The following is a 1,153,433-nucleotide window of genomic DNA, read 5'->3' on the forward strand; positions in this document are numbered from 1 at the left end:
GACCATAGGATAGCAGACCCTACTCTCCTACAGCACAGTAGCATGAATTCACTGCCAGGGTTTAAAGGTGCTGTGCAGATCCATTTTGCCCCAGTATAGCGCTGCGCCCCTGCCACCCTTCCCCTCCTTGCAATGTAATCCCTGGTCTGTGTGTAGTCACTCCTTCACAAGGTAATGTAGGCTGGCGCTTTGTCCACGAGAACTATGCCTGTAGCATCATGTGTGGGGGTGGTGTGTAACAGGCTTTGGGACCTTGGCTGTGCCCTGTCAAGTTCACTGCATGTGGGTTCCATGTCAGTTGGCACTGATGCTGACTCCAGACATGGGAGTTGGTCTCTCATGTGTCATGCCTTACAGCGCGCATGTCCTATGTAGTGGCCTGTGACATGATGTGCATGAGTGTGCGATACGCATAGTGCAGGGATGGTGGCGTGGGTTGCAGTGATTACCATTCAGGAGCATGGAGTTGCGTGGCCACTACTGTCACCTGGGGCACCTTTTCATCGGTGTTGTATGTGTCATCATAAACGTGGACACTCTCAGTGTCTACAGCGTAGGTTGTGCTCTGTGCCATTGTCCCCTGGCACCATGTATATAGACGTGCTATTTTGTACAGGTGTCCACTGTGCAGCCTGACCTGAATGTCCTTCTTCATACTCACAGTTGCTAGTGCCTGTGTGTCTTGTTATACTCATCTGAGGATGGGCACTGGTACCTCATTATTTGTACAGGCGCACCTTGGCTGTTTGGCGTCCAATCTTGCATTTTGCCTGCCCCTGTGTTTATCACCCAGACTATGAGATGTTGGTGCCACCTGTGTCTCAACTATTTGCCTCGTGTATGGGGTGGTTGGGGCGGGCAAAGCCTATATGTCAAATCCAGATTTCTACTTGCTGGGTCTGGGCAGTGTGTGATGTTTGTCTGGACACACACGCAAGGTGCAGTGACCGAGTCATGTTGTGCATGTTTTCAGCATTACCTATGCAGCATGTGTCTCAAGTTCATGGATATGGTCCCTGGTCATCGGTATTTTCGCCAACGCTGTGTGGTGCAGATGCAGTGCTGGATTGTCCCCAGGGCCTGGGTGCTATGTCAGACTCCGTTTCCTGTCTTTAGCTATTGTCTCATGCTCTCCATGGTATTTCAGTGGCATGGTGGCTCAACCAACTGTGTGTTTCATGCCCTACATCGGTACCTTGTTTAGTAGATGTTAGGGATCTTCCTTTTCAGGCTATGCAATGTTACCTATGTAGATTGGACTCATGTGACAGATGTGTACAGGTGTCTGATTAATTTCTGTCTCTCCACCCTGCCCACAGCATCGTCGGGGGACACAGAGGGAGACATGGACACAGACCAGGCGGAGGGACCGAGCACCAGTGCCAGCCGTGACATCGGGGCTGGCACATCGAGTGGGACAGAGGCGGAGGAAAGTGCGGCCGAGGACCTGTCGACTGGCACATCAGAATACGAAGCTGACAGGTCCGAGGAGGATGTCTCCGAGTGGGCGGAGGCTGCACCAGCAGCTGACAGTGGAACAACACCTCGCACCGCCCCCTCAGTTCCCATCAGCCGCCTCCCACTTGCTTGTGTCCCTTCCCAGCGTGCCCGGTCACCGCATGTCTACTTCATGCCAGGCACCGCACCCCCTGCCCCTGTCTCCACTGCTGCCGCCAATGCTGAGTCTGTGGACATCCAGCGGCAACTGCAGGTTTGTCAGGCTGCGATCCTTAATGTCCTCCATGCCCACGGGCAAACCCTCAAAAACATCGAGGCATACTTGGAGGGCATTCATTCATCGCAGGCTGACCAACGCAACTTGCTGAGGTCCATAGACTCCACACTGACTGCAGCAGTGGGTCTCCTGCAGCGCGACCTCCCCCCACCTACCCCTGCCCCATCCACACTTCCCACTCCCATGCCTGTCCCACGTACACCCAGATGTCGGCATGCACCCACATCAACAGACACAGGCACCACACCAGCAGGGAAGGTCCACCGCACTCCTCCTGACACGCACACACAGGGTGAGGTAGGCACACCCACTGGGTCGGGGGGCAAACGTGTGACACGCAGCCATAGTGGGAGTCCGCATTCCACCCAGTCCACTCCCTCCAAATCCCCTCCCCTCAGCTCTCCTGGCCACATCTCCCCCAAGGACTCCTTCATGGCCGCTCTGTCCCTGAGCCCCACAGTGACACCACCCCGCAAGCGGTCAAGGAAGTCCTCGGTCAGGGTGGTTGATTCTCCCCCCTGTCTACACCCTCCCCCGGTGGTGCTGCGACCCATCCCTCTGACCCCCCCCTCCTCCTTGGGGCCTGTGGATCCTTCGGGTGCAGGGGAATCCCTGGAGGACCTTGCAAAGGTGTGTAGTGCCATCCTGGCCTCCGCCTTTGGCCCTGCCCCACCCTCTGTGGTGGAGTCCTCCATCCCTGCACCCACAACGCCTCCCCTTTGCCCTGATGTCCCTGCGGTGCCTGTTGCTTCCCCCCCCCCTGATGCCCTCACCCCTGTGGAAGACGATGGCATGTAACTGTGCAGGCAAGGTAGGGGACACGCATCCCACTGTGTCCCCCATCCAGCTGAGACTCATTGACTGCCCTATGGGCTTTGTGAATATTGAACTGCCTGCGATCCACGGACATTGTGCTCATGCTGAATAAAGCTTAATTTTCTTTTCATTATAACACTACTGCTATGCTGGTATTGGTGTTGGTGGGGCTGCTACATGGTTTTGGGTGGTGTTTATGTGTTGGGTGTGTGGGATATGTAGTAGTGTGCTGCTCATTGGGGGGACCCTGGGATCTGTGTGCCATCACAAGGTGTTAGCTAACTTTCTTTGTTCATGTAAGCAGTTACTGCATGGTGCAATTGTCCCAGGGTGTATTCCTTCCTCTGTGTACCCTGATATCTTCCCTGCAGGGTGTTCCCAATGTTTAGCGCAGAGCTGTGTCTACATGAGCTGTGTGTGTGACGGAGCCCTTCTACTTTGGCCATGCATGCAGGGCCATGTCTCCACCTGCAACATTCGTGGCATCCTTGGTGATCACTGTACTTGTGTGTGGAGTCTGTTGACATGAGTTCATGGGGACATGTTCCCTTGTAGGCAGTATGCATGTGGGTACTTCCAGCCTCACACACATGTGTTGCACACCTCCTGTCTCTGGGCACTGCTGGGAGTGATAGGCGCACACCCCTCCTGTCTCTGGGCACTGCTGGGAGGACTCTGCACACACCCCTCCTGCGTCTGGGCACTGCTGGGAGGACTCTGCACACACACCTCCTGTCTCAGGGCACTGCTGGGAGTGATAGGCACACACCCCTTCTGTCTCAGGGCACTGCTGGGAGGACTCCACACCCACCCCTCCTGTCTCAGGGCACTGCTGGGAGGACTCCACACCCACCCCTCCTGTCTCAGGGCACTGCTGGGAGGACTCTGCACACACACCTCCTATTTCTGGATATGTACGCTTGGAACATACACGGTGGGGGTACGCTCCATGCATTCGAGGTGAGGGTACGGGTCGTACTTACACTGTTGGGGTGGGGGTACGGTACGTACATACGCGGTTGGGGTGGGGGTACGCTCCATGCATACGCGGGTGAGGGTACGGGTCGTACATACACTGTTGGGGTGGGGGTACGCTCCATGCATACGAGGCTGAGGGTACGAGTCGTACTTACACTGGTGGGGTGGGTGTACGTTCCATGCATAGGGGGGGTGGGGGTAGGGTCCGTACATCTCCGTCCCCACGCTATGTGATGCTTGTGCGGGCCGTACCCAGGCCTTTGCCACGTGGGTATGATCCGTCCCGCCATTGTTGGGGTGACGTGGGTGTGGGCGCGGTACGTCTCGTACCCACGCTCTTGAGGCGTGGGTACGGGACGTACCGGTCTGGTTGTGTTGCCGGTTCGCGTGGTGACGGACTTCCGTTGTGGCGGTCGCTGGCTTAGCTGGACACGCCCCCACCCCCTCGTAGTGACCAGGGCATGGGTGTCAGGTATGTCCTGGGCATGTGTGGTGTGTGACTATGGTGGGGGTTTTGTGGCCTGCCCTGGTCCTGCCACCCCCACCCCCCCCACTTTCCCCCCTCCCTTAGTTGTTCTGACCTTCTGCGGCGTCTGCGTCGGAACCTGTAGAGGAGGTGGACTGCTATGAGGGCCGGGATGACACGTAGGTTCGGGTCCATGTCTGTCCGTCGCGTACGGGTCCTCCTTGTTTGCGTCGTCCTGTGTGTCCGTCACGTACTGGTCCTCCTTGATCGCGGAGTCCTGTCTGTCCGTCGCGTAGTGGTGGTCCTTGTTCGCGTCGTCCTGATTTCCCGGCAGTTTTTGGCAGCCGGAAAATATTCAACGTGCGGGATGACGTCGGTGCGAATCGTGATTCCTGGTTCGTGAATGGCAGGCTGCGAGCGTCCCGACGTCAGGTCGGCCCTTTCCCGGATCACATTGGTAGGTTTATTTTGTTCGGTCGGGCTTTTTTACGAATCGTACGGAAATGGTGTTCCGTACGAATCGTAATTCCTTGTTTGTAAATTTTGACGACCGGGTACGTGTCGGACAGAGAATTTGCTCCGTCCGACGGTTCGTACCCGGTTTTTACCGGATCGTGATCGGCACCTTTGTGTTTTGTTGATAGCTTCTTGTATGGTTTTCCTTGAGTACCCCCTAGATAAAAATCTCCTCTTGCTGTCTTGTTGGGCTTTCATTAAATCAGCGGGGTTGCTGCAAATTATTTTAAGGCGCAGCATTTCCCCATAGGGAATGCTCTGAATTAGATGCCTTGGGTGGAAGCTATAAAAGTGTAACACGGAGTTGCCAGCAGTTTCCTTTCTGTATACCCTGGTTTCAAATTTGTCTTATTGGGGTATATCTCTACATCTAAAAAATTGATGTTGGTGTTGCTGATGTTAGAGGTAAAATTCAGATTGATACTGATTTCATTAATATCTGAGACAAAATTCATAGCTTCCTCTTGGGTCCCCTCCCACACAATGAATAAATCATCAATATATCTGTAAAACAACTTGACATGATCATTCGTATATCGTTAATGCGTCTCCATGAGAACCAGCTCCTCCCACCAGCCCATAAACAAACAGGCATAGCTGGGGGAGAAGCTGGCTCCCATTGCGACTCCTTGCATTTGTTGATAGAGTGTTTTATAAAACAAGAATATATTGCTATTTAAACAAACACTGATCATGTTTAACAACATAATATTGTGTTGGGGACGTGTAGCCTTATTTTTACCCAGAAAAAACTCTACAGCACGCAGTCCGTCTTTGTGGTTAATACAAGTGTACAGGGAGGTAACGTCCAAAGTTAAAAGATGGTAATTGCTGTTCCATTTAAAATCTTTCAATTTGGGGATAAAATCAACTGCGTCCCTTATGTATCAGGGTAATCCCTGGACCCATTCCTGAACGAAAAAATCAATGTATTTGGAAGCATTTTCTAGTAGGCTTGACCTGGCGGATATTATTGGCCTAACTGGTGGCGTTAATGCATTTTTATGAATCTTTGGAATAAAGTATATGTTGGGAACGGTTGGATGATCTTTTCTGATGAACTGGTATTCGTCCATTGTTAAAAGTCCAGCACTTTTCCAAGACACCCGTTTTCCATAAAATTTGTTTGAAGTTTCCCTTGATGCCACTGCATTGCTGAGCTTATAACAGGTTCTGTCGTTCAACTGAGATATGGTCTCCTCCACATAGTCTTTTAGCGCCCACAGCACCACATTCCCACCTTTGTCAGAGTTTCTAATAATGACATTTTTGTCTTTTTGCAGTTTATTTATAAGCGAGTAATATTGCTTGTTTTTGTTGTTAGTTTTCTTCTTGATGTTTAAAGTTTTGTGATTCAATTTTTTAATTTCATTGATTACATTGTCACTGAAAATATCAAGACGTTCTCTCGCTGATATAGGAGTGAATTTAGATTTATTTTTGAATGGGGTACTTTTCATGAAAGATTCTGATGTGGGCAATGTATTAGAAGCAAAAGTGGGAGATAATTATATATATATGTGTGTGTGTATACTTACCTTATCCATACTTACCATTCATGCTAAAGGCATGCGTAGTAAAGGCATCTGCGTGGTTAAGGCATGCGTGGAAAAGACTGAGTGATAAAGAATGGTTCCCTATGGTCCTAGCTGAAGCAGAAAAAAATCTCTCCATCACTTGGCACACTGATGATGCAGATAATGCTGAAAAGACCCATGCCTAGTCTCACTCATAACAAGCAGACTGGACTACAGCAACGCCCTATACGCCGGAATCAACAGAGCTCTACTTCACAAACTCCAAACCATCCAGAACGCCGCAGCCTGACTCGTCCTAGGAACACCACGCCAGGAGCACATGACCCAACACCTACGAGACCTCCACTGGCTCCCTGTCGAGAAGAGAGTCACCGTCAAACTCCTCACCCACGCCTACAAATCCCTCAACAGCATCGGACCCAAATACCTCAACGAGAGAGTATCCTTCCACGTACCCAAAAGGAACCTCCGCTCTGCCGAACTCGCCCTGGAAGAGGTCCCCCGCATCCGCAGAATCAGAACAGGTGGGAGAGCCTTCTCCTACATCGCAGCCAAGACTTGGAACGAGCTCCGCGTGAATATCAGGCACGCCCTGACCCTGCACATGTTCAGGAAAGACCTCAAGACCTGGCTCTTCGACTGATCCGGAGCTGCCCACCCCTCCCTCCCTCCAGCACCTTGAGAACCTCGCAGGTGAGTAGCGCGCTTCACCAATCCCTGAATGATTGATTGATTGATTGACTTTAAACATGGTGTAGGAAGGTGGAATCTGACTATATGGTTGCCCCCACTTTTTTCCTGGTGTTTGAGTGGTTTTTGACTAGTCTGGCTGGGATCCTGCTATTCAGGACCCCAGACTATCTGCTTACTCCCTAAAATGATTGATGTGCATACTAGATGCACTAGTGATTGGATACTGTGGTACCTTGTGAGCCCCTAGTATATGGTACCTTAGGTACCTAGGGCATTGGTACTTCACAGGCCTACCAGGGGCTGCAGCATGTATTATGCCACCCCTGGGAAGCATTCTCAATCTGACACCACAGGCCTGCTACTGCAGCCTGTGTGAGGTAGTGTTAGCACTCCTCACAGAGGTATAGGTTTCTATATCTCACCATACACACACATATGAACCTATCAGTGACCCCTATGGTAGGCCCTATCAATCCCAAGGGCAGGGTGCATGGTTTACTATGTGAGGGGGTGCTTCTGCCTGAGCAGGACCCCCCTGCAGCTGGCAGAGTCTATTCTCTGCTGCTGTTTGTGGATGCGGTTAAACCATATACTCTTAAGTGCATTATAACCTCCCGGTTAATGCTAACTTTGGAATGACTGCATCAAAACATGTCGTGTTTGGTGTCAAACGTTTTGGAATCATACCCCCACACCAGTAACTGGTGTGGGAGTATGATCCCACCCTACTAGAGGGGACGACATGTACCCACTGTACCAAACGGTAGAAATCTTCTAGAGCCCTGGCATCACAAAATGGATGCCACCAGCCCAGACACCGGGCTGCCCTCCTGCTGCTGACCGAAACTCGCAGTGGAGGGAGCTCAACAAAGGGTTTCCTGTCACAGGGAGGTGTCACAACCTTCCAGACAGGATTTAGTGTATTGGAGCTGGGTGGGTGCACTCTTAGAGTGCCTTTGAAGTCCTGCACTGGGGGAGCAGTAGGCTCCCCTGTGCATATGCCAGCTCAAACCGGTTCAGGGGCCTCTGCCCCTGTCCTGGCGCGAAAACTGGACAAAGGGAAGTGGGTTGAACCACCCCTACCCTGGCCCTCCTAGAGGAGTGGCCATAGAGCTAGTCCCTCCCATCTTTACAGTATAAGATACCAAATATTGCCAATGCAATTCAGATTACACCTGGACGACGCTCTACGAAGAAGAATCCGGTCCCTTCAACGTTCTACTACCTTTAGAAGACCGAAGGATCTCCCTTGGAGCCAAGGAGTGGCTCCCCTGCTTTGCAGGCACCTTAAGGACTGAACAACGGTTGCAAACTTTACCGCTCCCGCCGGAGCCCGAAGTCCCTGCGTCCCCTGAAGTTGATTTCCTGACCTCTCTACGGCCATTTTGAGTCCCCAGCGAAGCTGTGGCGTTTGGACCCCACGAGTGACGAGGAACGACAATACCAGGGAACCGTGCACTGATTTCGAGTGCAAGCCCTGAACGACAAACTACAAACCTGTGCTTTGGACCACCTAATGTCCAAGTCCTGAGCAGGTACTGAACCAAAGATCAGCGGCCTACCCCGTCCCGAGTGACCGTGGGCTGTTGCTGAAGTTTTCCTGCAAAGGCGTCTTTGCGGTTGCTTGTCCGTTGGCTAGTAGCCCTCCTGAAGACATCCTCGACTATTCCAAGGGCTGGCCTGGTTGCTCTGGGCCTACCCTCACACACCCTTGCTGGGTAAGTCTCTCGGACCTTGCTGGTCTGAGCTATCCACCATCTTCACTCTCCCCGAGACTTGCAGTTGCCAAGGTTTGTTGGCTCCAATCCGAGTGCCGACACCGCCAACAGCTGCAGACGTCGTGGGACCCTCCAACTCCAGCTGCTGGTCATCATCGATCCCTCCTGGACGGCGTGGGCGAAGAGACAAAACACCATCAGCGACGAAAGCGACGCGACAGTTGTGGTCATCTATCCTGAAGGCCACCGGTCACTGGCAAGTGACTCTGAACTCTGTCCCCTCAATTTCCAGGTCGCCTGCAACTCCAATCCATCGTTGGAACCGAACGGACACCTCTCTCGACGACACAAGCAGCAAGAACACCTCGATTCCCATTGAAATCAGCATTGCGACCCGACACCAAAGGACACCTGTGCACCCGGACTCCCTGGGTGAGGTAACTCTGGCATTACGGTGCCCAAGTGTGCATTGGCTATCGAAATACTTACCCTGTAAGTTGTGTGCTTGTTGTCCACTCAGAAGTGCCCTAAAACTTTGAAATACAAATCGCGACATTTTTGCCTTGAAGTCTATGAGAAACTCGCGTGCGTGTTTAGACACTGCACGCGTCCCCTGTGGGCTAGTTACTTACCTGAAAACACTACAGCAGTGAAGCCCCAGCGATTCCCAAGGCCCTAGGCCTCTTCATTTTGCTTGTCGAATTTGTTATACCATTTACTTAGTATATGGTCTGGTACGCCCCTAGGGCTACAGTGATTTATGTGCTTAATTTGTTGAGAAATGTTGATCTTTTAAATGTTTACCTGGGACTAATCTCATAAAGAGATTAGTAGAGTATATTTAGTAATAAATACATATATATTTCATATATATACCTGTGTGGTGTCTTTTCATTTGGTAATTCAAGAGATTATAAGGTAAAACAAGCTGCTTTACATTCCTCAGAGACTTAGCCTGAAGGCTGCTCTCCACAGCTACCACTAGGATAGCTTTCTTTTAAAAGGTTGTCTTTAAACCTATCTACCAAGAGTCGAATTGGACTGGTGCAAGGTGGCCACTAGAACTAGTGACCAGCATATGCCAGGCCAACTTCTCACACATGGTCAGTAAGCTATAGCCCCAGTTGATACATATATAAAGCAGTCCCATAGTTAGATATTGCAAGATCTTTTCACCCTTTGAAGGTTTTACATTCCTGTTCTGGCTTATGGAGTGTCTGCTAAATCCAATCTACCCTACGGAGCTTTAAACTATGAGTACTATTATTCCACTAAGTAACTAAATTACCAATTTCTTGTTTATGATACTGTCTTTTAAACCATGCGAACTCATTTGGTATTTGTGGGGTTCAGTTTTATATAATCTTTTATAAAAAAAAACTCAATTAGCTGGACTTTCAAGACAAAAAAATAAAATGCAGCATTACATGAGGTAGTAGTTGTCACTTCCGTCAGAGTTGGTTGCATTTATGTCCTGTGTTGTGCCCTCTCACTTTGCATACTGATTGCTTTACTTCCAGTCTTGTGGTAGAATTATGCCGGGGACAGCAACAGCCCGACTACAGAGGACATTTATTTTCTTACTGACCATCTCTTGACTTCCCATACTCCTGTCCTCCCTTTTAATCTGATTTACCTGTCACGTCCTGAATTAGAGTTTGATGAACATGCCACAAATCCAGACACAGTGGCCATTTGCTTGTTTTCTGGATGAAAAAGCGTCTGAGGGACAGTTCTGCCCCTCTCATAACTCTTCCATACGATGTTCCCCTCATGACATTTCCCATTGTTGCTTGCTATGGTTGGCCACCACATAAACAATTTCTCTCGCCACCTCCTCTCCCCAAACTGATCTGGGTCCTGGAAATGTACTCCTCTAGCGCAGGTTTAGTGAACCCACATTTTAACTATTTCTGATGCGCTGGGAAATTTGTACCAGAGTGTTAGGGCCCTTTTCTAATGGCTTTTTGTGAAACCGACAAGGTTCACATGGCCATCAAACAGAACTGACAAACATCGGTAATGGTGGTGGGTCTGTTACCGTGAATCAAGTGTCCAGAGCAACAACACACAAGGGCCTTACTCCCAGTGGGGTGTGAGGCAGCCCTCTTAATCAGGTGGAGAAAGCTGAGGTGGGTGGACACGGCATTTGCTTTATATTCAAGCCTCGAGACACTGCTCAGACACTATTACTAACGAGTCACTCTCAAGGATAAAGATGAACAAATTTCCTGACAGCCTCAACCAAGTGGATCTGCAATTTCTAACCCAGAAGGAGAGCTGCGCGGCACTCAAGATAACATAGACATGGGATCAGAGGAACTTACTGTACACAGCTGTATCCCTCTCTTGCCTTGGGCTGCCTTCCTTTACGTTACCATCCACTCTGTTCTTCTTTCTATAAAAGGTAATAAGACATTGTTACCATCCGTAGATAACTCACTCCTCAATGCCAAACTGGTAATGGTGTGGTAATACAAATGTGTGAATTACCGCACCACTCAATGGCACTGAATGTGAGTTGGGCAGATGTATTATGGAGGCAGCCTGTGGCCTGGAATACCGTTTCTGGCTGGCCCACGCATACATCTGGCTGTGACAACGACTTGCCGCTGAAACTGGGAGTAATTGCAGACTCACGCATACGAGTCCCAAAAGTGCTGGCGGTTTCACCGTTCGAGGGATAAGCAAGCTTCCATTTACAACCTGCTCTTGGCAGGTGATACATTGAAGCGGTGGGCCGGTGTTTGCGCATGCGCGTAGACTTGTGCGCTGGGGAGCAGATAATTATAGCCTCCAAGTTTTGTGGCTGCATACGCGCCTGCGCAAAGAGATACGCATGCGCAAATGCTCAGGGGGAGCGCATAGCCGAGGGGAGCAATCCATTATGGAACACCGGCACTGCTGTGCGCTGCACCTGGTTACATGACTGACATCTAAGCGCTATACAAAAGGCGGCCCCAGTTCGTGTAACTTCCTGTTGTGAGTTTGAGGCAAAGGAAGAGAATGGCAGCCACGATTTTGCAATTTGGCCAATTCCAAACAGACTGGCACAAAATAAATGGGCCAGTTATGCATATTTCGCGTTAGGCACAGCTGGACCAATGCGTGCTCTTGTCAATGGTCAGGTGCAAGTGAGGTCAAAATCGAGACAGGATTACACTCTCTACACTTCCGCGTCAAAGATCCAGGGGTTGCTGTGAAGAGAGTTTAATAGTTTATTCCTTCCTTGGGCAAAGGTGTGTGACTTCTCTGACCACCTCCTCTTACGTTATGTTACAGAGTTTCATAGAGCGCACATACACCGATCGGTTTCATGGCGCTAGGTAACAGAAGCAGAAGCAGAGCCCTCCTCAGAACAGTTAGTCATTGACTTGTTTAAATAACCAAGTTTTCAAAAGTTGCCTGAAATTCGAATAGCAAGGGGTAGATCTGAGCTCCTGAGTTCCAAATGTGTGTGGGCAAGGACTGAGAAGCGAGAGCCCCTCAGTCTCTTCTTTTTAAAAGAAGGGATGAAGAGGAGATTCATATAGGTAGACTTTAAGTTGTGGTTAGGGGTGTATTTTTTTGTTCTGGATGAAATGAAGGCAGGACGTCTACCGTAAATGGATTTGAAAATGATACAGCCTGTCTTAAAGAGGGTTCGTTGCACAACTGGTAGCCAATGAAGCTTCCTCATCAGGGGGTGGTATGGCAGTGTCTCGGTTGTTGAAATATTAGTCTGGCTGCCTGGTTTTGTGCTAGTTGGAGTCTGCGAGAAAGACATTTAGGAAGGGCAAGATAAAGAGAATTTGTATAGTCAATTTGTGAAATGACTGGGACAAGGATGACCAGGACCAGGGCTTCGAGGTTGAAAAACTTGCAGATAATCTTGATTTTTCGCAGCTGAAGAACGCAGCCAGAGGTAACTACACCTTAATTGGGGATTCTTCGATAGATATCTGTCGACGAGGACTCCTAGACTTAGTGCTTAGGTTGTGGAATAGTGCCCATCGAGGGGGGGGCAAAAAGAAGGATTCCACATCATGTTCAGTTATAACAGTCTCTGTTTTATCAGAGTTAAGTTTTAGTTGGTTGCTGATCATCCAGTCTCTGATAAACCGATTGGTGTTTGAAAAGATCTCCTTGGCTTCGATGGAATCATCAATAGCGAAGAGGAGTTGCATATCGTCCACGTAGTTATATATTCAAACATTCATGTTCTTGAGGGAATGCTCTCAGGGACGAATATACAGGTTAAAAAGATGAGGGGACAGGGAAGACCCATGAAGAACTCCACAAGATAACTGTGCCTTAGACGATTTGAAAGGGAATACCTGGACGGATTTAAAAAGGATATAATTTATGCAAGCGCCGAGTACTGGAGTCCCGCTGCCTCGACACGGCTAACCAGAAGCTCATGATCAACCGTGTCAAAGGCCGCAGAAAGATCTAAAAGAACAGGTGCATGGGTGGGGCCTCTGTCGGCTTCCTCCCGCATGACAACTTCAACTGAGAGAATGACAGCTTTGGTTGAATAGACAGGCCGGAAACCTGCCTGATGGGGGTCGAGGAACTTAGATTCTTCTAAGAACGAACAGAGGTATCTGGCACCATGTCCTTCAAGCACCTTTGCTAGGTATGGCAGCAAGGAGATTGGTAAACGTTTTCGAGATAAATGGGTACTCTCCAGAAATCTTTTGAAGTGGGACCACTATCGCCTCCTTGAAGGTGTCACGGACCGTGCCTTGACTGAGGACTGGTTGAGTAGAGAAATGGCTGAGTCAGTCCTAGTGAGGGCACATTTTTAAACCACCATTAGGTGCCATTAGCCGGATTTATGTAATAGTAGATGCAGGGCTTTAATTGTGGAGGGTCCTACCAGTTCTCAGACCAAGAGGTGATTAAAAACTGATTTTGATAGAGGTCCCCACCAGGCCTGTGTTTATTTACAGACTTTACAGGCAAAAACATTGATTTCCCATCATAGCGAGGGCTATTGTTACGCCCCTGTTGTTGCGCGGCACTGTTTGAAAGGGCGAGAGCAGAACAGGTCTATATTCACTAAGATGTGGCGCTGGTCTGCTCTCTCCCTGCGCTGGTGCAGTTGTAGCCACCATGCACCAACACAGACACCCTTGAGCTGTCGTACAAGTGTGTGTGCGTTGTGAGAAGCACAGTTTTTGAACTGGAAGGTGTCCTTACAGTACAGAACGTATGCTTTAAGGCATTTGCCACTTTGTATGTGTGCTGTTGAATGCAGAACGCATGCAAAGAGGGAAAAACGAGGAGAAATGAAACTTTTCTCCTCATTACGCCTGCCTCAAGGAGGCGCAGGATTTTGATGCGAATACCCATCTACAATTCTTTGTAGACAGAGATTTGCATCAAAACCCATGGGTAGTTGCAGGGGAACACCCATGCCCCATCTGTGGAACGCTCACTTGACCCAAAGGAATGCAAGGCTGCAAAATGCTCAGCTCATGGGGCGGCTCCTTCGTTGGAGCGAAGGAACGTCGCCACACTTAAATTGCCCCCAAAGATTAAAACTAAAATGGTAATTCAATACCATTTTATTTTTCATCCTCCCATCCTGAGCTGAGCGTCAGGACGGGGCAGGGCCGCTGCTGAATGACAGCAGCAGGGAGGAGGGTGGGTTGTTTGTGCACTTTTCAAAGTGCGCATGTCCCTTTAGCCGGCCGTCTTGCGCCGGCCAGCCAGACATGCGAAATTTGAAACCTCTAGCCCAGCTGTCTGGGTTAGATTAAGCGCAGACCTCCAAGGTGCTGCAGAGCCCCTTAGTGAGGCCACTCCCTTCAATCAGGGCGCTGCTCTCACAGCAAGAGAGCAGCGCCAGGATTGGTGCCCGCACTGCAGCATCCTATTCGTCAGAAGAGGTCCGGAGCAGAGGACGTAGGTTCAGGTAAGTTTTATTTGTTTTGATATTAATATTTGCACACACGCACGCCTGCCCCCTCCTCCACGTAGATGCCAGCCGCCACTAGCTAAGCTTTGTGTTACTTTGCCAGAGCCAGCACTACTACGCACCACACCTGTTCACTCAACTGATATCTAAGCGCTTCACAAAAGCAGGTGCCAATTCTAGGGTCTTCCTGGTGTGTGGATGGGTTAAGAGTCAACGCAAATCCCACCACCCTGTGCATTGAGTTTGTGGTTAAAAAGGAACGCAAACCTGAAACAAGGTGTTTGTAAATTTGGGCATAACCTTTTTGCACACTTTGCACCAGGCTATCTCATATCTCTGCCTGAAGGAACATTTGAACAGTCGCGGCCCGTGCAGGTAAGAGCGGTGAGGCAGCCGAATCCCCTCACCACTCTTACCTGCACAGGCCGCGGCTGCATTTGAACCTTGACTCGGTGTGCGCTAGGCGGTCTGGCTTCAAAATCTGACAACCTTTGAGCAGGTGGCATCTGTCCATAAAGAGCCACCTGGCCACTGGTCCTTCACCCAGAGGCGAGTTTCCTCTCATCACGGACTCTGTTTACCTCGGCGTGTTGGGCAGGTTTCCAGGAATGTGCTAATGAGGTGACGGACGGATAAACACACTGTGGTCTTCATTCGTGTGCACCTGGGCTTGCTTTTTCTGAACACCAAATACACTTCTATTATAATAAGATGTTTTCAAAATAAAAACTGATGGAAAAAAATAACCACAACCAAAAACAAGCTGGTTGGGTTTAGGAGCGCTTTGTTCCCGTGGTGCTGTGCCCGGTGTCTATTCTGTTTTATCCGCGGATCACAGACACGGCTTCACCTCTCGCTCTAGTCATGGCTTCCACAAGGCACTTTTATATCACTGACCGCATTACAAGTGAGGGTTCTTTGTTATGTGTTTTCAGAGAGGAGGAAGGCCCAGCAGTGCTGCGCATCACACCTGTTGACTCAATATTTAATAACAGCTAAGTGCCTCAAAAACATGCCGCAAATCTAGGCGCTTGCCTCTTAAAGTGGAGTAGGTCAGGTTAAGGATTACAACTCATTTTTTTCCAACTTACACAAGGGACCTTTTTTCATAAAGTGTGCCTGGTGCAATTGTGTGGGATGTCCAACCCCAAACACATTGGCACAGAGCAGCCGGACTGGACAAATGTAACCTGCTTCAGGAGCAGGCGGCTCAGCGCCCCCTCCCAGTGAGGGCCAGTGGTCACTTGTGGCTAGTGAGAAAACTTCATTTGTTGCTGGCGGACGGAGGGGGTTGGCACTGACACTCATTTGAGCGGGCTAAGACTTATTTTTTAATATCAAACTATGACCCGGAGCAGGAGAGAGAGAAGCAGAAAAGGGAGGAAGACAGGGAGATGAACAATTTAGGAAAACAGTGACAAAGGAAGAAAGCAGGGACGGAAGAGAACCTGCAGAGTGAGACAGAAAGCCAGGAAGTGCAGAGGGGAACTGAATGGTAGCTGTAGTTGCGAGAGAGAGGGGCGTGAGGTGGAATCAAGAGTAGGCAGCCTTGGGATTCAGCAATCCCAGCTTTCAGCACCACCGGCAGTGCATGGGCTCCTAAGAAAACCTTTGCCCCCAAGCACTTATGATTTTTGGTTTATTTTTTGTTTATTTTTACAAATTTGTCATTGTGCACCAGTACTGAACTGAGACGGGTCCAATTGCTGCAGACGCCTTTATGTGCCTGTATTTGCGCCCAGGACAATTTATGTCTCTGGCTTTGTAGAAATTTGGACAGCGAAACATAGGGACATAAAAAAAAGCCAAGTTTTAGGATTTTTCCTGATAAGAGTGGTGTTTATAGTGCACCGGATAAACTTTGATGCAGTGTTTACAGCCAGAAAAGAAAGAATGTTCAGCTAGCCAGGTACATTTCACCAGAGGAATGGACACCAGAGTTAACAAAGCCGAGCAAAGGGTGCGCCACGGGATATAGACGTTAAAATTCACAAGGGGTCCCTTTTGTCGGTGTCATTGGTACCAGGCATTAGGATTAACAAGCATTTGCAATGCAATAGGTCTCGCATTTATGCGAGTTTGAGCTACTGACATTGCAAATAACAATGAATTTTATTTTTGTTTTAAAAACATAAATAAAAGGCATTGTCATTTACAATGCCATTAGCTTAAACTCGGGTAACAGCGAGACCTATTGCATTGCAAATGCTTGTTACTGCTTGGTGCAGGCTGCAAGAGCCTTCTGGATCCCCCATTTTGAGAACCTATTCCCTTTAGCCATTGAAACGTTTTTTGTTTTTTTTAAAAAGACCATCAATTCATTGTCCTGCGCCCTCGTGGGACCTGCCACGATTTCATTTGAGCCACCGGATTCAGCGGACTTGAGTTTCATGTCCTATAAAGTTTTCTTTTAGTGGCAATTTCCACGGGAGGAGGAATGGGGAAATAGGAGCTCTCTAGAGATCAGAAGCATTTTTGAGAATCTTTCCGGATAAGATCATTCTCAGACCCAGTCCTGCCTTGCATCCAAAAGCACCATAAGTGTTTCATTGTTCAACTCACTTGGTTTTGCCAGTTCTTGTACCTTCTCCGTCCTCACCAGATTGGGGATTGCTCCACACTCTGGATGTGAACAGAGTACTGGTATTTATTTACAGAGAAAAAACTCCTTTGCAAACATAGCTCGTTTGTTACTTTTGGTTCTACGGGAAGGGGTTCGAAATACAAACCCCTTTGCAAAGGTAGATTGTTTGTTTCCTTTTGAAGTACGCTGTGTCAATTCTAAGCAGGTGGTTGATTGAAGCCATTGTGGTTTCTTACAAGAAACATGTGAATTATTTGACAACCCACTTAAGTGCAAGGGAGATTAACAAGAGCAGTGGTTGCACTGAAAGATGCTTTAATGTCAGTTGGTAAATGTGTGAGCCTTAAATCCCACTGCATTGGGAATTACACGCAGAATCTTATTATTAAATCTAGTCCGTTCGTCCCATATACTCCCAGTTCAATTGATTTTAACTCTTAACTCCACTGTGCTCGAGGGATGTAACTGTATGTACTGTACCAGTGTTTACGCACGTAGCTTCCAATTTCTATGCAAATCATATTCGGGGCCTTAACTCTTTACAAAGCAAGGAGGCAGAAATACCCATATTGTGAGTAAATCCTGGTAACACTAATAAAATGGCTCTTCAATCTCATATACTAATATCTAACACTGACCGTTTCTTGAAATGCAAAGGACTTCAGAGAATTTCAGGGTGCTCTGAAAACGAGTGGGAGGGTAACCCCGACTTTATTTTGCTAAGTGTGGGTTTCTCGTGATACTGAAGGCTGGCATGTTGTTTAATTCCCACCCAGTGGCAGTCAGCACGGCGATGACAGACGCTAATGGACAGGAAATGCCTTCTGAGAGTTCCGCTAAACAAACAAGCATCGGAAAAACAATAGTGAACAAGGCAGAGGCGCTTTTCATGCGGGTATGAGAGGCTCAGCCTTGGAGCTGGGCGAGCTGCTCACGGGGCTAGAAGTCAAGCACTATAGCTGTACAAACAGCAACCCTTCAGGGAGGTGGCTCGACCAATGTTGTCTTTCCATGTTCACAGGGCTCATGTGAGCGGCTCCATCGCACAATAATATTTGAGCGGCATTAAAGAGGTCGAGTGATAGCGCCCAGTGAATGACGCGAGCAGCCACCAGCGGCCGCCGCGTGACATGAAGCGGGGCTCATCTGCTTCCTCAGTCGCGGGCCACTCTAGGCTGGGCCACACTTCAGGGACCCGGGGGCCAAGCAGGGAGATTGGGTGACTTTTCATGCTCTGTGAGCAGCCGCTTCTGAGAAAGAAAGCATTTAAGGGTGGGGGGTGGCGGGGGGGGCTGTATTATTAGGTGTGGTGTGGGCAAACAGCGCCATCTGCTTCTCCTTCACTGCGCAGCTTCTGAGGAACAGCAAGTCTAGAATAACAAGCATTAGCAATGGCGGAAAGGCACGGACAGCAGAGTGCGGGCGGGGAGAGGGCGTTTCCCTTGCAGGAGCGAGCAGCAAGGCGCGATAATTGCTGACAGATGGCGCCACTGCTCGCTCCCGCAAGGGAAACCCCAAACGTGCATGCGTTGCAATTGAAAGCAATGCAAAGCGTGAATGTTTTTGGGCAAAAAAGCAGATTGATTCCCAGAGGTCCCCTCCTATGCAGCGCATGCGCGCTGTGTAGGCGAGACCAAAAAATGGCAGCCAGTGAGGCTCTTTAAGCTTGTTAGTGAGAGAAACAGAAGAATGATGTTCCAGAGCTAGTCTGGCTGCTGTATTTTGGATCACTTGTAATCAGCGAATGAGGTACTCTGGGGTCTCTGTGTATAAAGAGGTCTCATAATCCAGCCTTAACCTGATTATGGCATGAACCACTGTTTTCCAAGAGGCTTCCAGCAGAAAGAGAAGAATTTTCATTAAGAATTTGAGCAGTGTGAAGCAGGTAGAAGAAGCCCTAACAATGGGCCCGATTCACAAAGGTAAACTGAGATGAAAGTAACTTTACGATTTTCAGTATTCACAATGGGCATTCACGAGTAGTACATTTAGACTTTTGTCTCAGTTAATCTTAAATTTTGGTCTTAGGTTTAACTGAGACCAAAAGTATCAGATGGTTAAACTTAAGACCAAAACTTAACTGAGACAAAAGTCTAACTTTACTACTAGTAAATGGCAGAAAGTCATAAAGTTAAAGTTTCGTCTCAGTTTACCTCTGTGAATCGGGCCCAATCTGTTTAGAAAAGGGTAACTGGTGGTCCAAAAAGAAGACAACATTTGTAGGTGATTCCACTGCATATAAGAACTAGATACAGTAGGGAGGCACTGTTTGAAGTTATGACTTTTCTGTTCAGCCCCTACAACCAAGAGTCCCACATTTACTGTATATGATGACTGAACGGAGGGGAGATGCAAAAAACGCCCACCTAGTCACCAGGTTTTGAGTAATTTCTGTAATCAGCAAAATAAAACTCACTCATACAGCATATGTAAGTATATCTCCACCATTTCTCTTGTTCAAAGTACTCCTCCGACATTATTTTGAACTGAAATTGAATCTGAAGGCTGTGCACTCCTCAAGTACATGGGCTCACACTGGATGATGAAACGGAAGAGATCTGACTTGGTCACTTTTACTGGGTCCGAGACTGGTCTTTGGACTCTGTTGCATGAAGAATAGCACATTATGGGATCAAGCTAACATTGTGAGCCCCAGAGGGATGGTGGCACACACTGGAGGGGTGGTAAATGCCATTATTTGCACCACAAACACTCTAGCAAAGAGGATTCGCAAAAGAGAAGGCTGAGGCACAGAATACCATACACCACACTTATTGTGTTAATTATTTAGAACATGGCAATGCTCGAGTTTCGAGGACCAGCACTCTTAGTCTTCGCTACAGGAAAACTCCATCATAATTAGGGCTCCTGGTTTTATGGTATTTATATTTTTGTCATGTCAGTCTGTATTTATCCATATTTATGTTTTGCTAATTTTAATTGCATTTATCCATATTTACTTTAGGTTTTTTGAAACAATGAAGCTGAAATCTGTATATTTCTGCATTCAGTTAATGTACACTCATGCCAGAACGCCTGACAGGTTTCAATGATATACACACACTCAGATGATAAAATACGCACTTATAAGAAAACTTTTTCATTTTTGTATCAAGGTTGTGCAAATCTACTGCTGTTTAAGGCCCTTTACTAAAATTCCTTTTCTTTTCTAAATCCTTAGTCTGTCAATCTGCACAGCTTTTGGCCTGGCAGTCATAATTGACAGCATTCAGAATCACTCAAAAACATAATTTCCGTTTTTATCCACATTTAAAAATAAATACAGACTAGAAAATAAATGCGTTTGTCTGTATTTATCTGTAAAAATCTGTAGAAACAGAAAACAGGACGCCTTAATCATAATTTACAAAATGATGACTCAGCACTCACACCTCAATGATTATATGATTAGTGGTTCCCAAACCAGTGGCAACAATATTATGGCTCGAGCCGAGGACCGGAACCTAAATAGGTTTGCTGGGTGTCTGCTCAAATTGAAATGGAGTCTGGCAGATGACACACACTTTTTACATACCACGAGGAGCAGCTACTCTGTCCCCACTTTACTGACAGGATAGGGACTTCCCATCCTCTAGTTTCACTCACATAGAGGGATAGTCTTGCCCTGAAGAAAGTCCAGGACCTTTACGGCCCCTACAGACTGAAACATGTCGGCACTAGGGCCTTAGGACCATAATACTCTAACAAAGACCCAATTTTGAATTATTTTAATAACCCAGACAGACCCAAGAATAAAGGGAAACCGGGGATCTGCCGGAGGTATTTTATCTGTAAACCCCCTTGTCTCTTGTCTATCAAAAGAGCTCCCAACACTATGGTTGAGCCCACCCTGACTTTTAGGGGTCGGGGTGACCCGATGATGAAGCATGACACCACTAGGGTGTGTGAGGGTAATTAAAATTAAAATAGTTTTTTTCCCACATTCATGGCTGGGTTAGGTACAACCTTTCACTAGAGAGTTCCCCTTCTTTCCCCTCCTTTCTTTTGGTCCCCAACTCCGGGCACAGCTAGTTTACTAGCACCACTGACCACTGTGTGGTCAATTGGAGTATATTTTTTTGTGATTATTATAACAATATTAGGATAACACAATGCAGTAACTCCCAGAATCTTTTTCACAATCAAAAAGAATCATTTATTCAACACATTTCATTAAAACAATTCATTTTTCTTCTTTGATTTTCCACTGTAGCCAACACATTTAGTCCACATGGAATTCAGGCCGCATTGAATTTTTTTGTCCTGGTTTCTGTTGTATGTTCTCCACATAATTGTCAAGAATACTGAATTTCCGTATTAATTACAGAATTTGTGTATGTACCACTCACATTCCTGGACTGCCAGTCAGTCCAGCACTAAGGAGAATTGTAAGAGCAGAAAATACCCAGACATCAAATACTACATTCTCCGTTTATGTTTCAGAAAGGAGTATGGTGGTCCGTAAGTAAATCAATGCATGTTGAAGACCTCCGTTCCTGGGGGAGCCACCATGGCCATTCCTTACCAGTTCTGACACTTGGACCATGATTTAGGTCTTCAACATGCATCAATTTAGCTATGCACCACCATACTCCTTTCTGAAACATAAACGGAGAATTTAGTATTTGAATTCTGAGGTGTTTGTAGAGTGCCAATATAGCCAAAAAAGGCAACGGAGGACTGTACAAGGTCAAAGGCAAGCAAAAAGTCAACGAGCGATAGGAGAAACAGCTGTTTTTTCATAGTTACTGCATTGGATGTAATTTTTGTTAATGAGGCATGTCTTTAACTATTTCTTAAAGTGGGGCAACGTTGTCGTGGCCCTGATGGACATGAGGATGTGTTCCAGATCCTGAGTGCATAGAGGGAAAAGGTCTGCTGCCTTGTTTTTTCCGTTTACCATTTCCTAGTTTACAATATGATGTTGTCATGGTTGCGCATGTGCCAACAGGCACCAGAGATGGTGAGCCTGTCTGCGAGATAAGCGGGGGTTTTGGCCAGGATAGATTTGTAAATGATGCATCTGGTTTTGAAGATGAGGCAGGCCGGCAAGTAAAGCCTGCAGTCTCTGACAATCATGTGTTCTCTATGTTTGCAAGTGCTGTCAATAAAGTCAATGTGTGCCCCATGGTCGCTGCAAAATTGTAGTCACAATTCTATGTTTGTGACTGGTCACGTTTCTTGGATTTCAAAATTTGAGCCCTCTAGAAAAGGGTCATTGTTATCCTGCTTCAAAAACAAACTGAAGATGCAGCTGCTCCTGAAAAACTTACAGAAGTAATAGTATATTTTGCTGAATGTATACAATTGGGTGGTATAGACACCTTACCTGACCGCCCTAAAGGATGCCTCCTCCGTCCCCTCGCTTTCAATACAAAAAAAGTCTTCCCTATCAAAGCTAGCTGCTCCCATCATCTCCCTACCTCCCAGCTCTACATTTTTTCAGAAATCTGTAAAAAATAAGGCTTTAAATCAATCTAAGGAAAGCAAAGAAGTGATGAGTGGAATGGTTGAATTGATCTTTGCCTTCCAATTACTGGGGTCCCCGGTTCTTTCGCCCACCATGCCACCTCAAAGGTTGATGGGAGGAATGCCTACAAATCTAAGCCATTGGTGAGCACTCTGGGTAGCATTATAGTCCATTATTTTGTGCCCACCATGCCACTTCAGGAAAAGGTCCACCTATGCAAATCAGTACTGACCCTGCTCGTCATGGGAACAGTCCATCTGGCTGCCAGGCATGGCCCTCTCCAGACGGGAACACAAGCTACCCCAAACTACTTTCAGCCTGATGGGGCCTCATCAGTGCGCCACACTGACGGAAAACAATGATGGGTGGAGTGTTAGAATCAATCTCAGTCACTGGGCATCATTCCAGTCCATCAATTATTGCCCATCATGCCGCCTCAGGCAGGAACCAGACATAGGCAAATCCTTTGGTCCTGCACCAAAAAGACCAATCCAGGCCTACCTGTCAGGCCAGGTCCTCTGAGAGGGAATGTAAGCAACCCAGACTCGTTATGGGATTCTATAGCCTCCCCTCTCCCAACCCTGCATCTTCTGGCGGCCGCATTACATATTTCTTTATATTGAAAGTACTTCATGATCCAAGCTGTCTGCATTCACGCCATGGAAAAGCTGGATGAATGAAATAACAACCAAAATATAGGGATTATAACCAAGAATCCAAACAAACGGACTGCGAGCCGTTAGCAAGCGCCACCTAAACAGGTATTTGTGCTAATTGACAATGTGTGACACCAGTGCAGTCCGTCTGTATTTAGCAGGCTGGCAGACCACGAACTTTCACCTCTCGGCACCGACTTTCTCTAGTTAATGACACCCTGCACCGGTGCTGGAGACAAGGTATAACCGAGGAGGCCGGATCACTGCGGTGTTAAATGCACGTTTGGAGGCGTGTTAGTGCCACCACTACAAAACAAGGAGCAGACGGGTATTTCTGGGAGGAAAGGGGCACCGCGTGCTATTTTCGGTGTACGTGCCATTCCGAGATACTGGAATGGCGCAGGGGCGTAACACAGGCTCCCGCATCCCCCGCAGTGCGGGGGCCCCCATGCTTCAGGGGCCCCCACTGCACTGCGGCCGGGGAGCTCCTGATAGAGTTCGGAGGGGGCCCCTCCACGTACCTTGCAGGGGGGGGGGGGGGGGGGGGAGGCTCCATTATCGTTATGCCACTGTAATAGCGCGGTCGCTCTACAGGGAGTTAAACAATTTCCTCTGCGTCATCTGCAAGCGCCTGTTGATACAAAAATGCGTCACAAATTAATTCTTCATAATAAGACTTTAAAATCAACAAGCATTAGTTTCCTCTAGTGCGAGCCCGCGATGTCGACCTATTATTTAGAACTGTGACAGGGCTTATTGTATTTTTGTTTATGACTCCATCTTTGTCTTTACTCTTGCACTATAATGACACTGGTGTCGATTCGCAAGTGCATGTATGAATATGTGAAGTGGTACTCTTCCTTACATGCTTTGCGAATTGGATGCATGCCAACATTTGAAACCAGTACCATGAGAGATTTTGAGAACTAAATCTGAGAATATGTTGTCTCCATTGACTTCTACTGAGGCAGAGGTAATTTTAGGCGGGAAACAGGTAAAACAAATACATTTTTGGCTTGCCACTAAACCTCTAAAATGGAAATAAAATAAAAATATTCATGGACTATTTATATAAAATGTGAAACATGAAGGACTGTGCCCCCTTTGCACTCGGGCAATTCAGGGCCAATTGACAAAGACATTTATGAGAATGTGAACTCGTACTCCTGTAGTACGACTTCACCTACTGTACTCATAAAAGCCTTTGTGAATCAGCCCTTATTTGCTTGCGCAGACCTTTGTAAAAGGCAGTACATAGCTGGAGCCACCAAAGAGATCTAGGCAAATGGAATACTGGGAACAGCAACAAAACCACAAGTCCATTTCAAAATGGCTGCCGACAAGCCAACCTTTGGTCGGATATACTGGCAATAGTGTGTGTTATTCTAACACACATCACTAGTGGTATTAGGAGCTGGAATCTCAAGCCCATGACTTTCTCTGATGTGGAACAACTTCTACTGACTGCTGAATGTGAGAGCCACTCACAGGTCTTGAGTGACAGGTCTATCCGCATTGCTGAATTTAAACAGCTTTTTTTAAACATTGGTTCTCCGAGACTAAATACCTCTTATAGAAAAGCCAGATTTCCTCGAGTGGTTTCATATCTTGAAATCAATATTTTTACTGTATGTTCACCCACAGCCCTTAAAAATATACCGTAACAGCCATAGTAGAGTATAGCAATTAATGCATGTGCCCCCCTAACGAGGCTAAAGAGTGTCTGGCATTTGGTGGCAACGTAATCTTTAATACACAGTTAGAGGCCTTTTTATCTATAGCCATGGGAGCGATTCCATTGGCCCTTCTTGTAACATCTGTTCAGTCCCCCATGACTCGGGTCCTTCATTCCCTCCTGCATCTATGGCATGGGCTCTGATGTGTGCTATGTGTGTGTTTGAGAGTTCAAGTAACCTACGATTGATGTCTCCTTTGAGAACATGGGACTGAGGCACTTGACATGTGTTTCCTCTCAGGTTGTCTTTGTGGGCTTGTGAACCTGTATAGACTTTCCTTCTCCAGTGCTCTGCAGCCCGCTTTGGCAAGCCCTGCTGCTCAGGATGTGTGAACGCCGAGTGGTCAAATACGGAATCCTTTGGGCATCTGTGTCCACCACTGAAGAAACCTCAATAAAAAGACAAGCACTGTTTATCTTGATTCCACATCCCCTTTAAATATTTGCTGGTTTTCCCTCCCTGCCAGTGAGTAAGATGCACCCTGTACTAGGTGGGTAGACAGAGATCCCACATATAGCACACTTTGTGGCAGGTGCTGACTTCCCACCAATGCTAACAGTTTGACGTAAGTACAGGCCCTTCACAACCAGTAGCAGTTTAAGCCCAGAGCAGCTGTCTCACAATGGAATCTGTCCCCCCCCCCCCCCCCCAATGGATGGGGTGAAGCCTAGAAGAGTAGACAAGTCGCCCTCTCACTGTGCCCTGCCTGGAATTACAGGTGTTGTGCAGCCCAAGACAGGAGAGTTTCTGCTCCGGATGAAAGGACAAGCACAAGGTCAAAGAGACTAAAACTTGCCCAGAGGACTACTGGAAAAGATGTGCCAACCGAGGAGTCACAATGAACTGGAGCGAGCTGAGTGTTACCGCCTTTATGCCACCAGCATCCCCTGACAGTCGACGACATGGTGGGGCCATTAAAAGACTGAACCCATGTAGAAATGAGGGAACATAAAAACTAATCACAAAAGGTTCAATTTGCAGAAAAATTTATTACGTAGACAAGTCAGACTTATTCCTACAAATGTCATTGAATTAGGGCGTGACAGGTTATTGTGTAAAACTGGAATGGCATGGTGAGCAAAAAAACGATGGATTTAGGTCCAGATCTCTGTACTGGGGTGAATGTATGACATTGTTCTGCATTCTGTCCATCAACTCTTGTTTTTGCATTGTGTCAAAACATGACACATATTCTGTCCACCTTATTACAAGTGCCAGAGGATATAGTGCTCTTGATTTAAGGCGGGTAGGATATCTGTCACGTTTTGGACGAAGTAACCCATCTGCAAAATTCTAAATCAGGCCATAATGTTTTGTTGGGATTCCCAGGGTGCAAGCACAGAAATCTACAAATGTTTCCAATCCAGTGCCTCTTACTGCTGATCACACTGTTGGGAATTCTCCTACATTTTGGTTCAGGGGAAATGTGCATTTCCTCCTAATCACTTGTCCCAGTTTTCTTCACTACATGGAAGTCAGTTGCTATGTGAAAAAATCCTTTTTCTCAGGCCCCCCTTAACATTTTTGGGATAAAGGGTAACTTTCACACTCTAAATGCAGACTTGTTGCAGTGTTATCAGACCCAAATGTCACTAAGTGTGGGAAAATGCACTGGAAAAGTTTGTGAACAATCACAACGTTCAAACATTGGAAGTAAACCCAACACTTCCCTTGGTCACCATCATGCTCTTCCCAAATCTCTACAATTCTTGCAAAACCAGAAATCCACCAACCCGCACGGTTTTCCCACCAGCTTAAGGGAAGTTTGCGGTCAGGATTGTGTAGATTTAGTTTTCTCTACTTAAAGCATTGCTGTGGTCAGAAAATAAATAGGGTCACATCCTAGTACGAGCCTGTGAGCTTCAAACTCAACCTTGAAATCAATTGGTCGATAAACAAGTCTATTTGCAGGAGTAAGTCCAAAATCAATAGCATCCTGCACAAGGTTACTACCCGGTATACTCCAACTAACAGGTGAAAATGGCTTGATTTACTAGAGCAGGATGCTTCTAAAGGTAACCCAGCATTTGTTGCTCCTGCGCAAAATCACCCTGCATTTGTCAAATATAACTTGAACGGGGATACCTTAAAAAGTTTGGAAACACTCAGAGTTTATCAATGATTGGGTTGTTCAGAAAGTGTCTTTCAGTCCATCCCCACCCTGGGAATGGTCCGAGCGGTACCTGTGTCAGGGCACGAGTGCACTATTTTCCAGGATGGGATTGGAGACTAATAACAATGTTTGGGCTGTCACGGAAGGGGTTAGTCCAAGAGGAAAATTAATTCCCCTTGGGAAAAAAAATTAAAAGAAAAGTGGAAGGACATTTCCCCCATGAACAATTGAACACTGATCCACATGGTCATTGTTAGACCTGTCAGCCCTACGGTGGTCTTTCCCTGTGTTTTTGCCCTTGCCTCATTCTTTCCACCCTCTTTTTCGTTGGCCTTAGGTTCGCCTTTCCATTTCTAATCAGTGTTAAGGTGCAGGTGCTCTCTTCCCCCAATATGGCTGCCACAGGCCCCTGCCACTGCGCAGTGGCCTTTGTAGTAGCACCCTAGTTGCCAGGAGCTGGCTGGGATCCTACAACATTGTTGCGACACCAGCCCGCCTTTTTTCTCCTATAGCTAGAGTGGGGAAACTCCTGGAACTTGCTGGAACCTTCTAGAATAAGGGTGGGGTTTACTTTTGCCGCCTTAGAGAGTGGTCACCAGACCTAGGGATACTTAAGCAAAGGTGACAAGGCTTAGGTGCTGCCTTTTAAGTTAAGTGAGGGATCCTGAACCTTGCCCACTGATCTGGCCCAGCGGGAGGGGAACCCAGGGACAACCTACCAAGCCGGACTAAGACCTATCTAGTCACCAACTCAACCTATGCCCCCCCATCAAGAAACTAGCTACCAAGGGCGCAGGAACCAACAAGCGCCAAAGAAGACCTACTAAACCTACCACTGAACTGCTGGGGGATCGACCAGGTAACAGCGCTGTGACACCCCTGCGCTCCCTGGCCCCACCTGGGATCCCCCCACCCTTTACCCAAGTACCACCGTCGTGTGGCCTGCCCCTCTGGCCTGTCCGGCCTGTAACTAGCGTGATCGCCCGTGCTGGGCACCGGGGAACACTGGGCACCAAAACGACACCCCCAAGGACTAAGTCCTAGGCCCCACAGAACTCACCTCCCGGGGCCGCTGCAGGCTGCGGGGCCCCGCCGACGCCAGCGCGTTCTGGGCCCAATGTTCGTGCCTCCCCTGGCAGCCCTCAACAAGGAGAGGGCCGCCGGAATCCAGCGTAGGCCTCGTGAGGCCCCCAGTGAAGGCCTCGTTGGGCCGAGCAATCTCATAGAGGCCGCGCTAGGCCTGAAGCCGGAGACTCCCATCACCTGACGGGGCGGTCTCCCGAGCGCCGCCCCCGCCGCTTTCTCATTGGTTCCCGCAACCGCGCCCCCGCAGGCCGCGCTAACATTGGCGGCTGCGGGCGTGGGCCTCCGAAACCTTCGAGGAAATCCCCGAGCCCCCGGAAACAGAGGAGGACCCGGAGCCGTCTCCTGATCCCCGCAGAGCACCCCGGCCACGCCTGGACCTGCCGGGAGCCCCGCGCAAGACCCCTCAACCCGGACGCCGCCGGGAGCTACACACGGCTGGCGGGAGGGGCTCAAAGACGAGCGAGCCCCCGCCCGGCCGAGGAGTGCCACACACGACCCGCGAAGGACCGCCAGCACAGGTAACCCCTGGGGGAGGCGGGCGGAGGGCCGGTGAGAGGCCCTGGACTCGCCCCTCCCCCGGGGAAGTTCTCCTTGAACCTGGTGGGCCCCACTGACCCCGAAGAGGGGGAATAAGCTGGCCCCCGGCCCCCGTGATTCTGGCCCCGTGCAGGGCTAATTAACTCCCAGAGACGCCGGACGTTGTGGGGCACGGAGAGTCCGCCCAAGTTGTCCTGGGGGGAAGAGACGATTGAATTGCCCCCCGTATGGCTCTAATGTACTGCCATGTAGAGCGCTTGATTTCTTGCCAGTGTAATGCTCTGAGTCCTTGCCACATCTAGCGCCTTGTGTTATTGCCCTGTTTAGCACTATAATGAAGTGCAATGTCTCACGCTCGGATGAAATGCCCAGTCTAGCGCTGTAATGACTTGTACTGTTTAATGCTCTAATGAAATGCACTGTTTGGCGCTGTAGTGACTTGTACTGTTTAATGCTCTAATGAAATGCAATGTTTAGCGCTGTAAGGAAATGCCATGGGTAATGCTCTACTGAGTGGCCATGTGCCGCGCTTTGCGTAAATGCTGTTTGACGCTCTCAGGAATCGCCAGGTGCAGCGCTTGGAGCTAATGCCATGTTTTGACGTTTTAAGGAACTGCCAAATCTATTTCTAATGAAATGCCTTGATCCTAATGTTGATCTAGATAAAGCTGATTGGTTTTATGCAACCTACTGCTGTGGTGTCAATTATTGCGTGCGTTCCCTGTATCAGTGGATGTGTGCGCTGTATGGTCACTTTACACGTAAGCCTTTGGGTGCCTACCTGCTCGCGCCACGCTACCCCCATAGGGCCTGGTGACCCCCGGTCCTACAGTCATAAACTGTGTCTGTTTGGCGTCGTATTCAGATGTCTGTATGTCCTTGAAGCAAACTGATTTTTGTAATACCACTCACTTTATTGCCCTATGTTCGGAAATGAACACCTGCCCTAATGTGCAACATTTCTGATGGAAATGTTACTTGCTGTTGTTACTTGTTGAATAACCAAAAAAACGAATAAAAAAACTTTCTGAATTCTAAACTGTTTTCCAAGAGTTCTGCCGAAAACCTGGGATAGTTTCAAGTGGTATTCTTGTAAACCTTTGTGAATTCTGACAATCTAGACAATGCACCCCTGCCAGGTACAACTTTAAAAATATATAATCTGGCCTAACGAAAATAACAATATACTATTTAGAAATCAACTGTAGAGAGCTGACCAATAGGATAACAGAGGACACCCATCAGTGGCACCTGAGATGATTACATTGGAGAAGTAAGCACCAATGAAACAAGTCCAGACAATCAACACTTAACATAAGACACACACCAGACAGTGACAGTGGCAACTATTGGGCAGAGTTCACTTGCCGGCTCCTAAACCCAGAGTATGGCTTAACACAAAATGATGGCGCTCCCATGCAGGATGTGAAGGGGGGCCCTTCGTCTCCATATCGCACAGATATTCATTGGCCAAGGGCTAAATGCGGCCCCCTGAAGCGTTTAGGGGGGGGGGGGGGCCCTGAAGGGTTGGAGGGCTCAATGTAATGCAGGGGCTTGCGTTATGCCCCTGACCTAGGGTGACCACGCGTCCTGGATTTCCCCGGAGAATCCCGAGTTTTCACCAGCTGTCCTGGCAGATTGTAGGAAATTAAGTTCCTGTCCCGGTTTTTAGAGAGGGTCGGATGAAAACGGGGGGAGGTATCCTGTTTTGTTTTCCAAAGCGGGGATAGTTAGCAGCTATTATAAGAAAGCGCTTTAATGCTACTGCGTACATGCTACTGGCTTTAAAAATGTCATTTTGTGTGTGTTCTAACCGCCTCTTCTGTAATTCAGGGCAGGAGCGCTGTCATTCTGTGAGCTGGGTTGAAGTAAAATTGTAGTCCTATTTTTGGGAAATGTCCCGGTTTTTGGCTTTAGAATTCTGGTCAATCGCAGCGTGCCACCGCATGAGGAAGCCACAGAGAGCCACCGCTTTCCACTGAGCCTGTAATCCCTCAGGACAGTGGAGTGGGCAGTGCCAGCCGACGGCTTCACTTTCACAGGTGACACCCTCCTCTGGAATCCTTTTCAATGACCTACTTGCAGGGACTGAAAACAGGCCTCCGTCCCTGCCCTCCCTGCACAAAAACAGTCACTCTACCCCAGGAGGTGGCAATTACAGGTGTGGCGGTGCCATGCCGACGCCGGGCGCCCCTGCTCACCGCCTCGTCACCTGTGACAAACACAATGACGTGGGACTCGCCTGTAATGGCGGCAGGTATGCGAGTAATAACCAGGACTTGGGTACTCGTGAAACTCCATGATTACACCTTGTTTACCGGCTCCAACTATAGTCATTCGCCTCGGTGACCTTTAGGCCTGAACCTATCAATTAGGAATTGAATTTCCAGTATTCCTGTGTTTATGTTTTTCAAAAAGCTTTGTGGTTTCTCTGTTTTTTTCTCGAAGCACAACTTCTGAACACGCTGATTTTACACCTGGAGCCACGGGGAACTAGTTATTTAGTGACACACGTTTGATGACAGACATAAAAGTGTCAACACACACGCCTAAGAGAAAATATAAAATACACTCAAAATAATAACTGTAATAGTTCTTAAACTCTATAACAGCGGGAATTAAGCCTCATTTCAAGTACCCAGCGGGGGCCAGCACTGGGGCGTTGTGCTAAATGCCAGGAGACTGCCGAGCTCGCCATTTTCCCAGATCAGAGTTCCCATCTCACTCGGAGTGGTGTGGGGGTTAGGTTTGGGAAGGGGGGTGTTGGACTGATGCCGTTAAGCTTGAAAGGTTTTCCAAGCGAAATTTGCACAGGGAAACAATTTAGGCAGGGCTCGAGTCGGGGTACCACGCGGGTGGACGGCGTCCCCCCACTTATTTTACCGGGAGCTCGATAACTGGAGCAAATGGAGCCACACATTCACTCTTTGGCCTCTCTGGGGTGAGCTCAGAGCTCATTCAGAACGCTGCTCGCGCCCTGACTTCTCTGATGCAATCGCATCTAAGGGGTGAGCGAGGGGAGGCAATGAGTCTGATGGTGCAAGCCAGCTTTAGTGACGTCACTTCCTGTCGTGACGTCAGCGTCCCCCCACTTTTTTTTTAGGACTTGTGCCCTGAATTTAGGTGTGCGAAAAATCCGCATTACTGAAAAATCGTAAATGGATTGCACTTTCCTGTTTACACCGAATCAGGATTATGGGGGCACTCATACTACCATTCAGATGCAAGAGTACGAGGACTTAAACAGCAGCTTTGAATCTGCTTTGAGGAAGGAGTAATTTCAATTTCTTTCAGGGGCGGCTCCTCCGTAATGGCGGAGGAGCGTTGCCCCACTGCTCAGAACCAGCAGATGATAAATAAAATGAGAATAAAACAATGTTATTATCATTTTATTTATCACTATCTGACTGAGCACCGAAGTCAATGGAGTAGTCTAGGGCGGGGCCAATCCAGGGAGGAGGAGTCGGGGGCACTTATAAGTGCGCATGTCAGTTTGGCCGGCTATCGTAGGCCGGCCAAACAGACATGCGCACTTATCTCTCCAACCCGAGCTATGTTGTACAGCCGGGTGGAGAAAAGGCAAAGGTTTGCAGTCCTTTAGCGAGCATTAGAACTGGCCCGCTCAGGCCAATCCCGGCACTTCTCTCATGCTAGGTAAAGCATGAGAGCAGCATCTGGATTGAGTGGGGAGCCTGTGCTTTGTGGACCATGGACTCCTGGGAGCCAGGAGAGGAGCGCTGCTGAAGTGCTCAGGTCTCCTTTGTGCTCTGCGAGTGATGCTACTGTCAGTACAGGCCTCCTTCAGCCCTATGTGTCCTTGGCACTGTCTGCTTCAGAGGACTTACAGGTGCTATACCTGTTTCCAGTGCGACTGATGGGGTTCATATGCAGTCCAGTGTGCGCAGTCTTTATCCCGGTTTGTGAGCTCGGTGCTGTGCACCTCCCTCGGGACAGTGCAATGCAGAATGTTGCACTTGGCGGTCGCATGGTGTATAGATAGCGCTTTTCCAATGATGTGGGTAACCCCAGCCCGAGGCGGCCAGCAGTGGCAGGTAAATCAGTATTTTTAATAATTGTATTTATTATTCCCTAACACCCTCGGCCCCTACCCCCCTGTGGCACACCCCACCAGTTTAGACTGGTGGCATCCGCCACTGCTTTATTTAAAGAGCCAGCTGGTACCAGGCAGTCTTTTTTGGCTATGTGTTCCTTTAACGTGAAGATAGTGTCCAGGGTGAATTCCAGTGACTTGACTTTTAGTGAAAGTTGGTGTTTGAAGCTCTGAAATGAAAAAGTATTTGTATAGTGCACGCATACTCCAAGGAGTGTCTCAGCACTGATCATGGTTCATGTCATTGAGCCGGGTGTGTACTGTTTCTTATTTGTTGTTCTTGACAGATAACAAGAACTCTGTCTTGGTTGAGTTGAGCTTCCGGTGGGTGCTGGACACCGAAACTCTGGTTCCCTTCATCCGATTTTTGTCATTTTGGAGTCTGTTTGAGGATACAGAAATACTCTATTTTTATAAATTGGACTGGAGTTTTGATTGTGTCTGGTTTGTTAGTAATGTACTGTTTAGGTACAGATAAATGCTTTGCACAAGTTTCCTTTGAGTTAATCCGGACTGCTCTGTGTCACAGCTACCCAGGACCGAGCTAAAGGACTGAATTAAAGAAACAACTGGACCTGGTACGGATTAGTGACATTATTACTTGGTGAGATCTCACAATCGCCCCAACTGATAATCCACTTTTATCACAAGGACACATACGAGGGAAACGTGTAATTAACAGCTGTTAACACCAAGTAGCATTTGAACACCCACTTCCAATCCCATCCCCCATACACAAAAACACATATATTTTCATAAAATAATGAATTCAGAAAATAAACCCCAGCTAGTGCTTGAATTGTTAACCTGCAACATAGATGAACCAACATAAGCACTAACTATACAATGCTAGTAACATTTATTCACACTCGCCGTGAAATATTTGTGCCTGACTAGCCTATCACACTACTGGATTTTCTTATACACTTTCATTACTGCTCGAGCCCTGTTTGAATGTGGGGTTGCCTGTCTGGTCCAGTGTGTTTACCATCCTCTTTTATGAGGTTTCTTAGTTGGTACTAAGTGGGCAAGGTGAAGGGCTGGTAAGTAGAGTGCCGGTGGGTACAGACAGAGGCCTGAGTGTGGTAGAGCAAATTTGCAATGTGATGTAGGAATGCATCTCATTGCAGATGAAGTGGGGTACATTGCAGAGATGCCAGTGCAGGCCTTTGCAGAAACATACACAGGGGGACAACATATGGATAGATTGGGGTAGTAATAAAACCCTTTTGCCACAAGCAATAAACACCATATTTTTTGCCCGCTTTCTATTTACACTCTCTCACCTTCAGCTGGGGCCCATAATGTGTAAATAGGTAATTAACCGCAGTTACTGCCCTCAATAACTCCAGTAATAGCTCTGAATTTATACATGCAATAAAGTTTGTGGAGTGCGCCACATAGTTGGGTGGTAATATAATATCATGATATAATTCTTTATTTGTTGGGATCAAATAAGCCAAGGAACTGTTTATGGTTGCCAGTGCCTGAATTATCTGTGGAGATAATGCAGATGGCTCTCTATCGAAACTGTGTCCATTTAGACGCAGCCATCAAGTGTCCACTCCAGCACTAGCTAAAGATCCAGGCCCTCAAAAGAACCCCTTTGAGGGCTAGAGCTCAATCTCTTGGGCTACACCAGCAGAGTACGGGGCGGCCAACTGGGTCTTTTGCAGGGCGTCTTTAGCTTTTGAGTCCCTGGAGATTAACAGGAGGTTAGCCAACTAGCCCTTGGAGTGGGCTCACTGGTCCTTGGCATGAGTGGGTGCAGGTCCAGTCCTGGTGGTTCTTCTCTCCAAGGGTTCAACAGCAGGAGCAGCCCTCCTCTTTCTGAAGTCCCCCCTTGGCTCAGTAGGTGCGGTCTTCCTAGGTGTAGCCTTTCTTTGCGTTTCACAGGCTCAGAAGGTGCAGTCCTTCTTCAGTTCTTTCGGAGTACAGCAGTGTTCAATGGCTAGAAGTCAGGGGTGCCACTTTTATGCCAATTTTGAGTTTGTTGGTGGGGAGGACTCACTAGTCAGTGGAGCTACTATTCCCATGGGTCAACCCTACACACTTTTACATCATTTCCTGTGGCATTAACACCAAGCAATCCCACAGTGCATCTCTCTGTCCAAATCCAATATGTCAGGACCCTTTTTCCATGGGATCGAGCATTGGGTTCACCTTTGAGGTGTGTCCAGTATAATTAGACACCCCTCCTGGGAAACCAGGTTCATCCTCCCTTAGCAGAGATACCAGACAGTCTACCTGCACAAATGGAAGGACAGGTTACAGTGTGATTAACATTTGCTTATCAAGGGCAGTAGCCCCTTTGAAGGTGGACCATCTGTCACCACAGCCCTCTGGCCATCCTGCTGGAGGATGTCGCACCTCCTTCCACCAATAGTCCCTTTATTTACTGGTCCCTAGATGGCTTCCCATTCCTTGGCAGGAGGTAGCAGGTGACAACTGCTGGAGTTATCAGAAACGGCTGCTGGAACTCTGGGGCAAGAAGGTGGTGACTTTCTAAACTCACCTTTGCAATAAAAGTTATTTCAAATTCGACTTCAGCATAAAGTCGGGTTTAATGTAACGATTAATTTGAGACCTTGGAGTACTATATTCAGTGGTTCCAAATGGAAGTTAGCACTGCATATTAGCCAATGGGGGAACTGGCCGTCCAGCGAAAATGACACTTTCGAGTTTTCACTGTCAGAACACGCAACGTTTAAATTCAACATGTCCTTCTTTTTAATTTGGCGCCCTGCCTTATACTAAGGCCTGTCTTAGGGATGACTTACAAATATTAACAAGCATTGGCATAGTCAATAGGTCTCGCCTTTGGGGTGCTATAAGTGTTTAGACAGAGCTATTGGCTTTGTTAACGTTTTTAATATGTGTTGTAGAGCATTGTGAATGTTGTGCATCATGTTGAAAATGTATACGTTATAATAATCCAAGTGTTGTAACTATTTCTGTCACCTTATATCTAACCAAAAAAACATTATATACAACTGAAGTATTGTAGTAAAAACCAAAATGAATACAAAAAATGCGTTCTAGTTTATTTGTTTATGCAATGCTGTCAATTTTTACTTGCTTGTTGTAATTAATTTTTGTTATTGTTAGGTGTGTGTGATATAAACAACGGGAGGGTGGATGTTGTGAAATAGTATTTTATTTAGATAGATGTTTGGATGGTTTTGGCATATCAATATAACCAGTGTAGCTGAAAAATAAAATAACGGTGGCAGCGTGGGCCTGTTAAGGGTATTAACGTTCCTGCAGATTAACAGAGCCTAAACACTTACGTCTGCTGCACCAATCTCGGGGAGGAGACAGTGGGAGGGAGAGCGGGGGGAAGAGTGAAGGGGGTGGGTGAGGAGCCAGTGAAGGGAGATATATTGCAGCGATAAGAAACAATACACAGACTGATTACTGTAGAGCGGTCTGTTGTAAGTGTGGGAGGCGTGGTGGGTCTGCCTCCTGTTACAGTGGTGGTACTGGTGTGCTTCCTGTCCGAGCAGCACAGGGGCACAAATGTTGCTGATGACGATTTAAAAAACTAACAAATAGTGTAATAAAGGGCAACAATTTCAATGCCAAAGTTGCAAGGAATTATAAAAAGGAATAATATTATCACACTATCACAGCAGCTTGTGGTGGAGGAGTTTGTCCCTCGGCCATGGTGGAGAGGACGCGCCTTGTTAGGAAAGCTGCAAGGTCCAGTGCCTTGGTGCTTTTGTCAGGGCACTTTATAATCCAGTTTATGGCAGTGGGGTATGTCCCTCGGCCGGGGTGGAGGGAACGTGCCTTGTAAGAAAAGCTGTGCGGTCCAGTGAGTTCACAAATGCTAACATCGGAAACCTGGGCATCTGTGTGTGAAGTTTGTTTATTAAACAGAAAACAAGAGAACCACGTGGGTGTGATGGAGGGTGCACGTGCAGTGGGGTGAAGGAAACACGCACCACAGCTGTGTACTGTGCAGTGGGGTGAAAGGAAGCACGCACCACAGCTGTGAAATATGCAATAAGGTAAAAGGAAGCACGCACCACAGCTGTGCACTGGGGTGAAAGGAGGCACACACCACATATCTGGACTGTGCAGTGTTGTGAAAGGAAGCACGCACCACTAATGTGCAGTGGGGTGAAAGGAAGCACTTGCCACAGCTGTGTACTTTGCAATGGGGGAAAGGAAGCACGCACCACAGCTGTGCATTGTGCAGAGATGTCAAAGGTAGCACGCAACACAGCTGCGCAGAGATGTGAAAAGGAACATGCACCACGGTGATGGAAAAACGCGAATGTTAAAAGGTGTGGTCCATTTTGAAGCTGTGTACTGTGCAATGGGGGGAAAAGAAGCACGGACCACAGCTGTGTACTGTGCAGAGATGTGAAAGGTAGCAAGCACGACAGCTGCGCAGAGGTGTGAAAGGAAGCACGCACCACAGCGCTGAAAAAACGTGAATGTTAAAAGGTGCTGTCAATTTTTAAGCTGTGTACTGTGCAATGGGGGAAAGGAAGCACGCACCACAGCTGTGCACTGTGCAGAGTTGTGAAAGGTAGCACTTACCACAACTGCGCAGAGGCATTATTTAGCAGCTGGTGCCAGCAAGCATGCACAAAAAGCAAGTGCCCATGTGCGCACCGGCAGACACCGGCTCAAATTGAACCCCCAACAAGGGCCTGCATTACGCCCCTGGATCGAGCGAGCACCAAAAGCAATGCGGGGAAAGGAAACACGCAACACAGCTGTGCACTATGCAGAGATGTCAAAGGTAGCACGCACTACAGCTGCGCAGAGGTGTAAAAGGAAACACGCACCACAGTGATGAAAAAACGCTAATGTTAAAAGGTGTGGGAAATTTTTAAGATGGTATCGAAAAAGAGGCGACTATAGAGGTCAACTACAGAGTACAGCAAATGTCTTGACAATAGCATGCTAATACAAAGATAACGGTGCAGGAAGAGAGTGCTGACATAGATGAAATGCGAGTGCTGGAAAAAAAAGCAAGCACTGTTGTGGAGGTGGGGTCTGTCCCTTGGCCGGGGTGGAGGGGGACGTGCCTTGTTAATATCTTATTGTCATGAATGCGAGTGCTGGAAAAGAAGCGCACACTCTTGTGGCGGTGGGGTCTGTCCCTTGGCCAGGGTGAAGGGGACGCGCCTTGTAAGGAGAGCTGCAAGGTCTTGAAATGAAACATGATTCACAACAAATGGCAATCTGCGCGCCCCTGCTCGCTCCCGACAGCTAAACGCTGTGTGAGTAAACATTTTCAGAAAACTTGGGACATGCACCCGCCTGTGGCGAATTGCGTGCTTTCATTTTTGAAAGCCACACGCAAAGGCCAATAGCATGTGTGGAAAATCGAACACCACAAGCACGAGTTTGCAGAAAGTCTGAAGTGATACCAAGAGGCCTTCTCCTAGAGCAGCGCATGCGTGCTGCGCTAGGGTCAACCTAAAAAGGAAGGTTTGGACATGGCAAAAGGGTTATTTTACCATATTGAGTTAGCAGTTTAAAAGCTGCACCACAAGGCTGCAATGATAGACCTAAAGTCACGTTTTCACTTGCAGGGGTGGCACAGTAAGTGCTGCAGTCCACTGATTACATTTAATCCCGCGTACACTTTGTACCATATACTAGGTGAGTTAAATATGCCAATCAGGGATTAGCCAATTGCACATACAAATTTACGGCATCATAGTGTATGCAGGTGGGGGGTGTGTGGGTGGGCAGGGCCCAGTGCACTTCATAGTCTAAAAACCAGCAGCATCAGTCCACAAACCGGAGGCTGGTCATGCAAAAGCATCCCTTTCCTTACAGTACTCACCTTCAGGTTGAGACCTTTATTAAGAAGTTCGCTATTACCAGATATTAACGCCAATGGACAAATACAATAACATTGAAATATTACCAAATCCAGCTGTTCTCAAGATGAGGCAGCTGTGGGGTGGCAGCAAGAAATGATCAGCACTTGAGTGACTATGATAAGATGGAGAAGGGCAGGGTCGGTGCTTTTTAATAGAGCAGCCACACTGCCAACTCGGATCAGAAGCTCATTGTTGCTACCAACAGTGTAGGAACAACACTCAATTTAACTTTCATCAGATAGACTGTCAGTAGAGCACTGGTAAACTCTGGGACTTTCCTTGGCACTGGATAGTCCCAAAACCACAGCCACACTTTCAACGATCAACAAACTACCTAAATAGCATCTCAAATAAAAACAAAAGTCAGTATGCCATGTACCTGACCCACCTGCCCAGATATGTCTGAGTAGCTATGTGACATGGCTCGTCAATAGTCGATAAGCAGTCCAGCAGTAGCCAGCAAGAAGCCACATACAGTGTCAAGCAAAGAGTGGATCTGTGCTGCTCAAGGTAGCCCCCAAGGAAGATGTAGAAGCTCAGTATTTGCTGGTGTGCCTCCAAGCGCCTTGAAGACAGCCTTCCGAAGACAAGAATATTAAGTACCCCCATGAGTTTACCGCACTCCTGTGTATCATCATGTACTTATAAATTCCAGTTTTGTTTTCTCCACTGTGCAATCTGAGTTAATGGGCAATGACCGTGTAGTGTCACATGGATCCGCGGGACCATGTAGTGTCACACGCATCCAGAGGATGGAATGACCCTTAGTCTCCCGACATCAGTCCACCAAGTGTACCACTAGGTCGCTGAAGAGGTGATTTTGTTGTCACGTCATGTGCAAGCCTGTAAGCGTGATCATACCCTGTGGCCCCAGAAAGTTTGAATCACAAACTCAAGTGACTAGGTCCTATTCGGTTGAGGTCTGGTGTTCAAAATCTACCACTGGGCTGCTGCTTGAACCTGGGACAATGTTAGAGTAATGCTGGTTCCCTATTGTTTTGTTTCGGGTAATGCTTCTCATTGTTTTTGGGAGGAATGCCACACACATATACATACCCACACAAACACTCTCTCTCTCAGTAAACACTTGTGCCTTACCCTTTTTGTTTTTGCGTGGGTCTGTCCGATCTGACGCACATTTCACAAAATGGAACGTATATACTTACATTTTTTCTAATGGGGTGTACAGCCATGGCATACATACCCAGTTTGAATTGTGCAGCTATGTATGCCATAGCCGTGCCATCTAATCAGGTGTGGGTTTTCACAGCATAGCTGTCAAACAGATCTATTGCTAACAACATACACAGAGTGGACTTTAAGTCGGCCCCGTTTAACCATTGGCTGACTTCAACCAGCCTCTTTTAGCCATTGTCTGGAGAATTTCTCATTCATGTCTTGGCTCAGGCCATTGGAGCATTCATCTTTAACCTAATGCTATTGGCTTTTTGGGTCTATACTTCCATCTCCACTCAAGTGCTACCATTGATCTGCATGAGGGACCTCTTTACAATACCAGCCTTCTCTGCCTGTTTCTGCTGGCTTCTTCCTGTGGGTCTCACTTTAATGTACTAATTCTGCAGGGGTTAGCACATTAATCATCCCAGAACCTATTGCCTCTGCCAAAGCTTGTTTGTACTCTGGCCTCTGGTGTTTCTATAAGCCAACGTAACGGTACTTAATTTATCATTCTAAGGAGGATGTTGGATTGATTACATTGGCCCTGCTGAAATATGAACCTGTGACCTACAGGTTTGTCAGAGATCCCAGCAATAGACATACACCCTACTAAATTATTTCACTTCCTGTGATCATATTTATGAAAAAGCCTAGACATAGGGCTATGCATGCACAACGCGGAAGTGGAGCCGAATCAGCTTTCACCTCTGCGAATCATGCACACATGCTTAACTTAGGATGCAGGTAAACAGCAGTAGTCAGTTTTAACATTCTAAGCACTCTGATTGGCTGAGCCAATCTTCGCTTTCCATCTTGGTGGCTAATATTGCCATGAGTCACCAAATGTAGCATATGGTCAAGCTGTAGCCCCAAATATATGCAGTCGCGTATTAAAGGGGGGAATTAGACATGACCCCAGGAGCCCCTCTGTGCCAGAGCTCAAGGAAGAGATGACCATTTGCGATTGAATGCAGGGACCAGATTGACGCTAGAAGGGTACATCTACCTTTCAAAGAGAACTTGTTCGCCATGAAAACCTTCTGAATCTGCCCCCCCCCCCCCCCCGAGGGTCCATTTCTGTGCCTAACAATAATATTGAGACGAGTGAACGTCATGCTCCATAGCCTCAAATATTATAATAGTAACTAGAGCGTCCCGTGTGCCTCCTCAGATATCCATTGTGCTGCTTTTGTGAGGATAAGGCCCTCAATCATGCAACCTTGCTTGAGCATGACACCCAATTGGCTCTCCTGCATGAACAATGCAATTGAAATGAAAGAAACAAGACCGCCAAATGGCTCTGTAATCTTCATGTTTTATCTGTAGAGAAGGATGGCTCATCCTTAGCAATGAACACTCAACCATCCATCTGTGTATTATCATCATAACACCTTTTTTTGCATTTAAGGGTCCTATTTAGAGTGTAGTGCAGCAGTGAAACTTGTCACAGACAATTTTTGTATGTATGTGGTATTTGCTATAGTGCAAACTTAGCCATGAGGCAGTGGAGAGCTGCACAGGGCCAAAAGCACCGATACGGTCAATGAATGATTGGAAGAGAAGATGAGATCTAAGAGCGGAGGTGCACCATCACTTCCTTGAGAATGTAGTATTCTTTCACAAAGTGTGTCTTCGGCTCTTTTCTAAACTGGAGACACAGAGATGTCATTACAGATACTGAGGGGTTTATTTAAGAGAGCTCTGCGTCACTTTGGCACCACGTAAAGTGGTTCATGCGTGACGCAAGGCTCTCAATCAGATTTATGAAGCCAGGGAAAGCCACATTGCGTGGCTTTGAGTGGCCTCATAAATCACGAGTATGGCAACCCAGTGCAAATCGCTGTGTCGCCTTCCTCTGCGCAAGGGAGGCGTGTGCATGGGTGTAGCAGTGGGTTTTCCCACGCAACCCCCATGGAATTTGACGCTGCCCCAGAATATGTACACCTGGGGAAGCACAAAATCCATACACCTCCCAAGGTGAGGCGTAACGAGGAGAAATATGTTTATTTCTCCTCGTTTTTTCCTCTTTTTTTGTGTGTTGCATTCTGCAGCAGACAGAGAAAAATGCGTCTTAGGATTGTTTTAGTGCAAGAAGGTGCCTCTTCCTGCACAAAAACAATCCTGCAGGCAACGGAGGTACTCTTGCACCATGGTGCAAGGGTGCCTACGTTGGCGCTAGGCTGCCGAAACAGCACCAGCACAGGGAGAAAGGACAGGAATGCACCGTATTGCTTAAATACAGTGCATTTCTGCCCTTGCACGTTGGTATCGGGAAGTGCAGTAAGATTTCTTGCTGCGCTGTCCTACGTCAAAATCACATAAAAAGATCCTGAGTGCATAGATGGAGAAGGCCTATTGCCTTTTTTACTTCTTTGCACACCTTAATCTCCAGCTTGGTAGTGTCTTAGCTGCAGGTATGCAGTGAGTCATAAGAGATGGTGAACTTGTCAGCCAGATATGCGTGGTGGCTTTGACAATAGTGAAGGTGCAAGTGCAGCACGTCTCACGAGGGTGGGGGTAATGTGGTCATATTTCCCTGGGCCCCTCGTTGGGCATGCTGCTTTGAGCAAGATGCACTTAAAGCAGGTCAGCGTGGAATTGCGGAGGCTGCGGAGCATGTAGCTGCCACCACTCAGAGTATGAGGACTTGAAGAGCAGTTCATAAGCCACTTTCTAAGAGGAGTTATTTAACTTTCTTCAGTAGGATAAGCTGGTATTAGAGATCTTGTATTTTTATGGCATGTGCACCAGAGGGTTTAGTCAGTGTCCAGAGTGGGACAGAGTAGTTTGGCATTCGGTGAAAGTTGGGGTTCAGATCCATCCAGGTTCATGTCGTTGAGCCATTCTTAGACTAGTTGTTGCTTGTTCTTTGCAAACCACCGAAATTGTGTCTTTATGAGCTAAAGCTTCAGGTAGGTGCTGGGTCCACAGTGCGCATGTTGGATAGGATGGCTGTAAACAGCCAGCCAATCGGACATGCGCACTAGCACGGGCAGCAGTCATCCTGCAATCGCAGGATTTAGCCCCACACCCACCCTCATTCTGCACAGCATAAGCCAGTGGCAAAATAAAAAGCATACACATACCACTTTAATTGTGTTTGCCCGCCGCGCTTGCAGCAGGCCGGGCGATGCTCCTCCGCCATTTAGGAGTCGCCGCCCCTTTTCAGGACTTCTGGGTGTGGCCGAGGACAGGGTAGCAGGCAGTGTTGAAGGTGGCTGAGAGGTCTAGTAACGTTTTGACCATTTTTATCTGCGGTCCTGAGGGCGTTATCTATGCTTTGCAATAGCTGCTGCAACTTGATCTGGAGACAGGCTGGTAGTCATAAACACACAAGGGGGAGTTGGAGAAATAAGATTTTCAGATACACTCTCCCAAATTTAATGAATATACAAAAATTCCTGTGAAGAGAAATGAGTTAATTAAGATTCAACGTGTTATTAGAAAGCAAAGGACTGCCTAAAGATCTTAATATGTTTCCAGGGTGTATTTATAAAAAAAGGACGGTGAGGAGGTGTCTGATGATGATGCATGCCACCTTGGGGAGTGAGGGCTTCATCCTTTTTAGGTCGAGCCTGGGCAGCGCATGCGCTGCTCTGCTAGGCATGCTGTATTCAGGTATGGACTGGCAGCTCCGCCCAGTCTCCGCCTATATTTTGCATTGGCTTGTGTCATTGTCCTTTGTAAATATTTGCTTTTGATTCGTTAATAGGCTTGTTAGTCCCTCCTTAGTACCGCCTCATCTACATTTGTAACCTCCCATGAGGACAGGCCCTTTTACTTGCATTGTTACACGGTATGTATTAAATGCATCCTCAAATCACAATTTTCCTGAACGGCATTCTCCTGCCTGCTTTTGCAGGCAGCACACGCTCTCTCACAATGGTTTATTATTATTTTTTATTTAATTAGTGCAGCAGCCTTAGCACTAATAATCGCATTGCACTTTAGTTTCCTTGCGATCCCGAACTCGGCTGCATGCTTTTTAAAAACATTTATTTAATTTTTGTTACAATGCTGGCACCGGCGCTTTACCTTTAAACATTTTAAGCTAAAACGCGGTTGCTGCCAATGCTTCAAAAGCAAAGAAATGGGAAAAATGAATGTGCATTTTTTTCTATTTCTTTACTTTCCCTAAAGCAAATGTCATTTCGCCGCTGCTGCGGCGGTTGTGGGGCCTCCTTGCTGGACTCTCCAGCAGCAGCCCAGCTCGAGTAGAGTGTCAGATCTGGCTCCCGCAGCCCCACCGCCGCCTTCCTTTCCTCTTTGAGTTTATGAGGAGCAGCTGCAGCGCCTCACCGGTCGCGCGCACGTTTCAAAGCACAGAGAGCTGAAGGGACCAGTTTTTCATGGGCCATCTGTCTCCCAGCTGCAGCAGGAGAAGCTTCGGCAGCATTCTTGTTTTTGTCAGGGTTGTACCAGTGCAGTTACCAGTGGCGGCTGGTATTAAGGGGCGTAGGGGGCGTTGCCCTACCTACCAGCATCAGGGAAAACTAAAGGGGGGAAGAGAATGAACACCGATGTGGCACTGGAGCAGTTTTAAAAGAAGTGCTCGCTTGGTGCTCCTCCGTGAACTGAAACGATGTAAAATGACAAATGAAATCCTTTTTTTGCGCTCGTCTGGAACTTGTCTTCCTGGCCCTGCCCATGTGCAAATCTGGGCGAGGATTTTTCCTCGCCCTCAAGGCACAAGCGAGGAGGCGGGTGACATCCTTGTGGGAGTGGCTGCATAAAGCGGCAGAGCATGGTTTTAAAATGGGCGCTAAGGAATTGGCCCAGGGCGCGGACAGTGGAGCGCCATTCAGGATAATGGGAAGGGGCAGGGCTGGCGCACAGTACAAGTGACCATAGGGGAGTGGCTATACCTTAGATTGGCTGTTTGGCGGCTCCTCCTATTCCAGGCACACAACCAGTTGCTGGAAAGAGAAAGGCGCCTGAACTGCAGCCGTGGTTTCAAACGAGCGCGCAGCAGCAGGTTGGTTTACTTTTAAATATCAAGTTAAGTTACCGCGAGCTGAATGGGGGCTTGGGGGGGGGGGGGCTGCCATTCATTTTTATAACAAATCAGTTTAGTACGAGTCTTCCTGCTTCTTGATTATTTGAGATGATCATCATCTTTAGCACAGCCGATGTGTATCACAAGTCGGGCTAGTTTGCAAGACACGAGAAGCTGAAAAATACAAAAAAAAGGTTGTTTGGTACGCGTGTCACTCTGGGTGCCGGTGGCAGGGGACAGTTCTGCGACAAAAGGCGCGCTGTGGTGGCATCAACAGGGGGCCGGCGAATGCCCTGCAAGGGGGGGGGGGGGGGAGTGTGTGTCTACGTAACAGAGTTCGTTAAGGCATCACTCACGCAGAGCGAAGGTGAGCGAAAGTTTAAATCCTCGCTCCCTCCCTCCCGGACTATTGACACCTTTCCTCAAAGACCCATGTGCCCACTGCCAACGCAGAAGAAAAGGCCAGTTATAATTTATTTTGTATTGCATCAGGGCCCATCGGGGAGAATAATTATCATATGCAATTCACAAATGACGCTACAAGCAGTGATGTGATGCCATGCCCTTATAATAATCTGTACTTAAAAGGTATGGGGCCTATTTTACAGAAACAACAATATAACATAATCACAAAGAAATATGAAAACACATATTTGGTTTTACTTCAACGATCAGAATAATGCGTGACTCGCTAATGTGATGGAGGATCAGGGGTGCAGTGCAGTGCCCCAACGTCACTCATCCAGAGAGGTCATAAGGTCATCCAAGCCTCTGTGACGCAGACAAACCATCGGGCATCTTTCTTGGGCTGGTCTGCGAGGGCACGGGTCACACCTCGTCTTCAGGATATCCACGGAGGGTACATGATATAGAATTCATCTATAGATGGTTGACTGTTTGGAACAGACTGTGGTTATCGACAAAAACTGTCATTGCTGAAGTCCTCAAGGAACAGCGCTGGACAACCATGACTGAGAGCTGGGCCTGGGAGCTGGGCTTCCCCTTCCCACTCCTATACATAAGCATGACTCGGCCACGAAGGCATCCGCTCTAACCAGGCCAGGTTCACTTTCTCTCAGGGAGGAACATTGTGGGAGGGGAGCAGTGTGATTTCCGAATGATTGTTACTTCATACATAGAAAGTAAACCTCCCGACTGCCACGTAGAATGTTATTGTTTTAGGAGTACAGTTTCATAGGCGAGATTGATCAGGTCACCTTTATGTGAAGTGTCCTGCAATACAGACAGTCTGAGCTCAGAGAGTACTCAGAGCAGTAAAGGGCAGAGGGCAGAGGCCCCATTCACCCTAACTTCTTGTGATTTCACTTCTTAATTACGTATTTTTGTTTGTGTCATGCTTTATTACAAACTGCACATGGAAACGAAAGGGACCTTTATAAAGCCTAAAGTGATTATTTTCCTGTTGGTTTATGTGACGAATCACAGTTTACATGTGCCTTTTTTTCAATCCATAAATAAGAACAGATTAGAGAAATAACCCTCAGATGTTTGCTGTGCTTTTGCAACTGATAGCGGCGTTTGGGGGCACAAAAGCTGAACATCAAAGCCAAAATAGAGCTAAGTGAATAAACAAACACTCAACCTACCAGGTTCCTAAATTTCTCCTTTGCTTTCTTTCTACGCCGTACATTTTGACCAGGATTATTAATTACTGCTCACTGTGGTCGTGGTGGAGTCTGGAAAAGTAACGGCCAAGTGACTCACAGACTGGTGAAGTATGTATAATAGAACTAGATAAAAAGAGTCTAAAAAAGAACTGGCTAATTGTGTGTTACATATTTGATCAATAGGACCTCTGGACACGTTTTAATAGTGTCTCAGGGAAATGGTTAATAGAAACTGCTGCTTAGTGATTCTGAAGGAACTGTTTAATAGTGGGCTAGGGAACTAGCTAATAGCGCTCCATGTAGTTGGTAAATAGTGCCTCAAGAAATTGGTTAATAGATACTAATCGATCTGGTGGTTAAAAGTATCTCAAGAAACTGGGTGATAGTGTCTGACAAAACTTGCTAAAGTGTCTCGTGGAATATGCAAAACATGTGCTGCAGAACTGGTTATACGAGTATCATGCAATTAGTTAATAGTGTCCCAGGGAATAGTTTAGTAGTGTGTCATGGTGACATTACACTTATACCCAACTTTTACGCCTCACTACTTTCAAATGTCACCAGCCGCCACTGGCAGTTACCACTGCGTCTTGTAAAATGCTTGGTCTTCTAAACATAAATAACAAGCATTTGCAATGCAATGCAATATGTCTTGCATTTGCGAGAGTTTGAGCTATTGGCATTGTGAATGACAATGACTTTCATTTACGTGTTGGTTTCTAAAACATAAATTAAAAGCATTGTCTTTACAATGCGAATAGCTTAAAGTAAACTCTCGCAAATGCGAGACCTATTGCATTGCAAATGCTTGTTAGGTCTTGCCTACCAGACATCACACGCTCTCTTTGGTGGGGAAAAGGCCTATTTCGAGCTTACACTGACATTAGAGCCTGCCCACTGCTTACCACAGGTTGGCTTTACTGCTTGCTTTTCCTTCGTTAACTTTTGTGGGCTCTTCTCTCTCTTCTTGTGTTTGTCCCTCATCTGGGACACGGGCAAGTTGCTTGTGTCCTTCTACTGCTTGCTTTTTTTTTTTTAAGTACTACTTTTTAGGTTTCGCCTGCACAGAGGTTGCACGGTGCTTGAGAAATCTATCCTGCCTCCTCTCTTTCCTGGCATCTCATTAGTCCCTATGTGTGACACTTACCTTTCCTCCATTTCTATTAGCAATAGCATATTTTCCTGCATTTAACAATGCTTGTTCCTCATCTGCTTCTCTTATCACTTTCCCACTGCCAATATACTGCTAACATCCGCTTTAGTGGAATTATATTTTCATAAAGTTTACTTTTTACTATTGCAGCATATTTATATACCAATTTATCACCCGGAGAGATTAAGTGATTTGCATAGAATCACAGGATGTTGGCGCAGCGCTGCCGAGACTCAAGCCGGAATCTCCAGCTCTCGAGTCCGCAGCTCTGGCCGCTGTACCACATCATCTCCACTCCTGTGTTATTGGTCAGGGAGCTCTTTCCTTCTCCCGGATGATGATTGATTAAAACAGCCCCTTATTCATTACAAAGGTGAAACCGATGCATTATCCAATGTTGTTTATTTTGGGCTAAGCACCCCATGAGAGTTCCAGGTGTCTCCTTCATGCTTCTCTGTCATCCATGTGCTTCCCTCCCGCTCCATTTAAGCTGCGCTCGCGCACATGTACTTCTCTGCCCTCTGCTGCTTTCTAGCCCGTGTACTTCCCTTTTCTATCCCATGTAGCGGTCTCTTGCACAATTATTCTCGGCCCCCGACCTTTTGTCGCCTGTGGACCCCCAGCAGATCACTTCTGGAAAGTGTACGCAAAAGCCAACATTTTAATCAGAATGTAGGAGTGTTTGAAAAATAGTTTTATTTCTAAAAGACAAAACAAACTACTGATTATTAGCATATCATTCTGTCTTATTTGCTCCACTGCATGCTCTCTTTTGTGGGCATATATATACCAGTGCTTCATTTAAGGCCACCGACCGCCCTGTCTATGGTGCTATGCTGCCATCAAGTGGCTTTAATAAGAATGGCACTTTTTTCTAAATGTCCAAAACCTTTAATCGGAAAGGAGGCTTTTAAGTTATTGTGTAATGTTGGTCATTTCTTGCAATCAGGTTAAACAGCAGTTTTAAAACGACTGGACCAGATTGGCAAAAAAAACAAAAAACATCACAGCTTTGAATTCACTGTTATCCAGTACTTTGAACTCAACACATTTGTGGCCTAGTTTACGAATATTTCACTCTCAAAATGTAGTCACAAATTCACCGACTTTTTGTGACTGGATAGGAATTTTGTCAACCGAGCTATGTACCGAGCTATGTACTAATAGGTCGGGGATAATTCACAAAATTCCGAATCCTAATGGAAGGCAATTCGAGCTACCTCATTAATATTCATGAGGCAGGTCAGAAACAGGTCAGAAACTGCAACCCAGTATGATTGGCTAGGACCACAGGCATGTTGGCCTGCTAGTGTCCTTTGGACAACTGCTTATTTCTAAAAAAACGTTTTTGTCAACATTTTCAAAGGTGAAGGAGTACCTGGACACATGGTCACCATCAATTTATAATCGCTGTTAAAACATTTACGTTTTGCAAAGGGATTTGGGTCGCAAAACATTAATACATCGCTTAAGGAATCCGTATTTGGAAGGGATGCTCATTACACGACTTTCCGAACTAGCTCGTCCTCAACGTTAACTTGACCCATTTAACAATTCGGGAAATCTTTTCCCTACAGTTAATTGGGTGTAGTAAATTACAAACTTTTTCATACCCTTAGATTTACCAAATCTGAGGGTTTAATCATTTTGTAGATCAGGCAGTTAGTTTACTTATTAACTTGGGGATGTACTACTGCCAAACTAAACTGCAGAATTAAAACAAGCACGAAGTCAGTTGGTTTGGGTTTTTAAAGATCTTGAGGAATATTTGCGAGTGCAGTTGCGTCGCTCTCGCACCACATAATGTGCTGCAAGAGCGATGCAAGTCCTAAGTGAGATTTACAAAGCCACTTCGCATGGCCCTGTGTGACTCCATAAATCTGGAGTAAACCAACGCCGCACAAATTGAGGCGTTGCCTTACTCTGCGCAAAGGAGGCATTCCATTTGTGTTGCGTGGGTGTTTCCAAATAACTCCCATGATTTTTGACGCATTACCAGATTTACCAGAATTGATAAACCAGGGAATGCGCCAAAAAGACACGCTTTCCCAGGAAGGTGTAACAAGGAGGAGAAATATCTTTATTTCTCCTCATTACTTCCTCTTTCTACGTGTGCTGCATTCTGCAGCACACGTAGAAAGAGGAAAACGCCGCTCAGGATTCTTTTTGCGCAGAAAGGTGTCCCTTCCTGCACAAAAACAATCTTGCATGGAACACATGCACCCTTGCACCATGGAGCAAGGGTGGCTGGATTGGTGCTAGGCTGTCATAGGGCATCAGCACAGGGGAAAAGGCAGGAGTGTGTCATATTGCCTTGAATATGGTGCATTCCTGCCCATTCCCTGTCGCGCAGTGCAGCCCAGCAACGTGACGTACTGCGCTGCACTGCATGATAAGTTTGTAAATAAGCCCCCTAGTGTTTTAATTAAGTTATTTGCTGCTTAGATATCGCCATCTGTTGCCCAGCCTACTTTTTATCCAGCATCTGTCATGTCTGTTTTGCAGTCCTGCCCTCTCCTCTGTAATAAGATTAGGCCCAGAGCCCTGCTGCATCAATGTCCTAGTTTCCTAATTCTCCAGTGAGACTCTGCACTCCCTAACTTCTTTACACATTACTTTGTTCTCTAGTGTAGCCCAGCATTTTATTGCCTCTCAAAAGTTCCAACGCCAGTCCCACCAATGGTCATGTTTTGAACCCTCCCCTAGCGCCACCAACCTGAGCACTACTTGCATCATAGATGGTGCTCGTCATTTCTTGCACTCTCCCCTAGCGCTTGGGTCACCGCCCAGAGCACTACAGGTGGCATAGGTGGTTCTCATAATTTCTTATGCCCTCCCCTAGCACTTGCGTCACAGCTCTGAGCACTACTTGCGTCATAGGTAGTGCTCTTCATTTCTTGCACTCTCCCCAGTGCTTGCGCCACCACCCTGAGCACTACTTGCGTCATAGGTGGTGCTCGTCATTTCTTGTACCTTACCTAGCGCTTGTGTCACAGCCCTGAGCACTACTTGCGTCATAGGTGGTGCTCGTCATTTCTTGTACCTTACCTAGCGCTTACACCACCACCCTGAGCACTACTTGCGTCATAGGTGGTGCTCGTCATTTCTTGTACCTTACCTAGTGCTTGCACCACCGCCCTGAGCACTACTTGCGTCATAGGTGGTGCTCGTCATTTCTTGAACCTTACCTAGCACTTGTGTCACAGCCCTGAGCACTACTTGCGTCATAGGTGGTGCTCGTCATTTCTTGTACCTTACCTAGCGCTTGTGTCACAGCCCTGAGCACTACGTGCGTCATATGTGGTGCTCACCATTTCTTGTACCTTTCATAGAGCTTGCATCACCACCCTCAGCACTACATGCATCATAGGTGGTGCTCATCATTTCTTGTACCTTCTCTAGCGCTTGGGCCACCCCCAAGCACTCCTTGCGTCATAGGTGGTGCTTGTCAAGTCTTGCATGGCAAAGTCCAGTTCTTTACTACAGTAGTTCTAGGGTCAAAAGTCCCTCAGTAGCACCTGCCATCTGCTCCTGATTTCATCCCGCCTGGGAGACTCACACCCTGAGTCACCAGCAGACGCTTTACATGAGTTTAAGGTGTTGCCCACCAACACCATGCTTAAGCGTGCAACAGACGGCCTTAGCCCACAGTAGTGTTCATTTTTAACATGTGTGTCCAGGCAGCGGTTGGCGGTAGCTGACTCGTAGTCATTGAGTACACACCTTTTACCTGTATCTCAAGTAAGGAGACAACCTACGAAATTGCACTCTGCTGCAGGGCTTTGTTCCCAACAGCCAGTGCCTAATTTGTGCCGGTGGGGCCTACAGCACTTATTTTTGGGGACCAGCACTTATTTTTCAGCATCAGACTTTGACCCAGAACGAGAGAGAGAAAAACATCACAAAAGGGAGAAAGCAGGAACCTGTACGTGTGAGATAAAGAGGACTTCCTAGAATCGAATAACCATCTTCATGATTCTCAGTCTGCGTTTAGGACAGGTTACAGTACGGAGACAGCTCTTCTGGAGGTGGCCGAATCGATCCGGGAAACCTTAGACCAGGGAAGATGTGCAATGTTGGTGCTGCTGGATTTGTCCGCAGCCTTTGACACGGTTTCCCACAGGATCCTCCTGAATATACTTCACCATTTAGGAGTAACAGGAACTGTTTTGACATGGTTTCGTTCATTTCTTGAGGGTTGTTCACAACAAGTAGTTCTGCATCCCTATGTCTCCAGCTCTTGCCCCATGTTATATGGGGTTCCTCAGGGATCTGCTTTGAGCCCCACGCTTTTTAATGTTTATTTGCTCCACTGCATGCTCTCTTTTGTGGGCATATATATACCAGTGCTTCATTTAAGGCCACCAAACGCCCTGTCTATGGTGCTATGCTGCCATCAACTGGCTTGAATAAGAATGGCACTTTTTTCTAAATGTCCAAAACCTTTAATCAGAAAGGAGGCTTTTTTTTTTGTACTAAGTCATTGTGTAATGTTGGTCATTTCTTGCAATCAGGTTAAACAGCAGTTTTAAAACGACTGGACCAGATTGGCAAAAAAAACAAAAAACATCATAGCTTTGAATTCACTGTTATCCAGTACTTTGAACCCAACACATTTGTGGCCTGGTTTACGAATATTTCACTCTCAAAATGTAGTCACAAATTCACCGACTTTTTGTGACTGGATAGGAATTTTGTCAACCGAGCTATGTACCGAGCTATGTACTAATAGTTCGGGGTTAATTCACAAAATTCCGAATCCTAATGGAAGGCAATTCGAGCTACCTCATTAATATTCATGAGGCAGGTCAGAAACAGGTCAGAAACTGCAACCCAGTATGATTGGCTAGGACCACAGGCATGTTGGCCTGCTAGTGTCCTTTGGACAACTGCTTATTTCTAAAAAAACGTTTTTGTCAACATTTTCAAAGGTGAAGGAGTACCTGGGCACATGGTCACCATCAATTTATAATCGCTGTTAAAACATTTACGTTTTGCAAAGGGATTTGGGTCGCAAAACATTAATACATCGCTTAAGGAATCCGTATTTGGAAGGGATGCTCATTACACGACTTTCCGAACTAGCTCGTCCTCAACGTTAACTTGACCCATTTAACAATTCGGGAAATCTTTTCCCTACAGTTAATTGGGTGTAGTAAATTACAAACTTTTTCATACCCTTAGATTTACCAAATCTGAGGGTTTGCGATCGTTAAATCATTTTGTAGATCAGGCAGTTAGTTTACTTATTAACTTGGGGATGTACTACTGCCAAACTAAACTGCAAAATTAAAACAAGCACGAAGTCAGTTGGTTTGGGTTTTTAAAGATCTTGAGGAATATTTGCGAGTGCAGTTGCGTCGCTCTCGCACCACATAATGTGCTGCAAGAGCGATGCAAGTCCTAAGTGAGATTTACAAAGCCACTTCGCATGGCCCTGTGTGACTCCATAAATCTGGAGTAAACCAACGCCGCACAAATTGAGGCGTTGCCTTACTATGCGCAAAGGAGGCATTCCATGTGTGTTGCCTGGGTGTTTCCAAACAACTCCCATGATTTTTGACGCATTACCAGATTTACCAGAATTGGTAAACCAGGGAATGCGCCAAAAAGACACGCTTTCCCAGGAAGGTGTAACAAGGAGGAGAAATATCTTTATTTCTCCTCATTACTTCCTCTTTCTACGTGTGCTGCATTCTGCAGCACACGTAGAAAGAGGAAAATGCCGCTCAGGATTCTTTTTGCGCAGAAAGGTGTCCCTTCCTGCACAAAAACAATCTTGCATGCAACACATGCACCCTTGCACCATGGAGCAAGGGTGGCTGGATTGGTGCTAGGCTGTCATAGGGCATCAGCACAGGGGAAAAGGCAGGAGTGTGTCATATTGCCTTGAATATGGTGCATTCCTGCCCATTCCCTGTCGCGCAGTGCAGCCCAGCAACGTGACGTACTGCGCTGCACTGCATGATAAGTTTGTAAATAAGCCCCCTAGTGTTTTAATTAAGTTATTTGCTGCTTAGATATCGCCATCTGTTGCCCAGCCTACTTTTTATCCAGCATCTGTCATGTCTGTTTTGCAGTCCTGCCCTCTCCTCTGTAATAAGATTAGGCCCAGAGCCCTGCTGCATCAATGTCCTAGTTTCCTAATTCTCCAGTGAGACTCTGCACTCCCTAACTTCTTTACACATTACTTTGTTCTCTAGTGTAGCCCAGCATTTTATTGCCTCTCAAAAGTTCCAACGCCAGTCCCACCAATGGTCATGTTTTGAACCCTCCCCTAGCGCAACTGACCTGAGCACTACTTGCATCATAGATGGTGCTCGTCATTTCTTGCACTCTCCCCTAGCGCTTGGGTCACCGCCCAGAGCACTACAGGTGGCATAGGTGGTTCTCATAATTTCTTATGCCCTCCCCTAGCACTTGCGTCACAGCTCTGAGCACTACTTGCGTCATAGGTAGTGCTCTTCATTTCTTGCACTCTCCCCAGTGCTTGCGCCACCACCCTGAGCACTACTTGCGTCATAGGTGGTGCTCGTCATTTCTTGTACCTTACCTAGCGCTTGTGTCACAGCCCTGAGCACTACTTGCGTCATAGGTGGTGCTCGTCATTTCTTGTACCTTACCTAGTGCTTGCACCACCGCCCTGAGCACTACTTGCGTCATAGGTGGTGCTCGTCATTTCTTGTACCTTACCTAGCGCTTGTGTCACAGCCCTGAGCACTACTTGCGTCATAGGTGGTGCTCGTCATTTCTTGTACCTTACCTAGTGCTTGCACCACCGCCCTGAGCACTACTTGCGTCATAGGTGGTGCTCGTCATTTCTTGTACCTTACCTAGCGCTTGTGTCACAGCCCTGAGCACTACGTGCGTCATATGTGGTGCTCACCATTTCTTGTACCTTTCATAGAGCTTGCATCACCACCCTCAGCACTACATGCATCATAGGTGGTGCTCATCATTTCTTGTACCTTCTCTAGCGCTTGGGCCACCCCCAAGCACTCCTTGCGTCATAGGTGGTGCTTGTCAAGTCTTGCATGGCAAAGTCCAGTTCTTTACTACAGTAGTTCTAGGGTCAAAAGTCCCTCAGTAGCACCTGCCATCTGCTCCTGATTTCATCCCGCCTGGGAGACTCACACCCTGAGTCACCAGCAGACGCTTTACATGAGTTTAAGGTGTTGCCCACCAACACCATGCTTAAGCGTGCAACAGACGGCCTTAGCCCACAGTAGTGTTCATTTTTAACATGTGTGTCCAGGCAGCGGTTGGCGGTAGCTGACTCGTAGTCATTGAGTACACACCTTTTACCTGTATCTCAAGTAAGGAGACAACCTACGAAATTGCACTCTGCTGCAGGGCTTTGTTCCCAACAGCCAGTGCCTAATTTGTGCCGGTGGGGCCTACAGCACTTATTTTTGGGGACCAGCACTTATTTTTCAGCATCAGACTTTGACCCAGAACGAGAGAGAGAAAAACATCACAAAGGGAGAAAGCAGGAACCTGTACGTGTGAGATAAAGAGGACTTCCTAGAATCGAATAACCATCTTCATGATTCTCAGTCTGCGTTTAGGACAGGTTACAGTACGGAGACAGCCCTTCTGGAGGTGGCCGAATCGATCCGGGAAACCTTAGACCAGGGAAGATGTGCAATGTTGGTGCTGCTGGATTTGTCCACAGCCTTTGACACGGTTTCCCACAGGATCCTCCTGAATAAACTTCACCATTTAGGAGTAACAGGAACTGTTTTGACATGGTTTCGTTCATTTCTTGAGGGTTGTTCGCAACAAGTAGTTCTGCATCCCTATGTCTCCAGCTCTTGCCCCATGTTATATGGGGTTCCTCAGGGCTCTGCTTTGAGCCCCACGCTTTTTAATGTTTATTTGACTCCCCTTGCGGCAATTGTAGAAAAATGTGGGGTGAAGGTATGGAGATGATACACAACTGGTGTTCTCTTTTAAAGAACACAACGAGACAGTCTTCGTCAATTTTAGACAGTGTCTCTTAAATATCTCATCATGGATGACGGACAGCTGCCTAAAATTGAACACTGATAAGACGGAGGTCCTATTTTTTTAACCAACCGACTCCTCCGTGCACTGCGCTGTGGTGGCCAACCGAGTTAAACCCGCCTCCGATACCAGTGTCCTCTGCCAGGAATTTAGGTTTCAAGTTTGACGCCCAACTCACGGGCAAGGCACAAATTGCTCATGTCTCCTCTCAGTGCTTTTGGAAACTTAAGGCTTTGCGCAGATTTCTTCACTTCCTGCTGATGGAGTGCAGGAAGTCAATAGTGTATGCTTTAATTACCTCACAACTCGACTATGCCAATAGCCTTTATATTGGTCTTCCTGAGTATCTGATGAGGAGACTACAGCTTATACAAAATGTGGCAGCTAGGTTGATCAGGAATGTGCCACTGCGACATCATATTACCCCCCCCCCCCCCCCCCATTTACGCAGCCTACATTGGCTCCCAGTTAGGAGAAGATTACAGTTCAAAGCCCTAGTACTTGCACACAGGGCAATCAGAAGGACCGGTCCTCAATATCTGAAGCGAAGAATTCAGAAATACAACCAAGCTAGGGCACTTAGATCTAATAGTCGTAACTTTCTGGTAATTCCTCGTTTTGTGAAGGCAATGACCGGTGGCCGTGCGTTTTCTGTAAAAACTGCTACCCTGTGGAATACTATGCCCAATCACCTGAGAAAAATAGATGCGGAAATCCTGTTCAGGAGAGCACTGAAGACATGGCTTTTAGGCCTGCCCTAGATACAGTGGTCTTCTGTGGTTTCCTCTTCCCTTAGGTGCGATGCTAGCGCCGGGACACTTCCGTTGGAGGTAGCCGTGCGCTCTACAAGCTTCAATAATAAAAAGGAGTGTCTGGTGTTGGATTATAGAGACAACAGAAAGGGTTAAGACTACCAGCTGTGGCATTCAGCGCGGCAACATTTTATTGCACCGGCCTCGGTCCTCTGAACAGAGCTTCGGGCACTTTCATTCATTCTATTACAAATTAAGCACCGCCCAAAGTGTGTGCAGACAATGATTGCAGCAGGTGCACTGATTTGCACGCCCCTTGTGAGCCACAGTGGCTGGCCTGACGGAAATCACAAAAACGTATCTCAGGTCAGTAAGGGAGGTTAAGTTAAGTAGATGTGACTGCACCTAGATCTTGGGAGAGTGATAGTAACTGCCGTGCTCTCAATGGTGGGTTTCTGCAAAAGCTTTGTAAGGTGTAGTTCTAACAGACTCACATGTCCACTGCTCAAATGAATTCAAATTTCACTATACTAATCCACCACTAATTCTTCTTGGGTTCCGGAGTAGTGTGCCACTCACTGACAACTGCTTCGATGCCCCATCAGGGGTAGTGAGCACTATATAAACACAATTACAATACAATACAATCATGTGTTTGTGGGGGAGCTACCTGCAAGAGTCTCATGCAAGCCCTTGCCAAGCCCAGCATGACAGGGAGTAGAAACATCTTCCTCACAAAGGACCCTAGTCGGGAAAGAGGACCCCCTCCCCTCCCCTCCCCCCCCCCCCCCCCCCAAGAGGATGGAAAAAACAATGATGGAGTGAAGGACAAGACAATCTGGCACTAAATCAGGGTTAGCCACCAGGAGATAGATGAACTGGACCCATGTCAGTCTGTCTTCAACAGAAGCGACATGGAACCCAGACTTGATTCATGTGCAAGTAGCAGGGCCGGCTTTTGGCATGGGTGAGCTGAGTCCAGCCCTGGGGCGCCAATTTTCAGTGGGCGAAAAGAGCTGTCTGAATGAAAGTCCTGCAACAGCAACGCCCCCTACCTTGCTTCCAGTGATCAGTTTAAAGTGCTTTCAATCATATTTTTAATGTGCTGTAGTCTCTGTTTTAGCTCCCTCTCAGCCCCCCACAATACCTTGCCCTCCCATCTACCTCCTACCCCCTTGCCTCCCCAAAAAACAACTTAAATCAGTCTGCAGAAGGCAAGTTGGGGGTGATTGAGGCAAGCTGGGGGAGGTGCGTAGATGTGAGTTCAGACGCAAGTCATTGCCTTGACGTAGCCAGCCATGGGCTTACCTGTAAAGAGGGGCCGCTGCTGCCTCATTTTATTCATCAGCAGTAGGGAGGGCGAAACTTTTTTCTGCTCAGGGCGCTATTGGAACAAGGGCCGGCTCTGGGTGAAACACTACATGTCACCAATGGGGGAAATATCAACCCTGATCAGTGCATTTAGAGCACCAGGGCCCATATTACAGATGGGCACGCTCCCCATGTTTGCACCACGACCCACCTGAAAACAAGTGCGGCGGGTGCAAACATGGAAAGTGCAACCTACCAGGAAGAATGCATTGTTGTCGGGGCAGCCGCGAACTCGCGCTGCGCATTCAGGAGGAATACGGAGCTTCTGTTTAAAAGCTGCTCCGTGTTTCACTGTGCAGACGGCAACCCGCCTGCACTTTTAAACAGGATTAGAGATCTCCTTGCAGGCGGATGCAGGGAGTGACTGCACCCACCTGCAAGGGGATGTCATCTCTTTATAGGGTTTTATTCAGGAGGCGCACTGAAAGTGCGCCATCTTTTTGTGGTGCACTTTCAGTGCACCTTCTAAAGACATGTTTGTCTTTGCGCCCACGTCGGTAATAGGCGCAGGTGCAGAGGCAAACTGATTCCCTTATTTGCATGGAGCCACACACTCATGCAAATGAGGGAATGCCCTCTAATGATACAGCTTGCACTGTATGTGCGCCAGCACTATTTGTATGGCAAAAGGGGCCGTACAAGCATCTACGGCTCCTTCCGTAAAACCAGAGTGCCCGGGGGCGCATAAAGCATGTGCAAATGGCCGTTGCACCCTCGGACCATGGTGTAAAACGGCCCCCGGTGGGATCTTAGTTAACCATCGAAGGCGGTAGGCCGGTCTCATGGCACCATCCCCCAGACAGAAGCCTTTCGCTTAGACTAAGCCGGTCACACAACAGTGTCCATAATGCCGTGGTCTGAGGTCGCCACCCTAATGTAGATGGAACCATGAGGGGTGGGTGGCTCAGGAGGGCCATACTTCACACCTATGAGCATTTACACATCACAGTTTATTGTGATACTGCCCCAGAAGGACAGGGCACTTCTAGGCAGGGAGAGACCAGGTGCCCACTGTGGAAGCAACAAAGGCTGCACACGAGGGATGTAATGGGTACATGTTTCCCCCAAAGAGTGTGTATGTGCCCGACCATTTTGGCTCGTTATGCTCTGCTGGGAGGGCGGCCCTTGTGAATAAAATGCCGGAGTATGATCAAGCCTTCTCTTTATGTGCTATCACGGCAGCTTGAAGAGCTCTCTTGGAGGGCTTCTCTGACCCCACTGCCCAGGAGGAAGGCATCAGGGGAGAGGGAGGGAAGGAGAGAGAGGGAGAGGGAGGGAAGGAGAGAGAGGGAGGGTAGGAGAGAGAGGGAGGGAGAGAGAGAGAGAGAGTGAGAGAGGGGGAAGGGGAGAGGGGGAAGGGGAGAGAGAGAGAGTGTAACGTCCTGGCTTTCTCGGGGTTGGGACAAACAGACAACGGACCAGAGAAAGGGAGGTTAAGGAGGATTTAATAAACAGATAAACAACTACAGACAACAAAGAATACCGGTACTGGAATCACCAGTTAAAGTACGATACCCATTCACAGCTCTTCTAACCGTCCTCCGCATGCACACCGGTCCCGGTATGCTCCAACGGAGGGCACAGTGATAAGCAGTGGCCGACAATGCCACTCGACCGCTGTGAAGGGTAGTTCCAAGGTTGTGGAATATACGGGGGGCACATGGGAGTCACCCGGCCGGGCTCTCTACCACCTGGGAACAGCCGCTCTACCAGTTTCCCCCAGAGTACTGCCACAACACAAAGACGCTGGGAACACCTCCTAGTGTGCGTCTCTTGTATCCGGGTTTAAGTGATGATACCCAAGGTGGTGCAGAGAATGGATGGGAGCAGCCGCTCTACCTATCCCAGTTCTCCTACGAGTGTCGATGGCTAAGACGCGGAAACACCTCCTGGATAGCGTCTTAGCTCTAAACGTGTGTTCACCCAAGTAACGAGGGTTGGGAGCTTCGGCTCGCACCAACCTCGATTTCTTCAAATTGTCAGGCCGTTGGGAGCTTCGGCTCTACCAACGGTACTTGTGCCCAATGACGTTGAATACGGCTCTCAGAACGGGACAGGACACGGGCAGGAAGCATTGTTGTCGGGGCAGCCGCAAACTCGCGCTGCGCATTCAGGAGGAACACGGAGCTTCTGTTTAAAAGCTGCTCCGTGTTTCACTGTGCAGACGGCAACCCGCCTGCACTTTTAAACAGGATTAGAGATCTCCTTGCAGGCGGATGCAGGGAGTGACTGCACCCACCTGCAAGGGGATGTCATCTCTTTATAGGGTTTTATTCAGGAGGCGCACTGAAAGTGCGCCATCTTTTTGTGGTGCACTTTCAGTGCACCTTCTAAAGACATGTTTGTCTTTGCGCCCACGTCGGTAATAGGCGCAGGTGCAGAGGCAAACTGATTCCCTTATTTGCATGGAGCCACACACTCATGCAAATGAGGGAATGCCCTCTAATGATACAGCTTGCACTGTATGTGCGCCAGCACTATTTGTATGGCAAAAGGGGCCGTACAAGCATCTACGGCTCCTTCCGTAAAACCAGAGTGCCGGGGGGCGCATAAAGCATGTGCAAATGGCCGTTGCACCCTCGGGCCATGGTGTAAAACGGCCCCAGGTGGGATCTTAGTTAACCATCGAAGGAGGTAGGCCGGTCTCATGGCACCATCCCCCAGACAGAAGCCTTTCGCTTAGACTAAGCCGGTCACACAACAGTGTCCATAATGCCGTGGTCTGAGGTCGCCACCCTAATGTAGATGGAACCATGAGGGGTGGGTGGCTCAGGAGGGCCATACTTCACACCTATGAGCATTTACACATCACAGTTTATTGTGATACTGCCCCAGAAGGACAGGGCACTTCTAGGCAGGGAGAGACCAGGTGCCCACTGTGGAAGCAACAAAGGCTGCACACGAGGGATGTAATGGGTACATGTTTCCCCCAAAGAGTGTGTATGTGCCCGACCATTTTGGCTCGTTATGCTCTGCTGGGAGGGCGGCCCTTGTGAATAAAATGCCGGAGTATGATCAAGCCTTCTCTTTATGTGCTATCACGGCAGCTTGAAGAGCTCTCTTGGAGGGCTTCTCTGACCCCACTGCCCAGGAGGAAGGCATCAGGGGAGAGGGAGGGAAGGAGAGAGAGGGAGGGAAGGAGAGAGAGGGAGGGTAGGAGAGAGAGGGAGGGAGAGAGAGAGAGAGAGAGTGAGAGAGGGGGAAGGGGAGAGGGGGAAGGGGAGAGAGAGAGAGTGTAACGTCCTGGCTTTCTCGGGGTTGGGACAAACAGACAACGGACCAGAGAAAGGGAGGTTAAGGAGGATTTAATAAACAGATAAACAACTACAGACAACAAAGAATACCGGTACTGGAATCACCAGTTAAAGTACGATACCCATTCACAGCTCTTCTAACCGTCCTCCGCATGCACACCGGTCCCGGTATGCTCCAACGGAGGGCACAGTGCTAAGCAGTGGCCGACAATGCCACTCGACCGCTGTGAAGGGTAGTTCCAAGGTTGTGGAATATACGGGGGGCACGTGGGAGTCACCCGGCCGGGCTCTCTACCACCTGGGAACAGCCGCTCTACCAGTTTCCCCCAGAGTACTGCCACAACACAAAGACGCTGGGAACACCTCCTAGTGTGCGTCTCTTGTATCCGGGTTTAAGTGATGATACCCAAGGTGGTGCAGAGAATGGATGGGAGCAGCCGCTCTACCTATCCCAGTTCTCCTACGAGTGTCGATGGCTAAGACGCGGAAACACCTCCTGGATAGCGTCTTCGCTCTAAGCGTGTGTTCACCCAAGTAACGAGGGTTGGGAGCTTCGGCTCGCACCAACCTCGATTTCTTCAAATTGTCAGGCCGTTGGGAGCTTCGGCTCTACCAACGGTACTTGTGCCCAATGACGTTGAATACGGCTCTCAGAACGGGACAGGACACGGGCAGGAAGCACACGCCAGCACCTCTCCTCCGCTCCTTAGAATGTTCCTTCCGCCGCTCCACTCTCCAATGGGTCCGTGTACCTCAACCAGGTACTCCGGCAAAGATCAGAATATCCGACGCCGAGTCCCAGTGATCTTCTCCTTAAGTAGTACTCTCGGCGTTGTATAACATGAAAACTAGGCGTTACCCTTGGTGTTATGTAACCAGAACTCTTGAGTTGCATAACATGCAAACTAGGCGTTACCCTTGGTGTTATGCAACCAGAACTCTTGAGTTGCATAACATGAAAACTAGGCGTTACCCTTGGTGTTATGTAACCAGAACTCTTGAGTTCCATGAGGCAATTGTTGCCGGAGGGCATTCTGGGAGTTGTAGTCCGCTCTCCTCCAAGCGCACCAGGTTCACGGAAGTGGCATCGTGGGAGGGAATCCATGTGCGGGAGGGGATTCCTGACAGAGAGAGAGAGAGAGAGAGAGAGAGAGAGAGAGAGAGAGAGAGAGAGAGAGAGAGAGAGAGAGAGGGGAGGGGAGGGAAGGGGAGAGAGAGAGAGAGAGAGAGAGAGAGAGAGAGAGAGAGAGAGAGAATATATATATATATATCCCATGCAGTAAGGACTAGATCGGTCCTCATAGTGTGGGTAAACCCTGACAGAACCAGAAAAACACTATCTTTGTGATGACTGGTGCGTTGTGGGACGGCCAGTCCCCATAATTTGTTTAGGTTCTTTCAAGCGAGTGCATCCAAAAACTAAAACTGTAGTTATATTTGCTTTGGTCCACTTTATAACCTACCCTACCATCAAAGCGCATGTGGAGTTAGAATAGTAAATACACATTTCATCATGGTCAATGGCCAGTCCTCATAATAATAGGTATGTTACTTGGAGGGGGGGAGGGGGGGGATTAGCTCACACTGTGTGTGTCCCCTCAAGGAAGTGGGTGGACATGTGAGGCTGGGATAGCTGTCTTGCATCTCCCCTGCGTGTTGCTGTATTTCTCACTTCTCTTGCGTGTCCCTCCCCCACCCCCCTTGCCCGACCATTCCAGCCAGGCTCCGGAGTGTATGACCAAGATGCACACTCTCTTGGTGGGACGGGGAAGGATCTTTTGTGCTGACCATTTTCAGCAGGTCAGCCCGTGAGCTGCAAGGACGTATCACCCCCCCCCCCCCCCCCAGTGGTCAGCATTTCTTTAAATATTGTGTTAATTTTCCATGAATTTTAAGAACTGAGCTCATGATACAATAAAAATGACTGTAAATATTAATGGACTTGGTTCTATCCTGATCGTTGATTTTTACTTCTATCGATTGATATTGTGGAACAAAAGCACACGAATCTTCAACAAGCCATAAACACTACGATATAACTTCAAAGCAATGTAAAGGGTCTTTTTGAGACGGGGATGTCTCCTCCATGGTAGCACAAATGTGCACCCTGGCCCGAGTGACTCCAGCCATAGGTTATGTGGTATCCTGACATGTTTAGCGCAGGACACGTAATAATTCAGCATGTGCGTTAAGGCCTAGGTCTTGTAACTGATGGATGATTAGACGCAAGGCCTCGCTCGGAGTTCTGGAGGTGCGCAGCAAGCGCACTCAATAGTCAACATAGGTCTACCGTCAATATCCTGAGACATATAGATTATGTGTTGACACCATGAATCCAGTGGCAAAGTGAGCAAGGGACCCACTTGATTCAAGCTAGCCTGGCTGATAAGGGGGGTTACCCTGAAACCGGTCCCAGGATGCTTGTTTCCGGTCCAGGAAAGACCTGGTTTGGCAGTTCGGGCTGGACTGTTCCCCTGGGGAACAGGGTCAATAATGATTTGCATCTTACTCCAAATTTAAGAAACAACATGGAAGCTAATAACCCGTGAAATTAGAGTCTTACAGTTCAATACAGTCAAAACAACAAGAGCAATATGTGCACCAGGGGAATTGAGTCTGAGGTTTTAATTAGGCGAAAATTACTGCAGGCAAGCTGTGCCTATCAGCATGAAGATGCACTTACTTATGGACCAGGAAGATTCTTCCAATTACTGTGCTTTATAAAAGATGAAACACCCATACGAAAGTTCCACAAAATCCAGCAGTGAAAGAAATGTACACCAGGCACACTATGCGCTGCACTCATGAGCAAATACATGTCAGTTCAGACCACAGTTCGGGAAACGCTGCCAAGGTACTTCAAAACAAGATGTGAATCCGAAGAAAACGCTTTCTCCGATGAAAACGCCAGATACGGCGCTGCTCACACAGATTATTTTAACAGCGCACAACCTACAAGTTCTAAGAGGATCACTACCTTCCTTGAGACGGGATGCATTAAGAAACGCACTCCCACTCCCAACGTTGATTGAAATCGAACTCCTCCCCACGCTCGCAGAGCTCTTCGATATATTTGAAGAACCGCGATAGCAGGGGAGACGCTGTTCCAGAGGTACTCACAAAAGTTGAGGAAATCACGCGATGGCCAGGAACACTACCTTCTTTGAGGCGAGATGAGTGATGAAACACGCTCCAAAACGATGACTGAGAGACACTCCTCCCTCGCCAAAAGACGCTTCCACCTTTCCGAAGAACCGCGATGACAGGGAAGACGCTGCACCAAAGATCCAACGCTGTTCACACAATATGAGGAAATCACGCGATGGCCAATGCTCCGATGCAAGACACTACCTCCAGGCAGCGGAAGACATGCGAGGACGACAGAACTTGAGGAAGGCAGATTTCGAAAGCTTCTCCACACATTTATTGAGAGAAATCCCAAAAATGACACAGCAACCAAGTGGTACACAAAAATAAATCCTTCGCTGAAGAGTGAAGAAAAAAAAAAGTTGCTGCTCACGAAGAAGAGTCATAAACAGGTAAGGGTTTAGAAAAAAATAGGACGCCAAACAGAACAGGCTGGCAAAGAAAACAGGGGTGAGATTTGTTGCTGTCCCCTGCACAGCTCCCTTCCAATCGTCGCCAAATTGTTATAATAAAAGAAGTACGAACTCCATAAGAAGGAAAAGGTTTATTGACAAATCTCAAAGTGCCTAGCCTGGCGCTCCTAAGTTCCACTCTCCCAACATTCTAAGGTGCACTCCCAATCCCTTACTAAGAATGTACCAAGAGGACCAGAGGAGAGGGGGGGTATAGGAGGGTACCAAACGGGAAGGCTAAAGAAGTAAAGAGAGATTATAACAGCGACATTCAGGTTTGGACCCACTAGTAGCCAGAGTCCCACTTCGACTCTTCCAAAGTCAAAAGTAATCCAGCGCCCAAAGCGCTATGAGGCAGGACAAGTTGCCCTGGGCAGGGGCAGCGGCTGGTCATCCACAGCGTTTCCTCTGATGACATGGTATGTTCCTCTGATCCCTGCCACAGGTGAGAAGACAATTTCTCAGGTTCAGATCCTTACGTCGGGTTCGGGAAACGCACAGGTCATGACAGCGTCCTCTCCTCTCCACGTCAACAAAACTAGGCAACAATCCTGGGCCATGAAATACACAAAAAATGATGGGAGGCTACTTGCATTAAGTCTAACTGCTGGCAATAACTCAGGGTAGCACTCCAACCCATTGTTTTTTCACTCACCACTACCACCTCAGTTTGGACCCACCCATATGCAAATCTGTCTTGACCCTGCTCCTCATGGGAACAGTCCAGCCCGAACTGCCAACCCAGGCCATCCCTGAACTGAAACACACGCAATCCAGGACCAGTTTTGCCCTAATTATGGGCTCATCAGCTGGCCTCAGCTTGGTTCCAGCGACAGAGTGAGCAAGGGACCCACGTCTGGGCATACGCAGGCTACCTAGGGCGGTACATGAAGCACACGAAAGGTGATTGGAGGCAGATTGCAATAAATCTACCCACTGGTAATAGCAAGGGATAGCACTCCAACAAATCGTTGTTTTTCTCACCATGCTCTAAACTGAGGGGGCATGGTGAACAAAAGAATGATGGGTTTCAGTGCTACCCCGAGCTATTGCCAATGGTTAGACTTATTGCAAGCAGCCTCCCATCACCTTTTCTGGGTTTACAATCCTTGTCCTCCAAAGCTACCCACTCTGGCACACGGGATTGGAGACTTTACTGTGCACACTGGAAACAGCCCGATTGGCACAGCAGTAATGCAATCTTCACGGCAGTCCTCTCTGGCATATGAGGTCACTAATTGGAGGTGGAGTATGTGTATATGTTTGTGTGTAGAATTTATGGATGGGAGTCGGTGAATATGGGGATTCAGTGAGACTGCTGGTGAATTTGGGTGATTATGTAGAGGAACGTGTGAGTAAATTGGGTGGGCGAATGTGAACGAGAATGCTTAATTTCTATTAAACATGTGTCAGTGCATTTTGTTCTTAAATTTCCAGCGCCGGAAGGCCATATTAATATCAAAATGGCCGCTATATAAATATGGCGAACATAAGTCACAGGTGCCAGTTGACTGCAACCCGTTAGTGCACTTTGCCTCAGTCAGCTTCTGTGACATTAGTAGTAAATCATTTATTTAGTCAATCGTCATCACTGGCCTGTTCTAATAGTCTCCTTGTAACACAGATATAGTGGTAATAGTTAATGTGACCGTTAAGGAGTGTCTGTACCATAGACCGCTGCTGTTTGTGCACTTAATTAGTGTAAGGATAGCTAAGAGAGGCCTCTGCCGTGGCGCATTTTACAGCGTAGATTCCACGCGCTCAAGGGTTGCAAATATCAGGTTACTTCATAATTTGTGTTCTATTAAATGATTTTAGCAAAAGACTAACCCAGTGTCCCACAGGGGTTCTAACATCTGGCAAATAAAAACGAAACACCATCCAAAAAAGGACTCACATTTCTAAATTAATATTAAAGAATCTTTATGAGTCGTCTGGAGACATGGGACGACGGGGTTAGCAACAGGTATAAAATGGCGAATGTAGAACACGCCTACAGTGGCAAAGTGCATTGTTTTCAAATCGTGATAAAGGTTTAGATTAATGCCAGAAACGCTCTGCGCTGTCACCGACAATCTATGTAGCAGCACCAGCCGAAGGCAGAAGTTATGGGAGACTAACGTGATCCATTTGTTCATGCCTGAACAATATTTATTTATAACGTAACATAAGGTAATCTTTGAAGCACACGTTCACCCCTTGGGACTGAACAGTTACCCAACTCAGTGCTTCCCGGGATAATGTGCTGCATGGCTAAACACTTTATAGGGTCCCAAAGGCGAGACCGATTGCATTGCAAATGCTTGTTCTAGATGTAACATTGATGGCAGCACCCCTGTCCTAGCACCACTGCCCTGGACCTCCCAGCCTTACGACCCAGCAGTGATGTCAGATCCTGGAAGCGGCTCCCATCAACCCCATGGAACTTGCTAAGCTCGTGGGAGAAGTAGTGTCATCACTTCTGTTAGGCACCCTGTCCAAAACGGAAGTAGGGAGGCGGGGCGGATGCAGAATCGAGTTGGAAGCATAGCAGATGGGGGGCCAGAGTTCATGCATTTTCAAGCTTTCTTTTCGGTTCATGTAAATGCTGCAATTTCAGGGATGTCTGACTTTAATAAAGTGGTCATACCTCCATGTGGAGTTGGTATGTTACTTATGGCCATATATTCCACGGGCCTTAAAGTCAACTGGATTATCCACGTCACTTGAACTATACAGGCAGAAGAAAGTCAGCATATTAGAGTGGACCATACCAATGTAGTTAGGGGATTCCTGGTCTGGGAAGAACAGGCTTAGGACAGCTACCTCCAATGCAAGAGGCCGACTGTCAGTACATAGCAGAGCTCCAATGAGAAGCAACTTCCGGAATGTAACAAACTCTGCACTGACTCATGAATGATTAGTGTGTGTTGTGCAAAATTCAACAGTGTATTTTCTTTCATGCAACCACACCTGGCCAATTATAAAACTGCTGAGTTAGCCGAAGAGGCTGCAGGCTGCATTTTGTTTTCCATCGGCTGGCACAGGGTGGTAATCATGCTGTATATTCAGAGTGTGGGTAAAAATAGCTGCCCACTCTTCCAGGAGGCCGCAGTGATGAGTGTTCTGTATTTATAACCTCTATTTGTAAGTAAAGGAAAACATCAAACCAGACTGTGAATTTCAGGTCTGACTAATTCTTCCCCAAAGAGATACAAACATACATAAAATCGCAAATTGTCCCAGCGAGTCAAGAAATAAATCTCTTAACGTGAACGTGGGAGGCTAAATGCCCCCCCCCCCCCCCCCAAGACCCCACCTCCAAACTCCACCTGTTACCCAGAGACAAGAGAAAGGTGGGCAATGGATTTCAAGTCCTTGGTTTAAGTACCTCAGACCGTCCGCCCTAATTAAATGTTGTGATGCAAGTTTTCTTAAGTCAGTGTGAAACCACAGCCTGGGAGAAAACGTTCAGGGCAACGCGGCTGTATGGATTAACATTTTCAAAAACAAACTTGGGGACCGCTATGTAAAACTTTCAGTGCCTTCCCTTCGGAGATCTGCGGTCATGGCAGCTCCTCTGGAGATTATATGTGTATATATCTACATTTGTTTTTTCATAGTATATATACACACATACATATATATATTTCCCAGGATAGGTTGGCTGTTCCCGAGCCACCTGTACGGCGGGCACACGGCAGGGGTAGCCACCCCCGAATACTCCAATCAATCCACTGCGTCTCACTTTCCCATTCCCGGGACGAAAGAACAAACACTGGAGCCGTGGCCACAATCAAAAAATGTGTTTATTTCAACACTAGGTCCGATGCGTTTCGGAGTTTACTTGCACTCCTTTCTCACGGGCAACAGACTGTGTTTGTTTCTCATTATTCAAGTGCTGGTCACGTGCTGTGAACATAGTAAAAATACTACACCTCGTATTTTTCATGAATCAATTTCAAATTCAGATGGCAAATGATATGCTTAAAATAAACAAAGAAATATGGAAAAACTAATCATTAGTAGTGCGTTGCGCTATTACACCATTTAAAGGTGTTTTGCGTTTAGATTTGAACAAGGGAAACTTTATCAACTCGCCAGTGCATGAGCAAACATACAAATGATGAAAAGCAGTTTGACAAGCTTACTAAACATTGGCAGCACAACATAAACATCAAGCCCTAGTGGGCTAAAACCTTAATACACCAGCAATATTCCTAGCGCGTCTTCTATTGGTGAGACATCGTGCTTTATCAAATCGCAAATGTTAGGGTCAAAAAGCAAACTATGTTTCTCACAGCAGCCACAAAAATTAAAGCTGGAAAATTATACAGTGTAGTGGTGTAGAGTGGAACAGCATTCAGTGGAGTGGTGTAGAGTGGAACGGTGTAGAGTAGAGTGGAATAGTGCACAGTATAATAGCGTAAAGTGGAGTGGCATAGTGGGGTGAGGTACAGAGGAGTGGAGTACAGTAGCGTAAAGTGGAACAGCGTAGAGGGAGTGGCGTAGAGAGAAGTGGCATACAATGAAGTGTCATGGATAGGAGTGGCATAGAGTGGAGTGGCGTAGACTGGAGTGGCATAGAGGGGAGTGAGGTACAGTGTAGTGGAGTACAGTGGAGTGTCACAGATTTGAGTCGCGTACAGTGTAATAGCGTTCAGTGGAGTGGTACTGATTGTAGTGGAATAGAGTGGAGTGGAGTAGAATGGAGTGACGAAGCCTGTAGTGCCATACAGTGGAATAGCATAGAGTGAAGCAGCATAGATTGAAATAGCATAGAGTGAAGTTACGTACAGTGGAACAGCATAGAATGTAGTGGCACAGAGTGGCGTGGCATAGACTGGAGTAGAGTGGAGTGGAATAGCATACAGTAGAGAGGTGTAGAGTGGAGTGGCGTAAAGTGAAATTGTGTGCAGTGGTGTAGAGTGGAGTGGCGTAGAGTGGAGTGTGGTAGAATGGATTGATGTACAGTGGAATAGCGTACAGTGGAAGGGCCTAGAAATAAGTGGCGTAGAATGGAGTGGCCTGGAGTGGAATAGCGTTCAGTCGAGTGGCATGGAGTGGTATAGAGTGGAGTGGTGTAGAGTGCAGTGAGGTACAGTGTAGCGGCATACGGTGGAATAGCTTAGAGTGGAGTGGCGCAAAGTGGAATAGCATAAAGTGGAGTGGCGCAGAGTGGAGTGGAATAGAGTCGAATAGAGTAGAATGGAGTACTGTAGAGTGGAGTGGGATAGAGTATAGTATTGTAGTGTGGAGTGGCATACAGTGAAGATGCGTACAGTGGAATAGCGTATAGTGGGGTGGGGATGAGTGGAGAGGGGTTCAGTGGGCTGGGGTGGCCTGGAGTGGTGTACAGTGGAGTGACGTAGAGTGGAACAGTGCACAGTAGAGTAGCATAGATTGGAGTGGCGTGCAGTAGTGTGTGGAGTGTAGTGGCATACAGTGGAAAAACATAGTGGAGCGGCATACAGTGAAGTGGCTTAGAGTGGATAGTATAGAGTGGATTGGTGTAGGGTGGAGTTGTGTACAGTGGAATAGCGTAGAGTACAGAAGCGTAAAGTAGAATAATGTACAGTGGAGTGGTGTATTGTGCAGTGGCGCAGAGTGTGGTAGGGTACCATACAGTGGAGTGGAGAACTGTTGAATGGCGTACAGTGGATTAGGATACACGGGAGTAACGTAGTTTGGCATGGTGTACAGTGGAGTGGGGTAGAATGGAGTGCCATACACTGAAATAGCATAGAGTGGCGTCGTAGTGAGAAGTGGCATACAGTGGAGCAGTGGCATAAAGAAGAAGAGTAGAGTGACACTCAGTGGAATAGCATAGAGTAGAGTGTTGTACACTGGAATTGCGTAGATTGGAATAGCATAGAGTGGAGTGGCGTGGAGGAAGTGGTGTATAGTGTAATAGCGTACAGTCACAGAGTGGAATGGCGTACAGTGGAAGGGCATAGAGTGGAGTGGCGCAGAGTGGAGTGGCGCAGAGTGGAGTGGCGCAGAGTGGAGTGGCGCAGAGTGGAGTGGCGCAGAGTGGAGTGGCGCAGAGTGGAGTGGCGCAGAGTGGAGTGGCGCAGAGTGGAGTGGCAGAGTGGAGTGGCAGAGTGGAGTGGCAGAGTGGAGTGGCAGAGTGGAGTGGCAGAGTGGAGTGGCAGAGTGGAGTTGCGAAGAGTCAAATAGTATAGAGTGGACAAGAGTAGACTTGAGGGGCGTACGTTGCAGTGGTGAAGTCTGGAATGCCATAGAATGGAATGACAGTGTGTCATGGCATACAGTGGAGTTTTGTAGAGTGGAGGGAGTTACAGTGGAGTAGCGTAGAGTGGAGTGTCCTATACTGGAGTGAGTTACAGTGTAGTGGCGTAGAATGGAGTTGCATAGAGTAGAATAGCTGTAGAGTGAGGTGGCATAGACTGGAGTGGCGCAGAGTGGAGTTAGGTAGAGTGGAATGGCATTGAGTGAGATAGGGTAGAACGGAGTGGAGTGGCGTACAGTGTAATAGCAAAGAGTGGAGGGGCTTAAACTTGGGTGGCATAGAGTGTTACAGCGTAGGGTGAGGTGGCAGAGTGGATTGTGGTGCTTTAAATAGATTTACCGTTTAAGTCGGTGAGCGGATGGAATGTGGCAGGAATATCAATTATTGTGTTTAAATGATGTTTGTTAGTAGGTGTAAAAGTTTAAGTACTTTTAAAGAAATAAGTCTTGAAATAATAAGTGATATATTGTGTTGCAATATACCACGGTATCTTTGCGGTATACCATGGTACATGCAGATGACAAGACAATATATGAATGGCTAATGGCTGTCTTTACAAAATGCAAAAGGCAGCCATGTAGTTTTCAGTACACTTTGGTGCATTCTGGGTTAGGCCTTAGATACAGGTAAGTAGTAGGTTTTATTGTTGTTCCCTACCTATTACGACTTTAGTATGTAAATAGGTAGTGACCCATTTATATTTTTCGATATATTTTGAGCCACTTTACAGAGAACCGTGCTAATACCTACAAAGTACTGAGGCAGTTAGAGGAAAAATTCAAAAAATAAACTGAAAAAATTAAAAATACACTGTAGTACACTATATTATCGAAATATAGTGTAGTACAGTGTTTATAATTTTAAATCTTTTTTTTAAAGTAGTGCAGTAATCTCTAGGTATTACTGTGGTACTTTTCGTAAAGAATTAAATATGGAAAAAATTGAAAGTACACTATATTTTTGAAATTGTCTAGTTCAGTGTATTTGAACATTTTCCACGTATTTAATTAAAAACATTTTTTTTTAACGTATCCCACTACATCTTAGACAGCACCACAGTACTCCGTAATTAAAAAAAATATATATAGAAACTTAAAAATAATTTCTCTACCTATTCCCACTTTAAAAAAAGTGCTAACAGGTAGGGTAAACATATAAAACCTTATCTATATCCAAGGTCCTAACCCAGAACACAGCCAAACTGTTCCTAAACAACATGGCTCCCTTTAACTTTTGTAAAAGCAATCATTAGCCAATCACAAAATGCCTTGTCATCGGTGCAAAGTGTATGCAAAACACATTGGTTAAAAAAAAAAAAACGTGTTTTGGGCCCCCCATTTATCCTTTGCACCCCCTTGACCAATCACCATGAAACTTTGCAATATCTCCCTATGCAGAAAAAGCAATAAGTCCACAAAGTGTTGTGGAGATTTGTCAAACGGGCATATATATATTCACTGAAAAATCAACGGTTAATGTCACATTATAGTTCGGTGAAATATTCAGTAACAATCTAACATTTTAACCTCTGAAAACCACAGAAATTCACCAGTTATAGTTATCGCAAGTAACTATAACTTATGCCCTACCTTACTTTGACCTTTGTTTTTTTTTTCAGTGAATTTCCAGGTTTTTTTAATGTAAAGGAATATTTTATTACCATACGTAAACCCAAACCACGCCGCAAATAGCCTACAGCTGTGCGAGGCAGAGGGTTGGCTGCAGGGCCTGGCCTGCAGCCAGGGTCTGTGGACAAGCCCTCAAAGGCAGCCAATACAACGCTGCGCACAGTTGTGCGTGGCGTGGGTTAGGCACCAGGGTCTGGCCTGCGGCCAACCCCTTCCACACCCAACACCCATCCATATATAAAGTAGATCTATCATCTTTCTCCAAAAATTACCAATCATTTTAAATCAAGTGTATACTTCAATAATGACGTAAAAGGAGGAGCCAAGATGGCGACCGGAGCAGACGCCTGAGCGCCCGGCTCCGTCGGCCCTTGGCCTCGGACTATCATCCTGGTTCCTATCCTCGCTGATTTTCGAGGTACAACGTGTGCGACGACGCGCTGACCGCGCCGCCGCTTTCCCGGAGTCTGAGCCCGCCCGGATGCCGGAGTTCTTGGTGCCTTTGTTCTCCGCACTGGACCCCTGCTCTATTGTGGCCTTGGCCGGCCCCCTGGAAGCTCCGCAGTCACTGGACCCGCCGGCGCAAACCTGAGCCCCGCAGCCCCGATCCCGCCTCACACCACGGACTGTCGCCGGATGAGCCGGGGGAGAGATGCCCGGACACCTCCTGCACATTGCACCTGACGGGCTGGAGCTATAGGGTAAGCCCCGGTGTGGCGGGTCTCCTGCCCCGCTCTGTGGACCGCGCTGTGGAAGGCTGCAGACCCCCTTCTTCTATTGCCTAGTCGGCTGCAAAGAGAGTCCGAGGGAGGGGAAGCGACTGTTGGCTTTCACCTGTTGCGGCGCAGACCTGAGGGGAATTGCCTCCTTGTTACGACCCCCCCCTGGCCGCTGTACCGTTCAGCGGTAAAACATGGCGTTGATTGCCTGCTTGCTGCTGGGGGGTGATGCTCCGGTCTCGCCCGCTGCCCGCTTCGCCCTCCCTCTACCAGACTCCAGCTCCACAGTGCCGTCCCGGATTGCTGCGGATGTGGGGGCGCAGCATCCGCCGACATGCGGCTCCGTTCTGGCTGCCCTGCGGGACCTTCGTCTGCAATTGTGTGTTGGCTTGCAAACGCTGAGTGAGCGGTTCGACTCCATACTGTCGGCTGCGGGTCGTGAGCGCCCCGTTTGTTATCAACAAGACGTGGGTCCGCCAGTGCTTCTGTCCTCTTGCGGGGACGCAACGACTGTGTATAACCGTGCTACACTGGTGTCTGCATCTGGCTTTCCCGGCACCCAGGATCAATCGATCTCCTGCTCAATTGCGGATACTTTGTTTCCCTGTCCATTGCTGCCTGCTTTGTTGTTGCCTGCTTCATCGCGTCCGCAAGAGTATCCAGCTGAGCGACACTTGACGTCCTCGAGGAACTGTTCACGGTGGCCTACGGCCTCTTTTATGTGGAACTCCTGTACTTTACAGGCCAGGTCTGGATTTTATATGGTGCACAAGGGGACCTCAACAGATGATCGGCGGCCATTTTGTGACTCTACTTCTCCATCTTCTCCCAAGCGGCCATATTGTCTTTGTCTGCACGGGATGCGGGGCTTTCATGTGGGGGCTGGTCTAATCTTAAGCCCGCGATCGGGTCAGGGCTAGATTGATTTCTATCACCATGGTTTCACGGATGGGCTGAACTGGGACTGGAACTGTTTGCATATGTTGTGCGCACTCGTCGCGATTTGTCTGCCTTCATTTAAATTGTTATGACACGTTATCTCCACACGGCCGCTTTTGGGTGTAGTGAGCTCTCAGTGTGTGGAGGCGTAGCTGGCCGGTGGTTTCGGGCGCTCCGAGGTTACGTGGGCTCCTCCCCGCCTTCTTCTTTGTTTTCTTATTTTCTTTACTCTATTCCTACTTTCTCTCTTGTCTATATTTCGGGTTCACTGGGCGACAGGCACTATGCTGGGGGGGGGCAGGCCGTAGCCTCCGCATTGGTGTAGGGTGGGGGGGTAATTTACTGTTTCTTTTAGTTCTATGGGCCTTTTTCTTTTCTGTCTCTGCGCTATACTTGTTTCGATTCGGGGTCCGGGTGTGGGGTGGATTGAGTGAGGGCGGCTTTGGAGGGGTGCGTACTTACTCATGTGACTATCCTGTTATATAACTGCATCGCCTCACTGTCTGCGATTCTCTATGGCCGTTTTAATGATGCTGCTGCTCTCCCGTGTGGTGAAGCCATCTTGCGGACTCGAATCTCCTTGGTTCTATCCTCTACTGACTTTTTCCTTGATAAAATTATTTTGAAAACCTTAAAATTAACCTTCACTTCTCCTTCCCCTGGTGTCAAGGATCTCTCCAGTGTATAACTCCTGAATCGTTGCTAATCTTGACCATTGATGCACAGGGGATGCAATGTTTGTTTCAGTGCTTAACAGTATTGTGGCCGGCCTGGTGGTTGTAGGCCCGTATTTGTTCTTTTAATATGCACAAATAAAGGTTTTTAAAAAAAAAAAAAAAAAAAAAAAAATAATGACGTAAAAAATATTTAATAAAGTCTTATTGAACTACAGGTCTGAGACTATTTTTAAATAGTTCTTTGTATTATATTTTGGGGGTGAAAAATCTGAAAATAAATAGTCAGATATATTAGTTTTTCCTTTAAGAATTGTTTTTTAACAAATATGTCTCTGTTCTATCTTTTAACATTTTATGTGATACATCATCAACATATACAATGCAACCATACAACCCGCCACTAGGTGGCACTGCAATTTCTAGCTGTAGAGAAAAAGCTCCAGCCTGGGAAATCCTTTTGAAAATATGGTAAGTTCTCCTCGGGTCTGCCGTACCTCCCACAGCTGGCACGCTCGCTACCTGTCCTCCTGACGGTGTTATAGCGATTTGGTGATATCTCTGGCCTTCATATCAATGCTGGGTAGACCAAACTGATCCCCATGGGAAAATTGACAGGGGGATCACTAGCTTAGTTGCCACAGGTGGGGCTTCCGTGTGGAAGATTGGGGAGGCCAAGTACTCGGGGATCCGACTGGCACTGGATGCCCCTACCTATTTGGAGTTTAACATTGGAAGAGTGGTGGAAAGCATATGTGGCTCCGTGCGGTTCTGGAGGGACCTGCCTCTGTCCCTCATGGGCCACACAGAGATAGCAAAAATGATTATCCTGCCAAGGTGTCTCTACGCACTGCAACATTCGCTATACGTGGTCCCCAGAAGTTTTTTCCGGACCCTGAATGGCTTATTGGTGGAACTCCTGGGGGGTACCAAATGCAAGAAAACGAGCCTAAAAACATTAGAGAACGCGGGGGGGGGTAAGGTTCCATGCCTGGAGCTCAATTACATGGCTTATCAGCTCCAGCACGCGTTCCATTGGCTGCATAGTGATGGCAATTGGGAGAAACGTCTCTTAGCAGGCATATACAGCGCTCACATGCTGTCAGAGCTCCTGATGATCTGTTCTGGGGCTCCCACATCGCTTCCTAATATTATTCGTCACATGGCTATCACCTGGGAGAATGCAGTCCGTAGGGTGGTGCGGCATGAATCCTATGCCCCGGAGATGTGACTATGGGCCATCTGACCTTTTCGCTTGCATTGCTGACTCAATGCGAGTACGACACTGGGAGGAGGGAGGTTGTCTTCTGTTGGGAGACCCCTTTGTCAATGGACAATTTATAACACGGGAAGAGGCAGTGACCTCTTAATCTAGGAACAGGACAATTTCTACAATATGGAAAGATATCTCAGGTTACACTAGAAATCTGGCCGTGCTTTCTGGAGGAACTCTCCTGCATGAACATATTGAAGGTAATGGTATACGTGGCCCAGGGATGACGGTTAGTGTCCCATCTTTATCGAACCTTGTGTGACGACCTGCCGGGTGGGTCCCTTGCAGTGCAGGAGCGATGGGACACACTAGTTAGAGAACCGCTGACAGTGTGCGAGTGGAGGAGGGTCCACGAGGGGGTCCGCAGTGTAAGCTCCAATGCCCGATTTAAGCTTATCCAATATAGTTTTGGACATCAACATACCTCACCCCACGCACACTGTCCATGATCTATCCAACACACCCAGGGGTATGCTCTCATTGTGGAGCAGTGGGGGCTGATTTCCTCCATTTTACATGGATCTCTCCGCACCTTGTTCCCTATTGGGCGGCCATACTCACTCACCTGGGGGTGGCTACGGGATGTGTGATTCCGAAGGAGATCCGACAGGTGCTTTTGGGCCTGCTTCTCACCCCCAAGAACAGGAAGCTGAGCAGACTATTTGTTCTTCCGGGGCTAGTGTTACCAAAAAGATGCATTGCCATAACATGGCTTAGACCCAGGGCCCCCTCTGGTTGCGACATGTGTAAGAGATGTGTGTGAATGGGCAACCGCAGAGGCTGTAAGAATGAGGTAAGTTCAGAAAGATAATAATCTGGAGGATGACCTTAGGGCATGGTCCGCTATGCTATCTGATCTAAGAGAACCTCGGACCCTAGCAAGCAGTGGTTCTACAGATGAATGAGCCCAATTGACCCAGGCACACAGATCATCACATATTGAGCGTTAAATGCTGGTAGAATGCATATGGGACACCCGGGCTTTCTAGATACAGGCTACCCTTGTTAATGACACCGAATCTTGGCATAGAGAGGGTGTAGGGTGAGCTAGGGGAGTTTACATGTAAACTATTGGCAGGTTGATCCATAGACCAGATGAACGGGAGATGCTTTTTTTTGTTGGAGCAGCGACCCATGTACTCATAATAGATAATGCACTACTCAGCAAAATGAGATCCGTACCACATACGAGACAGGCGGGTGGCTGCCCTTTTCCTCTCTCCCCTTTGTTGGGCACTATGGGGACCCTCAAACAAGCACTTCAACAAATTGTTGGCCCCATGGCATAGGGTCCCTGGGGCCTCTTGGAGACTGGGGGAGGGGGGCTCAAACGCCCCCTCCCACTTGCTCCATTACTGTTATGTGGGAGGGGGGGAAGAGTTGATAGATATTCTCCTGGGAGCCTTTGCAACAGCACTGTCTATGTGATTTTTAAAATGCCAATAAAGTAGCTAAAAAAATGTTCTCCTGGAGTCATCTTTTCATTGACCCAGAAGACATACTTTTTTGTTCTACTGTTGTTGGTGGGCTGCAGAACTCACTACACCCCCTTCCCAACAAAATTTTATTTTGGGGTGATGTCCCTGCCCCTTTTAAGGGCATCACCAAAAACCAAATGCATGTAAATAGCCCTCCCAGGGCATTATGAAGTTCACCTTGAAGGATCAGTGAATAATAAATGAATGACTGGGGAAGCTCATTTATTAGTCACTTTTTGCTTTTTTAAAATATTTATTTCTGGGTGCCCCAGTCCCACCCAGGATAACCACTGCTTTTATTTTTATAAGGGGTTGTGTGGGCAGCTCTGGTGCCCCGCGGCCCCCTCCTAGCGGCCACATTTCATGGGGCCACACAAGAGTCAGCATTTTTTTTTTAATCTATGGAGTAACCCGGTGCCTACTTGGGGCACTCCACACATTATAATTCTTAGAAGCCACAAGGTGAGCCCAAGTCCCCCGTCGGCTCCCTGCTCCTGCAGGAAAAGACATTAAGGTTTTTTGTAAATATATTGGAGTGCCCAGGTGGGGCAGGTTTGCACTTTCCCGGCCCACAGGCAGTGAAATAGACGGTCCCCAGACGTTGGGGACCCTGGGACACCATCACTGAGCCAACCCCGGGGATGGGGTCTCCGAGAGGTCACCTGCCCCTTTACTTAATACACAACCCCGGAATATGGGGTCGCCAGGGCCTCTGCTGGCTCAGGAGGGGGGGGGCCACCCTTCCCTTTATTAAATTATCACCGGGGGATTGGGTCCCCCGGACCTTTTTAGGGGGGGGTGTCGCCAGGGCCTCTCGTGGCTCGGGGAGGGAGACTCATGCGTCCCTCCCCCTTCAACAAATTGTCGGCCCCATGGCATAGGGTCCCTGGGGCCTCTTGGAGACTGGGGGAGGGGGGCTCAAACGCCCCCTCCCACTTAAATATACGCAGCGCTTTTTTTGGCCTCAAGCGGGGCCCCTCTTGGACCCCACCACCGTGCCTATTGGCTTAAGGTACCCCTACCCTTGTCCCCTATGTCTTTTTTTTGTGTTTTTTGTTAGAACTCAGGACCCAATCCCGAGTCATAAGATGGCTGCCATTACTTCCTGGTTGAGGTGGTGGCAACTAAGACAACTTACGTAGAACTCTTAGAACGACTACGACGCTTTAACTATATTCAGCCAAGATCCATTGAGGAGACAAATGAGGTCTCCTCTTAGCCTGGCTTGCGCACCAAGACACAACCCCAGCTCCAATTACTGAACTCATCTCACCAATAGGCGTCCTGGTTCGTTCACAGGAGGCTATCCTAGAACAGTTTTACACTTACTACTCCACCTTGTATCGGGCCACCCCTGGCCGAGCAGGGGACAATTACATCACCTTTCTCGAAGGAATCACACTACCTCATATCCCCGCCACACTCAAACAGGCATTTGAAACCAACCTTACTACAGAGGACATATTGCAATCCCTTAAGACCACTGTCCCGAAACAAAACCCCAGGCTTCAATGGTCTACGCCTTGAATTCTACAATGCCTTCCCCTCCCAACTTGCACCCAGATCAACCAGCATGTATGAAGCATCTCTGAACTCAGCAGTTCTTCCACCATCACTCAGAGAGACTCTCCTGGTTTCCATCCTGAAACCCGGGAAAGCCTGACCCAGCCAGCATCATATCGCTTGATTGCTATACTGCCAGATCTCATACATGCAGAACAAAAGGGATTCGTCTTTGGTCGCAGCACCTCCCAAAACGTGTGATGACTTTTCCATATACAAGACTGAGTTAGTGGACTTTATCCAAGAGTCGCCAGTCACTCTTCCAGACTTGTTGTGTAGTTCCTATAAACCTATATAGGATCTGTGTGTTTAGACCACATACACTGCAGGATTGGTGTCCGGACTGATTCCAGACACCCCCACCGAGCCTGTATACCAGCTAGCTCATAGTGCCACTATAAACCCTTCTTACCAAGGAGAGAATAGTTATTGGCAACTATCGAACAGGACAACGCTGTACCATCAGGGATCGTGGAAACAGTACAGTACTTTTCGCTCAGTCACTTGTGCTCTCTTTGTCTCAGAGAAATACACATAATAAACGGTGTGGACGTTTTTCAATAAGCATTTATTGAACCAGCGTCATTCTAATGTAAAATAGGTGTGCTGAAACAACCATAAGACAGAATCAGATATAAATGATTACAAGCACCAATAGAGTAAAAGGATGGTAGATGCCTACCATCGTGCTAGAACAATGAATACATGCAAGTATATAAAATACATGACAGTAATAAATGCGTACTCCTACGATGCAATCCTATCTAGATGTACCTACTTATACCTAACATGTATGTAGGTATAGAGCCAAGAATCCCTCTAGGATATAGTCAACCCCATTACCTGAAGTGAGAGACTGTGGGACCCCGTCTTGGTCTCGAGATGGACACCACGCGAGGGATGCAAGACTACTGCGAGCTGGAGTGTCTGCTTGCAGGAACCTCAGCATCTTGCGCCAGTGTGTCAGCATGGAAGTCCTTTTTCTTTTCTCACTTCCTCAGCACAGATATGGTGTTTATACACCAAAAGTGGTACCCTCGGGGGATCTACCTTGCTGTGTCATGTCGGACTAGGATGACGGAAGGAATGACCCTTATACATAGTTATTATGCAGGAGATGGTAGTCCTGCCGAGATACCAAGAATCCTCATGCATAATGAATGAGGCTGGTTTTCGGAGAAAACCCCACATCATTTAAGCAGTACCGTAACTAGGTAAAAGGTCAGTACCAAGAACCGTTATGTGGTGTAATGGCAGTGGAAATATACGTGAAAGGTTTGGTTACTACCTGAGCCTATATCGGGGTACCTACATGAAACATAACAGACTCTTATCAAACACGAGATCTGTCGCCGACTCCTTGCATATACACGTCTTCTCTACACTAACCCTACATTCCAAATCAAGCTAGGACGCCTTGTGTCCGCCTCATTCCCTGTTGGCAGGGAAACGCAAAAGGGGATCCCCCCTCTCTCCATTGTTCTTCGCCCTCACAATGGAACCACTGGCCATTCGCTTGCGGAACAAGTGCGCAAGAGGAGGTATCCCACTTGAGGACAGGACACACATGGTATCCTTGTATGCTGATGATCTCCTCCTTTATGTGAAAGACATTACATGTGACCTTGCCCCCTTACGAGCTATACTCAACAAGTTTGCCAAGGCTACGGGGCTCCATGTCAATTGGGACAAATCGGTGATCTATCCTCTTCACCCTGATCAACCACCTTGGTCCATTTGGGCTCTATACCCCTGGGTTGGCAGGACGCAGTTCCACACTACTTGGGGGTCTGCCTATACCACACCTCTTCGGATTCGAAAGGAACCTCCATGTGGCACTACAGGGCATCAAAATGCAAATGCAATTCTTGAGTTTACTGCCTCTTGCCCCGATAGGGAAAATTGCTTTGGCTAAAATGAGAACACTACCTCGGCAATTATGTTATTTTGCCAATCTCCCAGTGGTCTCCCCACACTCCTTCTTCCAAGAGCTCAATTCCCTGCTGAGAGCTCTCATCTGAGGTGACAGGAGGTGACAAGTGGCACTTAGTAAACTACAGCTCCCGCTTGATTGGGGTGGCTTGGGAGCCCCATCTTCCAAGGTGTATTACCTCGCAGCGCAGCTGCAATGGGTGTCACGTTGAGTAGAAGTATATGGGAGAGACCGGTGGCACAGGCGGAGTGATGACACCCCCGGCTGTCTTTCGCCTCCTCCTACTGAAAATACTGCCACTCACTGCCCATACAAGTGGCAGTGGCACACACCTGCTTTTCACGTGTCTACCCTATGGCACAAACACACTACCTGTGTACCTGTGTACGCCCCGGCCCTGCCCCTGATAGGACTGATAGAACTGCCTAAATTCCCTGGATTTTACACACTGTTGACCTGGCCCCCTGGACCTCTTGCATGTTACACACAAGGGGAGACCTTTTCCAAGACAGACAATTCCTTACATTTGACTAACTGACAGTAGAGTACAGACTTCCTCCTGGACAGTTTCTCTTACATCGCCGCCTCACATGTACATATCCCCTTATGGAACGCAGTGGTAAATGAGCCCGCTCCACACCCAGTACTACAGACAAATCTAACTATGGCTTCCGGACGCCATTTAATCAACTGGCTATGTAAGGCGGTATGTGAACTGCTCATGCTTTCCTTGGAAATGCTTCAACATAAATGAAACAGAGAATTAGGGACAAGCTCTTCATGATAAGGAATGGGAATTAGCCTTACAGTTTCCACAACAGGTATCCCGCCATTCTCTTTTAAGAACTTACACATTTTTATACTACACCACGCATACCTCTCACTGGCCCAAATCAATCGTATTTTCCCCCAGGCAGACGCTAAATGTCCTAGATCTTACGCCTTGGATGCAGCTCTCCGACACATGATTTGGTCCTGTCCATCCCAACATCATTATTGGGTTAGTTTACACAAAATCCTCCTCCAGGTTATGGAGCTTCCCGATATGCACACTTGGGAAGCATGACCCCATGAAATTTTTAGGCAAAGAAAGACCCACATAGTGCGCTCGTGCTTTGCCTCCCTAGCGCTTCTCCTCGCCAAACACACTCTCACCCTAAACTGGCGCTCCCCGACCAATCTTCTCACTAGAGGCCTGGTATGGCACGGTCTGTAAACGGGGCGTAGTGCAGGAGGGTGGCCTTCACTATGAGGACATACGAGTCAGCGATAAAGACCTCTCTCAACAAAGGGCCACCATCATCTCGGACTTTCTACACCACACACAAAATACCCTCCCTCTATGAAGCCACCCAAGATACTACCTCGCACATCTCCCTCTTATCTCTCTCCTCTCCACACATCGGCCTCAATGTGTAAAATGCATATTCCTTACCAAACAGATCCCATACACGCTGCTTTCATCTTCCCTCTTTCCCAAATAATTATGGTTGAATGAATCATGCTGCGCCTCCCCCAACTTGGCCCCCCGTTGTTTATTCCCACTACTTTTACCCATTGTTCGCCATTTGATACCTACGGCTAACATTATGAGTGTACAGTTTATACATATGACTATTTGTACTCTACGAGCACCCTGGATTTACAAACTCTACCTATTTTCCTCCTCCTTTGTGATGCCTTATGCTGATTTACCAAGTGATGATGTATGTGCAACTTACCATACTGTCGTTTGTACCTTTCATTTGAAAATGAATGAAACCGATTTGGGGAAATAAAATCATTGATGTCATAAATGATGTCATAGAACATGTCCTGAGGGATGTCATATGTGAGGTCATAACCAATACATGGCGGGGGCACAAGTTGCAGTTAGCGCTGCTAACAACTAGTGAATTTCTGTGTTATATTTTAGTTCAAAACGTTAACATTGTTAATGAGAAATTCACATAACTATAACGTTACTTAACCTTTGTTTTTTTTCAGTGAAAATATATATATACACGTGACTAAGGTAGCGTCTGGCTACCTAAACGTGTTGATTGTCCTCGTGCCACGATTTAAATTTTGTCTGAAAAACTTCATTTGGAGTGCCTCTTTTGTGTTCTGATGTGGGGAAGAACTGAATATATATATTAGTTAGGACCTATTTTCCATAGGAAATCTGCAACATTCTATTCCCAATAACTTTGGCGCCGGTTGACGAATCTTCGCGAAATTTTCAAAACTTTTGGCCAGCTCTGGTCCGCTCCTATGATTCGTCAAGCGGGGGTCGAGAAAAAAGGGGAGCCCCAAAACGTGTTTTATATATATATGTATATATGATTTAAAAGCTGGTCAGGTGATTACCATTTTTTTCTTTGCGCATTCACACTGAAAAAGGCATGTTTGCTGAAACGCGTCTGTGGCGCAATAAACTGGATCAATTGAACCCGCAGAGTGCTCCTTCTTTTGAGTTTCGAATGTATATATATTTGTATATATAAGTTCAATTAGGATGAATTCAATTGGTTTATACCAGGGTCTGATTAATACAAGATTTATGGCGTTTTGTTTTGCTTGTAATTTGCTCAAGATTTTAACCTTTTCCAACCTGCAATTTTGTGTTGTCTCCTTTCCTTTTTTTTCTGCTTCTTTCTTCTGTTATTTGCACTTTGCTCGTCACTTTCTTGGCTACAACCTTTTATACAGCGCTAATTTGAGATACACCGCGATAAGGATACTGAAAAAGGAATTTGGTCCACTTGTGCACAGGAGAGCCTTTGGTGATATTGGAGCCGACGAGCTTGTTAGCTTGGGACACAGAGTCTATCTGGTCTGTGGACAGTTAATCAATTTTGTTTCTTTTGAGTTTGCAGTGGGTCATTGTGCACCCTTACAGGTGCGATTTTAGGGTCCATAACCCACATTATTCAGTGATGCCCACTTGGGCTATAACAGAAAATATGTATCCCGTATTCAATAGATTAATCGCCCACGTGGGCTTTCTTAAATAAGACCATGATCTACTCGTAGCTCTCACAGGAGGACCACATGCCAGTGTGGCTAGCTGAACCAGCCAGGCAAAGTTTATTTATGGAGTTAATAGTATATTGTAATTTGATCCGTTTTTCGGTTATATGGCTGTGGTGGGTATGACACAGAGCTATAGTTATTAGTTGCCCAATCGGGCTGAACTGAGCACTTTCACCCCTTATCTGATTGTTTTTCCAGTTACTTGGATCCGTGGGTACGGCACGGAGTGGATGTTATTTGTTGCCTACTGGAGCAGAACTGAGCAGTTACACCCCTAACATCTACCAACACTTTATTTAGTCTGTACTTAATTTCCATAATTGATTATGCTGGCATTATGTGCATCTCCTCGATTTCTGAAATGACGGATATGTAATCAAGAATGAAAATTAAATGTGGAATCGTATAACAACTTTTCCATGTTTGTTTCAAAAACCATTTCTACGATGTAAAACATCAAATGTTTGGTGTTGATGTTTGTGCTAAAGATTTATTTAATTTACACACTTGGTATCAAATGATTGATGTTGTGTAACATGCTCAGACATCACATGAATGCTGCTTCTATTATATATTATGTATCTGGTAGCATTCCAACATGGCAGCCGAAAGCCACAGGAAATTCGTATTAGCCCTTTGTTTCTGTTGTTACTCAGATACTTTTTATTTTAAACAATCTTTGAGAGAAAGCCAAGCCACCCAGGACGACGCGACTTGATTGCCGAAACGCGTTGGGAATTTGTGCTTTTCCTGCACGTACGATGGAATAAAATTCATGCGCGAGCAACGTTGGAGTGTGCGAATCTTTTCCCGGGAGCCAGGAAAGAGTAAACTTTGCTGTTGTGTCAGAGGCCATTTCCGAGCATGCACCGCTGCCACCAGGGTCAGGGCCTGAAGTTAGGAAGTGTGGACCTGATATATACACATATATATATATATATTCAATGAAAAAACCAAAGGTTTCACACATGTTATAGTTAGCTGGACATTTCACTCGTAAAAAACCATTGAAATTCCCCCGTTATAGTTAGTTCAGCTAACTATAACTCGCGCGCCCGCAATGCACTACTGATGACGTCACATATTACATCACTCATGACATGGTCACTGACATCACTGATGACATCTCATATGACATCACTGATGACATCACTGATGACATCATCCTTGTGATAGAGTGGCAGACCTCCTCTCCCCCTAATATAACCATTGAAACACACATTCAAAAATAGAAACTAAAATGTTCAAAATAATGAACATATCAATATCAGTTACAACAACCTATTCAGTAATTCTAAGAACCACATACACATACAGTAATTCACCAACAGTCCTCTACAGTCACTCATACATGTACTCACTCATCATATGTACTCATACACCTGTACATCCCGTTACACAATGCCACTCATCCATAGAGTAACTCACACACATAGTCACTCATGCTAATAAAGAATCAATCATCCATTTACTTGCATATACAGTTATACACACACCACCACACTTACTTCTACAGAAACTTACATATACTTACTCTTTTAAACAATCACTTATAGAAACACATACTTATTCATACAGGAACTCTTCCAATCTCTCACTCTCACATATACTCACTTATATACACCAATAGTCATATATACTAGTTTAAAACATATGTAGTTACTCATAAAGACACTATTGAGACAGTCATTCACTCACTAACACACCCATGCACACACTCATCCACCCATACAGTCCTGCACACATGCTGTATTCAACACATACAAACAGTGAGTCACTCATTCATGCACCTATGCACTAAGTAATACCCCCCACCGAACCATACAGAAACTCAGACACTCATAGTGATAAAAAACCAACTAATAACCTATATAGACACTCATGTAGCTACTCACCAACCCATGCAGCCACTTATACACAAAGTAAGAAACTGATACAGATATTTAAATATTTAAAGATTACTCAGTAAGCCATGTATTCACTATGATACACTTAAACAGTGTTACACAAAAAAAATTCCAAAAAAAAGTATCCATTTAGACACTTATATACCCATTTATTCTTCCTTTGACCTTGAGATATACATAAATATAAAAAATATATAATTTTCATAAAAACACACAATCACTGGATGATGTCATCAGTGATGTCATCAGTGATGTCATTTGAGATGTCATCAGTGATGTCATGAGTGATGTCAGTGACCATGTCATGAGTGATGTAATATGTGACGTCATCAGTAGTGCATTGCGGGCGCGCGAGTTATAGTTAGCTGAACTAACTATAACGGGGGAATTTCAATGGTTTTTTACAAGTGAAATGTCCAGCTAACTATAACATGTGTGAAACCTTTGGTTTTTTCATTGAATTTCTAAGGTTTTTTAAATGCTAATTCCTAACTATAACGTGTGTGAAACCCATGGTTTTTTCAGTGAATTTCAAAGGTTTTTTAAATGCTAATTTCTAACTATGCCTACAGAGATAGGACATGTGAAGAAAGAAGAAAAAATGCACAGAAAGAAACAAAAGAAGTGCAGAAAGAAGCAACAGAAGTCCTCAAATACGAAGATAAGTGCAGGAAGAAGGATAACGTGCAGAAAGAACAAAAAGAAGAGCAGAAAGAAGCCTTGTTGCAAAATCATCCTGTACCCTCAACTTTTTCAGACGGATACTGGTGGTAACTGAGTCTGACTAACCAGTCCTAGAGCCAGTGCTATGTTAAAAGACACTTAGAATACAGTGAAAACACCTACATACACTAGGGAACATTATGCGTTGGGGTCCCCCTGTGATTAGCATGACCTCCTCTGTAAGCCCCTAGTGTATAATAGGGCATGGGGATTAAATCTACCTCTTAAAACAGGCCACAGGGCGTTTTTGCACACATTAACTCAGGCCCCGTCCCCTCCCTTCACCACTGTGTAAACACGCCCTGTGTCCATTTTTAGTTGGGAGATTAAGTTCATTTGAATCCTGAGGGTCCCTAGGGTCCAACTAGCCCACTAGGTACCTCCAGTAAGTGCCACAGAGCTGCATTGCAGAGAGGTGTAAAAAGTGGCACGGCCTGGACCACCTCTCTGCAATGCAGCTCAGTGGCGCTTACTGGAAGCACTTGGTGGGCTAGTTAGCCCCCAGGGGCCCTCAGTATTGAAGGGAAATTATATCCCCAATTTAAAACATGCCATAGTGCGTGTTTGCACACGTCACCTCAGGCCCCGTCCCCTCCCTTCACCACTGTGTAAACGCGCCCTGTGGCTGTTCTAAGGAGAGTCCCCCTGAATCCTAAGGGTCCCTAGGGTCAAACTAGACCACTAGGTACCTCCAGTAAGCGCCACAGAGCTGCGTTGCAGAGAGGTGTAAAAAGGGGCTTGGCCTCAGAACACCTGGCTGCAGCGCAGCTCCCTGGCGCATACTGGAGATGCCTGTTGGGGGCGCGTTTGCAGAGTGCTGCACGGAGGGGGCATGGCCTCCGGCACGATGCCAGTCTTTTATTTATTTTAGTTTTTTAAGAAGGGGGGCTGTTTGGTTCCCCTTCTTATTCTAATTTATTGGCCCTGATGACCCCATCCCCCAGGGCCAGTCTCCTAATTATATTTTTTTGACCCCAATCCCCAGGGCTGGCCACTGTTTTTTATTATTTTTAAAAAATATATATTTATAGACACACCTAGGACATGCTGGACAAACCGTACGTACCTATCACCATGATGATTTGCGTGATATTCATTAAAAGGCGACTATGCATGCAATGAATCCACGTGGAATGTATTTACACCACTAGTGAAGCTCTGACATGTCTGATGCCCTACCGTGCCTAATCCTGGTAGACACCCGTGTCGTTTATTTATACAAACATGGGTAGCTATTGACGGGCACATTTAATACACATGCACACCAAGCCATTCAAAGGGGATTCGACAAAAATTCGACAAACTATGCAAGAAACCCCCCTCACGGTTAATAAAACACACATCCACTGCCGGATGTGTAATACTTTTTATTTTACTCTCTGGAAAGGGGACGAACATCACTTGAGAGTCACAGCGTGCTCCTGACAGAGCCCAATGCTGTGTTACACCCACCATTGCCTGCCGAGTGCCACACACCTCTGTGTTGTATTCCACTAGCTAGTGCATATGCTATGACACTCTCTAGCCCATGTGCACTGTAACACCACCCCGTGAATATGTCATGCCACACTTGTCTTCGCACGGGTTATATTGCCCCATCTAACGTGCCTTTCTCGATGCCTATGTTATAACGCACAGTGCTATGCCATACATATTACAATCTGGGATCCATATATTTGTCACAGTGCATATGCAACGTTACACTCCCCAGCACATATTTTATATTACAACTTTAGAGACTAGTTAGGTTACACAACACTGCCCTGTGCATATTACACTCCAAGGCGCATATCGCATAGCACGCGCTAGTGCCTGTGCTATCTCGCGCTCTCCAATGAATCTGTCATTGCGCACAATGTATTGCAAATTATATTTCACGCCCGGTTCATCTTATATCACACTTTTTGGTGCATAGTTTATACCATACACTATATCTAGTTTTCATTTTCAATCGTGCTCTCAGGACTATGTTCTATATAACACTGTGTTCACCTACCCTTTTCACGGGCATTACATTTTGCGATAGGGGGTGGAGGGTCAGGGGGTGTTTCTGCCAAGTGAGCCCGGAGTCACAGTCACAAACGTCCTCTTCTTCCTGAATAAAAGTGAGATTATGCTGCATACTTGTTCATATTTTAAGTAGTTCGCACAGACACAATGTTTTAAAAACAATAAAGTTCCTAATACCCGCCTTCTCTGAACAGTTAGCTTGCTGCCCCATCCCCTTCCTCCCTATCCCCTGTTGTGTGAATCCATGGACTAGCCTCCTCCCTCCTGCCATGCATGGTCTGATGTGCTGCCACTGCCCTCAATTTAGTATGATGTACCAGTCCAGTCCTCCTGCCCTCCATTGCCCAATTCTATGCCCCATCATTGACCTCCTGCTTAAACTCTGTGCTTAGCTTGCTGCCCCTATTCTCCTTCCCCCTGCCCTCCGATGTCTTTGTGCATGCCCCTGCTCCATCCTTTTTGCCCACCATGTCCCATGGACCTGCCACTCCTATCTACTCTGAGTGTTCTGTTGAGCTGCCACTCCCCTCCCACCTGCCTAGCATTGTCAGATGACTGTAACCTGTCCCTGCCACCTCCACCCTGCCTGTCCACATGCCATGCCCCTATCCTCTTCCTCCTGTCCTACATGGTCCATTGTACTGCCACACCCTTCTGCCCTCCCTGGTCTGTTGTGCTGCAACTGCTCCTCCTGCCTGCCCCGTGTGGTCTGTTGTGAGGTCCCTTCCCCTGAACTTTCTTGTCTGTGCACAGGTCCTGACCCTCCCTTCTATCCTCCATTGTCCTTTGTGCATGCCCCTCCACCCTCCTTCTTGCCCATCATAGCCATTGTGCTGCCACTAACCCTCCCACTTGCCATGCATGGTCTTCTGTGCTGCCATGGCCCCTCCCACCTTCCCTGTGTGGTCAGTTAGCTGCCCCTGACCCCCTCCCACCTTCCCTCCATGGTCTGTGTGTATGCCATCACAGTCTCACTGTTGCTCTTCATGGTGTGTCTTGCTTCTAGTGCCCATCCTGCCTGACCTCCATGGCTATCTTGCTGCTCCTGCCCTGCCCCCTTGCTCCCAGCCCTACTCCCTCCCTCCTGGCTTGTCTGTTCCATTGTAATGCCCCTGATCCGTCCCTCCTGCCCTTTATGGTCTGTTATGCTGCAGCTTTCTCTCCTGTCTGTCCATTATGGTCAGCTAGCTACCATTGCCTCTTGCCCCTCTGTTCTCTGTTGTCCATGTGCATGGTCCTGTCCCCTCCCTCTTGCTTTCTATGGATTGTTGTGCTGCACTCCCGTCCTGCATGCCCTGTGTGGTGTATTGTGCTGCTGCAAACCCTGATGCCTGCCCTGCAGGGTCAGTTTGGTGCACCTCTCCATGTCCCTCCTGTCCTCTGTTATCCAAGTCCATGTCCCTATCCCATTTCCTTCCATGATCCAATGTACCATACTTGCGAACATTTTGAACTTGGTAAGAGGGAGATTTTGAAAAAAAACTGGGGTATTGATTTTCCCCTTTGAGTTACATTGAAAAAGAGGATATTGTAGACAGGAGACAGATCAAATAAAGCCCATTTGAGCTTAAAAACATTGGACGTTTCCTGGCTGAATCGGGTCTGTTGGCATGTATGGTTGTACTACCATTGCCTCTTCCTTCTGCCCACAATGGTCTATTACATTGCCACAGCCTTGAAGGAGGGTAGATTTTGTATCACAGGGGGCCCCTGGCCCGTTCTGTCCACACCTGAAGTATGAGACCCTTGTCCTTGCCCTGCCAGCTGCATTTGTAGGCCGTATTAAATTGACCAGCGGGTCCTGTATTGCTATATAATTATCCTGAGACATCCTTACCACTCAGCCAGCATAAAACCCCTGTGTAGGCCCTTCTGTTCAATATGTAGGCCTCTTTGTTAAATTGACCATAGCTCTGCAATTTTAGTGTATAGCAGTCTGAAGGCAGGTCTGCGAGGCCTTCTGATCCAAACTAGTAGCCCCCACCCTACCCGAGTGCTCCGTGCTCGGTATCAAAGTTCAACATCCCCCTGAAGCTGTCGACATACAGTAGGCTGCATCCTGGACTGGTACTTGCTTCCTGGGCAGGTTTCCCGCTTTTAAGGAAGTGGCAACCGCAGAGCGTCAAGTTAGGAGAACTGAGGAGATTTTATACATGAATATATTGAATTCCCGTACAATACCCATTATTTTCTGCTTGCTCTATGGAACTTACGATAAGCGATTGGCCTGAGAGACTGACCTTTTCACCCAGTCCATTGTCAGCATTAAGTGGGTAAATGACGAAATGTCTGGTAAAATCTGCAGTCGAAGCTTTTGGGTAGCATACGTAGGTAGATGTAGCGTGCAAAGGAGCCCACAAAATGATATAAAAAGGGAGCACCCACAGATATCGACGGACTACCTCGCCGTCTGTATGTAGGTTAACAGGCAGTGCAGGTTTTCCCCAAGAGCTGGGAGCTCTTGTCTTCCTTTGCTTAAAATGTCTTGCTCTGCTTTGCTTGAAGTATCTTATTCTATTTTACCTATATGAAATGTCATGTTATGTTTAACCATTGTTCTCTTTACTTTTGCATTTAAAAGATTTTGTATTGTAATTGCAGGAATGCTTGCTCTAAGAGTAAACGTGAGTGTTCCTAGGTAACATTTTCCTTGGTGTAACTTGTTTCTCATGATGCATTTATAGATGTGTTTTCTCTCTCTCTCTGTCAGTACATTAATTGAGATACAGAGAATATTATGACAGCTGTATGATTATCTGGATTCTGTTTTTTGTACTTTATGTCTCTATTCTGCGGTTTCTTTGAAGTTGCATCTTCTCATTAAACTGCCATTGTATTCTGCCTCCAATTCCATGTCTCATATGTCTGTTTTCTTCATTTTTGGAGCAAGCGTTCCTAGGCACCCCGGCTCAAATTAAGGTGCCCCTTTTGTCCCTGACTCACTCTCCTGCTCAGTTCTGTGGTGGCTCCCGGGGATCTGGGGACCGCCCCTAGCTTCCTTGACCCGTAATAGATCTTCCCTCCAACAGCCTCTCTTGCAAGTCCTGTATTGTTGGTTTGTTGCCCCTGCCCCCCTTTCCACTGCCCTCCATAGTCTGTTGTGCTTCCACGGCCCTTCCTGCCTGCTCAGTGTGGTTAAATTGTTGCCTTTGCACCCTCCTACCTGCCTTCAATTTTCAGAGTCCGTGCCCCTGGCCTCTGCCTCTCAACAGTATCCTAATGAACAACTAGATTGCTAACATTCTATATTTATTACAAAAGTGTGGAACGCCTGACATCATCTTGATGTAATCAAAACTGTAATACCTAGAGCATTTCCTTTAGAAATTACATATATGAGAGGGTCTTATTGGCATCAAAATTATGGTTAGTGCTCTAAAAGACTAAAATAAGGACATATTTTCTGAGTTTTCAAATAGCGACAAAGCACTTTTAAATTATTTGTTATCTTTATGTTTTTTTATCCAGTTGACCACTTGATTAAATGTTGCACTTAGGGGAGAGGATGTGGTGTTACTTCCAGAACTGCAGACTTTGCAACTGGGGAACCAGGTTGAAGTTTCTGCTTCAGCTCGACATTCTGTGATTCTGGTCAAATCACTTAGTCTCCCCATGTCTACAACCAAAATGAATTTGTTCTTGTGTGATGTAACCAATGCTCATGTAAAGCACTCCAATACCTGACAAGTCTGCACTATATAACACTGCAAAAACACAAAATAATAAGTGTTTTGCACACTTCTGTCATTGGGCTATATTTGGGCTACATCTGGTTGATTTTGGGCTACATTTGGGCTCTTTTGTCTCCGGTGGCCATCTTGGGAGATTTATTTGTTATGAAGTTTCCTAATTTCCTCATGTACTGCAGTCTCCTCAGTAGGAAATGCTTTCAGTTTTTTACTTTGATTCCATCATGAAGGTATTCAGATATGTCACACATTTGCCATAAATTCTGAATGTTAGCACTCTAGTTGCTCATTAGATCACTGTAGTAAAACTACTCCACCATGGAAGTCTGCTCCTGGTATTAAAAGTGCATGTTTCAGTCTGCATGTCAGAATTTTTTAATGAAATAGAAGAGGATTTGAGAAGTCACTCAAAATGTGCCCTCATTTTCTTTCTTCAGTATTAATCATAATTTCTATGGCAAAATGAACCTCCTCATTGTGTTCCTTTTTAAATTAAATGTTTTAAGTGTTACCAGTTTATTCCAATCAAGATGGCTTCAGGTGTGCCATACTTTTGTCATAATGAAGACAGTAAGCGCTCTAGTTGTTTTTAAGAACATTCTGGGACATTCTGTCATTGGGCTATACTTGGGCTACATCTGGGTGATATTTGGGCTACATTTGGGCTCTTTTGTCTCTGGTGGCCATCTTGGGAGACTTATTTGTTATGAAGTTTCCTAATTTCCTCATTTACTGCAGTCTCCTCAGTAGGAAATACTTTCAGTTTTTTACTTTGATTCCATCAAGAAGGCATTCAGATGTGTCACACATTTGCCATAAATTCAGAATGTTAGCACTCTTTTTGCTCATTAGATCACTGTAGTAAAGCTACTGCTCACCAGGGAAAACTGCTGCTGGTATTGAAAGTGCATGTTTCAGTCTGCATGTCAGAATTTTTTAATGAAATAGAAGAGGATTTGAGAAGTCACTCAAAATGTGCCCTAATTTTTCTTTCTGCAGCACTAATCATACTTTTTATGGAAAAATGAACCCCCTCATTTTGTTCCTTTTTAAATTAAATGTTTTAAGAGTTACCACTTTAATCCAAGCAAGATGGCTTCAGGTGTGCCATACGTTTATCATAAGTAGGACTGTTAGCGCTCTAGTAGTTCTTTGGAACACTCTGGGAAGCTGCAGTAGAACACAAAGGAATCAACTGACAGTCTCTGCCCTTGTTGGATGTACATGTTTTACTGAGAATATCAGACTTCATTCTCACATGACTGAGAAAGATAATGTGAATTTACAAAAAATAAGCTCTCAGTTTAGCCTATAGATCACCTTCCAAACCTCTGTGGTAAAAGCATGAGAAAATATTTTTCTCTCAATCATGATATCCCAGCAGAAGGCTTTTTCACATGGTGAAATCACCTTAGAACATACCACAATTCCTAAAATGAGTATGGTACCATCAACAAATGATTTATAATGTAACTAAAGTCTTAAAACCTTCTATTAACTGCAATGCTTTTTAATGAGGTGCTATCATGTATATTTGTCCCAAGATGGCTGCCAACACTTCTTGGATGAAGTGCTGACAGCCAATCAGATCTCAGGATGAGATGTGTGGTTAGGCTCCGCCCACATATATATATGCTTTTAAATGCTATTTACTCAGGAAATACTGAACAGATTTACACCAGACCTGCAAAAGGCACTTCCTTGACCTTATGGCTACCTCTCTGCCAAATTTCTAGTAATTCTGTTCAGCCGTTCGGGCTGTAGCTCGTTCTAAAGGTCCTATGGAAAAATGCATGGGAAAAACGCGTTTTGGGACCCCCCTTTTATCTCAGCCCCCGCTTGACGAATCCCCCCGAGACTTTCAGGGTAGGAGCGGAGCGTAGCGCCCCACCTATTTTGAGAAATTCGCGAGGATTCATCGACCGGCGCCAAAGTTATTCAAAATAGAATGTTGCGGATTTCCTATGGAAAAGGGGTCCTAACTATAACTACCTACTGGCGACCGCCAGTAGGTAATATATATACACACACACACACACACATCAGAACACTCGCTGATACTCCGTAGATTTATATATACATAAATTGCCCTTGTGTAATATGGCAGAGCCGTCTGGTCTGTGACAGAGTACCCGTACCGCCACAGTCAAAACCAGGTCCTAAATGTCGAAAGTAATTCAAATGAGCTACTGAAAGCTGAGCTGTATTTACATATAAAGAGGTTCACCCCCCCCCCCCCCCCCATCTTCCTTAGTAATGCTGGTATCACAGAGAATCCTTGTTATAATATTCTAATTTAGGTCCTTATTAATCTTTATGTTCCAAAAATGGGAGTAATCTGGTGCTTAGCTTCCTACTAGCTATATTTATTATGCTTAAAGGAATACTCTTTCCAACATATGAGCTGAGAGTACAACTGTGATGAAGCTGAAGGAGTATTATTTTTGTGAAGGCAGGAGATTTTTCAACAAACCTAATTTTCTTAGAAAGTAACAGCACATGCAACCTGGAATTTTGCAAATGTCATGTAGCAACTTTACGTATGAATCCTGCAACAGCTTACTTGTGTGACTTCCACAATATGTGTTTTACACTCACCAACAACCTATCCAGGTCTCCCTCCTATCTACAAAAATGGTGGCAAGGGGTCTGCTAAAGTTAGAATAAATAACGAATAGAACACTACAATTTACAGACGAAAAGGAAATTAACATAGGATGAAGACAAGATATTTCATCCAATGTATTTCCCAAAACAATCAGGACTGGAAATTAATTGCTACAAGAATGATTAAGGTAATTAATTAACCAAAATAAAAACATGGACCCAAGTGAGGTGCACAAGAAGACCCTCTCACCAGCCTGTTGACCAATTAACAGTGCACCCAGCTACTTCATTTAGTATCTTTAAAAATATGTTGATGGTTCTTGCATGGTTCTCAGAGCTGTCCATTTTTTGCCAAGAATAAGCATTTTTAACAGAAATTACCTCATCTTGGAAACAAGTTGATTGCTGGTCTAGATATTACCTCTAAGAGTGCCTTGTATACAATATCAATAGTCTGAATACAGGTGTTTGTTATATAAAACAATAGATTAAGTCTGAAACCTCATACTCCTGGTGATTGGCATAATTGAAGTTTTTAATTTAGTTATAGCGTTTATATTTTATACGCTCCCAGCAGAGACTACCATAGTGCCTTAGAGTGTAAACCACAACTCAAGGACAACAAAGGAAATAGATAGATAGGCAAGAGAAGCTAAGGTGATGTGGATAAAAACTGTGAGCTAAGGAGAGTGGATTATTTAAAAACTACAGGCAAGAGAGATGGGGATGTCTGAGAGTATACAATAGGCGAGAATGCAGAGGTGGGACTGCTCTAATAGGTATGTTTTAAGCAAACCGACTTCTGGGCACCGCACCAGAGAATGCCTTAGATGATGAACATTTGGCTTATTTTCTTTTTTAAATCTCAGGATAGCGAGTGTAAGATCTTTTCGCTGCCAGCAGGTAGCGGACATTTTGAAAGTGACATGCCTTAATAAGAAGATAATAAAGACCAATCGCTGTCTGTGAAATCTAGTTCAGTTTCCAGAGGCTAGTGGTCAGGTGGGTGGAGCATGGCCTTGCACCAGTATTGATAAAAGTCAGGAACAAGGTGTTCCCAAAGTCAAGTCTGGAAGTGATGGTACATGGAGCTAAAGAGCAGAAGTTGAATATGGTGAAATCAGTTGGTTGACAGCAGTTACAAGGTGAATTATACAATTAGAGTTTATAAGAAGAATCAAGAGTAATGCCAAAGAATGTAGCAGCGTGGGATACCTAGGGAGAGGTGGTTATTTTTATTTTGTATTTTGCAACGGCCAAGAGATGCCAGTTTGAAGCAGTGGAGGGGAGTGCAGAGGTGGAATTGAACAGAGGGGTGAGTTTGAAGAAGAGAACATACATTCAGTTTTGTACAGATTTGTGGTGTTTAGATCTTTAGCTAGGCAGCATGTTCTATTTCCAACACTATGAGGAAAACTGAATTATCCATATATCAGTGGGTGGAAAATCCCATAACCAAAAGGAAGTCACGTTGCATGTCTAGGATGAATAGGTAAGAGAACATGATTGAGCCTTGAGGCACAGTGTAATGTATGAGAAGTAGCCAAGTAAACAAACTGGGTGCAGCCAGAGAAAAAGGTGGAAGGTACACCATTGCAGAACCGTACCTTTAATATTTATATGTGAATGAAGGTGGTTTTTTTATCTGAAGAAGTCTATTTCACGGGCTGGTAGCCTTTTAAGGAGGTGTCTAACATGGCCAGATTTAAGATCAGTAGGGAAATAATCCAGAGAATTTAAAGTCCGAGATTGGACAGTCAAGAAGTATTCCTTACCCTTTCTTCCACACATGAGCTATGTTGCGGCGGGTTTGCATGCCAGCAGAGACAGTACAGCTGACTTTCGGCGAGGACAAAGAAAACTGAGGTAATTACATGCCTTTCTTCAAATTTGTCAGGTCCTTTTCGCCTTTAAACCTCACATCTCTGCTTCCAACAGGTCTGAGGTGAGTTTATAGTAATATTGTTGAAAATGCTTTGGCCTGTGCGATGCCCTTGATTTCAGATGCCAGTCCTCTCCTAGACAACTTCTCGACCTTCCTTGTTGAATTTGAAAAAGGTGTTTGACCACCAAGACCACAAATTCTCTGCCCAAGAAGAGATTTGGGAACTTTCTCAAGGTTCTGAAGTCTCCATTCTTATATCTCTAAGCTCAAGGGCTGGCCACAGAAATAGATTAGCCCAACCCTGATCTCTTCACCCTTTTCCAAAAGGGTTTAAAAGATGAACTCACAAGGGTTGCAAGATCACCTACCCTTCAGGATCTCATCCATTTAACCCTCCAGGTTGATAGCCATCTTCAGGAACGACGTCTGGAATGCAGGAAACAATCCTCATCTAAATCTCCTTATAGACCACTGCTCAAGGCTGCTACCAAGTCTTCTGAGCCTGAAGACAAGCCGATGACAGATGGATTGACTAAGGGTCCTTTAACCAAGGAGGGGAAAGAGTAAGAAGATGAAAGCTTATGAACTGTGGCCATGAACGTCACCTTTTAAGTTCTAGCCCGGTGTGTCTGTCTGGCTATCAACAGAAGTAGGTAAACTAATAAGATTATCCCTCGTACAGGGAATAGAGGCGAGTAATAACCAGTCAACCCTGCTTTTGCCGCTAAAGTCTTCTACAAGGAGAGTTTTTTTATCCGGTCCAAACATCTGGTTCCAGTTCTAATCAAAAGAGAGACCAATGGCTGTAGAAGTTACAGATGGAACTCTAGTGGCTTCAGGCTTAGTTGTCGAGTAAACACAACCTTTGCCTCTCAAAATTGCCGCTCATAAAGAGACCCTCCCATTTGATTTTATTTCTTCTTGCCGTTTTCCAAATATTTTAGGGATCAACTGGTTGGCAAAACACAATCCATATATCAGTTGGTCTGCTAAGGCTTTATTTTTTAACTCTGAATTTTGTATCTCACTGTACTCTGATCAACATCCTCTTGAAATACCTACACTCAAATACGATAATCCCACTCGATCAATTGCTCAGCTCGCAGAGGTTTCTGACACCTGTTGTGACTTACTAGATGTGTTTCAAGAAACAACACCAAAGGAACTACCTCCTCATCCTCCCTTTGACCGGCGCCACCGATATCTTGCCTGATGCACTTGTTCCTTACAGGTGTACATTTTGGCAAACAGTGTCATCACTTCTTCAAAGTCTCCTGCTTGAGCTTCTTTGTTTTTCGTGCCAAAAAAAGGAACATTGGAATTTCGTCTCTTTATTGACTACGGAGAGTTAAATCTGGTGACACCAATGGACTAATACCCCTTGCCTCGAATATCAGATATTTTAGAACCCGTCCAGAGAGCAAAGGTCATTCCCAAACTAGATCAAAGAGGTGCATATAATCTAATTCAAATAGGAGACGAATGGATAAGGTATTCTTAACACCTTTTGGGCATTTTGTGTATCGAGCAATGTTGTTTGGCCTGTGCAATGTCACCGCTGTTTTTCAAAGATCTATGAATGCTATCTTCTCTGACCTGATTCTCCATACTGATAGTTTACCTAGACAATATCGTGGCATCTTCTAAGGACTCTACAGAACATCCTAACCATGTTAAACAAGTACTGCCCCGGCTAAGAGAAAAGAAACTGCTGGTGAAACCTGAAAAGTGTTTCGTTGAAAAGGTCCCAGTTGACTACTTACGTTATGTTGTGTCATCTAGGGGAATTGCAATGGATAATTGGAAAGTTGAATTTATCCTTGACTGGCCCATACTATTCTCACTGAAAGAAATAAAAAGTTTTCTCGGTTTGGCAAACTATCACAAGTTCATCAAGGCTTTTTCTAAACTCGTTTTACCCATCACAGATCTGTTAAAGAACAACAAACCTTTTCATTGGAGTAAGGATGCCACCTTTAACCTTTACAAAACTGAAATCTGAGTTTGTTCAAGCTCCCATTTTCCAACAGCCTGACACCTCCAGGACCTTTGTCATTGACACAGATGCCTCGACCAGGCAATGGGAGTGGTCTTGATTCAAACCGACCATTCATTTCCTTCTTCTCAAAAAAGTAATTTCCAGCTGATAGAAATTGTTCTGTCTTGGAAAATAAAAATCCTACATATCAAAACTGCCTTCATAGAATGGAGACATTTTTTACTTGGAGAAAAACATTCAGTGATTGTTCATACAGAGCACCGAAATCTTCAAGAACTCCAGCAAGTTGAATGCCAAAATAGTAAACAAGACCACTGGTTTTTATTCTTTCAACAATTTGATTTTCTTCTTACTTACATTCCTGGGTCTGAAAATCCGGTAGCTGACTTTTTGTATAGATATTATCAAGAATCAAACAACTTCAAATCAATTGAGAAGATTATTGGAACCCGGCCTTTATCACTACCATGATTTCCACATTTGTTGAATCATTTCATTTGGAGGCGAAACACTTCAATCTACAAAAACGCAGACAACTGTACGGCTATTTTCAGATAAAGAATGTCAACGGTTTTATTTTTGCTCAAGGGAAGCTCGTAATTCCCACTAGACAATCCCAGACATATTTGTTATGCCACGATGCATTAAGTTTCAGGCATAGAGGCCAATGTGTAACTGAATAACTGGTCAAAAGAAAGTTTTGGTGGCTATTCCTTCACCAGGACTTCATACAGGGGGTGACCTAGTTCTAGGACACCCCCGCGCCGCACGGCCACCAGCTGCTGCGTGTGTCTTCCCCACCTTACTGCCCGCTGCCCAAGCTGCCGCCGCGTGACCACGCCCCCTGCCTTCTAGCGGCGTGGTCCGTGACCGCCTGACCTGCCCCCGTCGTCATTTGTGTTTAGAACTGTATTTAGTGTTGCCTGTTTCCCTGTAATTTGTTTTTGCCTTCTGTATTGACTGTTTTTTGCCCCCTGCGTCCTCCCTCCCCGCCACCGCCGCTAACCCCGTCCCTTTTTGCCTTCTGTACCCTCCCCGCTCCCGCCTCCCAGCTGCTCCGCCCCCCGCGCACTTCGCCATATATGGCGACCGTGCGAACGCGCAGCGGTCACGCGCAGCGGGCGCGCCGATTGTGCGCCGAAGGCGCGCCAAATGTAAGCCCGTCTGCGCCCGTCCGCGCCTGGACCGCGCCCAGTGCCAGGACCCCTGGCCCACGAGGACTCCGGCCAACCCGCCTGACATACACCGCCGCCACCCTCATCGCACTCAACACCGGCCGAACCCCGGGATGCCACCAAGCCACCCCGAGACGCACCCACGGACCCTTCAGCTGCCTCACCTGCAAGTTCACCTGCATCCGGACCTGCCCGGCACCAGCACCTGCCAAGCCGAACACCAGCAGCTACCACCTCAAGTGCATCCTGCTCAACACCCGCTCCGTCCGCAGACACGCCATCGAACTCTGGAACCTCCTAGACACCACAGCCCCTGACGTCGCCTTCCTCACGGAGACCTGGATGAACGCCTCTTCAGCGCCCGACATCGCCATCGCCATCCCAGAGGGCTACAAGATCACCCGGAGGGACCGCACCGCCAACCAGATGGGAGGAGGCATCGCCATCATCCACAGGAACACCATCCGTATCACGACTAGCACCGACAACACCCTAACCACCGCCGAACACCTGCATTTCCAGATCCACACCGACCCGAAGACCACCCTCAGAGGCACCCTGATCTACCGACCCCCGGGACCACGCACTCAATTCAGCGAGGACATCGCCGACTTCGTCAGCCCGCATGCCCTCCCCTCCGCTGACTACATCCTCCTGGGAGACCTCAACTTCCACCTGGAGAACAACAACGACCGCAACACCAGCACCCTGCTCGACAACCTCGCCAACCTTGGACTCAAGCAACTGGTGAGCACCCCCACCCACCTCGCCGGACACACACTCGACGCCGTCTTCTCATCCAGCAAAGACATCGCCTTCAGCCACGCCACAGAACTCCACTGGACGGACCACAGCTGCGTCCACTTCACCTTCGAAAGAACGACGATCCACCACTACCAGCAACAGGTTGCCCGTAGAAGCTGGAACAAGATCACCGTCGACCAGCTCGCCGCCTCCCTGAGCCAGCACCCTCCTGCCAGCTCAGCGAACCCCAGCCAGGCCGCCGACAACCTCACGAAGTGGATCAGCAACTGCGCGGACGAACTCGCCCCTCTGAGGACCCCGCCCAGCAGACCCGGCAGCAAGAAAGCCCCATGGTTCACCGACGAACTCAAGAGCTCCAAGAACAACTGCCGAGCCCTCGAGAAAGTCTGGAGAAAGGAACCTACACCGGACAACATGACCACCCTCAAGCTCGCCACCCGGAAGCACCACCAACTGATCCGCGCCGCCAAGAAAACTGCATTCAAGGACCGGCTGGACAACAACGCACACAACTGCAAGGAACTCTTCAACATCGTGAAAGAGCTCTCCAACCCCAACACCGGAAACAACGACATCACCCCATCGCAAGACCTCTGCAACTCCCTCGCCTCCTACTTCCACAACAAGATCGCGGACATACACAACAGCTTCAGCACTCAACCGACACACGCCACGACCACAGCAACGCCGCCCACCACCACCCTCCGAACCTGGACTCCGATCAGCACCGAAGACACCGTCCGCATGATGAACTCCGTCCACTCCGGATCTCCGACCGACCCCTGCCCTCACCACGTCTTCAACAAGGCCGACGCTGTCATCGCACCCCACCTGCGGGACATTATCAACACCTCCTTCAACACCGCCACCTTCCCCGAGAGCTGGAAGCACGCCAAACTCAGCGCTCTACTCAAGAAACCTACAGCAGACCCCACCGAACTCAAGAATTACCGCCCCATCTCGCTACTCCCGTTTCCAGCCAAAGTCATCGAGAACACCGTCAACAAACAGCTGGCCGCCTTCCTCGAGACGAACGGATCCCTCGACCCCTCACAGTCCGGCTTCCGAGCCAACCACAGCACCGAGACCACCCTCATCGCCGCCACCGACGACATCCGAGCCCTGATGGACAACGGAGAAACAGCGGCCCTCATCCTCTTAGACCTCTCCGCGGCCTTCGACACTGTCTGCCACCGCACCCTAGTGCAGCGCCTCAGCAATGTCGGAATCCAGGAGAAGGCACTGGAATGGATCGTCTCCTTCCTTGACGGAAGAACACAGAGAGTCCGCCTACCACCGTACAAGTCAGAGGCCACCGAAGTCATCTGCGGCGTCCCTCAAGGATCCTCGCTGAGCCCTACCCTCTTCAATGTCTACATGAGCCCCCTCGCGGCCATCGCACGCCAACGCAACCTCAACATAATCTCCTACGCCGACGACACCCAGCTGATCCTCTCCCTGACCAACGACCCCGCCACCGCCAGAGCCAACCTGCACGAAGGGATGAAGGATGTAGCCGAGTGGATGACGACCAGCCGCCTGAAACTGAACTCAGACAAGACGGAGGTCCTCATCCTGGGCTCCTCGCCCACCGCCAGGGGACGACTCCTGGTGGCCCCCCGCCCTGGGCGCCGCACCCAAACCGACGAACCACGCACGCAACCTGGGCTTCATCCTGGACTCCTCCCTCTCCATGACCAGACAAGTCAACGCCGTCTCCTCGTCGTGCTTCAACATCCTGCGCATGCTACGGAAGATCTTCTGGTGGATCCCCACGGAGACCAGGAAGACCGTCACCCAGGCCCTCGTCACCAGCCGACTGGACTACGGCAACGCCCTCTACGCCGGAACCACCGCCAAGCTCCAGAAGAGACTCCAGCGGATCCAGAACACCTCAGCCAGACTCATCCTCGACATCCCACGAAACAGCCACATCTCCGGACACCTGAGAGACCTGCATTGGCTCCCCGTCAACAAAAGAATCACCTTCCGTCTCCTCACCCACGCACACAAAGCCCTACACGATCAAGGCCCGAGCTACCTCAACAACCGAATCAACTTCTACGCTCCCAAACGCCACCTCCGATCAGCCAGCCACGCCCTCGCCGCCGTCCCACGCATCCGTAGAGCGACAACAGGAGGAAGGTCCTTCTCCTACCTGGCCGCCAAGACCTGGAACTCCCTCCCGGCCGACCTGCGCCTGACCCAAGACCACCTCTCCTTCAGGAAGAAGCTCAAGACCTGGCTGTTCGAGCAGTAACGGCAACCCCCCCCCCCTTAGCGCCTTGAGACCCTACGGGTGAGTAGTGCGCTCTATAAATGTCTTTGATTGATTGATTGATTGATACAGTTCAACAGGACCTGTTAAGTAAGCACCCAAAATAAATAAACACAAAGCAAAGCAGGATTAATATTATCCCTTGAGATTCTTTCCAAACCTTGGCAAGTAATTTATACTGACTGTATTGCTGATTTCCCTCTAACTGGAAATTGTACTACAATTGTGGCCACAATAGATTAATTTATTAAAATGTCCCAATTCTCTACTCCTCTCAAATTACCAACAGCCTCTGAAATATTGTATTAACATATTCTGACTTAATGGACTGCCCTTGAATATAATTTTCATTCTGGGGCCTCAGCATGTGTTCAAGTTTTGAAAGTCTCAAGGTCATGTCATAAAATCGGTATTCAAAGAATCTTGACTTCTAGTTGTCTTCCCCAATTCAACTGCCAAACAGAGAGACTAAATAAAACTCTTTAAGAGTTTAAGGTGTACATTTCTGCTACTCAAGACAATTGGAAATCCCTCTTATTAGCAGCTAAATTTTCTTACAACCATTCGATCAATCCCTTTACAGAATTTTCCCCTTTATTGCCTTAACTGGATTACGTCCCAGACACTTTCAATTCTCTCAAACTGAGAATTCGACCCTGCAGTTCAAGATTCCATAGTGATATTTAAAAAAATGTCGGAACAACAACTTAATTATTTACAGAATGCTCAAGACAAGCAAAGGTCTCAGGCCAATCGACAGATGACCAGCCCCTATTTACAAAGTAGGTGACAAAACCACACCCTGTCTAAATTCCCTCTCAGATGTTATGGTCCTTACATTCAAGTTTTCCACTCAAAACCTTATTTTCATCGTAAAGGTCATTCTGTTAAAAGGAAACCTCCCTCCATACTTGCTGATGGTCACTATGAATATGCGGTCCAAGAGATTTGTAAATCCTGATATTTTAAAGGGAAACTACAATATGTAATTGCTTGGAAAGGTTATAAACCTTGTGATAGTTCCTGGGAAACAGTAGATCAAGTTCATGCTCCCGATTGGTCAAACAATTTTCCTTTAAAAATCCCCATAAACCCAGAGCTCCTAAGAGTATGGAGAGTTCACAGAAGTATTCCTTACCTTTCTTCCACACGTATGCTATGCTGCAGCTGGTCTGCCTACAAACTTCGTGCCACAGAACAGCTGTTTCTCCTGTGTATGTCGGGTTTAATAAGTTTATGATAACTCAACATTCTCCCCAATCCAAGATCACACCAACTTTTTTTTTTAAATCAGGTTACTTCCTGTTTCTCAATATATAAGGTGCTCCATTGTATGTCCAGTCACGTTGCAATTGCTGCTGAATCATTGCTCACTTATTGCACATTGTGGACTCAATGTCTCCCTGGTTCATGTTGCTTATTCTCTACTTGTGTCTCTGTTGCTAGGCCTAGTCAACAAGAAGCTACTTACTGGTCTCCAGTTTTTTATCCTTCTTGCTGTGTTATTTTCTGGAGCAGTTCTGGACGTCCTGTTCAATCAGGTGTCTGATTCTGCCTCTGGAAGTAAACAGCCTTTTCTCAATACAAAGAAGACTTTACAAACATCGACCAGAAGTCCAGCTCTTGACATGGACAGGTAAAGTACACTAAATGTTTTGGTTTTTGGGACTAGTTTGATGAGGCATATTATTGATTGTGCAGGGAATAAATGTAATATTGTATAACAGGGTGATAAAGGCAGTGTGAAAAATTGAAAAAAGAGCACCATTTGTTGATGGCATCAAAAGAAAGATGTGAGGTAGTTCTCTGTGACTTGCAACAACGTTTTAGCATGGTTTACTGCAGATACGACAAGGTCATAGAGTAAGTGAGCATTATTTTTAATTATGTACTTCTTCAAGGATGTGTGACATCTCAAGCCATAGGTGTTTGGGGGCGATGGAGTTTGCGGTAAAATGGCTTGACCGCAGGTTAGAATCAAAATTAGGCCGCCTAGGGATTCAGTAATGCAGCTGTGGGGTCATTAGAAAATCTTTGTACTCTGGCACCTATTGTGTTGCAGATTAAGCACTGGAGTGAAGTAGATGGCCCAAGGTCAGGATGACATCATCTGCATTCAGCATTACTAAGGCTACCACAGGGTGCCCTGGCACAACACAGAAGAAGTAATCGGTTTGATGTACCACAATAGGTAACCATACAACTTCAGTCTGCCAGCAGAATGTGGGTGTCCTAGCAAGTACCACAGACTTCAGGGATCCAACCAGCTGCACTGTTCACAACCACTTTTAGAAAAGGTGAAAGTAACAATTTATAAAAATACAAATACACAGTACAAAAATGCAACTAACAAATAACTTTCACGCCTTGTCACTAACATATCTGGCATATGTCACAACTACTAGGTACTGAAAAAGTGTAGGTACTGTTTAACAAATACAGTTATTTCCTACAAAACTAAAGTATTCAAAATAACATCAAAACAAAGCAGCCATTAGACTTTTTTGGAAATATTTTAATAGTTGTTCAATGGTCTACATCTTACAGTAAATATCATACAGTTACAAACTCTTGGCTTAAAACTGTCAGGGAAATCACGAGCAGATCCTCAAAACCAAACCCAATCCAAATAAAGGGATCAGTGGCGCGCTTCATAGTCACAAGCAACAACCGTGGGGCTTCCTGGAAAAACAAAACAAGCTTGTGGCTGGGTTCCTAAGAAAATACCTTAAAATCCTCAGACTTTATCTTGGAAGACATTTGGAATTGAAGTTTTTTTTTTTTTTTTTGCTGCAAAGGCCTAATAAAAAAATTTAAATTCAGATACCCAGGTTATATGCTTTAATTTGAAAGGAAAGTATACTACAAAGGAATAAAGAAAAAAATAGTGACATTCTCTGTTCGTGTGAATATATACGTATACACTCACACCAGACACATACATACAAAACATGTATATCTGAAAGTAAGAGAGCAACATTTCCACACTGTGTGCTAAGGAGTCACAACAAGTTCCAGACTACCTCTCAGAATGGAATACTGACAATAGAATACACAATACTTGAACAAGGAATTATTGCTTAATAAGGTCTACTTTTTATATATGTTATGAAGTTATAAAGCACAGATTGCTTTTACGTTAGAGGCCATTTGTTAATAATGGCTTCATTAAAGCATCATGTTCTATTCTATTATATCAAGTAGTTCTTTCTAAATCTCATTCTGAATTGTGTGCGATTGCCTGTGTACAGGCCATTGATCTGTTTACAAAAGAAGATTGCATTTATGCTCACCCTGCAGGTAAATTTCTTTTGATGGAAATCATGGCGCAAACAATCATCAAAACAGTTCTGAATGCAAAAATATGCAATGAAGTAAGGCAGTGCACCAGAAAAGGAAGGTGGCATGGCTAGGTTTACTGCAAGCCTGCACCATCCAAGGGGTTTGGTCAACAGAGGCTTGGCCAATAGATCACAACATCCTTTTGAGGTTATCCATCACTAAACTGTGGAGAGTACTGTTGTCTTGAAACAACCAGCCATCAGGCTGAAAGGGCCTAGAATCTGCAGAAGTGAATGTGGAGGTACCGCAGAGGAGAGGGAAGCTAGAAGCAGCCATTGCATCTTGTTTTACATCTGTAATATGAATATGCTCCGCAAATCAGTCAAAATTATTGAACAGTGGTCTCCTCCTCAGGACTCGACAAAATGTACTTCTACCCATAAAAATAGGTTTATTTAAGTTTGCCAGCCTTTCACGGAGGTCTCCAGGCTTCCCAATAGAAAACTGTGATGGCACATCCAGTATTTTGACTGTTCTGCAGAGAACAATGAAACACACACACTCGTGACAACTACCTCTTTCCTCTCTGTTCAAGTATTTGTAGGCGTGACCTCATGCTTCCTGTTGCCTCCTGTTACACTCTGGGAAAGACAGCAGTAGCCTTTTTTCATTACAATTATCTTATTGTGCGTTATGCGGGTTCTGAGTACATGGCTGCCTCAAGCTCACACCTCTGCTGCAATACCATTGTTATGGGATTGCAGCAGTTATGTGAGAAGATACATTATCAGTCTGAAGACATAGGCACAGAGAAAGGCCAAACCATGGACAAAGTCCCACAAAAATCCCTGTGATGCGGCACAGGCACCCTACGTGCTTGAGTTATGGATCAAGGGTGCCCTCAATTACTCAACCGCACAGGTGCAAAACGTGTCTTGCAAAAGTAACACTGTGTTCAAGCATCAGCACCATATGTTGGTGAATTGTTGCGTGTTCCTTATTCAGATAACAAACCTGCCCACTACATCCTTCATTCCGCCCCAGTCAGTTTTACTCATGAAGTATGCAGTGCGGGTTTGAGCTCATCAAAGTCTTTTGTGAACAGAGAGCAGGGACACTGCATCTCACTGGGCCTCCAGTGCCTGCACTCTTCAACACAAGTGTGGAAATGTTGCACACCCCTTCTCTGAAGGAAGAAAGCCCACAGACTTGTGTTCTGAAGCGGCCATAGTTGCTCAAAGAAGCACCTGGTCTCAGTTCGACTACAATGCTTCTCTAGCCAGGAGTAACAAACATCAATCAGTAAAACAAAGACTTAAATAACACTTATGGTAAAAAGCGCTTAAATTACATATCCAGAACTGCAAAAAAGATTTACTAGGTTATTATTGTTCATAAAATACAGGAGCAAATACTCGTACGCACGGTTCAATCACTTGGAGCAACAGTTGGACTGTGTTCCAAGTTTCACTGACATTGAGTTGGGCCAGCGCAACTATTAATATGCATTTTTTTGTTTCAAGTCTTGCATTTCAGCACATTCTAAAGCAAAGGTTTATATGGATTGGATGAACGGTTACATAATTGCAGCTCAAAACCAATGGAATTGTCTCAGGTGATATACACTTAGGCTTTTGTATGCAGGACATTTTGCCCGCTTGTATATACTGCACATGTACTAAAGACAGAAGAGGCTAAATCCTGTTCCTTCTGCACTAGTCCGAGATTAATGGATTAACAAAAATAAAAAAATAAAAAGGTTTTCACCAAAATAAAGGCATACAAAAATAAAATCAAAAGAAAAATTCTATCTAAAACACTGTCCTTTTGTGTCCAAATTAAATCATAAAAAAATCGAGATGCCATGTCCACGGCTTACATTTCCTGCATGCTTCCTCCACAGTTCCTTTTACCCTTCATATTGATTAAGTTCTAATTCTCAAATTCAATGACATATTAGGGCACTTAATTTCAGTTGTAAAGCACTTTTGTCAAACAACTAACAAATCTTAATAAAATAATACTGAAACAAGGTTTACAACAGTTTAGGACTCGGTCCTCGTTCAAGATCCAACTGCAAAGCATTTAAGGGCTGAAAAAGTCCTTTATGCACAGAGGACGCATTCAGATCTACAAGTGTGCCTTTCCTGTACACCTTGTAGAAGCTACGACTACAGCTTTGCCTATACTCGCAAATCTATGGAGAATAAACTAGACCGATCAAAGGACATTATGAACACAAATTCCTTTTAAATTTTGTAAACTACCTATTTAAGTACTGTTTGCTGTGCGGGTCAAACTAATGGTAACGGTTCTGGGAGCAGAACCTTTCTTTTTCCACAGTCCACTAAAAACTTCTCTGCCTTGCACTGTTAGTGGGCGGTTATAAAGTCTATGCTGTCCCTCTATGCACAAGCTGACGGGAGTGACTTCACCTCAGGTAACAGCAGCCCCCAGAATAAAAATGCAGATTTCACCTATAGTGGGAGGACCAACAATTCCTGCTTTTGGGAACTTGAACCAAATTCTTCACCATATTTGCTTGGTGTACAAAGAAAATCACAAACACTCTTTTCCTTGATGTTTTATGGAGCATTGTTATGGAATCCGTTTTAATCTCGCCTCATAAAAGCATGATGCCTTGGTCAGCCAGATCTTTTGAAGCCATCTGCATTTATGAATATAGAACTCCATGGAACACCCATTGCATGAAAGCTTTGTTTTTTGCAACCACTATAGTAGTATTCTAGGAAATCTGGTTGCTCATACAGCGTCACCCTTGGTTTAACTTCGGTTTCATTTAATAATGTAGTGTTCTTCCTAGATTGAGATGCTCCGTGGAAAGGCTTTGTTACAGTCATGATAAATCTGAAACGTGGTCCAAGAACTAATAGTACTAATATGGTCCATTCTAAAGAGCGAGTGACTTATGAGAAAACGTCAGTGTACTGATTACATCGAGAGAATATGGATATGACATTGGCTTCCAAGGTGCATGATGACTTCTAGTGCTTAAAGTAGTCTAGGCACTATAGCACTACCAGATTCTCAATGCACCTCTCAAAGAGCTTCCCTCAAGCTACTACTGAACAGGACAAAGACGTCAGACAATTCTCTCCTAATTCTCCAACAAAATATAGCATATAGAGGTCTGTTAATAACATATCCGTAATGTATCTTATTACGCTGCATCTTCGCCTGGTAGTATTGACTCCCAAGTGCGATATTTTAGAAAACAATGGGTTCATACAGTCCTCTGTAAAAGGGAAGATTATGGTAAATGCTAATCTGGATCTTTTGAGGCTTGGAAGAAGAGTTGGCTTTTGTGTAAAATATCTTTTATTGCGACTTGGTGCTCATTAAACACACAACCCAGCCACGGCTACTGCACTTGTTTTTTATGCACCTATCGCAGCGCCAAAGGTCTTTGACAGATTTCGAATTTGGTCGTTGATGGTCAGTTCAAGTTTAGAGAAACCCCTCCAATACCTAGATTGTAAATACAATCAAAAGGAAGCATCTCTAAAGCCAACAGGACCAAGCTGAAAGCTTTTAGTTTGTGCTATGATAACTTCTCTTAACTAGATTAAAAGAACCAGTGATTCAGACCATATCATCACAAGTTCCAAATAGGATTCCTTTACATATATAGTGTCTATAGAGCCCAGTGCAAGTGCACACTCCCATGCCAGCCCTCTGATGTATTAAAGTACCTTTCTAGCATCAATCAATAATCCGTGAGAGATATAATATGATTAAAACACTGATTACAATTAGGAAGGTTGATATGTAGTCATTATAACATTAATTCTATAGTATACACGGACATAAAAATGAGGTGTGCACACTGTTTAACAGCTGGCGAAGGAGGCATTCCAAATCATCACACTTTTCCCAAAAAACAATGCAGAGGTCAGAGATTGACAAGTCTATATAATGCAGGGTGACACCTACAATACCATTTTCTTATATGAAGCACCACGCTAAATGTCTGGTTCACCGGGCTACTTAAGAGTTAAAATGCCCTGGGTTTTGCCTGGCAGAGAACATGGAATGCCTAAGTAAGATTATTCTGCAAATGCATAGTGCAGTTGTCTGCATGACTGGTGCGTTGGGAAACATATATTCTTTGCCAGCATTGCAAGTACGAAGCTGACGGTCACACGATGGAAGGTGGAATGCCTCAACCTTCACGGAGCATCCCCATTTGCTCCTCAGATGTTCCCCTGTCTATGATCATGCAACTTCATAAAGATTAAAATACTAGAAATCCCAATATGTTAAATTTATTTTAAAATAGGCGCTTTTAAAAAAGTGGACAGTCTCATCGACATCAATACCTACTACAGCACCTTATCTATAGTGTGCGTGCCAGCCAAAATAAAACTGGAGCCCAGCATCCCGTAAGAGGTTAGTGGTGGATGGTGTGAGGGGTGAAGAGAGCAAGTTATCCCTCATAACGGGCTAAATACAAAGACTTTCCTGTGCTCCATTAGGGAAGCCCGTCATTGGTAATCGTGAAGTTTGTGTTTGATGATTTGGAATGAGTTGGCTGGATGGGAACACTCTTGTATCTTACAGTAGATGCCTCCAGTAGACAGTTTTAAGTTATTCGCTGCCTTGCAAAGCCCACCAGCAGCTACAAAGGTTACTACTGCTCAACCTGATGTTGAACTCAAGAGCAGCTAAGAGCCTAATGAAGGTCAGGTGCTGAAGGATCACAAAATAGATTCTCTTTAGTACAGTAATTAAATGGCCCAATAACACAGTAGATCTGCACATCACGCCTAAGTCTTTAGCAGCTGCTCCACTCATCCCAAATTCTTGCTTTTGACCGGCCATCCTTTCCGCCATTTAAGGCTATTCTTTAAACTGGGCCTCACTGTCAAAGTACTTCTTTGCCTGCAAAGGGCTACAGGAACAGTGAATGTCAAAAAGTCCCTTCCCTCTTATGCAAAACCCACAAAAATAGGATAAAACCATATAAATACCAATGCTAAATTAAATACAGTTCATCCACGTGTGCCCCTGTGACAAAAGCCCTCACCTTTGACCCCTTAACTTTGCTGTACCTATTAGTGCTCTCATCTAGGGAACAGCTCTTCCACTGCCCTCATCTTCACCTGCCCAAAGCTAGGCATTTTCAGGCTAGAAGGATACAACGTTATTGCTATGTATTTGTCCTCTGGTCCATTTGGTCTCCTGTGATTCTCTTTTAAAAAGCAGTGTGTGCTTACAAAGGATGTCTGTACGCAGAGAAGCATTACCTTGCAGATTGTTTTCATGGAGACTGCACCACCTTGTCCAACCAGAAAGGCTAAGCATCTCAAGAAAGACAAAGTACAACATGGCGGAAGACAGACAGGGAAGGGGAAATGTTATATTCCATCTGAATACCTCCAACACACATCGCTCCCTCCTTTCAACCCAATCAACACCTCTGCCTGAAGAAACTCCATGCTAATGAGGCCTTTATGCACCTGAAAATCCTATGGAACACTCCTTGTCCATGGAGGTAGTAAAAGCTATTGCAGTTTAAAAAACATACATAGTTATGATGTATTATTTGCAGAGCTATTTTGATGACGTTAAACAGATTTACTGTTATACAACTTTTCTGCCCATGGTATATTTATCTCAGCTCGATCATCTGTACAGAATCCCAACAAATCTCCTCATTCAAGAGGTTCTTGACCAACACTTGGTCCCCCCCTCTTTTTTTTCATTAAGAGAAACACACCTTTTTCCCTAGAATATTGGGCACTTCACCTAATTGAGTGTTACACTTGTACCAAATGTGAAAAGGCCAACAGGTTAACCAATAAGTAGCGATGCCCTTTCTAACATGCCAAATTATCTACTCCTATGCCACTATATTGTGCCGATGTTCCCGACCTCTTCTCCCACCCAGACATTGACAATACAAAGGACTAGAAAACGTGCAAAACACTGACCTGCTCTATAATCACTTTCCTACTGTCTACGACTGGTGTTACGCAACTGTTATGACAATGCCTCTGTACTTCTGTTGTTGGCCATATGACCACTTTATGCAGAAAGGAGAACGATAAGCTATCTAAAATGGTACTTGGAAGACACCATTATATGTTAATTATCAATTAAATGCTAGAATTTATTTAAGAAATTGAAAGGGTTGTGAGAAAACAAAACAGGCTCATGTTCCATTTCTTGCTGTGGCCAATAGCCTTTCTTATTTTAAAAGTAAAATTTACAATGCTACTACTGAAAAACACGAGAGCCTCGCTCCCTACCTCTGCACCACTACGCCTAGCCAACATCAAGTAACACTGACGTGCGGATGACCAAACTAAGAGAATGCAAGACGATTCTCAGAGTGAATTTGGCATCACCACGAAATGGTAGCCTGCGGAAAGAGTGAATGGTACAGGTGGCAAAGGAGCAAAATATAAAAAAAATGTGGCTTTAAAAAAAACACAAAGAACGCATAAAGTGACCCTTGCATTAGTCTGGTTTCCTTTTCTGTTTTGTTCTTGCGGATGCGGTGCCATTGTAACAGTTGCTCCAGCACCAATGTAAGACTTGAGTAGTTGCATACAATGTTTGACTGTAGATCTGTAAAATGAAACAGTGGAGAGTTAGTGATAGACACGTGCAGCAGCACCATGAACATTTGCACGCACTGTACAGATCACCACCCGCACCCTACTCGATGCAGGCTTAGGTTCCGCGGCTAGAATTTCAAACAGGCCTAGATGAGATCTACAAATAAAGCAAAAAGTACTTGCCACTGATAAGTAGCTCTATTGAAGAACTACCCTTCCACGACCAAATCAACTTTAGGAAGAACAGCAAATATACAGTAAGGGGTTACAGGAGGGAGTGTCAGTGCCTACCATCTCCTGCAGTCCACGCACGCGCATGAGCTCTCGCTTCACATTCTGAAAACAGTAGCCAGCCGAGACTAAACTTAAGATTTATGAGAACTGTGAATGTGAGTTGCTACTTAACATCACAGGACGCAGCATATTAAAAATGAATCTTCTGATGAAATGAAAGAGGGTTCTCGTTCTAGGCCACACTCCATGCATTTTCTGTATTTTGTCTTTGCACTCTATTCGATGATTCTTTGAGTGAATATATATTACTTTTATTATTTAATTGTTTGGAAGCCACACAAGAAGGCGTTGGGCAACCTCTCACCCTCACCCAGTGCAGTGCCTAGCATCAATCTGCTTGTCATTGTGGTTCTGCAAGGATTGAAAATCTGGCATTTAAGCAAGCTGTGGAAGAGTAGACTCTGCCGGTACTGATCCCCTTCCAGGGGGCAGTGCATGCTGCATCTGGTGGAAATCTTGGTACTGATGATGTGACCACCTCCAGCCATAGGGCTATCTCTGGCCTAATTGCTTTTTTGCCTTTAAGAGAAGTGCTTCAGTGATCTCACTGCAGTCAAGGACATGGACTTAATTACCAAAATGCTGCATCAACCACCGGTGGAACCAAGGTCTTGCTACCACAGAGCACGCATGAGGCCTTGGGTCTAGAACCTGAAATAAAGCCTGTGGAGAAAGCCAAAAAAGCCACATACAAGTTAGAATAAACAAGGTGACATGGTTGTTGTTTTACTTTTCTTACTGGTCTGAGGCGATCAAGCTCACATTCTCCCTTAGTGAGACAAGGGGAGAAGGAGCCTAGCATTGGGAGAAGAGCTTCAGAAAAAAGATACAAGCAGGCTGAGAAGGGGGAAAGAATCTCTTCGAAAAAAAATGGCAGTAGAGCACTGAATGGCAGCAGAGCAGTTTTTCCAAGACCACATAGTGACTTACTGCTCAGTATGTGCAGTTGCCTCCAGCTCGGTCCCACAAGTGTGGAGAGGGTAATTAACAGCTGTTATTGCCTTCAAATTCAGGCAATGATGACTAATTATTTTCTCAATGAGTGTCATTGGGGCATCAGAACAGAGGAAGAGGAGGGTGCCGTGGCTTGTGTGGCTGGCGGCGCAAGATGACAGTCATATCTTTTTAAGCTCCCAAGGAGTGCCTTAATCTTACAAAATCTACTGGGACGCCCCTTCCAGACATCACCCGGATTAAAGCCGGGAGATATTGCACCTACTGGACCCTGGGCTGCTTGTGCCACCTCCTTAGGGAGGGTCAGGTGGGCTCACAGTGGGGTAGCTCGAGATGACCTCTAAGAAGCTGCAATGGCGAAAGACAAGCCCCATGTCTGGTAGAGCAAACTAGATAAATATGCCAAATTGCTTCTGCAGGCAGTTGGCGCCTTGTCCTCGCCGAGACTTGGGATTGGCCCCGCCATCAATAATGAAACTCTCCGATGTGCTATACAGAAGAGACTAGACTCTCCCTCAAGGTCAAAATCAGCAAAGTGGGTATAGATTTTGCACTCCTTCGAAAAGACCTGCGCATCACGACGGGCTAAGTGACAGAGGGACAGATCTCCTCCCTGGAGAACACGGTGACAAAATTGGAACACACGAAGGAGACAGCAAAATGACGGAGGCAAAATGGCAACAAGACTACAAGATGTGGAGGGTTGTTACTGAAACAATAACCTTCACTTTGCGGGATTTCCTGAGGGGGTGGAGGAGCCTAACCATGAGAAAAATGTTGAGTCTTGGCTCAAAGATTTTCTCCCGGAGGACCAACGGTCTATTTGTTTCCTAATTTTGTGAGATCATTGGGCACTGGTGCGGCAGCCGCCCCCTGGGTCTCCAGCTCGAGCCATCATTGCTCACTTCCTCAACTTTAGGGACGAGGAATAGATACTATGCTCAGCTAGGTCGCTGGGCAAGACCCTATGTGAATCCTCCAAAAACGTCATCTTCCTGGATTACACCAAGCTGGATCAGAACCAAAGGAAGTCTTTCGACCAAGTCAAGTAGAAGCTACGGGGTTTAAATCTCAGATGCATGCTCCTATTCCCAGTCATGCTCAAGGTATTCTTCCAAGTGGCTATTGCTACATCCCGTTGTGCAAAACCCCACGACCGATCGGATTCCCTGTGGAATTCTATAATTGGTTCTCTTTCCTCTTCGCACCACATCTGCTACATCTATTTGAAAAGGTGGGCCATCCCAGTTCCATGCCACCACATCATAGGATTGCCACAATCACTACTATGCTCAAGCTGGGTAAGCCCTCTGACCTCTGCACCTCGTATAGGCCCATCTCACTACAAAATGTGGAATCCAAACTCTTTGCCAAGACCATGGCCAACAGACTTGCAGGTGCCATAAATTCCCTGGAGTATGAGGATCAAAATGGTTTTATTCCCCGCAGGTGCACATGCCACTGTACATGCAGACTTCAGGCTGGTCTTTCCCAACTTCATCACCTACACAAGTTGACGGTTCTGCTTCTAGTGAATTATGAAAAGGCGTTCAGTGTCCAATGGCCTTTTCTCTTCCAAATACTCTGTCAAATGAACATTGGTCACAAATTCCTAACCCTAGTCAAGGACCTATATGACTCCCCATGTGCTAGGGTACGTGTTACCAGGAGACTCTCCTCCCTTTTCCGCATTCTGCAGGAGACGCGACAGGGTTGCCTGCTCTCGCCCCTCCTCTTTGCACTAGTAATGGAACCATTGGCAAAGTGGGTCAGAATGGAAGCCCAATCACAGGGCTTCCGATGGGATGCCGACCAGGAAGATAGTAAAGTGCTCTTTCCTGTGGACACACTCATACTTGCAATCCCCCCAGACAACTTTGCCCTGCCTGATACATATGCTTGAGATATACGGAGATGCATTGAGGCTACAGGTCAACCACCCATACATCCTTCCTCCCTACTCTTCTAAGAACTTCAGCCTTTGTCCGCAAGGTTCTTTGGGGTGGGGTAAGGCCCCAGGAGTCTCATACACTAAATGTACAGCACCAGTTTGGGAGTGCAGCCTTGATGTGCCGGATATCCAGCAGAACTATTGGACAGCACAGAAGGTCCTGGTAGGGGACTGGCTTTTTGGAAAGCACAAAGTCGCCTGGCAACTAGAGAGATCTCTGCTGGAGCACTAGGGTATACACTATCTACTCGATGGAAACCGCCTTTCGGCCTCCCTCCTGCAGACCCTCAAGATTCCGCTACTGTCTTGAAGTGCGGCCTTGTTACATATTAAATGGTGGGGGAGGCCAACAACTCTGACCACTCTGTGGGCAGGTACATGGTTCAGGCAGCTGTCCCATGGGTGGGATCTAATCGGGATCTCAACACAATGAGGCCTGTGGGAGATTGATAAACATTGTGTCTGTTGACCACCTCAAGGCGAAATACGGGCTTCACAGGTCCACGTTCTTCAATTACCTGCAGATACATCACACCCTGGAGCCCAGGTACATCACACCCTGGAGCCCACTGGGGGCGCTGAGTGAGGGCCCAGACTATAACCCCTTGGAAATCAAGCTCACAATGGACCCACTGGGGCCAGAGGGTATCTCCCATCTTTAACGGTGTCTCCTGCTTTATGCCCTCGACCCTCTCCAACAGCTGCAAGCGAACTGGGCCAATGAGATAGCGGACCTTGATGAAAATGACCAGCGCACAGCCACGACGGCCCGAGAATCTTATCCATCCTCTCCAACCTGAGGCTTACACACTAACTAGTTTCATCGCATCTAGTATAGAAATGATTGACTTTGGAGGATGGGAAGATCAGTTTCAGCAAAGTATCTGTGCTGAAGGCGCACAGATGGGTCCGTCTTCCACGTTACCTGGACCGGTCTCGCCATAGCCGTCTACTGGAACTCTATACACACCACTAATGCACGCCTCATACAAACCTCCATAACACTGGACCCATATGTGGCACTCCTAGGGATCATGGAAGGTTAGGCCCCCACAAGACACTGGTGATTACTAGCTGGCATTGGCTATCTTGGTGCCAAAAGGGACATTGCTAGATGCTGGGGTTCTGCCGAACCCCTTCTACTATCTGTCTGTCATGGATTTCAGCTGCAGAGCCAAAGAGGAAATAACAAATGGAGAGGATATGCAAACAAGCATCAAAAGATGTGGGTCACGTGGATCTCAGGACCCGTCCCATAGCGATCCTTTTAAAAATAAAAAATAAAAATTAAAAAGAATTATACTCAATCTTTTAACTGTAATTTTAACAGTGTTACACCACATTGGTATATTTAAAACGAGAGCACCAATAATCATTCGCATAACATTGGCAATGCACAGTGAGACACATACAGTGAGTAGCCGAAAGTCATCGTGAACCACAAGGTAAGGAGAAAGCTTTTAGTATGCCAGGTGGCTGCAGTTTTCTTTTACCAAGGCATGAAGTTTACGGAAGGAACGTTGTGTGGTGCTCTGGTGCCGGCGGGTGCCTAAGCAAAAGAGCCATAGCAATCTTTAATGTGCTGTAACCGCAATACAACTTTTTTTCAGATGGTGGGATGTGAATGCCTTTATATTGTGTCATGTTTGTCCACATGATGTGGCCTTGATATGTTGTGTTGCTTTGTTTCCGTTGGAAATGACTGAATCAATAAAAAGCTATGTAAAAAAAAAAAAGAGGATGAGTACACGATTGAAAAATGCCAGCATCATGATGGGCGGGGGGGAGTGGGGGGGGGGGGGGGGTAGTGGAAACCATTTATTAGGCAGAATGGGAACCTACTGTAATAATGTGGTCATTTGGTGAATGATGTCAAAATTATCTCAAAACCACAGCAGATGTCATTAAACCAAGCAACATTCTAGAATGTCTATTGTTGGTGATTGGTAGTGATTCAGAACGGAGTAAAGAGAACGTTTTTTCCCTCTACACTGTATTGCCCCTTTAATACTTTATGATTCACGATTCTGAATCGGAAGGTATAACTTTGCTGAGTCTATCATTAATAAACAGATGGGATTGCTGCAGACGTGCTATTTCTGGAATGTACAATGCCTGATCTCCGAACCATTCACAAATATGACTGTAGGATGACGTCTGCTGTCATGGCAACACCTACTGTCGAAACAGTGCGAGTAAGAGAATAGGTCTGATTTGTTATTGACTCATCGTGCAAGATTGGTTCTGGACCCCTATGCAACTATCATTAGCAGGCATCGGCCCGGACATGACGGACTACAGGTGCCACCCTCTGGACAGCAACCGGATGCATGTTCTCTGATCCTAACTGGATGCATTCTGATTCTACCCCTCATGATGGTTCTTACTTCTAGAGGGATAAGGTGTAGCAAATGTACAACAGTTTCTGTACTATATTTGCATTATATTGATTACAGGATGGATGCCCCTTCTCCATGTCCCAATTACCACCCCTTATTGGGCTGCTTGGTAAGCAAACTATCGCTAGCTACATCACCATCCCCTCATCCCTCCCCCACATATTCACCACCCCTCCACCTATTCCGCGCTCATTACCGTTCTATTCTTTTCCAAACTGGTGGTGAGAATTAGACCTCCTACCACCAGTTTCATAATTGTGCTTTTATGTGCTTGTGAGTACGAATTAAATATCAGCGGATTTATAAAGAATTGGGTTTCCTTGGTGAATCTGGTGTGTTGATTGTGACCTAAAACTTCTGCACTGTGGTTATAGTGTGAAATGCTTAGTAAATAATTGTTAAACCACTCATTTGCTGCCCCAATGTACAGTCTATTAGGCTGCACCATTTTACATTCTCATATTTAATAAATATTGGTATAAAGTGATATTTTTGGGACAGTGCATGTTAGAAGGCGACCCCAGGGGAGTCAGGGAGGTTACCTGAACACTCTGAGACCTACCCTCGGGGTATCGTAGCCGGGCACTGGCGGGAGACTCCTCAGGGGGAAGAGTCTCGTATCTAAGATCGCACACACGGCACCACACGACAAAGACACCACACGGTAGGTTCTTGGGAACAGATCTTTATCTATTCAGCTTCGTCAGATCTTTATGATCACCAAGGTCGATATGTACAAAATAGAGCACGGGCTCAGAGAGTCTCGGTAGGGAAGGGGGTAGCGGGACAGTCTTTGGGGGATCCGGATAGATGCAGGGACGTACCCAACGCACAGCTCACAATCCTCGAGCCAGGGGATACGCTGCGGTCCAGCCGGACCAGAGGAGTCTTTAGGAGCCGCGAGTCACTCAGCGGGGCTCAAGCACAAGTTCGGAGGTCTTACGATCTTCAGGGGAGCCGCGAGTCACTCAGCAGGGCTCAGCACTAATTCGGAGTTCTTACGATCTTCAGGGGAGCCGCGAGTCACTCAGCAGGGCTCAGCACCAGTTCGGAGGTCTTACGATCTTCAGGGGAGCAGCGAGTCACTCAGCAGGGCTCAGCACAAGTTCGGAGGTCTTACGATCTTCAGGGGAGCCGCGAGTCACTCAGCAGGGCTCAGCACAAGTTCGGAGGTCTTACGATCTTCAGGGGAGCCGCGAGTCACTCAGCAGGGCTCAGGTGTTCCAAGGTTGCAAGGGAGCCGCGACCACGTCAGCAGGGCTCTCGTCGTTCCAGAGTCGAATCTGCCAGATAGCCCCAGAGCACCCCTTGATATAGGTCAGCTCCTCTTTGATGTCCGGGGTCCGTGTAGGCAGGGGTCTTAGCGCCTCGGGCCGCTCGTTGGAGTTTCCTGCCATGTTGTCCTTTGATCCTTTCAGGGCCGGGTGGGGAGGAGTCCCAGACACCCAGCAGGCGTGGAGCCAGCCCTCAGGGAGGCCAGAGGGCCGATCGAAACCCATCTCCCGAGGGGAGGCCAGAGGTGTGATGGAAACTGCTCCTCCCTCTCTCCCTCTATGGGAGCGCAATGTTCCCCAGCCGGGGTGGCGCCTCTAGGCCGGGGTTGTGCTGGGGCCGGGTGGCCATCGTAGGTGCAGGAAGTGCGCACGCGGGCCCGGTGGTGCTGGGAAGATGGAGGGCACGGACAGGGAAGTCCGGGTCGGGTGTGTGTGGGCCCTGGTGGGCAGGACCGGCTAGGCCGTGTACTGGGGACTGAATGAGGTGTACGGGTCAGGGGGTGTGGCCAGGGATGGCCATGCCACAAGGCCGGGTCTAACAGTGCATGTATCTTTTCCCGCAACAGATCAGATGTCCAACCGGTTGCAGTTGACCAAAATAGGTTACAGGTACCATCTGTAATATTTTCCAGGACTGCAAGAATGAACGATGATGTTCACAGAGGGTCCGGTGATTCGATATGCAATCTTTTAGCTTCAAACTATTTTTGTAGACAAATGTTGCAACACAGTTCTCGCTAGTTGTCAGCAAGGCTCACCCTGGAGGTGGGTTTGAAGGTCTTTTAAAAAGGAGAAAAGCCCTTTCATTTTCTCATCTGTAGTCAGGTCCATTTCTTGAGAATGAAAGACTGGTTCCACCATTTGTCCTCATGCTTCTCTTTTTAATTCATCACGACTTATACGGCAGTGAGGCCGCTTTGCAAATAAATGGGTTGAGGAAGAATCTTGAACTCAACAACCTGCCACCATTAATGTCAATGCCTTACGTCATCCATGAAAAAGTTAAGTTAAAAACTGATAAGATGAAGGCACCCAGAGTAATTGCCTGTGGTTTAGTTTAATTAACACATTGTCATTCATCATCGATTTCCTTTTTAAGTGGCTTATTTGGTGGTCACTGGTCGAGTACCCCAGAAGCCAATAAGCCAATATTCTCCTTTCTAAAGTCACAAGATGCTACACAATCCCAAGAGAAGACAAACTGCCGAGGAGGGTTAAAGAGTAAATCAGTCACAACAGTGTCCTACCCCTGTTTCTGAGGTTATAAATGTAGCCATAGAGTTTTTCTGACTTTCCTCCACCAGCAACCTGGCTCACTCACTTTTAGGATCAACATCTGTTTGAGGCCTCACACCCGGAAAGCACTCTCAAAATGCACAAAGAAAATTGATATCATTTGAAAACAGCTCAACTAGAAAGGAAAGAATGTTCTTACTTAGCTGGAAACTGCAAATTCAGTACCTGCAAACAAGCTTCTAAAAATAGGCATGAAAATTGATTCAGATGATCACAGCGTTTTAAGAAAACTTGCCTACAAAACGCAAAGACCCACGAGAGGGTGTAAAAATGTCAACCAAAGCAAAGAGAAGCGCAGCCATAACTCTGTGGTGAACAAGCACCTCTGATAAGAGTATGAAGGTCAAAAAGGCCGTGGGGTTTGTTTCAAAGTCATTAATGGCTGCGATTTAAGAAACTTGTGATTTATACTTGTTTTATTGGGTTAATTGTATTTGTTTGTCGCAAAGAATCTCAAGGTTTGGTTGAAAGACGTGTGGCAGTCAAATGTTAGAACAGAATGCAGGGTACACAACCACAACTGAATACCAACGACTTTAGAGGTCTTCTTTAATAGTGGTATCTTCAGTACTGTTGTTGTTGAGGGGCCGTTCTAAAGAGCACAATGTGACATTATTATGGCATCGCAGCAGCTTTTAGTAGGCCTGAGTCTGAATCTAGATTCCACAAGGAGGGCACACCAGAGCTTGCTCCCTGGCAGGTCGATGTCTGCCTGTCAGACGTGACCTTTACATTTTGCACTGTTCAATTTATGCCACTATTAGATATAAGTGGCTTAACTGGCCTGTATCTAATGAAGAAGATTTTTAGATAGTGGGGGGCTCATCCATTAGGAGAGGTTTCCAAGAAATGCCTTTTAGAAAAGCTTTATCATTTGACCAACTGGTGTGACTGATGCATCATTGTGCAGATCATGGGGACAATTCTGTTAGGTCAAACGTGAGAAAAAAAGTAAGAAACAAAGGAAAGTAAGAAACCGAGTGAGGTAACCAAAATTGAGAAACATTAAAGTGAAAGAAAAAATTGTTTGGGGAAATTTGGAAAAATGACATGAATTAGGTGTAGGGTAACAGAAAGGAAGGGTTTAAGGTCTTTAAGCTATGGTGAGAGTACGGCTTGGGTTGCATGATTAAGATTAGCAACTGTTATATGGTTAGGGTATGGGTTTGTGAAATGGTTATATAGTAGGCTAGGGTAAGGGTTGGTTAAGGTAAAGGTTAGGCATATAGTGTGAGTGTAAGGGTGTGCATGAGAGTTAAGTTTATAGATGGGTTTAGATACAGATTTAGACTTTGGGAAACAATACAGCAAAACTCTTCAGCTAAGAACAGAGAGAGGAATAGTTTTTATCATAGGGTTAGTGATAAGAGTAGATATTTGGTTATAATTGGGAGACTCCCACTTTGAAGGCAGTTACTTGTTGGAAGAAGCAGTTTCCCCGGGTGGGACTTGCCCTACTTCTGCATCGGTTCTAGAATCTCAGAGAAGAAAGTAGCTTTGCATATTGGTGTGAATAGAACTCCAAGTGGCTGCTTTGCAGATCTCAGAAATAGGGATATTTCTTAAAAATGCAGCAGTAGCTGCATTACCCTGGTTGAACGGGCTTTTGGTTTACCAATCAAAGTTTCATTTGCTTTCTGGTAGCAAAGGCAAATGCAAGAAACTATCCCTCTACACATAGATTGTTCAGATGTGGCCTGACGTGCATGTAATGAAACAACTGTTTGGAATTTCTGATACCCTTACTTTTGTCTAGAAAAAAATGTCAGGACTCTTCTCACATCAAGAATAGAGAGAGATCTCTCTGCCAGCGAAGAGGGGTTCTGAAAGAACATTGGAAAAGTAAATATTTGGTTTACATCAAAAACCGAAACTACTTTAGGAAGGAATTCAGGAGGAGTCCTTATCACCACCCTATTACTTTGGAAAACTGTATATGGCTCATGGGATCACTGAGCCTTTATTTCACTAACCCTGCATGAAAATGTGATAGTCACAGGGAAAGTGGCCTTGCAGGACAGAAGCTGTATGGATGCCTTAAGGGCTGGTTTTAATGGATAGCCCATGAGTCCTGAAAGGACAATATTTAACTCCATGGCTCTAATTTAGGGGGAAACATTTTAATGCCCTCCAGAAATTCCTTAACCACGGAGATCTTGTAAAAAGAGGCTTGTGCAAGACATTTTTTTAAGGCAACATGGCTGCCAGGTGGACTTTTATGGAAGAAAATTGTAATCCTGATGTGGCCAAATGAACAAGATTTAGACATAAAGCATCTTCTTGACAGCAGATAGAACAAAGCTGTTCTGAGAACACCAGATCCGGAATCTCTCGCATTTAAAAGAACGATAAGCTCTGGTAGATAGGCATTTAGCTTCCCTTATAAAGTCCATACAGTCTTGAGGGAGGGAGCCAGGCTGCCTAACCCAAAGATGGTAGGTTGGGGTGCATTATCTGGCCCACAAACTAGTGCAAAGTTCTGGTCTGCCACAGCACAGACAACTTGGTTGGACACCACCATGTCTTCATTATGGACTTTCAAGAAATCTTTACAGCGATCCCTGAGCAAGTCATTAACAAAACGTTGTAGGGAGTCCGAGTGACTTATCATACCAGCTTAACAGGGAGGTGGCATATATGGTTTTCATTTTAGTGTCAGAAGTGGCACACATTTATTTTTCCTCACAGAATCCAATTTGTTTGCTCTCCTTATATTGGGGGAATTGTGGCTGATGAAGCAGTGAAGTGGTATTTTAGATCCGCTGAGATAATGCGGAGGAACAGTAGACCCCACTCTGTAGCCCAGTACTTCTTTTGAAGTTTTTGAGGGGCTGCTTTAGCAGAGGCAGGAACAGTTCCATGCATGGTTGTGTACGATAAGGCAGTAATGGAAACAGAGGTCTCCAGACAGATTTTTGATGCAGTGGCTCAAAGATGACAGAAGTGGTTGAAGTAGTCGCTGGAAGGGTAATACTTTGTTTATTACGCCCCCGCCCCTTCCAACAAGGACCTCCAGAAAATTGTTGATATCATCAATTGGTGAAATCTTCGCTGGAAGGAAGACGGTCAGTGTAGGGCAGTACATCGCAGCCCATGATGAAGATGAAGAAGACCTAGTAGAATGTGATCTGGCATCTTGCTGTCTCTTGAAGACTGCTTTGAAAAGGAAGGTCTTGACCCTCTAGCTCTGGAATGGCAAAACCGATGGTAGGACCATACCCTTGCTCTAGACCTACAGCAACGTCTGGAATGGAGTCATGATTGCTTGGAATGCCTGGGAGGCACCACTCCAGGGGTAGGTTCTCAAGATCGATCAGGAATGGCACCATATCTCATTTTTGTGTCTCCTCTTGTTTCTCCCTCTGTCAAAGTTCTCAGCCTTCAATGCCTCTTGAAAATTTCAGTTTTTTCCAGTCTACAGATGCCTTAATACTAAGGCAAGCCTGACTTAAACATCATTATTACAGAGGTGTGTAGCTCTTTTAGCGTATGCCCAAACATTGTTTTAAAAGATTCCTGCAATGCAGCTCCCTAGAGTAGGAGGTGACAATTAATTTAACATAGATTCCAACTCTCCATAGCAATATGCAACATCTTCCTCCACATACTACACTCTCTACTCTTCTGGCTTTTATGTATCCTAAAGTGTAGCCAATATTTACACAAACTTTACAAAGGTGGAACTCTACAGAGAAGCAGAGGGAGACAGTTTGAGGAAAATAAAAGACTTGCCCAACCAAATAAGGGTTCAGCCCACTGCTCGCTACCCAGTCAATTTCAACACCTTTCCTGTGGGAAAAGTGCTGGACCTGTTGGGTAAATTCCAGAACTTTGCACAGGTTTGATCAGGATATCTTTCCTCTTAGCCCTTACCCCCACATGCATGTTAAAAATCACCTCCAACAAGTTTTCTGGCATGTCCCCGAGGTGTTGTGCCTAGCATGATAGGTCATTTACAAGGTAGTCCGATTAATGTCACCTATTAACTAAGCACATTCAGTTTCAAAGTGCATTTGAATTTTTCAATGTTTTTACCCATCACATTCATGTCATATCCACCTTAGACTTTTCCTGATAAGCTACAAGCAAGTTTTACATTTTTAAATGGCAGTACCAGACCTATCCACACGATGGCAGGAGATACAAGCACATGAATCTATTAAAGTTCCAATCTGCAGAACATAAGGATATTTGGTTTATTTCAGTTTTCTTAACCAGTGTCAATTGGATAATGGGATTACGTAAGTAATCATCAATGTTTCTGCTACAGAACACATCCAGCATGTCTAAGTCAGTCCGGTTTGTATGTGAGGCTCCATTGCCTGCTCACGTTGCTATGAAGATATGAGACTGTGGCGGTGGCTGAACTCAGGACTAAGGTAGTGGCATGTAAATAACTTGGCAGGCACAAATCATGGCAGATTAAACCTAATCTGACACATTTATTCTGCTCCTCTGGTAGGGGGTCCCTCAGTGATGAGATTAGATTTTCACTTTATCAGCAACTGTATTTCCTCCATTGGATTTTGTTGAAGTTGGGCTGCAGCACCAGGCCTTTGGGCCTTGCAGAGGTGCTGAAGAGGATCGGATTACTTCCTGCTCTTGATCTTTATATGGAGTCCACTGTGGGCTGTAGTCGGATGCTGCGACACTGCTCATGACGCGGAACAGATCTGGATTCACTCCTATGGCAGTCACAAACATATAGATGTTCCACAAAGGGAACGCAGCTGGCTTCTTCTGGACAATCTCTCCTTTAGCAGGGCCAGACATACACCGAGTGTCAGTGAAAGGTTCTGGGATTCATGCAGTGCTTAATTCGAGCCGGTGGTTTCCGGTGCTCGGCACCTGCACTTAATTGTCAACACCGGTGATTGTGACAGTCTGCCACAAGGTCTGGCTAATTTAGAGATAACCAAAACCACAGTTAATTATTAATTCAATATACATTTAAAATGACTATTACCTCGTGCCCAAGCCATTCTTATAGCTTTGGGGGCCTGAAATAGTGTGAATTGTCACTTTTGTAGGAGTGTGTTGGTTAGTAGGGTTTTTGTTGCTCTCTGCTATGTTGCCAATGAGAGTAATGTGTTGTGCAAGCTGCAGTGGCCTTCTGACGAGTTCCCTAGCACTTATGTTTTCAGCAAATTAAGCACTGGATTCATGTAACATCACAACTCTACATGAGAGGGGTCCATACAATCTCCTCTGCCTGACAAACAAAAATAATGCACTCACATGAATGATTCACCCAGAGTATGGGCGGTAGTCCTATGACCAGAAATTCTGGACCCTGCATCATCATAAAAAGGCATAGGCATATGCACACACTAGATTTGGGTGATGCGAGTCGAAATGAAAGGTTGAGACACTAAGTTCACTCACAGTTGGGTGCATACGGCAGGGGTACGCATCTGTTTACCATACAGGGATATTCCTGTCCCTACAGATGCCCCTCTCAGCTCAGACTACCTGGAACCCTACTGGACCTTTGGAGGAGTACAGCTGTTGGATCTGAAAACTGTCAGGAAAGACCATCTGCATTCTCATAATTTATTCTGGCTCTGTGCTCCTCTGTTAATTCTAGGCCTTGTAAAAAGACCAACCATCTCACACACTTGCCATTCTCACCCTTCACTGCCATTAACCACTTGAGTAGTTTATGATCTGTAAGAACCTAAACATGGTACCAAACACACACAGCCGTAACCTCGTCAAGGTCCAAACATTGACAAAGCATTATTTTTCAACGGCCATCTTGTTTTATTTTCTAAGTAATCTGCGGCTCACAAAGGCTGCTGGGCTTGTCATCAAGATGTGTCAGTACCAATTCAACTTCCTTACATGAAGCGTCAGTATGTACAATTGAGGTCTGATCATAGTCTGAAGCCTTCAACACAGGTGCATTGCACAGTGCTACCTACCTTCAGGTCCTCCAATGCCTTTCAATACTCTACAGTCATAATCACTCTCGTAGGCTGCTTCTTGGGTGTCAGAGCTATCAAGGGTGCAATCAAGGCTCCAGTGTTGGCCATAATCAAATGCACCATAAAAAGGCTCTCACTTGAGTATTGGTGGTAGGAAACTCTCATTCAACATAGACTGGATCAAAGCATCAAATAGGCAGATCTTCCCATTGCCCAAGGTAGACTACAAGGATTGCCACACATGGCACTTGTTTGCCTCGATGGTCAGTTTTACTCACTTTATCCTGATCAATACCGGTTATAGATGTCTCAGGTGGTCCTCCCATGAAATGCTAAAGCTAGTCATCAAGGTAGGCCATACAGAACTCTTCCAATACTAAGAGAACTTAGTTTATCAGTAGCTGAAAAGAGGCAAGAGCATTCTTTTTCTGGGCATTATCTCCTAATAAGATCTGCCAATAGCTACTGATCAGATCGAAGGTACTCAAGATGTAAGCAGCACCCAGAAAGTCCTAAAGCGCAACAGCTCTAGGAATTGGGTGTGCACCGGTCTTGGTCACTTCATTGAGGGCCCGGTAGTTCACACCAAAATGTAAGTCTGTGGATCCTTGCTTGGCCACCTATACCACTGGATTGTTTGAAAGGCTACTCAATCACCCTCAAATCTAACATCTTAGCAAACTCTACCAAGATGTACTTTTGGCTGACATCCTGTAAACTTTGCTCTTGAATTGGAAGATACCCCCTGTATCATCAACACATGCAGGTTTCAATCCTGGAGCCAATTAAAAGAGAGGGGAAAATTATCCAAGTAACTCTTTGCACTCAGGCGTCAGTTGAGGAGGCTAGTTGCATCTCATCCATAGAACCACCATTCACATCACCACTTAGTATGTCGAGGAGTGACACGCTGTCTTCCTCATCCTCCTCTGTCATTACCATGCTGTTCACAGTGTCGTTTCTCCAGAGGTATGGCTTTAGTCGTTTCACATGGAACACGTTAGGCTCTGTTGTGGCACCTGTGTCCACCATGTAATTGGCCTCAGAAATCTTCTGAACTACCGTGTGTGGCCCACACTAGTTATCCTGCAAAGTTCTTGGACAAATAGAATCACCAACACCTCCTAACCCTCCTGGTACATGGTCAGCAAGCGTCACTTTCCAATCATACAACTCCTTTATCAACTCCCGGCTTGCATGAAGGCTAGCCTTTGCACAACTCATGGACTGTATCACTAACTGTCTGAGACAAATATTCACCATATCCTATGGAGGTGACCTTGAAGGTCCAACCTACCCTTATCTGACTAAAGTTCCTGCTTTTCCCTCTTTAACTAAAGTGTCAGGAGAAGATCCCAATTGCAACTGATTTTCTCTGGCAGAGTTCCTATTGTGCTATTAAGGGTATTAATAAACCTTTCCACCAACTCACTGGTTTGCAGGTGGTATGCCTTGAAAAACATGGTAGGGAACACCAGCTTGCTACCTAATCTCTCTCATATAAGCGGAGTGGATGTCTATTGCTCATCAGAAATCGCTGTTTAAGGAAATCCACCCCTAGAAAAGATCACTAGCAGAGTCCTAAGTGCTTCTTTCATAGTTGTGTTCCTCAAAGGCACCACGTCTGCATATCTGGAGAAATGATAAACCATAACAAAACATATAATTGTTGCCTGATACTGAGGGAGGGAGATGATGGTCCAACAATGTCAATGTCCACCCGCTGAATGGAACATCTACCACTAGAAGGGTGACTAACGGAGCCTTGGTCTTACCCCCTGACTTACTATTTAACGGATTAGATTCTACAGAACCTCCTTGTCTCTCTACACATCTCTACCACGTAGAACAAACAGTCCAACCTATCATTTGCCTTTGTTATGCCCAAGTGTCCTGCTAAGGGCATTGTGTGGCCCGCGACAAGAGGAAATGTCGGTGCACTAAATGAATCTCAAGCTTCTTACTTGCTCCTAGTTCAAGATTCAAGGGTGCAGTAAAGAGCAATCCATCCTCCCAGCAAACGTAATGCCTTCCAATCACACCCTTTGATGAGTGTTCCTGGCTTCCTTCTGAATTCCCACATTTGTAGGGCACTCAATTTGTGCATGGCAGAATTCCTCCTGGTTCATTCAGCAGCTAAAACATGCAACAGCTCTGGAAGTGACCTAGACTCCTACACTTAGTCCACTGTAGGTGTCTCATCCTCCTTTTCCTCTGGAGCTTGGGCGACAGACACCACAGCCTGTGCCTTTTAGAGTCTTCCCTAATATGCTCAATACCATTGTCTGGTCCTTGCAAAACTGTGATGGTCCCAGCCTCTACCTAAAACTGATGTGCAGCCTGTGCTCTGGTCAATGCATCTGACTTGGTCCCAGACATGTAGCCCTTAAGGGCCTGGTACTAAACCGGCATCCAGCATCTTGCTTCTTTCTAACTCAACTTGGGCAATGAAGAACTCCATGGCTATTACTAACTGGCTGTAAAGCCTATGCCACTAGGATGAGTGCGAATCTCCTCGGGTTTGAGATACTACCCCCTAGTCCTGTAAGTACTTGTATACCTCAGGGTAGAAACCTTCATTCCATTTACACTACCCTCCATAAAAAACCTCATGTTATCCAAATAGACATTGTGAAAAGTGGGCGCACAGCACAACAGGGCCCTCTCAGGTCCCTTCACCCATTGTTAATACACTTGCAATAACGGGTGCTACTTGTACAGGGTCTTTCATCCGACAGTCCCTTTTGCATTTCCCCCAGCCTTGTGACACCTACAAAAAATAATCACTTTGAACTTGGGAGAGCCTTCATGTCCTACCACTTCCTTGTGTTCCATACCTAGAACCCAATTCAATTTCTGCCTGTATCCATCCTTGGATCCTTGAGAACATCCCTGACCCTTACTCCCTGGGTTGGAACCAGTCTGTAGTGAGTTTCTCTCTCAGTTTGGCTTAGAGCCATAATACACCACCCCTTTATTAAACCCTGTTCACTAACCACATGCCCACAAAAACTGCAAGCTTCTCTAGATTTCTTTCTGTCAACTCAGACAGGTTTTGCTTAAGTGGGGTAGAGCAGTGGTTCTTATCCAGTGGTCTGCGGGCCCCTGGGGGTCCGCGACTGCTTAGAACATCAAATAATATTAACAGATTAATAAAGTGTGAAGGAATGCGAAACTAGAGGCTTAAAATTAAGTTAGTAGCCCCAATTGCATCAAACAGAATATAGTTTGGATGATGAGTGGCCTCAATTGAATTTAGAAAAGCTCCAATCTCCCCATTAAAAATTAAAGTTTCTATTTTTTATATTTGTTTGAGAATATTTCATCATTTATGGATTTGTTTGAGGAGTGCTTGCTTCTGTATTTGTAATGTATTTTTTGTGGTCAAAATCATCGAAAATGCTTGGGCCAGAGGAGCACAGCTTCCAGTAATGACTTATTGGGGATCCCTGGATTACAATTATGATTCAGACGGTAATGGTAATGATTAAGGTTGGGTCCACAGAAGTCCAAAGGTTGCGAACCACTGGCATAGAGCACTCCTCCCTGAGTCACTCTGTTGCCATCAACTGGTTAAATGCATGAAAATCCTTGTCCTCAATCACTCCCATACATTTCTTCGAATGCCACAATGCACCACAAATCCAAGTTTCAAATGGAACACCACCCACTCCATTGCTCTCTTGAAACCTTTGAAAGTACGGAGATGGCTTCAGTCCAAACCATCTGACCAGAACTTCTTTCATTTGCTCAATGTCTATCTGATTAGTTACAAGCATTTTCCCAGTGACTCTTGTTCCTCATGTGGACGAGTGACTCAAAGCCGACACTCTATAATATAAAAACCAACAAACCATTCCAAAATATTTTGTCCTACATCTGCATGCACAAAAGCGCTCTTGGAGATTTGACAGATACTTAGGGTAGCAGTACATGCTCGTTTATCATGCAAGGGAAATTCCCATCCCAACACTGCTGCTCCCCAGTTAGACCCCAGATACGCCTTCTTTCATTATTCAAAGTTTTACAGGGGAGTAGGTTCATACCATGATGCAGCTGCAATGCCAACCTGCTACTACTTACATGGATTTGGCCACTGTTTACCAGTGTGGAGGTACATAGCTGTAAGTGGGCGTTCCTTGAGCCCTGTACGTTGGCACAGACACGGGATGTGCTCCAATGGCAGTGTGTTGGGGGGTTGTCAACAGAGTGCCTGGTTAAAAAGACAAAAAGAAAATGAATATATCTATGATCTGGTTTATACACTGACAAAGACAAGCACATGATACATCCAAGACAGAAACTGCTTCCCTATTTGGTAGGAATGATGCATCTGTGGTGCGCCTACAAGCTCAGAACATAAAAAGTCCATTCTTACAATGTGGGGAGTGGGCGCTGCGGTATGGGAATAACCTACCCTTCTGTCCTGTTAAACTGTGAAAGAAAGGTTAACAGTATTTGTATAATGAGTATTCTACAGCCATCAACTTTTCTGCACCTGCAGGCCAACTGCTTGAAACCCTGCATTTCCTCTACCCCTTACTTCAAATAAAAGGGACTTTATGCAGTGCTAACTCCGTAACAAAAAAATACAAAAAATAAGTGTAAGGCTCTAAGTTTTTCTTAGAAACTTGTTGCCGGCACTGCTGAATGCCAGAGTTGCTGAATACTAAGGCTGCCTAGTCTTCATTTGACTTCATATTTCTTTCTTCCACCACCCTAAACATCCTATTTCTTTAACTCTTGTATTCTTTTTCAAATTTGCTTTGTCCCTAGCTCACTATTTTTTTTATCCTTTATTTACTTTTTCTTCTTAATTTCTGCCTTTCTTTCTCTTGCTCTGGTTGAAGTCGAATGATGAAAAATAAGTTCTGGTCCCCACAAATGAGCGCTTTTGCCCTTCACCTGCAACCACCAGCACAAATTAAGCACTGATGTTTTCAAAGCAGAATCTGTTGTCGGGTCCTTTCAATATTCAGTACAATGAATGCACGAGGAAGATGAAGCAGTGACCTTAAATTCACTTCCAGGATAGGTTGTGTTTAGAAAAAAAAAATGCGCAGCTGAACAATTCCTTATATCGGCAATATGTTTTTGTTTTTTTGCTTTACAGAACATCAGTTAGCCAGGCACAAGATGCACTCATTTAAAATTGTGTTAAAAAATTCCCCTATCTTGACACGCTATCAATATCATGACAACATTGTGTTAAAATGGATGTAAATCGTCACCAGTTCAGGACATTCACATATTAAGGTATACGTATTTAAAAGTAATTGGTATGCAACATATTTATACATGAAATTCCTAAAAATACTAGCGCGCATGTATCACCCAAGGAAGGCAACAATTAACTTCCCGAAAGAACTGGGCACATTCATTATAGACAATAACATCCTCTGAATCATAACTAAACATGAAATCTATGGGATGGTGGGCACCACTATGGGTCCATGAATGAACTAGTTTGTAAAGTTTTTTACTTTTCTTAAATAGACCCCCAAGGGAATTATTACCTGCCGACATGGCCATGGTGGTCCCAGCAACCATTCCCATAGCCACACCATTAGCCCTAGGTGCCTGAACTGGAGCTGGATAAATGGCAGATGGAATGCTGTTTGGCTGCACAACAGTGGTGTGGTGGATGACATGAGGCTGCGCTGCATACACCGGCTGTGTGTAGTACGCTCCCTGTTACAAAGAAAGAAAACAGGAAAAAAAACAAGTGGTCAGTGCTGGTTATTGATATAAGCCTCATTTAACAAAGGCATCTTAAGATACATTTTTAAAAGGAGCCATATAGTGCTCCATCCCTGATCATGTTGACAAACAGGTCAACAATATGTTGGACCTATAGCATAAAAATTCTCCTTAAGATGAACAGATGGTGCTTAACAAGGAACGTCTTCCTGTTCAATATTTGAGGGACTGCACTTGGCACCTGCTTTGCCCCCAGCTATGTGAATTTGCATATGGGATGGTGGAGGGAGAAGGTGCTAAATGGTCCAGAGCTAGAGAAATGGTCAGACAATATTATGATAGGGGCCTGATATATATTGAGGACCTGTTTGTCATCTGGAGAGTTATGATAAATCAGGCCAATAACTTTGTAGAAGTGATTAATAGGAATGACCTCAACTTGTGGTTTTCGAGTAACATCAGTAAAGAGGAAATGGAGTGTTTAGATGTTAGAGTTGAGGGTGGAAGTAGATTGGTTACGTCAGTATATTGGACGCCAACAGTGAGTGATGGTACCTTGCAGGTTTGCAGTTTTTAGCTGTCAAAATATTGACATTTCCACAAACATTTGCCAACGGTTGTCATCAATACCACTGTTCCCATACTGTGGACTTGCATTGTACCGGAGCCAACGTATCACAGAATCACATTATAATTGCAACTTGTCAGGTTTACATAAAGAAAATGTCAATGCAACCCATGTACTCCCACCATCCAAATCTTTGTTCCCTCCGTGTATCGACCACGGTTACCTTTCTCAGATTGTGTATTTCCCATATTAGTGCTCCTTACAGCACATGTTTAGTAATATTCCCCATTTCACCCTAGACATTTTTTGTTTGTGCTTCATTCCCCCTCATCTGGATGGATAGGTAAATACAAATATGCTGTTATGTTATGTCCGATTAGGATATTTGAGTTCAGTGTGCAATGTTCACGGGGGCATGTCCTCAGGTTTAGCCTGTAGGGCCAGGAGTAGTGTGCCCCAGCTAGTGGTGACTGGTTTGCTTCTCGTCTGCTGAGAAGTATAGGTTATTAAATGTATTGCTGCTCTGCTCCATTTAATTACCTCTCGTAACCAGTATGTTATCGATGGGGTAACAGGCGCCCGCCAGTGCATAGCTATTGCTCGCTTCCCAAGGAGCAGAGCCAGATCTATAAATCTGGAGGTGCGCTTGGACGCTTTGGTCTCAAACATCACACTAGCAGGCACACAGCTGCCATATTGGGCAGCGGTCTGCCAGTCAACTCAGTCAGCAGTGTAAGGATGGTAGTCCAATAGGGAATAATGTGTGGGAAATCCCACACAATGTAGAAAAAGTCTGCCATCTCAGTACAGCATCTGGGCCATTCCGATGAGAGTCCCAGATATTTGCTAGCGAGACATGTCGTGGGCAGATAGGTGCATAGCATGGCTAAAGTATTCTGGTAAAAATATCATTTAGAAGCAAGATCTCACTCAATTGATATCACAATTTAAACGTGAGGGTACCATTGAATACTCATTTTCAAAACGGGAAGGGTTCACATGGGATGCGTTACGTCACAAAACTGGACATTATAAAGTAGAATAAAGCAGAGTTGTCCCAATTCGCTACTACTGTTTGCCCTTGCAGTGGAACTGCTGAGCTGCTGCCTAAGAATGGCTTTCCAAAAGTGGGGTAAAAAAAATCAGAACATGAACCATATTATTTGCAAGTATGTGGACAATACCCTTCTTTATTTGAAGAGTACAGTCCTTGCCGGTACTACTATGACAACTATCCAGAAATGGGGAGATGTTGGGGCTACACATTATTTCGGACAAATCAAAGTTGTTCCTACTTGAAGTTCTTAAAGGATTAAATGACGAGACCTACCCATTGGGTGTCAAATGGGAGACCACAGGATTCTAACACCTGGACACTGAAATCATGGATGACATAGAAACTCAGCATATGCTTAATGTGAACAAAGCGGTTCGAGGGCATCAGTGCTCCACTGACGTCTGAAATGGACTTCAAACCTCTGTAATTAGAAAAGTCTCATGGAAAACCCTGAAAAGCATATTTTTAAAATTAGATCTATTGTTGGTGTCATTGGTATGAAATTGGTAAGTTATGCAGATTTGTAGAGTGCATTATTACCCAGGAGGGTATTCTGGAGCTAAGCAGGTGTGTATCAAGTCACACCTAGGGCCTATTGGGACTATTAGAAAGGCTAGGTCTTCAGTTTCTTGCAGAATTCAAGAAGTGAGGAGGAGACACGTGTGTAGTGGTAGGTCGTTCCATGCTTTAAGAGCGATGTAGGTGAAGGCTCGACCGCCGGATCTGATTCTGGTATGTGTGGGATTTGTGCAAGTAGGGATCCAGACGATCAGAGATGTCTGGAAGGTTTGTGAAAGCAGATGCGATTGTTGAGGGATGCTGGGCCAGTGTTATGCAGCACCTTTTAAGTGTGGGTGAGGAGTTTGAATTGTGCTCATTTGTGAATGGGGACGCCAGTGGAGCTCCTTCAGATACGGTGTGATAAGAGTGCTGCGTGGGTGGTTAAAGTTTTCTGGCCACTGAGTTCTGAATGGTCTGCAGCCTTCCAGTGAGTTTTTTGTTGATCCCCGGCACAGAGCGTGTTCCGTTGTCCAGCTTGCTTGTGACCAGGGGGTGCGTGAAAGTTTTCCAGGTGCTGATTGGGAACCATTAGAAAATCTTCCTCAGCATCTTCAGGATATGCAAGCATGAGACAGTGACGGCACTGACTTGGGCAGTCGTGTCGAGTTTGCTGTTGATGATGGGCTGGGAAATGTAGTACGGTCCGCTTGGGTATCCTGAAATTGCAATGGAAAAATGCAGGCACGAGCTCGCGGACAGAGTGACATAACATGGCTGCAAACACGGTCTAGCTCAAGGCGCAACTGGGATAAGTAACTCCCACAAGAAAAGAATAAAAACAAATCGCTCCAGGAATTATTAATGGTGGGGAAGCATGCACCAGAGCGCTTTCAGTAAGTTATAAAACAAGTGTGTAGTAATGAGGACACGCTGGTAAGTGGTAAACCACGTAGGTTTATTCACGGGTAACATCAATAGGTCCTTAACAACAGGAAGGTCATCATTAACAAGTATATAAGTCCTGTAAGGCAGTCTGTATGCGGATATCAACAGCCCCACCAGGAGCAGCCTGCTAGCTGCTCAGCCCTTCTCACCTACTGCCACTCCTCATCCAGTCACCTAGGCATTCTACTCAAGGTCCACTCACAAACATTCCATACAGAACAAACACACACAGGCTGAACAGCTAGAGTAGAGAAACATAGGGGATAAAACATCATGTAAGAATACTACAAAGTGGCCCAAATCTTAGGCAAGGAAGTGAAAGATATAATGAAGCAGCCAACACCATCCGGAGTTTAGATGCAACTATGGAGTATTCACCCTTCTAGTCAGATTAAGCAAGAAATGAATGTAACACCATGAAAAGAAGGGAGTTGCGAGGTACTGTTTGATCTTTTCTCAATAGATTTGAGATGTTTGCAAAGCACAAAAATACTTTGGTATTAACCCAGGACAACTTCTACAGCACACATGCTTCTCGCAAATGGCCAGAGAGACTACTCAAATGCTGCAATGATGTTATAATTGGTGCAAGGGGCAAGACTGGTTGCCATTCTCTATTGGATGCCATGACACAATAGGTTGATGTTATAGGTGATGTTAGGGAAAGGCGGGTCAGAATTTGTGGTGAACAACTAAGTAATATGGACCGGGAAAAAGTGTACAGCTCTGTAGCCAGCATTACACCATTCAAACTAGTCCAGTTCAACTACCTACATATGACTTACCTGACCCCCCCACAAATTGAGTAAAATGTAACCTGAATGAAATATGCTTCCAATGAAAGAGTCTGCTGTAGCAAATGGTGTCCATGGCTTATCTCAAGGGCCACTGTGGGTATATTGCCATGAACTAGCAGGTTGCAAAAGGCCTACTGCAAATACGGTATGGTAACTAAGCGAGTTGTGAAGCATCTAGGCATCCATTAGGATACCATGGGCAGAAAAAAACAGGGCGGTTCCCACATGAGAACACATCTTCCTGATCCCACAACAGAGGTTGATATTGCAGCGCTTACACTTTATAGATTTCGGATAGGATTCTGATGTTCCAAGTCAGATTCTGTTCTTGATTTTACCTGCTGGGCTTGATGGCCAGATGCAACATCACAGGAGCCTTTCAGCCCACGAGATTCCATTATGTCCTCCTGGACCTTTCTTTGCTTCACTTAAAGCACCACAGCGGTTACTAGGTAAGAAAGAGGACTTGAGAAAAAAATGTTTGCTTCCACAAAGAAGCAGAACTTTTTATAACATTTTGGTAATAGCCTGTCAGCAACCTTTAGTAGCCTGCTAGTGTATGGTCCTCCTGATGAGGACACAAAAATAGAGATAGCACTAGGTGAGTGATACTCAACGATAAGAAGAAAGGGACAGACTGTATGTTTCATTTTGTTTGTCCTCATGTGAAGTAGTGTGTGTGGGAATGAAGGAGGTTAAAAACCAAGATGGATTCCATCCACACATGGATATCAATGCAACTCTGTTTTTCATAGGACAACGCGATTTTAACCTCTGCGATTCAGTCTTAACTTTAGAGCCTGCAATCTTTGTTTACTCACAGGAATTCCTGAAGAGGCCCGATTAAAATTAGTATACCTGTCTTATCCTCAATGCTAATCTCACACCTAACACACTGGAATATGTGAGGAGAGGGAGGGCAAAGATTCATAGGGATATGAAAGATCCTGAAACAAGCCTTGGACGCATACGGCATTAAAAAAATAAAAAACAGGCAGAGACATGTTGATCACAAAATAACAGGCAGAGAAGGTCCTAATTAACCAAGCGTATGTTTTTTTTTAATTTAGAGGTTGTAAGGCAATAACTCAATAAAATAAATATTTTACAAAGCCACACAGTAATGAGATCCAGATGAAATAGATAGGAGTAATCAAATCTGCACAACAGCAAAAGAATATTCTGAAAGACCTAATGGAAAGCTTACTAGCAATACTAGTTGTTGGCGAGTAACAACTCCAGTGATGGTGTCTCAACCAGTGTGGGTGAGGAGTTTGTATATTTTATATAGGAAACCTACCAATAAGAACTTTCCAGGAACTAGGATTTCAACAGAGAATGGATAAGTAGAAAGCACCTATTCTCTTCTTTCTGATCCAAAGTACTCTTATGTTTCCAGCATGCAATCGGTCTGTGAACTGCTAGATATAAAAAAATAAAAATAAAAAGTGTTTCTCCCAGGCAGCTAACATAGCCAACAGCAATGCTTAATTGAATGGCATAAGAGGTTCTCGGGCCGCAAAAGACGGCTATAGATTTTTGACCAGGAGGTTGACTTTTTGCTCTGCAGTCAAGGGCAACTTTGCATCATTGACGTATAAACAAAGACCAGCATCCCGGAGATAAGGATAGAGAAGGCTGACAAGCTGCGAACAATTTTCACCTGTGCGCCTATAGTCTAAGTTGGGCATGTCTAAAGCAATAGAATCTGAGCAGAAAAGCTCATGCATTTGAGCACATTTCCAAAGGAGAGGCTCCACGAGGGGCTCTTCCACAAAGAAAGCTTAAACTTTTTCTCTTCCCACTCAAATGATCTCTCCTGACTTCGACTACAGTGCAGAGAATGGTTCCGAGGGCAGTACCAGATATGAGATCATGAGCAGAGCGAAAGTCAAATGGGTCGTCACCTTGATGGGCAAATACTTCTTCTGAAGTAGTCCTGAGCTTGTGGAAAAGTGCTGCAGGTGGCATTAGAGTCAGTCACTGGACTCACCAAACCCACAGGAGCAGGCCCATCTTTGGAGATTATCTCAGAGAGATGTGGTAAAGATATCCAATGGAGTATGCTGGAATGCCTCGATCTGGGAGAGGTAAATAGATGGTGACAGAAACTCTGACTTGGCCCTATGAGGATCAACCCTGAAGCCAATATGGAGAGGCCAGCATTGAGAAATGGCCCCAGCAAGTATCCAAACGCTCTCAAGGAAGAGGAGGACTCTGTTTTTTTGTCGGAGGACTGCTTGGGGGAACACTCTAAAAGAGGAGACTTACCTCAAGGAGGGGAGACAGGTAGGACAGTTTAGGTGTGCCCTTACGGGTCTTTGCCAATAAAAGCTTGGAAATCAACTCTCGGATGGCCTTCCAGGGCATGAAGGTGCATGGATCGCAGGCCAATTGGTCATGGGCGGGCCCCAGACACCTAACACATATTGTAGAGATGCGATAAAAAACTACTTTCAACATATTCAACAAACATTTAAACCAGAGACCTTATGAGGTGACATATGACCTAGATGCTCTCTAAATTTTCAAATTAATTTGTGAATAGAGTCAGGTGGTGCCACCTGGTGGCACGTGGGACATATTGCTGGACACAAATTTCCAGATCCAATCTGGTGCTTGGAGGACATTCTTAAGATGAGGAATCTGCATGAAGAAGTGTCCATCATAATAGTAGTTAACAATGCCCTGAATATCCACCAATAAATAACATGCCACTGTTGGAAACGCCCACTCCCACTCCGCAGGGTGGTGGTGGACTCCCCGAACACACTGTGGTAGCTTGGCTCGAGTGGTCAGGAAACAGGCGCAGTGCTAAGCATACAATATACCCATACAATAACCATGCGTGCATCCGTTCCAAAAACGACTCTACACCGTAAAAATTATGAAAATATTCTTTCTTTATCTTTTTCTCTTAGTTGCTGATTGGAAAAATAAATAGGTCAATCACAATATACAAATTTAAATAGTGCAGGTCAAATAAATACTGGCTGTTTGATGAAATAAATAGGGGTGATCATAAATAACAGGGCATAAATACAAGTGCAATATATACAGACAATTAAATACTTTGAGGCAATAAATACTGTACCAATAAATATTGTACACCATCAAGTCCTGTGGACCTATAAATATAGTGCAGCAATAAATAGGTCAAAATTCAATAAATACAGTACCCCCAATAAATAATTAAAAGTATACAGCAACACTCATGTAATCAGATGACACTTCAATTCTTAAGGGCAGATTTGGCCCAGGCACAGCTTGTAGGGTTGTGGAAGGCTTGAGGGGGGCTACTCCCTGGCTGGGACAAGGCTGAGGCCTAAGCTGAGGTAGATCAAAGGGGGGGAATACCAGTGCCCTGGCTTTCTCTCTCCACACAACCTCTCTAGGTTAGTCCCAGTTCACCCCTTGCACAGTCAGGTTGGTTTCAGCACCTCCCTAGCCCCTTAGAGCAGTCTCTCAGGTCTCCACAGGGCCTTAGGCGCCCTCTACTCCACTTACTGCCCTTTTTCTGATGTTCCGACGCCGCTGGAGTCGTGTCGACGCCGTGAGGCGGTTCCGGTTCGGTCTCGGCGGCCTCGGCACAATGTCAGTTCTTTGACGACGCCGGCAGGCGGTTCCGGTCCGATGTCGGTGGCCTCGGTTCGATCTCGACCTCCGATTCGACGGCGTCGGGCAGTCTCTTCACGATGTCGACTTCGGGCGGCTCCGGTCCGATGGCGCTCTCGGCTCCGATGACGTCGGCCGGCCTGGCCTCGATGTCGACTTCCGGCGACTCCGGGGTGCGATCCTCACCCCCGACCTCCGGTGCTCCTCCCCACAGGCTCCGGGCGACTCCGGAGTGCGATCCTCACTCCCGACCTCCGGTGCTCCTCTACCTCGGTCTCCGACGACTCCGGAGGGCGGACTTCACTCCTCCGATGACGCCGCTCGCTCGACCTCGGTTCACTTCCTCCTCGACCTCTGGTATTCCTCACGACCTCCGTCGGCGCCCTCTCACGACCTCAGGCGGCTCCGGGTACGACGTCTGCTACTTCAGTCAGCGCCGCTTCTCCACCTCGGGCTCCAGGTCTCAGGCTACTCGACGCCGGACTCCAGGGAAACCAGTTTCCAGGTCAGGATCTTGCTGCTTTCTTGGTTCTAAGGCCTGTTCCTGCTGTCCAGGTCCTTAGGATAAGTTTCTTCTGTCTTCTTCCCACACAGGGCTATAGGCTGGGATCCATCAGTAGGGACAAGTATCAAGGGTGGGTTTATGGACCCCACTCCAGGCACAAGTTTCCACCCCTGCTGCTTCACTCCTTCCTCCTTCACTGTTGTGCTCCTCTCCCTTCACCAGTCAGGTGCCAACTGCCAGCTCCAACTGCCAACTGCCTCTCTTATCCTCCCAACATTCTAAACGGTCTCCAACTGTCACAGAGTTCTGGAATCTCCTGGAATGTTCTGGAAGGTGCTGGTAGGTTCCAGTGGATGCTGGTGATGTCACAGGTGGCCACCATTTTGTGCTCCAGGCCCTCAGACAGAAGTTTCTGGGGTAGCTAAAATGGCTCCCTGAATCTGCAGCAACACTAAAAAGTCTGGTGGTTCCCAAAAAGGAAAAATTCAAACAGGGTTTGAGGCAAAAGTGGGACAAAATAAATAATGATGAGGAGGGACCACCCAAAGGGCTGACAGGTCTAACACGCGTCCCCCCCAGCTGAAAGTGGGGAGAGCTACCCAACCCCTTGGGAGTTCTCATCACTAAGGCGGAAATACCTTGAGAGACCGTCTGCATTGGCGTGGTCCACTCCAGGCCGATGTTCCACCTGAAAGTCCATCCCCTGTAGGGAAATAGACCACCTCAACAACTTGGGATTCTCCCCCTTCATTTGCATCAGCCAACGAAGGGGTCTGTGGTCGGTCTGAACTAGGAAGTGCGAGCCAAACAGGTATGGCCGCAACTTCTTCAGAGCCCATACCACTGCAAAGGCTTCACGCTCTATTGCACTCCACTTCTGTTCCCTGGGAAGTAGTCTCCGGGATAGGAAGACCACGGGTTGATCCAGACCCTCTTCGTTGAGTTGCGATAACACTGCCCCAATGCCATGTTCTGATGCATCTGTCTGGACAATGAACTTCTTGGAAAAGTCTGGGGCCCGTAAGACCGGGGCCTCGCACATGGCTTTCTTCAATTTCTCAAAGGCTTGCTGACAAGCCTCCGTCCAGACTACCCGTCGAGGTTGTTTCTTGGACGTGAGCTCCGTGAGGGGGGCTACGATGGTACCGTACCCCTTCACGAAGCGGCGGTAGTATCCCGTGAGGCCCAAAAATGCTCGGACCTCAGTCTGTGTCTTGGGGGGTTCCCAGGCCACGATGGCCTCGATCTTCGCCTGGAGGGGTTGCACCGCTCCCCTACCCACCAAGTGTCCAAGGTACACTACCGACCCCTGCCCGATCTGGCACTTGCTGGCCTTGATCGTCAATCCAGCTTGTCTCAGGGCCTGGAGAACAGCTTGCAGGTGACGCAAGTGATCCTCCCAGCTGTTACTGAAGACGGCTATGTCATCCAGATAAGCAGCAGAGAAACTCTCCATTCCGGTGAGGATCTGGTTTACCAGGCGCTGAAACGTGGCAGGTGCGTTCTTGAGCCCAAAGGGCATCACACAGAACTGGTAGTGGCCATTGGGTGTGGAGAAGGCTGACCTTTCCCTTGCTCCATCAGTCAAAGAGATCTGCCAGTACCCCGAAGTAAGGTCAAAGGTACTTAGATATTGGGCAGCTCCCAGCCGGTCAATCAATTCATCCGCCCTAGGGATCGGATGAGCATCAGTTTTTGTCACTGAATTCAGTCCCCGGTAGTCCACACAGAACCTCAGTTCTGGTTGGGCACCCGGTGGTGCAGCTTTTGGTACTAACACCACCGGACTGGACCAGGGGCTGCTAGAAGGTTCAATCACTCCTAGCTCCAGCATCTTAGTGACTTCACTATGAATGCTGGCCTTCACCTTGTCTGACATCCGGTAGATCTTGGACTTCACAGGTGGGCTGTCTCCTGTGTCCACGTCATGGACGCACAGGTGAGTCCTACCCGGGACAAGGGAGAACAACGCAGAGTACTGCCCCAGGGCCTGGCGACAGTCCTCCTGCTGTTCAGGAGTTAGAGATGGGGAGAGAATCACTCCCTCCACCGACCCATCCTTTTCCTGAGACGCAAACAGATCAGGGAGAGGCTCGCTTTCCACGTCCTCTCCTCCGTCAGTCACCATCATCAAGATGACTTCGGGCCTCTCGTGGTGGGGTTTGAGGCGGTTGGCATGCAGCACCCGCAGGGGCTGACGAGGGGTCTTCAGGTCCACCAAGTAGGTAGCCTTACCCTTCTTCTCCAACACCTCAAAGGGTCCTGACCAGCGATCCTGGAGGGCACTAAGCTCTCCTGGTTCGATCACCCACACCTTCTGGCCAGGCTCCAACTCCACCGGGTGAGCGTTGTGGTCATACCACGCCTTCATCACTGCTTGGCTGGCTTCCAAGTTGTCAGAAGCTTGCTTCCACAACTTAGCCATTTGGCTCCGGAAGGCCAGCATGTAGCTCACCACATCCTGGGGGAGCTTTCTGGGAGTTCTTTCCCATCCGTCTCTCACCAGGTTAAGAGGTCCGCGTACAGGGTGCCCATACAGAAGCTCGAAGGGGCTGAAGCCCACTCCCTTCTGTGGCACTTCCCTGTAGGAAAAAAGTAAACAGGGTAGGAGGACGTCCCATTTCCTCCGCAGGCTTTCAGGCAGACTTCTGATCATGCCTTTTAAGGTTTTGTTAAACCTTTCCACCAGACCATTTGTCTGGGGGTGGTAAGGAGTGGTGAACCGGTAGGTCACTCCACACTCCTTCCACATTGCCCGCATATATGCTGACATGAAGTTGGTCCCCCTGTCGGACACAACTTCCTTGGGAAAACCCACTCGGGTAAAGATTCCCATCAGGGCCCTAGCCACAACAGGTGCTGTTATGGTCCTCAGAGGTATTGCCTCTGGGTACCGTGTGGCATGATCCACCAGAACCAGGATAAACCTGTGACCAGCTGTAGTTGGTGGATCTAATGGACCCACAATGTCGATGCCCACCCTTTCAAAGGGGGTGCTAACGACAGGGAGTGGTTCCAGGGGAGCTTTCAGCTTCATCCCTGTTTTCCCACTGGCTTGGCAAGACACACATGTCCGGCAGTAGGTATCGGACGTCACTTTCATCTGAGGCCAATAAAAGTGTGGGACAAGACGGGCGAAGGTCTTGTCTTGCCCCAGGTGTCCTGCCAATGGTATCTCGTGAGCCAACTCCAAAAGGAAGGCTCGATAACGTTGAGGAACTACCAAGGCTCGTGACGATCCATGTAGGGGTGCCTTGGGTTCACTGTAGAGGAGGCCATCCTCCCAGTAAACACTGTAGTTCCCTTCAACGTTCCCTGCTGCCTGGGCTTCGGCCTGTCGCCTCAGCCCCTCAAGGGTAGGGCACTCCCTCTGGCCCTGGCAGAATTCCTCCCGGGACGGGCCTCCCTCCACGTGCCACTCGGCCGGGATGGGTAAGTCCTCCAGGTTGGTAACGTCCCCCTCCGCAGACTCCTGGCCCACCACCTCCGGTGGCCTATCCGTCCTACGGGGTGGAGACGCCGAGGCAGGCTCCTCCTGTCCTCGGTTCTTCCCTTGACTGGCAGCTGGCTGGGCCTTTGTTCCAGGCTCCAGCCGGAATGAACTCCCTCTTCGGGTAGTCTCGGACCTTGTGCTAACACAGGCCCAGTCAGGTGTACCCAGCATCTCGGTGTGAGTCCGGTATTCCACCTCCTTCCAAGCGTTGTGCTCCATGTCATTGCCCAGCAGACAATCGACTGGCACGGCAGGGCTTACGGCAACTCGAAGTGAACCTGCAACCCCCCCCCATTCAAAGGGAACCTCGGCCACGGGATAGTGGCCTGTTCTGCCGTCAGCCATCGCGGCTGGGTGGAGTACATCGGGAATTACCTGCTCTGGAGACACCAGCTGGCTACGCACCATAGTCATACTGGCTCCTGTGTCTCTCAGAGCCTCCCCTCTTTGGCCGTTGATGGTGATCCACTGCCCATACTTTGCGGTATTTGCGGGCACCTGGATCTTAGGAACCATCTCCCGTTCTCCCAGGGACACTAAAGTGACACCCGCCCACTCCCTTCCCTTAGTTAAGGGCATCTCCTCCCCGAGCACTACACTAGCTACTCCGGGGGTCTTTCCTCCAGTGGGAGGGGGTGATCGTTTCTGACACTTCGGGTCTCCTTTATAGTGTCCAACGCCACCGCACTCGTAGCAATGGACAACCCTTGGCTGCTGACTCTGGCCAGGATTAGGGTTTCTGGGTGGGTTAGCCTTAGAGGTGAATCCTGTTCCCTTCCCTTGGAAGTTATTTTGGGGGCCTTTGGAGAACTCCTTTTTCTTTTCCCCTCCCTCTTTCTTCTGGGGGGCGCCCTGTCCGGCCTTTTGAGTATCCCCTCCAGTCCCCCTTGTGGACACCCGGGTACTAGCCCAAATGTCCGCCTCCTCAGCAAGCTTCCGGGGACTGGTCAGCTTGCTATCCACCAGGTGTTGCCGCAGTTCAGGGAAACATTTCTCGAGTAGGTGTTCCTTCAGTACTAGGTCAAACAACTCCTCGTAGTTCCTCACTTCACTGCCCTGAATCCAACCTTCCAGTGCCTTCTTTGCATAGTCCAGGAAGTCCACCCAATTCTGTGTGCCCAGTTTGTGACTACCCCTGAACTTCTGTCTGTACTTTTCAGGTGTTAGTCCAAACTTTCTGATGAGCGCCAGTTTCATGGTGGGGTAGTGGGTCTGCTCATCCTCTTCGAGGGCCAATAAAGCATCCCTACCAGCGGGAGGCATGTACTTATACAATCCTCCTCCCCAATACTTCACTGGAACCCCATGGGCCCTCAACGAGACCTCATAGGCTGCTAGCCACTTGGCGATGTCGTCACCCGCCCCATAGCTAGCTACTATGTCCTTTGGCAGGTAAGGTTTGGATTCCCTGGTGATTTCTTGGTCTTGGCTGCCACCATTAGGAACAGTTGGTGCCCCAATTCTTAGGATCTGAAGCTCTATCTCTTTCAGTCTTATCTCATGAGCCATCTTCTGTTTCTCCGTCTCATGAGCCATCCTCTGTTCCTCCTTCTCCTTCTCCAGCTTTGCTAAGTCCCATGTGAGCTGTCTTTTCTCCCTCCGATCTGCTAACTCCACTTCGGATAAGCCCCCACTAGAGACAGTGCTGCCCTTCCTAGAAAGTGTCCTGGGCCCTGCTGACAGGTTCCCCACCTCAGGTTGGTACATCTCAGCCCCCTCGGGGTCAGGCTCTCCATCCCTGTCTTCCTCCTCAGCCTTGCTTTCTCGGCGTGCCTCCCCCCAAGCCCTTAAGCTGGTTTGGAGTGCACCCTTCTTTGCTCCTGGGGGGCAGTACACCCCCTCCCGCTGGCAAAACTCCCTGAGTTGGGCCACAGTGTACGTTTCTAAGTCTTCCAGTACAAATTCCATCTTGCCCACTCAGGTTAGAGGACAGGTTTGGTGCAGTAACAATGCAGGGGGGGTACCTTTAATAATACCTCCTCCCACCACCAGAGTAAATTTGGAAAAAAACAAAATCCCACAATTAGGAAGGCCGCTTTGAGAAAACTCCCGGTGTAGGCCTATGGACTACCCACAGTTATTGTTGAGTATATGTAGGCACAGCTCTATCCCACCACTGAACACCAATTTATGTTGGAAACGCCCACTCCCACTCCGCAGGGTGGTGGTGGACTCCCCGAACACACTGTGGTAGCTTGGCTCGAGTGGTCAGGAAACAGGCGCAGTGCTAAGCATACAATATACCCATACAATAACCATGCGTGCATCCGTTCCAAAAACGACTCTACACCGTAAAAATTATGAAAATATTCTTTCTTTATCTTTTTCTCTTAGTTGCTGATTGGAAAAATAAATAGGTCAATCACAATATACAAATTTAAATAGTGCAGGTCAAATAAATACTGGCTGTTTGATGAAATAAATAGGGGTGATCATAAATAACAGGGCATAAATACAAGTGCAATATATACAGACAATTAAATACTTTGAGGCAATAAATACTGTACCAATAAATATTGTACACCATCAAGTCCTGTGGACCTATAAATATAGTGCAGCAATAAATAGGTCAAAATTCAATAAATACAGTACCCCCAATAAATAATTAAAAGTATACAGCAACACTCATGTAATCAGATGACACTTCAATTCTTAAGGGCAGATTTGGCCCAGGCACAGCTTGTAGGGTTGTGGAAGGCTTGAGGGGGGCTACTCCCTGGCTGGGACAAGGCTGAGGCCTAAGCTGAGGTAGATCAAAGGGGGGGAATACCAGTGCCCTGGCTTTCTCTCTCCACACAACCTCTCTAGGTTAGTCCCAGTTCACCCCTTGCACAGTCAGGTTGGTTTCAGCACCTCCCTAGCCCCTTAGAGCAGTCTCTCAGGTCTCCACAGGGCCTTAGGCGCCCTCTACTCCACTTACTGCCCTTTTTCTGATGTTCCGACGCCGCTGGAGTCGTGTCGACGCCGTGAGGCGGTTCCGGTTCGGTCTCGGCGGCCTCGGCACAATGTCAGTTCTTTGACGACGCCGGCAGGCGGTTCCGGTCCGATGTCGGTGGCCTCGGTTCGATCTCGACCTCCGATTCGACGGCGTCGGGCAGTCTCTTCACGATGTCGACTTCGGGCGGCTCCGGTCCGATGGCGCTCTCGGCTCCGATGACGTCGGCCGGCCTGGCCTCGATGTCGACTTCCGGCGACTCCGGGGTGCGATCCTCACCCCCGACCTCCGGTGCTCCTCCCCACAGGCTCCGGGCGACTCCGGAGTGCGATCCTCACTCCCGACCTCCGGTGCTCCTCTACCTCGGTCTCCGACGACTCCGGAGGGCGGACTTCACTCCTCCGATGACGCCGCTCGCTCGACCTCGGTTCACTTCCTCCTCGACCTCTGGTATTCCTCACGACCTCCGTCGGCGCCCTCTCACGACCTCAGGCGGCTCCGGGTACGACGTCTGCTACTTCAGTCAGCGCCGCTTCTCCACCTCGGGCTCCAGGTCTCAGGCTACTCGACGCCGGACTCCAGGGAAACCAGTTTCCAGGTCAGGATCTTGCTGCTTTCTTGGTTCTAAGGCCTGTTCCTGCTGTCCAGGTCCTTAGGATAAGTTTCTTCTGTCTTCTTCCCACACAGGGCTATAGGCTGGGATCCATCAGTAGGGACAAGTATCAAGGGTGGGTTTATGGACCCCACTCCAGGCACAAGTTTCCACCCCTGCTGCTTCACTCCTTCCTCCTTCACTGTTGTGCTCCTCTCCCTTCACCAGTCAGGTGCCAACTGCCAGCTCCAACTGCCAACTGCCTCTCTTATCCTCCCAACATTCTAAACGGTCTCCAACTGTCACAGAGTTCTGGAATCTCCTGGAATGTTCTGGAAGGTGCTGGTAGGTTCCAGTGGATGCTGGTGATGTCACAGGTGGCCACCATTTTGTGCTCCAGGCCCTCAGACAGAAGTTTCTGGGGTAGCTAAAATGGCTCCCTGAATCTGCAGCAACACTAAAAAGTCTGGTGGTTCCCAAAAAGGAAAAATTCAAACAGGGTTTGAGGCAAAAGTGGGACAAAATAAATAATGATGAGGAGGGACCACCCAAAGGGCTGACAGGTCTAACAGCCACTAATTGGTAAAATTTCATATCATTAAAAAGGCACTAAAAGCTTAACTTTTCCTAATATCCTACATCTTTCAGATACATAATTTTTGCAACACAATTTGTTTAACTAGTAGGTAGCATATTATTATTGGGATTATTGTAAATAAGAAGTGTTTAACCACTTTCTTTTACCTTTTAAAACTGTCACATTTTTAATACAGTAAAGCATTTGCCAATATTTTCATATTACAGATTGATGCTTACTTAGGTAAAATATGGGATTGCATAATGGGGATTTCAGTCCAGTCTTTTTTGGTCATGTAGGGGACTGTCATTGTCTGAGGAGCTGTCTGATGCGGATCTCATTTTGTTTAGTCAAGCTTTATGAAATCAGTTCCGGTACCAGAGTGGGGTTGGCTTCTAGTGATCTGTCTCTTTTCAGAAAGGTTTATGAAGGCAGCCACTTGGCTTTGAGTTTATACATCTTATCATTTAGTGTCGAAGTCAGTTTTTGAAGAGCATAAGTAGGTGTATACTTTTCCCCACCATACTTGTATGGGAGGAGTAGCAGATTGTTAGCAGCACACGTAGCATTCACACAAGTATGCAACTAAAAATGAGTGGTGAGCTAGTTAAAGGGTATTCACTATTTCTCCTGGGTCTCAAATAAGTAATTTTAGGGGATGTGGAGGGATCTTAATTACCAGTATTTGTCTTATGTGCGAGAGGATTTATTTCTAATACACTCGAATGAATCTACACGACCACCACATATGGAAGAAGGTGTCTCTCTTGCTGGAATTTTTCCAACAACCCACTTGAAAGTCAAGGATATTTTTGGGATTCATATCTTTGAGAGTCCCAATAAGGTTTTATGAAACCGGATACATGAAAACACTATGGAGTTTCAATTCAAAGTTGATTCAAACTTTCAAAGAAAGATTTTATGATACCCTTTCAAGGAAGAATTACGTTGTGAATTATGGGCAAAGTTTGAAGAACATATATGTGATTTTCATGGTCAAAATCTTGAAATCAGTTGTTGGCTTAGTGATGCAAATGTTGAGAAATTATGTGTGCCCTGGTATAGGTCCAACATGTTCAAAGTTGGTAGAGTTTCTGCTCCATAACCTGAAGAATCACAATAGGTTTTAAAATCTACATCCTGGTGTATGAATGGGTGATTTATTGCTGTCTACAATCCAATATGTCACAGGTAGGCTTACATAAGTGCACACCCCAACATATCAGAAATGTGTCATTGTGGTACGTGTCCCAAACAACATTTAGAGATCTGTAGGTGTAGGGCGCACTTGCCAGCTGGAGGTGGAAGATTAAATAAAGGCTAAATGGGTTAGACCTGAATTACCACAATATCCAAACTTAGCTGTTAACAATTTACCTTGTCTATCCTTTCAGAAGCTTAACAGAACACATAAGGCTACAAGGAGTCTGTAGTCTGTGGCTAGTGGTCGGCAGGATTTGACTTCGTGTCTGCACGCTGGGGACTCGCAGGAACATGCTAGAGGCCCTACGGTTGGTACTAGGAGACCCCGAAAATAGGCAGAAGCTTGATGCTACAGATGGTTCTGGTCACCCGTGCTACACTGCGAGTTCCACATTCTGTACTAGTTAGTGTTAACTGTTCCATGTGCCACACCAGGGGGTGGGGAGAGGGCTTGTAGGGGGGGGGGGGATTTAAGGATGGGGGAGGAAGGGTTCTCTTTATTGAGTGCATGTTCCTTCTTATTGCTGGTCCTCTTATTATTTGGCTTTTTTGTTTGCCCTGGATTGCTTGAATATTGCATTGGTCCCATAATTGCTATTGTTGAGGATGTTGCTGTGCTGGAGAGGTTCCAGCCGCTTATTAATAGCAGCACTCAGGAGTTACCTTATGGACTGAGCATTGACTTCATTGCTATTTTGTTTTTCCAGCAGCAGCATTTACTTCACCCCATAGTGGGGCCTTTCGAGTGCCTTTATGATATATTTGCTGTTAGTTGAAACTTGCATATTGTATGTGTACGTTGATTTTGCCTCTAAAATGAACACATGTTACAAACAAAAAATAAGGTTACAAGGAATCTGTGGCATATAGACCAGCTGAGAAATTAAAAAAATGATGTCTAAAAATAAAACAAATGTATTAAGAAACAACTATAATATTAAGAGAGGAAGTAGGTATGAAAATGCCTCTGTAGGGACAAAAACATACTTAACCGTTGAACAGGAAATTAGCGTTGTTTGATGAAATGCACTAAAGTCAACGGCAGAATAAAAATATTCAAGCGTCAATTTTGCTCTTCTATAAAGTAAGTTCAGAGCTGAAGCGTGGTTATGTAGCTGGGCAGTTTCAGGTTGGCTTGGTGAATAAAGTAACTTTAGTACTTATTGCTTCTTTCAAAATAAAGTTTGATCAAGCAGATATAGGCAAGAGCGGTTGTTGTTGCAGGTCAAAGAAGGATACAGTCGCCTCTCATTAGTTGGGCTGTCCAGGCTGATCAGTTTTCTTGATGATGCAAGCAATTTGATGTTTGCCCCATTGAAACTCTGCATGACCTGTCTGGCCCATGGGTAGAGCCAGTACTTGACATCATCACAGTCACGTATTCGCCTTCATTATCTAACTGATGTGAGCTGTCACCCGCTCCAATGATCAAAGGGCTGAACATAACATAACGTAATCTTTTAAGGCAGCTCTTCGCTCTGACACCTTCTACTACGCCTGGAAAATCAATCTCTTTAAACAGACAGTCCGGCAGACAGCACATAGATTAAGATTCTAGCAAAGATGTAAGAACTCAGAGCTGGTCCCATTAAGATCTTATTAGCGGTTGTTAGATCTTCTACAAATGAGTGAAGCTTGGGAATCAAGTCAACCCTGGCTCCAATTTAAATTTATTTTCAGAAAGCAACAACCAGTCCAAACTTTTAAAGTGGATTCAGTGCCTGCCTTGCACTAAAGCACTTGGACACCTCATCCTTTATTCACTAGGAGTACTGCAACCCTACTTACAGACGCTCTCACGTTAATAATGAAAAAGGATATTAGATTTGGCCAGTTTGACACTGCTGGGATAAAACAAAAATGGAAACCTATTTGTCTGAAAGCTCTAGACACTGCCTTTAAAAGCTGGAAACCTTGGCCCATGTGATATGCTGCTGCAAAAGACTGCCAAAATATTGAGTTACTCTTTTATTCCCATGCTTTCGTCGCCTGGGAGTCAGATCTTGTGCCTTAGGGATCAAATAATGTTTTAAAGGAAAACCCACCCAGGCATGCAGCTAGCTAGCAGTTTTGTAAAGTTCATCAAAGCCGTTTTAGACAACTAAATGCTTCATTTATATCCGCATCTTAACACCACTCTATCGGATTCAGGCTCGACCGCAGTACGGGACCGTTCTCATCTCCGCCATGGAGGACAGCCAGATGATTATGAAATGAGGAGACACCGCAGCCCTAACCCTAATGGATCTTTCCACAGCCTTCAACACCGTCTCCTACCCCATCCTTATCCAGTGGCTGCACCAAGCTGGCATCCAAGGTCCCACACTGCACCAGATTTGCTCAATCCTGACAGACAAATGCAAAAGAAACAATTGATGGATGGAATGCTGGACAATGCAAACATTCACCCCGAGCCAGAAGGATCTGTGTTTAATCCATTATTCTTTTGCTCACCACACCACCCCAGCTTGGACCCAGCCATATGCAAATCAGTCTTGACCCTGTTCCTTGTGGGAAGAGTCCAGCCCAAACTGCCAAGCCAGGTCCTCTCTGGACCGGAAACAAGCATCCTGGGACCGGTTTTAGGGCATCACCCTTCATCAGTCAGGCTAGCTTGAATCCAGTGGCATCGAGAGCATGGGGCCCACGTCTGGGCATACCCTTCCCACTTAGGGCGATATATGCAAAAGAAACAGTTGATGGAAGGAATGCTAGACAATGCAAATATTCACCCCCAGTCACAAGGATCTGGGTTTAATCCTGACAGACAGCACCCATGATGCTTTGGCCCACTCAGCCAGACTCCTACTCTCACCCCACCGCCCTCCACATACACCGAACCAGATGCAGCAGTTTTTAATTCCCCTGCACATCAGAGCCTGCTCCCCAGTTCTTGAATTCCACAAGAATCCAAAGAACTGGCTCTTCACCCAAGCCCTGACCGTGGCTCGGCCCATACAGCTCCTGCTTCAGTGTCAGGATACCCTCCTGGGTGAGTTGTGTGCTATACAAAGAAACATAACAACATGACATAACATCTAACACAGAGAGCCCTTCTAAATTAATAACAGGTAGAACAAGAATGGGCCCCGCGGAATCAGCTGATAGTGTTTAAAATATTTCTAACTGTCTGGCTTTTCTATTAAGAAATGAACTATGAGGAGGAGCCTAGCGCGCAACCAAGATGGCCGCGTAGGTGCGAGGCTCCCGAGGACCACCACGACCTCCTGAATTAATCCTGGCTATATCCTGTCCTTGTTGAGGGGACTGCATCGGTGAACCCGAGCTGAGGCGCCATCCGTTTTTCCTTTTCGAATCGGACCCCGGACACCGGTGGGAGCACCGATTGAAGGTTGCGGCCTTCTCCGCGCTGGCCCCCCGGATTGGAGTAGTGGGGCGATCCGGGGACAAAGCGAACAACAGCGGCGGGCAGGGCTGGGCGACTCGCGTATCCCGTGCTTTCACTTTCGCTTTTGCGCTCTCCTTGCCCTCAAGCGAGGTAGGGTTGCGGAGCGGGGTGCGGTGGTGTGGCCTTGTCCAGGTGCCCGGCTGACCCGCCGGCCGCGAGTCGTCCCGCGGCCCAGTGGTCGCCCTCCCCCCCCCCCCGGAACCCGTGAACTGGTTTATCGGCCCTTTCGAGGAGATTGGCACAACGGTGGGAGAGCAGGCATGTCCACCAAACAAGATGGCGACCGGGCGAAGGTGAAGACGACCCGCCGCGGCCCGGCACCTCAATCCAACAGTATGGACCGCTACACCCTCCAGAAGGGATCTCCGGAGACATCGCGCACATCCCCGGCGGGCCCGACGGAGGCATCTGCTCAACCGGTGGATCTGACCCTCCGGGACGTCATGGGCGCCATCGCAGAGATGAAGGCCTCGGTGGACCAGCGCTTCGACACCCTAGCGCAAAAGATAGACTCGGTCCTGGTGGATGTTAGCCTTGTGAGGGCTGACTTGTCCAAAACCAACGACCGGGTCGATTCCCTGGCCCACACCACAACAAGCCTCACGACGGACGTGGTGGCCCTCCAAAAGGAGGTGCGCCGGCTTGGCCAGGCGAGCGCCCTGATGGACCGGCGACTGGAGGATTCCGAGGGTCGGGCCCGGAGGAATAACGTTCGCATTGTGGGAGTGCCGGAGGGACGAGAGGCGGAGGCGGCAGATCTTTTTGTGGAAGAATTGATCCTTACCCATCTCCAGCCCCGGGGGCTGAGTAAGCTTTTTGCGGTGGAACGTGCTCACCGGGTCCCTGGGGGCAGACCTAAGGCCGGTGCCCCGCCGCGGCCTCTCATTGCCCGGATTTTTAATTTTCGGGACAGAGACGCTATCCTGCAGACCTCCAGGCAACAGGGACCGGTCAAGCTTGATAACATGGATGTGCATTTCTACCCAGACTTTACTCCGGCGGTCCAAAAACTGAGATTGAGTTTTCTCGGAGTTAAACGTCGCCTACGGGACCTGAACCTTAAGTACTCAATGCTTTTTCCAGCTAAGCTAAGGGTGGAGGTGGATGGACGCACGCACTTTTTTGACCGACCCGAGGCGGCTGGGGACTGGTTGGACACTCTGCCTGGAGATCGGGGCCGAGGGGGTGGGGGGGGTGCGGTTGGCGGGGAGGGCCCGCCGGATCAGAACTGAGGGGTGAAGAATAGGCCTTGCTCTGGACAACATTCCTTTACCATTTACTGATCGTTTAGGTTCCCCTCCGATGGAGGTCGTGTGGGGTCTGTTGGGGGCTTCCCTCCTCCTCTGGGGGACTAGTTAGTTTTCATCTATGGGGCGACAGGCACACTGCACTTTGGGGGGGCTGTCTGGGCTCATGCAGGGGTGCAGGGAGGGGGGAGTTCTGTTGGGATGGGGGGGTGGGGGGGGTGTGTTGTTTGTTTGCACCGCAAGGCAAGCCCTTTACTGTATTGTTGCTCTCGAGATGCTCTGTGGGGGACGACTGATTGCTTCTACGTATGATGGGGGGTAGGGATTTGACTGTGTTGTCATGGAATGTTAACGGCCTGGGGGACAGGATTAAGCGTGGTGTAGTCCTGCAGTACCTGAAACGTATCTCACCAGATGTTATCTTCCTGCAGGAGACACACCTTATAGGTAACTCCTTTCATGCCATGAATCGGCGAGGCTATCGTTTGGTGGCCCACTCGGGCTTCACCTCGGGCTCGCGGGGGGTGGGTATCATGATTAAGAACTCGCTCCCGTTGGAGATTGATGAGGTGCGCCATGATGAGAGGGGACGCTACACTGTTCTGGTGGGTAGAATGGAGGGTAGAGTGTTTGTTTTTATATCAGTGTACGTCCCGCCTGGGTTACAATCTACTACATTTGCGGATTTGGGGCGCCTCCTCCTGGACCTCCCGGGTGGCCTGCTGGTGGTTGGGGGGGACTTTAATGCGGTAGTTTCTGGGTCTATGGATCGCCATCCCCCTAGGGACCTCCCCCGGGCACAGGCCTGGCTGTCCGGCCTTTTAGATACTCTGGGCCTGGTGGATTGCTGGCGATTAAAGCATCCCGCACAGCGGCAATACACCTTCCACTCGGGTGCCCATGGTAGCCTCTCGCGGCTTGATTACATCCTTGTCCCGGCGGCCTATGCTGGGAGGGTGGGAGAGGTGTGCCATCTGGCGCGGGGCATTTCAGATCACTCCCCAGTACTGTTACGTTGCGATGTCTTCCCTAGGGGGGAGGGCAGGGTGGCTCCAATCAATGCTTGGTACTTGCGTGACCCCACTATTCGTGCCGACTTGATCAAATCCTTACAGCGATACTTTGATGAGAATGTGGGGTCTGTCCCTTCGGCCATCTCCCTGTGGGAGGCTTTTAAGGTAGTTCTCAGAGGGGAGGCCCTCTCCTCTATCTCCCATGCCCGGAGGCGCGAGCGGGAGGAGGTAACCCGGGTGGAGGCCGAAATTGCGGAACTGGAGGGTGACCTGGGGAGCGGGGTAACAGACGCCAAGTTGCATGTTCTGCACCTCAAGCAGGCGGCCTATAGGGCCCTCGTCACGGAGGCGGCCAGGGGCCTCAGTAGAGAGCAACAGGGGCGACTGTATGATGTGGGTGATAAGGCTGGTAAATTGATTGCGTGGTTGGACAAGAGGGAGAGAGCGAGTCGTGTGGTTCCTTTGATTGAGGGGATGGATGGTGGGCCTGTCACCGAGCCGGAAGCCATTGTCTCCTGCTTCGCGGATTACTTCCGCGAGGTGTACTCCCCGGTTTCTCCCTGCTCGGAGGAAGATTCCCATGCCCTGCTTCGGGACATCGCGCTGCCCTCCCTTACGGTGGAGGACAGGGATTTGTTGGACGCTCCTCCCACCTCGGACGAAATTGCCCTGGCTATTCGCTCGGTCGCATCCGGCAAGGCCATGGGCCCCAATGGTATCCCCATCGAGCTTTACAAGCTGCGACCGGATGTACTGGCGCCCCACTTGCGCGCCATGTTCCTGGCAGCCCACTCGCAGGGTTCCCTCCCGCCGGACCAGCGTCTGGCCACAATCGTGGTGATCCACAAGGAGGGGAGACCCCGTGAGCGGGTTACATCCTATAGGCCTATCTCGCTCTTGAACGCGGAACCCAAAATCCTCGCCAAGGTACTGGCCAACCGGCTGGTTGGCGTGGTGGGCGATTTGGTCCACCAAGACCAATCTGGCTTTATACCCCATCGCAACACGGCTCTTAATCTGCGACGCTTGCATGGGGTGCTCGCGCGTGTCCCGTTTGTGCGGGAGCCGGCCATCTTGGCGTCCTTGGACGCCACCATGGCGTTTGACACGCTTGAATGGCCATACATCTGGGCGATGCTGGCGAAATTTGGATTTGGACCGGGATTCATTAGCTGGGTCAAATTGTTGTATTCGGGCCCATTGGCGCAGGTGGTGGTGAATGGGCGAGTCTCGGCCCCCTTTGCGCTGGGGCGGGGCACGCGTCAGGGTTGCCCCTTGTCACCGCTCCTGTTTGCATTGGCCTTGGAGCCCTTGGCGGAGTGGCTGCGGTGGCACCCCTCCATCCGTGGTCTCCGCTGGACCCCCGAGCATGAGGACCGCGTGTCCCTCTACGCCGATGATATCCTTTTGTATCTCGCCTCCCCGCGTAACTCGCTGATTGTCCTGGTTGATGTTTTGCGCTCCTTCGGTCGTAACTCAGGCCTTGTCATCAACTGGGCGAAATCCTGCGTGTATGTGCTCTCCGGGGAGGCTCCGGCCCTACCACGGGACTGCCCGATCCAGATTGCCTCCCATGGGTTCCGGTACCTGGGTATATATATTACTCTAGACCCGGAGGCCCGCTACGAGCGGAACTTGCTACCCCCCCTCCAGCGCTTGCGGGAGGACGTTGCGCGCTGGCGGCGTCTTCCGCTTTCGCCGCTTGACCGAGCGGCCTTGTTTAAGATGATGTCCTTGCCGCGCTTTCTGTATGCGCTTCAGAACACTATGGACTTGGTTCCGGCGCGCTACTTCCGTGAGGTGGAGAGCCTGCAGCGGCGCCTGTTCTGGGACGGGAGGCCGCGTATTGCTCTGGCTAAATTGACGCTCCCGTGGTACGATGGGGGGGTTGCCCTCCCGGACATTAAACGGTATTACTGGGCCTCCCAGCTAGCTGCGATTAATCATGGCCTTTACGGGCCCGCCCTGAACCCGGCATTCGAAATGGACAAGATGCTCCTGCCCGGTGGCGACTACAATCGAGCGCTCTACTCTGGCGCGCCCGACTCCCGTCTGACGGGACCGACGCGTGTCATGGTGCGTGTCTGGCACGCGGCTAATGCAGCGATGGGGTGGAAGGACCGTTTGACCCGGGCGACACCGCTATATGCGTCTGAGAGGTTGGGCTCCCTGTGGACATCGAAGGGCTTCGAGAAGTGGGGCACGATCGGAATCAGCACAGTGGGAGACCTCTGGACAAGGGGTGGATTCAAAACTTTTGAGACGCTGCGGACGGAATTTCAGCTGCAAGGCAGTGAGTACTTTCGGTACTTACAAGTCCGCCACGCGCTGGGCTCCGTCTTCCCTGATGTCGCGTCCATTCCGGAGTCTTCCCCCCTGGAGGACAGAGTGCTGGATGGCCATGTCCCAGACAGCACGATCTCCCTTATATATAAAAAACTGATCAACGACAGATCGTGCCTGCTGACTAGTCTCCGCGAGGCCTGGGTTGCCGACGGGCTGGAACTGGACGACGAGGACTGGATTTCCGCGGTGGCCTCTCCGAAGGAGGTGGCCATCCCGGCTCGCCTTCGCTTCGTCCAGCTTAAGATCCTCCACCGGGTTTACGTGACGGGGCCAAGGCTTCTACGTATGGGCTTTGTTGGTGACGGATTGTGTAAGCGTGGCTGTGGTGCCTTGGCAACTTTCATGCATATTCTGTGGGAATGCCCACAGGTGGAGCGATTCTGGCGTGGTGTGCATGAGGTCCTGCGTGTGGTGATGCGTGTTGCGCTGTTGCCTGAAGCGAGGAGATGCTTGCTGAATGTGTGGGAACCAAATGACTATTCGGTCCCGCAGACGCGGTGGGTGACTCTGGGATACATGATAGCTAAGCGTGACATTGCTCAATTGTGGGGATCCCAGAGGCCCCCGGCGGTGTCGGCCTGGAAAGAACACATGGATTGGTGTATGTTTCGTGAAAAGGTGGTGTATGTTGCGAGGGGTAAGCCTGGGGCGTGGGTGAAAATCTGGGGCCCCTGGAACGCCTATCGCGGGGGTATTTGTGAGCCGCCACTGCTACCGGCCGCCTCACCAGCTCCATCCCCCTCCCCCAGCCGCGGGCATGTGGTTCCCCTGTCCCTGATCTATTCCCATTCCCCTCTTCAGAGTTTGGCTGCTGGTTGGGATCCCCCACTTAAGGAGCACGTGCCGTCACTTTGGATGGCGGGTTGCCTTGCGGGTGTGGTTTTTGGTGTTGTTCTGTTTTGAAAAAAAGGAAACCGTATTGTGGGCTTGGAGTTATGGGGCCTGCGCTATTGATATCTCCTGATTTACCGATCTGCACCGCCAAGAGACTCTTACTGTAGGTATGTCATATGCTTCTGCCACTCTAGCGGCCGGCCGGATGGTTGTAGGCCCATACTTGTAACCTTTTTTAACATGTAATAAACGGTTTCAAAAAAAAAAAAAAAGAAAATAGAAATGAACTATTGCTCTTTTCTAATTTGTTTTAATTGTATTTATGTTTGCTTAGAGTAATTATGTGTTTGAGTGCTCCCCTGCAATGATTTTTATTAACTATGCAATTAAAGGTAGAACACTATCACCTCCCTTTTTGGAAGGTGGTACCAATGACAGACTGTTTTGCTACAGGAGCGATCCAGGAAACGTGCCATGTCCCTGACATGAAAAGCGCAATTATTTTCAGAATTAGAATCTATTTAGAGACTGGTGAATGCGGGGCAGCCTCCTCAATGGGTTTGAGCCACGCTGGTTTCTTCTAACTTTCCTGGGTGGCACCTTCAGTAAGAACACTCAGAGCTTCATGGCGCTTTGTAATAAATCACATCAACAAGTAGTCTACCGGAGCATCATGGTTCATCTAGTAAACCCTTCACATTCTTGCAAACAGAAGAAGTGGGTCACCATATAGAGACCTCTCTATTAAGGGCACAGGGCTGTCCACAACAGAAGCCTGAAGTTGGTCTCCACGGCTCACGATTCTGCTTGAACCAGTCTGAAGATAACCCCATCTGATCTTTTGAGACTTCTTAGCACTGCGAAAAGGGCTGTGAAGCAAGAAAGCCTTAGCTAGACTAATGGTTCACTTTGCAGTCACCCAGCAGACACATTACATTAGGACTTCAAGCTATGTTCCACAAGCCTTCAAGAATACCACAGTGAGACCTTCCTAGGTTTTGCCAGAAGTTCCTGGTGAAAGAAGTGTCCTTATCGCGGAGTCCGAAAAAATAACTTTCTCACCTAGTTGAAAGACAAGTGGTTTCTTTTCATGTTCACTAGCTTGGTTTCAAGGTTTTCGTATCAACTATATCCTCACTCATTGTGCCACAGAGGTCGAGTTGTCTGGTTTCTTGAAAGACCAAAGACAAAATCTCCCACAGTAATTACACAGAGACGTGCGACCCAGAATGCAATTTCAGCTAGACATGTAAAATCCATATAATGTTGGAAAAATGAAATAAAATGCTACTGACACCAGTTATCCCCTATTCTTCTGCTGCTAAGCGGCAAATCAGTATTTAAGCGCAAGGACATTGAACACATCTGTAGGGACAGCAGAGTACTCCAGGTTCCATGATAGCTCGTCTCTTTGTCATCACCCTTGATTTCACAAGTAGAATACTTTAATAGGAGCCAGAAAAACTACAGACAGCACTTATTGAAATCATAACGTGAGTCAAGAAAAAGTAAAGATTCCACTAGTACAGAGAAACATAAATGCATCCCTCATAGCTGGTGTCTGCAACACTGCTGGGTTTACAAAAGGAGTAAAAAAAAAACATAGAACAAAGATATCTCTAGAGTGACAGCTGGAATGCAGCTCTTTCATGTTTCACAGTCATGCCAATTAAACATAAAAACACAAGTGAGTAATGGAAACTCTAATGAGCCTGTAACAAAAATAACATTAAATATTAGCAGACAGATTACATATATAAGGCCTAATGCCGCAGAGCCTCCAGCAGACTGTTTTTTTTTGGGGTAAAACATTTTTTATTAATAAGAAACAAACATCAGCAATACAACGACATTTCAGAGGGAGTAATACATTAGGCATCGTCGGTACAGCAGGTAAGTCACAGGATACAATCATATAGGGTGGAAGGCCTAGGGTGATGGGGGGGGGGGGGGGGGGGGGGGGGGAGGGGTGCGGGGGGGTCAGCGATAGTAGGAGTCAAAGGGGTCATATTTCTCCACGGTAGGAGTTCCACAAGCCTCATATACGAGACCATTTTTTGGGACATCCACGGGACACATACACAGTTTTTTCTCTGAACATTGCCCAGTCCATGTCTTTTTCCCAATCCTGAACTGTAGGTGGGAGCGGTGCCCCCCCCATCGCTTAGCAATATTTCTCTTGGCCAGCATTAGCCCCAATGTAACCCATTGCGTCAAGCAAGCATTTAAATCGGTTGGTTCCCAGATGTTTAAAAGACACCTACGGGATTCCACACTGAGCCGCACGGACAAAACAGTGTTAATAATGTCATGAATGTTGCGCCAGTAGGGCTGGATCAGTTCGCATTCCCAGACTATGTGGAAAAGGGTTCCCAGCTGGCCGCATCCCCGTCTACAAGCGCCCCCCCCATACGTACCAATTGGGGCCCTGTTATATACCCTGTGGAGAAATTTTAGTTGGACAAGTCGGAGACGAGCTGGTATTGCCACCACTCTGGGAGAGGAAACAGCCTCCTGCCATTCCTCGTCATCCATCTCTATTCCGTCTCTGGTCCACTTCTCTCGGAGAGCCCGGGAGGGTCCGAGATATTGTTGACCAGTTTTTTATTTATATATCAGTGAAATGGTGCTATCAGGGAGATGACCATCTAGTATTCTATCCTCCAGTGGGGAGGATTCCGGTAGTGTGGCCCCGGGCTGTAAGTGTGTGCGAAGTGCATGTCGAACCTGCGTGTAACGGAAGCGCTCTGTCTCAGCCAATTTATACTGTTGCTGCAGTATGGCAAAAGACTTGATGTCTGATTTTTCCCACAGATCGCCTATATGTGCGATTCCTATGAGATCCCATTTGTCGAATCCCTTACTTTTCCACAAATTACCCAGCTGTTAAGAATCCCATAGTGGTGTTGCAAGTGTTAGCTTGCGTCCCCAACCAAGACGCTTGGTGGCTGCATGCCAGACGTTCACTGCATGTTTAGTGGGGCCCGTAAGTGGATAGCGCCGGGGCCTAGAGTACAGGGCTCTACTGAAGGTCCCTCCAGAGAGGAGCCACCTATCCAGGTTATAACCCGGGTCGCAGGGTTGGGCATAGGTGCAGTGATTGATGGAGGACAGGTGGGACGCCCAATAATATAGCTTAATATCAGGGAGGCTGATGCCTCCATCATGAATCTATCTCCTCATCCCGCAGTGTTTTACCCCGCAGGGAATCACAACGCGGTCGTTACAACGACCGCGCTGTGATTCCGCATACCAGTACTCCGCAAGTCGGAACAACGACTTATGGAGGGGGGTGCTGGATGTTGCAATAGTATAATTTACTATTCCAGCTCCAGTCTGTGCGGACACTAGGGAAGGTGTTGGATTTTAAATCCAACACCTTCCCCCCCCCCCCCCCCCCCTCCGCAAGTCGTTGTTCCGACTTGAGGAGTAATGATATGCGGGGACAAAGATTTGCGGTAAACGTTGTTTACCCTCCATCATACCAGTTCAGGGAAAGTGTGCTGAGAGCGATGCGGGGCCTGCCGTTCCACAATAGATCTCTTTGAAGGCTCTCGACTTCCCTGAAATATAATGCAGGTATCGGGTCCATGGAGTTCTGGAGTGCATACAGGAACCGGTGTAGAGACATCATCTTAAGAGGGCAGCCTTACCTAGCAAGGAAAGGGGGAGCGATGTCCATCTGTCGATATCTTTACGCAGCCGAAGCAGAGGAGGATGGAGGTTGTGGGAATAGCAAAGAGAGGGATCCAGAGAGAGGAAGATACCCAAATATTTAAAGCCTTTGGTACAGGTTTGAATAGGACACCCACGCGGCGGAATCGGCGGTTCGCCCGCCACCACAAACAGGAGGGATTTGCTCCAGTTTATGGAGTAGCCAGAGTATCGTCCAAAGATCGTACGGATATCTAAAACCACGATCAGAGACCTCCTCGGAGAGGTCAAGTACAGAAGGATGTCATCAGCGTAGAGGGAAATACGGTCTTCCCAGTCCGGAGACCAGCGCATGCCCCTAACCATCAGACCCTTACGTATCCAAGCTGCCAGTGGCTCCAGCGCCAGGGCGAACAGGAGAGGTGACAGTGGCCAACCCTGGCAGGGTCCCCCTATCCAGCTCAAAGGCGGCTAACTTCCTGTTAACCACCACTGGGGCCATGGGTCGAGGGTACAGTAACTGCATCCATTGTATGTAATTAGGACCAAACCCCATTTTCTCCAACACTTCACATAAATATGGCCATTGGATGGTGTCAAACGCCATGGCAGCATCTAAGGAGACTATAACCACCGGTTCCAATATAGAGGCTGCCCTGCCCAAAACCCCATGCACCCTGCGCAGGTTCAGTGCGGTATTGCGATGAGGTATGAAACCTGGTGGACCAGGGTCTCAACCACCGTCATGAGACGAGTAGCAAGGAGCTTAGCCAGGATCTTGGGCTCCGCATTCAACAGGGATATCGGCCGATAAGACCCACGTCCAGTCTTGGGCTTCCCCTCATTGTGGATGGTGACAATAGTGGCCATCCGTTGGCCCGAGGGCAAGAGTCCCGATTGCCTCGAGTCCTCGTACATTGCTCTCAGGTACGGGGCCAATTCGTCAGGTTTAAGTTTGTACAATTCAATCGGCAGCCCGTTAGGGCCAGAGGCTTTACCCGACCTTAGGGACCGCACTGCTGCCGCTATTTCATAGTTGGATATAGTACTTTCCATGAAGTCATGGTCGCACCGACAGTTTGGGTAAAACTATATCAAGGAGCATCTGGCGGGAATCGTCTATGGGGTATGGGCCTGCCAAGGTGCAGATTGCCTCAAAGTGGGCTGCGAAACGGTACACAATAGCTTGCGGATCCGTCAGGGACTCGCCCTCGGAGCTCAGGTACTAGTTTACTTGCCCAATCTTTTTTATCCAACCATGCCAAAAGTTCCCAGCCTTGTCGCCTATCTTGTACAACCGCCCCAGCGCCGCTCTCCCTAAAGACCTCGCCTGGTCCGTCGCCAGTGCCCTATAGTCTTGTTGTTTAAGTTTGAGAAGGTGGAGCTTATCAGGTGTGATATCACGTTCTAGGTCTGCTTCCAATCTTCCCACCTCCGCCTCCAGTTCTCTCCGCTGCTCCTTCTTCCCCGAAATCAAGGAAAGGGCCTGGCCCCGAATCACTGTCTTAAAGGCCACCCAGAGCACCCGTGGGGACTCCACCGAGCCTTCGTTTTCGTTAAAATAATTTCACGATGGATATGGTGATCCAGGAGATACCACGGATTGATGGGGGCCACTCGTCCCACCTGTTGATAGTTAAGCGTCATCTGGAGCCAAACCGGTGAGTGATCTGAAATGCCTCTAGCTAGGTGTTTTATCTCCCGGACATGAGTGATTTGGGATGTGGGTACCAAAAAGTAGTCAATTATGGATAAACTCCTGTGTGCCCCGAAATGAAAAGTGTATTGAAGAGTGTCAGGGTGAAAGGCCCTCCACCCATCCACCAGCCCCATGGATTCTAGGAAATTAGGCAGCCAGCATTGAGAATGAGCGAGGTCACGTGGAGGGTGACGGTCTAGGCCACCAGAGACCACAGAATTCAAATCTCCTCCCAACACCAAGAGACCCTCTGGGATATTCAACAATAGTGTACCTAGGTCCCTGAATGTAGTTACCTGAAGGCCCGGGAGTACATAAATCGAGAGGAAGGTAACAGGGTGGCCCTCCCAGGTGCCCGAGACTCCAACATAGTTGGTCATTACATCCGACCAGGTGTCCTGCACTACGAGAGGGGAAGGACTTTTTCATCAGTATGCCAACTCCTGGAGCCCGTGGTGACGTCTGCATGGGCCAGCAATACGTAGCCCCCTCTATGCAAAGCCCTACATGCATTACCAACTAGGTGAGTTTCCTGAAGCAGGATGATGTCAAGGGCATAGCTTTTTATATATTGGAGAACACTGCGTTTAATCTTTTCCCCCAGCCCACTGACATTCCAACTTAACAGTTTAGCCCCGCTGTCCCCAACTGGTGCCATAACAAAGTATACATTTCAATGTCACAGAATATGATGACACTCCCCCAATCAATGTAGCAATAGCAGTTGCTGATGCGATAGAAACTTCAAGAACAAAACCAAACATCCCCACCCAACAACCCCCCACCCCGCTGCCCTGCACTCTGGGCTCAGAATTGCCCATGGAAAAACTTGCAGACTGCCTGTCGCCCTAGAACAATGTTCAAGAGAGAAGAGAGAAGAAACAGGGGGGGGGGGGGGCATCAAAGCACACCCTTCCCCGGCCCGAAAATCTAAATACCCACCCAAAAGCAGTTAACTCAGGTCTGGTTAGGTCCACGAACCCAACAGCAACTAGAATAGTAGCCCCCCGCCCATTCCCAACCTCCACTACACAATGTAATTAGTCCGAGCACAACCACTATACATGTACCACCTCAGGCCGGTTGACTGTTCTCATTTTAACCTCCGCCACGGTCAGCCGGACTTCTCGCTCCCCAGCTTTCGATCAAGTCTGCTGCCGCCTCAGGATGCTCAAAAAACCACTCTCCCCTCCGCCTCAATCTGGAGACGGGCCGGGAACAGCATGGAGTATTTCAATCCCTGCTCTCACGCTTGATTGACAAATGAAAATCTCTGTCGTCGTACCCTCTGCGTGAAGTCTGGAAAGAAGGATATGTCCGAGTTCTCGTAGCGCAGAGGCGCACCAGCTCTTGAGTTTTGAAAGATGGCGTCTGTCGTGGAAATTCAGGACCTGCACCAACATGGGCCGCGGGGGCGCGCCCGGTTTGGGACGGCCGCCCGGGACCCTGTGGACGCGCTCGATGACAAAGAATTTACTGAGGCCCTTGGGGTGCAGGAGTTTCAGGATGAGGTCCTCAACAAAAAGATCTGGTGTTTGCCCCTCTGATTCCTCCGGAACCCCCAGGATGCGTAGGTTATTGCGACGCAGACGGCCTTCGTAGTCGTCCAGCTTGAGGTCAGTAAGTTTGCGGAAGTCCTGAAGGTCCCTGATCTCTCCCTGGAGCTGAGAAACATCCTCCACCAGACTTGCGGTCGTGAGTTCAACTTGCTTGACCTTTTCGTTCAATTGTCCCATTTCGGCCCTGATGAGATTAACATCAATTGCCACAGTGTCCAGAGAAGCCTTGACGCCAGTGATGGCAGCCATTACATCCTTCAGCAAGATTTCTTGCTCCTCCTCACCCAACCCCCCCGGATCCGGGGTCTCTGGGTGCTCGAGATTGCTGCGTGTCCTTCGGGACAGTATACCGGTCCAGTTTATTCGACTGCGTAGCCTTAGATCCACGAGCCCCCGCGGCCTAGACACGTTCCATCTTGACCTGCTATGTATTCTGCTAACCCAGCCCCAGGTACCCCAGTACGGCACCGGCACCACCTCCAGTCACAAGCCTGGAGCCGGTAAACGTTGAGGGTGTCAGAGCATCTCTGGGTGCGGTACATAAATTCTCCGCAGGGTATTCAGAAAGAAGCTTCGCCCCCGCGCCAGCCGCGAGGGAAGCGCAAGGGGTCCTGCCCAGTAGTAAAGTCTATGTGTACTCACTGAGGCTTCCAGCAGGCGCAGGCAGTGTGCAGCCCAGGCTCACGTGCCCATCGGCTGCACCCGCTCCACGGGAGGGTCCAGTTGTCTCCAGAGTGCTCCCTTAAGGGTTGCCCCAGCCCTGTGGAGGACAGTACCAGCGCAGTCGAAGGTTTTCAGATGGCGCCACGTTCTTCCTGTGGCCCCTGGTGCTAGTTGCGATTCCAGGGGGGGGGGGGGGAGAACAAAGTCCCACAGTCTCCTAGACAACATCAGGACAGGAGCCAGACACACGTAGGACCTACGAGCGGCCCGCTTGCCCCCTCGAGGCAGTCCCGGGCCGCCGTGCGGTGTTGCTGAGTCAGGGGTGCCCCAGTCGGCAAAATGGCGGTGGATCTCCCTGTCCGGAGGCTGAGCCCTTTAAATGCGGCACCTTCCACTAGTGCAGGTCAAATCCTGCAGAGCTCCTATGCAGCTCCTCTTCTTACTGTAGACCCTGGCGCAAGTACAAACGCCGGGCCTCACATCAGCAGCAAGGGAAGGAGATGTGGGGGGGAAGCAACTTGCAATGGGCGCCCGCAGCACCCGAAACCGCCCCAGAAGTCAAGGCAGGTGGCGGCGCGGGGCAGATGGGCAGCCTGCGACGTTCTTCTTGGGCGGTCACGGGTTATCTCCCAGCGCCGAATATTAAAATAGGCCGGGCAATGCGGGAGTTTCCAGCGGCTTCCGGCAATGGCGCCCTCCAGTCACGGCGCCACCGCGGGATTTGGTCAAGTCCAAGCGGAGCTCCGCCTTGGCCCCACTGGGTACTGTGGGTTCCGGCACGAGCTCAGTCACTAGGCCCCAACTTTGCCACAAGGAAATAGGCGGTCTCTGGTGACGGAGAGAGACCGGGGTCAGCTGGTTATGGTCCGGCGGTGTTCCGACGCATTATACTGCGATCGCGCAGGCCGGATCTGTTTGCAGGATAGACGACGGGATGGGGCCGGTTCCGGAGCTGCGCCTTACGTGGCCAATCTACTTGCTGCCTGGCCACGCTCCCCTCCAGCAGACTTTGTTGCATATAGCAGCACAAGACGAGCGAGCGTGGTTTGTGGTCACCGAATCAATGTGTAAACAGGGCCTGAAGCACTCTCTGCAGCCCCCCTCCAAAAACAAATGCTTGGCGGTGCCCCTGCCTCTTCTAAGGGTACCACCAAGCTGCAAAAAATATAATTAAAATGCCCTCACGTGGAATTATGGGGCACTCCTCACAAGGAGCAGTGAATAATAAATGAGTGGATTCTGCCTCCTTTGCTCTAATGGAGGGGCCGCCGCTGAGGGCATTCTACCCAGCCCCCTTAAATGTATATATATTTTTTAATTTCAGGAAAGGGGACTAAGTTTCCGAGTCCTGTAACAGCTGCAGCAGCATTTCTTTTTTATTAATTTCTTTATTATTCAGTTCATAGCAAATAACATATATGAATCAATCAATTAAAACATAAAAATATTATGCAATTGCATGTAGTAACGGCGAGCATAAATCACATTAAAACAAACCTAATAAAGAAAACAATAATAATAGAAAAGCAGATGCATTTTAAGTCTACATCTCCATATATTGTAACATTGGCTGGCAAATTTTAATCCCTAGTTGTTTCTTCCACAAAGATCTTACACGATACAGGCTGTATTCAAGATTAAACACATTATAAAACTTAGCACGCCACATTTCATATGATGGCGCCTCTAATTGTAACCACATAGATGCGATACATAGTCGGGCAACAGCCATAGCTATAAATATAAAATATCGAAAAGGATAGCAAATATGCGTAGGTTCAATAACCTCGCCCACACCTAATAACATAATCTCTCTAGAGATATGGACATCAACCCCGGTAGTTTGCGATAGAATTTCTGAGATGTCAGCTAAGAATTGTTTTAAAGCTATACAATCAAAAAATATATGTACAATATCAGCTTTCTCCGCCTGATACCTAAAACATTTCCCATCGTACATCCCACCCCACTTCATCATCTTAACGGGTGTATAATATAAATTAAACAAAGTTTTATAGTGTTGGGTGCGTAGATTTGCCGTCAATATAACTTTACTTGCCATATCAATTGATGATTGCACATGTGAGCCAGTATTACAAAATCTATCTCTCCACTTCACATCATGCATCTCGATATCATCCCGCTGAGTCGCCAATAATATGTCATACAGTGCCCCAATTTTGGCTTTTTTAGACAATGTTATAATAGAAGTGAGAGAGACCCCTTTGACCAACCAGGGGAATAGAGTACTACTGTCTGGTAGAAATAAAATTCCCGTGGTACAACTTAATCTAACAATTAATATTGTTGGGAAACCAAATTATTATATCCAAATACACAGTATTAAGCCCATGTGCTAGGATATGACTAATTCATGCAAATCATGCCATAATACAATTCAGTAAAAACAAAATATTTTATTAAAACCCAGTTAAAAACAGACAAAAACAATTTATGATCCTGTCACAAATGTATCTAAGACATACACATGTCATATATACTAAAAACAAGTACCTCTAAATTCAGGGGCACAACTATTACCCCTTATTAAAGTGCAGTTTTTGGACCCTACAGAACACAATCGCTACGTCTAACAATTAACAATCCCACAGATTTATAACAGAGAGACAGAAACAGACAGTATAATTTGTCATTGGGGTAACACATCCGTTAATAAATTTCCAAAGGCTTTTCATACACACAATCTGAAAATATAGTGTTTACAAGAAAAGCTGTTCCCACAGATTGTGTTGTAGTGCTGCGTCGACGCGTTTCGATGGTTTGAATTAATTATCCATCTTTTTCAAGACAAAATATATTTCATCGTCTCTCTTATTGTAGGCACTGGTTGGTTGCCGTTGTGAAAAGCTCCTGTTGGCAAATATATCAATATTACAAGTTTGTATTGATATCAACCACTACTTTTTTACATTACACATTCATCGTGTATTCTTAAAAGTCATCTTATGTTAAGACATATTAGTGCCTATACATATGACCATGTTCTAAATTTACTTCATCTTTGAATTTAATAATTCAATTTTAGCTAGGACAATGCCAATCGTATTACCATGGAGATGATATTTACATACACATCAACCTTAGGCTTCTTATATCCTATCAAATGGGCTACTCATACCAGAATATCCTAAGTTGTTCAACGTATTGGGTGTAAATATTGGATTTAATAAATACCTTATACCATAACTCGTTCTCCTCGGATTCGTCTATTGTCTAATTATTTTCTATAAATTGTCGCACAGCCATCTGAAAATGTAATAATATAAATCAGGCTGTTGCCTTATAATAAGATTCAAGCCATTTATTGTTTTGATACTTATGCCTCTTATTTTGTTTTAAGAACCGCCTCATATCATAAAATAGGGTAAACCTCATTCCTTTAACACTTGAAAACCCCTTATAACAATAGGCAAGAGATATCCCTCCTTAATTTTAAGCACCAGGTCAATGGATTATCAAATTATGGTATTAGTGATTATATAGAATGCTGTACAGAGTCGCATCTAATCACCTTATTCAGCGATGGAAATAGTGATCCGAGACACTTATCCTTCGTCTTGTCAGTATGAAGCAGATTATTTCTTGCTTCTTAACCCGTCCTCAACTCGTCTTTGAATGGTTTTTACCTAAAAATGAACCATTCAAGGGAAACTAAGTATTGTTTTTTTGTCACTGCATATTATTCCCAAACATCCAAATTGAAATGCCTACCGTCTTGTTTGTAGGAAACCGCTTAGCATATTTTTATGGAGTTGCAGTATAAAGCGGATCGTTGCCTAGTTACAGTATTGTCTTCTTTGGTTGGCCACAATAGTGCCTGTAAAATACACAGAATACCGTGGTAGAAATAAGTTGGGGTGCCGTAACCTATAGTTAGTTTAGTATACGGCAAAAAAGGTTATAACTAAAATTGTAACCTAATAGTACAGTGAAACCCGACCCAATAGCCTCACCGTCTCGGTAATCCTGTGTTGTTTCCAATGGGTTCCTCTTGTCCTCGAAACTAGCCGCATTCGGCGAATCCTTAACTTACCCTATTTAAATACCCAAAGAGGCATGCTCCAATTGGTCCATTGAAGAATTTAATAATTACAAACAGGTGTACTTTCGTGTTTCCCGCGTTTAGCTTTGAAAACAATTTTTTGGGGCTGTGAACAATTAGATCATGTGAATGCTGCCTACGGTAACCCGGACGTACAAATTCCGGAAGTAATGTGCAACCAAACATCCGGTTCAGGTCGGACCAAATCGGCAGGATAGGCAAAACATGCGCATACTACCTAGAATAACCCGGATGTGCTTGTTGTCACAGTTTCATAACTTGATGGATCCGCTAAATAAACATGAATAATATCGCTATTGCTGTTGATCCCATGAAGGTACCTACAAACACATTAGGAAATACTATTTTGTTCTATTGTGCATGATTATACCTACGCGTACTGCCTATGGTAACCCGGATGCACTAGTTATTATAATCTCGTAACTTTATTGATCCAGTAGGCAAACAGACAAAGTCACTATTGCTACTAAAACCATACAAGTGCCTACAACCACCATTGGTTACTATTTTATTGTGTTATGCCGGTTTTTACCAAATACAAATTTATAGGGATATAAAGAAATTAGCCACCTTGCTAATAATTATAGTTTTGCCCACTAAATAGTGTCAAATTGCAATGTTGAGTTTATATAATACAAAATGGTTGAAATTCTCATTAGGTTTTTCAGTTATGTTTCAGCATGAAGTATTATTATTTACCCACAACCTAAGAATTTTATTTACTATTTTCATTTTTATTTTTATTTATATTTTGTGGGTCTACATTAAGGGAACTGTCCTATACATTACACTATATTTCATAAATTTGCTACCAGTTTCATCCAGTCCTCCCTAGTGTTCATGCCTTTGTCTATGGTATCTAAATGACACATAAACCACTGTTCTCGCATTTTTCTAATTGCATCAATATTACCACCTCTTCGATTTATAGTTATTTTCTCCAATATGAACCACTGAAACTCATTGTATTGATGGTTAGCTTTGGCATAGTGGTCTGTAAGGGGTGCATTTTCTTTCTTATTTTTTAATGCCGATCTATGTTCGAGTAGTCTGATGCGTAGTTCCCTGCCAGTCTCACCCACGTAGCCCTTGCCACATGGGCAGATCAGCAGGTAAACTAGGTTTTTACTACGGCAGTTGTTTAGTGTTTTCGCAACCATAGTTTTACCATTGAAGTTCAGGCTTTTTTGTTTAATGCAATTGGGACAAATAGAACATGTACCACAGGCATAGTTCCCTGTAGCTGCTTGGTTACACAGAGTGGTTTGAGTATTGCTCTCAATTGTTTTATAGGTTTTTACCAATGCATTTCTTATAGTTTTATTTCTCCGAAAAGAGAAAAGGGGTTTAGGCATAGGTGTCGATATTCCATCATTAAGAATTTTCCAATTGCGGTTGACTATATTTTTTATTTTATTACTCAAACCTGAATATTGGCTAACAAATACAATTTTATTTAGATTTCTGTTGTTCTTCTCTTTATTACTGTTTAAGAGACTCTCCCTGTCATAAAATCTTGCACGCTTAAAAGAGTGCTTGATTAATTTTCTGGGGTATCCTCTTTCTTTCAGTTTAATTTCCATTCTTTCAGCATGGTAATAGAAATCAGTGAGGTTTGTACAGTTACGGCGTAACCTTAAAAACTCACCGAATGGAATGTTATCTCTTTGTGACTTAGGGTGATTACTGTCGTATTTCAACAAGGTATTCTTGTCAGTGGGTTTTGAAAATAATTCCACCTCAAGATGTCCTTGTGTGTCTTTTATTTTAATGTCCAAAAAATCGACACTTATCACTAAAATTAGCCGTAAACCTCAGATTGTCATCTCCTTTATTAAGCCATTCTAGGAAGTTCATGAGCTCATTTTCTGCACCGTTCCAGATAAAAATTATATCGTCTATAAAACGATGCCAGTGGAGGACATTTTCAAAAAAAGGTGCCATCTCATTGTAGATGTGTTTGCGCTCGAAATGGCTTACATAAAGACAGGCCAAACTCGGGATTATTTAAAAACAAGAAATCAGAGGTACTGGAGGTAGTTGCGATTCCTATCATCAACCTTTCTAGTAAGACACTAACTAATGAAGAAGAGGATGTACTGAAAAAAGGGTTTAGTTTTGCCCCCACTGCTCCTCCCAATAAATTTGAATTAGAAAAGGACATGAGAAGTTTTTTTAGGAAAATTAGAGTAAATAACTTTTTCAAAGACAGAAATTATGAACCAACCCATAATACTACAGGTTTTAAACCAAAATCTACCTTTACTCCTAACCTCAGTCAACTGGATAAAAATATCGAGCTCTTTGAAAAAATAGTAGAAATAGAAATAAAAACCAGTTTAGGAACAACATCTAACCAAACAAATAATCTTCTACCCAATCAGAGAAAAGCACTCAAATCATTACAAGACTGCAACCAAATTACCATCAAACCTGCAGGTAAGGGTGGAGGGGTGGTGGTCCTGGACACATTAGATTATGAAAATAGAATGAGATCACTGCTAAATGTGGTAGACCACTATATACGTGTCCCTTTCTCTGTAATTGTGGGCCTAAAAAAAGAAGTCTCTCAGTTCCTAAATATGGGTAGAGAAGGAGTGATCTGTGATGACGAATATAAGTTTCTTTTTAACAATAATCCAATAATCCCCGCAATCTATGGGTTACCAAAGATACACAAAGATATAGAGAACCCACCAATGAGACCAATTGTGAGTAGCTTGGGCTCATTACTTGAGCCATTAAGTAAATATGCTGATTACTTTTTAAGACCGATTGTCCAAAAACAGGAATCATACCTGAAAGACACAGCCCACACAATTTCTATTTTTGAGGGACTCAGCTTCAACAGGGTGACTCAATATCTAGTCACCCTTGACATTGAAGCATTATACACAAATATCCCCCAAGATGATACGATACGGGTTATGGCATCTATTTTAGAGGAGGAGAATTTGAATGGTGATCAATGCCATTTCATTTTAAATTGTATCAAGTTGGTACTGAAGAACAACATTTTTTTATTCAAAGATGAGCTATATAAACAAGTCAAAGGGACAAGTATGGGGGCCACATGTGCCCCCAGTTTGGCCAGTCTTTATGTAAGCCATTTCGAGCGCAAACACATCTACAATGAGATGGCACCTTTTTTTGAAAATGTCCTCCACTGGCATCATTTTATAGACGATATAATTTTTATCTGGAACGGTGCAGAAAATGAGCTCATGAACTTCCTAGAATGGCTTAATAAAGGAGATGACAATCTGAGGTTTACGGCTAATTTTAGTGATAAGTGTCGATTTTTTGGACATTAAAATAAAAGACACACAAGGACATCTTGAGGTGGAATTATTTTCAAAACCCACTGACAAGAATACCTTGTTGAAATACGACATTAATCACCCTAAGTCACAAAGAGATAACATTCCATTCGGTGAGTTTTTAAGGTTACGCCGTAACTGTACAAACCTCACTGATTTCTATTACCATGCTGAAAGAATGGAAATTAAACTGAAAGAAAGAGGATACCCCAGAAAATTAATCAAGCACTCTTTTAAGCGTGCAAGATTTTATGACAGGGAGAGTCTCTTAAACAGTAATAAAGAGAAGAACAACAGAAATCTAAATAAAATTGTATTTGTTAGCCAATATTCAGGTTTGAGTAATAAAATAAAAAATATAGTCAACCGCAATTGGAAAATTCTTAATGATGGAATATCGACACCTATGCCTAAACCCCTTTTCTCTTTTCGGAGAAATAAAACTATAATAAATGCATTGGTAAAAACCTATAAAACAATTGAGAGCAACACTCAAACCACTCTGTGTAACCAAGCAGCTACAGGGAACTATGCCTGTGGTACATGTTCTATTTGTCCCAATTGCATTAAACAAAAAAGCCTGAACTTCAATGGTAAAACTATGGTTGCGAAAACACTAAACAACTGCCGTAGTAAAAACCTAGTTTACCTGCTGATCTGCCCATGTGGCAAGGGCTACGTGGGTGAGACTGGCAGGGAACTACGCATCAGACTACTCGAACATAGATCGGCATTAAAAAATAAGAAAGAAAATGCACCCCTTACAGACCACTATGCCAAAGCTAACCATCAATACAATGAGTTTCAGTGGTTCATATTGGAGAAAATAACTATAAATCGAAGAGGTGGTAATATTGATGCAATTAGAAAAATGCGAGAACAGTGGTTTATGTGTCATTTAGATACCATAGACAAAGGCATGAAGACTAGGGAGGACTGGATGAAACTGGTAGCAAATTTATGAAATATAGTGTAATGTATAGGACAGTTCCCTTAATGTAGACCCACAAAATATAAATAAAAATAAAAATGAAAATAGTAAATAAAATTCTTAGGTTGTGGGTAAATAATAATACTTCATGCTGAAACATAACTGAAAAACCTAATGAGAATTTCAACCATTTTGTATTATATAAACTCAACATTGCAATTTGACACTATTTAGTGGGCAAAACTATAATTATTAGCAAGGTGGCTAATTTCTTTATATCCCTATAAATTTGTATTTGGTAAAAACCGGCATAACACAATAAAATAGTAACCAATGGTGGTTGTAGGCACTTGTATGGTTTTAGTAGCAATAGTGACTTTGTCTGTGTTTGCCTACTGGATCAATAAAGTTACGAGATTATGATAACTAGTGCATCCGGGTTACCATAGGCAGTACGCGTAGGTATAATCATGCACAATAGAACAAAATAGTATTTCCTAATGTGTTTGTAGGTACCTTCATGGGATCAACAGCAATAGCGATATTATTCATGTTTATTTAGCGGATCCATCAAGTTATGAAACTGTGACAACAAGCACATCCGGGTTATTCTAGGTAGTATGCGCATGTTTTGCCTATCCTGCCGATTTGGTCCGACCTGAACCGGATGTTTGGTTGCACATTACTTCCGGAATTTGTACGTCCGGGTTACCGTAGGCAGCATTCACATGATCTAATTGTTCACAGCCCCCAAAAATTTTTTTCAAAGCTAAACGCGGGAAACACGAAAGTACACCTGTTTGTAATTATTAAATTCTTCAATGGACCAATTGGAGCATGCCTCTTTGGGTATTTAAATAGGGTAAGTTAAGGATTCGCCGAATGCGGCTAGTTTCGAGGACAAGAGGAACCCATTGGAAACAACACAGGATTACCGAGACGGTGAGGCTATTGGGTCGGGTTTCACTGTACTATTAGGTTACAATTTTAGTTATAACCTTTTTTGCCGTATACTAAACTAACTATAGGTTACGGCACCCCAACTTATTTCTACCACGGTATTCTGTGTATTTTACAGGCACTATTGTGGCCAACCAAAGAAGACAACACTGTAACTAGGCAACGATCCGCTTTATACTGCAACTCCATAAAAATATGCTAAGCGGTTTCCTACAAACAAGACGGTAGGCATTTCAATTTGGATGTTTGGGAATAATATGCAGTGACAAAAAAACAATACTTAGTTTCCCTTGAATGGTTCATTTTTAGGTAAAAACCATTCAAAGACGAGTTGAGGACGGGTTAAGAAGCAAGAAATAATCTGCTTCATACTGACAAGACGAAGGATAAGTGTCTCGGATCACTATTTCCATCGCTGAATAAGGTGATTAGATGCGACTCTGTACAGCATTCTATATAATCACTAATACCATAATTTGATAATCCATTGACCTGGTGCTTAAAATTAAGGAGGGATATCTCTTGCCTATTGTTATAAGGGGTTTTCAAGTGTTAAAGGAATGAGGTTTACCCTATTTTATGATATGAGGCGGTTCTTAAAACAAAATAAGAGGCATAAGTATCAAAACAATAAATGGCTTGAATCTTATTATAAGGCAACAGCCTGATTTATATTATTACATTTTCAGATGGCTGTGCGACAATTTATAGAAAATAATTAGACAATAGACGAATCCGAGGAGAACGAGTTATGGTATAAGGTATTTATTAAATCCAATATTTACACCCAATACGTTGAACAACTTAGGATATTCTGGTATGAGTAGCCCATTTGATAGGATATAAGAAGCCTAAGGTTGATGTGTATGTAAATATCATCTCCATGGTAATACGATTGGCATTGTCCTAGCTAAAATTGAATTATTAAATTCAAAGATGAAGTAAATTTAGAACATGGTCATATGTATAGGCACTAATATGTTTTAACATAAGATGACTTTTAAGAATACACGATGAATGTGTAATGTAAAAAAGTAGTGGTTGATATCAATACAAACTTGTAATATTGATATATTTGCCAACAGGAGCTTTTCACAACGGCAACCAACCAGTGCCTACAATAAGAGAGACGATGAAATATATTTTGTCTTGAAAAAGATGGATAATTAATTCAAACCATCGAAACGCGTCGACGCAGCACTACAACACAATCTGTGGGAACAGCTTTTCTTGTAAACACTATATTTTCAGATTGTGTGTATGAAAAGCCTTTGGAAATTTATTAACGGATGTGTTACCCCAATGACAAATTATACTGTCTGTTTCTGTCTCTCTGTTATAAATCTGTGGGATTGTAAATTGTTAGACGTAGCGATTGTGTTCTGTAGGGTCCAAAAACTGCACTTTAATAAGGGGTAATAGTTGTGCCCCTGAATTTAGAGGTACTTGTTTTTAGTATATATGACATGTGTATGTCTTAGATACATTTGTGACAGGATCATAAATTGTTTTTGTCTGTTATTTAGACAATGCCTCTAATAAATCATTGGTTGTTATAGACGTGTGTCTACAATGTTTGTTAATAAAGTCACGAATTTGCAAATATTTGAAGAAGTCATGCTTAGATATTTTATGTCGTTCCACTAAATCAGAAAAAGGATTAATTATCCCATCCCTGTAAATATCCCCTAGGCGTCGTATCCCCTTACCCTTCCAAATATCCATCTTTGTATCCCAGAACACCGAAGGAAAATTTTCCATAGAGTTGAACGGTGTATAGTAACCTATCCGATTTATAGATACAATTTTTCGTATCATCTTCCAGGCTCTATATGCAGCAGATACGGTTTTAAATCGAGTTTTTTTAAAATAACTTGGTTCATAGAACTTAAGCAGGGCCTCACTTGCCTGAGTCCCCAACAGCATCTGATATATGTTCGGAGCTTCGAATGGCCTTGCTTCAGCCCCAATCACCAGATACTGCATATTCTGCAAAAAGCAAACTAGATAATAAAAGACAAAATTTGGCACCCCCCATCCACCACGTGTCAGTGGAAGCGTCATGTATTTTGAAGCACGTCGATTTTTCTTCCACCCCCATATAAACCTATCTACAATAGACTGGAGCTGCATTAATTGTACTCGTGTCAGCTCTAGCAATACCGTCCTAAAAGAATACATTACCCGGGGGAGTATACACATTTTTAAAACATTGCGACGTCCTACCATTGATAAATGGAGACACTCTACCTTTTCCAATTGACTTTTTGCAGCAGCAAGTATATCTGCCCAGTTCACTTCAACTATCTCTTGATGTGACATCCTGATCTTTATACCCAAATATCTCGCTTCAGGTGTGACACGGACATCGCCAGGACAAAGTCCCTCAGTACAAACAACCTGGGTTTTAGAAACATTTAGCTTATATCCAGCAACTTCCCCATACTGCTGAGTCTGAGTCTCGATCTCCCTTAGTGCTTGCTCTGGGTCAGATGTTACTACCACTATATCATCGGCGTAAGCAAGGACACGCGTCTGATATTGCCCCACTACCATCGACTGTATACCATTGGTGGTCTCCAGTATTTGCAACAATGGGTTAATGTAAATAGCAAAAAGTAGAGGCGAGCAGGGGCATCCCTGCCGAGTGCCCCAAGATATATATACAAAAGATAACTCTTTCCCCATCGTACAAATTCTTGCCCGCGGTCGTTTATACATAGTCTGCAATGCTAACAGAAATTGGGGACCAAACCCCATCTTTCGCATTGTAGCCCACAAAAACAACCACGATACACGATCGAATGCTTTTTCAGCATCTATAAAAATTAGACCTATATGCTCTTGGCATATGGTTGCATAGTCTATCAGCGAGATTACCCTATGTATATGATTTACCGTGCTCCTACCAGGCAAAAAGCCATGCTGGTGCCGAGATACCAACGATGATATAACTTGTGCTAACCGAGTTGCAAGGACTTTTTAATACACCTTATTATCGGCATTTATTAATGATATCGGTCTATACGACCCCAGGAGCCTAGGAGGCTTATCCTGCTTCTTAAAAATCACTATATTGGCATCATCCCAAGATGGTGGGGGGTTCCCACATTGAGCTTCTAAAAACATGGCTAGCATATCATCCTTGAGGATTGAAAAGATTATCCGATAAACCTCCAAAGGGAGCTTGTCCGGCCCTGCCGCTTTCCCTGGCGCTAATCCCGCTAACGCTGTCTGAAGTTCTAGCATGGTTATAGGAGCCTCTAGCTCCTCCCGTTCAGCTAGTCCTATCTCAGTTAAATCTAAGTTACGGAAATATCGCTCTATAGTGCCCTGCGCCACAGGATCTTGAGTATATAATTCTTTATAATATGAATGAAGTATCTCCATTATGCCTTCCATAGTCTCAACTACACCCACTTTACCATCTTCCATAATATCTATTCGCTGTGAGGTTTGTCTGCCCCACAGCCTTTGAGCTAAACATCTGCTAGTTGTCTCTCCATATTCATACCTTTCTGTCTTATAGATTTTAAACTGAGCAGCTATTTCTTGGCTCCATATCCCATTGATTCTAGCCTTGCAGCGGGCCGTCTTAGCTTGCATCTCTTTACTATCCATATTTGCTCTAACCGCTTCACATTCAGCCTTCTTTATTTCCTCACATAAACCCCAGCATTTGTTCTTTCAGTTTTTTCTGCTTAGTCCAACCATAACTGAATGTTTCACCCCTTAGCCCTGCTTTCAAGGAATCCCAAATCATTGGTTGAGCTGCCGATCCTTTATTACTCTCTAGAAACAATGTAGCCCACATTTGAATATGTTGAATATATTCCTCATCACTTAAAAGTTTTTTATTAAATGTGAAAGGTCGCTGCTCCCTTGAGAGGGTAAAGCTAACAAGATCCATAACCACACGTCCATAATCAGATGAAATACGGGGCCACACCTGTATCTTTGAACCCACAGTCAAAAAACGAGGTAAAAAAATATAATCTAACCGAACAAACTTATTATGTGGGGATGAATAAAATGTACACCCAAGATCCCCGTCTCCATGATTTCCTACCGTCCATCCATCAACTAATCCATGATTCTGTAACAAGTGTTGCAAAGCCCTAAACACTTTAGGCTTACGCCCTTTGTAATTAGTAAAATGTGGTTCCCATGTCTGTACTTCCCCATGTATATTAAAGTCCCCAACTAGTATCAATGGGGTCCCCCAAAGAGCCAGCTCAACATTAAAGAACTCCAAAGTCTCGGCCTCGTCCAAATTCGACCCATAAACTGCGCATAGCACAGTCTTAATCCCCCCTAAAATACATTCAGTAGTAGCCCACCTCCCAAAATTATCCACCCTCTCTTTACCCGTACTGGTTATACCATGACGCGCCATAATCGCCACCCCCCTATTCATAGTAGATTGCTTGGAAGTTGATAATAATTTAAATCACAACTCAGATAATATCCTACGATTATCCCAGGGGACGTGTGTCTCTTGCAAACAGAGAATATCAGGGTTAATTAATCGCAACTCAGCAATAACACGCTTCCTCTTAAGAGCATTGTTTAACCCACAGACATTAAATGTACATATGCGCAGCCTCCTATCTGCCATTGCTATATGAATACCACATGGCCATCAATATTTCCAAGAAAAAAAAATTCTATTATTCCTACACCTCATGCTATGAACTACATTTTTGCCCTTTAACACCTTCCCACCCAGTTCTCTACTCCCCAGGTGACCCTCTAAACCCCCCTGACACCATCCCACAAATTACCCCCACCCGCCCTGACCGTGACCCTCCCCAAACACTAGGGCTTTAGAGCCAATTGCCCTTGTGATGCTTGGTGAATAGCCCACTAGTACTCGCCTCTCCCGCATCATTTATATATATAAGTATATACAACTAAGAAAGAGAAAACAGAAAGCAGACAAACAGAAAATAGCAAAAACTGATGCAAAAAGAGAATCATGTCGTTCAATATAATGTCCATTGCCTAAATAATTATCCTCAGCCCAAAGATAGAAGATATTCTTTGGCTATAACATCAGAAGTGAAGAAACGGGTCTGCCCTTTGTTTACAATCTTTAAAGTAGCTGGTTGTATTAGAAAAGCTTGTGCATTTTTCACTTGGAAAGGAGTAATCAACTGCCGTAACTGCCATCTCTTCTCCACTGTAGAATGACAGTAATCCGGTCTCACAAAGAATTGCGTCCCTTTACCAGCTCTCTTCTTATTTGGTCTGGCCAAGTCGTATAGTGCCTGCCTAGCCAGAAAATTATTGAGGGTAATCAGAATAGCCCTTGGTTGTTGCAATACTTGCCCACTCCTTACGGGCTGTTGTCGAAACAGAAACCTATGTTTCTTTTAATGCTGGGGACACTCCAATGGTGGGGGAAAACCCCTTGGCCAATCAGTTCGCTCGTGTTTTTTTTAAGTTGCGTTATTGTGGGACTCTTGTGAACCCAATTTTTACAAAGTTTTTAATCCTTAATTTCTCAGTGTGAATGGATATACACCAAATCACAAAAAGCACACTTTCTGGACCAACATCTAGTGTTCAGCCAAATGTGGTCTAATTCCATTCAACCGTTTTGGCTGTAGCCCTTTCCAAAAATTCTTATGGAAATTGCATCTTGGGACCCCCCTTTTTTCTCAGCCCCTGCTTGACAGCTCACCTGTAACCTCTCCTGGAAAGAACTGAGGGAACTGAAAAGTTTAGTCAAGAATCGCCAAAAGGCAAATCAAAAAAGCCAACTCCTATGGAAACGTAGTCCCTACTATAACCACCCAGTGGCGACCTCCACTGCGTGGTATGTATGTATGTATGTATATATATATATATATTCACTGAAAAAACCATAGGTTTCACACATGTTATAGTTAGTGGAAATTTTACTGATAAAAAACCAATGAAATTGCCCCGTTATAGTTAGCGCAGGCAACTATAACTCACGCGACCGCAATCCTCTGCTGATGCTAATACTGTATTTAGACACTTATTTGCCCATGTCTTCTTCCATACATTTTTAGCTATACATATATTACAAATATTTTTTTTTCCTAAAGACACATATGTCATCAGCAGAGGATTGCGGTCGCGTGAGTTATAGTTGCCTGCGCTAACTATAACGGGGCAATTTCATTGGTTTTTTATCAGTAAAATTTCCACTAACTATAACATGTGTGAAACCTATGGTTTTTTCAGTGAATTTGCAAGGTTTTTTAAATGCTAATTCCTAACTATAACGTGTGTGAAACCTATGGTTTTTTCAGTGAATTAGTACGGTTTTTTAAATGCTAAGTTTTTTTCCCTTATAATAAGCCCTGTACATTTGGTGGCCTACGGCCACCAAAAGCACAGGGGGTGGGGTAAGTGTGGATAGTGTTTTTTTCCATTGTAATAAGCCCAGCACATTTGGTGGCCTTCGGCCACCAAAAGCACAGGGGGTGGGGTAAGTGTGGATAGTGTTTTTTTTATTTTTATTTTTTTACCGTACGCTTACCGTAAGCGTACGGTAAGCGTACCCCGCGAAATTGCCGAAAAAAAAATAAAACCGTTTTTGCACTTGGGGGATGTTTGGGGACTCCCTCCACATGACTATGTGGGAGGGAGTTGTCAAAACAGCCCCTTTACATGTTTTTGGGCTTCCGATTTTAAAAATCTCTCTGCGAGAGACAAAATGGCGGCCGCCGCTTCCTGGTTTCGGCCGATTCGAATGTTTACTAAGATCTAAGAGCCAATCAGAATCGCGCTCGCGCACGCCACCGTACGCTTACCGTAAGCGTACGGTAAGCGTACCGTAAGCTGGCTCAGATATATATATTGATTTAAAGGCTATTTTCTCAGAATCTACTGAGCAGATTTACACCAAACCTACAAAAGGCACTTCCTTGACCTAGGGACTACCTCTCTGCCAAATTTTGAGTAATTCTGTTCAGCCATTCGGGCTGTAGCTCGTTCTAAAGGTCCTATGGAAAAATGCATGGGAAAAACGCGTTTTGGGACCCCCCTTTTATCTCAGCCCCCGCTTGACGAATCCCCCCGAGACTTTCAGGGTAGGAGCGGAGCGTAGCGCCCCACCTATTTTGAGAAATTCGCGAGGATTCGTCGACCGGCGCCAAAGTTATTCAAAATAGAATGTTGAGGTTTTCCTATGGAAACGTGGTCCTAACTATAACTACCTACTGGCTATCGCCAGTAGGTAATATATATATATATATATATATATATATATATATATATATATTCACTGAAAAAACCATAGGTTTCACACATGTTATAGTTAGCGGAAATTTTACTGATAAAAAACCAGTGAAATTCCCCCGTTATAGTTAGCGCAGGCAACTATAACTCATGCGACCGCAATCCTCTGCTGATGCTAATACTGTATTTAGACACTTATTTGCCCATGTCTTCTTCCATACATTTTTAGCTATACATATATTACAAATATTTTTTTTTCATAAAGACACATATGTCATCAGCAGAAGATTGCAGTCGCATGAGTTATAGTTGCCTGCGCTAACTATAACGGGGGAATTTCACTGGTTTTTTATCAGTAAAATTTCCGCTAACTATAACATGTGTGAAACCTATGGTTTTTTCAGTGAATTTGCAAGGTTTTTTAAATGCTAATTCCTAACTATAACGTGTGTGAAACCTATGGTTTTTTCAGTGAATTAGTACGGTTTTTTAAATGCTAAGTTTTTTTCCCTTATAATAAGCCCTGTACATTTGGTGGCCTTCGGCCACCAAAAGCACAGGGGGTGGGGTAAGTGTGGATAGTGTTTTTTGCCCTTAACATAAGCCCTGTACATTTGGGGGGGTGGGGTAAGTGTGGATAGTGTTTATTTTATTTTTATTTTTTTACCGTACGCTTACGGTAAGCGTACGGTAAGCGTACCCCGCGAAATTGCCGAAAAAAAAATAAAACCGTTTTTGCACTTGGGGGATGTTTGGGGACTCCCTCAACATGACTATGTGGGAGGGAGTTGTCAAAACAGCCCCTTTACATGTTTTTGGGCTTGATATTTTAAAAATCACTCTCAGTGCGAGAGACAAAATGGGGGCCGCCGCTTCCTGGTTTCGGCCGATTCGAATGTTTACTAAGATCTAAGAGCCAATCAGAATCGCGCTCGCGCACGCCACCGTACGCTTACCGTAAGCGTACGGTAAGCGTACCGTAAGCTGGCTCAGATATATATATTGATTTAAAGGCTATTTTCTCAGAATCTACTGAACAGATTTACACCAAACCTACAAAAGGCACTTCCTTGACCTAGGGACTACCTCTCTGCCAAATTTTGAGTAATTCTGTTCAGCCGTTTGGGCTGTAGCTCGTTCTAAAGGTCCTATGGAAAAATGCATGGGAAAAACGCGTTTTGGGACCCCCCTTTTATCTCAGCCCCCGCTTGACGGATCCCCCCGAGACTTTCAGGGTAGGAGCGGAGCGTAGCGCCCCACCTATTTTGAAAAATTTGCGAGGATTCGTCGACCGGCGCCAAAGTTATTCAAAATAGAATGTTGAGGTTTTCCTATGGAAACGTGGTCCTAACTATAACTACCTACTGGCTATCGCCAGTAGGATATATATATGGATATATATATATATATATATATATATATATATATATATATATATATATATATATATATATCCATATATATATATATATCCATATATATATCCTACTGGCGATAGCCAGTAGGTAGTTATAGTTAGGACCACGTTTCCATAGGAAATCCGCAACATTCTATTTGGAATAACTTTGGCGCCGGTCGATGAATCCTCGCGAAATTTTCAAAATAGGTGGGGCGCTACGCTCCGCTCCTACCCTGAAAGTCTCGGGGGGATTCGTCAAGCGGGGGCTGAGAAAAAAGGGGGGTCCCAAAACGCGTTTTTCCCATGCATTTTTCCATAGGACATTTAGACACAGCTACAGCCCGAACGGCTGAACAGAGTTACTTGAAATTTGGCAGAGAGGTAGTCCTCAGGTCAAGGAAGTGCCTTTTGTAGGTCTGGTGTAAATCTGTTCAGTAGTTCCTGAGAAAATAGCATTTAAATCAATATATATATGTGGGCGGAGCCTAACCACACATCTCATCCTGAGATCTGATTGGCTGTCAGCACTTCATCCAAGAAGTGTTGGCAGCCATCTTGGGACCAATATACATGATAGCACCTCATTAAAAAGCATTGCAGTTAATAGAAGATTTTAAGACTTTAGTTACATTATAAATCATTTGTTGATGGTACCATACTCATTTTAGGAATTGTGGTATGTTCTAAGGTGATTTCACCATGTGAAAAAGCCTTCTGCTGGGATATCATGATTGAGAGAAAAATATTTTCTCATGCTTTTACCACAGAGGTTTGGAAGGTGATCTATAAGCTAAACTGAGAGCTTATTTTCTGTAAATTCACATTATCTTTCTCAGTCATGTGAGAATGAAGTCTGACATTCTCAGTAAAACATGTACATCCAACAAGGGCAGAGACTGTCAGTTGATTCCTTTGTGTTCTACTGCAGCTTTCCAGAGTGTTCCAAAGAACTACTAGAGCGCTAACCGTCCTACTTATGATAAATGTATGGCACACCTGAAGCCATCTTGCTTGGATTAAAGTGGTAACTCTTAAAACATTTAATTTAAAAAGAAACAAAATGAGGTGGTTCATTTTTCCATAAAAAGTATGATTAGTGCTGCATACAGAAAAATTAGGGCACATTTTGAGTGACTTCTCAAATCCTGGCATGCAGACTGAAACATGCACTTTCAATACCAGCAGCAGTTTTCCCTGGTGAGCAGTAGCTTTACTACAGTGATCTAATGAGCAAAAAGAGTGCTAACATTCTGATTTTATGGCAAATGTGTGACACATTTGAATGCCTTCTTGATGGAATCAAAGTAAAAAACTGAAAGTATTTCCTACTGAGGAGACTGCAGTAAATGAGGAAATTAGGAAACTTCATAACAAATAAGTCTCCCAAGATGGCCACCAGAGACAAAAGAGCCCAAATGTAGCCCAAATATCACCCAGATGTAGCCCAAGTATAGCCCAATGACAGAATGTCCAAGAATGTTCTTAAAAACAACTAGAGCACTTACTGTCTTCATTATGACAAAAGTATGGCACACCTGAAGCCATCTTGATTGGAATAAACTGGTAACACTTAAAACATTTAATTTAAAAAGGAACACAATGAGGGGGTTCATTTTGCCATAGAAATTATGATTAATGCTGAAGAAAGAAAATGAGGGCACATTTTGAGTGACTTCTCAAATCCTCTTCTATTTCATTAAAAAATTCTGACATGCAGACTGAAACATGCACTTTTAATACCAGGAGCAGACTTCCATGGTGAGCAGTAGTTTTACTACAGTGATCTAATGAGCAACTAGAGTGCTAACATTCAGAATTCATGGCAAATGTGTGACATATCTGAATACCTTCATGATGGAATCAAAGTAAAAAACTGAAAGCATTTCCGACTGAGGAGACTGCAGTACATGAGGAAATTAGGAAACTTCATAACAAATAAATCTCCCAAGATGGCCACCGGAGACAAAAGAGCCCAAATGTAGCCCAAAATCACCCAGATATAGCCCAAATATAGCCCAATGACAGAAGTGTGCAAAACACTTATTATTTTGTGTTTTTGCAGTGTTATATAGTGCAGACTTGTCAGGTATTGGAGTGCTTTACATGAGCATTGGTTACATCACACAAGAACAAATTCATTTTGGTTGTAGACATGGGGAGACTAAGTGATTTGACCAGAATCACAGAATGTCGAGCTGAAGCAGAAACTTCAACCTGGTTCCCCAGTTGCAAAGTCTGCAGTTCTGGAAGTAACACCACATCCTCTCCCCTAAGTGCAACATTTAATCAAGTTGTCAACTAGATAAAAAAACATAAAGATAACAAATAATTTAAAAGTGCTTTGTCGCTATTTGAAAACTCAGAAAATATGTCCTTATTTTAGTCTTTTAGAGCACTAACCATAATTTTGATGCCAATAAGACCCTCTCATATATGTAATTTCTAAAGGAATGCTCTAGGTATTACAGTTTTGATTATATCAAGATGATGTCAGGCGCTCCACACTTTTGTAATAAATATAGAATGTTAGCAATCTAGTTGTTCATTAGGATACTGTTGAGAGGCAGAGGCCAGGGGCACGGACTCTGAAAATTGAAGGCAGGTAGGAGGGTGCAAAGGCAACAATTTAACCACACTGAGCAGGCAGGAAGGGCCGTGGAAGCACAACAGACTATGGAGGGCAGTGGAAAGGGGGGCAGGGGCAACAAACCAACAATACAGGACTTGCAAGAGAGGCTGTTGGAGGGAAGATCTATTACGGGTCAAGGAAGCTAGGGGCGGTCCCCAGAGCCCCGGGAGCCACCACAGAACTGAGCAGGAGAGTGAGTCAGGGACAAAAGGGGCACCTTAATTTGAGCCGGGGTGCCTAGGAACGCTTGCTCCAAAAATGAAGAAAACAGACATATGAGACATGGAATTGGAGGCAGAATACAATGGCAGTTTAATGAGAAGATGCAACTTCAAAGAAACCGCAGAATAGAGACCTAAAGTACAAAATACAGAATCCAGATAATCATACAGCTGTCATGATATTCTCTGTATCTCAATTAATGGACTGACAGAGAGAGAGAGAAAACACATCTATAAATGCATCATGAGAAACAAGTTACACCAAGGAAAATTTTACCTAGGGACACTCACATTTACTCTTAGAGCAAGCATTCCTGCAATTACAATACAACATCTTTTAAATGCAAAAGTAAAGAGAACAATGGTTAAACATAACATGACATTTCATATAGGTAAAATAGAATAAGATACTTCAAGCAAAGCCGAGCAAGACATTTTAAGCAAAGGAAGACAAGAGCTCCCAGTTCTTGGGGAAAACCTGCACAGCCTGTTTACCTACATACAGACGGCGAGGTTGTCCGTCGATATCTGTGGGTGCTCCCTTTTTATATCATTTTGTGGGCTCCTTTGCACGCTACATCTACCTACGTATGCTACCCAAAAGCTTCGTCTGCAGATTTTACCAGACATTTCGTCATTTACCCACTTAATGCTGACAATGGACTGGGTGAAAAGGTCAGTCTCTCAGGCCAATCGCTTATCGTAAGTTCCATAGAGCAAGCAGAAAATAATGGGTATTGTACAGGAATTCAATATATTCATGTATAAAATCTCCTCAGTTCTCCTAACTTGACGCTCTGCGGTTGCCACTTCCTTAAAAGCGGGAAACCTGCCCAGGAAGCAAGTACCAGTCCAGGATGCAGCCTACTGTATGTCGACAGCTTCAGGGGGATGTTGAACTTTGATACCGAGCACGGAGCACTCGGGTAGGGTGGGGGCTACTAGTTTGGAGCAGAAGGCCTCGCAGACCTGCCTTCAGACTGCTATACACTAAAATTGCAGAGCTATGGTCAATTTAACAAAGAGGCCTACATATTGAACAGAAGGGCCTACACAGGGGTTTTATGCTGGCTGAGTGGTAAGGATGTCTCAGGATAATTATATAGCAACACAGGACCCGCTGGTCAATTTAATACGGCCTACAAATGCGGCTGGCAGGGCAAGGACAAGGGTCTCATACTTCAGGTGTGGACAGAACGGGCCAGGGGCCCCCTGTGATACAAAATCTACCCTCCTTCAAGGCTGTGGCAATGTAATAGACCATTGTGGGCAGAAGGAAGAGGCAATGGTAGTACAACCATACATGCCAACAGACCCGATTCAGCCAGGAAACGTCCAATGTTTTTAAGCTCAAATGGGCTTTATTTGATCTGTCTCCTGTCTACAATATCCTCTTTTTCAATGTAACTCAAAGGGGAAAATCAATACCCCAGTTTTTTTTCAAAATCTCCCTCTTACCAAGTTCAAAATGTTCGCAAGTATGGTACATTGGATCATGGAAGGAAATGGGATAGGGACATGGACTTGGATAACAGAGGACAGGAGAGACATGGAGAGGTGCACCAAACTGACCCTGCAGGGCAGGCATCAGGGTTTGTAGCAGCACAATACACCACACAGGGCATGCAGGACGGGAGTGCAGCACAACAATCCATAGAAAGCAAGAGGGAGGGGACAGGACCATGCACATGGACAACAGAGAACAGAGGGGCAAGAGGCAATGGTAGCTAGCTGACCATAATGGACAGACAGGAGAGAAGGCTGCAGCATAACAGACCATAAAGGGCAGGAGGGACGGATCAGGGGCATTACAATGGAACAGACAAGCCAGGAGGGAGGGAGTAGGGGTCTGCACATGTAAACAGAGGGCTGGGGGCAAGGGGGCAGGGCAGGAGCAGCAAGATGGCCATGGAGGTCAGGCAGGATGGGCACTAGAAGCAAGACACAACATGAAGAGCAACAGTGAGACTGTGATGGCATACACACAGACCATGGAGGGAAGGTGGGAGGGGGTCAGGGGCAGCTAACTGACCACACAGGGAAGGTGGGAGGGGCCATGGCAGCACAGAAGACCATGCATGGCAAGTGGGAGGGTTAGTGGCAGCACAATGGCTATGATGGGCAAGAAGGAGGGTGCAGGGGCATGCACAAAGGACGATGGAGGATAGAAGGGAGGGTCAGGACCTGTGCACAGACAAGAAAGTTCAGGGGAAGGGGCCTCACAACAGACCACACGGGGCAGGCAGGAGGAGCAGTTGCAGCACAACAGACCAGGGAGGGCAGAAGGGTGTGGCAGTACAATGGACCATGTAGGACAGGAGGAAGAGGATAGAGGCATGGCATGTGGACAGGCAGGGTGGAGGTGGCAGGGACAGGTTACAGTCATCTGACAATGCTAGGCAGGTGGGAGGGGAGTGGCAGCTCAACAGAACACTCAGAGTAGATAGGAGTGGCAGGTCCATGGGACATGGTGGGCAAAAAGGATGGAGCAGGGGCATGCACAAAGACATCGGAGGGCAGGGGGAAGGAGAATAGGGGCAGCAAGCTAAGCACAGAGTTTAAGCAGGAGGTCAATGATGGGGCATAGAATTGGGCAATGGAGGGCAGGAGGAGTGGACTGGTACATCATACTAAATTGAGGGCAGTGGCAGCACATCAGACCATGCATGGCAGGAGGGAGGAGGCTAGTCCATGGATTCACACAACAGAGGATAGGGAGGAGGGGGATGGGGCAGCAAGCTAACTGTTCAGAGAAGGCGGGTATTAGAAACTTTATTGTTTTTAAAACATTTTGTCTGTGCAAACTACTTAAAATATGAACAAGTATGCAGCATAATCTCACTTTTATTCAGGAAGAAGAAGACGTTAGTGACTGTGACTCCGGGCTCACTTGGCAAAAACACCCCCTGACCCTCCACCCCCTATCGCAAAATGTAATGCCCGTGAAAAGGGTAGGTGAACACAGTGTTATATAGAACATAGTCCTGAGAGCACGATTGAAAATGAAAACTAGATATAGTGTATGGTATAAACTATGCACCAAAAAGTGTGATATAAGATGAACCAGGCGTGAAATATAATATGCAATACATTGTGCGCAATGACAGATTCATTGGAGAGCGCGAGATAGCACAGGCACTAGCGTGTGCTATGCGATATGCGCCTTGGAGTGTAATATGCACAGGGCAGTGTTGTGTAACCTAACTAGTCTCTAAAGTTGTAATATAAAATATGTGCTGGGGAGTGTAACGTTGCATATGCACTGTGACAAAGATATGGATCCCAAATTGTAATATGTATGGCATAGCACTGTGCGTTATAACATAGGCATCGAGGAAGGCACGTTAGATGGGGCAATATAACCCGTGCGAAGACAAGTGTGGCATGACATTTTCACGGGGTGGTGTTACAGTGCACATGGGCTAGAGAGTGTCATAGCATATGCACTAGCTAGTGGAATACAATACAGAGGTGTGTGGCACTCGGCAGGCAATGGTGGGTGTAACACAGCATTGGGCTCTGTCAGGAGCGCGCTGTGACTCGCAAGTGATGTTCGTCCCCTTTCCAGAGAGTAAAATAAAAAGTATTACACATCCGGCAGTGGATGTGTGTTTTATTAACTGTGAGGGGGGTTTCTTGCATAGTTTTGGTCGAATTTTTGTCGAATCCCCTTTGAATGGCTTGGTGTGCATGTGTATTAAATGTGCCCGTCAATAGCTACCCATGTTTGTATAAATAAACGACAAGGGTGTCTACCGGGATTAGGCACGGTAGAGCATCAGACATGTCAGAGCTTCACTAGTGGTGTAAATACATTCCACGTGGATTAATTGCATGCATAGTCGCCTTTTAATGAATATCACGCAAATCGTCATGGTGATAGGTACGTACGGTTTGTCCAGCATGTCCTAGGTGTGTCTATAAATATATATTTTTTAAAAATAATAAAAAACAGTGGCCGGCCCTGGGGATTGGGGTCAAAAAAATATAATTAGGAGACAGGCCCTGGGGGATGGGGTCATCAGGGCCAATAAATTAGAATAAGAAGGGGAACCACACAGCCCCCCTTCTTAAAAAAATAAAATAAATAAAAGACTGGCATCGTGCCGGAGGCCATGCCCCCTCCATGCAGCACTCTGCAAACGCGCCCCCAACAGGCATCTCCAGTATGCGCCAGGGAGCTGCGCTGCAGACAGGTGTTCTGAGGCCAAGCCCCTTTTTACACCTCTCTGCAACGCAGCTCTGTGGCGCTTACTGGAGGTACCTAGTGGTCTAGTGTGACCCTAGGGACCCTTAGGATTCAAGGGGACTTAATCTCTCAACTTAGAACAGCCACAGGGCGCGTTTACACAGTGGTGAAGGGAGGGGACTGGGCCTGAGGTGACGTGTGCAAACACGCACCATGGCACGTTTTAAATTGGGGATATAATTTCCCTTCAATACTGAGGGCCCCTGGGGGCTAACTAGCCCACCAAGTGCTTCCAGTAAGCGCCACTGAGCTGCATTGCAGAGAGGTGGTCCAGGCCGTGCCACTTTTTACACCTCTCTGCAACGCAGCTCTGTGGCACTTACTGGAGGTACCTAGTGGGCTAGTTGGACCCTAGGGACCCTCAGGACTCAAATGAACTTAATCTCCCAACTAAAAACGGACACAGGGCGTGTTTACACAATGGTGAAAGGAGGGGACGGGGCCTGAGTTAACGTGTGCAAAAACGCCCTGTGGCCTGTTTTAAGAGGTAGTTTTAATCCCCATGCCCTATTATATACTAGGGGCTTATAGAGGAGGTAAGGCTAATCACAGGGGGACCCCAACGCATAATGTTCCCTGGTGTATGTAGGTGTTTTCACTGTATTCTAAGTGTCTTTTAACATAGCACTGGCTCTAGGACTGGTTAGTCAGACTCAGTTACCACCAGTATCCGTCTGAAAAAGTTGAGGGTACAGGATGATTTTGCAACAAGGCTTCTTTCTGCTCTTCTTTTTGTTCTTTCTGCACATTATCCTTCTTCCTGCACTTATCTTCGTATTTGAGGACTTCTGTTGCTTCTTTCTGCACTTCTTTTGTTTCTTTCTGTGCATTTTTTCTTCTTTCTTCACATGTCCTATCTCTGTAGGCATAGTTAGAAATTAGCATTTAAAAAACCTTTGAAATTAACAGAAAAAACCATAGGTTTCAGGCACGTTATAGTTAGGCATTAGCATTTAAAAAACCTCAGAAATTCACTGAAAAAACCATAGGTTTCAGGGGTGTTATAGTTAGCTGGACTTTTCACTTGTACAAAACCATTGAAATTCCCCCGTTATAGTTAGTTCAGCTAACTATAACTCGCGCGCCCGCAATGCACTGCTGATGACGTCACATATTACATCACTCATGACATGGTCAGTGACATCACTCATGACATCACTGATGACATCTCAAATGACATCACTGATGACATCACTGATGACATCATCCTTGTGATAGAGTGGCAGACCTCCTCTCACCCTAATATAACCTTTGATACACACATTCAAAAATAGAGACTAAAATTTTCAAAACAATGGACATACCAATACCAGTTACAACAACCTCTTCAGTAATTCTAAGATCCACATACACATCCACTCATTCACCAACAGTCCAATACAGTCACTCATACATGTACTCACTCATCATATGTACTCATACACCTATACATCCTGTTACACAATGCCACTCATCCATAGTTACTCACACACATAGTCACTCATGCTAATAAAGAATCAAACATACATTTACTTGCATATACAGTTATACACACACCACCACACTTACTTCTACGGAAACTTACACATACTTAGTCTTTTAAACAATCACTTATAGAAACACATACTTATTCATACAGGAACTCTTTCAATCTCTCACTCTCACATATACACACCAATAGTCACATATACTAGTTTAAAACATATGTAGTTACTCATAAAGACACTATTGAGACAGTCATTCACTCACTAACACACCCATACACACACTCATCCACCCATACAGTCCTGCACACATACTGTGTTCAACACATACAAACAGTGAGTCACTCATTCATGCACCTATGCACTACGTAATACCCCCACCGAACCATGCAGACACTCAGACTGATACTCAAAAAACCAACTAATAACCTATATAGACACCCATGTAGCTACTCACCAACCCATGCAGCCACTTATACACAAAGTGAGAGACTGATACAGATATTTACATATTTAAACATTACTCACTAAGCCATGTATTCACTATGATACACTTAATCAGTCAGTTACACAATCAATTTTTCAAAAACAAATCATCCATTTAGACACTTATATACCCATTTATTCTTCCATCGACCTTGAGATATACATATATAAAACATATTTAATTTTCAGAATAACACACATTCACTGGATGATGTCATCAGTGATGTCATCAGTGATGTCATTTGAGATGTCATCAGTGATGTCATGAGTGATGTCACTGACCATGTCATGAGTGATGTAATATGTGACGTCATCAGCAGTGCATTGCGGGCGCGCGAGTTATAGTTAGCTGAACTAACTATAACGGGGGAATTTCAATGGTTTTGTACAAGTGAAAAGTCCAGCTAACTATAACACCCCTGAAACCTATGGTTTTTTCAGTGAATTTCTGAGGTTTTTTAAATGCTAATGCCTAACTATAACGTGCCTGAAACCTATGGTTTTTTCTGTTAATATATATATATATATATATATATATATATATATATATATATATATATATATATACCTACTGGCGATAGCCAGTAGGTAGTTATAGTTAGGACCACGTTTCCATAGGAAAACCTCAACATTCTATTTTGAATAACTTTGGCGCCGGTCGACGAATCCTCGCAAATTTTTCAAAATAGGTGGGGCGCTACGCTCCGCTCCTACCCTGAAAGTCTCGGGGGGATCCGTCAAGCGGGGGCTGAGATAAAAGGGGGGTATATATATATATATATTCACTGAAAAAACCATAGGTTTCACACACGTTATTGTTAGGAATTCGCATTTAAAAAACCTTGGAAATTCTCTGAAAAAACCATAGGTTTCACACATGTTATAGTTAGCTGGACATTTCATTCGTACAAAACCATTGAAATTCCCCTGTTATAGTTAGTTCAGCTAACTATAACTCGCGCGCCCGCAATCCACTGCTGATGACGTCACATATTACATCACTCATGACATGGTCAGTGACATCACTCATGACATCACTGATGACGTCATCCAGTGAATATGTGTCTTTCTGAAAAATACATATTTTTTATATATGTATATCTAAAGGTTAATGGAAGAATAAATGGGTAAATAAGTGTCTAAATGAATGGTTTTTTTTTGTAAAATTAATTGTATAACTGACTTATTAATAGTATCTTAGTGAATACAAGTATTAGTGAGTAATGTTTAAATATTTAAATATCTGTAGCAGTGGCGCACTTTGTGTATAAGTGGCTGCATGGGTTGGTGAGTAGCTACATGAGTGTGTATATGGGTTATTAGTTCGTTTTTAGAGTATCAGTATGAGTGTCTGTATGGTTCAGTGGGGGATATTACTTAGCGTATAGATGCATGAATGAGTGACTCACTGTTTGTATGTGTTTTGAAGACAGTATGTGAGCAGGACAGTATGGGTGGATGAGTGTGTGTATGGGTGAGTAAGCGAGTGAATGACTGTCTCAATAGTGTCTTTATGAGTAAGTCCATATGTTTTAAACTAGTATATGTGAGTATTGATGTATATAAGTGAGGATATATGAGAGTGAGAGATTGGAAGAGTTCCTGTATAAATAAGTATGTGTTTCTATAAGTGATTGTTTAAGAGAGTAAGTATGTGTACGTTTCATTAAAAAGTAAGTGCAGTGGTGTGTGTATAGCTGTATATGCAAGTAAATGGATGTTTATTTGCATGTGTGAGTATGTGTGTGAGTAACTATGTATGAGTGTAGGTGTGTAACAGGATGTATAGGTGTATGAGTAGATATGATGACTGAGTACATGTATGAGTGACTATATAGAAGTGTTGATTTAGTGGATGCGTATGTAGATTTTGGAATTACTGAATAGGTTGTTCTAACTGGTATTGGTATCTATAGTTTTCAAAACTTTAGTTTGTATTTTTCAATGGGTGTATCAAAGTTTATATTAGGATAAGAGGAGGTCTGCCACTCTTACACAAGGATGATGTCATCAGTGATGTCATTTGAGATGACATCAGTGATGTCATGAGTGATGTCACTGACCATGTCATGAGTGATGTAATATGTGACGTCATCAGCAGTGGATTGCGGGCGCGCGAGTTATAGTTAGCTGAACTAACTATAACGGGGGAATTTCAATGGTTTTGTACGAGTGAAATGTCCAGCTAACTATAACATGTGTGAAACCTATGGTTTTTTCAGTGAATTTCCAAGGTTTTTTAAATGCTAATTCCTAACTATAACGTGTGTGAAACCTATGGTTTTTTCAGTGAATTTCCAAGGTTTTTTAAATGCTAATTCCTAACTATAACGTGTGTGAAACCTATGGTTTTTTCAGTGAATTTCAAAGGTTTTTTAAATGCTAATTCCTAACTATAACCTGTGTGAAACCTATGTTTTTTTTACTGAATTTGCAAGTTTTTTAAAATGCTAATTTATGCATGTATTATTATATTTTTTATATATTTATTTTACAATAAACTAGCTATGTATATAGTTATAGATTGACTGTATCCTGTAATATGGAATGGCTCAGCTCTTTTTTTTTGAATTTGGATAAAGTTGAACAGCATAGTTAATATCTTCTATAAACTTATAAACAGTTAAAAAAAAATTTTTTTGAGGGTTTTTCACGGTGTGCGCACCCGCAATTTATTTTTTATTTTAAAAAAAAAGCATTTTTTTTGCTCTTGTGGGTCCTTTTGAGACCCTGTGACAAGGTGTTTTCACGTTCTTAACTTTTCTCTTTAGCTATCTTCTGCCGCGGGGGTGCTCCGTGCGTGCACCATGCGCGCATGCATTCGTGCACCCTGCGCGCACGGTGCGCGCACAGCAAGTCATGTGATTACGAAACAACACTTTTCATTGGTTCATAGTAGTTTCTGTTCCAGAATCTTCAAACACCACACCCACTCCCCTCACTATTTCTTCTTATTTCCTGGGAGAAGGAGCTGAACAGCTTTTCCAGTACTTGAAAATGGCAGAACAGCAGTCTTCTTCAGGGAGTGAGAAGGAGACCTTTGTGGTACCACCAAGGCACAGCAAACAAAAAGACTTTCATATGGAAATTCTTCACCTTTCCAGAGGGCCAAAAGAAGGTCAATGCCCCAAAGGTGACATGCACTATTTGTGGAAGTGTCTTATCTAGAGAAGATCCCACAAAGAAATACTCCTTTAGTATTTATTCCATGTTGAGGCACTTCAAAAAAGTGCATCCTGTAGCTTATGCTCGTGAGTCGACAAGAGCCATAAGAGACAACCTTCCACCTGCTCAGCCGAGCACATCATCTGCGGCCGCAGATTCATCGTGTACTAGATCACTGGATATCCGCCCACTGTTCCAGAAGGTGCACATACATTGCAATGTGTGCAATGCTGTTCTTTGCTACGGTGAGAGCAGCATTAACTTGATTGAAAACAAAATGCAGCACACATGCTCCACCCCATAATTTTTTTCATTTATTGTTTTTGTTCCTGTTGAACAGTTTTTCATTCCCTGTTTTTTTTTGGTGCTCTAAAAAAATAAAATAAAAATACAAAATTGTTAAAAAAAAAAAAAAAATACAAAACAAAAAAGACAAACAAAACAGTTCTTTTCAGAACTCACTTCACTTCTCCAAGAAGAGCTATATTCCTAATATACTGTGTTGTAATTTTATTGAATGAATGTGTAGTGTATACATGAATGATTGTAATGATTGAAATGACTGAGTGAAGAGGAGGAAAGGACTGACAGAATGAGTGAGAAAAGGAAAGTATGATCAGTCATGAAAGGGAAGTGAAAGACTGACTGCAACAAAAGGACTAAGGGTAGAGGATACAGGTAAGAAGAGTGAATGAGTAAGGGAATGGCAGTGAGTAATGGAGAGTGAGGGAGGGGGAGTGAGAAAGGGGAGTAAGGGACGGAGATAGGAAAAGGGAGTAAGATGAAGCGGATAAAGTACAGCAGGGTAAAGGGATTGAAAGTAAGAGAAGTGGAGTGATGGTGAGATAAGGGGTATGAGGATTAGAAAAGGGGGTAAGGGAAAGTGAGAGATGGGGAGTGAGGGGATGGAGGGATTTAGGAAACTGGAGTGAGAGAAAGGGAGTCAGGATTTCAATGAGCAAAGCAGAGTGAGCGAGAGTGAAGGAAAGAATGCGAAAAGGTGAAGGGGTGTGAGATACAGACAGGAGGAAGTGAAGTAGGAGAATAGGAGTGACTATGAGTAAAGGATAGTGACAGTTAGGGAAGGTGAGGGAAGGAGAATGACGGAGAAGGTTAAAAAATTAACATAGATGGAAAATGAGTGATGGAGAGAGGAGGAGTGGTAGAAACAGAGATGTTAAGGAAATTATTTTTTTAATGAATTTTTTGCTGCCGTGCGCGCACCATGCGATTTTTTGAAAAAAAAATAATGTTTTTTTCACCCTTCGGGGTCCTTCAGGGAACCCCTGACAAAGGCTAGGGGGTCAGGAACTCTCTACCCTGCCCCCTTTTCACGTTCTTCACCTTTCTTTTTCACTGTCACACACAAAATGGCGTCCGACACTTCCTGATTTCGACCGATTGGAATGTTGACTGACATCTAACCACCAATCAGAATTACGCTCGGGGGCATTTGGTGGGCGCACAGTGCGCGCATATAGATATTTATGTACTTTTAACTGCAATTTTCTCAGGAACTACTGAACAGATTGACACCATATATGCAAAAGGCACATGCCTGACCTGAGGACTACCTCTTTGCCAAATTTCAAGTAATTCTGTTCAGCCGTTCGGGCTGTACCTTCGACTAAAGGTCCTATGGAAAAATGCATGGGGAAAACGCGTTTTGGGACCCCCCTTTTTTATCAGCTCCCGCTTGACGAATCACCCCGAGACTTTCAGGGTAGGAGCTGAGCAGAGCGCCCCATTAGTTTTGAAAATTTCACGAAGATAAGTCAACTGACGCCAAAGTTATTCAAAATAGAATTTTCAGATTTCCTATGGGAACTCGGTCCTAACTATAACTATCTACTGGCGACCGCCAGTAGATAATGTATGTGTGTATATATATGTGTGTGTGTGGATAGATAGATAGATAGATAGATAGATAGATAGATAGATAGATAGATAGATAGATAGATAGATAGATAGATAGATAGATAGATAGATAGATAGATAGATAGATAGATAGATAGATAGATAGATAGATAGATAGATAGATAGATAGATAGAATATGCTGCTTACCAGTATGCATCTCTTCTTGGCATGAAGAGCTGCAGATCTACACACTTTTGCATAGATCGCCATCTGGTGTTGGGCCCGGATGTTTGCAGTTTGTTTTTCCTCTTGGAAAGTCTTTGGAAGTCACGAGGTCGGGGACTCCTCCTTTGGATGGTATTGCGCATGGGCTACGGCTCCATCCTCAGATTGTTTTTCGCCAGCAGGGAAAGATGGAGCATAGTAATAACAGTGAAGAAACCCATGTGTGTATCTAAATAAGATGAACTGGAACAGATAAAGGTAGCCGGGGAGGCGGGTGGGCGTGTGTAGATCTGCAGCTCTACATGCCAAGAACAGATGCATACTGGTAAGTAGCATATTCCGTTCGAGGCATATAAGCTGCAGATTACACACTTTTGCATAGACTATATAGCTTGTTGCTTAGTTTGCACATCTACACAATAGTGTTTAGTGAAAGTGTGCGGTGTTGACCATGTAGCTGCTTTGCAGATATCATCTAATGGGATGTTCCCTAAAAATGCCATGGAAGCCCCTATCTTTCGTGTAGAATGGGCTTTAGGGGGAACGGATAGCGCTAGCTTTGTGGTATGAATGCATTTTACAATCCACCTAGCTATCCCTGATTTTGAGATGGGGTTGCCCTTGTGTGGTGGAGAGAAAGAGACAAACAGTTGTTTGGTCTTGCGGAAAGGTTGTGTTCTCTCGATGTAGTAGAGTAAGGCTCGTTTGACATCTAGTGTGTGCAGAGCCCTTTCTGCAACGGTCTGTGGTTGCGAGAAAAATACTGGTAGTTCTACAGATTGGTTTAGGTGAAAAGGGGAAATGACTTTAGGTAGGAATTTTGGGTTGGTACGGAAAACAACCTTGTTATGGTGCATTTGAAGAAAAGGTTCTTGTATGGTAAGTGCTTGTATCTCACTGACCCTTCTAAGGGAAGTGATGGCTACAAGGAAAGCTGTTTTCCATGTTAGGAATTGTAGTTCGCATTTGTGTAAAGGTTCGAAGGGAGGCCCCATTAGCCTTGTGAGAACAATATTTAAGTTCCACACAGGTGAGGGTGGTACTCTGGGGGGAATTATTCTTTTTAGGGATTCCATGAAGGCAGGTACTCTAAAGAGTGAAAGATGTTGCCTATTTTGTAAGTAAGCTGCAATTGCTGCGAGGTGTAGTCAAATGGACGTATAGGCTAGAGTAAATAGCCTATGATGTGTTGAATGGACACGTCCAGGGGATTGATGGTTTTGTTATGGCAATAAACCACAAATCGTTTCCACTTGGCAGCGTAGCACGCTCTAGTGGTAGGTCGTCTAGTTTCTCTGATGACGTTCATACAGTCAGGGGGAAGATTTAGGTACCCAAATTCTAGGATTTCAGGAGCCAGATCGCAAGGTTGAGCTGAGCTGGGTCCGGGTGTCTGATCTCTCCATGGTTCTGGGTTAGGAGGCATGGTGAGAGGTGTAGTTTTTGGTGTGGTACAACAGAGAGTTCCAGCAGCGTGGTGTACCATGGTTGTCTGGCCCATGTTGGAGCTACTAGGATTAGTGTGAGGGAGTGTTATTGTAGTTTGCGCACCACTAATGGAATGAGTGGGAGAAGCGGAAAAGCGTACGCAAATTTGCCTGACCAGTTCATCCATATCGCATTTCCTTTGGACAATGGGTGTGGGTATCTGGCGGCGAAGCTTGGGCATTTTGTGTTTTCGTGGGTGGCAAAGAGGTCTATCTATGGATGCCCCCACATTTGAAAGAACGGATGAAGAACCTGTGGATGAAGTTCCCACTCGTGGATTTGTTGCGTCTGTCTGCTGAGCAGATCTGCTACGGTGTTTTGGACTCCTGGGACATGTTGAGATAGGAGAAAGATTTTGTGGGGAATTGCCCATCTCCATATGCTCTGTGCTAATTGAGAGAGCTGTGGAGAGTGTGTGCCGCCTTGTTTTTGTATATAATACATGGCCGTCATGTTGTCAGTGCGAATGAGGACTGCTGTGCCTGAAATCTGTATTTGAAAAGATTGTAGGGCTAAAAAGATTGCTAGTAACTCCAGATGGTTGATATGCAGTAACTTTTGTTGAGGCGTCCATGTGCCCTGCACGGTGAGATGTAATAGGTGAGCTTCCAAGCCGGAGAGCGATGCGTCCGTTGTTAGTATTATCTGGGGAACCGGGACCAGGAACGGTCGACCTTTGGAAAGGTTTGTGGTTGGTGCGACCGTCTACCAACACCAGATCTGTCAGTTGACCTTGGGCCTGGTTCCACTGGTGCGCTAAGCACTCTTGGAGGGGACGCATCTGGAGTCTTGCGTGGGGCACTATGAAAATGCAAAAGGCCATCATCCCTATTAGTTGCATGAACACTCGTGCTGGAAGGGAGTGTTGAGGTATGAATTTTTGTCGCAAAGCCTGAATGCTTGCAATCCTGGCCAGATTGGGGTAGGCTATCGCTTTTGAGGTGTCTATGGTGGCACCGAGGTATTGTTTTATGTGGGATGGTTGTAGCTGTGACTTTTGGTGGTTCACCGTGAAGCCTAGCTGGTGAAGTAGTTTGATTGTGGTGGAGGGGTGTTGTACACATTGATTGTATGAAGTAGCTTTTATCAGCCAATCATCTAGGTATGGGAAGACGTGAATGTGCTGTCTTCTCAAGTGTGCCGCCACCACTGCCAGGCACTTGATGAATACCCGTGGTGCTGTTGTGACTCCGAACGGGAGCACTTTGAATTGGTAGAGTTGTCCGTCCACTACAATTCTGAGGTACTTTCTGTGAGCATGGTGCACTGGAATGTGGAAGTATGCGTCTTTCAAGTCCAGAGTGGTGAGGAAGTCGTTTTGGGAGAGGAGCGGAAGTACCTGCTGAAGCGTTACCATATGAAAATGGACTGAGTGTATGTATGTGTTTAGGGGCCGGAGATCTAGAATAGGTCGTAGAGTCTCGTCCCTTTTTGGTATGAGAAAATATAGGGAGTAGACCCCCATATTTTGTTGATTGACAGGAACATGTTCCATTGCCTGTTTTTGTAGGAGGGAGATTACCTCCTGCTTTAGTAATTTTGAATGTTCTTGTGACATTGGGCGTTACCTGGGTGGAATGTTTGGGGGGGTAGATGTTAGTTCTAGGCAGTAGCCTGACCGAATTATTTGGGTCACCCATTTGTCTGAGGTGATGGTCTCCCAGACATGAATGAAATTTTGGAGTCTGCCCCCGACCGGAGTGGAATGGTCTGGGGGGGAAGTCATTGGGTAAGAGGTGTGGCAGAACGGGCGTAGTTGGTTTTACCTCTGCCCTTGTTGTTGTTACCCCTGTAGCCGCCTCTTTGGTAACCTTTTGTAAAGGTGGTCTGAGTAGGGGATTTGTATGGTGTGGACGCTGTGTCTGAGGAGTAGCCTCTGGATGTACTCCGAAAGGAGCGTCTGGGCGGGTGAGACTGTAAGGCCCCCATGCATTTTGCGGCATCCGTGTCTTTTTTCATTTTTTCTACGGCCTCATCCACCTTTGGCCCAAATAGATGTTCCTGGTCAAAGGGATGGTTAAGGGTGGAGGCTTGTACTTCTGGTTTAAAACCAGATACCCTTAACCAAGCATGGCGACTGAGAAGGACGCTGGTGTTGATGGCCCTGGAGGCTGTGTCTGCTGCATCTAGGGCACAATGTATGGAGGTATTCGTGATTGTTTTACCCTCTTGAATTAACTCGTTGGCCCTAGCTTTATATTTTTCAGGGAGATGGTGCATTATGCTTTCTAATTTGTCATAATGAGCCCTGTCATATCTGGCCAGTAGTGCCTGAGTGTTTGCTATACGCCATATGTTGGCCGCCTGGGATGCTGTGCGTTTGCCTGATGCATCTAGTAGTTTTGATTCCTTGTCAGGTGGTGGTGCATCACACAACGTTGTGAATTTGCCCTTTTACGTGCCGTAGATACTACTAAAGAATCTAGTGGCGCAGGTCCTCTGATGTAGGAATGATCTGAGGGAGCAGGTTTGTATTTTTTTTCAATACGTGGGTTAATGACCCTGGCTCTAACTGGGTCCTTAAAAACTTCTGCCGCATGCTTTACCACCCCTTTGAGCATGGGCAGTATGGAGGTGGACCTATGTCAGGTATCAAATGTGTCTAGGAGGAAATCTTCCTCCACGGGGTCGGTATGCAAGTCCACCCCTTGATAATGTGCCGCCCTTTGCAGAAGATGGTTGAACCCTAATGAATCTTCTGGTGGAGATGGTCTAGAAGGGTAAAGATTGTCTTGTGGGACGTTGGGGATATCTGGAATATTGTAATCGTCCCATGGATCTGGGGATCCTGTAGGGGTGGGGTCCTGTGGCACATCCCCTATATCATGATATGGGTCCCCCTGATCATCATCGTCTGGAGACGGGGTCGGAGAACGATGAGGTGGGGGTGGAGAGGGCGGAGGGGGTGGAGGTGGGGAAGGAGGTGGAGGGGGAGGGGAAGGTATTCTGAACGGAGAGGTAGCAGAGTCCTTCCTCTTTGGAGGTGGAGGCGGAGCAGGCTTCTCCAAATGTCTCTTTTTGGTAGAGTGTCAAATGTCCAGTTTTTGGATCCTTGGTGAGGGTTTTTTGCAAGTGATCCGGTGTAAATAGCTCTGGTGAGGTTATTTGGTCCTTCGGCGCCGAAGGCGTCGGGGACGATGTCTTTTTAGGTTTTTCTGTGCCGGTTTGTTGCTTAGAACCCGGCTTGGGACCCTACAGTCTCTTGGTCGGCGCCGAGATGGGCTCCGGCTTGGAAGGGTCGGTGCCGGTGGCCTTGTGTGGTTTGGTCGATACCGAAGATGGCGTCGGTACCGAAGAGCTGGGTTTCGACCCCGAGAGCTTCGGTGCGGAGGTCGGTGTCGAGGTGGAGGCAGGTTTCTCTTTCGGTGCCGAAGTGAGTTTCTCGGCGCCGCTGGTAGACTGGCTCGAGCCCGAGCCGCCGGAAGGCTTACTTGGCTTCTTCACCGGGCCCGAAGGTGGGGTGTGTGAAACAGTGTCTCTGGTCTTGCTTAGGCCCGGAGGCGAAGGTGTGACCGAAGCCTTTTTGGGTGTCAGCGCGGGTGTGGGGGGGTAGATTGGTACTCACGACCCTCTGCGCCGGAGTGGTGTCTTCCACATCTGACTCGTCGGCCTCGGAAGCGCTGACGAGGTCCTCTTCAGTGCGATGATGTTCCGGATCGTCGATATAGTCTCCGAAGAGGTCGACTGGAATGGACGTCGAGGAGTGTGCCATGTTCCTTCTGGCTCTTCGGTCCCGAATAGTCTTTTTGGATCGGAAAGACTTACAGGCCGGACAGTCTCGAGCCTCGTGTTCAGGGGAGAGGCAGAGGTTGCATACCTCATGAAGATCGGTGTGGGGAAATGTGGACCCACATCGAGGGCACTATTTAAATGGAGTTCTTTCCATGAGCCGCGACCGGAGCTTGGGTAGGCCCGAAGGCCGCCGACGACTGGAACCGAAGGTTTGTGCCGATCAGAAGGCGCATTGATTGAAGAGATCGCGATCGAAACAATACAGCGAATTGGGGTGAGGATTGCGCGTCGATCGTCGAACTGGAAGCTGTTCGGAACCGGAGCGCGAAGATTACATCCGAGCCCGATGGCAGAAGAAAACAATCTGAGGATGGAGCCGAAGCCCATGCGCAATACCATCCAAAGGAGGAGTCACCGACCTCGTGACTTCCAAAGACTTTCCAAGAGGAAAAACAAACTGCAAACATCCAGACCCAACACCAGATGGCGATCTATGCAAAAGTGTGTAATCTGCAGCTCATATGCCTCGAACATATTATATATATATATATATTATATTGTTTGCCCGTAAACAATAAAATATTGCAAATTCAACTGGATTCGTGTGGCTCGTACTTACAGGAGATGAAGGATCTGTGAGCTGACAGAGAATATATATATATATATATATATATATATATATATATATATATATATATATATATATATATATATATTCACTGAAAAAACCATAGGTTTCACACATGTTATAGTTAGCTGGACATTTTACTGATAAAAAACCAATGAAATTCCCCCGTTATAGTTACTGTAGGCAACTATAACTCACGCGACCGCAATCCTCTGCTGATGCTAATACTGTATTTAGACACTTATTTGCCCATATCTTCTTCCATTAAATTTTAGCTATACATATATTACAAATATTTTTTTTTCATAAAGACACATATGTCATCAGCAGAGGATTACGGTCGCGTGAGTTATAGTTGCCTACAGTAACTATAACGGGGGAATTTCATTGGTTTTTTATCAGTAAAATGTCCAGCTAACTATAACATGTGTGAAACCTATGGTTTTTTCAGTGAATTAGCAAGGTTTTTTTAATGCTATTTCCTAACTATAACGTGTGTGAAACCTATGGTTTTTTCAGTGAATTTGTACGGTTTTTTAAATGCTAAGTTACTTTACGCCATTTGTGGCGTGCGCGCCCACTTAACGCAGTTCGTTCCGTGCACGGTTTTTATCAACTTTAATAAGCCCTGTACATTTGGTGGCCTTCGGCCACCAAAAGCACAGGGGGTGAGGTCAATGTGGATAGTGTTTTTTTTATTTCGATTTTATAATTTCATGTTGCCAAAATTACGTTTTTTTTCTCTATTAATAAGCCCTGCACATTTGGTGGCCTGCGGCCACCAAAAGCACAGGGGGTGGGGTAAGTGTGGATAGTGTTTTTTTTATTTTTATTTTTTTACCGTAAGTGTACGGTAAGCGTACGGTAAGCGTACCCCGCGAAATTGCCGAAAAAAAAATAAAACCGTTTTTGCTCTTGGGGGATGTTTGGGGACTCCCTCAACATGACTATGTGGGAGGGAGTTGTCAAAACAGCCCCGTAACATGTTTTTGGCCATCATGTTTGATAAACAACACTCAGTGCGAGAGACAAAATGGCGGACGCCGCTTCCTGGTTTCGGCCGATTCGAATGTTTACTAAGAGCCAATCAGAATCGCGCTCGCGCACGCCACCGTAAGCTTACGGTAAGCGTACGGTAAGCGTACCGTAAGCGTACCGTAAGCGGGCTCAGGTATATATATTGATTTAAAGGCTATTTTCTCAGAATCTACTGAACAGATTTACACCAAACCTACAAAAGGCACTTCCTTGACCTAGGGACTACCTCTCTGCCAAATTTCTAGTAATTCTGTTCAGCCGTTCGGGCTGTAGCTCGTTCTAAAGGTCCTATGGAAAAATGCATGGGAAAAACGCGTTTTGGGACCCCCCTTTTATCTCAGCCCCCGCTTGACGAATCCCCCCGAGACTTTCAGGGTAGGAGCGGAGCGTAGCGCCCCACCTATTTTGAGAAATTCGCGAGGATTCGTCGACCGGCGCCAAAGTTATTCAAAATAGAATGTTGAGGTTTTCCTATGGAAACGTGGTCCTAACTATAACTACCTACTGGCGACCGCCAGTAGGTAATATATACACACACACACACACACATACATACATACATACATATACATCTCCTTTCAGTCTGCGTGAAGGAGGCGTGCAGCTGAATCGCCGGTGGTGCTTGCAGAACGCCCGCGCGTATTTAACTTCACAGCTCTTCCGTGTCAAAGGAGTCATGTGAATCTGCTATGTAAATAAACTTCAACTGAAGACTACGAGGAGTGCCGTTCCGTTCATTATTTACGACAGAAGAGTTATATTGTGTTTCCAAATAAAAAAAAGCCATTACCCCCTGGCACTTTTGTAGCCTCCATCAAACATTCACTTCTCCAACATGAATTAACTCCCATCTACCATCAGAATTGGGTTTTATGCATTTTCGTTAGTAATAAAGCCTCTCGACAATCAACTATTCATCTCTCAACTAGTTTAAGCTCCAATAATCCTACTGAGCGTTTCATGCTGAATTATAATTTTTGATGCTAATGTAATGTTTAATATAAAAAAAGAGTGGTTACGCTTTTAAATAATAATGACGACGTTAGGTTCATTCCATTAATAATTGGACTTGAGACCATTGCTGATAGCTTACATATTTCAGCAGGTTTTGAAATCATCAGATAATTAATTGTTCTGCACCTAGCTGCCATCTAGCAAGACATGTAATTCAATTCAACTCTAATTGCCTGAACTGGAGGACTGGGGAAGCCCAAAAGCCTTATAATAAACTTACCACTCCAGTAACCAAAAGTCACACAACATCATCTTGCAAAGGCCAGCATACATATCAAAATGTAACTTAACACATGTGCAATATAAAACGTTAATTCTACTGTAGCTGTTAAACTACCACTGCCCTGGATGCCAAAAGTGATGTGCATCTTTAGAAGCCTGTGTAGCATGCATCTCTTGCCATTTAGCTTGATATTATTTTTTATCATATAGGAATCTTTGATATATCAGTTTCACCATAGTAAATTATGTTAATGCTGAGCTGTAACTAGTGCATCAGAATCGTTATTGTGACGTCTCTGGAAACAAGTCCGGAAGCAATTGATGTCAAACCAATTAATATTCGCCTGTTTAAAGCAATACTTCCCAGCAAGTGCAGCAAGACGTGAACAAATCTTGGCAGTGATAACGAACTACCTCAAGCCATTAAAATCATATAGTTCAGGTATATTAAACCCTAACAGATGACATTTTTAATAAGGATAGTGGGAGTCTTGGAGTACTGTGTACGTAATCTCTGAGGATAGTCCAGAAGGAGGTTAGCGACAACACAAGTGGTAACTTTCCTATCTATTAGTAACTTTACTATAAATACAAGTAACGACTAGCCTACATGAAACACATATATATTGTATTGGAGGCCTATTCGTATTCTGTGTGAAAGTTTTTTAGCCATCATATATTTCCTAAATTTTTCAAGTATTGCCGGAAATGTCAAGCAACAAGGGCTGTATTGCGCTTTGTGCCACGGGGTGCAACAGGCATGTGCTGTGAGCTCCTGGGTAATAAGGTATTACAGAAGGGGCCGCAGACATCTCTTTGGCCTCTTCTGCATTACCGAGAATACTGATAGCGCTGGTGCACATGTAGCAACAAGGCTATCTTGAAAGTCGGTGTGGGTCCATGCAAATGAGGGAATCACTTTGCCTCTGCGGCCTCATCCTATTACGGACGCAGGTGCAGCGGCAAAAAAGCCTTAGCAGGCTCACGGAGAGGAGGTCACAGGAAGATAGTCTACCCCCTCTTTAAAGTGCAGGCGAAACACAGAGCCTCTTGTAAGCAGTCTCTCTGTATCTCACTGAATACACTGCCCCTGCTTATAGGTGGGCCATGGTGCTTACAGCGACTGTGCACTCATTACATAATATGGCCCAGGTCCCTTGAAAAAATATGCCATTACTTGTTACAAAGTATATAAAAGAATCCTTTTTAAGATGACGCTCCAGCCTGAGGCGGCTACAAGGATTATGACTAATAACTAAAGCCAAATACTCTTTAATATAATACATTGAGGATACCTACAACGTAATCATGTAAGTTATCATCTAAATCCCTGTGATACACAGATTCACAATTAAAGCCCCAATGTTCCATCACTTTCATTCTGCCCATTGGGTTCCAACTTCTAGCTTTCTCACAGAAGGACTGCTGGCCGAAAAGGTGGTTTTAACTGCTTTTATAACTTTTACAACTTTGATTTTAGCTCACAGCTTTTAGCTTTCAATTCCTGTGGCAACCTTGTAATGTTATTTTTGTATCGCTCGCATAAATCTTACCACTGATATCAGACGCTGACAACTCTCTCGCTTTTTGTCCCTGCCTGGTCCGCGGCAGCATCTTGCTGATGGAGCGGAGGGCGGAACCCAGTCTTTTCTTATTTCCGCCTGTACTGCCCTCCTCCTGGTAGTTCGCTCTCTAGTTTCTCTTGAGCATCTCGCCATAAATTGCGCATGCTGCAGCAGATGCATGCCAAAGGCAAGCCCATATGCGCCCGGCCGTGCCTGGCCGGGACCAGGGGCCAGAACCCCTGCCGGTTGGAATCACGACCAGATGATTAAATATACGGCTGATGAAATGATAAGATTGACTCCGCCTATTCTGAATGCTTGTAAGCATAATATACATGTAGATAAAGGTATACTGACATGTAAGAATTGCAACAAGCACCGGAGACTGTTAAATACCAACATACAGCAGGGAGAAAAGCTGTCTTTACTCCTGTTGAATTGCCGGTCTCTAGCCAAACATAAAAATGAGATCGCTGAAGTATTGAAGGAAAAAAAGCCTGACGCCATGTTTCTTACGGAAACATGGCTCAATGATAGCTCTACCCCTGACATCCTGTATGCACTTCTAGGAAGGTATGGGATAGTAAGACAGGACTGGACTGATCAAAGAGGGGGGATAGCAATAATTTATAAATTACCAATGAAATGCGGTATAAGTGGAGCAAACCTAGAGAAGTGTGAGGCTCTCTCTTTTACTCTATCAGTAGCAGAAAATCACTATAGCTGGTTTTCTGATCTATCAACCATCGGGCCCAGAAACGCAGTTCACAATGAACCTAGGGAAAAGAGTGATACATACAGCGATACGGCACGACAAACTTCTTGTCTTAGGTGAGCATAATATACATTTTGATGAAACTGAGAATCCGGAGGTGCAAACCGTTTGTAAAGATCTCATGATGTTTAACTTAGCGCAAAAGGTTAGCACACCAACTCATCAAGCGGGTCACATCTTAGACCCAATTTTCATTAATATAACAGATCTCGAAGTGGGCGCATCCTGGCCAGTCCCGTGGTCTGACCACCATATAATCCCTTTCCTCATACCGGCCCAGAGGTCCCCCCGACCGAAAAGCCTAAACAGACAGTTACCCGGAGGAAATGGGTCAATTTTCATCCCTATAGGTTTACACAGGCGCTACAAAAAAATTAACCCGTTATGGATAAGGACCTAAATGTAGCAAATAAACAAGTAGGAGCATGGATAGCATAATCACTGAATGAAGTAGCACCATGGACCACAATAAATACCAAGAGGGCAAAGGCATCATATGCACCTTGGTTCAATGAGACATTAATAAAAGGCAAACAAAAGTGTAAACTGTGGGAACACAGATGGCGTAAGAACTACTGAACCAAAACCAAGGAGGAGTATAAAATAGAACTAAAAATATACCACACATTGATAAAAAAATTAATTGCTGTGATTTCTATACCGGCAAGATGGAAAGAGATAAAAACTCTTCTAAAGAAATGTTCGCCATTCTAAAATCCTTACAGTCAACTGAAAAAATAACTGAGCCTCCTATTACTACGGAGGAGTCCTGCAACAAAATTGCTGAATTCTTTGCAGGGAAAGTGGCAAAGATTTACAATACCTTCCACATGGAAGCAGAACAGGGCAGAAGTAATGAATGCCCTTTGGACACAGCTTTTAAGGGAGAAACCCTAGATGAATTTAAGGTGCTAGAGCTAGATGAGATGAGGAAGCTAGCTAACAGAATCAAATATGGATCCCCGAGGGACCCAGCTCGCCCAGGATTGCTGATGCAGGGAGAAAATTGCATTATACCATTCATTGTGGAGCTAATCACTCACTCCTTCCAATCGGGAGAAGTCCCCTATGAATGGAAGCAAGCTACGGTCCGCCCATTAAGGAAAAAATAGCAAATAGGCCATTCGGTGCTAGAGAACCTACGGCCCATCTTGCTTTTGCCCTTTTTTGCAAAAATTGCAGAAAAAGTAGTAAGCATACAGTGACCAATCATATTGACAGAAATAACCTAATGCACCCCTCGCAATCAGGTTTCCGCATGTCAAATGTCAATCCAGTATTTGTAAAGCGCACAGCTACCCGTAGGCATCCCGGCGCTGGGGGCCGTCGGGAAGATTAAGCGAGCTATTGCCCAGAGTCACATGGTGCTGAGCTGACCTGGCACCGGTGCCGGGGATCGAACCATGATCCCCAGCGTCCGGCGTCAGTCGCCCTGGCCGCTGCGCCACACCTCTTCCCATGGCACATTCTACTGAGTCAGCTCTTCTTCTGGCTACGGAAACCCTAAGACAGCACGCGGACGAAGGACACACAGTTGCACTAATCCTGCTGTATCTCAGTACAGCTTTTGAGACAGTCTTCAACGGTCTCTTTCTCCAAAGATTAAAGACGTGTGGTGTCACAGGCTTGGCCTTACGCTGCATGGTATCCTTCTTATCATCACGGGGTTTCCAGGTCACACAAGACGCACAAACATCTAAGAGTTTTTCCCTTTTACAGGGAGTCCCCCCAGGGCTCAATTCTAAGTCCCACATTGTTCAATCTGTACATGGGACCACTTGCCGATATAGTGGAAGGTCATAAGGTGACTACTGTATCATACACTGACGACACTCCGCTTATAATCACATCGTCACAAAAATCGGATCACACTGCCCATCAATTTTCCTACTGCCTGGAAAAGGTAACAGCATGGATGTCCAACCATTGCCTGCAACTCAATGGCAGCAAAATGGAGGTGATAATAGTGGGAAGGGCTCCATCTGTCTAGTCATCAGCATGGTGGCCTGAGACGCTTAGCCAACTTCCAACTCCTAAAAGTGAAGTCATAAATCTTGGAGTGTGGCTCGACTCCAATTTGACACTGGAGAGTCAAATTCGGAAAGTCACAGGTAAATGCTTTGGGACTTTAAAGATCCCGAGGAAGGTCCTCGAACTAATACCTATCAACGCCAGGAAAACTATAGTACATGCCGTAGTCACCTCTCTGATCGATTACGGAAATGTCCTATACCTAGGCTCATCTAAAAAAAAGGCTAATGAAGCTGCAGTCAATACAAAACGCAGCAGCCCGCCTAGTGTTGAATATACCCAAAAGAACATCTATAACAAAAGCCCTAGCCAGTCTGCACTGGCTACCGGTGGACAAAAGAATACTGTTTAAGACAATGTGCTACTGCCATCGTATCCTGGCTAAAAAAGGCCCACTGTACCTTCAAACGATGGTAACAGCCTACACACCCAGCAGATACCTGAGATCCTAAGGTAAAGCACTAGTAAGGGTTCCAAGAAACAGAAAGGCTAGGATGGGTGGTCGGTCTTTTAGATACCTGGCAGCCAAACATTGGAATACTTTACCAGTTGTAATAAGAGCAGAGCCCTGTGAGACGACTTTTCGTAAAAAACTGAAGACCTGGCTTTTCCCACCAATAAATTAGATGAATCTCTTGAGATTTTCCTGACACTTGACTAGGTGCAGAGTGTTTCATCTGCCTTACTCTTTAATTGTGCTATCTGATAGTTTGGTTATTAGCGCGGGGACACACCGGAGGTGTAACCATGCGCTCTATAAATGTAAAAATAAATATAAATTCCATATAACTGGAGTGGTATCTTAAGACTTGTCTCGTGAGTTTGCCATTCACTTACAATCCTCTCAGAATCATTTGTTCTAACATGGACAGACATTTACGAGGCTTTGAGTCGCAAGTCCCTACAGTGACCCATTCTGCAATTTCCCTGAACAGTCAAATCCTAGCATGTTTGAGTATATCCTTCGCCTTAAGCACACAATTCAAAATCAATTGTCTGAGAAAACTAAACATCTACACAGGGTTTTCTGACTAAAGGAGAACCGTTGATCACCCTAAAGATGCTATTCACACACCTTTCTTCCCACACTTGGGTATTACTAATGTAAGTCTACTAACTACCAATAAACCAATTTTGTATAGCAGTTTCTCCTCAAGAGCTCTAATTACACTCCCTACAGGCTACATACCTCGAGGAAGCTACCCTTACAGGTTCAATACATAGTATTATATGGGGAATACATTTATCATATGCTCTTGGATTCATCACTATAAGGATAGGTATCCAAATAATCCTAGAGGGAGTTCGAAAAACCAGCAGCTGTACAGATACCACATATATCAGTCTCAAAACTGGAAGAACACCTGTTGATGAGAATTGGTGAGGATGATAGTTTTTCTGCAGACAAAATAGTATCACTTACCCACGAGTGGTACAACCTCCTAGTTAAATGAAACAAGGATATTGGTAACTCACAGCATTATTGTTATGCAAGGAATTTGCATAATTCTTTAGGAAATGTTTTTCTCCAAAATGTTTTATACAGTTGACTAGCAGTGAGTTTAAAGAGGCAGGCTTTTTCATGACACCTTTGTTAGGGCCATCTGTTGAATGATTGAATGAATTAGTAAAGCTCACAGATACTCCAAGGAGTGTCCCGGCGCTTTAGACTAACAGTATGAACAGACACCACTTAAGCCGAAGCAAATAGCCATATTTTAAGATTTGTTCTGAACAATGAATCTAAAACTCACCACACTAAGCTGATGAACTAGGAACCGAGTTCCCAGCACAACAGGTACAACGTTAAAATGTTTGAATTCAGTAGAAATACCAGAAAGTTGTTATTGGATAGAGAGGATGAGCGTTTAGGGAATTGAATGCAGTTGAATGCAACACTTGCCAGTTTATCAACTGGGAAATAGGACCTTTTAGGTCAGCGATATAGGACCACTGCCCAAGAGCAACTACTGTTGGCAGGAACATTTAACATTAAATAAGCTTAAGAGAAATTTGCAAAGCTCCTGTGTCTGAACAAATTAGACACAATCTCTCAACTGTGCTGCTCACAGCTAAACCTAATAGTGTCACAAGGTCTTTATTTAGACATGATTTGCATTTGCATCACCATACACAATTGCTGCGGCTCTTCCAGCTGCAAAAACATAATATAAGGCGAGGAGACCTATTTTTCATGAAGGACCGGGTTGGGGCCAGGGCTGGAGTTGGCATACAGGCTCCTTTCGAGGTGAAGATATATAGACAAAGGCACATTAGCAAATTCAAAAGCTTTATTCGACGGCATGTCATAAAAGCAAATATACATCCTAACACATACTATAAATACTACAAAATGAAATTCATTATTATTATTATTTTTTTTTAAACTCATTAAACCATGCTGCTGTCGAACAACAATAGATTAAAACAATTCAGAAAAAATAACAATTTTAAAAGCTAATCATACATTATTCGATGTCATAGAGTTCATAGGCTAACTTCTGGACGCTTTAAAGTACGGGTGCGTATAATCCAGGCCCATCCTAAAAATTTTGCGACAGCAATTGCCATACAAGGTGTGCAGTCTGATTCAAGTATTCTTAAAGCCTCTGTGTACCTGCGTGTCCCCAGATTTATACACACTGGTTTTAGCCACTTGCGTCGAGGCACATTAGCGTTATACCGCATGTACTTACCTGTGCATACAGGTTCTGCTGTGGATAGGCACTTCTTATGGGATACATGGCTGTCTGGTAAGGATTTGGAGATGGCGAGTAGGGTGGAGGCGCGTTATTACTCTGGGTAGGTGGGACTTTGTAGGGGGTTCCAGCAGTGTACCCTGTAGAGACAAAAAATTACCCTTTAAGGCACCTCTGCATACATGCACCAATAGTATCAGATTTCACTTACAGTCACAACAACCACAGAGTACTGACAGAAATTATAGAGTTTGCAGGTAAGTATTTCAAATGTGGGTTTTCGACTGACTAGACAGATACTGGGTGTAGGTATTTTGTATACGATGGTTGTTCTATGTACTTCAGGTGTTTGCTAAAGCCTTAGGACACAACATGAAGCAAACATTGAACCCATCCTTTTCAGGAGGAAAGCCCTCACTGACCCACATTATGCAATTAAAAAAATAAACAAAAACCAGAGCTTACCAAATTTTTACTTTGATTTACAAAAGGTAATTTTCAAATAACATACCTCGCAATTTAGGTGAAGGCAGGACAGTGTCCAAGCACGAATATGAAATACCTGAACATCCCCATGCATAAGAGCTGACAGTCACTTCAAGTTACAGTTTTTATGCCATGCTCCATTATTCTGCTAGGATCAAATTTTGGACTTAGTGACATGTAACATGCAGTCCCCCATATCAATGGGAAATCTTGATGATATAACTATTAGGCTCAATGAACAAACTTCTAGTTATTCACTCTGCCAAGTTATAAACAAAACATCAGTCTGTTAAAAGATCGAATGTAATAGATCAAGAACTGGAGACAGCAGTCAAAGATATGCTATGTTGGCACATACATGAGGCGTGCATGTTAATTATACATATGCAACATGTGCAGCACATATGCAACACATTGCAGCACATAAAACACATGTCCAATGTCTGCAGATTTCACAAACCGCCATATACACAATAATATTTTGACTTAACTGTGAAAAGTGAAGGTAGTAGTGTAAATTAGTTACCACCCACAAAGTACTGAGTTTTGGGTATACGCAGACGTGTAAAGATTTGATGGAGATGTAACCATATATCCTGTAACTTTCCTCTTAGCTTCTCCTCTTTTCCTTCCCTTCTATCGTTCCCTGTTTCAAATGTAAAACCTTAAAATAAAGTGGCTAATTGAATTCATAGGCTTCGAGTTGGGCCATCCCTACATTCATGTTAAGTGATAAAAGACTTTACTTACCAGAATTGATTAAATTAGAAGTAAGAAGAATCAGTGAATGTAAGAAAATCGAATAGCACCCATTAATTTGGTTCCACACCAAATTTGCTAAGTTAATTGGGAAAAGATTAATCCACTGGTGCCCGATATATTCCGTAAACTATGGGTAGGGCCCTCTTCCCAGGCTAGATCTACTGACTTATGCATGTTACAATGTTTCTTATGATAATCACAAGAATTTATGGAACTATTTTTTTTTCAACACGCCATCATTGATATCCACTTATTTTTCTTCGTTATATTTTTCTTGTTATAGAGTTTTTTTCAGCAACATGGGTTTTATACATTATAAAACATGTGTCTTGTCGTGTGGAGCTCACGCCCTGAGGCTTTCTCAAGGCTGAAAGGTGTTACACCAACAATCAATAAGAACGATAGAGTAAAAATGAACAAGTTACTTACCTTCGGTAACGATGTATCTGGTAGAGACATAGTCTAGCCGCAGATTCCTTAACTTAGAATATCCTCAGGCGTCAGACTGGATCCGGAAAACTTTCCGCAGCAGCACCTCTGCGCGCCGGGGGCAGCGCCGCACGGCTCTGCCCTGACGTTGTCCACGGGCGTGACGTCAGCGGAGCCATATATGCCCCTCCCGGCGAGCTGACGTCAGTTTTTGTCGGAGAAACTTTTCCGCGCCGTAACGCAGAGCCAACACCAAAAAACTGTTAGAATATGGGAACAGTGTGCGAAAATGATGAAAAGACATGGAATGATGAAAAACAGCACCATAAAGGAAAGTGCCAGGCACTGTACATTGGAAACTAGTAAAGGGAAAGAGCAGAGCACAGCTCTGAGAAGCAACCCCGCAAAAGCGAAGGCCAACCACACTGGGAGGTAAATGAAGATGTAAACAACATCATGGCAGACGAGAGAAAGTCCGCAGCCTTAATGTATAACCGTGAAGGACAACAAGTCGGAACATAGGAGCTAGGACAATTGACCACAAGATGTCACCAGAAAGAGACGTTGTATCCCAAATAAGAGATTCAAAAAATGAGGCCGAGCCAACAGACCTCAAACCAATGGAGCACAGGGGTGGTAAGAGACCCCAAAACGATAAAGAAAGGGAGAGCGGGGGGTGGGAAAAAACACGACTAGAACCCACACTGTACAACCCAGGACGCAGGGTTGGAATGGACACATGAGCATACCGTCCAATTACGAAAATGGGCAGAGCAGAGCTATGAAAGCAGAATGAAGCATTCTGTGTGGGAGTGAAGTGAAAGCGTCACCCTGCAGAAGGGTCAAGCCACCTGGAGGGAGGCGAGCATAGAAAGCCCAATTTGAAAAGGTCCTCGCTGAACGGGGAGGACGGGCGGGCGTTAAGGAATCTGCGGCTAGACTATGTCTCTACCAGATACATCGTTACCGAAGGTAAGTAACTCGTTCATCTGATAGAGACATCTAGCCGCAGATTCCTTAACTTAAAATAGATACCAAAGCCATACCCATAGAGGAGGCGGGTCTGCGACTGAATCCCACCAAGTTCTAGAGAGAACTTGGTTGTCAATAATGTGACTAAAACAGCGCCGTCAATCATGTGACAAAGCACAGTGAGGACAGTGATGTCAGCATAGCTAACTCCTAGACCATGAAGCTCAGAAGAGAGCAGAGAACAATGGAAGGCAAAGGTACCACAAGCCGACAAGTACAGCACAAAAACCCCTTTTGTGTATAACAGGTTGAGAGAGGGAAAGCCCAAAGCCAGAATGCACGTGCGGGAGCAAGAGTTCACAACTTCGAAAAGGGAAGATGAATGAAGCCTAGGGCCCAAGGGATCCGCAGGATCCGAGATGACGACAGGAAACAACAAGCATTTGCAATGCAATAGGTCTCGCATTTGTGAGACTTTGAGCTACTGGTATTGTAAATGACAAACTTTTTATCTATGCGTTGGTTTTGAAAACATAAATAAAAGGCATTGTCATTTACAATGCCAATAGCTCAAAGTCTCACAAATGCGAGACCTATTGCATTGCAAATGCTTTTTTGAAGGTGGTGAAGGGGGAAAGTGTGTTGCCTGTGTTGAGGGCACTCCCTGTAGTAGGAGAAGACAATCGGAAGCCCAACCCGCATTGAAGAATGTGCTGTGGAGATATCCGGCATGAAGTGAGACCCGGGGGGGAAGAGATGCAAGGCGAGCGAGGCCGGACTGCCAAGATGCTGGCCGCCACCGCAGACTGCTATGAGGCCGAGTGACGCCCGACAAGTAAAGGGCAGGAGGTGAGCCCGTGGAAGGCGAGAGGTGTTGTGGGGCTGTGGCGAGCAGTGAAGAGAGCCTAATGTGGGAGGACGGAGAGTGGAGTAGCTGCCCACTCTCCCGCCCCCGCGAGGAAGATTAAGTCGGCCCAGAATGGACCCAGCAGTCTCCGGTGCCAGCTCCAGCCACCCCGCACAGCGTGAGTGAAAAGAGAGACAGCGTGAAGCCAGTGGCCGGTCAGAACAGCTGTAGAGAAGTGCCCAAAAGGGGAAAGAGGCAGCCGCCTAAGGCATGAGTGGCAGCAGGAGGTAGAATGACCCCATCGGGGTGAGCAGACATGGGGTGGAGTGCCACATGTGCGGCGGTAAAGATAATGTGAGGGAGAGGGCCGCTGGGCAGCGAGGCAGTAACGGCCCCGTTTACAATAAAAGGAAAAGACTCACTGTTCACTGTGGAGAAAAGGAGGGGCTTTCTGTGGAGTCCGGTCCCCTGTGTTTCCTGGGAAGCAGCCAGATGGGGAGGTGCTGTTGGCCGATAAGGGAGCCTTTGGCAGGCGGCGTGCGTGCAGGAGAGCAGCCTTGGCGGTTGTGCCCTGCCCGTAGGAAGAGTGCGCGCATGGCCGGCTGGCACAGAAGATTAGGCCCCACCACTCCTGCTGAGAGGTCCCAGCGTAGCCGGAGCAACAAGGCTGTAGGAGAGTGGCAGGAGCGGCCGCAAGAATGAAGTGGTAACAGAGCGAGGCCAGCAGCATAGGGCGAGCTGCTGAGGCCTATCTGAACACTGTAGGGACCCTGTCAGCCCAGGAGGTTTTCAATGTAAAGGGCCAAAGCGCACAAGGGGGGCCGGGCGTGTAATGTCTGCAGCCAAGAGGTGCCCAAGCTTAATGTGCACCGAACGATCCAAAAAACAAGAGAAGCCCGGCGGAGCGTGGCTCGCGCGCGTGGCGGGGGCGGGGGAGCGGACCCTTTGAAGTGTTCCGAAAAAGCGGATTGCATGGCGGCACGATGCGCGTGATTGTGCGCGTGCTAGCCATGCAATCTGCTTTTTGGGAGCACTTTTAAAACCCGCTTACAATAGTCTCGCTTTGCGATCGCTTGCGCGATAGCAAGGCGAGACCTAAAAAGCGTGTACCGGTCGACCAGGCAAAACAGTGGAAAAAACACCGTTGAACCTGCGCCTGCAAGATACAAGGCGCAACGGAGGCAAAAGGCTGACGCCTGCCCAGCAAGTGCAGATACGGAACAAGAAAACGCATACTAGATATGCTGGAGTTAAAAGGAATCTGAGGACACCGTCAGAAGTAGAACTGGACCTAGGGTATGAGAGCCATCAGATGCAATGTGTCGCCTGTAAGCAAAACGCAGAGAGATGGCAACCGGTATGACAAAGCGCATACCGGCCCAGTATGCAGAATAGCGGAAGAAGCACTCTTCAAGCTGCATCAGCTAGACACATGTGACAACATCGACAAGCGACCAATCCATGGCCAGAAGGCCGGTAGTAAAATAGAAGACACGCCAAGACATAGGCGCTCTGTTACAACCGGCGAAAGGGCCAATGGCACACAGCCTAGCATCAAAGTAAGAGCAACATTTGTAAGACATCGAAGCATACCAGAAGGCACCCAAGTACATCGTGTGGACGTTGGGACCACACGAAGAAAGGAAAGGCCTCCTGCAGGGTAGCGTGAGCAGCTCAGATGCGCACGACATCAAGAGGGCAACGGCCCACAAGGGGGACCAGGCAGCCGAGCACCACAGAGGTGGTGGTACAAGCAGACCAGGTCAGTGACCACAGACACCGCATGAAGGAAAGAGCAACATCCTCCCCTTGCTCGGGAGGAACCACGGTCCCCTGCAAGCTAGAGGCACGCCCGTGGTAACAGTCAGGATCAATGGAAGTGCCCCAGACCACAGGAAGCAAGTATTCTGAAGAAATACGCCCCATGAAAAATCACAGTATGATCCAAGCAGAAGTGTGGAAACACCTGTGAGGGGTTGCAGGAAATGTGGAAAAAAACACCGTAGGAGAAGTGGTGAGGAAAGAGCCCACATACAGCAGATATCTAAATGCTAAGCCAGTTCCTTAGAGGATGAGCCCAATAAGGGCTGTGTGCCCAAGTTTGTACTAATAGTACTAAACATTGCCACACAGCGGCGGAGACGGTGTGAGCCGTAAAAGCTAGGACAGAAGCACTACGGACAAATGGGACCAAAGGCACCCGAAGTGCGACAGCGCGATGCTAATAATGGGATTGCAGAACAAAAGACAGGGAAGGATTCCCCAAAGGATGACCGCGAGGAATACTCCATAGGAGCGTACGAAGACAAGGCAGTCGCCCAGCACCAGCATATACCCCACATAGGGTAAGTGTCAACCCCTGATACTCTTGGGAAAATCACGCAGTCAGAGGACTGAACCGAAGATTAAACTAGCCATACGGCTGAAATCTAACAAATCAGAGAAGGTTGAACAGCCGTGGACAGCAACCGGGGAACCTACTCTACATGCTTGTGATAGAGGTGTAGGAAAATAAGGCACAGAATCGTGCAAAGGTTATGGCAACCCGGACAAGAACCGGGAGACTGCTGAATCCGCGTGGGGATCAAAAAGGTCCACACCATTAAACAGTAGATCCCGGAGGGCATCTCGAACATTATCTGGGAAACGACTGTCGCGCAGCCATACACATGCATGGCGGCGCAAAGCCACAAATCGAACAAGAGCTCGTCCCACTGAGTCAGTGGCATCAAGGGAAGAACGCCAGTCCCCTGCCATCAAGCAGAAGCCGAAGAAACTGTGACCGCAGCTCCTCTAGAATAGAAGAGAGAAGGTTCTCGACCAAGTCTCAAAGGGTCAAATATGAACGCGTGAACAAACACGCAGTATTGAATGCACGGATACCCGCACTGGTAGAGGCAAAAAGTTGTCCAGCACACGCGTCCAGTCACCTAGACTCCCTAGTGGGAGGTAATAATGGCAAGGCGGATGAAGACTGCAAGTTAAAGGCCGCCTGAACAACGAGTCCCTGAGCCGTAGGGTGAGTGGATAGGCAGAGTGGATCACACGGAGCAGGACAGTGCCTACGAGCAATAGCCCGATCAACAGGGTCACCAGAAGAGGGCCCACATGCCACGCAAAATGTCAAATAAAGAGCTGCCAAATGGCAGCAAGGGCTCCACCTCAATAGGCTCCATATGGAGCAGATCCACTAAGGGATCAGACAGCAGGGGGACCACAGGAGGCTGAAAACAAGAATAGCAGCCGCCCTGTGAATAGCACGTGTGTAAGCAGCACCAACTTCAGTTGCCATCCGGCTAGCGATAATAAGCCGTCGGTAGGAGACGGTTGAAGACTAAGCCGTCCACTGGACGACAAAAGTGGAGGAGCCAGAGACTGACCCGAAGGCCAGGCAACACAAGGCACTTGCACCATGGGCCCAGAGAAGTGTCAACCTCTTGACAAGGAGGCGTTGTTGCCGGCACCGGCGTCGATCGATACTGTGTGGAGGTCGCAGCGACGTCCGAGGAGTCAGGAGGAGCAGCAACCTCGTGAGGAGGCTTGGACGGTGGCACCGGCGTCGATCGACACAGGGTTGGAGTCGTCTGGACGTCGATGACCTCCAGAAGGGCTCGACCTGGACACCGTCCGACGTCGACCCCACTGCAAAATGTGCCTGCTTAGTCAAGACGGGCGTCGAGCAGAGCGTCGGGGCCAGCGCCGCCTCCGACAGCAGCGCAGGAAGCCGCTCAGAGCTATGCAAAGACTGACGGGGTGGGCTGGACGGGCAACTGGGAGGACCCACTGGGCCGTGACCCGTCGGCGTCGTATCGTCTCCGGAACCGGAGTTGATGCACACAGCCGGCGCCGATTAAGAATCTGCCGGCGAGGACCCGACATAAGTGCCCTCCACCTGTTTGGGACCCGAAGGCGCACCAGGGTTGAGGTGGGAGCCCAAAGTATGACTGGAGTACAATACAATAAGCCTCCATTTGGGCACGCGTCGCACCAACCCCCGGAAAGGGAGGGTATGGAGAAAGCGACTGCCGGGCTCCCTTACCTGGCATAGAGTGAGAGGAGCGGGCGCCAGGAGTACGCGAATGGGAGGAGGACCTCCGTGCTCGCTGCTTGTGCTTACCTGCCCTCGAACGACGTTCGTGGGAACCACCTCTGGACTGAGCCTGATCCGGAGGGGGGAGAGCGGCGACGCGGAGGTGCTGGACCGGACAGCCGTACGGCCAGCAGTTTCATACGGCGCTCTCAGAGGGATTTGGGCTTCATCCTCTGACAGGCGTCGCACTCTTTGGAGTTGTGGTGCACGCTGAGGCACCACATACAGATGAGATGCAGGTCAGTGCCAGACATCTGACACGCACAGGCTTCACAAGCCTTAAAACCCGAAGGCATTGCACACTGTTCCGGCGACACCGAAAGCCTAAAAACCAGGTCAAGGAACCACTGGTTTTCCAGGATCCACGTTGGGCCGCGGAAAAGGAGAAAACTGACATCAGCGCGCTGGGAGGGGCATATATGGCTCAGTTGATGTCACGTCCGTGGACGACGTCAGGGCGGAGCCATGCGGCGCCGCCCCCGGAGCGTAGAGGTGCTGTTGAGGAAAGTCTTCCGGATCCAGTCTGACGCCTGGAGATATTCTAAGTTAAGGAATCTGCGGCTAGACGTCTCACTCAGATAAAGAAAATATGAATGAAAAACAAAAAGCAAAGAAAAATAAATAAAACACTTAGCAATTTTTAGTCTATTTATCCAGAGAGAATCACACTTGTGAGGCAAGACACACAAGGTGCACAGAAAGTAAGGTAAGTGAGGACATGTGCCGTCGGTCTCAAACTGTATAGAATAAGAATTCTACATCATAATGCGCTAGCACTAACGCACACTATTTACACATTCAGTTATAATCCAGTACTCAAAATGATGTAAGAAATATTGGGCCCAATCCATAATGCTATATAACTGTATTTAAAGTGAATATTTTCAAACACAGTCTGATTATTATACCAGAATATTGCAAATTAAAGTTGGTCTGTAGGGGAGAGAAGGTCAAAAAATAAAGGGAAAGAAGAAAGGAGGGAAAATTACCAGTGCAGTTAGTTGTTTATGCTCAAATTGTCCTCTGTATTTGAGAGAAAATTAGGAATCCTATTCATAGTGGTAAATTATCCAGCAAAATGGAGTCAACATGAAGTGAAGTGGATGGTTTTATCTCCAAGAGATAATGCAAGTCAACAGAGCGTCAGCTATTGTATATAAAGAATAAGCAATACTGTGTACAGCGGTCATGCATGAGGGTCATGAAGAAGCATAAAGTCTGTTTAGGCTGTGCAGCTTAAATTAACGTCCGAGGTGCGGGGGTGGAGCATCTTCCAGCAGGCAGGTCTTCCCCAGGGGTGATTCGGGCAAGCAGAACGGGCAGCTGTGCCCATATTAGGATAGGTTAGTGAGGTCGGGGGTGGGGGGGGGGGGGGGAGAGTATATTCAGTTAGCATATATTAGAACTCAGGTCAAGGGCCAGCCTCTTTGGAAGACCGGTGATCCATTGGACAGGCAGAGTAGGTGGTCAAAGGGGATTTCTGTGGGGAAGAATACATTTGATTTATGAGGGATGGATCAAAGTGCAGCAGCCAGGAAGGCTTTGTGCACTTTATGTGCAGCTGAGCGAGATGATTTTGTTGTTTCATGGGTATTAGAATTAGGTGTGGGTGGGTTTGACTCATCCACGTAGGAAGGTGGTGGAGAGTGTGGCTGCATTTTCCTCACTGCATGGTAGACGAGGTGAAAGACTACAGTGGTCCACTTTGAAGAGGGGCTACTCAGAGGGGAAAAAAGTATGAAGGGAGGGCTTACTTGCCATGAATGTTGCACTGCCTTCATGGGGTGGAGGGAAGAGGGCGCAGTCCGGGGTATTGAGGGGCCCACAGTCAGGTAATGCGAGTGCAGCTCTTTCGCTGCCTCAGTTGGGAGTAAGCCCGACTGGTCCTGACCGGGAGGTTAGTGGCCAGCAGGGGACGTTGAATCAGCGAAGTTGCATGCCTGTAAAAAGCTGAAGTCATGCCCCAGGATTCCCTTCAGCAAGAAGGGCTGCAAGGTGAAGGATAAGGAGCATTTGAAAGAGCAACAGAATGTCTTTTCGAGCAGATCTGTGGGGGAGTCTGGGGGTTATGCAGGCCAGTACTACCGAGTGGGACCAGTTGTGTGAGAAAAGAGAACGCGAATTGGCAATTGGTAGTGGTAGGAGTGGGTTTGTGGACAAGTGCAAGCGTCCTGGACAGTGGGTTTGGGTTCCAGACAAGGAGGTAAGAGTGTGAGGATGGAGAAGGAGATTTTGCGGCTCATGGGTCAAGAGTTCAAGGGACTTCCCAAGCAGGAATGGTCTGGAAGGGTTTGGCCCTGCAATGCCAGAAATTGAGGTTAGTGACTATCAGCAATCCCAGGCAGGGTCCTATATGGCCCGTGTACACCAGCCAAAAGTGAGGTGTTTTTTGCAGCCTCTCCTAAGCGAGGGAGAAACCATCATCAATAGCAGTTACCTAAAAATGTGGTTGAATGGCGGGTGTATGATAGGGAGGTTGGTGATAGGGAGTGTCCTGGGGTGAGAGGAAATGTAAGGGACGAGAACGATGTCTTGTCTTTGGATTTTGAGGATGAATGAGAGTGGGTGAAATATGAGATTGTGGAAAACAGGGCAATGGGTAAGTTTAACGAAAGCACGATTGGGGGGGTGGGTGAAGCCAACTATAGTTGGTGGTTTGGTGCATTGCAGATGTGAAGAGCAGACAAGGCACCTTCCATAACGCGACCAGAGAGGAGAAGCTTTTTTGAAGGCCGCGGGAGTCAATAGGCACTAGGAAAGGAGCAGCAATTGCAAAGAGGAACGCAGAATTGGTGGTCGGTTTGGGATATAGGGGCTTATGAGGGAAGCAGATTTGAATTTAAATCTGTGGGGGTAGGTGATGGTGTTATAAGTGACACAAAGAAGGCTGGACAGGATTCTCCTGAGAAGCTTAACAAGGAGAATACGGAAATGATTGGGGACAGTCTTACAAATGTGAGCATTCCTCCAAGAAAGAAAGTATAAGCAGAGGATAAAAATGATGAAGCAAAAGTCTGGGTTTGGGTAAAGATAAGAAGCTACCCTTTATGAGATTATCCATGCCTTTGGGTTCTCATTTATCAGAAAAAACAAAGGAGAAGATTCGCAAATGGGAGCTTATGGACGAGTTTAAGCTATTGCATGGAGAAATTCAAGCCAAAGAAGGCTCTAAGGAAGAAAAGTGGGAACTTGCCGAGCACCCTAGGGTGCTCATTAGTATTCACAATTGGGCATCAGCACTTAATTTTTGCCAGTGTTTACTGAAAAGTTTATCCTGAGAGGACTTATGCAATATTCAAATATATGCACACTGTTAGCAAAGCGCAAATGGATTTTGGTAGGTCCACATGGTATAGTTACGATGAAGAATTTCTGGACAGAGCAAACGTAAAACCTGATAAACACTGGGGTAAGGTAGATTGCGAGCTAAAGCAGCAGCGGATGTCACTGACCTCCTGGTGCTTCTGACAACATACGGAGTCGCCTGTCACTGCACTCTTGGGCGGCTATGCCTGGGTGGGGAGGGCTATGTGGGGAGAGGGCAACCTATTCTACCAGGGCGAGCCTGTTGGGGATTCAACAGAGGGGCTATTACTGTTAGTTGTGTAGGAACAGGCACGAGTCCTCAGGGTATGGGAGTAGGCACCCACTTACCCAATGTTTCCGGCAGATGCAACCAGGGAAGGTATTTTAGGGGCAGAGGGCACCTACTCCAGCCTTCACACTAGGGCACCTACTCCAGTTAAGTTAAAGAAACATGTTCTGTGGTTGGGTAAATATACTGTCAGGGACGTGGCAAAGAGATTGCAAGGGTGCTTTGAGTTTGGTTTCAAGGCCCTAGACACAGCGTTGGGCAGACAGTTTGAGATTGGTTAAGGATCTTCCTGATGTTATCAGAGACAAATTAAGCGAAGAAATATGAGAGGGTAGAATTGCAGGTCAATTTTTTAAGTGGCCTCTATGTGATTTGATGGTATCCTCACTGGGGATGGTTCCTAAGAAGACACGAGTGGAATACAGATTGAGTCATCATTTATCATGGCCGGCAGAAACATCTGTTAATATTGTAGAAGAGGATGCGCGTCTGTGCAGTACGCCATGGTGGATGAAGGCATCAGTGTGGTGAGGCAGTGTGGCTGGTAAGCAGAACTGGCAAAATGTGATGTGCAACGCGCTTTCCATATTTTACCTGTTCATCAATTGATTTTCAGCTTTTGGCATGTAGTTTGGAGGAACAATATATGTGTATAGAATGTTGCCTATGGGCTGCGCTATTTCCTGTGCTCAGTTTAAAGGCTTTAGCATTATTATTTTTGCAATGGGTGGTAATTTAGAAAGGAGGTTCTAAGTTGGTCTTTCATCATCCAGATGCATTTTTGTTTGTGGGAAGGAATGGGATAGATGAATTTGCAAGAGTGCTGCATATCTTTCAGGATGCTGCAAACAAATATGGAGTGCACCCAGCTCCAGAAAAGACTGTGGTACCTTGCATGTGCTTAATGTTTCTTGGCATTGAACTGGATACACAAGGGATGGAAGCCACATTACCAGCTGATATGGTGAATGAGATACTGGTTTTCCTAGAAGAGACAAGTGAGGCTAGAAAACTGGAATTGAAGAAAGTGCAGCATCTTTTGGGGCATCTTAATTTTGCATGTAGGGTGGTGCGAGCAGGGAGAGCGTTTTGCAGGAGGATTGGTTTGACCATGTCAGGAGCAGTGCTACCGCACCACAAAGTGAGAGTCACATTGGTCTTAAGAGAGGATTTCGGAGTCTGGCAACCATGTTTGGAGTATTTTAATGGGGTTAGCATGTTTTTTGTTCAAGATGAGATGAATTGGTATGTTTAACTTTTTCAGACGCAAGAAGGGCTGAAGGTTTTGACTTTTCATGGGCTGGCCAGGCCATTGGCTAACACAGGGCAGGAGCTTTGCTTTCCTAGAATTCTTCCCATTATTGGTGGCATTGGAGGTGTGGAGTAAGGAGCTGGCTAATAGACAGGTGTTGTGTAATGTTGATAACATGACAGTAGGTCAGTTGGTCATTCAACAGAAGGCCGGTGATTAGTGGTTTCTGAGATTGCGGAGGAGATTTATGCTGGGCTGTATGCATTCTAATATTTTGTTTAAGGCACTATGTCCTGGGTGCGAACAATGATATAGCTGATGCTTTACCTTGTTCGCAGTGGCAGAGGTTCCGGCGTTTGGCTCCTAGATCAGAAGACAAGCAGACAGAGGGACATCTGAGGATTGGGGGAAAGAGGGTTGCGAGTTTAGTGGAGCATTCTATATCCAGCTCTACTAGAAGATCCTATTTGCAAGCATGGCATGTGTCCTGAGAGAAGTGCCACTCGGAGATGGGGTGATGAGACAAGTGTTTTACAGCTTAAGGAAGATGTTATGAATTTTGTGTCGACTTTAGTTGATAAAGGTTCATCAGTGGTGACCATTTCTGATAAGTTGGCCGGGATGTCTTTTTAAGGTAAACTGTTTTGTGATTATGACCCAGCTGATGGGGACTTGGTGAGGAGAGTTTTATTGGGTTGGTCCAAGTTTCAAGGTCGACGAGAGTTGGTGATCGAGACAGTTTTTTTTCTTTGCTAGTATGTTACTGCAAGCATTGAACATTTGCTGTTATAATGATTTTGAAGTGCAGGTTTTTAAATTGTGCATGGTTGGGATCTTTTGGGGGGAGTTTCAGAACTTTTGGGTGTTAAGGGCAGGCATGGTTTACATCTTCAGGACGTGGTGATGGAGAGTGATCTTTTGAAGATTTGGTTGTGTCATTTAAAAACAGATCTGAAAGGTAAAATACATAGGAAAATGCTTCAGCAATGTGCGTTAGGCGATGTTTGTCATTTAGAGGTTTGTCATAGGTATTTGGAGGGTTGCCTTCGGAGGGAGAAAGCATTTTTGTGTCATTCAAACAGTCATTGGTTACAGCAGCACGGTTGTGAAGTATTCTCAGAAAGGCTTTGGTTTATTTGGGAGTGGGCGCTAAATTATTTGGGACTCTTTTGTTGAGATAGGAGATGTTACAGAAGCAGCATGCTTGAGCCTACAGAATGTGAACATTAAGCATATTGGGAGATGGTGCTCCAAATGTGTTGAACGGTTCAGAAGGTTGGGGATGGAGATATAAGCAGTAATAGTATTTTGTTTCTGTTTTCTAACACTGTCCTGTTTTTTTCGTAGGTTGTGTGAACAGTCTGCAGCAGACAAAATAGTGACTTGGATAGTTGGGCATTCTCTAGTCTGTTGTTCATGCTCATGCTGATGGTGTACACCTATCCAACTTTGGTAATGCTTTTTATCCGATGAGAGTTGCATGAGTTTCTGGCCATGTTGTTGAGAGAAGTAGTTTGGTGTCCATCATGTTATGATTGAGGAGTGTTGTTTTTGCTGTTTCTGTTGTGTGTGTGAGTGGTGGGGAAGTGGGAAAGGGTTGGGCCAGGAATATTTCTTAGCAAGGTTTTCTTGGGTAGCGGTAGTTGGAAGGGTCGGTGAGTCATGAGCATGCATACCCACCACTCGGGGAAACACAGAGCAGGTCCTGGGGGACAACCGTGGGGAATGTTGTAGTATGTTAAGTTTGAGATGTTTTGGGGCACGCTTGTGTGGTGTGGCTGTAGCAAGAATGAGTGTGAGATACAAAAGTGAAAAGGAAAGGGGGGTATGCGAGAGTTCTTGGATATGACTAGATTGTTTACTATGTATTAGTGAGGCTTTAAAGTTTTAATTGCAAGTAGGATATTTTTAATAGGTTGGGTTCCTGCAGACCTGTCCTAGTAAAGTGTAATTTTTCAAAATGCACAATGGTCTGTGGTCAAAGTACAATCTTGTACAATAGGGAATCGGGGGGAGGGGGACCTAATCAGCAGGCTGGTCTTCTCTACCCCCTCCCTCCCCTTCCACTCCCTTGGAATGATTAGGGCAAGTGGAACTGGTGGTCACTTGTGGATTCTTACATGGCGATTCTTCTTTTCCATCCTTGTACACGAGCAGCTTTGAAGCACTGTTTCATTTCTCTCACTATATTTTGGTTTCTTGAAATATATTTCTTTGCGATTCACTCAATACAATATTTAATATTTTCTTAACTTAAATGTGACCAGTACATTCACTGGGTGACTTTGTTGTTTACTGTTTTTCACAAATGTATTGTAATAGCACACCAAGAATGGAAAGAGTAATTGAAAGTTATCTTTTATGTAGGACTACCTTTATAGACTGCTGTACATATTACTGCACATGAACCCGTATTGACAGTTTTAACATGGGGCTGTTGGTTAAATTGCTGCTTGAACTACCGCAATAAAAGTTGGAGCTAGATCTGTCTGTGCTCACACTCTAATGATCCATGCTGCAAAAATATCCACTTACTGAATGCTGCAGATGAAGCTTGATATGTTCTGTTCTCACTGCCAGCATCTACCGGGAGGTGGAAGGTACCCTCGGTGGCACAAGAGGAGGATGTCTGTGGCCAGGCCTGTTTCATCAGCAGTGTAGCTTGAGTGAGGAAAGAGATAACATTTGTTTTAGTAAGAACACTTGGTATATGCTACAATTTGTAAAATATAACAATTTGGTATTTCGTATTACAAATTGCAATAAGTCTGTTTCATAATCAATCAAAAACAATATTGCAAATGCAAACATTAAGGATGCGCTGGCATCGAGCGCTGATATTCAGCAAAACTCAAACTGGCGAAATCCTTCCAACATGTGCAAACGTAAATATGGTTGCCAGCCAGCTTTTCACGCTTTTCATTGTTTAGCTCTTACATTGTTAACTTATGCTTTGTGCTGGCACCAGTTATACTAAAATAAAGCAAGACCCACGCACTCATAACCAGCAGATTGGACTATGGAAACGCCCTCTACGCCGGGATCAACATATCTCTGAACACCGCAGCCAGACTCGTCCTCGGCATCCCTTGACATGAACACATCACCCAACACCTGCGAGACCTCCACTGGCTCCCCGGCAAGAAGAGAGTAACCTTCAAGATACTCACCCACGCATACAAATGGCTCCACAACACCGGACACCAATATCTCAACGAAAGAATCACCTTCCACGTACCCAAGAGAAACCTCCAATCCGCCGCCCTCGCCCTAACCCCGTGCATTCGCAGAGCCAGAACGGGTGGAAGAGCTTTCTCCTACATCGCAGCAAAGACCTGGAACGAGCTCCCAATCAACATCAGACATGCCCCACTCTGCACATCTTCAGGAAGACCCTCAAGACATGGCTCTTCGACTGACTGGAGCTACCCACCCCATCCCTCTATCCCCCTGCACCTTGAGACCCTTATGGGCGAGTAGCGCGCTTCACAATTCCAAGATTGATTGATTGATTGATTGAGAGAGAGAGAGAGAGAATAACCATAAAAATTAAGATCAGCTCTGGGCTTACCCCAGCATCCACGGACATCCTCCTTCCCCATAGAACTTCTACATCCTGAACAACTTCCCCCATGGCTATCCTGTCATGTGACTACCTAACAACCATACTGCCTAACTTTACTTCTTTCTAACCTAACTTGAGCCATACAACAATGCTCATTCCGCTTCACATGACTCACTGTCCAATATGTCATGTCTACCTGTAACGCCCTGAACGTCTCAGGATCGTTTAACAGACCCGACAATGAGGACGCAACCACTTGTGAAGGGTTAGTTCTTTTAATGAAGGCAAATAAAATACAAAGAACAAACAAAAGTTATAGTCACTGGAATCCTCCAGGCTAAGTACGTTACCAGCCCACAGCACGGATGGTCCTAACCGTCCTCTGCATATACGCCGATCCCGGCGTATGCCAACAGAGGGCAGAAATGAAATGGCCGACAATGCCAATCGGTAGGCTGTGAGGGGCACGAAGAGTGTTGGGGAGAATCGAGGAGTCAGGGAAACACCCAGCCGGGGTCTCTACCTGAAGGGAGCAGCCGCTCAACCTCTTCCTCAGACTGCACCGGGACGCGGAGTCACCTCCTGGTGATGCGTCACCGATACCCCAATCACAAGCAAGAAGACTGAACCGAGAGCAGCCGCTCGATCGATCCTGTGGACTTCCGAGTCTGTAACGCGGCAAACACCTCCTGGTGTGCGTTACAGCTGGCAGTCCCTGTGTCTCTGGTCGGGCTGGGAGTTACGACTCCAACCAGCAAAAGCGCCACTGCGCTTGGACTCAGCCGAGTCAAAAAGCGAAGCTCAATGGTTGACCGGTAGAGCTTCCGGGTCCTTCACAGGTGACGATGGGGCAAGACACGGCCCAGGGAGTAACGACTCGACCTACCTCCGTTCTTGCCTTACTGGAGCACCACTCCGGAACACTGCTCTTCACGAAGCAGGTACGTCGGTGTAAACACAATATCCGACAGCCTTGTACCTCCCGGTTCCTCCCTTTATAGGGCGTGTTTTCCTTGAGTTATGTAACAGCTCTCCTGTTTACATAAGGGCGTTTTTCCCTTGAGTTATGTAACAGCTCTCCTGTTTACATAAGGGCGTGTTTCCCTTGAGTTATGTAACAGCTCTCCTGTTTACATAAGGGCGTGTTTCCCTTGAGTTATGTAACAGCTCTCCTGTTTACATAAGGGCTTGTTTCCCTTGAGTTATGTAACAGCTCTCCTGTTTACATAACCTCTCAACCGCTAAGCATCCTGGGAGATGTAGTCCGTTTTCGCTGGTTACCGTTTTCCTCCCCTCGTATGACAGGAATTCTTGACAGTACATCCTCCCTCTCAGCGGCTCCCCACGGGTCCAGCGCTGGCAGGAAAACGCCGATGGAACAAGGAGACCAAGCGCGGAGCATGAACCCCTTCAGCCGGTTCCCATGAATGCTCCTCCGGGCCATAGCCTTTCCACGCAACCAGGTACCACAGCTTCCCCCTGCGCCATTTGGACGCCCGTATGCCCGACACTTCATACTCCACCTCCGACTCCACGCATACCGGCCTAGGTGTCCCAGACGGCTTGGAGGGTGCTGGTTTGAGCAATGATACATGAAAGACAGGGTGTATCCGCAATGACTGGGGCAAGCACACCTTCACGTTCACGGGACCCATACACTTGGTAATACGATAGGGGCCCATGTACTTGGGATGGAACACACTGTTCTTTCGAAACCTCATGTTTCTTGTGGATATCCAGACGTAGTCTCCAGTGCGGTACAGTGGCCCGGGCCTTCTCTTCCTATCTGCCGCAGCCTTGTATCTTCTCTTGGCCTCTATTAGGACAGCCCTTGAGCGCATCAACGTGTCTTTTATGTGTGCCACCCTGTCCGCTGTGGCGGGAATCCTGTCCTCTCTGAACGGATGTAGAAATGGCAAGAACCTGGGATGTTGGCCATAGTTGCTATAGAACGGAGATGACTGTGTGGAGCTGTGAGTGGCGTTGTTATAGGCTATCTCTGCAACCCATAGCAAGTCGACCCATTCTTCCCTGCCCTGGTCCACAAAACATCGCAGATACTGTTTGAGCGTTTGGTTCAGGCGCTCGGTTTGGCCGTCCGTTTGAGGGTGGTAGCTGGTGGACAGGGCGGTCTTAACATGCAGCGCAGTGCACCAAGTCTTCCAGAATTGCGCAGTAAACTGCGACCCCCGGTCCGACACGATCACCCCAGGTAATCCATGCAGTCGTACCACATTCTTTAGGAGTAGTGACGCCAATTCCCCGGCCGTAGGGACTCTCTTGCAGGGGATGAAGTGCCCCATTTTCGTCAAGTAATCCACTACCACCAGTATTGCCGTCTTCCCCTGGTCTACCGGTAGGCCCACCACGAAGTCCAGTGATATGCTATCCCATGGTCTATCCGGGGTCGGAAGTGGATGTAAGAGCCCTTGGGTTCGGCCATGGTCGGCCTTCATGGTAGCACACGTAGGACACTCCTGTCCCCACCTCCTGACATCCACTCTCATGGTTGGCCACCAGAAATGCCGTCCCATGCTAGCCACCGTTTTTTCAAAGCCCAAATGACCTGCACATGGAGAGTCATGGCACCAGATGAATGCTTGTTTCCTTAGCCTAGGCGTGGGTATCAATAGGCACCTGCCCTTCAGGGGTATCCCGTCCTTCAGCTGCCATTCTCTGTGACTGAGGAGCCACCTCCGCCATGCGAATGACCTGATCCCTCTCTTTATTCCCCTCAGGAAAGTATCCGGTTGGATAACCCCCAATACCATCCTCGGGGAAATGATGGAACGCTCGGTCGCAGGCAATGGTTCCTTAACTGCAGATTGACGGGACAGGGCGTCCGCCTTCCGGTTTTCCGTCCCCGGCCGATATGTGATGCGGAAGTTGAACCCCGCAAAGAAGATCATCCACCGCAGCTGCCTGGGAGAAAGGTGTCTAGTGGCCGTCATGAACTGTAGGTTCCGATGGTCCGTGTAGACCGATACCACATGTCTTGCCCCCATCAACCAATGCCTCCATTCGGTGAAGGCGTCCTTGATTGCGAGAAGCTCCTTCTCCGCAATATGGTAGTTGCGTTCGGCGTCGTTGAGTTTGCGGGACATGTACGCAACGGGATGAAGCACCCCTGTGTCGTGGTTGCGTTGGGACAAGATAGCCCCCAGCGCCACATCCGACGCGTCCGCTTCCACCACGTAGGGGAGATCCGGATCGGGGTGAGCCAACACCGGCGCCTTACCAAAGGCGCTTTTCAGGGCCTCAAAGGCTTTGTTCGCTTCAGGGGACCAGACAAACTCCTTGGACTTCCTCAGTAGCTGTGTGATTGGGGCCACCACTCCTGAAAATCCATCTATAAACCGCCTGTAAAAGTTGGCGAAGCCAATGAAACTTTGGACGTCCTTCACGCTTTGGGGCACCGGCCATTCTTTCACCGCCTTGATCTTTCGTTCTGCCATCTCCTGTCCCTCTGGACTCAGCATCACTCCGAGGAATTCCACGGATGTGACGTGGAAGTCACACTTGCTGAGTTTACAAAACAGCATGTTTTCCCTCAGCTTTTGGAGCACAGCTTTGACGTGGTGTACGTGCTCCTCCACACTGGACGAATAGATGAGGATGTCGTCGATATATACGACCACGTAGATATCCAACTCCTCTCTGAATACCTCATTCAAAAAGTACTGAAAGGCTGCCGGGGCGTTGCACAGACCGAACGGCATGACGAGGTACTCAAAAAGGCCGAACCTGGTCTTAAAGGCGGTCTTCCATTCGTCTCCGTCCCTCATGCGCACCAGATGGTATGCCCCTTTCAAATCCAACTTGGTGTAGATACGAGCTTTCTTGACCTGTTCCAGAAGTACACTGATGAGAGGCAAGGGGTACCGATTTTTTATGGTTATCGCATTCAATGCCCTAAAGTCCACACAGGCTCTCAGCTCCCCATTAGCCTTCGGGATGAAGAAGAGTGGCGAGGCGGCCGGAGACTTGGACGGGCGGATGAATCCTAGCTTGAGGAGTTTATCCAGGTACCCCCGGAGATGCACGTTTTCAGGCTCCGTCAGGGCATACAGCCTGCCGCTGGGAACGCTGGCCCCTGGCACCAGGTCGATCTGGCAGTCAAACTGTCTATGTGGTGGTAGCACTTCCGCCTTCAACTCATCAAATACATCCTCAAAACTGTGATAAGCCTGGGGGAGAGCCACATCTTTTTCTGCCGCTGTAGCCACCGTCTGACTCCCGCTCTCATCTGCGTCAAGGGATTCCGTTCTTATTCCACAATGCAGGATGCAATACGGTGACGTCATTTCGATGCGATGTGTGAGCCAATCCACAAAGGGGTTGTGTTTCTGTAGCCACGGCAATCCCAATATGACGCCATATTGGGGCGCTCGGATGATGTTAAAATCGATTTGTTCCAAATGGTTCCTCCCATATCTCATCGGAAGGACCCCCGTGTGCTGTCAGATGGGCCCCGTCACCAATCGCCTTCCGTCTACCGCATAGACGTCTTCGGGTACTGCTTTGGGAAGAAGCACTAGCCCTAGCCTGCATGCCTCGTTGTGGTCCATAAACATGCCAGTGGCCCCTGAATCCACCATGGCCACAACGGGTATCCACTGGTCATGCACTCCCACGTGCACCGTGATAAACAGGTGTCGTTGTCCCTTAGTGACCGAGTTGGAAAGTGAAGGGATGGATGAGTGACTCCGAGATGCCCCTTCTCTGGTCTTGGAGTCCTCTAGTTTTCCGCCGGTTTGTCCACCATGGCTGTTACCGACCGGTTGGCCCGATAACGTGACGTCTTCGGTTTGGCAGGGCATTCACGTACGTAGTGGCCTTTTTTGCCACAATATAGGCACAATCCTTGTTTACGGCGTGACTCTTTCTCCGTGGCTGTGAGGCTCGCTCGTATTGCGCCGATGTCCATGGGTTCTCCCTTGGATGCGGTGGAAGTTTCAGGACTTCCCACCGTCACATAGGATGGAAGGGATTTTCCTTTTCTCCCATGATCCCCCTTTCTTTCACTAAGCCTATGTTCCAGCCGTAATACCAGGTTGATAAGGCCCTCACATGTCTTGGGTTGAGGGTCAATATGAGCCACGGCGTCCTTGAGCTCATCGCACAGCCCTTGATGGAAGAGCGCCGTCTGTTTAGCAACAGGCCACTTGGTTTCCGCAACCAGCCTTCGGAACGCGTTGAGATACTGCACCAGGTCGTTGGATCCCTGTCTCAACTCAAGCATTTCACGGTCCGCCGTGTACGAGTCAGCCCTTCTGTCGAATACCTTCAGGAATTCCTCGCGAAAAGCACCCCAATCACATAAGAGGGGGTCGTCCCTGCTCACCAGAGGTACGGCCCATTGTGCCGCGTTTCCAGCCAAATAGGATATAAGGAAAGCCACACGAGCCTGACTCGTGGGGAACGCCTTTGGTTTGCACGATAAATGTAGCGCCACTTGTGTGAGGAATACCTGCACTGTGTTAGGATCCCCACTGTACCTCTCTGGTGTTGCCAAGGGGATGGCTACCGGCATTTCCACTACTACCGCAGGGGTCTGGTTCGTGAGGGAGGTGCTGGGCGTGAGCGGGTCCAATTGGATAGCATCCAGTCTGGCTTTTACATCGGCTGTTTCTTGCCTAGAGGCAGCCACTTCACCTTGCATGGCCGCTAAAGCAGCCAGCACATCATCAAGTGTTGCCATGTCTGTTATCGACCGGGAGACAGTTAGTGTTATTAAGGTCGGATATTTTGTAACGCCCTGAACGTCTCAGGATCGTTTAACAGACCCGACAATGAGGACGCAACCACTTGTGAAGGGTTAGTTCTTTTAATGAAGGCAAATAAAATACAAAGAACAAACAAAAGTTATAGTCACTGGAATCCTCCAGGCTAAGTACGTTACCAGCCCACAGCACGGATGGTCCTAACCGTCCTCTGCATATACGCCGATCCCGGCGTATGCCAACAGAGGGCAGAAATGAAATGGCCGACAATGCCAATCGGTAGGCTGTGAGGGGCACGAAGAGTGTTGGGGAGAATCGAGGAGTCAGGGAAACACCCAGCCGGGGTCTCTACCTGAAGGGAGCAGCCGCTCAACCTCTTCCTCAGACTGCACCGGGACGCGGAGTCACCTCCTGGTGATGCGTCACCGATACCCCAATCACAAGCAAGAAGACTGAACCGAGAGCAGCCGCTCGATCGATCCTGTGGACTTCCGAGTCTGTAACGCGGCAAACACCTCCTGGTGTGCGTTACAGCTGGCAGTCCCTGTGTCTCTGGTCGGGCTGGGAGTTACGACTCCAACCAGCAAAAGCGCCACTGCGCTTGGACTCAGCCGAGTCAAAAAGCGAAGCTCAATGGTTGACCGGTAGAGCTTCCGGGTCCTTCACAGGTGACGATGGGGCAAGACACGGCCCAGGGAGTAACGACTCGACCTACCTCCGTTCTTGCCTTACTGGAGCACCACTCCGGAACACTGCTCTTCACGAAGCAGGTACGTCGGTGTAAACACAATATCCGACAGCCTTGTACCTCCCGGTTCCTCCCTTTATAGGGCGTGTTTTCCTTGAGTTATGTAACAGCTCTCCTGTTTACATAAGGGCGTTTTTCCCTTGAGTTATGTAACAGCTCTCCTGTTTACATAAGGGCGTGTTTCCCTTGAGTTATGTAACAGCTCTCCTGTTTACATAAGGGCGTGTTTCCCTTGAGTTATGTAACAGCTCTCCTGTTTACATAAGGGCGTGTTTCCCTTGAGTTATGTAACAGCTCTCCTGTTTACATAACCTCTCAACCGCTAAGCATCCTGGGAGATGTAGTCCGTTTTCGCTGGTTACCGTTTTCCTCCCCTCGTATGACAGGAATTCTTGACACTACCCCTCCAGGTTGCAAATTTTGGATTTACTTGTGTTCCTTGGAAACTGATGCAGGTGGAGTTTTAGCTAGCTGCTTTGATACAGAGTGAGCAGGTTTAGAGGGGCCAAGCAGAGCTCCGCTGACAAAATGTAATAAATGTGCATGATCCACAAATGTATTATATTTACCAGGTCTTCAAGCAGTGCAGAAACGAAAAATGTATAAAAATCCTATAACAGGATTTCAATAGAACTAATATTGAGCTTGGCTAGCTATATCTTAAGTAGGCTTGCAGCTTCAAAGAACTGTTAGTGACTGGTACTACTTTTCTAGACCATTAGTCCCAAGTATAATGAAGTTAAAAAGATGAAAAGCAATCATTAAAATCTGTGATTGCAAGTTGGCCTCAAGTCGGCATCTGTCAGTTTCGCCAATAACCTACTTATCTACCTTTGACATATGGACTTGTGGACAAGTGACAGAGTGCAGGAGACCTCAGATTTTGTGTGTGAGCTATGACCCGACATAAGACAATTGAATTCAAGAGTGTGTTCCAAATGTATGGAAACAAAATGGTACAGGAATAAAATGTTTATTCTTCGATGAGGCTGGTAAAACTTGATACTCAGTAATTTTATGGGCTACGTTTGGTGGTCAGAGGACACAGTAAAATATCTATCTATTCAATTCTGGTTAGGATATTGATAAAGCTTTGAAACCGATATGGAGAGTTGGTTTGCAATTTCAACTGTGTTGGCACAGGCTCACAGGATGTCAAAACCCCAAACCAAGACTTTGCACAAGTCAGCTACCAAGAGATCCCTTGTATAGTCCACAGTCTTAGTAGATAATCACTCCTGTGGCCCTCTTTCTTAGATTTTCAGAAATCCTGATTCATTACATTACAGGCTTCCACACCTTTGATGTGTACCCAGAACGTCCTTCTTATATAAAATGTGCCTCCACTCCTTACGTAACCACAAGGAGATGGTGGACGGAGCGCTGAAACTTTTCAGACACTCACTCCCAGTTACCGATCTGAGTTGAATCCATCATCGTTCTTTAGCTCACTTTGCCACCCCAGTTCAGACCCAGCTATATGCAAATCAGTCTTGACCCTGTGCCCCATTGGAACAGTCCAGCCCGTACTGCCAAGCCAGGTTCTCACTGGACCGAAAACAAGCATCCTGGGACCGGTTTCAGGGTAACACCCCTCATCAGCCAGGTTAGCTTGAATCCAGTGACAAAGTGAGCAAGGGCCCCACATCTGGGCATACCCTGCCAACTTAGGGCAAACAAAGCAAACACACAGAGATGGACGAAGCCTTGAAATTTTGCAGACACTACCCTCAGTCACAGATCAGGGTTAAATCCATCATCGTTCTTTAGCTCACTTCGCCACCCCAGTTTAGACCCAGCATTATGCAAATCAGTCTTGACCCAGTGCCCCAAAAGAACAGCCCAGCCCGAACTGCCAAGGTCTTTCTAAATTAACAGTGAATGCATTACTGAGGATTCAAATTCTGGCAGTTAGAAATGTGTGTGGATTGTAGAAACACAGACATGTTTCCCAAACGAGAAAGCAGCAGGACTGACTTCCTTTCACACTAAGAATCTTGTTCTAAATCCTTTGTTGGGTGTGTGGGCAGTGGTTAATGAGAGGCGGTGGTTGCAGGTGAGGCCCACTGGCACTCATTTTTGGGGACTGCCACTGAACTTTTCCTTATCGAACTGTGTCCTAGAGCAAGAGAGTAAAACACAAAAAGTAGAAACTAGAAAAAGAAGAGAATGATAGAAATACAGTAAGAAGGAGTAAACAGGGAAGAAAAAAGAACCTGCAAGAGTGAAGTAAAGGAGTAGGGAGCGTCTCAAAACGGATGAAAGAGGCAGGAGGTGGAATCAAACCGGCACATACTTGGTACTGGGCACCAGCCATTGGGCTTCTGAGAAAAACTTTGGGCTTCAGCACTTATTATTTTACAAATTAAACAATGTGCAGGGTATTTTGGGGAACTGAACAATCCCCTCTAGCAACCAGATTCCAATCATGTAAACCCGTAGAGATTTCTGCTTTCATTCAAAACTACTATTTTTTGCATCAAGAGTTAAAAAAGCAAGGGTGGATGGGCAGAGCCACATCATAACTGGGATCGCGGTTATGGAAAGCCTTCCGCTTCAGATCAAAGCCATGGATTTGTATGTAGGCTTTTGGAAGCACCACAATATTTTCCTATTTAGATTGTCTTGATAATGGTTGACGGAGGCCTGTGTTTGACACCCGCGCTTGGTTTGTCTGCTTGGAACCAATACGCCAAAGGGTGAATGCCACGCTTTACAAGTTTTGTTCTGTGCTTACAGAAACTAGCAGAGACGTCTGCATCCAACGTCCTAGAATTGACGAAAATGATGCATGAATCTGTGCTTAAAAACAAATTCCTGTGTAATTTCCCACTTCTTAAGGTCCATGGTGGTAATACAGCAGCTGGAAAATATCACACACCAAGGAATGGGTATTCACAAGGGCTGCAGTACTGCATCAGGAGTTCCACTACTCCTGTAATGAGAGTCTTTCAGGTAAAATAAATAGCCAAAAAAAAGCATGGAACCAATGGTGTGATGACAAAAAAGAACCTTACGAGTCCCCCAAGTAGAAAAGAAGGACCTAAGGAATTAAGTATATAGGAGATGTCCTTTTCAAAGGTGTAACATTCCAAACCTTATTGGGTTCCCCATGTGTGTTGGTTTTTCTCCTTCCAGGTCCTTTCCATTCCGAGGTTTCTCCCCTCCATGCGACTGTTGTCTGCGATCCTCTGGTATTCCTGGTCTCATGCTTGTATCTTCAGCATCTTTCATGTCTGGTTTGCGCTGGTGCCCAGGGACCTTCTCTTGGTCTCCTGGTCTCAAGAGTGTTCGTCTCCGCAACAACTGTCGCCGAAACTAGTAAGCCGGAGTCTTGGTTCTGATAGTCACATATTCCACCAAATTAGTGCTTAATTTTTAAAATAAAGGTGCCAGGGATCTCTGCAGCATGCACCACTCACTGCTCCCAATAGCACTGCCAATAACAATACCAATACAACTAATATCCACCACACACCTAGCAGTGTGACAATTAAGACTATTCAAGGCCACCCCATAGCTATAAGAATGACTTGTGCCACAGGTCATAGTCATTTTAATGTACATTGGATCAACAAACAAATGTGCTGTTCCCTAAGTTAGGGCAGTCTGCCACATGGTGGCGCTGTTCGTCTAAGTGCCGGTGTTGACAATAAGTGCTGGTACTCCGCACCGGAAACCACTGGCTCAAATTAAGCATAACCAGTGCAACTAATGCACAAACTCCCATCAGTGAGGCCTTCGGTACCATTCCCGACTCTAGCAGTCGGTCAGAGACTGAACTCCAGTCCCGTACCTCTCCCTGACTTCCCCTTCTATCCCTGGATCGCTACCATGAGTGTGCTATTCCCTAATTACTCAGGGGTAACGCTAATCACTATATATTTAGGCAGATCCTATGCAGTTTAGATTTTTACTTTTCTGTGCCGCTGTGGACATCGGTCATGCCAGAATGGTAATGTATAATGGACTCCAGCGTGACAGGATGCATGTATGTGTCACGACACATATGCTGCAACCCATGTGCATGCATATGTAGAAATGCAAGTCATCTTGGAATGATCAACAAGATAGACGCCGTGTGCACACATATGCAGATGGGTCGTAACGCATGTGCATGCATTTGCTATCAAATGCCACAACCAAACAACCATTTGCAAAGCCAACAGGTCAACACTCGCCTAAAAAAAGAGAGATAAATAGACTTTGCCAATACTTCTTATATATTCTATAGCTTTATGTACCAGAAACTGGACCTTTTGGGGTATCAGAGCACACGATTAAGTAGTCAGTAGGGTTCATTGGGCCAGTTTCGCAGGTTAGGGACCACAACGGAAAGGGAGGGGTTTCAATAGTTTGAGTAAACAGTGGTAGACTTCATCAGCTAACAATAGGACCGCTGATGTGTTTCTGCAGTATGCTCAGCTCTGAGTTTCTTTTGGTTGCCCCAAAAGCCTGTCACTCACTGAGAAACAGCTTGCACTCATTATTAGGAGTGTCCTCGGAATTGTAGGATTTTAAGCTCTTTCTTAAAACTGCCATACAATGGATTTGTCCTTACTGACAAGGGAATGGAGTTCCAGATTTACAGCACAGAAGGCTAGAAGGCTAGTTTATGAGTTTGTGCTTTTTTTTTAAGAAAGGGGTTTCTAGATGGCCAGAACATATGCTTGGAGTGATCTGAAGCCTAGTAATATTGTTAATATCTGTGCTGGATCATCTGCTGCATCTCCATACACACCTTTCTGTGCTAGAAGAACAAGTTACTTACCTTCGGTAACGATATATCTTTAAGAAACATTAGTTAGTTAGATTCCTTACCTTAGAATATCCCCAGGCGTCAGGCTGGATACGGAAAGATTTTTCGTCAGCAATACCCTTGCGCGTCGCTAGGTGTCGTCTGCGGCTCCGCGTCCGTCGTCGGCGTCGTGATCGCTGGGATGACGTCGGAGTACTTAGACGCCGCCCTCGCGCGCTGTCATCAGTTCTTGTACATAGCTTTTCGCGCGAGGAATGCAGAGCCGTGCAAGAGACCGACACTGGTGCCATGAATCTAGGGCCCTGAAAGGGATGACCTTAACCCTAGATATCAGTTCGCAGAGTGGGGAGGATGGGTGGGACGGTAAGGAATCTAACTAACTAATGTTTCTTACAGATATATTGTTACCGAAGGTAAGTAACTTGTTCATCTGAAAGAAACACGTTAGTTAGATTCCTTACCTTAGAATAGATACCCCAGCAATACCAACCCCGGTGGTGGGTCTGCGAACCAAGATCACACCAGGAAGTCCTGAGAACGGAACGGCCAAAGAAGCCGTCTCTCCGGACTTGGCTGTCCAGGCAGTAATGCTTGGCAAACGTGTGCAGCGAGGCCCACGTTGCTGCCTGACAAATGTCCTGCAGAGGGACTCCCTGTCCCAGGGCAGTAGTAGCCGCCATGGCCCGGGTGGAATGGGCTCTCAGCCCCACAGAAGGATCCTTCTTAGCCAAGGAATAACAGGCCTTAATGCACAAATCGACCCACCGAGAGATGGTTCGCTTGTGCACTGCCCGCCCCTTCTTAGCGCCCACGTAGCCAACAAAGAGTTGGTCGTCCACCCGGAACGGTTTTGTGCGGTCCAGATAGAAGGACAGCGCTCGTTTTGGGTCCAGACGGTGGAGACTCTCTGCCTCTTTCGAGGGATGCAGAGGCGGAAAGAAGGTGGGCAGTGTAACAGACTGGCCGATGTGAAAAGCAGTTGCCACCTTAGGGAGAAAGGAAGGACGAGTCCTGAGAACAACCTTGTCCGAATGGACAGAAAGGAAAGGAGGCTTAGAAGAGAGAGCCTGGAGCTCACTCACCCGTCTAGCAGAGGTGATGGCAACCAGGAAAGCAGTCTTAATAGTCAGAAGATGAAGACGGCAACTATGAAGTGGCTCAAAGGGAGCGCACATCAGATAGGTTAACACCAGGTTCAAATCCCACTGAGGCATTACGAAAGGGAAAGGAGGAAACATATGAGTAATGCCTTTAAAGAATCCAGCAACAACAGGGGATTTGAAAAGAGAAGGCTGATCAGGAAGCCGTAAGAAAGCAGAAATAGCTGAAAGATATCCCTTGAGGGTGCCCAGAGCAGAGCCCTGCTAGGCCAGTGAAAGAAGAAAGAGGAGAACCTAAGACAGAGGGTCGGAAAGGGGATCCACAGCCTTTGCTGTGCACCATGCCACAAATTTGTTCCACCTGCAGGCGTATACCGTTTTAGTGGAGGGACGCCTGGCTGCCAGAATGACATCACAGACTTCAGGAGGCAAGTCAAATAGCATCAACTGTCGCCGCTCAATCTCCACGCATGGAGGTGGAGGCTGGACAGGTTCGGGTGGAGGACCGTCCCCTGCTGCTGCGACCGAAGGTCCTCCTGAAGAGGCAGTCGAATCGGGGATCGAGTGATAGACTGAGTAGTTCGGGATACCAGTATCTTCGTGCCCAATTCGGAGCCACAAGGATGACTTGGGCCCGGTCGCGCCTGATCTTCTTCAGCACTCTGGGCAGAAGTGGTATAGGCGGAAAGGCGTACAACAGACCGCAACTCCACTCGCGACGAAAAGCATCCGAGCGAGTGCCGCCTTGGAAGTTTCTACGCGCAGCACTGATGACATTGCGCGTTCTCTTCGGTGGCGAATAGATCTAACCAAGGCTGAGTTCATCCGCCCTGGCGTTCAGAGAGCCCGCCAGGTGTTGAACCACCAGGGTGATTCCCTAATGTTCCAGCCATGTCCAGAGGCGCAGAGCCTCCTGACGAAGGGTCCACGACCCCACCCCGCCCTGTTTGTTGCAATACCACATGGCGGTGGTGTTGTCCGTGAACACCTGCACTACACTTCCCCGAACAGAGGGAAGGAATGCCTTCAGTGTAAGTCGGATCGCCCGCAGCTCCAATAGGTTGATATGGAGCCGGGACTCCGCCGGAGACCAGAGGCCTCTGATCTCCGCCTCTCCCATGTGGCCCCCCATGCCAGGAGGGACGCATCCGTCACCACTCCGGTTGGGGTAGGGAGAGGGATCTGCCACTGACCCAATCGCGGTCCGTGAGCCACCACTGCAACTGCCTTGCAGTGCCCTTTGAGATCAAGACATGGTCGGACAGGTTGCCCCGATGCTGGGCCCACTGAAACTTCACGTCCCACTGCAGAGCCCGCATCCGCCACCTGGCGTGATGTACCAGCAGGATGCAGGAGGCCATCAGACCCAGTAGCTACAGCACCAACCCGACAAACCCGGGAGGCTGAAAGATCGGAATCAGAGCCTGAATATCCCGAACCCGAACTGCGCCAAGTCCAGAACCGCTCCGATGAAAAGGAGCTTGTGGGAGGCACTCAGATGCAACTTCGGCACGTTGATGGAAAACCCCAGCAAATGCAGGAGGTCGGCTGTAGTCTGGAGGGGCGAGCCCGCCTTCAACAACCAGTCGTCGAGATAGGGGAAAACTGGAACCCCTAATCTGCGCAGATGAACTGCGACCACCGCCATCACCGCCATCACTTTCGTGAACACCCGAGGGGCACTGGTGAGGCCGAAGGGGAGCACAGTAAACTAAAAGTGCTCGTGGCCTACCGTGAACCGCAGGTAACGCCGGTGGGCCGGCAGGACGGGATGTGGAAATAAGCCTCCTGCAAGTCCAACACTACCATCCAGTCTCCAGGGTCTAGAGCAGCCAGAACCTGAGCTAAGGTGAGCATCTTGAACTTCCTTCCGGAGGAAGTTGTCGACGCTCCTGAGGTCCAAGATAGGGCGTAGGCCCCCTTTGCCCTTCTTGGGAACCAGAAAGTAGTGGGAATAACAACCCCGACCTACATCTGGGCCAGGAACGTGCTCGATGGCCCCCTTGGCCAAGAGGGCCGTAACTTCCTCCTGCAGAAGTTGCAAGTGATCCCCCGACATGCGGTGGTACTGCGGTGGCATGGCTGGAGGGGTCGCCTCGAAGGGGAGGGAGTAGCCCCTTCGGACGATTTGCAGCACCCACCTGTCCGATGTGATAGTACGCCAGTGGAGCAGGTGATGGCGAACTCTGCCTCCCACTGGCGTTGAATGGGCCTGAAAGCTCGGACTAGGAAGGCTTTGAGGCAGATGCTGCGGGGGTAGATGTGGGCTGACCGGCTCTCTGCCCCCCCGCTCTGCCTTGGCAGAATCCACGTTTGTGACCACGTTGAGGCTGATTCTGCGGCCTGTGGCTAGACGGACGTGAGGGGGCGCCCCTTCCTTGGCCACGAAAGGGGCAAAAAGCGGAAGTTTGCGGGCACGGGGCAGAGAGGCCCAAGGACTTGGCCGTAGCCCTGGAGTCCTTAAAGCGCTCCAGCGCACTATCCGCTTTGTCGCCAAAGAGGCGACGGCCATCGAAGGGCATGTCCATGAGGGTGCTCTGGACATCCCCGGAGAAATTTGTGGACCTCAGCTAGGCGTGGCGACGAATCGCCACCGTGGTCGCAATTGCCCTACCTAGCGAGTCTGTTGTGTCAAGCCCACATCGTATCGAGTAACGTGCCGCATCCCGCCCCTCAGCAAGAACCTGGGCGAGCCATGTCTGGGCCTCCTCCGGACACTGGGGTAGCACGTCCGCCACCGTATCCCACAAAGAGTGGGAGTAACGGTCCAAAAGGCACGCAGTGTTGATAGACCGCAACCCCAAACTAAGGCAGGAGAACAGTTTCGTTCAAACCTTTAGGACTCCCGATCCGGGGGAGCGGACGGGAAGGCGGTCTGGGAGGTAGAGGCCTGGATAACCAGGCTCTCAGGCGTGGGGTGCACCGATAGAAAGCTGGGGTCGCCCGGTGCGGGACGGTGGCGCCGGGCTACATTCCGGTCCACAGGAGGGACTGTTGAGAGCTTGGACCAGGTGCCCATCAGAAGTCTGTCAGTGCTTCATTGAACTGCAGCAGAGGCTCCGAGGAGCTTACCGGCGGTTGAAGCACTTCAGTGAGGAGGTTAGTCCTCACGGCCACTGCAGGAAGCTCTAGCTGAAGAGACTCGGCAGCCCTGCGCAGCACCACAGAATAGGTAGCACCCTCCTCCGTAGCCACGGAAGGAGGAGAGATGAAGCCAGTGTCAGGGGAGGTGTCAAGACAACTGGCATCCCCCAGCTCTTCTGCCCAGTCCTGAGATAACTGGCACTGCTGTGCCAGAGGGTCCTCAGACCCCTCCCCGTCGTCCCCGTCATCCGACTCCTGGTAGACAGGTGGAAAGGTCGGAGCCGGGCAGTAGATGAATCTGTCATCCATCGGCGCCGGATACGGCGCCGGGTGGCGCTGCTCCGACGCCGGGCCCGGACCGGGACTAAACCTGGGGACGTCGTCGTCTGAAGATGGCGCCGGGGCGGCGACGAATGGGGTCGGCGCCGGCGGAGGGGTCGTGAGGTCGACCGGTGTCGACCGGGATCCCCCGGGGGCCTGTGGCGTCGGGACAGAAGTCTACGACGGCGCCGGAGACGCTGGCTCGCTAGGCCGCCCAGTCGGACCTGCGTGGCCCGAAGGCACGCCGGCAGGCCTCGACGGCGGAGCGAGACTCCTCATAGCCACGAGGAAGTCTCGGATCTCCGTCTGAGTTGCATCGGGCCCAGGGACCGGAGGGTATGGGGCCAGACGCGACTCTTGCGGCGATGGAGCCGCGTGTATGGTACCACCCGAACCCTCAGCCAAGTCGAGCGACCGGCGAGGGGAGTCAGAAGAGCGATGTCGTCTCTTCGACTTCTTGCTGTGCCTCGACTTACCGGAATGAGAGGACTTGGACCCCGACGAGCGGTGATGCCGGATCTCGAGCAGCTTGCGGGACCACTCACGCCTAGCCTTCGAGGTCAAGGCCCGGCAGTCGAGGCACGACTCTGCATCGTGGTCGGCCCCAAGGCAGTAGAGACACCAGCGGTGGTGATCTGTGACCAACACCAGGTGGTGACAGGCGTCCACGGCTTTGAACCCGGGCATCCCTACCGGCACCAGGAGTCGAGGTCGACTCGAAATAGGAACCAAAGAAGTTCAAAAAGTTTAGTCAAAAAGTTACTAAAAGGGTATGCTCTTCCCGGATCTGCGCTTACTGGCGCGGAAAAAAGAAGAACTGACGTCAGCGCATAGGGCGGCGTCTAAGTTCTCAGATAACGTCATCCCGGCGAACACGACGCCGATGACTGACGCGGAGCCGCAGACGACGCCTAGCGACGCGCAAGGGTATTGCTGACGAAAAATCTTTCCGGATCCAGCCTGACGCCTGGGAATATTCTAAGGTAAGGAATCTAACTAACGTGTTTCTTTCAGATATGCAGATTTCAACAAAATTCTGGCCTCTTCAGGAAGCCATTTTAGAATGATTGGTACTGAAGTGATCTGATCAGATCTTTCACTGCCAGAAACCAGTCTAGCTGCAGCACTGAGAAGTGCTTTTCATGGGGCTGAGTATAGTCTGAGACTGGCTGTGAGTGGAAAGTAGCTGCAACCTACACATAAAAGGATTAGTGATCAGACTACAGATTTGAAGACATCTGTTGAGATGAGTGACTTGATTAAACCAGAAAAGTGATTTGGTCTGATCTCCTTGTACTAGAGTGTTAGCACAATAGTGCATATTCATCAATAATGAAGTACAATAATACTGATTTTCGACAACAGCGGGCTTGCAGTTGAGCCTGCTTGCACTGGTCTGCCACAGTGCGGTGAGTAGATCAGATGCAACTCCTTTTTCTGGTGGTTAAATTAAAGATTATGAGGCTAATGTGAATTTCAGCGGACGGGACACTCTACTCCATCACAATTACTATAAGGGCCAGAGGATATAATGCACTTATAATACGGCGGACAGGATATCCATGACGTTTGTGATGGGGTATCCCATTCACCGAAATCTAAATCGGGCTCTACGTAATATCATCTGACTGCAGATCACCTCTGGTCTCAGCTAGGTGCTCTATATGCTCTGGCGAGGAGGCTTTCAACTTCAGCTGGGTGTGATCAGCGTAACGATGAAAAGAGCAGGGCAGTGACTTGACATATTAGGCATTCTCTGACTATTCTTTGCAACAAATTGGTGTTAATTTCAGTCAATGGGGCATTGAATTGGACAAGAGCGCCATGTGGTGATTGCATCATGATTTTGCTTTGATTAAAAATTGAGATCAACACATTCTCTCTGATGAAGATTAATGGGGAGACCAAGAATTTAATTCCAATGGGAGTTTTCTTAGTTTTTAAGTTATTAAATTCTTTCTTGAATCTTTTCCTCTCATGTAGGTGAACAATGAGAGAAAAATAGGTCTGTCTTCAAACACCCTATTCAGCGAAAGTGCTAATCATACACACCAAGTGTTTCTGGGAATTCTCAAGAAATTAACTTTAAACTTTTTTTGAAACATTTTTAGAAACATTAGGAAATGTGCTGATTTTGTAAGAGTTTCGATCTGATTTACTTTTGCAATTAGAAAAGGAACGCTTATGAGGAAGGCATCAATTGTGTGTTTCTGTTGCCACTTTACCAGCAAGAGAAGCCAAGCAGAATCAGCTGTGACTGTGCAGACATCTTTAAATATGGAGCAACGAGTTCTGAGACGCTTTGCTCTGACCAAAGAAGATCCACAAAAATATGGAAATAAGCTCAAGATTTTATCTTTTGTACCCAGGTGCCTACAATAGGCAAGGAGTATAATATGGCTTCCAAGAAGCAGATAAACTCGATTGCAATAACCTACTAACAGTCCAAAGACATCAAGAGCCAGAACCATGACTTGGGTTAATCATTATGTTCTTTACCACAAATTTGACCTAACAAAACTAGATCATTGTTTCTTACTGAATTAGGACACAGAAATGACTGTTAGCAACAAAGGAGAGGCGTGTGCTTAATTGACTAGATCTGTCTATCAATTTCATGAGAGAGTAAATATAGCACGGATGATGAAACAGCAGTGATACATAGAACGCCGTCAAGTCCTATACAAACCCAACACTCAATCTTCCGAAATAATTATAATACTGTGGTGAAAACACAAACTTGTCCAGTATCCAAGACAGAGCTGCATGCTGAGAACATAATAAATCGAGAACAGAAAACATGTCTGCCTGATGAAAAGCAATAGCAGCAGAGTCGACAAGCCACTCGTCTGCGCATCTTGAAAGGCTCTTGAACAGATGCTCCTCTTACCTGGGGCATAGCCGGGGCTGCTGGTGGCATACATGTTCGGGTTGTAGGCAGGTGCAGCTGTTGGGTACCCAGCAGGATATCCTGCAGAGAAGAGAAGAATAAAATCACATCATCAGCCAGGGCTGCCACAGAAGCATCTACAAAACCAGTCCTCCTTCGACAAGGAGGGCTGTCGACAGGCATTAAGGATTTAATGGAGCGTGAGGACTGCAGATTCAAAAACAAATCAAAGCACCACGTGTAGTCAATCACCCTACAGGAAAGGAAGGGTAAGAGGATCTGAAAGAACCTACTATTCTTTATCTCTAACGTGCAAACCTGGCCCAGCTTTGTTCTGCAAAAGAACAGCCTGCTGGTATCCTGTCCTCAAAGGCAGTCACTCAAGCGAAAATTGAAAAGATTCAGAGACAACTAAAGAACACTTAATTACAGGGGGAGCGCACAAACCTGAGCGAGGACTGAAGCGTGTGAAGGTATGGAGGTTAACAATTCGACATCAGAGACGTGAAGATACTCACAAGCAACATGAGATGGGAAAAATGATCCATAACAAAAACTGAGCAGGTTGGGGATGTATCTGAAGAAGAAGCAAGGATCATGGTGGGCGAAATAAACAAATCAACGGCTGGTAATGTGTGCCTGGTTCACGTCGAAGGAAAATGGAGAGAAAAAAATATAGGAAAAATAACACAATACAAAAAAAAAAAAAAAGACAAAAAACTATAAACTCGATCACACAAATCTTCGGTTATGATTAGACACGGCAGGTGGCAGACACCCAAAGGACAGTATCACCAAAGGGTCTTCACTTGGCTGAGTAATGAAAAGGGGGAGAGAGAAGATGGTGTGTGGAGGAGTATGCAGAGTTCATGTACAAACTAAGGCTAACATCCGCTTTCTCTCCCACCCACAAAAATGCAGATACTGGAAAATTAAAGTGTATGGTGCCCATTGCCTTGTTTTGCGGTCTTGCTACAGACAGCTTTAGCTATCTTGCACAGACAGCACTGTGGCCCATACTTTTACATATATTTAATAGTGGGCATTGGGTCGAGCACTTGCCCATGACTGGATAGGTCTTGTCTAATTCAATGTCCTGTTCATTATTCAATGGCTTTCCTACCTATTCCTGTGTTTGTCCACCCCCAAAGCAGTTAGGTTTCACCATCCTTTTTGAGTGACGATTAGAACTTCCACTGCTGACGTCAGGTAACAATTTATCTATCTACATTTTTCTTTCCAACTGAGCTTTAGTACTCAATGGCAGTACACGTCCTGCTCTTCAATTTTGCCTCTTTAATTCTCTTTCGTTCTCTGTCGACCCCACTTATCTCTCCCCACCTGTGACTTCTTAGTCATCATCCATCATACCGCTATCTCTCCCTCTTTCTGATGCGGACACTGAGCACAGCTGCATCTTGCAATCCTTGGCCACTGCTTCTGCTATTGCTTTGCAAGTGTTTGTTTAACTACACCCGCGCTAGCAAAGGCAACAGCCGTGGAAAGCAATCTTGGGACATTTTTTTCTATACTTCCAAGATGGCAGCAAAGTAGCATCTATATGCATCACGGTAACCCTCTTGTATGTATAGAAAATATGGTACGGCCATCTTGGAATGTTAATTTCTAGATTTCCAAGATGGCACCACTTTGCGCATATAAGAAACATGATGGCGTAAACACTGGCAAAGCCAATTCTGATAGTAAAAAAGCACAGAACAGCAAGACTGATTGTCTTTGCTACTGCTTGATTCTTTTAAACAGAGTTTGCCTATATTGTTCAAGTCCTCATTCCATTTTTGGGGCCCCAGTTAGCATTAGCCGAGCTGTGTTTTTTGATAACTCGTGGTTGTTTACACAAAGCAAACTAGTCTTTATTCTCTTCTACAGCCAGGACTAGACAGAGTATTTCTCCCATGCAGCCCCCAAATACAATATTTCGATAGGAGCAAAAAAGTATATACATATTGACATTTTCACAATTTGCTCCTGCAAACAGTTATTGCAGATGGACAGTGCGCCAGACTATGGAGCATTGGGTTAGTTCCTTTGTTAGATTAAAGAACTGTCTGCAAAGTACATGTATTTTAGACAATATATTGTGAAAATTGTACTGTAAATTTAATTGTCTGCCTTCTTCACTTCAATAAAGTTTTATGTAGAGTGAGAAATGAGACATTCGATTCCTTGGAGCTCGGGTTTGCTAATAACTGGGTGCGGTAAACTCTGCACAAACTCCGATCCCTGTGCAGACATAAGTTTGCACAGGGGTCTAAATTATCCGCCACGTGTAATCAGCAGCCCTGCACCCACCCAACAGCAGCCACTGTCACCTGCTTTAAACTTTGGTTTTATATATGTGTTGTCTTCTACGTCGAATAATGCATCCTAACACCTTTTGTGATGCATTTCAATAACGAACGCATGTCGTCCTTTTACCAGCGGGTACGTGAAAGGAGAAACTTATGCGGTAGAGCTTTATAGTTTGGTTTCCTTTGCCCCCTTCATGTAGAGTGCAAAGTTTGGGAGGGAGGGGGGGAGAAACAACCTTAAGTGTGTAAAGGAAGATACTAGCCTGTTTATAAAACCTATCTTTTAATCGGGGCCACTGGAGCTATGAGGAAGGGGAGCATCAAATTATGCAGCGAGTTATGAAGCACAGTGCGGCACATTTTTTGATAGAATTAATTCTTTATTGTGTCATTTTTAGGCATAGTAATACTCTCTGGGCAAAGATTTCACCGCATTATTACTAGTTTAACAACCAAATTCGGAAACTGAAAGATGACCAGTTAACCTTTGCGAAAGGCCTTCCACTGCGTAGAAACACATGGCACCACGTTTTAGTAACTTTTGATCCATTTAAGATGGAAACATTCTTTTTTAATTAAAATTTGCAGATTATGCAGCAGATGATGGATTATATGGCAAATGTGGCAAAGCCGCAATTATACAATATAAAAGCTGCAGCACAATCAGAATCCCAGTGGGCCTGCTTTTAATACACATTATGTACACATCTAGCGACAGATAAATGCAGAAAATAAGCTTCATCGTAAAGGACTTTCGAAAATCTGTGATGGTCCAAGAAATAAAGCAAAATGCAAACTATTCACTAGGAGTGGCCATTGTTTAGCTTAAGAAATAATGCCATATGATGTTCCCTCAGGGCAGCAGTGTCTCTTGTGGATGCTGGGAAGGTAGAATGACTGTTCTACCTGCAGTCCTAGATCGTCTGGGGATAGTTGAGCATTCCCCAAGTACTTTTGAAAGGGTTGAAAAGTTGTGATTTTGCATTGCTGGGAAGTGGTGTCCTGAGAGCGCACCTCGAGCAAAAGAAACTAGGTATATCCTGATAATCGAACGCTTGAGCTGTTGCTTAATAAAATCTCTGCAGTGGGAAGTCACCACACTAAGCTGTGTTGGCAGGTCTTATCGTCCTTTACAGCTGCTGAACCACCAAGAAGATTTTTTTCCATACCCAAAAACGAAAATATTGCAAGTAAAGTGCACCTCTGGAGAATAAATCGGGCAAACGTGGGCACCGCTTAACTTCTCTTTAAACCCAATCAACCCAGCCATTCACAATTAAAACGACCCAAACAGCGCATACATGCCAACACCATCCCAGACAGATCCAAATGCAGGCAAAACAACCATTGTTAAGAAATCAGAAACTGATAGCCATCAAACAACCACAACAGGCAATTATGACAAAAAGAACTACGACTGACTACTGGTTTAGCACTTGAAATCCCAAAGTCTCAAAGTTAATATTCCATTCCTCTGCACAATTCTTCTGGAGTGCGCCGTAGAACAACTCCACTGAAGGTCAGATGAAGAAGAAGAAAACAAAGAAGGAAGGTGCACCAGTAAGAAAAGTCCAGATCCAAACAAGTATCTTTAGTATTTCTTTTTATTTTCTTCTAGTAAAAGACTCAGCCAACGCGTTTCGTTCCACACAAGAACTTCAAGGCAAAATGTTGTTTCTTTATGTCAGACAGAGGCGAAATGCAATGTGATAGTCCCACATGCATACATTTTTTTTTTCCAAGGTCGATGATCACTATATTAAGTGTTAATCGTCTTTAAAACGAATATACCTCAGACATCAATGTCTGTGAATTAATATTTAGTGTAATTGATATTCTGACTCCATAATAAGAGCACGATCAAAAAGGTTCCAATGATCTTGGAAGTCCCATAACCCCAAGAATCCAGGGGAGCAATAACGGCAGGCGACGATATTATCCGTGTCGCGCTCCATTCAATTTTGAAATATATAAACACAGGAAGTGTCGGTCATCTTTCCTTCTTTCTTTCCGACCGACACTTCCTGTGTTTATATATTTCAAAATTGAATGGAGCGCGACACAGATAATATCGTCGCCAGCCATTATTGCTACCCTGGATTCTTGGGGTTATGGGACTTCCAAGATCATTGGAACCCTTTTGATCGTGCTCTTATTATGGAGTCAGAATATCAATTACACTAAATATTAATTCACAGACATTGATGTCTGAGGTATATTCGTTTTAAAGATGATTAACACTTAATATAGTGATCATCGACCTTGGAAAACATTTTTTTATGCATGTGGCACTGTGTCACATTGCATTTCGCCTCTGTCTGACATAAAGAATCGAATTTTGCCTTGAAGAAGTTCTTGTGTGGAACGAAACGCGTTGGCCGAGTCTTTTACTAGAAGAAAATAAAAAGAAATACTAAAGATACCTGTTTGGATCTGGACTTTTCTTACTGGTGCACCTTCCTTCTTTGTTTTCTTCTTAACCACAACAGGCAACTAGTGCTTTATTGATACTGTGTTTCTATTTAGGCAGTTAGCCCTGTGCTGTAAAACCAAAACACTTAACTCACCAACCGTCAATACCAAAGACAGTTTGGAAAAATTTAGCGGAAATGATTCATTTTAAACCATTATGTGACCAGAAATATTGGGCAAAACTGGATGAATTTATAGGCAAGTTTAAAGGTCTTGAGGCTTCCCCTTCGAAGTCTAAATTTTTTTACTCCAGTTACAAAATTTTACTCCAGTTAAAAAAAAAAAGGTTACTTACCTGTAACACAGATCTCCAGAGTTGGTATCCTTCATAGTGTTGCATTTTTGAAACACCTCCACTGTTATGCGTGAAGTTGAAATGAAAACATCCATATCAGAGGTAAAGCACTTATGGGCCTCACTCCCTTGCACCTTGCGGTTTCTCATCCTTGCTATTGCCTCCAGTCACTCTGGAAAGCTACCTGCCCCTCTTCGGCTGTATACTTGCTGTGTGAACTTTCTCTGTAATTATTACTGATGCCTCTTCAAAGCAGTAGGTGAAGCCTTAAGGTTGAGCCTAGGGGCAGTGCGCATGCGCTGCTCGCTCTGCGAGGCATGCTGTATTGGAGTATGCACTGGAAGCCCCTCCCACTCTCTGCCCATATTTGTCATTGGCTTGTGTCAATGTTCTTCGCAAAAGCGGACTTCTGATTCGTAAATATGTTTGTTAGTCCCTCCTTGGGGCTGCCTTGTCTGCATTTGTTACCTCCCATAACGACTGCACCTTTTACTTGGCTGGTTACACGGTCTAGGTTATAAGTGGGCGAGCACTATTTTGTTTATTGTATTTTCAGCGCGCCCACACAGGGCAATGACGGCCGCTTTTCGTATAGAGCGCTATGCCGCTCTAACTTTAAAAGTGGCTGCCCCTACCCCCACAGCACTCACGGCACAATGGCAACGTTCTTTCACCTTATATTTAAAAAATAAATAAAAAATTGCCTGCTGAGTGCGGCACCCACGTTTGGGACACCGCGCTCAGTTTAATTTTATGACTATAATGTGGAGCGCGGCGCCCGCTTCAGGGACACTGCGCTCTGTCTTTTTTTTTTTTTTAACTATTATGGTGGACGCAGTGCCCACTTCAGGTACACCGAGCTGTTTATTTTCATTTTCTTACTTTATTGGTGAACGCGGCGCCCACTTCACGGACACAGCGCTCTACAATTCAATAGGTCTTGCTTTTGCCAAAGTTTTACCTATTGGTGTTGTAAGTGACAATGACTTTTAAGATTATAAAAGACATTGCCATATACTATGCCAATAGCTCAAAATCTCGCAATTGCAAGACCTATTGCATTGTAAATGCTGGTTTCCCTTCTTTCTTGGCTCATTGCTATGGTATTACTGCAAATGAATTTTCCTTTGCCCCTTGAAAAATAAACAAACAGAAGTTCCAGAATTGGAAATAGAGGGGATGGCACTTCCACGTTGTCCGAATGAACTGATTCCACTGACTCCTCGGCATCCACTGAAGGTGTCTAATGGACTTATAAGCCTGGAGGAGCACACAGATGCAGGGTGCCACCAAGCCAAACAAACTCAGGACCACATTGCTGGCAGAAGAGGCTGATACTAGAAAAGCGCGACCACCGGCACAATGTGGCAGAATCACTTGGCTTGAGAAGGAGACTACAGTAGCTGTGTGCACATAATCACCCTAAGATGAAAATCCTTTGAGTTGGACTCGGGATTGAGGTCCGTCAATGTATCGCTCCTGCAAAAGGGTGATTATTGCATTGAGGTATTGACAGGCTAGCTCTGGAGATAATGCTTTCACCAGCTAGACGTTTAATTAATGATGGATACCATGACAATGTATGCCATCCACTGCTACACCTTGGTTAAGGCCTGTGGGACTACAGATACTGAAGGGCAGCACAGCAAACTGAATCCACTGACTCCTCGGTAGCTAGGTGTCTCCTGAACAGATAAGCCTGGGGAAGCACGCAGAGCACAGAAACTGCATGAGTGCAGCAGTAGCATATGTGCCCCTTCTGCCGGGCTACCCCTGATATTTCACTTCGTTAAGTAACAGACTTTTGCGGGTATCAGGACTCTGTGTGCCATGACACAGCTATTCACTGCTACAGTGTGTGTACTCGGTCCCTAAACCTGTGCTGATGTTAATTTGATTTATTTAATTTTCCAGTAACACTATGCAGAAATTTCACTAGTATTATGAAGTTAAATGTCACATGTGAAATGCAGTGTGAATTTATACCACCCACATCTTTGACGAAAATATATGGCTTTAAAGAGCACTGCTGTGGGCTTGGCTGCAGTTTAAAAGAAGCATGCCAGGAAAGTCTTTGACGTGCAAATGTAGAACTGTATTTATAGAAATGTTGTGAAATCTACCTTGGGTGCGTTAATTGAGTTGGTAAGGGTTCTGATTTTTCAAATTAATAATCCATTTTCTTACAAGCAGGAATTGGGATGTTAAAGTACACACTATGCAAATCGAGGAATGCTATCCAATCGTGCAGTAGTGGCGTCTGAAGAACATGAACTGGGGTAGCTAGCTTTTTTTCTTGAGCCTGGTGATGGGATCCTTAAAATGTTTGACACTGCTGGTGGAATATTTTTTCCAAGACGTTCACCTCCAAAGCTCAAGTAATGGCTTTATTGTGTTTAAAACATTCAAGTGAATTGTTCACCTTCTCACCAAATAATTTTTGGCTACTGTATTGTATGTCTATTAGCTTGACCTGCACATCCCCATAAAAATGGTGTGGCTCTCATTGGTGTGTCTTTTGGTTGACTACCCCAGTGCCTATTGAATACGCTGCTAAATCGGTTATGTCAAGGCTAATTTGCACTGACTGCTTGGCAGTATCCATACCTCATCTTGTATCACTCAATTAAAGAAGTCTGTCATGTATACAGGGAGAATGTGGACTGAAACACTAGCCATTTCCCAAACAGTGTGCATCCATGTTATCAGCAAATAATTAGTTTTTGGAGTTGCAAAGCTAGCCTGCATGAGGCAAAACCCTTACACCCTAAAGAGTTTAGTTTTTAGGATCTGTATGGTGGTGCAAAGGGGAATGTGAAATTGTTATCAGGATGCCCCTACTCAAAGCTTTGTGGTGTACGGTGAGCTAAAAAACCCTGGCTCTGAAGGAGTAGGCTTATATTTGATTGAAACATATCAAGATACTGAAGGAGCAGACTGGCTTCCCTGAAGCTTCTGTAATGTAAGGAAGCAAAGCCACACTGAAGGACAAAATTGGTTCAGACGTAAATTTACATGCCAATATTTCAATAAATAGGGAATACTGAAGCTGATCACCGGACGTCTGAATTTCGAGAGCCTCTGCAACTTGTTGAATGACGGTAAAATAGGCCTGCTCAGCTGTGATGTGATACTCCCATTAAGGAAACTCAATTTGCATGGCCTTGTCTATGCCACTAGAATTGTTTTATTCTGCTAAAAGGCTGGAATGATTCTGAAGAGGTGGCAGTACTCTGTGTCACTGGCCTTCAGCAGGAGGGTTTCCAAATTGGAACGCATTGGAATCTGAACCAAAGAGGTTATGAATACAGCAAAAAGTATCATGCTTCACCATGAAGATATTTTCCCCGGTTCTAAAACTAAAAAAGTCCTAGGTGGTTACCTTTGGTGCAATGGGAAATGGAGTAATCTAGGGAAACAAAGAATTGTCCACTGTTCTTGAACTAAGAACCTCCTGGATGGTTTCCTTTGGTGCAATGGGAAATGGAGTGATCAATGGAAACACAAAGAAATTAAGAATGGGATCTATATCATATGTTGAAAGCCTTCAAAGGGACAATGCTCTGGAAGGGGCTCCAACACAGCATGTAGCTGAATTCTGAGCTCTAATTCGCTCTAAGGGGTGTGGTGTTCAAAACATTCACATCATTGGCTGACGGCTGGACAGTGCATAATGAGGTGAATATGCTACTAAATAAAATGCTATTGCATTCCTATGCTATACTGCTTTCTGTAAAATTACGAGGGATTCAAAGCCGGATGGGGAATGATTCATGCAACTGAATATATAAAAGATCCGATGTTGGACAACTGAATATATTTCTTGAGTGCTGGTCACCACAATTTTAAGGATCATGTAGCTTATTTTAAACCCTTTCCACCGTGGCTGCCAGGAGGGCACGCAGAACGTGTTAGCAGAGGGACAATGTGACGCTATCTAACCTCATCATTGACATGCTTCAATGAAAATTCAATGGGATGGTCTCAGTGATGCAGTAAATCTTAAGCAGAAATCAGGTGAGGCAGAGGTATCGGGGTTAATCTCAAAAGGGCAGTAACCTCCTACCTATCTGCTAAATGCATACATTTGGTTAACCAGTGGATTGAGGGAAAGAATGTAATTATCGCAGACATTCTCCCTCATATACAAACCCATCTCATCATCATAGCATCAATTTATTTATTTCCATTAAACGCTACAAATGTATTTCCTTTATACTCATCTTCGTACAATCTTCAAAAATACAACTACTACACCCTCTCCCAAAGTGTTACCACACAGCCAATATCTACACCAATATAAGCCAAATCTAGCCCATCGCCCCTCTGTTTCATCTCAGTGTTTATATCAGATCCCCAGTATATCTCGGTATCATTACTGTATGGGGGGGGGGGGGGGGGAGAAGTACACCCACACTTAGCATGGAAACGGGACATTGCATATACTCACGCCATGCAGCCGCTCTGTCCCAAATTCTAGCTCTCTCCTTACTAAGATGGAATAGGAAATGTAAAAAATAAATATATTAAATACCTAAAAATAACACTTCTATGGGGAATTTGTTCTCTCATTCTGGCATAGAAACTGGGCATTTTAAATGTGATATATACCCACAAATAGCGTATTGCCCCTCTAAAAATTCGACTCAAATGCATAACAGGAGGCAAAAAAATTATATTTTCAAAAATATTCCTAGATTCCGACTTTGAAATCTAGGAGGTACGAAGCGACAGAGTTGATGGATACTTTCTAAGGATACAGTCGTGGAAACAAAAAGTTGAACATTCTCGATGGAATGCTATTAACTTTTATAGCCATTTAAAATTATATACATGGAAATCAATAATGAATTAGAGTTTGCCCAGACAAGCATCGCATGCTTTCCACAACTGTGTCATTGGACTATCCATCCTCGTGCTGCTTCCTAACACATTTTGGAAACAAAGAACATTTTTAAGCATTTCACCGCAATGCATTTGGGTGGAAGTTAAGCAACACAGAATGAAATGTGCAGACAGATGCATGTGCCGTATGATCAGGTCGACATGGTAAGACAGATTCTCCATAAGAGATGCCTCTAAGGGGTATTTCATGTTTCCTTCTTCGCATCTCTCATTCCAGTCTTCTGTTCTTTTCTTTTGCGCTAGTTCAAGAATCCTTATTGTTCTGAGTAACGTGGAGGTTATCGGTGGCATGTGGTGGGCTAAAAACGATGGATGGGTATGCGGCCCAGAGCAATCGTCAGTGGCTCAGATTAACTCAGGCATTCCATCCATCACTTTGTTGTTTTTGTATTTACTGCAATTTACCAGTCACAGTTCAACACCCGGCAAATCACTCAGCAGGTTCTGGTTAGAAGATGGAGCACGTATATAATACATATTGTTCAGTTTCTTCGAAAATGTATACAGGATATGCTATTGAAGATACCTCGATAGAGTATACTATGGGGCCCACGACTGAGTAAAACAAGCATTTGCAATGCAACAGGTCGCGCATTTGCAAGAATTTAAGCTATTGACACTGTAAATGACAATGCCTTTTCAAAACCAACACATATATAAAAGGCATTGTCATTTCTAATGCCAATAGTTAAAAGTCTTGCACATGCGAGACCGCTTTCATAGGAGCCGCGCCCCTTTCTTTAGACGCTGTTCGCCGTATTCAGGTTACAGTGAGCCATGTCTAAAAAACAAAGGGGCGTGGTCGTCATTAAAGTGAAAGCACGTCATGGGGTGCTTTTACCCCAAAAAACAAAAAAAAGTTTTGGGGGGTAGAAGCGCCCCATGCCGTTCTTTCACTTTAAAGTTGCCCGCGTCCCTTTCTTTAGACGCAGCTTGCTGTAACCTGAATACGGCAGCAGCGTCTAAAGCAGGCTTCTCCAAAGAGAAGTTCATGAGCTACAGGTAACTCACCAGGTACCTGTAAGTAGCTCTCCTGTGTGCAGCCCAGAAAACTAAATTTGAAGCTTTTACTTGGTTGAATTATTATAGGTATACCAATATTTAAAGTGTATAGTTGAGACACAAATGTGCTTTTTTCAGAACTCATAAGCTGATACTCTGAGAAAAATGGATGAGTTTACAAAATATATTGGAGGCTGAAGTTTTAGGGATGAATAATGCAATATTGGAAAGTAATTTTAAAAATGTTAGCTTGGTGCCAGAGGCATTGCGCTATGGCTGTTATGTATACCCATGTAAAGGAATTATACATTGACAAAGCTTTTTATATGTTGCAACTTGCAACCATGCCAGATGGACTCTGTTGAGTGCATATGGTGGCCACTAATGTAATCTTGTTTGATGTGGTCACTATTTCAATACCAATAATATTAGTAGCGTTCATTGAGTTGTATTGTACATAAGTAGCTAAGGAGAGGTGTGGCTCACTGGTTAGAGGCGGCAGACCCGTAAGCAGAGGACGGCCCGGGACCAGGGTTCGATTCCCGACGCGGCAGGGTCGTGGACCAGGGTCAGCGGGCTCGATAATTCTCGCCTCGGTGCCTACTTCAGTCAGGGACCACACTCGGCAACTCTGGGCATTAGCTTGCCTCATCTTCACAACGGCCCCCCCAGACCGCCGGGGATGCTTGGTCGCACCTTAGAGATACCCATTAGGGACCATCTCTCAGGGTGAGCCAGGACGGGTTCCCCAGCGGTCGAAGCGCGGAGATACTCCTCCGGGAGTCGATTCTAGCGCTATATAAACCCACAATTAAATCAATTAAATTAAATTACAGAAAAGGTAGGAGAACCCTGGCCTAAAGAAAGGGGCGCGGCCACTATGTAAGTAAAAGCATGGTATGGGGCTTTTACTGCAAAAAAATATTTTTTTCGAAGTGAGGCTGATAAAGTTAAAGCGGACAGTGCTGCCAAAAATTAAATAAATAACGAAGCACGGCCGCTATACTTAAAGCAGACCGCACTGCTAAAGCAAATAAATAAAGAAATGAAGCCGCTATAGTTAAAGCGGACCGCCTTTAGTAATTAAAATAAAAGCCGGTGGCGTGCTGCTTGTAGGAAGACACGTGATGGGTGGAATAGAGGCAAATCATTGAAGAAATTTATGCTCACAGCCTAGATAAAGCAGACCGTGTAACACAAGTAAAAAGTCCAGTCCTCTTGGGAGGTTACAAATGCAGACAAGGCGGTACCAAGGATGGACGACGACAGCCTATTCATGAATGAAAAGCAACGATTTAGAAAGTACAGTAACAAGTTCCAATTGAAAAGATGGGTGGACATGGGCGGAGCTTCAAGTCACTACCTGAATACAGCATGCCTCGCAGAGCAGCGCATGCGCTGCCCAGGCTCGGCCTAATGAAGCAGAGCCTTGACCCAAAACTGTTTAAGATGCAAATCAGCGAGAGTACATTCTTGTTCACAATAAGGCAGTGCCCCATGGTACAAAACTACTGGCATGACATTAGCACCGCACAGGTGCAAGGGAGGAAGATTGTACCGGAACCCCAACTAGTGCTGTAGGGGCTGATGGGCGAATGGGGAAGACCAGCACTAGGCTGCTGGTGGCAATGGGCTTTCTAATCACCATAAGAGACACTGCACGGCAGTGGTGGTTCGTTCGATAGAGGAATGGGCACGAGGAATGGACGAATGCGCTGCAGCAAGCGACTTGTATATAAGTCGGGGAAGTGCCCCGAGAAGCAAAATAAAGAGTGAAATCCATGCATTCCATACTCTGCCATATAGGATGGGTATATTGGTGAAACCAGAGGTCAACCTTGTCATATGTAACTATAGAAAGATGTTCCACAGACTACATGTACAACCACGTGATTGTGTGCAAAAGAGGAGTTCACAACACACAAAGTTAATAATCATAGTTATATAAAATAAATATATATATGCTATTAAAATGCACACCCATGACCAATGCGAAACAATGTGCACAATCACAAACTCCACGGAATGTCAGGCAGAGGAATGTGAACGAGTTACGAAAAACACCTTTGATCACACAAATCCAAAAATATACAATAAAAGATAGTGTTCATCAGCAAAACAGAACAGATGAAATTCAATTAAAATCACTAATGAGGGGAAACATTAAACCCACGAAGAAACATGAACGCTTTTCATAACCTTTCCAGAGTCATTCCTCTCAAATGTCATGTAGTAATCTGTAATGCAGACGAGAACAGAAAGCGCGCGGCAATGCTGCGAAAGTTCACCCCGACCCCGCCAGCCTCACATCTGACAATGGTAGGGCGCCCTTTGTGAATGGCATTAGCAAAGTCAATGGCTCTGACCTTTGTGTGGTCAAAGCTTCACTGACAGTTACAGCCACCGCTGATGCTGGGCACCCTTCCCTCAAAAACAGAACAGGTGCAGCTGTGCTATAAGCCGAACAGGCGCTGCACTGGCAGCAGCAGTGCAAGAATGAGTCCAGGGCAGCACTGTCTCTCCTCACATGCAGAACAGGTACAGCAGTGCTGCAAGCTTCATCCACACACATAACAGATACAGTATGTGCGACAGCAGCAGTGCAAGAACTAGTCCAGAGCAGATACAGTATGTGCGACAGCAGCAGTGCAAGAACTAGTCCAGAGCAGCACTAGTATGTGCGACAGCAGCAGTGCAAGAACTAGTTCAGAGCAGCACTGTCTCTCCTCGCATGCAGAACAGGTACAGGAGTGCTGCAAGCTTCCTCCACACACACACACACACACAATAGATACAGTATGTGCGACAGCAGCAGTGCAAGCACTAGTCCAGAGCAGCACTGTCTCTCCACACATGCAGAACAGGTACAGCCGTGCTGCAAGCTTCCTCAACACACACAACAGATACAGTATGTGCGACAGCAGCAGTGCAAGAACTAGTCCAGAGTAGCACTGTCTCTCCTCACATGCAGAACAGGTACAGCAGTGCTGCAAGCTTCCTCCACACACACAACAGATGCAGTATGTGTGACAGCAGTGCAAGAACAAAGAACTGGTACAGCAGCATTGCAAGAACTGGTACAGTAGCACTGTATCTCCTCACACACACAAAAGATAAAGCAAAATTGCAAGCTTCCCTCACATATAAAACAGGTGCTGCACAGGCAGCAGTAGCGCAAGAGCTAGTGCAGAGCAGCACTGTATCTCCTCACACACAGGACAGATAAAGCAAAATTGCAAGCTTCCCTCCCATATAAAACAGGTGCTGCATAGGCAGCAGCAGCAGTGCAATAACTAGTCCAGAGCTGCACTGTAACACCTCACACACAGAACAAGTGCAGCAGCACTGTATCTCCTCACACACAGAAAAGGCACAGAAGTACTGCAAGCTTCCTCCACACACACAACAGATGCATTATGTGCAGCAGCAGCAGTGCAGGAACTAGTACAGAGCAGCACTCTAACTCCTCAAACACACAACAGGTACAGCAGCACTGCAAGAACTAGTATAGCGGCACTGTATCTCCTCACACAGAGAACGTACAGCAGTAGTGCAAGCTTCCTTCATATAATAAACAGGTGCTGCACAGGCAGCAGCAGTGTAAGAACCAACCCAGAGCCACTCTGCATCTCCTCTCACACCAAGCGGGTACAGCGGAACTGTAAGCCTCCTTCTCACACTGGTACGGCACAGGCAACAGCAGTGCAAGAAATGGTACTGCAGCACTTTATCACCTTACACACAGCACAGGTACAGCAAAACTGCAAGTTTCCCTCACACAGAGCACAGGCAGCTGCAGCGCAACATTCCCTCACAAACACAATAATCACATAAGCAGTGTAGCCCCGGTGTTCCTGCATCTCATACATTATTGATATCTATACCCCTGACAGCAGCACTGCAAGCTTCCCTTACATGCCGAATGGACGCAGATATCACAGGCCGCAGGATGGGGGCACTAAGTATCCACACGACTGACTGCGGCACTAAAGGCTCTGTGTGTCTTTCAGAGCTTCAGCAGTCATGAGTCATTGTCCAAACTTCAGGCCCTTCTCTAGGCACTCTAGACCTCTTGATGGGTGCTGCGCAGGACACATCACTTCCTAAAGAGTAGCCTTGCCCAACATTTCCATTCGCTACCCCCGATGAGTTTGTGCTATGCAGTTGCCCAGGCTCCAGAATTAGAGAGCTAATCTAAACACTCAAGAGTTATCAAAATGTAGGGCTCCAGATAATGGTAAGTTAAAACAAGTATTTTTGGAAGGGGCAGCATGGAGGACACAATCACTGTGGGGGAGTTACTCTGTAGTAAGGGGCATTCAGAGGGGCACCCCAGAAGTTAAAGCTTCCAGTATAATTTTACCTAAAGTCACAATAGTATGAAAAGTGAGCAATGGTCATGTACAAATAATTGGAACAATCAGACAGAACCGTGAACTCTTTTCACCTTTACTTATAAGAGGTTGGAAGTTTTGGGGCAGACTTACAAAGGCATTTAAAAGTACGTAAAAGAGTAGTCCTGTGAAACTACATCTCATGCACACAACTGCTTATGTGAATCAGTCCCAATGTTTACCCATGGTCGACCATGTATCAACCAGGGATAAGAATGGTCTGTTCATGACTACAGAACAGGGTTTCTCCAAGTTAGGAATAGTGCAGCGGTTTCTAGCGGCCCAAGCAACACTATCTTTTGGAGAATGGCGCACCAGCCATGCATTAAAAGAGGACTTTTGAGGCTTTTTAGCAACAATGTGGCAGCACTAACTGGTGGTGTGATACTGGAGGTGCTATAACTCAACTTATGGAAGTCCCGCCCCATGTACAGTACATGTTATAACCATACAGAGTACATATTATATTCTCGGGAGGATCTTTTCCAGGGGTAGGTGGGGCTTCTCCATACCATCACGAATGACTGTGCTTTATCCTGTGTAGCCTCTAGGCTGGTCACTCACCCTGCCAATTGGAACAAGAATGCTCAATTGGCGCCGAACAGTTGAACAGAGAAATATTAACACTTGTACACGTTCCTTTTTTAGTAGTCAGCATTTTGGATAATGCGAGGCAGAGAAAGTGATGTGCTACAGGGACAGCCCGCAGCGCTCCCCAACTAGCCTTAGGGAATGAGGAAGAAACATTTCAATTGGTGTTCTAAAAATCATGAAAACGCACACAAACAATGGATCCTTTAGAACAGCGGTAAAAGCGTAATATTTTTGGGGAAACAGTTAAAAGACTCAATATCACAACATCTGAATAAATTACAGGTTACTTTTAGTGTCTACTAGAGTTAAATGGTATTCACAGATGCCACCACAGTCTTGAAAATGTAAATGTAAATGTACTGACACAAACACAGAGCGTGGACTACACCCAAGAGCTGCAACAGTCCTCCTAGGACAGATAATGTATGCCCACAAAAAAAATCCTGATTCACAGCATCAAAATTACTGGAATATTACACTTGCAAAAGGTATTAGCGAAGGTGCAATTCAGCCATTAAGGTTAAATTTACACACATTCAAATTTAGTGTCAGCATTGTGTTGGGTTAGCTTGCTCGCAAAACAAGAGACGACACTCGTATATAGGTCTTGGTTACACAAACACTGCTTGAAAGTGGTTTTCTAGGGACACATTTAGTCCTTTCAAATGCATTGGTAAGTGCATATTCAAGGAGAGGAAGTGACAGGAAACTCCATTTAAAGGGATTTAAGAGAAGTTAAACGTGAAAATGAATATGTTGTTATATATGCACATTAACCAGGAAATTCCACATGCACGCCTTTTATGCATGTGAGGGATCATGGGAACAAAAACTGCCACAGCTTTCCACGGGTATTCCAGGGATTCTTTGTGAATTGGAAATTCGCTCCCCACCAAAGACATTTCTGACTTTCGAAGTTGGCCTTTCAGGTATTGGACTTTCGTGTATTGTAGCCTGGTGGCTACTTCACAGTGCCTACCAGGATAGCATAGGTGGTGGTACCTAACACAGCAACAGCCAAATGGGGGTGGGAAATGATCACCGATGAATCTCGATGAATCTCTGTAAGTGGACCAGGTATGTCCAGGAATGCACCCCTCGCTTACTGTGGCTGTTGCTATAGCAGCGCTGATTACCCAAGGTTACGATAACTCTGGGGATAGTAGATGGATCTCTCAGGCTCTTCAGAGAAATATGGAATTGCAGGTATATTAATATTTCAAGTTCAAAAATCTTTATGTTATTTTTCATGTTACCCTGGAGTTTTACCCAGAGATTCCTGTTGACTCACCGTACATGCCCAGAGCGGTACCATGAATCACATAATCCTGATCATGCTGATGACTGCTGTTACCAGCCCCATCGGAATTAAGAGGCCCTTCATAATGAGAACCGGTTTCTAGAGACCGATCCCAAATTTGAGGCAATGACACATGGACACATAAGAAGAAGATTACGGTGTTACGTATGTTAGTATGATCTCTGTGAATGGGTTTGTGTCACTGGCGCTGCTGTTTGCCACGGTGAGCTGTGCGATGTCCACTAGTCTAAGTCTATAAGAACTTGTGATGAGAGGGGGTGGTCGAGTTCTGTGACTAACTCCTAATGTCCATGGAAATGAAATGAGAGAAAAGTGTGAGCTCTAAAGTTACGAGACTCTGGTCAGAGGAGCATAAAGCCGTATCTGTTTTTCCTGGTGGTACCATTTGTGTCGGGTAGTGTGCCGCTTGGCGTTTTTGACCGGCTTAGTTAGGAGAGGTGCATTCAATGATCGAACACAATGTCATGCTACAACCATCATAGACCGAATCAGACAACATATTTCATATTATGTCAATAAAGAAAGTTATGGACTCTTTGCATCAGAAAGTAGTGCAGAATTATATTGAGAATCTACTTTGTGCTAAGAGAGACTCACATAGAGATTTTCACCAAGCTGAGATAACCGGTGAGTGAAGGAAGGCTGTGCGTACAGCATTATAGGTGGGTTTCTAAAATGAAGCACTGGAGAAGTAAGTGTGCCATGCTCTAGTCTGTCAAGCAAGCAGCAGTGGCAAGACAACCCCTGGTGTCACTGGACAACTATGCAAAAAGCTTTCCTAGCAAGCCACTACTGAGCCCGGGTAGGACTGCACTTTTACAGAATCATTCAGAATGTATATGGCTACTGAATCTTTCTCTTTTCAAGGGCAATAAACTGACTACCACTAAAGTGAGTAATACTATAATTTTTTAATGACAATGCTATATAAAGTAAAGCTACACAAAATATGTAATTATGTTTGGAGTTCACTATGCTCCTGGAAACACAACAAATGACTTAAAAAATGGGGATACAAACTAATCATGGGACAATTCCCACTAAAAGTACAATTTCCTAGTATTTGATTTTCTCTTACCTGCCATTTGTGGCAGATACGATTCCTGTGTCCCTTCTTTTAATTTCTGGAGAGTTTCTAACCGACCATTTTTTCCAATATGCCACAAGAACAGTTCTGAAAGTAAGAGGGGAAAAAAGGAAAAAAAAGTCAGCGCAGACAAGTGAAGCAGAAGCGCTTTAAGGTGTAACTACAGCGTTTCCAAATTACCAAGACTATCAGATGCCCAAGCCGCGACTTCTAGCCAGAACACCCATAATGGAATAGTGTTTCCAGTAATATGAATGGGTTCTGAAAGCGCATCAAGGCGCTACATACACAAAATACATTGCAAATAATTTTAAAGTCATCCACCTAAGAAAAATAAAGCCACTACTAACCTCACTAGGATCTGAACTCCAAAACTCTAGATATGCAAGTTAACACGCCGACAACACCCCAACTTGCGCATGGCTTGACAATTAAGGCCATAACCACCTCCTCCATGTCTCCCTCATGACCTTTCAGTCCCCTTAACACTCGAGTTATCCCAACCTGCTTTTGACCCAACAAAAACACATTTTGCAATATTTTCTTCAAGTACTCTCCTATCTAGGTCTGGGGAGTGCAGATTTCCAAGGACTGATTCTTGCCAAATTTACAGGATATCTACCTGAGAAAACTGTTTATGAATAATAACTAACTACAGAACTAATTTGCCAAGTAAGTGGTTATCCTGCAAGTTAAGCATCGGTCCAGCACCCCTGGCTCTACGTTGGGCACCCTTGGTCCATATGATTGTCAAATTCCTCATAAACTATGCATCCTCTCCATCGTTATATGTAACCACCCCTCTGACAATTTCCTTATGCATCGCTTTTCTGTTCAAAATGCTTTCAATTGTAACAAATGCAATTAAACAGGAGAAGATTGCCGGAGCTTTCATTTGGGTTTTAAAGAAGCACCGTGATCTTCTCCAGACTGAATCAATAGCCATTAAACCACCACTGACCGATATAATCACATTATCTACTTTAACACAAATTATATGTTCCATTTTCATCCTTGCCTACCCAGTAAGTCTGGTCTGTTGAGCCAAACATTTTGAGGCACTACTTAATCCCGGGTCTGAGTCTCTTATCGACCAAACAACTACATTCACCCGGCACATGTTAACGACAGAAGCTTGCACCATTATGTGGTTTCATCTTTTGTACGTAAAGGCAAGAGTGGCTTACGTAGTCATCATCCATGAGCTGTGTCATTAAATCAATAGTTAAATCCTTGTGGTAACTTTATAAACTCACAAACACTGTTAGATGGACCTGCATTGATCACCACCTTTCCTTGTACATGTAGTGTTGCTGACAGGTTTGTAGGGATGAATGCAGTTTTATGCTATCCCTTTTCTTCAAAACATTGTCACCCCCCCCCCCCCCCCTTATTTTTACTATGGACACCTATAGCACATTTTAAGACCTACACCATCTGATTCTTTGCTAGTCAAAGCCCTGATCAATGCATTAGTCACCAGCAAAAGTCAGTACTTCATCCTTTTACTCCTAGGTCCTCTTGATTATTCCTTCCAACCTCACCAGGTCTTCTACTCAATGAGCTGCCCACTTCTCAACCTCTTGCAACTTTCATCTTCATGCACCGAGCTGGCTGGTTCCTAATGGATGACAAAGCCCTCAAAGTATGTGACTCTGATCTGCAAATCTACCATGCCCAGCAGCAACCTTCACCAGGCACAAACCATCTCCTCCTAAAAACCTCATCAACCCATCTTCCGAACACTGGCTCACATGCCCACCAGCTAGTGTGTCTTTTCAGCGTTTTGTTGGAATGATGGTCTACCCCATATAAGATCTCACCTACAGCAAAATTTACCTCCTGCAACAGAAGACTCTCACCCATCACTTAACACTCAGGCCCATCTCCAGCTTATGAGGACCAACATCAACCTGTGTGCCTAATATACACACGCATTGAGGTCTAAAACCTATGTACGGTGCGACTGCCACAAATGCTTAGGGTAAATAAAAGACAAATTCAAATACACATTTTGGATAATTTGAGGTTATAAATAGCCTGAGAAGGTTCTACGCTAAATTTTGCCTGACATCGGGGCTGAGCTGGCCAGGCAGTGTATGTATTGCTCCTTCCTTAGCTCCAGGGGAATCTCCCCTTCTGTGGTCCTCAAAAGAGATGCCCCTAAAGGATCAACAAGTGAGCCTATGACGTGATGAAGGTTTTGAGGGTTTGCAACCAGCACCTTAATGGGGCATAAGATTCTAGAAACTGGTAAGGTAGGAAGGATAACACACAATCAACTGAACTACAAAAAGAGGTCAGCAAGGAACAACATAATGCAATATCAAATGATGTTTACAGAAGCGAGGGAAAAGAAGACTGAGGGACAATGCAATGATAAAATGTAATTGCTTATTTGAAAGCAACATGAGACCACTGAAAATTCTGGAAGAGTGCATTACTTTGGTAGAAGGGGGCAAAAGACAGGAGTTACTATGAAAATGGTTATCTTTAATATGGAAATGGTTATGTCTGAATCTGAAATAGGACTATGGCAAAGATGATGACAACAGGATTTCTTCAGTCGGCAGAACTCAGATGTGGATCCAAAGCAAATATGCCATTTAAAGAATTTGTCTTCACCTTAGCAAACAAGCAAAAGAAAGGGTGGACTCCAGCCAAAGGCTCCGTCCAGAGTCACCACACTGCAAGGGAAATGCACCACAGCTCATCTGGGCCACAAGGCAGGTAAAGGAATGCCAGAGGCAGTCCATTCTGAGTGGTCTGACCTCAGGTACCAAAATGCCTAATACCAGGGCAGAATATAATATTGTCCGAAGCATTTTGAGTGGCTTTCCTTTGACTCATCAGACATGTCCCTGCTTTCATGCCAACATGACTTCTTGCCTCCTGTTTGGACTCTCTTTCTGGCCATGGAATCCCGAGACGCTGTGTGCAACTACACATGTACTGATTTCCAGCGGGCGGAAAACAAGTTAAAAAATAATTCGATATTTCCATTTTTGCATTTTGCCAGAAATATTCCCTGATCCCTGCTGGCGACCAACAGATAACAAACGTTCTGCAGTATAAAGTCATGAGTGAAGACTGAAAACAAGACCTAGGTGCATTTAGTCAGTTGTCTATGGAGAGAGAACTTCAGAGGATGGCCTGTACTGGTAGTTCTGAACTCTTATTTGCACCATTATTAATGTATTTATTTGTAGTAGAAAGTACCATTTCGATCAGAAATGTTGCACATTAAGACACGTAGCACTTGTGTTACAGCTTTATTTTGAGCTTGGCAGAGCCGGACACACACCAAAAAACCCGTAGCTGTCCCGTTCGCTGTATTTAGACTGCCATTGACACCAAGGAACTTTTAATACAGCGGATGAGGCGTCCGCCACTTTTTGGTGTCTGTCCTGCTCCGTCAAACTCTAAATAAGGCGTATAGACTATGGTCATTATTGAATACCACATTACATGTGTCATAGAACCAAAGACGATCATTACTGGACCATTAGTGACTGCACGGTCAAGGTATAGTAGGTCTTTGCCTGTCACATAGGCACTGAGATCAATAACTAGTGTTATTGACACACCACTATCATTAATAATAAAAACTCATGAACATCCCAGCAGTGTCAACCCCCCTGAAGTTCCACCCCTTGTCTGTTGAGAGAGAACTTCAGAGCATGGCCTACATTTGCAGTTATGACCTGCATGAAATAAAACAAGAAGCTTTGTGTCTTGCTCTTTAACATTCCACTAAATGCACTAATGGATGATAAAGGACCTCACCGCAGCACGGCGAAGCAACTGCATCCTCTCTGAAACAGACAGTAATTTATGAGCCATTAAGTGTATGTAGTGACTCCTGCCTCTGGGCATTAAGACACAGTAATGCCCAGTAAGGGGCCCTGAGATGGATATGTGGTAATTGATGAAGCACAGCTGAAGTAAATACATCGGAGAAGAGCCCCATCCTTGCCGCCATTCACCCTGGAGCATCAAGGAAGACCTAGTCCCTACCCCCCACTCCGAATGTCACCGACGGCTACGCCAGAGAGCTCACAGGCCTGCAAGCACTTGCTCCCCATCCCTTGGAGCCATGCCAGTCCTAGTGAACACTGCAGTCTTTCTACTGAAGACAGAGATGACGTTTCCATGGAAACCCAGTACTAATGGTCCTGAGCGGAGCTGCTTCCCTGGCTCTGCACCCCGCAGAAGACTTATAATGTAGTTGCGCTCAGGCATGCGGCTAAGCCTGCGAGCAATTATCTGTCCCCAGTCCCCCCAGGTTACAGCCAAAGGCAGTATATTCAAAATAAACACCTGAAGACTCTCTTGCGATGCATGAACTAGATGTGTTCATCAGTGTGATTTTACAGTATGTGTTGCATCCTATCCCAACCCATGACGTGCTGCTGATGACTGCAATAAAGAAAACTATCAATTGAATAGATTTCGCCATCAGTTGTTGAGGACTACAAAATGCACCCTATGCAGGCTCCACAAACACTCTCTCCTCTCATCACTTCTGAAAAGAGCCTCTGAGCAATCTTCAGTAGAAGATTTGTTTGTCAACACCATTTTCCAGTGGTTCGCCTACTAATAAATGGGCCCCACTATATGATCTGTAGTATAATCATAATATAATCACATGGGAGCCTGCAATCACTGCATACAACCTCTCTGTAATTTCCTTATTACAGTCAAGTTATGACATTGAGTCACCTGTAATAAATAGAGGTAGCTGTTCAAGCGTAATAACTTATTACAGTTGTCTTGTGACGTCATAACGCGTACTGCCAGCAAGCAAGGTGATAGGAAGGCCACTAAGCATCATTGGAGCTGCAATTAAAACAACTAAAATGCAAACAGTTTTTTTTCCTTTTTATGATCTTTTTATCGAAAATGAATTAATCAACAGCGATCAGCAGAAAGGAGATATTTATGGCAATTTTCTTTTTTTTTTTTTTTTTGCACCTATGGCAATAATTGAAAGAAAGGCGATGCATGCAACCACTCACTCTGAACAACAGCCCTTTTAATACCATTTACATTACTCGGATTCCTATACCTGTTGGCAACAAATTACTAACTGCTTTTTGATGCTTTCAGTTTCGCACTGGAGATTCTACTCTTATTCTTCATGTCTGCAGCCACGCTACCACTCTCGCTCAGCCTTTGTTCCTCTATATTGAGTGGTAGCGGGTACTTTATCCCATATATAAGCAGTCAGATGTGGGTTGCTGCTACAACGGCATTCATGCATGCAAAAGGGAAGAGGTGACTCAGAACCACTTCACTTATGAGAGGCACTTGAGAGTTCCTGCACTGAGCACAGCTTACTTCAAAATAATACTTTATCACCCAGAGCACTGGGTCCTGGGGGTTTTACTTGGCTTTAAGAACTGTGAGATATTGGGTCGAGGCAGGGAAGGCGCTCCTTTCGGGACATCAAAGAGGTCAGTGGACAGGGTTTTTAATGTGGGGGAATTCTCAGTACCACTCTCCTCTAAATCACTCCTTTAACCTTTGGTATACTTGAGTTGGGCAATAATAAATGCCTACTGGTAAAAAAGCATTAAGAGGCAATTTAGATCCTTGTATGTTTACAGAGGGCGCTATCTAGTAGAGGGGAGGAAAATTGTGTATTTTTTATTCTGCAAAAATCTGCTCCAATTTACATCAGCCGACACTGTATTGGTGGATGTAGTTCTCCTTTCTGTATCTGCACTCTGATTGGTCTCTATCTGGTCCTCCCTCACTCTGATTCTAAGGGTTTCATGGACCCGGTCACTTTTTGTTAACCATCAATATCGGTGGCTTTGGTAAGTGTTCCTCTAAATGCTGTCTGCCTTTGTCCCTCAAGATAACCTTTAAGAGCATATTAATCCTTTTCCCCGGTATTCCCTTCCAGGCGTAACCTACATCTATTCCCCACTCCTTGCAACAAGGGTCCCTTGGCACTCCATGATTATGTGGTGGACTGAAGTAGTCTTCATTGTGCGAGTTGTATGCACCACAGTACTGGCTTTTCCATTTTGAGAAGCCTCTCTTCTAGATATGTTAGGGTCAATATTATGTGTTGTGAGTGCACATTCTCAGGGCATCATATCAGACACATCCTTGACATGAGTCACATCTTGACACCCGCATTGTCCAACCTGGAGGAAATGCCATTCAAAATCCAGGATTTCATCTTGCCAAACATGGTGCACATTGGTCGAGCGATTCAAATGTTGCACGCGGGGGACACTAAACCACGAAAGCCACTGAATTAAAGCCCATCAAATTATAATGGCCTGCAGCCTTTCCATGATTCGGTCTTCTTTCTTGGTTTGGTGAATTTTTGACTCAACTCAGGAAGATAAAAAGGAAAGTTGTGACCGTCCAGTATACATTAACCAGTGCTGCACACATCCTTGCATTATACTGCAAACACCCATTGTAAGCTTGTTGTGGTCCGCAGAAGACAGGAACAGCTCAAAGCTGCCTTGATGTGAGCAGTCCTCACTCCCTGTTTGCAAATTTGAAAATGGTACAGGGGTCAGCTGGCAGCTACTGAGGTGGTCCTTGGGTCACAGCATTAGTCAAGCATGTGAAATGAGAGCAGGTGACACCTGCCCAAGTCTGGTCTTTGCAAATTAGAAGAAGGCACAGGTGGTGTCTGCTACTTACCCCACACACTGAACACCCCTATTGCACTTGGGTAAGGTGAGAAAAGTAGCAAAGGGGACCCAACAACACCCCTCTCTCCTTGGGCAAGGCAGGGAGGAGAAATAGGCTTTTTCAGTCCTGTGCAAGGTGGGACTGTAACATTCACCACCCTTGCACTTGGACAAAGCAGGGGGGGGGGGGAATACTATCTCCTCCCTTGGGTATCCTCAGCAACTGGGCAAGGCAGGGGACTAACACACACCCTCCTTCCTGACATTTTCTTTGTTTACTCTCCTGATGATGTTCATGAACATAGTAGGAGACAGAGTTACGTTTACGCATCAAACAAACCCAGATATCAAGCTTGTGAGATCCACACAGGTCCCCTACACCTACATAGGTCATGGTTTCGGGTCTTTAGTTTTGAAATTCAGTCAGTGCTTGCAGACCAGCCCGGCTGTCTACTTCCTTTTCCCGCCCTCGTAGCCTAGAGTGGTCAGAATCCTATTGATTACTTACAACCACCGGCCATTCAGAAGTTAGCGTCAACACCATCAGTATCAGACTCCAACATCTAAACATAGATACCTGCTCTGCTTTTTGAACAATGATCTATAATTATCCTGCATCTGCTATCAACACTAATAACATCACTCATTATTAAGAGCATTATTATTAATTGTGCGTGTGATATGCAATTTACAACACCACAGTATTTCACTTTTAATCAATGGCCATGGTTTTTGAGAGAATGGGGAGATGTTTTGATTCTAATTTGGATCACAAATGCAGGACCAAACTGTGTGTACCACAGATTGCCTACTCATTGTCAGTGTGGGTATTCAACCTGGCCCTCATACAGTATTCCATCAATATTAAGTGCCGTAGTTTAAGATGGAGGACAATACTTTATTCCATCCCACCCCTTTTGAAGGCTGTAGTGCTAACACCACGCACATGCAAGGACTGCATTGATAGGTAAAACAACTGGGCCAGCCTTTGTTTGCATTGTTATCAATGCTGCGGTAACCACATGACTTTGCACATGCACAGAGCAAAATATCCAATGTTCAGATTACATTTGAAAGCTTTGCAGATACTCAATATTATTGAACACAAGAGGCCATGTGTCAGTTCCTACCTCAAATCCTCAAACAGGTATTTAATATTTCAAGGTGGATGGTGCAGGGATTTGGGACAGGGCTACAGGACATAATGTTTTATCTATCTAAGAGTGTTTTGTAGAGTGCTTGTACACCATGCAAGCTCTTGGCGCTAGGCAGGTTTTACGTTTTTTCCTAAAATCGGAATGGGAAACGGTGGACCTTAAGGAAAAAGGAAGCATATTACAAACATTACGAGCAAGGTTGGAGATTGAACGGCCACAAATAGTCGCTTTAGATATATGCAGAACTTTTAATAGAAGAAGATTCACAGAACAGACGGTTGTAGTAGCAGTATACAAGTGAAGCCGCTGAGATAAGAAAGGAAAGTGCGAGCTACAGAACTAAGCGCAAGATCGAAAAATGTAAAATACTGGTGCTAATTGGAAGCCAATGGACCAAAGGGGGTGCTCTGGGAAATTGGTGGGAGATTAAGACTAACCTAGCGGCTTGGTTTTGAATGCATTGGGGCTGGTAAGATTTACGAATGCCGCATATTGAGAATTACAATATTCTAGACTTAGATCCCCTCAGAGAGGTCACTGCCACCTGTCGAGTATCTGCTGAGAGGAGTGGAAGAAGTTTCAGTAATTTTCTCAGCTGGAAGCTGCAACCACTGATGACTCTGGAGAGGCTCCGTAAAGCTGATTATCAAGCCTAACCCGAAGACATTTAACTGCAGGACGTAGACCAAGCTCATCAGACCATAAGATGTCTGCCTAAAATGAAGGGTTGCACCCAGTTACAAAGACCTTTGTTCTGCCAGAGTAAAATTTCAGCCAGTTTCTTCATCCATTACTTTATCTCCACCAGGCATTGGCAGGAACTTGAACTCCTTCTATTTAGGTTGAAAATGGTTTTGTAAAACTGTTGCGGGCAACCAGAAAGCCCGTGATGGAGCCCCGTCCTGGAGCGATGAGTCAACTTCCTGGATTGGATACAGACTCAAATGGGGATCAAAGCATTCCCGGGAAGACTTCACAGGTAACAAATGGTAGAACTAGTGGTGGAAGGGGTTCCTTGCTGCCATTGACTCTTAGAACTCTCTGCAGTCTTAGTAAAGTGTGGAAATGTTTTTCTAACTCCTTCGAAACTTATGCTTTTCTTAAATATACCCTATCCAGACTCTGGATGGTAAACTTCAGCATGAGTAGAAAAGAAACATTTCCCAAGAACATGCTTTCATTCAACCATGAAACAGCAAGCGTTCGGTACGCACGGCATTAAAAGGAAGCTCAGAGCACAATCATATTTCAAAGCTGTTCATATTGCACTTTGCTCAGAACTATATTCTGAAGAATGTAATACAGGAATCAATTTCTAAAATATTTTTACATAATGTAGCCCTCAATGAGCAGACTATTCAGCGCTTAGAGACCTTTGGTGATTAGCGCTTTATAAATGCGATCTAACATTAACATTCATCAGGGTACGCTCAACAAGGAAAAGGGCAGTGACTGCTGCCTTTTTAAGAAACATCAATAGGTTTTAGGTTTACAAGGCTGCCACCTGGGCATCTGTGTATACTGAGCATTATGATGGTGGATCTTAAAGACCTGACTCCAATTTAGGCAACACAATCCTTCAAAATCAATTCTGCTATATCAGCTCAACTCCCATTCTCCTAGATTGCCATTAATAAAGGAGTGGATTTAAAGGGAAGAGCATGTGCATGTACACTTGAGATGTACATATTTGTTACCAATAATAAACATATAAAAGAGTAATATACATCTGACTTATCTTTATCGGACAGTCCAAATTCAGTAGATAGGAAAGATACAAAAAGCGAGAACCTGAAAGAATAAGCACCAAGGCTTAAGGATCGTTAGTGCCGCACATCACTACCTTTATATGAAAACATTTCCTAGTACTTACAACGTATCAGGAACGCCTAATTTATTCATTTATCTTGGTTCTTTCAACTCACGTATCATACTGCCTATGATTAGCATTATCTATGTTAAGATTCTAAAGAATGAACAAGGATTCCAGGATTTGCACAGGAAAAAAACTACAGTGCTGTGTATAAACATAGTTGTAAAATCATCTTAGACCACAGAAGAATGACCAAATAGGTGAATCGCTGATCTGAGTCCAACTGAACTACCACATGCAGAAATTCAATTTATTGCATATCAAATTTCATTACACACTATTCAATAAACGGTAGATTGGATAATGAGGTCTGTCATCCCACGGAACGATGACAAAAAATCAAATGCCATTCTTTCGTCTGGCGAGCGAGCCTCTGCCATCTGTGAAATCTATTTTATTTAGTTAATACATCAATGTCTGGTGGCCTTTGGTGCGCATCTTAACCCCTTCAGTGCCCATGACGAGCTGGACTCGTCATGGGCTGCGGTGGCGCTGTGCCCATGACGAGTCCAGCTCGTCATGAACTCCGCCCGCTAATGCAAGGCGCGGCACTGGGCGGGGAAAGGGGCGGGCATGCAAGGGGTTAAAGCAGGCGATCTTCTCTATCATGGGGGCTGACCGGATTGCGAGTGCTAATGGTTAGCCAAGAGGGCAGTAGGCTCTTCCCTGACAATTTCAGAGCAGCAAAGGAAATCATAAAAGACCAGCCAAGCATCCACAGTATGCCCTGCTCTGGAATGCAAGGCAAGAACAACCAGGGTACTCTCCCAGGTTCTACTAATACATCTCTTTCCATGGGAATTCTCCATGAGGGTTCCCTCCAAGGCAGCCCATCCATTCAAAGCAGGGGTGTCCAAATTATGTAAAGAAGGAGCGGATTCGTGCACAATGTGCAGGAAAGCCACCCAAGATAAACTTCCATATAGTGAATCTAAAAATACATCATTTACATAACCTAAAATAATTGTGTAGTTACATGGTTTTGTTGTCATACTCAAATTCTGGCATGGATCCAGCCCCCCCCCCCTGCACCAATCCTGGACACACCCACATTATAAAATGAGCCTGGTTCGGTCCTGTTCCAGAGGCAACAAAGAGTAGTATCAACACGTAGCCGATGGCTCATTTCAACATGACTGGCCACTCAACAGGGCTACAGAAGAGCAGCTGGGTCAAGGAGCAGGGAAAAGTTCCAGATTGCTTGTAAGTGTGCTGCCTGGATGGATATGCCAGGGGGTGTAAACTGCTGGTGCACTTAAAGGGGAAGCGAGACCCAATGGACATTAAGGTGAAGATAAGACTGGCTAGTGAGAGACCTTACAAGAATGGACAAGAGGGGAACACAGAGATAAAGAAGCTTATAAAAATGTAACTGCTTATGTTCCTTATCTTTCAGTAAATCCTGTGGTGCAGAGGTTACAAAATACTCAATTGCCATACCGTGATATCCGAAGGCTACGGATATATTCTTAATGAAGGAGGAGGTACGCTCCCCTAAAGGTAGAGTAGGGAGATATATACAAGCGCTAGATGGACTAATCGGTTAAATAAAAAGGGATTGCAATGGGATGGATAGAAAATTGATGAAACACTAAAGAAAAACAAACTTTGATTGAGCGGACAAAGTGAACTTATTGTTTTGGTGAGGAATGGATAGCTCAACTGTGTGTCCATGCATGTCAAATAAGATCCTGAAGGAATTAGTTATGCAACTAATATCAGTGAAGGGCCAATGCTCTTCATTAGTAAAGGTGGAGCACGTCCTTCTGTTTCACTGCGCTTACCTACAAATGTTCTTATTTAAATAAAAATGAATGTGTAAAACTGTGCTGCATATTTAGTAAGTCAATGAACAAAACTACACCAATAAAAATAGAACAGTGTAAAATAAAACTTTCAGGGGCACATACATAACAGAGGGACTGAATGCAATACTTATATCAGCTTTGGAAGACCATGCTTAGCTCTAGGGAGGAGGCAAAAGGAGCCACTTGACTGGGGAAACTATCTGTATTCCTAAAATAAATGAGTGATTTCATCATCTGCAGGGCGTGCTGAATGAAATAAATTACAATAACTTAAAAATGACCATCATCGTAGGAACCTAGGGCTTGTCCAGCCAAGTGTCAACATTTTTGCTTTCCTAGGAGAATGGACTATTTCTCCATTGACAGATGGGCAAGAGCTTGTAGTGGCAATCTAATGACCCTCTAACAGTGGTGCCCTAGGTCCCAAATCTGTGTAGGAAGGAAGCCAAACAGTAGGACTGGCTCCATGACATTGAAATACTAAGTGGCAGCTTAGGGCAACACCATCAGGGAGGAGTGATTCAGTCCTGGCAGCAAAATGCCACTTTACCTAGATTGGCAGAAATCCCTCCACCTGACATATGATGACACGCTTGGACTCACAAACAACATGTGGGTTCAGTACAGAGGTTGCAACACAGGTTACATCCTGCAGACCGCCAGACACACACCGCGGCAGGAAGTATCGCAGTGGAAAATGGAGGATCTGCCTTTCAAAACGCTTAAGATCATTCTGTGATCATTCAGCTTCTTTCAGTTTCCCAATAAACACGATTTATGCCAAAGGTGCCCGTAAACGATGCCTGATTTAAGTTATGCATTGCCTGCCAATTTCACCCCAGAACATCCATCAATCGCGCGGCAGTCAAATAGAAAACACTCATCATCCCAGTATGTATTTATAGCCGTCTTCTGTACCTTCTACGCAATCACTCCTCTCTTGGCACTACGACAACGAGTGGTATTTTAGAAGTGACTGTAGAATTATAATTGTCATAACTGATCCGAACTCTAACTGGAAAATGGGTTGCTCCACCAATAGGGACTACAATGTGCTTGAAAGCTTCATATGGATGAGAGTAGGGGCGGCCAAGTGTCTGTATGCGTTTAGATCTCACTGAGCACTATCTATGCGCAAACTCCATGCACCAAGAATTTCCCACGCGTACTCAGCTCCTCTCTCATCTGGATGTAATGACTGAGGTACGCCCCACAGACCACACTTCACATCCTCTCCATCTTCTCTCAGCCCAAATCAGGATTCTGACAGGGGGCATCCAGTGCCTCTGTAACTTCCATATTTGCAGCAACCATCTCGCTTCACCTATACACCATCACTGCGCAACAGGAGCGCTCCCATGACTAAAACACACATGGGAAGAACATGGGCTTTGGGAGAAGGAATTCTGGGACCAGTGAGTTAGATGGTACACTTACCCTAAATCTGCCCGGCTTCTTATTCACCCACACATATGAGTCCCTCTGCCCTCCACCATTACTACCTTCTCTATTGTCCTATTTAGGAATTGACAGACGAGTCCAACGAAGGTCGACTTTGACCTTATAACCTACTTGGTCATGTCAATATTATGACCAATGGGAAAGAGGTCACTGCTATTTTCACCTCATACGTAAAGGAGGCAGAAGGAATTGAGCTGAGACCAGATGCAATGTTATGGCACCATATTTTACATCCCACCTAGTATCATTGGTTAGCCTTCATATAATAATTTTATATTGTTGTTACTAAAATTCTTGTTACATGATTTTGTGATCCAGCGGGTTTCATGCTGCTGTACAGTTTATATTTTATCAGAATTATACTTTGTCTAATACGGATTACGCTATTAAACTGAAAAGGGCTGTATTACAAGTTCGTCGTTAATGCATCAACATTGGCTCTTCTGAAATGTGGCATTTTAGAATGGCGACTCTAACATAACTTCAACTACTTTTTCAGTCAATACATACATTTTACGCAACAACCTTTAGATACTAAGATACATCCTTGGAAGTTCATGTTTGCTTTGCCTTTGGCTCTCTGCCTCAGCTACCTTGGCCCAACATTCGGTGCATTGACAACGAGCAAACACCACTTCATTCATAGAGCCATACGTATAATGTCCACCACTTGTATCCAGCTCACAGAAGTGGGAGGGTGAAGGCTGGCGGCCGCCATACTTCTCTATCAGAGCTGATGAACAAGTTGTGCACCCTTGGGTGAGACCGCGACGGGACAGAGCTGATCTCGAGATGCATCATTTTTCGAATCTCTTTATGTGATCCTGAATTTGGCAAGGCGTATTTCGAGGAGCACTACAAGCACAGGCCGGCTCTTGGGCTTGGAGTCCACCTTACAACTGCCACATGTGCATGTGATCAATGGATGAACCCTCCCAAAAGTCTCACTTCACCCTCCATGAAGGTAAGTGTCTACACAAGGCTACTTTTTAATGTCTAATAGGTACTTTTGCATACTAAGCTTACCCTGCAATGTATTGTATATGCAAGAATTTTCCCTGCGCCAAATGCCAGTTATTCATTTTAATGTCACCAGCTCAAGGACAGGTAAGGTTCATTGATTTAACAGCTCCCTTAACCGGTCATGTAGAAAGACTTCATGCTTGGTACATGCTTCCTTTAAGACCCAAAACAGCATAAATGTAAGGAGCGGCTTCCCAGAACTCAAAGTTAATTAAAAGAAAATCGGGTACATATTTAAATTGGGGTTAGCGCTTAAACTTGTTTTTAATTGATCCTTAAGGGATGAGCAATTGTGGTTTGCTCTTTAAGTCTGGAAGACAATGTTTATACTCTTGCACAGGCTGGCTTGTTTAGAGTGTTCCAGTGTTCACAGAAGGACAGTTACTAAAAATAAACCCCCTGATAGAAGTCCCACTGCCTCCCTACGCTGTCTAGTTAGCTGTTGATATACTGCATTAGCATTGGCATGGCAGAGAGCTCGAAATACCTCTCGAAAACACTGCTCTTTGGCACCTCCAGGGCATTTCCCAACAAGTAAAGTGCGTCAGGCAATTTCAGCTAGTTTCATTGGAGGCTGCCATCAGGTTTCATTATTTTTTTTTAGTTCAGTTTATTCAACCCAAAACAATAAAACAACTATCAAGAAAGGAAAAACAATACTAAAAGCCACATATAGCAGTAAATTCATCATCAAGAAGGCCATTATTGCTCATTAAAGGGACCATCAGGCATTAAGAAAAAAAAAAAAGTCAGAGGAGGAGCCTAGCGCGCAACCAAGATGGCCGCGTAGGTGCGAGGCTCCCGAGGACCTCCGCAACCTCCTACATTTATCCTGAATTCATCCTGCCTCGGTTGAGGGGACTGTGTTGGTGAGCCTGAGCTGAGGTGGTACCCGTTTTCCGTTCTCGAATCGGACCTCGGGTGCCGGAGTGAGCACCGATTGAAGTTTGCGGCCTTCTTCTCGCCGAACCCCGGATTTGCGTTGGGGGGTGACCCAGTGGCAAAGTGAACAACAACGGCGGGCCGGGCCTGGCGAGTCGCGTACCCCGCACTTTCGCTTTCGCACCGTCTCTGCAAGTGAGATCGCGGAGCCTTTTGTGTTGGTGTGGCCTCGCTGGGGGACCCTGCCTGCCTGCCGGCTGTGACCCACCCCGCCGATCTGGGGTGGCCCCCCCGGAGCTCGTGGCCCTGATTGCCTGCCCTCTACGGCTTTGCTGGTGCGATTGTGGGACCAGCGGCGATGGCCACGAAACAAGATGGGGATCGGTCAAAGACCAAGTCGACCCGGCGTGGCACCGTCCATCAGGCCAACAGCATGGACCGCTATACCCTCCAGAGGGGATCTCCCGGCGGACCGCACAAGTCCCCTGAGGGCCCTTCTGATGCCCCGGACTTGCCCACGGATCTGACTCTCCACGACGTCATGGGCGCCATTTTCGAGATGAAGGCCTCGGTGGGCCAGCGGTTCGACACCCTGGCACAGAAGATCGACGCGGTCCTTGTGGATGTTGGCCTGGTGAGGGCCGATCTTTCCAAGACCAACGATCGAGTTGATTCTTTGGCCCAAACCGCATCGGGCCTTACGACTGAGGTGGCGGCACTACAACTGGAGGTACGCCGGCTTAGTCAGGCGAGCGCACTTATGGATCGGCGCCTTGAGGATTCCGAGAGTCGGCCCGGAGGAATAACATCCGCATCATCGGAGTACCCGAGGGACGGGAGGAAGCGGCGGCGGATCTATTTGTGGAGGACCTGATCGCTACCCATCTCCAGCCTCGGGGACTGAGTAAATTTTTTGCCGTGGAGAGGGCCCACAGGGTTCCCGGGGGAAGGCCGAAGGTCGGAGCCCCTCCGCGACCTCTCATTGCCCGGATTTTTAACTTTCGGGACAGAGACGCGATCCTGCAAGCTTCCAGACTACATGGGCCGGTTAAGCTGGAAAATATGGAGGTGAACTTTTACCCTGATTTCACCCAAGCGGTCCAGAAGCAAAGACTGAGCTTCCTGGGCGTCAAACGCCGACTTCGGGACCTGAACTTAAAGTACGCCATGCTCTTCCCGGCCAAGCTGCGAGTGGAGGTGGATGGTCGCACGCACTTTTTTGATCGTCCCGAAGCGGCCGGGGACTGGCTGGACACTCTGTCTGGGGATCGTGATCGACATGGCGGGGGGGGCGGCGGGAGGAGACGGCCCACTGGATCGGGACTGAGGGGTCAATATTGGGCCTCACTCTGGACGAATACGATGCTACTTTCGATCAAGCGTCTGTCTTTGTACATTCCCCTCCCATGGAGGTTGTGTGGGGTCTAGAAGGGGTACTCTTTCCTCCTCTAGGGGGTCTAGCTAGTTTCATTCTATAGGGGCGACAGGCACACTGCAAGTTGGGGGGGCTGTCCGGGCTCATGCAGGGGTGCAGGGAGGGGGGAGTTTTGTTGGAGTGGGTGGGTTGGGGTGGGGTGTTGTTCGTTTACACCACAAGGCAAACGTATCATTGTGTTATCTCTACAGTGCTCTCTGGGGGACGAGTGATGACTTCTGTTTATGATGGGGGGTAGGGGACTGAGTTTGTTGTCCTGGAATGTTAATGGACTGGGGGACAGGATAAAACGAGGTGTGGTCCTGCAGTTCTTGAAGCGAATTTCGCCCGATATAGTTTTTCTGCAGGAGACGCACCTCATTGGCAACTCCTTTTGTGCTATGAATCGACGGGGCTACCGCCTTGTGGCCCATTCGGGCTTCACGTCTGGTTCAAGGGGTGTGGGCATTATGGTTAAAAACTCGCTCCCGTTGGAGATTGATGAGGTGCGCCATGACGATAGGGGACGTTACACGGTTTTGGTGGGCAGAATGGAGGGCAGAGTGGTCGTTTTTGTGTCAGTATATGTCCCGCCGGGGCTGCAGACGACCACCTTTGCGGACCTGGGGCGCCTCCTCCTTGGCCTTCCGGAGGGGATACTAGTAGTGGGGGGGGGGATTTTAATGCTGTAGTTTCCGGAACTGTGGATCGTCACCCCCCTAGGGATCTCCCCCGGGCCCAAGCGTGGTTATCTGGCCTCTTGGATACCCTGGGGCTGGTGGATTGTTGGCGTTTAAAACATCCCACGCAGCTACAGTACACCTTCCATTCAGGGGCTCATGGTAGTCTCTCACGGCTAGATTATGTCCTGGTCCCAGCGGCTTATCTGGGGAGGGTGGGAGAGGTGCGCCATTTGGCACGGGGTATTTCGGACCACTCCCCGCTCTTGTTGCACTTTGATATTTTGCCGAGGGGAGAGGGTAGAGTGGTCCCGATCAATCCCTGGTACCTGCGTGACCCCACCATTCGCGCAGAGCTGATTAAATCCCTTAAGCGCTATTTTGACGAGAATGTGGGGTCTGTGTCATCGGCGGTCTCACTGTGGGAGGCGTTCAAGACAGTACTCCGAGGAGAGGCCCTGTCCCTTATTTCCCACTCCCGGAGGCGCGAGCGGGAGGAGGTGACCCGTGTTGAAGCTGAGATAACCGAGTTGGAGGGTGATCTAGAATGTGGGGTGACGGATGACAAATTACATGTTCTCCAACTCAAGCAAGCGGCCTATAAGGCCCTCGTCACGGAGGCGGCCAGGGGCCTCAGTAGAGAGCAACAGGGGAGACTGTATGATGTGGGTGATAAGGCTGGTAAATTGATTGCGTGGCTGGATAAAAAAGAGAGAGCGAGTCGAGTTGTCCAGTTGATTGAGAAAACGAATTGTGTGTGTGTCATTGAACCGGAGGAAATTGTCTCCTGCTTCGCGGACTATTTCCGTGGGGTCTATTCCCCAGTGTCTTCCCGCTCTGAAGAGGATTCCCATGCCCTGCTCAGAGATATCGCGCTGCCTTCCCTTTCGGAGGAGGACAGAGTGTTGTTGGACGCCGCTCCAACCTCCGAAGAAATTGCCCTCGCCATACGCTCAGTCGCTTCCGGCAAGGCCATGGGTCCTAATGGTCTTCCCATCGAGTTGTATAAACTGCGACCGGATACGCTGGCGCCGCATCTCCGTGCTATGTTCCTTGCGGCCCACTCGGTGGGTTCCCTCCCGCTAGACCAGCGTCTGGCTACCATCGTGGTTATCCACAAGGAGGGGAGGCCACGGGACCGGGTCACATCCTATCGACCCATTTCGTTATTGAATGCGGAGCCCAAAATTCTCGCCAAGGTGTTGGCCAATCGGCTGGTCGGCGTGGTGTGTGACTTGGTCCACCAGGACCAGTCCGGCTTTATTCCCCATCGTAACACAGCGCTTAACCTGCGGCGTTTGCATGGGGTGCTCGCACGTGTCCCGTTCATACGGGAGCCGGCCATCTTGGCATCCTTGGACGCCACTATGGCGTTTGATACACTTGAATGGCCATATATTTGGGCGACGCTCGCGAAATTTGGGTTTGGCCCAGGGTTTATCAGCTGGGTTAAATTGTTGTACTCTGGCCCACTGGCGCAGGTGGTTGTGAACGGTAGAGTGTCGGCTCCGTTTGAGTTGGGCAGGGGCACGCGGCAGGGCTGCCCGTTATCGCCGCTCCTTTTTGCGCTTGCCTTGGAGCCCCTGGCGGAGTGGCTGCGGTGGGAACCTTCTATTCGTGGTCTCCGCTGGACCCCCGAGTATGAGGACCGCGTATCTCTATACGCTGACGATATTCTCCTGTACCTGGCTTCCCCACGTAAATCACTGATAGTGCTGGTTGATGTATTGCATTCATTTGGTCGTAACTCCGGCCTTGTCATCAACTGGGCTAAATCGTGCGTGTATGTTCTCTCTGGGGAGGCTCCTATCCTTCCGCGGGGCTGTCCTATCCAGATCGCCCCGCAGGGATTTAGGTACCTGGGTATCTTCATCACCCTGGACGCGGAGGCCCGGTATGATCGAAACCTGCTTCCCCCCTCCAGCGCCTGAAGGAGGATGTCGCGCGTTGGCGGCGTTTGCCGCTCTCGCCGCTCGGCCGGGCGGCATTGTTTAAGATGATGTCGCTGCCGCGTTTCCTGTACGCTCTGCAGAATACAATGGACCTCGTCCCGGCGCGCTACTTCCGCGAGGTGGAGAGTTTGCAACGCCGCCTGTTCTGGGACGGGAGACCGCGTATCGCCCTGGCGAAGCTGACGCTCCCGTGGTATGACGGGGGGATTGCCCTCCCGGATATTAAACGGTATTATTGGGCCTCCCAGCTGGCTGCGATTAATCACGGCCTATACGGGCCCGCCCTAAACCCGGCCTTTGAAATGGATAAGATGCTACTGCCGGGTGGTGACTATAATCGAGCGCTCTACTCCAGCTCACTCGACGCACGTCTGACGGGCCCCACGCGTGTCATGGTACGAGTGTGGCACGCGGCTAATGTAGCGATGGGGTGGAAGGATCGTTTGACCCGGGCGTCACCACTGTACGCATCTTAGCAGTTTGGCTCCCTGTGGACCTCGAAGGGCTTCGAGAAGTGGGACATGATAGGCATCAGCAGGGTGGGGGATCTCTGGACGAGGGGGGGATTCAAAACGTTCGAGATGCTGCAGACGGAATTCCAGTTGCAAGACAGGGAGTACTTTCGGTATATGCAGATCTGTCATGCACTATGCTCCGCCTTCCCGGACGTCGCCTCCATCCCGGAGTACTCCCCTCTGGAGGATAGAGTGCTGGATGGACATGTACCGGAAAGCACGATCTCGTTAATCTATAAAAAACTGATTAATGACCGCTCGGGATTGCTGATTGATCTTCGCGAGGCTTGGGTTGCCGATGGATTGGAGCTGGACGACGAGGACTGGGTCTCTGCGGTGGCCTCCCCGAAAGAGGTGGCCATACCGGCCCGCCATCGTTTCGTCCAGCTCAAGATACTCCATAGGGTCTACATAACGGGGCCAAGGCTATTGCGTATGGGCTATGCTGTGGACTGGTTGTGTAAGCGTGGGTGTGGTTCTTTGGGGACCTTTCTTCATATTTTGTGGGGATGCCCAGAGGTGGAGCGATTCTGGCGTGGTGTGCATGAGGTCCTGCGGGTGGTTACGCGTGTGCCGCTGCTGCCCGAAGCGAGGAGATGCCTGTTGAACGTGTGGGAACCAACCGACTATTCGGCGCCACAGACGTGGTGGGTGACTCTGGGATATATGGTGGCCAAGCGCGATATTGCTCAACTGTGGGGTTCCCAGAGGTCCCCGACTGTTTCGGCCTGGAAGGAAAATATGGACTGGTGCATGTTTCGGGAAAAGGTGGTGTATGTAGCGAGAGGTAAGCCTGGGACATGGGTGAAAGTATGGGGCCCCTGGAACGCCTACCGCGGGGGAATCTGTGCCCCGCCGTTATTGCCCGATCCATCGCCTGCCCCGTCCCCTTAGCCGGTTTAGCTCTCCGGTACCGGGCACTGAGTCCACCCAGTCCCTGTTCTGACCTTCTCCCCCCCCTTGATACTCCTATGGATTGGTAGGGTCCCACCTTCTAGGGGAGCACATGCTGCTGTTTTCGATCGTGGGTTGCCTTGTGGTTTGATTTTGTTTGTTGTTATTTATGTTAAAAAGAAACCGTCATGTGGGGTCCGGATGGTGTGGCCATCAACGCTGCTAACTCCTGTACGTTTCCCTTTGCCGCAGCATGCGTTCTACTGTGTGTATCATATGCTCCTCTTGTTTGCTAGCGGCCGGCCTGAAGGTTGTAGGCCCATCTTTGTATATTCTTTGAACTTTGTAATAAACGGTTTCAAAAAAAAAAAAAAAAAAAGTCTCTCTGCTCAGTCCTGTATCTCTAACAATCATCGACAATAGGCATTCCAGAACGGTCCTTTTTTTTTTTTTTTTTTGAAAACCTTTATTTCAAAATTCAGGACACAGCTATTCAGCCGACAGCCCGGAGGTTCGGCAGCATTGAGAGTTGGATACAGTGATGTGTCCCCAATACAGTTCAAAGAGTAATACAAAGGTCCAATTTTAAATAAATACAGAAAAAACTCACAGCAAACCCCAGCAAGGCAAGAGCATTGAAAGCCCATGGCGAAAGCCCCCAGGGGAGGCCGGACCCCACTCATCTACTAGTTACAAGACTGTGTACGGAGGAAGAAGGGGGACAGCAGAGGCCCAAAACGGGTCCTAGAACCCAACTGTGCTGGAAAGTAGGTCAGGGGGAAAGCTGTTCCTCGGGAGGTTCCAGATCCGGGGCAAGACATATTCCCCCCCTGTATTGGTTCCACCGCCCCCAGATGGCATGCCACTTCCTGGGGCGACCTCTAGAGCAGTAGACCGTCTTCTCCCTAAACATGCTCCAGTCCATGTTCTCCTTCCACGCGGTCAGGGTAGGGGGTCCCGAGGAGCCCCACAATCGCGCGATGTCCCTTTTAGCGACCATGTTACCCAGAGTCACCCATTGGGTCTGCGCCTCATCGAGGTCAGTGGGCCCCCAGACGTTCAGGAGGCAACACCGCGCCTCCGGCTGTACCGCCGTGCCCGTCACCTCCCCCATAACTGCATGGACTCTCCTCCAGAACTCCACAATGACACAACATTCCCAAATGATGTGCAGGAAAGTACCCAGAGCGGTCCTTTGACAATGTCGGCTCATGGCGACGTCATTCACAGGATGCCCCTTTCAAAATGTCAGCTCAGCGGGGCGCGAACCTTGTACACCTGCGGTGGAGCTGCCCAAAAATCATGACCTGGCAGGAGGTAACCTCTGAACAGGAGAGGGCAGTGGGCAGAGTGAACCGGTACACTGTTGATGTGTACACACTGGGCCTACACGCAAGGCCAAAAAAAGTGAAGGGTGCGTTCCAGATTTCTTGAAATGGCCTCAGTTTTCGCAAAGCTCTGGGGAGAGGATGTGGTCTTACGGACTAGACTGCCGACTTTGGAGCTAGGAAACCAACGTTCGAGCCTCTGGGTCGACGCCACATCCTGTGATTCTGGGCAAATCACTTAATCTCACCGTGCCTATAAAAAAAAAAAATGAATGTGCCCTTGATTAAAGTAACTGGTGCTCATGTAAAGCGCTCCAATAACTTTGTGCCGAGTTCACGTTATATAAATAAGAAGGAAAAAAAAAGCGAACTGCGATGCATTGGTGGTCCTCGCCGGGCCGTATCCGATGCAGATAAAAAGCAGTAGTCAAAAAAATGGGCAGAAACAGAAAGCATCGCCCTGCAAAATGAAGAATAACAGGGGTAACAAAGATACCTTATAGTAGATTTTTGGCAGGACTATTAGACTCATTTAACAACAGACACGACTGAGCAGGCTACACATAATGACCACATGTAATGTGGCTACACAGAGGAGTACATGCGACACAATAGCTTCTCACAAGCACTGAGATTGAGGATATTCTAGATGGAGTTTAGATACATCTGCTTTAACTACTTCACAATTCACTTGAAGGTCTGGGGATGGGTCAGGCAAGGAGTTTTATTGTTTTTGTCTTTTAAAAAAGCCATCAACCCACAGCTCACTATATACCTGGAACAGAACCACCTACTCTACGCCTCACAATCAGGATTACACGCCAACCACAACACAGCCATGGCCAACGTAGCCAAATGGATGAGAGACAACTGCCTCAAACACACCTCTGACAAAACAGAAGCACTGATCTTCGGCAACAACGCCTCTATATGGGACCTCAGATGGTGGCCAGCAGTACTCGGACCAGCAACCACACCGACAGACCATTCACGCAACCTGGGCATCATCCTCAACAGCCAACTGACCATGAAACAACAAGTCATGCAATCACCGCCTCCTGCTTCAACACCATTCTTTAGAAAGATCCCAAACAACATCAGGAAAACCGTCACTAAAGGCTCTTGTCACCAGCCGCCTCAACTAAAGCAACACCATCTATGCCAGAATTTCCACCCAACAACTCAGAAGACTACCGACCATACAGAATACTGCAGCTAAACTCATCCTGGACATCCCCAAATAGACACACATCACCCCCGCCTCGGAAACCTCCACTGGCTTCCCATCCAGTAGAGATGCCAGTTCAAGATCCTCACACACACATACAAAGCCCCATCAACAACCGACTGAACTTCTATCTGCCCTCAAAACACTTGCGCTCTGCTACACTCGCGCGCACACACACCCACGCATCCGTCGCAGCAGGGGCCGCTCCTTCAACTACATTACCGCCAAGACCTGGAATAACCTGTGCCTCCACTTCCAAACAGCACCCTTCCTGGTGGACTTCAGAAATAAACTCATGACCTGGCTTTTCGATGAAGACAGCACCCTTAGTGCGCAGTACACCTAGGGCTGACAGTGCTGTGGTATACAAATGTGGATCAATTGATTGATTGACTGGAATATGCTGTTAATGCTTTAAAGGTCTTTAGCATAGATATATTTTCTGCCAATCTAGGATTACAAAACAATAACACACAAGAACAACTAGATTTGATGCTAATTTAGGAGCAACCTGTGTTGCTTTCAAACAAAAACAGCAATTTCTATAGAACTATTATGGTAAGGTCAAACTTACTTTTATATCAGGCAAAGAGGCACCTATTTGCTGGGGGGGGGGGGGCTGTTAGGGTACAGAACTTTTATGCCCCTGCGCCCAGGGTATATTGTTTAAGGTCAAGGACAACACATTTTTTATGTTTCTATTCACAGGACTAGTGTGCTCAACCCCCTGCAGCAGACACCATTTTGTTAACAGTTTACAGTACCACAGTAGGTATCTGTAAAAGAGGTTTATGTGCAGATACAAGCAGATTGGAAGCAAGACAGGTGATTGTTTTCTTTTAAAAATAAAATGTGCACAAAAAAATTACAAGCTGAAAAGATACAAAATCATTGTACAGCTTTAAATACAACTTCTTGAGGCATGGTTTCGTAAAACGTATTACAAGTGCTTAAAAAGAAAACAATGATGGGGAATCTGTGCGATACCCTATAGTCAACATGAAAGTAAAATTAGGTGCTTAATACATGAATAAAGTCGCAAAAGTGCACCTGCAAGTATGTTTTTGCATTGGACAAGATTTACTTAAGACTTTAATGAAATTACAAGAGTTCATAGTTGTAGCGCTGGAAACTGTATCACTATCATAATTTTGTTCATTTAATATTTTGCAAGAGCAAATACACCCACATGTATTTTCACATGTGGAAATCAGCTGAGTAATTGCAATTTCACTTTCTTTACATCCTCTTTTCTTCTCCTACTCTGTAAAACATTTTTCTGCTGACCTCATCAAATGTACATTTTTAAACTTCTACAGCATGGGAAGAGATTGGGAAAGAGTTGAATTCCCTTAAGCATGTACTTTAAGGGTGTGCACTGACTCACAGGACATTCCAACCCTCTAGCCTGCTGCTTACTGCCAGTTCCTGTTTGTAGATTTGCAGAAATGTGTCAAAATTCGAGCACTGCTAGAATCCAACCCCTAATCAAGTCTGAGCCCTGTTATAATCAGAGAGGCTCTTATCAGAGCACTAATATATTAGGAACACTATCAAAATTGGTGACCACAATTCATGGCACCAAAAAAGGGGCAAGTAGATTTTGCTACAGGACTGGTTGATGTTCGAAGCAGCTCAACCTCAAGCAGATATTTTGTAATATTCCACATCACTGCATACTGAGAATATTGTTCACTGTATTTAAGAGGAAAGCTATTTGACTGATTCATTTAATGTTTATAACACATCTTCATTTTTTCTGAGTAAAGTGCAAAAATAGATAAAATGAACGTCCATGTGAAGGGTGCAGGAGTTGGAGGCATTGTTGAAGGTCAGTGGAAACCCATTGCAGTGGTTGCTAGAAAGCAGGTGGGTCTTGGCAGAGTTCCATTGAGAGAAGGAAGGGGCATCAAGCCTACAGTGTCTGAAGAGATGGAGAAAATATGGGCAAGATAATGTGATTTAGGAGCAGCCCATCAGTGGTGGGAGTCAAACAATGAAAGGATGTCATCTAGCGAGGTATTGTTGAGTGAAAAGAAGGAGGTTCAGGAACTGCGCACTGGATAACATGCTCTGTCAAGTAGAGAAGCTGGCATGTTATCAGAGCATCTAGAGATGGTGAAAGAGCGAGCAGAGCGATGGAAGGACAACTGGGCTCAGGCAAGGGCCAGTTTATTTACAGACAGCAAAGAACAGCCAGAAGAAATTAATACATACTAGGGATGTGGAATTCCCTTGGCCGTGCCAGGCCATATTGTTTGGGGTCAAGGACAAGAAGTTTTTATGTTTTGTTTTCCTTCATAGGACTAGTAAACTTAACCCCCCCTGCAGCAGAAATCCTTTGATTGCCAGTTTACAGTTCCATGGAGTACAAGGCGAGTGACAGTGGATACCTCAAAGAAAATGAGAACGGACAACACCTGGCTTCGGTGGGGACAAAGTGTGAGAGCTCTGTCAGGACAATCTCTGTAGAGGGGAGCTTGGGAATCCAGATGGGCTTCTAAAAGAATGGCTGTAGACGGTGGGTACAAAATATGGTTGGACATACGTCACATATGTTGACATACAAATTCCACGTTTTTTAAGCAAATCTAAAAATCTGTTTAAAAACATATTTACTTTATTTTTGGTTCTACGTCATGCAACTTCAGAAACCGCCCTCATTCCGTGGCAAAGGCTTTGCAATGCCGGTACCGATAAAGCAGTGGTTAGTCGTACTGATAAGGCAAAGGCTAGAACTTGCAGTTTTGAAGAAAAACTAATGAGATCCTCTGCCACTTAACCATTTCTGATCTACAAAGGAGTACTACAAAAACACAGATTTCTTCGTCACCCGTCTGTCAGTTTTATAAGCTTAAGGGAGCAAAAGGCTTTTCTTGACCCGAGTGTATTTTTGACCCAAAATAGAAAGTTTGCAACAAAAACTGTGATTTGACTTCGTCATTGTTGCTTCCAAAATGTTTTTCTTTCTAGGTACTTTCACTAGCCACTCTAGCAGGAACTACAAACATGTAGTATTCCTTGCTGATTTAGACGATGCACCACACTGAAAGACTTTGGAACAGATTACTTCCTAGAAAACTGACTCATGCAATGCAGCTCCTACATAAGGTTAACCTTGAAAAGCAGGACAAAAACACCCTCATTAATCCTCCCCTCCACTTTGGTGCCGATGAGCAAGCTGATTGGCACAGGCGGTAAGAAGCACTTCCACTGCCTTTGATTGCCCGGTTGATGCAGGGTCCTGCCAGCCCCGGAGACATTTCTAGGAAGTGAGCCACTCTCTCTTCTATAACATATCAGACACGTCCAGCCTCTCTGGGACTCTTTTAGAATACTAATCTCTCACCTACATACAACCTTCTTTCCTCTTGCACCAATAAAGAGCCTATTATTGTGAACGCCAAGCAGTACCACATGTGTCACACATTCCCACTGTAGAACAAAAGGACAAACTGTCCTACATTAAACAAAACATGTACATACATCGACATATTCTACAGGAAGGCATACCTTTGACCCTGATTAATAGGATTTGTGGCATCTTGAAAGAAACATCAGTAAATGTATTTCTCCCACAAAAAGCTCTCTACATGGATATTAGTTATTGATTTTATAGGTGAATTCCCTTAGCCAAATTCCATGCCTATGATTCTCTGCTTCTAAACTAACACATGAGTTACACCGCATGAGGGCCATATCTTATTGTTCCATTACCCTTCCTCCCTCACAACATCCCTTTTAATATGCCATCAGTTTGACATGTTGGTTTTGACCTGTTCTGCTCCTGGTCACAATCCCCTTCCATGTCCCTTCCCGTTGACCGCTGCCCCTTCCACCACCTCCTCCTCCATTGGCCCTCCCAGTCCTGTTGTCCACAACGAATATGTTTTACCAGAAGCACAGTTTTTTCTAACAAGGTGCCAAGGGTACCCTACCAAACTACTTCATTCTCCACATTTACGTTATAAGACAGAGGGAGCAATAGAGATGTGTGTTTTTCCATAGAAAAACGGTTCAATTAGAAAAGCATTACTGAGGAACCATGCATTTTTTGTACTCCTATTGCAAAGTGGTCTGTTTTGGAAATTTTATTTCCTAACTGGGATTTGAGATATGCTTGACTACTGTTTCCCACTGTAAACATACATTCAATTACAGATTTAATGTACTTTCTAATTTCTAAGAATAAAATAATATGCAGTTAATCCAGTTTTCCTTTTAAGGTAATTTTCGATTTTACTGTTTTTATTTTTCTTTAAAATTGTTTTTTACATTTTTGATTTTTTTGTATTTTCTATAAATTGCTTTTCCATGAATTAGTTTCCTCCAATGGGTTTTCTACACTTGTTTTCATTCACATACATCAATATCGGCTATGCTGTTGTGTTACTCCCAAATCCCCCTCTCATCTCCTGTGCAATATCTGGTCACTGGCTTGGCCCCTGCTCAACACTTTTTCACACACAGCTTCCACATCTCACTTTTCTTGCTTTCAACCTTTTTATCTCCATAAAATTCAGACGTTCATCATCTTCTGTTACTTTACTGTAACTGGTGCTCAAGCCCTTTCCATTCAAAACACTGCAGTCCATCTTCTTCTTAGGGATACTTTCCCTTGTCTACCATGAATGCCATTCATTAGCTCTCTCTTGTGTCTTGTTTCCCATTCCAATTCCTTATGCTTTTCTCAACAATATTTGTATAGCAAGCTATACTCCAGAAAAGAGCTTTGAGGAGCCGATGCATTTTATTAAAATATATTCACCCTCTCATGCTGCTTTCCTTCACATTTCATTACTCGTGCAGCATGTGTTCATATCAAAGTCCAGGGCTTGAGGGTAGAGATATTAAGAGATCAATTTTCATTAGCTCTTCAAATTCAAGTTTCCAAAACTTAACCTTAACTTAACCAGCTCACATGTTACAAAACTATCCTATCTCTTATGCAATAATTAAAAAAAAAATATATATATATATATATATATATATATATATATATATATATATATATATATATATATATATATATATATATATATATACATATATTACCTACTGGCGGTCGCCAGTAGGTAGTTATAGTTAGGACCCCTTTTCCATAGGAAATCCGCAACATTCTATTTTGAATAACTTTGGCGCCGGTCGATGAATCCTCGCGAATTTCTCAAAATAGGTGGGGCGCTACGCTCCGCTCCTACCCTGAAAGTCTCGGGGGGATTCGTCTGAGATAAAAGGGGGGTCCCAAAACGCGTTTTCCCCATGCATTTTTCCATAGGACCTTTAGAACGAGCTACAGCCCGAACGGCTGAACAGAATTACTAGAAATTTGCCAGAGAGGTAGTCCTCAGGTCAAGGAAGTGCCTTTTGTAGGTTTGGTGTAAATCTGTTCAGTAGATTCTGAGAAAATAGCCTTTAAATCAATATATATATCTGAGCCCGCTTACGGTACGCTTACCGTAAGCTTACCGTACGCGTACGGTGGCGTGCGCGAGCGCGATTCTGATTGGCTCTTAGATCTTAGTAAACATTCGAATCGGCCGAAACCAGGAAGCGGCGGCCGCCATTTTGTGTATTTCACTCTGAAAAAAAAGAGTGAAAACAAGAAAAGGGGGCAATGAGGAGAGTTACAGACCCCATAACATTTGTAAGGGGGTCAAAGAAGGACAGAAAAGTACAAAAAAAACATTTATTGATTTTTAAAAAAATCGCGGGGTACGCGTACGGTAAGCTAACCGTACGCGTACGGTAGAAAAAAAAAATAAAAAGAAATAAAATTCAGATTTAAGTGTTTAGATATTAGGGGGCTCTAAAAAGAGCCGTTGTGTTTTTGAAGTGATTTTTTAGTGGTACCTACAAGTAAGTACCGATGCAGAGTCTAAGGTTCAAAAGGAAGACTCTGTTCCCTTCATCATTGAAGTGCACACCATCTCCTCTATAAATGTCTTGCATGTCATAACGCAAGTTGTTGTGGTAAATGGCACCCATACCATAGTCACGGAGGAAAGCAGAAACAGATTTGTTGACGTGCTTTCTTGCTTTGTCAATCTGCGGACAGAAATGATTGGACCAGTTCCATTTTTGCCTTTGGCATATGTTGGAAAACACAAAGGCAGTTTTAGGGAAAAGTGAAAACAGTTGTGCAAAGGTGTCCTTCATAAGCATTTCCAGACCTACCCCAGTCAAAGTGCCTAGGTCATTGCCACCACAGTGCACTATTATGAGGTCAGGGTGTTGGATTTGCATGAAGGATTTCACCAATGGCATCAACTGGTGCCACTTTAACCCTCTCTGACCAATCCATTTAATGTCTACATTTGGCAAAGCAAGGTCTCTCACCATATCTGTTTTCTCTGCAAACTTTTCACTCCAGAAGACATAGCTGTGCCCTACAATCCACACTGTGAACATCTTCAAAGGAGAACTGGATGCACTCAGGAGGTGTCTTTCAGTAGAATGGCAATATGAAAAGAAAGACAGTTTGGAAATGGAGGCATACATATTTTTTTCAAAACAAAAAGAACTGATTGGCTGTTTCATACCATTCTAGAATAAAAACTAGGCTGTATGTGTAAATTAATAGAAGCATGTTTTGTATTGGTACAGAAAAATGTGTTACCAAAGAAAAGTACTATGGATTTGCTGTTAGGTTTGAAAAGTCAAGCACTCTTGCTCTGTGGAATTGAAACATTGTGTGGCGAACTTCTGACCTAACTCCACACAGCAGTGTTCCATGAGCTGTTGCTATGGTAGCAGGCAGAAGTCAAGTTGGGGGAAGGGTACTAGGCAGAAGTCAAGTTGGGGGCAGGGTACTTTTGGAAAAGGGTTGGTTTTCAACCAATAGAAATGTGTGATTACATTTGAAAAAAAGGGGGAAGCACTGAGATTTGAAACTTACATGTATATGTGTGGAAAAATAGAGGGAAAGTTTGCCATTATCTGGTTCTGCTGAGAGGAGAGAGGTGAACACAACAGAGATCCTGGCTCTGATAATCTGCTGTTTGAGTGCCACATTTCTTTCACAACTAACTAATTTTAAAGGTGAGGATAGAGTTTGAGAGGAGATGTATATGGTAAATTAAGAAATGAATAATAGAAATGGAAATTCTTTTTGTTGAAGTTGCGTTTATCATTTTCTGTTTTGGGAGAAATTTAAATGTGAGGAACATGTAAAATAATATGGACTATGTTTTCACAATAAATTAAGGTGTACTGGAAAAAAAAAAGAATAGTTTAAGGGTTTGAGGTTGGACTCAGTAATGCAAATACATTCAGCATCACTAAGGCTGGTTGCCCTTGCTGGAATGTAGGCAGCCACCCAGGTTACACATGGTGGTGGTCTGAAAAAGCAGTTTGGACATGTGCATTTAAGAAAATCAAAAAAGTGGTTTCATAATGTGTCAGTCTGTAAAAGTGATTTTCACTTGCCCAAAAAAAAAGAGCAGTAAGTGTGCTTTCAAATTGGCAAAGAAATTTCGTTTTGGGACTAATGTGAAAACATGACTCTGTGTGCAAAGAGGAATTATAGGCAGAGATTTATTGCGTTTTTTTCTGGTGATTTCACAGTTGCATTAGTAGGAAAAAGGGGGAGCGATTTTTTGGGGGAAGAAGCAGACTCTTAGCACACACCCATGTGCTTGCCATGTATAATCATGCACAGTATTTACAAGAGAGTGGGGTTTTCAGGTTTCAGTCTGTAATGCAAATACATTCAGCATCACTAAGGCTGGTTGCCCTTGCTGGAGTGTAGGCAGCCACCCAGGTTACACATGGTGGTAGTCTGAAAAAGAAGTTTGGACATGTGCATTTAAGAAAATCAAAAAAGTGGTTTCATAATGTGTCAGTCTGTAAAAGTGATTTTCACTTGCCAAAAAAAAAAAGAGCAGTAAGTGTGCTATCAAATTGGCAAAGAAATTTCGTTTTGGGACTAATGTGAAAACATGACTCTGTGTGCAAAGAGGAATTATAGGCAGAGATTTATTGCGTTTTGCTCTGGTGATTTCACAGTTGCATTAGATGGAAAGGGGGAGCGATTTTTTGGGGGAAGAAGCAGACTCTTAGCACACACCCATGTGCTTGCCATGTATAATCATGCACAGTATTTACAAGCGAGTGGGGTTTTCAGGTTTCAGTCTGTAATGCAAATACATTCAGCATCACTAAGGCTGGTTGCCCTTGCTGGAGTGTAGGCAGCCACCCAGGTTACACATGGTGGTGGTCTGAAAAAGAAGTTTGGGCATGTGCATTTAAGAAAATCAAAAAAGTGGTTTCATAATGTGTCAGTCTGTAAAAGTGATTTTCACTTGCCAAAAAAAAAAAGAGCAGTAAGTGTGCATTCAAATTGGCAAATAAATTTCCTAATGGGACTAATGTGAAAACATGACTCTGTGTGCAAAGAGGAATTATAGGCAGAGATTTATTGCGTTTTTTTCTGGTGATTTCACAGTTGCATTAGATGGAAAGGGGGAGCGATTTTTTGGGGGAAGAAGCAGACTCTTAGCACACACCCATCTGCTTGCCATGTATAATCATGCACAGTATTTACAAGCGAGTGGGGTTTTCAGGTTTCAGTCTGTAATGCAAAAACATTCAGCATCACTAAGGCTGGTTGCCCTTGCTGGAGTGTAGCAGTCTGGACATGGGCTTTTAAAAAAATCTGAAAAGTGGTTTCATAATGTGTCAGTTTGTAAAAGTGATTTTCACTTGCCCAAAAAAAAGAGCAGTAAGTGTGCATTCAAATTGGCAAAGAAATTTCGTTTTGTGAGTATTGTGAAAAGAAATGTAGTAATATATTTAAATAAAATAAAGGAATTTTTTTTTAAGTTTTTTTCAGGTATTGCTGAAGAGCAGTGAACAAAATTTAAGATGCCTACAAAATCCAGAGTTCAAAAAACGCTAAAAAAAAACCTATATTTGAAGACAACTAGAGGATCAAAGTTAGTAGAAGATGCTGATGTTGGGAGGAAGAAAAAATCTTCTGGTAAGCAAAAAAAAGATTTTCTAAGGAATATATTCAAAAAAAGGAAAAATGTACAAAATGTCTGTACAGGAAAGAATGATTTCAAACAAAAAGGACAAGAGAAAATTGAGAATTTAGTTAATGCAAATATACCTTCTGCAACTAAAAAGTTAAACTTAAACAGAAAAACAGCGTTTAAAGAGATACGTAGAAAAATGTTTCAGAGAAGAGTTATGTCCAATTTGATAAAGGATGTGAAGAAATATAAGCAAAAGGCAAAGTTTTATAAGAGAAAAAAAGAAATTGAAGCCATTGCAGCAAAGGCATTAGAATTAAAAAGGAAACTATTCATATTAATTTTGAATAGGATGCGTACATTAGACAAAATGGTTAATGTACTGAAATCACATAGCAAAAGGAAAAGAGTAGTGAACAGAACAAACTTTTGTAAAGTGTTTTTAGGAAAGTGGATGCATAGTTCAAGTAGTGAACCTTTTTTTAATGAAGAGAGCTATTTTCAAAGTAATAGTTTGCTGCATGCAGTTGACACCAGAGGTCGTTCATACGATGTAAAAAATGGTTGCATAATGGAGAAGGAGATAATGGTTCCAAGAGATGAGGTACAAGTGATGGCAGATGAGGCAATGGGGAGACGTCCTAAAGCCCCAGTGTACACTTGGAATTGTAGTAGTATTTGCACTGTGCGTCAGGAATCTATTGACAAATTTCGAGAGTTTCTAAGAGAATATAGTAAAAAAGAAGTATAAAACAGAAGATTAGGAGGAGCCTAGCGCGCATCCAAGATGGTCGCGTGAGCACAGGGCTCCCCGGACCCTTTCTGCTCCTCGGAATATATCCTGAGACTATCCTGATTTGGTTTATGGAATCTGGGAGATGAAGACCAGCTGATCTTATATCTCTTTTTAAAACTCTAATCGGACCTGGGAATCCTGAGTTGTCGTCGTCGGAACTTTTGGGACCCACCCGACGGAGGTGGCAGGGGTGAAGGTGACCCGTGGGGCCGGGCTGCAATTGAACAACAGCGGCCTCAGCGCGGTGCCAGTTGCCGATTCAGCACTTTCGGTTTCGGTTTTGGCCTTCAGGAGATCAGCTGGCGTGCGTGCTCAAGGTGGCGAGGTGCCTCCTGGGCCTCTGCCCGAGGCTTGCTTCCCTCTGCTATTGGTGGGCCTAACGCCTCCGACCCCTACACCGACAGTTAGTGGTCCTTTTGCTGGCGCCCGCACACCTCTTGATCGGAGGTCCCATTGAGAGACTGCGCTCACATGGCGGGCAAAGGGGGTCCGGAGGGGCGCAAGACCAAGGCTTCTCTGCGCGGGGGGCCGGTCCAGAGCAACAACATGGACCGCTACACCCAGGGCAGGGGGTCCCCTGGCGCTGCTGGCCTCTCCCCGGATGCTGCAGGGGGAGGCACGCCCGTCTCTGCGGAACCTTCCCTGCAGGACATTATGGGCGCCATCGAGGGCATCAGGGAAACCATCGCGACGCAATATGAGGCCCTGGCCCGTAAGATCGACACTGTCGCGACCGATGTCACCCTGATTCGGGCCGACCTCTCCAAAACTAACGAGAGGGTCCAGGCCCTTGATACACGGACCTCCACCCTGGGTGCGGAGGTGTCGGATCTGCGGGCCGCGCTTGGGGACATTAGAGTGGTCAACGACCATATGGCCCGGCGGCTTGAGGACTTCGAGGGACGGGCCCGACGCAACAACATCCGCATCATTGGTGTACCGGAGTCCTCCGACAGCCGCCCGGTGGACCTCGTGGTCGAGGAACTTATCATGCAACAGCTGTCCCCGGCTGGCCTAAGCAAATTCTTCGCCGTGGAGCGGGCCCATCGAGTGCCGGGCGGCCGGCCGCGGCCGGGGGCCCCCCCGAGGCCTATCGTGGCTAAACTGTTCCACTACAGGGACCGCGACGCTATTCTGCAGGCTTCACGGACCCGTGGCCCGGTCCGCTACGAGAACTCGACCATCAATTTTTATCCGGACTTCACGCAACTGGTCCAGAAACAGCGGATGGGATTCCAAGGGGTGAAGCGCCGTCTCCGCGAGCTAGGCCTGAAGTATTCGATGATCTACCCGGCGAAACTACGAGTGGAGCATGGAGAGCGGACAGCCTTTTTTGACTCTCCTGTGGCCGCAAGTGACTGGCTGGACTCGCTGCCGGACGGGGGTAGCCGGCCCGGGCCCTCTGGGGGCACCGCAGGTGACGGGTCCCCTTAGACTGACATTTGGTCCTTGCTTTTGCGGTTTTGCACTGTACAGTTGGGTCTTACTCTTTTGCATACTGTGTCTTACCAGGACCCGTGAGGGGTGCGGGCGGGTTCGGGTCCCTTTCCTCCTCCGGGGTCTTTTTGTAGAATGGGGTTAGTGGGGCGACAGGCACACTGCAAGTTGGGGGGGGTCTTTGGCCCGCAGGGGTGCAGGGTGGGGGGAGTTGGACTTGGGGTGGGGTTGGGGGGGAAGAGGGGTTGTTTTGTTGTGTGTTTTTTGTTTACAGGGCGAGGTATTGATTTTTGTCCATATTTGGGAACTGTGCGGCGGGCTGGGGGCCTCTTGATCTATTGGAGGGGATGGGGGGAGACGGGTTGAGGCTTATGTCATGGAACGTCAATGGGTTGGGGGACCGTATTAAGCGGGGTGTTGTACTGCAATATTTGCGTCGTTTGACTCCTGATGTGGTGTTTCTCCAGGAGACGCATTTGGTCGGCAATGTCTGCCATGCGATGAACAGGGGGGGATACCGCCTCGTAGCCCATTCTGGTTTCACAACTGGCTCCAGGGGGGTGGGCATTCTCCTGCGAACCTCCCTTCCGGTGGAGATCACGAGGATAGTCTCGGATGACAGAGGGCGCTATGTGTGTTTGATTGGGAGGTGGGAGGGGCAGCCCCTTACCCTGGTTTCAGTCTACGTCCCCCCGGGCCTCCAGAACTCCACCTTTATTGACTTGGGTCGAATGCTGCTTGACCTTCCGGACGGCCTCCTGCTCATGGGCGGGGACTTTAATTCGGTGGTTTCGGGTGAACTGGATCGTCACCCACCAAGGACCCTCCCCGCTGCCCAGTCATGGCTGGGTGGGATGTTGGAGACCTTCGGCTTGGTGGATAGTTGGAGACTAATGCATCCGACCCAGTGTCAGTTCACCTTTCATTCGGGGGCGCATGGGAGTCTCTCCAGGTTAGACTACTTCCTTATGCCCGCGGCGCAGACTGGTAGGATTCGAGAGGTCAGACACCTGGCGCGTGGTATCTCCGACCATTCTCCGCTGTGGCTTCTCTTTGACACCGGGTCGCGGTCCGCAGGGCGGATAGCGCCCATTAACCCCTGGTACTTGCGGGACCCTGTGACTCGTGACAGCCTGGTTAAGGCCATGGACCAATACTTCAGTGAAAACGAGGGGTCGGTGTCGTCTGCGTTGTCCCTTTGGGAAGCCTTTAAAACTGTGATACGCGGACACGCCCTCGCCCAAATAGTGGTGGCCAAGAAGGTTAGGAGCGAGGCGGTGGTGAAGCTGGAGACTGACATCTCGGGGCTGGAGTCGGCCTTGGAGGCGAATGTTACTCCGGACGGGCTACATGCCCTTAGCCTGAAACAGTTCGAATATAGGTCCCTGGTCACTGACGCGGCCAAAACTATGTATAGGGAGCAGCAGGGCCGATTGTATGACGCGGGGGACAAGGCGGGAAAGTTGATTGCGTGGCTGGACAAAAAGGAGAGAGTGAATCGTGTGGTCCCCGAGTTGCGTGCTGCGGATGGTGTGTGTGTGACTGAGCCGGATGAGATTGTGGAATGTTTCGCTGACCACCTCCGGGCGGTGTACTCCCCGGTGACTGACAGGGATGAGGATGACTCTCGCCTCCTACTGAGAGATATTGCTCTGCCCGGCCTGTCCGTTGAGGACCGAGAGCGGCTGGACGCCCCCTTGTCGTCGGATGAAATAGCGACCGCGATTCGTTCCCTTCGCTCGGGCAGGGCTATGGGTCCTAACGGTCTGCCCATTGAACTATACAAATTGCGTCCTGATAAGCTTGCGCCCTTCCTCAGCCGCATGTTTCGCGACTCTCTTGCGGCGGGTTCCCTTCCGGCCGACCAGCGCTTGGCCACTATAGTCGTTATCCCCAAGGAGGGCAAGCCGCGAGACCGCTGTACTTCTTACCGGCCTATTTCACTGCTCAATGCGGAGCCTAAAATCCTGGCGAAAGTCCTGGCCAACCGATTGTTGAGTGTCGTGTGCGACCTTATACATCCGGACCAATGCGGCTTTATCCCGCACCGCAACACCGCTCTTAATTTGCGGCGTCTTCACGGTGCCCTTGCCAGGGCGGGGTTCCTCTCCGAACCGGCCGTGCTGGTTTCTTTGGATGCCACGATGGCCTTTGACACTATTGAGTGGCCATTCCTCTGGGCCGTCTTGGATAAATTCGGCTTTGGAGAGGGATTTATTGGCTGGGTGAGGCTCCTTTACACGGGACCCATGGCTCAAGTGGTGGTGAATGGGCGGGTCTCTCGGCCCTTTGCCCTTGGCAGGGGCACGAGGCAGGGGTGCCCGTTGTCCCCGTTGCTTTTTGCTCTCGCCCTGGAGCCACTCGCTGCCTGGCTCCGTTGGGAGCCCTCGCTTAGAGGGATCCGGTGGGGCCCGGGCTTTGAAGATCGGGTCTCGCTGTATGCGGACGACATTCTCCTGTATCTCACCTCACCACGGCAGTCGCTCAACGTCCTCTTTGACGTTCTGACCTCCTTTGGGAACAATTCGGGTCTCACGATCAATTGGTCTAAATCCTGCGTTTATCCCATCTCTGGTGGTCCTCCTCTCCTGCCGCCTCGGCTCCCGATTCAAATATCTCTGAGCGGCTTTAAGTACCTGGGGATATACGTTTCGCTGGACCCGGCGGCTCGCTATGAGCAGAATCTCCTGCGTCCACTTCGGCGACTGCGGGAGGACACGGCCCGGTGGTGCAGGCTGCCCCTGTCCCCGCTGGGTCGGGCCGCGCTGTTCAAAATGATGTCCCTTCCCAGGTTCCTCTATGCACTCCAGAACTCCTTCGACGTTATCCCAGTGGCCTACTTTTGGGAGGTGGAGAGCCTGCAGAGGAGACTGGTGTGGGACGGGCGGGCGCGTATTGCTCTTGCCAAGCTCACTCTCCCCTGGTACGACGGGGGCATCGCGCTTCCTGACATTCGCAGGTACTATTGGGCCTCGCAGCTATCTGCCATTAACCACGCCACGTATGCGCCCGGCTTGAATCCGGCGTATGAGATGGACAAGTTCCTGCTTCCCGGCGGGAACTACAACAGGGCACTTTATTCCCGCCTGGCTGGCCGGACCCTTACGGGTCCTACTAAGATTGCTGTGCGGACCTGGAGGGCTGCCACTGCGGCCATGGGCTGGAGTGAGCGATTAACATGTGCTACTCCCTTGTTTGCCTCCGACCGCCTGGGCAGCTTGTGGACCACGAAGGGGTTTGACCAGTGGGACACGATTGGTATCAGCAAAGTGGGAGACCTGTGGCACAAGGGTGCGGTCAAGACTTTCGCGGTGCTCCAGGCAGAATACGAGCTGACCGACAGGGAGTTCTTCCGCTACGCCCAGGTTCGACACGCCCTGCTCTCGGTCTTCGGGGAGGGGACCAAGATCCCTGTTTCCTCGCCCCTCGAGGACCGCATACTTGACGGACATGTCCCTGATAGTACTATTTCTTTAATTTATAAAAAATTAATTAATCACCGGGCGGACCTTTTTGTGCGCCTTCGGGAGGCTTGGACTGGGGATGGGGTGGAATTGGACGACGAAGATTGGCAGTCTGCACTGTCGTCCCCCAGGGAGGTTGCCATTCCGGCTCGTCTCCGGTTGGTACAGCTCAAGATTCTCCACCGGGTGTATGTGACGGGTCCGCGCTTGGTCTCGATGGGATTTTCCGACGACGGGCTCTGTAAGCGAGGCTGTGGGCTCAGCGCCACCTTTCTTCATATCCTTTGGGAGTGCCGCGAGGTGGCGGACTACTGGCGCCGGGTCCACACGGTAATGGGACAGGTTACTGGGGTTGTGCTGCTGCCGGAGGTGCGTCGCTGTGTCCTGAATGTGTGGGAGCCCAATGACTACAGCGCGGCTCAGACTCGGTGGGCGGCCCTAGGGAACATGATTGCCAAGAGGGACATAGCGCAACTTTGGGGCGCTCAACGGCCGCCCACCGTGTCAGTATGGAAGGAGAATATGGACTGGTGTATGTTTAGGGAGAAGACAGTGTATGTGGCCCGTGGCAAGCCGGGGGCATGGGGTAGCATTTGGGGGCAATGGAACGCGTATCGCGGAGGCATCTGTACGCCCCCCCTGGTAGACACTGATATCGCCATGTCCCCCTGACCCTTGATGGCTCCTGGCGCCTTTTGGAACAACTACATATGGACGTTCATCTCCCTTGACCCCCTCCCCCCCCCCCCTCCGACCCCGGCCTCCCGGTACTCCTCTCTTTAGCGGATTGCTCAATTGTCCTGACGGGAGTTTCCCGGGGGGAGCCTGATCCGCACTGGTTTCCCTCATAACTCGCCTTTTGTTTTTTATTGTTTTTCCTTTTGTTTTTGTGATTGTTGGACTTACGCTTCCTGTTCCTCGAGAACTATCTGGAGCCACTGCGGGGCAGCGCCCTGGGAACTGATTGTAGCCTTGATATGTGTAGATTTCCTTCTGTACCTAGCGGCCGGCCCGGGTGGTTGTAGGCCCGTACTTGTAACCGAATTATTGTTCAATAAAAACTTTTTCCAAAAAAAAAAAAAAAAAAAAAAAAAACAGAAGATTAAGGTGCTTCAAAGTCTGGATCCATGCAGAGTGAGAGAGAATACTGGTTTGCAGGGTCATTCTCTGGCTTGTCTATCTAGAAAAGTGTGCAATAGTGTTTTCCATCATTTTAGGATGCTGGCTGTTCATCATACTGAAATGAGAAAGTTTGTGAGACGGTTGTATTTTGCCAAAAGTCCAGCAATAAAGTTAAATGAATTGAATAGGGCTCTGTTCCGAGTAACGGTATCAGATGTAGAGAAGGTTGTTGATGAAATTCAGTTTTGTTACTTTGGTCCTGAACAAAACAGTGCAGAGAAGGACACAGTAAATGAGGAAGAAGTGGAAGAGAATGTAGAACCCTCTGTAAGTAACACATTTAATGATCACATAACAAAATTTGCAATAGTCTCTAATGAAAGACCAAATTTTACTTGTATTTGTTGCCGCAGAACTCATTATAGAAAACAAACTAGGAATGTTGATCTCTACAGAAAGAGTGAAAATGAAGATAATTATAAGTGGAAGGATTTTGCCACATATATATTTCTAGAAAATTGTTTTGAATTGGGTGAAGATCAGCGTATTTGTAAATACTGTTACAACAAGTTAGAGGAAAATAGAATGCCGACCAGAGCTGTACATAATAATTTAGAATTGGATGCTATTCCTGCTGAACTTTCTGAATTAAATACATATGAGTCTATACTCATTCAATGTGTTCATCCGTTCCAGACCATAGTACGTATGGAGCCCAAAACTGGTAAATTACCTCCTTCAGATTTACTGAGAGGTTTAAAAGGTAGAGTGGTGTATTTGCCCTTGGATTTGAAAAAAAATATGGAAACTATTGATGCGGATACTTTGGAAACTGAACCATTAATTATTCTGGTTAATGGTGTACCTACAAAGAATAAGAAGATTTGGCAGGAGCTGGTAGATGTACGGAAAGTACAAAAAGCAAATTTGTATTTGAGAAGGAATAACAAATGGTATGAATCAATTTATATAGAAGAAGAAGAAGAAGAAGAAGATTTACAAGAAGACACAAACACCAACTGGACAAATTGAAAAAGTGGACAAGTCAAAGGAAGAAGAAATTTATGAACATTTTAGCATACATCCTCTTCATTCAAAAGAAGTTATGGGAGACAATATTGATCTCTTTCAGATGAAGAAAGCAAAAGGAACTCCCGTGAGTGTATGGGAGGAGAGCTTGGAAGCTCGATGTTTTCCCCAGCTGTTTCCTAAAGGAAAAGGAGGACGATACGATGAACGTCCAGAACAGATTCCAGCTTCTGAGTATCGGACTACAAGACTATATGCTGAAGATCCCAGATTTCGACAAAGTATTCCTTATTTGTTCCATCTTTTATTTGAAAGCGACTTGTCTGCACTGTCTTATGCAGTAAATCACATTTTAAAAAGTGGAGTACATTTACAAAATGTGTCTGCTAAGGATTTTATGGAGAAAGTGCAGCACCGAGATGATCATTTGGAAACACAACTGATCAATCTGATGGCTTGTCAGCGTGGGACAAATGAATATTGGTACCGACGCCATGGTGAACTAAAATGCATGTTACGGAATTTAGGAACACCAACATGGTTCCTTACCCTAAGCTGTGCCGAGTACGCTTGGGATGATTTACTGGATTTTCTACGAGAGGCCAATTCAAACATTAAAAACATCGAATACAAGACAGCAGGAGAACTGTGCTCATTGGATCCGGTTAATGTTTGCAGATATTTCAATCATAGATTTGAGGCTATGATGTCCTTCATCTGCAATAAAAAAAATCCACCTCTTGGAGAAGTAGTGGATTTCTTTTGGAGAAAAGAGTACCAGGCAAGAGGTGCTCCTCATATTCATATGCTGTTGTGGATCAAGGATGCCCCAAAATTTGGAACAGATACTGATGAAGCAGTGTTATCTTACATTGAAGAATATGCAACATGTGCTATACCAAAAAGCACAGAAGAGAAAAAGTTAAAGGAGCAAGTTTTACGTTTCCAAAGTCATCGGTGTGGAAAATACTGTCGACGGAAATACAAGAGCAAAGAAAAATACTACACTAAATGTCGATTTGGATTTCCTAGACATGTTCTTTCAAATGGAAGAGTAAACAGTTTTATGTCAGCTGTGAGACATACTATCACAAGAAAATCACCAAAGAATACCTACAACCTTAAAAGAAAAGAAGAATCAAAAAATATAAATGACTACAACCCAGTCATTTTATCCATGTGGAACGCTAACATGGATATACAGTATGTTGCTGACAATTCCATTGCTGTTGCTCGATATGTAACGTCTTACATTACGAAATCAGAAAAAACAGAATTGAAGGAAATGTGGGAAGAGATTTCTCACGAGAAGACTGTCAGTAAGAAGCTGTACAGTTTCAGTTTGAAGATGTTATCGCATCGAGAAATTGGATCCTACGAATGTTCAGATAGGTTATCTTCTGCAAGTCTCTACTCGAAGTCAAGAAGAATAATTTGGGCAAGTTTAGGCCTTGCAGCAATGAGAAATCGGGTACTGAAATCTGTAGGAGAAATTGAATATTTGGCCGAGAATGACCCAGAAAGTACAGATATTTTGAAATCAAACATGTTGGACACTTATTATCCCAAGAGAAGTCATCATCTGGAGAACATGTGTCTCTATGAAGTGTTGCAGAACTACATTTATTCACGGAAAGCTGCAGAAGACATCAACAATGGAAAATATAAAGTCGTTGGTGAAGAAGGATGTTTGGTGAAGCAAACAAAAGGAAGTTTGATAAATCACCGGAAGCTGAGTTGTGACACTACTGACAAGAAGGAATTTTACTACTTGGCTCTTTTACAGTTGTTTAAACCATGGCGTACAGAGGATGAACTACTGGGAGAATTTCAAAGCTATGAAGATTCTTTTAATGCTTGCAAAGACAGCATACAATGCAGTACATTCTCAACTTATCTGCAAATGTTAAATGAAGAAATTGAACAGGAAACTACAATTGCAGCAGAAATAGCTAGAGACAGTTCTCAGGACAGCCAAAGTTCAGGAACACTCAGTCAAGATCCCCTAGGACAACCAATCGTTGAAAATGAAGCATCAATAGCCATGAATGAAGTGGAAACGGCTATGAATCAAGCTCAAGAAGAATTTATAGACTTAGAAAATTTGGAAAGACAACTGAATCAAGAGCAGCAACAAATTTATGAAGAGATCAAAAACAAAATTGATCACGGATTTCTACATGAAAAAAAAGAGTGCTCATGCACATCATTTCATCCAATCAGGATGTATGTAAGCGGACAAGCTGGAACTGGAAAAAGTTTCCTAATAAAAGTCATCAGAACCTACCGAAAGCAAAAAACGGATTCTACTTTGTCTTGTGTGGTTACTGCTCCAACTGGGTTAGCAGCATATAACATAAAAGGAATCACTTTACATCGTTCGTTTGCTAATGTTACCAGTGGAGCATGAGAACAAAATACAATTCAACAAGCTAACTGGAGAAGCATCCTTGGAAGTTTCAAGAGTATTGAAGAAGATGCAAGTTCTCATTATTGATGAGGTGAGCATGGTATCAAACTTAATGCTTGCCTTTGTGCATTTAAGAATGCAGCAAATTTTGAAGACAGACTATGACATGTTATTTGGTGGAAAACACGTCATAGTTTTTGGAGATCTTTTGCAACTTACTCCAGTTAAAGGACAACCAGTGTTTAGTACTGTCACACATGAAGACACAAAGAAGTCATTGGGAAGCATCGGAAATACAAATATTTGGTCCTTCTTTGAGTACAAGGAACTTACTACTAATATGAGGCAAGCAAGCGATGAAGAATATGGAAGTATTCTGAAGGATATCAGAATTGGACTACTCACAGAAGTTGGCAAAAAAGCATTACAGAGTCGGCTGCTACATAATTTATTTCCAAAGGAAGAAATAGTTGCAGAGAAGATATACAAGAACATTGCAGAAAACAAAAGTGTCATCTGCTTAATGCCAACTCTACGTGAATGCTCAATATTCAATGAGGAGCTTTTGAAATTGGAAAAGGAAGAGATCAGGAAATTGGAAGCAGTGGACAAAATTGAGGATGGAAGAATTACTGTCACAGTAACAATCAAACTGAAAAATAAATTGGACTCACTAGAGAAGAACATCTCCAAAACAGCTGGATTAGAAAAAAATCTATATGTTTGCATGAACTGTAGAGTATTTTTAAGGAGAAATTTGGATGTTGAAAAAGGTTTAGTTAATGGAGCTATGGGAAGAGTTGTGGGTTTTATTAATTATCAGAAAAAAGATGGAATTGAATGTTTAAAAATAAAATTTGATCAGATAGAAGAAGTTAAAGACATTTGTCGTTGTACAGTTCGTTTCATGCTTGTGAAAGACTTATATGTACGTAGGAAGCAGTTTCCGTTTTCTCTAGCATATGCTGTAACTATTCACAAGTCTCAAGGATTGACTGTAGATTGTGCATTTGTGAACATTGGTTCAACTGTGTTCAAAGAAGGTATGGCATATGTTGCTTTGTCACGAGTGAAAACATTATCAGGTTTATTCATGATAGACTTTGATGACTCAAAAGTTAGTGCTGATACAAACTGTGTAAAGGAGTATAATAGATTAAGAAGAAGCTATGCTCCTCATTTAGGTCAGTATCCTGTGTTAGAGAAACGTGTAGTTTCTCGTAAAAGAAAAAATGACAATATCTGTAATGAAGATGTAGAGAAGAGGAAAAAAAAGGAGTGATGTAATTGCAAGCAAAAAGAAAAAGGAAAATGAAGAACAGGTTGTAGGATGTCATTTTGAAAATAGCTCTGGTGTCAACTGCTACGCAAATGTAGTGCTGAATGTTGCATTTTATCTGGAAAGTTTGCAAGAGCAGATAATAGTAAATCAGGGAAAAAGATTCTGTTCAGAGCTGAGTCTCCTTTTTCAAAAGCTGAGTAAAGATAAAACTCAAATAGAAAGTGCTACTGAAATTAGAAAACTTTTAGATGTATGTTCAGGACGAACACAGTTTTCTCAAAATGTACAGCAAGACGTACAGGAATTTTTGATGTATTTTCTTCAGGTAGTGGAAGACGAAGGAGTTCCCATTGACATTTTTTTTGGTCTCTCTTATAAATGGGAACATAGTTGTGATAATTGTTATAATATATGTGGTTCTAATGTTGATAATGAAAGGTTTATTTATTTGACATTGCCAGAAAGTAAAACAGTTACTTTTGCAAAATTAGTTAAAGATGCTAATCATAGCATGAAATGTGGTGAGTGTAAATCTGACATGTTTTCAACATTAATTTTAAAGGAATACGGACAGTATGTAATTTTAATGATGCAACGATGTAGAGCTGATGGTTCAAAATTGGATACTTTAATAAAGAAGTTTACAGGACAGCAATTATCAATTTCAGGAAAAACTTTTGTAACTGTTGCAATAATTTTCCATGATGGACCTACTGTTACTTCTGGACATTACACAGTTTATCTTAAATGTGAAAAAGGTTGGACACTGTGTAATGATTCCCAATTGATTTTCAAACAACGTTTGCCTTTTGATTTAGCAAATTCCTATCTAATCTTCCTGAAACCTAAATTTTAGACAGATTTGGCAAGATCTGGACAAAATAATTTTACCATTTTACTGCATTACCATTACAATTTTGTAGAAAAATGATTTTTTAAATTATCATTTGGCCTAATGGAAAGATAACCAATTGTAATGTGGACTTTTTTTTAATTTTTAATGAAACTTTGAAAAACCAATAATTTAGAGATAATCGGTAACATCTGCACAATTTAAATTTTGGAATGTTATTGGACTGCCATTGGAATTTTTTTCAAAAATGATTTAAAAAATTACTATTTGGCCATGCGGAAAGGTAACCAATTCTATTGTGGACTTAATAAATTATTCCAAAAATTTTCGTGAACCAAAATGTAACAGAGAATCAGTGAGATCTGGACAAATTAAACTTTAGAATTTTATTTGATTACTGTTGGAAATTTATTCCAAACAAAATTTTAAAATTACTATTTGCCCTAAAGGAAATGGAATCAGATGTATTGTGGAGTTATTTGAGATATAATATTGTGATTATACTTCTGAAACAAACATATCAGACGGTATTTTAAAGAAATAACTATTGGTATTAGATGATATTTTTTTAGAATATTATGCATTTCTATAATGTTAAGTTTAAGTAAAAAGAGATTCTGGGCTTTTTTATTACAATCTTTGTGATTGTTATTTTTTTTTGCCCGCTGTAAAATGATGAATGCAATTGCTTTCACAATTTATAGTGAAATGCAATATATTCTGAAAACAGCAAAAATAAGGCAAAAATATTTTTTGGAAAAAAATGTAAATATGTGTACTGTATTATAAAATGTTTTAAAAATATTAATACTTTTTTCTTTTTTTTCAGATTCATATAGAAAATTTTTGAAAACTAGAACCATTTTTAAAGCTATTTTTAAAAAAAACAAATGAATAAATATTTTTTTGAGTGAGTATGGTAAGTCAATAATAATAATTGTAGTCTCTCAAGGACCTTGTAATGTGATAATTGATTTTTAGTGTTTTAAAAAAAAAAAAAAAAAAAATTACGCGTACGGTAAAAAAAAAAAAAAAAGTTTTAAAAAACATATATAAAAAATAGATGAAAGGTAAGGTTGGCTCTTAAAAGAGCCGTTGTGTTCATGCAGGGACAGAGGAAAGAAAGATTGGGAATATTAGACGGTACGACAAGTGTGCTGATCTATTTTACTGTTCACTAGGGAAACACTGGTCTCCCTATAAGTAATTAGATCGTGACAAGTGGCGCACCGTACTTCAACCCTCGCAAACCGAGGGTTAATTTCCAGAGGGCCAGCAAAAGGAGATGCTCCCCCCACAGATGAAGGGCTCACCTGACCTGCAGAAGAAGGAGTCAGCTCTGCAGATGATGGTCCAGGCTGAGCTGCTGTGGATGTACTTGCTTGTCTTTCTGAAGAGTTACCTCCAAAAAGATGACCATGTGTCCTTTTGTGTACATCCTTGAGGTGTCTCTTCATGGTGTGATTCCCAAAGGAATACTTCCTGTCAGGATTACCTCTAGAAAGTACACGCTGACACAGCCTGCAAGTTACTAAGGGTGCATTCACCTTTTGCTGGCCTTCAGGAAAAGTAAAATAATCCCATACATAAGAGGGCTTTTGTTTCCTCGATCTCTGCCTCAAGACAGTGCTGCTAGTGCTAGCCTCACTCTCAGAAGAGCTCTGCTGTTCTGCCATCGTATCCCAAAGACATACCAGCTCCTTCTCCTAAGAGATCACAAGCAGAAATGAGGGGAATGGGTGTGGTGTAGGAGAGTTCTAGAACTGAAAGTAGTTTCAACCAATCAAAAGTTGTGTTTCATGATCACATGACCTACCGTACGCTTACGGTACGCTTACGGTACGCTTATGGCAAAAGTGCGCATGCGCGTAAAAAAGACACGCGCTTGCGCGCATGCGCATAACAGACACTACCCGACACTTCCGCGTAACGTGCGCGTGTAGCGCACACGCGTACGCGTCCCACGCGGAGTACGCGCGGCTACGCAAATTGCGTAACTATACGCAAGCAGCGTGGATAAATTACGGACGTAGCGTAAACCGTACGCTTACCGTGAGCTTACGGTACGCGTACTAAAATGTTTATTTAAAAAAAAATATATAAAAAAAACATATTAAAGAATTTTAAAAATTTAACCATAGTCTTTATAAAAGGTAAGAAAAATAAAATAAAAATATGTTAAAAAAAATAGAAGAAAAAAAAAACAATTAGCATTTAAAAAACCTTGCAAATTCACTGAAAAAACCATGGGTTTCACACACGTTATAGTTAGGACTTAGCATTTAAAAAACCTTAGAAATTCAGTGAAAAAACCATAGGTTTCACACATGTTATAGTTAGCTGGACATTTTACTCGTAAAAAACCAATGAAATTCCCCCGTTATAGTTAGTTCAGCTAACTATAACTCGCGCGCCCGCAATGCACTGCTGATGACGTCACATATTACGTCACTCATGACATGGTCAGTGACATCACTCATGACATCACTGATGACATCTCAAATGACATCACTGATGACCTCACTGATGACATCATCCTTGTGATAGAGTGGCAGACCTCCTCTTCCCCTAATAAAACCTTTGATACACACAATCAAAAATAGAGACTAAAATATACAAAACAATGGACATACCAATAACAGTTACAACAACCTCTTCAGTAATTCTAAGATCCACATACACATCCACTCATTCACCAACAGTCCAATACAGTCACTCATACATGTACTCACTTATCATATGTACTCATACACCTATACATGCTGCTACACAACGCCACTCATCCATAGAGCTACTCACACACATAGTCACTCATGCCAATAAAGAATCAAACATCCATTTACTTGCAAATACAGTTAAACACACACCACCACACTTACTTCTACGGAAACTTACACATACTTAGTCTTTTTAACAATCACTTATAGAAACACATACTTATTCATACAGGAACTCTTTCAATCTCTCACTCTCACATATACTCACATATATAAACCAATAGTCACATATACTAGTTTTAAACATATGTAGTTACTCATAAAGACACTATTGAGACAGTCATTCACTCACTAACACACCCATACACACACTCATCCACCCATGCAGTCCTGCACACATGCTCTGTTCAACACATACAAACAGTGAGTCACTCATTCATGCACCTATGCACTACGTCATACCCCCCACCGAACCATGCAGACACTCATACTGATACTCAAAAAACCAACTAATAACCTATATAGACACCCATGTAGCTACTCTCCAACCCATGCAGCCACTTATACACAAAGTGAGAGACTGATACAGATATTTATATATTTAAACATTACTCACTAAGCCATGTATTCACTATGATACACTTAATCAGTCAGTTACACAATCAATTTTTCAAAAAGAAATCATCCATTTAGACAGTAATATACCCATTTATTCTTCCATCGACCTTGAGATATACATATATAAAACATATTTAATTTTCAGAAAAATACACATTCACTGGATGATGTCATCAGTGAGGTCATCAGTGATGTCATTTGAGATGTCATCAGTGATGTCATGAGTGATGTCACTGACCATGTCATGAGTGATGTAATATGTGACGTCATCAGCAGTGCATTGCGGGCGCGCGAGTTATAGTTAGCTGAACTAACTATAACGGGGGAATTTCATTGGTTTTTTACGAGTAAAATGTTCAGCTAACTATAACATGTGTGAAACCTATGGTTTTTTCACTGAATTTCTAAGGTTTTTTAAATGCTAATTCCTAACTATAACGTGTGTGAAACCTATGGTTTTTTCACTGAATATATATATATCCACAGAAAAGGCTGCTCCCAGCATTGAGGCGCCACACACTTTGTGTTTCAATATCCTTTATTGGAGCTTTCACAGGGATGCAAACAGCGTGCAGCAAAACTTATTCTTCAGCCTTCATTCCGACGCGTTTCGGGAGCCATCTCCCTTGATCACAGGCATAGGCAGTATTGGAGCGCGGCAGCCATGTTCACAGCGCAGCTGCGCTGATTTTGAACGTTTCCGCCCTGTACAAAGTACAAGTGCATGATGGTACCTGGAGTCCTTTTATAGTAATATTGCCGTGAATCTCCGCAAGTCATTAATATTCCACAGTGGGTTGTTCGTGCTGACACCCTATTCACAGCCCTGAAATTTCAAACGCCAAATGGACACAATTCACGGCAATATTACTATAAAAGGACTCCAGGTACCATCATGCACTTGTACTTTGTACAGGGCGGAAACGTTCAAAATCAGCGCAGCTGCGCTGTGAACATGGCTGCCGCGCTCCAATACTGCCTATGCCTGTGATCAAGGGAGATGGCTCCCGAAACGCGTCGGAATGAAGGCTGAAGAATAAGTTTTGCTGCACGCTGTTTGCATCCCTGTGAAAGCTCCAATAAAGGATATTGAAACACAAAGTGTGTGGCGCCTCAATGCTGGGAGCAGCCTTTTCTGTGGATATATATTATATATATATATATATATATATATATATATATATATATATATATATATATATATATATATATATATATATATATATTTTTTTTCTATACTAATGCTTCTACACAGCACATATACATCCTCACGACAGCTGCAGTTTTAACCGCAGAAAACATTCTAAAAATCAGCAAAGAAACAGTACTCTTAAGCATAGTCAGTGATCAAGTACCAGGTTGATTCATAAAAGAAGATCTTCAAGATTTTCCAGAAGGTGGGAGTTGGGGGTATATAAATCTATTAACAGAACTAGATCCAGACCATTTACTCTTAGCAAGTGCTTTGTTACAACTGTACAGCGCATTGGCAAAAGCAGTTAACACAATAATTAACATTGCAGCAGATTAGGGTGTGAAGCTGCAGAGGAATCAGTTTCTGACCTACAGGTGAATTATTATAGCCCGCTAGCAAGGGTCTATAACAAGAGTTGGGGCCTTTAACAACCGGTGTAGTCCAAGGCTAAGGGGTTGTAAGACTATTAGAACATTCCACCCACTAAGGGTAGACTGTTCTAAATTAAAAAGAGAGAAACGTGAAGACAAACAGGAATGTTGGAGCTCCGGACTTATACCAGCCATTACAGGCCCGGAGCTGCGGCACTGTCTTCAATGAAGCTCTCAACATTCCAATGTTTTAATAATTGTTGGAAGGTACTGTGCACTTACCTTACCCACATGTAGATTTTCAGCACCTACAAATTCCTTTAAAAATCATCACTCGCTAACCACTCTTTTAAAGGAAGTGAAAGACCGCTCGCATTAAAAACCACCCTGTTGGCTACTATATACTTTACTAAAGGTATAAAACGAGAGTAAACCCGAATATCCTTCTGCATAAACACCTATTCTGTTGCATCCAGCCCATCCCCTTCAATCTCTACAAAGTCCAGGGCCTCATAAGAGCATTTGCATAAAAAAGGAAAATCTTTAAAGACATGAGGGCTAATAAAGGATTCCTTCGTTGTTGCATTTAATGGCAGTGGGTAAATTGGAATCTTGGCTTTACAATTTACTAGTACCCTCAAACATACAATACACACTTCAGCTCCGACGATATACAAAGATTTCTTAGTGCCTTGGAAGAAGCCACAAACATACAAGACCATCCAGTGCCAGGAAGCAAACCATCTCACTGGCTCTTCCTGCCTAGTAACACAGCCCATAACCAATCACTGGCTACAAACTGTGCAGCACATCTGTGTGCGGAACATAACATTGCAGATTTGGCCCCTAAGAGATATATTATTTCATAGCACAATAGGGAAACGCGAGGCAAATTTGCTCAGAGAATTCACATGACACCAGTTAGCTCTACTCAATGAGCTATCTTCGCTCTCCTGAATGTACGCATGTCTATAACTAATGGGCCCATTAGGGCACATCTTGTGGTCCAGTCTGATAACTCTGAGAATATGAGAGTATGTAAAACAGAAACTGAAAAGCACCCACAGTCGCCTCATTAAATCCTCCCAATTTTCATTCCTCTAAGGAGAAAGTGTCCCCATTCGGAAGCTAACCATGCAGAAGGGAGAATCCCACATACTGTCTTCAGCCACAATAGTAATAGTTTGACCAGGAACAAAACAGGTAAGATCAACACCAAACATCAGAAATATTTCAATGGAACTTTTCATACTAGAAAGGGATTTTGACAAGTGTCATGCCTCAAATAACCAAAGACATATGGGAATTAACGAATACATTTGCACATACTGAGGCCAGACATGGGTTTGGAGGCCGCCTCACCTACAGAAGTCAATAGCGAAATCCAAGGAAGCCGCTGTGTTGATTAGCACAGCTCTGTGGGAGTGGTGCTCATGTATGTGATATGCCATACTAGCAGCTTAGCACAGAGTTTGGTGCTTGTTTAGTTTATAGTTTTTTCTTGTGTTTCACATTGTTGTGGCTGGATTTGTAAGGAGAGCAAATAATATTTCATGTCGTCATGGCAGGGTATTGGGTAGAGCGTTTAATAAACAATAATCGCACCTTAGTCAGATCTCATTGGCTATTATACCGCCCATGCACCAGTGCTTGATAACTTTTGAAAAATCAGAGTTGTTGGCATCGGTAGAGCGAAAGACTGGATCTTGACAATGATCCGGACAGACTGTAGTATGTCACAAGGAACTGAATACAGCAAGGAAAATCAACACTCCCACTGGCAATAACAGAGAAGAAAACCACAAATAGTGAAAATAGGGCACGACTTGCAGCTTCCTTGACACATTTTTATTGAGACAACAGCACAGTGATGATTGACTTTAGGTTCTTCAAATCATAAGGTAAGCCCCTATAGAGGAACAACATAAAATCAACAGCCACTGCTTTGTGTCAGAAGAACATTGCCATGTCCTGACGATGACCCCACTGAACAGTTAGCACAACTAGGTTGAAACACATAGAGCAGAGGAAAAAGAAGGATTTCTACTTAAGTAATCGGACAGATTAGTAAACAACTGAGCCAACCCAAAGGTTTTCCTTTCTCAGCCTATTTCTTTTTACCCAGTAAAAACATGCATTAAGGAAGCATTTTCTTGTATCTATTCTTTCAAAAGATGCAAAGTGCCCCTGTTTTTGGTTAAGTGGAAAGGGGTCAACAACTAGACAAAATATGATAAATTCCAGTTGCATCACATAGTTCACTGAGCACTGATCAAGGTGATTCTTTGCTTTCTAAAGGTCGTATGTATTAAAAAAATAATTTTTTTTTTTTACAATAAATGGTTAACACATTCCTTTTGATCTGAACTCTGTAAAAATACACATGCTCTCTGAACGAATACCAGTAGGAGTATAGAAAGTACGCCTTATGAATACCATTTCCAAAGCTTTTAATGCTCCAGAGGAGGAGGATTGCATCAGGCAGAACTCCTGAAATAACTGGCTCACTAAATACCAGTCAGGGGTCTTTTTTGTGTGCAGTGGTTTCACGTGGCACCAGTTTGTTAAAGTTTGGTCCAGATCCGCTGTGGCCAACTCCAAGTTAGGGTTTCTTTTAACAATATTAATCTGTGAAGAAGATTTTACTAGTATTTCCATGAAGTCTGTTCCATCCAGTGCAGGACATATTTTAGGGGGCCCTTTACAGAGTGACAGGAGCTTGACACAATCCCATACTCACAGTAGGGAGCGAGGGAATGGGATTTGAAACTCCAAGGTTCTGCCCATTCTCCCAGGCCTTTGAAAGTCAAGCAATGCCTGTGGGGAGGAATCCTCGTAATGACAGTTTAGTAGACTGATCCCTCAGCAGTCATCCAAGCAGCGTGGACGGTCTCATTTCGCGCTCTGAGACAAGAAGTTACCCAGTACTAATGCAGGAGCGCTTGATTACCCAAAACAAATGCAGTAGCTCATGACTAGCAAATCGTCAGCCTTGATAAGTTACCAGACCCTAATCAATTGTGGTCAATTATCCCACCAACTTCAGAAAATACTGATTTGCTCGCTATACAGCTGGAGGGAAGAGGCAGACCAGAAACATGAATAACAACATGTTGTACTGTATTTCTAGAAATTAAATTCAGTACAAAAACCTAAACACACTCCATAGAAACAGACAACACAAAGATGCAATTTGTTTCAGTCAGTATCCAAAAATCTATATTGTAATATAATTTTCCATTTCCAATTCCTGACCAAGAGGAGAAATATGGACGAGGACTGTCCAAGGTAGATTTCAATATTGTTTTTAGGTGTGTCTTGACAGTGCAGCTGTCTGCTAGACCCAGTGCTTAATTTGAGCCGGTGCTTTCTGGTGCTGAGCACCGGCACTTAATTGGTTTCCGGTGCTCAGCACCACACTTAGGGCAGTCTGCAAACCTGGTTGTGCTGCTCATGTAATTTAGCGATAAGCAGTACAACAGTTGTTTATGAAAACAAAATACATTAAAAAAATTGCTAATACCTGCCTCCCCAGCCATTCCTTTAGCTTTGGGGACCTGACATGATCTGAACGGTCGCATTTACATGCGAGAGAGATGGTTAGTAGTTGTTTTGGAAGTGATGATGAGGGCGATGGGTGGTGCAAGCTTCAGTTGCCTCCTGGTCAGAGCCCTGGCACTTAATATTTTACAAATTAAGCACTGGCTAGACCTATTGTTTCCGATTTTTTATGATAATGCACATAATGGACTTTGGTTTTTCCCAGAGAAGTATTCCTCTCACGTCTTCCACTTGTGTGCTTCTTCCTCTAATGAATGCTTGTCCATGGATTGCATGCCGGCCGCTTTTTTACATCTCGTATGTACACTGAGTCATAACACCTTAAATTATTTAACACACAGATGCACTTTATGCAGAATGCAATCAATGTTTTTATTTTCACAATGCAACAGACTTTTTCAATGTTTTAGTCAGGACTGAATATGCAAGCCAGACGTAATGGCCTGCCAATGTTTGTTTACGAGGTCCTCGTAATGTCCAATGTAGTAATACTGCAACTGGGAGTCCCTATACTGGATGGTGAGTGGTTGCAAGTGCAGCATTACCAAACCATTACGAGTTGGCTCCTTCTGGATGTGGAATAAACCTAAGCAATCTGTGTTTCTATAACACATTTCACACCTTTTTTTTTATCACCTTTCAGGCCCTTTTGTTTAATGCAGGATGGCTCGCGACTTGCCTGCATTGTTACAAATAAGCTTGCATATCAATATTTCATATGGTAACTGTAGTTCCCTTAAAGACTGCCTAAATGATGGGAGTTAGATCTTAAACCCCTGCATTACCTAAAACACTACAAGCTGCTACAACGCCCTACTGGGTCTCTTTGGAACAATAGCAAATGATAAAAATAAAATGTAAGAAGTGCATGTATGAGTATATTTTCTTCATATCATGCCAGCTACTGGGAAATATCCATCTCAACGCACCAGCCCCACCCACAGAAGGAACAGACACACCTCTAGGCACATGCACTGCACAGCTGCTTGAGAATGGGGAGAAACTAGTCCCACCACCAGCTTTATGAGGTGTCCAGATTTGATAGGAAAAGCTTTTCGTGAACTGTACATCGAAGCAGCAGTTGCCTCTGTCACTCTCACCCAAACAAGTGTTCAACAATTAAAGAGTCAGATCTTTCTCTGTTTCTCTATTAAGGCTTATAAAAAACCCAGAATCATGCAGAGCAATCCATGGAGTTTTGTGCAAATCGAGAAATGATCCCTGGTGCTTTCATTACCGACTAATTAAAAAACACTCTCCGACTGCGATGAGAGGGGCACTGAAAAGCACCATGACGGCCCTCCCCAGCGGGGACAAATTCAGAGTTCAATCACCACGCTGCGTGCACTCCAGCGAGGGAGCGCTTTGGAGCAGAGAGTGACAGACGGTACCATTTCGGCTAGCATGGGCGGCTACTCAAAGGTTCCCACAGAGGAGTGCGACTGCCGGAGAACAAAGAGCATGCAAGAGAGGAACATGAGCACCATGCTCTAAATAATCGCAGCGGGGTCTGATTCAGGGTAGGGAGCGCGGTCTGCCTTGAAATAGGAATTTGCTGAACCAATAGATCTACTTACCACGATGAAGTGAGCAGAACGCTCATCAGACTGAAGTAAAGACCTGCTGAATGGTCCTTGGGAGTGGTGGAGCTGCAATCAACTTTGGAGACTGCAAAAGTGGTGGTCTCCGAATGCACACTGGAGATATGACCTTTGACATCGATGCCCAGATTGAATGGCTTGGGGCTCAGCCACAGGCATCTGCACGTAGTTCTATAATTAAAGTTCAGGTATCCCTCCCTAGCTATCCCGCACTTATTGCGCTGAAGTCTTCTTTACCCTAGGGAAAGAATCTCCTTCGTTGTCTTCACCCCCTTGGATTCATAATCAGACAACAGCATCAAGATCCATCAATATGGCCATGACACAAAATTCTACCTCAAAGCTACCCAGTGACTCCAAATCTGCCCTGATCTGCCCCACACATACCTCTCAAGCACCCTCCTCAAGCTTAGCACATAGGCTCTGAAAGGTAGGGGTGCAGGGGCTGCCAAAGCCCATGGACGTCATTTTGAGGTCACCAGGGGTCGCAGCTGCATGTCTGTTATTGCTTTTTAATGCAGATCATTTTCCTTAAAGGAAAGCGGGAGGTGTTTAAAAAGAACAAAATGAACCCTTGAAAATTTATTTTTTAAGGTTAGGAAATCTGCCTGATCTTAAAATATCTTATTATTTACATTCTCAAAGATGAAGGGGTCCCTTAAGGACCCCTTCCCCTTTGCAAATGGGTGACCACCATTTTTAAACTTGTGGAAAAGTATTAGGTCGCAAAGCAGTAATACATTCCATACGGATTCGGTATTTGGAAGGGACGCCCTTAATACGCCCTTCCAAATACCGAATCGCAAACGCTGAATACGATTAGGTAACAAGTTACCAATTTGCATTCAGCATTTAGTTAATTTGAAAAAGCATTTTTTTCCAGTCGCAAACTATCCCATTCGCATTGAGACTGGAAAAATGCTTTGTACATCCGGCCCATTATCACATAATTCACTTTATTTTTTGTTTTCTCGGACTGCAAAGTAAGAAGAGATTGTAAACACCAATCCCCGTGTTAAAAATACAGAACCAGAGATTTGTCAGCAGAAACTACGGAATGTAAAGGTTTCTTTATTTATTGCTTGGACTTTTTCCACTCGCCAAAAATCAGCCCCGACCCTTGGTTTGGTAAACATTGCTTTAAACGATGCTTTTATTTTGTCGCTCTTGGTGTGTGTTCAAAGACAGAGGACAAATGGCATGATATTTCTTCTGTCAAATTAGTGCTGCTTATTCTTTTAACATGGAGATGGGGGGTTTCTTTCCTTTCTCCGATTGAAAAGTGAGAGGATTTTGGAAAAAGAAAAAAAGACGGAAATCATCTGCTCACCAAGAATACCAAAACACCCACATATTCGAGCTTGGATATCTGTCGTGTACATAGACAACTTCACATCCCAGCTAGCAGTTAATGGAACCTCACTTGGGCCCATCTTTCACAAGGACAGTCTTTTAAGAAGCTTCGGCCAAAAACCCACGACAGCATGGCATTGTGTGGTAAAGGCTTATGCGTGCTAATGGACACGTGGTAAAGGCATGTGTGGTAATGGCATGCATGGTTCCGTCATACATCACTCTACGCAACAATCAAGAATCTTATCCAAACCCATATACTTTGTTCCACATTCATTTGCTCTCTAGCTGGGCTTGCACTACATAAATACAGGAGACAATTCACCTTTTTCTGCATTGCAGATCACTTGGTGTTTTCCCGTTCACAATCGCTGAATGTCTGCTCTGGGCATGCTGGAATCTTTATGCTCGTCAACAAAAACGAAGGACAGTTTTGAAGAAAAGGCTTTGTTCCAGCAGTTTTAAAATGCAAGAGGCATGGATCTGCTGGTTTTGCTTTCCAGTCCAACTCCCTTTGAGAGCTACAGAGGTTTTTTCACGTTATCACTTTTAACGTCTACATATGCGTGACCAATGAGCGATAACATCTGAAGGCAGCACTGCTATGTGATCAGTATGCTGTGGACACTCAACTCTAATGTTTCCTTCCAAAGCAGCACAGACTCATCCTTTGGGATCTTGCTAACTTGCTTGGCCCACACAGCCATCGTGGTGGCTTTAAAGTGACTAGTGCTTAATCCAGAAAGCATGGAACTGATAAAAGGCGGTTTAGCGAGGGCGCTGTGTTGGGTTTATTTTTCTCAGGGCAGGTTTCTGATAAACCTGCTCTCTCTTTCAAATGCACTCCATTGTATTTTCTTGCTCTGGCATGCACATATTTTGTGGTGTCAATACCTCCCAAATATTAGAAGGAATCAATATTACTTGTAAAGGGGAAGATGTAAATGTCCATGTGTCCATTCGCAGTGTGTAACATCCAAGGCAATCAAGTAGCCCATCTTAGAAATGGTTGTCACAAAATTCCTCTTCTGCGCACAGGATTGTTCGAATCCCATCCCTACTTGCATATGAGTCACATGTCCTCAATACCCTCTAACTAAATAAATGTCTGCAGGAGGGTCCCCATCTTTGTTTCATGGTCTGATGTGTGGGGACACTGTGTCTTTTGATCACTGAGAAGACACTATTCTTTCAGTGAGCGACACCACTTATAACATGCTGGACCGAGGCATGCAGATTCTAAGCGGAATGTGTCTGTCAGCACAGACAGGTGTGGTAAATAAAATAAATATTACCGGACTGAATTTCATGCGGAATCTTAAATTAAAGTAAATAGCTCAAAATAACAAGAGGCAGAATCCGTGGTATAAGAGGTTTTCTAATGGGCTTTATTCCATTCAAAATGGCCGACTCGAGTCGCGGCCCTCAGGTTCCGTCACCACGAAGGTTCAGGAAGTGAAGTACAATAATTCATTAACAGACATGTATTTTTATAATAAGTACATTACAATGAAACGAATGTAGAAGGCGTAACATTTGATAAGAAAAATGACGTGACAGTGACATAATCGAAACTAGGCGTAATAAGGAATAAAAGAAACATGATTGGTTAGAATTATCAGACATAGGTGGATCTATAAGATAATACTTGGCATAGATGCGCGCGCGGCAGCATGACGTGTAATTGACGTGCAACTAGGGGGTGAAGGGGACTTGACATTTAGCTCTACATGTGGAGACGAGAAGTCTGGGGTCAAGTCATCCTAATCCCAAATCATATCTAACATCCTATGTTTAAAGAACTGTGTTATCCACAAGGAAGAGACTCTCGGACAGAATCTATTCTATACTGACTGTGTGCGTGTACAAGCGTCTAAGTGTCTATATGAGATGCGAGGGGCAGAAAACTTTCCATGGCAACAGGGCTATGAATCACTTGCAGGAGGACGGAAAGGCTGAGTCCTTTGCTTGTGAGCTAAAGGAAATGTTTACCTAAATCACTGGACAGGAATGCATCGGCTGGAGAGCAAAATAGATAATTCGAAGGTGAAATACAACTTCTTGGCAGACAGGCGAAAACTAGCCGAGGCAGGCACCGTTAGCTGCACAGGGAGTAGGACAAAGTTCATGGATACAGATGCGAGCTCAAGCTGAAGCTGTCAGAGACAGAGAGCAGGGAAAGGCTTTGAGGACAGAATCGGGCCTACTCGCCTGAACTGTAAGAATGAAGTAACTTAGCCATATAAAGTCGGTGGCCTTTCATACTTAGGAATCGAATATCCAGCCCATTGATGGCGGATCTGACAGAGAACATGTTGACGGTAGACACACATATGTTTGCGTCTTAGAAACTGGAACTGGAGGGAACATACATGTACTTGTAACATGCATATAGAACCGTTGGGGTCCAAGATAGGGGACATAACTGATCAGGAAAATCCACATTTCCACATTCCCTCCTTGTCCCCTTCTTGCCCTTCACGAGACATCAATCTTCATCATTCCATTGATTTGCTCATGGAGCATCATTTCTTCTTCTTTCTTCTTCCGGGATCTTGAGCGAAAACCTTGATGTGGAATACACGATGTGGCACACAGACCACAAATCGCTGGTCCACATTGCAGGCATAGACAACAACTGAAGAGCATAAGAAGGCCAATACCTAGGAAGGATAGAACTCTCCATCCCCAGGCTGATATCACACTCCAAAACCACCCGGACCACGTCCAAGTGCCTGGATTCTCGTGTATCTGGCTTACAATCTTATGAAGGCGTGTTATAGCTTTATATACAGATGGCGAATTTTCTGGTATGAATATACAGCAGCTGGATCCGATGACCCTGCAAGCTCCGCCCCTATCGGCCAGGATGACGTCAAGGACAAGACGATTCTGGAGAACAACAATTCTCATCACTGATTGTTCCTCTGTCAGATTGCCTAGGGCGGCTATAGTCTCGTTTACTACAGCTTCAAGAGTCTTGGTGAGTCTGCGTATCAGCTTACTATTTGATATTGTACCTATATAGGGAAAGATACCTTTATTGAAATCTACATACTTGTCCCATGCCGTCTCAGTATAATCGACAACTGGGAGATCTCTTTGCTCTCTATTGTGTACTAAATGAACATCTCGATAATAATCAGGAGGAGCTAGGAAAACAGGTGGCAGAAGGAATGCTATGTAACAGGTACCATCCCAATCTAGAGGTAGACGCATATATGCAGTCTGACCACATATGAAGTAGGAATGGCGAGAAGCTCTAAATGAAGATTTACCTTGATCACTATATTCTACTGTAGTAACGCATTGGCTATGGCCCATGTGTATGGAACCAACTTTTCTAACACATAATTCACCCTTAACTGGAAATACTGACATAGTGGGCAGAATTTGTTCGACTTCGGATTTGACATTCAAAATCATAAGATTAGGCGTAAAATTACCTAATTTATACACTTCATTTTCTAAATCAGTTCCTGTTCTACTGGGGTGACCCTCCTTATTAGGGTGACAGACTTTGAATAAAACTAGATTCAGATTTCCCCATATCCAATGTTGTTGATAAACTGCTGTGTCTGGGTCTATGGAATTTAATAAACTAAACCATGCTCCACAGGAGCCATTGTGTGTGAATGGATGTGGAAAGAAAGGCAGAACTCCTTTGTTATTCTGATAGGGAGGAAGTCGGCCACACACCCAACAATTGGTCGCATTACTAGTCTGATGGGAATGATGTAACATACTAATGAATGTGTTATTGCGCAGCGCAAGTCTATAAGATAATTCATGTGGCGGTAGGTCACTAAAAGAATGTTCATCAGTTATATTGAAAACACGTTTAGAAACAGGATAATATATGTGCAAAATCATACTCGTAATAATTACTAAAATACTCAATAAAAACAAAATTAATAATGTCACAATACAGTGGTTACGCAGTAATTTACAATAAGCATGTCGTTTCATTATGATTCTGGACTCTACATGATTCAGACCTAAGGGGTACATGTCGGGACAGATTCAACCGCTTCACCTTGGAGAGGACTTAAACAATCAAATCGTCCGACAGTTTAGATCTGGACCTGAGTTTCTGTTTATAGCACTGAGAGTCATTCTGTTCAACAAAAGGAAGTTTTGAATCAGTCTGTGAGGGAGTGCAGGGCACAGTGTCTATATCTGAAGGTAGTCCATGAAATTTTTTGACGTGACTGGAATGAATCCACCCTTTTCGTCCCTCGATCTTCACGGCTGTTCTTGTGGTCAACAGGACCAACTTGGGTGCTTTCCACCTGGGCTCCAATTGACTTTTCCTGTCGAAGTTTCTCACAAAGACAAGATTACCCGGAACAACGTCATGGGGTTTCGCCTCAGTGTTGTCGGGAAAGGCTGCAGCTACCTGTGAACGAGAAGATTGTAGTGCAGACATCAAGGAAGCCAAGTAATCTGTCAGCATATTACAGTCGACATCAGTTATTTTACGTGGTATAGGCGTCCCCCACATATTCGGTGGTCTACCGAAGATCACCTCATACGGGGATAGCCCTGTTCTAGAGTGTGCTACCATTCTCATGTAAAAGAGTGCAACTGGTAATGCTACTATCCAGTCGACACCTTTCTCTCTACATATTTTGGACAATCTGATTTTCAGTGTCTGGTTATGTCTTTCTACGAGACCTGCTGCCTCGGGGTGTCGGACACAGTGGAATTTCCACTGATATCCCAACAAGAGTGAGACATGTTTCATTAATTCGGATGAGAAAGGCTGACCGTTATCTGAATATACAACACGTGGTAAACCGTACCGTGGGAAGAATTCTCGAACTAGCTGCTTGGCAGTAGTCGGGGCAGTGTAATCTGATACGGGATACGCCTCTGTCCAACGGGAGAGAGCGCAGACAACTACGAGGACATATTTGAATCCTCGACAACGTTCCATCTGAATATAATCCATCTGGAGGACTTCAAAAGGATGGTCAGGAGGCTGAAATCCACCCTGCTCTACGGAAACACTCTTTCCTGGATTAAACTGACAACATATCATACAGGTACGAACTTTTTGTTTAGCTGCTGCTCGTAAATGTTTGTTGAACCAAATGTGCTGAATGCTGTCTAGCATAGCCTTCTCTCCTAAATGTGCTGGACTGTGAACTGTAGCTATAATGGCTTGAACCATGGAATCAGGGAGAAACCATACAGATTTCTCCTTCGTCATCCATCCTTGATCTGTCTGGATCCCTCCTAGTTCAGTCCACTTCTTTATTTCTTCTGCTGTGGCATGTGTCTGTATGTCAATTACGTCAAGTGCGGGATCCTTAATTGTCATACACTGTGTTGGTGTCTGAACTATTGGCTTTGTCATGTCTAATGTGCGATTCTGAGCAGTCTGTTTAGCTGTTCTGTCAGCTAAATCATTGCCTTGAGAAATGGTATCAGTAACCTTCGTGTGTGCTTTACATTTCATAATCGATATAGCAGTGGGTAGATGTATTGCGTCTAACAAAGCATGAATGAGGGGTCCGTGCTGAATGTGGGCACCATGGGACGTTAGATAACCTCTCTCTCGCCACAGCACACCGAAGTCGTGTACAACTCCGAATGCATAACGTGAGTCAGTGTATATATTAACTTTCTTATTTGTGGCTTGAATACAGGCTTGCGTTAGAGCAATAAGTTCTGCTGCTTGGGCTGACAGAGTATCTATACAATTTGTCTCAATAACTTCAGTGTCTGTTGTGACTGCATACGCGGCCACTAAATCTCCTGTACTTGCTCTCATGCATGATCCGTCTACATACAACGTCAGGTCTGGATCTAACAATGGAACGTCTGTCAAGTCTTGTCTAGGTTTCGTCTTTATTTCAATGATTTCAACACAATCGTGAGCTAGTGGGTCTGTTCCAATTACAGGTAATAGTGTAGCAGGATTCAATGTATTACACCGTCGGATCTCTATGTGTGGTTGAAACAATGTTAGTTCATAACCGGTAAGTCTTGCTATGGTCAAGTGTTGTGTTTGTGTTCGGTTCACAAGAACCTCTACTGCATGTGGTACTTGTACTGTCAATGGGTGTCCTAATACTATGGCATCGCTTTGTCTGATTGCTAAAGCTGTCGCTGCCACTGATTTCAGGCATGCAGGCAAAGCCTGAGCTACGGGATCTAATGTACTGGAAAAATAAGCACATGGCTTGCGTGATCCTGCTTGATCCTGAGTGAGTACTGACAAGGCAGTACCTTCGCGTTCTGTAACAAAGAGTGTAAAAGGTTTGCTATAACATGGTGTTGCTAAAACAGGTGCTTGACATAAAGCTTCCTTTAGGCTTTCAAAAGCTTGTGTATGTTCCTGAGTCCAAGGGAGAACAGTCGATGTGGCTGCCTCCTGTGTGGTTAACTGAATGAGTGGTTTTGCTAGAAATGCGTACTGAGGGATCCACTGCCTACAATATGAAGTGAGGCCTATGAAAGCCCGCACTTCCTTTTGTGTCTGGGGTATTGACATGTTAGCAATTAACTGGATGCGATCTGGTGTAAGCTGCCTTCCCTCCTTGGACAGCGAGTGACCAAGATAAATAACTCGCTGAACACAGAATTGCAGCTTAGAAGGGGACACCTTGTGCCCCTTGTCGGCTAGGAAATGTAAAACTGTCAGGGAAGCTTTTTCACATTCTGGCTCGCTTCTCGCGGTGATCAGCAGATCATCGACATATTGAAGCAGTGCAGTATTGACTGGCATGTGGATACTGTCAAGTTCTCGTTTCAGTGCTTGGCTGTAGATGCTGGGGCTTTCTGTAAATCCTTGGGGAGCGCGTGAGAATTTAAAGCTGCGCCCATTTAAACTGAATCCGAACAAGTATTGGCTTTCCGGATCTATTGGGACGCTGAAAAAGGCATTCTTGAGATCAATTACAGTAAAGAATGTTGCTTCGGAATCAATTGCTGTCAACAATGATGATATATCAGGGACCACAGGGAATTGTGGTACAATACACTTGTTTAGTTCACGCAAATCAATAACCAATCGGTACACTGGTGGAGCAGTAGGATCAGTTCGTTTAAGAATCGGAATTATCGGTGAATTACATACATTGGAGTCTGTTTCTACAACTACTCCCTGGGCAATTAGCTCATCAATGATTTTCAACAAAGCCACTACAGCATCATGCGGTAACTTGTATTGTCGCATTCGTGGTAGTACCACTCCTGCTTTCAATGTAACTCGATAGGGTGTAATGTTCATACAGCCAACATCCGTAGGGCCTTGTGCCCATAGATGTACTGGTAAAGTCTGTAGTCGGGGATCCATGTCTCTAGACACATAGTGACCTTTAAAATCACGCAAAAACAACCTTACTCCTTCCGGAGAACAACATATTATGGCTCCTAGTGCTTTCAGAGTTTTAATTCCTAACAAATTTTCTGGGCATGATTTAGTAAGCAATAAATCTGTAGTTCGTGTCAAAGGTCCTATCGTAAGTGGTAGAGGCTGTGATACTTCATTAACAATAGGTTTTCCTGAAAAACCAAGGGAAACATTTTGAGAGCCTGAGAGGGGTGCCCCTGGAACTTCACTACGTTTTATGGTTGTTCGACTTGCCCCTGTATCGAGTAAGAATTTTCTATCTTGACCTAATAATTCACTATGTACATAAGGTCCTTCTTGATCTACCGGAATCTCGATAAGCGGTAAGTCAACTTCCCTCTCTAGGCTGGTTCATGCGTAACGCTAATACTCAGGGTATTCATACTGTGCAGTCTGATACATTTGTTGTGTTGTGGTTTGTGTGGCAGTAGCAGGCAACGGTGGTGCAGCTGGCACAAACTGTATGGGTTGCTGTGAGGCTGGCATAGACTGTTGCTGAACTGGCACGGACTGTCCATGCTGCATAGCTCCTTGTTCATTCTGATTTTGTCTAACTAATCGTGGTCTCTCTTTTGCAATACCTGTAGCTATATTACGTTTCAGAACTTGACAATCATGTACATAATGGCCTAGTTGTTTACAGTAATTGCAGGTTCCTTTTACAGGAACTGCAGAATCACCAGAATGTGTCACACCCTTTTTGTGACCATCTGCTGGTACTGTCTGAGAAACTAGCATTTTCATTTTTGTATCCTTCATGCGTCTATGCTCGTGTTCTTGTTCATCCCTAATTCTATTGTGATGATACTGTAACATTTGTAGCATTTGCGACGGAGTGTTACTTTGCCAGGTACTCTCGAATTTCAATATTCTATTCTTCACTGGGGGCAATGCATTTTCCACTAATTTTGTCACAAATAAATGTGGATATGAGTCACTACTTGCTTTTATACCACTATTTATACCAAAACATTTTTCAAATCGAGCATAATAATCGCTTGTGTCTTCATCTTGCTTTTGTTTACAGGCTGTGATTGCACCCCAATCTTCCTTTTATGAATACGCTCTATTTCTTTACGTATTTTTCGGCACATGGCTATTATACAATTTTGCTTATCGTGTCTCCCTTCTGATATATTCTGACTCCATCTTGTAAGAATAAGCATTGCATTCGGGTCTACCCCCGGACGATCTTGATTTCTGATTACACAGTTTATGAGGAAACGTAACAGTTCCCCCTGTATCTCTACTTTCTGGAATTCCATAGCTCTGTTAATACATCCTGAATCTCGTCCTGTTTGAACAAAATGATATATGTTATCCAGATGCGTAGTCATTCCTGGTAACCTTGCTAAATACTCTGCGGCTCGTCTGATACGTAATGATGCCAGGACCATTTCGTCCTCTTTACCAACCACTGGGTCATATCTACAATTTACAAGGAGTTCCTTAAGCGTACGTTCATTTACGAACTTAGGTGTACGTGAATGTGCTGACTCTTGAAAAACAAGTTTATTTATTCTAGGTGGTGTGAAAGTACTGCTAGCACCTCCCGTGGCCCCATCTGGGGCGTCGGGTGTGAAAGGGTTCGTCGAACGTGATACAGCAACTATGGGCGTCGATACCCCTGTAGAGTCGACTGCGGAGACAGATGCGGAAACAGACGTGCTTGCCGAAGCTTGTATCGGGACTTGCTGTTGCACGGGGACAGATACCTGATCCTGACGTTGAACCCCTCCGCCAGACGGTCTATGTGGTGTGGCGTTAGCATACTCGGGGGCTGCATCGTCTAGATATGAGGAAAGAAAAACATCTTCTGCGGTTCTGGGATGCCCCTTTGGATGTACCTTAATTGGAAATAATGGGGGTGGCAAGTCTTTTGGCACCTCCGTAACAGCCTTAGGTAGTCCTTCGGCTAGAAGGGGATACATACCATTCATAAGAGCATTTCTTTGTCTATTTACTTGTTCTGATTTCACTCGGATACCTTCCTCAATTAATAGATTTTCTTGAACTTTATTTGAACTCTCTTTACTCCTCTCTTCTTGTCTACGTGCTTTTTCTGTTCGTCTATGAGATTCTTTACGCCATAACTCAACAGCGTCTTTCTGTGACTGTCTGACCTTTCTTTTCCATAACTCTTCCTCCACTTTCATGATGCACTCTGCATCCCAGGTTCCCGCTATGGGCCACCTTTGACTTTCCGGTAATCCTTTGGTATAATCTACCCATAGATCAAGAAACAATATGGCATCTAAGCCATGTTTATGGTACATGAAATGTCCTGGAGTGTCTCTAGGAGGAATAGGAACTGCTTCTTCAAGCACCCCTTTTCTGGTGGTAATCTGTCTTAACTTCGAGAAGAGCGGCATATTGACAACTGACCTGATACTTACTCTTGAACTTGCTTAATACGAGAAACACAATAATGAACAGTGAACAATGAACAGTCATTCATACCACAATATGCAAGACATTTTCTGAATACTTTAAACATTAAACATTAAACATTATAACAATGATCGACAATGATGACAGTCTGCTTAACTAATCACCACGCTGAATTCTTGACAATAACTGAATACTTCGGAATACTTGATATACTGCTAAACAGTACATATACACTGCTAAACAGTGCAGACCGGATTTGTGTACCCAAATCCGTCTTGACCGGCACAACCTATGTGCGCGTCAACACGCCTCCCCGGCGATGGTACTCACCGAGTAGCTCCTTGAAACGGAAGGCCTCAGAGAATGGACAGGACCCGATAACTGCGGACATCGGACCCTCTGCACGTCGGGATTTCGGAAAACCTGGTGGGCCTCTGTATACCTCGGATCTTGCTCTCTCAGCTAGGCTCTGGTCGGGATACTTCGCACTTCTCACCGCCTCGTCTGGGTTGATCGCAGCCTCAGTCGCCCCCGCTTGACCGGAGGGAGCTTACAGGAAATCCTGCTGGTACGCGTTTATGGTCCGTCCAGCTGTGGCAGGAGACCGGGCCTGCAACGCACCGCCGGCGCGTGAGATGAGAAAGTGTCCCTATTCGGGCGCCATTATGTGGTAAATAAAATAAATATTACCGGACTGAATTTCATGCGGAATCTTAAATTAAAGTAAATAGCTCAAAATAACAAGAGGCAGAATCCGTGGTATAAGAGGTTTTCTAATGGGCTTTATTCCATTCAAAATGGCCGACTCGAGTCGCGGCCCTCAGGTTCCGTCACCACGAAGGTTCAGGAAGTGAAGTACAATAATTCATTAACAGACATGTATTTTTATAATAAGTACATTACAATGAAACGAATGTAGAAGGCGTAACATTTGATAAGAAAAATGACGTGACAGTGACATAATCGAAACTAGGCGTAATAAGGAATAAAAGAAACATGATTGGTTAGAATTATCAGACATAGGTGGATCTATAAGATAATACTTGGCATAGATGCGCGCGCGGCAGCATGACGTGTAATTGACGTGCAACTAGGGGGTGAAGGGGACTTGACATTTAGCTCTACATGTGGAGACGAGAAGTCTGGGGTCAAGTCATCCTAATCCCAAATCATATCTAACATCCTATGTTTAAAGAACTGTGTTATCCACAAGGAAGAGACTCTCGGACAGAATCTATTCTATACTGACTGTGTGCGTGTACAAGCGTCTAAGTGTCTATATGAGATGCGAGGGGCAGAAAACTTTCCATGGCAACAGGGCTATGAATCACTTGCAGGAGGACGGAAAGGCTGAGTCCTTTGCTTGTGAGCTAAAGGAAATGTTTACCTAAATCACTGGACAGGAATGCATCGGCTGGAGAGCAAAATAGATAATTCGAAGGTGAAATACAACTTCTTGGCAGACAGGCGAAAACTAGCCGAGGCAGGCACCGTTAGCTGCACAGGGAGTAGGACAAAGTTCATGGATACAGATGCGAGCTCAAGCTGAAGCTGTCAGAGACAGAGAGCAGGGAAAGGCTTTGAGGACAGAATCGGGCCTACTCGCCTGAACTGTAAGAATGAAGTAACTTAGCCATATAAAGTCGGTGGCCTTTCATACTTAGGAATCGAATATCCAGCCCATTGATGGCGGATCTGACAGAGAACATGTTGACGGTAGACACACATATGTTTGCGTCTTAGAAACTGGAACTGGAGGGAACATACATGTACTTGTAACATGCATATAGAACCGTTGGGGTCCAAGATAGGGGACATAACTGATCAGGAAAATCCACATTTCCACACAGGTTAGGAAAACCCTATATACATCTTTAACTACAATGTAAGCAAAGACTAGAAGTAAACTTACAGAACTGGGAGTTGTTTTATCAGTTGTGGCTGCAGCTCTTGAAGTCAACAAAGGTTTAACACTGATCTCCACACAGATAAACATAAAAGTGCCTTCTTTATTGTACTCAAATCAAGGGTGTGGAATTTAATGAAATGTCTACTTGCCCATGGGACAGCTTGCTTCATACATCTACTTGTCCTGTAAAAAAAAGTCCACTTGTCCCTTTGGTGCCTCGTAGGTCGGTGATAAATTATGGCAGCAATCTCAGTATATAGGAGCTCTGATACTAGCTTCTCTAATCGGCCAGGGCTCATCCAATAGTAGGGTTTTAAAATTAGCAATTCTCATTTTGCCATCTTTCCACAGATCTATAAGCAGGGGCTGGAGACAGCGATACAAAATAGTTCCAGGGTTAAAATGCCCTTTTGAGTCTGTGCAAACCTACTAATTTGCATGGTGTGTTTGTTTTCATCAGCTCTTCTCTAATCTTTTCCCACACTGAGAAAAGATAGAAGTAAAACTTCTTCCAGGGTTGGGAAAAAAGTGGTTGGAGGGAAAGTGAACTTGTAAACGCTCAACACGTTTTTGCATGAGCAAATCAACACATGCATATTTGCTCTTGCCAAAATGCAGTTCACAAGTATTTTCTGGGACTACAAAAATAGCCGACTTCAGTTAATTCTTGTGAATTCATTAAAGCCGTAAATCTGCAGTACTGCACAGACATATAATTGATACACTTTTGTGACTTTCTTTAAAAATAGGGCCCCTAATTTGGTCTGAACCTAACTTGGAACTTTTGTTTTTGTTAAAATTCTATCTCTCTCTCCATCTGTCTTTCAACTGCCTTTACTGTGAGTGACAGGGACTACTGTGGTAGTGTGTGCTTATTGAGACAAAGTATGTTTTTGCTTTTTGTCAATGTATGTTATAATGATGAGCGGCAGCTCCCACAACAAAAACATTTTACAAAAACCATGTCAAAACAAGGCTTATTTTTATGTATCCCATAATCTTGTTGAGACTGTTTATACAGATTTTCCATCATGAATATTTTTGCAAATACTAGCATGCATCAACATATTATACTAAATGATGCTTCAAAGAAATGGTCCCTACTATTTCACAGTTGGTTAGCAAAACGTTTATTTCCTAGTTGCATGTTTTTGTGAACACTTTTTTTTTTTTTTTAAATCAAAGAATCATCAATCTTACGTTCAAGCTTCTGCAAATATCTGTATCTAATCAGAGAGCATTCTGGGAGCATTATGCGTAGCATCATATTGTTAAACTTTGCAAATGTTTGTACACATTTTTACACTGGAACTAGGCTCTTACTTAAGCCTCCCTGTGCAGCTGACGGGCTGCCAAGAACATAGAGACCACTCACAGACACCCCATTGAAAAGCATTAGCACTGTGCAGCAGCATCACAAATACAGACTCCAGGCACCCAACCCTGATACAATACAAGCCACTCTCTACACAAACACAAGACACAAAAAGAGAATCATGGCTATGTTAACCAGATTTGGGCCTTGACGCAGACGCCTCAGCATTTACTGTGTGATTCTTAATCTCAATTTATCACTGCGCACAACAAACAATATATATTTTGCATTCAAGTGTCTAGTTAGATGCAGTCATGGCTGGCATGACTCACGGGTGGGGGGGGGGGGGGGAGGGGCGGGGTTGCACAGGGGTGCGGGGCCGCACATGGTTAATTTAATTTAAAAGAAATAAAACTTAACTTTGTATGCCCGGTCCTGCGTCTCGTCCCTCCATGTCCCAGGAAGCAGGCAGCCTCCCTCTCCTCCCCCAAGCCAATCACAACGCTGCAATGGCAGCACTGCGATTGGTGGTACGCCGACCGCACAGTTGTCTATCGGGAGGTCTTTTTCTCCAAAACGGAGTTTGCGTATGACTGGTTTGGTCAGCCCTGGGGCCGACGAAAACAGTCGGCGCCGACAACAGTGGGCAAGCCACTCCCCCTCGCCCTGCAGCAGGACTGTCCACCCACCTGCCTACAACCAAACCCTTCTGCTTTCTTGCAGTGCGAGAAGCAGAGGGACGACGCTCCTCCGCCCTAGTGGAGGAGCCGCCCCTGGTTAGATGTACTGTAGGATGATCTGTGACAATTTCCATTCACATTGTTTTTGTGCTGGAGTATAGGTAAAATAAAAGAGTACATTTTCCTGAACGGTTCAGTATAGATTGCATAATGTACACCCGGTTCGAGAGCCGGAGTCCAGTTAACACTTTCTCTTACAGTTACCAGACTGCTTTTGTACAACAATTACTTGTGAATGACTGCAGCATGACCATTCAGACACAAGCTTACAAGCTGAGTGAACGCCTCTTTTTCTATGAAGGCACACAGGAATGGTTTCCTAATGTTGGGGGCCTCAGAACTAAATAGATCCTTTTTTTGCAGACATTAAGGCTATGAAAATGCCTTGCATGGGAAGCTTCTGTTGTGGTTGACAAAAAGGTTCCAATTAGCAATCTCCGCTGGTTACCAGTCATTACATACTTCAAACTCAAGTTAGTCCCTTGATCTCTTAAGAATCTATTATCTATCTTGATCTATTAAGAAGACTGAGTCTCTACGTTTACACATCAGTGACTGTGCCCAAGTCTTTAAGCACTCTGAGCTCCTCGGAGTACTTTACATCTGATATTAGGACACGAGGCCTGGAGCGTACTGCTCCAAGATTGGAACATTATCACAAAGGTCCCGGGTGATGAAAGGCACATATCCAGAGAGAGAGCGCTGCTACAGAGGTTCAATGAGGTAGGGCAGTGCGCCCCACAGAATATTCTTGCAAGCTCCATCTGAAGCATCCACCACCTACCTGTTAGCTGGGATTTGATGCATCCAAGGCTCTGGTGCCTCCTAACAGTAAGGACACTTTCCTTCAATGGGTCTGAATAGTTTCAGCGCTCATACTGCCAAGGAAAAAAAAATGTCTTTTGCTTCATACCAAAGCTATCCATTCGTACATGCATTACATTTTCTATCTCAAGGGCTCAGTCAGTTTTTTCCGTCTACATAGTGGCCACACAGAGAGCCTGGGACCATCACTCACCACCGGAGACCCCCAACCTCATTCAAGAACAGAAAAGGAGTGTTAAGCTTGGGCTTGTTTGCATCAAACATTGCAGCAGTATTCATTGACCGAATGAAACTCTGCTTGAAATGAACATGTGTCGAGTTTGAAATACATCCTTCAGCTCTAACAAATGTACATGCGTTTTTCTCTTTTAGTACAATCTAAAAGGCGCTCTGTAAACGAGTAAAAGTTCCACTGGTGCCTCTACGCCTGGGGGAAACCCTTAGTCTCAGACTGACCTTGTGTAGTCATTGGGAGGAGGTTAAGCAAGCCTTGTAATGCTTGCAACCTATATCCATCATTTAGGAAATTCTGGTTTGATTCCTAGAAGGTGTGTATGGGTTTCTCACATGAAAACTACAAAATCTTTAGGTGAACATCTGAAAGGTCTAACTATGCAGAGTTTCTTAAAACAAACTCTTCTAGTGTATATTAAACCCCTCCTAAAACTGTAATAGTACTGCGATGGAAACCACCAGGAATTAGGAAATAAGCACGCAAACATCCTAGGGGATCCTGCTTTCCAATAGGAACTCCATAGGTTGATATCCTACAAGTATGACTTGGAATGAGATGTCAATCAAACAGAGGATCTATAGCGATGCTGAAGGTTAGATCCATCCTTGGGCTATTGGTCAATTGCATCCTATTACTTTCTGGGGCCAAAAAAGATTTTTAAATGATATACGTCACTGGACTTCTAGGAGAAAGAAAAAGAAAGGACTGGGGTTAGTAGGAAGGAATACAAATTACAACTCTTTGGTGCGAAATTCTGCTCTTTAATTGCTACTCTTGGATTGTGACGACCGTGACCTCCAAGCGGTTTTGTTCGAACTGGTTTTCTTTTCAAGACTATTCAGTTCATTCCATTTCGGGCTGAATCCCATTCCTTCCTCACCTCCACCTCCGGCAGAGGACACTTCTCGTACATTAGTCACTGCCACAGTGGAAGTGACTTGATTCATGGCCAGCGAAGCAGCGGCGTGAAACCCTGGTTGGACAGCTTCCTTTCCTGCAGGTTCTTAGGATAGAAGGGAAGCTCCACTGAAGATATCTGGAGACACTAATTACTTAAAGTAAATACAAAAATAGCTAAAGATTCATAATTAGTGTGAGTTGTCATAACAGGTGGGAGGTTTGCATGACAGATGCTGGGCTCCAATTAATGATTTCTTCTAAGTAGGATCCTGTGGGGTCAGGAGACCCACAACTCTATGAAACACGTCTCAGGAGACACAAACTAGGAACTCGAATCTTTCAAACGGACACAAGGACACTCTCTGGGACTCTGGAGAGTAACAAGCAGAGGCAACGACCGTCTCCTCGCCAACCCAGGTGCAGTTTTCTTGGATGGCGCTGGAGGGGTCTGGCTGGGTGATGCAGAGCTCTTAGAATGAGAGGTTTGTTAATTTATGGTTTTTATATAGCACAGCTCTTACCCAAGTGGTTGAGAGTAGATCTTACAAATAACACTTAACATATCAAAGATCTAAAAAAATACAAAGAATTCAGATAACTAAAGGGAGATGACAGGTCAAATAAAAGTTAAAAAAAATAAGAACAGCAGAAAGCGCCCCAGGTAGCTCGAGCGAGTCAGAAGGGATGGCGTGGAGAAATGCGGTAGTGGAGAGGGAGGCGGAGGGCAGAAGGGTAATACACATGTGCATGAAGCACCCATGAAGAAAGCGCCAAGAAATGTGCGAGTCTGACCTGATGATCCCTTTAAGCACTGGTTTGCACACGAACATACCATCTATATTTGCAGAGAGCCTACATAGAACTCTTTATGAATTCACTTCCAATTCTGCATCAAGCTACCAAACACGTGGTTTATTCTGGGCACAGTTTTAGCCGATGCCCTGCTCTGACAGCATGTTGGTATTAAAGTGGACTACCTAAATCAAATGGCTGGCTTATTTATCCCTGCACATCTACAAGCAATTGGGCAGAATATAATCATAAGCAGAAAGCAGCATCATTTCAAATGAAACATTGTCAGGAGAACAAAGAGCCCTTGCACCCTCCTTGGGGGCTGCCAGCACAGCATAGGTGATTCGCTTTGACTGCAGTACATGCAGAGAGGGCTAAGGAGGGGTGCTGTGAAATCCATCCACTGTATTGTATGCGGTGCAGATCATCGCTGGGGATTTGCTAATGAACCGTCCAGGGTGCGTTGCTTGGCAGATCTCTCAAATAGAAAATGGAGGTTTATCTTAAAATAGCTACGCTACACTAAACTGTTGGGTACAAGCAAAGCCACTGGAATTATATGGTGGGGCCCAAATTATGCAGCAAGAAAAGACAAATTATGCGGCATAAGGTGGCACATTTTGTTATATTACTTCATTTGTTTGTCATTTTTACACTTAACACTGTCGGGCATAGGTTTTGCCGACTTAGTACACCCAAAAATAGCAATACTAAGATAGATGGGGCGTCAACCTTCGCAGAGGGCCTTTTACCGCACAGTAACACATGTTGCTACGTTTTTAGGAACTCTTTTTTTTTTGTAAAACCTGCAGCAGATGATGCATAAAGCTGCAGATCTATAGTTACCCGGTAACGCTGCAGCCGCAAGATCGCGTAATATTAGTGGCCCTGGCTATAAGTAAAAGTTCTGCTACAATTAAGGGTGGTGCTTGTTGCAAATGGGGCAGGGTCACAAGGCACACATGGTCTATGGGGCGTCCATAGCGACAACCTGGATTAATTTGCCTCTGCTGTCCTGGGCCTGCCTACTTCAGAACACATCACTGATGACCCAGTGCCCCAGCTGAGCCTCAACTCTCAATGTAGGGAAGCAGAGAAGCCCAAGGCCTAGCAGGGAAGTGGTGTAGGGGGAGAGACTCAGACCTCAGCACAGTGTAAATAACAAAATAAGTCAAGGTCCAACAGGAACTTTATTTTACATACAACGAAATACTACACGGAAGGTGTCTACACAAAACAGAAGTCTGTGGTTAACGGTAGAGGAATAGTCCCATTGGTGTGAAAAAACCTCTGCCTCTGTGTAAACAGGCCCTACTCCCACAATTTGTTCATGCTGTAATTAAGCTGTCACAGTGCACTCTGGGACTTGTAGTCCTGGTAGTGACCAGTTCAGCTGTTGGGTCCAACTTCCCCATACAGGCTGTCCCAGTAGAGGTGCAGCGGTCCCAGTACACTCTTTGCTTGCCAAGCTCTCTTACAGCTTTTATCTCATTCTCGCTCGTTGTGGTGGTCTCCTCACCCTATCCTGTGTGAAGACTTTTTAAACCTATTTTTGTTTATGACTTGAGTACAGAAGTCATTGAGGTGCAATATGTTCAAAACCTGTATGAGGAAAGCATCTCTGCAAATACTAGATTCCCCTTCCAAAAAGCAGGCCCTTCATCAACAAGAAAGTGCAGTTCCGCGTGTGTGGACTACGGAGCATCCTGCATGGGCAACCTACCCCCGGGAGATGCTCGCCTTCAGACAAATGAGGTCGAGTTCTCAGAAATCACCTCAGTGAGGAAAGGGTGCAAACCAGCAAGCAAGCGTGCTTCGGTGTGGAAACGGGGCACGCACTGAAGCACTTGCATTGCGAGCGAACACTTTAAAGCGCATCTGAGAAAACCGTCCTATCCACTGCCATAGTTTCATTGACATCCGTCTAAATCCTGCATAAATCCCAATACCATGCAGGCACGCTACAAATCCTACGCTTTACTTCACTTTATTACATACCCATATGTTTTCACTATAAAAACTACTTTTAAAGTAATGAGATTAGGAGAAATGCTATGCAAGAATGGTGTCTGTGTTCACTGACTTAGTAGACTGTCTTTGCATGCCCTCACAGAACACCAAAAATGTTGGTTGGTTCCAGAAAGTAAATGGTACATCAAGCAAGTTCCCATGGTGAATCCGGCTGGTCGGTGACCCCTTCAGATTACCACAGGACGAAAAAAAAAAGGCAGAAATACCAGGCCATATCCGCCCACGGTCAAAAACCACTGTGGGATTGTCTACATGCAAGAAAACGCTGGATAGTCAGGGTCACCGTTTCATCCCCCAAAAAAATAGGGCTCTGTGGAAGGATCATTGTGATTGGCTGTTCATAGTTGTGGGATGTCCTGCCTGTGGGTCATGTGCAGGCTGGCTGTTCCATGCGTTTAAGCTCTCCACTTGTCAGTGCGCCACAGCCTCTAGTGCACGTGCCAATGTATTTACGAATGCGCGTGGACATGGCTGTGTTTGTCATCTCCCAGTTTACCAAAAGGACAGCACTGCACACAAAACACTTTCAATATTTGAGGACTGGGGTTACAAGAGTTGTAGATTATTTTGAGTATTTCTAGGCATCTTCTCTGAGTTTCAGGGGAAGCAGAGAAATACAGTAATTTCTGGAAAGCACAGAGAGCTGAGATGGACACACCAGCCATCACAGAGCAATCTGTGGACCACTGCAGGTGGCCTTTCATCCCCTGGTAAGTGGAGAGATCTACTCCCTGTGATTTTCTTTTGCTGATCTAAAACTGGGGGGGGGGTGGGGGGGTGAGTGCCAAGCCCTAGTTACCAGCTGCGTACAATGCCAAGCCCTAGTTACCAGCTGCGTACAATGCCACAAGGTCTGGCTTATAACTAAAACTACACCCTTCAGTTGCTGGCGAGTTTAGATATTCAATAACTCAAAATGCAAGTCATTTGCTATTCACCCACCCACTAACTCATCTTACATCCATCCACTCTCCCATCCACAATAAAGCACACACACAAACTCGACAAGTATATGCAAAATACATTAAAATAATAGCAGAAAAAGCAAAAAGCTATCGCATAAACATGGCGACCATGTGCTTCCTATTAGGAATAAGTACAAAATGAAGCATAACAGTAAGCTGCCTTCTTAGGATGGTATTGTGCATAGTGATTAATTGATGTACCAATCCAAGATGTCTGAACTATTGCTTTTAAATGTGGCGATTATTTTGAAAGACCATATACTACAGACAATACCCTTCAAGATGCCAGGCTGCTTTTCAACCAGTAGCTACGAGCAATGCAGTGCACTATCGATCAAATAAGCAGTAAAAGAGCAACCTTTTATCAATGGCTGCTGGGAGAGCCAAACTAAGCAAAAACAATAAAAATACAGAAAGAAAGTAAACAAAAAGGTGACCTATGAAAACTACAAAACAGAGAATGCAAAACTAAAGGGACTGGTGAACAAGGCAGGGCACTCAAGCGCGCCCAAATATGCACCTGTCATCAGGAAAAATGGCTCATCAGAGAGGGCTACAGGGCCAATGGCAGAAGCAGGCTGACCGACTGCACCACGCCGCATGCTGGCCTGGGCGGAAACCGGAATGTGACATATGCCCCAACAGACCAAAGTCTGAAGAGACTTGGACTAAAGTCCCACGTTGCATGCATACATGTGCATGCATTTGTATGCTTTTTTATTACAATAGTCTTGCAGGAAGCTAAATCGGTCAGGCCAGATCTAAAAAGATGTTTAATACACATGCGCATATTATATGTATAAAAATATAGTTGGAAAAACAACATACTGCCTTTCCCAAGAAGTCTAACAAGGATTCTCAAATGAACATCTTCTACCCTCAGTGCTTGCTGGAGCAGGTCACAAACACAAAATCCACGGCTTACACAAGTCATCTGTTAGATTCCACAGAACTCAATGTCTGCCTACTTCTCTTAACACAGTGTAATATCAGTCCTTCCTGGAAGGCCTATTGTCTTTAACATGTTTTTCCACGATACACTTATAAGTCAGCCCTACTGACTGACTGTCATAGCTTTTTGTAAGAAATAGATCAGACAACAGGCATCGGTCATAATATTTTCCAATTAATCAATCACGTCTGTACCTTTTGTCATTGGTTTAGCAAACAACCAACTCAGGCCTACTGTATGGAGCGTAAGCTTTCCCACAAGGCAACAGTCATTACATTTTGACTATGCATGAGGTACAGCTGGCAAAACGGATCAGGCCTCCCAAGATCATCTAGCAGGGATTATCACAAGGCAAATGTAATACTCTTACGATTTGTCAAAGGAGTTAACCAACAACTAACTCATCGCCTACGACATTAATTTGTGAAATACTGTGGAACAAAATATCTAATCGCTTCAACACAACATTACAGCAACCCAACCTTAAAGGCCTATTGGCATTAATGTGCTCTTTTCACTATAAATGAGTCGGCCATTTGTTGTAACGCGTCATAATAGAGATCAGACATTTGGCGTCAGACATGACTTTTCTCAACGAACTAATCAGGCCTCTGGCCTTTGCCACAGGTGTGTGACCGACACCAACTCAGGCCTGCGGTATTAATGATAAACTTTCCCACCAGTGGCATACAGTTATCAAATTACAGATATGTAAAACAGATTACAGATGACAAAACAATATACACCGCCTCATCAAAAGGGCCTAACCGGGGTTCTCAGTCCAAATCTCCTACCCCAAGGGTCTGTCAGAGAGGGTAACCCGCAGCAAAATCATTGCTTACTACAAAACCTGTGAGATTTCTTGTAACAAAATACTTGTGTACAGGTTTTACCATAATGTAACAACAAACCACCCTCACAGGCCTATTATCTTACTATATGACTTTCACCATTAATAAGTCAGGCCTTCTGCCTTTGTCACAATTTACCAGAACAGATCAAATCGAAGGCAACTGACAGATCTCTAACACCAACTCCGGCCTAGTGTCCTAAACACAAGTTTTCTAACAAAGCATGAATGTTAATCCAAGCCCTCTTTTTCAGCTGAGGCGCACAGCTTCTGTGTCAACAGCAGGGGGAGGCAAAGCCCCTCTCCAGCAGTGCAGCGTACAGCTCTGGTTTCCTACAGAGGTTCGTTCAGCTATTTTTCTGTACATTACATAAGGTAAGACTGCGGCGCTGTCGAGCCAGACCTAAAAATCAGGGGCATCTCAAGGATTTTAGGGGCCCTGGGCCAAACGTATTTTGGGGGCCCCTGCTCGGAATAGCTGTGAATTGATGATCTAATTTCAGCTCTTTTAATGCACTCTTTGGCCTGGTCACCGACAATTCACAGGCACACTCATTCGAATTTTAAATGTTTACATCTAATATTCCGGGATACAGATGTGTAATATTGCTACAAATAATCTCTGTGACACCCTCCTATTTCTCATATGCGAGGCCCTGTTTTGATCTAAAAGAAACGTTATGGGTGTTGCGTTAAAAATAAACAACATTTCTCTGCAAAATGTTTGTGATAGCCTCTCACACATCACCCACATACAAAATAAATGAAAGGAAAACAATATTTAAAACAATCTGTTTGAGAAGTATTCAAGGTCACGAGGGCAAGACTCCCACCAGGCCAGAGCTGACTATCAAGGGACCCCTGAAATGCTGCCCATGCCTTAAAACGTCCCCGCAAATTATGAAACAGATGTTGCAGTCGGCGTTTTACGGTACCAGTCTCAATCATTTATAGGGGTGTAGCTGTGCATCAAGGCGGCATAAGCCAGCAGAAGCAGGCTGGCCGTCGCACAGGCGGATGGCGCTTCCTTCTCAATACCAGGAAAATGTGTTTTCACAAGGGCTTGGTGTAATTCACCGAGACTCATTTGGAAATGCGTAGGAGTTCAGAGCGCGAGCCTGTTGCTCTGTAAATCAGTTTCCCGGTATGTAAAGCCGCAGTATTCAAAACCACAATTAAAATGTAAATGAGTGAAAATGCTGCGGTGCCACGTCACTGTCGTGCAAATATTGAAGCCTTCATATTTCGTTTTTATCTTTCACAAGGCACATTACCGGTGACGTAGTACGGGTGGCATCAACACTCGTGCAAGCCACAACCATACCCCTCCCCCCGCACCGCCAGTGTCGTAACGAAACCGGAATAGGGGCCTGCAAAGTTCATAGAGCCCCCACGCGCCGGTCCCAGTCAAGTGCTCTAGTGCCAGAAGGGGCAACCAGGATTAGGCAAACTCTGCATTACAATTGAATACAGACATTGGTAGACAGGCATGGAGCTCAGTTGTCTTCAGTGCTGGAAGTTACAGCTGTAGTTCCCACACACGGGTTAACGAAGGTAGTTTGTATCAGATTAGCTGGTTAAACACATACATCATTGCCACCGAGTTTAGAAAATAGAACGGTCCTTCATGGTACAGAAATCACGCAGACCAGCCTAATCCAGACATCTCACTGCACGCTCAATCCACACACAGGAAAGCCATCCTCGGGTACACACATGTTACAGGCCCGGGCATCAACCCCTGCTGTTAAACATGTTAGAGGCTGAGACCGGTCCATAGGGTTACAGAGATTGCTCAGGATTCAGACAGCAGAGCGATACCCCATTAGAAGGGTCCTTCAGGACTCCAGACGCTAACCCCTTCCGCGTGTCACAAATACCTCACGGGCTCAGGCCTCAGTAACGCAAGCTATCCATCACATTACACAGGCCCCCAAGATTTGGAGGCCACAGCTATCCTCGGATTGTTCAGGCTAATACCCCAGACGCAGAGGGACTCCAGATCTTCCAAGGTGACTCCGGACTCTGAGCACACCTATTGCTTCAGGTACAGAGATCCTACCAGCCAGGACCTGATGAGGAAGAACTATACATCATGTTAGGAAGACCTCAAAAGATCAGTGTTTCGCAAGGAAGAAATCTCTTGGGTTTCACTAAACAGATTCATGCAACGATTCCTCCAGTGACAGATGTTCCAGAGGTTGAGGCCTCAGAGCCTCGTCTCGGGTAACAGACCGCTGCGGCCGCTGCAGGTAAGAGCGGAGGAGCTGGCTGGGGGGGATTTCGAGAGACGACCACGAGGGGAAAATTAATTATTTTTTTAATTTTTCCTTGTGGTCTTCTCCCTAAACCCCCCCGAACAGCCTCACCGCTCTGCAGCGGCCATGGCTGGTAACAGATTCGACAGACTCAGACATCGGAGCAATCCTGCAGGTTATACTTCCCGCTCACAATTTTGAAAGCATGTTTGACACTTGCTAGCGTCTGGCACAACCAGCAAGTCACACATTTGATTCCCATGATGGTCACCTTAGTCTGTCATCCTACTGGAGGGCAACAAACCGAGTTCTATTAAAATGGCTGCTAGTATGGTGCGTGGAAATTGCAAACACTGTACTACTGTAATAGGAGCTATATAATATTACAATTATTTTTATTATCCATTTTAACAAAGAGGTCTGAGAGGTCTGTTCAGAAGAACTGTTGATAAGGTCACCCAAACCTAGCAGGCTCACGCTTCATATAAAGACCCCGAAGGCCACGCATATCATGCGGGGGCAAAGCCATCTCTCCAGTCACACCAATCCTACAGGCTCCGGCCTAGGGTAACCCACATATCATTCAAAATACAGAGATGCTACAGGCTCAAACTTCTGACAGAATAGCGTCATTATCCAGACTCCTTCAGGTTTCACAAACCTTACCAGCCACGGCCTAACATGACAGAGTTAGCTACACGATTAAAGATCTTACCAGGTTATACATAGGAAAAGAGGTCATCTGTCAGGTAATGCAGACCGTATAGTATTAGGCATATGACAACGGAGCCATCATTAGCGTACATGCATATTTTACAGGCTCAGATCTCAGGCCGGAGAGCTATTCACCCAATCTGGAGAGATCTCGGCAGCTCAGATCTTTGACACAAAATCAAATTCCCACATTACGCAGAGTTTAGAGGCTCCGGGTTTAGACAGTCGGCCAGTTCCTCAGTTTTTAAAACTCCTACGGATAGGACAGATCTTACACTACAATGTTTCAAATATCAGAGTATTTATTAGGTTTCAAAGCCAAGACTTGGGTGGCAAAGCTCTCCCTTAGGTTACACGCATCCCACTGAACGAGGCATCCCAATATGCAGCTGTTTGCCTTTGGTTATAAATCTTTTACGAAGTTCTGCTGCTCCCAGCAGAGACTATGCAGATTTTACTGGTTCTGGCTTCTAAAACTGGAGGCCTATGCTTCCCGCCTTTTCAAGGGAGAGGAGATTTGAAACCCTGTATATAGTCCTTTCTTTCCCAGTTTTTTACATAAAATTAAATGAATCGCAAGTTAAAGTAGAAAGTGGACTACGCTATGTACAAATGGGTAAGGAGGAGTAAACTGACAGGAAGGTTCAGTGATGAGACTGAAAGAGAAACTTTTTCTTGTGCCGCAACCTCCTGAAGAAGTGGATAATGGACGAAAGATCTATTTTTCCCAGACCTACTCCCAGGTACAGTCATTAACTAGCACGCTTTCCTGGCCCTCAGAAAAGAGCCAGGAGAAATTAAACCCAGAGGCGTCTTGGTCTGGCCAACCTGCCGGAACCCAAGTCTACAAGAGACCTCCACAAATTGTTTTAATTGAAAAGTGTCAGAATCTCTGTGGAGCGAGTGAGACCCGACAAACGCGGGCTAACCCAAAAATCAATTAAGTTTATAGTGTTTGTTATGAAAATGGTGGAATCAGGGGGATGTCAGAACCCACTATGTTTAATGTATGTAAAAATCCTACCTTGAAGGACAGTCAATAACTCTCCTCATTGCCAGTTTTTACAACAGCCTGCTTTTGCCTCAATCCTGCTTCAAGTGATGCTATCTCTAACTATTCCTACATTGGCCATTTTGTCTTAATTCTCTGATAAATGAGTTGCATCTTTAGCTTTAAGGCATTTTACCAAGTACTTTCAGAAACATAACACTCCTTTCATTATTCCATTTCAGTGTTCTATTCCTTGGGAATTTACTCCAGTTCTTTGCACAAAAGGCTCATGGATGAAAGTGTAAAATGTTTAAAAATGGCTACAAATCCAATTATTATTAGAACTCCTTGAACTAGTTCAATGAAAAAGAGACATAACTAAGTTTAGAATCAAATTACTTCCCTCCTATCAGTAGGGGAAAGTAAAACCGCCCCCTCCATCAGCAAACGCAAGCGCTCAACGCTGAGAAGATTAGCATCCTCTTCCAATTCAAAGAATTAATAAGACTTAATGTGTGAACAAAAAAAAAAAAAGAATTCTTTGCATTTCTGAAGGTCACATTCGCCCTGAGATTGAATTCCAAGGGCTTCAAAAACTGTAAAAGAGCTGTGACTGCATCCGAACATGTAGCCTCAGGCGGGCTTGGAATTGCTTGTTTGCGAGGATACAGATTCATCTATATGTAGTGCCGCGGAAGCTGGTACCCAGCTACAGAGACGGAATACTAATTATAAGCCTCATCTTCTACAAACACATCCACCACTGCTACAAAGAGGCTCCCGGGTGGATCTTCATGTAGCTCCCGGAGCCCCCCGATCTAAGGAAGAGATGCACAAATGCTTCCTGAGGCAGAACGGCATAAAACTCAACCCCCATGCTTAAGTGGCGTACGTGTTGGCGGCAATGTGGAACACGGCTCAGAATTACCTTGTTTGTATTCTGAATGAGTATAGAAACCCAGAGGCCTGAAAATACATCAAGGCATCCCTCAAAAAGAACTGTGTCTTTTTCCCCTCAGAGCTTCATGCCGATTCTCTTGAGTTAGATAAACAAGGCACTCAAGTTGTCCTCCTCCTGACAGCTGCTCAGTTCTGCTCCTTGCTCACAGGTAGGAGCAAGATGTCCTTGTGAAGTGCAGCCTGCTACACTTGAATCCTGAACATCACACCTTAGTAGTTTTATCATTGATTCGGACTGGTCTCTGAGCTCCCATGTTGGGAAAAAAAGGTGAACACTAGCTTTTGCCACCCTAGTTTCTTTCCACAATTAGTCTATATTCCTAAAGTTCGGGCAGGAAGTTCCCTGGTTCTGTAAGATCTCATCTCTGCTGTCTGTCTGTACCCTGGGCGCTCCAAGTTACTCTTTAGATTCCTGTAATGGCTTTGAAACTCTGAGGGCTAGTTTCTTTGGAAACAGGTGATACAGACCCTTGTCTGGTCTGTAGTGGCTAAGCATTGGGAACTAAAGACCTGTTAAAAGTCACAGGGCCCGATTTACAAAGGGCCTCCAAACTCACAGTGGAGGCCGGGCAGTCATGGCGGGACCTCCACAATGACAAACTGCAATTCGGAGGTCCCGCCACTAGTGCGGGGCCGTTTGTAAATTGGGCCCACACACATCTGCAATTGATGTGAGTTAAGTTCCTATCTTACGGTCTGTAGATCGAGCTCTTTGAGCGAGAGAGAACTTTTATTGGGATTCTTTACCTCTGGAGAGGAGACGAGGGCTATTTTTGAGACTCTGTTGGAAACCAAGATCTCCTGCAATAGATACATCAACTCCCTGTTCAGTATGCTGATTGATGCCCAAGAAACAACTGATATCCTAATTGTTTGTTATAAAAACTTAAGAGTGCATAAGTATTATGTTATACGTTACAGAGCGTCAATCCGCAATGCAGCTCAAAGTGCAAATAGAAATGATTAATAATAAGCCATTTACACACAGTTATGACCCTGCACATCATCTAATAGACAGAACGATTAAACAAGCCTATGGAAGGCTAAATGAAATGTTAGGGCATCTTTTACTCTTTGCTGAATGGTCTGCTAAGCTTCTGGGGAGATGTAAGAACTCCTGCCATATTGTAATTAAAGTTCCCAAGTACATTGAGGGAGGGGGTGGGCAGGTCTGTGGGTGTCACATCATAGAGGACGGCTCAACACTGTTTTTGTTTCAAATAAGCAACCCTCTAAAAAGTGGGGGCTTGTTTCTGTGAAACAAATTAGCAATGGCCCTGATGCGCTAAGAGGTTTCGTCCCAGAGTGCAGAGGCAATAGCTGCGGTTAGCTGATCCTGACCTCCTTTGTCTCGCCTTGGGTACGCAGGCCAGAAACAAAAATAAGCATTAGCTAGGCGGGCCTTCTGACATGCTGAAACTATCAGTCCGTTGGAATATAGACCGCTGCTAGTGGGTCGTTGCAACAACAGGGCGTGTTTAATAAGGAAGCTCCCCAACCTCTGAATGGGGTACAGTGAACAGTGAGAGTCTTTGAACACCACATCTACCAGTTTACGCCAGATGTCTCGTTTCTTCCTCCTTTCATTTGCTCAGTTCCTGAACATCCTTACCCTTCCATTTATGGTCTAATGAAAACTAAAAGATATTTCACTAGATAGACTCGAGACAAACCTATGATAATAGCTTAAGAAGAATTTAGACAACCTCAAATCCTGATCAACGCTCCTGTATGGTCATGCAACTACTGATGTTTGTTTGTTAAATAATAAAAAATATATTAAAAAAAAAAAAAAAATCCTGATCAACGAAGACGAAAAGACAAGTCTTAAGTATAGCTTATATATAAAAATAAAATGGAACTCTAAATAGGGGAAAAAAGATGTGGTTGACTAGACTCGCCGTGCGATGGCGGTCTGTAATGCCTTCAGAATAAAATCGGATCTCTCAGAAAAAAACCTAATTAGGCAAAAAGGAAGGAAGAGAACAGGTGCCAGTTATGCTGGGAAACAAGGTAAGCTGCGTGACTGGTGACAGAGTCCTTTTACGCTTACTACGCGAACCCACTATAAACCAGGGGAGATTTAGCAAATCTACTTGAAAGCTAAAGGGGGGATAAGGATGTCAACGCCTGTTAACATCCTGAATGCACACAGTATGGTTGAATAAGGTCTCCAGAGACTGCCTGTTACATTAGCTGGAGTTTACGACTTCCCGACCGCCTCACGATGTGTGCCTGGCCTAGTATCCAACAGCAAGGAAGAACCGGGCGAGGAATGGCAATCAATTCAGCAACATCTCCACATCCAAACGTTCAACTAACTAAATGAGCTTTTACATGAGTATAAAGTAACGATGGTGCTTTATATTATACTTTTTACAGCAGGTAGTTACTTATGGCGGTAAAAGGGGCGAAAACAGATTTTGCATCACGGTCCGAAAATATGCACAGATAAGCCAAGGAACCAATGACCATTCATACCAGCAAAACAATCACAAATGCGCATCACAAGACGTCTATAGGGTGGAGAACAGAGGCAGAGACCGGCAGAAACCGATAGATGAGCCCACACAGATTAGAGTTGTGAGAGACACTGGAGGCTCAAGGCACTTGAGGCTCGAGGCGCTCCTAGACCCCTCGAGCCGAGCAATGTAGCTTCTGCCTGCCCCCCAGCCTCTACCATCATGCGCCTAGAATTGGGAAAGAAAAGCATAAACCTTTGGTGTGAAAAGTGAGAGAAAGAGGGAGCTATCTAGAGAGTGAATTGCATAAGGCAAAACCAAAAATCCTAGGGCCAATCCTTGTTTCCCCACTTCACCAAATTTTGTGATCCTTGGCAAATATTTTATTTTACATTCCTTTTTAACAGAGGCTCCTATTTCTTTGTTATGAGAGGACCTTCAAATACGTGAATTTAGGGTGTACAGTGTATAAAAATAATCCGATGCATTACGGTGAAATGCTTCTGCATGTTGAAAAAAATAACTATTAATTTGAAAGATTATCCTATTTTTACAAGAGGTTTGTTTCATAATTTATATGACAACTATTTTTAGGTCTAGGCTCATGTACGGGCTCTTAGAGCCCAGCCACACCCTTGACTCAGCTGTGGCTCGGCTCTCCCTGTTCATTTGTTGGCTCGCCCACCTCTAACACACATACAAAGACACCCAGGGATTGAGGCACTGAAAGACATCAGCAAAAACAGAGATGCACAAACCTATAGAACGACTCATACAGACCAAGGCATATATAGAAACAGTGGCAGCTGGCACGGATTGGGGGTGACCGGGTGGGTAGAAAAATGAAAGGGGGAAAAAAAAACGTACCTCGTCACGCGGCTCTGCTCCATCGTCTCTCGGCGTCTGGACGGAATGAAAGCACACAGACTCCCTAAGCCAATCATAACACTGCTGTCAGCAGCGTCGTGATTAGTCTGAGCGCCGTGGTTCGGCGCTCAGATGGGGGACTATCAGCCTGTGCATGTAAAACAACCTGGTGGAGAACATGCTAAGTGCACATGGCTGTTTGGCTGGCCCAAGACGCTGGCCAAACCATCATGCGCACTTACAGAGTGCTCACCACTCCTCTCCCCGCTCTGTGAGCAGAGCAGCCAAGCCCCTCAAAACTGCCTCAGCAGGGAAAAATAAAATGATAACAGCGAGCTATTATCATTTTATTTTTCCTTTTTTATTTTTTCACAGCTGAAAAGCAGTCGGGCGACACTCCTCCGCCTTAGCGGAGGTGCCGCCACTGTATAGAAATGGATGCACACACATGGAGTGGTAACATGAGCAGAGACACCAGCCACAGCGTGCCGTCACCTCAATGAGGTAACACAACCTCGGGCCCCACAAACATACTGATGAGGACATAAATGGCCAGCTATGGAGTGACAAACATGGACAAAGAGAGGTAGGAGTGCCGGACACTCATTGCCTCTTAAGTCTGTTAGACGAAACCAGTGTTTTTTCCAAGCTCAATGTTCATCATGTTATGTGGTTACATTTTAAACCCACCTTTTCACAGACCAACCAGTCAAACCACCAGGCGGTAGCCCCAGGTACAGTTGGGGTAGATACAGACTGTTACTACATATGCTCCAGAGGTGTGGAGGCCCCCCACTATTGAGGGCCTCCTCACCACCCCACTGGGGCCTGGGTTTCCATGAAGTCAATGCACCAGTGGGAACCACTCCCACCCCGTTACGATTGCCTCAAAACGCTGATTCGGCATTACAATTCAGATGGACAAAGGCCTGCTCTCAATGACACAGTATGTTTGATGGTCTTCTAACAAGAACCTAGGTTTTTTATATCGCTTCATACTGCACTTTTGCTGTCCATAAGCGCCAGGTCTTGGCGTGAGAGGCCTTTATATGACGATAAGAACACAGTCCTCCAGGGGACCCCATCTGTCTTTAGGCAAAGTCCATCGAAAGTCCCTTCAACTAGCATTCGGGTTGCACCACATGCCTAAGGAAGTCATTTCCAGCTGGTGATCAGGTGAACCACCGGGGATAATGGGTGAGCAGTCACAAGAAAAGGTTGCTCTACCTTTTTTTCCAGCAGCGCAGGTGGAGGCGGTATTCAATATGGGATTTCTGTCTGCCTGAGGATTAGACACCTGCAGTATTATTTATGTGCACCTAAACATTTTAATTACATCAGAGAAGTAACATGTTCAATAAGAGTCCTCCTTGTACTGCACTCGGAGACCCTAAGTGAGCACCTGTCTCAACCAGCAGGCTGTCTCTGGACCAGAGGGAGGAAAAGACCTCTGGCCCTATTCTGGCACCATCTGTCTTAGCAGCCTTGGTGGATAACCCTACACAGCAATTTCTCAGAGATGTCAAAGTAGGTATCATGGGATCCAGCCATCAGTGTGCAGCAGCTCTTAAAGTGGTGGCCTCTTTCCTCGCTCATTCTACCCAGGAGTACAACAGCATTACCTTTGGGATCGATGTGCGCCAACCAACTAGGCACTCATGCGCTACTTCGCAAACAGTGGTTCAGGTCAATGAAACCCAACAATCAGTATTGCCACAGCAGTTCTTGCATGTATAACCACAGCGGAGTAGAAAACCATTCAAGATGGCGGACAACATCACATTTCACCCTAACCTAAATCATAACCTGTAGTTTTACTCTTGTGCCTTGCTTCATACTTTGACAGTCTGTTGTAATATGTGTAAATATGTGAACTGTTTCTTGTAAAATGCTCAGTATTCTTAACTCTACTGTGCCAAGTTTAACACAGTATGCTATGAAATGTACAATGCGCACATAACTTTGGCCTAGTGTGCTATAAAAGGATGTTAAGTAAGTAACCTAGCTCAACTCGCATTCAGCACCATGGACAGCAAACGTGATCCTCAGCCATGGGAAGTTTTCCCAATTGTGTGCAATCTACTATCTCCCACTCAGGCCTCCTTGCTAGGGTACTGGCACCAATGGTAGCTATGACTAGAAGCATGAAGTTACGGTATGTCGTGGCCATTCGGTCTGCCCAGATCCCTGAATTCTCTTGGAATTATTTATTCTTTTACGTCATGTCAGTGAAAGGGATAACAATTCGATTCATGGCATCTATGGGAATCAAGTCTCATGTGCTCCTTAAATCAGGCTGGGAAGTAATGGGCGAGTGTGTATATTTAATATCCCACTCTATTACTAAAATATAGAAGGCACTTCTTCTACTCCAACTTAGTATTTTATAGATTTATGTCACAAAAGACAACGTGGAAAACAAAACAAGCGTAAGAGCTACTCACACACCCACTTTGTTTTCCAATGGTTTCGGTAAAACCGAAAAATACTACAGACATATCCCATCTACCGTAACTCCTCCAAAAACAGAACTGTTGCCATGTGGTGAAATGAGAACGAAGGGCCTCATTTAGAGTTTGGTGGAGTAGTTAATCCATACAGCATAAAATGCACTTGTAATATGGCGGACGGAATTCTGGTCACATCTATGATGAAGCAACGTGTCCATCTAAATCTAAATCAGGCAAAGGCCCTCCCTTACCTAACTAGAGTATGGCATGACTCCCAGGCGTGCTTTGCAAGCTACCAAAACAAGACAGGGCTTATTTACCAAGTTGATCATCCCTTCACTAATGACATGGGACTGATGCTTGTCGGTCAGAGTTCATAGGTACATTCCACCACACACCTGCATGGAAGAAACTGACTACCTACTTTCTCAGAGCCTCTATGCGAAGGCCAGTATGGCGATCTTAGTAAAGATGTAGGCAAGTATTAGGAAAGCTGAGGGAAAACCAACCTCGTTATGAGGCCTTACGACCTTCCACGCCGAGGCAAATCACCTGGCTATATAACAAGTTAAATATATAATATAGTATTATATAATCTAATAGAGCTTGCTAAATAATAAGAGAAAACTAAGGTGCCTGCAACAATTACCAAGAGAACAGCCCTATGTGGTGGGTGGCTATGACCTCAACTACAGTCCCCATTATGTTGGAAAATTTCTTCCAGAATTAATTCTGAAAACAAGGACACTGCTAAGTGTGTCGATTCTTCTAAAGAATACATGTACGGTTTTACCACTGGAGCTTACTGTCAACAAAGCAAATTTTCCCGCTGCATATAGCTATATTTATGAGGTATTACATTCCCCTTGACCTGTCAGCCATTTCAAGTTATTTAACAATCTAACTTTTTTTTTTTTTTTACCGTGATCTAAAGTGTAAACTATGTTTGAAGGGAGTGAGACGGTATAATAGAGATGTGGGCAAAAGCAGGTAGAGCACAACCACATTCAATTAAGTAAATTCTATAAAAAACTGTTTTATTAATCCTAGGATAAGTCCCTGAAAAACAAAAGTCTTTCACAGTGTGAATTGCCCTTACACTGAATAAGGGCTTGCAATCAATTATGTTACTAATGTTCTATTTATTGTGATGTAATAACATTCTTTAACCCCTTCAGCGCTGCGCGGATTCCCCCGCGGTGCTGAAGGGTGCGCGGGCGGGGCCATGACGGAACGGTTCCGTCATGAGCACAGCTCAACCGATGCTCATGACGGAATCGTTCCGTCATGAGCATGGAAGGGGTTAAAGGGCTGCATGTTTGGGCAGCAAATAAAAGTATTTACATACTGCTAGCCTCCGTTTGTCTTTAATGAAATCAAGATTCTCTCTGCATAATAATTGGAGAATCGTCATTCTATACAAAGAGCTACTTCTAGTGACTGACAATCTTCCCTGACAAATGTTATTGCTCTTGTCATAGTGAGAGCAAAAGGCAAGATTACATTACTGATCACCCTGTGTAGGATTAACTGCAAAGCATGTCCCTTTCACAGTATACAAAGGGCCTGAGTTAGATCTTGGCGTACAGGTTCCCATAGGATAAAATAGGATTTATATTTCGGCGGATGGGATTGTGACAGGGTAACCTGCCTGCCAAGATCTAAAACAGGCCCACAGGTGCCAACAGTAATTTTATAAATATATTTTAGCAATATGAAATGCCATCACATATGGATTGAAACAGCCATAGCAGAACTTACTTTCTGACACCAAAGAATACCATAACTTACAGCTTGAAATATTTGAGGCACAAGCAGTAATTTTATCTTCAAACATCAGCTTATCAGTTTCTGAAAATACACATATTTTGTTACCAAATAGAAGCTTTTTATTTTTAGCAAACAAAAGCTTGTATTTTTGTTTTGGAATATCAGTTTCAATTTAATTATTAAATATACACACATGTGCAACTTCCTCATACAGATTCTGCCCCACATGCCCATGTTCTCCATTAGTTGCCAGGGAGGGCCACCATAATACCAAGACAGTTCACAACTAAGAATGGATATGGCAAATAATTCTAGGGTCATTCCACACCATAATGCTAAGGATGACCACATTATGGCAATGATAGTCATGATTATGCGAAGGTTCTCCTGTGTGTCAGGTGTGGACACCATCATTCCACTGATGCAGTCAGTATGTCAGTAATAGTCATCATTATGCAAGGGATGGCCATCAGTATTTTAGGACTGGCCACAATCAGGGCAAGGATCACCACTATGCATATAGGATACCCCTTTATTATGCTAGGAATGACCATCATTATGCCAATGTTGGCTTCGATTAAGCCAAGAAGGTCCACAATAAACCAAAATGAACACAATTATTACAAGACTACTATTATGCCAGAGATGTGAAACAATGTCAAGGGTTCAAGGTATTAAGCCCACATTATATCGGGAATAGCCATCATAAGGACAGTGATGGCCCTCCCTAGTCCAGGGGTGGCCAAAACTAGGCTAAGGATGCTGAAATATGTCAAAAAATGTCTTCCCTTTATAAGGAGTGCTAAACATCATGCCAGAAATGGCCACCGTTCGGCCAAAGGTGACCCAAGGATGTCAATGGGGCATCAGATACCAATGTAAGTCACAGGCACTCAGGATGAGACAGTCTGCCCGGGAAGGCCACCACACAGAGCACTCAAACTCACACATACAAATTTTTAGACATGAGCACATGAACGTGTTTAATTGCCGGCATTCACACACTCATACGAATACAAGTATACATGTGCGCATGCATCCTCCCGCAACACGGGATGCACTTACCTGCCTACGCCCAATCCTGCCCTTGCTATATTGCTCTCCCGGGCTGTTACTGCACTCAATGTGCACTTGCAATGATCCATATGAACAGAATTAAGTTATTGCCTACTTTGAAGACTGCCTGGTCACCCAGTAAATAAATTCAGCCGGACTGGTTATGCATTTCTTCGACTGCAGAAATGATGTTCTGATGGATCCCACTGCCAATTAGCTTTGAGGAGATTCTACAAATATGCTTTATAAAGTTACCAATCAATATAATCTCATACAATACAGGCAGGATTATAAGATCACTAGTTCCGGTGCACCGCACTATCACACTCAATTTCCACCACCCTATGGCACCTCCCAGCCGGCAAGAAACAACTGAGCAAGAGGTGCTTCTAATTCCTTTGATGTTAAGAATTGATGCCAAGTATCAGACATTCATGTGGCCAATAATTGTGACTCTTAATGTTTGGCTTTATGGCTTTGCTAAAATACCAAAATATACAAACACACATACCCCATCATCTGTGGAGAACTATCATACACTTCTTTAAGAAACAAGCGGAGTGGGTGAGTGAAAACACATATCATGCAGTACTTTGCCCAAAGATCTCAAATCAGAAATAGATCACTGGGATACTCATTCAAAGTTGAACACTGATACCGTGCAGTAAGATCACCTGAGGTGAAACTGATATTGGACCTTGTGGTTTTATTCCAGGGGCTTATTGCCACACTCCGCCGAGTTTCCGTAGTCAGAATGAGGGATAACGAGCAGAATTGGGGTTATCATGCTGGATCGCCACAGATTTTCCCTCTTATGGATCTCTTAAAACCTGGAAGAATTTGAGTGGCGAAAATATTTAGTGGTCCAGTAATTTCACACGATCTGTAATCCAAACTGAACACAAACACCTTTGGGCCGCTTTTTCATATGATCATTAGTTCAGAATGGGGACCTTCACGTTTAGCCACCACATTAGAGGAGTATTTCATCAACCTATAATTCAGGTTAGACACTGCATACCGCCTATTATGGTTCCTCTAAATTACATGTGCTTCAAAACGTGTTTATTACCTGCCCTTTATTGAATAAAACATCCTGTATTGTAAAGCATCACTAAATAACAGACGTATGACATTAAAAATAATTGGAATGCATGCGGATAGTCTGAAAAGTATACATTTTTATCCTCCGATGGAGAGTGGACCCACTGGAATTCGAATCTATGATCTTGATCCTCAGGTTGCACATACACTTCTGCAGTGAATTAATTGATCCCAGGTTAACCTGGCATTCCTTTTAATATTCTATGAGCACACACAAGTGGGCAAAAAAAGAGCTGGTAGTCTTCAGTTCAGCCTTTTTGATGTGGCGAGCACCAGTGAACCCTCAATCCAATACTTCTCTTGTCTTCCAGGCATAATGGACAGAGTGAATTCGATCTTCCACTCTAGTCGTCTCGAGAGTTCAGCAAGAGTTGACATTAAAAATGTATGTCCGCAGATGCATTCCCACTGGAACATCATCAGATGCATTGGAGAGCTGAAAGCTAGCCTGCAGGTGGAGTCCTGTAGTTTTCGAAACATTTGTTCTAAGTTGCACACATGATTTGAGAACTTTAAAAGCATGATGAAAGCAGTATACGCACCATTTCACTCATAACCCTTTAACTGAGACGTGTAAGTGCAGAGAGGTAGATCATTTGTTCATCTTAGACTGGTTCTGAAATATTACTAACTTGCACAGTGGCCCTCAAGCAGGAGGTCCACAATGTTAGTGACAGAACTACCATTTCAGCCCAAGGTTGTCCAACTAAATACAAACAGTTCAGTGGATCCTCGATTTATTGCTCTCCACCCACCAGGTGGCTCTAATCCTGGCCACATCACTGCAAGATCTATCCCTGGGTTCTTCAGACTACATCCACCCACTGCAGAGCATGAGAAATCACTGGACGCACATCTGCATCGGACCAGATTTAAACCCTCCAATCCATGTTATGTTATGTTGTGTTGTTATAACATACCATAATAGTGTATGTAGCATGGGCCATAAAGCAGTATTAGGGATTCAGTGGTGTAACACAAATTAGGTACCCCCCCCCCCCTCTAAGAGTCCCATAGCTCCAAATATTCATAGCTATTCAGTTACATTTTGGCCCCTTCTGAAAAGTGGGGCCTCCCCTGCCCACAGAGGCTGAAGGGGTTTGGTTTTACACCCCTGGAGCGCTTTACAGAAGATGGACATTTAACATGAATGAACATAAGATCTAATCCCATTAAAAACCTACACACAAAGCAACCTTCTGCAGCTCTTCAGAATCACAAAATCAAGGCACAGGTAGACACTTTGGATGTACATTTGCTCAGAGAACAATTATTTACCCGGTGAGACTATGCACACGCATAGAGGGGGGACTATGCCAGGATTATGTGTTGATTAAAGTCTAGAAACGTAAAATGTGCTGTACAAGTGATTGCAATTTAACTGATTCTGTGGTTGACTCTCTCCACTAGAGGCTAAAACATGCATATGATTGTAGCATTTCGCAGGGCCTTGACCAGCTTTGGGTGCGAGCCGTCATAACGTAGAGAGACACACATTGGCAATAATCTCATCTGTGTACTTAACTGTGACTCACAATGGAGAAATGATGAACTATATAAGGAATAATAAGTGTAAAGGCGTAATGTAATTAACACAACATACTTGCAGTTGTGCATGGGTTCTGATGAACTGGGAAGGGCGGGAGTCTAGTATCGATATGGAGATGCTGATGGGTCTGTAGTTGTTTTTCTCTTGCACAAAATGCAATAAACTTTTAGAAAAAACTGTGACATACAAAAGTTATCCAAGGTCTGTGATTTGGAAGGAAAAAAACCTTTACACGTGGCAGATGTTGCAAGACTGCATAACTGTACACAGCAGGCACACACACCACACCCCTCCCCACACTCCCTGTTCCTGTCTGCGGCACAGACAATTTGATAGCCAAAAATGTATAAACTCACATGGCAGCTGGCCAGACATTGCAAGAATAAGTTCTTATTGCTGTAGATAGAAGCGCACTCGAGTAAACCAGTCGTAGGAGGAATGAGCGCTGCTGGAAAATAACCATAGAAGCTCTTTAGCTTATTCGATTGCTGCTCTGGAAGCGAAGGCTCATCCTGTGAGCTCCCAACAGCATGCATGCTCCCACAACATGCTAAGTTCCATGGCCTTGAAAGCTCCAGAGAGATGTACCTACAAAAGAGCAGAGTTTGCATTTCCACAAATCAGAGAGCCTTATATGGGACACAATTATACACAACTGTTACTTCTGTAGGTTAGTAAGAGACCTCACCCAGTATGCAGACTGATCGAAGCCGGTCTTTACATTAGGGCGGTAAATTTCGTTCCGCTCGCGGAATTTGGGTAATTTTGCTTTCCGCGGAGAACGCGGAATTGCCGAAAATTGGGCGATCCGCGGCTTTGCTGAATTTTTTGCTTGTTCGAGCTTTCAAAATGCGTGTTCGTGAGATATTTCCCCCCCCCCCTCCCCTCCCCCCCCCGAGCACGCAAACAGCAATCGCGAACAGGAAAAAAGCATCGCGAACGGGCGGAACAAGCAATTTTGCGTGTTTGTGGAACTCTGCGTGTTTGCGGAGATTTTTTACCATTTTGTGGAGCTTTGCTTAGCGCGACTACGCATATTCGGCCCACCCCTACTTTACATCTATGGACAGCGTAATCCATAGTTGGAGGGCTTTAGCAGCCTTGAAGTATTTAAGGGGAAGTGTCGGGATACACTCAAGTCTGAAGGTGAACCCACAGAATCCTACAGCTTAGGGAACCCCTACCTCAGGTCTGCAATAGCACAAGTTGAGTGGAGTAACAAGCGGAAAATGGGGAAGCAAGGAAAAAGACACCAGACGCAGTATCCTGTCTTTGGACTCGGTCTCAGGGCAACAGGCACATTACTTTGTCCCTTGTGCTCCTGCTGAAGACACATAACAGACTCAATAGGCATAAATACTGAATATTCTTCTTGGTACTTTATTATGCCAGATCTTGTGAGAGGAGTACTTCAGTTCTTATTTTCTTTTCAACTACAGATAGCCACAAAGCCAACACGTGTTTCGTCTTTATGGGCATTCACCCAAGACTTCCTCAGGGCTATAAAGGACAAATACAAAAAGCCTTATTATATCTCAATGAAGCAAACTGTACATTAGTCGCAATCACTATCACCCAAGATAGTGTGTTTAAAAAAGAGAAAAGAAAGGCAAGAGGGGGCCACCTCAAAGTGGACCATGCTAGTGAATTCAGTATGGTTCCAAACATGTGATGTTAGCATGGTCCACTTTAAGAACTGAAGTACTCATCTGACAAAATCTAGCATAATAAAGTACCAAGAAGAATATTAGAGGAGACCACGGTGTGGATTTATTGTTGGTGTTAATATATGAGCGTTGCTCAGGACATTGATTTTGTTTTACATGTCATATGTGTGTGTAAACAGTGTCTGCACTCATCTGACAACGCTGGGTGGTCGCTGTTCAATGCCCTTGTGAGCACTCTCAATTGAACTAATTGTGCGTATACTTCTAGGTACATCAAATTGCACAATCTGTACCCCACCACCTGTCAATCTTTTAGAATAGATATTTAATGCCACTTGTGAATTAATTAACAAACGCTCATGAAGACTGGCAATCCTACAAACATCCAGGAAGAGTGGAGACACAAAAAGACCAGGAGCTGCAGAAGCAAAAAGTAGCTACTCTGTTATAGCGCAAAAAGAGAAGCCAAGGGGACCTGGACCAAGGTTGTACATAAAGGTGCAGAAATGGGAGACTGCACCGAACAAGAGTGAAATACAGACACGTCACAACAACTTTCAGACGTTGCCTACTTATACTGTCTCTATGTGTTTTAACCAGCAAGTGACTACCCACCAATAAGGAAGTATATTGCAAGGTCTGATTTTCTGTCAATCAACCTATGGACACCCCCCCCCCCCCCCCCCCCATGCACCATCCATTGGTGTTCCAAAGGTTTCACAACCTATGATTGTTTGGCGGAGAGGTGTGGTGCAGCAGCCAGGGCAGCTGACTTTGGAGCACAGGGTTCACGGTTCGATCCCCGGCTCCGGAGGCAGCTCAGCTCAGCACCATGTGACTCTGGGCAATAGCTCACTTAATTTCCACAACGGCCCTCAGCGCCTTGAGACCCGAAAGGGTGAGTAGTTCGCACTTTACAAATACGGATTTATTTATTTATTTTGAAAGCTTGAATCTAGTGGAAGCTTGCGTCCAAATACCTGTGATGGGATTATGGCTCTTGGCTCGCATGCCTGCGAGGACGGCCTACTCGTCCTCATTCTATGCTGTTGAAGGTTGGAGGTTAGCAATGAACCCCTGGTCTTGGGACACAAGTATGAAGTTAAGCTAAAAGAGCAATTCTGCCTTGGGGTCTGGCAGCTCAGAATAGTTTTTGCAATGTTTAATACTATAAGACATTTTTGAACTACACTGTCTCGGCCATAAGCAGGGTACACAACCCCACAGTTAAGATTTAATTCTAACATTGCTGTCTTTTCTCTGGAAAAAAACTCTTATTTCTGTTATCAATTGTTCATTACTCAAAACATTATACAGATTGGGGTGGGAACAGCTATAAAGCCACAATCCCACTGGATAAAAAACACGGATGTTCTACTTGCATACACTAGTCTGGCAGTAAAGACTATTTGCAAGAGCAGTGTTCAATTTGCTCTGAGGAAGCCTCATGCCCAACAAGAGAAACCCTGATGTTCTTTAACCAGAAATCCCATGATGCCCCTTATATGTAAAATGTCCTAGAACTCCCTTCCAGTATATCAGCATTCTGCAGTCTTCCCAATAGATGTGTGTAAAGTAGCATAGCCCATTAGAAGACCTCACATATGTCTCTGGTGAGGAGGGAACATGTTTTGTAGGCACTGTGGGGTCAGAGATTACTAATACAATATTGTGAAGGCGGAGTCCCTGTATGGAATGCTTCTGAAGACGCATGGGATTCCCTTCCATAGCTCAGACAATACCTCCTCTCCAATGATCCCCAGTGTAAGGAAATTACCCTTCTGCTTCGATAGCCCCATTCTATTATCAGGAGACTACTGTGAAGAATTTTGTTGATGTCCGAGATTTACCACCGGGCACCACTATATCATCTAATATAGGATTCATACTTTGTCAAGTGTCTAGTAATAGCTAACTTATTAGTCAGTACAAACCCTAGTTATATACCTGCAGATATTCATAGTTTCTCCTGCTCCATTATATTAAATTAATCTTTGCATTCTTCAAAGTACTTAAACCACCCTTAGTTGCTGCCATTGCTTGAATGTTTCCTCTAGCAATGCAGGGGAGAACTGGGGGTTACTGAAATCAAACAGAAAACGCTAAACCAAGCTTCTGGGCAAGTACCGAAAATCTGGGATAGTCCTAATCAGCTAAAGAAGGTCCCCTCCTTTATCATTCGGTCACCTGTAAAGCTCTGTTGTCAAAATAATGCTATTCACGTTATGTATTAAATCATAACTAAATAAGTACATATATAAACAGATACTGTAGACTGGCTGCTGAGAGAGGGAAACAATGTCAGATGACCGTGGCAGCCACAGTGTCCCAGACCTCCAGGGCCTCTCTCCCCAGAACTGGGTATGAATCTTTTGGCATCGCTCTTTTTTGCAGCTAGGTTAAGTCCCACAGTGACCTACCAACAGGGCTTTAAGTGGGATGAAAAAACTGGGGGGGGGGGGGGCCTCTCAAAGGGGCGTGGCCAATGTAATTAAGGGCGTGGCTTTAAAACACGCAAGGTAATAATCTGTGCTTAGCATAGCGTGCCGCCCGACTTGTCTTTTGCGGTTTCCACCATTGCATCCAGATATATGATACAACAAGTAACATCATACCAGCAACAAGTCAGGACTATCGGCTTTGCCAGTGGTTGTTAGTTGCATAAGATAAATAAGCAGCAACTATGGCTTGTAAATAATATTGAAAAATCTTCCACTTAAAGCCCTGGTGACATCACGTCAATGTTGCTGCTCCTGAGTTTCAAAAAGAGAAGGGAAATCCAGAGAGAAAATGACTTTACTGGATTTCCCTTCCCCCACACCTGGCATGACGTCATGCCGTAACTTCTCCACTAGTGAGAAGTGAGCAGTGTGAGCAGCGCACATCGATGCACCTGCTGTCACTGCAGTCCGGAAAAAAACGGACCGGCTGTCCCAGGGCACAAAACAGAGCCCGATAGAGACCCGTTTTGAGGCCTCCTTTAACCCCTTCCATGCTCATGACGGAACGGTTCCGTCATGAGCCACGGTTGAGCTGTGCTCATGACGGAACCGTTCCGTCATGAGCCCGCCCGCGCTCGAACCCTTCAGCACCGCGGCGGAATTCGCCCAGCGCTGAAGGGGTTAAAAAACTGCTGGTGCTCAGACCCGGTGAGACCCGGCCCACTTAAAGCCCTGCCTACCAAACAAACCCTGGCCGAGCAGCGGCTATCCCTTTCCTGATTTTCTAAATGTTCACTCAATCACCACATACATTTGGTAGTTCTTTAAATATTGACCGAGGCTATACCACCCAAAACAGCTTTCCTGTTTATTTTTGCTTTGCTTCCAGCACAAAGTTGATCATCTTGAGCTGCAACTCCAATACCTCAGGAATCCATATAGTTACGGACCACATTTAAAACAGGAACACTAACCACGGAGGATGTTAATCTCAGGAAATGGTTCCAGCCTCACCAGCATATGAACTAGAAAATGCTAACATTGCATGCCCCCAAATATTTGGTGCTCTAACGCCAGCCAGTTGGCTGCACACCAGCCCTCAAGTTTATTCGTTTGTAAAATACAGTCCTACAACATTTTCGTTTTGTAGCTTCTCGCTGTGTTGGTATAGATTTCTCTGGTCCACATAGGACTAACGGAATACAAAGACATATTTGTACACATCTGCATCAAATTTAATCTCCTCGATGTTTGGATGCATCTGGATCACTAGCCAGTGATCCTACTAACAACCCTAATTACAAGAGGGCCAAGCGGCTGTCACAATACTAGAAAGAAACCGAGCGTTTGGGTTTATGGATTATTCTTCACATAAGCTGGTAAATGAACAATGTGCTTAAGATTTCAAAAAGATATAGATTCATGTTTTGGGGCTAATCAGTGTGCTCTAATGATGCCAATGTGAAGTCTGTCCCTTTTTAGGTCTCGCCTGACCCAGCGCATGCGCTGGTCTGGCGAGACTTATTGAGAGGGCTCCAAAAAGTGCTACCAGGCCAGCCTAGAGCTACAGTGCATGTGCGCCGGCGCGCGCGCCGCGCTTTACCGCGCTTTGATGTTTGAGCGTGATAGTGATCGCGATCACTTTCACGGCCGCTTGGCATAGCCAATAGGTCTTGCTTTTGGGACCTTATAAGTATTTAGTTATGCACTTATAAGGTCCCAAAGGCGAGACCTATTGGCTATGCCAATGCTTGTTTCAGATTGCATTGAAACTCTCCATAAAACATGCGTGCGTTTCATTTCCGTCGGTTTCTTCTTTGAGATTGCACATTCTGATATTACTTTTTCTATTTTTATTTTCTAGGTCTCACCATTTGTCAAGAAGCAGTCTCATCTGCAACCCCAAGTGCACCACAGCCATGTGCAGACACTGATCTACTGCGTTTTCAATTAAGTTGTCCTCCAGCAGCCTTCAGGTGCTGATTAACTATATATCAGATTAATTGTATATCAGATTTTAGTTTAAAAAATATCTTTGCTTAAGTCAGTTCTGAGGGCACCTAGGTTATCAGTGGGGGTTTTCTTGTTTCCTTTCAGACAGTCGTCCTTTATCAAGGTTTGGTTTGTTTAGCTGCCTAGCTGCTCATTAAATCTTTGTGCCACTGGTGTTGCAGGGATCTATCTATACATTTCGCTCAGATGCGGATTCTTAGATGGATGCAACATTCATGGGACGCTCGGAAAGTCATTATCTGGTAGTTTAAATGCCCTGGATCCCACTCTTGATTGTCCAAGGTCTGCTGCAAAGGGCCTGCTTGAATGCGCCAGATGACCTGACCCTGTGGTTAGTACAAAACAACACTCTCCAACTTGGCAAATTCATGTGACACTTTTATGGGCACAGCCTTATTGGATATCCATGGCTTGTGCAGGTTTGTTTGTTGGGGGCAACTTCAACAGCAGAGGATCAACCAAGAGGTGATTTGTCACTCTTGTGGTCATTGACAGATGGAGGAATTAAGAAGGGAAATTATGTCAACAATACGCCAAAGCCAGTACCACCAAATCTTTTTAGTGCAATCAGCCCCTTGTCATGCCCACTAAGGTCAATGACCACTAATGGAGCAGGGGAAATACAAAAAATGTTTGTTCGAAGTTAATGACCTCATAACTTTAAAAACACTAACTGTTTGAATGCATGTATTAATCAACAAATGCACCTTAAATTAGACACTACATGCGGGAAACTAACTGGCATTTGCAAAAATCTAATTTATTTACAAATGTGAAATTAAATTAACATAGGTTTGTGATTCGTGTAGAAAATAGATGTAAATTGCATGTATTTCGTTTGTAGTAAAATTGTATTGTGGCAAAGAATGCAGATGGTAAGTAGAATGGCTTTAAATGTCGCTTAGGCTAGGTAACACCTAACACGGGTCATTAGAATGGTGGGTGGTAAACAGAAAGGCTTATTTTCTATGTCTAATTTCTGTTATGTTATTTTCATATTAGTTCCGTTAGGGCCTGCTAGGCCTCGCTGGGAAAATGGCCGCTGTCGAGAGACGTGATTACGTGCGCTGAATAAAGATGGCCCCCGCGCATGAGCAGAGTGGAAGTTCCAGTCACGAGTGTGTGGCCTAAGCCCGGAGTGAGTGATGTCAATGTCAGGCTGACCCAAGACAAGAGTTGTGCCAAGAGTTCAGCATGAATGCATGGGAACGGATGGGAGACTCAAACCCCAAAGGATGAACTAATTAATGACTGCCAAATAATGTTGCAAATATATTAACAAAGTTAAAGAACATTTGGACTTGATGAATCACGAGAATTGGTATGAATGGATTATTTGCAGAACCGGTTCAGGCAAGGAGGACAATGAGGTGACCATCACCACCCCTCCAATAGACCAATCACAATGAATGTAGCCCCTAAAAGGTTTCAATTTTGGGTATAGCAAGTTAGTGAAAGGGTATAAAAGAGCTTGTGCTTACAATGATGTGGTTCGGAGCACTTACTCTAAATCGATCTATTCAACACTACACGCTTTCTGTTGAGCCGATTTTTCCTTCTGATGCTGAAAAAGACTTTGACAATTTTGGACTTCGAACGTTGATGGGGTAAGGAACGAGACCGTCGCGGGATTCTATCCTGGGAAGGAATACGTCCAAGGAGGTTAGAGGAACAGTCAGTCAGTTTTGGGAACCTATCCTGTGATCTTCGATTCATGTTCTGGTGAATCATTCTCGTCATCGCCCTAAAGCCAAGGGTAATGAGTATTTTCCATTTCCTATTTCAATCTTTACTTAAATACTTATGAAAATAAATGTCTAGAATGTTTGTCTAATAAAACTTTACTTATTTAATTTTATTCAATGAATCTAGATAAAATGTCATGCCAACTCAAAACTGAGTCTGTGGTTTTTAGAATTAAAGTTATGATCAATAAATGTTAAAAGGTTTTAATTGTGATTGAGCTGGACTTAATCGCCATCAACTGATTCCTACTAGTTGGCCCATCGACCGAAATAGCGGAGTACCTTGATGTTTAGAACCGACAATTCCAAAAATTAAATGTATAAAATGTGTATATAGTTATTTAGTTAGGTGCAGCTCGTCTACTTATCACTGATCCAGAAAACTGAGTGAATGTGTGTTTCGGTGTCATGGGCTCCACCGATGAACAAATGCTGTGAGGGTTATTCTGGGTTGGTGTCATAAGGAAAGGTTTTATAATAGCCGCGCTGCATCACCACCTCTTCAGTTCAATAGCTTGGTTGTGATTTCCACTCACATGCACCACCATATTTTGGCTCAGGGGACACAGTCTCCACAAGTTCACCTTAACGTGATTGTAAATGAAAGTGCAGCAGGTACTCCACCACAGCCCCAATGTAAGTTCCCTTCCTTCGCATGATGCAGGATGTGAGCTGCCGCCACTCAGCACAGTTCTTTAGTTCTTGTATCACAACTCTTGTTGCTGTTTTCATACACACAACTTACCCACGGCGCCTGGTCGGCCCTCCGCCTGTCACCAGGCCCAGACAGGTTCTAGCATGGGCCTTTTACATCTGTTACCACTTCAAGAAAAGACAGGAGGGGGCGCTGGAGGTGACAGGACGGCTGTTAAGCTGCACAGCAGGCTGCCTCCCTAACAACCGCATTAGCTTGAACTCCCTAGCACTAATATAATAAGCCTCTAATACATTCCTTCCAACCTCTGTGAACCATGCCTGCTCCTTCTTGGAGGGGGTGCAGTCTTACTTGAGTAAGTAGAGGGCGAGGGCTTACAGAGTTCTTACAGCGGACAGACAAGTTTCAGTTACCATCTTGAAATACAGTATGATGCTATAACCTCTTTTACAAATACAGGTTTCTAAACACTTGTTAAGTTTGATCTCAATAGGACTGTCCAGTCATTCTTTTTTTTTTTTTTTTTTTTTTGTAAAAACCTTTATTGACATTGCAATCAAAGACAAGTATGGGCCTACAACCCCCGGGGCCGGCCGCTAAGCAGTTGGATTAACAGAAAACAAATTTTAATCACAGGCAGCACCTCGGGGAGCAGAATCTCCATGCTAGTATACTCTTGGCCACTTAGCAGCCCAAGTAGGAAACCAGGATATAAAAGGTTTTCATTTTATAATAGAGAATGGAAGGATCAGGTGCCAAACAATTTCCCAGTAGCGAAAAATGGCGGGCAGAATAGTAAACGTCAACAATAAACAGCAATCTATCAAGTCAATGGCGCTGAAACAGGAGGTTCAGGATGTGGAAGAATATCACGAGCCATTTGCGCCTGCAGTCCCCTGCCCTAAGACCCAGAAAGCACCACGGAAATTGAGGCACAAATGAAAAAGCAGTGGTTGACAGCGAAGGAAACCTACCGTACTGACCCCTGAAAAGAAAGACAAAGAAAGATGAGAGAAGAGAAAAGAGGCCATAGAAACAAAGTAAAAAACTAAAAAATCTCCTCCCCCAGCCCCCCACCCTGCACCTCTGCAGATGACTACGGCCCCTCCCCCCAGCAGTGTGCCTGTCGCCCCAGAACCAGACCCGAAATATAGAAGACACAGAGAAAAAGGAGAAAGAAAAGAAACCCCACCAAACGGGGGAGTGGAGAGAGTATTAATAAACTGGAGGAGGGCCTTCAAACATGCCCCCGGCTTCTCCCTCCCGCACAACGTGTTCCTCCCCAAAGCAAACAGTAATCAACAAAAAAAAAAATTTCCCCCATGTCAAAGGAAAATGGGGAGCGTTATGCACCTATTACACTATTAGTTATGCCGTGAGAGCACGCAACCCCTGTGCCCACCCGCCTATTAGATGACACCCTCTGAAGGATCAGCCTTATCCTTGGCCTCTCTTTGCGAATCCACCGATGCATACCCATCGACCCAGTGCCATGTCCAATGTTACAAGAAAAGGGAGCGTCCAAAAAGGAACCGAAAGCGACACACACATGTAGGGTGGACGTCTCTGAATACCAACACAGTCATCATTCTGGGGGATCATCTTTCCCAGTACTGCCCCAGGTTATGCCCTGCACACAAGGTCCAGGATGTAGGAATCAGCCAGAGCAGGCGACCATTGCTTGATTATTGCCTGGGTCGCCGGAGGCTGTGCGTGGGACAAAGCCACCACCTTCTGCTCAAATCTAAGACCTCCGGAAGCGACCCGACCTACAGCCAGCCGACCACACGTTGGCACATTGTCAGGAATTTCCAGCTTTCCCCTATTCACAGGGGCGGCCACGACACTGTCCTCCTGTGTGAAGTAAAACAAGTCCCTGGTTACCTGGGGAGAGGCAGATCGCAACTGTTCCGACGCTGACGCAATACCATCAAGCTTTCTCCCCAGTACCCAGGCGCCGTTAACCAGGGTGGAACGAAGGGCACCGAGAGCTTCGAGAAGGTCACCGTACCCCAGCACAGCTCCTCGCGCACGCTGTGCTACGCTCCTCTTAGCCACACACTCCCAATCTTGCTGCGACCCAGTGTAAAGGATGATAGAATCCATCCTATCAAGATGGCCGCAGGGTAGTTCCACCCCAGGTTGGGACTGGGACTCAGGCACAAGCGCATCAAGTTCCATGGTACTGCAAACAGGGTTCCGGGGGCAGGCAAAATATATATCCGGTGTATGGTCACAGGTAACAGTTATCCTCACCCTGGGCGAGCGCCCACAAAAATCCGGGAGCAGCCCGCGAAAATCGGGACGAGATACAGGCAGCGTCCGAGCAGCTCACCGGCGAGGGCTCAGGCAATTACCGAAGAATCTTGGAATTGCCACCTCGGGCATGCACTCGTTCCGCTGCGCCCAGTGGTAGGAATGACCACGGCGAAATTCCGGCCAATATCCGCACCGCTCCGGTATTCCGACTCCACCCAGTCACCAATGGCCGCTGTTGTTGAACTGCCGCCCGGCCATGTTGTCCACTCGAGGTCCCGGTTCCAAGGCTGCACAGGCCGCAAACTTCAGGTGAACATTTCTCCGGCGGTGCCGCCGCCAGAAACTTCAGAATCACGCGATCGGTTGCCGCTCTCAATCACCAACACGGGCATGTAGTGCAGGCTAAGGATCTCATGCAGGATATCTGTGCGGGATGCGGAGGTTCACGGAGCCGGGAGCCTACGCTGCCGTCCCGATCGCCATCTTGGCTCCTCCCTCCTGTCCAGTCATTCTTAATAGGGTGCTAAAGCTACAGATTCTTGCAGAGGCTTCCAGAAGCCTGAATCAAATCGGGGAACTGTTTTGTAAGTTTCATCTGCCATCAGACTGTCATCCCATCAAAAGGCATGAGGGAATTACCTATAGGAGAATTTGAATCCCGGGATTCTGTAAGCCACCTCCTAGTGCACCATCAGGATTTGACATGTTCCAAAAATCAGTTACGAGAAAAATCAATGCAAAAAGAATAAAAAAGGGTTTCATCAAAACACTGAGGTGTCAAATTACATCGCTTTTACTACTTGTCCACAGAAAAAAAAATCATAATTTACCCTGGAGAATATCACAGATAATTCACAGAGTCAGAAACACGACAGGAATGTGAGTAGCACACAACTGCCCAGCCATGCCCAACGATTGCCTACTATTTAAAACTGTAAATTTTGATTATATTGAAAAGGGACAACATTCTCAGGGGCATCATCTTAAAAAAAGGGGAGGATTTGTCAAGTCCATGCAATCCAAATTTCATGGCTGCCTACAAAGAATGGAGCACCAAGGATTTCACAAAAACTAGGAATTCGCTAAATGGGACATCTAATTTACACCAGGATTGACCTAATGTGAGTTGGGTCAAAAGCAAGGTGAAATGAACTGATGTTTTTTAAGAGAAACAAAATTAAATTAATGCGAAAATCTGATTTCTGTAACACCACATACGCATGGCATGTTCAATGCTTAAAGTACAAGTTTATAAAATAAGTAGGCAAAATGCAGCTTTGTTCAAGAAAATTATACACTGCAGTATTTATTTCCAGCAATTTGTATGTTACAATAGGGTGGTTGAAGGACACATGGAAAGTTCTATTAATTGGTTCACTGAGCTATAAGTAACTAGAATGCGTAGGCATAACTTTCACACTGCATAAATTACAACTTTTTTTTCAGTGACATTTGAATTCAAATACACCATAAAAGAAATTATGGATTACAAGCGTTCACAAGACCAGCTTTGACAGCATGTCTGTCACAGGGAATACCGTCAGTAGTTTGTGTGTATGTTATACATAACAACATCACTGAGCACACAATTGCTAATTTAGTTAATTTGTAAATAATCTGCAAATAATCAGAGTAGAAGCAAAAAAAAACACAAATGATATATACAACCACCCAGATCCTGTGCTGCTACAGCTGAAAAAAGTGTTGATGCACTCTGCAAACGGACGTCTTGATTTTAGTATCAAGTAAAGCAATGTTAATAATACTGCATTTAATAATATCATTTAATATTAAATATTCATTTGCACAAAAAATCTCAATGAATCCTGGTAACACTGTTTTTCGTTCATCAAAAATGAAAATCACGTATATGGCCTTCCAACTATAACATTCGTCGGCATAATATCTAGTTGGCATTTTGCCCACAAATGTTCTTGGCGGGATAACCCATGCCAGCTCCTTTGGGAGCGGCTGGAGAATGTTTAGGTCTTTCTGCGGTACATTCCCACCGTCCTGAGGACTGTGCAGAGCTTCCAATTGGGGCTCGGGGATGCCCTCTATAGATCACTTCTGTATGAAACTGCAAGAAGATTGTAAGTAAAGACTCGAGGGTAAACAAGACGCTGACCAGATCCAGGCGGTTGAGCAGATCAGGAGGATTTAAAGAATCCGGGGTATGCAATCAAGCCATGCTCCTGATAGATGTGCCCAAAGAAGCGTTCAGTGAATAGGCACCAACCTGGGGGAACCGAAGACCCTTTCAGGAATACAATGGATAGATTACCAAAGGAGGGTCGAAGCAGCGACAGACAATATCACAAAAGTGATTTGAAGATAGGATTTGGAGATGTATGAGCAGATGTCAAAGAGCAGAAGGGGACAAGGGAAAAGGAAAGGCCAAAACCTCATAGGAAACTGCTGTTCAAATGCAGTTTAATTATCAGTGAAAAGGGAGTGTAAGGAGCGAATGCTTGGGACTACGCAAATCAAGTGAAAGGAGCAAGCTGTTTAGAGAAAAAGAGTCGTCTTCTGAAAGTGATGAGGGAGAAAGACAGAAGATGAAAGCTCTCCGAGGAAGAGGATCCTTTGTCTATTCCCACATGCAGAAGCAAATCAGCTTAAAATGATTAAAACGTAATAGGCGCTACAGGGGCTTCGAAAAACTCTGAGAATCCAATTTCACATGGCCCACCATTTTTCAAAACTCTATAACGCATCTTCATTTAATTCTACATTTAATTTCCTTTTATTTTTCCATTCTACCACTTTCAGCTAGATAGTCACTTGTTTACTTGGAAGGGGCAGAGTGGAAAAATGAAATGGTACACATCTCACAATTTCAGGATAAAGATAGCAGAGATAGACAAATCTACAGGCTTGTGATACAGGACTACCGCTCGGGTCACAAAGATCTTATAGTTTCAGACACCAGTCCTAAAAATGTAATCCTCAGACAGCAACGGTGACCACATCAATACACTTTATCAAACTAAAATACAAAATAGGTCTTGAAATGGGCACAGCAGAAAGTGTCCACTGGCAACAATCAAGGAACAGAAGCAATCCCTCTCCTGGAGCCAGGTGAAATATTCAAATACCTGCATTAACATATTTTGGAAATGCACTCATTTTGTTCTCAAACATCACGTTTTCAGTTTTGAAAACTGGCAACAATCTGTTCTGCTTTTAAAGACTTGATTCATATTTTAGATACAGCCATTCCCTTTCCTAAGATTTTTTTTTCTAATTTTCATTAAAACCTATTTCTTTCAAAACCACCAACTGTTCTTTTCTAGACAAGAAATAGATATTCTGACCTCAAACATCAGCATTTTGTTTTAATCATCTGGCAACCACATGAACCACCGCAACACATGGAGAGATTCTTCCTTTCGTAACCATGCATCCCCATCATTTGCAAGGATGCTAATTATTTTGCTAGGGAAAGTCACAATTATTTCTAGGGAGGCTAAATGTATATCATGCATGCCCCCCAACATTTAAGAATGGCCACCATGAAGCTCACGTTTGATGGGTCTCTCAGCCAATATCACTTGTATAGTTTGTACTGCAGGGGTTAGTTTGTCGCAACGTTAAATCCTCAGGTTGGCAGTAAACACTCTGAATGGGTCAGCATCCAAACACCATCGAAGGTAGGACACTACTGCTCCCCTTCCCCAAATAAAACATCTAGGTGAAACCTACTTCAAAATATAACAGGGATAGAACTGAAGTTAGAACAGCTGTTTGGTGATATAAGGGATGATTCTGCCTATCCCCTCAATCCCATCTTCAGGAACGCTGTTAACCCACATATCACTTGCAGCAAGACTCACCATCACACATCCCTGAAAGTTGGCCTCTTGGCCTCTAGTCCACCAGTCCATTGAGGTGGTCCAAGTTGTGGTCAATTTAAACAGTGGAGAAACTGCAATAGTTCAAGATAAAATGAGTAAATTGGAGAAAATTAGAGCCCCTTTTTGAACATGTATAGCGGAGGAACTGGTCAAATCTCAGTGGTGTTCCACCGGCTGCGACTATGTGCCGGCTCCAGTTTCTTTCTCATTGCTTGACTGATCTCTGGTTTTTGTAAGGAATGTAAGAACAATCTGTCTTTGTTTGATACTAGACTGACTTCCCCGACCTCCAATCTCTACAGGCTGCTTTGTGCTACAACTCTGTTGCAACTGTCGACTGACGTAGCACACCAAGGGTGTACCAAAAAATAAATAAGGTTTTAACAAAACAAAATCTAGGTGCAACCACACAACAAAAAGCTGCCAGTCTCAAAGCACAGCTGGCAGGTGGTCAAACGTGCATACAATAAGACTCAAAGTATAAGAGCCAGGCCCAGAGATCACCACAGAAAATGCTCAGTGAGATTAGAGAACACACGTTTGACAATGCCCTAATTATAGGACCAGTATGAGACATAATTTGGAAATTTGTATAAAGTTTGTTAGCTTTGAACTCACCACAACTTCACCTCAACCCATCTTCCTGTTCAGTTCTTTAAAAATATCTCAGATGTGCACCTTGGAAATATTATTTATTTGTTAACTGATGTGTACATTTCTAAAATATATTAAAGTTCAAAAGCATTACTGTGAACGTGATGGCCACAATATTCTGCAATATTTCGCCTATTAGATGCCAACAGAATGAAAGAAAAAGCATTATGAGAGTCGGCTTGCCTACTGCACAGATTACTTCCATCATCATTTCTTGGAACTCTTAACCCAGACCACGATAAGGAGACAGATTATGCATACAGCGCCTAATTCAAGTATTGTAGTCTTACAGCTCTACGATGCTTTTTACAGAAACAACCTAATTCCTGGGTCATGGAATTTGCAGTTGTGGCTAGCAGTCTGACTAGACCTACTGAAGTTACGATAGAGAATAAAATTCTTTGTTGTCCACTTTGGTCATACATCCAGATGTTAGAAAGTGATCTGAAGCAAAGTGCACAATGAGAACTGAAGAAGTCAATCAGAAGTGCTCAGTACATAGCTGCATCCCTAGAGTGAACACACTTACGTTATGAATGTGTAGCACATATTGATGCCCTACAAATCTGCTTGATAAGACCATGGCGTGCTGGTTCCAATCAGGCTGCATTAGGCTTAAGGCAATGAGTCTGCTACCTTGTTTGGCAGAGGGAATGGTGACTAATAAAAATGTTTTCCAAATCAAGATGTAAAATCACAGGTCCTCATAAGGCTGAGAGATCCCGGAGCTTCTCAACCGCATCCCAACTCTATACCATTTTGATTAACTGAATCTGAATTCAGGCCTACGCCCTTCCTGAGATCTCCATATTTCTGTAGGATGGATTCAAAGATATTTCAGTCACACCCAAATGTAAGGTAACCATCACTTATTTACCTATTTAAGGAGTTTTGTAGAACAATAAAACATGTCACTTGGCCGACACTCCAGAGTGCAGACTCAGTTCTTACCAAGAATTCTAGGGGTGTGTGAAAATGTACACATTCTTGCAGGAAGCAATATCAAGCGATATCGGGTTTGGGGGGCTTCCTGTTAATCAGAGGGGCCCAATCCATGAAAGAGGGACTGACCCGATTTCAACTCTGGTGTGCTAAAAACATTTTTGAAGAGACCGGTCTAGAAGTCTTTCCTGAAATAATGGAGTTTGGTTAATCTTAGGGACAGGTCTATTACAATCAAAAGACAAAGGCCTGGGATCTTTCTCTACGTTTTATTCACCCGAGTTTGTTTTAGCAAAGGCAGGCAGCATTCTAGAATCTCAGACTCCTTATAGGTGGACAGTCTGAGGCCATAGTTGCAGGTAGATGGGAGTTTTTCCCACCGAAGGCCTTCTGCTTCATAAATAGTTCCTTCTACAGGAACCCTGTAGGGGGTGACGCACGTGTTCTTCAGATTCCAGCACATTCTGGCTGCCTGATCTGGATTCTTTGCAATGTTTGCAGGCAAGCATAGTTGAAGTTGCAGTCGTACAGCGCTAATAAGACTGGCCGCTTGAAAAAAGTTGTAAATTCGTTTTTCTTTGGAAGTAGAAATATTCCTTAGCACAGACAGTCGGTGATTTGTGTTTGTAACCACTGTTTTCACCTGGGAAAGGAAATATCAGAATCACACAAAATTCTGTATTTTTAATACTTTTTGAATCAGAGATGTGGCTTGCCACATTGCAGTAGTCTGAGTAAGAGAAGTAATTACTGCCTCCTTCAGTTGGGTGGGGACTGATTCCTGTAACAAACAGGCACTGGTCAAGCAGGCAGCATCACAGGCCTGCAGGGGGTCTCACCTGCCTCGTTATTTTTCCACCAGATACACCACAACTGGATATTTTCTGGAAGCGCGGCCTTTAATAGTAAATGTTTAATAATAAATGTTGATTTTAAGTTTAACATTAATTTATTCTCAGCGCAATATTTGTTAACGGTGTGAACATTTACTCGTGCAGTGAAAATGCCTATGTACTGTGTGGATGGTGTTAAATGAAGGAGGGAAATCCCACTATGAGAACAGCAAAGTCTTTTGTTCAGTAGAAGATGGAGTCATCAATCCCATATGAACTTCCAGTACCAGATTCTACTCAAGGAACAGCAACCCACATCTGTCTATGGCATGTCTTGGAAACAGACCATCGAGCTGAACAGTGTCACACCACTGAGTGGAGGAACAATAAATTTCTTAAACACATTGATGGAACTCAAAACATCCTCCAAAAAGCAGGAAATGGGAGAGCACTAGAACACGTGGAGGAGTTTTGGGGATTAATTATTTGAACAACCCCTCTACTAAGGAATGCAGGTTTATTTCTGAGGGGTGTCTGATATGTCACCAGAATTATAGAAAAACATCAACTAGAACACTGGTGTTTGTATACTTGTGACAGATTGGTGACCACTAAATAAAATGTCTAGAACCAAAGAGGAATACGATAAGACCAGTGGATGACCCAATATACCCTTGAGGGCTCGGGCAAATGTAGATAGGTGGGTAGAAGGGTGCTTTCAAGGGATTTATTCTACAGTTTAATTAGAGTTATTTCGATTATTAATTGGAGGTAGGTTAATTATATACCTACTGTTTTATTTGCGATCACTTTTTTTATTGCTAAATTAAATCAATTAGTCTGAATCGTAGTTAAAAAGAGTGCGAATCAATCATCACATATTCACATAAATGTAATCAATCAACAAAAGATAAAGAGAAGAAGGAAAAGAAGCATACGGGTGTATATGTAGGAAGTTAAATTTATGTTCAAATTTCAAAAGGGTACGTCAATTAGTTTTACATTGGAAGGAAATAATTCATTTCTTCATGCCTTCACTTAAACAATTATCAAACACTTTTTCACAGAGAATACAAATATTATGTTGGATAACAGTGTGAATGTCGACGTTTCGGTCTATAGATTTTCTTTGGTAAGACCATCCTCAGGACAATTTTATTTAAAAGGTTGACCCCTTGATGTTTCGGCTTTATGTCAATAAAAGACTCCAACTGTTACCTTTCGTTCATTCAGAGATATTGTGGTGTTGGTCGTCTCAAATCAATGATAATTTCTTTAATCAATAGATATTCTCGTGGGGCATTAAATCACTGATCCATTGTTGCCCAATAGTTGCGTAGTTCTCTACTCGAACGTATTTGAATAGTTGTGTCGACGGCGAAAAAACTTTCGCCGTTCGAGCATTCGAACCTGATTCACACTGCGATAGTAGACCTCAGATTAACACGGGGGCGTCGACACAACTATTCAAATACGTTCAAGTAGAGAACTACGCAACTATTGGGCAACAATGGATCAGTGATTTAATGCCCCACGAGAATATCTATTGATTAAAGAAATTATCATTGATTTGAGACGACCAACACCACAATATCTCTGAATGAACGAAAGGTAACAGTTGGAGTCTTTTATTGACATAAAGCCGAAACATCAAGGGGTCAACCTTTTAAATAAAATTGTCCTGAGGATGGTCTTACCAAAGAAAATCTAGAGACCGAAACGTCGACATTCACACTGTTTTCCAACATAATAATTGTATTCTCTGTGAAAAAGTGTTTGATAATTGTTAAAGTGAAGGCATGAAGAAATGAATTATTTCCTTCCAATGTAAAACTAATTGAAGTACCCTTTTGAAATTTGAACATAAATTTAACTTCCTACATATATACCCGTATGCTTCTTTTCCTTCTTCTCCTTATCTTTTGTTGATTGATTACATTTATGTGAATATATGATGATTGATTCGCACTCTTTTTAACTACGATTCAGACTAATTGAGTTCATTTAGCAATAAAAAGTGATCGCAAATAAAACTGTAGGTATATAATTAACCTACCTCCAATTAATAATCGAAATAACTCGAATTAAACTGTAGAATAAATCCCTTGAAGGCACCCTTCTAGCCACCTAGAACCAAAGAGAGCAAAAGCTTTTGATGCAAAATACTTACAAGACCTAAGAATTGCAATATACAAACTACTCCTGTGCAGACCAGGCCTACTCCAAAATCCTAACCCACTCAGGTCCTCATTACAAGTTGCCTGGAGCTGTATCTGCAGGGGGTGAGGAGGATGTCACTCCGGGTAACTACAGGTTTTCTTGTTTCTCCAGGCCTGGAATTATCGGTTTTACAAACCCCAGGCCCGAACATTCTGGGCCAGGAGAACCCAGACCTGTAGTCTAATGCGCAACTGCAGGTACTTAATTCAGCAAAAAGGTGAAGGAGAAAACGACCCCTCCACATAGAAGTAAACAGTCCTCTGATCTCCAACAATCCACGGTCGCACTCGGCACCCTACATCCAAGACAATAACTCCCCACATACATCTGGGCAGATTGAGGACCACTATTTCCTTTGGAAGGGAGTAACACACAAATTGGACCCATAGTTCCCAGGTCCACCCGTCACCCTCCATTCTGTGGGAAATAATTCGTAATAACTTACTTCACAGGGAGATCCTGTCTGGAATTTTTAATTCTGGTCTCCATACAGACAGCAAAAAAGTACTCTAAAAAGACTTTGTGAAAAAATTCTCAGTTCCTGCATGGTAGAGGAGATAACTTCCATTGTACAGTCAGCAGAAAGAGGAACAGTACAAGGCAAATGGGAACCTTTTGGAGGGGCACCTATATATGATCACCTAACCTCATTAATGTTTAAAATTGGTCATACAATTTATTTTTTGCTATTGTCAAATAACAAAACAACAATACAGGATTTATTTTCAAACTATACCAGTGCAACAAGAGGCCAAATTAATGAGGACCAATAGAATTAATCATTACATTTTTTATAAGCTATCTAGAGAGGACAAGAAAAAGTAGAAGTATGTACAAACAAGCATTGGCATAGCCAATAGGTCGCGCCTTTGGGACCTTACAAGTGTTTAGCCATGCAACAGTTGCATAACTAAATACTTATAAGGTCCCAAAAACGAGACCTATTGGCTATGCCAAGCGGCCGTGCGGCTGCGAAAGTGAAAGTGATCGCGATCAAACATCAAAGCGACCGTGAAAGTGAAAGTAATTGCGGCGCGCGCACATGCACTGTAGCGCTAGGCTGGCCTGGTAGCACTTTTTGGAGCCCTCTCAGTAAGTCTTGCCAGACCAGCGCATGCGCTGGGTCAGGCGAGACCTAAAAAAGGGGGGAGGCGGGAGAAAGACCTGACTAAATGGTTTCATGTACATCCTCCCAGACATGTTACCTGTTACTGCACCTGGCACACCAAACAGTACATGGTAAAGTATTGTGAGTCCCCTCTGAGTTGGTCCCTCCAGAGAAAAGACTCACTGACCTGTGGGATCCGAGGAACGCGGGATTGGTAGAGATGCGAGTACTTGCGAAGGAGCTCTAAAAGGAGCGATCCTATGCGGGGGGTGGATGGGAACCCCTCTCATGAAAAAGAAAAATTCTGACATTAGCTAATACGTATTTATCTATTTTTCTTTGAAATTATGTATTTAAACAATTTCAATATGTTTGGATGCACAGTATAAGGAATAATGATCCATTAGGTTTATCGGTAATACACTGATACGTGCCTCCTCTGCTAGAGATTCTAGATCTTTCAGAATAACTTGTTTTATGTAGCGCTTCATACTCATTTCTGCCGCTTCTAAGCACTGTAAACAGATACCACTATTAACCAATTGATGGCACTCAGTTTCCACACCTGGAATGAGTGTCAGGCTGAGTCTGCCTTGCCTGGATTCAACCTCACGACGACCTCCAGTTCAAACCCACCCAGCCATCCTCGCGGCGGGTCGACCCCACGCTCCAGGAGGTCTGTTTTCCAGGATTGGCACATCGTTTACCAAACACGGCTCAACCCGTGCGATTCAGGTGGCCGTTTCCGCCATTTATCCCATTACGCAAAGCGCCGCCGAGCAGCACTGAAGAGCCTTTCAGGCCCCGTTTATTTGAACAGCGCCAAGCGCCCCCATGATGCAATGGTTTCTTCCTGCAGTCCGAGCCGGAGCCGGATTCCAATAAATCAAGCCGGGCTGCAGGCATATTAGCATTCAAGCCCGGTCCTCGCCTCGATGAAATGGAGGCAGGGAGCAGGCGGGCAGCGGGAACATTTACCGCAGCTTGGCGGCATGTGTGGCTCAAAACCTGGTCCCTTCAGCATCAGAACGACGGCAAAACAAACTCATGTTCATTGTGGCTTTAATTTCTGCACAACATACCAGGGAAATCTTGGGTTTTGTAAATATGAATGCGAAAATACGATAAAGCAGCCGGTTCTCCCTACACGGGGCGCACCGCTGCCTGCTTTCATTTCAGCATGTTGCGCCTCTGCCAAGAACTCGGGGGTCAACACAAAGTCAAACACCCTGCCCCTGGCTCTGGAGCAAACGCACAGCACAGCAAAGCATGCCCGAGGACCCTGCGGACTTGGGCAAGAGTACAGCTTCCTCTCTGGTTCATCCCACCGGTTTTGGGGAGCTTCCGGATTGAACCTCTTGGCGGGGTGAACCCTAGCTTCTCAGCAGAAAGGCAGAGACCAACAAGGCCGAAGCAGCCTAGTGCTGTGAAACACACGCCTTGGTTGACGCAGCACTTGCTTAGATAACTGCAGGCTGATGCAGAGAGGTGTGAGTGAGATTAAAGCTGTCCAGTGTAGGCCATGAAAGGGACCTTTTATGATGCCACCTGGGTTTGCCCTGTTCCCGGTCCCGCAGCATCTGCTGTGGTGCCATCATCAGGCCAGATTTAGAGTGCTGTGGTTTCCACAGAGGCCTTCATTCTATTGATTCGGGATGTTTAAATGTTTAAACTTACAAAACCCTACCTATTTTTTTGGCACAGAATGTTGAGCAAGTATGGGATAACCTGGTACCTCCAGATGCACCCAGAGTGAAGATGGCAAACAATGTGTATGGTGGCCCAGGTGAGATAATCTGGTGACTCGAGAGTCAGGCGACGCAAAGTGCAGGTGAGGCGTGCAGAGGAGACACGAGTGAGAACACTTGCATAATGGAACGAGCAGTCTCGAGGGACACCGCATCTCCACCAGTGAGGGGCATGTGAGGACCTGACGAAAGGTTAAGAGGTGTCCAGAGAGCCTGAATTCTTGAGGCAGGCTGCTCAACAAATGCAAAAACAACAGTTGATGGACAGAATGCAGAACAAAGTCATACATTTACCCCAATACAGAAATCTGGGCCTAAATCCATCGTTTTTTTGCTCACCATGCCATTCCAGTTTGAACCCAGCCATATGCAAATCAGTCTTGACCCTGTGCCCTATTGGAACAGTCCAGCCCGAACTGCCAGGCCAGGTCCTCCCTGGACTGGAAACAAGCATCCTACGACCGGTTTCGAGGTTTCACCCCTCTTTCAGCCAGGATAGCTTTATTCCAGTGGCATGGAGAGCACGGGACCCACGTTTGGGCATACCCGTCCCACTCGGGGTGACAAATGCAAAAACAACAGTTGATGGACAGAATGCAGAACAATGTCATACATTGCTCAACAAAAGCAAGCCCAGCACAAGGGAGCCCCTGCCAGCTACTAGGATGTTTGAAATGGGTAGAAAGTGGGCAGCCCCTTTTCAGCAGACTATATCTTACAAGAGGAATATTGCCTTTCAGCGGGAAATGGTATAGTCAAAAGCACTGTTTTTATTATAAAATCAGGGCCTTTGGTGGTCATATCACTGAAAACATACAATTTAAAAAAATTATTGCCTACGGGTGTTTGTGGAAGACAATTTTTATGGACTGGAAACAAACGGGGCGCAGGAGGCTCGACGGTAGCCAGCTAGGCTCAGATTACACTAATCACTGGGCTAGCACGCAGGCTACCTGCAAGAGACGCTCTGTCTGCTGTGTCTGACACTATGGATTTAGCTGCAGATTGTGAAATTAGGCCCGACTGATCTCGAACTTTGTAAACAATATTATGCTTTTCACTGAACATCGTGCAGGTTCGTAATTCTGTGTGCAACTGAAGTGAACAATATCACAAAAGATTACCAAGAGAAGAGACCATGGCCAAAATGATAGACTCACTGTCAGGTAAATAATCCCAGCCTGATTCTTTCCAGAAACAACTGCACCTGACAGTGGTATGTGTTTCTTTTTTTTCGATCTGCCAAGAAACAATAATGTGTGTCGTTGGAGGTGAGACAAGAGCCGCGTTAGCTGAAGAGTTGGCGGCAATTAAGTTCCAAGCAAGCTGGATTGTTGCTTCACGTGGTGTTTGTCAGCCCATGCTCTAAAAGATCCGCGGGGTTTATTTTATGTCTGAACCGCTTACCCAGTTCCTCTTTTGTATTAGGTGAGTTGACCTGTTTATTCTATTATATAACAGGGACTACAAGTCCCAGAGTGCAAAGCAAAACCCTGAACCGAGTTTACTACTCACGCACGGATCTAGAAAACCTGAAATATCAACAAACATTATAAACAACATATACTAAAAGACCATAATGTACTCACAAGTTCACCAATCCAATGATGAGAAGGCACCAAGCAGCACGAGCAGGCCAGGCCTCCGGAAGACTGCGGTAGCGGGTCAGAACTCTCAGTTAACTCAAGTTCTCAATGTCAGCTCTTGACAACAGCCAATCCTTAGCCCAAGCACAAAACGCAACAGTGCATCTGTCCCATGCACGACTCTGATGCAACTCTCATCTTGACTGTAATAAGAAAAATATTTTCCTTGCATCTGAAGGAGACCCAGGAATGTGACCTTCTTGCGCGCATGCGTAGGATGTAATTAGCGACCGGGCATTGCTCGAATGTAAAATTCAAATGACTGCGCATGTTTCTACACAGACACTCTACCATCCTGTGTCAGCACAAACTACTTTAACAACAAGCCTTTGCAATGCAATAGGACTCGCATTTACGCAAGACCTATTGCATTTGAAACAGGAGTGCGGGCATAAAGGCACAAACTGGAGTGCGGGGGGGGTGGTGGGATGAGAAGTCACAGACTGCGGGAGGGGACGGTGGGTGGCACTTAGTGTTGACAGTAAAGGGGCCAGTCGCCATGAAAGGATGGCCATCAGGAGGAGGGACTAACAAGCCTAAAACCAATGGGAAGGCAGCATTTAGGACCCAAGCCAATACAAAAGATTGGCGGAGAGTGGGCAGAGCTTACACCGAGCTTCCACGCCATAGTCAATACTGCATGCCTCGCAAAGCGAGCAACGCATGCGCTGCAACGCTAGGCTCGCCACAAGGGGAACTTAATGCTCGTTTTCAAATCTGTGGTTGATTGTATCCAAAATCACTTTGGCATGGTTCATCATGAAGGCATTAACCAGATATTTAATATTTCAAAGTCACTTTCACACAATTGTTTCGTTTCACTGTATATAATTAATTCTTTGTCTATTTGTTTACATTTTATGTTTACAAACCTTGGCAAAAACATGGATAGCATACCAATATAGTATCAATTATTTTGAAAACATAACGTTATTTTGTTGGGTTTTCAGTGTCAATGTTCAAAGTCTGGATTCAGTGAGGTTTGGAATGGTCTTTGTTCAATGGCAGATGCAAATTATTTACACACGCTCCAAGACTTGAATTGATAAAAAAATGGAAAATAGAGCTGGGGTTTCTTGTTTTTTCAAACATGTGTTTTAAGCACGCAGATGCACTGCATGCACCCTCACCAAAATGCTCATATTTTTTTACTCTTGCTGCTTTTAAAAAAGATGGCAAAGTTATCTGATAATACACTACCACAAATATTCGAAATTTGGAGTTAAAATATTAACTTTGTCCTACCTCTAATATTTGCGTATATTTCCATGCCTCTCCTTACTTTTAGTGGGAGGCATGGAAATATTGGGGAAGCTTAAACTGTTAGAACAAAGCCACCAAATGGACTCTCGTGGACCCCCCCTAGACAATACTCTGCTGGCGGGTGCAGTGACTCGCTGTAGCAACCTGCAGGGTTTCTCTGTCCCCCTCCGTGAAGTGCAAGTCTGTCCCCTCTGTAAAGCACAGGTCTGTCTGTCCCCTCTGTAAAGCGCAGGTATATCTGTCCCCTCCGTAAAGCGCAGGTATGTCTGTCCCCTCCATAAAGCGCAGGGCTGTCTGTCCCCTCCGTAAAGTGCAGGTCTGTCTGTCCCTTATGTAAAGTGCAGGTCTGTCTGTCCCTTATGTAAAGTGCAGGTCTGTCCCCTGTGCAGGTCTGTCTGTCCCTTATGTAAAGCGCAGGTATGTCTGTCCCCTCCGTAAAGTGCAGGTCTGTCTGTTCCTTATGTAAAGTGCAGGTTTGTCTGTCCCCTCTGTAAAGCGCAGGGCTGTCTGTCCCCTCCGTAAAGCGCAGGGCTGTCTGTCCCTTATGTAAAGTGCAGGTCTGTCCCCTGTGCAGGTCTGTCCCCTCTGTAAAGTGCAGGTCTGTCTGTCCCTTATGTAAAGTGCAGGTCTGTTCCCTGTGCAGGTCTGTCTCCTGTGCAGGTCTGTCCCCTCTTTAAAGTGCCGGTGGGTGCCTCCTGCACAGTGAAACAAACGAGTGGCTGATTAAAGCACCGCTCCGTATTTCACTGAATGCACTGCCCCCAGGACAGGCAGAGTTTACGGCTGCCATGACGGCAGGACATTCATGCGAAGGAAACACACTGTTCAGTCATGTTTGCGCCCAGCGCACCTGTTAAAAGGTGCGACTTGGCGCAGACATGAACAGTGCGTCCAATAAATAATACGGCCCCAGAAGTCCAAAATCACAACAAAGGAATGGAAGGCACCAACCAGTATAGAGGAAAGTGTAATACACTATCACGCGCCTATATATCTCATGCTAACAGGAAACACCCTGCAACAGAAATGGTATCACAAGGCACGCACTGCTTCTCCCCATAGGACACATCACAGATCAGACTATTAGCAGGGCCACTGGAATCATGCAATTGTGCTGGTGCGTTTTTGCATAGTTATTAATTTGCTGCATTCGCCACATAATCCACCATCTGCTGCATAATCAGCAGATTTTAACACAAAATATTGTTTTTAGCTCAAACGGTTCAAAAGTTACTATGTGCAGAGGCCCTGTGTAAAGCTTGCTGGTCACCTTCCAGTAGCTTATTGCTATATTGGAGTGTGAAACTGGAACTAATGAGGTGCAACCAATGCCCAGACAGTGTTAACAAGGGTAACAAGCATTTACAATGCAATGGTCTCGGCATTGGTAAAGTTAGAGCTATTGGCATTGCTCATGACATTATTTTTGTTTATGTGTTTGTTTTTAAAACATTTAAAGAAACGGCATTGTCATGAGCAATGCCAATAGCTCTAACTTTAACAATGCCGAGACCGTTGCATTGTAAATGCTGGTTATAAATTAAGCCCCGATTGCGGCTTTTCTTCAAAACTCTGGGTACCAGTTCACCATCAGCATCTTTGTGTATTCTTCAAGTGTGTGGGTCGGTTTTCGGATACCTTCATGCATGTCCTCATATTTGCTGTGGAAACATGTCGGCCACCGTAGTCAGATCAGACTGTTCTCAAAGATGAAACATGAGGCCCTCGCTGAATGGATGCCAGAGATGAAAGGGAACATATTAGCATGCGTGTTCTGTTCTGCAAGTACTGCCCTGAATTTAGGGAAGATGGCTTGTCACTGATGCATTTTGGGCTTTCTCATAATGTGTCTCGCGCTCTAACCTTCGTTTTTTGCTCGGACATTGATTCATGCCTCAGCTGGTTTATGCTAAAAGCGTGCAGTTTATTTCGGGCATCTTCGCTCCTTAGTTCCGCTTGAACTTCCATCAGAACCCCTCTCCTTTGTTCTCCCCCATGGACGTCAGTGATAGGTCACGCTTGTTCAATGACGCATTCCATATTCTCCATTCAGGGGGAGGAGAGAGAGAGTTTTCTTAAATCAGTTTCTTTGATCTGCACTTACAGTCACTAAACAAGTCTAGCGTTGCCCAGCCCGCTCCTGCCTGCGGCATCCACCCCACTGCCACACACTTTCAGCTACAACTTAACATTAATGTGCGCTCAGACAAACAAACCAGATGCATCTGTTCGGCACTTAGAACGTAACTTAGTACATTAAAATGAAGCTGCCTGTTGTTGAAAGATGCAGGCTGCAAGCTTCATGCGCTTTCAAACTAGTTGATTTTTTACAAAGTTAAATTTCACATAATTAAGGAATATAGTACCCTATTTTAGGGGTGTCACTTGTTTTTTGCGCAATTGTAAATGTAAAATGTTATACTTATTAGCCCATTCGCATTCCCACTTTTATTTTTTACCAAGTTATTACAGTGCCATGAAGGTATGCAAACCATAATTTCTAAACAAAGACCAGGCACAGCAGCGTCGATCTAATGTGCAGGGCCTTATGAACACCTGCACAGCAGCAGATTTATGGAAGCAATATGTGTACGCTTTCATCACGACTTTCATGTGTCTGAAAGCATGCTGCCTGGGAGCGCGTGAGCTCATGTGCGGCTTTACGATGCGCATACCGAAACTTGTTAAAACAAATGAAGAGCAAAAGGCAACGGACACAGCGCAGATAACGGGAGAAACTTCAAAGGCAGGAGAGGGGCTCATTAGCATACTCGACAGCTTCATGCGTGTCTGGCGAGGGGGGAAGGAGGGGAGGAAGTATGCACTATTGAAATCTGCTTCCCCAAGGCGGGCCGCGTGCACAAACAATCAGGCGAGCTTTGACAAATCCTCTAGGTGGCACCTTTGGGACCTTTTGGCTGTGCCGTGACCGGGAGTTGTGTTGGGGGAGGAGGGGGGGGGGGGAAAGACCTAACCAGTGAAGGATAAGAAAGTTATCCGTTAGAAGCCTGAACAAGCCGAGGGCACCGGAAGACACCACCGCCTTTCTCCGAGGCAGAGCAGAAATGCCTCGGAGAAAGGCAGCGGCATTTTCGGTTTCGGGGGCGTGTTTGTCTTTTCTCTCCTCCAGCCATTGGCTGGAGGAGAGAATGAGACTTCTTGCAAGAAACACGCCCCCCGATCCGAAAAGGACGGGGCCTGATCGGAATGACTGACCTCTTCTCCAATGGCTGGCCAGCATTCAAGAGGCCAGCCAATGGAGAACAGGGGAGAAGAGGGGCGGGTTCAAGCCCCTCTTCTCCAAGTCATTAAATCTCGCGAGCGAGACTGCGCAAGCGCAGCCTTCGCTAGCCGAGACCTAAAAATGACAAAATAATGACGTAATACTGTTATAAAATGGGTCGCACAATTTGGCTTTTCTAGCCAGATAACCCTGCAGCATAATTTGGCCCACCTTGCCGCATAATTCCAGTTGCCCCGACTATTAGGCAAGCAGCACTGCTGCTCATAGATAGATGTTATGCTTACTGAACAGAAATGGGACTTTCACAATGTGTTTCCCAAAACCCACACGGACTACAACATAGTTATCTTCTGTAGAGAGAAACAGTAGTGCAGACTTCTCACAGGCTTTCCTGCAGTCCACACACATCTTTCCTCAGTCATCTTGTTAATACAGACATAGGATTTGTGCAATAGGTTTCCTATAACCCTCAGTAACCTTCACAAAACCATCTCGCCAACACATTAAATTATAAATGGAAATTCCACTCATTCGAACTCATGCCTTATCTGGGGACCAAAAGTCATGACTTCCCATACTCAGGAGACTCACACAGGCAAATAAAAGAGCACACGCACCACAAATACAGAAACATGTACACACTTGCACAAACTAACGCCGTTGTAATCACGCACATGCGAAGACAGGTGCGTAACCAAAGGCAACATCAAATCTGGCAAACTTAACCATTACCACTCAGGCTTCACGCCGCCTCTGTCATCACGCAGGAGCACCTTCTAAAACCAAGCCGACATACAAGCTTCAATATTGTCAAAGGATACAAACTGGATACAACACAACACCTCACCTGCACCACAACAATAACTCGGCTAGAATTCTGAGAGGAAACAGTATCACCCCCTCAACCCCCTCCCCTCGTTATTTCTTTGGCTGACCGCCTCACACCTCTCCAACCAGGCCAGGAGCAGTAAAGAGCAGCAGGCATCCAAAGTTGAATCCGCGGTCGCCCAGCGTTGCCTATGTGAAGCCCTGAGGACCAGGACGCTTTCACAGCAGCAGCCGCCTCCTGGCCAACTTCCTCCCAGCGGCGCCCCCTCCTGCTCGGGACGGCTAAACTGGAGAGAAGTGGCCAGTGCTGCTAATTTTCTCTTGAGCCATTATCTTTCGAACATTGATATTCGATCACAGAAATCTTGAGAGCTCCATTGCGGACAATGAAGTAAGTGCTCTTAGAGTTCTGCTCCAATATTCCAATGCTGGTCTTTCTGTTTCTCCCCGTTTATTTTAGAACAGTCTGCGCTAGTGGGCAGAGTGTTCTGATGGCATTCTAGCTCTCTCCATTAGACTACACCTGGTGTTAAAGGACCTCACCTTCGTTATAGGACCCCCGTCCACTACTCCTTGTGTTCAGGGTCTCTAACACCCGTTACTGCACTCAGCAGTAGACACTGCTGCTAGAATATCAATTTTCTCGGCAGTACGTTTGATTACTGACTTATTTCATATTTGTATTAAAAGAGGATTATTTGTACTAATTTTATCATGTGCGCGTTTGATATTGAGGTCCATATATTTTATAATGTATTGTGTTTATTTTATCATTGTCATCTCAAATCTAAATGTTAAATTTACGCTTTAAAATGTTACGAATTCCCCTTAAAAACGGAGCCAGTAGCAATCCCATATTTGCCACAATGTTTGACTAAATAAAAAAAAGAAATTTAAAATCACACCCGCTTCAGAATTCTAAACCTTAACTCCCAGAGAATGATATCAAATTGCAGAAACAAACCAGACCCTTGGTAAATGTTTATGCACAGTAAAAATGTAAACAGTCCTGTACCATTCCTTCATGTTAATGGACTGACCCTCAACCACTAACATATTAGAAGGACAAAAAGCCACATCCTCAAAAATGCAACACACCAAACCACCTACACTTTTATATGCCTAAACCAATATATGTACTTTCAACAAAATAGCAAAGCAATGTCAAAATGTAGTCAACAAACCCTACACTTAAGCATGAATGAAAATACACAGCGGTGCTTTGCTATTTGCAGACACATATTTTGCTTTTCAAGCATGAATGAAAAAGCACATAATTAAGACGCCAGGTTTGGTAATGCTACAAGGAAAACTCAATAAATAAATAAAAATATCTATTTTCGGAACGCATTACAACTAGATTGAAACAGTTGGCTACCTGAAATAAAACTTCCTACTATGTATAATCCTTGACAACCAGCTTAGATAACTGCCTGCATTTGAATAGGAATATAAAATGCACTATTATAATTTTATCACTTACAACGTATCAATTAAAGCCACAGCAGAGCAAAATATAATACTGAATACACAGCTGTCAACAATTAAGCAACAGAGCAAATCCTCTAGGATTAATTTAAACTGCTTTTTATAAACTGCGAAAGCCCAGTTATATACACAAAGTGTATATAACTGAGAGAAACTTTTCACGTGGCTAAAACGTTTTGCGTACGCAAAGCAACAACTAGCTTGTTTCTTTGGATGTGCACATGTTCCTGTAGTGCAGATAAGTGTAAAACTGAAAAGGAGCATGTGTTCTGGTCTGTAGTTAAATAGGATACCATGCCTGTCAGCTCACACAGTGCCCCCGTGTGACACACAATATCGGCTCCCATCACACAGTCTCCCGGTAAGGAGCAGATATCACACAGTGGCAGGGAAAACGAGCTGAAAATCACTAATTAGTGGGCTTCCAGCTTGTTTTCCGAAGCTTTGAACTGCCGACATCCAGTAAGGGGTGTCAAAACACCCCAGGACATCGGCACTAGCCTCATCAAGCTTTTTTCGAGAGGGGGGGGGGGGGTGGGACGGGGGAGGCTTCAAAAGTGCCTTGTACGTACTTCTCGGCCGGAGGCCAAACCCTCTCTAGGCCCCACCCCCTCCACAGACGGTGGGATTGTTCTTCAAGTTGGCGGGTATGGAATACATAGGAGAGATACACTTGCCATGCCCTGTGCCAGCAGCTCTCCTATAAGGGTGGCATAGGTTCATATGGAATCCCACAGGTACCTCGCCTGGAACAAAAAGCATTAAAAAAAAAAAAAAAAAGAGAAGATTTTGGCGGGAGTGTGAGAAGTTGGCCTGGTATATGCTGTCCACTAATTAAAGTGTGCACCTTGTACCAGTCCAAACAACCCTTATTGATAATTAGGTTTAAGACGACCTTTATTGAAAGCTATCCTAGTGGTAGCTATGGAGAGCAGCCTTCAGGCTAAGTCTCGAAGGAATGTAAAGCAGCTTGTTTTACCAGATCAGAAGCTCCTGAATGACCAAATGAAAGGAGAACCACACAAGAGATATATAAAATATATGTATTTATTACTAAACACTCTCTACTAACCTCTTTATGAGATTAGAGCACAAAGCACACAATTTTATATCACTAGAACGACAGTAAATAGCACAATACACAGCGTGCTCCAGGGGGAGACTGAACCATATACTAAGAAAGTGGTATAACAACCACAACTTAACTATACACAGTGCCTAGAGCTCGATGCTCAATATTGCAGATGATATCCACAGAGCCTTAGATGAAGTTACTGCCTGACTCCTCATCCTTATTGATTTATCAGCGGCATTTGACACAGTAAACCATGAGCTTTACTTGAGACTCTGAAGAACCGTTGTGGCATTAGTGGCACAGCACTAGAATGGTTCACTTCCTTCCTTCAGCACCGTTCGCAACAGATTCAAAACAACACCTGCCTCTCTGTACCAATACAAGTAAAACTTGGAGTCCCACAAGGTTCGATCCTATCACCATCCCTCTTCAATCTCTTCATGGACAAAATCAAATCTCCCAGTGACCTCCGACACCTCTATTTCACGCTTCCCAAAATCCAATCCTGGTTTAACACAAACCACTTAAAACTGAAACCGGACAAAACGGAATTAATACTGTTCTCTCCGAAAAGTAACCACCAACCAATTCAAGTCTGGCTCAAGGAGCTTGATGCTCTAAACTGCTCCCTCGTCCTATCCGACTCAGTAAAGTCACTAGGCATTACCCTGGACAAGAACTTGTCAGTGAAAGACCACATCAGGAACTCTGCAAAAAGTGCGCTTTACTCTCTAAAACACCTCAAGAAAATTAAACCTTTCATCCCTCAAGATGATCTCAAGACAATTGTACAACCCCTAGTCCTTTCTAAACTGCACTATGGAAACGCCATCCTAACAGGGTCACCAAGAGCTCACCTACCCCCACTAAGGTCAGTCCTTAACATGGCAGCCCGACTCACAACTGGTGTAAAAAGATTTGAACACATCGCACCAACGCTCTTCGCACTCAACTGGCTTCCCATGGAAGGTAGATGTCTTTTCAAACTGGCCTGCATCACTCACAAGGCCCTTCACACCCAATCCCCAAACTACCTAAACAGTAAACTAGTAGAAGCAGGGAAATCCAGAACCAGCACCAACTAATTTCTTCTCATCCCTCCGAAACTGAAAAAGAAAACGACCCAGCGCCGGTCCTTCTCTGGCAACGTACCTAGGATGTGGAACGCACTCCCGATCGACCTCAGATGCAACCCCTTCTTCTCTTGCTTCAAAAAGGACCTGAAACTCTTTCTTCTCAACCAATACTTTACCGACCAAGGCAACCGTCCCAGGCATCAATAACCTAGTGGACTCCGTACTCACTGACCTTCAAGGATGGTGGCTTTCTGACTGTCAGCCACCTGCGTCCTTCTCCCCTCACTGGATACATAAGTATTATGTCTTTGCTTTTGTCTTTATGCATCCTCATGTACTGCGATCTTATGCAATTCTTTTTCTTTTCCTTTGTGTATGTAAAGCGCTCTGATACCCATGGGTCTAGCTAGCCTATATAAAACTCTATAAATAAATAGATAAAATAAACATAGAATCGCTGGGACCCCAAGGAACCACCCAAAGTAGTGACACAGGGGACCCACGGAGGACGGGTGCAGTGGGTGAACACAGGCGCGAGCTCCGTACAATCCTATGGGAAAGTCGCGGTTGGAATTTTAGAGATTAAGGACACTTCGGAGAGGACTTTAAGCAAACCCCTTGGAACATAGAAGGTTCTAAGGCCAGCACCCTTGAGAGTACAGAGATACCCGTGTTACCTATCCCAGAGGAGCCGGGTGCATAGGGGTCAAGTGGTGTCGGAAACCTTTGTCGTATTCAATGGCGTGATGCGGAAAAGTGCTGCTGCCGGGAAGATGAAGTGTTCGGTGGGTTCCAAGCCTGGATCCAAGGTGAGAAGAACCTGAAAGCAGAGGGGACAGAGTCTGGGTCACCTCAGGGTGACCAGGGGCACGATAGACGAATGCCCACCGATCTCGGGTGCTTCAGGTGAGATGATGCGATGCTTGACTCTACAGCCACGGGGAACAGGAGACGTCGACGACGAACAAAGTCCGGAGGTGAGCTGTCCCACGAAGGATGTTGAGTGCTGGGGGGTCAGTGTCCGGATTGAACAGTAACAAGCCTTGGCAACTGCAACCCACGTGGTCAGTGTAAATAAGCTTCGGTGAGGACCAGCAAGGTCCTGGGGACTCTCCAAGCAATGCAGAGTCAGGGCAAGTCTGGAGCAACCAGGAAAGCCCACTGAAAGTTAAAGATGCCTTCATAGGGACCCACAGGCCAACGGACCAGGGATCACGCAGGGACCTCGAGCTGAACCACAAAATACCAGCCCACGGAACACTCGTGGAGTGTAGGCCGGAAATCTTCGGTGGAAATACTGCTCGGGGTCAGGATTACACATAGCCCAAAGCACAGCCTCAGGGATTGCCAAAAAGCATATGCTGCTGCAAAAGTACACGGTGCAAAGGGGTTCGGGTCGCACAGTCCCCAAGAGGGATACAGGTCTCAGCATTGCTGAGAGAACTGATCGACCTCCGGGATGCTCGGGAACCCACCTCCTGTGTTGCAGAAATCTTCGGAGTTCTCAGGAGCTCGGGAGATGCAAACCGGTCAGATGCATTAAAGGTGCCTGCCTTGCAGGGAAGTAACTCCTTTACTCCAAGGGAGATTCTTCAGTCATCCAGCATAGTGTAGATTGTCGAAGTATTTGGTTTCTGTAGCAGAGTTTAGTCCAGGAAAAATCTAAAGTCCTGTAGTTAGGGGGTTCCTACTTTATACCCAAGGAAGGGGTGGGACAAACTCTGGGGACCCACCTATGGGAGGGTCAGGATAGAGGGGTGGCCACACCCATGTCCTTTGTCCAGTTTCGCACCAGAGCAGGAGCAAATGGCTCCTGCAACCGGTTTGAACTGGGCTATGCACACGGACACCAAATGTGCCCCCAGAGCAGACTTCAAACACTCAGAATGCACCCACCTAGCCCCAATACACTAAATCCTGTCTGGGAGGTGGTCACATTTCCCTGTGACAGGAACCCTATTGTCAAGCCTTCCCCTGCTCGAGCTTGGCTCAGCAGCAGGAGGGCAGACTCGTGTCTGCGGCTGGAAGCATCCATTTTGTGATGCCCAGGTCGAGAAAGCTGGTACCGGGTAGCCCGGTGTGTCACATAAGTCCCTCTATAAGGGTGGAATCATACCTCCCCCCGCCAGTTACTGGCAGGGAGGTATGATTCCAAGGTATTTGACACCAAACACGACATGTTTCTAAGCAGCCGTTTTAAAGTTAGCATTTACCGCGAGATTATAATGCACTTCAATATATATGGCTGGCTGCATCACAAACAACCCCGGAAAATAGGTTCCGAAGGCTGCAGAGGGGTTCTGCTCATGCGTGGGCACCCTCTCACATAAAACCCAGTAACCTGCCTTCAGGATTGATAAGGCCGACCATAGGGGTGACTGATAGGGTTTATATGTGCAGTGATTTAGAATAGATATAGTGAACCTATATCCAAGTAAGGGGTGCATGCACCACCTTACACAGGCTGCAGTAGCAGACCTGTGGCGTCAGTTTGAATGGTCTCTCAGGGGTGGCACAATACATGCTGCTGCCCCTGGGAGGCCTCTGGGGTACCTATGCCCTGGGTTCATAGTATATCATATACTAGGGACTGATAAGGGTACCCCAGAATCCAATCTGGAGTGTACCCAATGTACACACAATCAATTTAGAGGAGAAAGCAGCTAGACTGGGGTCCTGAATAGCAGGATCCCAGTCAGACTAAGTCGAAAACAGTGATACATCAGCAAAAAGTGGGGGTAACCATAACAAGCAGATCCTACTCTCCTACAGGAAGCACCCATGTGGCATGGCCGGGCCCTACAGGATGTGGAACCCAGGGCCGAAATTGGTCCACTGTATAATGGCCAGGCCCCTCCCCTAATAAAAATTAGAAAATAAAGATCAGAAGAAAGTAGAAAGACGCAGAACAAAAAGGTCAGAAAGAAGCAGAAAGAGGCAGAATAAATGTCAGAAAGGAGCAGAAAGAGACCAAATGGGGATAACAAACGGCAGGAAGAGGCAAAATAAAGACCAGCAATGAGCAGAAAGAGGTAAAAGTAATCAGAAACTAGCAGAAACAGGCAAAATAAATGTCAGAAATGAGCAGAAAAAAGGCAGACAATGAGCAGAGAACGAGCAGAACCCACTCAGGCACTCACACACCCACTCACAGACGAACTGAGACACGTACACCCACTCACAGACGAACTGAGACACGTACACCCACTCACAGACACTCATGCACCCATGTACTCTTACTCTCTCTCACCCACTCGCAGACCTACTCAGAGACCGATGCACGACTCACAGACCCTCTCAGAGACTCACACCCACTCAGAGCCACTAACACACTCACTAACAGACCCACTTATACACTCACGCATCCACTCACAAACTCACTCAGATGCTCATGCACCCACTCACAGGCACTCTCACTCACTCATGCACCCACTCAAACTCACTCACAGATCCAGTCCGATACTCACGCACCCACTCACACACCCAGTAAGCATGCACCCACTCACATACCCAGTGAGACACTTATGCAGGTACATCCAGAACCACTCTGACACCAACACATCCAGTATTGGGTGGTAAGGTATTTTTAGGGTTTATGGGTGGGTAAATATATAGGTTGGTAAGGGTTTTTAGGGTTTAGGGTTGGTAAGGGTATTGGGTGGTAAGGGTATTTTTAGCGTTTAGAGGTGGGTACAGGTATTGGGTGTTAAGGGTGATTTTAGGGTTATGGGATGGGTAAGGGTATTTAGTGGTAAGGGTATTTAGGGGGTTTTGAGGTAAAGGTATTGGGTGGTATGGGTATTTTTAGGGTTTAGGGGTATGTAGGCGTATTGTGTGGTAAGGGCATTTTTAGGGTGTAGGGGTGGGCAAAGGTATTGGGTGGAAAGGGTGTTTTTAGGGTTTAGGGTGGATAAGGAAATTCTGTGGTAAGAGTCTTTTTAGGGTTTAGGTTGGGTACTGGTATTGGGTGATAAGGAGGTTTTAAGAGTTTAGGGGTGGGTAGGGGTATTTGGTGGTAAGGGTGTTTTTAGGGATTAGTGGTGGGTAAAGGTATTGGGTGGTAAGGATATTTTTAGGGTTCAGGGGTTGGTAAAGGTATTTGTTGGGAAGGGTAATTAAAAAAGGGATGCTTGGAGGGTCTCTCCCCAAAAATATATATGTGACACGTACCTTTAATAGACTTTTAATGTGTGGTAAAAAATGTGTGGTTAAGGCATAAGTGGTAGCTGGCAGCGTTATAATGTCATACATTCTTTTATATTGTCTTTACAGTAATTGGCCTGGATTTTCATGTCACTGCATCTAAGAAGGAAATGGGCTGAAGTAGAAGAATGTTGCAGAAAGTAAAGGCAGCAAATATGTAGTTCAGGAAAACTAAACATCTTCAAAAATCAGGGCCATTCACTTAACTTCTGCCCACAAACTCCATTAGATCTCCCAATTTAAAATGTGAACAAATATTAGTTATGAGATGTAAAGTATTACCAAGATATAAATTGTTAATATTGGGATAATGTTTAATAACAGATCTACTGTTGATTATCCCTCCTGAACATGTGGACTCCAGTCAACAATCCTTCAGTGGGTTGTGCAGAATTGTTAATTATTGGATCTGACCAGTTGAGAACCTTTTGTTTTTCCCTATTCTGGATACGGTTGGACTCAAACATTGAGACAGCCTTCAAGTATGGCCAGCACTAGCCACAGGAAGCTTCACCAGGGATCCCTAATATATGAGCTGAGATGCCCGACACAAATTCCATCAGACATCTGTTCTCATCCTGGTTCCCTTCCCTCTTCTCAGAGTAGAAGGCCCGGAAAGAGGCCTGTTCAAATGTCTGTCTGCTATGATTGTCTGACCACCGAGAATTTAAAGGTGGCACCACGACAAACCGAGTTGTTGCTTTCTGACAGTGTCACATGTACAGTCGGAATAAATGCTGTCCCGGAACTATTTCGTGTTAATATTGGAATTTTGCTAAACGATTCTGGGATTCTGTCACAGTGACCCTCAAGGAGCACTAAAACTGAAGAACCAAAGGAATTGCCTGAAGATGCAGATGTGTCCTGTAGGAAGAAAATAAGCTAGCACAAGGCTACTGGAGCTGCCCCACACCTCAGGATAAGATCCAGGGCCCATCTTAGAATAAAGTCTCTGAGAAAGACCAGCTGGAAGAACAGGGAGCCTGCAGACCAGGACTTTCAAGAAGGACTCCCTTCCTGCAACAAATCAATCACATCTAGAGACGTGCTTTATGCTGCTTATCAGTCGCCCATCACCCTTGCTCGATACATTCACTCCAAGGAACATTTTACCAAGCGCGAGCAACGCGGGCACTTGTAATATTGAAAGGCTGCGCAGGACTTTGTATATCTATCCCGGATGAAGCAACTCCCCCCCCCCCCCACCCCCAAACACATTGAGGCACTATTCCAACGAGGCAGTTTTTAAATTACGTCTGTCATCAAGAATAAAAAACCCTTTGGAACTTTATAAAATGAATGGACTTATGTTACTCAAGATTATTTAAGAATTATTGAAGATCATCAGTAGGCAATAGTCATAAATGTAGTATAAATGCATTGATCCCTGCACTGGGATATGTGCAGTGTGACGGAAGTCACTATCCCCAAACCCAGTGCATCCAAAAGTCACTGACCGACCCTAAACTGTAAGGGTCTCTTTCCAGCTGTACACAAAATGTGGATGATTGTCACCAGAAATGTCAATCACCCTATGAAAAAGACTGTATGCATTTATATTTATATATATATATATAGTCTTTTTCTTGGGCGATTGGTATTTCTGGTGACAATCATCCATATTGTGTACAACTGGAAAAAGACCCTACAGCTTAAGGGGTGGGTGTGAGGTGTGTGTGTGTGTGAATGAATGAGTGAGTGAGTCAAACATGGGAGCTTAAGTGGGGACTTGCAAGGTTATTTACTAACCAGCAAATTGCTCTCGCTAAGAACAAGCACTAGGCCTATTACCACAGGTGTGCGAGTGAGCGTGGTTGAGACATCTACAACCTCCACCTTTTAACTCATCCGCATTCTGCTTAGCATTGAACGTCGTCTCCGGACTTCTTGATGCACAGTGAACCACAATGAAGACGCCTCAATTAAAAGCTGCACTGATGTGAAACATAAAACTAACTGGAATTCCCTGCTGAAAACCACGCTAATAAATCACTCCATCCAGACCACTTCCTTAACCAGTAGGGTGACCACCTAACTCCATGTCATCAATGGGGTCCAGTCTTTGGCGTTCACAAGAAAACCTAAAGCATTCTGGGGTGCGGTGGTCTTGCTGCGCATTCACAAAATAATTAGCAATGATAGGTATGGGTACAAACTCAGGACTGCAAACCGTGTGAATGATGACGTTGAGGGGGGAGCTCGCCCTAATGATGAAAAGCCCCTGCCTGGCACTCTGCTGAAGCAAGCTGGCCGTTTCCCCCACTCATTCATCACTCACTATGACAACTCCAAGAACACCGGCATCTTTGCTCACTCCGAATCCCGCTACTGGTCTCGTGATAATCAGGGTTAGAAAATGGCCGCCATTTCACCTTGAAAAGCAGATAGAAGTCAGACACAACAAAAAACGTCACGCTTCATGTATTTTCGTGCTGACTGGGTATAAAACCGGCGCAGAGCACCAGCTGCTTTCATATTCAGCCAGAAAATCAACAGGACGAGATTTGCAGGAAAACATCTACATCCGTTTCATTCCTACCCCCACCAAATACAATCAGACTAAAATTAGAAGAGCAATGAAAACACCCTCACAAAATAAACAACGCGTGTCTTTGCCAGTTTTGTGTGTCATTAGATTTTCTGAATGAGCGCCTCATACAGAAGGTGTACAGGAAACTGCTCCATGCCGGGCAATCCTATTAACATCAGATCTCGGCACAGAGGTCCAGCACTGGCGCCGGATGCAAAATCGTGATTGCAGAATGCTCACTGCTCACTGCCCAAGCAGGAAAATCTCAAATAATTGTGATATTTTATTAAATACAATTGACAAAGAATTGGATTTTTGCCTAAAATGCTTTTGCATTCTAACCCATGCCCCAAGGGGGCGTAGGGGGTGGGGGTGTTTCGGACCTTAAAGTAAATAGGCAAGATACTGGAGTGAGAACATATTAAAAAAAAAAAAAACAGTCAATTTAAGGGCTTTTATACATAACCTGAACAGTATACTTTTACCAGCCCAGCAGCATGTTTTTTAATTCGTTCTTTTCGATAAGGGGAAGTAAACAATACATTTAAACTAGGACATTAATTGAGCAGTCCACAATAATTTAGCTTGCGCATGCACGCCATTAGGCTAAACCCCGAGGGGCGAATTATAGACTACGCTGCCAGTGTTGGGAATGGGGCAAAAGGCGCCATTACAGGCACAAAGGCTAAGTGCTACCTTCGGTCACGTGTGGTGCCCACTTCTCAGGAGCAGACAAAGGCGGCTTTACTTCGCGGTTGTGCGCCTTGATCCCAGCCCATAGTCAAAGCGTGATCAACTGTTGCAGTGTCTGCTTTGATGTCTCCCTTGACAGCACAGCTGTCTGCCGCACCTACTGTTACTCATTCTTTAAAATATGGTAGGCTTTGACTCCACACCTAGCAATATTTCCCTATCACCGCCTGCTATTGAAAACCCGGGGTATCTTTCTGCCTCCTTCCTATACAATGCATGAGGGACTATTTTCCATCTTGAAAGAAAAATCAAATATTTACAGTTTGTCACATTCAATTCTTTCTCTACTATACTCATTTTTATAAAGAAAGCAATGCTTTTTTCTTCAATCTTTGGCAAATCCAATAACCCAGGCTTTATTGTGCTAAGCAGCATTCCCGCATTGGAACACATACAAACAGCATTTGTGAATGCGTATGTCTACTTGCGTTAGCGCATGAAAGTTATACATATTGACTTTGCCATTGCTTGTTACTGTGCATCCCAAATATGGGATGGGAATCCTGACTCCCTAATCCTAACAAAGCCTTTCGGTATCAGTCTAGGCTGGGCAGGTTATCCTAGAGTAGACCCGGCATCTGGAAACTGTTAGCAAAGTGCTTGGCTCATCATTAGATGGTTGATGGCCCCAGGGCAGGGACAGGGGCAGGGTCCTGTAACATGCATTATAATTGCACTGCTCAATTGTAAAGGTTTCCCTAAAGTATGTTCCAAAATGGGACAGGCATTAAAGAAAGCCTCAATTCCATCATTACCGAAGGCGGTCCCATGCAAGCTAATCATAGAATTGCACAAAAGAGAAAGATTTGGCACTTTAGCACCAAACTTTTTGCCTCACTGTATATTAAGTTGTGTGGGCCAATTGTCTATCCAACTTTGCAAGGTCAAGGCCTCCTCAATGCTTTCAACCGGTGTGACTTGAAAACATCTCTGGTGAAATTCAGTACTTGCTGAAGCCAATTCTAAGGAGAAATAAAGCAAAAAAAGGTTACTCCATAGTTTAACTTCTCGGCTGTGAGTGCATTGGTGTGAAAATGTATACAGTGTATGCTGTGGAGTAAATTATTTCTTGTCATCTGGTTGTTCTGAAAGGAGGTTCATCTGCCGTCCAGGATCTTTGCTTATGTGCCCCCACTTGAGATGATCCAACTTAACAGAGGACACTATTCTAATCTGCCTCCTGGATAGTAATCGATCAATGATCGACTGAGGACTGGAGATGGTAAAACTATACTTACAAATAAAGATAAATACTTCTTGTTAATCACCTTCCTAACAAAAGCAATTATAACAATATGATTTTCACTAATGCCCTAATATGTGGGAGATTAAATTACAGTTAACTAATACACCTGCGCCAAAGGGAATGGCTAAGTTGAAAAATAAGCAAAGAAAAATATGACCCTTGTGAATTAGGATATTGAAAACAAAGATGTCAAAAAGCGATTTGCACCAGTTTCATGTTTATTAGAGTCGGACTTAAGGATTTGATGGAGGGGCTGTCGGGGGACTCGGACTGGCTCAATTCTATCTAGGTTTCGCAGAAAAGATTTGCAAAAGGGATACAGAAATTAGTTCTCAATTTATCTGCTAAGAAACCTAGAATGCTAGGCCATTGAAAACCAGTAGTCAGAAATTTAAGGCTTTGTTATAAACAAACGATACATCTTCCATGACTTTTCATTAGACAATCAATGTGGCGTCTTAAAATGATCAATGGGGTTATTTCCATCGTGTATCATGATGCGCTGGAAACATCAATAACACACCTAGGCCTTTGTTTGTAACACCAGAATATAATGGAGTGAAAGCAGATCTGCAATAAGTGAGCCTGTTGTAGAAAGCTACACCGCTGAGCGCGGCAGTGACGGAGGCTCTGAAAAGAGCTAGACCGCTGAGTGCGGAGACCACAAGCAGGGCTGAAAGAATGAGGCCGCCGAGTGGTCGGAAGAAACTTAGCAGCTGAAATGTTACTGTGCATCACTATCAGGCTGTCCCTCAACGTTTAAATATATGTACTGGAACCAAGTAAGAAAACACCACTATTGTACAATGCACTCAGTGTCCAGTAAGGGCCCGTTTACATGTTACCACCACCCACTCCGTTAGAGCCTGGTGTTCGTAATCACTTCTCAATTAAACCACACATATCCTTCTGTTCTATGTGCCGAATATAATTTTGGTGACGCTCCTGTTACATTAAAATAGTGTTAAATAAGCATTTGTAAAACAATATATTGCTCACTGGTGTTCGATTATGATAAATAAAACCTAAAAATTAAAACAGGGTTAATTTATTGGTCAATACAAATAAATAGTGCCATAATTAGAGTTTGGAGGACAGGGTTCTACGTCACAAACGCGGCAGATGTCCCATCCATAGTATTGCAAGTTTATTATACTCAATGGCACTTGTAACATGGTGGAAGGGACATCTGCTACTTTTTTGTGATGGAATTCCCTGTCCAACAAATTCTAAATAAGACCTGTAGAAATTCTGATCCTTTAGAGGCCTGTTTATACTCCGGCTGTGCGCTGCAGGGCAGAGTGAAGTAGGTATTATGGTAGGATACAGCGGTCCGACACAGGGTTCAGTGCCTGGTACTGCGGATACTGCAACAAAACTTTACATTTTTTTTTTAAACACACCGTGGGTCTCTTTTGGACCTCTTGACAAAAATGTGGCCTTCTCTAGATTAAAAGAGCTATAACTGAGAACTAAAGCACCCATTATTGATACCATTAAAGCTAGTGGAAAAAAAGGCATTTGGGTCAGAAGAGCTGTAAATACAAATCACTCAACACCATGGGTCAAATTCAGCACTCTAATAACAGGCGAAGGCTGTACTCACACTAATCAGAAGTGAACAATTATTTTTCAGGGAGGAGCCTCTTGTAGCATACTTTTTCAGTCTTCTTAAACCAATGTTTTCCACGTAGGAGCCTCCAAATAAAAATGTCTTTGTAGCCAGCGTTTTGCATGAGTTTTCATTGCATTCTGGTCATTGAAGTCAGTTTGCAAGAAATTAATGACATTGTTTTGCTCGATATATTTCTGAAAACATGCTGTACTATGTGTATAAGTGCAGGCACACTTATGCACAACTCTTGCTCATCAGAGGAGCCTTGCAATTGTGATCTGCTGAATTCTGTGCAGCTTTCCCAAATCAATTACCAGAGTCCAAGGAGCTTTGCGTTGTGCTTAGGTTGGAGATCACTCTTGATGCAAATGTCAAAAGCCAACTGGACCCTTGCACTCCCACTCTTCCGAAGTACATGTAGTTTCCAAGCCTGGGCCTCCAACGTGTAAATAATGAATTGGCAGATACAAGCTGGCCGCGCCCATGAAGAGAGGACTTATCCAAACTGAGTTTTACCAGGCATGCCAGTGACCACACCCAGCCCTTTATCTAGCTCTCTTGGTAAATATAAATCCACATCACAGAACATTTCACAACTTTAGGAGAAAGTAGCAGGTACACTGTCCCCTTCATGGTCTTCCCTTTTGAGTCCAGAGAGATGAAAACATTATGTCAAATTTGAAAGCGATACAATGGTGCTGCTTCCAGACCTCCCCAGTGGAACCAGCTGGTTGATTTCCCTCTCAAATTAAACTACGACCATTTTTAGGTCTCGCCTGACCCAGCGCATGCGCTGGTCTGGCAAGACATTTTGAGAGGGCTCCAAAAAGTGCTACCAGGCCAGCCTAGAGCTACAGTGCATGTGCGCGGGCGCCGCCACGATTACTTACACTTTCGCGGCCGCCTTGATGTTTGATCGCGATCTCGATGTTCTCCGTGAGGCTTCAATAGATTGCAGCAGTTAAAACAAGCATTGGCATAGCCAATAGGTCTCGCTTTTGGGACCTTATAAGTGTTTCGTTATGCAACTGTTGCATGGCTAAACACTTATAAGGTCCCAAAGGCGAGACCTATTGGCTATGCCAATGCTTGTTGCTTATGCCAAGAACCATGTATTTGTAAGCATTTTAACCAAAAGACTATAAAAGAACTGTATCCTGAAAGAAAAGATCTGCCCTTTTTCTCTGTGTCCACCACACTATTCACATCACATCACATCCATAAAAGTGCTGGTCCAGCAATGAGACATTAGCTAGCCCAGTGTGCAGGGAGTCGTATAATGCTCTTCCTCAAGCCACGATTTCCCCAGCATCTTGGTCAGAGTTTAAATCGTGAGGAGAATGTATGTTCATTTCTGTATGCATTACACTAGTAGTCTGTTACATCATCCCAGTACATTTCGGAGAAATTCGAATGAAAACATTTCATTGAAAAAATATTTAGTTGAAAAGCAAAATAGCAGTTTCATACAGGAAATTAAAATGAGGGTGATAGTAGGGAAATATGGTCACAATCAGAGTAGAAACAGTGTTAGCTTCCAGTTTAAAGATGAGGGTAAGCGATAGGGCCTTGGAGAAGGCATATGATCAGTAATGAAGGGAGGATATGTTTAGGACAGCGTTTCCCAGACTGTGTGGGTTGTGATCCCATTTTTGGTGGTTTGCGAAAAGTCCAAGCAATAAATAAAGATGCCTTTAAATGCTGTATTTATCTTGTCATATTTGCTGCACTTCAAAGACATAGGTCCAAAATTGCTGCCGAGTTTGTTTTTTAGCATGGGGATTGGGGTTTACAAACTCTTTTCACTTTGCAGTTACAGGCAGAAAATTATGTGACAATCATGCTGAGGAACAGGGAGTGTGAACGGAAAGGCTGTAGGATGTAATTTGTTTAACACAACAAAATGTAAATACATTGTACACATTCAGCAGTTAAGGAAGCAAATAATAATCCATTTTATTTTGTAATTCTGAAGGGTGATATAAACACAAATAGGGTCAAATAAAACGAAACACTTTACTTGGTGATTCACAAATGCTAAAAAAAATCATTGAAATTCGATTTCTACACATTATCATTTGATTGCAATATACTTTTATCAATAAAACTGTAGGTCTGTGCAAATTTAGAGGACGTGTCAATGAGAAATGCGCTGTCTGTATATGACGGTGCACTACCACAAGATGCTTTAGTTACATTAAAAAAAAATCGACTTCTCATGTGCATCAAAGCTAGGTGGGTTGCAAAAGTTTGCCATTCTAAAAATTAGGCTGTGGTTACAACACGCTTGGGTAAAGGTAGGATTTTGTTTAGCATCAGGTAAGTGTCAGGGCAAAGTTAAATATCAGAATTAGGTTAGGGTGAGGGTTATGATGCTGGTAATCAGGGTGAAGTGTAGGCTTGGTTTAAAACTATGGATAAGCAACAGCATTAAGTCTAAAGTCATTGCTGTGGTACCAGTTAAGGTTAGGGTTGGGTGTATCTAAGGGTTAAGGTTTCGGTAGGATTTATGGGTTTGGTGAAGAAGGGAGGAGATGGGTCATGATTTTGGTAATGGTTTGGGTAAGGTCGATTAGGTTTTTAGGTCAATCTAAATACATTTTTAATAAGTATACAAATATATATTATTTCAAAACAGTGAGTAGCACTGAAAACTAATATTATTTTACAATGAATACGTTTTTCAACCAAATAGTTTTCACTCAAACGTCCATCTCAAAACAAAGTATAGAAAAATCTATTTAAATAAATTGGCTTTTTAAGTAAACCTTTCTCCAAAATTGCAGGACTCTGACATAAAATGACTTGCACTCATAAGAGAACAAAGTCAGTTAATACTGGCCTAATTGAGGTTATGGCGGAACCCACACGTTCTTCATCAAGGGGTCTGTAATAAATACTTTATGGTAACGGATCACGCTGAATAGAAACAATGGGAGAAAACAACCTTTACTTCTTTAATTTCTTTTAACCCCCCCTAAACCAACTCTGACCATTGTCCAATGGGTTCATTCAGTGTCAGACTCTCACCCCTTCCAAGAGAAAGAACATCTTCTACCCTGCTTCTCAGACCTGGAATTGGTAACCTCATCTTGGACTGCTTCCTGCTGGGTTTATTGTAATTTATAGACCTAGATGAAAATTAGAGCACCTCTCAAGGCCCCCCTTCAGAGCAAGAATTTTCCTATTAGAACTGGCCTAACTAGGGCACTGCTGTGCCTGCAGGTATGTAGCGGTTCTTTCATTAATCCTTTTTGACTGTTTCTCTGCTAAAAAGGAGCTCCGAGGCAGGGTCCTATGTCCCAAAATGGTTGCTCAGTATCAATTAACTAAATACAAATGCACTGAGCTATGGCACAAAGACGCGATTGAGTGTTCCTTCATTTCAAGAAAAGCAAAAGAAAACTTCTCAGTTTGCAATTCAAAAGAAATAAGAATTAAAAGCCCTTTACATGGCATGCTCCTTTAGTAATCTAACGAGGTAGGTAAAACCCAGTCCTGAGAATCTTCAACTAAATAGATATTGAAACTAGAAGTGCAACATATGGCCACCCTTATAGTCAGAGTCCTATATTCTTTCCAACTCTGAGAAAACTTGGTGCAATTCTCTTGCAGGAGCAGAAGTGCTTCTAGAGTTAATACAACTTTAAATGGCGTTCAGCTGGAATCGCACACATGTACTCTTCTATGCTTGGCCACACCCTCCTTCCTGTATTCACAATTTGCACCCTACCTTACATTCCCACCAAGAGATGACTGGACAAACACCACCAGTGAAAGGGAAGGTGGATCATCATAAAATACATTTTAGTTTAACATCAAACTATATCTAGTGCATGTGAACTGATTTCAAAGTAAGACAAAACGAGGAAGGAGATACTACTGGACAGCGTGGCTTATGACAAACCTGCTACTTAGAACCTCCTGGCACAACTGAGGCTCGCTGCTAGAAGGTGTAAGGGGTGTGTGAAATTCACATAAATGTACATCTGCGCAATGACGCAAAATTTCAGGAAAATTAAGTAAAATTACACAATTCTGCAAAACACAAACCTGGCATTTGGCTCTATATGTGTGTGAAATGCATTCTCACATCCATTTTAGAAGCAAGTACGCACTTTGCGCTAAATTAATAGCACAAAAAATACAAGTGTCGCAAACAGCAGCTGCTCACTTTCTGGTCGCTCGTGTAGTTCCTATGTCCTCATGCTAAAAGTTTTACCAAGAATGGCATGTAGTTACACAAATGCAGCATAATAAAGGAATTGCACAGAACAAGCATAATGCCAAATTATGAAAGATTACGCCAGAGTACTGGAAATTTTGCCCTGACCTACCTAAAAACATTACTTACAAGAGCCCTATAAAGCTTGGCTAAAGATCAACTAGTGATAGCAGCTATGTGGCCATGAAAAGCCGCACATCTAGTCTTGGCTATGGCAGAGCATGCCTATGTACAACCCAGAGCAACAGAGGTAAACGAAGAAGAAGAAAAAGCTAAGTTGCTACACAATTAACCCCTTCAGCGCTCATGACGGAACCACTCCGTCATGAGCCACGGGTGCCGTGTGCTCATGACGGAGTGGTTCCGTCATGCTGCGGCCGTTGGCCGCCGCTCCTCCCACGCTGCGCTGATTCCCCGCCTGTGCGGGCGATTAGCGCAGTGGGCGGAGTCATGACGGAACCACTCCGTCATGAGCACAGCGCCACCGCGCTGCCCCCAAACCCCCCCCAGCGCTGCGGCGGAATTCCTGCCGCAGCCAAGGGGTTAAAGGAGATGGCAAAGCAAATCAGAACCAGTCAATGGGGTCCAACAGACACAGTGCATGTGTGCTTTGTAATATGGGCAAAAAAGAATGCACGCGTTGTACCGGCAGCGCACTGGTTATTGTGCAAATCCGAGTTTGGTCTGAGTGCTACCAGGTTCACAAGCAGAAAAAGAGAAACCCTCAATATAGGACAAATATTTGAGGAAAAAAACATTCCATATGAAGACTTTCCATCCTTCCATGAGGGAACACATTGTGTGTGCATATATTAGTGTGCATATATTAGTGTGCCTACAGTGGGAAGCAGTGACGTAAAGACTTTACAAACATATATTCCAGAAAATAGCCCCAGAGGACTCCCATGCTTCACACAGGGAAAGCTCAGAAGTGGAAAGCCCCACAAGGACCAATCATCAACACACATCTCATGATCTTCAACAAGCACTATGTAGGTCAACACCGACCTAAAATTAGAGCTCTAAAACTCAGTCAACTACAACACAGAAATTCCCATATCTATTTACAGTATGCAATGGTATATAGGACAAGTAGGTCAGAACCACCAAATCGACAGTAAATGAGGCTTCACGAAAAAGTAGCCATAGCAAAGAACCAAGCGAAAAGATTTTTTTAAATTTGCAAACGTATTTTTGTGAAATTTAATAAATAAATAAATACATTTATAAAAACTGCGAACGTACCTGTGTAGGCCATGTTTTTAGGGTTTCCATAGGGAGCCCCTGGCTGGACGGGGCTGTAAACAGGGTTCATCGTGGAAGACTGAAAACTCTAAAAGAAGAAAAAAATAACAATAAAATCATGTGACAAAGAAATAGGCGTCCATACATACTTCATTTGTCTTTATAAACTATTTTACACTGCTCAACAATAATCGTTCATCTGCTGGCTTCGATGAAAAGTAGCACATAAAGAAAACAATAAGTAAGATGATAAATAAATAGTGATGTGGAGGGCGAAGGGTTCATCCAAACCAAGAAAATGAGGAGATGCATCTACTGGTTAGCTTTTCATGGAATGGAAACTTTACCGTCAGAGTGGAGGAATAAGCCACAAATCATTGTAGGTCTCTTACTTGTAAGGTCAACCTTTTCAAGTCAATAAAGAATGTCAATCTTTTCAAGTATTTTAACCTTTTATAGTTCCAGAAGACCAAAGCCAAAGAGCTCTTGTCTTGGACAGACCTCATAAAAACACAAACATGGTGGTGGCTTTCAGTGTGGATTTCTAGGTTTGGCCAAAATGAATACATATTTGGAGAACAGCAATAAAAATGAAAGCATAGTCAAGAAGCAATTAATATTCACAACAAATTATGCAGTTGTAAAAGTGGAAGTTATAAGGACTGCAGCGATGTGGGTCAAGTGCAGTACAGACCACAACTGGTCCCCAATATCCCAAGAAAAAGATTATTTGGCAAACCAGTCACTGATGAAGGGCATTCTTTAGATTCGATTTACATTTGCTGCATAAACTGCCTGAAATACTTTTATCAGCAAATGAGTGGAAGGCCGGTGTGTAATCAATGGCACACTCAACACCCGAGTAAGGCACAAAATGTGGCATGATGCTGTTCTATGGCTGTCACTATTTTGTTTATAGCCCACTGCTAATTTACAGGAACGTTTGTAACACTTTATTTCCTCTTTCAACACGTGGCAATACAATAAATACACATCAACATTACAGTTCAAGTTCCAGAACTGCATGTGACATTACTGAGAGAATTGTGCTGTGTTTTTGCCCCAACAAAAGGGCTACATGGAGCAGAGTTACCTTGGAACATAAAGCGCCAGCGTGAGCGGTCAAGTAATAGGTGGAAGGAGCAATTAAAATGTACAATGGAGCAAAAGCCAACGGGAGGTAGACCGTGACAGACTTGATTTCTACTTATCAAGGTACTCAACTGTGGGCATGATGATACCATAAGGCAATATACCTTCCTGGATGGACTGGATTTGAAATACGATTAGTACCCTTGAAGACTAATTGTAAATACTACTTTTCAAGCCCTGACGAAGTTCCCACAGTTAGGAACGAAAAGCGTTGGCAGAGCGGTTTTGTTGTAGAAAGGAACTGTCCTCGAAGACAGAATATGAATAAAGGTTTTTGAAAAAATACTAAGACTGTCTTGACTTCATCACATGGCGCACCTCCCATTGCTCTATGGGCTAACTTTACAGGAACTTCAGCTGTACATTAGTACATTTCTGAAAATACTGTCTACCATTACTTATCCATGAACCCAATGTAATGAGCAGCTGTGGGTGCCATGTGAATGTCTATGCAATTGTGATCAAGAGGTGGTGAATGGCTCACTTACTCAGCAGATCCAAGAACAAAGGGATCGTAGATATTGCTGAAGCTCTGGCTCTCAGTGGATCCCAATTTATATATTACTGGTGTGACCGCTGCACGTACACTGGATTTAGCACGGCTTCAGATTCTGACATTAATAATAGTTCTGAAACTTCCTTAATATTTGTGTGCTAGAAGATGAGAAATCCATACAACATACATGACGATACACACAGCTGGAATGGAGAGCTGCAAAATACAGTTCTTTAAGGTGATGTGCCTCTCAACTGTGTTTATAACAACTTTCTATATGTTTGTCATCAATGATCAGGATATTTGTAGGGTTTGTGTAAAGGTACTACAATAAATCAGTAAATAAATAGAGCACATGGTGGTGGTGGTGGTGTTATCGCAGTCAATGCAGGTACATTAAGAAAAACTATTCCGGTCCTCTTAAGAAGCATGCAATCATTCAAGACGAACATACAGCATAGGCTAGAGGTACCGGGTGGAGGCAAAGCACAGACTGTCCACACAGACACAAATCAATCTTCTATACACTTCAGCGCCACATCATTGCTCCAACAAAAGCCGGTGGCATGCAGTGTTTCCTCCTGAGGGGTCTTGATCGACAGACCTAATTACTTTCCAAATTTTATGATCTGGCACCACCTCTAACCTAACCTTATACACTAACATTCCTGCACTTTTACCGCACTGAGAACCCTGCAGTCAGAGTGGGAATGTTTGTGGCGCCCTAATCTCCATCACAAGAGGATAGCTCTCTGGGCAGCAAACACCTCAGCATGGGACTTGGATATCTCTAGGTGGTCTGCCTGAAGCCAAAGTAGGATCTCATACCGTGAAGGAGTAAGGTTGGTGTCTGTCAACTGTGTCTCATCACAGGGCAGACATGAAGGCCTACATTACGAGATAAATGTCCTCATCCCTAGAATTACAAATACAGAGGATACCATTAACTCATGGGTGGAGGGGAGGGGGTGCTTTAAGGAAAATCCAGCCCATTATGAGTTGGACTCTGAGGGTCCATTAAGAAATTACGAATTATCCGGGGGAAATAGTAGTTCCGTGGCATGCCACTCTAGTACTCTATCATTTTAACCCTCAAATTTCATACAGAGATTTTGAATGTTTTCAGCAAGTGAAATCTGGGTGTGAAAGTAAAATATTTCGAATACTGATGGAGCTGGTGATTACAGCTACCAGCCTCATCTCAACTAAGAGGCCACCCATAACAAGAGCCAAAAGTGATCTGGGGTGAGGATTTCATGTCTGGTTAAGATCAGTCATTAATCAATCAATCAGGGAATTTTAAGTGCGCTACTCACCCGTGAGGGTCTCAAGTCGCTGAGGGGGGGTCCGCAGATCTGTTTAGCCGAAAAGCCAGGTCCTGAAGGTGTTCAGGGAGGGGGCGCGTCTGATGTCTGCCGGTAGCTCGTTCCAGGTCTTGGCTGCAATGTGAGAGAAGGATCTTCCGCCTGCTTTGGCTCTGTGGATTCACGGGGTTTTGGCCAGTGCGAGGTTGGAAGATCGGAGGTTCCTTTTGGGTACGTGGAAGTTGATTCTGTCGTAAGGTATTTGGATCCGTTGTTGTGTAGGCATTTGTAGGCGTGAGTGAGGATTTTCTCCACAGGGAGCCTTCATAGGTGTTGGCTGATGTGTTTGTGTCGGGGGGTGCCGAGGACGAGTCTGGCGGTGGTGTTCTGTATAGTCTGGAGTTTGCGGAGTAGGGACTTGTTAATGCCAGCGTAGAGTGCATTTCCATAGTCCAGTCTGCTGGTGAGGAGTGCGTGGGTGACTGTCTTCCTTGACTCAGAGGGGATCCACTTCCGGAGGGTGTTGAAGCAGCTGGAGGTGACGGCATTGACCTGTCGGTTCATGGTGAGTGATTAGTCGAGTATGATGCCGAGGTTCTTGGTGTGGTCTGAGGGGGTAGGTGGGCTTCCGAGGGCGGTCAGCCACCAGGTGCTGTCCCATGCAGAAGGGGTGGTACCGAGGACGAGGACTTCTGTCTTCTCAGCATTGAGCTTCAGGAAGCTATTGGTCATCCAGACTGCGACGTCTTGCATTCCTTTCTGGAAGTTGAGTTTGGCAGTGGTGGGGTCTTTGGTGAGGGAGTGGATGAGCTGGGTGTCGTTGGCATAGGATACGATGTTGAGACCGTGTTGTCAGGCGATGGCTGCGAGGGGGGCCATGTAGATGTTGAAAAGGGTGGGGCTCAGGGATGAACCCTGTGGGACTCTGCATGTAATTTTCATGGGGTCGGAGAGGAAGGGTGGGGGTCTGATCCTTTGGCTTCTTCCTGTGAGGAATGATCGGATCCGGTCCAGGGCTGTTCCTTGTATGCTTGCATCGTGTAGTCTGGCGACTCGTGTGCGGTGAGAGACGGTGTCGAAGGCCGCTGATAGGTCGAGTAGGATGAGGGCTGCGGAGTGGCCTTAGTCCAGGAGGGTGCGGCTGTCGGCTGTGGCGGCGAGTAGGGCAGTCTCTGTGCTGTGGTTGCTTCAGAATCCGGATTGGGATGGGTCTAGGACGGCGTTCTCTTCAATGAATCGTGTCAGTTTCCTGTTGACTGTTTTCTCTGCAACTTTGGCTGCGAATGAGAGGAGCGAGATGGGCCAATAGTTCTTGAGGTTGGTGGTGTCAGCTGTGTGCTTCTTGAGCAGGGGTCTGACTTCTGCGCGCTTCCAGTCATTTGGGAAGGCGCCTGTTATGAAGGTAGTGTTGATGGTGCGTTGTAGTTCGGTTGCGACGGCCGCCGCGGCTCTGTGGTATATGTGAGGGGGCAGGGGTCGGTGGGGTCCCCCGAGTAGATGCTTTTCATGGTCAAGGCGGTGTCTTCGGCCTTGATCGGTGTCCAGTTGGAGATGGTGGGCTGGCTGGTGTTTCTGGGGGGCGGGGGCCCGTCTGTGGTGCCTGGTGGCAGGCTGATGAAGTGGTCGTAGAGTTTTTTGGTCTTGAGGTGGAAGTAAGTTCCAAGCTTGTCGCAGAGGTCTTGGGATGGGGTGATGGCTGTGGCTCCGCTGCGTGGGTTGGTGAATTCTTGAATGACACTGAAAAGTTCCTTAGAGTTGGTGTAGTTGGCCAGGATTTTGTTGTGCATGAAGTTCCTCTTGGTGGCTCTGATCTTGTTGTGGTAGTCAGTCAAGGCGTCCTTGTAGGTGGTGTCGTTTTCGGTTGTCTTGGTGTTTCTCCAGTTCTTCTCCAGGTGTCTGCCGGTGCGTCTGGCTTCTTGGAGAGCAGTGGTGAACCAGGCGGCTTTCCTGGGGCATTGTCTGTCAGGGTTGCATAGCGAGGCAAGCTCGTCTGCGCAGTTGGAGATCCAGGTTTGGAGTTCTCTGGCTGGGTCGTGTGCCCAGGTGTGGTTGTCTTGGGTGAGGGTGGAGTTAAGTTGCTCGTCGGTAACCTTGCTGCAGTTCCTTCGTGGCTGGTTTGGGCGCCTTGGGTTTGTTGATGGCGAAGTGTATGCAGTGATGGTCAGTTCATGGCGGCTGCGTTGTGTGGATGAATTGGACGCTGTTTCTTGCTGCAAAGATGGGGTAGAGGGCGTGTACTGCTCTGTGGGTCGGTGTGTTGACGAGCTGCTTAAGTCCGATGCTGGCGAGATTGTCACGAAGGACAGTGGAGTTGGGGTCACTGGGGTTGTCGAGGTGGAAGTTCAGGTCTCCAATGAGTATGTAGTTTGTGGAGGTGATGGTGTGGGGTGCGATTAAGTAGGTGATGGTGGTGGCGAAGGGTGTTCGGGGGCCGGGGGGTCTGTAGACGAGGGTTCCTCAGAGTGTGGCTTTGGGGGTGGTCTGGATCTGGAAGTGCAGGTGTTAGGCAGAGGGGAAGGTTTCGCTGGAGGTGGTGAGGCGGAGGGTGCGCTCGTGGGCGTGAATACATGTATGCTGGGCTCTTGTATATGGATCCCGAAAGCACAACCTAACCAGAATTCTTGGATGAGATCTCTAAATAAAAAAGTTGATCCATCGTTGGATTACTGCATGGAATTCTCATTGCTTCGCTGCTTGAAGTATGTTGATTTCCCCTTTCTGAATCTATAGACTGACACTATAATGCACCAAAGTAATATGAACTTCTATTGAAAGCATGCACCCTAAATTTATTTTCCACAATGATTCATTTGAATTTGAGTACTGTCTCACTCATTGCCAAACCAAGACACAGTGTAGAAAGGAGCATTTTCCTTCAAAAAATAGTTAATTTAGAAGGTAACACAACAAAAAATATCTGTGTACCAAACGTTTCCGCTTGCTAGACACCTTAATATTCTGGACACACTCCACCGGAGCAGGGGATTTGTAACCAGAGCTAGCAAGCGCAGGGCATGATGAATAATGTACGGTTCAGATCTTCCTTAAATGAATTTTCCTTTAGTTCTCACTGGCACCTGTGCGGACTATAAACCAGTCCTGCACAGTACAGTATGGAAATATGGTTCCTTGCCCCTCTTTTCTTAGCTGTTGCACTATGTCAAAAACTAGAAGGGCAAAGGAAAATCGGAGGCATGGAAACATCATTTTATAGTATCCGACAATCACCAAGTAGAGTGACCCATTAACACAGTACAGCTGCAACACCGTATCTGGGCCACAGATGTGGTAATGTACACAGGATGATAAAAGGTGGAGACAAGGTGCCATACACTGTACCAGCGTCGGGCACTTCAGCACAGCGCTTGGGAAACTTCCAAATAGTAGAAAATATCAATAATATACTTGGTCATTCGGCATAAATAAGATTTTAGCACTGGTCATTGCTGCAAAAGTTTCAAAATTGAAAGGCGTCCTTGCAAAGTTAGCCGTAACCGGTGTAAAACTAATTTACGTTACCTAGCCCTTGGTGTTTCTATAGAGTGGTCACCCATGTAGCAGTCAGCGGAGGAAGCGGTCAGGTCTGTTTAATCTGGAACCAGCTCTTTATTGATGAACGTGCTTGCAATCTAGCAAAGCACATATTGCATCTTCCTTGGATCTTCCTAAATCGCAAGCACACCTAAAAATTCAATGTTTCTCTACGGAAATAAGGTAATTTAATAAGTATTTGGACCAGCGCCCTGTGAAAATTAGAGCGGTTGGAGGGATCAGTACAATCTACTCTATCAATGAAATATTTAACACAGATGTTTTAAGTCACTGATGTGTCTTAAAGCTTAGATACACCTATTTGGCATAATGTCAATATATTTCATTCCAGACCAAGATTTGTAGTGGACATTACATGAGTTAGCAGTCCTCTTTCAAGAACCGGGGAGCTGAAATCGGACGGAAAGTGCTCATAGACTATCATAACGCATTACAAAAATTAAAAGCAAAATAGGCAAATGAGGAAAACTATTACGTGTAGGTGGATCGCAGAATGTAAAGGGGGGGCCGCTCGGCCCTCCCGCCCACATGGCGGTGCGGCGCCCCCCCCTCCCCCGGCCTCTCGGTGGTGGGGGTTCGTCGCGGGTTGATGACGCGCGCGGCGCGCCCCCACCACCGATTGGCTGATGCCTCCCCCGTGACCCGGAAGCAGCTGTACAGCTTCCGGGGCAGGGGGGCGGGTTGGGCGGGGGGCGGGGCGGGTCGGGCGGGGGGCGGGCCGGCTGGGCCAGTGACCCCCTGGTGCAACAGCGCCTTAAAAGGCCCGGGGAGCGAGCTGGGCGTCCTCTTGCTCCTGGCTCGCTCCCCGCATACCTCGTGTGCCCCCACGCTCGGGCGTGTAATTTTTCTCTTTTATCCCCTCTTCAGGTTCGCGGGTCAACTGCGGAGGCATCATCGTGACAGCCCAGCAAGCGGTCAACGAATCCGGTCGTCAGCAGCTGAAGGAGTGAGCTCAGAGACCGGTGTTGTGAGGCGGAGGAATTATATTCCGGTAAGGTGTGGAGGGGGCTGGGCAATCAGCGAAACAGGCAGCAGTTTGAGCGACGCACGCCTGCACCAGCGTCATTCGTTGTCAAGCACTGGGACCGATAAATGCGTGATTAAAGTGTTTGTTGTTGGACTGTTTAACAGCCGGTCGGGAAGCTAATTTCGCCCGATAGATGCGGGTTTGATTTTTTCACTGGGGGAGCGAAGCAGGACCCAGCAGGGCAGCCACTGGAGGGGAGACCATTAATAAAGTCCTTGTTTTTTACCGTTTTAAAGCCAGTTTTTGAAGCTAATTTCGTGGGGCCAGTGGGACTGGGCTAATTTTGAGACTGGCTAAGGGTTCTGTTTGCAAAAAATTTCTTTTTTTTCCAGGCACTGGGATTGATTCACAAAACCTTTTGCACGCTATTAATATTTCTTTCTTCGTAGGAAGCTTGACTGTGGTGCTTTTTCCAGTGGCAGACAACAGATCACGGGCGCAGAGCACAGCAACGGGCTGAGGACACACGGGTCATCGGTGGTAAGGGGAGTGAGGCGGGCCTGCACTTCATTGCTTCTGGGGGGCCGCAGGGCTTGAGACCTTCCTACAAGGGGTTGGCACTCGCCCACACGCTAAGGTTAGCTTGGTGTGTTTTTGCGGTCACAGTTGCATGGTGCTTACGGCCATCTTCACATCCTCCATCTGAAAGAAGGTAAAATTGCCTGGGTTGGCTAGGATTAGTTTGCACTGAGTATTGTGGAGAATGCCTGGGGCACGAGTTAATAAGAGTGCCCGCATGGAGCAAATGATGTAGACTATGATGCGCAGCATGACCGCAATTGATAGGCGCTTGGGTAAGGTGGATGAGTTAGGTAGGAGTGTGGCAGAAATTAATCAGAGGTTGGATGGGCCGCCTGGACCACAAGGCAGGCGAAGGAGGGTAATCCACCCACCACAGCCTAGAGGTGATTTTGTCACCCCTCTTAAGAGGGGCAAGTCCAAGAAAATTGCAAGCGTGACGCCTAAGAGTACAGCTGAGGGGGAGGGAATGCCAGTGGGAGCGCCTAAGGATACTCCCGTTATGCCCCCAATGGCACCGGCTGGGCCAGCTCCTCCTACGCCAGCATTGCCGGTTGCCCCACTCGGGATCATTGCCCCCGTCAACCCCGTGAACATTGCCCCCGTCGGGGTCCCACCCCCCCCGAATAACGTTGTCCCGGTGGAATTGGCATCCCAGATAGCCGCCGTTTTACCCTGGTTACAGTTAGGGGGGGTATTGCCATCTTCTCAAGATCATTTGGCGGAAGCCTTGAAACTGGTTGAGATGATTAAGTTGGCAAGGGCGGGGGAAGGGGCACCATTGGCATCAATTACTCCCCTAACAGGTTCCGCCAGCGAGCAGACGGCAAAGAAGGATGGTCCTACGTCACAAGGCATAGACAGTGGTAAGGAGGTGGCTTTGCCGTTACTTAAGGATGGTGCTATGCCCTCAAGGAAGGAGAATTTGGGGCAGCATGTGTCTCAGGCAGTGAAAGAGATGATCTGGGCGGGCAAATATATCAACATATTCTCCTTGCTGATTGATAATAGGGAACTTGAATATGCCAAGTCACAAAAGGAATGGATGTTGCCCAGTGAATGGAGAATAGAGTTGGTTAAGTTCAGAGTTGAGGTGACATTTGTTAACTGGATGAGGGCCTTTTCCGTGTTCAGTGCCATTACAGCTGAAAGGTCGCCCAATTTACAAACAGAAATGGCCTGCTACCAGAGCAGGATTGCCATGTGGAGCGAGACACAAGTGGGGAACGGGTGAAAGGAATATGACATTTCATTCAGAAAAGCTAAAGAATTCAATCCCTCTTTAGCATGGGATATGGTGGATTCCCTGTCATGGTACAATCAGATAACTGGGGGGGCAGCAGCGATGGGGGCAACTGGTCCACAGAAAATATACCCGGCCAAGCCCCTACAGCCCTTTCGGCATGCGCAAGGAAGTGAGGTACCAGGAAGGGGTAAGGGTTGGGGGGATAAAAAGGGCATATGTTGGGATTTCAACAAACGGTCCTGCACTAGGGCAGCGGGCACATGCAAGTTCAAACACGCCTGGTTCCTGTGTGGGCACCCCTCACACCCCGAGACCTCCTGCAGATCTAAGGGTGGCAACCAGGGCTCCAGGGGGAGAAGGAAGCCTGAATAGACAAGAGGAGGGTTTAGTATCACACACTCCCATTGATGTCATGGCAATGATTCCCTGGCTGAACAGATACCCAGATCACGCAGCGGCTAAATTACTTCAGGAGGGATTTTCTTGGGGTTTCAGGATACCGGCAGGAGGGTACACAGGTAAGACTGAGTGCAGAAACCAACTGTCTGTAAAGCATAACCCAGGGGTAGTGGCTGCAAAAATTGAAAAAGAATTACGCCTGGGTAGGATAGCAGGACCGTTTGATGAGGTGCCAGTGCCCAACTTTGTTTGTTCCCCACTTGGTGTTGCCCTAAAAAAGAGAAAGGCGAATATAGACTCATTCATAATCTCTCAGCCCCAAGGGGGGCATCCTTGAATGATGCTATAGATGAGAATGTCTGCAGTGTAAAATATGCCTCTTTTGACCAAGCGGTGGTGTTGCTTAGGGGCCTGGGTTCAGGGGCATTGATGGCCAAGTCTGACATAGAGTCTGCATTTCGTCTTCTCCCTGTGCATCAGGGGGATCACCACCTTTTGGGGTTCAAGTTTGATGGGAAGTATTACATGGACAAATGCATGCCCATGGGTTGTTCGATCTCGTGTGCCTATTTCGAGACGTTCAGTTCCTTCTTGGAATGGGTAATGAGGCAGGCAACCGGGCATCAGCAGGTCATGCACTACCTGGATGACTTTCTCTTCCTGGGCGCGGCTGGGTCTCAGAAGTGTGCGCGGGCACTGCAGGAATTTTGCGTGCTCATGCGGGCTCTTGGGGTCCCGCTGGCACCGGGGAAGACAGTGGGGCCAGCTACTTGCATGCCTGGCCAAAGAGAAGGTCTCTTTGCAACAGCTTCAGGAAAGAGTGGGCCGGTTGAATTTTGCGTTGAGGGTGATACCAATGGCTCGCCCCTTTTCTCGCTCAATTGCGCAGGCTATGAAGGGTCTGCGAGAAAAACACCACCGCACTAGACTGTCGCTTGAGGTACGCCAGGACATGCAGATATGGATGGCATTCCTGGAGGACTTCAACGGCAGGGTTGTGTGGTCCGGCCCCCCCACTACTTCAGCAGAGTTAGGTTTATGGACTGACGCTGCTGGGAGTGTTGGGTTTGGCGCCATCCTTGGAAACAAGTGGGTCACCCACAGGTGGCCGGACGAATGGGTGTACAGTGAGTTGACAACCAACATTGGTTTTCTGGAGCTGTTCCTCATATGGGTTGCATTAATGGTCTGGCCAGAACTTCTGCGTAACAAATCAGTGATATTCTGGTCAGACAACATGACGGTGGTGGAGTGTATCAATCAGCAAGCGGCACGCTGTAGGTTCATACTCCGCCTCTAGAAGGAGATTGTGTTGAGATGCTTGAAATTGAATGTTATATTCAGGGCAAAACATGTACCAGGTGTCCTTAATAATGCAGCTGATGCACTCTCTCGCCAAAAAATGCAGGTATTCAGGGAACATCTTCCATCAGCAGAGCCTACACCGACACACTTCCAGTCAGCACTCTGGCAGATTGGTGCCCCAAATTACAGGACCTCGTGGCTGCTAGCTTAGCCCCCAAGACAAGGACAGCGTATGAAGGGGCGTTTGGTTCATATTGCACTTTCTTGGGGCGTGACTGGGAATCCAAATGGGCTCTAGAGAATAGTTTTACAGATTATCTGAGTAAACTGCATCAGGAGGGTCGCTCAGTCGCAACAGCTAACAGGCATAGGGCAGCTGTCTCCTTCTACGCACAGGCAAAGGGAGTAAAAGACCCAACTAACAGCTTTGTGGTGCGGAAAGGTTTGAGGGGTTGGCGCTGCTTACAGTGCAGCACGGCTGACACTAGGAAACCAATAGGCTTGGGGAGGCTGACGGCATTATTGCCTGCATTGCATGACATCTGTAGTTCAGACTGGGAGATACAATTGTTTAAAGCAGCTTTCACATTAGCCTTTTATGGAGCTTTGAGGCTGAGCGAGTTGGTTGCAGCCTCCAAGGCAGATAGGCAGGGGGGTATCCAATTCCTGAACACAACAATACAGGGAGACACATTGTGGGTGACAATTTTGAGATCCAAAACTGATCAGGAGGCGCGGGGGGAGACTGTGGTACTGCACAGGGCGAGGGCCAATCCTTGCTGCCCGGTACACCATGTGGAGACTTTCATCAGTCAGAGAGGTGGATTGTTGGGTGGGTCGCTCTTATTACACGCTGACGGCACCCCTTTAACCAAATACCAGTTCAGAAGAGTCATGGAGTTGACTATTACCAGGGTGGGTCTTGACCCGAAGGAATTTGGCACACACTCCTTTAGGATAGGCGCAGCCACTGAGGCAATCACAAGGGGTCTGCATGTGAACAGTGTTAAAAGAAATGGGAGATGGTCACCCAATTCCAATTGCTACAAACGGTATGTGCGGGTACACATGTTGTAAAGTACCTAGAGTTTTCTGACGTTGGGTTGTTTTTCTGGTTTTGCAGTTTCTTCGCTCTGTGACGCAGGCGGAGAACTCGTTTCAGGTCATCATCAAGATTTATCTGCGACCCATCGCGGCGTGAACAGTCAGGAACACAGGACGCGGTCAGGCAGGGTTTGGATTGTTGGTCATTCATATGTTAATCGTGCTAAACATGTCTTTTTTACAGGCAAGGGTAGAAGGGAGCTAGAGCACAAAGGTTTGTCCATCTCTTTCTTTGGGAGGGGGGTCTCTGCCTCAGTCAGTTTCGGGGATTCTTTGCAGAGTTGGTCGCCCAACATGCAGCACCACCAGCGGTGGTGATTCTTCATCTGGGGGGAATGACCTTGCTAGACTGGGTAGGAGGGTCCTCCTGGAAGAGATCATCTCAGCAGCGGGGTGGGTAAGGAGGGTGTGCCCTGACTGCACTGTAGTATGGTCCCAGCTGATACCGCGGCGGCAGTGGCGTGGGGGTGATTCCGTCAGGGCATTGAATCACTCGGTAAAGAGGATCAATACCAAGTTAGAAAAACTTTTCCGAACCACGCACTTACAGACCATCCCACATGGGACTATTTGGGGGGATGAATTGTACTTACAGGATGGGATCCATTTGACTGAGGCAGGGAATACAATATGGTGTGATAATATCCTAGCTTGGTTGAAAGGCTTTGTGAGGTAGGGATGACCTTCAGGCGGGAGTTGTGGGGGGGCCAGATCGTCGGGAAACAATGCTGGCCTGTGGAGGTAAGGTCATGATCGGTGAGCAGCAATTTAAGGTCCTAGGGGGGGCGTCACCATCCACGGAGGGGGCGGCCCAGGGGGAGGGGCCACTGGTCCCTCCTAGAACTTCAGGGGCAGGAATATCCGCTAGCTGCTAAAGATGCGGGGGAGGGAGTCACGCTTTCCTTAGGCTGGTAGCCACCCCGCACATACATCAGGACGTCAGTAAATGACGCAGAGTGTAAGGGCCCTCCTTGTTGGTTAAATGGAGTTCACAATGCCGACGGGGTAGGCGGTCCCCTGTCGCGCATGCGCACCTGTGAGTAAGGGCGTGGTTAGTAGGACTTGACACCGGTTAGCGACCTTTCCGTCGGGCCAGAAATGTTAGAATGCAAAATTCAGGCAGGATGTTAGATTCGGATAGGAAACACGCTGTATTAGACTTTTGTTAAGGTTAGCCTTTGATATTTGTCTTCAATACTGTAAATCTAATGTCATGAATTTTGCGTTTCTTAACATAATTGATGTAATGTTGATATTCATCCTTTATTGTTTTGTATAACGAATACGGGCGGGGGGTCCCTGACCCCCCGCCTTCCAAAGACAACTTGCCTATGTCAATACTTCAAGGTGGTGTGGGAAGCTGGGAGGGGAGGGTAGCCAGTCACGGACCATGATATAATGGTGATGGAAAAAGAGAAGCCGGGGTGTCTCGTTTTGAGAATGAAGGCATCCATGCAGGTTCATTTCTCATCCCACAGTTGTGCACAGGTTCTTCTCCAATCCAAATCCGAATCGAAACTTAGCAGAGGACAGTACTCCTTGCTCCCAATCTCGTGGCTGATTCTCCTTGAGTCCAATCTCGTAGTAGGTTTTACTCATCCTCAAACTTCTGGCAGCCGCTGGACCCATTTTATCTCCTTACAGGCTAGCCTCTAAGTTCTGGTTCTAACACACTCTTTCCTCATTCCCAATCGCTGGTCACTACCTCAGCTAAATACCAAACGGGTTCTTTCAACTCCTAAACTCTTGGAGGGTTTTAGTGCCATGACTTGTCCTATCACCCCCGCCAAGAGCTTCTTTCTTCTCCCAATCTGTGGCAGGGTTCTCTACTGAATCTCTACTTCTTGTAACATGTTTTATCTCACTGCATTACGCATGTTTTTGTCTCATACCATGTTAAAAGGCCGGATAGGCACAACACACACTTCTCACTACACAACAGCTTTTCCTGGCATGTTATTTGGTTCTTGATTAAGTGCATAGGTAAGCAGAGGGTTGCACAGTACTACATAATAGAACATCTGTGCCAAACTAGATAAATAAAGAGAAAGAACATTCCACAGTGCAGGCACCAAGACAGTAACATTAAGTCCTCCACAACGGTGTTTCTTAAATTGAGCCGAGTGGCGATTGAAGATCGTATCCAGAAGATCAAAGGAAGCAAAAGGGATGATACTGCATAGGTTGATGCTTAAGGACTGAAGAATCGTTACAACAAATTGCTCCAAGTACCAGACACAATACTTTAAAATGGATCCAGGATTGAAATGGCAGCCAGTGGAGATCGCAGAGTAGAGGTTTTGCCTGGCCAAGCTTGTAAACTCACAAAATGAATCAAGGTGTAAGATGCTGAATCACAGAGTGAATAAGAACTGTAGGCACTCAAATACAAGGGGTAGCAGCAGTGCAAGTGAAAGTCAAACACAGAGGAGTCATCATCATTTAGACGAGGTAGTATACGATTAAGTATGCACAGATGAAGTAGCAGGGAGATACGACCGAAGGAATGGGAGATGTGAGGCTTAAAACACTGTGAATGTGAACATCCAAGTTCCTAATAATTTTAACTGGTTTAGGACATTAAGCCATTGCCACGGGCTACTTGGAGCGCTAGGTAAAGAACAATATTAGTCAGAACTTTTTACGGAAGATAAGAGGGGATGGAGTTTGCAGTGTCACACTGTAATAATATACTTACTCATGTGGCAAAATTGATCAAAGGATTATTGCCACAGGCAAAATGCTGGAACAATTTTAGGTCTGGCATTAGCAAACACCTTTCGATTTTATTAAAAATTATATATGTAATATGTTTATAAGGACTTCAAGTAAGCCCTCTTCATCCATTGGTCTGCTGTAGCGTCATTCGCAATTTTGCTTCTGCCCCTTACAGCATACAGCATGGGACAATGGTTCATCCCACTTCAGCCATTAGCTAACATCACTGTAAGTAAGGACATTCTGACCTTTTACAAGGTGCACCTCCGCACTTAAACAGTGGTTCTTCCCAGTGGCATGAGATACTGTAGCAAAGTGTGCTTTTAAAACCCAAAAATATTTTAACTTTTTGCCAGTTTTTTTTTTTCTCAATATTGGAAAGGGGGTGAGAGCTCCCTCCTCAATAAAGATTTCCCCCAAAAAAGTGAAAAGAAAACGAGCATTGAAAAAAGAAAAAATATGGCAGCCAACATCAAATCTATTGGCTTTGCCAATGCTTGTTTCACGTGTACAACCCCATTGTACCACTGCTTCTCAAACTCTACTCTCGAGAAATATTCTGCAGTCACCCTCAATAAATCCCAAAATCTTTCAAAAGTGCAAGTAATATGGTTGCAAATGACACTAAGTCGACAGTTTGCGAGTCCCCTCGTACTTTTCTATTTACAATTACTAAATATTGCAAGGGGAGCAGAGGCTTCCCAAACAAAGATGCAAGGCAATAGAAGTTACAAATGTGCACATCACTACACAAGAGGAGAAAAACAAGTGTTGCGTGCCTTAAAAAAGCTCAAACCGAAATTTCAAAAACCCGAGCGAAACATGTTGGCTGTAGAGTGCACGGGAAACATAAATTACAGGCAATAACAGGATTAAAACAAACTAATGAAAATGAGAAAACAAAGAGGCTACAAGCTTGCAGTGAGAATAACTTACTTAAATAAAAATGAAAGCACTCCGAATGATGTTCTTATACCTGAATGAAAGAAATTAGGAGGTACGAGGGTGTGGACACCCGTTAATCAAAATTAAGTTGGTGTTACAAGCTTAAGTATGAAAACAACTCCAACCGGTGCTCTCCTATCTGTAGAAAGGAATCTACGCGGGCGTGGGTGGCCACTAACCAAAAGGTCTCTGCAGCCCTGGAACCGGCAGTTATTCGTCCGTTTCTTGAGTTAATGTGCAAAAGACAAAACTTGAGTACCATGAAGTCTTTGTACAATAATGGAGGCTGAGGCGAGCCTTGCTTTTGTAAACAAAAAGAATGTTCTATGCTGCCACGCTGTTATGCGCACTCTAGGCCCTTGACACAAAATTCCTATAAGTGAGCACAATGGACAGTTGTAACACTAATCAGTGGTTCCCAAACTGTGCGCCGTGGCTCCATGGGGAGCCGTCTAACCTAGCCAAGAGAGCCGCGCAGCAAGCACTTTAATGCATTTAATGTTGAAGGGTCTGTTGGCTTCAGTTAAACTAATTAGACTTAAACGCATGATGTCTATGATTTGTAAGTGACATGCCTTAAGCTGTAAGCGTAGTGCTTAATTGATGGCATGTTGAGGGAGATGGCCTCCATATTTCACTGGATCCCTACATTCCAACACTACCACAGTAAGCGGAAGATGCCAGATTTATTTTGTTAGACTCGTTATCAGTTACTTGTTTTTTTTCACAATTCCCATTTTCACCAGTGCAAGTTATCAGGAAAGTACAGTTCTCCCGTCTATTAAACACACAAAGTATTATTAAGTATTGACATTTGTACTTGAATCATAGGTACTTGCGGTACACATTTCTTTCATTACATACACATTTCCAGACAGGCCTGCTCTCTCCTTGAGCACAGGGAAACATGCCAACATTTGGAAGCAAGAAAGGGGGATGTTAAAAAAAAAAAAAAAATCAGAGGAAGGTATTGGAGGCCATTTTAGGGCGGAGACAGCAAAAATAAAGCTGTATGTGGTTTAAAAAATTGTGAGTCACCCTGCTGAGACAGGTGTGTTGGCACGTATGACATGGGTGGAAATGGAAGTGCATGCAAATTTTCTTCAAGTGCAGAAACACTTTGGCAATGGAGCCTACATGCATAGACAGGGGTGCTATCTAGCACTGTAAGTGGTATAAAAAGTTTGAGAGGGTAATCTAAAAAAGGCATGAGCAAAGAAGTGTAACTAGGTATATTTTATTAGAGGTGCCGCCTTAGTAATACGAAACACTCTGCGTATAGCATTATAATACCTTATCAGCTTCATCCCAATTATTTTCAGGGAGAAAAATGCAATTACTCCAGAGGCCGAGCTTACATCCCCCCCACCGTCCAAAAAAAGTGGGGAGCCACGAGCAATGGCCAATGGGTCAAGGGAGCCGCGGGTAAATAAAGTTTGGGAACTACTGCACCGAGTGAAAGGTCTCTCTTGCAAAATATAGTGGGAGGCCTAAAACTTCACTTAAGCCGGCTGCATGAAAGACATGGAATGGTGTGGGCCAAATGAAGGCTCCAGAGGAGGGATACCCCTTCCAATGAAGACCCCACCGTCTCTTATGCCCCTTGCAGTAGAGGTGTGACTGAATGTGAGTGAGGGACTATACAGCCCAGCACTTTCAGGTTGAAATATTTTTCTACAGTGCTTAGTACTGGGGTTCCGCTTGCTTCTAGGCGCCTTTTATCATACCAGATATGGCAATGGAGCACAAGGGGGTAAAGTGATTTGTTTAGCTGACATCAGGATCCAAGTCACATTCTCAAAACCTGTTTGCCTGCTTTCCTCGCAGTATTAAACTGGACTTTTTTTTACACTTGGGGTCTGGACCAGTATTCCCTCACAACGTGCAGGAATAGCCATTTTACAGAGCAGTTTGTTAGCGCATGAAATCCGTAGCTTCTGTGCAAAATACCTGGAAAACAGAAATGATTTGCTGTCCACGTTCTGTGTCAGGAAGCATGGAACGTCACAGCGGAATGCCATCTCTCTTGAAAACAATAAACAAACAGATCGAAAATAACAACCCTACGTCGGAAAAGGTAAAAACATTAAAAGCAAGTCATGAAAAAGTCTAGCCTAAAAAGGCAAGCAAATATAAATGCATGTGTACCCAGTTATGGTCGGCGTGGTTTGTGGGTTGTGGACTGCTCCCGAGGAGCCAGGCAGCAGTTCCCAGCAGTTGTCATTTCCGGCCTCGCGGGAGGAAGCCGTGGGAAGTACCTGCAGGCAAACACCACCGGGATGCCGGAGGGCGGTAACCTGGTTACCCTCGGCTGGCCTGTTTACCTTTGTCCTCGAGCGCACATGGCATTTTTCGGTCAGGCTGGGAAATGGCGCGAGAGGCTGCTTCACACAGGCACACAATACACGAGGGGCAGACAGGCTGTCTGGACCCACAGACCGCTCACAAGATAAGCCCCTGGTGCAGCGTCAAAATATCAGTGCATTAGGGCTCACACGAAGGGGAACCACCCCCAGTCCTCAGGAAATTCAGTGTAAGCTGTATTCATACATTTATTTATAAAGTTTTGTATAGTGCGAACAAAACCCAAGACGGTATCGGAGCGCTTCACATTAAGGGTAGGGAGGATACAGTAGTAGGAGAAACATAGAAAAAACATTCGTTACATATGTGTGCACAGCATGCTAAAACTGGGATTCCCAGGTGTACGACTATGCAGTAGTCAATCAGAGCATCAAACTAGAGGGCAGGTTGGTAAACAGTAGAGCCAAGGCCTTTTAGGGCAGAAACTTTTTCATTAGGACACACATGTCAAACTCTTGAATCAGAATTTCGGCCGAAGGCAGGGATTTAAGAGGGAAATCCCATTAAGGTGAATGGAGAAAGAACACTTTTTGGTGGGTGATTACATTTGAAAAGTCGGCGACCCCAATAAAGTCTATGGAGACATTTTGTTTGTCGGGCAAGTGACTAGAAATAACAAGAGGGTTGGGCGCTCCATATGCGTTTGGGTTGATAGGTATGTGCCGCCACTGAGGCTCTCGCCGCCCACTGTACTTGAACTCGAAAAGTTTCCACTGTCTGGGTTTGAACAGACCTGTTCATGCTTGGGTTGGAGTTTCCACGTGACCAGTATTTTCACGCCAGGACAAGCAAAAAGATTGAGTTAAATCATCAAAATTCAGCATTACTGCCCACTGCGTTATCATTATGAAGCAACAAATAGAAAACAAAGGTACTAAATTATTTTTGAATCAAATATAGGCAGAATTATGGCGTTCAAAAAGAATACAATAATGCATAATGGCAGCCTCCGGTCTTGTGATGAAATTCAGAGGATTGTACACAAATTGTTATTCAAGTACCACCCCCGGGCTTGCAAGGATGTCAACGCATATAGAAATACATGGTAAATTTCTCTGCGAACAGTGGCAGCCCACTGTTCAAGTCACAGCCGCGTTTGAGTTTGGATAAATATTCATTTTAGTCTAAGACAATAACTGTCCCATTGTGCCTTTAGCGCGTTCAGGCGTGGGGCAAACAATCGAGCATTGTGTTATGACTTACAAATGTGGTGGCCGCGAGGCTAAAGAATCTTCCAGGTTTGAACTTGAATAATAAAGATCTTCAAATTCTATCTCAAAATTCATTAGGCTTTATTCTGGTCTGTTTGGATTCCGTCCTCGTCGCCTCTATGTTAGGGAATCATTTCAAAGTCAACATGCGTTACACATGCAGTCAGGGTACCATGGATGGTGGTATGGAGGTGGGGAATGCTCAGGGGACAGAGCTAAAGGTCACACCATATAGTCTATAACCGTTTGGCACAATCAAGGCCGTGCAGTCAGATCCCACGGGATAAAAGCAGGTCTAAGCAGGCATTGGAGCAGGGTAAACAGGACACGAGCTTGGGCTATACTCAGAGCTAGCTAGGTTCAGTGAAAAGTTAGAAGCACTACATTCTGTGGGGGAGTGCATGGCTGGATCTGTGAAGCAGGCTCTTGGGACAGAGGCACTGCATGAAGGGCAGGCCTACAACTTGTATGCGTCACTAAACATTCGACACTCAATGCTAAGGTAAAACAAATCATAAATTCCAACTGGCATATCTTAAATAGCGACCCTGAACAAGAGTACACCATACCGAAACCCTTATTTGCTTATAAACGCAACAAGAATATTAAAGATATGGTAGTACACTCAAGATTTTCGAAAGTTAATACCTTTACACAGAAAACAATTGATGGAGATCAACCTGTAAAGGGAACCTACAAATGTCTATCTTGCAAATCTTGTGACTCTGTCCTTGAGGGAGAAGTTCTGATTTTCAACAATTATACGATTCGTGCATCAGGAATGTGGAATTGTAAGACACAAAATGTGGTTTACCTGATCATATGTCCGTGTAAACTAGGTTATGTAGGAGAGACTTCTAGGGCAATCCAGACAAGACTCACTGAACACCGTTCAGCCATCAGAAATGCTAAACTTTCTGCCCCTCTAGTAAAACACTACATTGACTTACAGCATAAACCTGAACAAATGCAATGGAAAATACTAGAAAAAATTAAATGTGCAGCAGAAAACGAAAATAACAGAATCAGAAAGTTGAGAGAAGTCTATTGGATTTTTTCTCTCAATACAGTAACAAATGGGCTTAATAATGAGCTACCCTGGGAAAATGCAATTTGACTAAATAGATAGTACAGAGAAAATAATTTCAAAATAATAGAACTTCCCGAATTACTAATATTTATTCAACAAAAATGTAAATATAATTGTAAAAGTAACTAGTTACCTTCTTACAATGATTATTTTCCTTTACTATATACAAATTGTTAATAAAGTTTGGTCATTTGAAAGAGAAAAAACGAAGTAAGACTCTTGCCCTATCATAGCTCTTCTTGACTAGTGTGGGAAGAGCACGTAACGTATCTACACCTAGGCAACCAATTAGAAATTAATTCCCCAACCTCATTTCGTCCTATCTCCCTTGATACCCAATGAAATCACCTGACAGAGATTGCAGTGACGATTTCCACCTATCCACGCGGCTAACCGATATAAGTCTGTTAAAGAGAATGTAATTGGATCTTAGCAACCAATAGGAAAACAGCGTCAAGTCGTTATGTTCGCTGTTACCCAATTGGAACTTCAGATAGAGAATAAGGCCATTGATATAATTATTAACCAATGAAATGTCAGATCACTCGCGCGAAAATGCGTTTAAATAATACAGAGGAAAGGGATAGTATAGAACACATCACAACAAACCGAGTAGGACGCAGAGACGCCGCCGGTTCCTAGATCGATAAAACCATTTTAAGGTAAGAAACCCACGGCTGCGAGCCCACATTTTATTTTAACTGAATAGGTGTCCTACAAGTAATACGCAACAACTAGACACTAGAGGTTTTTATTAACACACAGGAGTTAAACTAGTCCAGAATAAGTGATATGTATTGCTTAGATAGTAAAGACAGACTTAGAATGAGAGAATGCCGTCCATGTGAATGAGTTACGATATCTTGCAAATAACAGTTAAACTAGTCCAGAATACATGACGTAGATTTCTAAGATAGTCAAGACACACCCATTTAGAAAATTGACTTTGATGTAAATAAAATCACGATGTCTTGCAAACGAATATAGCCAAATGTAATAATATAACAACATCTGTCTGAAAGTATAACACATTTCATCTTTTAGCTCTACCTGTATGACGACATTTGCTTCTTTACAAAAAAGACCGTCGTTGTCATCATTCCACAACGTAAAACGCTTGACTAGGTAAATTTATGAGATCTTTTAACAGGATATTAACTAGATTCGACCCAGAAGTAAAAAATTGAAATGTATACATTATTTGTCTCTTCGTTTCAGTATATCTTGAATTTTATCCGTTACCGTACAACATAAAAAAAGAAGAGATTATCATCCCTAGAGAACAAACCACTGTAAGTAGGAAAAAGAAGAGTCAATCTCTCCAAACTAAAGGTGGAGATTTGCACTTGACTTAAATAAATATCTTTGCTTTCCAGTACCTAGAATCAACTACTAACGAAGTAAAGGAAGCATAGCTACTAGAGTGTGAAAAACGTATCTAGAATACAAACAACGTAAGCATGCATTATTATTGAAAAAATTACCTTAAAAGAAGATGGCCAATAAAATGCCTAGATAAAACAGTAATAAAGTAGTTCAACAACACGATTATTATTTCAATTTCTCCCGCTTAATCTCTCCTGTTGGTTAGAAGAATAAAAACACAAATCGAAAAGCTAGAAATATACCAATTATGTCACAGAGGTGTCGGTGAAGGTCTAAAAACAAATTGACTTGTAAACTATCAAATATTGGAGTGTAATTATTACATTATGTTATAGGTTAACGTGTGGCTTCTCCTGATGAAGACGCAGCTTGCGTCGAAACGCGCGTCGAGAAAGAATCTACTCGTCAGCCACTAAATAATATGTATTTTTGTAATTGTAATCATTATGTGATGAGATAAAAAGTGTAATATTTCAGAAATTTTAACAATTGTATTTTATTCTGTATAGTGAATTGTTTTTTTTAATATGTCATTAAATGAATGTTTTTAAATATAGTAAGTGTTAGTTGACTTTATACGAATTGCACTCCAATATCTCAAAGAAATTAAATGCACTAATTGGGCATATATTTACCAACAGACTACAGACAGTCTAATCATATTTGCCTAGGGATTTATACCTTACTTGATAGTACCCTGCCCTAGGAATTACATAACTATTGTACAGGGGGCCCTTGTTTACTTTCTTGAAGGGCAGGCCTAAACATAATGCTGGCTTTAGGGGCAGAAGAACTGAGTGCAGGGTGTAGCCAAGACCAGGCACCCTGTCCTTGGAGCCTCCTGGGCAAGGTCAAAGGCCGGGCGCAAGGGTGGTGGAAGGGTGAATGGTGCAAGGTTTGGTGTGAGGCCACATCCTTGGTCCTAAGACCAAGCCCAGTGGACACTTTGCCCAGAAGCAAAAACTGTGAGATGAGGGCAGATTGTAGGACAGGGCAAAACAGCAGAACAAACTTGTGTCCTTCTCAAACACTGTATTGCATTGTACTGTAGTAGAAATTGTGTATCACTTTGCTAACCCTTATGGATTCTCATAATGCTTTCAAGATGGTCGAGTAAGTTGCAACTCTTCTTTTCAACTATGGTTGGAAGAGCATTAGTTGAGGTATAGCCCATGAGTAGTACGTCTTGGTATCATATGTGAGGTTCAAAGGTATGCTCCAATCATTATGTCAAGCATATGGAAATACGTTATTGTGTAGAGTGAGATACGAAAGAGTGAGGTAGGCATGCAGTTTGCCAATACAAGCTGATAAAAACTGTAGCCTGAGACCAGTTGAATTCATGTTTTAGGAAACAAGATATTTAATCCTTCTCTAAATTCTAGGTGACTGCTGATTTTCTTGAAAAAGGTCTTGCGTAGCTTACACGTTTATACAGAAAAGAGTTCCCACTGATGCAGTCTTTTCAATGGAACAAATGACGAAGAGCCGGGCCATTCTGGAGCAGAGGTTTCGTCTAGGGCTGGAGTTTGAATTTGGATTGTAAAAGGTCTCTTCCCATGCATCGTCTGATGGGCAACACAGTGTTGTGAAAGATTCTTTCTTGCAGCAGGTAGCCAAGGCAGAACCTTGAGGGCAGGAGTAATGTGTTAGCTCAATTTTAGAACGTGTTTGGCTGGGCCATACTGGACTTGTTGTAACCTGCTAAGTAGGTCCAATTTAGAGCTCACTGGGACAGCACTACAGCTCACGACACTTGGACTGACGACCTCAGGGAGTGAGAACAAATATGCACCAAGATAAAAATGTGAACTCACTGAGGCCCGAGGAGCAGCTATCCGATGGGGGAAAGGTGTTGATCAGAAAGGAAGAAGCGTGACTACTGGGGCTCGCCCTCGGAAGTTGGACTTAATCCAGTTAATGGTTCTGCCCTGGATTCCTTTAATCGCTTAGTCTTTGGAGGAGCAGCTTATAGTTAACAATGTTGAAGGCTGAAGAGAGTTCAAACAGGAGGCGGGGGACAACTCCATTAGACCCAATAACGTGCCTGCAGTCACATCAGATTGTAATTAAGTCAAATGTACAATCTTTGAGTTGGAGACCTATGTGTTTGTCTGCCTAACAAAAAGTGGTTTTATTCGAAGAAGCTTACGCAGAAACCATCCATTGGCTATAGGTGTTTAGTTTGCTGGTTTTGTATTGTCAAATTCTAGCTTCTTTCAGATTGGTTTTAGATCGCTGAAGAACTCTGGTCGGAATGGATGAAATAAAGAGTGCTTTGGCTGTACTGCAGCAGAGGATGCTAGGAGGGTGTTTTAAAATATATTTGGGGGCTGAAGGGGACTGGTCTGTTAATGAGCCAATTAAGTGGACAGCCTTGATTAGGCTATTGTTTTCTTTATGGAAAGAAAGCTGAATCAATATTCAGTCCTGGGGCGACAGGAGCATAATTATGATTTAAAGTGATTGAAAAAGAACATAACGATCTATTGGCTTGGTCAATGTGTTTTTTAGCCATGTTGTTGCTGTACAGACTGGCTAAAAGTAAAAATAAATAATAAATTAAAAGCGCTATAACGAGGCCAGCATTTACTGCATCATGGCCCTTTTGTTCTTTTTAGGTCTCGCCTGACCCAGCGCATGCGCTGGTCTGGCGAGACATTTTGTGAGGGCTCCAAAAAGTGCTACCAGGCCAGACTAGACCTACAGTGCATGTGCACGGGCACGCGCGTCGCGCTTTACCGCTATTACTTTCACTTTCGCGGCCGCTTTGATGTTCTCCGTGAGGCTTCAATAGATTGCAGCAGTTAAAACAAGCATTGGCATAGCCAATAGGTCTCGCTTTTGGGACCTTATAAGTGTTTAGTTATGCAACTGTTGCATGGCTAAACACTTATAAGGTCCCAAAGGCGAGACCTATTGGCTATGCCAATGCTTGTTTACAAATTCAGCCATGCTGCACATCAGGTAGGCTGCTGTACAACAAGGCTAGAAACACTGACAAAGCCATTAGATGTCGCATAGGGGAGACCTATTGGCTTTGCTAATGTTTGTTTTGGACTGTTGTCCCTCTGTTCTCTGCACTTCATTGGCCTTTCAAAAGACGCACTTACATTTTAGAGAGTGTCAATCACTAAGCTACTGGACTAGGCTATTCAAGGCGCATTGTTCTTTTGAGAGGCGGGACTTCCTATTTTAACATTTCAGATTAGAAATGCAGTGAATAAACTCACCCCGAGATCCTGATGCAGGGTGTACAATTACAAGGCTTTCCTGCTCTGGCAGTGGCTGCACCCTGCTGTTGAGGGGGGACACCATCATTAAGTATGAGGATTTGAGTGTGGCCTAAATCCGAACTGACTTGGCTGCCATTTCCTGGGTGGACTGCACACTAGGCAGCTGCTTTCAGAGCTGTATGGGCTGGCATGACCCAAACATGAAAGGGCCGACAGCTCCATTCTGGGCCCCGACTGCGGCTGAATGGGGTTGATGGGATGGAGGACAGGTCACCAGAATGTGAATGAGCCGTAGATCATTTTCCAACCAGCGTTTTTATACCAGTTTCGCAACTTTGTTACTCCAAGTTAAAACTTTCCTAAAACCTACAAGCCACTCTCATTGGTCAGTAACTAGAGGAGGCAAACATCTCCTAATGATGACTTTACAAATTTCTCTAAGCAGTCTTTGTCTAAAATTGTATAACTTCCTAGAGGAAGAAGAAAACTACGATTACATATTTTGTAACTACATAGCAACAGTTTCATTCTAAATCCTCGCCTAGACAGGAAAGAGATGTACTATTCTCCACTCTCTAAGGTTGTAAATGTTATTATTTACAAGGACATCAGGAAAAGACGTGAAGAGAAACAAAGACGCACGGAAGCACATCCCCTAACCAATACATTTGCTATGGTCTACACGTTTTAGCAAGGAAAAAGAGAGAGAGAAAAGAAAAATAATTTCTACATTTCAACGCCTACACTACTTTCACGAAGAATAAAAGAGCTTTTTCGTGTTTGTGCCTGAATATTCCTCCAGTTCAGGAAACATAAGAACATTAATATTAGACACGCAAATTAATAATTCATAACCCTATTAAGAAATATTCCATTCTACATGTGTTCTTCTGACTCTTAAAAACACATGCAGCTTTGCTCATTTTCGGTCGTCCCTTCCAAACCCTCACGTTTTAGTAATTTCGGTTCACACATATTAGTAACTTATTAAAACACACACATGGGTGGATTTTCCCGGGCAGATTTTATTAGCAAAAATCATGATCCATCAGGGTTTTGTGTCAGGGCAGATTTAGGTTTTGACTCAGGCCCCGAGTGTGGCTGGATTGGACGAGGCAGAGATGAGCACAGGAATTGTAGAAGAGGTATGTTCTTTCTCGAACGTGTTCTGCCATGCAGGCAGTTATGCAGCAGACGTCTGCAGTTCCTAAGGAGCAGGGGAGGACCGCAGATCAAGGGAATCGCGTCCAACCCAGGACCTGTGTATTTATGTCAGATGCTGCAATATCTTATTGTGAAGGGTGGGACATCATGTTGTGGCAGGCTGCTGCAAACATGGTCATATGTGAATGGACTACTGTGATGGTGATGGGCGTCCAGGACCAGCAGCACCGTGGGAAATCACCATGGCAATGCCGAGTATGCCTAGGAACAAGGCAGCCCACTTGCACTCTGTGATTTAACACCACCATGATGACCTCTCGAATACGCATTTGCACTTCCTTAATAGGATCTTTGAGTCACTTGGTGGGTGACGTAGACACCAGCGATCTGCCAACGATTTTACGAGGTAAGATCTTTCTGCACTTATTTTATAAGGCACCAAACACCATTTTTAGGGCAAAAAAATACCTTAGACGACACACATCCAACACGAAATAAACAAAATTACGGTTAGGAGCTTAACCTGTAGTGTGTTACCACTACGGAGTTAAAAATGGCTCTGTCTCTCACTATGCATAAAAAAATAAAAAGCAACATGGGGAGGAAGGAAGCACCAGACAGGGGCTGGAATGAGGGGAGGAAAGTAGTACCTGAATCACAGCAAGGTAGGGAAGGGACGCTTGGCATGTGCTGGCCAATTAGAATGCAAAAACAACAGTTGATGGACAGAATGCAGAACAATGTCATACATTCACCCCAGTACAGAGATCTGGGCCTAAATCCATCGTTTTTTTGCTCACCATGCCGTTCCAGTTTGAACCCAGCCATATGCAAATCAGTCTTGACCCTGTGCCTCATGGGAACAGTCCAGCCCGAACTGCCAAGCCAGGTCCTCCCTGGACTGGAAACAAGCATCCTAGGACCGGTTTCGGGGTTTCACCCCTCTTCAGCCAGGATAGCTTGATTCCAGTGGCATGGAGAGCACAGGACCCACGTATGGGCATACCCTTCCAATTAAAAGGCAGCACAGAAGAGTGACATAGAAGCCAAAGAATGATCAGCAATGGGCAGGCTGCAAGCCTTTTGTGGTATACAATAGTCTCGCAACTGAGAGCGCATGAGCAAGCAGCACATGCACCGTCTCAGGCTCGACCTAAGAAACGTGATCGATAGAATGCCCAAATTAATGTCAGCTCCTGCTAATTACTTGGGGCTGCACCCCAATCCATCATTATTTTGCACACCATGCCCCTTCAGTTTGGACCCAACCATATGCAAATCCGTCAGGAGCAGCGTCTAAGTAGACATCGCGACGATGGACGCGGAGTCGGCCGATGCGCAGGGGTACTGCTAAGAGAAGAATCCTCCGGATCCAGTCTGACGCCTGGGGGTAATTCTAAGGTAAGGAATCTATAACTAATGGTCTCTTTCAGATAATGGTTAATAGAAGAGCGGTGATATGCTGGGAGACCGGTAGCTCACCCAGAAGTGAGACCTGGGTGCATGACCTGGTCAGGTGTAGCAGAATTATAGTGTGCTGCTGCCACACCGGGCCAGCTCTACGGATATCTGGGACCCCCGGAGGCAGTACCTGCTAGCGAGAGAACGGATCTTGAATACCATTACTGAATAGTTGCTGTTAACAGGCCCAAAGACATTCGGTCACACATTGTCCCCATCACATCCTTATGTAGAGCTGCATGTCGTCATACATTGATAGATGTGATGCATGCCATTGACCTTTGATAGTGACAGCTCTATTGATGCTACCATTTTGCGATACAACATTTGGTTGAAAATGACCGATGTACTGGTTTTGTTTATTCATATGTCCTTAAAGCATAAATAAAGGATACATTAAAACAAAAAAAGACAAAAATCAAGGAAATAACATTAATTTAAATAAATAACATAAAAAAATTGGACTCTGTCCTCTTGGCAGGGTCATCCCCATGCTTTTTTTGCCTTTACTTCTATTTCTGAGGAGTTCGTTTTGGTTGGCTTTTACGACTCTGTACACTGTACGACTGCTAACCAGTGCTAAAGTTCTCTCCTTTAAACATGGTGAAATTGGCTTACAACCAATTGGCACATTTGATTTACTTGTAAGTCCCTAATAAAATGGTACTACAGGTACCCTCCAGGGCCTGTAATGCTACTACATGGCCTGCAGCACTGACTGTGCCCAGGACCGGACTGGCCGTAGCGGGCACCGGGCGTTTCCCTGGTGGGCCAGAGGGATCGGGGCCGGTTTTGTCACTGGGGGCCGGTTTTGCAGCAGAGCTGCAATATTGGCCCCCTGCAACAAAAGCAGGAGCGGTGCTTTTTACTAGCATCTCCACTCCCAGGGCCGCTCGAGCAGCAATCTGCCAGGGCTGATTGCGGTTCCCAGGCAGGCCCTGATTGTGCCACCCACTAAAGTAGCTCTTAAAACCTGTCTCAAGCCTGCCGTTGCAGAGCCTGTTTGTGCAGTTTTAAACTCACTCATGGGCATTTCCACCTAGGGTAGTAAACATTCTCCAGCTGGCCATGCGTGGAGGTCGCCATTTTGTAGGGCTCTTGCATGTAATGAGACCTGGGGAGACCTAAATAAGCTAAGTTCACTGCAGCTCAATAACCCAGCTGTTCTCATGGGAGCTGCCCTGATGTTGGAGCTGAAAGCAAACACAAAATAGGCACAAGAAGCCTCTTTATCCACAAGGTAATAAATGCTCACGGGGTTTTGGCACTACTTAAATATTTATTTTGCTGAAATAAGCAGCTTTGATTACAAAAATAATCTGCAGATAATATTTCAAAATAAACTTATGTCCTTTGAAAATTCTTGATCGAGTTACAACCCTAGTATAATGCAGCAATTAGAGTCTGGAGAGCTCTGAACAGTCTCTTTGTCGCTGTTGAAATTATCGGAGATGAAATGGGAAATGCGGTTTCCCGCTGCTTAAATATGTGAAAGAGAACTCGCATTGTGTTTATTTTTACATGCAGGAGGACTGGCTTCCAAGGCCATGTGGGCTAAACTTTTAATGCCTGCAACATAAAGAAGGCAAAAGCCATATGGATGTATAATCTTTAACACACCTCAAGGATTAGCAGAAGGTCGGATTTCCAGAGAATGAATTAATGAGCGTATGTCGACAACCCCTACTCAGAATTCGATATTATCCCGCATTAAAGAAGTAGGTATTCTTGAAAGACCTTTGGCTGACTTGAGAGGGAAGGTTATAAAAAGCAAATAGTTCTCTGTTGCCTGTAAACAGAAAGAAATCAAATGAAATCACCATTTTATCAGAATTTCCAAATCCGCAAGCAGATTTAAAGGACCAGTTACATCAAATCTATTTGTCCGTCTGATGGGGCGGGAATGTGCCCCCCCCCACCATGGTATACAGTTGTGTCCCCTGCCCCGAGTGCCCAAATGCGAATATCTGCTAACCTGGTTTTTGGAGTTTTAGCCTAGAAACATGCTAATCTAGTGTGTGCATGGAGGCCTAGTCCTGTACCTTGACGTGAAAGAGGTACTTGTGCTCCAATTGCGTTTTCCTTTGCAACAATGGACTATAGACCCCATCAGGAATTGGCAAGTATGACAGCACGCTGTATTTTTGCGAATCTGTAATCGTGACCAGCACTGTTCACCTGCGTCACAAGAGAGAAAGGCTACTGGCTCCCTTTTGAGAAGCTCTGCTGATAAATCTAAGCCGCACCCTAGTGCTAACATCCCTACCATGTACGCTTTTGTGTATGTGTGTGTAAACTGTATAACACATACATGGAAGGAGTGCAAGTGAACCAGAGTAAAGTTGGGCCTCCAGGGTCCATTTTGGAAGCCTCTGCTTTGCTCATGTGCACAAGATGGAGGTGAGGTTGCTTTCCCAGACAGTGGTATTTTTTTGCTGATAGTTCTGAGACTTCTGAGACTGGAGGGAGGCGACCTAAACAATGAAACGGGACAGGAGGAGATAGTGCTGCCCTTTGAAATTCGCTTAGGCTCTTTACCTGCAGATGGTGCTGATCAGTCTTCCGAATCTGTGCCTTTTGGTAGATGGAGGGACGGCAGTTTCGGTTGTTCAAGGTGAGGAGTGTCCTTAGGTGAGGAGTGTCCTTAGGTGAGCCTTTTGTTGCTCTTCCTGATCACTGTCAGGAGTGGCTGTTGACAGCCAGGTGCAGACTGCTCACAGTTATTTGTGCCTCTGTTGAGGGTGTTCCAACCAGTCCTGCATTGAGGAGCCACCACTCTTCACAAAGGTTGAGTCTGGAAGACCGCTGGAAAAGGACACACGAAAGGCGAACTGACCCAAACTGGTTCAGAAGGAGCAGATGGAGAATGCACATCCCCTGACTGCTGTACCTGTTTAAACATGGCAGCTGTTGACCCATATATTACCAGTTCCAAGCTCTCTCTGACAAAGGAGGAGAAGCTCCAGAGAGTACCCAGAGTAGTATTGCAAAACCAGAGCTGGTGTCTACCTAACAGCCAGGTCCCCAGAGGTGATTGGACATCACCTGGAGTCTGATCTGATAAAGCTGTCACTCTGCCTTGAAGTTTGGGTAAGTTCACTGCCTGAGAGAAGAGGGAAAAAGTGAGCAAACCTTGCAAAAGAAGCTAATTGCCAGAGTGGACAAAGCACAGTTGACCCCGGAGCTGAGGGTCAATTCTACGTAGGGTCCTGAGAGCGCGACTGGTGCTCTCCCTGGACGGAACTGGTGACTTTTGTAGAAGCAGAGGATCTGTGGCACTTGTCCAAAGCATGCCCGAGCAGATCACACAGCCGAACCAATTGTTGCTAAGTCTGTGGCACTTGCCGGATGTGTGTCTAAAAAGACTGTTGCAATGGCACATGCATGAAGTGCCTGAATGGGGTCTGGAGTGGTTAACCTGTGGCACTTGCCCACAATATGCCTGGGTGTAGTGGGCAGTAGAAGCTGATTGCTGATTGCTGATAAGCCGGGAGCACATGTAGACTACGACATTGTGACCCAGAATATTGCTGCCCAAGGCAGTAACCCCAAGTGCGCCTAATGCAATTGAGTCGCCGCTGATTAACCTGTAGAGCACATTGAAGTGGTTCAACTGCTGGCAGCCGGACTCCAAGCCAACGAGGGCTTCATCATCGCTGCCTTGATCCCGGGAGGCGCCAACAGAGCCACCGGCTTACCAGCCAGCACTTCTGGAAGGAGGACCCTGTAGTGATCTATGAACTCCAACTTCCTACTGACTCACCTTGTGCCCGTGTGAGGGCCAGCACTCTAAAGACCAACTGCGATCCAGACCGGGACAGTCTCCTGACTTCGCCTCATGGCACCTTTGCATTAGCCCTTGGGGTGAGAGCTTAGGGCCAGCGCATCTTCTCTAAGTGGGGGAAGCACATAGACTTACACATGCAAAGAGCTAGCAGCTGAGGCCTGCCATGAAGACTTGCTTTGCTGAGAAAAGACTGCCCGGACACTTTGACCAAAAGCGGGAGCACTGCACCTCTGCATAAGACCTACACAAGACCTATCCTATAGAAGAGGAGCTGTCAAATCAGCCAGATGCGGCATATCCCTGGGGATATGGATCTGCAGAGAAAAAAATGATATTTTGCTCACTTGGGCTGATAGTGGCGAAGGAAGATATCGCTCATAACTGGGGGTCGCCCACCCTGCCAGTGAGAACCCAGTGGATTGCTGGGATTGGTGTCCGTATGTGGCCGGAGAGTGTGGTCTCTGAAGCTAGGGGTAGCCCAAGAAAATATGATCAGTTCTGGGGTATGTGATGGGAATATCAAGGCCTAGAACTGAAAGACCAACAAGGCTCCATACACACAGACTTTACGACGGAGCCTTAATTCCCATCACTGGTTGTCATCTAATTGGAACTGCCGGGTCACCACATGAGAGGATGGATCAACCACACATTCACCAGATGCAAGGGCTTCACTGTGTTTGAGTGGGCAACACTGCGGGCCCGCCACTCACTGTGCGTATTTGTAATGTATCATATCCTGATATTGCTGTATGCGTCATGTTGTACACTCACATTGTTTGTTGCATCGAAAAAACGTTAACAAAAATACATTAATAAAAGAAATCTGTAAGATGCGAAGCTCCAAGCGGTTCTATCTACCAGGAATTATTAAAAAAAAAATTTTTTTGGGATCAATTAAATCTTATTACACATCAGCCAGTGTACAGAAAGGGTAACAAAAAGGTATTAGCAAGTTTAAATTTTACGTAACTGCAGTACATGGAATGGACTGCACATAGACATCACATTTTCGAACACAGATTGTGATATTCCGGGCCACATCGACGGTCCCATATTGGGCTAATGCAGCCTAGAGGGTTTGTTAGTAATGTGTTCCCTTACTCCTGAACTGCACCCATGGGAGATTGTCTGCTTGTTTGAACATTCCCTATAACAATCTCATTTCCTAGCTCACAATATTCCATAAAACACCCTCAAAGTTTATGGCAATTTGCAGGGGCAATCAAAAGAAAGGGACAATCCCTTTCAGTAACCACAATTCTCAGTGAATATAGTGAACGCCAACTAATGAATGTGCCCGCAAAACGAAATCACTATCAAGGTGGAAAGAAAACTTTGCGTTAAAAAAAAAAACTAAAAATTCTAGACTGGAATCTGGAAAGGAGACTGCAAGAGAATCTGATGGAATTCACTTAGTTGGAACAGAGAGACACTAATTTGCAAGGAGGCAGAAGACATGACTGCCAACAGGCAGAACCAACGACCCTGGAGCAAGGCTAGGATAGAGATAAACAACAAGAACTAAGCTGTAGCAAAACTAGACATGAACAAAAATTATCAGGATTGAAAAACCTGCCAGAAAAGGTAAAACTCCCAGAAGAGTTTGCAATGCATCCAAAAAAGACCCCGAATGGCTGTGACCAGGAAGTGAATCTACCTTCTTGGAAGGGATAATTTGCTACAAATTAATACTCTACTAGTTTTCAGCAAAGAAATGCTATAATTCTGCCTCCCAACCCTCAAACAAAAAAAAAATCAGATCATTCAAATGCGCCTGAAGCGTACAGCATTATAAAGAAACAATGGTCCTGGACCAATTATTCAAAGAAGAGTTAGATTAACAGAATTAACTTATTTGAGCTTAAATTAATCAGCTCCCAAAGGTCTGTAAATTGTGAAAATAAATGTGCAGAAAAAACCACTAAGTAATATTACAATATATTTATTTAGTCATTTAAAGGAACAATCATTAGAGGGTCAAGAAGGTAGGAAAATGTAACGTGTAAGAAGGAGTGCTCAAGTGTGTATATATAGGAGTCAAGAGAGCTCAACGTGTGTAGAAAAGTAAAGGGCATATATTTACAAGACTGTATAAAACTGATAATCAATAAATAGTTAGATGCAACCTGGCCACATGCAAATTATTCATTTACATTTGGAAGAAGAGTTTCCTTAAGGCTGTAAACAGGGGTAATGGGGAAGGGGAAATTGGTCCAGGTGCGGTAGGGGGTATCATCGATGTTTCGATCCGGCTTATCGGCAAAAGAGAGACTTTAATACCTCAGCTATGCGCATCTTCCTCAGGACAAGGGAACGGGTGAAGTGACCCTTATCACTCTTGCATGCTCAATTGGAGTCCAAAACCTGGTTACACCAATGCCCGTAAGGTGGCAAGGGCCAGCTAAGGACAATTCCCGTTATTCAGTAGATATAGACCCTGGCGGTGGTGCCCAAACCATCCATGGAACGTAATATTCAGATCCGTATTTGTGGCAAAAGTTGGCTGAATGAATCAGGCAATCCAGGGCACAGTGTGATTTTTACAACTGGAGACGATCTGATCGACGTCCTTACTCCATCGAGGTAGCAGCCGTACAGCATGGCAAGCCTTGTACGAGCAGCACCGACAGACAGCATACCCACAGGCATAAGAGAATGCCAGCCCTCACATGAGCCCAGACACCACCTCAGGCTAGACACCTGGCCGAATCCAGCTGCGATACTGTGTCCTCTGCATCCAACCCCCAAAAGAAGTAGTAGAGATTATTGCATTTAATGGGACAATGTTAATTCACAAATAAGTTACGTAATTGTCCCATCCCCAAGGCCAACACTTGGCAAAAACATCCTAAAGAGAAGGGACGTATAGGTTGGGATGAAAAAAGGTTTGGATAAAAGTGCCTCTATAGGCATTGCTCTTGCATCCCAAGACAATTCTTATTAACGTCACAATAAAGAGATGACCAAGAACCAGAGCCCCCAACTCACAACCACACGCCCATGCGCTTCCATCAGACCATAAGATAAGTATTTCAGCCGGGAAGATCCACAAATGCACTTTCAAGATTATGAAAGCCAGGCCCTGACCATTAAATAGACTTAACTCCTGTAAAAACTTTAACGAGACAATGAATATTTCAGCTTATACCTACACTCTACAGCAATGTTGTCAAATCTGCAATCGACTGCACACTTTGTTTAGCTAGAATAGTTTTTTCTTGAAAAACAAGAGTACATCATGAACTGCATTGGTGGTACAACAACTATTTAGACTGGAGCAACATTAAACTGATGTATTCTCGTCACCCAGAGCAAGCGCATAGCCCACTAAGCTACAACCAATGAAACCTTCTGAAGCATCTAATTTGGCGTGATACCAAGCTGGTTAGTAGTAAGCAGTCTCTGGCCCGACCAATGAGGTGAATTTCGTAACTGGATTAGCAGACACATACAGACAATTCAATACTCATTGCAGACTACTTAGATAGTTCTTTGTATAAGAAGGAACTACATTACAGTTTCAGATACACAAAGGAAGATTTGTTCTCTGGAAAGTAATGCCATTATTCTAAGCTTATATTGAAATCAAAGGACATACTTAAACCTGATATACAAGGGTGGGTACCTGACTGGACAAACTAGCTAGATTTACAGGAGATCAAGGGATTACATTTTTGAACAATTCATCTAAGTGAGAATCTATTATATAGTAGCAAAACCGAGTAAATTCACTCCCCTCTCACTCAGGACATATAGGTCTTGGTTCAATGGAAGTCATACATATATGGTTGCTTTTTGCACACCAACGGGTTGCTGAGATTTACTACTGCTTCCTACATGTACAAAAATGACAGGAATAAATAGTTAAGCTATAAGGATTTCCACTTGGAAATGTAGGTTATTCACATATATTTCTGACGTAGGACTGTGCTATCTCACAACGTACAGTGGGGTTTCAGCCTATATGTTGATAAATTATAGAAATTTAATTAATATCCTTTTGTCCCATTATCTTTTTCTTGGAAAATAATTTTCCATTAAAAGACTCTCCTTACCCTAAAAAGTCTCATAAAATTGCCAATATTGGTGCAATTTTCTGTACACACGGCACGGCTTATACTTGCATCAAAATCTACATGGTTAATGTACCCAAGTATTACATTAGAAATGGTGTTGAAAACGCAGACTCCCTGACTTACAAAGCCATCCATTGGATTCGCCATGTCAGGGGCTGACGCTCAGTTATATGAGATGACCTTATTAGTGCTCGGAGACTTACCTCTCCAGCCAAACTGCTAGACTATATTGAGCTTACCCTGGACGGGGCTGATTTTGCAGAAAACCTTCTCGCCCTGGAATTTTGTACTTGTCCTCCTGAAACTTCTTCCATTCAGTTTAGGGGATTCTTACCTGACAGACAGTGCAGGCAACCTGCTGTGCAAACACCTACCCTTCTAGCAGGATGCTCTTCACTGGAGGCTAATGATGGACTACAGAGTGAGCAACAACCGCACCCGGGATTTCACACTGCTACCCTAATTCGTAGGGGTGCCCCTCTCTAGTACCCTAATTCCATGTATTGGCCCTGACCTGGCGCTTAGAAATATACCCGCAACACCTCCCTCGCTTGAAGGAAAGCGGGACACTAAAGGTAAATCACCCAATAAGTCTAATGTGCAAATGTTATCTTGCCATACTTCATCCAGGCAAGCTGTGATATGGAACATCGCAGGGTAAAGGTCACATTTCCAGATTGGCACACCTTCATTGAGTATCATGACCTCTATCTTTTCCAGGAATCCTGGTTGGCGGACCCCCTCTATTTTATAAGCTACTTAAACTTTAACATTCCAGCTACCAGTGGGGGAATAGGTCGACCATTTGGGTTTGCCAAGCGATCGGCTACAATATCCAGGTACTCCCAACTCAGAGCAAGGACATCCTTGCAATTAGGCTGAAGATGGGTCCGCAAGTTAATATTTACATTTATAATGTCTATGCGAGAGGATTATGTGGGGGGAAGAAGTTGGAAGTTCTAACGGCTCTCGACGATCTTCTAGACCTGCATTCCTGGGATTCCCAATTCTTAATTTCGGGAGATTGTAACTCGTCCTTCGAGCCTCTTGCCAATTAGCAGTGTGATCTCACAGGAGAGGAAGACGCCCAGTGGGGCATCCCAAAACTGGAATTAGCACCCATAAAACAAATGAACGGATGTGGCAATCCAAATGAATTCCATTTGTCTGGAGAAAGGTCTACGGGTGGCAAATGGAAGATCTCCATCAGACAGACATGGGGTGAATACATTTAATAACAGTCACAACACAAGCCGCATAGACTATTAATCAACCTGCAGCTATGGCACGCTCTTGGGAACATGATCGCGAGGGACCGGTTAGAGAGCGATCATAACCCTTTATGTGCGACCCTTGATCTATTACCACAGAGGGTACTTACACAGCCAGGTAGCGAACTGTTCACTCTTGACGTGGTCCCCACAAATGATATGAGACGACTAAAATGGGTGAAGATATTAGAGAAGCCCGAACTCCTAACCACTATTACCTAGGACATTGACTGTGCCATCGTTGAGCTACAGGCTTGCTAAGCCAACTCCAAGTTTCCTAAGCTTATAATTGCTACTCATAATAAATTGTTCGCCAATCTACACTCTCACTTCATTAGGCACTGTAAGGCTGAGAGCATTCAACAAAAGAAAGTATGTCATTGGTTCAATGAGGAATGCAGAATGGTGCGTAGGGGATGCAATCAAAGCAGGGGACCCTGTCAAAGTACGGTCATCCAGGCAAAAATATAGGAGCAACCAGGAAAAGGCTAAGAAAGCATGGGATGAAAAATAGATGGCAGGACCTCAGACTGGCATGTGCCTGAAATAGTTCCAAACAGTTCTGGAACATAGTTAAATGGGATAGGGGAGGCCAGCCACTACAGCCACAAATTCATGTAGCCCAGGCCCAATGGGTCAACCACTTTAAACCCCAATATGCCCGTAGCACAGCTGAGGGAGATTTGGATGAGCCTTCATATTCGTTCTATCAAGATACAGCTTTTGTTGGGGATGATTTTAACACCGCCCTAGGAGCAGTAATGGGTGGAAGAGCACCGGGCCTAGATGGCATTCCGGCCGATCTATTCCTCCACGACAAGCCTATATGGTGCCGGTACACTGTTCTGCTGGCTAATGCAATCGCCCACGGTGCACCAGTCCCTGACTCCTGGAAAGGGGCAGAGATTATCCCCATTTAAAAAAAAGGGGATGAATCCCATCCAGGCAACTATAGGCCTATCAGCCTAATAGACTCTTTGCAAAAGATAATGGGGCTGTTAGTTTTAAATAAGATCCAAGATTGGATAGATGAGCAGGGCATTTTATCCCCACTGCAGGCTGGCTTTCGGGCACACACCAGTACTATCGACCAGGTGTTCTGATTCATCTTATTATACAGGATGGTGGTTCTAGGCAAGTGCAGCTTGTACGCTGCCTTGGTCGACCTTAAGACAGCTTTTGATCTTGTCTCCCGTAGCAAATTATGGGCAATGCTGCAAGAGATGGGGATGTCTCCTGAACTGCTTTCCCTTATTTCTAAACTTCATGAGTGAAATTTTGCCCAAATCCAATGGGGCTCTCAGGGTAATATCACCAATCCTTTTCCCATAGAGGAAGGTGTGCGCCAAGGCTGTGTTATGGCACCCACACTATTTTCTCTGTTCATTAACGGGATTGCAAAGTTTTTGGAGTCTCCTCCCACTTATGCCCCAGTTCTAGCAGGCGTAAAAATTCCTATTCTAATGTTCACGGCTGACACGTTAATTATCTCAAAAACCCTGAGCGGACTCCAGCGAGCTTTTTTACTTTTTGAGGAGTTCTGTCTCTTACGTGGCTTGGAAATTAATGTGTCAAAAACGAAATTCATGTCCTTTAACCCACACAGAGCATTCAGAGGAGGCATACTTATGAACAACTGTCCCCTGGAACAAGTTAGTGCCTTCACATACCTGGGGGTTATTATGCAGAATGATTTGAGGTGGAATCAACAGTTTGATATGGCCACGTTGAAGCACCACCAACTATCTGGAGCCTTACAAATTGAGTTTAATACCTCTCTTACAAAAACAGTTAGTCCGGTACTGCAAATATACAACATGAAAGTGGTCAGCTCTGCCCTATACGGGGCAGAGCTCTGGGGGTACGAGAATCTATCCAAGATAACTGTAGCAGAAAATAGGTTTTTACATAAGATCACCAGTCTCCCGCAAAGCACCCCAGTGCGTCCATTGCTTCATGACTTGGGTAGAAAAGCACTAGCTGATATAGCGAGATTGCTCCCTATATTCTACTGGCGAAGAATCTGGTGTACACCAGAATTGGCAACTTACGCTGCAGGCCTCAAAGACTTAATTAAAGCAGACTGCTCTCACAAATGTAAATGGTTATGAAAGGTCAGAGTCTCCCTAGTAAGCATTGGCATGTCTACACTGTGGGAAAACCCATCATGCGCCCTGTTCCCCTGCAAGGAGATCTTTGGCTGTCCTAAGTGCTTTTTCGGACCCGTAGCGAGCTGAACTCGGACTGCCTCTGCAGGGCATGTTGTAGAGCCGCTCGGGAGTGCGACGGATGACTCTGCCAGCAGATCAGTGACAAGAAAACAGACCCTCATCAGACGCGAGGCTGGACCGGCCTCCATCTTGGCACGGAGAGCGACGCTGGCCGGTGCGGGCGCGTTCCACTGCACGCTCTCAGCCTCCAGTTCTGGCGCGATGCGGACACCGGGGCTGGCGCGGGACGCACAGCAACGCGGGACTGCTAGTGAGGGCTGAGGTGCACTTGGCGGTATGCACGCCGCTTAAGGGGACAAAAATGAAGTGAGGCGACAGGACTTCTCTGGAGGCAAGCACCGCTGGCAGTTGGGGACTTTAATGACATTTTTGCAGTTCTCGACTTTGATGAATGGGAGAGGACTACACGTGGCGCCATGCCGGACCTCAAAATGGAGCCGGCTCTCCGATCTGCCCTCAGTGTGATCCCGGTTCTACATCGCTCGACCACAGAAGTTGAGGTAGGCTGAGCACCTTTTCTTCTGCTTCTCCTCCATGGTTGGGAACGTTGCCTCTGGTTTCCTCTGCCTTGAATGCCGATCCCCCATGCCAGCTGCCTGACTTTAAGATGCCCGCTAGCATCCCTTAACTAGCAATAGGCCCGTGCTTATGCAGAACGCTTTGAGAACTTTGGGGGCTTCCCGGGGCGCACCCCCCCCACGATTCAGACTATTGCATGCTCCAGTGCCCTTTGCCGCATAGCCCCTATGCCACCTAAGAAGGCATCGAACAAAGTCTCCCGCTACTTTGCTGCTGCAGACAAAAATTCAATTTTGGCCGAGTCGGATCAGTCACGGACCATGGCTCTCACCAAGGAGGACTTAGTAGCCAATCTAATCTCTGCCAGGAGATAAAGAAATATCTCCATCCCTCCATGGATCAACTGAAAGCTGAACTCACAGAGAAGATTGATTCCCTGCGACAGGATGTGGACGCAGTGGGCTCCAGGGTGCTGGAGGTGGAGGAACAAACGCAGGCCCTTGATGCGCGCTCCCTTAGCCTACACGACTCCCAGCTGGCACTTCAGTCCCAACTGCAAAAATTGCTCCTGAAGGCGGAGGATTTGGAGAACAGGTCTCAGAGGGAAAATATACGTATCCGAGACTTGGAATAAGGCGCGGAGGGGCCCGACCCGTTGTGGGGCTCTTCTCAGAGCTGCTGGCACCCTGTCAACTAAAGATCAAGATTGACCGTGTCCACCGGGTGGGGCCCTCACAGACGGGCCATCGCAAATGGACAAGAGACGTTTTAGTGAAAATGCACTCCTTCCAAACGAAGGAAGCCATCCTGGGTGCGGCGAGGAAGAAAGATGAGGCCTCCTTTCAGGGATATAAGTGTACCCTGTTTCAGGACCTGGCGCCTGACACATTGGCGCGATGACACTCCCTACGGCCTGTTACCACCAAGCTTCGGGAGGACAACATCAGATATCGCTGGACTTATCCCTTTGGTCTCATCTTTGAATACAAGAACAAGTCCCACCATGTGTCGGAGCTGAACGAGGGGCTGCGAGTTCTCGGCCTCCCAATACCGGCAGAAGGCCGTGCCTCGGGTTCCTCCACCAGCGAGGGCCGGCCCAGGAGGGAGACCCATTCATGGCAAACAGTCACAAAGAACAGATCGACACCCAAGTGACCTTCTTATGGTGTGCAGGGGAAAATTTTTATTTTGACACGCTGGAGTTCCCATACATCACTCAAGTGTGGAGCCACTGAAGGCTAGCATAACAAGACGACAGTGATGCTGAAGACGTACACCAGATCGCCGAACTATGATGCTGAGGAGTAACCATCATACAAGGATCTTACAAGTACTCTCTACATTATAGCAACATGGCAGCCGGGGGGTGTGGGCCTTGTCCGTACCGCCCGAATTGTTGTTTCGCTTCTTCACAAAGTTTCCTGCTGAGAGCCTGTTGGCGTCTTGGCGAATTGTTTCTTGGGGTTGTTGTTGGGGAATTGATTTGGGGGGGGGAAGGGGGGGGGGGGGTGAGGTTCCTCGTGGTGGTGCCAGGGGGGTACGGGTTTCCTGGTTGCTAGAGGGTGAGTTCTGTAAGGCGGATGGACTAGCTCCCTCGCTGCAGGCGCACCTTGTGAGGGGTGATTCATGGGGAGGGACCAATGGGCGGGGAGGACACACTCGGATTCTTGGATGGCTTCAATAGCGTCCTGGAACATTAAAGGTCTCAATTCGCCTCAAGAACGGCAAGAAATCTGGAAGTATATTAATGAAGGTCAATTTGAGGTGGTGGCGCTCCAGGAAACGCACTTGAAAAAGTCTGAAGATAAGCAACTCCGTCACAAAGCCTTCCCTTTAATTTACCAATCGTCGACTGGCACTAAACATAATGGGGTTGCACTGCTTTTCCGGACTTCATCTAAAATCCAACTGGAAGCAGTTTAGGCCGACCGGGAGGGGAGAGTCCTTATGGTGAAGGGGAGGATACGGGGCTCCATGTGTACTTTTATCTCTCTGGACGCACCCAACTCGGGACAGGCAATGTTTCTTTCCAACACCCTTGGCTTAATTGGTAGCATCTCAGAGGGTCCAGTGATTCTTTTGGGCGAATTTAATCTCACATGGCATGACACTGTAGACAGCTCCCATGCACACAGGGCGACCCTCGCCTGCTTTCCCAAGGAACTCAAGCAAACATTTTACACCCTGGATCTCCTTGATGCGTGGCGACTATTGAACCCAGACGCCAGAGATTATACCTACTTCTCTCATGTCCACCGCACCTGCTCTAGGATTGATTACATTTTCATTAGCCAAGCACTGCAGGGACCTCTTCGGGCTGCCCAGATTCTGCCAATCTCAATATCGGACCACGGTCTCGACCTGGCAGACACCTCCCCGCAAAATAATTGGGATGCTTTTAAAGCGGTTCTGCGGGGGTAAATGCATCCAACTTAATGCTGTCCTTAACAAAGAATGGGCGAAGGAATGTCTGGCGTTAGAGGCTTAACTGGAGACCGTTGAAAAATCACACAAGGAATAGCCCACTTGTGCGCTGCAGCGACAACTCACGGCCTTGAGGGGTAAACTTCGGGCCATTTATAACAATAGGGCCGTAATACACACTGCTCAACCTGCGACAAATATCATATGCACAAGGGGACAAGGTAGAGACCCACTTAGCAAGACAGCTGCGTGAAAAACGAGAACTCAAGTTTATAGGGGGTATACTAGATGCTGACGAACACCTTACTCACGACGACGCCATTAAAGCCAACATCTTTGGCGCCTTCTATGGAGACCTCTACCGAGGAGCTCCCCCCCGATCACAACTTGCAACAGCAATATCTTGATTCCTTAGAGCTCCCCCATCTATCACCAGAGATGGCGGAACCGTTAGATGCTCCCATCACACCAGAGGAGGTAAGACGGGCCATTACCAAACTTAAACTGCACAAGGCTCCGGGTCCGAACGGCCTCACGGCACAATTTTATAAATGTTTTGCCTGCGAGTTGATTCCACATTTGACTTCCCTGTTTAATGCCATTGCGCTGGATGCCAGGGTTTCGACCTCAATGGCCGGGGCCATCATCGCTGTCATTCCAAAACCGGGGAAGGACCCTCAGATGTGTGTGTCTTATAGGCCCATAGCCCTTCTCAACCTAGATGAGAAGCTTTACTCTGTGATCCTGACGGCCAGGTTTGAGGACTTGATGCCCAATCTAATCCACCCTGATCAATCTGGCTTTATAAAGGGACGGCAAACAGGACAATATTCGGCGCACTATTTATCTTATAGAAAAAGTCTCTAAGTTTAAATTCCGGCAATTTTGGTCGTGCTTGAAGATGAAAAAGCCTTTGACAGGGTGGATTGGTCCTTTCTTTTTCTCACTATGCAGAGATTCGGCTTCGGGGAAGGGTTCCTCAATATGATCCGGGCCGATTTCCATCTTCCATGATCACGGGTGCTAGTTAATGGTTACCAATATATTCCCTTTGCCCTTGGCAGAGGCACGCGTCAGGGTTGCCCGCTCTCCCCCCTCCTATTCGCCCTCAGCATCAAACCCCTTGCCACACAATTCCGAGCCTACGAGGCGATTTGAGGCATAAGCTTCGGAGGCACAGATCATAAAGCTTCCTTCTTTGCAGATGATGTCTTGCTAACGCTTCTGGAGCCGTCCACTTCCCTCAGAGCGGTGCAAGAGGATCTACGGGACTTCAAGCGGGTCTCAGGTTTTAAAGTGAATCTTTCCAAATCTTCCATATTAAATCTCACGCTCTCAGATACTGCTGCGCGACTTTACAGGGCCAAACATCACTCCAGTGGGCCAAACATTCTTTGCTGTACCTAGGGGTGCATCTCACTCCTATAATTGGCGATCTCTACAAGGCAAACTTCCCCCCCCACTAGAATCACAGCTTAAGCGAGATTTTAAAATGATGCAAGCCACTGTATATCTCTTGGCTGGGGCGGATAAACACCGTCAAAATGGTGGTCCTGCAGAAGCTTCTGTATCCCTTCCAGGCGCTCCCAATAGCCCTGGATCGTGATTTCTTGCCACGCTTGCGCTCACTGGTCATTACATTCATTTGGCAGGGAAGGAGGGCAGGCCTTCCCTTTCATGTTTTACGACGTCCCAGGAGGGACAGGGGTGTTGCTCTCCCCGACTTCCAACTGTATTATCAAGCGGCTCAACTGAGAGTGGTGACTGGACGGTCAGAGAACCTGAAAAACACTGGCTCCATATGGACAGGGCAATTGTGGGGCAGACCATCTGAGATATCCTATGGATACCAAAACCCGACAGGCCGGTAAATGCATACCTGAGCACACCCACCTGCACTACTCTTACGGTATGGGACCAGGTTACGAAGCGGGAGTGCTGGACCACTTTTCCCTCTCCTTACACCCCAATCCACTTTATTCCAGCCTTTCCACCAGCAATGACTGAGGGGTCCTTTGATAGCTGGCGGGAAGGGGGCTGTCTGAAACTATCGGATCTATTCCATAACTTTGACGTCTTGACATCTGAAACCTGCAAAAGAGAATTCCAGCTTTCTCACATGAAACATTATCATTACCTCCAACTTAAGCATTGGGCCACCCTCCCACATACGAGACGCCGCTACCAGAGAGCTCACGGCCATGGAGAGGCTGGTGCTTAAGGTAGGCAACATGAAGGGGGCGATCTCTTCTCTGTGTAACATGCTCCTAAATACCTTACACGCACCCCAAGCGCGCTACATATCCTTTTGGGAGCAGGTGCTGGGCTGGGGGAAAAATGGAAACGCCTCTGGGGCGACATCACTAAACATAATCACTCGGTGGCTCTGAGGGAAGGGCACTACAAGACTCTCCTTGACTGGTACGCTTATCCCACCAAACTTAAACGAATCTTCCCTGACACCTCAGATCTCTGCTGGCGGGGCTGTGGGTTGCGAGAGGATTTTCGCGACATCTGGTAGGATTGCCCGGGTATCCGACCTTTTTGGAAAGAAATCCTCTCTCATATTAAAGACATCCTGAGGTACCCCGTCCCAACTTCCATAGAGGAGGTCCTACTTGGTATTAGGGATCCCAACCTGGAGCACCAATCTAAGGCCGACAGGGCTATCTTGTGGGCATGTCTGGTGGCAGCGAAACATACAATAGCATTTGCCTGGAAGAAGAAGGCCATGCCAGAGATTTCATTATGGCATGCCCGGTTGTGGAGAATTCTTTCTATGGTGTGCCTTGCGGACATCTTCCGGGATGACTTTAAGACCTTAGAAACTAAATGGGGTCCGTTAGTGTCTTATTTGTCTAGGGGCCTACCCTCAGCGGTTTGCTCTCCCTCATTAAGGTCCATGCATCTCTTTCAATTCCAATTTTCCTGTCACGAATTGGCTTCAACATCTGCCACTCCTCTCACAGCTCAGGTTACGCTCCTGCAGACAAACCTTTTTGACACACCTGTGCAATTTGCTTTACTCCTGTATGGCTCCACCACCACCAGGGTTTGGGGAGGGGGAAGGGTCGGGCAGGGTTTTCTGATTTTTATTAGTTTCTCTGTTGTTTATGGGGTTGTTTCCTAGGGCTGTTAGACCGACACAAAAAAGTCTCTCAGCTTTGAGGATAACAGAATGTATCAGACCTAGGGCTATGTGCATCTGGACTTCCATTAGCTGAAGGGGTTGACTCTGGGACCTGAACACCCTACTGTACTTTGAATGGTGTATTGCATTTGATGCTAAATAAAAAGATTTTTGACCAAAAAAAAAGAAAAATGCTGGGATTTGGTGACTCAAAACACAAAGAAACAGTGAAACGTCTTCACTCACGGGAGGATTTCTAGAAGTTAACCCATCCCCAAGCCTGGAGCAGTATTCAGACACAATAACTAAATCACACAATCGGAAGTTATACTTCCAATTTATGGTGGGCTCACTACCAATAAGATCCTACACAGCAAGATGGGTCACTTTAGGCATTAGAACCTGTCCCGCTGGTCAGGCCCATTTAGAGTCACTGGCCCACCTATTGTTCGTCTGCCCAGCATATGCTGCCCCTCGTTAGCGTAGCTCACGCCAATTGGTAGGTCATTGGGCTCCAGAAGGAGTGGTGACGCGCAAAGAATATTGCGCACGGACACATCAACCTCCATTGTCATTGCACTATCAAAATGTTTGGGATGGACCTGGGCTATTCGATCACAATCACTCCCTGTAAATTGAGGGCTTGCATTTGTTATTTTTCATTTGCACATGTGTATATGGAGCTGGCTACCCATATATTAGGTACTGTAGCAATGTCTGGTACATTTGGATACGTGTTAACTACTCGTGATTCAACTTCTGCATCCCTGTATTATCTAATGTAATGAATTGCAATTGTTTTGACAAGTTTCAGCATTTCCAATCGTTTTAAATTGTATCAATTGTATTTTATTACGCTTGATGACAGATTTTAAGCACCCAAAAAATTGTTTTAACTGTGTTTATATATTGTGACTTATGAAATATTTATTTTATGTATCGTGCTTTTATGATATATCGGTCGGATAAAGCTTGTTTGATTGGCATCAGATTTTAAGTTTGAAAAGTCTAAGTAAGTGTGAAACGGCAGTACACACGTTTGAGACTACCTCCACAGTTGGGGCTGTTCACTACATTTATATTGATTTTCCCCGACTACCCATTTGACATTCCCTTCCACTTAGGTGTTACTTTCAACTGTGAAAGTTCCACATACTTTGCAAAACCTCTATATGTGTGTAATCCTTATGTCTGTTCCCCAGTGAGCTTTACATGGAGATGTTACAATGGGGTTCATATGCAAGGCCAACTTAAACATTCATAAGATCCCTCTTAGTCAATCACAGGGAGCACATCATGCCATAATACACGGTTCAACTCAGATATATCCAACAATAAACATAGAAGGCGGCCATTTGCACTAGGCAATCTCTACTGCACTCAAATGTGTGGTGTGGTGCCTAGTAGCAGGCTGAAGCGGATGGGTACGATCCAGCTGGTTCACTGACACAGACTAGCTCAATCAAGGAACACAGTTCACGGGGATCCCACAGTAACATTGCATGTCGGCCAGAGATGCACGAGCTCCCGTGTGCAAACAGACCTTCCTTTCAATCTCACATTCGCCTATGGCCACAGTGAAATAGATTCATTTACTTAGGATTACAAATGTAAATGTGCCCTAGTAAAGTAAATGAGCGGGCACACCAGAGGTCAATTTTACCAATAATGCTGGCGCAGATCACGGTCATTCAAGAATGTTGACCAGCTTTTGAGCTGATAGTCTGTCCTACGCTACGTCATTGAAGGTCTGGACCTAGCATACATTAACTACAGATTAACAGTTGTTGCGTAGAGAATGTACCCCTGCGTGACTATGGCCTGACGAAAACTCAGGATACCACTTTCACATGCAGATGTTTACCATGCAGATGACATTCCAGTCCCAACAAGTGGTGAAAGGAACTGAGAGCACATGGGGAGGTGGGGGGGAAAGGGGGCGAGGCTGGTTGAGAGAGGGAATGAGAATGACTAGGCCCAGAAACCAAAATAAAAGTGCCCCCATTAGTCAATTAGATAGCTACAAAAGTGAGCCATGTTTGCATGCTGGAGCAGTTCTAAAAGTGCAAAGACACTGCTACATGAGTGTTTTTGAAGATATAGAAGATTATAAATTTGAGAATTCGGCAGGACGTGTTGCTTTTTAAATCAGGGAAATCAGTGGTAAAAATCGGCCCCGCAGACCATACAACAGACAAAAAAACAGGCCACACACTGACCTAGCCAACCAGCCAACCGGGCACTGCCTCATTGCCCTATACGCCAACCTGACCGGGTGTGCGATATTAATTTAAGATGAGGTTGTCGGTATATTCCGAAGACAAGAGCAAACCATCGGAAGAAAATGTAATAGAAGTGTATAAGGAACCACAGAGGAGAAAGAAGAGAGCAGGTGGAACATGAGATCAGAGACAAGGAGTGTTGGGGTGTACAAGGAGGATTGGATGATGGTGATAAAAAAAGCTGTGGCTTAACAGTAATATTCTATGAAAAACTTGGGACTAATGGACACATGCGTGCTTCACCAACAGATGTGCTGCATGCTATTGTGGATGGCTGCAGCAGTCATGAAACAGTGTCAAACCCGACACCATGGTCTTGGTTTTCAGAACATTCGCTCACATTATTGTGTTTGCTCATGAACTCCAACCACATTCAACATTCTGCATTTTTCTTTATATCTGGTGATTCCTTTTCAAGTCCATTGGGAAGAACATAAGACAAAGTTGAGTTCGAAAACACTACTGCCCTCACTCCGCAACCAAAAGCTGGCAATAGGTTTGACCTGGCCATTGTAAAATAATTGCTCTGTCATGGTAATGCCTTTTATTTCATCAATTGTTTGAAAGAATAATAGCGTTCAGAGTCAGTTGCTTAGATCTTGCTCGGCTTTGCATCACAGAAACCATTCTGCGCCTGCATTTAAAGCGTTGCACTGACTACTGAAGACAGTATAAAGCCCTCTGCATACTGGGCCTAATAGGGAAATATACGTAGATATCGAAGGACAAGGGAACTGTTCCATCAATACCACCTAAATCACAAGGGCATGTTTGAGATGTCTGCCACTGAGGGACTGAACCATGTGGTCCACTTCAATGTCAAAACGTTGCTTGATTTACTGCATAAAATATTTTGTTAAAGAAGCATTCAAGAGTATTAACCAGTTCACACCCAGCTCAGCCGTAGGGCCGCACATCCATTTAGAGAATACCACCTGTAGCCAAAAAAATAACAATGTGGGAAGGGGGGCAAAAATGCTTAGCCAACTAAAGAGTTTGCCAAGCATCCTCGGACAACACACACCCATGCAAATATCACCACACATTGTATTTGTAGATCAAATAATTCTGTATTATTGGGTTGTTAGCCTTTGGTTCTGGAATATAAGTATATACGTAAACCTTGGTGAAACAGCTGGCCAACACCCCCAGTATGATTGCAAGATCCAAGAGATACAAACATTGGTAAAACCAACAGGTTTGGCTTGTTTGAGATGTGTGCTCTTCGTTGTAACAGCTGTAGGTGTTACGTTCTGATGTATCAAAAGGATACACTCCTCCAGGCTCCTATAGGCACAGGCACGTGCGCACACACACACACACACGCACACACACACACACACACAGTGACAATGAGAGACAGATTCAAGTCCACACATGAACATGTGCACACACAAAAATACACATATATACTTTCTAACACTGGAAATATTGTTCTAGTAAAATTAGTCCTTACGGCTCTAGCTCAAAAGCCACTGGATTAAATATGCTGCCTATTCTAAGCAACCAATCTAAAAAAAAACAATATTTAAAAGTTCCCGCTATTACAACATTTTCTTGGCTTTTAGCTTACAAATCATGACTTTAATACATCATACTTTTTTCTTATACATGTGCTTTGTTGCACTAATGCAATATAAGAAAAAAATGCTTTGTTAGTAAAATCTGATGATGCCTTAATTAAAAGTTTTTAAATTTCATGTCTTCGAGTGCCGACCCTCTCTTATAGCAGATCCGAGTCCTTGATTTGTATTGGCGCATGCGGAAGCGCTAGTGCGTCACCACCAGTGATCAGGAGCAGGCTGGCAACCGCAGAGTTGCGGATAGTGTTAATAGCATCATATGCATGTGTTTTCCATAATACTAATAAGAGGGCCCCTCTGCTTAACAGCTGACATCAGAAGAGTGAAACTCTAGTCTCAAAGTGGGTGTTGTAAGTGGTCAAATTAAAAGGTGTACACAGCCATATATAGTGCATTGTAGATATTTTTAACAAAGAGACATGTTTGTTACATCTTTAAGAAATCTAATGTGCACACTCGTTGCTACTCTGAGCAAAAAAAACTGTGCAACCAACACGTTAAAATGGCAACAAAGGAATGTCTAAGGCAATTAGTGAGAATCACTGTCTTCATGACACGGCACTGGCGTCCCTAAACAGAAAAAGGCATAAATCAGCAACTAAAATGTTGTGTGAGCAAAGGAAGATAATCAGAGAACACATATTGGCTATCATTTAGAATCTACAGGTCAGGTCTTGCCTGCCAGCAGTTTAACAAACAAAAAGGGTTAGAGATGACACATCACTAAAACCTAAGGGAAAACAATGTGCCAATGTGACCACCCACGAAACACTTGACGGACAGCCTACCCACGCAATGGTAGACCATGAAACCAAAGGCTGACGGAGGCTGACCCAAGGATACACTGACTCGGTCTATCCATCCTCTGTATTTCCTACTGTGCTTGTCTGCAGAATTTATAACATGAGGTGACCCAAAAGAAAATAGGTTTACGGCCAGCCCTAAAATAAGAGTCCTTGTATTTACATACCACATTAATGTCCCATGGTCTAATAATCCTAAAGCACCCTTAAAATGAAAGAACTTAGCAGAAGAGTCACTTATTTTCATTTGCAAATCCGTCACTCACATTTAATTTTTTTAACTTTCCTGCTTCTCAGCCGTGGCTTCAGTGGAAGTTTAAGGAATCTCTTTAATGGTTTCACTCTGATATCTGGCCAGCGGATAAGGGTTTATTTGCCTTTACTTAATACCTTAATTATTTCACCCTCGACCCCCTTGAGCATGAGGTCAACTTGTTTAATTAAATGATTCTGCTTTGTAAAATGCCTTTACTCACCATCTTCCGAGGAGTCTGCCCTAAATGTTCCCTTGATGGTACCACTAAATTAAGACCGTCACAAAATTATTTCTAATGAGGCTTCACTCTAGTCTCCAGTGCGCAACTCTGCTTGTTTAAAAAGACATAAGGTCTTTGCAAATAAGTCTATTTGAGAAATGTATTAAATTTGTGTTCTATCCTTCATGTGGCACACTCAGTTTTTTCCCTACTTGTGGAAGGCAGTGAGAGACATGAAAATTGTCACCATCACTCCTTTTATGTTATTGTAAGCCTGAATACCTCCAGTCCATTCCACTCATAACCCCCACACCCACCCCTAGTATCCCATCAGGTTCACCCATCACTCCCCATAAAATCTAGCTATTGTTTTCTTGGCCATTTTTTGAACATTATGGCATGCCTGGTTATGAGCAAGAGATTTTCACATAATGCCAGACTGATCATTCTCCTTTTACAGGATATTACAGATGGCGGACGCCCAAGAGACATCTACCGAGCTCTCATTCACTGGCCTATATTATTTTATTTATTTATTTATTTTATGAACTTGTAAGGCGCAACAGCTACCCAAAAAGGGTTTCCCGGCGCAGAGCTACAGCCACAAAATTCAAGAAAGTCAGGGGTGAAGAGACTGGCTATTCAAGTTATTGTTCGAATAGCCAGGTCTTAACATTTCTACGAAACCTGCCATAGTTGTCTTCTTTTCGAATGAAGGGAGGAAGAGTATTCCAAAGGTCCGGACCAAGGTAGGCGAATGATTTGCCTCCCATTCTTGCCAATTTAAATCTAGGAACACAGAAGTATGAAAGAGATTGTGAACGGAGATTACGTTTGGGAAGGTAGGGATGGGCCAAAGCAAGAAGGTATTTGGGTGCTGTACCTGCCTTGATTCTGAACATATACGTCAAGGCTTTGAAGCGAATTCTGCTATCAACCCTGAGCCAGTGAAGCTCACGGCGGTAGCTAGAGACCTCAGAGTTTTTTGGAATTTTACACAGCAATCGGACTGCGGCATTTTGAACAAGTTGCAGTCGACTGACAACAGCTTTATTTGACCCAAGATACAAAATGCAACTCAAGACTCAGTGACAGCCTCTCCAGCATGTAATGCTGTCCTCATAATAAGACTGGGTGGCGGCTGTATGCTAGCGAAGGCAGGCACTGCCGCAGCAGCAACTCCAACACCTGCAAACAGTGGTTTCAAAGACATACTCGCTGAGAAGCAGAACAGAGCAATGACACCGTGAGCCTCAGCAAGCAGACACTAGCACTGGCGATCCAAGGTCACTAAATAAAGGAAAACCCCCATTAATGTGCAAAACCACTAAGCCGCCAAAACCTTATATTGTGTGGATTGGTTTACAATCTATTCTGGGTCCATGTGATATTTCAGGGTCAGTAACCACTCCAAATTAGGGGTGGCTGTAACTCGTAGTTCAGCGTAGAGTAATCGTGAATATTACCTAAAAATTCAGCAATATTACACGAGAAGAGTAATTCTGCATTTAACTCCATTTCTTAGCACCTTTGTGTCTAAAATGGACGCGAGGATGCATTTTACGCGAAGAAACCGCACTAAATGCAGCAGAACATGAATAGTGCGCACTAGCGGCCACTCACTCTCACTAAATGTGCTCTTGCATTAGGATTTTTCACCCCAAATTACTCTCAATTAGGCGAGGAGGGGTAATCACATTTATCGTAATTCTGCATCAAAAAGTAATGCAGAATTACCAAAATTACTCCAATTACTCCAGCGTAATTAAAATTCTGCCCAGGTCTACTCCAAATGGAGCATGGTAGCCGAGCCACTCCTCCTTTGCAAGAAAAAGCCAGATGGCCACAGATAACCAGCAGGAAGAGGTCTAGCCGGAACTACATTCAGATCAACTCCAGCCAACACTTGCCTATGTTGGCAGGAATCAATAACACCATCAAGCAAGCATACAATATGAAGTACTATAAAAAGAATGCCAATGCACTACCCTTCTTTTTAAAGCAAACCAAATATATTCAGAGAAACCGAAATTCTGACAGGAAACTGTTGTTCTGAAGGACAAATGAGGCTGTCTTTGACCTGCACTGGGGAAATGGCTGTTCATATCCTGGACACAAAAACAGTAAAGGCTGGATATGTAAAAGGAAACTTGAGGGGTGGATAAGAATGGAAGAAAATGAAAGGGAGGAAAGGAGAGGAAAAGAAGAATTATGAAGGAAAGAAGAAAGAAGGGATGATGAAAATGGAGAATGAAGGAGAGAGGCAAAGAGATAGAGAGAAAAATGTGAGAGGCACACACTTCAGAGGAGCATCAGTAGTTGTGTATGAGGTAAAGTTTTCTGCTTCGTAAATAACATTACACCATTTCACAATTCTACCCCAAATTTGACAGTTGTTGCTTCAAATGTGGTGCAAATCAGCCAAGGTGGGGTGAAAATATATAGTGGGGGATCACTTCTAAAGTGTGCAAAAAACACTAATGTTAGTTTTTAGGTCTCGCTTGACCCAGCGCATGCGCTGGTCTGACGAGACTTATTGAGAGGGCTCCAAAAAGTGCTACCAGGAGGGCCTAGAGCTACAGTGCATGTGCGCGCGCGCGTCGCGCTTTACCGCGATTACTTTCACTTTCGCGGCCGCTTTGATGTTTGAGCGTGATTGCGATCACTTTCACTTTCGCGGCCGCACGGCCGCTTTGCATAGCCAATAGGTCTCGCTTTTGGGACCTTTATAAGTATTTAGTTATGCAACTGTTGCATGGCTAAACACTTGTAAGGTCCCAAAAGCGAGACCTATTGGCTATGCCAATGCTTGTTCTCCTTGATATAGTAAAATGCCTGGATATCAAACATGGCATGAGGACACAACTGGGAACAGAATAGGTCGTCCTTGTGGTCTGAAGTAAATATGTTTTTTGTTTTGAAGCTATTAAGGAAAAAGAATATATACTGTTTCAGTAGAATTAAAGTAAACCTGTATCCCTTTGGAGTCCAAAAATACATTTTGAAGAATGTAGAAACAATGAGAGATGGGTGATGAGCTAGGAAAATGCACCTGACTATTCTCAACATTAGAAACTTAGTTCCGCGAAAATGCAACATAGATTGATACTGGTCCCAAGGGTTATTCTGTGCAATCTAGAGTCCTACACTTTTTAAAAGAGGCAATGGAAACTATACTTCCATTCGGGTGATCATTGTCACTTGTAGTACTCAGTTTGCAATATCCAGCTTGCAAAAGGAAATTATAAAAGCACAAACAATTAATGATAAGACATTTAAATGGATGTTATGTGTGAGGTACAACAATGAAAACCCAGTAAAATTGGATAGTTATGGTTACCCGCTAAAGCAGAACCATAACACAGGTCAATGATGAATGAAAAGAAGCATGAATATTAGATGCATTAGAGTGATGGTGTGATGCTGGTGTACTGAGAAAACTAACTGGACAATTTTAGTTTTTTTTTGGTTATTATGTCTCAACCATAACATCTTTTAGAAAACTTTACAGTATGTATATTAAAGTGTGTGAATGAACTAAGAGAGAAGGAAAGAGCACAAGAAAGATAATCCAGGATAGGGAGTTCCTTGCAATAGTAGAAAATGCACCATAAAGCGTAGAGAATTCTTTGTGACAGAATGAAAGACAGGCAGTTTTGCCTCACTGATTCTACATGGGTCTTCAATAAGTGTGAGATTACTTGGAGATATAGACCCTTCCGAAAGAGGAGACTGCAAGACACAGCCGTACCGTTTATATGCTCCTACTGAAGCACAAACCCTTCTTGGACAGACTTGCATCACTTTTTCAGTCTTCCTAGTATATCCTCCCATAATTCCATAAACGTACTGAGTTCGTTCCCACCCCCTAAATGAATCCATGCTATAACACTTCCATGAAAAAATATTATTTACCGATTCCAGATTAAGAAAGTTTATTTAGTTGTCTGGCGTGATTTGTTGGGTGCACTGACAATAATGTGCAGGCGTAAACTTCAACAACGAAGCAAGCACAACTTCGAAAACTGCTGAGATTCTTACAGTAGCACCATAACCTTCTTTGGAAGATAGTTCAATCCATTTGTGACCCTTTTTGTGATAACTAAATAATGCTTGCATTCTTGGATTACTTCCTAAAATTGTTCTAAGTCCACTTCTCCACTCTACTTGCATCCCATGATTCACATATAAACCTAAACCCAATTAAATGCCTTACACATTTCAGCGCACTTCTCAACTACATTGAATGAAGCCTCTGAATTTCTCCTCTTCTTGTTGAGGTCCAGGGAAAGCATTGCACTTGGCTGCATTGATTTTGTAGCAATCTCTCTAGCCACTATAAGTTCTTTAAATCTCCCTTGAATTTTTATCCCACCACTCCAGGGTGTCAATCATTTTTATCCATCTAAGATGGAAGCTCAAACATACATGAACAAATGTTTTAATACAGTTACGACTTGGGCATCTCAATTCCAACACTGTGGCATCAGCAACAAGCTATTGTAGCTATCCCACTCCTGCATCCACGAGATACAAACAGGAGATTATTTGAGTATTAGAGTTTATACACTTGGGGATAAGTGGACATTGCTTTGAACTAAATTCCAAATAGTTGAATTTGAGAACCATTTTCTAAGAAACCACAGCACCTCAATGTACACCTAATTTCACAGATACAAAATGTAATGTGCTATGGTGCATTTTGAAGCTATTGAGCAAAGCAGGTCAGCCTTTCCTGGGAAAGAGATCTTAAAAGAAACATTCTAAATTTATCACAGTTCTATTCTATGGCTGTAAAGGCGTATGTGTTTTCCATCTGAAGTGTGGATTTAACTTTCCTTTAAAATATTGAACTTTCCCAAATCCCTGTTGATGATCCATTATATTTAAGACAAAGTGGGTATGTGAATGCGTGTAAAATTGAGCACACTTAGGCATTGAGCAAGAATCACCTCTTTCCAATATACAAGATTACTTATCACTCTGCCGACAGGAAAATCTACCAGGACTACATCAAGTAATTCTATACCAGATCAAAAGAGCAACTTGCTTACAGCATTTACATGTTACAGCTGTCCTTTGGCAACTGATTTTATCCTTCACAAAAGCCACCCCTTGAACAGCGGACAGGGTTTATTATGGGTTTAGCCTCAAGCGAACCAATACAGCACCATTAAGCACAGCTACTGCCCCTCTCCCTCTCTCTACACTAGGGGTCGTCTGAGTGGCAAATGAGGAATTCACCCGCTGCATCAAACTCTTCTTAATCCCTTCCTTGTCTGCCTCCAGGCTATGAAATAGGGAACATTTTAAAGAAGGGCATTTTAGGTTAATAAGTCAGGTAGGGTTAAGGTTGATTTTACATCATTTGGTAGGATGATCTTTAATGGGTAAAATAAAAGACCGGCATGTATGTTCCTATATATCGCATGCACTTGTGCGCATGCACACACAATAATGGAAGCTCATTAATTAGTTGGACAGCTTAGTTAATGTGCACTTTAAAAAAAAAAAAAGGTTTTATCGTGTTGAAAATTATTAGAGAAGGTCAGTAATTTACAATGAACACAGCAACATATGCAAAGGAATAAAACAGAGATACAAACATCAATCATGAAACACTCAAATCTTAAGACACTGCAAACAAACCATCAAACCTATCTGGGTAAGTGGTTGAGGAAGAAACAGGAACAAAAATGACCTTGTCAAGTGCATTCATGGGGAACTTTAAGAATATCTTTGGGTATAGTAGGAGTGCTAAGATTTTAAGCAAATGCTAGTCAGGAAATCCTAGCTATTTGGTAGTGTTATCCTAGGCCCAGACGTACAACCGTTTTTTGGGGTCGCAAATGGTTAATCGGCCCGATTGCAACCACAAAATAGGTCTGCCCTATATACAAACCCTATTTTGTGAGTCGGTAACCTATTACCGACTCACAAAATAGGGTTTGGGAATCGCCATTAGGAAGTGGTGTGCCAAGGGTGTCCCTTCCTGATAGGGAGTCTCACTTCAATGTAAGATTGTTTCCTCAAGGGACCCCTTCCCCTTTGTGACTGGCAGCGAAAATATTTAAGAGCAGGCAGTGGCAGTGGTCGTTGGACCACTGCCTACTCTTAAGAAATTAAACAGAAACGTTTCATTTTTCTTTTTTAAATGCATCCTGTTTTCGTTTGCATTTCCTAGAAATGAAAACGAGGTGGATTTTAAACAAATACTGCTTTATTTAAAAAGCAGTCACAGACATGGTGGTCTGCTGACCCTAGCAGGCCACCATCGCTGGGAGTGCTAGCCATTCCCAATGGGGTCGCAAATTGCACCCGTCTCATGAATATTAATGAGGCAGGCAATTTGCGACCCCATTAGGAATCAAGACACTGTTGTAAATTCCAATTTGCAAATAGCAAGTCGCAAAAAGGCGCAATTTGCGGCTCGTGAATTGGAGGGGTCGTTCATCTGGCCCTTAGTCTCTTGCAAGTAGAATCATCTCCGACTTCTAGAAGTATTAGCTGGCAGAACGAGAAATAAACAATTTGTTTCGTAGCATACCTTACAAAGACGGTGGGAACAACAACAGAAGAAATATATTGAAGTGACAAGCTGGTTAATGTGAAAATGATTAAAACAGAATTTAAAAATGTAAGTGTGACAGTTGGTGGAATGCAATATGGGAGTGACTGTGTACTACTGGGTAAAAAGGCTGAAATAACAATGAAAGAAATTAAGCAGCTCAAAGGGTAGTAAATGATAAAATGAGCAATAAAACAACAACAAGGAGAACAAAGCTCAACAACATCTCTTCTTCAAATTGTTTTTGACAGTAAAACGACTAAACTATGGCTCACAATATCACTAAATTGAGATTTTACTGACAAAAAGCAGCAGAGGGGAATACTTGCTTGGGAGGGTGGAGACTGAAAGACAACAGAAGAAATCTTATTCAACATGACAAGGGAAACCGAGTCATAGTAGTACAGCATGATTATGAAATTCTAGAAAGGGGAAATGGGACAGGAGATCATCTCTTAAACACAGAGCAGCAATAGTTGAGAAAATATAACAGAATGTAATGGGTAGGCTTACTGGCAGTGAAGATAAAGAAAGAGTACATTTTGCGAACCTCATGAGGTTGAAAGTGGTAGATGTGGGACACAGACGAGATGTAAGAAGAAAATGTGAAGGAGTCGAAGACGATGCCAATTCCAAGCTCAGCAGGAAATGGCAGCTGACAGCAGGGACCAAAAGGGAGTTAAATTGGTGGCAAGTGTCGGAGTAAATGGGGTATTATGCAGGAAAGTACGGAATGTGGTGAACAGAGTGAGAAAACATACACAGCTGAAAAGCAAAAAAGCAATTTACCAACAATCACACATTGGCTGTGTCTGAGAAATTGGGTTACTGGTTGAGGGGGGGGGGGGGTGAAACAGTACTCAAGCAGAAACCACAATCCTTGTCAGGGTGAAGTCACAAGCAAACCCCATATTAACCTATGCTCAACCCTCTGGTAGCTTGGCACAGAGCAGTCACGCTTAACTTCGAGGCAAGGTATAAAGTACGTATGCAGCACTTCAAACAGTAACAAAATGAAAACACACCACAAGAAAAATCCCATACCACATTAGAAAAAAAGAGAGCAAAATTTCATGAAAAAATCAAGACCAAAAAAACAAAAATCCAATCTGTAATAGCAGAGCTATGCAAGTATAAAGATTTCAGTGAAGATAGCACCAAAAAGCATAAGGCACCAACTATGGTTGTCTGATCGCGCCGCACCACGACAAAGTCACAAGTCAGGCCAACTGCGATGAAGCGAGGGACCCACTTAGGTCTGCTGAACACAGTATGTGTGGGATGTTTGGGGCCTACCCTAGGGGTGACATATGTATTAAAAACGAAGGGATAGGCCTGCCAAAAGGTTTATTTTGCCAGATCGAAATGGTTTAAAACTGTGTACACAAGCTGCAATGACAGGCCTGAGACATGTTTAAATAACCACTTAAGTGGGTGGCACAATCAGTTCTTCAAGCCCACTAGTAGCATTTCAATCAAACAGCATTTGTAAAGCACAACACTGTCACGCCTAGGGGTATCTGGGCACTGCATTTAATTTACAGAGTACAAGTAAATTAAATAGTCCAAACGGGTATAATACAAATGTAGAATGTTTAGAGGAGAGTGCACAAGCACTTTAACACTGGTTATCAGTGGTAAAGTGTGCAGAGTCCAAAGAGCAACAAAACAACAAAAACATATGCAGCAAAAATTTAGGAGGAGGGCAATAGGTCTGGGCATGGCCCAGCAGAAAGGGACAGGACCAACAATGTGCAATAAAGAGGTAAAGAAAGAAGATCTGAAAGTCTTCAATATCAAAGTAAGAACAAAAGCTAACAAAGAAGAAGCTAGATGATATGGAAGGGATCTACGGAGGAGAGGAGATGAGAGAAGGCTTACTAGGATCCCAGAGTAACCAAGCAGAGAAAAGGAACAGAGTGAGAAAAAGTTAAGACCCCATACATAGGAGATTACTGAGAGAAGGACAGTTTCAAAAATACCTGGCGAGCTGTAGAGTAACAGGATGGTTAAAAGGTGTCAAGAGCAGAAGATAGATCAGGAAAGGCAAGCAGTGGGGAGGGTTGTAAGGAAGTGGAACAAACTAAGTACAATGTGACAGACAGTGGGGTGATAGATTTGACATATGTAAATTCAGGCTAGGAAGTGCACATGGCATTAAAGGTGCACATCATACCAGCTCCATTCCCATGGATCGGTTTTTGGCCAGTGTTGATCTTATGTAGAATTGCCTTTGTGTTTGAGCAGTGATAATATTGCTGATGTCATTGATGACGCAATTAGCCATGCCTAACATTATTTCATTACTTATGCCATGGTAGAAATCAGTAAATAACCTCACTGCACTTATAGTATATGTGAAGATGTCAGTAAAGTTATGGGAGGGGTAATGTCGTGCAGAATTTGAGAGAGAGCAAATTATGGTTGAATATAAATATATATAACACCTCCGTAATTTAGTTTTTTCCTTCAGATTTAATTTTGTTTTTATGTATTGCAAGCACAGCATACACTGTCTTAGTGAGACAATGTTCACAAATATGTATGCAAAACATAAAAATTACATTTGGTGATATGTTAAATAATATTCCTATATGAGTTTGAAAAGACGTTACTATTCAACGCATATTGCTACATAGGACCAAAATCTGGCATTTTACAAATGTGCAACAACAACCTTTAATCAGAGGTTATCTATATCCTATTTCCACAGATTTTTTTCTGCATTAGTTCTTCTGGGTACAAATGTCCTGTGCAAAGACACTGAACCCGAAAAAAACATGCAAATAGATAAATTACCAGGACACTATATTACGAAGCAAATGTTCCACTTAAAACGCTAACCTATCGAAATATTTCATCAAAACTCAGGATTTGTGGTCTCAAATGAACACTGCCCCCTAGATTCCACTGCAGAATCTTGACGCTCTCAATATATGTGCCTTTCATCACATACAAATGGGTAATGTGCCACGATTTTGTATGATCAAATCTATTTCCACTTTAAGTGAATGGACACTCAAAAGCAAGAATGCCCTGAAAGCTTGTATACACCACTAAACGTATCTTTTTGTGGGCACTCAGAAACCTTATCCCAAACCCTTCTCATCCTGAACATGGTTGGTGATTCCTATTGGGAACAAAAGGTGCAGTTGCAACATGTAGAAATCCCACACCATGATCTTAAGTCGCAACGCACAAACATTCTCCAGAGTACACCTGGAAATCTGAAAATATTGCAGGTACCCAGGTGCTCTCTGTGGAGAAACCCCAAAATTTATAAATCTGCACCCATGCAAGGTAAAAAAAATAAAATAAAAAAATAAAAACGATGTCTCAATTGAGTAAAGGCCATATCAACCACAGAGGACAAAGGGCACCAAGCTAGCACAGAAAAGCAAAGCGTAGTAACTTTCAAAATCCGGAATGCCACGACCAAGGTGGAGGTCGTGAAGTGCACATAAACTCCTGCCTGGTGTAATTTCAATGACAAACCGATGTATTCCAGGCACTTTGGGATTTTCACCTGGACTGTGCCATTCCGTTGTTTCCAAGGATTTTCTGTGCTTGCTTGGCGCCATTTGACCTCTGTGGTTAAAATGGCCGCCCTCTGTCTTTCAATTGATGGCCTCTTGGAGTGTTGTAGACACTGAGGCGCTGCTATCCTCCGAGTACACTCATAATAAACTCCTGCTTCTCTTAATCACTGAATCTGGTCAGTGCACTTAGATGTCTTCTCTTTGTACTACAAGGGCATCCTTTACATTATTTTAGGAGGAGTCCCGAGGAGCTCATTTTCCATATTGAGCACCATTTTATGCAAAGATTAACCTTTTTGGTAGGCTTTAGTGTGATCGAATTAGGTTTCCTTTTGCATTTCTTATCCCTACAGCAGACTACTTTTTCCTCCTGTATCCTAGTTTTCAAAATTGTTTTACACAATCTTATGCTTTGCTCATACTTTAAGGATATCTTACTATAATTTTTACTGCTGCTGTAGATTATTGTTTTTACGGTGAAAGAAATTATTTTATATTTTTGAAGGTGATTATTTTGCATTCTCACAGGTGAATTAGACCTGATAATCGTCCGCCTCATTAAAATCCAACTTGTGTTTTCAGTTTTTTATTGAAATTTTATTTATCAAGTGAGTCAACAGTTTTCTGCCTATATAGAAACCTTCGGTAAGGTATTTGCCTTGCCTCTTCATACAACTGTTTATTGTATATTATGCTTCATTGATTATGTTTGCACTGTGAAAATAAATGTGCACGGTCAGTATTTTCCATGCCTCCTCAATGAATTCTATTCCTCATAAAACATTAATTACATGAATTACTCGGGTGTCATATATTGCTGGCCCATTACCAAATCATTTTTCAAATAAGATCAGCTTTTATTATCAAATAATAATCCCTGGTGAATTGTTTTCCTGCTAGCTGTAGGGGAATTGGAAACCGCTCCAAATTAAATTTGAAGCAAATACATATATAAGGCTCCTAGTTTTCAGTTTTTACTCATTTTTACAGATAAATACAGACATAAAACCATCTATTTTCCTCCATGCAGTTATTTTTGAATAGGGATAAATAAAGAAAATTGGTTTTCTTTTGGCAGATACTCACTACTGTCAATCATGTGTGTGAGGCCAATGGCTGTGCTGATTGACAGATAGGAGAGTTAATACAAATGACAAAGATTCCCTAGTGAAGCTTAAATAACTGCACCAGTACTGCTATGTAAGCTGTTCTACAATGTCAATGGTTTCAAATGACTGCATTGTACTGTAAATGGCTAATATCTGACATTGTATTTGTAAATGTAAATGTATTTGTACTTATATAGCGCACTTCTACCCAGAGGTCTCGTAGCGCTGTATTCATACCGCTGAGGAACCCTTCCTGGTTTTCCTGTGAGATGTCCACTCCTGGGCACCCCCCAAGGTGAAGCCAGGCATCCTAGCGCTGTGGGGGCCGTTGTGGAGATTAAGCAAGTTATTGCCCAGAGTTGCACAGTGGGACCCATGATTAGAATAGGCACAGAGGCGAGAATTATCAGGTCCGGGGAAATTGAATCTAAGAGCCGCCGAGGCGGGAATTGAACCCTGGTCCCGGGCCACACCTCTGCATCAGGGTCTGCCGCTCTAACCATTGAGCCACGCTTCTCCACAGAAATGGACTGTGACTAACCCACGGTACAACAGGAATGCTGAAAAAGCATCGAATTGGAATGAGAGGACTCCGCAGCACTGGTATGGAGAAGTTTGCAAAAAGGAAAGAAGCAGCAACAGCACAAACAGATATCAAAGTTCAAGGCAGATAGGATCATAGGGTATCAAGGAGGGAGAAAAATGATAAATGTGACACAACAAAAGGCCAGGTTTGAACAGAAGCATAAACAAAAGAGAATCACAACAATGGCTTTTGCAAGACATCTGCTTGTGCACCTGGAAGGTCTTTAGACAACTCTGTCTGGATTTACCTGGAATGTTCCTTGCTAAGGCTGGCCCTGATGTAGGAGATGTTACAAAATTAAATCAAAGTGTCCGTGAAGCATTTGAAGTGCCTGTTTTTAGTCTCCAGCGCCCTGATATCCATCTCCTACGTGTGATGGTTGCATCTGAAGATACGTTGCTGCTCTAGTCCTCGGTCACGGTTCCGGGCATTCTTCAGCTGTGTGGTCTGTCGGGTGCCAGATATGGGCAGCCCTTTTGGTGACTCTGGCTTCCACAAGGAAGAAGGGGCAGCAAACCCTAGCAGACACAGACTTCTTTCCGTCAAGGAGTGATAAGCCGCCAAAGTATCTAAGATAATTACAGATTACTTCTGCTCCTGGGAGCAGTGGAAGAGGCATGTGCAAATGGAGCAGGTGCAGCTTAATGTGAGCTGGGATACCTACCTGCTTATGGAAGGCTTAACAAGAAGACCATCTCTTGTTAGTGATCTATCCAATGAGCACTCCTAGAAGCCTGGGTCTCTTTTAAAATCTAGGAATCCACTGTAGGCCTAGAAGCAAGCACAACATCTTCGGTACAAGGAAAATAATGACAAATGTGTAAAGGCCGTCTTTGTTAGATTGATATGGAAGATGAACCCAACTTGAGCACGCCTTAGTGTGTACGTACTGACAAACACCACAAGACACCTGTGAAGACAACAGTAGCACAATGAACAGACATGTCCAAGTTTCTTCTCAGGGGCAGAAAATAAAATACTGAAATGTAGCGGCCCCGTTTGGACTGCCGTTGACATTCACACTTATAGAAAAAAATTGGGTATTGGCTATATGGGGAAGTTCTAAAAAGAAATACTGCCATCCACGTAAAAATAAACAAATTATATACAATACACCACAAATTGAGGCAAAAATTTCAAATAGAAAAAAATAAATAGTAAACAAGCGTGCCTATCTGGTCTGGAAATCTATTCACAAAACGTAAAAGCCAACTTGTAAACCAAATATCTGATTGAAACCCTAAAAAGGGTCAAATACAAATTACTAAGGCCTTCGTGTTTGCCATCCCTTTTAAATACTCTCTGTAATTTTCTGCTTTAAAAAACACAAACCGAGAGAATGAACCGAGCTTGGCAAGGTGCTCACCCTTCTCATTCTAACTGATTCTCAATCTCTTCAAATAAAAGGCAGGCTAAAAACTGGAAAAATACTGATTTACTAGCGAAGGGAGTTTGTGAAATACAAAATTTCACTGTAAGAATGACCTGGGGAAATATGAAGCAGAAGGCTGCACCAGAGAATGATGCATAATGCTGCATTGCATAAAATTAGGCAAAACCGGCAGATTATGCGGTAACAGAGCAATAAACATAACGAATGGGAATATAAAACAGGTGCATAAAATGGAAAAATGGATGTGGCTGCCAGAAACGACCTCAAATTAGCATTCAAATCCCTGCTGTTCACTGAAACCGGAACACCAGTCCTTCTGGGGTGCATCTGATGAGCAGTCAGTGCGATGCTTTTAATCACCCCGTGCAAACTGAAATGTTGTCCAATCCCAGGAAAACCTCCAATGAAAGCAGTCAACATTTCCTACACATTCATATCTCGTAATATAGTGCTCGCTCCTGCTGTACAAACGGAAAAGCTGGGCCAGACTGGCCGTAGCGGGCATCAGGTGTTTCCCCGGGAGGCTGGTTTTGTAACTCGGGGCTGGTTCTGCAGCAGTGCTGCAATATCGACCGCAGTAACAAAAGCAGCAGTGCTTTACACTTGCCCCCCTCCCCCTCGGGGGGGGGGGGGGGAGGGGGGGGGGGGGAGGCTCGTCCGACAAAATTGCCAGGGCTGCTCTGGCACTGGGGTAAAGCACGCTTGCATATTGTATTGTAATTGCATTTATATAGCGCTTACTACCCTCGACGAGACGTCAAAACGCTTTTTCGGCGAGTAGCACGCTACTCCAGATCCCATAGAGGATTAGTGTTGAATTAGTATAGTGAAATATGAAAGTAATTTGAGTGGTGGATAGGTTAGTCAGTTATTTGGATTCAGAAGGATAGCGGAGGGATACAAGAGAAAAGATGGAACAAGTGTTGCTATATTAAGACATTCTCTCGATTTGTCATGAAAACTTTCCTAATGTAGGTGGAGGGGAACTCAGCCCTTTGAGTGCAAAATAGGGGCAGGGACAAGCAAAAGAGCTGTAGGAGCCAATTCAGAGCTTTAGGACAAAATGATAGGGCCCACCTCCAGAATGTGGTTAGGGGCCCTTTATCTAACAGATATCCATAGTTTTTAGACTGAATGGGGCTCTCTAAATGGCACCCCCCTGTGCCATGAGGATTGCAGGGGCTCAGTTATGACCCTGGGCCGATCAGAGGTTGGACATAAAGTGCCATTTAGTCGGCTTTTTTATTCTGCCATTAAAAAAAGAAATTAAAAAAAATTAACAAGCATTTACATTTTAATTCCATACTTTTCTACTCTTTTTTAACATCAACTTTAGTATTCAGCATGGGTCTGAGGTACCGGGTCATTATCTGTCGAAAAGTCATTGAAAACCATTCTGTTGTAAATATTTCCCTTTGAACTAGCTTTCTCAGGTCTGTATTAGCCAAGCTCTTGATTCGTCAAGCAGACAATCCCTTTGGCTCCTGGCTGTCAGTGCCAACACATTTCCTAGATGAATGAACTGTAGCCTGCAGCTAATTAAATACACGTGTTGTGCAGCATCTCCCTCTGCACAGAAAGCACACCAGTCGAATTGTGCACGCTGCTCACAGAGTGATCTGCAAAGAAACTCTTGCGCCCTTCGGAGGTTGATAAATGGAGTTCCATGAATCTAGCTGAGAGTAACACCTGTTATTAACAGTGCATAGAAATGGCAAAACCTTAATCGTTATATAACAAATTGTTGGAAGGTGGAGTATTATGCGGTGATGCCGGTTAGGCTTCACTATGCAATACTGTCACAGACCCCATAGGTGGTCCTTGGATTCACAATAATACACCCAGGCTTAGCTGAATGTAGGAACCACGCAAGCATTTACCACAAATGCCTTAACAATGCAGTCCGAACCATGAATGAGTCTCTACAACGCATTCCTTTACCACACAAGTCATAACAACAAATTGCCTTAGGGGAAGCGCTGGACTTTGGAATACTATAATTTACTATTTCAACTGCAGTCTGCGCAACAGTAGGGAAAGTGTTGGACTTAAAGTCCAACATTAGTCCAAAAACGCTTTTCATAAGGCAAGCCATTGTAACGACCTATGTGGCAAAGGAATGCAATTGTAAAGATGCATTTGTGGTTCGGACCAAATTGTTAAGGCACAGGGTGGTTCGAGCCGCGATGTAAAGGTTGTTTCCCGTCAGGCTTTACTAGAGGAACATGTGTTAAGCATTTCAGAGTACCAACATGGACAATAAGTAACTAACATGACTTGAAAGAAATTCAACACCAGTTTATAGAAATAAAGCAGATTCTTATCTTAATTTAGACACCAAAATTAACATGATCAGATACATATAACTGGAATCATGGATTTTAAAAGAAAACATAAATCAGAGCAATTCAATACTGCAGAACTTTTGCATTGCGGTCAATGAGAAACAGTGGTAGTGACAATCGGTCACTTGCAGGTCGAGTTCTGTGGAATCCAAGGAGTTTAAAGGTGAAGTGTGCCCCAGGTCCAAGCCACAACAGCCAGTTCAATTTAACCCGGCCTGTGGAGCCCGGGTGCAGAGCTGTCCTTGGTGCTGAATGCAAGCAGGGAGAGAGCGGCTTTTGCCGCTTACACAGTGCTGCGTGAGAACAGGGTGCAAAATCTCCACACCGGAGCCACTGCTGATGTCAGACAAAAGTTGTATGGAGGTCCCTCTACATGCAGCATCGAGTGAATTTGGGCGATCCCTTGGAGTGCCCAATAGCCAGAAATTCTTCAGATCCGGAGCGTTGTTTTACCTGCAGTTTGCGGGGGGGACTAGTGCCACTAGTCCATGGGAGTCTGAGGTTCCTTCTGGCTCACAGGGGCCCCTCTGTCTGGGGGAACTAACATTTAGCCTAGGACGAACCTCAATCATGCAGTTCCAGGGGTGTTGCTACAAGTGCAGAGTTTCCCTCTTTTGGTTTGTGCAAGTCTGGTTATCACAGACTCTGGTCTCTTCTTTTTCCTCTTTGATGCAAGTTGGATCAGAACTGAGGTTCTGGAGTCAGGGGTAGCCCTTAAATCCTAGATTAGGGGCGATCGGAGTGAGGGTGCAATTGGCCAATGGGCTACTAGTCCCAGCGGTAAATCGTCCCCTGAAGTAAACACATCCGGGGGTGTAGGTGAAATTTTCTACCCAGAACCCACCGCCTCACTGGGTGCAAACGTGCCTGGGGCAGGGGAGGGCTGTTTCCTCCTTTGTTAGGTAGCTTGGTTGCATATCACAGGCTCTGCAGCCTTTGAAGTCTTGATGTGCCCCTTTACTAGCCAGCCTGTCAGGGAGAGAGGAGTGACATCCTCCTCCTCCAGGCCATGGTTATGGACTCCTGGGAAAGTTCACACCTCCTGGCAGGAGGCCAGATTCTTCTCTTGGCTGCAGCAAGCGCGGGCTGCCAGCCAGAGCACACACAAGGCTGGTGCAACCAGGTGGGAACCCTTGAGGTAACCACCTGAGTGTATGCTACATTGTCATCGACAAAAGATTGGTGTTAGGGGGTGATGAGGCACAATGTTTGATACCAAACACAACATATTTTTCTCGGGGTGCCAGCCCATGTTATCCTATGGCCCGTCTATCACTTATAGTGTCCTATAATGGCAAAGGCTACTGTAGGGACATACAAGCTTGCACTTACATGTCCACATCTTTAATATAATTTACCTTGCCTCCTGGGCTTTAAGAAGCCTTCCTTAGGGGTGACTGGCATATATTAAAAACAGTGCATTGACTTTGCCACACATGGTGAGTTTAAAGTAGAGTTCAAGCACTTTGCACTGCTCCTGCAGTCTGCAATGACAGGCCTGCTGTCAGTAGTTTACTTGGGTCACTCAGGTTGGCACAAACAGTGCTTCAGGCTCTGGTGCCCGCATTAACACCCATGACCTGGGTAAAACTGGTACCATATTCTAGGGACTTATAAGGGGGTTAAAGTCCTTTGCAAATTGGGGTTACCAATTCACACATATCAGTTTTAGGGCCACAGCACTGGCACTAGATTAAGGTTATCAGTCTTCAGTGCACTGTCAAGAGTCAAAAACTAGCATTTTAGTCCAAATGGGGGCACAAAGTGGGAGCATCTGCAAAAAGGCCTGGTTTCTTAAACAAATAAATTACTATTGTTTTGTTGAGAAAGACTTTCCTGTGGTTGTGCTGCAGCTGGTCAAGAAATCCTGCTATGTGAAAGTAAGAAGGCGTTTACCTGCTAAATAGGAGTTGCGTGGCTTGAGGTACAAGCTGGTACAGGCCACTGACACTGGTAGTTGCCTCTTTGTACACTGTGAGCAGAGTTTTGTCAGACCACCTATTTCTTCATTATTCGTGGAACATGCCCCGAGGAGAATCAATGTTGAGTGGAGGCATGTTAAGAAGCAATGGGTCAGAAAGAATAGACTGTGTCCATATCAATGTTCACACCTACCTTGACATGTTAAGAAGATGGTGAAACTCAAGGTGTGGAAAAGGCACCCACTGAGGACCTTTTAGCACCAATGGTTGCTGGCCTTTGGCATCTGGCTTGCTAGATAACCAAAGAGCAAGAAGTCAGGAGGTCAATAGGACAGAGAGTCTGAAAGTGGGATCAAAAGCTCAAGTTCCTATTCTATTTATAAGTGGAGCCGAAAAGGCACTTTTTCAGGCATCTGTGAAATTTCGTAACAGACTCCCAACAGCCTTAAAGGGGGTGCGAGGGTGTTCCTCAGTATAGAATCTTGTACAGAACTCTGAGTCAAGTTTTCTATACCTACAGGGTAGAGTCCAGAAGGATATTGAGTATTTACTTAAGACACCTGGCTTATCGGACTGAGAGGTAGGCTGGGTACAAACAAGTACGTAGGATAGGGCACAAATCTCAAGGTAAAAATTGTGAAAGGGTAGGAGATCTTTTTAGCAGTCATGTACAAGCCAGACATAAAGGATGTTGCTAGAATGGTGGCATTTTATTAGATATTCAAACAAGTTGAACAGGACTTGAATTTCTTTGTAGGCAAGTAAGTTATGACAAATAAAGACCATGAACTCACCTTTTGTGGCGACTGGTTACGAAAAGTGTATATGTTATGTAATGTAAATGTTAAGTATGGTGTGTGGTAGAATCCATGAAACGTGTTTCAGGGATGGAGAAGAAGAGTTGGAGGAAGTCCGTTTCTAGTAGTATTGGAATGCTTAATGCATTGTTGGTGGAAGCTCCTGACTCAGAAGAATGCCGGCAATGGAGTTTTCGTCTGGGTGGTCAAAGTTGATATGGTCTTTCATTGGCTACAAGCAGGAAATGGTAGGGTAGCTGGTCTACCACACAATTCAGTATCTGCAGGCTAATTAGAGAAAGAAGTGCCTTGCTTGAGCCTTTTTGCTACTGCTTGGAAAAAGTGTTGTAGCTGAACAGTGCAAGTTTAACAACAAGAGGAGATTGTACATGCTCAAGGTCACAGGTGGGAGAACCACATAGCATGTTGGGATTCTGAAGGTTTAGCCTCAGTGTACTGGTGATTTTTCTAGATATGTATCATTTGCAAGGCACAATGTTCAACCTATACGAGTTAAAGGTCATTCTTGAAAGAGAATACCAAGAGCCACAAGCTAAACGTGGGAGATCTTGAAAATGTGCGCAAACCCAATTTGGTCATAAAAGAGAAACCAAAGTTTTCCAAAAAACGTAAAATTACGAGGCTGGGAAATCTTATGTCGAATTGAACAATGGAATGATAGAGGTTTTCTCAGCGTGCAAAACACAATGTGGATATTTACATTGAAGACAGGATCCCAACTCGTGTGCTGCCAATTTTGCACCTGTAAATTGGTTTGCTTTGATAAATGTAAAAAGTAATATGATCATCAGACTCAAAATAGATCTTTCCTTAGGGCATATGATGTAATTACGGATTCCTTGTCAGATTCTCCTCAAATAACTTGGAAAGCAAATAATGTAACAAATGAACCTTTATTAGATTTTCGTCGACCAACCAGTAAGGCAAGTATGCCTGCAAGATTGAAAGATTTTGTCATGTGAGTAACTCATTGATTTATTCCGCATACACGGATTGAAACCTTGAGTTTTCTTATGGTTTATTTATAGTAAGATGTGTAGGTATCGTCTTGTTTAGTTTGCTCTTTGATTCCCTTTTTTTTGTAAGGGAAGAGGTGTTTAGTATGTGCTACGCTTGTATGCTGGTAAGTATAGAACCATACCATGAACTGTTCCATGCTATGTCATGCTCTTAGACACCCTTGTTGTTTCCTGTGCGCATTCCATGTTAGATAGCACTTTTGATATCTGGTAGCTACCCTACCTGCACTGAGGTGCGGGCTGCTGAATGAAGGCTCCTCCTTCATTGCTTTGTCCATAATTCTTATACACAATAATGCACCAAAAGTCAATGTCTGAAAACAGTTACCAAGGCTGTCGGTAAACACTACAGTCTACTTTCATAGAACTACAAGATCATTGCACATGTGTACGCGCACTGTATTGCCATATGTTTGCACATGTAAAAAACTCAAACCTTTTTTTTCTAAATGAACAAATCTGATAGATTACATTGTTGAGGGTCTTTTAGCAGATTCCTGTGTATATGTGCTCTGCCTTTACGGGCAGCAAAGCTTTTTATTGAAAATAAAAATGCAAAAATAATAAAATGTGTTATCTTTTGGAATCACACTATTCTTTAGTACATGTTTAGGGATTGCATAATTTATTTTCAATTAGATGGAGGAGATTTGTTCTGAATTCTGTGTCATCTGCTTAGCAAGACATTCTAGGAAATGACTTGCTCTTAGGCACAGCATACAGCAGGGTTCTGTTCCTTTGAAGTTCATTCGTAATGACAGCAAATGTTGGATGCTCACTTCCCATCCTCACAGACGCCCACCGTGGGTTTCACAGAGCAGAAGACAATATTCCAGGGGGAACTACATCTTCTTCGCTGATCTTTATTTCTGTGGCTCTTTATCTGTTTTGATCTTATTTTTTACAATGTATTGATCTGATACTCAAGTTTAAGTATGGATTATACACAGCATAGTGTTTTCAGAAACCATTAATTAATTATATTGTGTTATGAATGTAAATGTATTTTCTTACAAAAAAAACTCTTACCTTGCTAGGGGATGTGTAACAATACAGTGCACATAGGGAAATGATTGGTATTGCCTTTCTATTTATATCATTTATAATGTGCAACTAATGCCAAAAACAACTTCAGCTGCAAGGCACATCATTAATAATTCAATTGAGTATCTACCCAGAGTGGGGGAAGAAGTACTACTGGTATATAAGAGTATCTGTGCTCTAGAGATGGGATGTTGATGGGTTTAAAAAGCTAATTTACGCAGTGTGAAATTTGCTGAAATAAAAAGTGGTAGAAATACATACTAGGTAAAGTGAAACTGCTATAAAACAATAACCAATATTGTTTATACCACTAAACCACATCTAAAGTTGTGATCATAAAAAGAAATTGATCATATACGCATTATATATATATTCGTAGGGAGAGTAACTATTACAAACAGTTGGCCCTCATGTACCAAGTAACTCCACCTGTGTTAGAGGGAGGGTACTTTTATATAGCAGATATCCCTATATCGCACCACAAATTCATTCTATTAAGATTCCGCTTGACTTTGATATCACTGATGCTAGGGTACCGGGGGAGAAGATTCAAGCACTCTGAACTGACTTTCTGCCCTTGCGATACCCAATACCCCCAAAATGACCTCCATTTATTATTTTTATGTGGTTTTTACCAGCAGGAAAGAAAGAAATTCATCGCACAGATTTAAAACTATGTCGGGCTGCACTATACTTTTTAAACTTCCTGTCCAACCCTTTTGTCTGCTTCTTAGTAGCGTCATTCTTATGGGCATGTATGAAAAAAGGAACAAGTAGATCCATAACTAGGATTCGGACTCTTATCTTTTATTTAGACCTACTCCGACATTTAATAACTGATATTTTAACTTGCATTTTAAACGGACATAAGTGTATATGCATGGAATGTTTAATGAATATGACTGGGCACTTTCGTACCACCAGGAATTGGGACTCTATGTTAACTGTTGCTGTACTCTTGTTTTTATGTACTTTTATGACATTAACTGAAAAAGACTGAATAAAGTTTCTAAAGTAAAGTAAATATCATACACGTTGCTTACAAGTGAGCCAGTTACTAGCTGTGAATGGAACGGTGTTATAAGCACAAAAAACGCATATGATAAACATAAGGAAAATAATTTAATAGGGTGAAATATGTACAACATAATGAACGCAGAACATGGCGACTCAACAAATGGGGACCTTGTATTCTGTTTTTATTACAGTCATGCAAGGATCATCTGCAAGTCATTCAGCATTCTTGTGGATAAGAAGGTTAACAAACGGATGTTTCGGCCCTTATCATTGGCTGACATTTTCAGCCATATGTTGGTACGAGATGGTCATCTTACTGAGAAAACTCCCAAGTACTTAAATTTACCATGGTCATAAAAAACACTTTTTGTCTTGACTGAAAGTATATCAAGGGAGGACACTTTTATAATGCTCTCCCTTTTAAACCAGCTAGTAAAGAAATATAGGATCTCAAGGAAATGCAGGAGTGTGTTTTAAAGGCACGTTGATTTTTGCGGGAAGCCTAGATTTTCATGTTAGGAGAGCAAAACAAATCTGCTTCTGTGTTTTGTTGGAAGAGCAGTATCCTAGGATGGCTTGCAGGAGAAGACCTCAACCTGGATAGGAATCTGTTTTCACCATACCCCATTTTATGATGGTTTCTTTGTACAGGGGGCACACCCTGTTAGCAATTGGACTATACAAAAGTGAAATCATTTTGCTAGTTAAAGAAGCACTATGAACAAGTAACAACACCTCCTGTCTCCCCCCTCCCTCCCGGACAGGCTCAGCATGATTGACGTTCAAACAACATACAGCTGTTGATCAACAAATCTTGGAAGGAAAAGTCTACTCAACATTTATTACCTCCAAAATGTCGTAAGATTTTAATAATTAAATAGATTCATGGCCCTCAAATGAGTTGGGCATGACGCAATGGGCAGACCCAAAGACAAAACAGGACAGCAGTGGCTCTCAAGTGTGCTCAAATGAGCTCTGTACGGTGTACAGAGTTGAAGCTAAGCATTGCATAGCTAGAGTGCCAAGTACCAATAGGTGGTGAATCTTTCTTCTCTCCAAAATGATTGTAAGGTTGCCTTAGCTGCACCTAGACAGGTCCACATTAAAAGACAATCACTTTTGGTTTGATATTGTAAGCTAGGATAACCGAGGCCCAATACAACAAAGGAGCGTTCAGTGTACAGTGAGTAGCTGAATACCAACTTCATTGCTGCTAAAATCTCTGCTCAGCAGACTTTAATCAGCAGACAATTCCACCATGTTGTTTGAAGTCGCCTGCATTCCGCAGACCCTCCGACAGAGCGCTGGAGCCAGAATAGATTTTTGCAAGTGGAGTGGGATAACATTACCAATCAAAAGCAATTTCGTAATGGGCTTCTCTGCAGGCTACCCTAAAAGAATTTCTACTTCTCTCTCGGCATATGGTGACCTAATGATAATCTGACATCTCTGCTTCAGGAAGATTCGACCAGTAAAGTCAGAGCGGATGAGACAAACTAGGGCTGTCTGCGCTGTAATGTTGTACAGGGTGGTGATACGGCCCCTGGTTTCCCAGCTGACTTCACATTTTTCTAGTACGTATACTTCACTCATAGCAACTGTGCATATAGATGGATGTAGCACCCAACATCGCAATTGTGCACAATGGTAACGCTTCTGCTCCCCCAACCGGAACCTCTGTATACAGGCTTCAAATGATTGTATATTGTGGTTTTCCTTTCGTATTCTTTAAGGAATACCACCGTACTCCTGGTGGGGAAAAAACTGTCAAAGAGGCAGTGGCAATTAGACCGCTTACTCTTCAGTCCACCCTAGAAAGTATGTGGAGCAAAGACAAATGTTGACTAACGTTTGCAGCACGCTGTCACCTGTACAACGCATTGTATCAAAAACAATTTTTGCAATTCTCTAATTGCGAATCTTTGCGATTCGCAATTAGGGAAACGCAAAAAGTCATGCATGAAAGTGTGTATTACACTTTCTACGATACTTAAGGGGTTGCAAAAGACCTACCTCATGAATATTAAAGAGGTAGGTCGCAATTTGCGACCCCTTAGGCATCGCAAAAATCAAAGGGATGGTGGCCTGCTGAGATCACCAGAGCACCATGTCTGTGATTTCTTCCAAATAAAGCAATCTTTTGTTTGTAAAGCAGCCCTTGTTCCTTAAAAGAAAACGAGATGCTTTACAAAATGAAAAGGAAAAGTTTTCTTTTCATTTGTTAAGAACAGGCAGGACCACTGCCTGCTCTTTAAAAATCCTTTTACAAACATTCACGAAGGGGAAGGGGTCCCCAAAGGAGCCCTAACCATTTGCAAATTGGTTACCACCTGCTTGAAGTAGATGGTAATATGCAAATGTTTCGCGACCGCATTCACGGTCTCAAAACATTCATGCATGCCGTTAGGATTCGCTATTTGGGAGGGACGCACTGAACACGCCCCTTCCAAATAGTGAATCGCAAACCCTTTTCGCGATTCGGTAACAGGTTACCGAATTGCTAAATTGGGTTTGATGCATGGCAAAAGCATTTTTTGCAATCGCAAATGGGCCAAATCTGCAAATCGGCCCATTTGCAAGGAGAAAAATACTTGATACATCTGACCTCAAAAGCATAGAACAGGAGCCACTTACACGGAGTACTTGATATATACCAAGTGAGATCACACTAGCTATTATTAAACTAAAAGCCAGATCTCTTTAACATGTGAAGCTAAATATCTGTTCAATTCAGCACAGTTTCCAGAAATATTTTAAAAAGTTTAAAATGCTTATGATAGCAGCTGGGGACACTAATGCCACAAGGAAAATGTATACAATTTGACCATCTGCACATCTAGAATATATTCCCACTGATATATATATATATATATATATATAATTCCTTTCTGGAAGTCTCTAAACATTCAGCAGCCAGTATGAATGTTGCAGTTTGAACCAGCTAGCTCAGTGACGTACCAATACCTTGGGAATGTATTAGCCGATTCATGGACACTAGTACTTGGTTGCCAGAGTTAATTTGGAAAAGAAACCTGAAGATGCACACATGATGCAGGCACATTGTTGTATCCTGGTTTCTATGTGTTCATGCTCTGCCAGTGAGTTCCTCCTAGAATGATGTAATATGGAATGTTGGGGGGGTCAGAGACTACAGTTGGAGAAGGGCTGAGCAGCATGCTGGCTGGTGGGGCTACTCTTGGACTTAACATCTGAACATGTAACTACTTAATAAATACGCCTGAAATACTACAACCAGCCTGGAGTCAGATACTACACACATGTCACTTTAATTCAGAGTTCATTCCACCACATCAGAACACTGATTGCAATTCAACAATGGGGTCCTGGCTAGTGTCAAACTAGAATCTAAAATAGAAGCTTGGCATGGATACCGGCCAGAAAGTCACCACACATTCTCTCTTTAACCATAAAAACAATGTAAACGAATGAACCATGATGTAGCACGAGAAAACAGTTAAAGGGTACACGTTCAATAACAAGGATTGAGCTACAGAATTTAGCAGAATGTATCCTTAAGCACACATAGGGTGGAGTGGAAGACAGAAACACCCCACCAACTACAGGGAGTCTTTGAGATTTGCCAGCCGCTGTATCCTTAATTCCGACACCCCACTTATGGAATCCCTTGCAGCACTGCTATCACCCAAACACTTAAATCCAACCTGTCATTCTGCTATAGCTCTCGGGCAGCAGGTAGACTAGGGTTATGTCATCACACACCAGGAGCACTCATAACAAGCCTGGTCTCTTTCAAACTACATCTCCTTATTGGCTTTTAAAAGATGTTGAAGTGTTCACCATCTTCCATGATCAACCTGAACGAAAGTTTTCCCCATATTTTGAACAGGTGGAAACAAGTGGATCGGAATCATGATCAAATAGCCAGTTTTTCCGAGGGCCATCAAAAGGCTGTAAACAGGTGTCGCAACGTGTCCTCACGCATGTGTTTGCAAATAACAAACAAGGAATTTTGATGATAAACAACATTTCTGCATCTATAACCAGGATCCAGACTCACACACCTGCTACCTAGACAGGTCAAGTCAACCAACACAGGCTAACTACAACTAGGAGGTATCAAATTCTGCACCTGACACAACAAGCCATTTCCCATGGACACTTTACCCTTAACTTTCAAAAGCCTAACATCTCGACAGAAAGCGACCTTTCAATGGGTCACAGAACGCATACGAAAATACAGTATTTAGAATGGCATCCTCGTAAGGCTTGCCTCCAACAGGCTTCATCACACGTCTCACAACCATCTTTGATATCCATGCACGTCACTAAACACAAATCCACTTGCGCATCAAACCTACTTTTGCACGTAGAGTGGTAACCTTGATAGGCCGTCAGCATGCATGCTGCTGCACTTTAAATATATTCCAAGCAATGTGTTACACATGCTTTGAGAGGTCCTGTAAATGACAGCAGCAGACAATTGTGGTTGGTCCGCGAGACATGTGGTCCCCCAAATGGACAGCCCCACGTAAAGGTGTTGAAATGTTCACCTGTCAAAGTACAAGTGAAGGCTTCACCTTTTATTACTGTTTTTTGGTGCTCTGTCAGGCATACCGTCTAAGTTCTGTTCTCCGGTGATTCCTTTCATCCGAATATATTGAACCCGTCCTTTATCTAATTTTTGAGGGATTCCAGCATGGAGGTAACATTTGAAAACATCTTTGAAAAGTATGTGCTCCCTGTCCTTCAAATGAACCTGGCTACCAATAGCCTTGGGCCAGGTCTGGCCTGCTAAGAGATCATGTGGCCAACATGTTTTGCACTCTCTTGCCTAAATACAGTTGTAGCTTGTTGCTTCTGTTCACTGTTATAAGTCTTTATTGTCCTGCCCCACTACAGTTTGTGCATAAATTAGAATAGCTTACTGAAATGGCATCAGACCTTACGCCCCTTTGAATGTGTGGCGTAAATGGTGCATAATACTTTTGAAAATGTCTGGCACCTATGCAAAGCCAAATAGAACCTGTAGTAAAAATTAATGTGCTCTTGGGGATACCTGAAGTGGTAAAGAATTAGGAATCTTCATGTAATTTACCTTGATGGTGAGCAGTCCTCGGATCAAATGGAGAACGAATACTGCCTCTCAAGGGTAGATATTGTGGGAACAGATGACAGTCCACACAATGATGGGCATTAGCACTGCTCAAATCCACAAATAACCATTCCACTTTTCAGTTTGTATACAAGTGGAACTGACAGCAACCAAAATGCAGATTCAGTAGGTTTGATGACACTACCACATTTTGGTCAGATCTGTGTCCTCTCTTCTCTATCGGAGAGTGGTGCAGGGTACTACATTTTAGTGTCGTACAGTGTTGAAAACTCCAACTTCTGTCAACCTCTCAGCAAAATCTCTGTACTCCATCACATTCTGCAGCACCCCATGAAGGTCAATTTCTGACACATGTGGTGTTGAATACATGTTCAATTTCATGTAAAGCTCCTTACTGTGTGTCCCTCACTCTTGGTCTTAAACTCTGACTGACACAAAAAGCTTGCCCGGACACACCTTCCACACAATTATGTCGACCAGAAGGTACCCATTAAAGACGATACTATTTTAATTCTATGCAGCTGTCTGAATATCTCAAAATATTCGTTTTATGTTATCCTCAGCCAATTCAAAATGAGCCCTTGAAATAACAGTGATGTGGGAACCTCTGGCCAACAAATAAGGGACTCTCCTAGTCTGTATTATTAGCAAATCAAGGTGTTTTTCAGTTTTGCATTGCCAACACTATGTTGTTCATGTTTTATTCTGTCTCTTGACCACTTCAGAGACAATATTCACCTGGGGCCCTATGGTGTTCTTACATACTTTGGCAAAAAGCCCTAATCTCTCACAGCCCTCACATCCTCTTTTTTAAATATTATTTTTGTATTGATTGGAAATCACAAAAAGCATGAAAACAAGGGAATGACTGATCATATGCACAAGCATATGAATAGAGCCGGGTGCGCGGATAGAACTAGGCATAGGGATATGTCAAGTACACAGCACATGAACACCAGTAATTAAACATCAACTAGACTGGCAAAAAAAGAGCCAAAAGAAAACGTTTTCATGTTCTCTGTTAAACGAACGAAGTTTACAATTGACGTTGGCAATCTAAAATCTAGCTTACGAACAGTCACGTCGATCGAGTAATAGCGATTATTTCGTCATCCCTCTAGTTCCCAACCCTCGCTCCCGCTTGTTTACCTCACAACAAGCCGTAGTGAGGAACCAACGGGAACACCACAAGCGTGGAGGAGAGAAATGTGTTGAAAATTATGGATACCCATCCGGCCTGGGTGTGAATTAGTTGTAGAAAATCTCCTGGACGGGCTTAAACACTACAGGGGTATTGAAATCTCTATCGAATTATTGGCTGTTATCACATACAAGTAGGGTATTCAACTGAGAGGTCACAAAAAGTTGCCCCAAATCTTCCCATAAAGGGGGAAGTGGTCTTCCAATTTGTTTATAATGCGTAAACCAGAGAAATCAGTGGAATTTAATGTAAATATGTTTGAAAACAAAAGTTTTATAAATGGATGGAATAGGGTACACCTAACCTGGTGGGTGGACACTGTTCAGAGTATGAACCGTTAATGGCGGAGTTACATCATTAGAGGCTGTCAGTGACAGGGAGTGGACTTTGCCCACTCCTGATTTGAATGTATGTGAGGGGGTGGAAACACTTGATAACAGAAAACACAAGTAATAAAAAAAGACACAGTGGGCCACCAAGTTAACCGATAAGGTCCGATTCAGTGCTTTAAATAGGCCGGTACTTGGTACCGGCACTTCTACATTTTCTACGTTTGAGTACCAGAACTTCTCCTTGTCCAAAGAGAGTACCGGTACTCATGGGGCAGAAATTCAAACTCTGACATTTGTCATTTTCAAAAAGAAGCGCGACAGAGAAGGCGAGTCGGCCTGTTTTGTTGAAGCACTCTGATAATCGAGTGCTAATCTACCCTTTCAAGGTGCTAATTGAGCAGTGGCCCGTATGCATTTATTCAGGGCTGGCAGGGAGTTTGAGGGTCTGGAGATACGCTGCCATTATTGACACAGGGTCCACCCAGGCTCCTTGGAATCAATAGCACAGTAGGTGTGTGAGCAGGGCTTTCTAACAGCCATGTCTCATGACACAGCGTGAAGGAAGGCTTCTGTAGAGGGCCACCCGGCCTCTACCGATGTGTGCGTATGCACGGCACCCCTCGTGACCGGGCTCGGTCCGAGGGTATATAATAAATGGGCTAAGGTCGCACGTGACCTTACGGCCAGATTGTAACAGAGTGTGGTTGTGTCCCCCTTATTGCTGTGAACTAGTGCCTAGGCCGCGTCCCCGTCCCAGCACGCTACACTGGCGACGAAGTTGTGTTTGCGGACCCCCCACTACCTTGCTGCTGTTCCTGCTGCATGTGGATCGCCGGATCGGCTGAGGTGGAGGCTGTGTATGCCGGTGATCGCGCGCCCTTCCCTGGTGGCGCACGTCGCAGCTCACGGCCCTCCTGGTTCCGTTCACTAGGGGCTGCACGCGGTGAGTGTTAACGACCCCGCGCGTCCCGCGATCTGCTTCCAGCGAGTGCCCGCTCCAGCGCACGGACCACGCCTGAAGACCTGCGAGGGGCCCGGTGGGGCTGCATGCGCATGAGAGAGCAGCTCGGACTGGTGCGTCTGCTGCACGTGGCCCCACTTCCTATTTCAGCAAAGGGAAGGCCGGTTCCTGAACAGCAGGGGGTGTTGTCAGCCTGCTGCACACAAACTAAGGTGCAGAAACGTCCCAAGGGAAGGAAGGGAGCCCCCCCCCCCCTTTGGTGCTGCAAGAAAGGTGCCAGCTCAGCAGAGGAGGGAGCCCCCACCCCACACTTGTTGCAAGTAGGGGACAGCCTAGCTGATTGGCAGGCAGAGCCTGTTGGGGAGCAGAAAGAGTATTGCCCAATCAAGGAAGCCTGAGAGGAAGAAGTGGTCCCCAACACCCAGCTCCGTTGATCAGTGACTCAGAGTGCAGCAACATGGGCGATGAACCGGCTGCCCAGGCTCCAGCCCCGACAACCCCTCACTCACATGCCTCGGTGACGTCACTGCCGCCCTTCAGTCAGCTCGCCGACCTTGCCACTGCAGCGCCAAGCTGGAAGCGGTGGGTAGGACGACTCAACCACTATTTCACAAGGACTCGCGAGCATTATGGCAAGGTGAAGCGCTCGCTCCTCATGCACTTCGGAGGCGATGAACTGTACGAGTTGTTCGAGTCGCTGCCCAATATCGGGAGCTGACGACGACTACGAGGCCGCCATTGCTGTGTTGAACAAATAATTTGATCCCCAGATGAATCCGGACTACGAGCGGTTCAAACTACGACAGGCTGAGTCAGAAACAATGGATATGTTTTACGCCAGACTTAGGAAGTTAGCGGCCACATGCACAGGCATAGACCACAACGACGAAATTAGAGCCCAACTGATTTCTGGATGCAAGTCAGTTGCCCTGAGATGCCTCATCCAGCGGCAACCAGGCATTTCACTAGACGAGATTTTGATCCTGGCCCGTTCTCACGAACTCTCCGACAAGCGCGCGGAGGAAATGGAGGCAGTGCGGCTACGGAACACGTCGCTGGCAGCGGCACCCAAATCTATGCGGGTAAAGGAGGAGATGGTGGAGGCCATCCAAAGACGGCCAGGAGGAATCCAACGACGGGGTACGGGAACCAGGCCCAGCGGCAGGTGTAGATTCTGTGGGTTCGACCACGGTGAACACAAAAAGTGCCCTGCGAGAGGGCAGGCATGCGCTAAATGCGGGAAAGCCAACCCCTAAGCCAGCGTGTTGTGGAAATGTGGATTTTCCTGATCAGTTATGTCCCCTATCTTGGACCCCAACGGTTCTATATGCATGTTACAAGTACATGTATGTTCCCTCCAGTTCCAGTTTCTAAGACGCAAACATATGTGTGTCTACCGTCGACATGTTCTCTGTCAGATCCGCCATCGATGGGCTGGATATTCGATTCCTAAGTATGAAAGGCCACCGACTTTATATGGCTAAGTTACTACATTTTTACAGTTCAGGCAAGTAGGCCCGATTCTGTCCTCAAAGCCTTTCCCTGCTCTCTGTCTCTGACAGCTTCAGCTTGAGCTCGCATCTGTATCCATGAACTTTGTCCTACTCCCTGTGCAGCTAACGGTGCCTGCCTCGGCCAGTTTTCGCCTGCCTGCCAAGAAGCTGTATTTCACCTTCGAATTATCTATTTTGCTCTCCAGCCGATGCATTCCTGTCTAGTGATTTAGGTAAACATTTCCTTTAGCTCACAAGCAAAGGACTCAGCCTTTCCGTCCTCCTGCAAGTGATTCATAGCCCTGTTGCCATGGAAAGTTTTCTGCCCCTCGCATCTCATATAGACACTTAGACGCTTGTACACGCACACACAGTTAGTATAGAATAGTTTCTGTCCGAGAGTCCTTCCTTGTGGATAACATAGTTCTCTAAACATAGGATGGTAGATATGATTTGGGATTAGGTTGACTTGACCCCCCAGACTTCTCGTCTCCACATGTAGAGCTAAATGTCAAGTCCCCTTCACCCCCTAGTTGCACGTCAATCACACGTCATACTGCTGCGCACGCATCTATGTTAAGTATTATCGTATAGATCCACCTATGTAAGATAATCAGAGCCAATCATGTTTCTTTTTGCTCCTTATTACGCCTAGTTTCGATTACGTGTCACTATGTTAATTTATCTTATCAATTGTTACGCCTTTTTTGCATTTGTTTCATTGTAAGTGTATGACCTATAAAAGTTACTTCTTGTCAATAAAGTATTGTACTTCACTTCCTGAACCCTCGTGGTGACGGAACCTGAAGGCCGCGACTCGAGTCGGCCATTTTTGATGGAATAAAGCCCATTTAGAAAACCTCTTATACCACGGATTCTGCCTCTTGTTATTCTGAGCTATTTTACTTTATTTTAAAGATTCCGTATGAAATTCAGTTTAGGTAAAAAAAGAATATTTACCACATAATGGCGCCCGAACAGGGACACTTTCTCATCTCACGCGCCGGCGGTGCGTTGCAGGCCCGGTCTCCTGCCACAACTGGACGGACCATAAACGCGTACCAGCAGGATTTCCTGTAAGCTCCCTCCGGTCAAGCGGGGGCGACTGAGGCTGCGATCAACCCAGACGAGGCGGTGAGAAGTGCGAAGTATCCCGACCAGAGCCTAGCTGAGAGAGCAAGATCCGAGGTATACAGAGGCCCACCAGGTTTCTCGAAATCCCGATGTCCAGAGGGTCCGCTGTCCGCAGTCATCGAGTCCTGTCCTTTCTCTGAGGCCTTCCGTTTCAAGGAGCTACTCGGTGAGTACCATCGCCGGGGAGGCGTGTTGACGCGCACATAGGTTGTGCCGGTCAAGACGGATTTGGGTACACAAATCCGGTCTGCACTGTTTAGCAGTGTATATGTACTGTTTAGCAGTATATCAAGTATTCCGAAGTATTCAGTTACTGTCAAGAATTCAGCGTGGTGATTAGTTAGGCAGACTGTCATCATTGTCGGTCATCGTTAAAATATTTAATGTTCAAATATTTAAAGTGTTTAAATGTCTTGCATATTGTGGTATGAATGATTGTTCATTGTTCACTGTTCATTATTGTGTTTTTCGTATTAAGTGAATTCAAGAGTAAGTATCAGATCAGTTGTCAATATGCCGCTTTTCTCGAAGTTAAGACAGATTACCACCAGAAAAGGGGTGCTTGAAGAAGCAGTTCCTATTCCTCCTAGGGACACTCCAGGGCATTTTATGTACCATAAGCATGGCTTAGATGCCATATTGTTTCTTGATCTATGGGTAGATTATACCAAGGGATTGCCGGAAAGTCAAAGGTGGCCCGCAGCGGGAACCTGGGATGCAGAGTGCATCATGAAAGTGGAGGAAGAGTTATGGAAAAGAAAGGTCAGACAGTCACAGAAAGACGCTGTTGAGTTATGGCGTAAAGAATCTCATAGACGTACAGAAAAAGCACGTAGACAAGAAGAGAGGAGTAAAGAAAGTTCAAATAAAGTTCAAGAAAATCTATTAATTGAGGAAGGTATCCGAGTGAAATCAGAACAAGTAAATAGACAAAGAAATGCTCTTATGAATGGTATGTATCCCCTTCTAGCCGAAGGACTACCTAAGGCTGTTACAGAGATGCCAAAAGACTTGCCACCCCCATTATTTCCAATTAAGGTACATCAAAAAGGGCATCCCAGAACCGCAGAAGATGTTTTTCTTTCCTCATATCTAGACGATGCAGCTCCCGAGTATGCTAACGCCACACCACATAGACCGTCTGGCGGAGGGGTTCAACGTCAGGATCAGGTATCTGTACCCGTGCAACAGCAAGTCCCGACGCAAGCTTCGGCAAGCACATCTGTTTCCGCATCTGTCTCCGCAGTCGATTCTACAGGGGTGTCGACGCCCATAGTTGCTGTGTCACGTTCGACGAACCCATTCACACCCGACGCCCCAGATGGGGCCACGGGAGGTGCTAGCAGTACCTTTACACCACCCAGAATAAATAAACTTGTTTTTCAAGAGTCAGCGCATTCACGTACACCTAAATTCGTAAGTGAACGTACGCTTAAAGAACTCCTTGTAAATTGTAGATATGACCCGGTGGTTGGTAAAGAGGATGAAATGGTCCTGGCATCATTACGTATCAGGCGAGCCGCAGAGTATTTAGCGAGGTTACCAGGGATGATTACGCATCTAGATAACATATATCATTTTGTTCAAACAGGACGAGATCCAGGATGTATTAACAGAGCTATGGAATTCCAGAAAGTAGAGATACAGGGGGAACTGTTACGTTTCCTCATAAACTGTGTGATCAGAAATCAAGATCGTCCGGGGGTAGACCCGAATGCAATGCTTATTCTTACAAGATGGAGTCAGAATATATCAGAAGGGAGACACGATAAGCAAAATTGTATAATAGCCATGTGCCGAAAAATCCGTAAAGAAATAGAGCGTATTCATGAAGAAAGATTGGGAACAGACGAGTATGAGCAAGATGAAGTGTCCGAATCAGGGAATTCCGCAAGACAGTCAGAGACCATAGCCTATGTAGGCAGAGGAAGATCCTGTGATAATGCTAGATGTTTTTCTGATCCCATACACTCTGTATGCCCAAGTAATAGCAGAACGTATCCGACGCCTGTAATAAATCTGAAGTCTCCTGAACATTCGTTTCAAGCCGCAGATAAAATACTACGAGAACGAAGGGGTTACCACCTCCTCGATTCCATGGATGAGCAAGAATTAGCCAGATCAGCTGTTCACTGGATTGACAGTCCTGAAAAATACGGTGATGAGACCGTAGCACACACGTTTTTTAATCTCAGTACAGATGAACAACGTTTAGCTGGAATCTATATGATTCAGCAACTCCTCATATTATATAAGAGCCAACATGCTGACCCTGGTCCTTTACCTGATATATTAACGGAACTACTCACAAACAGATGGAGAGGTTCTAGTAACAAGCTAATTAAAGAGATATTAGTGTCACGTAAACAGTATGTCCTTTTTGTAAGTCCGGATTCTCTCTCGCTGCCCCACAGAGAAAGAATGCCGTACTATATGGATAGACAAAATCCTTTACGGGAAGTGCACCCAATAAAAGGCGAAGACAATGAGTTTCACCGTGTATTTGTTTACACACCCATATCAAAAATGGAATTATTAGAAATGAAGAAAGTAGTACCTAGTCATGATAAAGACCCAGCGGGTTTCCACCGAGAAATTAAAGACATGTTACTAATGGGAGAGTACACCTTTCCTGATATTATGACGATATTAAAGGTGCTTTTGCCTGCTGGCATTTATGAAAAACTGAAAGAAAAAGAGTGGGAAGTGGGAGACCAAAAGATAGACTGGACAGCATTAGCAGAGGAAGAAAGGGCCCGAACTGCAGGTTCAGGGCTCGGGGATAAAGTTAAACTGTTACCAGGTTTACTAGTACAGGTACTGCCACGTTTATTAACTACAAAAAAGGAAGATTGGGGTGCAATCACAGCCTGCAAACAAAAGCAAGATGAAGACACAAGCGATTATTATGCTCGATTTGAAAAATGTTTTGGTATAAATAGTGGTATAAAAGCAAGTAGTGACTCATATCCACATCTATTTGTGACAAAATTAGTGGAAAATGCATTGCCCCCAGTGAAGAATAGAATATTGAAATTCGAGAGTACCTGGCAAAGTAACACTCCGTCGCAAATGCTACAAATGTTACAGTATCATCACAATAGAATTAGGGATGAACAAGAACACGAGCATAGACGCATGAAGGATACAAAAATGAAAATGCTAGTTTCTCAGACAGTACCAGCAGATGGTCACAAAAAGGGTGTGACACATTCTGGTGATTCTGCAGTTCCTGTAAAAGGAACCTGCAATTACTGTAAACAACTAGGCCATTATGTACACGATTGTCCAGTCCTGAAACGTAATATAGCTACAGGTATTGCAAAAGAGAGACCACGATTAGTTAGACCAGATCAGAATGAACAAGGAGCTATGCAGCATGGACAGTCCATGCCAGTTCAGCAACAGTCCATGCCAGCCTCACAGCAACCCATACAGTTTGTGCCAGCTGCACCACCGTTGCCTGCTACTGCCACACAAACCACAACACGACAAATGTATCAGACTGCACAGTATGAATATCCTGAGTATCAGCGTTACGCATGAACAAGCCTAGAGAGGGAAGTTGACTTACCGCTTATCGAGATTCCTGTAGATCAAGAAGGACCTTATGTACATAGTGAATTATTAGGTCAAGATAGAAAATTCTTACTCGATACAGGGGCAAGTCGAACAACTATAAAACGTAGTGAAGTTCCAGGGGCACCCCTCTCAGGCTCTCAAAATGTTTCCCTTGGTTTTTCAGGAAAACCTATTGTTAATGAAGTATCACAGCCTCTACCACTTACGATAGGACCTTTGACACGAACTACAGATTTACTGCTTACTAAATCATGCCCAGAAAATCTGTTAGGAATTAAAACTCTGAAAGCACTAGGAGCCATAATATGTTGTTCTCCGGAAGGAGTAAGGTTGTTTTTACGTGATTTTAAAGGTCACTATGTGTCTAGGGACATGGATCCCCGACTACAGACTTTACCAGTACATCTATGGGCACAAGGCCCTACGGATGTTGGCTGCATGAACATTACACCATACCGAGTCACATTGAAAGCAGGAGTGGTACTACCACGAATGCGACAATACAAGTTACCGCATGATGCTGTAGTGGCTTTGCTGAAAATCATTGATGAGCTAATTGCCCAGGGAGTAGTTGTAGAAACAGACTCCAATGTATGTAATTCACCGATAATTCCGATTCTTAAACGAACTGATCCTACTGCCCCACCAGTATACCGATTGGTTATTGATTTGCGTGAACTAAACAAGTGCATTGTACCACAATTTCCTGTGGTCCCTGATATATCATCATTATTGACAGCAATTGATTCCGAAGCAACATTCTTTACTGTAATTGATCTCAAGAATGCCTTTTTCAGCGTCCCAATAGATCCGGAAAGCCAATATTTGTTCGGATTCAGTTTAAATGGGCGCAGTTTTAAATTCTCACGCGCTCCCCAAGGATTCACAGAAAGCCCCAGCATTTACAGCCAAGCACTGAAACGAGAACTTGACAGTATCCACATGCCAGTCAATACTGCACTGCTTCAATATGTCGACGATCTGCTGATCACCGCGAGAAGCGGACCTGAATGTGAAAAGGCTTCTCTGACAGTTTTACATTTTCTAGCCGACAAGGGGCACAAGGTGTCTCCTTCTAAGCTGCAATTCTGTGTCCAGCGAGTTATTTATCTTGGTCACTCGCTGTCCAAGGAGGGAAGGCAGCTTACACCAGATCGCATCCAGTTAATTGCTAACATGTCAATACCCCAGACACAAAAGGAGGTGCGGGCTTTCATAGGCCTCACTTCATATTGTAGGCAGTGGATCCCTCAGTACGCGTTTCTAGCAAAACCACTCATTCAGTTAACCACACAGGAGGCAGCCACATCGACTGTTCTCCCTTGGACTCAGGAACATACACAAGCTTTTGAAAGCCTAAAGGAAGCTTTATGTCAAGCACCTGTTTTAGCAACACCATGTTATAGCAAACATTTTACACTCTTTGTCACAGAACGCGAAGGTACTGCCTTGTCAGTACTCACTCAGGATCAAGCAGGATCACGCAAGCCATGTGCTTATTTTTCCAGTACATTAGATCCCGTAGCTCAGGCTTTGCCTGCATGCCTGAAATCAGTGGCAGCGACAGCTTTAGCAATCAGACAAAGCGATGCCATAGTGTTAGGACATCCATTGACAGTACAAGTACCACATGCAGTAGAGGTTCTTGTGAACCGAACACAAACACAACACTTGACCATAGCAAGACTTACCGGTTATGAACTGACATTGTTTCAACCACACATAGAGATCCGACGGTGTAATACATTGAATCCTGCTACACTATTACCTGTAATTGGAACAGACCCACTAGCTCATGATTGTGTTGAAATCATTGAAATAAAGACGAAACCTAGACAAGACTTGACAGACGTTCCATTGTTAGATCCAGACCTGACGTTGTATGTAGACGGATCGTGCATGAGAACAAGTACAGGAGATTTAGTGGCCGCGTATGCAGTCACAACAGACACTGAAGTTATTGAGACAAATTGTATAGATACTTTGTCAGCCCAAGCAGCAGAACTTATTGCTCTAACGCAAGCCTGTATTCAAGCCACAAATAAGAAAGTTAATGTATACACTGACTCACGTTATGCATTCGGAGTTGTACACGACTTCGGCGTGCTGTGGCGAGAGAGAGGTTATTTAACCTCCCATGGTGCCCACATTCAGCACGGACCCCTCATTCATGCCTTGTTAGACGCAATACATCTACCCACTGCTATATCGATTATGAAATGTAAAGCACACACGAAGGTTACTGATATCATTTCTCAAGGCAATGATTTAGCTGACAGAACAGCTAAACAGACTGCTCAGAATCGCACATTAGACATGACAAAGCCAATAGTTCAGGCACCAACACAATGTATGACAATTAAGGATCCCGCACTTGATGTAATTGACATACAGACACATGCCACAGCAGAAGAAACAAAGAAGTGGACTGAACTAGGAGTGATCCAGACAGATCAAGGATGGATGACGAAGGAGAAATCTGTATGGTTTCTCCCTGATTCCATGGTTCAAGCCATTATAGCTACAGTTCACAGTCCAGCACATTTAGGAGAGAAGGCTATGCTAGACAGCATTCAGCACATTTGGTTCAACAAACATTTACGAGCAGCAGCTAAACAAAAAGTTCGTACCTGTATGATATGTTATCAGTTTAATCCAGGAAAGAGTGTTCCCGTAGAGCAGGGTGGATTTCAGCCTCCTGACCATCCTTTTGAAGTCCTCCAGATGGATTATATTCAGATGGAACGTTGTCGAGGATTCAAATATGTTCTCGTAGTTGTCTGCGCTCTCTCCCGTTGGACAGAGGCGTATCCCGTATCAGATTACACTGCCCCGACTACTGCCAAGCAGCTAGTTCGAGAATTCTTCCCACGGTACGGTTTACCACGTGTTGTATATTCAGATAACGGCCAGCCTTTCTCATCCGAATTAATGAAACATGTCTCACTTTTGTTGGGATATCAGTGGAAATTCCACTGTGTCCGACACCCCGAGGCAGCAGGTCTCGTGGAACGACATAATCAACTTTTAAAAATCAGATTGTCTAAAATATGTCAGGAAAAAGGTGTGGACTGGATAGTAGCCTTACCAGTTGCGCTATTTTACATGAGGATGGTAGCACACTCTCGAACAGGGCTATCCCCTTATGAGGTGATCTTTGGTAGACCACCGAATATGTGGGGGACGCCTATACCCCGTAAAATAACTGATGTTGACTGTAATATGCTGACAGATTACCTGGCTTCCTTGATGTCTGCACTACAATCTTGTCGTTCACAGGTAGTCGCAGCTTTTCCCGACAACACCGAGGTGAAACCTCATGATGTAATTCCCGGCGATTATGTTCTCGTCAGGAATTTCGATCGGAAAACCCAACTGGAGCCAAGGTGGAGGCTTCCTAAGTTGGTCCTGCTGACGACCAGAACAGCTGTGAAGATCGAAGGGAGAAAAGGCTGGGTGCATTCCAGCCATATCAAGAAATTTCATGGACTTCCTCCTGACACAAACAGTACTCCCCGTGTGTCTTCCCCCATTGACTCAAAGCTACCCTTGGCTGAGGCCAGTAGCACCGAATTCTATAAGCAGAAACTCAGGTCCAGATCCAAACTGTCGGACGATTTGATTGTTTAAGTCCTCTCCAAGGTGAAGCGGTTGAATCTGTCCCGACATGTATCCCTTAGGTCTGAATGATGTAGAGTCCAGAATCATAATGAAACGACATGCTTATTGTAAATTACTGCGTAGCCACTGTATTGTGACTTTATTAATTTTGTTTTCCTTGAGTTTTTTAATAGTTACTGCAAGTATATTGTTGCATATGTATTATCCTGTTTCTAAACGTGCTTTCAATATAACTGATGAACATTCTTTTAGTGACCTACCCCCACATGAGTTGTCCTATAGACTTGCGCTGCGCAATAACACATTCATTAGTATGTTACATCATTCCCATCAGACTAGTAATGCCACCAATTGTTGGGTGTGTGGCCGACTCCCTCCCTATCAGAATAACAAAGGAGTTCTGCCTTTCTTTCCACATCCATTCACACACAATGGCTCCTGTGGAGCATGGTTTAGTTTATTAAATTCCATAGACCCAGACACAGCAGTTTATCAACAACATTGGATATGGGGAAATCTGAATCTAGTTTTATTCAAAGTCTGTCACCCCAATAAGGAGGGTCACCCCAGTAGAACAGGAACTGATTTAGAAAATGAAGTGTATAAATTAGGTAATTTTACGCCTAATCTTATGATTTTGAATGTCAAATCCGAAGTTGAACTAATTCTGCCCACTATGTCTGTATTTCCAGTTAAGGGTGAATTATGTGTGAAAAAAGTTGGTTCCATACATATGGGCCATAGCCAATGCGTTACTACAGTAGAATATAGTGATCAAGGTAAATCTTCATTTAGAGCTTCTCGCCATTCTTACTTTATATGTGGTCAGACGGCATATATGCGTCTGCCTCTAGATTGGGATGGTACCTGTTACATAGCATTCCTTTTGCCACCTGTTTTCCTAGCTCCCCCTGATTATTATCGAAATGTTCATTTAGTACACAAAAGAGAGCGTAGAGATCTCCCAGTTGTCGATTATACTGAGACGGCATGGGACAAGTATGTAGATTTCAATAAAGGTATCTTTCCCTATATAGGTACCATATCAAATAGTAAGCTGATACGCAGACTCACCAAGACTCTTGAAGCTGTAGTAAACGAGACTATAGCCGCCCTAGGCAATCTGACAGAGGAACAATCAGTGATGAGAATTGTTGTTCTCCAGAATCGTCTTGTCCTTGACGTCATCCTGGCCGATAGGGGCGGAGCTTGCAGGGTCATCGGATCCAGCTGCTGCATATTCATACCAGAAAATTCGCCATCTGTATATAAAGCTATAACACGCCTTCATAAGATTGTAAGCCAGATACACGAAAATCCAGGCACTTGGACGTGGTCCGGGTGGTTTTGGAGTGTGATATCAGCCTGGGGATGGAGAGTTCTATCCTTCCTAGGTATTGGCCTTCTTATGCTCTTCAGTTGTTGTTTATGCCTACAATGTGGACCAGCGATTTGTGGTCTGTGTGCCACATCATGCATTCCATATCACAGTTCTCGTTCAAAATACCGGAAGAAGAAGGAAGAAGAAATGATGCTCCATGAGCAAATCGATGGAATGATGAAGATTGATATCTCTTGAAGGGCAAGTAGGGGACAAGGAGGGAATGTGGAAATGTGGATTTTCCTGATCAGTTATGTCCCCTATCTTGGACCCCAACGGTTCTATATGCATGTTACAAGTACATGTATGTTCCCTCCAGTTCCAGTTTCTAAGACGCAAACATATGTGTGTCTACCGTCGACATGTTCTCTGTCAGATCCGCCATCGATGGGCTGGATATTCGATTCCTAAGTATGAAAGGCCACCGACTTTATATGGCTAAGTTACTACATTTTTACAGTTCAGGCAAGTAGGCCCGATTCTGTCCTCAAAGCCTTTCCCTGCTCTCTGTCTCTGACAGCTTCAGCTTGAGCTCGCATCTGTATCCATGAACTTTGTCCTACTCCCTGTGCAGCTAACGGTGCCTGCCTCGGCCAGTTTTCGCCTGCCTGCCAAGAAGCTGTATTTCACCTTCGAATTATCTATTTTGCTCTCCAGCCGATGCATTCCTGTCTAGTGATTTAGGTAAACATTTCCTTTAGCTCACAAGCAAAGGACTCAGCCTTTCCGTCCTCCTGCAAGTGATTCATAGCCCTGTTGCCATGGAAAGTTTTCTGCCCCTCGCATCTCATATAGACACTTAGACGCTTGTACACGCACACACAGTTAGTATAGAATAGTTTCTGTCCGAGAGTCCTTCCTTGTGGATAACATAGTTCTCTAAACATAGGATGGTAGATATGATTTGGGATTAGGTTGACTTGACCCCCCAGACTTCTCGTCTCCACATGTAGAGCTAAATGTCAAGTCCCCTTCACCCCCTAGTTGCACGTCAATCACACGTCATACTGCTGCGCACGCATCTATGTTAAGTATTATCGTATAGATCCACCTATGTAAGATAATCAGAGCCAATCATGTTTCTTTTTGCTCCTTATTACGCCTAGTTTCGATTACGTGTCACTATGTTAATTTATCTTATCAATTGTTACGCCTTTTTTGCATTTGTTTCATTGTAAGTGTATGACCTATAAAAGTTACTTCTTGTCAATAAAGTATTGTACTTCACTTCCTGAACCCTCGTGGTGACGGAACCTGAAGGCCGCGACTCGAGTCGGCCATTTTTGATGGAATAAAGCCCATTTAGAAAACCTCTTATACCACGGATTCTGCCTCTTGTTATTCTGAGCTATTTTACTTTATTTTAAAGATTCCGTATGAAATTCAGTTTAGGTAAAAAAAGAATATTTACCACAGTGTGCCGTGGGCGAGGGGGAAGAACACGTGGCAGTGCACCCAGAGGATGACCGGAGAGTCTGAAGCACCTCACACTGTAAGACCGGGAGCTCGCAGATGCCCCGGACAGAGCCGCGGACACGGCCTACTATGAGGACGACGATGACTCGTTTGTCATTTCGTGCATGGGACAAACAGGCAAGAAGAGACGCCCACCCCCCATGTGCCAAGTCCGTGTCAACGGATTTCCCATACAGGCTCTTATCGACACCGGAGCATCGGTGAACGTAATGGACTCCAACCAGTTTGATCAACTACAGCCCAGGCCAGCGCTCATCCCAAGCAAAGCCAGGGTTTTCACATATGGTGGCACAGAGCCTCTCCCATTGAGGGGCATGATTAAAGGTCAAGGTCTCGAGCGACGCTCGCACGCTGACAGTGACGTTCCACGTGACAGAAGGGGGAACAGGCACGCTAATAGGCTGCCACACGGCGGAGGATCTAGAGCTTGTATTCTTCGCGAAGCAGGTACATAAAAACCATGCAGAAGATACAATGAAAGAATTTCCTCACCTCTTCACAGGGCTAGGCAAGCTAAAGAACTACCAGGTGAAGCTGCATTTCGACAGCGGCGTCCAACCAAGAGCACTCCGGCACCGACGGATACCATTGCACCTCCGGCCGTTGGTGGAGCACGAGCTACAGACTCTGGAAGACATGGGAGTAATTGAGAAAGTATCGGGCCCATACCTTGGGTGTCACCCCTAGTGGTGGTACCTAAGCCTAAACAACCTGGCGCCATTCGCTTGCGTGTGGACATGCGGCTCCCCAACCAAGCCATTTGAAGGGAGCGCCACGTGACCCAGACGATGGATGACATCGTAGCAGACTTAAATGGAGCCCAGTGGTTTTCCAAGCTCGACCTAAACTCTGGATACCACCAGCTAGAATTTCGCCTTGGACAGCAGGTATATCACCACCTTCTCAACGTACGTGGGCCTGAGGAGATACACCAGACTTAGCTTTGGAGTGTCGTCCGCGGCAGAGGTTTTCCAGAACGTGATCCAAGAAACTCTGTCCGGCCTAGTTGGGGTGATCAATCTCAGTGACGACATATTAATATACTCACAAAGCCTCGAAGACCACCATGCTCGGCTGAGAGCCACGCTACAACGACTAACGGACTGCGGTCTCACCCTACACCGGAAGAAGCGCGCTTTCTACCAAAGCTCCATCAACTTCTTCGGGTATGTGTTTTCCAGGGAGGGGCTCCGAGTGGACCCCCGAAAAGCGGCGGCGATCAGGAATGCTCCAGTGCCGCAGAATCCAACGGCGATCAGAAGTTTCCTCGGCATGGCGACGTACTGCGGGCAGTTCCTCCCAAATCTCGCCACGATCTCAGAACCACTAAGGCAGCTGACAAAAACCGGAGCGCCATGGGCCTTGACGCCACGGGAGGAGGCCGCAATTCAAGGAGTCAAAAAGGCGCTGCTGGACCAGACGACAATGGAATATTTTCACCCAAGACGAAGCACGGAGTTAGTGGTTGACGCCAGTCCGGTGGGGCTCGGCACAGTGCTTCTGCAAGATGCTCGGCAAGGAGTCTACGTGCCAGTTGAGTACGCCAGTCGGGCGCTGTCACCGACCGAGACACGGTACGCGCAGATTGAACGCGAGGCCCTAGCCATTCGAAGGGCCTGTCAGCATTTCCACCTGTACCCATTTGGTCACCCCTTCCGAGTTGGGACAGACCACAAGCCTCTACTGCCGTTGTTCAGTGGGTCGAACAGGCTAGCACCACCCAGGACTGAGCAGTGGGCTGTCCAGCTGCAAACCTACTCGTTCCAACTGGTGTTCCGCCCGGGTGCCAACAACCCTGCGGACTTCCTGTCGAGGCATCCGTCGCACGCAGAGGAGGGACCACCACCGTAGGATAGCCTGACGACGGAAGCGTTCCTTCAAATGATTGAGAATGATGCCTGCCCGCTGGCGGATCTGTCTAACGCCACGGAGTCAGACCTCACGTTGTAGCGGGTCAAGGAAGCCCTCACCACCGGCAGGTGGTATAGGTTTCTGGATGGCGTGGCTGGCCTCAGAGGAGGAGCAGAATGCTCGAAGACAGTTATGGAGAGTGCGCCATGAGCTCAGCATCGGAGAGCCGGGTCTGGTGCTCCGGGGCCAGAACATCGTGATCCCGCAGAGCCTTCACAGCCGCCTAGTGTCATTAGCTCACCAAGGTCACCAAGGAGTCGTGAAGACAAAGGCTAGGCTCCGGTCCAAGGTATGGTTTCCAGAGATGGACAGGATGGATGACGAAGAGGTGCGGACCTGCCACTCTTGTGCCATAAACGGGAACCATGCAACATGCCCTGGACCAAAGTGAGCGTCGACTTCGCCAGTTTTCCAGATGGGCGTCACACGATGGTCGTAATGGACTCATGCACAAAGTTCCCGGTGGTCGAGTTAGTGCCGTCCACAGCGTTTACACATGTCCAGCCCGCCCTCGAGAAGATCTTCGCAACCTTTGGGCTACCGGAAGAAGTGAAATCGGACAACGGACCGCCATTCCAAGGTCAGGAATTTCAAGACTTCCTGCAGAGGCGGGCGATTAAACAGACGAATCACACCTCAGTGGCCCCAAGCCAACGGGGAGGTTGAGCGATTTATGAGAACCCTGAACAGGGCACTGAGCATAGGAATGGACCGCCATCAAGACCCGGGAAATTGCCTCCATCAGTTCCTGTTTGCGTACAGGCAGACGCCCCACTCAACGACAGGATGCGCTCCAGCCACGCTCCTTCTGAAACAACCAACTCGGGATCTGATCCCTGAAGGCTCCAACTGGGCACCGCCAGGCTTAGACCCCGTTCGAGCTCAGCAGAAGCGCCAGCAGACCAACGACAAGGCCACCCTCAGCCAAGGGGCCAAAGTACCAGCCATCTGGGTGGGGTCTCGGGTGATTTGAAGGAGAGTCATCCTGGTTGAAAGTTCTGCACGCCTTATGAGCCAGAAGAGTGGACCCAAGAAAATGGAACAATGGTCACCGCCCAGAGAGGGTGGCACACGGTGGTGAGGAACGTGTCATGGTTCAAGGTTGTGATGAGTAAGCCGCGATCGACGCACAGAGCCCCAGAGGAAGAAGAGGAGGAGGACATGTCTAGCCACCCAGACGCGGTTGTCCCAAGTCCAGGAGAGAGTGCAACGCCACAACCTAGGCAAGACGCCAAGGATCACATGGTCCCTACCCAAGAGAGGGTACCGGAAGGTTCCAACCCGGAGGGGCATCAGCACTAGGCAACCCCAACGCAAGGAGGGCCATTGTCGCGAAGCCAACACTACCGGCTGAGGCCGAATCCCGCACCCAGTCAGAAGCTGAAAGACTATGCCTGTCAAGCAGCTGAACCGGTGGCAACATCACCTGGGTGCTGGCCAGAGACTCTATGAACACTTCTATCAGTTCATGCTGTCATTCTTGTCTCTCCCGTCTCGCTCCCTCATCTCGCTCTCTCGCTCTACACTTCTCTCGCTCTTTCCGAGGAACTGCCTATCCCTCCTTTCTTTTCCCTGCCGCATTCTTTTCAGCTAAAGGTTTGGAGCGATTTAGAGAGCCACCCGGCCTCCACCGATGTGTGCGTACGCACGGCACCCCTCGCGACCGGGCTCGGTCCGAGGGTATATAATAAATGGGCCAAGGTCGCACGTGACCTTACGGCTGGATTGTAACAGAGTGTGGTCGTGTCCCCCTTATTGCTGTGATCTAGTGCCTAGGCCGCGTCCTCGTCCCAGCACGCTACAGCTTCCTGCTGGCATAGCAGAATAGGTCAGCACTTGCTTGGAGCAAGGCTGAGGACGAAGGTGGAGATAGTGACACAGAAGTAGAGTGGGAATCAAGGTTAATAATGTGGATGTCAGCGAACGTGAGCATTCTCTAAAACACGTATTGAATGTCTTGTCTGCGCGCACCAGTACTTTCATGTCACTGCGGGTGTGTCTTGCATGAGTGCGTGTTGTCTGCAAGCCTTGAATTACCACACTCTGCCCATAAGGCGCACGTGAAAGGGTCTGCATGTTGCAAGTGCTAGGTCACTTTCTCTCCAGTGCAGATCTGCTTTCACTGCAGATTCAGCATAACTGTATTTTGTTTTTTTGAAGCAATGAGAGCCCAGTCAGAGCCAAACCACAAATTCTGGCTTGGCTTTAAAAGCCTGTGCATAAGTGGAGCCTTGAAAACATCCCCACTGAAATAAAAGTGTGCATTTTTATCCTATGGAAGCATTTCACCTAGGTGCATAAGCTTAAATCAAAGCACTGCCATTAGTGAACTAGGAAGCAAGGTGATTTTGATGTGTACATTATATATGGCCTTTCTTTCATGAATGAAGCAACATTATAGTGTATTAAATCTAACAAGATTTTATTGTACAGCATACATCTGGAACTTGTGCATTTGAATATACTAACATATGTGTTAACGAAGAAAATGGAGGCTTGGTGAGATAATATATTTGTCTAGGATCACACAGTTTGGTCAATGGGGAAGCCAGGATTGTTCCCAGAATTTCTGTTTTCACTTTGTACAATTCAGCCTCTAGGAGGCGGTTTCTCTGCTGTATTACAATAAAGTTCATTATTTTGTCTTTACTGTTTGTACATGAGATTAGAGTTTAGTTGACAGGCAGATGCAACATTAAGTTCATATTCGGCTTGAGGGCGCAAGAGGACCTGGAACTGAGCCACAGCCAGGCATCCTGGCACGATTTTTCAGCAGCTTGCCCACCTCCAGAAAGAGAGAATCACACTTTAGAACAAGTAAGGAGCTTTGAGGCAAAGCTATACCATCTGGAGGGGGGGGGGGCTGGATGATGTCTGCTAGGTGGCAATGAGACAAGAGGGTTAACCATAGTTAAATGTTTCCCAAAAATATTAAGGAAAATATATTGTGCAAGTCATATGTGATTTAGGTGTTGCACCAAGAGAAGCCCACTTTAATATTAAATGTACCATTTTGTACGTATATGGGGAAAGGAATACTCAAGAGATACCAGAGATGCTTTAGTATCATTATACACATCCGCACGCATTAAATCTCAGTTAAATTAAATGCGTGCTCCTGGCCGGGTCTCATAGCACTGCCCGTAGCCCGCCCCTTTAGCTCCGCCCCCAAACCCCACCCCTTAGTCCATATCTTAATTTGGTGAGTACCTGCACTTATTTTTTTCCATTTAAAGCACTGGTCACATTACCACAAAAATCAGTACTTGGTGTTCACTCGCACCGTCACTCATTTACAGCAAGAAGTATGGAAAACGTTCAAGTCATGATCCCCACCACTGAGGAAAAGAAAGAACCTCTTTCCTGTTTATTTTATACAGCGCTGAGAGTGCAAGACATAAAATAGAAATTTGCAAAACAACAAGTGGCGGGGCCAAACGTTTTGTTGCAAAGCCGGCAGCTGGTGATATCAAAGGTCGGGGTGGCGAATACCAAGGCTGTGTCCTGTTGATTCCACCTCATGCCTCTTTAATCCACCAACACACATCCTTTGCTTCTTTCTCTCACTCTTGCAAGTTCTGATTCATCCCTGCTTCCTCCCTTCGTCTCTGTATTTCAGTCATTCTTTTCCTCTCTTTTTCTCCTTTTGTGTTCTTTCTTTCTCTGGATCAAAGTCTGTTGACATAAGTGCTGGCCCCCAAAAATGAGTGTCGGTGGACCCCACCGGCTCAAATTAGGCACTACCTATATCATCATATAGGACTAAAGGATCATTTAAGAGCGCACAAAGGGAACGCAGTAATCCCGTGGAGAAAGCACCTTCAAATCGATGAACTTAAGACAAATTCTTCATTTTCCCACGCCCATGTAATTACTCAAAGCTTACAAATATATATTTAGTGTAGAAACCCTTCATTTTGTAACCATTACAAGAAAGAGACTATTATTCACTACAAATTAATTGAAAGGAGAGTCTGAATGAGTGCATTTAGAAGACATTAATCACGATAAAGATCAGACATTAAATCAAGGATCGGGGTTTCTCGAAAGGTCTATGAAAAATGGAATAAGCCTAACATTCTTTTAAGGCAATTTGTTTTTGCCTATTGAGGAAACCGATACATGAGCCTTTTCAAAAGGGTGTTCCTGATCGCCCTCGTTAAACAAATAATGAAAATAGCAAATCACATTCCAGCACAATAGATTGTGACTTGAAGAATGGCTTTGAAATATTTCAAGAGGCCCTACTGCCTCTGCTATGATGCTCTTGGACAAGGCAGGTTTTTTCCAGGGCTGTTAATGAGCCGCCTCTTGTCTGCAGAATGCACAGAGGGATAACACTTAATGCAGTCCCCGGAGCCCGCGAGCTCGGAATGTGGCTTTTCAATCGTATCAGCTCCAGCCACAACCTGGCGCGCGCGGGGTCTCGCTGCACCTGGTGCGGTGCCGCGCGTCACTGCCGGCCAGGAGCGCTTCAAACCAGCCTGCGTCTGTCTGACAGACCGAGCACAGGCATGATGCATGGCCGAATGACTGTGGGCCTCTCTCCGGAAGTCGTCACAGAAGACGGCCGCGACCATTCCTTCATTACACACCGCAGTGGGGGAGGGGCCGATGGGAAAGGCAGCTAGAAGCCACTCCAGGGTGGTGAGAATTAAGCATTAGTGGAGGCGGGGCGATAATTAAAGAGGCAGGCACAGGAAAAGAGGTGATTGCATTCTAAAGAGGTTAATGGCACAGAAACAGCAGCTATGCCGGTGCTCATTAGGTAGCTAGGCAACTGTCCTCCAAGAGCAGTTTCCCCTTTAGGAGGTGTACATGAAGTCAGCGAGGTGGCTTCACATCAGTAATGCATGCCTCTCTTATGAATGTGACAGGACATTGTCAGGCCTCCAACAGTTAAATTGCTGCTCTACAAGACGTTTCAAAAACAGGGATATCTCAAGGATTTGGGGGGCCCTGGGCCAAAGGCATTTTGAGGGCCCCTGTTTGGAACAATTTTGCATTAATGGTCCAGTTTCAGCTTTTTCACGCCATCTTTGGCCAATGCACAGGCACGCTGGTCCAAATTCTAAATCTATTTGCATCTAACATTCAGGCACAGCAACATGTTTTTTTTTTATATTATAATGCAGCAGCAGCTCACTAATATTATAACAAGTAATAATTGTGACCCTCTCCTTTTTCTCATATGGAAGGTCCTGTTTTGATCAAAACACGCATTTTAAAAAATGGATATTGCATGGTCATATCACTCACGTGAAAAATAAATTTGACGAAAACGGTATTTAAAAGGATATGTTTCAGAACTGCTTAAGGTCATCAGGGTAAGAGTCTTTACAGAACGGAGCTGACTAATAAAGGGCCCCTCTGAAAAGGGGGGCCAGGGCCCACTTTGCCCAATTCATGAAAACCTCTCTGGTCATATAAGCACTTCGAAACCTAGTCAGGGGTAGTAAGTTTTATACAAATGCAATTATAATACAATAGATATATGGCACAAACCTAGGTGGAATCACTCTGGTTGGTACAGTTTCAAGCATTCGGGTGCAGCCGATCCAGCCTAGGTAGCACTGGTCTGCTCCATTTCTTTACAATTAACTAAAGACAACAAGCTCTAGCCAATGGACAAAGAAAACAAAAGAGTTAGGGGAGGAACAGAAAGATAAAGTGAGTCTGAAGTGGAATAAACATGACTGAAAAAGCAGTGTCTCTTTTCTGCTTGCTCGAGCTGGACACACAAAACATAATCCCTTTCGCTATGGCAGATTTGGAGGCTTGAGGACAAAGATGAATAGGGAAACGCTGAACCTCAGATTCTCCATTTTAACCCACCAAAGTTTGAGGACTCTCTTGCAGTCTAGACTGCGCTAAGTGTTTCAGGAATCTGTCAGTGCAACCACCTCTTTAAAGGAACACACAAAGATAATCCGAGTCTGCAAAGCTAATTTAAATTCCAGTGCCAGCCAGATCACAATGTGCTGGCGAGAGGGGGTTTTGTGAGCATGCCAATAACAAGTGCACTTGTGTCTGCTACTGCAGTAATGTAGGAAACAGCGTTATGTTTCTTGAAAGTCATTTGTTATTTGTTAAAAAATGCTCCATGCTCTGAATGATGATCAAATGGGACCACTAACAAAAGGATCACGTTGCTAATATTTTACAAATTAGTCAGCTGATCAATATCCAACCATTAAAACTTCTCATCAATGAGGATATCATTCTTCAGGTCAACTGCATGTTTTGTTTTTAATACAGAAGAACTGCAAACATCCCAGGTTTATGGTGGGGGCACACTGCCTTTTCTAGGTAGCCCTATCTGCACATTTGAAATACTGACGCAGGAGTAAGGGTTCAACTCCTACCTCTCTACAACAGCAAACGTCCATTTCACAGGCACATCTTGAATGGGGATGCAGGTTTCCCACGCCTCCTAACTGGAACCACACCTATACTCAACGGTTCCCCTTACTACATTTCTGTCGGCAGTTTTTTCAATTGTTGGTGGTATTGGCAGCCAGCAGTATTTTAATTTTTCAGTAGGAAAAGCTTTTGGCAATAGCTGAATATGTTGAAAAGTTGTATTTACTGAAATAACACTGGAAGCAATTTAATAATGGCATTCAGAAATATGGTGTGAAAAATCAAACATTATGCAACGTACCAGGGCAAATTCAATTACCAGCAACAACTTCCACAAGGAATACGTTTGATGCCGCCAACACTAGTCTGTTTAGGTGATCTAACCAATACCGCCACTGAATTCAAATATCTCCGACACATGCCATGTGTACACAGCCTGTCCGCTGAGTTGAGCAGTCCCTGATGGGGAGTGGACTGAAATTTTGCACCCAGTGCTAAGTACGATCAGGAGGGATGTTGACTGGATGATGTGAACAGTTCTGAGCTGGTTTAATTTGAATTTGTCAGCAGTTAATCATGCTAATGGTACTTCACGTTGCGGCATCCTACGAACGAGGTGGTGCTGCCGAAGTGAACAAATGTGCGCAACTACATGGAAGAAAATGTACTTGTACAAACAACTTAAAAAACAATAAAAAGATTATAAAATAAACAATGTGAGTGATATTTGAAAATGGTTTAAGGTTTATTTATGGAAATACAATTTGCCACCACAAAATCAAATCGCACCAATAGCTCTTACTACTGATAAATTCAATTACCACCAGCACAAAAAGAATATGTGATCTTGCCCCTGAAGGTATCCGTAAATGCGGGGGACTGTGTAGAAATTGTGCACCAGATCCTAATATAATCTCAACAGGAGAGTAACGTGAAAAAGGCATCAACCAAGGACTCCTGCACTGGGCATAGGATCCCCACTTATTAGCGGGCACATTCTACTGCACTAAAGGAGGCTTATTTGGCCCTTCAGTCTGCACTCAAATACAAAAGCTATTGCTTTAACCATGATACTCTGTGCTAAGCATGCCTAAGGAAAGGAAAACATGCCCTCCTGACCGAACAAGGAGCCAGGATCAGACCCCTTCATCATTTGCACAACAGCAGGCCCATATTGAGTATTTACTGGTTTCCTACTATTGAGTGTTGCCCCAAATTCATTTAAACAGCGCCAGGGCATGCATTACAAAGCATGCAAATGTTCACACCCTCTTTGCAAAGGCGGGTTGTGTAGTGTAGACCTTCCATTACAAAGTTTAAGCAAGAAACACATTTCAACCTTAATTAGTGAAACTTTAGGTCATGACTTCTACACTTCTTCTATTCAATATCGACCTGAGCATTGACATTTTACAGCATTTTCAGATGATCCCTGGCAAAGGTACATTGGTCGGTTGTGCATTTTATTGCCCCAAAGTATACAAGCGATATTGACTGGAACCAAAGCACATAATTAGAGCAATCAAATCTACGGATCACCAAACTGATCACCCAAATCAAATCGGTCACTTGGGGATCTCCAAATTGATAAAGACTGACTTACATCTCTGAACAGCAGAGGCACGGTTCTCTTAATTTATGTGCATGCAACAAAAAAAACTTGTGAGTTTCAGCAACATAGCTTCTGACCCAACTGCCATCCCCTGTGGTGCATCCAAAGGCTACGTCCTAGCTCCTACCTTGTCCAGTATATCTCTACCTGCTGAGAATTTGAGCGAGAACAAATCTGGATACAGCAATGCACAGATGATACCATTTCTCTCTAAAATCCTCCTGATTCTAACACATCTGCACACTGAAAAACCGCTTAGGAAAACCCCAAAACAAGATGTCAACATACCTTTTGACACTATAATCCCCCAAAACTTAATTTATCATATTACACAGGCAAAACACCACTTAAATCTAAGCAAATATGCTAACCAAATTGGAATCCTTTGAATTCGATCCTTCACCTAAATGCATAGTAAAAATCTTTGGGCTTGTGGCTTGGTACTCATAACCATGACCTCGCATATATGCCATATAGCAAAAGTGGCTAGAATGAAGCAACATGGTTTCAGAAATACACCTATTTCCAGATTTCATCCTTGATGTTCAAACACTTGTCATCTCTCACACGGACCATGAAAATGCCACCACAATAGGAAGAACTGAAGCCAAACTTGGCCTCCTCCAAAGCGACTCTCCACTCCACATCCAGACTCTACTCTGGCACACAAAATGTGATCACATAACACCAGTTATTGGTTTGCCCCCCCCCCCCCTTCCATTTTCAACAACTGAAATGCATTCACTAAACGAAAATCTCAGGTATTTCAAATGATACCGAAGCCAAGACACTCTGAGACTCGCTACAAAAAATGTAAACACCATGTGACTGCAACGCTTATATTTCACCTGCGATGCTTCTGCCCTACGGAATTTTCTCCCAGAGGAACTTGCCTCAAAACGTACCCCATTTTCAACAGAAACTAAAGACTTACCTGTTCAAAGTTCACTTGAACTTATATTTCACTATCATACGCACAGTACCTTCTCCTCTTTGCACTCCATCAACAACTTATTTCTGTCTTTATTCGCATCTTTACATCCTCTCCCACAAGGTCTCTCTTCCTCACCTCTACCCACCTTTATTTCTACAACGTTACCACACTTTCTCTTTAATATCATTTCTGCTGACCTGATATACCCACATTTGTTAGCTCACGGCATCTTCTTCTTGCTGACACACGTCGCACTTCTCTTCTTTTCTGCCCACCTCCACATTTAAATCAATCATCCTGCTGATCTGCTGTTTTCCACTTTCCTTCTGCCTTCCACCCCATTACACTCCGTATTTCTACAAGGTCTATACTTTGTGTTTTTAAGCGGAAATCTCAAAATTGTTTTGACTGAACGACTGACTCAGTCCTGTATCTGTGCCAGGTTAGTCACGACAGTTACATACTGGTATTTACATTGCTTTTGTAAGAGATCGACAGAATAGTTCAGGTTCAGCTTACATTGTTACATTTAAGATGTACCCATCGTTCTTTCCTTCTTTGAATGTGAATGAATGCATCTCAGTTCTACATGGTGGAACTGGTCTGAAGACTCTGAGCATTCTTACATACAGGGAGAATTATTTTGTTGGTTCAAGAATTATTTTAGATTTGAACAGTAAAGACTGATTTTCTGTTCCATGATTGTTCTATGTGCATGACAGCGACTTTGCACATTAATTCCCACCTACAACTAACTTTAACTATCCCCGTCCCAGAGCAGAAGGGTCAACTACGATCAATAGATCAGAAGCGCGAGTTGAAGGGGCTGACCCAAAGCCCACTCTGTCTCAGTGCTTCTTATTGTGTTTTTCTGAAGAGTTAGCGACATGAGGTCCTCACACAGATAAGCTGTATACACCCGGAACCAAAAAGAGCGAAATAAATATGTAACTCGGGTTAGGACTGACAGCAGTATGCCAGGAAATCTTAAAAAAAATAAAAAAAAATATGATCCACTCAGCATGCTTCAGGGCTCCATCAATCCCCAAAAATGTGGTAATCTCTGAATTTTTATTGTGTGCCCACATGGAGCGACTTTCATATTTTTGTGCATTTGGTCTTGGTTTAATTTCTAAACTCAAAACTTCCCCCTAACCAGAACCAAAAATACTAGTGGTGCTCTGCCTCAGTCAAGCTCAGAACAAATCTAAAGCCACGATGAGGCATACTTCAAATGTAAACCCATTGAGAACGTTAATAAAACATAATAAAGAATTAATAGCTGCCGCCCAAAAAGATTTTTTTAAAATCGCTGAGCGATGTAGGGCCTGATGGCGTAGCTAGAAGCAGTGTTGAAGTTCAGTAATGTCTGCAGGCTACATGCAAATGTGTTATTTATTGATAACGACAAGGCTGAACCAGCAGGACGAGGCGGTAAATTATTTATCAGTAAGTGTGGCTTCCCTGCCAAGCTTCCATGGGAGCGAGTCTCGTGCACGAGGCACGCACTGGGAAGGCACCATCAGGCACCTACCAAACATTCCGTCTGAAGCTATCCCCACATCTAAGAAAAGAGGACGAGAAGGATTATGAAAATAAAAATCACATTTCGCAAGCATAACATAAGCAGGTCTCCTTGGAAACACAGCAAATGCAAATTCCACATCACTGTAAGGAAATTAATGAGTAGCATAAGACGTGCCCTATGTTAATATGGCACACAGTGTGCTGTGCCAAGTATGGCAGTACATGTATTAGGCACTGTGTCCATAGATGACCAGTCTGTGCAGGTTTATTCTCCGATTCGGAGGGTAGCTCACTGGCCATCTCGTCACCCTGGCCTTTTCCAGGTGTGCTGCAGGCTAGGGGGCTGTTTTCAGAGGTGGATGGGTTGCCATGAACTATTCTTGTCTCAGCATCAAACAGTGTGGGGCTGGTTTGAACATTTTTACCAGGGCTGATTTTGGTTTCCAGTCCAGTAGACTCTAAGCTTATGTACATTAAAGGTGCACTCTCGAAAGGCTGACCGGGGGGTATGCCAGGGCATGGGATTCAAGTGGCACCTCTGCAGGATGGCTGATTTTGATCTTTGTGAGTTTGAGAGGGAAATCTTTTCATTGTATCTAAAATAAACAGCCCCTCGATGGTTGTTCGATTAAAAGGAATATATTCTATGCCACTTCCCCACATGGAATTCTGCCGGACACATTATATACTTTGGCGTACCCCGACCAAAGCATAAAGTGGCAAAATGTTCTCTAGTAATTCCTTTGAGGATTGGAGGGAGCAACTATTTAAGGATCGTGCAGAAGCCAGCTTGGCAGAGCAAATCTCCTACAAGATGAATGACACCGCTAAGACCTCATTGTGAACCTCAGGAAATATCTGTGGCCAGGACATACAGAAAAATACTACCTGATCTCTCGCACTCAGGACCAGTTGCACGGTGCTCAGGAACAGTACCTCGCGCTTGTCTTGAAGATCAAGTAAAAGCAATAGCATCCTGTGCATCTTTCTTCTACAGGCACCACCTCTAATGCTACTTCGCTCACACGGTAAGGACTACCAACTCGATAACTCAGGCATGTGACAGGGCAATCAGGTGGAAGGAGGTTGGCCCAGAGGAAGGGAAGGACATAGCCCTTGTGGATTGGGTAGATAACCCAGCCATCGATCATGATCAGTTTAATGGGGGTAATGGGAGATAAAACGGTGCAGAGGCACCATGTGGTATAGAATGCATCTACTGTTGGGTTTGTCATGTAAATCCACACCTTCCTCGGAAGAAGCATTATAGCTGCTGGGGTGTTTGGACAGGCCGTAAACTATGTGTCTGTTCTTACCCTGGAGAAGCCAGAAAGCATCCATATTGAAGGTGGAATTTAAGCACTGGAGACAATGACTAGTGCATGAGCCATATCTATAACATTTTTGAAGCACTCAACAGCTGCTCACCATCCACAGGGATGGCCATGAGTGTGGCTTGGAAATCTCCAGAAAAGCCATTACAGTTCATTATAGCATGTTAGCTCAGCATGGCAAAGGTGTCCATGGATCAAGCGATGGTGCTCGCAGAATTAAGGCTGCACTTCAAGATCTCTTTTGATGCATCCAAGCAGTGAATACGCTCGTCTCAAAATTACTTTTAATGTAGTACGACCAACTGATCACTATTAAACTTTGCCAATTCCCACAAGGCATGAACATAGCGGTCCCAGAGTAAGTTGGCATTCATAGTTTGGAACAGAATCAAAGGCCGTATTAGCCACAGAGTCAAGATTATTCAACTCAATATCAGGAGGCACCAAGCTCTGATTAAAGAAAGACCTTTGGATAACCAGACTTTCCATTGATAGATGAGAGGTCAAAAGTGGGGGATCAACCAGGACAGCCCTATGCATCAGCTGTCTGTGAACTGCTGGGCCTGCACATGGGTTCTCCCATGCAGCCCCAACAGGATCCAAGAGTGCTTCAATAAATGGAAGCAAGCGCTCTACCACTGATGTGGAGGGTTGCAAGATCTCAGTCAAAATGATAGACTTTATCTCCGCAGAGGGCAAAGTCAATTCTAATGGTTCAATTGCTTTAAGCATTACCACCGTAAACATGGAAGCTTCCTCTATAGCAGGGCACAAAGGCTACGGGAAGTCACCTACTGGTGAAGTGTCAGCCACTCACAGCTGAGGGTCAGAGCCATCAGTCGCAATCTCCCAAGAACATGCTCCCCCTTTGCAGGGAACACAGAGGGTGCAGAAGCCTTCTGAACCGATCCGGCACAGGATGTCAGAAGCCTTTGACGTGCGGGGAGTGGGTGGGGTCAGCCGCTGTACCTGGAAATGCCTTTCTTATCTTTAACAGCGCCTGGATCCTCTCCAAGGATATGGAAAAGTTGGACTTCAGTGAATGGTGCTGAGTCTTCGAACGACCCCTGAAGTTGGACTGGTTCCTCGAGGAAAAAGACTTCACTTTCTTATGGCTGTTTTTGTGAGTTTTTTTGTGAGCTTGTTCCATTACAGGTGACATACCTGTAGGTGAAGATTGCATAGGTGTCTGCCTGGTGGCCTTTGCCTGAAACATTTTGTCTGCCTGCACCCATGTAATCTAAAGGTGCATAGAAGTACAAGAACTGCAGGCTGTGGCATTTTGCTGCGGTACCAGACACTACATACAGTTGCCAAGTGGATTCAAAAAGATTATCCTTTTGTGGCTTATGCAACAAGACACGAACCTGAAAGTTTTGGAGGAGACATTTGACCTAGAAGCTGTCTAATGAAGAGGAATTTCCTTGAGAAGTCACCAAGAATGAGCTCCAGGCTCGCACTGAGGTGTGAAAAAAACAAAAGTACTATCAGAGTGCCAGCTCAACCCAATATGCTATAATGTCATCCGGTCCAGAGGCAGAGTAGGCACTTGAGGTACATTGCGCCATTTGCACCACTGGACAGCCACTGCTGGGACTTTCCAGAACAGTCTGAAGCATGTAAGGATAATTTATAAGGTGAGGGATAAGTGGGAAGATTTATCCTTCAGAAATATAAAAACAGAATTTCTTTAATTTAAGTTACATATTGCGGGCCTTCTACTTTCACAATAGGTTTCAGTCAATACTTAAATTGTATTGTATCCGATAATTTTAACTTATTAAAGAATGCTAAATAGGGGAGCATTAGAAAAAGAATTTTGGGAAGAAATATGTGATTTAGGATAGGTAAGACTAGAAAAGAACAAAAGGACCGAGTACAATTATACTACTATAGGGATATTTTTTAGTAGACACATGCAGTGCACTAGGTGAAGGACAAGTGTTGTTGTGAATCCCAGAAAATGGATAAGGGACTTGTGTTAAACAGAGTAAAAGCATTGTGAAGAGGAAGAATGAAAGGGTGTATATCAATGGTACAAATTGTGTTGGACTCCATATTCTTTATGACGCAGCAGCCATTTTTGTAAAATGTACTCTTCCAAGATATGGACAGCATTTGAGCATTAAATAAATAAATAATTAATTAACCAAATGGTGCACAAAAGAGCATTTTCAGCAAGGAGCAAACAAAGAGCGATCTGCCGCTACCAGGCCCCCCCCTTAAAGGACAATACCAAAAAACAAACCACTCCGTTAAAGAAAATGTTTTTAAAAACGGGATGGGCAGAGGAGCTATGGAAGAGTGTTATTGGGGTGGCGGGGATGGAGAGCAAGAAACACAAACACTCTCATGGAGTAGAGACCACAAATTATCCAGTCAAAAGGTTGTTTAAAAAAACAACAACAAAAAAAAGAGGAGAGGGACAAAAACAAAGAGAAAAAGTAAAGCAACTGAATAAGCAAGCAAGCACTTTAGATAGACAAGAATACCAGTCAATGATAAATTAATTCCAAGTATTGTTATTGTTCACAATAGGCCTTTCGACAACTGACAGTGGAACCTGCCTATGGTTGAGACCCAATAATAAACACACGAACCAACAAACAACCACATAATGTCAGCTACCTGTGGCCAATCCAAGTTGATGTCATTGGCCTGTGAATAGCTGGATTTCTGTAAAAGAATGCAGAGGTTGGGGCAGAGTATTTTGCTAACACCTAGGTTAAGGATCAATGTTGCTTCCAGGTCACAAGTGCAACAGTGTGAGGGGTAATATCCGGGCATCACACAATGCAGAGAAACATGTGTGAGTGTACACACACCAACATGCATGCACCTGTGCACACAATGAAATGAATGCATGCATGTTCGCCCATTCCCACATATGGTTTGCTATCCCATGTCTCTCCAGCATGTAATACAAAAATGAAATCAATGCCAAAGTCAAACAGAGAAGGAAACCTGGAATGATTGTGATATGTTTGTACAGATGGGTGTACCTTTCCATCTTTTCTTATTCATGGAACAGACCTGTTTTGAGAGAATGCTCATGTTTCTATATTAATCTTCTATGTGCCCAGCTTGCCCCCTTACCCCTGCTGCAGGGAACATACAGTGCAGCCTTGCACCCTCAGGCTATGTATGCTTTTTGAAGAGCTCCCTACAGTCATATAGAAGTACAGAGCTAAACTGCTGTAAAATTACAGGCATAACATTTGCATATTGTTTCCTAAGCAAAGGTTCCATCATACATAACTTTTATACTCTTCCTTTGTGAAACAAGCATTTGCAATGCAATCGATCTAGCCTTTTGGACCTTATATGTATTTAGCTATGCAGCACATTAGCCTGGGTGCTGAAACATCTACTGTTCTTTAACATGGAGGGAAAGTAAGCACCAAACTGCGTGACACACCAGGTATGGGAACACATGGAGAGAAATATTGCCTTTCAGCGGGAAATGGTATAGTCCAAAGTTCTGTTTTTAATATAAAATCAGGGCCTTCGGTGGTCATATCACTGAAAATACAAGATTTGAAACAAATATTATGGTCTACGGGTACTCGTGGAAGACAATTTCTATGAACTGGAATCTAGAGAATGCTAAAATTATTCTGGTATTTGATTGACCTCTGCTGTCGTTTTCTATAAAGAAAGTTAAATAGAAGCAGTTGCCAGAATCTTTTTAGAAAAGAAAGTCCCTATCAAGACAGTTAAATGGAGGCAGTTGAACAGTAAAAAACACAGTCCCTAAGCGGAAGCAGACAAGTCCTAGGGCTGATCTCCAAAGCCCACAAAGTACATACACATATAAGTATATAATAAGTATATACTAAAGTATACACACAAGAGGTCTCGAATGGTCGACCTAAAAAGAAGCCAGAAGTATGCATCTTGAACTACCAGGTCTATACTACTAGTGTTTGAACATTTAGGCCCTCGTTATGAGTGGCCTCTTAATTCCGACGGGGACATTAACAGATCTTACCCGCCCCGTCGAAATTAGGAGATCCAGGGAAATACTGTGCAACATTCATGGGGAGATTTCAGAGGCTGAAAACGCATGAAATAGGAGTTCAGAAGTGTGCAGAATTTAGAAACTACAGGGAGAAGCTAACCCAGAATTACCAATTCCCCTGGTATGTCCTCATTTCTTAGCAGAGCCGGGAGGTCCAACTCCCCATAGGACAGATGTTCCACACCCCTGGAGTTATGGGTATCCCCAGTATTGGTAACTCCGGGGGTGGGGAAATATGGGGCACATTTTCCAGGCCACTCACAATGAGGCTCCCAGCGATCTAGAGTTAAACTCAAAAACATGCAAACAGTATACACAAACACTGGTGTGGGTTTCACGAGAGCCTTGGAAGTGTGAAGCGGACACTGTACTGTGGCTTGTTTCAGGCATACTGGGAACACTGTATGTTCCAATCCAACTCCATTCACAATCTGTGGGTCCACTCTTCTTTCCTGTTCTGCTTCTGAAAAGCCACTGTCCTACTTGGTATTCTTCCACAAACTGGCCTACCTAGCGTTCTTCCACAAACTGGCCTACCTGGCGTCATTCCAGAAACTGGCCTACCTGGCGTCATTCCAGAAACTGGCCTACCTGGCGTCATTCCAGAAACTGGCCATCCAGAAACTGGCCGACCTGGCGTCATTCCAGAAACTGGCCGACCTGGCGTCATTCCAGAAACTGGCCGACCTGGCGTCATTCCAGAAACTGGCCGACCTGGCGTCATTCCAGAAACTGGCCGACCTGGCGTCATTCCAGAAACTGGCCGACCTGGCATCATTCCAGAAACTGGCCTACCTGGTATTCTTCCACAACTGTCCAGTCTAGCATTCTACCACAAACCTTCCTACTTAACATTCTTCTACAAAACTATCTTATCTTTTACAAACTGTCCCACCTGGCGTTCTGCCACAAACTGTCCCACCTGGCGTTCTGCCACAAACTGTCCCACCTGGCGTTCTGCCACAAACTGTCCCACCTGGCGTTCTGCCACAAACTGTCCTACCTGGAATTCTTCCACAAACTGTCCTACCTGGTATTCTTTCACAAACTGTCCTACGTAGCGCTCTTCCACAAAAGGTCCAATCTCGGATTCTTCCACAAACTGTCCTACCTAGCAATCTTCCACAAACTGTCATACCTAGCAATCTTCCACAAACTGACCTACCTAGCAATCTTCCACAATGCACCATGCTTAGTTTGCAGACATTCTGTTAAATGCTTTCTCCCAAACCCACTGCTCATAATCGAACCTATGTATTAAACACGAAATTGCATGATTGCATTTATCAATACTCTAAACTTTTCCACCCGGTCACCTCACCATCTTCTTTGCATCAATCACAAATTAAACCTATTGACCTAATGAAAACGACTGACCTCCCTGCAAGAGTCTTCCAAATAACAGGGCGGCTTGAAAACACAATACGACATTATAAAAACTGAACTAAAGACTAACATTTTGGGCCCGAAGTACTGTGCTAGCACCAAAAAGAACTTTAATGCCTCAGCAGCGGTAGTAATCACTACATAAATGCCAATAATATACAATATAGTATGGCAGAAGAAATACACAAAGCTCATAACTTCAGTCTGCAGATGCTTGGCATTATGACTGCAAAAGCTACAACTCCTGCCCCACTACCACACACACCTATACTATTCATCACTTTAATCTGCTGATCTGATTGGCAAGGTGAGTGTGCATCCCTCCTACCCCCTTTAATGCCCCAGTGTCCCCACCACCTCTCACTCCTCGAGGCAGCCAACCCTGCTGTGTGTGTACCTCTAGTTGCAAAACACAACTTTCAAAGAGAAGGACTATGGTTGACTGGTAAGTACAACTAGAATGTACTCGCTGGAACCTGTGGTACTTGAGCAAAACCTGGAGTACTCAACTAGCAAGAAATTTGATATTAAGAAAAGCTAAATCCGTAGACATATCAAGTTCAGTCTACACAATGAAAGTTTGTACAAATTACACAGGAGGGTCTGAAGTCTGAAAAAACAGCACAATTTTGCAAAGTGCACACCCAAAAGAAACAAACGTAGAGTTGGTTTGTGTTGGTTCACAAAGCTTCACCACATCTGATGCCTTAGGAGCGGCATTGTGGGTGTAACACACTCTAATATTGATGTTTAGGCAAGAACCCCAGCTCAAACTCACCAATAAAATAGGTCGGTACATAATAAATTGAATTTCCCATTCTAATGGACCTATACCAGACCCTTGTACTACATTTACTAAGAGTTGGCCTCACAACAATAGACTGTACGCCACGGTTCTTTTATATGTTTTTAACGTGTTGCATCTAAGCATCCATGTTGCTTTCATACTATAATCATTTTAAGACCTGATGAATTGCTCGAGCAAAATATACAGGAAATACCAATCTTAAATTACAAGATGGACAAGCATTCTGGTGCCTAATGCAGAACTTACAAAGTACGCGCATATGTCAAGGCAGCCGGTCAAAATCACAGCTATGCTATAATCAGCATTTCCAGGCTCCTGGGTCTGAGGACCAATTGGAAAAAGGTAACATGGCATGACTGCTTCCTTTAGGTTATTGGCATTTTTTTTAGCATGTTTCTTCCATGTATATTGGTCTTGTAACACCCACATGTCTGAACGGTTTTTGGGTGCCTCCATTTTCATAATTAGACTAAAGCACCTTTGAGGATGTTTCAATTCTATAGAGTAAATGTATGTCCTTGTTTCCCCAAAGAAGCAATGATTAGACAGGTTTACAGGGAAGAGAAGACATGATCCCTTCTATCACCATCTTCTGACAAGCCCAGCATTTGGGATTTAGCATAATGCTGCAAATTGAACCCCTACCTGCTCTTGTTCAATAAAATAAACAACAGGATATCATGGACGACTGAATGAAAGCATCATTTATTGAACATGGTTATAATACATAAAAGTGAGGGAGTGCAGGCTCCACACGGCACATCAATCAAGGTGCTCAAGCATCTGTTAAATTTCAGCCCTCGGGATTCTGCTATCGCTCGCTCCCTCATACGCCTCCTCTCTCACTCCCCTGCCTCTGCACCCGGCAAGATTCATCCACTTACATTTCTCACAGTTCAGCACCTGGAACTACAGATTGCCAGATCAACTGGCGAAGGTGAACATGCCGGCACAGCAGTCTCTCCTCTATAAATAGCCTCCAAATGAGAAATGTCAACACTCATTGCGTAGCAGCGGGAGGGGAGGCGGTCGGCGAGGCAGCGGAGACGACAATGAAGAGAAGCGCTGGGCCGCCGGGAGCCCCTTTTGTTATCCCTGCCTTTGACTTCCATGCTTGTATCTCACTTTTAAAGGCCACATCTGATTTATCTAGGTTTAAAAGATATTTCGATAAGAATTTCCTGGAGTGGGCTCTTTTTTCATCTTTTTCCAAGATGCGAGGACATGCTTAATGGTCGTCTCAGACGGTAGGAACCATTGCCCTAAATTCATGTCCGTAGCCTAATAATCTCATTCAAGCTCCGGGTCTGGGCCATTAGGTTTCAGAGCAGAATGGTATTTTGTCATCCTTGCAGTGCCTAACACACTTTAATTTGGTCTGGTTATACACATATTTAGCGGACTAAAAGACCTCATGGTAAAAAATGTAAACAATACATTTTTAAAGAAAAATAAAAAGTTACAAAGTGAGACTGTTTTTTTTGGGTTAGCTCCCTCCAACTATTAGCTTTTATTTATTTGTTATGCTTTGCTATTACTTAGATGGGCGGTCCATACAGTCAATTACATTTTCAGGATGATTACACAGTCTTATTTGTGTTCTCATTAGATTTTGTTGATGGGGTCAAATAGCCCTTTTGTTACGCTGCAGATCGGACATGATGCATAGCTTATAAAAGAGTGACAATGTGCGTTTTATAATGTATTCTTTATTTGCGGACTTGGTGAAGCTTTAACTGAAGAATATGGTTTCTGAAGTGCCTAACGGCCCTTTGTCCAATTCCGCTCATATGCAACATTTTGCTGACTATACCTTTTAAGTTCACCACTTACTTGACAGTTTTTCTTTTATAACACTCTTATTTGAGGGAACAAATTAATTCAGATAATATACACTAGTCAGCAAGAGCCCTACTTCAGGCTTCCATATTGATATAGCCCAAGTTTGTAGCTTGTTAGAAGATTTTCCTCCAGGCACAGATAGAGGAAATACTCACAAAGTCGCCATGCAATAAACACTTCCCCAAACAATAACAAGACCTACTGGTTTTACCAATATTTGTTTTTTTAGTACACTTGACAAATCGTGCAGCTGACCCTGAAAAGGTATTGTAAATACATCACAAAGTCGAACAGTAGTGGTTTGCACTAATATTACAATGGACCATCGTGCACAATGCCTTAATAGAACGTAAAAATGTAATATTTTAAGGTGTCACCAGGTATTGAACTCATAATATACTGGAAACTATAGAATTACATTTTTGTAGTTAACACAAATGAACCAACACAGATGTGGACAATTTGATAAATTGCCGGGCATTGCTGTAGTTCTCTACAAATGGATGCTGACTCAAAAGACAGTAAAGAGCAACCCTTTCCAAGGCAGTGCAAAGCAGACAACTTACGGTAAAAAAGCCACTCACATTAGGTCAACGATGTGCCCCAAACCCATGTATTGCAACAACGCCAGTCCCATCTGAAACTTAATTTCCGCTTCCATGCCCATATCTATCTGCTATAAGTTACAATCTATGGGAGTTAAAAGGGGCATGCAGTGCAGAGATAAAAAAACAAGTTCTCTTTCAGGGGTGTGGAATTTAATATCTACTTGTCCATGGGGCTGGTTGCTTCATAAATCTAATTGCCCTGTGACAAAATCCACCTGTCCCTTTTGTGCCATGTAATACGGCGACAAATTATGGCACCAATCTCATATATAAGAGCTCTAAAAAAGCCTCTCTGATTAGGGCAGGGTTCCTTCCATAGTAGGGTTTGAATACTAGCAATTCCCTTACGTTGCCACGTTTCTGCAGATCAACAAACTGGGGCTGAAGGTAATGGTAGGCAACAGTTTCAGGGTTAGAATGCCCTTTTGAGTCTGTGCAAACCTTCTAACTTGCATGTTTTAAGGGTTTTCACCAACTCTTCTCTAATATTTTCCCATACTTAGAAAGGTTGAAAATTTACTACTGACAATGCCAGACATCAAACTTCTTCCAGGGTTGGGAAAAAAAAAGTGGTTGGACGGAAAGTGAACTTGCAAACAGTCAGATTTTCGCTTGAGCAAATCTACACCTGGATATTTGCTCATGCTGAAATGCAGTTCACAAATCTTTTTTAGGAGTACTATTTCTTGGCCTACTTGTATAAAGTTTTGTGGATTCACACAAGTCGTTATATCTGCACTTAATTCAAGGACACGGGTGCACTTTTGAGCCTTTAATAATTGTGCCCCTAATTAGGTCTGGCGTTAACCATGACCTTTTGTGTTTATTAAAATTCTGTCTGTCTCTCTCTCTCTCTGTCTGTCAGCTAGTTTCACTCTGAGTGACAGCATTCTGTTCTTTCACAAGGAGCATATCGACACAGTCCTTTTGTTCAGTGCCAGGAACACTGTGGCAATGTGAGCTTTTGAGACCAACATTTTTTTGCTTATAGCAATGTTTGTTATAATGGGGAGGTCCCAGCAGCTCCCACACCAATAAGGTTTTACACAAACAATGCCAAAACAAGTCACACATTGACAAATCGAAAAGACTGACCAACATTTTTAGACCTTCTGGCTTTACGAATGCTTGTTTATTTTTATGCTTCCCATATTATTATTAAAACTGGTTACACTGATTTTTCCATTATGAATATTGTTGGGAAATACTAGCATACTTTAACACAGTTTACTAAATGATGCTGCAAACAAAAATAGTACCTAACATTTTTAAGTAGTTTAGCAAAATGATTTTTGCATTTTTTTGTGAACATTTTATTTTGAAAGCAAAGAATCATCAATATTGCTTTCAAGCTTCTGCAAATATTTGCATCTAATCAGAGAGCATTCTGGGAGGAGTATACATATCTTCATATTGCTAAACATTGAAAGCTTGTGTACAAGTTTTTATACTGGAACCACTGGTTAGAACATGTAATTTGAGCGCACACCCTAATAATAAAGGCTTTGTATTAATGAATCATAAATACAAGTTTGAACAGCATTAACACATGGACACAAATATTACCTTAACTGCAGGCAATGCCTTTCCCTGACCTATAATGTGGTACTCTAAACTGGCAGTCAAAGGGTTTGTGCCGTAGGGGGTTGGGCCTTCTTGTCCCAAGGACAAAATACACATGAAAACGTACTGCCCTTAACCCCAAACAACGTGTCCCACAATATGTCCCGGGCGTACAACCTTGCATCACTAAAAATCACCGACAATGTGCATTCCAGAATATTCCATGGTTTGATATTGTTTGGTTGGGTTCTGAGACCCAGTGTGACATAATTGGCCGGTTGGCCTTAAAGGTCACTTTTTTAAGCAATGGAGAAACCAGATTTGCAATCTCAAGACCGGAGAGCATCGACTTGTTTCATGCAGGCCATGGGAATGTCGATCGCCCTCTGCAGCCCATATATGGTTGTACACCTAAGTCGAGCACTAACATTGTTAACCACTAACTTAATTAACAGTATAACATTGCGATACAGGAGTTCTCTTAGGGGCGTGAGAGGAACAGGGATGATTTATCCAATAGTGCACCTCCTCCCACACTATAGCAAGACCTGTCATGAGCCAGCCCAGATCACCCGCAGTTTTTGCAATCACAACGCTTTATAGCAGTGGGGCTGTAGAATCAGTTGCGGCCGGTGCAGGTAAGAGCGGCAGGGCGGGCGAGTGGACAGACGATGGAATAGGAAAAGTAAAATAAAACAATTTAACTTGCCCTCACAGCATCGCGAAATCAGCGATGCGGCGAGCGCAAGGTCAGTGGTTTTATTTTTATTTTCCCTAGTCAGTCGTCTGTTGATGTTCGTGCACCGCTGCCCCACCACTCTTACCTGCACCGGCCGCAACTGTGTAGAATCTGCACAGGTATATAAAACTGTACCTTGTAGTTATCCTGGGGCCATTGTGAATGTACCCAATTCTTTTTGCAAAGGGAAAAGAGAAATAAACTGAAGTGTCCCTCTTCTGATAAATACAATTCTCACACAAAGAAAACATGTATCATTTTATTAGGCTCGGTCTGGCTTGGAAGGGCAGCTGTCTGTGCGGTCGGACTGATTTATAGGCCAATCAGGCATTCCCTGATGGGCTGCTCTGACAGGTTAGTGTGTGGGCCAGTGTTTAGGCTGTTTGTGGGCTGTTTTATTGTATGCTGGACCAGGTTTTACTATTAATTTCCCTAATATTAAAACAAACATTGCCTGCAAGCTCAAATTCTTGCTGTCTTCCCTACTTTGCAAAACACTTATACATCGTGTCCTTACAAATTCAAAACTTCCCCCATTTTGCAAAGCTGGGCCATTTTCTTTAGTGCTCTAATTTACTAAGGAGGGCCACTTTTATTTTGGTGCTGTTCTGGCCCAGTCGACCGTGGCTGCACATGTTGGTTGCCAATGCTTTAAAATGTACATACAGTGAGTTTTGGCTTCACACAGAAGGATATCCCTCTCACCTTATGCTAGTCGCTGTTTATTGTAACATTCCGCCCCCTATGAAATGCTACCATAAGAGACTATTTTACATATCAAAAATACCCACACAATAAATTATTTATCTCAGAATTGTTTTTGTTGTCTTTTTATTGTTTTAGTCAGGACTCAAAATCGAAGTCAGACTTTCTGGCTTTGCCAATTCATTTTTAGGTAATATATCATTAGTCACATTTTCTACACATAATTTTTTGTAGTTTTCTTACTAATCGGATTAAAAATATTTGATTTTATGTTTTCTGAGTGTTTTGTAGATTTAAACTTTCCACATCCTCAGAGCGCTGTGGCGTACAGAGGAGATAAAGAGCTGGGGCCTGACAACACTGGTGTTGGAAAGATGCCAGACTGGGTTAGCTTTCTAGCCTGCTTTTGTCACCATCGGCCACATTAACCACCAGCCGGTGACTTCATCTGAGCAGCCGTCTCAGCTAAACGGCTGTTTGTAACAAAATGGATGAAATGAGAATCAGGCCTTGAGGAGAAAAGACTGTATTGAAGCCAGCAGAAGGAGCAGTTCTACACTACAGGCTTTTATTAAAACTAGAACGTCCTCTACAGCCCCGATAACCATTAGAAATTATAGTCACCTGCGTCTCGTGGTCGACCAATCAACTGTAGCCTTTACGGCTAGAGCGGTCGACCTCGAAGCTGGGGAAGCGGGTTTGAATCTCGGCAGGGACGCTCAACATCCTGTGATTCTGGGCAAATATCTTAAGCTCCCCGTGCCTGACAAAAATGAATGTGTCCATCTGTAATGAAACTGGTGCTCATGTAAAGCACTCTGATACCCGATATCTTCAGGTCAAGTTTGCGCTACATAAAACACCCAAAAAATAAAAAAAATACAACAGCCACTTGACGAACCGACCGCTTGTAAAAACCCTAGACACTCGGTACAAGAAAGAGTCAAACCACAGAGTGCTGACATATATCTGAATTCCCCAGCAGACTGCAGGGTTACTCGCGATACCCTTGGAAAATAAATTCAACAGCTTAATATGAAAAGGAATGTAAATGAATAGGTAATGGCTAAAATTATACAGGGAGCAAAGCCCAAAGGAGATGTCAGTGCAAGTGACCCATTTTTTATTGAAGCATCTTTCTAGTGCCCACCCAATCCGACAAAAAAGGTACACACTAGGGAATTAAAACAAAAAAAAGAGAGAGAGAGAAAATGCATTAATCAAATGTCAAAGGTAGGCTATATGAAAGCAGCTTAATTAAAACAGATAATTTGTAACGTCAGATTTGCGACAGACTAGTTACAGGAGGATGATGGTTTACAGGGTAATGCAGTGTCTGCATCATTTGGTAGGCACCTGCACACGCAGCAGCCACATCATTATACCTTTTAATTTTATTTTTTCCTTCATCGATGCTGCACGGAATAGCCAACAAATATTGTCAATACTGGTTTTTTCTTCTGGCCTGCTCTGTGGCTTTCCAGTGTACTTTACATCTTCAAGTGACCCAGGGTACTTCATATTTGTTCAATCAATCAATCAAGAAATTAGTATAGCGCGCTACTCACCCGGGGGGTCTCAAGGCGCTTGGGGGGGGGGGGGGGTCCGCTACTGCTCGAACAGCCAGGTCTTGAGTTGCTTCCTGAAGGCGAGGTGGTCCTGGGTGATCCGGAGGTGGATGGGGAGGGAATTCCAGGTCTTGGCTGCTAGGTAGGAGAAGGATATTCCTCCCATGGTGGCTCTTCGGATGCGTGGGACGGCGGTGAGGGCGTGGCTGGTCGATCGTAGTTGGGGGGTGGGAGTGTAGAGGGTCAGGCGGTTGTTGAGGTACCTGGGGCCCAGGTCGTGGAGGGCTTTGTGTGCGTCGGTGAGGAGGCGGAACGTGATTCTTTTGTGGACGGGGAGCCAGTGCAGGTCTTTCAGGTGTCCGGAGATGTGGCTGTGGCGGGGGATGTCCAGGATGAGTCGTGCGGAGGCGTTCTGGATGCGTTGGAGTCTTTTCTGCAGTTTGGCTGTGGTTCCGGTGTAGAGGGTGTTTCCGTAGTCCAGTCGGCTGGTGACAAGTGCCTGGGTGACCGTCTTCCTGGTTTCGGTGGAGATCCATCGGAAGATCTTTCGGAGTATGCGAAGGATGTTGAAACATGAAGACTAGACGGCGTTGACTTGTCTGGTCATTGACAGGGAGGAGTCCAGGATGAAGCCCAGGTTGCGTGCGTGGTCCGTTGGTTTGGGTGCGCTGCCTAGGGCCGGGGGCCACCAGGAGTCGTGCCAGGCAGATGGTGATGATCCGAGGAGGAGGACTTCCGTCTTGTCTGAGTTCAGTTTCAGGCGGCTGTTCTTCATCCACTCGGCTACTTCTCTCATCCCTTCGTGTAGGTTAGTTCTGGCGGTCGCGGGGTCGTTGGTGAGGGAGTGGATCAGCTGGGTGCCGTCGGCGTAGGAGATGATGTTGAGGCTGTGTTGGCGTGCGATGGCTGCGAGGGGGCTCATGTACACGTTGAAGAGGGTGGGGCTGAGTGATGATCCTTGTGGTACGCCGCAGATGACTTCGGTGGCCTCAGATCTGAACGGGGGGAGGCGGACTCTCTGGGTTCTTCCGGCGAGGAACGAGATGATCCAATCCAGTGCCTTCTCTTGGATTCCGACGTTGCTGAGGCGTTGGACTAGGGTGCGGTGGCAGACAGTATCGAACGCTGCGGAGAGGTCCAGGAGGATGAGGGCCGCTGTTTCCCCGTTGTCGGGCAGGGTTCGGATGTCGTCGGTGGCTGCGATGAGGGCGGTCTCGGTGCTGTGATTGGCTCGGAAGCCGGACTGTGAGTGGTCGAGGGATCCGTTCGTTTCGAGGAAGGCGGCCAGCTGTCTGTTGACTGTCTTCGATGACTTTGGCAGGAAACGGTAGTTCTTGAGGTCGGTGGGGTCTGCTGATGGTTTCTTCAGGAGGGCGCTGAGTTCGGTGTGTTTCCAGCTCTCTGGGAAGGTGGCGGTGTTGAAGGAGCAGTTGATGATGTCCCGGAGATGGGGCGCGATGACGGAGTCGGCCTTGTTGAAGACGTGGTGAGGGCATGGGTCTGTTAGCGATCCGGAGTGGATGGTGTTCATGGCAGTGCAGCAGCACAGTTGCCTTTCAGCTAGGTTTGCGCTTTAAAAACAGCGGGTACTTGAAAACATACATCCATGCATACATAGATACAAAAGGGGTACAAAGTGTAACCCACCCACCCTGGAGGAAGACAACTGTCTCCTCAGCATGCATTAAGGAGAAAGACTGCTGGTATTGGCTGACACTTAGTTAAGGGGCACAGGTCTTTGAATGGTATCCCTAGAACAGCATTTACAAACTCAAATGACTGAACAGTGGAACATTTATTTTTGGGACCAGCATTTGTTTTGCTACACAGAGATGGGAAGGCTCTGGAAATTGCTGGGAAGTTGTGCCTTTGGGCTCATGCAGTACCACTGTCCATAGACTCCAATGATATTTTCATTTTAGTGTCTTACCAAGCAAGCAAGATAAAATTGAATTGTTAGACGTCACACCGCAGTACAGAAAAAGTTGATTTTGTTTGTGTTGTGCTTAATTTTACCAGTCTCATTGCTAATTGTTCAGCTCAATGTGATACTTGAACCCCCATATTTTTCTATCTATCCAGAAAATTCTTCCATCCAGAGTACGGTTATATTCCCACTCGGTGCCATATACACTTTCATTTAAAGTGTCTTTTAGCAATCATATTCTGTTACTTGTGTGCATCTGAGCAGAGGATGACATTGGGAAAGTGTTATGTACGGATTTGTAGATTCCAGGCGCAATGGGCATAATTATCCTGAAATAGGCAGCCAAGGAACTGAATGGATTTGGCTGAAACATGTTGATGCTTTCAGAAGACAACAGTTATGTACATGTGGTATTTAGATTCAGAAGTTCCATTTTAACAAATAATACATTTTTTACATAGCCAACTGCTCTGAGGCCTCAGATCAAGAATATTGGCTCTTCATTGCAAATAAATTCCCAGCTGTTCTACCTCTGCTTTTTTTTTCCACTCGGGAAGTAAAGGAGTTAAAGTTCCAGTCATAGTGCACACGCAAGCAGCCCTTTGTACACAAGTGAGTGAAAGGACCAATATATGAACTTCCCATTCCCAACTTCAAAATCTGGGAATCAGTGAAATGGATTGTATTTAATAGAATTTTGTATAGGTGGATATATCATGGTGGTGGGCGCACCTTGCTTTGCTTACAACTGTATGAAGAAAGGAGAAATGGTAGGACAGAGATTGAGAGTAAAGTCAGAACGTGGGCACTGAGTCAGTAGGGGGGTGAGTTAGCTATTGAGGGAACTCGATATTGCTCAAATTGGAAGTGAAGGGGGAGAGGATATTTTCATAATGTGAGTGGGTTCACCATATTCCGAGAGAGTCAAAAGCAAGGTTTAGAGGCGGGAGCAGCCACCCACTTGAGTTTCTCCTTAGAGAAGACATAAGGAGCTAATAGCTCATTATAATTGAGTGGGTTGAGCACCTGATGGACCCCTTTAGGTCTCATCTAAACAGGAAATAGTTGAATTCCTGGATCGTTAGCTCCCCAGGAGTCTTTGCCTTTTTACCGATCCTAGGTGCAAGACAACCTCCTTGAGCAACAATACACTTTTGGTCTGTTTTGAAGAAGAAAGGTAATGGTGGTGTGGAGTAACAGAAGTATTAAGAAGGGATGGGCTCCCCTACTCCTCAATCCTAGTTAAATTGTTATTTGGTTCTGGAAGTACGGTAGTTGATAGAAGATAACATAACATAACGGACCCTGGGTGATACAGATCACAGACTGTGGAATGCCCTCCAATCGAGTATCGGAACAGAAGCAAATTATGTGCACTTCAGGGAAACTTGGAAATATGAACTGTCCCACTTGGACTACAGCGGCCTTTCTTCCTCTCAGGGGATGGCGATTGATGAATATTAGTTATGGGTCTCTATTCTACGACTGGACTGCAACTGCCCCTTCATTACATTGAGCTTTTTTCTTGCTCAACCATAGTCCTCTGGAGTTAAAAAAGCCAAACTGCAGCACTCCATATTATTACTGAATAAATTATGTTTAGGTGACTTTGAGGTTAGTTGGCAAACGCAATGGCCCCTTCTTGGCACCTAACACATTTTTAATACTAACATGCAATATTCTTGAAGTGTTTAACTCAAATTTAGGAAGGTAGGTGTATTTGAAAAAGAATGCCTAGCCCCCTAGTTCCACATTGCGCATCAGTTGACTGTGACAGCAAACAAATCGTGCTGTTAATTCCATGATAAACTGCGCTCTTATTAGCACGTTCGTAGGTTGTGAGGATGCCTTGTTTGTTGCGTGTAGGAGGAACAGGAAAACTGTCTTCAAAAGCATACAAAGCTTAACACACCATCTTAGAAGAAACACATGCTATGTAGTGTCACGTTTAGCTCTGGGGGGTTATTGTTGTGTGTTGGGGTAGAGAATTAAATGAGTAAAACTTCAATCCCTGGTGTTATCTGGAGTGGAGTATGGCAACTCCATGCCAAAAGGCTCCGCCCAGCTCCTCCCAAGAGTGCTTTACATGCTGCCGCCTGGGTAGCTCCAGGTGCAATTAAATATTATAACATCACATCTCCTCTGATCACTCACAAATTGCACCCTATGGACTATATACTGGAACTCTGAATTATCTCATCAGTGAAATGACTCTTTCCCTACCCTACCGTGATGTCCACACACCCTCCTGATTGCAAATCCAGCAGTTAAGAAAGAAAGAAGACTACCCTTCTATGCAGTGCTTCTGCAACCTCAAACTCCATTCACTGCACATCAGGACAACGCCAAAAAGTGTACTATTTCAGTTTTATTTCCTCCTAGAAATGGTCTGAGTTTGAACTGATCCCAATTAATCTGACACAAACTACGCAAGCATTAAATTGCTGTGCAACTGCTAATAACCTTGGTCATTCATCTCCTTCACTATTGTTGTTTCCTCTGTACATTTTCTTTTTCTATAGGCATGTTATGGACATGAGTGTATGTAAAGTGCTTGGTCTTTTTTCTATAGGCATGTTATGGACATGAGTGTATGTAAAGTGCTTGGTCTTTTTTTAAACGGTTTGTGCTATATAAAACTGCTAATAAATAAACAAAGTGAGTGCGCATCAATATGAAAAAATCCTTTAGACTTGGTTAGACAATACAAGTGAAATACACTAAGGTCTTGCAATTGTTGTAGCCATACACACTTCTCAAAATGACAAGAAACTGCTTTAGGTTGGGTTCCAAGTTTCTCAATAAGCTTTCTGTTTGGTCTGGCCTAGATAGAGCTGTCTGCCAGGAACCATGTGTCATGTTCTATTAAACTTGTATGTTATGGTCATTTCTTTAAAAAAGAAATTACAAAAAATTATTGCAAGCAATGGCCCCCCATGGCTAGGTGAAGGCATGTTTCCTTTTCTACTTATTTTTATTTCTGAAGCATACGTTTGCATTAAAAAATTAAAAAATAACCTTTGAAACCATCTTGCTGAGGTCAGATCTACTGTCTTTGCCAATGTTTGTTTTGATAACCAAAGAAATAAAATGCATGGATTAGTGGATTAACAGAGAGTAGGGGCACATTAAATTAGTGTGCATCCCATATAACTGGGTTACAGGTGTAGCTGCGAGGTGAAACCACACTGCAAAGTACTCTGATGTAGTGCTGGCTTGCCATTTGTAGGATGGTAAACAGGAATAGATTTTTACGTAAGGTAAGATGTTTATGTTGGGGATCACTCATCTCAAAGCTGCTATTAATGGCAAAATGGACAAGGTTAACCAATAGAAATACTTAGACTGACTGCTATATTGTAAACAGATTTGTTACTTACAAGAGAGACTTATCCTGGTACCTGCCAGTATGGCACACTGACATGTGGGTGGGGGGGGGGCGCATTTGTTTAGGGGGGTGTTAGGGGACAGCGCATTGGGAGTGGTTTAGATTGTGCTCTGCAACGGTTTCTGTAAGCGGGAGACGGCCACTGCTATGATGAACATTGTGGATGACAATTGTAATTGAGTAATGCAATAAAAATTGTTTTTGCAAAAAAAATAATAATATTGTAAACAGATTTGTGGTTGACATTTTAAAGGCCCATGCAAAATATGTAAGGTATGAATACAGAACAACTATATCACCTTTTTCCACTTAAACAGATATCCACTTTTTTTTTTATTCTCATCTTTTTCCCTTTCTATCTTATGACACTGCACTCCCAACACCACTCTTATCTATTGCACCCAACCACAAAGTTTCTGAGTTCCTCTGCTCAAGGTTTCCCTGTCTTAACAATGCCAACTTCTTCCCCCTCATATGAAAGTTAAATACGTTATTGTTTTTCAAATGTTTCAGTGCATTTCTGAGTTTACAGTGTTTTGTCTAATTGTTGACTGTAAAGTACATGAAATAACTCGGGATAGAGTAGCGAATAGGGGTAGGTTGGAGAGAGACAAAAAAAACCCTCACGTTTGGGGCGGGCAAACAGTGAAGCATCTAACAAATGGGGAAGAGAATTGTGCCAGAGCAATTCAAAGCAAGCAAGGCCACAAGGTAGCCATAACACGGGAGGGGGAGAAGGAGGTGCACAAATTGATGCCCTTGGAACGCTGATGAGTAGGAAACTAACAAATACAAATGCAAAGTCTGTGAGGAAGTGGCCGCCATTACTGAAGCTGGCGTCCCGTGAGTGCTGTGCACAATAATTAAGTAAATAGGTCTCAGAACTGTTGATGAAAGCTCCCGAGTTAGGACACTTGTGAAAGGGCCAGTCCTCCTGGGAGGTTACAGCAGGGAGGTACTAAGGAGGGACTAATAAGCCTATTAACAAATCAAAAGACAACATTTAGAAAGGACAATGACGCAAGCCAATGATTAATATGGGTGGAGGGTGGGCGGAGCTTCAGTTCCATACCAGAATACAGCAGGTCTCGAAGAGACAGCGTAAGCACTGCCTAGGCGAGACCTGAAAATGTGGATTCCTCCTGCTGGACATTTCTGTAAAATATTTCGCCAACCCGTACACACAATAGCAGTTTCAAAAAGCATTTCTCTCTCCATCAATCTCCTGCCTTTCCGTTTTCGCACAGCTTGATAAATCAGAGATCTAAAACCTCTGGACACAGGGGTCGAGCAAGATTGATTGACAGGGAGGAATGGAGATGCCAATCTCCTCCTAAAACATATGCAAAAGAAAATCAATTGCGTTTTTTTTCGCATCCTTTGATCACCTTTAGAAGGACTGCTTATGCAACAACCAATTGTTTTCTATAATAACCAAGGAAAAAGAAGCTAATCAAATTATTTCCGAGAAACTAACACTATATATAGGTCTATAATATATTCTTATGAACCAGTGCAGACCTCCCTGCCAAATGTTCTCTGTATTGCCAAAGGAACTTTCTGTTCAGCATGCTTAAACCTGCCTGAAAAGAACACAGTTCAGATGCAAGATCTTTGCACGTTTCAAGGGCACTGGAAACGTGACCCTTTCCTTCCTGCAACCAAAAGCACTTGCATCGAACAGGAGTCTAAAGGCGCATGTTCAAGGCAGCGACCTTCAAATAATCTGCTGCCTATGCAATATTATCGCTTGAAAAGAGCTGTATTTTGACTAAGTCATGTGACTGAATTTTAGATTTCTTACAAAATTTCAGAAAGTGGTCAGTAAAGCCCATGTCATGTCAAAATTGCACTTGCTAATTTTAAAGAAGGGCAGGTGCTATTGAGTGTTTCAGCCCCAAAACTGCCAATCAAAACTACAAAACACCGCTAATTCGCTGGCCAAACATACTTACTAAATGAAGGTCACCTACACCATTGAAAAAGTAAACACACAGACATACAACGTCACTAAAGTAAAATCCCAAAACTCTTTTTCAGCTTTAACATTAAACCATCAAGAGGGCATCTGAGCAGTAAATGTGACTGAGTTCAAGACTGCTGCGATTACTTTTCAAACTCAAGTGACCCAAGGAGAGGAATTTAAAAGGCTGTTCTCCAGCAGCAATGCAAGCGTAGCGGAGTTGGCGGTGGCCTGTGTTTGTGGGCTGCATGGTCAGCATCTTCCAGAACTGGATTCCAATGTGTGTGAGATTCAGCAGCCTTGCAGACGCTGGGCCAGAGCTGAAAACATGCAGAGGAGACAGGCGTTGACAAAGACAAGAGGTCTCTCTTAGTAATAAGAGGTGACGAGGATGAAGCTAAGCTGTGTTTCCAGGAGGACAGTAGTGTAATTTATCTGCAACTGATGCGTTTTATGGCATGGGTAAAGTGGACATTTGCAAAAAGAACATTTGGTGGACAGAATGCAGAACAATGTCATCCATTCACCCCAGTACAGAGATCTGGGCCTAAATCCATCGTTATTTTTGCTCACCATGCCGTTCCAGTTTGGACCCAGCCATATGCAAGTCAGTCTTGACCCTGCACCCAATGGGAACAGTCCAGCCCGAACTGCCAGGCCAGGTCCTCCCTGGAATGGAAACAAATATCCTAGGACCGGTTTCGGGCTTTCAGCCCTCATCAGCCAGGATAGCTTGATTCCAGTGGGCATTTGCCCATGGCCCTCACCTTCAATTCCCCCCCCCAACCCGGAAAGATGAACTTTCTCTCTAGCTCATTTCTGAGCACTTTCGTATCTTAACCATCAACTTCAAATTCAGTATTTTTAGCCAACATAGTGCTTGAATTTGCTACAATGCGTAATAAAATTAAAAGTGGTTGCAAATAGGGGCCCCTTAAAATATTTCTTGCCCGGGGCCCCCAAAATCCTTTAGATGACACTGATATGCAAGTAACAGTACTTTTGAGGGAGCTGCGTGTGCCATATATAAGTGATAGGCATGTGCGCCTGGTTAGCAGACGTGACCTGGGAAAATATATAATTCTAATAAAGACAAAGATTTTCAAAGCATTCCTAGCAGAAGAGCAAAGACGGAGATAGGGAATAATAATGTCAATTGGAGTCTGGTGCTAATTTTAAGAAGGACACCGAAAACACGAATACGGTTATTGCACCAGAGCAGAGAAGGGGATGCAGAGATACCCTGCATTTCGAAATTAGTGGTATCAGCGCCCGTGTTATGGCACATTGTCGCACCACACTAGCGGTAAATGCACAGATTAGAAGAACGGCAGAGCCCTTACGCCGCACTCTTTATATTGCCAATGTGGTGAACTTTAGTGGTCTCCTTTTTCCAGACCTGATGCCCTACAGCTTGAGGTCTCCAGCATTTTAGATTTTTATAGTTTACCTTTTTAAGGCTCAAACAATGCACTCTTTTTTTTGGAAGAAGCGAAGACCACATACTAAGAAGGGGCACAGCTACTGGACAAAAATAAGACTTGTGATAACATTAACCCCTTTCAGTGACCCATGAGCACATATTTATACGAGCTGTAATAACATACACCATTGTGCTAACGTTTAAACAAGCCACTACAGAAGGAAAGATTTATTTAATCTTCTTGATGAGATCTCTAAACTTGGCCGACCTAAGGAAAGGCTGAAAAAATATAGTCCCAACAAAAAGAGAAGACATGCAACCGGGCAGGAAAAAAGTTAACCGAGGTCATCCAAAAATGAAAGTTATATTGGGCCAGCACTAAAAGAAACAAAACTGCTTCAAACAGTAAATAGTGATAAGGCCCGCAGTACAGGTTACTTCGAACTGGAGAATTTTTTTTTTCTCAAACTAATATTTTGCATAAGATCACATCCAACATATTTACTATATTGCAATTATGACACTTTTGAACAGGAAAGGCATAAGCTAGCACAATGAAATCCAGATTATAATAATGACCTGTGGAGACCAGTCATTAGTCATTCATACACATAATGCTCCACAGGGATCCATATCAGGATTAGGCTAGCCTCTATGCACCACAATCCATCACAAACCAATACATTAGTATATATTAACCTGCCGGCCACTATACAATGTGACTCGCCTCTTAACAATATGAAAACAACCAAATACGATAGCAGCAGGTAATTTTCACTTCCTCCAATGAGAACCCCAGACCCAAAAAGGGTATCCAGCTTCCAAATGGTGGAGATGTGCTATACAATTGCACTTAACATAATATATCATAAGGAAAATTGTCCTAACGAAAAGACAGTGGTTGACACATTCTGTGTTACAGAACCTAATAATTTCAAGAAGCAAGGTAATTATTAACCCAATGGGCTCGTACAACTATTTGGCAAAAGTGGGTTGTTCCGAAATGAAGTTTGCATATTTCTAACAGTATAACAAGTACACAAAGTAGTACTGAAAGTATCAGGCTTAGGTAGAACTCTTACAGGGTGCATTCCCTTTTCCTTCACCTAACCACTTAAGAGACCCAGGTCACCAGCTAGTGGTCAGTCCCCTCTACCTATTGAGCTGAAGGGTCCCCATTCCAGCACTCAACCAACCAGAACACCTGGGGTCACTAGCTAGTGGGTGTCCCTTTGCACATGCAATCAGCCATAAACCTCAGAGTCAACAGCAAAGGTGCCCCTTTCCCTACACCGAGCAATCAAACCAAAAACCAAGAGCCAACAGATGGAAAGTTTGCCTAGGATTCCCCAAGATTACTAACTGAAGAGTTCCTTTCCTAGACCCAACTATCTTCAGTCAGTCAGTCAAGAAGGCTTTATTTCGATATAAATATATCTTAAAAAGCAGAAATAGGATAATAGACAATAAAATGATAAAAAGGAACCAGTGCATGGAGAAGTAAACAAACATTTCATAGTACTACAGGGGCCAATAAATTAGCTAAAAACCATATATATGTTGTTAAAAAAACAGATTAAACAGAATACAAAAGCCTAGTTGATCTGATACGCCAAGCCCATCCTAGGAACTTGGCTAAACCACAAGCAAAGAGGGGCCCTGGATCGTTTTTTAAAATTCGTAGAGCCACTAGATAGTGTCTGGTTCCTAAATTTCTACATAGTGGTTTTAACCATCTACTCCGGGGGGCTTCATAGGCCGGGCATTCAAACAGAAAGTGAGCAACAGACACGAACCTTTTTTCGCAAGAAGGGCAAGAGGAAATTGTCTGAGTTGGTACTTTCCACCTTGAAGTCAGTTCACCAAGAGGAAGTAAGCCTATTCTGAATTGAAAATATAATGCCCTGTCCTTACGGTTTAAGATGACATCCAGGAAGGGTTCACAAAGGTGCACATCCTTAATCAAGAGAAAATCCTTTGTGGACCTACATAGATTGGCATTGCTACTTCTAGTGCCGGCTACCCAGCTCCAATAGATCTTTTTCAGCTCAGACTTAGGGGGTGCAGTTCTATTGTTCCAGTCCTCGCCAAGGCCGAGGCTGAAGAGAAGACGCTTGACTTCCCTCAACCAAGGGATCTTGGCCCAGCCTGGTGACCCCAACACATCGGTTAGGCCGTCCGCATAACTGGATAATTCTGATGTTCTCCAGATTCTCGCCCATAAAAGAAGAGGGCGGAGCCTAGCCTGGTCGCTAATTGGCCGAGTTCCTGTATCTAAAAGCAGTGGGAGGGTTGGGGTGCTATAGGGGAGCCCCATTAGATCTTTAAGGAATTTGCTTTCGGAGCGGGATAAATGATCCACCTTATAAACCCCCCCATAGTTCAGCCCCATATAGAGCAGCGCTAACACCCCTTGCCCTGTAGATGTCTAAAACAGGAGCAATGGGTTTCAGGGATGAGGCACGATGGTCCTTGAGAAGGGCACCCACCACCCTCTTATGAGTCAACAGCATCTTTTGGTGGTGGCATTTCCAGCTCATGGAGTCGTAGAGACGAATACCGAGGTAATCGAACTCTGAGACTCTCTCAAGGGCAACAGAATCCAGAGTCGGTGGTTTGGCCAACTTTTTCGGAGGGTTAAGGACCAAATACTTGGTCTTCGCTGTGTTGATGACTAACCCTCTTGCATCGCAGAAAAGCTTAAAGTTAGCTAATAAGCTCTGCAAACCTGCCGGAGTTTTAGAAATCAGGAGGGTATCATCTGCAAATAGAAGGGTGGGTATTCTTCTACCAGCCAGGGATGGTGCATCTGCAGGATGTTGTAGCAGATGCTCCACCACTCCATTGACATACAATGAGAACAGGGTGGGAGCGAGGACACATCCCTGGCGTACCCCTCTATTTACAGGTATACGTACTGTTTTTTGCCCCTGATTACCCCATCTGATCTGTGCAAAATTGTCAGCATGGAGATTTATCAACATGCTTAACAAATAGGGTGGAATACCCTGTTCGTCAAGCACACTCCATAGTTGGCTGCGGGGAACTAGGTCAAAGGCAGTCCGTAAATCTATAAAAGCGAGATACAGACTGCCCTTGCCCAGTAAAACCACTTTCCAGTATAGCATCATAAGTCGAAAGGATTGCTCTATTGTCCCCGTGCCAGATCTAAAACCAGCCTGAAAGTCTGAGAGAATGCCCTTTTCCTCTACCCATTGCAATATTCTGGTCAAGATCACTTTTCCAGCCAACTTTTGTGAGGTGTCTAAAAGGCTTATTGGGCGGTAGTTGGCTGGGTCGTTCCGACAGCCTTTCTTAAAAATTGGGACGACCTCAGCGCCCTTCCATGAGGTTGGGAATGATGCCCCTTTGAGACTGGAGTTCAATAGGGCGGAGATAAGTTTTCCCCATTCTTCCGGGTTGATGCGAAGCAAATCTCCAGGTATACCGTCCGGACCTGCTGCTTTGTTGGGCACCAGGCTATTGATCGCCCCCACCACTTCCTTAGATGTAAACAGAAGCTCGTCCTTAGGCTGGGAAGAAGCATGAGGATGTCGTGCTCTCATACATTCCCCCTCATCCTGTACCATTAAATAAAGTTGGGAGAAGTGGTCAACCCACGCACTCTCAGGTACGTTACATGTAATCATTGTGTCCACTGGTTTCTCCCTAGATCTTAGTAGGTCCCAAAAACCCTTTGCATCCTTCCTTAAGCTTGCGGCCTTCAGGTCCCACCAGAACTGATCTTCCCATTCTACCTTTGCCTTTGTTAGGGCCCTCCTATAGTTGCCCCTTGCGGTGCAAACCAGGGCTCTATTCTTGGATTTTACTGCCTTTATTAGTTCCGATTTGGCTGCTCGGCATGCAGCTGAGAACCACCCAGCAGGAACCTTCCTGCCACCTCTCTTATAGGCCCCCTTTCCCGTGTTGTTGGCTATAAATAACTCACCTATAGCCTTTGTTGTTTGTACAAAAACTGTGGATACCTCCAGTGCACTTAAAGAGGGAGAATCTAGGCGGGGTGTAAGTTTAGCCATTATAGATTGTACCTCCCGCATCTTGCCCTCATTGCCGATAATATTCTTCCATTTCAGGCGCCTGCCACAATTGGAGGGGCACACTTCGTGTGTTGATTTCCACACATGGGGGATTGAGAGAGGGGAGCTGGCCTTCCACAAAGGAGACAAAGACAGAGCCAGAGGGTTATGGTCGCTGTCGATGGATGGCCGAACCTCCATATCCACCAGGAAAGACCACAACCGAAGGTTCAACATGATGTAGTCAATCCTGGAGGAATGGCCTATTCTATTAAACGTGTGAGCTCCCATTTGATCTGATTTGGATCTACCATTGGTTGCTCTAAGACCATGCTCCAGATAAAGGGCATTAAGGTCAATTGCGTTTTGAGTCCACCTTTTAATTGGAGCAATTGACAGCGGAGGGATGCCTCTCCTTGCATCGTCGTCAATGGTGCCCAACACATCGTCCACAGCAAGAGGTTCAAATGTACAATTAAAATCCCCGGCTAGTAAAACAAAGGAATCTGGACCACAGCTCTTAAGTTCCTCGTCAATGCCCGTTGGGGAGAGAGTAGGTAAGCCACCCCTAGCACCTCTAACATAGATATTAAATATTTCGAGCACTCCTCCTCCACACGGGCCTCTCACTGAAAGTCTCTGAAGGTCCGGAGAAGTAGTGGCTATACATTTAATAGAATACCGCAGGGAAATGCTTACCCAAATTAACAGACCTCCGGAGGGGCGTCCCTTACCTCCGTTCGGTCGCACAGCTGGTACGAAGTAGGTGGTATAACCCAGCTTGCGCTGTGGTTCCAGGCACCAAGTTTCCTGGAACAGGCAAATCCCGAAGGATTCGATAAATGTGTTCCAGTCTGGGATATTTATATTCCGAGCTAGGCCAGCAATATTCCAGCTAGCTACCTTCAGGGGCATGTTAGAGACCCCTCCCTGCCCTAAATCTAGTACTCTTATAGTGGGGTATTGTCAATGGTAATGTCCCTTTCGCCAACAGGTGATGTCACATCACAAGGGATTTGGAAGCCTTCGACAGGCGACTCCCTACTGTGCTGGGGCACCACCTGTGTGTATCCCCTGGAAGTGAATAGAGGGGGGACAGTAATAACGGGAGGGGTCACCTGCTGCTCTCCATTAGGAAAACTGTCAATTTGTGACTCCCCAGAAACTTCAATATACAACTCCCGTGTAGGGCAGATTACCGGTCAATTATTTTGCCTAAATTGGCCCTGCGACTGGCTAAAGCTATTATTGAATAGACTAAATTTAGAAATGCAGCCGCGAGATTGTCTGCTCTCCCAGCCCTCCCACGTATGGATTCCAGATTGCCTCACGGGCGGGATTGGGGGGTTAAAGTAACTGAGGTCACAAGTGCCAATTGAGCCCGTGCTACCTGCTAAGCGGTCTTCCTTCTTAGGACCCCTGCATATAAAGCTAACAATCCTTGGATCTTCAAAATTCACTATGATACAGTCCCAGTTTATCGATTTTTTCCTGGTGCCAATCCATCCAACTCTACGTACATGGATAATTCGGCCCTCCCAAAACTCGGGCAAGGGTCTATTCTCTTTGAGCCAGAATAAAGTCTTGTTGAATAATTCAGTATAAGGCTCGCGCTTACCCGGACTAAGCACCGGTATCCCGGTCAGCACAACTACATAGGGCTGACAATCAGGGGGGAGATTTATATTCAGATCCCTCCCACAAAGAGGGCCCTCACCTGGCTGCAACACATGGGCCTTTACAGTTTCAGCTGGATTGACAATTGGGGTCTCAAATACATTATGGACTACTAGAGAAGTGGCTATAGGAGTAGAATTATCCTTGCCTGTACAAACCGAGGCTGGGGGAAGTGCTATCTTTTTGCCTGGGATAATAGTAGTAACCTTAGAGGACTTAAGTTTCTCTGTGGGCCTAAAAAAAAAAAAGAATGGCCAGGGTTACTGAAAGTACCTGCCGCCAACACAGTGGGGCACAAGTTACTGCTATTCGCTTCCAAAGCGACTAGTGGGTTGTCAGCTGTGGTGGCTACACTATGTTCAACAGTGGACGGTACCTTATTATCAAGACTCCCCCCTAGGCCATCATCCCTCGTTCTTAACTGCAATTTTATAAATGATTTTAGTGAAAAAAAGTTGTCTAGGGTTTTCTGCTCCATTTTATCTACTCGCTCAGTTAGCCCTCTAATTTTGTCAAGTACTGGAAGGAGTAAAGATTTCATTATTTCCTCCATTTTTGTGATCAGGGGAGAATCTGGGGGAAGGATCGCTACGCTACCAACGATCTGGTTATTGGGAACAATAGTTAAAGGTCCCTCAATAATGCCCTCTTCTTTCTCTTCCTGAAAGGGACTAGAGACCCCCCTTACTATATTATTGGAAACACCCCTCCTAACGCTTGCCCGCCTCTGGTTCTTACAATTTTTGGACAGTCTGCTTTTTTGTGGGAAAGCAAATTTTTTCTTCTTTATGGGGGCTGGGTGGATTTCTGTCTGCACCACAATAGCCGCCGGGGGGGGTGATATTGGGAGAGTAGTAAGGTCATCCGAATGTGAGATAGAAATGGCGGACTTGTTTGCTGCTAAGACAGGGGCCACATGGTTTTGGGCATTAAGTGCTGTAGCCGTCAAAATCTCGAGCCCTTCTATGTTAGCTCTCAGGGCCGCCACACGTGGATGGTCCAAGGGAGGGGGGACAAGAGGGAGTGGGTCCAATGTTCGCTCCGGGGAGGGTATCTGGGCTATCGGGCCAATCGAAGATCGTCTATCACCAAACGGGCTACGAGATAGCCGCCGCTCGGCCATGGTTATTTCTTTGTCGAGAACGTTGGCCACACGGGTGATAAATTGGTCCATAGTGCCCACCATACCCCCCTCGCTCCCCCTCAAACTTTTACCTGAACGAGTTGACATTGCTAATACAGAACCGGGCCGAAGGTAAAAACAAAACAGAGCCCTAACTGAAAATTAGACAATGGGTTGCAATAGGGAATATGTGATGGAAACAAACAAGTATCAAAGAGGGGGGTCCCAGTCACTAGCAAGCCTGAAGTACGTAGGACGACTTCCTCAGATAATGTCCAATAGACACAACCCCAGTCAAAGTCCACTGCATTAGGCAAATAACACCACACAACAATAACAGTACCTGGATTGTAACAGGTGCTCTAATGCCAGAGTTTAGAGGGTGGGCCCGACCCGGCCTCCAGCGGCCCCGGACGGCCAGACGGTCCCGCCCTTGTCCCGGGCTTAGCCCGGCGGTGCCCGCGCGCGGTCCCGCGACGTGGGGGGTGGAGTCACTTATCAAGCGCCAACGCGTGCGAAATGCCGTGTCCCCGCTTCTGGTGCCCTGGGGGAGCCTGGGTACTGTAGTTTTTCCTCACCCGGCGGTCGCCGATCTCACCGGCGCTGCAGCAGAGGGAGAGGGAGTCCGCAGCAACAGCGTCGTGGCAGCCCCCAAGAACCAAGGGGGGAAAACAGGTAAGGGCAGCAGCCTCAGTTAGACACCAAAAGATGCGTTCCGACGAGCCCCGCTCAGCCGGGGGTGGAGTCACTTATCAAGCGCCAACGCGCGCGAAATGCCGTGTCCCCGCTTCCGGTGCCCTGGGGGAGCCTGGGTACTGTAGTTTTTCCTCACCCGGCGGTCGCCGGTCTCACCGGCGCTGCAGCAGAGGGAGAGGGAGTCCGCAGCAACAGCGTCGTGGCAGCCCCCAAGAACCAAGGGGGGAAAACAGGTAAGGGCAGCAGCCTCAGTTAGACACCAAAAGATGCGTTCCGACGAGCCCCCTATCTTGAAAACCTGGGGGTACATAGCTTAGGTAGCTTGGGTGTAAACCTACCTACAGCCAGCAGCTGGGTTCGTGTGAGTCACTAGCTAGAGAGTTGGCCTCCTGAACACAACCAATTTGGCATCCTATGGGCCTCCAGATAGCTAAACCATCTTCCTTCCTAGACCCAAACATCTAGCAACCAGGCAATAAGCTCCAGGACAGCCCTCTTCCAAAACGCACCTAGCCAGTTACCCAAAGGGTCACCAGCTAAAGTCCTCCAAAGACACAACTATCTAGAAACGCATGGTCACCACATGGAAATACTGATCTTTTAACAACCAGCTATGAACCCAGTGGGTACCATCTGACGATACCACACTTTGTACCCTGGTTAGCCAAAACTCTGAGGTCACCATCTAGAGATATTCTAGCTTCATGGGACCCACTCATGGTCACAACCTGGAGATATCTGGCCTAACACCAACCAGACAGGAACCCCCTTGGTCACCACCTCGAGGTATCAAGCTTCTTAACACCAGCCAGGTGGAAATAGCTAGCTTCCGAACAGCAACCAGCTAGGAACCCACTTGTGATCACAGGAAGATATCCAGCTCTTTAACATCTCAACTAACCACCAAGTCTGTGGTCACCACCTAGAAGTATTCGGCTTTCTAACACCGACAAGCTAGCAACGAAGTTGTCAATACTTGGAAGTATATTGCTTCTTAACACCAACCATGAAGAAACCCCATGGTCACCACCTGGAGGTACCTGGCTCTTTAACATCTGAGCCTGCTAACAACAATCTGTGGTTACCACTTGGAGGTATCAGGATTTCTGAGCCTAATCAACCAATAGCCCAGTGATAATCGCATGGATGTATTCTGCTTACTAACATCACAATCAGCATGGAATTCCGTGGTCATCACCTGATGTTATCTGACTTCCTAACACCAACCAGCTAGAAACCTATGGTCACCACATGCACATATCCAGCTTACTAACAACAACCATGTAGGAACCCACTGGTCACCACCTGGATGTATCCAGTTTACTGACACCAACCAATTAGGGACCCATTTATCACCATCTTGAGCTATCTGACTCGAACACTAACCAGCTAGGAACCCCCCAGTCAACACCTGGAGGTACCTGGCTTTTAACATCATCTAGAAAGGAATGTCGTGGTCACCACCAGGAGGTTATCCAGCTTCCTAGCATCTTCATCATATCAAATAGTTAGCAACACTGCAAACACCATCTGGAGGTATCCAGCTTCCTACACTAAACAGCTAAAACGCTGTGGTCAACTTTAAAGATCCTGACAGCCACCCACTAAGAGACAGGTGGTATTTGGCTTTGAACCCCATGGTCAACACCAAAAGGTATTAAACTGCGTGACACCAGCCAACTAGGAACCCCGTGGTCACCCGCTGGTGTTATACAGCTTCTTAACAGCAACCAACGAGGAATCCATTAGACACTACATGAAGGCATTGAGCTTCCTAACATCTCAACCAATTAGCAAGCCATGGTCACCTTCTGGAGGAATTCGGCTTCCAAACACCAACCGGCTAAGAACCCAGAATTCACTACCTATAGGTATCACGCTTTCCACGCCAACTAGATGGTCACCCACTTGCAGAATCCAGCTTCATAACATCAACACTTGGAGGTATTCAGCTCACTAACGTGAATCGGCTAGGAACTCCACCGTTTCACCTGGGGTATCCAGCAAGTGACCAGCAACTACCCTGAGGACATCAGTCCCAGTAGAAATGCAGCAATAAAGCACATAAATTAGGTTGTGCAAGGTACAATTACAGGAATAGGCTTTCTGTATATTGAACCATACAAGTGTGATAAAAACAAAATGTCATGGCTGGGCGAGCAAATGTCCAAACAATCTAAATGAATAAGATGACAAATTTACATGTTCGGATCAAAATATGGAATTATCCAAGCAGAATACATAACCTCCAGCATGAAAAAAGTTAATTCGTTCACACAGCTAGTACTGGCATTCCAAATATGCTCTCTGGTAAACACTGACGTAGGAACAACACACTCTTTGCCGGAGGACTTAATTTTCAGCAAGTCTGAACAAGACTCTCCTGCTTTGCATGCGCCACATTTACATAAGCTTAGTGCTGAGAATGTAGGCCTGGAGGGAGGGAGGGTGGGGAGACCAAGGAGGCCTTCCCGGGTTGCAGGGGTTTTGGGCTCAAATACAGTTTTTAATCAAGCACATAATCCTCCTGTGGGAGCCGGAGGCATGGTTCTTTACACATACCTACTACTGCTGTCAATTCTGGTCTGCATATCACCTTAATTAGATTCCACCACTTGATTTTAATAAACCTGAAGAGGTTAATTTCTTAGCTAGACCGACGCAATGCACTGCACCGTCCTGAGCTAAAGGGCGAATACTCTAAAAGGAAAGCAGCCCTACGTGATGTAACAGTGGGGGGGATGGAATGTCACAGTATCACAGTCGAAATATCAATCTGCATCGATAGGCATCCACTTAGACTACCACTATTTTCTCCTGATAACTACATGTAGATTTACAAAAATAAAAAAATCTAGACTTCACTACACACTTACCGATACAGTAGTTGTCAATATTATGGCTAAAATAAACTTTGCAGGTTAAAATTACATGATATTGTAACATACATCTTACACGGCACAGTTACCTTTTTCATATTTTTTTCTGCAAATTTTAAAAACCTATGTGGCGTTGATTTATTGTAACCATGCTTAAGCATTATGATTTTAATAAATGCAATGAGATGATGCATGGGGGCGGATGGGAATACCCAGGATCGAAGGATACATACTAATGATAATACATAGTGCGTATGATTATGACTCGCATGTAGGGTTATTGTATGGATGTACTATATCCTAAAATGCAATAAAATCTGTTAAAAAAACGGTTTTAATAAGTGCATACATCCACTAATGTTTAATGTTTTTGCAAATGTTATGGAATCCCTTAATTTGTTCTGCTGTTAGTTGTTTCTTTAAATCTGCTGTAAAATATTGTGATTCTTGTTTGATTGTCTGAATCGCTGTTAAAACATCTATAATGGATATCTTTTATGTTTTTTCATTTGGAACCAAATACAGAATGAAAAGATTGATCGATTCATACATAGTGGTTGTTGACAATTATCGTAAAATGTGGCAAAAATGGACACAGAGCCAAATACTTGTTTGGGACAATACACAAACCACCTGTGTAAAAAAACAAAAAAAGATGGACTAACACTGCTCACCAGATCACATAGGCAAGTAAGAGGGCCAATGAAGGATAGTGATTTGGAAAAAATAATAGTAAAATGGTAGAAAGCTAAAGAGGAATTATACTTAGGTGGATCAAGGAGCAGGTACTGAAAAAAGACGGCAAATTTGTCCTCGACAATTATATTTTGTATGAATGATAACAAAAATAGGAAGGAGGTCGTTTGTATTCCATAATATTGTAATGTCATTTTAGAATTATATTTTGGCACTCCATATTGAGACGTACATCCACCACATACTTTTGAACTTCTGTAAGACTGCATTTTTAAACTTTGATCTATAGAGTTTTTCCTTGTAGGCCAAGCCAGCCATAAACGAAGATCCCTCACTGACTGAAGAGAAGAAATGGAAATAGCAGTGATGTTGTTTGTATTAACTTTTTTTTATTTACCTCTTCATTGCGCACTTCTGTTGTTTACAAGCCCTGTAAACGGGTGTTACTATTGCCCAGCTTTCAATTTACTGACCTCGTAGCGATTTAAGCGTGAGTGAATCTTGCTGGGATTCAAACATGTGACTTAAAGATCAGAACAGACATTAGCAGTGATCATTCACTGAGATATCTTGTCAGCATATTGCTTTTGTATAGCCTAATCTTATAACCAAGAGTAGCCTTACAGTGATTTGTGGAGGGTGGAATGTTGGGGGAGGGAGAGGGAAGTGTGTTAAAGGAATGGAGAACAAATAAGAGACATGAAGGGCCAGTTGATAAATCCCGTTAAGAACTGCTGTTGTGTTCTCGAAGGCTTTGTAATAATAATTTGACTATTTACCCCTTGCTACTTCAGAAAGGACCTTCCATAGCGCTATAATAAAAGGTGTTGCAATTATCCAAATTATTGCGATTGGAAGGATGATTGGGGGATTTGCCTAAAACTTTTTGCTTTGGTTTACCTTTGGTTTACCTTACGTTTTTTTGTGGATTCTCTTATCATGGCCTTAGGACTCTGGGCGCTTTGCCACTGTAATGCAGTGTGAAAGCACACCGCACTTCCTACACATGCTGGAAAGTGGTGCTTACTTGATTGGTTTAGGGGATGTACCTGCGAGTACCCAGTAAAGAGGTCTACCACATACCCAACTGCACTGGCTAATGGTGGAACGCAGCACTGATTGTGTCACCCACTTGAATAGCCTTTCAAACATGTATCAAGCATGCCACTGCAGGCCTATTGTTGCGCAGGTGCGCTTATGATCAGGTTGGCATTTCTAACTCGTCAGCCAACCTTGAGAGGGCCTTCCACTAGAGCACCCCTCGGATAATCCCTGAGGGGTGGAGCAAGTGGTAGGCGAAAGGCAGGGCAGGAACACATGGGTGTTCCATATCCAGGTAGTGGAGAAACCCCATGTGGGTTTTTCCTTCCTAGGAGGTTGGCTCTTTCCATGAGATAACACCAGGGTTTTACAGATTCTCTTTTAGTGGCCTTAAGGCTCTGGGCATTTTCCCACTGTAACATGTTACAAGACTGCCAATGCACCCGTGTGTACGCACATATGATGTTTTCAAAACATGTCCCAAGCCTGCCATTAGAGGCCTGTGTGTGCGCCTGTGCACCTATGATAGTTTTAGACATGTGTCAACTCTACCCTTGCAGGACTGTGTGTGCACACTTGCACTTATGCTCCGGTTGGCCTTCTTAAACCACTGGCCAATCCTGAGGGTACCGTTCACTACAACTAGAGCACCCCTAGGGTAAGTCTTAAGGGGTGAAGCAAGTGGTAGGTGAAAGGCAGGGCAGGTACACATGTGTATTCCCTGTCCTTGTAGGGAAGAAAATGTGAGTTTACACTACCTATGAAGTTCGCTCTTCCCATAGATTAACATGGGGGAATGGTTGAAATTACTTCAGGCTGCAATAGCGGTTTGCAGTAGAGCAGCTTCAATGTTTCCCATCATTGGATTCACAATGACAAACCCTCTCCTGTGGTAAAGGTGTATGGTCATTAATAGCTTAGAAATGATACTTCAAGAAAATGGGCATTTCTCTGCTCAAAAACTCTTGTGTGCCTTTTATTTGACTCCAGTCCACACTGGAGGCTGGGGGAACACATCTGTGCATTCCCCAGCAACAGCTATAAACATTGGGCAAGCAACTTGACCGACAGACCTCTGCCATTTGAGGACCTGGCTGGATAGATTGGAGGGAGAGGTTTCAACACTTGGCCTCTGGGAAACCAGATCTTGGCTCCGCTAAAGATTAAGATCTGCATTCCACAGCCACATCGCAGACAGGACTGACATTTAGGGGAGACATCTGTGGTTCAAAGAGGAACCCTCTGAACCACCCCCTACTTCAAAGGCACACTACAGTATAACTACTGGTGCCAAACTTCAGCAGGGCATAGATACACTTGTGGGGACGTGAGACCGGACATCCTGGAATCTGTTGTGCACAAGGATGATTGCTGTCATCAGCAGGGACGGTTCACCAATTCTGAATAGTAAGAACAGGTGGTCAGCCCAGGCCAGCCGCGTGGCACGCTGAAGTGTGCTCTCCAAGGGCTTCTTGGCTTGCCTCATGTTCTCTTGCAGCGGTCTCAGGGACATCAAAGACATCCCATGAGGGTCCCACATAGTCTACTTGTGACACCTGGAGAGATGTGCCCTCTTAAGTCCCCATAACGTCCGCTGGATCCCAACTGGTAGCGCGATGTGGGAGTGGAACTAAGTATTGTGCCTGAAGACCAGATTACCTTCTGCAGAGACCCAAAATATTGGCCACATCACAGGAATGTGGCTGCTGCACCGTAGGGACCTCAACATGCATAAGCGTCTTGTTGGTTGCGAGTGGATTCACCAGTTGCAGGATCCAGCGTGGCCTGCTTCGTTGATCGTGCCGCATCACTCTCGTGCAACAAGCAGAATGCATGCTTATTGCATGTCGTGTCCGATTCACAGGTTGCGACCCACAGAGGGACACTGTATCCGTAGTAGTACCTCATTCTACCTCTTGCGGCACTGCTGAACTTACGCCTGTGTGTATGACTGGAATGGTCACGTGTGAACTGTATCATCCCGCACAAGGCGTTGTGCCTCCTTGCCAGGGAGGGACGGAATTTGCTATTCTTCTTATTGTGTGACCGGTATTGTCTGGTGCAACCCGTATCAACGTAGACCAGACATGGAGTCTCATTTCCAAGGAGGTACGGAATTTACAACTGTTAATTCTGTGTGACTGGAATGGGCTAGTGCAACTCCGATCAATGCACACCAGACGTTGTGCCTCATTTCTAAGGTGGTACTGAGTTTGCGACTCCTCATTGTGTGTGACCAGAACCGTCTGGTCGACTCATCTTTTTTTTTTTTTTTTATTGCAGCTACATAGCAGCACCAAAAATAACAGCACAAATGAACAGACACATAATCTCCAAGTAAATACAGAGAGAAAAAAAAAAAACCCTATATCCTCGGTTTACAATTACATACACATATTCCCGCCAATGTTATACATAATAAACTAAATTACCCAACCATATACTCCCTCACAGCCCCCCATATCAGTAATCCAATCTGTCATTCCTGTATCCCTTCAAGGCATATAGGCTATATTCCAAATTATAAACATTAAACAAGCATTTGCAATGCAATAGGTCTCGCATTTGCAAAAGTTTAAGCTATTAACATTGTAAATAACAATGCCTTTTATTTCTTTTTAAAAACCAAAACATAAATAAAAGGCATTGTCATTTACAATGGCAATAGCTCAAATCGCGTAAATGCAAGATCTATTGGATCGCACGCTCTGACACAAGGAGCACAGGTTGTAAGTCCCATTTGCCTGAATTGTGTGCTCCTGAGCAATACGCGTTTTTCCCCCTTATCTCCGTTATTTGCCTAAACTGCAAGCCCTTGGAAACCACTGGCTTTAAGCACTGAATAAAAACACAAAAACGGACAATCTGTTTCTTCATCAGATTGCAGGCTCCCCGAGACCCACAAGCCACAATAGACACTTGAAGGATGAAAGGCACAAACCAAATTTGGTCAGAGTGGGTCCCAATTAATGTAGATTTTCAATCGCACGGACGGTTATTTCTGTTAATCTATGCAAGCACATCAAGGGCTGCAATTTATGAGGGATAGATTTCCAACTTCTTCCTAAACGTTGGCGAATCTGTATTAAATGCACATTTTTGCCGGACCATAGGGATTGAATCAGCCGAAGTGGAACGTTTAGACGCTTAATGGGGTAAGCGTTCTTCTCATGTACAAGGCTAACATAGGGGTGAGGGTGTGGCGTAACCACTAAAACTGCTGCCTTTGGCTTTTGGAACTGAGGAGCCAGGTTCAAGTCCCGGCGCTCGTTAAACAGAATGTGATTGAGCAAATTACATAATCTACCCGGCCTAAATCCTTGTACAATTAACTGGTGCTTCAACTGGTGCTCATGTAAAGCGCTCCTTCGCTACCTTCAGTTCACGTTGGCGCTTAGTAAAATGACTTTAAAAAAAAATAAAGAACAGCAGGAGTGGGAGGAGATAGGAAGCACAAGCAGAGGGAAGGGTAAAGCAGCACGAAGGAGCCAGAGGGCATGGAGAGTGTAAGCCCAAAAAACACAAGCAGGAAGTGGGATAAGGGAGGGGGTGGCAAATGGTGATCACTTTCGTGGCCGCTTTGATGTTCTCAGTGGCCGCGCGGCTCACTGAGAACATCAAAGCGGCCGCGAAAGTGATCAGCAGGCTGACAAATGGTGCGCGCGCCCGGCGCACATGCACTGTAGTTGGCGGCCTGAAAAGCACTAGGTTGCACTTCCAAATCCCGCTTTCTATAGCTCTTGCAAGAGCAGCGCTAAAGTGCTGGCTCAGGCGAGACCTAAAAACTTAGCCCGCCAAAACTCAAAGGATGGGGCCTCTTGTTTTAACCACAAAGATGCAATTGTCAACCGTGCAACAACCATAGCCATAAATATTAAATACCGGTGCCTGTATAATGGCTGCCGCAACTCGACCTCCTCCCCTATACCAAGCAATGGTCGACTCATATCAACGCACACCAGACGCTGTGCCTCATTTCTAGGGAGATGCAGAGGAGCAGCTTTGTGTTCCATAGTGCTCGGATTGCCTGGGTACTACTTTGATCGACATGTGTCTGACAGGGTGCCTCCTTCTGAGAGGCCCCCCTGCTTCACCCTCTATTCATTGATTGTTGCTTTTGTGCCCTCAGTGAGGTGGATCAACTGCCCTCTGCTCACCCGACCCGACAACGTTGTGTTACCAGGTAGTATTGCCCGGATAAGGCCGGGTGCTCAGAGTGATTGACTGGGCTAAGGAATGCTTCCGAGAGCGATTGGAAGAGAGTTAAGAAACTGCGTAACCACCACCCCCCTTCGCAGAACTGGGCTGGTGCCCAAAAGCAAATTGTGGAACCTTTCGAGTGAACCACTTTTGCTTCAGCCCGCTTCTGCTCCGCATCCCGTGGGTGAACTTCCAGAGTGGTGACCAAACACCCATTTGTCGACTGCCACCTAACTAACATACCCCCACCTTCTTCAATCGGACCCTGAGTAAGTGACACCCCGGTCACAGTCAGCCTAGTATCATTTATCTCCACCCCGTGGGCATAGGGTAGTCGGGGTTAGCTGAAAGATGGAGGAGGGTTTGGGACCCGGGGTCTGCATTTGTATTGTCAACTGACCTGTCGGATATCAAGTGCACCGTATTACGGTGCTGTGTGCATGTGTGCTCAATGGGGACCTGCCTGATATACGTTGTACCGCGCAACAGTGCTGATTGACTGCATGAGGACCAACTGTTATTAATTACACAGTGCATCGGTGTTGCTTTACACATTGATTCCTTGCCAAAAGACTACTAGGTTTGGCATTGGTTTTTACCAGTGTGGTCTTATCCCACCGTGTGGTTTAAAAGTGTTGTAATTATCTGGTGTACACATTTCAGATATCGTTGTGATCTGGGGTGCACCCTTTAACTATGTGGTATTGCATTATGATAATTGCTAGGGTGGGCCTTGTTCTGACAACGTTTCGCAGCACATTACATTGCTGTGGGGTAAAGTAGGATCTTTCCCCAGTGTGCATACTACTGATGTCATTTTAACATGGTTACGCCTACTACTGCTAGTAGTATTTCCACATGTGATTTGTACCCAGGAATACAGGATGTTTATATAGTGTTATTTAATGTGTGTGTTGGACACAAACTTTATTTAGATACACATGTGAAGACTCTTTTGTGTGAGAGTACTGTGCCGATGATTAACACATTGCCTCAGTTGTAAGCCTGACTGCTCAGTGCCAAGCTACCCAAGGGTGGGCGCAGGTTATACAGTTAGTGTAATCACCCACCCTTGACGGGAGTGGTAGATTCTGCCTGGCTGGGGCACTGCCTCAGCCTACCAGAAAGTGCAGTTCCAACAATGACAAACTGAGTTAATAGATTTTGGGATGTTCCCACATGTCCTCCTAGCCACTAGAAAGTCCAAAGAAAACACCTAACTCACCTAACTACTGAGTCAGTATTGAATGTTGTTAGCACCATACGCTTAGTGGGATGAAATGGGTAAGAAAGCTTTTATATGGATCAAAGGAACCTTCTGCAACAACAGGTGGCTTACTGCCTTTTGAGACTAGACTTTTTAGAGGCTTGCGTTGCTCAGACATGAGCACATTGAATTGAGTTAAATGTAGCAATGAAGATTCTCTCCTGAGGAACACATTTCCCGAGAGCCCTTGTTGGACAGAATGCAATATCTTAGGCATTCTCACCCAGTAGGTTAATGAACACTCACATACACCATCTGTCCTTTCACATAGATAATTTTACTTTAGTGCATTGCTACTTTTTAACTACAAAGACTAGTACTAGCTGGAAAAACAAGCATTTGCAATGCAATAGGTCTCGCATTTACGCGAGTTTATGCTATTGACATATAATGGCCTGCCTTTTATTTATATTTTAAAAACCAAAACATAAATAAAATGCATTTTTATTTAAAACGCCAGTAGCTCAAACTCACGTAAATACGAGACCTATTGCATTGTAAATGCTTGTTAGTGTTTGTCAGAGGCACTGGCCAGACTAGCAATCCCAGTGGAGCATTGAAGAGCTACTTATTCAGTGCAGCCTAGCTCAAGGTGAACAAATCACCCTGGATTACGTGAACAGCAGCGTACGCTGGCAACGTGAAGTCTGTGCACGCTGCAGTACCAGCATGCCTTGCTTAGTACTGTCTCGTGACACGCACTGCTTCAAGGTCCCTGGCCTACTAGTGCGAATGATTTAAACATATGCAACAGTTACAGCTCAAACAAGATTTGCTCCCACGTATAGAAAAGACAGGTATAAATAAATCCTGCTACGGATTTCTTCACAACGGCCAAAGTATAGCAGACAGCACGATAACCGGCATACATTTTTTTTGCTTGGTTTCTTATGTTAGCCTACAAACACGATTGTGCTACATGAATAGACAAAGGATTAAACTAGAATTTGCTGGATCCACTAGCCCAAATAATAAAAGCAGCACTTAAAATCTGGTTCATTTACAGATAATGTACGTGTAAAAAGAAAAAACAGGTCTGACATACGTGCACAGATAGAACTAAAGATCTTCAATTGGTGCATAGGTTTTAAGCTGGGGTGGGTTCGTAGCCCTTCCTAGGGGAAAGCAAAGTAGCCGTGGCTACCCTAACAGAGGCATAACTTTATGGACACTTGCAGGCGTTCCAAGTGGCTTTAAAAGTCAGATTGTGCACCTATCCTTAGTGCCAATAAAGGCTAAGTAAGTGTGCTAATTTGTTGCCAAAACACACTAGCATACTTATCTTTCCTGATGGTAGAGGAAAAGGGAATATTCCACATGTCAAAAATTATATGTGCAAATGCATGTTTGTAATATTTTATTCTGCCCATAAAGACACTTGAAAAGAGATATATGGAATGAAAGTGGGAAATCTCCAATGTATGTAGATTTCCATGATGCTCGCTTGTATTGTAGTTAATTGTCTAAAATGAAGAAATAGAAAGACGTAGCGGAAACGTGTAAATCAGACCTGCTATCTTAATTCATAACTCTGAAGCCCTGAATACAAGCAGGATGGGTGTGAGTCCGTTAACGCTCCTGGGTACCATCACCATGACAAGGTATTTAGTTTGTGCAGCAAATACCTCTTATTCCGAGTTTTTACACGGAAATGAGGCACAAAGTGCTATCACCCTTATGCATCAAGCCAAAATCCAGTCGGTAAAATACCGATTCGGTAATAGCTCCCGGTATTGTGTGAAAAATACCCAATCCCAATGCATCAACCCAAAACCCGAGCAAATAACGAATCGCTAAATAAATAACCTCGAACATACCGAATCGCTAATACCCGAAATGCTAATTTACCGATTCGTTAAATACCGAATTCGCAATTACCGAAATCACTATTAGCTCCCGGAAATTGCCAATAGCAAATAACGAATCGCACCCCAATGCAACAAAACTCGCTAATAACGAAAATTCCAAAAATCGCTATTTTGCCAGAGCTAAATAAGGGGAATCAAAACCTGGAGGTAAAGTCACAAAAAAAAATTAAAAAAAAAAATTTAAAAAAAATTCCTACATGTGCAAATGATTGAGGCAATCACTAAACCCTTAAATTTGGCCCAGGAGACCCTGTTGGCTCCCACAAAATGGCTGCCCTCTACGTGCTTGCAAGGAGGATGCGGATCAATGCAGCAGGACAGCGCAGGAGAAGGGTCCAGGAGCGAGTGTTCAGACTGCGCATAACCCTGCTCGGCCAGAACGAGGACGAGGTGTACCAGAAATATCGCCTCAATCGCGCTATGATCATGCGCCTGATTGCAGACCTGGAACCATTACTGCAGCACCAGACACACCGGACCAATGCAATCCCTGCGCACGTTCAGGTCCTATGCAGCCTGCACCTACTGGCCTCAGGGAGTTTCCAGGGGGTAATTGCGGTTGCCGGAGGTGTGTCGCAAAGCGCACTGTCACGCTTCTTCAAAAAATTCCTAGATGCCATGCTGACAATGCTACACACACACACACATCAGCTTCCCCACAACCCCACAGCAGTTGGACCGCACCAAACAGGCTTTCTACCAGGTGGCACAATTCCCACATGTGATTGGATGCATCGACTGCACGCATATCGCCATATGCCCTCCGTCAGCAAATGAGTACCTTTTCAGGAACCGCAAGTCATACCACTCGATCAACGTGCAGGTTGTGTGCGATGCCAACAACATCATAACGGACCTAGTGGCACAATTCCCAGGGAGCACACACGACTCATACATCTTCCGCAACAGTGGAATGCACAGGCGACTACTCAATGGAGAATTTGGAGAGGGACTCCTGTTAGGTAAGTAGAACTACGCTTCCCCACACCAACACCACACATGTATGTACATCACCAATGCTAAGTCTATGCCTCTATCTTCTAGGTGACAGTGCTTACGCCCTGCGGGAATACATACTAACCCCATACCTAAATCCAGCAAACCCGCAGGAACATCGCTACAACGCTGCACACATCAGCACGAGGAATGTGATAGAGCGGACTTTTGAGATTCTCAAGAGCCGCTTCCGTATCCTCCACAAGACTGGCGGCGCCATGCTATACCAACCAGACACATGTGTCGAATAATTGCTGTATGTGCAATGCTGCACAACATTGCCACCAGAAGGGGGATACCCATGGAGGTGGACAGGGATGACGACCCCCAGGCTGACCAACCACCCGCCCAACGACAACCGGCACACATCCCAAACACAGCAGAGGGCCATAGGAGGCGGACAGACATAATGCAAAATCATTTTTGACCCTGGGTAAAATGAGACATTAAGATTACAATGGATGGTATCAGTTCCTATGGATGAAGGGGAACATCCACTAATTATGTGGTGTTATAAAGAAAAGGGGTAGTCTCCTGGGATAGGTGAGTGTGTGAAGAAAGAGAAAGGTACTCCTAGGTTTTGTACGTAGTGCCCTCACACACCCTTTCGAGTGTATAGCATCATCATCGGGCAATGTTGCTCCTCGTGGGGGTGGCGCTGCAGTCCCTCACGGGCCCCGAGGGGCTCTCTAGCGGAGATCTTTTAGGAGTTTGCCACAGTGGTGAGTGCGGGTATGTGGGAAAAGGTGTCAGTGAATGTGAATTAAAATGGAGCAGGAGGCCCTGTCAGTTTTATTCGTAGGACCCCTGCTTCAGAGTAAAAGTCAACGGGGATGGAGATGCACGTATGTGCCGTTGTGAGAGGGGAAATAAAAACAAATAAATTCCCACTTCTCTCAACCCGAGTGTCAATGTGATAAAGTGTAGTTTAAAAAAAGGGGGTCGACATGTTTCGCGCTACAGAATGGTCCCTAAGGGATCCTAAGCGCTTCATCAGGACCAATTAAAGAAAAAGAATTACCAGGGATCAGGAAAAGACACACTGTATCCCTAGACAGACCTGATTGTGGTAATGATTGGGAGGACCCGTTCTTATACTAAAGTCCTACTTCTCAACCCTCCCCTCGTCTGTGAAGGGCTCCTTCGGTAGTGCCGCGCCGTGATCAGTTCTGTTCTTCCTTCACGGGACCGGAAACCTACCCGTCCTGCGGCAGTACCGCAGGACGGGTAGGTTTCCGGTCCCGTGAAGGAAGAACAGAACTGATCACGGCGCGGCACTACCGAAGGAGCCCTTCACAGACGAGGGGAGGGTTGAGAAGTAGGACTTTAGTATAAGAACGGGTCCTCCCAATCATTACCACAATCAGGTCTGTCTAGGGATACAGTGTGTCTTTTCCTGATCCCTGGTAATTCTTTTTCTTTAATTGGTCCTGATGAAGCGCTTAGGATCCCTTAGGGACCATTCTGTAGCGCGAAACATGTCGACCCCCTTTTTTTAAACTACACTTTATCACATTGACACTCGGGTTGAGAGAAGTGGGAATTTATTTGTTTTTATTTCCCCTCTCACAACGGCACATACGTGCATCTCCATCCCCGTTGACTTTTACTCTGAAGCAGGGGTCCTACGAATAAAACTGACAGGGCCTCCTGCTCCATTTTAATTCACATTCACTGACACCTTTTCCCACATACCCGCACTCACCACTGTGGCAAACTCCTAAAAGATCTCCGCTAGAGAGCCCCTCGGGGCCCGTGAGGGACTGCAGCGCCACCCCCACGAGGAGCAACATTGCCCGATGATGATGCTATACACTCGAAAGGGTGTGTGAGGGCACTACGTACAAAACCTAGGAGTACCTTTCTCTTTCTTCACACACTCACCTATCCCAGGAGACTACCCCTTTTCTTTATAACACCACATAATTAGTGGATGTTCCCCTTCATCCATAGGAACTGATACCATCCATTGTAATCTTAAGTTATAACTTTGGGAGCATTGGTTCAGGACCTTCTCTAATTGGCTCCCAGTCCCCCCCTCTTCATTTTGTGATTTGTAAAATGAGACATTACAAGTTGGTGTTGGGTGCAACTGTTTAATGCACAGTAGCACTGAGGATTGTGCAACAGAACTAGCATTGTGAATCATGCTCCGATTGCATGAATGTAAATAAAAGGTTCCTTAAAGTCAGGCCTGTGCAAACACAATAATTGGATGGCCATGGTTGCTCCACCATGGACCTGCAGCATGTCCAAATTTCTAGTGGCGCTTGCCACGTACACCAAGCCTCCGCTCAGGTGCATCCAAACCCTCACCACGGCCTGTCCCCGTGGAGGCACGCGAACTTCGGCGCCTGGTGCTGGCCTCTGCCAGTGACACGCTGCTGACACTGGAGGCAGCCTCACTGGTGTCATCCCCTCCCAATGCTGCAGCACTGCATGTGCTGCTCTGAAGTTGTTCCACAGCAGTGGTGATGTGTCCCAGTGACTTGGCCACATCACCGCAGAAGTGCCCAAGGTCCACCTGCAGGGAGACTGTGCGGCGTGCCAACACAGCGGTGCAGTTGCTGTGCCGTTGTATGGCCTTGGTAGCGGCGGCAGAACGCAACATTAGCTGCCGGTTACTCCTCCTCTGGGACTCATGGCCCTCCCTGATGGCACGGGTGAGCTCACGTACCTCCTCCCTGAGCTGAGCATTGCCATCAGCAACCGCAGTGGTCTGGTCCCTGACCGCCGTGCCCATGTCCCTGACCGCGGAGCCCATGTCGGTGACCGCGGAGCCCATGTCGGTGACTGCTGCAGTCATGGCGCGCATCTCCCTCGCTAGGCGCACGATGTTGCAGCTGATGCTAGCCACATGTCTTCCCTGCAGGTTCTGTGTACGCAGCATCCTCTCCTCAATTGCAGAGGTTGTTGGGACATCCTGGTCAGCTGAGGAGACGGAACTGCGACGGGCCCTGTGACGCCGTGCGTGTCTTGAGCCTCCATGTGGTGCAGCAGGTGGTGTGGATGTGCGCTGCGTGGGTGCCAATTGCGAGGGGGGGGTTGCCATCTCCTGCAAGGGCGCAACTTGGTGCCTGTGCCTCTGCGGTATTGTGGCTGTACTAGCTGCAGGCTGGCTTGCTGGTGCCGTTGCTTGTGGCGCAGGTGGTGGTGCCTTGGCTTGTGGCGCAGGTGCCTTGGCTTGTGGCACTGGTGCTGGTGCCGTTGATTGTGGCGCTGGTGGAGGTGGTGCTGGTGGGGTGGCAGGTGTTGGCGGTGCGTGCGCATCCTGCGCAGTCTCCTGGTCTGACTCCACGGGTGTCTCAGATATGATCAGCTGGTCGCTGTCGTCAGAGTCCCCAGGTGATGCATCTGTGTGTGAAACAGTGCATTATTAGTGGGATGATTACACCTACATAGTGTTGTACCCATCAATGTCCCTCTGTGGTCCAACAAATGAACAGTCTACAGCCATGTACAAAATATGTGTTGTGTGCTCAGAGGATTTACGCCTGTACCTGCACTCTGGGCTGACTAGACTACAACTCCCAAGATGCAGTAGTGTCATGTGTGGAACTGTCTGTGCCAGAGCTGCAGACACAGTGAGATTGGGCTGGGGGCATGGGTATGGATTTACGCTATGCTGGGTGTGGCACAGGCATGCATCTTACCTTGGGCACTTGTGGCTGCGCCGGACGTGTCCATCTGGATCACCCCCACGACGGCTTCCCGCTCTATCGTCCCTTCCACAAGGTCCTCCAGGGCTGTGTTGGATGGTGCAGTGCTTGTTCCGCCTCCAGTCCTTCTTGCCTCCCGGAGCCTCTCAGCAATCCTCTCTTTTGCGCGCTTCCGCAGATCATACCACCGTTTTTTAAGGTCGTCGATGCTGCGGCTAGTGACGCCAACCGCATTGACCCTCTCACGGATGCGCTGCCAGATGCGCCGCTTCTCGGTCTCAGGCACCTTGAGGGACAGCTTGCCAAGGAGGCGGTCGTGTTTGCTGGACACTCCCTCGATGAGGTACTCCAGCTCCCTGTCCGAAAACTTCTTCTTGCGCTTGCGTGCAGATTCTGCGCTGGATGGCACTTCCTGCGACATGATGGATGTGTGATGTGAATGGCAGAATCTGTGTGGCCTCACTCTGCACAGCCTGTCCTTCTTTCCAGCTCCTGTCTGCTCCTCTGTCGAGGCTATGTGGGTGGGGCAGCAGTATTTCCTGGTTGGTGATGTCATCAGCCTGTTCCCGGAGCGACGCGGCAATTTGCGATTTCGCTATTACCGATTCGGTAATTGCTAATTCGGTATTACCGAACTCGCTATTAGCCAAATCTGTATTACCGAACTCGCTATTTGCTAGTGGGGCCGTTTGCGTGCCCCGCTATTAAGGAATCGGTAAATTTAGCGATTTTTAAGGAATCGCTAAATTTCACCGAATCTGTTGATGCATGCCAATTACCGATTCCTTAATGGCGATTCCTTATTTTTCGCTATTAAGGAATCGGTATTAGTTTGGTTGATGCATATGCCCCTATATTTGTATTTAAAGCAACATATTCTGACCTTTTCACCCAATATATTTTAGTAGATTTGAACTGCTGAAATTAGTCGGGAAAAACAGCAGAGGTTTGACAGTTATCCCATACTTTAGAATGCAAGTCCCTGTGCACAGTCCTGTCCCCATAGGTTCATTAACTTAACTCTCAGCTTGTAATGAGGGCCATTAAGTAAAAACCCTTCATAGGAACTAATTGCTCATTTTATGTATGGTAAAACAAAATTCATTTTTAGCTCCTGGGGATGGGTGTTGAAGCGGACATTCAGTGACGGGAGAGGACGAGGGATAGGACAGCAAGTACATGCCACAGTCTAATGTGGTGTTTAGTTACTGTGCCGTAATGGGTGTTTCATTACATAGTTTGTTATGCTGCTGTAATCTCCGAATTATTTATGATGGTTGTTCTTCCAGCTCCTGTTTGCAGTAAGCATGAATTTGAGTTTAGGAATATCCGCCAAGGGGATGCCCAGTCCATTTATTAAGGCTGCTGAGCCTGTTACTAAAGCCACAGTTGTTGGTTTTAATAATTCCGTGAATGCGGCTTGGCAGGGGATTATTTTTACAGTTCTCCCACTGGTATGCCTTGTGTGTTTCATGGCGGAGGCTTTGCCCCAGGAATTGGAAAAGGAGGAAGACATCTGAAAGCATTTTCCCTGCGAAGCGGGAATTTTTAGGTTCCTTTACGAGGTTTTGTCTCACTAGAGCCTGACACTTCAGTGAAGCGTTTCATTTAATTTAGTGCATGAGATGTTTGTTGAGGTATTACCTAGGCAACCACAACAGGCATCTTCAGAAGAGTTCCCAGGCCTCAGGACATCGGACATTGTTTCAGGTTACTCTGGGGCTTTCATAAAAACAACCACGAGCAGTCAAACAGCGTGCGCGCACAGAGGGAGCGAGCGTCCGAGCCTTAATAAATCAAGCGCGCCGTGGGAGACGCCATGCGCGTGCCCATCACCTGTCCGGGCGCGCACATGGTTTGTCTCCCTTCGCGAACAAAAGCAACGACAAAAGAGTCTCGCCAAGGCGAAGAGGCGTATGCGCTGCGTTCGCTAGGCGAGACCTAAAAACACAAAGGGGGCCCATCCTCTATTCTATGGTAGACTGATACTGTAATCTTGCACTCCAAATTACAGACAGTGAGGGATTCAGTTGTTACCTGGCGCATTACTGCCTCATCCTTCCCAAGGTTCGAAATTCCTAATAACCGCATGTTACCTAGCGAACATGGTGCAGGCAAACAATTGCGAATGAAGATAACTGAATGGGATAAGTCATGTTTTGCCTACAGAGGAATAAACCAGGAGACGGAATGAGGCCCTTTGTCTCTACAAGGACAACATTTAGAAATACGTCCTCAAAGATGGGGTTTCAGAACCTAGAGACACTCGTTTGCTGGATGATAAGGAAAACCTTTTCCTTCATAAGACATTCAAAGAATCTGAACAATAAGTAAAGAAAATTATCTTTCATAGGTGATATGCAAGCTAGCACTGAAAAGGTTTAGGAAATCAACAGGAAGACATATGTTGTAGAGTGGAGCATTACCCAAACTCTACAAGACTAAACAAAGGGATTTTTTAAGATCAACTTTTATAGGTTTAAAAAAAAAAAAAAAAGCCTAAACATAACAGGCACTAACAAATTCAAGTGGCCATGTGTGGGCATATTAGTCAAATTCTGTGGAGGAAAACTGCAAGAACACATATACTGAAAAAACAGACCATGCAGATCGCCTCCCGCCGGGAACTAGCAACAGTTCCTCCTCTTACACGCAGACCATAGCTTCAATCTGAGAGCAATGTTCCATACCTCACACCCACTCTGAGAACTGTGGCATCTTGTAGGATCGGAAATAAACTGCAATGAGAAATAACCCTCGTGAGATTTGAAACTCTTACGTGGCTACATAAGGGCGAGTACACCAGCCTGCATTTGATTTTTAATAACTCCCAGTGGGGTTTACAATACATATGTTTGTAAAAAGATGTACTTTCAGTTCATATCCATATGCTTTGATCTACACTGGGAAGTCGATCTTTTGCCAGTTACTTTTACGTGAATGGCAAAGATGCAGGAGGCAACTGTGGAAGAGGGCAGGAGCAGGGAGAGAGGCATTATGAGAAATTTAATTTAGGGTGCAGCAGGACATACATTTGTGGTTGGGATAGCGTGCATAGGACATGTCATGCCAATCACTACTGTATCTCACTAACAGTGTTGCCGCTTCAGAAGCAAATACATACCTTTCAACTAGTGCATTTCACTTGACTGCTGTCACAAACAAAACACAGTATACATGTGTGCCAGTACCATTCTAATTAAAGCACAGCACCCAGCATGGTGTCATTAAAAATCTCTGCCAGTTACATTCTGTTTCTCAGCATAGACATCAGAAATGTATGCTAAAGCGGAATGCATGGGGGATAAAATGCCATGGAGATTGCAAGAGGACTGACATTGCAAAGGTGTGCCACATACTTAAAAGAAGGAAGCCTACGTTATTGCTAAATTTGAGAACTTTAACTGGAAGGCTCATCAGGAGGGATAGTGTTCTCAGAAAAACGGCTGCACCTCTTTGCAGTCCTAGGTCTCTATCTCGTTTGTATACAGGACTGAACAGGGCCCGTATCTTTTCGCGCGTGTCCTCAGGATGAACTAACATATGGCCAGCCACGGGGCAGCTGGGCTGCCCTTGAACAGCTTCAACCGCAGAACCACCATCAGCAGCCTAGACACCTGGAAGTGATGTTGTATAAAGCAGCAGTTCCCATGGAGGTGGGTGGTGGTTGGTGGTATTCCGGGGGTCGGTGAGCAACCAGCTCTACATAAGGGCAAATAGAGTGCTGCAAGATTTGTTTAAAGAGGAAGCGCTATTCAAAGAGACCGTGCACAAGACAGAGGAGGCACTAATTAGCACTTCCCCTTTTGCTCTCTCACCCCAAAGGTCTGCGTCTTATGGTTTCTCTTGTTATCGCAATCCACACAACTGCTCAAGACATGGCTTCTATTGCCAACTTTGGCTAGACTGTAGTGATGTCATGGGGGTGGTGACAGAAGAGGCTCGCAGTAACACCATGAACACAGTCCCACAGTCCCATATCTTGAGGGGACTACAGCCAGTCCTGGGATTGGGGCTTATAAATCCAATTGTAAGTGTGGGACCAGGGCTTCCAGAATGTTTAGCACCTTTGGTTGAAAAAAAACACAACACTGGCATAAAGAAGTATATTTTACATCCACTCCAGAGGATATGACCCTAGGTTGTGTTGTCCATCTCCCAGATACCCACATGATCCTGCTTCCTGCTCTACAGTTTCCACTAAGCTCGCTTGCATCAGCAGCAAACGCTGAAAGCTAAAAAAGGGAGGTTTTTGAGAATGAGAAATTTGTGGGAGTTGAATATGAAGATGTTTTATGTATAGTTTTGGAAGACTGTGTAAGAAGGCTTCTGGCATCGCTGGCCAGTCTAAGCAGGGAGATCAATAATTTAACTGGTATGTAGTCTGCCTCAACCCACCCCTTCCCATAGTTACAATGCACGATGTCCAGGGTAGGAAATATAGTAGCGTAGGCGGTCTACCATAAAAAAGCTTCAGAAGCCACGGAGTAGGTCACTGTACTGTTTCTGGCTGTGCCGTACTGTTTTGTGTGCCAGAAGGAAGTGTGCACTGGGACTACCACTGCGATCCTGCTTCTAACTAAAAATTTAAGGAAAACAGGTTGGCTTTGCATATGCTTCTTTTTTGGTTTTTGCAACTTTTTGGGACGGGGGGGGGGGGGGGGGTGCTAGAGGGCACACAGCGTGATGGATGCGCATTAGTGCAGCTACGCAGGACCGGAACAATTATCGGCTGTAAATAGCGGCACCGAAAAATTGCCGAAAGTGAGTTATGGAGCGTCGGAAAGCTAGAGCTACAGATCTATGCTGAAATGAGAAGCGGTTCTTGCTGAATGCAGCCGAAAATTAACTTTGAAGCTACCGAGCGTGGAAAGCGAGAGGCAAGCTAAGATGGCGGCTGCTGGTTCTCCCTAGCTGACGATCGGAGCAACTATATACAGGCGAGATACCAGACGGATGTTTGGGCGAGTGATGGGGGTATACATGTACAGCAATGCGAATCAGCGATATCGACATCCTGCGGGAGCCCCCCCATGAGGCTGAGAAACGGGCTCCGTGAGCACATCCACGAGGCGGCTGCACGCGCCCAGGCAGGAGCACAATGGCGGCGCTGAGGCTGAAGGGAGGGTGAGAGACCCTGGTTAGACACGCGACCAATCATACTGGATCACCACGCTGCAGTGGCACCAGGCTGGGATACTGCCGATAACTGGCGACGACCTGCTGGCCTTTCAGACACACCTACCCAGCTACTTCTCTGACTGCAGAGTCAGCCAAGGCAACAGAGCACTAACCTGCGCAACACGCGGCCAGCCGACAAAGCCTTGCATCGCTGGACCTCACAGGGGACACAGAGGTGGCACAGGCCTGTCGTCTAGCACACCATACAGGAGTTGAATCATCATCTCCAAAGAATTATATATCGCCGCACCTAGCACCATGGGAAAACCGGAAAGCAGCAGCCTAAATTATTATTTGACATGCGCCACACGCCCAAGAGTACACAGGCCCTCTCAGATACTGAGCTCGACTCGGACCGTACCAGAGACCCTAAAATGGAAGCTACCCTTAGTGCCAGCCAACAAAGCTTGCAAGCAATCGAGGTTAAAATCGACAATCTCTCGCTGCGAGTAGACCACATGGCATCGAAACTGGACAAACAAGGCGAACGCCTTGACGCTGCGGAATTGCGCATCTCAGCGGTGGAGGATGAATCTAATGCTACAACGTCGAAATGTAACTCCATGGAAAAACTTCTGGAAATAATAAAAAATAAGAACGAGGACTTGGAAGCGAGATCGCGACGGAACAATGTACATATAATGGGCATACCAGAAAGTGCCAACACTGGGCACCTCGAAACGTACATAGACAACATGCTGAAGGATTGCTTTGGAGCAGACAACTACTCCCTATTGCTTATAATTGAACGTGTCATTGGCGCCACCACCACCCCCGGGAGCCCCAGCACGACCAATCATCGCCCGGGTATTAAATTATAGAGATAGACACCATATCCCGCCTGGCCCGTGAAAAGCAACGGATCACGTATCAGAACTATGATGTCTCCTTCTACCCGGACTTTACTCAGGTAGTGCAGACGGCCTGCAGGGAATTCACGGCGGTCAAGAAAAAAACTCAGGAAACTGGGCATACCCTATGACATGCTTTAACCCACAAGGCTGCGGGTCACCCACGACGGGTGGTCGGAAATATTACCCACACCGAAGGCAGTCCAGGAATTCATAAAGCACGCGCCTCCACTAAGCAGAAGCACAGGGAACAACCCCCCCCCCCGCCTCGCAGTCTGAAGGTGGTGGTAACTAGCCGTACACAGAATGTATATTGAACGGTAAGACTGTGACATTCCATACAAACTGTTAATTGACAATTAGTGGCCTCCACCGAGAGGTGTCCTCGGAACGATGGTAAGCTCCACAGCCTGGGACAATGTACACATCTGCATGTCAGAACTGTACGAATAATTGACATTCGCCGTCATGTATATGAGATGACATGGTTGATTCTGTTAATATTATACGATGTGTGGAGGCAGGTGGTTGCATCTGGCCATACCAGATTGTGACCCAATGGGCTGGGTGGGGCTGCCAACGCCACCTTTGTGAGCTGTAATGAGGCCCATATATTGTTGATGCCAATGTGGGCGCGATGTAGTATTATTTTATATATGCTGCTCCACAGAGGACAACTGGGATCATTTTACCAGCCATATAGCTTTCCCAGACAAAGCTATATGTTATGTTTTTGGTTTACAGGGTTATGTCTTCGGCATGATTGGGATGCTGAAGTGGGTGGGGAGGTAAGGGGGTGGTTTGTTTTCTCACACACAGACCTAGCAACTGGTAAATATAACACATGCACGAGGAATATTGAATGCTGCAGAGTTACCCATCAACATGCACCACTGTGCGCCTCCACTGCCCTATACACGAAACGCTGTACTACAACCTGATACTCATCCCATGATAGACAATAGAAAGAAAGCGTCCACATTGTGCATACTAACATGGAATGTTCGCGGACTTAATAACCCCAGGAAGATAAGACATACTTGGATAGGTACCGAATTTAAATTGCATTACTACAAGAAACCCACTTGACGAAATGTCTTAAATGCACGCTGGGCGGTAGATGGGCAGAAACAGCACTAACATCCTCCTATTCCTCCTACGCTAAAGGGGTCCTCATAACTGTGAAAAAAGGGACACATTTTGCCATAGATCACACAATTTCTGATGACCAAGGCAGATATATAATAGTCACAGGTCATATCCGCGGTACTAGTATAGGTATATTTAATACATATGGTCCCAATACGGATGACCCTGCGTTCCTCAGAGACCTCTGGAGCCAGCTAAGAAATTTGCCTCAAATGGAGGTACGCTGGGGCGGGGATCTTAATCTATCGCTTAATGAGGAACAGGACAGATCAGGAAAGACAAAAGAGCTCCATCAACAGGCAGTGAGAGTGGTGAAAGACGGTATGTCCGAATTTAGAATGTTAGATATTTGGAGACTTCATAATCCATGTAAACTCGAAGGCACACATACATTGGTGTATCACAATAGCTAGGCGCGTATAGATTATTGGCTGGCGACTGAAACTCCCAACACGTGGGAACGGGATGTACAGCATCTACCCAAGACACTATCTGACCACAAACCCACAGTGCTCTCACTAGATCTCCTACAATATGTCCCACCATATGTCCCTCCACCATTTATCTGGCGCTTCAACGCTAAGGCACTACTAGACCCCCTATACAACTCAATACACGAGGCCATTGTAGAGTATTTTGACATTAACAAAAAATCTATGTAAGACGCTGGTATATTATGGGAGGCCTTTAAAGCCACCATACGGGGCGTGTGCATTAGCACTAACGCGAGTATCCTGCGCGACATACGCACCCAATTAACTAAATGCAAAACTAAAATACGAGGCCTTGAGGTGGACTTTGAGCGAACACAAAATGCTGCAACATTAGGAGACATAAGGAATGCTTAACTGAATATCAAGGCTCAGCTGATAGTGAAATTCGATATCTATCGCATCCCCAGATTGTGCAAACATACGGGGAGGGAGTTAGACCAGGTCGCATGCTAGCACAGAAAATCTGCTAGCCACGCATGTTATCACCAGTATTAAAGATGCACAGGGAATACAACAGCATGCCACGACAGATATCCTAAAGGCCTTCATGGCCACATATGGAGAACTCTACGCATCATGGGACACTGCTAAAGTCAGGAAATCTTCAGCTACCTCGAGGATATAGCCATAGCTTGGCTCTGACAATCAGAGGGAATATCTAGCGCAACCGATAACAGTTGATGAAGTCACAGACACTATAAAATCACTCCTAAATGGCAAGGCCCTAGACCCTGACTGGTTTACTGGAGAATTCTACAAAGCGTATGCGGCCTTATTGAGCCCGTATTTGGTGAAAATGTATGGGGCTGCACACGACCAGCTAATCTTACCACCCACGCTACGACAAGCCCTCATAATAGCACTCCTAAAGCCTGATAAAGACCCTACTAGCTGTGACTCATACCGACCGTTATCATAACATACGCACATTGTTTGCCCTATCTCACCAACTCACCCCAGAACTGTAGGCGGTGGCAGTCTTACTAGAAGTGCCAAGGCATTTGATTGGGTTGAATGAAGAAGATGGGTTTCCCCCTGTGCTTACTGACATGGTTACGACTTCTATATACCAAACCGGTGGCACGAATAAAAGTCAATCTGCATGTTTCAGACACCATCCAAATACAACGTGGTACGAGGCAGGGATGCCCCCTCTCGCCGGTATTGTTTGCCATAGCTCTGGAACCCTAAGCATGCAAAATACGCCAAAACCATGCGACCGCAGCTGTGCAATTCCCTCAACGACCAATAGGCATATCACTGTATGCTGATGATATGGTACTAGATGTACATGAACTCCACATTCACTTATACCCCCTTCTGCGTGAATATAGCAAGTTCGGCAGACAATCAGGCCTCCAAATAAACTGGAGTAAATCCACAATACTCCCTCTTACAGATATTACCAAACCTAGCCCAACAGAATTCCCATTAGAATGGCAGCCAGACCCAGTCAAATATCTAGGAATCTGGGTTCATAGAGATCCCGAAGTGGTCATCAGAGGAAAATTATGGCACGGTAATCGCTAAAATTGACGAAAAAATAGATAGATGGATTTGTCTGTCGTTGGCGGATAGAATGTCCATTGTGAAAATGGTTATCCTCCCTAAACTATTATACCTATTCAACAATATCCTGATACCGCCTCCTGCATCGGTATTAAAGACTCTAACCGCAAGCATAACATGACTCATTAGGGCAGGAAAACTAGCCCGTATAGAACTACGCATATTGATTCTGCCCTATCACAGAGGTGGATTTGCAGTACCAGATGTACTGCTGCATTATCTATGTGTACAAGCGCAATATGCGCACTATTGGTTCTTCCCGGTACGATACATCCCACACACAGCTGTGGAAGACGGGGATGCCCATCCGATCCCTTTACGATGCATCCTACCACATCCACGTCCTCATATCAATAAGAATGAAATAAACACATTAAAAACCACAAACTTAGCCTGGCAACGTATGGGGAAACGGACACAAACTGCCACTCTACGCGCCTGCTCTGCCACTCCAACACCATCCGGCACCGTCAGTGACGCATACTGGAAATGGCATGTCCATATTACAGCAAGTTGGCATAACTAACATGGGTGACCTGTACAAAGGGCAAAATTATTGCGGATACTGATCTAAACTTCATCAGTAACCAGACGCTCCTCTTCAAGTTCACTTACCACAGGCTGAGGGGAGCTATTAAAGACCTATACGACACATTGCCAACAGAGCCCCCGACGCTGGCGGCGCTGCAAATGATCATTACCAACCCAAACAATGTACATATGGTATCCAAATTATATAAATTGTTACAAGATGATATTGCAGGAAACACTAATAAAGCCAGGGACCGATGGAGTGCCCAATTGGAGACACCGCTGCAGGAAGAGGAGTGGAACATTTGCTGTACGCCAACCACGTTGCTTACACCAAACGGCGCCTCATTCATTACAATTACATATATCAAGTGTACCACACCCCACTCAAGTTGCTAAAATTTGGATTGAGGATGGATGCAAGATGTGCCCGTTGTGGGGTAGATAATGCTGACTTCATGCACTTGGCATGGCACTGTACGAAAATAAACCAGTACTGGGAAGAAGTCACGACGACACTAAGTCAAATGTTAGAAACACAGATAGCCTGTACAGTGAAGGTCTGCCTATTGGGTATAATTGAAAAATTGAAATCCACGAAACGCAAACATTGCATTATAGCATTGCTGATGGCTAAACGGCGTGTATCCATGCACTGGGACAGTAAGCTGTCACCTAGTAAAAAACAATGGTTGACTGACCTTGTATACTGTCAAAATACTCTTAAAACATAGGAGGAAGAATTGTCACCTGCAGCCAGACCAAAGAACTACTGGCTGGCGTTATCTGAATATTGGAGATCTAACCCAGATGTGTTGTCCAATAACAGAGTAACTGCATATACTGTCTGGCGCGATCCGAATGCAACATATTCAGGTGTACTGTGCATTGCAAACGTTGTTCGTATGTGCTAATCATATTACATTACTGTGATCTGGGATGTTCATTTTGTGTTTGATTTGTTCTCATTGAATTAATCGTGATATGCATACCCTGAAAATTCTATAAAAAAAACAAAAAACAAAAAAACATTTTGGGACCTGAAGACAGGTGACAAATCTGCAGTGAGACTGCCTATGCAGGGAAGATGTGAAGGCAGTGACCAGTAAGACATCATAGTTAGTGCCTGAAGCATGAGGGTTTTTGCGACCACCTACTACAGGTAGGTCTATGCAAATGTTCGAAGAAGAGAAACATTCAAATCAAAATATGCACAACTCTAAGTATTTACTTTCCAACAGATTTGGATGGGGAGCAATCTCATGAAACAAGCAATGGAACAAAATCAAATATTTTTCTTAGACTTTTTATATCCACATAGCAAGACGCTTTGTAGTTAGATACCAGAGATAACATGGAACTTAGCAATGCACTGGATCATGACTATAGTCTGTTTCTTGGTCTACAAAGCGCTATGTGCCCCGTGTTTAGAAATATTGGTCCTTAACTTCTCACGGACGGTAGCGATGCAAAGGACAGATAGAATGGCTCAGAAAAGTCTACATTTTATATACAGCATTAGGGCTAAATGTCCACTAGTGCGATCCTAAGTCAGCATGAAATTGTTTGCAGGGAGGTATGACTCCATGTATATGAAATCATTCTTTGGCTTTGTGCCTGTGCCATATGTGGAAAAAGAACTGATGGACAGAATGCAGAACAATGTCATACATTCACCCCAGTACAAAGATCTGGGCCTAAATCCATCGTTTTTTTGCTCACCATGCCATTCCAGTTTGAACCCAGTCATAGGCAAATCAGTCTTGATCCTGTGCCCAATGGAAATAGTCTAGTCCGAACTGCCAGGCCAGGTCCTGCGTGGACTGGAAACAAACATCCTAGGACCGGTTTCGGGGTTTCACCCCTCATCAGCCAGGATAGTGACTCCAGTGGCATGGAGGGCACGGGACCCATGTCTGGGCATACCCGTACCACTCGGGGTGACAAAAGCAACAAGAACAATTGATGGACAGAATGCAGAACAATGTCATACATTCACCCCAGTACAAAGATCTGGGCCTAAATCCATTGTTTTTTTGCTCCATATGCCATCCCAGTTTGGACCCAGTCATAGGCAAATCAGTTTTGACCCTGCGCCCAATGGGACCAGTCCAGTCCAAACTGCCAGGCCAGGTCCTGCGTGGACTGGAAACAAACACTCTAGGACCAGTTTCGGGGTTTCACCCCTCATCAGCCAGGATAGCTGGACTCCAGTGGCATGGAGAGCACGGGACCCACGTCTCTCCCTTACTTACATTAAGTAGTGATAAGGGAACCATTGTGTTATCATTGCCTAATATAATAAACCAGTACCCAATTACAAAAGCAAAACCCATTAACTAGCTGTATCTGCTGAATTAATTTGTAGTATGAAAAGTTTTCAAGTCATGGGATCTGAACACAAATTGCACACTGCAGACAGCAAAAGTAGGAGAGGCTCTACCTTTATCTTGCTAGCAGAAACATTTTTCAGGCCTACTTGCACAAACTGAGCTTCAGTTCCACAATCATGGTCAACCAGCAACTTCAGTTTAGAGCAGGGGTCTCCAATCTTTTCAGTGATAAAAACTACGTATGATCAGTGAAAATCATTCCGAGCTACTATTATTATTAGCGTTGTAATAGTGATTACATTTGTGGCCACCATTTGCAAGAATACCAGCCGGGATCACCTCAGAGCATTATGCACAGTTGTCATCAGTTATGTAAAAAATACTTTGTCAATGTGGAATTCCTATACATGGGTAATGTATGACAGCCATAGCAGCATTGCCCCTTGCACCAACATAATATTAGTAATATGTCTCCCTAATGCCGTATGATATATCATCAACTATCAACATTAAATATATTTTGGAAATTCACCTATTTTTCTCCGAATATCAGCTTCCGAGTTCTGAAAATACATACATTTTCCACTTGAATACACAGTTTTCAATTATGATATGCATATATTTACTCAACCAAGTTAAAGCTTCTAATTTAGTAGGTGGAGCAACTTTTTGGAACACAAATATTTTTTTAACAGCGTCATTCATTAGTAAAGTACCTTCAAAAACTTTTTAAATATTTCCATTATTAAATGCATTTTGTCCGCTATGTCTCATCTTCTTCCGCTTTCAGAGCTTTTCTCCTTTGCATCTCTATTCATAAGATTTCTAAAATAAACCTTACCCTATGGTCCTTGCTTTCCTCTGGGCTACAGCCAAGAGATCTCTCCGCACATATGTAGGGTTTTATATTTCATTAATGTGATAAATGTTGCCATTCACCTCTTTCTGTCCTTTCCCTCTACCATTCCGTCCCTGTGTCTCTGTGCGCAGGCACCCTCAAGCGCTGTTGTTGGGCAAGCTATGCCCTTGGCAGGTGACATTTGATTCATTAAGTCATGAGGCGACCTCCTGTGAAGATTAAACGTGTCTTGTTCTCCACTACTATCGCAACAACATGCCCTACAGAATCACGGACGCAGGTGCTAGACCTAACCAAATACTTATTGAACGATAAAAAAAAAATTCTAGGCTGGATAAACTGCTCTGTAAACAACCCAAAACAGCTTTTTAGGCCTCGACAAGACAGTGCAAGCGCAGTCTCTTCAAGACATTTTGATTCCTATCAGTGGGCTAAGAGACCTCACATTGCTTATCACTGGTCTGCTTCACGGTTACTCTCATTTGCTTGCTTTTGATTAGTCAGCCACTGTAGGCCTCCTTACTCCTTGCATGTTTGTCCCTCCCCTGGAGCAGACATATTACTTGTGTCCACCCACTGCTCATTTTTATAGGCACTACTTTTTTCTTTGTGGTTCCGCACTCTAACAGAATGCATCTTTTTTCAGCTAGTTCTCTCGTAGTATACTTCTAGCCTGCCCGACTGCTTCGCTTACACGCCGTCTCTCAGTCTATTGTTGATGTTCCTTTGTCCCTAGCCTCCTTTTTTTGTAGCATGAACACAACTCGAAAGTACTGGAGTGCTTTACATGAGCATCAGCTACATTACATGAGGAGAAATGTATTTATTTAGTAGGCATGGGATGATAAAGTGATTTGCCCAAAATCACAGGATGGAGAGCCTACACCGAGACTCGAATCTGGTTCCCCTGTTCCAAACTTGGCAGCACTGACCCTTATGCCACATCCCTACTGTCCGTGTTGCCTTGTCTCCACCCCAGCTATATTGTAGGTAGGGTCGTGTGCTGTGTGCCCTGGGCAGAGTACGGCCCATATGAAATAGTCAGGCTGTTGTCTCAGGAGAGAACCCTCCAGTCACTCCTTGCTTGAGAGCTCCTCCGCCTACACACTGTTTATATTGTACCAACATCCACTCCTGGCTCTGAAAGATGGATCGCAGAGACAGAGTTGCGATGGATGGATGTTCACCATCCAAAGAGGTTACTTTCCAGGCTAATCCAGGTGCACTCAGCCCCGTGCGAGCCCCCTTATGGCTTGCACACAGGAGAGAGAGTCCACTTCAGCTCATTCGAACCCGCCTGCTGCTGCAATGGAAAGGCACTTGCAGATCTGTGCGTGTCCTTTCTGCACTATGAGAGCGCCAGCAGTTATCAGTGTACGCCGTTTCGAGCACAAGGGCACCAGCAAATATGTGCAAGCCCTGCGCCATCAAGGGGCATATTGTACATATTGAAGTCTTGCCTCTGCAGGAACAACAGTGTCTATTTTATTTCTGGCATAAGGGCTTAAAGCAGTCCAGCAGCATCTTTTTCTTTTTTTTTTTAAACTTATCACCACCCCCTACGGTTTCTTAGCATGTCCCGGTTTCTTCTCCATCTCCCACCAGTCGTCCAGTCCCAGTTTCTTGTTCTTCTCCCATCCACTCCTTCTCTTATTTACCTTATTTCCCAACCCCTCCCTATTTTGTCTCGCCCCTTGTCTGTTTTTTTCGCCTCCCTTGTCACCCCTCCATTAACCAACCCCACCAGATTGCCAAAGCCAATAGCTCGCCCATGGGCAAGACCTATTGGCTTTGCCAATGCTTATTTGACGTGCTTTCTTCATACCAAAGCTAGATTTAGCCACAGAGATTATTCAAGCAAGTTTACACACTTGCTGCTGGGATCTGTGCCATCAGGGCCAACACAGCCCTTCATTTTTCTGAAATCTGTTAACTAAATTAGGTAATAATAGCTCATCATTTACAGCGCTACAAAACGCATAAATGCAGAAGTGCTAAATCAAATAAGTTCCTATTTTACAGTAAATGCAAGTGTGAAATCACTCCATCCAAAACACTTTTTTCTTATTATATTCTCTTTTTTATATCACTTGTCACCTGTAATACAAAAATGGCAGAGTTCCTCTAGTGTAATAATTTATTACAGCTAAAGTTGTGACATAACAATGCCTGTTGTCAGAGTCAGTAGACAATATGAGAGGCAAGGTAATGACTAGAACAGCAGCTGCTGACTGAACAAAAAGGGAGAGAGAACTATTGAGCTCTGTTCCTTCAGAGCACGTTTCTCTTTAAATTAAAATATTTTGGCTGAAAATTAGACATATCAAATCACCTTTATTTATTGTGTGCTAAAAAATGCCAAATAACAATTCTATATGGAAGTTCTTTACAAAATGCTGTGATCTTATCTGCAGGTTACCACACATTTTGAAAGTGGATTACTGCTAACTGCTTAAAGGGACCATCCGATGAATAATGTAAAAAAAAGCTGACGTCAAACATTCCAGAATGCCTATTGTTGCTGAATGTTTTTGGACTAGCAACCAGAGCTGTTTTTCCAGTGGCAAAATACAAAACAGCCTATTTAGGGCTGCCAGACGACTTTAAGGGCTAAATGTACAAAGCCATTTAGCATTTCTTAATGCGCCGAATCGCTATTTCAGCCAGTTAAGAAATGCTAAATGGCCTTTTCAGATGTACAAAGGCCCGTTCACGGTCGCAATTTGCGATTTCTACCCAGTAGAAATCGTAAATTGCGACCGCGATTTAGGAATAGCAAAGAGGGATTCCCTATTTGAGATTCCTAAAGCACATGTACATAGCATTTCCTAAATGCAAATTGGGCATTTAGGAAATGCAATTACCATCAACTTCAAGTCGATGGTAACCATGTGCAACATTTAAAAAATGCATTTAAAAATGTGACATGAAGCGCACATAAGACCTTGGGGCATATGTGCACTCGCATGTGCACCATGCATTTCGGGGTGCCTCTAGGAGGCCTTTAGGCCTCTGGTCAGGATATTGCTCTCCCGGCGCGTAGCTCCACCGGGAGTGCCTCTGCCACCAGCGCCCACCACTGACCGCAGTTCGAGGCCCTGTGCCTCGCTCCGGTCTCCTCGTTAGCCTGCTCCTCTTCTGCGCTGCTTTTTCCTGCCTATCTGCCTTTATTTTTATCCTTTTCGCCTTTATTTTTTACCTTGTTTTTAGCCCGTTTACCTTTATTTTGATCCTTTTTCCCTTTATTTTAAGCCTCGTTACTTTTTCCCCTTGGTAGCTTCCTTTCACTTTTTGCAGTTTTTCCCGCCGCTGCTGCCCCCGCGGCCCCGGCCCCCTCCCCCTCCCGTGTGTCCTAGCTCCCGCCACCCAGCTGTCCAGCCCTCCCCCGACCCCTACTTAATGGCGGCCGTGCCGCTGGCACGCCAAAGGCAAGCCCGTCTGCGCCCGTTCGCGACCCGACCGAGACCAGAGCCAAGGACTCTGGTCCTCCGACCCGCCAACGCTACAGCTCCTCTGCCCTCCACGCACTCAACGCTGGCAAGAACAAAAATTGCAAGCTTTCCTCACCTATCCACACCCACGGACCCTTCACCACGCCCACTCCCTCTCTTTCGCCAAGACCCAGGACCCACCTCCACTCTCCAGCAACAACTCCATCACACCCCAAACCCTGCAATGCATCCTCAACGTCCGCTCCCTCTACAGACATGCCGCAGAAATCTGGGACCTCCTCAACAGCACCACACCCAACATCGCATTCCGCACGGAAACCTGGACGAACGCCGCCTCAGGACCCGACACCACAATCACCATCCCCAAAGGCTACAAGATCATCCGGAAGGACTGCCACGGAGAAGGTATCGCCATCACCCACAAGTCCAACCTCCGACTGAGCACCTACACCAAAGGGCCCACAGGCCTGATGGAACACCTCCACTTCAAGATACAGACCAACCCGATCACCACCCTCCGAGGCACCCTCATCTACAGACCCCCCCAGACCCCGCGCACATTTCACTGACTCCATCCCCGACATCATCACCCCGCAAGCCATCTCCTCCACCGACTACACCCTGCTGAGAGTCCTCAACTTCCAACTTGACAACCTCCAAGACCCAAACTCCACCGCCCTCCTTGACAACCTCCTGAACATCGGACTCATACAGATCGTACCAGAACCCACGTACTCAGCAGGACACACCCTCGACCCCATCTTTATATAAGGAAACGCCATCACCTTCAGCCACACCTCCGAACTCCCATAGACTGACCATCACTTCGTTCACTTCACCTTCAAAACCAATCACCCGCAAACATCTACGCCAGCTTCAGGGCAGGAATTGGAACAAGATCTTCCACGACCAGCTCACCACCTACCTCAGCAGCTTCACTCCCACTGCCATGGACGACAACTCAACCAATGCCGCCCACACCCCACACAACTGGATCACCGACTGCGCCAACACCATCGCCTCCCTCAACAAAACTACCAACCCACACGCCAAGGGAACCAGCTGGTTCTCCACCGAACTCCAAGAAACCAGACGAACCTGCAGACGCCTCGAAAAGTTATGGAGGAACTCCAAAACCACAGCAGACCATGAAAGCAGCCACCGACGCGCACAACAAGCTCATCAGACACTCAAGGAAGAAAGCACTCCAGGACAGAATCTCCACCCACGCACACAACAGCAAGGAATGCTTCGGAATCATCAAAGAGTTTGCTCAACCCAAACACTGAGACAACAGACATCCTACCGTCACAGGACCTCTGCGACAGACTCAGCTCCTTCTTTCACCTCAAAATCAAGACCATCTATGATGACTTCGACAACGACAACCGATGTGTGGAATTTACACCCACCGTTCCCCACACCACACATCCGACACTTGACAGCTGGACCGCCCTCACCATTGAAGACATCCTGAAGACTATGAAGTCAATCCACTCCGGGGCCCCCACAGACCCCTGCCCCCACCACATCAACCACAGAGCCGCAGACATAATCGCCCCAGAGCTTTGATGAATCATCAACCACTCCTTCGAGACCGCCTTCTTCTCCGACGACTGGAAACACATTGAGATCAAACCTCTCCTGAAAAAAACCCCATCGGCAGACCCCACCCACCTCAAGAACTTCAGACTGATCTCCTTATTGCCGTACCCGGCGAAAGTCATTGAAAAAGCAGTCAACAGCCAGCTCGCCTCCTTCATAGAAGAAAACAACATCCTAGGCTTCTCCCAATCAGGCTTCAGGAAAAACCACAGCACCGAAACCGCCCTTCTCGCCGCGACAGACTACATCTGCTCCCTCCTTGACAGAGGAGAGACTGTGGCCCTCACCCTCCTGGACCTCTCCGCAGCCTTCGACACAGTCTCACACAGCACCCTATCCTGCAGACTCCACAACGCTGGGATACGGAACAAGGCCCTCAACTGGATCCGCTCATTCCTCTCTGGTAGAACGCAGCAGGGCAGACGCCCACCCTTCCTCTCGGACCCCACTACGACCACCTGCGGAGTCCCCCAAGGATCCTCCATCAATCCCACCTTGTTCAGCGTCATGTCACCGCTCGCACATATCGTCAGATCATACGGCCTCAACATCATATCGTATTCAGACGTCACCCAACTCATCCTCTCCCTACCCAACATCTCCAGACACAAGTTTAAGGAAGGAATGGAAGTAGTTGCCAGGTGGATGAAGAACAGCTGCTTATAACTAAACACAGACAAGACTGAAGTACTTATCATGGGTCCACACCTAAACGCCTTGAACGACACCCTCACTAACCACGCATGCAACCTTGGAATAATCCTGGACTCCGAACTCAAAATGAACCGCCAAATCAACACTGTCACTTCCTCCCGTTTCCACACCCTCCACCTCCTACGAAAGACCTTCAACTGGATCCCCCTTGAACACAGGAAAACCGTCACCCACGTCCTCATCAGCAGCAGACTGGACTACAGCAATGCACTCTACGTCGAGATCAACAAGAACCTCATCTGCAAAATCCAGAACGTGTAGAACGCCTCCGTCAGACTAGTCCTCAAACTACCACGCCACTGCCACATCACCCAACACCTGCGGACACTACATTGGCTCCCCATTGAGAAGATAATCACCTTCAAACTTCTCAGCCACACCCACAAGGCCGACCACAACGCTGGACCTGCCTACATGAACCACTGCCTCTCGTTCCACGCACCCCAAAGATCCCTCCGCTCAGCCCAGCTCTCCCTTGCCACGGTACCACGCATCAAGAAGACCAGAACAGGAAGGCGTTCTTTCTCCTTTCTCGCAGCCAAGGCTTGGAACACCCTCCCTCTCCACCATCGACAGACAGCAGCACTCCCCAGGTTCTTGAAGGACCTCAAGACCTGGCTCTTCGACGAAACTCCAAGAACATCCAGGAGCCAGCGAGTGCTCCTCCCCTCCCCACCCAGTACCTTGAGACCCTTTCGGGTGAGTAGTTGCACTTAACAAACCCTTGATTGATTGAGGCACCCATGGGTTTGGATTTCCAAAATTGCGATTTCCTATATAAGAAATGCAAACCATTTTCTAGGTTACCCATAGGTGGGAATGCAATGGTATTTCCTATTTGCAATTCCCTTTGTAGGAATCGCTATTAGGAACTCGCAAAATCAGTATAGATCATTTTGCATTTTCTAAATGAGCGATTCCTGCGGAATTGGTATTTAGGAAATGCAAAACACCATCTTCGTACACCTGGCCCTTAGTCACCAGGCCATAGTTTTCACTCCTTGACTTTCAGATAACAGACAATAGCATTCGGGGAGCTGTGGTAGTTCACGGACACACCTGAAGACACCGAATTGCGAAAGAAAAGCCCAGACTGGACAAGTTGTGTCCTAATGACATGGAGCCATCAGGTAAGACTAAATATTGTGTAATGTTTATTTTCATATTGCGTATTTCACCTTTATCTTACATATATCTACTAGCTGATGTTGTTCATTAAAACGAGCAAGAAAATAACATTCAAAGCAGGATTGAGGGGAGGGAGAAGGTTTGTGTGTCAATGTATTAGAAGAACTAAAACATCCCTACTGGACATTGGGAATCTCGTTGACTTTCCATGACCTTTTAAAGGAATGTAACCTTATGCTGTGTTCTTCTATTTGGCAACCGAACTAATCAGTGCCTAGCAGAATTATACTTACAGTAAATGTAATATGTAACTTATTCAGTGGTAGGCTTTAGCCCACACATTGTGAGGTCCTTTATGGATTGGAAAGCCTGACGTCACACATATAAAGCGCACCAGTTAAATATCCTTTCCCAGGAAATCCCCCTGCAGGGACAGGCATGAAGTCAATTAGAAAGTGATCTCTTCAGGGGAGAGGGGGCGGGACATGCAAATAAATGTCTCAAAAGGCGGTTTCAAATTATTTACATAATTGGGCTGCAGGGGTCTCCTGACAGCAGGTACCAAGGCATATCTGTCTTGAGAGCAATAAGGACAGCAGTGCTGTACAACATCTGGTGACCAGGGTTCTGCCTGTAGGCGAGTTTGTTATCAAAATGCAGGGGATGGTCTCAGTGCCTACTGCAGCACACGCATACAAATAAAAAAGATAAAAGTGCTGCAGCATGAGAATGCTTAGGTTTCATCATGCAATCTAGTAGCTTTTGTGCTATTTTTTTGAAATACCGTAAGTAAAAAGTAATTCTGAATGAGATGTACACGACGCCTACCCACAGGCCAAGCCAGAAGTTAGGTGACAGCTGCACCACCAAGTCAGACCTAAAAATCCATGTAGGTTAATGACTGCCCTCCTCCTAGCTGTGCTGTTACCACATAAATATCTAGTTGTACGTGGCACTTTAATAGCATTCCATTGTCTTGCGTGTGCCCCTGAAAGTTCAAGCTTATGCCGCTGGATGAAAAAAATATATATATATATCACAGCTGGGCAAGCACTTTTTTGTGGAAGCAGACAACTTCTGCCCAATCACAAAGTGTACTCCAGACTCCCAAAATGTGGGCAAAACCAAAGCCCCACTCCTGGTGATGCTCACATACTTGTCCGACAACAGCTGTGCTGTCAAGCCAGACCATAAAAAGTGAAACCTTAAATAAAAAAACTTCATCACAACAGTGCTAGCTTTATTCTGCTTGTATGACCACAGGCAATCTTCTGCTCAATGCCATCTAAACCTACACTCTTGAACCACTAAAAGGCGTTCCTCACACTGTTACAAATGCGCCAAGAAGACGATCATGTCACTCCACGCCGGTATCACTTTCAAAACTAGCTGCATAAACTACAAAGCCATAGCAAACTTTACATACCTCGAGCAAAAAGTAACCACCTCAGGTGCTTACCACCAAACCAAGAGTAAGCACAACACCAACCTAGACATAAAGCAATTCAAGAAGGAAGACACAGGAAACACCTTTCCTTCTGCATTTCTTAACGGATCACATACACATCCTGCATTAGGAGTCTACCTTAACTGCTCCACTGTTAACGGCCACTGGTCTTTTTGTATGGCTGTCACCCTACCCTCTGTGGGTTGAGAGGTTACCAGGAGCAAAGGGTGGGGTGAGCTGTAGATTCTGCCTTACTTAGAATCCAAGATGGGCGATTGCCGGAGAGTCAGCTGAGAGCGAGGAGATTGATTTGCTCAGGAAGTGAAGAGGCTGTCTGTGAATCATGTCAATAGTTGGGTTGGCTGAGACCACTGGTGACTAAAGGCCCACAGGTAAGGGGTTGTTTAATCACACAACTTAGCAGTAAATTAATAGGAACCCTGACAAGCCATTGCTTCCTGTGCCGCACCTGGGCCAGAGGCTTGGAAGCTGATCCCAATGTGGGTCTGGCTGCAGTGAATGGAGACCATGTTTACCTCTGAAGGTATCAGCAACAGAGGCCATAAGGGTGAACCCATTCCTGAGACATACTGAAAACACATGAATAGTATCTAAACAACTGTAACACTGTGTAGAAATGAAAAGACTGAGACACTGGATGTTTGTCTTCAAAGAACAGATCAACAGTAGAAGAGCTACCCGCAATCAAAGGACTGTTCTTCTCATGTCAGAGATAAACTATCTTCGAAAAGTGATTGCACGCCATAGTTAAAGCCGTGGTGATAAATAGTAGTTGTCTGTTTCGTGTGAATTGTGCACTTAATTGGACATTTGATGAATCTTAAACTATATTCAGTTTTTTCCACTGTGAATGCACCCATGGATCAGGACACTTGACACCATATTCTAGCAGGGTTATCCTACAGTGCACCGATGCTTGGTAGGTAGAGGCACTATGGGTTAACAAGTGGAGATAGACGGACACTAGAAATTGCCACAAAGGTAGTTGTGGTGCAATATTTTTAGGGTTACCCAGAAAAGTGGTGCCAGATGGCGCAGGGTCCTCATGCACTTTAGGCCTCCTGGTACTGGGAGAAAGGACAGCAGGCAGAGTATTACAGGTGAACACAAAACAGGTCTATGAAACCTCAGGATCACAGAGGGACAAAAAACAGGCACTACCACATATAAATACACGGATATTCATGATAACAGAATAATATAGAAAATTGGATTTCCCTCAAAACCAATTTGCCTAGAAACCATTAAATACCATGCAAAGAACAAACCTTTCATTTCAATGAATTGATAAAATTTTGATCAGATGAGACAAGACACTTAATACAATGCCAAGTAATATACATTCACATATAGAAGAATTTTACCTCTTTGGTGAACTGCTGCTTTCTCTATCGTTCGACGGAGTGCCTGTTATGAACAGTGAGGAGAAGCTATCTGGATCTCAAGAGGTTGACGTGGCGTGAAGAGATCCCTTCAGATTCAACCTTTTATATCAGTAGCAGCTGCACAAGTTGATCCTGTGTGTGAGAAAAATGAATTTCATTCTGGGTTTGAATGTACACAAAAAAGATAAAACTCATTGATCCAAACAGAAAGTCTGTCATCAAGATGCATAGGTTAAAACTTCACAAACATCTTTAAGGATTGGATAACTTGCACCCAATCAATCCGGCTTTATTTAATAGGCCGATCCACCTCTTAAAATCTTCGTACATTGTAGTGTCTACAACACCAACTTGACCCTCAAATTGAAATGGCAAAGATATTTGTAGATACAACACAAGCATCCAACTTGCTTGAATGGAAGTATTGGTTTACATTGCTGGCTAGCCTATGGTACAGTGAGTTATTTAGTAGGTGGGTTAAACTCTTCTACTGGGACTCCACATCCTCATACAGTAAAACGGACATCAAATCACCTAGCAACTGAGGCTGACTCATTAAGTCAATGCCACCTAGCCACAGTCATCGGCACGCTCTTCAGTTGACCTAAGGGGGCCACTGACACAATCAGCTGAACAAGCTGGGCTTGACAGACCCTGGTGGTCCTCTGGGCCCCCAGCCTACCCCTGACATCCAATCCAGCTAAACCACCAACCTGTGACTCCAAGGCGTGTGAACAATTAACTAATCTACATCTGATGGCTACAGCCAAACAAAACATTCAGCGACAGCTTTTCTCGACATGACACTGCCCTCCAATACATGCTTGTTGGGCACAGGAACTAAAAACACTGTCAGACATTGTGACACACATAATCCCTCAGACAACACATACTGCATTGCTGGTGTGTGTGTGAAAAGCTTCCCCCACAGTAATGTAAGCGGTGACACTACTGGCAAAGCAGAGTGGTGATTCACTGGGGTCACATTTATCCGCATACCGGTGTAACAAAGGGAAGTTGTTGACTGTGTAATGACAGTCTTGTACAAAATGTTATGCGAAAACCTTAATAAAAAAAAGTATTGGATAAATCAGTTTTAGCTTTCTTCAAATACAAGACTTAGGTTTTAGGGTCAAGTGTTGATGATGAGAGCATGGTTCCTTAAATGGGACTTCTGCTGCTTAGTTGCAGGACTTCAGTTCAAATCCGGTCCTATTATATTCTTTCCAAACATCGATACATATACCACCAAAACAAAAACCTGTTTTATTGACCGTGGGCAACTTGCCAGTGTTATAAAAGGTCCCCTTTAGAGATTCCTGCCTTCCTTAGCAAACAATTTTATGGATTGTAGGACTTCTTGGTTATATTTTGCTAGCGTATATTTAGACATACAAATAAAAACCCAGACTGTGTGAGTGTGGTCAGAAACAGTTAGACATTTTTTGCTGATGACCTAAATTTGGGACTTTTTTTCGATTCACACAATATTTCAGGAGTACTGGGAATTGTGACATTCACTAATTTGTAGCGACACTTCTATAATTATTAGGAGAATGTCAGGTTACTCACTTGCAAAAGCCTTTTCTCACACCCTATTGAGTAAATGTGCCACCAAAGTTCAAATGCACTTGATAAAAAAACAAAAAAAATTCAGCACGTAGAAAAGTGTTTTTCTAGAGAAACGCCTTACTTACATCCCCACCAATGCTGGGCATGTTTCCTCGCCGTAACTAACCTGTAAAGGGACGGACTTCTGCTTTTTTTATGAATTAATCTCTGATCATATAAGAGTAGAAATTTTGTCCCCAAATGTTAGGAGGTACCTAACTTCTTAGAAGATTGCGGGTGTTGACTTATTTAGGCAAGCATCCCCATCCTGGAACACTGACATCCCGCTCCTGCGGAAAAAATCTCCAACGCCATACCGGGATAGGTTTATGTTGTACAAGCGTAAATTCAAGTTTTGTGAATGCGACATATGAATTTACACCCGCAAATTGAGGAATTTGCACCCCTACATTAAACTTGGATACAGAAATAACTTGGTGAATCAGGCCCATTCTTCTTGTATTGCATCTGGCACAGCAACATCAATATTGAGCAATTGTCACAAATATTATTCTTCAGAGAATCAACACTTACTTTTTAAAGCAATTTTTAAGCATCAGGTGTTATTGTTGATACTCTAGACTGCACCTTTTTGGCGCGCAAGCTCATCATATATACTTTTGATATTTCTATGAACTAATTTGGTTAACCCTGGTGAACCCCTTGTCCTCATCTCCTAGTACTTCCTATGCATAGCTCTGATGTCCAGAAAGAGCTGTATAAAAAGCAAAAAATAATACATAAATCATCTTGCTTTTCATTAGAGAATAGATATTCTTTTCAAAGTCCGGGTCTTGAGTGAATATCACTCTCCGCCAAATCTTTAGATTAACGTAGGTGTGGATTTTGTTCCTTAGTGCTTCATTGGGTTCCATCTAAAATGGGGTTTTCTGCATTCAAATTTAAAATACTTTTGTTATTCAGCAGCACTCGAACATTTATGCTGGTCACTTGGGCATGTATCACAAACTAGTTCACTCTTTCCTGGTCCTTTCCTATGCGGTTTACCTGTACCTATCATACTGCATTACTTATAAGGCAATACAAGCAGGTACATGCAGAAGGCAAATTTTGGTAATGATCAGTCATTTGGGGGGGGGGGGGGTTTAGTTGGCGCAGATTGCTGCAGGATTTGCTATCTCCCATAGCTATATTCTAAGAAAAGAGACCAATTCAGATTGGTTCAACCAATCTCACTGCCATCTCGTCAACCAGTCAGAACGTGTCCCACATTTAGACTACTGCAACTGGCTGTTGGTAGCCATTCAGAATAGCTGGCCCACCTACTTCCGCATTTTTTCCCACTGGGAACAAACATTATGAACTGTGGGATAACATGTGCAAAAGTTGGTATCTGACCGGTTTGCTTTTTAGCTGTAATTTTCAACCAAGGCTAATTTCAAGTACCAGGGCACAAAGTAAACGAAGGATGAACCAAACACAGAAAAACTAATAAGTAGGGCTTCCAGATTTCAGTTTTTACAGATAAAAACAGGCAGAACACAATGTGTTTCCAGTCTGTATTTATTTGTAAAAGCAGAAAAATACAGAAGTGTGCTTCTTGTGAGTGGTTCTCCATGCTGTCCTTCCTGAATTCCAGGCCAGCAGCTGGGCAGATAGAGAGCGTGAGGAGTTAAAAACAGGAAGAGATTTCCTCAAATACAGGCATATGTTAACATATATTTGTATATAATGGTAATATTCACATGTTGGTGTAGTGTTTTGGTATATTTGGCTGCTTAATTTGCTAAAACACAACATGCATCATTGTACAAATGCATGTTTATTAGTTAAATAAATGTTGAAACATACCACTTTCAGACTATTTTGGCTCAAAACACAAAATAAATATAGATAAACACCAGTAAGGTGGCCCAAAAATGGATTTGGATAAATACAGATAGAAATGTTAGAAAACAAATTCCATAAAACCAGGAGCCCTAATAATAAGTAATACCCGTTTCAAACTGGAAGAAGGAGCCAGAACTCACCATCAGGTAGCAAACTGTCTGAAGTCCAAAATGGATAACATAATGCTATAGTGTGATTATTTTGGGGAATGTTTACCTCTGAGTGAAGTACTTCGCCTGTAGCAAAGAGCATAGGTTTCAGTAGAGTGGTAAGGTCATATCCTTTGAGGGTTCTGTCCACTGCCAGTTGAGCCCTATTATCATATGTATCCAGACCAGGGTACAGTTTGTCCACGGCAACTAATAAACGCTCCTAATGGAAAACTATACCCATGAACAAATGAACTTCTTGGTGGTGCCCTCCCCTAGCCCTTTCACTTTCACTTTACCAAGGACAAGGAGTCCAGATCAACTGGAGACCAGAAGGTTCTATACATGTGAAATCAATCAAATGTGCCTTCTGCTACATTCGTTTACTTCCTCCAACTCTCACAAAGGGCTGTGCTTGTCCCTGTCATGGTGGTATCTCACCTAGATTACTCATATTGGGCTGCTACAAATACTGTTAAGTTCGAAATTGAGCATCAAGACTAATTTGCAACATGACATGCTATACTCACATCACCTCAGGACTCAGATCCCTGCACTGAAAACATATGAAAGAGGGAAGCCACGTTAAAACTCTGTGCAGTGCCCATATTGGAGGAATAGTTGGGTGGGTGGTGGACCATCTCCCTCTAGCTTTAAAGAGGCATGGCACACTGGAGTACCAGGCACAGCCGGGTCTGGGGGGTATGGGTCATGGACGGAACAGAATAGTAGTCGTGCATAGATCTGCTGCTTTGACTGGATGGACAGTGCGATGGGTGGGGGAGTGGGGTGGGGGGTGGTGTAATGTTTTTTAAGGGAGGGGACTGCTTTGGTTCTGCATGTCTCTTTTGTAGTCTGTATACGATACTTCATGAGAAAAATGTCAAAGCTGGTATGTTGTCTTTTGATATGGTTGAAGTCTCTGGGTCACAGAGCTTCGCTGGATGGGTCTTTGACGAATAAAATTTGTTTACAAAAAAAAAACTCTGTGCAGTGTACAAAAGTCTGCTCATAGTCATACATCGTCATTTCATCAGACTGTTCCAACATTAGCATCCATCTTGATGCTTGAGATCATCCTGTGATGGCCACTGTGATCATTCTTAAGAAAAAACTTTTACAAATTTGCAGGCAGATCTCACAATCTATAGGGTTCCTCTGTTCTCCAACCACTGAACAGGAAAAGACTTCTTGAAGTTTCGAGAGGTATCTATTTCACCCCATACAGCTCAGACAGCATAGACTTATCAGCCTCCTGCTGGAAGATTCCCCATGTACATTGTACACATATTCACCATTTAGACATCCAAGAAGAGCCTAAAGAATAGTCCCTACCCATTAAGGCTTTTCAACCATGGAGACATCTCAACTCTTTTCCAGTCGCATGTTACTCTGATTAATGTTGATCTAAGTTTACCCCCAAGAATCATTCTTCAGATGACTTCTACTCTTTTCAGACCCCACAGACTCTTAGAAAAAAAATTGTGGTTTTAGTGCTCAAGAAAAAAAAAACTGCAGAAAAAAATAAAATGGGACAATTTAAGATCTTTGTAATGTCGCTAATTGTTTCCTAAGCTCTCCTTTTACATGCTGAAACACAAGTTAATATCACACACCAAATATGGTCACACATTAACCTGGTAAATCATCCTTAGCTGGGTGCTAAAATGTTTGTAATTCCATTGATATTACCAGTTATTCATGTACTTCATTGGAATTTAGTCTACGTTTTACATCGCTGTTATGGAATTATCGACCAGATGTTTTGGCCCACAAGTGCTGCTGAAACACTTAATTGAAATTGCTTTGGCAGCCATGAATTCTGTTGCTACAGACATTTAACTTCCTCCGCATTAGTCTACAATTCAGAAACCTCACAACTCACCAAGCAATGGCAGAAAGCCCAGAAAGGTGGTAATAGAGAATACCATCCATTCACCAGGGACCCAATACTAAGAGTTCCTCAACAAAAAGACTTGTACTACCATTACCATTCTATTTTGTGTGTTTTCCCTGCGATTCCTATAAACACACTAGTAACATACGCGTTTTTGAAATCTATAAGTGGATAGCAGGAAAAAAGATAGACTAGTAGTTGTATAGAGCAGATTAAGCATATCTAAAAGACTTTCTAACAGAATATAGTACAATCTACTAGTAGATATGGTAGGAACATCTAAGAAATCATTAGGTGACCTGGAGAGAGGCAGGAGAAACAGGCAAAGAGACAGGCAAGAGAAGAGAAACAGAAGGAAGGAAACTAAGTAATGTGATTTTATTTATTATTATTTATCAAACATAATTGTACTGCCTATACAAAGCGACAGGGGCTATGGAGCATTTCAGAAAGGGCAAGAATTTACTGTATAACAAGCCGAATAAACTTGGTTTGTTATGAACCCAAGAATTCACATATATCAATCTTTGTGAACTTGTCTGATATTGGACATGAGTGAAAGGTTAAACTTTGCAGTAAATACTGTATATGTAAGGTTTCAGCTCTTCACGGCAAAGAGAACATGTTGTTGTTGAGACAGAATCCTGCAGGTAAGCCATCCCAGAGTCTGCGGCTTCAAAAGAGAGGGTTTAGTTGAGTGTTTAAAATTTGTTTGCACTTGGGTTTTCCGGGAGAAGCATAATTTGCTCCTATGGCCTCTCATGCCTCTTGTGATATGTAATAGGTCTTTCAGGTGGATGAGAAGGCAGAGATCAAGTGCCTGGTGTGTCATTTCTGTCATTTTAAATAGATTTTGACTTTCAGGGGCAGACAACCGAAATTCTTGTGAATGTGTGTGGTATGATCAGATTTGTTAGCATCTTTTACCAGTCATGCTGAGCCTTGATCGGCCAGGGAGAACATATATGTCAAAAAGATCGGATTGATTAACAGGTTTTTCTGAGTAACATCTTAAGATTCCAATTGAACTGTGCCAAACCTGGATCTACTCTGATGTCCAAAAGAAGGTTATCTCGGATTTCTGCTCCCATGTAATTTGAAGATATACTCAAACTTGACTTATTACTTCAGGAGCTCTATTTATAGATCTTAAATTTCTTGCCTGTAGATTATGGTTTACCATGTTTGGAATACAACGTGGTCTCAACTTCCAAAATACCTGTATATGATTAAAGCTCTGAACATCATCCTGTTTATGATATGCAGCCAATGGGTTTCTTTCAGGAGTAGAGGCACATGTTCCTGCAGTTCTTCTTGCTCTGCTGCCCCTCTAAGTTGAAGGAGTGTCTTTGTAGCAAGACAGTTCTATTCACATCCACCCAGGTGCAACTAAAGGAGGAACACAAGTCTTATTTACGCTTCCAGAAATGAAACCACACTTGCCCCCGTCCCCCTGTGTGATGTCTCTATATATATATATATATTCACTGAAAAAACCATAGGTTTCACACGTTATAGTTAGCTGGACATTTTACTGATAAAAAACCAATGAAATTCCCCCGTTATAGTTACTGTAGGCAACTATAACTCACGCGACCGTAATCCTCTGCTGATGCTAATACTGTATTTAGACACTTATTTGCCCATGTCTTCTTCCATTAAATTTTAGCTATACATATATTACAAATATTTTTTTTTCATAAAGACACATATGTCATCAGCAGAGGATTACGGTCGCGTGAGTTATAGTTGCCTACAGTAACTATAACGGGGGAATTTCATTGGTTTTTTATCAGTAAAATGTCCAGCTAACTATAACATGTGTGAAACCTATGGTTTTTTCAGTGAATTTGCAAGGTTTTTTAAATGCTAATTCCTAACTATAACGTGTGTGAAACCTATGGTTTTTTCAGTGAATTTGTACGGTTTTTTAAATGCCAAGTTACTTTACGCCATTTGTGGCGTGCGCGCCCACTTAACGCATTTCGTTCCGTGCGCGCACGGGGCGCTTCGCGCACCGCGTGTCCACGTTACGCTAGATGGGCCCTGAACGCACGATGCGCTTCGCGCACCGTGCGCACATGGAGGAAACATATGATGAGCATCGTTGTGACAGGTAAAATATATGTTTTGTACTGTCTAGCTAAGCCATTGCACAACTGGTGCCCTTCGGGCACCAGTTGTACACGGGGTGTGGAGAATGTGGATTTTTTTTTTTTTTTAGATTGTCTACCGTACGCGTACGGTAAGCGTAATCTGCGAAATTTTCGAAAAAATTAAAATTGCATTTTTTCGCTTGGGGGATCGTTGAGGACTCCCTCGACATGGCGAGGTGCTTGGGAGCTGTCTAAACAGCCCCTTTACATGTTTTTTCACTTTGTTTTTCAACCCCCTGTCAGAGTCCGAGAGAGAAAATGGCGGCCGCCGCTTCCTGGTTTAGACCGATTCGAATGTTTACTAAGATCTAACGGCCAATCAGAATCGCGCTCGTCACCGTACGCGTACGGTAAGCGCACCGTAAGCTGGCTCAGATATATATATTGATTTAAAGGCTATTTTCTCAATCTACTGAACAGATTTACACCAAACCTACAAAAGGCACTTCCTTGACCTGGGGACTACCTCTCTGCCAAATTTCATTAAATTCTGTTCAGCCGTTCGGGCTGTAGCCCTGTCTAAAGGTCCTATGGAAAAATGCATGGGCAAAACGCGTTTTGGGACCCCCCTTTTATCTCAGCCCCCGCTTGACGAATCCCCCCGAGACTTTCAGGGTAGGAGCGGAGCGTAACGCCCCACCTATTTTGAAAAATTCGCAAGGATTCGTCGACCGGCGCCAAAGTTATTCAAAATAGAATGTTGCGGATTTCCTATGGAAACGTGGTCCTAACTATAACTACCTACTGGCGACCGCCAGTAGGATATATATATATATATATATATTATATATATATATATATATATATATATATTTTTTTTTTTTTTTTTTTTTTAACAGGCCAAGTACTACATAACGACCACCCAGCCCAAGAAAATCAACACAGACTCTACAAGAAAATCAACACAGACACTTCTGAGTGTGCCAAAGTGCTTTTGCGAAATAACTTTATGTTCTCAGTGTGGACTGCACTCAAGCTAGGGCGGAAATGCATACAGAGCTCCCGTTGCGGAACGGATATATTTATCCCTGAAAAAAACGAGCTCTCGGGCTTTATGTTTAAATCTACTAAATTGGTCAGGGTTGATTACCGGCGTCACTTCAAATCCAACTCACCCCAAATGCTAGATTCTTCCAATTGAATGGTCCATATAGATGCATTCTGGCTACAGTGGTGCCAGTTACCATAATTGGGCAATTTCTCAGATTTTCTTTTGGTTTCTTTTTTTTACTGTAGGTACATCTCAACCAGAACATCGATGAACGTAATTTTTTTTCAGGGAATATTTTGTAAATTATATTTTAAGACATCTGCAGACCACATTGAAACAAATGCCGATCACAATAACGACAGCCGTGAACGTGAGAAACAAACATTAAGGGTTGACAGCCCCTGGCCATGTGTCCATATGACAATTGGCTCCTCATTTTGGTAGACCAAGTAGGTTTTTCGTGTGCAGGAGAACCATGTCCCAAGTCTCCTGACAAGCATCTTACATAACAGCATGTTGCTTACGAGCACAGTGCTAGACTATGTTGAAAGAATGTGGTTCACCCAAAGTAATACTGCTTTTTACAGTGTGCATGAGAATACTTTGGTACATGGAAAGTGGGGTACCCATGGTGCGGCCCTCCCTCTGGACGCATGTAGAGACTAGAGTTCTTAAATACGTCTTACTGTTTAGTAGTTTTGAATCTGATCTTAGAACCTCTATTTTTGCTGACTTTATCTCTCTTAGGGACATTTTCAATGGTTTAGCACCTTGATGCCTCTGGGTATTTGTTGCACTCCTATAAACCCCTGTCATTTAATTTTCCCCTATGACCCCCGTTGCTGCACTTCAGATTTCTCCTTTCCTCTAAAATCCATTGTGGAGCCAGGGTAATCTGACTTTTGATACAGTGAATAAGGAAGGACCTTTTAATGCACTGGGCCTTGGACTGGACCAATTCCTCCAGGTCGGACTAGGTCTGGCAAGTTCAACACTTGAATAAAAGGAATAACATAAGCAGCTCCCTGCCCTTGCCATACATTCTATGCTTTTGTTGATGGAAATGTAGTTGGAATTCCCGAAGTGAGGGCGTTGCATGGAGGATAAATGATGAGACAGCAAGCTTTGGGTGAGGAAGACTATTTACTTTCTACCACTGGTCAACATCTACAAAACAATGACCAGGCACTCAGTTTAGAATCCTCCCAAACCATGCATTCCTAAAGGAACCAAGCGGTCGCTGGGGAAGGGGCAACATAGGTAACAGATAACATTATCTCTACAAATAAATTACACTACAATACAACAGAGGACCTGATTCACAAAGGGTCTCTGCGCTCATGTCGGAGTCCACGCAGTCGTAGGGGAGTCTCCGCAATGAGAATTCTCACTGCGGAGATTCAGCCCGAGTGTGGGGCCTCTGTCACAAGTACAGAGATCCTTTGTAAATCCGGTTCTGGGAGTGGCTGTTTCATCTGAAACAGTTTGCCATGGAGATGTGGCATCCTTAAAAGAAAATGCACTTTATCCGGATTCATATGTCCAAAAGATTTGAAATTAACTTTAAATCTGATTGGACAGGTGGACTGGGCCACGGCCCACAAGAATGGATATAAGCGGACTCTGGTGTTCTCCTTTAGGGGCTCTGAATACATGTATAGAGGAAGGTGAGAATCGGAGTTAGAATTCTTGGGTAAGGAGTTTAAACCAGATGACTGGGGAAGGGGCTTGGCTAATGCTGCTGAAGGAGCCCAGGAGTTGGCCTGCTGAGTTCAGAATTGTGGACAGCTGCCCAAACACCCCTTTCTGTGTACTGCTGCCAACAAACCCCAGCTACACCCAAAGATTGCTGTCCCTTCCCCAGCAGCTGGTGACACTAGATTCAGCAGCCACTTCCGACTGAGACAGTTCTCAAATACTTCTTCTGGGGATCCAAAGCAGATCAAGACAAACAAAGTCTCAAACTGTGACATAAGAACACTCATAAATCAAACAGTCATGCTTGTCTTTTAATTGTGATTAGGCCTGCTACGGCAACCCACAAAAACTGCACAGGCGACAGACAGAGAAGATACAGAGTAAAGACCTTAATAAAGATACTGCTTATTTGAACTTAATGACGACACAAGTCTTTATACAAAAGAAGACCACTGCTTGGACATTATGTTCTTTGCAACAGAAATATGCACTGCCTGAAAGAGCCGTTTGACCCTTCAAGCATACGAATACTAAACAGCATACTACCCTCCAAGCGCAAGCCTCGACTGTTCGACTTTGCTACCATGCTACCACACTGAACATCAAAGAAGGAAATAAGTGATGTGTACTGGTGATTGATCACTCTGGTGGCGATTTACAGATTTTCTGAAATTTTTAAAATCAGGCAAAAAATTCCAAAATGGTCAGATGAATTTGGCAAGTTGGCCTGGCAGATTTAGATTTTCAAATACCATTTTTTTTTACAAAAATGGATTGTTTTTTATTACTAGTTCATCATTGTAGTCAAAACGGTTACATGACCAAGGTTCAATATAGACTAACAATCTTGTTCTGGGTAAGGCATTAGTGCTTGGATTGAAATACTTTGAGCAGTCTGTACATAAGAAAGTTTTTACTACATACAGCAGAGGATCATCTACCTTGTTTTACATCCCGTTCTGCAGCAGTTCTGATCCGGATTCCAAGTAGTATGGCTTGGTCACGATGACTGGAAATAGACTTTATAATTTTGGGCTACAACTTTAAAACCTGGCATCTGTATATCACATGAGATAGCACTGAACAACCACTATCTCATTATGTTAGCATACTTTACCTGTAGGGATGGGTGAATATTGTGTCTTTTGTCAAGAAACATATAGGCTAGCAATTACAAAACATTCTCGATTGCCAGATCACATATTCAGCAAGTTGACCTACCAGATTTAGATTTATAAAAACACAATTTATTATTTTGTGCAACAAAGTGCCTTCTGCCCCAAATTACTGAGTTTTTGTAACAAACTGTTGTTTGTTCAATATGCAGATCTATTTTGCCAATTTCTTTGCAGAATTTTATATTCTGTGTCTTTACTGGGGAGTGGGCAAAATGAGGCTAATTTATAATACATTCTATAGCACAGTTCCCTAACTTTTGACTTATGTGGACTGCAACTGAATAAGCATTGGAAGCGGGAACCCCGGGCCAAGCACTTTTTATGATTTAAGCCCCAAAATAATACACAAAAATACAGACAAAATGTATGCAAAAAAATACACAAGTTGCTTTGTCTTTTTTGCCTTGCTCTGTCTAATGTGTGCTGTCCTTTTGTCAATGCATACCAGTGCTTCAATTGAGGCAGCCAATCGTCCTTACTAGATTTCTTCTGATGTACTTGCTCTGCTTCGACAAACCAAAAGAAGGATACCAACATACATTTTAGCCTCCAATTTTAAGGCCCTTCACATTTACAAAGTTTGATTATTTTTTTTCAATGTTGCTTTTTATGTATATATACATTATTAATCAGCTAATATGATTTAATTTTCTAAAGAGTAATTGACCCCTTGACTAGGTGTTCTGTACACCAAGATTAAAAATGCGGCTCTAAGAGACAATTTGGAAAAAAATCTGCCCAAGGTGCTAGTCAATTCATGAGCCATGTTTTGCAATTGTTTTCTTTTCTTGGTAAAATAAAATATTGAACAGCTCTTCCTTGTTTGAAAACAACCAAACATACAACTTTTCCAAATCTTTGCTAAATCCTTTCTCAGTTAACGTTCTTTTGCCTTCTGTTATAATCATGCTCCAGTTACTTCAGTTGATGGTAACCAGTTCATAAAGCAAAACATCTGCATAAGGAAAAAAAAGTTACTTCTGTATTGGCTCAGACTGTACAAAGTGGAGAAACTGTTAAGCTGTTTCTAAATGTTGGTGCAGAAGAGCATGGGCTTGTGAAGATGACAATCCACTTGGCTTTCTCCAAACATGATCATTTCCATCTTACCATAGCCAATCTACAGTGTGTTTTCTTGAACTCGCTGCTACTCACTTTGAAATCGTAAGGTATGACGGATTCAACAAACCCAACTGGATCATCAATTTTAACTATCCTTGAAGTTCAGGAAATATACTGTGCTTTATAACTGTAAAAAATAAATATGGACTAAACCACAGCTATACCTACGCTATCCTGTTTTAAGTTTAAGCCTATAATAATTGATAAAACTCCACCGGAAGGGTAAAGCCCTCATCAGTGTAAACATATGAACACTGAAACACCTGGACACTCACAAGCTAAAATACCATTCTAAGAAATTAAATTATTTCTTCCTGAAGGGGCCAAAACAATGTAACTTTATTATATAAGAAAAATGTAAGATTATTCTGCTCGAGTTCTACTGTTTAGGGATGGCACAAAAATATTGTTTCTTCCACTTGTGTGCTTTGATTGAAGGTGCAGTGTTTTGTAGCATGTTTTTTAGGTCCGATCTAAATCAGGTTATACATGAGATAGAAGCTGGAAATATTGAAATCATACTTGATCTTTTGGAAGTATTTCATTCTTTCACTGATTGGTGGAGTGGCTGGCTCATAAGAATCTTGAGCAATATATTCTTTCAAATTTACACACAGAAACAGATAGGGTAAAACCCTTTGATATATCAACCACTATTCTAACAAGTCAGTACTGATTTTAGGTCAACTGCGAAACATCCCAGGCTTTAGACATTCCATGCAAAGGTACCTGTGAAAAGAGTGCTGCCACTTTAAAATCTATAGCTGCAAGATGTCCTATTAATAGATGTGTGATACCTTCAGCTATTCCTTGTTTTTTTCCCCAACTGCTTGGGTTTCTTAACCATAGTTACATTTTTACCAGCAAAATTTCAAGTCCTAGAATACAATTTGATGTTTGTTAAAAGGACAGGAGTGACGTAAATTGAGGCATATGATATGGGGACAGGTGGCAGCCATAAAAGTCTACACATCAGCAGAAACACCTTATTGTAGTCAGGCCAAGAGTGCAGAAAAGAAGTGATGAGCATGCTTTAGGCATCAAGTTTTAGATACCTTACAATGCAGGACTACAATTTAATCTGGTGTAATTCAAAATGTTTTACAAGGTACTATGCTGTTGGTATGACTGCCCCGCCACCCCACACACACATCATAGTATTCAGCAAGGTATAGATGAATGCGACCCTCTAAACTCTGTCTGGGAATTTATAAAAATATTTGAATATAGTACTCTTATTTTATTAATTCATCTATAGTCCTGAAACCAGAGTTCTGAAGGAGTGAGTGGGAGAGGCAATGAAATGTCAGAGAGGGTAATGAGATGCGAGTGAGCGAGAAATACAGATTTTTTTTTTTTTAATATATTTTTCTTGTGAGAACAATGAGATGGAAGATGATAAATACACCAAACAACGAATTTGGAGGCAAATTCCAGTAATCGCACAGTAAAATCAGTAACTTTGAACTATATTCCACTACCCACCGCACGCCCTCTCCCAAGACACCAAGCAGACTGCACCACTTTCCTTACAGGACTAAGCACCAAAATTCAGACATCAATGCAACATTTAGTGTCATCTACCCTTGTTTCCATTGGAAAATCCGGTCCTTCTCGCCCACTTTTTTCTTATAACTCCAGGGAGTAGTGTTGCATACATTTACTCAACACCTTGTGGAATTTTATGGGGAGACGTCTACTGGCATCTGTAGTTTTTTTAGCCGCAATGTACATATCCATTCCCAGTTTCCATTCCTGCATGGTTGGGCTCCCGTGCTCCCCAGTATCGGGTAGGTCTCTTTTGGCTACAATAAGACCAAGGCCGCATAGCAGTAGCTGAGTTTGTGGTAAGTCAATATCATTGGGAATCCCTAGGATAAGAAACCTGGGGGGCCAAGGGAAGTTGGGCAGAAAGGACTCTATCAAGTTCACCAGTGACATCCACCCAGTATCCCTGGATTAGGGGGCAGCTCCAAATCGTATGGAAAAATTAACCATCTTCTCCCTGACATCGTAGACAAAGCTGGGTATGCGTCTCCCCATGCAAGTGACTTCTATTGTAGTACACTCTGTGTGATATTTTAAATTGGACTAGGCGCAGTTGGGCCTGAATTGCTAGCTCCCTTGGGTGCATCAGTGCTGCTTCCCAGTTTATCTCCTCCATTACTCACACATCCTCCCCCCATTTCCCTCGTAGCTTGTGTAAGGTATCCAGCATGGTATTTTGGGTTTTGTAGCTGAGGAAAATTGTTCCCTTTCCCATCTCTTCGGTCAGGAGCTGTCCTAGTGAGGCGCATTGTGGAAAGCCATCTCCAGGGATTCCCTCCGCTCTCCATGCATGTCGTATATGTGCATATTTTAAGAACTGGATGACATTTATCCCGTAGTCTCACTGGAGCAAGGAGAGCAGCATGATGTCACGACCCTCAAGTAGGTTCCTCACCCTGGAGATCCCAATGAAGTCCCAGACTTCAAACCCCCATAGTTTCTACATTTCAGAAAGCCATTTCCCATCCCACAAGGGCATATCTCTAGCAGGTTTACCTTGCCACCCAATGATTTTCATTGCCTTGTCCCAGGCCACTAGTGTTACCTGTGTCGCTGGGAGGAAATGCCCAGTCCCCTCACCTTCATATAGGTCGTGCAGGCAGGACCTATCCCTCTCATTGAGCGAGCTCCAGCCTAAAATTTGAATGATCACGCAGGACAAATAATCAATTATTATTATTAGTAAGGTAGGTGGCCCACTAATAGACCCATATATCAGGCAGACCTAGCACACCATTATACTGATTACGATGTATGGTTTTTAGGACTATTCTGGGGTGTTTACCATCCCACAATAAAGTCCGCATGTCACTCTCAATCCTCTGGAAGATCTCAGGAGAAATCTTATAGAAGGTGTTCTGCAGGGCATAGCGCACATTGGGTAGGGAAATCTTAAACAGAGCTCCTCTCCCCAACAATGTTAGAAGCCCCCCTCTCCATCGCTCCATCTCTTCTCGACAGGTTCGAAAGGTTGCCATTACTCTTCTGAGGTTATGTGCAGAACAGCTCTCCCTTCCTAATGTCATGAATATACCCAGGTATTTGAACCCAACGGTGGTATGCGTCAGGGGGTGAGGGAGTGGCGGCACTTCCAACCCACTCTGTAGGAGGTAAAGCACTGATTTGTCCCAATTAACGCAGTAGCTAGAGTAACTCACACAATCTTCGAATAGTTGAAAGGTCAAGGAGAGTGATGATGAGGGGTAGGTCAAGAAAAGAAGGATATCATACGCATAAAGTGAAATCTTTCTTCTACTGCAGACTGCCATAATTCTGAAACCATGAATTCCAGGATGATCATGGCCTGAACAGGCTGTAACGCCCTGAACGTCCCAGGATCGTTTAACAGACACGATAATGAGGACGCAACCACTTGTGAAGGGTTAGTTATTTTAATGAAGGCAAAACAATACAACGAATAAACAAAAGTTATAGTCACTGGAATCCTCCAGGCTAAGTACGTTACCAGCCCACAGCACGGATGGTCCTAACCGTCCTCTGCATATACGCCGATCCCGGCGTATGCCAACAGAGGGCAGAAATGAAATGGCCGACAATGCCAATCGGTAGGCTGTGAGGGGCACGACGAGTGTTGGGGAGAATCGAGGAGTCAGGGAAACACCCAGCCGGGGTCTCTACCTGAAGGGAGCAGCCGCTCAACCTCTTCCTCAGACTGCACCGGAACGCGGAGTCACCTCCTGGTGATGCGTCACCGATACCCCAATCAAAAGCAAGAAGACTGAACCGAGAGCAGCCGCTCGATCGATCCTGTGGACTTCCGAGTCTGTAACGCGGCAAACACCTCCTGGTGTGCGTTACAGCTGGCAGTCCCTGTATCTCTGGTCGGGCTGGGAGTTACGACTCCAACCAGCAAAAGCGCCACTGCGCTTTGACTCAGCCGAGTCAAAAAGCGAAGCTCAATGGTTGACCGGTAGAGCTTCCGGGTCCTTCACAGGTGACGATGGGGCAAGACACGGCCCAGGGAGTAACGACTCGACCTACCTCCGTTCTTGCCTTACTGGAGCACCACTCCGGAACACTGCTCTTCACGAAGCAGGTACGTCGGTGTAAACACAATATCCGACAGCCTTGTACCTCCCGGTTCCTCCCTTTATAGGGCGTGTTTTCCTTGAGTTATGTAACAGCTCTCCTGTTTACATAAGGGCGTGTTTTCCCTTGAGATATGTAACAGCTCTCCTGTTTACATAAGGGCGTGTTTTCCTTGAGTTATGTAACAGCTCTCCTGTTTACATAACCTCTCAACCGCTAAGCATCCTGGGAGATGTAGTCCGTTTACGCTGGTTACCGTTTTCCTCCCCTCGCATGACAGGAATTCTTGACACAGGCAAAAGATTCTATAGTAACGGCAAAGAGGAGAGGGGACAGTCTTGTCATTTGCCTCTACTGATGGGATACTCCGCGGACACCACTCCGCTGACCGTGACCACCGTCACAGAGGCCTGATATAATAACTTGACCCACCTCTATAACCTTCTCGGCGTCAAGTGCGAGGAAAACATGGGGAGCTGACTGACCCCTTATTTCATTCAGCCAGTTGTGCACCAGTCTGTGATTGTATCGGGTCTATCTATCAGGCAAGAAACCCGATTGGTACCTGTGAATCAAGGGTGTGATGACCTGAAGAAGTCTCGTAGCCAATACTGTGGCCAGGATTTTAACCTCTATGTTAAGCAAGGATATTGGGCGATATAAAGTGCAATGCTCTTCCCCTAGCTCTTCCCGTGTTTTACCCCAGTTCACGTGGCATATTCACTACCAGGACCCATAGGGTTTACAACTTGTGTATCCAGCAACTATTGTACTCATGATTAATTGTGGGGGATATTGGATACTGTAATAAGCAATCTCATGGATTGAATGATTTATTTGATATATATTACAATAAACCTGAAAATGCCAATAAAAATATGTTACAAAAAAAATAAAGTGCAATGCTCTTTATGCCTACCATCCTTGTGAATTACCGCTATGACCGCCCGCCTAAGGTCTGGCAGGAGAGTGCCCTGTTTGTATGCTTCTACGAACGTATTCAAGAGGTGGGGTCCCAGTAATCCTATGTATAGTTCGTAGAATTTTGCAAGAATCCCATTGGGTCCCGGGATCTTGTTAGATTTTAACTTAGCTTTGGTGGCTTCAATTTCCGCCAGTGTGATGTCACTGTCAAGCGCTGCTCTATCCCCAGCTTCTAGGACTGAAGTGGGACTCGAGGTAATGTTTAATGTAGGACAGTATCTGCAGAGGCCGGCCCTTATAAAAGTTCTCATAATAGCGAGCGAAGGCCCAGCTATTGCTTCGTCTGAATCTGCACAATCACCCCAGGACCAAATATATGATGCACCCATCTAGCTACTACTTCCCTCCTGCCGAACCATGAAAGGAGCTTGCCGTCTTTGTACCCAGTGTCATACAAATGATGCAAAGAAGCCAGCATTTGAGTCTTGGCTTCCTCTTTCGCAAAAGTGTGATATTCATCACACAGGAGGTTAATACACAGAATTTCTATACATAATACAGTCTAACATACGTCCAATGGACACACTGCCAATGTGAAGACACTACATACCCTGCATTACTTCTCCTTTAAATAAAATGTGTTTTATAACAATCACTGCAAGAAACACGTTTTGTAAACATAGGAGTTAGGTGGGTGAATAACCACTGGTAAGAAACGGTTTCAAATGGTTTGTAAAACACTGAGAAAACGCCACTGAAATCAACGAAAAAAATGTTTTGAACAGAGGAAAGCCATATCACACACCTCGATATTCTTTGTACATTTCAAACTAGACCTACCCTTAAAAGGCCTTTCTAGTAGTCAACTGCTCTGTTCATCTGAAAGTTTTCAATCTATCCAACCTGTTCTTCTATACCAATGGCTGTACCTCTTGACTTAATGCGTGGGTGTTCGCTAGTTATATAAAGTTATATTGTTTTGTAAAGCACGCAGCTACTCAGCAGAGTGTCCCAGCCTAGGCAGAGGGAAACCGAACCAAGCAACTGGATTTAGCTGTTAAAAAGCCAGGTTTTTAGTTTCCTCTTAAAGATATCCAGGCTGTGTGCTAGCTGAAGGTTTAGTGAGAGTTTATTCTAATGGAGTGGTCCCAGGTAGGAAAAGGATTTCCAACCTATTCGAAGGCAATTAATGAGAGGCAATCTTGCAAGGTATGCTGAGGAAGAACAAAGGGTGCCTGCAGGGATGTATGCGCTGATTCTCTCACTGAGATAGGGCGCTCTGTCTCGTGCAAGGTCTTGTGCATTAGGAAACTACTGTGTTAATAGAAATTGCCTTTAATAAGTATTTATACCTTTTTAAGCGTTTCATTATTGAAAGCTAATTCTAGATAAAATAGCTACATCCAAGTAAATATTGCATTACATGATCACTTTAGTACAACAAAAAAGAGAATTAAGTTAGTTCTTCTCAAGTGGCTGTATTTGTGCCAGTATTGTCTCTTCTCAGCTGTGTTTTATAATGGTCAAATACATGAGGCTTCGGAAACCTTTCTTTATACATCGAACCCTCTAGAGTAGCTCTGTGATCATAGCAGAGCTTTCAAACTGATGGTGTATAAAAGCAATCATTATTTCTCTATGTATAAAAGCAATACTCCCAACAACATAAATCATTTGCTTTTTTGCTAAACCATCATACAGACTGCTCTTTACATATTTAGGGCTCTATTACGATGTCGGTTGGAGTTGACTACAACAGAAAGTCTCGGTGTGGGAACCGGTGGATCCGAACACCGGATTACGTTGACTTTCCATTTCCCTATGGGAGCTTGAGCGGCGGGCGGAAACTGCCCGCAGCACAATCTAACAGAGAAATGGGAGTTTTGTGTAGATTCCCTGCCCCGTGTGCCAGGCACCTCACGGCGCCTGCCACACGGTGCACAGATTTTCAGGGGGGCACCGTAGGTGCCCCACAACCATAGACCGCGGAGGGATAGGGCCCAGCTAGGGGCCCCCAAAGTTGTTTTACGACAGCCTCGCCATAGGGATTATGATAGATATCCGACTGGCCGACGAGCTCCTTGAGCCCATCGAGCACAGTTGGATTGACTGGCCGGTTTACACTCCGACCGCCAACATTGAAATTAGGCGGCCGGACTGTAAACCTACAGTGTCTGTCGGTAAGCCTTCGACAAGCGATCGTAATCGTAATGAGGCCATTAGTTGTTAGCTCACTTAGAGACTATCTCCCCTGATCCTTACAAATGTTGACCGCAATCCAACTATTTGGAACCTATTTCCTGCTGAAATATAGATGCACCGTTTAACATGTAAATGGAGGTAATGAGCACGTTATGCCATCTGTATGGCCCAAGTGCCTCTAAACCATTACTGCTTGTATTTATTATTCTCCCGTTATTTCTTTCTTCTGCTGTTTTTACAAACAAGCGATCATACTGCTTGAGTTTATTATTCTCCCGTTATTTCTTTCTTCTGCTGTTTTTACAAACAAGCGATCATATGCTCCAATTACTAGATGCATTATCACAAGCCCTATTGTAATGCCTATTATTCAAATTCGGAAGGTTGGCAATACCCTATGTTTACTGCAAATATGTTACAGATTACTACATCTCACTATTTCTACATATTACTAGCAAAGACACACTGTAAGTTTGTTCACTTCAAAATGTATAACCAGAACTACCAGCATAGAGGTCTGCCCATTAGAATTGAAGTTAGCACCATAACCATTTTCCTAATAGACACTAGCCAAGTTAGCCAGAGGAGTTGGGAAAATTGGTCAACACATATTTAAACCAAGCCACATTTTCCTCAGAAGGAAATTCAAAACGTACAGAAGCATCCAACAACTTTTACAGAACCTGGGGCTCCTGATAAACTATGAGAAATCAATCACTGCTCCAGCCCAATTAAAACAATGCCAATTGGTGATATAGGGGTCACTAAAGTGTATCGTTTAGAGGGCAGACTGCCTCATTATATGAAAGAGAATATCTCGTCCAACAGCCAGTTGTTTTTATTCTGGATTCCCAGGCATTGTGTTTATTTCATTGTCCTAAAAGCCAGACTCCCTACGAGACATACGCAGGAGTGTATGGAGGATCAGTGATGCTAGAGTAGAAAAACTGGGAGAGTTTATCTACAGCCCCTCTGCAGTCATTCTTTTAGTGGTGGTACATGCTGAACAGAGTCTTTCTCCCAGTCAGATGTGATGAACAGTTCAAAGCTGGATTGGGATGCACATGTCGACCAACTTATGGTAAAAGGGACATTGTCGACCAGTAACAATTATACCACAAAAACATGCAAGATCTTAGACCAGTCAACGTAACGCTAAAGTAACAAAGAGTACCATCTTAATCCAGACAGACAGCTCAAAAAAAAAGTGGCGCTGGCAGAGTACAAATTTTGAGAAACATATCTTTGCACTATTCTACTCGTTTCTCTTCCTTCTCCCCCCCGATGTTATTTAACAAATAAAATCAGGACTGAAAGAAGGAGGTTCCTCGTTGCCCATCACTGGTGACGTGAATGGTGGTATCTACACTTTCCTACCTGTCCTAAGAGCCATAAAGGGAACTTCTTTCTGGCTTCAAATCCTGTCCAGAAAGATTGGCAGGATTCTGAACCACAGACTACCCGTGCAAAACCTGCCATGTGGGCCCCCAAGTAACCACACCACAGACATCTTTATGTATCCTCCATTGACAAAGTCACTATATGCCTGTAAGTAGAAGAAATTCAGCATTTTCTATAACGACACAAACTCACTCAAGAATATGTCCATTGAAAACATCTCAATGCCTACTTTGGGATAAGTCTAACTTCCAATTTTCTCCTAACTGAATTATTTAAGTTGCTACCACCATTTATGGCAAATATCCTTCCTAGGCATCTTTTTCAACATTCCAGGGATTACACATTTTCAACTGGGCCCCAAGAATGTTTTCACTAGTGGAAGGAAATGGACACCTCCTTGGAAGCAGACTTTAGCCTTATCTTAGCTCAAGCTCCCACCATTTGAAACAATTCTTAAGTCAGACTTTAACCAATCAAAAAGGAAATATTTTGTATTGCCTAGCACTTCAACTGGAGAGTGAGACCGAAACCGTATTTGCCAAAAGCTGTACGCAGTATTTCAACCCAAGGTACTTTCCTTTAGACCTCACATTTGCTACCTTCCAAAGTCATTTTCACATTAACCAGTCATTTTCTGTGCCTTGATTCTTTCTAGACTCAACATTCCCACCAATAAGATCTCTTTATAGCTTAAAAAAATCCTCAACGGACTATCAGTCTAAAACAAATGCTATACATAAATCACCTATTTGCGAGCCACCGATATATGTGCAGTGGATTACCATCACCAAAGCAATCCATAACAAGATGGATGTTTTCATGCTACTTCTGTTATCTGGATAACTGTCCCAATCTCTGAGATCTGAAGTGCGGACAACTGGAACTCGAGCCACACCTTCACTAACCGTCACTGCATTGGTTCCGATTTCAGAACAGACACCTTAGTGGGTCAGGCCCATCTGTACAACTGCAAGAGTATTTTCTGACCTTTATCTACCTATTCACCTGGTTTACCCACCTAGAGAGTAAAGACATTAGTATGCTCATCTGTACTAATGGATATGAATATTGAAGCAAATCCAGTGGTAGAGAGAAAAATGTTACTTACTTGTAATACTAGTTCACTATTCTGGGTATCTTTTCAAATTTAAAAACAACCAAATCGCCGGTTAACCCAGTGTAATAGTTGGAACTGGTTGATTAGATCCATTCATGGAGCTTACTGTCAAATAAATGGCCTGACACTGCTGTGTGTTCTTTGACCACGGAGCTTCAGAATTTCTTTAAGGTGCAATGTCAAAATCCATACATGTAAAGCATGAGGTCTAGACACCATTCAATTCTTTGCTGTGCTATTTAAAAGGGTCGGAAATAAAGAGAGTGGGCTACTGAGCTAATGTTTTTATGGGGCCTAAATGTAATGCTAACTGCTTTTATTTTTCTTGTATAAAACCTTTTATGACATAAGTTTTTAATAAAATGTATTCTGGGACAGCTCACATACGTGGAGATATTCCACGGGTTGCAAATTCGGAGAAGACACTGATGAGACCACGATTTCACTTAAGTAAATTTTCCATCGGCATAGGTAAGGCAACACAGACCTAAGGAAGATCCTGAGGCCTGTACCAGCCAATAGAGAGGGAAAAGAGCAAATAAAGGGCAGGCTTAGAGCCAGAGACCTGCTGTAGATGTTACTTGTGAAGGACTGAAGATAAAAATACATATGCAGTAAGAAAAGCATTTACAGAGAACACTGAAGATGTGAATTAGACAGGTCTAATCTGGCAGTGAACGGTTGCTGGAGACAGTTACAATAATTAATGAGAGGTATGTAGCTTTATTCACAGTGGAACAAAATGTAACCAGAAATATAAAATGCTAAAGTTAACACCGTCAGAAACCTCTCCCTCTCTGGAGCATTATCAGGAAGGTTTGATATGAACCACATAGGCTCTTGGAAGCATTTTGTTCCTGCTGTGAAAATTAAGAAAGTGTGAGAGCTTCTTCCCCCTGTATCACAGGGCTTCTCTTTGTCCTCTTATCTCAATAACTCCTCAATGTGGTGACTAAACAACTACATCATGGTACCAGTCTAAAGAAAAAATGCTGGACCACATTCACTGTCCATCAATTTTAAAAGCACTGTGCTGCAAATCTATCATCACTGTGGCATGACGTTGCTGCATTAAAACCACCAAAAATTGGTTTACCTACATTATTCACTTGTTTTGTGCAACCGACATGAGGAGACGGTTACTCTCCCCAACAGAGTTCTGGACTAGGAGAAGACTTTTTTGATGCTAAAAATCTGCTCAAATTACCTTATGTTCATCCACACAAGTCCAGATTATCTGCTCAGCTCAAAGATATTCTGAACAAAAGCATAGCTTTCTGGGTTAGTAGTCAAAACGTTAACAAGCACTGTCAATGTTGAAAGGTCTGACAAACATAAAAGTGTTTTCAGTCACTGGTGAGTTTAGGCACTCAATAGGTCACACATACACTCCGCCACTTATCCATTCATTCATCCATCCATCCGATTCATTCACCCATTGACTCATTCTAGCATTCACACCCTTATCCGTACACTGAAACACACAGACAAACACAATAAAACCCACACGCAAAAATAAAACAAGCAAATGCAAAATAAATTAAATGAACACAAGTAGAAAAAGAAAACATACCGCCAATACAAATTAAATATAGCAGCGTGAAGCTTTCTTGCAGTTGTGCTGTGCATAATCTATCAATGTTTTTCAAGTTTTAAAATTGGTGCCATGTTAAGAAGCAAGATGTTGCCAATACATTGTGTACAATACTATTCCAAGAAAGCCACTCAGTAAGAACCATGCTGGGCAACGATTGTGGAATGGAATTGTGCATAATGCCTCATGGCAGCCATCTTAGAGTAATAAAACATAATACACTACCAATCTGGAGCTCTACGGCCGAAGTGTGGTGCTGAGGGGGCCCCTTGGATGTTGGGGGCCCCCACGCCCTGCAGCGGCTGCGGGGCCTGTGTTACGCCCCTGTACACTACAGACAATACCATTCCAAGATGTCTACCCGGTTTATTAGAAGTAGCAGCAAGCGATGCAGTGCATTGCAGATTAAATGAGCGTCATACAAGCGGCCCAGTAGCACTGATGGGTGGTGCTGCCAGGAAGAGGGCATAAAGAAAGGAGAAAATGAAAAAGTAAAGAACTAGTTCACAAGTCCTGGCATTGAAACACTATTTTAAGGTAGCTGTGCACGTGCTCAGTCAAACTGCCACTCACAGGGCAAAAGAGACAACGGGTTGAATTGGTCTCAACCATTGCCCCATGTCATAGGTGGAAGAAATATGTGAATGACACAGAAACATGCCAATGGCAGAAGAAGGCTGATCCAGCGCACTCTATGAGTATGTTTATGTATGCATTTTCTTATGTATTTAGTTGATGACTGAAAGACAGCTAAACCTACCAATCCCTCCTAAGCGGGTCTATCAAGGATCATCATAGTTAAAATTTTCGACCACCAGGATTTATTAATGGGGGTAACCAAAACCCCCGTCTAGTAATCTGTGAGATTACGTGTAACAATATGCAGGTCTACAGCATTTAAGATAGTATAATTATAAATTCACTCTTAAAGGCCTGTTGGATTTAACATCTGCTTTAATAATTTAGTCAAGTCTATTACCTTTATTAGAATTTTGAGGGTGCCATTGAAAAAATGGAGTGCTCTGGGCTTCTAATGGCCAGTAGAAGCCCGGAGCACTAACACTCCAATGTTGTCGTCCACAGCTGTTGCTGTGAACAAAGGCCACATGGACTCAAAGGAGATTTCAATCCCTTCGGGTTCTGTGAAGTCTTTGTTTTAATTGTTAGAACATTCTGCTCTGATGGGGCGGAATGCTCCAATAGCCTTATGGCCCTCAATAGCTGGGCTATACTGGCAATAAAGTCCCGCTCCCGTGTTAAAGGATTAATGATGGAGCGTGCCTTTATTATCCTGTTTAGCCCGCTATAACAGGCTATAAGGCTATATTGAAACATTTCATAATTAACCGGTCAGCTCTATGGCATCATCCAAGCGTTTCCAAGGGAACCAATGAGGACTAAAGGCTTTACCTGTAATTAGCATACGTTTACCCACAAGGCAACAACCAGGTTTACAGTCATAACATTACAAAATTACAGCTGGCCAAATAATATACAGCCTCTCAAGAGGGCCAGCATGGATTCTGACAGTGAGTGACATTTTTGTACCCCAAGGCTATTTCAGTGAGAATAACAGACACCAAACCCTTGCCTACTAAGCTGCTCTTTCAGATTCCATGTAAACAAAATGCCTGTCTACACATCTAAACAAAGTGTGATAACAACCCATCCTTAAAGCCTAATTCACATAAATTTTTCATAATAACTAAATAAGACATCACGTCTGATCATAATAAACAGATCGGACTATGGCCTTTGACATAACTTTTCCCAATAAACAAATCTAGTGTACACTTAAACCAATCATGGCTTTAGCCCTATTTATTGACTTGTCACCATATTCAACAGACGCCTACTTTATTACACATAAGCTCTCCCACAAAGCAACTGTCAGGCATACAGTCATTAAATTATAAATATGTACAAACTTACAGATGGCAAAACAATACACAACCCCATCTAAGGGGGCCCAAAAAGGATTATCTCAGTGTTAATCATTTACCACAGGTTTTTGTCAGAGAGATAACCAACGCCAAACATTTGAAGCAATATGGAAATCTGTAAGTATAACAAAATCCTTCTCTACAGACTTCAACATAGTAAAATAAAAATACACACTAAAATGCCCATTGGTTTTAACATGTGCTTTGCACAATCATATCAGGACTACTTTCTTTGTCATAAAATTTTACAATAATCAGGTCAGCCCTGTAGCCTTAATCACTGGCTTGTCATCATACCAAACACAGTTCTGCTGTAATGTGCGTAAGATTTCCTGCATGAAGGGAAAGGTAAACAGTCTTTTTTTTTACAAGAAGCACACAAATTCTCTTCAGTAAAGTGCTGTCCTTAAGGTTATCACCATGTGGTTGAAGCCAAAGCCTCCCTCTCTCTAGTATTTCTATAAACTATTTTTATGTTGATCATTTAACATGTGTTGTCAAGTCAGACCTAAAAAAGCTGGCCATGTACACATCTGAAATTTAAAGCAAAACTCCTGAAAGCCAAAGTCCCTGAGATGCACAAAGATTAGGCGAAGGCTGTGCTAGTGACCACTGAACCCTGTGACATTGACAGATCTAGCAAAGTCCCTATAGCTTCACCTAAGGGGATATATGTTCAATAAACAAGAAGTGTCCGTAAGCAAGCGGCTGGGACCCAACTTTTTCTTACCTTTATGTGGATAGGTTGCCTGAACCCTTGCCTGCACAAGGATCCTAAAGTGCCACTTTGTTTGCAAAGGTAAATATCAGTGTCTCTACTCCAGTTGCTCAGGCTTGGGGGAAGCCCAATAAAAACATGTTCAAATTGCATCATGCTAGTGCCAACATCCCAATAGCAATGCAGATGTTCTCTGTGCTATTAAATAATCTGGCATCCAGAGCAGTTGCGTTATTAAATCATATATATCAACAAGCAGAAACAAAATTTCTAGTGTACGTACAATAGTGGTACTTCGGACAGATGGTAGAATAGTTTCTTTGTCTTGATATAAAAGTTCACACATTTACAACACAGGCTGATGCCACAAAGACTATATTGATCAACAGTGCTACCTGGAGACTGTACCCCCTCAAGCAATAAACCTGATACAATGTTCACGCGCATCAATGTAAGGCTGGGGCGTGCACTGAGGATTCTCAAATGGTTTGAGTGTGAGAGTGGGTTCTAACTGAATCAGTCATCACCACGTCTGTAGTATGCTGATAAAGATGACAGAGTCCATAGTAGTTCCCAAGATGGTTTATTCCAAGTTGATGTAACATAAGTAGATAAAATACGAACCCCACCAGGAGCAGCTTCCCTGCTGCTCAGCCCATACACCAACTGCCTCAGGCACTCCAACATTCCACATTACATCACACGTCTCAACATTCTCACAGCTACCACTCTGGCTGAGCAGCAGGATACTACATATCTCCTTTCTTTACAAAGAAAAAGAAAGAAGAACCAACGCACATAATAAATTAACCATGAAAAGATATAGAAGAAAATACACCAGAAAGCATGAATTGAAAAGAGGAAAAACATGCATTAGAAAAGTGGGAAAAATAGGAAACGCAACCAAGAAACACCAAAAAGAAACAAAGACTAAAACACTAACACCCTTTCACACAGAAAGACAAAACCCACATCCTCCCTCACATAAATAACAAAAAGAAAACCCCTGTACAAAGATACGAAAGCTGGCCAGGCAAACATAAAAATATACAAGGGTAAGAGCAACAAAGTGGAAAAACGGAAGCAAATAGGTTGAAAGAATGAAAATACACTTTAGAAAACGAACAAAAGGATAGCTGCTTTAAACAAAAGAATGGAGGAAAAACCCCGAAAGGCAGCAAATCCCTTGCAGTACATAGAAATAAAACGTTGCTGTTGACATCCTAGTTGCACAGAAGTGTAAAACACTAAAACGCAATAACCCTGCATAATGACAAACACCACAAAAATTTTGGGTGGAAGGAGTACAGCGAGGCACACAGCACCAAATGCTATATGCATATGAAATAAATGTGGAGAAAGACCACATAACACATTAAAGTGTATGGCAAAATATACACGTGGAGAAAGACCACCTAAAACATTAAAGTGTACGATAAACATACACGGCACAAAATGCTACTTGCCAATGAAAAGGATGTGGAGAAAGACCACATAAACATTAAAATGTACGGTGAACATACACAGCACAAAATGCTACTTGCAAATGAAGTGAATGTGGAGAAAGACCACATAAACATTAAAATACCAATAAAATGGAGAAAGACCACATAAACATTAAAATACCAATAAAATAAGCATTCCCTCAACATTTTGAGTGAAAAGGTGTGCATCAAGACACACAGCACAATGTGCTCCATGAAATTGAATTGATGTGGAGAACCACATAAACATTAAACATTCCAACTGAATCAACATCACCTCAAAATTTAGGGTGAACAGGTGTGCATCAGGGCACACAGCACAATGTGCTTCATGAAATTGAAAAGAACATTTTACACTGTTAAACAAAACAACGCTGCACTCGAGTGCCACATCAAAAACACACACTGCCAATATTAAATGCTGCAGAGCGTCTATAATGTGACAAAAGCACAGAAACAGTACCTATGAGTGAAAAGTAACAACGAGCACAATCCCACGACGGCGCTCCACTGACAGAGTAAAACTTCAGTTCCTTGAATTTGTGCTCCATCAAACTCCAGCTTGTAACTTCCATGTTGCAGTTAGGTGAGAAAACTTAAAGCAGCGTGCGTCCCCAGACAAAATAAAGCTTCAATAACCTTTATTTAAACCGTGGTTGGCGGAAATAACATCGTGGCTGGCAAGAAAAAGCTTCATTCACGCAAATGAGGCAGAAGATTCCAAGATGGCGGCACGCTTTTTCACGCTGTGCCGGGTGCCTCCCGGCATCAGCGTGCACCAAAACGACACAATGCAGCCTGAAAGATTAGAACTGGAGGTGACGTGGAGACTGTGAGGAGACAGCGCGGGACGATAAGAGTGGACAGGTAAGCGCGTGCATAGCATGGCTCGTGTGTGCCCGCTTTGAATGACAGTGATGGCGGTTGAACTGCCATTAGACGACCTGGGGCCACAGTACAGCCAAAGATGAACTCACCCCAGTAATGACGAACGTAGGCACACCTAAATAGGTTGGAAAACACGAAAACACACGCCCACCACTCTGTCCCTTTGTAAAAATGTCCGTGCGGATAGATAAAATGCCGGAACTCCCCACATAGATCAGCCTGAAACTTCAACTCACCCAAACCTCCAACACGGTTAGAATGCACAAACGATCCCAGTGTGAGTTTCTGTGGCATTTTTGAAGGCACAGCAGGGACTTAAACAGCAGTAGAAATCGGAACTGGCACAATAAAATTCCCAATCTCCTCCAGTAGATGGCAGTAGATATTTACACAGTTCCGTTGGTTTCAGATCTCACCAGCTGGCATTTGAAACACCGGTTTAGATTCCTTATCCCCCGATCTGGGCTGTTTAATTTACTCTGTAATCTGAGCAGGAACCAATAAAAATGAGGTCGAAGAATGTTACAAGTACTGGAAGCTTGCGGCAGGAAATGGCACTTTTAGACTGGATTGTGGCCATCGATGTCTCAGGAATTGCTGACAAAAGTTCAATGATAAGCAGGAGGACTTGTAAAACGAAGTTGAAACTGGCACTTCAATATTGAGTTTGCGGGCGACCGATGACAGGTCACTGGTGGGGCTCGTTGGTGCCAGTTAGATTGAAATCCTCCTCTAAATGTAAGATGAAATCCTTTTGATTTTTTTTTTTTTAATCTTGATTGTGGGTTTATTCCTTCAGCTTCTTCAAATTCCAAACTGAAGAGACCCCACTCCTGGTACCAAATGTAGTATGCTGATAAAGATGACAGAGTCCATAGTAGTTCCCAAGATGGTTTATTCCAAGTTGATGTAACATAAGTAGATAAAATACGAACCCCACCAGGAGCAGCTTCCCTGCTGCTCAGCCCATACACCAACTGCCTCAGGCACTCCAACATTCCACATTACATCACACGTCTCAACATTCTCACAGCTACCACTCTGGCTGAGCAGCAGGATACTACAACGTCAAATACTGTAGGCGGGAAACCCCGATCCTCTTATGGTAATCCAAGAAGTAAAAATCAGCTGAGCAAGGTTGTCACAGCACCTACTGTGCTCTCCACGCTCTCTCCTCGCATGAAATGTAGAACGTAGCGAAGCTGAGGTGCGAGCGAGGACAGGCAGTGGGCGACTGACTGTGTGGAGGAGGTGCCGGTCCTCCGTGCGCTACTTCTTGCAGAAAATAAAGGATTTCTTATTAAACTTACCCCGTTGTTTCACTGGCAATAAGGATGGTCAAGGAGGTGAATCCAAGCATCTTTGTCCAGAATATATGCTACTGAGCTGTTTTTACCCAACAAATATCCCATTAAAGGTAATGGTGACAACAGCAGAGGTCCAGACCGCCCAACTAACCAAATCCATAAATGAAAACGAAGAGTCATAAGCACTCGGCTGCTCCTCCATCTGAGGGGTAATGAAGGACTGGTCTTCCCCATTGGGAATGTGACTGCCTCCACCAAAAAGACTTCTGGAGTACATATTTAGTGGAACTGTGCAACCCGAAAGTGTACCCTACACCACTAAAGCACCCCTCTCTCCAAACCTTGGGGTACATTTACCCACAGATGGACTATAATGATCACCCTCCTTTAAGCAATCCCTCATCACAGTTCTATCAATCCTACTTGTTTGGTCACCAAGCAGATCTGAACTTCTTCTCCTGTTCCAAAAAGAGAGAGAGAAACCTCCCCTCCCTGAAACGAAGTCGAGCCGACGTAGCAGTGAGTTCCTAGAAGCAGTCTTTATTAGCAGGGGTACAGAGAGCCGCCCCGGCTGGCACGGCCAAGGCCCAAGCAGTAACTGCCACTGAGAGAACACTCAGGGCAGGATGCTTGCCAACACTCCAGATGACATCACTGAGTTCTCACTGAGCTCTGCCAGCATCACATCATCACATTTCCCCCCCTTTTAATAAAATAAATATAAAACAATTAAAAAGAGGGAAGGGGTACAGAAGGAAAGAGGGGTGCTCAAGAAAAAGAAAGTAATGTAATGAACAAAGAAAGCAAGATAGATAACTATCACTGGTGATTAAACAATCTCGTAATCTGCTTGGTCCAGTATGAACCCTGGTGCCCTTTCTGACACCATCCCCCTTCACAACATTTTTGTCAACTTTCACAATTTCAGAAAGGGAACATGGGTCTTTAGCAACAGGAGAGGTGCTCCACCAGTTCCCATTAGACAATCTTACAGCATTCTTGCGAATTGCTACAATTTGCTGAGATTCCAAAAATGTTGCTAGGACTTTTCTGACAGACAGGATTTTTTACTCTAACCCAGTCCCCGACATGAAGTCTGTGAGTTTCCTATTTGACAGTAGGTTCATAATTCTTAAAACACGCCTCAGCTGATTTTTTTTTTATTCGCAGACTCCAACATACACCTGTCACAACCTTGGTGGAAGGACTTCACCATCCAGAAAGATGTGAAGATGCTTTTCTCCTATTGGCAAAGGTCCTTGCCGAGAGGCTAGTGTCGGTAATCGCATCACTGGTGCACCCGGATCAGTCCGGGTTTGTGCCTGGAAGGAATACCTCCCTTAATCTTAGGCGTCTGCACAACGTAATGGCCCGATGGGACTATATTGAAGAAGACGTTGCGCTCCTGTCCCTTGACGCCTCGATGGCCTTTGACTCAATAGAATGGCCATACATGTTCGCAGTATTGGAAAAGATGGGTTTTGGCCCCAGATTTATGGCATGGGTACGGCTGTTATATGCGGATGTCTTGGGACAGGTGAGGGTGAACGGGTATACATCCCGGATATTCAGGCTGCGAAGAGGCACGCGGCAGGGATGCCCTTTGTCCCCACTGATATTCTCACTCCTCCTGGAACCCCTGGCGGCGTGGGTACGTCGGGATGGAATGGTCCGAGGACTAAGATGGGCGGAGGGAGTAGAAGACCGAATATCTCTCTATGCAGATGATCTTCTGCTGTACCTGGCGTTCCCATACGCCTCCATTAGAGTGGTGCTGGCTATATTTAGGAACTTCGGGAAATACTCGGGGTACTCGATCAATTGGCACAAGTCAGTGCTGTACATGTTGAGAGGTCCGGTCCCCCAGCTTCCGGCGAATTGCTCGATTGAGGTGGCGGCGACGGGATTTCGATATTTGGGGGTCTTTGTTACGCCAGATGCACATCTTTATGAGTCCAACATGGCCCCTCCGCTGGCTAAACTGCGCGCAGATGTGAGCATTGGAGATCCCTGCCGCTGTCATTGCTGGGATGGGCGGCGCTTTTTAAGATGCTGGCTCTGCCCCGCTTCCTCTATATCCTGCAAAACTGTCCGAGTAAGGTCCCGGATTCATATTTCAGAGCGATTGACGGAGAGGTCCGTACGCTGTTATGGGACGGGAAGGCCCCGAGGGTGGCACTAAAGAAAATGACTAAAAGTTGGTATGACGGGGGCATCGCGTTGCCGGACTTGCAACTCTACTACTGGGCGGCGCAGTTAGCAACCATTAATCAGTGGATTTATCAACCTCCTGATGACCCGGCCTACGCTCTGGACCGCTATCAAATGGATAGGTCTGGATACCTGGGGGCGTTGTATGCTAGCGGCAGGAGAAACAGAGGCCGATTTTTTGGACCAACACTTCACACCCTTCAGATTTGGCACAAAGCACACTATCGCTTTGGCTGGGCGAAGATCCTTACAAGGGCGACGCCCCTATGGCAGACGCAGAGACTGGGCACACTATGCTATCAGCCTGGTTTCGACAAATGGGACCTTATTGGCCTTTCAACGGTCAAAGACTTGATCAAGAGGGGGGCTATAGTTGAATTTGAGGAACTACAGAAGCAATATCACATGGCGAGTGGGGAAACCTTTCGATACATGCAAATCCGGCACGCACTATGGGCGGCCTTTCCGTCCCTGGTGGATATACCGGAATACACGCCCCTGGAAGATAGGCTTCTAGATGGGCCTCTTGCCTCGAAGAGAATATCTCTAACGTATAAGAAATTGTGTAATAACCTCCCCGATAATTTTGCGATACTCCGGGATCAATGGCAGGAAGACCTTGGGTTGTTGGATAACGAGGACTGGCAAGAGGCACTTATGTCCCCACGAGAGGCAGCCATCACGCAAAAATTTAGACCGATTCAATTCAGGATACTTCATCGCTCGTACATGACTGGACAGACGCTACACTGGTGGGGAGGGTAGGGACGGGGGAGGGAAGGGATAGTAGTTCTGGTGTTGGGGAATTAGGAGAAGTAGATAGTAGGGGGTGCTGAAGGACAAGAGCTTGCGGAGGGTAGGTAACGAGAGTGAGGGTAATAATATAAACTTTTATGGTTGCACAATATGACACCGATGGGCGGGTGCAGGGGAGAGCAACTTATATCTGTGTATTGAATGCAACAAATGTGAAGAAGACGCTGTGGAGATGAGAATAGCAAATAATAAAAATGGTATTAAAAAAAAAAAAAAAAATGACTGGACAGACGCTAGTAAAAATGGGTTCCCGACCTGATGATCTCTGCTGGAGGGGGTGTGGCAAGCAGGCTACCTTTTATCATATCCTCTGGAGCTGCCGGGGGTTCGCCCCATATGGGAAGAGGTCTCCAGGCACATGCAGACTGCCCTCCATAAGGAGCTTGCTCCGACGCCGAAATTGGGCCTATTAAACATTTGGGAGGATACTGACCTGACGGAGGTGGAGAAGCAATTCGCGACGTTAGGATACACGCTAGCTAAACGGGAGATTGCTAGGGGATGGGGGGGGAGGTACTGCGCCGCGGCCGGGTGGTTGGATGACAGAGCTCGACAGATGTATGCTGGCGGAGACTGAGGTTTATGTAGCTAGGGGTTGCCCCAAAAAAATGGGACAGGAAATGGGAAAGGTGGAACACTTACCGAGGTAAACCTGTAGCGTCCCCCTCTGCAGAACTTGAAATGCGTCAACGGGCAGAAGGTACAGATTGAGTGGAATGTATATTCTGTTTAATGACTTGGTACACAAGAAAGTGTGGTCAGAAGGCACTAATCCTCAGCCTATGTTGTATAATGATGTTTGTAACTCAATAAACAAATTTAAACAAAAAAAAAAAGATGCTAGTCTCCCCCTCATAAACTCGAAGGGACTGAAATTGGTGGCGACATGAGGTTGAGGTACGGTATGACCAAACTAGATCTTTCACAGCTTGGAAAATACAAGACTTGGACCTGAAAGCTGCTTGGACACACTCCACAACTCTATTGAATCTTTCCGCTGTGCCATTGCTTTGTGGTTGGTAAAGAGGGGTTCTGGTATGCTTAATGCCGCAGGAGCGCAGAAACAAATTCATCTCCTGCGAGACAAATTGAACACCATTGTCTGTAAGAATCGCCTCAGGATAGCCCACCCTGAGGAAAATCGTGTTCCAGACAATTGATAACACTCTTGGAGTTCGAGATACTGATAGGAGCAACCGAACCGCACTTCCCCAGCAGAATACCTCTATTTCAGGGTCCAGTTTATCTCTACAGCTCACAGGTTGGACCTCGGAGCAGCCCTGGCCCATCACCCATCAGCAGCTCTTGGGGAGACTAAACACACGGTCCCCTGCTCCTGCACGCTAAAACCCACAACCCATACTTCATTCGGCTGAACACCGCCATACTGACATGACTGCACTGGCACAGCCCAGTCTTCCATCCAACTTGCACAACCAGTTTGCTGCAGTGACCCGTGCAATAGCCATGTGTAAGAGAACTGCTCGCATATGAACTAGTCATACAAAGCAACCCCCACGTCCCCGTCAGGCCCATCTCAAGCCTCCTGTGGTGAAACATACAACAATAATGAAAGGATGTTACAATCAGATCAGAATATTTCCAATGAGTCAGGATGAGACGTGCCTCATTTTGGCATTTTCAGGAAAGAGACAGTTTTGCTATCGGAGCAGGGGAGACCATTCAATTCGAATAAGCAAGCACTCCTGCAGTACGTTGCTTCAAACACACTACAGAGGCAGATTCTACGGTTGATATTGTAGGGAGATGATCACAATAAACGGGTAGCAGACAGAGATGTATAATCTCATTAGACACACTCTCTTTCTCACTCTTGCAGAGACAGCCCCATACAGAAAATAAATGGTAGAAGTAGTATTCATTGATTGTGGATAGAAAGATAGTACCCTTCGATTATTTCCCGTCTTTCCTCTGCACGTCTCCTCTCCAGAGGGTTTCTGTCTTACATGTCAACATCCGATCTAAATTCCAAACACGGCTATCCTCGGTACAGATTGAATTGTTCATTTGTTTTTAAACTGACTGCAATTAACTTGGAGGACTTATCCAATGCTTTCCTTGCTAGACCAATCACATTAATTGATATGTAGAGGGAAAGCGTGTTGCAGGGTTAGCGTGTGTAGTTACAGGAGTGTGTCTGCACGCTGCCTACCTTTGCTCGCGTTAGAATTATTACAACAAAGCATGAATTAGTCAAGCAAAATCATGGCTATGCCCCGTAACTGCACATACTTAACATGAGGAACTCCCATGCGCTTCCTCCAAAAAGCATGCCAATCAAGTTTCTTTCCACAAGTCAGCTAGTCGTAAGGTTAACATTCAGGTTTAACTTGCTAGTCCACACATTAGCTTCACCCCCTTCCATGCACAGCTCCTCTTCCTGTACCAAAAAATCCTCAGGGTCTATTCAATACCCATGTAATGTTTGTCTGTTGAAATGTGGGCACCTAGAACTCGTGGCTTTTACTAATAGAGACAGCCATGAGTTCCAACTAAATCTCTTAGAGAACAAGTCACTGTTTTCTGCAGTGCTTCAGCAGTCGCTTTAAAAAGAGAAATGGGATAGTAGTTTGTGATGCGTCAGTGGGAGCAGTAGCCCTCTTCTAGCAGAAACAAACGGGACAATTTAAACAAGCTTTGGCATAGCCAATAGGTCTCGCCTTTGGGACCTTATAAGTGTTTAGCCATGCAACAGTTGCATAACTAAATACTTATAAGATCCCAAAAGCGAGACCTATTGACTATGCAAAGCGGCCGCGAGAGTAAAGCACGGCGCGCGCGCGCACATGCACTGTAGCTCTAGGCTGGCCTGGTAGCACTTTTTGGAGCCCTCTCAATAAGTCTCACCAGCGCATGCGCTGGATCAGGCGAGACCTAAAATCTCAAGGGACTAGAATAGACTTCCCAACCTGTGGTTCAGGGGCTTAGCCAAAAAGGGTGCTTGGAAAATTAAATAATATTAACAGAGTAATAAAGTGTTTATAAATAAAGAAGAAAATGTTTAAACTGAAAATGTTAAAAAGCTCTCTAACTGTGAAGGAATTTGAAATTGCAGGCTATAAATTTAGTTAATATCCTCCAATTGATTCGTTGGAGTAGGTTGTGGGTCAAACAGACTATAGCATGGATGAGCGATAAACTGAAAAATAATGACAGGAAGACCAAGATAGAGGTGTGTGAGAGAGAGAGAGAAAGAGAGAAAGAGAGAAAGAGAGAAAGAGAGAGAGAAAGAGAGAAAGAGAGAAAGAGAAAGAGAGAAAGAGAAAGAGAGAGAGAAAGAGAGAGAGAAAGAGAGAGAGAAAGAGAGAAAGAGAGAGAAAGAGAGAGAGAGAGAGAGAGAGAGAGAGAGAGAGAGAAAGAGAGAAAGAGAGAAAGAGAGAAAGAGAGAAAGAGAGAAAGAGAGAAAGAGAGAAAGAGAGAAAGAGAGAAAGAGAGAAAGAGAGAAAGAGAGAAAGAGAGAAAGAGAGAAAGAGAGAAAGAGAGAGATTAGAGAGATTAGAGATACATCAGAGAGTTATAATACAAATAGAGATAAAACAATGAGTGTGAAGATAGAGAGGGAGAGACTGGTGGTGATAGACAACAGAGACAAAAGGGAAGGAGGGAGGAAGAGAAAGAAAAAAAGTGGGGATGAGACTTAGAAAAGAAACAATGAGATGAGGGTAGATATGGAGGTAATATTGAGACAGACAATGAGAAAGCGATAGAAAAGGGAATAAGAATGCTGGGAGACCGATGAAAGATGAAAAATAGACAAAGCAGGTGAGAGAGGGAAGACCAGAGATATTATAAGGGTAGCAGTGAGAAAACAGTTGTGATAAAGGAGGAGGCAGGAGGGGGGGAAGAGAGAATAACAGGAGAGACATAAATGCCATCATATGAGAAAGAGACAGCTATGTCAAAGGGGATCTGACATCACTTCCTGTGATCTCTTTGGGGTAAAAGGACACATGATGTCGATTCTGCTACCCCCGGCATTTTGATGAATTGATGTCTCTGCGATCAGATTGCAGATAATCGCCTGCCTTACTGCATTTAGGAAGCCTAGTCAAAAAAAGAGTCAGGGTCGGGGGGGGCAGTGGTTAAATATATATTGGATGAAAAAGTCCTAAAGACAGGGCTTTAAGTGGGCCGGGTCTCACCGGTGCTGAGCACCGTCAGTTTTTTTAAAGAGAGCATCGAAACGGGTCTCTATCGGCCTCTGTTTTGTGCCCTGGCACAGGCAGTCCATATTTTTCCAGACTGCAGTGACAGCAGGCACATCATGCGCGCTGCTCACACTGCTCACTTCTCACTAGTGGAGGTTAGGGCATGACGTCATGCCAGGTGAGCGTTGTAGAGGAAGGGGAATCCTTTAAAGAGTGATTTTCTCTCTGGACTTCCCTTCTCTTTTTGAAACTCAGGAGCAGCAACATTGTTGTCACCAGGGCTTAAAGTCGAAGCTTTTTCAATATTATATACAAGCCATAGTTGATGTTAATAAATCTTATGCAACTAACAACCATTGACAAAGCCAATAGTCGTGATTGGTTGTAGGTATTAGGTTACTTGTTGTACCATATATCTAGATGACATTACAGAAAAATCAAAATACAAGTATGGGGGCACACTATGCTAAGCACAGATGGTTAGCTTAAGTGTTTTTAAGCCACGCCCTTAATTACATTGGCCACTGCCTAAAGAGTTTATGTGGGTCGTGACTTACATCAGGTCCAGTGGTGACAAAGGCCCAGCACTGGCAAATGAAAGTGCTCCACTCAGCCCAGTTTTTACACACAGGAGCAGCTGTACATGAAGGTAAGTTGTGAGTGGGCTATTAACCAATTGGAGTCCTACCTTTCAGTGCATAAGATGACTCGGCCTTTTGTGGAGATGGTCGAGATCACTTTTACTCAAGAAAAATGCAAACAGACAGGATACAGCAGTACCAACGAGTGGAAAGCTCAACCCTGACTGACATTCTACATTCCATACTACTATTCAAGCAACAAACAGAACACAAAACTTAACACCAACATTAAAGAAGACAGAACAAAATTTTAACTTAATTACTGTACGAGTAAACGTGGCTGGAGCCGCCTCGGAGTGCTTCGCATGGTACACAATAGCGAACAAAGGCACAGGATAAAACCTTGAGGAGAAAATGAGGAGTCTGCTGCACTCCAGTATGTCTGTGTATGACTGCAATGGACAGGATAGATAAATCTTAGCTGGAGTCCACTTTATTGTGTGCCAATATGGTTGGGGGGTCAGTACGGTCTTGATCATCTTCCGGTGTGGAGTGGATGATACATTACCACAATGGCAATGAAACTTTTGGTCACTGGCCGCCTTATTCACCAAGAGTCTCCAGTGTATTCTTCCAAGTGTTGGTGATGGAGACTACGAACCGTTTCTTCAACTTCCCACTATGGCATCCTCCTCCTCCATATGTACCACAAGGCGAGGGGCTGGTCGGAATGGATATGGAACAAGAGGATGGTTGGGGTGCACTATAGCAGTTTACTGAGTATATAGTTTGAAGTGCCAAGAGGAGTTTTTTTCCATTCTATTCAGGATTGCGACTTAGGAGACTGACTGTTAGACCTGGTACCATTGGCGTGGGTCTCCCTTCCATTTTTCGTAGTTGCCTTCCGTGTTTTTGCTACCCGTTTTGCTGGTCTAGATGCTTTGGGCACTTTGCCACTGCTAATCAGTGCCAAAGTGCAAGTGATTCCTATTGTAAAGTGTTGTACTGAATTAGAGACCCCATGATTGGCTTATTTGGTTTAATTGTCAGACCCTAGTACAGTGCACCACGTGTGCCCAGGGCCTGTAAACCAAATGCTGCTGGTAGGCTTGCAACTGTGCAACACACCGGAGCAGCTTGTAAACTTTGGCTCATGCCTGCCATTGCAGAGCCTTTGTGCAGTCTGGGACTGCCATGTCGACTTGGCAAGTGCACACACTTGCCAGTCCCAAAACCTTCCCTTTGCTACATATTAGTCACCCCTAAGGTAGGCCCAAGGGCAGGGTGCATTGTATGTACAAGGTAGGACATGCCCTGATGTGTGTGGCATGTTCTGATAGTGAATTACAGCCAATTTTGTTTTTCGCTATTGCAAGGCTACCTGCTCCCATAGGCCAGAATGGGCAGTTTGATTAGAACATCTTATAATCCTAGCTGACCCAGGGAACTAGGTAGAAATTAGAGTTTAGTATGCCTGATCTCAAAATGTTATAATACATCTTTTAGTGTGGGTGATTTTTACATTCTGTGTTTGAAAATGCTACTTTTAGAAAGTAGGCATTTTCTTGCCTAACCATCCAGCCTTCCTCTGCAAGGGTGTGTATTGCTTGTCTGGGTTGTGAGTGACGGGAGGGCTTGGGCTCCAGCAGTCTGATGAGTCAGGGCTGGGCAGAGTAGGGCCTGCATGGACTAGAGAGTGGGGGCGGAGACTTCCTTTCACTGACATGAGCACTCATAGAATAGAGAGTAGGGGGAGGAGATTTCCTTTCAGCTACCTGGGTCAGGTCTGCTCTCAGACAATGCTGTCTCCACCTCCTGCCAGGAAGCTGCACAGAACTGGTTTTGGCTGGGCACAGGACCCTCTGCCTTCAGAGGACAAAGGATTTACTGGTATAAAAATTGGGGCCCAGACCCCAGAACTTTAGATCACTTCTGGGAATCAAGACGAACCTTCGCTGAGGAGACGGACCAGGAAACTGAAGGAGGAGACTACCCCTGTGCTGTGTGCTGTTCGGGGGTTGGCCTGCAGTGTGCTTTCATCATCTTGAAGAAGATCTCCAAGGGCTTGAAGATTGAGCTTGCCTCCTGCCTGAAGTCTCCGGGATACAAGACTTCACCACCAGCTCCCCCCTGAATTCTCTTGCTAGGAATTGAAGTGCCTGCTGTTGTGCTGTGCCTTCTAAGAGACTGTGAGTCGCTGGGTGCTGGAAGCACAACACATCGAGGAGAAGCGTGCCGCAGCAGCAATTGCCGTCGCATCGCCGGAAAAGCGTGCCGCCGCAGCTGTTCGCCGTCGCATCGCCGACAAAGTGTGTCGCATTACCGGTGAAGCGTGTCGCCGCCGCAGAGGTCGCCGTCACATCACCGGAGAAGCGTGTTGCAGGGCCTGTCACGGCTCAGAATTTACCGAGTTCGCAGCACAGCAGTCGCATCAAACGTTGTCGCATTGCATCAAAGACGCCATTTTGTCGCATCGCACCGGATCGTTGCATTGAGGCGCCATCTTGTCGCATCGTCACTGGGCCACAGAAACTACGCATCAACTCCCCACACAGTAAGGAAGCGAGCCTCAACTCCCCTACGCAGCAGTAAGGAACCAACGCATCCACTCCCCTGAGTGTAAGGAACAGCGCATCAACTTCCCTGCGACCCTTTTGCTTGTTTTGCGTGACGCACCCAAGGTACTTTGAGAGTGAAGTGTTGCATTTACAATCTAAAGTGAACTAGCTATTTCTACCATTTTAAAGTACTATTTTTGATTACAGTATTGTGGATTTTTGTCGTTGGTTTTGTGTTAAGTCTACATAAAGAATACTTATTTTTCTAAACCTGTGTGGTGTCCATCTGTAGTGTTTTCACTGTATTACTGTATTCGTTCACAAATGCTTTACACACTGCCTCCGAGGTAAGCCTGCCTGCTCGTGCCAAGCTACCAAGGTGGTGAGAAGGTTTTTTTTTTTTAGGAGTGTAGCCCCTTACCCTGACTAGACGCTAGGGTCCCTATTTGGACAAAGGTGCAAACCATTGCCAACTAGAGACCCCCAAATCTAACACTAAGAACTGGTTGCCGCTGTCCGACACCGGTCCCGGTGAGGCATTTGTATGCCTTTGGGCTACAAGGAACCTACTGAGACATTCATGTAACAATGCTTACTAAACTTATATTGCACGTAATAGAAACTGAATCCTCTCTCAGTGTTAAAATGCTATGGTACTCATTTATCAACCTCGATATGAAGTCTTTTTCTGGATGCTTAAACTTGGCCTAGTACTTCCTTGTCTGCATTTCACAGCAAGGATATAACACCTGGGCATGCCCAAGATCAGAAAGATTTTTTTTTAAAAGGCAAAAGCAATGAAACCATCTTTCCGGTTAAAAAAAACCTGTAAAAAAGCAAAGAAAAATGAGGTAGAGTTAAGGAAACTAACCCCTGTAATCACAAAGAAAAGATAACGAAAAGCAGCTGCCTAGGGGGGTAACTTCTCGAAAATAAAAGGAGGCAGATAAAAACATGGACAAGGCCTAGGAACTCAAACATCGGTTCATATTCGGGAGGCAGCCATGCCTCCATGTCAGCACAGCCCATCCCTCTAAACTGGCTGCTCCTTCCTATGGCTGTAGAAGAGCTCAGAGGACTGAACGGCAGCAATGGGGGAAATAAGGGTAGAGTAAGGGAAAAACTCCAAAGACAGTAGTTTCACCCTGCCAACCTCGCTGACGCAGGTAAGGTTCTCATGGTGAAAAGTCCTAAAACCATCAACCTCGGATGAATGAGTGGCTGAGTCATCCGGCTGGGATTCGAACCGGTGACCTTCAGATTATACACCAATTTTAGCAATGGTTGCATTAGGAGGCGATCACATCCTTTGGATTCCAGTTGACATCATACGCGGACGACACCCAAATAGTGGTGTCGCTACGCCCCGAACAGGAAGGTTCCATGACTGTATGAAAGCAATCAAGTCATGGATGATGACCAACTGTTTGAAGTTAAATTCCAGTAAAACAGAGGTCTTAATCTTTGGTAATAACGCCAACTTTTGGATCCAACACTGGTGGCCGGGCAAACTAGGCTCTCTTCCAGAGCCAACCAGGAAAGCAAAAAATCAGGGTGTCATAATTGACAATAAACTCACTTTGGGGGATCAGGTAGACGTGGTAACCTCCGCTAGTTTCCATCTCCTTAGAATGATAAGGAAAATAACATCATGCTTACCAGAGAAATGTCAAAGGATAGTGATATCAGCTCTGATAATGTCATGTGTAGACTATTGCAATAGCCTCTACCTCAATATCCAAAAGCAACACCTAAACAAGCTTCAATTAGTGCAGAACGCTGCAGCTAGACTGCTGACTGGGACATCTAAGTTTGTTTCAGTAAACAAAGAAATAACAAGCATTGGCATAGCCAATAGGTCTCGCTTTTGGGACCTTATAAGTGTTTAGCCATGCAACAGTTGATGTTGTTGCACCAAGAATATTTTGCTGCATAACTAAATACTTATAAGGTCCCAAAAGCGAGACCTATTGGCTATGCCAATGCTTGTTTTATCCTCTTTCGTAGTACCTGCTGGGAAGTTTGTGTTGTCCACTCTAGTTACTGCAGAAAACGAGCCTGAAAATTTCTCCCAAAAGATATCATGAAATGTTTAAACTAGTCCTCAACCAGGGGCCGTGCTCATTCTAAAATGACTACAGTACCTTCAGTTACAATAGGTACGTGCATTTTCATTCCACGGGTGCTGTGGTACTTTCAATTACATTTTAGAGCTTATTATTGTTTAAAAGGTGAGCAATATCCATTATTTAACTATTTATATTGCTTGGTTTTACTCGCTAGGAAGTATCACTCAAGGTGTCACACATTTTGCAGCAGAATGTCACCCTTACTCACACTGAAATCATTGAAAGTGTCCACATAAACAGTCTGAAAACATGGCCGCTGGCTTTGTCGCCAAAGCACTTTGCATTGTGGAACCTGAAGTTAATATGTATTCACTATTCCAAGCGTAGTTAAAAACGCCAGCATGCTAAAAAGCCAAGACTAGTTACAAGTGACACACGTTGCACCACTTGGCAACAATAGATAAGGCAGAAAAGAAGTATATAGTAAATGACAACTTCTTTGATAACAATCAAACGCATAACGATGTCTGGTTTTAAATGAAGCAGAAACAGGTCGTTGCCAAAATGTCCTCACTCACCATGCTGCTGCTGGGGGAAGGGAAGAGCAGTCTGAAGAAACGGAAAGCAATGACTGCCGACCACGAGAAACAGACAAACGAAGTGAGAAGCAGCACCCAAAGTGAAACATAAACAAGGGCAGTCGGATGAGCTGTTCCAGTCAGCTGCACACGGAGACAGCGGACCCGGAATAAAGACGAGTGAGCAGGTATTCAAGACGAGGATCACACTCTCCGATACCATCTTAGCATGGTTCCTTTTACTCCATCTTAGAATGGTTCCTGTGCCCCTCTTTCTTGAAGCTGCTTTATAGAATTGGGTCATACGTTTATCTATTTATATCTGTTGAATACCTGGAACATATTTAAGTGCAAGGAAGAAAACCTTAGACGACGTAGAACTGAAGTTGGTATTTTAAATAATGTTTTTTTTTTTTTTTTGAAAATTTTATTGAACAATAAATCAATTACAAGCATGGGCCTACAACCACCAGGGCCGGCCGCTAGATTCAGAAAGGATCATACAGTTCTTAAGGCAGTAGTCGACTCCCGGGGCCCAGTCCCGTACACGGCTCCGGATAGTCCTAGGGAAGCAGGATACATAGGTTTAACATAAATAACAAATAAAAACAAAAGGCGAGGCATAAGGACAAAAAGTGTGGGTCAGGCTACCTCCGGGGGACTCTACTTCAGACCTTCAAATAGCTATCAAGAGGAAGGAGTACTGATAGGTCGGGGGGGGGGGGTCACGGGAGAGGAACGTCTATATTCGGTTATTCCAAAAGTCGCAAGGAACCATCAAGGGTCAGGGGGACAAAGCAATATCGGTGTCCACTAGGGGGGGGGGGGGGGAGTACAGATACCCCCACGATACGTGTTCCATTGCCCCCAGATTCTACCCATGCCCCCGGTTTACCACGAGCCACATACACAGTCTTCTCCCTGAACATGCACCAGTCCATGTTCTCCTTCCATACGGACACGGTGGGAGGCCGCTGGGAACCCCATAGCTGCGCTATATCTCTCTTGGCAATCATGTTCCCCAGGGCCGCCCACCGAGTCTGAGCCGCGTTATAATCATTGGGCTCCCACACATTCAGGACACAGCGACGCACCTCTGGCAACAGCGCAACCCCGGTGACTTGTCCCATGACCACATGAACCCAGCGCCAGTATTCACCCACCTCGCGGCACTCCCAAAGGATATGGAGAAAGGTGGCACTGAGCCCACATCCCCGCTTACAGAGCCCGTCTTCAGAAAATCCCATCGAGACCAAACGGGGACCCGTCACATACACCCGGTGGAGAATCTTAAGCTGGACCAGGCGGAGACGGGCTGGAATGGCCACTTCCTTGGGGGACGACAGTGCGGACTGCCAGTCCTCGTCGTCCAGTTCCACCCCATCCCCCGTCCATGCCTCCCGGAGGCGCACCAAGAGGTCAGCCCGATTATTGATAAGTTTTTTATAAATTAAAGAGATAGTACTGTCGGGGACATGACCATCGAGTATGCGGTCCTCGAGGGGCGAAGAAGCCGGGATCTTGGTCCCCTCCCCAAAAACAGAGAGCAGGGCATGCCGAACCTGGGCGTAGCGAAAGAACTCCCTTTCCGTAAGTTCGTATTCGCTCTGGAGCGCCGCGAATGTTTTAACCGCACCCTTAATCCATAAGTCTCCCACTCTACTAATACCAATCGTGTCCCAACGTTCAAACCCCTTCGTTGTCCAGAGGCTTCCCAGTCGGTCGGAGGCAAACAGGGGAGTAGCACATGTTAATCGCTCACTCCAGCCCATGGCTACATTGGCCGCCCTCCAGATCCGTACCGCAATCTTAGTAGGGCCCGTAAGGGTCCGTCCAGCCGAGCTGGAGTAAAGTGCCCTGTTATAATTTCCGCCGGGAAGCAGGAATTTATCCATCTCATACGCCGGATTCAAGCCAGGCGCATACGTGGCATGGTTAATGGCCGATAGCTGTGAGGCCCAATAATACCTGCGAATGTCGGGAAGCGCGATGCCCCCGTCATACCAGGGGAGAGTAAGCTTTGCCAGAGCGATACGAGCCCGTCCGTCCCACACCAGTCTCCTCTGCAGGCTCTCCACCTCCCGAAAGTAGGACACAGGAATGACATCGAAGGAGTTCTGAAGTGCATAGAGGAATCTGGGAAGGGACATCATTTTAAACAGCGCTGCCCGACCCAGCGGGGACAAGGGCAGCTTACACCACCGAGCCGTGTCCTCCCTCAAACGCCGAAGTGGAAGCAGGAGATTCTGCTCATAGCGAGCCACCGGGTCCATCGAGACGTATATTCCCAGGTATTTAAAGCCGGACAGAGATAATTGGATCGGAAGCCGAGGCGGCAAGAGAGGAGGGTCGCCGGAGATAGGATAGACACAGGATTTCGACCAGTTGATCGTTAGACCCGAATTTCTCCCAAAGGAAGTCAGAACATCAAAGAGAACATTAAGCGACTGCCGCGGCGAGGTGAGATACAGGAGAATATCGTCTGCATACAACGAGACCCGATCCTCGAAGCCCGGGGCCCACCGGATCCCTCTGAGCGAGGGCTCCCAGCGGAGCCAAGCAGCGAGCGGCTCCAGGGCAAGAGCAAAGAGCAGAGGGGACAACGGGCACCCCTGCCTCGTACCCCTACCGAGAGCGAAGGGCCGAGAGACCCGACCATTAACCACCACCTGAGCCATGGGTCCCGTGTAAAGAAGCTTCACCCAGCCAAGAAATCCTTCCCCAAAGCCGAATTTGGTCAAGACAGCCCAGAGGAATGGCCACTCGATGGTGTCAAAGGCCATCGTGGCGTCTAAAGAAACCAGCACGGCCGGTTCGGAGAGGTACGCCGCCCTGGCGAGGGCGCCGTGAAGACGCCGCAAGTTAAGAGCGGTGTTACGGTGAGGGATGAAGCCGCATTGGTCAGGATGAATCAGATCGCAGATGACGCTCAACAAACGATTGGCAAGGACTTTGGCCAGGATTTTAGGCTCTGCGTTTAGCAGTGAAATAGGCCTATAGGAGGCACAGCGGTCTCGTGGCTTACCGTCCTTGGGGATCACGACTATCGTAGCCAGACGCTGGTCGTCAGGAAGGGAGCCTGCCTCAAGGGACTCCTGAAACATACGACGGAGGAAGGGCGCGAGTTTATCCGGGCGCAACTTATATAATTCAATAGGCAGACCGTTGGGACCCATCGCCTTGCCCGAACGAAGGGACCGAATCGCAGATGCAATTTCATCTACAGACAAGGGGGCGTCCAGCTGCTCACGGTCTTCGACGGACAGGCAGGGCAAAGCAATATCCCTCAGCAGAAGGCAAGAGTCTTCCTCGTCCCTATCAGTCACCGGGGAGTACACGGCCCGGAGGTGGTCAGCAAAACATTCCACAATCTCGCCAGGCTCAGTCAGACACACTCCATCCGAGACACGCAGCTCCGGGACCACACGATTCACTCTCTCCTTCTTATCCAGCCACGCAATCAACTTTCCCGCCTTGTCCCCGGCATCATACAATCGACCCTGCTGCTCCCTATACATTGTTTTGGCAGCGTCAGTGACAAGAGACCTGTATTCAAACTGTTTCAGGCTGAGGGCATGGAGCCCGTCCGGAGTGACACCCGTCTCCAAGGCCGACTCCAGCCCCGAGATGTCAGTCTCCAGCTTCACCACTGCCTCACTCTTATGCTTCTTAGCCACCACTATCTGGGAGAGGGCGTGTCCGCGGATTACGGTTTTAAAGGCTTCCCACAGGGACCTTGCGGACGACACCGACCCCTCGTTTTCAAGGAAGTATTGGTCCATAGCCTTAACCAGACTGTCGCGAGTCGTAGGGTCTCGCAGGTACCACGGGTTGATGGGAGCGATCCGCCCTGCAGACCGCGACTCGGTGTCAAAGAGCAACCACAGCGGGGAATGATCGGAGATACCCCGCGCCAGGTGCCTAATCTCTCGTATCCGACCAGTCTGTGCCGCGGGCATAAGGAAATAGTCTAACCTAGAAAGACTCCCATGCGCCCCAGAGTGAAAGGTGTACTGACATTGGGTCGGATGCATTAATCTCCAACTATCTACCAGACCGAAGGTCTCCAGCAGTCCACCAAGCCATGCCTGGGCAGCGGGGAGGGCCCTGGGTGGGTGACGATCCAGGTCACCCGAAACCACCGAATTAAAGTCCCCGCCCATAAGCAAAAGACCATCCGGAAGTTCAAGCAGCGTTCGACCCAAGTCCGCAAAGGTGGAGTTCTGGAGGCCCGGGGGGACGTAAACTGAGACCAAGGAAAGGGGCTGCCCCTCCCACCTCCCAGTCAGACACACATAGCGCCCTCTGTCATCCGAGATTACCCTAGTGATATCCAACGGAAGTGAGGATCGCAGGAGAATGCCCACCCCCCTGGAACCAGTTGTGAAACCAGAATGGGCCACGAGGCGGTATCCCCCCTGTTCATTGCATGACAAACATTACCAACCAGATGCGTCTCCTGGATAAACACCACATCAGGAGTCAGACGGCGCAAATACTGCAGTACTACACCCCGTTTGATACGGTCCCCCAACCCATTGACGTTCCATGACATCAGCCTCAACCCGTCCCCCCCCATCCCCTCCAATAGATCAAAGGCCCCCCATTCAGTAGCACAGTTCCCGAATCTGGACAAAAATCAGTACCTCGCCCTGCAAACGAAAAACACACAGCAAAACAACCCCTCCCTCCCCCCAACCCCCCCCCAAATCCAACACCCCCACCCTGCACCCCTGCGGGCCAGAAAACCCCCCCAACTTGCAGTGTGCCTGTCGCCCTCCTAACCCCATTCTACGAAAAGACCCCGGAGGAGGAAAGGGACCCGTCCCCGCCCGCCCCCCACACAGGTCCTAGCGAGACAAAACGAACAAAAGAAGTAAAACCCAGCTGAACAGTGCAAAATGGCAGAATCAAGGACCAAAAGTCACTCCAAAGGGGACCCGTCACCTTCGGCGCCTGCAGAGGGCCCGGGACGGCCACCTCTGTCCGGCAGCGAGTCCAGCCAGTCACTCACGGCCACAGGAGAGTCAAAAAAGGCAGTCCGATCCTCATGTTCCACTCGGAGTTTTGCAGGGTAGAGCATAGAGTACTTTAGGCCCAGTTCACGGAGACGACGCTTCACCCCCTGGAATCCCAACCGCTGTTTCTGGACAAGTTGGGTAAAGTCCGGATAAAAGTTAATGGATGAGTTCTCATGACGAACCGGGCCGTGGACCCGTGAGGCCTGCAGAATCGCATCTCGGTCTCTATAGTGGAACAGTTTGGCCACAATAGGCCTCGGGGGGGCCCCCGGCCGCGGCCGACCGCCCGGAACTCGATGGGCCCGCTACACGGCAAAGAACTTGCTTAGGCCTGCAGGGGCCAACTGTTGGAGGATGAGTTCCTCGACCAGGAGGTCAACCGGGCGGTTGTCGGAGGACTCCGGTACGCCTATGACACGGATGTTGTTGCGTCGGGCCCGTCCCTCGAAGTCCTCCAGCCGCCGAGCCATCTGATCGTTGACCGCCTTAATGTCACCCAGCGCGGCCTGCAGGTCCGACACATCCGCACCAAGGGTGGAGGTCCGCGCATCGAGAGCCTGAACCCTCTCGTTAGTTTTGGAGAGGTCTGCCCGAATTAAGGTGACATCGATTGCCACCGTGTCGATTTTACGGGCCAGGGCCTCGTATTGCGTGGCGATGGTTTCCCTGATGCCATCAATGGCGCCCATGATGTCCTGCAGGGAAAGCTCCGGAGAGACGGTCGTGCCACCGCCGGCGGCATCCGGGGGGGGGCCGGTCGCTCCAGGGGACCCTCTGCCCTGAGTGTAGCGGTCCATGTTGTTGGCCTGGACCGGTCCCCCGCGGAGGGAGGCCTTAGTCTTACGCCCCTCGGGGCCCCCCTTGCCCCCCATGTGGTCACGGATACCGAAGGGGACCGCCGATCAAGAGTCGTAGGGGCACCGGCACCGCAGACCAGCGCCTCACCAGGGACCACAAGAGAGCGGTGCGGGGGGACCCAAGGCGATGGGCACACTAGTGGCAGGTGGAGACAAGGCCTCGTGCAGAGGCCAAGGAAACACCTCGCCACATCAAGTGCGTTCGCAGGCCAGCCCCCTGAAGTCCGAAAGTGAAACCGAAAGTGGTAGAGCGGCCACTGGCACCGCACTGCAGCCGCTGTTGTTCAATTACGACACGGCTCCACGGTTCACCTTCGCCCCGGGCACCTCCGTCGGGTGGGTCCCAAAAGTTCGAACAACGACAGCTCAGGATTCCCAGGTCCGATTCGAGTTCTGAAAAGAGATACGTGCTCAGCCGGTCTTCATCTGCCAGATTCCATAAACCACATCAGGATATTCTCAGGATAAATTCCGAGGAGCAGCAAGGGTCCGGGGAGCCCTGTGCTCACGCGACCATCTTGGATGCGCGCTAGGCTCCTCCCCTTAGTCTAAAAATAATGCTTTTTGTGCTGTTTTTCTTCCGAGCTCAAATGTAGTGAACCGTGTTTCACGTGCGGCATCTTTGCGAAATGTCTTAAACTTGACTCGCTGTTGGTGTGTTGGGAGATGCACCAGGATGGCCACTGCCAGTGACCGGGCTGTGCTATGACAGCTCGAGGAGGGGCCTCGAAGGATACGGGAGTTGTTCCGGTGCGCAGGTAACAAGCAAGGGCAAGTTTCTCGATTGCCGATGACGTCAGACATTTACATAGAGATGGGTGAGCCAAGCCAGAGGCGAGCTAAGGGTCTTGCTTGGCTCTTCTAGCCTGGTTATGTGCTGATTCCTAAACATGACGTAAAATATCATAGTCTGTTCAAAGTTCAACAAGCATTGAAAGCGTGCGTCATCGCGATTGCTCTGAAAGCGAAAGCGATCGCGATGACGCACGAGTTGTCAAAGTGCTGCTGAAGGCTAGCGGTCGCGCGTGCACGGTCGCGTGAACGCAAGCGCTAGGCCAGCCAGCAGCACTTTGAAAACTCACATACAAAATGTCTCTCCGAGCCAGCACATGCGCTTGGCTCAGCGAGACCTAAAAAGGCTATACTGGCTCCCAGTGAAACAACAAGTACATTTTAAGTCCCTGTGCATGGTCTTCACGGCCCTTCACGGAATTGGCCTAGATTACCTGAATCGGCGGTTCAAATTGTACATCCCCAGCAGAGTCCTTCGCTCCACTGAAGCAAAAAAGGGTGGTTATACCCTCAGCAAAAAAAACCTAGCTGGGGCGGTAGAAGTTGTGTCACACGCGCCGCACAGGCATGGAACAAGCTTCCGTTCCATCACAGGAACGCTACGGAGCTGTTGTCATTCAGGAAGGGGCTAAAAATCTGGCTGTTTTCCACATAGGTCCATGCACACCCCGTAATCATATAGACAGCAGCCAGCGCCAGGACACCCTTGGGTAACCATGCGCTTTAGAAATGCAATTAACATAACATAACATTAGTCCACTGAGCTTTATTATTATTCACAAAAATATCTACAATGAAAGTTGGGTAGGGCTTTGGATTAGCCGGGTTTCGTAATTACTTGGAAGCCTGTGTAGTCTTTACCTCATTTTATAGCAGTGCTAAATTAATCTACACATTAGAGGAAAGTAAAACTCGCATCCGAGTAGGGAGCCCCAGGAGCCTGTTGTAGGCAGGTGGCACCAGCAAGGAGTAACGGGAGAACCAGCCCACGGTTCCGCTTCTGTGACTAGTTGCTGCTCTCCCCAACACCAGCTGAACTGCCTCAAACCTTGCACTCCCAACCCTCCTCACATAATAACATTGTGCACGTCCGCCGAAAATATGTTGCAACTTAAAGACATATTTTTGCTTTCTCTCTTTTACAAACTACTCTCACAGAGGTCTATAAATGGAGTTCAAAAGGATGGAAATTGATTCTATTACAGGACCGGAGGCTTCGGATTATGCTATCTCCTTCTTTACTGCGTAAATCACAGCAGCCAGTAAAACATACAATTTAGTATAAACAAACTACATTTTCCATGGTACTGTGCGTCAGCCACGCCTCCTTAGCCCTCCATAAGAGGTCACTGTCCCAGCCCCCTCTTTCTTTGCTGCTCACAGCAAGAGATAAGTACCCCTCAATATACTGTTATTTGAATATTGGACTGGTTGTTATATGCCAAGAGCGATAGAGCGCGCTGCGTTTCAGAAGTGGTTGTCTAGATGCACACATGACATTCTATATTTAAGGGTTTATGGTTTTACTCACGGATTGCTGCCTCGGTCAGCATTGTACTGGGAGTGCGGTTGCGCTGTAAGCGGGAGCTTTGCTCCGATCCCCAGCGCTCCTGGAATGATGTGCTGAAAGACGCGCATTAAGTGCGAAAGTACCGAGCCGCTGGGCGGCGTGAAAACGACCGGTCAGGTCGCAGCGCTTCAAGCGCCGGTGTTTTGGGCTTCCCTCATCGCCCTGGTGCGCCGCAGGAGCCGGGTGATTCCCGTCCGACGTGTGCAGCCCACACGATCCGATTTGGGCTACTTTTGGGCTTGTTTTGGGCTCGCGTTGGGCTGCACACGCTGGGATTGGCCCGTTTTTGCCATTTCTACCGAGTTTTGAACACAAACCGGTAGTAGGAAGGACGCCTGACTGGCTGTAAGAATTGTCGACCTGCAGGAGTGAGCACACACTCCAGAAATAGTTATTTTCGGCTCCTACGCCTGTGATAGGCTGCAATAATCTGAGTACAGCTTTGCTGAGGGGGTTTGGTACGAATATTAACTTTGGTGTGCATGTGGGCTGACCCCCCCCCCCCCGTTTACTCCTCCATATATATATATATATACTTTATGTCATTTGGCAAACCTATCTGACATTAATTACTCTGCCCCACTGCATTATTGTTACTACCATGGAAGAGTGGGTGCGATATGAGGATGAGGAGGATGTCTATTATGAGGGACAGCAGGAGACTGTCCTGGAAGATAATATAGTGGAGGCTTTGGACGCTTCTGTCCAACCCTCAGTGAACAGGGCTCTAGAGACCACAGTCCCCAAAACTGTGCAACAAGCATTGGCAACTGCACTAAAACCTATCACCAAGCAGCTTGAAAGTTTTGCCAAGCGTCATGGTTTTACTAAAGACAAACGTACTGCGCGCCCAGCTACTGACGTAGTCAAAGCGCGTCGATGGCCGCATGCTACGGCCCTGGATTCGCTTCCGCCACCTGCAGGCGATCATGAGTATTCCACGGAAGGCAAGGCAAAGAGCAAGCAAAAGGTCTATGTGGATACCGATACCACGACCACTGACACCGATACTACTACAACTGATGATGACGCCCCTCCCAAGAAGAAGGCCAAGAAAGTGGCTTCTTCCACTCCGGAGACTCCAAATACTCCTTTCACCTTCAACCCTAGTGAAATAGTACACCCAAGATCGTCAGACTGGGCCCCAGCGCCCGAGGTCATTGAATATTTACATAAGAACATCCAAAAAGGATTTGACAAGGAGGTTCGCAATCGACTTAGGTCGGAGTGCCCTCATCCAGACCTACCTGATAAAGTCGCAGAGACTCCTGAAATAGACGCAAGTCTACTTACCTTTCTAAAAAAGTTTGCCAGAGACCCCAAAAAAGCGATAGATCGCGCCTGGAGAGGGAGTCAGGACAAGCTCCTGGACGTCGTAGGACCCCTCGCAAAAATTCTGGAGATGGCGCTGGTGGCCAAGGAAACAGCGACCCCGGTGGATCCGGATATCCTGGCAGGATGGACGCAGAGGGCCATTTGCCTGCTTGGCAATGCCAACTACGCCATATCTACTGAACGACGCAAATCCTTGCTCATGCGTATGGACACGAATCTTACAGATCTAGCAAATGCTGAACCCGGTCCCCTCGCTGAGGGCAATCTCTTTGGAGATCGTTTTGTGAAGGATGTGTCGAAGTATGTGGGAACTTTTACATCCTTAGATAAGGCTCAATCAGGAATCAAGCGCGTGTTTACCCAAGGCCTTTTCAACAGGGCTGGGCGAGGCGAGGCAGGGGACGCTCGTCAGGCCGTTTTGCTAATCAAGGTCCCCCTAGAGGTGACTTCGGTCGCGGAAGAGGTGATTGGGACTCTACTAGAGGGGGAACCTTCTATCCCACACGTCGTCGATTCAATAAACGCCGATTCCAAGGAGGTGGCAACAGAGCGGGCTTTCACGTACAGAACTCCGCAGGTAAGCGTGTCAGATTTGTATCTTCTACCTTTGGGGGGGGGGGTCGCACTCACTTCTTTCTACACAATTGGGGCAACCTTACCCAGGATGCGTGGATTATTCAGACGGTTCAAGGGTTCCAACTGGAATTTTACGAGCCACCCTGCCAAGAAACACTCCCACATCCTCTCCGTTTTTCACCACAAGAATGCAATTTTATAAACGGCGAAATAGAGGAATTGCTGCAAAAACACGCAATAGCTTTATGCAACAACAAGCCACACGTTTTTTGCAGCCATATTTTTCTGGTCCAGAAGAAGGGTAGGGGTCACAGACTGGTCCTGAATTTGAGGATATTCAACCACTAACTTGTTTACAAACATTTCAAAATGGAAGGGATCCACCTTTTGGCGGACCTGTTAAAGCAGGGAGATTGGCTGGTCAGACTGGATCTCAAGGATGCCTATCTGTCCATTCCAGTTTTTCCTCCACACCGCCGTTTCCTGCAATTTCAAAGGAACGGTCGGTGGTTCGAGTATTTGGCCCTTCCTTTCGGGCTCTCCTCGGCTCCTTGGTGTTTCACCAAAGTGATGAAGCCGGTGGTTGCACGATTGCGGGAGCAAGGAATACGCATGATTATCTACCTGGACAACATCCTGATTATGGCTCACAGTCCGGAATTGGTTTCACATCATCTCCAGAGGACGGTCTCTCTCTTACGGAGTCTGGGGTTTGTAATCAACCATGCCAAATTGGCCCTGACGCCGTCTCAGATGACGGAGTTTCTGGGGCAGTGGCGGTGCGTCCATTAAGGGCGCTGGGGCGTTGCCCCACAAGCCGGCCGCACCGGCAGCTCCCTCGGCGTCGAGGGAGAATTTTCTGACATTCCAATCATGTCAGTCACAGTCAGCATGAACTCGGACTGCCCACCCCCTTCAGATTCTGAAGGGGGAGGGCGGTCCGACGTCATGCTGCTGAGTGACTGACATGCAGTAGACCAGGGGTGGCGCAGAGCGCACAGCAGGCAGCAGTGCGCATGCTGGGTGAAGGAGGCGAATTTTCGCTCCGTGCCCAGTCATGCGCACTACTGTATGCTGTTGCTGGCGCATGCCCGTTAGGAGAGCGAGGGTTGAGCAAAGGCTCAAACCTCGGTCTCCTAATGGGCAGGCGGGCGGTGAGTCACCCTGCTCTGAGCCAATGCTGGCGCTGCTGGAGCAACGTCAGTATTGGCTTAGAGGTGTTGCCAACCAGTGCTGTTAGAAGAAGCGCCAACGGGACCCGGCCGAGAAGCAGAGAGGCGCCGCGCGGACCTGGTCTGGTAAACTTAGCTTTCTTTTTTAAATTGTAATCCCCCCCCCCACCCCCGGCGACCTCCTCCCCTCTCCCGCTAGTATTGCGACTAGTGAAGTTGTATAGTTGTACTTATTCTAAACGTCACCAAATGGTTGTGGCTCAGAGCTGTGTCAATTTGCTTTATTGAAACGACTGTTTTTTTATTTGTCTTGACTAACGTGTGTTCAGTTTATGTGTTAGATATTCTTGCAGTGACGTGTTATTCACGTTTGTTTGAAGGTACAAACTGGAAGGAAAAACAGAACTATGTGATAAATGAAATGGGCTGCGTGTTTTTGGCTTTTCCTCAACATCGATTTGTGCCTCTGCGCTCTTGTTGATGAAGAAATGTTATTTGCCAGAGCTTGTGTGGTATCTGCTTCCAGCTTGCATAAGGAATTACAATTTCTTACCGATTAGTCGTTTGAGAGGCAACATATATTTGGACAAGGAGAAACTGGAATGTGTCTCCAACTTTGAATATTTGGGAATAATGCTGCATAGCAAAGCTTCATGGGCACCACATATCCAAAAGCGGGTTACGCTTAATAGATTCTACACATGTCCAAGTACATTAAAACTAGAACTGCAGAGGGCACCAGCAGTTAGCTGCTTAAAGTGCAGCCCCGGCGATTTTGTCTTATTTTTTAATTTTTGCACAAGCAAAGGACGCGTGAGAACAAGATTTTCATCTACCGTTCTTGTCCTGTTAAGGTGTGTGTCTGTTTGTGGGGTGGGGGCACGATAAAGGCGTGCTCCACATACTTTCTAAATCACGGTCTCTAATGTGATCAACTTAAATTTTGGACAGCAATATCCGACATTGCGTCTGTTATCCCAGCACTCTTTATTGTGACTGTGAGGAAGTTTGCACGGACCGAACACTTCGCAGCACTTTTTGCATCCATCGCTGTTTCTTAACCAATGTTCTACGACGTTGCTTTCTGGCCCTCTCAGGTCGCTTCTGTAGACCTCACAGACAAGCTACCTGAAACGGCATGCACAGCTTGCTTGAACTCACAAGATGTATTACAAGGCTCTGTGCGGAAATAATAAGCGCAGGCAGCGCGTGGAAAAAGCTGTAATGGCAGATCTGACCCTTTACTGTAACAAAGAATGCATTGTGAAAAGGGACCCTTGTGATCTATGATGCTAACCAGCTCACTGTATTTCTCCTGTTTTGTTTTTGTTGGGCAGACAAAAGGTAAAATATTGATACTTTACACCTACGTATTTATTTCTGGAACTGGAATTCCTCCATTGTATTTTTTGACAAGGGCTTGCAAATAGCTCCTGCAACCAGTTAGTGCTGCTGACTGTCGGTCTCATGTTGAGTCCTTAAGATCTACACTGTATGTTGATAGATAATTCACATCCGCCAATTATTATCAATCTTTTAAGAACGTACTACATTTTGTAAATTACGCTGAAGTAAGAAGAAAACATTGAAAAGAGCATGTTTCAGTTCTTATGTAATTCAGGTTTTCTGCAGTGTCATTTTATGTATTTGATCTATTCTTACAAGAAAGTATGCGTGTCTATGTATTCTGAATAGGACTTTAGAGTGTGCGCACCACACACTACGTTTTATTTGAAATGAATCCCTGTTATTCAGTTGATGGTCATAACATCAGCATATGCAAATATTGCCCTCTATAGCTCATGAAAATTGGCAATTTCTTAAATGATAAATAACTAAATCGTATTGCTTTATTAACCTTCCTGCTTCCCCAAATTTGCATGAAAATGCACCATTTATCCACTCTTTTTTTTCAAAATGTTCTCAGTGTGAAAACCCACGAACGCCCCCGTAGGTTGTTTGGGCTTGCTCGCTACACTCGCTCACCACAGTTCAGTGCGGCAATAATTTTACGCCCTACCACTTTCAAATTTCACCAGCCGCCACTGTTCTGGGGTTTGTGATAGATTCCCAGACGGCCCAGTTGCGTCTTCCCAAAGCGAAGCTTAAAGACTTGAAGAAAGAGATAGGGACGATCCTCAGCAAGCAGGTGGTTTCTCTCAGGGTTATTGCCAGAGTAGTGGGGTTATTGGCATCATCCATTCAAGCGATTTTCCCGGGGCCATTACATTACAGAGCATTACAGAGGCTCAAGATTCAACATCTACAGAAGGGTCTGGCTTACACAGACCTGGTTCCCCTGTCACAGGAAGTAAGAGACGAGATGCAGTGGTGGCTAGGCCACGTGGAAGCATGGAACGGGAGAGCAATTTTTGGCTCCCTGCCAGAAGTGGTCATCGAGTCCGACGCCAGTCATTGGGGTTGGGGCGCGCGCTGCGTCGATATCTCCACAGGCGGAAGGTGGTCTCCACAGGAACTATCGCGACACAAATTGTCTGAAACTCCTAGCGGGTTCCTTTGCGATTCGGACCCTGTCTCTCAAGCAGACCTCCTGCTGCATCCTGCTACGGATGGACAACGTATCGGCAGTGAGATACATAAACAAATTGGGAGGGACGAGATCGTCCCTGTTGGTGGAGATTGCCAAAGACTTCTGGCATTACTGCCTGAACCGTCATATAACGGTAATAGCGGAGTATATTCCGGGTCAGGCCAACCTAATAGCGGATTGGAATTCCAGGCATCTCAGGGACTACAGCGATTGGAAATTACTCCCGAGCATATTCCAATGGCTGCAGGATATATGGGGTCCGTGTCAGACGGATCGGTTTGCTTCCAGGCTGAATCGTCAGATTCCCAACTTTTTCAGTTGGAGGCCGGACCCAGCAGCGAAAGCAACGGATGCATTCCTTCAGGATTGGTCGGGGCCAGTGAATTATGCATTCCCGCCTTTTCTTCTCATCCCCAGAGTGACTTCTCATACTCTCAGACAACATGCGGAGGTGATTTTAGTGACGCCACGGTGGAGATCGCAACCATGGTTCCCGATATTATTGGAGATGAGCTGCGATCTCCCCAGGAGGCTCCCTTGGTCGGAGTTTCTTCTCCTGGGACCTCACGGGGAACGACACCCTCTGATTCTATTGGAGCGGTTGTCGCTGAGGGCATGGCGAATTTCCAGCAGCAGTGGGAAATGCCGGGATTTTCGGAGACAGCTTCAGGTTTCATCAGGCAAGCGTGGGCGCCTTCCATCAGGAAGCGATACTCTTCAGCCTGGACAGGCTGGATGGTTTGGTGCGTGGAACGAAATCTTGATCCCGTGGGGGCAGGATTACCCAATTGTGTAAATTTTCTTTCAGAGAAGGCGGCAAGTGGTTTGGTATATCGATCGGTAAATAACTTTAGATCAGCCATTTCGGCGGGGCATAAGCCGGTAGATGGGAAATCGGTGGGTATGCACCCTATGATTTGTAAACTTCTTAAAGGTATAAGAATAGCGAATCCCCCCAAACCTAAGTATTCAGGTTTATGGAATGTCTCTTTAGTCATTTCTCTCTTCAATACCTGGCCGGCGAATAATCTATTATCAAGGAAACAGTTGTTTGCAAAGATAGCGATGCTCTTATGTTTGTCAGCTTGTAGACGTTCATCAGATGTGCGGGCACTGGAGATTACAGGTAGAGTATTTATTCCGGAAGGAGTTTCTTTTACTATCACAGGCCGTACCAAGACACCAAGAGTAGAATGCTTTTCCTAGCAATGAGAAATTATGTGTTGTCCAATGCTTGAAAACTTAAGAGGATTGTACTCGATCATTGAGGCCTCAGGGCACTACTCAACTTTTGCTTGCATTGCAAAAACCTTTTAAACCAGTGTCTGCTGCAACCAAAGCCAGATGGCTTCGTTATATCATGAAAGAAGCTGGTGTTGATATTCAAATGTTTGGTGCACATTCTGTACGTGGTGCCATGGCATCAAAGTCATTTATGCTAGGTTCTATTATTCAGGACATTATGCGTTGTGCTGATTGGTCATCTGAATCAACGTTCAAGCAATTTTATTATAAACCGGTGGAAGACATAACATTTGTTGTTTTTAATAAGCGTTAAACTAGCATAATCCGAAGCCTCTAGTCCTGTAATAGAACCAAAAATTAGCTAGCATTCACCTCAAGAATTTTCAATTCTATTAAGGACACGGAGGCGAGGATTATCCCACCCGGCTATGTTACAATATGATTGTTCATGCTAACCCACCCGTTGATATTGTACTGAATTATGGTAACATGCAGAAATTACGGGTTGTTCATGTTTGATTTTCCTAGGTGCAGACAAGAAGTCTGAATAAAAGATGTCTTCAATTTGAAGCCTTTGATGAAAGTTGGTTTCCTGTTAACTTCCATGTTGGAGGATGTTCGTGAAATATTATTGACTTAGTGGACTTCTACACAGTTCGAGCAAAGAACGAGGAGTTCGAGCAAAGAACGAGGAGGCTGGGACAGTGACCAGGGCTCTTATGGAGGGCTAAGGAGGCGTGGCTGACGCAAAGTACCATGGACAATGTAGTTTGTTTATACTAAATTGTATGTTTTACTGGCTGCTATGATTTACGCAGTAAAGAAGGAGATAGCATAATCCTCGCCTCCATGTCCTTAATAGAACTGAAAATTCTTGGCGCGAATGCTAGCTAATTTTTGATTCACCAAAACGTCTCTCGGAACGTTAGTGACAACTCACCCTTGGAACCACCCCCCCCCCATGACGTCACTGATTCCATGCTTAGCCTCCTGTTTGCTGCCGTGTGGATGCGGCAGAAAGTAAACAGGATTTTGAGTTCTGTTTGATTTTAATTCCTACCACTGCTTTAAAAGCCCTAGACCTGGTTTGGCAAATATAGTGCCAAGCTAAGACAGGAGCAACATTCACTAGCCTTGAGCCTTGGCTAGTCTGAGACCCAGAAATCGAAAAAAAAAGTCCTCATACAAACACAATATCAGAATTCATCACCCTACCAATCATCAGAACAAGTGCTCTTGCGTCTAGTGAATACATTAGGAGAGCTCTATGCTGAAAAGAATCAATGCACACAAAAGAGGTAAAGTACACTGTTCTTTCATCGCAGAGCCGCCATGGTGCGTCCAGGACGCCCGTTCACCTTGTTACCTAGTAACCGCGTGACTGCACAGACCCAAGAGAAAGATGGCCGTCTGCAGGGCTAATTACACATTCTTTCGGAACATAATGCAGCGCTCCATTCAGGAACAGGAAGGGTCGACTAAGCAGGATGTCTTGGAAGCTAGGCACACAAAACCTCGTGGCAAAGCAAATACTTTCACCTCCATTTTCTAAGGAGCTAGAATCACAAGAGGAGTCTTGCAATGTGCACCATTAATTAAATATGCATCCCATTAAACAAGCATTATCAGCTCGAAAGCGGTATTGTCTCCGTTCATCCGCTGAAGCAAAGAGGGTCAAAACAAAATGACCCATTAGCTGAGGCAGCAATTTACAAGACATTACAATTTCTACCTCAGCCTTGTTTGCTGCAGAGAGTAATGGCAGGGCCCAGGCCTGCCCTTTTTTCTCCAGACTGGAGGTAACCATGAAGGGGTCTGCGTTTGCCAAAACACACTGGAGCTACTCACAAAGGCAGTGTGGAGCAGGTAAAGCAGTGCTCCTGTGGGCTTTTTACCCACTCTTATGTGTTTTTGTGAATTTGTCTCGAAGCTCATAAAATGAGAAAAAAAACATTGGGGATTTTCAGGGAGTATTTATATACATACAATCAGTGCAAATCGAAAGGACTGTGCCCTCTTTGCACTTTTACTAATAGGAAGTAGGAAGTTTATGGGCACAGTCGCAAAGGCTTGGAACAGTAGCCCTGCCAAAGTTCGCACACGTGCGTGGATCACGTTTGTCACGGACCCTGGTGGTCCATTCACAATTTTAGACAGGCAATGTATGTGTTAGGGATGATGGCTTGGGGCCTGAAGGGTTTCATAGACAGTATTACCACCAGACACATATTGGAGTTCATGAAGGGTGTGTTTTTAAGGGCAATCTTTCGGATGAGACTGACGCACAATGGGTTATAACTGATGTTGTCAAGAATGGAAGTGTTCTTGGGGGCTGGGGGCGTGGTCAATGGTGAAGCATGTTAAACACTCCTAGAGCCACCAACGGAGTGATGGACTTAACGAGCACTTCAATAGAGTCATGAACAATAACTTGCAGTTAACTTTGGCCAGGGGTCTAAGAGATGCTAAAAGATTTGTAACCGGAGCTTATGTCACACGCCGGCACTGGTGTGGTCCCATTTGTGAGGCTGAGGATCCAGCATGGAAAAACCATAATAAACAGTGTGTGGTGTGAATAATTCCTGCATTCTGCTCTTTCAGCGTTTATCAGAATGGTCTTGCTTGCTAAAACACTTGCAGCACCGTAATACATTGCCCAGCCACATCTGAGCCCTGTTTGACAGAGTACTGACCTTCTTCGAATATTGTTCCATCGCACCACCCAGGGGGCACATAAAAGGCCTTGAGCTGCCAGCCCAGGCTAAGCCAGCAACCAACAGTTGACCGAGGGATATCCCTTCTGCACTCTTCATCAACCTGTCTCTGCCATGGACTGCCAGGGGCAGCTCTTTCACTGCGCATACCCAGAGCCCACAGACCTCTTCAATCAGCATCCGCCAATTTGCTCCAAGCCTTCCCATAAAGTGGACTTCCCAATGCTAGTATCAGGATGCCACCGTGGAATCACTTCTATGTGGCGGCCAAACATGCCTCTCTGTGGGTTTCCATGCTTCCCTTCTGGTGACCTCACTGTTGAGCTATTGATCGCTAGAGCAGCGCAACACGTGGAGATTGAAAGCCATTCATTGGAGCTTTACCGTGACGCAGCCATCTTGTATGGTACCAGCATCCGACTGCCCCCGCCATCACCCCTAGTTCATTCAGAGGAAGCTTGCTTAGGGGACGGTTCAGCTAACTTCCTTTTTTCCCTTATTCCCTTACTTTTTTGTTCCTCTCAGCCTGCAAGTTTGGGTAAAAAGAGTAAGGCAACCTTTAGCCAATTTCTTAAACTTGGAAGCCAGTGATCATCTGCTCTCCTAGCAACATGCATCATCAGTGCCTGGTGCTGAGACGTATCCAGCCATCTCACAACTACTCCCCAATGAGAGCTGTGAGCAGACGTCTGTTCTGTACCACACTCAGAGGTCCAGTATTTGCGGTGGAAGCAAAGGCCAAAAAACCTAATCAGAGGATTGCTTATTGGCCCCAAGGAAAAGGGATGGAGAATATATCCCCCTTTAGACGGTTTTGGAGATTTTCACCAAGGAGCCCAGAAATTACATTCTGCCATTTACCTATAAATGCAGTTTAATCAGTCCATGAGCCAACAAACTGTGTTAGACTGTAAAGTCAGTGGGCGTGACTAGCTACCAACCACATTTGGATACGGTCTGCTTCCAAAACCCTCTTTACAGATACTTTTTTATTATTCCATTAGGCGGTTAACACCCCAATCCTAGCTCCTCAGAATAGGTCAGGGGGGCAGATCCTGCACAGGTGGAACCGCATCTGGCAGCCTGTCTGCTTTGTGCCTTAAAGTATTCATCGCTCCCAGTCATGGTTGAGCACTATTCATCTCGTCAATCAGTCTCAGAGGACTGTCGATAGAAAATCAACCACCTGAAGACCCCTTGCAGCAAATGATCAGTAAGCACGCCAAAGAACTTAAAAACTGAAATGGGAGGGCAGCCTGGGTTCAGAAGTGGGCCGTTTTACACGAGGGGGGCCCAGCCTTTTCTACGACGGCCGCTACTTCTGATCAGTGAATATCATCCGGAGACTCATGGATATCATCAGGGTTACAATGGTGAAAAAATCCTAGAAGATTCCAAATGTGACCAACCCATGTAGGATTAAGGATGACGATGACGCTCTGCAATCCTGCACTCAAGCGATTCTGCTCTTGCACCGTTTGTTATAATTTGCTGGCCCAGTGTTCATTCACACAGTGTGACTGATAAGAGTAGGGCCTGAGAGAATAGGAATTTGTATGCAACTCCGCTAGGTTGAGAGCAGATATCGGTGGTCATGTTTCCTGGCCTTCCACTGCCCTGTATTGTCAGTGTGTGTTTATGTGCAGCATGTAACCCTGCCACTTGCTTGGCTGAAGTGTCTGAAGAGGAGCAGCTCTACTTCCTTCAGTGTGCCCAGGCTCTCTGTGTGACTTACTGGGCTTGACTTCACTTGCACAAGTAACTCAAGGGTGTTGGCGAGCACCAGTAGCACCCAAGCTAGAACGCAGTATTATAGGCACTGTTGTTGTGGAACAAAGTCCTTACGATTCTGCAACCACGCAGGGTGTGAATTTATTGGTAAACACTTGCCTAATAAAGTGTTCTCCACTAGGGGGCTAATAGTAGATAGCTTGTGTTTACTGGATTATACCTCCCTACAAGAAGTATTTTTACAGGAAATGCTTTGAAGTGTTGCCCTGCATTGTTTATTCATACGCATTGATACACTGTGTATGGCCTGTAGGTCCAGTGCAGTCTCCTCTCTTGCAGAATTCCAGTATGATCCCTGCCTGTGCAATCTGCAAATCTTGTCTCCTATCTGTCTCATGCTAGCCACCCTCTTCCACTCAGCCAGATCTTAGGCATGAATTTTCCTAAATCCAGATTCTCCTGGAGCCCCTCCCTTTTACACCTCAACCTCAGCACACAATCTTTGGTCACCTGACCAACGCAGAACCTGGTCCCCAAGAGAGGGTGGCAAACGGACTTTGCTACTGTCAAATCACCGCAGAAGCGTCAACCACCTGCAACTCAAACACAGGCATAGTCAGATGTTCCTGCTTTATCCTCAATTAGTAGTTTCTGCTTTACCTCCGATATGGTATTATAGGGCACGCACAGCGTGCATGCGTCAATCTCACGGACTGACGGCAACACTTACAAGCAGCAACATGCCAAGGGCTTGCTATGTGTGCAAGAAGTAGGTATGTGAGAAAAACCTTCAGAACTAAACAAACCAACAGGCTACATGACCATGAGAATTCGAGTAAACCATTAGAACACACTGACCTTTGAAATAAAAAACACTGATCTTCTCCGGTAGATGAGAAATTAGTTGATCGTGAGAGTCCAGGCCTAACTGGGAAAGATGACTAGATTTTAACAGCTTCTTATCTCCACGTGCTACAGTAGATTCCATTGGTAAACAGGGATAAGTAGCCAGCTCCTCCCCAGAACCAAGCACCAATAGTTCATCATATCCAAAACTCCTTGATTCTCTTGGCCTTGCCTTCTTTAGCTTCATCAAACCATAAAGCCAGCCTTACAAGTAAATGCCAGTGCCAACATCACACATAGGAAGGTGTATGGCCTTGCTTGCTTCTGGCCGCAGCCACATTAGACAACGAGCTGCCTCTTCACATCACAGCACACAGGCACTCTCCAGTCCACAACACGGAGACAACAGGCCTGCGGCAAGCCAGACTCAGCTACTGAGACCATCTCAGGCACATTCTCAAATGACAATTCCATCATGAATCAGCACAGAAATGTTATCATGCAGCTTCTAGCCCTCAGAGACTGAGGCACGGCGGGGCATCGGAAGAATACTTTCTTCACCTTGGTTTTCCTACCAAATATGTGTAGGACCTCCCTTTCACCCTCCAACTTTGCAGCCAGGTACATAAAGCAAACCCCATCCTCTGTAACAAAATTTGTGGTGTTCGGAAGTGACCTCTCAGGCTTTCATCAAGAAAAAGCAGGGCGCAGTCCATGTTTAATGCGGATGTCTTCAGTCACAGAGTCACTGACAGCCCCCAAGAAGCTGGAGATGTTCCCGTCACAGTTTGTGCCTTCAACCAAAGCTGCACTTCAAGTACAGAGACCAGTCAAGCAGCACCACACTCCTCAGAGACAAGACCTACACAAGCACGCACAGAGATGCCAAGCACAAGGCATAACTGTGCCTCTTTTAGGAAGTTAGACACATGCTACAAAACAATGCATTACTTACTGGGGACAGTAAAATTAGAATACCGTGCCTACACCCCTTTTCCCAGGATTCCCTGTCCAGCAAGTCAAACCCCTTCTGTAACGGTAGATCAATGTCTCCCACTTAAAATCCTTGTAATTCTTGATTCCCTGTGTTTGCCCGCCCCGCTCAACAAAAAAAACATTCCTACTATGGTCTACTAACTCGGAAGTCAAGCTGGCAGTCTTATTGGAACGGATGAGCTCCTAACGAGTGTCTGATCACTATTACCATGCTTCTTTGTAAGGCTGCCTTGATTCCTTCTCATGTCTTCTTCTTGCACCACCCTGCACCACCTGCCTGCTTCTCTCACTCATACAGTGAGATCCACAATTTCTCCCATTCTCGCTATTCTCCTTTTTCATCTTCCCTTTTATTGCCTTGGACTCTGTGGATCCAAGTGTGATGATGAAAAGTAAGTACCGGTCCCCAAAAATGAGCACCACTGACTACCACTTACATCATGCATCATGTTCATTACGCAGGCACAATCTCATGAAACTCCCAAAGTTCCTGGTACACGAAATGTGCACAACTTTTCGCCTAACTGTTGACACATAACGTGATTTTTACCCTTAACACAACTGGTTTAAATAAAAAAAAGTCTCTTCAAAAAATACTTTTCTGTGGTACCTCGAGTAACTTTTTGGCAAGACATGCCTTTGCCTAAAAAAATAAAAAAAAGTAATTTGAAATAATGGGATTAAACTATTTACGTACCACACGTAATTTTGCATACATTTCCTGCGTATTTGTAGAAAAAAATATGCAGATTACGCACACACCAGCCCACCACATGGAACCATTGGCACAAATTAAGCACTGGTGCCAGGAAAAGATCATTGTACGAAATCAAAACATCTTGATCATAGCTACAATGCCAGATCTATGCAAGTTCTGGTATAATAAATCAACGCCAATTTGAGTATGTAAGAGGTATTAACGAGGACGAACATACGCAACATACGTAATGCACTACCAAAGCTAAAATCAGCTCAGCAGCAAATCTAAAAAACAAAACAAAAACAGCACAAGGAAAGAAATACAGGGGTAGAGGTTTTATGCTGTGCGTATGACTAGGATTGCAAACATGCTGACAGGATTAGTCATTTAATTAAAACAGGCTACTGAGTTCAAAGGAGGCCTGTGCAGACACACCGCCGTGTCTTACAGGGAAGCCCCTGGAGGGCAGTGCTGCTTGTAGGCTTTGGACTGGGTGCATGTGAGGTCAGAGCTGCAGTGCAAGCGAGCGAACGCACTGCAGTTATCGCCATGACGGCTGGTCTTAAAAGGCGGGAAAAAGAGCGAGCGTCTCGGGCGACAGGAAGGAGGGGAGGGATTTCTCTGACCAGGCTATTGTCAGCTACATCAAACCATGGATTGACAAGATGATTGGCATGCACTAATTAATGCAAACCATTAATTAGTGTATAGCAATCATATGGTTTAACACAACCTGCATGACTATTTGCAAACTACCCGTTCACCCTGACGGTCTCTTGGGGCTAATACGAATAGCAGATGTTTTACTGGAAGCCTGCTCAAAGCTACTGATGTTATCGACCTTGGGAGGATGAAAGGCACAGCAGATAAGCTATGATTTGAAGCGGTTACCACGACGTCACCAGAGATACTGCTAAAGTGGACGTATCAATATTCCCAAGCCACTAGATTCAGGTTAGCATAATTTACATTCTAAAGTAATTGTAATAAACTGATATCTAACGTCTAATTGTAACAAACCCAAACATAGCGCTGTGTACAGACATCCCAAAATGTTAGCACTAGTAGCAAAAAGGAGGATATAGTGCAAAAGTCTGGACAGCAGAAAGGTTTGTGTTACACTCCATCTTCCCCACTGATTGCTCACCAGAAATGCTGCCAATCAACAGCCACCAAACTGTAGTTATTCATTAACCAATAGCATGCTGAATAGAGGGGGTGGGTGGCCAACTGTCAAGTAACAGGAAGGAGTGTCTAATATGGAAAGAAAATTATTGTATACGCTGAAGTCTGCTCTAATGTAGCAATTATATTCAAATTAAAATGTAAAAACCTTAACCCCAAAGAGTGACAAGCACGGTGCAGAAATTATATAAACACTGTATAATGCATATGATATCTTGGTTTTGCAAATGTCCAGCTACAGCAGCATTTCAGTAGAGTGCATCATGCAACTTTAGACCAAGAACCGTAAATTTACTAAAAATCTGGAGTTTATATAGTTACGCATTTTCATATAGGGCAAACATTACCCAAAGGTGACAGAGCCTTACAATAGACAAATGTTGTTACACCGATAGTTGCAGAGGGTTCAAGAATTACCACATATACGTTGTCTCTAGGATGAGAAAAATAGCTTATTTCAGAAAAAGGAAACCCGTTGTACATTAGGTATACACAGCAGTGAAAAGTTTGTAGGCGTCTGATGAAGCGAAGGTAGTGTAGTTCTGTGCCTGAAGGTGAGTGAGCATGTTCTCCATGGAGATGATTCTCTGCAAGGTCTTAGCTAAAATATCATCGAAGGAGGAGGGTTTCAGTTCTGTATTGGAGGTCCCCGACAAAAATGTATACCCGAGTGAGTAGCAGGTGCTATGCTACTGCAGGCAACAGGAGCCTTTTTAAGGGGCAGAAAGCCTGGAGGGTTCCTGAAGTGTAAATTAGCACATCTTCCTCCATTTGCCATCTCAAGAGCAACCAAGCGCAAGGCAAAAAAGCACCGCCGCTCACAGTGCCCGCGAAGAGCCCTCAGGCTCCCTTGAAATGCGGTATAACTATCTCCCTCGCTCAAGATCTCCCAACTCAGCTGCAGGACTGAAAACCCTCTCATCTGGTCAAAAGGACCCTCCAGCGTGTGCAGAGCCTTATTACAGAGCACAAGCCGCATTCCACTTTGCCAGGAATAAGCATCATCAATTTTTAATACTTAAAGATAATATTGCCGCCTTCGGAATACACTGTGCATAACGGTATCTGTTCTGCTCATCTTAAAGCCAAGAGACTTCAGTCCAACTATCCAGCCATGAGCCAAGGTTCTTAACCCATCATCCTTTGCACCTCACGCTTTTTCCTTCGTAGCTGCAATTAAGGAAAGATGTCAAAACTCACCTCTTCACAATCGTCCTATCATAATGAACTCTATCCCTTTCCTCCCTCCTCACCTTACAGTGATACTATGTTTCGGATCCCTTCTGTATTTGTATGCACTTACTGTCCTCGGCTCACATTGTACATGTACCTGTGCATCTCACATTTCGGCAATGAATCCTGTTGCTGGATACATGACGTTAAATATATGCATGCAATTACCAAGCCTGCCTTTACCACGTATTATTTTACATTGCATGTCTTTATCATGCATATACCTTTACCACACATAGGCATTCACCACGCAGGTAGGCATTAATAAGGTAAGATACAGACATACATATATATTTGTTCACTAAAAACAACAACGGCTACAGGGATGTTATAGTGAGGTTCAGTATCTACATACATAAGACCATAGAATTTCAGCTGTTATTGTTATCTGAAGTAGCTAAAACTCATCCCACAAGGGAACTCGCGCCCCCAGCAGCACAGTTTTCTCATCAATAATTTTACAGCAAATGTCGCAGTGATATGATCAATGTCATAAGCCATGAGTGATGTAATATGTGGGGTAATAAGCGGTGCATGGCGAGGGCACAAGTTATAGTTACCTTAGGGCACGAGTTATAGTTACTTGAGATAACTAGAACTGCAACATTTTTATGGTTTTGCGTGTGTAAAATCTAAACCCAACTACAAGGTCCCTGTAACCTTCGTTTTTTTAGTGAATTTCTATGTCTTAAAAAATTCTATTTCCTAACTATAAACATCCCTGTAACCTTTGCTTTTTCAGTTAATTTCTATGTTTTTTAAATGCGTTTTTCTAACTATAACATCCCTGTAAACTTTAGATTTTTCAGTGAATTTCTTGGTTTTTTTTAACATAAAAATACACACACACCTATATATATTTTTATATACACATGCATAGACATATAGTTATCATAATTATACTTACCATGCGTAGTAAAGGCATGGGTGTTAAAGGCGTACGCATGGTAAAACAATTGTGTGGTAAAGGCATTGCATGGTAATGCCTGTATTATAAAGGCTGTTTCCCCTGTTACTATGTTCAATGCCCTATTTTCCTTTGGGGGCAAGTATATAGTAAACAAATACACTGATTAAAGATGACATTTGAGAAAAAACAACGGGAGACTAGTCATGCTGACTGCACGTCTATCGCTCACTTACCCTCACGCATCACACCACCAGGAGAAGCATTCCATAACGTAATAACTGGAGCTCGGTGGTCCCCACGCAGGACATGAAAACATTTCCCACAAAGGCTCAAAACCAAAGTAACACCCTTCTAACCAAACATCCTACCTGGTGTAGCTTGCTAGTCACGTGAATAAGCACTTCAGTGCCGCACACACGGGTAGTAAGGGTTATCCAAATGCTAAAATACAACACTGGATGGGCTCCATATTGCACTTTGTTGCCATTTCGAAGAATGTTCTGATTCTAGCCTTACAACTTGCTTGTTAGTACTCACAGCGCCTTCTTCTCCAGACTCTGTAGCTATCCCTCAGACATATTAAGCAGATCCCGCGCCTCCCCCATAAACAAACAGAATCCGATGCCACCAACCGGTGTGTGTGTTAGACAGGACCACAAGCCCTTGCTCCCAAGATTCATTTGTTAACAGCAGCCTGTATGGCCTGGCTGGGCTCGACAGACCCTTCTGCCGATCAGCCAACCCTATCACTGTACCCTGAGCAGTAAGTATGCAGTGCTCAAAATGCCGCAGCGTAGCAGGCGCTGTGATTTCATAAGATGCCACCACCACGTCCTGCCGCATGCACACAAAGGAGGTCTCATTTCAACACTCTATTCAAATCTGTGGAGTTTTTTTTTTTTTAAATGTTCGCCTCGAAAAGCTATCAGTGTGAAGCAGGCTCCATCGGCAGATGTCAAAACAAAATAAACAAAGCTCAGGTAAATATCTAAAACGCTGACCAAGTAAAAATAAAAAATTTTAAAAACTGTCCACCCTTTTACAATCCAAGCATTCCAGGTGACACGCGTTTTTTTGATGCATAAGAAAGGAATGCAAAAAATCACCTACCGCAGACATAAAGAAACAAAATGAAAACAAACGCCGCCAAGCTGCACGTTTTGTATCTTTTTTGTCTTCGGTGCGACGGTGCTCTTTTCCCGTTAGACTGTGTGATCTGCTGTGAAAGCGGCCCCATCCATCAGTCGAGTTAGTTATACCCTGGTGACTGACTGCCCTCTGTGTCTTAGAGCCAGTCCACCTCATACAATCCACATTACAGGCCAATAACACCAGTAAACAATCATAGGATGCCCCCTCCTGGCCGGGGGGGGGGGGTAGGGGCTGCTACCTGCACTTGGCGAGGTTAACCGGTTCTTCGCCAGTGACCACTGCTCCAGTCTCCCCTTCTGCATCAGTTATTAACACCATACACTCATGTGCCCCCCGCAATACCCCCCCCCCCCCCGACCAGTTTTTCGGCTCCTTCTCCCTGTTCAGGTTGACTGACTTCGCCTGGGGGTGAAATACATCACCCGCTTCTAGAACATTAACAGGCTTCGTAGGATGTTGGAGGAGGGGCAGTGGTTCCACAGAATGGACAGGTAACCTTGAGTATAGGGGCGGAGATCTGTGTACTAAGAACGGGGAAGTGATCTAGGGTGACATGAAAAAAAAGCAGAATGAGGGGAGAGAATGACCACCCTGGACAGATGGGATTTATTTCTCATGATGAGGTAATATTGGACACTGAACTTACAGAATACAATGGGGGGGGTGACCTTGCATGGTTAAAGGAGTGGAAAGAAAGTATTTGCAGGGCCAAGAGTGGAACTGACGATCTGCAATGGGTGTTATGGGCTAAGCAGATCTCAGTATATGGGGTCCTCAAATGAGGGTGGAGGGATCATTGCATAACTGTGGAGGGCACGTTGGAGCAATACTGAGCAGGTCATATAACAGGTGGAGGGATCCTGGCATGTTTGTGCGGGAAGAGGACCATGTATTAGTCCTGGTGGTGGGTTTACCTGCCTGCAACTGGGGTATTCCGCAGGGGGCTAGGGAGACACTGCATTATTGTTTGGAGGCCCTGCATAATAGCAAGAGGCGATGGTACAGAAAGCAGAAAAAGACTCTGCCTGAAGGAATGGGAAAACTTGCATGACCAGGACTGGTGACGAGGTTTGGTGAGGACATATCATAAAAGTCTTGATCAGTTTTTTGCATGAAGGTTTGGGGAGGATGTCTTGCAAGGATCTGGATGTGGGGGCCGGGGACGAAATCACATGAAGGGAAAGGAATCTTGCTTGATGAGCGAAGGACCACTTGGCAAGGGCTGAGGCCCTACCATTATGGGGGAGGTGAAGGCTTTGCATAATGGAGGGAGGACTTAGCATGCTGAAGGAGTGAGTGCCTACTGAGATAATGGGGGAGATGGCCTCTCATGATTAGGGGAGCTAAAGACTTGGCATTACGGAGAGGGCAAGAATATGGCAAGATGGAGAGAGTGAGACCTGGCACAATGTGGGGGCCAGGAGCCAAAATAGCAAATGTTAAGTCAATGTGGGTAAGCTGGAGAGTGAAAAGGTGGCAGCAGGGGTGAGGCTTCAGTAGGAAGGAGTTAATGAAGACGGGACATCAAGGAGGGTTGATGACTTGGCATGAGGAATGGCTAACATATGGAATGATGGAGGACAGTGAGAACCTCCATGATGAGACAAGTGGTGCCTGGCCTGACATAAGTAGACTGGGATACTAGCAAGGCAGGGGTAAGAAAACATGGAAGGGAACAATACCATGCGGATGTAAGAAAGCAAGTCTTCATAGGATGGAAGGGAAAAGACCAGGCAGGATCCAGAGGAGCAAGATTTAAAGGAGGTGGCGAAAGTGGGCACGATGGAGGAATGAAGACCTGGTGGTGAGGGACAGAATCAGGCATGATGGAGGGAGGCAAGGCCACGGAGGGTGGAAGGGAGCAAGACCACGCAGGATCGAGAGGAGCAAGATTTAAAGGAGGTGGCGAAGCTGAGCACGATGGAGGGATGAAGGCCTCAGAGGACAGAAGGGACCAAGACCTTGTGGTGAGGAACAGAATCAGGTATGATGGAAGGAGGCAAGACCTCAGAGGATGGAAGGGAGCAAGACCTGGTGGTGGAGGACAGAATCAGGCATGATGGAGGGAGGCAAGGCCACGGAGGATGGAATGGGGCAACGCCACGGAGGATGGAAGGGGGCAAGACCTCAAAGGGTGGAAGGGGGCAAGACCTCAAAGGGTGGAAGGGGGAAAGACCTCAAAGGGTGGAAGGGGGAAAGACCTCAAAGGGGGAAAGACCTCAAAGGGGGAAAGACCTCAAAGGGGGAAAGACCTCAAAGGGGGAAAGACCTCAAAGGGTGGAAGGGGGAAAGACCTCAAAGGGTGGAAGGGGGAAAGACCTCAAAGGGTGGAAGGGGGAAATACCTCAAAGGGTGGAAGGGGGAAAGACCTGTCGGGATGGAGGGGAGCAAGGCCTCGGAGGATGAAAAGCTTTAGGGAACGTAATAGACGTACCTTACAGGATAGCTGAGTTAAACTTCATAGAGGATGGAAAGGATCTATTTGCTGGAACCTCCTGCTATGGCAAGGGAAATAACTTGCAGGATGAGGCCCTCACAGTATATAATGAAACACACAAAATGATTGGGAAAATTAGATTTACAGTTTGGAGAAGCTAGACCTCACGGACGGAGAGAGGGGACAAATCCGCGGCTTGGAGAAGGAAGCTTGTAAATGTAGAATATTTTACCAAATATTACTAGATCGGTCGATTACTCGTATGTTTACTTTCACCACAAGAACATGTCGCATGCCCCACACTCTCCATTAATATTAATTGTGCCATTCTCTCCCTTTTAAATTTCTTACACTGCCATTTTCATAAATACTAACATTGGGGGGGCGGGGGGGGGATCTGCTCCATATGTTATCCATACCCAAATCCCCTCTCTAAAAATCCCAACAACCCGTGTTATGCTCATCTAGAAATCCTGTGTGTACGCTCTCTACGCCGCGTCCACAGAACCTAATACTGGGCGCACAAATATACTATCTCTTTACTCCTCCTCCAAATAAACTCACAAGCTTGGGAGCCCTATTGTAGTCATGGTGTGCATGCATGCCCTCCAAAAGAAATCTGGAAATCCCGTAAGTGGGTGCATAATGCCCTCCCCATCCCCCTCCCGATGCCGTGCCATTGGACGCATTATTCTTTTCCACCCAGAGAGTGCATCGACCTGAGGGCATATTTTAACATCGGCTGCTTTACTACCCATACCCCAGTGCACCCCTTGAGAACCCTTCCCCATCCACCATCTGCCCCCTTTCTCACCGGCACTCCTGCTGATGGCTCCGCTGCTCCAGCGAGCTTCCTTGGTCCCCTGCTCGGATGCGTCTCTGCAGCAGTTGCCCTTCCCTCCTCCTCCCTTCGCTGCTGTGTTTCTGTATGTGCTTCTCGGTGATGCTCAAAGGGGGGCGGGGCCAAGCGTTTTTCTTTGACACCACGCACACCACGTAAGGACACAACGAAGCAGAGGGCTATAAAAATTGCCTGCCCGTGTTTATCAACTGCTCTTCCAGGCAATGCGTGGTCGAGTTTTTTTTTGCCGTCAAGAGAGCACTTTAGGCATGGAAGGCTCTGATTGGCTCCGAGCACGTTTGCACCCATTGGCTAGTTCTGACAATACGAGGCGCCTGTCAAAACACGCCCGCCTCTCTTCTGATTGGACAACTGTCAGCTTCCGCGTAATGTGCACAAGGATTGAGTGCAATCTTGCAGTTTCCTCTGAAGGCATTTAATGTTGGCATGACGGAACGTCGTTCGTTAATAAAACATGTCTTGCTTTTGGGTGCTGGGCAACTGACAGGCAGGGACGGAGAAGAAGACGCGAAATAAAACATAAAATCACATCGGAACAGAGAATTCAAGAATCAAGGTGGTCAAATGCAAGGAATATTACGAGAGGACAGACACGGGATGATATAAACAGGATGGAAGGGAAACAATGGCAGAGAGAAGAAAAATTAAGAATAGAAGGACAAGCATTTCCAATGAAATTGGTTTCGCATTTTTCAAGGTTAGAGCTATTGGTGTTGTAAATGACAATGTTTTTACTTTTTTTTTTCTTTGCAGGGGAGTGATCATATTCACATAGCTCTTTTGCCGTTCGTATGACCTTGCGGCCCTGGAGGGAAGGTGGAAAATAACAGTCACTAATGTAAACAGAATTAAAACAAGTATAAACCTACAGAGATTGGGAGATAAAGGGGGGGGGGGGGGGCGAGCCGACACGAGACCAATTTATTGTGTGTGAAAAAGGCCGCTTTATTGAAACAGGTGCATATCATAAATTTCCTCCCTTGGCCACTGCCTTACAAAACTAAACACCTCACTATACAAGAATTTCCTGACCCCTTGTTCCTCCCCCCACCCCTACGATCCCCACATCAGGTCCCCCACCCCACAAAATACAACATAACATTCCATAACCATAATATAACCCAATCCTACACAATCTAGCCTTTCCAAATCCTAACCTACCCTGACCGTAATCCCTACCTGCCTTTGTGCTACTTTAACTAACCAACCTCTAATCTAAACTTATCCTACCTGGTTACCCTTTCCCTGCTCCTGCTCACAAACTACCAACATATAACAACAAACTCCAGCCAATCCCGGCCAACTGTCAACCACCCCGCCACCCAGAAAAAGGCGGGAGTGTAGGCGGATACGCCGCCTCCCCCTTTTTCTTCCCCCCCAACCATCCCCTTTGTCTAACGACGGTAGACCCCTAACAACCGGGCCAAAACCTCCCGCAACTCCAAAAGATACAGGTCCATGGCGAGCCGAGACAAGTGGACCCCATCATCTCTGTAAAAATCCGGCGTGTCGTAACGAATCTCCCTATGGGCAATCCTGCAAATCCCTGACTGCCGTCAAAATCTCACCATCTCATTATTCAACTTCCGCTTAGCTTTGTCAACTGCCCCAGGATTGACCGCCCCTCTCCAAATTCTACGGGGGACAAACTCCGTCCATACAATGGAGCACCCAGCCCACCAAGCTTTGATCAACGACAAGTCCCTTTTCATAGCCTGCATCAGCGCCAAACCCGTCTCCCTGACCATATCGTTTTCCCCCAGATGTACTGCTGGAGCAGGATTTTCTGATGAAAATCTATTGGGTTTTTAAGCTCTGGTTTGTCTATTTGTCATAATTAAAATTACTAATTATTAAATTACTAATTATTTGTTTTGTGTATATGTTTAAACTTATCAACATGTACTAATGAGAAGAAAACCGACACGAGGGAATGCTTTCGTATTGCTATTTAATAAATGTGCATGTTTTATTAAATAAACGTTGCTGAGTGCTGTTTATTTTAAAGCACGAAACGCTTTTGAATTAATGCTTTTCTGTGTTGCAGAGGCTAGATAATTACATACACATAAGGGTATTAGTGGGGTTAACACTGTTTAATCACTATGCTGTGGTAACGTTGTTTTTGTCTCTTTTAATTAAGATGGTCTATTTTGGCCTAGAATAAAATGTCCGCCGTTTGCAGCCTGGCCTCGAGTGAGAGATTTGTGATGAGAGGGCCTTGCTGAATATGGTTGAATCATCTGACCACAGTCTTCGCCTGGTTAAAATTTTCCGTGAGGACAGTAGCAGTGCTGGGCAAGTCTCCAAGAACCAAGAAACGTCTGAATAACCTTGGAGGACAAAGGAGCCATAAAGAATGAACTGAATGGACTCTGAAGTCATCATGTTAGTTCCGAGGAAATGTGGATGTTGAAAGATACATTTTTTTAGTTCCTGTTCTGTCTTTTTATTTTTGTGATTTTTTCTGAGCGGAGATTTTCCAAATGTAGCGATGCTACATCCTTTCCTGCTCTCTCTGCTCAGCGGTTCGGCGGACGTGTAGAACATTTTATGTTTCTATAATATTGCAAGTTTCATTATAAATATTGTTAGCCTAGAGAGGGTGGGAAGCCACTTTGCCACTTCTTCTCAAACCTGCGTTGGTGAGGATCGATGCTGTGAGGACGGTGACTCAGGAGACTTCTACTGAGAGACTTGTCCTGATGACCCATTCTGACATTTAGCTAGAATAGGTAATTATGAGAAAATGATTTACTCTGATTAATTTCTTTTGACTAATTTTAGATAAAGAATCATAATTTTAAATACGGTGTTGGTGATTATTTCTTGTCAATTATTGAGTACTCTATTTGATTACTGTTGTATAGATTGTTTAGATTATGACTCAGGACAATTACAATAACTAGGTCTTATCGACCTCAGTGTAGATGTGGGGTGTTTAGGAGGTTTTCTTTTCACAGGTTCAGTGCTGGTGGAGTATTTGAGTGTATGTTAGTGAAATGGGCCCTAGTGTATGGTGAGTGTATGTGCGTGTAACTGTGAAATTACTCTATCCGTGGAAGTAGGGAGATTTTGTACACCCCAATCTGCATCAATTTCCTGGTAGCAGAGTGAGGATGGTTATTGATGATTGTCTTGATCTGATTAGATTGCTTGTACATTAGCTTATTGATTATTGATTATTGATTGATGTTGGTATATGTACTAATACTATATGTTGGAGTCGTCATGTTGAGTTATATGTAGTGCTTCTGGAACTTGGGAGCTAGTAGCAGTTCCGTAGTAGGGCAGAGGGAAGTATATGCTGCTCTCGGGAAAGACGGGATTGTTGGTCCTGTATGTAAGCAGGAAAAGAAAACGTGTGACAATTGAAGTTGCGCGTCACATTGTCTGGGTTCGGAATCAGTGACATTGTCGTATGTTACTATTAGAAATATTTCTGGTATATAAGGAGTGCGTATGGTAGTGAAGGTTATCTGTGAAACTCTGGTTTTAAGTCCCAGGGATCCGTAAGGTTTGCCATTAAAGCTTATCGCGGGAGAAGTAATAGGTATTCTCTGAGCTTGTTTGAGAAACTGGGCAGAGGTAAACTGCTTGGTTAATGTGTGTTATAATTCTGTAGTGGAGCAGATTGTTGGCTGTTCTCGGGAAAAGCAGGATTCTGTGTGTATGTACTATATATTTCCTTGTATGAATGTGCGTGAATGCTCATATTTAGTTGATTATAAGACTCTTTGGACAAGTCCTAGAGGAAACAATTAATGAATGTATGTTAGAAGGGCAGAGTAGAGGGATGTGCTACTGTGTCAACGGGATTCTTGTGAAATAGATTTTCTTTACTATTCTGTGGTTAGCGAAGCAGACAATGGAGATGTTTATATGTTGTAACTAATAGATTTTGTAGAAATTTGACACGGAGTCTACTGAGAAATTTTGTAAAGGAGGGGTAGACGAGTGACAAGAGACAGGAGACAGAAGCGACTGCAGCGACTGCTGACGTCAAACAGACCGCGCTCTGATTGGATATTAGATCAGAATAGTGCTCGCGCTGAGATTGGTGCGTTGGTGTGAGCCGCGCAAGGATTGGTAGAACTATTCTAGTGACGTAAACGTTCCAGGATTGGTGCGTTAGTGTGAGTCGCGCTGTTATTGGATAAAACATCGTACTATTAAGTTGTATTACGGAAGGGATTAGAAAGTTTTGGTAAACGTTAAAATGTATTACCAAGAAGAGAAAAAGAAAAAATCTTTGTTCAGAAAGATTAAAAATTGGTTCGACAAGGATAAAGATGTTAAAACGAGAGAGGGTGAATTGTTACCTCTATCGAAAACGCCTGCATCCTTCATGGCTGCAAGATATGGGTATCATACCTGTATATGGTTGGAGAATTGGGTTAGGTATACCAAGGAAGATGGAGTTTTAGCATTTCCAGAACATGGTTCATTTAATCTGGCCGTGTTGAAAAATTTACGGGAAAAGATGTTATGTCTTGACCCAAGACCAAGGCCGACACAGTTTGAGGCTTTAGTGGAATGGGAAGAGGAAGTACATGAGCGAGAGAAACAGAGGTCTGGAGGCAACTATAGGTATATGTTCGGGAGGAGACATGGTCGTGAAACTCATCATGATCGAATGACGAGATGGCGAGATGCTAGTATGTCAGAGGGATTATATCCTATGAGAACAGTTGAAGAGGGAACAGAAAGGGTTCCTGAGGCAGAAGTGAGAAGATATGGAGTTAATGAATATGAGGATGAGGTCTTGAATGACATGATTTACAAAAGACCACCTCCATATAGACCAGAACCAGAAGAGAGTACACCAGTTGTTTCTCCGATAAGAGATACAGTGCGTATCATTGAGACAGAAAATGTGACACCTGAGTTAAGAAGTGGTAATCCTTTCAGGGAAAGAGAGAATAGAAGCAGTGGCGAAAATACGAGAGAATTAGCCAGAACTACATCGGAATTGACTGAAAAGATCAAAGAGCTGACAAAGAATCTAGACGCTGTTACGGTGCCCGTAACTATAGGTCCGGTTATGCCTGTTTTTGATAAGCAGAGGACAGGTGAGAATGGTTTGGTTATTCCATATGTTGGGAATAGGTTGACAAGTTTGGCTGGTCCTTCAGGAGATTCAGGAAAAAGGACAGGAAAATTCAGACATGACACATGTAGTGAAGGATTAGAGGTACAGTCTAATTCAGGACTGGATGCTGGTGAAGCTAGTTGTTCAGGGATGCCAATTTTAGAACCACAGAAGAAAGTGGTTCCGGTGAGAAAATCTACAGAAATAACAGCTGAAGATTTGAATGAATGGATGAAAGTTCTTCAAAAGAGGGATAAAGATTCACAAGCAATTGATGTTGCTAGGTTACGTGTAGAATTAGAAGAGCTTGTTGCAGGGACAGTTCCAACAGAAATTCTTAAAAATCATCATGATGGTGAATTGTTATTTATGTGTAAAAATATCACCTGGAGAACTAAAAATACACATGACAGATTAAGAGCAATAGCAAATGACTATGGAGTTGACATTGATAAAGTGAAAGTTTTGCAAAAGTCTTACAGGATGGATTTCACAGATAAAGATATTGAAAATTTGAATGGTACTGGTAGAACAGGACAGATTAAAGAGATGATCGCTTTATTGCGAAAATGGGGTGATGTCGAGAAGTGGAAGGATAGGTGGTACAAGAAGAGGGAAGAATCAGGGGATAGGACTTATTCAGCATTTCCTGTGAGAGAGAAAGAGAAACCAGTGGATACTTATCCTATGAGAGAAATACCTGGAGGAGGATATGTACATGTTCCATGGACCAGACAGGATATTTTATCATTTACGAATGATTTCCCTCGATTGAGAGAAAAGCCCGTCGAGTGCTATAGGCAGGTAGACAGGTTTGTGAAATTGTCAAAAGTGCTGTGGATTGACCTGAATAGTCTGTTTGATATAATTGTTCCAGCAGACTTGTGGGCTGAGTGTAAAATAGTTGTGAGTTGGCCTACTGAGGAATATCCAAGAGATCAGAGAACAGGAGCACCAGATCCAGAAGTAATGAGAAAGTATGAGCAGGTGATCGTATACCTGAAAAATAAAGTACCTCCAAAAGAGACAGACTGGGTTAAAATAGATCAAACACATCAGGAAGCAAAAGAATCAGTTCATGCTTTTTACGAGAGGCTGATACTGGCGTTTAAACAATTCAGTGGAGATGAACACCGGGGTGACAAGGATTTGAGTCATTTTGTATACAGATTTGTATATGGCCTGAGACCTGAGATTAGTGAAAGAATTCGTGAGCATACTGTGGATTGGCAGAGTAAGAAAATAGATGAAATTCTGAGACATGCAAAATACTTCAGTGATGAGATTGAAGCAAAACAGAGAAAGCTGAAAGAGAAAGCAATGTGGGCACAAGTGAAAGTTGCGGAAAGACAGGAAGCACAGTTGGTGGAACAGGCGAATAATGCAGGAAATAATGCAGGGAATAGACCTAGGTATGCAGGAAAAGGAAAGGGGAATCTTGAGGAAGCTAAAAAAAAGTTCCCATGTCACAACTGTGGCCAACTGGGACATTGGAGATCTGAGTGTACCAATCCACCATTAGTGAATAATGAGGGAAAATCCTTAAATCAACAGGTGCAGAACGAGGGGAATAATCAACAGCAGCAACAACAGAAAGTTGTGAGACAGCAGAGTCAAGAGCCAAAACCGCCCTTGCCGCAGAATAGAGGATCACAAAAGTATAATCCGGATTCGGGATTCTACAATGATGAGCAGGTAAACAAACCAAGGCGTTCTAACCAGGTACAACAGTACTTGTTAAAGAATGAAGGGAGTGAGTCTGAGGGTGATTATTGGCGGTGCCGAAGAGAGGAGGAAGAGTGCATACTTGGTGCAACTCTAGAAATAGACCAGGCAGGACCATTTGTGGATGGAAAAATAAATGAAGAAGGTGTTACTTTTTTGGTAGACACAGGTGCGACAAGATCAACTGTCAGGTCAACAGATATTAGAAATCTTCCTCTCTCGGATGAAGCAATCCAAGTAGTTGGTGTAGCCAATACACAAATCAGGACACGTCTTACTGAACCAGTAAGAGTACAAATAGGGACATTTTCAGACATGCACAGATTTATCGTCTGTGACACAAGTCCAGTGAACTTGTTAGGTAGGGACTTGCTATGTAAGATGAACTGTACAATTTTTTGTACACCGGATGGAATAGCTTTTGAAACACCAGATGAGGATGTTTTGTACCGAATGACTCTAGAAAATAGAGAGAGTGAGTTAATTGGTGCATATGCTGTGTTTGATCCGGAGGATTTGCCTCAAGAGCTGAGAGACACAGTGAAAAGGACAGTTTGGGATTTTACTGGAGAGGATGTGGGATTGATGAATAATGTAGATCCTGTGAAAATTTCAGTGAAAGAGGGAATTACTTATCCTAACATTCCTCAGTACAAAATGACACCAGAAATAATTGAGGGAATAACTCCTATAATTGAGAAAATGATTCAGCAGGGAGTTCTGAGAGAACTACTGAGTAGTCCGTGTAATTCACCGATAATGGGGCTAAAAAAGCCTAATGGGAAGTTCAGGATTGTACAAGATTTGAGAAAAGTTAACCAAATTGTAGTGGCATGTTGTCCTATTGTGCCAAATCCGTCGGTGATTTTGTATCAGATTCCACATGATGCTGAGTGGTACACAGTGATTGATTTGTGTCATGCTTTCTTTTCAATTCCATTGCATCATGACAGCCAGTCGATTTTTGCATTTAGATTTGGCCAGCGTATTTTAGCATGGTGTCGTATCCCACAGGGGTATACAGAGAGTCCTTCGATATTCAATCAATTATTGAAAAAGTCATTGGAGAGTTCGATCATGCCTGAAAACTCAGTACTAGTGCAGTATATTGATGACCTACTTGTGGCATCAAAGACACGTGAAGCTTGTGAAGTAGATACTATAGCTTTACTGAATCATCTGGCAGATGGAGGGTTAAAAGTATCTCCAGCCAAATTGCAATTCTGCAAGAAAGAGGTGCATTATCTTGGACACAATATTGAAAAAGGTCTGAGAAAAGTGACTGATGACAGGATCAAAATTATCAGGGAAATGAAGGCCCCAAAGACCCAGAGGGAAGTGAGAATGTTCCTGGGAATGGTGGGTTATTGTCGTCAGTGGATAATTAATTTCTCGCTGATAGCAAAGCCACTGATTAAGCTGACAAAAAGTGAGATGACAGACCCATTGGAACTAGATGGAGAACAAATGGCAGCATTTGAAGAGTTGAAAAGCAGAATGTGTGAAGCCCCTGCTTTGGGTATGCCAGACTATGAAAAGGAATTTGAATTGTACTGCAGTGAAAGAAATGGATGTGCACTTTCAGTGTTAATTCAGAAGCATGGATTACTGAGAAGGCCTATTGCGTACTTCTCATCGACACTTGACCCTGTAGCTGTAGGTTTACCAGGTTGTCTGAAATCTGTGGCTGCGACATGCAGAAGCCTAGAACAGAGTGAGGGAATCATAATGGGATATCCTGTAAGGGTATTCGTACCTCATAATGTGGCAATTCTTTTGACAAGAAGCAGAACTCAGTACATGTCACATAGTCGGTTGACTAAATATGAGAAAGTCATTCTGGGAGCATCAAATGTGACTCTTGAGAGATGTGTGAATGTGAATCCAGCGACAGTGTTGCCGGATATTGAAAATGTGGGTGTGAAAACAGAAGATGATCACAATTGTTTAGATGTGCTTGATTACTGTACAAAACTGAGACCAGACATAAGGGATCTTCCCTTGCGTGAGAGTGATCATGTGTTGTTTGTGGATGGATCATGCCTGAGGAATGATGAGGGTGTGCTATGTGCAGCATATGCAGTGTGCAAGGTTTCAGAAGTAATGGAAGCATCATCATTGAAAGGAGTGAAATCTGCACAAGTTGCTGAATTAGTGGCATTGACAAAAGCTTGTGAAATTGGGAAAGATTTGACAACGACTGTGATGACTGATAGTCAGTATGGATTTGGAGTTGTGCATGACTTTGGCCAACTTTGGCTACAAAGAGGTTTCTTGACGTCGAGTGGGACTCCAATAAAGAATGCTGAAGTGATTGGAAAATTACTTGAGGCGATACAGCTGCCTAAAGAATTAGCAGTTGTGAAATGTGCTGCTCATGGACAAGGAGATGATTTTGTGACAGTTGGCAATAGATATGCAAATGACATTGCTCAATATTGCGCCAAGAATAACCAATCAATTAATCGGGAACGAGAAGGTGAAATGTCTTTTTGTTCTGTGATGTTTACTAATGTCTTAGAGACGTGGGATGAAGTGAAACAGTTGCAGGATGAGGCAGAGGAGGAAGAAAAGAAAGATTGGATCAAGGCAGGTTGTGCCCCAAGAGAGACAGACCATGTTTGGGTCTATAGAGATGGCAGACCAGTAATGCCGAACTCCATGCTGTCAGCAATGGCAAGGATGTATCATGGCCAGGGACATTTGGGAAGGGATGCGATGATCAGGTCTTTTAAACAAACCTGGTACAATGCAAAGTTCAGGACAATTGCAGAGAGTATTTGTCAAAGATGTTTGATTTGCCAGCAATTTAACACTGGGAAAAAGACAGTGGTGAGTTTGGGAACAATAGGCAGAGAAGGAGGTCCTTTTACAAGAATGCAGATTGATTTCATTGAAATTCCCCAAGTGAACAGACTGAGGTATGTACTAGTGGTAGTCTGTTTGTTTTCAAGATGGGTTGAGGCCTATCCGACTAGGAGAAATGATGGAGTAACAGTGGCAAAGTTACTGTTAAGAGAGTTGATTCCTAGGTACGGATTTCCGGTAACGATTGAGTCTGATAGAGGTGGACACTTCTATAATGAACTCATGAGTTTGATTTGTGAAGCATTAAGCATACAGCAGAAGCTACATTGTGCATACAGACCAGAGGCTTCTGGTGTTGTTGAGCAGATAAATGGCACAATCAAGAACAGGATTGGTAAGATGTGTTTAGCCACTGGTATGAAATGGCCGGATGTCTTGCCTCTAGTGCTAATGACTATTAGATCTACTCCAGATAGAACTACTGGTTTAAGTCCGCACGAAATCATAATGGGACGTGCAATGCGACATGCATATGTACCTGTCAATAAGTTGATGACAATAACTGATGACATGATTTTGGATTACTGTAAAGGCCTGGTTGACGCAGTTCATTCTGTGTTTCACCAGATTGGAGAAGAAGCTACCACACTTGAGAAGAAGCAAGCTCATGACCTGAGTCCAGGGGACTGGGTAAGGATTAAAGTTCACAGAAGAAGAAATTGCTTGGTTCCAAGGTGGGGAAGACCAAGACAAGTCATTCTAACTACGACAACTGCAGTGAAGTGTGCTGGTGTGAAAAACTGGGTACATGCGAGTCATACTCTGAGAGTTCCAAACCCAAAAGATGGGACTGGTAGAGAGTATTTTGAAGAGTCAGATTCCAGTGATGATGAAGACCCAGAACCAGTGAGAAAAAATCAAAGTTCAGGAAAAGAAGCAGAAAAGGCTTCAAGAGAACCATTGAGAATCTCAGAAAGGAGATCAGATTCTGTAAGAGAGCCTGAAGTTCCAAAAAGCAGTGGAGGAAAAAGAAAAGAAAAGAGCAGTTCCACAGAAATTACTCCTGAATCAGAAGAGGAGGAGATTGAAGAACCACTTGAGATTATACCTGAAGAAGTAGGGTCAGAAGAAGATAGAGAGGGACAGATTGCGGAAGACCCCCGAGGAGGTGTAGGGAACATTCTTGACAAGCTAGGTGAAGGGACAAGTAGACAGCAAGAAGATTGCGTGTCGGAGACCCGAGGAGGGACAGAAGTAGGGAAGTCTCAAATAGTGGTGAAAAAGACTGTGGAGCGAAAGAAAACTGCTGAAGAACAAGAGGCATTTGAAACAGAATCGGATGAAAGTGAGAATGGAAAATCAGAGGGTCGAGTTCTGAGAAAGAGAACTTGGATTGGAGAAAGAAATAATACAGAAACGAGACCGAAAAAGGTTGTAAGAGGAGATTTTTGGCCTAACAACAGAGTAAAGAGGCTGAGATACAGACTGATAAGAGCAAATACATCGAAAGCTGAACAAGTGAATGAAGTGTCGAGTCAAAACGAAGTAAAGAGGAAGGAGCAAAAGGAGTCAAGAGAACCTGAGGAGATAAAGAGAATTAGAAGACCCAACCAAAAGTACAGATCACCGGAATGGTCTTATGTGGCACTGTCTGAAGAAGGAGAAGAAGAAACAGTGAATCGAGACAATCCGGAGGGGATCTTGAGAAAAGTGGTTGAGGAAAAGGAAGAATCTGTTGGAATCTTAAAAGTTATCCTGACTGACATTGGAGAAGAGTCGGATGCACAGGATGTTGTTGATGATCTGATACAATTTGATGTTGCTGAAGAAGAAGGAGTGAAAAGTGATGAATATCCAAATTGAGTGAACTGAAGAAATCACTTGGAGAAAGTGAAAAGGAGAAAGTCTGAAATTCAGCTGTCTGAAGTAATCCAAAGTTCGAGAAATTTCAGTAGTGGAGTAGTAGAGGCTAAGTCAAAAGACAAGGTCAAAGTAGTAAAATGGCTAACATAGAGAATAATCAAAGTAGATGTGCCTTCTTAAGAAGATGGTGTAGAATGTGCTGCTGCTGTACTGGATTATTAATGCTACTATGGGGTGTTTTAGCTTTATTAGTTACATTTAGAGTTTCAATAGGTACATTTGAAATACATACTGAGAATGAGACAAATGTGGAGAAGAGTTTGCAAAAAGTAGTTCCAACTAGAATTAGTAATACTTACATGCATAAAGATAGGTCAATTAATGATTTTTCTAGTAATGTTTTTTCAATATGTGAAAACAATGGAAGTTAGGGATTGCTATGTTTGTATGCAATTACCTGCATCCGTTTCAGAGGGTGTTACTTATCACCATTTACCAGCTACGTATGGAATTTCTTGTAGTGTATTAAATACTGTTTTTTATCTGTTAGGGAAAATAGATTATAAAATGTCTAACAAAGATAGTATTTTTGGGCACTTGCCAATGGACAAAGAGCTGAATCCAGCTAAAGAAGCTAACATTTTTGGTGAGATTTTTATTGAGAAAAAAGAATTAACATTAGATTACATTTTTAAGAATAATTTAACTTGCAATTTGGAAGAAGAGGAGAAAGCTTTCCTAAACATGGTGGAGGAAAGGAGATTGAGCATGCATGAAAAGGCAGGGAAATACAAAGTGAGTGAGACAATTTGGGACATTGAGATGGGAAAAGAATTGAGAAATGGAGCTAGTCCAACCTTAGCTCTAGATGCACCACAGAAGGGTAAGCTGTGCATTACAAGAGGGAAATCCCAATATGATACATATTTTGTTGGGACTAGTGAATGTCATGATACATACTTCATTGCAACAGGATGGGGTTTCAGAGGTGGAGAAGATACAATTTTTCCAGGAGTGTATTATGTTTGTGGGAACAAGGCTTATTACAAGTTGCCTGACCATTGGTATGGCACGTGTTATGTGGGCCTGGTTTTTCCAAAGATCTTTCATATAGATAGAATAGAAGATGTAGAACATATTAATTTACTAATGCGCTTCAAGAGGGAAACTTGGTCTGAAATAGTGGGTGACATTTTTGGAGCTTTAATTCCAGCAGTGGGAATTTCTTTGAATGCTTATGGGATTCGGAAACTGTCAAAAGTGGTGGATCGCTTATTGACAAATACCGCTGGAGGGTTTCTTTTGGTGAATACGGAACTAATTGCCGTACGTGCCATGTCTATGCAAAATAGACTTGCTCTTGATATTCTATTAGCTAAGGAGGGTGGAGTTTGTGGAATGCTGAAAGTTCAACATTGTTGCACTTACATTCCAGACGAAAGCAAAGACCTGAAGGTCTATATCAAAAATATTACTGATTTGCATGAAGAATTAGTACCACTTGAAGCTGAAAGTATTTGGACTAAAATAGCTAATAAAATAGTTGCTGTTAAGAGTTTTATTGCAAAAATAGGTAGTACTATTATAGGTAAGATATTGTTTCCTTTAACTTGTATAATTGTTGCTTTATTGATATTGAGATTGGTGTGTTTGTGTTGTAAAAACAGGGGAGGGAAAAAGCAATTAATTAAAAGAAACAATGAAAAGAGAAATAAAAGGTTGAAAAGAGAACCACAAGAAATTGAATTAGAAGAATTAAGGGAGAGTGTCTATTTAGAAACAAAGAGGGATGACGAAAGAGTGTCTGGTGTGTAGTGTTGTGTAAGGAGGAAAAAGACATTTCCAATTTCTCCTAAAATGGGACTACATTTCACAAAATTTTTTTTGTGTGTGGGTTATTTGGTGATAAAATCACCAAAGGGGGGATTGCTGGAGCAGGATTTTCTGATGAAAATCTATTGGGTTTTTAAGCTCTGGTTTGTCTATTTGTCATAATTAAAATTACTAATTATTAAATTACTAATTATTTGTTTTGTGTATATGTTTAAACTTATCAACATGTACTAATGAGAAGAAAACCGACACGAGGGAATGCTTTCGTATTGCTATTTAATAAATGTGCATGTTTTATTAAATAAACGTTGCTGAGTGCTGTTTATTTTAAAGCACGAAACGCTTTTGAATTAATGCTTTTCTGTGTTGCAGAGGCTAGATAATTACATACACATAAGGGTATTAGTGGGGTTAACACTGTTTAATCACTATGCTGTGGTAACGTTGTTTTTGTCTCTTTTAATTAAGATGGTCTATTTTGGCCTAGAATAAAATGTCCGCCGTTTGCAGCCTGGCCTCGAGTGAGAGATTTGTGATGAGAGGGCCTTGCTGAATATGGTCGAATCATCTGACCACAGTCTTCGCCTGGTTAAAATTTTCCGTGAGGACAGTAGCAGTGCTGGGCAAGTCTCCAAAAACCAAGAAACGTCTGAATAACCTTGGAGGACAAAGGAGCCATAAAGAATGAGCTGAATGGACTCTGAAGTCATCATGTTAGTTCCGAGGAAATGTGGATGTTGAAAGATACATTTTTTTAGTTCCTGTTCTGTCTTTTTATTTTTGTGATTTTTTCTGAGCGGAGATTTTCCAAATGTAGCGATGCTACATCCTTTCCTGCTCGCTCTGCTCAGCGGTTCGGCGGACGTGTAGAACATTTTATGTTTCTATAATATTGCAAGTTTCATTATAAATATTGTTAGCCTAGAGAGGGTGGGAAGCCACTTTGCCACTTCTTCTCAAACCTGCGTTGGTGAGGATCGATGCTGTGAGGACGGTGACTCGGGAGACTTCTACTGAGAGACTTGTCCTGATGACCCATTCTGACATTTAGCTAGAATAGGTAATTATGAGAAAATGATTTACTCTGATTAATTTCTTTTGACTAATTTTAGATAAAGAATCATAATTTTAAATACGGTGTTGGTGATTATTTCTTGTCAATTATTGAGTACTCTATTTGATTACTGTTGTATAGATTGTTTAGATTATGACTCAGGACAATTACAATAACTAGGTCTTATCGACCTCAGTGTAGATGTGGGGTGTTTAGGAGGTTTTCTTTTCACAGGTTCAGTGCTGGTGGAGTATTTGAGTGTATGTTAGTGAAATGGGCCCTAGTGTATGGTGAGTGTATGTGCGTGTAACTGTGAAATTACTCTATCCGTGGAAGTAGGGAGATTTTGTACACCCCAATCTGCATCAGTACCACCAACACATCTAGGCACCTACCAGCCACCAAAAGCCTGTTCAGCACCGATAACAGCTCCTTCCACCACATACCGCCCCTACCCCACCAACCCACCGAGAATAAATCTTTATTAAACCCCAAACTTTCCCCAAAGTAACTCGAGCGAGCCTGGACCTGCGCCCGTTTCACAAAAGAATGCCCCACAATCCATATGGACATCTCCCTGGCGAGGGGACCCATAACCGAACCTGCAAAGAGAAACAAGAATGAGAAACAGGAAAACACCCAACAATTTTTTTTTTTAAACTACCACCCCCCCCCCCCCAGAGCCGCTGCGCACATAACGCTGATAGCAATCCGAGGACCACCTGCCCAGCCTCATAATGTCCCCTCGCTCCCAGCCCCTAGAATGGGCCTCCGAAGCTGCCCCAATCCGAAAAGAGTGTGTGCCAAACCCCATCCCGTCAATCCCCAGTCGACCCAGCGCTTTCCGCAGTACCGCTAAAAGCTGTGATGCCTTGACGCACCGCCCATCCCCATGAGCAAAGACCAACCCTCCCAAACCCCTTGAAAAGGATCTCCATCGCAAACCCCACCGGAAGGGACAAACTGGCGACGTGCGCCCCCCTTTTTAAAGATACCCATTTCCCTTTGCCCCTCTGATCCGTTTTCGCCTTCCTGAGCCAGATATTGACCTCCTCTATACCGAAAGAAACCTCCCCCCAAGACAAACCCCGCTCCCCTTTAGACCCCAACAACTCCGAATCCCTAAAGGCCCCGAAAAACATCCAGGACATGAGCGTGGAAAAAAGGGTTGCTTCCCCTGTATCAAAACACACTCCAGGCAACACCCCCATAACCCCTTCCAACAGTTCCCATGACAAAGGTCTCCGCACTCGGGTAGCGTGCCCACATTCCCGAGCCCAGCCCTCCAAAATCCGTGCCCCAAGTTCCCCCATGGAGGGGGCATAGCCCCACAACAATTTCCCGACAAAAGCAATTCCCGCCAGCTTGCCCACAATCGTGACTTTCGTAAGACCCTTCTCCACCAAGTCCAAAATAAACTGTATCACATCCTCCTGTCTAGCTACCCAAGACTCCTGCCGCTGTGCCCCGGAACGCAAGAAATCCTGCCATGCCGCCCTATATGCTGTCCTCGTAGAGTGGGCTAATGAGCCTAAAACCAGTTGCAACGTCCGGTGTTGCCTACGTACCACAGCTGGTGCGGCATTCTGGTCGGGGTCACGTCCCCGTCCTTGGCGAGCCCATGGAATATCCCCCACTGTGAACGAGACAAAGCATCCGCAATGTCATTGTCCACACCTGGCAAATGCACCGCGCAAAAAGCAATATCATGCTTCAAGCCACCCAACACGAAGACCCTCAACAATTTCAGAACCTGTTCATCTCTAGCAGACTGTCGATTGACAATATGCACCACTGCCATGATGTCAATCCTGAAAGTGACCTTCTTGTGAGCCAACAGAGCCCCCCACAGCGTGATGGCCACCACCAGGGGAAAAAATTCCAAAAAGGCAATGCTCCTGCCACCATCCAACCATTCCGCTGGCCAGGGTTTGGCACACCACCTCCCCTGCCAATAAGGACCAAAACCAGTATTCCCTGCCGCGTCTGAAAAAATCTGCACATCCCACACCATGTCTGCCTCCCTCATCAGAGGTATCCTGTTGAACTGGTGCAAGAAAAACTGCCACATCCTCAAGTCTTCCTTCACCCCGGCTGACAGATGTACATGATGATGTGGAGGCCTCTGCCCCGCCAATGCCCGACACATTCGCCTACAGAACGTCCTCCCTACTCTGACTACCCGACAGGCAAAATTGAGATGGCCCAGCAGAACCTGTATGTCCTTAACCGGAACCTTTGATTTTGCCAAAATGCTTTCCAGCAGCCCCAACATTTGCTGCTTTTTGTCCGCAGGAAGGCGTGCCTCCATTAACCGTGAATCCAACTCAATTCCTAGAAAGGCAAGGGCCGTACTGGGTCCCATCATTTTCTCTGGGGCCAACGGCATGCCCAGTTCCCTCATGATCTCATTGAAACTGTCCAGAGTCCTCTGGCAGTCCGTGGAGCCTGAGGTGCCCACAAAAAAGAAGTCATCCAGGTAGTGCGTAACTCCTTGGTGACCCGTCCGTTCCGTAAACAACCATTGTAGGAACGTACTGAAACATTCAAAAAGCGCGCATGACATGGAGCAGCCCATCGGCAACGCTTTGTCCACGTACCAGTGACCGCCAAATTGGATGCCCAAAAGATCCCAGTCATCAGGGTGAACTGGAAGCAGCCGGAAAGCTGACTTTATGTCGCACTTTGTCATCTGCGCTGTTGCGCCCGCGGTCACCACCAGTGACATGGCTACGTCAACAGATGAGTAAGATACAGTGGCCTCCCGTTCGTCAATGAAATCATTCACCGACCCTCCTTCTGGCCACGACAAATGCTGAATGAGGCGAAACTGCCCCTGCTCTTTTTTAAGCACCACTCCAATGGGTGACACAATCACATTTGGCAACAGCCATTCCCGAAAGGGCCCCGCCATGCGGCCCTCACGCACTTCCTTGTCAAGTTTGTCCTGCACTACCTGCGAGTGCTCACGCGCCGATTTCAGATTGTCTGCCCACCGTCTCACCTGTGGACCCTCGTACCCCAGTCTGAACCCCTCAAGAAACGCCAATCGTAAGCGCTCCGCAGCCTCCTTCTCTGGATACCCCTGCAAGGCTGCCAGCAAATTCTCCACCTTAATCAGAGTACGAGCCCTTTGGCCCAGGCCCTTTGGCCCCCGTCCCCCTCCTGGCTGCTGCTGCTGACCCCCTGCCTTAAAGGCTCCCGACTGCCACTGCTGTGATCCCTGCGACTGACCCTGGACACCCCAACAGCTGACCAGTGCATGTCATCCCCCTCATCCGGAGCAATCGTGTCGAAAACGGCAGTACTCTCGGGTGCACAGTCCCTTATTATAGTCCCAGCAAGCCCCTTTTGCCTCTGCCTGTCCCCTGCCTGCTCCCCCCACCCCACCACGGGTGGGGCCTTCTCGAAAGGGCCGATACACGAGCGGGAGCCCGCTAGCCATGAAAATAGTTTTTCCAGACCCCGCTTGTCCCATCATATGCTGCCACAAATCTGTATCTAGCTCACCCCACTTCGCCTCTGGGTCCCACGCCATGCGCGCCCGGAACTCTTCATCATACTACACCCAGGCATATCTGCCCCCGTAATCTGCGTCTTCCGTATCACATCCATGTATTTAAACATGGCCATAGACCTCTCCGGGAACTTTTCACAATACACGCTAGCGTAGATAAGGAACGCCGCTGTCCAGTTTTCAATCGTCAACGGCACCTTAGGCCGTTTAGCCAACTCAAATTCCTCTTCCTTCGAACCCTCCTTCGCCCGCACTTCCCTGTGAAGGAGCTTTAGCATTTCCACATATTCCCCTTTCCAAATCCGTTCCTTGGTAGATAGTATCAAATGCGCACCTAAGGGTTTAGTTACCCCCATGTATGGCAAACGTTTTATTTTCACCTCCTTACTCTCTAATTTTGTCTCACCCTCTCCCGTCTGTGCATCCACCATCACCTTCTTGTCTGTCAAGCTCTCCCCGTCCTTGGCCCCTTTACCTGACTCTCCGCTCTTACCTGATTCCTCCGTGCCAACCCCCACATCCACCACATACGCGCCCTTGCGCAACCTCCCCTCAACCCCCCCTTCTCTGTCAGACCCTCCCACACCCACGGACACCATCACCGGGCGCCCGAGCAAAGACTGTTTACCTGGCACCAAGGACTCCGTCCGCCGCTCCACTCTGTGTCCTGGCCGAGGGGCCGAGCCGGTCTCCCACCTCGATGTCCGACCCATGGGCCTCGCCTGGCGTCGTGACACCTGCAAGACACTACAACAAACAAATGATGGACGGAATGCTGACAATGCAGACATTCTCCTGCAAGACACTAGACACAGCATTACTCGGCCCCCCCACCCTGTCCTCCTCAACATCCCGCACCTCTCCCTCTTCCATACTATCTTCCTCATAATCAAGCTCCTTCTGCCTCACACCCCCAGCGCTCCCCGCTGGTGGAACCGTCTGAACCCTGCGCAAGAAACAAACATCCTCTTTGGCGCTGCTCCGTCGTCCGCGTTGTCTCCCGGGGCGCTGCGACCCCAAGGGTGTTGGGGCTGGCGAGCCGGTCCCGGGCCCTACTTGTGTCAGCCACGCCCCGATCCCCCGCCGGTACTGGGCACGCCGACCGAGGCTCCACCCTCCCTTCTTCTTGGTGCCTCTGGGCAGCTCCCAGCCCTACCAAGTCTGGCACCCCGCGAAGGTCAGGTTGTCGGTCCACCGCCTGAAACAAAAAGGAATGGTCTGGTGTGCTGGGCCCACCTCTCTTCTGCCTACCATCCCATCCCCTCTTACTTGCCCCTAACGTACTAGCTACCCAAGCCCGACCCACTGCACTCAGATCAACCACCTCCTCCTCCTCGTCTGCCCCCTCCTCCCCCTCACTCCACTCCAAGAACCTGCCCCATCTCCCGCCCGAAAGCTCGGCCCGGCCTCCGCATCCTCCGCATCACACCCCCAATCCCCCTGCGTCCCTGCCTTCGTGAAACGCGCCGCGAGAACTTCACCCCTCCCCCCCACTGCTCCGGAGCCCCCAACCTCCCCAAACTCCCCCCGCCCCAGGCGCTCCAGACACCCCTTCCGACCAGGACTCGAAAATGTCCAGGCCTGCCCAGTCCTGCTCACTCTCCTCCGATTCTATCAACAAAGGAGAATCGCCCCCCCAACACACCAACACCCCCCAGGTCCGACATAAGCCCCATACCCACTTGACCTGTGGGGCCCACCCCCCCTGATCCCAGTGCATGCACCCCACCAAGCCCCCCAACCTCCTTCCCCACAACCATGGAGGCCTGCGCACCCCCCACCCCACTGGCCCTCAGATCCTCCTCACCAGTACCTTGCAGCCCCCCCTGAGCCCCCCGCAGCCCTTTCAGCCCTGCATTTCTACTGGGGGCCGCTCTCCTAGTAGATGAGCGGCCCCTCTCAGCTTGAGACCTCGGGGGGAGCCACGCGAGGCGCTCCCCCTCCGAGGTCTCCCTCCTGCCACATGACGAAGCCCAAGACCCTTCCCAGTCCCCTCCCGCCTCCCCGCAGCCTTCCAGGCAGCGCTCACCGGAAACGCGCTGCCCGGCTCCATTACCGCCGACACCATGACGGGGGCCACTCCGCTTACATCTCCGCGGCCCTGCCGCGCAACGCCACGCCTACTCCCGCCACCGGGGCCGCTCTCCTGGCATATGAGCGGCCCCCAATGGAACGGCTAGGCGGCGGGGAGACGCCCGACGCGCTCCCCCGCCCAGCGACCTTACTGCGCACTGCCTCCCCGCCCGAGACACCCCTTTCCACGCCACCGGAGATTACACCCTCCGCCCCCCTACTCCCCGGAGCCGCGCTCCTGACATACACGCGGCCCCTCACACTCACCTGCGGACCACCAGCCTTTCGGGGGTGAGCAAGCCACGACGGCGGCCGCCACCCCGGCCGACGCGCGCCTCACCGGGCGCGAGGCCGTTGATACGTCCGCGACCACCAAATCCATGCGACCGGCCTCACTGAGAAGCCTCAGTGCTTCCAACACACGGTAGTGGCCACCAGCCATTTCGAAAAGCAAAAGCACAAAATCACCGACCAATACACCAACAACAAGGGCCACTAGGCCTGACAAAAAAGCCTGCCCTACAAAGCGCTCCCAGCCACCAGGTCACCAAACCTAAAATGGTGGCTGGGGAAGCGCGAAAAACCGTTAAGTAACCCTTGGGCTACGTCCTACAAATTGGGCTACATTTGGGCTATTCCCAATGTAGCCCAAATCATGCAAAATGGCCGCGAGCCGGCCATTCCCCCCTCTTCCCAATCTGACTAGGGGGGCAGACCTCGCCGTGCTCGGCTGCCCCCCAAGCTCCCATTATCACAAGTATATGTGTCAGACAATATAGTCATTGGTAAGGCATCCAAGTGAGTTACAGTGTTTACTGCAGAGACACAGCAGCTCTCAGATCACAATGCGCCAGTTGCAACGCTACAAATATCAGAATGCAAGGCAAGATAATTAACAAGAAAGGGTCAGCAGGGTAATTCACACTAGACAGGGGGCATTAGCGAGTTCTGTTAATTGAATACAGAGAGAACTCAGAAAAGAAGGTGGGAAGGGCTATTAGAGCACAGTATGAGAGAGATTATGGTGATGTAAAATCCACTGTCTGCATCTGTTGTGTCTGTTTCTACAGAGAGGCTTAAGCAGAGGCTTGTAGGCTGCATTCCGCAATCACTGTTGAGGCTCGACCTAACAACGTGCACCAAGCAAAGTTGTGGGATGGCTTGCCTGCAATAAAATAAAATAAAAACAGCACCACCACATCACTAGGATACAAAGTGGTTTCCTGCTCTGAGAAACATCACCGACCAAACAGTTAAAACTGCCCCACTCATAAGTTTGGTTTTTGTTGCAAACAAGCAACCAACACTGATATATTTATGCATTTCTTGTAGGGATATCATTCATGAGGTCCATGAGGGCTGCAGACATGTCAGATGATTATGATATACAGGTGAGAAAAATGTACATAAAAAATAATAGAAATGGAGGAGCCAGCAAATTAACAGGGAGCGCTGAGCCAGCGCCAATCCAAGTCTTTACAGTCATGACATGAATAGCCGAGCTGTGAGCACATGACGTGCATCGTCCAAAAAACGTTTACAGATGTAAAAATATGATAAAGAATTATCAAAATGAAAAAAAATTGTATTTCATTGACTTGCGGAAGCCTTAGAGCATAAGACTGTTAGTGCACTGAGTGCCATTTTTCGGAAGAGATAGTTTCTAAACATGAACTTACAAATATTTATGCCCCTTTTGCCAGACCTAAGGATGATGCCATTAGTGAACCAAGAGACATGTCAATTGTCATGGGTACCTATAGGAGGCATAGGTTGTTAATTTAGAGGAAGTAAGATTTAACTCTATTAAAACATTCACAGGAGGGGTTTTTATTCTAGCATACATCCTCAATTGATATATTTTGAAGTGGTGTCAGATGAACGAATAAAGCAAAAAGAGGCATCATGAAGTAAGTAAATTTTCTAGAATAACACCATTTAGTGAAACAGGGAAGCTGGAATTGTACCCAGGTGTCCTGGTGTTGCAGTTAAGCTCCCAGATCAGTAGCTTTTCCTCTCCCGCTTTATATCATAGGTTAATGCTTTGCCTCTAATTCTATGAGGAGCTACACTTGTGCACCGTGTTAAATACACATACACGATTCATGATAAATCAATTTTAAACTACATGACTTTCTGGAAAAATGCAATAGGTCTCACATTTTTTTGAGAACACAACCCGAAGTGGATGTATGTGGTTTTAGTAGAATAATCCTTTACCCTGTGGCATTAGGATCATGATTTGTATCAATACACCAACATTTTATAATCTTTCTGCTCAGGTAGATGAAAGAAAGCAAGTGAAAATATACCCCTTTATTTGAAATGTGCACACTAGTTTTGTTCCTCGGAACAAACTCGGAGGTGGGAGACAGCTGAAGGGACAACCTGCAAGCAAACATAATAACACTAGGCCAGCAGTTTTAGAAGAAAAGAAGCAAATTACCAGACAGTCCTCAGATGGCGGTGGAGCACAAAACACACTCTAATACGGCATGCTAACAGACACTTAAGAGGCCACAGGGTTAAGAGTTAGATGCTTAGCCTATAAACATATTAGAGACAATGAATGAAAACATTTCCCTTCAAATCAGCAAATTAGTATTATGTCTTAAGTTATGGGGAACAAAAGAACAGTGTTTGCCTCTGCCTCTTTAAGTGCTTCTGCTGTGGTAAATTTTAAATTACCTGTGCTTAATTTATGCGGTAAAATTCAATAAGGATAACTCAGAATAAATAAGAGGCAGAATCCGTGATATTTGAGGTTTTAAAAGGGGATTTATTCCTTACAAAGGAATTGGTTCGAACCAGGCAATCGGATTCCGTCACCACGAAGGTTCGGGAAGGGATTGAGCATACTTTATTGACAGGTTATCATATATATAGTCAATGCATTACAGTAAAGGCAGATGCAGGAGGTGTAACAGCTGAGAGGAGAGATAAGAATACACATACGTAATGAAAAAGGCGTTACAATAGGCGTGCATGAGGGCGTGTACTAGAAACGTCATTCTGAGGATGACACAGGTGGGTGGATCCATAAGAGAATCCTACAAGGTCAGCAGAAATGCGCGTGCAGCAGCATGACGTGTGATTTACGTATAACTGGAGGGTGAAGGGGACTTGACATTTAGCCCTACATGAGGAGACAGAAGTCTGGGATGTCAGAACAACCTAATCCCAAATCGTATCTAATATCTTGTGTTTAAGGAACTGTATTATCTAGAAGGAAAGGTCTCTCAGGCAGAGGCTATCCTATACTGACTGCTAGTGCGTGTATAAGCGTCTACGTGTCTACATGAGATGCGAGGGGGCATGGGCCTACCATGGTAACAGGAGCTATGAATTACTTGCACGGAGACAGTGAGGCCGGGCCCTTTGCTCTGCAGCTGGAAGGATGTTTACCTAAACTACTAGACAGGAATGCATTTGTCGAGGAGCGGAGCAGATAACTTGAAGGCTAAATACAGTCTTGGCAGGCAACAGGCCGGGCCAGGCACCGTTAGCCGCGCAGGAAGTAAGACAAAGGTCATGGATACAGATGCAGGTCCAGGCTGGAGCATTCAGAGGCAGAAGGCAGGAAAAGGCTCGATGGCAGAATTCAGGGCCTAACTTGCCAGAGCTGAAAAACGTGAAAGGTGCACCATATAAAGATGGTGGCAAGGCATACTTAGGAACGGAATATTCGACCCATTCATGGTGGATCTGAAAGAGGGCATGTTAACGTTGGACACAAATGTATTTGCGTCTTCATAGCTGGAAGTGGAGGGAACATACATGTACTTGTAGCACGTACATGGAGTCGTTGGGGTCTAAGATAGGGGACACAATTGATCATAAAAATTCATATTTCCTCATTCCCTCCTTGTCCCCTACGGACCCTTCATGATATATCGATCCTCAGGAATCCATCAATCTGTTCATGTAACATCATTTGCTCTTCTTTCTTCTTACGGGATTTTGAATGAGAACTTGAATGTGGAATACATGATGTGGCACACAGGCCGCAAATCGCTGGCCCACATTGTAGACACAGGCAGCAACTGAATACTGTGAGAAGGGCAATACCTAGGAAGGATAGAACCTTCCATCCCCAGGCTGACAACACACTCCAGAACCAACCGGACCAAGTCCAGGTGCCTGGATTCTGGTGTATCTGACTTGCAATCTTATGAAGACGAGTTATGGCTTTATATACTGATGGCGCGTTTTCTGGAATGAAAACACAGCAACTCGATCCGATGACTCTACAGGCTCCGCCCCTATCGGCCAGGATGACGTCAAGGACAAGACGATTTTGGAGAACAACAATCCGCATCGCAGACTGCTCCTCCGTTAAGTTGCCTAGGGCAGAGGTAGTTTCATTCACTACTGCTTCAAGGGTTCTGGTTAATTTACGTATCAGTTTACTATTAGAGACAACACCTATGTAGGGAAAGAGACCTTTATTGAAGTCTGTGTATTGTTCCCATGCCGTTTCAGTGTAGTCGACAATCGGGAGATCTCTCTGGGGTCTATTGTGTACTAGATGGGTATTTCTATGATAATCAGGAGGGGCTAGGAAAACGGGTGGCAGAAGGAATGCAATGTAACAGGTACCATCCCAATCTAGAGGTAAACGTATATATGCGGTATGACCACAAATGAAGTAGGAATGACGGGAAGCTCTAAATGTAGACTTGCCTTGATCACTGAATTCGATCACAGTAGTACATTTACTATGACCCAGGTGTACTGAACCATTCTTTCTTACACATAATTCACCTTTGACTGGTAATACTGACATAGCAGGCAAGACTGGTGCAGCTTCGGATTCAACATTCAGAATCATGAGGTTAAGTGTAAAGTTACCTAATCCATATACTTCATTTTCTAGATCAGTTCCTGTCCTTTTGGGAAGTCCCTCTTTGTTAGGGTAGCAGACTTTAAGCAAAACTAAGTTCAGGTTTCCCCATACCCAGTTGTCCTGGTAAACTACGGTATTTGAATCCAAAGAATTAATCAAACTAAACCATGCACCACAGGAACCATTGTGTGTGAATGGATACGGAAAGAGGGGCAGAACTCCCTTGTATTTCTGGTAGGGAGGGAGTCGGCCACATATCCAACAATTTGTAGCGTTGTTGGTCTGATGGGAGTGATGTAACATACTAATGAATGTGTTGTTGCGCAGCGCAAGTCTGTAGGGCAACTCATGCGGAGGTAATTCGCTAAAAGAGTGTTCGGCAGTAACATTGAAAGCAGAATGTGCACGCTTGAAAATAGGATAGTATATGTGCAACAGTATACTTGCAGCAATAATCAGAAGATTTAGAAAAAACATAATCAATAATGTCACTATACAGTGACTACGAAGTGATTTACAATATGCACGTTTCTTGAGCTGTTTCTGTCTATCTTTCTCTCTGTTTCGGTCTAGGGGATACATGTCAGAAACTAATTTAACCGATTCACCTAGGAGAGGACTTAAACAATTAAATTGTCTGACTTGCTAGACCTTAGTTTCAGTTTATATTCCTGGGAAGCAGTTTTCTCGACCAGGGGGAGTTTTGAGTCAGTCTGTGGAGGAGGGCAGGGCTGAGAGTTCAAATCAGAAGGCAGTCCGTGAAATTTCTTGATATGGCTCGAATGTAGCCAACCCTTGCGACCCTCAATCTTCACTGCTGTCCTCGTGGTCAGAAGTACTAATTTCGGCGTTTGCCAGCGAGGCTCCAGCGGGCTCCTCCTGTCGAAATTTCTTATAAACACGTAATCTCCGGGAACCACTTCATGGGGCTTCACCTCGGTGTTGTCGGGAAAGGCTGCAGCTACCTGTGAACGGCAAGATTGTAGTGCAGACATCAAGGAAGCAAGGTAATCTGTCAGCATATTACAATCAACATCAGTGATTTTACGAGGTATAGGCGTCCCCCACATATTTGGTGGCCTACCGAAGACCACCTCGTACGGGGATAGCCCTGTTCGAGAATGTGCTATCATTCTCATGTAAAAGAGCGCAACTGGTAAAGCTACTATCCAGTCGACGCCTTTCTCTCTGCAGATTTTAGAAAGTCGAATTTTCAGAGTCTGGTTATGACGCTCCACGAGACCTGCTGCCTCGGGATGCCGGACACAGTGGAATTTCCACTGATAGCCTAACAGGAGTGTAATGTGTTTCACTAGCTCGGATGAGAACGGCTGACCGTTATCTGAGTACACGATACGGGGCAAACCATACCGTGGGAAGAATTCACGAACCAGCTGCTTGGCAGTGGTCGGAGCAGTATAATCTGGGACTGGATATGCTTCTGTCCAACGGGAAAGTGCGCATACAACTACGAGGACATATTTGAATCCTCGACAACGTTCCATCTGGATATAATCCATCTGGAGGACTTCAAAAGGGTGATCGGGAGGTTGAAATCCACCTTGCTCTACAGGAATGCTTTTACCTGGGTTGAACTGACAACAAATCATGCAAGTACGCACTTTCTGTTTGGCTGCTGCTCGTAAGTGTTTATTGAACCAAATGTTTTGAATACTGTCTAACATAGCTTTCTCTCCTAGATGCGCTGGACTATGTATTGTGTTAATGATAACTTGAACCATGGAGTCGGGGAGAAACCATGTAGATTTTCCCTTCGTCATCCATCCCTGATCTGTTTGGATCCCTCCTAGTTCAGTCCATTTCTTGATTTCCTCTGGTGTAGCATGTGTCTGTATGTCAATTACATCAAGGGCGGGATCCCTAACTGTCATGCAGTGTGTCGATGTCGGAACTATTGTCTTTGTCAAGTCAGTTGCATGAGTTCGATTCTGTGCTGTTTGCTTAGCTGTTCGGTCTGCCAGGTCGTTACCCTGGGAAATGATATCGGTGACCTTTGTATGGGCCTTGCACTTCATGATAGATATCGCAGTAGGCAGATGTATTGCATCTAACAGAGCTTGAATGAGGGGACCGTGTTGAATGTTGGCACCGTGAGAAGTTAAATAACCTCTCTCTCGCCAGAGGACTCCGAAGTCGTGTACAACTCCGAATGCATAACGTGAATCTGTGTATATGTTAACTCTCTTATTTTTGGCTTGAATACAGGCTTGTGTCAGAGCGATGAGCTCTGCTGCTTGAGCTGACAAGGTGTCAATACAATTCGTTTCAATAACTTCGGTGTCTGTCGTGACTGCGTAAGCGGCCACTAACTCTCCTGTACTTGTTCTCATGCATGAACCATCCACATAAAGTGTCAGGTCTGGATCTGGTAATGGAATGTCTGTCAAGTCTTGTCTGGGTTTCGTCGTAATAGTAATGACTTCAATACAATCATGTGCCAATGGGTCTGTTCCACTTAATGGCAAAAGTGTGGCAGGATTTAATGTACTACAGCGTCTGATTTCTATGTGTGGCTGAAACAATGTCAATTCATAACCTGTCAGTCGTGCTATAGTCAAGTGCTGGGTCTGTGTTCGGTTTAAAAGAACTTCCACGGAATGTGGAACTTGTACTGTCAATTGATGCCCTAATACTATGGAATCGCTTTGTCTGATCGCTAAAGCTGTTGCTGCGACTGATTTCAAGCACGTAGGCAGAGCCTGGGCTACTGGATCTAATGTGCTAGAAAAGTAAGCACACGGTTTGTGTGAACCTGCTTGTTCCTGAGTGAGTACTGACAAGGCAGTACCTTCGCGTTCTGTGACAAAAAGTGTAAAAGGCTTACTGTAACATGGTGTCGCTAAAACAGGTGCTTGACATAAGGCTTTCTTTAAGTCTTCAGAAGCTTGTGTATGTTCCTGAGTCCAAGGGAGGACAGTCGAAGTCGCTGCCTCCTGGGTTGTCAACTGAATGAGTGGCTTTACTAGAAATGCATATTGGGAAATCCATTGTCTACAGTACGAAGTGAGGCCTATGAAGGCCCGCACCTCCTTTTGTGTCTTGGGTGGTGACATGTTTACAATTAACTGGATGCGGTCAGGTGTGAGCTGTCTCCCCCCTTTGGACAGCAAGTGCCCAAGGTACACAACTTGCTGAACACAGAATTGCAGCTTCGAAGGGGACACCTTGTGCCCCTTGTCGGCCAGAAAATGTAAAACCGTCAGTGATGCTTTTTCACATTCGGGCTCGCTTCGAGCGGTGATCAGCAGATCATCGACATACTGAAGCAGGGTAGTGTTAACAGGCATGTGGATACTGTCAAGTTGTCTTTTCAGTGCTTGGCTGTAGATGCTGGGGCTTTCTGTGAATCCTTGAGGTGCGCGTGCAAATTTGAAGCTTCGTCCATTTAAACAGAATCCGAACAAATATTGGCTTTCCGGATCGATTGGGACGCTAAAGAAGGCGTTCTTGAGGTCAATTACAGTAAAGAACGTTGCTTCTGAATCAATAGCTGTCAATAATGAAGAGATATCTGGAACCACGGGATACTGTGGTACAATGCATTTATTCAGTTTGCGCAGATCAATAATTAATCGATAAACTGGGGGTGCATTTGGATCAGTACGTTTAAGAATTGGAATGATAGGAGAATTACATACATTGGAGTCGGTTTCCACAACCACTCCTTGTGCAATGAGCTCGTCAATGATTTGCAGCAAAGCCACTACAGCATCTGGAGGTAACTTGTATTGTCGAATTCGTGGTAATACCACTCCTGCTTTGAGTGTGACTCGATATGGTGTAATGTGCATACAACCTACATCAGTGGGGCCTTGTGCCCATAAATGTGCAGGGACATTCTGTAACCGGTGATCCATGTCTCTAAATACGTAGTGACCTTTAAAGTCACGCAAAAATAGTCGTACCCCTTCCGGGGAACAACATATTACAGCTCCTAGAGCTTTCAGTGTCTTTATACCTAACAAGTTTTCTGGGCATGATTTTGTAAGCAATAAATCTGTAGTCCGTGTCAATGGACCAACTGCAAGAGGAAGTGGTTGCGATACTTCGTTAACAATAGGCTTTCCTGAAAATCCAAGGGAAACATTCTGTGAGCCTGAGAGGGGTGCCCCTGGAACCTCGTTGTGACTTATAGTTGTTCTGCTTGCCCCTGTATCAATTAAAAACTTTCTGTCTTTCCCTAATACTTGACTATGTACATAAGGACCCTCTTGATCTACAGGAACCTCAATAAGAGGCAAGCCAACCTCCCTCTCTAGGCTGTTTCATGTGTATCGCTGATAATCGGGATAGTCATTTTGTGCATACTGGTACATCTGCTGTGTCGTGTTCTGTGTTGTAGCACTAGGCTGTGGCTGTGGTACTGCTACGGTCTGTTGTGAAACTTGCATAGGCTGTACATTCTGAGGTACTTGTGGTTGGATCTGATCCTGTCTAGGTGGACGCGGTCTCTCCTTGGTTTTACCCGTAGAGATATTATGTTTCAGAACTGCACAATCGTTTATATAATGACCTGGCTGTTTACAATAGTTGCATGTCCCTTTAACAGGAGCCGCTGAATTACTGGACTGTGTCGCACCCTTTTTATGACCGTCAGCTGGAACTGACTGAGCAACGAGCATTTTCATTTTCGTGTCTTTCATACGTCTTTGTTCGTGTTCTTGTTCTTCTCTAATTCTATTCTGGTGGTACTGTAACATTTGTAACATTTGTGAAGGGGTATTAGCTTGCCAAGAGCTCTCGACTTTCAATACTCTGTTCTTAACCTGGGGCAGGGAATTCTCGACTAATTTTGTTACAAAAAGATGTGGATATGAATCGCTACTTGCTTTCAGGCCGCTATTAATACCAAAACATTTTTCAAATCGGGAATAAAAATCACTAGTGTCTTCATCGGGTTTCTGTTTGCAGGCTGAGATTGCACCCCAGTCTTCCTTTTTCGTAGTTAATAAACGTGGCAATACTTGTACTAACAATCCTGGTAACGCTTTAGTTTTGTCCCCAAGCCCTAGGCCTGGAGTTCGGGTATTTTCTTCGTTTTCTAATGCAGTCCAATCAATCTTTTGCTCTCCCACCTCCCATTCTTTTTCTTTGAGTTTCTCGTAAATACCGGCAGGCAATAATACTTTTAATATTTTCATAATGTCAGGATAGGTATAATCACCCATGAGTAACATGTCTTTTATTTCACGGTGAAAACCTGCTGGATCTCTGTCATGGCTGGGCACTAATTTTTTCATTTCCAATAGTTCTATTTTAGTTATGGGCGTGTACACAAACACGCGTCTAAAAGTATTATCATCATTTCTAACTGGGTGCACTTCGCGTAAGGGATTCTGTCTGTCTATGCAATACATTTTTCTTTCCATGGAGGGAGCTGGATCAAGCTGTGGACACAGGAAGGCACTGTATCTGTGCCGATGTTCTAGAATTACTTTAATTAGATCGGTACCTAGACCTCTCCATTTCTTCATGAGTAGTTCTATCAGTATATCAGGTAGGGGACCAGGATCGGAGTGTTGTCTTTTATACAATATAAGGAGGTGTTGTATCATGTACATACCAGCTAAACGCTGTTCGTCTGGTGAAAGATTCAAAAACGTGTGTGCTAGCGCGTCATCACTATATTTATCAGAACTGTCAGCCCATTGTACTGCTGACCTGGCTAATTCTTGTTCATCCATAGAATCGAGTACATGGTACCCCATTCGTTCTTGAAGTATTTTATCAGTAGCCTGAAATAAGTGTTCAGAGGTCTTCGGATTTGACATGGCTGCTTGAAAAATTCTCTTACTTTCTGGACGTATCGGACGCATTGAATTATTAAAAGATCTTCCCTTACCTACATAAGCTATCATTTCTCTAGCTGGTAATTGTAATTGTCCCGTTGTCGTTTCTGGTTGTTCCTCCTCCTCCGAGGATTCAGTCTTATCTGCATCTATTTCTCTTTCAGGCTGTTCTCTTTCACATATTTGTTCTACTGTTTTTCGGATCCTTCGGTACATATTTTCTATACTATTCTGTTTATCATGTTTTCCGTCTGCTATATTCTGACCCCATTTGTTAAGTGCTTTCATTTCTTCCGGGTCTACACCCGGCCTATCTCTGTTTCTTATCAGGCAGTTTATGAAGAAGCGTAACAACAGTTTTTGCGTGTCCACTTTCTGGTATGCCATGGCCTCGCCAATACTTTCAGGACCTTGCCCTGTTTGGACAAAGTGATATATTTTGTCTAGATGATCAATCATTCCTGGTAGTATCATTAAATAGTTCGCAACTCGTCGTAGACGTACTGATGATAGCATCATTCTGTCGTCTTTACCGGGTACTGGATCATATCTACAGTCTGTAAGAGGCTCTTTAAGTATGTCGTAATTCGCTGTTTGAGGTGTACGTTGGTGTGCTAAATCCCTATAAATTAATCGATGTGCTGGTGGTGGCGTATGAAAACCTCCTGTCGCACCTCCTGAGGTGCCAGGTCCAAAAGGATTTGTTGGGTGTAAGGTAGGGAGAATAGGTGCAGGAAGGAGTGGAGGAACAGGCGGAAGGTTTGGAACGGAAGGAGTAGTATGTAGCTGCAGAGGTGGGGACAGATTATCTCGGGGTCGAGCGCCGTTAGCAGGTGGTGTGCGTGGCGGCGGAACATTAACATATTCGGGGGCTGCATCGTCTAAATAGGAAGAAAGGAAAATGTCCTTTGCGGTCTTGTGGTGCAATTTAGTCGGAAGCAATGGAGATGGCAGATCTTTTGGTACTTCCAGGGTGGCCTTAGGTAAACCCTCGGCCAGAAGAGGATACATACCATTCATAAGAGTGTTTCGTTGTCTATCTACTTGTTCTGCTTTTACTCGGATACCTTCCTCAACTAATACGTTTTCTCGGGCTTTGTCTGAATCCTCCCTACTTTTCTCTTCTTTTCTGAGCGCTTTCTCTGTGCGTCTATGCGATTCTTTACGCCATAATTCAATGGCATCTTTCTGTGACTGTCTGGCTTTCTTTTTCCATAATGCTTCTTCTACTCTCATGATGCAATCTGCATCCCATGTCCCAGCAGCGGGCCATCTCTGATTCTCTACTAAATCCTTGGTGTAGTCCACCCACAAAGCGAGATATAATACGGCATCTAGGCCATGTTTATGGTACATAAAGTACCCTGGAGTGTCCCTAGGTGGAATGGGAACGGCTTCCTCGAGTATCCCTTTTCTAGTTTTTATCTGTCTTAATTTCGAGAATAACGGCATCTTAAACCTTGCTACTTGATTCTTACTCGGACTTGAACACAATTAATACAATAAACACAGTAATGAAGATCGAACAATCACTCATACCACGACATTTAAAACATATTAAAACATTTTAAAACGAACAACGATAATTAGAATAAAACTAGCTAACTGCATAATACTGGATGTACTGCTAAACAGTACAGATACACCGCTAAAACAGTGCAGACCGGGTCTGTGTACCCAAACTCGTCTTGACCGGCACAAACTAATGCGCACGTCTAGATGCGTCCCCAGCAACGGTACTCACCGGGAAGCACGGAACGGAAGGCCTCGGAAACTCTGGACTGGACTAGACCAGACTGGACTGGACTCGACTCGTGACGTAGGTACTTCGGAACTTCGGAACCTGGTGGGCCTCTGTATACCTCGGATCTTGCTCTCTCAGCTAGGCTCTGGTCGGGATCCTCCGCACTCCTCACCGCCTCGTCTGGGTGTTGATCGCAGCCTCAGTCACCTCCGTTGGCCTGAGGGAGGTACAGGAAATCCTGCGGGTACGCGTAGTTGTCCGTCCGGCTGTGGCAGGAGACCGGGCCTGCAATGCACCTCCGGCGCGTGGGGTGGGGGAGGAGTCCCTATTCGGGCGCCAATTATGTGGTAAATTTTAAATTACCTGTACTTAATTTATGCGGTAAAATTCAATAAGGATAACTCAGAATAAATAAGAGGCATAATCCGTGATATTTGAGGTTTTAAAAGGGGATTTATTCCTTACAAAGGAATTGGTTCGAACCAGGCAATCGGATTCCGTCACCACGAAGGTTCGGGAAGGGATTGAGCATACTTTATTGACAGGTTATCATATATATAGTCAATGCATTACAGTAAAGGCAGATGCAGGAGGTGTAACAGCTGAGAGGAGAGATAAGAATACACATACGTAATGAAAAAGGCGTTACAATAGGCGTGCATGAGGGCGTGTACTAGAAACGTCATTCTGAGGATGACACAGGTGGGTGGATCCATAAGAGAATCCTACAAGGTCAGCAGAAATACATGGCAGAGATGCGCGTGCAGCAGCATGACGTGTGATTTACGTATAACTGGAGGGTGAAGGGGACTTGACATTTAGCCCTACATGAGGAGACAGAAGTCTGGGATGTCAGAACAACCTAATCCCAAATCGTATCTAATATCTTGTGTTTAAGGAACTGTATTATCTAGAAGGAAAGGTCTCTCAGGCAGAGGCTATCCTATACTGACTGCTAGTGCGTGTATAAGCGTCTACGTGTCTACATGAGATGCGAGGGGGCATGGGCCTACCATGGTAACAGGAGCTATGAATTACTTGCACGGAGACAGTGAGGCCGGGCCCTTTGCTCCGCAGCTGGAAGGACGTTTACCTAAACTACTAGACAGGAATGCATTTGTCGCGGAGCGGAGCAGATAACTTGAAGGCTAAATACAGTCTTGGCAGGCAACAGGCCGGGCCAGGCACCGTTAGCCGCGCAGGAAGTAAGACAAAGGTCATGGATACAGATGCAGGTCCAGGCTGGAGCATTCAGAGGCAGAAGGCAGGAAAAGGCTCGATGGCAGAATTCAGGGCCTAACTTGCCAGAGCTGAAAAACGTGAAAGGTGCACCATATAAAGATGGTGGCAAGGCATACTTAGGAACGGAATATTCGACCCATTCATGGTGGATCTGAAAGAGGACATGTTAACGTTGGACACAAATGTATTTGCGTCTTCATAGCTGGAAGTGGAGGGAACATACATGTACTTGTAGCACGTACATGGAGTCGTTGGGGTCTAAGATAGGGGACACAATTGATCATAAAAATTCATATTTCCTCACTGCAAAAACCCAGAATGAATCTGATAAACTCATTCGCTTAAGGACGAAACAAATTCGTACTGATGTTCCTTGCCACTTCCTTTTAGAGCATCTCAAAGCTGGTACGATCCCAGGAGGTCTCCAAATACGTAACATTCCTGTTATCTTTATCGACGATCCTGTATATAAGAAGGGCTACAGCTGTATCGAGACAAAATGCAGTAGGGACCTGATGGTCCTAACTGTAGAAACCGCCCATAGAATATCACAACAGCAATTGGAGGAAATAGCTTCACTAGAGACAGAGATAAAAAACAACCAACTAATATCCGATTCAAAAGCTTTACTGGAGAAAGATGAAAAAGAAATATTGGAATTTAATGATTTTACTGTAAATCAAAAAGGCAACAAGTTTGAAAAAGATAAAAAGAACTTTTCATTGGACAACGTGTATCCTTTTCTACAGATCGATTTTTACACACGGGCAGAATCCTGTAGGTATCTCCCTGAATTTCAGGGAAGATCGAGGAACAAATTAATTACATTTTCGGACACATCATCATCCTCAGGAGGTGAAACTGATAGCAACGAGGGTCCTCCTAACATTAATAGAACAGGCAATAATTATCAACAACAGTCTATTCCCTTCACAGGAAGGGGTCAACAGAGACAACAACAATCTGTTTCTTTTTTAGGGAGAGGACAACAGAGACAAAGAGGACAAAATCGGTTCAACAATCAGACATGGGAAATGACAACGCGGAGACAATACTACAAAAATTAAAGCCATCTCCCATTTTCAATCTGTCAGAGCGTTCTCTCACTCAAGCCGAAAATAGTATTTTGGAAAAAGGGTTGACTTTCGTCCCCTCAAGATCCACTGCTTTTATCAAACTAAAAACAGAGGCAATTGAATTCTGCCGTAAAATACGTTTAAAAACTTTCTTTTCAGAACATACGAACCTAAACAACTTAGAAGTAACAGGACTTCGTAAAAAATCTTTGTTTTTTCCTCCTTCAAACAAAATACCAAAAGAAGTTTTAACTTTTGAAAAAGTTGTGTTGTCTGCCATCTCTAATATGGAGGAAAGAAAAAAGTATGTGAAATACAATACTTCGAAAGAACAAAAAGAAGCCATCTTCTCCTTGAAAAATGACACCGCAATTGTGGTAAAACAAGCGGATAAGGGTGGATCTCTGGGAGTCTGGGGTACCGCTAATTCTACGCATGAAGTCATGAGACAATTGGACAATACTGAATGTTACAAAAAGATCGCTCGAAATCCAACATTTGAGCTACAGGGCCAACTATTTGAAATCTTAAAGGTTGGTTGTGATTCAGGATTTTTAGGTCCTAAGGAATACCAATTTTTGCAAAATAAATATCCACGAGTACCTGTGTTCTATGTTCTCCCAAAGGTCCACAAAAATTAGATAAATCCACCTGGGAGGCCAATAGTGTCAGGTTGTGATTCTCTGATTGAACCCATTTCAAAATACGTGGACTATTTTCTAAAACCATTTTTGGATGATGTACCAGCTCATCTTCAAGATACAACAGCCTTTATTAATAGGCTGGCTTCCATTAATTTTGAAATTAATAAAGACATCATGGTGACCCTCGATGTTGTATCTTTGTATACACAGATCCCACAGGATGATGGTATAGCAGTATTGATCCATTATTTGGAAACAAGACCTAAACCAGCCTTACTGATTGGAGCCAATACCCATTCTTGTTCTTTGATTAAGTTATGGGGAGGCAGACGACGGATGGATGGACAAATTGCAAAGAAAACAACATAATAACAGAGACCTGTAAAAACCTGGACTCCTGGTACTGCACACTAATGTTGGTGCCAGAGTGGAAAGGAGATATTCTGCAAAAAGCCTTAAGGAAGTGTGGGCATAAAACACATGCCAGCGCGAGAAAAAAATTAAGCCTTTCTCAAATGAACACCACTCAGGGAAGGAATGCGCCTCAGATGCCTCTCAGGCCAGGCACTAAGCACAATTTGCTTCTTCTGCAAGTTTAACGACACATGACTTGCGGGTATTATGTGAAATATACTTGCTGGGAGGCAGATGTATAAATCTAATGGGGAAAGCCAGTTTGAGATATGCAATTTAAATATAAATGGGGCCCATGGTAAATTAAAGAAGTATACAATTGTCATTGCTTTGATAATGGCAAAGGGACAGTACTACATGCTCCTTCAAATGAGTTTATTTGTACAATTAGAAGCTGCACATGCATCCCTACAGTGAGTTGAAAGATTATACACACGCACAGAAGCAGCCAGCGAGCACTAAGCAAAGGAACTAAGACAATGTCAACATTAACACAAATATTACTTCAAACTGTTGAAAAAAATCAAAGGATGTAATAAACTGTGAAGCAATAAGGTTTACCAAGTTAATAAAGAATGCACAATTATTACTAATGCCGTGTCCCTTCCTGTAATAAAGTTGAATATATGTATGTGGGGCACATGTGAACTGGCAAGAGATCCTTAAAAACCGCCTCTCTGCTTCCCCAGAGCCCGGCACCGGATCTAAAAAACATGCACAAAACCCATCAGTATTTCATTTACCTTTCAAAACTTGCTGGCTGCTTCAGGAAATCTTTTCATTACTAAAATATATCCTTTGTGGAATCTTGCCCGTGGGTGACAGCAGAGGGAGGTTTTACAGCAACAACAGGGGGAAATATTGGTTTAGCTAGGCTCGACATAAAAAAACCAAGAATGGACCAGAAAAGCTGAGTCCGGTGTATGTTTGAATAGTCACCCGAGTGCTGGAGGCTATGGAGATAGAGGTAGAAAGTAACCGGCACTAATGTAAAAGGAATTAAAACAAGTATGACCCTACAGAGATTATAGCATGTATATGTGGCAGACAATAGTATCCATTGGTAAGGCATCCAAGTGAGTTACAGTGTTTAATACAGAGACACAGCAGCTCTCAGCACAAATATGAGAGAGTACAACTAGAGACCATGGTGAAGTAAAATCACACGTCCGCATATGCTGTATCTGTTTCTACTGAGAGGCTGAAGCAGAGGCCTGTAGGCTGCATTTCGCAAGCGCTGTCGAGGCTCAACCTAACAACGTGTATCAAGCAAAGTTATGGGATGGCTTGTCTGCAAACAGAACCACCGCATCACTAGGAGAGACTGAGAGGGCGTGCTTCAGCTTCCTCTGGAAACATCATTCACACCGTCTCCCCATTGGCCCAGTTCTCCTCACCAAGACTTGGCTCCATCGAAAGTATCAGATCCCTGGGCCATTTCCAGGATCTTGAGTTGATGTAGATTTTTGAACCAGGAAGCATTCCTCGATAGCAAGCTCTCACCTCGTTTGGCAGTGATCATAGTTCCTTTCACTTCAACCACTTCCCATGGCTTCCACTCAAATGGTGTTCTAAATTTCCACTCCGGGGGCCTGTTCTTGATTACCACCTGGTCTCCAGGGCGTATTCCTAACTCATGAGCATTCCTCTTCCGGCTAGCCATGTTATTGCCTCTTTTCCTCTTGGCCTATGCAGCTGCACTATCTAACACTCCTGGTACCCACTTGGTACTCACCGGAACTAGATCACAACAGGCCTCCTTATAATCAGCTCACTCTGCGAATAACCAGTGGTGCTATGCGGCGTTTGTCTGTATGACCTCAAAAATTGATAAAGACACCCTTCCATCTCCACACCTTGATCAACTCCAATCCGGAGTGCTTTGTTTAGTATGCTCATTAATCTGTTGACCTCCCCATTGGCTTGAGGCCACTGAGGGGGAGGGGTCACTGGCCAGTGTTTAATGTTTAGATGAAAAGGCTAGTCTCTAAATTCCTGGCCATAAAAGGGCAGACCATTGTCCATCTTGGTCTCATCCGGCAACCCTAACATGGCAAAAAACTTGTCCAACACTGGCTTGACACACTCAAAAGCAGTGGAGCTGATTAGTTCCACGGCCGGAAACTTGGAGTGACTGTCAATCATGACTAATGTTAGGCGACCACCTGGGAAGCTCCCGAAGTCTATACTGTAGGAGCTGTACCACCCACCGTTCAATTTGTGGTGGCCCATTCCTCGCTGTCTGTAGTATCATAGTATCCTGTACATGTAAATGTAAATACCATTTTCACCTCTTGTTCAGCCAGTGGAATGTTGCAGTTTTGATGCGCTTAGGAATGTTGAGAGACTGTGAGGAAAGTCACAGTTGAGAGGGGCTGAGCAGCATGCTGGCTGCTCCTGGTGGGGCTAGTTCTGAGCGGATCTACGGAACATGTAACTAACTACAATAAAACCTCCTGAATTACAACAACCAGCCTGGACCTCATTACTACATTTATTTGGCGACGAGTTGAAGACGTTCCCACACTCTACAGTTGTTCAAAGAAGCTGAAGATGTCTTCTACTTTTTGTCAACATGTTGGGAAGAAGCTAAAGGCATTACATGCGCAGACAACGCATGGCAACAAGCCTGAGCCACAAGAGGCCACACATACAACGTTTATTGCCTTCCAAGAGGTTGTTTTCAAAATAAGGAAGTCACAACAGAAACAAAGGAAACCGGAACAGCATGTTTCGCAGCCCCACCAGTGTCCTATACATCGGACAGCCCCTACACAAGCGTGCTGTATTTACTCTCATGTGGCCACATCGTTAAGTGCTGTGCCTTCTACGACGGTAAGCCTCTACATCTACTTGCTATCTCTGATTTTCTCATCGCTGGACACATTGACATTCACAGTGACCTGTATATCGGTCGGCCCCAACCCGGGCTTGCCAGTCCTGCTCCTTTTCGTGCCATATGGGGAGTTTTCCCACACAAGTAACCAGTTCCAACCTCCTTGTAGTAACGCTACAGACAAGTGCTCACAGACCTTCTTTTTTGTGACTGTTTTTACGGTGAAAAATTTCTGTTCCTGCTGGTGTCTCTTTACAGGTGTGCCCGATTTGACCCAGCTATGTGCACCTGAGCACTTCATCGTATCTTTTACTGCCGTGTACCAGCCTCGTGTGTTTGACTCAATCTACTGTACTTCGTTGGTGAAGCTTAGACTTACACTTGTACTGGATAACACTTGTTCTAGGTAGCACTTGTCACGGGACGTCCGTTATGTGCAGTGACTTAAGTTTGGTGAGTTTGTTTGATTATTTTAATTCCATCTACATATTGCTGACGGACTTTACTCTCAAACAAACGTTTTCTTCAAATTAAAATAAAAACTTGTTTGCGCGTGCCTCTCACCTTTGTCTTGGTGTTGCGCGTGAGTCCTGTGAGTACTTCAGTGATGTTGTATGCTGTACGCAGCTCTTTGACAGCTGATGGACTCATTGCAGCCTTGGCGTGCTGTGAGCCACTCTGAATCAACGTGATACGACGTGCCTCCATCTTGAAGTACCTTGCATCGCAGTGGAATATGAGACGCAAATTTATTATTCGCTCTTCAACCTTCACCAGCTTAAGCATCCAGTACTAACAGCGACTTTTTGGGAGCATTGGCAGCCTATTTACTACTCGTCTCGTCATGGGATTCGTTCTGTTAATTTACGGTTAAATCTGATGCAGAATACATGTTTTGTATCAGCTACAAGGTACTTTTAGACAGCGCTGTTTGGTTATTTGTTCAATTAAACTTTTGTGACCTGAAGTTGTCTACGTGGCAATTGACCGTTTCTTCTTGACACATGTGAACTCAGAAGTAAAGTTTTTTTGTGTGAATTCAATATGAAATCGTGAGATATCTCTCACATGAAAAAAACTAAAGACTTGGTTAACAAATGAAATGTGTTTGTGATTCGGTACCTCATACTGGTGCCAAGTCATGTCAAGGGGCAACTTGGGTGAGTTATCGCTCACCAGCGTGATTTCTGGTGTTACACATTTTTACAGTAATTGATGTATTGCTCGTTTACAGAGCTGTTTGGTTATTTGTTCAATGAAACCTTTCTGACCTGAAGTTGTCTACATGGCAATTGACCGTTTCTTCTTGACACATGTGAACTCAGAAGTAAAGTATTTTTTGTGTGAATTCCATATGAAATCTTGAGATATCTCTCACATGAAAAAAACTAAAGACTTAGTTAACAAATGAAATGTGTTTGCGATTCAGTACCTCATACTGGTGCCAAGTCATGTCAAGGGGCAACTTGGGTGAGTTGTCGCTCACTGGCGTGATTTCTGGTGTTACACATTTTTACAGTAATTGATATATTGCTCGTTTACAGAGCCTATTTGCTTATGGTGTGCTTAAGTGTGCTTAAGTGTTTCCATTCATTAGAGTTTAAACTGGTGAAGTTCTGCATCTACAGCACATATGTTTTACTGTTGCCACAGTTTAGGTTTCTTACACAAGGATGGTTCTGGACTTTTGGGTGGCCCTTATAAGTTTTACAAGGGATGGGCATTTTTTGTGTTCTAGTCTCATTCCAGTCTCTCTCATAACCTTATGTTCCATTCTCACACACATTTGTGTGTGTTCTACTGTTTGTTATTCCCTACATAGGGATGGCAATGGGTTCTAGTCCCATTTGCTCACGGTACCCTTTCCCTTTTGGACCTTCTTACGGTTTCTACTTTCCTATTTCTGGGCATCTATGCATGGGTGTTAGTCCCATTTGTATTACTAACACATCTCTATTCTTGGAGACAAGTTATGGGTTCATACCTATATATGTCAATCATCAATAGTTAATCTACCTTTGTTTTGGGATAGGTCATGGGTTCAGACCCATATACAGTACCTGGCCATAGCTATTCTCCCTCATGTTTCGGGGTAAGTCTTATGTTCAGGTTCAGTCTTCTATTATACTATTACCCTACACAGGGTGTGTTGTATGGGTTGTAGTCCCATTACTACAGTGCACAGCTTTGGACCGCTATACGAAGTTGTCCTTGAACAGACTATTTGTACTGTTACCCTACACAGGGTGTGTTGTTTGGGTTATGGTCCCATTACTACAGTGCATAGCATATGACCTCTACATGAGGTTGTTCTTTCATGGGTTTTATTCCCATACTTGCATATACATCTTTACCTTTGCATAGGATGTTTTGCTTGGGTTATGTCTTATTGTTTTACATTGTCAATTTTCCTATGCAATGTTGTTTACTTTTTAATATCATTACAATTTTAACAGAGAAGTATAAGTGTTCTTATTGTATTCTCTCCTCTTCTTCTCTGTTTTCTTTCTTTCTCCTTCAATGCTTTGCCTCCTCGCATTCCTGTCTGGCCAGTAGGTGTGTCTGGGGGTAGTCATTGGTGCATTCACGTCTATTCAGCTTTCTTATTGTTGTTATCCGCTGTGTCTTTATTTTATTTTCTGTTTTTATTTATAGAAATGTGGATGGGTTATATTTATCTGTTTATTCATGTTTTTCATCTGTTGCTTCCACTTTTTCTACTCCCACCTATCTTTCTGCTGTCTCCTCGTTGTGCACTTCCTTGCATCGTTTATGGTGTTTCTGTATTCCTCTTTGTCTTTCCTCTTTTATTGTTCTCTCTTTTAGTTTAGCTTCTTAATTGTTTATTTTTTTAAATAAGAAAGGGGGATATGTTTTTTTTTTTTTTTTTTAAAAAGGGTGTATCCTGACGTCTCTTATGTGCAGTCTGATCTCCTGTAATTTAGCGGAGCCCCTGTGGGCCAGTCATTGTTTTTTGAACTGCTTGAACATCTCTGAATACTAGCGGCCGGCCCAGGAGGTTGTAGGCCCGTGCTTGTACCCTTTTTCTCTGCACAATAAAGCTTTTTTACCCACAAAAAAAAAAAAAGAAAGGGGGATATGTAGCATCCTAGTATTCTGTTCATGTAAATGCAAATACCATTTTCACCTCTTGTTCAGCCAGTGGAATGTTGCAGTGTTTTTTTTTTGTCATCATTAGCCTTAGATTTCCTTCCACAGCACCTCCATCCAAGACCACCCTTTTTCCGTGCCGGGACAGAAAGGTTCTGATATTGCCTTACTTATCAGAGACCTGCCAATTGCACTTCAATAGCCATTCTCCCTAACCCTCCCAACCATAAACCATCAGTCGGATAGGATCCACCAGGAGGGATACGAAAATATTCAGGGAGTGGCATGTGCATTATACCGAGGTCTAATTTTAGGCATAATCATTGGACAGTCCCTTCCTACCTCTCCAACCATTCCGCTAACGGACGCCAAAAGGCATACCTTCTCCTTTCTAGGGAGATTGCATCCAAACTTAAAATATATGTCAGTGATGATTTCCACTCTATATATGTAGGAGGATTTGGGCTAGTCCATTTTTTACACAATTCTCTACGTGCCAACAACATAGCATAGAAAATTAGTTTTTGCTTATCCCTATCCAACTCGCTGTCCACCCCAAAGAACACAAGGAGAGGGCTTAACTGAATCTGTATCTTCAAGAAATCAGCCAAAGCACTGCACACCACTCCCCAAAACACCTGAATCTCTGGACACCTCAAGAACATATGCAGGTCATCCGCCAGTTTCAAGCTGCATTTGGTACACGTCACCTCTCCTCTGTTTCCAACTTGCGACAGCTTACATGGAGTCCAGTACACTCTATAGACAGAAAAAGGTGGTTTCTCTTTAAATAGGCGGGCTTGATCACTTTATGAAGTGTAGAAAAGGATACTTGCCATAATTTTTCCAGCATTGCTCCTGGCAATGCTCGAAAAAGTTGCCAGCTTTATTCGGTAAACTATAGTCACACTCAGCCTGGTCTCTCCAGGCTGCTTTGGTTTGGGCGCAATCACCAGTGGAGACATGCATGGGGTGGGCCCGACACTTTTTCAATTATGCCAGCCTTTTCCAGCTTCTCCAACTCGGCCTCTACAAGGGGCAGCAGATGAAAAGGTACCCGTCTATGTCGTAGGGTCACAGGTCTGACCGATCAGTCAATGTGTAGTTTCACCTTGACGTCTTTCAAGCATCCTAGCCCCTTGAACAGCTCAGGGAATTCCAACATGATTTATTCAGCATGCGATTGGTGAACTTGTCGTGCAACCAGCACCATTCCCAAGTCCTCAGCCATGTGACAGCCCAACCAGTCTCAAGTCCTCAGCTGTGTGACAGCCCAGCAGCGTTCCTGAGCTGTCGCGGGTGACATGAACCTGGTCTGAGAGGTTACTTTGAATGGGTGTGCCCCTGTATGTGCAAATATTTCCTTTGGTGGCCATCAGTTTTGGACGGGGCTCTAACTGGCGATAGTGTTCTGCATCAAGGATATTTACAGATGCTCCCGTGTCTAAGAGAGCGGTTACTTGATTCCCACCAATGTTTTTTCTGCACATGTTCGGAGGCCTATTCTTCTGATTTGTTCATCCTGTAAAAGAGATAGTGAATACTTCTTCTTCCTCCTCACCCTCTTCTAATAGGCGCATTTGTTGGCACACTACTTGTCAGTGATACGGTGTCTTCTCTTCCATAGAGACTTGCTTGACAAGACCAAACTTCTTGGCCTTTCCTCCTACATTGACAGTGCAAAGTGGCACCTTGACACACTTTCGCAAAATGTCCTATTTTTCCACACTTCAGACAGGGCTTTCTTTTTATTTATTTAGTTTTTTGTAGACAACTCCAAAGAAAGAAAAATAACAAACAATAAAATCCTAAATAACAAAAGATAAATATTATGGAGGAAAATACAAAGACCAGATAAAACAATAATACCTATTGTCATATATACGCCATATGGACTAAAGTTCTGCAAATCACATTGGAAAAAAAGCTCTAATACTAAAAGCTGTAAACATAACATGCAAACGTAGGAATTCATGCGGAAGCCAAATAGTACAGTAATGGTTATTGCCATATAAAAACATATTAATAAAGGTTTTATACATTAATTTAAGACAGCTGCAGTGCTCCAAGCTGTAACATGGGACCAAATCTTTTCGCCTCTTTTTTTAGACTTCGGGCCCCTGGTGGCATAAATCGCTGACTCATAGTTATGGACACTCAGGAATCTGGTGAGCCACATTTGAAAACTTGGGAGATCACAATTTTTCCATAATGCAGCAAGAATAATTCTATATACCGCAGTTCCAATAAAAATGAATAGCTTCCTCGCTAGAGTTCAAATTTAACGTACTATCATATCCTAGCATATAAATAGTGGGCGACTCGGGCAATTTACGCCCAAAAATCTCCTCCCAAAATTCCCATATCATTTTTTTTAGTAGTGTCAGCTTATTACAATAGTAAAACATATGTAGTAGCGTAGCGGGTCCATAATTACACCTGGGGCATTGATCATTACTTCTTCTAGCCCATAAATATAATTTAGCTGGAGTGAAGTAGAGATTGTAAACAGTTTTATACAGTTGCGATTTTAGATTAGTGGAAAGTAATAATTGTGATGACAGTGCCAAAACCTTATCAATGTCTATATCTGAGTTAACAAGCCTGTTTATCCATAGTAGCCAATTCTAGAGGAGGGTCTGATGGTAGCTTCAATAAGAGAGCTTCTTATCCAGCTTATGTTAGGGAGCTGGGAGTTTATACTTGATCTTATTTGAAGGTATTTAAAATAGTCAGTCTCAGGTATATTGAACTGGTTTTGGAGAGTAGTAAAGCTAGCCTTCATGTCTGTACCTAAAAAATCAAAAAGGGAAATAATTCCCTGTCTCTCGCACCTGGCAGAGATAGCGTCATTTAAACTTTGCGGTAGCAAACAGGAGTGCCAGAGTGGAGTATAACGGCTTAGCCTAGGAATATTCATACATTTTGTGCCAGACTTTCCATGCCCCAATAACAATTTTGAACGTAGCTTTTTTAAAATAACTGGGCTCGAGTTGCCTTAAGAATAGTCCTCTAGTATTGTGGCCAAGGGCTAGTTCGTATACGGACGGTATGTCAGACTCTTTCCTATTAGCTACTGAATTAACCATTGGGGCGAGTTGTTGTAGGAAGGCCGCCCAAAAATATAGAAGTAGCTGAGGGATTGCGAGCCCCCCTCTGTCAGGTGGGAGAGATAAATATTTGAGCGATCTCCTAATCTTGCCGTTTTGCCAGACAAATTTAGAGAACTGAGAGTCCAAAATTGTAATAAATTTGTCTTCAACTAGCAAAGGGATTGCACGAAATAAATACAATATTTTAGGAAAGATAGTCATTTTAATAAAGTTCCCTCTCCCTATGATAGATAACTGCAAGCTATTCACTCGTGTTAGATCTTGTTTAATTGAGTTGATAAGGGGTTCATAATTAACTTTGGTAATATTTTTAACTGTAGCGGATATACGAACCCCTAAATAAGTTGCCAATTTGGTCCGTCTGACATCCACAAACTGTGTATTTTCTGTACATAATATGATGGTTTTATTTTTGTTCAGGGAGTATCCTGAATAGGCACCGAACTGCTGTGTAATTGCCTCAATCTCAGTTATGGCTATCTCAGGGTCAGGTGTTACAACGGCGACGTCATCTGCGTAGGCTAAGACTTTAGTTTCAAATAGTCCTGTCACCACTGGTTTGATTCTGATGTTCTCTAAGATTTTAAGTATCAGAGGATTGATGTAGAGGGCATATAGAATCGGGGAGCACGGGCAGCCCTGCCTTGTTCCTCTCGAGATTTTGATAATATTTGATTCGCATCCCATAATCTGAAGTTTAGCCCTTGGATCAAAATACATAGCCTTAATTGATTTAATAAAACTATTCCCAAAGTTATAACGCTCTAGTATAGCCCACATGAATTCCCATGACACTCTGTCAAATGCCTTCTCGGCATCTAGGAGAATCATTGACATCTGGCCGTTTGTCGTTGCAATGATATCGAATAATGCTATTACTCTGCGAGTGTGATCAGTAGTACCCTTCCCTGGGATGAAACCGTATTGCCACGGGGTGACCAGATGTGCAATGACCCCCCTTAGCTGATTGGCAAGTATTTTTGAGTATAGTTTTGAGTCTGAATTAATCAGTGAGATTGGGCGATAAGAAGATGGAGAATCTGTGGGTTTGCCTTTTTTGGCAATAATAATAATGTTGGTATCCTGCCAAGATGCAGGTGTGTTTCCATTCCACTGTATTCCAAGAAATAGATCTAATAACAATGGTAATATTACTTTACCTAGGACTCTATATAGCTCCAAGGGCAGCTTATCGGGGCCTGCTGCTTTCCCCGAAGCTAGTTCTGCAAGGGCGAGTTCGATCTCTGTTAGTGATATTTCTTTCTCCAAATTATTTTTAATGATGTTATCTAGCCTGCTATCTGAGCAAGTTACAAAGTCGCTTAAAAATGTATTTATTTCCTCCCTGCTATAGGCAATATCGTTCTGATATAGGCTCTGATAGTAACGTTGAAATATATCAACTATGTCTTTTGTTTGTGTGTAATCTTGACCGTTTGACTTAATAGAAGAAATTGTGTTTTTGGAGGCCCTTTGACAGACAGGGCTTTCTGATGGTTGGGCAGCCCCTTGGTGGGTGACTGTCCATGCCACAGTTACCACAAGCTTTCTACCGAGGACGTGCACTGGCATTTCCTTGCCCCCTTCCAGTCCACTTCCTGATAGCCTCTACCCTTTCCTCCTTGACTTTAGCCTAGCCTAGCACGACGAAGAGGTTTGATGTGCTAACGCTGATTCCATTTCTCCAGCTTTTGTGTCAGCTAGTTCGTGCGAACTGCCCAGTATCAGTATGTCATCAAGTGATATGCCAGGCTTTCTTAAAATAAGCTACCACAGTTCAGAAGTTCTACAGCCCTGAATCAGCTGCGCCCTAATCTCAAATTGTTTGTCAATCCCTATAAGGAACTTGCGAACTTGCGTAATCTTGCAAAGAACATGTCAACAGTCTCCCCTTCTTGCTGACGTGCTTGACTTAATCAGGATTTAATTGGGGTTCAAAATGCCTGTGGAGGGCTATTACTGCTGCATCATAGTCACGCACATCTCCTGTGTTGGACAAGTCCTGAAAGAGCTCATACAATTCATCTCCTTGATGTGTAACATTATGGACCTCTTGACAGCGCCATCAGTCTCTTGTGTGGCGCAAAAATAGTTTTCCAGCTGCCCAATCCATTTCCGCCATCTTGGCACCGCAGTGCCAGTGTCTGCCAGTCGACTGAATGGGGGTAGCGCTGCGAGCGTGGAGTGTGAGCAGTGTTCGGGAGCTCCCTCCTTCCTCATCCTGCACTTGCACTGACATGGTGACCTACTTCTTTGTGGAAACAGCTGTTCACTGGGACCTTCACAGCCTGACAGGCAGTGGCCCCACAGACTCCCACCCTGCTTCAGCCTTCACAGTATTGACCCAAGCGCTCACCTGCACTTATCTCGTAGGCCCACCCTTCGTCACACCTCTACAGTAGCCAGGGGTCAATGGATAGGGAATTGGCTGCGTGAGTTCAGTATGTGTGCCTTTTATTCCTGTACCTTGCTTTCTGTGCTTTTGTTTTTTGTCCCTTTATTTGTGGGTGTTGCTTGCCTTGCTAAGATCAGGCCTCCAGGGGGCAGCACCATCGCACTCACTTTCTTAGGCCTCACGAGGCCTGTACTCCTCGTCGGCTCCAGTCACCTCCTTCACCGGTCTGATGAAGCCTTGTGCTGTATCCACACCGGCCTGCATGTGACCACGCCCACTGGTTGCAGCCGAAATCCAGGACATATCTCGATGGCGGAAACACACACAGGCCACAGCACGCTCAGCCTGCCAGCCCACATCCATGCTGGGTTCTTGCCAGTGGGCCCGCTTGGAGGGATTCCACCAGCTGCTTTTCCCTGCAGACCGCAGGCGCTTCACTGGCCTCACCTCGCCGGTTGCATACCCTGCACTCCTTAGCGTACACACAACAACCTGCACCGTCTGCCTCGCCACAACCAGAAGCTCCACAACACGACCCACAGCGTCCATTTTGCTACTATCTGCTGGGTCGCACCACGCAGCAGGGTTGCCCCTCTCGTCCCCAATTGTAGCGAGCCCCCTAGGGTGTGTACATATAGTTGTGGTCTAGCACAGATATGGCAAATTATGGGACACTCTACACAGTTTGCTGGTTATGTGCAGTGACCACGAGCGGTGGCTGCACCTTTATTTATCCTCTCAGGACCGAACCCAGCCCGATGTTGTAATGTGAAACATATTATGGTAGTGGCCGGATGACTCACTACACTACCCACCCCCTTGATTAGTTTGTCCAAGTGTACTTTCTGTAAACAACAAACTTCTGAAGGCCAGTAAAAACAGAGCGGGTGGGCAGGATGAAATGATTGTAACAAGGATGTAACAGACTAAGGATAATGAAAATTACTGTTCAGTAACCAGGCATTATCCCTACAACCTTGTCCCAGTTATTAAACATGAGGCATACCAAACCTGTAACTGGCCTTCAGACAGAAAAACATTAATGACATCTCCACACAGCCAATTTTGCGAAAACCAATCACCTACGTTTATTGAAGAAAACATTTATCCAAAACCGAACCTAAGACCTTCTGACCAAATGGCTTGTCACCCAATCCAACACCTTCAATTCTATAGTAGTTAACAAAGTATTAGTAGGGGCCCAGGTCGCTGCTTTAAAATGTTTACTCAACGTAACGCTCGGAACCGCCGCACAGTATGTAGAATCACTCTTAGTGCACCCTCTCTCAACTCTTGGTTCTACTATAATAACCTTGGGCTATTCGTTATAATATGCACTGATGATAACAAATAGGCCAAGGTTACAGTAGTGCAAATCTATCTGCTGATGGAAACATTAGAGGCTTTGTGACCCTGGCCAATGATACCAAAATAGAGAGTCTGAATTTCTGAAACTGCTTGAGCTAGCTAAGTAAATAGATAATGCCCTCTGCCATTAAATTCCCTTCTTAGAAGAGAGGTAAGGGAAAAAAGTTGGTAAACGCACTACTTGATCAACATGAAATTTGGAAAGAACCTTTGGAAAAATAAATTATCCCATCTTCTATTAGTCCTAGAAAAGGAGACTTACACAATTAGGCAGCTAGCTCTCCAATCCTTCTAGTGGATGTAATCGTTGCTAGAAATATCAGTCAGTGTCAGTCAGTGATAACTTTATTTCGGCCATTAGACCATAAAAGTGCACATAAGTACATCAGCAGGTACAATAAAACAATAAATAATTTTACAATTTAAAAAAGAATTAAACAAGACGTTATCATGTGAAAAGTAAATACAGAGATTAATTTAAAAAGATTCGTCTCCTGCGCCACATGCCATATAAATAACGAGATACGGCAAATACAATAGGGGGGTGGGTATCATAAGTTAGGGACCTAAGAGCCTGCTTAAAATGACGAAAACCCAAATTCCTACAAATGGGAATTAACCAACATTTTCTAATTGCAGAGTATGCAGGACAGAAGAACAACACATGTGAAACGGTCTCCAATTTGTAATTACATGCGGGACAACTTTCCTGATTCTGCGTCTGCCACTTAGCTGAAAAGGACCTGACTGGTAAAGTGCCGTGTCTAAGCTGAATGTATAATTTTCGAGCAAGCGGGGGTTCGATTTGATCCATGAATTCCTCAAATTTTAAGTCAGGTTTAACTGTGAGGAACTCAGAAGTCAATCTACCCACTGTTATAGAGCTCGAAAGTATTTGGAGATTCCGTGTACATATCAGTGAAGCTAGTTCTTTCTTTGTTAATCCGGTACAAAAAGTTTCTGGGGAATCCCAGAATTCCGGGAGTCCTAGACAGGCACTGGCAGCTTTGATATGTTGGAGCCAGGGAATCTTTTTAGATTTAAGGAGAGGCCAGATCGCAATGAATTCAGCTCTGTATGAGGCCAGTTCAGGAACCGACCACAACCTTTTCCAATACAAGATTGGTCTGGCACTTACAATCTCATCTATTGAGACTAGGCCAAAATCAAATTTCAAGGGAGTCAGAGGCGTACTAGAGGGGAGCCCTACAAGTGTTCTTAAAAAGGACTGCTCAACCTTAGTAAGGGTCTCTGTTTGCTTATGTCCCCACAAATCAGCCCCATAAATTACGGCCGCTCTGGCCTGTCGACAAAAAATCTCCAAAACGGGTGACACTGGTTTATAGGTCGATTTTTTAAAAACTTTAGTGAGACCCCCCACCAACTGGGAAAGCTTAAGCGTCGACTTGGCTATCTGCTTATCCCAGTTAAATTTCTCAGTCAAAGTGAGGCCTAGGTAGACAAAAGTTTTAACCCTTTCAAGGGGAGTGCCGTATAGAATTGGGTTTGGACGCACCCGGTTAGGGGGGTTGAAAATCATAAATTTTGTTTTCCCCAGGTTGATTTCCAATCCCCGCTGCTCACAGAACTTTACAAAACCATCGAGTGTGTTTTGAATGCCCGATGATGTTCTAGACAACAACAGAGTGTCGTCTGCGAACATCAGAGCGGGCACTCGTCCTGTTACCAGTTTTGGGGCATCGTTGTTTACCACACAATTCAGATGGTCAACAAGACCATTGATGTAAAGGCTAAATAGTGTGGGAGCCAACACACACCCTTGGCGGACACCTTTGTGAACAGGAAATCGATCAGTAAGGTCACCATGCTTGCCACATCTCACCTGGGCAAAATTATTTTCATGGAGCCTAAATAAGACTGCTAACAAATAGGGCGGGAGGCCCAAATCAGCTAGAACCTGCCACAATTTAGCTCGTGGAACTAAGTCGAAAGCTGCCCGCAGGTCCACAAACACAAGGTAGAGGCTGCCACCCTCCACCTTGGCTGTTTTCCAATACAGGACCTGCAGGCGAAAAATCTGATCGACAGTAGAAATGCCAGCCCTAAAACCTGCCTGGAAGGTAGAAAGGATCCCTTTCTCTTCAATCCACTCAAGGACCCTATCCAGCAGAATCCCCCCCATTAATTTTTGGGAAGTATCAATTAGGCTAATGGGCCTGTAGTTGGAAGGGGTCAATGGACAACCCTTTTTTAGGATAGGGACAATTTCAGCTCCAAGCCACGTTGGAGGCACATTGTCCCCCTGTAGAATGCAGTTAAATAGGGTGACCAGATAAGGGGCCCATATCTTTGGTTGTGCCCTGAACAAATCTCCAGGCAATTTATCAAGGCCGGGAGCCTTATTGGGGAGCATCTTTCCTATTGCTGTTTCCACTTCAGTCAGAGTAAAACAATCAGCTAAATCACAGCAACCGGGTAATGGTAAGAATTCGGAGGTACAGGTAGTTAAACTGTCCTGATCGGGCATACCATATAAGTCACCAAAATGACTTTCCCATATTGAGGAGGCAATATTAGGTGTAGGAGCAAGGTGTTGCCCACCAACTCCAGTTGCTACAATGGACCAAAAGGATTTGGCATCATTTCGGCTAAGTGCCAAGCCCAGTTCTTCCCACATTACAACCTCCCTTTCCTTCTTCGCGTCACTGATTGCTTTTTTATACAGGGAGCGATTTACCCTGATGACTTCTCTGTCGTTGGTTTTAATGGCCAGCAACAGAGCCTTTTTGGCCATGCGGCAGGTCGTATTAAACCAGCGGGCAGTTGTGGTCTGAAACTGGGTTACCTTCTTTACCGGAAACAATGTGTCTTTTAGAGCCGTAACCAGTTGGCCATGTATATCAATTGGACTGGTCGATGGGCCAATTTTCCCCATTTCTTCAAGAAATGGTATGATAATCGCGTAAAGTTCCGCAAGTTTACTGTCGGACGTTAGGAATGTAGGCCATTTGACCCTCCTTCTGCAATTTGCAATAATCAGTGGACTAGTAACTTTGTTTACATTCGGTGAGGGATTTTTTAGGCCAAAGCTCCCTGGTTTAAGGGTCAATGCTAAGGCATTGTGGTCACTATCAAACCTCTCGATGACCTCAAATTTATAAATCCTGTCCCAAAACCTAACTTCCATAAAGATATAATCAATTATTGAGGTATGATTTGGTCGGTTAAATGTTACCTTCCCAGGTCTGTCTGGATTCACCCTGCCATTGCATGCTCGTAATGATGCCGCTAGGGCCAGCGACTGCAATTGCAAAACAGGGGGAGTCCAGACTTTAACCAACGGCATCAACGGATCAGGGATATTCCATAATAGATCTACTTCGTCTGCATCTCCTAAATTTGGGTCCCAAAGAGGCTCGAAGTGACAATTAAAGTCCCCACCCAGTATTATCACAGTGGAGGGGTCGAGTGACTGCATAAGTTTGGACAGTTCGACAATGGTCTCGGATTCATGGCCCCGCTTGTTTGGCCTTGCATAAACATTTATCAATGCAATTTTAGGGCCATTTATTGGATCCAATAAAACGAGTTGTACATCCCGAGAGTTGGTTTGAATTTCCACTGCCTTTACTCCTAGGCATGTACCAACCCATATGGACAGGCCACCCGAAGGTCTACCCCTAATGCCCATACTTGCCAGAATATCATATGTTGCAAAGCCCAAAACCACACTCTCGTTAAGCAGCCAAGTTTCCTGGAACAGACAGATATCAAAAGTGGCAATAAACGCACCCCACTCAGCCATAGGAAGTTTATTTTTAAGACCCGCCACATTCCACGAAAGGATTCTGACATGGTCAGCAGCCATAGCATTCTTAGATAATACCAGGTCCAGAGAACCATTAGAATTGCTCGGCGTAGGTAAACCAACACCAGCCCCTTTGACAGGTATAGAATTTATGGGGAGGCAAAGAGTAGAAAAAGGGATAGGAGGGGATTCCACAAAGGGTTCTAGAATCTGGGTCCCCGTATACTGCACAGGTCGTTCAATTGGGTCAGGTTTGTCAATATCCAATGGGCTAAAGATGTTATTCGGATTAGATTGGGCAAGAACAGGGGGTGAGTTGGTCAGTGACCACGTATGTCAGTCACATCCGTCGAGGCCAGAAAGAGCTTCATATCTATTAGCAGCCTCGAACGGCGTGAATGGCATCAGGTGGTCCATCCTCCTGCTTCTATTCCCATAATTCCTAGGCGGTATGGTATCCCACCTTGGGGCATTATCCAAAGCTTTTGGAATATAGATTGGCTCTAGTGATGTATAGCCACCGTCAGAAGGTGCACGTAGATTAATCTGGGGAAAATCACAAACTACAGGGTACCCAACTCTGGTCCCTTGAGTTCTGGGATAGAAATATGTAAGTTCGAGGGGGAAAATAAAGTTGCCAGAGTTCCCTGCTGGCCAATTTAGGATGTGTCTAACAGCCTTGGGATCTCTAAAATTTATAACGATTAAGTCCCCCTTGATATCCTTCACCCTACTTCCTAGCCAAGAGAGTCGGCGTACATGGAGGATCTCACCATTGATGTTATAGGGAAGGGGACGATTCTGTCTTAACCAGTATACTGTTTTATTTTTAAGTTGATAGAACCCTTCCCTCTTGCCTTCTGGTAGTTTAGGAACGCCCGCAAGTACAACTACGTAAGGGACAGATTCTGGAGGTAGTTCCACTTGGGGCTCCTTACATTTTATATCCTTAACAGTACTAGAACTCCTCTCGACACCCATATTTCCCACACCCTGATTTTTTTCGGCCCTAGATGTCATGCTGAGAGCAGGTGGAACTGATTGCCTTACAGGTTTGGGAGATATAGGCCTCTGTTGCCTGGGATCTGAAGTCGTGCTACCTACAGTTGGGCATTCACTTAAGACAGGAATAGACGAAGGCGTGATAGCTACAGGAGGATGGGCTAGAACCGATCGGTCCTTAGCCTGCCCTACTTTACTACAAGTTGCCAACTCTAGATTCCGTAGCCTATCCTCAACCCTCTTTAACCTCTCAATGATTGGTAAAATAAATGACCTTATAAGCTGTTCAATATTTGCCAACTGGTCAGTATGCTGTGTTTCCTTAAGTGGGCAATGTAAGGTAGTGACCAATTCCACTGATATTGGAGCTGTGTTAGAGGCAACCTTTGTGGAAGGTGTATTTACCATATTGGCCTTAGGAGTAGGTGCATCCAAATTAATGGCATTATTATTTTTTTTTTTTTCCCCAAAGTCACTATGGCTAATCCTAGGTCTGCTTGAATCTCCCCCCTTTTTCCTCCTTTTGATTGGAGGAGGACCAGGAACTTTAGAAGACACTAATTTCCTAGTCTTCTTTTTAGCTATCACCGCATTTGGCAAAGGAGAATTTACTATCTCTTCTACGCCCACTAGAGAATTAGCGTGAGTAGAGATAGAGTTCATGTAGACAATATCGTGCGGGTTGGGTGGAAGACTTCGGGGGGATAACTCCCGCAAGAGTACAGGAACGCTATCTGTAGACAACAAGTCATCACTTTCATTAAGAGGGCTGGCATCAGGCAAGGTAACTTGTTGAATTAAATCTATGAAGGGCCTATTCTTCATGTATTCCACTGACTGGCGTCGCTCAGCCCGTCGCTCAGCTAGAGTGTCTTCCTTCCCTCCATCTATGGGAACCTTGCTGAAATAGCGATCTAATGTACCTTTCATGGGACCCCCTGCCTTACTCAATGCCACAATATCGTGGCTCTCGGCCATAATTGATAAGTGATATGGTGTACAGTATATGACCCTCACGCCGGACAGAGTATGACCCCCGCCCGGCCTCCTCTGGCCTCCAAGGGCCTCAAAGGGTCCACCCTTTGCCCGGGCTATGCCCCGCCCGCGTTCCGCTCACGCAAAAGAGGAAGGGAGTAAAATAGGGAAGATAATTGATAGGGGGGGTCGGGAAGAGGACCAGGTACAGCAAATCAGTCAAACAACAAAGCACAACAAAGCGCCCTGGTCCTCGCAATCCCGCGATAACAAATGATACAAGTCTATCCCTTTAGCGGCGCAGACGAGAGGAAAGTTCACCACATCTGCCCCAAACAGAAAGGGACACGGTCCAGAACCTCAAGTTGGAATAGCAGTACGGCAGTACTGCAAGGGGGTAACAATGTCAGTTACAGTTAAAGATGGAAAGTGAGTGGTGCTCACCTGGCGAGTGACCTCTAGCTGTCCTCAGTTGTCAGGGGTATGGCCCAGACCAGACTCCTCCGGGCTCTGACGGGCAAGGACGGGCCCGCCCTTGGCCCGGGTGTTGCAGGCTGGGCAGAAGTTCCGGATTGAAGAGCCGTTCCCCTCACGGCTGGCAAGGTATGTCCTGGAAAGTCAGGTTAAATACTTCAAATCTACTGAAGATAAAGGTTGAAATATAACTTCCTGCAAAGTTTTCATACCAATAGAAGATCCCAAGAAGGTAAAACTGGCTTCAGCATAGGTCTAGTAATTGAAAACCTTCTCAAAATCATAACTATGGGGGCGTGGCCTGACTGGCTAACATTGCGGCCGCATTCTTAGTGCACTCCTGATGGTCGAATAGTAATCCTACAGAATCCTGCACCACACAGCACCTCAACCTACAACCCCCCCCCCCCCCCCAACCAGGTAGCAAGCTTACCTGGGGACCCGTGAGGGCACTTTTTTTGGCGACAGCTCCCTGTAAAGTATAGAGGTCGGCAGGGTTCTAGAGTGGGCAGCGAGGAGGTGTGCTAGGCCAGCCGTGCAGCTGGGCGGCGCAGACTGTCTCTGGTAGCCCGTGGGCCCTTATGCTCCCAATGACTGTGGTAGGGCGCCCTGATCAGCGGCTGGGAGCGCTGACCAAGAAGTGGAAGGTCGTGGAGCTCTGGCAGCATTGGAGATGTTTACAGTGGGCCAGCCTGTGAGATTGAGACGGAGTGCGCCAGCGGGCACAGGGTGCAGCCCGATCGGGCTGGTGATCTCAGCGTGTCTGGGCCCATGCCCCCTGCAGGGGCTGCACTGCAGCAGACATTCCTTCGCCCTGGATTGACCAACCGCTCAGGGTCGTTGAATTGCTGGATTGGGCTCCCCGGTGCATGGGGGGTCGGCAGTAGCTGGTGACTCTGTTCATCCCGAGTGGGGGATGGACCTGTTGGATATAACCCATGCTGCCCACCTCAGTGCTAGATGTGGTGGCCCTGGGATGAATAGATGCCATGTAGATCTTTGAGCAGCAGACCACGCATATCACTTATGGCGCCAGGTGCCTTTGGTTCCCTGGGGGGGTACCAGGGCCTTGTTGGATAGCGAGGTGGTTGCACAGCCGGAGCCTCTTACCCGAGCTGGTCCCTTGTGACTTCTCCCTCTGCAGCGGACTAGATGCGCCTTCTGCTGCCGTGGTGGCAGCACCTATATCTCAGTGGGGCAATGTTAGACTTGGCACCATTGGTGTGGGTCTCCCTTCCTTTTTTTGCTGTTGCCTCTTCTGCTGGTCTAGAAGCTTTTGGCACTTTGCCACTGCTGTTCAGTGCCAAAGTGCGAGTGCTCCCTGTGTAAATTGTGTGATGGATTAGTGATTTCATGATTGGCTGATTTGATTTACTTATCAGACCCTAGTACAGTGCACCATGTGTGCCCAGGGCCTGTAAATCAAATGCTGCTGGTGGGCCTGCAGCACTGATTGTGCCACCTACAGAAGCAGCCTGTAAAATGTGACTCAGGCCGGCCATCGCAGAGCCTGCGTGCAGTCTGGGACTGCCATGTCGATTCGGCAAGTGCACACACACTTGCCAGTCCCTAAACCTTCCCTTTTCTACATTTTAGTCACACCTAAGGTAGGCCCAAGGTACCCCTGTGGGCAGGGTGCATTGTATGTGAAAGGTAGGACATGCCCTGATGTGTGTGGCATGTCGTGATAGTGAAATACTGCCAATTTCGTTTTTCACTATTGCAAAGCTATCTGTTCCCATAGGCCTGAATGGGCGGTTAGTTTATAACATCTTATAAACATAACTGGCCCTAGGAACAAGATAGGAAAATAAAGTTTAGTATGCCTAAACTCATAATGTTAAAGTTCATCTATTAATGAGGGTGATTTTTACATTCTGTGTTTGGAAAAAACACTTTTAAAAAGTGGGTATCTTCTTGCCTAACCATCCAGTGTGCCTCCGCTAGGTTTGTGTATTGCATGTCTGGCTTGTGAGTGACAGGAGCTGGGAGAGGGCTACGGCTCCGGCAGTCTGATGAGTCAGGGCTGGGCTGAATGGGACCTGGGTTGAATTTAGAGTAGGGGGTGGAGATTTCCTTTCACCTGCCTGGACCAGGTCTGCTTTCAACAATGCTGCCTCCACCTCCTGCCAGGAAGCTGCACCAGTGAGGACAGAACTGGTTTTAGCTGGGTACAAACACTCTCTGCCTTCAGAGAACAAAGAATTTGTGTGTATAAAAAGGGGGACCCAGACCCCAGAACTTTAGATCACTTCTGGAAAATCAAGAGGAACCTTTGCCAAGGAGAAGAGCCGGAGAAGCTGAGGAGGAATACTGCCCCTGTGCTGTTTGCTGTCTGGGATTGGCCTGCAGTGGCTACTTGCTGCCAAGGAAAGGAGAAGAAGGACTTTGCTGTTTGCTTTGTCACCTGCTTGAAGAAAAGATCTCCAAGGGCTTGGAACTGAGCTTACCTCCTGTCTGAAATCTGAGGAACACAAAGACTTCACCACCAGCTCCCCTGAATTTCCTAGCTGGGAATTCTAACCTGCAAAGAGGTGCCTGCTGCTGTTTAGGAACTCTAGAGACTGTTTGTCCCTGGGATCTGGAAGATCGACACAAAGAGAAGAAGCGTGTCGCATTTGCACTGATTCCCGACGCATCGCCAAGCTACGGGGAAGAAGCGTGCCGCTCCCGCACTTGGTTTCGACGCCTCGCAGAGCAACCAGGAAGAAGCGTGCCGCATCCACACCGGGTCGCCGAGAAGACCGTCCCAGCACCTGCCATGCGGCTGCAAAAGATCACGCATCGTACAGGACCGTCGCATCGCATCGAGCCGCCGTTTTGTCACATCACACCGGATCGTCGCCCCGCATCAAGGCGCCATCTTGTCGCATCGTAACCAGAACGCAGTAAGGAACCGATGCATCACCTTCCTTGAGCGAGGAACTGACGCATCACCTTCCCTGCGACCCTTTTGTTTGCTTTGCGTGACGCATCTAAGGTACTTTGTTGGAAAAGTGTCGCGTTTACAACTTGCATTGAACTGAACTATATCTACCATTTGAAAGCCTTATTTTTAATACTGTATTGTGGATTTTTGTTGTTTAGTCTTGTTTTGGTTTAGATAAAGATTACTTATTTTTCTAAACTGCTGTGGTGTCCATTTGTAGAGTTTTCACTGTGTTACTGTATGTGTTCACAAATGCTTTACACACTGCCTCTGAGATAAGCCTGTCTGCTCGTGCCAAGCTACCAAGGGGGTGAGCAGGGGTTATTTTAGAAGTGTATCCCCCTTACCCTGACTAGAAGCAAGGGTCCCTATTTGGACACAATTGCAAACCATTGCCAGCTAGAGACCCCCATTTCTAACAGGCTGCCATCAGCATTTCTGGCCTCCGCATTGGCGCTTCCACCCTTGATCGACTGCTTGTGCTGCTCCACAGGATCTCCGTTGCGGTCAGGCAGGTCGTTTATGCCCCATGGAGCCCGCAGCATTGAAGAGCACCCCAATATCAATATCATCTGCCATCATGAGTAAAGATAAGGTGCCGGTCGTTGCCAAACAGCACTTTGGATAAATATGCCCAGCAGGGTGGCAGTGTCCAGACATTCATGATGAGTAACCAGAATGGGGAAGTACCAGGCAATGCAGCTCTTCTAATGGCTATAAATAGGTCCTGCGATATGCTCAACGCCATGATTGGAGCTATGGGATTGGACGTCACCCTACTCCACCAAGACCTCCAATGAGCAGTGGAGAGGATCACAGAGACTGAAACCAGAATAACGGGGATCGAGGACTCCGTTACGATTCTGTAGCAGAAGGTAATTGTGCTGATGGTGGTTCCAAAGAGCTGACAGAGCAGGCGAAGGACGCGGAAGGCTGTGCACACCACAATAACTTAAGATCCATAGGCTTTCCAGAGGGCGGCAAGGGTACGTCTATGGATGCATTTCTATTGCAATGGCTTTGTTAGTTACTGCCAGCGGAAACTCTTTCGACCTGCTTTGTGGTAAAGCGGGCCGATTGAGCACTGGTTAGAAAGCCCCCCCGGGGCGCAACCTAGGCCAGTGGATGCCAAAATACTGAATTATATGGACAGAGATGCCATACCCAAGTTTACTAGGTCCAAAGACAAATTCATGTGCCACTCACATCATATCATGATCTTTCCAGACTACACGTTTGGTACAGCAACAATGTCAATCCTTCACGGCTGCCAAACAGCATCTCCCCAAGCGTAAGCTTCAATACAGGGTCCTTTATCCTGCACGGTTATGGGTGGGGTTCAATTCCCAAACACTCTTTTTTGACTTCCCGGAGGAAGTGTTTCGTTGGATGGATGAAAACGCGTCATTTAAATCCCACACTCCACCATGAGTGGACTTGAACTCGTCCCAGGGAGAGGGGAGAGATTGCCTGACAAAGAAATCATCAAAACAACACCATAGATCCAGATACACACTAAAATATGGGGTAACCTAAGTGCACAAATGTATGACGTTACAACGCAAACATTTACAACGCATGCCATCACAACGCAGTTTTTACATCGAAACATCCATTACACGCATGATTTTACAATGCATGCCATCACAACGCATTTTTAGAAACTACATTTGCAGCGCATTCCATTACAATGCTACCATTACAACGCATACCATTACAACGCATATTACTTTTAGGGCAACAATAGGGTAAGTGTTGGATAGTGTAGGGGTAAAAATTACTATTCCCACTCCAGTGAGTGCAACAGTAGGGTAAGGGTTGGATAGTGTAGGGTTAAAATTTACTATTCCCCATTACTTACCTTATAATGCGTTGTAATGGTATGCGTTGTAGTGACATGCATTGTAGTGCCATGCGTTGTAATGACAAGCGATATAAAGGATGTTGCGTTATAATAACTGCGTTGTAAAGGTACTGCGTTGTAAATATTGTTTCCCAAGTGCACTTAGCATTTATACCGTGGGGTTGTCACCCTCATGACATACCACGGTACTTGGGATGGGAGGCCAATGTTTACTGTATGGAATGTTATTTTCGCGTTGCATTGTGGTCACGCAGTATACATACCGCCTGCCACAGAGACAGTTGGTTCACACACTCTAGTGGCTTTTGTTCGTTGTGTATGGGATAGATTGGGTATGGTTCCGGGAGACCCACTTTTGAGGTTTGTGGCTCATGCATACCACAATAGATGCTTCACGTTCCTTGAAGCATGGAGGGGTGATTTGTTTGTTTATTTGCCTGGGTATGTTCACTGTTTATTTTCATGTTGCATGCAGACCTGCCTAATGCCCCAGCCTCACAGGTTTGTCTTACCCTTCCAGCCCCTAAAAGCATGACACGGGTACTGAGGTTTCACTCAGCCTTCTCTGAGTGATGTCCTAGAATGTGCAGGGTCTACTGAATAAAACAAAAAGAGGGGCTGTCCTAAAAGAGGCAAAAAGGATGGTAGCAGCCATACTGTTGCTGCAGGGGATGCACTTCCTGGGTACAAAAGTTCTCTGCCTTGCTCGATATGGCTAGGACCAGATCTAGCTTCAGGATTTGCTAGGGGATCCAGAGCTACATGTATCCCAGTACAGAGGAGGATTCCCTTCCGGCGCACTCAGACTTGGGTGGATTGTCAGGGGCAGTATGTAATGGTGACTGGCTCCATTTACGGGGATCCTCTTACTGTGGGATGCACCTCCGCCCCCCCTCTGCTGGGTGAGTCCTTTATAGTTCAGGTGGTGCACTTATGGGGAGACCTTCTGTGCAAATAAGCCTTTTTAGGGGCTACCAGTGCAGGGGTTCACCCTTATCTGTCCACTTAAACCAACAAAGAAGAGATTGGCACTATAGCTGGAATTCAAAATAACAAGTTTATTCACTCCTGAGTGAGACCACGTCCATACAACACCCTCAAGTGTTCCAGGAGGTAGTGACTTGAATACACAGACCAAGGGTCTTTTATACTGAGTTTGTTGCAGAGTAAGCATGTAGACTCATATAGAAGGTACAAACATACACAGGAATAGCTATCGACTAACATGGGCTGATGGATATCACTTAGTCAGCAAAGTGGGAGGGGAGACAGAACTGCTTACATCAGTAGGATATGATAGACAGTTAAATTCTCAAACAAGTGCATTCTAGCAGCTACAGGCCTTTCTGAGCTCATACATTGCATGAGCTTAGAATAGAAGGAGTTAACTAAAGCTGATGACTCAAGCAGAATAGAAAAGCAAGCAACAGTGAAGACAGAAGAATCACATGGCTAACAAAATGGATGCCACAACCACGATGGCTTCAGCTCATGCTAACAGCAATTATTTTCGATTTCCACACTTCCTGAGGGCCTGTCTGTTTTCGTTGGTGATTGGAATGCAGTGATATACCCCACACAGATATATGGCATAGTGGGGTGGGACCTTGAAAACCGGGAGATCCTGATTCACAGGCCTTCCCGATAAACAGATATGGCGGACCGCCTGAATTGGATCTGGGTTTGAACCTCGTGACCGGTGGGTTTAGGTACCTGGGAGTGTTTTTGTCCCCAGACCTGATCAGATCCTGGGATAGAAACCTGTCCCTGGTCTTGGCTCAGGTAGGGGAAGACGTTAAATCCTGGTCCCTCCCTCCTTTGTCATTGAAGGGCAGATTGGCAATTTTTTAAATGGTGTCCCTCCCCAGACTACTGTACCAACTACAGCACCACCCTTATTCCATTCCCCAGGCTTGGTTTAGACAGATTAACTCCGACCTGGGAGGCTTCCTTTTTTTGAGGGGAAAGGGGGTCGCTCTCAAGACATGTTTTCAATCTACGTATTGCAGGGGCATTGCCGCGGCCAATGTTTTTTCCTACTACACCGCATCACATCTCTTGGTTATTAACAACTGGTGGAATGGTCCCCGAGTGATCCCGCTTACGCACTGTAGAAGTGGGCAATGAACAATACACCCATAACTGCCTATTTATATGATGAGGCAACGTAGAATGCCTTTCACATGCCACCCTGGTAGTTCTGGGACTTTGGAAGAGTGCTCTACAAGGTATGAAGTGGTGAGGCGGCTTACGGAACAGACACCACTTTGTCAGGACTGGCTGCTGCACCAGGTGTCCCAGCTGGAAGGTTTTCAATCATATGACATCATCGGTATTTCCACGCTGGTTGACATAGTGCAGTGTACAATACTGAAATCATACCAAAACTTGCAGGTAGAATACCAACTACACCGTAGCCAATTCCACCGCTACCTCTAGCTCTGCAATGCCCTCACCCCATACACATCACAAACCTCTCCGAATTCAATCTCCTTGATGGCAGACTCCTTCTGGGGGATCTTGAGTCCTATAAAATCACCAAAATCTACCAAACCTTAGTCACCAATAGCAATAACACACTGCCCGCCCTTCGGGTGGCCTCGGAGATGGACCTAGACATATTAATCAATAATGACTGGACGGAGACTTTGGGGGCACCTAGAGAGGCTGCGGCTCGGCCTGTCTCCGCCTCATTTAATTTAAATACCTACACAGGGCATAGTATATATGATACCAATGATGGCGCTTGGGTCTGATGGCTTCCCCCAGATGGCTCCGCTGTGGGGTGGCAGAGGGTACCTGCTTACAGTCGGTGTGCAGTTGTATGACACTGGCTGGGTTCTGACAAAGTGTTTTCTCCTGTCTGGGTGAGGTCCTCTCATGGGTCATACCTAGTCACCATAAAATTATCCTCCTCCACACCACAGAGGGCATCAGGGGTAATACAACGTGCACTCCTATTTCTGGGCCTTACTCTCGCCAAACAGGATATGGCTAAAACATGGAAGGCAGAAACTCTGCCTTCAAGTGTGGTATGGAAGAGGGGCCTGGACCAATGTATGGGGCTGGAGGTGGCTGTTTGTCAGGTCAGAGGATGCCCTCAAAAGCACTTCAAGATTTGGCAAAGATGGGGAGACTATAGGGGAATTATATAATGATACGCTCTCATGACCGTGGGGACGATGAAGACCATCAGTGATATGGTTTGGATGATGGGGGTGAGAACCCGACTGCAGGAAACTAACCACTGGTGGACATTTTAACTATTAGTGGGGCTTAGTGGGGGAAGGTTGGGTTGGTCTGTACAAGTTGTTGGTTTTCTTTTCTTGTTCTCTATTGTTTTTCTTATCCACATACCTGATATCTCGCATTTATTACTCAACATGTCATCCTGGGCCACGTAGGTCACATATGTGCAATACACATAATATATTTGTTATGAAAAAATATCATATCTACTAGATCCTCATTTTGGAGAGCTACCCCATCAGCAGTTCTAAAAGCCCTAATGGCTGCCCCATGGGCCATGATTATTGCCATGATTATTACCAAGTTCTTGTCAAACCTATACTGAAGGAGTTGCATGATTGCAGAAATACCATAGCCAACAGCAGAAACCAAGTTTAAAGCACACCAGAGTTCAAAATTCTTCCAGTGTTTTGTGTACGATTTCTGCATTGAGGGGTGATGTGATTTCTGGATGACCTCTGCCAGATCTTTAGGAATCCCTCTATTCTGAAACCCTGCCCTTTCAATTTCCAATTGAGAGAAACAGCTGAGACAGAGGTAGGCAGCCGTGAATTAGAAGAGGAGCGGGAGAAAGAGGAATCCTTCAACGAGGTTCCTCTACCGTTCCCTTCATCCAAGGAAACCAGCACTGCTTATTTGGTGCCGGTGTTTGCAGCTTAGGCCCACTGGCACTCATTTTTCTGGACCTGCACTTGAGACTTTCTTTCACCCAGTGAAAGAAGGTGAAAAATAAGTAAGCAGGAATGAAAGAAGAAGAGAAACACGGTGACAATGGTGGAAAGCTAGGATGAAAAAGTACAACAAAAGTGAGATAAAGAGGCAAGGGAGTGTTGTGGTGGATGAAAGAGGTATGAGGTTGAATCAAGACTACACAGGATTGGTATTTGGTACGTCCCATATTCGTAGCACTGGCTGTGGGCTTCTGAGTTAAATCTTGGACCTCAGCAGTTACTGCATTACAAATTAAACACTTGAAACCACGGCATAATGGTACTAACACTACTACCTCTGCTCTATCTCTTTTACTTTTCAGAAGTCTTGTGTGAGCGTAATTGGTGGGAAAGCATACAGAAGACGGTATTGATGTCAAGGTATAGAGAGAGCATGCACTCCCAAATACCCTGGTGCAGGAAAGCAAGACAAGAATCTGGCAACTTGTTTGTTCAAAGGGGAGGTAAAGAAGTTCCGAACAGGAGTCCCAAATAATTTGCAAATCCTGGCAAACATTACTGTTGTCGGAGACAGAACGTGAGAAGATAGAAACGCTCTGCTCAAGTGATCGGCTTCTAAATTGTTCTTCCCTTATATGTGGATTGCTTTCAGGGACAGAAGGTGGTTTTCTGCCCACACCCAACCTTTATTGCCACCAGATAGAGGGGCACAGATTTTGAACTCCTTTACTGTTTCCATAAGATATAGCCGTCCTGTTGTCTGTTTTTTATCAAAACATTCTGCTGAGCAATCAGTACCTAAAATCCCAACAGAGCATTGAAGATTGCAGCCAGGTTTCTTCAATTCGAAGAGTTGCTCCTCTCCCTGTTGGACCATCTCCTCTGAACTGTATGAGAACTACAAGTTGTTCGCCAGGCCTACTGGCGGCATCCATAGTTCTGATTACTGGAGGATCCCGATGAAGCAGAAACCCTTGTTACAGCAAAGCAGCCCTGCCTTGATCTGTAAAGTGAGCAGAAGTCAGATGCACAGAAGCTGGTTTCCAGTATTTCGACAAATATATTACAGCGGGCCTCAGATGCAGACGAGCCCACAGCTCTAGAAAAACACATGGTGCTATGTGACACTGCACACGGAGCCAGAATCTTGCTAATGCATAATTGCTCTCCAGTAGCTGCCGTCCTACCACCCCTAATGTCCGTGCTCTTTTCTTTGGCAAAAAAACATCCACAGTTTGGGCCTGAACTAGGCTCCGATGAAGGTTCTGTTTTGCATTTCTGAATATTTATGGCTAGCCCATGCTACAGAAGGCAATGACGAATAGCAGCCCACCCTAGCAGTTTCCTCAATTAAGGGAGTCTGGAGTAACCAATCGTTCACAAATTAGCAAATCTTACAACCTTTCAGGTGAAGAGAGGCCACCAACGAAGCTAGAACCACAGGAACTTATAATGATGAAGGAACATGAAGGTAAGCATCTTCCAAATCTACTGTAATCAGGACCTCTCCCTGCACGATGAGTGGAATAACGTTCTGGAGTGTTTCTATTTGTAAAGTAATTTTCCTGATGGGTCTGTTGACTCCCTTGAGATTGGAAATCATCCTATATTTTCCAGATGGCTTTGGAACCAAGAAAATAATAGAATAACACCCTTCTCCCCCCTCATTTTGGGGAACCAGTGCTATTGAATTCTTTAGCAGTAGAGGTTGAACTGCATCCTACATACCTTACTTCTTGTTCTAGGCTGCAGGACAAGAATTAAATATGGTCCCAGGTTCCGGGGCTGGAGAGGAAAACTTTACTTTGTAATCCGTTCTCATGGCCGCCAAAGCCCAAGTGTCTGTAACAGATGTTTAGCAGACTGGTTTGGAATGCTTCAATCTGCCCTCAACTGGCAATGTCCTTCCCTCAGCATAGTAAGGACTGTTGCTGTTCCTTATTTGGGGACATAAGCTTAGATTTGGTGTCTAAAGAATTGTTGTAGTTCGTATTTCTTTGCCTCCTGGAGAATCTAGAATGTTACTGTTGCTATCTTCTGGATGTCTGTCAAAACTGTCATTTCCACAAAGTCTTTAAATCTATAGAGGGCATAGATCATTGCCTAAAAGTTGAGGAATGATGATTCTTTTTCTTGCAAAGTCGGTGGAGCCTATCTTGTAGCTCTGTCTCAAGTAAGCATGCTTATTCAAAAGGCATACGTAGAGCCGCAGACTTTTGTGAAGATTCGGTATGCCATTCCCTTAGGATTTGATTCTTCCTGACAATTACATTAGTACTTTCTGCTGCACGCACCATATCAAAAGAAATGCCTGATAAAAGTCCACTCTGTTTCTCAATTACCTGCAGAAATTGCGAACATTTAGATTCTTCATGAATTGTTTTAAATAGCTCTGTAATATCTGTGGTTAGAGACTGACTAGCGAGAGCACCATAAATGCCCACCCTCCTAGCCAAATGGATTCCAGATTAGCTCTTTTTTAAGGCAGAGGCGATCTGATCAGTCTGGTCTTTGAGAATGCAGTCCTCCGTGATTGATGTACATCTTACCAGGCTTGCAAATATCAACTTTACGACGACTGACTCTGCATCTTTTTCTCCATCTCCACCAGAGCATACAGTCTGGAAATTAATCTGGGCTTAGTAATTTTACTCGGGTCCTTCCACTCCAACATGAGCACATCAAATACATGCAGATAGATAGGCATACCTGGCAACAAAGCCTTAAACTGCCTGAGAACAGCATCCGAGGACATCAAAGCCACAGCCTTCTCTATAGGGAACACCATATTACTTTGGATCCTGACCAGAATTTCAGTTAACATGTCCTTGTCCACATATTTACCCCTTGGTTGCTGAGGAAGTTTATCCAATTCTATTACAGGACCGGAGGCTTCTGATTATGCATCTCTTTTGTTTTTATTGCTACTCACAGCAGCCAATAAAAAACGTTTATGATATAAATAAACTACATTTCCCATGATGCCTGAACCACATCACTTCCTGTATGACCCTATAAGAGCCACCATAACTAAAGGCTGAGCCTCTTTCTTTGCTGCTCATGCAGGAGTTAAGTCTATATGCAATACTATCCACAATTGTTTTTCAATGCGTTTGTTGCCGCTATATATGTTAATGTCTTTGGCATAATCGGCTTGATCGCACGTTGCGCGCTTTATTTAGTGACAGCCCGCACGGCATTGTGTATTTGAAACTCCCGCTGCGAGTCTGGAGTGTTTATTTTTCCGCCCGCTCGGGCTTAATTAATTCGATCTCTTGCTGGGAGCGGAAGGTACTGCGCTGTACTCGGCAGCGTTTGAAAATTTATGGCTGCATTTCAGGACCACAGGAGGCTTTCCCTAATTGCCGGGCAGTAATAGTAATTGAGAGCAACTCGCTCTGCCGTGTTTAGCCCAATTGGGCTACTTTTTGGTATGTTTTGGGCTACGCACATCGCATGCACCCCCGATCGCTCCGAGGCTCATTAGCCTCGAGGAAATTCTCTGGAAAGGACGCCTGACTTGGCTGCAACAGTCGTCTGGCCCTTGGAGTGAGCACACACTCCATAAAGCTCTGATTTTGCTCTCCCTATGCCCTGTGGGCTGCAATAACTTTATACAGCATTGCTGAGGAGCTAGGTACCTTGGTTTCTGTTTGTGTGCACTGAGTTGGCTCCCCCTTAGTACTCCTCTGTTTTTTGGTCCTCACTATTTTACATATATCCACAATTCATCATGGGTCAGATATGAAGAGGATGGTTTATATCAGGAGGAAGTGCACGCAACTTCTCTAGAGGACAATATTGTTGAGGCTCTGGATGCATCCGTCCAGGAGTCTGTCAACCGGGCCATAGAGACAGCAGTCCCTGGTACTGTGCAGCAGGCACTGGCTGCTGCGTTGAAACCCATTACTAAGCAGTTCGAAAAGTTTGCTAAGCGGCATGATTTCACTCACGATACCCAGAACAAGGCACCAAGCGAGCATAAGGTAAAGCCATGGCCCCATTCTGGGGCACTAGCAACACTACCTAACTCTTCTACCCTGCCCAGCACGAGAGATAAGGCTAAGCGCCAAGAAGGTAGAGACACTGACACTGGTACGGATACAGATACTACAGGGACGGACACCCCAGAGGAGGTGACTCCTCCCAAGAAACGGGCACGGAAGACTAAGAATGTGGAGGATCCAGCCCAGACCTTAAGTACCCCTTTTACTTTTAATCCAGCCGACATTGAACACCCTAGGTCGTCGGATTGGGCTCCGGCCCCAGAAGTAGCAGCATATCTCCACGACAACCTACGCAAAAGCTTAGATACAGACGTGCGTAACAGGTTGCGTTCTGAGTGCCCTAGGCCTGTGTCGGGTTTCGCTGCCCCAAGCCCTGTTTCAAAAACAGACTCACCCCAGCAAACAGGATCTCTCTCTCTTTCCCAGCTACCAGACGCTTACACTAGTCTGGGAATTCCGAGGCGGCATTGCTCTTCCTCGGACTGGCCCTTTAACGTCGAGGACGAAGACGAAGACCACACCCCGAAGGGGGAGGACGACTGCGAGGCTTGGCTGTTTAAAGCGGAAGGGGCCGACAAGCAGGTTGTCATCGACTGGAAGAAGGAAGCCGGAGGGTCCAAATCGATTGAAGACGGAAGCGGAGCTGCTGCCCAGGAGTCTGGGATTTCGAGAGAATGACAGGAGGACGATGCGCCCCGCCACGGCCCCGGAGGGTCGTGGCTTCAACAGGTGCGTGCCCAAATCCGGGGGTTTGGGAGTGGGGAGGAGATACGAGGGTCTACCGGCAGGGTTGAGTCTCGGACTGGGTTAGGCTAGGAACATTCTCTCTGAAAGCCTTTACCTCGAGTCACCAGCCTCTCTTCACTGGTGTCGGGTCCTTCCGCCCCTCGCCCTCACATTATCGGGTGCATTTCCCTCACTACCCGTCCCCTAAACTGCAGTGTTATACTCCGCCCTAATATTGGTTCCTTTTCCTTTCATGTACCGGTCCCAGGGAGGATCTCGTATATATCCGAGAAACCCAAGCGCCGAAGGAGGAGAAGGTAGAATCCCCTGACGAAGACGCCAGTTTACCGGAGAAACCGCTAATTCCCCTGAATTGACTTTCTGTACCTTTAATAAACCTCACAAGCAGTGAACTGGGTGTGCTTGAGTTTTGAGTGATTCCGCCGAAATCATAGCCCAATATCCCAGATAAGGGGGCGGACACGCCAGACATAGACGTCAGCCTTCTTACCTTCCTAAAGAAATTCCCTAAAGACCCCAAAGGGAATTGATCGTGCCTGGTGAGGCTGCCAGGACAAGCTCCTGGATGTGGCGGGCCACTGGCCAAAATCTTAGAAATGGCCTTGGAGGCGAAGGAGTCTGGTGCTCCTGTAGATCCCAACGTCTTGGCTGGGTGGACCCAAAGGGCGATCTGTTTGTTGGGGAACACCAACTGTGCTATTTCCACTGAGAGGCGTAAGTCGCTCCTCATGAGGATGGATTCTAACTTGACGGAGCTGGCAGCAGCAGAACCGGGTCCTCTGGCAGAGGGTAATCTCTTCAGCGAACGCTTCGTGAAGGACGTTTCCAAACATGTAGGTACATTCACATCCTTGACAAAGCCCAATCAGGCATCAAACGAGTTTTCCAGGCTGGCCTTTTTAACCGGGCCGGGCGACGCAGAGGACGCTCGCCAGGCCACCAGTACCATCAAGGTCCTCAGCGAGGAGACTACGGCCGTGGTCGAGGCGAGTGGGACTCCACTCGTGGGGGAACTTTCTATCCCACCAGACAACGCTTCAGTAGAAGACGCTTCAACAGAGGTGGACATTGAGCAGGCTTCCAAGGTGGACATTGAGCGAGCTTCCAAGCTCCAGAGTCTGCAGGTAAGAGCTTCCGACAACTTTCTGTTACCCTTGGGAGGGGAGGGGGTCGTACTCAGTTTTTCTATCAAAATTTGGCTCTGATATCACAAGATGCGTGAATTTTACAGACGATTCAGGGATTTCACCTAGATTTCTACCAGACTCCATTTCAGGACATTCCACTCGACAACACTGTTTTTCCCAACTAGAGTGCAATTTAATCGATACAGAACTCGACGCATTGCTTCAGAAACACGTGATTGCATATTACGACGATGGTCCTCGCGGTTTTTGCAGAAATATTTTCTTGGTTCAGAAGAAAGGCGGAGGTCACAGGTTGGTACTGAATCTAAAAGAGTTCAACCATTTCATGACATACAATCATTTCAAGATGGAGGGCATCCATCTCTTGGCAGATTTACTGAAGGAAGGGGACTGGATGGTCCGGTTGGATCTGAAAGACGCCTACCTGTCGATCCCTATATTTCCTCCTCACTGTCGTTTTCTGCAGTTTCAGTGGCGGACCCAGTGGTTTCAATATTTGGTCCTTCCTTTTGGACTTTCCTCGGCGCCGTGGTGCTTCACCAAGGTGATGAAACCGGTGATAGCACACTTACGAGAACAGGGCGTCCGCATGATAGTATATCTAGACGATATACTCATCATGGCACAAACTCCGACTCTAGCTGGTCAGCATTTGCTCATGACCATGTCTACTCTTCAAAACTTGGGTTTTGTGATCAACGAGCCCAAATAGGCTCTCAGTCCGTCTCATACGCAGATTGCCAGGGCCGGTTTCTGTTCCCAGTCCATCCCTAGCGATCTGGACACTATCTCCCAAACAGGTCTCCTGCTGAGGTATATCAACAAGTTGGGAGGCATGAGGTCATCGTTACTAGTGGAAATAGTGAAGGACTTCTGGCACTACTGCCTGAGTCATCAGATTTCAGTCATAGCGGAATACATTCCGGGACAATCCAACATAGTAGCATATTGGAATTCACGGTACCTCAAAGATTACAGTGACTGGCAACTCCAGCCACAGATATTCAGTTGGTTGGAAGGTGTGTGGGGCACATGCGAGATAGACCTCTTTGCGTCCAGACTGAACTGTCAACTGCAGACGTTTTCCAGCTGGAGGCTGGATCCGTTAGCGAAAGCGACGGATGCGTTTTCTCAGGACTAGTCCAAAGGTCTGAACTATGCCTTTCCCCCTTCATCATGATTCTCAGGGTGACTAAACACGTAACCCAGCAACGGGCGGAGGTAATTCTGATAACTCCACTGTGGAAGTCGCAGCCCTGGTTCCCAATACTATTGGAGATGAGCTGCGACCTCCCCAGGAAGATTCCATGATCATCGACGATGCTCCAGGGCCCTCATGGAGAGGTGCATCCGATGGACAGTTGTCCCTGATGGCCTGGAGGCTTTCAGGCAACAATGGGAAATGCCTTCATTAACCAGGCCTGGGCTCTTTTCACCAGGAAGCGATATTCTTCAGCCTGGAAGGGCTGGGTTCGTTGGTGCATGGAACAACATGTGAATCCCGTGGGGGCCGAGTTATCCCATGTTGTGAACTTCGTATCGGAGAAAGCATCCGAAGGTATGGCGTACCGTTCCGTTTTTTAGATCTGCCATTTCCGCTGTTCATTCCCAAGTAGAGGGCAAGCCTGTGGGCATGCATCCAATCATTTGTAAACTGTTAAAAGGTATTCGGGTTGCAAATCCTCCCAAACCAAAATATTCTTCATTGTGGGATGTTTCCTTAGTTCTTTCCTTATTTTACAGATGGCCAGATAATAATTTGTTAACTAGGAAACAACTATCGTCCAACCTTGCTATGTTGCTATGACTATCTGCCTGCCGACTTTCATCCGACGTCAAGGCTCTGGATCTTACAGGTAGAGTATTTACTTTCCGTGTCCTTAATAGAATTGAAAATTCTTGGCGCTAATGCTAGCTAATTTTTTACTCTTTTTCCAAGCCAGACGAAGGGAGAGGAGAAGAATTCTTTGGCTTTGAAGGAGAGGTAATCCAGACATAGTTTCCAAAACGATTCACCTTATTTTATCTTCGAGGTTCTCTTCCTCCTTGCCACATTGTTTTTTAGGAGGAGAGCAAGAGCTTGAAGATAAATCATCCTCTACAAAATACTTCTTTACTGAATTCTTCCCCATAACGCCAGCAAAGCAAGTAGCACATTTAGTGCGAACATGACCCTCATGGGTATCAGAGCACTTTACAAGCAAATCAAGGCACAAACATATATATCAGTCAAACATGGTCTGTATGCATATATCAAAGAAAGAAAAAAAATGTAAGCTAATCTAGAAATTTGTTAATAAATATAAATTCGACTTCTTCCTTGAAAGATGGGGTTGAGGGGATCATTCTTATTTCAACTGGGAGAGAATTCCAAATACAAGGGGCAATGCCAGAGGAAGCTCTATTGTAGGTTTTCTTCCGGGAGAATCTCTGTGGTTTTAGCAGTAAGATGTTGGAGCATCCAGAGGACCTTGCGCCTCCCGAAAGTTCAAGCTTCTTGGTGAAATAGTTTGGGGTATTGAAGTGTAAAGCTTTATGAGTCATGGATGCAATTTACAGTTGAATTCTTGCTTCATAGGGGAGCCAGTTGGGTGACTTCAGGTCAGGAGAGATGTGATTTATCTTTTTGATCCAGTGATGAGTCTTGCAGCTGAGGTAAGGGAAGACCTTAATGGGGTTGTAGTTGATCTGGGCAAGCCAGGAAAGAGTTGCACTTCCATATTCCAATCTGGGAATCACGAAGGCTTGCACTGCAGATTTGAGGTCTTTTTGGGAGAGGAAGGGCTTAGCTTTCTTAATATGTTCATATGGAGGTTTGCTCCTTTGGTAGTGGCACTTATGTGCTTCTGCATATTGAGGTTTTTGTCAAGAGTTATTCCTAGTGATTTTGCTCAATCGATAATTTGTGGTGTGCAATTGAATGCGGTTAATTGCTTCATCCATTCATTGACAGTGCGTGGCTGATTCGGAGAGGTGATTAAGAGGATTTCGTTTTTCTGTGTCTTAAGTTTGAGGTGGTTGCATGGGTATTTTGAAGAATAAGATTGAGCGCTCTCGTATGTTTCAGTGGATGAGATTTTCAGGTACAGTTGAATATCGTCAGCATAAAAGTGACAGTGGATGTTGGCTGCACTTAGAATTTCTGTTAGTGGCTCCATGAATAGGTTAACGAGGGTTGGTGAGAGGGAGGAGCTTTGTGAGACCCCAAGTATGACCGGAACAATCTTAGATAGGGGCTGATTTACCTTGACCTTTTGTGTTCTATTTTGAAGAAAAGAGGTAAACCGGTTTAGTACAACCCCAGAGATACCCATCCTGTGTTCAAGTAAGTTAAGTAGCTAGTCGTGCTTAACCGTATCAAATGCTGAGGAAAAGTCCAGGAGGATTTGTAGGCATGATTGTTTTTGATCCAGCATTTTCAGAGCATCGTCCATTATATGTGTCAGGGCCATTTCCGTTCTATGCCCGTAGCGGATGTCAGATTGGAATTGGTCGAAAAGATGGAATTGCTCAATCTGGTTACAAAGTTGGACGTGAACACATTATTCAAGAAGTTTTGCCAGCGTTAGAATGTTAGAAATGGGGCGAAAATTGTTGAGGTTGGTAGACATTGAATTCCTGTATAGAAATATACCCCAGACAGAGGGGATAGGGGTTATTAGACACATTTTAGACAGTAGGGAACGGCCCCATGTAGTCCAGTTTGACATTATTTTGGACTTATTAGAATTGACCCTTAAAAAGATTTTTTTCCTATTTGAAGTACATTTCTATCAACAGATTAAGGGCACTTAAATGGGGGCTGGTTACAACGGCAGTTTCGCAATTCTCTCCATGGACAACATTGAGACAGAAATCATTCTTACTGAAGGGAACCAATTTAATGAAAATATATTAATGTGGAAGAGATAGATAGATGATATTTTTGTCATGTGGAAAGAGACCGCTCTGACAAAATTTATCATTTGGCTCAATGCTAATCGTAACGTTCCAGTTCAGTAGACAACAAATTTCCTTCTTAGACCTAATCAAGGACAACGAGGGAGAATTATACACCATCTTATATCGAAAACCTACTGAACGCAACACATCATTGGCATACTCAAGTTTTCATCTAAGGGCACTAAGGTACTCTCGTGGAGGTTATAAAGACCCCTATTCGAGGGGGAGACATTTCCATCATTCTCAATAGAACATAACTAAAGTGGATTCTCAGACAAGACAGTTTCCAAAATGGGTTCTACCATGGAGGACTGGAATACTCTTATTTGATCATATCCAAACATGACTTCTTCTCTCACTATGTAGTTCTCCTACAGTGATTAACCTTGTGCAAAATTTTGGAATAGACTCAAATTCCTTTTTCAAAAATGTTTAAAATGGTATGGCCCAAGTGTTGTAGTTCTCTTGGTATATATCTCTCCTGCAGTGTCTTACCTTGTGTCTTAATACAGACTAATTCCTTGTTCAAATATGTTTTAGATGTTGGGATGTCCCCCAAAAAACACGTTCAAGTTCTGAAATCACTATCAGAACTTTCAAGTACGATTGGAGATTCCTCCCTTTCCTTTTCTTTATTCTTTCTACTCTTTCTCCTTTTTCCTTCTTCCTCTACTAAAAATTGTTCCCTATATAACCCTTTCCAAGTATTCATAATTTAAGGTACTTCCAAGATGGTCGCCACCTGTCTGACTTATTTCTATTACTATTGAGCCTGAATACCTCACACCGCTGATGACACAGCATGCTCCGTATGTGCCCTCGACTGTTTTTTCTCTTATTACCATTTCCTTACGCATAAGCCTGTATGCTTCACACTGCTAACAGAGCAGCACACTCCGGGCATGTCCTTGATTGCAGGTGCTCGACTCATTCCTGCCAAAATTAATTCTGTACCAGGGCATTTATTTCCTACCTTAACCCAGTATTTATAGTTTGCAATTTGTTCTTCCAGACAGAGGAGATTGTTCCTTCATGTAATGGCGGTCTAATCTACAATCAGTCGCAGCTCTGACCGCAGCACAAGTAGATGTTTCCATGGCTCAGTAACCTTTTTATTATTAAAAACCAGGTTGTAGCAATTAATTTCTTACTCCCTCCTTATTTCAGTTATTGGTTCCTGATCCCTCGTTGCCCTCGGAGATCAGTGGCTTCTTTACTACAGGTCTGACCTCTCGGATTCTGGCACATACAGCCGTACCTTCACGCACTGGATATTTTATGACCAGGCCCGTCCTGGGTTAGTCCACTATTTGTAACCGATACTTACGTATCCAGAGTAAGCAGCCTACCCCACAGGCAAGAAGCCCTTACTGTTATATAGTTTGTCATGTGTTTTTTTCGCACACAGTTTGGTCTGCGAAAGTTTAGTCGTTTGACCCTGTGTTGGCATTATGTTTCCTTGTTTAAAGCTACTGATCTGTTTCCTGAGGGTGGGGGCCTGGGGGGTTGTGGGGTGGGGATATTGGATGGGTGTGGAATTTATATTCTTGATGTCATGTCTGTTGCGAAATCATACAATGTAATCTCCCGGAATATACGGGGGATGAGTTTGATACAGAAACAACATAGGATAGTGGCCCAGCTGCATCGCCCCCGGGCACAGATGGTATACCTACAAGAAACACACTTGATTTCTTCTGAGCTTAGCAAGGTGCAGAGACGATGGAGGGGTCAGTTATATGGTACTGTATGCTCTGCCTTCTCGCGGGGGCGGCAATCTGGCTGCGAGCGGGAGTCCCCTTCTCATTGACTGGCAGCAGGATTGATGATCAAGGGAGATATGTACTCTTGCAGGGGATGCTTGATGGTGCACCAGTTGCCTTGGGGTCAAGCTACGCACCTAACACTGACCAGGTGCCTTCCTTTCCCGCCTCTCATACGCACTTTCGGACTGGACGCAGTATCCGTGAATACTAGGGGGGTACTTTAACGCAGTGTTTGATATTCACTTGGACCGCTCGTACCCTCCCTTAGGTAATGTAGCCGCTGCTGTGCTGGCCACTACCTTGACTAACTGGGCCAGGGGATGGGGACTACTGGATGGAAAACAACCTTTACAACGCAGTCATTACATCGCAATACCTTTACAACGCAGTCATTACATCGCAACATCCTTTACATCGCATGTCATTACAACGCAGTCATTACATCGCATGTCACTACAACGCATGTCATTATAACACGTCACTACAATGCAGGCATTACATCGCAAGTCATTACAAAGCATACCATTACAACGCATAGTACCCTTACACTATCCGACACTTACCGTACTGTTGCACTCACTGGAGTTGGAATAGTAATTTTTACCCCTACACTATCCAACACTTACCCTACTGTTGCACTCACTGGAGTTAGAATAGTAATTGTTACCCCTACACTATCCAACACTTACCCTACTGTTGTACTCACTGGAGTTACAATAGCAATTATTACCCCTACACTATCCAGCACTTACCTTAAATACGATCTAATGGTATGTATTGTAATGGTATGCTTTGTAATGGTATAATGCGATGTAATGGAATGCGTTCTAAAGGTAGTTTCTAAAAATGCAATGTAATGGCATGCGATGTAAAAGAATGCGTTGTAAAGGATGTTGCGATGTAAAAACTGCGTTGTAAAGGCATGCGTTGTAATGTCATACATTCCTACTGGATATATGGAGATTGCAGCATGTTGGTCTGTGGGAATATTCTTTCTATTCCTACCCGCACTCCCTGCATACACACCTTGATCATTTTCTATGCACCTCAGACTTGCTGATCTATGCAAAACAGGAGTTGCTACTTATTAGGAAAAGGGTGAGCAATTGCAGACAATCTTGTGAGACGATTATTGAGGGTCCTTTCTGTTGTTTGCACTGTGGCTTTAGTGCTACCCCTATGTTGACTCCACGTACACTCCTTCCGCGACCCAAGAAGGCTGTTAAGATCTTTAATTTTAACTGTCGATCGTTAGTTAGACACCATGCTGATATCTATGACTTGCTGGAAGATTCCTCTCCGGATGTGCTCTTTCTCACCGAAACGTGGCTCTCGGATGAGACAACTGCGGAACCTGTCCTGGCGCTTCCCGAAGGATATAGCATCCTTACTCTTAACAGGGTGACCAGAGGTGGGGGGCATCGCAGTGATTTTTAAATCAGACTACCCATGTATATTTACCAGGCACACTATTCCCGGTAGTGAATGTGCTCTTTTTAAGATTACCTTCAGCTCCAACTATACCATGTCAGGGCTCCTGATTTACAGGCCCCCTGGGCCAGCCACTGCTTTAAAGATGGCACTTGTAGAGGCGGTTAGTGCGCTTGCAATTAATACTGCCAACTTCAGTCACAGGGGATCTGAACATCCATTTAGAGAAATATGATGACCCTGATGTGGCAAATTTTATAGCAGATATGGCAGCCTGCCAATTAATACAACTGGTATCAGGCCCTACTCACGTAGCTGGCCATTTGCTGGACCCAGTTTTCACGAATATAGCTTCGCTCTTAGCCCTTGCCCCCAAGCCTATGGGATGGTCTGACCATTACTTGGTCCCTATGTCCCTTCAGGAGATATCTCCTTTACTAAGCCTCGACCAGACATCCTCGCTTAAACGCCCTTGGCATAAGCTTAACTGGGATTCCTTCCAGACCCAACTATATACAACATGTCCTAGCCTTTCAAACGACCCTGATGAGGCGTATGGGGCCCTTACAGATTGGATTAGTCGGCCACTGGATGACCTCATTCCAGAGAATGCGTTGTAAAGGATGTTGCGATGTAAAAACTGCATTGTAAAGGCAGGCGTTGTAATGTCGTACATTCCAACTGGATATATGGAGATTGCAGCATGTTGGTCTGCAGGAATATTCTTTCTATTCCTACCCGCACTCCCTGCATACACACCTTGATCATTTTCTATGCACCCCAGACTTGTTCCCCATGGTTGTGTGCAGCACCTATCTGGGTAAAACTATCTCGGACAACAACCCGTTGTAGTTGGTACTTCATTGGGGTCGGACCCCCACGCCAATCCCCAAATGGTGCCTCCAACCATTACAACTTGAAGACTCAGTGTTCCGGGATAAGTTAACCACTACCATCACTACATATTTTACTGAAAACAAGGGCACGGCAACATCCAGGGCTGTTGAATGGGAGGCATTTAAAGTGACAGTCCGGGAAGTTTCTATGGGAACACTAGTGGGGGTCAGGTGGGAGGCGATCTGGGATCTTGACGCGTGTGACAGAGGCAGACTCTTACATTGTGGGTGAGAGGAGCGCCTGGGAAAGGGCTTCCGGTCCCACTTGCTGAAGCAATTTTGCTAACGTTTATTTTTAAATTGAATTGCACTTTGTTTAATGTACTCTACACTGCCGCCGATTAAAAAACGCTGTTATTTTTAATTGCATTGCCGATTTGCCTACCTGCACGGAGTCCCCGGTCCACCACCGATTTTTCGGATTGTGTGGAGGGACGCTTACGTGCTAGAGGAATAATTTCCTTTTCCGGCCTTGCTCCAATCAGCTGCTTCCAGCTGATCACGCTCCTCCTTAAATATAGAATGCATCGCGCTATGCGTTTTACTAAAGCTGGGCTGATCTATGCAAAAAAGGAGTTGCTACTTATTAGGAAAAGGGTGAGCAATTGCAGACAATCTTGTGAGACGATTATTGAGGGTCCTTTCTGTTGTTTGCGCTGTGGCTTTAGTGCTACCCCTATGTTGACTCCACGTACACTCCTTCCGCGACCCAAGAAGGCTGTTAAGATCTTTAATTTTAACTGTCGATCGTTAGTTAGACACCATGCTGATATCTATGACTTGCTGGAAGATTCCTCTCCGGATGTGCTCTTTCTCACCGAAACGTGGCTCTCGGATGAGACAACTGCGGAACCTGTCCTGGCGCTTCCCGAAGGATATAGCATCCTTACTCTTAACAGGGTGACCAGAGGTGGGGGGCATCGCAGTGATTTTTAAATCAGACTACCCATGTATATTTACCAGGCACACTATTCCCGGTAGTGAATGTGCTCTTTTTAAGATTACCTTCAGCTCCAACTATACCATGTCAGGGCTCCTGATTTACAGGCCCCCTGGGCCAGCCACTGCTTTAAAGATGGCACTTGTAGAGGCGGTTAGTGCGCTTGCAATTAATACTGCCAACTTCAGTCACAGGGGATCTGAACATCCATTTAGAGAAATATGATGACCCTGATGTGGCAAATTTTATAGCAGATATGGCAGCCTGCCAATTAATACAACTGGTATCAGGCCCTACTCACGTAGCTGGCCATTTGCTGGACCCAGTTTTCACGAATATAGCTTCGCTCTTAGCCCTTGCCCCCAAGCCTATGGGATGGTCTGACCATTACTTGGTCCCTATGTCCCTTCAGGAGATATCTCCTTTACTGAGCCTCGACCAGACATCCTCGCTTAAACGCCCTTGGCATAAGCTTAACTGGGATTCCTTCCAGACCCAACTATATACAACATGTCCTAGCCTTTCAAACGACCCTGATGAGGCGTATGGGGCCCTTACAGATTGGATTAGTCGGCCACTAGATGACCTCATTCCAGAGAATGCGTTGTAAAGGATGTTGCGATGTAAAAACTGCATTGTAAAGGCAGGCGTTGTAATGTCGTACATTCCAACTGGATATATGGAGATTGCAGCATGTTGGTCTGCAGGAATATTCTTTCTATTCCTACCCGCACTCCCTGCATACACACCTTGATCATTTTCTATGCACCCCAGACTTGTTCCCCATGGTTGTGTGCAGCACCTATCTGGGTAAAACTATCTCGGACAACAACCCGTTGTAGTTGGTACTTCATTGGGGTCGGACCCCCACGCCAATCCCCAAATGGTGCCTCCAACCATTACAACTTGAAGACTCAGTGTTCCGGGATAAGTTAACCACTACCATCACTACATATTTTACTGAAAACAAGGGCACGGCAACATCCAGGGCTGTTGAATGGGAGGCATTTAAAGTGACAGTCCGGGAAGTTTCTATGGGAACACTAGTGGGGGTCAGGTGGGAGGCGATCTGGGATCTTGACGCGTATGACAGAGGCAGACTCTTACATTGTGGGTGAGAGGAGCGCCTGGGAAAGGGCTTCCGGTCCCACTTGCTGAAGCAATTTTGCTAACGTTTATTTTTAAATTGAATTGCACTTTGTTTAATGTACTCTACACTGCCGCCGATTAAAAAACGCTGTTATTTTTAATTGCATTGCCGATTTGCCTACCTGCACGGAGTCCCCGGTCCACCACCGATTTTTCGGATTGTGTGGAGGGACGCTAACGTGCTAGAGGAATAATTTCCTTTTCCGGCCTTGCTCCAATCAGCTGCTTCCAGCTGATCACGCTCCTCCTTAAATATAGAATGCATCGCGCTATGCGTTTTACTAAAGCTGGGCTGATCTATGCAAAAAAGGAGTTGCTACTTATTAGGAAAAGGGTGAGCAATTGCAGACAATCTTGTGAGACGATTATTGAGGGTCCTTTCTGTTGTTTGCGCTGTGGCTTTAGTGCTACCCCTATGTTGACTCCACGTACACTCCTACCGCGACCCAAGAAGGCTGTTAAGATCTTTAATTTTAACTGTCGATCGTTAGTTAGACACCATGCTGATATCTATGACTTGCTGGAAGATTCCCCCCCGGATGTGCTCTTTCTCAATGAAACGTGGCTTTCGGATGAGACAACTGCGGAACCTGTCCTGGCGCTTCCCGAAGGATATAGCATCCTTACTCTTAACAGGGTGACCAGAGGTGGGGGGCATCGCGGTGATTTTTAAATCAGACTACCCTTGTATATTTACCAGGCACACTATTCCCGGTAGCAAATGTGCTCTTTTTAAGATTACCTTCATCTCCAACTATACCATGTCAGGGCTCCTGATTTACAGGCCCCCTGGGCCAGCCACTGCTTTTAAGATTACACTTGTAGAGGCGGTTAGTGCGCTTGCAATTAATACTGCCAACTTCACAGTCACCGGGGATCTGACCATCCATTTAGAGAAATATGATGACCCTGATGTGGCAAATTTTATAGCAGATATGGCAGCCTGCCAATTAATACAACTGGTATCAGGCCCTACTCACGTAGCTGGCCATTTGCTGGGCCCAGTTTTCACTAATATAGCTTCGCTCTTAGCCCTTGCCCCCAAGCCTATGGGATGGTCTGACCATTACTTGGTCCCTATGTCCCTTCAGGAGATATCTCCTTTACTGAGCCTCGACCAGACATCCTCGCTTAAACGCCCTTGGCATAAGCTTAACTGGGATTCCTTCCAGACCCAACTATATACAACCTGTCCTAGCCTTTCAAACGACCCTGATGAGGCGTATGGGGCCCTTACAGATTGGATTAGTCGGCCACTGGATGACCTCATTCCAGAGAAAATGTCCCTGAATTGTAAAACGCGATCTAAGCCATGGTATACTAGCGAGCTGGGCGATCTGCGTAAAGAACGAAAAAGACTGGAACGTATTTGGAGAAGGGACTTTAACATCAAGGCGAAAGATAGCTATCACTTGGCAGTCAGAAGCTATCATAAGGCCATTCAACTGACGCGTGCTACGTTCTATGCCGACGTAATTCGCAACAGCGATAACCCGGCAAAGAGCATTTTCACGATACTCTCCAGCTTTAAACCACAGCAAACCAACGCAGGGCAGAAAATACAGTCTAGTGAGCAATGCGAGGACCTTGCCTCCTTCTTTATTAGGAAGGTAGATAATATCTATAGGTCCTTTCCTGCCAAAGCTATCACTCCTTCAGGGGTAGGGTGTGATCAACCTGCCAATACCTTGGAGTCCCTTGCCCCCATTTCCACAGACCAATTACAAATACTCTGTAGGAAAATTAAATCTGGCTCTCCAGCTGATCCCCTTAAACCGGAACAATTCAGAAGGGTGTTGCCTACGATCTTGCCCTCTTTGAAACAGGTAATCAATATGTCACTCTCCACTGCGATTGTGCTACCTCTATTAAAAAAACCTTTGCTAAGCCAGAGAATTATCGCCCCATCTCACTACTCCCGTGGGTAGCTAAGAATATGGAGGCACATTTTAACTCACTCCTCTGAGACTTCTTGCCCGATAACGATATACTGGCCTCCTCCCAGAATGGTTTTCGACCTGGTCACAGCACAGAGTCTGCTATCTTGGCTGTGACAGAGCATCTCTGGTCTGTGTTAGACGCTGGCCAGATGCCGGCGCTGATCCTGCTGGATCTCAGCGGCGCGTTTGACACTGTGTCTCATGCCATTTTGTTACAAGGTTTGGAGGATGCGGGGATTGTCGGCTCGGCCTGAAGTGGTTCTCTTCGTTTCTTAGTGAGAGGTCCTTTAGGGTTGCTGTCCCCCCTTTTTCCTCAGGCATCCATTCCATCAAACAAGGTGTCCCACAGGGTTCCTCCCTCAGTCCCCTTTTATTCAATCTTTATGTCCAACCGCTGGCAGCGGTGGCTAGAAACAGAGGACTGACCATGGTCTCCTACGCTGACGACACTCAGCTGGTGGTAACATTTTCTAGCGACACCAAGAGGGACACCCTGAAATTTCGAGGTGACCTGACGGTGGTCGCTGAATGGATGACAACTAACTGCCTCCAGCTGAACGCCAGTAAATCTGAGGTGTTGTTGGTAGGAAAGGACCATGGACTTTGGAGTGAGCTTTGGTGGCCAGAAAATTTGGGGAGTGCCCCCCCCCCAAGCAAGCTGTCAAAAACCTGGGGGTCTGGTTAGATTCATCGCTCAGCTATCAAGTTTGAATGAAAAAGGTAGCAGGGACGTGTTTTGGGCTCTTGCGGGGGCTTAGACCCCTATTGGTTTTTTTTTTGACCCTCCAACGCGCTAAACTATTATCCAGGCAGCTATAATGTCTAGATTGGATTATGCCTGCTCCCTGTATCTGGGGGCAAATAAGACCGAGATTGCGCGGCTACAACAGGTCCAGAACGCAGTGGACAGACTTCTTATTGGCTTGCGCAGGTCCTGTCCAGTGTCACCTACAATTGACCGGCTTCATTGGTTACCGGTGGCCAGGAGAATAGAATTTAAGGCCCTTTGTATTACTTTTAAGACCCTGAAGTTCAACACTCCTGGTATTCTGGCATACCTGGTTACCCCCTATGTTCCTACACGATAGCTTCGGTCACTTGGACAGCACTTGAGGGTCCCCAGGTTCCAGAGAGTGCGGGCAGGAGGTCGTTCCTTCCGCAGTAGGGCAGCCCTCCTTTGCAACTCATTGCCCACTCACATTCGAAACTATATTAATTATTTGATGTTTAGAAAGGCCTTAAAAACCCACCTCTTTCCCAGCAAGTAGTTTCTGTCTCCTTCTGCGTTAGCTGCCTTGCTGACAGCGCCGGGACGCCCCTTTGCTGGGGCAGCTGTTGCGCTATATAAATGGCAGTAACATAACAGAACATAACATTATGGACCAGGAGGCCTTGTTACGAACGCTGGAGGTAGCGTCCCAGTCAGATGTGGGGAGAAGGCCAGACCTTCAAGAAGCCAGGATTAGATATGCTGAGTGGTTGGAACACTTGCGTGTGATAAATCTGCGTGCCTACACACTGCGCACTCATGCAGAGGCGGATAGGTCAGGCACTTTACTGGCTAAGTTGATTAGGCCACAACCCACCCCTACACCTATTCTGGCCATACATGATAGCTGCCATACCTTGATCACTACACAGGTAGAAATTTTAAAAAACATGTCACGATTACTATGCAGCCCTTTACGCCTCTCCCCCTCGTGGGATATACGTCAGGCATTTGATTCCTTAAGTTGGCCGTACATTCTGGCTGCTTTGGTCAAATATGGGATCCCTCGAGAATTTATCAAGTGGGTGGAGCTGCTTTATACTAGACCCACAGCGAGGGCAAAAACTGGTATCAACATCTCCCCAGCCTATGATATTTTTCGGGGCACACGACAGGGTTGCCCCCTGTCGTCCTTGCTGTTTGTGCTAGCTTTAGAACCCCTGTCACAACAATTGCGTTGCACAATAGCTCCATATGGTATTCTGGTAGGCCGGATACGTCACTCTGTTTCGGCTTATGCAGATGACATGTTGCTCTACTTTGCAGATATGCTTGTAGACATAACACCTGTAACCTCGCTTTCTGAGCACTTTGGGGAGATATCTGGTTTGCACCTCAACGCCTCCAAATCAGTTGCTTAATTTGGTCCAGTGCAGTTCAAGATGGAGCCCTCAACCTTTAAATATCTAGGGATCTACATCTACAGTACCATGTCGGACACCGTCGATGGAAATGTGGTCCGTACACTTAACAATCTTAATGACCAAGTAGCGTTTTGGAACACTCTGCCTCTAACGATCGCAGGCCGTATGGCAGTTTCTAAGAAGTTTATGCCCCCTAGATTGTTGTACCACTTTGTGAATCTCCCTGTGGTCCTTCCTGCATGGATCTATAGAGCACTAGATACATTATTTACCTCATTACTATGGGGACAGGGCCATCACAGATTGGCTCTTACCAAAATGCAATTAACGAGCACTGAAGGGGGCATAGGAGCACCGGATTTTAAGGTCTATTCTATAGTGGGCCAGCTGCAGTGGATGGCTTATTGGTTGGCCGGTCATAACCTGTTCAAGATCGGTTATTCCCCCGAACATTTGCAGGCTGGATCCCTACAATCACTATTATGCCCTGGTGCGAACCGAGTGAGGGACCCCCCCCATTTCTATTACACATTGGACTATATTATTGAAAATTAGCGATGAAATACACTGGCACGCTCATACCATACGCCCCCAATGTCCCCCAGTGCGGCCTACCCGCGTTATGGGTAGTGTTATCTGCCACTAGACTACGCAGTTGGGTGGAGACCGGTGTGAAGACCGTAGGTGACTTATTTCTAGATGGGAACTTAATGCCTCATGAAGAATTCACGCAGACTTATTCGGCTCCTCCCACGCAGTTTTTAACACATGCTGCGATTACGCAATATGTGCGTAAGTACTGGCTGGTGGATCAGAAGGAGCCCCCCACCTTCGGACAATTGCAGACGCTGCACATAATGGGCCATGGTAGTCATCTGGTCACATGGCTGTACCGCGGCTTACGGTCCCATCCGGGACTCTTCTTGTTGACTCTTCGTCATAAATTGGAAGCGGACATAGCCAGGGAGTTTACTGACAGGGAATGGGTGCAGATCCTTGAGTATCCTAGGCGCGTATCCCGAAATGCCCACTCAAAACAATACAATTGTTCGTACTACACAGGGCCTACCTCACGCCCAGGCGATAAAGTGTATGTACCCAACTTCCCCTTCGGAGAGTACTCAATGTCACTGCCCAGAGGCAGATTTTGTACACATGTTATGGGCCTGCTCCTCTCTTGTAGAATTCTGGACTGGGGTTATACAGGGCCTCACACACCTCACTGAACGCTCCACCTGGAATGCTCCTGAAAACTGTCTTCAGGGTCTCTTTCCTCTTCCTAAGAAGGCGAAGGTACTGCGACGTTTTCCGGGCCTAAACTTAATGCTGGCCAAGAGACTCATCACACAGCGGTGGAAATCACACAAGGCGCCACGGGAAGGGAGGTGGCGGGAGGAGATCATACAATGGGCCACTGTTGAGAGGGAGGTGATGCAGCGCGAAGAGTATAGAGGGTTGAGCAAGAAACTGATATCAATGGAATGGGCTCAATTACTATAACATTTAAAAATACAATCTACAACCCTTGCTGACGACTGATGTATTACTGAGGTCATGACGCATGTCCTTCCCTTTTCCCTCCTCCGCCCCCCCCTCGTGCTCTCCTGCCCCCATCCCACTTTCTCCCCCTCCCTCCTGCTTTCCTCTTCCCTTCCCCCCGTTCCCTCCCTGCTCCTGTAGCCCTCTGCCCTGCCTAGCCCGCCAAGTAATTGAAACAGACACTTAGTTCGTAGTAGCTCAGTTCTTTATTGTTGTTTCTTTGTACTTGACTCAGTTTTATTATTTGATTGTACGTTTGTAGATGATACATTTATGATTGTAGGCATTATGTAATTCAACTATGTCTCACATATACCGAATCTTTCCACTGTATTCATATATACAATCAATATATACAAATGGATACCCTGGAAGATGGTATACTCGTAACTTTTATTGTTGTCATGTAACTGTAACCACCGGATCTGTATGTTACTGATTGCCTCATACGTACATGATGGAATATACTGTGAACCTCAACCAAACAAAAAACTCAATAAACTCTGTGTTAAAAAAAAAAAGGAAACAAGTGCCCTTAGCGGCAGCGAGAGTCTCGCAACGCTCCAACAATACTGCTCTCTTCAAGGGGGCCCAAGGAGCACTTGCCACATCAGTAGCAGGCAGCCTGGGAAACCACTGCCTCTGTGACTTCAGAGCACTAGCAGCAGTGCTCAACCATCTCTGGAAATTATGTCGGCTTTATGAAGTCCCCATGGCAAAATGGGGCCTTTTGCAGAGTTGCATGGGAACCAAGGTGGCATCGGGAGCCGAGAACGGATGACTCAAGTGCTGCCAGAGACTGAAATAACTGCGGTCCGCCAGCCGATGAAAGTCTGCGCAGCAGCAGCCCCCAGAGCCAAGCTCGCGGGGGTCAGGGAAAGATGGCGACCAACCAGTCGATTATCGGCTCCAAGATGAGCTGCCCACAATAGCGGGGCCACAGCCACAAATTAGCAACTCACCCGTAAGAACAATGTCCAGGCAACAGGGAATCAAGAGCATATGGGGGGTTCGACCCTCAAACCTCCCAGCAAAGCCACCACTTATCAAGGCTGCGCAGCACCAAATCTCACTGAGAATCGGATCGACACAAAATTCATCAGGTCACGCTTTCCTGCATCTATTGTTCAGTTGTCGATACTGGGCTACTTGAGAGCGGGTGGAGAGGGCAAAAGTGGATATCAGAACTCACCGGTAGCATGGTAGCCCGACGTGTTGTCATAGGCGGGCCAGGAGACACCCGGGCGCTGGGCAAGTGGAGTGTGCTCCAGCGGAGAGATCACAGGTCACTCAGAAACCACATCACAGGACCCAGACACCACCCAGCAGGCTGTGGAATCGCAACTACGATGAGAAGGACCAAGGGGCAGTGTCAACTTTGAGTCTTCGAATTTGAGGTGAGCCAATCCAGTTACTTTCAAGCAAATTCTTTGTGTTCCGTGTTACAAAGCAGTGCGGCAGAAGGGTGGATGAAGGTGTATGCCAGGGATATACACTGATTAGTGATCCCCTACATGGGAACGTCGTATATGTCCTCCAGCTTGGCAGCCATCTTGTTAGCCTAGCATCTTGTTACCAAAGCAAGAAATGCATATGCACATAGACTACTCCTACACATAAGCCCATAAACATTAGAGTAAATGGAGGGGCGTGAAAACAAGGATTCACCCGGACCCTACCTTAGCCTATTGTTGCTGAAAAATACCAGAGGCCACCCTATCACCCAAGGATATGTAACAGATAACTGTGCTTACCTTCAGATCACAAATTAAAAAATACTTGGATGCGTGGAGAAATCCTTCTCTTACCTGCAGCCACTCTCCGGTATGTGGCACGATCCGCAACAAGAATTAGCTGAACTAGTGCTCCAATTCTTGCTGCATATGGCCTCTCACCCAACCTTCTAGGCCCAGCAAGGAAGAGCCCCGGGGCCACTGGATTAGATACAACACCCCAACTTCCTGCTCTTGTCCCACTCAGGGCGTGAGAAAAAACAGGAAGTGCAATTAGACATATTAGTGTTATAGTTAGGGATGGGTGGAGCAGTTCTTGAACTCCCTGTTCTTTTTCATGTCTGAGGTGGGAATGACCTCATGTTTAATGATGACGAAGTAGGACGTAGAGATAATGATACACAAATGAAGCGTATCTCAGGACACTACATCCACCCTCAACATCAATAAATACCTCAGTTAGCACATTCTGGTGATGAGTCTCTCATATAATCCGACCTGTCTATGAGCAAGAATGGACTGAATGACAGAGAATAGGCTGGAGCAGGAAGAGAAGCAGTAGGACATAAGGAAGAGTGAGAGTGAGAAGAGAAGAAGTAGGAGGTAAAGTAGAATGAAGAAGAGAAAGAGTTAGTGAAAGGAACTCTAGAACTTTGCCCAGGTAAATCTTTGTCCATTGAGGAGTCATTTCATTTTGTCATCAGCCTCATAAGAGTGTCTTCATAGTGTTGTGCAGTTCTAGGACTGTAAATCCATCTGACTCATGTTGCTCATCCAATGATATTAGTTCATTTGAGTTGCTTCTGAACATCTGAAAGTAGCAAGTGTTCCTTGTGATGACGTGTCTCTTTCTCCAGGCTGTCACCATTGTCCCATTAATATCTGGGACGACATATGGATGGAGATTGTCATCCTGACCTTGGTGTGAGGGCTTGGTATGTCGATGGGTCCCTGTGTAGCTCTCATTTGGTTTTCATCTAGGCATTGTGAGATCAAGTTTCAAGCAACACTTTTGTTTCGGATTCTTTTAGATGATGTGTTTTGGTTTGGATTTCCCAGCTGAACACAATTTCCACGGGTGACATGTTTGTGATGCTGTGAGGTTTGTCTCGATAGTCATATGGCGCTTGGCATAGTGTTTCAGATATTGGAGCCTTGGTGAGTTTCATTATCTGTAAAGCTTTCTTTTTACCGTAGCCATCAACCTTTCCACCAATGCATTTGCTTGTGACTAACGGGGGACTGTTGTCTGATTTGACTACTGAGTGAATGGCAATGTAGAGAACAGCTTATTCAGCATAGGTACTACTCTCCCTGCAGCAGTGCTGAATATGACATTTACTTCTCAAAATCTGGAACATTCATCCCTACATGTTGGACAGTGGCAGTGGGACTAAAGTAGTCAACAGGCACCTCATTTCACACAAGCATTATCAACAGGGCCATTAGTTGTGGTTCATACACAGTATCCTTTCTCAGTGTTAGGCATATGCAGATGTCACCCAGTCTTCTCTACAAGGGCATCTTATGCTGGAAACCATATTTTTTGGCATAGTATGCGTTTTGTTGCCACTATCCTCTGGTGGTCCTTATGTGTCAGCTCCTGTGCCCAAAAAAATCTATTTCTATTTATTATCAGTTTCAGAATACGGTGTATGCTTAAAAATGTATATGCAACTATATAAAGCCACGAACAATTAATTACAGTACCGCATCTAAAAGACAGGTCATCATGGATAATCTTTTCGGGCATCGCCCTAGATGAGCGTATAATGGATGCATCTTAGTATACTCAGTCTTGAGCTATATCAATGTCACCTATTTATAATAGCTCTTGGCACAGGCCATTAAATATTGTCATATGAGGATATCTGTTTGTCAGGATTCCAATCACCTCTTCCAATGTCGCCAGTATTTGGGACCGATACCTCTGGATGATGGGGCATTCCCACACTGCATGTATCAGGAAACCTTTCGCTATCTTGCACCTGAGGCAATTGGGCAGTAACCTCCCCCCCATCAACCACAATCTTTATGGAAGTATTTGAACTGCATTAGACGTAGCCGAACCAAAATTAACAGTTACCTGGCAATAATTTCACTTCTACCTATTCCTCCTCACCTGTTACACCCAAGTCAAGCTCGCAATTGTCCCTTCAATTCACCCAGAGGTCTGAAAGTTTTTTTACCATGGCTTATATATCAGTGAAATCCTCTTCTTGCTAAATATTTCTGTAGTGAGTTTGGGTTTAAGTGGGTTGAAGTCTGGAGTTTAGTTAAGGTGATCTTATATTTTTTAAGGGCATGCGCAAATGCAGATATAGGAAAAATTGAGTTATACGGAGCCCATATTCTCCTACCAAGGAAAGCATATTTTTTTTGTCCAAACGTCCCCCAATTTTGAGATTTCTCTCCTATCCCACTTCTGGAATACTGTAAACTGGCATACCTCTTTTAGCAAAGTCCCACACCAAAGCAATGTTTCATTAGCCTTTTGTCCCAGCCCACCTATTTAAATCCCATATGCACGCATTCTAAGGGTATTGCTGTCACTGGTGGCATAGTTCTGGGGTGCACTGATCCATACAGCCTTGCAACTGTCACAGGATGCATTTCCTATTCTTACGGCTGGGTCATACCTATCCCCAAAAATTCAGCCATTAATTTGGAGCATATTGGAGAATCTAAATGGGTAATTTTGAAGAATATTCAGTAACTGGGGCCAAGCTATTATCTTCTCCTTTTCCCTCCCATCACTCCTCTCCCATCCCAGGATCAATGTAATGGCTGCCACAGCGTGGACACGCAGTGGGTTCACTAAAGGCAAGCCCGCCTGTGCCAGTCTGTGCTCGTACAGGGCCTAGTGCCAGAAACCTTGGTCCTCCCATCTCATACTGCCACCATGCTGCGCCCCTCCAAACCTTCAACTCAAACCACAACTTCACATGCTGCTGCCTCACCTTACCACACAGCACTAAAGCAACATTCTCCTGTGGTTCCTGTAAGTTTTCATGCACTTAACTACATCCAACTCTCACTGCACCAACAGCACCCAGCACTAAACTCTTTCACACTCACACAGTCCTGCAACCACCCACACAACACTCCATACTTGCATGCATGCTCCTCAACACATGCTCCTCAACACCACGCTCACCATAGAGACCTGGGACCTGCTGTAAGACAATGCGCTTAACCTACTTTTCCTCACGGAAAGCTGGATGAATCCTGGTTTGGCCCCTGACATTGTCGCAGCCATCCCCCGTAGCTACAAAATTGCCAGACAAGACCGACTTCACAAGCCTTGAGGTGCAATCACCCTCATCCACAAAAACACCATGAGCTGCACCACATCCACAGACATGCCATCCTCCAACATGGAACACTTGTCGTTCAAGCTACACATCACAGCCACCTTTACCGTAAGCAGCATTATCATCTACAGACCACCAGGACTGAGCAATAACTTCACCAACACCATCACGGACTTCGTTGCACCACTTGCCCTTGATGCTAGCAATTACATCCTACTTGGAGACCTGAACTTCCACTTAGAAGACCAAGCTCATCCCAACTCAAGAGCACTCATTGAAGACCTTGGAAACCTGAGCTTCACCCATCGAGTAAAGGGACCAAACCATGTCGCCAAACACCTCCTGGACCCTATTTCCACCAGCAATGACAACAAGCTTACACCAGTCTTGTGTACAGACAATGCCCATGTTAAGTTCAGCATCCTTTTCCCAGTCCAGCGCACACGAACCACTGCCAGATCAGCCAGACGAACTGGAACAGCATCCACCCTCAACACCCACTGACCGAACAGCCTCCCCAAAGCCATCAAGAATTTCAACAATTGGATCAACTCCTGTGCCAACTCCCTAGCCCCCCTTAAACACAGCACTACCAACCCCCCAGCCAGTTAGTACATGGAGGAACTCAGACAACTGGAGAACAAATGAATAATGAGCCAAGACAATGCAGACAGGAGCACGTTCAAATCCGTCCTAAGACCAAACGATCCGCTCTGGCAGACCGCATCAATGCCTGCACCAGCAGAAGCAAATAAATCTTTGCCATTGTGAAAGATTTCACCTCACCGCCAGCCGCCTCCAACCCAACCACCTCCTCGAAGGACCACTGCAACAATCTCGCAATTCTTCAGCAACAAAATCACCACCATTTACAACAACTTTATCCTGAAATCATACTTTACAAGACCACGCCAAACACCGTCTGATCTTATCCTAGGCCCTAGGTGTGGCTAGACTCACACCTGCTCAGTGCTAAGATACTCTCCCACATGATAGTGCACTCTACAAATCTGCATAACATAACTCAACATAACTTAACATAATCTGACATGAAATTATATGAAATAACATAATGTAACACATAAAAAAAGCCTCCCTGCCAATCACATTTAAAGGCAGTTTACTCCGGGCTAACATCTGATCCTTTACTTACTGAACTAAGCGGGCAACTTTCAACTTCCAGCTCTCCTGCTGATCTTTGGAAATCATCATTCCCAGGAATCAAAAGTGTCCCTGCTTCTTGATACTAACAGGGGTGCCCGGGAATTCTGCTGACACCTCTCCAACCAGAGGGACAATGGATGACTTGCTCCATTTGACCTGAAGACCAGAGGTTTCCCCATACACCTTAAGGATTTACATCTGCCTAGCAATTGATAGATCTTCCTTTTGTTTGTATAACAGGAAGTTATCTGTGTACAGGAACTTATGGTCCCCTACACCACCTTCCTATCTTATGCCCCAAAGCTGCACATCGCGTCTTACCCATTTCACTAGAGATTCAATAATTAGGGTGAAAAAGAAAGTGGTGAGGAGGCAGCCCTTTCGAGAACCACACATTATCGGGAATGAACCAGAAAGCACTCCATTCACATAGACATTTGCAGATGGAGAGAAGTACAGCAATTTAAAAAAAAATCTAAAATAAGAGTAAAAATGTATCTTTTCCAGCACTTGATGAAGAAAATGCCACTCAATAGTATCAAAGGCCTTCTCAAACTCTAACTATGTCAGAGCTGTTGGTTACTTCATTTCATTTACATGTGCTAATACCACTTGTGGCCTAAAAAAAATCAGTATCTCGTCTCCCTGGAGGGCATAAAGCCATTTGGTTCCTGCTGATTAAGGATATCCCCAACCTTACCAACATACTTGCTATTATCTGTGCCTCTACATTAATCAACAAAATCGGCCTGTAAGAGGCCCAGATTGATGGAGGCCTATCTGGTTTGGGAGTATGTGTTATGGAATCCCTAGACTGCTTCTTAATTTGTAAAGCACTCCATTCACATAGACATTTGCGGATGGAGAGAAGTACAGCAATTTAAAAAAAAATCGAAAATAAGAGTAAAAATGTATCTTTTCCAGCACTTGATGAAGAAAATGCCACTCAATAGTATCAAAGGCCTTCTCAAACTCTAACTATGTCAGAGCTGTTGGTTACTTCATTTCATTTACATGTGCTAATACCACTTGTGGCCTAAAAAAATCAGTATCTCGTCTCCCTGGAGGGCATAAAGCCATTTTGGTTCCTGCTGATTAAGGATATCCCCAACCTTACCAACATACTTGCTATTATCTGTGCCTCTACATTAATCAACAAAATCGGCCTGTAAGAGGCCCAGATTGATGGAGGCCCATCTGGTTTGGGAGTATGTGTTATGGAATCCCTAGACTGCTTCTTAATTTGTAAAGCCTCCTCAACAGGCAGCCAGCATTCTTTTTAATGAACTCCTGGAGGAACCCATTAGGGCCTGAAGCCTTCCCCAAGGGCGTTTCCGGCTTTACCTTCATCAATTCCTCTTCTGTGAGAGGACATTTTAAATCTGCTCTGTCCATATTTGAAAGTTTAGGGATTATAAAATCCACTGCTATTGGGTGCTGTTTTTCCAGCAACACAGGTTGTTGCAATTTGGATAAAGTCGTATAGTAGCTGGCAAAGGCATCCACAATCCTTGCATCATAAACCAGTTCTCCCTCTGGGCAATTTACTTTTAGTCGGAATCTGGCTTCTAATTCTTAGTTGGCTAACTAATACAACATTTTCCCAGTCTTGTCCCCCACTGTTCATATATTTGGTGATGTGCGGCATTCCAGGCATCTGTAGCTGTGTCCGGCATACGTTGTTTCACAATCAACTTAGCTGTCTCCAGCTGACACCTCCTCCCTAGGAACTTGCTGCTCTATCTGAGTAATCTGTCTCTCCAGGTAATTTTCCTTTCCCTCTGTCTCTACTTTTCTTTCTTTGTGTTAAATATGAGATGATGTTATCTCATAATTCTGCTTTCAATGACTCACATAAAGTAGTTTTCCATATCTTTGGGGTTGCTTTCAACTTCATGTAGTTTTCAATTGCATCCCTTAGAAAATCTTCTAGTCTAACTTCCTGTAACCACCCAGGCTTCAACTACCACTGTCTGTTTACCATTGTCCATGGATACCCCAGAGTCAGTTGTATTGGGGAGTGATCTGAAAGAGAATGGAGCAGTATTTTGGTTCTGGTGACCAAGCCAAGGTTTCTGTCCTGTACAAAGAAGTAAGCAAGCCTCGATTTGGACCTGTGTGAATAAGAGTAAAAAGTTAGCTCAGGCAGAGCGGGAGAGAACCGGGGGGCCCGTCAAACGGTGGTTGTCTACACAAGAGAGCCCCCGAAAGTGAGCCCCGACAGATGGCATTTACCTCCCCCTCCCCCGGAACTCCAGTGACTCAGAGCCTGCCTGAGGGACGGAGGCGGAAGTGCGGTGAAGGAATGTGCCAGCCTTAGGAGGATGGGGCTCGCGAGCTGCTCTGAGCATCCCGCGCCTGATGCCTGACGCCCGACCCGGGACCCGGGAGGCAGGGCTGCACGTCAATTGCGGTAATTGCGGCGAAGCGACGTGCAAGCTCTTTGGCGGCAGTGGGCGGAGATATCCTGAAGAGCCCGGGGGACAGCGCTATGAGGTGCAAGCTGGTGATGGGAGGCAACCAGTTCTAGCCTGCTTTACTCACACCATGCATGGCGGCGACCCAGGTGGGGGGGCAGACCGCGGCAGTGATCGAGAAGGACACCGGAGATGCATTATAGCCCGCCTGCAGAGATTACACGGAGCAGAGGGCGGGGAACAAGGCCCACTACACGTCCATCGCCCAGGGTGACGACGCGGAGTACACGGGGCTTAGGCAGCTGCCCATTTGGGATCTTGAGCGAACGCTCTCACAAAAGGCCGGTAATTTTTACCCGCGCATCTTTGCACCTGGCTCTGGTATTTGCTGCTTCAGGGGGGACTACAGCCCCCAGTCTGCCCGGCTTCCCTGGAGGCGCCGTCGCCACCCCGCGCGCCCGGAGGCGCATAAAGTAACTTGCGGCTCCCTTCCGGAGGAGGCCGGCTGGGCCACATCTCCTGGCTTCATTAATCAGAGACAACAACGAGCCAAAAGTAAGTAGTGGGGTTGGGGTGGTGGGGAGATAACCCGCACCCGTACTGTAATTTGCTCTGTGTACCCCATGAACTCACGAGATAAAGTAGGATGGGGAGGAAGAAACCAATGCCCATGCCTAAGGGTACTGAAGCCACTCTAGACGGCTTCCTTCAGAAGGCTGTGGGGGCTCTGAACAAGGAAATAGAATTAGCAGAACGCAGGCTTTCGCTGGGCCCATCATCCCCATTCCCAGCCATGAATACGCAGTCTGCTCAGTCTGACCTAACAACTGTAGAGGACCCTAATCGAATAATATCTGTATCCCCATATACCCCCCAGGAAGAACAACCAATCGCCCTTTCACCCACCGTTATTATCTTGCGCCAGGGGTTACAGATGGAGAGCCACAAGGTAGGGGAGTCGTAACCCCAATAACCACGGAGGACCACAATGTGGCAGGGGAAAAAAGAAGCGCATTGCCCCGAATGAAACCAGGAATGATCAACGGACCCTGGGTCTCATGCCAAAGACAAAGAGAACTAAGTAAAAAAGCCCTATCTTAGGGTGAAAACCTGGTGGGGAGGAGGGCCTGTAAAAACAAAGACTTTGTCTGATATGGACATGTTGTCAGCGAATTTTGTAAATTAGTATCAGACTCCTTGGAACCTATCTTATCTCGGATGGCCCGCATAGAGGAGCAACTGGCCACACAACAGCCGAATGTGGGGAGAGGTGGCAAACAGGCATGTGTGTAGGATGCAGTAGTACCATGATTGGGAAAGTACACAATGCCAAGAGTGGCGGAGATGTGCTGGACAGACCGCAGTATGAAGCACACACCCATATCCATGGCGACATACACCTCTGGTGTATGGAGTGTAGTGGACAGTGGACGCAACAATGTCACCACAGCCAGTGTGGGACCTCACGGAAATCTTGCCTATTACGCCCCCCACCAAGCGTGACCGGAGTGGGATGGCCCGGCGTACACCACGCCAGCGTAGGGGTGTGAATAAGAAGCACGTAGCCCTGGGCGTGGTCCTCTTCTGGAAAGCCGATGCCGTCCTCTTGAGCGGAGTTGCCTGCAACGCTGTGCGCCTGCCGGACCCCGGCACGCTGGACCACGAACCCGTCAGGCCTGCCCATGCGCAGCCAGGCCTCACTGATCACCTGCCGACACCGGCGTGTATCAATGAGGGCCCACCACGTTCCTGCGCAAGCTCCAGGCCCGAGTTCCATGACCATGGCAGCCTCCTCAGACCATCACGGCCTCCACGACACAGGCTCGCTTTACTCCTTTTTCGTTGACATACTCTACTGCCGCCTCAGGCCTACTCTTCAGCCCAGTAGGTCCCATATGTAAAACTGTGTCCTGAGTCATGAATGGCAGTGACCCCAAATCCAGGCTAGCGGCAACAGCACCAGGCCCCACTCAATCAGTGAGGCATAGTTCCATATGAGCTTCTTGCGACACGTAGTGCCACTAACCCTGTTCAATGCCAGCCGGCGACACTTGGTGCCACTAACCCTGTTCAACGCCAGCCTGCGACACGTGGTGCCACTAACCCTGTTCAATGCCAGCCGGTGACACGTGGTGCCACTAACCCTGTTCAATGCCAGCCGGCGACATGTGGTGCCACTAACCCTGTTCAACGCCAGCCGGCGATACGTGGATGAGGGACCAGGACTCCACTGAGGACCAGTAGGTCCCACATGCAGCACCTGGGCGCAAATCACGAAAGGCAGAGTCCACACCAGAGGTCGCACGGAGAGGAGTAAGAGGAAGATGCGGCTGTTGCGGGATGAAAGGAGGCTCTGAAACAGGAGCTGTTTCTCTAGGTGTTTTATTCGTTTTGTGTACACGTTTTCTCTCTTTTGAAGGTCGGTAATATGGTAAGGTACTCTCCTCGTCAAGTTCTAGGGACCGGCGACTGCTAGGGGGCGTCTTCCGTCTCTGACTCCGCTCCAGGATGTCGAGGTCTTCGGGACAGGGGTGTTCTCCGGTCCTCCGGACGAGGGGAGGGTAGAAAGGACAGAAGGGAGAGGCGTGTCAGTGCGTCGGTCAAACGAATATACCGTGCAAGGGCCCAGGGAGTGGAGGGGGAACACCGTGCTCAAAACTCCTGATCTAGGTGGCGAATGTAGTGAGGAAAGGGTATGGTGAGGGGTCCGGCTCCTAGGTTCTAGGCACTCTGTGAAGTCCCGCCCAACCCGCGATACGAGCCCGTACCTGCTGGTGCCACGCTTCTCCCTCGGAAACGTGGCAGGGCGAATCACGGGATCGTTGGCCTCCTGGCTCGGCAACCTGCACCACGGCTCTTCGCCTGGTTGTCTCGTCGGTCTTCTCCTCCGCGATACTCTCCACTCGGTCCTCTCGGTTATACTCTCGCTCTCTCTTCTCCGCTCCGGTGATAACACACCCCTCTCCTCCTCGTCTTCCGGGATATGACGGCTCCGTCTCTGTGACGTCCTCGTCGGGGGCGGGTTCTGCTGCTAGCTCGTCCCAATTAAAGTAACAGTGTTCATCAGTCGTCTTGACGCTGCCAAAGGCTGTAGGATCGCTCCGGTAGACCGGGTGCTGTGGGTACAGAGGGGATATGGTGGGGGACACAAAGTCAGTATGAGAGTGGCAGGCGAGGGCTCTGTCGGGGTCGGGCTCGGGCTCGCTGTCACACACCTCCCCCCTTGGATTCTCCCGATCTGGGAGAGGATGACGTGAGAGATAGTCCGCGCTACAGTTATCGACACCCTTACGGTGGAGGACGGTAAAGGAAAAGGGTTGCAGGGACAAAAACCAGCGTAACACTCTGGGATTATTCGACATGTTGCGGCTCATCCATTGCAATGGGGCATGGTCCGTATACAGGGTAAACGGGTGACCTTCCAGATAATATCTTAATTTGTCCACCGCCCATTTGATGGCTAAACACTCTTTCTCAATTGTGGGGTATTTCACTTCCCTGGGGAAAAGTTTCCTGCTGATGTACAGGATGGGGTGCTCGATTCCCTTGTCCGTCTGTTGCGACAACACCGCCCCCACCCCATAGTCGGAGGCGTCAGTATGAAGGATGAAGGGCTTGGAGTAGTCAGGGGATGCCAAAACAGGATTAGTGGTAATGATCCCTTTCAGGGTGTTAAAGGCTTTCCACATAGCCGGTGAAGGTGACTGAAAAGCCTGAGGGGTGATTTGTCGTTTTAGGGTGTCTGTCAAAGGTGAGGCTATGTCCGAAAATGAGGGGATGAATCTTCTGTAATAACCTATCAGCCCGAGAAAGGCTCTCATTTCCTTTTTATTGGTGGGGAAGGGGGTTTCTGAAATAGCTCTGACCGTCTCGATCTGGGGTTCAATAACCCCGTGGCCCAGTATGTACCCCAAATATTTTACCTTCTGATAACCTACTCGGGATTTTTTTGCGTTTATGTGTAGTCCTGCCCTTTTTAGTGCTTGAAGAACTAACGTGAGGTGAGTGAGGTGTTCTTCCCAGCTAGAGCTGAAGATGATAATGTCATCCAGGTATGCTGATGTGAATGTGGAGTGTTCACGAAGGGTCTCATTCATTAGCCGCTGGAAGGTTGCGGGGGCTCCATGCAGGCCGAAGGGTAGGACGTTGAACTCAAACAACCCTTCTGGTGTTGCGAAAGCCGGTTTTTTTCGGTCCTCTTCCCTCAGGGGTACCTGCCAGTACCCCTTTGTTAGGTCTAGCGTACTGATATATTTGGCTTCACCTAATCGTTCGATGAGTTCATCCACCCGTGGGATGGGGTATGCATCGAAGGAGGACAGTTGGTTTAAGGCTCGAAAGTCCATACAAAACCTGGTACTTCCATCAGGTTTTGGTACCATTACAATCGGTGATGACCATTCGCTCCGAGACGGCCTTATGATCCCCAGCCGTAGCATTTCTCGGACTTCCTTCTGTATGGCCGGGCGTTTGGCGGCTGGAATGCGGTAAGGTCTCTTCTTTACTATTGTTCCTGGAGGAGTGTCGATTCGATGTTCAATCGCCGATGTTTTCCCGGGCACATCCGAAAACAAATAGTCATATGGTGTCAGCGTCTCGAGCACTGTCTTCCTCTGGTGTATTGATAGGTCGTCGTTTATGTTCAAGTCCACTAACGTAGTTGTAGCAGACTCGGGTGTCGTCCTTGTCATATGTGCGTCTTTGGGCGGGGGTCCGATCCATTTTTTCAGCAAATTTATATGGTATACTTGGGTTTTCCTAGGGGATATTTGTAGTCGGTAACTGGTCTTCCCAATGGTGGCAGTCACTTTATACGGTCCCATCCATTCCGTCTGGAACCGTCGTGTGGCCGAGGGTAATAGCACCAAAGCCCAGTCGTTTATCTTCAGTTGTCTCCATTTTTTTCCTTTGTCATAACAGTGTTTTTGTCGTGTTTGGCTTTGGGTCAGGTGTACATAGGCCAGGTCTCTCAATTTCCCTAGCTTGTTTTTCAGGTCTTGGGTGTATTCCAATAGTCCGTGATTTTCCCCGGTGTCTTTCTCCCACGCCTCTTTGGTCATCTCCAGTAATGTGCGTGGCTGCCTTCCGTAGAGCATCTCAAAGGCCGAACATCCCAGGCTGCTTTGAGTTTGTCCTCGTATGACGTACAAGGATAACGGAAGAACAGTGTCCCACTCTTTCCCACTTACTGCGAGCATTTTCTTTAGGACGGTCTTGAGGGTCCCATTATACCTTTCCACGAGGCCGTCGGTTTGTGGGTGGTACACGGAGGTTCTTATTTGACGGAGATCCACTAGTTGACACACTTCTCTCATTAGGCGGGACATAAACGGAGAACCCTGATCTGTCAGGATTTCCTTCGGGAAACCTACCCGAGAGAACAGTTCTATCATTTTGTCCGCGATTGTTCTGGTGTTGGGATTACGCAAGGGAAAGGCTTCTGGGAAGCGAGTGGCATAGTCGACTATAACCAGTGCGTATTGGTTCCCTTTTTTGGTTTTTGGCAGGGGTCCTATCAGGTCCATGCCAACCCTCTCAAAGGGGGTCCCGATAAGGGGTAATGACTGCAAGGGAACCTGAGGAGGGCGTTGTAGATTTTTCTTTTGACACACCTCACAGGCTGTACAATGGAGTTTGATATCTTTATAGATACCGGGCCAGTAGAAATGCCTAAGTACGTTCTGAGTCGTCTTTTCGCTCCCTATATGTCCTGCCAGGAGATGGGAATGGGCGTAGAACATTATCTGATCACGAAAGGGGGAGGGTACCAGCAGCTGTAGGGGTTCATCCTTATTTCCTTCTCTGTATAACAACCCTTCCCTGATGGTGAATCGTGGGTACGTGGGGTTGAGGTCATCCTTAGACTGGTGGGCATGTTCCCATGCATTATAGAGAGACCGGTCGTTTGCTTGGGCGAAGCTAAAGTTTTTTTCCCCCACCCATGGCTCTGGTGTGATATACGCGGGGTGGACTTGACCCTTACGTAGGGAGGTCTGGGTCGGCGTGGACGGCCTAGTGGTGGATTGAAAAAACAGGTCCAGGAATTCGGGATTGTCTGTCCCAATAATCAACTCCTCTGGTAAGGACTCTAAGACCCCCAATTTTACACTATGTTGAATCCCTCCCGGGAGCTCTAGACGAAGGACAGTCACTGGATATGGTTTTATGTCCCCATGTACAAACTTAATGTTTACTATGGAACAGGGCAGCACCTGTCTGGTCTCTACCAATTTCCCCTGAATCACAGACTGTCGGCACCCTGAATCAAGAAGAGCCCGGACTGTTTTCCCATTTACCATTACACTTACGTAGAAGGAACTCCCAAGTTCCGCGGTGTACAGGACGGATTTGGGTACGTATCCCACTTCCATGGGTTCTTCGGTGGACCTGCAGTGGGGACATAAACGGGCTATATGCCCCCAATTTCCACATTCAAAACACTGTGGTCCTCTTACGGGGTAGGTCTCGGGTTTGAAGGGTTTTAGAGGGAGGGGTTCTCCGGGAGGACGGGGCTTTCTTTCTGGCTTCAACGGGGTTTGGCGTGTTGTTTTTTCGGTCTCCCACGTAGCGCTATGAGGTTGAGCTCGTGCGTACGAGGCCGCCATCTCTATTGCTTGGGCCACGGTCAAGTGGGGTTGTTGCCGCAGCCATCTTTGTGTGCAGAAGGGTAGAGCTTCCAGGTATTGCTCTAGGTACACCTTGTCCATAATATCCTCTTTGGTACTGGTGTTTGGAGTCAACCATTTGTCAGCAGCCATTTTTAGTCGGAAAAACAGAGTCTTGGGGTCTTCGCCGGGTCTCCCTCTTTCTTTTCTAAACCGTACTCTGTACGCCTCGGCATCCAATCCTAAATGGTCCAAAATAATGGCCTTGATGGCGCCATATGAAACGGTGCCGGTCGCGTTAGCTACCTGGTAGGCTGCTTGGGCCTTGCTGGTGAGTAAGGGTGCGAGAAAGAAAGGCCATTTTTCAACAGGCCATCCGCAGGCTAGAGCGGCTCTTTCAAAGTTCAGGAGGAATGCATCGGGATCCTCACCTGCTACATATTTCTGGAGTGCTATACTGGACGGTCCCGGCAGAGCCGGTCTGGGACTTGGGACGGATCCGGTAACAGGGTCACGAATCAACGTTTGGATGCCATCTAACTGAGCCGCGATGGTGGATTTAAAGGTCTCTCTATCCGCTTCAGCGGACTTCAGTTGTTGTTCTACCACCCATCCTAACTTGTCTTGTCCTTGTATAATGTGCTGCAGGAGATCATCCATCTTTTCCTTACAGATGGCGGTACTTATGCCCGCATTCTCCACCACTTGTTGCGGGATGAAAGGAGGCTCTGAAACAGGAGCTGTTTCTCTAGGTGTTTTATTCGTTTTGTGTACACGTTTTCTCTCTTTTGAAGGTCGGTAATATGGTAAGGTACTCTCCTCGTCAAGTTCTAGGGACCGGCGACTGCTAGGGGGCGTCTTCCATCTCTGACTCCGCTCCAGGATGTCGAGGTCTTCGGGACAGGGGTGTTCTCCGGTCCTCCGGACGAGGGGAGGGAAGAAAGGACAGAAGGGAGAGGCGTGTCAGTGCGTCGGTCAAACGAATATACCGTGCAAGGGCCCAGGGAGTGGAGGGGGAACACCGTGCTCAAAACTCCTGATCTAGGTGGCGAATGTAGTGAGGAAAGGGTATGGTGAGGGGTCCGGCTCCTAGGTTCTAGGCACTCTGTGAAGTCCCGCCCAACCCGCGATACGAGCCCGTACCTGCTGGTGCCACGCTTCTCCCTCGGAAACGTGGCAGGGCGAATCACGGGATCGTTGGCCTCCTGGCTCGGCAACCTGCACCACGGCTCTTCGCCTGGTTGTCTCGTCGGTCTTCTCCTCCGCGATACTCTCCACTCGGTCCTCTCGGTTATACTCTCGTTCTCCTTCTCGCTCTCTCTTCTCCGCTCCGGTGATAACACACCCCTCTCCTCCTCGTCTTCCGGGATATGACGGCTCCGTCTCTGTGACGTCCTCGTCGGGGGCGGGTTCTGCTGCTAGCTCGTCCCAATTAAAGTAACAGTGTTCATCAGTCGTCTTGACGCTGCCAAAGGCTGTAGGATCGCTCCGGTAGACCGGGTGCTGTGGGTACAGTAGGGGATATGGTGGGGGACACAAAGTCAGTATGAGAGTGGCAGGCGAGGGCTCTGTCGGGGTCGGGCTCGGGCTCGCTGTCACAGCGGCTCAGTCAGGATGAAACCCGGGTCACATACACGGAGGTGTCCGAACACGTGGTGCCACTGAACCTGAACTACACAGGCCGGTGGAGCCATCCAACCTATGCCGGCGACACTTGATAAATGGGCCGTGCTGACCGCTGCCTCAGGCCTACACCATGGTCAGGTAGGTCACACATTTGGAACTGAGTCTTTATTACACAATGGCAGTGAACACCATTTAAGGCATAGGACAAGTCACTATACCTCCTTCGATGTGGTGCCAACAAGTCTGTGCATGGCATCACAACCACACGTGTCTGTGAGCCTACGCGGACTACTGCCCTCGGCCTACGCTGCGCACGAATGGGTCACAGATTTGGAACTGAACATCGGTTATTCAAAAGGCAAAATACATGCCAACGCACGCACGGAGAGGCATAAGAGGATGACACGTTGCAGTCCGGCGGGAACAGGATCATCGTTACGGAGGTGATCGAACACTACCAACAACTGCCCTGGTGTCACTAACTCTGTGCCTCACCAGCCAACGACACATGGCTGTGGGCCACTGCTGACCGCTGCCTCCGGCCTACACTGCGGTCCAGTAGGTCACAGTCTTGATTTGGCAATGGTGGAGTTCATGTCAGTGTACCAGCATCATCGTAGACTGCATCCCCGCTCAGCACCTGTGCCACTAAGTCTGTTACCCGACATTCATGGACACTCTCTGGTCGTACATTGGTGGCGTCTGAGTCTATGGAATAGGGGCTGTTTTCATTCTCATGTAGCTGATACCGAATTGGTGGTGAAAACGAGGCTGGCGCTTTCCACTCCTCCATTTGCTGCTGCCTGATGACATCAGACCTTCCGCATCATGCCCTGGAGGCCACCTTCCTCTGTCCCCCGCAAGCCTACGCCACATTCACCTTGGACATCGATGAGGACCCGCCGCCCACTGCGCGTGGACCTACCTCAGTGCACCGCAAATCACCGTCCCGTGGCAGGGTGCCTGTGCCGGCCGCAGTGCATCCGGGGCCACTAACTCTGTGCTGCTCAGGTCTGGGACCCTCTCTTCTGATATATTGGATGACCTCTGTGACGGTGGTCTTGGGGTCATCAGCGCCATGTGTCTGTGGTCCTGCGCTGTCCGCAGCCTCCAGCCTCAACTGCGGGCCACCAGGGCCCACACATAGATTCGGGTCCTGACCGGCCCGGATGTCGCATCACCGCAGGAGGCACACGCCACCACCGCAAGGACCACCTCTAACCGCCATCTGCCAGAGTTGATACGGTGGTCCTGACAGATCTACTGAGTTACTCAGACCTGTCGTGGATGCCATCATCAGCTAGATACCCTGCTCAGCACTCCAGGTGCCAGTGACTCAGTGCACCGCAAGCCATTGTCCGTTAGTGATTGAGTTTTGTGCTGTGGAGATGTTGCGCAGCTATGTCACCTCATGCAGTGGGGAAGACCTGGGACTATGATGGGGAAGATGTGTCAAGTGTGCGTACGGTAGATGGCACAGACAATGAGAGGGCAGGAGACAACATTCCCAAGGCAGGAATGCAGACTGGAGGTGGTAGTCAAGCTACACACCCGGGACCATTACTGAGTATTGCGCTGTGGACTGCGGATGCAACTGTCACCTCAGTCAGTGTGGGAAACCTGGGACGTTAATGAGGAAGTTGATGTTTGCAGACATGTCACCTCAAGCCCCACCCCCTTCCTTCACCATTGTGCAAACACGCCCTGTGGTGCGTTTTAAGTTGAGGAATTCATTCCTCTTCAATCTTGAGGGTCCCTGGGGGCCAACTAGCCTGCCAGGTACCTCCAGTATGCGCCAGGGAGCTGCGCTGCAGATAGGTGTTCAGAGGCCGCGCCCCTTTTTACACCTCTCTGCAACACAGCTCTGTGGCGCTTACTGGAGGTACCTGGTGGGCTAGTTGGCCCCCAGGGACCCTCAGGATTGAAGGGGACTTAATCTCCCAACTTAAAACGGACACAGGGTGCGCTTACATAGTGGTGAAGGGAGGGGATGGTGTAGGAAAATGGCTCTATATATACTGGACCAAAGTAAAATCAGCCGAACTACGAATTCCGATTTACTCACCTGTTATCAGGAGAGACCTCAGTGCTGCATCTTTGTGCCCAGTACTGATCCTGAAAAGTAATTCTAACCGTACTTACCAGTAACTTGAATTTCCTTCCATAGGCTAACATTGACTGGTTTCACTTGGAAATTCTTCTAAGTGTGGAGTTTTGGAACTTACAAATATTCCTCTAAAATCAGCCGAACTATGAATTCCGATTTACTCACCTGTTATCAGGAGACCTCAGTGCTGCATCTTTGAGCCCAATACTGATCCTGAAAAGTAGTTCTAAACGTACTTACCAGTAACTTGAATTTCCTTCCATAGGTTATCATTGCCTGTTTTTTGCTGAAAAAGTTTCTAAGTGTTGATTTTTGAAACTTACAACTAGTCTCTAAAAATCAAGCCAACGATAAAAACGTAATTACTTGCCTGTTTTAGATAGAGGTCCCAGTGCTGAACCTAGGAGTCCAGCGCTGGATTACAAAAGTAACTTGAACATACTTTACCTGCAAATTGAATTTCCTTCTATAGGATAACATTGGTAATACCAACTGGAAATAAATTTAAGAAAATAATATACATATATTAAAATAAAAATATAAAACAAAAAACAAAAATTTCAGTTTCAATATTTACATTTTTTTTCTCCATTTATATTAAAAAGATATAATGTAATTTAAAAAATAAAATATGTAAAAATAAAGTAAAAAAACTGTAGAAAATCAGTATAAAAAAAATACATATAACTATTATTACATTTAAAAATTATCAATTAAAAAACCTTCGAAATTCACTGAAAAAACCATAGGTTTCAGACATGTTACAGTTAGGAATTAGAATTTAAAAAACCTTACAAATTTACTGATAAAACCATGGGGTATATTTACAAGGGCATTATTGCCACTTTAGCAGCACTTTTTGCCGCTAAAGCGGCAATAATTTCATCGCCCTATTAACAAGGCGGCGCTAACATGCATTAGCGCTTTGTTAGCTGCCATTTTTGTAACGTCATGCATCTTAGCAATATACATCGCTAATGAGATGCACAGTAGGCGTACCTTACCATAACACCATGACAAAAGGTCGCGAACAGGACATCACGTTATTTACAAGATGGTCCCGGAACCACGAAGTGATGATGAAAGCCGCGCTAACCGCGGTTTACGCCGGATCCTTACGCCTGGTCAAAACTTGACTTAGGCATGTTTTGAATGGGAGGTGGATTCTTTAGTTACATCCAGCTTTTCATTAGCGTTTGAAATCATCGCTTGATTTCACACGCTAATGATGAATATCGCCGTCTATCGCAAGTTTGTACATCGCCTGTGAGCAAGGCATTGTAAATATGCCGCTAACACGGCGATGTAAACCAGCGATAGGCGGCGATATTCCAAATCGCGCTAAGCGTGATTTGCGATTTTTAACGCGAAGCGTTGTTAATATCCCCCCCATAGGTTTCAGGGTTGTTATAGTTAGCTGGACATTTCGTCCAAAACCATTGTAATTCCTCCGTTATAGTTAGTTCTGCTAACTATAATTCGCGCGCCCGCAATCCACTGCTGATGATGTCACATATTACATCATTCATGACATAGTCAGTGACATCACTGATGACATCTCAAATGACATCACTGATGACATCATCCATGTGACAATCAGATACACCTCATCATACACTAGTATAACCTTTTATCACTCACTGTAAAATACAGAGTACCATATTTGAATCCATTGACACACCAATACATGTTTCTAAAAACCCACTCAGTGATTCCTAGATCTACACACACATCTAATCACTTACCTATAGATTCACTAATACATGCTGTAAATGATCAATAGAACACTATCAAATATACTTATATACCTATATCGACATTACACACCAGCACACATCCTATTCACTTATGCAGTCATCCTACTCACTTATGCAAACAATGGATCATACTTACATTTACTCAGCCACACACTTCTACAAACACCACTTCATTTATTCATATAAATAGTAACTCATACTTAGTGTGTTATAAAATCACTATTACAAGTACACAGTTATCCATACAGTCACTCATACAATCACTGAGTCTTATGTATACTTATTTATATACAACAACTGTCACATACACTGTCTTTTATTTTTCTAGTTTGTTGGACATGTACCATTGAGAGATATATGTGCTCATCACCCCACCCATAAAGATATTCACTCACCCAAACAACTGTTATAACATGTAGTCTTAACCTCATATACCTACTGAATCAACTATTCATACATCTTTGGGCAGTCACACCCCCCCCACAGAACCCCACTCACATTCACTCTCTCATACAAATACTCAGTTAACTAATCAATAACTAATATAGACTTTCACATAGCTAGTAACCAACTGGTGCAGCAGTTTACACTGACAAAGTGATACAGATATTCACACAGTTTAGTCACTATCCAATATATTTAGTGAGACACTATAAATTAGTCAAGTAAACAGTCAATCACACTGCTACTAAATCCTCCATCCAGATATTTATATTTCCACTCATTCTTCAATGCGGATTGCTATATATATAATACATATTTAAATAACGAACCAAACCACATTCACTGGATGATGTCATCAGTGATGTCACTGACCATGTCATGAATGATGTAATATGTGACATCATCAGCAGTGGATTGCGGGCGCGCGAGTTATAGTTAGTAGAACTAACTATAACGGAGGAATTTCAATGGTTTTGTACGAGTGAAATGTCCAGCTAACTATAACAGCCCTAAAAACTATGTTTTTTTCAGTGAATTTCCAAGGGTTTTTTAAATGCTAATTCCTAACTATAACATGTCTGAAACCTATGTTTTTTTCAGTGAATATATATATATATATATATATATATATATATATATATATATATATATATATATATATATATATATATATATATATATATATCACTGAAAAAACCATGGGTTTCACACACGTTATAGTTAGGAATTAGCATTTAAAAAACCTTAGAAATTCAGTGAAAAAACCATAGGTTTCACACATGTTATAGTTAGCTGGACATTTTACTCGTAAAAAACCAATGAAATTCCCCCGTTATAGTTAGTTCAGCTAACTATAACTCACGCGCCCGCAATGCACTGCTGATGACGTCACATATTACATCACTCATGACATGGTCAGTGACATCACTCATGACATCACTGATGACATCTCAAATGACATCACTGATGACATCACTGATGATGTCATCCAGTGAATGTGTGTTTCTGAACAATTTTAATATGTTTAATTTTTATAGGGAAAGGCCTGTTGAAGAATGAGTGGGTGTATAAGTGTGTGAATGGATGATTTTCTAGGTGCGTAACTGACTCTGTAAGTGAGTTATTAAATGTATCTTATTGCAGACTAGTGACTAAACTGTGTGAATGTCTGTATGTGTCTGTTGTTGGTGTATAAGTGGCTGCATGGTTTTGTGAATAGCTATATGAGTGTCTATATTGGGTTATTGATTGGTTTTCTGAGTATCTGTATGGGTGCCTGAGTATTTGTGTGGGTAGGGTGTGTGTGACTCTATGCATAAATGTGTGAGTGGGTGATTCTATGGGTGCATGGTTTTAAGAGTGCATCTGTGATGGACTGTATGGTTGAGTGAGTGTATGTATGGGTGTGTTAGGGATTGAATGTATATCTCAGTAGTACATTTGTGACTAACTACATATGTGAAAGGCAGTATATGTGTGTGTAACAGTATATAAATGAGTAGATATGAGAGTGTGTGATTGTGAAAGTGACTGTATGGATGAGTGTGTGCTTGTATGAATGATTCTATAAGATGGTAAGAATGTGGTACTTTTTTTATGACTAAGTGAACTTGAGTGTGTATAACCGCATAGCTGAGTATATGGGAGTGAGATTATTTGCGTGACTGACTGGGTGTGAGAGTACCTCTATGGATGATTGGTGGTGTGTGAGTGTCTATATAGGTGTATAAATGCATAAGATAGTTTTGTATGGAGTGACTGTAAGTATGAGTGACTGTACAGCTGAATGATTGGAGGTGTATCTAGACCTAAGAGTTAATAAGTGGGTATGTAGTTATTGGTATTGCAGTATGTATAGTTTTGACATTTGAACTCTTAAATTTTGAGTTGGTGTATCAAAAATTATATTAGGGTGTGAGAAGATGTGCTAATTTTTCACATGGATGACATCATCAGTGATGTCATCAGTGATGTCATTTGAGATGTCATCAGTGATGTCATGAGTGATGTCACTGACCATGTCATGAGTGATGTAATATGTGACGTCATCAGCAGTGCATTGCGGGCGCGTGAGTTATAGTTAGCTGAACTAACTATAACGGGGGAATTTCATTGGTTTTTTACGAGTAAAATGTCCAGCTAACTATAACATGTGTGAAACCTATGGTTTTTTCACTGAATTTCTAAGGTTTTTTAAATGCTAATTCCTAACTATAACGTGTGTGAAACCCATGGTTTTTTCAGTGAATTTGCAAGGTTTTTTTAATGCTAATTCCTAACTATAACGTGTGTGAAACCCATGGTTTTTTCAGTGAATTTGCAAGGTTTTTTAAATGTTATTTTTTTTTTTTTCTTCTATTTTTTTAAACATATTTTTATTTTAATTTTCTAACCTTTTATAAAGACTATGGTTAAATTTTTAAAATTCTAAATTTTTTTTTTAAAATATATTTTATAAAATAAACATGTAAAATTTATTTGCAGTAAATTTTTTCCTTTTTTTATTTTTTTTTAGTACGCGTACCGTAAGCTCACGGTAAGCGTACGGTTTACGCAACGTCCGTAATTCATCTACTCTGTTTGCGTATATTTACGCAATTTCCGTAGCCGCGCGTACTCCGCGTGGGACGCGTACGCGTGTACGCTACACGCGCACGTTACGCGGAAGTGAAGGGGCGTGCCTGTTGTGCGCATGGGCGCGTGCGTGTGTCTTTTTTACGCGCATGCGTACTTTTGCCGTAAGCGTACCGTAAGCGTACGGTAGGTCATGTGATCATGAAACACAACTTTTGATTGGTTGAAACTACTTTCAGTTCTAGAACTCTCCTACACCACACCCATTCCCCTCATTTCTGCTTGTGATCCCTTAGGAGAAGGAGCTGGGTTGTCTTTGTGATACGATGGCAGACCAGCAGAGCCCTTCTGAGAGTGAGGCTAGCACTAGCAGCACTACCTTGAGGCAGAGAGCGAGGAAACAAAAGACTTCTTATGTATGGGATTATTTTACTTTTCCTGAAGGCCAGCAAAAGGTAAATGCACCCTTAGTAACTTGTAGGCTGTGTAAGCGTGTACTTTCAAGAGGTAATCCTGACAGGAAGTATTCCTTTGGGAATCATACCATGATGAGGCACCTCAAGGATGTACACAAGAGGACACATGCTCGACTTACTGGAGGTAACCCTTCAGTAAGTGAACCAAGCACATCCACAGCAGCTCAGCCTGGACCATCATCTGCAGGGCTGACTCCTTCTTCTGCAGGTCAGGTGAGCCCTTCATCTGTGGGGGAGCATCTCCTTTTGCTGGCCCTCTGGAAATTAACCCTCGATTTCGGAGGGTTGATATTCGATGCGCCTCTTGTCATGATCTAATTTGTCATAGGGAGACCAGTGTTTCCCTAGTGAACAACAAAATAGATCAGCACACTTGTCGCAGAGACTAATTTTCCCATTCTTTCTTTCCTCTGTCCCTGCATGAACACAACGGCTCTTTTTAGAGCCAACCTTATCTTTCATCTTTTTTTTATATATGTTTTTAAAAACTTTTTTTTTTTTTTTTACCGTACGCGTACGGTGCGCGTAATTTTTTTTTTTTTTTTTAAAAAACACTAAAAATCAATTATCACATTACAAGGTCCTTGAGAGACTACAGTGAAAAACTGAAAATGTGATTGTAGAGAAGTAGAAAAAAAGGAACCATCATATTATTCACTTACCATACCCACTCAAAAAAATATGTATTCATTTTTTTAAAAAAAAAATTGCTTTAAAAATGGTTCTAGTTTTCGAAAATTTTCTATATCAATCTGAAAAAAAAAGAAAAAAGTATTAATATTTTTTAAAACATTTGATAATACAGTACACATATTTACATATTTATCAAAAAATATTTTTGCCTTAATTTGAATGCACACTTACTGCTCTTTTTTTTTGGCAAGTGAAAAACACTTATACAGACTGACACATTATAAATCCACTTTTCAGATTTTTTTAAAAGCACATGTCCATACTGCTTTTTCAGACCACCACTATGTGTATCCTGGGTGACTGCCTACAGTCCAGCAGGGCAACCAGCCTTAGTGATGCTGAATGTATTTGCATTACAGACTGAAACCTCAAAACCCCACTCGCTTGTAAATACTGTGCATGATTATACATGGAAAGGAGCTGGGTGTGTGCTAAGAGTCTGCTTCTGCACCAAAAAAATCGCTCCCCCTTTTTCCTACTAATGCAACTGTGAAATCACCAGAGCAAAACGCAATAAATCTCTGCCTGTAATTCCTATTTGCACACAGAGTCATGTTTTCACATTAGTCACAAAACGAAATTTCTTTGCCAATTTGAATGCACACTTACTGCTCTTTTTTTTTGGCAAGTGAAAATCACTTTTACAGACTGACACATTATAAATCCACTTTTCAGATTTTTTTAAAAGCACATGTCCATACTGCTTTTTCAGACCACCACCATGTGTATCCTGGGTGACTGCCTACAGTCCAGCAAGGGCAACCAGCCTTAGTGATGCTGAATGTATTTGCATTACAGACTGAAACCTCAAAATCCCACTCGCTTGTAAATACTGTGCATGATTATACATGGAAAGGAGCTGGGTGTGTGCTAAGAGTCTGCTTCTGCACCAAAAAATCGCTCCCCCTTTTTCCTACTAATGCAAATATAAAATTACCAGAGTTGTACACAATAAATCTCTGCCTATATTTCCCAACATGTGTAACCTGGGTGACTGCCTACATTCCACCAAGGGCAACCAGCCTTAGTGATGCTGAATATATTTGCATTACTGAGTCCAACCTCAAACCCTTAAACTATTCTTTTTTTATACCAATACACCTTAATTTATCGTGAAAACATAGTCCATATTATTTTACATGTTCCTCACATTTAAATTTCTCCCAAAACAGAAAATAATAAACACAACTTCAACAAAAAGAATTACATTTCTATTATTCATTTCTTAATTTACCATATACATCTCCTCTCAAACTCTAAACTCACCTTTAAAATTAGTTAGTTGTGAAAGAAATGTGGCACTCAAACAGCAGATTATCAGAGCCAGGATCTCTGTTCTCTACACCTCTCTCCTCTCAGCAGAACCAGATAATGGCAAAGTTTCCCTCTATTTTTCCACACATATACATGTAAGTTTCAAATCTCAGTGCTTCCCCCTTTTTTCAAATGTAATCACACATTTCTATTGGTTGAAAACCAACCCTTTTCCAAAAGTACCCTTCCCCCAACTTGACTTCTGCCTAGTACCCTTCCCCCAACTTGACTTCTGCCTGCTACCATAGCAACAGCTCATGGAACACTGCTGTGTGGAGTCAGGTCAGAAGTTCGCCAAACAATGTTTCAATTCCACAGAGCAAGACTGCTTGACTTTTCAAACCTAACAGCAAATCCATAGTACTGTTCTTTGGTAACACATTTTTCTGTACCAATACAAAACATGCTTCTATTAATTTACACATACAGCCTAGTTTTTATTCTAGAATGGTATGAAACAGCCAATCAGTTCTTTTTTTTTTGAAAAAAATATGTATGCCTCCATTTCCAAACTGTCTTTCTTTTCATATTGCCATTCTACTGAAAGACACCTCCTGAGTGCATCCAGTTCTCCTTTGAAGATGTTCACAGTGTGGATTGTAGGGCACAGCTATGTCTTCTGGAGTGAAAAGTTTGCAGAGAAAACAGGTATGGTGAGGACCTTGCTTTGCCAAATGTAGACATTAAATGGATTGGTCAGAGAGGGTTAAAGTGGCACCAATTGATGCCATTGGTGAAATCCTTCATTCAAATCCAACACCCTGACCTCATAATAGTGCACTGTGGTGGCAATGACCTAGGCACTTTGACTGGGGTAGGTCTGGAAATGCTTATGAAGGACACCTTTGCACAACTGTTTTCTCTTTTCCCTAAAACTGCCTTTGTGTTTTCCAACATATGCCAAAGGCAAAAATGGAACTGGTCCAATCATTTCTGTCCGCAGATTGACAAAGCAAGAAAGCACGTCAACAAATCTGTTTCTGCTTTCCTCCGTGACTATGGTATGGGTTCCATTTACCACAACAACTTGCGTTACGACATGCAAGACATTTATAGAGGAGATGGTGTGCACTTCAATGATGAAGGGAACAGAGTCTTCCTCTTGAACCTTAGACTCTGCATCGGTACTTACTTGTAGGTACCAATAAAAAATCACTTTATAAACACAACGGCTCTTTTTAGAGCCCCCTAATAACTAAACACTTAAATCTGAATTTCATTTCTTTTTTTTTTTTTTTTTACCGTACGCTTACCGTACGCGTACCCCGTGATTTTTTTTAAAATCAATAAATGTTTTCTTTGTACTTTTCTATCCTTCTTTTACCCCCTCACAAATGTAAGGGGGTCTGTAACTCTCCTCCTTGCCCCCTTTTCTTGTTATCACTCTTTTTTTTTCTGAGTGACACACACAAAATGGCGGCTGCTGCTTCCTGGTTTCGGCCGATTCGAATGTTTACTAAGATCTAAGAGCCAATCAGAATCGCGCTCGCGCACGCCACCGTACGCGTACGGTAAGCTTACGGTAAGCGTACCGTCAGCTGGCTCAGATATATATATTGATTTAAAGGCTATTTTCTCAGAATCTACTGAACAGATTTACACCAAACCTACAAAAGGCACTTCCTTGACCTGAGGACTACCTCTCTGCCAAATTTCAAGTAATTCTGTTCAGCCGTTCGGGCTGTAGCCCTGTCTAAAGGTCCTATGGAAAAATGCATGGGAAAAACGCGTTTTGGGACCCCCCTTTTATCTCAGCCCCCGCTTCACGAATCCTCCCGAGACTTTCAGGGTAGGAGCGGAGCAAAGCGCCCCACCTATTTTGAGAAATTCGCGAGGATTCGTCGACCGGCGCCAAAGTTATTCAAAATAGAATGTTGCGTATTTCCTATGGAAAAGGGGTCCTAACTATAACTACCTACTGGCGACCGCCAGTAGGTAATATATATATATATATATATATATATATATATATATATATATATATATATATATATATATATATCACTGAAAAAACCAAAGGTTTCAGGGGCATTATAGTTAGGAATTGGCATTTAAAAAACCTTAGAAATTCACTGAAAAAAACATAGGTGTCAGGGGTGTTAGCTGAACTAACTATAACAGGGGAATTTCTAGGGTTTTGTACGAGGGAAATGTCCAGCTAACTATAACACCCCTGAAACCTATGGTTTTTTCAGTGAATTTCTAAGGTTTTTTAAATGCTAATTCCTAACTATAACGCCCCTGGAACCTTTGGTTTTTTCAGTGAATTTCAAAGGTTTTTTAAATGCCAATTCCTATCTCTAACTTATCTCTGAAGATATCATGAAAAGCATTCTTTTTTAAAAGTAGGGTGCACATTAGTTTTGTGGAAAAGCATCTTTGTGATTGGTTAAGAAAAAGCAGTTTCAACGTGGAGTACATATCATAGGATAAAATTTCCTCAGCTCAACCACACCTGCTACTTGCATTTGGAAGGCACTGTTCGAACTTAAAACAATCGTCAACTTTTAACCTGCATGTGTCGTTAAATGTTCAAGAAAATGTTACAAAAAATATCATAAAGTTTTAAAAAATTGATGAACTTTTAACCTGCACGTATTGTAGAATGTTCTAGAAAGTGTGTTGATAGAATACGTTGCACTTCTGACTTCTATGTGTTGTTGAATATTTAAAAAAACGGTTCATATGGAAAATTAAAAAGAAACCAATAGAGAAGTTTTGAAACCTAAAAGAATCAAGGAACTATTCTAATTTATTCTTTACATGTATTTATGTGTGCAGCAACAAAATTAGAGACACAACAGCACTAGGAAGAGGAAGAAGCAGGGAGTGGGGGGAGGGGGGGAGATGGGCAGAATGGCACACATGCACAATTAAGTACAACACACATATAGACTAACAATGGCCAAAATGAAACACACCAACAAGGAGCACAAGTCACACAACCCGCCAACATCACACCACTGAACGAGCATAGAAGTGAAAACCACGCTGCATTCATACAGGATGTGTACAAAGGCCAGTCGTTGGTGTTGTGGGATGTCTGCAACTGTGGTCATCATGGATGAGATGCCCAGCATGTGGCACATGGTCGAGTTCACTGTGTGTTATGTTGCCAAACGGCTGCTCCTCCCTCCCACGAGCCCCCACACTTTTGTACGGTGAGCTGTTGTATCTCGTGCACTCATATGGCACGCCATTGTAATGCCTATTTGCGCATGTCCTGCTACAATCCAACAACAACATCACAGTGCCGTTTGGAGGTGGTGCATGCCACTTTACAACATTGACTGCTGCGGCTCTTGTGCCTATCATGCTAAGACAATGACCACAGGGACACACTTACTAAGATGTGGGTTTGGGGGGCATTGGCGGTCCTGGAGTTGTTGAGATGAGTCTTCTGGCCCTCATGGGTATCCCTGTATCATGCTCATTTTTTTTTTTTTTTTTTTTAAACCGTTTATTACAGAATCCAAAAAATATACAAAGATGGGCCTACAACCTTCAGGCCGGCCGCTAGCAAGCGGAAGGAGCATGTGATACAGACAATAGCACGCATGCCGCGGCAGAGAGAAAGTCACAGGAGTTGGAAGAAGCGTTGGCAGCCGCACCATCCGGACCCCACATAACGGTTTCTTTTTAATATAAATAACAACAAAAAACAAATCCACAAGGCAACCCACAATCGGAAACAGCAGCATGTGCTCCCCGAGGAGGGGGACCCCACTAGTCCATAGGAATATCGAGGGGGGAAAAAGGTCAGGACGGGGACTAAGTAGACTCATTGCCCAGAACCGGGAAGACAAACTGGCTAAGGAGACGGGGCCGGTGACGGATCGGGCAATAACGGCGGGGTACAGATTCCCCCACGGTAGGCGTTCCAGGGGCCCCATACTTTCACCCATGTCCCAGGCTTACCTCTCGCAACATACACCACCTTTTCCCGAAACATGCACCAATCCATGTTATCCTTCCACGCCGAGACAGTCGGCGACCTCTGGGAACCCCACAGTTGAGCAATGTCACGTTTGGCCACCATATATCCCAGAGTCACCCACCACGTCTGCGGCACCGAGTAGTCGGTTGGCTCCCACACATTCAGAAGACATCTCCTCGCCTCGGGCAGCAGCGGCACACGCGTAACCACCCGCAAAACCTCATGCACACCACGCCAGAATCGCGCCACATCCGGGCACTCCCACAAAATATGGAGAAAGGTCCCCAAAGAGCCACACCCACGCTTACACAACCCGTCCACAGCATAGCCCATACGCATCTGCCTCGGCCCCGTAACATAGACCCTATGGAGTATCTTGAGCTGGACGAAGCGAAGGCGGGCCGGTATGGCCACCTCTTTCGGGGAGGCCACCGCGGACACCCAGTCCTCTTCATCCAGCTCCAGTCCATCGGCAACCCATGCCTCACGAAGGCTAGTCAGCAGTCCCGAACGGTCATTGATAAGTTTTTTATAAATTAATGAAATCGTGCCGTCCGGTACATGCCCATCCAGCACTCTATCTTCCAGCGGGGAGTACTCCGGGATGGAGGCGACGTCCGGAAAGACGGAGCACAACGCATGACGAATCTGCAGATATCGAAAATACTCCCTGTCCTGCAGCTGGAATTCTGTCTGCAGCACATCGAACGTCTTGAATCCCCCCCTCGTCCAGAGATCGCCCACCCTGCTGATGCCTATCATGTCCCACTTCTCAAAGCCCTTCGAGGTCCACAGGGAGCCCAGCCGCTCAGATGCGTATAGTGGCGTCGCCCGGGTCAAGCGGTCCCTCCACCCCATCGCCACGTAGCCGCGTGCCACACTCGTACCATGACCCGCGTGGGGCCCGTCAGACGTGCGTCGAGCGAGCTAGAGTAAAGCGCCCGATTATAATCACCACCCGGCAGTAACATTTTATCCATTTCAAAGGCAGGGTTTAGAGCGGGCCCGTACAGGCCGTGATTGATCGCAGCCAGCTGGGAGGCCCAATAATATCGCTTGATATCCGGGAAGGCGACCCCCCCTGTATCATGCTCATTGACTCTACGGCACCTGTGGGTGTTCTGGTGTGGCTCTTGGCTGTGTTCCCTTTCATGGTGCAGGTAGTTGTCCTGCTTAACACCAGCAGAAAGCAGGTGTAAAATCCCTGGTGCTAACGTGTCTTATCGCCGGAATTTGTTTTGCATTGCAATTGGTGTGAAAGTTGTGATGTGATTTTTTTTCGTGTGCACAACAATATACGAACTGAGCTGTGTATCTCGTCAAGATCCACCACCTGACGCACTATTCCCAATCCATATAAATACAATGAGATTTCTTAATAGATTTCGTGTGTACACTGTAAGTGCAGCCAATACCTCAGTGCAATACAATACAGGATTTTAGTATTTAGAATAAATCGCAAAGGTGCACCTCATGTCTTTTTGCACGGGAACGGCTACTCTCCATTTCATTATCAGCACTTTAACGGAAGTAAAGTTGAGATAAATCTAACACACTATTCAGAAGTCGGTGCAAACTGCAGATATCACTAGTATTCCAGCGAGAAGTGCCCCAAAATTTAACACCATGGTGGACTCCATCAAATAACAGTAATAAGAACAAGAAAGAGTCACACAGCAGTTAAGAGAACAACCAAAAACATTATTCATTTTTTTTCAAACTATTTTTTATAATAATAAATATATAAACGATAAACTATTTTCAAACTTTATATTTTTATTAACATAAATATAAACAATAAACTAATAAACAAAATGTAACAACAATAATACAAAACAACAAAGCGGAACACTCCTGTGGGAACCACGGATGTCGACGACAGACCTGGAAAATCAAAAAGATTGTTAAAAAAACAACAACATGGTATTCTCAACAAAATACCACAAGAAACAAATCACAGATATATAAAATGTATACAGCTAACAAAATTTTATAAGTTTAACTTTCAAAAACTGTAAATGTTGCCGCTTTAAAATATTTACCGAATCTGAGGAATTTTTTTTGCAGAAGGCACCACGCCCACAACGTTTTTCATCAGTGGTGAAGAAATTTTTCATTTTTTCCAAGGGGCAAACAAAGACCAATGCCACCTTCTTCATTCGCAAGATTTGCCAAAGAGTTCTGTTACGAGGAGATCCTAACAAAAAATACTCGTGCGGCACAGCAAGTATGATGAAACACCTAAGGACCCTTCATCCAAACAATCTTGCACGAGAAGAGTGCAAACAGATGAGAAACACTCCTGTTCTGTATCTGTAAAAAAGAATCACAAATAAATGTATATTAATAACTTTCAAATTTATACTATTCCATTACTGTACAAATACATTTTATAAAAAAACTGACTAAGAAACTATAGCCCTGAACCACAAGTGTGACGATCGTTAAAACACTACATGCATAGTGCATACTACTTTGAAGCAGTTCATGCCCTAAAGCCTACCTCACTAAAAGACTACATGCTAACTGACTAAATGGTTACAGTACTATAAGGAGACACACTGGGTGAGTGACAGGGTATTTGCTAGAAGAGTATGAATACTAACTAGGGAATTGAAGGTGTGAAACACAACTGTGTAGGTGATTAAAGGACTGCATCAATACTGCATAGGCATTTAAAGCAGCAGTCCATGTGCTAAGGCCTGGCTCACTGCATGACTACTTGGGTACTGACTGAATGATTAGAGTACAGCAAGGAGAGTGCCTAGGTGAATTTATAAGTGCTAGGCTTTTCGCACAGGGAATGGATTAGTACTTGGTACTGAATGAGTCACTAGAGGAGTGCAAAGGCAGTCACAAGTGCTGGACTGTATGGATACTGACTAGGACATTGAAAGTGTGAAAGACAAGTGTCTAGGTGGTTAGAAGACTGCATGCATAGTGCATAGGGGTTTGAAGCAGTCCATGTGCTAAGGCCTGGCTCAGTGTATGAATACTTAGGCACTGACTGAATGATTAGAGTACTGCAAAGATAGTATCTTGGTGAATTTATAAGTGTTTGGGTTTTAGCACATTGAATGGATTAGTACATGGTGCTGAATGGGTCACTAGAGGACTGCAAAGGGAGTGACATGGTATTTCCTGGAAGTGTATGGATACTGACTAGGGAATTGAAGGTGAGAAAGACAATTATGTAGGTGGTTAGAGGACTGCATGCATAGTGGATAAGGGTTTGAAGCAGTCCATATACTAATGCCTGGGTCACTGGATGAGTACTTGGGTACTGACTGAATGATTAGAGTACTGCAAGGAGAGTGCCTGGGTGAATTTATTAGGGTTTGGCGCAGAGAATGGATTAGTACATGATGCTGAATGGGTCACTAGAGGAGTGCAAATGGAGTGACAAGGTGTTTGCTGGAAATGAACGGATACTGACTGGGGAATTGAAGGTGTGAAAGACAAGTGTGTAGGTGCTTAGAGGACTGCATGCATAGTGGATAGGGGTTTGAAGAAGTCCATATGCTAAGACCTGGCTCTGTGCATGAATACTTAGGCAGTGACTGAATCATTAGAGTACTGGAAAGAGAGTGTCTTGGTGAATTTATAAGTGTTTGGGTTTTGGCACAGTGAATGGATTAGTACATGCTGTTGAATGGGTCACTAGAGGACTGCAAAGGAAGTGACAGGATATTTCCTGGAAGTGTATGGATACTGACTAGGGAATTGAAGGTGTAAAAGACAAGTGTATAGTATGTTAGAACACTACATGCATACTGCATAGACATTTGAAGCAGTCTATTTGGTACTTAGAAACTGACTAAATAATCAGACTACTTCTAGGACAGTGCTTAGGTAAAACATTTAAATTTTCAGTTCTGCCACAGTGAACAGAATAGTACATGGTACTGCACCTTAGTGTCAAACCCTGACTCATTTTATCAATGCATAAGCAAAGACTAGCTTCTAATGCTACTAAAACTTGACAACATGAGAGGTTTTAAATTAGTTATCTGTCAGCAAATACACGATGTTACCAAATGCCTCTCTCACAGTGGTTCTCAAATGCACACAGACTCACAGTGTGATTCTAGACAAGAACCACTATACCTAGGAGTTTACCAAAACTCATTCACTACAGTGGAAGTGGTAAGCGAACTGCACACAATCTTCATATTTCAGGACTGCACTTTTATGTCAAAGCCTGACTCATATAATCAAAGCATAAGCAAAGACTGGCTTCTAATGCTACTAAAACTTCACAACATGACCGGTTTTAAAACAGGTATATGTCAGCAAATATACGATGTTACCAAATGCTTCTCTCACAATCATTACCCAAATGCACACAGACTCACAGTGTGATTTTAGACAATCAACACTATCCTAGGACTTTACCAAAACGCATTCACTACTGTGGAAGGGGTAAGGGGACTGCACACAATCTACATATTTAAGTACAGCACATCAGTGTCAAGGCATGACTCATTTAATCAACATATAAGCAAAGACTGGATTCTAATGCTACTAAAACGTCACAACATGACAGATTTTAAAACAGTTATCTGTCAACAAATACATGATGTTACCAAATGATTCTCTCACACTGATCCCAAATACAAACTAACTCACAGTGTGATTCTAGACAAGCACCACTATCCCTATGAGTTTACCAAAACTCATTCACTACTCTGGAAGAGTTAATGGTACTGCACACAATCTACATATTTAAGTACACCACATCAGTGTCAAAGCATGACTCATTTAATCAACGCATAAGCAAAGACTGGATTCTAATCCTACTAAAACTTCACAACATGACAGGTTTTGAAACAGTTATCTGTCAGCAAATACATGATGTTACCAAATGCTTCTCTCACAGTGATCCCAAATACACACTAACTCACAGTGTGATTCTAGACAAGCACCACTATCCCTATGAGTTTACCAAAACTCATTCACTACAGTGCAAGTGGTAAGGGAACTGCACACAATCTACATATTTCAGAACTGCAATTTACTGTCAATGCCTGACTCATATAATGAAAGCATAAGCCATAACTGTCTTCTAATGCTACTAAAACTTGACAACATGACATGTTTTACAACACTTATCTGTCAGCAAATACACAATTGTTGGAAGGCGTTCCCCGGGGAGGCTACGGAATGCGTTCCCGACCACCCGGAGGCCCACCTTTCCCAGAGTTAGGCCGAGCAAGAGCGGGGAGGCCCTTCCTGGAAGGGTCTCGTACCTAGGATCACACACGCTGCGCTTACTCTCTCTTCGGATAGAGGGACACCACACAATAATTCGTTGTAAGACAATATGCTTTTATCGGTAGTTGTCAGGGATCTTTATGATCCGGCAGGCAGGTGCAGAATTAATGCCACAAGCGGCAGCGATCTCGTGATGAGGGAAAAGGGGTAGCGGGACAGTCTTTGAATCAGTGTCTCTGCAAGGTATCCGGCGCACAGCTCTCAATCCTCGAGCTGAGGGGATGTTGCTTCTCTCGGCAATCTCTGCCGATTCTCTTGGAGGAGCGGGCCGCGAGTCACTCAGCAGGCACCGGAGGTTCGTAGTTCGGAGAGCCGCGACGGCGTCAGCAGGGCTCAGATGGTTCAGAGTTCGGGGAGCCGCGACAGCGTCAGCAGGGCTCAGATGGTTCAGAGTTCGGGGAGCCGCGACAGCGTCAGCAGGGCTTAGATGGTTCAGAGTTCGGGGAGCCGCGACAGCGTAAGCAGGGCTCAGGTGGTTCAGAGTTCGGGTAGCGTTCTTTGGTTCGGGGAGCGATCAAGCCGCGACCAGGTCAGCAGGCTCTCGTCAGTCCAGGTCTTCTCTGCTCTCGTCCCTTCAGCACCCCTTGTTATACTCCCCCTCCTCTTTGAAGTCCGGAGTCCTCGCGGAGAGGGGTCTGGTGCCTGGGGGGCGGTGTGTCGGGGTTTCCTGTCGCTCGGCCCTTTGATCTGTTCAGGTGGGTCCGGGAGGGACTCCAGACACCCAGCAGGCGAGGCGCCCGCTCACCGGGGGCCTGGTGGTCGATCGAAACCTCCCTCGGGGGAGAGACCAGAGGTGTGACAGGGTCAGCGCCTCTCGGTCTGGTTTGGGGGGGTTTCGCTCTCCCTCGGCCGGGCATGCATGTTGGGGATCTGGTCGGCCCTCGGGATGTTGGCCCACGGGAGCCGGAAGGCTGTATCAACGAGGTTCGGCGTGGTTGCACGGTAACTTGCTGGTCGGGAGGGCCCACGCCACGAGGTCGGTCTCACACGTGCCCCCCCAGCTGAAAGGCGGGGAGAACTACCCATCCACTTGGGGGTTCTCCTCGCTGAAGCGGAAGAATCGGGACAGGCCGTCCGCGTTGGCGTGGTCCGTCCCAGGGCGATGTTCCACCGTGAAATCCATCCCTTGGAGGGAGATGGACCAGCGTAGCAACTTGGGGTTTTCTCCTCGCATCTGCATCAACCACCGCAAGGGGCGGTGATCCGTTTGTACTCGGAAGTGTGTTCCGAACAGGTAGGGCCGTAGCTTTTTGAGGGCCCAGACTACTGCGAAGGTCTCTCTCTCAATGGTGCTCCACCGCTTTTCTCGGGGCAGCAACCTTCGGCTGATGAAGGCTATGGGCCGATCTATGCCCTTGTCGTCGAACTGGGAGAGGACTGCCCCGATGCCGTGTTCCGAGGCGTCCGTCTGGACCACAAACTCCTGGGCGTAGTCGGATGCTTTGAGCACCGGAGCCGCGCACATGGCGGCCTTTAGGGTGTCGAACGCCTTCTGGCAGGAGGGAGTCCAGTGTACTTTCTTGGGGTGTTTTTTGGAGGTTAGTTCTGTGAGGGGGCCTGCGATGCTGCCATAGTTCTTAATAAACCTCCGATAGTAACCGGTGAGGCCCAGGAAGGCCCGGACTTCCGTTTGGGTTGTGGGGGGTTCCCAGGACAAGATGGCGTCGATCTTCGGCTGGAGGGGGGCGACCTGCCCACTTCCCACCTGGTGCCCCAGATAGGTTACGGAGCCGTGCTCAATTTGACATTTGCTGGCTTTGATGGTGAGGCCGGCCCGGCGCAGAGCCAGCAGGACTTGTCGGAGGTGCTGGAGGTGCTCGGTCCATTGGGAGCTGAATACCGCTATGTCGTCGAGGTATGCTGCGCTGAACCCCTCTAGTCCGGACAGGACCCTGTTCACCAGCCGCTGGAAGGTGGCCGGGGCATTCTTCATTCCAAACGGCATCACCCTAAAGCGGTAGTGCCCATCCGGGGTGGAGAAGGCGGAGCGCTCCTTGGCTCCCTCGGTGAGGGCAATCTGCCAGTATCCACTAGTCAGGTCGAAGGTGCTGAGGTAGCGAGCGGCCCGAGGCGGTCAATGAGCTCGTCGGCACGGGGGATAGGGTGAGCGTCCGCTCGGGTGACCGCATTGAGTCCTCGGTAGTCCACGCAAAACCTCAGCTCGGGGGCGACACCCGGGGTAGCCGCTTTCGGAACCAGGACTACTGGGCTGGCCCAGGGGCTGTCAGAGGGTTCAATCACCCCGAGGTCCAGCATCTTCGCCACCTCGGTCTGGATGCAGGTTCGGACCCGATCAGGGACCCGGTAGGTCCGGTGTCTCACTGGCGGGCTGTCGCCGGTGTTCACGTCGTGGACACACCAGTTGGTGACCCCAGGGGTCAGGGAGAAGAGGTCCGCGAACTGCCTTAGTAGCTGGCGGCAGTCGTCGGACTGTTGGGCTGTGAGGGCGGTTGACAGTCTCACCCCCTCCACGGAACCATCGGTCTCTTTCGCCCCCAGGGGGTCTGGAAGGGGCTCGGTGTCTTCTTCGGCCCCATCGTCGGTGGCCAGGAGTAAACTCAATTCTGTCCGTACAAAGTGGGGTTTGAGGCGGTTCACGTGGAGAACCCGGAGGGGGTTCCGTGGGGACTGCACATCGACGAGATAGGTGACTTGGCTCTTCCGCTCGACCACCTTGAAGGGTCCAGTCCATTTATCTTGGAGGGCGCAGGGTCTCACCGGGGCCATGACCCAGACTTGTTGGCCCGGCTGAAACTCGACCAGCGTAGCATTCTGGTCATACCAGCGCTTCATCTCTTCCTGACTAGCCTCGAGGTTCGCTTCTGCGAGTTCTCTGAATTTCCGGGTCTGGTTGCGGAGCGCCAAGATGTATCGGAACACATCCGGAGGGGTCCCCCGGGGGGTTGTTTCCCAACCCTCCTTGACCAGGCTCAGGGGTCCCCGGACGGGGTGTCCATATAGTAGTTCGAATGGGCTGAATCCCAGGGATTTTTGGGGAACCTCCCGGTAGGCGAACAGGAGGCATGGGAGGAGGACGTCCCACCTCCGGCGTAGGGGTTCCTCGAGGCCAATGATCATTCCTTTCAGTGTTTTGTTAAAGCGCTCGACTAGGCCGTTTCTTCGGGGGTGGTACGGGGTGGTGAATTTGTACGATACTCCACACTGCTGCCAGAGGGACTTCATATATCGGGAGATAAAGTTCGTACCCCGGTCACTCACGACTTCGCGGGGGAACCCCACGCGGGAGAAGATCCCCATCAAGGCCCGGCCTGCCACGGGGGCCGTCACGGTGCGGAGAGGGATGGCTTCGGGGTAACGGGTGGCATGATCCACCAGGACGAGGATGAACCGGAGGCCCTGGGCGGTCTTGGGGTCCAGTGGTCCCACAATGTCGATTCCTACCCGCTCAAAAGGGGTACTGACGACTGGGAAGGGTTGTAGCGGAGCCTTGCGCTTGCCCCCACTCTTTCCGCTGGCCTGGCACGTGGGGCAGGACTTGCAGTGGTCCTCCACATTTGCTCGCATCTTGGGCCAATAGAAGTGGGTGACGAGTCGTTGGTAGGTCTTATCTTGGCCTAAGTGTCCGGCCAGGGGTACATCATGGGCCAGGCCCAGGAGGAGACTTCGGAAGCGTAGGGGTACCACTAGTACTCGGGCCGATCCCAACTCGGCCGACTTCTGTTCGCTGTACAGGAGGCCGTTCTCCCAGTATACCCAGTGGGTGCCAGTCCGGTCGCCTGCTGCTTGGGCCTCGGCCTGTTGTCGGGGTCCAATGAGGGACGGGCAGGTGGATTGTTCTTGGCAGAATTCTTCACGGGAGGGGCCCCCTTCGCAGTGCCACTGGGCCAGTTCTGGCAAGTCCCCGAGTTCGGTCAGGGTTTCGGGGTCGGAAGGCACGGACCCTTCGTCGGGAGCGGTCGTTTCGTCCAGAAGGGGGTCGTTGGCCTCTGGTGGTGTATTCTGGATCTCGGGGATGGTGGCGGTGTTTAGCGGCATGGCCTCTCCCCCCGCGGAGGAAGGCGCTCTGAGAGTCATCGAGCGCGTGGTGGCGCATACCCATTCGGGTAGGCCCATCATCTCGAGATGGGCTCTTCGTTCCACTTGTCCCCACGGGGAGTTCTCAAGGTCGTTGCCCAGGAGGCAGTCCACGGGCTGGGAGGTTCGGACCGCCACCTTTAACTTGCCGGTGACTCCCCCCCATTCGAAGGGGACTAGGGCCATCCGGCAGAGGCTCTCGGAATTGTCTGATGATATGACGGGACAAAAGGCGCCAGGCAGGATCTGATCTTCGGAGATCAGGTGACAATGAACCGCCGTGACACTCGCCCCCGTGTCCCGGAGGCCCTCGACGCGGTGACCGTTGACCGTTACATGCTGTCGGTACTTCTTCGTGTTGGCGGGCAGGGACGTTCCGGGGACCATCTCCCGGTCCCCTAGGGAGACCAAGGCCATGGCGGCTGGTTCCCATTCTTCGAGTCTTCCATCTCTTCCCCCAGGGCTACGGAGGCCATTTGTCGAGCCGGCGGGGTTGTTGTGGCGGTCCGCTGATACAGGGGACATTGAGGGTCGCTGGCATAGTGTCCGGTCTGCTGGCAGCGGAAACAGGTGATCTTCACTCGGGGCCCCGGCCTCCCTGGTGGCCCGGTGCTGGCCGGAGGTGGAGCTGGAAAGGGCGGAGATTGTCCTCTGGGAGGGCTGAGCGGGGATCCCCCCGGGAGTTCCCTTGGCCGGCCTTGATTCCCTCCGCCCCTCTGGCGGGGGGGTCCCTGACTGTGGCGACTGTAGTCTCCCACGGGGCCCCGGGAGGCCCGGGTGTTCACCCACCGGTCAGCCTCGACGGACAGTTTTCGAGGGTCTGTGAGTTTGCTGTCCAGGAGGTGCTGGCGCAGCTCTACGAAGCAATTAGCGGACAAGTGTTCCCATGCGATTAGGTCGAACAGCTCCTCAAAGGTGGAGACCTTGCTGCCCTTGATCCATCCGTCCAAGGCCCGGCTGTAAAAGTTCACGTACTCCACCCAGGTGGTACCGGGTATCTTTTTGCAGTCTCTAAACCGTTGCCAGTACATTTCAGGGGTGAGCCCATATCTGGCTACCAGGGCCTCTTTCATGTGACTGTAGGAGTTCATCACCGTGGAGGGCAGGTCCAGCAGGGTATCTCTCCCCTCGCTCAGGAACCGGCCCCACAGCCCAGCCCCCCAGTCTTTCTGCGGGACTCGGTGGGAGGTCATGGCGACTTCGTAGGCTTTGAACCATTGCTGGATGTCGTCGTTCTTATAGTATTCTTTCACCACATCTTTGGGGATGTGGACCTTTGGTTCCACGGTGGAGGAGAGGGGTTGGGTTTCCGAGGGTCTGGCCTCCGCATTCTTAGCCTTGAGCTCGATCTCTTTTAGGCTACGTTCGTGCTCTAGTTGGAGTTTTCTTTCTTCGTGTTCTCTTTGTCGTTTCTTTTCCTCGAGTTCTCCTTGTAGGCGTAACTGTTCCACCGCCAGCTTTTTTTCAGCCAGTTTTAGCTCTCCTTCGATTTTTAATTTTGCTAGTTCTAGTTCGTGGTTGCGACCTCTTTCTCGGTCTGCTAGTTCCTCTGGGGATAGGCCCCCCTCGGGGGCGCCGTTCCTCCCCGGGGTGCTTCGTGGTTCGTTGGGAGGCTCTTCTTCTGTTTGTGCCCGGGGAGTTCCCGCCTCGACCTAGGTTTTTAATGCCCCCTGGAAGTCCTCTTTCGTGCTTAGTCCGGTGGTAGCGATTCCAAAGTCTTTGCAAAATTGTTTCAGTTCTCGGTGCGTATAAGATTCTAACTGGTCCTTTTGGAATGTCGTGCTCGGGTTGGTGCCTGCGGCACCTAGGGAAGTTTCTCCTTCCATTTCTTCTTGTTAGTGCGTCAGCCGTTTACTGCACGATCTCTAGGTGCTGGCTCGGATCCCGTCGCCTGCCACCAAATGTTGGAAGGCGTTCCCCGGGGAGGCTACGGAATGCGTTCCTGACCACCCGGAGGCCCACCTTTCCCAGAGTTAGGCCGAGCAAGAGCGGGGAGGCCCTTCCTGGAAGGGTCTCGTACCTAGGATCGCACACGCTGCGCTTACTCTCTCTTCGGATAGAGGAACACCACACAGTAATTCGTTGTAAGACAATATGCTTTTATCGGTAGTTGTCAGGGATCTTTATGATCCGGCAGGCAGGTGCAGAATTAATGCCACAAGTGGCAGCGATCTCGTGATGAGGGAAAAGGGGTAGCGGGACAGTCTTTGAATCAGTGTCTCTGCAAGGTATCCGGCGCACAGCTCTCAATCCTCGAGCTGAGGGGATGTTGCGCCTCTCGGCAATCTCTGCCGATTCTCTTGGAGGAGCGGGCCGCGAGTCACTCAGCAGGCACCGGAGGTTCGTAGTTCGGAGAGCCGCGACGGCGTCAGCAGGGCTCAGATGGTTCAGAGTTCGGGGAGCCGCGACAGCGTCAGCAGGGCTCAGATGGTTCAGAGTTCGGGGAGCCGCAACAGCGTCAGCAGGGCTCAGATGGTTCAGAGTTCGGGGAGCCGCGACAGCGTCAGCAGGGCTTAGATGGTTCAGAGTTCGGGGAGCCGCGACAGCGTCAGCAGGGCTCAGGTGGTTCAGAGTTTGGGTAGCGTTCTTCGGTTCAGGGAGCGATCGAGCCGCGACCAGGTCAGCAGGCTCTCGTCAGTCCAGGTCTTCTCTGCTCTCCTCCCTTCAGCACCCCTTGTTATACTCCCCCTCCTCTTTGAAGTCCGGAGTCCTCGCGGAGAGGGGTCTGGTGCCTGGGGGGCGGTGTGTCGGGGTTTCCTGTCGCTCGGCCCTTTGATCTGTTCAGGTGGGTCCGGGAGGGACTCCAGACACCCAGCAGGCGAGGCGCCCGCTCACCGGGGGCCTGGTGGTCGATCGAAACCTCCCTTGGGGGAGAGACCAGAGGTGTGACAGGCTCGGCGCCTCTCGGTCTGGTTTGGGGGGGGGTTTCGCTCTCCCTCGGCCGGGCATGCGTGTTGGGGATCTGGTCGGCCCTCGGGATGTTGGCCCACGGGAGCCGGAAGGCTGTATCAACGAGGTTCGGCGTGGTTGCAGGGTAACTTGCTGGTCGGGAGGGCCCACGCCACGAGGCCGGTCTCACAACAATGTTACCAAACACTTTTCTCACAGTGGTTCCCAAATGCACACAGACTCACAGTGTGATTCTAGACAAACAACACTATCCCTAGGAGTTTACCAAAACTCATTCACTACAGTGGAAATGGTAAAGGAACTGCACACAATCTACATATTTCACGACTACACTTTAATGTCAATGCCTGACTAATTTAATTAACGCATAAGCAAAGACTGGCTTCTAATGCTACTAAAACTTGACAACATGACAGGTTTTAAAACAGTTATCTGTCAGTAAATACACGATGTTACCAAATGCTTCTCTCACAATCCTTACCCAAATGCACACAGACTCACAGTGTGATTTTAGACAATCAACACTATTGTAGGACTTTACCAAAACTCATTCACTACTGTGGAAGGGGTAAGGGGACTGCACACAATCTACATATTTAAGTACAGCACATCAGTGTCAAGGCATGACTCATTTAATCAACATATAAGCAAAGACTGGATTCTAATGCTACTAAAACTACACAACATGACAGATTTTAAAACAGTTATCTGTCAGCAAATACATGATGTTACCAAATGATTCTCTCACACTGATCCCAAATACTCACTAACTCACAGTGTGATTCTAGACAAGCACCACTATCCCTATGAGTTTACCAAAACTCATTCACTACAGTGCAAGTGGTAAGGGAACTGCACACAATCTACATATTTCAGGACTGCACTTTTGTGTCAAAACCTGACTCATTTAATCACAGCATAAACAAAGACTGGCTTCTAATGCTACTAGAACTTGAAAACATGACCGGTTATAAAACAGTTATCTGTCAGCAAATACACGAGATTACCAAATGCTTCTCTCACAATCCTTACCCAAATGCACACAGACTCACAGTGTGATTTTAGACAATCAACACTATCCTAGGAGTTTACCAAAACTCATTCACTAGTCTAGAAGAGTTAATGGTACTGAACACAATCTACATATTTAAGTATAGCACATCAGTGTCAAAGCATGACTCATTTAATCAACGCATAAGCAAAGACTGGATTCTAATGCTACTAAAACTTCACAACATGACAGGTTTTAAAAAAGTTATCTGTAAGCAAATACATGATATCACCAAATGCTTCTCTCACACTGATCCCAAATACACACTAACTCACACTGTGATTCTAGACATGCACCACTATCCCTAGGAGTTTACCAAAACACATTCACTACAGTTCAACTGGTAAGGGAACTGCACACAATCTACATATTTCAGGACTGCACGTTTGTGTCAAAGCCTAACTCATTTAATCAAATCATAAGCCATAACAGTCTTCTAATGCTACTATAACTTCACAACATGACAAGTTAAAACAGTTATCTGTCAGCAAATACACAATGTCACCAAATGCTTCTCTCACAGTGCTTCCCAAATGCACACAGACTCACTGTGTGATTCTAGACAAACAACACTATCCCTTGCACTATATCAAAACACATTTCTTCATCTAGAAGTAGTACTACATTTTAGTATAGAAACATAACATAACTCATTTCACAAATTCATAAACAATGACTGGTTTCTAATTCTACCAAAATATAAAAACTGCACAGTTATCTCTTTACAAACACATGAAAAACACAAATGCTTATCACAGAATGGTTTCTACATGCACACACATTGTAGAGAAAAAAAGTAATCCCTACACTTTAGCAGGAAAAATACATTAGTCTGATTAAAATCAAAATAGTCTACATACATCCCCTCACAATTAAATAACTCATCTTTCAAGTTCTTTTGTAGATTAAGAAGTATATAAATCACTCACCATATATTCTTTTACAGAATCTCTGCACTGTGCACCTCTCAGCAAAAGCAAAGAATGAAAAAGTTTCCCTTTCATTTACCACACATATACATGTAAACATCAAATCACAATCCTTCGCACATAAACTCAAAAGCAAACACACATTTCTATTGTTTAAACATTTCAACCCTTTCCAACTGAAATACAATTCAACCCTTCCCCCAATCTGCCTTCTGCCTGTTACCATAGAAACAGGTCATGGAACACTGCACTGAGCTCACAGGTCACAAGTTCAGCACACAATGTTCCTACACAAGACAGGAAGTGTGCTTGACTTTTCAACATATCAGCTTATCATATATTATGTTCCTTACAATCTGTTTTTGTTAACCAATAACAATCATACCTTTAAAAAACATACACCCTACCTTTCATTGTAGAAAGTTGTCATACAACCAATGATTTCTTGCCGTTTTTCAAAAAACGTTGCCGTGGATCCGCGCACCCACCGCGAGAGGATCCGTGCATTCAACGCGAAAGGATGCGCGCATCATGCGTGCATTTCGCCATTTAAAAAAAAAAAAAAAAGGGGGGCCCCAGGGTCAGAGTATTTCCACTCTGCCCCCTTTATATGTTTTACACACTTATTCCCCTTGCATCTTCAGCCTCGCTTCTACCGAGGCAGAAAATGGCCGCCAACAGTTCCTGGTTTCGAATGTAGAGAGACACTCGACAGCCAATTAGCATTCAGCGCGCGATCGGGAAGGTGCAGCTCGGTTCGGGGAGGGTGCGCGCTCGTTTCGGGGAGGGTGCGCATACGGTGCGGGTACGGTCCGCGGATCCTCCGCGGCCATAGATATCACTAACTTTTTTACCCTAATTTTCTCAGGAACTACTGAACAGATTCACACCATATATGCAAAAGGCACGAGTCCGAACTGAGGACTACCTCTTTGCCAAATTTGGTGTCATTCCGTTCAGCGGTTCGGGCTGTAGCTGCGACAACAGATCCTATGGGAAATTGCATGGGGAAAAACGCGTTTTGGGACCCCCCTTTTTTCTCGGTCCCCGCTTGACGGATCACCGCAAAACTTTCAGGGTAGGAGCGGAGCTGGCCGAAAGTTTGGAAAATTTCGCGAGGATTCGTCAACCAGCGCCAACGTTCTTCCAAATAGAATGTTGCGGATTTCCTATGGAAAATAGGTCCTAACTATAACTATCTACTGGCGACCGCCAGTAGATTATATATATATATATATATATATATATTACGAATATTCCTCCGCTGACTTTCACCAAACAGCTCTCCCGAAGGATGGACACAGACCCAGAAATTTGTGCAAGGTTATTCCTTTATTCCTTTGTCGCCATTACGCGTTTCGGCTCACCTGAGCCTTGATCACATATATATATAATTGTTTGAGTATGGGGAGATGTATTCCTTATAATGATTGAAACTGCTCCTTAACTCTGTTCGTAAGCTCATATGGTTTTTAATTTACAGTCTCTGTTCAAGTTGTTTTTGCTGTTACTCTCATTATTCACAAATGCCTTTTTCCTTAATATACTCTGAAGGCTCTCAATACTTGTCCCCTCTCTTTCTCAGTATTGAAACCTTGTTGGTATGCTCGGTTACTTCACAACTCACTATACACAGTCCTCTGTTTTATCTTCACGATGTGTCAAAGACACTACTCACGGCTTGCTGCTCAATTCAATGTACTGTAGACACTGCTTTCATCGTAATTCTCACTGGAAATGCGCTGTGGCTGAGATTCTACTCAACTCCTCTACTTTCTTCACAGAATCAGGGTGTTGAGGAGACACAAATTCCCTTCAGACGAGCGCACTGACGAGACTCCTCCGCTCTCCTCAGGAATGCAGTTGAAGTGCGCCATGTTCTGCACACGCGCGCACCTCGACCTGATTGAGCTTAAAACACTAGACCATCTGGAATTCCGTCCAAATCTCCTGGAGGCCATCTTAAAATTCTCGCGATGCATGCCATGGATGTATCCGAATAATATGCTGAGCAAGAGTTTGTTTCCTGGATATCTTTGTTTCCACAAGAGGTAATGGCGAACCAGAAGGTATTTGGCTTTCTTGACCTTACTGGTAGACTCAATTATATTACAATGCCATTGATTCCTGACAGCAGGTTCATCGCTGATAATTGTAGCAACAGGTTAATTTAGCAAAAAAATAAACAATAACACATCAAAATCAAAACTGTGATGAAACATGCAACAACATAACCCAACCGATTCCCCCATACAGAGCAGAAAACACAATTGCAGATGACACCATAAGGATATGCACACAGTGTAGGGAAAATGGGAAAATGTGTTTGGAAGATGTTTCCATTACCCATTGATGTAAAATGGTGGATATGCAGTAATGACAAACATTCTGCCCGTAGCTCCCTATTTGGGTGTCTTTGTTCTTTATGGTAGGATGGTGAAGGATTTTTGTGTGGCCAGAGTGGAGCTTGCTCATACAGAGGACGCCATCTTAGACTGTCAAGCCACATCCCTATTCAGTACCTAACTTGTAGGGTTTATTTGACGACAAAGTGAATGCCTCTGAGGTTGAGTCTATTCTAGCTCTTACCGAATTCTGCCATCCTGTACATGAACGATTTGAGAACAGTTATTCCGCTGTGCTTATAACACTAGCGAACATGTTTTAGTTCCCTACATCACTGATTATCTATGGTCTGAAACAGCTAGTAGTGTAGGATCAGTAAGCAATGCTTGATATTATGTTTTCAGGCGGAGGGTTTGGAATGCTTGATGTAGATCTTCATAAACTTCAAGGAAGGTCTATTTCTGACTTGAGAAAAGCTAGTATCTGTTATAGCGTTAATTGTGGCTTCCATGTCAATCAGGAATGGAACTGGCATGCTATCTATGTTTATTTCAAGAGCAAGCTCCAATGGTTCTTCTTCAGCATCTGTGCAAACACTTCCTCCTCATGAGAAGGCCGTAGCAGATGTCAACAAAATGTAATCCAAGGAAGTCGACTGGGAAGAGGAATGATCATGAGTTATGCCTTCTCTGAGGTGTTCTCTAATGCACGGGGCATGACCGCGACTGAAGCCTCCCTCCTTTCTGGGAGTAACTGAGGAGGAAGGCAAACGGTCTGCAGAGTCTAAAGGTTACTCATTTTGTTACAGCTATGTCATGTGTTCAACAGTGTTGGAAAGATGTAACTACTGAGCTTGCACTTGCAGTTGGAACGCATGTTCATTATCATACAAGTCATTTAAGCAATTTATATATAAACTGATCCACATCTATTAATTACATTTTCTTTCTTCTGCATGTGACAAACTTTTTAGTTTAGTGTAAGACTCATGTAATTTGTTATTGAATTGCAGGAGGACATCTCTGGTTTCAGAATCAACACAATGCATCAGTAGATACATCAGTCTGTTTTTGATTTCTAATGCCAAGAGCGCCAACATAAATCTTAAACAATGTCATCCATTTACACCATCTGGGGCCAATTTGTCAGACTACAACAAACTGAACGCACATGCTCATGTTCGGCCTGTGTTCATTAGAAGAGGTTATTGCACAGCACTTCAAGCAGGAGCAACAGGTACGTGTCCAGGTGAACGGGATGATGTGACACACATGCGTCAGCAACTGCCTCATTGTCAGCTTAGAATCTGCAATATGTGTCACCATGAATAAAGTTGTCAATCCGTCATTGTATCTTTATGTCACTTTAGAAATAGGTAAACTCTTGGAACCATTTACAGGGAGCATGCCCTCTCCTGGATGGCAGGAAAAGAGCCTGAGCTATTCGGTATCTTCTTGCTCAAGAAGCATATACTGCTGGCCACCAGATCCTCCTTCTTGTGTGCCCTTTTCTGATCACAGGGAAAGTAAGAAGATGTTCTCAGAAAAAGACATGCCAATCGGATGGCTCTCAGGACACTGCAGGCATCACACACAATATAGGTATACTTGGAAGATAATGGTGCAGCATGCCTGTCAGAAGTGCAAGACCTCACTAACACAGAACAGGTATGGTACAGGCAGCCAGAGATCAAGCTTCACCCATACACAGAACAGCTATAGTCATGACTTTCAGTCACAGATATGTAAACAGACTAGGAGGTTGCTTAGGATGGCAAGTTAACTGGGGCAGCAAAGTCAATAGAAGAAATACCAAATAAAAAAAAACAAGGAAATTAAAACCTTATCACAGATCTGCCTTTTGGCCCAACTGCATAGTTCACCTAGGGTGCTAGTTGCTGGCAGCTAGACTAGGACCACAACATATTACAGTACAGGCAGCAGCAGTACAAACTTTGCTTGTCCAAGTGCATTCTGTACTCCTCGTCTTGCACGGCTTCCAAATGAAGGAATAACAAGACAAGGCCATTGCGAGACTAAGAGAAAACTGGGGGTTTGCAGAAAGTGAGATATTACCAATGGCACCAGAAGGTCATGTCACCACTCCACAGTGTACAAATCACTGGTAAAGTGTCAAATGGAGTACTGTGTGCAGTTATTGTAGAACACATCTAACTTACGTGTAGTTAAGGAGGTCTCATTGATTTTGTATCCAGATCTGAAGGTTTCATCTACAGTACTGTGTCCAGTTCTAGATCCAAAATCTGGTGAGTTGCATCTGGTTCTGGAGGCCGCATCACAAGTGTTGTGTCCATTCTTAAAGCCTCATCTGGATTATACGGTCAAATTCTTGAAGCCACATCTATTATTTTGTGTCCAGTCTGGAATTCTGCATCAAGTGCCTGAAATTACATTAGGAGTACAGAGTCCACTTAATGTTAGTTCATCTGCAGTATTGCAAATCCAAGCCCAGATATAAAGTCTAGCATTCTGTCTTGTTGCTGCTATCTACTTAAATGTGTCAAATTTCTGAAGCCCCATTTGTGTACTGTGTGGAGTTCTCAAAGCTTCCTCTCCTGCTTTAGTAGCCATTTCTGTTGTATTGCAGACAGTTATTAAGGCCCTACCCCTTTCCTAGGTGTTTTGTTCTGTTCTGGAGGCCACCTTGAACATTAGGACCAATTTTGAAACCTACATGTGGAGTTTTCTGGTCACTTTTGTATGTCACATCTGACGTGTTTTAGAGATTCCCTATGCTAGTATGGTGCCTAGTTCTGGGACTTTCCTCTTGTGTATTGTGTCTATCTCTTATGATGCATATAAAGTGATGTAGCCAGTTCCAGATCCTTTATGAATTTTGCTAATTTCCGGAGCCATTTTTTAAAAATCACGCCGGATTTGTGAGGCCCCTTCAGGTTTTTTGAGTTGTACCGTCACACAATAGTTTTTTTTGCGCTGTGTATTTATTATGTATTCCATGTATTACTGCTCCTATGCAGCTATCTGGCTAACTTTGGTAAGTCCTACGCATTCAGGTGCCCATTATTCTTGACAATTGTACGTGCACGACCAGTATAGGGCCACTCCATCGCTCAATGTTGTACATGTCTTGGCATCTACCCTCTCCAACTCAGCAGTGACTGCTACACTACTTTTATAACATTGCAGGTACAACAGTCTGAAGGTTCGTACGCACCACATTTACACAGCATAATGATTGTCTAATATCCAAACCTTTTATTTATGTTAATTCCCACCTTTTTCAATGGGGTTTCTACTCCAATAATGTTGTAAATTCTGTCCTAATGATGACCCCATGTAACTCATGTTTTTTGGAGTTGAAACATCAACACCGCTATAACTCGGGTCTGTCTCGTTAGTCACTGATTGAGGGAATAGAGGGAACCAACCATTGTAGTTCTCCTCCATTTAACTCTTGACAGCCATAGTATTTTACATGCTTGACTTTTACTCCTTTTTGCACATTTGAATCCTACAAACACTGCTCGACTTCACCTTGTACTACAATAGCACCCTGTTTTGACTGTTAATTCAAGATTGATCAAAATATAAATATCTACTCTTTTATTACAACTTTTTGCTTTTTTTTGCTTCCAATATGTGTCATTTCATTCGATGTACTTGTTGTATAACTTAATTCCATTGTTTTTTAGCATGAGGAATCATTTATTTAAATGCTCGTAGCAATCATTGGGGTATGGCCAAGCAACATGGCCTACAAGATGTGAGCCTTCGTAGCTCCCGATCCACTCGCCCGAGAATCCTGAAAACATCCTGCTGAATCGTGGCTTCGCTAGCCATAAATTGAAGCGCACAGACCTACGGAGTATGAGGTGTTGTCCAGAGGACAACAGCGAGCTGAACGTGGCTGAAACCTGCGATTTAGTCGGAGGTTGAAATGCGTTCTGGGCTTGGGAGTGGCTGAGGCCTGGCCTAGTCACTGTGTTTGCAGATCGCCTGGCGGACGGGCATTTGCTGCAGCTGGGTGAGTACGGCATCAGTGCTCTCCCCACCCGCTCTTCACCTAACCAGAGGGAGCCCTAGTGGGTGCCACGGCTGCAGTGCAGGTGCGCTGAGCTGCACGAACCTCGGTTCTGGGTTCTAGATGGGCCTGCTCGGCTAGTGGAGTGCGTGGGCGCCTGGGCCTATTTCACGTGGCAGTGTCCGCGAATGCACAACAGATTGGCAGCCCAACGGAACTAGAGGTACTCTGCTAACTGGACCCCCAGATTGTAACGGCGGTGCCGTGAGTGTTGTGGCCCGGCTGGGGGCAGCCGCTGCCATCGAGGAGAGACCAGGGCGTGTGCGGCGCCTGGCTACGTGTGGGGTGGACGAGCCCCATTTCGCCACACCGTCCTGGGCTGAGGGCATACTCGACTGCACCTGCTGATGCCCCTGAGGGGAAGACATTGTTGCTGGCAGTGACTTGTGCGTTGGGGACCACTGGCTGCGTATGTGGCCAAGAAATTCGCCGCTCTGGTCGGGACGGGGGGTATCACAGGGCAAGTCGGCTGCTTCGAGGTCCTGTGTTGGCCTGCCTCGAGACTGATCCCCTCTCTGGGGTGAGCTATACGGCTGAAGTGAAATGATTGTTGGGGCCTGTTGGGCGCCCTCCGGTTGACCAGAGGTGGCGAGGGCAGTGAGTGGCCTGATTCTGCGACATAATCGATCCTGGTTCTGGGCCCGCACGTGAAGCGGTGCAGTGGTGCCCCAGAGAGAAGAACTTGGAGAGGTTCTGGTCCCTTTTTAGGTCTCGCTGGCGTTGCAGAGCGAAGCGATGCCGCCAACGAAATTATTATTGCCGTGTTTACTCCCAAGGGAGACAGACGAGCCGATTCTGGTCTGGGCACGAGCCGATTCTGGTCTGTGAACGCGCTTCACAATGGAACAGCTTGTGCGCGTTAATTCCAGTTGAGTGCTCGTCTCCGGACGACGTGCTGCGCATTAATTATAGATGAGTGCTCCAGCAGCCTGGGGCGCCTGTCGACATGCTGTGCTAATGATTACTGTGGGGTCTCATGCTGTGATAATTCTCACTTTCTGTGTTGTGATCGGGAGCAGGTGTATTACTGGCGCCACCGCCACGCCTTCATTAGTCATAAAAGCTGCATGGCAAGCGATAATTAGGGCGGCATGTTTTAGGACATTTTTAGCAATTACTTTGTTTACTTAGTGCTATCAGTGATATCTTTCGTGCTTCCAATGCTCTATTTAAACGTGCAGCACTGAACATTTTCAAAGAAGGCGAATCAGCGACATTCATTGGAGACACGACCTATTTGAAGACGCTTGTTTTACTGGGGTAAGTTCTGTGAACTGTTTAGTTTGTTTACTTTATTATAGTATAACTGGCAGGGTTGGCTAAATTATGCGAGAAAAGGAAAAATATGCAGGAGATGATGGTATGAGGCAAGTGTGGCAAATGTATAATTATGCGTACACCATATAAAAGCAAGTTGCAAAATGTCCGGTGTTGGGCGGATGGGTTCACGGTGCTGTTGCGTCGCCTGTAGGTGTGGCTATGAGTGCATGTGACTAGCTGGCGACATGTCCTTGTACTGTTACTTGCCTTTGCACTTGTCAGATGCTAGCTGTCTCTGCGCCTGTCAGGTGCTAGCTGTCTCTGTGCCTGTCAGGTGCTAGCTGTCTCTGCCCTGTCAGATGCTAGCTGTCTCTGCACTTTGAGATGCTCTCTGCTTCTGCATTTGTGAAGGTTTGCTGGAAATTGAGATGTTGGCTGTGCCTACAGTTGTGAGATCCAGGCTTTGCAGCACTTGTGAGGTGCTTTCTAGGTCTGCACCTGCGAGATGCTGGTTGTCCTTGCACCCGTGAATCTCGGCTTTCAATTGACTTGTGAGAAGAGGGCTGTGTCTGCACCCATGACATGCTGTGCTACACCCGTGACTTGCTTTCTCTGCACCTGTAACATGCTAGCTGTGCGTGTGACATGTTGACTGTCCCTGTGAGAAGCTGGCAGCTGTGCTGGTGGTATGCTGGTTGTGCATGTGACATGTTGACTGGTTGCCCTTGCACGGTTGATGTACTGCTGATATTAAGACTACACCTACAGTCCTGGCCTGGCTGAGGATTTCTGGGGTGCAGGAGTGGAGTGCGCTGTATGTGTGGTTGGGATACGGTACCGGGCAGGGGTGTGCATGGACTGGTGTGGAATCATGCGTCACCTGACCTATTTCATTTCCAGGGGTCGAAGCCATAAAAGAGGTGGGTTCGAGCTGCGCTGGTGCTGGGGCAGGCCCCTGAGTTCCCAGAGACTCGCCAAAAATATCATGGACTCTATATATATGTGCGGGAGCATGGAAGCACGTAGGACTAAAGCATCTTCTAGGCACATCCTGTCCCTGCGTCGGTGTGCGCACTGACCTGCCAACATGCGCATATGTGTGCACAAACGCCGTGTAATGCTTTAAAGGGTTTCAAACGCATGTTTTCTCTTATTTAAAATATATCACATACTGAGACTATGTTACGGCCATGCAGCTACAGTAACAAATACTTTGATGTGTTAAGATTGACAGGTGAGCAATACGCACAGCCTCAAATTATTTTTTTACACACTCGGCGACCAAATGTCACCCAGAAATGAAATGTGTTGTACCATAACTAAACACGTTAGTAACCTATTCAAAATAAGGAGCAATGACTATGTAAGAAATGCCCAGTTTGAAACAAATTTCCGGTGCTTAATTTGTGCCGGCACTTAATTCAGAGGGCCGGGAGTATAAATTCCTTCGTTTGCGGTCAGAATTTCGGATAACTGTTTAAAATAAAATAAACATACCTGCGAATATAACTGCCTGAGAGAATTCCTGATATGTCTCCACAGACTGGCTCACCGCTTTCACTGACTGGCCCACCACCGCGTTACTGTTCCGGCATTATGAGTGTTTATTTGTATTCTGTGAGTGATGCCATCATGTCTTCGTGTCTCCGCTCTCGTCAATTACTGAATAAACAGAGCAGGGTTTGCGCATCCAATCATCCATGCCCTTGCTTGATGCAGCCTGTCTTCGCCCTCCTATTGGAAGATTTCAAATGAGGGCTGGATCATTGCTAAACGTAGGCAAGGTAGGCTGTGAGACCACAGGCAAATGTAACGTAAAGGCATGTGAGGAAAAAGTAAAAGCGCAAACTTTTCTTTCGCTTCGCTGCCTACAACTGCCAGCGACATGTGGTGTTCATGGTTCACAGCACCGCAACTCCTCCTATTAGCATTCTGCTTAGGGCTGTACCTGCTGGCCTCACACCTTGTACGGCGCCCCATTTATCTAGGCCTAAACAATCTGTAACACATGGAAGAACTGGTGACTCTCTTCGCATATTCTGCAGTCGGGCACCATCAATTAAGTGTTAAGCCGATGCCGCACACTTCAATTACTGAGCTGGGCAAGGGGAACGAACATTGGGCATCAGGATACCAGGCCTGGACTGATTAATGACCTCACCAGCGCCTGGATGACGTGCTGTGACCCGCCATCCTCGAGGTTTGCATGGAGCGGGAGCAGAGGAGACCATGGTTGGCAATACGTTTCCAGTGTGCCTTGTGGTAAATAATTTAATTACCGGGACTTAATTTGATACAGAAAAATAATAAAAATAGCTCAGTAAAATAAGAGGCAAAATCCGTGATATTAGAGGTTAGGAATGGGCTTTATTCCAATGGACGATTTCGAAATCGTGGACTCCAGGTTCCATCACCACGGAGGCTCAGGAAGTGAAGTACATACTTTATTGATAAGTAATTACTTTTATACAATAGGCATTACAGTGAAGCAAATGCAGGAGGCGTAACGATTGATAGTAGAGATAGAACATACATGCGTAGCAAAAGTGGGCGTAACTGGGTGTAATTAAAGAACGTCATCAGGTATGATGTCATAATAGGGTGGTTCCATGAAAGAATTTTGCAATGTCAGCAGAAATACTTGGCAGAAATGCGCGCGCAGCAGCATGACGTATGATTGACGTGCGACTAGGGGGTGAAGGGGATTTGACATTTAACTCTACATGTGGCGACAGATGTCTGGAGGGTCAAGTCAACCTAATCCCAAATCATATCTAACATCCTATGTTTAAAGAACTATGTTATCCAAAAGAGAGGTCTCTTAGAGTAGAATCTTATTCTATACTGACTATACTGACTGTTAGTGCGTGTACAAGCGTCTAAGTGTCTACATGAGATGCAAGGGCAGAAGTCTTCCATGATAATAGGGCTATGAATTACTTGCATAAAGACAGAGAAGCCGGGCCCTTTGCTCAGTAGCTGAAGGAAATGTTTACTTAAACTACTAGACAGGAATGCATCGGCTGAGGAGCGAAACAGATAACTTGAAGGTGAAATACAGTTTTTGGCAGGCAGGCAGACCGGCCGAGGCAGGCACCGTTAGCCGCACAGGGAGTAGGACAAAGTTCATGGATACAGATGCGAGCTCAGACTGGAGCTGTCAGAGGCAGAAAGCAGGGAAAGGCTTGATGGCAGAATCAGGGCCTACTCGCCTGAACTGCAAAAATGGAGTAACTAAGCCATATAAAGTCGGTGGCCTTTCGTACTTAGGAATCGAATATCCAGCCCATTCATGGCGGATCTGAAAGAGGACATGTTGACGGTGGACGCACATGTATTTGCGTCTTCATAACTGGAACTGGAGGGAACATACATGTACTTGTAACATGCACATAGAACCGTTGGGGTCCAAGATAGGGGACATAACTGACCAGAAAAATCCATATTTCCACAGCCTCACAAATGTGAATTTCCCACAGTCCAGAGATTCCAGCACTGTTTGAGCAGCAGAAAAGTGTGTGAAAACAGGGCCCGATTCACATACAGACATTACAAGCCATGCAGAGAGCCAATGCCAGGAGGTTAGTAGATTATTTTCCAGTGGTAATCTAACAGCTCAGAGTAGCTCACATCCTCAGATGACTTAGGGGTTGGTCACTTGGTTGGCAGTGATATAGAGCTCTTAAGAGTCCCATATTCATGTGTGCGTGACGCATTTAGTTCAGAATGTACATATGCATTCTGGTATTTGTATGCCAGTTGATTTCTATCAAGAAAACAGGATTACAAGTTTGTAAATGTGGCACAGTGTAACACACACCCTAAGAGGCTGCTGTTTGCTGTACATGTTGGCATTTGCACTGGGTATGGGTATGTGTAGATATACCAGGATGAGCTCTGTGGAAGTGCCGTAAAGAGTGCCAGTGTATATTCACATAACTAATAGGGACATTTAAATTCTACAGTGAAGTGACAGATTGGGTTATGGGCTAGTACAACCCCAATTGACAAATGTAGTTCCCCTATAGATGTGTCCTGTGCTCGTGTAGTCCTACTAACGTTCTACATGTATGGACCACAGAAACAGGTGTCTTATCTCCTCCTCACCAGTCAAAGATGTGTCAATCACAAGTAACACTGAAGTCAGAACCAGGTAAATCACTCCGTTAGGCTAATTATTGTTGAGTTTCCGGCACAGTTTAAGTTTTGTGAAACGAAGGTGCAGGGTTTCAAGGCCTCAGTGTACAATGTTTACTCTCCGTGTGATTTCACATGCTCTGCTGATGGAGCCTTTCAGATTGTGTAAACAGCTTTGCCAGTTTTGTCTGTGTTAGTTTTAAAGACCTTCATTAGTTTTGATGTTCATGGCTTATTTCTCCATGCCAACTGGGTCTCTGGCATTAATGCAAGCACTCTGTAATGAAGTCGATAGAGTACTAGACCACAGTTCACAGTACAGGTATTTGGTTTCTGCTCAGGCATTGTCGTTTTTGGGAGATATTATACCTTTCCCTTGTTCACAGAACTTATGTTTTAATGCATGTTGCTGTTGTCCTATAATTGGACTGCTATAATCCACGTCGTGATTCTAAAGCAGTAGTATTCTTTTGATTTTAGCTGTTTTTGATTTGCTCATATGGGGGATGGACATGACAAATAATGCAATTTGATGGTGCCAGGAATGTACCTGGGTGGACAATTGGAAGAAATGGCAGAAGAAAAACTTTAGAGCACCGGGACTTCTTTTTTTTTTTTTACAAATTAAGCACTGATTAAACTGCATTATATCAGGGTTCTGTTGATTCCAATTTGCCATTAGAGCCGTCCAAGGGACTTCATTCTGTCTGTATCTGAATTAAAATGCAAACAAACAATGTAAAGTCCGCTGATCTTTTCATCATTTTGGTTTAAGGAGGTGTTGCTAAATATGACAGAGGTCAAACACATGGATACTTTCGTGTTCATGCAACAGAAAAGAGTAAAACGTGCTAATTAATAGTTAACAAAAACAACAAAATATGTATGATTATGAACAAACTGAGGGAAAAGTGGAGTGATGGTGAAGGATATCCCGGCGTGAAAACCCGAAGTGCAGGAGCGTGAAGCCGGTCGTAGAGCAGAACTTCCGCCTTCTGCTGGAAGCCCGCGCCCGCTGAGTGCGTGGCAAAGAGCAGCAGTGTTGACGCGGGACTCCCATACCTGAGTGTGCCCTTCGGTGGCGGCAGACGTGGCGGCTGAGGCCGCCGATGCAAGTGCAGGGAAGCCCCGAGTGTGTGCTAGGTGATGCGGCGGAGATACTAGGGGAGTTGCGACAAAAGATCCAGGTGAGTGGGTCTTAGAGAGGGGGGGGGTTGTGGCTGTGTGTGTGGCTGTATGCCTGTGTGAGAGAGATAGGGGGTTGTGGCTGTCTGTATGTGTGTTCCTGCATGCGAGTGTGGCTGTGTGTGCGTTTGTGATTGCGAGAGGCTGACTTGCTGTGAATGTGGGACAGGAGATGTGCACAGCGCAGGGCTGTACGTGCGTGCACACACGCTGAAATCTCAGACAGCCCGGCGTGTGCCCATCCCCTGTCTCACATTACCAGGAAGGGAGTAACAAAAGATGCTTCGCTGGACGCAGTACTTTGGACTGCTTACACCAGCTCGACCTAAAAACAATTTGCTTTTATATAGTTAACTTTCACGGGGGAGCAGTGAGCACTTTGACACTGCTCCATGGGGTGGTCATTCTTTCTCTCCCTTTAGTTCTGGTGCTGGTTGGTAGGGCAATGCCCCCTACGCTCCTTAATACCAGCCGCCACTAACATTATTTCATATACATGTTGTATTATAATGCTTTCACAAGAGGAAGAATGGTTACCATTTACTTTATACTTCTTTATAATGTATGCTCTAATATTAGCACATGTTATGTTTTCAATCTATGCTATATTGTAATACTTCTGATTACGTTGCAGGACACACTGACTTGCGATTTATTCAAATTGTGAATACAAGACTTTCTTGCAAGCATCGTTTTACGTACTGCTACATCTGCATACTGGTGAGTGTAACGTCTGTAACCGCCTGCTGCCTTCAATGCTTACTGCCAAATTTACTATTGCCCATCGTGTACTGCAAAATACCATCTGCTAGTGTTATCTCTAATTTAGAAAAACAGGTGGCAAAAGGAATCCGATGTAGCAGGTACCATCCCAATCTAGAGGCAGACGTATATATGCCGTCTGACCACATATAAAATAGGAATGGCGGGAAGCTCTAGATGTCGACTTGCCTTGATCACTAAATTCTATTACAGTGGTGCATCTACTATGGCCCATATGTATGGAACCATTCTTTCTTACACATAATTCACCTTTTACTGGAAATACTGGCATGGCGGGCAAAATTGGAGTAGCTTCGGATTCGACATTCAAGATCAAGAGATTAAGCGTAAAATTACCTAATCCATATGCTTCATTTTCTAGATCAGTTCCTGTTCTTTTGGGAAGTCCCTCCTTGTTGGGGTGGCAGACTTTAAGTAAAACTAAGTTCAGATTTCCCCATACCCCGTTGTCTTGATAAACTGCGGAGTTCGAATCTTGGGAATTAATTAAACTAAACCATGCTCCACAGGAGCCGTTGTGTGTGAACGGGTATGGAAAGAGAGGTAGAATTCCTTTATAATTCTGATAGGGAGGGAGTCGACCACATATCCAACAATTGGTAGCATTACTAGTCTGATGGGAATGATGTAACATACTAATGAAAGTGTTATTGCGCAGCGCAAATCTATAGGACAATTCATGCGGGGGTAGGTCACTAAAAGAATGTTCAGCAGTAACATTATAAACATGTCTAAAAATAGGATAACATATGTGCAACAATATACTTGCAGTAATTATTAAAAGACTTAGAAAAAACAGAATTAATAACGTCACTGTGCAATGACTACGCAGTGATTTACAGTACGCATGTCGTTTCAACATTTTTCGGGTTTTTCCTCTATTCAGGTCTAAGGGATACATGTCAGAGACAAATTCAACCGCTTCACCTTGGAGAGGACTTAAACAATCAAATTGTCTGACTTATTAGACCTGAGTTTTAATTTATATTGTTCCGGGCTACTGAGTTCAACCAAAGGGAGCTTTGAGTCAATGGGCGAAGACACACGAGGTGTGGTATTTACATCCGATGGTAGTCCATGAAATTTCTTGATATGACTTGAATGTACCCAGCCTTTTCTGCCCTCGATCTTCACGGCTGTCCTTGTGGTGAGCAGGACCAATTGCGGCGACTTCCACCTAGGATCCAGCTGAGTCTTCCGATCAAAGTTCCTCACTAAAACTAGATCCCCCGGAACTACGTCATGGGGTTTCACCTCAGTGTTGTCAGGAAAGGCTGCAGCTACCTGTGAACGACAAGATTGTAGTGCAGACATCAAGGAAGCCAAGTAATCTGTCAGCATATTACAGTCAACATCAGTTATTTTACGGGGTATAGGCGTCCCCCACATATTCGGTGGTCTTCCAAAGATCACCTCATAAGGGGATAGCCCTGTTCGAGAGTGTGCTACCATTCTCATGTAAAAGAGTGCAACTGGTAAAGCTACTACCCAGTCAACACCTTTCTCTCTACATATTTTGGACAATCTGATTTTCAAAGTTTGATTATGTCGTTCCACGAGACCTGCTGCCTCGGGGTGTCGGACACAATGAAACTTCCACTGATATCCTAGCAGAAGTGAAACATGTTTCATCAGTTCGGATGAGAACGGCTGGCCGTTATCTGAATAGACAACACGTGGTAAACCGTACCGTGGGAAGAATTCTCGAACTAGCTGCTTGGCAGTGGTCGGGGCAGTGTAATCTGATACTGGGTAAGCTTCGGTCCAGCGGGAAAGAGCGCAGACAACTACGAGAACATATTTGAATCCTCGACATCGTTCCATCTGGATATAATCCATCTGGAGGACTTCAAAAGGGTGATCAGGAGGCTGAAATCCACCCTGCTCTACGGGGATGCTTTTACCTGGGTTAAACTGACAACATATCATACAGGTACGGACTTTTTGCTTCGCTGCTGCTCGTAAATGTTTGTTGAACCAAATGTGTTGGATGCTGTCTAGCATAGCTTTTTCTCCTAGATGCGCTGGACTGTGTATTGTATTTATGATAGCTTGGACCATAGAGTCAGGAAGAAACCATACAGATTTCTCCTTCGTCATCCATCCCTGGTCCGTTTGGATCCCTCCTAATTCCGTCCATTTCTTTATTTCGTCTGGTGTAGCATGTGTCTGTATGTCAATTACATCAAGAGCGGGATCCTTAATCGTCATACAATGTGTTGGTGTCTGGACTATTGTCTTTGTCATATCGGATGTGCGAGTTTGCGCAGTCTGTTTAGCTGTTCTGTCAGCTAAATCATTGCCTTGAGAAATGATATCAGTAACTTTCGTATGAGCTTTGCATTTCATAATCGATATTGCAGTGGGTAAATGTATTGCATCTAACAGAGCATGAATGAGGGATCCGTGCTGAATGTGGGCACCGTGAGAAGTTAAATAACCTCTCTCTCGCCACAGCACGCCGAAGTCATGTACAACTCCGAATGCATAACGTGAGTCAGTGTATATGTTGACTTTCTTATTTGTGGCTTGGATACAGGCTTGTGTCAGAGCAATAAGCTCTGCTGCTTGAGCTGACAAGGTATTTATACAGTTTGTTTCAATGACTTCAGTATCTGTTGTGACTGCATATGCGGCCACTAAATCTCCTGTACTTGTTCTCATACATGAACCATCTACATACAACGTCAGGTCTGGATCTAACAATGGGACATCTGTCAAGTCTTGTCTGGGTTTCGTCGTTATTGTAATAACTTCAATACAATCATGAGCTAGTGGGTCTGTTCCGATTACAGGTAAAAGTGTGGCAGGATTCAATGTATTACAGCGTCTGATTTCTATGTGTGGCTGAAACAATGTTAGTTCGTACCCTGTAAGTCTTGCTATGGTCAAGTGTTGTGTTTGCGTTCGGTTCACAAGAACCTCTACTGCATGCGGTACTTGTACTGTCAATGGATGTCCTAACACTATGGCATCGCTTTGTCTTATTGCTAAAGCTGTTGCTGCCACTGATTTGAGGCACGCAGGCAGAGCCTGAGCTACGGGATCTAATGTACTAGAAAAATAAGCACACGGTTTGTGTGATCCTGCTTGTTCCTGTGTGAGTACTGACAAAGCAGTACCTTCGCGTTCTGTAACAAAGAGCGTAAATTGTTTGCTGTAACATGGTGTTGCTAGGACAGGTGCTTGACATAAAGCTTTCTTTAAACTTTCAAAAGCGTGTGTATGTTCCTGAGTCCAAGGGAGAACAGTCGATGTGGCTACCTCCTGTGTTGTCAATTGAATGAGTGGTTTTGCTAGAAATGCATACTGAGGGATCCACTGCCTACAATATGAAGTGAGGCCTATGAAAGCCCGCACCTCCTTTTGTGTCTTGGGTATTGGCATATTTGCAATTAGCTGGATGCGATCTGGTGTAAGCTGCCTTCCCTCCTTGGACAGCGAGTGACCAAGGTAAACAACTCGCTGGACACAGAATTGCAGCTTAGAAGGGGACACCTTGTGTCCCTTTTCGGCCAAAAATTGTAATACCGTCAGTGATGCTTTCTCACATTCAGGTTCGTTTCTAGCGGTGATCAGCAGATCATCGACATATTGAAGCAGGGCAGTGTTGACTGGCATGTGTATACTGTCAAGTTCTCGTTTCAGTGCTTGGCTATAGATGCTGGGGCTTTCTGTAAATCCTTGAGGTGCGCGTGTGAATTTAAAGCTTCGTCCATTTAAACTAAATCCGAACAAGTATTGGCTCTCCGGATCTATTGGGACGCTGAAAAAGGCATTCTTGAGATCAATTACAGTAAAGAATGTTGCTTCGGAGTCAATAGCTGTCAGTAATGAAGAGATGTCTGGAACTACGGGGTATTGTGGTACAATACATTTATTTAATTCGCGCAGATCAATAACCAATCGATATACTGGTGGAGCCTTTGGATCAGTTCGTTTAAGAATCGGAATTATCGGTGAATTACATACATTGGAGTCGGTCTCCACAACCACTCCTTGGCCAATAAGCTCGTCAATGATTTGCAGTAAAGCCACTACAGCATCTGGGGGTAACTTGTATTGTCGCATTCGTGGTAGTACCACTCCTGCCTTTAGTGTGACTCGATATGGTGTAATGTTCATGCAACCAACATCTGTAGGGCCTTGTGCCCATAAATGTGTGGGTAAAGTCTGCAGTCGGGAATCCATGTCTCGGGACACATAGTGCCCTTTGAAATCTCGTAAAAACAATCTTACTCCTTCCGGAGAACAACATATTATAGCTCCTAGAGCTTTCAAAGTTTTTATACCTAACAAGTTTTCTGGGCATGATTTAGTAAGCAATAAATCTGTAGTTCGGGTCAAAGGTCCTATCGTAAGTGGAAGAGGCTGTGATACTTCATTAACAATAGGTTTTCCTGAAAAACCAAGGGAAATATTCTGTGAGCCTGAGAGGGGTGCCCCTGGAACTTCACTACGTTTTATAGTTGTTCGACTTGCCCCTGTATCAAGTAAAAATTTTCTATCTTGGCCTAATAGTTCACTATGTACATAAGGTCCTTCTTGGTCTACAGGGACCTCGATAAGGGGTAAGTCAACTTCCCTCTCTAGGCTGGTTCATGCGTATCGTTGATAATCAGGATAGTCATACTGTGCGGTCTGGTACAGCTGTCGTGTCGTTGTTTGTGTGGCAGCAACAGGCAGCGCTGGTGCAGCTGGCACAAACTGTATAGACTGTTGTGGAGCTGGCATGGACTGGGCATGCTGCGGTGCTCCTTGTTCATTCTGATCCTGTCTAGGTGGCCGTGGTCTTTCTTGTGTTTTACCTGTGGCGATATTACGTTTCAAGACTGGGCAATCGTGTATGTAATGACCTGGTTGTTTACAATAGTTGCATGTCCCTTTTACAGGTCCTGCTGAATCACCGGACTGTGTCGTACCCTTTTTATGACCTTCAGCTGGAACTGTCTGGGAGACTAGCATTTTCATTTTTGTGTCTTTCATGCGTCTCTGCTCATGTTCTTGTTCCTCTCTAATTCTATTGTAATGGTACTGTAACATTTGTAACATTTGTGATGGGGTATTACCTTGCCAGGTACTCTCGAATTTTAATACTCTATTCTTCACTTGGGGCAAGGAATTTTCAACTAATTTTGTCACAAACAGATGTGGGTATGACTCGCTACTCGCTTTTATACCACTATTTATACCAAAACATTTTTCGAATCGGGCATAGAAATCACTAGTGTCTTCGTCTTGCTTTTGTTTACAGGCTGAGATTGCACCCCAGTCTTCCTTTTTCGTGGTTAATAAACGTGGCAGTACCTGTACTAGTAAACCTGGTAGTGCTTTAGTTTTATCCCCAAGCCCTGAACCTGCAGTTCGGGCCTTTTCTTCTGCTTCTAATGCTGTCCAGTCTATCTTTTGGTCTCCCACTTCCCACTCTTTTTCCTTAAGTTTTTCATAAATGCCAGCAGGCATTAATACCTTTAATATTGTCATAATGTCAGGATAGGTATATTCTCCCATGAGTAACATGTCTTTAATTTCTCGGTGAAAACCCGCTGGATCTTTGTCATGACTGGGTACCACTTTCTTCATTTCTAACAATTCTATTTTCGATATGGGCGTATATACATATACACGTTTAAACTGTTTGTCCTCGCCCTTTATTGGGTGTACTTCTCGTAAGGGATTCTGTCTGTCCATGTAATACGTCGTTCTTTCCTTGATGGGCAGTGAGACATGTTCTGGGCATACAAAAAGAATGTACTGCTTTCTTGATTCTAGTATTTCTCTAATTAACTTAGTACCTGAACCTCTCCATCTATTCGTGAGTAATTCAGTCAATATATCAGGTAAAGGACCAGGATCGGAATGTTCGTTCTTGTATAATATAAGAAGTTGTTGAATCATATAAATCCCAGCTAAACGCTGTTCATCTGGGCTGAGGTTCAAAAACGTGTGTGCTACTGTTTCATCACCATATTTTCCGGGACTGTCAATCCAGTGAACGGCTGATCTGGCTAATTCTTGTTCATCCATAGAATCGAGTAGGTGATAACCCCTTCGTTCTCGGAGTACTTTGTCAGCGGCTTGGAACGAATGTTCGGGAGACCTTATATTTATTATAGGTGTTGGATAAGTTCTGTTATTATCTGGACATATCGGACGTGTCGGATCAGTAAAACATCTAGTATTACTACAAGATCTTCCTCTACCTACATAGGCTATAGTTTCTGACTGTCTTGCGGGAAATTCTAATTCTCCCTCTTCGTTTTGTTCAAACTGGTCTACTTCCAATCTCTCTTCATGTATTCGTTCTATTTCTTTACGGATCTTTCGGCACATGGCTACTATACATGTTTGCTTATCATGTTTCCCGTCTGATATATTCTGGCTCCATCTCGTAAGAATTTGCATTACTTCCGGGTTTACCCCCGGTCGGTCTTGATTTCTGATCACACAATTTATGAGGAAACGTAACAGTTCCCCCTGTATTTCCACTTTCTGGTATTCCATAGCTCTGTTAATACATTCAGAATCTCGCCCTGTTTGGACAAAATGATATATATTATCTAGATGTTTAGTCATTCCTGGTAGCTTCCCTAGGAACATCGCAGCTCGTCTGATACGTAATGATGCCAGGACCATTTCGTCCTCTTTGCCGGGCACAGGGTCATATCTACAATCTACTAGAAGTTCCTTAAGTGTGCGGGTATTTATAAGTTTGGGCGTACGTGGATGTGCTGATTCTTGAAAAGTAAGTTTATTTATTCTGGGTGGCGTAGAATACACGCTGGTAGCACCTCCAGTAGCCCCATCTGGGGTACTGGGCGCGAAAGGATTCGTTGATCGTGATACAGCAACTATAGGTGTGGACACAGCTGTAGAAACGGCCGTGGGAACAGATGTAGAGACAGATGCGCTTGCCGGAACTTGTGTCGGAATTTGTTGTTGCAAAGGTACAGACACATGGTCTTGACGTTGAACCCCCCCAGCAGACGGTCTATGTGGTGCAGGGTTAGCATACTCGGGAGCTGCGTCATCTAAATTTGAGGAAAGAAAAACATCTTGTGCGGTTCTGGGATGCCCCTTTGGATGTGCTTTTATTGGAAACAATGGGGGTGGCAAGTCTTTTGGTATCTCCGGAGTAGCCTTAGGTAATCCTTCGGCCAGAAGGGGATACATACCATTCATAAGGGCATTTCTTTGTCTATCTACTTGTTCTGATTTTACTCGTGTACCTTCTTCAATTAACAGATTTTCTCGAACTTTATTTGAATTTTCCTTACTTTTCTCTTCCTGTCTACGTGCTTTTTCTGTACGTCTATACGATTCTTTACGCCATAATTCAATGGCGTCTTTCTGTGACTGTCTGGCTTTCCTTTTCCATAATTCTTCCTCTACTTTCACGATGCAATCTGCATCCCAGGTCCCAGCTGCGGGCCACCTCTGACTTTCTGGTAATTCCTTAGTGTAGTCTACCCATAGATCAAGAAATAATATGGCGTCTAGGCCATGTTTATGATACATGAAGTACCCTGGAGTGTCCCTAGGAGGAATGGGAACAGCTTCTTCGAGTACCCCTTTTCTAGTTGTGATCTGTCTTAGTTTCGAAAAGAGCGGCATATTGAGAACTGATCTGATACTTGGTCTTGAACAAACTTAATACTATAAACACAATAATGAACAGTCATTCATACCACAATATGCAGGACGTATTAACACATTTAACATTTAACGTTTTAAATGAGCAACAATGATGATGACGATCTAAGAAAACTTAATCACAAAACATAATCCTCGGCATTAACTGAATTATTCTGAATTTATATACTTGATATACTAGATATACTGCTAAACAGTACAGATACACTGCTAAAACAGTGCAGACCGGATTTGTGTACCCAAACCCGTCTGGACCGGCACAACTTATGTGCACGCCAGAACGCCTCCCCAGTAATGGTACTCACCGGGTAGCTCGGAACGGAAGGCCTCGGAACGGAACTGAACTGAACTGGACTGGACTCGACTCGAAAACTTCGGAAACTTCGGAACATCGGAAACCTCGGAATTTGGTGGGCCTCTGTATACCTCGGATCTTGCTCTCTCAGCTAGGCTCTGGTTGGGATACTTCGCACTTCTCACCGCCTCGTCTGGGTGTTGATCGCAGCCTCAGTCGCCCCCGCTTGACCGGAGGGAGATACAGGAAATCCTGCTGGTACGCGTTGTTGTCCGTCCAGCTGTGGCAGGAGACCGGGCCTGCAACGCACCACCGGCGCGTGAGATGAGAAAGTGTCCCTGTTCGGGCGCCATTCATGTGGTAAATAATTTAATTACCGGGACTTAATTTGATACAGAAAAATAATAAAAATAGCTCAGTAAAATAAGAGGCAAAATCCGTGATATTAGAGGTTAGGAATGGGCTTTATTCCAATGGACGATTTCGAAATCGTGGACTCCAGGTTCCATCACCACGGAGGCTCAGGAAGTGAAGTACATACTTTATTGATAAGTAATTACTTTTATACAATAGGCATTACAGTGAAGCAAATGCAGGAGGCGTAACGATTGATAGTAGAGATAGAAAATACATGCGTAGCAAAAGTGGGCGTAACTGGGTGTAATTAAAGAACGTCATCAGGTATGATGTCATAATAGGGTGGTTCCATGAAAGAATTTTGCAATGTCAGCAGAAATACTTGGCAGAAATGCGCGCGCAGCAGCATGACGTATGATTGACGTGCGACTAGGGGGTGAAGGGGATTTGACATTTAACTCTACATGTGGCGACAGATGTCTGGAGGGTCAAGTCAACCTAATCCCAAATCATATCTAACATCCTATGTTTAAAGAACTATGTTATCCAAAAGAGAGGTCTCTTAGAGTAGAATCTTATTCTATACTGACTATACTGACTGTTAGTGCGTGTACAAGCGTCTAAGTGTCTACATGAGATGCAAGGGCAGAAGTCTTCCATGATAATAGGGCTATGAATTACTTGCATAAAGACAGAGAAGCCGGGCCCTTTGCTCAGTAGCTGAAGGAAATGTTTACTTAAACTACTAGACAGGAATGCATCGGCTGAGGAGCGAAACAGATAACTTGAAGGTGAAATACAGTTTTTGGCAGGCAGGCAGACCGGCCGAGGCAGGCACCGTTAGCCGCACAGGGAGTAGGACAAAGTTCATGGATACAGATGCGAGCTCAGACTGGAGCTGTCAGAGGCAGAAAGCAGGGAAAGGCTTGATGGCAGAATCAGGGCCTACTCGCCTGAACTGCAAAAATGGAGTAACTAAGCCATATAAAGTCGGTGGCCTTTCGTACTTAGGAATCGAATATCCAGCCCATTCATGGCGGATCTGAAAGAGGACATGTTGACGGTGGACGCACATGTATTTGCGTCTTCATAACTGGAACTGGAGGGAACATACATGTACTTGTAACATGCACATAGAACCGTTGGGGTCCAAGATAGGGGACATAACTGACCAGAAAAATCCATATTTCCACAGCCTCACAAATGTGAATTTCCCACAGTCCAGAGATTCCAGCACTGTTTGAGCAGCAGAAAAGTGTGTGAAAACAGGGCCCGATTCACATACAGACATTACAAGCCATGCAGAGAGCCAATGCCAGGAGGTTAGTAGATTATTTTCCAGTGGTAATCTAACAGCTCAGAGTAGCTCACATCCTCAGATGACTTAGGGGTTGGTCACTTGGTTGGCAGTGATATAGAGCTCTTAAGAGTCCCATATTCATGTGTGCGTGACGCATTTAGTTCAGAATGTACATATGCATTCTGGTATTTGTATGCCAGTTGATTTCTATCAAGAAAACAGGATTACAAGTTTGTAAATGTGGCACAGTGTAACACACACCCTAAGAGGCTGCTGTTTGCTGTACATGTTGGCATTTGCACTGGGTATGGGTATGTGTAGATATACCAGGATGAGCTCTGTGGAAGTGCCGTAAAGAGTGCCAGTGTATATTCACATAACTAATAGGGACATTTAAATTCTACAGTGAAGTGACAGATTGGGTTATGGGCTAGTACAACCCCAATTGACAAATGTAGTTCCCCTATAGATGTGTCCTGTGCTCGTGTAGTCCTACTAACGTTCTACATGTATGGACCACAGAAACAGGTGTCTTATCTCCTCCTCACCAGTCAAAGATGTGTCAATCACAAGTAACACTGAAGTCAGAACCAGGTAAATCACTCCGTTAGGCTAATTATTGTTGAGTTTCCGGCACAGTTTAAGTTTTGTGAAACGAAGGTGCAGGGTTTCAAGGCCTCAGTGTACAATGTTTACTCTCCGTGTGATTTCACATGCTCTGCTGATGGAGCCTTTCAGATTGTGTAAACAGCTTTGCCAGTTTTGTCTGTGTTAGTTTTAAAGACCTTCATTAGTTTTGATGTTCATGGCTTATTTCTCCATGCCAACTGGGTCTCTGGCATTAATGCAAGCACTCTGTAATGAAGTCGATAGAGTACTAGACCACAGTTCACAGTACAGGTATTTGGTTTCTGCTCAGGCATTGTCGTTTTTGGGAGATATTATACCTTTCCCTTGTTCACAGAACTTATGTTTTAATGCATGTTGCTGTTGTCCTATAATTGGACTGCTATAATCCACGTCGTGATTCTAAAGCAGTAGTATTCTTTTGATTTTAGCTGTTTTTGATTTGCTCATATGGGGGATGGACATGACAAATAATGCAATTTGATGGTGCCAGGAATGTACCTGGGTGGACAATTGGAAGAAATGGCAGAAGAAAAACTTTAGAGCACCAGGACTTCTTTTTTTTTTTACAAATTAAGCACTGATTAAACTGCATTATATCAGGGTTCTGTTGATTCCAATTTGCCATTAGAGCCGTCCAAGGGACTTCATTCTGTCTGTATCTGAATTAAAATGCAAACAAACAATGTAAAGTCCGCTGATCTTTTCATCATTTTGGTTTAAGGAGGTGTTGCTAAATATGACAGAGGTCAAACACATGGATACTTTCGTGTTCATGCAACAGAAAAGAGTAAAACGTGCTAATTAATAGTTAACAAAAACAACAAAATATGTATGATTATGAACAAACTGAGGGAAAAGTGGAGTGATGGTGAAGGATATCCCGGCGTGAAAACCCGAAGTGCAGGAGCGTGAAGCCGGTCGTAGAGCAGAACTTCCGCCTTCTGCTGGAAGCCCGCGCCCGCTGAGTGCGTGGCAAAGAGCAGCAGTGTTGACGCGGGACTCCCATACCTGAGTGTGCCCTTCGGTGGCGGCAGACGTGGCGGCTGAGGCCGCCGATGCAAGTGCAGGGAAGCCCCGAGTGTGTGCTAGGTGATGCGGCGGAGATACTAGGGGAGTTGCGACAAAAGATCCAGGTGAGTGGGTCTTAGAGAGGGGGGGGGGGGTTGTGGCTGTGTGTGTGGCTGTATGCCTGTGTGAGAGAGATAGGGGGTTGTGGCTGTCTGTATGTGTGTTCCTGCATGCGAGTGTGGCTGTGTGTGCGTTTGTGATTGCGAGAGGCTGACTTGCTGTGAATGTGGGACAGGAGATGTGCACAGCGCAGGGCTGTACGTGCGTGCACACACGCTGAAATCTCAGACAGCCCGGCGTGTGCCCATCCCCTGTCTCACATTACCAGGAAGGGAGTAACAAAAGATGCTTCGCTGGACGCAGTACTTTGGACTGCTTACACCAGCTCGACCTAAAAACAATTTGCTTTTATATAGTTAACTTTCACGGGGGAGCAGTGAGCACTTTGACACTGCTCCATGGGGTGGTCATTCTTTCTCTCCCTTTAGTTCTGGTGCTGGTTGGTAGGGCAATGCCCCCTACGCTCCTTAATACCAGCCGCCACTAACATTATTTCATATACATGTTGTATTATAATGCTTTCACAAGAGGAAGAATGGTTACCATTTACTTTATACTTCTTTATAATGTATGCTCTAATATTAGCACATGTTATGTTTTCAATCTATGCTATATTGTAATACTTCTGATTACGTTGCAGGACACACTGACTTGCGATTTATTCAAATTGTGAATACAAGACTTTCTTGCAAGCATCGTTTTACGTACTGCTACATCTGCATACTGGTGAGTGTAACGTCTGTAACCGCCTGCTGCCTTCAATGCTTACTGCCAAATTTACTATTGCCCATCGTGTACTGCAAAATACCATCTGCTAGTGTTATCTCTAATTTGTCGTGCTGCTGACAATGCTTACTGCTAAAAGTTCTAATTTATTGTATGCTTCAAAACAAGAACTGCTACTGCCGTCTCTAATTTCCCTGCTACTCGCAATGCTTACTGCCAAAATTGCCCTTGTTTATTTTATGCTTTGGAACAGCCTCCGCTAGTGTTCACCCAGCACATTCACACACTGCTGACCCTAGACACCTACACTCTGCTCACCTTGCATACTCACACACTGCTCACCCTGCACACTCACGCACTGCCGGATCTAGACATCCACATACTGCTCACCCTGCATACTCACGCTCTGCTCACCCTGCATATTCACACACTGTTCACCCTGCACACTGACACACTGCTGACCCTAGACACCTACACTATGCTCACCCTGCAAACTTACACTCTGGTCACCTTGCACACTCCCACACTGCCAGACCTAGACATCCACATACTGCTCACCCTGCATACTCGCGCTCTGCTCACCCTGCACACTGACACGCTGTTCACCCTACACACTGACACACTGCTGGCCCTGCATACTCACACACTGCTGGCCCTGAATACCCACATACTGCTTACCCTGCATACTCACATACTGCTCACCCTGCATACTCACACTCTGCTTACACTGCATATTCACGCACTGTTCACCCTGCACACTCACACACTGCTAGCCCTGGATACCCACATACTGATCACCCTGCATACTCACATACTGATCACCCTGCATACTCACACACTGGTCACCGTGCATAATCACACTCTGCTCACCTTGCATACTTACACTCTGCTCACTCTGCACACTCACACACTGCTGGCCCTGGACATCTACATACTGCTCACCCTGCATATGCACACACTGCTTAGCCTGCCCCCTCACATACTGCTGGCCCTGGACACCCACATACTGATCACCCTGCATACTCACATACTGATCACCCTGCATACTCGCACACTGGTCACAGTGCATAATCACAATATGCTCACCCTGCATACTTACACTCTGCTCACCCTGCACACTCACACACTGCTGGCCCTGGATACTCACATACTGATCACCCTGCATACTCACATACTGATCACCCTGCTTACTCAAACACTGCTCACCCTGCATACACACACTCGGCTCACTCTGCACACTCGCACACTGCTGGCCCTGGACATCTACATACTGCTCACCCTGCATATGCACACCCTGCTTAGCCTGCACACTCGCATACTGCTGGCCCTGGGCATCCACATACCGCGCACCGTGCATACTCGCGCTCTGCTCACCCTGCGTATTCACACACTGTTCACCCTGCACACTGACACACTGCTGACCCTAGACACCTACACTCTGCTCACCCTGCATACTTACACTCTGGTCACCTTGCACACTCCCACACTGCCAGACCTAGACATTCACATACTGCTCACCCTGCATACTCGCGCTCTGTTCACCCTACACACTGACACACTGTTCACACTACACACTGCTGGACCTGCATACTCACACACTGCTGGCCCTGAATACCCACATACTGCTCACCCTGCATACTCACATACTGCTCACCCTGCATACTCACACTCTGCTTACACTGCATATTCACACACTGTTCACCCTGCACACTCACACACTGCTGACCCTAGACGCCTACACTCTGCTCACCCTGCATACTCATACACTGCTCACCCTGCGCACTCACACACTACTGGCCCTGGATACCCACATACTGATCACCCTGTGTTGGAAAGGCGTTCTCCGGGGGGCTTCGGAATACGTTCCTGACCACCCTTTGACCCACCTCTCCCAGAGTTAGGCCGAGCACGGGCGGGGAGGCCCTTCCTGGAAGGGTCTCGTGCCTAGGATCGCACACGCTGAGCTTGCACTATCTGACAGAGGGACACCACACAGTAGTTCTTCGTAAGACAGTATACTTTATCGATGGTTTCAAGGGATCTTTATGATCCGAAATGCAGGTATTGAATCAGTGCCACAAGCGGCGGCGAACTCGTGATGTGGGTATGGGGGTAGCGGGACAGTCTTTGAGTTCAGTGTCTCTGCGGAGTATCCTTCGCACAGCTCTCAATCCTCGAGCTGGGGGATGTTGTTTCCCTCGGTAATGGCTGCCGATTCTCCTGGAGGGGAGTGCCGCGAGTCACTCAGCAGGCACAGGTGGTTTCGGAGTCGGGGAGCCGCGACAGCGTCAGCAGGGCTCAGATGGTTCAGAGTTTGGGGAGCCGCGACAGCGTCAGCAGGGCTCAGATGGTTCAGAGTTCGGGGAGCCGCGACAGCGTCAGCAGGGCTCAGATGGTTCAGGGTTCGGGGAGCCGCGACAGCGTCAGCAGGGCTCCGATGGGTCAGAGTTCGGGGAGCCGCGACAGCGTCAGCAGGGCTCCGATGGTTCAGAGTTCGGGTAGCGTTCTTCGGTTCAGGGGTCGATGGAGCCGCGACCAGGTCAGCAGGGCTCTCGTAGGTCCAGGTCCTCTCTGCCTCCCGTCCCTTCAGCACCCCTTGTTGTACTCCCCCTCCTCTTTGAAGTCCGGAGTCCTCGCCGAGAGGGGTCTTGGTGCCTGGGGGCGGTGTTGCGGGATTTCCTGTCGCTCGGCCCTTTGATCTGTTTAGGTGGGTCTGGGAGGGACTCCAGACGCCCAGCAGGCGAGGCGCCCGCTCACCGGGGGCCTGGTGGCCGATCGAAACCCTCCTTGGGGAGGAGACCAGAGGTGTGACAGGGACGGCGTCTCCTGGTCTGGCTTGGGGGCTTCTCGCTCTCTCGGCCGGGCATGTGTGGTAGGGTCTGGGGTGTAGCTGGGGCCCCGGCCGGCCATCGGGTTGTTGGGCCATGGTGGCCGGAAGTCTTGTGACATCGGGGATCAGGTGCGGTTGTAGGGTGGCTTGCTGGTCGGGAGGGCCCACGCCACGAGGCCGGTCTCACACATGCCCCCCCAGCTGAAAGGCGGGGAGAACTACCCATCCACTTGGGGGTTCTCCTCGCTGAAGCGGAAGAATCGGGACAGGCCGTCCGCGTTGGCGTGGTCAGTCCCGGGGCAATGCTCCACAGTGAAGTCCATCCCCTGGAGGGAGATTGACCATCGTAGCAGCTTGGGGTTTTCTCCTCTCATCTGCATCAGCCACCGCAAGGGTCGATGATCCGTTTGAACTCGGAAGTGGGTTCCGAACAGGTAGGGCCGTAGCTTTTTGAGGGCCCAGACTACTGCGAAGGTCTCTCTTTCAATGGTGCTCCACCGCTGTTCTCGAGGTAGCAACCTTCGGCTATGGGCTGATCTATGCCTTTGTCGTAGAACTGGGAGAGAACTGCCCCGATGCCGTGTTCCGAGGCGTCGGTCTGGACCACAAACTCCTGAGAGTAGACGGGGGCTTTGAGTACCGGAGCAGTACATATAGCGGCTTTCAAGGCGTCGAACGCTTTTTGGCACAGGGGAGTCCATTGTATTTCCTTCGGGTGCTTTTTGGAGGTTAACTCTGTGAGGGGGCCTGCGATGCTGCCATAATTCTTAATAAACCTCCGGTAGTAACCGGTGAGGCCCAGGAAGGCCCGGACTTCTGTTTGGGTCGTTAGGGGTTCCCAGGGCAAGATGGCGTCGATCTTCGGCTGGAGGGGGGCGACCTGCCCGCTTCCCACCTGGTGCCCCAGATAGATCACTGAGCCTTGTCCAATTTGACATTTGCTGGCTTTGATGGTTAGGCCGGCCTGGCGCAGGGCCAGCAGCACTTGCCGGAGGTGCTGGAGGTGTTCGATCCATTGGGAGCTGAATACTGCTATGTCGTCTAGGTACGCTGCTCTGAACCCCTCTAGTCCGGCCAGGACCCTGTTCACCAGCCGCTGGAAGGTGGCCGGGGCATTCTTCATTCCAAATGGCATCACTCTAAAGCAGTAGTGCCCATCCGGGGTGGAGAAGGCGGAGCGCTCCTTGGCTCCCTCAGTGAGCGCAATCTGCCAGTATCCGCAGGTTAGGTCGAAGGTGCTGAGGTAGCGAGCGGCCCCGAGGCGGTCGATGAGCTCGTCTGCGCGGGGGATAGGGTGAGCGTCCGCTCAGGTGACCGCGTTGAGTCCCCGGTAGTCCACACAGAATCTCAGCTTGGGGGCGGCACCAGGGGTGGCCGCTTTCGGGACCAGGACTACCGGGCTGGCCCAGGGGCTGTCGGAGGGTTCAATCACCCCGAGGGCCAACATCTTGGTTACATCGGTCTGGATGCAGGTGCGGACCCGATCAGGGACCCGGTAGGCTCGGTGTCTCACTGGCGGGCTGTCGCCGGTGTCTACGTCGTGGACACACCAGTCAGTGACCCTAGGGGTTAGGGAGAAGAGGTCTGTGAATTGTCTTAGTAGCCGGCGACAGTCGTCGGACTGTTGGGGGGTGAGGGTGGTTGACAGTCCCCCTCTACGGAGCCATCTGTCTCTTTAGCACACAGGGGGTCTGGAAGGGGCTCTGTGTCTTCTTCAGTCCCATCGTCGGTGGCCAGGAGCAAACTCAACTCCGTCCTCACAAAGTGGGGTTTGAGGTGGTTCACGTGGAGGATCCGGGTCTGGTTGTGAAGCGCCAGGATATAGCGGAACACGTCAAGAGGGGTCCCCCGGAGAGTCGTTTCCCAGCCCTCCTTGACCAGGCTCAGGGGCCCCCGGACAGGGTGTCCGTACAGTAATTCGAACGGGCTGAACCCCAGAGATTTTTGGGGAACCTCTCGGTTGGCGAACAGGAGGCAAGGGAGGAGGACGTCCCATCTCCGACGTAGGGGTTCTTCGAGGCCCATGATCATCCCCTTCAGGGTCCTGTTAAATCGCTCGACTAGGCCATTCCCTTGGGGGTGGTGAACTTGTATGATACCCCGCACTGCTGCCATAGGGACCTCATGTATTTGGAGATAAAGTTCGTGCCACGATCACTCACGACTTCGCGAGGGAACCCCACGCAGGAGAAGATCCCCATCAAGGCCCGGCCTACCACGGGGGCCGTCACGGTGCGGAGGGGAATGGCCTCGGGGTAGCGGGTGGCATGGTCCACCAGGACGAGGATGAATCGGTGGCCCTGGGCAGTCTTGGGATCCAGGGGTCCCACGATGTCGATTCCCACCCGCTCAAAAGGGGTACAGACAACGGGGAAGGGTTGTAGCGGAGCCTTGCGCTTCCCCCACTCTTTCCGCTGGCCTGGCACGTGAGGCATGACTTGCAGTGGGTCTCCACATTCGCTCGCATTTTGGGCTAATAGAAGTGGGTAACTAGTCGCTGGTAGGTCTTGTCTTGGCCTAAGTGTCCTGCCAGGGGTACATCATGGGCTAGGCCCAGGAGGAGACTTCGGAAGCGCAGGGGTACCACCAGTACTCGGGCCGATCCCAGCTCGGCCGACCTCTGTTCGCTGTACAGGAGGCCGTTTTCCCAATATATCCAGTGTGTTCCGGACTGGTCGCCTGTTGCCTGGGCTTCGGCCTGCTGTCGGGGTCCAATGAGGGAAGGGCAGGTGGCTTGTTCCTGGCAGAATTCTTCTCGGGAGGGACCTCCCTCGCAGTGCCACTGGGCCATCTCGGGCAGGTCCCCGAGCTCGGTCAGGGGCTCGGGATCTGGATGCACTGACCTGTCATCGGGAACGGTTTCTTCTTCCGGAAGAGGGTTGTTGGGCTCGGGTAGCGCGTCACGTACCTCGGGGACGGCGACTGTGTTCAGCGGCATGGCCTCAACTCCCTCGGAGAAAGGCAATCGGGCAGTCATGGAGCGCGTGGTGGCGCATACCCATTCGGGTAGGCCCATCATCTCTAGATGGGCTCTTCGTTCCACTTGTCCCCACGGGGAACTCTCGAGGTCGTTGCCCAGGAGGCAGTCTACGGGTTGGGAGGTTCGGACTGCCACCCTCAATTTACCGGCGACTCCCCCCCATTCGAAGGGTACCAGGGCCATCCGGCATAGGCTCTCGGAATTGTCCGAAGAGATGACTGGACAGAAGGCGTCGGGCAGGATCTGGTCTTCGGAGACCAGGTGGCAGTGGACCGCTGTGACACTCGCCCCGGTGTCGCGGAGGCCCTCGACGCGGTGACCGTTGACCGTCACCTGCTGTCGGTACTTCTTCGCGTTGGCTGGTAGGGGTGTTCCGGGGACCATCTCTCGGTCCCCTAGGGAGACCAGGGCCATGGCGGCAGGTTCCTACTCTTCGGAGTCTTCCATCTCTTCTCCTAGGGCTACGGAGCCATTTGTCGAGCCGGAGGGGTTGTCGTTGCGGGTCGTTGGTACATGGGACACTAGGGGTCACTGGCATAGTGTCCGGTCTGTTGGCAGCAGAAACAGGTGATCTTGACTCGGGGTCCCGACCTCCCCGGTGGCCCGGTGCTGGCTGGCAGTGGGGCTGGGAAGTGCGGAGGTTGGCCTCTGGGGGGACTGTGCTGGGAGCCCCCCGGGAATTCTCTCGGTCGGCCTTGGTTCCCTCCGCCCCTCTGGCGGGGGTGTCCCTGACTGTAGCGACAGTAGTCTCCCACAGGACCCCGGGAGGCCCGGGTGTTCACCAATCGGTCAGCTTCGACGGGCAGTTTTCGCGGGTCAGTGAGCTTGCTGTCCAGGAGGTGCTGGCGTAACTCCACAAAGCAATTGGCGGACAAGTGTTCCCACGCGATCAGGTCGAACAGTTCCTCAAAGGTGGAGACCTTGCTGCCCTTGATCCACCCGTCCAAGGCCCGGCTGTAAAAGTTCACGTACTCTACCCATGTGGTACCGGGTATCTTCTTGCAGTCTCTAAACCGTTGCCGGTACATTTCGGGGGTGAGCCCATATCTGGCTACTAGGGCCTCTTTCATGTGACTGTAGGAGTTCAGCACCGTGGAGGGCAGGTCCAGCAGGGTATCTCTCCCCTCGCTCAGGAACTGGCCCCACAAACCAGCCCCCCAGTCTTTCTGTGGAACTCGGTGGGAGGTCATGGCAACTTCGTAGGCCTTGAACCATTGCTGGATGTCGTCGTTCTTGTAATATTCCTTCACCACATCCTTGGGGATGTGGACCTTGGGTTCCACGGTGGAGGAGGGGGGTTGATTTCCCGAGGGTCTGGACTCCTCACTTTTAGCCTTGAGCTCGATCTCCTTCAGGCTGCGTTCGTGTTCTAGTTGGAGTTTTCTTTCTTCGTGTTCTCTCTGGCGTTTCTTTTCCTCAAGTTCTCCTTGTAGGCGTAATTGATCTACCGCCAACTTTTTCTCGGCCAGTTTTAGCTCTCCTTCGATTTTCAGTTTTGCTAGTTTTAGTTTGTGGTTGCGGCCCCTTTTTCGGTCTGCTAGCTCCTCCGGGGATAGGACCCCTTCTGGGGCGCTGCTCCTTACCGGGATGCTTCGTAGTTCGTTTGGCGGCTCTCCTTCTGTTTGGGCCAGGGAAGCTCCTGCCTCGACCCAGGTCTTCAATGCTCCCTGGAAATCTTCTTTCGTGCTTACTCCGGTGGTAGCGATTCCAAGGTCTTTGCAGAATTGTTTTAATTCTCGGTGCGTATAATATTCCAACTGGTCCTCTCGGAATGTCGGGCTTGTGTTGGTACCTGCGGCACCTAGGGAGGTTTCTCCTTCCATCTCTTGTCGGTAGTGCGTCAGCCGTTTACTGCACGATCTCTAGGTGTCGGCTCGGATCCCATCGTCTGCCACCAAATGTTGGAAAGGCGTTCTCCGGGGGGCTTCGGAATACGTTCCTGACCACCCTTTGACCCACCTCTCCCAGAGTTAGGCTGAGCACGGGCGGGGAGGCCCTTCCTGGAAGGGTCTCGTGCCTAGGATCGCACGCGCTGAGCTTGCAATATCTGACAGAGGGACACCACACAGTAGTTCTTCGTAAGACAGTATACTTTATCGATGGTTTCAAGGGGTCTTTATGATCCGAAATGCAGGTATTGAATCAGTGCCACAAGCGGCGGCGAACTCGTGATGGGGGTATGGGGGTAGTGAGTTCAGTGTCTCTGCGGAGTATCCTTCGCACAGCTCTCAATCCTCGAGCTGGGGGATGTTGTTTCCCTCGGTAATGGCTTCCGATTCTCCTGGAGGGGAGTGCTGCGAGTCACTCAGCAGGCACAGGTGGTTTCGGAGTCGGGGAGCCGCAACAGCGCCAGCAGGGCTCAGATGGTTCAAAGTTCGGGGAGCCGCGACAGCGTCAGCAGGGCTCAGATGGTTCAGAGTTCGGGGAGCCGCGACAGCGTCAGCAGGGCTCAGATGGTTCAGGGTTCGGGGAGCCGCGACAGCGTCAGCAGGGCTCCGATGGTTCAGAGTTCAGGTAGCGTTCTTCGGCTCAGGGGTCGATGGAGCCGCGACCAGGTCAGCAGGGCTCTCGTAGGTCCAGATCTTCTCTGCCTCCCGTCCCTTCAGCACCCCTTGTTATACTCCCCCTCCCCTTTGAAGTCCGGAGTCCTCGCCGAGGGGGCGGTGTTGCGGGATTTCCTGTCACTCGGCCCTTTCATCTGTTCAGGTGGGTCTGGGAGGGACTCCAGACGCCCAGCAGGCGAGATGCCCGCTCACCGGGGGCCTGGTGGCCGATCGAAACCCTCCTTGGGGAGGAGACCAGAGGTGTGACAGGGACGGCGTCTCCTGGTCTGGCTTGGGGGCTTCTCGCTCTCTCGGCCGGGCATGCGTGGTAGGGTCTGGGGTGTAGCTGGGGCCCCGGCCGGCCATTGGGTTGTTGGGCCATGGTGGCCGGAAGTCTTGTGACATTGGGGATCAGGTGCGGTTGTAGGGTGGCTTGCTGGTCGGGAGGGCCCACGCCACGAGGCCGGTCTCACACCCTGCATACTCACATACTAATCACTCTGCATACTCAAACACTGCTCACCCTGCATAAGCACACTCTGCTCACTCTGCACACTCACACACTGCTGGCCCTGGACATCTACATACTGCTCACCCTGCATATGCACACACTGCTTAGCCTGCACCCTCACATACTGCTGGCCCTGGACACCCACATACTGATCACCCTGCATATGAACACTCTGCTCACTCTGCACACTGCTGGCCCTGGACATCTACATACTGCTCACCCTGCATATGCACACACTGCTTAGCCTATACCCTCACATACTGCTGGCCCTGGGCACCCATATACTGCTCACCCTGCATACTCACACACTGCTCACCTTGCATAATCACACTATGCTCACCCTGCACACTTACACTCTGCTCACCCTGCACACTCACACACTGCCGGACCTAGACATCCACATACTGCTCACCCTGCATACTCACGCTCTGCTCACCCTGCATATTCACACATTGTTCACCCTGCACATTGCTGACCCTAGACACCTACACTCTGCTCACCCTGCATACTCACACAGTGCTCACCCTGCACACCCACACACTGCTAGCCCTGGATACCCACATACTGATCACCCTGCATACTCACATACTGATCACCCTGCATACTCACACACTGGTCACCGTGCATAATCACACTCTGCACACTCACACACTGCTGGCCCTGGATATCTACATTCTACTCACCCAGCATATGCACACACTGCTTAGCCTGCACCCTCACATACTGCTGGCCCTGGACACCCACATACTGATTAAGGGTGGGCGTAGTTCGCGAAGTAGCACTTCGCGAAGCTACGCAAAGTGAAGTTCGCACTACGCGAGCTACGCGTAGCACTTCGCGAACTGCTTAGTAACATGTTCGCACTGTGCAAGATGTTGTTTTCAATGATTGCACAGTGCGGACAAGCAACCGGCACTGTGCAATCATTGAAAATGGCATCTTGCACAGTGCGAGCTGTAGTTTTCTGCTTACTCGAGCGGCAGCTTTCTCAACTCTAACTGGTATTTTCTCATCGCGAGCGGTCGCGAGCATACGCGACCCCTCCCAATGAGAAACCTGACCTCCTCGCGTTGGGAATCTCGCCGGGAGGTTTATTTTCCATGCTCGCGATCGCCAACTTGATGTTGCTGATCGCGAACAAGGAAAAAGTCTCGCTGGGATGTCATTTTGCTTGCTCGCGGTCGCCAACTTGACGTTGAGGACCGCGAGCAAGCAAAAAATGACCGCAACACTACGCTACGCGTGTTCGCACTGTGCTACATGCAGTTCGCGTTGTGCGAAGTGGCGCGAACTTCGCAAATGACGCGAGCGTAGCGTAGTGCTTCGCCCAGGCTTAATACTGATCACCCTGCATACTCACATACTTGTCACCCTGCATACTCACACACTGGTCACCGTGCATAATCACACTCTGCTCACCTTGCATACTTACACTCTGCTCACTCTGCACACTCACACACTGCTGGCCCTGGACATCTACATACTGCTCACCCTGCATATGCACACACTGCTTAGCCTGCACCCTCACATACTGCTGGCCCTGGACACCCACATACTGATCACCCTGCATGTGCACACTCTGCTCACTCTAAACACTTGCACACTGCTGGCCCTGGACATCTACATACTGCTCACCCTGCATATGCACACACTGCTTAGCCTATACCCTCACATACTGCTGGCCCTGGGCACCCACATACTGCTCACCCTGCATACTCACACACTGCTCACCTTGCATAATCACACTATGCTCACCCTGCAAACTTACACTCTGCTCACCCTGCACACTCACACACTGCTGGCCCTAGATACTCACATACTGATCACCCTGCATACTCACATACTGATCACCCTGCATACTCAAACACTGCTCACCCTGCATACACACACTCGGCTCACTCTGCACACTCGCACACTGCTGGCCCTGGACATCTACATACTGCTCACCCTTCATATGCACACCCTGCTTAGCCTGCACACTCGCATACTGCTGGCCCTGGGCATCCACATACTGCTCACCGTGCATACTCGCGCTCTGCTCACCCTGCATATTCACACACTGTTCACCCTGCACACTGACACACTGCTGACCCTAGACACCTACACTCTGGTCACCTTGCACACTCCCACACTGTCAAACCTAGACATCCACATTCTGCTCACCCTGCATACTCGCGCTCTGCTCACCCTGCACACTGACACACTGTTCACCCTGCACACTGACACACTGCTGGCCCTGCATACTCACACACTGCTGCCCCTGAATACCCTCATACTGCTTACCCTGCATACTCACATACTGCTCACCCTGCATACTCATACTCTGCTTACACTGCATATTCACACACTGTTCACCCTGCACACTCACACACTGCTAGCCCTGGACACCCACATACTGATCACCCTGCATACTCACATACCGATCACCCTGCATACTCACACACTGGTCACCGTGCATAATCACACTCTGCTCACCTTGCATACCTACACTCTGCTCACTCACACACTGCTGGCCCTGGACACCCACATACTGATCACCCTGCATACTCACATACCGATCACCCTGCATACTCACACACTGGTCACCGTGCATAATCACACTCTGCTCACCTTGCATACCTACACTCTGCTCACTCACACACTGCTGGCCCTGGACATCTACATACTGCTCACCCTGCATATGCACACACTGCTTAGCCTATACCCTCACATACTGCTGGTCCTGGGCACCCACATACTGCTCACCCTGCATACTCACACACTGCTCACCTTGCATAATCACACTATGCTCACCCTGCAAACTTACACTCTGCTCACCCTGCACACTCACACATTGCTGGCCCTGCATACTCACATACTGATCACCCTGCATACTCAAACACTGCTCACCCTGCATACACACACTCGGCTCACTCTGCACACTCGCACACTGCTGGCCCTGGACATCTACATACTGCTCACCGTGCATACTCGCGCTCTGCTCACCCTGCATATTCACACACTGTTCACCCTGCACACTGACACACTGCTGACCCTAGACACCTACACTCTGCTCACCCTGCATACTTACACTCTGGTCACCTTGCACACTCCCACACTGCCAGACCTAGACATCCACATACTGCTCACCCTGCATACTCGCGCTCTGCTCACCCTGCACACTGACACACTGTTCACCCTGCACACTGACACACTGCTGGCCCTGCATACTCATACACTACTGGCCCTGGATACCCACATACTGATCACCCTGCATACTCAAATACTGATCACCCTGCATACTCACACTCTGCTCACCCTGCATACTCACACTCTGCTCACCCTGCATACTCACACTCTGCTCACCCTGCATACTCACACACTGCTCATCCTGCATACTCACACACTGCTCACCCTGCATACTCACATACTGCTCACCCTGCACACTCACACAATTCTGCTGACCCTGGACATCCCCATACTGATCACCCTGCATACTTACACATTGCTCATCCTGCATACTCACACACTGCTCACTCTGCACACACTCTGCACAGACTCTGCACTCACTCTGCTTTCACTCTGCTCTCACTCTGCTCTCACTCTGCTCTCAGTTTGCACTCACTGTGCTCCCAGTCTGCACTCACTCACTCAATAGGCCATAGGCGGAGCTACACGACTGCCTATGGCCTATTGCGTGTTCAGTTTTAAAACAGCACGCACCCAAAGGCCAATATAATTGGAGCTTGGATTCCACAACGGCACGAGCGTTGTAGAATGCAAGGTCCACATTCAAATCCTCAAGAATAGGCTCGTGCAGTGTGACACTGCATGCGCAGTGTACGGCAGGTCTCGGACCTAAAAAGGAGAATTAACAAGTTAAACAGATGTAATACACTAGCTGTGGCAATCAAAACAATAATAGGGGTGAACATGCTGGTTAACAAATATATTCTTAAAGCTATTGTTTATATAGTATTTGTAAGAGTTATTGAAATATTGAGTATATCTTTCTAGAGTCAAGTACCCCTTACAAGCTTGCAATTACGAAATTGGCAGCCAACATCTTTCTCAAATTAGATACCTGTGACAAACTTACACATCCTTTATTTATGAGCATGTCAGTTCCTGCTATTATTACAGTAACTGCAGTTTTACATACTGATAGCGCGGGAGGTCACCTGCCCTACCCACCTGGGCCCTCGTGAGTCGTAACCTGGTAACCTGCGCAATTCTTTCCTCAGGGAAAATAATACCACTATCAGTGAAAACCTTGGACCTATACTAATGACTTACCAATCCTTGCATCGGTACCTAAAAGCCCTTCGGATCAGAGAGTTAGTTATAGATAACCAGCTTAACAATCAATTGTCAATAATAAATGAATAATCCACAACACTGAATAGTTTCAAAAAACTTTATCTAAATCACTTTCGTGTATAATGCAATTTCAGTAGTACATCACACAAACGTCTCTCAATTAAAAGAATGCAGATCAGTAGTACAATCCTGCGCAAAGTGGACAAACTTTTGTTAGGCATGAGCAAATTACATTATGGTCATTAAACATAGAAATAAACCCTACTTAATATTTACCTAGCGTCAGTAGAAACTTCATCCGGTATCATGAACAGGTGTAATGTCAGGACCCCCAAGAAAGATGTCAGTCAGGGACAGCCTCGTTGCCCCCAAAGGAAAAAACGGGATACCACCAATAGGAACAGCACCTTCAAGAGTTATGACCACTTCCCACAAATTAGTTGTAATCAACCAGCGTTACTCTTCTCCATAGTCGTCAGTCAGGAAACTCAGGGAAACACCAAGCCCTACCGCCAATATAACCAGCTGGAACTTAGTATTTCCCCAAGCCTTCAGCCTGTGCCTTAGGAGTCCTCTCAGTCAGAGTTCTCCTGCTAGACTCCTTCTTCTCCAGCAACTAGTTAGGACCAACTTCTGAGAAGCACCAGCACCACCATCTATAACATCTCTCGTTGGTACTTGGTATTTCTCAGGGCTCTGCCCCAAATCTCAGGACAGAGCAATATAGTGCACCACAGCACTTAGAAATTCAGCAAAGTAGTCCGGACCCCAAGGAGGATTATCAAAATCACTGACAAAGTGCTCCGCCAGCACCTCTAGGTTTCCTTAGAGACTTCAGCCAAGGCCTCAAGAAAGTCAGACAGAGTGCTTCGCAGCACCTCTGCTTCAGGAACCTATTGAAGAGTGTAGGGTCAGTGTCAGGTCAGCTACTCGGACAAGACGGACAACTACCTATCTGTGCCCACCCTATTTATACTGTTCTTAAGGTCAAGTACCTCCCCCAAATGTTGCAAACTGTCATAATTCTCAATTGTCATTGGTCAGTCAGGTATGAGGTAAGGTGTACACCCCCTAAAAGTCCCCACCACTGTCAGTCCTTTCCCATGATATCACTCTGGACCATACGGCGCATGTCACTACAGTTACAAAAGTCTCTGAACGTGAAGTCACGTGATTCAAAGTTCTCAGAAGCATCTTCTCCACAACTGTCTTTGGATACACTCCAAGGCCACCTGGTCCAAGGCCGCAGGTCGCCGCAGAGAAGCTCTTGAGCATGCCCAGTACGATTAAGGATGAATAGGTCTCGTGTTTGGTCATTCATCGTCAATTTGTTACATGCAAGAATAAGAAAAAAACAGGTTTTAGACACAGCACACAATAATTTCACTGTATACCACTTAATTCTATACTATCCCCAATTAATCCCATATATTTAAGCATTTAGTTTTGTTAGGCAAACAGACAGCCTTATTGCAAAGCAGCAGAGCAAGCCTCTAAGATTACATTGTTAGTTTGCAAGATTGTGCAAGAGAGAAGAAAAATAATAAACCCCCCCAGAGGAGTTACGCGCGTCACGTGAGTGTGACAAACGCATGCGCAGAAAGGTTCCCGCTTGCCAGCGGCCATTTTAGTACTTAGCATATTAGATTTAATAAAGCACATAGACAAGCTTCATTTTCTAGTAGCCCGTGAAATGCAACAGAATTAATAATACAAACAAATCCATTAATATATTAATACTTTATCTACTTTAGGGTCTTGACTCCGCAAGTCACTTGGCATGCAAAACTTTGCTTCATCAATACTTTCTCTCTACAAAAGTGTTTGCCTGTTTACTATATTTGCTACAGACAGTATAAACACTGAATATAACTTGGTAGTTCTTTAATTGTTAGCAGTACAGATTACAATTTTCTGTCTATACCTTTTTTAAGTAAACTGCCAATATATTACTGAACTTAGATACCATTTAAACATTTATAAGTGACTTATCTACAAGCTCAATAGACACCACTTCACTTCAAAATAAGATTTGCGCATGCTACCCTACTAAATACTGTAAGTTTTTGATTAGTTCAGATGCTCTCTCCACACCACCCTGTTTTGTACTGCTTTGTTTGCCATAAGATGCTCAAACGTGAGTCCATTGCTCACTTTGCTATTGGATTCAAGGAAGCCTTAATGAGATGGCTGTAATGCCACAAACCAAACCTACAAACCCTGTTTCCTGTCTAGAAAATGCATAGCTTGGCAGTTTTGGCTAGACTGTTACCATAAAGCACAAGGTCAAACAAATTTGCATATGGCCATGTCTAAACTGGAATGGCACAATGGGCTAGAACACTGATGGATTAAGCCCAAATATTTTAGCTGGTTTAAGTGTTTCATTAATTCAGATGCTACGTCCATTACCACCACCTTTTATACCAAATTCTACTAAATGCAGTTTCAATTATTTACTTGCTTCAAAAGTATTTAAATTATGCCATACTTCACACATATACTACTTATCTCTAAATATATGTTTTTTACTTCTTAACCAACATCAATAGAGATTACAGTCTTTCAAATATAAAATTTGCTTACCGTCTGCCAATATCTTTATCAGATCAAATACACTTTACAGACTTACAAGTACTTATTTTTACAAGCATGTCACTAAAATAACTAGCAAAAGAACTATAAACAAGTATAAAAAAACACGTGCAGCTGCGCCTCTTAGCAATGTAACATTTGAATTATAGTATAAAGTCTCAGTTATTTACTTTGTTTCGGTGCAAATGTTAACTGTTTTGCCACAGATGTACATAATGCTAATTTTTGAATGCATCTTTCTACTACTTTTACTGCCATATATCCACATAATAATTTTTGCATGTAATATTTAGTAAACCAACTGTTACCATATTTATCACATCAAGTACTTACCCCATGCTTGTACATACTTCATACATTTTTTTTAAGCATATGTTTTTATTAGTACATAAATCCACGGTACATCTTTAAAACGAATATACCATATCGGCATCATATGACATTGTCGGACATATCTTTGTTGATCCCATTTGCACAGTTATTGCATGTTCACACTTAGGAAGTGCTAAAGCCGGCCTTAAGCAGTCATCTGCATATATCTTGCTACATGCAATACATCAATTAGGACCCTCCACTGGTACAGCTAACATAGATGCCCTCGACAAGAGATAACTTGGTAGTTGACACCTCTGTTCAGTCTATACAATGTCTGTATGTCACATAACGTGTGAGTCATTTTCTTTTAACTAACACATCCACAACAATAACCATCATCCCTATCCTCGCCCTCCCCCCTCTGGCTCGGCGACTAATTATTGCATAATCAACTATCTAGCTCGGCGACTAATTATTGCATAATGAACTATCTAGTTTATCAACGCTAGTTTTCATTTTGGTTCGCGTGAACATCAAGCCATTGGGCCATAGCGACACTCCTGCTCATGTCCTGAAAACCTAGGACCCACGTGCCATTGCTCTGAACCGGATACCACACATTCCATCCTATGCATCAAATTCCAGTATGTCTACTGCCCCCAGCTCCTCCAGTAATTGGTACCATTCCAGTGATATTGCTGTCTTACGCAACCCTCTCTGCTCTTTTCTATGTAGCTCTGCACCCTCCACTCTGCCCCATTTCAGAACCTCATCATGCCAGGCCTTCAGCAATGGCACCGTGCTAGCTTTCCAGTGCATTGTTAGGTTGCACTTAGCTAAGATGAGTGCCAGTTTGTTAAATTTTGTAACCGGACTACCTTTCTTCCCTTTAGGGCCCAACCGTAGTAGGCAGTATACTGGGTTATCATTGCCTCTCACTGCTGCTATGTTAGTTAGTATCGTGCTTATAGCCTCCCAATAATGCCATAGTTGTGGGCAGTTCCACAACATGTGCATCAAATCCGCCACCTGTGTATGGCAGTGCGGGCATATATTCGAACGGTCTGTGGACATACAACTCAGTTTGTATGGCATCAGATATGCCCTATGCAGAAGCATAAGTTGGATGAACATAAATTTTGGGTTCCTTGACACCTTTCTAGGGTATTCCATAAACACATCGTACTCCTTATCGCTAAAATCCCATCCTACGTCCACTTCCCACTTTTCTCATAAAACCCAGAAGGGCACTACTGCCACCGCCCTTATACCTCTGTACAACCACCTGGTGAGGTGTCCGCCAATGTCCATCAGGTGCTGCATTGTGACTAGCGCATGCATGGCCGGTTCCACCCCTTCTGGTGCCCATGTACTGCGGATATAGTAAAAAAAGCTTGTATGTAACAAAAAAAGAGTGTCTGGTGCTCCATGATCCCTCACAAACCCATCATGCGACATTATAGTACCCTCTTTGAAGAAATCACCCACTGTATTCATTCCCACTTCTTCCCATGCTTCAATTCGACGCATAGTAATTTTGCCCATCTATGTCAGGATCCCCAAGAGACGTATAGTAGTGGCATATGGAATCGCCTCTGTAGTGTAATGAACTGAATGTTGTCAATAAAGTAACACAATTCTCAAGACCTGTGGTGCTAACAATGATATTCTGCTATTAGACAACAGAAGTGAATGTACTTCGCCCCTTTGCCATGCTGAGTGTCTTATGCCTATTTCCTGCAGATTGCGACCCACCAGCCAGTACGCCAGCCAGTGCAGTTGGCTCGCATAACAGTATGCTTTCAGATCGTGGACTCCCAGTCCTCCCTGTTTAGTATCTAAATACAACTTACCTAGTACTATGCGCCGTCTGCCCTTATCCCATATTAACTCAATTAGCAGGGTGGAGAGTGCGGCAAACATCCTAAACGGTACCAGTACAGGTAGGTTGGTGAAAAAGTACAACATCCTGGGGAGCACCACCATCTTAGTAATTGCCACCCTCCCCACCACTGAAATAGGCAGTGTGACCCACAACTTAATTTGAAACCGCAGCAAATTAATATCTCTCCCCAGGTTACCCTTCAGAAGGTTTTCCACTGCCCTATATATATTGATCCCAAGATATTTAAATGTGACAGATGCTATCTAAAACGACCAATCTCCAAGTACATACTTCATACATAGCATTCAAAGCTCATTAACTGTAAAGGTACAATAAAGACAATGTTTGTAGCACACCACTTCACTTTCTAGCAATGTTCATCACTAGCATTTTAATAAATGTACTTTTAGAAACTTACTTGTAGCAATAATATTCAAGTATTTCACGATAGTTACTATTTTGTATTAATTATTTTTATTAAGCAAAGCAAAAGGTACATAAAATACATTTCACCATTGAATTAAAAGTCATAATTATTAGAAGCTAGTACTACATAAAATAGCTTTTTATCCACAGTGCAAAACAAGATGTAAAACTTGATTCAAGACAGTAATTTCCTATAAGCCAATCCTTAAATTGTAAAGTGATAATATGCAATAACCAGCAAAAACAGTGCCACACCATAATGAAATGCAAACATCGTAAAGTGCAATTACTATAACCCAGTAGCTCCAGTATCATCGTTAATATTTAAAATGATAAAAATGTGCAAAGCAAGCAAACTTCATAAAGTGCAATTGCCCTAAAAAGTGCTGATGCTTTTTGCTGATATCATTGCCAAATATCTAATTGACAGATACTCATAATTACATTGTAGTATTTGAATATATTAATAATTGCAGAATGTGATACAAAATCAACCTCTATATCAGTGTAGAGTTTACCCCACCCCCATCGACTCCTCTATATTTCTCAAGTAACTCCAAATCTTTTCAAATTTTCCAATGGTCCCTACCCTACTAGAGTGAGCTTTTTCAAACTTACGAGTCCTCTTCATTTTATTGAACCATTTCCTTTGTGAGGGAACTATAGTGCATTTCCAATTCTGGAGTAATAACTAACAAGCTACCATGCAAGAGTTAGATACAAATGTCTCTTCAGCCTTTGTTAGCTTCGTTCTGTCTTTACATATTCTAAAACGGGCTGATTCAGGCTCAGGCTGGATTCTCTTTCCAATTGCTAACTCTATTTCCTTAAAGATTCCCTCCCAAAAAGATTCCAATCGAGGACAAAAATAAAAAATATGGTGCCACCCCCCTGAGAAATAGCTTGCCACCTAAAACACTTATTTTTGGTCTCTAGGTACATTTTCCCCAATGCCTTCGGGGTAAAATAGGCAAGCCACCGTGATAAAAATGGCATTCTTTTAAAGTTGACTGCACGCAATAATTTAGTTCCTAGATGGCATATAGTCTGCCAATCTCTGCATGAAAACACACACTGCATTACATTACCAGCTCTTTCTAAATGTTTTTCAACCACAGGTGCTTGTCCTTGTTCATGTAGCAGCCAATACCTTTCATTTAAACCCCATATAATGCTGTTGCTGATGCTGTAGGAGACTCACATAGAACGTTAACGTCTTTCAAAAAATGGACGATTTGAATATATTCGAAAAAGATACATTTCATGGGGTTGTTTGCCCTTGCCATTACTTCTTGCCAGGTTATTACCCTATTTTGAATCTTAAACTGCCTCAGCTCTCGTAACCCCCAGTCTTACCAGTTCCTTAGGTGACTTGTCCTTAGCTAAAGGCTGAGTCTGGTACATTACTTTAGACTCAAATATTGTACACCCAAGGAGCCTGTCTTTAGAGCAAAAGCTTAGAGGCTAAAAGAGTATACCTTTAGGGTCTTATGTCTAGTCTTTTTTGGGAGTATGAAGGTTTTTAAAAACCCGTGTTTGCAAGCCGATTTCTTGTAGCATTCTATCAAAAAAGAAGCTATTCCAAATACCTTTGGATCCTAACATACCTGATACTATATCTAAAAAGGCGGCCTCATAATATGTTTTTAGATGCAGCAAAGCAAGTCCCCCCTGTATCGTACGTAACTGAACAACCGAAAGCTTCACCCTTGATGCCTTTTTCCCCCCAAACAAAACTTCTAAACATGATTTCCATTTCGTTAAAAAAACACAAATTGATTTTTATGGAAACATTACTAACTAAAAAAAGTAAGTAATAGCAGTATCCCCAGGTCTTTAATAACCTGGGTGATAAGGTTTCATCTAGTTCTCCCCTGGACCCTCTTCCCCAGAAATTATGGAAATCTCTAGGGCGTAACACCTTTCCATGGCTGAGGCAGATTTGCAATCAGTCCTTAGAAGAAGGTGAGGTCCCGGAATGCTGGAAACTGGCGGTGGTGTCTCCACTGATTAAAAAGCCTTCTTTGGACCCATCAGTACCGGCCAATTTTAGGCCCATCTCCCTTCTCCCATACCCGGTAAAGATTCTAGAGAAAGCAGTCAATAGGACTCTGTCCTGCTTCCTGGAGGAGAATCTCTTACTGGATAAAGACCAGTTTGGGTTCCGTCCGGGGCATGCGACTGAGTCTGCTCTGACTACAATGATGGACAGACAACCTACGTATGCAGGCAGACAGCGGAATGTCACTATTTTAGTGCTTCTTGATATGTCGTCCGCATTCGATACGGTGAATCATCTCTTACTGGTGTAAAGGCCGAGGAGGCTGGGAGTGACAGGTCGTGCACTGCAATGGCTTCAGTCCTATTTAGAGGGTCACCAGCAAGTAGTAACTCTTACACCCTTCTCCTCCGCTAAATCCCCAGTTGTTCATGGGGTGCTGCAGGGCTCTGCAATTAGCCCTATTCTATTCAATGTCTACTTGCAGCCCCTGTTTTCCATCATAAAACTTTTGGAGTCAGTCTAGTCAATTATGCTGACGATACGCAGCTGGCCTTTTCTTTGGAAGGGGACCAAGCAGTATCGATGGACCTGTTCCAGCAATGTATGCAGCACACGTCGGACTGACTCAGAAGGAACTCCCTACAATTTAACAGTGGGAAGACGGAGGTGATGTTCTGCTCTGCAGGCAGGGTATCTAGACAACTGCCTTGTGATTTCAGACTCCTACCTGAGGATAATTTGCTCACACCAGTTAGGAAAGTTCGTAATGTGGGGGTGCTATTTGATGCTGACCTCCAGATGGAATCACAAGCAAATAAAACTGCGAGCGTCTGCTTTACACTCATCTGCATGCTGCGCAAAATTCTCCCTTTACTACCTAAAGAGAATCGTTCTCTGGTGCTAAGCAGCATTGTGGGCAGCAGGCTGGATTACTGCAATGCCCTTTATCTAGGAGCCCCTGGTTACATCTTTCAAGGCCTGCAAAGAATCCAGTCTGCAGCAGCCAAATTGGCCCTCGGTAGGCCGCGGAGTACTTCTTCCACCACGGCTTTAAGGGAGCTTCATTAGTTGCCTGTTAGGGAAAGGGTCCACTTTAAAGCCCTGTGTATGGTCTTCCGCGCTGTGCACGAGCTTGGCCCGGTTCCCCTACAGGAAAGGTTTATATGGTATCTTCCCACAAGGCAGCTTCGTTCTTCCAGTACTGGTCTGCTGTCAGTACCTCAGTTCAAGCAGGCCAGGCTTGGAGGTAGAGCCTTCAGCAGGGTTGGCGCTCGACTATGGAATGAGCTCCCTCAGAACCTCAGACTAGTCAGTTCTCTGTTAGAATTCCGTAGGAACTTAAAAACCTGGCTCTATCCCATGATTTAGACTGTGTTCCCCTCCTCTGTGGCGACCTGTTCTACTCTGGTCACGGCAAGTTCTTTAGTCTGAAGTGCGAGGATGCCAGTAGGGTGACAGTACGCGCTATAAAAAAGCTAAAATAAATCAATCAGTATCGTCATTTTGATCAATGAAACCCTACCCACCAAAGTTAGAGGGAGCAGCAACCATTGATCCAACAATCTCTTAATTTTATCTTTCATTCTGATATAATTTAAAAAATGTAATTAATGATATTGACCAGTTACAAAAATCCAGAGATATCTTATTGGGTCCTCTTTTTCTGCTTGAGCCCTCAAACATGCTGGAACAAAATTTAGATCATTGTTGACAGCAAGGACTATAGTTACCGTAGATAGTTTATACTATAACTACAATTTACGAGCTCTTTACCTGTAAATCATACAAATTGCAATATTTCATAAAATGCACTTTGTCAGTAGACTGCCAATAAATTACTCTAGTTACATACTTTTCACATACTTGCAACAACTACATCTATCAATTCGAAAGACGCCACTTTACTTGCTAACAAACTGCACAAAAAGCATTATAATAAATTCAATTTCAGTTACTTGCTTAGATAAACAATATTTTAATATTCACTAGAATTACCACAGATAGCGCTCAGCTTTAACTAGTTTGGCAGGTGTTGTCAATCATCAGTACTAATTATCATCATGCTTCATCAATAAGCCTGTAAACTCAATAACTCTTGAAATTACTCTAAAAACAACACAATTCAGAGCACACCAATGTGCTATACGCCCTAATAATATATATTTGCTATATTTTAATTACATTTCTTTAACATATAAACTATTTGTATGAAAATCTCTTGCATGTACTATCTTTTAATATGTTTTTTTTTTTTTAGATAGCTACAAAAGAAAGAAATATCTGCAAGGTAAGAATTTGTCAGAAGGCCTTCTAGTCCTCAAATGCACTGGAGCAGAATAGACGCAATTTCCCAATGCCCCACTACGGCTTCCAAACAGCACGTGGTTTAACACACCGCCTGGTAGGAATCCATGGGACAGAAAAGAGACAGCCACTTCTGGAATTCTGGTTCCGTTCTTGGGTCTTCGTGGTTTTTCCTCCTTCACTCTTCTACTTCTGTATCAGCTAATGTCTTCTGTGGAACTGTAAAGCAACCTCAATTTATCACTTGCAATAATACATTAAAATATTGACTTGACATTTAATGTTAACCCTGTCTTACTCTTCACCTACCCAATTCCGCAGTGACATGTGCCTCTCTTCTTTTTCTTCTGTGTCTGTATTAACTGCCTTGTCTGTAACTACAATTCAGATTTTCAAATTATTTTCACATCTATTACTCAATCTTTTCCTTCTCTTCTTCTGCTGAGCCTTACCTACAAGGTTTACAGAAGATTCCTAGTAATTCTTCACTCCTAGCTGGGTATTCTTCTTCCTGTATAATTATTTCTTTTTTACGAGGTGTGTATGAAGTGCTGCTACTATATACTTAATTGTGTGTGAAAAGTTTTCTGAAAAAACTATAAGGATAAACTTTTGCTGCTGAAAATCCTATCGCTACTATCTGGTGATATCGATAGTGTTGCTACTATTGTTTCCTACAAATTCTACCACTACTTGGAGTCTTCCTAAGGCTCTCCGCTAAGACTTTAGATACAACTGTGCAAAGACCACTGTCCCTCTCAGAAGACAATATAATGCACCAAACTTCATGCTCCAACAGCTCCAAAAACTAACAACGAACCCCCAATAAATAGCTTACTGACAGCGCCTTCTAGCGCTCCTCTGTAACTCCGAAAATTGCTCTGTTGTACGTTGTAGCGCGACGAAGTTAGCACGACGTAGGTCCCTGACTAAACTTCGCGCCGCTCCAACCGTCGAACCTTCTTCGTCCTAGGATTCAGGTGAAGTGCGCACTTCAGCGCGCGCCACCCCTGGATGTACCTGATAACTCTCCTGCTCCGAAACACTAGACCGCTGACCACCGGCAGCCATCTTGAGTCGTCTTTGCTATTTAGGAATCCGGTACAGGTAATAACCAAACTCTTTATGCAATTTACCTTTGCCAAACGAAGAGCAAATTGAGCGCGATCGGACAGTGGTACTCTGCGTGGTTCTGACAGAATTATATTGTACAAAAATCAAGTGTTATCTATATATACATTGTTTATCTTTGTTATAATTATATATTAGAATTAGATCATATTATCTTTATTACAACTAACAACATAAACACATTAAAACCATATTTCGCAAGTACAGTGAAAATACATGTATATATAAACACATATAAAAGCTATACATCTATAAAAAGCAAAATATAAATATACAAACAATTAGCACTGCTCTTAAAGAAAATCTTTATAGAACAATATAAAATGCATAGTGTTATACAAGATGATTATCACCAGGGGCATGAAAGATTTGCTATAACTTCTAGAGGCAAGCAATGTTTACCAAATAGCACTTTTGCTATTATTCACAATTATAACAAACCAACATATATATGGGATGCAGAAGACTTACATTATATAATGGACCTAGGAGATGCTCTATATACAGAAATGCATTCTATTAATAAACAGCATCTTATGCACCCAGATGATTTACCAAAATACATACAACATATAAACAATATATATTCTATTAAAATTAATCAACCATACTATGGGAATATATTTAAACATTTTGACTTAGCATATCCTGATATACAAGAAGCATTACATTTATCCTTAACACATTCTGGAATTTTACTGTGCATGGATATATATGTCATTTCAATTATCAAAAATGAAGATAAATATTTCATATTTGATTCACATAGTCGTGACAGCAATGGAATGCCAACTCCAAATGGAACATGTATAATACTTCAGAAGAAAACTTTTCAAAGCCTAATGAACTACATTAATAATTTAGCAAGTGAGATAAAACCACACAATGCGGATGATGTTCCGTTCGAATTAACAGCAATTGATATAAGCACAATTAAAAAAACATCTTTTCAAAAAGCTCTAAATATAAACCAAAAAAAATCTTCATCTGAAGCCACAACATTCTTTGTACACAATACTAAACTTTTAAACGATGTTAATAATGATTTAAAGTACTATACTAAAGAAACAACAATATCACAATTAAGTAAAATAAATACTGAAAACACAAATGATCCACAACCATCAACATCATCACTAGACATTGCTATACCAAAAAAACTAAACAAAAAGGCAAAATACAAACACGCTTCAGTATGAATCACTTAAAAAGAGTAAACATTCTACATCATTTGAAAACATTATAACACAATGCACACATATAAGCAATATACCTAATACAAATATACCAGCAGAAAATAATGTACTAGCAGCAAATTTACAAACAATACCAATTCAAATTAAACATAATTCTATGAGCAAAAACATACAACTAACAACAATAAATAAACATACAACAAAAACACTTACAAATATAAAACATCATATTAACAAAGATACAATACAAACTACAAATAATACAATAAAACAACATACAATAAAAGAATCACTTACAAGCAATATAATAAATCTTGATAAAGCAAACTCAAAAAGCTACTTAGTAATAGAAGCACATTTTCAAATACAACACCAACATATGCAACAAATTGTAATAGATAATACATTCATTTGCAATAATATATTTGCTATTATTAATAATAAATACAAAACTGCTGCTACATGGACTGCACAAGATGTACATGATATAATGCAACTAGGCAACACAATGTATATAGAATTAATGGATTTTTATGACAGAGAAAACATAGAATTAAAATATATTCCTACCTATATAGAACACAATAATACAATATATACAATTAAAATAAATAAACAATATAAAAGTAGTATAGCAATTACGAATACACTACAGGAAGAGATAAAATCAGCACTTTATAATGCATTAACTACACATAATACCATTATATTAAGCTTACATAATAACATAATTTCTATTGACAAAACAAATGATATATTTATCACATTTCATGCATGTACAACACTAAAGAAGCATTATATAAAAACTGTAAAAGTATTGCTACAAAAATAGACAATTTTCAAAACCTTACAGAGCATATAATAGAAATTGCAATTAATATAATGACACCTAATATAAATAAAGTACTATTGGCAATTACACCAATTACTGTAAATACAATTAAACAAAAATCTTTTAAAGCAGCACAAAAAAGAGCACTTTTAAAAGAAACTGTAAAAGGTGCAAAACGTATATGTGTCCATAATACTAAACAATCGACAACTACGAATACAACTATATTGCAAACAAATATACAAAAGAATATTAATAAAAACACCAATAGCCAATTAACAAATTACATCAGTAATACCACTACAACAAATGCTATAAAGTATATAGAACCAATTGTATCAACATCTTTACAACAAGAAAACACTAACACTGCTCCTTCTATTGAAAGCATTGATAAAGACATTACTAATAATACAACAATACAAATAAATACGCAAACATCTATCATTAGTAAATTTCATACACAAATACAATATGGCCCAGAGTATGTTTGTACTATATGTAACCAAATGTGGCACAAACAAACAGTAAAAACAACACAAAATATTAATAACAACAAAACTTTTATATTATGTAACATTAGTAAACATAAAACATGCTATATTTGCAGTACATGCTACACATATCTTACCAAAGACAAAATACCACCATATTCTGTTTATAATGGTATGGGCTTCCCTGATATACCACCTGAACTATATTTACATAATTTAGAAGAAAGATTAGTATCACCAAGAATACCTTTTTTACAAATTAAAACATTACCGCGTGGCTTTCAAAAATCTTTATCAGGTGCTGTTGTTAATGTACCATCTGATGTAATGACAACCATAACAATATTACCGAGACAAATACATGATAGTATGACAATACCCATAAAATTAAAGCGAAAATTAAGTTACAAATCATACACACATTTTGAAAATGTAAGACCTAACATAGTAAAAAATGCAGCTATATATCTTGCATCCAATAGCAGTTTGTTTAAAGAATATAAAGTAATAGTAAATAAAGACTGGGAATATGCACCACAAGAAAGAAACAATAGCATTACCACTTCAGAAACATATGATACATCAAGCAGTACAGATAATATACCGGTGGGCAATTTAGATACTTTATTAACTAATGAAACAATAACTGATAACATAAATATTATAAGTCTAGCACCTGCAGAACACAACACACCATGTGGTTTGTATGAAGACAAAGATTCAGAATTTTTAGCATTCCCAACAATATTTTGTGGACAACGTCGACCATCAAATAAAGAAAGACATATACCTGTACATTACAGTACAATATGCCAATGGGAACTAAGAAGTTATGACAGGAGAGTAGCTAAATGCATAACAAACATATTTTTTAAACAAAAAAAATTACATGTTAAACAAATACAAGACAAAATATTCATATCACTTAAAAAACATTTTAATACTGGTAAAGTTATTACAGTTAAAGACATAAAAGACAATTTAGAAGGCATACTACAATACAATGAAGGATACAAAATATTAAAAACTATTCGAAGCTCGCCTCCATACTGGGAAAATTGCAAAAGAGATTTGTTTGCAATGATAAGACAATTGGGAATACCAACATTCTTCTTAACTTTGTCAGCAGCAGAACCAAAATGGTTCCACTTAATAAATATATTATTACGCATTGACAATAAAAATGAATGCACTAGAGAGGAATTTCAAAGTATGTCATGGGAAACAAAATGTACATTAATACAACAAAATCCTATAATATGTGCACGCCATTTTGATTATCAAGTTAGGCAATTATTTAATTGCATATTATTGCATAAAAGTCATCCAATGTGCTCACCACACATACATGCATTGCTATGGATAGATAATGCTCCACAGTATGGCAAAGCAAAAGATGAAGAAGTCACACATTTCATTGACCAACACATAACATGTAATAAAACAAATACATGTGTAGAATCTTTATTACCATTACAACGACATGGTCATACCAAAAATTGTCGCATAAAACATAAAAGAACATGTAAATATCAATATCCTAAGTATCCTATGCCATATACTGCTATACTAGAACCATTACAATTATATAAAAATGATGACATCTTAATGCAAGACATAGAAAGTATACATACAACAATGAATATGCAATACTTTAATACTTATACATTTGAACAATTTCTAGAGCATATTAATATAACTGAACAACAATATATAAAATGCATACAATCGCAATTACAAAAAACAACTATACTTTTAAAAAGAACACCAGCTGAATGTTTTATTAATAACTACAATGATATTATATTACAAGCATGGCAAGCTAACATAGATATACAATTTGTTTTAGATGCATATGCTTGTGCTGTGTATATTGTATCATATATTAGTAAATCACAACGTGGATTAAGTAAAATAATTGCCCAAGCTGCAAAAGAAGTACACCATAATCCAAGCATCAAACAACAATTAAAACACAGCGGGAACAAATTTCTAAATTGCACTGAAATTAGCGCACAAGAAGCAGCATATCTCATATTACAAATACCATTAAGAAAAAGTTCAAGAGCATTTATCTTCATTAATACTAATATGCCAGATAAACGAACATACTTAATGAAAGACATGAATACAATAAATTCATTACCAGATACCTCAAATGAGATACAATTTGACAATATAATTATTAGATATAGCAAACGCCCAAAAACATTAGAAACATGTACATTAGCTGACTTTACATCAAAATACAATCACACAATAAAGAAACCACAAACAACAATACAAAACACTTATGATAGTTTACTTTTAGAAACTAACTTTTATAGCTCAGATGAAGAAGAACTTACACTAAATGACATACTTAATGAAAAAAGCAATATAATAACTACAAACAGAAAGCAACAAAAAATAATCCGATATTGTAGATTTCACAAAGTAAACGACTCTGAAAATTACTACAGAGAACTGTTAATGCTTTATTATCCATGGAGAGTTGAAAGCAATATCATTATACCCAAAAATACATACTATGAAAAATACTTACAAGTTCAAAAACAAGTTGATGAAAATCATTATTTACACAATAAACAATCACAAACCGCTACTAATTCTACAACCGCAGCAAATAATGAAAATATGCTCACACCTCCAGTATCACCTGCAGCAGAAATATCTTTTGAAAATATAGACAGTAACAGACAAGAAGATGAACAACAAGTACATTATGACATATCATTAGATTTAGTATTAGAAGTACTACAGAAGAAATATTAATAAATAATATATTACCACAACATGAATATAATACCATAATGCAAAATTTAACGGCTGAACAACTTAACTTTATATATCACCACTTAACCTGGATTAAAACACAAGATATACCTTGTTATACATTTTGTACTGGTGGTGCAGGAGTAGGTAAAAGTTTTCTTATAACTGCACTTTATCAAACTTTATTAAGGTACTACAATACTTAAGTAGGAGAAAATCCAGATAACATAAATATATTATTAACAGCGCCAACAGGAAAAGCAGCACATAATATAAATGGGGGAACATTACATAGCACATTTAAAATACCAATAGCACAAACATTAACTTATAAACAATTAACACATGAAAACAAGAATACTTTGCAAAACCAACTCATGCATTTAAAAGTACTAATAATAGATGAAATATCAATGGTAGGTGTAAATATGTTTAATTTTATACATAATAGATTGCAAGAAATAAAAGCATCTAATCTGCCTTTTGGAGGCATATCTATATTAGCAATTGGAGATTTTTATCAATTAAAACCTGTATTTGATTCATACATATTTGAAAATTCAAAACATTTATATGGACCATTAACCGCTAATTTATGGCAAACACATTTTAAATTATATGAACTAACAAAAATATTGAGGCAATTAAATGATTTACCATTTGCAGAAATGCTTAACAGATTACGAATAGGTAAACATACACAAGCAGACATTGCAACAATAAAATTACGAGAGATAAACCCTCCATCAAGTATTTTACAAACAATACCATATATAATGGCTACTAAAAAAGAAGTAAATGAAATAAATCACAATGTACTAATCGCACATATACACAAACACAATGCAATATATACAACAATTGCAATAGATGCATTTGCAACAGACTTAACTGAAGAAGAAAAGCAAGCAATATTAAAACAAATACCATCAGACTCAGCAAAAACTATGGGTTTACCAAATATATTAGATATTGCAATTAAACTACGTTACGATTTAACATCTATTATTAATATACATGATGGCTTAACTAATGGTGCAACTGGAATAATTGAATATGTAGATACTGCGAATAACACACCAATTGTAGTATGGATAAATTTTGATAATTCAAAAATAGGCACACAAACAAGACAACAAAACAAACACCTATACCATATTAACATTTCACACAATTGGACACCAATACTACCTATTTCAAGAACTTTTCAATTCACCCAAAAATGTATCACAATAATACGGAAACAATTCCCATTGCGGCAATCATCTGCACGCACTCTACATAGAACACAAGGCGAAACAATTGAGCCTTTATATATACATTTTAATAATGCAAAAATACACCATTTACATTATGTAGCTATAAGCAGAGCAAAATCCTTAAAAGTAAAATAGTAATACACCCAAAAGTCCATGAAGAAATGTTACGTTAAGAACATATATGCCATTACAAATATCTATACCACAAACACAACAATATTATAACAACTTTACTATTATAGTACACAATATACGCTCATTACAAAAACATTTTAAGGCAATGACAGCTGACACTAATATATTAAATGCAGATATATTATGTTTAAATTCACAAACATATCAGATTCAGAATTATCATTTAAGGTTATTTGATAAATATACATACCAACATACAACCCATGGCATTGCAATATATTTTAAAGAAAACCACATCATACAACCAATATTTACAAATGAACAACAAATTGACATCTTACAATTTACAAAACTTATAAATAACACACAATACTTCATAATCATTTTGTACAAACCACCAAAGGTCAAAATAGAAACATTATTACAGATTCTAACTATCAAAATAAATAATTTCCCTAATTATAAATATATCATAATGGGAGACTTTAATGTAAATTTTCTAACAGCAACACATGATAGCAAACTGTTATTAAACTACATGACAGAACACTTTAACTGCATACAGAAAATAAACACACTTACAACAGACTACAATTCTTTGTTAGATAATATATTTACAAACACAAATTTAACATGTCATGGAACATTAGAATCATATTACAGTGATCACAAACCAATATGGCTAGCTATATAATTGTAATGTATTATAATAGAATAGTTTTTGCAAACAGCTTCAACAAATGCATAATTATAATGTTTATTAATTATTACTTTCTTTTACAGATGATTTCCATCAAAGATTTAAAAGATATGAAACAACAAGATGCAATGCCATATCAAAAAGCAGTACGTGTAAATATTATTAGATGTTCAGCCACAACATATTACCGGAATGCCAAGCAAGACAACAAAGTATTGTACAATATGGCTTTAGCGGATTATACAGGCTCTATAAAAGCAACATGCTATAACGAAGATTATTATATGCAAAGCATAGAAACAAATGGAATGCTAATTCGCAATTTTATTTTCAAAACTGGTATTTTGCTAATTACAAAACAAACAAAATTATCAAGAATGCCACCAATTGCAATAACACAAGTTATTATTCAAGAAGCTGAATATATTTTACAGCCGCCAGCCCCACCACTGTCTCCTATAAAGACAGTGCGAGATGCAAATCTGAAAACACTACTAAGTGTATCAGGAACAATTACTGAGGTGAGTGACATTTTCTTACTATAACTGTAACTTTCTCATCAAAATAGTAAAAAGAATGTGAATGTAAATAAATGTCAACAAATGCTTTTCAATATAACAAATGTATACTAATATGTAACTGTTATAATATGTATATAAATATGTATGCCTATCAGTAACTCAAAAAAATACACTAAAGCCATATAACTGTGCAAATATGGATGATGACATGAACAAAAATCTTAACAAGTAAGTAACAAAAAGTTAAATAGCATTTTGTATTAAAGAGCATATTCACTACATAATAATTACCTTTCAAAATATCACTATTAGGAATTAATGTACTGCTTTTAAAAGAATCATGCTATTTTTCACTAAATATGTCAAATAGAAATAGTTACAGAAAACACTATAAACCACACTTCACAGGTAAGTAAAATTATGTTTTTTAATCAATTTAGACAAAAACAAAAGCGACAAAATAAAAATTTACAGATCTATAAAATCATTGCAATGAATAGCTTTGAAGTATCTGTTTCCATAAATGATTGCACTATTGTTTTAATGAAGCATGCTATTTTCTCTACATATGAAAAATTGAAATACGAATATTTACAAAAAATACTTTTAAGTACACTTAAAAGGTGAGTAAAATTATTTTATAATATCTTATATTAACTATTATACTATTACTAAAAAAACGCATGCTACTTTTTCAAAATATGTAACTTTCACAAAACTGTTTAGTATAAAAAATGATACAGACAAACAAAAGATATGCCTATATTGAAGGTAAGCAACAATTTTTGTAAAATTATTTATTATCACTATATTGCATACGCCAAAAAAGTCTATAAAGCAGTATTAAACAAATGGGTCACTCAGTACAAATGTTTAACTAAAATGTAAATGTTAAGATACATAGTATACATAATAAATATCTCTGTATGAGTAAGGCAGTATAAATAACAAACAATATGAGATGACAGATTATATCTGCCAACATAAACAAATATAACGGGTAAGTAACATTAACTTAATACAATTTCATTACTGTTTATTGTACTATTTTATGTCTATTAATAAATGCATAGTCAAATGTCTATATTTGTTTCAATACTAATCATATTTATATTTAAAAAGTCATTATTGCTAATACAATGTACAACTCATATGTAAATACAAAGAATTAAAAAAATGCTTTTCACAATAACAAAATGTATATCTAATATAACTGTTAATTTATAAATTTAAATATCATAAATGTATGCCTATAACACAACAATAAAATACAGTACCAACATGTAATAGCAACTATGAATACAAACATACAAAAAACTGTTTACAAGTAAGTAACATTAACTAATATAGTAATATTATTAAAAGAAAATATACTACCAACATATAATAAAAATGCTATTAGCAAACATATTTCTTTATAAAATCATTGTTATCATTATTTAATAAATAATCTATTGCTTACATATGTCTATATATATATCTATATAAATATGTGTATATATATACATATCTAAACAAAAACATTACATATTGTTGTTCAACTTTTTTTAACTAAGAAAATAAAAGAAATCATTAATAAGGTAAGTACTTTATAAATACTTACAAACTTACTAATAAAATGTTATTATCAATATTAAAGAATAACCAACAGCCAAAAAACTGTGTATTATCTAAATATGTATTGCAAAACAGCATTTTCCAAATTAATTGTCTAAACATTAATGCAATATAACTGTTCATTTTCAAAAACTAAACTATGTATATTGGTAACAAATATGTTAAGGTAAGCCACATTGTTCCTATATCTATTTAATAATATCACTTCAATGTACAACACAAATGTTATCATATTTCATCACAAATGCTTAGCTTACTGACAAATTAATGGTGTTGCCTGTATTCCATGGATTACTTATGTAAAAGTGTTCTTACAAATATTTGGCACCCTGAGTTTTTTAATAAGCCTTAGACCCTGTCAACAGTTTCTAGGAAACAAATTGAAATCCATCTGCATGGAATATCTGGCGCATAGTAGGTTTACAGGTAACATCGATAAACCTACAGTAAGATCGCACCAGTTACTGCTGAGCATGCCTGAGCTTATTTGAAAGATATAGATGGATCTTATGATAGGACGCTGCTTTTATAACTACACCTTGACCTTGTGCGCATATGGGTTACCCTTCCTAATACAAATGACTGGTCACGTCATCCTTGTGTATGTCCCTATCACCATACTTCTCCCCAGTCAACTATTCATGTTGTACCGTTCTACAAGTATTATAGCATAATTAGAAAAAAGTGGATCCTTCCAATTTTAAGACAGTTTGACCTCAGACAATTTCGCCCTGCTTTTATCAAACTACAAAACATTAAAGGTAAGTAAATATCAATTTATCATTATACGTAATAAACACAGATAACTTGTTACAATAATACCACAGTACTATCCACCTTCACCTTGCTCTACAACTATTTCCTGGTGAAATACTAATGTATATTTGTTTATTATATGCTTATTAATACAAATAAAAAAAGTATAACATTATTAGTACTATAAATATAAATGCATTATTAACAATAACAAAAATAACTACAACTCATTTTATATTACAGGAAGAAGCAACAAAAAGTATATATATTGGAGGACAAGAAGCTAAACTTAAAAGCATAACCATAAATGATGCAACAGACTCGGTAAAAATAACTCTATGGAGGGAAGCGGCAGACTTCCCAATAGAAATCGGAAAATATGTGCAAATCACGCACTTAACAGTTCATGAGTTCAACGGACAAAAAATATTAAATACAACTCGTCATACACAACTACAAGTAAGTATATTTATATTACAAAGTAACAACAACTGCAAATATTTCTAAAAGTATTATTACTAAAACCATGTCTCTACAGGTGATGCAACCACCAAAAGAAAATATCACCATAACAGTATATGGATTGAAAAACACTCGGCAAGAAATAAGCACTATAACAGTGCAAGTGGACACAACTGAACATTTCCAATCAATGGAAATACACAACATTACCTTGATGGATTTTTTGGACATAAGCACCGATACAGAAGACTTTGCAGATGCATTAATGCTGCACCTCCCAATAACACTTAATGTGTTATTCTCCAATGGTTGCATAACAGAAATTATTAAGCAAGTATAATATGCAACAAATAAAAATAAAATAATATGTTATATAGCAATTTATTGCCACCCATGATAGACCTAAGAACTTCTGAGCACTGTACTTTAAGAAAACGTCTAATAAGGATGTTGCCACTACATATGAAGGTGTCACAACAACAACGCGAAATATGCCCTCAGTAAGCTAAGCTTAAGTGTATTAGATGTGACTATGATTCTATCATTTGTCAGTACTGATTATTGTTTCAGAAATTATGTCTTTATATTTGCCTGATATATATATATATATTGCAGTGACACTAATTAATGCTCCTAATCTCTGTGCAGATCCTTTGTTTTTATTTGTTTTTTGTTTCAAATACAACAGTAATAAAAAAAAGCATATGAAATGTAAATATACATTTCACACTGCATATGCAAACCTGTTCATGAATGCAAAAAAAAACTGAAGTATGGAGCCATTATACGAAATGTATAAATTTCTTGTTAGATGTGCCTTGTTTATGCATGAAAAATACTACAATTATAATGTTAACTTTTAAAAACTTTCTTTAAACGGAATTGTCTGAAAAAAATTTGTTAAAAAACTATTCCTTTCAAAAATTGTCTAAGTATACAATATTGTATATAACAAAATATATCTCAATTGTAAGACAATACATACATAAATAATTTTGAATGTTACATTTTCGATACAACTCATTTATAATGTACTATACTTTTAAACTGTTAAAGCTGTTAACAAAGGAATACTTACCCACAGAACTCTTTTGAAATACATATGCTTCATAATATTGTTTACTGTATTACTAATTATGCACAATTAAACAAGGAACAAAAACATGCTTATTGGTAATGTATCCATATATATAATAAACATGGAAATGTTTACAAACAAATGCTACCTTTGACAATAAACTTCATTCAACAACTACTCTTATTGTATTACTTACTTCGACTACTGCAACATACAATATAAAAGCTATCTACAATGCTAACTTTAACTAATATGATGCGAGACCTATTGCATTGCAAATGCTTGTTGAAAGTTGCTGCTGGTGCTGCCGATGTTCTACCACACCGGGTCCTGGTAAGCGAATGGCCTGGGGCGGTTCTTTCCCGCAGTGGTACGGGGGAAGCCAGGGGGGAATTCTAAGTGCAAAACAATAAGAAACAAATGATTTGGTCACAAAGACCCTAACTGGCAACCCTACGTGGGGATACAGCGCAAGTGGTATCGGCAGCGGCACCGGACCAAATCCCAGCAGTGGACTAAGATATTAGTAGACCTGCTGTGGTGAACAGTAGTAAGCGGACTCCTTCTGGGGAAGGGAATAAAATGGTAAAAGATAAGGCACAGAAAGCTGCGAGTGCCAATACCATCACCCAGTACACAACACCGAGGCAGCCCCCGCAGTGACTGATGAGGCAGGCCGGGGGTGCGGGTCCAGATGATGGGGTCGGTGTTTCCGAACCTTCCAGAGCAGATCTTCTGGCTGCCATTCAGGGCTCCAGAAAGGCATTGGAGGACCGCACAGAGACTGTTTCCATTGATGTCAAACTGCTGCGGGCTGATCTCTGGAAAGTAGCAGATAAGGTGACAAATGCGGAAGCTGATATAGTGGATGCGAGGGGATGTGGTAACCCTCAAGCAGCAGGTGGTGCAGATGACAATGACCACACAAGCGCAGAAGCGGCACGCTGAGGATGCAGAGGGGAGAGCCAGACGTAGTAACATACGCGTGCTAGGAATTCCCAAGAAAGTTGAACACAACATACCCAAACTATTCCTGGAGCAGCAGATTTGCACGCAGCTCTGACCCACTGGTTTGTCTCCCCTGTTCGCGATTCAAAGAGCTCATAGGGCCTTGGTTCCTCCCCCCCACTGGGTGCCTAGTTCTGGGCACTGATCGCTAAAGTACTAAGTTACTGTGATAGAGACTGCATTTTGCGAGTGACAAGGGAACATCCGAATTTGCAGTATGAAAATAATAACATTTCTGTGTACTAAGATTATACAAGACAGGTGCAGGAACTGCGGAAATCCTACTTGGGAGTCAAGCGCAAGCTCCATGAGTTAAAGTTACAGTACATGTTGTTGTACCCAGCCAAATTGAAGGTTCTCTTCAGGGGAAAAGCGCATTTTCTGGACTCGCCGCAGGAGATATGGGAATGGTTGGAGTTGCGTGGCGATGGTCTGCCGCCCAGAGAGCTGCGAGGGCAGAAGCGTGGATGGGGGAGTCGCCAGGTAGAACCCCTCAGCAGCTGCCGGAGAAACTGAGAAAGCGGGAACCAGAGGAACAGACTGAACATAGAATCACGGTGGGGGAGGATGGTTTGCTGCAGCTGGATGGGTCTGGGGTCCCCGCACAGTGAGTCCTCTGCAGCCGGACGATTCAGCAGACTCGGACCTAGGTGCACCGGTGCTGGACCCGACGAGGGGCACAGTCTCTGAAACTTTGATGGAAGCTACTGCTGACACTGGAGGGGATTAGAGGGCAGCTACCAGTCCCAGATGGGATGAACCGCAGTAGCCTATGCTGTCGATATTCAGTAAAATGTGGTAATGTTAGAGTGCTTGGCATGCCTGTGAGAGAGGGGCACAGCCTGCATGCGGCGATATATGAGTATTTATAAATCATTTTAGGGAAGCTCAGGGGTAGATATGAAAGGGATGTCAATCATACACAGTAGTGAGATTTGAAAGTTTGATAGCGAAAGTTCAATGGGTGGGCGTACTGGGCTTGTAATGTTGTGTGTAGCCCTGGTTGGGCTAAATGGGAAGCTGTGCACGTCCTGGCACAAGCAAAGGGAGGGCAGTATCGACTAGGTTGTTTGCCGAGCATTGTCCGTGGGTGGCGGGGGGAGTTGGGTTTGGTCCCTGTTTATGGACTGCATTAGGTTATGTTACTACAGTGGGTATGAAGGGGCACCAGGTCAACGACTACAATGGCATGCGTAAGGTGAGAACGTTAGTGAGATATAATGGTGCTCGAGGTAAAGTTTCTTAGCTGGAATGTCAGGGGGAAAGGCACTTGCACTAAGCATCATAGAGTCCTTTTCTTTATTAAAAGACATAAGATAACTATTGCATACCTGCAAGGAACTCACTTGACACAGGGGCTGAGAGAGTGGCGGAGAAATGGAGGGGACATTCATCATATTCTACATATGCGAGGCACATTTATATGGGTGGCCCCAGGAACCCCATTCACACTACGATACATGGAGGCCGATGTGGGTGGTCAATATGTCTTACTGAGAGGGAAGCTTGATAGTAGGGACATAGCTGTTTTGAATACTTATGCACCGAATACAGATGATCCGGTCTTTTATCAAACACTGCAGGGTTTGATTATGACGGAGTTAGATGCCCCATTCATGTTGCTGGGAGATTTTAATTGTGTTATTATCCGGATCTGGACCCCCTCCCCCGTGAGCAGGTACTAAGCCACGCATGACTAAGCAATTGCAGTAGTGATGGGGAATCTGGGGTTCCGCGATGTCTGGCAGATGCAGCACCCAACTCAGCGAGTATACACATGTTTTACACCCACTCATAATACACATAGGAGATTAGATAAGAATCTTAATGACTGAATCACCCGACTTTTTGGCAGCTGAGATAATTCACTTGGCTCAATTCCTCTCGGACCATGCGCCGGTGAGCGGCTTCATACAGTGGAATGTCGGACAGCAGGGACCCCGCCACTGGCGGATGCTGTCCAATTTACTGGAAGACCAGGAGGGCAGAGAATCACTTTCCAGTACGCTTGTCGAATATATGATGCATAATTGGAACACCACGAGCAGCCGAGGATTGGAATAAGAAACAATGAAGGCAGTAGTTCGTGGCGCAGGGATGAGGCAAACATACGGAGTCCGGAGACAACTGCAGCGAGAGCTGCAGGATGGAGAACATGCATTAACGGCCCTTCAGACAGGTTTGTATGGGCAAGTCGATGTCCAAAGACGAGAACGAACATTGCATGAGCAGTTAGTTGATGCCTGGGACAGGTCGGACAGGTACATGCTCACTCAGTATAGGCAGAGACTGTATGTGGAGGGGGACAAATCTGGTCGTTTACTGGCCTGGATTTTACGCAGAGAGCAGGAGCCTACAAATATTGCATGCTTACGGACGGGGCGGGTGACATGGTGTATGCTAGAGCTGAAATATTGGAACAATTCCGCCAATATTTGCAGAAGGTATATGCTGCGGACCCAGCAGTTAATGCGGCATGCTATAAGCCATTCCTTTGGGGGCTCTAAATGCAACAGCTCTCCACGAAAGCTCAGGCGGATTTAGAGAAGCAATTATTGACGGAGGAGATTCTAGAGGCCATAGTAGAAATACCCAAAGCTAAAGCCCTGGAGGGAGATGGATTCCCAATCAAATTTTACCAGACTTACCGTACAAAACTGGTGCAACCTCCCCTGCAGGCTCTCAATAAAGAAAAATAAATATTACCACCATCCATGCACGAAGGAGAACTCTGTATGCTTCTAAAGCCGGTGGGAGATGCACAGGACCCTGCGGCGTTCCGGCCACTTACTATGATAAACATTGATGTCAAAATTCTATGTAAAATACCAGCTAAACGGTTGGGTCCGCATATGGCCACCGTGTCCATGAGGACTAGTGTGGATTCATACCTGGTCTTAGCACAACTATGAATATTCGGTGCTTGGTACACGTTATGAGAGAGAGATGCACAATGCTAAGGAGGAGAAGGCCTTGATTTCCATAGACCTTGAAAAGGCGTTCGATACAGTGGATCGGGGATACCTTCAGGAAGTGCTGAGAGTGATGGGGTTTGGGCCGCGGTTCCGCAGATGGGTCCTTTATACGGAGCCGAGGGTTCATGTGCGGCTGGGGAAGAGCAGGTCAACCCACTGGGTGTTGGAGCGTGGCACCCGCCAGGATTGCCCGCTTTCACCATTGTTATTTGCCCTAGCAATTGAGCCTATGGCGGTGAGAGTCAGGAGAGACCTCCTCCCATAGAGAATACAGATAGGTAATACTACCCACCTAATATCTCTTTACGCAGATGATGCGCTGTTTTATTTCACATCTCCCCACATTGCGGTTCCCAAACTCCTTCAGCTTCTAGAGGCGTATGCCACCTGTTATGGCCTTCGGCTCAATAGGCATACATCGCTAATATTTCCACTAGCTAGGCTGGTAGCAAAGAATCCTGAGGAACTGCCAATCTTCAGGTTGAAATGAGAAATTGATAATTTTAGATATCTAGGGGGACAAATAGCGCACGGGGACGCGTGAGTCCTAAACCTAAACATGAATAAGGTGATAGAATCCCTAAAATGCTTGGTGGCATTTTGGAACACACTGCCGTTATCCCTGATGGGGAGGGTAGCTGTGGCAAAAATGGTGGTGTTGCCTCGCTGTCTCAATGCTCTGCAGAATGCTCTATGTAAGATCCCCTTGCTGATCTTTAGACAATTAAATTCACTGCTGGTCCCGCTATATTGGGCAGGGAAACGCAGTAGGGTGGTGTTTCAAAACTTGTCCAGGAGCTACAAAAAGAGAGGCCCTGAGGCACCCAGACTAGTTATACTACTATGCGGCACAGCTGCAGCACGCAGCCTGATGGATGGACGAGGGGGACAACTGGGAGAAGAGGTTGTTGAACGGGCGGGTGCAGCCAGAAAGTCTACCTGTCATTTTAATGAAAGGGGCTGGAGTTTCCACAAATTTGCCATTTGTCTTTAAGCAAACAGCGTACATATGGCAGAAGTTTGTGGAGCGTGTGCTACGTCATGCACGTTTCACTGGGAATTTAATCCTTGGCTCCTCGTACCAGTATGTAAAATGGTAGAGAATATGTAATTTCAGGCCTGGAGAGACGGCGGATGCTTGGTGTTAGCAGATCTGTATGTGACGAGTTTGGGTTGGGACCTGGGCAATACCTGCAATATGGGGGTCTAATGGAACTGGTTGAAGTAACTTGGCCCACATAACCGCAACTCCGGAAGTAACTGAGACACTAGATATTTTCTTACATGTGGAAGTGGGCAACACCTGGTATCATTGCTGTATAAAGCCATGAGGGCAGACACGGAGGCTCCTTTCCTTAAGGCACGGGCAGCATGGGAGGAAGATTTGCGGGCTCCCCTTGCAGACGTAGTTTGGACGGGGGCCTGCTCCTTGACCAGGATGGTATCCTGCAACGCACGTCTAAAACTCATACATTACAATTTTTTGCAGCAGGTGTACATGACTCCGGTTAGGCTGCATCGTATTGACCCTAGCCGCACCCATAAGTGTCCAAGGTGTAGCGTGGTTCAGGTGGGCTTTATGCATTTGGCATGAGAGTTTGCAGGGGTATATGCGTACTGGGAACTAGGGCTAGAGGAGAGAGTGCATGCAGGTACTGGTGTGCGGATTGAAGTTTGTCCTCTACATTGTCTGTTAGACAGGTTCCAAGACCCAAAAAGAAAAAAATGGCGAATAAATTGTTGCAGTTAGCTATTGTATTAGCCCGACGAAGGGTCGCCATAGTATGGATGAGTAATGTTGTACCAATAATGGCAAGATGGTTGAGAGATGTGCGGAGTGATCGTTAGAAGTAGAGATACACATGAAGGCGAGTAGAAAGGACGAAAAGGTAGAGGAGGGTATTAGCTTTCGGAGAGAACTGTTTAGGGAGCTACTCAATCTAGCAGAGGGAGTAGACATGCATAGTGAGCTTAGCAACACTAGTGACGGCGATATAGCTGGAGTGGCCTAAGCAGTACCTGAATACAGCTGAAACTGAACTCAGCAGGAATAACCTGCAACAACTACGTTAGAGCAGTATTGTTGTAGAACTTGAAAAATGCAAAACAAAAACGATTTGTCGGTAATGTTATGTGTCACTGTGAGCTATAAAGGATAACATCTGTATTGATTATATGCTTAACTTGATTGTGCCCATCCACACTATACTTATTATAAAATGTAAAATAAAGTTCTTTAACCCCTTCCCCACTCATGACGGAACCGCTCCGTCATGAGCCACGGTCGCCGTGTGCTCATGACGGAGTGGTTCCGTCATGCTGCGGCCGTTGGCGGCCGCGCCGCCCACGCGGCGCTAATTCCCCGCCTGTGCGGGCGATTAGCGCAGTGGGCGGAGTCATGACGGAACCACTCCGTCATGAGCACAGCTCAACCGCGGCTCATGACGGAGCGGTTCCGTCATGAGCACCGCGCCACCGCGCTGCCCCCCCACACCCCCCAGCGCTGCGGCGGAATTCCTGCCGCAGCGAAAGGGTTAAAAAAAAAACATTTTCATAGCAATCATTAATACGCAAATGAACCTGATGGAGCCAATGTTTGATCTAATGTACTGCTACCTAGTTTCCCTTGGGTACTGGGCAAGCTCTTTACTTATCTTGTCAGGTATAGCCATGTCCATAGGCATAACACCTAAAGAAAAACAAAATTAACTGATCAACAATTGACATTATGACTGGTCTGTCCGGCGGGGGCGTGGCTAGCCAGCCAAAATGGCGGACACAAATCTTGGACTGGTCAGCCAAAATGGTGGACGCAAATCTTTAAGGCTCCGTTCACGGACCGGACGCCTGAAGCTCTGCAGCTCCTGACGAGCCTAATGTTGTGCTATTTGGCACACTGAGACCGCGACTCAGCAAGCAACGAACTCGCGGCCCTGTCTGCTGTGAGGCCGCGCTCGGGCGCCCGGGGCTGAAAGATGGTGGCCCGCGTCTGGAGCTGTGAGGGGTCTTCGCCCAGACCTGATGCAGTGTGGCAGGAACTCCGCTACAAGCAGGGGTACCGGAGTTAAGCTGCGTTGCTCCCCCGGAGCTGTACGGCCCTGTCTGTGGAGAGGCTGCGCTTGTGCCCGGAGCTAGAAGATGGCCGCCCGCGGCTAGGTGTCTGCGCCTGGAGCTGTGGGGGGCCTTCGCCCGGACCGGGCGCCGCAGGCACACCACTACAAGAGGGAGGCTCGGAACTGTGCCACGACAACCCCCGGAGCCACAGCTGCTGCTGCGGAAGAGTGGGGGACGTCCCACCCTCACGAGGTATGTTTGCCCGTAAAGGGCAGCGGCAGTAGTAACAAAGGAGAGGGGTGGATCGCAGCACCGTGGCTAAGTGAAAGACTGATACCGGGGACATTGTGGTGCCCAATTGACCCCCCTGACTGCAGCCCCTGTCTCATGGGACACTAACTACAACGGCAATACTGTCTGGGAGCCAGTAGGCGGAGGCCACGTGGAGATGGCTGTCAGGTGGAGGGGGGCTGCCTGTGTCAGAGGGAGCGGCAGACATGAGACCGGAAACCTTGCAGGACCTCTGTAACACAGCGGACACAGTGCACGCGCTGGACACCCCACAGCACTTGGGTGATACAGGTCTCGGTGAATCGTGGCACTTGGAGCGGTCCTGCCGTGGCGAAAGGTGTGTGGCTACGTGAAGTTGGACCTGCTTGGACCCTGCGGGGTGGAACTGGGCCCAGGCCGCTGTGAGGGCAACAGCGATTCGTGGTGGTGGCTAGAGCAGTCCCATGTTGAAGCGGCCCACTGTGCATCAACAATACGACCTAACAGCATTGCAGGAGGTGCCATACTGTGTACTAATGAAAAGGCCGCGGTCGACACGCTAGCAGCGTCTGTGGAGGGATAACCGAACAGAACTAAGCGGACGCAAGCAGTCAGCTGGGATAGCTGCAGGGATCCTCACAACCCCCTCAGCCAGAATCTGAAAGTCAATCCAAAGTTGCACAGCCGACCAGGTACAAGGTGGACACACCAAAAGTGCACAGGTGCAGCAGTCTCCCACTCCCGCACACGTAGGTCGCTGGTGCCCACGGAGACGGTATCCATGTGGGCAACCGCCACCGGAGAGCATAGCCTCGGCCACATCGCCGTGCAGCTGTGACGTCCAACAGCGTATTGACTCTCCTGACAGCTAACCACGAATGCCCACGGCGCAGCAACTTGTAATGGGCCGGATGAGAGCCAAACTACAACAAGGACCTCTGCGCACGGGCTGCTTGAACTACGCGAACATGAGCGCTGGAGGGGAGATAGAGCCAACGACCACAGCCCTGGAGGCCAAAATGGACTCAGTACTCGCAGCAGTGGAAAGGATCGGGACTGCATTGGACCACACAAGGACATCCCTGGAGACTCGGATAGACAAAGTCACCTTGGACTTCACCTTGTTCCACGCAGACCACCGCAAGTTGGCTGAAAAAGTCACCACACAAGGCCAAACGCTGCAGGAACTCCAACCTATAGCGCAACACCATGCGGCGTTGCAAGATTTGATAGACCGCATTCACGACCTGGAAGACAGAGCAGAAGATACGGAGGGCTGCTCCCGCCGCAACAACATCCGCGTAGTGCGCCTGCCGGAAGGTGAAGAGGGGAGAAACCTGGAACAATTCACGGAGCAGTGGTTGCGCGATCTCTTACCCCAAGGAAATTTGTCAATGCAATTTGCGGTCGAGAGAGCCCACCGTATGCCGGCACAGAGACCTCAGCCAGGAGCTAGACCTCGCCCGTTCATTTTCAAATTTGCTAGACTACCGGGACAGAGATGCGGTACTTCGTGAAACGCGCAAGATGGATGGCCTCAGGGTGAGCGGCAGTCAGGTTATGCTCTTCCCAGACTACACCGCTTTAGTGCAGAGACGCAGGAGTAACTATACGGCGGTAAAGCGCCAACTCAGACCTCTAGAACTGCCATATTCGTTGCTGTTCCCAGCCACACTGGCGTGATCACAAAAGAAAGGACCCGCTTCTTTGACTCTCCCGAAGAGACGTAGGACTGGCTGGAGAAGTCGGGGTTGTGGACAGGCGTGAGGCCTTCAGGCTCAGAAGGAGACAACTCCGTGGGCAGAAGAACCAGGAGACGGCGAAGGCGTGGACCTTTAAGGAACGTAAAGCCGGGGACTGTAGCACCGAGTCCGGAGAAAATAAGGAAGGAAAGGCAGGACGCCCTGCCAGCGGTCACCACTATCGGCTCCCCGCATCCTAAAGAGAGACCAGACTTCTGCAAGTGGGAAACGTCGGTGGCCAGTGGCTCCTCGTCGCTGTCAACAGAGATATCCGAAGAGCTCAACCTATCAGCGATTACCCACAAACTGCTGATGGCATCATATGAAACGGGATTGACAAGATAGTCTCTGGCATAGGCAGCTCACGCAAGTAGAACTTTGATTATTGACGTCTAAGATACTGCTAGCTGAAATGTGAGGAGATGGGCCCACTGGGTTAAATACTGCACACACTCCACACTGAGCTGATGTGACAAACACTGATCTGATGTGACAATATGTCCGCCGTTAGCCGCAACACACATAATATTAGCAGGCAAGCTCACACTCAACCCAAACAACTGGGTCAAAGCCCCACCGGTCCTATGAGATGACTCAAGTGACTAGATAGATGGCGCGCCGCGCATACTGGAACTAAGGGGGTGGCCATAACACAACACCACTACTGCACGCATCCCAACAGGCAGCACACTGACCTAGTTTGTACTACTCAATTGTTGCAGAAGTTTGGACAGGCATTGCCCAATGTCTGCCCCAGATGTTATGTTGTTTTTAGTTCACTTATTGTTGTTGATTTTGCTGCAGCATCCCGATACACTCACACATGCCCCTGACCTCCGCACCCTGCGGTGCACCCAACCCTGGGCGTCCCTGTTTCTTAACACCATCAAACGTCGCTACTCCACATTTGCGTACCTTCAGAGACACTCGGCCGCAATCGCCCTTCTGCAGGAAACACACATGACCCAGCCAAAACTGGACAGACTGCGCAAGCATTGGAGGGGACAAGTGTATGGCACGCGAGAGGCACATTAATTTGGGTGAGAGCGGGCACCCCATTCAATTGCACAGAAACGGTGACAGACCCCGTCGGCAGGTACACCTTAGTAAAGGGGACACTCAATGGACAGCAGATTCTACTAGGCTCCATATATGCATTAAATACAGACCAACCTCTGTTCCTGGAACAACTGTCCGCAATACTGACTCCCTACATTGGACTCCCCTGGCTGCTGGGCGGGGACTTCAACTCGGTGCTTGATGTGCACACGGATAGATCCTTCCCACCCCTCCAGACGACGGCAGCTGTGTCGAATGCGCGGGCGCTTTCAGACTAGCTATCGCAATGGGCATTGCTGGACCTATGGTGGGTCCTCCATCCCACTGACCGTATTAAGTCCTATTATTCGGCAGTACATGACTTGCACGTACAGCTGGATAGGGTGGTGGGCCCCCAGTCACTGATTCCCCTAGTTGAGGTAGCGGAATATCTGGGGCAGACACATTCTGACCATAACCCCATGACGACCGGTTGAATTGGGAGCCTGACCGCCCTCTCGTGCCCACTTGGCGTCTCCAGCCATCTGCACTGGAAGACCCAGAGTTCCATGCATCCCTAGAGACGACGGTCCTCGAGTATTTTGAACTCAACGAGGGGTGGGTGAGTTCCAAACTGGTGGAATGGGATGCCCACAAAATTGCTGTCAGAGGCCACTGTCTCGGTGCCACATGGAACATACGCAAGCAGCTGTCTTTGTCGCTCACTCGCCTAGAATCACAACTACTCCAGTATCAGCGAGAGGGGGAGGGAGGAGGTGGACGATCCGGCCTGCTTGAAGGCCTTAGGACACAGCACGCGAAACTCATAGAAAAGTTAAGATGCCACAACTATACTGCCCACACAGCTCGCACCCATGCCAAAGCGGATAGAGCAGGTCGCCTGCTAGCCTGGCTCTTGAAGCGAGAAAGTAGACATACCCCAATAGGGGCCATACGCACACCAGAGGGGGCCCTAGTATACACACAGCGGGAGATACACAAAGTGCTGTCGGACCATTACTCACTGTTGTACCAATCTAAAGGACGCTGCTCAAGCTCCGACCTGGAGAGGTTCCTAGAACCTATTCAACTGCCCATAGCCTCAGGAGCACATCAAGAGGCACTTAATGGTCCCCTTACACTTGAGGAAATAGGAGAGGCGACAGGGTCAATGGCATTCGGGAAAACGCCGGGGCCGGACGGCCTGCCGGCTGAATCCTACGAGGCCTACCGGGCGCCTCTGGTGCAGCGCCTACATGCCCTATACTCTACAACCCTTAAGGAACACACATTGCCCCCGTCGATGGTTGAGGCCTACCTGGTGTCTCGGCTAAAACCAGACAGAAACCCAGAAAACTTAGGATCATACAGACCACTGGCACTCCTAAATGTGGATTATAAAATACTTGCTAAAGTTCTGGTGGAGCGGTTGGCGCCGGTGGTTCCCGAACTGGTCCATACTGACCAGAATGGGTTTGTGCCCAAGCGTAACACATCGTTGAACCTACGGAGGTTCTTCAGGGTGGCTTCGGACAGTGTGAGGGAGTGGCCCAGGGCGGGATGCCTGGTGCTGGATCTTGAGAAGGCTTTCGACTGCTTGGAGTGGAGCTACCTAGCAGCAGCACTGTTGCGGTATGACCTAGGTTGGGGTTTCCTCCAGATGGTTGGCCTACTATATAAAAAAGCCACAGTTAGAGTACGGCTGGGACCATACATCTCCGACGCCATACCAATACGCAGAGGCACTAGGCAGGGGTGCCCGCTGTTGCCCCTCCTGTTCGCACTCGCAATCGAACCCCTGGCAGCGGCCCTGCGAGAGACGCTAGGCGACGGAATACCTCTAGGGAATGCGACACATCAGGTGTCACTGTATGCGGACGACCTCCTAGTATTCGTGAGATATGTGGGAAACATACCGGCCCAACTGGAGTATACACTGCGCGACTTCGCTGCTCTCTCAGGCCTTTGAGTGAATGCCAATAAGTCCTGCCTATACACTTTTGAGGGAGACACACAGGATCCGGGCTACATTTTAGAGGGCACGAGGGTGCAGTGGAAAGCAGATACTTTCCGCTACCTTGGTATTCAGATATATTGTCAACCGACAGACCTCTTTGACGGTAATCTGGGGCGTGCAGTGAACGCCATCAAATCACAAGTGAACTTTTGGAAAACGCTCCCGCTGACAGTCACTGGCAGGGTGGCGCTATCCAAGGTGGTGATTCTTCCTCGACTCCTGTACTACTTTGCTAATCTGCCTATTTATGTCCTACTTCCTCTGGGGCAATGCACGTCACAGCATAGCGCTAGTAAAGTTATACTTGCCCACCGATCAAGGGGGCCTAGCTGCGCCTTGTTTCGAACACTACTATTTGGCTGCGCAATTGCAGTGGATAGCCTGCTGGCTTGCCGATAAGGGTCGGGAAGACACTGCAACCTTAGCCCCTCCCCTCTCTCTGGATTATATCACCAAACTTTTCCACCCAGCCTCCAAAGCCCCAATGCCTGCCCCTCTCCTCCTAGCGGTGGCTTATAGGTGCTATTGTCACTGCCTGTTCCTCACTAAAACACTGGTCCCCTACGTACCGGCCATACCGCTGGAAGGCTTCCCCAGTGGGCATGGGGTGCTTACATCTCATGAACTCACGGACTGGCACGAAGCTGACATACAGTCACTGGGAGACTTGTACCGAGATGGCATGCTCATACCATATGAATCCCTGGTCGACGAAGTGGGGCTACCTCCAGGACAATTCTTACGACACCGCTCGCTGATCGCGACACTAACTTCTAGATGGGGGGACATGCAGGAGGAACCGAGCCAACACCTCACCATACAATACCTCCATGTTATGGGACGTGGTAGACATCTGATCCGCACGCAGCAATAACTCTAGACCCACTCATCCCAAGTGGGAAGCAGACCTGGAACGGCAGTTTGAGGACAGGGAATGGGAAAAGATACTAAAGAGCTGAACACAAATTCCCAGGAACATGAGGTTCCGACAAATACAACTGTTTATAGTCCACAGAGCATACCTCACACCCGAAAAGATAAACAGTTACTTTCACCGCACAGATGCGATGTGCCCTAGATGCGCGGTGGTGGAGTTTGGACTAGTACATATGTTTTGGGGCTGTCACAAGCTGCACACCTATTGGCAAGCTGTCGGCGAAGCACTACACACCTGCACGGGCCGTGACATACCCTTTGAATTACAAAAACGTTAGAAGGAGTACACCCTCAAAGGTAACTCAGTGCCTCCGAGCTGGGGAGAGTTGCACTAAAAGGACAGAATCGTCCTTTTTGTAGAAGACCCCTCACTCACCAACCTAGTTGGTGACATGCTTAATCATCGGGGTCCCACCCGGATAGCCGAATGCCATCCGGGTGTGCTGCGACACCTGATTACAGTGGAGCTGGTATTTTTCTTTTTTTGGGTGTGCTGGTGAAGAAAGTGATAAAAAATTGGTCAAATTTAACTCTCTATAAAAAACTCTTTAATTCTAGAGCAACTGAACAATATTAAAAAAATCAGGAGATACCATGTGACCTCTGCACCCTTGAGGCACTCTAATACCGCGCTGCTAGAAAGGCTTGCCCTTACGGCTTTACTTTCTTTTCCCTCTATTCTCCGCTTGTGTATCACACTACTGTATTAGAGTATGCTCTTTTATGCTGATTATATTTGACTCACTAAGTTGAGAAAAAACAGACACCCACGTTTGAACGAATCATTAACAGTCAGTGTGTTTTTGCTGTGGGACGAATGGCACTCGTGCTAGACACTTGACCACTCGTCACTTAAAGTGTGCACCCCAGTATTTTCTGTGTGCGTGCACATAATCACACGTCTGTTTTAGTGGGTTAGATCTAGTGATCACGGGTGAATTTAAGCCCGGTGGATTATACAAGTTTTTATCTCACAATGGAGCACGGTTGTACCAATACACTTTAGTTGGCATTATTAGTATGACTGTACTATTAGTCACTAGCAACCACTTTAAAAACATTGGATGATGACTGAGAGGAGCCTGACACGACTGTTGCTTACAGAAGGGATTATGTTTTGTGTATATTGTTTCCTTCTTTTTTTCTTCACAGGTAATTTTCCTTAAGAATTCAAGTAAGGATTTTCCCCACTGTGAGTACATGAGGGGATTTTATTCTAACCAAGGGTAGGGTACACCTTAGCGTGTGTAGACCGCCCTGGTTATTAACACCGGTCCTGACGAAAACCTGGAGATTTGTCCCACAAGGTTGAAACATGTAGACCTATTTCACTCTCTTACTTCACTTCACTTTTTTTGATACCTCAGGTCAATTTAACCTCACATGGTATCTCCTGATCTTTTTAATATTGTTCAGTTGCTCTAGAATTAAAGAGTTTTTATAGAGAGTTAAATCTGACCAATTTTTTATCACTTTCTTCACCAGCACACCCAAAAAAAGAAAAATACCAGCTCCACTGTAATCAGGTGTCGCAGCACACCCGGATGGCATTCGGCTATCCGGGTGGGACCCCGATGATGAAGCATGTCACCAACTAGGTTGGTGAGTGAGGGGTCTTCTACAAAAAGGACGATTCTGTCCTTTTAGTGCACCTCTCCCCAGCTCGGAGGCACTGAGTTACCTTCGAGGGTGTACTCCTTCTAATGTTTTTGTAGTTTGATTAAGGGGACCAGGAGTACCCCATATAGAATACCCTTTCTCTCTCATTGTTTTTCTAAACCCTTTGAATTGCCTGTTTACTTATTGCACCACTTCCGCAGATCTCCGACCATGAAAGTCTCCTCTCGCTTCCTGGACCTAGGATTGGTGGTAGCTAAGCGGCTTATAATCAAGAAATGGAAGGCGCGAGACCCACCACATATTCGGGCATGGAGGTACTCACTCCTAGCTTGGGCCAAAGCAGAAGGAATCGCCATCCTGCGGGAGGAAACGTTGGGGCTACAAAAGACACCTATGGCAGCACAGTGGGAGGGATTACTTCAGGCCCTGATGCACATTGAGGAAAACGACCCTGAGGGGTGACTAGGGAGTGGGGGAGATGTCCTGATAGGGGGGATGGGTAGACTGACAGCAAGCATCTGCAATGCCATGTAAGTGCACGCACACCAAATGACACCTAAGGTCCGCCATGGCATAGGCGGTGGGGGGAAATGATGATCTGTAGGGACAGGGAGGAGGATGAGGCCCCAGAAAAGGGGGGGAGGGGAGGCAGCGTGTAGAACACACATCTGGAAGTCGGTATATGCTGCTGTTGCCAGTTTTGAATTTCTGTTGTTTATTTTTGCTTATAATGTCTGTGCTTTTGCCCGAATTGTATGATCCGCAAAGACTCTGCACAAAACGCAAATGGAACCACATTAATACGGTATGATGGCTATTATCCTTGTTGAACATGCATTGTCTGCTGAGATTCGGCTTGTAACTGAGCCCACAACAACATCAAAATGTAAATTTGCCATATATCGCAATTCAATTGTAATATCTCTTGGACGTTGAAGGATGGTTTGCTATATGGTCATCTTTATATGATACATGTTATCTTTCATGATGATGTAATCTTTGAAAATGAATAAAAACAGATTTAAACAAAAAAATGACTGGTCTGTCCGGCATACTTTAATATTTCTGGCCTGTAGCTAATACGTTCGCACTGTAGCATGGAGCAGCTGCACCCCCTGCCCCCACTGTTGTGAGTTTCTCACTATTAGAGGATAATGTGAACTTTTGCAATTGATATCTTCTGCCAAACTACTACATGAATAGCCAGAGTAATTGCTTCAATCAAACCCCTGAGTCCACACAGGGACTTCTTCCTGTTATGCCACTGTGCCGTTATAGTTTCCTAGTGGAGCTGTTCAGCCCAGCAGATATGTTGACCCAAGTCTCCAGAATGACATTCAGTGAACTGTTATCTTGCTATACTCATTGTGTAATCCATCTCTGCTGAGTAGGACTTTATGTAGTCGTAATGCGATTTTATGGCATTCAATGGCTGTATATTGTCTTAAATTTGCTGCAGGTCCATGTGTATGGATGCTGAGCCAGCCTCAGCTACATTTGATGCGTGTATTTGGCAGTCAATGATTGTGTGAGTGTACTAAACAATCTCATCCTCCATTTCAGCAGCAACTATTACTGCTTGTAGTTTTGATATGGGGACCTTGGATGTTTTTAGTAGTGAACATCACCACATCAGACATCCTGAGTTCAGAGTGCATACAGTGTCTCTGCTCTCTTTTCTTTCATGCATAGGTATGTCACTCTCCACATCACGTTGGAGACGCAGCACCCATATTTGTTTTTCATTATAGGAATCTTGGGCTGCTAAGAATAGCTATGGTATCACTTTTTGCCCTTATCACCCCGGAAGCACTTGTTTTTGTCAGATCTCAGAAGTTAACACATCATATCATATCCATCATATGTGAAACTAACATACCCAAGATTATGTTACTTCTTGTCCTTTCAGGTTCCTGTTCTTCCCTTATAAAAGGGGACAGAATTGTCTCTATTCTGCATTGCAACGTACTAGGAGCCTTTTGACATTTTTTCGCCTGCTGAAAATACTGCTTCTAAACTTTGCTGCTTCTGAGGGTTAGTTAGTCAGTTACTCTTGCTGACTAATTCTTCCTTGGAGCTTCTTCTCTTGCCAGCTGTCTTCACTTCCCTAACTTCTGCTCCTCAAGGATTTTTATGCCATGTGGCTCATCTCTGCAGACATCTATTTCTTACAAGTGATCTTTATTGTGTAGGGTTGTTGTGGTTACTGAGAAATAACGTCCCTACCTTGGGGACACGAGAGCTCAATAGTTCAAGAAATGGCAGCATTCATGCATTAACACTGGATATGTCACATTCTAATGCAAGGGCATAATGGATCCATCATTTGAAAAGGGAATAGAGGCATCCTCTTTGCCAACATTCACATATCGGATAACATCTTCACCTGAAGAGGCTGCATTCACACAAACGTGAAACATATGACAAAGTGTTATATGTTTGGGTCTCTACACTCTATAAGGTGTACTATTTCTACAAGTATTGAGTATACAAGCCCGGGCATGATGAACATTTTAGTTCTGCATGGCCATGATCTATTCGGGAATGTCAGTTGCGAAAGCAGGGACAAAAGTACTACATCATACAAGGTGGGTGGCAAGGGGGTTACATGTCAAGAAAGGAAGATGTGTAGCGCATTGCACCGATTCAGAAATGAATACAGGACAAGATACTTGCAAACTGAAAGATGTTGACATGGGGAAGTTGAGCATGAACTTTATAATGGAATTGCCCCACAGTGGACCTTTGGTTGTTAACATTTGAGAAGCCCTAAAGAAGAGGATTAAGCTTTGAAACACATGCTAACTGTCTAAGCTGTTTGTGATGAGTCCAATAAAGATTGATTTTATTGAAGAATCAAGTTTTGGATCTTACTGGATTTCTTTATATTGTGCAACAACTTAATTTCAGTTATTATGTACGAAGAACATTAAGAAAAACAGTATCAGGTAGGGTCTTGTCTTAGAGCACTGCTACATACAAACCACAAAAAGTTAAAAATTTACTTGATGAGCTAATCCTTTTTTTGAATTTTAAAAAACTGCGGCGAATTGTAAATTTGTTTTGAGTTGGGAGGAAGTTGGGTTTTGGTTAGAAAAGTGTTGAGCAATCTTAGAGCGAGGGAGTACTAGTCAACTGCCCCACTTTATCAGTTTGTTGGCAGCTATTACGGGGATTGTAACTGGACTCAGTTAGCGGGCCAGTCGCAGCACGGTTTTGGTAAACGCCTCTATTTAATGAGGACACAGGAGCGGACACACAGCATCAGGTAGGGTGTTGTCTTAGAGCTTCGCTGCATACACCCAACGTAAAAGAAAGGAACATTTTAACATTCATCAGCATCTTTTTGTACATCTAATCTTTGCCCAATCAGAGACAAACCCTAGACCTCAACTCCCCAGCAGAGCCACCATACCTCAGATTTCGAGCAGCAGTGTGTTAAGGTTAATAGTAGCATGAGGTAAGAAGTGGCAAGCCTAGACGGGGAGGAGGGAGGGCAGCATGTGAATCCATGATAGTTATCAATACTGGAGAACCACAGTATACAGGTAAGTAACCTGTTTTTTCTCCAGTATTGAATCTTTCATAGATTAACATGCTTGTATCAGAGTAGTTAGCAGTACCATTCCTTTAATCATCGTGAATAGGCGAAGTCACCTTCGTATGCATTGTGAATGAACATATAACTATATATTGTGACCAGAATTCAGCAAAATAAATGATTATCTAAATAACATACATATATATAAACATATATAAAAATTCTCATGCCCAAGTAAATAACTACAAACATATAAATATGCATATCTAAATATCTAAACACACACACGTATATATATATATGTATATATATATATATATTACCTACTGGCGGTCGCCAGTAGGTAGTTATAGTTAGGACCACGTTTCCATAGGAAAACCTCAACATTCTATTTTGAATAACTTTGGCGCCGGTCGACGAATCCTCGCGAATTTCTCAAAATAGGTGGGGCGCTACGCTCCGCTCCTACCCTGAAAGTCTCGGGGGGATCCGTCAAGCGGGGGCTGAGATAAAAGGGGGGTCCCAAAACGCGTTTTTCCCATGCATTTTTCCATAGGACCTTTAGAACGACCTACAGCCCGAACGGCTGAACAGAATTACTAGAAATTTGGCAGAGAGGTAGTCCGTAGGTCAAGGAAGTGCCTTTTGTAGGTTTGGTGTAAATCAGTTCAGTAGATTTTGAGAAAATAGCCTTTAAATCAATATATATATCTGAGCCAGCTTACGGTACGCTTACCGTACGCTTACGGTAAGCGTACGGTGGCGTGCGCGAGCGCGATTCTGATTGGCTCTTAGATCTTAGTAAACATTCGAATCGGCCGAAACCAGGAAGCGGCGGCCGCCATTTTGTGTATTTCACTCTGAAAAAAAAGAGTGAAAACAAGGAAAGGGGGCAATGAGGAGAGTTACAGACCCCCTAACAATTGTAAGGGGGTCAAAGAAGGACAGAAAAGTACAAAAAAAACATTTATTGATTTTAAAAAAAATCACGGGGTACGCGTACGGTAAGCTCACGGTAAGCGTACGGTAAAAAAAATAAAAATAAATAAATGAAAATCAGATTTAAGAGTTTAGAAATTAGGGAGCTCTAAAAAGAGCTGTTGTGTTTATGGAGTCATTTTTTTAGTGGTACCTACAAGTAAGTACCGATGCAGAGTCTAAGGTTCAAGAGGAAGACTCTGTTCCCTTCATCATTGAAGTGCACACCATCTCCTCTATAAATGTCTTGCATGTCGTAACGCAAGTTGTTGTGGTAAATGGCACCCATACCATAGTCACGGAGGAAAGCAGAAACAGATTTGTTGACGTGCTTTCTTGCTTTGTCAATCTGTGGACAGAAATGATTGGACCAGTTCCATTTTTGCCTTTGGCATATGTTGGAAAACACAAAGGCAGTTTTAGGGAAAAGTGTAAACAGTTGTGCAAAGGTGTCCTTCATAAGCATTTCCAGACCTACCCCAGTCAAAGTGCCTAGGTCATTGCCACCACAGTGCACTATTATGAGGTCAGGGTGTTGGATTTGCATGAAGGATTTCACCAATGGCATCAATTGGTGCCACTTTAACCCTCTCTGACCAATCCATTTAATGTCTACATTTGGCAAAGCAAGGTCTCTCACCATATCTGTTTTCTCTGCAAACTTTTCACTCCAGAAGACATAGCTGTGCCCTACAATCCACACTGTGAACATCTTCAAAGGAGAACTGGATGCACTCAGGAGGTGTCTTTCAGTAGAATGGCAATATGAAAAGAAAGACAGTTTGGAAATGGAGGCATACATATTTTTTACAAAACAAAAAGAACTGATTGGCTGTTTCATACCATTCTAGAAAAAAAACTAGGCTGTATGTGAAAATTAATAGAAGCATGTTTTGTATTGGTACAAAAAAATGTGTAACCAAAGAACAGTACTATGGATTTGCAGTTAGGATTGAAAAGTCAAGCACTCTTGCTCTGTGGAATTGAAACATTGTGTGTCGAACTTCTGACCTAACTGCACACAGCAGTGTTCCATGAGCTGTTGCTATGGTAGCAGGCAGAAGTCAAGTTGGGGGAAGGGTACTAGGCAGAAGTCAAGTTGGGGGCAGGGTACTTTTGGAAAAGGGTTGGTTTTCAACCAATAGAAATGTGTCATTACATTTGAAAAAAAGGGGGAAGCACTGAGATTTGAAACTTACATGTATATGTGTGGAAAAATAGAGGGAAAGTTTGCCATTATCTGGTTCTGCTGAGAGGAGAGAGGTGTACAGAACAGAGATCCTGGCTCTGATAATCTGCTGTTTGAGTGACACATTTCTTTCACAACTAACTAATTTTAAAGGTGAGTTTACAGTTTGAGAGGGGATGTATGTGGTAACTTAAGAAATGAATAATAGAAATGGGAATTGTTTTTGTTGTAGTTACACATGGTGGATTCATAATGTGTCAGTCTGTAAAAGAGATTTTCACTTGGCCCGAAAAAAAAAGAGCAGTAAGTGTGCTTTCAAATTGGCAAAGAAATTTCGTTTTGGCACTAATGTGAAAACATGACTCTGTGTGCATAGAAGAATTATAGGCAGAAATTTATTGCGTCTTGCTCTGGTGATTTCACAGTTGCAGTAGATGGAAAAGAGGAGCGAATTTTTGGGGGAAGAAGCAGAGGGTTAGCACACACCCATGTGCTTGCCATGTATAGTCATGCACAGTAATTAGAAGCGAGTGGGGTTTTCAGGTTTAAGTCTGTAATGCAAATACATTCAGCATCACTAAGGCTGGTTGCCCCTGCTGGAGTGTAGGCAGTCACAGAGAATACACACGGTGGTGGTCTGAAAAAAAAACAGCTTGGACATGTGCATTTAAATAAATTTAAAAAAAAGGTTTCAGAATGTGTCAGTCTGTAAAAGTGATTTCAAAGTGTAAAAAGAGATTTTCACTTGGCCCAAAAAAAAAAGAGCAGTAAGTGTGCTTTCAAATTGGCAAAGAAATTTCGTTTTGGCACTAATGTGAAAACATGACTCTGTGTGCATAGAAGAATTATAGGCAGAAATTTATTGCGTCTTGCTCTGGTGATTTCACAGTTGCAGTAGATGGAAAAGAGGAGCGAATTTTTGGGGGAAGAAGCAGAGGGTTAGCACACACCCATGTGCTTGCTATGTATAGTCATGCACAGTAATTAGAAGCGAGTGGGGTTTTCAGGTTTAAGTCTGTAATGCAAATACATTCAGCATCACTAAGGCTGGTTGCCCCTGCTGGAGTGTAGGCAGTCACAGAGAATACACACGGTGGTGGTCTGAAAAAAAAACAGCTTGGACATGTGCATTTAAATAAATTTAAAAAAAAGGTTTCAGAATGTGTCAGTCTGTAAAAGTGATTTCAAAGTGTAAAAAGAGATTTTCACTTGGCCCAAAAAAAAAAGAGCAGTAAGTGTGCTTTCAAATTGGCAAAGAAATTTCGTTTTGGCACTAATGTGAAAACATGACTCTGTGTGCATAGAAGAATTATAGGCAGAAATTTATTGCGTCTTGCTCTGGTGATTTCACAGTTGCAGTAGATGGAAAAGAGGAGCGAATTTTTGGGGGAAGAAGCAGAGGCTTAGCACACACCCATGTGCTTGCCATGTATAGTCATGCACAGTAATTAGAAGCGAGTGGGGTTTTCAGGTTTAAGTCTGTAATGCAAATACATTGAGCATCACTAAGGCTGGTTGCCCCTGCTGGAGTGTAGGCAGTCACAGAGAATACACACGGTGGTGGTCTGAAAAAAAAACAGCTTGGACATGTGCATTTAAATAAATTTAAAAAAAAGGTTTCAGAATGTGTCAGTCTGTAAAAGTGATTTCAAAGTGTAAAAAGAGATTTTTACTTGGCCCAAAAAAAAAAGAGCAGTAAGTGTGCTTTCAAATTGGCAAAGAAATTTCGTTTTGGCACTAATGTGAAAACATGACTCTGTGTCCATAGAAGAATTATAGGCAGAAATTTATTGCGTCTTGCTCTGGTGATTTCACAGTTGCAGTAGATGGAAAAGAGGAGCGAATTTTTGGGGGAAGAAGCAGAGGCTTAGCACACACCCATGTGCTTGCCATGTATAGTCATGCACAGTAATTAGAAGCGAGTGGGGTTTTCAGGTTTAAGTCTGTAATGCAAATACATTCAGCATCACTAAGGCTGGTTGCTCCTGCTGGAGTGTAGGCAGTCACAGAGAATACACACGGTGGTGGTCTGAAAAAAAAACAGCTTGGACATGTGCATTTAAATAAATTTAAAAAAAAGGTTTCAGAATGTGTCAGTCTGTAAAAGTGATTTCAAAGTGTAAAAAGAGATTTTCACTTGGCCCAAAAAAAAAAGAGCAGTAAGTGTGCTTTCAAATTGGCAAAGAAATTTCGTTTTGGCACTAATGTGAAAACATGACTCTGTGTGCATAGAAGAATTATAGGCAGAAATTTATTGCGTCTTGCTCTGGTGATTTCACAGTTGCAGTAGATGGAAAAGAGGAGCGAATTTTTGGGGGAAGAAGCAGAGGCTTAGCACACACCCATGTGCTTGCCATGTATAGTCATGCACAGTAATTAGAAGCGAGTGGGGTTTTCAGGTTTAAGTCTGTAATGCAAATACATTCAGCATCACTAAGGCTGGTTGCCCCTGCTGGAGTGTAGGCAGTCACAGAGAATACACACGGTGGTGGTCTGAAAAAAAAACAGCTTGGACATGTGCATTTAAATAAATTTAAAAAAAAGGTTTCAGAATGTGTCAGTCTGTAAAAGTGATTTCAAAGTGTAAAAAGAGATTTTTACTTGGCCCAAAAAAAAAAGAGCAGTAAGTGTGCTTTCAAATTGGCAAAGAAATTTCGTTTTGGCACTAATGTGAAAACATGACTCTGTGTCCATAGAAGAATTATAGGCAGAAATTTATTGCGTCTTGCTCTGGTGATTTCACAGTTGCAGTAGATGGAAAAGAGGAGCGAATTTTTGGGGGAAGAAGCAGAGGCTTAGCACACACCCATGTGCTTGCCATGTATAGTCATGCACAGTAATTAGAAGCGAGTGGGGTTTTCAGGTTTAAGTCTGTAATGCAAATACATTCAGCATCACTAAGGCTGGTTGCTCCTGCTGGAGTGTAGGCAGTCACAGAGAATAAACACGGTGGTGGTCTGAAAAAAAAACAGCTTGGACATGTGCATTTAAATAAATTTAAAAAAAAGGTTTCAGAATGTGTCAGTCTGTAAAAGTGATTTCAAAGTGTAAAAAGAGATTTTCACTTGGCCCAAAAAAAAAAGAGCAGTAAGTGTGCTTTCAAATTGGCAAAGAAATTTCGTTTTGGCACTAATGTGAAAACATGACTCTGTGTGCATAGAAGAATTATAGGCAGAAATTTATTGCGTCTTGCTCTGGTGATTTCACAGTTGCAGTAGATGGAAAAGAGGAGCGAATTTTTGGGGGAAGAAGCAGAGGCTTAGCACACACCCATGTGCTTGCCATGTATAGTCATGCACAGTAATTAGAAGCGAGTGGGGTTTTCAGGTTTAAGTCTGTAATGCAAATACATTCAGCATCACTAAGGCTGGTTGCCCCTGCTGGAGTGTAGGCAGTCACAGAGAATACACACGGTGGTGGTCTGAAAAAAAAACAGCTTGGACATGTGCATTTAAATAAATTTAAAAAAAAGGTTTCAGAATGTGTCAGTCTGTAAAAGTGATTTCAAAGTGTAAAAAGAGATTTTCACTTGGCCCAAAAAAAAAAGAGCAGTAAGTGTGCTTTCAAATTGGCAAAGAAATTTCGTTTTGGCACTAATGTGAAAACATGACTCTGTGTGCATAGAAGAATTATAGGCAGAAATTTATTGCGTCTTGCTCTGGTGATTTCACAGTTGCAGTAGATGGAAAAGAGGAGCGAATTTTTGGGGGAAGAAGCAGAGGCTTAGCACACACCCATGTGCTTGCCATGTATAGTCATGCACAGTAATTAGAAGCGAGTGGGGTTTTCAGGTTTAAGTCTGTAATGCAAATACATTCAGCATCACTAAGGCTGGTTGCCCCTGCTGGAGTGTAGGCAGTCACAGAGAATACACACGGTGGTGGTCTGAAAAAAAAACAGCTTGGACATGTGCATTTAAATAAATTTAAAAAAAAGGTTTCAGAATGTGTCAGTCTGTAAAAGTGATTTCAAAGTGTAAAAAGAGATTTTCACTTGGCCCGAAAAAAAAAGTGCAGTAAGTGTGCTTTCAAATTGGCAAAGAAATTTCGTTTTGGCACTAATGTGATAACATGACTCTGTGTGCATAGAAGAATTATAGGCAGAAATTTATTGCGTCTTCTTCTGGTGATTTCACAGTTGCAGTAGATGGAAAAGAGGAGCGAATTTTTGGGGGAAAAAGCAGAGGCTTAGCACACACCCATGTGCTTGCCATGTATAGTCATGCACAGTAATTAGAAGCGAGTGGGGTTTTCAGGTTTAAGTCTGTAATGCAAATATATTCAGCATCACTAAGGCTGGTTGCCCCTGCTGGAGTGTAGGCAGTCACAGAGAATACACACGGTGGTGATCTGAAAAAAAAAAAAAGCTTGGACATGTGCATTTAAATAAATTTTAAAAAAAGAGCAGTTTGTGTGCATTCAAAATGGCAAAGAAATTTCGTTTTGTGACTGTTGTGAAAAGAAATGTAGTAATATATTTAAATACAATAAAGGATTTTTTTTTTAGTTTTTTTCAGGTATTGCTGAAGAACAGTGAACAAAATTTAAGATGCCTACAAAATCTCGAGTTCAAAAAACGCTAAAAAAAAAACTATATTTGAGGACAACTGGAGGACCAAAGTTAGTAGAAGATGCTGATGTTGGGAAAAAGAAAAAATCTTCTGGTAAGCAAAAAAAACAATTCCTAAACAAAATATTGAAAACAAACAAAAATGTACAAAATGTCTGTTCTCGGAAAAATGTAACAAAACCTACAGAACAGCAAAAAATTGAGGATTTAGTTAATGCAAATATACCTTCTGCAATTGAAAAGTTTAACATAAACAGAAAAACAGCATTTAAAGAGATACGTAGAAAAATGTTTCAGAGAAGAGTTATGTCCAATTTGATAAAGGATATAAAGAAATATAAGCAAAAGGCTAAATATTATAAGAGAAAAAAAGAAATTGAAGCCATTGCAGCAAAAGCATTAGAATTAAAAAGGAAACTATTCATATTAATTTTGAATAGGATGCGTACATTAGATAAAATGGTTAATGTACTGAAATCACAAAGCAAAAGCAAAAGAGTAGTGAACAGAACAAACTTTTGTAAAGTGTTTTTAGGAAAGTGGATGCATAGTTCAAGTAGTGAACCTTTTTTTAATGAAGAAAGCTATTTTCAAAGTAATAGTTTGCTGCATGCAGTTGACACCAGAGGTCGTTCATACGAAGTAAAAAATGGTTGCATAATGGAGAAGGAGATAATGGTTCCAAGAGATGAGGTACAAGTGATGACAGATGAGGCAATGGGGAGACGTCCTAAAGCCCCAGTGTACACTTTGAATTGTAGTAGTATTTGCACTGTGCGTCAGGAATCTATTAACAGATTTCGAGAGTTTCTAAGAGAATATAGTAAAAAAAGTGTAAAACAAAAGATTAAGGTGCTTCAAAGTCTGGATCCATGCAGAGTGAGAGAGAATACTGGTTTGCAGGGTCATTCTCTTGCTTGTCTATCTAGAAAAGTGTGCAATAGTGTTTTCCATCATTTTAGGATGCTGGCTGTTCATCATACTGAAATGAGAAAGTTTGTGAGACGGTTGTATTTTGCCAAAAGTCCAGCAATAAAGTTAAATGAATTGAATAGGGCTCTGTTCCGAGGAACGGTATCAGATGTAGAGAAGGTTGTTGATGAAATTCAGTTTTGTTACTTTGGTCCTGAACAAAACAGTGCAGAGAAGGACACAGTAAATGAGGCAGAAGTGGAAGAGAATGTAGAACCCTCTGTAAGTAACACATTTAATGATCACATAACAAAATTTGCAATAGTCTCTAATGAAAGACCAAATGTTACTTGTATTTGTTGCCGCAGAACTCATTATAGAAAACAAACTAGGAATGTTGATCTCTACAGAAAGAGTGAAAATGAAGATAATTATAAGTGGATGGATTTTGCCACATATATATTTCTTGAAAATTGTTTTGAATTGGGTGAAGATCAGCGTATTTGTAAATACTGCTACAACAAGTTAGAGGAAAATAGAATGCCGACCAGAGCTGTACATAATAATTTAGAATTGGATGCTATTCCTGCTGAACTTTCTGAATTAAATACATATGAGTCTATACTCATTCAATGTGTTCATCCGTTCCAGACCATAGTACGTATGGAGCCCAAAACTGGTAAATTACCTCCTTCAGATTTACTGAGAGGTTTAAAAGGTAGAGTGGTGTATTTGCCCTTGGATTTGAAAAAAAATATGGAAACTATTGATGCAGATACTTTGGAAACTGAACCATTAATTATTCTGGTTAATGGTGTCCCTACAAAGAATAAGAAGATTTGGCAGGAGCTGGTAGATGTGCGGAAAGTACAAAGAGCAAATTTGTATTTGAAAAAAAATAACAAATGGTATGAATCAATTTATATACAAGAAGAAGAAGAAGAAGAAGAAGATTTACAAGGAGACACAGAAACACCAACTGGACAAATTGAAAAAGTGGACAAGTCAAAGGAAGAAGAAATTTATGAACATTTTAGCATACATCCTCTCCATTCGAAAGAAGTTATGGGAGACAATATTGATCTCTTTCAGATGAAGAAAGCAAAAGGAAATCCCGTGAGTGTATGGGAGGAGAGCTTGGAAGCTCGATGTTTTCCCCAGCTGTTTCCTAAAGGAAAAGGAGGACGATACGATGAACGTCCGGAACAGATTCCAGCTTCTGAGTATTGGACTACAAGACTATATGCTGAAGATCCCAGATTTCGACAAAGTATCCCTTATTTGTTCCATCTTTTATTTGAAAGCGACTTGTCTGCACTGTCTTATGCAGTAAATCACATTTTAAAAAGTGGAGTACATTTACAAAATGTGTCTGCTAAGGATTTTATGGAGAAAGTGCAGCACCGAGATGATCATTTGGAAACACAACTGATCAATCTGATGGCTTGTCAGCGTGGGACAAATGAATATTGGTACCGACGCCATGGTGAACTAAAATGCATGTTACGCAACTTAGGAACACCAACATGGTTCCTTACCCTAAGCTGCGCCGAGTACGCTTGGGATGATTTACTGGATTTTCTACGAGAGGCCAATTCAAACATTGAAAACATCGAATACAAGACAGCAGGAGAACTGTGCTCATTGGATCCGGTTAATGTTTGCAGATATTTCAATCATAGATTTGAGGCTATGATGTCCTTCATCTGCAATAAAAAAAATCCACCCCTTGGAGAAGTAGTGGATTTCTTTTGGAGAAAAGAGTACCAGGCAAGAGGTGCTCCTCATATTCATATGCTGCTGTGGATCAAGGATGCCCCAAAGTTTGGAACAGATACTGATGAAGCAGTGTTATCTTACATTGAAGAATATGCAACATGTGCTATACCTAAAAGCACAGAAGAGAACAAGTTAAAGGAGCAAGTTCTACGTTTCCAAAGTCATCGGTGTGGAAAATACTGTCGACGGAAATACAAGAGCAAAGAAAAATACTACACTAAATGTCGATTTGGATTTCCTAGACCTGTTCTTACAAATGGAAGAGTCAACAGTTTTATGTCAGCTGTGAGACATACTATCACAAGAAAATCACCTAAGAATACCTACAACCTTAAAAGAAAAGAAGAATCAAAAAATATAAATGACTACAACCCAGTCATTTTATCCATGTGGAACGCTAACATGGATATACAGTATGTTGCTGACAATTCCATTGCTGTTGCTCGATATGTTACGTCTTACATTACGAAATCAGAAAAAACAGAATTGAAGGAAATGTGGGAAGAGATTTCTCACGAGAAGACTGTCAGTAAGAAGCTGTACAGTTTCAGTTTGAAGATGTTATCGCATCGAGAAATTGGATCCTACGAATGTTCAGATAGGTTATCTTCTGCAAGTCTCTACTCGAAGTCAAGAAGAAGAATTTGGGCAAGTTTAGGCCTTGCAGCAATGAGAAATCGGGTACTGAAATCTGTTGGAGAAATTGAATATTTGGCTGAGAATGACCCAGAAAGTACAGACATATTGAAAACAAACATGTTGGACACATATTATCCCAAGAGAAGTCATCATCTGGAGAACATGTGTCTCTATGAAGTGCTGCAGAACTACATTTATTCACGGAAAGCTGCAGAAGACATCAACAGTGGAAAATATAAAGTTGTTGGTGAAGAAGGATGTTTGGTGAAGCAAACCAAAGGAAGTTTGATAAATCACCGGAAGCTGAGTTGCGACACTACCGACAAGAAAGAATTTTACTACTTGGCTCTTTTACAGTTGTTTAAACCATGGCGTACAGAGGATGAACTACTGGGAGAATTCCAGAGCTATGAAGATTCTTTTAATGCTTGCAAAGACAGCATACAATGCAGTACATTCTCAACTTATCTGCAAATGTTAAATGAAGAAATTGAACAGGAAACTACAATTGCAGCAGAAATAGCTAGAGACAGTTCTCAGGACAGCCAAAGTTCAGGAACATACAGTCAAGATCCCCTAGGACAACCAATCGTTGAAAATGAACCATCAATAGCCATGAATGAAGTGGAAACGGCTATGAATCAAGCTCAAGAAGAATTTATAGACTTAGAAAATTTGGAAAGACAACTGAATCAAGAGCAGCAACAAATTTATGAAGAGATCAAAAACAAAATTGATCACGGATTTCTACATATCAAAAAAGAGTGCTCATGCACATCATTTCATCCAATCAGGATGTATGTAAGCGGACAAGCTGGCACTGGAAAAAGTTTCCTAATTAAAGTCATCAGAAGCTACCTAAAGCAAAAAACGGATTCTACTTTGTCTTGTGTGGTTACTGCTCCAACTGGGTTAGCAGCATATAACATAAAAGGAATCACCTTACATCGTTTGCTAATGTTACCAGTGGAGCATGAGAACAAAATACAATTCAACAAGCTAACTGGAGAAGCATCCTTAGAAGTGTCAAGAGTATTGAAGAAGATGCAAGTTCTCATTATTGATGAGGTGAGCATGGTATCAAACTTAATGCTTGCCTTTGTGCATTTAAGAATGCAGCAAATTTTGAAGACAGACTATGACGTGTTATTTGGTGGAAAACACGTCATAGTTTTTGGGGATCTTTTGCAACTTACTCCAGTTAAAGGACAACCAGTGTTTAATACTGTGACACATGAAGACACGAAGAAGTCATTGGGAAGCATTGGAAATACAAATATTTGGTCCTTCTTTGAGTACAAGGAACTTACAACTAATATGAGGCAAGCAAACGATGAAGAATATGGAAGTATTCTGAAAGATATCAGAATTGGACTACTCACAGAAGTTGGCAAAAAAGCATTACAGAGTCGGCTGTTACATAACTTATTTCCAAAGGAAGAAATAGTTGCAGAGAAAATATACAAGAATATTGCAGAAAACAAAAGTGTCATCTGCTTAATGCCAACTCTACGTGAATGCTCAATATTTAATGAGGAGCTTTTGAAATTGGAAAATGAAGACATCATGAAATTGGAAGCAGTGGACAAAATTGAGGATGGAAGAATTACTGTCACAGTAACAGGCAAACTGAAAAATAAATTGGACTCACTAGAGAAGAATATCTCCAAAACAGCAGGATTAGAAAAAAATCTATATGTTTGCATGAACTGTAGAGTGTTTTAAGGAGAAATTTGGATGTTGAAAAAGGCTTAGTGAATGGAGCGATGGGAAGAGTTGTGGGTTTTATTAATTATCAGAAAAAAGATGGAATTGAATGTTTAAAAATAAAATTTGATCAGATAGAGGAAGTTAAAGACATTTGTCGTTGTTCAGTTCGTTTCATGCTTGTGAAAGACTTATATGTACGTAGGAAGCAGTTTCCGTTTTCACTAGCATATGCTGTAACTATCCACAAGTCTCAAGGATTGACTGTAGATTGTGCATTTGTGAACATTGGTTCAACTGTGTTCAAAGAAGGTATGGCATATGTAGCTTTGTCACGAGTCAAAACATTATCAGGTTTATTCATGATTGACTTTGATGATTCAAAAGTTAGTGCTGATACAAACTGTGTAAAGGAGTATAATAGATTAAGAAGAACCTATGCTCCTCATTTAGGTCAGTATCCTGTGTTGGAGAAACGTGTAGTTTCTCGTAAAAGGAGAAATGAGAATATCTGTAATGAAGATGTAGAGAAGAGGAAAAAAAAGAGGAGTGATGTAATTGCAAGCAAAAAGAATAAGGAAAATGAAGAACAGGTTGTAGGATGTCATTTTGAAAATAGCTCTGGTGTCAACTGCTACGCTAATGTAGTGCTGAATGTTGTATTTTATCTGGAAAGTTTGCAAGAGCAGATAATAGTAAATCAGGGAAAAAGATTCTGTTCAGAGCTCAGTCTCCTTTTTCAAAAGCTGAGTAAAGATAAAACTCAAATAGAAAGTGCTACTGACATTAGAAAACTTTTAGATGTATGTTCAGGACGAACACAGTTTTCTCAAAATGTACAGCAAGACGCACAGGAATTCTTGTTGTTTTTTCTTCAGGTAGTGGAAGAAGAAGGAGTTCCCATTGACATTTTTTTTGGTCTCTCTTATAAATGGGAACATAGTTGTGAAAATTGTTATAATATATGTGGCTCTATTGTTGATAATGAAAGGTTTATTTATTTGACATTGCCAGAGAGTAAAACAGTCACTTTTGCAAAATTAGTTAAAGATGCTAATCATAGCATGAAATGTGGTGAGTGTAATTCTGACATGTTTTCAACATTAATTTTAAGGGAATACGGACAGTATGTAATTTTAATGATGCAACGATGTAGAGCTGATGGTTCAAAATTGGATACTTTAATAAAGAAGTTTACAGGACAGCAATTATCAATTTCAGGAAAAACTTTTGTAACTGTTGCAATAATTTTCCATGATGGACCTACTGTTACTTCTGGACATTACACAGTTTATCTTAAATGTGAAAAAGGCTGGACACTGTGTAATGATTCCCAATTGATTTTCAAACAACGTTTGCCTTTTGATTTAGCAAATTCCTATCTAATCTTTCTGAAACCTAAATTTTAGAGAGACTTGGCAAGATCTGGACAAAATAATTTTACCATTTTACTGGATTACCATTGCAATTTTGTAGAAAAAATATTTTTTAAAATTATCATTTGGCCTAAAGGAAAGATAACCAATTGTAATGTGGACTTTTTAAATTTTTAATGCAATTTTGAAAAACCAATAATTTAGAGATAATCGGTAACTTCTGCACATTTTAAATTTTGGAATGCTATTGGACTGCCATTGGAAATTTTTACAAAAATGATTTAAAAAATTACTATTTGGCCATGTGGAAAAGTAACCAATTCTATTGTGGACTAAATAAATTATTCAAAAAATTTTTGTGAACCAAAATGTTACAGAGAATCGGTGAGATCTGGACAGATTAAACTTTAGAATTTTAATGGTTTTCCCTTGGAAATTTATTCCAGGGAAAAAAAAAAAATACAATTTGGCCTAAAGGAAATAAAATCAGATGTATTTTGGAGTTATTTGAGATATAATATTGTGATTATACTCCTGAAACAAAAATATCAGACGGTATTTTAAAGAAAAAAGTATTGTTTTTAGATGATATTTTTTTAGAATAATATGCATTTCTGTAATGATAAGTTTAAGTGAGAAGAGATTCTGGGCTTTTTTAATACAATCTTTGAGATTGTTATTTTTTTTTGCCCGCTGTAAAATGATGAATGCAATTGCTTTCACAATTTATAGTGAAATGCAATATATTCTGAAAACAGCAAAAATAAGGCAAAAATATTTTTTGGTAAAAAATGTAAATATGTGTACTGTATTATAAAATGGTTTAAAAATATTAATACTTTTTTCTTTTTTTTCAGATCGATATAGAAAATTTTCGTAAACTACAACCATTTAAAAAACTATTTTTTAAAAAAACAAATGAATAAATATTTTTTTCAGTGAGTATGGTAAGTCAATAGTAATAATTGTAGTCTCTCAAGGACCTTGTAATGTGAAAAATGATTTTTAGTGTTTTTTTTAAAAAATAAAAAAAAAGGTACGCTTACCGTACGCGTACGGTAAAAAAAAAAAAAAAAAGTTTTTTAAAAAAAATGTAAAAAAAAGATGAAAGATAAGGTTGGCTCTTAAAAGAACCGTTGTGTTCATGCAGGGACAGAGGAAAGGAACCATGGGAAAATCATTCAAAGCTACAAATGTGCTGATCTATTTTGTTATTCACTAGGGAAACACTGGTCTCCCTATAACAAATTAGAGCTTTACAAAATGTGCAATGAATATCAACCTTCCGAAATCGAGGGTTCATTTCCAGAGGGCCAGCAAAAGGAGATTCTCCCCCCACAGATGAAGGGCTCACCTGAGCTGCAGAAGAAGGAGTAAGCTCTGCAGGTGATGGTCCAGGCTGAGCTGCTGTGGATGTACTGGCTCGTCTTTCTGAAGAGTTACCTCCAAAAAGTTGAGCATGTGTCCTTTTGTGTACATCCTTGAGGTGCCTCATCATGGTGTGATTCCCAAAGGAATACTTCCTGTCAGGATTACCTCTAGAAAGTACACGCTGACACAGCTTGCAAGTAACTAAGGGTGCATTCACCTTTTGCTGGCCTTCTGGAAAAGTAAAATAATCCCAAACATAAGAAGGCTTTACTTTCCTCGCTCTCTGCCTCAAGACAGTGCTGCTGGTGCTAGCCTCACTCTCAGAAGAGCTCTGCTGTTCTGCCATCGTATCCCAAAGACAAACCAGCTCCTTCTCCCAAGGGATCACAAGCAGAAATGAGGGGAATGGGTGTGGTGTAGGAGAGTTCTAGAACTGAAAGTAGTTTCAACCAATCAAAAGTTGTGTTTCATGATCACATGACCAACCGTACGCTTACGGTACGCTTACGGTACGCTTACGGCAAAAAGTACGCGTGCGCGTAAAAAAGACACGCGCTTGCGCGCATGCGCATAACAGTCATTTCCCGGCACTTCCGCGTAACGTGCGCGTGTAGCGTAAGCGCGCATGCGTCCCACGCGCAGTACGCGCGCTACGCAAAGTACGTAACTATACGCAAGCAGCGTAGATAGATTACGGACGTTGCGTAAACCGTACGCTTACCGTGAGCTTACGGTACGCGTACTATAAAAAAAAAAAAAAAAAAAAAATCTGGAAATAAATTTTACTTGTTTATTTTAAAAAATTTATATAAAAAAAATATTTAATGATTTTAAAAAATTAAGCATAGTCTTTATAAAAGGTAAAAAATTAAATTAAAAATATGTTTGAAAAAAATGAAGAAAAAAAAAAAAAAATAGCATTTAAAAAACCTTGCAAATTCACTGAAAAAAACATGGGTTTCACACACTTTATAGTTAGGAATTAGCATTTAAAAAACCTTAGAAATTCACTGAAAAAACCATAGGTTTCACACACGTTATAGTTAGGAATTAGCATTTAAAAAACCTTAGAAATTCAGTGAAAAAACCATAGGTTTCACACACGTTATAGTTAGGAATTAGCATTTAAAAAACCTTAGAAATTCAGTGAAAAAACCATAGGTTTCACACATGTTATAGTTAGCTGGACATTTTACTCGTAAAAAACCAATGAAATTGCCCCGTTATAGTTAGTTCAGCTAACTATAACTCGCGCGCCCGCAATGCACTGCTGATGACGTCACATATTACATCACTCATGACATGGTCAGTGACATCACTCATGACATCACTGATGACATCTCAAATGACATCACTGATGACATCACTGATGACATCATCCTTGTGATAGAGTGGCAGACCTCCTCTCACCTTAATATAAGCTTTGATACACACATTCAAAAATAGAGACTAAAAATTTCAAAACAATGGACATACCAATACCAGTTACAACAACCTCTTCAGTAATTCAAAGATCCACATACACATCCACTCATTCACCAACAGTCCTATACAGTCACTCATACATGTACTCACTCATCATATGTACTCATACATCTATACATCCTGTTACACAATGCAACTCATCCATAGAGTTACTCACACACATAGTCACTCATGCTAAAAAAGAATAAAACATACATTTACTTGCATATACAGTAATACACACACCACCATACTTACTTCTACGGAAACTTACACATACTTAGTCTTTTAAACAATCACTTATAGAAACACATACTTATTCATACAGGAACTCTTTCAATCTCTCCCTCTCACATATACTCACATATATACACCAATACTCACATATACTAGTTTAAAACATATGTAGTTACTCCTGAAGACACTATTGAGACAGTCATTCACTCACTAACACACCCATACACACACTCATCCACCCATACAGTCCTGCACACATGCTGTCTTCAACACATACAAACAGTGAGTCACTCATTCATGCATCTATGCACTACGTAATACCCCCCACCGTACCATACAGACACTCAGACTAATACTCAAAAAAACAACTAATAACCTATATAGACACCCATGTAGCTACTCACCAACCCATGCAGCCACTTATACACAAAGTGAGAGATACACTTAATCAGTCAGTTACACAATCAATTTTTCAAAAACAAATCATCCATTTAGACACTTATATACCCATTTATTCTTCCATCGACCTTGAGATATACATATATAAAACATATTTAATTTTCAGAAAAACACACATTCACTGGATGATGTCATCAGTGATGTCATCAGTGATGTCATTTGAGATGTCATCAGTGATGTCATGAGTGATGTCACTGACCATGTCATGAGTGATGTAATATGTGACGTCATCAGCAGTGCATTGCGGGCGCGCGAGTTATAGTTAGCTGAACTAACTATAACGGGGCAATTTCATTGGTTTTTTACGAGTAAAATGTCCAGCTAACTATAACATGTGTGAAACCTATGGTTTTTTCACTGAATTTCTAAGGTTTTTTAAATGCTAATTCCTAACTATAACGTGTGTGAAACCTATGGTTTTTTCACTGAATTTCTAAGGTTTTTTAAATGCTAATTCCTAACTATAACGTGTGTGAAACCTATGGTTTTTTCAGTGAATATATATATATATATATATATATATATATATATATATATACATATATATACACTCATCAGACACATCCCTTGTGCCTAATATCCAAAATAGAACAGAGGTAATAGATATGAAAAAACTGCAGCATATTTTTAATTGGTTTTGTGTTGGGGGAAATTGTGTTTTGGTTAGAAAAGAGTCGCGCAGTGTATTACGTCTCAGTGTGATCTGTCATCTGACCAAGGACTGTACCTCACGTGAACAGATGCCTCAAGACCCCTTGACCCACTGCAGCATGCTCTAGCGGTTGTGAAGGAGCCCTTTAGATGCCAAATAGGTGTCATTAGTCATGTCACCATTGGTGTTGCATGTTCTGGAGGTTGACAAGGAGCCCTGTGGAAGCCGAATAGGAGCAGTGCATACACAACTGCCCCGTAGACCTGTTAATTGGCAATTGAAGAAATAGGCCAGCCTGTTGACTGCCTCAATAGTGGACGATGTTAGAAAAAGAGAAGATCACAATATTACAACCCAAATAATATGAGAAAATAAAGTTTGTCTTGGTGCCGTAGCATACTGTCCTATTGGTTGGGGTAAGATTCCTATAGCAATAGTGAAATGAGTGAACATAGAATATCAATGTGATGAGTGTAATATGCTATCACTTGGATGTGTCCAAGACAACCATTAAACATTAATTGGAAAGGAGATAGGACATATTGTACTGCATATGTCTGTTGTAATATGCTTGGCTGACGATGCATCAAGATTTTAAGGTATTTGTGCTGAAAAGCGTATGTATAAGATGGCACGTTCTGAACAAGAAGAGTTATAGCCAGCACTTATTTGCAGCCAAGGTATATCGTCATTGTGTCCTTCTATATTGGTTATAAAGTGTGATGCCAATCTTTGTTGGTAAGAAAGAGTTGTTGAATGTTAGGTTTGGACCCCTTCCAGACCTTTTCCTGGATGACCCAATTCAAGTTGTTCTGAGTATCTTGTTTCTTCAGGAAAAGGGTTGTTATCTTAGTAGAGCTCTGGTACCATCTTCTGTTGCTACAGTGTCTATGTATCATAGGTTACAGGGGCACGTAATCATATGGATTTCATTGTAGGTGTTGCAATCTATGTGTTCAAATCTCCTATTGATTTCCAGTCAACAGTCTTTGTAGCTGCGGTGCATGGACAATGTCCAGTAACTGGCAAGAGTGCCTGTATCCTTTGGTCGATTATGTGTTGTTTGTCTGCCATGAACTCTAATATTTCATCCTCTTTTAAAAGAAAAGAGGGGGAGATGCCAATTGTTGCCATTTTATTCAGTATCCCTTAGGGTTTAGTCATAGTTTTTTTCTTCTCAGTGGAACTGAAGAGAAAGTTGTCACATATTTAGTTTTCTAAATATTTGACATAGGGTATGTTTTGTCGTTGCATACCCTCTTTCTAGCTTTCCCTAAGTACTCTTGTGGGTGTAGGCGATCAGCCAGTTTCTGCGTCAGCTCGATGACCTGTTCGTTATATTTAGTAATATTGGAACAGTTGTGCTGAATGTGCAGAAACTGTCCAAAAGGGAGATTCTAAACTGTCATAACGGAGGAGTCCAGTGCTGTCGGTAGATTTGTGATATACCTCTGTTTCAAATCTTCCATCAATGATTTTAATGTTAAGGTTAGTGTGACTCATAAGTGTGAATTTAAGTAGAAACCTCTGCCATTAACCCAGGAGACAAATGCTAGGGTTTTAATTTCATTTCCTCTCCATATGATCAGTATTTAGGTACCAGCGCCATTATTGTATATAGACAACCAACTACTCCACCCTGCCCAGTCGGGTTTTAGAAAGGGTTTCAGTACGGAGACAGAACTTACCAAAGCCATAAATGACATCCACAAGATTCAGGATGCAAGAGGAAAGGCAGCATTGATACTCCTAAGCCTGTCAGCCACTTTTGATAACATCTTTCACAACATTCGTCTGGAACGGCTGGCAGATCTGAGGGTGTCAGGGACAACATTGAAATGGTTTACCTATTTTCAATCAGAGCGTAAGCAAATCACACACCAAGGAAATCGTAGCTCTAATGCCAAAACCATCTCTGTAGGGGTTCGTTCCACAAGGCTCCACTTTGAGCCCCACATTGATTAATCTTTACGTCACCCACCAGGCGAGGCTGACACATTCTTTTGGATAAATTGCTCGTGTATGCAAATGATACACAGCCCATCATTAGACTAAAAGGTGGTCCTCAGCAGCTTTCGAACTGTCTTGCAGACACAACAGATTGGATGAGGAACAAATCCCTTACAACTGATGGGGAAACACGAAGAAGTGATCTTTGTTAATCATTCCCTTTGGACTCAAACATCTTGGTCAGCAAAACTGGGACCACTTCCAACAGAAGTGGCTTAGTAAAAAAAAAATCGGGGAGTGATGTTTGACTTCGGCGTTAACTTTAAACCTCATATAAACATATTTATCACCATAGGCATGTGTCTATTAAGAATCATCCAGATAATTTTACAGCTGCTTCCTGCTATTTTTAAAATCACTATGGTGCGTGCATTGATACTTTCACGTTTGGACCACTGTAGCTCCCTATAGTTGGGCTTCCCAAAACAGATCATCCAGAGACTCCAGGTAGTCCAGAATGCGGGGGCCAGATTAGTGTTTGGTTTGAATCGGAAAACCCCGATCTCAGCTCACTTTCGCAAACTCCACTGACTAACCCATGGAAACAGAAGCCTGTTTAAGGCCCTATGCTTTTGTCATAAATCTCTTCACAGTTTGAGAAAGGATGACTACTTTTGCTCATTGATCATTTACCACACACCATCAGGAACTCTGAGATCTTCTTTCCAACACTTGTTCACTATTCTGAAAGTTTAAAAAGTAATCAGTGGTGGCAGTATGCTCTCTGTGATCATCCCAAAGGCCTGGAACAACTTGTCAGTCCACCTGTGATCTCAAACAGACTTTTCTAGTGTTAAAAACAACAGAAAACCTATGTTTTTGATCTCAAAAATTAATATAGGAGCAGGTTCATACAATATGCTCTCTCTCTCAGACTAATTCTTCTTTTCAACAATTAACATGTCAATAAAGCGCTAGGATAGGTCTTAATTTCACTATATAAACAATTTATTTTTTATTTTTACAGGTTCGTCTCAGAGTATATAAAGTCTGTCTCAAATTGGTGAACATACAGACAGGACTCGCTGGGGGAAATGTACTGCCTATAGATGTCCCGTGGACTTAGTGATAAAGTGGGCCTTTACTTTAAAGACGTTTTCAGTAAAGGCAGAATGGGCGTGTCAGGCCGTGACGTAATAAGCTGCGCCTACCCCCGACAACTCGTCGGAACTACCTTTCCCGGCTGCCTTTTCAGAAGGGGAGGAGCCACGAGTATAAACTCGCATATGACGCCGGGAGCGTCGTACGTGATACTGACCAGCTAGCCAAACGGACGCTTGGCAAGGAGAATTCCGCGTTCTCGTGGAGAGCGCAACAAGCGAGAACATTTGCCGAACCCGGGCTCCTTTAGGAGCCACTCGTCTTGCTTCACCGCTCGGTTGAGCGGGATAAGAATCTGGGACCTTTTTCCTGAAGTAGCGGACTTGCCGTGGACCCACCTCAGCAGAGGGAGCCCTCGTAGCATCTTGCCAGACTCACACAGGCTTCACACGGGGGACCCCGTTCATGTGCATGGATTTTCTCGGAAGGACTCTGAGAGCCCTGGGTGTGCCGAAAACCTGTGGGGTAAGCCTCTTGACATCCGGTTCGGAGGTTGAGAGAAGTTGTTCCTCGTTTCCAGATTCATTTGTTCACCGCCTCTAGGCTTCCGGTGCGGAAGTGAGGCTCGTTTCTTTCATTATTCTAACACTGGGACAGTCTGTGGATCCTTTCGTCATTTGGCTCACCAGGCCGTAGTTCAGGACTATGTACAGGGCCTGTGGGGTTTGAACATTGTCGAAGGAGTCTACGGGGTTCCGGGGTCATGCCCTCTTTTGACCAGCTTCAAAACTTGTAGCATCGTGTGACACCCCGGTGGGGTTTTTTCCCCGTTTGTTTTGCTTTCTGATGCTTGCCAAGATCTCATATACTTTATCAGGGGTTTGGAAGGTACTTCTCATTGGTGCTAGACGCATCCGACATTCAGCACACCCAGGAATAGACAAGGCTGATGGTACGAAAAGGTCTTAGCGAGAATGAAATGAGAGCAGTCAGGGAATGATATGTGGTTAACCTGTGTGTTTCTCTCGTTTCAGCTATCCCTTCCGTTGCAGCCCCTTCCCTACCCTATCCCTCGCTTGATTACCTCTATGCTCTGTAAACACTTGTAAAAATCAGAGTGTGGGGAAATCAGGAGGTGGACCCATATGAGCATCACCCTGATCCTGAGGAGCGAGGACCAACCGTGACAGGGCGCACTCAATCACAAAATGTATAGGGGTGATAGAATCTCATTCTGTTTTGGTGAGAATAGATTCAACAACAAGGAGCTTTTGTTCTTGTTTGATGCTCGTATCCAGAGCCTCGATATTGAGACTCAAGAGGATGTTGGTGTTTGGATTGATAGTAAGATCCTTTAGAAGGCCTAGGACGTCTTTAAGGTAACAGCGAACAAGGGTTGAAGAAACCAATCGCAGAATTTTGGTATTTGTTCAAGGATGGCGTTAATTCTGGGTACAATTTGTCTCCCAGGTAGTGGGGTCTGTGATTTGTGAATTTTTGGTAAGGTAAAAATCACACACACTATCGGGGTTGTTTGCCACCAGAAAATCAGTTTTCTTTTCTGTAACCCAACCCAATGGTTCTGCCCCGTTTACCATACTCCATATAATGCGCCTAAGTCTCAGTGTAGGGTCTTCATTGAGGAGCTCATAGTTATTTCTGTCACATAAAAGTCTCAAGCATTCTGTGTTGTACATATCACGAGAAAGAATCACAATAGCCCTCCTTTGCCTGATGTTTGGTAACCAAGCCCAGGTTTATTACACAGTGAATTGAGAGCCTCTTGTTTAGACTTGGAGAAGCTGTCAAAAGGCTGTTTATGCTGTTCTGAGATAGATTCAGTTTTTGCTATTACAGCTTGTTTAAATGCCACAACTTCTATAGGAAGAGTGTGCAAGGATGGTTGAAAACTGGATTTGTTTCTGAGGCCTGTTTTAGTTGTAGAGGGCTCTATATCTCTGTTATTCCGAAAGAATGCTATGAGCCGACACTTTTCAGAAGAACTGAACTAGCTCAGATCTTAAATTAAATCTTTCCATTCTTTTTTTAGGACCTGTAGTTCCATTTTGGCTAAGGGGAAGTAGTCATATTCACTACTAAGTTGTGTTCTTGATTGACCCTGCCTGGATGTCTATCTTCTTACTCCTTGTGATCATTCGAGTGTCTTCTGTCCATTGCACCTTTGAGTTGTATTTTTGTATGCGCATTCCTTGACCTCTTCCTGTTCTTCTAAAGAAAGGCCTGACACTAGGCAAAGGGAAACATGGAGGGATCGTTTGTCATAGGTTTGGCCAATATCTAAAAGGAAAGTTTAGTTGTGTTAAAGGAGGGGGGTCATATGAATGAAATCCTCCCTGCTTACCTTCGTCAGTTCTGCTGCTCCTGTTGTCAGAACTAAAGGACCAGTTCTGAGTGGTAGCTCTTGTCCGTAGTCCTTTCCTCGGTTGAGGTGTCTGTTTTTGAATGGTGGTGTAGTACTCATCATGTATGTAAATGTAGTTTTGTGGCATAGCTTACATATGTCCTTCCAAATTTGGTAGTTTGTGATTATTTGTGTTGTGCTAAGTCTTTGTTAAACTTGGGCAATTTCTTCTTGAAGACGGAGATTAAGTCTGTCTTCAGATGGTCCTCGCTAGTTTGAATGTCAGCAAGCACAGGGTCAGACATTCTTTTGGCTCTGTAGATGATCAACACTATCCAATGTCTGGTGCATTTCCAGGTGATATAAGACCACTCTTCGAAACACTATGTCATCTTAAAAGATTCTAGCTCTATTGAGGACAATTAGGCCTCTGGATGCTACCTTGGCCCTTAGATTCGGTCATTACAGCACCGTGAAAAGCTGTTTTGACTTTGCTCTTCTTTAGTGAGGACAATGACCAGTCGTCAAACTGTGAGATGGATTGAGATATTTTAATGTCCCCTAATTCTGGTGGGGCTATTCTCAAGGCTATCCTAAGGACCTAGCTATGGATGTACTATCTGCAACTAAGACTAAATAAATCATCTTCTAAAACTACACCTCGGTTACCAGACTTTCAATACAATATTTCTGGTGATGATCTGGAGTCAGAGCCAATGCGTTTATACTGGTGTAACAGAAGCACACATTTAAAAGAAGATTGAAAGACTGAAGAATCTAACAGAAACACAAAGAGTCAAGAAATACGATGTGAGACTGAAGCACAACATCTGGCAGCCCCACCACTGTCCTTCACATTGGACGGCCCCAGCGAAATCATGCTTCAGTTAAGACAACTTGCTGCAGGGCGGTGAACGCTTCCAGCAACCTGTACCTGGCTATCTCATCGTACAGGCCTCAGCCGGCCCTAGTCAGGCTATGGCAAAAATCATCTGCCAGTCGAACAGGCAGCAGGTTAGATATGGAGAAGACACTGGCTCATGAAGTGGTCCCACAGCGTCAAGTATTCTGTGTCCAGATTACCAGCTGCTGTATACTACGGAGTAATCTATGTGTCCCAGATGAGCAGTTAACATGTTTGTGAAAGTTACTGCCAAATTGCTTTGCAGTGCGTGAGCTAACAATGTTTTTTGTTATGTTGGTCAACGGTGAGAACATAACTTTACGTTACATTTCCTTGGCGCTGTTTTCTGAATAAAAAAAAAAGAGAAGAAAGCGCCATTCCTTCAGGGCGAGCTAAGCGTGAGGCTTACCTGATGCAGAATACTCGCATGGATGCCGTCAGTCACAGTGGAGCCTCGGCTCGCGTCACTTTACCATTTCCATGGGGGCGCGAGAAGAAGCAGTGGGATGAACAGTGATGTCCGTGGGCTATGCTAAAATGTTTGGTGTACACACATGCCTGGAGCAACACGGCGCTGTGCTTGCATGCGTACCGCCATTTTCTTTTCCTTTGCAATCACATCATTGATTCCAGCTCGTTGTGATCCAAAGTATGTACTTGTCATGCGCAACCCTCGAAGTGGTGGGCATTGTGGGGCGCATCCACTACAGAGGATTCCATGCTTATCAAGTCCAGCGTGTTCCATCACAATATTAAAAGTTTGTCTACATTAATCGGAAGCCTTCGGTACGGCAAGCTACAGTGACACGAAGCAAGCAGCAAGCCAAACCAATGATACATTTCAATCAATCAATCAGTGACATTTATAGAGCGCACTACATACCCGTAGGGTCTCAAGGCGCTGGGGGTTGGGGGGTGCCGCTACTGCTCGAACAGCCATGTCTTCAGCTTCTTCCTGAAGGAGAGGTGGTCTTGGGTCAGGCGCAGGTCGGTCGGGAGGGAGTTCCAGGTCTTGGCGGCCAGGTAGGAGAAGGACCTTCCTCCTGTAGTCGCTCTTCGGATGCGGGGGACGGCGGCGAGGGCGAGGTTGGCTGATCGGAGGTGGCGTTTGGGAGCGTAGAAGTTGACTCGGCTGTTGAGGTAGCTCGGGCCTTGGTCGTGTAGGGCTTTGTGTGCGTGGGTGAGGAGGCGGAAGGTGATTCTTTTGTTGACGGGGAGCCAGTGAAGGTCTCTCAGATGTCCGGAGATGTGGCTGGTTCGTGGGATGTCGAGGATGAGTCTGGCTGAGGCGTTCTGGATCCGCTGGAGTCTCTTCTGGAGCTTGGCGGTGGTACCGGCGTAGAGGGCGTTGCCGTAGTCCAGTCGGCTGGTGACGAGGGCCTGGGTGACGGTCCTCCTGGTCTCGGTGGGGATCCACCAGAAGATCTTCCGTAGCATGCGTAGGATGTTGAAGCACGCCGAGGAGACGGCGTTGACTTGCCTGGTCATGGAGAGGGAGGAGTCCAGGATGAAGCCCAGGTTGCGTGCATGGTCAGTCGGTTTGGGTGCGGTGCCCAGGGCGGGAGGCCACCAGGAGTCGTCCCAGGCGGAGGGGGAGGAGCCCAGGATGAGGACCTCCGTCTTGTCCGAGTTCAGCTTCAGGCGGCTGGTCGTCATCCACTCGGCTACGTCCTTCATCCCTTCGTGTAGGTTGGCTCTGGCGGCGGCGGGGTCGTTGGTCAGGGAGAGGATCAGCTGGGTGTCGTCGGCGTAGGAGATTATGTTGAGGTTGTGTTGCCGTGCGATGGCCGCGAGGGGGCTCATGTAGACGTTGAAGAGGGTGGGGCTCAGCGAGGATCCTTGAGGGACGCCGCAGATGACATCGGTGGCCTCTGACTTGTACGGTGGTAGACGGACTCTCTGTGTTCTTCCGTCGAGGAAGGAGATGATCCATTCCAGCGCCTTGTCCTGGATTCCGACGTTGCTGAGGCGCTGTACTAGGGTGCGGTGGCAGACAGTGTCGAATGCTGCGGAGAGGTCTAGGAGGATGAGGGCCGCTGTTTCTCCGTTGTCCATCAGGGCTCGAATGTCATCGGTGGCGGCGATGAGGGCGGTCTCGGTGCTGTGATTGGCTCGGAAGCCGGACTGTGAGGGGTCGAGGGATCCATTCGTTTCGAGGAAGGCGGCCATCTGCTTGTTGACGGTCTTCTCGATGACTTTGGCTGGAAACGGGAGGAGCGAGATGGGGCGGTAGTTTTTGAGTTCGGTGGGGTCCGCTGTGGGTTTCTTGAGTAGCGCGCTCAGCCTTCCCACTTGGCTAACCCTATTCAACAAACTTGTGGACTGCCCATATGGGGTAACGTGGACTGGACTAGTCCTTCACCAGCTTGGTTGGAGAAATGTTTCGGAAGATTCGTTTTGGGTGCGACCGGCCTTGTTTATCGGATATGATATGCTGTGTCATGGGACTCTATTCCAGGTCAGAGCTGCACACAAGATAAGGTTACGGCCAGTGTGGCAGTACACAGGTGAGAGTTGCTCACCGGCGTAGTGTTTTGCTGATGTAGAGTCATAGTTTTTAGTGCTTTTCTATGTCAGGCATTTCTGCTGCATATCTTACTTTTATGATGTGCTTTATGTATGGTTGATGCTATTTTGTTATGATGAATGATATGCATGGACTGTAGGTGAGATGCCACATAATTAACGTTTGGGGGGCATGTTCCTTATTGACTTTTTTTGTGTGTGATTGGCTGTTCAGGAAGTTACATTCTGTTTACATTTGCGGCCTTATTCTCCTTTTATTGTTATTCCCTTCACTGCACAAGGTTTTTTTTAACGTTTTTGTAGCTATTGAGGTACTGTGATGACATATTGTAAAGTGTAGATGTTATTTCTACGGTGCGCAAGGTATTTGCGTTGGTGACGCTTCTAAAGTGATGTGGTAACAGTTTAATCCTGGTGGGGAGTCTCTTTCTGGTGTACAAGTTTCAGAATGTCGCCTTTTATGGTTCTGTCATGTTGAATTGCAACATTATGGCTCTGTCGAGGGGCGCTAGAGGGCGCAAGGCAAGATGGCTGCGCCGTAGTGCAGCTCTGTCGGCCGAATTGCCTATCCGCCCATTATCCTGGTCTTTCGGCGACATCCGTTACCTGAAATCGGAGAAAATCATGGCTGGACTGCAGCGGTCTGCGCTGAGGCGGTTAGTTTACAGAAGGCTGCCCAAATTGCTGCGCCCTAAGGCCCGTTGCGACTGCGGCCCTGCGAGCAACTTGGCGGCCCTGTGAGACAGTGGAGGCCTTTGCTGGAGCTAAGCGACGCGACTGCCTGGTGACACCAAGCATGCACATTTGGGCTGCCAGCACGAATTATATGCCCTGATCGCCAATCCCGGTGCCCGCTGGAGCTTGTGCTGAATCGATTGGGGGCGAGCCGGGTGAGGGAGCGGCCCTCCGGTGCGCTGTGTGCCTCCTCATCTCCTGGCGGATGCTGTGTGACGGCCGCAGAGCCCCGTAGGACGCTTGCACGTTGCTGGAGGTGAGACCGGCTGGCCTGAGTGAACGGGAGCCCCGGTGAAAGAGCCTGCTGATACGCTGACACCGCTACATGAGGCCTGAGGTACGTGGCCCCCTGTCTGCGGAGGGCCCAGGCTGGGAGTGCCCGTGTACGTGACCTGCTCCTGTTGAATGTGCGTGCGTGGCGATGCGGCCGGGCCCTCCTTCAGGCACTACGCTCCAGGGCTGATTGAGCCCTTGATAAATAAGCACGAATTTGCTGGATGGCGGAGGACATGCTATTATAGACTGGACCCAATCCTTGCTGTGCGCCCCTGTCGTGACTTTAGTGCCTGAGTGTTCGGGGTCCCTATTGAAGTGTGCATAAATAAAGGCACATACCTCGTAGAGCCACACGCTTTGCTCTCAATCTGGTGCTATGAATTTGTGGACAATTCGCAGAGGTGACGCTGCATACTTTGTGCCGATGTGGGGTACACCCTCCTGCCCCTGCTAGGCATTTGAGTTGTAATTGCAAAAGACAGTTTGTCCAACCTTGTTGGACAACGTAATCGCTGCTAGCGGGTGGGAGCCAAACAAGGTGGAAGGATATTTCTGTAGTAGGGGATCTCTGTGTATAGTCATAATCTAGTGAATAGTCCCGCCCATGTGCGGGGACTCCGGAGCAATAAAACATAATCTCTTAAGGTGTCAAATCATGCAGACCTGCATCCACCCTTAAGAGAGAATTTAATCTAAAGACAGATAATGCAGCCTATACCCACAGGCTACACTGTCCAGTACTTCAACTAGAAAATTCCACCAACATCCACAAACAGAACTGCCTGTCCAGCTTTTCTCTACAAGGAAAAAAACCCTGCCTCTACCAGCAAAAGCCTCTGGAATGATAGAGGAAGGAATGGACAGACAAGCCCCATAGGCTGCCATTATGTGGCTCAGAACAGGATACTGTGCCTTTAAGAAAACTTTCCAGAACTTTCCCAGTATCCCAGAATGCACAGCAGGTCCCTTTTACTTTCAGTTCTTTTTTCCGGCTCCCCCTTTTCAAGGGTTTATTTGTTACTTTTCAAGTGATTTAGTGTTAGTAAAGTCCTTTCCTTCTGGTGTTGTCAGCATGCCTGGCTTGTTCGACAAGTGTCCTGATTGTGAAAGGAAAAAGGCTAAGTCAGACCCACACAGGGTGTGCATTGTCTGCCTTCCCCAGTCCCACGTGCCGGAGGAGTGTGAGATCTGCCGCTCTTTTTCAGCCAGGACCCTGAGACAGAGGATGAAGATCAGGCTCCAGGTCCTGGAGGACAGAAGACTGAAGGCACGAGGTGGGTCTGGAGGGGCTGATTCTGCCCATGCTGAGGCCTCTGGGGGGCTCCCCAGGGGCAGGAAGACCAGCAAGCGTCCCCACTCGAGGCGTCGAGGGGGATGACTACGGTCTGTTCGCCATCTCCCCAGGGCTCTGGGGAGAAGCGGCGTCGACGATCGACGTCGAAGGAGCTGAACAGGCCACCGTCGACGTCATCGGCATCTTCTGCGACGACGCCGTCGACGTCGCCGTCAAGCCATCGGCGTCGAGATCAGGCCCGGCGTCGGCGCTCGCCGTCGAGGGGAGATCGCCGATCACCGTCGGCGAAGAGAAGAAGGTCGCCAGCCGACACCCGGCGTCGAAGCGGCGGTCGCGTCACGAAGATTGCCGTCACGAAGATCGACGTCACGAAGATCGACGTCGAGGCGGTCGCCGTCGAGAAGACCGCCGTCGAGGTGGCGATCGACGTCGAGGAGGCGATCGACGTCGAGGAGGCGGCCGACGTCGCAGAGGGGTTCGTCGTCGAGACGGCGCAGGGGGAGCCCTGACGCCAGGAGTAAGAGGGGAACGGAGTTGCCGGGATCGGTGTACTCCGTGGTGTATACACCTCCTCGGATCCCTATGCCATCGCCTCCTCCGCCACCTCCGCCACCACCACCACCAACTCCTCCTCCGCCACCACCACCACCGCCTCCACCACCACCGCCTCCACCACCACCGCCTGCTCCGTTGGGGCCTCCTGCAGTTCCGCCACGGTCGGTCTCCCTGCCCAGGTATCCGACTCCACCGCAGGGGACGCCGAGGCCGCGACACCCACGGTCGCCGGGCCCGGCTAGACCGGCGGACAGGCCGAAGCCGAGGAGGTCGCGCTCCCGCTCCGTCAGGAGGAGAAGGTCGCGGAGCCGTGGGCGGTCGGCGTCGTCAACGTCAGGACGGCGCCATAGGAGGCACAGGTCCAGGTCGCGCACACGGTCCTCGGCCAGGGATTTCTCACTGACGCTGTCGGACTCACCGGGGACTAGGGTGTCTCCTGTGGACGATCTAGTCTCCTTCCAGGAGGTGCTGCTGAGGGGTGCAGCCAAGTTGGGGATCACGGTGACGGTACCGACACCCACGACGTCCGTGATATTCGAGACTCTACACAAAAAACACCTGTCTCGCCCCCTGCTGCCTCTAGTAACGGGACTGGTGGAACCCGCGTTGGAGTTGTTCCTCACTCCCGCGGTGACGAAATCCGCCCCCTCACGGCTCCTGAAAAAGTATCGGGCCTCGGACTCGGACCCTGCTTTTTTAAGGATGGACCCGAAGCCGGACTCTGTCATCGTGACGGCGGCGAGGAAACAGCATGCGACCGCGCCTTCATCGACGGTTCCGCCTGACAAGGACAGCCGCTGGCTGGACTCGGCGGGCAGGAAGGTGTGTGGGACCGCGTCTACCACCATGAAGGCGGTGAGTGCAGGGGCGCTGTTGGGGCATTACGACCGGGCCCTGTGGGAGTCCCTCCAACAGTATGCGGACCTGCTGCCTCGGGACAGGAAGGAGGACTTTCTGGAAACGGTGCGAGAGGGTATGCTGGTTTCGAACCAGGCCATCAGTGCGGCAGCGGATGTCTCCTTGTTCGCGGCACACGACTACTGTCATGGCGTCCACCAAAGGCGTCACTCTTGGCTGCGCCTGACGTCGCTCAAGCCAGAGGCTCAGCACAGAGTAGCCAATCTGCCCTTCTGGGGGGAAACCCTGTTTGGTAAACATGCGGATGATGAGATGGCCCGCATGAAGACGGAGGCGGAGACCCTGACGGCTGTCGGGTTGGAGAAGGCCGAGAAGAAGAAGCACCCGTTCCAGAGACCACATCAATTTCCTGGAACTCAGAGCTGTCTTCCTGGCGTTGAAGGCCTTCCTTCCGTCCTTCCAGACCACCTCGCTGCTGATACAGACGGACAATGCAACCACTATGTATTACCTCAACAAGCAGGGGGGATCGAGATCGCGCACTCTGTCGCAGGAGGCGCAGGCGATCTGGCACTGGCTTCTGGCCTGAGGACTGACGATTACGGCCACGCATCTGCCAGGGGTGCAGAATGTTCAGGCGGACGCACTGAGCAGACTGATTCAGGAAAACCACGAATAGGTCATAAACGACGAAGTACTAGGAGAAGTCTTCGCAAGGTGGGGGACTCCAGACGTAGATCTGTTCGCCATTGCTGAAAACAGCAAATGCCGAGACTTCGCATCCAGGTACTACCAGCGGGGGACGCTGGGGAATGCGCTATGGATCGACTGGTCGAACAGCTTTCTGTATGCTTTTCCACCCATTCCCCTGATTCCGGCGGTGCTCATCAAACTGTCCCAGTCAGGGGCGCGGATGATCCTGATTGCTCCGGAATGGACCAGACAGTGGTGGTTCACGGACCTGCTTCACCGGTCTCTCCTTCCTCACATACGGCTGCCGTGCAGGCCGGACCTTCTCACGAAGTTCGGGGGCAGATGGGGCACCCCAACCTCTCGTCTTTGAGTTTGGCGGCATGGCTCCTGAGATAGTGCAATATGGCCATTTGAATCTACCAGAAGATTGTATAGACATGCTGAAGGAGTCTAAACGGCCTTCCACTAGGACGTCCTATGCCTACAGGTGGAAGAGGTTCTGTATTTGGTGCAAGTCCAAGAGCTTTGACCCTACGACATGTAAGGAAGATGTCATCCTTCCATATCTTTTACATTTGGCGCAGTCCGGCCTTAATTTCCATTCCATTAAGGTTCATCTGGCTGCTTTGACTGCTTACAGGAAATGCCCTTCACAGACTTCCTTCTTTCAGATCCCTGTGGTCAAGGATTTTTTGGAGGGCTTGAAGAAAGTGTTTCCTCCTGTCAGACTTCCCTCGCCTTCCTGGGAATTGAATGTGGTGCTGTCCAGACTGATGAAGGAGCCTTTTGAACCCATTCACAAGGCTTCGTTGCAGCACCTATCCTGGAAGGCGGTGTTCCTAGTGGCCATTACATCGGCCCGCAGGGTGAGTGAACTTCAGGCATTATGTTGTCAAGAACCTTATACTGTATTTCACGCTGCTAAGGTTGTTATGCGTACTCACCCTAAATTTCTTCCTAAGGTTATATCTGATTTTCATGTCAACCAGACCATAACTTTACCTACGTTCTTTCAGAATCCCTCTTCGCCAGCGGAAAGGTCTCTCCATTCCCTGGATGTTCGGAGGGTGTTGAAGTTTTATCTTGATAAGACCAAGGATATTCGTAGGTCAGACCAATTGTTTATTAATTATGGATCAGTCAGGACCGGTCTCGCGACCTCTAAGCTGTCCATCTCTCGGTGGATTGTGTCCTGCATACAATTGTGTTATCAAAAGGCTAATAAGACCTTAGGGGGTAAACCTAAGGCTCATTCCACCAGGGGCAAAGCTGCCACGTCTGCTTTGCTACGTAGTGTTTCGATTGCAGAAATCTGCAAGGCGGTCACTTGGAGGTCGGTCCATACCTTTGCTAAGCATTATTGTCTGGACACGGATGCCAGGGCAGATGCTCAGGTTGGGCAGGCCTCGCTGCGGAATTTGTTCGCACAGTAGTGGTTGTGTTGTGTATCCTTCTCCACCGCAGTTTTGGTGTGGGGATGTGCTTGCCATTCTATTCACTAGATTATGACTACACACAGAGATCCCCTACTACAGAAGGAGTAGTTTCTTTTCTGTAACTCCAGTTCTGTAGTGGGGGTATCTCTGTGATAGTCATAAGCGCCCGCCCTCCTCCCCGGTGGAGAGATGATTATTCATGTAAGGAATGCTACAGGTCTGGCGTGCTACGCCTTCAAAAAGAACTGAAAGTAAAAGGGACCTGCTGTGCATTCTGGGATACTGGGAAAGTTCTGGAAAGTTTTCTTAAAGGCACAGTATCCTGTTCTGAGCCACATAATGGCAGCCTATGGGGCTTGTCTGTCCATTCCTTCCTCTCTATCATTCCAGAGGCTTTTGCTGGTAGAGGCAGGGTTTTTTTCCTTGTAGAGAAAAGCTGGACAGGCAGCGCTGTTTGTGGATGTTGGTGGAATTTATCTAGTTGTAGCACTGGACAGTGTAGCCTGTGGGTATAGGCTGTATTATCTGTCTTTAGATTAAATTCTCTCTTAAGGGTGGATGTAGGTCTGCATGATTTGACACCTTAAGAGATTCTTTTTTATTGCTCCGGGGTCCCCGCACATGGGCGGGACTATTCACTAGATTATGACTATCACAGAGATACCCCCACTACAGAACTGGAGTTACAGAAAAGAAACTACTCCTTACTCAATAATAAGCACGAGGATGCTGAGCATAGCTATGGTGTAGAGGGAGGCAGACATGGGCAAAACAGACAGAAATCAATCCTGCCTCACCTTTGAGCTGAGAAAACCTGGTAAATTGTAGTAGAGGGCTACCTCGGACTCCGAGCTGGGTGCTCCTTCAGAGAACCCATTGTCACTCGAGGCAACGCTCCTTGCCATGCAGAGAAGTCTGCAGTCCATAGATGGCAAAATTGATGCTCTCAATCTCAGGATGGATTACATGTTCGCGAAACTAGATAAGCATGCCACCAGGCTGGGGGAAGCTGAAAAGTGCATCTCGGATACAGAAGACAGCCTACAACACGTGGTTTCCAAGACCCTAGGCATGGAGAAGGTGCTTGCTGTCATTCAGGCTAAAAATGAGGTCCTGGAGGCCAGGTTTTGATGAAACACCTACGGATTACCGGCCTGCCGGAATCGACAAATACGGGGAGACTGAAATCCTACGTCGGGGTCATGCTTCAGGAGATCTTCGGAGCGAAGCAGCTATCTCAGATGTTGATTGTTGAAAGAGCACATCGTTCCCTGGCGGCACGTCCCCCCAACGGGTGCCCCAGCAAGAGCAATTATTGCCTGCCTGCTGACCTACAGGGACCGTGACTCAGTACTGCGTATGGTCCGGGAGAGGGGTACCATAAATTATCAGGGCAATAACTTGGCTTTCTACCCAGATTTCACCGCTGAGGTCCAGGCGGCAAGAAAGGAATATCAGCCTGTAAAGAAACTGCTGATGGAGGAGAATGTTCCGTATGCCATGCTGTATCCGGGCTGGCTGCGCATTGGAGTGGAGGGCAAGGCAAAGGTTTTCACCAATCCCAAACTAGCTCTGGAGAATGCAAAAACCCTCAAATGAAACGGGAGTGCTGCCTCTGGTGCACCAGATGAATAAGACTGATTGCAGCTGGACCTTGTGCATTAATGCACCTGTTATGTCCTATAGTATTATGAAGTCGGGATGTTAGCATCATGGAACCTGTATATTCCACAGGTGTGCGGGTGGGTTACCTGCTCAACTATGTTTTCTTGCTCCCCCCGTCTGACTGTTCACCAGTTGTGATGTGAGTATTGTAAAACATCATTGCCAAAATGAATATGCAATTTTATCCTCCTCTGGTTAGAAATGTAAGTAGATGAGAGAGATTCCTCTAGGTTATTCGGCCTACTCCCTTTTCACCTGGGAAATGTGCTCTGGCGTTCCCCCGTGGGTATACCCCGCATTTAACTGTGACTATGTTTTGCATTTCTGGTCTATTTCTCTGTTCCTGGGATGGCTTTGGCAAGTTGGGAGTGCTAAAGTGGGTAGAGTGAGGGAGTGGGAGGCTGGGCATTGTGGGATTGTGTTATTTGGTTGGCTGGAATCCATGGACATCATTGTAGTTTTGCATTTTGCCCTCTCTTATAGATGTGATGCGTATATCAGTAGATAGCTTACATGACAGTGCTGGATAAGGAACCGATCTCCTGCATGATATGGAATATCCGCGAGCTGAACTCCCCTAAAAAAATCAGACAAGTACTGACCTATCTGGATAGGCACAGTGTTAAGGTTGCTCTCCTCCAGTAAACGCATCTGACGAGGCAGACTGAGACCAGAGTGGGCTTGCATTGGGCTGGGTATCATTTGGCATCATCGTATTCTTCATACGTAAGAGGGGTAATTACACTTATAAAGAAAGGTCTCCCGTTCAATATGATAAACTCCTGCACGGATGAAGGGGGCCGTAACGCTATAGTTCATGGTAAGATTGCGGGATTGCTTATAACTATAGTAAATGTTTACAGACCCAACACTGATGAGCCTGGACTCTTTGTGGGCATTCTTAATGTCCTGCGGGAATGGCCTGAAGCTGAAATCATATGGGGGGGCGACCTGAACACACACTTAGACCCCAGCGAAGACAAATCGAGCAAACAAGGACGACAGTCACCCAGGGCAGCCCAGGTTATAAACAGCAGAATGGCTGAACTAGGTCATATAGACACATGGCGTCTCCATAACATTGACAAGCTGGAGGGCACACATGCATCTGCAGCGCATGGCAGTTGGTCGAGGTTGGATTATTGGTTGTTGAGCGAAGGGGCGAATGCGTGGGCATCTACCATAGATGCGTTACCCAGAACTTTATCTGATCACAACCCGGTCAGGCTCGCTTTACACATCCCGGTGTGCGTCCCTCGTCAGTTCACGTGGCGGTTGAGATCAGAAGCACTGCTTGATCTGCTGTACACCACTACGATCAGGGATGCCATAGTCCAATACTTCAACTTAAAAAGGGGTCTGTGAGTAGTGCCGCTACTCTCTAGGAGGCTTTTAAGGCCACTATCAGGGGCACATGCATTAGTAAAATGGCAGGCATACTTAATGATATTCGAGGTCAACTCACTAGAGTGGAGAAAGCGCTGACGCAGCTTGAGGGTGATTATGAGGTCCTCCCTTACGCGCACACGTAGTCCAAAATCAAAGGCTGAATTTTAGAATACAACGAGCTGGCAGCGGGGGAGATGCGCTATCTCTCTAAGAGACATGTGGCCGGAGCATATGGAGAGAGAGGCAGACCAGGCATAACCTAGCCTCTAAGATAAAATATAGAACTGAACATTATGTCATAAAAAAAATTACAGATGACACAGGGAATGATCACTACTTTCCGCAGGTAATAGTTGCACAGTTTCATAGTTGTTACACTGAGTTGTATACCTCAAAAGGGGGATTCAGCTCCAGGGAATTAGATGACTATCTGGTAGACATCGCTTGTGCTTGGCTATCCACTGGCCAGCGGGAGTATCTATGTCAGCCGATTGAGGCTGCTGACATCCGTGAGGCAATTTGTTCGTTGCCAAACAAAAAGGCACCGGAAACGGACAGCCTCATGGCTGAATTTTACAACGAGTTTGCAGATGAGCTGATACCGCAAATGCTAGACATGTATGAGGAGGCCCATGAATCGGGTAGGCTACTGCCAACGCTTAGAGAAGCCCTGATAATCACCCTTTTAAAAAAAGACAAAGCACCTTCCCGCTGTGAGTCGTACCGCCCCCTGTCACTTATTAATACAGATGCGAAAATTCTGGCAACAATTTTGGCCACTAGACTTCAACCTTGAATGCCGATGCTGGTCTTGCCAGACCAATCTGGATTTATTCCAGAAATATCTTCATCACACAACTTGCGCACGATTTTTGCAATGTTTCATCTACTCAACCCTGATCTCCAGGCTGCTGTCATGTTGGATGCCGCCAAAGCATTCAACTCTATTGAATGTAGCTATATGTTTCAAATACTGCAGCGCATGGGGTTCCCTGACTTTTAAAGTAGATGGGTGCGGTTGTTATATACTGATCCATCGGCACGTGTTCGGGTAGATGTACTCACATCTGATCCAATCCGGATCGGCAGGGGGACCAAGCATGGGTGTCCTCTCTCTCCACTTCTCTTTTCCCTTATGTTGGAGCCGCTGGCTTGCATTGCCAGGCAGCGCCACAGAGAGGCTGCCCGGTGCTTCGCACATCGTCCAGTAGGTATATCGCTTTATGCCGATGACATGGTTCTTTTTGTCAGGGAACCGCAAAGATACTTAGCACCAATACTATGTGAGAACATTAGATTTGGGCATTTCTCAGGGATCAGCATTAACAGGAATAGATCATTGGTGGTGCCTCTAACAGTGAACACTGTTCCTCATGCTCTGGAGTTTCCTCTTGTGTGGTCGACCGATCCTGTTAAATATCTAGGTGTATGGGTTCACCGTGATGCGTAAATAGTTGTCAGGGAAAATGATGGTACTGCATGCACCATGCTGGAACAATGGGTTGCCAGATGGACGGGGATGATGCTGTCACTAGCTGATCGCATAGCCCTCATTAAAATGATCATTCTGCCTCGATGCTTGTACCTGTTCAGCAATATACCAATAAAACTGACACAGCAATTCTTTAAAACTGTACGCTCGCTGTGAGGTTAGTGTGGGGGTGGAAAACAACCCCCCATGTGCTGGGACACACTTACCCTTGATTATAATAAAGGTGGCTTTAGCGTACCGTACTTGCATCTGTACTATCAGTGCGCGCAGGCGCAATATGCATATTACTGGTATAGCCATTATGAATTCATTCCTCATGTGGCGGTTGAGGACGGTGATGCACACCCGATTCCATTAAAATATATATTGACGCACTCCCACAGAGGTATCCCAAAAAAGGAAATAAATATGATAAGATACCACAATTGCAGCCTGGCAGTCTATGGGTCAACTTGCTGCAAGCTTCCGCTCTATGCCCCTTCGCTTCCACTGGCACATTATGCAGGGGATGCTATGCACACCCTGAGATTAGCAGGTTGTTAGATTTGGGGCTCTGTAGTTGGCAGAGGTAGGTACCTTTGACCAAATAGGGGCCCTTGCGTCTAGTAAGGGTAAGGGGGTACACTCCTAAAATAACCCCTGCTCACTCCCTTGGTAGCCTGGCACGAGCAGAAAGGCTTATCACAGAGGCAGTGTGTAAAGCATTTGTGAACACATACAGTAACCCAGTGACAACAATACAGATGGACACCACACAAGTTGTATATTAAAAATAAGTATCTTTTATATAGACTTAACACAAGACCACAAACGACAAAAATCTACAATACTGTACTTAAAATGGTAGAATTAGCTTAATTCTCTTTAGATGTTAAAATGCGTCACTTCGAGTTCAATGTACCTTTGGATGCGTAACGCTATACAACGAAAGTATTGCAGGGAAGGTGATGCGCCGGTTTCTTACTGCCCGTGGCGATGCGGCCCGCAACGCTGTGATGCGATGAAGATCCGGTGCAATGAAACAAAGATGGCGCCTTCTTCTTGATGTGACACGATGTGTGCATGCTCGACGGCCGTGCGGCAACTCAACGATTCTTCTGAGCCGCGACAGGCCCTGCGACACGCTTCTCTGGTGATGCGAGATGCTTCTGCGATGCAACAGCTGGAACGGCGACACCTTTGTTCAGTGATGCGATGACAGCGGCGGCAGCATGCTTCTCCGGTGATGCGAGATGCTTCTGCGATGCGACAGCTACAGTGGCGACACCCTTCTTCAGTGATGCGACAGCAGCAGCTGCGGCAGCGACACGCTTCTTCGGTGTTGCGAGATGCTTCTGCGATGACTACAGCGGCGACACCCTTGTTCAGTGATGCGACGACAGCGCCTGCGGCAGCAACGCGCTTCTTCGGTGTTGCGAGACGCTTCTGCGATGCGATGCAACAGCTACAGTGGCGACACCCTTGTTCAGTGATGCGACGACAGCGGCTGCGACACGCTTCTTCTTCGTGAGTCGCGCTTCCAGCTCCTTGCGACACACAGTCCCTCAGAAAGTCCAAAACAACTGCAGACACTTCCAAAGAACTCTTGGGGAGCTGGTGGTTGAAGTCTGTTGTCCCTGAGACTTCAGCATGAGGCAAGCTCTTTCTCAAGCCCTTGGAGATCCTTCACAAGTTGAATAAAGTACACACAAAGTTCCTTTCTCCTCTCTTTGGCAGGCATGCAACCTCTGCAGGTCAATCCCTCAAGCTTAGGGATAGTCTTTCCTCAGTCTCTCTGGTTGCTCTCCTCAGCAAAGGTTTCTTCTTGTTTTCCAATAGTGATCTAAAGTTCTTGGGTTTGGGTCCCAATATTTATACTCAGTTTCTCTTTGTTCTCAGAAGGCAGAGAGGCCTTTGCCTAGTCCAAACCAGTTCTGGTCAGTCCTGGAGCACTCTGTTTACATGACTCCTTCTTTCCTTTCACAGTGCAGGGCAGAGACATCAGACGCACCACAGGAGGTGGAGCCAGCATTGTGGAGGGAAGGCACAGCCCTATTCAGGTCCCAGGTGCAACTCCTCCCACCGATCTACATGCAGATCTTTCTATTCAGCCCTGTGCTGACTCACTTTGTCTCCTGGAATCCCCCAGCCCCTGTCACTCAAACTCCAGACAAGGAATACACATCCTAGCAGAGGCAGGCTTGGATGGTTAGACAAGAAAATACCTACTTTCTAAAAGTGGTATTTTTTTCAAACACAGAATGTTAAAACCAACTTCACAAAAAGATGCATTTTATCATTTGAGTTCAGGCATACTAAACTTGAATTTCTACCTAGTTCCCTGAGTCAGTTAGGATTATAAGATGTAATAATCAAACTGCCTATTCTGGCCTATGGGGAACAGGTAGCCTTGCAATAGTGAAACATGAAAATGGCTGTAATTCACTATTAGGACATGCCACACACACCAGGGCATGTCCTACCTTATACTTACAATGCACCCTGCCCTTGGGCCTACCGTATGGGTGTCTGATATGAAGAAAAGGGAAGGTTTAGGGACTGTCAAGTGGGTGCACTTGCCCAGTCAGCATGGCAGTACCAGACTGCAGACAGGCTCTGCAATGGCAAGCCTGAAACACACTTTTACAGGCTGCTTCTGTGGGTGGCACAACCAGTGCTGCAAGCCCACCAGCAGCATTTGGTTTACAAGCCCTGGGCACTCCTGGTGCACTGTCCTAGGGTCTGACAAGTAAACCAAATCAGCCAATCATGGAATCACCAATCCATACATCAATTTACCATAGGGAGCACTTGCACTGTGGCACTGGACAGCAGTGGCATAGTGCCCAAAGCATCTAAATCCAGCAAAAACACGAGGCAACAGCAAGAATGGAAGGGAGACCCACACCAAGGTGCCAGGTCTAACACCGGTCCTGACAAAATGCAGGACCTATACCCAAATGGCAGTTTTCTCACAGCAGAGGAGCTGCAATATATACACAAGTCGCTGCTATTCCTGTTTATACTTCACAAGTTTAAGTTGCAAGCACATTATCGCACCTTTCCTGATGAGCCACAGGTATTGCAAACTTTACAGATGCTCTTGGTTAGCCCTACACGACACAAATTGATTACTAAGCGATATAGGGCGGCAAGGGACCAGATGGTTTCTGTTGATGATAGGAGCCTTGCTCGTTGGAATACTAGACTTCATCCTCAGTTCACGCAGAACAAATGGGACTACTGCTGTCAGCTTACAAGCGCATTCACATTGAATGGCAATTTGCGCATCATTCACTTTAAATATCTTCACTAAGTATACCATACACCACTTAGATTGCACAAATATGGTCTTCGGGAAAGTAATGCATGCAAAAGAGGTGGAGTTCAGGAAGCAGATTTCTAGGCACCTGGCCTGGGAATACAGGCAGGCGTCCAAGTTCTGGGCAGAGGTAGTACACCGACTTCAAGTTATGACTACTGTAACTTTACAATGTAACCCGCAGGTTTGCCTATTGTGTTTTATACCATATCTAAAGGGTGCAGTTGGTAAAGTTATTAGAATTGCACTGCTACTGGCATAGAGAAGGGTGGCAATGAAATGGGAAAGTGTGGCGGCTCTGCTGCCAGAACACTAGATAGAAGATTTGGTGTACTGTAGGGAGAACCTCAAACGTTACGCGGAGGATTTGCCTGCCCCTTCGCGGCCCCAGGTCCTTTGGGAACCACTAATGCACTATCTGCGGGCAAGAGATCAATCAACACCAACGGACAACGAAGATGGATAACACCTTACATGTATAATTCTTAATCTGGCAAATGTAAAAGACAGTATGATTGTATCCGAGGGCAAATGGGCAGTGGGAACATCTAGCCACATGTTGCTTGTTTTTCACTGTTCTTACTATGTATGCGATTTTGTCTTTGTATACACTCTGAGAAACCAATAGAAAAAAATCAAAAAAACATTATGGCTCTATCACGTTCAACTACAACATTTTCACATTTTACACAAGTACCCCTTACACGATAACACTATGGGTGGAAGTCACCCATATCTACATTGCAAGCTACATGCCATTTCTAGAGGGATGTCTGGATGGATTGCAATTCACCCATCACAACACTCTACGTTACATGCTCTGACATGAGGAATGACTGGATGGGGAGTAAGTCATCCATTTCTATATGTTTCGTTTGATCTCCTTACATGTGGATTGGTGGGGATGTCTCCCTTTGCTATGTGTTACATTATTTGCCGTGTGTTTGGGATGTTTGGTCAGGTGTCTTTTACCCGTTACTTACTTCGTTTTTAGCACAAGTGTTCTTTGATTAATTACTTGTCTGGCAACTTTTTTCTTTTTATGTATGTAACAGTTTGCTATGGACTGGTTAGTGTGCCATGCTGTATTGTGCCACCGGTCATGGTTGCCTGGCTAGTTGGTGTCACTGGTGGTGATAATAAGTGCGGTATTGTTTTTGTCTAGTATGCTGTTGTTAGACTTGGCATCTTTTGGCGTGTTTTCCCCTGAGTTTTTGCTTTCTGACCTCCCGGTTTTGACTCTGTTTTTGCTGGTGTAATGATTCTGCGCACTTTTCTCACTGCTGACCAGTGGTAAAGTGCAAGTGCTCGTGTAGTAAAATATGTTATGGATTGGTTATGGATTGGTGTTTCGATGATTGGCCTATTTGATTTATGTGTCAGTCCCTAGTAAAGTGCACTGCGAGTGCCAGGGCCCATAAATCAAATGCTGTTAGTGGGCTGAAGCACTGGATTGCGCCACCCACGCAAACAGCCCATAAAGTGTAACTCTGGCCTGCCATTGCAGAGCCTGTGTGCAGCCTGGGGCTGCCATGTCGACTTGGCAAGTTCACCCACTTGCCAGTCTCTAAACCTTCCCTTTTCTACATGTTAGTGACCCCTAAGGTAGGCCCAAGATACCCCTGTGTTCAGGGTGCATTGTATGTGAAAGGTAGGACATGCCCTGGTGTGTGTGGCATGTCCTGATAGTGAATTACAGCCAACTTAGTTTTTCACTATTGCAAGGCTACCTGTCCCCATACGCCAGAATAGGCAGTTTGATTATAACATCTTATAATCCTAACTGAGCCAGGGAACATGGTAGAAATTCGAGTTTAGTATGCCTGAACTCAGAATGATAAAATACATCTTTTAGTGAAGTTTGTTTTAACATTCTGTATTTGAAAATACCACTTTTAAAAAGTTGGTATCTTCTTACCTAACCATCCAGCCTGCCTCTGCTAGCTTGTGTACTGTCTGTATGGTTTGCGAGTGACAGGGGCTGGGGAGACTCCAGGAGACAGGGTGAGTCAGCACAGGGCTGAATAGACCTATCTGCATGTAGAGTGGTGGGAGGAGTAGCACCTGGGCCTGAATAGGGCTGTGACTGCCCTCCACAATGCTGGCTCCACCTCCTGTGGTGCGACTGATGACCCTGGCCCACACTGACAAAGGAAGAAGGTGCACAATGGCAGAATGCACCCAGAACTGGTTTGAACTAGGTACAAGACCCTCTGCCTTCAGAGGACAAAGGATTTGCTAGTATAAATACTGGGGCCCAAACCCCAAGACTTTAGAACTCTTTTGGATCAAGAAGACTGCCAGGAAGAAGAGCTGGAGAAGCTGTGAGGAGGAACTACCACTTTGCTGTGTGCTTTGCTGTGTTGGCCTGCAGTGGCTGCTTCTGTCTTGGGCAGTGAAAGGACTGGACTGAACTTTCTGCAATCTACTTTTGTGTGTTTCTCCAAGGGCTTGAGGTAGAGCTTGCCCCCTGTTCAAGAAGTCTCAGGAACAGCAAAGAGTTCAAGGTCGTGTTTATTTTGTTTGCCTTTGGGGAATATTTACTTGTTTATTGTTAGAAGGGAGATATGTTATATTCTTTATATTTCTTATATGTTCATATGTTTATACAATTCTAGTGGAATGCTCCTCGCTCCTAGGTAACTGTCTCGAGTTGTGAAGTGATTCAGGGTCTTAAATGTGAGTATTACACTGGCTCTTGAAGGTTCTTCTCTTGCATGCATTTGGCTTACATTATGGGACGGGCCATGGGCTGATATAATACCTGCATAAGGCTACCATTTTAGGTGTCAGGGTTTCATGAATCAAGAAAATTTACTGTAGCTAATTTTTTTATTATACACAAAAGGGGAACCTTTGAGGGTCATCCTATTATGCTCTGGGAATCGAGGCGTGCCTCCCTGCACCCTTATAAGGTCATTTTCTTTTCAAGGCTCGAGGCACAGTCTTCTGTGAGACACACTTTTCCCTTTCAGCAGCTAAACAGATCACTCAGATCTGTGGGACCAACTTTGGTACCATTGATGTGAAAAGTATGAGTGAAGAAAAGACTCCCTCATCCATTCAAATTGCTTTTTTTCAATTTATGGATTCGTGAAGGATTTGTAAATCCCAGACGCTACAGATATGTAAAAAGTGTTAACTCTTTAAAGATCGCTCATCAACATTTTTTTAATGCATACATTTCAAAAACTACTGAACGGGGTCGTGGTCTCGCTGGCAACGCAGTAAGACGCACGCTGAGGGAGCTCCGGCAGGCTGCCGCATACTTAAGCAATTACAGCAGAGCTGGGGGCCTTCTGTCGCTGAACCCGGGGGTGCCCTAGTTGCAGATGGTGCGGGGCACCCTTTGGTGAGCAGAGGACTGTGCGGGAGCGGCGGCGCCCCCGCTCCGATCCCTTGGCCTGGCGGTTGGTTTTGCCCGCCATTTTATGGCGCCCGGATCGGTGGTCTCCAGCCTTGAGGTGAGGGTGGACCCTGTGTGCAACGGGGACTCCTGACGCTTTCCGCCCCCGGAGGTGTGGACGCAGCAGCGGGAGTGCTCACTCCAGGAGCAGGAGGTGCAAGCTGCTGACTCGGAGCACACGCGCGGCCGGTCGGGTGGCGGCCCCTGTAGCTGACCAGGGGCCGCCATCGTACGTGCCGCGCCGGTGGAACGCCTCTGGGCCCGGGACCCTGCTGGCTGCCTCTCCCGGCCCGGCGGGGCCTCTCCCTGCTTTGACAGTCGGTGGTGGCACAGTGGACTTGGTGGAGGATGGCGGAATCTTGCCTGCATAGGCCAATTGGATCCGTGAGTATCTGGCGCTGACTAGGGCGCGCGACCCTGAACTATCGCTGCGGGCCCTGTGGGGGACATTGGGGGTAAGTAGCCATCTTGACCAGTGCAGTACCTCCGCCCTCAGTGCGGCTCGGATAGCGCCTTGGACTTCATCTGCTACCGGCACGGGGCGGGAGGTGCCCTTGAAAGCGCCAGTGGCCGCCATCTTGGGGGTCGCGGGCCGGGGACACGCCGCGGGAACGGTTGGGCCTGCGTAGATCCTCCTTGGGCCGCCCTGACACTCTGCCTGCAACAATTGTGCCGCGCTGTCCTGGTAGTGGCGGCGCGACTCCCCGGAGGCGGCAGAAGCGGTGGGAGGCATTGCGGATCACCTGGCAGCCCGACGATCGCACCTGCTGCCCGCCATTTTGTGGAGTGGTGAGGCCCGGACAACAGAGGCTGGTGGGGAGAGCTGGCCATCGCCGACACGTGGTGAGCTCCTGGTGACACATTTATATGAAGGGAGGTGGCTGAGGCGCTCTTGTGGTGTGAGGGGGTCTTGCGCCTGGACTTGACTAGGGCCCGGGCTGTCTTTATGCGGAACTGTTGTGTACCAGCGGCCTGGGGATTCCCATAAAAGGGGGGTTCCTGGCGACTCTCCTGGTTGCTGCCTGTCCCCCACTGGATCGCTCCCACGAGCCACCTGACGCCCATTCGGCCTGCCTGCCCGGCCTCCCCTTCCCGCTGGCCGGCGCCTGCTCCATACCCTTGGGGGGATGCTTCCTTGCATCGCCAGTGGGGTGGGGTCTGCTACTGCGTCTGTGCATCGCCCCCAGCTGTTGCCGCTCGCTTTGCTGGACTGCTCCTCTCCACCGGTCTGGGAACTCTCCTGCATGAGGGCTCATCTGTGATATTTCGCCTGGCGCTGGCGGTGTTGGGCTGTGACCTCCTGGGTTTCACTTGTCTGGACTGAGCTTGGGCTGGTGGCTCTTACTCTGGAGAGGTAAATGTTGGAGCTAACCCTGCCAGAGGGGTGGTGGGGTGGCTGAGCGACCTGGCTGGATGACCCGGCTGGGGCAGTGTGCTGTGCCCTGGGGGTCTGGCTACATGTTCTTGCAGGGTCCTCGTGTGCTTTAAAGGGCTGCTGTGGGATTGACGGGGGCTACTGGCATCTAGAGTGACTCTTTACTGCGGAGCTGTGGTGGCGACCTGAATACTAGGACTCCCTACTTGGCACTGTCTGGTCTGCGGTGGGGCTGCACACATCTGGCGGGGCCTGTGGTGGGGGACAGAGCCTCCCGTGCAGCTGGTGCTTTGCAGAAGCAGCGGGGGGTTCTCCGTTACCTGTTAGGACTTGACACCGGCTGTACAACTGTGACGCCAGTATGACGCGCACTAATAGAGGCAAAGGCGCTCCGGGGCCAGCCCCTAAGGACAACTCGGTGGCGGCAATGTGGGGCAAGATGGGCCCATCTGCACCCGCTGAGGGGCAGGTGCCAGCTGGGGGGGGACTCGTCCCCGGTGACACAGGCCTTTATGACCTCCTTCATGTCTGAATTGAAATCCGAGATTGGCTCCCTGCGTACTTGTGTTCGAGAACTCCGGAAGGAGGTCGCAGATCTTGGAGGACAAGTAGATGGGCTGGAGAAGACGGTTGATGCCCGGACGGAGGACCAGGTGCAGCTTTTGCAGCGCCTGGCTGTCCTGCAGGACCAACACATAGAATTGCAGCTGAAGCAGGAGCATTTGGAAAATCGAAGTCACCGGAATAACCTCCGCATCTGGGGGGTTCCTCTCGGAGCGGAAGGGAAAAACATTATGAAGTATGTGGCACAGCTGCTGTATGAAGTGTGGGGTGATGAGGACGCCTCCCCCAGCCCTGGATCGGGCTCACCAGATTTCTGGGCCTGCGGGCAGATTGGGCCTTCTTCCTGACATTTTAACCAGGGTCCACTTTTTTACAGAAAAATAAGCTATTCTACGGGCGGCGCGGGCCAAGCAAGACCTCACGTACGAGGGGAATAAGATCCAGATTTTTCAGGACCTGGCCCCCACTACCCTGAGACGCCGCCGTGATTTCAAACCTGTGACAGATAAGTTGCGGAGCTTGAATATCTCCTATCAGTGGGGTCACCCCTTTGCCCTTATTTTTACATGGGAGTCCAGGCGTCGGGTGATTCGGTCCTACAGGGATGCGGCGCAGTTGCTTCGACTCCCCCCCTCACGGTCCGCCAGCCCCACTCGTCCTACATCCTCTGCACGGGTGGCTGCTAAACCGACCCGGTCGACAGTGCACCGGCGCAGGCGCTCCCCTCCCTTCAACGAACAAGACTCCCTACAGGCTAAGCAGGACATTATAGAACACATTAGGTCCTTGGAAGGCGACAAATTCAAATCTGGTCCAGACTCTCCAACCTCGTGATCAACGGCTCATGTACCTGTGATGGCTCCTGGAACCCTTCTCTGAGATCACTGCTCCTTATGGTCTAGCACTTTCTAGTCAAACTTGGTGTATGGTGGGGGTCTTGCAGTTCCCCAGCTCCTAGCCTTTATTTCTTGTGCGGGGTGGCTAGAGCCGGAGCCCTCTACCTGGACGAATTCAAGAGCAGCGGACGACGAACCCCCATCTGCTCCTGGGAGAGTGACGTCTCTAGGCTTGTCCGAACCCTCGGGTGTAGGCTGGCCGGTGATTGGAACAGGAAAATGTGGCCAGGTTGGCCAACGTTGGGTTCATCTCTTTTTACTTTCTGCTCTCCTACTTATCTGTACCTTTTCTCTTCCTTTTCTATGGGCGCTAGGTATGGCGGGCGGTTGACCACACAGTCACGACGCAAGCTTGTTGATAGAATAGGCCCGTTCCTGCACTCCCTTCTCACTCCCTGGAAGCACTTTCTATGGTGGCATGATGGACTAACTTGGGACCTGTTGTCTATATGGCTGTTCCTGGCCCTTTAAAGATACTAACCCTTAATGTCAAGGGACTTAATAACCCAATAAGCGGCAACAGGTGTGGCGCTATTTGCGACAACAGAGCCCGGACATTCTCTTTCTGCAAGAAACCCACCTGCTGCGCATAGATACCCCCCGCATGGCGCACCCAAGCTATCCCCTCCAATTCTGGGCCTCGGCGGATACCAAAACAGCCGGAGTGGCTATTCTCTGTAGACCTGGAATCAGGCAGGGGCATTCCAAAGTCTTTCGTAGCCTGGATGGACGCTTCATCAGGGAGGAGGTGCAGGTGGGAAGACGCCTACTTACACTGTGCAATGTCTATGCACCAAACCAGATGCAGGACTCCTATCTCCGAACATTGGTGCGGGAACATGTGCCACATGGCAAGCCCTCCTTCATTTTGGGGGGAGATTTTAACCTTGTGTGGGACCCCGCGATGGACCGTAGTGAAGCTTCTTCCAATGAGACGGGAGCCATGTCCTCCAAACTACGGAAACAGATAACAGATCTTGGCTTGCTGGATGTCTGGCGATATCATTCTCCGGAGGTGCGGGATAACTCGTACTACTCCCACGTTCACCGTTCGAACTCGCGAATTGATTATTTATTCATCTCACACGACACCGTGAGGGACACGTTGGGGGCGTCCATGTCTGACATATCGCTATCTGATCATGCCCATGTGGAGCTCCTACTGCAGGACCCGGCCGCCTCTCTTGCCCATCCTCCGAGGTGGCGTTTGCCGTTGCATGTCTATCGTGACCTGGCAGATATGGAGAGCATACGGACATTTATTCCTACTTTGTGAACAATGACCTTCCTGAGACTCCCTTCCCAGTGGTGTGGGATGCATTTAAGGCTACAATCCGCGGTCACATCACATTCTTAGCGATTGCACGGGCACGGGAGACCCGCCGCCTGGAGGACAGCCTTTCTAAGGACATTAAGGCGCTAGAGCAAAAAGATCAGAGTCATTCTTCGGTCACGAGTTGGCGACGACTTGCCAACCTCCGGGGCCAGCTCCGCGCGCTACGCACTAATAAGGCAGAGCGATCCCTGCTAACCCTAAAACAACGATATTTTGAGGGGGGAGATAAGGTGGGCAGAGTACTGGCGCAGCACTTGTGGGCCCGTGCGGCGAAGGCCCACATAGCGAATATCCAAACACCGGATGGGATCTGGGCCACCACGGAACGAGCTAAATGCAAGGCCTTTAGGGCTTATTACGCTGCCCTCTAAAAGGCGGAAACCCCCTCTCAAGCCCGTATAGATGAGGGGGCACTAGGGAGCCCGGAGCAAGATGGCCGCATCTTAGTGCAGCTCTGCTGGCCGATACTCCAATCCGCCCATTATCTAAGCGCCATCCGCGGCTCCACGGATTAGATTTGCCCTCCTTACCGTCTGGCGAATATCCTGATCTCCTTTGGATGCCCACAGCTGCCCTAGAACTGCGTCTCTGCCCCTTGACTGAATCTGACGTGAAATGGCGGCGACGTGCGGCACCCTCCGCTAGCTGGCGGTCTGAGCGGCTGAGGTGTTGTGCTGGGCGTAGCGCTTCTTCATCCGTGAGGCAGGGCATCCCCCCGAGGAGTTGCGGAGCTGTGCCCGGCCTGCTCCGGTGGCGGATACCTGGCGGAGCTGAATATCCCGAATGCCGGCGGCCTGTGGGGATGTGACAGGCTTCCTGCCTCGTGCCCGCCTGATCCCAGGAGAGTAGCTGCGGTTCCTGGCCGTGCGTGGTGAGGCTGTGGCGGTGCCTGGAGGTCCCTCCTGCACGGACCCTGTCAGTGGCTGCATGGCAGCGGAGGTGGCGCTGCCCCTCCCAGCTGCCCGAGAGGACTGCTTTGGCTGGCTCCGGCTCAGGGACGGAGAGGCTGCTGGTCTTCCCGGGCCTCCGCTCGGCCTGCTCCGCTGCCGCCGGGATTGCTGTGAGCCTTCAGGTGGAGGAGCGCGATCCTGGGCCTCCTGCGCTGCAATTTGTAAGTCTACCCACACGTTATCTCTGCATTTTTACAGCTGCTGCTCATATGCACCCTGCTCTCGCCTGCCAGCACATCATTGGTATCCGGAGTGCCTGACTTTTGGGGTCTGCGGTGTGGAGGCTGCCGTCATGCGTTCCAGGGGTGGTGTGCTGCCTGCCCTTCTACTCTACGGCTGCATGGTTGCTGGCAGCGGTGGGCATCGGGAGGTGCTCTCATTCACCTCAATGTATATCGTGGGACCCCCTATGCCTGCATTGCTTCGCGGGAAGTGACTATTTGGCGGGCAGCTAAAGCGCTGCGTGCCCTCCTTGTGGCTGCCTGGTGGCACGACCTGCGCCCAGAGGCCTCTGGCGCTAACGCCATTACGCTGCTTGCCACTTCCGTTGATCTCAGGATACTCCGCTTGGCTACCACAGGGTGTGCTTGGGCAGGGTTGACAGCCCACTGCTGGCATTGCCCGCTACCATTACTTTTATCCTGCACACATCTGGTGGCTTTCCTGTCCGAACATTGGGCGCACCGACAAGCAGCAAAGCAAACTTACATTTACACTAAAACGCACCCCAAGTCCCACACCCCCACTACTTCGGGCGCCGAGCCTGATCTTGAGCAGGGCTCTGGGGCTAGGCTGGAGCGCATGATTGTGACCATGCAACAGACCCTCTACGCTATTGATGCCAAAATTGATAACTTGAATCTGCGCATGGACACAATGGCCTCCAAATTAGACAAACATGGCGCGCAGCTAGCTGAGGCAGAGCAGCGCATTTCCACAGCCGAGGATCGGGTTGCGGCAGTCAGTACTTCGTGTGAGAGCATGGAAAAACCCTTGGAGGTTATCAGGGCTAAAAATAAGGACATTGAGGCCCGGTCGCGACGGAACAATTTGCGAATTACTGGCATTTCGAAGTCAACCAACACTGGGCCCATGGAGTTGTATGTGGAGACGCTACTTACCTCTCTGTTGGAAGCGGAACACTTCTCGAAAGTTTTAGTTCTTGAGAGGGCTCACTGCTCCTTGGCTGCCAGACCTATTCCGGGGGCGCCGCCTCGACCTATTATAGCCCGATTGCTAAATTACCGCGATCGAGACACTGCGCTGCGACTGGCACGGGAAAAAGGCAGCCTGAATTATCAGGGAATGAAGGTGGAGCTCTTTCCAGACTTCACAGTGGCAGTGCAGCAGGCGCGCAAGGAGTTCCATGCAGTGAAAAAAAAAACTGCAATCACTCAACATCCCATATGCAATGCTTTACCCTGCGCGCCTGCGTGTTCAACATAATGGGAAAGCCCGCATCTTCCTGAAACCTAAGGATGCACTTCAATACCTTCGGCAGCTGGAGCGACGATCGCCGTAATGCGAAAAAATGGGAGACTCCGACTCCGATGGGTGAACGGCGGGGCATGGTATATCTCTGCCTTGTCTGCCATGCCCTTGCCTTGCACGTTGCTGACCTGGTTGTCCTCATATGTTGGATTTGCTTGCTTCCTCAGTCCTGAGGCGCCATTTCAGATATATTATTATGTCTCGTTATGTCTGTTCTGAAAAATTTGCTCTATAATGTCTCTGTTAATTGACGTGAACTGATTATTGCAATGTTTGATGGGGATGGGGGGACCATTGCTGTAGGGGTACAGTTAGTAACCACTCAGCGACAATTATGGCCGGTTAGATGGCCAAATAATTTTATAAGTCTCAACCCACCCTGTTTTATACGGGGTGCCAGTGGCCTCTGGCGCTTCTCTGAATGGGAAATCCCCACAAAGTTGTTATTTCTGTTTTGGCACATTCTTGTCTGCTGGTTGCATTACCTCCAGATTGGTGATCTTATTTGTATGCCTTGTCCATGATGCAAGATGTTTCGGGGTGTTTTATTCTATGTTTGTTTTGCCGGAGTGGGAGGGGTGGGCTGTTGGAGTTTGCAATGTTCTGAATTGTGTATTAGTGGTGCACTGCGGGTGCGAGGGGGTAATGTTTGGGGCTGTTTATGAGCGCTGTACCAGAAATCTGACTCTCCTTGCCGAGACATGACTAACTCTGCTGATGCGACGATATCCTGGCTTAGTTGGAATGCAAGGGGACTCAATAACCCGCGAAAAGTACGCCAGGTGCTTTCATACCTTGACCGTCACCGTATTCGAATTGCTCTCCTACAGGAGACGCACCTCAACAAGCAGGCAGTATCGACTATTGCTACCAGATGGGCGGGGGTGCGACTTGCGGCCTCCTACTCCTCATATGCCCGGGGGGTAATGATTCTGGTTAAAAAGGCCACCCCCTTTATACCACTTTCAGTAGATGAAGATGATGGTGGGCGATACCTCATAGTGCAGGGCACACTGTATGGTAGATCTCTAGTGATAGTAAATGTTTATGGTCCCAACATCGATGACCCTGCCTTTTATGATAATCTATGGGGGAAACTCTACAACCTGCCCCCTTGCACTGTTATCTGTGGGGGTGACTTTAATGTGGCTTTGGATCCTGATATGGACAGGGTGTCTACTGCGGACCGGCCTCCTAAGAGGACGGCTACTGCTTTGCGGGACGGTATGTTGACGCTGGGGCTCGTGGATGTCTGGCGTTTGTGCCACCCTTGCACCAAGGAGGGTACTTGTCATTCCTATGCCCGTTCTGTCTGGTCCCATATAGATCTCTGGCTACTGATCCGGGATGCACATGACTGTACTGTACATGTGGAGCATTTACCTAGGACACTCTGATCATTCCCCTGTGCATCTCCGCATGGCCTTGCCTGCTCACACTCCCCCTCCCTTCCAGTGGTGGCTTCAATCCTCTGCCTTGCTGGACTTGGTGTCCTGTGAGGGTGTCTGGGAGGCTATCACTGACTATTTCGCGCGGAATACGGGATCGGTTGACGAGACTATCCGTGGAGTCTGCGCTGGAGCGTGAATTAAAGGAGCTTTAGTGGAGGTATGAGAGCGCGCCTGACCCGTCTGTGCTAGCCCTCATTGAAGAAAAAGTTGCAGAATATAATGCGGTGGCGGAGCAAGAAGTGCGCCACATGTCTCGGAGGAGCATGGCTAGATACTATGGGGAGGGTGGTAGGCCAGGCAGAGCACTGGCGGCCCGTCTTATGGAACCCCGAGGGGGTGCGTATATGGTTAATTCGATCACAGTTGATGGCGTTACCCATCATGACACCTCCACTATTCTGCAAACATTTGCCGAATTTTATACGGATATGTATGCTCATCGCCCGGTTGCGGGTGAAGCTGAACTGCAGCAGTATCTGGATGATATCGCGTTAGTGTGGCTCTCTCGGGATAGCAGGAACTTTTAATGCACCCTCTCACCCTTGGTGAAATAGTTGATGCTATTGCCGCTCTCCCTAATGGTAAATCTGCTGGATTCGACGGCCTGCCAGTGGAGTTGTATAAAACCTACATTGATATTCTTGCTCCGTGCTTGCTCCAGGTCTATGAGGAGGCTTACGAGACTCAATGCTTACCTCCGACGTTACGTGAAGCACTGATGGTCACGCTACTCAAGCCGGGCAGGCCATCTGACAGTTGTGACTCCTACCGTCCACTGTCTCTCATTCATACCAATGTAAAAATTTTTGCTAAAGTCCTGCCGACTAGACTGCAGCTGCTTCTGCCGGTCATGGTCCTACTGGATCAATCTGGGTTCGTACCTGCTCGCTCCACCTCCCATAATCTTAGGACACTCTTCGCGGTTATGCATGTCCTGGAACCAACGTTGCCTGCGGTGGCGGTGCTCCTTGACGCCGCTAAAGCCTTTGATTCCATCTCCTGGTCCTACATGCTTGCGATTCAACATCGGATGGGGGTGCCCTTTGTTTTAACCAACTGGATAAAACTGCTCTACACTTCCCCTACAGCACGAGTGAGGGTTAATGGTAACCTATCTCAGCCGATCCCTATAAAGCGCGGTACGCGACAGGGCTGCCCGCTCTCCCCGTTGCTGTTTGCGCTCACGCTTGAACCACTGGACTTTATCTTGCGGCAGCGTTATTCCCGGGCAGTGTTGCGGTTCCTTCAGCGCCCTCTTGCAGTCTCCATGTATGCAGACGACATGGTGCTGTATGTGCGTGAGCCTGCTCTCTATATGCCTCCCCTCCTCCGGGAGTATGTCCGCTTTGAGTGGTTCTCAGGGTTAGGCATTAATTGGTCTAAATCCATGATATTGCCCTTAACGGATTGTACGTCCCCCATTGATTTAGACTTCCCTCTGGTGTGGTGTACTGACGCAGTAAAATATTTGGGTGTGTGGCTGCACCGTGACCCCCAGGAGGTGGTGCAGGCCAACTATGGAGTGGTTCTCACGCGCCTTGAGGAGCAGATTGCCAGCTGGGTTAAGCTACCCCTTTCATTTGCCGTCTAGCATTAATAAAAATGGAAATTCTCCCCCGCTTTTTATACCTATTTTTAAACGTACCGGTCCATCTGTCGCGTCATTTTTTAAACTCCCTTCGATCACTTTTAATTACACTGGCGTGGGGGGGTAAAAAACCTCGTCTAAAGTGGGAAAAGCTTGCGCTTCCTTATGAACTGGGTGGTTTTGCAGAACCTGATTTTCAGTTGTACTATCTGTGTGCACAAGCCCACTTTGCGTATTATTGGCAACATGACCCCGCTTACATTCCCCATGTGGCGGTAGAGGCTGGGGCGGTGCACCCCATACCACTCAAGGCCATGATTGTTAACACTCACACAGTGTTTGAAAAGGGGGAGTTTGATGCTGTTCAGACCACGGTTAAGGCATGGCGGGAGTTGGGTAGGCGAGCGCAGAAGCTGCCACTTTATGCGCCTGATATGCCTCTGCTTCATCATACATGTCTCTCGGTTACCACTGAGGTAGGCGCTCTGCGGGTCCTCAGAGACATGCATTTGGTGACCATGAAAGATGTATACCCTGGGGGCCAGTTCATCACCTCCACATCCTTGGCTGCTGACGGTCCTCTCAATGCTATGCACCTCTTCACCTATACCAGACTGCGGTCGGCCATGCGCGTGTTGTACCCGCAATTTCCTGCTGAACCACCTACGCTGGAGGCACTGCAACTGTTATACACTACTCCCTCCAGGGTGAAGCTGGTCACTAGGCTTTATCGAATATCGCAGAGGGAAGCTCCTACCTCCAATGTAGTGGCACCGAATAATTGGAATGCAGTTTTGCCGCGTGCTTTGACTGAGGATGAGTGGGTGAGTTGTTGCCGCCTAACTGGGCACTTAACGTCGAACGGGAATCTGCGGATGGTTCACTTTAAATATATTCATCAGCTGTACTATACACCTGCCCAACTGTACAAATATGGTCTGCGTGACTCTGCTGCGTGTAAACGCTGCAGAGCTCCTGAGGCTGATTTTTATCACCTGGCCTGTGCCTGTCCCAAGGTGTTTTCATATTGGGAAGATGTTATAAAGATTATGCGGCTAATGGTTGAGCTTCCATTGGACTGTACCCCTCAATTATGTCTCCTTGGTCTTATTGCTGATGTCAAGGTCTCATGTAGAAGATTTGTGGCTATAGCGCTGCTGGTGGCCAAACAGAGGGTCTCCATGTGTTGGGAGAGCAGGCTGACCCCTACTACTAAACTATGGTTGCAGGACTTGACCTACTGTCGAGATCAATTGGTATGTTATGCTGAGGAGCTGCCTGCACCATCACGACCACGGGACATTTGGTTACCCCTAACGACCTACTTGCTATCTGTGCCCACCATTTAATCTTCGGTTACTTTGGATAACATGATAGACAGACTCATTACAGGACTGTGATGCATCGTGCCCTCTATTCATGCTCCTCTCCTTTCTGTTCTGACAGCAATGCCCGTCCTAGGATTGTATGCATGCTCTTGACTAGCTCCCAAAGTTTTTTTCTTTTTCTTTCTCAATGTGTATTGTATAGATGCCCGCCTTGCGCTGTGTAGTGTACTTCATTGTAATTTTTTGTTTTTTCTTATTGAGAAATGATCAATAAATAAATAATAAAAAAAAAGCCTGTATAGATGATATTTTAGCCCAGTGCCCCTGGACTCCAATCCACCCACAACATGCCAAACAATTAGAAGACCCTCTCACGACGGAGGAATTGCTGGCAGCGTTGAAGGATCTACCACTCGGGAAGACGCCGGGTCCAGATGGCTTGCCATTGGTTTTTTACCGTAATTTCCTACCGCAACTCCAACCACATCTTCTGCGGCTGTATAACTCCTTCTCGGGCACGGAGGGGCCATCGCCCTCCATGGGTATGGCTGAAATAGCCCTTATCCCCAAACCGGGTAAGGATCCCACGCTGTGTGCATCATATCACCCCATTGCTTTGTTGAACACGGACCTTAAAATTTACACCAAAATGCTCGCCAGACGTCTGGATCCCCACATGCCTGGCCTTGTGAAACCGGATCAAGTTGGCTTCGTCCGCAACAGGCAAGGGGCGGACAATGTGCGTAGAATCGCGCATCTGATGGGGAAAGCCCAGCACTGGAAAATACCAGCCTGCCTTCTCTCGCTGGACGCAGAGAAGGCGTTTGATCGAGTGGATTGGGGCTTTCTCCGTGCGGTGCTGCGAAAAGTTTGGACTGGGCAGGAATATGATCTCTATGATCATGGCCCCTTATCTTTCTCCGCAAGCCCGGGTTCGAGTTAATGGGCAACTCACAGACCCTTTTTCATTCTCTAGAGGTATACGGCTGGGCTGTCCCTTGTCACCTCTGCTGTTTGCCCTGGTGGTAGAGCCCTTAGCAGAGATGATCAGGCAGCACCTGGACATACATGGGATTTCCCTTGGTGGCCGTCAAAACAAGGTAGCGCTCTTCGCGGATGATCTCATTCTTAGCTTATCGCACCCACATAGATCCCTTCCGACGCTCCATGCTCTGCTGCAGTCTTTTGAGCAAGCTTCGGGCCTTAAGATTTATCATGGCAAATCTTGGGCTCTGAATCTCACGATCCCGGCAGAAGAGGTGCCAATCTTGAAAACGCTTGCTCCTTATCAATGGGCCACAGAGCATATCCGGTACCTTGGTCTCCAATTGACCCCCACCTTGGACACATGGACCCAGGTAAATTGGCGAGAATGCTGGAGGACTGTTTTGGAAGACCTGCGGGGTTGGAAAAACCTAATGGTTTCCTGGTTGGGTAGGCTCAATGCCGTAAAAATGTCAATACTCCCTAAAATCTTATACCTATTTCAATGTCTCCCCACCCCTGTACCGCAACACCAAATACAGGGCCTCCAGCGAGATCTCATTCGTTTCGTCCGGGGCGGGCGCAGGCCGCAATTCTCCCACAAGACCCTCATGTCGCCGCGCGATAGAGGGGGTCTAGCGTGCCCTAACCTCTTGGACTATTATTGGGCCTCAGATCTTCGCTTTGTGTCGGAATGGATAGCCATTGAGAGCGAAAAAGTGTGGACAGGACGGTAACTGGACGTTCTATCTGGGACCTTGCATGGCATTATCGTACGGCGCGCTCACGCAGTGCATATATTGCAGTCCCTACCAAAACGGTTCTGGATATATGGGACACGGTTGCAGTGCGCAAGGGAGTAACGACTTTTCCCTCCCCTCACACTCCTATCTCGGACAATCCAGCCTTTCCCCTGGCCCTCCATCTGCAGGCCTTCGCTAATTGGCTACAGGGGGGATGCAGGGTGATTGGCGGTCTGTATGAGGGGGGAACGCTTAAGACGTTTGCCCGGTGTCGGGAGGATTTTGGACTCCCGATGAGCGCGGGATTACAGTACGTGCAGCTGCAACATTGGGTATTGTTGGACTTGGCCCTTTTTGCAGGGTCATCCCTGAACTTTTTGCCTTCCTCCTGTATTTTTTCTGACCTGTTGTTGGGTGTTTTATGACTCTGGGCACTTTACCACTGCTGACCAGTGCTAAAGTGCCTATGCCCTCCCTATGGTAAATGAATGTATTGATTAGTGATTCCATGATTGACTGATTTGTTTACTTGTCAGACCCTAGTATAGTGCACTGAGTGTGCCCAGGGCTTGTAAATCCAAATGCTGCTGGTGGGCTTGCAGCACTGGCTGTGCCACCCACAGAAGCAGCCTTGTAAAATGTGTCTAAGGTCTGCCATTGCAGAGTCTGTGTGCAGTCTGGTACTGTCATGCTGACTGGGCAAGTGCACCCACTTGCCAGTCCCTAAACCTTCCCTTTTCTTCATATCAGACATCCCTATGGTAGGCCCAAGGGCGGGGTGCATTGTAAGTATAAGGTAGGACAGGCCCTGATGTGTGTGGCATGTCCTAATAGTGAATTACAGCCATTTTCGTTTTTCACTATTGCAAGGCTACCTGTTCTCCATAGGCCAGAATGGGCAGTTTGATTATTACATCTTATAATCCTAACTGTCTCAGGGAACACGGTAGAAATTCGAATTTAGAATGCCTGAACTCAGAATGATAAAATACATCTTTTGGTGAAGTTGGTTTTAACATTCTGGGTTTGAAAATACCCCTTTTAGAAAGTAGGTATTTTCATGTCTAACCATTCAAACCTGCCTCTGCTAGGTTGTGTATTCCTTGTCTGGAGTTTGAGTGACAGGGCTGGGGGATTCCAGGAGACAGGGTGAGTCCGCCCGGTGGTGAATAGAGAGATCTGCATCTTGATGGGAGGGAGGAGTTGCACCTGGGACCTGAATAGGACAGTGCCTGCCCCCCACAGTGCTGGCTCCACCCCCTGTGGTGCGTCTGATGTTTCTGCCCTGCACTGTGAAAGGAAAGAAGGAGTCATGTAAACAGAGTGCTCCAGAACTGGTTTGGACTGGGCAAAGGCCCCTCTCCCCTCAGAGAACAAAGGATTTTGGGGTATAAGTAGTGGGACCCTGATCCCAAGAATTTAGATCACTTTTGGAACAAGAAGAAATCTTTACTGAGGAGCGGAACCTGAAGAAACTGAGGAGAGACTATTCCTAAGCTGAAGTGCTGTTTGGGGGATTGGCCTGCAGTGGTATGCCTGACTGCCAAAGGAAGGAGAAGAGACTTTGTGTGCTTATTTCAACTTGTAAGGATCTCCAAGGGCTTGGAACAGAGCTTGCCTCCTGCTGAAGTCTCAGGGACAACAGACTTCAACCCCCAGCTCCCCAGAGTTCTTTGGAAGTGCCTGCTGCTGTTTTGGGCCTTCTGAGGAAGGGCGTGTCGCAAGGAGCTGGAAGCGCGACTCAACGAAGCCGAAGCGTGTCGCCGTCGCACTTCTGAACAAAGGTGTCGCCGCTGGAGTTGTCGCACTGCACGGCATCAAGAGAAGCATCTCGCAACGAAGAGGAAGCATGTAGCCGTTGCTGCTGCCTGCCGTCGCACTTCTGAACAAGGGTGTCGCCGCTGGAACTGTCGCATTGCACCGCATCGGAGAAAGCGCCTCGCATCCCCGAGAAGCGCGCCGCCATCGGAGCTGCTGCCGTCGCATTTCTGAACAAGGATGTCGCCGCTGTAGTTGTCGCATCGTGCGGAAGCTTCACACATCGTGGGAGAAGAGTGTCGCAGTTGCCACATTTCCATCGCTGCAACATTGCTTGTAGTGGAAGCGCAACGCATCGTAAGGTACATTGACGCAAAGTGTCGCATCTTAAGAACTGAACTGAACTAAGCTAAAAACTACCATCTTAAAGTAATAGTATTGTGTATTTTTGCTGTTTATGGTCTTGTGGTAAATCTATATAAAGTATACTTATTTTTTTATATAAAACCTGTGTGGTGTCCATTTGTAGTGTTGTCACTGGATTACTGTATGTGGTCACAAATGCTTTACACACTGCCTCTGAGATAAGCCTGTCTGCTCGTGCCAACCTACCAAGGGGGTGAGCAAGGGTTATTTTAGGAGTGTACCCCCTTACCCTGACTAGAGTCAAGGGTCCCTATTTGTCACAAGTACCTACCTGTGCCAACTAGAGACCCCCAAATCTAACAGGTGTCGTCACCTGAGGTGCAACGGGCCGCTACCCGTCCATTCACCCCGTTTGAATGGCTGGTCCGTTCCTTTGATGAATCAAAGGGCCTTATCTCTCGCACATACCAGATCCTACAACACCCTCCGATCCTACCTCCGCACCCATACCAGCACCAATGGCAAGCAACGTCAACCACAGAAATCACTCCAGCATAGTGGCATCGCCTATGGCGAGATATCCCTAGGGTCTATCGCAGTATCCCGCAGAGGGAAAATGCATATAAAATCATGACGCAATGGTACTATACGCCTACTCGCCTGCACAAAATGTTCCCTAACATATCCCCATTGTGTTGGAGATGTGTGAAGGCTTCTGGAGATTTCATGCACATCTGGTGGGCATGTCCGCTCTTGACCCTGTTCTGGAAGGAAATCCTTAGCCATATTAAGGGGGTACTGCCTGAATCTGTTACCGTGATTCTTTTGGGCATTAAGCCTATCAATCTGAAAGCACTCACGCAGCGATTGGACTATAGCACTTCATATGCTTGGGGCGGCTAAACAAACTATAGCGTTGTACTGGAAAAAAATGGAATCTCCCCCAATAGCTGCTTGGTACACGCGCTTATGGTATGTGATAACTATGGAACTTTTTACAGCGCGATTACAATCACGTGACACACGCTTCACTGCTGTTTGGCGACCCCTAGTCCAGTACCTCTGTAAAACAGAACGTGCGTGTTACCTACCCTCCAAGCTTAGAGCGTTACGACTTTTCGAAGATGCCATACTTCCGTCAGATCCCAATAGGCTCCTTGCATAATCAGATCAGTCTTCGGAGACATCTCATATGGCAAGCCCCAAGACAAGCACGCCTAACATCCAGCGCTGCTGCGTACATATTCCCGTCCGTCTGCCTAGCCGCTTTTGATACTGTCCTTTTCCTCTCTCTTTTCCCCTCTTCCCTTCTGGCCTTTCTCTGTCTAGTCTTCTCTATCCGCTTTGGACGGGCCCCTCGCCCGAGTCATTATTGTTCTTGTTGCATTGCAAAAGGTCCCGACACTGCATAACGCTTTCATATTGCCATATATGTTTTGTTACGCGGCCGGCCCATCAGGGGTTGTAGGCAGCATGCTGTGTTTTAAATGTCTTATGATGCCTCCATATAGTTTTCTTTAAGAGCCTTGGATGAAACGCGGCCGGCCCTAAATGGGTTGTAGGCTTAACGCTGTGTCAATGTGGAACTTGGTTCCGTTTTGTTCATAAGAAAAAGGAAAATAAAAAAACATTTAAAAAAAAACAAAAAACGACTGAACATGCTGCATGTTGAGCTCAGGCAGTGGCGTCACTAGGGGGGTGCAGGGGGTGCGGACTGCACTGGGTGACACCATCACATGGGGTGACACTGTGACACCAAAATGCTAAATATTACTGTCTGTCTATGATTAGTGACGCCGCTGCTGAGCCTCTGCTTTAAATCGCTACGTAAATCAGGAGGAACCCTTACCCGGCCGCCGGCCAGGATTATTGTCCAATTAGCTATACGACGTAGGCATCCGGACATCGACGACGCTCGAAACGTCACTCATGTGGCTCCCAGACCCGCAGTTTTTAACGCGCGTGAATGGTGTTGTCGAAAGGAGCGCCCTTGATTTCCCTTTACATAACATGCCCGGAGATCGACCTGTGCTTTGAAAGAGGAGCTTTGCATGTTGGATACGGTGCGCGCAGACAGGTAACGTGTTTCTGTTTGTCGACTTCTGGACAGAGCTGCAGAGGGCAACCGTGAAGTTCACTCCTCAGAAAGATTACTATGGCAGGAACAGTCGGTACCACTCAAGGCGTTTGTTTAAGCACTGCTGTTTTCTCCATGTAGCCAGTAACTGGTTCTGTAGTAAGATTCAAAGTACGACTGCCTGGCAGTGACACAATTGGAGTTGGTGTGTTTTTGCTCCAAAAGTGTGCACTTCTATCTTTGTATTATATTCAGGTTTCCTGTGTTGACCTTGTGTGATTGCCCGTGGGTAACATTTAAATAAAAACAAAGAGAGAAATGCCGTTGGAGCCCATCTTAGATTTCAATCCTTGTGTGCACCATAAGAGTCTTTCGAGAACAGATCATTATTGAACCTCACACGTTAGTCCTTCCTCTTGCAGAAAAGGTGCACACAGTCAAGAGAAACCTTGTCAAGATCTGTGGCAGGTTTCTCTACTTGTCCTTTCACATTTCATTTCTTTTACATTTTTTGCATAGATTAATCATAACTCCGAATTGTCATGTGATCAAGTGGAAAGATTCTATGCATAATAAGTTGTGAGTTATCCGAGTTTATGTAGCCTGTAATGCAAATCTAATCTGTGCTGGACTCATTAATGCAAGAAAGCCTAAAAACACCAGGGCACTGTATATAACGGGCCAGGAAATCCGTATATGTAATCTGCATCAGCATACCTGGTTTGGCAAGTACAGAAGGTCAACGGGGGTAGAACTGTTAGTTGTAGTGCCATGAGTTTACTGGTATCATATTTGTTCTTCTCCTTTTCTCTCATTTATTTAGACTCTCTGTAGGCTGATTTTTAGTCATTCATTCGGATTCATTGAGGGTTATTTTTTATTTTTTTTGTTTACATTTCTTTATTGACATTTAATCAAGAATCTCCACAAGTTGTATGTACAGAATACAAAGGTAAGTATTTTCATAAAGTGGACCATAGAACACTTCCCATCATGTATACAGATCCAGCATTACACATTTGCAAGGGAAGGGAGTCTCATTTTTACTTAACATGGACTGCATGAATCGTTCAGACAAAAACAGTTACAATTATCTAAATTAAGTCTTTGTGTGGTTCTTTAACTGCCCAAACTTCTTTGCATGCCTAGTCACAAGAGGAGCAAGATAGTCAGTATTGAAAGGCCCTTCGAAGATTCATGGTAGGGATTTTTCCAGAGATTTTTGGTAAAAGCTAAAATGCTTTCCCATCCATGAAAGTGTAAGTTTAGAAGAGTTTAGCCAATCTTAATAAATGTTTTTTATTTTCACCTACAATACTCTTAGGAAGCAATCCCGTCCACACCTCTCAGAGCACCAGTTCTCAGTGAGCATTCAGATGGGTAGATCTAAAGATGAGTCTCTTTGAGAGTCCACTTCAAAGCGTACGGGTGGACAGAGTGGTTAAGAACACAGTGGTAAAAAAACATTTATATGCCGCGCCTTTGTTGTCGTGACCACCTTACTTACAAATGCTTATAAACAGTTTTCTATTATATTTCTACAGTTAGTGATTAAACACTTAAACAGCCAATAAATGAATGGGAGGAGGGCAGTCAGCAAGCTCTGGCCCCCTTCCATGACCGATTCCACAGCTTGTTCGTCTTGTTTGCCTTCTTAACCGCATTGTAGAGCTCTAGCTCTTCAGCCTTCCAGAGTCCTAGATAACCTACTCCTTTTTAACGAAGGTAGAAGGCAGCTTTGCTGGTTGGCACAAGCCTTACTTCACTTTTGTGAGTCAGAAACCTCTTTTTAACTTGGTTGTGTTTTGATCAGCTCACTGTCCACGCCCACTACATGTGCTTAAAAACACGCTTTGCTTTGTTTTTGTCGTTGCTGTTGGTGTTTTTAAAGTCGCTGTTTTTTTTATAATAGTTCAAGGATATATTATATCAATCATGCCACATGGAATACATAAATTAAAGAGGCCAAGTGGATGCCAGCAAAGAAAAGCAAAAAAGGAAAAAAATTAATCACTCTCAACACTACGTGGATCCATGCTTCAATATGTCAAGAGACCAGATGATGGCCAGGGTTCATCAAAAGAAACAGTTCCTTGGCCACCAATTGATAACGCTGATTCTGATGCTAGTGTTGAAATAGAAGAAAATGAAGCAGAAAAACAAGGAAAGGAAATGGAAATTCAAATGGATAAATTTGAAGCAGAAGAGAGTACTGAAAGTGACTCTAACCATAATACTGTAAATGAGACGATGAATGAGGTTAAGGGGGAACATTGGAATATTTTAGATGATGCTTCTTTTTGGAATATACCAGTTCCAGATAATTTGCGGGTTGTAATCATCAAAAGAGGAAGTGCTTCTTTCCAGAACAAAGATGGCCCTTTCAGAATTGCGACAAGGCAAGATCCAAAAGCAAAAGGAGATGTTCGCCAGCTATCAAAAGAGTGGTTTTACAAGGTGATGCCAAATGGCGAGAAACTGTTGCGATCATGGATGATTTACTCACTCGTCAGTGAGAAATTATATTGTTTTTGCTGCCGACTCTTAGCCGCTAATGCTACAGACACGACATCCAAATTTGTGACTGGGTTTCAGATGTAGTGGAAACTGAGCCCGAAAGTGCATAATTATGAGACATCCGAAGAGCACTTACATTGCCTTGAAAAATGGAAAACATTGGCAGCAGGACTTAGACTGCACAAAACAATTGACGCCGAAAGTATTGCTTTGATGGACATAGAGAAGAAAAAGTGGAGAGACATCTTGCACAGGTTGCTTGGTATCACATTATTTCTTGCCAAGCAGAATCTGGCATTCCGGGGCCACAATGAAGATGAATCTTCAATGAATAAAGGAATCTTTCTTGAAATGGTTGTGATGATTTCTAAATATGACCCAGTGCTGAAAGAGCACCTAATGAGATTAAAGCGAAGCACATGTAAACTCAAAGCATCAGTATCTTATCTTGCACCAAAAACTCAGAATGAGTTTATACATGTCCTAGCAAATCATGTGAAGGAGAAGCTTGTCATGGATATAAAATCTGCCAGGTATTTTGGGATCATGTTCGATAGCACACCTGACACATCACACACTGACCAAATGTCCGAAGTGATCAGATATGTGAAAATCCAAAATAGGAAAGCTGAAGTAAGAGAAGTGTTTCTGGGATTTTTCCCTTTAAAGGGGAACAAAGCTGTTGACCTCAGTTCTGATATTCTTAAAAATCTGGAAAGTGATGGACTCGACATTATGATGTGCTACGCTCAAGGTTACGATAATGCTGCCACTATGGCTGGAATCCATGGGGGTGTACAAGCCATTTTGAAAAGAAAAAACAGGAAAGCTATTTTTAATGGATGTGTGGACCATTCGCTTAACTTGTGCGGCCAACACTCTTTTGCTGAAAATGCTTCATGTGTGACTTTTTTTGGAACTCTTGAGACAATGTTTTCCTTCTTTGCTGCTTCCACTCATCGATGGGATGTTTTAATGGACCACACTGGAGTCTCAGTGAAAAGACTATCAACAACACGCTGGAGTGCTCATCATGCTGCAGTAAAGGCAGTGAAAGAAAAATTTGATGAATGTGTGGTGGCAATTGAAGCTCTATGTGATCCAGATGAAAATTTAGACACAAGAGGTACAGCCTGAGGTCTTATACCTCTACTTTTGGTGTGATGTACTTGAAGAAGTTAATCTTACACAGCTGTAGCTTCAGACTAAGGGCGTAACTCTTGACAAGGTGGTGACAAAGCTAGAGACGCTATGACTTTTTCCGTACGAGCAGCGCAATCATCTAGTGGAGCAGGCAATTGAACAGGCGCTTTTAAAATCAGACCAATATGGAATTTCAGTAGAGAGCAGACCCAGGTTCAAGAAGAGGATGACAGGTGAGAAGACAAGAGATGCTGGACTAACTCTGCAAGAAGAAAACAAGAGGGCGATGCTTGAGTGTATTGATCGTTTCAATTCTGAACTCCAGATCAGATCAAGAGCCATCAAGGAAGTAGCAGCCATGTTTGAGGTTGTTCAAGCCAAGAGTTTGATATCTGCCACTGAAGAAGAGTTACTGGTGTCCATTCCAAAATTGTCCACTTTCTATGATGAGTTATCCAAGGGAGAGCTTTTATTAGAAATACCAAGGCTGAGAAGGCACCTGAAGGCAGCAGAGATTGATCTCGAAGAAAAGGTTCTGTGAGGGGTTTAGTTGATGAAGGAAGAATGGCGCTCAAACATAACACACCAAGGGTCTTTTTATGAACAGGTGAGTACGGTGCCGCAAGATCAGGGGAAAACAAACCCTGGCAAGAAAAAAGAACCCCTGCGAGTGGGGGTGTAGGAGACACCCACTACAAATAGAAACAGGTTCTGCGCACACGTTAGGGATAAACACAATGTTCAACCTGCTCGACCAATTCCAATCAGGCTTTCGATCAGGGCACAGTACCGAATCAGCCATGACCCACATAATTGATGACGCATTACAAATACTGGATCAAAACAAAGCATGCTTGCTAATCCTACTTGACCTCTCCTCAGCGTTCGACACCGTCAAACATGACAATCTACTGAACCTCATGAAGCATAGAATGGGGCTATCCGGAACAGTGTTAAACTGGTTCACTTCCTTCCTCCAAAACAGAACACAAAGATTCAAGACCAACAAATCTTTATCCAACCCCACCCCAGTCACCTTAGGAGTACCCCAGGGCTCTTCCCTCTCCCCGACACTCTTCAACCTGTTTATGGAACCACTCACAGAGCTTCTCAGCCACGAAAATATCCAATACCACATGTACGCAGATGACACACAACTCTACATTAATATCCAATCTCTCGACGACATCAAGTCCCTGAACTCTTCGCTCCGAAAGACACAGACATGGCTTGCTAAGAATCATCTAAAACTAAACACACTAAAAACAGAATTCCTCCTAATTGCTCCCCCCAACCAAACAACGACCATCCGTGAGTGGATGAAGCATCTAACTGCACTCGACGGTCAACCTATCGTCATTGATTCCGCGAAATCTCTAGGAATAACCCTGGATAATAAGCTAAATATGCAGAAGCACATCAGCGCTGCAACAAAAGGAGCAAACTTTCAGATCAACACGCTGAGAAAATTGAAACCCTTCATTCCAGCAATGGACTTCAAACAGGCGGTTCAATCCCTAGTAATTCCCAGAGTTGACTATGGGAGCGTCGCTCTCTGTGGTCTCCCCAAGGCAACGACCGCCCCTCTCAGAGCATCAATAAATACAGCCGCCAGACTCGTTACAGGCACTAAAAGAAACTGCCACATTTCCCCTGACCTACATGCCCTAAACTGGCTACCTTTTGAGGCCAGGATCCAGTTAAAAATCGCCTGTATGACTCATAAGGCACTACACCACAAAACCCCTAGGTACCTAGCCGAAAAACTGGTATTATCAGGTGGTAACAGATCTACCAGGAGCTCTAACAAGCTGCTACTGAAACCGCAACGTTTCTCCAAGAAAAAAACGTACAATCGTACCTTCTCAGGAATGGCCCCCAGGATATGGAATGCCCTATCCCCAGAAACGAGACTCAATCCATCTACAGTTTTTTTCAAAAAAGAAGTGAAATCGATTCTCATGTCCAAATTTACCTGAACTATAGCTATCTGCATTTCTCTGTAATATGTACCTTGTATGCATTGTAACACTGTATTTTTATGTACACACCTTTTCCTATGTCAGATATGTGAAGCGCTCTGATACCCGCAAGGGTCTTGTCCGCGCTATACAAAACCGTCTAAATAAAAATAAATAAAAATAAATGTAGTGAGACCGACCCTTACCCCTTTCTCTTTTGCCTTTCCCATTTTTCACTCTTCTCTATGTGTCTCGCTTATCTCTAGCTACATATGATTTTCCTTGTTTTTTCTACTAATGGCAATCTCGCTTTTTTTTTTTGGACTTATCTTTGACTTCAATGAACTCTTATTTTGATACTGTTGTTCTGCACTGTGGCAATATTACTTTCGTGATGCATCTTTGACTGTAATGCAATTTATTTTGACACTTGTGGTTCTACATTGTTCCTTGACGACCAGAATGTTGCCTGATAATTATGATTTGGCCCCTCCTGAATTATTTTTTCACATTACTGTTCATCCTGTTCCACATGTGCAGACCATTTGAACCTTTCATCCTTGCTATTATGTTTTGTTGTGTTCTTTTCTCATCTGGCTTACTCTTTTCCTGAGGGATATCCACCTCTTGTTCCCCCCGCTTTTGACCGACCATGTTTGCTTTGACTTTCTGTTGTTTATTTGTTTTCTTTGTTTCCTTCCCAGCCCTGAAGAGTCACGGGTTGTTTCCCGTTGACGAAACACGTGTCGGCTGGTTGTTCTCATGTCCCTTCAATTCACTTGAAGAAACGCACTATTAAATCTACAAAGACATTTCTGGTGTAGACCTTCTTTCGTGCATTTCGACCTTACCCTACGGTCTCACTACATTGTGTTTATCCCTAACGTGTGCGCAGAACCTGTTTGTATTTGTAGTGGGTTTCTCCTACACCCCCACTCGCAGGGGTTCTTTTTTCTTGCCAGGGTTTGTTTTCCCCTGATCTTGCGGCACCGTACTCACCTGTTCATAAATAGACCCTTGGTGTGTTATGTTTGAGCGCCATTCTTCCTTCATCAACTAAACCCCTCACAGAACTTTTGCTTAGACATAGGAAGGGCAGCCACAACACCACTATACAATATCTGATATGGATAGAGATAAGGTCGCATCGGAACTTTTTGACAATTTAGCCAAAGGAACTCCCACAACCAGTACCTCCACCAGTGGTAACCCACCACTTAAAGAAGGACTCAGAGAAAAATTTCAGAAATTAGAAAGATTGAAAAAAACAGAGAATTCCAGATGGTGGGACAGTGCCACCCTCAAGCAATACCTTAGACTCAACCGAGTTCCCAGGGGACTCCGCTCACAGATCTTCCCTACCTTTGACGACCTCGATGATGACTTACTCTGGAAATGGGAGGAAGCTTTAACGGTGAACACCAACACACTCATACACATTCTTATCGAAAGTGCTGAACGTAAAGTAACTGCACTACAATCAGAAATCACTATTCTAGAGAAAGAAATTCAAGACTTGAATCTCAAAGAAGCCACCGAAAAGAATTATAACATACTTAATGAGATTCTGAACAAACACCAAAACGATATCAAGGATAGGAAGACTAGACAGCTCAAGAGAGACGAGGCAGACTACAAAGAGGGACGAGTCTTTACTTTTGCTCGCAAATATGACCTACTAGTTCAAAACACTTCCCGGGGAGACATGATTTCTAAAGCCAACACGAGCACATTCTCCTCCAGTTCTTCCTCACTCAATTCAATCCAGACCAGTGACGGTGAACCTGACATCCAGGGCCCCTCTGCTCAAAGAATTACTACATCTGTTTTTTTACGAGAGATACAGGCCATACGAAGGGAGAACAGGTCACAACAGAGTCTAGGTACACAGGACAGAAAACCCGCAGAGGGAAAAGAGCTGGGAAAGGAGGAATACAAGAGGAAGTTAAGGTCCGGGGACGGGAAGAAATAGTTACTTCCACCTCAGAAGTACAGGTAATCAATCTCTCCTCCAAGAACCTTACTGACGACATGATCTCCCTCCTTAGTAAAGGCCTTAACTTTAATCCTCATGAGAGGGGAGACCTTTGTAGATCTAAAATTGACCTTTTTAAATTCATCAGGGGTCTAAAACTTAAAAAACATTTCTCTGCTACCCCATCTGGAGTCAACAGACCCAGGCATTCCACAGATACTACATCCTCCAGTATGCAGAGTATCAATGACATCAAAGCCACACACCTCTTACTGTCACTCACCGACACTGAGGATTCACCTTTGAGTATGGAACACCTTTTACAGGAACTTGATATAGACACTGACGCCACCATCTGCAGTGGTCTCAAAACCAAATCCAAATGGACACCCACCTTAGCAGGAGGAAATTCTATAGATATATTCTACAACCTTGTCTTAGAAGACCTTGATGAATATGAAAACAAAAGAATAAAGTCCACACGTAGACCCAAGGACAATCTCAATAGGTGCGAACGCCTAGCTCTTAAAACACTCAGCGCAGACACTGAAATCATTATCAGAGAGGCTGATAAAGGGGGCAACGTGGTGGTCATGAACAGTACTGACTACCATCATGAGATCCTCACTCAACTTCAGGACAATACTTGTTATGAACTCCTTCATGACAATCCCACGGGCCCTCTGACCATCATGATCAATAAGAACCTGTCAGACTGGCATACTCTTGGTCTCATTGATGAAGACGAGGCACTCTACATGAAAGTAGTAAGACCCACTTTCCCCTGGCTCTACACTCTACCTAAGGTCCATAAACAAGCCATTTTTCCTCCTGGCCGACCAATTGTGTCAGGCATAGGGGGACCTACAGAGAGATTGGCTCAATATGTTGACCTGTTTCTTAGCCCTATGGTCAGAAACTTACCCTCCTACATCCAGGACACCAAATATATTTTGGGTGTTCTTGACAACGTCATGTGGCAACCTGATATGATCATGGCCACATTAGTTGTGGTTTCTCTGTACACCTCTATAAAACCCAGTCTTGGTCTAGACGCAGTCACTCACTTTCTAGAAAATAGACCGGCTACACTATGAGAACACACTGACATGCTTTCCACCACAATGGAAATCATCCTTAACAATAACTATTTCCTGTACGACAGACAATGGTACAAACAGATCAAAGGTGTGGCCATGGGCTCCAAATTTTCCCCATCGTTTGCCAATCTATACATGGGCTCTTTAGAGGCAAATTGGATTTGGGGCCTCAAAGGATCTCAATGGACTGATAACATCATTTATTGGGGTCGTTACATCGACGACTGTCTCCTGCTATGGTCTGGCACACAAGACAGTCTCACCGATTTCTGTCAACATCTTAACTCCAATGATATGGACATGCGCTTTACGTGCACCTCCAGCATGAGCAGAATTAACTTTCTAGACGTAGAACTGTACGTTAAAAACAATACTCTTCACAGTCGACTTCATCGTAAAGAAACCTCCTGTAACGCCATCCTCCATGCAGAAAGCTCACACCCCATACATCAAATACAGGCCATTCCCTACGGGGAATTCACTAGAGCACGCAGAAACTGCAGTGAAGAGAGTGAGTTTGAGGCCTGTCTCAAAGACATGAGAGGGAGATTCATCAACAGAGGCTACAAACCACACATTCTACAAAAGGCAGCCCAGAGAATTGGGAAGATCCATAGAAACAAAACTTTACTCAACAAAAAGAAAACCGGTTCTGAGACCCAACCGGTCAGACTTATCACTGACTATAATGAGATTAGCACTGTTATCAGGAACAGTTTCAATAGACACTGGTACACTCTGCTCAAAGACAAAACACTGAGAGAATTCATCACCACCAAGCCTCAAATCACTTTTAGACGTGGGAGAACCCTAAGAAATAGACTCAGCCCCACAGTCCCACGCACCACCACAAACACTTCGTGGCTCACTCCACATACCAAAGGTTTCTTTAGATGTGGTTGCTGTGGTGCTTGTAAATGGGCACTCAACGGCATCAAAACGTTTACCAGTGCAGTGAATAAAAAATTTGAAATCAGGTGCAACATCAATTGCAACACGAAGTATGTGATTTACATCCTTGAATGCGCATGCAAAAAACAGTACGTGGGCAGCACCATCAGACCTTTGAAAGTACGCATCCTGGAGCATGTAAGGGCAATGCGCAATGGGGATGCCAGATATCCTATGGCCCTACATGTGATGACTTGCCCTTCTCAAGGTACACAAAAGAAACTTACCTTATTTGGAATAGACACTACGCCACCCAATGTCAGAGGTGGTAACCGTTAATTAAGACTACGTCGCCTGGAAGCAACCTGGATTATGCGCTTGCATACCGTGAGACACGGCTTGAACATTGATCATGAGTTACAGTACTTTCTAGGTTCCTAATTACTCTGGACTATGGTTCTCTCCTATTATCAATGAACGTTTTTTTCTTGTTTATTTGAATGCCTACTGTTTTCCCACTCTGTATTGTGTTTATTTTGCGCTTGTATATTCTTGTTCAAAATTGTTTCTTACTACCCCCTTTTCTTGCCACTATTTTACTATACTCTATGTACTTCTGGCTTTTGTGTGGATTCTCCCTTCTCGTAGTACCACCTCTGTACTATATACGTCTGACTTATATTGACTCTCCCTTCTCGTATTACTAGCGAGTGCTATTCTGTTGCTTTTGCTTCACTAGCAGCACTTTATATTCGTGCTACGGATGCCTTAACATTACCCCCCTCTCTCCCCCCCTTTTTGTCTGTCTCTCGTAACTCTCGTAACTCTTACTTCACATCCCACCTCTTTGAGTGTTCCATCTCCCCCTTTTCTACTTTACTGTACTATCTCTTCCCTTACCCAGTGATTTTCTTTTCATCTCCTTGATTACTTATTCATGGCCTTCATTGTCTCTTTTCACTCTCCTCTTTTATTTACCTTACATCATTCACTCTTCCCGTCACTTTACCCCTGCCTCCGACATTTCACAGGGTGGTTACTTCCTCACTTCCGGTCCGCCGGGCAGGCCCGTCACGTTCTAGTTCTTTTGAATCCTTTAAATTCACTTCCTGTTCTTCCCCACTCCAGCGCGAGACGATTTTACCCTCGTTGCCCAGACCCTACGGTAAGCCCTCCACCTACGCCCACTATACAGTGACTTCCACTGTCCACAAGACCCTTACCCCTTTTTTACCTCCCTCAGATTGAATTGTGGATAGACTTACCCGTCATCCACTCCTACCTACGGATTTTACCCGCCTTTTCCGTCTCTGCCGAATTTAGCTAGAGACCACGAGTCTTCTTTCTGCTCCTACGGTAAGCAATTCTCTTTCTTTGGCCTTCTTCTCACTCACTGCCCGCCCCTTATTTCACCATTTTTCACTTTTTTCGTCAGAAGTTCTAGATCCTACGCTTCGACTATTTACCCTGTACATCGCGGTCGTGACTGTGGCATCCCCACTCTTCTCTCACAGATTGAACCTACGACCTAATTACTTTTGTTGCCATGGTCATTTCCTTCAGGTAGATTTCTCCTACCCTATTCTCATTCGCTCGGTTTTCGCCTTACTTCCTATTATACGCTTCACTCCACGATAACTCTCTTGCACTGTGTCTAGTTTTGTTTCCAGTGCCGTTCTCAATGTCGCTTATCCTTTTGATTTTCCTTTCTGTTTTCTGTAACGATGTCAACCCGACCTTTCTCGCTGTCCTCAATAACCTATAACTGTGTTCACTGACGGTGTTTTCACCCTTTCCATTCCATTTCAAGTTGTATCTCACTCATGCTGTGCCTGCTCTCGATCCTATTGTTCGTTATCCACTTCACCAGTTTCTGCTTTCCTTCTGGCTCTCTTTTAAAGTCTACCTATTATATCGCCGGCTACATGGGACTTTCTCTTTTGCCTTTCCCATTTTTCACTCTTCTCTACGTGTCTCGCTTATCTCTTGCTACATATGATTTTCCTTGTTTTTTCTACTAATGGCAGTCTCGCTTTTATTTTTTTTGACTTATCTTTGACTTCAATGAACTCTTATTTTGATACTGTGGTTCTGCACTGGGGCAATATTACTTTTGTGATGCATCTTTGACTGTAATGCAATTTATTTTGACACTTGTGGTTCTACATTGTTCCTTGACGACCAGAATGTTGCCTGATAATTATGATTTGGCCCCTCCTGAATTATTTTTTCACGTTACTGTTCATCCTGTTCCACATGTGCAGACCATTTGAACCTTTCATCCTTGCTATTATGTTTTGTTGTGTTCTTTTCTCATCTGGCCCTACTCTTTTCCTGAGGGATATCCACCTTTTGTTCCCCCCGCTTTTGACCGACCATGTTTGCTTTGACTTTCTGTTGTTTATTTGTTTTCTTTGTTTCCTTCCCAACCCTGAAGAGTCACGGGTTGTTTCCCGTTGACGAAACACGTGTCGGCTGGTTGTTCTCATGTCCCTTCAATTCACTTGAAGAAACGCACTATTAAATCTACAAAGACATTTCTGGTGTAGACCTTCTTTCGTGCATTTCGACCTTGCCCTACGGTCTCACTACATTGTGTTTATCCCTAACGTGTGCGCAGAACCTGTTTGTATTTGTAGTGGGTGTCTCCTACACCCCCACACGCAGGGGTTCTTTTTTCTTGCCAGGGTTTGTTTTCCCCTGATCTTGCGGCACCGTACTCACCTGTTCATAAATAGACCCTTGGTGTGTTATGTTTGAGCGCCATTCTTCCTTCATCAACTAAACCCCTCACAGAACTTTTGCTTAGACAACGGAAGGGCAGCCACAACACCACTATACAATATCTGATATGGATAGAGATAAGGTCGCATCGGAACTTTTTGACAATTTAGCCAAAGGAACTCCCACAACCAGTACCTCCACCAGTGGTAACCCATCACTTAGAGAAGGACTCAGAGAAAAATTTCAGAAATTAGAAAGATTGAAAAAAACAGAGAATTCCAGATGGTGGGACAGTGCCACCCTCAAGCAATACCTTAGACTCAACCGAGTTCCCAGGGGACTCCGCTCACAGATCTTCCCTACCTTTGACGACCTCGATGATGACTTACTCTGGAAATGGGAGGAAGCTTTAACGGTGAACTCCAACACACTCATACACATTCTTATCGAAAGTGCTGAACGTAAAGTAACTGCACTACAATCAGAAATCACTATTCTAGAGAAAGAAATTCAAGACTTGAATCTCAAAGAAGCCACCGAAAAGAATTATAACATACTTAATGAGATTCTAAACAAACACCAAAACGATATCAAGGATAGGAAGACTAGACAGCTCAAGAGAGACGAGGCAGACTACAAAGAGGGACGAGTCTTTACTTTTGCTCGCAAATATGACCTACTAGTTCAAAACACTTCCCGGGGAGACATGATTTCTAAAGCCAACACGAGCACATTCTCCTCCAGTTCTTCCTCACTCAATTCAATCCAGACCAGTGACGGTGAACCTGACATCCAGGGCCCCTCTGCTCAAAGAATTACTACATCTGTTTTTTTACGAGAGATACAGGCCATACGAAGGGAGAACAGGTCACAACAGAGACTAGGTACACAGAAAACCCGCAGAGGGAAAAGAGCTGGGAAAGGAGGAAAACAAGAGGAAGTTAAGGTCCGGGGACGGGAAGAAATAGTTACTTCCGCCTCAGAAGTACAGGTAATCAACCTCTCCTCCAAGAACCTTACTGACGACATGATCTCCCTCCTTAGTAAAGGCCTTAACTTTAATCCTCATGAGAGGGGAGACCTTTGTAGATCTAAAATTGACCTTTTTAAATTCATCAGGGGTCTAAAACTTAAAAAACATTTCTCTGCTACCCCATCTGGAGTCAACAGACCCAGGCATTCCACAGATACTACATCCTCCAGTATGCAGAGTATCAATGACATCAAAGCCACACACCTCTTACTGTCACTCACCGACACTGAGGATTCACCTTTGAGTATGGAACACCTTTTACAGGAACTTGATATAGACACTGACGCCACCATCTGCAGTGGTCTCAAAACCAAATCCAAATGGACACCCACCTTAGCAGGAGGAAATTCTATAGATATATTCTACAACCTTGTCTTAGAAGACCTTGATGAATATGAAAACAAAAGAATAAAGTCCACACGTAGACCCAAGGACAATCTCAATAGGTGCGAATACCTAGCTCTTAAAACACTCAGCGCAGACACTGAAATCATTATCAGAGAGGCTGATAAAGGGGGCAACGTGGTGGTCATGAACAGTACTGACTACCATCATGAGATCCTCACTCAACTTCAGGACAATACTTGTTATGAACTCCTTCATGACAATCCCACGGGCCCTCTGACCATCATGATCAATAAGAACCTGTCAGACTGGCATACTCTTGGTCTCATTGATGAAGACGAGGCACTCTACATGAAAGTAGTAAGACCCACTTTCCCCTGGCTCTACACTCTACCTAAGGTCCATAAACAAGCCATTTTTCCTCCTGGCCGACCAATTGTGTCAGGCATAGGGGGACCTACAGAGAGATTGGCTCAATATGTTGACCTGTTTCTTAGCCCTATGGTCAGAAACTTACCCTCCTACATCCAGGACACCAAATATATTTTGGGTGTTCTTGACAACGTCATGTGGCAACCTGATATGATCATGGCCACATTAGATGTGGTTTCTCTGTACACCTCTATAAAACCCAGTCTTGGTCTAGACGCAGTCACTCACTTTCTAGAAAATAGACCGGCTACACTATGAGAACACACTGACATGCTTTCCACCACGATGGAAATCATCCTTAACAATAACTATTTCCTGTACGACAGACAATGGTACAAACAGATCAAAGGTGTGGCCATGGGCTCCAAATTTTCCCCATCGTTTGCCAATCTATACATGGGCTCTTTAGAGGCAAATTGGATTTGGGGCCCCAAAGGATCTCAATGGACTGATAACATCATTTATTGGGGTCGTTACATCGACGACTGTCTCCTGCTATGGTCTGGCACACAAGACAGTCTCACCGATTTCTGTCAACATCTTAACTCCAATGATATGGACATGCGCTTTACGTGCACCTCCAGCATGAGCAGAATTAACTTTCTAGACGTAGAACTGTACGTTAAAAACAATACTCTTCACAGTCGACTTCATCGTAAAGAAACCTCCTGTAACGCCATCCTCCATGCAGAAAGCTCACACCCCATACATCAAATACAGGCCATTCCCTACGGGGAATTCACTAGAGCACGCAGAAACTGCAGTGAAGAGAGTGAGTTTGAGGCCTGTCTCAAAGACATGAGAGGGAGATTCATCAACAGAGGCTACAAACCACACATTCTACAAAAGGCAGCCCAGAGAATTGGGAAGATCCATAGAAACAAAACTTTACTCAACAAAAAGAAAACCGGTTCTGAGACCCAACCGGTCAGACTTATCACTGACTATAATGAGATTAGCACTGTTATCAGGAACAGTTTCAATAGACACTGGTACACTCTGCTCAAAGACAAAACACTGAGAGAATTCATCACCACCAAGCCTCAAATCACTTTTAGACGTGGGAGAACCCTAAGAAATAGACTCAGCCCCACAGTCCCACGCACCACCACAAACACTTCGTGGCTCACTCCACATACCAAAGGTTTCTTTAGATGTGGTTGCTGTGGTGCTTGTAAATGGGCACTCAACGGCATCAAAACGTTTACCAGTGCAGTGAATAAAAAATTTGAAATCAGGTGCAACATCAATTGCAACACGAAGTATGTGATTTACATCCTTGAATGCGCATGCAAAAAACAGTACGTGGGCAGCACCATCAGACCTTTGAAAGTACGCATCCTGGAGCATGTAAGGGCAATGCGCAATGGGGATGCCAGATATCCTATGGCCCTACATGTGATGACTTGCCCTTCTCAAGGTACACAAAAGAAACTTACCTTATTTGGAATAGACACTACGCCACCCAATGTCAGAGGTGGTAACCGTGAATTAAGACTACGTCGCCTGGAAGCAACCTGGATTATGCGCTTGCATACCGTGAGACACGGCTTGAACATTGATCATGAGTTACAGTACTTTCTAGGTTCCTAACTACTCTGGACTATGGTTCTCTCCTATTATCAATGAACGTTTTTTTCTTGTTTATTTGAATGCCTACTGTTTTCCCACTCTGTATTGTGTTTATTTTGCGCTTGTATATTCTTGTTCAAAATTGTTTCTTACTACCCCCTTTTCTTGCCACTATTTTACTATACTCTATGTACTTCTGGCTTTTGTGTGGATTCTCCCTTCTCGTAGTACCACCTCTGTACTATATACGTCTGACTTATATTGACTCTCCCTTCTCGTATTACTAGCGAGTGCTATTCTGTTGCTTTTGCTTCACTAGCAGCACTTTATATTCGTGCTACGGATGCCTTAACATTACCCCCCTCTCTCCCCCCCTTTTTGTCTGTCTCTCGTAACTCTTACTTCACATCCCACCTCTTTGAGTGTTCCATCTCCCCCTTTTCTACTTTACTGTACTATCTCTTCCCTTACCCAGTGATTTTCTTTTCATCTCCTTGATTACTTATTCATGGCCTTCATTGTCTCTTTTCACTCTTCTCTTTTATTTACCTTACATCATTCACTCTTCCCGTCACTTTACCCCTGCCTCCGACATTTCACAGGGTGGTTACTTCCTCACTTCCGGTCCGCCGGGCAGGCCCGTCACGTTCTAGTTCTTTTAAATCCTTTAAATTCACTTCCTGTTCTTCCCCACTCCAGCGCGAGACGATTCTACCCTCGTTGCCCAGACCCTACGGTAAGCCCTCCGCCTACGCCCACTATACAGTGACTTCCACTGTCCACAAGACCCTTACCCCTTTTTTACCTCCCTCAGATTGAATTGTGGATAGACTTACCCGTCATCCACTCCTACCTACGGATTTTACCCGCCTTTTCCGTCTCTGCCGAATTTAGCTAGAGACCACGAGTCTTCTTTCTGCTCCTACGGTAAGCGATTCTCTTTCTTTGGCCTTCTTCTCACTCACTGCCCGCCCCTTATTTCACCATTTTTCACTTTTTTCGTCAGAAGTTCTAGATCCTACGCTTCGACTATTTACCCTGTACACCGCGGTCGTGACTGTGGCATCCCCACTCTTCTCTCACAGATTGAACCTACGACCTAATTACTTTTGTTGCCATGGTCATTTCCTTCAGGTAGATTTCTCCTACCCTATTCTCATTCGCTCGGTTTTCGCCTTACTTCCTATTATACGCTTCACTCCACGATAACTCTCTTGCACTGTGTCTAGTTTTGTTTCCAGTGCCGTTCTCAATGTCGCTTATCCTTTTGATTTTCCTTTCTGTTTTCTGTAACGATGTCAACCCGACCTTTCTCGCTGTCCTCAATAACCTATAACTGTGTTCACTGACGGTGTTTTCACCCTTTCCATTCCATTTCAAGTTGTATCTCACTCATGCTGTGCCTGCTCTCGATCCTATTGTTCGTTATCCACTTCACCAGTTTCTGCTTTCCTTCTGGCTCTCTTTTAAAGTCTACCTATTATATCGCCGGCTACATGGGACTTTCTCTTTTGCCTTTCCCATTTTTCACTCTTCTCTACGTGTCTCGCTTATCTCTTGCTACATATGATTTTCCTTGTTTTTTCTACTAATGGCAATCTCGCTTTTATTTTTTTTGACTTATCTTTGACTTCAATGAACTCTTATTTTGATACTGTGGTTCTGCACTGGGGCAATATTACTTTTGTGATGCATCTTTGACTGTAATGCAATTTATTTTGACACTTGTGGTTCTACATTGTTCCTTGACGACCAGAATGTTGCCTGATAATTATGATTTGGCCCCTCCTGAATTATTTTTTCACGTTACTGTTCATCCTGTTCCACATGTGCAGACCATTTGAACCTTTCATCCTTGCTATTATGTTTTGTTGTGTTCTTTTCTCATCTGGCCCTACTCTTTTCCTGAGGGATATCCACCTTTTGTTCCCCCCGCTTTTGACCGAGTTTGCTTTGACTTTCTGTTGTTTATTTGTTTTCTTTGTTTCCTTCCCAACCCTGAAGAGTCACGGGTTGTTTCCCGTTGACGAAACACGTGTCGGCTGGTTGTTCTCATGTCCCTTCAATTCACTTGAAGAAACGCACTATTAAATCTACAAAGACATTTCTGGTGTAGACCTTCTTTCGTGCATTTTGACCTTGCCCTACGGTCTCACTACATTGTGTTTATCCCTAACGTGTGCGCAGAACCTGTTTGTATTTGTAGTGGGTGTCTCCTACACCCCCACACGCAGGGGTTCTTTTTTCTTGCCAGGGTTTGTTTTCCCCTGATCTTGCGGCACCGTACTCACCTGTTCATAAATAGACCCTTGGTGTGTTATGTTTGAGCGCCATTCTTCCTTCATCAACTAAACCCCTCACAGAACTTTTGCTTAGACAACGGAAGGGCAGCCACAACACCACTATACAATATCTGATATGGATAGAGATAAGGTCGCATCGGAACTTTTTGACAATTTAGCCAAAGGAACTCCCACAACCAGTACCTCCACCAGTGGTAACCCATCACTTAGAGAAGGACTCAGAGAAAAATTTCAGAAATTAGAAAGATTGAAAAAAACAGAGAATTCCAGATGGTGGGACAGTGCCACCCTCAAGCAATACCTTAGACTCAACCGAGTTCCCAGGGGACTCCGCTCACAGATCTTCCCTACCTTTGACGACCTCGATGATGACTTACTCTGGAAATGGGAGGAAGCTTTAACGGTGAACTCCAACACACTCATACACATTCTTATCGAAAGTGCTGAACGTAAAGTAACTGCACTACAATCAGAAATCACTATTCTAGAGAAAGAAATTCAAGACTTGAATCTCAAAGAAGCCACCGAAAAGAATTATAACATACTTAATGAGATTCTAAACAAACACCAAAACGATATCAAGGATAGGAAGACTAGACAGCTCAAGAGAGACGAGGCAGACTACAAAGAGGGACGAGTCTTTACTTTTGCTCGCAAATATGACCTACTAGTTCAAAACACTTCCCGGGGAGACATGATTTCTAAAGCCAACACGAGCACATTCTCCTCCAGTTCTTCCTCACTCAATTCAATCCAGACCAGTGACGGTGAACCTGACATCCAGGGGCCCTCTGCTCAAAGAATTACTACATCTGTTTTTTTACGAGAGATACAGGCCATACGAAGGGAGAACAGGTCACAACAGAGACTAGGTACACAGGACAGAAAACCCGCAGAGGGAAAAGAGCTGGGAAAGGAGGAAAACAAGAGGAAGTTAAGGTCCGGGGACGGGAAGAAATAGTTACTTCCGCCTCAGAAGTACAGGTAATCAATCTCTCCTCCAAGAACCTTACTGACGACATGATCTCCCTCCTTAGTAAAGGCCTTAACTTTAATCCTCATGAGAGGGGAGACCTTTGTAGATCTAAAATTGACCTTTTTAAATTCATCAGGGGTCTAAAACTTAAAAAACATTTCTCTGCTACCCCATCGGGAGTCAACAGACCCAGGCATTCCACAGATACTACATCCTCCAGTATGCAGAGTATCAATGACATCAAAGCCACACACCTCTTACTGTCACTCACCGACACTGAGGATTCACCTTTGAGTATGGAACACCTTTTACAGGAACTTGATATAGACACTGACGCCACCATCTGCAGTGGTCTCAAAACCAAATCCAAATGGACACCCACCTTAGCAGGAGGAAATTCTATAGATATATTCTACAACCTTGTCTTAGAAGACCTTGATGAAAATGAAAACAAAAGAATAAGGTCCACACGTAGACCCAAGGACAATCTCAATAGGTGCGAACGCCTAGCTCTTAAAACACTCAGCGCAGACACTGAAATCATTATCAGAGAGGCTGATAAAGGGGGCAACGTGGTGGTCATGAACAGTACTGACTACCATCATGAGATCCTCACTCAACTTCAAGACAATACTTGTTATGAACTCCTTCATGACAATCCCACGGGCCCTCTGACCATCATGATCAATAAGAACCTGTCAGACTGGCATACTCTTGGTCTCATTGATGAAGACGAGGCACTCTACATGAAAGTAGTAAGACCCACTTTCCCCTGGCTCTACACTCTACCTAAGGTCCATAAACAAGCCATTTTTCCTCCTGGCTGACCAATTGTGTCAGGCATAGGGGGACCTACAGAGAGATTGGCTCAATATGTTGACCTGTTTCTTAGCCCTATGGTCAGAAACGTACCCTCCTACATCCAGGACACCAAATATATTTTGGGTGTTCTTGACAACGTCATGTGGCAACCTGATATGATCATGGCCACATTAGATGTGGTTTCTCTGTACACCTCTATAAAACCCAGTCTTGGTCTAGACGCAGTCACTCACTTTCTAGAAAATAGACCGGCTACACTATGGGAACACACTGACATGCTTTCCACCATGATGGAAATCATCCTTAACAATAACTATTTCCTGTACGACAGACAATGGTACAAACGGATCAAAGGTGTGGCCATGGGCTCCAAATTTTCCCCATCGTTTGCCAATCTATACATGGGCTCTTTAGAGGCAAATTGGATTTGGGGCCCCAAATAATCTCAATGGACTGATAACATCATTTATTGGGGTCGTTACATCGACGACTGTCTCCTGCTATGGTCTGGCACACAAGACAGTCTCACCGATTTCTGTCAACATCTTAACTCCAATGATATGGACATGCGCTTTACGTGCACCTCCAGCATGAGCAGAATTAACTTTCTAGACGTAGAACTGTACGTTAAAAACAATACTCTTCACAGTCGACTTCATCGTAAAGAAACCTCCTGTAACGCCATCCTCCATGCAGAAAGCTCACACCCCATACATCAAATACAGGCCATTCCCTACGGGGAATTCACTAGAGCACGCAGAAACTGCAGTGAAGAGAGTGAGTTTGAGGCCTGTCTCAAAGACATGAGAGGGAGATTCATCAACAGAGGCTACAAACCACGCATTCTACAAAAGGCAGCCCAGAGAATTGGGAAGATCCATAGAAACAAAACTTTACTCAACAAAAAGAAAACCGGTTCTGAGACCCAACCGGTCAGACTTATCACTGACTATAATGAGATTAGCACTGTTATCAGGAACAGTTTCAATAGACACTGGTACACTCTGCTCAAAGACAAAACACTGAGAGAATTCATCACCACCAAGCCTCAAATCACTTTTAGACGTGGGAGAACCCTAAGAAATAGACTCAGCCCCACAGTCCCACGCACCACCACAAACACTTCGTGGCTCACTCCACATGCCAAAGGTTTCTTCAGATGTGGTTGCTGTGGTGCTTGTAAATGGGCACTCAACGGCATCAAAACGTTTACCAGTGCAGTGAATAAAAAATTTGAAATCAGGTGCAACATCAATTGAAACACGAAGTACGTGATTTACATCCTTGAATGCGCATGCAAAAAACAGTACGTGGGCAGCACCATCAGACCTTTGAAAGTACGCATCCTGGAGTATGTAAGGGCAATGCGCAATGGGGATGCCAGATATCCTATGGCCCTACATGTGATGACTTTCCCTTTTCAAGGTACACAAAAGAAACTTACCTTTTTTGGAATAGACACTACGCCACCCAATGTCAGAGGTGGTAACCGTGAATTAAGACTACGTCGCCTGGAAGCAACCTGGATTATGCGCTTGCATACCGAGAGACACGGCTTGAACATTAATCATGAGTTACAGTACTTTCTAGGTTCCTAATTACTCTGGACTATGGTTCTCTCCTATTATCAATGAACGTCCTTTTCTTGTTTATTTGAATGCCTACTGTTTTCCCACTGTGTATTGTGTTTATTTTGCGCTTGTATATTCTTGTTCAAAATTGTTTATTACTACCCCCTTTTCTTGCCACTATTTAGATTGACTGCCTTTACTCCATTTTACTATACTCTATGTACTTCTGGCTTTTGTGTGGATTCTCCCTTCTCGTAGTACCACCTCTGTACTATATACGTCTGACTTATATTGACTCTCCCTTCTCGTATTACTAGCGAGTGCTATTCTGTTGCTTTTGCTTCACTAGCAGCACTTTATATTCGTGCTACGGATGCCTTAACATTACCCCATTAAGAGTTTTTCAAAGCTGAAGTTTATAAAGAACTATTTGTGATCTACCGTGGGACAGTCAAGGCTTTTTGATCTTGCAATATTATCAATTGCAAGTGATTTGGCGAAAGGAGTTGATTTCGATGAAGTAATTAACAAGTTTGCAGCTTTAAAGGCCAAGAAAGGAAAGTTCTGATTAGTCGAGATTTAATGTGACATTGTAATTTGTACTGTTGCATACTATTCTGGCAGTTACTGATTGTGCAAACCCAATACAGAACGGTTACAACCGTATCTCCTGTAACAGTAAAATTTAAAGTTTAATGTTAAAATAAAAATAAAAAAGTAACATATTTTCTATGTAGTTCTTACTTCTTAGTTCTTCACTTCTTACAATCTTTTACCTCCGACCTTGAATTCAATTTTTCTTCTATGGCCTTTTTAAATATAGGACCTAAATTTACAAACGTTACTAAGGATTCTGTATGGTCCCGTTATTTGGCACTGGCGGACTCGGAGGAGGTCCATCATGGGGTAAGTCGTGAGGGGGTGACACCATGAGTTACCGCACTGGGTGACACCAACCCTAGTGACGCCGCTGAGCTCAGGGACTGGCCTCATTCAGTAAAAACATATGTAGACACACACAGACCAACATAAACGTATATGTATATCAAATGACAAAAACAAAGGTTAAAATAACATTTGGTTAGGTCAGAATTTCAGTCACAACGTAACATTTTAGATTTTTTTTAAATAATACATTTTATTCCTTTTCAGTCAAAAAGAATACACCAGACTTGTACAGAGATAGATATAACCTTGGTACCCAACATATGTTCGCCATACCAACTGAGCCCCAGGATACAAATTGCTGAATAAGCATTGACTAATAATCCAACAAAAATAACTACAATCTGAGGCTGACATTACATTTCACATTGTTCTGGTCCTATTCCCACCTGAGCCCCCAAGCTTGTCCTACCCTGGTAAAACCGGATTTAATCATCCTGTATGTTACAGGGGTTCTCGGGCCTTTGGAGGGCTATAATCTGATATGCGGCCCATATCTTAGAATGTTAGAGCAGACATCCTTATGCCTTGTAGACAGGGATCTCCAAGCTCATGGAATGGTCAACCTTGGATTTTCACATCTTCGATGATAGGGGAACAATATTTTTCAAGGCCCTGGCGATATCCCTCTTAGCCACCACCAGATCCACCCATTGTAGCGGTGAGCGGTATCTATCAAAAACTATTCCCTCCGTGACATGAAGGAGGGAAAAATTTGGGTTCAAACAATATAACGTTTTAAATGTATAAAAACACTGAAATTCACCAGTTATAGTTATTTCTTTTAACTATAACTTGTACCCTAAGGTAACAATAACTTACAACCTCACCACACACAGCTTTCTCATCAATAATTTAATTGCAAATGTTGCAGTAATAGTATCAATGATGTCATAGAAGATGTCTTGTGGGGTGATTAGCAGTGCATGGCGAGGGCGCGAGTTATAGTTACCTTAGGACACAAGTTATTGTTACTCCCATTCAGTAAAATATTGGCACCGGGGGATGGGGTCCACGGGCCTCCTAAAGCTTGGAGAGGGATGCAATTTGCCCCCTGCCCTGTTTTTAGAACTTTACCTCAGATTTGCAGATCCTCTGCGAATCTGCGGTAAAATTGAAGAAAATAAAATGTTTTTGACCTCTCTGGGACACCACCACCAGGCCTAGGTGGTCTGGGTATCACTACCCTGCCCCCTATGTTTTTTGTTGTTGTTTTTTTTAGGACTCTGAATTTAGTCCTAAGATGCCTGCCGCCACATCTTTGCTAATGTGGTGGCAGCCGATCAGATCTCAGCAGGAGATCTCTCAGGTCAGCGGAGCCTGTGCAGCATGAATTATACAAAGTTATTTGCCTTAATTACTCAAAAACTACTGAACGGATTTACACAGAAAACACTCTTTCTGGACAAAGATCTAGCTTGCTGCCAAATTTGATGTAAATCCATTCAGCGGTTTGGGCTGGAGCTATATCTAAAATTTGTCTGGAAAAATGAATGAGTAAAATGCGCTTTGCACTTGCCCTTTTTCTCGGCCCCCACTTGACGGGTCCCCCCGAAACACCCAAACACACACACATATCTGGTAAAACTGAATTATGGTTCTGGCTTATCATTGCAACATACACTACACACACCATCTTGTTCTCTTGAGAGCTCTTTTTTGTCTCTATGTAGTTGGCAAATTGTTGTTTTGAGGATGAATTATGTTGATGCTCTTTATAATATGTTGGATTTTACATCTGACATGTTTGTGATAGACTATCCTGTGTGGTCCAAGCTAAATAAGGCCCTAGATGGTCATTTTGCACTCAGTCAATATGTAATATGTTCAGCTACACCTGTGGTGGAATCTACTCAGTCAATCCCTCAGATTTGTGGCCCAAAACTAGTTTTTTTTCTCTCCCTGCCTGATAGAGATTTTTGTGGCTATAAAGGTACTGCTACCCTGGTTCCTCTTATGAAGTTAATAAAAAATGAAGAGTGACCTCCATGATTCATTGGATGGCTCGTCAAAATATTACTTTTCAATTAAATATTTTTTTAAATACAAATATGCATTTTTAAAATAAGGTATTCACTACTATATACGTCCTAAAGTGAATCGACAAGGCCGAACAACGTGACGATCATATAGGGTAAGTCAACCTGATTGTGACAATCTTGCTATTGGCGATAACTAATGCTGCTTACAGTCTATAATAGACTTCTCAACTGATTTACAAGTCCCTGAGAGGGAGTTGTCATTTTCTTGTAATCGCCATGTCTATTGTATTGTTTTCTTAATTTTTCCAGGCTTATGTTTTCAAGCCGCATATATTTTTATTTTTTTACTCGGCGGTCAAGGGAGTACAAGCACTCCACATTTACTTAGGTTCCAATCCCGATAGGGGAACAATTCAGTTACCCGTAAACCTCCTAACAATCAAATCTACTCAACATTTGGGGAACTGTATTTCGGGTCTGCCAACCGGACATTTTTTATGGGTGAATATGATTCTGGCTACATCAATTAAACTAAAAAAAAAAGAATCCTTCTGTTATACATGTTAAAATTGTATCATTGAATGTAAAGGGCCTGAACCACCCAGTCAAAAGGAAAAAAATCCTGGACTATATCTACAAGCAGAAAGCTGACATCATCCTTTTGCAGGAGACAAAATTAGATAGCAAACTCACGGAAGCACTTAAGGGCAGCCAATACTCAGACGTTCTCTGTTCAAGCTCCTTTGGGAAAAAGAACGGGATCAAAACAATGATCTCAAAGAAGTCCAGAAAAAACGTAGTCTCCCATTTTACAGATAAACAGGTGAGATGGATTATCTCCAAATTACATAAAGAGAACTCTGTCCTCTTAATAACAAATATATACTCACCCACGATTGACGAAAGTGAATTCTTGGATGAACTGAAGGAAAATATTAAACTGATCCCAGACTCAGCTACCTCAGCTATTGCGGGTGACTTTAATCTTCCACTGGACCCAAATATAGATAGGAATTAATCTTGCAAATTCAAACCAAACAAATGACACAAAGCCCTTAAACACCTCTGTAATAGATGTAAATGTAAAAAAATGTAAATTTGATACTTGTATAGCGCACTACTCACCCGCAAGGGTCTCAAGGTGCTTGTACGAATACCGCTGTGAAATCCATCCTGGCTTTCCCTGTGAGGCGTCCACTCCTGGGCACCCCCAAGGTGGAGGCCAGGCATCCTTAGCGTTGTGGGGGCCGTTGTGGAGATTAAGCAAGCTATTGCCCAGAGTTGCAGAGTGGGACTCCATGATTGGAATTGGCACCGAGGCGAGAATTATTAGGTCCATGGAATTTTTTGAGCCCAAGACCCGCCGAGGCAGGGAATTGAACCCTGGTCCCGGGCTAGACCTCTGCATCAGGGTCTGCCGCTCTAATCATTGAGCCACACTTCTCCACCTGTAACATGTAACATGACAGATGCTTGGAGACTGCAAAATCTGACCGAAAGGGATTACACATTGTACTCTTTCCCCCACAACTCATACTCCCGTATAGATTACTATCAGGGAATGCTATAAGCAAGATCGACGAATCAACAATAGAACCAAAACTAGTATCCGATTACTTCTGTGTCACGTTGACACTTACAGACTCAATCACCCCACTTAAAGAACCACTTTGGAGCTTCAACAATGATGTACTATCCTCTCCTCAAAATATAAAGGTAATTGAAGATGCAATTAAAAACTATTTATTTGATAATAAAGAGAACGAATACCTCTCACTTTATAAGATGGGAAGCGTTAATATCCACCGTTAGAGGAGTAATGATAAAAATTAAATCAACATGAATAAAGAAGCGTACTCACAGTTACTTAAACTAGAGAAGAATATCTTCAAGTTGGAAAAGATAAATATCCGAAAAAATAACCCAGAAACCCTAACAAAGATCTTACATAAAAAATATGAATACAACAAGATAATTAGTAGGAGAGCGGGTATTTGGATAAACAAACAGAAAAGTATTCGACTCTGCGAGGCTAATAAAGCCGGGAAGATGCTAGCTTCTTACTTAAAGTTTAAAAGACAGAGATACGCTATCAATCCTATTAAGGACGGAAAAGGGATCATCCATACTAACCGAAATAAAATTGCCGAAGCACTTTAAGACTTTTACCAAAATTCTACCAAAACTTTAACAAAATATTACCAACACCTGTACGACTACAACTCCTGCATGATCCATGAGAACAATTAGAAATATCTCAATGGAATTTCTCTTAATTCCCTAAGCGACCAAGAAAGGGACTCTAATAATGGTCAAATCAATTTGGAAGAATTGGAAGCCGCCATTAAGAAACTCAAAACAGGTAAAGCACCTGGCCTAGACAGGTATAATGCATCCTTCTATAAAACGTTTGATGAACACTTAAGAAAACCTTTACTACTCCTATACCACCACTTCGCTTCTTCTGGAAAAATAACTGGTACACCAGCTGAAGCAATAATTACGGTCATCCCAAAAGAGGGTAAGGATATTCTCCTAACCAAGAACTATAGACCAATTTCCCTTATAAACCTGGACTGTTAAATATATATGCCATGATTTTATCTAACGGAATACAAAAACACATTGCCAAGCTTATACATACATCCCAAACATGATTCCAAAAACAAAGACTCTCTAGCGATAACACTAGACTTTTCTGCCACGCAATTGAAAAAGCTAAATTACTTAGCTCCCCAACTGTTGCCATAACTCTTGACACAGAAAAAGCGTTTGATAAAGTAGACTGGACATTCTTACATGTGACACTCAGGAAATGTAATCTAGGAGAAAACTTGATACGGATGATCATGGCATTATACCACAGCCCTAAGGCCAGAGTTAGAGCAGGAGGAGCTCTCTCCTCTTCTTTTCTGTTAAAACAAGGGACCAGACAAGGTTGTCCGCTGTCTCAATTGCTTTTCCTTTTAGCAATCGAACCATTCCTCCAATATCTAAGAGTAAACTAGAGTATCCCCGGCATAGACTTTGACAAAGCTACTTTCAAGGTCGCAGCCTATGCAGATGATATATTGGTGGTCTCCAAGGAATCTGCCATAGCTATACCGGCTCTCATGAGTTCTATTTGCGACTATGCAGAAGTATTAGGCTACACCCTCAACAAGGACAAGACACATGTAAAATGACTTAACCTATGCGGTAGTAGAGAGGTTTTGGGGGACTCTGGGTTAACGTGGCTGTTGGACCTGGCCCTGCTTGCAGGGTGCTTCCGAACTTTTTCGCCTTTCCCCTATCCTTTTTGCTCTTGTGGAATGAGTGGTTGTAGGACGTTGGACACTTTAGCGCTGGTTAGCAGTGCCAAATGTGTGTGCTTCCTGCCTTACATAGGTATATTAGAACCCCCCCCCCCCTTTAGAGGACATCTCCTCCATGGTAGGAAATGTATATGCCATGTGTGGTGTGAGAGGAAAATAATACCTGCTGCGCAATGGCGTGCGCAGATTTATTTGTACTGCTGTAAAGCAATGCTACTTTTAAAATGGACGCCATTTCTGTCTGGTTGTGCCACCTGCCTGAGGTGGGTTGCCAGTCTAGTCGTTTGTTTCCCAGCACCCACAGCTTTTGGAGGGAAGCCTGGCACCCAGGGCGCTCTACACCTCCCCCACAGTGACAGTTGGGAACTGCCAGTAGCCTTCTAGGCAAGGTTGCCAGATTGGGCTATTTTCCGCACAATTGGGCGACTTTTTTCCCAGTTGTGCGGGAAAAACCCATGCCTGGCAGGGGGCTACTTTTTGGGCTGGAATGGAGTGGTTGTGCGCAATTAATGGCCTGGGGCGGGCGCCCACCACGGAGTCCATGGCGTGATGCCATCATGCCAGTCACTCTGTACAGACAGTCGCACTGGCAAATCAGAGCGCAGCGCGCGTCCTTGGGGGCCTGCCTCTGCCTAAACTGCGCGGCGCGCGAAAGTGAAACATGATGATTGATGTCAAATTTGTCGAATCCTTCCCGAGTAGTCCCGGCCCCCCAGCAGTCATCCCGCCCCACCCCCTAGAGCAGCAGCCAGGCAGCCAGCAAGTAGCAACCAGGCAACGGCAAGCCAATCATCTTGACTTGCAGTTGCCATTGGCTTAAGTAAGTAGTACACTTGTTACATTGTTGTAGGGGCAAGGCAGCTCTGCCCCTGAGCCGCGCCGGTGCTGCTGCCTGTGCTGCTGGTGCACACACACTCACTCAAGTCACGTGACGTGACGTCACACCAGTCACGACACCACCTAACTTTTACCTTCAGTTACTTTACTGAAGGCAAATTAGCCAATGTGGGGGTCTCCCAGGGCCGTCAATGTAGCGCGCGAAAACGCTACCAATGACGGCCCTGGGTATTATTTTTAGGTCAGCCCCCGCGGTTCCCATATAATGAGGGGGTTGACGTGAGCAGAGTCTTTTCGGCGCGGCGGGCGGCGGCGGTGATGAATGATGTCTAGTACTAGTGAAGTCTAACTCTCTCTGAGACAGTCACGGACGGACCTCACCTCACAGCGGTCGGAGTACTGGAGTAGTCCCAGTGTCCCACTCCCACCGTCCACGACGACGAATATTCGTTCGTTCGTTCGCAGCACCAAGCCCGGCGGCGGCAGTGGAACACGCACGTCGTTGACTCTGAGTGAGTCAGTGTCAGTGGCAGACAGTCTGATCAGCGGCTGCCTTCCTTTGCCTGCCCTGCTTCTGCAGTGTGAATGATTGAGAAGACCTGAAGATTCGCACATCAGATGACGGCTCACGCCGCCCGCCACACCGTCCGTCCTCTAGTGTGCTCTGCTGTACAGTACAACAGACAGAGTGCCTGGCCTGGCCTGGCCGGCCCTGGCCTGGGTGGGCAGTGGCTGCTGCTGAGCTCAGGCTGCTCAGCTGACGTGGTGAGGGACTGGGAGTATTGAATGGTTACGGTCCGGCGCCGGCCCGGCGGTACCTGTTGTCCTGGACGGTGGACCTCGACGCGATCTCCTCAGGTAAGTGAGTGAGCGACTCAATGAGTGAGTCTCAAATGTGTGTGCGCAGTTGTCCTTTTTCAAAATAGGGTGCATAATCTTTAAACCCCCCCCCCCCGCGAGAACGTGTAACCTTGATTGAGGCACTAAGTACTGAGAGGTTTTCTTTTTTTGGGCACTTTTCTATAGCGTGAACTCGACCCCAAGGTATCACAGCCTTTATATGAGTACCAGTTGCATAATGCTGCATTAAAGACGGACACATTACTTTTTTGTCAGGCACGAGGAGATAAAGTTATTTGCATGAATCACAGGATGTTGGAGCCTCCGGCCAGACTCGAACCCGGTTCACCGATTCAAAGTCCGCTGCTCTAGCATTACCCTGTTGAGTGCGGTATTTACCAGTGCTCTGTAACCTTCGTTAGGAGCTAGGAGCTCTGTCATTTGGAATGGGGAGGGGATATCATAGTAATGGTGCAAGTTTTCATCCTTTTGAACTGCAAAAACGAGTACTCTGTGGTACTTTCCATGTAAAAATCCTGGCAGGTTGTACGTGGCTAAAAAGTGTGGTATTATTGTACCAGTTGTGATCTTCATTTGGGCACACACGTTTCCCACAAACTCAGAAGGGCCTTAGCGCGTTTTAGATTTCTTGACAGATAAAATGCAGGTTTTACAGTGTCTGGAAAACCAGTGACATCTTTCACTCTGTTGTTAATTTAAAAGATTCATCGGTGCTTACTAGGTCTTGTAAAGAGCACGTCCACCCGTAGGCCTCTTGGGGCTGAATAACAGAGGTTTATTGTTGCCCAACTCAATGGTACTCCTTTTACAGTGACCGTGCTACATGCTGGCGCAGGAGGCCTAGCTTCTCTGGCTAGTGTGGAAGGTCACAAGACCCACTACTTTATGGAGCACCCACTTGAGATAAGCCCACAGTCTCCAAACCACCCACCAATAGCAATGTGGATAACATCCGCTGGATGAATGACAACCGCAGGCATAGTATGCAGAAGCAACAAGAGGCCGTGTAACTGGCGAATGCTGTGCTTTAAAAGTAACCACAAACATCTGGTCTCCTCCACTTGCTTGAAAGTTCTGCGCTATACCCATGCCCGCCAACTTAGATCCCCATATTTAAATGTACGGGTTGTTTCCTAGAAGCAAAAGAGACTGAGGTTTGCTGTGCATTTAAGGCAGTTTCAAATAGCAGAAACGAAAGTGGCAACACGGAGAAGCATGGTACTACATCTGTTATGCAGAATTGGTTGCAAAGTGCATTTTTTTTATATTTTATGGGGCTAAGACATCTTCATAGGTGCCCAGTAATCAGTGAATAATAATTGGTGAGAAGTCTGGAGGTTAAAGTATCTGTTAGATGTCTGCTTTGTGCAGTCCTAGATCTGAATCAAAGTAGTGTAGAAGTTGAATGTGTCTACGGCAAAACACTACACATAATGTAATTTGCAGATGACAGTTTTTTTTAATGCAGCTACTTTAGTGGGCTAGTGCTTTGAAGTGCTTTCAACACAGATCCTTTTGTTCCTTGCAGTTCATAATTAGTAAGCCTTTCACTATTGCACATTGAGCTATGTGTGACTGCTACATCTTTTTACCTTCAGCCATGCAGCACATCTTGTACGTTGATTTACACACTTGCATGATGTATGATTTATTGTCAATGTGTCTGTTATGTTAAGCACTCTGATACCATGAAGTGCGCTATAAAAGAAATAAAATACTGCTATTTAAATTGCGTGTAAATACTGAGACAGGTCAAGCATGCCTCTCAAGTACCTGTGAAGAGATGAGCTGTGTTCTTTTGTTCCCCTTCCTTCTGTTTACATTTAAGTGTGAAGTTGCAGGTCACTCGTTCTAAAGTAGGCCTGATGGTCCCTTAACTTGGCCTTTATCTATAAATTAAAAGCTGGGGCTAGACAAAACATGGATCCCTCCAGCAAATTCATTATCCTCCTTAATTTTCTTACCATGGGAAAATGCGCAAGGAAAAAAGAAATCTGAATCCTAAATGAGATTTTTTTTGTCAAGTTTAATATGCATTTTTAATCAATACATCATGCTTAAAGCACAGTCATGTTACATGCATTGAATTCTAAAGGGGTAATGCGGAATGGACAAAGTCTGACCAGATCAGTTGGGTGCATGTCCCCTGGGTGCTAAGTATTGAAATGTTGTAGTAAAGGAATGTGGTTTGGGCAACAAATGGTGTAGGATTTATTTTGTGTCCTGTATTGGTTCAATAAAAAGTGTATAACAATCCACTAGATGGGGCTATTGATTACAGTAGGTTAATGATGTAGCAAATGTTAACTTTGCATGTTTGGAGTGACATTTTATTGTGATTAACAGTACTTGTAGTGTAAAATACAAAGGAGAAAGCTTGTCTGCTCGTCACAAGCTTTAGTCCGACATCGAAAGTTGAGTAGGAGGGGTATTCCATTAGGATGTATTTATTTTTGCAGAGATCACTAAGCTGCCCTTGTTTATTACAACTAGATTGAAAGCTAGAGCATACCTCTTAATACTCCCTGAATAAGAGGCTCACCACCCTTTGTCCCACCCTCCATTTCAAAACATTACAAATCCCACTCTGACTCAATCAGACTCAATTGTCAACCCTTCATAAAATTACTTGCCCAAGCTCAGTCAACAACACTTAGTGTCTCCTTTTGGATTTTACTGGTGTTGTACCCCAAAATAATGAAATGACACCCTTGGACATGCACAATGTAGAGGTATGCTACCAGAAGCGGACTGTACAGGTAAGAGCAGTGGGGCAGGGTGGTGGTGGAGGCGGGGAGGGATTGGATCGACGACCCACAGGGAAAATTGGATAATAACATTTCCCTTGTGTGTCGAATACCCCCCCCCCCCCCACCACCTCCTCTTATTTGCACGGGCTGTTCCTGTAATCTCTTGTATTCATTGGAAGTAGGCATTTATTGATAGTATTTTGTTATTGCTTTTAACATCATTGGCAGTGACCCAGGGACAATGTTTGCATATTGTCTGTTGCAATTTCAGGTATTCGTCCAGCATCATCGTGAAATAGTTCATCATTTTTCTGCTCCCAGCTGACTTGGCAGTTGAAATATTGCAAGATGGGCAAGTGGTCAGGATATAAAAAAATATACAGAAAAGAGTGGGAGTTGGATCCTGAACTAAAAAGATGGATTGCCCCTGTAAGGACAGATGATAGCAAAGCAGCATGCAAGTACTGCCATATACACATCCGTGCCCATTATAATGATTTGAAGCAACATGCAGCAACCACGAAACACCGCTCACGCTGTAATGCAGCGAGCACATCTGTGGCATCCTTTGTACAACCTATCCCTTCCATATCTAACGATCAGAAAAGAAGAGAAATCAGGTTTGCCATACAAACTGCTTGTTGTACATCCATTAATAATATAGATGGGTATGGTGAAATTTTGAAAGATGAGTTCCCTGCCTTCCGAATGAACCGCACCAAATGTACAGCACTAATTAATTCTCTGTTGGACCCATATTTCAAGGAGGGATTGCTGAAAGATATTGGAACATCACCATTTTCTTTATTGGTCGATGAATCAACTGACATTGAAGTGAAAAAACTACTGTGCATTTGCATTAAATATTTCAGCAAAAAGCTTAACAAATTTGTAAGCGCCTTCCTTGCCATGGTAGAATTAGATCAGGCCTGTTCCGAAGATATAGCAAATGCAGTCCTAAAGTTGCTTGAAACATGTAACCTTGAGATCACAAATTTAATTGGCATAGGTACAGATGGGGCAAGCATCATGTGTGGGAAGCACCACTCAATATTCACCTTGTTGCGAGATGAGCAACCATCCTTGCAACTTGTGCGCTGTATTTGCCACTCCCTTGACATCATTGCTAAGAAAGCAATAAGGAGCATTCCTAGCAATATAGAATTTATGATCAGAGAAACGTACAACTCGCCAAAACGCCAGACTGACTATAAAGAGTTGTATCTCACATTGCACGGAGGCATGCCCCTGAAATTAATTTCGCCTGGCAAAACACACTGGCTAGTGATGGCAGATTGTGTAGATCGTTTACTAGAACAATACGATGCCTTAAAATTACACTTTAGCACAGCATCCTATGTGGAACACTGCTATGCAGCAAGGATGCTCCAAGAAATGTATCAAGATGAGATAAGTCTACTTTACCTCACTTTCTTAAAGCCAGTGCTCCAAGAAATAAAGGTCCTTAACAAAATCTTTCAGCTAGAATCTGGGCATGCACTCCACATCTTCCGTGATCTATATACTCTGTACTTGTCCACACTGAAAAGGATACTAAAACCGAGTGTTTTCACATGTAACAATCAAGAACAGTTGCAGACCCTACACTTACAAAGTTCTGCCATTTACCTTTCAAAGGATGATGCAGATCTTGGGCTCACTTTCCGTAACAAGGTGGAAGAAAGTAAACTCTCCTCTGTCAAAGGAAGGCGTCGTGGCAAGGTGCCTGAAGTACATGAAAGTATTGGTGTGCGAATATAAAGCTTGTCTCCCCGAGTCTCTCAGCGTGCTTAGAAAGTTTCCCACAAAGTACTTACCGATCCCAAACCACCTGTAACAGATTTGCCAGAGGCCCTTTTCACTTATCCATCGGAGGTCCTGGAGTCACAATGGAGAACTCTCCTCATGCTCCTTTCTTAACACCTCAAACAAAATCGTTTATTACAACAATATGATGCCTTAAAATTAAACTTTTGCATAGCAACATATGTGGAACACTGCTTTGCATCAAGATGAGCCACACCTTTCCCCCCCCTACTTTGGGTGCCATTGTCATGTATTAGCTCTAGGATAACCACAGTTATGCCAGTACAGATAGAGATGGTTGTCTCTTGCAGTTTGAGGTATTCCCCTGCCTTTGCATCAACACACAGTTCATCATTGGGCAGCTTCTCCCAGCAGCCCAACAGTTGCAGTTTAACCCCTTCGCCGCGGCGGGAATTCCGCCGCGGCGCTGGGGGGTGCGGGGGGCAGCGCGGTGGCGCTGTGCTCATGACGGAGCCGCTCCGTCATGAGCCACGGTTGAGCTGTGCTCATGACGGAACGGTTCCGTCATGACTCCGCCCAGTTGCGTTGTCCCCCCGCACAGGCGGGGAAACAGCGCCGCGTGGGCGGAGCGGCCGCCAACGCTCGTGGCATGACGGAACCGTTCCGTCATGAGCACACGGCAACCGTGGCTCATGACGGAACGGTTCCGTCATGAGCGGGGACGGGGTTAAAGAGTGCAACATGGTCATGTGAGCCCAAAACATTAAGAACGGTGGTAGTGGTTTCTGAATCCACAGGATGGATTACCTAATAAAATAAGACAATATAGAGGCAGCGTGCAAGTACTGCCCTATAGAACTGCATGCCCATTATAATGATTTGAAGCAACATGCAGCAACCACGAAACAGCGCTCATGCTGTAATGCAGCAAGCACATCTGTGGCATCCTTTGTACAACCTATCCCTTCCATATCTAACGATCAGAAAAGAACAGAAATCTGGTTTCTCATACAAACTGCTTGTTGTAGATTCATTAAAACTATAGGTGGGTATGTGAAATGTTGAAAGATGAATTCCCTGCCTTCCAAATGCACCGCAACAAATGTACAGCACTAAGTCTCTGTTGGGCCCACATTTCAAGAGGAATTGCTGAAAGATATTGGAGCATCACCATTTTCTTTTGTAATTGATGAATCAACTGCCATTGAAGGGAAAAACTACTGTGCATTTGCATAACATATTTCAGCCCTATAGAAATGCATGACCATTACAATGATTTGAAGCCACCTGCAGCAAACTTTGAGTGTAAGATTTACTCATTAAGAGCTTTAGTTAACCAGCTGGCTACTTTACAGGTGCATGGTGTGTCAGAGGACTGATGCGCACTTGCTAGATAATAGCAACATGCTGCCAAACTCGAAATACAAAATACTCCAAGCTATTTATCCAGATGAGCCACGCCTATTTCCCCCCTACTTTGATGGAGCAGGTGCCATTGTCATGTGTTAACGCTAGGATTACCACAGTTATGCCAGTACAGATAGAGTGTCTGGAGGCACACCATGTGCCTATTGACCTAGCTTGCTGTCTTCTACCTGGAAGAGTGTCTCCTGCTGAGGTCTTTGATGTGTCCAGCCCAAAAGCTGCCAAAGCTGAAATACAAAGAAGTGATTAATGAACAATTCGCAGTTTCCCTGTGCAGGCCATGTTTACAGGGACTTGCCTCACCCCTGGAAACGAGTGTCTACTCTGGAGGCACACCATGTGCCTATTGACCTAGCTTGCTGTCTTCTACCTGGAAGAAAACTAAGTGTCTCCTGCTGAGGTCTTTGATGTGTGCAGCCCAAAAGCTGCCAAAGCTGAAATACAAAGAAGTGATTAATGAACAATTCGCAGTTTCCCTGTGCTGACCATGTTTACAGGGACTTGCCTCACCCCTTGAAACGAGCGTCTACTCTGGAGGCACACCATGTGCCTATTGACCTAGCTTACTGAGGCATAGGATGTGCCTATTTACTTTGCTCGCTGTCTTGCAATGGAAGAAACCCAAGTGGCTCCTACTAAGGGCTTTAATGTGAGTAGGTGTCAGAGGACTTATGCGCACTTGCTAGCTGAAAGCAACGTCCAGCTAAAAACTGCCATACCTGAAATCCAACAACCAGAAGATTTACAAAATTGCTGCTCATCACGAGAAGTGAGTGACCATTTTTCAATGTAGCTTTTTAATGTGTAATGAATAATGAAGACACTGAGTTTTACAGACTTTATTAAAAATCCAATTTAGAGGGAGCAGTAAATTGCACAGACCACTATTTATGCCTTGCTTATTCTTTGTTTTCTACTATTGTATTCTGAGCAGTGCCTGTTTCACATGACAAAGTCACAGGGAGAACTGGTCTTAAAAATGAGTAGCATTAAGGCAGGTGCCCTGTTAACACCCTCCCACCATCTGTATATTGAATAGAATGTATATTTGTCGTTAAAATTGTTTCTGATGGGGGCGTGGCCAAGCCGGCTACCATGGCGGCTGCATCTTACTAGGGCTCCGCGATCGGGCCGGACAAGTGGCCACTTCCAGACGTTGCACCCCCTCGGAAAACGCACCTCTGGGCATCGGAGGGTCCCGGGCATCTGCTGCTCCGTTGCGGTGCAACGCTGAGGGGGAGAAGCAGAGTGGCGGCATGATACAGCTCCGGACCGGGGCCCGGGAGCGCAAGATGGCGGCGAGCGGACCCTGAAGTCCGCGATCGAGGGACCGGAGGACCACTGGACAACGGGTACAGTCGACAAACCTACCCTGTGACCCCCGCTGAGCCTAAACTGGTACCTGCATACCGCTGAGGGATGGTGAAGCCCCGGAGACAGGCTGCAAGCGTGAGCGTCCCCTTCCCTGTCCTGGCGCGAAGAGAGAGAGCGGCCATGACACCTGCGGAGCGAGTCCCACGCAGCAATCGGCCCCGCAGCTGAGAGGACGAGGCACACCGGATAAGAACCGACGCTTTCCCTGGGGGCGCCTGGAGGCTACGACGCCCGCGGTGAGTGCGGAGCTGCGGGGGGAGCCCTGGTGGGTCTGGAGACAGGATCGGGACGCCTGACCCTAAGATGGCGCCCGACGAGACGTCACCACATTAAGGCCTAGAGCTCATCACTGAGAGCGGAGGGCGCCGGTATTGAGGGAGAGCGGCCTACATTCCTCCCGGATCCTACCCAGGATACCCCACCCTGCGGGACGGCATAAACCTGGACGGCACCCAGAACTCGAACATCACCGATGGGGGTGGCCATCCTGGGGACCTATCGAAGAGTGCCGAGCGGTGGAGTGCCTTGCGGGGGCTCGCTTTGAGGGAAGACACGAGTCGGGATGACGCCTCCCATATGCTGTGAATAATGATCCCCGAGATCGACGGACGGCGGCCTCCTCATTGCGCACAGACAGGAGCAGGATAGCGGACGATCTCGTGGAGCTACGGAGGCCTGTGGCGGAGCACGGAGAGCCCTGGTGGGGGCACTAATCCTTGGTGAGAGCGAGATCGGAGCAGAGGCGCGCCCCCCCCTGCCTCTTCGGGAGGAGAGGGAGTCCGCGTCCCCCGGCAGACGGGCGCGGAGGATCACGCGGAGCTGAAGAGGCCGGTGACGGAGTGTGGGGAGCCCCGGTGGGGACATAAACCATTGGTGTGAGCGAAACTGGCGACGAGACGACCCCCCTGCCTCCTCGGGAGGAGAGGGAGCCCGTGTCCCCCAGCGGACGTACCTCGACCGCAACCATGGGGAAGCCCCGGGGGACCCAACAGACGGCGGTTCCCGAGACGGCCCCGGAGAAGATGCCCAGAGCCCAGACGTGGGTGGGCGCGGCGGAGCCGCTGCCTGACTCCTCGGTATCTGTCAAGTTGGACCAGGTTCTGGCCGCCATAGAGCACTCCAGGGTCTCCATGGAGGAGCGGCTCGGGACACTAGCGACGGACATTAGCCTTATCCGGGATGACCATCGGAAGCTGGTGGATAGAGTGAAGGACGGAGAGAAGAAGATGGAAGAAGTACAGCCAACGCTCGATAAACACCAGCAGACGCTCCAGGAGGTGCTGCATCGCCTAACCATCATGGAGGAGCGGGCGGACGATTTAGAAGGGCGCTCACGACGCTGCAACATTCGCGTAATAGGGCTACCTGAAGGAATCGAAGGCACGGACCCCCTGCAATACTTAGAGACTTGGGTGAAATCCTTCACCCCAGATAAGGATCGCTCCGCATTCTTCTCTCTGGAACGTGCCCACAGGGTCCCGGCCCGCCGACCGCCCCCAGGGGCGCCCCCGAGGCCGCTGCTAGCGAAATTCCTCCACTTCCGCAACGTGTTATGGTGTTCCCCGACTATGCACGAGCAGTTCAACAACAACGTGCCTCCTTTCTGAATGTAAAGAGACGTCTGCGCGAGAACAATATCCACTACTCCTTGCTTTTCCCGGCCCGTCTCAGGGTGGTCTATGCTGACTCTACTGTGTTCTTCACGAACGCCACGGAAGCTCAAGATTGGGCGGACCAGCACTACGCACGACAATCTAGGGCGGAGATCGCAAGAGACCCGCATCCTAAGCCTCCACGATCCGGAAGGCGGTCGCAACGGCGCCCACGCGAGGGCGTGAGTGGCAGAGCACGTGCCCGCACCCAAGACTCTCCTGACCTCGAGCAAATCGTGAAAGAATGGAGGGAGGCCTTGCAAGCGGTGATCGACCTGCAGGCGTCTCCTCTACCGGATGACATTGATCGGCCACCGCATATCTTTACCTCGGAGGAGGAGAATGACAGTGATGGAACAGGGACGGGGGAGAACTCCGTGACACCCCCCATGGTCACTCCGCAGACAGCGGACCTCATTCTAGATGGACAATCTGGCTCCCATGCGAAATGAAAGGGGACTCTTGTACCTACCATTGAGCCAAATGTACTTTCTTCCCCGCCTATTGAACTTTGGCCCTACTCTCGTAGCCTGCTATAGCAGGTGCAACGTCCATTTCTCCTACTACTGGCCCGATTCGTTTCTGGCCCAGCACGCATGCACCGCCGCCCCCTTCATATATTGTTGTATTTCCCCTTAAGTGGGTGAACAGGTTTGGACGCACCGTCCTTGATGATGGGTCCTAGGCATTGGGGATGTTCCCCGACCCCTTTGGTTCAGTTGTATACCCCAGTTGCACACCTTTCCCACCCCTCATATGGAATGAAACAGAACCAGCCATCTCCCACATTTGCTTATGCGGCGTCGGGGGACGCAGACACCCTTAGCCACCTGGAGCGACCGAGGTATACGCACCTCAATAGGCGTAGTCCCTGCGCTTGGCGAACAGACACAGACCATGACGCATCACACACCACACACTGATGTCACCATCCTCACCCTGAATGTTAGGGGGCTTCACACTCCACGCAAACGATATGCGGTGTATTCCTACGCAAAGCGTCACAACACCCCGATAGTCTTTTTGCAAGAGACGCACCTCATTGCAAAAGAGGTCGGGAAACTACAGTTGAAATGGCGGGGCCTCCTGTGTGCCACAACCTACTCTGCGTATGCGCGCGGGGCGCTGGTCTGGGTGCGACCGGGGACTCCCTTCCGGGAGCTTCGGAGAGTAGTCGACAAAGAAGGTAGATATGCACTACTGGAGGGTCTTTTAGACGGACAGGTAGTACTTCTCGGTAGCATTTACGCCCCTAATGTTGACCAAGACAAGTTTTGGGACCATCTCACAGGGGTCCTTGCCCCATTTGCTTCTATACCCTGGGTTCTGGGAGGAGACTATAATTGCTCACTTGACCTGCACCTTGACCGATCGCACCCACCTCCACTGCACTCCCCGGCACATAAGCAAACCACTAGATTCCGGGCATGGATTTCACACTGGTCGCTAACTGATGCCTGGCGGCTGCGCCACCCCCTGGTCCGCTTGTATTCCTTTCATTCCATCCCACACAACTTGCGCGTCCGACTTGACCGCTTCTTATGTACGGCGACTATCCTACCCAGGATCACCCACACAGACTACCTGGGCAGGATTATATCCGATCACGATGCTCACATTCTCCAGTTACACTGGCGGCCCCCACACCCACCGGTCCCCACGTGGCGCTTGCCGCGGGACTGCCTATCGGACCAGATCTTTCGTCACGATCAGGAGGGTAGCATCCAAGACTATTTCACGCGCAACTCGGGGACGGCGTCCTCTAGGTTGGTGGAATGGGATGCGTTTAAGGTGGTGGCCCGGGGAGAGTGCCTGAGGCAAATAACGGGTGTTAGACGCGTGTTGGAACAGGCCCTCACCACCGCGGAACACCGCCTGGCGACCCTCACCAAACGGGATGCTACGTCCGAAGAGGAGACGCGGCGTATAGCAGAAGCCAAAACGGCCTATCACTCGGCCTCCGCGGATCTGCGAAGGTGCAACTTCCGATCATATGCTACCCGGATGCATAACGAGAGGGACAAGACGGGCACTCTACTGGCGTGGTTAGCCAGGCAAGACACGGAAGTCAAACCCATCACCGAGATACTGGACCCTAGGGGGGTGTTAGTGCACTCCCAGGCGGAGATTCTGGGGGCCTTCCGCGACTACTATGCCGAGACGTATAGCGACCCCACCTCTACCCCGCAGGATGTAGTGGATCGCTTTCTCGATCCTTTACCTCTCCCAACAATCACGAGGACAGAGCAAGAGGCCCTAGATACCATACTAGTTTCGGCGGATGTGACGCGGGCCCTGCGTGCCCTGGCCCGAAATAAAGCTCCGGGGCTGGATGGGTTCCCCCTAGAATATTACACAACATTTTCAGTGCACCTAGTCCCTCGGTTAGTGGAGGTGTTTGCGGCGGCGCTGAAGAAAGGAGAACTGCCGAAATCTATGCGAGAATCCGTAATCGTGACATTCCTGAAACCACATAGGGACCCACAACGAATGGCCTCCTACCGTCCGATATCGCTATTGTCTGCCGATTGTAAACTCTTCGGGAAGACCTTGGCGGATAGATATGTCCAAATTATACGCTCTCTGGTTCACCCGGACCAGTGCAGATTTATACCAGGCAGATGTACGTCCCAGAACATACGTCGAGTCTTCCACATTCAGGATCAGGTACAGGGGATATACCCTCGAGCGGCCTGTCTCATCTTAGATCTCGAGAAGGCCTTCGATTCCCTCACATGGCAGTTTCTGTTCTCGGTGCTGCAGCGAGTAGGCATAGGGCCCACCCTCCTCGCCTATACGCGCTTACTGTACACCGGACTGACCTCGCGGGTGCGCCTAGGCCGATGCATATCGACGGAGTTTGCGGTTCAGAGAGGCACGCGACAGGGCTGCCCGCTATCCCCTCTGCTTTTTACCCTGGCGGTGGAGCCTCTAGCTATACGACTCCGGCGGGAAGGAGAGGGCTGGGGCATCCCGATAGCAGGCACGGTGCATAGTGTTTCCTTATACGCGGATGACCTGCTGATCTATGTGCGGGACATTGCGGACGATCTGACACCCCTCTGGGAAACTTTGCAGGAATTTACCGTGGCCTCAGGACTACGAGTAAATTGGGATAAATCCACAATTTATCCGCTGCATCCGGGACTACCTCCACAGGAGGTTCACATAGGAACCCAGCGAGTGCCTTGGAGCGCGGAGGCCCCCCGGTACCTTGGTATTCGTCTCTACCACTCCCCCACAGATATGTTCGAGGGTAACCATTGCAAGGCACTAGCGAGCATTAGGGCTTCGATCGGATTTTGGAAGAGCCTCCCATTGGCTCCAATTGGGAGAGTAGCGTTGGCCAAAATGATCATGGTTCCGAGATTGCTGTATTTTTTTACCAACCTACCCGTAATCCCGCCCAGGACCTTTTTCCGGGACCTAGACTCCCTTCTTAGTGCGCTCATCTGGGAGTCCAACAGACACAGAATAGCCCTGACAAAACTACAACTGCCCACCACGCAGGGTGGCTTGGGAGCCCCATCATTCGAAGCCTACTTCTTAGCAGCACAACTGCAATGGCTGTCTCATTGGACTGCAGACAGGTACACTGTGGAAACTCATACCATCGCAGGACGGGTATCGGTTCCGGAGATCCGTCGCTTGCTCCTCCCTGGCACACACCCAAAGCCCACGTACCCCTTACAGGTGTTGGTCGCACGTAAGTGCATGCTGCGGATACACCGCATGTCCCCGGGGACCCCGTTGTACTCCCCTTTACTCACTCTGGTAGGATGGCCCAATCGGGAACACTACTACACGAATAGCGCGCTTCGCACATGGACGGGATGTGACTTAACGGAGGCAGCGTCCCTTTTCGAGGACGGACAACTTAGACCGTTCCTTAGTTTGGTGGAGGAATACGGGCTTCCCCCAGGGCAGTTCCTGCTTCACCGCCAACTCCTATATAGCTACCGACCGCATCAGGACCTAAGTAGCGGGGAACCACACCCACACCCAGTGCTACACACGATCCTACATATGGGAGCAGGACGCCATCTAACTACATGGCTTTACAAAGCCATACGGGAATTGACTAATAAACCATTGGCGACCCTCCGGGCCACCTGGGAGGCAGAAATCGGGCGGGTGCTCCATGAAGGGGAGTGGGAGAAGGCTTTGAGATACCCTAAGAAAGTCTCCAGAAACGCACGATTTAAAAACATCCAATATTATATCCTACACAGGGCCTATCTCACACCTGCACGCCTCCAACGATTCTACCCTGACACTCAGTTCCTATGCCCCAGATGTCACGAACAAAATGCAGACTTTCGGCATATGTTTTGGAGCTGCTCCGTCATTCAAATCTTCTGGCACCACATTGACACCGCTTTGGGTACCCTCACTGGGCTAACTTGCATGAACACTTGGGAGGCCAGCGCCATAGGCATCTTTCGCGTCAGTAAGCAGCACAAGGTGCAGACTCGCTTCCTCTCCTTAGCGGTGCTCTTGGCCAAACGCAGCATAGCCATGCATTGGCGTTCCCCCACCGGCCCTCCGGTGGCAGCGTGGGTGGGAGCTACACTCAAATGGGCGGCGGCGGAGGAGGAGACATTACGGGAGGAGGAGGTGAAAGGGACCCGCAAGCACCCTATATCAATGGAATGGGCCATGTTATTGTACCAGTTTAGGCAGCTCTCCCCGGGGGCGGACCCACCAGATGACGCATCTACACAACTAATCCGGAATACACAATCACAGGCTCTGCCCACCTGAATCCGTAGGCTCCCAGCCGCGCGAGGCCTTGACAAACCCTAGCTCCAGGCGCACTATTACGATTTTCGGTCGTAACGACCAGGATAGGCACACATGAGTATCAGAGGTGCCTCACCATCACGACGCTGCATTCCCCCCCTAGTGCAATTGGATATACTCTTCCATATTCATTCCCTAGTTTACACCTCTGTTAAACCCCAGTTCCTTTGCCATATATGGAACCCGAGATCGTAGGATGTGAACGTCACGATAACTGTATACACTGTTTATGCCTCTTGGTAACGAATCATCAATCAATACAATTGTTAAGTAACCTTACAGGATGTATGATCGGACACGACCACTTGGAGAATATGAATGATGTACAATGTATGAAATGTGAAAATGGCAATAAAAATAAGTTTAAAAAAATAAATAAATTGTTTCTGATGTCGATTTGCGCTCAATTGGACACTTGCTAATTTGGGCTGGTTTTTGGGCTGGAACTGGTCTGATTGGGCTTCTTTTGGGCTTATATTTGGGCTGCTTTGGGCTTGGGACGGGTCTAAAAATCTGGCAACACTGCTTCTAGGAGGTTCTAGCCCTTTCTGGTAGGTGGGAAGAGGGGTGGATGTTTAGAGGAGCTGTGCCTCCATGTGCTCAGACTGAATGTGAACTTGATTGAGAGGGGACACTCTGCCAGGAGGTACCGCCGCAAGGGCCTGTGTGCTGGCCCCTGAGCCCATCTGTACCCCTCTGCTGTCCACAGGGCCAGTGAGAGCCTTTGCTGGAGTGAAGACTGTTATGTCAGGAGGAGTGCCATTTCATGGGAGATGACTGCTTCTAGGAGCTGCTGTCCTGTACTGATGAGTGCCCACTGTCTGCTGATCTTGCCCAGCCTGGCCTGCCTGCTCTGCTGCCCTAGTGCCTCATGAGCACTATACTTTGACTGCCTGTATTCCCAGGAGGTGAGGAGTGTGGGCACTTCTTCCTTGTGTGGGACTCTGGATCCTCGCCAGCTCCCTAGCGCCTGGGAGGCACTACTTTCCTGATTGCCAGAGGAGGAGCTGACGCCTGCAGCCCGGTGCTGTCATAGCGCTATATCTCCATCCCCAAAGAGAAGGAGCGTGGATCCTGCAGCTGACGTCTGGTGAGGGAGTCCCCCTGCCTGTTCCCCTAGCACCTTGTGGGCGCTATATTTGGAGTGACTGGGCTCTTCCTGCAGCCTAGCGCCTTGCGAGGGCTGCAGCGCTATCCAAGCCCCTAAGAACTTTCCTGCCGCCTAGCGCCTTGTGAGCGCTATCTTCTGGTTGCCTGCACTCTAAGGAGGTGAGGAGCGTGGGTGCTACTCCCTCGGGTGGGACCCTGGGACTGTGAGCCATCTAGCGCCTCATGAGCGCCGCCTTCAGCCCCTGCCCAGGAGAAGAAGGTGCGTGGGTCCTGCAGCGCTGTGCTGCCAGAGTGCTATATTCGCATTGACTGTGCTCTGCTTGCTGTCTAGCGCCTCGTGAAGTACTACAACTGTTTTCCAGCCCCCAGGACTCTTAGTCCTGCATTCCTGGATTTAGCGCTGCAACTTTACTCCTGCTTGAGGAGAGCATTTTATCTATACTGCCCACCTGAGAGACAGCTACTTCCAGGGAGTGGTGACAATCTTTGCAACGTGTGGGAATGTATGAGGTTCGTCCTTCTGACTTGAGGCTTAATGCATTTCTACGCGCAGTGTAATCCTGCCATGATGTTCATGCTCTTATGCTAATGAGAAATGCCCTAAGGATGCCTAATGTACCTGCAGAGATTCATGCCTAAGGTGTTCATACCCCAGGATTGGTGCCTATTGTATTTGATGATGCCTAATGCCATGATGTATGCCTAACGTGTCTTTACACTAATGATACTGTATTTATGCCACATCTGTTTTACTGCATAAGGTGGCTGCAGGCTAATGCTATGCGTAATGTGTTTCAAAATTTAAGGTTGATGCCTGATGTTCTTTTTCCCCCAAGGCTTATATTGTTGGTGTTCTGCATAATGTGCTGATGCTGAGTTTACTTCTCTCACCCCGTAGGTACGGACTGTGAAACCTTTATTGCTTACGGACTTTCATTTACTCGTGGACTCATGATGGTTCTGGCAGCGGCCCGATTGGCCCTGCCCTGTAAATAGTCCCCTTTGTAAATGGCTACCTGGTGCCAGTTGGCAACGTGTTCACAACTGTGATTGCATCCTAGTGTGTTTTTCATAATACACAAGTTATTTTTCACCTAATCTGGTGTGGAGCCTCTTTTTGTAGTGTGCCTGGTGTGTCGCCTGTGTGTGCTGCGCAGATGCTTTACACATATCCTCCGGAGTTTGGCCCGCCCGCTCTGCACCACGCTACCCCGTTTCTAACATTGGTGTTCAGCGGTGGGATAGGATTTGTGTTTGTGCAGTTACACGGCGACAACTGGTGGCACTACAAATCCTAAACGTAGAGTAATCACAGGTTTGGGGGATTATTTTTCCTGATTTTATTGCGCCCTGAAAGTGTCATTTTGAATTGTGCACTCCTGTAGCAGCTCTTGCACCTAGATCCTTTGTCTTGCACTGCGTCTTGGTGTCTTGCCAAAATGGAATCTGCCTTTGATTTTAACCAGCTGTTGAAGTACAGTGTGTTGGAGTTGAGGGGGTTCTGTGAGGAGAGAGATATAACAGTAAGTGGGTCAGACACCAAGCCAGGCCTTCAGGGATTCCTGATTAAATGGCAAGAGGATGAGTGGGACCATGAGCACTATGAGCAAGAGAGGACCCTGGCCGTATGCCGGGAGTGTGGCCCTAAGGAGCCTGAACAGGAGGTACAAGATGACAGGGTGGGGACACCAGTAGGTAGTGAGGACCCCATTGATAGGGAGTCCCTTGCTGGGTCTAGTCCCGGGGGCACTGCCCCATCCCTTTCCCTGTCCCCAGAAGAGTGGGTAGATAGGAGGGAAGAAAGGGAGCATCAGCTGGTGCTGGAAAGGCTCAGAGTGGAGCGAGCGCGGCTGAGGGTGCAAGAGAAAAAGCTGGAGACCGAAAAGGTCCTTGCACAGGAAAGGATGGCTGAGGCTGAAAGGGCCTTCGTCAGGAAGAGACTAGCTCAGGGGGGTAGGTTGTCCCCTGAGAGTGGTTTCTGTTGTCTGGACTCACCAGAGAGGGTGGGGTCCAGTGGTGGCAGCGGAAGTAATTCCAGTGGAGGAAGTCCCACTCCCAGAGCCCGGGAGACGGAGCCTGATTCCCAGGAAGAGGGGGGCAGGTTGGAATTTAGGGGCAGCAGGAAACTGTCTCATCAGTCTTGGGGGGAGTATGTGGACGTGTGTTGGACCGCACTGGAGGAGTGGATGGCGTGTGGCGCGGTGATTGATTGGGAAGGGCTGTTCTATCGGATTATCAGGGAGCACATGCTCAGGAGTTGTTTTCCCAGGTTGCGCCAACACCTGTTGCAGTGTGGGTTCTCTGACCCCAGGGAGCTTGCACGGGAGGCAGACCTTTGGGTGAGTGCCAGAGAGTCTGAGAGGGCATTGGGGAGTTATCCTGAAGGGAGTGGCTCAGGGGTCTTCCAACCCAGCGAGGTGGGAGAGGTGCAGAATAGCCCAGCTAGGTCCCGGGGTAGTGAGAGGGTTGTAGGGCCTCACGTCCTATCTACAAGGAGTGAGATGGGGAGGTGTCCCGAGGTGCCTCAACCGCAGTCTCAGGGCCTGGAGAATTCCATAAGGGAGCCCCAGGTTGGGAGCCTAGGCTGTCCCGATAGGCCGTCCAGTGAAGGGGATCCCCTAGTGTCAGGAGAACCAGGGGCGTCTGTAATTAGAGCTCCAGGGGTTCTGGGGTCTGCTCAGTCGCAGGGTTTAGATCCTGGGCTGGGATGCCAGGTTCAGGGACTGCCTGACCTGGAGGGTGGGACACCTGTAGTCAGTGCCCCAACAAGTCGACTTCCAGGGGTACTCCTCCAGGTGGGAGGGTGCGGAACTCTGGGAGGGGGTGCAAAGGGAGGAAGGGCTCGCCTCTGGTACCGGCTCAGCCACAGGGCTTAGATCCTGGGTTGGGAGGCCAGGGACAGGTACTGCCTGACCTGGCGGGTGGGACATCTGTAAGCAGTGTCCCACACGAATTGACTTCCAGGGGTACTTCTCCAGTTGGGAGGGGGCGGAACTCTGGGAGGGGGTGCAGGGGGAGGGAGGGCTCGCCCCTGGCACCGGTTCAACTTAAGGGTTTAGACCCTAGGTTGGTGGATCAGTTGCAGGGTCAAGGCCCTGGACTGGGGAGAGAGTGGTGTTCTGAGGGTGCCTCGCATGGGAGGAGGGTGAGGAACCCCAGAAGGAGAGGTAGGGGGAGGAGAGCCTCGCCCCTGACTTCTGGTCAGCCTGAGGGTGCAGACCCCAGGTGGGAAGACAAGTGGCAGTTTGGAACTGCAAGGAGGAGAAGGAGAGTGGCCAATGGGTACTACGGGCCTAGGGCTACTGCCCCCCACTCTGCAAGACAGCATAGGCCAGAGACATCTGGATGGCCTAGGGGCTGGTCCTGGCCGCACCCGACTAGAGAGCACCAGTGGGGTGGCTTAGTTGGTCAAGGGAGGTTCGAGAGAGGGAACCATCGGGTTCCAGAGTGGTGGAGAACCTGCCGGTGCCCCTGCAGTTGCAGGCCCGCGTCCATGTTTTCTTGCCCTAAGCAGGGTAGGCCATCAAGGCATTGATTGGTCTACCCTGGCTTTTGGCTGGGAGGGGGTCGTGTTGGAACCGGCCCTGCTTGCAGGGTCATCCCGAACTTTTTCGCCTTCCCCCTATCCTTTTTGCTCTTGTGGAATGACTGGTTGTAGGACGTTGGACACTTTAGCGCTGGTTAGCTGTGCCAAATGTGTGTGCTCACTGCCTTACATAGGTATATTAGGATCCCCCCCTCTTTAGGGGACATCTCCCCCATGGTAGGAAATGTATACGCCATGTGTGGTGTGAGAGGAAAATAATACCTGCTGCGCAATGGCGTGCACAGATTTATTTGTACTGTTGTAAAGCAATGTTACTTTTAAAATGGACACAATTTCTGTCTGCTTCTGCCGCCTGCCTGAGGTGGGTTGCCAGTCTAGTCGTTTGTTTTCCAGCACTCCCAGCTTTTGGAGGGAAGCCTGGCACCCAGGGCGCTCTACACCTCCCCCACAGTGACAGTTGGGAACTGCCAGGAGCCTTCTAGGAGGTTCTAGCCCTTTCTGGTAGGTGGGAGAGCAGGGGTGGATATGTAGAGGAGCTGTGCCTCCATTTGCTCAGACTGAACGTCAAGGTTGCCAGATTGGGCTATTTCCCGCACAATTGGGTGACTTTTTTCCTAGTTGTGCGGGAAAAACCCATGCCTGGCGGGGGGCTACTTTTTGGGCTCGAATTATGTGGTTGTGCAGAATTACTGGCCTGGGGCGGGCGCCCACCACCGCCATGCCATGCCGCCCACAGTCTGTGTCAGTCGCAGTCGCTCGCACATCGCACTGGCAATTGGCAAATCATTCAGCGGCGCAGGCGCTGCGCAGCACGCGTCCTAAGTTGGGGGCCTGCCTCTGCCTAAACTGCGCGGTGGCAAAAGTTGTCAATCAAATCCTCCCCGCCTCCCGGCCCCCGGCCCCAGCGGCCCAGCACCCAGCAATCATCCTGCCCCCACCCTCCCCCTAGAGCAGCACTGCAGGCCAGCAGCCAGGTAGCAACGAACCAAGCCAGGCAACGGCAACGCAAGTCATTGGTCAATCATCTTGACTTGCAGTTGCCATTGGCTTAAGTAAAGTAACTAAGTTGGCTTGGTTTTACATTGTTGCTGCCTGCCCTGCTGGGTGGCACGTGGCAGGCAGACCAGCCTGGCCCAGGTGCACGCACCACGGGCCCAGCATCAAGTCTGCACAGCAGCACAGTGCACACACACTCTGTGAAGTCACATCACGTGACGTCACACAGACCAGTCACGACTCAAGAGCCAGACACCACCTAACTTTACCTCAGTACTTATTTACTGAAGGCAAGGCAAATTAGCCAATGTTGGGGTCTCCCAGGGCCGTCATGTTGTAGCGCGCGAAAACGCTACCAATGACGGCCCTGGGAATTATTTTTAGGTCAGCCCCTGCGGTTCCCATATAATGCGGGGGCTGACGTGAGCACGGTCTTTTCGGCGCGGCGAATCGGCAATGAATAATCTATCTGAGTGATGAGTGCAGCGCAGCAGTGTTGAAGACGTCTGTGTGAGACAGACGACGACGACGACGACGACTAGTGCACTTTCATCAGCAGGCCCAGGCCCAGTCCCAGTCGCCCGGGCCCATGCCCAGGCCCACCTCGCTTCAGCTCCAGCCGCAGGCCCAGTCACGCCAGCGCCCAGGCCCGCCAGCGCCCAGGCCCGCCAGCGCCCAGGCCCGCCTGCGCCTAGGCCCGCCAGCGCCAAGGCCCAGCCACTGCCAGTGCCACACAGTGCCTGCCAGGCAGCTTTAGTTCCACTGCCAACCACCGACCACCGATGTGAGCACGGTCTTTTCAGCGCGGCGAATCGGCGATGAATAATCTATCTGAGTGATGATGAGTGCAGCGCAGCAGTGTTGAAGACGTCTGTGTGAGACAGACGACGACGACTAGTGCACTTTCATCAGCAGGCCCAGGCCCAGGCCCACCTCGCTCCAGCTCCAGCCCCAGTCACGCCAGCGCCCAGGCCCGCCAGCGCCCAGGCCCGCCAGCGCCTAGGCCCGCCAGCGCCTAGGCCCAGCCACTGCCAGTGCAGCGCAGCAGTGTTGAAGACGTCTGTGTGAGACAGACGACGACGACTAGTGCACTTTCCTCAGCAGGCCCAGGCCCAGCCGCCCGGGCCCAGGCCCAGGCCCAGGCCCCGGCCCAGGCTCACCTCTCTCCAGCTCCAGCCCCAGGCCCAGTCACGCCAGCGCCCAGGCCCACCAGCGCCCAGGCCTGCCAGCGCCCAGGCCCGCCAGCGCCTAGGCCCAGCCACTGCCAGTGCCACAGTGCCTGCCAGGCAGCTTTAGTTTCCACAACTGCCAGCAACCCACCACCGCTGACCGCGTGACTCACCACCGATCACCAACCAGGTAAGTGAGACATGACACAATGCACGAGTTCGGAACGCTCTGAAATGCGCCTACATGTTACAGTAATGCATTCTTTTAACTTTAAAGACATTTGATCATGTATTTGTTTGTGTCACAGCTCGCCAACCTTCACCCCTTCCCTCGCTCGCTCTCTCCCTATTCCCCGCCTCCCCTTTGCTTTCTCCCTCCCCTCATCTCCTCCACAATCCGAGCTTAATCACAGCGTCTCTGCTTCTAAACTGTGTGATTTTGGGCAAGTTGAACTGGACAATGCACGAGTTCGGAAAGCTCTGAAATGCGCCTACATGTTACAGAAATGCATTCTTTTAACTTTAAAGACATTTGATCATGTATTAAATCCGAGCTTAATCACGGCGTCTCAGCTTCCGCACTGTGTGATTGGGGGCAAATTCTTTTTCACGAAGCCGCTTTTGTGCACATCACAAATGACCGCACCTTCAAATGCGTGAGTTCGGAAAGCTCTGAAATGCGCCTACATGTTACAGAAATGCATTCTTTTAACTTTAAAGACATCTGATCAAGTATTTGTTTGTGTCACAGAAACACGTAAACTGAAAATCTATGCATAGCATAGTGTGCCACCTGACTGGTATTTTGCTGCTTCTGTCACTATATCCAGATATAGAATACCACAAGTAAACAAGCATTGGCATAGCCAATAGGTCTCGCTTTTGGGACATTCTAAGTATTTAGTTATGCAGCACAATATCCTTGGTGCAACATCAACTGTTGCATGACTAAACACTTATAAGGTCCCAAAAGCGAGACCTATTGGCTATGCCAATGCTTGTTCAAAATAGGGTGCATAATCTTTAAACCCCCACCGCGAGAACGCGTAACCTGGTCTCCTCCACTTGCTTGAAAGTTCTGCGCTATATTCATGCCCGCCAACTTAGATCAGTTTCAAATAGCAGAAATGAAAGTGGCAACACGGAGAAGCATGGTACTACATCTCTTATGCAGAATTGGGTGCAAAGTGCATTTTTTAATATTTGATGGGGCTAAGACATCTTCAGTGGTGCCCAGTAATCAGTGAATAATAATTGGTGAGAAGTCTGGAGGTTAAAGTATCTGTTAGATGTCTGCTTTGTGCAGTCCTAGATCTGAATCAAAGTAGTGTAGAAGTTGAATGTGTCTATGGCAAAACAATACACAATGTAATTTTTAATGCAGCTACTTTAGTGGGCTAGTACTTTGAACACAGATCCTTTTGTTCCTTGCAGTTCATAATTATTAAGCCTTTCACTGTTGCACATTGAGCTATGTGTGACTGCTACATCTTTTTACCGTCAGTCATGCAACACATCTTGTACATTGATTTACACACTTGCATGATGTATGATTTATTGTCAATGTGTCTGTTATGTTAAGCTTTCTGATACCATGAAGTGCGCTATAAAAAAAAAAAAATAATGCTATTTAAAATGCGTGTAAATACTGGGACAGGTCAAGCATGCCTCTCAAGTACCTGTGAAGAGATGAGCTGTGTTCTTTTGTTCCCCTTCCTTGTGTTTACATTTAAGTGTGAAGTTGCAGGTCACTTGTTCTAAAGTAGGCCTGATGGGCCCTTACCTTTGGCCTTTATCTATAAATGAAAAGCTGGGGCTAGACAAAACATGGATCCCTCCAGCAAATTCATTATTCTCCTTAATTTTCTTACCACGTGGAAATGCGTAAGGAAAAAAGAGATCTGATTCCTAAATGAGATTTTTTTTTTGTCAAGTTTAATATGTATTTTTAATCAATACATCATGCTTAAAGCACAGTCATGTTACATGCATTGAATTCTAAAGAGGTAATGCTGAATGGACAAAGTCTGACCAGATCAGTTGGGTGCATGTCCCCTGGGTGCTAAGTATTGAAATGTTGTAGTAAAGGAATGTGGTTTGGGCAACAAATGGTGTAGGGTTCATTTTGTGTCCTGTATTGTTTAAAAAAAAGTGTATAACAATCCACTAGATGGGGCTATTGATTGCATATTGTCTGTTGCAATTTCAGTTATTCATCCAGCATCATTGTGAAATAGTTCATAATTTTTCTGCTCCCAGCTGACTTGGCAGTTTAAATATTGCAAGATGGGCAAGTGGTCAGGATATAAAAAAATATACAGAAAAGAGTGGGAGTTGGATCCTGAACTAAAAAGATGGATTGCCCCTGTAAGGACAGATGATAGCAAAGCAGCATGCAAGTACTGCCATGTACACATCCGTGCCCATTATAATGATTTGAAGCAACATGCAGCAACCACGAAACACCGCTCACGCTGTAATGCAGCGAGCACATCTGTGGCATCCTTTGTACAACCTATCCCTTCCATATCTAACGATCAGAAAAGAAGAGAAATCAGATTTGCCATACAAACTGCTTGTTGTACATCCATTATTAATATAGATGGGTATGGTGAAATTTTGAAAGATGAGTTCCCTGCCTTCCGAATGCACCGCACCAAATGTACAGCACTAATTAGTTCTCTGTTGGGCCCATATTTCAAGGAGGAATTGCTGAAAGATATTGGAACATCACCATTTTCTTTATTGGTCGATGAATCAACTGACATTAAAGTGAAAAAACTACTGTGCATTTGCATTAAATATTTCAGCATAAAGCTTAACAAATTTGTAAGCGCCTTCCTTGCCATGGTAGAATTAGATCAGGCCTGTTCCGAAGATATAGCAAATGCAGTCCTAAAGTTGCTTGAAACATGTAACCTTGAGATCACAAATTTAATTGGCATAGGTACAGATGGGGCAAGCATCATGTGTGGGAAGCACCACTCAATATTCACCTTGTTGCGAGATGAGCAACCATCCTTGCAACTTGTGCGCTGTATTTGCCACTCTCTTGACATCATTGCTAAGAAAGCAATAAGGAGCATTCCTAGCAATATAGAATTTATGATCAGAGAAACGTACAACTGGTTTTCCCACTCGCCAAAATACCAGGCTGACTATAAAGAGTTGTATCTCACATTGGACGGAGGCATGCCCCTGAAATTAATTTCGCCTTGCGAAACACACTGGCTAGTGATGGCAGATTGTGTAGATCGTTTACTAGAACAATATGATGCCTTAAAATTACACTTTAGCACAGCATCCTATGTGGAACACTGCTATGCAGCAAGGATGCTCCAAGAAATGTATCAAGATGAGATAAATCTACTTTACCTCACTTTCTTAAAGCCAGTGCTCCAAGAAATAAAGGTCCTTAACAAAATCTTTCAGCTAGAATCTGGGGATGCACTCCACATCTTCCGTGATCTATATACTCTGTACTTGTCCACACTGAAAAGAATACTAAAACCGAGTGTTTTCACATGTAACAATCAAGAACAGTTGCAGACCCTACACTTACAAAGTTCTGCCATTTACCTTTCAAAGGATGATGCAGATCTTGGGCTCACTTTCCGTAACAAGGTGGAAGAAAGTAAACTCCCCTCTGTCAAAGGAAGGCATCGTGGCAAGGTGCCTGGAGTTCATGAAAGTATTGGTGTGCGAATATAAAGCTTGTCTCCCCGAGTCTCTCAGCGTGCTTAGAAAGTTCCCCACAAAGTACTTACCGATCCCAAACCACCTGTAACAGATTTGCCAGAGGCCCTTTTCACTTGTCCATCGGAGGTCCTGGAGTCACAATGGAGAACTCTCCTCATGCTCCTTTCTTAACACCTCAAACAAAATCGTTTATTACAACAATATGATGCCTTAAAATTAAACTTTTGCATAGCAACATATGTGGGACACTGCTTTGCATCAAGATGAGCCACACCTTTCCCCCCCCTACTTTGGGTGCAATTGTCATGTATTAGCTCTAGGATAACCACAGTTATGCCAGTACAGATAGAGATGGTTGTCTCTTGCAGTTTGAGGTATTCCCCTGCCCTTGCATCAACACACAGTTCATCATTGGGCAGCTTCTCCCAGCAGCCCAACAGTTGCAGTTTAACCCCTTCGCCGCGGCGGGAATTCCGCCGCGGCGCTGGGGGGTGCGGGGGGGCAGCGCGGTGGCGCTGTGCTCATGACGGAGCCGCTCCGTCATGAGCCACGGTTGAGCTGTGCTCATGACGGAACGGTTCCGTCATGACTCCGCCCAGTTGCGTTGTCCCCCCGCACAGGCGGGGAAACAGCGCCGCGTGGGCGGAGCGGCCGCCAACGGTCGTGGCATGACGGAACCGTTCCGTCATGAGCACACGGCAACCGTGGCTCATGACGGAACGGTTCCGTCATGAGCGGGGAAGGGGTTAAAGAGTGCAACATGGTCATGTGAGTCCAAAACATTAAGAACGGTGGTAGTGATTTCTGAATCCAAAGGATGGATTACCCAATAAAATAAGACAATACAGAGGCAGCGTGCAAGTACTGCCCTATAGAACTGCATGCCCATTATAATGATTTGAAGCAACATGCAGCAACCACGAAACACCGCTCACGCTGTAATGCAGCAAGCACATCTGTGGCATCCTTTGTACAACCTATCCCTTCCATATCTAACGATCAGAAAAGAACAGAAATCTGGTTTCCCATACAAACTGCTTGTTGTAGATCCATTAATGCTATAGGTGGGTATGGTGAAATTTTGAAAGATGAATTCCCTGCCTTCCAAATGCACCGCAACAAATGTACAGCACTAAGTCTCTGTTGGGCCCACATTTCAAGAGGAATTGCTGAAAGATATTGGAGCATCACCATTTTCTTTTGTAATTGATGAATCAACTGCCATTGAAGGGAAAAACTGCTGTACATTTGCATAAAATATTTCAGCCCTATAGAACTGCGTGACCATTACAATGATTTGAAGCCACCTGCAGCAAACTTTGAGTGTAAGATTTACTCATTAAGAGCTTCAGTTAACCAGCTGGCTACTTTATAGGTGCATGGTGTGTCAGAGGACTGATGTGCACTTGCTAGATAATAGCAACATGCTGCCAAACTCTAAATACAAAATACTCCAAGCTATTAATCCAGATGAGCCACGCCTATTTCCCCCCTACTTTCATGGAGCAAGTGCCATTGTAATGTGTTAGCGCTAGGATTACCATAGTTATGCCAGTACAGATAGAGTGCCTGGAGGCACACCATGTGCCTATTGACCTAGCTTGCTGTCTTCTACCTGGAAGAAACCCAAGTGTCTCCTGCTGAGGTCTTTGATGTGTCCAGCCCAAAAGCTGCCAAAGCTGAAATACAAAGAAGTGATTATTGAACAATTCGCAGTTTACCTGTGCAGGCCATGTTTACAGGGACTTGCCTCACCCCTCGAAACGAGCGTCTACGCTGGAGGCACACCATGTGCCTATTGACCTAGCTTGCTGTCTTCTACCTGGAAGAAACCTAAGTGTCTCCTGCTGAGGTCTTTGATGTGTCCAGCCCAAAAGCTGCCAAAGCTGAAATACAAAGAAGTGATTATTGAACAATTCACAGTTTCCCTGTGCAGGCCATGTTTACAGCGACTTGCCTCACCCCTCGAAACGAGCGTCTACTCTAGAGGCACACCATGTGCCTATTGACCTAGCGTACTGAGGCATAAGATGTGCCTATTTACTTTGCTTGCTGTCTTGCAATGGAAGAAATCCAAGTGGCTCCTACTAAGGGCTTTAATGTGAGCAGTTGTCAGAGGACTTATGCGCACTTGCTAGCTGAAAGCAACGTCCAGCCAAAATCTGCCATACCTGAAATCCAACAACCAGAAGATTTACAAAATTGCTGCCCGTGATCACGCCTCACCCCTTGAAACAAGCTTACTGAGGCATAGGATGTGCCTATTTACTTTGCTTGCTGTCTTGCAATGGAAGAAACCCAAGTGGCTCCTACTAAGGGCTTTAATGTGAGCAGGTGTCAGAGGACTTATGCGCATTTGCTAGCTGAATGCAACGTCCAGCCAAAAACTGCCATACCTGAAATCCAACATCCAGAAGATTTACAAAATTGCTGCTCATCACGAGAAGTGAGTGACCATTTTTCAATGTAGCTTTTTAATGTGTAATGAATAATGAAGACACTGAGTTTTACAGACTTTATTAAAAATCCAATTTAGAGGGAGCAGTAAATTGCACAGACCACTATTTATGCCTTGCTTTTTCTTTGTTTTCTACTATTGTATTCTGAGCAGTGCCTGTTTCACATGACAAAGTCACAGGGAGAACTGGTCTTAAAAATGGGTAGCATTAAGGCAGGTGCCCAGTTAACACCCTCCCACCATCTGTATATTGAATAGAATGTATATTTGTCGTTAAAATTGTTTCTGATGTCGATTTGCGCTTAATTAGACACTTGCTAATTTTGGCTGGTTTTTGGGCTGGAACTGGTCTGATTGGGCTTATTTTGGGCTTATATTTGAGCTGCTTTGGGCTTGGGACGGGTCTAAAAATCTGGCAACACTGCTTCTAGGAGGTTCTAGCCCTTTCTGGTAGGTGGGAAGAGGGGTGGATATTTAGAGGAGATGTGCCTCCATGTGCTCAGACTGAACGTGAACTTGATTGAGAGGGGACACTCTGCCAGGAGGTACCGCCGCAAGGGCCTGTGTGCTGGCCCCTGAGCCCATCTGTACCCCTCTGCTGTCCACAGGGCCAGTGAGAGCCTTTGCTGGAGTGAAGACTGCTATGTTAGGAGGAGTGCCACTTTATGGGAGATGACTGCTTCTAGGAGCTGCTGTCCTGTACTGATGAGTGCCCAGCCTGACCTGCCTGCTCTGCTGCCCTAGCGCCTCGTGAGCGCTATACTTTGACTGCCTGTATTCCCAGGAGGTGAGGAGTGTGGGCACTTCTTCCTTGTGTGGGGCTCTGGATCCTCACCAGCTCCCTAGCGCCTGGGAGGCACTACTTTCCTGATACCCAGAGGAGGAGCTGACGCCTGCAGCGCGGTGCTTTCATAGCGCTATATCTCCATCCCCAATGAGAGGAGGAGCATGGATCCTATATTTGGAGTGACTGGGCTCTTCCTGCAGCCTAGCGCCTTGTGAGGGCTGCAGCGCTATCCAAGCCCCTAAGAACTTTCCTGCCGCCTAGCGCCTCGTGAGCGCTATCTTCTGGTAGCCTGCACTCTAAGGAGGTGAGGAGCGTGGGTGCTACTCCCTCGGGTGAGACCCTGGGACTGTGAGCCATCTAGCGCCTCATGAGCGCCGCCTCCAGCCCCTGCCCAGGAGAAGAAGGTGCGTGGGTCCTGCAGCGCTGTGCTGCTAGAGTGCTATATTCGCATTGACTGTGCTCTGCTTGCTGTCTAGCGCCTCGTGAAGTGCTACAACTGTTTTCCAGCCCCCAGGACTCTTAGTCCTGCATTCCTGGATTTAGCGCTGCAACTTTACTCCTGCTTGAGGAGAGCACTTTATCTATACTGCCCACCTGAGAGACAGCTACTTCGAGGGAGTGGTGACAATCTTTGCAACGTGTGTGCATGTATGAGGTTCGTCCTTCTGACTTGAGGACTAATGCATTTCTACGCGCAGTGTAATCCTGCCATGATGTTCATGCTCTTATGCTAATGAGAAATTCTCTAAGGATGCCTAATGTACCTGCAGAGATTCATGCCTAAGGTGTTTACACCCCAGGATTAGTGCCTATTGTATTTGATGATGCCTAATGCCATGATGTATGCCTAACGTGTCTTTACACTAATGATATTGCATTTATGTCACATCTGTTTTACTGCATAAGGTGGCTGCAGGCTAATGCTATGCGTAATGTGTTTCAAAACCTAAGGTTGATGCCTGATGTTCTTTTTTCCCTAAGGCTTATATTGTTGGTGTTCTGCATAATGTGCTGATGCTGAGTTTACTTCTCTCACCCCGTAGGTACGGACTGTGATACCTTTATTGCTTACGGACTTTCATTTACTCGTGGACTCATGATGGTTCTGGCAGCGGCCCGATTGGCCCTGCCCTGTAAATAGTCCCCTTTGTAAATGGCTACCTGGTGCCAGTTGGCACCGTGTTCACAACTGTGATTGCATCCTAGTGTGTTTTTCATAATACACAAGTTATTTTTCACCTAATCTGGTGTGGAGCCTCTTTTTGTAGTGTGCCTGGTGTGTCACCTGTGTGTGCTGCGCAGATGCTTTACACATATCCTCCGGAGTTTGGCCCGCCCGCTCTGCACCACGCTACCCCGTTTCTAACATTGGTGTTCAGCGGTGGGATAGGATTTGTGGTTGCGCAGTTACACGGCGACAACTGGTGGCACTACAAATCCTAAACGTAGAGTAATCACAGGTTTGGGGGATTATTTTTCCTGATTTTGTTGCGCCCTGAAAGTGTCATTTTGAATTGTGCACTCCTGTAGCAGCTCTTGCACCAAGATCCTTTGTCTTGCACTGCGTCTTGGTGTCTTGCCAAAATGGAATCTGCCTTTGATTTTAACCAGCTGTTCAAGTACAGTGTGTTGGAGTTGAGGGGGTTCTGTGAGGAGAGAGATAGAACAGTAAGTGGGTCAGACACCAAGCCAGGCCTTCAGGGATTCCTGATTAAATGGCAAGAGGATGAGTGGGACCGTGAGCACTATGAGCAAGAGAGGACCCTGGCCGTATGCCAGGAGGGTGGCCCTAAGGATCCTGAACAGGAGGTTCAAGATGACAGGGTGGGGACACCAGTAGGTAGTGAGGATCCCATTGATAGGGAGTCCCTTGCTGGGTCTAGTCCCGGGGGCACTGCCCCATCCCTTTCCCTGTCCCCAGAAGTGTGGGTAGATAGGAGAGAAGAAAGGGAAAATCAGCTGGTGCTGGAAAGGCTCAGAGTGGAGCGAGCGCGGCTGAGGGTGCAAGAGAAAAAGCTGGAGACCGAAAAGGTCCTTGCACAGGAAAGGATGGCTGAGGCTGAAAGGGCCTTCGTCAGGGAGAGACTAGCTCAGGGGGGTAGGTTGTCCCCTGAGAGTGGTTTCTGTTGTCTGGACTCACCAGGGAGGGTGGGGTCCAGTGGTGGCAGCGGAAGTAATTCCAGTGGAGGAAGTCCCACTCCCAGAGCCCTGGAGACGGAGCCTGATTCCCAGGAAGAGGGGGGCAGGTTGGAATTTAGGGGCAGCAGGAAACTGTCTCATCAGTCTTGGGGGGAGTATGTGGACATGTGTTGGACCGCACTGGAGGAGTGGATGGCGTGTGGCGCGGTGATTGATTGGGAAGGGCTGTTCTATCGGATTATCAGGGAGCACATGCTCAGGAGTTGTTTTCCCAGGTTGCGCCAACACCTGTTGCAGTGTGGGTTCTCTGACCCCAGGGAGCTTGCACGGGAGGCAGACCTTTGGGTGAGTGCCAGAGAGTCTGAGAGGGCATTGGGGAGTTATCCTGAAGGGAGTGGCTCAGGGGTCTTCCAACCCAGCGAGGTGGGAGAGGTGAAGAATAGCCCAGCTAGGTCCCGGGGTAGTGAGAGGGTTGTAGGGCCTCACGTCCTATCTACAAGGAGTGAGATGGGGAGGTGTCCCGAGGTGCCTCAACTGCAGTCTTAGGGCCTGGAGAATTCCATAAGGGAGCCCCAGGTTGGGAGCCTAGGCTGTCCGGATAGGCCGTCCAGTGAAGGGGATCCCCTAGTGTCAGGAGAACCAGGGGCGTCTGTAATTAGAGCTCCAGGGGTTCTGGGGTCTGCTCAGTCGCAGGGTTTAGATCCTGGGCTGGGATGCCAGGTTCAGGAACTGCCTGACCTGGAGGGTGGGACACATGTAGTCAGTGCCCTAACAAGTCGACTTCCAGGGGTACTCCTCCAGGTGGGAGGGTGCGGAACTCTGGGAGGGGGTGCAAAGGGAGGAAGGGCTCGCCTCTGGTACCGGCTCAGCCACAGGGCTTAGATCCTGGGTTGGGAGGCCAGGGACAGGTACTGCCTGACCTGGCGGGTGGGACATCTGTAAGCAGTGTCCCACACGAATTGACTTCCAGGGGTACTTCTCCAGTTGGGAGGGTGCGGAACTCTGGGAGGGGGTGCAGGGGGAGGGAGGGCTCGCCCCTGGCACCGGTTCAACTTAATGGTTTAGACCCTAGGTTGGTGGATCAGTTGCAGGGTCAAGGCCCTGGACTGGGGAGAGAGTGGTGTTCTGAGGGTGCCTCGCATGGGAGGAGGGTGAGGAACCCCAGAAGGAGAGGTAGGGGGAGGAGAGCCTCGCCCCTGACTTCTGGTCAGCCTGAGGGTGCAGACCCCAGGTGGGAGGACAAGTGGCAGTTTGGAACTGCAAGGAGGAGAAGGAGAGTGGCCAATGGGTACTACGGGCCTAGGGCTACTGCCCCCCACTCTGCAAGACAGCATAGGCCAGAGACATCTGGATGGCCTAGGGGCTGGTCCTGGCCGCACCCGACTAGAGAGCACCAGTGGGGTGGCTTAGTTGGTCAAGGGAGGTTCGAGAGAGGGAACCATCGGGTTCCAGAGTGGTGGAGAACCTGCGGGTGCCCCTGCAGTTGCAGGCCCGCGTCCATGTTTTCTTGCCCTAAGCAGGGAAGGCCATCAAGGCATTGATTGGTCTACCCTGGCTTTTGGCTGGGAGGGGGTCGTGTTGGAACAGGCCCTGGTTGCAGGGTCTGTGAGAAGTTGGCCTGATATGTAGTGCTCACTATTCTAGTGATCACTGTGTATCATTCCAAACGTCCCTTATTGATGATTGGTTGTAAGTCAACCTTATAGACCAGCTATCCTTGTAGCGTGGACAAGAGCAGTCTTCAGGCTAAACTCTAGAGGGCGTGTTAAGCCAGCTGTTTACCATCACATATACCCCTTGAACACCAAGTGAAAGGACACCACACAAGTTGTTATGAAAATAAAGGATATTTATTTATAACAAGACTACCCTGGCTCTTTATGAGTCAGGGAGCTAAGCACAATACAAAACTCTTAGGAAAATACTTCTAGTCGCACAATTTACACAAATGCCCAAAGGGCATGAAACCATTTACACTGCAAGTGGAATAGGAGAGGTTAAAGAGTCTAAAGTCACTGATTCCGGAGGAATCCGATCAGTGGGACTAAACGGGAAAGGAGCTGGACACTTGTGGAGTGAACCTACGATGGAGCACCGAGATGCTCGTGTTACCTAGCCCAGAGACTGCGGCTGCGTGGGGTTCAGCAAGATGTCGGGAGTCCTTGTTGTAGTCTCAGGAGCCTGAAAGAAGAAGTTGCTGGCAGGCGACCAGTGACGATGTTCAGCGAGATCCAAGCCTGGATCGGTGATGAAGGAAACCTGAAAGCAGAGGGGACTCAGTTCTCAACCGCTAGCCAGCGATCGTGTGGGTACCAGGAAGGTACCGGCTGAAGTCACCTCGACCAGGTGAATGGGTGACGTCGGACTCGGCTGTTCCTCGGACCAAGAGGCGCGGCGGCGACCAGGATGGAGGGCGAGCTGTCCCACGAAGGTGTCTGCTGTCGATGATGCTGGGCCCAGGAATGGGGCAGCGGATCTTGGCAGTGGCAAACCCACGCGGTGGAGTCAAGATGGCGTCTGGAGTGGACCAGGAGGGTCCGAGGTACTCCTCTGTTGAAGGGGAGCAAGGGCCAGTCTGGGGCAACCAGACCAGTGATGAAACTGTCGTGATGCGTCGTGAAGAGGGCCACAAGCCGGTCGGCGAGTGGTCGGACAACGCGGTGAGCAGCAAGGAGCAGAAGGGCCCCCCACGAAGATCTCGTGGATACTGGGGAGGCAGACTTCGGTGCTGGAGCCGCTCAGGGTTAGGGCTTCTCAAACCCTAGGTGCACTCACTCGAGGGTCCCTCGGTGGGCGTGCTAGGTAAGCGTCGTGCAGGTTCTGAAGATGGCCGGTCCCGCAGGTCTCGTCGCACCTACGAATCTCAGCTGGGCTGACGATGTAGGTAGAGGTCAGAGATGGCAGGGAACCCGGGTCTCGTCGAGCTGGGCAGTCTTGTTCCGTAGGAGAGACGTACAGCCAAACCGCAAGCGCTTAGGTGGTGCCTGCTGGTGCAGGGTGGCTACTCCTTAGCCACAAGGGAGAGTCTTCGGAAAAAGTCAAGAGTTCCTTTCGTGGAAAGTAGTTCAAGATTCAGAATTATCCAATTTGGGAAGGGGACCCGCTCCCACCTTTATTCTAGGAAAAGGGGCTGGCCCGTGACTAGGTCCTACCTATGGGTGGGACCAGGAGGGGGGTGGTTACACCCCTATCCTTTGTCCGGCTTCGCCCCAGCTCAGGGGCTGGGGTGCCCCCGAAACTGGTTTGAGCCGGGTTATGCACAGTGAGCACCGGGGTGCCACTGGCAATCACCTTCCTTTCAGCCCTGCCTACCTGGGATACACAAACCCTGTCTGGGATGGTGCTAACACCGCCCTTGACAGGAAACCCTTTGTCCAAGCTCCCCTCGCTGGAAGGTCTCCCAGCAGCAGGAGGTCAGACTTGTGTCTGGTGGCAGCATCCATTTTGTGATGCTGAGGCTTGAGTCAACTTTTAACCGGGGTTCAAGGTTACTTCCATGTCGTGCCCCTCTAAAAGGGGGGAATGCTAACCCCGTCGCCAGAATTGGCGAGGGGTTCGTATTCCAATTCGTATGACACCTTACTCGACATGTGTGGGTGATGCGATGCTAAAGTTAGCAAATAACCGCGAGGATTATAATGCATTTAAAGGTAGTTGGCCCGCGTCACCATGGAACGGCTATTAGGACTTGGTTCCGCAAGCCGTCGACGGGCTCAGCTCGCACCAGAGCACCATCCCACATGATTCCCAGCACTCTGCCTTCAGGATTGATAAGGCCTGCCATAGGAGTGACTGACAGGAATCCATGTGTCCATTTTAAGGTTAGGTATAGGAATACTGCGCCTACAGCAACTGGTGATTACACCACCTTGCCCCAGCTGTCGTGCAGCCAGTTGTGTCAGATTTGGGTGGCCATCCAGGGGTGGCATAATACATGCTGAAGCCCCTGGTAGGCCCTGAGTACACCGATGCCCTGGATACCTGTGGTATGCTGATACAGGGACTGATAAGGCGGCCCAGTTCCAATTAGTGGATGCACCTAATGTACATGTATGTTAATTTCGAGGGAGAACAGCTAGGCTGTGGGTCTGATTGGCAGGCCCACAGCCAGGGAAAGTCGTAAACCAATGAAGCAAAAAGCAAAAATCTGGGTGATCATAGGATTGCAAACCCTACTCTCCTACATGACCCCCCCCCCAAACTTTGGGACAATAAGCTAACCTTGACCAGGTGAGTCTTCTTGCTCTAAGTGGAAATACCTGGAGAGCCCATCTGCATTGCCATGATCAGTGCCAGGTCTATGCTCCACTGTGAAGTCCATCCCCTGTAGGGAAATGGACCACCTAAGTAGTTTGGGGTTTTCACCCTTCATTTGATTTAGCCACAAGAGGGGCTTATGGTCGGTCTGAATCTTGAAGTGAGTGCCAAACAAGTATGGCCTCAACTTCTTCAGGGCCCAAACCACAGCAAAGGCCTCCCTCTCAATAGCTGACCAATTCTTCTCTCTGGGGGTCAGCCTCCTGCTAATAAAAGCTATGGGCTGGTCATGACCATCAAAATTCAGCTGAGATAGAACAGCTCCCACACCCAACTCCGAAGCGTCTGTTTGGACAATGAATGTTTTGGAGTAGTCTGGACTCTTTAGGATAGGCGCTGTGCACATGGCCTGCTTTAGGTCATCGAATGCCTTTTGACAGCTTGCTGTCCACTGAACTTTTTTTGGCATTTTCTTACTTGTCAGATCGTTTAGCGGGGTCACGATGGATCCATAATTTCTGACAAATTTCCGGTAATAACCAGTCAGGCCCAAGAAAGCTCGAACATGAGTCTGGGTGGTTGGAGGAGCCCAGTCCTGGATGGCCTGTATTTTGCTCTCCAATGGCTGAACCTGGCCTCCACCTACAAGGTGGCCCAGGTATACAACCTGTGTCTGCCCTATCTGGCACTTAGTGGCCTTGATAGTGAGGCCTGCCTTCTGCAGAGCCTCTAACACTTTCCTCAGGTGGACCAGGTGATCCTCCCAGGTGGAGCTAAAGACAGCGATACCGTCCAGATACGCCGCACAGAAGTCGTCCAACCCAGTGAGAACTCGATTCACCAGCCTTTGGAAGGTGGCAGGTGCATTTTTCAAACCAAAGGGCATTACCACGAACTGATAATGCCCACCCGGGGTAGAAAATGCTGTTTTGGGCTTGGCCTCCTCAGCTAACCTGATTTGCCAATACCCAGCTGTCAGATCAAATGTACTTAAGTAGTTGGCCGAAGCCAACTGGTCTATAAGTTCATCTGCTCTTGGTATCGGGTGGGCGTCAGTCTTAGTGACTGCATTGAGGCCTCTGTAGTCCACGCAAAACCTCATCTCTTTCTTACCGCCCTGGGTGTGAGGTTTCGGCACGAGAACTACGGGACTAGCCCAGGGGCTGTCCGAGGGCTCAATGACTCCCAGCTCCAACATTTTCTGCACCTCTGTCTTGATGCAGTCTCTGACATGATCAGGCTGTCGATAGATTTTACTCTTTACGGGCAGACTGTCCCCAGTGTCGACCTCATGGGTACACCACTTGGTCTGACTGGGTGTCAGAGAGAACATATGTCGGAAGGATTGAAGAACCTGTTTACAATCCTGTTGTTGATGTCCAGAGAGGCTGCCACAAAAGACAACACCATCTACTGACCCATCGTCAGGGTTCTGAGAGAGCAGGTCTGGGAGAGGGTCACTCTCCTCCTCCTGTCCCTCATCTGTGGCCATGAGCAAGCCCATGCCCTCCCTGTCGACATATGCCTTGAGCCTGTTTACATGGAGCACCCGGTGGGGGCTCCGGGGAGTTCCCAGGTCTACCAAGTAGGTGACCTCTCCCTTTTGCTCAATGATCGTGTGGGGCCCAGACCATTTGTCTTTGAGTGCTGCTGGGGCCACTGGCTCCAGCACCCACACCTTCTGTCCAGGCTGATACACAGTCAGGACAGCCTTTTGGTCGTGCCAAGCTTTCTGTAATTCTTGGCTCGCCTCAAGGTTTTTAGATGCCTTTTCCATGTACTCAGCCATCTGCGAGCGGAGATCGAGCACATAGTCCACAATGTTTGATGCCGGCTTTCTGAGAGGTCTCTCCCATCCTTCCTTTACCAAACAAAGGGGTCCCCTTACAGGATGTCCGAACAGAAGTTCAAAAGGGCTGTAGCCAACCCCCTTCTGCGGTACCTCTCTGTAGGCGAACAAGAGGCAGGGTATCAGGACATCCCATCTCCGCCGAAGCTTTTCAGGTAGTCCATGAATCATCCCTTTTAGGGTCCTGTTGAATCGCTCAACAAGCCCATTGCATTGTGGGTGATAGGGTGTGGTGAATTTGTAGTTGACACCACACTCCTTCCACATAGCAGTCAGATATCCCGACATGAAGTTTGCACCTCTGTCAGAGACAACCTCCTTAGGGAAGCCCACTCTGGAGAACACTCCAACTAGGGCTCGTGCCACAACAGGTGCTGTAGTGGTCCTAAGGGGAATAGCTTCAGGATACCTGGTGGCGTGGTCCACCACCACCAGTATAAACTTGTGCCCTGATGCTGTCGGGGGTTCCATGGGTCTGACAATGTCGATCCCCACTCGTTCAAAGGGTACCCCCACCACCGGCAGTGGTATGAGGGGGGCCTTTGTCGTGCCACCTGACTTACCACTGGCTTGGCAAGTGACACAGGAGCGGCAAAACTCCTTCGTATCTTCGGACATGTGGGGCCAGTGAAAGTGTGGAACAATTCTGTCCCAAGTCTTATTCTGGCCTAAGTGACCTGCAAAGGGAATCTCGTGGGCCAAGGTAAGGAGGAAACCTCTCAGAGACAAGGGGACGACCAGCCTCCTGGTCGCGCCAGGCTTGGGGTCTCTTGCCTCGGAGTACAGGAGTCCATCGTCCCAGTACACTTTGTGGGTACCTGTGGCGTTCCCTGCAGCCTCAGCAGAGGCTTGCTGTCTGAGGGGTTCAAGTGAGGGGCAGTCTAACTGTGCCTTCCCCAGGTCTTCCCTAGAGGGTCCCCCTGAGCCCAGAAACTCAACCTGACCAGGTTCAAGCTCTTGTGGCTCAGTTTCCCTCAGTTCCTTAAGGTCAGCCTCCTCAGAGACTTTATCCACGACCTGGGGCAAGGGGGAAGGCGAGGCCTTACCCTTACTGCTCCTTTTCTTGGATGGTGTCTGGTCCGTTCTTCCAGGACCCAGCACCTGTTCAGTGGGGCATCTTTTGGCCTGTGACCTGGTCACAGCCAGGACATGTGCTGGCAAGCCAAACATCTCCATGTCAGTCCTCTGCTCCACTTCTGACCATTGTGACGTTTCCAAATCATTGCCCAACAGACATTCTACGGGGGGGTCTGAACTAACCACAACTTTCTTTGGGCCACTTACCCCTCCCCAGGAGAAATCAACAACTGCCATACTGTGATTGGTAGTGACATTGCTGGCATTGGTCACTAGGTAATTGGTACCTAGCATGATCTGTCCAGGGTCCACAAAGTTAGGTGTCACCATCGTGACACTGGCACAAGTGTCCCTGTAGGCCTGAGACACGTTTCCATTGATCAAAGGCGTCTGTCTGTATTTGCCCAAAGTATTGGGACTGGCATCAGGGGACATGTCCATATCCCCTGTACAGACAAGGACGGCCTGAGTGAGCGTGCCAACTAAGTCGTCACACCCCTCAGTTCCCAAGGTTAACCCAACTAATGCCTTGGGAGGTGCACTACCACTGCTGACTGTACTAGGGGGTGCAGGTGCCTTAGGGGCTGCAGTGGCAGGAGTTTGCCCTCCTTTCTTGGTGCACTCACTAAACCAGTGAGTCTTACTTTTACAGTATTGGCACCACCTTTTTGACTGGCCTTCTGGAGTCTTCTTTTTCTGCTGTGAAGCCTGACCCCCACCCTCTTTGGTTTGTTGGGGGCCTGTCGAAGACTTCTGGTCATTTTGTTCACTCTTGTTACTACCCTTTTGGTCTGCTTTCTTCTGACCACCCTGGTTCTGAGTCTGGTTCTGCTTGACCCTTGTTCTGACCCATCTGTCTGCCTTCTTTCCCAATTCTTGGGGAGAGGTCAGATCCGAGTCGACAAGGTGCTGATGCAACAATTGGTTCTGACAGTTGTTCAAAATCTGTTCTCGCATGATAAGATTGTACAATCCCGTGTAATCAGTAACCTTGCTACCCAGTAACCAGCCTTCTAAAGCCTTAGTGGCACAATCGACAAAGTCAGTCCAATCCTGAGACTGAATTTTCTGGGTGTCTCGGAACAGCACCCGGTACTGTTCCGTGGTTAAGCCGAACCCATCAATCAGTGTATTCTTCAGGACTTGGTAGTTGTTAGCATCCTCAGCTCTCGTAGTGAGGAGCTTGTCCCTTCCTTTACCTTCAAAGGAGAGCCACAGTATAGCTGCCCACTGACTTGGGGGGACGCACTGGACAGTGCAGGCCCTCTCCAAAGCAGTTATCCACTTGTGGATGTCGTCCCCTTGTTTAAAGGGGGGCACTATTTTACTCAGGTGTCTAGTGTCTATACCCCTGTCTTTCTCTCTAATGAGAATGCTGCCACCAGTGGGATCTAACCCACTCAATTTATGTTCTCGGGCCAAGGCAAGTCTTTCTTTGGCGAGGGCAAGTTCTTCCCGCTCGATCCTCAGATTGACTTCCCTCATCTTCGCTTCGTGCTCCCTTCTCTGAGGGGACGTCATTCCTCTCTGAGAAGATGCCTGAGAAACATGTGTTCGAACAGATCTGTTAGAGCCTCTCGAGAGAGACCTAACTCGTCCGTTCCCAAGGTTAAGCCTGCTTGAGCGTGGGCCCGGGGCTCCCCCAGTTCCATTCTCGTGCCTGCTTAAGTTGGTCCTGGTGAGCCTACTGACTACTACTGGACCTCCGTCTGCCTTGTCCCCTGCTAACTCTTCTTCCTCTTCCTCCTCACTATGGAGGTCAAGGTCAGGGTCGCCAAGGGTTCCCTCTAAGGGAGGCATGTCCCCATCAGGATTAGGGGGGCCTGTGTTAGAAGCCCTCCTAGCATCATAAGTCTCTAAGAGACCTATCAAAAACGTGATGGTAGGGTTAGAACCCTGGTTTAGCTTCCTGGAGGCACACAATTGTCTCATCTCCGTGAAGCTAAGAGCTGCATATCGTGACACGACCTGTGGAGGGTCGATGACCACTAAGGGGGTCTCTACAGACTCTCCGTGGCCCGACATGCTTTCTAGTGAGGTGTAAGTGATGCACCTACCTACACTATGTGTTTCCCTACTGATCCCTTGCTAAGAGTTATAGTCAGGGTGTGCTAGTCCCTGTTTCACTATCATAGCTGGTTCAGTAGAACTCAGAGTATTCTAAGTTAAGTTATATGTACCTGGGTACTTATGTGATCTTTCGACTTGATATTCTTAGGATACGTGGGTGGTAAAACAACAGCAAGCTCAAATCCCAACCGCTGCTCACCAATGTGAGAAGTTGGCCTGATATGTAGTGCTCACTATTCTAGTGATCACTGTGTATCATTCCAAACGTCCCTTATTGATGATTGGTTGTAAGTCAACCTTATAGACCAGCTATCCTAGTAGCGTGGACAAGAGCAGTCTTCAGGCTAAACTCTAGAGGGCGTGTTAAGCCAGCTGTTTACCATCACATATACCCCTTGAACACCAAGTGAAAGGACACCACACAAGTTGTTATGAAAATAAAGGATATTTATTTATAACAAGACTACCCTGGCTCTTTATGAGTCAGGGAGCTAAGCACAATACAAAACTCTTAGGAAAATACTTCTAGTCGCACAATTTACACAAATGCCCGAAGGGCATGAAACCATTTACACTGCAAGTGGAATAGGAGAGGTTAAAGAGTCTAAAGTCACTGATTCCGGAGGAATCCGATCAGTGGGACTAAACGGGAAAGGAGCTGGACACTTGTGGAGTGAACCTACGATGGAGCACCGAGATGCTCGTGTTACCTAGCCCAGAGGCTGCGGCTGCGTGGGGTTCAGCAAGATGTCGGGAGTCCTTGTTGTAGTCTCAGGAGCCTGAAAGAAGAAGTTGCTGGCAGGCGACCAGTGACGATGTTCAGCGAGATCCAAGCCTGGATCGGTGATGAAGGAAACCTGAAAGCAGAGGGGACTCAGTTCTCAACCGCTAGCCAGCGATCGTGTGGGTACCAGGAAGGTACCGGCTGAAGTCACCTCGACCAGGTGAATGGGTGACGTCGGACTCGGCTGTTCCTCGGACCAGGAGGCGCGGTGGCGACCAGGATGGAGGGCGAGCTGTCCCACGAAGGTGTCTGCTGTCGATGATGCTGGGCCCAGGAATGGGGCAGCGGATCTTGGCAGTGGCAAACCCACGCGGTGGAGTCAAGATGGCGTCTGGAGTGGACCAGGAGGGTCCGAGGTACTCCTCTGTTGAAGGGGAGCAAGGGCCAGTCTGGGGCAACCAGACCAGTGATGAAACTGTTGTGATGCGTCGTGAAGAGGGCCACAAGCCGGTCGGTGAGTGGTCGGACAACGCGGTGAGCAGCAAGGAGCAGAAGGGCCCCCCACGAAGATCTCATGGATACTGGGGAGGCAGACTTCGGTGCTGGAGCCGCTCAGGGTTAGGGCTTCTCAAACCCTAGGTGCACTCACTCGAGGGTCCCTCGGTGGGCGTGCTAGGTAAGCGTCGTGCAGGTTCTGAAGATGGCCGGTCCCGCAGGTCTCGTCGCACCTACGAATCTCAGCTGGGCTGACGATGTAGGTAGAGGTCAGAGATGGCAGGGAACCCGGGTCTCGTCGAGCTGGGCAGTCTTGTTCCGTAGGAGAGACGTACAGCCAAACCGCAAGCGCTTAGGTGGTGCCTGCTGGTGCAGGGTGGCTACTCCTTAGCCACAAGGGAGAGTCTTCGGAAAAAGTCAAGAGTTCCTTTCGTGGAAAGTAGTTCAAGATTCAGAATTATCCAATTTGGGAAGGGGACCCGCTCCCACCTTTATTCTAGGAAAAGGGGCTGGCCCGTGACTAGGTCCTACCTATGGGTGGGACCAGGAGGGGGGTGGTTACACCCCTATCCTTTGTCCGGCTTCGCCCCAGCTCAGGGGCTGGGGTGCCCCCGAAACTGGTTTGAGCCGGGCTATGCACAGTGAGCACCGGGGTGCCACTGGCAATCACCTTCCTTTCAGCCCTGCCTACCTGGGATACACAAACCCTGTCTGGGATGGTGCTTACACCGCCCTTGACAGGAAACCCTTTGTCCAAGCTCCCCTCGCTGGAAGGTCTCCCAGCAGCTGGAGGTCAGACTTGTGTCTGGTGCCAGCATCCATTTTGTGATGCTGAGGCTTGAGTCAACTTTTAACCGGGGTTCAAGGTTACTTCCATGTCGTGCCCCTCTAAAAGGGGGGAATGCTAAACCCGTCGCCAGAATTGGCGAGGGGTTCGTATTCCAATTCGTATGACACCTTACTCGACATGTGTGGGTGATGCGATGCCAAAGTTAGCAAATAACTGCGAGGATTATAATGCATTTAAAGGTAGTTGGCCCGCGTCACCATGGAACGGCTATTAGGACTTGGTTCCGCAAGCCGTTGACGGGCTCAGCTCGCGCCAGAGCACCATCCCACATGATTCCCAGCACTCTGCCTTCAGGATTGATAAGGCCTGCCATAGGAGTGACTGACAGGAATCCATGTGTCCATTTTAAGGTTAGGTATAGGAATACTACGCCTACAGCAACGGGTGATTACACCACCTTGCCCCAGCTGTCGTGCAGCCAGTTGTGTCAGATTTGGGTGGCCATCCAGGGGTGGCATAATACATGCTGCAGCCCCTGGTAGGCCCTGAGTACACCGATGCCCTGGATACCTGTGGTATGCTAATACAGGGACTGATAAGGCGGCCCAGTTTCAATTAGTGGATGCACCTAATGTACATGTATGTTAATTTCGAGGGAGAACAGCTAGGCTGTGGGTCTGATTGGCAGGCCCACAGCCAGGGAAAGTCGTAAACCAATGAAGCAATAAGCAAAAATCTGGGTGATCATAGGATTGCAGACCCTACTCTCCTACAGGGTCATCCCGAATGACTGGTTGTAGGACGTTGGACACTTTAGCGCTGGTTAGCTGTGCCAAATGTGTGTGCTCACTGCCTTACATAGGTATATTAGGACCCCCCCCCCCCCTTCAATGGCGTGCACAGATGTATTTGTACTGTTGTAAAGCAATGTTACTTTTAAAATGGACGCAAATTCTGTCTGCTTGTGCCGCCTGCCTGAGGTGGGTTGCCAGTCTAGTCGTTTGTTTCCCAGCACTCCCAGCTTTTGGAGGGAAGCCTGGCACCCAGGGCGCTCTACACCTCCCCCACAGTGACAGTTGGGAACTGCCAGGAGCCTTCTAGGAGGTTCTAGCCCTTTCTGGTAGGTGGGAGAGCAGGGGTGGATATGTAGAGGAGCTGTGCCTCCATTTGCTCAGACTGAACGTCAAGGTTGCCAGATTGGGCTATTTCCCGCACAATTGGGTGACTTTTTTCCTAGTTGTGCGGGAAAAACCCATGCTTGGCGGGGGGCTACTTTTTGGGCTCGAATTATGTGGTTGTGCAGAATTACTGGCCTGGGGCGGGCGCCCACCACCGCCATGCCATGCCACCCACAGTCTGTGTCAGTCGCAGTCGCTCGCACATCGCACTGGCAATTGGCAAATCATTCCAAGGCGCAGGCGCTGCGCAGCACGCGTCCTAAGTTGGGGGCCTGCCTCTGCCTAAACTGCGCGGTGGCGAAAGTTGTCAATCAAATCCTCCCCGCCTCCCGGCCCCCGGCCCCAGCGGCCCAGCCCCCAGCAATCATCCTGCCCCCACCCACCCCCTAGAGCAGCACTGCAGGCCAGCAGCCAGGTAGCAACGAACCAAGCCAGGCAACGGCAACGCAAGTCATTGGTCAATCATCTTGACTTGCAGTTGCCATTGGCTTAAGTAAAGTAACTAAGTTGGCTTGGTTTTACATTGTTGCTGCCTGCCCTGCTGGGCGGCACGTGGCAGGCAGGCCAGCCTGGCCCAGGTGCACGCACCACGGGCCCAGCATCAAGTCTGCACAGCAGCACAGTGCACACACACTCTGTGAAGTCACGTCACGTGACGTCACACAGACCAGTCACGACTCAAGAGCCAGACACCACCTAACTTTACCTCAGTACTTATTTACTGAAGGCAAGGCAAATTAGCCAATGTGGGGGTCTCCCAGGGCCGTCATGTTGTAGCGCGCGAAAACGCTACCAATGACGGCCCTGGGAATTATTTTTAGGTCAGCCCCTGCGGTTCCCATATAATGCGGGGGCTGTTAACGTGAGCACGGTCTTTTCGGCGCGGCGAATCGGCGATGAATAATCTATCTGAGTGATGAGTGCAGCGCAGCAGTGTTGAAGACGTCTGTGTGAGACAGACGACGACGACGACTAGTGCACTTTCATCAGCAGGCCCAGGCCCAGCCCCAGTCGCCCGGGCCCATGCCCAGGCCCACCTCGCTCCAGCCCCAGGCCCAGTCACGCCAGCGCCCAGGCCCGCCAGCGCCCAGGCCCGCCAGCGCCCAGGCCCGCCTGCGCCTAGGCCCACCAGCGCCAAGGCCCAGCCACTGCCAGTGCCACACAGTGCCTGCCAGGCAGCTTTAGTTCCACTGCCAACCACCCACCACCGATGTGAGCACGGTCTTTTCAGCGCGGCGAATCGGCGATGAATAATCTATCTGAGTGATGATGAGTGCAGCGCAGCAGTGTTGAAGACGTCTGTGTGAGACAGACGACGACTAGTGCACTTTCATCAGCAGGCCCAGGCCCACCTCGCTCCAGCTCCAGGCTCAGTCACGCCAGCGCCCAGGCCCGCCAGCGCCCAGGCCCGCCAGCGCCTAGGCCGCCAGCGCCTAGGCCCAGCCACTGCCAGTGCAGCGCAGCAGTGTTGAAGACGTCTGTGTGAGACAGACGACGACGACTATTGCACTTTCATCAGCAGGCCCAGGCCCAGCCCCAGCCGCCGGGGCCCAGGCCCAGGCTCACCTCGCTCCAGCCCCAGGCCCAGTCACGCCAGCGCCCAGGCCCGCCAGTGCCCAGGCCTGCCAGCGCCCAGGCCCGCCAGCGCCCAGGCCCGCCAGCGCCTAGGCCCAGCCACTGCCAGTGCCACAGTGCCTTCCAGGCAGCTTTAGTTTCCACCACTGCCAGCAACCCACCACCGCTGACCGCGTGACTCACCACCGATCACCAACCAGGTAAGTGAGACATGACACAATGCACGAGTTCGGAACGCTCTGAAATGCGCCTACATGTTACAGTTATGCATTCTTTTAACTTTAAAGACATTTGATCATGTATCTGTTTGTGTCACAGCTCGCTCTCTCCCTATTCCCCGCATCCCCTTTGCTTTCTCCCTCCCCTCACTTCCCCTTCCCTCATCTCCTCCACAATCCGAGCTTAATCACGGCGTCTCTGCTTCTAAACTGTGTGATTTTGGGCAAGTTGAACTGGACAATGCACGAGTTCGGAAAGCTCTGAAATGCGCCTACACGTTACAGAAATGCATTCTTTTAACTTTAAAGACATTTGATCATGTATTAAATCTGAGCTTAATCACGGCGTCTCAGCTTCCGCACTGTGTGATTTGGGGCAAATTCTTTTTCACGAAGCCGCTTTTGTGCACATCACAAATGACCGCACCTTCAAATGCGTGAGTTCGGAAAGCTCTGAAATGCGCCTACATGTTACAGAAATGCATTCTTTTAACTTTAAAGACATCTGATCATGTATTTGTTTGTGTCACAGAAACACGTAAACTGAAAATCTATGCATAGCATAGTGTGCCACCTGACTGGTATTTTGCTGCTTCTGTCACTATATCCAGATATAGAATTCCACAAGTAAACAAGCATTGGCATAGCCAATAGGTCTCGCTTTTGGGACATTCTAAGTATTTAGTTATGCAGCACAATATCCTTGGTGCAACATCAACTGTTGCATGACTAAACACTTATAAGGTCCCAAAAGCGAGACCTATTGGCTATGCCAATGCTTGTTCAAAATAGGGTGCATAATCTTTAAACCCCCACCGCGAGAACGCGTAACCTGGTCTCCTCCACTTGCTTGAAAGTTCTGCGCTATATTCATGCCCGCCAACTTAGATCAGTTTCAAATAGCAGAAATGAAAGTGGCAACACGGAGAAGCATGGTACTACATCTGTTATGCAGAATTGGTTGCAAAGTGCATTTTTTAATATTTGATGGGGCTAAGACATCTTCAGTGGTGCCCAGTAATCAGTGAATAATAACTGGTGAGAAGTCTGGAGGTTAAAGTATCTGCTTTGTGCAGTCCTAGATCTGAATCAAAGTAGTGTAGAAGTTGAATGTGTCTATGGCAAAACAATACACAATGTAATTTGCATATGACAGGTTTTTTTTAATGCAGCTACTTTAGTGGGCTAGTGCTTTGAACACAGATCACAGATCCTTTTGTTCCTTGCAGTTCATAATTATTAAGCCTTTCACTATTGCACATTGAGCTATGTGTGACTGCTACATCTTTTTACCGTCAGTCATGCAACACATCTTGTACGTTGATTTACACACTTGCATGATGTATGATTTATTGTCAATGTGTCTGTTATGTTAAGCTTTCTGATACCATGAAGTGCGCTATAAAAAAAAAAATAATGCTATTTAAAATGCGTGTAAATACTGGGACAGGTCAAGCATGCCTCTCAAGTACCTATGAATAGATGAGCTGCGTTCTTTTGTTTCCCTTCCTTGTGTTTACATTTAAGTGTGAAGTTGCAGGTCACTCGTTCTAAAGTAGGCCTGATGGGCCCTTACCTTTGGCCTTTATCTATAAATGAAAAGCTGGGGCTAGACAAAACATGGATCCCTCCAGCAAATTCATTATTCTCCTTAATTTTCTTACCACGTGGAAATGCGTAAGGGAAAAAGAGATCTGATTCCTAAATGAGATTTTTTTTTTTTGTCAAGTTTAATATGTATTTTTAATCAATACATCATGCTTAAAGCACAGTCATGTTACATGCATTGAATTCTAAAGAGGTAATGCTGAATGGACAAAGTCTGACCAGATCAGTTGGGTGCATGTCCCCTGGGTGCTAAGTATTGAAATGTTGTAGTAAAGGAATGTGGTTTGGGCAACAAATGGTGTAGGATTAATTTTGTGTCCTGTATTGTTTAAAAAAAAGTGTATAACAATCCACTAGATGGGGCTATTGATTGCATATTGTCTGTTGCAATTTCAGGTATTCATCCAGCATCATTGTGAAATAGTTCATCATTTTTCTGCTCCCAGCTGACTTGGCAGTTTAAATTTTCCAAGATGGGCAAGTGGTCAGGATATAAAAAAATATGCAGAAAAGAGTGGGAGTTGGATCCTGAACTAAAAAGATGGATTGCCCCTATAAGGACAGATGATAGCAAAGCAGCATGCAAGTACTGCCATGTACACATCTGTGCCCATTATAATGATTTGAAGCAACATGCAGCAACCACGAAACACCGCTCACGCTGTAATGCAGCGAGCACATCTGTGGGATCCTTTGTACAACCTATCCCTTCCATATCTAACGATCAGAAAAGAAGAGAAATCAGATTTGCCATACAAACTGCTTGTTGTACATCCATTAATGCTATAGGTGGGTATGGTGAAATTTTGAAAGATGAATTCCCTGCCTTCCAAATGCACCGCAACAAATGTACAGCACTAATTAAGTATCTGTTGGGCCCACATTTCAAGAGGAATTGCTGAAAGATATTGGAGCATCACAATTTCTTTTGTAATTGATGAATCAACTGCCATTGAAGGGAAAAACTGCTGTGCATTTGCATAACATATTTCAGCCCTATAGAACTGCATGGCCATTACAATGATTTGAAGCAACCTGCAGCAAACTTTGAGTGTAAGATTTACTCATTAAGAGCTTCAGTTAACCAGCTGGCTACTTTACAGGTGCATGGTGTGTCAGAGGACTGATGCGCACTTGCTAGATAATAGCAACATGCTGCCAAACCCGAAATACAAAATACTCCAAGCTATTAATCAAGATGAGCCACGCCTATTTCCCCCCTACTTTGATGGAGCAGGTGCCATTGTCATGTGTTAGCGCTAGGATTACCACAGTTATGCAAGTACAGATAGAGTGCCTGGGGGCACACCATGTGCCTATTGACCTAGCTTGCTGTCTTCTACCTGGAAGAAACCTACGTGTCTCCTGCTAAGGTCTTTGATGTGCCCAGCACAAAAGCTGCCAAAGCTGAAATACAAAGAAGTGATTAATGAACAATTCGCAGTTTCCCTGTGCTGGCCATGTTTACAGGGACTTGCCTCACCCCTCGAAACGAGCGTCTACTCTGGAGGCGCACCAAGTGCCTATGGACCTAGCTTACTGTCGTCTACCTGGGAGAAACCTGAGTGTCTCCTGCTGAGGTCTTTGATGTGTCCAGCCCAAAAGCTGCCAAAGCAGAAATACAAAGAAGTGATTAATGAACAATTCGCAGTTTCCCTGTGCTGGCCATGTTTACAGGGACTTGCCTCACCCCTCGAAACAAGCGTCTACTCTGGAGGCACACCATGTGCCTATTGACCTAGCTTACTGAGGCATAAGATGTGCCTATTTACTTTGCTCGCTGTCTTGCAATGGAAGAAACCCAAGTGGCTCCTACAAAGGGCTTTAATGTGAGCAGGTGTCAGAGGACTTATGCGCACTTGCTAGCTGAAAGCAACGTCCAGCCAAAAACTGCCATACCTGAAATCCAACAACTAGAAGATTTACAAAATTGCTGCCCATGATCACGCCTCACCCCTTGAAACAAGCTTACTGAGGCATAGGATGTGCCCATTTACTTTGCTTGCTGTCTTACAATGGAAGAAACCCAAGTGGCTCCTACTAAGGGCTTTAATGTGAGCAGGTGTCAGAGGACTTATGCGCACTTGCTAGCTGAAAGCAACGTCCAGCCAAAAACTGCCATACCTGAAATCCAACAACCAGAAGATTTACAAAATTGCTGCCCATGATCACGCCTCACCCCTTGAAACAAGCTCACTGAGGCATAGGATGTGCCTATTTACTTTGCTTGCTGTCTTGCAATGGAAGAAACCCAAGTGGCTCCTACTAAGGGCTTTAATGTGAGCAGGTGTCAGAGGACTTATGCGCACTTGCTAGCTGAAAGCAACGTCCAGCCAAAAACTGCCATACCTGAAATCCAACAACCAGAAGATTTACAAAATTGCTGCTCATCACGAGAAGTGAGTGACCATTTTTCAATGTAGCTTTTTAATGTGTAATGAATAATGAAGACACTGAGTTTTACAGACTTTATTAAAAATCCAATTTAGAGGGAGCAGTAAATTGCACAGAACACTATTTATGCCTTGCTTATTCTTTGTTTTCTACTATTGTATTCTGAGCAGTGTCTGTTTCACATGACAAAGAGAACTGGTCTTAAAAATGAGTAGCAATAAGGTAGGTCCCCAGTTAACACCCTCCCACCATCTGTATATTGAATAGAATGTATATTTGTCATTAAAATTGTTTCTGATGTCGATTTGTTCTTAATTGGACACTTGCTAATTTGGGCTGGTTTTTGGGCTGGAACTGGTCTGATTGGGCTTATTTTGGGCTTATATTTGAGCCTCTTTGGGCTTGGGACGGGTCTAAAAATCTGGCAACACTGCTTCTAGGAGGTTCTAGCCCTTTCTGGTAGGTGGGATGAGGGGTGGATATTTAGAGGAGCTTTTGCCTCCATGTGCTCAGACTGAACGTGAACTTGATTGAGAGGGGACACTCTGCCAGGAGGTACCGCCGCAAGGGCCTGTGTGCTGGCCCCTGAGCCCATCTGTACCCCTCTGCTATCCACAGTGCCAGTGAGTGCCTTTGCTGGAGTGAAGACTGCTATGTCAGGAGGAGTGCCACTTCATGGGAGATGACTGCTTCTAGGAGCTGCTGTCCTGCACTGATGAGTGCCCACTGTCTGCTGATCTTGCCCAGCCTGGCCTGCCTGCTCTGCTGCCCTAGCGCCTATTGAGCGCTATACTTTGACTGCCTGTATTCCCAGGAGGTGAGGAGTGTGGGCACTTCTTCCTTGTGTGGAACTCTGGATCCTCGCCAGCTCCCTAGCACCTGGGAGGCACTACTTTCCTGATTGCCAGAGGAGGAGCTGACGCCTGAAGCGCGGTGCTGTCATAGCGCTATATCTCCATCCCCAAAGAGAGGAGGAGCGTGGATCCTGACGTCTGGTGAGGGAGTCCCACTGCCTGTTCCCCTAGCACCTTGTGGGCGCTATATTTGGAGTGACTGGGCTCTTCCTGCAGCCTAGCGCCTTGTGAGGGCTGCAGCGCTATCCAAGCCCCTAAGAACTTTCCTGCCGCCTAGCGCCTCGTGAGCGCTATCTTCTGGTTGCCTGCACTCTAAGGAGGTGAGGAGCATGGGTGCTACTCCCTCGGGTGGGACCCTGGGACTGTGAGCCATCTAGCGCCTCATGTAAAAAAAGATAATGCCTAGGGACTAATACCAACATATAAATTCAGATGAAGAGATAGATGAATTATCTCCTCTCTAGAGTAATATTTTTTCTCCAACAAACACTGTGTTGCTTTATTTTATGACTAAGTCAACGGCGATTCCAATAAGAACAAAAGGTATATAGAAAACTTAACTTTTTTTGTATGTGAAAGTATATTTATTTATACCCCACTTTTTCTGAAATTCTTTCGTTTTTAAACATATATATATACAATAAACAAATACAATATTTACAATACTTACATATAACTACACAACTAAACATATACATATCAACAAACGCCCTTTGTTTACACCAGGATGCTTCTGGGCTTATTTAGACACAGCATTCCTATATATCGAAGATCACTGATCCAGAGTCACTGCGAGATTTTTATCGTTTATAATCTCCTAATTATTTTGAGTGCTCTTTCAACAATCATTTCAATCCATAAAGCAAAATCCAACGAGTGTCTTCAAAACAAAATGTCGACGCGTTTCAGCCTCTGGGACAAGAGGTTGAAATCTATTTGTTCGGATGCCCTAGTCCTGAGGAGGCCGAAAAAGTTATTAGGCTGAAACGCGTCAACATTTTGTTTTGAAGACACTCGTTGGATTTTGCTTTATGGATTGAAATGATTGTTGAAAGAGCACTCAAAATAATTAGGAGATTATAAACGATAAAAATCTCGCAGTGACTCTGGATCAGTGATCTTCGATATATAGGAATGCTGTGTCTAAATAAGCCCAGAAGCATCCTGGTATAAACAAAGGGCGTTTGTTGATATGTATATGTTTAGTTGTGTAGTTATATGTAAGTATTGTAAATATTGTATTTGTTTATTGTATATATATGTTTAAAAACGAAAGAATTTCAGAAAAAGTGGGGTATAAATAAATATACTTTCACATACAAAAAAAGTTAAGTTTTCTATATACCTTTTGTTCTTATTGGAATCGCCGTTGACTTAGTCATAAAATAAAGCAACACAGTGTTTGTTGGAGAAAAAATATTACTCTAGAGAGGAGATAATTCATCTATCTCTTCATCTGAATTTATATGTTGGTATTAGTCCCTAGGCATTATCTTTTTTTACATATCGTTAACATACCCAGATGGCAGAGGGTTATTGGGTTCTCCCACTTTTTTTAAAAGATCTAGCGCCTCATGAGCGCCGCCTCCAGCCCCTGCCCAGGACAAGAAGGTGCGTGGGTCCTGCAGCGCTGTGCTGCCAGAGTGCTATATTCGCATTGACTGTGCTCTGCTTGCTGTCTAGCGCCTCGTAAAGTGCTACAACTGTTTTCCAGCCCCCAGGACTCTTAGTCCTGCATTCCTAGATTTAGCGCTGCAACTTTACTCCTGCTTGAGGAGAGCACTTTATCTATACTACCCACCTGAGAGACAGCTACTTCCAGGGAGTGGTGACAATCTTTGCAACATGTGTGCATGTATGAGGTTCGCCCTTCTGACTTGAGGCCTAATGCATTTCTACGCGCAGTGTAATCCTGCCATGATGTTCATACTCTTATGCTAATGAGAAATGCCCTAAGGATGCCTAATGTACCTGCAAAGATTCATTCCTAAGGTGTTTATACCCCAGGATTGGTGCCTATTGTATTTGATGATGCCTAATGTCATGATGTATGCCTAACGTGTCTTTACACTAATGATATTGCATTTATGCCACATCTGTTTTACTGCATAAGGTGGCTGCAGGCTAATGCTATGCGTAATGTGTTTCAAAACCTAAGGTTGATGCCTGATGTTCTTTTTCCCCCAAGGCTTATATTGTTGGTGTTCTGCATAATGTGCTGATGCTGAGTTTTCTTCTCTCACCCCGTAGGTACGGACTGTGATACCTTTATTGCTTACGGACTTTCATTTATTCGTGGACTCATGATGGTTCTGGCAGCGGCCCGATTGGCCCTGCCCTGTAAATAGTCCCCTTTGTAAATGGCTACCTGGTGCCAGTTGGCGCTGCGTTCACAACTGTGATTGCATCCTAGTGTGTTTTTCATAATACACAAGTTATTTTTCACCTAATCTGGTGTGGAGCCTCTTTTTGTAGTGTGCCTGGTGTGTCACCTGTGTGTGCTGCGCAGATGCTTTACACATTTCCTCCGGAGTTTGGCCCACCCGCTCTGCACCACGCTACCCCGTTTCTAACATTGGTGTTCAGCGGTGGGATAGGATTTGTGTTTGCGCAGTTACACGGCGACAACTGGTGGCACTACAAATCCTAAACATAGAGTAATCACAGGTTTTGGGGATTAGTTTTCCTGATTTTGTTGCACCCTGAAAGTGTCATTTTGAATTGTGCACTCCTGTAGCAGCTCTTGCACCTAGATCCTTTGTCTTGCACTGCGTCTTGGTGTCTTGCCAAAATGGAATCTGCCTTTGATTTTAACCAGCTGTTGAAGTACAGTGTGTTGGAGTTGAGGGGGTTCTGTGAGGAGAGAGATATAACAGTAAGTGGGTCAGACACCAAGCCAGGCCTTCAGGGATTCCTGATTAAATGGCAAGAGGGTGAGTGGGACCGTGAACACTATGAGCAAGAGAGGACCCTGGCCGTATGCCAGGAGCGTGGCCCTAAGGATCCTGAACAGGAGGTACAAGATGACAGGGTGGGGACACCAGTAGGTAGTGAGGACCCCATAAATAGGGAGTCCCTTGCTGGGTCTAGTCCCGGGGGCACTGCCCCATCCCTTTCCCTGTCCTCAGAAGAGTGGGTAGATAGGAGGGAAGAAAGGGAGCATCAGCTGGTGCTGAAAAGGCTCAGAGTGGAGCGAGCGCGGCTGAGGGTGCAAGAGAAAAAGCTGGAGACCGAAAAGGTCCTTGCACAGGAAAGGATGGCTGAGGCTGAAAGGGCCTTCGTCAGGGAGAGACTAGCTCAGGGGGGTAGATTGTCCCCTGAGAGTGGTTTCTTTTGTCTGGACTCACCAGGGAGGGTGGGGTCCAGTGGTGGCAGCAGAAGTAATTCCAGTGGAGGAAGTCCCACTCCCAGAGCCCGGGAGACGGAGCCTGATTCCCAGGAAGAGAGGGGCAGGTTGGAATTTATGGGCGGCAGGAAGCTGTCTCATCAGTCTTGGGGGGACTATGTGGACGTGTGTTGGACCGCACTGGAGGAGTGGATGGTGTGTGGCGCGGTGATTGATTTGGAAGGGCTGTTCCATCGGATTATCAGGGAGCATGTGCTCAGGAGTTGTTTTCCCAGGTTGCGCCAACACCTGTTGCAGTGTGGGTTCTCTGACCCCAGGGAGCTTGCACGGGAGGCAGACCTTTGGGTGAGTGCCAGAGAGTCTGAGAGGGCATTGGGGAGTTATCCTGAAGGGAGTGGCTCAGGGGTCTTCCAACCCAGCGAGGTGGGAGAGGTGCAGAATAGCCCAGCTAGGTCCCGGGGTAGTGAGAGGGTTGTAGGGCCTCACGTCCTATCTACAAGGAGTGAGATGGGGAGGTGTCCCGAGGTGCCCCAAGCGCAGTCTCAGGGCCTGGAGAATTCCATAAGGGAGCCCCAGGTTGGGAGCCTAGGCTGTCCCGATAGGCCGTCCAGTGAAGGGGATCCCCTAGTGTCAGGAGAACCAGTGGCGTCTACAATTAGAGCTCCAGGGGTTCTGGGGTCTGCTCAGTCGCAGGGTTTAGATCCTGGGCTGGGATGCCAGGTTCAGGGACTGCCTGACCTGGAGGGTGGGACACCTGTAGTCAGTGCCCCCACCAAGTCGACTTCCAGGGGTACTCCTCCAGGTGGGAGGGTGCGGAACTCTGGGAGGGGGTGCAGAGGGAGGAAGGGCTCGCCTCTGGTACCGGCTCAGCCACAGGGCTTAGATCCTTGGTTGGGAGGCCAGGGACAAGGTACTGCCTGACCTGGCGGGTGGGACATCTGTAAGCGGTGTCCCACAAGAATTGACTTCCAGGGGTACTTCTCCAGTTGGGAGGGTGCGGAACTCTGGGAGGGGGTGCAGGGGGAGGGAGGGCTCGCCCCTGGCACCGGTTCAACCTAAGGGTTTAGACCCTAGGTTGGTGGATCAGTTGCAGGGTCAAGGCCCTGGACTGGGGAGAGAGTGGTGCTCTGAGGGTGCCTCGCATGGGAGGAGGGTGAGGAACCCCAGAAGTAGAGGTAGGGGGAGGAGAGCCTCGCCCCTGACTTCTGGTCAGCCTGAGGGTGCAGACCCCAGGTGGGAGGACAAGTGGCAGTTTGGAACTGCAAGGAGAAGGATAGTGGCCAATGGGTACTACGGGCCTGGGGCTACTGCCCCCCACTCTGCAAGACAGCAAAGGCCAGAGACATCTGGATGGCCTAGGGTCCGGTCCTGGCCGCACCCGACTAGAGAGCACCAGTGGGGTGGCTTAGTTGGTCAAGGGAGGTTCGAGAGAGGGAACCATCGGGTTCCAGAGTGGTGGAGAACCTGCGGGTGCCCCTGCAGTTGCAGGCCCGCGTCCATGTTTTCTTGCCCTAAGCAGGGAAGGCCATCAAGGCATTGATTGGTCTACCCTGGCTTTTGGCTGGGAGGGGGTCGTGTTGGACCTAGCCCTGCTTGCAGGGTCATCCCGAACTTTTTCGCCTTCCCCCTATCCTTTTTGCTCTTGTGGAATGAGTGGTTGTAGGACGTTGGACACTTTAGCGCTGGTTAGCAGTGCCAAATGTGTGTGCTTACTGCCTTACATAGGTATATGAGGAACCCCCCCCCCCCCCAATAGGGGACATCTCCCCCATGGTAGGAAATGTATACGCCATGTGTGGTATGAGAGGAAAATAATACCTGCTGCGCAATGGCGTGCGCAGATTTATTTGTACTATTGTAAAGCAATGTTACTTTTAAAATGGACGCAATTTCTGTCTGCTTGTGCCGCCTGCCTGAGGTGGGTTGCCAGTCTAGTTGTTTGTTACCCAGCACTCCCAGCTTTTGGAGGGAAGCCTGGCACCCAGGGCGCTCTACACCTCCCCCACAGTGACAGTTGGGAACTGCCAGGAGCAAGGTTGCCAGATTGGGCTATTTCCCGCACAATTGGGCTACTTTTTCCCCAGTTGTGCGGGAAAAACCCATGCCTGGCGGGGGGCTACTTTTTGGGCTGGATTTGTGACGTTGTGCCGGAAATACTGGCCTGGGGCGGGCGCCCACGCCCACTACCACTATCTATGCATGAGATGATCGCACACGCACTTCGCACCTGCGCGTTGCATTGCATGCCTCTCTGCCCTAGCCTAAACTGCGCGCCGTGCGGTGGCGCGGCCAGCGCGGCTCGGTCAATCAAAGTTGTTTAGCCCCACCCAGCGGCCCAGCCCCACCCAGGCCGGCCCACTGCCAGCACTGTGACTGTCTGCAGTCAGCACTCAGCATTAGCAAGTATTAGCCCAGTGAAGACCATAGACGTGACGTCACGTCTTCTTCAGGGCAGCAAAGCAGGTAGCATAGCAACTCAGTCAGAAAGAACTGCCAACAACGAACCAAGCCAGGCAACGCAACAGTCATTGGTCAATGTTGCCATTGCCATTGGCTAAGTAGTTGACTTGACTACTAGTTGTTACATTGTTGCTGGCGTCACGTGCCACACCAAGTCTGAGTGTTGTGTTCTGCATAGCAGCACAGTGCACACACACTCTACGGATGTGACGTCACACACGGAGAAGAGCCCCCTGGACCACGCAGGCTGCAGGCACCACCTAACTTTTCCCACACCCCTCGTGGTGGCCGTGGCAAATAATTAGCCAATGTGTGGGGTCTCCAGGGCCGTCATGTTGTAGCGCGCGAAAACGCTACCAATGACGGCCCTGGGAATTAATTTTAGGTCAGCCCCCGCGGTTCCCATATAATGCGGGGGCTGATGTGAGCACGGTCTTTTCGGCGGCGGCGATCATCTACTAACTTGACTCGAGTCGAGAGTGTCTGTCTGCTGTGCTGACTCTGCTTGCTGATGCTGTATAACGACGACGAGTGACTGACTGTCAGTGCGGGTGCAGCGTGCAGCACTGCACAGGCAGCAGCAGCCAGCAGTCACCTCACACAGTACTGTGCAGTGAAGAGTAGACGTGTGAGACTGACTGAGGAGACGAGAGAGACAGACGAGTAACGACGAGTCCGCAGGCCCAGGCCCAGCCCCCAGGCCCACCTCGCTCCCCAGCTCCAGTCACTGCAGCCCCAGCCCCCAGTCACTCCAGTCCCCCCCAGTCACTCCAACCCCGGTCACTCAGAGTCGAGCCCCCAGGCCCGCCAGCGGCCAGGCCCAGCCACTGCCACCGTGCCTGCTGCCAGCGTTAGTGTCCAGTCTGCCAGCCACCCACCACCGGTGACCGCGTGACTCACCAGCGACCAGGTAAGTGACAGAGACATCATGACACAATCGTGTTTTAGTGGCGCGCTAGTGCGAAAGTCCTTTTTGGCACCTCATCAATGACCTCTTTTTCAGCAGATACCATTGCTACCAACCTGCCTTCATGTCTCTGTGTTTTGCCCCCTATCATATGCATTTCATTTGTTGTATAGTGCTATTCATATCTGTGTAGGGTGTCACACACACAATATACAGAGACAATGAATCATACAAGTATGTCATTCAGTCTATAGGGAATGTCACATAAATCAATGAGGATTACAAGGTGTAGGAATTAAATGTCATCCATACTGTTGGGCAGTATATTTTAAGAGGGCTTGGTCTGGGAAAGCACAAGCTCGGGATTTAAAGCATACCCAGTGGTTGGGGGCTGGCTTTACTAATAAAAATGTATATCGGCCCAAACTCATTTGAGCAACATTAAAATAATGAAAGACTGGGGAATTTCTAACTATATAGTAACACAAAAAAAAGTTCTAACTATACCATCCATGTTTGTATGCAGCTCTTTGATGACAGTTCATAGGTCACTGTCCTATTTTAGGATTGTAATTTCTGAACTGCAAGTAACACAAGAATCTCTGTGACAAAGGCAGTAACCCACTGAGTTATCCAAATAAAATGCAGCCTATCTGCATTTCAAAACTACAAACGGGCAAAGGGCTGCTCTCCAGCAGGATCATTAATCACCAGTTCGCTGGACATTTTTTATTGTTGCCTTGCATCCATGGCCATGTTAATGATAAAAACAATTTAAATGAAGCATATGCAAAGTATGTGCCTTGCTGGGCTTGTGCAGATTTTTGAAATAAAAACAAATAGTAATACATTCGATTACCTACTCCTTGTGTCACCGCCTGATCTGATAAGCAGTTGCAGTAGTCAGGAAAGGTGAATGAGAATTAACAAACTTCTTTTCTCAAATGCTGAACAGAAATGGAAATATCCACGCAGCACAGGACGGTAGGAAAAAGTTACTCGGTGTCAAATAAAGAATTTGTTCCCTTCGCCATGGCCCTATTGTACTTGACATGGACCACCTGAGGCCAGGCCCAATAACGCATCTCCCAGAATATGAAGAAAAACAACGTTTGGAGGAACGTTTTAAATTAAAGCGCCCATTTTATATTGTACTTTATGATTGGATCTATGTATAACATGTGGCAGTAATTTAATAATGCCGATCAATTTGATTGTTGTTTAGTGGATTTACCTATGTCTTCACTTTCCCCTAAATTCCACACTCAATCACTGAACCCCCTCCCTTCCTTTTCCCTCTTCCGGGGCACTTTCATTATCCGTTCAAAAGATTTTGCCTAAATTAGTTCAATCGAGTATATGTTTACTTTAGTTCAATGTGATTAAACAACACTTGAACTCTTTTTCAGTTTTGCTTAAATGTTTATTGATGTTTATTTGGCATGATTTGTTTTTGTGCTCGGACCACTTTATCTATACCATTTTCTAGAACTGGGCCTGGACACAATGCACGAGTTCGGAAAGCTCTGAAGTGCGCCTTCATGTTACAGAAATGCATTCTTTTAATTTTAAAGACATTTGGGGCCATATGTAGGTAGCATCACATTTACCGACTCATAAGTACCGAATTTTACCGATTTGGTATTTATGAATCGGTAAATGTGATGTAGGTAATAATTCGGTAAATTTTACCGAATCGGAAAAATTCGGTAATTATGAGCCGGTATTTACCGATTCGGTAATGAGGCATACCTTCCCATTGATTCCTATGGGCCTGGAGGCCCATAGGAATCAATGGGAAGCCATTCACCATTACCGATTCGGTAAATACCGATTCGGTAATGGGGGGAGCATATTCAAGGGTGGCAGGGTGTCACAATGACACCCTCTTGCACCCCGGAATCTTGCATGTGTGCACATGTGGCGCACATACATGCCCTAAGGGCATGTATGTCTGCCACATGGCACTCTTAGATCTGCAAAATATTACGTTTTGCAAGGTATTCGTTATTTATCACCAACCTGTATTTGGTGGTAAATAACGAATTCTTAAAACTAATGTTCACTCTTTAGAGGGCTCCCTACATATGATTTCAGGATTCGGTATTTACCGATTCGGAATTTTACCGATTCGGTAATTTACAGAATCCTGAAATATGCCTCCTACATCCGAAATAACTAAATACCGGTCGGTAACGGGATATTTACCGAATTTCGGCCGTTACCGACCAGTATTTAGCTACCTACATGAGGCCCTTGATCATGTATTTGTTTGTGTCACAGAAACACATAAACTGAAAATCTATGCATAGCATAGTGTGACACCTGACTGGTATTTTGCTGCTTCTGTCACTGTATCCAGATATAGAATACCACAATTAAACAAGCATTGGCATAGCCAATAGGTCTCGCTTTTGGGACATTATAAGTATTTAGTTATGCAGCACAATATCCTTGGTGCAACATCAACTGTTGCATGACTAAACACTTATAAGGTCCCAAAAGCGAGACCTATTGGCTATGCCAATGCTTGTTCAAAATAGGGTGCATAATCTTTAAACCCCCACCGCGAGAACGTGTAAACAGGTTGTAATAGTCTTACTGGTGTTGTCATAGCACTGAGAATGTTCTACAAGCTATAGTCCATAGTAAAGGATGACTGTGAAGATTGTGCTGACCCGATCGTAGATATAGTTGTAGATGGCAAAGTTTTAAAATTGCTTGTTGATTCGGGTGCACGGATGACAATGATTACAGAAGAGTTATTTGAATCCGTATGGGGTGACAGACATTTAGAACCTCCTGATAGAAGTCCTGTGTCTTATGAAGGGAGAAAGATTCAACGTAAAGGTTTCTTTGAAGGGACGTTAATGTTCAGAGGGAAAATTATCACGGGGAAGATTTATGTAGCTATCAAAGGACTAGATATCTTAGGGTGGTATCATCAGGCTTTGTTCAAAATGACTCTCAGGCCAGGCACCAAAGAACCAGTCTCTATTGTGAATGAGTCTATAGGTGGAACAGAATGTTCCAGTTGGGGAAGCAGTTTTCCCAAAGTTTTTTCTGAATCTCTAGGACTAATCAAAGGTTTTAAACACCTCATCAAAGTAAAGGATGGTGCCATCCCTTGCAAACATAAACTACGAAATGTACCATTGAGTGTTCGAGATGACTTGACAAAAGAGTTGGAAAGAATGTGTGAAACAGGGGTGATCGAACCAGTTGAGTCGTCTCTTTGGTTAAGTCCGCTGGTCGTTGCACGGAAAAAAAATGGCAACCTCAGAGTCTGCATTGACTTACGCAGTCTCAACAAAAACATCTGGGTGGATTCACACACTCTTCCACGTATTGATGACATAGTGTCAAAGTTTCAAGGTTTCAAATGGTTCTCTAAGATGGATCTGTCTTCTGCATACCATCAGGTGGAGTTGGATGCATCATCCAAACACCTGACCGCTTTTGTTTCTCCATCTGGAACTTTTCAGTTTAAACGAATGCCTTTCGGCTTAGCTTCTGCTGCTTCTGTTTTCCAGCGTGTCATGGAAAAAGTCTTGGTGGGTGTACAGAACACAGTTGTTTTTCAGGATGACATTCTGGTAGTGGGGATTTGCAGATCTTCACATGATAAGAGCTTAACTGAGGTGTTGAATAGACTACAAAACAAGGGCATTGTAGGGAATTTAAGCAAATGTGTTTTCGGAGTACAGTCCATAGAGTATCTCGGGCATTGTATTTCTGGGGAGGGAATCCTTCCTAGAGCTGGGTTGATTGAAGCTATTGTTAAAGTTCCGTCTCCTAGATCCAAAGAGCAGGTTTAATCTTTTCTTGGCATGTGTGAATTTTATGCCAAATTCATTTCTAATTTTTCAACTAAGACCGCACATCTTCGGGAACTTTTGAAGAGGGGAACTGTGTTTCTGTGGGTTCAGGAATGCCAAGATGATTTCGAGAAAATCAAGAATGAATTGAATCATTGTAATATTCTGACTCCATATGACTCTGCTTTAGAGTCTATTGTGTCTGTCGATGCTAGTTTGGATGGCCTGGGAGGCATGTTGACTCAAATGAAAGGTGGGTCAGAACACACAGTTGGATTTATTTCAAGATCTTTGCGCCCCAGTGAGAGGAATTATTCTGTGATCGAGAGGGAGCTTTTTGCTTGTTGTTGGGCAGTGGAGAGGTTCAAAGGTTTCCTCTGGGGTAGATCTTTCAAACTTATGACGGATCATAAACTTCTTGTTCCGATACTCAATGGGGTGTTGGTAAAAGATCACACGCCCAGGATTGCTAGGCTGAGCTCCAAGCTTCTTCAGTACAATTTTGTGGTTGAACACATTCCTGGAGGAAAGAACATTAGACCAGATTTTCTTTCTAGGTTGCCGTTGCCGGAGGTACAAGGAGAATGTGATGCAGAGGATGATGAGGAATGTTTGATTGCAAGCATTGATGTTTGTAAAGAGGGGTGCTTCAAGGAGGTTGAATGGTTTGAGGCGTTAAAAGCAGATTCAGTTCTCAAAGAGGTTAAAAGGTGCATCATTCAAGGTTGGCCAAAAGAGAAACATCTAGATCCTGATTTACAACCTTTTGCTAAAGTGGCTGATGAATTGACCTTGGAGGAAGGCGACATGATTTTGCGTGGTGACAAATTCGTACCTCCAACTAGTTTGAGAGATCTCATAATCAAAGCAGGGCACGAAGGTCATTTGGGACAGACATGTACTAAGCGCAGAGTTCGTTCCATGTATTGGTGGCCCTCAATGGACCGGCATACTGAGAGTATGGTTGAAAATTGTTACACGTGTTGTTCCAGTGACAAAGTAATCAAGACAGTGACTCCTCCTAAAGTGAGTGTTGAGTTACCTTCTGGGCCTTGGATGAAGCTGGCTTTGGACTTTATTGGTCCTTTCAATGTTTTATCCAACAAATATAGATTCGCTTTGGTGGTTGCGGACTATTATAGTAAATGGTGGGAAGTGTGTTTTATGACTGAACCTAATACTACAAAAGTCATCAAGTTTTTTGAGAGCTTGTTTGCTAGGGAGGGTTTTCCTAAAGAATTAGTGTCAGACAATGGAGTGCAATTTGTCTCCAAGGAAATGTCTTGTTTTTTAAGCCAATCTGGTATTCTCCATAAGCGTGTAGCTCTCTATCACCCACAAGGGAACGGGTTCATTGAGCGCATGAATCGTATTTTAGTGGATTGCGTGCAATGGGCTGTTTCTGGTAATATAGACATCGGGGGAGCTGTCCAGAGCATGTTGTGGGCACATCGAACTACGCCAGGTGTGGAGTTTGGGAAAAGTCCATTTGAATTACTGAGAGGGAGGATTGCCACATTTGGCTTGGATGAGACAGTGGGGACGTGTGTCTAGTTCAGGTTTCTCATTTTCACAAGGGCATCATAAAGGTCGTGTTGATGAGAATACCTCTCATTCGTTTGCTAAGAGTTCTTCTAAAGAGGGGTGGTCTCACAACATCAAAGAAGGGGATTGGATTAAGATTAAAATTCCGCAAAATGTTCCCAAAGGTTTTTCCAAGTTCAGTCAACCCCAGTGTGTTGATTTGGTCTCGCGGCATGCTGTGAGGGTCAAGGGGAAAAATTGGTGGAATGTGTCTAGGGTTTATAGAATTCCTGACAAGGTTGTGGTTCGAATGGGTTTGAGGAACAATACTGTACCAGGTTTTGGCCTTTCGTTCCCAGAGGGTGGGGATGTTGAATTGAATAGGGAAGGTCAGTCCTGCAATGAGTCATCCCGAGTCATGCCTCCAGAGGGAACTTCTGTTTCTGTTAGGAGGAGTACACGCAATAGAGTTGTTCCCAAACGCATGGATTTGTAATTGGTTACAAATTATTAGATTGTATTAAGTTTACTCTGTATTATCAGTGATTTTATTTCTTGTTCATTCTTTTTCATATTCTGTGTATTTACTTTATGTTGCTATTTTTGTCTTATTGTTTTGTTGTTTGTATTTATGTAAAGAAGGGAGATATTGTAATAGTCTTACTGGTGTTGTCATAGCACTGAGAATGTTCTACAAGCTCCTTGGTGATGGAATGTTTGTGCTTGATGCACAGACTCATTCCCTGGAAGCTGTTGATGAGATGAGCAGCAATAAACACGCCTTTTACTATCAATTGGTTGTGGCTGTGGTCACTTCACAGGTCTCCTCCACTTGCTTGAAAGTTCTGCGCTATATTCATGCCCGCCAACTTAGATCCCCATATTTAAATGTACGGGCTGTTTGTTTCCTAGAAGCAAAAGAGACTGAGGTTTTCTGTGCACCTTTCCTCACTTGGAACACATTTCATTTAAGGCAGTTTAAAGTAGCAGAAATTAAAGTGGCAACACGGAGAAGCATGGTACTACATCTGTTATGCAGAATCGGTTGCAAAGTGCATTTTTAAATATTTGATGGGGTTAAGACATCTTCAGAGGTGCCCAGTAATCAGTGAATAATAATTGGTGAGAAGTCTGGAGGTTAAGGTATCTGTTAGATGACTGCTTTGTGCAGTCCTAGACCTGAATCAAAGTAGTGTAGAAGTTGAATGTGTCTATGCCAAAACACTACACAATGTAATATGCAGATGACAGTTTTTTTTAAATGCAGCTACTTTAGTGGGCTAGTGCTTGCAGTTCATAATTAGTAAGCCTTTCACTGTTGCACATTGAGCTATGTGTGACTTTTACATCTTTTTACCTTCAGTCATGCAACACATCTTGTACGTTGATTTACGTTTGAAATAGCTTTATTCGACAACATGTCATAAAAGCATGAACAATACATATAACACGAAACAAATAAATAGTACATAGATTTACACCTGATAAAAAGTATTAAATGCATTCCATGATTGTCGAATATTATTCTTAAAATTCATATGTGACCACTAAAATTTCCTAAAAACCTAGAAACCAGCAGAGTTAGGGACATCAGCAATGATTGGGCTGGCAACTAGGATTGTGCAAAACGAGTACGTATAATCCAGACCCCTCTTAAAAATTTAGCTACGGCGATTGCTATGCAAGGGGTACAATCAGACTCTAATATCCTCATGGCTTCGTTATACCGTCGTGTTCCCATGTTTGAGCAGATGGGTTTCAACCACTTAAGTCTTGGACCAGGGGGCATACAAAAAATAGAAGGACTATTGTCTCAGCCAAGTCAAGACACTTGATGCATTTATTATCAAGAAGTTGCACCCATTTGTACGTAAAAGCTTTTACTGGCAGTGATCCTGCCCTAAACTGAAAATACAGTTTGCGATCTAGGGGGCTGTCAATGATATCCCAGTAGGATTCGCACCATGGTTTAGACTTGAACTCTAAGAAACGGCCTGTGAGGTTTGTATTCATATTGGCTGAATAGATTGTTAAAGAGACCTTTTCCCAATATATGGCCTTTAGTTGCTTTTTTGATGGGAAGGGTGTTGAATCCTGGGGCTTCCCATAAAGAATTAAGATCTAATTTTACCATGAGTGATCTGATCTCACAAAGCCAATGAATTTTGTGGAATCGGTCTGCCAGAATTACATCCTTTAAAGCTTGGGCATGGTGTAAAAGTTCAGGTGTGGTCCAGATTCGCCTCCAATATAGGAGGGGGCGTAACCTCGCTATATCAGCCACAGATTTTCTACCTAGATCAAGTAAAAGAGGAAAAGTGGGAGTACTTTGGGGGACGCCAGCTAAACAGCGCAGAATTTTATTTTCTGCTCTGGATAGTTTGCTCAAATTGTTAAACCCCCATAGTTCGGACCCATACAGGGTGGCACTCAGCACTTTCATATTGTATATCTCTAGTGCTGGAGTGATTGGTTTGGTGATGGAAGATTTAAATGTGGACAATAAAACGCCCACATGTTGATGGAATTTTAAAGTACCCATGTCCAGGTGACGCTTCCAACACATGTTGTTCTGGAGTAGGATTCCTAAGTATGTAAATGCCTCTACTTGCTCTAAAGGAGTATTGTTTAGCATAATACTACCTCTAAAAGATTTATGCGGATTGATAGACATGAACTTTGTTTTTGATGTATTAATTACAAGTCCATGCTCCTGGCAAAAATCTCCAAAGTCACAGAAACACGTAAACTGAAAATCTATGCATAGCATAGTGTGCCACCTGACTGGTATTTTGCTGCTTCTGTCACTGTATCCAGATTTCCTCACTTGGAACACATTTCATTTAAGGCAGTTTCAAATAGCAGAAATGAAAGTGGCAACACGGAGAAGCATGGTACTACATCTGTTATGCAGAATTGGTTGCAAAGTGCATTTTTTAATATTTGATGGGGCTAAGACATCTTCAGTGGTGCCCAGTAATCAGTGAATAATAATTGGTGAGAAGTCTGGAGGTTAAAGTATCTGTTAGATGTCTGCTTTGTGCAGTCCTAGATCTGAATCAAAGTAGTGTAGAAGTTGAATGTGTCTATGGCAAAACAATACACAATGTAATTTTTAATGCAGCTACTTTAGTGGGCTAGTGCTTTGAACACAGATCCTTTTGTTCCTTGCAGTTCATAATTATTAAGCCTTTCACTGTTGCACATTGAGCTATGTGTAACTGCTACATCTTTTTACCGTCAGTCATGCAACACATCTTGTACGTTGATTTACACACTTGCATGATGTATGATTTATTGTCAATGTGTCTGTTATGTTAAGCTTTCTGACCATGAAGTGCGCTATAAAAGAAATAAAATACTGCTATTTAAATTGCGTGTAAATACTGGGACAGGTCAAGCATGCCTCTCAAGTACCTGTGAAGAGATGAGCTGTGTTCTTTTGTTCCCCTTCCTTGTGTTCACATTTAAGTGTGAAGTTGCAGGTCACTCCTTCTAAAGTAGGCCTGATGGGCCCTTACCTTTGGCCTTTATCTATAAATGAAAAGCTGGGGCTAGACAAAACATGGATCCCTCCAGCAAATTCATTATCCTCCTTAATTTTCTTACCACGTGTAAATGCGTAAGGAAAAAAGATCTGGATCCTAAATGAGATTTTATTTTCTGTCAAGTTTAATATGCATTTTTAATCAATACATCATGCTTAAAGCACAGTCATGTAACATGCATTGAATTCTAAAGGGGTAATGCTGAATGGACAAAGTCTGACCAGATCAGTTGGGTGCATGTCCCCTGGGTGTCAAGTATTGAAATGTTGTAGTAAAGGAATGTGGTTTGGGCAACAAATGGTGTAGGATTCATTTTGTGTCCTGTATTGTTTCAATAAAAAGTGTATAACAATCCACTAGATGGGGCTATTGATTGCATATTGTCTGTTGCAATTTCAGGTATTCGTCCAGCATCATTGAAATAGTTCATCATTTTTCTGCTCCCAGCTGACTTGGCAGTTTAAATATTGCAAGATGGGCAAGTGGTCAGGATATAAAAAAATATACAGAAAAGAGTGGGAGTTGGATCCTGAACTAAAAAGATGGATTGCCCCTGTAAGGACAGATGATAGCAAAGCAGCATGCAAGTACTGCCATGTACACATCCGTGCCCATTATAATGATTTGAAGCAACATGCAGCAACCACTAAACACCGCTCACGCTGTAATGCAACAAGCACATCTGTGGCATCCTTTGTACAACCTATCCCTTCCATATCTAACGATCAGAAAAGAAGAGAAATCAGATTTGCCATACAAACTGCTTGTTGTACATCCATTAATAATATAGATGGGTATGGTGAAATTTTGAAAGATGAGTTCCCTGCCTTCCGAATGCACCGGACAAAATGTACAGCACTAATTAATTCTCTGTTGGGCCCATATTTCAAGGAGGAATTGCTGAAAGATATTGGAAAATCACCATTTTCTTTATTGATTGATGAATCAACTAACATTGAAGTGAAAAAACTACTGTGCATTTGCATTAAATATTTTAGCAAAAAGCTTAACAAATTTGTAAGCACCCTCCTTGCCATGGTACAGTTAGATCAGGCCTGTTCCGAAGATATAGCAAATGCAGTCCTAAAGTTGCTTGAAACATGTAACCTTGAGATTACAAATTTAATTGGCATAGGTACAGATGGGGCAAGCGTCATGTGTGGGAAGCACCACTCAACATTCACCTTGTTGCGAGATAAACAACCATCCTTGCAACTTGTGCGCTGTATTTGCCACTCCCTTGACATCATTGCTAAGAAAGCAATAAGGAGCATTCCTAGCAATATAGAATTTATGATCAGAGAAACATACAACTGGTTTTCTCACTCGCCAAAACGCCAGGCTGACTATAAAGAGTTGTATCTCACATTGGACGGAGGCATGCCCCTGAAATTAATTTCGCCTTGCGAAACACGCTGGCTAGTGATGGCAGATTGTGTAGATCGTTTACTAGAACAATATGATGCCTTAAAATTACACTTTAGAACAGCATCCTATGTGCAACACTGCTATGCAGCAAGGATGCTCCAAGAAATGTATCAAGATGAGATAAATCTACTTTACCTCACTTTCTTAAAGCCAGTGCTCCAAGAAATAAAGGTCGTTAACAAAATATTTCATCTAGAATCTGGGGATGCACTCCACATCTTCCGTGATCTATATACTCTGTACTTGTCCACACTGAAAAGGATACTAAAACCGAGTGTTTTCACATGTAACAATAAAGAACAGTTGCAGAGCCTAGACTTACAAAGTTCTGCCATTTACCTTTCAAAGGATGATGCTGATCTTGGGCTCAGTTTCCGAAACAAGCTGGAACAAAGTCAACTCACCTCGGTGTCAAAGGAAGGCATTGTGACAAGGTGCCTGGAGTTCATGAAAGTATTGGTGTGTGAATATAAAGCTCGTCTCCCCGAGTCTTTCAGCATGCTGAGAAAGTTAGAAACTTTGAGTCCCCAAAAAGTACTTGCCGATGCCAAACCTCCTGTGACAGATTTGCCAGAAGCCCTTTTCAATAGTCCATGGGAGGTCCTGGAGTCACAATGGAGAATTTTATCCTCATGCTCCTTTCTTAACACTTCAGACATAGAATCGTTCTGGATGGAAGTGTATAACTACACCGATGCTGCTGGCAACCATTGTTTTCAAGAGCTTGCAATGGGTGCTATTAAGATGTTGACTCTCCCCATATCCAATGCTCATGTTGAACGCGTTTTTTCCCAGATGATTCTATTAAAAAATGATCGAAGGAACAAAATGGGCCTAAAACTGCTTTCAAATATTCTATATATTAAGTTTGGACTGAAACGCATTGCATTAAAGTCATATTCATTTGTTCCACCCCCACTCTTGTATGCAAAATTTAACAGCGCTATCTATGATAAGACTTGAAACAGTGCACTACCACCCCAGAGCTGCATGCAGCTCATGTATGTTGCCAGGGGTAGAAAAACACTTTCACAGACCTGCCCATTAACTGCAGAAGGAGGCACAACACCTGCCCGCTACTGACAGGACCAGAAGAACACTTTCTAAGACCTACTCTTGCCAGTGTGTACCCCACAGCATTGCGTGCCAGTCCTGCTGGTGCCAACTGTAGAAGAGCAACATTCTCCTCCTTGCTCCTACTTCCACCAACACACATTGCAGTGAAAAAACACCAGTGCATTTGCATTAAATATTTCAGCAAAAAGCTTAACAAATTTGTAAGCACCTTCCTTGCCATGGTAGAATTAGATCAGGCCTTTTCCGAAGATATAGCAAATGCAGTCCTAAAGTTGCTTGAAACATGTAACCTTGAGATTCCAAATTTAATTGCCATAGGTACAAATGGGGCAAGCGTCATGTGTGGGAAGCACCACTCAACATTCACCATGTTGCGAGATAAACAACCAACCATCCTTGCAAGTTCCCCACAAAGTACTTACCGATCCCAAACCAACTGTAACAGATTTGCCAGAAGCCCTTTTCACTTGTCCATCGGAGGTCCTGGAGTCACAATGGAGAACTCTCCTCATGCTCCTTTCTTAACACCTCAAACAAAATCGTTTATTACAACAATATGATGCCTTAAAATTAAACTTTTGCATAGCAACATATGTGGAACACTGCTTTGCATCAAGATGAGCCACGCCTATTTCCCCCCTACTTTGAGCAGGTGCCATTGTCATGTATTAGCTCTAGGATAACCACAGTTATGCCAGTACAGATAGAGATGGGTGTCTCTTGCAGTTTGAGGTATTCCCCTGCCTTCGCATCAACACACAGTTCATCATTGGGCAGCTTCTCCCAGCAGCCCAACAGTTGCAGTTTAAAGAGTGCAACATGGTCATGTGAGTCCAAAACATTAAGAACGGTGGTAGTGATTCCTGAATCCAAAGGATGGATTACCCAATAAAATAAGACAATACAGAGGCAGCGTGCAAGTACTGCCCTATAGAACTGCATGTCCATTATAATGATTTGAAGCAACATGCAGCAACCACGAAACAGCGCTCATGCTGTAATGCAGCGAGCACATCTGTGGCATCCTTTGGACAACCTATCCCTTCCATATCTAATGATCAGAAAAGAACAGAAATCTGGTTTCCCATACAAACTGCTTGTTGATGCTATAGGTGGGTATGGTGAAATTTTGAAAGATGAATTCCCTGCCTTCCAAATGCACCGCAACAAATGTACAGCACTAATTCTCTGTTGTGCCCACATTTCAAGAGAAAGTGCTGAAAGATATTGGAGCATCACCATTTTCTTTTGTAATTGATGAATCAACTGCCATTGAAGGGAAAAACTGCTGTGCATTTGCATAAAATATTTCAGCCCTATAGAACTGCATGACCATTACAATGATTTGAAGCAACCTGCAGCAAACTTTGAGTGTAAGATTTACTCATTAAGAGCTTCAGTTAACCAGCTAGCTACTTTACAGGTGCATGGTGTGTCAGAGGACTGATGCGCACTTGCTAGATAATAGCAACATGCTGCCAAACTCGAAATACAAAATGCTCCAAGCTATTAATCCAGATGAGCCACGCCTATTTCCCCCCTACTTTGATGGAGCAGGTGCCATTGTCATGTGTTAGCGCTAGGATTACCACAGTTATGCCAGTACGGATAGAGTGCCTGGAGGCACACCATGTGCCTATTGACCTAGCTTGCTGTCTTCTACCTGGTAGAAACCTGAGTGTCTCCTGCTGAGGTCTTTGATGTGTCCAGCCCAAAAGCTGCCAAAGCTGAAATACAAAGAAGTGATTAATGAACAATTCGCAGTTTCCCTGTGCTGGCCATGTTTACAGGGACTTGCCTCACCCCTTGAAACGAGCGTCTACTCTGGAGGCACACCATGTGCCTATTGACCTAGCTTACTCAGGCATAGGATGTGCCTATTGACTTTGCTTGTTGTCTTGCCATGGAAGAAACCCAAGTGGCTCCTACTAAGGGCTTTAATGGGAGCAGGTGTCAGAGGACTTATGCGCACTTGCTAGCTGAAAGCAACGTCCAGCCAAAAACTGCCATACCTGAAATCCAACAACCACAAGATTTACAAAACTGCTGCTCATCACGAGAAGTGAGTGACCATTTTTCAATGTAGCTTTTTAATGTGTAATGAATAATGACACTGAGTTTTACAGACTTTATTAAAAATCCAATTTAGAGGGAGCAGTAAATTGCACAGAACACTATTTATGCCTTGCTTATTCTTTGTTTTCTACTATTGTATTCTGAGCAGTGCCTGTTTCACATGACAAAGTCACAGGGAGAACTGGTCTTAAAAATGAGTAGCATTAAGGCAGGTGCCCAGTCAACACCCTCCCACCATCTGTATATTGAATAGTATGTAAATTTGTCGTTAAAATTGGTTCTGATGTCGATCTGCGCTTAATTGGACACTTGCTAATTTGCGCTGGTTTTTGGGCTGGAACTGGTCTGATTGGGCTTATTTTGGGTTTATATTTGAGCTGCTTTGGGCTTGGGACATATACTTTGACGGCCTGTATTCCCAGGAGGTGAGGAGTGTGGGCACTACTTCCTTGTGTGGGACTCTGGATCCTCGCCAGCTCCCTAGCGCCTGGGAGGCACTACTTTCCTGATTGCCAGATGAGGAGCTGACGCCTGCAGCGCTGTGCTGTCATAGCGCATTATCTCCGTCCCCAAAGAGAGGAGGAGTGTGGATCCTGCAGCTGACGTCTGGTGAGGGAGTCCCCCTGCATGTTCCCCTAGCACCTTGTGGGCACTATATTTAGAGTGACTGGGCTCTTCCTGCTGCCTAGCGCCTTGTGAGGGCTGCAGTTCTATCTAAGCCCTTAAGAACTTTCCCTCGTGAGCGCTAACTTCTGGTTGCCTGCACTCTAAGGAGGTGAGGAGCGTGGGTGCTACTCCCTCGGGTGGGACCCTGGGACTGTGAGCCATCTAGCGCCTCATGAGCACCGCCTCCAGCCCCTGCCCAGGAGAAGAAGGTGCGTGGGTCCTGCAGCGCTGTGCTGCCAGAGTGCTATATTCGCATTGACTGTGCTCTGCTTGCTGTCTAGCGCCTCGTGAAGTGCTACAACTGTTTTCCAGCCCCCAGGACTCTTAGTCCTGCATTCCTGGATTTAGCGCTGCAACTTTACTCCTGCTTGAGGAGAGCACTTTATCTATCCTGCCCACCTGAGAGACAGCTACTTCCAGGGAGTGGTGACAATCTTTGCAACATGTGTGCATGTATGAGGTTCGCCCTTCTGACTTGAGGCCTAATGCATTTCTACGCCCAGTGTAATCCTGCCATGATGTTCATACTCTTATGCTAATGAGAAATGCCCTAAGGATGGCTAATGTACCTGCAAAGATTCATTCCTAAGGTGTTTATACCCCAGGATTGGTGCCTATTGTATTTGATGATGCCTAATGCCATGATGTATGCCTAACGTGTCTTTACACTAATGATATTGCATTTATGCCACATCTGCTTTACTGCATAAGGTGGCTGCAGGCTAATGCTATGCGTAATGTGTTTCAAAACCTAAGGTTGACGCCTGATGTTCTTTTTCCCCCCAAGGCTTATATTGTTGGTGTTCTGCATAATGTGCTGATGCTGAGTTTACTTCTCTCACCCCGTAGGTACGGACTGTGATACCTTTATTGCTTACGGACTTTCATTTACTCGTGGACTCATGATGGTTCTGGCAGCGGCCCGATTGCCCCTGCCCTGTAAATAGTCCACTTTGTAAATGGCTACCTGGTGCCAGTTGGCGCTGTGTTCACAACTGTGATTGCATCCTAGTGTGTTTTTCATAACACACAAGTTATTTTTCACCTAATCTGGTGTGAAGCGTCTTTTTGTAGTGTGCCTGGTGTGTCGCCTGTGTGTGCTGCGCAGATGCTTTACACATTTCCTCCGGAGTTTGACCAACCCGCTCTGCACCACGCTACCCCGTTTCTAACAGTGGCATACAGGTACAATTAAATACCTAGGCATAGAATTCTCAAACAACCTTATTTCTAGCCTAGAAGAAAAAGATATTATCATTCATAAAAAAATCACAGATCTACTAGATGGGTGGTCACCAAAAATCTTAACATGATCGGGTAGAATAGAAACAGTTAAAAGGATGATAACCCCTCTTATCAACTACCTAATTAGTATGTTACCTATGATACTTTCAGATATTTTCCTAAAGAAAATCGATAAGGCCTTCAGTAACTTCTTATGGCAGGGGAAGAAAGCAAAGATTTCCCTAGGAAAACTCAGCCTTGCCAAGAACCAAGGTGTAGGACTACCAGATTTTAAGAATTACCAAACGGGCTACCTCTGCATACATGGAGCTGCATGGTTCTTAGATAAGCTTAAGTACAGACCCCAGTGGCTAGACGTAGAAAGAAATCTGATTAAGGATATCCCTCTTCCGGCAATCATGACAATGCAAGTCTCTATGTTTCCACACTCCAAGTACACTATTCAAAATACTAAGAGAGCTCTAGCATGCCTTGATACACAATTGAACACAAAAAATTATGCATTAAACGGGATGGCGATTTGGCACAATCCCCAAATAAAAATAGACAGAAAAATAATATACTGCCTCAAAAAGGCATTTATTTGATCAAAGACCTGTATGTACCCATTTCCTTCTCTGTCCTTAAAAGAGAGAAAGGATTAACTGACATAGATTTTTATTATTTCCTGAAACTTAAAGTACAGATCTCTAAACTGGGTACTAATCCTTCTTTCCCTTCGCTCCCTCCCAAACTGTCCTAATTGTCTAATGCTGGTCTCAAGAATCTACAAGTTCTTACTCTCTGAGCCACGTAAAGCTCATATGCTCAATGCAAAGAAAAGAAAATCTGGAAAGAATAGTAAAACAATTAAGCTAGATTGGGATCTAATCCACATGATGCCTTTCAAACACAAAATAACCCCCACACTATCCCAGACAAAATACATGATCATAAACAGGAGCTATTGGGCTCCAGCCAGACTTCATAGACTCAATCTAGTCCACTCTCCACAATGTTGGAATTGCAATTCTCAAAGAGGTGACTTACCACACATGCTTCTCACTTGTCCGTTATTACAAAACTTTTGGAAGGAGGTCTTTGAATACATCGCCCAGACATTAAATATCTCCACAGACAAAGAGATCTTGTATGTCTTATTTGGTTTCTGCGACCCGGAACTAAAAAGTGATGATGACCGCTTTCTGCTTGATCTAATGCTGACTCTGGCATGTAAAATAACCCTGTGTAACTGGAAATGTTTTGATAAAATTTCATTCAAAATATGGCAAGAATGGTTAACCTTCATGAGAGGAGCAGATAACATTACCCTTCAACTCACCCCTTGGAGACCTAGACACAGGAAAATGTGGGAATATCTTGACTCTGCTTCTATGGCTTTTAAACCCCCATGAAAACTGCATTGGTACTCTGCTCAAATGAGCTTGCAAATACCCTCACATTAGGATTGGGCTATGGCACCACTCATCATGCGCTGTTAGGATGAGGCGGTGCGAACTATAGACAGTCAATAAGAATAGCCCTTGACCCCGAATTAGTTATTTTCTTTTTCCTTACTTCTTATTCTTGTTTTCCTTATTATCTCTTATATAGCAATATGAGGATAGAAGCTATACGTTACATACTGTTACAACTGGCACTATTGGTTCCATTGACGCTACATAGACTGACCCAAATGCCTTTCCTGGAATCCACACCACATCTGGCTGCTCAATATTAGATCTATACCTGTTATGGTATGTTAAATTTACTGTATCAATTTATATCGTTTGTAAGAACCAGTGATCAAACAGCACTAATAGAACAACTACCTTCTATCTATGCTGACTATGATGAGATTTTGGTTGCAGTTTTGTTTCGTGGTAGTATATTGTTTTGTTTCCTTGTATTGTATTGCAAAACAAATAAAATGTATTGAAATAAAAAAATAAGGTATTCGCACTCTGGGATTTCTTTCCTGTGTGTGAGGGATATTCAAAAATGTATTTTTATAACACATTGGAGTTTTAACCTTCATTTAACCTTTTTTTAACCAGAATTAAATTAAATTAAAACTCTGACTGTGTTAGGCATCACCTAGTCCATTTAAGTTTAAGAAAGTTCTTGAACCCTTCTCATCTGCCTTACTAGGATGAGATGAGTAACATACCTAGAACCCTCCACCTCATTAAGGGAAAAGCACTGACAGAGGGGGCTACATATACATTAATATACTAGAGGTTCAGGCAGGCAAACTTTAACTTTTCAAAAATTCAATCAATCTATAAAACTTTATTAAATTTTAGAGATAAAATCATAAACGTCAAAGCACAAAACAGTATAATAAATACACAGTAGCAGCAGAAAATACAAAAGCATAAACAGTGCAAAATTAAACAAGCAACAAAAATCACAGTTTACCCAACCTTAGAACTCCTGAGAAATATCATGACAAAAAATAACACACTGTGGGGGTTGATAAACACTGTAAAAACAAGAGTGCTGGTCTCACTTGAATAAAATTCACATATAACAAAAAGGGGCCATATAAATTTGTTAAGCTCACAGTGGTGGAAATGGGAGGGATCTGCAGGGCACGGTTTCAAAATGTAATTGAATCAGTTTCCCTACATTTTTATTTAAAAAATGATTTGCGGGATGGCAGAAATAGCCGAAGACTATAGATAAGGCTCGAACGTTCGGGGACGGGCGGGGTGGGCAGAAAAGGAAAAGGACTCTGTTTTTTCCTTCTTGCCCCGAGAAGACAAGGACAGTGTCCACTTCTCCTGCTCTGCCGCTGGCAGCTTCCCCCCTCTCTTTCTTCCTCTTCCTCCTTCTCTTTCTGTCTCTCTCCTCCTCACTTGCTGAAAATCTTGACTTCAAGAAAGGGATCTTACCCTCTCTATCCTCTCCTTTCCTTCGTCCGTTCCCCTGTGAAATGGATCCAAAACAGAAAAAACACTTTTGCTGGAAATGTCGTTTTTTTTCCTGACATTTTTCAATTCCAAAGTGCAGCCTTGGGACGGAGAGAAAAAAAGGTTAAAATTATGAAAAATAACTAAGGGGGTCATTACAATGGTGGGTGGATTGCCACCGCCCGACCGGCGGTGGCGATCCGCCCGCCATAATACACCGCCCGCATGCCATTTACCCCCAGCCATATGATGGCGAGGAGTACCGCGGCGGACGGAAAGTCCGTCCGCTGCTTTTCCGCCGGTTGATTTGTCGACCGGCGGAAAAAGGGCACAATATGGTGGCGGTGTCTTGCAGACACCGCCGTTCATATTATGATGGCAGCAGAAATAGTCCATGGAAAGGCATGCGGTCTTTGAAGTTGGGGTCCTGTTGCAGCACCGCCTGCCACAATGTGAAAAATGCGGGATGCGCTCGCCAGTGTGGCAGGAGCATCATAATGTTGATGGCGGGACCGCCGCACCTATGGCGGGCAGTCCCTTTTGCCGTTGCGGTGGCAGGAGGACAATCTTAATTGACACAATAATAACTAAATAAAGCAAGACAAAGTGGTCGCACAGTGGCCAGATTGGTTTTATTCACACCCAAACACATTAGCGCCACTTTATAGAGTTTGCCAGTGAATCACGACTTTCATTTTCTCATCTTTCTTTGAACAGCATTGTCTTCCCTGGGTGGGGTAGTGCACCATTCCTGGAGTTACTGCAATACCTGGTTGATGCGTAGAGTGGAAAACGTTCAATGTGATCCTTATCTGCTGTTTTCTTTATTTTAGTTTATAAAATGTGCAACATTTTTACACATATTATTAGTCTCTGCAAAGACTTTGACTCATTAGTATCAGTGTAACATACAAATGCAGAAGTAAGAAAGGTGACCAGTCAACCTTTGCAAAGGGTTCTCCACTTCGCAGCAATACAAGTTAAATTTTTTTGTATCTTTTGATCCGTTTGAACAACAATTTTTTTGTTAAAATTGTCAGATTATGCAGCAGATTATGTATAATGTGGCAAATACGGCAGAGCCATACTTATGTGGAAAAGATTTGCAAACTAGGACATTTTGCCATTCATATTTGAACTGCTCTTGTGGAAAATGGGAGAAGTGCGGATGACAGAAATTGCATGGCTTGGAGAAAAATGGCTTGTGATTCCACTTTTAAGAGTATTTGGGATATTCTGTGATTGGAAACGTATCCCACTTTGTGATTGTATTTTAATGTCAATAATTCATATTAAACCTTAAATAAACATGTGTATCCATTGTTTGAATTAAATTATGTACTAAGCTGTAACTGGTCAGTAAAATGCCAAACAAATTCAATAAATTGGGATGGTTATTCTTTCTGGCCACACCTCTGACACCGCCCACTGACCCAAACCTCCGAATATTCCCGCCCTCTGATTCTCAGCCCACAGTTCCCCTACTTTTCTTTCCCCCACTTCGATCACTTGACACACATTACTATAATTAAAGTAGATCATGACTATGTACAAAGTATCGGCAATGGAAACAATATCACACGTTCATACAGGTAAGTCACAATCTTTATAACAGCTACGGATGAGGAACATCAGCCATGGAAACAAATTAAACCTAAAAGGGGTCAACAGTCTTCGATGGTAACTATACTTATCTATATTAAGATAAAGTTCCATGCCACTCGCGGTTGTCACCAGTATAAAGTGACGTAGTGAATGCTTAGCTCTCGTCACCCTAGGGCTTTCAGGCTCGAGGAGACTTGGGGCCAGATGTACGACCATTCCAAATTGCGACTCGCACTTGGCACTCAATTGTGAGTCACAAATTGCGAGTTGCAATTTGGAATGTACAACAGCGTTAGAGACACTGATTGCGCTTCCCAATGGGGTCGCAAAATGCGAGGCTCATGAATATTAATGAGTCACTCGCCATTTGCGACCCCATTGGGAATGGCTGGCCCTCCCAGGGATGGTGGCCTGCTGGGCTCAGCAGACCTCCATGTCTGGGACTGCTTGTCATTAAGCATTTTTTCTTTTTAAATGCAGCCCGTTTTCCTTAAAGGAAAACGGGATGTATTTTAAAAAAACAATCAAACGTTTTCGTTTCATTTTTTAGGGGCAGGTTGTGCTCCCTGGGACTACTGCCTGCCACTACAAAATATTTTAGAGCCAGTCATAAAGTTCCCAATTGCGACTCCATTACCACCCTCTTTAAGAGGGCAGTAAATTGCAGTCGCAAAACATTCATACATGGCTAAAGCGTCGCTATTACGAAGGAAACGCCCCTTCATAATAGCGAGTCGCAAAACACTATTTTGTGAGTTGCAAAACACTGTTTGTACCTGGCCATGTTGGTTTTTGCACATGCAAACGGGTCGCAAACACGCAAAAACTGGTTGTACATCTGGCCCTTATGTAGCCAGGGGATTTATAACAAATTATACAGGCCCATGCAATCGCGAACAATTCATCAAATAATCAGGGGGCAAAGGCAAATAAGATAACCCATGCCCAATTCATCGTGAGCTACCTCAGTCGTGTGCTTTATAGGATTGGATAGGATCTTTAAGAGCCCTCTAAGGAGCTTATTTTCTGCTATTTGGATGGGTGCAATGGGCTTGTAGCCCCAGATCCCACTGACTATGGGAATGCATTTGGCATTAAAAATGTCCAAAACTGTCTTCAAATGAGTGCGCCCAAGCAGGCGAGAAAAATCACTGATACTATAGATGGCCCATTGGATGCCCAGAAAACGAAAATTGTCAACCTTGCTGAGGCAATGACCCTTCTCCACAGATTTAGGGGTTTTGATCTTGTTGGGGCCAAAAACAATTGCTTGAGATTTTGAGAAGTTAGTGAAAAGATCAAGGCTGACCATAAACCCAATAAAAGTATCTAAAATACTCTCTAATCCCCTGGCAGTGCGTACAATTAAAACTGTGTTGTCTGCATAAAGCAGAGCAGGAATCATACGACCCCCTACCCTAGGAAAATCCTTGGGAGATTCTATTAAAACTGATTCTAAACGATTATTATAAAGAATGAACAAAAAAGGTGCAAGGATACAACCCTGACAAACCCCATGCTTCAGATTAAAGGACAGTGTGCATTGCCCATTGAAGACATATCTGACCTCGATTCAGCTCCTTGACAACCTCATGGGTGATTTGCAGTGCTCTATAAATGTTTCATTGATTGATTGACCTAGGCTGAAAGGTCATCGTGCAAATCACACAGGAAAGTGACTAGTGCAGGCTCAACCCTCATCTGCTCCATCAAGGACCACAGTTTTGTATAGTTTACGCGCTTAGGTCCATGAAGGTCAGGCAGACTTTACCCCTGCGGGCTTTGGTGTATTTGCCAAAGAGTAAATAAAGTTTTTATCTTTGCTCAATTGCACCCCAGCCAGGCCTAAACCCATATTGTAAGTCGAACAGAATGTCCTGCTCTTCCGCCCAGGATGAAAGGAGATCCAGCAATACCCAGCCTATAATTTTTACCGCTGAATCAATGAGAGATATAGGCCTGTAACAGGCTGGGTCTGCTCTGTTTCCATTTTTTTATAAATTGGAATGACAATCGAGTGACGCCACAGAAGTGGTGAATGGCCTGTAGTGGTCATCCCAGGCCTGTGCCGTAATGGTTGAAGCTTGATTGGAAGTTGCTCACAGCTAAAGGGAGAACTATTTACCACATGCCAAAAGGCAGCAGTTTCACGCTTTGAACTGGAAGCAAGTAGATTTGTTCAGGCCTCCTTTTTCGATTGACTCTTACGCTCATTGCATATTCATATACTGCCCTAGCTGTCTTGACTTCATGCTGGCAACGAGGTTTCCTATGGAGAGCTGCTAACAGGTCCTAATGTGCTTGCAAGCACTTTTTATCAAACCACTTGCTTGGAGATGGAGAAGGAGGTGCACCCGGCTTAGAAAGAGCAGACTTAATAGATCTGAAAATATTAGAAAAGGACATCAGAATGCTCTGGGCTGAGGCATCATCACTTAGACAGGTTACGAAGTCAGTCAGGCAGATGGTAACCCGGGTCGAGCCAAAATCCATAGGGCTAAATGAAGCCCCCCTGACCCTTCGCGCCTGATCGGTAGAAGGTAATGGCTCCATGAACAGGTGAGTAGCATCAACAGGTTTCTTATCCCATAAGAAGATGGCTGTCAGGAAATTGTGGTCACTCAGGGCATCTCGCACAACCTTAAATTTTACAAGAACAAAAAACAAACAGGATGAGATACAGATATAATCAATGGATCAATGGTGCAGCTGGAGCATGAGTGTCCTCTTAACTGCCCCATCCTGTCTCGGTTTCATAAGGATAACTAGGTTATAAACAGTAATTAGATTGCTTATCTTATTCCATTGATTTTTAAAAGTTACTTTTCCTCTTTAATTCAACAACACCATTCTATTGGATTTTGATAAACATTAAAAACTGCGGTTGGATCATTTCCATCGCTTATTCCTAACCAGCGTTAGCAAAAATAGCATTTTAATTCCACTTTAGTTGTCCTAGTGAAAATATCTTTTGGAGGCCAGTCAATGTAGAAACATGGCAACATAAAATTGCATGTTCCACTTTTAAGTACTAGGCACCCTACCTCAAGGCTGCTAAAGTTGGTGGAAGTCCTAGAGATCTTAAAAGAAAGGGTAGCATAGAGAAAGTTCTGGAGGATGAGATAACTTTTGTGAGTACAATATTGTTAGCAAATGAGAAGGACAATGGTTGGCGTCCAGGGATAAACTTAAGAAATATTAACTAGTTTTTAGTAGACAGGCATTTCAAGATTGAAGGAATCCATCTTTTAAGAGATATTTTTCAAATGAGCAATTGGATGGTATAGTTGGAAGTACAGCATGCTTACTTTACGATTCTACTGTCACACATCTGTTGCAAATATCTACAGTTCAGGTAGAAGTCTTTTATCAGTTTACTTGTCTTACCTTTGGACTTGCCGTGGCTCCCTGGTGATTTACAAAGGTGCACATCCAGTGGCTGTATATCTCTGAGAGAAGGAATATGTACTAAGTGATGGAGTTTGTGTAAAACATTCTTTATCTATCATTCACACAAATGATTAGTTGTTAATGCAGAAAAAATAAAGCATTGCAACACCTATACTGATGAAATGCAGAAGATGTAACAGACTATCGGTGTTTGGTTTACATTAACAGGTAAGAGTCACCATGATAAACATGTAACTTTATTAAACCCTTGTATTTACCACTGTTAATGTGATGTTATACTGGGCAACATATTATTACAGTGTAAATCACTGTACTCTTTGTCATGGAGTGTAATTAATAATATGCGTAAAGTATGACATTTATTTGTTTCCAAAATTTAAATACATGAATGACAAAACTGATACTGTAGGAAACTGGGGCTTAGAGAACACAAACATATACATACTGTGACTATTGCCATAAATGGCATAAAAACATGTGAGACAGTATGTAGATTTCATGTTAAACATTAAATATTCATGTAAAGTAGGTCCCCAATGGAATTTATAGACAACCAAAATGATATAAATGTTTACACACTACTTATTACAGTCTAACTTCAGTGTCCATGACTCCTTCAGTGTGAAAGATTGCCAACAACTTTTATGAGGCATAGAGGTTGAGAGGCCTGAGATACCCACTACTTGTCACCATGGTATGTTTTTGAGAGCCGGCATAGAGAGAATGATCTCTGGACCGCAAGTAATTTCACTTTTTGCATATATCGCAGTGCAACCCTTTCACACAGCGTGACAGTATTCAACCTATCCACAATGCTGGTTCACATTTCCCAAAGCTGATGCATGGCTGTACTCTACACCTGATCACTGTGGTTCTTCCCTCACAATTGTATCCACCATTACAGTTATATCATTCTCAGACTGCTCTTCTACAAGCCATGGTAGTGTCTTCTGTTGTGGAGCAGCAGAGATTTGTGGTGTGAGTGTTAAGTGGTCTGATTTGTTTGTGAGGTCTGTTTTGTAACTTTCTTGTTCTTGTGTGCAGATCTTCCCCTTTAGATCACATTTCTCCTCTGACTCTCTGTGTGATCTTGGGCAACTCTATACCCAATATTCTGCTTACATTTTTTACCCTGCAACCAGTCCTTGCCAGAGTTCCTGACAGTGGGGCCATGGAATTACTAATCTGGTGATGTAGCTTGCTGTTTTTCAGGAGAGAGGGGGGCCACTGTTATGTAGATTATATTTAGCCTCCATTTTAATTTCTTCTTTTTAACCTAGTATATTTTTTTTAATTGCTTTGCAAACGTTTTCCTATTTATTTATGACAGGTATTATTGCCCTGTAGTTTGCACATTTAGTTCCAGGGTCGCACAACTGAGAACATAATGCCTCATTTTAGTTTGTGCAGATGACTATTTCTCCCCAGACAATGTACGACGCTGTTCTGCACCTTTGGCACACTGTGATAAGCTTGCTGTTTTATTACTTAAACAGCATCCATGCTAAAGTCAGTGAGAGGTTCACTTCCCGCCAGAGTCATCATGGAACACTGCTGTCAGCTGTGACTGACATGCATTTCCACTGTCCCCAACCTCATGCTGAGAAGGAAGATTGCCGTGCACATACAGACAGAGGTGTAGTCGTTAATGCACTGAGACCGGCTTACTGACATACAGTATCAAAGTATGAGGATAGGTTATTCCAATAGGCCTGGCAGATAAGTACTCCTGACATGCTGTCTTTAGCATGTAGAAATTAGTAATAGATAGGAGTAACTGTAGCAACATAAGAATCAATTAACATGGTTGAATTGTTTGTGTTTTTCACCATTTTAATCATGCTTGTAACAATAATGTGTCTCATATTTAATTGCAGTTTATATTTTATTTACAAAGATTAGAGCTTTTCAATAAAAGGTTTGAGATTGCAATATTGTATCTTTTCTTTGTGACACTTTGGGGATGCAAAAGTGACAAACAAAAGGGTTGGATCTGTTTCCACGATTTTCTGGGGAATCTGAGAGCCATGTTCTAGGTTACTGACAACATCTATAACTATAGGTTTAGGAGTTTAGGGGTCATATGTAGGTACATATAATTTACCGATTCTTAAATACCGAACTTTACCGAATCGGAAAGTTATATGTAGGTAATCATTCGGTAATAATTACCGATTCGGTAACATTCGGTATACAAGAATCGGAATTTACCGAATCGGTAAATACCGCGGTGGTATTTACGGAATCGGTAAAATCCTAGGTGGTAAATACCGAATCGGTATTTACCGAATCGGAAAAAACGAAATCACATGACTGGATGAAACAGCCAATCCTGTGCAACCAAACCCCACCCAACCAGGAAGTGGCCACACCCAGGCAGGTGCAAACAATCAACAGACTCTGGAGAGGCTGGGAGTGCAGAGGAGAGGCAGGGAGCCAGTGCCTGATTGTGCAGCACAAAATCACAATGTCCAGCCAGGAGACACAGAGAGATGGAGGGGAAAGGAGGAGAAAGCAAAAATGTAGCCCCAAGGAACTCCAGGTACTAGTGGAGGAGGTGGTGAAGCAGCACCAGAAGCTGTTTGGGAGGCAGTCCCTGCAAGTGCCAGAGTCGGAGAAGCGGACCATATGGCTTGGAATCCAGGCGCAGGTCAATGCTGTTGGAGTGACCCCCAGGGACATTGAGGTACTTAAAAAGCGCTGGTACGACCTGAGGATCGTCACAAAGAGGAAGATGGGGGAACTGCAGAAGGAGGCCAGCCGGACAGGAGGTGGGAGTAACAGGGCACCTGCCCTTACCGAACTGGAGGAGCTGGTGCAGTCCACAATAGAGCACGAGAGTGTCGTGGGGCTTGGGGATGCCGACAGCTCTGCCAGAGCCGCCACCCAACAAGGTAAGACAAATGCACAGCCCCCCCTACCCCTATCCCACATCCCCCATTGTGAAATGAGTATCCCACTCCAGTCCATGTGTTAGTGCAGACTGGCAATGCATTATGGGAGATGTAGTCAGGGAAACCCAAACCATGAACTGAATAGCACAGAACAACAAGGCATGGTACACACATTAGCCAAAAGCAGGCAGAGGACAATGTGACAGTGTTACAGAAATTTATTGTGATGCTTGCAATGCAGGCCTTCAGGTACACTGAGCTGATGTTGCATTTCTGTCCACAGATGTAACATCGCGCAGGACTGCAACAGGGGAGAGGGCACACCGGCAAGACAGTACAGGGCTGGCCAGCACAAGTTCTGCCCAGATATCATTGCCACAGCCAGCATCACCACTACCACAGCCAGCATCACCACTACCACAGCCAGCATCCCCACTCATGCTTGAGTCACCGGCCACATCACCGCCTGCATTTGTGAGGTCGAGGAGGCGTGCAGCTGCCAGGTTGCGAGTGTTGGAGACCTCATCTGACGACAGCAGGGGCCCGGATCCAAACACCATGCCCCAGGATGGGAGCCATGCCACTGTGCCCTCCACCTCAGAGGGAGCACACACGGGTGCCAGACGGCGCCGCAGATCGCGGGTGCAGAGTCCACCAGCACACGTTGACAGCCATGGGGTGTTCTCGGGGCTCCAGGGCAACATGCTGAAAATACAGCGCCTACAAACAAAGGCAGTGATGTCAGTTCAGCGGCAAATGCGGGGACTGAAAGCCACGTTTGACAACATGGACAGGGGCATCAGCGCTATGGCGGTGGGGATGAGTGACATGGCAGCGGGCATTCGGGACATGTCCCAGTCCATCAAGCTGTTGTGCAGCAAATATGATGCAGACAGAGCTGCACGGCGCCGGGAACGGCAGAGGAGAGACAGTCACACCAGGGCACTCAACCGGCTGGCAACTGCCACGTCACTACTCTGCAGGCACTCTGTGGCTATGCAGGAGGGCCTGACACACTGCAGCAGCGACGTTTTTAGGGGGATGGTGCAGGTCACAAGTGCACTGGAAGTGCTATTGACAAGCCAGGCGGCCACAACTGGTGCTGGGGATGCTGCGGAAAGCATCGAAACAAGCAGCAGGAGCAGAATAACCCCCCCGGTCCCAGATACACGCAGGAGCAGCAGGCGGCATGGGGCTGCCACTAGTGAGGAGGCACAATCCGTGGCATCCCACACTGTAGCGCGTGGCCGCAAACAGTAATGCTGCACGGCATAGCATAAGACAATTGGGTGACGTAACCCTGGACTTGCTAGCAGTCATTACGCAATGTTGCCAGAATGGCATTTTCTTGGTGTTGTGGCGTAGTGCCGCATTATTAAACTACGTCATGACATCCAACAACTGGCTGTGTCCCCGTACTTACTCAGAAATAGTTGCATGTGATCTCTGCCCGTCTCTCTCTCCCATCTGTTGCTGTTGGCACTCCAGCTGCGTTGGCCTCTGGCTGACCTGACTCATCCTCATTGTCCTCAAAATCTGTTAGTTCCACCTCTGTACCTCTCTTCGTGGCAAGGTTGTGCAGCTTTGCACAAGTGGCAATGATCTTGCAACAGATGATAGGTGTGTACTTGAGAGGCAGCGGAACCTGCTTTTCAATAGTCCAAACGTGCGCTCCACCACGTTGCGTGTAGATTTGTGTGCCACGTTATATCGTCTCTCACTCTGGGTTGATGGGTGTAGGTAGGGAGTGAGGATGAATGACCGCACGGCATATGCACTGTCGCCTAGGTGAGTAAAAGGGAACCATCAGTCACATGCCTCAATACACTATGATTTGCAAGTATCATGGGGCGTCACTGTTACTTACCTAGCAGGTATCCTTCTCCAAATTCTCCGGCAAGCAGTCGTGTAGATCCCACTGTTCTGGAAGATGTAGGAGTCGTGGGTGCTCCCAGGAAACTTCGCAACAATATCAGTGATGATGTTCCCTGCATCGCAGATTACCTGCACATTGATGGAGTGGGTGGACTTTCTGTTCCTGTAGACGTGCTCAGTGGCAGCTGGTGGGCAGATTGGGATGTGTGTGCCATCAATACAGCCAATGACATGGGGGAACTGTGCCATGTGATAAAAGTCAGTTTTAGTTTTCTGCAGTTCAGCCTGTGTGTTTGGGAAGCTGATGTAGTGGTGCATTCTCTGCATCATGGGATCCAGGAACTTCCTGAAGAAACGGGACAGGCAACTCTGGGACACACCGCCCACCGCAGCTATCACCCCCTGGTAACTGCCAGATGCGAGTAGATGTAGGCTGCAGAGCACCTGCACATGTGGTGGTATGGCATGCGCCCTTCTTGTTGGCTGGTCCAGGAGTGGGTGCAGGTCCCTTATCAGGTCCATGATGGTTTGTGGGTGCAGCCTGTACCTTTCATGTATCTCTGCGTCAGTCTGTTGAAAGAGTGTGATGCGCTGTCTATAGATGCGTTCCTCCCGTCTCCAAATCCTCAGACCTGCTGCCTGTAGACGTAGGCGCCTTGCAATGACATACAGAGCGGCCATGTTGTCCACACTGTTGCATTTTGGGATTGCTTATATGCACTGTTGATGCTTACCACCTGCTTTCAATCTTTGTTAATTACCGACTCTTAATTACTGAATTTCATGGATTTCTTAATTACCGAATTTACCTACATGTCTTTTTCCGTTTTACCACTTCATATTTACCACTTCATATTTACCGATTCGGAAAATATGTATTCGGTAAATATGAATCGGTATTTACCGCTTCATATTTACCGAAAATTGGTTTTTGGCCTCCTACATCTCACTTGACTAAATACCGGTCGGTAACGGGATATTTACCGAATTTCGGCCGTTACCGACCGGTATTTAGCTACCTACATATGGCCCTAGATGCGGTAATGTGAGCTAGCCAAACAGACCACTATTTACTGATTATACAAGAAGAGTCAGTCTCTGTATTATGAAGTTTTGTTCTATATATTCAGTCCTCCTAGATTCATAGGAACCATATAACACCACGAGTTATGGTGAAGAGAAGATCAGTTTTGGAGGATGGTTAGAGGCCTTTGTCAGGACATCAGGCCTTGGTACGGGCCCCACTCATAACGCCAGGTAAGATGGCTGAAAAGGCAAAGGAGTAGAAGCTGGTCAACCATAGTGTTTGGTTTATTGTAATTAGTTGGAGCAGAGTCATGAGGTGGCTGTTACTAGATTTTCAAAAGGAAAGTATCTGGTGAATTAAGGTACAGAACTGTTAAAGTAGAAAAGGCTATTTCACGTGAAAAATCGGAAGATGCACCAGTAATTGAAAAAAAAGAGAGGAATAGAAATCTGGAAGAAAAAGAGAAAAAAGTGAGTAAAGACATAACGTTCAAAATATTGCCATGCTCAAGGGTGGCAAAGTATTTGGGTGTCTACTTGATGGAAAGGGCAAAAGAATAGATCTGGAAAGGGAGTGGGGGCTAAGGAGGTATTCAAATAGAAGGAATTAGAGCTTTAAGAGCAGCCGCTGGTGCCTTTATCAAAAATTTCATGGATGCTTTCAAATATGCTACTATGTACTGTGAAAGGTACACAGATCAATGTTTTGCATTATTTGAATATTTTGATGTGATTTGCAAGGATCAGTTAACATTTGGGGGCTTAGCTTGTGTACAGTACATTCAGTTGTTTCAAACTTAATTGTGGGAGAATTTGGATGGTATGTAGAGAAAGATGGACATGGACTTAAGGGCGCATTGGATGATGCCACGTGAGCCAGTGCCTACAACGTATGCAGACAGTGGTTTCTCATAGTTTACTGCCCCATTTATGGATGGCTCTTTGGAGTGAAGTGGGCTGCATGGGTCGGTGACAGAAAGTCAGGGGTGCATTGAGCCTATAACAAGGGCTTCTGTAATAGAGAGTATTGCAGATTCAACATGATCAATCCAACTATGGCATTAAGCACCTTCTTACACACTGCACTAACCAAGTTGAGATTGGGCTGAGCATTCAAAAGGGTTCCTGGAATAACATCCAAGAGGAAGAGCCAGGCACAGTTGGGGAAAGGCTTGTAAGACAGTTAAAGTTCAAAGGCTGCAACACTGTCTACAGTTTTACAGCTATGAGAGAGGATGCATCCTTATTGTTAGATGTTTTAAGTTTGGTTGTGAACTTGGTCATGAGTGCCCTAGAATGAAGAAGTGGACGGAAAATGTGCATCCACCCAAAGTGAACCCTGATGTGGTATGAAACAAATTCATGAAGAAAATCGCGGAAGGTTGGATGGTAGGTCCCTTTGATGTCTGGCCGATATAGAGATTGATAGTTTCACCAATAGGCGTGGTCACTAAAAAGGAGAATGGATTGTTCAGGCTGATCCACATGTCTCTTAGCTGGAGGACCACTTTTGAATGACTTCTTTCAAGAATCGGTAGCGAAATACCGGTCACAGCGTAAAATCCCCACTTCCTTACTGAACAGGAAGGTCCGACAATGTCAAAGTCAAACTCAACCGATGGGGAAAAGGGTAAGGGAGGAGAACAAAAACAGATGACGTCAACAGACAACTACGCTGAAGGAGACGCGTCTGTCTAAACCCTCTTTGCATGTGTCTCCCTGTGGAAAAGATAAGCAACATTTAAGCAAGCTGATAAATGTAATTACACTCTGTGACCTACTTTCTAAATGCGTGTGGATGATGCTTCTATAGATACCTGTTAATTCATCTTCTTTGTAATGTGAGGTAGGAGGATAAATGACACTGACAGCATTTCTAAAGCTAAAAGAAGAACAATTGCCAATTGTGATTAAGCACATCAGATACTGCTTAGGTATATATCTCTGATGCCTGCCTACAGTGCCTCTAGCTTCCGTCAAATCAGATTTCTTGTAGTATTGCAGTGTACTGCAATAAGAAACTAGAGAACAAAAACAATACATGCAGAGAAGAATGCATTTACATCATGTGTAAAAAATATCCTTCCTTAGGACCTTAGTTATGCCTCCAAAGTACAAGCAAAATGAGATTTAACAATTACTGTAATCTATGGATAAATGCCCCAAAAGTGCATTCTAAACAATATTAACTTAAGTCTTATAATGTCCCACAGAACAAACAGACCATGGAGCACTTCGAAAAACACTCAGAAGAGCTGTGGCAATGATACACAATTCAGATGAGTGATTTACACTTAAAGTCCTTAACATAAACACAATTAGCGTTACCCAACAACGGTTCATGTCCGGCTTAAAGTTTCTTCTTTTGCTTGTAATATTGCAGGTTGCCAAGAACGTATTCCCCCCAAGACCAAGGAGGGAAGGGTAGAAGCCGGACCAGAGACGCAAAGACTGAGGAATCCAGAAGATCCCACCCGAGGACACGAAGATGCGAGGAATCAGGGGAGTGAGTGACGTGACACCAGGCCGAAAAGACTAAAATGGCAAGCAGCTTCCTGTGGGGGAGTGTGTGTCATATGGATTGTGTGCTTCACCCCTGCCACATGTGAACGCCCAGGCTGAGCGTGATCAGGCCTGACAAATTTCTTGTGGGGGGAGCTGAGATTAGCTAAATATATGTCAATGCTTGACGCCACTGAGTTGGTTAAAATGGCAGATCTGGGTGCCTAAATGGCAGAAAGTGATGTAAAGTCAGCCTTTAGGTTTTCGCAGTTTCATCAAGATGTTTTTTGAGTTGTTGGGCATGCAGTTTTGTGAACATCTCTTTGTAGATAGATATGGTTCTATTTCTTGTGCAATATTTGAAAAATGTAAACCCAGGTTTAGAGATTGGTGGACTGTACTTCATCCATTTGGGTGGTGGGGGACATTATTTTTGGTATATGGCTTCAGTTGATTTTGACAGGTGTCCACCACACTTTTAAAAACCATTTGTTTGGGGCGTGGCCAAGATGGCGGCATGAACGGACACTTTCCCTGCCGGCTCCCGCTCTGCTGGGCCCCAGACCCCGGTTTTAAAGCTGTTTCTCCCCCTAAGCAGCGCCGAAAAGTAGCGGTGACGATAACGAAGCCTCGGCGGGAGCGGTGAGGCGGCTTGGGGCCCCCAGGTAGCCAAGACAGCGAGCAGGGCGCCGCCGAAGCTGCGGCGCCGGGAGGAGGCGGAGCATAGCGCCGGGACGAGCGAGAGCGCCCACGGCCAGGATCCGCGGCGAGAGCCCGGTCTAGCAGGCAGGGCCTCGTGGAAGGCGGCGGTGGGACCGGAGCGCCCGCAGCGGTGACTGCGAGCCAACCCTGGAGTATGAGCAGCAACCCGGCGTGAAAAGGGGCCGACGAGCAGCGAAGGCCAGAGAGCCCCTCCCAGCACCGGGGGACACGAGGAGCCGAGGCGGCGCGAACGAGAGGTCCAACTGGTGGCTGGCAGTGGTTCGGACGGGGGACGTCCCCCCGACCGGCGATCGGGCCCCGGGGATGCCGAACTTGGAGCCGAAGCAGGCTTCCCTTCCCCCCCGCCCCCACTTCTTTCGCACTACAGCGGAGCACCCGGGGGGGTGTGCCAGGAGCGGAGGCGCGCGGACGCGCTGAAGGCGCCACCCGGTTCGCGAGGGAGGACTCCCGGTGAGGACACGCGACGATGAGCCGGGAGCGGAGAGAACGTGCCAGGGGGCGCGACCTCGAGAGGGGCCGAACAGAGGGACGAGGCTCGCTGACCGGCGGGGCTCAGACTCGGCACCTGATCGCGGGACTCGGCAGAGGCCCAGGTGGGGAGAAAATAACGTCGGCAACAGGCGAGGGGGTGACCAGGCCCCGGAAGGTGGGCGCCCTGTCTTAGGCTGGCCCGGGGACGTGCACGAGGAGTCGGTGCGACGGAGGAGGCTGGTGGGAAGACTCGGGATAGGGGGGCGCTGCGGAGGTCATCTCCCGGAGACGGCACACAAGTGGACACGGCCCCCCCCCCCCCTCCGGTGAGTGCTGCGCCCACGTGGACATAGAGGTGGCAGATAGAAACTCGGACACGCGGGGCCGGAGCATGGCGCCCAGCAGGCAGCGGTAAGGAGGAGGCCGCTCGAGGGCATCGTGAGCGGAGCGGCAGCGGCAGAGCGCGGAGGGGAGAGGAAGGTGCATCCCTGGACTGGAGGAGGCGACCTGCCTGGGATCTCTACACACGGGGCTGTGGGCCTCGGGCTACACCGCGCACGGCGGAGGAAGCCCCAGACGGGCTCGGAGGGGAGGTGAAGTTCCCAGAGGAGGAGGCCGGGCCGTTACCTTTCGGCTAGCACAGACACGGAGGGACCCGCACCTGCTGAGGGGCCTGAGCCGGTCACAGCGGGGACGTGGCCAACGGGGAGGCCCCACGAGCACACAGGCCAGACAAAGGCAGCGCGCAGAGCCCTGAACGACGGAGGGGACGGGGATCCGGCCCGGAGGTACGGAGGGGCCCGGCATTCCCGGTCATTGGAGCATGGCGCAGTAACCGCTGAGGGGACTGGAGTGGACTGCTCCGAGGGACCCTTACAAAGCAGTAGAGTGCAGGGGGCCATCGCAGGAGACAGCAGGGTTGCACGGCCAGGAGCCTTGCCCCCTCCTCGGCATGGCGGGTAGCAGAGGTGGTCGGAAGGGGAAGCGCACACTCCCCGAACTCCTCGGCAGAACACAGCACAGACCCGACAGAGGACTGCCATCGCCTGGCTCCTCCAGAGGCCCAGCTGCTGACGGAGAACCCCCGGTCACCTCAGGGAGGACTTCCAAACCCTAAAAACCAAAGTGGCTGGGGAGGTGCGAGAGCTACGCCGGGAGATGGATGGCTTGGGAGAAAGAGTGACCACGGTGGAAGACGCGGGCCAGAGACGGGACAAAGAGTTCGAAGCCCTGCAGCAGGAAGTGTTGCGCCTCCGGGACCAGCAAATTGACCTCCAGGCATATGCGGAGGATCTCGAAAACAGATCGCGGAGGAACAACGTCCGAGTTCGAGGTGTGCCGTCCAAAGAAGAAGGGGCAGATGTGGTGGGATATCTACGGGACCTGTTCCGGGAGGTACTGGGCGAAGAGAAAGCCTTCCCCATTCGCATCGACAGGGTGCACAGGGTGGGCCCCCCACGAAGAGCCTCGGCGCCGCCCCCGGACATTCTCGCCTTTCTCCCGGACTTCACGCATCCTGGCAGAGGCACGGAGACGGCAGTCACTGACCTTCAGGGGGCACCCGGTGGCTCTCTACCAAGACCTCTCGGCCATTACGCTTCAAAAACGGAAATCCTTTAAAATTGCTACGGACTTTCTCAGAGACAACGGAACGCCGTATGCTTGGGGGCACCCCTTTCGACTAATCTTCAGGTGGAACGGTACTGTGCATCACCTCCGCTCCTTGCAGGAAACGTGCGGAGTCCTAGGCATCACTGCAACAGAGGAAGACGACACGACGCCTCGGCGGCGGGGGCGCGGCTGGCAGCGAGTGTCTAGGAGGCGAACCCGGGAGCGCCCCGAGAGCCCGGACTCGTCCACCATCAGAGCTAGCATGGACAGCGCGGTGATGGAAGTGGCGGAGAGCACCGGCGCTACCGACGTGGCGCTAACTGCCTGAATCACTCCGAGGGGAGAAGCTTTCGCCATCTTCAACTTGCAGGTTTGGGGCCCGGGGGGGGGGGGGCGGGGAGGGGCGGGTGGCTGGACGTCCACTTGAATAAATTGCCACAGTTTGGTCCCCAGGGGAACTGGACTTGGACTATGAGGAGCGGGGGTTGGGGGACAGGAAAGGGGAGATCGGGGAGGGGCAGCCCTAAGTTAATGGCACGTTGCCAGGGGAAGGGGCGGGGGGACGGGCGGGGGGTAGTTGGGGAGGAAGGAGTGGAGTGGGGGAGGGGGGGGGAAGGGGGGCTCACGGGGTAAGAGGGAGGGAGATACCGGCGGAGGGGGGGTCGTCCAGTGCGTGCACACAGTCCCGAGTATGGCAGCCGCGGTCGGGGCCCGAGTCCAGGGACAGCAGCGGGGAGGCAAGCCTACATGGCGGCAGTAATCTCATCCACAGATGGCCACGACTCTTAACATTGTGACGCTTAAAGTCAGGGGCCTCAACAACCCAGTCAAACGGCGGGCGGTTTTGTCTCTCTTGGAGAACACCCAGGCTGATATCTGTTTGCTTCAGGAGATGCACCTCCTACCCCGAGACTGCCTCAGGCTCCGATCCCGCGCGTTCCCTTCACAGTTCTTCTCATCTAACAGCACGAAAACGGCGGGTGTGGCGATTCTGGTGGCCCGCAGCTTTAGGGGAGAGGTTCTCCATAAACAGGCGGAACAAAAGGGCAGGCTATTGGCCTACAGGTTCAGAATAGCGGGCCTTTCGGTCACGATCGGGTCCCTCTACAGCCCGAATGACCGGCAGGAACCCTTCCTCAGATCTGCCTTGGGGGAGGTCTTGGCAACGCCTGACAGGCATATCATTGTAGGAGGCGATTACAACATGGTCTTTGTGTCATGTTCACGGCGCCTGCCGTTTTCCCCGCTCCTCCGCTTCCCCGCTACCACACACAGAAAACGGCCGAGAGACTCACTTCCGGCCGGGAGATGAGTCACGGTCTAGTCTTTAGACAAACAAAGCAGTTCACGGAAGCACTTCCGGGGGAAACGCTTAAACACCGCGTTTCCCGCCGGCTCTGTGCTTCGGATTTCGCTAGATGTGCTGAACGACACGAGACGCTGTTTCTGCTGCCCGGAAGACCTTGGAAGCGGGCTGTGCCTTCCGGACTGGAGCCCCGCTGTGGTCTTCGTAATCCCTCTGGGAAACAAAAGGTACTTTCGTTCAATTCTGCTGGAGTCACCGTAACGCGGCTGCGTTATGGGTGATCAGAAGTAGATCCGCGCAGGAGCGCTTAGAGTATTGATTTTGACCGCGCAAGAGCGCCTTTTGATGATTTTGTTAGATCCGCGCAGGAGCGATTAGAGTATTGATTTTGACCGCGCAAGAGCGCCTTTTGATGATTTTGTTAGATCCGCGCAGGAGCGCTTAGAGTATTGATTTTGACCGCGCAAGAGCGCCTTTTGATGATTTTGTTCTTGTCAGTTCTCCTTGGGTTTCCACTATTTACTTTCCAGGGATGCCAGTGTTTTGTTAAACCCAGTCACGTGGAACTGACGCGCAGGAGCGCTATTCCTTTAGTTCTTGAGAGCCTAACGCTGCCATCTCGTCACAACTGAACCTTCCTTGAAGCTGTATTTCAGGGTTCATTAGTTGCAGCCACTGGTGAGTTCTAGGTTGAGGAACAGGGCTTTTCTGTGTGTGTTTGGCGTATCTTGCAACGGGGAGTTGGGTCCTTCACTGATCTGGGTCTCTTTGTCTTTCAGTTGGCTCCGAGACACCCTTCACCTCACCCCCTGCTTTCATTCTGGCTCCCTTCCCTGCGTCCATCTCATCCTTGCTGGGTTCTACTGTCCACACGGGTCAGGTTGGTACAGGGGTGGGCGCTCCTGTCGTCTCTGCGGACTTGCTCCACAGGCAGAGGTAAGCATTGTGGGGTACCTGACAGAATCCGAAGCCCACGTTTATCAGTCCACCTAGACGACATGGGCGACCCGGAGGTTACCTTACAAGACATCGCAGTCATGCTGGCTGCCATGCAGGCAGAGAACCACAGTCTGCGCCATGACATAACCGCCCTACAGGGCCAGATGTCAGCCGGAGTCACCAGTCCTTGGGGAACCAACCCGAGCCCCAGGGTCAGCCAGGAGGGTCTTTTGCGACAACCTGTTTTTACCTTTGGGGGGTCCTCCGCTGCCACCACTCCGAATACAGCCATCCAAGTCATCGCCCCTCATTCAGTCCAGTTGGCACCACCTGAACGCTTCTATGGGGACAGTACCAAGTATGGTATTTTCATGCACCAATGCCACCTGCATTTCATGGCCAGACACACGGCGTTTCCCGACGACGCAGCCAAGGTGGCTTACATCCTGTCCTACATGGGTGGAGACGCCGCCCAGTGGTCCATTGCGTTGGTAGAAAACGACGATCCCATGCTACACCACTTGCCCACCTTTCAGGAGTCCATGCGGCGTATGTTCGCTCGTCACACCTTTGTGCAAGCAGCGGACAACGAGCTGCTCAACCTCAAGCAAGGCAGCCAGGACCTCCTTCATTATATCACCACGTTCAGCAGGCTTGTTATCGAATCCCATTGGCCTGAAGACAAAAAGGTGTCTGTGTTCTATCGAGGATTGCGCGATGATCTGAAGGATCTCATAGCGCAATTACCCGACCCACCGGAGGAGATAGGTCCTTTCATCGATCTAGTGGTGAAAATGAATTTCCGATTACAGGAACGAAGGACCGATAAAGGGAAAGGCAGTGAAAACCGTTTCTTATCCTTCGGGGACAAAAGCGTAGAAAAAGCCAGAGAGGACCCTGCTTCCGCTTCCCAAGGCGAGACAACCGAACCAATGCAGATCGGGGGCATCAGAGGGCCCTTAACAAGTCAAGAAAGGGAAAGGCGAAGGAGGCAGAATCAATGCCTGTACTGCGGGAAAAGCGGCCACTTCGTCAGAGAATGTCCGGTGAAGCCAACGAAACCCCGGGGCAGAAGACCTTTCGCATTGCCCATCACCAAGACAGACAAGACGGGAAACGAAAACACCCAGTAGACAAGGGGATCCGTCCTCTGGGTTCTTCGACTTGCACCTTGGCGATCCCTGCGGTTTTTGACGGCAGTCACCACGTAGGAATGGAAGTGTCCTTACGGAACCAGGCGGGCAGGACATGGCAGGTGACAGCTATGTTAGACTCCGGTGCTACAGGCAGTTTTATCGATACTGCTTTTTCCTGTGCCCTGGGCATGGCTACAGTACCAAAAGACCAACCTGAAACCGTCAAGGCTGTTGATGGTACGGATCTCACCTCCGGTCCTATCCGGCACCAAACAGAGAGCCTGATCATGTCTTTTGTTAATCACCACGCCGAATCAATCAGCTTTGATGTTATCGATGCCCCTCAATTCAAGGTGATATTGGGATTACCATGGTTGGTGAAACACAATCCCCATATCGACTGGGTGTCGAGAATAGTACACCTGAATTCGGAATACTGCAGTGAAACCTGTTATGCGAAGGACGATCTCCTGGGGAGTCATGCTATACAAGCACAATCGCTTCCTCTCCGAGGAATGGGGATAGTCTCCCAGATAACTACACCAGCCATACCAGAGGAATACCAGGACCTAGCCGAGGTGTTCGACAAGAAGGGGGCTAACACCTTGCCACCGCATCGGTCGTTCGACTGCCGTATAGACCTCGTCCCAGGCTCCACCTTGCCTTGTAGCAGAATTTATTCGCTCACGGAAAAGGAGAACATCCACCTTCGCTCCTATTTGGATGAGTATCTGGACAACGGCTTTATACGTCATTCCAGGTCTCCGGTTTCCTCTCCTCTTTTCTTCGTATCGAAGAAGGAAGGTGATCTGAGGACCTGCATAGACTTTCGAGCCATGAACGCCATCACCGTAAAAAACCGTTACCCCCTGCCGTTAATCACCAACCTTCTGGATCAGGTAAAGAACGCCTCCGTATACACCAAGCTCGACCTCCGTGGGGCTTACCATCTCGTCAGAGTCCGAAAGGGTGACGAATGGAAGACCGCCTTTCGGACGAAATTCGGTCTGTTCGAATACCAGGTCATGCCTTTCGGACTCTGTAACGCCCCCGCGGCGTTTCAGTTCTTTATAGACGAGGTGTTACGGGACTACCTAGACGTCTTCTGTATCGTCTACATAGACGACATCTTGATATATTCGCAATCCATCACCGAACACGTGCAGCATGTGCGTTCCATCCTACGACAGCTGAGTAAACATCGCTTGTACGTGAAACTGGAAAAGAGCGTTTTTCACGTTACCTCGGTGGAGTTTCTAGGTCACATCATCACTCCGGCAGGCATTCAAATGGACAGCAAGAAGGTGGACGCCATTCTGTCCTGGCCTCCTCCGGAGTCCGTAAAAGGGGTTCAACGGTTCCTGGGGTTTGCCAACTACTATCGGAGATTCATCACCGGATTCTCCGGGATGGTAGCTCCTATCACCCACTTGTTGCGGAAAGGAGTACGGTTTGAGTGGAATCAAACAGCAGACGACGCTTTTCAGGAACTGAAGAGGCGTTTTACCATAGCCCCGGTCCTGGTGCACCCAGACACGGAACAGCCCTTCATTGTAGAGGCAGACGCATCTGAACACGCCATTGGAGGGGTGTTATCTCAAAGGAGTACTAGCACAGGACAGTTGCATCCGGTGGCTTTCTACTCCAAGAAACTGCAACCAGCCGAACGCAACTACACCGTGTCTGACAGAGAACTTCTCGCTATCAAGACCGCATTCGAGGAATGGCGCCACTTCCTGAAAGACGCTAAGCACACGGTTACCATCTACACGGACCACAGGAATCTCCAATTCCTGAGGTCAGCCCGTGCCCTTACCGCCCGACAGCTTCGATGGACTCTATTCTTTAATGAATACAATTTCGTGATCACATTTCGACCTGGGAAGGACAACGCCAAGGCCGATGCCCTATCACGGCTAGGAGAATCCGACGAGGAGGCAGAAAACACCGAGCCTGTCCCCATCATCGCTGAGACACGCTTCCAGGGGGTTGTAGCATCCTCGGACTTCATGCTTCAGGTACAAAAGGACACAAAGCAGTCCGACCTGGAGGTTCTGGCGGACGGACAAGGAGGGGTAACGTGCGTAGATGGGTTGCTGTTCCATGGACAACAATTGTATTTACCGGGGTTGACCAGTCAGCAAAAGGCAGTCTGCCTGTGCCATGACCATGTTCTATCCGGCCATCCGGGGTACCACAAGACGCTTGAGCTCGTACAACGACAGTTTTGGTGGCCATCGCTGGTGACGGACACCAAGGACTATGTGGCGAGCTGCACCATCTGTCTCTTAGGGAAGAACACATCCGAGCCTCCTAGGGGTCTTCTACGTCCCATCCCGGTGCCACCGTATCCGTGGCACACCATTTCCATGGACTTCGTGGTGGAACTCCCTCTCACCAAGACGGGGCACACCACCATTCTCACCATAGTGGATCATCTCTCCAAGATGGCTCATTTCGTGCCTTTGGTGAAACTACCCACGGCTGCGGAACTGGCTTTGATCTTTGTACACGAGGTGGTTCGCCTCCATGGAGTTCCATCGGTGGTGATCACGGACCGGGGATCGCAGTTCATCTCCCGCTTCTGGAAGGAAGTATGCAGGATCCTCGAACTGGACGTGCGCCTGTCCTCGGCGTACCACCCTCAAACCGACGGTCAGGCCGAAAGAACTAACCACACCATGGAGCAGTACCTCCGTTGTTTACTGCTTATGGTTGAAAAGGAATGGTCCGAGGTGTTATGGATGGCGGAGTACGCCTATAACAACAGTAAACATTCGGCCATTGGAATGTCTCCTTTCTTTTGTCTTCATGGCCGTCATCCCCGCACCTCCGCATGGGAGGGTCCTCCCGACAGCAGGTTACCCACAGTCCGGTCATATCACGAATCCTTGCGCCGCATCTGGCAACAAGCCCGTTTTGAATTGGCCAAGGCTAAGGACACTTACAAGGCACAGGCCGATGCACACAGACAGAAGGAGCCCTCGTACGGTGTGGGTGATCGGGTGTGGCTGTCCATTCGGCACCTCAATGTGCACGGTCCCAAGAAACTGTTGCCCCGTTTTGTGGGTCCGTTTGAGGTCGAGCGGGTGGTTAACCCCGTGGCTGTGAGACTCTCACTCCCTCCACACATGAAGATTCACCCGGTCTTCCATGTCTCGCTGCTGCAACCGGTCCGTTCTGGTGTCTCTCTTCCCTCTCCTCCTTCTCCGGTGGTGGTGGAGGACCATGTCGAGTATGAGGTCAAGGCCATTCTGGGTTCTCGTCGTACTAAGGGTAAGCTCTTCTACCTGGTTGACTGGAAGGGGTACGGGCCGGACGAGCGTTCTTGGGAGCCCTTGTCCCATGTTCGCCATGCTCCCATGCTGGTTCGTGCCTTTCATCTGAGCCATCCGCTCAGTCCTCGTCCTGTATCCCCCATTTAAGGTTCTGGCGGGGTTGAGGGGGGACCTGTTTTGGGGGGGGGGTACTGTCATGTTCACGGCGCCTGCCGTTTTCCCCGCTCCTCCGCTTCCCCGCTACCACACACAGAAAACGGCCGAGAGACTCACTTCCGGCCGGGAGATGAGTCACGGTCTAGTCTTTAGACAAACAAAGCAGTTCACGGAAGCACTTCCGGGGGAAACGCTTAAACACCGCGTTTCCCGCCGGCTCTGTGCTTCGGATTTCGCTAGATGTGCTGAACGACACGAGACGCTGTTTCTGCTGCCCGGAAGACCTTGGAAGCGGGCTGTGCCTTCCGGACTGGAGCCCCGCTGTGGTCTTCGTAATCCCTCTGGGAAACAAAAGGTACTTTCGTTCAATTCTGCTGGAGTCACCGTAACGCGGCTGCGTTATGGGTGATCAGAAGTAGATCCGCGCAGGAGCGCTTAGAGTATTGATTTTGACCGCGCAAGAGCGCCTTTTGATGATTTTGTTAGATCCGCGCAGGAGCGCTTAGAGTATTGATTTTGACCGCGCAAGAGCGCCTTTTGATGATTTTGTTAGATCCGCGCAGGAGCGCTTAGAGTATTGATTTTGACCGCGCAAGAGCGCCTTTTGATGATTTTGTTCTTGTCAGTTCTCCTTGGGTTTCCACTATTTACTTTCCAGGGATGCCAGTGTTTTGTTAAACCCAGTCACGTGGAACTGACGCGCAGGAGCGCTATTCCTTTAGTTCTTGAGAGCCTAACGCTGCCATCTCGTCACAACTGAACCTTCCTTGAAGCTGTATTTCAGGGTTCATTAGTTGCAGCCACTGGTGAGTTCTAGGTTGAGGAACAGGGCTTTTCTGTGTGTGTTTGGCGTATCTTGCAACGGGGAGTTGGGTCCTTCACTGATCTGGGTCTCTTTGTCTTTCAGTTGGCTCCGAGACACCCTTCACCTCACCCCCTGCTTTCATTCTGGCTCCCTTCCCTGCGTCCATCTCATCCTTGCTGGGTTCTACTGTCCACACGGGTCAGGTTGGTACAGGGGTGGGCGCTCCTGTCGTCTCTGCGGACTTGCTCCACAGGCAGAGGTAAGCATTGTGGGGTACCTGACACTTTGACAGGTCGGCACACCGCTCCCCGCAGGTGGGGGAGTTCTCGGCCGGTTGCAAGGCCCAGTTGGCGGAAATGGACCTACAAGACCTATGGCGCCGCTTGCACCCCACCGCTAGAGATTACTCCTACTATTCACACGCACACAAAACGTATGCGTGGCTTGACCACTTTCTGGTCACGGGACCAATGTACTCCTTGGCCACGTCGGCAGAGATAGGGGTGATCTCCATGTCGGACCATGCTCCGGTCACGGCGACGTTTACCTTGCCACCGGTGGTCAACAACCCACGGATCTGGCGGCTCCGAGACTCCTTACTCTATAGGAAGGAGGTGGTCTCGCAGGTTACGGCGAGGATCCAGGATTACCTCTCACACAATGGAGGTTCCGACACATCTAGAGCGACCCAATGGGCAGCTTTGAAAGCGGTCCTTCGAGGGGAATTTATCGCGATTTACGCGGCGGAAAATAAGGCCAGGCGGCAGAAGCGGGAGGAACTCACCCAGAGGGTCAGCGAGCTGGAACAAATGCACTGCAGGACGTGGGCCCCCCGGGTCTGGCGGCAGCTTAAGGAGGCGAGAAAGACACTGCTGGCGCTAGACATGGACCGCGCGGAGTATGCGGCGCTGCGCTTAAAGCATGCCTACTACACGGGGGGAGACAAATGCGGCAGACTACTGGCTAGTAAACTCCGGGAGGTGAGACAGAGGCAGCTGGTGAACGAGATCACCAGTCCGACGGGCTCGCCTGTCACGGAGGAGGCTGACATAGCAGAACTCTTTCGCCGGTACTATGCCGACCTCTACGCCGGGGAGACCCCAGATGCTCACGCGACACACGAATATTTGGACTCTGTCTCCTTGTCGTACCTGACACCCTCTCAAGCGGAGACCCTAGACAAGGAAATAAGGATAGAGGAGGTGGTTTCGGCCATCGCTCGTCTCAAACACGGCAAGTCCCCGGGACCGGACGGATACTCGTCCCTATTCTACAAAACATTTTGTACGGCGCTAGCACCGGTCCTCACGCGTCTTTTTAACGCCTTTGCGGAGCCAGGGGCCATCCCGGCGGAGTTGCTGCAGGCGTCCCTGGTAGTCCTCCCCAAACCGGGGAAAGACAGAACTCAGTGCGGGTCATATAGGCCGATATCTCTCTTAAACATTGACCTCAAGTTGTACACCGGTATATTGGCGGCGCGCCTGGCTCCATATCTGCCGGGCCTCCTCGATCCGGATCAGGCGGGTTTCGTACCCGGAAGACAGACGGTGGACAACACCAAGAGGATTACCCACCTCATTGAAAAGGCGTCACGGATCCCGGGGGAGAGAATGTTACTAGCGGTGGACGCTGAGAAAGCGTTCGACCGCGTTCACTGGCCTTATCTAGACCAGGTACTGGTGAAAATTGGGATGGGGGACAGGTTTCGCCGCATGATCTTCAATTGCTACCAATCCCCGACGGCCGTGGTGAGAGTGAATGGGCATAGTTCCAAGAGCTTTGCCATCGAGAGAGGCACAAGGCAAGGATGCCCGCTGTCGCCCCTGCTCTTTGCTCTCTACATGGAACCCTTCGCGCAGTGGATCAGGGATAATGCGGCGGTGAGAGGGGTGAAATTCGGGGGGTTTTACCACACAGTCAGCCTATACGCTGATGACGTCATACTGTCCCTCGAAGACCCGCTGCGGGCCTTACCTGAGTGCATAACGGAGCTTGATGTTTTTGCGCAGGTCGCGGGATTCAAAATGAATATGGGGAAATCGGTAGCCCTAGACCTTTCTCTCTCAAGGACGACTAGGACCCTTTTACAACATCGGGTGCCGATAGTCTGGTCGTCGGACACGGTGCCCCCACACTACCCGCTATGGTTACGGCGAACTACGCCGCCCTGGGTACGAAAATACGGGGGGAACTAGCCCGATGGGACCGCGGCACCCTCTCGCTGCTAGGCAGGGTGGCAGCGGTTAAAATGACGATTTTGCCCCAGATTTTGTATCTGTTCCGAGCGCTGCTGCTCCAACCCCCGGTCGGTTGGATCCAGAAAATGCAGGCTGACCTCACACGCTTTATATGGCAGGGCAAGAAACCTCGAATGAGGAGAGCGCTATCGACGCTGGCACCGGAGGCGGGAGGACTAGGTATTCCGGACCTCCGCAAATATTTTCAAGCGACGCAGTTACGTTATTTAGTAGAGTGGAGCAAGTGGGAGTCCGACAAACATTGGCTCTTCCAGGATCAGGCGGTGGCGGGCAGGCCTTTACAGGAGGTGCCGTTTCTGCGCAGGGCGCACCGCCCCGCTAACCTCTACGCCTCCTTCATCACCCGAGTTCCGCTACGGATCTGGGATGCCACTAACATCATACACGGCCTCAAGACCTTTCCTTCGCCGCTGACACCCCTGGTGGATAATCCTGAGTTTACCCCTGGGATGGAGCGGGGTGCGTTTGCTCATTGGCGAGAAGCAGGCTGCAGGGCTTTATGCCATTTGTACGATACGGAAGGGGTAATTCCCTTTCGGGGCTTCCGGCAAATCTATACACTCCCAGAGACCGAGCGGATGCGCTACACGCAGGCGCGCCACTGGGCATTACACCCCCAGGTTCGAGAGTCGGCGGACAGACATCTCCTTCCGTATGAGCGTTGGCTCTTGTCGCGGACCTCGGATACTAAGCTCATAAGCGACCTCTACCAGTTTCTCCAACCGCCCCCGTCACACTTTTATCACCCAGGGAGGGAGAGATGGGAAAAGGAATTGGGCAGAGCCCTGAGCCAGGAAGAATGGGGACAGATAGCCTACAGGGCTCGGCACTCGGCGTACCACACAGGCCTCACAGAGACCCTCACTAAAGTCACGATTTACTGGTATTACACCCCAGAGCGTATACACGCTATGGATCATAATAAAGAGGATACGTGCTGGCGGGGATGCGGACAGGTGGGTACGCTCACACATATCCTATGGGATTGCCCTCTCTTGGGCTCCTACTGGAAGGAGGTACTGGACGACGTGGACTCCCATTTTGAAGTCGAACTGCTGCGCCTGCCGGTCTATGTTTTGCTAGGTCTCCCGAATCAGCTGATGTACCCCTTGAAATCCCGCAGAGGGAGGCAGATGGCCATCGCACTGGGGTCGGCGGTTCAGAATATCCTGATACATTGGCGCACGGCCACGCCTCCCTCGGTCACGGGCTGGCTCCACAGACTGTGGCACGTATTGGGTATGGAGAAGATGTCGCTGGCAGCAGCGGGCGAGGCGGCACGGTTCGCGGACATATGGCAGCCGTTTCAGTCGCTACTGGCCACGGAATTTAGAGAACTGACCTGCCCACGCTATCTTCTGCTTCTGCGGCTCGCCGCGCCGGAAGAGAACGCCCCTTGACGGCAACAGACACGGGCCACCTAAGAGGGACCGCGGGTGATTTCATGGAGTGCCTGATGACACGCACTGGACTGCGGGGAAAAAAGGGGGGGGGGAGGAGGAAGGTAGAGGGAGGGGGTAGTTCGGGGTGGGGGTGCTGGATAGGGGGGGGGGGAGTTGGGGGGACTGTTTTTAGTTATCCGGTAGTTTTGGTTCAGAAAGTATCGAAGCAGGGGTTCCCCCTTGGGTCGGACCATGGTTATGAAGCCCACGTCCGGGAAGGACTCTTTGCCATTCCAGGGGACTATCCCTCTCGGATAAGCACATGGCGGGGAGGTCCCCCACGGGCGGGATCCACCGGATAGCACGGGGGGAGTATAGTTAGAGACGCCCTTGAACGCCGCCGCTTGAACCTTGCAGTTAAGATGCGGCCGGCCCCAAAGGGTTGTAGGCGACATGCTGTGTTTAAAGGGGATCCGCCTAAGGGGTTCGGGCGGGGATCTCGGGGGGTTGACATACAGGAGCTGTGATCCGCCGGCCCGCAGGGTTGTAGGCGCCAGCTGCTGCTGCTGTTCCGATACTGTGTTTTCTTTAATAAAAAACAGATTTAATCCTAAAAACTATTTGTATGTCAATAACAAACTGCCACGTTGAGAGATTAATACTGAAAAACATAACACTAATGACCCCAAACACAGGGGGTTGGTTTATCTGAATTTGGAGCGCGGTATTTGTTTTTTCCTGTCCATCACTGCCAGGGCCTACCTGGTGGAGAAGGATAGAAAGATTAGGGCAACACACAGTCCACCCGAGATAGGTTGGTGGTGTATTGCCCTTCCTCTGACAGCCCTCCTCCACTGGGCTGTCTGAGAAAGCTGACGATCCTCCCAACCCTAAATAGGAGGGTGGACCGTCAGTTTGGCAGACATGGTACTTTGTTCATCAAACTCTAAATTACCCCCTTGCTTTTGCAATGGTTATTTATATTTTTGGCAGGAGTGCCTTTGTTTACGCATTCCCCAGATGACTTCTTGTGAGGACTTCAAATCTCTTGTGCTGTCACAAAATGCTGGATGATTTTCATGAAGGTGATGGGTAATGTGTGAGTTCCAGTGGCACCAGAGAAAATGGTTGGACCAGACACAGTGTGTTCACATTCCTGGAGTTTGTCAAAGGACAAGAAGGCCACTTTGCTGCAGCTGCTAGAAGAAATGTTGAATAGCATGAAGGAAGTCAAGATACTGGCTATCCAGGTGCGGTTGGACCATTTGAATTTTGCATGTCGGTGGTGAGAGCGGCTAGAAAATTCTGCAGAAGACTTGGGCTGGCCTTTGCTAGACTCATCTTACCATGTCACAGGGTGAGGCTGTCTGCTGGAGTAACAGCAGATTTGAGGTTACGGAACGCTTTTTTGACTAATTTAAACAGCTTTCGTTTGGGGGGCTTAGGTGAGTAAGCAGAATAGCCAGTAAAGATATTTTCAAATGTGGCAGGAGGAATTCATTTTGGACTTTTTTTGGCATGGAAAGGGCATGGAGTCATGACCAGAGTTCTGGAGATGCAAGGGCCAGAGCATAGCGTTGTTGGCATTATTCTTTCTGGTGATGGTATCCAAGCTGTGTGGTCAGCACGAGGGTGCAGATGAAGTGGTGCGGAATATGTTGGCGTAATTTGTTCCCAACATTGACCCAGTTATTAAAGGGAGCGGATGCCCAGATGTACTGATTGAGCACCATGCGGAGAAGGATCTCGTGCAGCTTGAAGGGTGGGAACTCCTCACAGATGTAAAAAGGGATTGAGGGAGTTCAAGAATTGGAGGTCTGGTACATCCTTGATGTGATCGGAGTTAATTACAAGAAAGATAGTGGAGGGGCGCGAGAAAACCAGCAGCTCTTAACAAAACAAGGAGAAAGGTTAATAGGGAAGTGTGTGAATTCTGCAGGGAGTTGAGAGTCATGAGGCTCATGTACCCAGATATATGTGTTTAGTAGCATCAGTTCCATAGAGATGACAGGGTTCATTTACATATTATGGGTTGTATCTGATGCACATGTTTATGGGGTAATTTTGACAATACCCTAGTGATTAATAGTTAACAACTAGATTTAAGTCACACAGAGCCCATCTCTGTTGGCAGCATCTATGGAGAGAGGTGCATTAGGGAGGAGAAACTGTTTCTGTGGAGAGTTCAGTGGCAGTGAGGTGAGAGGGTAACACAGAGAGGAGCAGAAGGGTGGGTATCTGGCTGAGATGAGAGAGGATAAATGAACAGTTACTGAGCGAACGAATGACATAAAGTGTCTGAGGAGAGATAATGCATCCGAGATCAGAGTGGTTATCTGATGAAGAAGAGGAGCTGAGGAAAGAGGCAATGGAGAGGGAATCTATGGAGAAATCTGTAGAAAAGATGAGAGAAGATATGAGGAGAAAGGAGCAGCAGAAAGGACACAGGGTAGCTGAGGAAAGTGATAGTTGTTGCGAGAGGAAAAAAGAGAGAGAGGATAAAGGCAGTCACAGAGAGCTTACCTTACACCACATCGCCTACAGCGGATGTTCCCAAACACACACCATCAATGACTCAGTTGCCAGTTAGAAGAGGCCGATTTGACTCACATGCTGTGGTCATGCCCACGGCTGAGAGAATAATGGGGAGAGGTCAGACGAATACTAGAGGAGACTACGCATCTACAAATAGACGACTCAGTGTTGGGATGTCTGTTGGGCCTCCGTAAGCGTAAGTCATTGCAAAAGGTCCAGCTCCATTTCCTGGATCTGGCGCTTATAATCGCCAAGAGATCGATTAACATGAGATGGAAATCAGCCAAACCCTCTGCAATATACATGTGGCACAACGAAATGATACTATGGGTGGGGGGGCTGAAAGTGCTGCTATACGTCAAGAGGAGGCCCGTGGACTACGGAAAACTAAGATATCTATGGAATGGGATGTAATGTTGGAAGCCTTTAAAAATGCTAACCCTGACAATTTACCTGATACCCCGAACATGCAGTAGATTATGATGAAGTGGTGATGTACACAACCTTAGTACAATGGACAGAGACAGGGAAGACGTCCAAGATTGCCTAAAGAAATATGCTAACAGGGATAAGATGTTGAAGTAATCTCGTTCCATGAGTTGAGGTGACACAGCAGACGTAGCCGAGATATGTCTTTAAGATATTTATTAAGTTATCAAGATCCATAGAACAGCCCCACCAGGAGCAGCCTGCTAGCTGCTCAGCCCATCTTCCCAACTGTCTCACACCACCCCAGCACCCAAGCATTCCAGTCAAGTCAACATTCCACACGGAACTCTCACACTGGCTGAGCAGCTAGTTACAAGATAAAGGGGAACAGTGATAACATTACATGAAGATACTACAATATCTTCCTTCTTTACAATTGAAAATAAAACAAACAATACTAAAAATTCAAAACAACTATACACAAAATGTACACAAGAAATAAATAGTCTAAAACCCAAGGGTAAGATGAATAAACCATACCACGAGAGGGAACCAGACTATAAAAAGGAAGAAGAAGGATGAAAAGATAAAAACAAACTATCACCAACCTCCTCTTTTAATAAGACACAAAAAGAACGTTTAACTCACTAACAGAAAGTGAGAAAACACCACATGAGGTACATGTGAAACAAAACGCAGAGAATCAGAGTAGAAAAGGACTACAGGTACTCTACAGATTGATGAGTCATACGGGGAGAAACACTCCCAGAACAAATACACTATGGGTGGACCTCACCCATGTATGTACTCCAAACTATGGGTGGACTGCACCCATCTAGGTATTCCTATGTTAGGAACACAACAAAAAACCATACCAAAATGGGACACAAACCCATAAAGCATACTGTAAATGGGACTGAAACCCATTACAAATTACATAGGTGGGACAGACACCCCCTATACACAGAGTAGATGGGACTAACACCCATTACCAATAACATAGGTGGGACTAACACCCCCTAAACACAGAGTATATGGGACTAACACCCATTAACAATAACGTAGCTGGGACTAACACCCCTAAACACTGAGCATATGGGACTAACACCCATTAATAATTAAATAGGTGGGACAAACACCCCCTAGACACAGACATGTGAGTCACCGCATTACTAACACACAATAGAAGACCACGTGCAGCACAAAGTGACTGATACACACTACATAACCACATAACATGGAAATGGGACTAAATAATATACAACCCACGGCTGACAAGAAATACAATGAAAATCAAACAAACAAAGGGTAAAAAACAAAACTGCTGGCATACAACTATAACAAGTTGGTCAAGAAAAATATCACTTTTCAGAAAAACATATTAAGCATATTGTATAAATATGCACCTGAAAATAGAATTACTGTTAGCTTTATAAAACAAACAGACAGCACGTTGGGAAACTGCTGCTCCTCAAAACCTAAGAAAGAAAAGTCCAATGCTGCACAGGATACTGGGTCCCCTAGACAGTCACATAGATGAAATCATTGTAGAGAACTAACCGCATATGCTTGAACAATGTACCAAGTTTGATGTAAAGATCTTAGTACCACAGTAGATAGCTGTAAAAACGTCAACAAGGACATCGAAAACAACACCATAAGTACCCACTTTGAGTTTCTTGTTTAGTTTTTTAACTTTTCAGAAGAGTGAAAAACGTTGGCCAAAGTAAACAGCTCTAGTTGAAATTTTCCATCCTAGCTTGATGTTTAGACAGCACCAAATACCTCTGATATATCTGTGCAAGTTCTCCGGTAAACGTTCAGCTCTGGGACAGAACTGCTGGCAAAAAGACACTGCCGCTCCGATAGTGCCCTCAACACAGTTCCTCCAAATTCGGGTTCGAGCACCCTCACACGCAGGGGCACATCTCGGCTCCCGCCAGGCACACTGTAGGCAAACAGATGAGTGCTGCCGAGCTTGAAGAGAGAAGCATCCATTGCCAATATGGCGATACGCAGATCGACGTAGAGCCGGGTGGCTGCAGGCACGTCCATGCTTCAAAGCATTCAGCAACAGCATTAAAGACTGCCTAGCAACGAAGACAACGAAACATGTCTCCACGCAACAGAAATGAACAGGTGGGTGTGCACGCTACTCTCGACACGCGCAACCGTTTTAAACTGCACATGAACCGTTAAACTGCTATTACTGAAAAGTTGGGACAACAATTGACAAAAATATATTTTAACATAAAAACTAAATTACCTCACCGCAAATGACTCGTTGCAGCATCAATGTGAAGACTGACTTCACACAATTGAAATACACTTTTGCAGGAAAAGGTAAACTGATGCTGGGTATACGTAATTAGTAATCCATAACACAGCGCAGGAAAATTAATACCCCTAGTGTGGCAGTCAATTTTACTGTACTCCAATGACCAAAGGGACTTGCAGAAACAGCTGTCATATAGAAATTCACAACGCAAATGTCCTGCACGTGTTGCCAGAACAGAGCATAAAACACCAAACAACCCTGCGTGTGTTGAAATAGGCATACTTTCACAGATTTAAATCCAACAGCTGCAGATAGATGCTCTTGAGTTCACTAGTGCCAGAGTCATTGATTATCTGAACAAACTAGTACACACTTGTAGTTTCTGTGGAGCCAGAACATAAACACATTTTTCGTTACCTTACAGTTCATCAGTAGTGGAGAAGTAGAGCATATCACGCCTTGACTGGGGCTGTCCGGTGTGAGGGACACTGGTGGGGCTGCAGGGCGTGATACTCCAGTTTCTCTTGTTTGTTTCAGTTTCTCTTGTTTCTTCATGCTCCATTTCAATAGTTTCTTGTGGAACTCTAGCCTTCTCTGTCCACACTTCCTCCAATGTCTCATGTGTACCATTTCCTCCTGGAAATAAACATGTGCTGTCCGTGAGCTCATTAGTGAATCACGAAGCTCTCCATGTGACATCAGCGCTTCAAGTTTCAGTAACATCCTTCCAACTTGAATAAGCCCATGGCTAATCATTTTCTAACTTCCTTTAAGGTTTGACATATTAAAACTTCCTTGAGGTACCTTGTAAACGTGGATAAGTCTCCAAATCGTCGCCAAATGAGGTAATCTCGTTCCATGAGTTGAGGTTACACAGCAGACGTAGCCGAGATATGTCTTTAAGATATTTATTAAGTTATCAAGTTGGGAAGATGGGCTGAGCAGCTAGTTACAAGATAAAGGGGAACAGTGATAACATTACATGAAGATACTACAGATGTATCGGAAATTATGATGGGAACGAGAATGCCAGACTATGGTGGGAAGGGGGCGGGGTGGTGAACAGTTGTTACTAGTTAAAAGTTTACTCATTTTTGATATCTGCATAATTATGTTGAAGCATACCATTATATATGAGACGAATAGCTATGGCAATGACATGCAACAAAACATGACAATATTTGTGACCATATTTTAGGTAGTGTTAAACAGCTTGGCTTGATAACAATGTAAAGATATTGAAGCCTGTTGAAAATAACCAACAAAAGTAGAAAATCAATAAAGTATATATTTTTTTTTTTAAAAGGTAGTCACAGAGAGAGGTGACAGGAAGGAGATGGGTACAGCTGCATCAGAAAGGAGCAGGGGTATCTAAGAAGAAAGGGGCAGCAGAGGAGAGGCTGGATGTGAGAAGAAAGAAGTAGTGAGCATAGGTATCTGAGGTGAGAGGGACAGCAGAGGTGTGAAAGGGCACTGAGTGGATAGGTGGTCTGAGGAGAGGACTAGTAGAGAGGTGTACCTGACGATATAGAGAGGTGTAAGGACAGAGAAGCACTAAATAGGTTATGTGAGAAGAGAGAGACAGCTAAAAAGAGAATGGGGATCTGAGGGGACTGGATGCAGTACCATAGCAGAGGAGAGGTGAATAAGGAGGGAGGGGATATGAAGAGAGCGTGGCTGCAGAAAAGAGCTTATCTAAGGTGAAAGGGAAAGGCAAGAGGGAAGGTAATATTGAGAGGAGCAAACAGGAGACAAGTGATGAAGTGGGTAGCTCGGGAAGGGGGAAAGAGCAAAGGGCATGACAGAGAAGGGCAGAAGAGAAGGCAACAAAAGAATAGGGCAGTGAAGGTTTGAGCGTATGCTCCTCTTTAAATAATAAAGGTAATTTCTAACATGCAGAGGGTTTTACTTTTTTAAAGCTGTTATTTTTTTCAATTTTTAATACGCTCAAACCTTCACTGCACAATTACGGATATAAGGCTGGATAGGTCCAGTGCCTCAAGCAAAGCTCCTCTCATAATTATTAACTGATGAAGGCGATTTCATCCAGTCCTAGGATCCCTGGACCTTCCTCACATATTCAAACAAAAGAATAGGGCCTGTTCTTTCTGAGCCTTAACTTTTTTGTTCTCTTAAGCACAGCTTTCCTTTTAGATCACCTTTCTCCTGTAACTCTCTGTGTGATCTTAGGCAGTTTATACCCAATATTCTACTTACGTTTTTTACCCTGCCACCAGTCCTTGCCAGAGTTCCTGACAGTGGAGGCCTAGAATCACTAATCTGGTGAGGGAACTTGGTGTGAGTCATGGCAAAGATAAGATCAGTTTTGGAGGATGGAAAGAGGTCTATGTCAGGACATCATGCTTTAATGAGGGCCCCGATCATAAGGCCTGGTAACATGGCTGATAAGGCAAAGGAATGTAAGTGAGTCAATACTAGTGTGTGGTTTATTGTAAGGGGGGAACATAATCATGATGTGCAGTATTTGGAGGGCAGCATATGTTTTTTCCCGTCCATCACTGCCAGGGCTTACCTGGTGGTAAAGGACAGAACAATTAGGACATCACACCATCCAGCCAAGATAGGTCAGTGGTGTAATGCCCTTTCTCTGACTGCCCTACTCCATCTGGCTGTCTGAGAAAGCTGACAGTTCTCCCAACCCTAAATAGGAGAGGTGGACGATCAGTTTGGCAGTTTTGCTTCCTTGGGGAGCGGTCTGAGCAGCTGCTACAAGTGGAGTCTGCCTAAACCTCACTCTCCGAGGCTCCTGCAAATGATGGCCATCTTAGAAAGGATTAATAACTGATTTAAATGTGCTCCTCGGGGGATTACTTGATAAAGGCATGCTGATGGCCTAGGAAGGAAGGAGGTTTGGGACACCTGGTCTAGAACGTAGGGACACCTAGTCTGGTATAGAGTTCCTGTGGTATCTTCCAGCATGGGGGAACTTATCTCTCCTTTGTCGTCTCCCCTCTCACCTCCCTGCCCTAATTGGTTCCCTCCCCCTGATTGTCTGGGGGCCTGTGATTCCCCTGGAATGTTGGGCAAGATAGATTCTATGTTAAGCGCCTGTGTACTGTGAGAGTGGGAAGACCGGTACGAGATGTGGCTGAGGCATTGTTTATTAGCTTCATCCAATAAACCTTGGTTTTGCTCAACTCTCATTCCTGCTTTGGATCTTCATTTTGCTACACTGGCGACGAGGATGGGATCCGAACCCACACGTGCATAGTACAATGGATTATGAGAGAAAGGTACAGGAGTGCATGCCCTGCTCCACTAGTGACAAAATACTGAAACTGCACACACCGCCCATGCAATGTAGACCACCACCAGAGGAACCATGGGTGGACATCGCCTTAGATATACTAGGTCCTCTAACAGGAGAGAAGCAGTTCCCCTACATAATAGTGTTAGTAGATCTTTACTCACGTTGGCCAAAACTAAAGTTTGTGTCAGATAACACCACCAAGACTTTAATTGATTTCATGCTAGAGGTGTTTCTAAGAGAGGGGTTGCCCAGCTCTATACAGACAGACAATGGGGTACAATTCTGCTCCCAAGAAATGAAAGGATTCTTACATTTCAACAGTATCAGACAAAGATTAAGTGCATTAGAACATCCCGAAACAAATGAAATGGTGGAGAGGTTGAATAGGACCATCAAGGAGGGAATTCAGTTGGCCAGAGCCAGCGGTTTGTGTTGGAGAGAGGAAGTCATGAAAAGACTAGAAGCTTAACAGCTGACTACACACCAAATAACAAATGGCACATCATTCAAGCTCATGAATGCTAGGAAGCCTAACTCGAGACTAGTGCCGGGTTTGATGAAGTGGCATAAGGGTTGGTTGGACTTTACTACGGTCAAACAACATAAATAAAGGGAGCAGAGGGTCCAAGCTAAGAAAGAAATACGCTATGACAAAATACATGGAGTCAAAGACACTCGATTTGAAGTGAGGGACCTGGTTAAGGTTGAGGAACCCACAGGCAGAGCAATGTGGTCAGGCTTCACAGAATCCACGAGAATTGTGAAACTTTTCAAGAATGCGATGAAAATTCAGGACAGCAGAATATGGAATGTGGGAAGAGTAACAATATATTTTGATACCGAAGAAAAGCCCGTACCTGAGGAGAAGGAAATGGTCAAGAATAAGACTCCCACTGCATAATACACTAAGGTCAGGGCTCCCATCAGGTCTAGCAGGAGGAGAATATGCCGCCCACATTTTCTCAAAGATTATGTATGTAATTTGAATTTTCTCCTACCGTTTTTTCAAACAGCATTGATCTATTTTTTTTACCTTTTAAGGTTTTTGTATATTGTTTATTGTACACCTAACTTCACATTTTACTCTTTGTTTCTCTCTCTTCCTCTCTCAAGTACCTTTATTGTATAAGAGGGGGATGTGTGGTATAGAGTTCCTGTGGTATCTACCAGTGTGGGGGAGCTTATCTCTCCTTTGTCATCTCCCCTACCTCCTTTAATTGGTTCCCTCCCCCTGATTGTCTGGGGGCCTGTGATTCCCCTGGAATGTTGGGCAAGTAAGATTCTATTACAGGACCGGAGGCTTCGTATTATGCTTCTCTTTCTATTTATTGCTACTCACAGCAGCCAATGAAAAACCTGTATTATGCAAAACAAAACTACATTTCCCATGATGCATGTACCAAATCACATCCTGCAATGCCCCATAAGAGCCAGTAACACCGGAACCTGTCCTCTTTCTTTGCTGCTCACGCAGAAAGTTAAGTGCTGAGATTGTTCTATCGCTTACACGGTGATGTATAATGCTTTGTGACTTGTTTACAGCAAGCGCGGCGTCTTAATATGTTTATGCATTCTATATTTCTGCCGCTTTGCTGTGCGTTGTTGCCTATTATAGGCGTGTGGAATTAAGCGCCCCGGGCGCTGAGAGGCTCCCACTGGGACCGACGATTGAGTGGCGGGCTTAGCGGCTCCGGAGGGCTTGGTAGCGGCGTCCGATGCGCGTGCATCGAGCCGCTAACAGTGTGAGTTACGGGCGGACTGCCCGCTTTGTACTGAGTGTAGGTAGCGCTTCCAGCGCTTGACAAGGAAACACCAAGTGTTTGGGGTACCGCTCTGACTTCGGCGGTGTACAAATATTTCATAATATAGCGCGAAGGCTCCCCTTATCAGCCGGTGCGCTTGGAGCCAGTCCCTTTCACTTTTTGTTAGGTTCCCACATGCGTAGCCCAATTGGGCTATATTTTGGTAGGATTGGGCTACGCACGTCGTTACTGCCCGATTTTCTTTCGTTTTTGCCATTCCACCCTGGGATTTCACCAGCGAGCACTGCCTTACGCCTGGCTGGCTCCAAAAACGATCTGGGCCTGGAGGGAGCACACCTCCTTGGATAACTTTGGCTCTTTGGCTCCACTACGCCCTGAGGGCTGTAAGAATTGGGACACAGCTTTGCTGAGGAGCTAGGTACCTGTTCTGTTTGTGCTGTGGGTTGGCTCCCCCCCTTTACTCCTCCTTACTTTTGGCCTTATTAGCAACTACGTTTACAAATTTGGATCAGCAATGGAAAATTGGGTCCATTATGAGGAGGATGACACCTTATATGAGGAGGAAGTGGGTACCCCTTCCATTGAAGAAAACATTGTTGAGGCCCTGGACGCTTCCGTCCAGGAGTCGGTCAACAAGGCCCTGGAGAAAGCAGTCCTGGGAACTGTGCAGCAGGCGTTAGCTACTGCATTGAAACCTATAACCAGGCAACTGGAGAAGTTTGCGAAGCGTCATGGCTTCACTGCCCCGGCAGGTGTTCCCTCAGAAGGCTCACAGCCTAAGCCTTGGCCCCATTCTGCCTCTTACTCTTCACTTCCTCGCCCTGATACTGAGAAAGAGAAGGTTCAGGATACCGATACTGATCACGGTTCGACCGATTCTGATACCCCAGATGATTCCCCTCCTAAGAAGAGAACGAGGAAGGCCAAGAATGTGGAAGCTCCACAGACGACCCCTACTCCTTTTACGTTTAACCCCTCTGACATTGTTCATCCCAGGTCATCGGATTGGCTACCCACCCCAGAGGTGGCGGCGTACTTGCATGAAAATTTGCGCAAAAGTTTCGATAAAGAAGTGCGCAACAGGCTGCGCTCTGAATGCCCCCGGCCAGACCTCTCGGACAAGGTGGCAGAAACGCCTGAAATAGACTCCAGCCTTCTAACTTTCCTAAAAATGTTTGCTAAGGACCCAAAGAAGGGTATAGATCGCGCCTGGCGAGGGTGTCAGGACAAGCTTTTAGATGTTGTCGGCCCTCTGGCCAAGATTTTGAAGATGGCTTTGGAGGCGCAAGAATCGGGAACCACCATCGATTCCCATGTGTTGGCGGGCTGGACCCAGCGTGCCATATGTCTTTTGGGTAATGCCAACTGCGCCATTTCCACGGAACGGCGAAAATCCATACTCGTGCGCATGGACTCTAATCTAACTGAGTTGGCAACGGCAGAACCTGGACCATTGGCGGACGGAAACCTTTTTGGGGACCGTTTCGTCAAGGATGTGGCCAAATATGTGGGCACGTTCACGACCTTGGATAAGGCGCGAGCAGGAATAAAACGTGTCTTTCAGGCTGGGGTTTTCAACAGGGCCGGACGAGGCCGGGGCCGCTCGTTTGGCCATCAGTTTTCACAAGGTCCTCAGCAAGGAGACTTCGGTTGCGGCAGGGGAGAGTGGGAGGCACCTTCTACCCCACCAGGCAGCGCTTCAACAAGCGACGTTTTAATAAATGATCCTATCTGGGAGGATTCCAGAACACCAAGTCTTCAGGTGAGTGCTCCGGACTTATTCCTTCTTCCCTTGGGGGGACGTATTCAACATTTGTATCACAATTGGGTTCAACTATCGCAGGATGCCTGGGTTTTGCAAACAGTTCAGGGTTTCCATCACAACTTCTTCCAGACTCCCTATCAGGTTCATCAGCCCAGACAGCTTTCTTTTCCCCGACTAGAGTGCGATTTTATAGATTCCGAAATTGAAGGATTGCTGCGGAAACGCGTGATAGCACCTTGCGACGAGGGTCCTCGCGGTTTCTGCAGCAATATTTTTCTAGTGCGGAAGAAAGGCGGTGGTTACAGGTTGGTACTCAATTTGAAAGACTTCAACCAGTACATGACTTACAAGTACTTCAAGATGGAGGGCATCCATCTTTTGGCGGACCTCCTGAAGCAAGGAGATTGGTTGCTCCGTCTGGACCTGAAGGAAGCTTATCTGTTCGTCCCCATTTTTCGTCCGCATCGTCGATTCCTTAAATTTCAATGGCGGAACCGGTGGTACGAATATTTGGTCCTTCCTTTCATACTTTCCTCGGCACCGTGGTGCTTCACCAAGGTTCTGAAGCCCGTAATAGCTTATCTTAGGGAACAGGGGGTTCACATGATTGTCTATCTAGACGACATGCTCATCATGGCGCATTCTCCGACGTTGGCAGTTCAGCAGTTGTGCATGACCATTCGTGTCTTACAGAACCCTGGGTTTGTGATCAACGAACCCAAGTCTGTTCTGTGTCCCATGCAGACGATAGATTTTCTGGGGTTCGTCATAAACTCTCAGACGGCCCAGCTCAGTCTTCCACGTTCCAAGCTTCAGGACATCAAAAAGGAGCTGCGTTCCCTGTTAGCCAAACAGATGGTTTCTCTCAGGATGATTGCCCGGATAGTGGAATTTCTCGCGTCGTCCATTTAAGCAATATTTCCGGGACCCCTACACTATAGGGCCCTTCAGAGGCTCAAGATTCAACACTTGCAGAAGGGTCTTTCTTACACAGACTTAGTTACTCTTTCCCTAGAGGTACGGGATGAGATCCAGTGATGGCTTGCCCACGTGGAAGCGTGGAACGGCAGAGCCATTTTCGTCTCATTACCAGAGGTTATCATAGAATCCGAAGTCAGTCGTTGAGGCTGGGGAGCGCGCTGCGGAAATATTTGCACAGGGGGACGTTGGTCTCTCGACGAGTTAAATCTCCACATCAATTGCCTAGAACTCCTTGCAGGGTCATGTGCGATCAGGACCCTATCACCCAAAAAGGTCTCGTGTTGCATCCTTCTACGGATGGACAACATCTCGGCGGTCCGATACATAAACAAACTGGGGGACACGAGGTCCTCAATGCTGGTAGAGATAGCGAAGGACTTTTGGCATTATTGCCTGAGTCATCAGATTTCGGTCATAGCCGAGTACATTCCGGGTCAGTCGAATATCGTGGCGGATTGGAACTCAAACCATCTCAAGGACTACAGCGACTGGCAGCTTCACCCACAGATAGTTCAGTGGTTACAGGAGATCTGGGGTCTTTGCGAGATCGACCTGTTTGCCTCCAGACTGAATCGCCAAATGACAATGTTTTTCAGCTGGAGGCCGGATCCATTAGCTCTAGCGACGGATTCTTTTTCACAGGATTGGACCCCGAGTTTGAATTATGCGTTTCCACCCTTCATTCTCATTCCTCGCGTGTTCACACAAGTGAAGCGCCAGAAGGCGGAAGTGATATTGGTAACTCCCTTGTGGAAGTCGCAGCCTTGGTTCCCGTTATTGCTGGAGGCGAGTTGCGACTTCCCCAGGAGGATCCCATGGTCCTCGACGATGCTCCAGGATCCTCATGGAGAGATGCACCCGATGGTAATATCGGGGCAGTTGTCCCTGATGGCCTGGAGACTTTCCGGCAGCGTTGGCAAATGCCAGGGTTTTCGGAACAAGCTTCAGGCTTCATCAACCAAGCGTGGGCCCCATCTACCAGGAAGCAGTATTCTTCAGCCTGAAGGTGTTGGGTTCGTTGGTGCGTGGAATAACAGGTGGATCCCGTGGGGGCAGACTTACCCTTTGTTGTAAACTACCTGTCCGAGAAAGCTTCCGAAGGTTTGGCGTATCGTTCTGTTTACAATTTCCGTTCCGCCATATCGGCGGGCCACTCTCCAGTTGAGGGCAAACCAGTAGGGGTGCATCCTCTAGTATGTAAACTCTTAAAAGGTATCAGGGTAGCTAATCCACCCAAGCCGAAATATTCTTCCTTTTGGGATGTCTCGCTAGTTCTTTCCTTATTTAACCGGTGGCCCAACAACAACATGTTGTCTAGGAAACAATTATCAGCCAAATTGGCCATGTTGTTATGCCTGGCGGCTTGTAGACGTTCTTCGGATGTTAAGGCTCTAGATATTACAGGTAGGTAGAGTATTTACTCCGGAGGGAGTTTCTTTTAATATCACGTCTAGGACTAAAACTATGTCATGCAGCGTAGACTATCATGCTTTTCCTGATAATGCTAAGCTTTGTGTGGTTCAATGTCTTAAGGCCTATATGAAGAATGTTCCAGGCCTACTCGGCCTGATGGTGTGGTGCAATTATTGATTGCCTTGCAGAAACCTTACAAACCTGTCACTGCGGCTACTATAGCCAGATGGTTAAAAAATGTTATGCAGGAAGCAGGTATTGATACTCAAGTCTTTGGTGCACATTCTGTTCGAGGCGCCATGGCCTCTAAGACCTTCATGTTGGGTTCTACTGTTCAAGATATCATGCGTTCTACAGATTGGTCTTCTGAGTCAACATTTAAACAATTTTATTATAAACCGGTGGGTGATATATCCTCTGTGGTCTTTAATCAGCGTTAAACTAGCATAATACGAAGCCTCCGGTCCTGTAATAGAATAAAAAATTAGCTAGCATTCGCGCCAAGAATTTTCAATTCTATTAAGGACACGGAGGCGAGGATTATCCCACCCGGTTACATTACAGTATTGTAATTGTTTCCCACCCGTTTTGCATTTACATTCTGGTTACGCAGAAGTTACGGGTTGTTCTATCTCTGTTTTTTCAGGATCTGAAAAGAAGATGGATTAGGTGTAATCCTGCTTGAAGATGAAGTTTCTCCCAGCTGGTCTGGTTCTTCAATTTGGAAGCTGTTGTTGGACGTTTTGGTTATATTATTGGACTTTAATGTTCGAAGCAAAGAAAGAGGACAGGTTCTGGTGTTACTGGCTCTTATGGGGCATTGCAGGATGTGATGTAGTACATGCATCATGGGAAAAGTTTTTCATTGGCTGCTGTGAGTAGCAAAAAATAGAAAGAGAAGCATAATCCTCGCCTCCGTGTCCTTAATAGAATTGAAAATTCTTGGTGCGAATACTAGCTAATTTTTTATTCTCTGTTAAGCTCCTGTGCTCGTTGAGATTGGGGAGACCGGTACGAGCTGTGGCTGAGGTTTTGTTTATTACCTTCATCCAAAAAACCTTGGTATTGCTCAACTCTCATTCCTATTTTGGATCTTCATTTTACTAAAGTTCCCTTATCCTTTCCCTGAATCTTCAGCATTCACATCCCCAATATTCCCAAACCTTAACCCCAACAGGACGAGCAGGAAGACTAATACAAGCAAGGCTCCTGGTTCCAAGGACTCATGGCTCTTGTCTCCTGTCTTCAATGTGCTTGTGGCACAGGGCAGATACACACCCTTGGGTGGTCGCCACTTTGGGCAGTAGAAGCTGTACATGACATGACCTGGGAGTAGGCAAATAATATAAAAACCCGACTTAGAATCATATCCTGGAAGGCTGTGAATGAAGGAGCCCAAATATCCATAGGAAGGTGTGGGGAAATTCTACTGCAGGTAAAGATTTTGAGAAAATTGTGCTGAGTGGAGGGAGAGGCAAAAAGGGCTTAAAAATAACTGCTTTCTTCTGAGCTCTGGCCAGCTGTTACTGGGGCCGCCTATGATGGCTGGTTTGATGTTGCAGCATGGCCCGCAGCTCTTCACTTAGATTCTGTGGTGTTATTACCATTGCAACAACTAAGCACCGGGTTTCTATGCTCCTCCTTCTATCTTTTTTTTAAAACTCTTTTTATTAAAACTTGCTCATTACATATTAATTAAAAATTAGCAGGTGAGAGTTGTCAAGGGGGCCCTGGGCTCTACATGAATCATTGAGTATACATCATTCCACATTGATACAGATGGATATTTCTGAATCTGTACAGTAAGTTCTAGGTAATAAAAGAATACTTTATTAACCTATCCCTCCCTCCCTTGCTTAAATTAACATTCATTGACAGGATGTTCTCCTCCCATGGACAGACCTCGATATGTTCGCCATGGGTTCCATATTTTTACCCCTTTTTTGGTGCATCCTCTACTGTCATATACCACCTCCTCCGCTCTCTGACACCAGTCTAGGTCCCTCACCCAGTCAGATACTGCTGGCGGAAGTGGCGACCCCCATCTTCGTGCTATATTTCTCTTGGCCACCCCTGTGACCAATGTCAGCTATATCCTTGTGTACCTAGGCCAGTCTTCCTCCCCTGTATCATTAACAGAAGCCCCCTGGCCTCTAGTGGAACCTCTAGTGCGAGCACCCGGGACATTATGGCTGTTACTCCTTCACAATAAAGACATATTCAAGGGCACTACCATAGGATGGGGAAGAAGGTGCCCCTCTGTCCACATTCTCTCACACATAGGGGTCTTGCGCCCTCCCTATCTTGTGAAGTAGGGTACGGGAGTAGTACGTCCTATGAAGAATTTTCAATTTATCAGTCTGAATCGTACCCAGATTTCTATTTCTCGAGGGCCCTGAAGAGCCTCCAGCCATTCATCGTCCGTGATTTCACCTATGTCATCCGTCCATGCTGTCCTCAGAGGCCCCTATGGGTCCGGGGAATTGTTTATTAGCTTTCTATAGAGTACTGAGACCCCTTTTGAGGGATTGGGTCTGCTAGGACACAGTCCTCTAGGATCGAAGAATCCAGAATTGTAGTCCCCTCTTGGATAAGAACCCTGAGTGCATGTCCCAATCTGAAATAGTGTAAGGTCTGGGAGACTGCTAAGTCGAATTCCTGTCTCAGGGTTTCAAAGGTAATGAAGGCGCCATTTCTCCATACACCCCCCAAATGTTCAATACCTATTTTTGCCCATTTTGAAAACCCTATCAACTTAGCGATCTCTGACAGTTTGTCACTATGTCAGACTGGGGTCATGGCCGTCATCATATTTTGACTTCCCACATGGGACCCAGACTCCAGCCAGCATCCTACCGCCATGGCCGTATAGGCAGGAAGGGCTCCTCTCCCTTTGCTGTTATATAAAATTACTTCATAGTTGTTTTTAGGCATTGCCTCTCTATCAACCCTATAAGCAAGTTTGTCCCACTCAGAAAATACCCAATTGTTGATCACTGAATGCTGTGAGGCCCAGTAGTACATTTTAATGTGTGTGACTGCAAGGCCCCCCCGTCATAGACCTCCCTCTGGAGTTTTGTTAGGGCAATTCAAGGAGCCCTCTCCTGCCACAACAACACACAAACATCCTGATCTATTTGCTTAAAGTTGGTCGAGGGGACAGGGTAGGGCAAGTTTTGTAGTACATAGAGGAACCATGGTAGGGGCATCATTTTAAACAGGACTGCCCGCCCCGCAGAGGAAAAAGGGAGAGCCCTCCAGTGCGACACATCCAAGCGGAGTCGTTCTATTTGAGAAACTATATTGTGCTTCAAAAAGAGGGATTGATCTCTAGTCAGAAAGATGCCCAGATATTTAAGACCTACTAATTCTATGGGGGCCGCACACTGTGTTGGCAACCTGAGGGGGCCCACAGACAGCGGAAAGGCCACTGATTTTGTCCAATTTATTCTATAGCCCTGCTAACTGCCAAACAGATCAACGTCCTTCTATTTGGATCATGTACTGGCACTGACAATGGGGAACCAATAGCGTGTGCTTTTCCTGCCCCGAGGGGCGCTGATTGTACTCCAGACTTGTGGACAAGCGGAGCCGTCTAAGCGTCTTTCGAGTGGGCATGGCTTAAATCTGCAGTAAGAACTGTGAGGTCTCTGGAGAGGTGAGGCTGGGGGCGATCCGACAAGGAGAAGCAGAGGTACAGCTCAGAGTCAATTGAAGGGGTGCTGGGGAATTTTCACCCAAGAAAAGAATGGAGCCAAACAATATTTCTACAGCCACGTTTCCCTGAGAAATTGTCTAAAATTACATATCCCAGGATAGTTAGATGCACTTGTTGACTTACACAAGAGGGATTCATTGATTTCCTCAGGGAAAAGGCTTAGGGCTTATTTCATGACTAACAGGCTGAGTACATTCTTATCCATAATGGGAAGTCTTTAAGCCAATGCATACAGGGAAAGTAATGGGCTTCATTTTGTCATTGAAAAAAGGGTTACAGGAGGTATTTGCACAGTTTGAGACCTATGTGTTGGATATCGAAATTAAGTATTGTGTCACACAAGATCAAGAGATGTTTGTGATTTAGAGCAGAATAAACTTCTTCTGATACATCAGTTGTTAGACGAGATTAGAGGGGTCAGGATTTGTTACCTCGTCATCATTCCTCAGAAGCATAAGATACTTAGAAAGGTTCACAGTAGGAGCTGAGTGGTTGAAAAAAGCCAGATGAGAAGAAACTGGTTTGCCAGACAGTAGATCTGAAATGACAGAGGTTATGCAAATTTATAGACAGAAATTACTGATATTCTCAAATCACCTCAAGAACCCTCTCCAGCCCCTGGCTCTATGTTAATCCTGTGAGTTTAGAGCACTGTAAAATTAATTTCAAGCAACACAGCAAATAAATTGCGTGTTCAACTAATTCCTAATTGAATGCATTTGACAGTGCATGGGGTCACAAACCTATCTACTCGATGAGACCTGCAATAGTTAGCCTTAAAGGCAGAAATGTGCGAATCGTTCCACAGTCTCAGTTGTTTTATGCCTCTACTCGAATATTGATTAAAACATTCTCGTGAATATTTCTTTTCTCTGTACCATTTAAACAAAGTTGCAGAAACAAGTCTTTTATTCAGTTCTAAAAAGGTTTCTTCTTCTGTTCTATGCTCAGAATTTATAACAATGCCCGCTTCTGCTCTTAACACAGAACAATGCCTTGCTCTGTTAAAGATTCAGAGCCGCGAACAGTATCAGAGGAAATCGTCCACATAAATACACTCAGTCTGTACTTCTAGCTTCCACAAGATGGCGGACTAGGACCAAATATATAAAATATTCCCGACTTCACACTTTTCTATTTCATACCTTCTCCATTTGGAATATGCAGCAACATTCTGTCTTAATCACTCGTAACTGCAATCAGTGCTTAATTCGTAAAAGAAAACAAGTGCCAGGGCCCTTACCAGGAGGCCACAGAAGTTTTCACCACCCAATGCCCCTGCCATTGCTACTAATGACAGTACCAACACAACTCCTAACCATGAGACTCCTAAATGTTTGTCAAGTAAGACTATTCCAGCCCCCAAAGCTATAACAATGACTTAGATGGCAAGTATTACTCTTTTTAAAACTACATTGAAATAATAAACATCTATTTCTCTGCTCTAAATTAGACAAACAGCACAACCATGTGGCAGACAGTCAATCCTGCCGGTGTTGACAATTAAGTGCGGGTGCCCAGCATCGGAAACCACCCTCTCAAATTAAGCGCTGTCAAGTGAACACAAAGGAAATTGTCAAAGACACACCTACCATGGTGTCTCCAAATGATGGTGTCTTCTTTCTTGGTTTCTGCTTCTCTTTGATTCTGGATGGCAAGAAGTAGAAAGAAACCACTACAAGTGAGAGCCTAGCTGAGTCATCAGAACTCACAAGACTATTGAGCACTCAGTATTTAGCAGGACTCCTGAGATAGCTGTGTCGCCAAGGTGGCTGATGCGCTAATAATTCTGGAACTTGCAGTCCTTAACCAAAACAGAATTACTAAGGTATGTTGTAGTGGCTCATTTCTGAGAACCATTACCCTGATGCTTGTGCATGAAACAGAGCCACCAACACTGATCTCTAAAGACACAGGTCGACCAGTGTTGACGCCGTCCTGTGCTTCCTATATGTCTGCAAATCCTGCACAGGCATCTCAGGCTAAAACTATGCTTATGCTATACTGTGAGTCTGTATATAACAAAAACAACGTCTCAACAGGTAAAATTTGGAAGCCCGTTAATAAAACATGCACATTTAGTTGCAAAAAGGAAGGACACGGAGGTTTATGAGTGATGCAAGGAGCATTCTGTATTCAGAACAGGTGCGAACAAGGGAACAGTATCAGCACTGTTTACATTCGATGTAAGCGTAACTCGAAAAAAACTTTGCACATATGTGCTTGTGAAACACAATGTGAAAGGCGAGTGACATCTGATACAGCGGAGAACAGCGCAGGGCAGACAATAAATACAGTATTTACAAGAGACTTCGGTTGACAAGTGGTTTGGTATAGAAATTAAATTACATGGAATTAACAATTTTGTGAACCGTAGACGACGACGTTTCAACTTTGATGTTTCGACCTGCAATAAGTTATGATCATTTTCAGGACCAGGTTACAGTTTTATCCGTGCTGATCAGGATGTAGATCCAGGAAGGGGAACAATGAATCCTAGAGAAGGGGTGGAAAGGCCAAGGGCGAAGGTGCACCAAAGGCCGGGGTGCACTGGAGCACTTTTCAGGGAGCAGGAGAGACGTAGAGCCCTGGTGAATTGTTGGAATCCAGCAGTATTTTATATAACTGGTGTCAGAGCGAGGACATCCAGTGCAGGTGGGTTTGGGTGCCGAGGACCAGCGTTGTGTGGAGTGTGTCCGGGGGATCGATGTAGAATAAATTCTATTACAGGACCGGAGGCTTCGGATTATGCTTCTCTTTCTTTACTGTCAAACACATCAGCCAATGAAAAAACCTTTTCAAACAAACAAACTACATTTTCCATAGTGCTCTTTCCACCAATCATGTCCCATCAGACCCTATAAGAGTCACCATCTCCATCCAATGAGCCTCTTTCTTTGCTGCTCATGGCAGAGATAAGTACAACTTTCATGACTTTATGATATGTACTAATTGTTCTAAAAACTTATCAGCTGTTTCCCTATGGGCGCGCTCGCTTAGAGGTACAACGGATGACCTTGCCTATGATTGCATGTTGCTGTAATCGCTACCTTGTGGCCGCTTACGGTGTGAGGTCCGTGTAGGCTGACGCGGCTGCTTTGAGCCTGGTTGTGGGCACTTTAGGCGGTTTTTGGATTCTGCTGCTGGCGTTCAGTAACGCATCGCTCTTGCTGTGTAATCTGTCTGTTAGGTTGCTGTAGCAATGTGCATGTTATTTATATCTATCTTGTACATAGTAGTAGTTCTCCTTTAAGAGTTAGTTATTAGGAAGGTTGCTGTTTGTTGAAGCAGCTCCATGGTGATGGAATGCTGTGATGTTGAGTTTGGTCAGTTGCACCTGACAGATTGAACTTGATGGATGGGATCTTATTTCCTCTTGAATAAACTTACAATACCTTCATCTCAACCTCGACCAGTTTATTCTATTTGGATGATTTTACACTGGCGACGAGCGTGGGATGCTTCAGTACAGATGAGAGATGTTTTATTTCGAGGAATTTCAAGATTTAAAGAAGATCTCAACATCTGATACAATTTTTTTGTACTGCACCTTCGTGTAAGTGTTTAAATTTTTTTTACCTAGAGTCACCATCCCTGTAATTAATAATATAAAATATTTTAAACCTGAAGCTTTCGCCACATTTCTCGCCCTTGAAAAATAATTAAATACTGTAGAGGGATGGGAGAAAGTCGATGTGGGCTTTATGTAATCCTAAACTTTATTGGGAGCTCATTACCTTAATGTTTGATGTGATAAATTGTAATTGTGCTCATGAAGTAAGGATTCACAAGGTTTAATGTTAAGGTGACGTCTAGAGAACCTTTTAACTCTTGAAAACATGGAACAAATTTTTAAATGACATACTCGTCGAGTTTCTGACTGTTGGAAATTACACACTCCCACACCGGAAGGGTGGTGGTGTACTCCCAGACACACTGTGGTAGCTTGGCTCGAGTGGTCAGGAATCAGGCTCCGTGCTAAGCATACGACATACCCATACAATAACCATGCGTGCATCCGTTCCAAAAACGACTCTACACCGTAAAAATTATGAAAATATCTTTCTTTATCTTCTTTTTCTCTTAGTTGCTGATTAGATAAATAAATAACAATCTCAATATACAAACTTTTTAAATAGTGCAGGTCAAATAAATACTGGCTTAATGATTCAATAAATAGGGGTGATCATAAATAATGAAGGCATAAATATAAGTGCAATACATACAGGCAATTAAATACTGTAAACCAATAAATATTGTGCATCAATAAATACTGTGGACCAATAAATACAGTGAAACAATAAATAGGTTAAGTACAATAAATACAGTGCCTCCAATAAATAATTAACAGCTGACAGTGACACTCATAGAATCAGATCATATTTGAATTCCTAAGGGCTGATTTGGCCCAGGCACAGCTTGTGGGGATGTGGAAGGCTTGAGGGTGTCTACTCCCTGGCTTGGACAAGGCTGAGGCCTAAACTGAGGTAGATCAAGGGGGGAATACCAGAGACCTGGCTCTCTCCCTCCACACAACCCCTCTAAATTGGTCTCAGCTCACCCCCTGGCACAGTCAGGTTGGTTCCAGCACCTCCCTAGCCCCTTAGAGCAGTCTCTCAGGTCTCCACAGGGCCTTAGGCGCCCTCTACTCCACTTACTGCCCTTTTTCTGATGCTCCGACGCCGCTGGAGTCGTGTCGACGCCGTGAGGCGGTTCCGATTCGATGTCGGCGGCCTCGGCACAATGTCAGTTCCTGACGACGCCGGTAGGCGGTTCCGGTTTCGATGTCGGCGGCCTCGGTTCGATCTCGACCTCCGATTCGATGGCGTCGGGCAGTCTTTACTCGAAGTCGACTTCGGGCAGCTCCGGTCTGATGGCGACCTCAACTTCGATGACGTCGGCCGGCCTTGACTCGATGTCGACTTCCGGCGGCTCCGGAGTGCGATCCTCACTCCCGACCTCCGGTGCTCCTCTCCATAGGTTTCCGGCGACTCCGGAGTGCGACCTCCACTCCCGACCTCCGGCACGATTCTCTCAGGTTCCGGCGACTCCGGAGTGCGACCTCCACTCCCGACCTCCGGCACGATTCTCTCAGGTTCCGGCGACTCCGGAGTGCGATCCTCACTCCCGACCCCCGGTACACTTCACCTCGGTCTCCGGCGACTCCGGAGGGCGGACTTCACTCCCCCGTCGACACCGCTCACTCGACCTTCGTTAACTTCCACCTCGACCTCTGGTACACCTCACGTCCTCCGTCGGCGCCCTCTCACGATCTCTGGCGGCTCTGGGCACGACGTCTGCTTCTCCAGTCAGCGCCGCTTCTCCACCTCAGGCTCCAGGTCTCCAGGCTACTCGACGTCCGGCTCCAGGGAAACCAGTATCCAGGTCAGGTACTTGCTTTCTTGACTTCTAAGGCCTGTTCCTGCTGTCCAGGTCCTTAGGATGGTTTTCCTTGCTTCTTCCCACACAGGGCTCCAGGCTGGGCTCAGTCAGTAGGGACTAGTATCACGGGTGGGTTTATGGACCCCACTCCAGGCACAAGTTTCCACCCCTGCTGCCTCACTCCTTCCTCCTTCAGGTTTCTGCTGCTCACCCTTCACCAGTCAGGTGCCAACTGCCAGCTCCAACTGCCAACTCTCTGTCTTAGCTTCCCAACATTCTAAACCGCCTCCAACGGTCACAGGGTTCTGGAATGTTCTGGAAGGTGCTGGTAGGTTCCAGTGGATGCTGGTTATGCCACAGGTGGCCACCATTTTGTGCTCCAGGCCCTCAGACAGAAGTTTCAGGGGTAGATAAAATGGCTCCCTGAATCTGCAGCAACACGAAAAAGTCTGGTGGTTCCCAAAAAGGAAAAATTCAAACAGGGTTTGAGGCAAAAGTGGGACAAAATAAATAATGATGAGGAGGGACCACCCAAAGGGCTGACAGGTCTAACACGCGTCCCCCCCAGCTGAAAGTAGGGGGAGAGCTACCCAACCCCTTGGGAGTTCTCATCACTAAGGCGGAAATACCTTGAGAGACCGTCTGCATTGGCGTGGTCCACTCCAGGCCGATGTTCCACCTGAAAGTCCATTCCCTGTAGGGAAATAGACCACCTCAACAACTTGGGATTCTCCCCCTTCATCTGCATCAGCCAACGAAGGGGTCGGTGGTCGGTCTGAACCAGGAAGTGCGAGCCAAACAGGTATGGCCGCAACTTCTTCAGAGCCCATACCACTGCAAAGGCTTCACGCTCTATTGCACTCCACTTCTGTTCCCTGGGAAGTAGTCTCCGGGATAGGAAGACCACGGGTTGATCCAGACCCTCTTCATTGAGTTGCGATAACACTGCCCCAATGCCATGTTCTGATGCATCTGTCTGGACAATGAACTCCTTGGAAAAGTCTGGGGCCCTTAAGACCGGGGCCTCGCACATGGCTTTCTTCAATCTCACAAAGGCTTGCTGACAAGCCTCCGTCCAGACTACCCGTCGAGGTTGTTTCTTGGACGTGAGCTCCGTGAGGGGGGCTACGATGGTACCGTATCCCTTCACGAAGCGGCGGTAGTATCCCGTGAGGCCCAAAAATGCTCGGACCTCAGTCTGTGTCTTGGGGGGTTCCCAGGCCATGATGGCCTCGATCTTCGCCTGGAGGGGTTGCACCGCTCCCCTACCCACCAAGTGTCCAAGGTACACTACTGACCCCTGCCCGATCTGGCACTTGCTGGCCTTGATCGTCAATCCAGCTTGTCTCAGGGCCTGGAGAACAGCTTGCAGGTGACGCAAGTGATCCTCCCAGCTGTTACTGAAGACGGCTATGTCATCCAGATAAGCAGCAGAGAAACTCTCCATTCCGGTGAGGATCTGGTTTACCAGGCGCTGAAACGTGGCAGGTGCGTTCTTGAGCCCAAAGGGCATCACACAGAACTGGTAGTGGCCATTGGGCGTGGAGAAGGCTGACCTTTCCCTTGCTCCATCAGTCAAAGAGATCTGCCAGTACCCTGAAGTGAGGTCAAAGGTACTTAGATATTGGGCAGCTCCCAGCCGGTCAATCAATTCATCCGCCCTAGGGATCGGATGAGCATCAGTTTTGGTCACTGAATTCAGTCCCCGATAGTCCACACAGAACCTCAGTTCTGGTTGGGCACCCGGTGGTGCAGCTTTTGGTACTAACACCACCGGACTGGACCAGGGGCTGCTAGAAGGTTCGATCACTCCTAGCTCCAGCATCTTAGTGACTTCACTATGAATGCTGGCCTTCACCTTGTCTGACATCCGGTAGATCTTGGACTTCACAGGTGGGCTGTCTCCTGTGTCCACGTCATGGACGCACAGGTGAGTCCTACCCGGGACAAGGGAGAACAACGAAGAGTACTGCCCCAGGACCTGGCGACAGTCCTCCTGCTGTTCAGGAGTTAGAGATGGGGAGAGATTCACTCCCTCCACCGACCCATCCTTCTCTTGAGACGCAAAGAAATCAGGGAGAGGTTCGCTTTCCACGTCCTCTCCTCCGTCAGTCACCATCATCAAGATGACTTCGGGCCTCTCGTGGTGGGGTTTGAGGCGGTTGGCATGCAGCACCCGCAGGGGCTGACGAGGGGTCTTCAGGTCCACCAAGTAGGTAGCCTTACCCTTCTTCTCCAACACCTCAAAGGGTCCTGACCAGCGATCCTGGAGGGCACTAAGCTCTCCTGGTTCGATCACCCACACCTTCTGGCCAGGCTCCAACTCCACCGGGTGAGCATTGTGGTCATACCACGCCTTCATCACTGCTTGGCTGGCTTCCAAGTTGTCAGAAGCTTGCTTCCACAACTTAGCCATTTGGCTCCGGAAGGCCAGCATGTAGCTCACCACATCCTGGGGAAGCTTTCTGGGAGTTCTTTCCCATCCGTCTCTCACCAGGTTGAGAGGTCCACGTACAGGGTGCCAATACAGAAGCTCGAAGGGGCTGAAGCCCACTCCCTTCTGTGGCACTTCCCTGTAAGAAAAGAGTAAACAGGGTAGGAGGACGTCCCATTTCCTCCGCAGGCTTTCAGGCAGACTTCTGATCATGCCCTTCAAGGTTTTGTTAAACCTCTCCACCAGACCATTGGTCTGGGGGTGGTAAGGAGTGGTGAACCGGTATGTCACTCCACACTCCTTCCAAATGGCCCGCATGTACGCTGACATGAAGTTGGTCCCCCTGTCGGACACAACTTCCTTGGGAAAACCCACTCGGGTAAAGATTCCCATCAGGGCCCTAGCCACAACAGGTGCTGTTATGGTCCTCAGAGGTATTGCCTCTGGGTACCGTGTGGCATGATCCACCAGAACCAGGATAAACCTGTGACCATCTGTAGTTGGTGGATCTAACGGACCCACAATGTCGATGCCCACCCTTTCAAAGGGGGTGCTAACGACAGGAAGTGGTTCCAGGGGAGCTTTCAGCTTCACCCCTGTTTTCCCACTGGCTTGGCAAGACACACATGTCCGGCAGTAGGTATCGGACGACACTTTCATCTGAGGCCAATAAAAGTGTGGGACAAGACGGGCGAAGGTCTTGTCTTGCCCCAGGTGTCCTGCCAATGGTATCTCGTGAGCCAACTCCAGAAGGAAGGCTCGATAACGTTGAGGGACTACCAAGGCTTGTGACGATCCGTGTAGGGGTGCCTTGGGTTCACTGTAGAGGAGGCCATCCTCCCAGTAAACACTGTAGTTCCCTTCAACGTTCCCTGCTGCCTGGGCTTCGGCCTGTCGCCTCAGCCCCTCAAGGGTAGGGCACTCCCTCTGGCCCTGGCAGAATTCCTCCCTGGACGGGCCTCCCTCCACGTGCCACTCGGCCGGGATGGGTAGGTCCTCCAGTTTGGTAACGTCCCCCACCGCAGACTCCTGGTCCACCACCTCCGGTGGCCTATCCGTCCTACGGGGTGGGGACGCCGAGGCAGGCTCCTCCTGTCCTCGGTTCTTCCCTTGACTGGCAGCTGGCTGGGCCTTTGTTCCAGGCTCCAGCCGAAATGAACTCCCTCTTCGGGTAGTCGTGGACCTTGTGCTAACACAGGCCCAGTCAGGTGTACCCAGCATCTCAGTGTGAGTCCGGTATTCCACCTCCTTCCAAGCGTTGTGCTCCATGTCATTCCCCAGCAGACAATAGACTGGCACGGCAGGGCTTACGGCAACTCGAAGTGAACCTGCAACCCCCCCCATTCAAAGGGAACCTCGGCCACGGGATAGTGGCCTGTTCTGCCGTCAGCCATCGCGGCTGGGTGGAGTACATCGGGAATTACCTGCTCTGGAGACACCAGTTGGCTACGCACCATAGTCATACTGGCTCCTGTGTCTCTCAGAGCCTCCCCTCTTTGGCCGTTGATGGTGACCCACTGCCCATACTTTGCGGTATTTGCGGGCACCTGGATCTTGGGAACCATCTCCCGTTCTCCCAGGGACACTAAAGTGACACCCGCCCACTCCCTTCCCTTAATTAAAGGCATCTCCTCCCCGAGCACTACACTAGCTACTCCGGGGGTCTTTCCTCCAGTGGGAGGGGGTGGTCGTTTCAAGCACTTCGGATCTCCTTTATAGTGTCCAACGCCACCGCACTCATAGCAATGGACAACCCTTGGCTGCTGACCTTGGCCAGGATTAGGGTTTCTGGGTGGGTTAGCCCTAGGGGTGAATCCTGTTCCCTTTCCTTGGAAATTATTTTGGGGGCCTTTGGAGAACTCCTTTTTCTTTTCCCCTCCCTCTTTCTTCTGGGGGGCGCCCTGTCCGGCCTTTTGAGTATCCCCTCCAGTCCCCCTTGTGGACACCCGGGTACTAGCCCAAATGTCCGCCTCCTCAGCAAGCTTCCGGGGATTGGTCAGCTTGCTATCCACCAGGTGTTGCCGCAGTTCAGGGAAACATTTCTCAAGCAGGTGTTCCTTCAGTACAAGGTCAAACAACCCCTCGTAGTTCCTCACTTCACTGCCCTGAATCCAACCCTCTAGTGCCTTCTTTGCATAGTCCAGGAAGTCCACCCAATTCTGTGTGCCCAGTTTGTGACTACCCCTGAACTTCTGTCTGTACTTTTCGGGTGTTAGTCCAAACTTTCTTATGAGCGCCAGTTTCATGGTGGGGTAGTGGGTCTGCTCATCCTCTTCGAGGGCCAATAAAGCATCCCTACCAGCTGGAGGCATGTACTTGTACAATCCCCCTCCCCAGTACTTCTCTGGAACCCCATGGGCCCTTAACGAGACCTCATAGGCCGCTAGCCACTTGGCGATATCATCACCCACCCCATAGCTAGCTACTATGTCCTTTGGCAGGTAGGGTTTGGGTTCCCTGGTGTACTCTCGTTCTTTGCTGCCACCGTTAGGTACAGGGTGTGCCCCGATTCTCAGGATCTGAAGATCTATCTCTTTCAGCCTTATCTCATGAGCCATCCTCTGTTCCTCTTTCTCTTTCTCCAGCCTTGCTAAGTCCCATGTGAGCTGTCTTTTCTCCCTCCGGTCTGTTAACTCCACTTCAGACAAGCCACCGCTAGAGGCACTGCTGCCCTTCCTGGAAAGTGTCCTGGGCCCCGCTGACAGGTTCCCCACCTCAGGTTGGTACAAACCAGCTCCCTCACTGTCGGGCTCTCTATCCCTGTCCTCCTCCTCAGCCTTGCTTTCTCGGCGTGCCTCCCCCCAAGCCCTTAAGCTGGTTTGGAGTGCACCCTTCTTTGCTCCTGGGGGACAATACACCCCCTCCCGCTGACAAAACTCCCTGAGTTGGGCCACAGTGTACGTTTCTAAATTCTCCAGTACAAACTCCATCGTGCCCACTCAGGTCAGAGGACAGTTATTTGCAGTAACAATGCAGGGGGGTACCTTTAATAATACCTCCTCCCACCACCAGAGTAAATTTGGAAAAAACAAAAACCCACAATTAGGAAGGCCGCTTTGAGAAAACTCCCGGTGTAGGCCTATGGACTACCCACAGTTATTGTTGAGTATACGTAGGCACAGCTCTATCCCACCACTGAACACCAATTAATGTTGGAAATTACACACTCCCACACCGGAAGGGTGGTGGTGTACTCCCAGACACACTGTGGTAGCTTGGCTCGAGTGGTCAGGAATCAGGCTCCGTGCTAAGCATACGACATACCCATACAATAACCATGCGTGCATCCGTTCCAAAAACGACTCTACACCGTAAAAATTATGAAAATATCTTTCTTTATCTTCTTTTTCTCTTAGTTGCTGATTAGATAAATAAATAACAATCTCAATATACAAACTTTTTAAATAGTGCAGGTCAAATAAATACTGGCTTAATGATTCAATAAATAGGGGTGATCATAAATAATGAAGGCATAAATATAAGTGCAATACATACAGGCAATTAAATATTCTGAGGCAATAAATACTGTAAACCAATAAATATTGTGCATCAATAAATACTGTGGACCAATAAATACAGTGAAACAATAAATAGGTTAAGTACAATAAATACAGTGCCTCCAATAAATAATTAACAGCTGACAGTGACACTCATAGAATCAGATCATATTTGAATTCCTAAGGGCTGATTTGGCCCAGGCACAGCTTGTGGGGATGTGGAAGGCTTGAGGGTGTCTACTCCCTGGCTTGGACAAGGCTGAGGCCTAAACTGAGGTAGATCAAGGGGGGAATACCAGAGACCTGGCTCTCTCCCTCCACACAACCCCTCTAAATTGGTCTCAGCTCACCCCCTGGCACAGTCAGGTTGGTTCCAGCACCTCCCTAGCCCCTTAGAGCAGTCTCTCAGGTCTCCACAGGGCCTTAGGCGCCCTCTACTCCACTTACTGCCCTTTTTCTGATGCTCCGACGCCGCTGGAGTCGTGTCGACGCCGTGAGGTGGTTCCGATTCGATGTCGGCGGCCTCGGCACAATGTCAGTTCCTGACGACGCCGGTAGGCGGTTCCGGTTTCGATGTCAGCGGCCTCGGTTCGATCTCGACCTCCGATTCGATGGCGTCGGGCAGTCTTTACTCGAAGTCGACTTCGGGCGGCTCCGGTCCGATGGCGACCTCAACTTCGATGACGTCGGCCGGCCTTGACTCGATGTCTACTTCCGGCGGCTCCGGAGTGCGATCCTCACTCCCGACCTCCGGTGCTCCTCTCCTTAGGTTTCCGGCGACTCCGGAGTGCGACCTCCACTCCCGACCTCCGGCACGATTCTCTCAGGTTCCGGCGACTCCGGAGTGCGACCTCCACTCCCGACCTCCGGCACGATTCTCTCAGGTTCCGGCGACTCCGGAGTGCGATCCTCACTCCCGACCCCCGGTACACTTCACCTCGGTCTCCGGCGACTCCGGAGGGCGGACTTCACTCCCCCGTCGACACCGCTCACTCGACCTTCGTTAACTTCCACCTCGACCTTTGGTACACCTCACGTCCTCCGTCGGCGCCCTCTCACGATCTCTGGCGGCTCTGGGCACGACGTCTGCTTCTCCAGTCAGCGCCGCTTCTCCACCTCAGGCTCCAGGTCTCCAGGCTACTCGACGTCCGGCTCCAGGGAAACCAGTATCCAGGTCAGGTACTTGCTTTCTTGACTTCTAAGGCCTGTTCCTGCTGTCCAGGTCCTTAGGATGGTTTTCCTTGCTTCTTCCCACACAGGGCTCCAGGCTGGGCTCAGTCAGTAGGGACTAATATCACGGGTGGGTTTATGGACCCCACTCCAGGCACAAGTTTCCACCCCTGCTGCCTCACTCCTTCCTCCTTCAGGTTTCTGCTGCTCACCCTTCACCAGTCAGGTGCCAACTGCCAGCTCCAACTGCCAACTCTCTGTCTTAGCTTCCCAACATTCTAAACCGCCTCCAACGGTCACAGGGTTCTGGAATGTTCTGGAAGGTGCTGGTAGGTTCCAGTGGATGCTGGTGATGTCACAGGTGGCCACCATTTTGTGCTCCAGGCCCTCAGACAGAAGTTTCAGGGGTAGATAAAATGGCTCCCTGAATCTGCAGCAACACGAAAAAGTCTGGTGGTTCCCAAAAAGGAAAAATTCAAACAGGGTTTGAGGCAAAAGTGGGACAAAATAAATAATGATGAGGAGGGACCACCCAAAGGGCTGACAGGTCTAACACTGACTCTATATTTATTGGAGACTTTATGAATATCACCAAAATTCTAGATTTCATCAAGCAACTGACTGTTGGTTCATTTTTTTCAATTTAAATATTTGCCTTTGTTGAACTACTCTTGTCAACCTGGGATATTTCTTGCTAACCCATGTGTTCATTTTGTTATACGACAAGTCAAGAGCCTGCATTTGAATTCTAAACTGTACAATTAAAGTCTCTCAGGTGTTTAAAATCTTTTCCACATCGTAAAAATTTGTCATACAAACTTCCTTGGCATTGTTCATAACTCTGTCATCCTTTAAAAACTCACCGCGTGTGAAATCAGATAACGAATTAGTGCCACATGGACTCTGGCATCATTCAAAACTCCGTCATTATTCAAAATACCGCGTGTGGAATCAGATAACAATTCAGTGCCGCATGGACTCTGCGTGACGAGTAGCTTGGAACACTCGCGCTGACAGTCCGTCTTGGATTCTCCTCCGCACGTAGGTCTACAGTGCGCAATTTGAGCAGTGAGGGCTCCAGTAGTTTGCATGACGTCTCTTACAACGTTAGACGTGTCAGCCATTTAACACAATCAGGAAGTTCTCTCAGAACCTCAGTGCCTCGTCAATCAACACATCCTAATCTAACTTCTCGCATTCAGCGCATGAACATTTGAATGTTTGTCATCCTTTTCAGAAATAATTCCAACATTCAAAGAAAACGGAGGTATTTTTTTTTTGTTTAAAGCAGGAAGTGTTACACAACAGCGCCATCTAATGGATTTTATTTGTAAAGCAGATGTCTTTGTTCTTCGACCTAATTGCAATGAATATTGAGTCTATATTATTAACACAAATCTCTTTTAGGGTGACATTAGGATGTATTAATCACCACATTTAGAGGATTATATGCAATTTATAAGTGCTTACAAACTTATGCTTACACTTTATTAGACAGATACAACTAGCAACACAGTTTTTTGTTGTTTACGACACCCTTGGAGGGTGAAAGATAGTTGAGAGACTTTATTATTAACATTTTTTTTACTAGGGTGACATTCCTGTGTATTAATCACCACTTTTAGAGATTTATATACAACTTATAAGTGTTTACAGGATTATGTTTATACGTTATTGGACTATATAGCAACATAGTTCCATTGGTTTATTGTACTCTTTGAGGGTGAAAGATTTTACAAACTAATAATTTATTTTTATTTTTTTACATTTTTATTTACTTTACGCTTAATTATTTTCATATTAATTTTGATTCATTCCTCAATTATTTAATATGCTGAACGTTGCTACTCCACCTTTCTTTCTATCCAACCCTGGTGATCCACCTATTAGGTGGCAAAAATGGAAGAAAGTTTTTGAGAGGTATGCCAAAGTGTGCGGAACTAATCTAAGCGCTGAAAGAAGGACTACTTTACTTCTCCACTGTCTTAGTTCAGAGGGTCAGGAAATATTTGACCACTTACCTGAAATAGATGATTCTACTTTAAATTAATACGAAATTTGTATACTTAAATTAGATCGACATTATTTACCTAAAGTTAGTACTATTCTTGAGCGCTAACATTTTGGCAGACGTACTCAAAATGTAGGAGAATCTGTGGAGAATTACGTCACGGCTCTCAGAAAACTTGGTTCTTCTTGCAAATTCGGAGGTTTATTGGAAGAAAGAATAAGAGATCAATTTATGTTAGGGTGTAATGTACAAAAAGTAAGAGATGACATATGGCAGAAAGATGACCCTACTCTTGAAAAAGTCCTAGTTATTGCAAAAAAAATTGAACATTCACTTAAGTGTGTAGAAGTGATTACCAAGAATGAGAGTAAAAGTGAAAATGTTCAAGTGATAAAGGTGCACGGGAAAGAAAATGTTGGCATCAAAGATAAAGATGAAGAACTTCAGGTCTGAAAAAAAGCCTTCGTTTGCATCTAAAGACCAAGGTTTCAACTTCAAATGCTACAGGTGTGGGAGCCCCAGTCAGCTAGTCAATGATAGGAAATGTCCTGCACTCGAAGCAAAATGCAATAAGTGCAAAAAGATTGGGCACTACTCCTCCTCTTGTAGATTTAAAAAGGTTAATTCCAAGGTCAACATGATATCCAAGAACGACGAAAGTGACAGTGCGTCCAACTCTGACATAGATTGTGGACAGATTGTTTCTCAAGTCTCTAATGAAAAAAAGAAAGGCCCCATAGATGAAGTGATGGTGGAGCATTGCGGAACAAGTGTTCTTTTTGACTCTGGAGCAAAGATTTCTATCGTCTCAAAAAAGTTCTATGAGCAACATTTAAAGGACAAAATTAATTAATTGAAGGCTGATATAAATCCTTATTCTTATGGTGGGGAGCCGATAAAATTAATGGGTTATTTTCAAGGTCTAATTGAGTATAAAGGGAGGTACACCTCCGGCAAGGTGTATGTTTCCTATAAAGGAGATAGTTTATTAAGCTGGTTACATCAAAAAGATTTAGGGGTGATGTTAGACCCCAATAGTGACCCACCTATTCTGTTAAAAGAGAACTTTAACATAAATAAAATTGAATTGCAGTCAGGTGGTGATGAATACACCTTGAAGTTGAAGAATTCCTTTCCAAACGTTTTTAAAGATGAATTAGGGGGCTTGAACAATTATGTTCATAGGATAAAACTAAAGTCTGGAGCTGTTCCTTTTGCCTGCAAGGTACGGGGTGTCCCTTTATCTGTTAGAGAGGAGATGAAAGATCAATTGGAGAAACTCAAATTAGGAGGAATAATAGAGGAAGTAGAAGGAACTCAATGGTTGGCTCCGGTGGTAGCTGCCCGAAAATCGGACGGAAGTCTCCGTCTATGCATTGATCTCAGAGAACTTAACAAACAGGTTGTAGTTGACAAATATCCCCTCCCAAAAATTTCAGACATGCTCATGCTTCTTAAAGGAGCAAAAGTATTTTCCACGGTTGACCTCAAATCAACTTACCACCAGATCAAATTAGAAGAGGGATCTAAAGACTACACCGCTGGCGTGGAACGCTCCGGTGGAGCAGACGGTGGTGGGGATGAACAATGAGCCAGGACTTAAGTACTAGAACTCCGGTTCCCCCGGGAGGGTGATAGTCCGGGGGGTAGTGGGGGCAGTATGGGAGCTTTTTCCTCCTCTGGGGTTCTTTTTGTAGATTAGTCTTTGTATGGGGCGACAGGCACACTGCAAGTTGGGGGGCATTTCAGAGCTTACGCAGGGGTGCAGGGTGGGGGGTGGATGGGGGTTGTTGTTGGGGTTGTTGTTGTTTTTGGTTATGCAAGGCGTAGAGATGCAAGCTTCTGTGACTCGAGTGCGGTTCCACGCGGGGGGTGGTGGTCTCCTTACATGTTGGGATGGGGGGTAGGGGCCTAAAAATACTCAGTTGGAATGTAAATGGCTTGGGGGATCGTATTAAGCGTGGGATTGTCCTGCAATTTCTGAAGCGATGTACCCCTGATATTGTCTTATTGCAAGAGACGCACTTGATTGGTAACACGTGCTATGCACTCAACAGGAAAGGCTACAAATTTGTCGCACACTCCGGGTTTTCCTCGGGTTCTAGAGGGGCGGGAATACTTGTCAGGTCCTCTCTGCCATTCGAGGTCGACTCCACTACTGTTGATGATAGGGGACGCTTTGCGGCAGTAGCGGGGAGGTGGGAGGGCAGGACGCTGGTCCTGGTGTCGGTTTATGTCCCTCCTGCACTGCAGCCTTCTACACTTGCGGACTTAGAGAGGACATTGTTGGGTCTCCCAGAGGGAATGTTGGTGGTGGGTGGCGACTTCAATGCGGTTGGCTCCGGATTGCTTGACAGACACCCGCCAAGGAGTTCGGGGGGGGCTCAGAAGTGGCTTCCGGATTTTGTAGATACCCTTGGTCTGGTTGATTGTTGGAGACTGTTGCATCCCACACAGCGACAATACACTTTCCATTCAGGGGCGCATGGCAGTCTCTCCAGAATTGATTATGTGCTTACCCTAGCTGCACACGCCTCCTTTGTCTCTGAGGCCAGGCACATGGCACGGGGTATCTCTGACCATTCGCCGGTGTGGGTCTGTATGGATGTTGGTAGAGGAGTGGGGGGTAGGGTGGCCCCAATTAACCCGTGGTATTTCAGGGACCCTACGACTCGTAGTGCGGTGCTGAAGGCGGTCGATCGTTATTTCCAGGAAAATCTCGGCTCGGTCACGTCGGCGGTGTCTATGTGGGAAGCGTTCAAAACAGTGCTTAGGGGTGAGGCCCTCTCCTTGATAGCAGCGGCCAAGCGTCGGAGAGACGCGGAGGTCGCCCAGATTGAGGCGGAGATCGCGGATCTAGAGCTGGCGCTGGAGGGGGAGGTCACGGCGGCGGCGCTGCAAAATTTGAGCCTTAAGCAATCGGAGTACAAGGCCCTTGTGACGGACGCAGCCAAAGCCTTGAGTAGGGAACAGCGGGGCCGTCTGTACGACGTCGGGGACAAGGCCGGGAAATTAATCGCGTGGCTGGATAAAAAGGAGCGGGTCAATCGTGTTGTGCCAGACCTCGTGACGGAGGATGGCGTCGTGGTCACGGAGCCGGATGGCATGGTCCAGTGCTTTGCGGATTACTTCCACACGGTCTATACCTCCGTGTCGGACAGGCCAGTGGGGGATTCGTGTGAACTCCTGCGCGATCTTGCTTTGCCTTGCCTCTCCGACATAGACAGGGACGATCTGGATGGCGATATCACAGTCGACGAAATCGCGGGGGCTATCCGTTCATTGCGTCCGGGCAAGGCCTCGGGCCCGAATGGCCTGCCAATTGAGTTCTACAAACTCCGGCCGGATAAGATCGCTCCGCATTTGCGAGCTATGTTTGTGGAGGCGCGGGAGACGGGCTGCCTCCCGCTCGACCAGCGCCTGGCAACAATCGTGGTCATTCATAAAGATGGCAAGCCCAGGAACAGGTGCAGCTCATATAGGCCGATCTCCCTCCTTAATGCCGAGCCGAAGATCCTCGCCAAAATCCTCGCTAACCGTCTGGTCAGGGTGATCGGTGACCTGATCCACCCTGACCAATCTGGTTTCATCCCGCATCGTAACACCGCGTTGAACCTTAGGCGCATCCACGGAGTGATCGCAAGGGTGGGGACGATGCGGGAGCCGGCCATTGTGGCAGCGCTCGACGCAACGATGGCTTTCGATACGGTAGAGTGGGCATATCTGTGGGCTGCGCTTGCGAAATTCGGCTTCGGACCCGGATTTGTGGGCTGGGTGAGACTATTATATGAAGGACATCTCGCTAAAGTCGCAGTCAACGGTAGGGCGTCCCGTCCCTTCGACCTGGGGAGGGGTACCAGGCAGGGCTGTCCTCTGTCGCCGCTGTTGTTCGCTCTTGCTCTCGAGCCGCTGGCGGCCTGGATACGATGGCACCCAGATGTGAGGGGGATTCGATGGTCACCTGACCACGAAGACCGCATCTCCCTTTATGCCGATGATATTCTGCTCTATCTCACTTCACCCCGGAAGTCCCTCATAGTTGTCTGCGACATTTTGACTTCCTTTGGGAGGAATTCGGGGCTAACCATTAACTGGGGGAAGTCATATCTGTATGCCCTGTGTGGAGACGTCCCGGTTCCCCCGCGGAATTGCCCGATCCAGATCGCCCGGGAGGGTTTCATGTATCTTGGGATTTATATCTCTGCCGACCCAACGGTACGGTATGAGAGGAACCTGCTCCCTCCGTTGGTGCGCCTGCGGCGGGACGTGGCGGGTTGGCGGCGGCTGCCGCTTTCCCTCCTTGGCCGTGCTGTGCTATTCAAAAATGATGTCTCTTCCCCGTTTTCTCTATGCCCTGCAGAACACCCAGGAGCTGGTTCCGGCCAGCTACTTTCGGGAGGTTGAGAGTCTACAGCGCTCGCTGCTGTGGGACGGCCGTCCGCGTATAGCGATAGCAAAACTAACTCTCCCTTGGTACGATGGGGGTATCGCGCTTCCCGACATCAGAAGATACTATTGGGCCTCCCAACTGAGCGCGATCAATCATGGAGTCTACGGCCCGGCGCTTAGCCCTGGCTTTGCTATGGACCGGTGGTTGCTGCGTGGGGGTGGCTACTATAGAGCACTTTACTCGAGGCCCCCGGCTGGGTCCCTCACGGGGCCGACCGGGGTGGCGGTGCACGTGTGGAAGACAGTCACGAACTCACTGGGCTGGAAGGATAGGCTCACCCTTGCCACTCCGGTGTATGACTCCGACATGCTGGGGAAACTTTGGCACTCTAAGGGATTCGAGAAATGGGATCTGATTGGCATCTCCAGGGTGGGGGACATGCTGACCAAGGGGCGGATTAAGTCGTTTGACGAGCTGCGGACGGAATATGCGCTGGAGGGCACGGAATACTTCCGGTATGCGCAGGTGCGCCATGCGCTGCGGTCGGTCCTCGTTGAGGGGGAAAAGGTGCCTGAGTCCTCTCCTTTGGAGGACCGGATCCTGGACGGCCATATGCCGGAGAGCACAATCTCCCTAATCTACAAAAAGCTTGTGAACGTTCGGACCGACCTCCTCCTGGGGGTGCGGGATCAGTGGACTAGGGACGGCCTTGAGCTGGACGATGAGGATTGGCAGTACGCCGTCTCCTCTCCTAAGGAGGTCGCGATCCCCGCCAGGCTACGGCTGGTCCAGCTTAAGATACTGCATAGAGTTTATGTCACTGGGCCCCGGCTGGTCCATATGGGTTTTTCCGAGGATGGGCTGTGTAAGAGGGGCTGCGGGATGGTGGGCACCTTTCTACATATTATATGGGAGTGCGGTGTGATTGCGGAGTTATAGAAGCGGATTCACGTTGTGATGCAGGAGGTCACGGGTATTGTACTGCATCCAGAGGCGCGGCGCTGTCTTTTGAATGTGTGGGGTCCTACAGATTATGACGCTGCGCAGACTCAATGGGTGACCCTAGGCAATATGGTGGCTAAGCGAGATATAGCACGACTGTGGGGCTCTCATAGCCCGCCCACCCTGGATGCATGGAAGGACAACATGGACTGGAGCATGTTTCGGGAGAAAACGGTGTATAGTGCGCGGGGGAGGCCTAAGAAATGGCATAAGGTATGGGGAGGTTGGAACCAGTATAGGGGGGGCATATGTCTGCCTCCTGCCACTGAACCACCGGAGGAGCAACTTTCCCCCTAGCCTCACTTCCGACCTGGGTCTTTCTGATGCACCTCCGTTAGAATGTTAGCGCCTCTGCTTCTCCCTCATCCTCTCGATCGGTGGCTTTGATTTGATGTTGGAAATGGGGCCGCCCCCTCGCTGGGAACTGACACGAACTTATGATGTATACTGCCTTGCTTGTTGTGTTCATTCTAGATAGTTTTCAAAAATGAAACCTTTGTCTTTATCCTGCATAAGAGCTATGGATGACTTCATGTGACGATTGATGAGCTGCCGAACCTCCGGGATGTCGGCTGAATAACTGTGTATGTATCTGACTTATACGAATAAAGGTTTAAAAAAAAAAAAAAAAAAAGACTACACCGCGTTCATTACTCCTTTTGGTACATTTAGATTCAAGCGTCTAGTGAGTCATAGTGAGAGTCATAAAGACATAAAGCTGGGCGCCACTAGCGACCAAAACAGGGCGGATGGATCGTACGATTTAGACTGTCTGCCTCAGACGCTGTTGCTGTTAACCGGTGCACGCTATGGGAGGTAGAAATAGGTCAGTTTATCCATCTAATCAGTAGCGGCTGGCGCTTAAATAACTCTCATAATAGTGGCAATATCGGAATGAGGATGAGACTGTGTAGAAGTTTGATTTTAAGCCAGTAACAACAAGATAGAAATCGGCTGTGTCTGGTATAGCACATGAAAGCAGGGACTGCCTTACTGGATAAATGGTTGTGGAGTCACTGTTTGGGGGCTTGTAGACCTGCGATTGAGTCCTGCGCTACATCATGAGGTCCTGCATCAAGTAGCTGCGCAATTCAGCTGTTTGGAAGGCAATCTAGAACAAATGCAACTGTTGGGCTGAGATCGGGTATCTACTCGTGCAAGGCCTTGCACACACATGTTGGCTCCCAAAATGGCGGCGCAAGCTTCCGGCCTCATATGAAAGTGCGCACTTCCTCACGGCGAATTAACAAACACACAGGAAGCGGACAGGTAGAGCGATCATCTTGCCACGCGAGGGTGGATTTAATTGACCATTGTGCATTTAATTGCATTAGGCTAGCAGAAGAAATCGGAGAGGCCGGCGATCGTAAGCACTCCATAGGGGACGGCTGGAAACACAAGGAGACCGTCTATAACAACCAAGAAATCTGCGCGACAAGCAGCCATGGCAGATAATAAAGAATTAGCAAAAAGCCTGAAGAGGCTGAAATCTGACCAGTCGAATCCAAATTCACCCAGCAAAGGGGGAAAAAGCAACCCTGACCCGATAGAAATGATACTTAACAGACTAGATGAAGTAAGGGATCTGGCAAAAGCGACCAAAGAAGAAGTAGCGGCGATCAGGCAAGATAACCGCGACACCAATGCAAAGCTGATAGAAGCAGAATCAAGGATTAGCAGACTCGAGGACATGGAAGTCAAGTCATGTAATGCCATTAAGCGCCTATGCATAGCTGCAGATCAAACAACACAGAAACTCGCGGAGTTGGAGGACAGGAACAGAAGGGGGAATCTACGTATTTTTGGAATTCCGGAAGGTTCGGAGGATCAACATGGGAGCTGTGTGGCCTTTTTGGAATCTTGGTTCACCCAAGCTACTAACGTGACCTTCCATCACCCGCTAGAATTTGATAGGGCCCATAGAGTGCCGGGCAGAATAAATAAGAATCAAAAAGGACCTAGAGCTATTGTTTGTAAGCCACTACGCTACCAACATGTGGAGCAAATTCTCGGCTTTATGCGGAAAAACAACCATATTCTGTGGAAATCTAATAAAATCTACATTTCACAGGATTACAGTAAAGAGACGGTGGACATCAGGAAGGCGTTCTTGGCACTCCGACCGCTGCTGAAGAAAAGGGGCTTCCAATATGGGTTCATGGGCACAGCAAAGTACCGTGTGATTATCCAAGGCTCTCCGCACATTTTTTCAGATCCCCTGAAACTGAAACGCATGCTAGATGGCCCGGAAGACTTAGACATGGAAACAAGTAACCCCGAGGGTGCAGCGGACCAGGCCTCGGCCTCAGGTTACAAGTGAACGATCTTTGCCCACGCATTCCATGCAATTTTCATATGTGCTTCTTTTCCTCACTGTGGAGGGCTATTGAAAGTACGATTCTCTGCTTAAGTTCACTCACCATTGAGTGGCCTTTTGGTTGAATGCAATTGTTACTGATCTTTTTGATATGTAGTATGTTTCCATTAATGCCTATCAATATGATGAGCGTCAAGTACTAAGGATCTGACTACTAGTGGGTATGTTTAATATGTGGTGTTAAGAAGGGTTACGTTAGTTGCATAACATTAGTTTTTGTAACTCGCTCTAAGACCAGCAGAAGAGGTCCCGGGATGTTGGTCCCTGGATGTTGGTTTGTCTATGTTACCCTGGTTAGCAACATGCCTCAGGTCGACTGTGTTAGTTCCTCTGTTCCACACTTTTTCTGAAATGGTCACGCATGGGGAGGATGCAGCGCAATCTCTCTCCAGTCACCATGCCTACTACGTACAGTTGGGGTGGGGAGGGTGGGGGGTTGAGGGGTTTTTGGGTCGGGGTGTGTGTTCAATGTTTTTTGCTTTTGCTTCCTCGTGCTTGCATAGTCTTCATTGCTTTAATGCTCGGTGGTGGGGGAGGTGATGGGCTCTACTATCGCACTAACTGTGTGTACCATGTGAGATATATAATTACCGCTATGAAGATGCGACCTACTGATGTCACATAGTGCAATTAGTTCTCCGTTGGGAGTATGTAATGTGGACAAATTGAAGATATTATCTTTTAATGTTAAAGGTTTGAACCAACCTGTCAAGAGACAAAAGCTTTTAGACTATGTAAAGAGAATGAGAGGTGACATTGTTTTGCTTCAGGAGACGAAGCTTGAGGCTAATCAGTTCTACCACCTGAGGAATAAGTTTTATAATGAGATTGTGGGCGCTGAGGCTGTGAACAAAAAGAATGGTGTTCTGGTACTTGTTGCGAGGAAATCTAAGGTAGAGATTCTGTCCTCCGAAGCGAGTGCTGACGGGAGGTGGGTTACGGTCAAACTAAGTAGGGATAATACAGAGTTTTATGTTACGAACATATATGCTCCTAACACTAGTGAACTCAATTTCTGGGAGGATCTGAATAGGCACATTGAGAATATCCCGGAAAATGCTGTTCACATATTGGCCGGGGATTTCAATCTTCCAATGGATACAACTTTAGATAGAGACTCACACTGTCCCTTCAAAACAAATAAATCACATAAAGCTTTCCTCAATTTGTGTCAACGCTTTCACTTGGTGGATACATGGAGGCTTCAAAATCCCACAGGGATAGACTATACTTTTTACTCCTCACCACATGCTTCGTACTCCCGAATCGATTACATCCTCATAACACAGAACGGGGTCCCTAGAATAGAGTCTACTACCATAGAACCCAGTGTAATATCTGACCACTCTTGCATCTCCTTATCCATTGCTAATGTTAAACTCTCCTCTCGTCAGACGTCTTGGCGTTTGAATGATGAAATCCTAAATAGTGATAAGCACCGGTCCACAATACAAGATGCAATCTCTTCTTACCTGCAGATTAACAAAGAGGGGGACACATCTGATCTCATTAGGTGGGATGCCTTAAAAAGTACCATAAGGGGAGTGTGTGTCAAAATCAGGTCAGCAATGAACAGAAATTATAATGCGAATTTGGAGTCCTTGGAGAGTGAAATTGTAAACCTAGAGAGTAAACACTTAAAGGATAGGGATGATATGTCTCTTTATGCTTTGGCGAATAAAAAATATGAATATAATAAAATGGTTAGCGGGAGAGCGGGAGTTTGGCTTGATAAAAGAAGGAGATTTAAGCTCTGTGAGTCTAATAAGGCTGGCAAGAGCCTAGCCTCGTACTTGAAGTTTAAGGTTCAGAAGAATTCTATTAGTGTCATTAAAGATGCCTTAGGGTCCTCACATTCGGACCCAGACAAAATAACAGAAGTGTTCAGAGTATTCTACGAAGACCTTTATGCAAAGAATAAAACAGTGGAGGAAGACAGGATTAAGAAGTATTTAGATTAATGCGATCTCCCACAGCTCTCTGCTGAGGACCAGGTTAGTCTCAATGGCCCGATTAGTACTCTAGAGATAGAGAATGCAATTAAAAATCTGAAAACAGGGAAAGCACCAGGACCTGATGGCTTTACGGCTAAATTTTACAAAACCTTCCCCTCCCTATTAGTCGAACCCCTCCTACATCTATTTCAAGAAATAAATAACTCTGGTGAGGTCAGAGGCACACTGGCTGAAGCAATAATTGCAGTACTTCCTAAAGATGGGAAAGACCCGTCGCTCCCGAAAAATTATAGGCCTATTTCACTGATTAATATAGACTGTAAGATCTTGGCTATGATACTTTCCGCTCGCCTCCAGAAGGTCCTTCCCCAGTTAGTCCACCCATCTCAAGCAGGCTTGAGATGGGTTGTCCAGTGACAATACAAGGATTTTGGCACATGTCTTAGAAAAAGCGAAACTCGTAGGCACACCCACAGCAGCAATAACACTAGATGCTGAAAAAGCTTTTGACAAGGTTGACTGGTCCTTCCTTGAAGCAGTCCTACATAAATTCAATTTAGGGGAATCATTCACAAGACTGGTAATGTCCCTATATTGCTGCCCTTCAGCAAGAGTTAGGGCTGGTGGATCTTTCTCCTCCGCCTTCTGTTTAAAGCAAGGCACGAGGCAGGGATGCCCCCTGTCTCCTTCATTGTTCTTATTGGCAATTGAGCCGTTCTTATATCATATAAGAAATGACCCTAAAATAGCAGGTATTCCGTTTGGGGACTGCACTGTTAAATTAACGGCGTATGTGGACGATGTGCTTGTTCTGTCAGAGAGCGCTGATGAGGCCATACCTGCACTCATGACTGATATTGAGGAATTTTCCAGAGTTTCTGGGTATAAACTCAATAAAGACAAAACGGAGGTCAAACTCCTGAACAATATTGGTGATAAAGGAATCATTGGGGACTCCGGTCTTACATGGCAGCCTAAGTGCTTTAAGTATCTGGGGTTAGACTTTGATAAAGATTTGATCTCCACACTGAGAAGAAATGAAGAACTGACTCTTAAAAAGATATCCACATTGCTGGAAGGGTGGTCTCCAAAATTCCTCTCCTGGTGGGGTAGAGCGGAGACGCTCAAAATGATGTCTACTCCGTTGGTTAACTATCTGGCCAGCATGCTCCCTATGACGTTTTCGAACAACTTTGTTGCTAAGGTAGATCAACTGTTTGGTAGTTTCCTGTGGCGGGGTAAGAAAGCCAGGGTATCACTAAAGAAGCTGCAATTGGCAAAAGATAAAGGCGGCCTGGGTCTCCCCTCGTTTAGGAACTATCAGACAGCATTTCTTTGTAAACAGGGAGCTCAGTGGTTGATAAAATCCCCAATTTATACACCAATATGGGTTAATATTGAGGAGTCGCTAGTGGATCATGTGCCTCTTGAAACCCTTCTTACTATGGACCTGTCGCATTTACCACACTCCAAATATATCATGCTAAATACTAGACGGGCTTTGCTCAGACTCGACCAAACACATAAAACAAAGTTGACATTCCCTAAGTCATCCTTTATGTCCCTGTGGAGAAATTCCCATCTCAAACATAATGGCAGTAGATTATTCTGGGAATCATGGTCCAAGAAGGGCATTAACTTGGCGAAGGATCTGTACGATGATAAAGATCCACTCCCGCGGGATCAGTGGACTAGGGACGGCCTTGAGCTGGACGATGAGGATTGGCAGTACGCCGTCTCCTCTCCTAAGGAGGTCGCGATCCCCGCCAGGCTACGGCTGGTCCAGCTTAAGATACTGCATAGAGTTTATGTCACTGGGCCCCGGCTGGTCCATATGGGTTTTTCCGAGGATGGGCTGTGTAAGAGGGGCTGCGGGATGGTGGGCACCTTTCTACATATTATATGGGAGTGCGGTGTGATTGCGGAGTTATAGAAGCGGATTCACGTTGTGATGCAGGAGGTCACGGGTATTGTACTGCATCCAGAGGCGCGGCGCTGTCTTTTGAATGTGTGGGGTCCTACAGATTATGACGCTGCGCAGACTCAATGGGTGACCCTAGGCAATATGGTGGCTAAGCGAGATATAGCACGACTGTGGGGCTCTCATAGCCCGCCCACCCTGGATGCATGGAAGGACAACATGGACTGGAGCATGTTTCGGGAGAAAACGGTGTATAGTGCGCGGGGGAGGCCTAAGAAATGGCATAAGGTATGGGGAGGTTGGAACCAGTATAGGGGGGGGCATATGTCTGCCTCCTGCCACTGAACCACCGGAGGAGCAACTTTCCCCCTAGCCTCACTTCCGACCTGGGTCTTTCTGATGCACCTCCGTTAGAATGTTAGCGCCTCTGCTTCTCCCTCATCCTCTCGATCGGTGGCTTTGATTTGATGTTGGAAATGGGGCCGCCCCCTCGCTGGGAACTGACACGAACTTATGATGTATACTGCCTTGCTTGTTGTGTTCATTCTAGATAGTTTTCAAAAATGAAACCTTTGTCTTTATCCTGCATAAGAGCTATGGATGACTTCATGTGACGATTGATGAGCTGCCGAACCTCCGGGATGTCGGCTGAATAACTGTGTATGTATCTGACTTATACGAATAAAGGTTTTTAAAAAAAAAAAAAAAAAAGACTACACCGCGTTCATTACTCCTTTTGGTACATTTAGATTCAAGCGTCTAGTGAGTCATAGTGAGAGTCATAAAGACATAAAGCTGGGCGCCACTAGCGACCAAAACAGGGCGGATGGATCGTACGATTTAGACTGTCTGCCTCAGACGCTGTTGCTGTTAACCGGTGCACGCTATGGGAGGTAGAAATAGGTCAGTTTATCCATCTAATCAGTAGCGGCTGGCGCTTAAATAACTCTCATAATAGTGGCAATATCGGAATGAGGATGAGACTGTGTAGAAGTTTGATTTTAAGCCAGTAACAACAAGATAGAAATCGGCTGTGTCTGGTATAGCACATGAAAGCAGGGACTGCCTTACTGGATAAATGGTTGTGGAGTCACTGTTTGGGGGCTTGTAGACCTGCGATTGAGTCCTGCGCTACATCATGAGGTCCTGCATCAAGTAGCTGCGCAATTCAGCTGTTTGGAAGGCAATCTAGAACAAATGCAACTGTTGGGCTGAGATCGGGTATCTACTCGTGCAAGGCCTTGCACACACATGTTGGCTCCCAAAATGGCGGCGCAAGCTTCCGGCCTCATATGAAAGTGCGCACTTCCTCACGGCGAATTAACAAACACACAGGAAGCGGACAGGTAGAGCGATCATCTTGCCACGCGAGGGTGGATTTAATTGACCATTGTGCATTTAATTGCATTAGGCTAGCAGAAGAAATCGGAGAGGCCGGCGATCGTAAGCACTCCATAGGGGACGGCTGGAAACACAAGGAGACCGTCTATAACAACCAAGAAATCTGCGCGACAAGCAGCCATGGCAGATAATAAAGAATTAGCAAAAAGCCTGAAGAGGCTGAAATCTGACCAGTCGAATCCAAATTCACCCAGCAAAGGGGGAAAAAGCAACCCTGACCCGATAGAAATGATACTTAACAGACTAGATGAAGTAAGGGATCTGGCAAAAGCGACCAAAGAAGAAGTAGCGGCGATCAGGCAAGATAACCGCGACACCAATGCAAAGCTGATAGAAGCAGAATCAAGGATTAGCAGACTCGAGGACATGGAAGTCAAGTCATGTAATGCCATTAAGCGCCTATGCATAGCTGCAGATCAAACAACACAGAAACTCGCGGAGTTGGAGGACAGGAACAGAAGGGGGAATCTACGTATTTTTGGAATTCCGGAAGGTTCGGAGGATCAACATGGGAGCTGTGTGGCCTTTTTGGAATCTTGGTTCACCCAAGCTACTAACGTGACCTTCCATCACCCGCTAGAATTTGATAGGGCCCATAGAGTGCCGGGCAGAATAAATAAGAATCAAAAAGGACCTAGAGCTATTGTTTGTAAGCCACTACGCTACCAACATGTGGAGCAAATTCTCGGCTTTATGCGGAAAAACAACCATATTCTGTGGAAATCTAATAAAATCTACATTTCACAGGATTACAGTAAAGAGACGGTGGACATCAGGAAGGCGTTCTTGGCACTCCGACCGCTGCTGAAGAAAAGGGGCTTCCAATATGGGTTCATGGGCACAGCAAAGTACCGTGTGATTATCCAAGGCTCTCCGCACATTTTTTCAGATCCCCTGAAACTGAAACGCATGCTAGATGGCCCGGAAGACTTAGACATGGAAACAAGTAACCCCGAGGGTGCAGCGGACCAGGCCTCGGCCTCAGGTTACAAGTGAACGATCTTTGCCCACGCATTCCATGCAATTTTCATATGTGCTTCTTTTCCTCACTGTGGAGGGCTATTGAAAGTACGATTCTCTGCTTAAGTTCACTCACCATTGAGTGGCCTTTTGGTTGAATGCAATTGTTACTGATCTTTTTGATATGTAGTATGTTTCCATTAATGCCTATCAATATGATGAGCGTCAAGTACTAAGGATCTGACTACTAGTGGGTATGTTTAATATGTGGTGTTAAGAAGGGTTACGTTAGTTGCATAACATTAGTTTTTGTAACTCGCTCTAAGACCAGCAGAAGAGGTCCCGGGATGTTGGTCCCTGGATGTTGGTTTGTCTATGTTACCCTGGTTAGCAACATGCCTCAGGTCGACTGTGTTAGTTCCTCTGTTCCACACTTTTTCTGAAATGGTCACGCATGGGGAGGATGCAGCGCAATCTCTCTCCAGTCACCATGCCTACTACGTACAGTTGGGGTGGGGAGGGTGGGGGGTTGAGGGGTTTTTGGGTCGGGGTGTGTGTTCAATGTTTTTTGCTTTTGCTTCCTCGTGCTTGCATAGTCTTCATTGCTTTAATGCTCGGTGGTGGGGGAGGTGATGGGCTCTACTATCGCACTAACTGTGTGTACCATGTGAGATATATAATTACCGCTATGAAGATGCGACCTACTGATGTCACATAGTGCAATTAGTTCTCCGTTGGGAGTATGTAATGTGGACAAATTGAAGATATTATCTTTTAATGTTAAAGGTTTGAACCAACCTGTCAAGAGACAAAAGCTTTTAGACTATGTAAAGAGAATGAGAGGTGACATTGTTTTGCTTCAGGAGACGAAGCTTGAGGCTAATCAGTTCTACCACCTGAGGAATAAGTTTTATAATGAGATTGTGGGCGCTGAGGCTGTGAACAAAAAGAATGGTGTTCTGGTACTTGTTGCGAGGAAATCTAAGGTAGAGATTCTGTCCTCCGAAGCGAGTGCTGACGGGAGGTGGGTTACGGTCAAACTAAGTAGGGATAATACAGAGTTTTATGTTACGAACATATATGCTCCTAACACTAGTGAACTCAATTTCTGGGAGGATCTGAATAGGCACATTGAGAATATCCCGGAAAATGCTGTTCACATATTGGCCGGGGATTTCAATCTTCCAATGGATACAACTTTAGATAGAGACTCACACTGTCCCTTCAAAACAAATAAATCACATAAAGCTTTCCTCAATTTGTGTCAACGCTTTCACTTGGTGGATACATGGAGGCTTCAAAATCCCACAGGGATAGACTATACTTTTTACTCCTCACCACATGCTTCGTACTCCCGAATCGATTACATCCTCATAACACAGAACGGGGTCCCTAGAATAGAGTCTACTACCATAGAACCCAGTGTAATATCTGACCACTCTTGCATCTCCTTATCCATTGCTAATGTTAAACTCTCCTCTCGTCAGACGTCTTGGCGTTTGAATGATGAAATCCTAAATAGTGATAAGCACCGGTCCACAATACAAGATGCAATCTCTTCCTACCTGCAGATTAACAAAGAGGGGGACACATCTGATCTCATTAGGTGGGATGCCTTAAAAAGTACCATAAGGGGAGTGTGTGTCAAAATCAGGTCAGCAATGAACAGAAATTATAATGCGAATTTGGAGTCCTTGGAGAGTGAAATTGTAAACCTAGAGAGTAAACACTTAAAGGATAGGGATGATATGTCTCTTTATGCTTTGGCGAATAAAAAATATGAATATAATAAAATGGTTAGCGGGAGAGCGGGAGTTTGGCTTGATAAAAGAAGGAGATTTAAGCTCTGTGAGTCTAATAAGGCTGGCAAGAGCCTAGCCTCGTACTTGAAGTTTAAGGTTCAGAAGAATTCTATTAGTGTCATTAAAGATGCCTTAGGGTCCTCACATTCGGACCCAGACAAAATAACAGAAGTGTTCAGAGTATTCTACGAAGACCTTTATGCAAAGAATAAAACAGTGGAGGAAGACAGGATTAAGAAGTATTTAGATTAATGCGATCTCCCACAGCTCTCTGCTGAGGACCAGGTTAGTCTCAATGGCCCGATTAGTACTCTAGAGATAGAGAATGCAATTAAAAATCTGAAAACAGGGAAAGCACCAGGACCTGATGGCTTTACGGCTAAATTTTACAAAACCTTCCCCTCCCTATTAGTCGAACCCCTCCTACATCTATTTCAAGAAATAAATAACTCTGGTGAGGTCAGAGGCACACTGGCTGAAGCAATAATTGCAGTACTTCCTAAAGATGGGAAAGACCCGTCGCTCCCGAAAAATTATAGGCCTATTTCACTGATTAATATAGACTGTAAGATCTTGGCTATGATACTTTCCGCTCGCCTCCAGAAGGTCCTTCCCCAGTTAGTCCACCCATCTCAAGCAGGCTTGAGATGGGTTGTCCAGTGACAATACAAGGATTTTGGCACATGTCTTAGAAAAAGCGAAACTCGTAGGCACACCCACAGCAGCAATAACACTAGATGCTGAAAAAGCTTTTGACAAGGTTGACTGGTCCTTCCTTGAAGCAGTCCTACATAAATTCAATTTAGGGGAATCATTCACAAGACTGGTAATGTCCCTATATTGCTGCCCTTCAGCAAGAGTTAGGGCTGGTGGATCTTTCTCCTCCGCCTTCTGTTTAAAGCAAGGCACGAGGCAGGGATGCCCCCTGTCTCCTTCATTGTTCTTATTGGCAATTGAGCCGTTCTTATATCATATAAGAAATGACCCTAAAATAGCAGGTATTCCGTTTGGGGACTGCACTGTTAAATTAACGGCGTATGTGGACGATGTGCTTGTTCTGTCAGAGAGCGCTGATGAGGCCATACCTGCACTCATGACTGATATTGAGGAATTTTCCAGAGTTTCTGGGTATAAACTCAATAAAGACAAAACGGAGGTCAAACTCCTGAACAATATTGGTGATAAAGGAATCATTGGGGACTCCGGTCTTACATGGCAGCCTAAGTGCTTTAAGTATCTGGGGTTAGACTTTGATAAAGATTTGATCTCCACACTGAGAAGAAATGAAGAACTGACTCTTAAAAAGATATCCACATTGCTGGAAGGGTGGTCTCCAAAATTCCTCTCCTGGTGGGGTAGAGCGGAGACGCTCAAAATGATGTCTACTCCGTTGGTTAACTATCTGGCCAGCATGCTCCCTATGACGTTTTCGAACAACTTTGTTGCTAAGGTAGATCAACTGTTTGGTAGTTTCCTGTGGCGGGGTAAGAAAGCCAGGGTATCACTAAAGAAGCTGCAATTGGCAAAAGATAAAGGCGGCCTGGGTCTCCCCTCGTTTAGGAACTATCAGACAGCATTTCTTTGTAAACAGGGAGCTCAGTGGTTGATAAAATCCCCAATTTATACACCAATATGGGTTAATATTGAGGAGTCGCTAGTGGATCATGTGCCTCTTGAAACCCTTCTTACTATGGACCTGTCGCATTTACCACACTCCAAATATATCATGCTAAATACTAGACGGGCTTTGCTCAGACTCGACCAAACACATAAAACAAAGTTGACATTCCCTAAGTCATCCTTTATGTCCCTGTGGAGAAATTCCCATCTCAAACATAATGGCAGTAGATTATTCTGGGAATCATGGTCCAAGAAGGGCATTAACTTGGCGAAGGATCTGTACGATGATAAAGATCCACTCCCGCGGGATCAGTGGACTAGGGACGGCCTTGAGCTGGACGATGAGGATTGGCAGTACGCCGTCTCCTCTCCTAAGGAGGTCGCGATCCCCGCCAGGCTACGGCTGGTCCAGCTTAAGATACTGCATAGAGTTTATGTCACTGGGCCCCGGCTGGTCCATATGGGTTTTTCCGAGGATGGGCTGTGTAAGAGGGGCTGCGGGATGGTGGGCACCTTTCTACATATTATATGGGAGTGCGGTGTGATTGCGGAGTTATAGAAGCGGATTCACGTTGTGATGCAGGAGGTCACGGGTATTGTACTGCATCCAGAGGCGCGGCGCTGTCTTTTGAATGTGTGGGGTCCTACAGATTATGACGCTGCGCAGACTCAATGGGTGACCCTAGGCAATATGGTGGCTAAGCGAGATATAGCACGACTGTGGGGCTCTCATAGCCCGCCCACCCTGGATGCATGGAAGGACAACATGGACTGGAGCATGTTTCGGGAGAAAACGGTGTATAGTGCGCGGGGGAGGCCTAAGAAATGGCATAAGGTATGGGGAGGTTGGAACCAGTATAGGGGGGGCATATGTCTGCCTCCTGCCACTGAACCACCGGAGGAGCAACTTTCCCCCTAGCCTCACTTCCGACCTGGGTCTTTCTGATGCACCTCCGTTAGAATGTTAGCGCCTCTGCTTCTCCCTCATCCTCTCGATCGGTGGCTTTGATTTGATGTTGGAAATGGGGCCGCCCCCTCGCTGGGAACTGACACGAACTTATGATGTATACTGCCTTGCTTGTTGTGTTCATTCTAGATAGTTTTCAAAAATGAAACCTTTGTCTTTATCCTGCATAAGAGCTATGGATGACTTCATGTGACGATTGATGAGCTGCCGAACCTCCGGGATGTCGGCTGAATAACTGTGTATGTATCTGACTTATACGAATAAAGGTTTTTAAAAAAAAAAAAAAAAAAGACTACACCGCGTTCATTACTCCTTTTGGTACATTTAGATTCAAGCGTCTAGTGAGTCATAGTGAGAGTCATAAAGACATAAAGCTGGGCGCCACTAGCGACCAAAACAGGGCGGATGGATCGTACGATTTAGACTGTCTGCCTCAGACGCTGTTGCTGTTAACCGGTGCACGCTATGGGAGGTAGAAATAGGTCAGTTTATCCATCTAATCAGTAGCGGCTGGCGCTTAAATAACTCTCATAATAGTGGCAATATCGGAATGAGGATGAGACTGTGTAGAAGTTTGATTTTAAGCCAGTAACAACAAGATAGAAATCGGCTGTGTCTGGTATAGCACATGAAAGCAGGGACTGCCTTACTGGATAAATGGTTGTGGAGTCACTGTTTGGGGGCTTGTAGACCTGCGATTGAGTCCTGCGCTACATCATGAGGTCCTGCATCAAGTAGCTGCGCAATTCAGCTGTTTGGAAGGCAATCTAGAACAAATGCAACTGTTGGGCTGAGATCGGGTATCTACTCGTGCAAGGCCTTGCACACACATGTTGGCTCCCAAAATGGCGGCGCAAGCTTCCGGCCTCATATGAAAGTGCGCACTTCCTCACGGCGAATTAACAAACACACAGGAAGCGGACAGGTAGAGCGATCATCTTGCCACGCGAGGGTGGATTTAATTGACCATTGTGCATTTAATTGCATTAGGCTAGCAGAAGAAATCGGAGAGGCCGGCGATCGTAAGCACTCCATAGGGGACGGCTGGAAACACAAGGAGACCGTCTATAACAACCAAGAAATCTGCGCGACAAGCAGCCATGGCAGATAATAAAGAATTAGCAAAAAGCCTGAAGAGGCTGAAATCTGACCAGTCGAATCCAAATTCACCCAGCAAAGGGGGAAAAAGCAACCCTGACCCGATAGAAATGATACTTAACAGACTAGATGAAGTAAGGGATCTGGCAAAAGCGACCAAAGAAGAAGTAGCGGCGATCAGGCAAGATAACCGCGACACCAATGCAAAGCTGATAGAAGCAGAATCAAGGATTAGCAGACTCGAGGACATGGAAGTCAAGTCATGTAATGCCATTAAGCGCCTATGCATAGCTGCGGATCAAACAACACAGAAACTCGCGGAGTTGGAGGACAGGAACAGAAGGGGGAATCTACGTATTTTTGGAATTCCGGAAGGTTCGGAGGATCAACATGGGAGCTGTGTGGCCTTTTTGGAATCTTGGTTCACCCAAGCTACTAACGTGACCTTCCATCACCCGCTAGAATTTGATAGGGCCCATAGAGTGCCGGGCAGAATAAATAAGAATCAAAAAGGACCTAGAGCTATTGTTTGTAAGCCACTACGCTACCAACATGTGGAGCAAATTCTCGGCTTTATGCGGAAAAACAACCATATTCTGTGGAAATCTAATAAAATCTACATTTCACAGGATTACAGTAAAGAGACGGTGGACATCAGGAAGGCGTTCTTGGCACTCCGACCGCTGCTGAAGAAAAGGGGCTTCCAATATGGGTTCATGGGCACAGCAAAGTACCGTGTGATTATCCAAGGCTCTCCGCACATTTTTTCAGATCCCCTGAAACTGAAACGCATGCTAGATGGCCCGGAAGACTTAGACATGGAAACAAGTAACCCCGAGGGTGCAGCGGACCAGGCCTCGGCCTCAGGTTACAAGTGAACGATCTTTGCCCACGCATTCCATGCAATTTTCATATGTGCTTCTTTTCCTCACTGTGGAGGGCTATTGAAAGTACGATTCTCTGCTTAAGTTCACTCACCATTGAGTGGCCTTTTGGTTGAATGCAATTGTTACTGATCTTTTTGATATGTAGTATGTTTCCATTAATGCCTATCAATATGATGAGCGTCAAGTACTAAGGATCTGACTACTAGTGGGTATGTTTAATATGTGGTGTTAAGAAGGGTTACGTTAGTTGCATAACATTAGTTTTTGTAACTCGCTCTAAGACCAGCAGAAGAGGTCCCGGGATGTTGGTCCCTGGATGTTGGTTTGTCTATGTTACCCTGGTTAGCAACATGCCTCAGGTCGACTGTGTTAGTTCCTCTGTTCCACACTTTTTCTGAAATGGTCACGCATGGGGAGGATGCAGCGCAATCTCTCTCCAGTCACCATGCCTACTACGTACAGTTGGGGTGGGGAGGGTGGGGGGTTGAGGGGTTTTTGGGTCGGGGTGTGTGTTCAATGTTTTTTGCTTTTGCTTCCTCGTGCTTGCATAGTCTTCATTGCTTTAATGCTCGGTGGTGGGGGAGGTGATGGGCTCTACTATCGCACTAACTGTGTGTACCATGTGAGATATATAATTACCGCTATGAAGATGCGACCTACTGATGTCACATAGTGCAATTAGTTCTCCGTTGGGAGTATGTAATGTGGACAAATTGAAGATATTATCTTTTAATGTTAAAGGTTTGAACCAACCTGTCAAGAGACAAAAGCTTTTAGACTATGTAAAGAGAATGAGAGGTGACATTGTTTTGCTTCAGGAGACGAAGCTTGAGGCTAATCAGTTCTACCACCTGAGGAATAAGTTTTATAATGAGATTGTGGGCGCTGAGGCTGTGAACAAAAAGAATGGTGTTCTGGTACTTGTTGCGAGGAAATCTAAGGTAGAGATTCTGTCCTCCGAAGCGAGTGCTGACGGGAGGTGGGTTACGGTCAAACTAAGTAGGGATAATACAGAGTTTTATGTTACGAACATATATGCTCCTAACACTAGTGAACTCAATTTCTGGGAGGATCTGAATAGGCACATTGAGAATATCCCGGAAAATGCTGTTCACATATTGGCCGGGGATTTCAATCTTCCAATGGATACAACTTTAGATAGAGACTCACACTGTCCCTTCAAAACAAATAAATCACATAAAGCTTTCCTCAATTTGTGTCAACGCTTTCACTTGGTGGATACATGGAGGCTTCAAAATCCCACAGGGATAGACTATACTTTTTACTCCTCACCACATGCTTCGTACTCCCGAATCGATTACATCCTCATAACACAGAACGGGGTCCCTAGAATAGAGTCTACTACCATAGAACCCCGTGTAATATCTGACCACTCTTGCATCTCCTTATCCATTGCTAATGTTAAACTCTCCTGTCAGACGTCTTGGCGTTTGAATGATGAAATCCTAAATAGTGATAAGCACCGGTCCACAATACAAGAGGCAATCTCTTCTTACCTGCAGATTAACAAAGAGGGGGACACATCTGATCTCATTAGGTGGGATGCCTTAAAAAGTACCATAAGGGGAGTGTGTGTCAAAATCAGGTCAGCAATGAACAGAAATTATAATGCGAATTTGGAGTCCTTGGAGAGTGAAATTGTAAACCTAGAGAGTAAACACTTAAAGGATAGGGATGATATGTCTCTTTATGCTTTGGCGAATAAAAAATATGAATATAATAAAATGGTTAGCGGGAGAGCGGGAGTTTGGCTTGATAAAAGAAGGAGATTTAAGCTCTGTGAGTCTAATAAGGCTGGCAAGAGCCTAGCCTCGTACTTGAAGTTTAAGGTTCAGAAGAATTCTATTAGTGTCATTAAAGATGCCTTAGGGTCCTCACATTCGGACCCAGACAAAATAACAGAAGTGTTCAGAGTATTCTACGAAGACCTTTATGCAAAGAATAAAACAGTGGAGGAAGACAGGATTAAGAAGTATTTAGATTAATGCGATCTCCCACAGCTCTCTGCTGAGGACCAGGTTAGTCTCAATGGCCCGATTAGTACTCTAGAGATAGAGAATGCAATTAAAAATCTGAAAACAGGGAAAGCACCAGGACCTGATGGCTTTACGGCTAAATTTTACAAAACCTTCCCCTCCCTATTAGTCGAACCCCTCCTACATCTATTTCAAGAAATAAATAACTCTGGTGAGGTCAGAGGCACACTGGCTGAAGCAATAATTGCAGTACTTCCTAAAGATGGGAAAGACCCGTCGCTCCCGAAAAATTATAGGCCTATTTCACTGATTAATATAGACTGTAAGATCTTGGCTATGATACTTTCCGCTCGCCTCCAGAAGGTCCTTCCCCAGTTAGTCCACCCATCTCAAGCAGGCTTGAGATGGGTTGTCCAGTGACAATACAAGGATTTTGGCACATGTCTTAGAAAAAGCGAAACTCGTAGGCACACCCACAGCAGCAATAACACTAGATGCTGAAAAAGCTTTTGACAAGGTTGACTGGTCCTTCCTTGAAGCAGTCCTACATAAATTCAATTTAGGGGAATCATTCACAAGACTGGTAATGTCCCTATATTGCTGCCCTTCAGCAAGAGTTAGGGCTGGTGGATCTTTCTCCTCCGCCTTCTGTTTAAAGCAAGGCACGAGGCAGGGATGCCCCCTGTCTCCTTCATTGTTCTTATTGGCAATTGAGCCGTTCTTATATCATATAAGAAATGACCCTAAAATAGCAGGTATTCCGTTTGGGGACTGCACTGTTAAATTAACGGCGTATGTGGACGATGTGCTTGTTCTGTCAGAGAGCGCTGATGAGGCCTACCTGCACTCATGACTGATATTGAGGAATTTTCCAGAATTTCTGGGTATAAACTCAATAAAGACAAAACGGAGGTCAAACTCCTGAACAATATTGGTGATAAAGGAATCATTGGGGACTCCGGTCTTACATGGCAGCCTAAGTGCTTTAAGTATCTGGGGTTAGACTTTGATAAAGATTTGATCTCCACACTGAGAAGAAATGAAGAACTGACTCTTAAAAAGATATCCACATTGCTGGAAGGGTGGTCTCCAAAATTCCTCTCTTGGTGGGGTAGAGCGGAGACGCTCAAAATGATGTCTACTCCGTTGGTTAACTATCTGGCCAGCATGCTCCCTATGACGTTTTCGAACAACTTTGTTGCTAAGGTAGATCAACTGTTTGGTAGTTTCCTGTGGCGGGGTAAGAAAGCCAGGGTATCACTAAAGAAGCTGCAATTGGCAAAAGATAAAGGCGGCCTGGGTCTCCCCTCGTTTAGGAACTATCAGACAGCATTTCTTTGTAAACAGGGAGCTCAGTGGTTGATAAAATCCCCAATTTATACACCAATATGGGTTAATATTGAGGAGTCGCTAGTGGATCATGCGCCTCTTGAAACCCTTCTTACTATGGACTTGTCGCATTTACCACACTCCAAATATATCATGCTAAATACTAGACGGGCTTTGCTCAGACTCGACCAAACACATAAAACAAAGTTGACATTCCCTAAGTCATCCTTTATGTCCCTGTGGAGAAATTCCCATCTCAAACATAATGGCAGTAGATTATTCTGGGAATCATGGTCCAAGAAGGGCATTAACTTGGCGAAGGATCTGTACGATGATAAAGATCCACTCCCGTTCTCGACCTTGCAACGGAAGTATGATCTTACTCCGATGGATTTTTATGACTTCTTGAAAATCAAAGCGATTCTAACAGCTCGTAATTTCTCTCCATATACACCATGGTTAATAATTCATCTCCCACGTCTTATGTATGCGGGCCACTTCGTTTCGAGGGTGTACAAACTATTATTGCCCTTGCCCAAGACAAATCACAAAAAGGTGGAATCGAAATGGGAGGCTGAGCCGAATCTAACAGGCATAACTTTTGACTGGGATGAGATCCACAAGATGGCCCTTACACACAAAGTATCACCCATCCTATTCCAAACAAAATACATACTAATTAACAGAGCATTTTGGACGCCGGATAAGCTTTTCAAATGTAAATTAAGGGATTCTCCTACATGTTGGAACTGCCAGTCAGGTTCTGGTGATCTTGCACACATGCTATTCAACTGTCCTTCTCTAAGAGTATACTGGGGAAAATATTTGACTGCATTTATCACGTGTTCAAGATAAGGCCTGTACAGGGCTTTGTATATGTAATTTTAGGGGCGCTTGACCCACAACTATCAACTGATCAAGATCGCCAGCTTTTGGATTTAATGCTAACATTGGCATGTAAAGTGGTTCTATGCAAATGGAAAAGTGCAAGTGAGGTAAGCTTCAAAATCTGGCAGGAGTCGTTATCATTTCTGAGAGGTGCTAATAATCCGGCACTACAAGCATCTACTTGGAGCCCGTCTAATAGAAAGCTTTGGAAATCACTGGACGCATCCTCCTTTCACTAAGAGCCGCCTTGAGGTATTATATTGTGGTCTGGATACATTGGTCTGTGATATTTGAGAGTACGTTTGTGGTCATCCACTAGAGCCTAAATTGCCACATCCACACATTGAGCGTTGTATATATATCTGTATATCGATGATGCAAGCAAGAGTTAATTTACTTTATATTATTTGTTATTTGCTTTTTGTAATTGTTCAGCAATAACTGAATCGAATCATTTCTGTAACGGAAGACTTATTGTATTGTCTTTACTTTTGTTTTTCTACTTCAATAAAAACGACTTGAATTAAAAAAATAAATTTAGAAATGTTGTGTACTTTAAGTTTCGTTTGTCATAAAGTGTACTGTTGTAGAGTATAGTGGAATGTGGTACAGTGGAGTGGTGTACAGTGGAATAGCGTAGAGTGGTGTGCAGTGGAGTGCTGGGCAGTGCAGTGGGGTACAGCAGAGTGGCCTAGAGTGAAATGGCGTAACATGGAGAGTTGTTGAATGGATTGGTGTACCGTAGAATAGCGTACAGTGGACAGTAGTGGCCAAAGTTCAGCAGATATGACAGCTGCACTGCCTCGTCAAATACCTTCTGCACTGCAGAAGCTAAGATGTCCTGTTAAGCCTTTTAGAACTCAGGTAGAAGACCATCCAGGCCTTGTACTTTCCCTGAAGCTAGGAATCTGATTGCTCCTTGCATTTCGATGGGTATGTCCAACTCCAGGCGCTGCTCTGGGGTCAACATACGAAATGGGAGGCCATCTAGGAAACTATTTTGTTCTAAATCAGAAGCTTCCATGGTTGTTTGGTACAGTGAGGTGAAGTGCAGTACCAGTTCTTCACGTATTTCATGTTGAGTATATCTCATTACCCCATTCGATGATCGTAACGCCATAATGGGTCTATGTGACTGTTCCTGCCGGATCATCCAGGCAAGTAGGGTGCCTGAACGATCTGCTGCCACATGTGTTTTGACTGAGTGCACTGCATAGTTCAGGCATCTCAGTCTTTCAAGCAGTTCTGTATGTTTCAACCTCGCCTTTAATAGCCTCGGGGAGGATATGGGATTAGTGGACACCTGTATCTCCAGTGACAGCAACTCACGCTCCACCTCTTGAAGCTCATCCTTTACCCACCTCCGCATCCCACAACCCAGACCTAAACATCACCCCTGCACCATCACCTTAAAGACATCCCACTCTATCAAGGCTGATGATGCCGTACCTGTGTTATGAGCAAAATAGTCCTCGGTGGTCGTGCGGATAGAGTCTCGAAAGGGTGGGTCCTCCAGCATAGCAGGCTGCTGGCACCATGTTGGGATCGGGGGCATAGCGCATCCCGGGCCAGCGATATGAAATGTGGATTATGGTCACAATGTGTGCATCCTAAATATTCAGCCTGCTGCATGCAATGAGGGTGCATAGAATCCTATCCACGCGGACATGAAGGTATGTGGGGCTGAGAAGAAAGAATATACACGAGTATCAGGGTTATGGTGTCTCCACACATGTCAGTCCTCAACCTCTCGCCCAGGTCCCCCGAAACGAGGCCCCCGTAGATGTCATTGTGCCGCGTAGCGGTGGGAATGAGCGGTCCTGGGCTGTATCTAGGGCACTGTTAAAATCTCTTCCTATTACCTAGGGTAGTTCGCACCACCTGGAGAGTACGTACGATAGTGAGTTACAAAACGGCCCCTGATCTGTGTGAGGTGCATATATAGTGCCCTATAGAAGGCATCTCCAATTTTATTTACCTTTAAGAAACATATATCTTCCCTCAGTGTCCGTGACAACCTCTTCGACTAGGAGGGGGATACCCGGGCAAACCCCGATCGCAAACGATGAGTAGTTTGTGGCAAAGACCTGCCCCTGCCATCTACATTGTAGTTTATTTGTTTCTGAATGTGTTAAGTGAGATAGCGATATGCGTATACTGTGTATCTGCGAGATGCAGTGCGTAGGCCCCATACGTTCCAGGTCATAATGCGTTGTGCTGCCATATAGTGGTTCATTTTCAGCTGTTTAAGTCATGAGTGGTGGGGTGAGTGCCAGTGGCTTTGTTTGAGAGTGGCATTCAGGGTTAGTATAAAGTGGGTATAGTAGTGCCCGGGACGACTTTATATAGAACTCAACATCAACATGGCTTTCTTATAATACCAAAAGAATGGGCCTCACAACCACAAGGGACTGCCCAAACTTGAGGTGGAGGAAGAGTGGAACAAAATATCCTCTAAATTGTATGGGGTCGGGAGCACGTAGCTTACAGAGCGTCTGAGTGTAACACAATCACCCAATAGCTAGGTGCCCGGGCTGTTTGTGTGCGTGATAAGTCCCATGAGCATGCCTTTATCTAAAGGGGAGGTCATTCTCCTTTCCCCCCTCCTCAACCCCCCTCTCTACTTCCCAAACACCTACCTGCCCAAGTAAGAGAATTCAAGTGTTTCACAGACTAGCCTGGAATATCACAGTAAAAGCATACAGCTATTTAAAGGATATGGCTTTCATTAAATGAGTCACTCCGACCTCTGCAGGGTGACATGTGGCAGAGTCAGGGAGTTAGTGTCAGAGGGGCAAGCAATCGAAGAGCCTTCTAAGATGGATTATGTGACTCAGCAATACCCTATATGTCTTCTATGGACTTCCAGCAGGAGTATCATTTATGGAGATGTCTCAATTGCTCTAATGCTTAAAGCTCAGGCACACCCTTTCATTTTATCTCGGGTTATCTGGACTCACTACCCACTTTAATCCACATGAAGCTAAGCTCAATATCAAAGCACTAGGGGTAAGGTTTCACAAGTCTATACATTTTTGGTCATTACCAAGCCATACACATTTACGTCTCTTAAGGCAGCATGGAAAGAGGACTTCAGTAAATTATAGAATGAGGAGTGGCAGGATGAACTTCAAACAGTGCGATCACATCAGCTATCTGCAGACTATTCCATTTTAACTATCTTCACAGAATATATACCTTACCTGTAAACAGCTGTTAGGAGCGCAGTGGGATACACTACCAATGTGCCTGCTGTGCCACTTTTCTGAAGGAAATTTTCTCCACATAGTGTGGGTTTGCTTGTTGAGTCAGGTGTTCTGAGTGCACATTTTCCAGGCACTGCTTGCATTTTTTGTTTCAGTCAAAAAGATAGAAGGCTCCCACATAATTGCCTTAATGGCCCAGGATTTCCTTCCAGAAAGACGCTATGCCAGGGCACTCACACAAGATGTCCATTAGAGCCCATTTTTCAAGGTTAGCTCTCAAGCAGATTGCTAGCAAGTTAGGATAAAATTGATGCAAGCTGATCTGATATTGCTCGACCTTTCAGCTGCCTCCAACACTGTTGATGATTCCATCTTTGAGTCGTAATTCATATTCACCGGCAATGTCTTTCACAATCACCAGTGAAGGACATTGCTTTCAAACCAACACCAGTGTGTTCACACGGTCACCTCCAGGTCACAAAAGATCCCTTTCACATATGGAGTCCCACAGGGTTCCATACTCTCTCCTGTCATCTTCAACCTGTACACGGAGCTGATTGGTGCTCCACTGACAGCTAACAGTGTCCTCCACAATATCACGGGTGACACACAACTCTACTTGAAAGTCTTCTCTGCTTTTGACATCCAGTGCCTCAAACACTGCTTGCACATCATCCAGATCTTGATAGCAGCATCTACTTGACTTTCAAACCAACCAAGGCAGAATTCCTGTTATTTTCCAAGAACACCAATAAGATAAAGTACAAACCTGTCTCAACGACAAGCACCTTTATGGTATAGAAATCCAAATCTCACCGAAAACCAAGTCACTTGGATTCAGCCTAGACACCAACCTTACTCTCCAGGAACACACTGTCAAATAAACAAAGATTGTCTTTTCTAAATGAAGTCAAACTTTTTCTTCAAGAAAGCGACTACAGAACTGCTTAACTCACACCTTCTTCATGCATCGCTTATACCCTTTTATATTATACTAGTTATATTATCTAAAATAATATGATTTAAACAAGAGTTATAGCATTGCAAATCACATTTTTTCGGAGCACAAAGTACATGTTAGAGTGGCGAGTTATAGTTAATGTAGTGTGGCTACCGAGTTGAATACAGTGTGTATGGAGGTGTCCAAGTTATAATAATTTGAAGGCGCTGCATAAATGATAAATTACAATTATAAGTTTTGAAATGTCAATTTTTGTATACTTTAAGTTATGTTTGTCATAAAGTGTACTGTCGTAGAGTATTGTAGAGTAGAGTGGAATGTGGTACAGTGGAGTGGTGTACAGTGGAATAGAGTAGAGTTGAGTGGTGGGCAGTGGAGTGCTGTACCGTGGAATAGGGGGAACAACCTTTACAACGCAACTTTTACAACGCACTACCTTTACAACGCATTTTTAACAACGCATAATCCATTACAACGCATGACATTACAACGCATGACACTACAACGCATTTTTAAAAACTACCTTTACAACGCATTCCATTACAACGCATACTACCATTACAACGCATACCATTACAACGCATAATATTACACTACACTATCCAACACTTACCCTACTGTTGCACCCCCTGGAGTTAGAATAGTAATTTTTACCCCTATACTATCCAACACTTACCCTACTGTTGCACCCCCTGGAGTTAGAATAGTAATTTTTACCCCTATACTATCCAACACTTACCCTACTGTTGCACCCCCTGGAGTTAGAATAGTAATTTTTACCCCTATACTATCCAACACTTACCCTACTGTTGCACCCCCTGGAGTTAGAATAGTAATTTTTACCCCTATACTATCCAACACTTACCCTACTGTTGCACCCCCTGGAGTTAGAATAGTAATTTTTACCCCTATACTATCCAACACTTACCCTACTGTTGCCCCCCCTGAAGTTAGAATAGTAATTTTTACCCCTATACTATCCAACACTTACCCCACTGTTGCACCCCCTGGAGTTAGAATAGTAATTTTTACCCCTATACTATCCAACACTTACCCCACTGTTGCACCCCCTGGAGTTAGAAAAGTAACTTTTACCCCTATACTATCTAATACTTACCTTAAATGTAATTTAATATTATGCGTTGTAATGGTATGCGTTGTAAAGGTAGTATGCGTTGTAATGGAAATGCGTTGTAAAGGTATTTTTTAAAAATGCGTTGTAGTGTCATGCGTTGTAATGTCATGCGTTGTAATGGATTATGCGTTGTAAAAAATGCGTTGTAAGTGCATGCGTTGTAAAAGTGTGCGTTGTAACGTCATACATCCGTGGAATAGCGTACAGTGGAGTGGTGAAGAGTAGAGTGACATGGAGTGTTGTGTGGGTAAGTGTAATAGCATACAGTAGAGTAGTGTACAGTGCAGTGAAGTAGAGTGGAGTGGTATAGAGTGGACTGAGGCACATTGTAGTGACATACAGTACAATAGTGTAGAGTCAAAAGTCGAAGAGTGGAGTGGCGTAGAGTCAAATAGCATATAGTTGAGTGTCGTAGAGTGTAGTGGCGCAGAGTGTAATAGTGTTTAGTTGAGTGGCGTACAGTAGAATAGTGTAGAGTGGATTGGCATACAGTGTAGAGGTGTACAGTGCAGTGATTTAGAGAGGATTGGCATAAGTGGAATATAGTGAAGTGGCATAGAATGGAGCGATGTACAGTGTAATAGCGTACAGTGGATTGTTGTAGAGTGGATTGGCATATAGTGGAGTGGCGAACAGTGCAGCGGCATAGACTGGAGTGGTGTATAGTGGAATAGTGTATATGAGAGTGGCGTAGAGTGGTATAGCATAGAGTGGAGTTGAGTACAGTAGAATAGTGTTGAGAGTAAAAGCGTAAAGGTGTAGAAGTGTAGAGTAGAGTGGCAGAGACTGGAGAGCCATATACTCAAGTAGCATACAGTGAAATAGTATTCAGTGGAGCGGTGTACAGTGCAGTGGAGTGTGTAAGAGTGGAGTGGCATATAGGGGTATAGCATAGAGTGGTGTTCTGTGGAGTGGCATAGTGTGGAGTGGCATACAGTGGAGTGTTGTAGGGTGGAGGGGTGTAGAGTGGAGTGAGGTGCAGTGTAGTGGAATACAGTGTAATAGTGTACACTCTTCTGCAGTGGAATAGCGTAGAGTGGCATAGAGTGGACTGGCATACAGTGGAGCGTTGTAGAGTGGACTGGCATAGATTAGAGTAAGGTATAGTGTAGTGGCTTATAATGGAATAGTGTCGAGTAGACTGGTGTTGAGTGGATTGCTGTACAGTGGAATAGAATAGAGTGTAGCACGGTAGAATGGATTGGCGTAGAGTAGAGTGGTGTAGACTGTAGTACCGTAGGGTGGAGGGATAGATAGCTGAATCGCTTACAGTAGATGGTCGTAGAGTGGAGTGGTATATAGTGGAGTGGCATACAGTGGAGTGGCATAAGTGCAGTGGTGAGCAGAAGAATAGCGTACAGTGCAGTGGTGTACACAGTGGCGTACAGTGGAGTGTGGTAATGGAAAAAGACATAATGTGAAAGTGTGTTAGCTGATGTTGATGTAATTTGGCAGGAAAATATATTATTTGGTGTAAATGGTAATGTTTGGTAGTATGTGTGAATAGTGTATGCAGTTTTAAAGTTATAATTTTTTTAGTACTTATATATTGTGCCATGGTATTCCGCAGTCTGTTCACTGTACATGCGCACAATAAGGCAATATGTGATTGACTAATGGCTGTGTTTACCAAAGGTAAAAGGCAGCCATGTTATTTTCATGAAATGTTGTCGGCGTTCTGTGCTTCACTGCATCCTTAGTTAGGGTCATAGATCTAGGAAAGCAGTAAGTATAAATTGTTGCTCTGTACTTATTAACACTTTACAAAAATATTAATAGGTAAAGAAATGTATTTATAATTTTCTATAAATTTTTACTGCAGTTTTAAGGAGAACTGCACAAGTTTAAAAAAAAAAATGGAGTAGCACAGTTATTTGTAGGTATTACCCCTGTATGCATATATTGTCAGAATGCGCAGCCATCTTCTTTCTTTTGTTGCTGCTCATACACAGAAAAGTACATGTTATCTACATTTAAGGATGTATGAGGTTTGTGAGATGTAATGTCTCTAAAGCTGGAGATTGTGAGGTCTTAGCTATTGGATTAAGAGTTGCATAGACTTAGTAAACTAAGAGGTTTAATTGGTGAATTACGAAGTAACAGTAGAAAAGAAATATGACTTTAGCGAGTGCGAGTCAAGATTGTGTTTCATTATTTATTGTATTGGGCAGCCACCGCGTTTGATGCATTTTTCCACCACGTTTTTATAAGGACTGATGTGACGCTTTGGTACGGCGGTTATGTTGTTGGGGAAAGATTTGGTTTTGAATGCTTACCGTTGCCGAAGGCGCGTGTTGCTTAGAGACACCTCGGAGGTGAGTTCGAGCAGGCTTCTGGTGCTTGAAGGGTAATGCGGGGGTTGGCCTTGAGTGAGGTATTGCTGACTGTCTTTTTGTCGGAGAAAGCCGCCGTACACGTTGTGTGCAGTGGCCATTTTGTAAGTTTAGGATTAAAGGCCTGTTTTGGCTTGGAGTAGACAGTAGCCATATTTAGGGTTGTTGCTGTGCATCAAGGATGCGTTAGACTTGCCAGCAGTGTATTTTTTCAGTCAGATGTGAGGTGAAGTTGATCAGTTACCGGCAGAAAAGGTTTTGTTAATTTTCAGGAATTTTAGAAGAGTGTAGTTTCGTGGTGAAGGTTGCGATGGAGTAGAATGAGGATACAGCTTTTGAGGGGAGAATGAAACAATATATGGGAAAATGTTTGGAGATTTGGCAATGTCTATGGAAAAAGATAGAGTTGTGTGGAGAAAAGGGTTAAAGAACAGGGGAATAGAGCACAGACAGTGGAGGAGGAGAGTTACTGGTCTACAGAGGATGTGAAGTTACTGCCTAGTGGACTGCACACAGTGTGTTCGAAAAAGACCCAGAAAAGGAAGCATGTGGAGGTGCAGAAGAGTGGCAAAGGGTCTCTATGAAGGCTAAAGAGGTTGTTGCTATAAAAGCAAAAAAGGAGGAACCCTCAGGTTGTTTGTGGCATGTGATACTTCATCCACTAGTGGGGATGTGGAGTTAACATGTTCCTCAGACTTGGAGGAGTCTGATGTTGAGGTGAAAGTTGAAAGAAGAAGACGGTTGCTAAGAGTATAGAATAAGGAGACTTTGTGGATCCACTAGGGGAGGAAATGTTTGATCCGTTGTTGATCCAGCATTCTTTGTCTCTACAATGGACGCCAGCGGAGCATGTGGCACAATATTTGAGTTATAATATTTGTAGGGAAATACCGAAAGAAATTAGGACTCAACTTAGGTCGGAGTGTCATAGGCCTACCCTACAATCAAAGGTTGTGCACACTCTTGAACTAGATTACAAAATGTTGAATTTCTTGAATAAAACAGGGCGAGACCCTAGGAAGGGGTTGGATACGGGCCTGAAGGGTTGCCAGGACAGATTGCTAGATGTTCAGGGATCTTTAATTAACAAAGGTTTTGACATGTGTGAGGAGGCACTTGCAAATAATACAGGAGTAGATGTAGGGGAATTAAGGCAATAAGTACAGAGAGCAATTTGCCTATTGGGCAATTCTAATGCGGCCTTGTGCATTGGAAGGCGTAAAAGCATTTTAATGGAGATTGACCCTCACGTTGGCAGAGTTGGCCAACAAGGAATTTGGGGTACAAAGTGAGATAATGCTGTTTGGTGAAGAATTTGTCGAGGACATGTCGAGGAATGTTGGTACCTTCAGTTCACTGCAAAAAGCGCAGAAAGACATGAGGAAGGTTTTTGGTACGGCTGGGAGAATGCGGGATCGATTCCCCGGCCGAGGACAGGGAATCACTCGTAGATCTTTTTCACAGGGGTTTAGATCCTATGACTATGGATATATGGCTACTGGTCCAAATTGGAGCAAGGAGGCTTTTACCCACAAAGACAGAGGGGAAGGTCACGAGGAGCCCGGAGTGAAAGAAGAGGAAGAGGTGCATCAGGTGAGTTCAAACAAATACTCTTCATGTATTCATGTAAAGCTGGGTCTACAATGGACGCCAGCGGAGCATGTGGTGCAATATGTGAGTTATTGGATTTGTAGGGAAACAGAGAAATAAGTTAGGACTCAACTTAGGTCGGAGAGTCCTAGGCCTACCCTACATTCAAAGGTTGTGAATACTCCTGGAGTAGATAAAAAAAAAAAATCTTGACTAAAACTGGGCGAGACCCTAGAAAGGAGTTAGATAAGGGCCTGAAGGGTTGCCAGGACAGATTTCTAGATGTTCTGGGATCTTTAATTAACAAAGGTTTTTGACATGTGTGAGGAGGCACATGCAAATAATACAGGAGTAGATGTAGGGGAATTAAGGCAATGGGTACAGAGAGCAATTTGCCTATTGGGCAATTCCAATGCAGCCTTGTGCATTAAAAGGCGTAAAAGCATTTTAATGAAGATTGGCCCCAAGTTGGCAGAGTTGGCCAACCAGGAATTTAGGGTACAAAGTGAGGGAATGCTGTTTGGTGAAGAATTTGAAGGGGACATGTCAATGTATGTTGCTACCTTTAATTCACTGCAAAAAGTGCAGAAAGACATGAGGAAGGTTTTTGGTATGGCTGGGAGAATGAGGGATCGATTCCCCGGCCGAGGACAGGGAATCACTCGTGGATCTTTTTCACGGGGATTCAGACCCTATGACTAGGGTGAGCAGTCTAAATATCGAAAAATAAATTTCGACCTACACTAATATCGAGTTTAGAATATCGAAGGGACAGAATATCGATGTGAAGAATATCGATGGACAGAATATCGTCCTAAGGTAAGTAATATCGATTTTTTTTATATCGATTTTAGTAATATCGAAGTTAGTAATATCGATATCAAATATATCGATGTTACTAATATTGATGTTACTAATATCGATATTTATAATATTGCTATGTATTTTATTATGTATTTAATATGTATGTGTTAATTATTTTTTGTTAAGTGTTCTACTGGTTTTAAAATATATGTATACAATTTTTATATGTTAATAATGGTTTTTTAAGTCAATTATGTGTTTTAGTACCGTAGCGGGTTGTGGGTTTATAGGGGAATAGGGTGGGAAGTAATTTAATTATATGAAATTAATTATACATTTTTAGGAATTATAAATTAATTTTAATTAATTTTTGCGTTTAAATTCTGTAGCGGGTTGTGGGTTTATAGGGGAATAGGGTGGGAGGTAATTTAATTGTAATTAAGTATTAATTTAATTTAATTTATTGGTATTGATAATTATATTATTGTTAATTAAGTATTAATTGTAATGAATTATTATTAATTGGTAGTTAGTTTTTATTAATTGATTAATTGATAATTATGTTAACTGTATTATTTTATTATTTGAGTGTGTCGTGCGTTTATAGGGGAATAGTGTTGGAAGTAATTGAAATCTAATTAAGTAATTATTACATTTGTTGTTGAGTATTAATAATTAATTAATTTGAGATTAATTATTAATTGGTAAATATTTTAAATTATAATATTTGGGTTATGAAAAATAATTTATTGTTGATTAATCATTAATTGGTAATTAAATATGATTAAATATTATTCATTGATGTTTCTAATTAATATACTAATAAGTAATTATTAATTGGTAATTGCTGTTTAATAATTATTATTTTGGGTATAAAAATATGTAATTGTTTAATATTTTTTAATTGGTAATTAATGTTTGATAATTATTATTTTTTGGTATACAAAATGTAATTGTTCAAAAAATGTTAATTGGTAATTAATATTTATAGATTATTATTTATTGGTATTTATTATTAATTTATTGTTAATTAATTATTCATTGGTAGTTATGTTTTTAATAAATATTTATTGGTATTTGTAAATAATTTTGAGTTATTTAATAATTAAATCACTAATTATTTTAAATAATTATTTTATTTATAAGTATGTTATTTTTAACTTCTAAGCTATCCAACACTTTCCCTACTGTTACACTCTCTGGAGTTAGAATAGTAATTTTTACCCCTACGCTATCCAACACTTTCCCTACTGTTACACTCTCTGGAGTTGGAATAGTAATTTTTACCCCTACGCTATCCAACACTTTCCCTACTGTTGCACTCTCTGGAGTTGGAATAGTAATTTTTACCCGTACGCTATCCAACACTTTCCCTACTGTTGCACTGTCTTGGGTGGGAATCGTAATTTTTACCCCTACGCTATCCAACACTTTCTCTACTGTTGCACTCTCTGGAGTGGGAATAGTAATTTTTACCCCTACGCTATCCAACACTTTCCCTACTGTTGCACTCTCTGGAGTTGGAATAGTAATTTTTACCCCTACGCTATCCGACACTTTCACTACTGTTGAACTGTCTGGAGTGGGAATCGTAATTTTTACCCCTACGCTATCCAACACTTTCCCTACTGTTACGATCTCTGGAGTGGGAATCGTAATTTTTACCCCTACACTATCCAACACTTTCCCTACTGTTGCACTCTCTGGAGTTGGAATAGTAATTTTTACCCGTACGCTATCCAACACTTTCCTAACTGTTGCACTCTTTGGAGTTGGAATAGTTATTTTTACCCCTACGCTATCCAGCACTTTCCTTACTGTTGAACTCCCTGGAGTGGGAATAGTAATTTATACCTCTACGTTATCCAACACTTTCCCCATTGTTACACTTCCTGGAGTGGAAATAGTAATTTTTAGCCCTACGCTATCCAACATTTTCCTTTCTGTTGTTTTTTTTGGACTGGAGTAGTAGTTTTATTTTCTCTGCTATTTAATATTTTTTTTATTATTTTAGCTAATGTAATATATAATTAATTTTAACAATATTTAAATTAAATGTAATTTTTTTAATTTGTTATACATAATTATTTAATTTGTATTCATGTTATTGTTTTATGTGTATGATGTTTTTGCAATTTATAATATTTTTAAATAATTTATAATTTATTAAAATAATTATTACAACATTATTAAGTAAGTATATATATTATATATTATATGTATATGTTTAAATAATGTTGTATTAAATTATATATGTTAATTTTAAACATTATAACATATATTTAATTATGTTTATTATATTTATAAGTATTATTTGGTTTATTTTACATATTTTTTTTCACAAAAAAACCCGATATTTTTAATAACGATATTTTTGACATCTATATTTTATTTTCGATATTTTTGTACTTACCATGTTGTAGATAGGATGTCGATATTCTTGACATCGATATTTTTGTTGCGATATTTTTGTAGGTCGATTTTTTGACCTTCGATATTTTGTCAGAGATCCTTGGAAGAGGTGTGTCAGGTGAGTTCAAACAACTACTCTTCATGTATTCATGTGAATCTGGGTCTACAATAGAAGCCAGCGGAGCATATGGCGTAATATGTGAGTTATTGGATTCGTAACGAAAGACCAAAAGAAGTTAGGACTCAACTTAGGTCGGAGTGTCCTAGGCCTACCCTACAATCAAAGGTTGTGTATGCTCCTGAACTAGATTGAAAAATGTTGAGTTTCTTGGATAAAACTGTGCGAGACCCTAGGGAGGGGTTGGCTAAGGGCCTGAAGGGTTGCCAGGACAGATTGCTAGATGTTCTGGGACCTTTAATTAACAAAGATTTTTGACATGTGTGAGGAGGCACATGCAAATAATACAGGAGTAGATGTAGGGGAATTAAGCCATTGGGTACAGAGAGCAACTTGCCTGTCGGGCAATTCCAATGCAGCCTTGTGCATTAAAAGGCGTAAAAGCATTTTAATGAAAATTGGCCCCAAGTTGACAGAGTTGGCCAACCAGGAATTTAGGGTACAAAGTGAGGGAATGCTGTTTGGTGAAGAATTTGTCAGGGACATGACGAGGTATGTTGGTACCTTCAATTCACTCCAAAAAGCGCAGAAAGACACGAGGAAGGTTTTCGGTACGGCCGAGAGAATGCGGGGTCAATTCCCCAGCCGAGGACAGGGAATCACTTGTGGATTTTTTTCACAGGGGTTCAGACCCTATGGCTATGGATTCATGGCAATAGGTCCATGTTGGAGCAAGGAGGATTTTACCCACAAAGACATTTTTGCTAGACAAGCTCAGTTTATTACGAGGTGAAGAGAGATTACTGAGGATCCTTGGGTTTTACAGACCATACAGGGGTATCATATAGATTTCATAGATGTTCTAATTCAAAAGGAATATCTAAGGTTGTAGAGGTTTTGCGAGAAGCAGGAGTTTTTGGTGACTCAAGAAGTGAGGGAACTTTTGGAGAAAGGTGCAAAAAAATGGGCCGAGGAGGTAAGAGGTTTTTTTGTAAGCAACACCTTCTTGGTCAAATAAAAGGACAACTGGGTGAGACCTGTAATAAATTTACGAGAGTTGAATGATTGGGTGTGTTACAACCATTGCAAAATGGAATTAATCCACATACTAAGGGATTTGTTGAGGAAAGGGGACTGGATGACGAGATTGGACCTGAAGGACACGTATTTGATAACACCAGTGTGTGTGGAGCACAGGGATTATCTCCAGTTCAGGTGGAATGGGAGCCGTTGGATAGTCAGGATCCTTCTGTTCGGTTTGAAGTCAGCCGTGTGGTGTTTTACAATGGTGATAAGGCCAATCATGGCATGGTTACAGTCCAGGGGGGTCTGTCTGGTGGTGTAATTGGCAATGTTTTGATAATGGCAGAACAGATAGAGTTGGCTGTACGGATGTTGGAGGATTTGGGATTTGTTGTGAACAGGGAGAACTCATGTTTTAAGCCAGCTCAGGTGATGCCGTTTTTAGGTTTTCAGATACAGAGCTTGGAAGGTGTACTGAAGTTGCTGATGGAGGAAGTGAAGAAAATTTGCAGAGAATTAAGGTGAGTGAATAATTCAGATTGGATAACGTTGCAGCAGCTAGCAATGTTGTTGGGGTTGCTTTCGGCATCAATTCAGGCAATTTTTTAGGCACCCCTACATTACAGAGCTTTTCGGAGGTGGAACAGACCCTCCAGCATTTCTCGATGTCCCGATGCACGAAATTACAGCGAAATCGGCTAAGGAGCGCAATGACCGCAATATTTCCCATCATGTCCATGAAAAATGCTTTCTCAGCAGACAGCAAAACATGGGTAGTTCCTATTGGCTGTACCACACATGTGCAGCCGTACAGTCACAATAGCTGCTTCCTATTACATTACAGCCTATAACAACTAAAAAATACACGTACTTTGAACACGAGTACGTGATGTATAAGGATGTTGTCACCATACATAAAGAAGGGCCCAAAGGGAAGCTGAGGCAAAAGAAGGGGAAGAGTGGGCACTTATTAGGAAGAACAATTAGTACAGGACACGTTTCCCCTGTTCAAGTATTTCTCAGGCGTGTCTTGGGCGCTGAAGAGTTTGAGCAGTGGCGGTTACTCCCCGAGGGCGTCGGGGTCTGCCCCGTTCCCAAAAGCTGCTCAATCATATTTATTTATTTAAGAAAATATGCTATTAAAGTCTAATTTTGGCTCAATTAGTGTTACACAATCAACACAGCCATTGTCAGCCAGGCACTGTCTGCCCCAGCAGCCCCGGCCACTCACCAATACCGCCGCCGTGACTTCAGGGGAAGCATGTTACATGACATGAGACTGACTCCCCTTGTGGGCCCAAAGAAGCCTAAGTGTTTGCCGGGCTGACAATCTCACAGCCCTGAAGGCTATTATGTCATCAGCTTGGCAAAAACCTAGCTTCAGGGCCCAGTCTCCACCCCCTGATGACTTGGAGGGAAAGTTAGCCCTGGGCGTTTTAAGTCTAAGCCCGGTATCGCTAACCCTCCAAGTCAATCAGAGAGTGGAGAATGTCACCCACCCCTTTCTCAACTCATTAAAGGGCGTGGTGGGACCCACCCTGTGACAATTTGGGAAAGGGGTGTGGCAGGCGGGAAGCCGAGGATTCGAGTCTGCGCAGACTCGACCTCAGACTGCTTCCCACATGTCTGCACTGGAACTTTCTGGAAGGCACTGTGTCAGACAGGACATGGACTGCAGAGACGACTCTCTCTGACGCGAGTCGAGTGCCCCAAGACTGTCCATCATTTAGTGCCAGTTGCTGCTTGCCGACCCGGTGCCATGACTGACTCGACTGCAGGAGGTTAGTAGGAAAATATGTTAAATATTGGTGTTGTAGTCGTGTATACTGCATTGCTCGTCCGATGTAGCCTCCACCGCGGACAGGTTTCCCTAATTGTTTTCCTCCATTGGGAATCTGGATATTTGACAGTCGCCAGCATGAAGGTGCATGTGTCAGTGTCTACATTGAATATAAAAGAATTCAGGACACGGTTTTCGAATGCCGTGGCAGAGGGTGCATACTGTAGCTGACTGGTTTGGGAGCCTCAGCGCTACTGGCAGGTGTGTCTCCGGTTGGCTCTGTGAAGGAGCCTCTCAGCGGGTTGGGAGTCTCAGCTACTGGCAGGTGTCTCTTCGGTTGGCTCTGTGAATCTCAACCCCCAGCAGGAGTTTCTTCGTCTTCAGACAGGAGATTCTAGAGATTGAACAGCAGCCAATCCTTCCACAGTTTCCTGCATTCTTTCTGCCTTTTTCCGGCTGACATCCAGTTATGCATTTTCCCCCTGAGCAGTCGGACAAAACAAAACTTGCCGTTGTTCAGGTAAACAGAGCTAGCCTTCCTCCCGCCGTGGTGTGTTTGCCAGGAGGGCAGGGTGGGGATGAGGTGGGAGTACCTGTGTTGGCGAAGAGACAGAGGCACATGGTGGGGCTGCCCACAGTGACAGCTGAAGGAACATGGAAACAAATGTTCAATATTTAACAACCGGGGGGAGGGGGTGAAAAACCATTTCTTAGAAAAACGTTAGTCAGCACTACTGAAAGTCAGCATACAGGGTACCACAGCTGTGGGGCCTTCATTCCACCTAAGTCTCTTCAATCCACTACCAGACACTTCTTCCCTCCTTATCTCCCTCTTGCAGGTTCCTGCTTTCTCTCTTAGTCATGTTTTTCTGGCTTTTTTTCCCCTTTCTTCCCCCATTCTGTGCTTGTCTCTGTCTTGGGTCACAGACTGAATGCTGGTACCCAAAAATGAGTGGAGGTGGGCCCCACCTTCAGTCTCCGGCTCAAATTAAGCACTGCTAAAGGCTCGATTGGGTGAAAAGGAAATCGTAAGACTCCCTTTTAGGTGCCAACTGAAGGACAATTAATTCTGGGGCCTCTCGGACACAGACTGGAAGGCAAGGAAATGAGGGAATTTCCTTTACTGGGGCTGAAAAGGAGATATGGAAATCGGGCAACTTCCTCACACTGTCCAATTAAGCTTTAGGGAAATCTGGAGACTCTCCGAGGGATGTGGACTGGGAAACAGGGAAATCAGGAAACTTCTTGACAGATGGCAATAAAGAAATCAGAAGTCTCCCCCACAGTTGGGCCATAGGGAAACCAGGTGAATCCCCAACAAACGCTGAATGGGCAATACAGAGACTGCACAACAGACCTCCTAAGTGTTACCACCTTTCTTAGGAAAAAATATGCGGTGCTTGTTCACGTTTTGCTATTCTGGATCAGCCAAGACCTGGAAAGTGAAAAAGAATTTGTGTAAAATTGTCAATATTTCTTTAATAACATGACAAGCTTGAGAGCAGTGCGTCTGCTGTTGAAATGCTACATTAGTAAGGGTGTGTGTCTGAAACAGCACTGTGTATGCTTTGAAGGAATGCAGTGTCTCACGTTTTGTACCACTATTTGTTTAGTGAGTATATGTCACTGGAAGCACATATAGCACGTTTGAATGTGACTAGTTCAGTGTTGGTGAGCAGGGCAACTGTGTAGTTCTATGTTTGTGTGAGCATGTAGTCGTGAAAATTGCATATATTCATCTGGCTAGATATTAGCGTGGTGCAATAAATTAAATATGTTTCTTAGTTGAACTGACGTGGTCACGAATGCCGTATATGTCTGTGGTTTAGTGTTAAAGATGTCAATTGAACTGTACATGCGACAGCATTGGTGTTTTCATCTAAGCTGATCCGGTTTGCTTCTGTTGTTAACATACGAGACACATATGCTTAGCTGATGGCTGCTGTGGGCATGTGATTTGTGCATTCCTCGGGCTCCTTTTTGGTGTAGTCAGGTGCACTATACTTCTTTGTGTCCAAGTATTAAAACAGTTGAATAGGGCTTATGTGACCACAAAGAAAGATCTTTGGGCCTCACAAGAGTTAAGTTACAGAGATATCAGTAAAACACAATGTGCCTGGCCTGGACCGCAACTTAACCAATGTACATATTGTTTCCTAATTTGCACGTAGACTACAGCTCACAGAGTTGTGCTTGCAGAACTTGGTTTAGCACCCCTGGATCTGTCAACACAACCCTACCATGCACACCCACCCAGGCTGCCAGGGCGTGCTGAATTTGAACAATGTAAAATGGTGCAAGCGTAGGAACTGCTCCACCCTATATCGCGCTCCTGGCACTGACCAGCATGGCATGGTGTGACTGGTTCAGTAATAGAGTTGTGCCACTCTAAGAGTTGAAGTGTATTGACTCAAAGGCCAGAGTCTCAATGCTATTAGGACCGTTTTGTGCTGCAGGTCAGGTCTGAGGTGAGCGGCACACTTTAAATCTTTTCGGGCCAATTTGTTAGCAGTTTGTCTATGGAATGTTTTTCTCTTAAAGATAATATATTATCATACTTTCTATAAAATGGCTATTCAATCATCTCTGTAAAATCTGTAGCCACTTTGCATAATAGCATAATACTTGGTTCTCTCTGATCTTGTTGAACTTGATTAACCTGTTTCCATTAAATTTTCTTAAAAAGAAAGTATAGGAATGTTTAATGTGTGCCATATCAGAGTCTATGGCTTTTCAGCAAATGTAAGTGAAAGTATTACTATAAAATGCATTATTGAACAACATTTAAAAAACATTTTGTCTGATGCATTTACCCCGCTCTTGAAACTTTCTGGGGGAAAACAAGCTCCTTATCTCTCTGCAAATCCAATCAGGTAGTACACCTGAATTCAGTCAGAGTCTATGCAGGCAGCATGTGGTGCAGTTGGTTGAAGAGGATCATGTCAGTAGCAGAAAAGGGCAGGGGCCTCCTGAGAACAATTTTAGTCACCTGTATTTTTTTAAAATACAAGTTCAGCGCGGGGAGTAAGGGGGCGCCAACCTAGATTCCCGCACAGGGCGCCACCAACCCTAAAGGTGGCCCTGGTGATGTGCATGCACAGTGCGCTGTGACCGCCCCGCTGCCTGCAAGGGGACAAGCACCTTCCTGCGTGTATTCTAGCACTGCGTTAATGTCCCATTGTGTAAAGCACATGAGTGGGTGGGATATTGCTGCTGAGCAATAGAGCGCGGCAGTACTGAGGCTCGGCTTCTGTCTCATCTCGGACCCCGACCATCACCGTTGACTCCACCACTGTCCTCACCAATCTGTCACCTCTGAGTCAGAGCACTCTCTGTTGTCACCGTTACTGCACTCTCATCCCAGTGTCAGACCTCTCTTAGTCTCTTCCCTCTAACTCTCTGCTCTCACCTCAGTGTAAGACACTCTCTCCCCCTCATTCTCTGCTCTTGTCTCAGTTCTCTCTCTACTCTTACTCTCCACTCACTCACTCTCCCTTTTCACTCTTCACTCCCCCTCTCACTCGCCACTCTCTCCCCTCTCACTCTTCGCTCTCATCTGTGTCTGAAATAATCTCTCCCCTCTCACTCTCCGCTGTCGTCTATGTCAGACCTCTCTCCCCTCTCACTGTCCACTCTCATCTCAGTGTCAGACCTCTCTCCTCTCACTCTCTGTTCTTGTCTCAGTGTAAGACCTCTCACCCCCTCACTCTCTGCTCTTGTCTCAGTGTCAGACCTCTCTCCCCCTCACTCTCTGCTCTCGTCTCAGTGTCAGACCTCTCTCCCCTCTTACTCTCCACTCAGTCTCCCCTCTGACTCTCACTGATGGCTGGAGGGGAGGTTATTAGGATAATTTAAGCTGTTCACAAATGACTTTGGCGCAGAATGAAAGCATTCCTTGGTTGCGCTGCTTTCCTTCATTATCTTTAAGCGGAGGGTGCGTAGTTTCCCATAAGAAGTTTCACCAACTCCCGCTTCCTGTACGTTTTCTCATGTCTATTGATTAATCATTTTGTAATTCCATTCCAGGCTGCCTTGCTCGCTTTTATGGCATGTGGTTTCCCTGCTTTTTTGTGTGCGTGTCTATCCGGCGACAGTAATGTTGTCACTTCCAATACTGCGCTCTATCGCTGCAAGTCGTGCTTTTCAAACTGTAATCTCTCCGCACTTTAATTTCATATTCTATAACTCGGCTGAATGCCAACATTGCCTACTTGCAGTATTTGTTCGGGTTAACTCATCATCACGTGGGCCTTTGCAACTGGCTCAATAGTGAGTATATCCCTGAAATGTGTATTTGGTTGTTGCAGAATTAATTGTATGCGTCTTCTTTGTAAGGCTGCACAATATTTTTTCACCACAAGCTGCAAAAGAAAAACATCTGCAGCCTCGAATCACCGAACATCTGTTAATTTTATTCTCGTCTGTTGTGAAGTGAGGTAATATTCCACGGCATTACGTGGCATCAGGTAGGGTAGCTCTGTAGTCTAACATTTTATCTGTAATGGCAAGTCGCAACACCCTTTAATCTTTCTTCTTTTTTTTTTTTAAATCGGAAGATATGTAATATGTTCTTTAGTATAATCTTTGCATTGCAGGAAAGCTACCACAATGTGTTTCTGTGTTCACTAAAAGCAGATAGGATAGGCCTGTTTTCTCCCCATCGCCTCTATTCGCAGGTATGCAGCTCTGATGCTGATTGCAGATAGGATTACCTTATTTATGTTGCATCTCCTTTTGAGGTAGTTAGGTTGGCCCTGTATTCTGCAGTACTTACTTTGATGGGTGGGGGCTAGTTTGTTCTGCTAACGGGCCGTCCTACATAATAGACTGCTTGCTAGATTTTGAGAGGATGTGCACGTTGTATGTCTGATGGGTTGTGAAGGACAAGGGGGGTTGCATAAGTGGAAGCAGTGGGACCTCTGGTATTTAACCACCTTTCATGGCATACCCACAAAGTTAAAAGCCCTTTCGTTTGCTTGGTCTTGAAGTGTTTTACATGTGTGGTGCACACATACACAAACTCTATCTTTCTCTCTCACCAAATCATGTGGACACGCCCCCAGGCAAATGGGACCGTGCCATTCTACGAGCATGAAGTGTTTTACGTAGCATAAAACATCTTTTTTCACTTGCTATGGCTGAGAGTTGATGGACAACGTCCCATGTACTCTGGGATATTTTAGTCTGGGTCAGTAGTTCCCCCAAAAGAAATGTTTTGCAAATTGTTTTTCATAATGCTGGAGTGCACCTATTATCAGGTCTTTCCGGGGAGAGAGAGAGAGAGAGGCCTGTGCAAGTCTGGCCATGCAGTGGCACCAAGGTGGCTGTACACAGGCCTGTGCAGGTCTGGCCATGCAATATCTGGCAAAGCTGGTTTCATTTGTTGCAAGAAAGGAGCAGTGACTAGAAGCAATGATGCTGGCCCTGTATAGCACACAGGTGCAGTTTACTCTTATTGTACTTAGATTCATTTTAAAATCAAATGGAATTCAGCACCCTTTCACAAAAGAGACCCTTTCCACAGAACAGCAACTGAACCCAACCTTAATTTCAGAAATCACAAGTGGAGGACCATTGTGGTGCTTGATGGGAAACAGGACACTGAACAGTCAATTTAAATAATGTTAAGTCCTATACATGTAACACAGGCAACCTTCTGAAAGGAGTTTCTTGGGCCAGGTGATAAAGACTGATTGTGGGAAGAACCAATGTACTGCCAAATGCATTATCACTTTACATCTCTAACATGGCCGAGAGTCGTTCCATTTTCTCTTGTCTCACCACCAAGACACACATTTTTTGAATACCCTACCCCTTTTCGTTACCTTTTTTTCCCCACTTGCAAACAGGGCACCTTTGCTCTGTCTGCGTTTAGTGAGTACTATCAGAAGAGGGCATATTCTGTTATTGTACTGCAATGTATTGTAGCATTTATATTCCTTTTACTATCCTGATGTGGGTCGCTGAAGTGCTTGCCTGCATTACTAGCACACTACACTGTGCAGGGTGTGAGGTTTGGGAGGACGTTGTCTTTGCTTTGATGCTATGTGGGAAGTGTTTCCATGTTGTGTGGGATGACCACTGAGGAGCAGTGTTAGATAGAATCCTACACACCGCAGTCCCTTCTGGCTTTACTGTGGGCATCTGGGTTGGCTGCAAATGTGGAATTAACAGCTGCTTTAAAATTGTTCAAGCTATCCAATGGACACAAGTCTCAAAGCTTATGTCCTATTTAAATTTTTCACAGGCACCAGGGAGGAAATCAGCAGATAGTTTAACGACAGGCAGCAGAGAGGAAACCAGCAGAATGGTTTTCTACAGGCACCAGAGAAAATCAACAGATAGTTTGACAAGCACCAGGGAGGAATTCAACCAATAGTTTATCAAGAGTAACGACAGGCAGCAGGGAGGAAACCAGCAGAAAGGTTTTCTACAGGTACCAGAGGAAATCAACAGATCGTTTGACAAGCACCAGGAAAGAAATCAACCGATAGTTTATCAAGAATAACAACAGGCAGCAGAGAGGAAACCAGCAGAAAGTTTTTCCACAGGCACCAGAGGAAATCAACAGATAGTTTGACAAGCACCAGGGAGGAAATCAACTGATAGCTTATCAACAGGAATGGCAGGCAGCAGAGAGCAAAGCAGCAGAAAGGACAGGCACAATAGGAAATCAACAGATAGTTTGACAAACACCAGGGAGGAAATTAACAGATAGGTCATCAACAGGAGCTAGAGAAGAACTCAGCAGGAAGGTTGTCTCCAGGTTACAGATCACTCAGCAGACAGTTCAACAGAAGGGACCAGTTACTAAATCGGCTGAAAGTTCATCACCCATCGCTAAAAAGGAACTTGAAGTACAGTTGCAAATTCGTATCACAAGTGATAGACACATAACAACTAACTACTGCTACTTGTGTACTTATTGACATTTCTTGTTAGTACATCTATGGTAGTTTACATAATATACGTGGGTGGTCTCTGTTAGGTGATACATCTATAATATAGTTTAGGCTTTCTTTCTACTGTTCATTTTATTATTTGTCAAAATGAACACAGTTGACAGTTTACTCACAAAACCATTTTTGGGAATGACACATGAAGATAAACTTCTGATGAAAGGACTAGGACTTGATAAACCTAAAATAAAAATTGAACAGTCTACAAAAGACCGGGGGAAAGGTTACACACGTAGGTTTACACGAACCTGGTATGCTAAAATGGAGTGGTTAACTGCCAACTCTTCAAAGAATGCCTTGTTCTGTTTCCCCTGCTTGCTCTTTGGGGGTGAAGTTAGCTGGACTAAAACAGGAGTTACTGACCTTAAAAATCTGGCAGAAAAAATAAAGAAAATAAACAAAGAAGGGGGTATCCTTAAATGAAAGAAGGTAAAAACCTTTTATCTGTTAGAGAGTTCACAGAGAAGTAAAAAGAGAAATTATTTCTTTTTTATGAAACCCCTCACTCACCAACCTAGTTGGTGACGTGCTTCATCATCGGGGTCCACCCGGGCAGCCGAATACCACCCCACAATAAAGAGGCATGATTCCAGTGAATCCCACTTGACTAATGTATTAAAGTTATCTTTGTTTGGAAAATCAGACACTGCACTGCAGTTAAATGAAGTCTACCGCAAGGGGGTAATCAAACACAATGAGGAGGTTGATAAGAACCGTTATATATTATCCAAATTGATTGACCGTGTAAAATTTTGCAGAGCTTTTGAATTGGCATTGAGCGGCCACGATGAAACTGAAGAGTCCCGAAATCCCGGAGTCTTCAGAGGGCTGGTTGATTTTGTGTCCAGTATAGACAATGGAAGCACACTTGAAAAGTGCAATTGTATTTAAAGGCACTTCTAAGACAATCCAGATTGAGATGCTTGACTGTATGCTGGAGGTAACAAAAGAAACTATTGCACAGCAAATAAGAAGCACTGATTACCTAGCTATCCAGGCCGATGAAACAACTGCTATCTCTGCCAAGACGCAGTCAGTACTTGTTTTCCGCTACATTGATGGCAATTCCAAGGTAGTGGAAATATTTGATTGCTTTTCGAATCTTAAAGATTCAACTGCAGATACAATTTCAGCATCTATTCTTAATGAACTTGACCTTTTTTTTCCCAGAGAACAGTCGTAAAGAGAAGTTAATTGCTCAGAGCTATGATGGTGCCAGTGTCATGCGTGGTGCCTCCGGTGGGGTTAAAAAAAAAAATCAGAGACATCTATCCAAATGCACGCTATGTCCATTGCTGTGCCCACCAACTAAATCTAATCATGGAACAGGCTGAATCAAAAATAGGAGGAACCCCTAAATCCAAAGAAATAGGGTACTATACAATTGTATCACAAAAACAGTTTCATTTGGACAGTCTTATAACATATAGGAACTATATATTCTATATACTGCATTCACTTTTAACCAATAAATAGATTTGTACTGTTTTATAAACTAAGCTGTTCAGATTATCTGTTGGGGATATATGGTCATACTTCCCGTGTATGTATGGTGTTTAGCCGAATGTGTGAGACTTGGATCGAATGCAGTATATAGAATATATAGCTCCTATATGTTATAAGACTGTCCAAAGGAAACCGTTTTTATGATACAATTGAATTTTCTTTAAAGAGTTGGGTGGTATTACTGCTTTTTTTTCCTGTTCGCCAAAACCGACTGAAGTGCTTGAACAGATAGTGGCAAAAAGAATACCGAGAGGGTCTGCAACTCGCTGGAACTTCAACATCTGAGCTATCAATATAATTCACGAACACATGGATGGCCTTGTAGAATGCATGAAATCTATTACAGAAGACAGTACATTTGATTCCAGTTCTGTATGTGAAGCAAAGGGCTTTACCAGAACTCTGGAAGACAGGGATTTTTTTTTTTTTTTTTTTTTGCTCCACGGCATAATGCCCCATGTCAATATTTTATACAATCAATTTCAAAAACGAGACATTGATACTGTATCTGTACAAAAGGACACTTCAGCCTTTATGATCAGCATCAACAAGGTACGAGAATCCATTGATAATTTGGACTCTGAATTGCCAGGTGATTCTCAATTTACAAACCACAAACTGCAGATAAATACCTTGATTCAGGAAGGAAAAGAAGTATGTGACATTATTGTGGTGCATTTCAAGGAGCGCTTTGCATTTACAAGGCATCTAGTCAGTGCAACACTACTGCGTAGTGACCTGTTTCAAAAACATAGCAAAGGTTTCCTACTGCAGCTCTCAGTGAAACAGTGGAAGCATATCCAATGCTAAACAAGTCAAGATTTTATGGGTCCCTTCAATTTACTACCCACCTGTAAGAAACTTTTGATAGTCTTGATTGATTACCACTCAAAGTGGATTTATTATTCTTTTGTCGAATTAGCTTTTTCTTGGGAAGGAATTCTTAAGGAAATAGTAACGGACAATGGCACTCTTTTTGTTTCCAACTAAATGAATAACTTTCTCCCTAAACATGACATTAAACATCTTCAGGTACCACCAGTCTGCTCTCTCCTTTGGTAATGATGTAAAGAATTTTTGAAAGACAAGGTTATGGCTTATCACTCTACACCACACTCCACTACAGGCGTCACTCTTTTTGAATTAAGAGGAAGGAAATGCAGATTAAGAGTTTTGCATAATTGGTTCTACTCTGTGGGATTCCAGGGTAAAAACCTGTCAAAGTAAGAAAAGGGGAATCCAAATACACCTCTCCTTTTAAAATTGAACGTGTCTCTAACAAGGCTGTCCTACTATATAGAAAGGGTTGGTGGAATAAAAGTATATTGGTATCGATTTCTGATGCGCAACGACAGATATACAATAGAACGCAAGTTCCACTTCATGATGGTTCCATTTTTTATGAGTCTGACAGTCTCAAAAGTGAAAACATGTTCACACATTGTTCTGCAAATGTTCATATTTCTTGTGCTGGTACCTCTAAAGCACAGAAGTCTCAAAATTAATGTTACAGATCAGGTTGTCAATCATAACGATTCAGTGTCTGTTTCTTCACAGGAACCAACTTGTTCTAAGAGGGTCTCCAAATTACCTGTATGATTTTTAGATTAAGATTTAAATTAATTTTGTTTATGGGGGAAGGATTTTATAGTATGCTGGGTTAGTACTTTTACTATGCTATTTCCTATAGGATGTTTTTAAATGTGGGGTTACGTATTCCTTTATGCAATCTATCATGCTTGTTACTAAGAGAACGGCAGTTTGACTGATTTCTCGCTTGAGCAGCCAGCAGATAGCTGCAGGTCTTTATGCTTGTATATTAAGGAATAAATACACAACTTCATCATCCTCTGCGCTCAAGACTCATTTATTAGACAAACCCCAATACTACAAGAGCACAATAGATGAAATTACTTGAATTAGGCATCATGCAGCAGCGGTGATCCCTATAACATGGAACAGTACACAAGAAATTGTGTTCGGAAGTGAATGAAACACTCTAAATGTAACCTCCAGTAGTGCTAGGATGTCATCTTCAGAAATAAACACAATACTCTAGATATTGACGCTTCGCAAATTTCAGGTGCGTTTTACAAAATCCAATACAATACAGAAGTTTATTTATTTTTTGATAAACAGATTTTATTGATTTTAAACCACAAAACGTGGCAATTGTAGAACAATTGACGCACATGCATCTCAGTACATAGAAAAAGGCAGTGATTGCACAAATCATCGACACTCAAACAGTACTGCAGAGTTAGGAAAAGACTCAACCAGAATTCTGTTCCATTTATAGTTTTAGACAAATTGCCCCAGCCGCTTCCCCCAAATCCGCACATGTTTGCAGGGGCAGCCCCTGGCTTCGTAAACCACACACTACTGTTGTACACACCAATCAACTCCTCGCCGCCATCCCATCAGTGGTCAGGCCTGCACGAAATCCGAAGGGGGCGACGGCCCCGTCTCACGCAGTGGGCCTCAGACTCCAGCCACTTGGCAAAACAGCAGGTCTCGGGTCTCTCACAGGTGCACAAGCTGCAATTTAGTGCTTCTCGTGGGCTAGGATGAATACATGCCACCACACTCGGCCAAATTGACAGTAGGTAAAGGTCGATGGCAGCTAGAAATCCGGATTCAGTACGGATACTGGAGATTCAATGCGGAGAGAAGCAGCTGCCGTGATGGCCGCGCAGGCCACACCCCATTTGATTTTTCCTACTGAATTGTACACTGTAGAGTAGTAACACTAACTTCCCCCCTGCTGTTAACATATCACCTTCTGCAAGCCCCAATCGACCTCCCTTGTCCTTCTCATGTTAATACACCATGATGAAGTCATCATTATGAAAACCACAAAAACACGGCAGGACAAGGGAACATGCACTGCTGCTGTCCATGTTATAACAAGTAGCTCCCTGCAGCTTGCGCCCTAGATAAACAATACGTACGCTTCCACAAAACCCTAAGAACAGATCTATGGTTAATATTTCATATTTTAATTTTCTTGTTCGATTTTTTTCTCTTAAATTTGTCATCTCACTCAACTTGGAACTCAGAAACAACTTAATGTGCCTCTGTATATGCAACTTTACCCCTTAATCACAGCTGTTTTGTGTATGTGTGAAGCCTGAACTCTTGCTGACGCATCTGAGTGAGGGGATCTTGTACTTCTGTTGGTGAAACTGCACCCTTACCAGCCAAGTGTCCCCAAATCATGTGTGAAACCTTCAGGAAGTAATGAATTTTTAGTGAGAAGCCTTATGCTTGATACACTTTTGGAGCCTCCACGTTGAATGTTTGAAATGTTGTTATTGGTTTGGTTCCTACCCCTTGCACCACACTTGGTATCGCCCATGTGTGGCATCATTGTATAAAGAATGCTCACTTACACAAGGAAACAGAGCATGCACTGTGTGCGCCTCTATTCTTGTTCTGCTTCCGCTGGCCTGATGACAAGACCCTTTGAAGGCTAAAAAATAGCAAAGAGGGCTGATGAGAGGACCCAGCACTACCCATCACAGAGTGAGCTCCAGACCTGATCTGCAGTCCAGAGTCTGATCCTGACGGGCAGCATCAGAAAAGAAACCACAAACCAGAGGTCTCCAATGCATGAATTGAGACCTTCCCCAGAAAAATTAAGAATGCAAATGATCTTACCATCAGCCGCATGCTTAGAAGCGCGCTGAAAGGTTTGAGTGACCAGATTTGAAAACTATTTAAAAGCCACAAAAGAGCCAGATTCTGATAAAAGGTTCAACCTCCTTTACCTAGTAGGTAAGGAAGTATATACGTTTTTTGTAACACTCCCAGAGATAGGTCCTGACGATACAACATGCCAGCACTAGTAGCTCTCAACCTTCAGTTTAGCACGCAAGCTAATCCTGAATACGAATGGTTCATTTTACACCATGCAAAACAAGGCCTGCAGGAGACTAAAGACGCTTTCTGTGTGCGCCTAATAGGCCTAGTGTGGAATGAGAATTATGGGCACATGTGATTCAAAGGTGCTGCTCTTCAGCACAACAAAAAGAAATTCTAAAGATTGCCAAAATGCCATTAGATATGATGCTTGCCCTCAGGCATGCACACAAACTTGCATCTACATGGGCAGCTCCTATAGAACTATCACTTATATCTAAATCATACAAAACAGAACCAAGTGAACCCAAGGAGGAGGCACATGCTGCCCCTTTGGAATATTCAGAATAAGGACTTTCCTGCTGGCTGAAGAAGGAAAACTGGACCTGCTTTTCTTGAACAGAGTATCCCCAGAAGTGACTCTAAAGGCCAATTGGCTAACCTTCTGTTTGAGCTATGGGGACACAATTGGACCTGTCTGGACCCCGCTGCTGGCCTCTGCTGGAGTGAGTCCTGACCCCCTAAAGGTGCTTCCCATTGGTCTTATATCTTCTGCTTGCATCAGACTGTACTCCTCCTACTTTAAAACTACACTCTAGCTCAGTGGTGTTCAAACTTTTTAATGCCATGACCCCCCCCCCCCCCCCCCAGCGGAATAAAAAAATCATCAGGCCCCTCTAAGGATTTTTCACAATTATTCCATTAAATTGGCAAAGTTCAAATATGTCTAGACTTATTCAAACATCTCAGTGGCAACCTGCTCCTCACACCCAGAATAATCTCCTTGCAGGTCCTCCCAATGCAATCCTCCGGCTGAGGCTCCTTGCATGGACTTGGATTTTGAGATGGTAAACTCTTCACTGGGACAAACATCGTCCCCGTATCCTATTCATAATCCCAATTGGTCGGCGTGAACTTCTAACTTTAAACCAGACCAGCGCGACCAAATAAACGGGAGTGGCTTTGTACTTTTTGCTACTATTTTCACATAAACTTTAACAATTCATACCTCAGGTGCTACTGATTGGATTTTTGTTGTTTTGGTGCCATTTTAATTAGTAAAAATTACTGTATTTTTCTAAATAAGTTTGTGCTGTTGTGTTTTCAGTTTATTACTGTTTGAATGCTGCATATATGCTTTATGAATTGCTTCTAAGTTAAGCCTGACTGCTTCTGTGCCAAGCAACCAGAAGATTATGCATACTTTTATTTTAAGACTTTTGTGGTTCCCCTAACAATGCAATTTCTTACACACACCAAAAATGAAAGCGGACCATATAACAAAGAAACAAAGGCTGCAGTGAGGCATTTCAACTCCCAACAACAAACGCAAAGACCAACTCTAAGACTCGAACAAAACAGCCTCATCTGACCCAGAACAAATTCAGCTGATCTCCACAAGGAGAAAACAACCACAATGCCAATTACAAATCCAAGGGCCTTTGACGAGCTGTTTGATTGATACTGGTGCCATGGTGTGTGTAATGCCTATGAAGGACAACCAACAACTAAGCACATCAGCAGTGTTAATCCTGACAACAGCAAATATCTGCATGTACGGTGATGCCGTCCCAATTGAATATTTGTCACCAAATTCAAGCCCCGGCAAGACTCTATTCAAGCAAGATGTTTAGTGACAAGAGCTAACGGGCCAATCCTCCTCAGTTGCAGTGCAGTAAAATCGAATCGCCTTTGTGCGTTAACCTGTTCTTGTTGATGTGTATTTCTTTATTGGTGTGCTGTACCCTGCTGCTCAGCCATAGTGTGAATGATGTCATAGAATGTTCATGTTTACCTGGTAGAATGAATGTCAGTTGTATTGTATGTGCATAGCAGCTAGGATGCTGCTCCCGGTGGGGCTGCCCTGCCACTTCTACTGGCTGATAATCTACTATTCCTGTAACCGAATACTCCTCTATTATATTGAAGAATAAACTTCCTACTGAAGTTATCAACATCTCTACCTACCCTCATTCTTACATCATTTCACTTTGCATTCCAAGTGTACCAACAATCGATCGCACAGATGCTGGAAGAGTTCACAGAGTTGTTCCAAGGCACTTTTAAATTGCATAGGTAAATGCTGTCAGGACTACATGGGGTGTTGAGTGTCAGCGATGATATTCTAGTATTCACCATGACTGTGGAACAACACAACAGATGCCTGCGAGCATTACTGGAATGCATTAAAACAAGTGGGCAGTCACTTCATCATGAAAACTGTGAGTTGCTCAAGAATAACATAGAGTTCTTCGGATACAGATTTTGCAACAAAGGAATTTCAACCCAACCTAACGAAGTAACAAAACATTAAAAATGGCTGTCCCTCCACCAGTGTTGGAAGTTAGAGGTTTTATAGATGTGGTCACAGGGATTCATGCACATTCTTTCTATACTAAGTGTGGACAAAACACGAGGAGGCCAGAGTAGGAGAGCTGAGTATTGTGTCCTTTATTGATATATATAACAAGTCAAATGTTGGTAGGCTTCCTTTGTTCCTTTAACATCAAGGGGTCTGGCAGGAGTCACCAACTGTTCTTTCTCCGCTCCCGGTAAATGAAGACGTCACTCCCCAGGTTCGAACCCAAAAATAAAAGATATGGAAAACGGGGTCAATTCAGGACCATTCAATGGACACTAGTGGCAGGGGAAAAGGAGTGGGGGGAATTCACAACACCCGGACAGTCACCAAGCGCTTAAGTGTTCTAGCGAAGATGAGTGAAGATTGTCAGTGTCCTCCCTCCACCCCTGGTTGCCTGTCAGGAGAGGTATTCACCGCCCCCTTAGAAAACCATCCCCCCACCCGCGCACGTACCTCAGGGAGCCACGCACCTCCAGGAGCGTGGCTGGCGTTGTCGCGGTACCGGATAGGGTCTGGCTCCCTGTCTCCGCGATGTCCTGGGGTCCTTCCTCCTGTCTCGGTCTTGTGTTCTCGTCGCAGCCTCCAGTTCCTCGGGTCCCGGTCAGGTTCGGGCGTCTCTATCGCGCTACGCCTCCTGGACAGCAAGGCTGACTCCTCTGCGATCTTCCCGGCTTCTCCTCCGATGGCTCCTTCGTTCGAATTGCTCCCAACTGCAGGCCGACTCCAATCCTGTACCGGTGTTTCAAGTACCGGCTCTTCCTCGTACGTCATCCTGGGGAGGTCATGTGACCGTGTCACATGGGTGGAAGTATATGTGCTGCAGACATCGGAGTTAAAGGGGCCGCTGCTGTCTGGGTATTGTGATCCCCACGGCGACTGAAAGTAAAACACAGGAGAAAGGTAAGGGGGCACCTGTTCGTTGTCGCCTTCCTCCGTCTGATCACGGAGGGGCACCTCGTGACACTAAGTAAACTGCTATGTTGCCTCCTGAAGGCCATAAACCTTCAGTGTGGGGACCCCAAGAACAGCACCATTTGAAGACACCAAGGCTGCCCTATTGGCAGAGACCACGATGAAATACTATGACCCTACCAACGAAACTGAACTAGTTGTAGGCGCCAGTCCTGCAAGACTTGGAGTTGTTCTGATGCAGCAGCAACATCCTGCGGGCCCCCATCGCTTATGCCAATCGAGTTCTCTCAGAGACAGAACGAAGGTACTCCCAAATTGAGACATGGGCATTGAAGTGCTATGAGGGTGCCGACATTTCCATCGATATCTGTATGGCAACAGATTTAAAGTGCGTACTCACCACAGGCCCCTGGTGCCCCGGTTCCAGGAGTCAAGGTCCTAACCACTGCCCAGAATGGAGAAATGGATCTTACACCCCAGGAATATGTATTTGAGGTTGTGATTCGGCCTGGCCATGACAATTCCTTAGGTTACTTGTCACGCCACAACCGAGCCACGACTCCAGCTGAACAGGAATCAGCCAGAGAAACGGAGGAGCATATCCACGTCATTGTTGATGGTGCAAGGCCAAAGCCTCTGACCCTAACTTAAATCTGCCAAGTTTCCAGTGTCAATTAATGTTTCTGGCATGTATGACTAGTGCAACTGGTGGCCAAGTATGAAAGAATAGCCAGATCGAAAACTGAAACCCAAAAGCAGATACAAGTGATGTATCACATTGCAGTGAGAAGTCCTTATCAGAGATCTGGTATTATGAGAAAAACAAATGGACGTTTGCCCCTCACTCATGCCCATGGCTTTTATAAACCACCCATCACACTCATCAAGGAGTCCAAGATGTGATGCCGGCAAAAGGTCTGGTTCCATGACCCCAATGCACATACAAGAGAAAACTTGGCAAATGCTTAATGGTGCAAGCAGTAGGACAACCAGATCCACTAGCGCCAGTCATATCTGAAACAGTCCCAAGTTGCTGTGAACTTGACTAAGCAAAGACTTTGCAGCTTTTCCTGAAAGCCATCACTTCTTAGCCACTGTCAATGATTATGGTAAATATGTGAATATGGAGGGGGTTCGCTCCACATCTTCTGACGAAGTAATACTGAAGCTAAAAAAAATATTCACCACTCATGGCCTTTGTCTTGAGGTCAGAAGGAAGACTGGTCCACCATTCTAAGGACAAGAAATAGCTGCGTACTTTCAGTTCCTTGATGTGAAGCTTTGAAAATCAAACCGCGGTGGCCCCCAGTGAATGAAGAAGTGTAAAGGTTTATGAGGATGTTCAATAAAGTCATCCAGATTGCTGAACTAGGAAACAAGTATATAGAAAGGGCCATATATAAGTTTCTAAGGGACCATCACAACACGCCTTACACCTTGACTAAGACATCTCCCATCATAATTAGAAGGGCGACAAACACAATAGCTCAAAACAAACTACTGGTGACACAGTAATGAAGCAGCAAGTTGGCGACACACTCAACTACCATCACTCAAAATTGGTGATCCGATAATACTGCACTACCGCCCAGGCAGCAGAAAGTTCAAACCTAGGTTCAAGCCTATCATATGGTGAATAACCAAAATCACTGGTACTATGATAATAGCCAATCAAGGGGACCATAGCCTTATATACAATTTGTCCTATTTCAAAAAGGTTATGCAACACACGGTGCAACAAGGGAAAACACTCATTATCCCGAGGACCTTGACACCCACTCCAACAATCAGCCTAGATCAGGGCGTACCGGCATCTCCTGTTGCGACTCCGATGATATCCACCTAAGTGGAAGAGGAAGCCGCTCCATCTTCTAGTTACTGTCAGGAGTGCACTGACCTAGAGGTGTCACCAGACAATGCCAATCCCTGGTGAAGCTTTGTCGCTACTCTCTGAGGCCCGAGGCCTCACCGCCAGCTTTCTTGGAAGTACAAAAACTATGAACAGTGAATGTTGGCTATCTCTACTTTATCTCTCTATATATACTTCTCAGTCTGCACGCTCTATCAGTGCCAGGTATAAAGTTTGAGACTGTTTTGTTTGATTCTAAAAAGTGGGAGGAATGTATTGCTGTTATTGGTTTGGTTCTTGTCCCCTGCACCGGCATCACACTTGGTATGGCCCAAGTATGGTGTAATCTCTGCTATAAAAAAGCAATGCACACATATGCATCACAGCACTGGCCATGTGAACCGGTTCACCTGTGACAGTGTGTCACAGATCAACAAGGAAACAAAATTATGACTTAAAATATTGAAAGTGAATATGAAGTAATAAGGTGCAAGCTTTGAAATTGTAAATGTGGACTGCTTAAATTATTTTTTAAATTGATGCTTAGAGTATAAGATATCATGTTTTTCTAACTTAGGACAACTTAGACCTCATCACTGTAGGAAGCTGGCTCTGTATATACTATACCAAAGTAAGGTATAGTGTGCACAGAGTCCAGTGGATCCCCAAAGACTTACAGAGATAAAAGTAGATAATACCTTACTCTCTATTTGTGGTAGTGTGGGCAAGCAGTAAGGCTTTATCAGAAGGTAGAGTTAAGCATTTATTTAAAGACTCTGGCAAGAAATGATGTCACACACTCAAAGACGGAACTCAGACCAATTGTTTGTATCATAAATATTTTTTTGTTGTATTTTACTTTTAGAACCAAGCTAGACATGGTGCAGGTAAGTAAAAAAAGGACTTTTCTGATATTACGGTTGAATGCAGTTGAATGTAGATACAGGTAGGTCAAATGTTCAGAAACAGTTGAAATTACTTTTCAGTTACTTTGTGATTACTTTTTAAGTTACTTTTTAGATTAATTTTTCTAATCTGTGTGATATGCCTAGATATCACACTGGGACATTTCCTGGATAAAAGGTGAGTAAAACAGTTTTTATCAAAACACAGTTTCTTAGGTCTCCATACAAAACACCCTCAACACAAATGTTTTTTAGAGGAAAGCAGTCAATGCAATCCTATGGAGCAAAATTGGGTTATCGTTTTTCAGGTAAGTAAACGGTCTTGAGGGTTGAGTTTCTGGGGTTAGAACAAGGGTTCCCCCAGGGTCAAGGATGCACTCAAAAAGCACCCTCAGCGCACTAGGGCAGCCGAGTGCTGAGGCCCAATGTTATCCAATGGGGGATAAGGGCCCTGTGGTTGGCAGCTGCTCACGAGCAGGCCTCAAGGTTGAGGGAGCAAAGCTCCTGGGGTTCAGCTCAGGGCAAAGGGGGTTCAAGTTAGCATTGCACCCACGGCGGCACAAGGGCTGCCGGGTGAAGGGAGCTGTTTTGGCATCAGGTGCCCTGCTGTTTTCAATGGGGATTCTCTGGTATCGACAAACACTGCAGGCTCGGGGACGAAGATCTTCTGGAGGCGACCATCGGTTGGAGAGGTAAGATGGGATGTCGTGGGATGCCCTGACATCATCGTTTGGGCCACCCAAGGCCACGGGGCATCAGGTGCGGCGGTGACTTTTGGTGTCTGGATTTTCTTACTGGTTCTGGTCGCATCCATCTTCCAGAAAGGGGCTGCAGGCGTCGTCAGGAGACTTGAGGTAGGTCAGGGAGCACCAGATCCCGGGTCAGGATCGCTGGGGAGACATCCTCTTGGTGTTGGGCCACTCGAACTAAGGCCATGGGCGTCGGGTGCAAAGTGGCGCAGACTCGCGGATTTGGACAGAGCCAGAATCTGTTGGTGAGCAAATTCAATGCTTACTGGAGACAAAGTATTGTTGGGGAAGGCAGGGCAGGTCTTCTGGGTTCTGGGGGACTGTTGGCTGCAGGTCATACTGGGATTCCACTGAAGCAGGGCGAGGTCGGGACAGGCCGGTAGGGCTGGAGCCAAGTCAGTTGCTGTCCTCCTCTTCTTCCTTCAGCACGGTTCTTTGGTCCTTCTTCTTGTCTGAGGAGGCAAGGTGCGGGGTTGCCCCTAAATTCTAGATTTAGGGGTGTTTCAGGTAGGTACATGTTGGGACCAAGGGGTACCTTCCTTGGGGTGAGTACACCCCCTATTATTCCACACTCCAGTTAGAGGGGGCGGGGGCATAAGCCTGACCCTGGTTGGCTAGGTCCCCCCATCTTCAAGATAGTGGGGACTGCGAGTTGTGCTTCACCTCGCCTTCACCACCTGAGGGGTTGGGTTGGCAAAGGTCGGCACACCTCTCCTCCTATCTTGGTGTTCCAGCCACTTCTCCCACCCAAGCCTTTGAAGCGTCCCCTTCGTGGAGCCTACCGATCCTGGGGGAGGAGGCTTGGCACCTCTGCCCAGGATGTGCTTTGTGTCCAGACGCCGAGAGCAGGAGGCTCTCGACCCAGAGGTCCAGAAATGTCTGGGGGCGGCAGCTGGCGAGCAGCCAGTCAGCCAGGACACTACAGTTGGGTCGCTTTTCAGGGGGCCCCTCTAAGATGTCCTCTGAGTGCATTTTTCATTGAATCCCACACTGGCATCAGTGTGAGTTTAATGTGCTGCGAAGTTTGATACCAAACTTCCCAGATTTCAATGAATCTCCCCTTTCCAATGGTACTCCTCCCTAGTGGATCCCTGCTTGGGGATCGCCCCAGGAGGTAGATCCCCAAGCAGGGATCCACCCACTAGGCACCAGGGAGGGGGGAGCGGCCCCTTGGGCGAGGTCCTTTGCTCCCCCAATTTTTGGCACCATTAGTCTTTCTGCCCCCCCTGGGGGTAGATGGGGGCAGTAGCCCCCAATCTGCCCTCCCGGGGGGCTAGAAAGCCCACTAGACACCAGGGATTTTCTAATAAGGTTTTCATTAGGGGTGGGGGCTGCCCAAAATGGGCATGCCGATGCCCCCACCCCCGGCACAAAATTAGTCTTTCTGCCCCCCCCCGGGGGCAGATGGGGCAGAAGCCCCCAATCTGGCCCCCCGGGATGGGGGCTGCCCGAAATGGGCACGCCAATGTCCCTACCACTATTACAGCCTTTCTGCCCCCCGTGGAGGGGGGGTAGATGGGGGCAGTAGCCCCCAATTTGCCCCCCCCGGGGGTTAGAAAGCCCCCTAACGCCAGGGATTTTCTTTTTACACCATTTATTTTTAGGGTGGGGGCTGCCCGAAATACCCCCCCCACCACCATTACAGCCTTTCTGCCCCCCCCTGGGGAGCAGATGGGGCAGTAGCCCCCAATCTGCCCCCCCCGGGGGCAGAAAGCCCACTTGACGCCAGGGATTTTTTATCACGTAATTCTTTAATGGTTGGGATGCCCGAAACGGGCACGCCAATGCCCCCACCCTCACCAACCCGGGGGGGGGGGGTAAAAAGCCCACTAGACGCCAGGGTTAGTTTGGGGCAAATTTTAATTAGGGTGGGGGCTGCTCAAAATGGGCATGCCCATGCCCCCACCCACTCCCCTGCAAAAATTACAGCCTTCCTGCCTCCCCTGGGGGGCAGATGGGGCAGTAGCCCCCAATCTGCCCTCCAGGGGGGAGGGGGGGCAAAAAGCCCACTAGACGCCAGGGATTTTTTTGGGCACATTTTTATTAGGGTAGGGGCATTGGCATGCCCGTTTTTGGCAACCTCCACCCTAATTATATTTGCCTAAAAAAATCCCTGGCGTCTAGTAGGCTTTCTGCTTCCCCTGAGGGGCAGATGGGGGCATTAGCCCCCAATCTGCACCCCCGGGGGGCAAAAAGCCCATTAGTCAGGGATTTATTTTAGGCAAATTTGAATTAGGGTGGGGGCTGCCCAAAACAGGCATGCCCATGCCCCCACCCCCTCCCCTGCAAAAATCGCAGCCTTCCTGACCACCCTGGGGGGCAGATGGGGGCATTATCCCCCAATATGTCCCCCCGGAGGGCAAAAAGCCCAGTAGACGCCAGGGATTTTTTGGGCAAATTTTAATTAGGATGGGGGCATTGGCATGCCCGTTTTGGGCAGCCCCCACCCTAATTAAAATTTGCCCAAAAAACTCCCTGGCGTCTAGTGGACTTTTAGCCCCCCTGGGGGGCAGATGGGGGCATTAGCCCCCAATCTGCACCGCCAGGGGGGGCATAAAGCCCTCTAGATGGCAGGGGTTTTTTGGGGGCAAATTTGAATTAGAGTGGGGCTGCCCAAAATGGGCATGCCCATGCCCACACCCCCGCAACAATTACAGCCTTCCTGCCCCCACTGGGGGGCAGATGGGGCAGTAGCCCCCAATCTGCCCCCAGGGGGGCAAAAAGCCCACTAGATGCCAGGGATTTTTTTGGGCAAATTTTTATTAGGGTGGGGGTTGCCAAAAACGGGCATGCCAATGCCCCCACCCTAATAAAAATTTGCCCAATTTCCCTGGCATCTAGTGGCCTTTCTGCCCCCACTGGGGGGCAGATATGGGGGCATTAGCCTCTAATCTGCACCCCCGGGGTAGCAAAAAGCCCACTAGTCGCCAGGGTTTTTTTAGGGCAAATATGAATTAGGGTGGGGGCTGCCCAAAACAGGCATGTCCATGCCCCCACCAACTCCCCCTCAAAAATTGCAGCCTTCCTGCCTGCCCTGGGGGGCAGATGGGGGCATTAGCCCCCAATATGGCCCCCGGGGGGGGGGGGGGGGCAAAAAGCTCAGTAGACGCCAGGGATTTTTTGGGGCAAATTTTAATTAGGGTGGGGGCATTGGCATGCCCGTTTTGGGCAACCCCCACCCTAATTACAATTTCCTCAAAAAATCCCTGGCGTCTAGTAGGCTTTCTGCCCCCACTGGGGGGCAGGTGGGGCATTAGCCCCCAATCTGCACCCCCGGGGGGGGCGAAAAGCCCACTAGTCGCCAGGGTTTTTTTAAGGCAAATTTGAATTAGAGTGGGGCAGCCTAAAACAGGCATGTCCATGCCCCCGCCCCCCGGAAAAATTGCAGTCTTCCTGCCCCCCCTGGGGAGCAGATGGGGCAGCAGCCACCAATCTACCCCACAGGGGGGCAAAAAGCCCTCTAGTCACCAGGGATTTTTTGGGGGCAAATTTGAATTAGGGTGGGGTGTTAGGGTTCCCTGTTAGCTCCCCCCTGAAGTCACGAGGAATCACAACATTAAACTTGCACCACTCTCTCATTGGTTCTATAGACAAGAGTATGTCCTTTTGACAGGATCCCTAGATTTGAAGGTACATACTTTATAGACGCTCCCTAACTCCTTTAAACCGAGGAGTTTCCTCGAATCAGTGCTTTGCTTACTGATCCGTCGTGTGACTGGTGACCACGCCCCTAACTTTCCAGCTCCTCGCGGTGTATCGCTTCGCCGTCTGAATTCCCTCGATCTACACTGATCCTGTGTTGCATTTGGGCAAGCTGAGTTCCCCGTTACGAGATTTCAGAGAGAGAAGTTCCCCCTCGTTCTTTCGCCCGCGTTGGTCACGCTACTCCAACTCGCTGTGGCCAAATACTCAGCGTCATACCCCATTGGACGCGTCCGCCCCTGCGTCCGATTAGCCCCGGCCGGAGCCGGCCACAGAGGTGCCCCAGCTTCCCAGGTAAGCATGTTTGTTGGCTGCTCCGCTTGCCTTTTATTTTTGAGCCGGTCAGCGCAGAGCGTATACTGGGAGGTGAGGGGACCTCGGCTGCTCCGCTCCCACCCGGACAGTTGTGAGCAGGGTTAATGCTCGTGGTTGCTCCGCTCCTGTAGACGCTTGACAGGAGCCGGTCAACACGGCATTTCGTCAGACAGATCTCGGCTGCTCCGCTCTTTGGCTGACGTTACAAAGCCTGTCAGCAGGATTTGTCTGAGCCTGTAGAAAAGAGTAGCTGTAAGAGAGAACCCTGAATTCCTCCCCGCCTATGAGCCTCATGCTACTCCTTTCCCCTCTCATATCCCAGATATTCTAGCAACGGTTCTTGGGCATACCATCCCTATTCCTATCTTTACCCCTGTGTGTGTGTGAATGTGAAAGTGTGCTCTTGTGGGGTAACCCCTTCTAAGACCTACGCCATCCGAGAGAGAGATACTCAGTCTAAACTCAGGTCTCCGTGGATTCAAGAGACACTTCTGTATTTGGGGTATCCTAAAGACTCACCATGAGTAAGTGGGCCATATGAGTAGAGTGGACTTGTATTAATGAGATAATGTGCATAGTATCTAAATTCTCCTTGTATTCTTTCCAGGTCTTCCCTGATCTACTTCCCTCATTACCTGGCACGCACACCCAAAACTTAGGGGAAGAGTGGTGGTCACTCATGGGTTATTCCCCTCACTTTTGGCTAACAAGATCTCATGAGAGAGTGTTTCTGTCTCCCTCTGAGGATTGTCTTCTGAAGGTGTGGAGAGCCGCATCTTCGCTCCTGTGGAAATCGGAAAAGAAGGTTCTCGCTTCTTGGGTCTAGCGCAACAGAAAGCCAAGCCCACGACTTCCTTCTACCTGAGCGAAAATGGATCTTGAAGGGGCCGGGGCCCCCTCAACTCCCCCTCTAGGACAGATCATGCAGACCCCCTCTATAGACGATCTAGCGGTGGCATTGGTAGATCTACAGGTCTGAGGTGGGACGGTTAAGGACTGAGAATCAAAGATTACAGGCTGAAGTAATGCAACTACGGACACCGAGTCCCAAGGAAAGCAGAGACCCTGGTGCCTTGCCCAAAAATGGAAGGAATTATATTCAGCCTGCCCATTTCACTATTCCCTCCTCTAGTGTGAGTACCCATGGCAGAAGTGTGGGTGCCGTACCTCCAGTCCATTTGACAGTGCATACACCTAATCCCGTACCTTTAGCAATGCCTGAGAGGTTTAATGGAGACAGCACCAAATATAGCATTTTTATGAATCCATGTCAATTGCAGTTTCTTTGTAAAGCCTCAGCATTTCCGGATGATGCAGCTAAGGTAGCATTTGTCATCTCCTATTTAGCAGGTAATGCCGCAGATTGGGCAGTTCCTTTAGTAGAAAACAACGATCCCTTACTATATGATTTTTCCCTGTTTCAAGCCAAGATGAAAAGCCTTTTTTCTAAACATACGTTTATGCAAGATAGTGATAATGCCCTCCTTAACCTTAAGCAAGGAAATAAAGACCTCCTAACATATTTTACCAACTTCAATAAATTAATTGCTGAAACACACTGGCCCGAGGAAAAAAGGACGTCGCTTTTCCATCGAGGGTTAGGGGATGAACTGAAGGACCTGCTCTCACAAATAGTCAATCCCCCAGAAGAGTGCGCAGAGTTTATAGAAGAAGAAACAACCTCTGTCTCTATTGTGGAAAAGGAGGACATTTTGCTAAAGAGTGCCCAGTTCGTCCTCATTCCCTTACCAAATTTCTTGCCAGTAGTCACTCCATTCCTACTGAAGCGGGAAACTAGAGAGCTTGGAAAAAGTAGAGACCGATTTTAGTACAGCATCCTTTGAGGTCTCCTTCACCGAAAAGAATCCACCTTTCATCCCTAAGCATTTTACATTGCCTGTCACGCTGGTCCTATCACTGCACTGTCGAAAACATTTGTCTATTTTACTTGACTCAGGAGCCACTGGCAATTTCAAGGATATTCAGATAGCTCGAACTGCAGGTATTCTTTTTGTGCACAAACCTCTACCTGAACCCGTAAGGGCAGTGGATGGGTCCGAATTATCCTCCGGGCTCATCACCTATCAAACACCACAAATAGACATGATTTGCAGTAATGGTCATTCTGTGTCTATCGTTTTTGATCTCATTGATGCCCCGAACTTTGGAGCAATTTTGGGGGTTCCATGGTTGCAGAAACACAATCCGTGTATAGATTGGTACTCGCGTACAGTAACGCTTAATTCCCAGTTTTGCGTCCTGAATTGCTACCCAGAAGCTAACGACGGGACTACTTTGGTGTGCTGTGCCTCAAGGATCTCCTCCCTAGTCACAAACCTTCCTGCAATGTATGAGGAGTACAGTTGAGTGTTTGATGAGGCACAAGCCACTGTTTTACCTCCTCACC

At 45.6% G+C, this 1,153,433-nt stretch overlaps 2 protein-coding genes and 1 pseudogene across 3 annotated transcripts; 2 read left to right on the forward strand and 1 right to left on the reverse strand.

Annotated features, from left to right (window-relative positions):
* Nucleotides 1-111,840: 111,840 nt before the first annotated feature.
* Nucleotides 111,841-655,568, reverse strand: FAM168A (family with sequence similarity 168 member A). 2 transcript variants are annotated; one of them, XM_085623316.1, is made up of 10 exons: nt 655,434-655,568; nt 582,265-582,417; nt 407,906-407,993; nt 266,208-266,303; nt 247,835-247,915; nt 228,180-228,305; nt 213,209-213,351; nt 132,419-132,593; nt 130,986-131,115; nt 111,980-112,817 (listed from the first exon to the last, which is right to left on the reverse strand). In XM_085623316.1, exons 3-9 carry the CDS (start codon nt 407,973-407,975, stop codon nt 131,003-131,005), a joined length of 804 nt encoding a protein of 267 aa, XP_085479442.1. In that variant the 5' UTR covers nt 407,976-407,993; nt 582,265-582,417; nt 655,434-655,568; the 3' UTR covers nt 111,980-112,817; nt 130,986-131,002. The 2 variants fall into 2 exon arrangements, with proteins under 2 accessions (XP_085479443.1, XP_085479442.1); XM_085623317.1 differs by lacking the exon at nt 266,208-266,303 and having other exon boundaries at nt 111,841-112,817.
* Nucleotides 655,569-926,901: 271,333 nt separating this feature from the next.
* On the forward strand, nt 926,902-928,521 carry LOC146805970 (zinc finger MYM-type protein 1-like; annotated as a pseudogene).
* Nucleotides 928,522-1,019,013: 90,492 nt separating this feature from the next.
* On the forward strand, nt 1,019,014-1,020,930 carry LOC146805971 (uncharacterized). The gene has a single exon (XM_085623832.1). The coding sequence runs from the start codon at nt 1,019,014-1,019,016 to the stop codon at nt 1,020,928-1,020,930; it is 1,917 nt and encodes a 638-aa protein (XP_085479958.1).
* The last annotated feature ends 132,503 nt before the right edge of the window (nt 1,020,931-1,153,433 follow it).

The sequence above is a fragment of the Triturus cristatus genome, chromosome 8 (assembly GCF_964204655.1).
Source record: "Triturus cristatus chromosome 8, aTriCri1.1, whole genome shotgun sequence".
Taxonomy (NCBI): domain Eukaryota; kingdom Metazoa; phylum Chordata; class Amphibia; order Caudata; family Salamandridae; genus Triturus; species Triturus cristatus.

Coding starts and splice junctions, on each gene's coding strand:
- FAM168A (XM_085623316.1), bottom strand. CDS start 407,975: ATGAACCCTGTTTACAGCCCCGTCCAGCCAGGGGCTCCCTATGGAAAC. Junction 247,916..266,207: donor GTATCTGCCACAAATGGCAG/GTAAGAGAAAAT, acceptor TCTTCTCTGCAG/GATATCCTGCTGGGTACCCA. Junction 213,352..228,179: donor AGCTTCATCTGCAGCATTCA/GTAAGTGGATAT, acceptor TTGTCTCTACAG/GGTACACTGCTGGAACCCCC.
- LOC146805971 (XM_085623832.1), top strand. CDS start 1,019,014: ATGGGCAAGTGGTCAGGATATAAAAAAATATACAGAAAAGAGTGGGAG.